The sequence below is a fragment of the Acinonyx jubatus genome, chromosome B3, assembly GCF_027475565.1.
Source record: "Acinonyx jubatus isolate Ajub_Pintada_27869175 chromosome B3, VMU_Ajub_asm_v1.0, whole genome shotgun sequence".
NCBI lineage: Eukaryota > Metazoa > Chordata > Mammalia > Carnivora > Felidae > Acinonyx > Acinonyx jubatus.
Window position 1 is genome coordinate 54,763,273 of NC_069386.1, and position 981,728 is coordinate 55,745,000.

The window sequence follows — 981,728 nt, forward strand, 5'->3', positions numbered from 1 at the left end:
ATAATACCAGAAGCTTATCCTGTCAGAGCATTTGTAAAGAGTTTTCCTCCTTACATTAGTAAAAGTCCAAAAATGAGATCAAGATTCCTTCTAAATCCTATCATTTAACTATTCATATTTAGTTACTTGTTTACATTCAGCCTAAAAGCCCTAACATAGGTGTGGTAATGGGAGAAATGAACTGTCTTAATTCCAGAACTGAGCTGATGCCTCCTGAAGATAAGATCCTTGGGAGATGTTCCTGGGATAATTAGGAAGAGCCTGAAGGATGTATGGTTTGGCCTTTAGTCTTATTCTAGTTTTAATAAGCTCTGTTCCTTGTCCAGGTACAGGTGTATCAACAGTTATCAGAGGCAAGCAAGAGATCATTTCTGCTGTCCCACATCCAGCCCCCAATCTGCCCTGAAATTGGTATTGAACATATAGTGTGTGTAAGCATATAACCTACATTATCTCTAATCTTTATAAGAACTCTATGAAATGTTATTATCCCAAGTCTTCAGATAAAGAAACTGAAGAATTCAAAAGAATTATTTGACTTAATCCAAGTATGGCAGGTTATGGTTCCAAAATATGGTCTTCGTAATATTTTCTGTGGCATGGCTCATCCAGAGTCTTGCCACTCACCCACTCAGAGGGGAAGTTCATGTTCTCTCCCCTGTAAACTTGGCAGGTTTTGTGATTGCCTCAACATGTAGGATGTTGTAGAAGTGATGCTGCATGACTTCTCAGTTTGGTTTAATAAAAGGTGACATTGTTCTGTCTAGCTCTTTCTCTTCCTTTAAGAATACTTACCATGGGAACCCAGCCACCATGTTTTGAGGAAGCCCAGGCTACATGTAGAGGTCACATGTGGATGTTCTGTCCAACAGCCCTGGCTAAGGTCACAGCCAACAACCAAGTGCTGAGATTTCTAATGATTCCAGCCCGCAACCTCAAGCCACCCCAGCTGGAGTTGGGTGTAGCAGAGACAAGCTGATCCTGCTAAGTCTTGACCTGATTGTAGATTCATAAGCAAAGTAAACATCATTGTACTAAATACTAAGTTTTAGGATGATGTGTGACATAGCAATAAAACAAAAAAACTAAGCTAGTCTATGGATGATCTGGGATTCAAGCTCCCATCTTTGTGCCTCTGTAGGCTCTGTGACTAGTGTATGACTTTATACTACTGTAGGCTGTTTTACTGTTCCAGATCCTTATTCTCCCAGGCCTTACTCCTCAAGTAACTCTTCTCCATCATAGTCCTCTTTCAGCCTGGGACCAGAGTCATTCTGCCTCTGCTTGCTGTACGTGTGCTCGTTACTATTCAGTCCCTAATTAACTTCTGGCCATCAATATACAGGAATCTGAATATCAGTACATGCACTCCATGTATAGACATGCTTTATGCACTCCAGGAGAAGCTCTCCACATTATATTCTGGATGTTATCATTGTTTCCTAGGCACATAATAGTAAGTCTTCATAACAGTTAATATAGTGCAGCAGTAATGTACAGGTTTTGAAATCTGAATGTCTTGGTTCAAATCTTACCTCTTCCATTTACCAGCTGTTTGACCTCAGGCAGTTTGTTTAACTTCTCTGTATCCTAGTTTTCCCATCAATAAAATGGGGTTAATAACAGTTCCTTCTTCACAGAGTTGCTATCATGGATTAGTGAATTAAGGAATTAAATCCTTGGAACAGCAGTTGGCATATTAGCTCTCAGCAAATATCATTTTTATGGGTCAGCTGTAATTTAGAAACATATTTCATGACACATTTTTTTTTCCCTTGGTCGTTGGATAGGAAAAATGTTAATTTCTCCCATTGGCTGTTTTTCTCCATGGTTCTGTGTAACCTGCTTTTGCTTAATGTGGAAGATGGGGCAAATTCTGCTGGGTGTGCATCTTTGAGTAGGAAGGACCAGAGACTGGTCAGAAACTTTGGCATCCAAGGTTCAGCTTTGCCCTTATCTTCACAACATCACCTGTTCTGCCAAATGAGAGCTCTTGACTTTTGTTCATTGTAGTATGTGTGACTGGCTCTGTAAATCAAAATTTATTTTGAAAGACACTTGAGAAAATGGGGTATCTTTCCATAAGGATTCGGGGGAGCCAGCGGACAGGCAGCATAAAAGGTTGGGGAAATCGTTCTGCCTTAAGACAAATAATAGAGAAACACAATCAGGTAGGACAAGGTAGTGGCTGACAGAGTATCGGCGATCATACGGGACAGAACTGCAGAGGGTCTTTAGTCCAATCTCCTGTCTTACAGATGCAGTCTCAGGGGTAGAGCAATTGCCGTGAGATGGTACCACCTGCATGCACTTTAAGAACCTGTGGCTTGAATACCTTCTGTCCTTGATCACCAAAGACATTTGACTTTAGGGCCTGTTAATTAATTTAGACTGTTCTGATGAAATGACTTGGGTTTTCCATCTTCATAATTAACTTTCTGTTCAGTTTCTTTTGCTTGAAGAAAAACTGAGGTAGACAGGTAGCTGTGACAAAGCAGTATATATTTAGAAGTGCCAATTGCTGAAACTAGCCAAGTGTCAGAAATTGCAGGAAACATATAATTATCCAGTCTGTCTCATGGCTGAGGAGCCCTATTGGTGTGATGGCTAAATTAGTTTTATGATATTATTTCTGGCTTTAGTTCAGGCCAATCTAGGGACCCACGAGGCACACCACCTCTCTGCCACCCCTCTATTTTCAGGACCTATCCTTGCTACGTGGGAACAAATGTAGTATCAACACGACATATAAATTGAAAAGCTTCCCTTGGCCCTTTGTGTACCGCCCAGCTTTTTATATCAGTGACTTGATTTCTATCACTTGTCTGCCATGCTCTTGAAGTCTTTGCTGTCTCAGTGTGCTGTTTAGATGCTTAATGCCTCCTCTGCTGAAGTCCATTCCCTTGGAGCTCGTGTTAATGAGGTCCCACGAAGGAGCTCTACATTTTGTAGCTCAATTTCAGTTGCCCAGAGAGATGGATGGTATGAAACAGGCAAAAGGGCTCCATCAAGTCGGCTTGGAGAACAGGACCACCAGGAGCCCTGAATGGAATTCAATCAGGTGGTGCTGTGGAGTAGGGGAGGGGGGAGCGATCCCTTTGACAGGAAAACAAATTGAAAGGGAAAGAAAATCAGAAGACAAATGCCAGTTTCAAAACGGGGGCTGGGAATAGAGGGGCAGTGCATTTGACCAACTTGAGGCTTCACACGGCAATGGTTTTCTAATATTCTAGGGGAGATTTCTATCTGACATTGGTCAGGGTCTTGATGAAGGTGTCTCCTGAGGAAAGAAACTTTCCTTTGTAGCTTTTGGGTGCCAGGATTAATCTCAGCTCAGATGATGGCCCTGTTTGAGTGGTTAAAAAATTGTGTAGATAGCTGGTGATTATGCCTCCTTTCCTCTCCTGTCAGCTTGCATTTAATGGCAGCTCTTTGCAGGTAAAAAGTTGGGAGTAGTATTGCATCATGTGTGTGTGCATCCATGCTCACGTACACACACACGTGCACGTGTGCGAGCGCACACACACAACACACACTCTGAAATGTGAGCACTGGAGGAAGTTTTAGATGAAGGTGTCCTTGTTATTTTCTTAAAAGTAAAAATTGCACTGTCTACAAGGTACAAAACACATCTGACTGCTCTTTGAAACATTTTGCCTTTCGCTTCAATATTCTATGCATTTCTAAGCAGGGAGACTTCAGGCAGCTGCAGGGAATAGGAAAATCTACCACACACTTTTAGGCTTTAGCCAGAGAAGTGACATTCTTCTCCTTGGGCAGTTCTGAAGTAGTGATTCCCCATTTGACTCAAGTGCAGCTTTATGACTGGGAGGTTTAGACAAACTGATGCAAACCCCCACTTCTCCATTTACTTAGCGTGGGATCTTCAGCATTCTAATTAACAGTTTGGAGGTTCAGTGACCTCAACTGAAAAATGGAGATATCTAGCATTGCTGTGATGTTGTTGTAAGGGTGGAATGTAGCCTACTGCTTATCTAGTAACAAGTGCTCAGTGATGGTTACCAATTTATAACAACAGCAGCCTGAAGTACTGGCCACGGTGCTAGTACTTTGGAGATAAAAGCTGAGATCGTGCTCTTTTAGCAAGAATAAGACATTAAGGAATGAACTTCACTAAAAGCAACCTGATTTGGAATATAAAGCTAAGTTCTTCTGGAATAGTGTCTCTTAAGTGGACTGACATTAACGCAGTTACTTTTGCAATGCACAATGTAACCAGTTGTATTAGATAATTTATCTTTTCAAAATGCCCATAAAGGGAGGGTGTGCAGTGGGTGGGGTGGGCATTATTGTTTCTTTAATAACAATGAGGACCTGAGCCAGAGAAGGTGCATCTTGCACATGGTTCCCAGGCCGGATATGGAGTCATGTGAACTGCAGAGGTTATGGCCTCCTGCTCAAGCTGGAGGTGAGGCTGGGGCTTTTGACTGTGGCAGGGTTGGGGGGCAGGGGTGGGAAGAAGTTGAGCTCTGAGATAATGAGGCCTGGGTTTGAGATATAACATTGGTGGTTGGCTGTCAGTCTATTGATTCTACAAATTAGGTTGTTCCTATGTTCATGCCATACGGACACAACACTAAAGATGAGCAGTGCATTTAACCAAACTGTTGCTCTTTGACATTTCATCCATTCAACACTCACTCATTCATCTAATGAGTACCTCCTGATGCCAGGAACTGGCATCTCCCATCTCCTTAGGAAGGCTGCATCCCCTCCGCCCCTCTGGTCCCTACCTTAGTGAACAACCCAGCCATATAATGAGCCTCCTGAGCCAGATAACTTGGTGCATCCTTAGCTTCTCGCTTTCCCACACTTCCCTTTCCCAAAGAACACATCTTACTCATTCTCCCTTTCTTCAGATTTCTTATCTCATTCTTCTCTCCATCAGCACTGTTGCCGTCTTGTCTCTTGTTTGGCTTTCTGAGGTGGCCTCCTAGTGTCCCTTCCTCTAGTTCCTGCTTAAATCCTTCAAAGGCTTCTCCCAGAGTGATGGCCAGCTCCCTTAGCATGACCTAAAGGCCTTTGCTTATCTGACCCCTCCCTACCCAGCCTCATCCCCTGCCTCCTCCTCCCCTGCCTCCCTGCTTCAGAAATACTGGTACATTTTCTAGCATTGCATATGCTTTCTTGCTTTGGAGCCTTGGCTGTATCCTCAGCTGTATTGTCTTTTCCCTGCCCAGATGGCCTGGGAAATGCTTGTGTTTCCTTCCAGCTTCCTCTTAAATGCCCCCTCCTTTGGGAAGTCTGTCTTTTCTTTATCACTTCTGTGCAATGTTGATGATGTTCTCCATAATCATCTTTCTCTGAATAATCCTCCATTGCGGAACTGGGCACAACAGACAATAATTATTTGCATATAAGTCTATCTTAAAAGACAATCTTCTTCTCCCCAAAGTCAGCAACCTTATGTCCTCAGTGCCTCCATGAGATTTATGGAATTAAGATTTATGGAAGTCAATCTATTTATGTTAGTCATATTTAAAAATGAGTGCAACATAGATATTCTTTTAGAAAATTGCCATCCCCTCCCCCCACCCCGATTGCTCTCTGATGATTTGTGTGTAGGTGTAGTAAGGATGCTGGCTCCAGTGTCATTCCACCCCATCCAAGTCATGGGGTGCCTGCTTCCGAGTCAGCGAAATGACTAAACTTCCTAATTATAGTATGGGAAGAGGGGTGCAGAGTCCAGAAATCACACTCTGAAGGGCAGCCAATGCGAGAAATGTTGTGGGGATTTGGAATGCAGATGTGTCCCGTCAGCAGGGAACAAGTACAAATCTGAAGATGAAACAAAAAGGGAATCAGCAGGAGCAGAAGGCAAGACCAGGGAAGAAAAAGGAACAATGATGAGATGGGCACATGTGGCCATCTCATGTGGATTTGTCAAAAAAGACAAGGGTGGGGGAGTGGATTTGCGTCATGGCGGATGTTCCGCATTTGGGAGGGTAGTGGTAGCTTACTGTTACTCCATTTGCATTTCCCTGATGACATACGATGTGCAGCATCTTTCCATATGCTGTTTGCCATCTGTATACCTTCTTAGGTGAGGTGTCTGTTCAGTACTTTTCCCTACTTTTAAATTGGGTTGTTTGTTTTCTTTTTGTTGAGTTTTAAGAGTTCTTTGTAGAAATTGGACACTAGTCCTTTATCAGATGTGTCCTTTGCAAATATTTTCTCCCAGTCTGTGGCTGTCCTTCTCATTCCCTTAACAGTGTCTTTTCCAGGGCAGAAGTTTAAAATTTTAATGAAGTCCAGTTCATCAATTATTTCTTTCATGGATTGTGCTTCTGGTGTTGTATCTAAAAAGTCGTTGTCATACCCAAGGTCATCTAGATTTTCTCCTCTATCTTCTAGGACTTTCATAGTTTTGCATTTTACATTTAGCTCTGTGATCTATTTTGAGTTAATTTTTGTGAAGGATGTAAAGTCTGTTCCTAGATCCTTTTTTTTTTTTTTTTTGCATGTAAAATCCACACCTTCTTACTTTTGGTGTAAATCTTTTATCATGTAAGAAATACAAATGCAGTGGTTTATTTAGGTTCTTTATTGTTCATCTTGCAGTGTTTACTTTTACTGCTTATCAACACCAACCAATACCCATACTTGTCTCAAACTACTGTAAAAATCTGGGGAGGTTTAGTGTTTCTCTGCCTTTCTCCCCCCTCCCACCTACCACTTTTGACATATTAGATTAAATTTCAGCCCTGGGCCAATCTGTCAATGAAACAGGAAATGTCTCTTACTATGACATATTTGCCAGAGGCTGAGGTTTGAAACCAGGTGGGTATTAGTTCTTGCACAGAAGCAATTTCTCCCTATCAAAGAGGCAGAATCATGGATCTGCCTAGCATAAACCTTTGCTTTGTATGGATCAGTCTCTCTGATATGAAAAAAATATTTTAGTAAACATGCTTCACAATTTGCATAATTCTTGAGAAACTATAGGAAATAAAGAAGACAACAATTTTCTGCATTGGAAGGAAAATCAACTCTAAATGGAGCATGCTTTCATCCACAGTGAAATTGCATGTGGATGATTGTCATATGGTTATCAACACCCTAAACAGACTGTATGTGACTAGAGACAGCATGATAAGAGGCAGGGGTAAGCATGTTTCTCAGAGAGCCTCATTGCACACTCCCGTTCTCATAGCTATCTCTAACTGGAGGAGACTCCCAGCTCAAGTTCTCTTAGCATGTGGAAGATAAGGAGTGGGTCAGTGTCATCATTTTGCTTTGAGTCATCACTCTGAGCATGTGGTGAGGGAAGGGAACCCACCCCGCTTTCCTTCATGCTCTCATGCCTTTGTTATTCCACTGAAGGAAAAATCAATACCGAACACAGAGAACAAATCTAGCAACACCAGAGAGGCAGCGTTTCCCTTGTGCCTGCCTGAAGAAGATATCTCTTGCAGGCCCTGGCCAAGAAACATAATGGCTGCCACCAGCCAGTAGATTTTCTTTGTAGAGGAGAAATTATTTTTACAGTATGGTCCATGCTGGGCACCTCCCTTTACAGAATTCCTGCCCAGTGATCACCTTAGAACTCACTCCAGATCAGCCTGCAGGTCCCGGTGGAAGCCCAGAGTGGAGGGAGGCATCCTGCGTTTTAAAGGCCAACATTCATGCCTCCCTTTAGCATTATGGTGAATCTAGGTCACAGACACCGGAGATAAGTTGTTCAAGGTGTGGTGGAAAGTTGTATATTTTGCCTTGGGGTTTTAAGGCACTTATTTCTAACAGAAGCTAGGAAGCTGCCTGAGCAAAAAGGCGGTATGGAACTTAGCAGGAGCCACATCTAGCAATAACCACCAAAAAACTGCCGGCTTCCCAGAGCAACTATTCTTCTCTGTGCTGTGTTAATCGATGATTCCCTTTGCATCTAAAAAAATATTTTTTTAAATCACTCTTTTATATATTGATTTATATCCAATCCCACATATATACATTAATTTCAAACTTAACTAGGTAGGGAAGCTTCATGGCTTTGCACAGTAGTCAATGAAGTGATCACCTTAAAGAGTTTGCCAATGAATGTTGAAGCACCTTTCCCCTAGGGACTAATAATAATAATAATAATAATCATACTAGTTATAGTAATAAAGCAACAGCCACCGAATGTTGAATATGTCTGATGTCTAGGCACAGTGCTTAGCCCTTTATGCATTTTTTCTTATTTCGTTCTTACAGTTCCGATTAGGAGATGACATTCTCTGCAGGTGTCAGAAAACAAACAAAAAACAAGACAAAAAGGCCTTAACATTTACCATCTGTTTTTGTTCTGTTTTGTAGCCATTTGCTTTATTAGAATGTGCTATCCAGTGTTTTCAGAACATGATGTAGGCTCTGTAGTTACGAAATCAACCTGAAGAATGTTTGCCAATTTTATTGTTTTACTTTTTGTTATAATTCCTGTGTAGTTAATGTACGGTGTTACGTTAGTTTCAGGCATATGCCTATTTTAAAATGGCATTTTTAGTTTTCATTATAAAGGTTAATATTAACAACAATAATAATAATAACAATAACAAAAGGAACCTTCTGTTAAGCACCTGAAATTCACCAGGCACTGTTTTTTTGTGTTTTTTTGTTTTTGTTTTTTTTAGTTTGTTTATTTATTTATTTAAATGTTTATTTATATTTGATTTATATTTATATTTGAGAGAGAGAGAGAGAGAAAGTGCACAAGCAGGGGAGGGGCAGAGACAGGGAGACAGAATCTGAAGCAGGCTCCGGGCTCCCAGCTGTTAGCACAGAGCCCTACGTGGGGCTTGAACTCATGAGCCATGAGATCATGCCCTGAAGTTGGGTGCTTAACAGATTAAGCCATCCAGGTGCTCCCTATTTATCTATTTTTAAGAGAGAAAGAGAGAGTGCCCACAGGGGAAGGGCAGAGAGAAAGAATCCCAAGCAGGTTCTGTACTGTCAGCATGGACCCCTATGCAGAGCTAGATCTCACCAACCATGAGATCATGACCTGAGCTGTGACATCGTGACCTGCACTGAAACCAAGAGTCCTGTGCTCAACTGACTGAACCACCCAGGCACCTCTCACCGGGCACTGTTTTCACTGGCTGGCATAGGTTAGCTCATTTCAACCCTTTGAAATGGGTATTGTTGTGTCCATTTGTAGATGATGAAACTGAGGTACAGAAAGGATACATAGCTGGCCTAAAGGCCCCCAGCTGGTAAGTAATGGAACCAACATCAGAAGCAAACTGGCCTGATCCCAGAGGACCATGTGGCCCAGTGTATCTACAAGGAGTGTGGTGCAGCAGTCTGTGGAGCCCATCATGGAATAACTGCCATCTAGGGGTTGGAGGAGAACTGACAGAATTGGGGAAGGGTGCAAAGATGCTTTATGGGAGCCACACTGACTGGGCTCTGGGGGTGAAGTCTTTCTCTCCTGGATAGAGCCGGCAGCAATGACCTCTATGCCATGCTATTTATAATGTGAAGAAGGAGCTCTGCCTACAGGGAGGGAGAGCTGAAACACATAAGCTCAGTCGTGCACCAACACTGGTGGACCTGTTTTACATACTTCAGGAGCCATTTGCTCGGTTTCTGCTTTTTCTGAAAACTGTCTCTCTACTCTGCTGACTCCCATGACAACCATATTATATGACGTCATCTTGACCTCCCTGCCACAGCTGGTTAGTCCAGACTGAGCCCCCAAGCCACACTGAGTCAGTCATGGTTCCTCCCCTGGTAATCTGGAATTGGGACTTAGAGGTTCCAACCTCAGAGGGAACTGTGGGGGGCCTGGAAAGATGACCGGCAGCAAAAAAGAGTATTTGAAAGCATGTGTGTTTTTGAAAACATGGAGAGGAAAAACTCAGAGAAGCAGACAGAAAGGCATTCTAGTCCTGATCTGTTCCGGAGGCCCCTCAGTGTCTTTGCCCTGGGGCTCAGTGAGATCATATATTAAACATTAAATATGGCACATTTCCATTTTTGTTTCAATTAATGTTGTGGATTTCTGTCATTGGCGGACAAAAGGACCTTAATTCTGCAGTGTCTAAGACCCAGTCCCAGGTTAGATGATGGCCCCGAATCTGTAGGGGTGGGGATGTGGTGATGAGGATGGCTGTAATAAACAAGAAGCCAAAGGAAACAAACGCATCCCAAGTCTCCGTCAAGTCCTGAAAACTGAGGACTTAGGGCAGGGATGTTTACAGTCCAGTAATAGAATTCCCTATGGGCAAGGAGAAGAAAATGCACGCGCTGCTCCCTCTCTATATGGAGTAGAATAGAGAAGGGGATGGTGATGGGCAGGAGACCCAGAGCAGAGGAGCTACCAGGGAGCCCACAGCTGGAGCCGTGGGGGACATGGGGGACACCAGGAGTGGGGAAGCCTATGCCCCATGGGAATGTGTGGAGAAGGGGTTTGGAGGGATCTGGGGTTTCTGTGATCTGTGGGAGGGCCTGTGGTTACCATGGCTGAGATGCTACAGCACCCCCAGGGTTGATGCAGCCTGAAGCAATGAACCTTACACAAGTAGAGAAGGGTAGAGAGTGAATCTGGCTCAAATGGAGAAGAGCTAGCAAAGCCATCCTACCTGACTCGAATTTGGCAAAGATGGTTTGGGAACATGAAGCGTTGTCATTCCACTTGCAGCTTCTCTGCCCAGGCGAGGGATGTGAAACCAGGAGGAATAACTGCCCACACTGAATCAGGCACACCCCCATCCTTTCTAAATGTCCCTCCACCTTCTTTCCAGGGGGATTCACCCCTGATTCTCCGATTCAACCCCTGTGGCCACCTGGTTCTAACCCCTGCCACATAAATTCTAACTGCATAATGGAAGTAAAGAGAAATCCAGGAGCGGAATCAGAAGGAATTGTTACAAGATGTCACTGTTTTACTACATTACCTTTTCTTTCTTAAAAAAAGAAAAAAATAAATGTATTATCTTTGAAGAAGTGGCTGAGAAATGCTATGCTCTGCTGACAGAAGGAGAATCTAGCTTCTTAGGTGTTTTTCTAAATAAGAATACTTAGGTATTTCCTACTCCTTTCTTCTTCCTTAGAAGCTTCTCGAGTCTTTCTGATAAAAAGTCCTGTGATCCAGGTATCTTCCACCTTTGTGGTTCCTGATCATCTTGGTGATATGTTTTTGGCCGTGTCCGTGAGGAATTTGTAGTTTCTAAATCACTGCACACATTTTATACCTGAATAAAAGAGAAATATGCTTGGATGCCATTGTGCTTGATTGAGTCTTTATGCATGATGATCTGAAAGTGCTTATGTGAGGCATTATGAACAATTAATGACTTACTCATCTCTGACTTAAGGTGGTGTGGGGTATATTACCTAGGGCTGATGAAAGGCATCTTATAGGTGCAAAATGTTATTAGTTTTTAGGGAAGGGATAAGATTGGAAGCATAACCTAGCCCCGGTAAAATACTCATTCTTGGGTAAGCTGCTTGCAGTTCAAATTGCAGTAGCAAAGAGGCTTTTGGTCCCCACTCACATTAATCTTTTAAGAAGAAATGAAGCCTAGAAACTCATATATCTTCAAGTGGGGATGATGTCTGGGACATATACTGTAGGCATCTTAGGAATCAGAGTGGGGACTGAATCTAGAGATGCACCCACTGGCTTGTCTGGGTGACCTTCAGCCAGCTGCTGAGTGGGCGGAGTGTGGAAGATGGTGTGGGGCTGGGCAGAAGGCTTTGTCTGGCTCCAGGAGGCACCTCATCAGGAAAGGATGAGACATGCATCTCTGACTGATGGGCTGTTAGAGGTTTAAAATGTTTGCCTTGGGTGACCTTAGGGAAAAACACCATCCTCTCTGGCTTAATGTGAATTAAATTTTTCGATTACTCTAGAGGAAGGAAAGGCAGCGGCTCCAAGCATGCTTATTTGTGGAAAGTAAAATGAAATTAAACACTCCAGCAGAAGGAATCTTAGCAGCTCGCTGATCCCAGGGCATCACCCCTTGCCACTCAACGGCAGCGAAAATTTGATTTGAGGGTAACGGATATTTTAAATGGAGTGTCCTGAATCCATCTAAACATGTTTTTATTCTGAGAGAATAACTATACTAATTTATATATCCTGGGAAAGAAATGAGGCATTTTAATATTTTTTTCTTCCTTCAAGGAGAGTGCTATAGATCTCTTGACTAATGGAAGGAGAATTTAATATTGGAATGTATGGTCCTCCTGTTGGCTGACATTTCGTGGTTTGCCATATACATGCAGGGAGAAGATCCCTTCTGGGTCATAGGATGCTCAGATAAAAAATGGGATTTCTGGGAATGGAATAAAGTCTTATTGTTTTCATAAAAGTGAAAATCTGGGAGACCCTTTCCTTCCCTTTGAAAAAGGACAAGAAAAAGTGTGTGTGTGTGTGTGTGTGTGTGTGTGTGTGTGTGTGTGTGTTTCATTAAATTGTGGGCAAGCAATCTTGGTTATATATCAGAGATCCCATGGTATATTGTATGTATGTAGGTGTATTTAAAGTCTGGAAGCAAGATCCATAGAACGATGTATCATCATTGTTGGGGGATCCTGTGAATCTGCCAACTCTATGAGTTTGGAGTGGTTTGGGCTTCACGATTCTTGGCTAGAGCAGGAGAATATTGAGTGTGGTGCATGATTTTAGTGGTTTTGAATATTCCTCATAGCCTTTGTTTGGGTATTTCATGAAGAAGCAAACTAAGAAAAGATGAAGGAAGGCAGCAAAACGAAAAGTATTCCATAATACATTCATTTTTTTGAAGTGTGCTGATGTTTGAAACAAAAGTTTCCATTTCTGGTTAAGGCTTGAGCAGGTGGAAATGAGCTGTTCATGTGAGAAAACTTGAATTTTTGGTCACTAAGCAAGACTTTAAAAAAGGAAGCGGGGTAAAACAACCCTCCAGCCACCCTCCAGCCCACATGCCACTGATATGTTGCCGCCATCTTGTGTCTCCTTGACTGCCTCCAAGGCTGCTCGGCCCTACCACTGGTAATGGGTACAGTTGCTCTGAGAAAAATAAAACTTAGAATGTTGTTATGTTACTATTGGTATGTTTGTAAGATTAGAACTAGGTGCTAGGGAGGAAGAGAGGATGAAAGAAAGAAAAGGAACAGGAGGAGAAGGAGAGAAAGGAGAGGAAAGGACAACAAAAGCGAGGATGAGAAGAGGAAAGAGACAGTGATGCCATATCCGGGACACATTTACACTAAAAGTTATTCACCATTTATCCACAATTCAAGTTTAACTGAGTGTCTTGGATTTTATGCGGCCATTCCAACTATGTTCCCAGCCAAAGGCTGAGCATTTTCCACATATCATCTCATTTAAGCTGCACAGAACTGCTGTCAGGTAACAACAACTGCCCTTTGCTTCTAGATGAGGAGGCTGAGACTCAAAGCAGTACAAAGACTGACTCAAGTTCACCTCGCTGGTGAGGGAGGGAGCCAGGCTAAGAACCCAGGCAAAGCCTACCCCTTGGAGCCCTAGAAAAAGAAAGAAAATGAAGGAGAGCAAGTCCACCCTGGGATATTTCTAAACAATTTAACAGAAACTTTAGTGCAACAAAAGTGAAACCAATTAGCAAGACCCACAGTCTCTCAAGATTGTCAACAGCTACTTCCTTGTTGGCAAGTTACCTCCTTTGGGGAGCTCTGTTTAAATTGTAATCCCAGATCTTTGACCAAGGAGACATCCTCTCTGTCTCCTGTTGGTGGAGTAAATTAAAAATTTTCCTATATTCTGAGTGGAGAAACGAAACCTTTGTGGTAAATCTCATAAAAATGTACCCTGGAGATGAAAAATTGCATTCAAGCCTCAGCCGTCTATATTAATTATGAGAAAGGACAGTGCGATTTGGGAAAAAATATGAATTATGAATTACTTCTAGGTGCTGCATGCTGGGAAAGACACTGACAAGCCAGAATGCAGCTGAGGCCCGTGTGACTGGGCCACTGGCGGTGGCAGGTGGGTGTGCTTAGTGAGGGCTATAAGGCCCCTGAACACAGTTTGTGAGGAATAAAGGACCAGCAGTGGTTAGCCTGGAAATAGACAACTAAGGGGAAATACCACAGCTCCCGAATTACATGAAAAGCTATCGGTTCTAATTTCTAGCACCTAGAATTCTGTTACTACAAAGGATAGAATCGGGCAATAAGTAAAGTTTTATAGTGGTAGATTTCTACTCAATGCAGAAGATCATTTTCTAGAAGCCAGGGTGGTCTAATGGCAGGATGGGTGACCCCTGGAAATAGTTCTATCATCTTTTACTGCAAGCCTTCCTGCTACACCTGTATGTCAGCCATCTGGGATCCTCTAGGGAAGATTTCTGAGTTGAGCGAACAGCTTGACCACACACACACATGTGCGTACACACACTTCCACCAATATGTATGGATTTAAGAAATCACATTTGGCTAACAAATAGAACTTGAAAAGGTAAAGCACCTCTCAAGTCTGTTCTTTTGGGTCCATCCCTACTGCCATCCTCTTTCTGGGCCCTTCCTTTCTTCCCCGGATAACTGCCCAAACCTAATTGTTCTTCCTCCTTCCAACCCCTTTTCTCTATAATCAGTTTTCCACAGCACCTCAAGTGTGTTCTTTTCTCAATTCAAATATATTAATTGTATTCTCTTGCTGACAAACTTCAGAGGTCCCCATCAACCACAGGGAATATGTTTGAGTTGCCTCGGCATGGTCTACATGGCTGCTGCAGCCATGGTTCCTGCTGTTCCCACTTTTGCTCCCAGCCACATGCTGCTTGAGCCCCTGTCAGAGCTGTGGTGCCGTATGTCTCCTTCCTTCACATGCATTCTCTGTCTTTGTGAAGGCCTTTCTGCCTCTTAGAACCTAGCTCAGAGCGTGCCTTTGGAAAGCTGTAAAATGCACGCCTATGCTCACATTTGTGAGTCCCAGAGCAACAGTATAAGTGAAGGCCCATATACCATATGTCTAAATATTTAACAATTATAAATCAAGCTAACAAACTGTTCTGTAAAATAAGTGCTCTCTTCCTACCTTGATAAACATATCCTCATCATGGCAATACCAAATATGCATCAAGTTCTGTTTTTAATGACTGAAAATAGGCAAAATACCAAAGATGACTGAATTTAATTATTAATATACATGTCTGAGAACTCTCTTGATGAGTTGGTGACATTTGCATGAGAATAAAATGAAGACATACATAATTCATAAATTACCATATATTTATTCCATTAAATTTATTCTCTTCACTTAACTTGAGCAAAAATCCCTAATTATGTGATTTTCACATAATTTGAGTTCTATTCATAGAAATCATCTAAAGGATTAAAAACATAGTTGTATTCAAGATATATTTTAAATGTATTTTAATGTATTTTCATGAAAAGATAAGTGAACATCAAAGTCAAAATATAAAATTTGAATTATTTTTATGTATATTTTCAAAATGTTTTAATGCAATCAGAAATAAAACTAACATTTTCAATTTTGATTTTTGAATAGTGCGCTAAATCTTATTAGATGTTTCCTAAAAGAAATTTGTATTTCTAGCATTCAATGTCCATCTAGGCATTAGTATAAAACCTCAGTATCATTCTTGAAGCATTATATATATATATATATATATATATATATATATACACACACACACATATATATATATACACACATATATATACATATATATGTGTGTATATATATACATACACACACATATATATATAAAAGTATATATATAAAGTATATATATAAAATATATATATAAAATATATATAATATATATAAAGTATATATAAAAATATATATATTAAGTATATATATACTTAAAAGCATATATATTTATATATATATGATACATATATATTTAAAAGCAATATGCATTAACTATTACAAAACATTCCTCAATCGCCACATGCAACTGTTGTGAAAACCTTTGTAATTCACGAGTCCATGTGGAACTACACACTGAAATGTGAACGGAAGGAGGAAAAAGCACTCTCAATGCTACTGGGAAATAGTACTTCATTATGAAGAATTCCACTGTTCACGCTTAGAGAAAGGATTTGACAACTTAATTAGTCTTTTCTCTTAGCTAAGCACAATTCCTCCCCACACCCCAAAGCTGTGTCTGCTTCCAAGTGTCTGACAAATGGCAAAATCCACAAACCTTCATGGCATTCAGCTACACTTGCCTTTTGTTTCTTGTTTGTTTTTCACTGACATATAATTGACATATCCCATATAAGTTTCAGGTGTACAACATAATGATTCGATATCTGTTTATATTGCAAAATGAGGACTTCGGGCTAGAGATGCAAAGTAGCATTTGCTGAGACCCAAACGGTGTTAGTTTACCAGAGCAGATGTTTAAATTTTCGGGTCAGGCTGTGTCCGTGCTAAGTGCCAGATCTTGAGTGACCAGGCTGTCCATGTGTTCTTTAACATATTTACTGCTGGTGTTTTCTCTAATTCATAACCAGGACACAAGACCTTTTTGCCCCAGCCTAAGGGGTATACTGATCAAATCTCTCGTTTACGTGGATGTATTTAAAATAGTGTGATCTCTTTTGTATGTAAGGCATTATTGCAATCTTGTTCGTTATTTCAAATTCATAGCCCAAAGTCCTAAAGGCCTGGTAGTAAGAGCCAGAAGTAGGGATAAAGAGGCCTGGCATTGATTTCTAGCTCTGGCACTAATTCGCTGTATGAATTTGTGCAAATCAGAGTCTCCATTTTCTCAACATAAAAAAAAAGTGGGGGGGGGGTTGGAAATGAGGGTAATTGTTAAGATTAAACAAGGTAAAGTAAGTGGAAGGTTTTTGTAATGAAGAAGCAGTTTGTAAATTAAAGGATTTATTTGGGGTAGCCTTGTATTCATTTTCTAAGCCTATCATAACAAAGTACCACAGACTGGGTGTCGTAACAGAAATTTATTTCTGCCTGCAGGCTGGAAGTCCAAGACCATGGTGTCAACAGGGGTGGCCTCTGTGGCCTCTCTCCTTGGCTTGTAGATGACTCTCTTCATCCAGTGGTCTTTCCTCTGGACGTGGCCTGTGTCCCCATCTGCTCTTCTTGTAAGGATATCAATGATACAGGATTAGGGACCACCCCAATGGCCTCTTTTACCCTTAAGTACCTCTTTAATGACCCGATCTCCAGATACAGTCACATTCTGAGGTACTGGGGGTTAGGACTTCAACAATTTCGTCCATAACAAACTTCATTTACTTTCTTTTAAGTGAGTTTCAGATTCTATTTGAATTATCCTAATTCCAATGTGACAATTCCACTTACTGGCAAATTACTACCCTTTGAAATAGTTTCTGTTGAGGGTAGCTGTGGGAAATACTGGAAAGAAGTTATTGCAACATCAGTTTATTTGAAACTCCATAAACACCTTCCTGTAGTGGATAAGCTGACTGAACATGCTGGGACATCAGGCCTGATGGGATCTGTAACATGCTCCTGTTGCTTCTGAGAAATTCAGATGTTTTCCTGAAATGTGTAAAAGGAAGGCCTTCAGCTATGGGTGAGGCTGGGGGAAGGTCTTCCTATTTCTGGAGGTGACAGTGGGTGGAGCATGAGTGTGGAGGTGACATGTGGGTGGATCTGAATAAGTGTTCAGGGGCCTCAGAGCCTAAGGGTGCCCAGTGTGGATAAAGTATCTGTGTAAGCAGCACACGTGGTCTGTCCTGTGGCCTTCTGCATCCAGTTCTTGTCCACCATTTTCGAAGCAGTGAAGGAAAGTCTTTTAGTTCCCAGAGTTCTTGCTATTGGGGAATAATTTTTCTTTTCAGCTGATTTAAACCTGATCCATGGAAAACCTAGGATTGAGCAGAGAGTTACTCTGGCTCTTGAGAATCTAGGGGTATATATAGGGACACTTTTCTACTTTTTATGGATGTGAAAGGAAAATAGGAACTATTGTAATGTAATATTTCTCAGCCTTGTATAAAGTTTTGACCCTTTTAAAAGGAAAAATCATTTTCATTGTTCCTAGTATTCTGAACATAAATTATGGTGTTTCAATATAAAATTAAGGATAAATTTATATGCTTTCATACCACCTTTCTAGCTATGAAACCAAAACAAATTGACAAATATCATACAAACAAATCCACAAAAGCCATCACATTCAAATTAACATTAATTTAACATGAAAAATAATCTTTTACTATAAAAAGATGAAACATGTATAGTGTTTCTTTTTTTTGACAGTATTCTTTTGACCTTGAGAATGAAGATATTTACATTTGAGTCAACATCATGATAATTTTTACTGATGATCAAATTTTATATGTGAGTTTGATAGAACAATATAATAGTGCACCTCAAAATAAAACTTAACAAGAATGCACTCAGTGCTTTTCCGTATATTCACAGAATTATGCAGTCGTCACCTAAATCTAATTTTAGAACATTTTTATTATCCCAAGAAAAAATCCTGTACCCAATAGCTGTCACTATACATTCCTCCACCCTTGTACCCCTCCTGGTCCAAGGAAATCCCTAATCTATTTTCTGTCTCTACGAATTTGCCTGTTCTAGACATTCCATATACTGAAATCCTATCAAATGTGGCCCTTTGTGTCTGGGTTCTTCTAATTAGCATAGTGTTTTCAAGGTTCATCCATGTTGAAGAATGTGTCAGCACTTTTTATGGCTGAATAATATTCCATTGCATGGTTATATCCCACATTGATTTATCCATTTTTCTGTTGATAGACATTAAGTTTGCTTCCAATTTTGGCTGTAATGAATAATATTGCTATGAACGATTGTGTACATGTTTTTCTGTGGACATAGGTTTTCCCTTTTTGTGTGTGTGTGAAAATACCTAGATGTGGAGTTGCTGGGTCATATGGGAACTCGATGTTTAACATTTTGAGGAACTTGCAAACTATTTTAGAAAGCAGCTGGCCCCTTTTACGTCCCTACCAGAAATGTTGGAGGGCCCCAATTGCTCCCCTCCTCTTCAACACTTGTTATTGTGTGCCTCTTTTGCTTATAGTTACTCCAGTAGGTGTGGAGTTGTATTTCACCATGGTTTGGATTTGCATTTCCTGAATCACTAATGATGTTGGGCATCTTTTCATGTGCTTAGTGGCCATTTACATATTTTCTTTGGAGAAGTGTTTATTCAGAGCCTTGTGCATTCTAAATTTGGTTATTGAAACTCAAGTGTGTTTTAAGTGGGCATTTTATGAAAACAAGAAAGTGAGACGGCAATGTGCTGTGGTTCCTAAGAGCTCAGGCTCTGTGACCTACCACCTCTGCATCCCAGGTAAGCTTTTAACAGCTTGGAGTTTCAGCCTCCTCACCTATAGAACAGGATTACTATCTGCTAGAGCCGCGGTGAGGATCAACTAAAATCATATGCATGCATAAAACCTCAGGCAAAGCTGCTGGCGTGTGGTAAGTGCTCAATAAACAGGAATTATTGTGAACTCCACAGCTCCACAGCTTGTCCTGGCACTAAATCCCAAATGACTCTGCCCTCTTCTTTATAGTTTTGGAGTGTGAGAGCCACCTGGGGAATGGTGCCAGATGCATGAAAACAGACTTCTAAAGAATAGGTAGGTATATTCAAAATACACAGATACGAAGGAGACGATACTTGGGGTAGAGAGAATGAAATGAGTAAAGGCACAGAAATAGGACTATGTAGGGGCCTCTATGGTGACTAACAATGAGATCAGTTGAAAGCCCTTTAGGAGACATGGAAGGGACTGGACTAAATTAGACTGGAAAGAGAGAGGCTGGGGGCAGCCCTGCTAGACTCAGATCCCCACATGGGAGCCATAACCTTGGTCTGGGGCTCAAGGTCAAAGGCAGAGTGGTTGCTCTTGACTCAGGTGTGTGGGCTGGGATGCCAGGCAGTGGGAAGGAGGTGGGCATGTTGCAAAGCTTGACCCATAGCTTCGTGGAGCTATTTTACTATTCAGTGAGCCTGCTGCACAGTCAGAGGCAGGACCTGAGCCTCTCTCTGTAGGACATTAGGGAAAAGTCTTCACAGGCTGTCTTGAAGGAGCACTGGGCAGGCCAAGCAGACACTGAAGGAGGAGTACACTGTAGGGCCTGGTCTTTCATTGTTCTCAAAGAGCCTGAGGATGCAACTTCTTTGTGTTCTCCATAGGGTCGTCACTCACTTGGGTCCCCTAGGCCCATGAATAAGGACAGACACAAAGTTTGTCATTGTTTCTGTTGTTTTCAGTATCTAAAGTGTTACCACTCTTCTCTGTGCTTAGTTAGGCCAAGCAGCTGCCAGCCCTGGTGATTAGATGAATTTACCTGGGTGAATGCATGGCTTCATTTCTCTCTCTCTTAACCTGCCTGTGCATTTTTTATTTTTTACAGAGGCTCTATGGTTTTTGTTTTAATGTTTTAAACAATTTTAATCAAAGTTTGGAGGATAACAAGATTACATTAATTTCAGGTGTACTTTCTCTTTGTCATAGGATTTTGTGACATTTTGTACCTCAAATCAAGACTCAGAGCAGCTCCCTTACTCATCCCAAACCCCAGAAAGTCACCAGGGACCCTGGGAATTGATTCATTTGGTCTCCAAGCCTGTGCATTTTTTTTTTCAAAAGACAAATTGACCTCTGTTCTATTACAATGAATTAGTTGGCACTAATTTATAGTCACTTTGCTTCCCATCAAATGACTATTAGAAGTAATAAAAGACTGGATAAAGGCTATCCACAAACTCCTAAACTGGAAATATCTGTGGCCAAGTGTCTTCACACTTTTAAATCCCATTTAGCAGCTGGTAACCATTCCCTTGCATGGTGTTAGATGCACCCTAATCTTTCTGTGTTTCCTGAGCATTGGAAAAAGAAATATTGTGTGTATGATTTTCCAACAGAAAAGGTCTGTGTTTCAGCACATGGCCGGAGCATGTGCGAACACACCAGGCTGAGGTAGGAGAGATTTTCCAATACCGCCTTCCAGTCTCTACTCTTACCCCCACTGTGAGGGTTCATTTCTTAGGGCAAAGTGTGTCCTCTGAAAAGTCACGTAGCTGTTGGCAGCAAGAGGTGCTCTCCCAGCAGTGAGGGCTCCTGCCTCACTCCTACAGGCTGGCTCACCTCTCTCTGAGTCCTTGGACCTTGAGGACAAGGACGAGAAAGCAGTAGTGAGGGAGAACGTGCAAAAGGAAAATCACATTTACAAGGCCTAGGGGCAATGTCTCCAGATGACAAGATCATAGGAAACACCTCAGACACAACCCTTAAAACCTTGTCCATGGCTGGAAAGGATAGATAACATTTGTGTGTTTTGCTCACTATTTCTGTTTTCACTGGTATCTCATATTTATGGGTGCTCATGTTCAGGCAAACTTCTGGCTGCTTCTGAGTCAGGGAGACCGTCAAGGAGGAGGGTTAGGGTTTGAATAAGTTTTTTTGCAGAGGTGAGGAAGGTTGTGTGGAGGGCATGTAAGGTGGAAATAGCTTGGATTGAGGACTAAAGAAAGGGATTTAAAAAATGAAAGAAAAGTAATGTGCATAAGTGAAAAATGGAACAGAGCCATGCCAGAGAGATAGGTCAAGTCAGGCATCTTCTAGATTTGGTCAATGACAGATGGAAGGCTAAGTTCAACCCATGGGCACCTTCAGTGATACTGCTCAGGGGGTAACCTGAAGGCGCCTGGGCTCTGGTATTTCCTAGTGGTAAGAACACAGGCAAATCATGCGTATCCTTGAACGTCAATCATCTCAAGGATAAACATTCACTGATGTTACCCATCTATCACAGATCAGTATCATAGATCACTAACTCAGTAAATGAATGGGTGAGCCCTGGCACTGTCCCAGTCACCTGCTTTATCCAGGGAACTTCAAGGGGGCTAGACAAGTTAAAAGCATGGCTCCTGGCTGGGTTTGCCAACACTGTTGCTGAACAAACTCAGACAAACTCAATCAAGAGATGGTGGGGAAAGGGTTGGAAAAGAGAAGGGGAGAAATTTATTTCGGGTGTCTGCAGCCAAGAGAGGTGGCACACTCAAGCTTAACAACCACCCTCTCCACCAGAAAGATGGACACCTAGAGTTTATAGGAGGGATTCAGGTGCAAGATGGCAGGCAGAGAGCATGTGATCATGAATGGGGGTTGCTAGGTGTTTAGTCCATTATCAAAAGAAGTGGACATGTGGGGTGTGGTCTTCTAGGCTGTCAGGGCTTTCAGGGTCTGGTGTCTTGGAATGTTCCTGGTCATTGCAAAACACCTTCATCGATGCCTCAAGAAAGCACAGTAAGAAATAAGCACCGTGGGTTTTGGTTAGAGCATGAGTTAAGTGGTCTTGTCTATTTCTGGTTTTAACTATTGAGGTCTTTGGTTGAGCAAGAGGGCTTGCTGACACTAATAATAATAACTAACAAGTATATTGTCATAGGAATCAAATAAGATCATGAATGAGAAAGCATTTTGTAAACTATAAGCACCATTTAATGTAAGATATGAGTGCATACCACTGACTTTCATTATTTACATGAACCAAGCCAGAGGCTGGTCAGATATTACAGTGTGCCTTCAAAGAGTGCATTATTATTGTTTCCAACTTCATAGTAATTTGGACTACAGGCTAGCTTAGTGAAAGATGCTGGAATATTCTCTTGTGGTGTGGTAGTAAATAGTGGCAGTCTTAGTTTAAAAAAATGCAAATCTTCCTGCTTTCTAAGTTCTTATAATGCTTCCCAACCTAGGCCATGGTCTGCGTGAGGCACAGATATAAATACTCTGGTAACAGCTCAGGAAGGAACCCTGGTTTCCCATCCCACCAATTCTTTCTTCCTGGAAAATTGGTCACTCTTAGTCATCCTACTTAGAGGATAGAGTTCATTTGGAGGAAAATGCATGTTTGTACTCTGGTTTCAGGGAAGACAAATGAGAGAGTGCAGTATAAGGGCTTGTGAATTATAAAGTGCTACAGACAAGTGCTATGTCAGTCACAGAGGCATCTCATTGTATTGAAAATAAATGGTATCTCAAGTCGGAGGAGCTGAGTTCAAGTCCTGACTCGAACACTGTCTGTATGATCTGGGGCAAATAGGTTAACCTGCCAGTTCCCTGACTATGTTCTCTGCAAAAGGTGGAAAATGTGGGAAATACCTATCTTAGCAATGCACAGGATGGGGTGAGGACAAAATGTGTGACAACTGTCACGTGTGGATGTATTTGAATATAAAGATGTGAGCCTGTTGTCCACACTCTGTCCTCCTGGGGAGGCCTACAGGTTCTTTCTGCACAAGGTCTGCACCTAGGTTATATGTGTCTGAACCTCACTGAGTCCTGATTGTTGATTCAATAGTCATAACCTTGAAAATCCTCATGACGTTTTAGACCAAGTGATTGTGAAGAGACAAGAAGTGTCATTTCCCAGGATGGAGCCCAGGTCTGTGCTGCTACTTCTAAACGAAGGCGATCTCTGGTAATCTTTGGTTTTGAAGACCGCTTTTGTGCACTTTCCATCATCTTTATGATGAGAAAGATGTCCTCTGTGTAGCATCCGCAGAGCCTCAGCTGAGAAGTGAGTTGCTTTAAAACATTTCATTTCAGATTACTCATAAAGATTTCAGTGGCACTGTTCCTTCATTGCACCTGGTAGTGAATTTTCTTCACGACCACAATAGCATGAGTATCATCTTTGGAGCCTAAATACTGCAGTTTGAAAGTCCCTTGAACCTGAAATAAAACACTTGTTCTCGTTAAAGTGTGAGCTTTTCTATGGCTTGGCTTAAATTCCTTTTAAATCTGTTTTGAAATGCAGCTTATGTTAGCCAGTCAAGGATATTTTTCCCTGCCCTCTGCTTCTTCTCTAGGACCCAGAGTGGTTGGTCAGTTCAAGTACGCAAGGCAGCCGCAGACTTGATTTGACTGACAGTTTAGGGGAACTCCTGGCCCAGCATGTTAAGTGAAATGGAGTTGGCATTTAGTATGATGCCTTGCTATCTGGAAAAATCTGTCCTTACAGGACCAGGAGTTTTCATTCACCTGAGGAACGCTGACATCTTTCAATACTTATGATGCATTGCTAACACGTTTTCTCCTTTTTTGGCCAGTGCCAACTGGAAAGCATTTTTCAACTGGTGGGACACGACTGACATTTTTGCTTTGCAGGAGAAGAGGCAATATCTTTAGGACATATCACTATTCTTTTTCATTTTCTTTTTTAAAATTATTTTAAATTTTTTAATGTTTATTTTTGAGAGAGAGACAGAATGCAAGTGGGGAGGGTCAGAGAGAGAGGGAGACACAGAATCTGAAGCAGGCTTCAGGCTCTGAGCTGTCAGCACAGAGCCCTATGCGGGGTTCAAACTCATGAACTGTGAGATCATGACCTGAGCTGAAGTCAGACGCTCAACCAACAGAGCCACCCAGGTGCCCTGCTATTATTTTTCTTAATACTAAAATTTTAGGGCCTTGGTTACAAATACATATATGAGGCCTTAACTTAAAAATATTAATGAAATGAGCATGATTCTGTCCTGTTGGGAAGCAGAGTGTTGTGGAAAGGGGCCTGGTTGTGAAATCAAAAGGTTTGGGCTTGCCTCCTGGATATCCTGCTAATTAGCTAGATGACCTTGGGCAAGACAGTTAGCCTTTATAAGTCTTAATTTCTTGCTTTGTGAAGTGGGGCATGATAAGGATGGTTGGGATTTCAAATGACTAATGGATATGATTGTGGGGTGGTATGTAAGTGAAAGATCATCATCAAGAACCTTTATCTTTAGAGCTGCTTTGTCGTTGGAAAGTACATTTTGATTTTGGGGGTTTGGTCAATAGATTTCCTATGATCCTTGCTCTTCTAATTTCAGAGGATAGTGCAAAATCTCAGGGCTTCATGTCAAGCTTTCCAATGGTGCCATTATATGATGATGAGGAGGAGGAGGAGGAGAAGGTTCCCTGAGGGAGAAATTTGCACTCAGCTGGATGACGCCTTTCTAAAATCCTTCCAATCCTAAAGTCTTGTTATGATAATATTCGAGCACTAACAATTGCAGTTAATCTAAGGGCCTCATGAAACTTAGACATTGTCTTATTCATTCACATCACAGAGAGAGGGAGAACAGCTAGGGAACAGGTGACACTGTGCCCAGGGCTTGACATACAATAGTTGCTTGGTTGTTTTAGCTGACTGAGTATCATTATAGCTTCTCCTTAGGTCTTTTGAGTCAATCCAGTTTAACTGATACTAAGGTAAGCAGGGACCTAAGTGTTATGCAAGGTACAAAATTATAGAACTCATCAGGCGTTAACAATCGAGTTAATCCCTTCTTCTGCTGTACTGCCTCTCTGTTACCTGTTATCTGTATCTGTATCTATATCTACATCTATATCTCTCCTGGAAGGGGACTGTGTCTTTGAGATCTTAAAAGAAAGAGTCCCACTGCTTCCATCATCTGGCTCAACCAGAAGCATTTCTGGCTGCCTAAAGCTTGGGCCTGCGGAGGACTGAGATCTGTAGTTGGCATCTCCAGAACAAACAATAGAATTTACTGGGTACGTCTGGCAGAAGGGTAGATTGGTGGAAAGCAGAACAGCTTTGGCATCAGGGAATCACTCTTGTGGGAGGGTCTACCGAGTCATAATCTCCAACCACAGTAGCTGCTGACTGGTTGGGACCACCTTTTCTCCTTCATCACATGGTCTCTGTGTCACCTTATAAGGAAAGGTCAGACTCACCTTCTGATGAGGCCATAGTAACAGCTGCTGTTGCCATGGGCGCATGGATTCTTCCAGCTTGCTCATTCATTCACTCACTCATTCCACAAATATTTATTAAGTGTCTACTATGGAATAGTTCAAAATATTCGTGGCAAAATGGTGAACAAAACCACATAATCTTTGCTTTCCTGGAGTTTCCAATTTATTGTGAAAGAAACACATGGATGAAAGTTCTCTCTGCAGCAGGCATGTCATGCCTGTGACAAGTGCTGGAAGGGAGGGGATTCGGTCTAGAGGGAGAGGTCAGGGAAGGGCTGAAAGAGGAGAGGAGGAACACAAGGAAAATGGGGCCTGGGGGAGCTTTCAAGGCAGAAGGCACACGGCACACCAAGGTCTGTCACTCTGGTGGTCTGAAGGAAGGTGATGTCTGAAGGACCGAAGGTGAAGAGAAGTGAAGGTGAGGTGTGATTGGTGAGGGAGAGACGATTAGGGTCAGGGTTTGGGACCTGAAGTCTATGGACAATGAGAAGCCAAAAAGGGCTTTAAGCACAGGAGCTCTCCCTGCACGTTGGAGAAGGATTGAGGGGGGTACCTGACAGGTGCAGGGACCCCAGGTAGGCTATTGTCTCAGTCTAGGAGAGAGAGAAGCAGCCGTGGAGCAGGGTACTGGCCAAGGAGGGCAGGAGGTGGGAAGACTGAGAGACATCCAGCAGGCAAGGCCTTGGAGAAGGTTTGATTAAAAGGGGAGGGAGAGAGTAGGGTGCCTGGGTGGCTCAGTCGGTTAAGCGTCCGACCTCGGCTCAGGTCATGGTCTCATGGTTTGTGGGTTCAAGTCCCACATCAGGCTGGTGCTGACAGTGTGGAGTCTACTTGGGATTCTCTCTCTCTCCCCCTCTCTCTCTCTGCCCCATCCTTGTTCTCTCTCTCTCTCTCTCTTTCTCTCAAAATAAATAAATAAACTTAAAAAAAACCCCAAAAACAAAAACAAGGGGAGGGAGAGAAAGAAGGAGACAGAGGGATGCCCAGGTGGGCCAGGGAGGCCAGAAATGGAAGCAAGGTCAGAGCTGGAGGAGGCAGAATGCAGGCAGCAGGGAAAAAGTGATAGGAAGGCTCTTGTTCAATTTTTATTCCTTCTGCTTATAAATGCCACTCTAAGCCCGATTTGTCCGATTTGGTTTCAACTTTAAGCAATTTTGCCTTGGAGTTTAACTGTGAGGCGTTATTTAGTTCAGTTTTCAGTTTACTTTTCTGGTCTGCAGGCACATGGCCATGTCTACAAATGAGGACACAGGAAAGGGGACCTTGATAACTTGGTCCTTCAGCCCAGAGTTTCTTCCTCTCTTCTGGAATGTGGTTTCAAGGCAGTCTTCCCCCAGATGCCCCATTTCTCCTCACTAACTTTCACCAATGACTGAGCAAGTTTAGTTAGCCTGAGGTTGCTAAAAGCCTTTCCAGTTTTTGTTTTTCCGCTCAGTAGCCATTCTCCCCTCAGGCAATCTGCTGGGCTTCTTCCAGGCTGAATGGTCTCTGTGACCCAGGAGGTGCCTTCAGGAATCAGGGAGGGTGGGAGCCGGCTCCAGGCAGCTTTCATTTTTTCTCATCCAACCGAGTCCTAACAGAATCCTACCGCATCCCAGCCCATGCAAGTTTCAAATTGTTATTTAGGGCCAAGTGGCCTACAGTGGCAGTGCATATTACTTTTATTGTATTAAAGAGAGGTTGGTATTAGATGAAAACTTTGACATTTGGTGTGAGAAAACTATTTTTTTTTTTTTTGCATGGACTTCACTGTTCCTAATACGTCTGTCCATTTTTTCATTCAATTAGTGAACGAATACAAATCTACTGAGCCACTTCCCACGTGCCAGGAATAGTGTTGAAGATGAGGAAGGGGGGAGATGTGAGGGATGACTGTCAGCAGCCCTGGCAGTGTTTCTCAAAGTCCTCCCTGGAGTACTCCCACGGTCCCAGAGACCCAGGGATAATGCAGGCGCAAGTCTTGGCTCTGGAATAACTTCCCATAATCCCCCTTGATATTTGTTTGAGGTCCTCATGTCATGTACGCTTTGCACGTAGCTCTCTGATGTATTTAATGTTTAAATATTAAAAATGGCACCCACTGTAAAAAGAAAACAGTTGCCCCAGTTAAGTATATCCTGCTTATCCTGAGTCCCTTTGCCTATGCCTGTGCACCCCCACACAGATATATCCCAAGAAAGACAAGAAGAGAACTCAAAGTCTGGTGGGAGGGACAGCCAGACCAACATGACAACAATGCCAAGGAGAAGATAAGCAATTATAGAAACAGATGCTAAAACTGGGTCTTGAAGAAAGGGCTCCCGATTTTGAGGGCCGGGGGGTGGGGGGGGAGCATTTGGGGAAGTGAGGATTGCTTATGTAAGTGTGTGGAGGTCTGAAATAAAATGACTTGTGTCGGGAATAAGTTGCAAGAGCACAGTTGGTGGTGAAGGAATGAGCCAGGAGAGTCAATGGCAGCCTCCAGCGCAAAGGGTGGTGAATGTCACCTGCGAGTCTGAACCAGATCCAGAGCTGCTTATTTGTAAGCAACCAGAAGCATTTGAAGTTTTTCCCAGGTGGGTTTGTGAGCTAGAAATGTCACGGAATAGGAGCCTGCCTCAGAGGGAAGGGCAGTTCAGAGTTCAATGCCAGGATTCCCTTCACTCTTGGACCATCTGGAATGTGGAATGTGGGTGAGAAGCGGGGCCACCCACCCACTTCGGGTGCTGATTAAGTCAGGGGTGGGGAGTCTGGCCATCTGTGTGTTCAAATATCTCATTTCAAATCTGAAAACAAATAGCCAGGTTGGGGACTCTCTGATCTTCTGGAACCCTTTCCTAATGCACATGAGCAGAGACGGAAGCCTAGAGAGGCAAAGCCACCTGCCAGTGTCACCTCACTCATTATCGGGACTCAAACTCTGCTCCCCAGTCACGAGTTGCCCCCAGGCATCCAGGCTGGGAGTCTTTCTGTTCACCTGCTCCCTTGTGTACTTCTCCGTAAACGAAGGCATGTGGGAGGACAGAGTTGTTTTGCAGGGCACTGGAAGTTTTGTGTCCCAGCCAAGGTCAGTTTAGCACTCTTATTAACATACTGTAGATAATGGATGTCTAAAAGTCTGAGGGCATAAATATTTTAATGTAGCCATACTGTGTCGCTGTTTCTTTCAGACCTGCACTTCAATTTTTATTTACTTTTATATGTTGTTGGCATAGGGCCACAAGGTTTTCCATCAACAGAAATGGCTGCTGATGGAGGCGATTTGCTTTCTCCCCAGCACTGAAGAGAGACCCATTCTCCAAAGCAGGTGTTTTTAGATCAAGATGGGCTGTTGGATGATACAGTGGGGAATACACTTAGTAAAGCAATGCCATAAATTGGGCTAGTGTCGGCTTCCTGATTTAATGCTTTGCTCTATTTGGCCATGAATTATATATACTTTTCCAGATTGATCATTTCTCCCACTGATAAAGGGACAGTGTTCTACCCAGTGGGTTTGGCCCCTGACCTAAGAAATATACCAATGCATCAAAATTCCCTAAGCTGACAACTTGGATGAACTTTGGAGACTGTAAATCTGCAAAGGCAGAGAGTGGGCAGGCAGGTCTGTGTGCTGGAACTCTCCCCTCCCTCACTTAGTATGCATCGACTACCATGATGGTAGAGCAATTCCTCGTCTGCTTTTTACCCAATGTAATTTGCAAATTGATTATTCTTCCTTGGAACTCTTTCTTAATTAAATAGTAACTGCAGTTATTACCCTCAGACAAAGGGGACATTTTAGTGTCTTGGCAGAGGACAGCCTTAGCTCAGTGGATTTTCATTTGTTGAAGTGCCCACCATGGACTACTGAGTGTAGAGCCCTGCCTGATGGCTCCTTCTAGAGGAATGAGATAGTACTCCCTGCCCACAAGGAGCTAGAAGCAGGTGAGTTCATAACAATGCCTTATAAAAAAATATGTATAGAATGCCTTTGCTTTTCAATGCACTTATTTCAAACACTATCCCATTGCATTTTCATACCATGTATGGCAAATGACTGTAGTCTCCATTTGTCAGATGAGGAAAGTAAGGGAGAAAGAATTTAGGGATTTGCCCAAGCTCACATAGGAAAATGAGAAGCAGGACTCGAATATAGAGGACCTGTCTCCTTGTCTGCTCCTCATGTTGAATTAGGCCCACATGTGTTCATTCAACACTCTTAAAAAATTTTTTTTAATGTTTATTTATTTTTGAGACAGAGACAGAGCATGAGCAGGGAATGGGCAGAGAGCTAGGGAGACACAGAATCTGAAGCAGGTTTCAGCCTCTGAGCTGGCAGAACAGAGCCTGATGTGGGGCTCCAACTCACGAACTAAGAGATCATGACCTGAGCTGAAGTCGTATGCTTAACCGACTGAGTCACACAGGTGCCTCAACACCATTTTTAAAATGCTAAATATGATTGGGCCCCATGGACATGGGTAGAACTGTCATGAGTGAACAGGCATCTTCACTGGACCCCAGTCCTCCAATCAGGCCACTGTTTCCGAATCCTTGATAGGCATCAGAAAAATCTGGAAAGCTTGTTAAAAAGTTCAGTTACCTGGGCCATAGCCTACCATTTTAATAAGTCTGGGATATGCCCCAGCAAATACATTTTAAAAGTTTTTGAGGTGAACCATATAGCCAGTGAGCCAGTTAGGGTTGAGCCCACAGAACTAGACTTTTATCTTAACTAGGATTGCACAGGGAAGGTGAAATGAAACCTGACATATGATCTTAATCAGACTGGAAATTTATGGGTGAACAGGTGTCACCACCAGGAAGGTCTCAGAGTCTATAGGGAGAGAGGATGGAAAAAGAAAGCCTACTCCCTTTATCCACACTGGATCTTTCTCTCCGGCTTTTCTCCCCTTCCTTGTTTTCTTTCTTCCACATATAAAATTCCCTTCCTTCATCAAAATCCTACTCATCCTCCAAGACCCAGCTCACATGCTACCTCTTCCATGACATCTTTGCTTTCCTTTCTCAGATTCTCTCTTTCCTCTATGATCTTTAACACTTTATACTTCTATGGTCTTACTTAGCCATCCTACATAAGGATATATTCTGCCTTGGGGATACATTTCCTGTTCATCTTTGTCCCTCCCAGGAACTAAAACAGAGCTTGACACATTGGAGATGATCAGTATTTGTTTGTTGAGTTAAATTGACTTACTGAAGTCATATCCCTTACCAATAATTTCTATCCCTTGACAGCTTAAAAAAATAATAATAAAAAGCAAAATGCATTTAACTCAAAATACTTGAAGAAAGAATAATTGCTGGTTTCAATGATGAAATATTACATTGGCCATTGGTAAGTTAATTTAAATCAAAGATGTAATTACATGTTAGACTTATCTGTGTGAACAGAGGTTGTCCCACACAGCCAGGGGTAATCGGCTTGTGACTCTAAGTCTTGGGTACTTTTCACAAGCAGACCTGCATGCTACTTCCCCTATACCCAGGGCTGACCTTAGCCTAGACTCTTCCACCTCGGGAGGAGAAACCTATTTCTGATAGTCTACTTCTTGCCCCAACTCCCTACATCTGTAAACTGACTCCTATGTCCTACCTTAAGCTGCCTTACTTTGAGTCTGTGGAGGCTGGCCCTTGGTCAGGAAAGGGACTGACAAAGCATTTGACAGAAGTGTGCAGCCTGGAGGTGGTGGCTTCACATGGGTGTGCACTCTTTGTTGGAAAGGCTGAAGGTCAGGCCTGGTGTAAGGAGAAAGCCCTTCCTTCTTTCCATTGTCTCTTCCTCTTCCTTCCTGACCCTAAAGTTAGGTTTGAAAAACTGCACCTGGCTGGCTCACTCTGCATGCACAGATTTCTAGCCAAGTTTTTGGGCCAGGGCCAGGAATACTCAAGGTCAACCATAGCCAGGGTTCGTTTTCCATACAGGTGTGACAAACATGGCATGCCTACAGGGTTGATTCCTTCTACCCAGAAAAACATCTGTAGGGAAATAACCTCATGATCTTGTTGGCACCTCTGGAAGTGATGACGAGCTCACATGTTTCTATGTCCATCATCTCACACCTGGTGGGATGCCTTGACTATCAGCATGGCCCTGAATCAGGAGACACAATCAGAAATGTAACCCAGATTGGGAGAGTCGCAAAGCTCTCTATTAGAGAAACGTCAAAGGGTTTTGAGAAGAAAAAAATCAACAAGACCATCATGGCTGTCCTCGGATACTCAGATACTTCCTCCTGAGGAAGGAGGACTGAACTTGCCCTGTGGGCTCCTGATGGGTGGAACTTGGCTGAGTCATAAATCCAATTCCCAAATTACTTTCGGTCTCCAATTTCTGGCTATGCTGAATGGCCTCTGTGTTCCCTTTGCAGGAACACTCTCCCTGGATAACCTTGACTCCTCCTTTGGGTAAAGGCTTATACTTCACTTCCCTGGAGTGGGGGCCCTTCCTTAAATCCTTCAGATCAGTTTTCTTTAAGGTTTCTTTAAGTGGCACTATTTTGGGCAGGATATTTCTTTGTTGTAGGGGGGTGTGCATTGTAGGATGCTTAGTAGTAGCCCTGGCCTCTGCCCACTAGATGCTGGTAGCATTCCTTCAGTTGTGACAATAACAAATGTCTCTAGATATTGCTAATGGTCCCTTGGGAGTTAAATTTTTCTCCTTTTCCCTAATGCAGTTGAGAACCAGCTTTCTAGACTAGTGTTTCCAGAGCACCCAGTTTTTACTCCTGTAGCATTCATTATATCTTTCCCACTTCTAGAGTTTTCCATGCTCGTTTAATGTCCATCTCCTCCCTCATCAGCTCCCTGATAGCAGCGGTGACTCCAGTGTTCTTTGCTGGTCATAACCTTTTGAAGTGTTTTAAAAAAATCAATGAAAAGATAAACTCATCTAAATAAGAACTTTACAGCTCTCAGAGCTGTCCACAGACAGCATACTTCTCTCTCTATTAAATGTCCTATCATTTACTAGGGCTCCAGACAAGGCAGACAACCACTTGATGATGTTGTAGAGGAGACTTAAGCCCTGAATGGGTGATCCTGAAGGTTCCTCCCAGTTATGAGATTGTATGGAATGTGGGCTTTCAGCCAACCACCCTGTGGGTAACTAATTAAATCACAAGGAAGAGGCCAACCACCCCATCAAGAGTCAGGTGCTAAGTGTTCCCAGGAAGGGGTGATGTAGCTTGGGGAGTGACCTTTAAGTGGGTCAAGAGTCACATGAATATGGAATGCATTTCCCTTCCCTTTCTCCTCTCCTCAGAGGTCATTTGACCCATATCCTCAGGGGTAAGATCATGCTTGAAGGGTTTAGAAAACATCTAAGTCCCAGTAAGTCTCACTCTCCACTTACAGTGAGCAGAGCCAGGCAGCCTTCTGGTGTGTGATGTGGATGAGAGAGGAACCCAGCACACTTCACTGGATGGTGCAGGAGTTGCCTGGGGCAGTGTTCTTCAGACTTTGAAGGTTACAGCATGTGTGATTTATTGCTCTATTTTTCTTTCCCTATAACCCCGTTTCTATTGGGGCAAAGAGCAGTAAGCAGAGACAAATGGATGCCCGCTAGGCCCACATTTGGTTCCAAGGACCATGAAAGAATCAGCTTCGATTGTTGAGCCCTGGGTGCCTATGTGCCTGGCACTGTGCTGGGCACTTTCACAGGCATGATCTCATTTAATTTTCACAACCCAGTGAAGGAGATGCAATTAATTCTATTTTCCAAAGAAGCAACTGAAGGAGTCAGCAACTTGCCCAATATCACACAGTCAGTAAGAAGCCTGGGCCTGGGTCTGTATCTACTCACACCTGCTATGCCCCCTGCATGTCCTGCCACCAGCAAAATGTGAAAACATGTTACCCCAAGTCTCTGTCTCAGAGAGCTCCTGTAATTTGGCATAATCATGATGAAAACTATCCTTGAACCCAAAGCTGCTTTTGTGGCTGCTGCTTATGATCTTTCCAGATTGACTTGATTATGCCTTTGCAAATCTCTCTTTACATACCTGCAACTGAGCCTTCTTAAATTATTGTGCTTCTAATTTAACATGGTGAATTGCACACAAATGTTTACTTCTCTCTAGAAACCAAAGCAGAGGAATAAAGAAGGATAAACCTACAGGGAGAAAGAAAAGGCTAGTGAGGATCTCAAACAAAATGTGGAAGATGAAAACTGGATGGATGAACAATAAATGACCCGGCATCGCAGAGAAATCTAAAACCCAAATGTCTAGGGGTGGGGACGGGTGCAGTGGGAACAGGGTGGGATATAGGGATGTCAGTGGGAAGTCAATAAGATGCAAGACAGGTCCCACTGCAGAATCTCAGAAAGAATAAAGATGAAAGTGCTGAGTGCTACTGAGTACAGGAAAAAGAAGTGAGGCCACCTCCCTGCTCCCAGCCGCATGACCCCTTCTCTCTGACCTAAGCAGACTGCCCGAATAAAGTATATTCTGTAGAATGTAAACCAGAAAAACTCTGGAGTCAGACATGCCAGCTATAGCCAAAGCCTGGGAAGAGACACTGGTGGAAGCAGAGGTTTAAATTAAAGTTTGCATAGTGCATGGCAGGATTTCACAAACCCCTTTCTCCTGATTGCCTCCCAGCCTTCTGGAAGCTAGGCTTCTACCCAATACCCCAGGTAGGAGACTGGAAAATTCCTCTCGAAGGAAACTGACCTCAGAGAAAGGACCTAAAGATTTGGACATTTGGGGAATCCTCTGATAGATGATCAGATCCACCTCATCCTGTAGGGTGGCCCATGGTGGGCAAACTCTATCTGTGCCATACAGACCATCCAATCAGTGGTTAAGCACCTCATTCTGCAGAGCCCTAAATGATGATATTGCTGAAATTGGACCTTTCTTTTTCATCAAAGAAGCAACTTCGTTGCTACCGAGGCACGTTTGCTAACTTCATATTTGAATTTCTTGACCTTCTCATTGCAAAAGCCTTAGTTCTTATTTCCCTAAACATTTTGGCCCTCTCCTTTACAAAGCTGGCCCTCTTCCCCCTCTGTATCTCTATACCTCCACTCCCCACCCAGTCTCTGAAATGTTAGGTTTGTTTGTTTGTTTTTATTCTGACAGAGATTAAAACTTGGATACACTTAGTGGGGGCTGATAGACCTGATTCCCATTGTATGTTGTTTGACCCTAATTTAGATGTTTCATTGGTTATTATTGTGTTGGTGTTTTTGTGTTACTTATGTTTTATGTCATTTTTCCCCACCTTACTCTTTGAATGCTCTGAACCTGATCATGGTTTCCTGCGAATAAATAACAAGTGCTTTAAAGCTTTTTGTGCTCTTGCCAGACACCATTATCTAGAAATATGTTGGCATCTCATATAAACATATGTTTAGATTTCTGTAACTAAATGTATCCTTATGTATGACTTATTATTATAACTGAATTCATCTATAAAGATATAACTTTATTTACACGTGTGATCTATTATAAGCTTCTACATTTCTATTCAATTGGTACATGTGCCCCAGAAAGAATGTGTCACTTTTCCTTAGGAATAAAATCACATTATTTTGAGCTTAAATGAACATGAGCAGTTTTTACCTTATTAAGTAGTGTTTTCAGCATTTATCATTTAAAAAGGCCCATGCTAAAGGATGATGTTCTGAGACATTTCAAGGTGACCTCTAGCTCTAGAGCTGAAACAAATGAGAAAATATGGTAAAGGCTGATACTCGTGGATGTTTTGCAAAAGAAAGCAACGTGGTGAAGTGGAAATGGCAGGGGATTGAAGCCAGAGACCTAGAAAGCTCAAGCTCTTCGTTGATTGACCGTGTGATCTTGTGTGAGCCCTGGCTATGGGACCTAGAAAAAATGCAGATCATACTCATGACCTCACAATTTTATTATGCATGGAGTTAATGTGTATGAAAGCATAACAGTAAATTGTGAGGCATATTTAAACTGTTGTATATCCAAGCCTGTTTTATCACCTTGTTGTTTACAGTGCCTTGGGCACAGTAGTCATTCAATAAATATTTGTTAGATAATAAACCAATAAATGAATTTGTGAGCCTGAATCTTCAAAGTATTTTTGTACCCCTCCAAGTCATAGATTAGACATTTATAAAATTGAAAATTTATAAGTTGTTGCTGGATAATCAGATCTCTCGATTCAGAGGTAAAAGACAACTATTCAGGTTTTCAAGCCTTCCTTGCATATGGGACACTAAACGGCAGGGCTGATTATGAGAAATTGTCATCATCCTGCTTAAATATAAGATCATAGATTGGGGGAGCCTTGGAGATAATCACTTCCTCAAATATGAGAAATTTGAAGCCCAGAGGCTCTTGGAAGTCAGTAACTTTATGTAATTTTTCTCTTCTATAGCTCTAGGGCTATTGTAGATAGTTGTACAACACATACATTAAAAAAAAATGGTTTTCAAGGATTGTGCTAAGCACTGGGGAAATAAGAATCAGCAAGACAAACCCCTCCCCTCTGAGAAACTCAACCATCTAGACAGACATGGAAAGTAGTAAGTATACTAATGTTATTACTAATGTTGCGGTGCAATTATGGGGGCAAAAGGGAACTGCCAGGGGAAGCTTTGAAGGGAGATCATGTTCACCGTGTCTTAGCTTGGGTTCCCAGAAGAGGGTGAGTGGGCAAGTGATTTCTTAAGGAAGTGTTCCTGGGAAGACCTAACAAGGGAGTATAGAGAGAGAGGATGAGAGGGCCAGGAGAAGACCCAAGCAAAGATGAGATTTCTGGCTCACTCCCATGGAGAGTAGGTTAGCCTGATGCTGTGAGGGAACTGTAGGGAATAATTTATACCTCAGTTTGCCCCTGGCTTCCTGGCAAAGGAACTGGGCTTTCATTGTCTCACGTTAGTTGGTCATTGGCCAAAAGCCATGATGGACAGGTTTGGGAAGAGCTTAAGGGCAGATTTGTTCTAGTTGCCAGAGGGTAGGTCTCTGAAGGTTATCGCAGGTGTTGACCATTATAACCAAAAGCATACAGAAAATTGGGGCCAAGTGTGCAAAAACAATAATAGGAATCTGGGTGAAGTACTAGCAGTGTCCATCTCACCTGAGGTACATGAGGATGATGTGAGGTGGATGGAAAGGGCATTCCAGGTTGAGTCATCGCATGAACAAAGGCTCTGAAGGTGATGGAGGAGCGGAAAAGTAGGCTTGAGTCAGATTATGCATTTTTGTTTTTGTTGTTGTTGTGTTTGTTTTTAATGTTTATTTATTTTTGAGAGAGAGAGAGAGACAGAGAGAGACAGAGAGAGAGAGAGGCCACACGAAAGTGGGGAAGGAGGAGAGAGAGAAGGAGACAGAGAATCCAAAGCAGGCTCTGACTGACCTGAGCACAGAGCCCAACAAGGTGTTCGAACCCACAAACCATGAGATCATGACCTGAGCTATCAGTGCAGAGCTCGTCAAGGCGCTCAAACTCACAGACCATGAGTGAGAACATGAGTTAGCTGAAGTTGGATGCTTAACCACCTGAGCCACCCAGGCACCTCGGTTTTTTGGGGTTTTTTTGTTTGTTTGTTTTAATTTGGGCGCAAGAAAAGGAGATCTACTGGAGGTATTTCAAATAACAGATGGCTTATTGTAACAATACATGGGCTCAGGAATCTTAGGAAAGGCCTTGCCCCAGGAAGAGCAGGCCTCAAGAAACTACAATTCCAGGGGTGCCTGGGTGGCTCAGTCAGTTAAGCATCTGACTTCGGCTCAGGTCATGATCTCATGGTTGGGTTTGTGAGTTCAAGCCCCACATCAGGCTGGTGGTAGGGAACCTGTTCGGAATTCCCTCTCTCTGTCCTCACTGTCTCTCTGTCCCTTCCCTACATGTGCACACACACACTCTTTCAAAATAAATACATAAACTTAAGAAAATAAAAACCCTACAATTCCACAACAAGCAGACTCAGGGGTCTTGGCCCTGGTGCTCAGCTTCTGCTTTTCTCTATCTTTACTTTCCATGTCTGCTTCCATTTCTACCCACATCCTTCCGTCACCAGGTTTCCGATTTCAGATTTCCAGGGTAAGCTGTGCAGACAAGAAGATGCCCACTGACGGGCCATAGCATAAGTTGTTGTGCAATAGATGAGTTCAGTTGCTGTCCTAGGTTCAGGTGCCCAGTAATGGTCCAACTGGCTATGCCTGGGGGGAGGAGCCGAGTTGCATAATGATATCATATAATAAGAGTAGCTAAGGTTTACTGAGTACTGTTCTGAGCATTTTATATGTATTATTTTATTTTATCATCACATTAATTTAATCAGTATTCATTTAATTCACTTTCACATTCACTTAATCAATTCATGAGGTTGTTCTATGACTATTTTCAGTTTATAGGTGAGGAAATGAAGTCTTAGAGGTCTGCATCACTGGTAGGTGGTGAACTTCCTTGAAGGGAGCTGTAGACAAGGCAGAAGGCAGGGTTAGCACGTCCAGTCAACAGCTTCACTTCTTCATGAAGGAATATGGAATGCGTCTGATGGCAGTCATAGCCACATGTCTGTAAAGGTGGGATAAAATCTTAGCTGTGATCTGGTATCAGGCTTGGGGTGAAGAGTTGATGAAATATTCTAGTGCTAAAAATATCCCATGAATATTCTATTTGTTTCGTTCTTGCATAATTTCCTCTACCAGCATTGGCTTCAACTTATTAAACTATTTTGGGTAAGAAGCAAGGGTCTCTAGCAGCTGAACAGAAAACTTAGGAAGTCCACACACAAGAACAAAGTCTCTGTTTTCAGAGAAGTCTCTCTGCGTCTCCAGAGTGGTTGATGTGTGGGTCTGCCCTGGTTATGAAGGACATGGTGGGATGGATGCACGAAGCTGAAGGTACCTGGGACTCCCCTCTTTGGTGAAATAAGAGTTTTAATGGACTCTGCAGGCATGGTAAGCCAGCTTCATCTTGGCAACCTGGAAACAGAGTGGTGAGTGATTATCTGTCTTAGGCTTCTTGCCAAAAGGATGGAATTTAGCACTATTATTTCTTGTTCAAAGGAGGAACCACAGGGAGATGAGATCGTTTTGGCCTAACTTTCCCCTTGTATTCAGCCTTAAGCTGGCTGTGCAGCATTAGAAGTACCAGAAAAATATTTTTAGGGAGGAAGTGAGAAGGTAAATGTGGACCCTATGCCTGGCCTGTCATTGTATTTCCTTGTCAGTGACTCAGTGCAGATCACTTCCCTGGCAGAAACCAAAAGACTCCCTGAGTCTGGGGCCTGAGGCTGAAATGTGATCAGTTTAGTTGCCCATCATTAAGCTTTATTTTTAACTCCATTAGAGAGACAAGAATAAGATACACTATGTGAAGAGAGGAACACTTACAGAAACCCATCCTGAGAATAGAGGGCAGGGACTGTTCAAGTGTCACATTGTTTCACTGTCTCTTTGGGATCGAGTGGCAGTGGGTTGTTGGGAAAGAACCCTGGGCTGAAGGACTGGCTCATCTACCACAAACAGTTCTGTGCCTCAGTTTCCTTGTCCATAAAATGAGGCTTCTGGACTCAGTCTCTAAGGTCCCCTTCAGTTCTCATATCTAACAAATGTAGAGGGTGTAAGCAACACCATCTCCTAAAAGCAAAATCAGAGGTACGTCAATTTCAGTTTCACCTTTGGGTGGGTTATTGAACAAAACTTTTGAAATAAAAAAAATTTATATTACTTTGTAACTTCCTGTTGGAGCTGCCACTGAGCCCTTCCCAGGGTTATACCTGGGCCCCCTTTTCAGGCCAAACTGGTTCTAGCACCCTCCATCCTTTCTCATAGAACCTTCTAGTATGTACACACATGCATTCGTACACATATAGCACATACAAATCTGGTTGAAGCATGGGATGCCATTTCTTATCTGAGGAGACCAAAAAAATAACAAACTTACAGAGCTTGCAAAAGTCCTTTCAAGGTTCTTGTGGAGAACACTGTTCTAGAGTCTCTGGCATCCTCCTGAGATGTAATTGGAAACACAGTTGGCCTCTGTCTTCTGTTCACTGATCCTTTCCTCCATCCAGCTTCTGCTCAGCCAAAGGGCATGTGGTCCCTTCCTCCTGGAGGAGAGAGAGGACAATTCAGGCAGATTAACATATGCCTTTATATGACCTCCATTTTACCAGGCTTTTCCTCAAGACAGGCATTTTCTTATACTTTCTGTCTTCCTTATTATGTTGACCTGTGGCAATTTCTCTTTTGTAACCTGCAAACCAGAGGGCTTGTGTGCTTTCTTCAGGGAGGTGGGAGAGAAGGAGAAACTATAGATTTGTCTGCTCCATAATAAACCAAGGAGGAGGAAAACTCTGAGGTGAGGGAGGGAAAGGAGCAAAGGCAGGGAGTGGGTAGTCCAACCACAAGTCCTGCAAGAGAACTGTCCTTGAGTCAACTTCAGGGTCTAGAAGAGGTCCAGGCAAGTATGCAGCATCTGGAAGCTTCCTTTGCAGTTCCTTAGCAATAGTAGCATCTTGTCCTCCTTGTGAACATTACATGAGGCAAATTCCACCTCTAGTTCATTTTCTTGACATGGAAACACAAAGAAAGGAAGATGGTGAGACAAATGATCATTGTCTTTTGCCTTGGCCCTCCTCTCTGGAGGTCCGAAATGCTCCTGGAATGGACCTGGAAGATGCAAATACTAACTTATACCTTTATCACCCGTCACTCTAGGATTTCATAAACTAGAGAACAAATTAGGGCTTCCTGGAAGGGTGGGATGTGCTCATGGGAACTTAAACACAGTCTTATCTAAGGTACATTTTACTGGTAATCACTAGTATTTTCAGTTCTTTTTTTTCTGAAGATTGTGAATGTGGAATATTGTTTCACACTCCCTCTATAGGCAAGTTCCTTTCTTTTGACACAGTGAATGATTGGAAGGGTCACAAGATCACTGAGTTACCTCATAGAAGACAACTCCCTGGAGAGTTGCCCACACCCATAGCAGACCTGTGTGAGTGACATATTAACTTTTCTTGCCTTAAGCCACTGAGATTTTGGTATTGTTTGTTACTGCAGCATAACAAGCCTATTCTGACCAATACACACTCAGTTTCAGACCATTTCTCAAACTTATGTCTTCATGAAAACCACCTTCAGTGCTTTAAAGCTCACCCGAAAGCTTCTGATCACATATATCTGAGGCAGGGGCCCAGGAATCTGCATTTGAATTGTATGTTAAACCGCTCACAGAAATTCTGGTTCAATCTGTGAATCTGTCATTTCCTGAGGTTCACACTTGGAGAAACACTTGCAGGCAGGTTGAAGATGTTAATTTGCATTGCTTGCTGTTGAAGTTGTGTTTTTCTCTTACTTTGAAGACCTCATTTACTTTCTTAGCCACTGGAAAAACAGAAGAAGGACTAAGAGATAGGTTTACCAGTGAAGGAATGCTCACTATACTCATGGTCTCTGACAAAAAACTCATGTCTACCTCTTAAGCATGTTCTAGGGATTTGGGGAGATAATTCAACTGGATGTATAAATCATTTAGCCTCTTGTCTGGAGCAGGGACGGTGGTTAATAAATGTAGTTTCTTTAAAAAGGAGGAAGAAAAGCTAGGTTTCAGGAATGGTTCATTTCAGTAAAAAAGAACAATTGTGATTACCTTGGCAGTGCCAGGTGCACTTAGGGACAAGGTGCTGTCCTGACCTGGTTGTTGCAGAGGGAAGTTGGGTGGTGGCTGAACCCAGTGCGGACAGAGCCAAGGCACAAGGCTCTGTTGATAAGAGCTGTGGGAATTGTAAACCCAAAGTACCATGGGAGTTCAGAGAAGGGGAAGATTTCAGTTTTCTTTGAATATTGACTTGCTACGGCATAGTAACAGTAATATCTTCTAAGAATGACAGTCAGGCGTTTCTCACAAGGGCTAATGAATCACTCCGTTTAGCTGTGACAACAGCAAGGCAAAGAAATATCTTCAAGGGCCCAGATGTTATTTTTCCAGCCCTGTCCCAGGGGCATAATGGGCTTAGAAGTTATGACAAATTATCTGCTTGTAGCAAATCTACACGAGCCTTTTTATAAAGATGGAAGTTTGGGCCTGAGTTAATGGGTTATTATTGGCAAGGGAAATAAAGTTGGATAAGGAGGGCGGTCCGGCTAGGAAGAGCTTTCAGAAGCAGTCCAAGAGCTCAGCCCTAGCTCAGGAAGCCAGGGACTAGCAACTGGTCCAGAGGCGGGGACCAAGCCTCTATGCAGTTGCAGGCCATTGCTGTGTGTTAGTGTCCCAACAGTCATTCTGCACGTGGAAGCTGAGGGCAAAGTCGCCGGACCACTGTACCGGGAAATGGAAAGGAAATAAAACAGAAGTAATTAAGGAAACCAAGTGAAACTCTAGATGTGACGAGAATGTGATGCTATGGTATTTGTTTTTAACTCATCAGCATTGTTTTCCTAGGAGGAAGCATCCCTTAATTTCACACTGCCCGTGTTTCTGCTTCTGTGTGCCCCACTGACATTTGGAATGGCCAGCCTCTGTGTTCTTTCTGTGCCTTGGGAGGAAGAAGTCAACCCTGAAGTCAGGATGCTTAGGAAGCAGAGCCTTGTTTTGGCAGAGATGTGTGTTCCCATATTCATTTATGTTCTACTACAAGGTATGTAGAAACAGTAACCTATGAATTATGCTTTTCCATAACCTTAAAACACACACACACATGCACACACACACACACACATCTTAAATAAATATAGCGTGCATAAATATTTTTTAAACACAACAGTAAACTGTTTGTATCTTTTGCTAATGCCTCTATTTACCTGCATTGACATAAAAAATGAACCAATAAAACTCTATGTCCTGTGGAAAACGTATAAATGCTATCTGATATTGCTCTTAGATGTAATGGTAATTAATGTCAAATCACAAATAAACAGAGTTTTAAAAGAAAAAAAAAACAGAAGAACGTAGCTGACCTCAAGTGACCTCGAGCGCTGGGCATTGTGTGGTCAGGACGCCTACGATGGACACTTAAGGAAAGCAAGCAGACTGACAGGAAGCAGGATGGGGCAGTCTTCCAGAGCCAAGGTGGCCATTAGCCTTGTTACCGTTCGGGGCACTTCACCCTGATCTCTCCGTTAATGGGACTCCACTACATTCCCAATGCTTTGCTCCCCTCTTCCTTGGCCTTACTGCTCTGTTCACTTAGCGTGTCTGCCTCCTCATTACTTGACTTCTTCATAGCCCATGATGGCCCCTGCTCTTGTCTTACAACATGGCCTTTCAGCTTGTTTCTTATTGAAAATTGTCTGCTCATATCTATTTCATTTATTTATTCTTTCCCAATTTCAGCTTCCCACAGAGAAAATCTGAAAGGACCAGCTCGTTTTATTTTGTGCCAAGCCATTTTACTTCTTCTTCTTCCTCCTCCGCTGCTGCTGCTGCTTCTTCTTCTTCTTCTTCTTTTTTAAAGAACAGCTTTATTGAGATATAATTAAGATACAGAGAACTGCAAATATGTAATGTGTATATTTGATGAGTTTGGACATAAACAAACACCCATGAAACCATCACCACAATCAAAGTATGGGTCACTGCAGCAATAGCACTGCTAGGAATTTACCCAAGGGATACAGGAGTGCTGATGCATAGGGGAACTTGTACCCCAATGTTTATAGCAGCACTTTCAACAATAGCCAAATTATGGAAAGAACCTTCATGTCCATCAACTGATGAATGCATAAAGAAATTGTGGTTTATATACACAATGGAGTACTACGTGGCAATGAGAAAGAATGAAATATGGCCCTTTGTAGCAACGTGGATGGAACTGGAGAGTGTGATGCTAAGTGAAATAAGCCATACAGAGAAAGACAGATACCATATGGTTTCACTCTTATGTGGATCCTGAGAAACTTAACAGAAACCCATGGGGGAGGGGAAGGAAAAAAAAAAGAGGTTAGAGTGGGAGAGAGCCAAAGCATAAGAGACTCTTAAAAACTGAGAACAAACTGAGGGTTGATGGGGGGGTCGGAGGGAGGGGAGGGTGGGTGATGGGTATTGAGGAGGGCACCTTTTGGGATGAGCACTGGGTGTTGTATGGAAACCAATTTGACAATAAACTTCACATATTGAAAAAAAAGGAAAAAAAATCTATTGGAACAACAGGGTAAAATAAATAAATAAATAAATAAATAAACATTAAAAAAGAGAATAAAACAAAAAAAAAAAAACAAAGTATGGGTCACTGGTGAGTCAGTTGATTGGCTCCCATGGAGTATGTGCAGTCAATCACAGCTGTGGTCCCTGTGGGAGACCAGAAGGCGTCAGGCCCATGTGGTTAGCACAGGAGTGTCTTTCAGCAGGAGCTGGGGCAGGGCAGGCACTGTGAGTGGCACATTTTGCCATGCTCTCATGCCTACTAGTTTCCCTAGCCTTTCTTCTAGGTGGTAGGTAGGTTGGGGGTCTGAGACTCCAGTTCCTGGGGTGATGGGCACAGAAGGCCCTGGCATTCTTTCTGCCTGCCCTGCTGTGGTCATAGCATATGCCTGTGCCAGAGTCCAAAGCAATTCCCCTATACTAGGTCAGGGCATGACAGATCAATGTAAGTGAGTCTCTCACTGAAAATGCTAAAACAAAAGAGAAGTCAAGATTTGTCTCTTGTGGGGCTCCCTTTGTGTCTCCACTTCTGTGTGTGAGAGCCTCATGTAGCAGATAGGAGGGGCTGCCCTCTCACTGATGAGGTAAGGAGTCTGTAGCAGGCAGCATCCTGAGCAGCAAGGTCAAAACCCAAATCCAGCTTATTTCATTCAGGAGAGGTATGATCAGACAATAGCGGGGAGCTCTGAGATTCTCCAGGAGGGTTTGGAAGCTGTATTACCAGGTATAGCCCACTTGGTCATTGAAGACACCTCTTTAAATTTTGTTTTTAAGGGGCACCTGGGTGGCGCAGTCGGTTAAGCGTCCGACTTCAGCCAGGTCACGATCTCGTGGTCCGTGAGTTCGAGCCCCGTGTCAGGCTCTGGGCTGATGGCTCAGAGCCTAGAGCCTGTTTTCGATTCTGTGTCTCCCTCTCTCTTTGCCCCTCCCCCATTCATGCTCTGTCTCTCTCTGTCCCAAAAATAAATAAACGTTGAAAAAAAATTAAAAAAAAATAAATTTTGTTTTTAATATTTATTCATTTTTGAGAGATAGAGTGTGAGTGGAGGAGGGGCAAAGAGAGAGAGACACACACAATCCAAAGCAGGCTCCAGGCTCTGAGCTGTCAGCACAGAGTCTGAGGTGGGGCTCAAACTCACGGACTGCCAGATCATGAACTGAGATGAAGTCAGACACTTAATCAAATGAGCCACTCAGGCATCTCTCTAGATTTTTTTTTAACGTTTTATTTATTTTTGAGGGGGAGGGTAGTGAGAGACGGAGATGCTGAATCTGAAGCAGGCTCTAGGCTCTGAGCTGTCAACACAGAGCCCAATGCAGGGTTTGAACCCACGAACCGTGAGATCATGACCTGAGCCAAGGTCAGATACTCAACCAACTGAGCCACCCAGGCGCCCCTGAAGATACCTCTCTAACTGCCATTGGGTATCAGGGCTCAGCTTGTTTCCCTGCACCACAGTCTAGACTCTGCTGCTTAAACAGCAGCCACACTTGCTTTTGGAAAGCAGGCATAGCCACCACCAGCCTTTGCCAGAATGAGCTCTCCAAGGCCCAGGCTTTTCCCAATTTAAAACAGAGGGGGTGCTTGCTGTCTGATGGTGGGTCCTAGGTTACATGTCTAGGCCCTAGTTGCAAGGAAAGTTAGCAATGCACCTTGCAGCAGTGATCTCGCTTTTTAAGGTAGAGGGTTCCCCAAACATGGAAATAGCATTCAAGTACTAGGCAGTAAGACAAATGACAAGGATTATCCCCTGGGGCCTTGTCCATTCTAGAACAGGAGAGCAATGTGAGGAAAACCATGTGTTCGTGTTCTACATGTTTGTGTTCTCCCCAAATTCATGTATAAAAGCCCTACCCTCTAATATGATGGTATTTGGAGATGGGAATTTTGTGAGCAGTTAGACCATAAGGGTAGAGTCCTCATGATGGGATTACAGCCCTTATAAGAAGACACACAAGAGAACATGCTCCTCTCTCTGCTTTCCATGTGAAGATAAAACCAGAAGATGGTCAGCTGCACAGAAGGAAGAGGGCCCTTACCAAGAATGGAATCTGCCAGCACCTTGACCTTGGACTTCCAGCCTCCACAACCGTGAGAAAGAATTGTCTTTTGGTTAAGTCCCCCTGGTCCATGGTGTCTTGTTATAGCAGTCGGAGCTGACTAAACACAGCGTTTTGGGGAAATAGGCCTGGCGGAGTTTTTAGGACAGATTGTACGAGAGAGATTGAAAGGGAGGGACTACATAAGGAGTGGTATAATGATCTGATTACCTTGTGGTGGTGTCTCACCAAGGGAGGAGAACTCTAGTCTCATATAGATAATTTCTTTCTTTTTTAAAGTATTCTTTAATTTTTTTAATGTTTGTTTATTTTTGAGAAAGAGAGAGACAGAGACAGACAGACCGTGAGCAGGGGAGGGGCAGAAAGAGAGAGAGACACAGAATCTGAAGCAGGCTGCAGGCTCCGAGCCGTCAGCACAGAGTCCCATGTGGGGCTCAAACTCATGAACCATGAGGTCATGACCTGGGCCGAAGTCAGATGCTTAACTGACTGAACCATTCAGGCACCCCTCATATAGAGTCTCTCTAAGCAGTCTCAATCTTGAGGGGCATAAGCTGAGACAGACAGACCAATAAGCACCCAGACAGATACACGGACAGGCAGATTCATCCGGAGTGCAGGAGGTGGTACCGTCTAGTCGTGGAGGTGTGCTTCAGCTCCAGAGCCCGAGGTGAAGACTCCAGTCCACTACTGGATGCCTTGCTAGCATGGAAACTGGGGTCAGTTAATTCGCCTGTAAGCCTCAGACTTGCCAACTGTAAAAAGGGGATACTGACAGCGTCTACAACATGCAGTGAGAACCAGAAGGACTTGTGCACACAGAACTGGCAGAGTGGCTGCCCCAGCCAGATTGCCAATAAATGCTGTGTATTAATAATGATATTCTGACGTGAGGTCGTGAGGCTGGCCTGTTTGGGAGGCATGGAAGTGAGGCAGGGAGGGCGAATGTGGGGGGGATGTGAAAGGCAGCACAGACGGGGCATTGTGACAGATGGGGGCAAGGGCGCAGGGGAGAATAAAGGGTCAGAGAAAACTCCATAAATTATTGATAAATCATCTCTCTCATTTGGTTCTTGGCATCGGGTTGTTTTGATTTGGGCTGGCGTTTTTCAGATAAAATAACAGGAAGAGAACAATTGAGAATTTGATCTGATAGAATGTATTACCCGAGAAGTGAAAGAATGTCTGAGCACAAACCCATAGGCAAGCGAGGAAAAGGGCACCATCCCCTCCTCCTCCCCCTCTTCCACCTTCTCCATCAAAAGAGGATGCTTGAGAACATAGAGGAAGGGTTTTCGCCTGACTTTACCAGTCAGATAAACTGATCCTTAATCAGAACTCTTTGCTTTAAATCCACGTGAGAAGGAGACAGGATATAAATTGCAAATAAATAAATAATCAGGTCAACTCATCCCCTTAAGAATTAGTTCCTTTCTCGGCAAATGGAGGTCAGACCTAGACAAGGGGAATAAGAACTGGTCCCAAACTTGAGACTTACCTCACTGAAAGGTCAGTCCCTGTACAGTGTCATTCCTCATGGGGGCCCCTGAAAGCCCGCACATTCTAGCCTCTTATCGCCAGGAGAGGTAATGGTTGCCAGGCTTATATCTAACAGAAGTAGATGTGATTTTCCATTACCATCCAGTCTCACCTGACAGAAGGGTAACTGGGGAATGAAAGATAGGATTTACGGATAATCTTAAGAAGCTCCCATTTGTATGATGCCTTGCTGCTGAAAGTGTATTCCAGAAACCAGAAGCATTGGCATCCCTTGGGAGCCTGGTAGACATGCAGGGCTTTGGGCCCCACCGAATCAGACCAGCTAAATCAGAATCTGCATTTCAACAAGATCCCCGGGTAATCTGGGGGATCACTGCTTTTGAAAAGTGCTGCCTGAAGGTAGGAGGGAGGGGGTGGGTATAGAGAGATCAGTTTTATGGAAGACAGAAGGAGGAGGCACTGGGAAGGTGGAAGCAGAATGCAGGTCTCACTCATAATTGTGTCTGGAGCTTCTGGGCTTCTGAGAGGTGTTTAGACCAGTGACTCATAACAAAATCTCTTGCAAGGTAGAAGGCAGCAGTAACAGTCTTCACAAAGTTCTCTGAAAGCCGGAAGCGTCACGTCAGCTCCGCTCCAGGTGCAGGGCTGCTGTCGACGACAGGTTTATTGAGCTCAGCGCGTGTAGAACACTTGCCCTCTTCCTTTAAATTGGAAACAGATTGCAGTGCCGTAGGCAGTGTCATTGAGAAGGTGGCGACTGCCTTGTTCCCCTCTCCAAAGTCACCCAGAGTAAAAGTGGATTCTAACATCCCTGGGCCACTCTGGCCGGACTTTTGGGCCCTCCTAGAGTAACTTTCTAAATACAGCTTCTTCTTCAGTTTGTTTTGTAATTCCCTATTTTAGAGGTTCTGAAAGCATGGCCCTCAGACCAGTAACCTCCGCATCACCTAGGAACATCAGAAATATAAAATTTTTGGGTTCCACCCCAGATCTACTGAATCAGAAACTCTGGGGTTGGGGTAGCAATCAGAAACAAATTCCTGGGAGTTTCTGATGCCAGCTGAAGTTTGCAAACAAATGACCTACTTACTTTTACTTTTATTTTTTTAAATGTTAATTTATTTTGGGGGGAGGAGGGAGGGAGAGAACGAGTGGGGGAGGGGCAGAGAGAGAGGGAGACACAGAATCTGAAGCAGGCTCCAGGCTCTGGGCTGTCAGCACAGAGCCTGACATGGGACCCGAACTCACGAACCACGAGACCATGTCCTGAGCTGAAGTCGAATGCTTAACCGACTGAGCCACCCAGGAGCCCCAAGTTCTTGATATTTTAAAGAGAACTTTTGCAAGTAGTGTTACCTGTCCTCTCATTCACTCTCTCTCTCTCTCTCTCTCTCTCTCTCTCTCTCTCTCTCTCTCTCCCCCTATCTCTCTCTAACACACACACACACACACACACACACACACCCCACCTTTGTGAAACCAACAGAGCAGGTGTCCAATCATGTTATCCATTTTAATGGGTAAGGAAACTGTCCCCAACCACACAGTTGTTTGATCCCCAGGAGTCAGAGTGATTTTGGTTTTGAATTTTCAGGAAACATCCAATGCGCAAATTCTGTAAGGTCTCATTCAGGAATGGACATGTCTCCATTGATGAGGCTATTTTCTCTCATGCATTCTGAAGTTCTGTAAATCTTTTTGGAGGCCTCTCGGAGTGACTGGAGATGTGGAGAATCTTGGACTACTTTTGCTTTATTTGCAAAGTACCTTTTTGTTATGCTCACTAGAGCTAGTGCCTTTCCAGTCCCTTCCATAGAAGGGGTCAACAACCTGAGGCTGATTTCCTGTTTGCCTTTGCTTAAAATTTGAAAGCTTCCACAAGGCCCAGATGTTGGGGTTAGGGGCTGGAAGCTCTACTTTAAAAGGCAAGACTGCTTGCCCTTTGGGGACATTAGTGTGGGTTTGCTACTGCCACGGTAGTTGCATGTCCTGTCTACTTCCCAGCATACCCAAGGGTGTACTGTGATCAATGCATATTGGACCAGGAGTGGAAAGCACGGGGGGAAAGGAGGTGAGTGGGCAGGAAGATAGGACCCATCAGAAGGTACCCCTCCACAGACAATGGGACTATGTAGCTTCTGGCTCCGGGCTATGCCTGAAAAGCAGTCTCTGAGAAGCTACCTGGTGGTGCAGGAAGAATGTTTAACTAGGATGGGAAGATTTGGGTTCTGGTCCCAGTTCTCCTGATTCATTTGCTCTGCGAGTTTGGGCAAATCACTTAAGCTCTTGGACCCCTCTTTCCACACCTATTAAATGGAAGGATAAATACCTGCCTGCAGGACTTACTGAGGTCTGCCTCGGAAAGGAACCATAGCCTGGGCAGTGCTATGCAAAGTGAAGTGCTGGGCATTCTGCATGATTCCTTGTGCTCTGTGGTCCCCACTGCTCTGCCCCTCAGGGAGACCTCTGCCTTTCCTCTCCCATGGGAGGATAGAAAATGCCTTTCAGGGGGATCACAGAAGCTTCTTGCAACAGGGCAGTGATTCTTCAGCAATGCTTTTGTATGCCTGGACTCAGGGCCACCCAGAGGAGCCCCAAGAGGGTCCCTCACCCCTCTTTGCCCACAAGGCTCTGCCAGTGCCCTCTTCCACCCAAAGCACAGAATCCAACCCTATGAAGACAGTCTCTGTTCTGTCCTCCATGAAGCTGAATAGAGTCCATTCTCCTTCTTCTGCACCTTTTATCTCAAAGGATTCCTGAGCACACAATACACTTTATAGCCTGGTCCTCTGCCACTAGATAATAAAGGGTCTTTCATTGACCAGTGCTGTTGAAATGCCACCACCTCCGCTGGGCAGCTGCCACACAGCTGTTCTGAACTATACAGAAAACATCTCTCAATTGTAGGTCATTTAGAATGTCATACTCTGATCAGGGCCTGGGACAGCACCAAGGCCTGCAGGTTATAGGAAAGCCTAGAGCTTCGTCACACACACACACACACACACACACACACACACACACACACACACTTAAAGCAACCTCCCAAACAATTCTAAGAGAGCCCAGACTGAATTCAATAATATGATGTTGGTTTGTTTTGGAATGAAGATCCAAACTTTGACCCTGTTCATTTTTGCCCTATTCAAAGTGGTCTCCATTATAAACAATTGGGCCTCTTACAATGGGAGTTGTATAAATAAAATGTGAGAGTGGTATAATTAGCTTTACTTGGTCCTGTCTCCAAAGAACTATGGATATCAGTGTGTTTTGCCTAATGCGTTTCCACAAAAGGTTTGCCATGTGCCAGAGCTGGCTGGGAGCTGAGAGGCTAACATGAAGAGGACAGTTTCTGAACTTAAGTCAAGCACATTCAGATGTTCACCTTCCTGATGTTAAAGGAAAGGGCTTGGGGGTAATTTCAGACCCCTGACTCTTGTTCACAACAGATGGGCCTCTCCAGGCCAAACAGCCAACTAGAATAGCCCTGACAGCCAAAGGCTACTTGAGCCCGCCCTCAGTTTCCCTCTCACTATTCAGAGGAAATCCAGAGCAAGTTTGGGGAGCTTTTCAATAATTATTACATAAAAACCTTATAGTTATGATATCAGAAATGACTGCTGGAATTTGGGTTCCTTTTCTAGTGCTAACTACAGCCAAGCATAATTTTTATTAAGTTTTCTTCAAAGGGATGATTCAGATTTTTATTGTGTTGTTTAGATTTTATTTCTTTAACTGCCCAAATAAATGTCCCATAACAAAGGAAGTTTGCATTGTGACTATTCCAGGGATCTGTGTATGTGGGTCTAATATAGTGCTTAGAACACCCACCCCCTTAGCTCTTTAATTTCTGCTGCCTTTGTGGGTGTTGGCTACTTTTAAAGTTCACAGAATCCCTTCACAGAATCCCTCAGGAGCACAGTGGGAGAAGGAGGAGGAACACTGTGATGGCTTAAAGTCTGTTCAAAGACTCAAATTTGGGGGTGCCTGGGTGACTCAGTTGGTTAAGCATCCGACTTTGGCTCAGTTAATGATCTCATGGTTTGTGGGTTCAAGCCCCGCATCAGGCACTGTGCTGACAGCTCGGAGCCTGGAGCCTGCTTCAGATTTTGTGTGTGTGTCTCTCTCTCTGCCCCTCCCCTGCTCTCTCTCTCCTCTCAAAAATAAATAAACATTAAAAAAAGACTCAAATTTGTGTTTTCCACAGAACCATCTAAAACCAATCATCGATAATTTCTTAAACACCAATTTGTGCCAGAGATATGGTGGGGACTTGTCAGAAGTCTAGGGGTAGTATATGAGCTATATAAGGAAAAATCCTTAGGGAGATCTGGGGAGCAAGATGAGATAAACATGGGAAATAATGTGAGAATAGTCCATGATGATATGTCATTAAGTACTACATTTTCTGCTGTGGACTTCAGGGCTCAGTTGGGAGTTGGGAGTTGGAGTTCAGCTGAGAGGAGGCATTAATTGACACAAAGGTAGACAAATCAGAGTGATGGCCAGGTACAATTATGTATTGATGAGCTAGGTTGAAAAACTTTTTGTTGGAACAATAGTTTTTAAACACTCAGTTGACCATCAAGATGATCCATCAGTGGCCACATGGTCATTCCATGGAGTCATCAACTTACTTCTGTAGCTCCTACTTTTACCTTCTCTTCCCCTAAGGGCAGTCTTCCCAGGGAGACAGCGCCGCCATAGGCTGGCGGTTGAACTGCAAGTGACATCAGTCCAGTGGTGGGAAATTACACAACGGGTATTTCTACATCGTCTAATCCAGCGATTCTCCCACTTGGGTGTACATCACGATTATTTGGAGGTCTTGTTACACAGATTGCTGGATCCTACCCACAGGGTATCCAATTCAGTAGGTCTGGGGCTTGAGACAGAACCAGAGAGACTTGCATATTTAAGAAGTCCCAGGTGATGCTGATGATATAGGTCCAGGGGCCACACTTTGAGAACGACCCATCGAATCCATTATCTCTGTTTACAAATGAGGAACCCAAGGCCCAGAGAATTCTGAGTTTAAAAAGTGTATTGGAAGGCCCTCCCCACTCACTCTGTGCCGAGTCCAGTCTGAGATTTTATTTTATTTTTTTTTTTTAATTTTTTTTCAATATATGAAATTTATTGCCAAATTGGTTTCCATACAACACTCAGTGCTCATCCCAAAAGGTGCCCTCCTCACTACCCATCACCCACCATCCCCTCCCCAGTCTGAGATTTTAATTGTTGGAGAACTGAGCGCCTCTAATCTCAGCAAAAGTTCTTGCATATTTAGGAACAGATCTTCCCCCAGTCAGGACAAACCAGCTAACTTTGAGGGTCTTAAGGCTATGAAAATGTTACATTAATAAAACAATATTTTTCTTTAAACTACTAATATCTTACGTCCTTGATCTTACAGCCTGTAGGTGGCAGTGCCTTCCTTCTGTATGTGCAGCTAGAGGCTCGACCAGTTTCATTTCTAGAGGCTCTGGGAAGCCTGCACCACCTACAGCGGGAGAGATTAGGCCACCTACCTGGCCCAGGACAGCTCCTCCAGGGACAGCGGAATCAGATAACAGGATTTAATATGCTGAGAACTGTGTTGTTCTTGATCCTACGTGAGTTTTTTTTTTAAATTTTTAAATTTTAATGTTATTATTTTCTGATTGTTTTTGTTTAACTAGTTCCATTCTTATTCTTTGCGCAAGGTATTACAACTTAAACTCTGTGAAAAGCCTGGAACCAGAGACATAGAGATGTGGAGCTACTGAAATGCCACAAATTTATTTATTGTAAGAGAGCATTCTTCATGGGAGAGGTTTCTGTCCACCAAAGCACCCTTTTATTGGTGCAAGTTGGGGGTGGGGAGGGAGAAAAAAGGAAAGTATGATTCTAGAAGCCACATTGCAGAGATGCCGAAGGGAGGTTCAAACAAGTGAGTGATTGTTCATTAGCTACAGTCAATGATTAAACATGAATTCCCCATTTCCATATGACCCTGGGACTTGCAGATGACCTGTTGGTATGTGATTTCCATTTCGTCAGCAGTCACTGACATGAAATGTAACATTCCCTGTGCCGTTCAAAATGAAAATGAAGTCACATTGTAAGAGTCTGAGGTGTGTGCTTACAAACACCTAGCCCTGCATACTTGTGTGCTCTGCCTCTCAAAGACCCCAAGGTCGGTCCCTTTCCCAACTTCCCTTGAAAGTCACTGAACTGTCCCCGCTGCTTCCATGCCAGAGAAACACTCTGATCTGATGCCTTTTGAACATTCCCTCCTTTCTGCCTCCACAAAGGCAATCATGATTCCCCAGTACTGATTTCTCTCTTTCAGGTCATGCAAAGCTCAATTAATTCCATCTCAGTTAATTTCCTAGTATGTTACTATTACTAACTACTAACATACTGTTACATACTACCATACTGTTACAAACTGAAGCTGTCGTCCCCAGGTTACCCAGAGTTGACCTTAACCTCTCATTTGGCATTCAAGGATGTTAGTTTCCACCTTATTTCTTCAGCCTCATCTCCTTCTATTTCCTACCCTCCTTCTCTGCACTCACTCTGAACCTCCCATCATTTCTAAAATGATTTCATGCCTGTGGTTTTGTACATTTTGTTCCTTCTGAAAAATTCCTGTTCATTTTTGAGGATTAACTGTCATTTGGGGGAATCATTTCCAGAACCCCCAGGCCAGCACCATGGTCTTCCTTTCATAGAGAACATTATAGGTAATGCATATGTTGAAGTCTTTCTCCCAGCCCCTCGCCTCATTTTGTTCCTTTCCCCCCTGCACCCTCCTCCACAATAGGTCAGTGATGTGATAGTAGTGACTGTCTTATTCGTCTTCATATCCCTAAGACCTGGCCTAAGGCTGGGCAGATAGTAGATGCTGAGTAAAAATGTGTGGGTTTTTAATCAATGAATCCTATTCAGGATGCTTCTTTCAAGCACTGGGTGGCTCAGTCAGTTGAGCATCTGACTCTTGATTTCAGCTCAAGTTGTGATCCCAGGGTTGTGGGATTGAGCCTCACATCTGGCTCTGCACGGATCATGGAGCCTGCTTAGGATTCTCTCTCTCTCTCTCTCCCTCTCTCTCTCTCTCTCCCTCTTCCTCCCTGCTTATATGCTCCTTTTCTCTCACTCTCTTTCTAAAATAAAAAAATAAAAAAGATGCTTCTGTCGTTTCTTCTGGGAAGCCCCTCCTTTCCCAACTTCAGCCTTTCCCCCCTCTATTATTTCCTTGTGAACCAACAAAAATAACTTGAGTTCTACAAGTAATGGGTTTGTATCAAGGACAAGACAACAATGTTGAAGTGAAGAGCTTGAGGGACGATTCTCCTCCTACCACCACAAAACCAGCATCTTCAGTGTCTCCAAATCCTGGAAAGTTGTCTGAATTCCCTTCCAGAATATTCACAGACGTTTTCATCTACCTCTTTATCTCTCCTAGATGAACTGACCTTTCCTCAAGCACCAGAATTAAGTAAGTAAACATGATTTGTTTGTGACTATTATATGTTTTGTTTTTGGTTTTGAAACAATCTTGCGTTCTACTTATTTTCATTACAATAGTGTGCTATTTCTGATACTTTGTGGGTTAGAGAGGGTATTGCAGCCAAATATGTGGTCAGCTCCAACACTACAAAAACTGTGTTTAGAAGAAAACGAGTTTCACATTTCAGTGACTGACCTAAAAATGAACTTTTTGAACATGTCCTATGTTTTAATGTGAGAAACTTGGCCCTGCATACATTTGATATCAATTGCAAGAGTGGTCAATTCTTCCATTATGTCACAGAGCAGACCATGGGGCCAAAGACATGTATACCTGACAATGTGCTGGAAAATCTCTTATGACTCCTAGGAACATGTATCCTTAATAATCTCCAGTGACGTATCTTTGTGTTTGCTGTAATAATGGGGATAAAACTGGATAAAACTGGGATAAACAGGAGGTGATTCCTTAGGAAAGGGCTGTCCAGCCCCATGGGAAGGGTGTTGAAAAGGTGTCATAACATGTGTGAGGCTTGGCAATCCAACTCGAGAATCAGTGACAATGACTGACAGAGCTGCCTCACTGAGGTTGGTCAGTGCAATTAACCATGGAAATAAGTGATGTAAAAGTGAAAAAAAAAGCTTTAAAGAAAGAGCCAATCGCTTTGTTATTTAGCACACAAGCAGAGACACTGCTTATTTGAGATGTCAGGGGATTAATTTGTCTTCAAATTTCCAGATGGAGACTCTGATGGGGCAGTGAATACCATGAGGTGGCCGGCAGGACTTGGTCAGGCTGGAAGAGGAGCGTTCAGGTTGGAGGGAGACAACGGGAGAGGAGATCTCAACAATAACTCAGGGAGAGACCCCAGACCCCTAGACACAACTTCTCCTGGTAAGACCCATTTGGAGTAGGAATTAAAATATTAAAGAACACAAGCCCCATGAGAATGCAAGTGGATAGGTTTTATCCACAGCTGCTGCAGCCAGGTGGTATGTTTGAATGTATGACACGAGAAATCACCATAAAGAACTTCAGAGTGTGCAGGAAGAGCTTTCCAGATAGCACTCATGTTAGAAATTATTTTCTTTTCATCCAAAATTTAAGATAATTCATAACACCTTCCCACCACAGCAATGCAGAGGAGAAGGCATTTTATAGCAATTATTTTGCAGAAGCATTTTCGTATTGGAGTAAAATAGACCTGGAGAATTTCAGCTTTGCATATGTATGAAATAGGAAACGAGTAACCAAAATGCCTAGAGCAAGAGAAATACATTAAAAACAACCACAAACAGGTAAACCCCACGTTGTTTGAAGGCTGACCTCTAAGCATTAGTAACTGCATTGACAAACAATATATATATATACATGCATATATGTATACATATATATATACATACATACATGTATACATATATATACATACATACATACACATTTATTTTTATTAAAGATAATATATATAAAAATAATATATATAATTTATATGTAAAGTTTAAAGGCTAATAATGAAATGAACACTAATGGATTAATCGGTAAGCTTAAAAAATACAACATCTGATGCCCCTGTATGTTCATCCTCCTCTGATCCCTCTACCTGCCTTCTAGAGCTAACCACTATTTTGAATTTTTACCACATCCAAATCCCTAATAGTTTAGTTTTAAACTTTTTACAAGTGGAAGATAATACCGTATGTATATTCTCCTGGAAACTTTCCCCTCTCATTTTTGTGCTTTGAGAATTCTGTCTTTTATTGCTGTGTGGTATTTCATTTTAAGAATACCACAGTTTATTTGTCCAGACTCTTGTTAAAGGACACTTAGGCTCTTTCTGGATATTAAAATTCCAAAAAAGCTGATATGAACATTCTTGTCCATGTTTACTGGAACACATGTGCAAGTGCCTCCCAAGATCAGAATAGTTATGTAGTAGGAAATGCACATCTTCCATTTGATTAGGTAGTGACAAATGGTTTTCCTAACACTGTGCCAGCAGTATATAGGAATTCTCATTGCTCCACAGTCTCTTCAGCCCTTGCTGTTGCCAGACTTCTGCATTTTTGCCATCTGGTGGAAGCAAAATAGTTGTGGTTTTAATATAAATTCTCTCTTTTGATGAGGTCGAACATATTTTCATATGGTTATTGGCCATAAGTACTTCTTCCATGAACTGTCTAGTTTTTTATGGGATTGATTATTAATTTTATACATTATTTAAGTAGCTAATATATTAATCCTTTGCCATTAGTGTGGCAAATGTGAGTCAAATTTTAGTTTCTTCATAAAATTATGCTAATATTTTCAATGTTCATCACATACGTATACATAGATAGCTCTATCGTCATGGGAAAAATAAATTTCTGTTGCAGTATAACAAAACTATTTTCTATCCTAGTGTAGGGCTGGTAGTGTTTTATATGATTGACTACATTAGAATCTGAACAGCTAAGGCTTTGTCTTCATCAGGTACCTCCTACCTAAACGAAGCACTTGACCAGTGCAATTTGGTTGTTCTGAAAGAGGAGAAAACCAGGCAAGCCACTGGGCATTGTCATTATGAAATTAAGTAGCAGTCTCTCTCATCTCACAACTCTTTCTTTTTGTCTGTACTTCCAACATCCTTACATTCCCCCAAAGACAGAGAAAGTAAAGGATAGAGACCTAATAGCTACAAGGTTGAAACAAATGAGGATGATTAATATGTTCATATCCACCCTCTCTACCCTTGCTTAGCAGCCTGAAATTCTTCCTGATGTCCCTCACCACATTAGGCACATCACTTACTATAGAGTATTCTAATGGAGAGATTGTTTAATGTCTGTTTGTCCCATTTCACCCCAGACTATAACTCTCTCTGACTGCAAGGCTTTGTCTTCCATTTGTCACAGTGCCCTCAGCACCTAGCACAGTGCCTGGCACTCAGTGGTTCTCAGAAAAATACAGTATGTGAAAAAGATTTGAGGTCTTAGTTGACAGTAAGTTCAATATAACATAGCTGTTGCTTTGGTTCTTTGGATATTAAGTACTTAGTTTAGAAACACTATTCCAAACCCCTGGTCAACTTTTCGCATTTTTAACCCAATAACTAATTGTTTTGATAATACCATAAATCATGTTTTGGGGCACCTGGGTGGCTCAGTCAGAATGAAATCCAACAATGTGAATGGAACTAGAATGTATTATACTAAGCGAAATAAGTCAGTCAGAGGAAGATAAATATCGTATGATTTCACTTGTATGGAATTTAAGAAACACAACAGATGAACATAAGGGAAGGGAAGGAAAAATAAGATAAAAACAGAGAGGGAGGCAAACTATAAGAAAGTCTTAATTACAGAGAACAATCTGAAGATTGCTGGAGGGGAGATAGGTGGGGGGATGGGCTACATGAATGATGGGCATTAAGGAGAGCACGTGTTGGGATGAGTGTTATATGTAAGTAATGAATCACTAAATTCTACTTCTGAAACCATCATTATACTATATGTTAGCTATATGTTAACTAACTTGGATTTAAATAAAATTTAAAAGAAGAAAAGAAGAAAAAAAAAGATTTCTCATCTCAGAGGTATGCTTTGATTTTCTGTCCTGTTCAACTTGCTTTCAAAACATCAGTGCTGGGGCACCTGGGTGGCTCAGTTGGTTGAGCACCCAACTTCAGCTCAGGTCATGATCTCACAACTTATGGGTTTGAGACCTGCGTCCGGCTCTGTTCTGACAGCTCAGAGCCTTGAGCCTGCTTTGGTTTCTGTCTCTGATTCCTCTGCTTCTCTCCCTCTCTCTCTCTCTCTCTCTCAAATATACATATACATTAAAAAATTTAAACTTAAAAAAAACCCCAAAATATCAGTGCTCTGGATGATGGCACTGATAACATCCTGATAGAGGACACATATGCATAAAGCTGGGAGGGAAGGAGGTTGTGATAAGCTAAATCTATCAATATGGGATCTAGTAAACACAAATGTTAAACTCTTCAGTTGAGTACAAAAAAGAAAACTGTCCACAATTCAAGGAAAAATATGTGCTTCAGTGGCTAACTATGCATTGTTTACAGCACAGTCTTCTGGATTACCTTCTGGAGTATCTGATTCTATGGAGATTTTGTAGCTTTCCTTGCTTTTGAGATATTTTACAATTATGTACATTGCAGATAAGGTATAGCGGTGCAAAATAATTCTTCTCTATACATTTGCAAATGAGTTTGTCTGGTGGAGTTTCAATGGACTCTGTGGATTGACAAGTCTTGTGTCCATTTGCAAATTCATTTCAATATTCCAAATCTATCAGTGTGTTCTTTGGATTCTCCTTTGAGCTTGGTTCCCTCATTAGTGATTTAAATAAGTATTTAACACATGTCCACTTTATTTGTATGCAAGAATTGCAATTTACCTTATTTTGAGAGTTATCTTTAATAAAAGAAAGAATGAGAATAACTTGGGTAGGATACAATATGCAAAAAAGATTTGAGCTCTTAGTTGACAATAAATTCAATACAAGTCATTAGTGTAATATGGCTATTGCTTTAGTTCTTTTAAGTTTATCAAGTACTTAGTTTAGAATCACTATTCCAAACCACTGGCCAACTTTTCTTATTTTTAACCCAATAACTAATTATTTTGATAATAGTAGCTATAAATCATGTTTTAAAATCTGGTATAGCAAGCCATTATAATTATGTTGGTTAAAAGAACACTTCGATATTCTTGATAGTTTGTTCTTCTAAATGAATTACACTGTGAGTTTGTCAGAGTCTATAATGTATTCATTTGGGATCTTGGTTTTGCATAAAATCTATAAATATTTGCTTAGGAATTATTGTCATTGCTACTGTATTTGGTTTTTCCAATAAGAAGCAATATATATCTCTCCAATTATTCTTCTCATCTTTTATTTCTCCCATTAGGAATTTTAAATTTTATTTGAATAATTAAATCATTTATGTCTTGAATTATATAAATATGCATTTAATGATTTCAGTTGTAATAGAATCTTTTTTATTGTGTCTCTAGCTATTTGTCATGGGTCTAAAAGAATGCAATTGAGTGTTATATTTGTTTTTTGTTTTTTTTCCTAAGAAGTTCTTATCATCCTTCCAGGAAAATTTATTCTACTTTTCTCCAGTTCATACCACTAGCATTTCTAGTGCTATGTTTTTAAAAAGTGGGTTAAAAAAACTCAACTAGATATTTTTGGTTTGAAAATAGTTTGCATTCATCCTGGAGAAAACCCAAATAAGAAAAATTTTAGCTCCTCCTTTTCCTTCCTCAAAGATATCTTGAGTAAAGGATGCTTCACATTTTAGGTAAGGTTATTTTGGGATGAGGCAGTTAGAAATACCAACACAAGTTATAAATCTTTTTAGTCAATACTTGACCAAAGATAATTTAGTACTGCCATGGGTTCAATCAATGTCTGCATGTGTAGTCCAGGGCCCAGGAGTATATTTACTCAAAGATACTATTTGGAAATTCTACACTGTTTCTTCAGCATTTTTTTCCTGAGTGTGTGCAGCATGTAAAGGAGATCAAAAGTTTGAAATTAAGATTAAAAGATAAACCAGAGTAAAAATTTTCTTAAATGTTAATATGTTTTCGATTCATTTCCAAATTTTCCTTTCTTCATTTTTTGCTAGTCACCATCTGTCTTTAATTATAACTTAACTCAATTTCCTTTGAAAGTCCTTTTTCCAAATTAAAAATAATTTTTTCTAAGTATTTTCTACATTTCAGTTGTTTGAACTTAAAAATTTATGAAGACCTCTGAGTCTCCATTTCTTTATTTGTAAAATGAGAATGAAAAAGTGTTTTGCATGTCTCCCTAGGTGGTTGTTTGAATTATATAAAATGGTTAGGGCATATTCTCCTTTGGAAGAATGGTTGGCCATTGAGGACCACATCAACTAAGTTCAATAAGAATATGTTAAATCTACTTCATGGCCACCATGGTTCCATTTAATTACAAGGAAATGCAAATATAAGTGAAATACAAAATAAAGTTCTTGTCTTCCAGAGAAAATGCTTCTCAAATATTAGCAGGCACACAAATCTCCCAGGTCTTGTCAAGTGGCAGATTATGATTCAGTTAGTCTGAGGTGAAGCCTGAGATTCTGCATTTCCAACAACCTCTAAGAGATGCTGATACCGCAGATGGCACGATCCCTATAGTATAAATCATACACATCAGAGGCAGAGATCAGGAAAAACTAGATATCCTTGAATATCCAAATAAATCACTGTGGGCCAGAAAATGGAAGATGGGACATGATTCAGCTTGAGATTCTTTCCACTGTTGGTAAGGAAGCGAAGTGAGCATACCACATTCTTAACGGGGTGGGGGTGGGTGAGTGGGTGGGAATGGTTTGTCTTTTGTAAGATTCTGTGGATTCATGCATTTAAAGATGCTTGAGATGGCTTCTGACAAAAAGGTATGAGGGTGCTTAGCCAAGAAACAATGGTGTTAAGCTGCTGCTGGAGTTCAATATTATACACGCACATACGTATGGAAAGTTAAGATAGCATAGACATACATGCAATACTTACATGCACATATGATGTTATTATCAATCAGGATGGTTTTCGTGTTTGTAATATTATTAAAGGCAACATTTAGCCTTCACTAAGCACCAGTTAAGCTCCCAGGGCAGTCAGAAGTAATTCCTTCCTACATGCCAATAAACTGGTTCTGGAATGAATGTGTTACTGGTTTCTCATCCCTAGCACTGGTCTGCAGCATAGCTACAAAACTGGGTAAATTTATGGGCTCACTGACGCGGTTGGTGTCCCATCCCTTGAGGACCCAGTGCCTGCTTCTCCCTGATGGTCCTGATCACCCCCACTCTCGTTCCCATGCTTACCCTCCTTCTGGCTATCAAATATGTGTCATTCTTTGCCTTTACCCTGAGACTGGAGCCATTGCAATAAGCTCACATAGCCCCACCTGAACATCTGACTTAAGCCAGAGAGGTCAACTCACTATTCCCTGAGCAGGCCTTCTGCTTTCTGCTCTATGCTTTAGCTTTCTTCTGGACTGCTCCTTCTCTTGCATTCTTTGTAGCCAGGCAGGTCTTACCCATCCTAAGCCCACCTCAGATCCTGCCTCCTTTGTAAAGCCTTCCAAGATTTATACTTCCCCTATATGAGTCCTTCAGTAAGTGATTGTCTCTACTATCCATTGACAATCATTTGCTGCTGTGATATCGCTTTTCTATTGCTGCCTTCCATTGTCATTTAAAACGTATATTCAACTCTTTAAGACTTGATATGTGGGTTCTCCTGTTACAAGGTTTCCTTGAAGTTAAAGTTTGGATTTTATATGTTCTTGCATATTACACAGTCCCAAACAGTGTAAATGTAAAAAGTTGCTTTGACTTGATGAACTAATTCTACAGAGTTTCTGGATGATCTTGGTGAATATAGAAGAAAGCCATGCCATTAAAATGTTAACTTGGGCATCCACCAGTTTAACTGAAGAGAAACATAACTTTAGAAACCTGGATAGGATCAATAGAAGCATTTCTGATTCCCTCTTAAACATACCCCAAAACTTATCCGTCCCTGGAGCCTGCCCCTCCTGTTGGGCTGGCCCTGTTGCCAGGGAACCATGTCCTCGGCCTACTTGTCCTCATCCACTCGTATTCCCCTCCCAGGTGGGAGTGTGGCATCTCTCCAAAAAGGTATATGCACTGCAGCTGGGAAACCATGTGTAGCTAAAGGCACAGGCAAAAACCTGTGAGTGGGTGCTAGAAGAGGTGCCCTTCAGGCATGGAGTTATGTGTATGATACATTCTTCACACAGACCCTGGTTCCATCCTCAGAACCCTCTCTATTGTGATAAAACATGATGTCTGGCTCTTTTCATTCTTCTTTGGGGATCCAGGATTCTTGGTTGGATGGCAACTCTAGTCAACCAGGCCTGGTTCTATGTTCCCACTCCACGTGGGAGAGGTAGGGCAAGGCAGGCCCCTAGCTCAGAGGGGCAGCTGAGCCCCTATACACACAGGCTCCCTTATAGGCATCAAGTAAAGATCTTAGCTTCAGGGGTCCAGTGCTGGCTTCAGGCCATTCTTTTTTTTTTTTTATTTTATTTTTTATTTTTAAAAATTTACATCCAAATTAGTTAGCATATAGTGCAACAATGATTTCGGGAGTTGATTCCTTAGTGCTTCTTACCCATTTAGCCCATGCCCCCTCCTACAACCCCTCCTGTAACCCTCAGTTTGTTCTCCATATTTATGAGTCTCTTCTGTTTTGTCCTCCCTCCCTGTTTTTATATTATTTTGTTTCCCTTCCCTTATGTTCATCTGTTTTGTCTCTTAAAGTCCTCATATGAGTGAAGTCATATGATTTTTGTCTTTCTCTGACTGACTTATATCATTTAGCATAATACCCTCCAGTTCCATCCATGTAGTTCCAAATGGCAAGATTTCATTCTTTTTGATTGCCGAGTAATACTCCATTGTATATATGTACCACATCTTATTTATCCATTCATCCATCGATGGGACATTTGGCCTCTTTCTATACTTTGGCTATTGTTGATAGTGCTGCTATAAACATGGGGATGCTATCTCCCTTCAAAACAGCACACCTGTATCCCTTGGGTACATGCCTAGTAGTGCAATTGCTCGGTCCTAGAGTAGTTCTATTTTTAGTTTTTTGAGGAACCTCTGTACTGTTTTCCAGAGTGACTGTGTCAGCTTGCATTCCTACCAGCAGTGCAAATGACATCCTCTTTCCCTGCATCCTTGCCAATATCTGTTGTTGCCTGAGTTGTTAATGTTAGCCAGGTGTGAGGTAGTATCTCATTATGGTTTTGATTTGTATTTCCCTGATGATGAGTGATGTTGAGCATTTTTTTCATGTGTCGGTTGGCCATCTGGATGTCTTCTTTGGAGAAATGTCTGTTCATGTCTTTTGCCCATTTCTTCACTGGATTATTTGTTTTTTGGGTGTTGAGTTTGATAAGTTCTTTACAGATTTTGGATACTAACCCTTTATCTGATATGTCATTTGCAAATATCTTCTCCCATTCTGTCGGTTGCCTTTTAGTTTTGCTGATTGTTTCCTTCACTGTGCAGAAGCTTTTTATTTTGATGAGGTCCCAATAGTTCATTTTTGCTTTTGTTTCCCTTGCCTCCAGAGACGTGTTCAGTAAGAAGTTGCTGTGGCCAAGATCAAAGAGGTTTTTGCCTGCTTTCTCCTCAAGGATTTTGATGGCTTCCTGTCTTACACTGAGGTCTTTCATCCATTTTGAGTTTATTTTTGTGTATGGTGTAAGAAAGTGGTCCAGGTTGATTCTTCTGCATGTTGCTGTCCAGTTTTCCCAGCACCACTTGCTGAAGAGACTGTCTTTATTCCATTGGATATTCTTTTCTGCTTTGCCAAAGATTAGTTGGCCATACGTTTTTGGGTCCATGTCTGGGTTCTCTATCCTGTTCCATTGATCTGAGTGTCTGTTCTTGTGCCAGTACATACTGTCTTGATGATTACAGCTTTGTAGGATAGCTTGAAGTCTGGGATTGTGATGCCTGCTGCTTTGGTTTTCTTTTTCAAGATTGCTTTGGCTATTTGGGGTCTTTTCTGGTTCCATACAAATTTTAGGATTATTTGCTCTAGCTCTGTGAAGAATGCTCGTGTTATTTTGATAGGGATTGCATTGAATATGTAGATTGCTTTGGGTAGTATCGACATTTTAACAATATTTGTTCTTACTATCTAGGAGCATGGAATATTTTTCAATTTGGGGGGGCCTTCTTCAAGTTTTTTTCATAAGCTTTCAGTGTATAGATTTTTCACCTCTTTGGTTAGATTTATTCCTAGGTATTTTATGGTTTTTGGTGCAATTGTAAATGGGATCTATTCCTTGATTTCTCTTTCTGTTGCTTCATTGTTAGTGTATAGGAATTCAACCAATTTCTGTGCATTGATTTTATATCCTGCAACTTTGCAGAACTCATGGATCAGTTCTAGCAGTTTCTTCGTGGAATCTTTTGGGTTTTCCATATAGAGTACCATGTCATCTGTGAAGAGTGAAAGTTTGACCTCCTCCTGGCTGATTTGGATGCCTTTTATTTCTTTGTGTTGTCTGATTGCTGAGGCTAAGACTTCCAATCCTATGTTGAATAACAGTGGTGAGAATGGACATCCCTGTCTTGTTGCTGACCCTAGGGGAAAAGCTCTCAGTTTTTCCCCATTAAAGATGTTATTAGTCTTGGGTCTTTCCTATATGGCTTTTATGATCTTGAGGTATGATCCTTCTATCCCTACTTTCTTGAGGGTTTTTATCAAGAAATGATGCTGTATTTTGTAAAATGCTTTCTCTGCATCTATAGAGAGGACCATGTGGTTCTTGTCCTTTCTTTTATTGATGTGATGAATCACATTGATTGTTTTGTGGATATTGAACCAGCCCTGCATCCCAGGTATAAATCCCACTTGGTCGTGGTGAATAATTGTTTTAATGTATTGTTGAATCCAGTTGGGTAATATCTTGTTGAGGATTTTTACATCCATGTTCATCAGGGAAATTGGTTTATAGTTCTCCTTTTTAGTGGGGTGTCTGGTTTTGGAATCAAGGTAATGCTGGCTTCATAGAAAGAGTTTGGCAGTTTTCCTTCCACTTCTATTTTTTGGAACAGCTTCAAGAGAATAGGTGTTAACTCTTCCTTAAATGTTTGGTAGAATTCCCCTGGAAAACCATCTGGCCCTGAACTCTTGTTTTTTTGGCAGATTTTTGATTACTAATTCAATTTCCTTACTGGTTATGGGTCTGTTCAAATTTTCTATTTCTTCCTGTTTCAGTTTTAGTAGTGTGTATGTTTCTAGGTATTTGTCCATTTCTTCCAGATTGCCCATTTTGTTGGCATATAATTGCTCATAATATTCTCTTATTATTGTGTTTATTTCTGCTGTGTTGGCTGTGATCTCCCGTCTTTCATTCTTGATTTTATTTATTTGGGTCCTTTCCTTTTTCTTTTTGATCAAACTGGCTAGTGGTTTATCAATTTTGTTAATTCTTTCAAAGAACCAGCTTCTGGTTTCATTGATCTGTTCTACTGTTTGTTTGTTTTTTATTTCGATAGCATTAATTTCTGCTCTAATCTTTATTATTTCCTGTCTTCTGCTGGTTTTGGGTTTTATTTGCTGTTCTTTTTCCAGCCCCTTAAGGTGTAAGGTTAGGTTGTGCATTTTAGATCTTTCTTCCTTCTTTAGGAAGGCCTGGATTGCTATATACTTTCCTCTTATGACTGCCTTTGCTGCGTCCCAGAGGTTTTGGGTTGTAGTGTTATCATTTTAATTGACTTCCATATACTTTTTAATTTCCTCTTTAACTTCTCAGTTAGCCCATTTATTCTTTAGTAGGATGTTCTTCAGTCTCCAAGTATTTGTTAACTTTCCAAATTTTTTCTTGTGGTTGATTTCAAGTTTCATAGCATTGTGGTCTGAAAATATGCACGGTATGATCTCAATCTCTTTCTACTTACCTAGGGCTGATTTGTGTCCCAGTATATGGTCTATTCTGGAGAACGTTCCATGTGCAGTGGAGAAGAATGTATATTCTGCTGCTTTAGGATGAAATGTTCTGAATATATCTGGTAAGTACATCTAGTCACATGTGTCATTCAAAGCCATTGTTTCCTTGTTGATTTTTTGATTAGATGATCTGTCCATTGCTGTGATTGGGGTGTTGAAGTCTCCTAATATTATGGTATTACTCTTGATGAATTTCTTTATGTTTGTGATTAATTGATTTGTATATTTGGGTGCCTCCACATTTGGCCCATAAATATTTACAATTGTTAGGTCTTCTTGGTGGATAGACCACTTGATTATGATATGATGCCCTTCTTTGTCTCTTGATACAATCTTTATTTTAAAGTCTGGATGTCTGATATAAGTACAGCTACTCTGGCTTTCTTTTGTTGACCATTAACATGACAGATGGTTCTCCATCCCCTTATTTTCAATCTGAAGGTGTCTTTAGGTCTAACATGGTTCTCTTGTAAACAGCATATATATGGATCTTGTTTTCTTATCTATTCTGTTACCCTATGTCTTTTGATTGGAGCATTGAGTCCATTGACATTTAGAGTGAGTACTAAAAAATATGAATTTATTGCCATTATGATGGAGTTGGACTTTCTGGTGGTGTTCTCTGGTGTGTGTGTGTGTGTGTGTGTGTATATATATATATATATATATATATATATATATTTCATCTTTTCTCCCCTTAGAGAGTCCTCCTTAAAATTTCTTGCAGGGATGGTTTAGTGGTCACAAACTCCTTTAATCTTTGTTTGTCTGGGAAACCTTTTATCTCTCTTTCTTTTTGAATGACAGCCTTGCTGGATAAAGAATTATTGGTTGCATATTTTCTTGATTTAGCACATTGAATATATCCTGCCACTTGTTTATGGCCTGCCAAATTTCTGTGGATAGGTCCGCTGCAAACCTGATCTGTCTTCTCTTGTAGGTTAGGGACTTTTTTCCCTTGCTACTTTCATGATTCTCTCCTTACCTGAGTATTTTGTGAATTTGATTATGATATGCCTTGTTGATGGTCAGTTTTTGTTGAAACTCATGGGTGTCCTCTGTGTTTCCTGGATTTTGAAGTCTGTGTCTTTCCCAGGTTAGGAAAGTTTTCCTGTATGATTTGCTCACATAACCCTTCTACCCATATTTCTCTCTCTTCCTCTTCTGGGACCCCTATGATTCTGATGTTGTTCCTTTTTAATGAGTCACTGATTTCTCTAATTCTTAAATCATGCTCTTTTGCCTTAATCTCCCTCTTTTTTTCTGTTTCATTATTCTCTATAAGTTTGTCCTCTATATCACTGATTCTCTGTTCTGCCTCATCCATCCATCCTTGCTGCTGCTGCATGCATTCATGATTGCAGCTCAGTTATAGCATTTTTAATTTCATTCTGACTATTTTTTACTTCTTTTATGTCTGCAGAAAAGGATTCTAATCTATTTTCAACTCCAGCTAGTATTCTTATTATCATGATTCTAAATTCTGGTTCAGACATCTTGCTTGTATCTGTGTTGGTTAAATCCCTGGCTGTTGTTTCTTCGTGCTCTTTCTTTTGTGGTGAATCCCTTCTTTTTGTCATTTTGGAGGGAGAAAAGGAATTAATGAGTTAGAAACATTAAGATTAAAAAAATATTAAAATTAAAAAATTAAACACACACACACACACACACACACAAATCAAATAAATGATGCTAGATCCTAGGTGTATTTTGGTCTGGGTGTTGAAAGTGGTTTGACAGATTGAAGAAAAAAGGGGAGAAAAAGGAAATCGTTTGAGAATTTGAAAAAATGAATACACTGAAGTAGACTAAAATGAGATGATGGGAGTAAAATAGAGTTGAAAAAAATTACACAAAAGTAAAGAATATAGTAGAAAAAAATTAAAGAAAAATATTTTTAATAAAAATTAAAAATGAATTTTTTCTCTTTATTCAAAGAAAAGAAAAGAAATGAAAAAGAAAAAAGAGAAAAAAAGGAAATTTTTTGAAAATTTGAAAAAGTGAATACACTGTAGTAGACTAAAATAAAATGATGGAAATAAAATAGAATTTGAAAACATTTACATAAAAGCAAAAAATATAGTAAAAAAATAAAAAATGTTTTTAATAGAAATTGCAAGTAAAAATGAAATTTTTCTCTTTCTGCATTCAAGAAAAAGGAAAGAAACAAAAAAGAGAAAAAAGAAAAAGAAAAAAAGGAAATCATTTGAAAATTTGAAAGGTGAATACACTGAAGTAGACTAAAATAAAATGATGAAAGTAAAATAGAATTTGTAAAAGTTTACACAAAAGTAAAAAAAATATAGTAAAAAATTAAAGAAAAATATTTTTAATACAAATTGAAAATAAATGAATTTTTTCTCTTTCTGTATTCAAGAAAAAGTGTAAAAGAGAAGGAAAAAAAGAAAGAAAATTGAATAGATGGACCTGCTATCAGATTGAAATAGGACTGAAATTACTTCATTTTCCCCTAGAAGTCAGACTATGTAGTGCTTTATAGTCCATAAACTAAGTAGGTGGTGAGACTTGTGTTCTGAAGAGCGAGGTTGGCCCAGTTGGGCAGGGCTCAGTGTAATGGCTCCGTTCTCCACTAGATGGTGCTGCTAGCCTACTGGGGTGGATTGTTGTGGTGCTCGTAGGTGCATATGCGCATGCGCGGAAGCAGTAAAAATGGCGCCACCCAGCCACCCAGTCTGTTCTCCTGGATCAGCAATCGTGCCCCCGTCCTCTGTCTTCAGCTTTTGTTCACTCCCCACGTTTTCACTCTTGGTCACCAGGCCCCAGGCAGTACCTCTCTCCCGAGTTTTGTCTTAGATGCAGCTGTTTTCCCTGGTCCCTTACTTCTGAAGGACTGTGGCTTTGACCCATACCACCCCTCTGCGGGAGGGTCCCCCTGAGCAATAGCCAAATGTCAGCTGCACCCAGGAATGCTTGCTGGACCCTGCTGCTGCCGGTGCCCCGACTGTGGTCAGGTGCCAGCCCGCCCCAGAAAAAGTTTGTGAGATAGTGTGGCAGCAGCTTTGCAGGGATTACGGAAAATCACAACACACATCTGGCACCAGGCTTCACCCTTAATGTCCTTGTTCCCTTGTTCCAGCACCAGCGAATGTAGCCGTTTTCTGGGGTCTTCTGGGACTAGGTGGCTTCAGCAGTCTGCCAAATGTCCTCCCAGCAGTGGAACTGCTTTTCCCCGTGTGGCCTGAGAACCTCCCGGGCCCCACTCTGCTCCTGGAGATTCACCCTTCCCACCAGAGCACTGCCAGGTATCGAGCTGAGGAGCTGCAGACTTTGTGCTCCCCTTATTTACAGTCTTAATGGAGGTTAAACCCTCTCCTTTCTCCTTTCTTCTTTCTCCCTTATTAGTTTACACCTTGTGGCTGTTTCGAATTTTTCACTTTCTCTCCAGCTGCTTTTGGGGAGGGGTGCTTTTCCCATTTTCTCCCCCCCCGCCCCAGTCTCCATCCTCTCTCCACTCACAAAAGCACGTCCCTTCCTGCACCTTCTCGCTCCCCAAGTTCACCCCTCCACGCCATGTACCTGCTAACTTCTGTGGTTCAGGTTGTGCAGATTGTTGTGTTAATCCTCCAATCAGTTTTCTAGGTATGTAGGATGGTTTAGTGTTGGTCTGGCTATATTTCATGGATGCGAGACACACAAAAAACTTCCATGCTGTTCTGCCACCTTGGCTCCTCCCTGGTTTCAGGACACTCTTCTTCCCTTCCCTCCAAGTTCCAACCCTTCTAGGTCACTAAATTATATCACTAAGAAAGGCAGGGATTTAAATTGTTACTTCTGATCATTGATGTCTGATGTGTTCAGCTCTGAGAAATCACAGCTGCCACCCAGGAAAATGACTGGGGAGAAGCCAGACTTCTCCTCTGTTTTGTTCTCTGCTGGCAGCTATAAGACTGCAGTGGTCATCTTGCCCTGTTGATGAGGTCAGAATTGGACTTTCACGGGACACCCGAGTGGCTCAGTTGGTTGAGAGTCCACCTTTGGCTCAGGTCATGATCTTGCAGTTCATGGGTTCGAGCCCTGAGTCAGGCTCTGTGCTGACAGCTCAGAGCCTGGAGCCTGCTTCAGATTCTGTGTCTCCCTCTCTCTGCCCCGCCCCCCCCCCACTTGCTCTCTCTCTCTCTCTCTCTCAAAAATAAATAAACATAGGGGCGCCTGGGTGGCTCAGTTGGTTAAGTGTCCGACTTCAGCTCAGGTCATGATCTCGTGGTCCGTGAGTTCAAGCCCCGCATCGGGCTCTGTGCTGACAGCTCAGAGCCTGGAGCCTGTTTCAGATTCTGTGTCTCCCTCTCTCTCTGACCCTCCCCTGTTCATGCTCTGTCTCTCACTGTCTCAAAAATAAATACATGTTATAAAAAATTTTTAAAAATTAAATAAACATGGAAACAATAATTGGGCTTTCATCTTGGAGCCACACTCTGGCTCCTTGACCCATAGGCTTAGCTGTTCTTTCCCCTGCCTATTCCTTCATCTGAGCCTCAGAGGCTCTTCCTAGAAAAACAAATGATAGCAAATGAGCCTCCTTCTTCTAGGTGGAGGCAGGGCATCAGGGACTGTAACCAAGGGAAGAAAGAAAGTGTAAGGGGTTGAGAAAAGAGATTGAGGCAACTTGTGTCTGGGTCCCAGGAGTAGTGTTCAGATTTGGTTACCAGTTCCTGAACACTTACTGGTCAAGAGGGCAGGTTTGGCGTGTAGGGAATTATGTAATAGGAACTAGAGGGTAGAAATAGAACAAAGAGTCTGTCTTTGGGGAGCTTACACTCCTGTGGGCACAGAACTGATTATTGATTATTTATTGAGGACCCACGTATGCTTTCCTGAACTAGACCAACATACTCTGGACCTTATTCTGTGTAGAGGTTGTACTTTAAAATATCACAGTTCACCTGTCCTACTCTCCTTTATGATGTTTGGTTTTAAATGCAAGAATAATGATAGAGTGAGTGTCCAACCCAAGGAAGCTTATTTAGAGCTTGCTTGGGATGATCTGAGAGATGTTGAGTGATCTTCCCTACTTATCTCCTCTTATCTCCTTCAAAAACTGAAATATAACCCACCACTAACCAAATAACCTGAAATTGTATGTTAAGGTTTTTTGAGTATCAAGGTATCTTAACTCTTAAAGTCTTTAGTTAAAAAAAACAGTATCTTATAGACAGGAGAAAAAAAAGATTATTCAGAATTATTTTCATATTTGGAAAATAATGTAATTCTCCCTTAGCAGCTCCATAAACCAAAGTAAAAAAAAATTCTAGTCTAACATAATACTTAAATATAAAAACCAAACAAAACAAAAAACATGAGATCCTCAAAACATAGGAAGAATATAGATAAATATTTACTTATTCCATGCCAGAAAAGCCTCTCTAAAGCAATGGGAAAAATATGAAGGAAAAAAGTAGGTTTGACTACATCATAATTCAAGAATTCAGTTTGTTGGAATTGACTATAAACACTATTAAATAGTAAATGTCAAATTGGGGGAACTTGTGATAAATATGGCACGGGACTGATATCATAAATGTATAAAGAGCTTTTCCAAATCAATATAAAAACTATAAGATCTCCATTGGAAAATTGGTAAAAAAAATGCAGACAATTCACATATGAATTAAACATTCAATTTTACTACCAACCAAAGAAATGAAAAACAAAATGATAAAGAAATGCTACTTTTTTGGTAAGAAATTGGCATTAAAAAAGAGTCAAATGGACCTCAGGTGACGGTGAAGATCTTCACCTTGATGTCTCCTCCTTCCCGACAGAGCCTTCCTTTGGCCCTCTTTCCACTCCATCAGGGACTGAACTTATTCTTTAGCATTTCTGTATCTTCTGCTCCCCTCAACGGTCTTCACTTGCTTTGGGTCTTTGGGTATCTGGGATAGTGTTGAGAAGGAAAGAACAGAACATGGATGAGAAGGAAGTCTGGAACAATTATATCCTATTTCTAGATCCATTCCTTTACTTAGAAGAATATCTTATACTTACTCTAGGCCAAATAACTCCTGGTTCTCACTGCCAAATCTAATAGACACTTCCAGTAGAGAATGACTTGGAAGCCAATAACTCTAGCCTTAATAAATTGATAAGGTTACTCTCTTGGCCTGTAATTGGCCCATGAGCCCATGCCTAGCTTCTCTTGACTCCTTGCCTGGCTAGAACTCTGTATTTGGCAACTTTAGTGTTGTTTCCATAACTATTCCGGAGTTTTGTCATCTTAATTTTGTGTTTTGTCACATTGCTTTGCCCCCAACCCCTGGGGTAAATTCCCACTTTCTCTGCTCCCTGCCTCTCTATTCTCTGCTTCCTGAAAAAAGACACAGGGCCACACTGACTATGCCCACTGAAGTTCATGTGCTGTACAATATCAATTTCCTATTGATTTTCCTGGGCACTTCCCATAATGGCTAGTCTAAACATGTTGTAATATCCACAAAGCTTCTCTCATAATTGTGATAGTAATAACAACAGCAAATTGAATTTTACATTTTATGATTCCCATAGTGCCTAGCAGAGTGGTAACATTTATGAGTTGTCCAAATAATCTTCTTCAAATTGAAACTACTTTGCAAGTATATTGAATGTGAGTCATAAGTTCCCGAACTTGCGCCTACGGCTTTCTGATGAGCTCACTGTTTCAGCAGCCAGAGTATTTTATCACCTTTCTTGACCTATTATTACATAGTTTCGGTGCCTTCCATCTTTTCAGAGAACAATTCTATCATTTCTTGTCTAGTTTGAGTTTTGTCCTCCCTGCACAAAGGAAAGATGAGGTAATCCAAATAACTGCTTGTTCTGTTTGGAAATAAGGCCAGAGATAGAAACATCTGAAATAATTCTTTCTTTTTTGATTTCTTGAGCATTCAAAAGAGTGTGTGCTATAATGGCTTTGAAGATCCAAATAGCTATCATCCTGGGTGGGGAAAGGGCAGCATGAAACCAAGATCCATGCTCTACACCTCAGTAGCCCCCATGTGATTCATTGAACAGTGGACCTGACAGCTTTGGCAGGTACAGTCTGGGGCTATGGAACCCTTCAGGCTGAGGGGGAAATAAGGGTTCAGTGCTCCAGGGGTTATTGCTTGTCTAATCCTTCCTTGGAAGTGGTGATTTACCCAATCCCATTTCTGTCCTGAGCATACATGCCATGAAAACTTCTGCCTTTCTTCACCTTGAATTGGTCATCAGTGTGAATATCAGCCAGATCTTTCCGAAGTGTGTTCCACACAATACTCACTCCACAGGAGATCAATCAAATCAGGTTTCCATGGTCAGATAATGCAGGATCAGGTTCAGTTTCACAGAGTCTTTACTATGCTAAGATGTTTTCTAAATCTCCAAGAAGAGTGGCATTTAAAAAATTCCTATGACTATAGAAGACTTTTCTACGTGGCCCAAAATTAGAGTTTAAGCACTCCATGCAAAAGGTTTTGGGAGATGCTGCTTAATGCTAGTATGAACATACAGTAGCATGGTACTTATTTACTTAGCACGTAAGAGAATGAGTTATTGTGCAGCTATGAATTTTCTGGATGACTAAAAATTAACTCTCTTTTGAATACCATTTGGCCAGCAATTTTTCTGGAATATATCACATACATGATGGGATACCATTCTGAGATGTTCACTATATTTTTTTCTTCTCCGCATTTATCCTTTTCCCTTTCCCAGATCCAAACAGGGTCAGCCTTCTTTGGTTCACTGCCTCAGAGAGGGAATATAGCAGGGTGGAAGGCAGAATTAGCCTGTACAGCCATCTGACTTTTGTGTTCCAAAGGGTCAGGCTCTTAGAAAAACTTAAAGGATTTGCAGAGGGGGTGAAAGAAACAGTCTTCAGGACATAGACACATGAGAAGATAAAGATAATTCCCCAGACTAAGAATAAATGTACCCCCAAGCAAAGGGAGTAAAAGGGGGAAGAGCAGAGAAGAGGCAGAGGGAAGGGGAGAAGGGGGAAGGCTTGGGAAGAGAAGAGAGGAGTGGAGACAGAGCACAAACATCTGGGCCTAGAAAGGAATGCTTGAGTGGTACATCCAGGGAGAAGCGCCAGAAGGATCTTTGTTCTCCAAGACTGGATCAAAAGAAGCAGTGGACCAAGGCTAGGGTGGGGAACAGGCATGCTGACAGGAACAGAGACCTCACCTGTGTGTGCAGGTGACTCAGGGACCACTTCATCAATGTTTTGATATCATTGACATCTCTTGGGGTCTCTGACATAACCTCAGAATGAGGTGGAGGGGTGCCATGAAAGCTTGTGGTTTGCATTCCCAATCTGGTCAGTAGGATAGGGGCCCTGGATAGAAATGATTATGAACTAAAATAAGTTCACTTTCTTGCAAATTTTGCTTTTGTGAAGCATCATGCAATTTACTACACAGTTGGGACTGGCTCCAGGTCAGGTCCAGAAGGTCTGTTGAGGAGGAAGCACTTTCACCCTACCCCAGCCACTGCAGTGTTAAAGGCTTTGGTGATTTTTCAGTTTTTGTGTCTGCTTTTTACATAGTTTTCCTGTCCTTAGTGGAGCTTTTGCTTCTCAATACTTATCATGGGAATACATAGTTCTAGCTCTCTCTTTTCCTGTCCAAATTTGCTCTCCTTTATGTGCTTTGTCCAGGAAGCCAGATAACGAAGCTTCTTAGAATTATACATAAAGGGAAAGGAGATAAGTTCTGAGAGTCGGCTCCTTTTCCTCACCTACAGTGTAAGAGAGTTGTAACAGATCATTGCTGAGGTCCAGTCCAGCTCTAACATTTTATGATTCCTCTGAATAAAGTGTGTGAGCTTTTATGTGCCGTTTTGGAACATGTACTTTCCCCATTTCCTGATTCCTAGCCATGTTCTCAAGGGATGAAGTTGCTCAGCTGTGACCTCTTGAAAAGTAACATTATTTAACTTGGTGTTTTTTGCTCAATTCACAATTCATCCATTCATTAAAAAAAATTATCAAGCATCTACTGCGTGCTCAGTGCTGTACTGTATAATTAGAATACAAAGAGTAATACAAGATCCCTCCCTCAAGGAGTTCACAGACTAGAGCATGGATTTCCAATCTTGTCTGCAGCCATGGAACCCTTTAGGAATCTGATGAAAATCGATTATATTATGGACCCGTATTTACTAAGCACTTAATATGTGCCAAGTTCTTTTCCAAGTGTTTCACAAGTAGTGTATTTTGTCCTCAAATATCTATGAGGTAATTGTTATTACCTGCATATACAGATGAAGAAATAAAGAACCATGCATGAGGACACATGGCTAATTAAGTGGTGGGACCCACAGTTCACTCCCAGGCAGTACAAACCTGAAGCCCACATTTTTCATCCAGGATAATGGTGTTTCTGAAATCAACAACAAAAACAAATGGTAACAACAACGGTTTTTGAGAATCGATGTCTTGTACTTAGCTCCCTGTGTTAATTATCTCATTTACTAACAACGTCATGAGTGGGTACTTTCGCTATCTACACATTTCAGTAGAAACCCCCTTGGCTTAAAGGAGTTAAATAACATGTTCCAAGGTACACTCTAATAATGAGGGGAGAGAGGGTACAAAGTGAAATTTTGGTACAGTTTTTGATGGTTCATGAACTTCTTGTCCTCTGGCCAAGAGGAAGAGATAGATGAGAAATATATTGATTTGTGGTAGTGCAGTGGGAAGTTCTATGGGACTAGCATAAATCACTCTACAGGATCAGGAGAGGTTTCCCAGAAGAAGGCATACCTTAGCTGAGTTTAAAGGATAAGTAGGAACATACATGGGATGCCATGGGGAGAAGGGCATTGAGGGCAGAGGAAAGAGTGCATGCAAAAGGCAAGAACAGGAGACAACAATGTGACCTGGTAAACCCCAGACTGAGTGTTTCTGGTGTTTGCTGTGCTTGTGGGCAGGGCAAGGATGAGTGAGTCTGAGAAGGCAGACAGGAGTGAGGTCTCGCGGGGCCCAGGTGTTAAGCAAAGACATTTGAACTTTACCTGCCCTTTGGGGAGCCACTATGGGCTTTATGTGTGGCGGTGTCTTGTTTGTGCATCCTAGCAGGATGATCCCAGCAGCAGGGTGCAGGGAGGCTAGCAGGGGGACCACTGGACCGGAAATAGAAAAAAAGTGAGTTAGGTTATTGTGATCAATGGTAGATGTGATGAGAGTCTGAGTTAAGACACTGGTACTAGAGAATATTTTTTAAATGTTTATTTATTTATTTTGAGACAGGGGAAGGGCAGAGAGAGAGGGAGAGAGAATACCACGCAGGTGCCTCACTGTCAGCACAGAGCCTGTCATGGGGCTGGATCCTATGAACCATAAGATCATGACCTGAGTTGAAATCAAGAGTTGGGTGTTTAACCAACTGAGCCACCCAGGTGCTCCTGGTGGTAGAGATTAATTTGAGAGATATTTAAGAGATAAAACCAAAAATAGTAGTGAGTGGGAGAGTCTAGGAGACTCCCAGGCAAAGTCTGGGGCCTGGTTTGTCAGTTGCCTGGAAGCCAAAATAGAAAGGTTGATAAAAAAAAACACAGAAAATGAGATGAAATGGTGAAAATTATATTGCCCAGTTTCATTTAGAGATATTCCTGACTGTAGTTCATGGTGCATAGCCTCCAGGTACTATTTGACATGGATGAAATGGGGTTGGGAGGCTTCGAAGCCCAAGTAACGGACATCGAATGTTATGGGTTGAATTATGCCCCCCATTCATATGTAGAAATATTAATCCCCTCTCAAATAAGAATGTGAACTTATTTGGAAATAGGATCACTGCTGATGTAATTAGTTAAGCTAAGATGAGGTCATATAGGAGGTGGTGGTCCCTTAACACAATTTGACTGGTATTCTTTCATAAAGGGGAAATTTGGACCCAGACACATGCACAGGGACAATGCCATGTGAAGATGAAGGCAGAGATCAGGGTTATGTCTCTACAAGGCAAATAATGCCAAAGACTGGCAGCAAACCACTGAAAGCTAGGAGAGAGGCCTGGAATAGTCTTCCTTACTGATCCCAGAAGGTATCAACCCTGCTGACATCTTGATTTTGAACTTATAGCCGCCAGTACTTTGAGAATAATTTTGTATTGTTTTCAGCCACTCAGTCGATGGTATTTGTCATTCAGCCTTAGGAAGCTAACATACCACATAAGCACAGATGGTCTCCAAACTGCCTTCTAAGGGAACTCAGAGTGACCAACTGTCCAGATTTGCCTGAGACTGCAGGGTTTCTCAGGACAGAAGATTTCCAATGATAAAATGAGGGAAGTCCAGAGTAAACTGGGATGAGTTGGTCACCCTAAGGGAATGGGTCTGCTTAACTGTGGCTTGAAGGTGTGAGGTCAGAACTGAACCGCTCAGGACATTGAGGAATCAATGTCACAGCCACAAGTGGTCCTCCGGCTCTCTTCCCACAGAAAGCTCTGAAGGACTCCTCCCAAATGTCAGATAGTCATTGAACAAATGCTGCTTTGAGGGGCTGCCAATGTCGTCCTGTCCTAGTCACTCTCAGTTTTCTGAGTGGCTGGTGGTGCCATTCTCTGAGCAAGGGATAGTTAGGAATGGAGAGGGTCTGGCAGGAAACATGGTGTCTGTTTAGGGCACACCAAGTTTACGGTAACTTTGATAAATCTGAGAGGGAGTGCTGGTCGTAACAGCCTGATGGAACCAAACAGGAAGTGTATCTGGGATATGGATCTTCAAAGGCAGGAAAACAGGTAGAAGCCACTGATATTCCAGAATATCAGCAGGGTGCATAGGAGACATAGCCCCAGATGACTCCAAGTCATTGATAATAAAGAAACTATAGTGAGAGGGAAAGTAGGGGCAGGGGAAGAATGCCAAGCAGGCGGAAAGCGAGAGGTAGCCTGACTTATTCAAGAAGGTGAAAGAGTTGGACATATGGAATGTCTGTGTATATTCAGACAAACACATGGATGCTATTATGCTGTCCTGCTGGGAAGACATCCATTCTCACTGCCTCTCTCAGTCCATGAAATAGCTCCCCTGACCATATTAAATTGTACCTGACTACCCCTGAACTTCAGGAAATGGGAGTTGCCATGTGATATTAGCATTCAGTTTACACATCCATCCCCACATTTTCCTCTTTCCTCCATTTCCTGGCCCAGGAGAGAGTCTCAGTTTATTGACTTATAATTCAAGGATGAATGAATGAGAAAAGAAAAGCCCTTTTCAGATGGATTGGGTTTGGAGTATAGTTAAAGCCTGTCTATCATTTCTTGGTGATCCCATGGTTGTTCATTTCTGGTAGAAACATATGCCCTAAATCATAACCACAACAGGATTATACCTTACATTTGAAGAGGGCTTTATACTTTATCCAGTGCTTTCACATGCATTATATCATGTGGTCCTTGCGCACTACTGAGGTGAATTCTGGTGTGAGTTTACAGAATCCCATCCTTATTAGAGGTAAGATATTAATTTGTTGACCCAGTAATAATTGAAGATTCCATCCTGTGGTCCTCATAGACACTCTTTATAGACCCATTGGGAACTTACATTCTCACACAATTGGAAAAAAAAACTTTCAGGGAATTAAGAGATAATTACTCAGCCCATTATTTGAGTAAAACACTGGCCTAGGCATTGAAGCAAGATACAAAATGACATTAGAGTCTTTGTCCTCAAAGAGCTTGGGATTTGGTTGGGAAGACAAGATGAACGAATAAGGAAAGATGATTCAGTAAAAGGACGTTATAGGTCAAATGTGTAAAGCAGATACAAGTTAAAAAGGGAACATGCTTGCTGCAGCATGTTCGAATGAGGGGTTCATTGAGAAGATGGGGCTGAAAGGCCCTCATCCTGTAGGAGGAGAAGGGGGAAGCTTCTAGAAGGGGATGCACTGCTCATTCAGAGACTTTAAAAATGGAACTTGTTAAACTTTGGCTTGATTGTTGGAAAGAGAAGAAGGACTGTCACCAGCTGGCACACCTGTGCCCAAAAGCATAGAAATGGAATTTCCTTGTTAAGCTTTGGAAGGTAAATTTTTTTGCAGAGTTTACATGTGTCTTGAAGGTGGAATATTAGGTATGGGCAGTGGCTTATTGAATTGGAAGCTGGACAGTTTTTCCAAACAGAAGACTAGAACCTGTTTTAGGGTTAGCCCCATTGAAAAACAAAACAAAAAAAGTGCTTCAGCCTAATTAGCTCTTGCAATGTAGAGTGAGTATTCATGTATTGGATGTGGTGCAAAGTTTTGCTACTCATTGTGGTCCATGGACTGGCAGCATCAGCAACAGCTGGGAGCTTGTACAAATATAGAATTTCTGAACTCCGTGCAGATCTACTGAGACTGAATCTACCTTTTAATAACATATCTAATAGGCACACAAAAGGAAATCAGTTATCAGGAACTCAGAGTATGTCTTTACACTCAAAGAAGGTTGATAAGGTTATTTATTTAATGTATGATGGTCCTAGTCACCACAGTGGAAACTTACACATCAATTTATATTATTTCTACCCATTAACATATTCTTAGATACAACTTGCAACCCAAGGGATAGCATCCTGCCCCTTCACTGCCTTCCACATGCCAGCAGGAACCCAGTTCTCTGCCCTTGCATTCGCTTTCGGGGAAGATGTCACCAGATTCTGCTAAGCTGGAGATGAACATCTGGTGCATAGAGGAAAAAGCATGGGCTTTGTAGACAGATGCAGATTCAAATTTAACTTGCCTTTCAGAACCTGTATCCTTCTCTCTAAAACAGGATCATAACAATGATGAGATTACCTAGCATACATGTTTGTGAAGTTTAAAAAGACAAATTATGCAAATCATCTAGAAAAGTGTCAGGCATATTGAGAGTACTTCCCTCCAAAAGCAAAAGCAAAGTTAATTCTATTCTTATTCCCCACAAATAGCTTGTTGTCTAACCTTTAGTATATCATTTGACCTCTTTGGGATTCGGCTTTAGCTTCTAATGAGAGCTAGGGATTAGATGATCCCTAAAATCCTCCCAGGACATAACTGTAAAATGCCCCCGTGTGCAAGCAGAGCACAGACTGGGGTGGCTACTGTCTCACTCGCAGCCCCCATCCCACCCTTGTGCTTCTCAGGCCACTGCATTCTCCCTTCACAGCACTCTGTCACCTGTTTCTGGAAGCCAGGCCTGGCAGGACTGTTCCTAGTACTATTCCTTAAAGGACCAATTTCTGCCAGGCAAGTTGACAAACTGGGTGAAATCCATAGCAGTCAGGGATACTAACACACTCCCGATGGCAGCTTTGAGAACACAGGTCCACTGGCATCCTTGGCTGCTAATATAGAGACCTCAGATGGGCCACGCCCCTTTCCCCAGACACTGTAATTCTACTTAGAGACAGTGTAGGGAGCTCAGGGCGGTGTTGCACAAATAGGTGCCACCAATAAGTTTCTTCATATCACACCTGAAACAAGGTCACGGGCTCATTTTTATGTGGGAAGTTGTGGTAACTTGCAAATTACTGAATTATGAGGTTTAAAACAATGGTGTTAACTCAAGTTCCACTTGGCAAATTTGGCTAAGCAAATTTGGCTAATTTTGTGTTTGGCTGGGATTTCTTGAAACACTAGAGGGTGCTTGCTCTATGGTTGGGAGTTGCTGAGGGAAGGGCTGCCAAGGTGGTTAATTTGGTTTTTGTCTTTCCTGCTGACACAAAGTTTTCACCTGAGCCAGTGTGTTTTTCCGGTTCTTTCTGAGGCACAAAAGCAAAACAAAAACAAAGCCCAAAGACAACAAAAGCCAACTGTTTGTTTCTTGAAGATTTGAGTTTGGAGGGAAAACAAGACTTGCTTGTTCCTTTGCTTGAGGGTGTTTGCTTCTTCTGAGGCTAGCCTCTCTGAGCTGTGCCCCTTTTTGTTATAGGTGCCTCATCATTCCTTCTGTTCCAATTCTCCAAGATTCCTTCTTCCCTTGAACCGTGTCCACATTCTTAAAACCATCTCACTGGTGGGGAAACCATCACATGGTAGCCAAGCAGAACATTTCTCTAGTAGGATGCTTCTCCAGTGCCAGAAAGGCCATTATTACTTTTTCCACCTTCACCTAAAAGATTTGACTTCAACTTCCTGTAGCTTCTCTGAATTTTGAAAAACAAATGAATCAATTTGTCAATAAATACTTATCAAGCCTCTATTCTGTACCCTCTTGTCATAGGAGTGGAAGAGCAGAGCTTCGCAAATATGAATATAAGTATTACCAAGAGCAGAAGAATGTGGACTCTGTGGAGAGCTTGGTGCAGGCATGGGGCAGGGGTGTTGGTATAAGCTGAGAGGCCTTCAGCAAATATAAAATTTCAACCAAATCAAGTTTTACCTTAGGAAATAGTATGAATATGCTACTTTTAAAAATAATATTAAGAGTGTTTAGATTATTTACCGTAGAATAAAAGCAATACTGCTGGACGGTTTTTTTTTTCTGCTTGTATATTTAAAAGTCTTTTTTATTTAAAAATTTTTTTTTAACGTTTATTCATTTTTGTGTGAGAAAGAGAGAGAGAGAGAGAGAGAGAAAGCGAGAGCGAGCACAAACAAGGGAGGGCCAGAGATGGAGGGAGACACGGAATTCAAAGCAGGCTCCAGGCTCTGAGTTATCAGCACAGAGTTTAAAGCAGGGCTGGAACTCAAGAGCTGCGAGATCATTACCTGAGTTGAAGTCAAACACTTAACCGACTAAGCCATCCAGGTGCCCCTAAAAGTCTTTTTTTTTTTAAAACAGCTTCAGATTCACAGCTAAATTAAGAGGAAAGTAAAGAGACAAGGAGATTTTCTGTATAACCTGTCTCTACACATGCATAGCCTTCCTGTTGTCAATATCCCCCACCAAGGTGGTACATTTGTTATAACTGACAAATTTACATGGACACACCATTTACACCTGAAATTCATAGTTTACCTTAGGGTTCACTCTTGGCGTTGTAGATTCTATGGGTTTGGACAAATGTATTAATGATAGGTATTTATCATTATGGTATCATACAGAATAGTTTTACTGCCCTAAATATCATTTCCGTTCTGCCTATTCATCCCTCCCTGCCCCACCAACCACTGATTTTTAACCATCTCCATAGTTTCGCCTTTTCCAGAATGTGGAATCATATAGAATGTAACCTTTTCAGATTGACTTCTTTCACTTAATAATATGCATTTAAATTTGCTCCATGTCTTTTCATGGCTGGATAGCTCATTTCTTTTTAGTGTTGAATAGTATTCCATTGTCTGCATGTACCAGTTTAACTCGTTCACCTCCGGGAGGATGTCTTGGTTGTTTCCGGGTTTGGCAATTATGAATGAAGCTGCTATAAACATTTGTTTGCAGGTTTTTGTGGACACAAGTTTTCAACTTCTTTAGGTAAATACCAAAAAGTGTGATTGCTGGATAGTGTAATAATAGTATATCTAGTTTAAGTAAGAAACTGCTAAACTGTCCTCCCAAGTGGCTGTAACCATTTTGCATTCTCACCAGGGTTCACTAGCACTTGGTGTTTCCAGTGGTCCAAATTTTGGCCATTCTAATAGGTGTGTAGTAGTATCTCATTGTTTTGCTTTGTGTTTTCCTGAAAATATGTGATGTGGAACATTGTGTTCCACATGTTCTTCTTTGCTGAGCTATCTGCTAAGGTGTTTGGCCCATTTTTAAATTGGGTTGCTTGCTTTCTTATTGTTGAGTTTTCAAAGTTTTTTTGTAGTTTTGGACAACCACTGTGCTGTTGGTGTCGTATCTAAAAAGTCATCGCCATACCCAAGGTCATTTAGGTTTTCTCCTGTGTTATTATCTTTTAGGAGTTTTGTAGTTCTGCGTTTTACATTGAAGTCTATGATCACTTGTGTTAATTTTTGTGAAGAGCTAATTCTGTCTGTGTCTAGATTACTTGTTTTTGGCACGTGGATGAACAGTTGTTCCCTTCCCGTTTGTTGAAAAGACTGTCTTCTCTCTACTGTGTTGCCTTTGTTCCTTTGTCAAAAATCAATTGACTATATTTATGTAGGTCTATTTCTTAACTTTCTATTGCTCTATTGATATACTTCTCTACTTTTTTGCCAATATCACACAGTCTTGATTACTGTTGCTTTATAGTAAGACTTCAAGTCGAGTAGTGTCAGTCCTCCAACTTTGTTCTTCAACCAACAAGTGTTGGTTATTCTGGATCTTTGCTTCTCCACAGAAACTTTAGCACCAGTTTGTCAATATCCACAAAAATAGCTTGCTGAGATTTTTTTTAAAGTTTATGTATTTATTTTGAAAGAGATAGAGACTGTGTGAGCAGGGAAGGGGCAGAGAGAGAGGGAGAGAGAGAAAATTCCAAGGAGGCTCTGCGCTGCCACTACAGAGCCTGAAGCAGGGCTCAAACCCACAAAATCATGAGATCATGACCTGACACAAAACCAAGAGTTGGATGCTTAACTGAATGAGCCACCTAGGAGTCCCACTTGCTGAGATTTTGATTGGGATTTCACTGAATCTGTGGATCAGGTTGGGAAGAACTGATACCTTGACAATATTGAGTCTTCCTAATCATGAACATGAAATACCTCTCCATTTCTTCAATTCTTTAATTTTGTTCCTCGGAATTTTGTAGCTTCCCTCATACAGATCTTGTACATATTTTGTTAGATTTAGACCTAAGTAGTTAATTTTTGAGGTGTTAATATAAATGACATTGTGTTTTGAATTTCAAATTTTACTTGTTCATTGCTGGTATTTAAGAAAGTAAATGACTTTTGTGTATTAACCGTATACCCTTGCCATAATCACTGTTTAGTTTCAGAAGTTTTTTTGTCAAATATTTGAATTTTTCACATAGACAACCATGTCATCTGTGAACAAAGATAATTTTATTTCTTTCTTTGCAATCTGTATACTTTTATTTCCTCTTCTTATCTTATTGCATTAGCAAGAATTTTCAGTATGAAGTGGAAAAGAAGTGATGAGAGAAGACCTCCTGGTCTTGTTGCTGATCTTAGCAGGAAAGCGTTCAGTTTCTTACCATTAAATATTATGTAAGCTGTAGATGTAAATGATAGATAATCGTTGTCACATTGTGGAAGAATTCCTAGTTTACTGAGAGTTTTTATCATGAATTGGTGTTGGATTTTGTCAAATGCTTTTTTTTTTCAATCTATTTAGATGGCCACGTGATTTTTCCTATTTTTATGTTTATTTATTTTTGAGAGAGAGAGAGCAAGCGCAAGTGGAGGAGGAGCAGAGAGAGAGGGAGACAGAATCCCAAGTAAGCTCTGCACTGACAGCCCAATGCAGGGCTCAAACCTGTGAACCGCAAGATCATGATCAGAGCTGAAATCAAGAGTTGGATGCTTAACCAACTGAGTCACCCAAGGTCCCGTCATGTGATTTTTCTTTTATAGCTTGTTGATATGATGAATAACATTAATTGATTTTTGAATGTTGAATCAATCTTGCATACCTGGGATAAATCCCACTTGGTTGTGTAGTATGATTCTTTTTATATATTGTGGATTCAATTTGCTAATATTTAGTTGAGCATGTTTATATCCATGTTCATGAGATATAGTAGTAGTCTGTAGTTTTTTTGTTTTTTTTTAATGGAATGTCTTTGTCTCGTTTTGGTGTTAGAGTAAGGCTGGCCTCATAGAGTAAGTTAGGAGGTATTCCCTTTGTTTCTAGTCTCTGAAACAGATTGAAGAAAATTAGTATAATTTACTTTTTAAATGTTTTGTCAAATTCACCTGTGAACCCATTTGGGTGGTGCTCTTTATTTTGAAAGGTTATTAATTATATATTTAGTTCCTTAATAAATGTAGTTTTACTCAGAAGGTCTCTTTCTTCTTGTGTGAATTTTGGTAGATTGTCTTTCAAAGAATTGGTCTATTTCATCTAGGTTGTCAAATTTGCTATCAAATTCTGTGGACATAGAGTTGTTCGTAATATTCCTTTATTATTCTTTTAATGTCCACAAAATCTGTAGTGGTGTCTCTTTCATTTTGATATTAGTCATTAGTGTCCTCTCTCCTTTGTTCCTAGTTAATCACTTCTATGGTCTGAATGTTTGTGTCCCCTATAAATTCATATATTGAAATCCCCAAAGATGATGGTTTTGCAGGTGGGATCTTTGGACGGTGCTTAGGTCATGAGGGTGGAAGCTTCATGAATGGGATTAGTGTTCTTATAAGAAGAAGATACCACAGAGATACCTTGCCCTTTCCATCATGTGTGGACACAGTGAGAAGGCATTGGCTATGAAATAGGAACAGCATTCTCATCAGAATGTGACCATGTTGATGCCTTTATTTTGGACTTCCCACTCTCCAGAACTGTTCTGTTTTGTTTTGTTTTGTTTTGTCAGTCTTTGTTCTCTTTGCTTTTCAATTCTGGAGGTTTTATTGATATATCCTTGAGCTCAGAGATTCTTTCCTCAGCCATGTCTATTTTACTAATAAGCTCATCAAAGATATTCTTCATTTCTGTTACAATATTTTTGATCTCTAGCATTTATTTTTGGTTCTTTCCTAGAATTCTTATGTCTCTACTTACATTGCCTATCTGTTCTTGCATGCTTTTCAATTCCCAATTGTTTTAAATTCCCAGTAAGATAATCCCAACTTTCTTGCCATGTACTGGTTCCAGTGTTTGCTCTGTCTCTTCAAATTGTGGGATTTTTTTTTTCTTTTAGTATGCCTTGTAACTTTTCCTTGATAGTCAAGTATGAAATTTCAGGTAAAAGGAAGTTTTGTAAATAGACATTTAGTAATGTGGTTGTCAGGTGTGGGGAGAGAGGAAGTGGTCTGTAGTCCTATGATTAGGTCTAATTTTTTTCAGTGATCCCTTGGACTGTTTCTTAGTTTTTATTTTTTCCCTCTCTCTTTAGGTGGGACAAGATGGCCAGAGTAGACCATAGTTGATTATTTCCCTTCTCCCACAGGAAAGGCTAGAGTGAGCCAGAGCTGGGTATTTTCCTTCCCCCAGATGAGTTAAGCTCTGATAATATCCCAGCAGATTAGGTTCTAGTTAGTTTCTGCTGAGGGCTGACCTTGTTTAGAAAGACTGTTTTGGCATATTTTAAAATAGTTCCTTTTCTCCTGGCCCTACCAGAAGCAAGAGGGGAATTTTCTCTGTAATTACTGTGAGAACCTGATTAGGCTTCTAGAAGTAAAACTCACAAAAGACTTGATTTCTTTAAAATGTTTAACTTTCAGGCTTGTCTATACTCTACCCTCAGCAATTCATCAATTACGTTTCAGATTTTTCTAACCTGGTACAGGTTTCCCAAGCAGTCTCCACTCATGAGTCTGCTCTGGTAAACTATGACTCCTGTATTCACCTGTCTCTCCAATCTTGGGCGGTGCTTTGTCCTGTGTCCTCCCTTCTCTTATGGATCTAAGAAAAGTTGTTATTTATTGTTAGGATGGAGTGTGACTTCTAAGCTCCTTACTGTGGAACCGGAAAATAGAAATTCCCTGAACGATATTTTTTTAAGATGATTTGCATCCCCAATAGACCATTGTAGGCCCCAGCAGTGTGCTGGCTCCAATGTAAGAATATGACACCAGGAAACATGAGCATAGTGACCACACGGATATTCAGAGACATTTCAAATGTAGAATATTCTGTCTGAAAAAAAAAAAAAAGAATATTCTGTCCAATTTTTCTCATACATGAACTGGTATTTGTAAACCCATAATGAGCTAAATTTTAATTTAGGAAATAAGATTCACACCAGCTTTTGAGATTTGCAAAGTATTTGTTCTGCCTTCGAAGAATTACTAATCTGGAGAAAGAAGATTAGCACATATGAAACAACAGACAACATGACACATTAAACAATACTTTGACTTATTCCCAAAAAGTATTTGAGATGAAGAATAAGGCTATATTTAATTGTGTATTGGTGAGTGGTAAATTATGAGGTCTGAAGGAGTTCAGGAAAATGAAAGGTCAGCTCAGATGGAGGGGGCAGACGGGGACCCCTGTGCATGAGCTGAGGAGGAAGAGTTGTTTTGGCTTTCAGAATTACTGAGCATGGTAGTTGCCAATGAAGATGAAGATTTGGGGAGAAGGACTTCTGATCTTTCCCAGAGGTCTTGGCCCTTGGGTCACAGGGGAGCTGTGCTTACAACCTGCAGTCAGTAGGTCCTTCCCGGGGTTTGTAACAGGCTCAAGTGTCCTCTGAGTGGGCCACTCACCAGAGAGAAAGAAGGCTTTTCAAATTATTTGTGCAGGGGTGCCTGGGTGGCTCAGTCAGTTGAGTGACTGACTTTAGCTCAGGTCATGATCTCACAGTTTGTGAGTTCGAGCCCCGCATCAGGCTCTGTACTGACAGCTCAGAGCCTGGAGCCTGCTTCGGATTCTTTGTCTCCCTCTCTCTCTGCCCTCCCCTGCTAATGCTCTGTCTCTCTCTGTCTCAGAAATAAACATTTAAAAAAATTATTTGTGCAGTAGCTTTTTCCAAACTATTCCACCTCCATTTAGTCTCACAAAGGTCTCTTCTTCCTGCATTGTTAGGGCCTTTTTGATTTTTCTGAAATGATGCCTTTCCTAATCTTGGAGAACACCCTGAAGGGCTCATCCATCCTTCATTTCTTCTATGGGCCAGCTTTGGGAGGTGCCAGGGAAGCTTTGTATTAGTTGCCACTCCTACAAGAATAGCAGAGCCATAATTTGGGCCCCTAAGAAAGGAACAGGTATTACTATCCTCTGTCTCCTAAACCATAATTTGCTCTGTGGAAGAAGTCACTTTATGGGAGTAGAGTCACTTTCAAGTAATAGCTGGCCACTTAGATTACTCTGAACCAAAGGGTAAACGTGAAGAAGAAAGGACCAGCCAGTAGCAAATGGAATATCTACAGTAATATTGGGCAAACACTTAGACCATCTACCTCTCAGTGGGTTTTATAAGTAGGGATGTTTCCGAGGAAAATAGTGAAGTAGGTGGCGTATATTCTGTATTATCAATAAAGCCTAACACCTTGTCTTGTGCATAAAAAGGGGCATAATAAATATCTGTTGGATAAATGAATGAATAGAACATCTCATTTTAGAGCCATTACATTTTTATGAAAGAGCAATATTTTTTATAGAGAACAAACTGGTGGCTGCCAGAGGAAAGGTGGGTGGGGGGGATGGATGAAATAGATAAAAGGGATTAAGAGTACACTTATCTTGATGAGCACTGAGTAATGGGTACAATTGTTGAAGGACTGTATTGTACATCTGAAACTGATATACTGAATTTTAATTATACTGGAATTAAAAATAAATGAATACAAATTTTTTTAAAAAGAGTATTATTTTTTAATGCAATTCTTTTTTTTTTAATATATGAAATTTATTGTCAAATTGGTTTCCATACAACACCCAGTGCTCATCCCAAAAGGTGCCCTCCTCAATACCCATCACCCACCCTCCCCTCCCTCCCACCTCCCATCAACCCTCAGTTTGTTCTCAGTTTTTAAGAGTCTCTTATGTTTTGGCTCTCTCCCACTCTAACCTCTTTTTTTTTTTTTCCTTCCCTTCCCCCATGGGTTTCTGTTAAGTTTCTTAGGATCCACATAAGAGTGAAACCATATGGTATCTGTATTTCTCTGTATGGCTTATTTCACTTAGCATCACACTCTCCAGTTCCATCCACGTTGCTACAAAAGGCCATATTTCATTCTTTCTCATTGCCACATAGTATTCCATTGTGTATATAAACCACAATTTCTTTATCCATTCATCAGTTGAGGGACATTTAGGCTCTTTCCATAATTTGGCTATTGTTGAGAGTGCTGCTCTAAACATTGGGGTACAAGTGCCCCTATGTAATGCAATTCTTTTATGAAATAACAGAATCCCGGAACAAGGTATGGTCAGGTATTACTGAAGTTTGTGAAAGAAAGGTCTGCACAGAGTTATATAAAATTTGTTCTACATTATGAGATACTGTGGATTTTCTTGCTGAGAGGAAAAAAGGTACTCTCCACATTAGATTTCCTGCCAATATTAACATATTTGATTTTAAGTGATGATGTTGTCTGTGAGAACATTACAGTGGTTTAGTATTCTGGGTTGGAATGAGTCTTGTTGGCAATAATCCTGGACCCCATTCTGAAAGGTATACTATGAACTTGAAGGAAGAAGACAGAGGTATGGAGAGGGCCCTTGGGTGACCCACAAGCCATGTGAATGCCTAAGCAGTCATGGACCACAATTCCTGCTCCCCATGTATACACACATGTATACACACATGAGCTGGTCCCTTACCCCTACTTGCTACTTATTGGGGCCTGACTAAAAAAGAATAGTGCAACCACAGAAAAGTAAGAAAAATAGAAGAAAAGAAAGAAGAAAGATTGGAGCACAGCACGTGGAACATAGAGTTGCAAATACAACAGACCTTGAACGGATGCCTGCTGAATTAAGACAAGAGAGAACAGAGAGTAACAGCTAACTGGGACTTGACCATAAAAGTAGACAAATGAAAAGACAAATGAAAAGAAAATGTAGGAGAAAATGGGATGGCAAAGAAGCCTGGAAATGGGGTACGGGTTTGTAAGAAGCAGGAAGTGTGCTGCGAGCAGGCCAGAGAGCAAAGAGCTAGAACTGAATACTGCCACCAGTGATAGATGGGAACCACTAAAAAATGTATAGGGAGCTCCCATCCCCCAATAATGTAAGTACAGGTTTAATCAGCACAGAACAGCACTGTGAAGTGAGGGCATTGAGTTGGAAAGTCCAAGATGAAGGCAAATCACATGGGGCATGTCCTAACTAGCCATTCTAATAGCAAAAAGGCTATAGATAATACTACAAAGCAGGGAATAACGTAAAGGACATTTTAAAATAATGTTTAAAAATTTTATCCCACAAAAATATTTTCCCATTCCATTATGAAAAATAATTCCTATTATAATCTTTATTCATTTCTTATTTTAATTTAAGACGGGTAAACATATCTTTAAGAATTAGAAAAGAGGTTAAGAATCTGGGTTTTGTGGTCACTCATTTCTACAATGTTAAATGTCTAGGGGTGCTTGGGTGGCTCAGTCAGTGATGCTTCTGACTCTTGATTTCGGCTCAGGTCATGATCTCATAGTCATGAGATCAAGCCCTTCATTGGGCTCCACTAGGTGTGTGGAGACTGCTTAAGATTCTCTCTGTCTTTCTCTCTCTACTCCTCTCCTCTCCTCTCTCTCTCAAAAAAAAAATATTAAGTTTCTAGTCTGCCACTTTTCAGTAGTATGACAGCAAATTACCTATTGTCTCTAAGCTCTAGTTTCCTTATCTATAAAATGGGGCAATAATACATTCCTCCTATGAATGTAGGGAATTCAGTGAAAATGTACTCAAGGTATCAGAGAAGGCTTGATCTCCAGAAAAGGCTCAAGCCAAACCAGTGGTGGCTGTTACTACCCACAATCAATGTCACTGCTGGGAGGTGGATGCTGATACGCGGGTTGGGAACTGAGAAAGGAAGATGTGGGAATATGTAACTTCCAATTAACATCGTCACTGATTTTTGGTAACTTTGGGCCAACTGCAATTCTTTAATGAATGGGGGTGCGAAACGTATTAAGATTAGTGACTGCCACAGCTTGTAGCCAGATGTTTACATATTCCCTCTGTTTTAGAGCAAACATTTCAGAGAAAGGGGGTGAATCATAGAATTAGGCAAATAAGTACAGTGTTTGTGGTATGCATTTTACTTACACTAATATTAAAAATTAACATCCATAAACCAGTTACCTAAATGAGGTAGTTTTGGACATAAATGACTAGTGAATGAAACAAGCTTGGGAGTGCATGCTTCCAGCAAAATCTCCATTGATCAAATTGTCCCCTGCAGAACACAGAGAGTTAAAGATGTCTTTAAGAGCCTCTAGTATGAAAGGGCAAATCATTTCTTTTAATTGAGGAAGGATAAAATGTTTTTCTCTACACATGTATTTATGTTCTATTTTAGCATCATAATTATTTTTGCAGCTGTCAGAATTTCCTACAACTTAATAGGAAAATAAATCTGAGTCCAGAATGGCTCAATACTTTCCAAAGGAGTCTAGTAAATAAAAAGTCTACAGTGACCTGCCAACCTCATTCAAGTCACTACTCCTAAGCCCAAACACTGGAATGAATGGAAAAGAGGTTAATTAGTTAGAATAAATTCATGGGATTTTTTTTTTAAGAAACACCCTGAATCAAGGTGATTAAAACCATACAAATGGATAAAGGGTAGAACTGTGGGAGGACAAGGTTTGCATAATTGAGTCTTGATTATGTGGGGGAAGCTGGGAAAGCCATCTTGCCCATTTGGGCTGCAAACTACTAGATCCGGAAAAGGCCAAGAGGCAGAGTCACAAAGGTCAGAAGTGAAGCTGGAAACATGGCTAAGCTGTCCACAGGATGGGACACAGGGTCTCTGAAGGGTTTTTGCCAGTAGTATGGGTGAGAATTTAGAGCCTCTAGTAATTACATTTATTTTCAGGATTTATAAAGCTGAGTCAGGAAGATGAATGTTAACACTTCATTTCCCCACCCAATGCTTAATTTATTCATTTAGCACATATTTATTTATAGACAGCTATTGGCACTGCACAGGCCCTCCGTCAGCTGCCAACCCAAAATTGCAAAGGAGAGGTCAAAGAGGGAACCTGTGGTTAATAGAATAATGGACCCTCCAAAAATGTCTACATTTTAACATACAAAAATAAATGAATGTATAAATATATACACACCCATATATATTATTTATATATATACATATAAATATGACATACACACACACACACACACACACACACACACACACACGGTGGGGGCAGAATTAAGGTCTGCAGATGGAATTTGTGTTGGTGATCAGGTGACCTTAAAATAGGAATGTTAGAATGTTATCTTGGATTATTTGTTTGGACTCAATGTAATCACAAGTGTTCTTAAAAAATGAAAGGAGGCAAAGGAGTCACTGTCAAAGAGATGCCATGTGAGAAAAACTCAACTGGCCACTGCTAGCTTTAAAGATGGAAAGGGACATGAGTAAGAATGCAGGTGACCTCTGGAACTTGGAAAAAGCAAGGAAACAGATTCTCCTATAAATCCTCCAGAGGGAATGCAGTTCTGTTGACACCTTGATTTTAGCCCAGAGAGACCCATGTTGGACTTCTCACCTCCAGAACTGCAAGATAATAAATTTGTGTTATTTTAAGCCACTAAGTTTGTAGTAATTTGTTATGGGAGCAGCCATAGGAAGCTGATACAGATATCAAGGCAGTGGACAGGAAAGCACCCTGAAATTACAGCAATGAGAGGAGCAGAAGATGTCCTAGGAGAAGCCAATGTTTCTTTTGTAAAGGAAAATTCACTGGCAACATCAGTCTGAACTTTTTAAAAAAAACTTTTTTTAATGTTTATTCATTTTTGAGAGAGCGAGAGAGAGAGAAAGCAAGTGACGAAGGGGCAGAGAGAGAGGGAGACACAGAATTTGAAGCAGGGTCCAGGCTCTGAGTTGTCAGCACAGAGCCTGACAAGGAGCTCGAACTCACGAACCACGAGATCATGACTTGAGCCGAAGTTGAACACTTAACCAACTGAGCCACCCAGGCGTCCCCTCAGTCTGAATTTCTTAAGAAAATCTTCCTCACCCATTGTTACCAATCCCAAAGTGACAGATTCTAGAGGTGATAGCTTCTATAGTCTTTTCAGGACTATTCTAGCCAGCTTTCAAGGAAGGTAGGGTCATTTTCTTGACACAGCATTAAGGGGTAAGATTGGTGGGAAGGGGACCGGTGTAAAGTGGGAAGAACAATGTTTTTTCTTCATAATCCCATCACATTGCCTCCAGACTTGTTTATCTGTCTGCTCTTTCCAAACCATAGTTCCAGAGCCTTTCTATCTACAGACTTCCTGGGGTCAGACTACAACAGGATTATCCTACAGCCTACCATTCCTATTATTTTGTGTCCTGTTGAGCCCTACCTGCTTGGCTACTCCAGCACCACCCACTGGGCAGATACTATGTGACCCATCAGGAAGCTCCCAATGCCTACCTTAGAGACCAAGTGCTGTCAGCACTGATTGCTTCTGGTAAGAGTCATTTCTTCTCTGCTCTTTCAATATTCTTGTTACCTTATTCCTGCGATCACTGCTAATCTGTAGAAAATTACAGGATGAATTTTTGTGAAGGACTGAATTTGCATAGTTGTTTCTTACTCATTATTGTTGAGGAGGAGGGGGGATTCTGCCTTTTGCACACAGTTCATATGCATTTTATGGGAGGTTATTGGATTAGATTCATCCCAATCATTCACTATCCTGACATTGCTGTGCATGCGCTGCTGGGGCTTAACATTAAATGATTTTCTTCGTTCAGATTTAGACTGCGGTCTCTGCTTGCAAATTCTTTTTTCACAAAGACTCCTCTTCTCTTCTCTCTCTCTCTCTCTCTCTCTCTCTCTCTCTCTCTCTCTCTCTCCCCCTCTCTCTCTCTCTCACACACACACCCACACACACATACGCACGAATGAGGTTAAATACATTTTTCTGTTGCCAAGTTCAGGACCATTAATACCTTTTCCAAGTTCATGGCTGGGATAGGTCTTCTTCATTTTGGTTGCTGATCATCACACAGCCATTGTGTTCTGTTAAACAAAATAAATTACAGGAAGACACAGAGCCCATGTCTGTGCTTTAAGAGAGCACGGTTTCTCCACTTTGGCTCTATTGACATTTTGGGATGAGTAATTATTTGTTATGTGGGGACTGTCCTAAGCATTGTAAGCTGTTCAGCAACATCTCTGCCTCTGCCCTATAGATGCCAGTAGCAACATCTCCTCTAGTCATGGCGATAAAATAGGTCTTCAGCTATTGCCAAATGTTCCCTGAGGGGCAAAGTTGCTCCTAGGTGAGAACCACTACAGTAGAGAGATCATACACACCCAACTTTGAGCAACTTGTTAAGACGACCTCAAAAATAGTGAACGGGCTCAGCTGTTCACCCAACTGTGGACCACCTGTGGCCAATTACTTTGACAATATTATTGAGTTACAGGCTCAGGCATGTGGTCTCAGCTATAGGCAACTGTATGCTCTCTGTGGGTTGGCTCCACTGGTGGGATTGGGTTACACACATTCCACTTTGCTCTGCTCTTCAACTGCTTGAAGGCAGCTCACGTACGTGCTGAGTGATGACAGTTCAAGTTCAAACCGACCGTGTGACCCCAAAGTGGTTGAATGTGCTAAGTAGAGTTAACCATAGTCACTTTTTGCCCCAATTATTATATTTGTTGTTGCTTCCATCATCATCATCATAGTCATCATTTTAAAAAGGAAAAATTCCCAAACTTGGGGATGAATAGATTTTATTGACTTCTCATTTAACAACTATAGATATGCCTTTTCACTGGCTTATGTGTCCTGATGGCATCTTAAGCAGACCACATCTGAGCACAAGTTTATCATCATTCACTTTCCAAACAACATTTTTAAAAACTTACCAATTTTAGTTAGTTTCTTCTGTTACCTAGCCTTGCAACAACCATATATGAGGTGTCTAATTCAGTTACCTTCCTTCGAACCTTCCAACACACAATTACCAGATTATAGTTCCAAAATCAAAGATTGGATTACAAGCTCTATTTAAAAACATGAAATGGCTCCATGAACTATTGAGTTCAATTTTGTAGCTCAGCATGTAGAGCTTTCTAGTACTCACCTTTGGTCTGTATTTTCTCTCTCGTTTTCTGTCCTTCCTTCCTTTCTTCCTTTCTTCCTTCCTTCCTTCCTTCCACCCATTACTCCAATGTTATCTCCTAATTAAGTGTTTCTCAAAATATGGTCCATGGTTCACCTGAAGAAGAATCAACAATGATTCAGGTTTTTTTTAATGTTTATATATTTTTGAGAGGGAGAGAGAGAGCAAATGGTGGGAGACAGTGCAGAGAGAGAGGGAGACACAGAATCTGAAGGAGGCTCCAGGCTCTGAGCTGTCAGCACAGAGTCTGACACAGGGCTCAAGCTCACAAACTGCAAGACATGACCTGAGCTGAGGTTGGTTGCTTAACCGACTGAGCCACACAAGTGCCCCAACAAAGGTTCTGTTTTCAATGCAGATTTTTAGGACTAATTCCCTAGAAATAGGGGTAGGACCTGATTATCTAAAAAACAGAAATATCATTATTCTTAATATTTCACTCAAACTATCTTGTCTCACTAAAACACTGAGTGCTTTTTGTTCTGGTACTTATCATATTCTAACTTGGAGGAGGAGGAGGTGATGAAGGCAGAGGGTGGCCACAATATTTGTGTCAAGGACTGTTCCAGGCACTTTACATTTCTTATTTCATTCAATCTTTGAAATACCATTATTCACTTTATAGATGTGATATGGGGGCTTAGAAAGGTTGATTTACTTGCCCATGATTACACTTAGTAAGTAGGGAAGCTTCTCACTCCAAATTTCACAAAGTCAATATTGAGCTGTGATCCTGCTCAGATTTCACTCTGATGGCTCTTTGTCCACTTGTCTTAGGTCTTTTACTAAAGAAACTTTTGTGTACAGACCTTGATAAGATGGCTCTGTGGAAAGAGCATTGGACTCAATCACTGCTTGAATTCTGGCCTTGGCAGTTTTGGCTTCTTCGAGCTGGCCCTAGGGTATGGCCATCTGTCTCTTATCCAGAATGCAGCCAGACACTAAAGGAGGGGGGATGAGGATGAAAGGTGTAAAGGCAAGGCAAAGGTGTCCTGTCTTTTAAGGAAGATGGCCTGGAAACTTCCACCTACCCTTCTGCTAACACCCCATAACTTAGCCCTGTAGCCAACCTATCTTCAAGGGAACTTCAAGCTTGTTTCTTTTAGTCTATGTGGCCTTGAGCCCAACTAAAAATTAGAGGAGAATGTGTTTGGCAGAGCTTTCTCTACCATCAAATCATAATGGACATCTATTGTTTTTCCCCCTGCATTTCTCTTTTTCTCATTATAATATCTTGTTCTTCCCCTGGGCACCATCCTTGTCCATCATGATCTATGAGCTTCAGGTGAGTCTTATTCCAGACTCCAGGGGAGGACAAATGCACCAGGACCTATGAGCCAGAAATGGGTGTGGGATGTGGTGTCAGGCCCTATGTGGTGCAGCCCTGTTCAGAGTGAATCCTGAAGCTTTGCTGGAGCAAGTGACAAAGAGGCATGTCCTCTCTGCCGCTGCAGCCTTGAAGCCATGAGGGGGTAAATTGGAGGCTGTAGACTCCAGAGCCATTGTGGAGGGAAGGAAAGAAGCAGAGCTGAGAGGCAGAGAGGAAGTATCCTGATGATATCACTCGAGGCCCCAGATCAAGCCCCACTTAAGGCTAGGATCTGCCCCAAATGTTTTATTTACATGTTCTCAAAATTTAAAAAAAAAATAATAATTTCTTAAAAGTTTATTTATTCATTTTGAGAGATAGAGAGAGCAGAAAAGGGGCAGAGAAAGAGACAGGAAGAGAGAATCCCAAGCAGGCTCTGCACTGCCAGCACGGAGCCTGACCTGGGGCTTGAACTCACAAACCATGAAATCATGACCTGAGCTGTAATCAAGGGTTGGATGCTTAACAGACTGAGCCATCCAGGCACCGAGCCCCCCCCCCCCCAATAAATTTCTTATTTTGCCTAAGCTAGTTTGAGTAGGGTTTTCTGTTCCTCACAGTGTGCTAAATAAACAGAGACTCAATACATGGTCACTAGCAACAGGTTCATCTTTGAATTTCCTACATCCTCACACTTCTTTGTACATAATAGATGCTTCAGAATTGCTGATTAGGAGAATAAAGAGAAAAAGTAAGTGAATAAGTGACTGGGACTCAGACCAGCCTCATGAAGTTGTAAGAGTTTCATCAGTTTCTTTTATTCCAAATATCTTATCTGACCACATTTACTTTTAGGAGTCACAATTATGAAAAAACAGGCCAGATGGCCTGAGATATTTTTCAGAGCTCCTCTCAAGACCTTGAAAAGGAACCAAAAAGAGATCTCCCCAGCTCCAGTCAGGCTGCGTCCATATGTGAAAATAGAACCCTTCCCGAATAGTTTCCAACTAAAATTTTATTTTCACTAATCATCTGTTGTCCATCTTTCTGGTGATGGGATGTAGTAAGGGCACTGTTTCAGTACCACCAGATGGTGTCCTCATGTGGATGGACAGTTCCTACTCAGGTCCCCTGAAAGGGGACAGGGGAAAGATGTCTACAACTGTCCCTTCAGTGAAACAAAATTTGAGATTAATTCATGCATTTGTTACTTATACCCATTTTGCTTCCAAAACAGATTTGAGTAAGTTTTCAATAAAAGGCACATGTACAATAGAACTGTTAGAACCAGGATAAAGGAACAAATGCCATACAATGAAGGGTGATTATATCTATTAATTATAAGCATTTTTAATAATAGCTACATTATGGGAGCTTATCATGCACATGGTTAAGTGCACTGTTCTAAGCACTTAACTTGTATCATTTCATGTGACTCTTGCAACTCTGTGCTGGTAGCTCCTATTATTATTCGCATATCATGACAAAGAGGTTAGTGACCAGCTCATGGTCATACATCAGTAATGCATGCATACAGCATAGCTGAGCCAGGATTTGAATGCAGACAGTCTAATCCAAGACATGGGTCAGGCAGAGGAGAGGTCCTTGTTTTAGAGTTCATTAGCCAGAGTTTGAACCCCTGTTCTTCCGCTGACTGGCCAATGACCTTGGCAAATCACTTCACTTTTTAAGCTTCAGGTTATTCATCTGTAAAATGGGGATAATGATCCTTGCCTCTCAGGTTTGTAATGAAGACTATGAGATAATGTGTAAAGTTGTGTAGACAGTGATTGGCACCATATAAGAGTGAGAGAAATAAAGCTATACTCTGCATGCAACCCCCCCCCTTTTTTTCTGAGAGAGAGAGAGCACAAGCAGGGAAGGGGCAGAAAGAGAGAGGGTGACAGAGGACCCAAAGCAGGCTCCACACTGACAGTAATGAGCTCAACATGGGGCTTGAACTCACAAACCCTGAACTGATGACCTGAGCTGAAGTCGGACACTCAACCAACTGAGCCACCCAGGTGCCCCTGCATGTATCCCTTTCAATAACAACCTAATAATGTTCTAAAAATCTAATAGTAAATAATTTACTATTAAACAAATGTTAGATTTTTAGCTATGGAACTATGAATCTTTTTCTCCTTTCCAATATCACTTGTAAAAGACATTATCTATCCCCCACCATTTCATTTTGGGACATTGCTAAGGTTGTACCCCTGTGGGCATGGCAAAACTTTAAAAATTAAGAGGAACATTCCAGAAGTTCAAACTGGGCAGTGATAGGATAGGAAATAACATGAAGCAGAGTGAGTGTCTCTCAATTTTCCTTTTTGAGTATGCAAATCCTCAATAAGACTCACAAAATACAAAAGTAGGATTTAGCTAGTACAGCCCAGCTCCCCTTCACTGTGTGCTTTTGAAATGAGCTTTTCTTTTTGTTGAGCAAGTAAATAACACACTCCCTATCTGAGTGTCCTTAGACCCATAAGAAAGAGTGACATTGTCATTCAGGGCTGCTGACACAAGAGAAGATGGGGCACCAAAGTCAACTAGACAGTGATTATGTGGAGGGATGGTCTTGTTTACAGAAATCATTGAGGGGACATCACCATTGACCTGAAAACATTGGTATGTTATTGTGCTATGGAAAGACACAATGATGTATAATACGCCTCTGCTTAATTACTTGAAAAGCCTTAGTTTCAAGCACTTTGTGTGTGTGTGTGTGTGTGTGTGTGTGTGTGTGTGTGTGTGTACACATGCATGTGTTTAAGTTAAATAAACAAAACTCAGTGGGAAAAAAAAACCCATATCTTCCAGATTAAATTCTGTTTTTGCAAACCTCGATTGTGAGCTGTCTATTTTGTGTCACTCTGAGCATTGCTGAACAGGTCAGACGGTCAAGCAGGAGCATGTGGGCTCAGAATACAGTGCACCTTGGCCTTACTTGCTGGGAACTAGATCTTAATTAGACTAGTCCAGGCAGGCTCCAAGCTCAAATTACTTGTTAATCTAATAGAGCACTTTCTCTTAGGGACAAAACAAGTAAAAATACTTTGCAGTAAAACCTTTGATTTGATGCTTTTACCAAGGGGAGGAGGCGGTGTCACGGGGAGCCTCCTGAGCCTTGCGGGGAACTTGCTCAGTTCGAGATGTTAAATAGGTGCTTCACCTCTGATTTCTCCTGTCCTGTTTCTTTCAGCTGCTTTTTTTCCTCCTTCATACTCTCCTTCTCTCACTTGATCTTGGTCTTCTCTTTCTCTCCATCTTTCTTCTTTCTCTTCTCTCTCCTTCCTCCCCTTTTATGGTCAGACATCAGTAATGCATACATATAGCATAAGAACATGTGTAGTTTTTTCTTTCCACCTTTTCTTTCTTCTTTTTCTTACTTCTCAAATATTCCCTATTTTGTACTACTGCATCCAGGGGAACCAATCAGAGGTTGGAGAAATAACCCAAGGGCTCTGTATGTTTGTGTCTCCCTGAAGTTCGTATGTTGAAAACCTAATGCCCCAGGTGAGGGTGTTAGAAGGTGGGGAATTTGGGGAGGTGACTTGGTCAGAGTGGAGCCCTTATGAGTGGGATGAATGTTCTCACAAAAAGCCCCTGGAAAGCTAGCTTTCCTCTCTTCCAACATGTGAGGATTCAGCAAATGAATCCAGAGGAGAGCCTTCACTCAACCATGCCGGCATCCCGATCTTGGACTTTCAGACTTCAGAACTGTGAGAAATAAATGTATGTTGCTTATAAGCTACCCAGTCTGTGGTATTTTGTTACAGCAGCCCGAACAGATTGGGCCATCAAGGCACCTGGAGATCCAAACCATGCTACCCATTCACCAGGTTGACATTAAATACAGATTCCACTCAAGCTAATCCCATTACTTAGGCACATCACGGCATGTCCCTCAAGGTCAGTCTTCATTGTGACAAAATAAAACACAATGTGGTATAATTTTATTACATCCGGTGACATACTTGACTGATTAGGAGAAAACCCAGGGAGCTCTTCTTTCTTTAAAAGCTTCTCAGTTCTTAGAGTTCATACAAATTTATTACGTCTGATGGGCAGTACTCCTAGGTTTTCCAGTTCCTATAATTTAAAACATCTAAAGTTAAGTGTATTTGTGAGCAGAGATAGACTTACTGTGAACCAAAGGCAGACACATCATGTCAAAGATTATGTTTTAGTCAAAGGTCTAAATGTAACTTGTTCTGCCATGTGGTCTCAATTCACAAGAAAAAAAGTTATAGAAAGAACATGGTGACTTCACAAGCTGTAACCGCTTTAAAAATCTACCCAGTTCTCCTGAATTTCACTGCACTCTGCTTTGGGACTGACGTGTTAGTAAGAGGTGGTCACCTGGGACTGTACACAAAGTGAGTGACGTGTTTTTACCTCCAGCACAGCCAGCTACTGGAAAGGCATGCCCAGCCACTGCCAGGGTTTGGAGAGGTATCTTGGGAGAAAGCAAAGTTTTGAAAGGGTCAGATGCTCTTCTGAGGTTGCACTGGCTTTGCCAGAATGCTACTCCATTTCATCTTAAAAATAATAGTTTGATCCCAGACCCTACCATGTTTCCAGCAAAATGTTACACTTGACAAGCTTTACGTAAATTACCATACACAGTCACATACTGTTTGCAGCTGATTCCATTTTTAGCAACAGTCAAGGGGAAAAAAGAATCTCAGAATGGTGAGTGCATTTGATACGCCTGATACTGGTCAGAAGGTCAACTCCACACATGCCTTCCCCACAGGCCAACATTCCCTAGGCCTCTTCAAACAGCTCCCTCCTGCATGAAAACCCCTTAGGCTCTGCCAAGTTTCCCTTCCTAGTACCCAAGCCTTCTCCTCCTTCAAGTCTAGGAGGAAATCTACATGGCCAGCATTTCGGCTGGCTTTGTTCTTCCGTTCATGATGGAGGACTGCTAATTTGCTAGTCTCGGCCGTGGACCTAGATGGGGGAAAGACAGTTGTGACCATTGTAGCTGCACTGTGTGAGTGTGTGTGTGTGTGTGTGTGTGTGTGTGTTTCTGGACCCATATAAATGTATATATTCCCAGCCACAGGCTTTTTTGAATTATTTCAGCATAAAGCCACAGGGTAAGGTGACTTCTAGTCTCAGAGAAGAAATAGAGCCTGAACATCAATTGTCATGACTTATATATTGGAAACCTTTTATATGCTAGCAGGAACCTTCACTTTTTTCTTTCTTTCTTTGTAGTTTTACTATGAAATAGTACATACATACTACACAGTGAATATAATGAATATAAATATGTGAATGAACATAACATATTTACATAATTCTGTCTATATATGTATATAATACATAGCAAAAAATCAACACCCATGTAAATCGCATCAAATATGCTGCTTAAGAAATAAAAGAAAAAAATAGAAGTTTCTCTATACCTTTGATGTATCCCAGTTGAATTCTTATTCATTCTTTCCAATGTTTACAGTTCTCTTTCATTTCCTTGTACTTGGTTACATATACAAGTATCCCTGAACAAGCATTGCTACGTGCATGTGTTTTAAGAATTTACATAAGTAGATACTTAATGTGGTTGCCTGCACCTTGCTTTTTCCACTCAATAATACTGTGAGATTCATTCATGCCAATCTATATAGCATATGTTGAACGTGTAGGAATGAATGAATGAATGAATGTAGTTCATTCATTCCCACCATTTTATGTTATGACTGCATCCCACTGTATTACCCGTTCTATCATTTGTGAACATCGTACTCTGATTTCTTGGCTCACAGAGGCTGTGCTTCTGTGAACATTCTCTTCCCTGACTCCTCGTGTACACATGTGTATGTTTCTGTAGGCAACACAATATGTGTGAGGGAGTAGTGTCATGGGGTAGGCCACCGTCTTTTTTACCGCCTAATGCCAAATTGCTTTCCAAAGGGGTTGTGCAAAATGTACGTTCCCACCAGCAATACATGAAAGTTCAGGCTGTTCTACATCCTTACCGACATTTGGTGCTGCCAGACTTTAGAATGCATGCCAATTTGATGTGTATGAAATAGTACATTGTTAGGATTTTAATTTGTGCTTCTCTGAATACTGATGAGCCTGAACACCTTTCCGTATGTTCATTGGCCATTCACACTCTCTTTTTAAAAATTATGTCTTTTGGCTATTTTGCTCTAGGATTTTTTTGTTCTTTAGTTATTGATAATTCTTTTTAACTTTCTGTATAAACCCCTTTGATAAACAGATGTTTTTAATTTTAACACAGTCAGAATTACCAGTTTTTTAAGTTATAGTTACCTTGTTCATCTTGTTTGAGGAATCATGCCCTACATCAAGATCATAAATATACTCTATTTTGTCTTCTAAAATTTTTCAAGTTTTGTTTTCACACTTAAGCTTTTACTACATTTGTAACTAGTTTTTATGTGTGGCATAGGAAGGAATCCATTTTTTAAAAAATGGATAACCAAGTGCCTTACTGCATTACTATTTACCGTGTGGTGCATATACCCTCCATCCCACGTCTGTTATAGCTCAGATTTCCATATACGTGGGGATCTATACTATACTCCACTCAGGGTTCTATATTATATTCCATGGGTCTGTTTGCTACCTGTGCCAAGATCACATTCTTAACTATTAAAGCTTTGCAGTAAGTCTTGATTTTTGTCATCTCCTTGCCTTATTATTCTTCCCTAGGAATATAGTGACTATTCTTAACCTTTTGTTCTTCAACGTAAATTTTAGAATCAACTTGTCATGTTTCACCAGAAACCCTGTAAGAATTTCTATTAGAATTTTATCCAATCTGTAACTCAATTTGGAGAGAGTCTAAGTATTACAATATTGAGTGTTTGAATCCTAGAACATGCTTCCTTCATTCCTCTGCCCCTCCTTCCTCTCTCCTTTCCTTTCCTCCTTTCCTTCCCTCCTTTCCTTCTTCCCTTCCTTCCTCCCTCTCTCCCTCCCACCTTTTCTTTCTCCCTCCTTCCCTTCTCCATTTTCCCCATCATAGGCAAACATTTTAATTTGTTTCTTGTGGATTTTTTGGTATGTATATGTTTTTATAGCATATGCTTTTGCATGCATTCTAGTTTCTGTAAATGTTATTGTATAATATTATTTATAATGTTTTCCTTCTTAGTCCTGTTTTTCAGATACACTTAAGCGTTTATATGTTAAATGTCTAGGCATTTCTTGCTAGAAGGCAGTTCTTGCTAACTGCTGCATAGAATCCAACACATGAAACTACCTTATTTTGCCTGTTCACTCCCCAAGTTATCAGTATACAGATTAACTTCAACTCATTCTTCCCTTCTTACACACAAATAATAGTACCATGAGCAACTTCATGCAGGTGGGTGTAGGTGAATTTCTTTGCGGGTGTTACTCACTCAGAGGCAGGAGTGCTGTGTCACAGAGTATGCATATACTTAACATTTGGGGTCTTTTGTGGTTCCATACAAAGTTTAGGATTGTTCATTCTATTTTTATGAAAAATGCTATTGGAATTTTCATAGGGATTGCTTTGAATCTTTAGATCACTATGGGTGGAATGGACTTTTCAACAATATTAGTTCTTCCAGTCCATGAGCATGGAATAAGTTTCCAGTGATTCATGTCTTCTTCAATTTCTTTCAGGAGTTCTTTACTGTGATATAATCAAATCAATCCTATTTTTCCTTATGGTTTGACTTTTTGAAATATTTCCAGGAAGTCCTTTCCTATTCCTCAGTGTGGTGGACAGAATAATGATCCCAAAGATATCTCTATCTTAATCCCCAGAATGTATGAATAGATTACTTTACATGGAAAAAGAGACTTTGCAGATGTGATTAGGTTAAAAATCTTGCCATGGGAAGAAGATGTTTGATTATGTGGGTGGGCCCACTCTAATCACAGGGTCCTTATAAAGGGAGAGGGAAGCAGGAGATTAAGAGTTAAAGAAGGAGATGTAATGGCAGAAGCAGAGGTCAGGGAGAGAGATTTGAAGGCACTATGCTGTTGGCTTTGATGATGAAAGAAGGGGCCACAAGCCAAGGAATTCATGTTGCCTCTAGAAGCTGGAAGAGACAAGAAACAGGGTTCTTTTCTAGAGCCTTCAGAAGGAAGCCAGTCCTGCTGGAACCTGAGTTTTTAAAACTTTTGACAATAAATTTGAATTGTTTCAGCCACTCAGTTTGTGGTAATTTGTTATAACAGCAATATAAAACCAATGTACTAAATCATAAAGTTATTTTCCTGTGTTTCCATTTAAGAATTTTATAGTGAAGTTTTTAGTTAGATTTTTAATCCATCTATAGTTCACCTTTATAACTATTATACAGGATCCACATTCATTGTTTTCCTATAGTAAGTCAGTTTTTCTAGCACTATCTACTAAATAATACATTCTTTCCACACTGATTTATGGTGCCACTTTGTCATGTATGTAAGTTCTCCTGTGTCCTGGGCACTCTATTCTGTGTGGCTGGTCATTTGTCTTCTCTCCCTTTATTTAAGTCTTCTTTAATGTTATTTTTTAAAAGTTTTCCAATTTGCTCTATGAATTTTTACCCATACTTTCTAAGATTTATTCTTAGATAACCTATGTTTTTTTTTATTGCTACTGTAAGTTCTATATTTCAAAATATTTATAGTTGGTTTGTGTCTGGTGGAAGAAAATGTGAACGATTTTTGTATATTAATCCTATTTTAGTCATTTTGCCAATCACAGTTATTGGCAGTATTTGACTATAGATCCATCAAAAATGGATCTATCATTTGCAGACATTTTTGTATTTTTTTTATTATGAACTAAATTGTTGTCCCCCATCCCCAAGTCATATGTTGAAACCCTAACCCCCAGTGTGATAATATTTGGGGGTGGGGTCTTTGGGAGATAATTGGGTTTAGATGAGGTCATGAGGGTGGGGTCCTCACAATGGGATTAGTACCCGTATAAGGACTGACCAGAGAGCTTGCTTTCTCTCTGCCATGTGAAGAGGTAGCAGGATGATGGCTGTTTGCAAGCCAGGAAGTGAGACGTCACCAGGAACCGAATAGGCCAGTACATTGGTCTGATGTTGAAGCCACCCAGTTTATGATATGTTGTTATAGCAGCCTGAGCAGACTAATAAACTTCCTTTCCATATAATCACATCTTCTTTTCTCTTGCCATAGTGTTCAGCTAGATCTCTAGTACATTGTTGACTGAAACTAGTAATGATAGGTACCTTCACTTTATTCCTGAATTTAAAAGAAACACTTTTAACTTTTTACTGTTACCACCATGCTTTCTATATGTTTCTATCAGGCACACTGTATTAAGTTAAGGAAGATTCCTTCAATTCTTGTTTTGCTAAGGTTGTCAGATTTTATCAACCACTTTATCTGCATCTATTAAGATGACCATATGATTTTTCTTAAAATATATTAATTTGTTAAATTATAGTAATAGATTTAAAATTTTCTAATCCTTTATCTCTTGGATAAACATATTTTATACATATTTTTCTGTTTTGATGGACTTGGTTTCTACTGTTTGGTTCAGGTAAGATTATTGAATCTATGTTTATTAATGAGATTATTCTGCAGTTTTATTTTTTCATCTTCTTGCTGGTTCTGATATCAAAGTTATAGTCATCTTATAAAATGAGTTGGGGGAGTATTACCTCTTTCTCTATTCTCTAGGTTGAATAAGACAGGTATTATTAGTTCCTTGAAACTTAGGTATAACTCATTTATAAAATTATCTGGACCTGTTATGAGATTTGAAACTACTGATTCAATCTCTTTAATAGTTATAGGAATATTCTAACTTCCAATTTCTTCTCAAGTTTGGTAATTTAGAATTTTTCTAGAAATATATCTATTTTGTCTCAGTTTTCAGATTTATTGGAATTAATTATTAACAATATTCTCTTATTAAATTTTAATCTATGCTGTATCCACAGTTATATCCCTCTTTAATTTCTAGCATTTATTGTGTGTTCTTCCTCTAGTTTTTTTGATCAATTTCCCCCTAGGTTTGGTTATTTTATTAATCTTTTTCCAAGAAAAGTCTTTGGATATGTTGACTCTCTGTATTACATCTTTGTTTTTTATTTCATCTATCATCATCATTATGTTATTAGAGATTTTATAACTTAAAATATACCTAAAATTTATTGACAAATTGTCATTGACCAGGTACCATATCAAAATGCTTACATACATATCTCATATATAATTTCATTTTGTCCTTATGATGACTTTAGGAGGAAGATATTATTATATATATATATATATATATATACATATATATACATATATATATATATATATATATATATATATATATATATTACAAATTAGGAAATTCTGTAAAAGTCATAGGGCCACTAAATCACAAAACTGGGATTCAAATCCAAGCCACATGTACTGTTATTCCTCCATTTTCTTTGAAGTAGAATTCAAAGAATAAAGACAATGTTTAACTCCAGGGAATAAATTAGTAAGCGCTGAAATTTCAGGTATGATGCGAACCACAGAAAATTTTTGTTGAATTTGGAATTGAAAGCTATAGTTGTTCATGGCTGTTTCCTTCAGCAGTACTTGTATGCTAACAGCAGCAGAGTGAGAGAGCCTACTTATTATCTGAGCCCTATCAAGCCATTTTATTTCCAGATGTGCCTGAGCCAAAAAAATAGCCAGACATATAATGGAGTGCTTCCTGTAAATTATCATAGTGTCCTGTAATGAATGATAATATTGTTTTAAATGTCAGTTTTTAAATCACTTGTTTAGAAGCAGTTCTCAAAGCATTTTCAAATGCTGCATCTAGTTCTCACACTTCTTACATCTTCAGCAGCCTGTAGGTAGACAGGACCATTTTTATTCCCCCCCTACAGAGGCAAATATGAGAAGTTAAATAACTTGCTCCAGGTTACATACAGAGTGAGAGGCAGAATGATTCTCTAATGCAGGCTTTCTGATTCCCAGCTTGTTCATTACTTTTTTATTCATGCCTCCCACATATGTTTATTTAAGACCCACTATATGTAAGGTACTGTGTTGGGCACTGTAGTATAATAGAACATTGTATAAATCATAAATATGGAACATCAATAAAACAATTATGATAAAATGCTACAAGGGAGATTCAAGTAAAGAGTTTTGAGAAATTTAGAGGAGGGAGAGAAGTTATTTTGGTGGAAGGAAGATGAGAATATAATATTTTTCTACTAAGCTCCAAATCGATCTTAAGAATTAATCAATATCAAAAACCAAGATGGAGTTTTGGGAGAATTTGCAATATAATATTACATTAAATGCAATACAATAAACATACCACAATATCAAAGAAAATTCTGGAAAGAAATGAGCAAAGTAGGTAGCGCAATGTGCTGTAATACTCCCCTCAGCAGGACTTAAGGAATTTTCCAGATTTTCATGGACCCATGGTAAGAACACCACTCTCATCATCAGATGACATAGGGTTCTATCCTATGATAACCCAAGAAAAAAGATGTAAATCGAATCAATGACCCACCTTCCCCTAAGAAACCATTGGAACTAATGCCAGTGTGCTTCATTTACCTTAATCTCTTCCAGAAGTCCAAGAACCCATGTCATCAAAGAACACAAAGGAATACCTTCATATATAAGGATTTGCGTCTCCTTATGATCTAAATCTTTCCACTCACTTATGTTCTGTCTCTGGCATAATCTTTGACATCCTTAGTCTGTCTTCTGAACACTCATCCCATTGTCTTATAACTTATCTAAAACCTGATTCTGCCCTTTATATCATGATCTTTAAAAAAGTCAAGGACAGTAGATTCCAACTATTTTCCCTAAAGCCCTCTGACGTTGTACCTACTTTTACTTAAACAGTGCCCATGCTGTGGACCCAAGACATCTCAGTTGGTGCCCTCCTTATTCATCATTGTTTTCCCAGATCTTTTATTTTAGATCTTCTCTCAAAACCCCAAATATTTTGAGCATACACCATTGGAGAGAACTACCTTCTCTTCTTCTTGCAATTGTTTCATGATCTTTCAGTCATACAGCTCATTGAAGCTTTTAGGACTTGGCTTACAATCTCTCTCTATCACTATTGCTGCTATCATTCTTGGTGATTTCAACAATTATGTAGATGATCCATTCAACAACCAGACATCTTTACTTGAAATGATATCTTCCACCAATCCACTTTGGCTACTTACTTTCATAATTAAACTCTAGGCCTCATTACCTTCATCATCTCCAAGCATCTTAATCTCAAGCATTTTCTTTTAACAATCACTCCTAGCTTTCCAACATGTTTACTTCTGGTGCTCTAATCACATTTATTTGACTCCATTGGGAACTTCAGTTCATCGCCCACACCTCTCTTTCCTTTATATTGTACTTTTTCATATTCCTATCCTCTTTGACTAGACCAACTTCCATGCTCCATCACTCCCTTGCATGCACCCCAATCATCCTTTTACTCTTTCTATAAGAATCACCTGGCAAAATCACAACCCTGGTTAAATGAAAATTTCTGTGTCCTCTTTTCCTGCATCTGAGCAGAGTGGCCAGGGGGAAAAAAATCTATCACCATCTTGCATGGAGTCACTCTAAATTTACAACCTGAAATTTACAACCTGAATTTATAAAGCTGAAGTGGATCCTCCGCTCTGCTCAGCCAATCTTCTTCCTGTCTCTAGTCAATTTCCTTTCCCACTCTTTGAGAGGCTTATTTCTCACCTTCTGTCTCTTCAGTCCCGTTCTTCCCTTCTCACTCATAACTGATGATCTCACTCTTTGTTTCACTGAGGAGTAGGAACAATCAGAAGAGAAAAATGTATCTTCCAACACCCATGTATCTTCTGCCTTCTCTCCTGGTAAGTGGGATAATCTTACTTGTACCTATCAAATGCTTATGTACTGGGTCTCATCTCCTTTAACCTAATCAAGAAGTCTGGTCTTCCTCTTCTCTCCTGAATCATCAGTTTTATCCTTTCTACTGGGTCATTTCTATCAATAAACAGATATGGTGATGGTGGGAGATCTCTGGTTAGGGAGAATGCCTCATTCATCCTCCAGGAAAGGAAGACAAAGGATCTGATTGGTGAATAGAGGAGCTCAGCTGAGTCCCTTCTTCTCCTTTCCTCTTTAAGCTCCACCTGCCTAAAGAAAGCCCACATTTAATTCCTTCCTATAAAATTACAAGTTCCCCAGTAGGGAAGGTCTACCAGTTGCTCAGTGCCGCCAGGACCTGGGCAGGTAAGTCTGCTTAATTCTCTGTAAAATATTATCAATAATATTTGGCTAATTGATTTAAGTCCACCTATTCCAATAGTTTTGTCAGTAAAGAAGTAATATTTTGATGTTTGCCTGTTTCCTATCTCTCACAGATTCAGAATTTGGGCAGATATGAAGGGGGATATTCCCCTTCCTGATCTTCCCTAGAACTTGTCTTTCTCCATCTCCGCCTGATTATTAGAAATGTCCTCCATTAAAGTCAAACATCCCAAGGAATTTGCTCTAATTCATTGTCAATTTGTCCTTTCTTCCTCTTACCTCTTCAGACGTTCAATCCCAACATACCACTAAAATTCTGTCAAGACCACTAGCAACTTACATCCTGCTAAGTCCTATGGACAATTCTCAACACTTGAATTACTCATCCTCTCAACCTCATTTACCACAGCTGATCACTCTATTTTTCATAAAGTGCTTTTTAAAAAAATTTCCTCTTGGCTTTTTTTTCCTCATAAACCACTGAGGTAGGTTTTTATCCTACTTAATTGGCTAGGTCACTGGCCAGTTCATTTTCATTCTTCATTTTCTTTCTCCCACCAGCCCATGGAAAGTTTCAAGGTGCCATTCCCTCATCGTTCTTAGCCCTTCTGCACCCCATTTCCCCCACCATCAGCACACAAGCTGGCATAGGCACTCTGTGACATGTGTAATGACCTTTCTTTTTCTTTTTTTCAGAAACTCCTCTTCATTCTCATTGTTGTAACAGAAGGCATTTTTTCAGCCCCAAATGAAATCTGATTTCCCTCTAAAGATGTCATTTTATTTGTAGCTATTTTGCACACCCTGTGTGTACTTCAGGATGGAGAGGGAATAGTAGCATTCTTTTAGTTTGTCATTGCTGTTTTCAGACCACTGCTTTCCCCACACTTTGTAAAATATCCTCCATTGAAGATCACTCTTACCTTACCACTCTCATTTTGGCTCTCTATCATCCTCCAGGTGTCTCACCCTCCTTCATTGGTACCAAACTCTCTTTAACTTGTCTTCTTGCTACTTTTCCAATTCACAGGCAAACTGCCTCAGGGCCTTTGCTAATGCGGTTCCCTTTTCCTGAATCACCATCCACCTAGATTTCTACATGGCTTTCAGTTAATTTCCATCTTCTCAGTGAGGCCTTCTCTGACATTCATTTTTAAACTATAAGCTTCCCAATTTAACATTCTCTATCTCTTATCTATTCTTTGGTTTTTTTCAAAACTCTTCTTCTATGTGACATAATAAGTCTTTTATTTATTTGCTTATGTCTGTTTCTCTCATTAGAACAAAAATATAAGCTCCATGGAGACAGTAATTTTGTCTGTATTCTTTCTTTAAAACAGTCCTACTTCATATAAGCTTATATGAACTTATATAACACTTGTACTTCATATAAGCCCTGGTATATTTGTTTAACAAATATCTAAGTGAGTAAATGATTGAATCCTCCTGGATGGACTCAGTATACATCTAAGTGGCCCATTCGATGCTTTGCCTGGGTCTCTTGAACTCCATGGCTGTCACCTGACTCAACTTCAGTCACCACTTGCCAACTTGCTCTGTCTTAGAGTCCATGACCTCTTATTCTCACAGTTCTCTCTGTCTTTAAATCTTTATCTCTTTCCAGGTGCATAACCTTTTTGGAGAGCATTTTGGCAACACATGTAAAGAAATCTAAAATAAATTGACCCTTAAATTCTCTTTATAAAAGTATGTGTTAAGAAAAGAATCAAAGAATCTGAGAAAAAGAGAAAAAAACATATGCAAATCTGTCCATCTCAAATTTTAATTAGAAACAGATACACATATATTTATTAATTGAAGGGTATTACATATAGTCAATAAACATGATTAGATATGTAGTTATTAACGTTTATTTTTGAGAGGGAGACAGAGTGTGAGTGGGTGAGGGTCAGAGAGGAGGGAGACACAGAATCCAAAGCAGGCTCCAGGCTCTGAGCTGTCAGCACAGAACCCGATGAGGGGCTTGAACTCATGAACTGCGAGATCATGACCTGAGCTGAAGTCAGACACTTAACCTACTGAGCCACCCAGGCGCCCCTAGATATGTAGTTATTCGCATAGGAAAGTATTTATTATTTTAAGAAAGCTAAAAAAAAAATCCCAGGTTAAAAGATAGTAAGTATGTTATTATCCCATTTTTACTGTCTATGAGATTATACATATTAAGTAGCGTATACATATAAATCAGTTTACATAGAGGTAGGGTCTTAAAATGTGATATATTTTAAGATTCTTCTTTCTGGGATTCAGGTTGGTAGAAGCAGTGAAAGTAGGGGTTCTGGGTGAGAACTAAGTTTGGAAATAAGAACACAAATAAGAAAGGAAAAGATTGATAGGGCTGATTATATATAAACTTCTCTATGTTCATCTAGATAGCAGTTTCATGTATATGTATATGAAACTGGGAAACATTTTCAGTAAATACGACATGATTATATAAATATATCATTCAAATTAGATAAGAAAAGCACTAAGCCAGAAGTAAGTAACACATATGAATAGCCAATTTTTTAAGAGGAAACATAACTGGAAAAAATCATGAAAGAATATTAAAGCTTACTAGAAATCAAATGTCAGCTAAAATTACAATAATGTTATCTCCTCATTAAATTAGTATATTGGAAGAATATAAGTGTAATTAGGTAACATGTACATATGTGTGTAAGTATAAGCATGTATATACATGTATATCTGAATACACATACACACATGTATACTCTACCCTACTAGGTTATAAAAGTTTCATGAGGGATGAAACTACTTCTGTGTGATTGACTGCTTTTATCCTGAGCACTCAGCTCAGTGATTGTAACTTACTAAGTGTTTAATAAATATCTGTTGAATGTAAAATGCCAATGAAGTCATGGTAAAACTGATGTATATTTTGTACTATTATGTCTTGCTAGTTTATAAGGCCATTTTAGAATTATTAGTGTTTTACATCTTTTTAACTTTGCTGGCTTCTAAGCATAATCAAATGTGTATATTGATGCTTCTTAAAAATGTCTAATTATTCTGTTTATAGTTCATTTTTAATGTTTTTCTTTCTGTTCTCTAGCAATGTAATCTACTTATTTTACATCATGTTTTAGTGCAACTTACAAGAGAAATCACATGCCAGAGAAAATTGCATTGTAAATGTAAAAATGTAAATCAAATAAAAATCCCATTGCGAGTCTCTGGTGAAGCCATCTCTAACATTGATTACAGGACAAAATATAGCCGAAACAACAACCACCTTATTATGCAGACTATAAAATACACTTTTTAAAAACTGCAAAAGGTCAAGGTCTTTCTCTTTCTCTTTTTCAAATCAAGTTGGGTGAACAATAGTGTATTAGAATGAAAAAGTTTTAAGATTAATCTCTTTACTATGGGATTGAAAACCGTGGAATATTTCCAACACACATAACTCTAAAAGTACTAGTTTTTAGAGTACTGATATTTGACTGATTTGGGTTGAAAATATGCATAGATATATTGCAGTTCTTTTGAGAATTGAATGACAGGGCAGATTTTGGAGAGAAAGCTACAGAGTGGGCATTTGGATGTTGTGACCTAGGAGCCCCATTTGTGTTACAACACACCTTTGAAATTCTGTAAGAAAGTAAAGCTGGAGAAATACTTCCAAAATGTGACTTCTTGAGCATTTTTTGACATGATAAACTTTCCACTGACCTCACCTTCCTCCTTCACAATAAGAAAGAAAGTTGTTTCCTAATTCCCAACAACTACCTATTGTTTTTGAAGAGCAGATTGGTGTAAGGGAGAAAAATACAGGACTAGGATTTAGGAAAACAGAATTCAAATCCCATTTCCGTCATATTTAACCTCAGACTAGTCATGAAGTTACTCTAAAACTTAGACTGTCATTGAAATATTGAATCTCAGATTACTCATCTATGGACTACAACTAATAGTATTAGTTCCAGCTGCCTCCTGAGGGTATTATAAAGTTACATGATGGTGATGTTAGTTCAGGTAATATGTACATTGTATTCTTCTTCTTTCTAAACCTTTATTCACTCTTATCCACTGGATTTTAGATTTGACCTCAAAGGCAGATTCTCCTCAACAAACTAGCAATCATCATTTACCCATTAGTTAGAAATAACATAGACATCCAGTTTCCTTGTAAGCGTGTGTGGAGATTGTATCACGGAAGGACTGAAAGTTTTAATTCATAGGACAGATAGAAGTCATTTTGAAATAGAAAGCATTGTTCAAAATAAGACTTAAAGGCCTTCCTGGTTGATGTTTTCTGTTTTCTCCATGCACCTCTCAACAATGTGCTCAGTGATTCTCTAAATGATGTCTACAGCCTTGGCCCTTCCCTCAGCTTTGGACCTCAATACATCTGGCCATCTTGTAGATACCTGCAACTGCACATTCTCCATCTGAGCTCATCAGTTCCTGTGTGCATTTCCTCCAAACCCCAGTCTCAGTCTTTGGACAAAACACTCTAGCCACCACCAGTGCCAGAAACCAACATTATCTTGTATTTCAATACTTCTCAACACTCACATTTCATGATCGACCAGTGCTGTTAATATTTTCTTAACTGTCTTTCCAAATAGCCCTCTCCCCTCTTCTTCACTGCCTCTTCCCTATTTTAGATTCTCATCATTCCTATCCATTGAATTAACCACCTAACCATATTTCTCCTCCTACTATTCATTTTCCATCCTGCTATCACAGTGCTCTTTCTAAAAAAATACATTATTCTCCTTTAAGCATTCAGGGATGCACCACTATCTAGAAAGTCCAAACGTTTTAATATGGCTTTCAAAACACTCAAACCTTCCAGTTAGGCTTCCTCCTGGCCACTCTGCCCCTCCTCCCAGCCTCGGTTATACCATGCTTTAACCTCCCTGGCTTCTTCTGCCCTCTGCCTTCCTGGAGTGCCTTGTACACTAACCCCAGACCTTTGCTCATGCTTTTCTCTGGGTCTGTTTCTTCCCTGACTGAAATGTCATCTCTTTTGAAAAGCAAGACCCACCTGCACTCTTTACTCCCCAACCCTAGGCTCTGTTTCTTGGATATGCAAACTTTGGTTCCCCTCCCTTGTGATCCTGTAGTATGTCGATTACGTTTATCCTAGGGTTTAAGGGTTAGCACCCTTGTTTATCTCTATGTTTATCTCAATACAAGACTCTGGGCTCCCAATGGCATGGGTTGCTTCTTATTCATCTCCATATATCTAGCAATTGGCTAAAATGCTTTGGTTGTATTAGGTGTTTAGTACATGTCTGAATGATGAAGGAGAGGACAATGCATGAAGAGATCCTGGGCAGCCAAGCCAGCCTGGAAGTCCTGAGTGACATGGACAGTAACAGAATAGGGAGACAAGGAGAATGGGAAAATACTGATAGTGAACTTGGCTTACTTCACACTTGGGTCTTGAAATTCATAGAAGAAGCCAAGCCCAGATTCTGAGAGAAAGTATCAATACAACCTTCCCCCTTTCTTGACTCGCATGCAAAGTCCCCATGCATAGCGGGTCTTCTCAGCAAGGCGCCTCCAACATTTGCCCCTCTAATAGATAATGATACCAGGAAGCTAAAAACACTCCCAGGGAGATGCTGGGACTCTCCCTGCCAGGGAGCTTGCCTCAGGATGAGCCCCCTGACTGCCAGATAAAAATAGAGGAATCTCAACTTCTGTGTTTTCTCACTGCATTCACAGATCTCCTAGGTAGGGCCTATATCTTTTCATCTCCATGCAGGTCCACACCTCTGTCTGGCATTGACACGCCAGCCACCCGGGTGAGCTGTCAGCCTCACGCTCCAAGGAGTCACACCTTAGTTGCAAAAGCTTGAATGAACTCCGCCCAAGCACTGTCCCTAGGGCAGATGTTCTTAATTCCCTCTGACAGATGCAGGGAGATTATGGAGAGACCTGGTAGAGGAGATGGAGCGCTAGCAGTAATTCTCCTTTAAATAGACAACAAAGCCAGGTCCAAGTTCAAGGTGGGTGCATCTCTGCTCACAGCTCTAACTTTTGCTGCCTTCGTCCTGGGGGGGAGGATTCTGAAAGGAGAGTCGGTAAGGCACTCTCAAACAGGAATTACTCAAGGCATAGAGAATTTTCCTTTCTCATTATAACCAGAAGAATAAAAATTCTGGGCGTCAGTGTTTCCATCAGGAAAGAACGGCTTCCGGGTTATAGATAAGGCCCTTGGAGCAGCCGGGAGAGGCAGCGCACGAAGCGCTGAGCATCACCCCCAGTTCACTCAAGGCCCCTTCTGCCTGCTCACACACCGCAGGCTGCTAGCGATCATTTATACCACTTCTGGGCACCTTCCCAGGGTGTTGCACAAGGAACTCATCACTCTCTCTCTGTGATGCCGGGCTTCAGAGTTCCAGAAAACTTTGTAATCACTTCTTCTCATTGTGCATCATCTATTGTTCCAAGATACCCCCAGACCAAAGGAGGCCAAAGAAATATTGGCCACCAAAGGCTCCTAGAGAAAAAAGCAAAGCACAGGGACCCAGTCTGCTCACTTAGACTGATTGAGATTAGTCTCACAAGGAGCCTCTCTGTCTCTGTCCTTCTCTCTTCTCTCTGTCTCTCTCCCGCCCTCTCTCCCTCTCTTGTCTCTCCCCTCTGGGTCAGACAATTGAATCTTAGCAGTGGCCTTTACTGGGATTATTTGTTCTTTTCTATAGGGTTCCAAGCCCAACCCGCAAGTCTGGGCCAAATCCACGCTCTTAGCAACCGCTGGGGCCTTGTTAAACTGGTGCATCGTTCCTTGGATTACTTCCCAGGACCTTTTGAACACACTTCTCTGCCTGGGCCCCCTCAATCTCTCAAGTCCCTCTTCAGTACTCTCTCTCCTCTTCTCTCTCTTGGCCACTTTTAAACGCCAGCTGCTGACTTCCTGGCCACCCACCACAGCTCATTTTCCTAGGTTTATCTCATCCTTTTCCTTGATTCGCTTTCTTTTAAGGATCTCTCCCCCTTTAGGGACTCACTACCCAAGTATATCCGATTGCCATTTCCTTGCTTTTTGTCCCCTGGCTTCAACCACTGATGACACATCACATCTATTGTCTTGTCTAAAGACTTTAAAGTCAGTTCTTTTTGTCAACCGAGAGAATCAGAGTATATTTCCAATGAGTATAGAATTGGAAAAGATGGTGATTTTCATTATAATCTTTTGTTGTTGTTTTTAAAAGTTTGCCTTGTACTATTTGATCCTTTTCTGAGGTAGTTTAGCAGGGCATGGGAACTGTAATACAGAAAAGTCTGTTTTTCATTATATTCAGATATAATTTAATTTATGATTAGTAAGTGTTAAATAGGAGAAAACCATAGATTTCCTTACAATGCTCTGACTCCATAAGAAAATTTGATAAACCACATAATGGAATAATGTTCTGATTTTATTTTGCATGTATTATTTTTTCCATATTTGTTGTTTTATTACTTTTTTTTTTTAAACTAAGCTTTGTGTTTCCTGGCTCCTTGTCTTGTCTCTGTCATTTCCTTCTTGGCAGATATAAAGGTTGAGAAGCCATTATCAGCGGATTGCATGACTTATGTAATACCTCCTATGGTTTTTGTGACAGGATAGACACTAAATGGAGGAATACTCTTAAAATTCCACAAACTTTTTTTCCATATAAGTGTATAATGAAGGAAGAGTGAAAGAGAGTCTCTTATACAAAGAGAGCTGTGTGCCCAGAGTTGTATCTAAGATGTTTCCTTAGTGCTTAATATAGACTGTCACCTGCCTTTTGATGAACTGTTTACAAGAAAGCTTCCTCTTGAAGTAAACCTTAAAAGTGGTATTATGGAGATGAAGAAAAAATAGGAAAACAAGCATGGTTCAAGAGTGTGCGTCCTGGACACATTCAGAGGATGAAAAACTTGTGATTATTTAAAGCATATATTTAAAAAAAATTTTTTTAACGTTTATTCATTTTTGAGAGATAGAGACAGAGTGCGAGTAGGGGAGGGGCAGAGAAAGAGGGAGACACAGAATCCAAAGCAAGTTCCAGCTCCGAGCTATCAGCACAAAGCCCGACCTGGGGCTTGAACCCACAAACTGTGAGATCATGACCTGAGCCAAAGTTGGACACTTAACTGACTGAGCCACCCAGGTGCCCCTGAAGTATATATTTTTAAATACACAGCTAATATATGCCTATTACAGAAAATATTGAGAGTAAGGAAAGAAAGAAAAATAATCGTCCAGAATCTATACTTCCTCTAAAAGTAGACAAAAAATATGCCTATTTTCATTTTGGATTTTGCTGTATTTTCTTCCTATCTTTTTTTCTGAGGATAAATTTTTGTGTAGTTAAAAAACTGTTTCTAAATGGTTTATGCAGCTCATTAATCCATTAAATTTTTTTAATGTTTATTTATTTTTGAGAGAGAGAGAGAGAGAGAGAGAGAGGAGAGAGAGAGAGAGAGAGAGACTGTGCGCAGGTGAGGGGCAGAGAGAGAGGGAGACACAGAATCCGAAGCTGTCAGCACAGAGCCCAACGTGGGGTTCAAACTCACAAACTGTGAGATCGTGACCTGAGCCATGTCGGGCGCTTAACCAACAGAGCCACCCAGGTGTGCCTCATTAATCCATTTTTAAAAACCTATTCTATTATTAAACATTCTCATATCTATAACAGCTACATAAAATTCTTCCATCAAACAACTGTGCCTTCATTTACTCAATCACTATACTCTTCGGAACACTTAACTTATTTCCAAAGCAGAATGATAAGCATCTTTGTGCATAAATCTTCACATAAAATTTCAAATTATTTTCCTCAGGATAGATTCCTAAAGGTGTGTAAACTGAGCCAAAGGGCTGGAACATTTGTAAGACTCTTGACATATTTTGACAAATTGCTTTTCCAGAGGGTGGTACCAATTTACACTCCCATCAGTGGTGTCTGAATGTATCTCACCTCACCAGGAATGAATAAGCTAATTTTCAAAATCTTTGCTAATTGGATCAGTAAGAAATGGCATTTCTTTTTGACTTTACTTGTATTACTTTATTTCTAGAGAAATTTAAGGTTTTTTCATCTTTACCTTCAAGATAGCAAACAAGATTTTTTTTCTTAGAAAATCATGTGCATATTGAGAATCTTGTTAGCCTCTCTTAATGTTCTGCAAGTGTTGATAATGGTTTCAATGGATAATGGAAAGGTCTTTCAAATAGAAACAGTAACTGTTAAGTAAACCTATGCTGATAGAAGTAGAAGCATTAGCAAGAGTATTTATGCTTAAGAAATGCCCTGCTTGGGATGGAACTGAAGAATGGGTTCAGTCTCTCCATGTGTCTTAAGTCAGTTCTCCAGACTCAACCCCAGAGGTTTAATGTGAAAGTGATTTATTAGGAAATGTTTCCAAGAAAATGCAGGGGGGCAGCAGGGAAGTGGGCTTGGGACAGGAAAGAAGCAAAGCTAGTGTGAGATATCAAGCTAGGTCAAATGGAAGGTAACCATGGCAGGGGCTTTCAGGATTGCCCTGGAGTCATACTCAGCGTCACCCAGTCAGGGACCTAGGGAGCTGGAGCATTTATTTATTCCTCCCCATCGTCAGTTGTTGTTTAAGGTGCTCATAAAGAGCACATGGACTCTTCCAGGCACTGCTTACTTTCCACCCTCCGTACATGCAGGCAAAGTGGGTTCCAGCAGCTGGAGGGCAGCCTTCTGACAAAGAGACTCAGGTTCTGGCTACTGGAAGTGGAAACACACTGAAAGCAGTTGTGTGCAGAAATGTTAGAAGGACTTGAGGGTGTGGGGGGAGCACCGGCAGCATCCCCACACCGGGCATCCTGGGACTAAATGTCACGGATAACAACTCCCATGACCACCTTAGGCAAAGTCTGTCACTGCCTGTTCAATGCAAATGGACCTATGTTTTCATGGAATAGTGACTCCTAAAAGGTGGACAAGAAGCAATGAGGGAAAATCTTGTTCTTATCTGTGTATGTGTTGGGGGTGGGGGTAACTTGAAAATGTAAAAAAAAAAAAAAAAGTGAAAGAAGACTCTAAGGGTGGTGGAGGGAAAACTGAAAGGAGGGGAAAGCTGGCTGCAAAAAAAGAAGCAGGATCTGAAGGGGATTGACTGAGGGATGGATCCGGATGCTGGGTGGTAGAGAATTTCAGGTAGAGCAGCTGCATAGGAATTTGGCATAGGCCATGCCACGGGGGCCGTGCCAGGGTTTGGAGATCTCTGTAGGTGATACTGTCCGACTTTGAAAGAAAAATATAGACATTGACTTAAGACACCAAATAGGTATATTTGGAACATCTATGAAAATATTTGAATATTTTGAGTATTCAAATGCTGATATTTTGTTAGATTTACTGTAAGAGATAGATCCCCTAACATAGTAAATAACTGGATACGATAGCAGGGAGGGAAAGCAAGGGAGAGGGGAGTTCTTGAGATCGGCCACTCAAACTCCACTTCACCCTCCTTCTGTTTGAATAGATTGGAAATCTAAAATAACGAAGTCTATGGAACAAAACAAAATGCATCTACCAGAACCCAAAACATCTACTGGGATCTTTTGAACCGGAGCCCTAGATAATGCATTTGCTCTGATGAGATGCCATTGTGTGACTTAGAACCACCAAACTGGCTTCAGGTTGTGTGTTAGGAAGATTGTAGTTTTTCTGCAGCAACTTCTGGAATTTACTTTCCAGCTTCCAGGGTGTCAAGCATCTTGGTGCTAGCAGCGGCTCTCTTGCCTTGACTATCTGACACGTGGGTAACATTTTTAGGTGTCCTCTCTAGGTGTCAAGGTGTCTAGAAGCTGCTGTGGAAGGGGCTGCAGCTCTGAGCTCCAGCCAGTATGGTTCCAACAGCAGCCCCAGGCCTGCATTTTGTTCAGAAATCATTTCTAAAGGCTCAGTCTGGACTTGCTTCTTTTTTCCAGTGAACATGTAAGCATCCAATTACCTCAAATAGATACCTACTGATAAAAGAGTATCAATCCAGAAGGTATTATGTGGACAGAGCAAGATAAACATCCATGGGATAGGAGGTATCCTGGAGTGGCATTAGAGCTCATGTGGGGTGAGGAGGATGGTGGCATTGGTGGTTGGGTGTGGGCCATCAAAGCCAAGCAAAATGAGGAGTGTGTCCAAGCATGGAGATGCCATCAGAGCTTCAATGAGGTGACGAAGGCACACACCCCGAGAACGGTGAAGATATTGTCTCTTTGTGCGCATGGCTGGGGTGTGAGGAGCCAGGGCAAGGTACTGGAGCCCAGAGTGAGAAGAGCATCCATGGAGGCCAACAGAATTGGCAGTGGCCTGATCTGGGGTGATTGGAGCATGAAAAGATGAGAAGGACATCTGTGAGAGTGTACGTGAATGTATGTGTGGGGGGAGAGGGGTGGGCAGCCACCTATACGGTTTCAGAGCCTGAGTGGGATAAAGAGGGCATCTGTGAAGCAGGGGAGAATAAATCCAGCAGCGACAGAATGCTGGACACAGAGATGTGAAGCAAAGAAGTAAATATTTTAAAGGTGATGGAAGCAAGATTTCTCACTGTCAGGGAGTTAAAATCTGAAAAGGAAGAAAACTAGAATGAACCCTATGGTAATAAGTTGGAATTGGAGATAATGATGTGAAGTCATAGTTTTTGATACATAGATCAATCAATTGATAGATATGGATGTAAATGTCTGTATGGCAAGCATATATTCTCTAACTGTATCCCTGGAGACAGTCTGGGAGCAGTGACACTCCAATAGCAATAAACACATCAAACACCGGATCTTAGTAACTAAATGCCATTCTCCACTCAAAAAGATCCCTGAAGAATCCCCAGAGATGGGGCAAAGAAAACAGAGGTAATCCTGGAACATTGCATAGTGCCAGAAAGTAGTGATGTGGTCTTTGAATGATGAGGGCATGTCAAAGAAACTAGCTTGAGGAAATCCCATTGACCAAATCTGGGACAATTTGAGCATCAAAACAAATAACGATTGTAATGGATTCTAAACCATTGAATAGAATCAGCATCCATTACTCCATGCGGATATCAATGCACAAATAAATAGGTTGAAAGTTTGATGAGAAATGGAACATTTTATCAAGTTTCAAAGTACCTCTCTACAAAACACTCAGTAATACAAAGAAGAAACTTTACAGTGGAGAAGTTGGCAGATGCCACCTTAATCAACTGATCAAAGTCAGCATCATCAGTGATGGGACAAATTGAAATCATGTGCCACCTAATAGGACACAGTAAAAAGAACACAGCAGCACCTCAGTGGCATTCCTGCCAAAGATGCATAATATAAATATAATCATGAGGAATCATCTGACAACTCCACATTGAGGGACAATCTATAAAATAACTGGTCTGTAATTAAAAAATGTCCAGGTTATGAAAGACTGAAAGGCTCTTTCATGTTAAAGAACACTAACGAGACAGGATAACTAAATGCAACTTGTGATTTTAGAGACTGGTTTATTTTGCTATAAAGGACATTATTGTCACAGCAGGTGAGACTTGAATGGGCCTCAGAATTAAATGTGCATCAATGTTACTTTCCCTGTTTTGATGGTTGTAGTGAGTTATGTGGGAGAATCAGTCCTTGTTTGTAGGAACAGTACATGAAAGCATTCAGGAGTGATGGGGCATGATGTTAACAAGTTACTCTTCAGTGGTTCAGAAAAAATGTTCTTGTACTATTCTTGCAATTTTTTTTGTACATGTGAGATTGTTTCTCTCTCTCTCTCTCTCTCTCTCTCTCTCTCTCTCTCACACACACACACACACACACACACACACACACACACAGCTGTTTTAGCCTAGCTCTGTTAGCCACAGCTAGCATAGAGCTCCCATTTGTTAGGGGGTCTCTGGAATGATGAGACAACATAGAACTGGGAAGTGGGTGGGGCCTTGGTTCTAGCTAGTGAAGCCCACTGGGTCAGATTGGTGGAGTTGTCTGTGATGGTTCTGATGGCTAAACCAATGTCCTGTCATTGTTGGTCATCATGTCCCAGTCCATGGGGGGGTTGGGGAGCAGGCTCCCTCATCCTTGGCACCCTGGGCTGTTCTAGGTACAGTGCAGAGCACACCGAGTCCACTCACAATCTTGACACATGTCCTGCCATGCAGGTGTCTGACACCTGAAGGGAATGAGCCTCCATAATTCCTATTTTACTCATTCTTTCTTTGCACATGACCTACACTGCAACAACTCTAGTTCACATTCTCTTCCTCCCCATGGCTCTTGATCTTTTGCCTCCCCTCCCACCTGCAGCCTTAGTCTCCTCCTTTGGTGTACTTCTGTTCCTCCTTGCTCTAGAAACACATCTGGTCATCAGTCAGGTGCTAGTCAGAGATCAGCCTTCCTGCTGGGAGTGCGTCTTCCTGCCGAGGAAAACCAGGACAAACGGCTCTTCTGGAAGAGGTCCACGGGAGCACATAGCCCAATTCCATCATTTCACAAATGAGGAAACTGAGGCTTACAGAGATTGTGTGATATTCTAGTGGTTACAGAGCCCACTGGTGATAGAGCCAGGAGCAAAGCCCAGCTTTCAGTCTCTCGGTTCAGTGTAATGATACAGGCTACCTTGGGTTACAGATGGTGGCGGCAGAATTGAAAACATAAAAATGGAAAAATAGAAAAAATATCTTATGGAAGGCAGAGGATTTATGTGCAAAACTTATCAGTTTGATTTGGAAAGGAATGAGGAGTCACAAAAAAGAGATGATGTGTTTGAGGTGCATTATTTGGTATTGATTTAACTCAGGGTTTCTCAACTGTGGTACTATTGATGTTTGGGCTGGACAATTCTTTCTTGTGGGGTTTCCCTGTGCACTGTAGGATGTATAGCAGTCTCCCTGGCCTCTCCTGCTAGATGCGTAGCACCTCCCCAGTTAGGACTATGAAAATGTCTCCAATAGGGACGCCTGGTTGGTTCACTCGGTAGAGTGCATGACTCTTGATCTCAGGGTCATGAGATCGAGCCCCACGTTGGGGACAGAGCTTACTTAAAAAAAAGTGTCTCCAACCTTGCCAAGTGTCCACTGGAGAAAAAATGGCCTCTAGTTGAGAAACATGGGTTTAATGGATAGATTAGAACCAAGATGTCCTGGAGAAAGAAAGCCAACAGGAGGTCAGGAAGGTTTCAAGTCACTGAGCCAGTGCAACTAGTGGTTACGCTGTCCTCTGGAGGTAGACCCCTTGTCTTAAGTCAAGACCAAACCACTTACCAGCTGTGTGGCTTCCCTTGGGTTTTCTAAAATGGGGGGTGATGTAAATACCTATCTTTTGGGGTTGTCATCAAATAATATCTATAAAACACTGAGAGCAGGGCTTGGCAAAAGGGTAGATGTTTGTTGTGCGACGAGAAAAGAGGCAAGACTTACAGCAGGGTCAGCGTGGTGTGTGCCTCGTACTAGGTGCCCTGAGCAAAACATCTAGACCATTCTAAATGGTCTGTTGACAATTGTATTTGTTCTATAAAGACTTGGTGACTGACTGATAAATTAGACATGTGGGCAGTTTAGAGTTTTTATTGAAGAGCTGAGACACGTCCACTTTTACTAAACTTCAGGTAATGTGGAAATATATGAATCAAAGGAAAGAAATCAAGTCAGATGCCTCATTTCTGTTTCAAATACAAAAACAGGTATGGCTGTAAATATTTACTTAGAATGAGAAATGAAATCACAGCAAATGCCTGGAGCTCTGACAATGAGGGACCCTTTTTCCTGTGATCTCTTCAGAGAGTTTACTAGGAATGCTTACATAGAAGTAGTACCTAATGCCGTCTGTCTGCCTTCCCCTTGCCACCTAGAACACTCTACAACTCCCAGCATCCTGGGGGGCCCATGCCAATGAAGATCCTTGAAACATCAACTTTATTAACCCCGGGCTCAATCCGCCGCTAATCACAGTATGAAAATCCCAGCTGATTGCGCAATTGTGTCTTTGCAGCACTCTGTGTCTTTGTTCCTGGGTCCTCTGGAAGTATTCTGTGGGAATGAAAAATCCCTTGGTGATAGCCACTGCAGGGCTGAGCTCCAGTGGCCTACAACATTCAATTGGTGCTCGTGAAAACACTCCAGCCATGGGTATGTGCACGGGTATCACTTGGCTGCTGTTTGCTTTTCACATTTAGTATTGTTTCTTGTGCCAGAGGTATGCACTTATTTTATTTTCCCAGCCTGAAGATTTGTGATTCTCCCACCAAGAGGCTTGTTTCCCTCTCACAGCCTTCCTTTAAGTAATAATGGTGATAATCCTCTACATTTATAGGACTGTGTACCTTTCAAAGCAGTTTTCATATACATTCATTTGCTTGGACTATTATTTTTGCCTCAGAAATAGCTATTAGCTCTATATAGAATTTCTAATTTCATCCTAAAACCCCGTGATCCTTCCAGTTTGCTCTTTTAACAATGTTATATGTTGTTCAGTTCACAAGGTTCAATCTTAATTAAACCAAGTTCAGGATACAAGCGGAAATGACTAGCAGCGAGGGGCAGATTACTAACACTCTATGGCACATTCATTCTAAATTTAGACAATATCCTTAGAGTCTTCTGAATTGAATCAGAACCTTATAATTAATATTTCCTGTCCTTCCTCCCTGTGTCAAATTGTCAGTCCTAGTGGTACTTCACAGTACTTGCAAGTGTTTATTCTTTACAGATTTATGTTGCTATATGTGAACTGAAAATAGCAAGATGTGTTTTTCATTTTTCCCCAAAGAGACGATGAAAAAATAAAATCCAAACAATACCTGCATAATTGCATGTAAATATATTGATCCTTACCTCAAAGTCCCTAGTTTAAAAAGTCTTATTTTTAAAGTTAAAATATTTTGATGTGTGTGAATCCAAATCCTATTACAGCAATATATGTGCATATGAACACACGTGTGTATAGAATTAAGGATTTTCATTTATTTTTTTAAAGTTTATTTTCTTTATTTTGAGAAAGAGATAGAGAGCAAGCAGGGGACGGGCAGAGAGAGAGGGAGAGAGAAATCCCAAGCAGACTCCGTGCTGTCAGCGCGGAGCCCAATGTGGGGCTCGAACTCACGAACTGTGAGATCAGGACCTGAGCTGAAATCAATAGTTGGACACTTAATCGACTGAGCTACCCAGGCGCCCCTAGAATTAAGAAGTTTTAGGGGCGCCTGGGTGGCTCAGTCAGTTAAGCGTCCAACTTTGGCTCAGGTCATGATCTTGTGGTTCGTGAGTTCGAGCCCCGCATCTGGCTCTGTGCTGACAGCTCATGGCCTGGAGCCTACTTCAGATTCTGTGTCTCCCTCTCTCTGCCCCTTCCCCACTCACACTCTGTCTCTCTCTCCCTCCCAAAAATAAATAAACATTAAAAAAATTAAAAAAAATTAATGTTGCGTTATATTAACTGAGACAACAATTCAGCTAGCAGTGTTTTTTTTTTCTTTTTTTTTTTTTGTTTTCTCTTTTTCTGTGAAAACCATTTTGATGAACTAACAACAGCTGAAACTGTAATGAATCTAGGGCTCTACCAGAAGCCAAAAGCTGACTCAATCCATTCGTAGTTAAATGATCTAATCCCTGGTCAATAGCGGGCAACATGAAGCCATAGTTAAATGAACAACATAGCAGAATATCACCCTTGGGGAGTTATGTCATTTGAGATGAGATAGATAGCTCTTTGACTGGTATGTCTCCAACCATCTATGCATCAAAGACCTGTGCATATCTATCCTGGTCATTTGGTATCAGAGAGGGTGGTCAGGCCTTACAGAATTATGAACATCTGTAGTTCTCTCCATGTGAGTTCAGTCCACATAACCTACTGGTTAACAACTTCCCAAAGAGATCTTTGGTGTCCGTGTAGACCAGTGGTGGTATCATCACTGGGAGGCTTGTTGGAAATGCAGAATCTTGAAACTGGACCTCCTGCATCAGAACGTGTATTTTAACATGAGTCATATTTAACATGACTCAAATATACTTTAACATTTGGGGTCTATTGCTTTTGTGGTCTGTTACACCTTCCTTTGGGCTCTATCTTGTAAATCTGTGTCACAGAAAAAGCCTTTGAACTAATTGATCTCCTGTCACCACTCTTACTCCACTTATTTCTGTCTTCATTCGGCTACCGTGTGCATTTCTAAGGCAAAACTCAGACGGCACAGGAAGGGCACTTCCAATCCTCCAAGGTTTTCCTGTGGCCCTCAGAACTGAGTCCTGACTTCTCAGCCCTTTCTGGTCTATTCCTCATGTATAATTCCAGATATGCTTCTTAACATCTCCATGGGATGTGAGAGTGATTTAGTCAGGGACAGGAATAGCTACTCTAAATTAGAAGGTCAGAGAAGAAAGACTTCTAGAGGAGGTTGTTCAGCTGAGACCCAAGTGACAAAAGCCCACTGGCCCAAACCATGCCTCCTTGTACCATTACTATTACCTGTATACCCAGAGGAATGTGGTTACTTCATGCTGCTCCCTGCCTCAATGTTGTACTTATTTTTCCAGATTCAGCTGAAATGTTATTCCTTCCTAGAGGGTCTTTTCTGAGCTGCTCTGGTTCATATTGCTTTTTCTGGACTTACATGCCCCTTATATGTCAGGCTGAAGTGACATTGTGCAGGTCAATTCTCTGGGAGCAGACACTGATACAGAGTTTGGGGTACAACATATTTATTCAAGGTCAAAATTTGTGAATGGAAGATGGAAGAAGCAAATGGGGTAGAGAAAGACATTAAGCTATGACTCAGATCTGATAAAGCCTTGGCCCAACCCAGTGGGAACGCTGGAAAGGGCATTGCCCATCAGAATGTCTATTTGGGGGCCAAAATGGCCAAGATTTTATATCCTTGTCTGAGTCAATCACTGGATGTGGGTGCCCCAGGAAGGGTGTGACTTTGGGCAAGGCAGCTCTTTGCAGCTGAGGTTGACCCTGTAGAAGCTGACAGCTGAAAGCCATCTGGGAGCACATAATCTGCAACTGGGCCATAAGACTTTCCTTGAAGGGGAATCAAGGTATTGCATCACCGTGTGTACCTTAGGCACTTACATATTGTGTTGTTTTCTAAGTGGATCTTGAGCTCCTTGAAGGGAAAAAAAAAGCCATTATTATTTTCCTTTTTGTTTTTTAAAAAAGAACATAGCATAGAGAATGGTCTATAGGCAGCTAATTAATATGCACATGTTTCCTAAATGATTAAGTTGCTATTTGAGCCCTGTCCCTTGTTATGGAGACCTACCCTCACACTATGTATGACAGGGGGGATGATACATATATACTTTCTTAAGTTCCGTGGACATCCTCAGAGATTTCCTTAATTTTTGAAGCGCTGTGGACCAATATTATTATAAAATACAGTAAACATGAATTACCAAAAAAAAAAAATCAATTGAATGATATGCAGACCATAAGCCCCCAATTTTTTAAAAAAAATTATTGTTTATTTATTTTTCAGAGAGAGAGAGAGAGAGAAAGAGAGACAAAGCATGAGTGGGAGAGGGGCAGAGACAGAGAGGGAGACACAGGACCCGAAGCAGGCTCCAGGCTCTGAGTTGTCAGCACAGAGCCTGACGCGGGGCTTGAACTCTGGGATGGTGAGATCATGACCTGAACCGAAGTCTGACGCTTAACCGACAGCCACCCAGGTGCCCCAAGACCTCAATTTTTATTATTAGATTCAGCAGACATAAAATTACTTTTCAACAAATATGAATAGAACAAACATAACATATAGGGAAAAATAATTATAAAAATTGTGCTCATGATTCATTAGAAATACACATATATGCAATTAATATAGACAGTCATTGTTATACTTGTAACTTCTGGGTGTTTCAGAATCTTAGCTAAACTAAAGCTTATGATTTTAATAGTAATGCTCCATAGTGCATACCTGTTTTGTTTTTTTTTTAAATTTTTTTTAACATTTACTTATTTTTGAGACAGAGAGAGACAGAGCATGAACAGGGGGAGGGCCAGAGAGAGAGGGAGACACAGAATCTGAAGCAGGCTCCAGGCTCTGAGCTGTCAGCACAGAGCCTGATGCAGGGCTCGAACTCATGGACCGTGAGATCGTGACCTGAGCGAAGTCGGACGCTCAACCGACTGAGCCACCCAGGCGCCCCATACCTGTTTTAATAAACACCATGCATATCAACACTTAAAGTTTTTAATGTAGCAAATGAGCCTACTTCTTGCTTGTTAACTAATGTAACCTGGGTTGCGTTGATGACGACACTATTTACAAAAGATGATATGTCTCAGTTGCTTCCATGTTTTATTTTAATAGTGCTTATAGTAGAGAAATAAGCCTTACAAAAGTAGGTGGATGGAAATGGAAGATGTTTCAAAGTGATTTTCACAAGCTCAAGATATTAATTTTATCCCAAATGAAGGAGATGGTAGTGTAGTTTTAAGTGTTACCTTCAGTTTGATTCAGTAGCCCGTTTCCCAAACCTTAAACCTACTAAGTTACAATTAAATATAATTTTGTATGAGTTAAAGGAATTTGGGATTTTGTACATTTTGGGGTTACAGTTGACAAAATCACCTTATACTGTCACATGTTGTAACATGATTCTGCTGCAGATGATGTGTGTCTCAGACAACACCCAACTTCAGTTTGTTAACACCCACACTAGTCTCGATCTTACCCAAAAAGGCAGATCCACTCATCATGCCCCAGATTGGATGGGGGGCCAAGATCAAATTGCTATGAGAGTTTCTTAACATTTATTCTCAATGTCTGTGCTTTTTCTTTTCTTATACGGAATGATAAAAATCTTTCACAGATGGTCTGTGGACACAATTTGAGGGGGCCAGAATTATGTCACGGAGGAAATGTGGACTGAAGTCATGTCATTTTGGGGCCAAGCAAAATCTTATGCAAGCTGAAACTTTGGGGAAACAGAGAAGCTTCTCAATCTGAAAAAAGAAGAGTAGAAAACAAGTCAAAATCCATGGGGTTCATTTAGAGACAGGCAGACAAGCAGCCTCAGTTCTTGACCCTCACTGTTTTGTCTTAGGAGAGGCTGCTATCAATGAAATTGACTGCTTGGCCTAACCTATTTTACGTGGAGTTCTGTTTTGTGCAATAAGGGAGCCTAGGCTAAGATATTAGATGACAATCTATTCCCTCAAGAAAGCAGAGTTGGAGTGAATTTCTAAGCTGCTTCTATCGACAGCTGGCTGTCCAGGTCCAGCTACAAGTGATCCAAATGTGGACTGTCTCCGAAAGACAAGGACTCTGTCAGCCTGGAAATTTACTTGGGTCTCTTTCTTTTCTGTAAAACTACCAGGGGATTGTGATACTCTAGGCCTTAGTGTATATTTGCATTTAGGGATGTCCTGATTCATTGTGAATGCTTTGGAGAGAGAAGCAAGGAGCTGTAATGTTGATGGGTAACTAGAGAATGGGAGACCAGTGGTCTTCTTCAGATTATGTTACAAGGCTTGTGAGTGCTTGCTGTGTATTATATAAGAGAGGGATTTCTATGCCAGTAGCTCTGGCCAACCCTGATGTCATTGACTAACAAGAATGACCAATGGCTGCTGCAAAAAGAGATGATGAAAATATAACTGCTGGAATTAGCTGGAATTTTTCCAGTGAAGTTCAAGCAAACTGAATCCACCTGGAATTGCCTGGATCAGGGAAACTGGGCTATTTCTTAGCATATTTACTCTACTTATACAAACTGTCTATAGACTTTTTGTTGTTGATGTTTTTGCTCACAGATAGAACTCTGTTCACCTTGCTTTCACATATGTGGGTGTTTGGTTTTGCTGATGAGCATTTAAGATGATGTTTATATATTCTGGTTTTGCACAGATGTGTCTAGGGATTTAAAGCATGGGGATTTCATTATGCCTCTCTTAATGGCTAGATATTTATTGACTAGATTAATTAACACATTATATATTCTTAGGCACAAATATCTCCATTGTCAATGATTTAGTAATTTCATGGGACACATTGGAGTCATTTATTAGGGTACATCATACCCTTCTGGAACACAGAAATGATTCTAAACTGCTGCTCCTGGAAAACCATACTAAGTTAGAGACTTCAGGAGAAATCATGAATAGTTCATTTGTGTGTAACTCCTAAAATCTCAGCAGCACACATGGAGGGCGATGACATCGGCTAGTTCAAAAGCTTTCCCCTCTGAATGTAATAGAACGTGCCAATGTTTCTCTGCTTTAGGAGGTGAAAGGAAAACAGAAACCATTAGGACCATAATTATGGGAATCAGCAAAAGAGAGTCCAGCTAAATTTACACAGCTGATTTCAACTCATAGCCTGGTGTAATTCCCGTCTGAATTCATTACACACCAGATAGAGTCTCTGCATCTCATAAAAGTCTCAAGTCTTTCCCTTGGAGAGCAGGAGCCAATATCATTTCTGACCTATTGACTGACAGAAACACACCCCAGGCTGACCATAGTTCATTAAAAACAGTATGTGTGTTTTTCGTTATGTCATCATTTTATTGAACCCCAAATGTTCATTGCGAGTTCCTAGGCTATAAGGTTAAATTGCTGATATTGCAGAAGTTCCCCAACTTCTCTGAAAGTTAGTCTTCATGACCTCAGGTTTGGCTGTTTGAGGTAAACCTCAGGCATGGGCATTTTTAGCACATTCTGCTTTTGAGAAGCAGCCTGCTAAAACTGTTGCTCACAAAACATCACACTCAGATTGCTTACTGCCACCCCCCACTTCAGTTGTTGCCAATAGGCAGGTTTTAATGTGTCAGTTCACAAAGCTCTCAGGAAGCTGCTGTCACTTTTCATTTCTGTCACTGTGAAGTTAGTGGATGTGCTCAGGATCATCTGCCCTTTGTGGTGTGGGGCGTGAGCTTTACATAAGCTGGCATGAGACATGTGGGCACACTGTCTAAGCAATTTGGGGAATTAAAAATACACATTTATATACATCACATGTGCTTTACCCAAGGGCTCCCATTCTCCTGATTCCATCCTAGATCGGGGCCTTGAATCTCACCCCCCCCCCCCCCGCCTTTCCCGTTAGACTTAAGCTGAAGCGTGGGCACGATGACACAGCATCTAAGGAAAAGGTGATTTCTGCTCGAAGATGTTCTAAGCATTTTTTAAACCTCATTATGTAAATGCATTACCCTAATACACTGATTCTTCTCTTGTTCAACAGAGCCCTTAGACATTAGACAGCCTACTATGAACTCAGAATATTAATAAGAATTATTTATCCATGTACTTATTAAGAAGCATTTTGGAGTTCCTACTATGTGCCTGTGGTACAAAGATCTAGCTCAGGCCATTTCAGAGACTCAGGTCCAAAGCAAATTACATTGTTTTCTTCCAATTGTACCCTCCTCTCTCCAATATTTTTATTTAGGCAATATTAGGCTCATCTTAATTTCAATGTGGGACATAAAAAAGAGTAGCATAAAGACAGCTTGCAGACTGCAAAGCAAATGTAAAGATGAAGGACTGACTCACATTACTCACGTGTGCTTTGGGTTTTATGGGGAACAGAGGAAAGGAGGTTCTACGATGACCGATAGAACTCAGGAGTTTGGCATCCACTGTACGGCCCCCACATCATTCCTCACCTGCATCCTGTCTAAGTCACTAGCAGGTACTCAGCAGAGCTTCCCCAAAGAAAAGGGAAAGCAGGGAAGGTCAACACATACGTGTGTGGAGTCTCAGGTTGGCCTTGAAAGCAAGTGCTCTTCTTCTTAAAGGAGAAGAATAGAGAGGTTGCTCTTGTCCAGGGGGACCACAACACACAGGGCTCACAGAGTCACAAGGATCTGAGTGGAGACCAGAGGTCAGGTGGGCACAGGTGACAAGAAAGGGCAGGCTGGTAGTGCTGCTTCTATCTTGTTTCCTCTGCCTCTGGCTCCCCATTTGGTCATAACTAGACCACTGATTTCCTCTTTTGTAGTTTCCATCTTCGTCCTGTTCTTTGCCAGTCCTTATGGAGACTGAAAGTATGTCTATAGCCATGCTCTCTTTCTCCCACAGGAGTTGTCCACCTAGATTTATGTCACCATTACAGACCTGACCCAGACACACCTGTAGGACCCTAACATTGTACTTTATCCACGAACCAGTTACAGACCACTTGGTGTGGAGCGATGCCTGAAATCACACCCTTCAAGTTACAACCTACTTCCTGCTCAGTTCCCTGCTCTTCTAGGTCCAGAGTCCTGCTATTTTCAGGTCCCTGGACTCAGGGCTCATGGCTGCGCCTCACTCTTGACGATCACTCCTCCTCTGTGAGATGGGAACTTTTACCCGTTGACCCCTGCCCAGTTGCTGGGATTTTATTTCCCAGAGAAGCTTTGCAAGATGGTCCTCTGTCTCACTAATGCTCTGCTGTCTGGATTTTGGGCCACTGTTCCTTGCTGATTGGGAGCCCCAGTTGGTAACCAACTGTCCCTTAAACTGTGACCAAGATGGGTGCTGGTTTAAACACTGTTTAAAACGGCTTGGTACTGTTCTTTACGTGTTCTTCCTAGTCCAGCACTCAGCCCCATTATTCTCCCAGCACTCATTTTGCCCTGGCAGTTGGTTATCTTGCTTCTTGGAGAATCCTCATACATTGCACTTAAATACAATTTAATCAATTATCGAGACATACTTTGTACATAAGAACAATGCTGGTAGACAATATCAACTGATAACTTGTGATGTTAATATCTGATTTTCTATGTAACAAAAATTATAACAGCAGCAACAACAGTTAACGCAGATATACTCTACCTTAGATATACACTCATTTGGTCCTCATAACAACCCTATGCTGAGTACTATTCTAATTCTTATAAGGAGGCAAATCCCTTCACAGAGAGGGTAATTGGTGTGCTCAAGGTCACGCAGCTTGTGAGCAATGGCTGAGTTTGAAGCCCAGATATTCTGATCCCTGAGTCCACATTCTTCACCATCATGCTATGCTGCCTCTCTGACTCAGGAGGCCACTTTAGGTTCACAATATTATCAGTGGTCGACTTTTAGGATAATTTTTGGAACCGTTTCCATAAAATATTTCTGTTAGAATTACTCCTAACTAAAGCTCATTTAGGCTTGCACTCTGCCGACACACAACAACACACATGCAAACCCACATACAAATTGACACAGACAACTACTTAACATCTCAGTTCACAAATGATCGACTTGGGCAAGAGTTTCAAATTGAAAAACGAACACTATAAAATATATAAAGGGATTAACACAGTGCATGATGAACATTAGATAACATGTTATTAATTAGTTATTAATATCTCACATGTCAGTATTATGAATTAATATGAAATATCTCCATAGTACTCTCATGGACAGAGTAGCTTTTCATAAAAAGATAGGGGAGAAATGTTAAATGCTTCCCCTTCCTCTGTGTTCCCTTGCCTTTGGATATCCCCCTAAAATGCTTTCCAACACAATTTCTCTATATGTAAAATGGATGCTGAAATTTTGTCTCTTTCAACATCACAGTACTGTTGGGAGGTAAAATAAAATAATTTGCAAATTAAAACCCTCGAAAAGACTATTTTAATAAAATATCGGAAGAGTTCCTTAAAAAGCAGATTATATTTCATACTATTACCTCCAGGCACTCCCTAGAAATATACCATTTTGAAGTTGCTTTTATTAACAAGAAATAGCATGCCCAATAAAGGACATGGAATTATTCTCAAGTACAGAAGAACAGGAACTTCCTCTCTCTCTCTCTCATCTGTATAAATATCCAGGGCCAGCTTCCTGGTAGATTTGTATAATCATATACTTAAAGGTCTCTCTGTTGGCTCTGCTGTCACTGTTTTGAAATTATTAATTTATGCACAAGGGATCCTGCATTTTCATTTTTCACGAGGACCCACAAATTATGCTGTGCCTGTCTTCAGTCTGTGATGGGACCTACCTCACGATGCAGAGTTGATTCATTTGGGGAGCAATTTCTCTGCAGGGTCTAATAACTCTCCACAATGGGGCTTAAGCTACACTTAGAATAGAGGAGAATTAATAGCACATTTCCAGTAAAGAGTATCTTCTTTACTATTACCGCATCAGACATCTACATCCTGGCAAAACGACTTAGTGAAAAACTAAGTGAGGTTCAATTTTGTGGAAAGAAAAGGAATCAGTGTCAGAAACACCTGCCTCAATCAGGGAGGAGGAGGTTATACTGAGAACGCCCCCATCTCTGGGATCTTGGGATCTTGGGTGCTAAGAAGCTTCTCCCATGTTCAGTGGCCGGTGCTGGGGCCTGTAGGATACAAGCTGATGGCCATGTGAGCTGCTCCTCTCCACGTCCCTTGTTCTGGGTGGGGCCTGTACACCCTCCTCCAGCAGACTTCCCCTCCGAGGTGGACCTGCTCTTGTTTCATTGCTAGTAATTTCTTAAAACAACTTTATTGTACTATAATTCACATACTATAAAATTCAAAGTGTACAAATTGGTACCTCTTTAATATAGTCATAGAGTTGCACAGTCATCACTATGGTCAATTTTTCAGTGCCCCTGAAAAAAATCCCATACCCATTAGCAGTCATTCTCCAGTGCCCCCCCCCCATATCACCCCCGACAACCACTAATCTCTACTTTCTGTCTCTATGGATGTGTCTATTCTAGATATTTCAAATAAATGGGATCATGCAATATTTGTCCTTTAATGTCCAGCTTATTTTACTTAGCATAATGTATTTAAGGCTCATCCATTTCGTATCATGCATTAGTAGTTCATTCCTTTTTATGGCTAAATAACCTTCCATTGAATGTATATACTGCATTTAATTTATCCACTCATCAGTTGATGGACACTTGAGTTGTTTCCATTTGGGGGCTATTATGAATAACGCCGCTAAGAACATTCACGCGCAAAGTTTTGTGAGGTTCTATGTTTTCGTTTTTCTTGGGCATATACTTACAAATGGAGTTTCTGGGTCATATGGTAAAGCCAGTCATTTGTCTGCATCACTACAAAAAGAAGTCCCTGTTATCAACATCACTCAAACCAAAGCAGACATTGAATATGAAAATCCCCAAGCCTCCAAATTAGACAGTGGCAAAATCTTTTATATTTAGATTCAGAACTTGGAATCAGATTTGCTGGAATAGCCACAGCATAAATGGCTTTGTAATTAAGTAAACAAAACCCAGGAACAGTAACATCCCTTTGCCCTCCGGCACAGAGTAGATAATCCAGGATTTTTGCTCTACCTCTGCCAAAAATTGCATTTGGCATGTGTTCAGAATCACAATCTCTCCTGAGGCACTTTGAGAGATCTGGCCTGGGAGATAATTATAGAAAATTTGTAGAAATAGTTGTAGAAAAAAAAAATTAACCATGTTCCCATGTATGTGCCTAGGACAGGTTTGGGAGAGAGAGAGCTTTGGGAGGTGGTGTGGTCTAAATGTACCTTCCCACCCAATTCACATACTGAAACCCACAGCAAGGAGATGGTACCAGGAGGTGAAGCCCGTAAGAGGTGATTAGGTCTCTAAGGCAGAGCCCTCCTGAGCGGGATTGGTGTTCTGGTAAAAGATGCTCCAGAGGGCTCCACCAGGTGAGGACACAAGGAGATGTCTGAGACAGAAGACAACGCTCACCCATCCCGCTGCACCCTGACCCTAGACTTCCAGCCTCCAGAACTGGGAGAAGTAAATTTCTGTTGTTTACTGGTCTGAGTGTTTTGTTATAGCAGCCTGAACTAAGATGGGAAGGGGGTTAATTTAAGGGAAGAGGTTAAGAAAAATAATACAATTACTGCTAGGGCAGGGTTGTCAGACTGATATGCACATGGATTACCTGAGTGTATATTGGTAAAATGGGTATTCTGATTCAGTAGGTTTAAGAAGAGGCTTAGATGCTGCGTTCCTAACAGAGTCCTTGGTGATGCCAGTGCTGCTTGTCCATTGACTCATACATCAAATAACAAGGCTCTGTGAGGTCCCGGGGCAGCCAGAGGACATGCTAAGTGACATGGCTCCCTAGACTCTGAGCAGTTCATGGATGTCAGTTTGCTGCCCCAAATTGGACTCCTCTGTGGTTTTCTAGGTAAAATCAAGCTTATAGGGCCAAACGTCCCACATCTAATAAACTGAGGGAAGATAAGGAGGACATGAGCATCATAAGCTTCGTTCTCCTCTTGCAGAATCAGCAAATCTCATTGGGCCTTCTTTTCTTCCTCCCTTCTTTCCTTTTCCTTCCTTCCTTCCTTCCTTCCTTCCTTCCTTCCTTCCTTCCTTCCTTCCTTCCTTCCTTCCTTCCTTCCTTCCTTCCTTCCTTCCTCTCTTTCTTTCAAGTTTTATTTAATTTCTACACCCAACATGGGGCTCAAACTCATGACCTGGAGATCAAGAGTTGCACTCTCTCTGAAGAAAGCCAGCCAGGTGCCCCTCATCTGGTGTTTCAATTCCAGTCAGCTCAACAAGCTTGATTAAGTGACAACCTATTTGAAAGTCAGTCAGCTTCCTGGTGCAGTGAAAGGCCAGGGTCAGACCAGAAATGAAGAATAATTGAAAATAAAATTCAAAATTGTATTATTTTCTTCTGAGAAACATTAAAAGGGAATCTAATTTAAACAGCACAGAAAAAAAAAAAATATTAGAATGGTACTTTCCCAACCACCTTCTCAGTCTCCTAGACATAACACAACAGCCTTCAAGATCTTTGATCTCACATTTCTCACAACTCTGTGCCTCTCCCAGTCTTGCCCATGGAGACTTTCTTTTTCCTCTCTCCACCCTTCCCTCTATATCAGTTTTAGTTGGGTAGACACCGCTTCTCAGACTTTAAAGGCATATGAATCACCTGGGATCTTGTTAAAATACACTCTGACACAGTAGATGAAGAGTGGCCCAAGAATCTGCATTTCTTTTCTTTTCCTTCCTTCCTTCCTTCCTTCCTTCCTTCCTTCCTTCCTTCCTTCCTTCCTTCCTTCTTTCTTTCTTTCTTTCTTTCTTTCTTTCTTTCTTTCTTTCTTTCTTTCTTTCTTTCTTTCTTTCTTTTTTTCTTTCTTTCTTAAGTAGGCTTCATGCCTGGCACAGAGCCCAACGTGGTGCTTGAACTAATGTCTCTGAGATCAAGACTTGAGCTGAGATCAAGAGTTGGATGCCTAACCAACTGAGCCACCCAGGCACCCTGAATCTGCATTTCTTTTTTTAAGTTTATTTTGAGAGAGAGAGAGAGAGAGAGAGAGAGAAAGTGCACAAGTGAGTGAGCATGTGCACATGCATGCAAGGTGGGGGAGAGGCAGAGAAAGAGGGAGAGAGAGAATCCCAAGCAGGCTCCCTACTGTCAGCACAGAGCCCAATGTGGAGCTTGAACTCACGAACCATGAGATCATGACCTGAGCCTGGAACTCATAAACCATCAGATCATGACCTGAACCGAAATCAAGAGTCAGACGCTTAACTGCCTGAGCCACTCAGGTGCCCCAGAGTCTGCATTTCTAAGTGTCCAGGTGACGTTGATGTGTGCTACACTCTGGGGAGCAAGAATGTAGATTACTTAAGCCTCTCTGCTTCTTTAATTTTTTTTTTAATGTTTATTTCTGAGACAGGGAGAGACAGAGCATGAGTGGAGAGGGGCAGAGAGAGAGGGAGGCACAGAATCAAAGCAGGCTCCAGGCTCTGAGCTGTCAGCATAGAACCCGACGCGGAGCTCGAACTCATGAACGGTGAGATCGTGACCTGAGCCGAAATCAGACGCTTAACCGACTGAGCCACCCAGGCTCCCCATAGCCTCTCTGCTTCTTTAAATTCCCCTCTTATTTCTCCTCCTCCTCCAAATTAGTCGGTAACAAATGCTGATTGAATGAATGACACTTTCTGATTCTTAGTTGTATCATTTATAGTAGTGACGGCAATGAAGTTTCCTTTTCCAATGTTGGATTGAAAATTAACATTAATGGTGTTATGTGGAAGACCTAGCACATGTGCCTGACATCAGTAGATGCTAAATAAATACTAGTTTATTTTATTCCACCTTCCTAGGTTTCTTATGGAGCTCTAGGCAGGCAATTTTTGTAAGTGCAAGGGGTAAACAGGCATTAATAATTGATATGAGCAGATATTCCCAAGCCAGACTTCTCCCATTAAAATATGCACTATTTATTAAAACAGAAGCATGAACTATACAAACTAATCACTGTGGAAAAAAATGTAATCATGCAGACTTAGAAACTGCATGAATTGGGGTTGACATCCTTTTGAATCCAGGCCGTCTAAAATGAGATCAAGATTTCAAAGAAACCCAAAGGCAAAGGGCCTCACCAATCTTTATTCCTCACCAAAGATTAAGCTATCAAAAACGAAGGTGAGAACATGCAGATGTTACCTACACAGCTTCTAGCCCTCTGCCTGAAGGTGGGTTCTTCAATTATCTGAGTGATTCTGAGCCCCAGCTGACTTGGCTCTCTCTGTAGGGGGCAGACAGAATGACAGATGGGGTACCTGGCTCTGTGGTGGGATGAGGGTGGTCTGCAGACCTCCTTTCCAGGGAGGAGATGTTCTGACCCGTTTTATTCTTCCTCAAGGCCGAAAAACATGAGACTTTGGTGACACCCAATCATGAGTCTAATTTCATCTGGGACACTGAGGATCGCAATTCTTGTGTTATCTGATAGAACACAGAAAGCCAAAGTAGTATAATCTCCAAACAAAGAAGGACATTTAACAAGAAAGTTGCAGACGTGACACATTCTCATTCCTCGTTACATTCCGCTGTCCATCTTCTGGGAAAGAGGCATACAGATCGTGGCGTAACTTGCTTAGAACAATAGACAATTGTCACAGTCCATTAATTCCATCTGCTTCTGATGGGAAGGAAAAATGGTTACATGGTGAAGTCAGAGGGTCTCAGGCACAGAAGGGAACTTTCCTGAGGGTCTCCTACAATACTGATGTATAAATGGAAGCATGATGTAAGAAAGAGAACCAGAGCCATACTCAGCCTCTGGGTTATCAAGGTCTCAGTACCATCACTGTTTCTGCGATCTGAGGCCGCTCTTTAATTTAAAAAAAAAAAAAAATTTCAGTTGAGAACTGTGCTTGGATCTGCAGTATTCATATGGATGATGAAAAAGTAGAGGAAAGCAGGGAGGGAGATATGCTTCAGAGTGAGATGGTATTATCTGTTCTATAATGTAGGATTTCTACTCCATTTGTCTTACCTGTTACCAAGCTAATCCTAAACCAGAAAGGACAGTACCAAAATATTCTTTGAATTCTTAATAACTCCTAAACCACTCTGATTTGTTGTTCAAAATGTTCATATAATTTAGGAGTATCTTTTAGATAACCTTACCTTACCTGGCTCATCCAAGGAAGTAGACCTGATTGAGAGCCAGGACTCCTGACTCAACAAAGTGCTCATGGTCTTGGGTAAGTAGGTTGAACTTTTCTAGGCCTTTATCCCTAAGAGATAGATTGGCCTGTATTGATATTTTCCATTGTGTACTGTGTGGAATAAGTGTTAGGGGAAAATAGGATTCATTGATCAAATAAATATGGATAATGCTGAGATAGGGTTACCGTTCTTGTTACAAGACTTCTCAGAGTCCTTGATCTCCTAATATATACCGGAACTCTCCACAAAGAGGCCAGAATATGCTGATTTCTGAAAAAATTTGATCACAGAGCCCCTCTCCTTTGATCCTTCCCCCACTTTAGTAGAATTTCCTGGGGATTGCATGATATTGAGCATGTTTTGAGAAAAGATGATCCAAATAATTTCTGAATTATTAATTGGATAATTAACTCGTAGTTATTTTGAAAGGATATTATTGGCTTCTATTCTCAAGTTGCCAGCCTAGAGAACATTTTCAGAAACTTCCCACATGCATTAAGAAATTGCATTCCTCTCTGCTTTTTCACTGATATAATATGAATTTGATGTCAATCATGAAAGCATGAATGAATCCAATACCTTCATGTACTGCATCTGAAGCGAATTATTCACACTCTTGGGACTGCTCTATTAATTCATTGATCAAGGGAATGTTTATGTGCTTTAAACATTAGCTCCAAGTATACTTGGTCCAGTGTTTTAGGCTGCTTTAAGAACACATCATATTGATTATAAGGCTGAGCCAATTGCTCAAAAACTTCTTTTGAAAATGGCCCAGTAAAAAAGAATAGACTTTATGCTGGTTGGTTCAAGGGGTATATACAGAGTATGCTGAAGTTCATATAAACCAACATGTTGGTGGATTACAGAGGTGCAAAAGGGTCTACCAAGAGTGATTTCCAGAAGGAAATTATGAGCTATCAATGATCTTTAGGACTTTGGTATTTGTCCTAAGAGGGGATATCATTGTCTATGCAGAAAGAAGTCTTAGTCACAAACAGACTATTATAGTAATCCAAGCAGTGATGACTAACCATCTATTCATTTTAATTTCTTGGGTAATTGGTTCCGTCTATTAGCAGTCAGCCACATATTTAAAAGACTTCTCTCCATAAAAATCTTTCCTCTTGGGTGTGATGGTCAGCTAAGCCAGTAAGCACAGTGGATTTTGCCAGCATCTTACACGGTGAATCCAGAGGCTCTAGGGACTGGCCATAAATACTTCCCCCAAAAAGATCTACCTAGTGACTCTTCTGACAAAAATAATTCTGAATGGTGTACATTTTACAATTAGTTTTCTTTTATTACACAGCATAGATTTATATCATTTTCTTTCCTGTATTCATGAAATCCGCAGAACAGCGCAGATATCAGTTTAAGATGCCATTTCAGAAGGACTAGAGTAGCTGAATCTGTTTTACAGTTTGCAATAAAAGAAGTCCTTTCTGAGAAGAGAGCACGATACTGATTTTTATGTGCCTTTCACATTTCAAACTTGGATTCAGTTGGACTACAAAATATTTACATTTTTCACAACCAACAAGTTCCCGTTTTGACAGATTGAATGCAAAGAGACTCCCGACTCTTCTTCCGTTTACAAAAACGTCCACATGCCTGATTTTTTTCTTATCACCACCTTTAATAATCTACATTTTGGAAAAACAATCCAATGTGATTCCTTTCTAAGTGGAGGCTAAAGTGTGCTATCATATTATCATGGGAAAGAATTATTTAATTAATATTGTTCCTGAAGGGATAACAAAAATCTGTTCCAAACAAACAAAAAGCATCATTCTGTAGTTTTCTATTGCTGGAATTACACCACATTCACCCCAAAGGTCTGTGATACATATAAAAATCACTCTATGGGCTGAAATGTCTATCATCTGAGACCACCCTCTAAAATTATAAAATGTAGGGGCACCTGGGTGGCTCAGTTGGTTAAGCGTCCAACTCTTGGTTTCAGTTCAGGTCATGACCTCACGATTTGTGGGATGGAGCCCTGTGTCAAGCTTTGTGCTGACAGCACGGAGCCTGCTTGGGGTTCTCTCTTTCTCTATATTTATCCCTGTCCCCTGCTTGCACATGCTCTTTCTCTCTCTCAGAATAAATAAATAAACTTAAAAACTTTTTAAAAAATAATAAAAATTTAAAACATAGTCAAAGGGAGAAAGAGGATGGATTTATTGTCTACAAGATTAGAGCAAGGAGATAAAATACTTTGTTTTATTCTTAAAGGTTCAAGTTTCATTTCAATGAGTTCAGTAGGCTATAAGAAATTGGTTTTTGTTTTAAATTTTACAAAATTAATTATGAAAGATTTCAAACCCAGAGAATAATCTAATAGCATCTATGTATGAATAGTCAAGAGTAAACTTATATTACATTTTTCTACATTTTTTCTGGTATATACTTTTTTAAGTTTATTTATTTATTTTAAGAGAGAGGGTGCAGAGGGGCTGAGAGAGAGGGAGACAGAATCCCAAGCAGGCTCTATGCTGTCAGCTCAGAGCCTAACCCAGGGCTCAATCCCATGAATCCTGAGATCATGTTATGAGTCAAAACCAGTGGTGACTATTGGTTAATAAGCTGAACTGACTGAGCCACCAGGCACCCCTTTTTTGATATACCTTTTTAAAAGAAATGCTATGTTATAGATAGTTTCAAGCGTTCTCCCATCTGTCCCCTCCTGCCCTCCACAATAGCACCTTCTATGTTGAATTTGATGTACATCACTGCAATATGTGTTGTGAAGTTTTATAACATCTACTTTTGTTTTCTTCCCTAAATGTATTTTTTTTTAAAAATTTATTGAGATACAATTCACATAACACATAATTCATTCATTTAAAGTGTACATTTTAATGGCTTTTAGCATCTTTACAGATATTTGCAACTGTCACCACAGGCAATTTTATAATATTTTAATCACCTCAAAAAGAAATCCTATACCCTTTAGCTATCACCCCTGTTCTTTTGTCAATCTTTCCCCTGTCCCCAATTGTAAGCAGCCATTAAGCTAGTTTCTAGTTTTTGTGATGGGCCACTTCTACTTAGCATAACATTTTCATGGTTTTCCATGTTGTAAAATCTCCTTATATGGACATACCACAATGATCCATTCATGAGTTGATGGGCATATGGGTTGTTTCTATCTTTTGGCTATTATAAACAATGCTGCTATCAACATTCAGGTACATACTGTTTTGTGGACAGCTGTTCTCATTTCTCTTGGGTATATTCCTAGGACACAGCACTAGATTTTGATACTTGTAGATCCAGTTGATGGAACTGCCTTATGGTGCTACATTGCATTAATAGGCCTCATTTTATTTCCCTCTTCTCCTACTAATGGACAGTTTGGTGATTTGTTCTCCTTGTCTTTGGCTTGCAGTGCTGCAGTGATGTCCTTATATGTGCTTCTTTGTGAAAACACAGGGACTCTCAAGAGAAGACCCCTGTAGGTGGAGGGTGAACACATCTGGAATCTTTCTAGGTACTGTGAGATTTCTCATCAACATTGAGGCAAACATATTTACATTTACCAGTGAGATAAACATTCTTATTTCTCCACATTTTCCCAAAATGCAGTGTTATCTGGCAACTATTTTTTGCCAGTGTGATAAGGGTGAATTGGTATTTCATTGGTTTGCTCCAATGTGCATTTTTCTGTTATTAGTGAATTTGAGCATATTCTTGTGTTTACTGGTTCTTACCATTTGCTATGTGGTGAATTGCCTTTTTATTGTTTTTGTCTGTTCTGGATTGGGTTATAGTTTCTCTCTTATTAATTTGTAAGAGCCCTTTCAGATATTAATTTTATATCTGTTAAACAAGATTGCAGATATCTTCTGGTCTAAAGTGTTTTCCCAACTTAAAAAAAAATTTAAATTTTTTCCAGCTTGAGACACCTAGGTGGCTCAGTCGGTTGAGCGTCTGGCTCAGGTCATGATCTTGTGGTTCATGGGTTCAAGCCCCACATCGGGCTCTGTGCTGACAGCTCAGAGCCTGGAGCCTGCTTCAGATTCTGTGTCTCCCTCTCTCTCTGCCCCTCCTCTGCTCACGCTCTGTCTCTCTCTCTGTCTCTCAAAAATAAATAAACTTAATTTTTTTTTAATTTAAAATTGTTCCAGCTTAATTGAAATGTAATTGACAAAACATTGTATAAACTGAAGGTATAGAATGTGATAATTTGATCCATTTACATAGTGCAAAATAATCACCACAATGGAGTTAGTGCATGCATCCATCCCCTCTCATCATTTCCACTTTGCTTTTGTGGTAGAATTTAAGATCTACTCTCTTGGCACCTTTCAAGTACATAATACAATATTATTAATTATAGTCATCATGCTCTGCATTAGGTCCCCAAAACCTGTTTATCTTACAACTGAGAGTTTGTATCTTTGACTGACATCTCCCTTTTTCCCTCACCCCACAGCTCCTGACCACCATCATTCTACTCTCTGAGTTCAACTTTTTTAGGCTTCACATGTAAGTGAGATCATACGTATTTGTCTTTCACTGTTAGACATATTTCACTTAGTGTAATGCCCTCAAGGGCCATCCATGTTGCCACAAATGCTTCCCAACTTTTAAAATGCTTTTCATGACACATTGGTTTTAGTTTTTCATATCAAATTTATCAGTTTTCCCTCATAGCTTACATATTTTGTATCTTAGTTTGAAAATTGTTTCCGTTCACAATCTTACATTAGTCTCCTGTACTTTTTTCTGAAGTGCTAAGTTTTGCTTTTTTCACATTTAAGTCTAATTCATTTTGAATTGTGTGTGTGTGTGTGTGTGTGTGTGTGTGTGTATGTTGTCATGGGATGAGTTAAAAATTCAATTTCACTGGGGTGCCTGGGTGGCTCAGTGGGTTAAGCATCCAACTTTGGCTTAGGTCATGATCTCACAGTTCATGGGTTGGAGCCCTGCATCGGTCTCTGTGCTGACAGCTCAGAGCCTGGATGCTGTTTCGGATTCTGTGTCTTCCTCTCTCTCTCCCGCTCACACTCTGTCTCTCTCTCTCTCTCAAAAATACCTAAACATTAAAAAAATTAAATTTCACCTTTTTTCTATAAAGATATCTATTTAGACATCTAATTGTCTTAACATCACATATTAAATAGACTATTTTTTCCTCATTGTCTTCAAATGCCATTTTTGTCAAAACCCAATATTGTGTGTATATGTGTGCCGTGTATGCAAGCATGTGTGTGTGTGTGTGTGTGTGTGTACATGTGTGTGTACCTGTGGTGGGGGGAGGGAGGGAGAGGGGAGTAAGGGAGAGACTATTTCTGGGCTCTCTATTCTGTTCTGTTTGTGTATCACTGTGGTAATACCACTTTATTTTAGTTCTATAGAAATTCTTATCTGAGAAGGTGAATACTTCCTCTCTCCCTGCTTCCTCTTCTTTATCTTTAAAGTTATCTAGGCTATTCACAGTCTTTTAATTTTTCCATATATATTTTAGAATCATATCACAATTGCTAATGCACACTTGTTAAGTTCCAGAAAAAGCCTGCTGGTGTTTTTCTCATAATTACATTGAATTAAGATTAATTTGGAGAAAATTGATTAACTTTAGACTTTGTTGAGATAAGAATACAATCTAAAATTCCAAGAGTAACTATTAAAAACTAGAAATGGAACATGTAACTTCTAAACCAGTCTAAAGCAAAAAGGAAAGAAAGAAAGCACAGTCTTGTAAATTGACATCTTCACAATCATACACCGTTTTTTTTTACATGTTATGTTTACTATTTTTTTTTAATTAAAAAATATTTATTTATTTTGATAGAGACAGAAAGAGCATGCAAGTGGGGGAGGGTCAGAGAGAGAGAGGAGCACAGAGGATCCAAAGCAGGCTCTGTGCCGACAACAGACAACAGACAACAGTGCCTATATGAACTGTAAGATCATGACCTGAGCCGGAGTCAGATGCTTAACCAACTGAGCCACCAAGGCGCCTCTATTTTACTATTTTATTAGTACCTTTATTTTACAGACCCTGAAAATCATCATTTGAATGCAGTTAGGAAGGAAACAGAGGCAAAGAAAAAAATATAGTAAATTAGAAGAACAAATGTCATAGAAGAAACAAAGTCAATTATATCAGAAATTATAATTATTGTAAATGAACTAAACTCACTAGTTGTAAAATAGAGACTTTCAGACTGGAAATTTAAAAGTCCAGCTATAAACTGTTTACAACTGACACATTCCAAATGCTGTGAAAAAGTGAAAATAAAGGGATGATAAATACAAAAATACTGGTGCAATACTAACCTTGGCAGACATGAGAGTGCACCTGTCAGATCTCTCACTGTAGGGGGAGTAGTTGATCAAGGGCAAGGGCAGCTGTGCTCCAGACCCAAGCATCCCAAAGGCTACTCCCAGCCACTGGCTCCATATGGCAGGTATACATCAACAGGCCAATTCCCTGGAGACATGGGTGTCCTCTGATAGGTGACTTGCTGGAGGACCCTCTAATGGCCTTGTCAAACCTTTTTTAGGCTGGACTGCAATCTAAGATGTTTCCACTCCCTTCCTTCCTTCCTCTTCCTCCACTCAGGGTCAGGGTTGTATTGTAGGCTTTCAGCTTCTCCCAGTTCTCTCAACATTTTCTCTGATAAAAATAAATTTCTTGCATGTTTAATAGCATCTTGGAGGTATGCAGGGCCTGGGCTTGTAGGCCATACCTCCCTAAATTATCAAACATGAAACATTATCAAATGACAAAAAAACAGACCTGTTATACTATGTTGATGTTAGCAAAAGATGGCAAGGCACAAAGAATTCCTAAAGAAAGCCATAATTTTATGATAAAAGGAATTATTTACCAGGAGTAATATATATATATATATATATATATATATATATATATATATATATATATATATATATATATATATATAAAATATGTGTTACTGATTTGTAATCCCAGCATGTTGTCAAAATATACAAAAGAAAACTGACAAAGTTACAAAGTGAAAATAACACGTACACAACCATATTTTTCCTTTTCAAATCTACCTGTGCTGTTACTTAGCACCTAGTAATTTTCTTAGGGTATGCGTGCACACACATATACACATACACATTATCTTTAGTGGTTTTTGAACATTCTTACCTATATTCTCTTCCATGTTCTTGTCCTGTTATTCTAGTTTCTGGGGCTTTAGTCCTGTTTTATCTGATGACTCTTGCACATGGTAGATTGACTCCTTGCGTATTTATAATGATTTTCATTGTAGACTCATCTTAAACGGACACTGTCCCCTCCCCAGCAACCCCCAATGCTCGGGCTGTGAGACCTGAGAGGTGCATTTGCTTCTGCTAAGTACCAGATTTCAGACTATGCTACGTTAATTACTTGGTGCAGGGGATCTTGGAAATGGGCTAGTGTGAATTTGGATGCCTAGACAGCACAAGGTACAGGTAGGGTAAGGGTTGGCCTAGAACTGAGGAGGTTTCAAGGATGCAGGGCTTTCAAATGCAAAGCCTGGACAGTCCCAGGCAATCTGTGATAACTGATTATCCTAAGTAAAGGGCTGCTTTCAATTTTTCTGTCCCAGGGAAGAACTGTTTTCCCACCAAAACCTCAGGCAGAGACAGATAAGCTTCTATGTTAAGCCCCTAACAAGGATATCATCTTCAAGTGCACTCTTCCAATGAAGCTGCCACCCTTGGGAGCTCCCACCTCTTTTCTAGAGTCTTGGTTCCTACTCCCTTCTCACCTGGTTCCAAGGCTCTGTCTCCTGTCCCTGCACAGGAGGATACTCCTGATCCTTTAGCTTGTGTGCTTCCAAATGTTGTTTTAGCTCCTCCTTTATTTTAGGCAACTTGGGTGTTCTTACGTGTGAGTTCACTGTGCATTTAAACATTTTGTGTTGTTATATTTTTGCAGCATTTTCTTTCTTTACAGCTGGGGGGATGGTCATATTATCTTCATCAACCATCTTGCCAAGACCAGAACTCCTCCCATTACAAGTTTTTACCAGCCTGCCTGGCCGGGTAGCAACATAGTCTATAAAGTCCATAAGTACAGAGAGTTCTAAACGATTCTGGTAGATGGATTTGCCAAACAACAGACACTGGAAAATTTGTATCTGTTGGCAAGGATTCTCCAGAGAAACAGAGCCAACAGGATATATATATATATATATATATATATATATATATTACATACACATATATATATACACACACACACACATACATACAGGGATTTAGGGATGCCTGGGTGGTTCAGTCAGTTGGGCATCCAGCTTTGGCTCAGGTCATGATCTCACAGCTTGTGAGTTTGAGCCCTACATCGGGCTCTGTGCTGACAGCTCAGAGCCTGGAGCTTGCTTCAGATTCTGTATCTCCCTCTGTCTCTGCCCCGCCCCTTCTCTTTCTCTGTCTCTGTCTCTCTCTCAAAAATAGACATTAAAAAAAATTTTTAAGGGATATTTTATAGGAATTGACTCACACAATTATGGAGGCCAAGAAGTCCCACATCTGCTCTCTGTAAGCTGGAGAACCAAGAAAACCAGTGGTGTAATTCAGTCTAAGTCCAAAGACCTGAGAACAGAGCACCAGTGGTGTAAGTCCAGGTCAGAATGTAAAGGCCCAAGAAACTGTCCCAGAACAGAGTAAAATGGATTTCCAGCTCAACCAAGGAGAGCGAATTCCCCCTTCCTCTGCTTTCTGTTCTATTCAGGGCCTTAACAGATTGGATGATGCCTACTTGCATTGATAAGGGCAATCTTTTTAACTCAGTATGCCAATTCACATGCTAATCTCGTCTGGAAACACCCTCACAGACAAACCCAGAAATAATATTCTACCTGCTATCTGGGCATCCCTTAGCTCGGACAAGTTGACATATAAAATTAACCATCACAGCACGATTCACCATTTCTATACATTATTTTTAAAACTATGCCATGCAGTAGAAAATATAATTATTGTTTAGTAAAACAGACACAAGAAATTCTTCTTTATGGCCTTGGTAGTCAAGAAAAATCATCCCGTTAAGCTATGGGATTTATTAAAAATACTAATATTGATCAGTTCACAGCTCCATGTGTATTTTGTCTCCCATCACTATGACAATGCCCTGTAGCTGAGTCAAAATTGTGCCCCATTCTGAATTGTTAATTCAGGAATGGTTGACCACCTAGAAGAAAAGATGGATGCGAAGTGTGTGGACCTTAATGGTATAGAAAAGTTCTACCAGGCAAGATCCACACATCCTCGTTGAAAAGAATAGAGGCTCCCATCTATACACTAACTGCATTTATTCAGTAGACAGAAAGAACAACTTGCTTCTCTAGAAACTTGAAGAAAGGAAAAAAAAATCTTGAAAACAAGATAATATCATCAAAAGCATGTCTCTGAAACCGCAAAGGTTTCAATGTGAAAAAAGATAAACCTAGAGAAATAAATAATATGTACCGTATGTGTTTCTGTTCTAGTCTTAATCATTCTACATATTCTTACATCTTGAAATTTTGAGCACTGGAGCCACATAACGTGAATAGGTAAGCATTTCTTTCTTTTATCCCTACCCTTGGCAGAGAGGGCCTTCCTCCTAAAAGACTTACTGGAATAGTGGTTAAATGGCATTCAGGAGGTTATTTGGCTCTTGAAGTATGGTGGTTACACAACCCACAGCCATTTACTCTTCTTTGTTCACAAATCTCTAATCTCATTCAGGTTCCTACCTTTTCCCCATGTGACTCTGGTAGAAATCCTGCTTCATCTTAGTTAATCACTCCAGTCCCATTATCCCAGCCAGTAAATGGGTAGAGGTAGTTAGGGAATGTGACTCAGCCAGTGAGAATTAAGAGGAAATCTGGTGGGCATTTTCTAGCAAAGGAATCTTTCTTTAAAAAGGACAAATGATACTAAACAACACTCTCCTTTGACCAGACATTATTGTTTGCCGATAATGTTTGTAGTTTTGGAAGTCGTCTTGCAAGTTTGAGGAGGAGTTTGTCAAAGGCAAACTGAGGTTGAAATAGTAGAAAGAAGAATGAACCAGGGTCTTGATGTCCTTGAGGAGCTTTATTGAGCCACCATAGAGCCAACTTATGCTGGGATTTCTTGTTATATAAGGTTGTAGTTGTCCTTACTGTTTAAGCCAGATGAGGTAGGATTTTCTAATATTTATAGCCCAAGTCATCCTAATTGAGACAATAGCAATCTTGAAAGGTCTTGGCTTAATCACCAATCAACTGGCCCTTGTAAGATTTGGAGGACAGGGGCAGAAAGGCATTGAGAGATCTTTTTCCTTCCCAGACAGCCTAGTGTGGGGAGGGATGATAGATGTGAAATGATGAGGCCGTAGGGTGTAACATCAAGGCTATTTCTAGAATTCTATCTGAGGCGCAAAAACTCCATTACCCATTTCAACAGAACCTTCTAACTCTGCTGGAGGTACCTACTAGCTGATCATTCCATGTTCAGGCTGCTGTGGTTTAATTAGTAATGGGGCTCTTGCCTGCATCAAAAGTACAAAATTCTCCATTTCTTTCTTTTCTCCTGTGGTACAAACACTGTCCAAGATGCCTGACACTGCAGGGAGGAAAGAGGGATGCGGAAAATCTGTTTATCTGGCACCCTCACACTGGGGCAATATTGAAGTGCAAGAGGGTGAGATGCTTGTTTTGCAGTTTGAAAAGAGCGGGCGACTTTCTCCAACTTCTCCTGAGTGAATACGACAGTTCTAAGCAGCTGATGACTGCCAAATAAGAACCTTATCTTTTGTTTTGTTTTGTTTGCTTGGTATTTCCTCTTAAAATTGGAATCAGTTGACAGCCAGGGAGATCTCAGGCTTCCAACTGTGGAACCTTCCTGGACAGACTGAGGCAGGTCCTTGGGGCTGCCCAAATTCCCGTGCAGCAGGGAAGATATCTACCCGAGAATGAAGGATTCATGCCAGAATTTCCTTCCTAGGAAGGCCATGCTCTAAATGTTCATGCCTGAACAGAAAAATATCCCAGGAGCGACAGATAGCCATCCTTCCTTCCTGTTACTCCCTCCAATCAGTTGTAACAACCAGAGACACCTGGTTGTAGGTAGGATCCCAGAGTACTTGTTATCACAACTCTGCTGCGTCTAGTTTTTCAGACATGAAGACATGTCTTAAGTTTTCGGTAGAGGAGGGGGAGTGAGGGGAAGGGTCAGGAGTAGGAGGTAGGGGGAGAAGGGAAGGAATATTCTAGAACTGAGCAACATGTATCAGATTGTGCCCAGGAATTATTTATGAGAGATTCAGAAAATGCTCCCTTAGTATCACTGTGGTCCCTAACTTGCCACTAGTGTTCTACATCTGCAGTTGGGCTGCTGAGTCGGAGACTTGCAGGGTCTCTGGACTGGAGCAGGGAGGGTGGAAGGGAGGCTCTCTCTCACTTGTTATGATTTTCTTCTGTTGGTAATTGGGATGGGCTCCTGTAGGGGAGGAAAGTGTGAAAAAGGGTCTAAGAGTCTCAGACACTCTCCATTTTCAGCTTTCTTTTGCGTCTATGTTAATCAACTGCCCTTTGCTTTAGTTACAACTTGCTGGAGTCCAACCAAAGAGTTGGGATTTAAAAATCAAACAAAAAGATAACCACCCAGAAATCAGATTTAAATCTGCAGTGAATAAAGTTGCTTTGTTAAGGAAATAAAAGTGTTAAGAAGCTTTCTCTTCTAAGGCTACTAAACAGCTGTAGTTGGTACTAACAGGTTTGGGCTGCATTGAGTGATATAAAGCCCACTTCACGTGTGGAAACAAGCTATATTTACTTTGATTTCAAAGCTCTTGCAATTGCTCTGAAAACCGGAAACAGTTCCTCGCTCTGATTTGGAAGAACTGATGTTTTCCTTACTAATTGTCAAGGCCCAAGATAACACAAATTTGCTTTTGGTTGGATCCCAAATACCACCCCCACATCAGGAAAATGAGAAGGCAAATTTGACACGGGAGCCCGGTGCAGGCAGAAATTACAATGCATGTCACACTGTCATTTTACAAAGTGACTTTTTAAAATAGAAAATAAATAAATAAAGCCAGAAAAACCCCACGGAGACACGTAAACGCCTCAACCTGGAACAATAAAGCTCCGTTAAAAACACTTGCCATTAGCCACCATCTGTTGTCAGCAATTGGGGGTAATCTTTATGTCCTCTTGACAGCTTTGCCTCATTCCTTAGCCCCTTGATGAAACAAAGACTCCAACATGGACAAAACATTTAGGGATAAGGATCTTTACCTTGCCTAAGGATCAGTTCTGCTGCTTTTCAGAGTTCTGAGCTTGGTGACCAACGTTCCATAATCTGTTCAGGGCTCTCAAGACTACGTATTGAATTAGAGATCTGCTAACTGTATTTCCTTCGCCATTCATATTGCTCTGTGGGCTCCCTACCCTTGACATGTTTTGGGAATCGGGAAAATAAGAAAACTACGTTCTTACTCTGCTCTGATAAATGAGAAAAGCTGTGTGCGGCAACAAGAGAGTCCCTTGATCAGAATCTTCCAGGGCACCTGCATTTTTCTCCCATTTGAACTTGTACTGTTAGACTATTTAGTAAATAGAATTCTTGTTCACACCAAAAGTAAACTTATTTTCTTTTTGTGGGTTAAGTCTTTAAAAATATAAGCAAGATCAATGGCAGAGTCACATGCTCCCTGACAATTTGGCAAAGAACTCTCTTGCAAACAGAGGTACAGAGCAAAGGGGAAAATGCTATTAATATTCTGAGTGCATTTGCACCACTGTTTTTCATCTTTCGGATGTAATCTCACTGCATATGAGGAATATGACTAGAGCAGGCAGTACAGTGTAGGCAGAACATCTGAATGACACACGTTTGTTGTTCTTTATTCCCTGTGGGCGTTTTCCCTATCTAGCTATCTGGGATGGCACTGAGCCATAAAATACACTTTGATTTTTCAAGAAGAGTCCTTCTCCAGTTTTTGGACTACATGGACTTCTTTGAGACAAAGTTCCTGTATTCTTTTGTGAACCTGCTTAGTACTGTAGAGGAAATGGACCGAGGGCATAAAACAGTCATGGGGCAGGTGATTTCTTCAGTAGTCTCAGTCCCAAAGACAGTGCCCCTTGATCTACTCCAGTCATGCTTATTGGGGTCATGCTCTGTTACTGTATTTTTGGCTTGTGTCTACTGGTGGAGCACTGAAAAGGAAAAGGGGATGCAGGGGAGGGGAACAGTGAATGGGAATTAAATATAAAGTGGGCTTAGGCTAGCCCATCAGATGTACTTTCTTTCATCCACACTTACTCCTAACCTCTGGACAGTATTCCTTGCCTTAGTCTCAAAGGACCTTATGGTGTACAAACCAGTAATAATCGGGACATCACTGCGAATCTATCCAGAGCACTCTCCATCTATTGGGAACAAATTGCTATAAACACACAAGTTACACAATCTCTTCCTTTTCTTTTCTTTTCTTTTCTTTTCTTTTCTTTTCTTTTCTTTTCTTTTCTTTTCTTTTCTTTTCTTTTCTTTTTTCTTTTCTTTTCTTTTCTACCCTTCCCCTTTCTTCTTCTTTTTTAAAACTTAGACTGTCCATGAATTTCAACCAGACCAAAGCTATCACCCTATACTTCTCTATAGGTAGTCTGGAGGACTCTAGAAAACCAGCAGACATTCTAAAGAGTGAGACCACTGCTCTAAGGATTTCTGTTATCTTGAAAGATTCCAGTAATAAGCATTTTGCATAGGTATGTTATTTATCAATCAGAACTATCCTTCACCTACTTGTACCATGTTTGTTCTTTTAAGGCAACATGGGTACAATTCCAGAATACCTTTGATAATGGGGGTTTCTTGCAATCCCTGTGGTATATCCACTCAGTCTCATGGAGAATAAGAATGGTAGCTCTCTACTGTTTGGAATATTGCTCAAACAAAGAATGCTTAGGCTCAGTGCAAATGAGTAATCGTAACTCCCAAGAGAGAAGATATGATTGAGTTAGCTTTCACTTTTCAGTGTCAAACACATCACTAAATCAGAGATTGCCTCATGGTCAGGTGGCTTTGTTTGTGTCCAGACCAGTCACCATTTTCATTAACTTTACCAGCATAATCATCCCAACACTTATTGTAGACCCTGTTATAAGCATTTTACCTGCATAAACTCAGTTTAATTGTATCCACAACTCCATGAGGTAGACGCTATTATTATCCTCATTTTATAGGTAAGGAAACTGAAGAACAGAAGAAAGGTTAAGTTACCTGCCCAAGGTCACTCAGCTAATAATTTGAGGAGCCAGAATGCTGGCTCAAGGCCCATGCTATTAATTGATAGCACATTCATACATTCTTGCTGGCTCTCGCTTATCAGCAATCCCTAATTCAATCAGATAAGGTGATAATGCTCCACTGAGCCCTGTAGGCCTCTTGCTGTGCCAGTTAAACCCCTTTAATTGCTAGATCACAGGCAAGTTCTGGAATCTTAGGAAAGAGCTGGGGCAGCCTCCTTGGCACTGGGGGGGAGTGGCTGTGTTTCAATTGGTAAGGAGGAAATATTTCAATATTTTAATAATGGGTAGTCCCCAGTGACACGTTACAACCCTTTGAATATGTATGCATACCTTACAGGACTCAAATTCTGTTTACTTTTCCTTAATTGAAAGTCCTGTTTCCTCTAACCACAAATAAAGGCGCCAGTTATAACACCTCTTATCCAATACATACAACACCATTTCAGTAATGTACCATTTGTACTAATTGTCATGTTTACTTTAGAAGCAAACAATACCTACATGGGGTATCTTTGGAGCCTATATGTGAAATTAGTTCAGATGTTGGTTCAGATGAAATTAGATCAGATGAGATTAGTTCAGACAATGAAGTTTACACGTATAGCTCATTTTCAAGGATTATTATTAAAAAGGAAGAATGTGTGCCGGGAGCCAGACAGCATCTCATTTTGTATTTAAAAAGTATAAGGTCTGTTTAACAATCCAGCAGAGTCCAGCTATACTCTAAATAGAGCCTAAGTGAAATAATGTGGGAATCAAATGTAGAGGTTGTTTACAAAAAGAGTTCATTTAATGAGATCAGAATGAAAGAATGAATAGGGCGTATACAGATGTAAAGCTGAAATTACCACCCAACATTTTAAACACGTGCACTGACTTAAATATGTTACTGAATGCAAATAATTCACCCTAAGGGGGAAGCTAACTGCCTTAGGAACAACTAAAACAAAACTGAACACAAATTGGGATTTCAAGCCCAATGTTGTCATCATCTTTTGTGTATAAGATTCATATTATACAAGTGGGAGAATTGACTTAACTTCACCCCGATATAAACCAATAACAGCCCTTCTTCTCCCCCAAACCGAATAAGCCATTGTAACTTGGACAAAGTAAAACGCCTACTTTTTAGGCCTTGTAAGTATCATCAGTAGGGAGTTCAAAATCCTAACCTGACAAGAGTTTTGAAAAAACAACCATGACTACTCAGGGGCCTGTTTTCAGTTGTGTTCCCTTCACCTATCAGAAAAGATGCATTGTGGACATTCTATGAGGTCCTGCAGCAGACAGGATTCTGGGTTAATTCCAAGAGTCACACAGGCAATTCTTCTGGAGATATTTCTAATTCTAAGAAGAAAACTCCAAGAAGTAAGGAGGCTAATCTCATGGACATGCTACCACCTTGAGAAAAATCAGAGCCAGTCACCCTCACTTTTTTTAAACTGTAATAAATGAACTGAATGGGATGCCTTGAAATTGCTTCCAAGTATCAAACTGCAGGGAGATGAGAGGTAGCTTTTCTGATTAAAATGGCCCCAAGAAATTCTGCTTTTTGTTTGTTTCTGGTTTTCCTTGAATAAATGATAAGCGGCAGCCAATTGTCAATGTTGCCAGATGGAAATAGGTTTGAACCAATTTGACATGGCAGCTCTTCTCACATCCAAAACTTGACATTTTTCATGTTATGCCTGAATTATATGCCCAGAAGGACTTAGGTCCTCTCCTCTGATAGCCTTGTACCTTATACCAACTCTAAGTCTTAGAAGAAATAAGGAAAATTTACAGTGTTGAAAATGGCCCCTTTGTGACAATGGTATTGCTCAGTTCGATATCTATTTGAGCCAAGAGCATTCCCTTAACCTCAAACATGCCAGTCCATCATAAACCACTTCTCCTCTAGGGGATGAGAGTATGGCCCAACCCAATACTATGATCCTGGTTATAAGCTGATGGGGTGGATTTACTCTAATTATAGGGTACCCGAGCTTCAGGTTAAGACTTATTTCCTTGACTTTGAAGGACAAAGGTCATTCTGGCTTGACATATTCCATTCTTGGGGGCTATTTCCTTTTCTCTTTATTAGAACCGCAGTGTTTTAAGTAAGGACAATAATGAATAATGGACAGGGATAAAGACAGAATTGAGGCACAAGAAAAAATCTAGTCATCACTTCTGAACCTTCCACTGCCACCCCAAGACAATTTAAAATAATTTCTATTCTAGGATAGGCAAGAAAACTCTGTCATAATCCAATCAATCTTAGGGTCTTTCTTCCCCTCACCCCCTAAAAATCATCCAGTAAAAGAATCTGAGAAATCCTTTCAGTGGGATAGTTTTAGTGCATTATACCTACCTTAATCAAACCTTTGTCTGTTTATTTGTGTTGATTCGTGAATCTTCAAGAGGTTGTTCAGTTTGGGACACCTACGTTGCTCAGTTGGTTAAGCATCCGACTTTGGCTCGAGTCGTAATGTCGCAGTTCATGGGTTTGATCTCACATCAGGCTCTGTGCTGACAGCTCAGAATCTGGAGCCTGCTTTGGATTCAGTGTCTCCCTCTCTCTCTCTTCCCCTCCCCACTTGCTGTCTCTCTCTCTCTCAAAAATAAATAAACATTACAAAATTTTAAAAAAAAGAAAGAGGTTTTTCAGTTCAACTAGCTCATTCTACAGATGAAGAAACTGAGGACTCTGAGAGAGGAAGTGGTTTACTAAGATTCCAGTGTGAGAATGTGGAAAAGCTGGGATTGAACATCAATTCTCGGTACCTGTCTGAGTTCATTATGATCCCATCTCTGCGATGCAATTCACCATTTAATAAAACTCAAGTTACAGTAGCAACTTCCAATCCAATCCATGGAATGGGAAAAAGATTTGGTAGATGGCTATTCATGTAATAGGGAGTAGAAGAATCCAGGGGGAAAAAAGGCTCAATTCGACTTTGTTCTCCAAGTTCATATATATACTTTTTTGAAATAATTCACTTTTATGTGTTGGGCACAACTTTACATTCAACATGAGACAGAAGTAGAGTGCATTACCAATTTAAGGTTAACTCAAGATAGGTCACAGTTATAACTTTGTTGGTAAGGGAATTGAAAACACATGTTTGAAGTTAACTACAATATACTCATTGCTTGTTTCAGATGCCCCATGACTCAAGTCCATTCATGATCCAGGACTCTCTGAGCCATAGACACAGCCATCACACATCAAGAGTGAAATCTGATGGCTGACTTATTTTGCCAAGCAGTTCAATAGGTTGTTATCCAATTTTTTAAAAAATATACAAATTAGATTTTATTAATCAGAACATCTTATGTAATAGGAAAATGTCATGTTCTAAGTTGGAATTAAGGTACAATATACATATAAGAAAGTGCATATAAGGTTTTGGTTTGATGAATCATCACAAACTGAGCACACTTATTTCAGCAACACCCAGGTGAAGAAGCAACCCAATATAAGCATCCCCTGCAGCCCCCCTTTCAGTCCCTAACAACCCCACCCTTGTCCCCAGAGTACCCACCCTCCTTTCTTGTAACTACTTACACTAATATTTCCTGTTATGTACATATAAGTGGAATGCTGCAGTATGTATTTAGAAGGTCTGAATTCTTTTGCTAAATCTTGTGCTTGTGGGGATCACCCACAGCATTGCCTTTATTTGTAATTCATCCATGGTGCAAATATATCACATGTATTTAATGTTCTGTTCTTGTTGGGTGTTTGGATAGTTACCCTAATGATTTTTGATTGTGTTGAATTGGTTGAAGAAAACATTAACTCAAAGGTAATAAATTCACCTTTGAAAAGTGTGGGAGCTTTAGAATTAAGGAATTATTTTCCAAAATCTAGGTTATATTTTTCTGTGTGTGTGTATGTGCGTGCATGTGTGTTTGGACATACTGTCCTCCTGACCAACAGTTTCTGTTGAGTCCTTCAGTGGTTGGAACCTGAGCATGACAGTAAGGAGCCTTAACATTGCATGCTCCAGTCAAAATGAATGGGTGAATTATTGTGACATTAGTTAGTAAGCAGGTAATTCATTTCCCATGTCATTGCTTTTTACCTCAAGCTGGCTAGCCAAGCCTCTTCAAAAATCCCAACTTGTTTGACCTGCTCCTAGTTACAGTCCATTTTAAGCTCTTCTGTATAAAATGCAATCTTGTCAAAGGGAAGACACCTGCTCCCAGCAGGAGGGTTACTCACCAACTGCCAAGTTCTTTGTTACAGTGTCTAGAAATGAAATGATCTTTCCATCTGGAATGTGTCTGCCGCCGTAACTGCTGGCCTTGGGTTGACTGCCAACCTCTGGTGCAAGAAAGAGGCAGAGAGATACATGAGAGGAGGGTGCTGGGAGATGGATGTTGATGAGTTGTTGATATTGTGATTTTGAAGCTAATGTTCTCTGAAGGAGGATTATTTACTTTCTGGGTGTCCTCAACTAAATACATGTATTTCTAGGTCTGGGTTCCCCTTCCATGACCCCCTTTCTAGCTTATTTACATCTTCTTGGGTACTTTACAATTTTATTGATTATTTATTTATTTATTTATTTTAATTTGAAAGAGAGAGAGAGAGCACAAGAGTGGGGGAGAGGGGCAGAGGGAGAGAGAGAGAATTCTAAACAGACTCCACACTCGGTGTGCAGCCTGATGCAGGGCTCAATCCTACAACTCTGGGATCATGACCCAAACAGAAATTGAGTCAGATGCTCAACTGACAGTGCCATCCAGGTGCCTCTATTTTACAATTTTAAAAAGCCTTCATTAATTCTTACTTTTCTCTAAAATGTTCTTCATGCAAAAGAAACTCCTGATTGGGCTCCCAGCCTTTCTTCAAGGCAGGAGAATCAAGTGGGCTGCTAGATTCTGCTTCACTCCCCTCCTCGATGGCCTCTGTTCAATCGCAGCTCTATCTCACGCACACACACACACACACACACACACACACACACACACACGACAGTCCTTTTGCAGTCTGGACCCATTGAAGGAGGCTCCTCTTTCCAGCTGTTCTTTAACACTGTGGGCTGAATTCATTTGATGATTATCTGGATGCATATTTTCATACCAACCCCCTTCTTCCTGACTGAAAATTACCAGTGTCTCCACAATTTCTGGCTGCCTGCTCTTCAGAGTCATGAAGAAGCAGAGGGCTTCTGAGAAGGGTGTCTTTATTTCTGTCTCCACTGGGTTGTGCCCAGAACATAGACAGATACAGTTTTCAGGTGGTGGATTATTATTTTAAGTTTTTTAAAAATGTTTATTTAATTTTAGGGGAGAGAGACAGTGTGAGCTGGAGAGGGGCAGAGAGAAAGGGAGACACAGAATCTGAAGCAGGCTCCAGGCTCTGAGCTGTCAGCACAGAGCCCTATGCAGGGCTTGAACCAACAAGTCGTGAGATCATGACCTGAGCCCAGTCAGATGCTTAACTGACTGAGCCACCCAGGTGCCCCTCAGGTGGTAGATTACTTTTAAGTCACACAATGGAAAATATACACCAACCTAAAGAGAGCATTTTAATTAAAAATTAAAAATATTTTTTGAAGATTACTACTCTTCATTGAAACTCATTTAAAAGAACTTTAAGATTTCAACTAGGGACTATTATTTGATGTAATTGCTCTGGATGGGATAAAGGCCACCCAATTTGATGCTTCAAGATAGGGTATTGAGAAAGAAAAACGTGTCTATTTAAAGGCATACTATTGATTGTAAAACATGGCACAAATGTAAAACACTGTTATTTTAAATGACCTCCAGGAATTAAATGTTTAAAAATTATCTAAACGCTCTTGGTCTCCAGATCCAGTGTAATCCTAAAAAACCAGTGACCACCAAACTGCAAAACAAAAACTCTTCCCCAGTAGAAGCTCAATAATAATCTCTCACTCCAAATTTATTTCCTCAAAAGGTAAATAACCTCCCATGGGCTCCATCTTTGTATCCTATTTAATTAAAACAACACTAATCGCCTACTAATCTAGCTCACTCTTAACAAAGTATTGTATTCTAACAAGTCTGGCTTTTTTTTTTTTTTTCCTCCTCCAGGGTGAAAAAAAGATGAGAAAAGGTAAGTATTGGTTTGAGGTCAGCAAGGAGATTTATGTAAGAAAACTAAACTACCAGAGGAATCAACTCCATTTAGCCATAAAGCATTTCCCTCTGCAAGCTCAGGAAGGATTTCCAATTATTTACAAACAGATAACATTGTGTAGCTCCCTCAGTATTATAGATAAGTCACCAGAAAACAACCAGTTTGACAAAATTGCCCAGCAGCTCATTAACTGTACAGCTCTGCTAAATATCCACCATGGGCACCTCTCTGGAATGTGCTAAGGAAACTGAGAGTGGAATGAACTCCCCATCAGATTTCTGGAAGTCATAAAATAAGAAGTAGGAAATGGCTTATATACCATTGACGTACCAGTTCTACCAACTGAAGGACTTATTTTCATGTTTGGGTGTGGGCTATGTGTATGTGTGATTGAGAAAGAGGGAGACAGAGACAGAGAGAGAGTGGGCAAGAGAGCACAAGACCATACATAGATGGTAAACACGCAGTAAGAGTAGGCAAACATTCTGGATCTTCTAATTGTGAATGAATATTTTACTACAAGGTGTCGAGGGATAGGTCAGCTTAGTAATCGCTATGGAAAGGTTTCTTTTGGTTCAGTTTTTGAAAATGATAAGTTGTTTTCTTCATCTTAATGTAGATACATTCCTATTGTACTGTGGTACAGTTGGGAAGGAATTTGGCCACACTAAGGCTGAAACTCTGAGATGAAATAAATGACAAGAGTTTAGTGGTGCATGTTTAAAATCCTACCAAGCAGCATTTTTGAAAGTTTATTGTTTATTTTCTGCTCTCCTAAGATGGCTTCTATACAGACATTGAGAGATATCCAGGTCACTACCACATTTTGGGCAGAGGTCGGGGGTGGGGAGCTCTTGGTGAATTATAAAATTAAAAAAATGCCAAAATAAAAATTACAAAAGCTGATACAATTTAAATATTTGCATTTAAGATATTAGCACTTTGAACACAGAAAATAAAGCTTAATATAATTGTACTATTTCAAACATAATTAGAGGATTTATTTTAAAACTTAAATTATTGTTGCCTATAAGTAGTATAATCTGGTAATGGAACAAAAGTTTAAAATTATTCGATGAATGTCATCTTTTCCAATCCTGTTAGTTCATCTCTGTAATTACATATACAAATAACTTCATTTGGAGATAATGTCAGAAATCTAAATTTCAGGCAACCATGGAATGGGAGACCCCAGCCACAAGGACCTCTGTTGCTTGCACATTCCTGATAGTCTATCACCTGGCTTCATTTCTACCTGTTCATGATGATGAGTAAGGTCTGAGAGTGGGAGTGACTGGAGGAAATGGGTGATTCTTACCAGTGGTTCTCAAAGGTAAGTCCCTGAACTGTCACTTGCTTCAGAATAAATCTAGAATTCCCATTAGAAATTCAGATTCTTAAGTTCCACTTAAGACCTCTGAGTCAACATTCCTTGGGTGAGACTCCAGAGTTTGCTTTTATTACAAGGCTTATGTGAATTTGGGGGCACAGCAATGTTTGAGAACCACCGAGCTATGAGTTGGGATTCAAGGTTGTCACCCATGTTCTCTGTGGAAATACTACGTTATAATGGCCATATTTTTATTACTTACCTTCTATGCTTGGGACCATCTGAATCATTCACTGGATTGGGAACCACTAGGGACATTTTGACCAGGCCAGTCTTAAAATCCAAACTTTTTTTTTAAACCAAGCTGGTCTTGCTCTTATGATGAAACACGTGAAGCAGATACTCTGGGCCCAAGAAGCTCCTGACGTTTCCTTGCTGGTGGGGTCTTGAGCCACTACCTTGAAGGAAATATGTCTCTCTCTTCTGGACAGGGCTCCAGAGAACTATTAAAAACAGGGCCCACCAGGGAGATGAAGGAAGGGTAGCAGGGCAGGACTATACCATCCCAGACCGACCCCACTCTATACATTCTGTCTCAGGCTCAACTCCGAGACTTCATAGGCTAAACTTCCCCAGGAGTGAGATGGAAGTTCAGAGATTTAGGGCCAGTGAGAATATGCTGTTCCTAAGAACCTGCACGTAGGTCAGCCCTCCTGCACCATCCAGGCACACACTGAATTTTACTTGGATAAAGAATTTGTTCGGTACATGAAAAAATACCTGGCCCCTCCCACGGAAAAGGACCTAGAAAGAGTACAAGGAACCAAACTGGACAAGCCCTGGGAACTGTTTACCAGGAGGTGAGCTCTTGCAAGGCATTGCAAATCACACTGTTCCATTAACATAACCAGAGGGCAGGGTGTGCTGGCCAGGAACAATTAAGATAAGTTGGGTGCTGAGGTAGCCATCATGGCTTGGGATGGTCTTGGCTAAATTGTATCTGAATGAGTAAAAGGAGGTGAAGGCTGTAGATAAATTATAAAGCAGTACGTGTGTTAGTTGCTACTCTTATCATTAACAGCAATCAGCAAATTACTAGGTGATGTCACTTGCTAATTAATCATCTCTTGATGGAAGGATTCTACCTGCTTTGGCACTATTACCATGTCAAAGCATAGCTTTTTGCAACTATTAAAGTTATACATTGTGCTGGCACTTGTTTTGATTCTGAAGGTTACATTTCATATTATAAAGGAGGTTTGGGGTACTGCTGAGAAGTTTTATTTATTCCTCCCATGCCCTTCCTCCCCACTGCATCTTTCAAAGCCAAGCACAAATGTCACCTTCATGGAGTCTTCTGACAGCCCTCTCTCCATCCAAAATTAACAGCTCAATTCTCTGCATTCTGGAAACTTGTAATTTGTACCTCCTTCTAGCATTTCTGTCCCTCTGCCTCATATGATAGCTGTTTCATGCCATCCTCTCACTAGATAATGGTCTCTGGGAGGACAGGGGCCATGCCATCTCTTGCACTAGGGTTGCAAATAGCAGGTATTCATGAAACAGCCACGAAATTCGTATTTGTAGTCCTGCAACAGAAGTTACACACTGGCCAGCCACAGGCCAGAAATACCTAAATTTTTGACACAGTCACCTATTGGCAGATTTCACGTAAAATCCTGGACGTCTGGCAATTTCCCATGGCTATAAACACCTTGAAAAGAATGGCAGCTGACCCTTTAGTTTAGTTTTTCCCTCCAGTTTCCCACAATTGTTTTTCTATCATTTGTATTACCTGTGTCTCCTCCGTGGACACCTTTCTCAAGGAGATACCATTTGTATACTTTCTTCCACATTGGTCAGGACCAAATGCCCCCATGAATAGATGTGTAACTGTGCTTATGGTAGATGCAATTCAGAACCAAAGACTATGTTTGCCTAGATAGATCTTTTAGAGGTCAACTGGTAATCAACTGGTTTGCTGTGCTCAATGATGTAATTTAGCTTTTAAGGTGGCAAAATGTGATCTGATCATATTTTGGTTAATTGTTTAAGGATTAGTAGCTTTGTGGAATACTAATAAAGCTTCAGCCTGAAGTCCGTACAGATAAACTAATGTAGACACTAACACCTAGTACTTATTGGTTTGAGTTTCTAGTAGGGTGACATATTTTTATAGTTCTCCTCCTTATATACTCCTAGGAATCCACACAGGGACTCATAAGTTGACAAGGTTTTCTCTACCTGAGGTCTCTATTTCCTCACTTTTCTTAACTTGCTCCAGCCTGGTCTCTGATTCCATCCTGCTAGGTGCTAGGGGCAGTTCTGATAATGGCTTTCATGTCACCATGGAATATTTTTCAGTGTCCTTTATATCCAATTGATTGGCAATTCTTTTACAATTGACCACGATCCCTTTTTCATGAAGGTATTTTATCCTTTGGTCACTGTGGTACCATATTTTTCATATATTCCTGGTGGCTATCTGGCTTCTCTTTGTCCAAAGACTCTCCTTGATATCTCCCTTCACCTGGTGATTAATACTTGAGTTCCTCAAGGCTGAACACTGCTATTCTTTTCTTCTCATTCTATACATTCCTCCTAAGAAACATACTCATGTCCTTTAATTACTATTTATATGCCAGTGATAGAAAATATATTTATCACCCATATATTTTCTTTGGGCCCTAGACTATGCAGTCCACTGTCTATATGACATCTTGATTTGGATGTCTTGGATGTCTCAAGGGCATCTCAAGTTTAATTTATCCAAAAACAAATTCACACCACCTCCCTAATTGGTCCTCTTTGAGGGTTATCTAGTTAGCAAATATCACAACCATCCATTTATGCAAGTGACAAACTAGAAACCACCTGCTTCACCTACCTCCCTACCATATGGTTTTATCACTAAGCCTGATATTCTGTCCCCTAAATGCTTTGAAACTGTCAACTTGTCTCCATCTATCTCCTATACTGGTTCCAGCTACATTGTCTTTCACCTAAAGAGCTTACTATGTTAACTGGCTTCCTCCACTTTACTCCTACATAGAGCCAGAATAATCTAATGCAAATGTGACAGTGCTTAAAGGACACTTTTAGTGGCTTTTTCTTGTCTTTAAGACCAGCATCCCTGAAAAGGCAGTATATAATCCAGCCTCTACCTACTTCCTTAGCCTCACTCATCAATGCCCTCCCGGCACTCTCTGTGAGCCAACCATACCAGACTTCTCCATGTTTCTAGATGCCGCCTACTCCTTCCTAAAACATGGCCTTTGCTCACATAGTTTTTTCTGTCCACATACCTCTATTTCCAAACTGCCCCTCTTCACCTAACTGTTTCTATTTCTTTTTTAGATATGAACTGAAACATCACTTCTCCAGAAAGTTTTTCTTGACCTCTTTTAGTGTGTTCTCAATGTAAGGGCACTAATCATAGTCTATAATTATAAATTCATTTTGTGACCGTGATTAAATGTGTCTTTCCCACACTATGTTTTTGCTCATTGCCTCCTCCCCGCCGCCACCACCCGCCCACTGCCAGGACTATCTCTATTTCCTACATGAGGCAGGGGATAAATATATATATATATATATATATATATATATATATATATATATATATATATATTTTAGGGAGTAAAAAGTGTTACTTACCAAGTTAGTGATCAGAAATATCTGACCCCTAAGTCCAGCCCAGCCAAACGCCCTGTTATACTTCATCAAGTCACTTCCTATTTCAAAGCAATACTGTAAGGAAATTGTCTATAGAACAAAGTTAATAGAAATGCTTTAAATGAAAATAAGAACAGATTTCTGTGTATGGAGCTCCATAGATCTCTACCCACACCCTAAATCTGAAATTCTTTGGTAACTTCAAAAATTAAAGTGTCAAAGATGGATAGCTAGAATATTTTAAATTACTTCAGTAAAACCATTAAAAAGAAACTGGGAACAATATTTTGATTGATGCAGTACAACAAACAAATTGCACTGATATGCTTCTAAATTGCTACTATCATGATCCTTAGCAATTGTATAGTGTAAATCATTAGTCAATCAAGCACTCAATATACCATGTGAGCTCAAACAAAAATAGACTAGATATGATAATTAGGCAAAAGTGTGATCGTTACATGACAATGAACATGAGGCTTATATCAATTTTGTGGTTATGTATAGTTATCTTGGTCCTCATATACTGTAACAGTTATTCCATTACTTTAAGATTCCCTGTAGAGACACCTGTGTGGCTGAGTCTATTAAGTGTCCAACATCAGCTCAGGTCATGATCTCAAGGTTCGTGGATTCAAGTCCCATGTAGGGCTCTGTGCTGACAGCTCAGAACCTGGAGCCTGCTTCAGATTCTGTGTCTCCCTCTCCCTCTGCCCCTCCCCTGCTCATGCTCTGTCTCTCTCTCTCTCTCTCTCTTCAAAAATAAATAAACGTTAAAAAACAATTAAAGATTCCCTGTAAAAGCATTAATATATACTTGAACTCAGGTTAAATCTTTGCATCTGAAACATGAAGAATATTATGACTTGGGCTTAGATTTTTTTTTTTTTAAATCCACAGATTTACTTATTTCAATTTCCAATCACCATTTTCTCAGTTGAAAATTTCCTGAAATGGTTGCCAGGGAATGGTGGAATTATCTTTACAGGATTCTTCTGAGGGTATTGTCAGACAGACTTCAGGAAAAGACTGACATAACTGACAAGCCAGAGATCATAGAACATGTTTAAAAGTCAAAGACCTGAATTCTGTAGGCTAGGAAATATTTTTTTTAGATAAGCATAGTAATAATCAAAGACAAATGTCTTTTAAGCAGTTTGACTGCCCATTTCTCCAGGCTTTTCTGTATGGTCTCTGAAATATCAGTTTTCAATGACACTTATTTATCTGAATGGAAAGTGGAAAATGTCTTATGTTCTGTACACTTGGTACTCCTCATTTGGATAGTTCCCAAATCAGAATAGACCCTCTGTGAACACTGAAGTGAGAGATGGCCTTTGGTTAAAGCAGAATGCACTTTGAGTCACATTTTCAGCAGACATTCCTGCTGAAATTCAGCAGACTAGAATCTGGAGTTGGTTTTTGTCTGAAAGCTGATCAATCGCTGACCTGCAACGTGACGTCAAATGGCGTTAGCCCTGTGCTGCACTTCCGAGCGTTGGGGACCATTCAGAAATCGAATCTTCTAACACAATCAATGACCGCCATTTATCTTCCAAAGGCACATTTGACTAATCAGATCCTCTCATTTTCCTCTCTTCTGACTTTCAGCCCTGCTTCCTATTAGATAGAGGAGAAACACAGAACTCTCCTTTCAACTGCTTTCCATACAATTAACATCAAAGAGAAATGAGTGACTCACAGTCACAGATAAAAAATTAGCCAATTATATACTGAAACTGGGACAAACAATTATGTCAATAAAATCGACTGGCACAAGAAGCCAGACCCGTAAAACCAGGACATTTGGCAGAACCTCATTCTCCTTCCAGTCTGTCACCCACTAGCACAACTGGACAAATGGGCAATGGATGCTGGAGACTGAAAAAAGAAAAAGGCCATGGCTCTGGTGGGGGCCAGTTAGGGCCAATTTATCCAGCAGGCCTGGATGGGCCTGTGGAAGGGACAGAAAGCTCTTCCCCTTTTCCCTAAGCAAACCTTCACATAAAGACATTAACTTAGCAGCCCTTAGGATAGATGAATGTTAGTTTTCAGACATAATTATTTTTTTCTGGCATATCATTTGGAGGGGAGAAGAGCCATCAGTTTAAAATTTTAAATACTTATATCTTTGAACACTATTTGCCAGACAGTTAGAATGAATGGCTTGATTCAAGGTCATGCCTCTGGGCAGTGAAACAACCATCCGGAAGCATCACTGAGCCAGCCACAGCACCATCTTAACAGGGCATCACTCTCTGAGTGGTCGGGGCACATGAGACACATCCATCTGGATTGAGTAGACAGGCCACAGTGATCCAAAGTGACGGGTTCTATTGCTCTATGGTCTTTTCGTTCCAGCTGATTAGACACAGCTTCAATTTTGAGTAGTTTACAGACAGAGATGCTCAATGCATTCCAATTTGCAGTGATATTACTAAGGGGCTAGAACGTGAGCTCTCATTGGTCATCTGAAGCCTGTGCGGTACAGATAATAAGCTATAAGCACCATCATCCCCTCTGTCTGAATCCCTCCCCAGGAACAAGTTAGGTGCTTAAAGAGGCCTATTAACTATTTAAGGCCATGCAGAATACGATTTAATGCATTATTGCCATTATTGCCACAGTAATGCACTCTTACCCTTGCAAGGGAGCAGAATGGCCCTTTCTGTGGGGGGTGGAGAAATGTCAGTTAAACTTGGCCTCTGACATCCTCCTAACCATCTCTAGTCATGCCAATTCCAGGGAGAGTAGCTCCATATATTATTGTCAACTGTGGGGCAGGGGAGGCAGCTTGCACTTAACTAAGACATAAATTTGGGCTTTTATAATTATAGTATTTTTTTAAAGTCCCAAATACTGACAGCAAATTTCTAGTAATCAAAAACCACTTTGGACACAGTATATCTGAAAGCATCACTTGCTCCTTTTGCTTGTCATTGGGTGTATTTCTTTCCTTTAAGGCCAGAATTGCATTGGCAATCAAATGCCCTTATCTCTCTGAGGAAGAGAGATTTGGAAGTGGGACCATGCTCCTTGTCCTGTGTTCTTTCAGATAAGACTAAGTATTTTCTCACCCACTGTCCACGGGACCAACCATGGAACATGGGGGATGGGGTAGAGAGCCAGCCAGTGGTCAGCGCCCACTGCTGCCAACAGGACATGAGGAAATGAGCCATGCCTTGAGATATCCATGTGAAGGTCTGATGACCAGGCAGAGCAGTGGGCATTGGAGTTGGATAGAAAACTCTTTGACATGCTAATTTTTGTGTTATGTAACAGATTTCTGAACCCATTCATAAACCATCAAGCTTCAGATGCAGATTTCACTATTCTTAAAAGACAAGGGGCTTCTATTGCATGAGTTGAAAAAGAAAATCCCAAGATCGGCTAACCCCAAATCCTCAGCAATCTCCTTTTCAGTTTTTTTCCTCCTGACCACTGACCTCCGAGCTTAACTCCACTGTGCCTTGACAGAGCTCTCCTGCCTGTAAGCGATTCTGAGACCCAAAAGGCAGCAGTAGGGAGGAGGGGTCATCCTTTTCAGACATGTTTCCTGGGCTGACCTACCATGCCAGGGGCGTCATGGAGTTGTTTTGGCATCCCCAGACTGAACTTGGAGAATAGTGAACAAAGTAGCTGTGGCTGAATTTCTCTCTAGCATGTAGACAAATGAGTGTACACAGTGCCAGACTGAAGGAAGAGCAACCCGGACAGGCAGGCTGGGACAGGGTCCCAAGTGTGAAGATACTCAGATTTTAAGCCTTCTCACTTAACATTGAACACTGAATGAACATATATAAGTGCACATGGAGAGTTCGAGAAAGGGTACAGAGAGGAATTCTTTCTGACAGTCTGTTTTCCTCCCTTTTAAAAATAAATTAATAGACTCATTTTTAGGGGGTTTTAGGTTTCCAGAAAAATACATGGGAAGTATAGAGAACTCCCATATATTCCCTCACCTTCCCCCACAGTTTTCCTTATTATGACCATCTTGCATTAGTGTGGTGTTTTTGGCCACACAAATGAGCCATACCCAAGTATGAATTCAAGCCCATGGTTTAAGGAGGGTTCGCTCTTGTTCTTGTATATTCTGTGGGTTTGGGCAAATGTATAATGACATGGATCCTCCACTGCAATATCATACAGAATAGTTTCATTTCCCTCAAAATCTTCTGTGCCCTGCCTGTGTGTCCCTCCCTTCTCTAGCAACCATTGATCTCTTCACTGTCTCCATAGTTTTTCCTTTTCCAGCACGTGATATAATTGGAATCATACAGAATGCAGCCTTTTCAGATTAGCTTCTTTCACTTTGTAATATCCAGTTGGCTCCTTTATGTATTTTCATGGCTTGATAGCTCATTTCTTTCTATTGCCCACTAATATTCCATTGTCTGGATGTGCCACAGTTCATTTATCCATTCACCTAGTGAAGGGCATCTTGGTTACTTCCAAGTTTTGTCAACTATGAAAAAAGCTGCTGTAAGCATCCATGTGCAGGTTTTTGTGTCAACACTATTTTTTAGCATGGAACTTTGAAAATTGGGGTTAGGTAAACTCTGCCGGAATTCCCACACCTCACAGACCGAGGAAGAAAGACAAGAGTATTAACTGCACACCCCAGATGTAGCACCCTGCTGGGAAATTATTGCTGGTTGGTAAATAATGGCAAAACGAACAACTGAATGACCTAATAATGAGGCTCCCTTGGGGCGTTACGGACTGAATCTTGTCCTTTCAAAATTCATACGTTAACGCCTTAACTCCAATGTTATTGCCTTTGGAGACAGGGCCTTGAAGGACATAATTAAAGTGAAACAAGGTCATAAAGTTGGGCCCCTAATCTGATAGGACTGGTGTCTTTATAAGAAAGAGGAAAGACCCCAGTGATCTCCTTCTCTTTCCACATGCACACACAGAGGAAAGGCCTTTTGAAGGAAGGCATGGTGAGAAGGTTACCATCTACACCACCAGAAGAGTGCTCTCACCAGAAACCAACGCTAGCACCTCAGTCTTGGACTTCCAGCTTCTTTAAGCAGGTGAATAGACTGGTCTGTCTTCCATGGCCTTGTTGAGGAGGTTATGATAAGGGGATGGAGAGAAAACTTTGTCTATTCTGGGAGCCCCTGTGGGTTTGAATAGGTCAGAGCTCATTTATCCTTAGGCTGAGATGTGATGTCCTCCTGCAGTAGGTGTGGAAAGGGGCTTTCATAATGCATCTCTGATCATTCCCTTGGAATTAACTCCTTGATGTAGAAGTACAGAGTCCCCGAGAAGTACAGAGTCCTACTCCTTCACGTAGAATTTCTGGGTTAAGGGGTATATTCAGTTTTAAAGACTGTTTATATGTGTTGTCCAGTATACCAACTATGCCCATTTACACTTCTAAGAGTTTTTTAAAGTACTCATTTGACCACATTTACCGATGTTGGCTATTATTACCATAAAAGATGAAAGCAAAATAAACCTTGTTAACTTCATCAGCAAAGCACACCTGACAGCTTTTAAAGTTTTTATCTATTTGGAAATTATTAGGGTGGGGCATTTTTATATTTTCATGGTCATCTACATTTCTTCTGTAACTTACAATTTATACCTTTTGTTCCTTTTGCTCTGTGCTCGTGTGTTTCTTGTTAAGTTGTAAGAAATCTTTATGTATTGAGAAGACTGACATGATCAGCCAAATTGCACCTTTTTCCCCATGACTTTCTTTTCACGTTTAATTGTGTGTAGGTGTTTTGATGTGCAATTCTTTTTAATTTTTATATGACTACACTATATGAATATATTTGGTTTCTGCCTTTAGCATCATGTTCAAAAATCCTTACCCATATTGCAATATTTTTTTGTTCTGTGTTTTAATCTAGTATTTTGCTGTTTGATTTTTGCAATTAAATGTTTAGTCATCCTGGAAATTCTCTATATAAAGTGTGCAATAGAAATCTTCTTCTGATTCTTTTTAAAGAAATGGGAACTGACTTCCTTCTCTCTGTGTCGTTTTACTCTATTTCTCACTGACTTCTTGAGAAAATCTGAACTGAGTTTGAAGATCTTCCATCAGTAGAGGTCAAGAAAAGAGAGCTAGGGAGACAGGGAAGAGAGAAAAGGGAGATCAAGGGGAAATTTTTGGTTTAAAAAGCTAAGTAGAAAAGTCACTTTGGTTTCTCCATCTTCTAAATAATCAGGCTGGACAGGATAATCTGTGGAGCTCCGTTCCAGCTCAGTTTTATGGGATTTGAGGATTTGGAGGGCAAACCACATCTCTCATCCTGTCTTTCTAAAAAAGACGAGTGCACACTACACAACTCTAAGCTGAAATGAGTTTTAAGCTTAAGCAATACTGGGAACCTAAAGGATCCTTGAGAACTTTTAACCTCAGTCGAATCATTTTGCTGGTAAGGACAGAATTCCGGGGAGGTTAATAGATCTGCTCCAGGTCCCACAAATGGTCAGTTGCAGGGGGCCTGGAGCCTAGGCCCCCAGATCTGCATCCTGTCCCGCCCCTTCCCACTTCTCCAGCCATGTCTTCCTTTCCGCTTGCCTTCCTTTTCTGGTCGCAGCTTTCAGTATGAAACGGCTAGTCTCTCTCGTAGGAAATTTACCACTTAAGGCCACTGTGTGCTTAAGACCCCCTCAGGCACTTTAAAATATTTTCCCTTGGGAGCCTAGAGATCTTTTCAGTTCTCTCTCGAGAATCTGATTGCAACCAAAGCAACAGACTCTTCCATTTTTACCTAAAAGCAAGGAAATGATTACCTATATCCTTAATGTAAATTCCCACTGACAGCTCAGACACTGTTGCAGCTGGAGGGGCAAGTTGACCTTCACATCTATTGTCAGCGCAGAGACAGAGGGGAATTTTATTGACCAGAGAGGATAATATGCATTAGGGAAGCCGAGCAAGGATGTTCTGACCTATTGGAATATAGTGCAGGGTCAAAGGGCACAGGATTAGAGCTGCGTGGCATCGTTAGCGTCAATGCCAATTGTGTCCCTTTGTGTGCTCTGCTGCGTCACTAGCCTGTCTGTACCTTGGGGACTGGCAAGAGAGTCTCTTTCAGCTGCTCTTTGCTTATCTCTGGTATTGAGAAGAGCTTGCTCCCAGCTCCCCTGGGGCTGCCTCTTGAAAAAAGGGAAAACAACGATTGCAACATTGTGAATCCCAGAAATTCCATCTGCATATTTTCTGAGCCTCTGGTACACTGGGTCACTCCTTAGGGGGACAGTTTATTGTATTTGCCTTTAGAAATGAACCCTCAGAAATCACTCAAGGGAATGCCCGATGAACAATTCTTCTTTCTTTCCCCCCTCCCTCTCCTTCCGCTAAGTGTCTCCGAAAAGCGCCTCTCTAGAGACACTTGTTCCTGGTATTATCAAACCCCAGTAATGCAGGAGACTCCTGGATATTTTTGTTGTTTACTTCTTTCCTCCCTTTCCATGGATAGGAAGAAAGGGGGAGGCTCGGGGGCCCATTAGGAGTTCATCAGATGTTCTGGGAACTGGCTGTCTTAGGGGCTGCCTTGCCCCAGTGCAGGGATACACATCTGTTCTGAGTGGCAAGCACAGGCCTTTGTGTTTGATTCACATTTTCTCATTATATAGGTGTCACTAGTATTCCCGTCTGGCAAGTAAAGAAACCACGGCACAAAAAGTTAAGTAATTTCCCAAGGTGATACAGAGAGCAAGTATAGGAGGTGTGATGCAAATCCAGGCATATGGGCCCTAAAGCTCACGCCCTTCATCCCTGCCCTTTTCACCAACATTTGCTCTCTCTCCCTCTCTACAGCAGATACCCCTTTAGCAGACAGTGCACCACCCACTAAGTACTGTCAGTATTGACTGTTAACAGTTCATGGCCTTCTCAACCCCTGGGAGGTAATAACCCTCTCCCTGCCTCTTCAATTCCAGGAGTAGCTCGTAGCACTAATTGGCCAGCTTGGGAGTACGAAAGCCCCCCTTGTCGCAAGTTATAACCACCCGTCACATGCAATTCCTGCTCCAGAGTTGTTTGTAGAACCAGGTCTCAGTTGAGATAACATCTTTGCTTACCTTTATTTCCTTGTCCTGGTCTCCTTTCCTCACCACCTACCCTCCTTTTTTTGAGAGCAGTTCCTTAATAAAGAACTTGGACAAGGATCCTCTTCTCAGGCTCTTCTTCTAGCCAGTCCAATCTCAGATACTTCCCATCATGCTTCTCCATGCTTCTCTGTCTTGGTTTCGTCTTCAGACTGATTCTTTCCATGTGGCATCAAAATGAGCCCCAGGAGCTCCAGTTGTACATGGTCTCCCTACATGAGGAGAGCTCCTCTCTCTCTCTTTCTCTTAAGCATTTTAACAATCCCTTAAGATAGGTTCTCTTTGACCACTCTGACTCACATGCCAGTGTGTTGGGGTGAAGTGGGGTCATGCACCGGACAGCTAAACAAGGAGAGGAGCAATCCCTGCAAAGAAAAAGAGTCAGAGACGCCAGGAGGGAACACTTCAGGGGACCACAGAGAGTGACACAATGATCCAAGGTTGCTTATAGCACTTGCTGGCATGTTACAGTCATCCTGAGACAGAGGGAACTTGCATTCACACATCCTACCAGGCTGGAGTTAGGAAAATGGTCACCATGGTTTGATTGTGTGGCTCTCAGCAAACAGCAGATACCCCTGCTGGGGCCAGGAATTTCTGGGTGAGGGCAGACAGGAAGAAAAGGGAAGAGGGGGAGACCGTGGAGAGAAAAGGCTCCCAGATGTTATCCAGGTTTGGGTCTGTTTGGGCCAGAAGTCAACTGGGTGAGAGATAACAAAACACATTTCACATCATCCTCTGGATTCCATGTGTATGTGTGGCTGTTGAATGAAAGTTTTCTTTCTGGTAATACATAATGGTGTTACATTTTCAGACATTGCAGAGCTTCATAGTACATTGCTTCTCCCAACAAACCTAAGGTAGGTGGTATCAGTCCTAAGTACAGATGAGAAGAAAGAGCCTTCTCAAAATCACACGGCAAACCTGAGGCCAAACCCAAATTCCAACTTCCTGTCTTTGGGCTCTCTCTGAGTTAGCAGATGGTGGCTTTGTATTTGTTAGGCAGAGGCTGAGGAGCTTGTAAGCAGAGGTGCCAGAGGACAGTTTCAATCATAAACAAAAACTGAGGGTCAAAGTTTCCCCCACCCCTCTTCTGGTGAGCCAGCCTGGGACACATTGTCAACTACCAGCCACTGATTTCTCCTGAGCTAAAACACAGGTAGTAGGCACTGTGGTTACAATTTTAGCTTCTGGGGCTCAGCATGGAGCCAGAATCCCAAGCAGGCTCCGGGCTGACAGCACAGAGCCCAATGCGGGGCTCAAACCCAAGAACCATGAGATCGCAGCCTCAAACGAAGTCGGACATTTAACTGACTGGGCCACCCAGGTGCACCTTCAGTTCCTGTCCAGAAGATAAGAGGACGTGCAGAACAGGACAGCAGTCACCGGCACGGGGAACAGAGGTGGCAGGGCATCTGGAGGAGATGGTGGATACTCGTCAGACACTGTGAATGCCCAGAGGACAGGATTGATCATCATCCGAGCCCTGGGAAGAGGCCAGTAAAAGACACCTGACACTCCTCTGGAGACTCCAAGGGGATTTGACAGGGGTTGGAGGGCCTGTGTTAAACAGGTGAGTGCAAAAGCAGGGGAGCTGGTTTATTAAAGGTAATACAATTTCATCGGAATCCATAGCTGATGAGGCCTACGGACACACTAGTTAGTGTTGCTGAACAACACATCACCTTAAAAGTTAGTGGCATAACACGACCACCGTATTTTGCTTACATATTCTATGGGTCAGGAATGTGGAGAGACAGCAGCAGAGACGTAGTGTGTGGGGCCTCAGCTGGGGAAATCAAAGGTTGACAGTGACTTGACAGCTGGAGGCTGAAATCATCTGGAAGCATCTTCACTCACATGTCCAGCTGTTGATGTTGGTTGTCATTAAGAAGGACGAAAAAGACCCAAGATGATCATCCATCCACAGAACACATAGACTGTTGGCAGAGTGAGCCAAAAGTGAGCTACAGACCTCACTCATGGAGGGTGCCAAGCGGAGGTGGGCTTATAGGATGGATGATCAAATACACACTCAAAATGGTCTTGACATGCTGCATCCCCATGCCCGAACCCTGCAGATGAACTTTCTTACTCTTCTTTCTGGGACTTTTACCTTATCTCAGGTCCACTTGGTAGCTGCCTCCAAGTCAAGGAGGACATGGTCTGAATTCCCGATCATCATTGCCTACTTTGGGAAATTCTTACAAGTATCTCACTACGTCAAAGTGTATTATCGCTGACGGGAATCTTGGAAGCTAACTCAGGCAGTAATTAACATTAAAAAAATTATCTTAACCTGTTTTTCTCAAAGAAAACATGAGATCCAAAAAAAAAAAAAAGAAAGAAAGAAAAAAAGAAAGGAAAGAAAATATAAGATCCAAGACCCAAGCGGAGAGCAGGTAAAAGGACAACTGATCTGATGAAGCAGTGATGGGGGTTCCAAAGTGTCTATATACTCAACCTCCCCTCAGACACCTGAGTGCAACCCTGGGGCTCTTTTTGATGAGGCATTAAATTCCAGAGAAATTAAATGACTTATCTAAGGTCACCCAACTGGTTTTTGATGGAGATAGGAATGGAATTTAGGATTCTGACTCAGATTAGGGATATTTTTATTTTTTAATTCACATTTTTCATTTAGATCACATAAATAACATCGTCACTGTAGAAAACCTAAAAAATGCAGACATGTACAAGAAAATGAAAATTACCTTTAATCCCATGACCGAGGAATAAACACTTTTAATATTTTAATGTATGTCATCCCAGTCTTTTTGTTTGTATGTGTGTGTGTGTGTATACATGGTAACCTAATATAAACATTGTTTTACAGCCTGTTTTTTTCTCTTTATAATTTCATGTGAAGATTTCCCATGTCATTAATTTTTTATAACATCATCCTAATGGCTGCATATAAAGTGGTAGCATGATCTATTTAATGGATCTCCTGTTGTAAGATGTTTGCCTATTTTTTTTTTCATTCTTCCCGTTTGTAATGTCAAACTAAATTGTGATAAACATCCTTGCAGACACTTCTTCATGCACATCTGGGCTAATCTGATTATAATATATTCCTAGGAGTACCTTTTTGGGTGAAAATCTACACATATTTATTAAAGTCTTTTGATACATTCTGCCAAATTGACTAGGGGTCCTTCTCTGTAACACCAGGGTGCCTCTTCCTAGAAGACCACTCTGCATTGCATGGTATAGATGGCCCCCCTTGAGGAGTATGACATTTATTGTTTTGCATTCTCTTTATGAAAGAACCATAGCAACACTGACCTACAAAGAACTTTAGAATGTGGGTGGACAATCTCTCTCCTTATTCTCACTAATATAATTTAACTTGAGTGTGAGTGAACTGAGGAGAAAAATAATGATAGGATATTTCAAAATGCTACCATCCTAGGGCCATTTATAAAAGTAATAGGAGTAACTTATAAAGAAATAAGTATCAAGATTTCCTTGCATTTGCATAAGCTTGGATTTAGGTATATGTGGTTATGTTCAGAGGAAGGGTAGGGTGGGCCTGCCAGGGGTATCCTAATAAAAGCGACCTAAGGAAACATCTGATCCAAGGATGTTGGAAGGAAAGGAAAGTTCTGAATACAAGGATGACCATCTGTAGCCCTGTATTGTTTCTTGTTGCCGCTGTAGGAAATTACCACAATTTAGGGGCTTAAAACAACAACGTACTGTATATTTCTGAGAATTTGGAGGTCCAAAGTTCTAATTGAAATTTGTGGGGCTAAAGTCAAGAGCAAGTTAAGGGTGGTTCCTTCTAGAGGCTTTCAGGGAAAATCCCATTTTTGTCTCTTCCAGCATTTGGTGGCTGCAGGCATTCCTTGGTCTGTGGCCACATCACTCTAATGTCTGTCACATCACTTTCTCTTCTTTAAACAAATCTCCCTTTGCCCCCTATTTTTTTTAATACCGGTTTTTATTTTATTTTATTTTATTTTATTTTATTTTATTTATTTATTTTGAGAGAGACAGGGATAGCACAAGTGAGGGACAGACAGAAAGAGAGGGAGAGAGAGAGAGAGAGAGCGAGAGAATCCCAAGCAGGCTCTGTGGTGTCAGTGCAGAGCCCAACTCGGGGCTTGAACTCACAAAACCGTGAGATCATGACCTGAGCCGAAACCAGGAGTGGGACGCTTAACCAACTGAGCCACCCAGGTGCCCCCTGTCCCCTCTTTTAAGGACATGTGTAATTACATTTAGGGCCTGGCAACATAACTCAGAATACTTCCTCCATCTCAAAATCCTGAACTTAATCATAGCCACAAAGTCTCTTTTGCCATTCAAGGCAACACTCACAGAGGCCAGGGATTGGGGCCTGTCTATCTTTGGGGGATCATTATTTGGCCTACCATTAGGCCCACCTGCAAAAATCTCATGCCTAAATTGTAGGTCAAGGAAGCTGTGATAAGATTGTCAAGGAGGAAATTACCTTGAAAAAGCCAAGCCATTTTATCCAAGTGGAGATGGCGGTAGACTAGAATAAGCACCCAGGAGCAAAAGTGAGGCAGCAGCCTAGCTTCAGTGTGTCGTCATTAGTCACTGATGCATGTGATATAGTGCTGATGGCTGTAATATCAGTGCCATTGACCTCAGACTCAGTACCTGAACTTAGAAGACAGTGGTAGAACCATGTGCTTCCATGATGGTCCCTTGACATGGCCTAGCTGTCATCTTTGTTATTACCACAGAAATCTAGAGAAGAAGAGGCAAGAACTTTTGGAAATGTAACCACAAGGACTAATATCCAGAGCCCACAGAGGTTATAGCTATAAGAACCCTTTGAGGATTTGAAGAGGGACAAATTTCCCACAGAATAAATGTGGTGAGGTGGAGCCAGAAAAAATTTTGTGTTGAGCTTCTGTTAACCAGGTGTATCTGCAGACCACTGGACCTGGAAAACGTGAGTTAGGCAAACATGTCAGAGCTCATGCGTCTGTGGAGAAGGAAACACAGACTCTAGCTGAGCAAAAGATTGGTGGTGTGTGGGCCTCACCAGGAAGAAAAGCAGAGTCTTAGGTTCCACCCAGACCTACTGAATCAGAATCTGTTTTCACAAGACCCCAGATGACTCATCTGCACACTCGATTTTGAGAAGCACTGATAGCTAAGAAAGGGGAATGGATGCTGAACAGTGACAACAGGTAACTGTTATACAAATTTCCTTGTGATGGTATTACATTGATTCTGACAGCGTTTTCCATGGAGGAGATCACATATGAGTTGAGTAGTTATAGTTTATCAGTTTGAATGTTTTCAGTGACAGATAAGAGACCTCCAACTCTACAAGCTTAAAGAATGGGAAAAAATTATCTTACATAAGAAAATGAAAGTAAGATGGTTCTTAGGCTTGCTAATTCTTTTTTAAAACCTTCCCATGAAGACAACCAGCAGGCCTCTCTGCACATTTCATTGACCAGGACTGGCGTCCTTGCCCACCTCTAAATGAAGGAAAATGGTATCTCCATCACTGGTTTATGCAATTCAGGATGTGTCCATGACTCATGAGAGGAAAGAGTAGATGCCAAAACCAAATTACATCCCTGTCAGCGGGGAGGAAAGGCCATTAATACCTAGAGATCCGCTTCAGCATCTTTGGTGTATTTGTGGAACTTCCTAAGATTGCTACTATTTTTGCCAGTACGTAGGTCAGTATGATCCATTTCCTTTTAATCAGTCGTCATTTTAAAGCTCTCCCTTAAAATAATTAACTTTATTTGTTTGTGTATCTTTTTTTCCCAAGGAAACATGGAAAATTTTTATTGTATTTTATTTATTTATTTTTTAATGTTTTATTTATTTTTAAGAGAGAGAGAGAGAGAGAGAGAGAGAGAGAGAGAGAGAATATGAGTGGGGGAGGGTCAGAGAGAGAGGGAGACACAGAATCCAAAGCAGGCTCCAGGCTCTGAGCTGTCAGCACAGAGCCCGACTCGGGGCTCAAACTCGTGAACCGCGAGATCATGATCTGAGACGAAGTTGGGACGCTTAACCGACTGAGCCATCCAGGCTCCTGAATATTTTTAATGAGAAAAGGAAAATAGACCAAGAACAGCAGGAAAGAATTTTAATACTCAGACTTCTGATTGAGTGTGACAAAAGGCAAAATAAATAAAAAAGACACTTGACAGAACCCTTTATAAAAAAGGTCTTATTTGTTCTGTGTTCTGGGCAGCAGAGTTTCCTTTTCCAAGGGCTGCAGCTGGGGGTCAGACTGTCTGTATCAACCAGGATCACGAGAATTTTTGACATTGTGCTACTTAAGCCCCGGGGTACACATTTAAATTGTCATACTTGGTCTGCCTCACAATGACATCCTTCGGCAAGGAAAGAAAAATAGAGTTTGTGGTCAGTGTGAAAGAGTAAGACCAGATACACTTGCAAGTGACACAAGAAAGTCGGAGGGTTTTTTTTCACACTTGAGCTTGTTTTCCTCCATGAAAGGCAAAATATCAAAGTTGTTCTCAGCTTCCTAAGAACAGGGCCCAGGACTGGGGTGAATTAGAAGATGGTTAATTATTCCCAGTGCTGTGTCAATCCTCTATGGATGACGTGATGTTTGTTAGGAAAGGGGGAAAAATCCTGAGACCCCAGGGGCTGCAGCCAGTGAATGGATGCCCTCTCTTCAGGGCTCTGTTTAATAAGGGGCTCTCCAGCCACCCCTGGCCCCCTGCCTTGTGGCCCACCAGTCTGTTGTGGTAGGGGACAGTGGGTGGTTTTACACTGGCTTTATTTAGTGCCTGAATGGATGGTTTTCTCATGATTTCTTTTGTTCCCATTTTATTAGCAATCTCCCTGCGCAGAGGAGTTTTGGACAAGTGTGGATGCTGGAAGGAGGTTATGTTACAAACTTCACAGGGCCTCAGAATGATCACACTGGCACTTTGCCAGTTGCCAGTAGGTTTTTGCTCTTAAAGCCCGGTTGTTTTTGAACGTTGTCTTCTTAGATTTTACAACAGAAAGAACATTTATCATAATCGAGGAGCCTGTGGCTGCCAAACCCTTTGTAAGCAATAGCTCATTTAATGCTTTCAATAATCCTTTGCAATGTGTAGTATTATCACCATTTAAAATATGAGCAGATGAGACTCAGGTTGTGACTTGCTCACAGATACACAGCAAGTAGGTGGCAGACCCAGAGTTCAAATTCAACTTTAATTTACACTGAAGCCTGTGCTTTTCACTGCCCAAGGCTCCACCCTGGTGTGTGTGTGTGTGTGTGTGTGTGTGTGTGTGTGTGATATGTTTGCAGCCTCCTAAGGAAGGAAGGCATTAGAAGAGCAGAGTCCAGGCACAGAAGCTGAATGCTTGGAAGCCACAGGCTTACAGACTGCCCTTCAGGGGGTTTTCCCAGAAGTGAACCAAGAAACACAGACTTCGCTTCTGTGTTCAAGCTCACAGACCTCACTTTAAGCCCTCACATTATTATTTGGGGTTGCTTCCTGCTCCTCCAGGATGCAGACATCTATGGATTCATCACTGTATTCCCTGAAATTAACACTACCTAACATATGTGCAAAAAGCATCAAATGCATTTGCATGGATGGAAGGCAGTGATGGGGAGGGGTGGGGATCACTGCAAAGGAGTAGGTCCCACTTTTTTTCTTTTTTAGAAGAATTACCGTAGCTTAGTTCTTTTAGCTTGAACCTCAAATTGTAAGTTGTTGCTGTGTGGCATTGAGCAAGGTACTAAATGTCTATGACTTTTAAAAATAACCATATGATCACGCAATTTTCTTGAGATAATTAAATAAAATGAGACAATGAGTATAAAAAGTTAGCTCAGTCTCTGGATGGGGCAGGCTTTTGATAAATGGTGGCTATCATTATTGTCACCATCATGGTATTTTCCCAATGTTGGGAATGGTAATTTCAGGCAGGTTTGTAATAGAATGAGGCTCTTGGCTAACCAGTTGTGGTGTAATGAGCCCAAAGGCGCAAGAGCACCTGGCTCCCAAGGGTCCCAAACAGACAAGGGCGTCTCACCACCAACACAATCCAAAGGTGGTGTTGAAACAAGAAAGAGATTTATTTCAGTGAGTCCAATACTGGGAAGACAGTGGACCAACATCTCAAAGACTATCTCCAAATTCTGAAAATACTTGTAGGTTTACATAAGGACAATGTGGGACAAAGGTCCATGGATACGTGCAGGTGAGCAACAAAGGTCAGGTGGATCATTGCCTTGGGGTCAATCTGGTGACACCAGTCCCTATTGCTTTGAGGAGGTTGTTCCTGCACCCACCGCAGAATGCTTTGCCTGCAGGGTCCTTTGCCTGAGTTAAAGAGATAAGCTGGAAAGAATATGTTAATCAGTTGGAAAGTACTGACCTAGGTCAAAATGGAGGTAACTGAAGTCCTCTTTCAGTAGGAACCTGGGTGTATTTTCTTAAGGCAAGAACACTTGTGTTTCATTACTCCCAAGAAAAGACTTTCTTGTCCCTCGACCACATTGTTCTGCAGAGAGTGGGCCTGGGATTCTGACCACGGTGGAAAGGGCTTCCATGGATTTCTATTTCCCTCACCACCACTTGCCTCTTTCACAGCTCTGTTACCTAGGTGTTGACTGTGCTCACATTCCTGACCTACTAAAGCCCTATCATTTCAAGAAACAAATATCTAAATATTCCCCTTCCAGGTAATACAGAGCCTAACTAGTGTTTTCCCCAATGAGTATTTTAAAACTAGAGATTTGTATGGCTCATTCAGAACCATTTTACCAGAAGAGGCAGCCGCAGGGAAAATGACTTGAAAGGACACATGAAAGATGGACTCAGCCTGTCTTCGTGGTAACAGAAATATTGCTATTATTAATATCGTGCACTTAGAGAGAGCTCCTTTCCCAAGGAGCTCAAAGCATTGCACATATATTATCTTATTTCTCCTTGCCACATGCAAGAGAGGTAAAAGACAGGAATAGGCAATCTTCAGTAAAAAACACTGTTTACTGAAGTGTATTTGGGTTGAACTGGAACCAGACAAAATCATCCCGGTCTGGTAGCAAGAGAGCTAATGAGTCATTCCCAGGAGCACCTGACTTCCTGTTACACGTTGCTGAATGCCAGGGGAGGTAAGAGGTCCCTCGGAGTGAAATACCTGCACCCATACCTTGGGAAAGAGTTCACTGAGTTTCTGGGCCACTCAGCAGCCTTCAGGACCCACAGCTGACCTGGGTGCCCCACTGTCCCTGGAGCTGTGCAGCCTCCTGGATGAGCTTCTGCGCATGGTGCCTCTTCCTAGGCATTTTGTTGATCTTGGTTTCTGATGTTCTCATGGCAGTTCATGGACTTCTGTTGGTAGAGTCAAGAACACTCCCTATTACACAGGACCTCTTCCTCTGAAGGATATTGGATGCATTTAGGATCAGGTTGCTGAAGATGCACTGGATTGGGCTCTATGATTGCCCTAGCAATGGAAGATTGTCTATGGTGTTGTCCATCTAAGAAGCTGTCTGTGAGTGCAGGCATTTATTTCATGCTCTGCACCCTCAGTCTTCGTTCTAATCTGGAGCATGGCACACTTGAGTTCATCCTAACTGAAATTTGACTTAATAAAGAGCCAGTGGTAAAAGGCTACAGGCCCACCATTAGGTAAACGTTATGCTGTATCTGACCTGTAGCCTAGTGGAGACATCATTTCCATCTTTGTTGGTGATAGGAGTTTAGGATGAAGTTAAAGGCATTTGGGGACAAGTAGAACCACTCAGAAGGCTACCTCAGTATTGCGTTTTGTTCAAGAAATCTTGAGATGTCAGATCCTGATAGACTGGAATTTGAAATCCCAGATCTGCATGTACTTATCCGTATGTTCTTCGGAAGTTCTTTCATCTTCCTGAGCCTATCTTTCCTCATCTGTAAAATGAGAACCATGACATATATTGAGGGGGTGGTTATGAAGGTACAAAGCAAGCTCTTCCTCATGAAAGGGAGCACAGGATGAGACCGTGAGAAAATTTATCTCCCTGTTTTGCTTTTAGGCACAGGTAACTTAGAGTCATTGGTGTTTCAGGAAATGGTAAAATCCCTCCAGGAAAATTCCAGGGAAGTACCGACATTTCATAGCTAGGTATTATAAGAACATGTGCTCATTTGTTCATTTAGTCAGGGAGAGAACAAATATTTAATAAACCTTGGGCACTGGACTAAATACTATAGACACCATGATGGAAAAGGACACAATCCCTGCCCTCAAGGAGTGGTGGCTATTGTGTTTGACCCATTTTTCCCCCTAGTTGGTGATATAAAAACCCCAGGTGGCCTAAGTAGATTTGCTGTCTGTGGAGCAGTAAAAGGAAACAGCAAACAAACCCTGTAAGTAGACATAGCCCTGGGATTCAGCAATTCCAACCACAGCAATTACAGCATTTTCTGTCAGGACTGACCTTTGAGGAGATTGCCTCAATTATAAAAGGTCAACATCTCCTGATTCTGGCACAAGCAAGTCCTGAGCAAGGTGGTAAATTATAGCCAAAATAACCCCATGGAGGTCCTTTGCTTTCGCCATTCAGCAGTGACCCAAGGCTATCAGACACCTTTGTAACATAGTGGTTAAGTAGCTCTAACGTGCAAGGTGTGTGCCGGGAAATTATCACTTTTATCTTAATATAAGTAAGTTGCGTGGGCATTTTTATTAGCAATTCAAAATGTGTTTTCATAGCTAGTTAGTGGTTACTTCTAAATGAATCAATTTCAAAGGTCATGTACTTCTCCAAGTACTTAACAGAAGTTAAAGTGTATTAGTTAGAGCAATATTAGGTGGCTTGCAGAGAACTCATTCCTCCAGGTAGAAGGGGAAGTGGGCAAGGATATTCAGTATCAAGTACCTGTTTATCTTGCTGCCTTCACACAAACTTCAAGAAGAGAAATTATATCCCCTAACATTACCTGGAAGGATAATAGTGACTCTTGACCTAGATGCAATTTTCTATCATGAAACTCTATCTTCTGGACTACAAGACTATCTCCCAGCACCCAGAGTAGAAGGCAGACTGGGTGGAACGTTCTTTTCAGAAGGACAAGCCAAGGGACAAGAGTTCATAGAGAACAGTGATCTGGGTCAGACCCACAGCAATTCTGTGGAATTGGCTTCCCACCCTGCGTAGCTTCTTCTGTGAACCAAATTCAGCCCTGTGTTCACACAAATTCCAGAAAGATGTCCCTGTGTCACTGGACCAGATAGCTGGTTTATTCTCAGGCCAGAGGCATAAAATCAGACTGGGAACTAATTCTGAAGCACATTTCACATAGTCTAAATTTCCTTGACAGGGAAGGCCTGGAATTTCTGACCCTTGTGCTCCAGACATTTAGTTTATTTTTTAGCTTTCCTTATCAGAAGATCTTTTGATGAAGTGCTATATCAGACTTCTTTGCTCATTTTTCGCAGAGTAATGTTGGTAGTGCCTTTCTGATATAGTTTAATATTTGTGATGCCTGTGTATTAGTGTTCTAACTTGGACTTTACAGAACATAGAAAACAACTTTTAACTTTCAGTGAATGGGCTGAAATCCTTATAATTATATGTGAGAAGTTTTGGATACGTATATTTTTCTAGGAAAAAGAACTGATGTTCTTATCAGATTCTCAAAGCAGTCAGTGTCCCAGAACATATTAAAACCCACTGATCTAGACAAAGTTTTCTTAAATTTGGTAGCTGATAGGTGACTGATAGAGATTAGAGGTCAATTGTAATGAGACAGAGAGAGAGAGACAGCGACAGAGAGAGAGAGAGAGAGAGAGAGAGAGAGAGAGAGAGAGAAGGGGAAGATCTGTCAGCAGTAAGGGGTAATTCTCAGACCACTTGCAAGTATGAACATTATAACATGAACCTGGCTCAGAGAGAATGTATTTTGGTTTTTGTGTCTGTGTTTCGGCTTCATAAAGACTTCACCCTTCCATCCTGTGTTGTGTTTCTTATGAAAAGATTTGTCCAGAGAAGCACCTCACTTTCATCATATGTAAATTATAATTTCACAGATTTCTCATGGGAGAAAATGAGATAGTCTTGCAAATTTAAATTGTGTTGTATCTTGGCAAGTCATGGTTTTACTTTCACTATATCAGAAGAACACCATTGCTGTTACCCAATCTTTTGTGTAATTAGTAACTAGACAGCTAAAAAGCACAAAGCAACAGAGAACAACCAGAAACCAAACCATCGAAAATCTACAGAGAAAAGAAATGTCATGAAATGAAAGAAAATAGCTTAAAAATGTCCTAGCTAATAAACTCAGGGAGATTTGCAAATATAATTTAAAAAGATTTGAATCCTATGAAAAAGAAACACTCAGAGAATAAGAAAAAGGAAAAGGTTCCTACTAATTAAAACACATTGCCTAAAGTAAAGGAAAAATCAATAAAAGGATTAAGCCTAAGAAATTTCTCAGAAAATAGAGGAAAAAGACAGAGGGAGAAAAATGCAAGGAAAGGTAAGAGACATAGGGAAAGGAAACATCCAGAGAGTTCATTGGATCAATAAGCTTCCTAGAAAGGAAGAATTGAGAAAACAAAGGGAAGTACATAATAAGAAAAGAGATTTTCCCAGAGTGAAAATACTGGGATCTTCCAATTAAATTGGAAGCACACAAAGATCTGACCAAATAATGGAAAGAAATCCTTATCTACAAATAGCCTTGTGAATCCAGAACACCAAGGATAAAAAGAAGACCCTTACGCATTTCAGAATTTTTGTTAAACCTACAAAACGAAACAAAACAAAACAAAACAAAAGAATTGGATTGACATCACTCTTCTCAAAAGCAACTTTGGATGGAAGAAGACAATGGAGCAAGCAACTTCAAAGTTTTGAGGAAAATAATGTTCAACCTAGAATTTTATGCCCACTCAAGTGGGAGGTCTAAACAGAAACCTTTTCAGGTATCAAAGACTCAGAAAATGTATATCTTGTGACTGGCAAGTTTGAAGCATCATCCTGAGAAAATTAGAGGGGAAGGAGGCACTCCACAGCAACCAGAGAGTTGCCCGAATTAGATGACAACTAAGTTAGTTAGGTAGGACACCATGGGACACTGACCACATGGCTTGTCTTACTGCTGCTGCTGGCGCTGGACCCTGGACCCTCACTCTCTACCTTGGAATCCACAGAATACTGTAGAGTACTGGAATCCAGTACACTGGCCACTGCCACCAATACCACCATCCCATCCAGAGCAAATTCTCCAGGGTCTCTGTTTCTTTGAGTCACTAGCTTTCAATTCAAAGTGCTGAGTAGGGAAATCTGAAGGTAAATCATAGGTAACTTGTCCATGCCAAGGAGATTAGAAAAGTGGGTTGTAGGCATTTTGAGGTCCATTAGAGGAACTGGGCTTTGACTCCCCAAAGCCTCAACCAGTAGAAAATTCCCCATACATAAAAAGAGAGGTTATATTCTGAGTTTAAAAAATTCCCAAGATAATTTGGTGATATCTTAAAGGCCAAAATGCAAACTAAAATAAAAAATAAAATTGAAAACTTCAAGAAAACAAACAAAAGCAAAGGAACATAAAGGTCGCACTATAAAGCAAAGTAGAATATTTGATGTTATGTAATTGATTGCGTATAATGGAATAAAGTGCTTTTAAACTACGATGTTAGAAATTTTCCTACCAATGACTCAGGGATCAGGAGGTGAGATCAGCAAAGAAAGAACATAATCCTCCAGTACTATGTGACACAGGGAGGAACAAAATCTTGTTTGTTCCTTGTTGTTGCATTTGATGTTTACCATCAGTTTATGAATAAAGTACACTTGCTTGTGAGTACCACAGAATGCAAATGTAAATGCCAAAGTGTGGGTGAATGAAAGAGAGGTGTAGAGAGTAGGAGAAAGGGTGGGGGAAAAGGTGGGACACAAATATCCTCAACCTTATAAGTAATATACTGGAAGTCAGCGGGACAAGAAATAGGAGAACATTTAAAGCTACAAAGAGAGACACTAGAAAAATTTTTAAAGGTGTTTATTTATTTATTTTGAGAGAGAGAGAGAGAAAGGGAGAGCATATGCACAAGCAAGGGAGGGGCAGAGAGACAAGAAGAGAGAGAATCCCAAGCAGGTTTCATGCTGTAGGCACGGAGCCTGACACAGGGCTTGATCCCATGAACTGCTGAGATCATGACCTGAGTCAAGATCAAGAGTCAGACACTTAACTGACTGAGCCACCCAGGCACTGTAACACTAGACATTTTTTTAAACAAATTTAACTATCAGATTTTGGGAAGAGAAGAAAAGAAGGGGACAGGGTAAGTGACTCAGATCCTCATCTTTCATATTTGGAAGTCAATAGAAAAGTTTCTAAATTTAACAAATTGAGACATGGTGTGACAAGCCTCTCTCTAGAGGTATGATGGTGACCTCAGAACAACTGAAAACCAACTAGATTTGGGATTGCTTTTGGGGAGTGGGACTGGAGTAAAGGGACATAAGATAAGGAGTCCTGCTTTCTATCATTATCTCTTGAGTTGTTATTATGTGTATATGTAACTTGGATAAACATTAAATTAAAACTAAATAAATAAGCATCTTTGATGGAAAGATTACCAAAATGACATTCATTTATTTCCTTTGTTTCATCAGAAGAAAAACATGATATTAAAAACAGATTCAAAACCAGGATTATTTAAAAAATAGCTTATGGCATGTCCCCTTTTTTATTTTTGTCGGGTACACAACTAAAGAGCAATGGTTTATTTTAATTTTACTGAAAATTATTCCCATAAAGATGTTAAAGAGACATTTTAGGTATGTAATATATGTGAGCTCATTGTGAAATATAGGACAAATAAGTTTTCAAATTCCTTTTGGCAAATATAGATTTGCATAGAGTGATTTTCTTTCTTTCTTCCTTCCTCCCCCTTTCCCTCTCTCCTTTTCTCTTTCTTTCTTTCTTTCTTTCTTTCTTTCTTTCTTTCTTTCTTTCTTTCTTTCTTCTTTCATGTTGTTATCTCCTGAATTTCAATTTTAGAAGCCACCAATAAAGATCTGCCAAAGAAAACTATATTTTCAAACAAAGAACCTTACTTTGACAGAAGTTGTTGAATTCCATAATTAATTCTTGGCTGTAGATCAATGCATTGCATAAATGGCGGATCAACCTTGACAAGATGGAACAAATACAATCATTAGTGAAATCCTAACAATACAGAACAATCGACTATGAATTTAGGTCAGTTTGTCTGCCTTGAAACACTTTTCCTTGGTACTATTTCAATCTTGACAAGCCCTTATTGTGTGCTTGACATCTTTCTTAATTGTTCATAGACAATTTTAAATAATCTTTGCTTATTTAAAAAATGTTTACTTAAGAGATGTGAATGTGTAGAACATGGATAGCATAGTTAACTCAATGAGTTAACACAGCGTAAGAAACAACAGCATTCATATTCGGAGATTCTAGAATAATATGGCTAGAATATGAGGTGGGTGGCAGGGCGTGTGGGGAGGGGAAATGGGGGCTGAAAGTATGGGGGTGGGGCAGCATTCTCTCTCCAAAAGACATGAGAATCTGGTGAGTATCTCACTGAAGAATTTGAGAAAGAACAAAAGCAGAGAGGAACCTAAGTGATGGGGCATCTTTCCAATAGGAACTTAGGATTTGGCAGGCAATGGACCCACAGAGAGGCTCTCCTTATGCATACAGGGTGGTACCTGCCTTTTTCATCATTAAAAGTCTTCCATCACCTTCCATCTGATTGAGTTTTTGTGCTGCTTCTTTCTTCCCATGGAGCATTCTTTGTGGCTCTAAGAAAGACACAACAGGCTTAGCTATATTTGATTTCCTGGGAGGTTAGTGGACTTGCTCTGTTTTCACTGGATCTCCTGTATGTACAGCAGTGTGGTGATTAGGAAGCCCTCTAGGTATGTTAGGCAGACATTTACTCCTGTTACCAACCAGAAAACACATAATGATCTCGTTTTTATAAGCTTCCTGGGAGGCTCGTGTTTCTAGTATTTTTACTTTTACCTAATACTGTGTCTTCAATGTTACATTAAGAATTATTTTTTTTTAAGTTTATTTAACTTATTTAGAGAACGAGAGAGAGAGCACAAGGAGGGAGGCAGAGAAAGAGGGAGAGAGAGAGAGAAAGAGGGAGAGAATCCCAAGCAGACTCCACACTGTCAGACCCATATCGGGCTGCAACTCAGGAACTGTGAGATCATGACCTGAGCTGAAACCAAGAGTTGGTTGCTTAACCAACTGTGCCACCCAGGTGCCCTTACATTCAGAAAATCATTGAAAAAAAATTTTTTTTATTTTAGAGAGAGAGAGAGAGAGCATGAGCAGGGGAGAGAAGCAGACGGAGGGAGATAGAGAATCTTAAGCAGGCTCCACCCTAAGCAAGGAGCCCAACGTGGGGCTCAATCCCATGACCCTGGGATCACGACTTGAGCCAAAATCACGAGTCAGATGCTCAACCGACTGAGCCACCTAGGTGCCTCACAGAATTTTTAAATCATTTTTATAAACATTTGAGAAAAAGATCTGAAAGCAAATACAAAGCTTGCTGGATGGTCTCAGTGCCACCAATCCTGTTACAATCAGATGAGCAGATGTTCCCTTGGTCATAAAATTAGGCAATCTTCTCAGAACTGCAGGATTGGTCCAGAGGATTGTTCATTCTAAACGTAACTCTTGACCTTTCTGTCCACTGCTCCTTCATCTGCCTCTTCCACTCAGTGAATGTATCTTCATCTTTCCAAGTGCAGAAGTCAGAAACCAGTGAGCAATCCTTCATCTTTATATTTTTATCACACACGCTATCCAGTCTGTTCCAAATTCTATAGACCTTATTTTGAGTTCATTCACTGTCTACACTCCCATTCCCTCAGGTCTGAATGCCCACCCACATCTCTTTCCTGGACAATGATAATCTCATTGGTCTCCCTGATCCCTTTCTTGTACCTTTGCAGTTCATTCTGCACATGGCTGTTAGAATGATCTTTAAAAAACCCAAACCCATAGATTTCACCATGTCACTGTTGAGCTTAAGGTCTAAGTTTCTTAATGTATTTTATAAGGTTTTTTAATATGGCCCTTGATTCCTTCTTCAGGCTCCAGAATGTGGCCCATTCTCCTCCTGATTCCCACACTCCAGTTATGCTGACCTTCTTGCAATTAGTTAAATGTGACCACTCTTTCTCACTGTAAGGCTTTCACACTGCTGAAAAATTCCTTCTTTGTTTCCACCTGAATGACTCCTTCCTACTTCCAGATCTTCCCTTTAATGGCACTTCTTAAAAGTCCTCTCTATGAGTTCCTCTATAAGCTCACATATGTGGCTAACATTGTATTTTTTAATGTGTATTTATTTATTTATTTTCAGAGAGAGAGAGAGAGAGAGAGAGAGAGAGAGAGAGAATGAGCAGGGGAGGGGCAGAGAGAAGGAGAAAGAGGATTCCAAGCAGGCTCTGTGCTGTCAGCATAGACCCCGATGTGGAGCTCAATCTTACAAACCTTGAACCATGACCTGAGCTGAAATCAAGAGTCCGATGCTCAACTGACTGAGCAACCCAGGGGTCCCTAACATTGTATTTTTATAGGAAACAAAGGTATAAGGGGGTGGCAAATGCAAGACTAGCCTAGTTTCTGCTTTGTCTTTGCCTGCTTCTGTCTTTCCTCAATCTTACCAGCCCATGTCCCTTGTTCTGTGCATTTGGTAGCATGTCTTGTCTTTATCCTCACTATTGTCCAACAAAGTCTCAAATTTTTATATGTCTCCTCAGCTGAATACTCAGAACTCAGAACTACCTGTATGAGGACTCTAATGATGCACAAACTGGCCTTAGATCTGCTAAGCTCCATTTGCTCAAACATACAATAAAATTTTTTTGTAGGTATGATATGCTAGGTACTGTGCTGATTATTGGGAATAGAAAAGTGAATGAGGTGGAGTCTCCTCCTTCATGGAGCTCATACTTGACAAGGGAGACAGATATTAAGCAAATACATAAACACACACACACACACACACACACACACATGCATACCTGCATGTATAATAACGTCTGGTATAAGTTGTGGTAAATTCTATGGTGAAAGTTTTATGACTGGAGGATCTTAAATTCTCTAATAACTATGTAAAAATGTGGAAAAACTGGTGAAATTAATTTTAATAAAAATATGTTTATTTTTTATTTATGCATATCCAAAATACTACTTTCCAACATGTAATCAGTATGGGTGAAAAATTAATATTTTCCTTATTTTACACAAGTCTTTTTTTTTTATTTTTCTTTAACGTTTATTTATTTTTGAGACAGAGAGAGACAGAACATGAATGGGGGAGGGTCAGAGAGAGGGAGACACAGAATCTGAAACAGGCTCCAGACTCTGCGTTGTCAGCACAGAGCCCAACACGGGGCTCGAACTCACAGACCGTGAGATCATGACCTGAGCCGAAGTCGGCCGCTTAACTGACTGAGCCACCCAGGCGCCCCTTTACACAAGTCTTAAAACCCCAGCTGTGTACTTTACACACACGGGACATCTCAATTCAGACCAGCCATATTTCAAGTACTCAATAATCGCATATAGCCAATGGTTACCCTACTAGATGGAACAGCCATATATTTTCTCAAAGGCTTATAGGTGCTGACCAGGAACTTGCCCTAGTTTTCTCACAAAGGGGTATTATCATTCAGGCAGAACCTGACTTCTTGAGTGGCACACTCCTGACTATGTTAATTCCACTCAAGGCTGAAGGTGGTATGTGAAGCTGACATGTAAAAGAGGAAGTTTTTGTGTGGTTCCAGTATGCGGTACTAGAACTGAATTTCAAGGAGGCAGATTGTACTCAAAACTTGAAACAATAAGAACTTTCTGGAAACACATGAGATGCCCTGCCTTGTACATCTTGTCATTAGAAGAGCCAAGTGCAGGCTAATGTCTCCTTGCTCTAGGATTCAATAATTCAATGAAGGCTTCTATCAGATGATCTCTCAAGTTCCTTTGAATCATGTGATTCTGTAATTGAATTAAACTTGAGACATTCTTCCAACAAAGCATAGTATTTTTTCTTTTTTGGCCTTTATTTAGAAAGAATTAAAAAATGCTTTAGGAAGCATTTTATTTTCAGAGAAACAAGTTTTCCTCTATAGCTACACATACAGAGAGAATTAAGGAATTTAGGCAACCATACAAATAATTTTAGAGAAAAAGTGATGAAAATGTTTTTGAGGGGCAGTGAAGAAGAAATAATCTCTTTAATCCCTTATTTCTTGACTAGGAGTAAGGCTTAATGGTATAACTATTTGTTAGTATAAATTAGGCTAAATAAATTTTCACCCTCTATAGCATGTAGGACTCATCTATGATCTTTTTTGACTGAATGATATATGTTAGTAATGGTAGCTCATTTTTTTAAATGAAATTATAACTATACATTTATGTATGAAATTACAAATTGCAAATAGACAGATTTTCTATACTGTGGAACTCAGTGGACCTGGAAAATGCTGACTTATGATAATCACTTCTCCATAAATACTAAATCAATACATTTTGCTTCCTGTTTATTGCCAGGAATAAACTTTCATGAAGTCTGGGCCTGCTTGGTGCTGAACACTCACCTCCATAATGCTGGCAAAACAGAACTCAGTTCAGCCAGACAGCTGGCAATTCTCCCTGATTTTAGTCTGGGAGACAAATATTAACATTTTTAAAAAATAAAAGCATATATAGATGGTTAGTTACCAGAGGGGAGGTTGCTGCAGGGGTGGGGGGGTGGGGGGGTTGGTTAAATAGGGATGAAGGAGTGTACTTCTTGAGATGAGCAGAGGGTGATGTATGGAAGTGTTGAATCACTATATTGTACACATGAAACTAATATAACACTGTATGTTAACTAACTAGAATTAAAATACATAAATAAACACATATAAGCATATAAAGAAATAAAGCTGATAGAAAAGAGTGAGATAATGTATTTTGTAATAACAAGCATTCATTTTTATTTATTTTTTTAAGTTACTAAGGTTAAGGCTGTTTCTAGAAATTTGCAAGGTTTAATTTTGATATTTGTGTTATGATTATTTTTGATGTGTAAGTGCTTTCTATACTTATGGATCTTCTCTTACTAACTCTGTCTACTCAAATCTGTCCTCTGTGTGCTCTACACCCCTCATTCATGCCTGCCTCCTACCCCATATACACACATTTCCCTCACACATGCCTCATGGCCTCATGTGCACACACATGCATGCACACACACACACACACACACACACACACACAGCAATAGCAGAATCCACTCTTCTAACAGATGTGCTGTCTACATTCCCAGGTGAGGCAACAGAGTGCCTCTGGAACTTGTTTTCTCTTCTTGGGTTCTTTCCGTCCTATCAGTTACCAGATTCCTCTGAAGCCAGTTCAAAGACATTAGTTCTATGGTCAAAGAGTAGTTTAGGCCTTAGAAGAATCCACAGAGTGCTAAATGGTATCCTTGTCTCATTTAGAAAGGGTTTTACTCAGGTGAAAATGGAGAGCTCTTTTCTCTTTAAACCTTACTGTTTAATTAACTTACCTATTCATTCGCTCATTTAGCAAACATTGTTTCTGAACACATGCTTCATGCCAGCCACTGTAGAGGAGAGTAAACCCATTCCATACTTATTGAACTCACAAGTGAGCAAGGGGACACATTTATCGAAACACTGACTTGACTGCCACATGACAAATTAGGTAATGGACAAGTGTTCAAGATACCATGCCATGGGTGTTCGGGGGAGGGAGGGACGAACTCTACCCACCTCCCAGAAGAGATGGTATTTGGGCCAGGCTTTCAAGAATGCTGTGCACTTCTGGCACTTGGCAGAGGGGGTGGGGGCTGCAGCCCGGCCAGGGTGAACAAAGCAGGAAAGCGCAGGGCATGTGTGGGGAGCAACAGGTGGTGTGCACTGACTGGCTAGTTGGGAGTCAAGGCCACAGAGCCAAGAGTGGGCAGGTTGTGAAGAGCCTCAGGGCTGGACCTGCCTTGGGAACTTGCATCCTTTTCTCTTGACCTTTGGAATGCTTTTAAATCTAGGTCTAAAGATGGAGACTAGACAGCCTTCTAGAATTCTAGACTGGAAAATATGAGAAACAAGCATGGCTCATTTTGGTGGCGGTGGCAGCAGGGGTGGCTTCTTCCTCCTCCTCTCTCTATAAAATAGTAAGAATGCATCTTTTTGTAATAATTTTGCAAACAATAGTGCATAGAATGCCTAGACATACGGAAATTCGGGTACCACTCTGTACTGGTTTTCTATTCAAAAACAAAATGCTGTTATCTCATAGACATAAAATGTTAATGAGCTGAGTTTCTGTGCCCACTGGGAGCCACCCATGGGCCAGCTCTGCCATGGAGAGCTCCAGAGATTGCTGAGTAGAATGTCAGAATTCAAGTGACCTCAAAGCCCCATTGTGACCAAATGGCCCTTAGCATGAATGGGGATGTTCACACTCCGGCCTGTGGCCACAGAAAAAGGAGCTGATCCACTGTCCCTAGATGATTATGTAGTCTTTGCAATCCAGCCTAATCATAGGCGTGTTTTCTCCCGAACTGAGCCTGTAAATCCCATGGGAAAGTAGAAAAATTGAATGTGAAATTTGTGCTCTACACAGGTTGTATCTGAAAAGCCACCACGATGGAAAATGAGTGATTAATTTTGTTGACTGCTGAGCTGCTACTCGGATCTTAAGAGCCAAACCCACATTAGTATGCAGTCAGACTAAACTAATCAGAGTGGCCAAGTTATTTTGTGCATACAGACACAGCCTGGGTTCCAACAATAAATACTATCTTGGCCTGACTTTTGATAAAGCACTTCATTGTACATAGGGTTAATTCTAAGCCTTTGTTGCTGACCTCAGCACCCTACTCCTCCAACCTGTAAAGGACCAGGGTTGCAGGCATACAGACTTGTAAGCTCACAGCTACAAACATTTTTCTGAGCTCACATAAGCCCACCCCAGTATCACCTTCATGCACTTCAGAAAGGGATGTAAAAGATCAATGAATTGAATTTTGGCAAACTTAAGCTTCTTATACTTAAACTAATTTCTCCAAAGTCTCCAAAACCAGTCTCAACTTTTGTCCATCTGTGTCTATCATCAGATCTCCCATTATTGCCCCCTCCCCCACCCCCTCCATTCATCCTCACTTTGTTACTTTGTTTGCTCAATCTAGTCCCCCTTGCTTAAAAAGTCAGCCTCTCCTTCTCTTCCCTAAATCCTTCTCCCTCTAACTCTTGTGGCTCTGCCTTGTTTTTCATATTATCTGGAACTCTTTTCCCCCACAATCTCCAGAAAACACGAATAACTCCCCTTCTGTCATTTTCATTTTAGTAAATATTTATCGAGTGCCTACTCTATGTCAGTATTGTGTGCTGTGAAGAACATAAAGGTAGGCTAGGGTCCCTGTCCTAAAGAGCTTCAATTTAAAGAAGAAATCAGTGAGGTAGACAAGTATACCAATAAGGTGTAGTGAAGTAAATGCCAAAACAAAGTTGCAACCCTGTACTTTGGGGACCCTAGGGAAAATGGGGCTGAGACTGGAGATGAGGGACACCACACAGGTTGCGTTTGAACTCAGCCTTGCTGAATGTGAAAATCTTTGATTTCTGATCGTTTTCACTACCTGCGGTACCTTCCACCGGAGAATTTAATTAATACAATGTATTTCATTAAACATAATGTGACAGTCTTTTAAAATATAGGATCCGTTTCATGCCCAATATTGTCACCCATGGATGGCTTTCTCCCAGGCAGGGAGTAAACCCCCTTGGTGCAAGCCCTGTCATTGTTTTCACTTTTATTTTTCAGGGACACAGCATGTGCTCAATTAGCCCTGGCCTGGTCATAGACACAGCATCATCCTCATGATGAGTATCAATAGATTGGGTTACTTCAAACAATCTGAGTTAAGAACCCAAGACCTCCTTTAAAACAGGGTATGTTGTTTAGAATCACAAAAGGCCAGGGGCGCCTGGGCGGCTCACTCTGTTAAGCATCTGACTTGGGCTCAGGTCATGATCTCACAGTTTCTGAGTTCGAGCTCCACATTGGGTTCTGTGCTGAAGCAGCCTGGAGCCTGCTTCAGATTCTGTGTCCCCCTCTCTCTGCCCCTCCCCCGCTCATGCTCTCTCTTCCTCTCCCAAAAATAAATAAATGTTTAAAAAAATTCGAATCATAATAGGCCAGTTGAGTGTTTCAAAATACTACTGTCCTCTTTAAAGCTGTTGCACCACTAGAGCCTGCCTGATTCTCCCCAGGAACCCTCTATAGAGGCCTCTTTAGAGATACTGAGATCTTAGAACCTAAATTTAGAACCTAAGTAACCTGATGTTGGTGGCAGCATATCAGCCTTGTCCAGAGCACAGCTAACTCTGCCCGGTGGTCCGTTATGATCAAAGGGGAGGAGCCTTCAGAGCAAGTGGGCAAAGCCCATGTGGGAAATAGGGGCAGTCCCACTGCCTCCAATTCCAGACTGATGCAAAATTTTATCACAGAAGCATTTTTCCTTCTTCCATGAACCTGGCATTCAGCCGATGCTTGTTCTGTTACATGGCACAACTGTTCATGCACTTGGGGGAGCTCAGGCTTCTTGGCTAACGATATCTCCTAGGAGTTGTTATAGCCAGTCTTCTTGCTCAATAGAATTGTTGGAAAGGATGGATGAACCTTTCATTCATGGGCAACCCCAGACATTAGGCAGTCAGTACTGTCATCACCTCACACTGATGTCGGGGCCACATTAGTCTCGAATTGGATGCAGTGTTCTTCCAGGTGACTCCTGGCCTGGGTCACCTCCCTCAACCTTTAGAAGTCAGCAAAAGCAGATCTTGGTTTATCAGACATCAGCAAATGGAGATTCCTATGCCTCTCCCCCCTTGCACAATGGAACAGAATGGAGGGCTGGCCACTTGATTCTTCATGACATTGTTTTCAAGATTTCAGTTATCACTGTCATGCAGCAATGCTCTTTGGATCGCGGAAGACTCACTGACGAAGGACTTGACTTTCTGGACTGCTAGCTTGTGTTCAAGGATGTTCGTTTCTCAAGCAAGGCACTAAGCAGTTTTAGGAAATGCTGATACAACTGTAGCAATTTCCCCCAATTTGTTCCTGACAAAGAACTCTCTTCAAAATTGAGTTGGCTTCTTTTCTTTTGTTCAAAATTTCTGGTAAACAAAATTAGCCTCATTAACCTCCGTTTCTGTTTCATAACTGAAAATTAGCCTACAATCACTGGTTTGCTGGAAAGCACAGTTGTAATTAGTCTTTGACTGATATGAAAAATCTGCCTCTTCTTTAATTTCTTTGACATCTCAGTGCATTTGAAAACACGTCTGAACTCTCTCACACTGGCACTGGGGATAGGAGTAAAAATAAATCAGGGATTTAAATCAAGCTGAGACATGAAAATGGATATTCTTACACATGGAAATTGGAGACAAGGAGGCATTTGTCAAAGAGGATATGACGAGAAGGTAGATACTATGAAGCTTATTCCCAATACTGCTTCTAACCTGTCCAAAGAAGGTTGCTAGTATGCTGATGAATCTGTTCTCCGTAGGTGAAGTCAAATGATTATTGGCAAAAGAAGATTGGGGGAAAAAGTAGTTGCTCCCTTGTACAGGTGAAGAATCACTAACCCAAAAACCATATTGTCAACTAGCTTTATGAGGCCCCTTTTGTGAGCAAAAGAAGAAGCCTTATTTCATGAGCAGTCTTGGAACTTGTTCCTTCTTCAAGCTAGAACCTGAAGACTGAACTTCCAGGCCTTTTGATCAGACAGCTGGGATTACAAGTTTCATGAGGAAACCCTATGGCCATCATCCCGCCAGTGGACAGGAGCCTGAAGAAAGTGTCCAATACAGAAAGGATGAGGATATTTATTTCCTTTCAACCAACAGGCAATCTGCTGAGATAAAGGGAAAGCAGTGTGAAGTATGTCAAGCAGTGTTCTGGGACTAAGTTTAAGAGCATGTGATCCAAGGAGCCTGGCTGTGATGGGCATCCATTTGGTGGAGCCCATCAATCTAGATTAGTCACTGAGGTGGCAAATCAAACACATAAACTGAGGTGTGCCCTTTTGGGTTGTTGGCTTTGGGAATGGCATGATGGGGATGAATGTGTCAGTGCTCAGAAATTTAAGGCCATTGGGACCTGGTGTGTGTGTGTGTGTGTGTGTGTGTGTATGTGGAGGTAGATAGTGAAAGGCACATCCTTAGGCTGGAACATAAATGATTCCAGACAAAGCTCACTGTGTAGAGGTGTCCTGAAATAAGAGATGGGAGATTGACATTTGGCATACATCTTTTCCTCTATTGGCCTCAGTTCCTCTTTGGTGGAATGAGGAGTTTGGAGGTTATAATCCCTAAGACCCGTTTAGCTCTGGCACTCTGAGTGGATACGAGGCAAAGTCTCCAGCCTGCTCAAACAAGTATTGGATTCCTTAACACAGACATAATTCTTTCCTTTGTCCCTTCACCTGCTCCCCAAACTCCTTTGTTCTTTTAACTCCCACTAAACATTCCTGATTCTTGAGTTGTTTCCTACAGACTTACTGCCCCCTGGAAGCCACACGCTCAAGGAGCCTGAACTGTCTCCCTGCCCACGTGGACTCTGGCTGGAGGGCTGTGAAATGGAGCCGAGCTGTTCTGTCTCAGTGCCCAAACTGCAGATGAGAAATCTTACAATTCAAATTGAAGTTCTCCTGTGTCACTCCCTGCACTCCTTATCAAGCCCCGTAATACTGAAATAAAATAGTCACTAAGTCAAGAAATAATCCAGGGCAGTAAAGTAGCTTTCATTAGGCACCTAAGGCATCAGATGCAAATAAAGTAATGACAGAGGAAATTAATATTATTGTCTATGTGCTCGTTGGAAACAGTGGTGTGTGACACTTGACTGAGAAGCAGTATCTTTGAAACATCTTCCTTATTCTCTTCAGCACTGTTTATGCAAGAGTCTCTGTGTATGCAATAACCAGGTTCAAAGGGTCATGTGGTTGGGCAAGATAACTGGATCTAATTACTGAGAGCTCTCTGATAGAAGTATCTGAGTTGAGAATTCTGTTTTAAGAATTCCCAAGAATGTTCTATTTAGGAGCCACTGTATTCCAAAGAATGACACTGAGACTCTTACTTGTGGAGACATGTTTTTGCTTAGCTGTCCCCCACCCTATTCCGCCTTCTCTAGGCTCCCAGCCCTATGCTTTATCCATTTCATTTTCTCTTCATTTGAAATAAGCATCACATGTCCCACAGAAAAAGATTACGGGTGGTTATTCTGACAAAACACTCAGGAATAAGGACCTCCCTCTTCCTCTGGCATTCAGTTCTTGCATGTTTCTTTTGGGTAATTAAACACAGAAAGGTCACCTAGCATCCTGGCAAGTACAGGAAATGGGAGGGAGGAAACATAAAGTAAAAACAAACAATCACTATGAGAAAGTCAACACTGTGTTTTTGTGTTTTCTTCCAGTTTCTCTAGAAAGGGATTAGTTATGTATTGATTATTCACCTGCCGCCTACTTCCCCACAGATTTTTGAGGCAGTCCAATGTGAGAGCATCTCAGTAACACCTGCATGCTCCTAAATTTAATTTTGTGGCAAAATAACAACGAGCCAATACAAGAATATGATTTGTGTGCTTTTAAGTTCCAGGGAAATAAAAATTTGTCTCAGGGAAAACATCTGTATTCACTTGTTCCAGTTCTCTGTTCCACCATCCAGTCATGTTAACTTCATTTCAAGAAAGTGTTTGCTTTCCTGCCCTGCTCAGATGCATGTGTCAAAACAGGTGCACCTACCAGATTTGAAGCTTTCCATTTCTTGCGCCTCCTTGGCCCAGCTCAACAAGGAGTGCAAAGTATATCCCACAGCCCCCAGCATTGAAGGGGGCTTGTGTTAGAATGAACCCTCTTTTGACAGAACGACTTCTCCATAGGCTAGCCACTGCTTCCGGATCAGTTCTTGTAGTTGATATTATGATAGTGGTCATTTTGAAATTCTGAGCCCTTTTCGTTAAACTGGGTCGTTGCCATATCTTGGGACCATATCTTGGGCTTTCTCTTTCATTGGTTTTATTGATGCTATTCCTTTGGCCTGCAATCCTCCCTATTTACACTGCCTGTCACAATCCTCTTCATTCTTTATGGCTTTGTTGAAAGACTGCACCTCATGAAGACTTTGGTATCCATTGCCATGATAAAGCTGAGAAACAAACAAATAATCATATAGGAATAGCAAACTACAGTAAACATCGTTCCTTGTAAGTAGAGGTCAACGGCATGGTTCTTATGGTCTCAGGTTCACCCAGGTATCTGCAGGAAGTTATGTGATGACAGAAAGGTCTGGTCATCTTGGCTGGGCTCTCTCACATACGAATGAGGTGGTTAGCTGTCTGCGAGGTGGCTTAGGATAGCCTTTCTGGGACAATTGTGCTTTCCTCCATATGACCTCTCATCGTCCAGAAACTTACCTTGCGCTTGGTCTCGTGATTGTGACAGCGTCTGAGAGACAGAGGAAATGTGCAAGGTACCCTGAGGTATAGGCTCAAAACTGGCACACAGTCACTTCTGCCACTTTCTGTTGGCCAAAGCAAGTCACAAGGTCAATTCAATTCGAAGGGGTGGGGAACTAGACTCTACGCCTTTTGGAAGGGACTGCAAAATCACATTGTCGTGGGCGTGGAGAGAAAGAATGAAAAATTGGAAAAATTTTTTTTAATCACTCAACCACAACTTTTCTGATTGCCTGGTCTGAAGTGGTCTTTGATTTATTTTTATTGCTTTGATAGCAATTTAAAAACAGAATATTATTTGGGCACTTGCTTTTGTCTTCCTTTAAGACCCTAAAGTCAGAGGCCATGCCTCATTCATTCTTTGGGCCTCACGTTGCTTAGCTCAGTGACTTGTCCCTCATAAGTATTATGCATATTTAAGCATAGAAACAGTCTGCAAATAAAGCAAGATAGAAAATATAAGCACAGAGAATTTTTAATCTGGAATGACCTCAAAATTTCACCCCATCATTCTGTCTTGTAGTGATATGCAAGTTACTCTAATAGAAAGCCAATAAAAAACTGGTCTCAAAATGCAGAGAAGTCTCTCACCTAATCAATGCATGTTGCACACATCTATGCACCCTAACACTCCAGTTTTAATTTTCCTAGTTCTTAGCAGAGAGAGAACAGCTATTTTCCCATTTTCACCTTAGCCTTCACTGTCTGCTGTCTTCTCCCTGTGATTCAGTTATATACTTCATCGGTGACAATGACAAACACTTGGCATTCCAAGTTAGAAACAGAGACCTAGTGTCAAGAAGAGTGCTTTGCACATAGTAGGTGCTCCATAACTACTATGGAGGCAGGAGATTCCTTCCACCTCAGTGTCTCGAAGTCGTATCTAATCAAGGCTTTTCCATGAGAATTGCTATAGGATCCTACAGGGAATTCTGGCTCCCTGGTGTCTTCCTTGACTTCCTTCCTGAAGTATGGCTACCAAGGGAGTCAGTCCACCTCAGCCGTTTAGAACACACTAAGTTCCTATCTGCTTGGATCTTCCATCCAGCCTATGGGCCAGAGTTGGATTTTCAGAAGACAAAGCTAATCCAGTGAGGGGGTGGCAAGGAGTGAACTCTGCTCGGAAGAGAAAGAGAAGATTGAGTTCTATATTGATTCATTCATCTTGAGAGCTCTCCACTCTGCAGAATGGAATTCAATTAATATTTTAGGTTTTTAATGAAACTTGTTCTCACCATGACTTTTCCTGTCACCATTGATTTGAGTTCTGGTTTTGTAGAATTCAGTATTAAAGGTCTTTTATAATCAGTATATGCCCTCATAGTTTTTTTGTTTTGGTTTGATTCCCCAGCCAAATCAATGAGAAATAAGAAGCTGTTTTTTTTTTCTTTCACTTAGGGAATATTTTTTAAAGGAAGCATTATTTAATCTATAATTCTGCACCCTTTATTGTTAGTTAAAGGTTAGTATGTTTAACTTCAGTTTATAGCGCAATGTATCTTTCAGATTCTCTCTGACTCACTTTCTTTGAATCCGTCCCTGTGATGGCTAATTTTATGTGTCAACTGACTGGTTCACAGGGTGCCCAGATATTTGGCTGAAGATGATTTCTGGGTGTCTGTGAAAGTGCTTCCAGATGAGATTAGCATTGGGATCTGTAGACTGAGTAAAGCCAGTTGTCCTCCTCAGTGCTGGTAGGCATTATCCAATCTGTTGAGTTCCTGAACAGAACAAAAAAGTGGTCGAAGGCAGAATTCACTCTCTCTCTCTGCCTGACCGCTGGAGCTGAAACACTGGCCTTTTGCCCTTAGACTGAGACTTACACCAGAGTCTCAGGTCTCTGGACTCAGATTGGAATTTACAACCACCAGCTTTGCTATGTCCCCAGATTACAGATGGCAAGTTGTGGAATCTTCCAGCCTCCACAACTATGTGAGCCAATTCCTGGTAACAAATTTCTTTATATACATCCATTTGATTCTGTTTCTCTGGAGAATACTGACTATTACAGTCCCTTATCATGATGTGACTGTGGCTTTGTGACTTTAGGACAATTTGATATCTGGTCCCTTCTGGCCATTTATCTTCGACCTCCAGCATTTCCCCATCAACAGAGGTCAACAGAAGTAATCAAATTGATAGCCCTGTCTGCCTTTTTACCTTTCAGGATGGTCTACTATTCTTTATGACTTTCAAGATTCTATCTTTCCTGATTTCCTTGCAACTTAGTCTTTCCTATCAGAAAAGGACAGCTTTCCACTTTTGCCTTTGAAAAAAATATATATATATATCTTTCCAAAATCATTTATTTTCTTTTCCATAGTCAGGGTCTATTTGAAATTTTATATAGCACTCTCTTAAGACAGGCTAGAAATGGTTACCAGACCTGCAATTTAGAGCAAAAAATTACTGGCTAAAATCTTCACAGCCATTTGTTTCAAAATGTTTTAAAATGAAAGCTAAAAGGTAGCTTTAATGTAACTTTCAAAAAAATGTTTATTTATTTATTTTCAGAGAGAGAGAGTGTGTGTGCATGTGAGTGGGAGAGGGGCAGAGAGACAATCCCAAGCAGGCTCCACTCTGTCAGCAAGAGCTGGATGTGGGGCTGGAACTCACAAACCATGAGATCATGACCTGGCCTGAAATCAAGAGTCAGACGCTTAACTGACTGAGCCACCCAGGCAACCCCAGAATGATGTTTTGAGTACTTGGTGTTCATCTAGTTACTGAGCGAGATATTGAACAGGTTTCCTTTCTATTGGGATGCAATTTCAAAGGGAAATATCTGTGTTTTTTTGTTTTTGTTTCTTGTTTTTTTTCTCTCTGCCACTTTTGAACACTAGGCTGTGGTCATTCCAAATCTTAGGTCTTATCATATCCCTTACTTTTTTTGACTGTGCCTTCTCCCCTCCTAAAATGTATTTCTGTCTCCTATCTGCCAGCCTTTCCCATGAATGCTTGGGCAGAGAATTTCTTTCAATTTTCTGGAATCTCAGCTTCTAACATCAATAAATAGTCCACCTATCACTTTGAGAACTTGCTGACCTCTTGCTTCTTATCAACTTGATACATTTTTATTTTTTGTCTTCGGTTTTTACATATTTTTGCCTCAGTTCTCTGGTGTGGCTTCTTTTCACCCAGTTCAGTACCATGGCTACCTAATTTTGGCTCTTCAGACCCTCACCTTCCCCTTCATCTCTTTTGTAGAGGCCCCTCCACCCCCAGGCTCTTGTTCTGCTGCTTACTGATCCTGCCCTTGCTCACCAGGGGTCTGTGTGCTGCTGAGCTGCTTGGGTCACAGCTTTTCTCAGATGCCGTTCATTTACCGCTGTGCCCTTACCCTCCTCCTTCTCTTGCCTATGCTCACTAAATTTCTCTTACCTGATTGTGCAAAACACGATTGCCAGAAATTAGAAAGTCTCTGTACCCACCCTCCCCCAACCCCAGTCCCCATCACCGCTCATTGCAGTGAAACAGTGGTTGCTCACAAGAGATTGATTTAGCTGGACAATACTGTGAGCAATACTGGAAATGCCTCATGGCCTCTCCCGGGTACAGTTTCCCCTCTCTTCTCCCTGCTTCTCATCATCTCTTTATTGGCTACAGGGAACCTACTATGCAAAGAGATTTGGGTAATATTTTATTTTGACAGTTTCAACTTACAGAAAAGTTACATAAATAGTAGAAGAACTTCCCATAGCCTCTTGACTCAGAGCCCCATTCAAGTTTTGCTAAATGTCTCATCAACATCCCTTATTAGCAGAAGGTCCATAAAAGGAGTATCTACTGAGCCAGTTATCAGTGTCCCAGTCTTTTAACCTGGAATGTTCCTTAGCCTTCCCTAATCTCCATGACCTTCACATTCTTAAAACTGTAGTCTAGTCATTTTATGGACTTTTCATCAATTTAGTTTTCCAGTGCTTCCTCAAGATTAGGCCACAATGATATATTTTGTGGAGGGAATATCATAGATGTAAGAGATTATGTAAAAAGCTGTTTCTCATCCAATTTTTGCCCACAAGTTTTGGCATCCTTTGGGTATGTTTTTTGCCTGAATTGATTATTACTGTGATGGAAATTGCATTTATCCAATACTATCATTCCGTCTACATGCATTATTTGATTTCCTATCCCCCCCCCCCAAAAAAAAGACTTTGTCTCTCAAGTCATTAATTTATTCATTCATTTATTTATATCAGTGTGGGCTCATGGCTTCCTATTTTATTCAACATGTTGTAATGCACTCCCATATTATTATTTGTTCATGCTCAAAATGTCCAAGTTTGGCCATTGGAAGTCCTTATATATGTGAACTTTTGGCATGTCTTCATCATTCCTCCATAATTTCCTTACTTTCTGTCATTAAAAAGATATTCCAGACTCACTTTGTTCTTTGCCTGACCCAACCCTGGGGAATCAGTCATTTATATTTATATGTGTATACATCGCTTCTTGGCCTTTTGGCTAAGATCGAGTGTATGTTTATATGTGTATATATATGTATGTATGCATATATACATGTGTGTATATATATGCATATGTGTGTACATACATGCATATATACATATTCTATATTTATTCTCTTTCTAACTATATTGAAAACCATGGGTACCCACTGATTCTTCTGATTCTAGTACAGCACCACAGGGTTTATTCTAACTTTCCTCCTTTCTATACTTGTCCTTCCTTTCGCGACAGTGAGAAATTTGGCTTCAGGATTTCCATCACCATGTATGTAACCAATCTCCTGACCTCACCGGGCTGCTATGCTGCTTGTTGCGAGCCCAGCTCCTTCTTGGGCCTGCCTCCTTCAGATAACCTACATACTTGTGAATGCCTTAGTGTCTTTTTGATAAAGGAAATAAATAAACCAAGAAATATTTTTTAAGAAGGGAAGAGAAAAAGCAAAAGCACAGTGCTAAGAGCTTTTATCCAAACCACGTGTGTTATTTCCATGTCTCTTTGAACTTAGACAATTACTTATTTACTATTTGTGGAACAATCTTAAATAATTTAAAAATGTATCTTTGACTATTTTGCTCCAATATTTTTATTTTGTCGATGTGTGTTGCTCTTTTTACAAATAGTTACTAGTCAATTGTCTTTGAAAATAGATGGGAATATAAGACACCCCGTTTAGGGCTGTGAAGAGAATAATTTTCTCTTTGATCAAAATGGGTTGTTAGGCTGTACAAACATGTATCCCCAAAATCTCAGTGGCTTAACACAACAAAAGCTTAGTTCTTGTTCATGCAGCATGCCCAAAGCAGGTGGAAAGATGGAGATCTCGGAGACCTAGACTGTTAGAGGCTTTATTTCCAAATGTACTCCCGTTGGGCACCTGGGTAGCTCAGTCAGTTGAGCATCCGGCTTCAGTTCAGGACATGATCTCAGAGTTGGGGAGTTCGAGCCCGACGTCAGGCTTTCTGCTGTCAGCACAGAGCTCACTTCGTATCCTCCTTTGTATCCCTCTCTCTCTGCCCCTCCTCCACTTGTGTGCTGTCTCTTTCTCTCTCCCAAAAATAAACATTAAAAAATGTGTTCTTGTGATTTCCATAGTTGTAGGAAGAGATTATGGTTAGAGACTATGGTTAATTGTACACTGGCTTTTAATGTTTCTACCGGGATGTGAAACATATCCTTTCTGCTCACATGTCACTGGCCAAAGCAAATCACATGATCATACTTTCCAGGAGATGGAGAATCTCTACCACATGTCTTGAAAGAAGTATGAAATATTTGGAGAAGAACACTAAAGACTCCCATAGTGTCCTTTCGACAAGGGACATCAAGGCCCATGCTCTGACTTTGGTTTCCCTTTTACCACCAGTCTTACCTTGCATTGTTCTATTTCTTTATCTGCATGGAAGGAAAACCTAGGTCATGTGGTTATTACAAAAAAAAATACTAAAAGTGCTTTAAAAAATATAAATATGATAAGAAGCATGAAAGCATCATAACTACTCTAATAGTAATGTCCCCAAATGGCAGATAATTCCCCTGGGAGCTTCTATATCCCAGGTGCTGAGGAGGAAAATCTTTAGATCTGATTATGAAAGCAACAGGTGTTGATCATTTGCCCAATACAAAAATACATGAATAAGAAAATACAAATACCTATTATTTCAAAGCAGAACATTGCTTACCTTTTGGTATTAATCTTTCCAGTTTTTTTCTGTGTATAGTTTAAGTAGTTGAAATAATGCACAATATTTCATATTATTACATTAGTGTGCACTTATTTCAAATTATAATTTGAGCTTATGTGCAATATTTTTCTATATTTTTACTTAAACTTTTTTTCTCATATAATTTTGGATTTCTTTTAAATAGTGTTTTTCAAAGCCCACGTAATATTTCACAATTAATTAAACATTTATCTATTGTCGAGCATTTAGAGTTTGCACACAGGATACGCATGGTTATTTAACTCTGCTGAAAATGGAAGGCATTCCTTGCTGCCACACTACACCAGGTCTGTGCTCAGGTTTATGTCCATCCCCCTCTGCTCTGCTCCTCATGGCAGGCCCCAGAGTCATTTGGCTGTGGGCTGAATTCACCTAGTGGAAGACACTAACAGAAGGTTGCAGTACATGTGGAAAGAAGATACCAGGCTACTTCCCCTCATTCCACTCTGCTTTGGATAGTTTCTCTGGCAGTAGCTATGCCTCCTCCTTGTCTTCAGCTCTTACCGGATAGGATCCCCTGGATATGACCCCACCCCTAGGCTCCAGTACCACCCCCCCCTCCTCCCTTTGTCTCTTTTGCCTGGGTATGATACTGGCTCCCTGCTGTTGCTAGTCTCTGGGTTATCTCATTGTCTCCTGATTGATATTCAGCTGCTCCATCACTTGGGTTACCAATTCCCTGCATTAAATTCTCTCTGAAGAATGGCTGTGTAGGCAGTAAAGTTAGGAAAACCACTGCGACTTGAAATGGAGAAGAGTTCCCTTTATGATGGAAGGAGTGAGGAAAATGGATCAAGGGATGGCTGTCAAGTATTGGCATTGATGTTTGGCAGTGATGTTTTAGCATATAAGCTTGATGGTGAGCATAAGTGCATTCATTTTATTATTATCATTTGAACTAAGTTAAATGTGTGTGTCTGCATATATGATATACTTAGTAAAATAAATAAAACATACTTATAATACATATATTTAATATCTAATATGTAAATTTGGCCAAAGCTTAATTTTGAGAATAAAGATTTTAAAATGTGTTTCCCTTACTCTATTTCCATTATAGCTCCTACAGAAAACCATGCACAGCTGCAAATATCCAGGTTTTTCTACCCTCATATGAAAATTCTGTGTAGAATAGAACAATTGCAACAAAAAGCTTCCTTCTGCTTACTGCTGTGGTCAGAGGCTACTGTAAATTTTCTTGCCTTCTTGGGGAAAAAGAAAGTCACCTGTGGGACTCTTTCTTATGACTCAGAGGTCCTGATTCCTTGGCTATTCCCTGTGTCACAACATCAAGCATACCACCTGGCCACAGCAGCTGTGGATGAAATGTGTTCATTTACCATCTCACTGGGCTCGTGCTATTTACTGTTTAATTCCTACTCCAAGTGAACAGGCTATACAAGATGTATCCAGGGGTCACTCCTTCAGTTACTCCCTGTTGGTGTCTATTCTGCTCCCTTTGTCTACAGCCTAAATAAACCTCCATTCTCATCCACTCATTTTCAGGACGAAGGTGTCTCTTGAGGTCCCCCAAAATGAGAATAACAGCAGAGCCTCTGCTTTTATACCAATTTTCCCGGACTCTGGATTCCTCATTTGAAACGTTTATTTCTTAACTCCTACACACTCATATCTGCACTTTTACTTATATCAGCCACAGTTGAAAGTCATGTCAGGTTGTTAGTCATGGCCACTGACTCTCCTATTTTTGTGGCCAGGTGTCCCTCAAAACATGGCATCTTTCCACTGTCCCAGGGAACAGCCCTCCACCTCAGGGTTTATCTCTCACCACTTGTTTTCCTGTGGCATTTGCAGTGATGTGCTGGAGGGAATCATAATAGCCAGTGAGAGCTGACTGCTAACTATTCAGGAATTTTGTAAGCCACTTGTTAAACCGCTGGTAGCGTGAAATAAAATCATAGTGGGAGTGTTTCCATCATGGAAATTAGCAAATGCTACACAAATCAGGGCTTCTCCCCAACCCCAAAAGCCAGGTTACTAGACACCATGGCATTTGGGTAATTAAAGTGAAAATAATGAGAATTGGGGCGCCTGGGTGGCTCAGTCGGTTGAGCATCCTACTTCGGCTCAGGTCATGATCTCACCATTCATGGGTTCAAGCCTCACGTCAGGCTCTGTGCTGACGGCTCAGAGCCTGGAGCCTGCTTCGGATTCTGTGTCTCCTTCGCTCTCCGCCCCTCCCCTGCTCATGCTTATTTTTTTCTCTCTCTCTCTTTCTCAAACATAAATTAAAAACAAAATAAAAAAATTAAAAAGAAAAGAATGAAAATAAAGACATATTTTGTGAACACAGATGATCAGAAATTTTTATTATAGAGAATACTTAGAAAATGTACTTTAAACAGTTTCAGAAAAAAAAAAACCCACCCCAACAGGGAAACAAAAATTTTCTAAAGGAAACAAAATTGCTCAACACAAATGAGTTGATAAACTGGACTTTATAAAAACTTAAAACTCATTTTAAAATACTGCTAAGAAAATGAAAAGATAAGCCACAGGACTGGAGAACATATTCATAATACGGCAAAGAGCTTGTATCTAGAATATATAAAAAACTTCTATAAATAAGATAATAAAAAGGCAAACAATTTAATAGTGAAATGGGGAAAAATTTGAATAGACACTTCTCCAAAGAAATATGTAAATGGCCAGTAATCACATGAAAAAAAACCTCAACCTTGTTATCATTAGGGAAATGAAAATTAAAACCGCAATGAAATGCCATTCCACATTGACTAGAATGGTCCAAGTCAAAATAATGTGTCCAGGGTGTGGCACAACTGGAGCCCTCAAACTACTGCTGGTGGAAATGGAACATGTTATACCACTTTGGAAAACTACGTGTCGGTTCCTTATAATGTTACACATATACCTAGCCTTTGATCTTGCTATTCTACCCAAGAGAAGTGAAAAGGTACCCACATGATTTGCATAAGGGTAGCTCTATTCACAATAACCCCAACCTGGAAACTACCCAACACTCCATCCACAGGGGAAGGAATATACAAATTGTAGTACATTTATATAATGGAATACAACTCAGAGGTAAAAATGAACAAATTATGTATACATGTACATATATGTGTATATGCCATATAACGACATGGATGAATATTCAAAACTTTTTGAGTAAGGGAATTAGATGCCAAAAGCCATGTTCAGTATGTTTCTATTGATATGAAGTTCAAGAACAGACAATACAAACCTTTGGAATAAGAACAGTGTTTCCCATGCAGGGGATAGAGGTGGTTGGGAGTAATTAGAGAGGGACAAAAGACAGCTCCCTGGGATGATGGAGGTTTTCTATACCTTGATTAAGGAAATGGTTACACAGGTATATACATTTATCAGAACTCACCATCTGTATGTAAATTCAATTCAATAAGATGAAGAACAGAAAGAAATATGCCCCCAATATAGCAACTTAAAGAACACCACTTGACGTTCATCAAGTCTCAGGATACTGAAGTCACATATTCTCTGCTTTTAGTGATGGAAAATATGTATCAGGAGATGATATCACACAGAGTATCAGACTGTAAGACAAAAAGAGCAGAGAGCAGAACGCAATTTAACCTCATACCATTACACATTTGGCGTGATATTACAAGAAACTCTCCACCAATCATTTTATTTCAGCTTAATGGTACCTCAGGAATAGTAGTTTCATTCTTGGCCTTAAAAAAATAATCATTTGGCCTGTTTACTCATATTGGTGGAAATAATAAATCTAATAAATCATCGCAGCCTCCCACACGTCTTGGCCGGTGGTAAGTTGCTGACTGACAGTGTAGCCGCTGGGCTTGGCAGGCCCTGCACCCAACAGGCCTGCTAATTGCTGTACAGCTATGGGGACCTGAGAAAAAGCCTAGAGGAGAGGAGTCAGGGAGTTGAGGAAGTCTGCCTAGGAATTACATGATGGCAGAGGTAGCTAAATCAGCATGTCTGAAACCATATGTGGTTAGTCCGCCCTGCTGTGCTTGGGATTGAGGCCACCACTGTGCTCACAGAACGAAGTGGTTTCTGTGTCTTCCATCCCCAGGAGGAGCACACAGGGTCAAGGGACATGATACCTTCCAGTCTTAGACTTCCAGGTTAGCTTTGGTTTTACCATTAAAGGAAGATGGCTCCAGCCCATCCCCCATCTTGACTGCCACACCTTTAGTGTCCCCCTGGACATATCAGAGAATTCCTCGGTGGTCCCCCTGAGCACTCTCTCCAAACCTGGCTCACTGTCTCAATCCCTTTCGGCCTCTGGGGTCTTGGGACCTGTGAGCACAGTGCACTGCAGCAGTGTTTTCATCAGGCGGACCTAAACCTAATGGCTCCTCCAGCTCTCTAGAACTAGTGAGTGGGAACACGGAAAGGGATTGTGGCACATTCTGGAGATAGACTGCTACTGGCTGTGGAACATCTGAGTTGCTGAGCTGTCTCTCAGTGTTGGGTTCCCCATCACGGGGAGACCTTTCATAGCAGCTGTTTCCTCAGGCCCGGCTTCCTCCTCTTATTAGCCTTATTGAACCCCTCCATCCCTGCCCCGCTCTGCTCCTGAGGCTGGGACAGAGGAAATGAAAATCTCATTTCACACAAAAGCAAGCTCTCAATCTCACGATTGCCTTACTGTGCATAATAGTTTAGGTTCTTTGTCTTGACAAGCCCGTCCTTTGCCCTTGTCTCCTTAACAAAAACCCCTTAAATAAAAGAGTAGTGCCTGTCCGACCTCACTCATGATTTCTGCATGCATAGAAACCCTCTACCTGTTAGGCTGAAAAACTGCCTTCAGCTTCACAAAATAGTATTTTTTCCTTCCCTTTAGCTCTTTTGTCTTCAGCTTTTAATTAGTTTTCCTAACGCTGGTGCCATTTGGGCTAGATGCTGGTGGATGCTCTGCCTTGTATTGATAAGTGTATACCTAGCGCCATTTTGCTGCTCATTTTATGGTTGTGTTCCAGTTCTTCTCTGTTCCTTTCTTCACTCGCTCTCCTCTCTCATGGTTAATTGGCTTTCTTTAGTGATATACTTGGATTTCTTCCTCTTTATTTTTTGCATATCTGTTACTGGTTTTTGATTTGTGATTACCATTTGGTTTGTATAAGAAGCTCGGCATCCTATAGAACACAGCGTAACACAGGGTTAGATGACCGGGAGGAGAAGGCAGCTTCTCTGAGCACTGCCTGCGTCTATCCTCTTGCCTGGCTGTGGAGGCACTTAATTTCTCAATTTTCTGAGCACTGGGATTAGATGAGCCAGTGTCTGCCTCTGTCACTTGGGGCCTTTCCTCCAGGCCAAGGAGCACCAGGCACATGAACTGAAGGAAGGGGCGGCTGCCATGGGCAGCCAAGCTGCCCCCGCTCGGAAGCATACAATGAGCCCACGCATCTGTATTAAATGCTTGGCAGCTGGTCGGTGGCTTTCACGCAGGCTCTCTTCTCTGGTCCTTGTGTGAGGCACCTTGTGAGGGAACCAAGATTCTTTTTACTACTGAATAGAGCCTGATCTGATTTTTCCTGACCACTGTTTTCCAAAGGCTGGTCTTCTAAAGCAGTTTGGGAATAAGCTTTGCCCTTTTTTTTCCATGGAAAATAAGAAAACACCAAGGCCATTTGCTGTTAGCACCAGCGTCAACTGCTCTTGGTTTTATACTGTGGCAAACTCTTTTTCTACAAGACTTCTGATCCATAGATGAGGCTGGAACAGAAAACAGGGTTACTTGGGGCTGCCTTGCTACAGGCTGAGGCCATCTATAAACAAACCTGGATTAGCATTTTCAAACAACCTCCATAAAAAGGATAAGTATTCGGGACAGAAGAAAATACTACTAGTTGGAGCCCTCTTAGACTGCCTTTAGAAATTCTCCCATGCCTTTATCCTCCTTTCCAGGTGCTTCTAACAATATTTAAATACAAAAAAGTGCAGCGTGAACATGGGACCTGTGACGCTCTGAGCTGACTCACCTGTATTTTCTTCCATTATAAAGAATAAGAAACCGGAGCTGAAAATGAAAATGTTCACTAGCATTTTTTACAACAGTGCACCAGAGGAGACAGCCATGACTCTTCATTTTTTTTCTCTCTTTTCTTTCTTTTCTTTTTCTTTTTTTTTTTTTTTTAATTTAAAATAAGTAGCAATAGGAGTTGCAGACATCCAGCTCAGCTTGGGGCAACTTGAAAGGCCCACCTCCAGATACCCTACCAAGATAAGCAGCCCCACGTCAAGCCATTCTTCCAGATGACCAGATGACCTTAGCTCATGATAGGAAAAGAGGAGAGGTGCTTTTACAAAAATTACATAATTTGACTCTGAGACAAGGAAAAACAAAATGCTGGTTGTGTTCCTTCTTCTTTCCCTTGCTTGCTACCCTGGGTGGAAGCATTAATAGGCTTAGTGCTTATTAAGGTGAAATCAAAATGAAAGAAAGACAGAGAAACAGCATGAACAATATTCCTAGAGACCTAGAGTTTGAGGGTTTCCACTGGCTTGTTTGCTTCAAGAAAAGCACTTCGGGGAGTGCTAGAGCCTCTTTCTGCCTTCATTTAGCACCAAGAAGAAGAAGAAGTGAAGAAGGACATAGCTAACGGAGAGGATGTGATCCAAAATGAAGGGAACTGTTCTATATTTTCATCTCAACAAACATTTTTGAATGCCAAGCATGTGCCCAGCACTGTGCTCGATGAGAGAACTATTAAAAAGCTTCCCCTCTTCGCGTTCTTTATAATTGACTCTCTCTGAGAATGAACTAGAGCTCATCTTTGTGAAAGAAGGCCTTCCACTTCTGGGATTGCTGAGACAGCCTTCGGTGATCCACACAGATCAGGTGCTAGCAACATTTTAACTAGTGTCCTGGTGTGAGTCATTCCTGCGTCTCTGCGGTGGGGTTGCTGTGGTGATTTTAAGGTCCAGCTCATTCATCCACTCTAATTTGGGAGCTGTGTATCTCTGCCTTTTCCCCCAACATCCCATATCTGAACTCTTTGCACCGTAGTGACATCACTCACATGAAACACTGACCGAATTGCTTTCCCATATTCAACCTCAGTTTTTCCCTATGCATAGTTACAGAACCATCTAGTTTTAACTCATTCAGTGTCTTGGCAGGGACTTGGCACACTTGAAAGCTAGGGTGTGCTCGTTTCAAGCCATTATGGTTCAGCCCTCCCTGTCTGTCAGGTGTATCTGCTTCATATCTGCATGTGTTATATCTATAAAGATGCCTTATTGGAAAAAAAAAATCCCTGGAAATACAGCATAATAGTTTCCTTTCCAGTAATCTGGCATTGTTTTCTGTTTAATGAATATAAATATTTCAAGAATATTGTGCATTTAAATTTGCCTTCAGGACAGACCGACATTGAAAAGGTCCGCTGGAATTCTTCCCTTTGAGAAAGAATCTGGCTATGTGATACTATCACAAGCCACTGTAGATGGCCATGTTATCTTCATTGCCTTCTTTAAGCCTAGCAGCATATGTGTTTGTGTGTGTGTGTGTGTGTGTGTGTGTGGTTGAAAAGTTGGAATGGATATGAAACTAGACATTTTTGCAGAAATTAAGCAATTACTGTTTGCTGATTTAATGTCAACTCATAAGTGACCTTTTAATAGCATCAAAGCAAATCACTTGGAAATATAAAAAAATAACCACTTCACTGAGCAAGCAGATGTATTTGTTTAGGTGAAGCATCCAAGAGTTACCTAACCCTTGCAGCTAACCCAGACTGTAAGAGACAGGGCCCCACGTGCCCATCAGCCTGAAGAGGGACTCAGAAACCTCCATCGCCTACGGCCCATGGGTTCTGACAGCAGAGTGAATCACTTCTGGGAAAGACAATGACTTGTTTACTTTTCACTGAATTGAAAATTGAAGATATTTCATAATAGGATCTGGGAAAATTTGCCAGATGTTTCATTCCACTGTGTTCTTCTGGAAGGTCTACAAGATATAATGCTGAGAAAGGCTAATAAATCAAGGTAGGTATGAAAAGCTTAGGGACAAAATTCATAAAAGCTTGAACTGTGGGGGGACACCTTTTCCCTAGCTGCTGGAATATGAAATTTCCTTCCTTTTTTTTTTTTTTTTTTTTTGGTGCTTCACAGACAAGCTAATATAAACTATAGATCTTACTTTTACGCATTTCTCTCTCCTCTTTTCCTCCTTCCTTTCTTCCTTTCTGCTCCAATTTTGCCAATTTAAGACTCTCTAAACCCAGAATAGGAAAATACATCTTCCAAACTACTTGAAGGACAATCACATGAATAAATAACCACAGCTTTGGGTGTGAGGGCTTTTTCACCTGGCCCAAGGAAAACTACACTGAAACAAATCTTAAGATGTTTTAAGTCATAAGTTCACGTTGCCAGAGCAAGTACTGAATGGAAAAGTTTTGGCTCATTTTCATCCTCATCAGATTTTTGAGGTGTTAATGAACTATGGCATTAAGTACAGAAATATTGGTACACCCTATAGTGGTCATCTGTTACTTTGGATACAGTCGGTGTCACAGTGACTATAGTCCCAGTTGCTGGAGATATCAATTGCTGAATAATACATCATCCTAACACTTCGTGGCTTACACCTGCAAACATACTGTCTCAAATTTCTGCTGGTCAGAAGTTTGAGAACGGTCTGGGTGGTCTAGCTCAGGATCTGTTGTGAGATTTCAGTCAGGATGTTGGCTGGGGCTACAGGCAATGAAGGTTTGACTGGAGCTGGAAGATCTGCTTCCAAGATGGTGCTTCCCATTGCTGTTGGCAGAAGGTTCAGTTCCTTGCAGTGGGGACCTCTCCATAGGTTGCCTGAGAGTTTTCATGGCCTGGCAACTGGCTTCCTGCAGAACAAATGCTCCAAGTGAGAGAGTGAAAAAGAATAAGCATAAAGCCACAAGGCCTTCTATGATCTAGTCTCTGAAGTCACACGTGTGCTTTATTCTATTTGTTAGAAACAAGCACTAAGTCCAGTCCACACTCAAGCGAAAGGGAATTAATCTCCATCTCTGAAAGGGAGAGGTGTCAATGAATTTGTGGACATATCTTAAAATCATCTCACTGGTTGAGCAGAATTTCTAATCTGTGCAGTTGATATGGAGATATCAATAAACAACAGACATTTTAAAAAGAAGAAGAAAAGAAAGAAAAAGAAAAGCACAGCTCTATTCCCGTTACTCTTTTTTGTTTGTTTGTTTGTTTGTTTGTTTTGAGAGAGAGAGCGAGCATGAGCAGGGGTGGGCCAGAGAGAGAGCAAGGGAGAGAGAGAGAGAATCCCAAGCAGGACAGAGGCTGACACAGGGCTCAGACCCTTGAAGTCGTGAGACGACGAACTGAGCCAAAATCCAGACTTGGTCATTTAGCCAACCGAGCCCCCCAGGTGCCCCAATTCATGTTACTCTTTATTCTCCTCCACTAACTTTCAAGCTCCATCCCCAGCCCTCACCCCATTCTGACACTGCTACTGGCTTTAACTAGCTTTCTCTTTAACTCCAGTTGTCGATCTTATGGTTGCTGAGATCTTACAACATCGAGACCTCTCAGCTCCTTAGGGAAAAGAACTCGACACAGGCAGAGGCCCAGGTACCCCTAAAGTCTGGAGTCATAAAGCCTATGCATCCAGAGGAAAAAGGTGAAGTGATATGTAGAAGGAGAGAAATTCTCACAGATGTGATCCTCTTTTACCTGCTGTCTCCTGGAGTTCTGGGAGGCGTGGCTAAGGCCTCCCAGAGGATCCCCTCTTCTAATGATGGGAGCAGACACTCTCACCTGTGTGGGGCCAGCACGTCTGCTTTCTCACTCATCACTCTTCTGCAGTTCCTCTGAGCTTCCGGGGCCCAGCGCTTCCGGCCTGCGCTGAGCAATAATCACAGTACTAAATCACTCTCTGCCTATTATTATCCAGAGTTTGCCCATGGACATCTTTATATCCCACCAGGAAGTCTGTTCTGATCAGCCATTCACTGACTTCTTTTCATACTTACAACAGGCAAGAAAAGTGGCTTCAGGGACTAGCAGCACACAGGGTGCAGTCAGTCCTAATGGCCTTATCACTCGGCTACCTGCTCCTTCTTCCCAAAGGGAACACCAGTTAGTGTATGTGAGCCAGAGAGTCTGGCTGAGCCATCCTATTACTGTTTTATATAAAGCACTTACTGAATTCCTAGAGGGAAGAGGAGTCTCCAAGGGGGATTTGTCTCATTAAACTGCTGCCTGCTTTCCAAGCAGCCAGAGAGGATCTGAAAGGTGATGAGCAGGGGGAGGCAAGACCTTTGTGGGTCTCAGTGATGCTAATGCACTAACCTCTGGGCACATGGGCAGCGTTATGGGGGGATAACCTCAGAGGAGAAAATGAGAAATGTACTTTTCTCCTTTGTCCCATTTAATGGAGTTGAAGAAGAAACAAAGATTTTTTTTTTATAGAGTGATAAAAATATGCCCAGTATCAAAGCTTCCAGGTTCCTGTACCTAAAAATGCTTTATGATTTGTTCTTTTCTTTCTTTCTTTCTTTCTTTCTTTCTTTCTTTTTTATAAAGAAAATTCTCCTTCTGTCTCAGTCCTATAGAATTCTCTACTTAGCCATAGATAGATAGAGAAAATGGCTTCTGAAGATGAGATCTTCTAAAAGATTGGAGAAGAAAGAACAGAAATTTCTTTAAAAGACCTCTGGCCATGGTGTCTTTTAACTCCAGTTTATAGGAACCATTCACAGGAACCCACTGGAAAATTGCTTTTTGCTAAGAAAGCACCACAGAAAACAAGCCAACTCCCAGGTTGACTGGAAGCTGTCTATAAAGATCTTGGGGATTGCATTTACAAAGGTTTCCAGAGGAGACTGACGCATCTGGATCCAATGGACTCTGGGTGTCAGATCATTAGGGACTTTGTTCTACCGCCAAGGCTAAGTCTGCAGGAAGAGGAGGAAGCCCTCGCCACAGCGGAAGACAAGCAGGGCATGATTTCTGAACACCATTCTGTCCCAAAAGGGGACTGGGAAGCTTCTACTTTTCCCCCTTCTTAGCTTTTCAACACAGAGTGGGGGTGTCCAATTCTCCTCCCTCTTATATGGAGGGTTAAGTAAACACACACACACGAGGCAATCTGAGGAAGAGCGTGTGTATGTTGTCATAGTGGTAATGTTATGCTTGCATGGTAGCACCTTTCAATACGTGAGAACACCTGGATATCTACTGTGACCTCAAAGGGAGCCAGCTATACTTAGAACAAAATGTTTACTGACTTTCCTTTCCCAGGATGTGATTGCTTTCTTTGGTGACAGTGCACAGAGCTAGTCATTAGGGCTGAAAGCAAATATCCCAGTACTCCTTTAGGAAATTTGGCAGAACTATTTTCCGCCAGCCCCTTTGAAATGAGCTGTGGCCATCTGATTTGCCTTCCTCACTAAAATTTGAGTGGAAATAATTTTTCCAGTTTCTGTTGAAGCTTTAAAGTTACTGAACCTCTTCTCTTACCTGCCACAGTGACTGGCAATGGTCTGGTGATGGCTGGTTTCAAAGTGAGGATGACTTGGAACGGAGCCCCTACCAACCCGTGATGGACATACAGGGAGAGTAAGAGAATTGCCTTGCTTGTTATGGCAGCATGGTCTGCTCTGTTCTACCTGACTCTCCTAAGCTCTGGGAAGAGAGGGGCTTCTGGCTGCCAACAGAAAGAATCATGTTTCCGGTTCATAGAAACATCTTTGTAGATGACTGTTGGAAAAAACCCTTCTCACTTCCAGTCCAGAAAGTATATGTTATGTGGGCCACAAGAAAGAACCAAGGTTCTATAAAAAATTTCAGCTTTATGTGATGTTACTGTGGAAAGATAGAAAATTAACTAGTTTTTTTTTTCCTGTGGCTTTGTTAAAGTTTACTATTAAGTGAATCTGTCTTCCTTTCTAGGCCTATGTTCAACCTACAGCCTCTCCACCATGTGTGTGTATGCTATTTCCACTTTTTATCTGAATGCACTTTATCCCTTGCACAGAATTGAGGTGGAAGATCATGGCCAATCATGATTCAACAGTAATAAAACCTGGCAGCATTTTCTAGAGCATAATTATTTTCTTAATGAACTTCTACATCTATCTGTGCTCTGCAGGAGAAGCTTTGGGCGAGATCCACTTTAGCACCCTTAAGAGTAAACAAAGGGTTGTAAGTAGTGGCCTATCCCAATTTTATTCTTTTCAAATGGGCAAGTAAGGAGTATTACGTGTAAAATTCTGTAGGGTAAGGTTCAGTATGCCTGAGCTACAATTATAAGGATGATTGTCTTAAAAATAGGGAAAATCCTTGGATATATGTGGAACTGCTGGCCTGGGTCCCCTAGAACAGAGCTTAAGGCAGGATTTAAATGCTGACATTTTATCAGGGGGGTACAACTGCAGGGCATAGGAAGTAAGGCAAGGGAAGCAGGCAGAGCAAGTCAAGGGTGATGCTTTCTGAGCAGACCACAGCTCCACAAGAAAACGCAGCTGGTTGCTACAAAGGGCTCTCAAGATATCAAAAGCAACCACTGCATTTTAGAACAATCTCTTGAGGTGGGGACAGAAGCAGAGTTTTCCTGTTGGCTTCTTCCTGCCTCCTGCCTCTTCCTGGTCATGTGTTGCCTTATTGGGTGTTAATCCCACCAACCTCAGCGCCCCCCTCCTCCCGACACGAACACACACAAGCACTACCAGGTTGTGTTAGCCCTTCTGAGAGAGGGCCAAACCCCTGCCTCATGTCGTGGTATTTAATCCATGCCTCAAAATGAAGAGGGACTGACCCTTGGCGGATCCACTAAAGTCTGTCTAGGGCACCTGAGCTACTGCTGGTGGTGATAGAAAGCAGGGTGGCAATAGCCAGGACTCTCCACTGAGCAAAATCCAAGGTCTAGGGATGTGAGGGGCAGAGTAATCTGGAGAGGAACATAAACTGAGTCGAACACAGGTACTTGGCTATTTAATTGAAAGAAGTATATGTCTATATAGAGACAATGATGAGAGTCCTTGGAATTTTATTATACGTGGATAATGACATGCTTGTAATTATAGATGGTCGTCAACCTATTTGGGAGGGCTGTGGAGCTTCTTGGGGGAAAGCCGCTTGGATAAAGTTTAATATTCAGATACTACAAGCTGCTTCAGGAGTGGTGTACCCTGATTGCCCAGACTGTTTGAAATCAGGAGGCCCCTTTAGCCCACTGCAACCTTTGTGACTGTGAAATCTGAATCAATTCTGCAAGAGTCGTCTCTCTGTCCTCTGTGGCAAAGCTTTCAAAGACAAAGGGCTAGAGATGACACTCATGATATTGCAACAAAGTAGGGCTCGCTGGCATATAGGCATGCACGTACTCAAAAAACAGACAAAACCGAGGCCTTAAGTTACTGGTGACTGAAATAATTTGAACAGTAGGTCATGCTTCCTCAGTACCAGAAATCAGCCAAATATCCAAACAGTGGGTATCATATACATCAGTGAATATCCTTTCTTGGAGTGCTTTCCAAGATGCAAGATGATCTGGAAGTAAAGGTCTATATGTTCGTGTGCATTTGGATCGCTACATGCATTGCCTTGTCTTGGAACACGTAAGTAGCATGAATGCTCCAAAATGTCTGATGTAAAGCAGCCTGCTTAACATAGCAATCATGTGCCAAACTTATTTCATCATAGACCACTCCCCTTCTGTATCACAATTATCCACCTTCCAAGGAACTTGAAATACTTAGAGAACACTTAGGCAGGCTCTCGACTATTGAGAAAGGCCTTGTGATTTGGTAGAAATTCAGGCAGCTAAGAGCCTGACAGTTGTGCTCTCGCACGACTTTGGACGTTAAAGCTCCGTGACTCGACAATGAAGTCACACAACCCCACCTTTCCCCCGTTTCTTTGTTTTCCAGATAGAAATATATTACAAGGTAACAAGTAGTGGCAAGGTAGCGTGGTACAAGGTTGCCAGGAAGCCCAGATGGAGGAATGGATGTGAAGGGATTTTGAAAAATTAAAAGGAAAGAAAAAACAAGCGAACGGTCTACTTTTCAAATGAATGTGGTGGCCTACGACTGACTCAATAAGCACCCCTCCCCACCCCGTGTTGAGGATGAATCTTGTGCTGATCTGAGCAGGTTTTGGCTTTTTCAACAGGCTCTCACACAGTTCTGTGAATGCCTGGGACATGGAGAGACTGGTTGCCAGCAGGAAGAGAGGAAGCCCCTTCATCAGCTTCCACCAAGAAGTAAGTGCTTGGACCATGTTATCCAAAACCAGTTCTTTGAAGGCACTAAGTGCTGAATAAATGCCACTAAAGTATGCGTTTGGCTGCTCTGCTTTAAAGCAGAAAGAAAATGAATAACAGAGTTTAGGGTTCACCGCTGTACATATCTGTTCCTGCACACGTTCCTTCTGGGCAGAAACAGAAAGAGTGTGAATCATCAAGTCCTAGAATGGAAGAACAGGAAGGGACTTTCAGGCTCATCTTCTCCTTCTCTCCACTTGACAGAGGGGAAAACTGAGACCCAAGAGCTACACCAACTTATCTCTTAATGAAATGAGTGTTGGTAGTGGAACTGGACCCAGCCCCCTCTCATTCTAAGCCAGCTCTCCTACACTACAGGATGTAGCATCGTTTTCTTCTCCCCAGTGATCTGAAACCATTACTACCAGAGACCCACTAGCCCCTTAAGTGTAGATGAACCACAGAGGAAATTTGTTAGGATTACATAAAGCCTCCAAAGGGCAGCCATGCAGCAAAGCATTCTGTCTGCCAGTTAAAGTGGCTTTTCTAGAAGGGGATTATATGGAATGTCTGAGGAGAGATGAGCTGAGTCAGACTGGGTCCCTTAGAAGCAAAGCCTGACACAGGGCAGGGTAGGCAGAGAAGCCTAGCAAGGATGAGGTCTTGGGTAAAGCCTGGCCTTGGCCTATTCATGGGAGAAATGTTCTGGAGTGTGTGCTACATAGAACACACGTCCCCTTTTAGGCAGGGAGGTCATCTCTCTCTATGCCTGTCGACATCATATGGGCCTCTAGGGAGGGAATTTATCTTCCCAGGCAAGATAGATTCTGTCCTCTGAGGGTGGTTCTCTGGAGAAGGGGGTAGCTGTGAGTCATTAACAGCCACCTCTCACAGTGGGTGGGGTAGGAGCACTGGGCCAGGCCCCCACAGCATCTGCCGTAGGAGCAGAGTGTGGGTACAGGAGAGGGAAATGGTTTAATAGTGGGCAGAGAGAAAAAGTCAGGTTTAATGTCATTTCCTTGGAAATGGGTATTGGTTCACACCCATCAAGGCTGGGCAAAACGGTCAGCCAAATGAAATCATCAGAGGAACATGGTCATGGCCAGAAAGCAATGTCCCTTTCAACTTCACATTTCCTTCAGGCTTTCTTCTGCATTTCCATTGTAATATTCTGAGCAAAGAAAACAAGGAGAAGGACAGGTGTGATGATATCTCAATGCATTGGCAGCCATCCTTAACCCTCATGTTGCCCTGGAGAAGCCATCCAGAACTTTCCCATCTGCACAGTGGGCGGACAACCATGGCAAGCACTCATAGAATAAACATGGGATATGGTACTCTCCTATCCTGATAAGACAGAACGTATGTCTCTTGCATCCCTTCTCAGTTCTCTTCAGTATGAGAACTTGTGGGTCCAGGCCAAATGAGTAGATGGAGAGGGCAATGTGAATTTATTTGCACAGATATATGTCAACAGTTCTCTTAAAAAACCATTCTTATCATATTATGAAGAAAATACTAATTCTTCACTTTGGAGAGATTGGCCATTATGCTGTGTCACAGCATTTTATTGTTGGGAGAGGCTTTAGGACAATTCTTGTCCAACTTCCTCATTGTAAAATGGAGGAAACTGAGGCCAGAGAAATGGCAATGATTTAGCTAAGAGTGCAGAGCTAGTTAGTGAAAGAAACTATAAATAGCATTCTTTAAAAGCAGACAAACACACAAACTACTGGATGCCAGAGTGCCCAAACTTCTACTGGAAGCCAAACATTCCAAGTTGGCTAGGACCCAGTGGCCACTCTCTATGGAGGCACCATGTACCATGAACAGGAATGAAACACTTTACAGCATGTGCTCCACCTGAAATCCTCTGGACTGGGAGGGTCCTGGGAGGCAGATATAATGAGCTCTGACTGAGGAATTTGGGTGAAGTCTTTGCAGAGGAAGGGGTATTTATGTTGGCACTCACAGGGCTGAATCTGATTTTGAAATTCAGGAAAGGTAAAAAGAAGAAGGATAAGAAAGGCACCCCTACAAAATGGACAGCCTAAATGAAGGCAGGGAGATGGGAATGGAGGCCAGTTTTTAGGAGAAGGGGCAGGTGGATATGAGTAGCTGCACCAGAGAGCTGGAATGGATTCCAGAGGAGAAATGGTGTATGAGCCATGGGTTTGGAAACTGAGCGTGGAAGGGGAGGGAGGAGAGAAGGTAATGAATAAGATTGAACTGTCAAAGCAGACTTGACCTATGAGCAGTTATTTGAAGAGCAAAGATCAGGGCCTCCTCAGTACAAAATCTCCCTCTGACCCTATACAGCACCATTTTTAGCCACAGTGCTTAAAATTCACTGTTCAAGATTTATTTCTTTGGGTATTGATTATGTCTGTTTTTGGGAGAGAGAGAGACAGAGAGAGAGGGAAAGAGTAAGGGAAAGGGGCAGAGGGAGAGAGAGAATCTTAAGCAGTCTCTGCACTGTCAGCAAAGAGTCTGACATGGGGCTGTATCCCATGACCCTGGAATCATGACCTGAACTGAAATCAAGAGCTGAACCTTTAACCTACTGAGCCACCCAGGCACCCTGATGATGTCTTTGTGTTAAATCAGCACTATTAAAATGTAATGTTCCTGGGTGGTTCAGTTGTTTGAGAGCATCTGGCCCTTGATTTTGGCTCAGGTCATGATCCCAGGGTCGTGGGACTGAGCCCCATGTGGGACTCTATCCTGGGTGTGAAACCTACTTAAGATTCTCTCTGTCTCTTCCTTTGACCCTCTCCCTCCCTCATGCTCTAAAATTTAAAACAAAAAAAATGTAATGCTTCTGAGTGAGATAAGTAAAATGCATCAGGTAATACTTCCAGCAATTTGTCAACAAGTAAATGACAGCTAGCTGAACACAAGATTTGGAGGCAAGAAAACAGACGACACACACTAGGGACTGAGCAGGGTGGCAAGAAAAAGGGAAAGGTGTTGAGAGGGGAGTCTTCGAAATTTGTGCCCGAGCCAGGCCCTGCCTGAGAACAGCATGTGCAGGCCAGGGATGGGGTCAAAAGGAGCTCTGTTTGGCCTGGAGATTGGTAGGGGGTTCCCAGGCCCTAGTTCTGAAGGTGAAGACAACAGGTGTTCAGCCAATGGCCTCCAGGAATGAGAGTGTGGCTTCTGAATAGTTCACCTTATTTGATTTGAAGGGAGAAAGAGGGAGTGCCTGCTCACATCAGACTCCAGTTTCTCTTCTGGAGAAACACGATGAAAGCAACCCCAAATCTGGATATTCTCAGGGTCTGTTAGGAACGTGCTTGCACATACTGCTGACTGGTGGAGATTTTACATTAAATGCACCTCAGTCTTCTGCAGGGTAGGCATGGCCCTTTTGTCCAAATTTGGACTCAATCGCCTGCCCCTTGTATAATAACAGAAATGTCACATAGCTCATAGTGAGACAGCTAAAAAGTTGAAAAGTGAGCTGGCAGAGAAAAGAAATGGAAGAGAAGGATCCAACCATCGGAAAGAAGAAATCCATGTAAAGAAAATACAAAAGATAAGAAGAAACTGGGTGGAAACGTCAGAAACATGAATAACAAGCCTGAGGGAATTATCACTTAAGAATCATAGGAAATGTTTTTTAAAAGTAAAGTGATAATAATACAGTGAAAAATATGAAAGCAGAGGCATACAAAGGCAACTGTATATACATGAAAGTAGATGTCAATTTCATAAGTATACTGGACTGAATGTTTGTGCCCCCCCCTCCCCAAATTCATATTTTGAGCCTAGTGTGGCTGTCTTTGGAGATGGCCCTCTAAGGGAGTAATTAAGGTTACAATAAGCATAGGGCCTTGACGCAATAGGATGTGTCCTTACAAGAGGAGACCCCAGAGAGCTCACATTCTGTCTCTGTTTGTCTGTTCTTGTTCTCGCTCTTGCTCTCTCACTCTGGACCATGTGAGCAGGACGATGCTCCCCAGAACCCAGCCATGATGGCATACTGATCTCAGATTTCCAGTCTCCAGAGAAATTAATGCCTCTTATTTAAGCCACACAGTCTACAGTATTTTGTTACAGTGGTCGATACAGACTTACACAATAGGTGATAAAAAACAAGGCACAAATAGGTTCAGTAACATAGCCAAGTTCACTTAGAAGGTAAGCAGCAGAGCTGATGTCTGAAACCTGCAATCTGGTTCCAGGGTCCATGTTCTAAACTGCTGTCCTATACAGTTCCTCACGTGATACAAGACAAATGGAGCCTTAAAATATTCAGAGATATAATAAAAGAAACTTTTAATGAAACATTAAGAGTAATAGTAAAATATCATATGGCATTCATTGGGTGTCAGGCTATACAAAATAACTTACTGTGTCACAAGAAAACCTGATAAAGTGATCTACATCAAAATAATTCATGATAAAGGATTTTTTAAAAAGGAATCTTATAGCAATCCAAGCTATTAATAAGTATAAGAAAAAATATGAGTGACCTCACACTAATCCATGACAACATTTAATAATAAACTACAATTGACCACTTGTGAGAAATCCATATGAATAATAATTTTGATTGTTTTATGTTTATGTTTACCTCAATTTACACTTCTGACCCAAACATATTCACATAGTATATGAAAATTACATTTTGTGTTAATTCTTTATCTCACTACTGTGAGTAGAATACATGTTATGTGAAAATCTCAGTTATAAAAACATAATAGGTGATTTGGCAAAAATACAAAAAATAAATACCTAATACTTCATAAATTATGTATGTATTTGATCACTTATTTAAACATTGGAGGGGCGCCTGGGTGGCGCAGTCGGTTAAGCGTCCGACTTCAGCCAGGTCACGATCTCGCGGTCCGTGAGTTCGAGCCCGGCGTCGGGCTCTGGGCTGATGGCTCAGAGCCTGGAGCCTGTTTCCGATTCTGTGTCTCCCTCTCTCTCTGCCCCTCCCCCGTTCATTCTCTGTCTCTCTCTGTCCCAAAAATAAATAAAAAACGTTGAAAAAAAATTTAAACATTGGAAAACATCAGTAGAAGCAAAAATAATTATAAACACTTGTCTATGATATTCGCCAACTGTTAGCCATATGCAGAAACTATAGTTTCACACGTTTTTAAATTTTGTCATTATGAAGGTATATTTGTTGAAGTAGGAGGTTAAAGAGAATTTCATTTGACAGCTAGCATTTATAACACTTATATGTTTAGGCACAGGTTAAGTAAGTTTTTATTTTATTGTTGCCACAGACCTCACAAATGTTTGGGCTGGATTGACTAGCTTAAATAATAATAATCAAGAGGTGGGGAGAAAGAGTGGGATGCTGATTTCTTTATAATTTCTAGGAGGGAATCAATAAACAGGAAAGTCAAAACAGGAAGTTTTTTTGAAAAATAATTCTCAGTCTATAAATGCTACCCATAATCTTCACTTTCAAATTTTAGGCGTCTATTAGAAATTAAAAAACATTTTACCTGAAGACCGGTGTATGTTTTATTGGCTTTTATCCTGTTAAAAGGTAAAATTAAATTTGATAAATTAGGTAAATTAAACTTGATACATTTTGATAAAAATAACTTGTATAGCAACTTCATTTTTGTGAAATTTGTTTTCCATCCTTTGTTCTTCTATATGTATATAGATCTCTGGAATGATGTTCCCTTAAGTTCCCTGATACCTCTCTGGGGCTATTTCTACGGGGAGACTTCACGTGGTTTGTTTGTTTGTTTGTTTTTGCTTTGCTCTTTGTACTCTGTATTGCTTGATTTCCGCTGTCCCCGCAACTGGCAGCAATCACTTTTTCAAAAAAAAGTAAGTAAAAGTGTGTGTGTATATATGTGTTTAGAGAAGACAAAGACAATTATATTAGCTTCATCTACCAGGGCACAGTAATCATTCCATGATCTGTTGAATTGGGGTTCCCTGGTTTGATGATATCAGCCTATGTCATCTCATTCAGATTCCATCTGAGCTGATTTGCATCATTCTTGGTGATTTGCATAGTACCATATGCTGTCCCAACTGAATCTTTGCACAGTATGAAGTAATTCCTTTTGACAGGATAACCACTATTACAGCAGGTAGGCCAAACTGGGGGAAAACTGTAATCAAATTAAGGAAGCAGTAACTAGACAATTAAGTTTACCCCACCACCAAATGCTGGCACTAATCTGTTCAGGATATCTAGAGAGCATTTGGTTGGGAATGGTTTGAGGGCTGCTTAGAGCATTTCTGCAGCGTGAACGTGAGATCTCCTGAAGGTTCTTATTCATGAGCTGTTTAAGCTTTGTTGGTGATGTGGAGTCCTGATTTTTGCCATATTTTGAAAAATGAACATTTCAGTCCATGCCTCAAAACCCAAAGGTATAGCCTCGGGACCAAGAATGCAACTACAAATTGGATTCTCTATTTAGCCCAATGGCTTCGTGCATTAGTTTAATAACCACGTGTTTACATTTTTGTGTCATAGTTTAATGCCTAATTATCTGACTGGAGGATCTGGTTGCATGCTCTGGAACATAATGCTCAGATGATCCTATCTATCCTACAACCCTGCCGTCTTCCTGCCTCCCTTTTGCACTGTCAATGGGCAAGCATTTCAGTAGGTTGCAGAGTGTGGATGTGATTTTACAGTTATCTCAGAGAAATGCCTGCTCAAGTAGGCAGGCCACAGGGCACCAGTAATCCCTTTACACTCTGAAACTTCACCCTTTTCCTTGATCAACATAAGGCACTTGACCTCTAGATTCTTGAGAAAATTGCTGCTTTTTCCCCTCCCCAATGTGTGCACTTGCTCAGACCTGAGACCCCCCTCCCCCTCAAGCCAAACTGAAGCGTCTGAGTTGAAAATTCACTCTGGAAATGATGGAATGCGAGAGGTCAGAGTTCCGTGGGACATCTCTGGGAGCGAGCAAAACTTCTGTTTATAAGGGAGCTGAGCCATTCTGTAGGATGTCATGGAGGTGGGAATGCTTTTTCATGTCTCCTGAAGTTTGGAGAAAAAACTCAAGAGTGTAATTGTGGGGTCTGATGGATTTTTTATAACCTGAGTCTTTAGGAACAGTCAATTAAGGTTTACCTGTTGGAGCATTTTGCAAAACAAATCAATATCTCATTTATTAAAAATGAAGAACCCATAAGCCTCTAATACACACATGAAAAAGCAGGGAGGCCATATAGCAATGAAGGCTTGGGGGACTAAGGGAAAAGAAGCATAACATACTTTTATGATTTAAATATGCCACAAAGTCTGGGGTAATGTCACACTGCACTGCATGGCATTCACATAATCAAATTTGCTTACTTTTAGTTTATGAGCTACAAGCTACCGTTAGGCTTGGTTTGTATTCAGTTTCTTCTAGATCATAGGCTCCAGCTCTGAAGGTGGGAGAGGAGTTAAGGAAGGGACTCAGGCTGGACAGAGTAAGCGGACTGCTGGCCTTCTCTGAAATGGAATAGGAAACAGAAAACGTAACCAAGTGAAGACTTCTTACTGAACTTTCCACTTCTAAATTTTGAGTGGGTCTCTTCACCCAAAAACACTCCCACCCCCACGAAACAGTTCCTCTTCCTGTCCCTATACCATAACTTGAAAAGCAACAGGCTGTTGGCATTCCACAAATGCTCCTGCCTGCCCATTCCCCAGCTCAGTCACCGATTGACTCGTCCTGTCAGTGCCTGCAACCACAAGTTCTCAAACTTGTTTGTGCATTTGAATCACCGGGAGAGTTTTAGAAAACGCCAATGCCTTGATCCTACCCCACAAAAATTCTGATATAATCCATATGGAGCACAGGTGGGGCATTGGGATTCTTAAATTCCCTAAGTCATTCTGATGCGTGGCCAAGTTTAAGAACCACTGAAAGAATTGGTGCTTCTTGAAGTGTGGTCCTCAGACCAGCAGCATCAGGATCCCCTGGGAGCTTGTCCACCACAGCCTTAATCCATTATCTCTAGGCTATAACTGTCCCTTGACTGGTCTCCCTGCTACCAGCTTTGCACGTCACAGGGAAGCAGGCTGATCTTTTCATAAACTTTTCTCAGATTATCACCACAGTCCATCTCCCATTGCAAAGCACTCAGATGGCTTTGAGAGAAAATCCAAACAGGGCATTGTGAACTTTGACCTCTGTCTCCACTTCTGACTCCATTTCTTCCTCACTTCCTCTACCGCAGCCACAGGAACTCATCTCATCTGTGGGCCTCCTTACTGCCCCTTTTCTCCAGACCTCTCCTTTCCCAGAAAATTGCATGTCTGTCTTCCTCTACTCAGAGCTAAACTTAAAGGCCTTATCCTCAGAGAGGTCTTTCCCTGACCACACTCTCTAAAGCCAGTTCTCTCCTCATCCTAATAACATTCCAATGTCTAAGCCTATCGCTATCTGAATCATCCTGTTAATGTTTTCCCCCACTGTTCCTTTGTATGTATCACCACTAGCATAGAAGTTCAGGAGAGCAAATACCTTCCATAAATCAAAGAGAATGGTGGCAGCGGATATGATGAAGGCTCTCTCCATTTCCATGTTAATTCATTTAGTTTTGTAATAGTCATAAACAAAGACCGTTGACAAAACGAGTGGCGCAGGTCAGAAAAATCTATATAAATGGACTCCTACTTGAACCATCAACCATAACCCCAGCCAGCTGGGGTACCTGGTGGTGCAGTGGGGATGAATTGCCCTCTGCTCTTCCTTTTCAGACCTTGTCTGTATTCTGTACTTGAAGACCTGTATTCAGGTTTGTGCTGTCTTCCCACATTTCTTGCCATCCAAAGGAATCACTTCCCACTGAATTTGCCACTCCCTTCTCAGTATTACATCCAAAAGCTACAGGAGACATACCTGGTAGGTATCCTATTATTTCACCTATCATTTTACCTTTGTGACAGACTCATATGACTTAATCACAAAATAGGCAACCAAACAAACAAGTAATCTGATTTAAAGATAGGCAGAGTACTTGAATAGATATTTTCCCAAAGGACATGCAAAAGACCAACAGGTACATGAAAAGATCCTCAACATCATTAATCATCAAGGAAATGCAAATCAAAGTGGTGAGATATCAGTTCACATCTGTAAGAACGGCTTTTGTAAAAAAGATAAGGGGTAACCAGTGTTAGTAAGAACACAGAGAGAAGAGAACCCTTGTGCAATGTTGGTGGGGATGCAAACTGGTGCAGCCACTGTGGAAAACAGTATGGAATTTCCTTTTAAAAATTAAAAATAAAACTACCATATGATCCAGCAATTCCACTTCTGCGTCTGTATCCAAGGGAAATGAAATCACTGTCTTGAAGAGATATCTGTACTCCTGTGTTCACTGCAACAGTATCCATAATAGCCAAGACATGAAAGCAACTTGTGTGCATTGACAGATGAATGGATAAAGAAGATGTGGTGTTTATATACACAATGGTATATTATTTGGCCATAAAAAAAGAAACTCCTGACATTTGTGACAACATGGGTAGACCATGGGGGCATTATGATAAGTGAAATAAGTGAGACAAAGAAAGACAAAAACTGTATATTACTTATATGTGGAATCTAAAAAAGCCAAACTCATAGAAACAGAGAGTAGAATTGTTGTGAGGGGCTGGAAGTTGGGGAAAATGAGAAGATGTTTGTTAAAGGGCACAAACTTCTAATTGTAAAATAGTAAGTTCTGGGGATATAATGTGCAGCACGTGACTATAATTAGCAACAGTGTATTATATACTTGAAAGATGCTTAGAGAGTAGATCTTAAATGTTCTCATACACAAAAATGGTAATTATGTGAGGTGATGGATGTATTCACTTAACCTTATTGTGGTAGCTGTTTCACAATATATAGTTGTATCAAATCATCATGTTGTATACTTTAAACATACACAGTAGTTATATGTCAATTATGTCTCAATAAAGCTGGGGAAAGTTACTTAATGATTCAGAGGTATTTGTATGTTCAGCCTACACAATGACTCATGGTCTTTTCTTTCCCCTAGTTTTTATTTTCTTTTCAAAAGATGACCTTTTTCATCATGCTATCTGAGAGATAAATTCTCTCTCTCACACAAAGAGTGGTTATTTTTTCTCTCTCCTTCTCTACATGTACATATGTATACAGATACACACATGTCTGTGGTTTCTCAATACGTCCTCTCTAACATATGAATGTTGAATCAAAAGATCATTTTTGATCTAAACTATTTATTCTCATCTCATTTCTATAGTTGTTATTCCTAAATAATACATCTAAATATTAGTAGGCTTATTCTTTACCTTTTTGAGAAAGTTGTCTTAAAAAGGAAGGAGAGAAAAGAGAATATTAAATACAGCATTGCCTCAAGTCCATTGGAAATCACAACAACAATTATGAAATTGTCACCTCATTAATGGAAACTGAGTTACACTGCAATTCAAATTGAAGTTTAAAACTAAGATCATCTCAACTGATGATATATATGTGATAAAGCAAGTATATTCAAAATGTTAATGGTATAATCTTATTGGATATACAGTTGTTCACAGCAGCATTCTTCCAAGTTGGTTGTATGCTTAAAATTTCAACATAAGAAGTTGGAGGGAAAAAAGAGAAGAAGGAGAAGGAGATGGACGATTAGATTGCCAATACCTTCTCTTTATTAACTTCTCCCCTTCATGAAATGACTATATATAGTGAAATGTGATATTCATATTTATGAAAAATAAACGAGAAGAGGGACTTAGCAGGACATGGTTACAAATGATGCTTCCATTAAGAATTTCCTTTTTGTTTTTCAAGTTTCAGGTTTACAATTTACGCACTTATAATCCAAGGGGAAAAAAGATGTAGGGATGTTCAGCCTATTTCCAGCGTGAAGCAGGATCACTTTGTGGATGTCCAAGGCACCTCTGCAAAAGCCTGTAACTGGAGCTCAGGAGGACCTCCCGCCTCTCTGATGAGGTCTGAAACACAAACTGTCCATGTGGAGAAGGAAGGCAATGGAGCGGAAGAAAGGACATGATTTTACATCACTCTTTTATTGTTTTCACTTTTCCTTTTGCTAAGTCAGGTGTCAGTAGCTAGCTGATGTTTTATTTTAATTCTGTTCACTAAAGTAAGTTGGAAGAGAGAGAGAAAGAAAGAAAGAGGAAAGAAAAAGAAAAGAAGAGAAAGAAAAGAAAAGGAAAGAAAAGAAAAGAAAAGGGAAAAGAAAAAAGATCCCATCTATGTAAGGTGCTCAACTTAGGCTCCACCAGCCAATCAGCCAAAGTTGTTTGAACACCCAGATCTCAAAGGCTCCAAGTCCCTTACATATTTAACTGCATACCCCACCCCACTCCATTTCCAGGGTAACTGGTCTTTTTTGGTTCATCTCTACCGCTTTCTAAACCTGGCCTCTATCTCACCAAGACTCTGTAGCCCTGCCCTGATGTTTCAAGGGAGAGACCATTCTGATTCTAGAAAGAATGCAATTCCTGTCTCAGTTACTGTTGCTTAAATCCCGCAGAAATTGAAAATTAACTGTTTTCCATGTCAGGGAAACTGGAGCGCTACCCAGACAGCCTTATCAGAAGGGGAGGAAGGGGCCGGTAATGTTGAGAGTGGAAGGCAGGATTTCCTGCAGAAAGTCAGATTGAGCTTCAAAATATCACCACAATCAGTGATCCAGCTCTTTCTTCCTCCCTAGGTCAGGCGTAGTCCCCCCTACCAGATGAGCAGCCCACAGGTCAGCAGTTCCTCAGAGATGCAGACGTGAGGTGGAAATCTGCTTGTATCACCACAGTGGTGAGTACTGCCATCACCCCGCTGAGGGCTAAGGTGGTGTGCCAGATGTGCTTGAAACAAAGGGTAGAAAATGACTTCACTTTTAACTTTGAAAAAGACGAAATCTCCAGCATATGATTATATGAACAGCCCTCAAGTGTTTGAAGATCTGTTCTTTTATTGTCCACACACACACACACACACACACACACAGCTGGATGTGGCAGACTGTAGATGTGGGCAAACTCTCTGATGCACTTTTGCCCATGAATCTAGCTGGCCTGTGTTTGGCTGAGAGTACAGGGAGGTGAATCTACAGTGGATCTTGGCCTGATCTTCACGCCTCTGCCCTGACCTCTTGGAACACTGCACCGTCCTCCAAGTCCAACAACCCTGCTGGAGAAACTATGTGGAGAGGAAGTGGGCTCTGCTGAGTCCAGCCTTCCAGCCATCCTGCCAAGGCCCCAAGCATGTGAACCCGGTCACCGGCTGAATAACACAGGGTGACCTCAGTAATGCCACCTGATGCAGAGGAACTGGCCAAACCCAGACCTTTATACAATGGTTGTTGCTTTAACTTACTAAACTGGGGAATACTCTGTTATCCAGCCATAGATTCCTGTAGTCCTGGATAAGGACCACTTCTACAGGCACCCTCAAGCTGTGCTCAGAACCCCCAATCCCTTTCAGGACATAGGCCTGTTTCTTATCTGACCTTCCTCAACAGATTCCTTTCCCCTGGGTGCAGACCTTTTGGGGCCCCTAGAAGTATAGTCCACATGGCACCAACCAGGCTCATTAGATAAGTTGCAACTTATGTTCTACTAGTAATTGTAGGTACAATTACTATATGGAAAGAGACACACTCAAAATATTGGAGCCCCATTCTCTGCCCAGCCAGGATATCCTGTTATGCTTATTTTACTAGTTGTAATAATTGCTATTTTAAAGCTTTTTCTTAAAGTTGGGTGGGGGGACGTTTAGGAGATGAAGATTAATCAGGAGAAAAGGTAAATATTTTCAAAAATTTTCTTAGAATTTGAGTGGAAGGAAATACTCAAGGATGGAAAGTACATGCATAATTATGGTACTTTACTCCTTCCTTATTTTTCCTTTGTAATCATTATGTTTTCTCTTCCCCACACTCTGATTCCTAAAGCCTGTGCTGCATTTCAAGATAAGAGATCTAAAAGTTCTCAATTAATATTCTCCATTAGAGCTATTTTCTTCCCAATTCTCTTTCTCTTCCCCTGCTAAAATTAGCGTTCCTAGCTGGGATCCATAGTTAACTCAGTACATCGCTCTAGCTCTGACTCAGATGCCAGAACACCTTTTCAATCTGGTTCCCAGGGTGTTGGCATTGATGTGCTATGCTGGGGCATCAATATGATGTTCAGTGATGCATAGTTCTTTCTATTCTAAGGGCTACATTTGACTGTTTATAGAACAACAAGAAACAGACTAAATCTTCACCTGCTGACAAAATGAATGTGGGTGAGATGCTTCTAGATTCACAGCAGTGATGCTCGTGACCAGTGATCAGCTGAGGTTAGGTGTGGCTTATAGCAGGCAGGCGCTCACTGGATCTTAGATCCCCAAATGGCCTTTCCTTAGATTTGTGCATGGAGAGACCTTTTCTTAGCTGACCGAAAGAAAGAAGGAGTCAGGAATTTGACGTGCCAAAGTTATCATGCTCCATTTATCAGGGGATCTTTAATTATTTTCTGATCTTCTCACAGCCAGTTGCACAGTATTTGTGAGAAGCATAAGAAGAAATAAAGTCTGACTGAAAAAGAACTGAATTGGTTAGGACTTGTTCTTTCAAGTTATAGAAAAAGTAGGGTGGCCATATGATTTATTACCCAAAGTAGGATACTTTAAGAATGAAAGGAGGCATTGCTAATAATTATTCCAGGATAACAGGTATCAACCTGGACTGTCCTAGACAAATGGGACACAGTTTCACCCTTACAATACCCCAATTCAAGTTGACTTAAGCCATAAAGGGGATTTCACTAGTCCAGATAACAAGAACTCCTGAGGCTGAGCAGGTTTCAAAACAGCTCAATCAGTTTCTTCCAATACCTCCACTCTGCCTTCTGGATGGTACTTGATCCTAGGACTGGTGTTTCTTGTGCTCCTAAGATGAGTGTCTGTAGTGATTGGTATGTCATGCTGCTGCTTTCACATTAAGAACAGGGAGAATGTTTCTGCTCTGGCCTTCCAAGCAAGAAGTTTGAGGTTTAGACATTTATTTATTTTTAATTTTTAAAAAACGTTTATTTGTTGTTGAGAGAGCAGAGACAGAGTGCAAGTGGGGGAGGGACAGAGAAAGAGAGGGAGACACAGAATTCGAAGCAGGATTCTGTCAGCACAGAGCCCGATGGGGGGAGCTCGAACTCAAGCACTGCAAGATAATGACCTGAGCTGAAGTTGGACGCTTAACCGATGGAGCCACCCAGATGCCCCGAGGTTTGGACACTTATGTCACATGTCTACCATTATATAAATGAATGGAATGGATATGGAATACCTTGATTAGTTTCAGTCAACAAGGGTCCATTGTTGGAGCTGTAAGCGGGGTCAGTTTCTCACAAGTACTGGGACAATTTGGGGATGAGTGACCTTTTAGTTTTTCATGAAATCCTAGGTACTATTAAGAAACGAGAGGGGGATGGACCCTGGATAAATGACCAGCAAACGCCTGCTTTATTGGAAACAAAGCTGAAGTGTGATGACGTGACTTATTTTATGCCGTGATAGTTAAGAGGGGAACTTCCTGGATGAAAACCCATTCACATGCGTTAACTATGAAAATTTGGACAAGTTGTTTAACTTGAATCTCATTTCCCCAACTTGGAAAATGAGATATTAACTGGCCTTAAATGGCTGTTATGGTATTAAATGAAATAACATATGCAACGTGCTTATGACACTGTCGGGCTCATAGTCAGTGCTTAATAAATATGAGCCTCTATTGCAAAGGTCATTTAATTGACTCTTGAGGGAGTTATTCACGGGAATTTGTAAAGAAATGTTAAGGTATCAATAATAGAGAAATCCATTTATGTGGTTGAGGGGGAAATAATGAAGGCAGAAATACGAGCTAGAAGGAGTGATGTGAGGGCTGCCTAGAAGAGAGAAGAATGACCACAAATAAGCAGATGAGTAAAGTTGGGTTTCAGAAAATTTAAACTGGTTCCTGTCCAAGGTGAGTCTGTCATTCTTAAACATTACAAGACTCTCTTAGGAGCCTTTTCCAATGTTTCATGGTCAAGAAATTCTCCCTTACATTCAAGGTAAATCCCTCCAGTTGTCACATAAGCCCGTTTTATGTCTTCGCACAGGATAAAACATGGGTAAGGGTTTAACAGACTTGGAGAGCTAGGACAGAACTTTAGAGATGTTGCAAAGGAAAAGTGACAAGGCTTAGTGACATTTATTTCTTAGTGACGGGGAGAAAAGGGCAGTGTCAGATGCAGGCCTGTGATAGTGAGCATGAAAGACGAGGGAGACAATGGCATCTCTGACAAACAGGGAGAGGGGAGAGGTCGGTCTGTCCGATAAGGCACTGGATTTATAAATATAAGGTAGTGGTATCACCAGAGCTTTGATAGTAAAATCAAAATGGTGCCAGAATAGTAAAGAAGACATATTCTCTTCTCTCTGTCCTCTCTTAGAAAAGTAAGCAGTTAAAAAGAGAGGCGAGGGGGAAATGTTTCACACAATGCGAACTTTTAGCCATCTGTACACATTCTGGCAAGGTTTACTCATTAGAAAATTTCAAAAATAGATATTATCAAGTTCTAGTTTTTGCTGTCTGGGGAACGGGGTTGGAGATGGTTGTTGGCTTTTCTTTGCTTCCCAGGCACTTTGGTAACAAAAACGGTACTTTTTTGCACCAGTTGTCAATCAAATGAGCCTTCTGCCTTGTAAATGCAGTCTCAACCAGTCACAACAACCACACATGTGCAGTCACTTCAGTGTTTGTTTTCCTGCATTTCCCTGTGGATTTTCTGGGAGACTAGTGTCCTGGATTTAAAAAGAAATTATATTTTCTTATGAATGGTTTCAACAAAAGACAAATTGCATTATCCAAATTTTGGTTGCTTCTTAATATAATTGCATTAAATGTAACTTCCCCAACAATTAAATATATTTTTATTATGAAAAGTTATCTGTGGTTTCATAAGTACTTAATTTAACTTGCTATACACACAGCATCTGGTAATTATTTTGTATCAAAAATAAAGAGTAGAGGTCTGCCTCTGAAATTTGTACATTGATTTGGGAAAAGAAATATCTAGTTGTATCGCTGGTAGAAAATTGAAATCCTAAATAGGATTGTGTGCCATGAAAATAATTCGTTTTTTTTTCTTCTGTTTTGCTCTCCCAGCACACTCATGTCACAAATTATGGATTTTTTATACAACGAACTTATCTCCGTTATCAAACTGATTGTAAGTAACATGCTTTTTTTTTAAGTAGTAGTTTCTCAAAAGATGAGTGTAAGTGAATGAATAAATCTATTATACTTGAGAAAATAATTAATGAATTTGAGTTCTGAATTTGTCCATGAGTTGCATTGAAATTTTATGGGTATTGATGCAAATTTATGAACACAACAAACTTGCATTTTATGTTTTAAAATTATCTGACCCCAATTTATTAATACGTGTAATAACTTAATTCTTGCTTAACCACTTGACCTACCATTGTCCACTAGTCTCAATTATTCAACAACTTAAACTGACACTTAATAAGTATGTAAATGGAAAGCACCTTAACGTAATACAGGTATCTTTCTAAGTGCCAATTATATGCCTCAACATTCCCTTCAATTTAAATGTGTTAGTAAGAATCTAATTACACTGGTTTATAGCTGATGGAATTACAGAAGGAGAAGATTTCTCTCCTACATACTTATTAGACCTCAATAAGTATTCCTTTGCAATCTGTTGCTATTCAATTACCAAGTAATAACTGTCTTAATGAATCTAATTGAAATGCTTATTTCAGACTCCTATCACACACACACAAAAAAGGTAGTCTTCACTTAGAACGATTTCACTGGAAGGTGTCTTGACTTGTTTATCCAGAAAGAAGTAACGTCACTGGGAAGAGGTTCACATTTGTGACTATTTTTGCAGAGTTTCAAGGACATTCACATCTCTTTCATCCATATATCATAAAACTGAAGCCCCTCCACAAATCTTTGCTACTCAAATGCATGCCTACAAGAACAGTCACACAATCACTGGGCCTGCATTACCCCTGGCAATGAGAAACGTTGGATTAGCTTTCCTCAATGAAGACAGAACAATAATAAAAATTAAAATATTTAGCTAATAGCTAATATATAGAATGTATTTCCTGGTGCCAATGCTGCCTGAACACTTTATACATAGAAACTCATTTAATCTCCATAAACTCTCTAAGAGGGATGTGTGCTATTATCATACCCATTTAACAGATGAAGAAACTGGTTAGTTTATTTTTTGGAGAAGGGCAAATTTGCACAGCATATAGGCTCGTAAATCGCGGAGATCATGGGGCAACCCCAGGTCAACCGGCTTCTGCAGTATAAAGTTAGACTTGAAACATGTTAGATCTTGGTTGATATAATCTTGTTGCTTAGGAAATTGAGGATTTGAACTCGCACAGCATAGATGGCACAGCAAAAATAGCTGCAAAACAGAAACAGCAAAACTCTTTGATGCCTTTTTTTTAATTTTTGAGAGAGAGAAAGAGAAAGAGAGTGCTAGGGGGAGGAGGAGGGGTCAGAGACAGAGGGAGACCCAGAGTCTGAAGCAGACTCCAGCTGCCAGCACAGAGCCCTATGTGGGGCCCAAATTCACTGAGCAGTGAGATCACGACCTGAGGCTTAACTGACTGAACCACCCAAGTGCCCCTAAAACTCTTTGAGCCAGATGTTCTGTATAACACTCCCTGCCCTCTCCCTCTGCCTTTTTGTAACTTTTGTTTGGAACAGCAGCTGTTAAAGCTCATTCATCTCAAGACAATGACAATTTGCTTGAAAAAATTGTATATGAGGACAGCCCAAAACGTACCGCTATGTGTATTTTCTGAAAGAAATATAAATTTTATTGGCCAAAAGTCAGATTGATTCAAGGAACTGTGGGTCACTGACAATTCACAATTTTTATGCAGATTTTGTACTGCTGCTGCATGTATATGCAAAACCACCTTTGGAGAACCTGCTAGGCCCCAGAGGTGCTAACACAGATGTGCTAAGCCAAGGGACTCGCTGAAAGTCAAGTCGGTCGCAGCTGCATGTGCTGTCCACAGATTGTGTCCTCACAGTCATGGAGATGGGCAGAAGCCATGGTTCACCTTTGGGACATAGGATGCATGGACATAGGATGCGGTCAGGTAACAGGACAGTGATGGCAAGGATTTCTTCACGGTATGTCTATGGAGTTTACAAAGATTTTAGATACAGAAAACTATCTGACAAGAAAAAAAAAACAGTAAATACTTCACACAAGTTATCTAGGTTTGCTTATGACTTGCATGGATGTGGTCTTTATTTGCAGCCTTTGTTTGATGTCAGCAGGGACCGGAGCCTTTGGGTCCAGTTAAGACTAGCCAGCAAGGGAGTCACTCAGGCTTGTCCCTGGCCCACGGTGTCATCTGTACACTATTCTTATTCTAGACTGCAATGCTTTTCTGCAGACGTTCATGCTGCTCCGTGCCAATGCCAGGGATTTTAAGGCTCCTTTTGAATTCACTCAGGAATAGTTTTTAAGGAGCAAAGGTCTTTATATCTAACCAGTTAATATACTGTCAAAACAGAGACTTCTAATAGAGCAATAACTTCTATGGAAAGGAAAAAACATGATAGCTGTAAGTTATTTATTCTTTTGAGGAAGCCCTAAGTTCCTCCAGGTAGCCAAACGAATTGTTCCATTTCTGTGCCAAGCACAGTACTAGGTTCCCAGGCTCAAGGATTTACAGCCTGGAGAACTACAGACTATAGTTTTGGGGAAGCTCCCAGGGATGTCCTTGCAGTGATGTCTGTGGGGAATTTGCAGTGGGGAGCAGGGAACACAGTGTTGACCGGTGGATTGAGGAGGTCCCAGGCCCTTAGACCTTGACTTAGCCTGTCCAAGGCTCCTGTTCTCATCATGAGAAGGAATTCAAGGACAGACACAACACAGAGAATAAGCAGTACAAGCAGGAAAGTTTATTATAGCAAAAGTACACTCTCACGATGTGAGGGCAGGCAAGATCCAGAGAGAGCTGCATGCTGGGGTTTGGTTTCTGTCTTTTATTGATAGTTGTTAACAAGGGACTGGAATAATCATTACTCGGGGCAGAGATTTCTTGGAAGCAAGGTTTCCTGCTTTTTCTTCCTTATTTGGTCAGGGGTTTCCGGCTGCCTTGGTCAGCCATCTTGGGCCTGCGTGGTTTGATCTGGCTTCTTGTGGCTTTATTTTGGAATGCTTCCAGGACAGGCCTCTGACTTTCCTGATAGCTGGCCATGACTTCCTCCCTGCTGGCCTCCAGGCATCCGGTTAGAACCTAACTGCCTCTAACAACATGATGGAGAAATGAGAGTTTAACTTATTCCTGTCCTTCCTAGACAAAAAAAAAAAAAAAAAAAAAAAGCCCAGAATAAAGGTTCATGTATACATCCATCAGACAGGGCCAGCTCTATGCAGAGAGACTGGTTATGGGACAAAATGAAAGGATTGTCGAGAATTTTTTAAGACCAAAATTGGTTTGGGTGGGGGGAGATGACTACTTACATGTATGGAAGTATCATATGGATTTGAAATATTTTCATTTGAAATTTTAAAATATTTTAAATGTGACATTGTGTAGGTGTATACAATAGTCACTAGCAGTAAATTTACTAGAGCATGTGGAAATTTTTTTCCACAGGGAATAGATTGTAGAGTATTTATAGAATATATACTACATACTCTAGTCTCAATTGATTTTTTTTTCAAGAGAGTGGATTGTTTGGTTTTGAAATTCTACAGGGGTTACTTATTTATTAAATTGTTTATTCAATTTTATTTATTTATTTATTTATTTATTTATTTATTTATTAAATTGTGACTATTTTTACTTTGCTGTTGCTTTAAGGTGCAATGTCAACAACCTTTGAAGTCTTTGCACCACCCTACCTCTTATTTCCCACCCCCACCTGTCTCTCAACTCTGCTTTTTCTTGATTGGCTCTTTAATTTTTCTGTTACAGTATCAAAATCAACTTGAGATTCCCTATTTTGGGCCCAAAGAGTGGATGTGGATATAATTTCATGATTTAAACTCTGGGTTTGAAGATCTTGATGCAAATGGAAAGGACATAATCCCAGGCTACTCCTAGTGTAAAGGAAGGTTTACAGGATTGAAGAGTGTCTCTCATTCATTCAACATATAGTTACTGAGTATCAAGTATGTTCCAGAGGGTAAAGCCCTGAATGAAATGAAGTCCTGCTTCTGCAGAGCACACATTCTGATTGGATGAGACAAGTAAATAATACACCAAGTTAGAGAATATCTGATGGTGTTATAAAAGGGATAAAAAAGTCAAGGTAGAGCTCAGGAGGAAGGGGATATTTCAAGTACTAAGGACTCCTGTAAGAAGGCAACATGAATTGAGACCTTACCTTACAACTTTAGATAACTTCAGATAAATTACTTAACTTTACTGAATCCCTGGAGGGTAAAATTAGGTTAAAATTATCCAACTTTTAGTTTATTATAAGAACAAAGGAGAGGGAAAAAATATATATATATAAAGTGGTCCCACAAATAGTAGCTGTTATTACTGTCGTTGACAAAATACTATGTCAGGATCTGAGGAAGAAACGGACAACACACTCCTATTAGGATAATCTGAGTAGAGTCTCACAGAGGCAGAATTTACAAACTGTGAGTAAGGTGTGGGGAAACGAGAAGAGAAGTCCAGTGTCTGGGGTCTAGTAAGAGCAAACATGATCATCAACTCTAGACCCACAGGAGGCAACAGAGCATGGTTAGTCACTCAGAGGCAGAGAGGGCTGTGTGGAGCAGGCAGCCAGAATGAGCTAAAACTTCAGTTTCATGGCCCTGAGACATATAAGTGTCTAATTACATGCAGGATTAGGTTAGGAATTGTTGGGGAGAATTACAAAGGTGTGCTAGCTATTGGAGTCTGCCACCGATTTAAGCTCACACTCAAGAATGGGAAATGGCATGCACCTGAGATCTGATTGTGATGTAGACAATAATAAAGCCATCAAAGGAGTTCATAGGGAGACCCAAGGAGATCAGGGGCTAGACTGCTTCCAGTCAGCACATCAGAGGAAATGTCAGAGAAGAGGTGGCTGTGCTTGCCCTGGACCTTAAAGGAGGGACAGGATTCACACATGTAGCAGTGAAGACAATGGCAAAACCCTACATATGCAGGCAATAGGAAGTTTGGTTTGATAGGAGCCCCGGGCATAAAAAGGGGATTTAGATTTATCATTTCTGTGACTCTGTCGAATCTTCACCCTCTTGCCCTTCTCCTTTCCTCTTTCAACCTACACCTACTCGTTCTGTCTTCCATTGACGTTCTCATTTTCCTTATGAGAAAGCTTTAGGTGGAGGGGCAGATGGGAGTAAAGGGGGGCTCCATGCAGTATCAGATGGCAGGCTATGCCTGGATTTCCCAGGCTCCAGCTCAGTCCTAGTCCAGACTTCCCATCACTTGACAGGATGGGAAATAATCGGGACAAGATACAAAACAACCCCAGAATGAAGGCAATTTACTTTATCTCTTTAACCCAATTCCTCTGCTTCTCTCCCCATTTTCCAAGAACCACAATCAGAAAACTTGGGAGAACAGAAGGGAAACAGATTTGAGAGAGAATGTTAGCCTGTCCTTTGTCCCAAGTCTGCCACTGACACTTTCAGGGAAAACATTTTCATGTCACAGCCCCACCAATGTGGACAACCAGGTCAGTACTTGAGTCACATGCTTTCTCATGGGTCACAGGGCAGCAGCATTTTCTAACATGCTCTACAATCACCCAGACTAGAGGTTCTTCCTGTCACAGGACAGTGCTGCCCAAGGAAAGACAGATAAGCTCTCCTGAATCTATCTTTATACACTTTCTTCCCACCCTCCTCCTACCCCTCCCCCTCCTACTACCCTTCCTCCTCCTTCTCCTCCTCTTCCTCCTCCTCCTTCTTCAGGTTTGTTTCTTCATTCACCATGGAGGTCCAATTAAAGCTCAATGTCTTCCCACTGGTTTCTCTAGGTACTTTCACAATGCTCAGCAGTAGGCACTCACCAAATGTACATTGAATAAAGGAATGTTTGCAAAAGGGTATCTAGGTTGAAGAACCATCATAATTATCACACTGTGTCCACTTTAATTGTCATTTATTATCTTTGTTATTTTCTCCAGTAAGCCTCATCCGGATTGGGAAAAGAAACAATACTTTGTTCATCTTTGAATCTCTAGGAACTAGATGACTATCTATGGCTCACAATAGGCCCTCAAAGCATACTTGTGTGAATGAATGAATAACTAAATTAATGAATGAACAATCCTGGCTTCCAAGAATGATTTAGAGAAATAACGGGAGATGATAAGTTCCCATCGTTGAGACCATTTTGGCAAAGGCCTTGTATACAAGACTAAGGAAGTTGGGATTTATTTTTTATTTTTTTTTGCTACAGGCAACGATGGAAGCTTTTTTAAGCAATAAGGGAGTAATTTAGTGACCAAGGCCGTTTAGAAAAATCATTCTGATGGTGATGTAAAAGATCAATTGCTGTGGAGCAACCTCCAAGCTACTGTTGATTTCCAAATGTGACAATGGAAATTTCAGTGAACAAAGGACTTTTTAGTTTAACAGATGTGGCTGCCTTGACTCTATTGTCTATTAATGGAAATAAAAGCACTTTACCCACCTTTCAAGTAATGGAAATAAATATACTTTATTCGCCTTACATGGTCGAATGGGGTTGTATAGTTGTGGAAGACAACATGTCCTCATGGAAAAAATGTTAACTAAATATGTTCAATTATTTATCATTTCAGCAAAGTTATAAGGTTAGGAGGGACTCCTAAATCCTTAATGGCAACAAGGGTCTCCTCAAACTAATGGAGAGAAATGCTCCTCTTCTCACTATTTGACATTCATCTGGGAAAGAGAATTCTTTGATTCTTGTGGCTCTTTCAAGAGCTGGACAGCAAGTTGCACGATGTCATCACTAAGATTTGAAAGCTTAGACTTGGAGCAGCTGATTGTTTTGTTTGTTTCTGCCATCTGAGTAGCTTGCACCTGATGGTCATACCTTCACATAGTTTTGGTCAGTCACTTGGGATTTTCTCAGAGCGACCTGAAATATTTTGGGCTCTAGCTGAGAAAAGCTCAGATCCATCTACTTGTGCTTTCTGTGCCTCTAAAACCACACCCAACACTCTTTTGTTAACACATCATCATAAATACTGATTACTCACTATGATATGTTATACACGGCTATAAATATTTTACTGCTCCTTCTGTCAAGTAGTGGAGTCTGTCTCTCCTACTTCCTGAGTCTCAAGTGGCCTCATGACTTGCTTTGACCAAAAGGAAGTGGCAGACGTGATTTTGTGCGATTTTCAAAAGAGATCTTAGAGCTTCCACTCTCACTCTCTTGGACCTGTACATCTTGAGGCAAGCCCAGGCTAGCCTCTTTGAAGATAAAGAACCTGTGGGGTGAGAGCAAAACAAAGACCATGTGATAATTGAGGCGAGGCCATCCCAGACATACCAGCTGAGGCCCAAGGTATGTGAAGTAATCAAGGACCAGCCAGTATCACAGTCAGCTCTACCAACTGACTGCAAATACGTGAGTGAGCCCCGCTCACCCCATGTGGAGCAGAGGTGAGCTGTCCTCGCTGAGCCCGACTGCCAACCTACAGAATTGTGAGAAATAAATGGTTATTGTCAGCCAGGAAATTTTGGAGTATTGTGGCAGACAGAATTCTAAAGATGCCCTCCTGCCAAGATTCTCCTTCTCTTGTTATTCAATCAAATACTAAAGTAGGGACTGCTGTGAACAGAGTTTTCAATATAATTAAAGCCCCAAGTCAGCTGACCTGGTGATATGGCCTTGACATGATCATTTAAAACGCTGAAATGAACACTTTAAAAGCAGTGAGTTTTTTTCTGACTTGTTACAGAAGGGCACATCAAAAAGATTCAAAGAATGAGAAGGAGTTGTACCTTTGCTGGTTCACAGATAGAAGGGGCCACGTGACAAGAAATATAGGCGCCTCTAGAAGCTCGGAGCAGAGTCAGCTGCTGCCTAACAAGAGAAGTGGGATCTCAGTCAGACAACCACAAGAAATGGAATCCTACAGAGCCTAAAAAGAGTTAAAAGCAGATTCTTGTCCAGAACATCCACATAAGAGCCTAGTTTAGCCAAGACCTTGATTTCAGCCTTGTGAGACCCTGAGCGGAGAACCCAGTCAAACCTGCCCACATTATCTCTGACCTACATAATGGTGTGCTAATAAGTCTCTATATCTGTGCTAATTTTTTATTCAACAGTAGAAAATTTATACAGTTTATTTTATAGTCCTGGATGACAAACACACACACTAACATTTTTTTTTTTTTTTACAACACATGGAAACACACAACACAAAGTAGGGGATTTCCATTCTGGCTGCACATTGAAATCTTGTGGAAAGCACTCCAAAAATATTAATGCCTGGGCCCACCCCAGAGATGCTGATTTAATTGATTTAATTGTTCTGGGATGTGGCCCAGGCATTGGTATTTTTGAAAAGCTCCCCAGGTGATTCTAACATCCAGCTAGACTTGAAAACCACTAATATAGAACAAAATATATATGGACAGATAGATAGATGGGAGAGGAAGATTGTCACCCCATCAGCTCCCATCACCCTCCACACTGACATAACCATCTTCAGAACATGCTGGTGACTAACATTCTACTATGAATTCTAATACGAGGGTTTCTTCCCCATACCCAGCAATTCTCAGACACTGGCAGGGTGTCCTACAATTCACCTCAGTTCTGACACTACCTACTTGAAGGTAGTGCCAGATTCCACAGGTTATTTGGTCCTACAAGACTGCTCTTCATCCCTCTTCTTCAGTTGCCAGTTACAAGTTCAGGTTGTTACCTGTGATTCTGACTGGCTGTAGATTGGAGGTTCGAACAACCCCTCTTCTTGGGTTCAATGAATTCACTAGAGTGGCTTATAGAACTCAGAGAAACATTTTGCTTAGTAGGTTATGTGTTTATTATAAAAGGGTTTAACTCGGGAACAGCAAGATAAAAGAGATGCACAGGGCAAAGTCTGGGGAAAGGATGTGGGACTTCCGCCCTCTCCAGGCGTGCCCCTCTCCCTGTACCTCCATGTGTTAACCAACCTGGAAGCTCTCTGAACCCCACCTGTCAGGTTTTTATAGAAGCTTCATTACATTAGCAAAACTGACCAGATAATCAACTGTTGGCCACCAGTGAAACCTCTAATCCCTCTACCCTACTTGGAAACCCTGCCGTGGGGCAAGATGGAAAGATCTAACCCTCTAATCATGGTTGACTCCACTGGCAACTGATTCCCATCCTTAGGTTCTAGGGCTTTCCCAAGGTTGCCTCATTAACATAAAAAAAGACATCTTCATCTTTCTCATCACTGGAAGTTCCCAGGGTTTTAGGAGCTTTGAGCCAGGAGTTGGATGACCACATACATATTTCTTATGAGAAATCATAGTATCACAATGCCTCTATCAGTTAGAGCACTTTCGGCAATGGGACAACAAGAACATTAATCTATCCCTTAATAGCAAATCTGGATATGAGGGGCTTTAATGTTGACTAGTTCAGGAACTCTACACAGCCACCAAGGACTTAAGGGCTTTTCATCTCTTTGGTCTGCCATTTTCAGCATGTGGTCTTTCTCCTAGTTTGCCTTTATAGTACCAATATGGTGGCTACTGATCCATGGAATGTATGTTATGGCATCATCCAAAGGGATGAAGTTTCTCCTCATGTATTCTCTATTAGGGAAGGAACACCTTCCCCCAAAGCTTTCCCATGGTTTCATTTAGGTTCTACTGGCCAGAATTGGGTTATATTCATGTCCTGACTGCAAGAGAGAATAGAAAAGAAGTATTTGACATTTTTAGCTTCTATAGTGGGAGGTGAGTGGGCTTTCCCAGCAAGTTAGAAGCAGGAGAAGGTGGGTGGATAGTTACTGGGTAGATTAACAACCATGTCAATTCTTTCACACATCTCCTTATGCTCACATAAAAACATTTATTTATGTTTGCATATATAGATACACACACATGAATGGGATTATATCATAGATGTTCTTCACTGTAGTCATTCTCCCTCTCACATTGTGCTATTATTATTATAGCTTTGACTCACTGCACATAACCCCAGTAACAAATGTTCACACCTATCCTTCAGTGCTTTTCTCAGGGCTTATATAAAGCATAAAAAATGCATATAGTTATGTGATGGAGGTGGGGGGGTGTCATTTATTTAACACAATAGGATCATGTAGCACCTTATGGCAATTTTTTCAAGTCAAGTATATACACTTAGGTATCTTGCTTTCTAATCTCTAAATGTTACCCATTAGTGCTCAACTTTTCCCTGTTTCCTCTGATTCAACTCTCCACTTCCTTCAGCTTTTATCAAAGAGCCCAATTAAGACTGAGTATGGAGCTCTCTAGCCTAACTCCTACTTTGTTGTTTGGGATGTCAGGGCAACAGTATTATGAAGCCAAGGGTCCTCGATGTACTCCTCTAGCTTCAACTGGCTGTCATTAACTAACTTCATCTGACTAACTGCTCACATGCAGAAAAGTTTTCTGGGTCTCCTGCCATCAATTTTGTCCTTCCTAAGCTTCTAGAGGCTACATTCTCTCCTAGGGGAATATAAGACCTTGGGATGAATTTTTGCATTTCTAAACATGCCACATTTTCCCATGACTTTTGCTGCCCAAATGGTTGAAGTTTCCTATTGCAGGCTGGAGAGGAATTTGTTCTTTCAGACCCTTTTCCCTCTTTTCCCATGTTTATTCCAAAGGAGAGTTTCTTCACAAAGCTCTAAAATTCAACTGTTCTGCCAAGGGTTTTTGTTTTGTTTCATTGTTACTTGTTTTTAGGAGCTATGGGTTTTCAGCTATTTTTTAGTTAGATGTGAACAAAACCAAACAGTTGTTAGAAACATTTATATAGGAGTTATGTTATAGATTTCTGTCAAACATAGTTAGCCTGAATGTTTTATATGTTTCTTCCAAACCACTCCCTCAATATACAGTGTCTGAGAAGAGAAGAAAAGAAGCAAAAGACCTGATCACTGGAAAAGACATAACACATTCAAAAAAGATTCCAACAATATTGGGATTCCTGGCCACCTTCAGTTCAGGCATAGGGCTTTGTCGTATTAGAATCTGACCAGATTTTAATCAAACATGAATGATCCCAGAGCAGCAGGGGTCTAGAAAAGTTGTAACTGATGTGTTTTTAGCGTACCCAGGCCAACTATTTTTCGGTATTGGGGATTGAGAAATTAAAATTATTCTGTTGGGGTGATTTCATATGTAAAGATGGGAAAAGTACTCTCTTGAGAGAGATCTCTTAATTCCCTGGTAGTAGGTGACCAGTCTAAAACCAAGAGACAAGTCCAGTTATGTGACTAATTAAAATGTTTTTCATACAGAGGGTAATTTTCTTTACAGTGGCTGCATTCTTCCTTTTATATCCCAAGCTTATTTTCAGAGAAAAAGAAATTGAATTGTCTTGGTAATTGACAATCTTGATGCAAGTTAGAACAGAGGAAATACCAATGAAAAAATATAATGGAAATCACTTAGCAACAGGGAAATGCAAATCAAAAGCACAATGAGATATCACCTTACACCTGCCAGAATGGCTAGACTCAAAAAGACAAGAAAACACAAGTGCTGGTAAGGCTGTGGAGAAGAAGGAATCCTTGTGCACTGTTGGTAGGAATGCAAGCTGGTGCAACCACTGAAGAAAGCAATATGGAGGCTCCTTAAAAAATTAAAAATAGAATTATCATATGATTCAGTAATTCAACTGCTCGGTATTTACCCCCACCAAAAAAAAAAAGAAAAAATTGAAAACACTACTTTGAAAAGACATATTCACCCTTATGTTTATTGTAGCATTATTTACAATAGCCAAGATATGGAAGCAACCAAAGTGTCCATGGATAGATGAATGGATAAAGAAATAGTGGCATATATATATATATATATATATATATATATATATATATATAGTGGAATATTGCTCAGCCATCAAAAAGAATGAAATCTTGCCATTTGGGGCAATATGGATGGGGCTAGAGAGTATTATGCTAAGTGAAATAAGTCAGAAAAAGACAAATACCATATGATTTCACTCATATGTGGAATTTAAGAAAAAAACACACAAATAAACGAATGATAAAAGAGACAAACAAACCAGACTCTTGAATACAGAGAACAAACTAGTGGCCTCCAAAGGGAAGGTAAATGGGGGGATGGATGAAATAGGTGAAGGGGATTGTATACATTTATCATGAGGAGCACTGAGTAACCTATAAAATTATTGTATCATTATATAATACGCTTGAAACTAATGTAACACTGTATGTTAATTATTCTTCAATAAAAAAAAAAAAGAAAAAATATGACTATATACAGCTAGGCTCCTGAATTCCACTTTGGCTGGCTATCCTGGTTAAGATGATCCAAACACCTTTAATCTCTGTGGTCCACTGCTTCAATAGATAGGAAAAGCAAAGTCCCTTCTTCAAAGGGAGAGCCTGTTAAATTGAGAAAATTGAGTCCTTTTTCAAAGCTTTATTTATTTAAGGAATCTCTACACCCAATGTGGGACTTTAACCCATGACACCTGAGGTCACGAGTTTCACACTCCTCCAACAGAGCCGGTCAGGTGCTCTAAAATTTATTTATTTTTAAATGTTTATTTATTTTTGAGAAAGAGAGAGAGACAGGGTGTAAGTGGGGGAGGGGCAGAGAGAGAGGGAGACACAGAATCCAGGCGGGCTCCAGGTTCTGGGCTGTGAGCACAGAGCCTGACTCGGGCTCAAACCGAAGAGCCGTGAGATGATGACCTGAGCTGAAGTCGAGTGCTTCACTGACTGAGACACCCAGGCGCCCCTAAAATTCATTTTTTAAGAAGTAGGTGGAGGGGAGGAAACTCAGGGACTTTTGTAAGGGGGTGTGGCTTTCCTGATAGCCACAGAGGAGAGGATTTTGCTCTACTAATTATTTCGTATTTTCACAAGTTATCAGTATTATAACAGTCTCATTGTCCTCAGAGCTACCTGCTCTCCATTCATCAGCTTCCTTGTTTTTGTTATCCTGGAGGCCAGGGACAAGAAGACAAAGGAGAAAATGGGGCTTTACAGGGTTTTGTGTCCTTGCTCTTTGAAGCTGACTCAGCTTCTCCACTCTGGGCTCCTCTCAGCCTGCTCAGCCACTGCTGCCCCAGCTAATCTGTCGCAGTCATGGTTCTGTCCCTTGGAAGCCTCTTTTCCTTCCGCCTTTCAGTATTTTCAAAGTTTCCATATTTCATCAGTTCAGTTTTAGCATCTCCAACTAAAAAAGAAATACTGTGTAGACACTTTAGAAACCAAAGGAGATCACAGACCTCTCCCTTGTAGCTAAATTATACCTTCTAGGAGTTTGGTTTTGGCCACCAATAGACTTCATCCTTTCTTGAGACCAGATAAACAAGCAAAGTCAGAGTCTGTTTCCAAGGTTTTTTCTTGCTTAGAATCAAACTTAAAGAAACTTTTGCAAAATATATGTTTGAGTGAAGCTACATTTCAAAAAAAGATATGTCAATTTTACTGATTATAACCAGTTTTCAATATTTTTGTATGTTTCTTATTTGTTTGTTTATTTATTTAAATGTTTATTTTTGAGAGAGAGAGAGAACATGAGTGAGAGGGCAGGGGCAGAGAGAGAGGGAGACACAGAATTGGCTCTAAATGGGCTCCATGCTCCGAGCCACCAGGACAGAGCTGGACGACAGGCTCAAACTCATGAACTGTGATATCATGACCTGAGCTGAAATCGGATGTTTAACCGACTGAGCCACCCAGGCACCTCTGTTTCTTTTTCTTTTTCTTTTCTTTTTTTTTTTAAATGTTTATTTAGTTTAGAGAGAGAGTGAGAGAGAGAACACGTGAGTGGGGCAGGGGTAGAGAGAAAGGGAGACACAGAATTAGAAACAGGCTCCAGGCTCCCAGCTGTCAGCACAGAGCTTGACACGGGGCTTGAACCCATGAAATGCAAGATCATGACCTTGAGCCTAAGTCAGATGCTTAACTGACTGAGCCACATGTGAGCCACCAGCCATATAGGTGCCCCATGTATGTTTCTTTCTAGACTCCTTTCTATATGTAAAATGATTTGAATGCTATTGCATTCTTCAGTTTGGCATTTTGCTATTTTCATTGAATAGATTTCTAATAAATATTTATGTAAATTAAGCAAACATCAAGAGTTCAACTGTTTATACCTCTCTGGAGGTGGGTTGCAAAGGTAATTGGAAATAATCTCTGAGTGAATCCTGGCAATCAGATGGAGTTAATGAAGGGGCAGCCTTAACTGAAGAGACCATCATCAAGTCATGTTGAATCTAAAGTTTTGACTTCAATTTTATGAGTTGCTGCAGGTACATAAAGACCAACAAACTTCCAATTGCCTGGGCCAGCAAATGGTCCTATTTTTCACCCTGAGATGTTATTGAGCTTTGGAGCCTGACTGAAATTCCAAATGTTCACTAGCCCTGGAGTCTTTCACATCTGCAAAAGTACTCCGTGGGTTCCACCTCCCCAAACCCATGGAATGCTCCTTTCCCAGAATGTTTAAAGAATTCTATAATCCTTTTATTTGGGAACCCGATTTTACAAATTCTAAGGGGGGGTGGTATATGCTGCTACTGTGCTTATTAGCATTAACAGTTGCAAATGTCCGGCAAGGCTGTGCTACCTGACAGGATAAAACTCTGGAGTCATCATTAAATTTGGTCCTTCAACAGACATTTTCTGTGTGCTTACTCTGTGCCTCATGGAGGCCAGGCACCTCAGGTCATCAGGAAATCTTCTCCTTGAAGATAAAGTTTCACTGCTCTAGCTCCCCAACTAGAAGAAGCAGTCAAAAAATTACAACCATATTTAACTCCCAACATGTAACCCCAGGTCAATATGAAGAAATTCCAAAATAAGAAATAAAATGAATGCTCCCCTGAGACACCGACAGTGCACAGATGTCGATCTGGCAGGATGCCCAGAGACTTAGATGGGTACAACTTGGACACATCAGGTTGGTTTCTTTCAACAGCTCTGCACTCATCCTCTTTGGTTGCTTTCAGCCTACACTGTGTCAACTCAATCCATGGATTTTTTTCCAAATAATTGACTTGGCGTGTTCATTAAGATGGCCCAGCATGTGACTGATTCACTGAATGTTTCATTTTTCACTGGATGCTTGGCACGTACTCCTGGATACTGTAATTATCCTACCTTTTTTGTTTCGCCTCACTATGCATGAAGTGTTGGAGAGAGGCCATCCTTCCTGATTGAACACTGATATTCCCTGTCAGCCCTTTCATGAAGGGTGTTTTGGTTTATGCACAGGGCATGAGTGTGAGAACATGTGAATTAGCCCTGATTTGTGAATCGGCTGTCATCTATGTTTCTATAGTTGTCAGCCCCGTTGACCTCAACTTCTATGCCTTGAAAATGGGAATGACAAATCTTGTCCTGTTTCAACTGCATAGGGCTCAAGAGCACTCAGAAAAACCAAGAGAAGTCTGTCCTCCCAACCTGCTGAATCTCGCAGGTACCAATGGATGGGCTCGCCGCGGTTTCTAAATAAGAAAAAAGAAAAACAAACACCACATCCTCAAACTAGATCTGTGATCGGGTGATTAATTGTGAGCCCAGATCACTGGGAAGGACAAGGGTCAATATACAAAAGGCACAAGGTGTATCTTACCTTTTAATCAGAGTCCAATACCCCTTGGAATTGCTGTATTCTGCAGCAGTCTGACCTCTGACAGTTGTGGCAGCAGAAGCAGTGGCTTTCTGGACCAGTGCTGTCCAATATAGCATCTCAGTGGCACTGGCTATATTCCACATGCTCAGAAGTCATACACTGCATGCCAGTGGCTACAATAGTGGACAGCACATATACAGAACATCTCTACCGGTACAGAAGGTTCCACTGGACAGTGCTTCTTGACACTGACAAATCTGTCCTCTCACCACTATGCTAACTAGCCTCAAGTCCATATTTACAGTAGCATCACGTGGTTCCATCTCATACAAATGAAGAAAACTCCTAAGCAACAGTGCATAGCCAACGAATGCCACGTTTTCATAATTTCCTTCATTCAGTGTAAGAGGGTAAGATAAACCAAAGGGCATGTTACAAAGAGATTTATCAACCATTAATCAATATTTAATTTAAAAAAAGAATTATATCACAGGCCAAGGACTAGAAATATTCTATTTTCTTTTATGTGTGAATCCCAATTGATTCATGGTCTGAATATCCAGGATTTGACTGCCCCCCCCACCCCATCCTCTCACCTCCCCCATTCCTCTGTGAATTAAAGATTGATTTTATTATAGGCCCATTTCCTTCTTGTTTATGGTATCACATTTATTTGATAAAGAATGCAACACTGGCAGAGATTTAAGTGTTTTGCATGTTATATATGCAAAAAGGGTAAACATCAAATATAGACCGGAGCTAAATGGCTTAAAGTGCATTGTTTATCATGCCTTATTTTATTGCTAATCTCACATATATCTCACATCTAACAGGGAACAGGCCTCACACACCCATAAAAAGCCTACAAACCAAGCTATTGAAAGAGTAATATTTAAGCATGGCATTCATAAAGTACGTAATGGAATTGTAGCGTTGACAGATATCACGGAACTGTCAACAAAATGGATTCTGAGCCATCTCCTTTCAAAAATGAGAAAACTGAAATCGAGAGCAGTGCAGTGCCACAAAGTTACTTGCTGAGTGACGGAGTCAGGATTAGAACCCAGCTCCCACATGTGGAGCCAGGGTTATTTTGGGCACCTCCTTTGTCGCCCTGCTCTGACCAAGGGATTGAAGAAGATGAGCTGGGAGGGAAACGCAGAAAGATGGCCACTCTCAGATGGCAGGAAGGCGAGTCCTCCTGGCACCTGGCCAGCACCTAGGCCACACAAGGCCCACTATGGGAGACACGTGGCTGGGAGACACTCTTTCTTCTTAGCCCATACAGGCATTCTCAAGTACGTCACTTGCCTTCAAAACCGCCATTTCCCAGAGTAACCTAAATGCCAATCAATGGGATTTCTGGAACCAGAGTACAGGTGGTCTGTCCTGGTTAAATTTTTGAGCGTGCCTTTACTATGTCTTACTTATGAAAAGCTCCAACTTCTCTAATCCCACTTCTCTAAAATGGCATCTAAGCATTTACCTTGAGGTTTCATAGATGTGGTTTTAGGGGCCCATAAATCCCCCAAAAAGGCAAGTGAAATTCAGCTCCCAGTCTATAGTATTCATTAAATTATCAAAGATATCCATGATTGCAAAAGGTCCAAAAAGATCTGCTATAAAGGGAGAAGAGAAAGATGCACTTTCTAGAAGGAAAAAAAAAATCACTGAACCCAGGAAAACAGCATGATGACCAAAAGGTCTAATAAACATCAATTTAATAGAAACAGGCAATGTGAATGAAAAGGGAGTCCAATGCTTAAGAATCCCAGGAAGAAACAAGGTGGAAGATACAGTTCCCTTGTCTCTACCTTCCTTCATTTGTCCAAGAGCTGAGCTACAAATCCACTTCTGCAAGTAAGTGGGATAGGAAAACACCTTCCACCTTCTTCTCCAGCACTGCACCCTGAGGGTCCAGGTTGACCCAGACTGCCTGCAACGGTAGGGCAGGGTTCAGGGTGCCAAGTCGGGCTCCATGACCGGTGGCACTGCCTTGCTGCCTACCAGCTGTAAAAAGGGGCAAATCGCCATCCCACGTACTTTACCTCTCATGATAGGATCCTTGCATACCCTTCCTCACATCTTTAGATTACAGTGTGCCATGATGGGAGTGAAAAAGGACCCCTGATACACTGAACTAATATTGAAATACAGCCCCCAAATTAGAGGACATCATGAAAGAGAGCAAGTCCCCAGCAGGAATGTGTAGAAATACTGCTGGGGCTCTTGGAGAAAACCTGGCCTGGGAGGAGGTAGACATGGGCTTCGGTCAGGAGCAGCAGCTGGAAGCCAGAGCACAGAGGCTGCTACAAACATGCTCATCGTCTCTCCCAGAAATTTCGCGACACATTCAACACCCACAAGAGGCCATGACAGCGGCTGCCAACTCATTCCATGCCAAGCGAAGGAGCAAATGGAATCGTGATTTTATCTTCCATTTCAGTATGGGGGAATGTACCTCTTAATATGTTCTATTCAATGAAAACAATGGAATTGAGAAATGCCAGATACCAAACAGCAAGAAATGTTCACAGGAACCTGGTTTGTCAGCTATGATTCTGGACTAAAATGACATTAAAATTTTCACGGGGGAATACAAATCACGGATTTAAAAAATGTCTGCTGAACTAGATACGCGGACAAGGTGAGTCACTGGTACACCTGCCTCACGCATTTGACTGCTGATCAGCATAATTCATCTGGTTTTCTGACTCGTCTCTCAGTTTTTCAGTATCAGCTTTCCACAAAGAGAATGGTGGTATAACCATGACCAAATAGCAAACATTGCAGATAAGAATATTCTGGTACATTTTAAAAGAAACTCTCACTGGTGCTGATGGACTATAAAATATTTTTAAAACATGGTTAAGTCATAAACCTCTTCAATACCAAGAGGCAGGGTGTAATGATTTGTATATTTTATTTTGACTTTACATGCGGTGTTAAAAACCCAAAGTACATATTATTTACACATCCACAATACAAGTTTACAAGATATCTATACATGTTAAAGTACTCTATAAAACAGTATAGAGCCACTTCACTTTAGGGTTACTTTTTATGCCGTACCATTAAAAAAGATACAATCTGTGTTTACCTTTGCACAAATGGATAAAGCATTTAAAAATTAAATTAACAGGATAGAGACTAGATTTTATGTTAGAAATTTCAACATAAATACTGATCGAACTCACATTACAAACTACAAGGCAGCACAATGTTACAAAATGTTATCTGGGTTCACATAGAGTTACTGTTCTGTTTTCTGCACGCCAGGATTAATATCGGTAAGGTGAACTCAAACGCATTTGTTGGCGGTGGACTGAGTAGTGTTTACCGTTGGTTGGTTTAATTTACGATTAATCTGTAACATTTTAGTTGCAAAGCTGAAGTGTTTCGAGAACAGAAGTTCTAGATTTTGAGCTTCCACAGATCTCAGGGAATCACATTCTTTAGAAAGCAATATTCTCAAAGGAAAAGAATAACTCTATCAGTATTCTACAATCTGTATAAAAATGCTCTGGTCTTCTGCAACCCATCCTCCCCCAAGTCATATGTATCATCAGTGTTATCCCAAGAAATCGGTTGAACTTATTTGTCTGACTTAAGTCAGGAGCATTCCTCTGCCTGGATACTTTCTAGATTAGGTTCAATAAACCATGGTGTGGTGTGCAGCATATTAACTGCATCAGGGTTACACATCATCAGCTGTAAGTGGCTTCTGCAAAACTACCAAGAAATGACTCTATGGTTTCCACAGGTGTCACATTACCCGAGAAACCTCATTTGACTTCACATTATCACTGTTTCATCCTTAGGAAAGCAGGAGTGGAATGTTTATCATGGCAAAGGATGTAATGCTGCTATTTGAGTGGATTGTTTCACAATTAATTGTTCTAGGTTGTTTTAACGATTTTTTAAAAGTCTTTTCAGGTGCTGGTTGAAAAACATTTACAACTGGCACTCGGCAAATGATGTGCTCTACTGAAAACACTTGACATATTTTAGTACTTCTATCATTCTCATGAATAAGGCACAAAATGCACAGATTCAGGTAAACTCACATGTAATATTTACAGTATATTGTCATTACCTGCATGACTTCAAAGAAAACTCTCATATTAACACAACATAGACAACATGATTGCACCACTGTTCGGTTTTCATAGACTCTCTCTGTTAGGCCAATTATAATCGCTTTCATACTTCCTTCCTCTGTCTTCTGTTTTGTTCATTTATCTTGGGGGTAGGAGGAGTTAAAGGAAGAGGAATTGTACTACATGGGAGAAACCAAACAACATCAAAATAAAACCTTATTAGTGTGTCCAAGGTTAAATACAGTGAGTCAGGCTTGGATTCACAGTGGACAGGTAAATTTTACTACTGAATACTGGTGGATAAATCAAGGATCCCTCTTAACATCTCTATCTCCTTAAGCTGGCAAGACTGTAATAGAAGTTTTAATGAATAGCAGCACAAAATTACTTAGAACTCTTACATTCTGGCATTGGGGACCATGTAAGTCAAGTTAATCATTTTGATGGTCAGATCAGCCTTGATTTTATTTCTTTCTCAAAGCTGAACCCAATGGACTGCTGTGGGAAGAAGTTATTGTCTCTTGTTCAGTCATGCGCAATGTAAACAAGTCCATAGCACAAAAAGATGCAATGGGCACCAGAACAAATCCTCATGGGTACAGAACACACACACGCACACACACACACACGCACACGCACGCGCACACACACATGCACACACACGCACACAGGCAACACAGTCCATTGGTGGCATGAAAAAAAATGCCACCCTTTGAAAAAAATGCTACAGTTTGGGTCAAAGACTGGAGTTTTAGCAAATTGTTTGGTAATCTACAAGTTCATTTCTTTGAGACATTACCATTGTTTTTTGACATTTGTGCAAGAGGCAAGGTGAATGCATACAATTAAAATGTTCACATTTAATGGGAAGACCACACATCATGGTGGTCTAAGTTGAACCCATTTTCAAGTATTTGCTCACAGACTCTTCTGAGTACTGTATCAGCTCTCTATACTGGTAAGGTAGCTCCCTATACTGGTAAGGTAGCTCCCTGGGTGCTACACATCTCTTTAGCTTCAAACAAAAGAAATGGAATGACCAGCACCTTCCTTTGTTTTCAGGCAAGTACACAGAAGCTTTGCTGTAGTAGCTACATGTGGCAAGTTCTGATGTTGCCAAAGTTAGAAAGAGTTTCTTTGGCCACTTGGTTCTCTTAAAATACAAGGGAGTCTCTTGTCTTAAGGTACCCTTACAACATCATCCTCTCAACAACATGGACAGGATAAAGCCACACGGAGAATAGCACACACTTGAGGCCTAGTAAGTGTATTTGTTCAGTGGTCTGACAGACGTGGTTTGAGGAACAAAGGAAGGCTTTGGTGGCACATCAGGTTTTAAGGACGGTGTCCTCTTTAGTCCCGTCCTAGGAAGGGTGCCATTACTGGTATAGCTGCTCTGTCTGGAGAGGGAAGGCTGCAGATGAACACTCACTGGTGTTCCCTGAATATAGTCCACCTTTGCCCCTGTGGAGGTGGGCAGGTACCCTCCACGGTTCATACTCGGCTGTCTAGATAACAAAACACCATTTGGTGAGTTTAAGTTTTTAGGCATAGCAGATATAGAGTGCCTCTGGGAGGAATTTTTGTGATAACCCCTTTGTCTTTCCAGAGAAGTCATTGGGACTCCAGGAGTGGTGGGGACGTCCACTCGCTTGGTTGGGCTGTTTCTGGGGAGAGTTGAAGGAGGAGAGTACAGCGATGCTTCCCGGTTAGGGACCTTGGGTGGGACCTCAGACATAGGTCCCACAGGATCCAGCATTAGGGTCTGGTGGGCCATCTGGATGTCTCCCATGATGGCTTTGGGGTTGCTATTTGGGTCATTTAGATGCTTCAGGAGATCATTGAGGGTATTTCTGGAATCCACAGAACGCCGGTGATCTCTTTTGCTGGATGACTTTGTAAGCGGGTGGTCAATGTTCTGAAGCTTCTTTTCAGCTTTGTGTGCATTGGAGTTTGAGAAAGACGTGTTGTAGTCATGAGTGGCATTAGGAAGAACAATGGCACTGGGGATATGCCCATGACTTAATGGGGAATGGGGTGGTGGACTAGAAGGAAAAAACTGGGGGGTTTCTTTCCTTGAAGCCCCATGGCCGTGGGCCTTGTCTGAGTGGCTCTTCATGGCCTGCAGGGTCTTCTGGTGAAGCACAGGTGTAGACTCAGGTGTGGGGAGAGCAGCCAGTTCGGGAGGTTGGCCCCGATGGTCCATTACCATGGATTTGGTATCTCCACTGGGTGGCAGCTCTTTCCGACTGGTCAACAGGTTACTATACAATTTGGGAGAATCAATATTCTGTTGATATTCCTTGACTGGGCTGTCAAAGAGACCATTCAGCTTGGCAAAGCTTCCACTGGAGTCTGTGCACGACTGGGCAGATTCTGCATCTTTATGAATCTTTCTGTTTTTCCGAACGAACATGTCGCGATAGCAGTATACTGCCACCCCTGCAATGAACGCACCCAAAACAAAAGCGGCAAAGACACAGGTGATTAGGACATTCATGTGGACCATCTGGTTGGACTCTCCAGACTGGACTTCCCATCGTACACCTGCAACAGATACACAGAAAAAGAGTCTGAGTGAGGTGCTTCTTTCAGACAATATCAGCCAGCAAATGGCTTCCTGTGAGCCAGCACTACCTTCACATGGTCCATATGCTTAGCTTGGAGGGTCAGGGAGACTCTAAAAGTCCACCTATACATTTTTCTTTAATCACGATCGGATCCCCAGAGACATATAGGATTGCTGCAAATGCCAGGATAACTCTGATCTCCCACTGATTCCTACGTGCCTGTCTTTCCCCCCGAAATCTCTTGTAAGTAGTTGTTATCTAACATCCAAAACTCCAAGGTTTTTTGTTTTTGTTTTTGGTTTTTTTTTGCCTAAAAATTAAGAGTTAGAAAGTAGGTATTTTCTAAATGGCCAACTTTAAATTCAAGAAATGTTTTGTCTCATGATTTTCTCCTAATTCATAAATCAGGATTAAAGGGCAACTGCTGGAATTAGGAAAACGTATGGATTGGCATGAATGTCCATTATGCTAAAATAATTAAGCAAATAAACTTATGCTATCTTAACTAGAATAAAGACACACAATTAGTTCACAAACTAAAAGCACCTGCTTGGTCACTGTTAGCTACAAATACGGACTTTCATGTTTACTTTGCTAATTTTTTTCATTCCACCTTCAGGTGAAGTACTCTTGAATTGCCTGCTATGAAAGAAATCCAGACAGTCTAAAGAAGTTTAATATGTATCAGTTAAGTAATATTATCCAATTGTCTTGAGCTATTTAAGAAATATTTAAGTTAGACCAGACAAAGAGTGAATTAGTTTATTGGGATTTTCAATGCAACCACAGACATCTAACAGTCAATCAAAGAAATGTTAGTATAAGAGGTATCCAAGTCTGTTACATGCTATAAGCACAGTTATCCCAGTATAAGGTAAGTCAGAGGAATTCTGAAGATTCTGTTGTTTTAGGTTAGTACTAAGGCCTTTGGTCATTAGTTGTTTTTAATCACTGTTCGGGATTATGGCATTCAGTGTCATTGGAAAAGACAAAGAAAGAAAAGTAGAAAGAAATGATATTACTAAGGAAAACAAAACAGAAAGAATGATTATAAAATTGCTTACAATGAAAACATATAAAACCCAAATCAACAGATGTAAATCATAAATGACAACGCACTGGCATAAAAACTGATTGGAAACCTGATACCATAGTTTACTAAGCACCAAAGAATAGATTTTTTTCCCCCAGAGTAAGATGTCTAATAAGCTACCTCATCCAGGCAACTGTTGTATAACTGCTTCTATTAAGGGCAGAAAATGATAGTTAGGGACAAGTGCTCTGTTATGTTTTATTGCTTGTGACATTCAAGCAACTTACTAGCACCTCATATATCCTTTTCATATTGCATTCGGAATTGAAGTTAAACAGAAGGCTGGGAAAGGCTTTTAGACAAAACATCTGATATCAGGATATTTGCAATTAATGAGTTTTGTGTTTTGATGTTGTTGGGGTGGCCCTGGAAATTCTCTGCCACTGAGCAGACTCTCAGTGTCTTTGGGCAGAAACCAACACAGATGAGATTGTCTGAGTGGCTACGTCATCACCTCTTTCTTTCACGGCTTCCCACCTCTTTCATCTGTGAAGGAATGCACTCCGATATAAGCACAGAAAGCAGAGTGAGGCAGCCAGTGGAGGTGGCGTGAACAACAGCTGGGCTCTGTTTTGGTTCACCTCTGGGAAACCCTAAGTCCACTAGCTCCTCAGAGATATCAGGAATCAGGTTTCCACTCAGCGAGAGATGAGTTCCCTGGTGAGGCCTTACCCTTTGGGATACCTGATAAAGGATCAGTAAAATCAGAAGTGTTTGGGTCATCTTGAACTACAAATTTCCGGGAGCTCGTCAGTTTAGGTCTCCAGGTATCAATCACTTTAGGTGTAATTTCTGGGATACTTGCCATTGTGGTAACAGATGATGAAGATACCTCCATGTCTGTGGTGGCAAACAGATTTTTATTAACGTGGGTAGATTTTTTTTCTGACTGGTCTGTTGCATTTTTAAGTAAAGTTTAAGTCAATTTTATGAGAAATCCTATTCTATGATTTCATGAAAACACATCCAAAGAGACTACACCAAATTGCTTTCTTGCAAGGGAAAAGGAAAACTAAAAATGAACAAAAAAGACGTATTAAGCAGATTTCAAAATTAAAGACATTCAAAACACTCCTACCGAAGCCCCTCAGGTGATTAATGACCCTCATGGAATGGGTAACACAAATCCCAGAGATTAATTGCTTTTTTCTCGTCATTTTGTGAGACAGTATCATTTCCTTTCTTTTTTGTGTATATGTTTAAAAGCATTTCCATGGACTATTAGAGATGTATCCTTCACTGGGGAACCTATAGCGTAACTTCATCAGGAAACACCTGGTTATGTCCGTGTCAACACTTGGGTTTTGACCTGATAAAGCAGGTTGCTCTGCTTTACCACGGACTCCCCATCCATCTGTGCACTGAGGCCTCACACCATCCATGGTAAAGCACCGAAGCACGGATGAACCTTGCCTGTACCCTTCAAAATGCTCGGGGAATTTATTCCAAAGAATTAGCAGCAACTCATGCAAAAGAAATGGCATTTATAAGCCAGATAAGGATGTTCTGATACATAAGACCTGCCATCCTTTTCTCCCTTCTGAAGAATGAAACTGCTGTGAGTTTTGGAAGCAGCAACAGGACCAGAAGGAACTTAACCTCTTAGCATGTGTGTCACTGATTTCCACAAAGTAGCTTTGCCCTCAGAATGTAAGCATACAGTTTTAGATTAAAACTCTGGAGACCCCCGTTCAGAGTGGCACGATGGTCACAGACGAAGGCTCCAGAACAGATACAGACAGCGGGTCGTTGAACACCTTAATACATCAGATACCGGCTTCCTTCAACAGAAGCCTTTTTCACAACACTGAGACCACAACATTCAAAGATTCCCGGGATCCCCACAAACCATTCAAAAAAGATGTCTAAAATGTATAAATACACATTTTGGGGAAATGTGTATTTGTTTACTAGGTCTTAGGAAAGGTAAGGAAAGAAGGGGAAAATAATGAAATTCTGCCATCCATTGGATATAGATGGCCAGAGGGAACATCCACAATGCACAAGGGTGAGAGAGAAGGAAGCTCGGGTGGGCAGGCGTGCAGCTGGAATGCAGTCTATGTGAATCCATTTGATTTTTCGTAGGGGATGTGCCTTGGTCAATGATGAACTGTTAACATGCTACACAGAGGTGGAGTGCTGAGTAAGAAAAAGTCTTTCAGTACCATCAGTGGGATTATGAGTCAAAGCAGAAACATGAAGGGCTGCCAAACTGCGCAAAAGGAGGGGAGAAGGGGCTGAAAATGCTGAACTGAAGGAAAGAAAAGGTTGTTAATTCAAAAAAATTAAAAAAAACTAACCAGATGTTGGACCGCCAAATATTTTGTAATCTGGTGTAGTTGAAGTAGGCAAAATTTCTAAAAGAATTAAAGGAACAAGTAATCAGTAAAAAGTAACCAAAAGAAAGCAAAAATTTATGAATTCCAATTAACTAAAAAAGTCAAAAGAAAAGACTATAAATAAAAAGATTAACCTACTGGTTAGACTACCTTTCTCTAGATTTTCTACAAAATTGTAAATGGTGAAGGAAAAAAAATAAAAGGTAAGACTCTTCTCTAATGTATCCCCATGACCAAACAGCTCAGCTTTTGCGAAGTTTAAGTTAAATGCTATGTGGTTATGTGTCCTGAGTCATTAAAAGGCTGATTGTAAAATAATGTTCACGTGCAAGTGTGGTTAAAAAGAATTGCCAGGAGGGAAAGGAAGATCCGGTCTTACCGTGGCAGTCCCCTAGGTGGGCCGTGTTGCCGTATTCTGTGTCTTGTTCATATCCTCCAGCACTGTGGTTATGGAAAGCAAAGAAGTCTTCGGTTAACAGCCTTCATAGGGACACAAGTGACAACCAGAGCAGAATCAAGAACACAGACTGATTAGTAAGAAAAAATGGACATTTCAACATAGCTTGCTAAAACGAGGATTCCTGTTCAACATCTGGCCACTAAAATGTTTAAGACAGGGGAGAGAATTGTTTTTTCTCTCCATCCATTTCCCTTAGGCTACTGTCTACAATCTCCCTTCCTTCTTACAACTCCCGATTTTCTTGTTTATTTCTCCCATAAGAAAGAAAGAAAGAAAGAAAGAAAGAAAGAAAGAAAGAAAGAAAGAAAAGAAAATGAAGAAAAGAAAGGAAGAAAAAAAACAAAAGCAGTATTATTGGAATTTTTCTAACATTTCTAGCTTTAGAGACCCTAGAGAAGACAGAGGCAGCTCTCAGAAGCTCTCAGCTAATGTAACAAAACATACTTACAGCATCCCTGGGGTCACTCTGCCACAAGCCCCCTGGCTTAACCAGCCACAGTATGGGTCCCGAGATGCAATACAAGACCTATATAAAAACAAACAGAACATAACTTGGATTTTCTCATCATTGAAGGTCAAGATGCTGCAAGACTCATGGTAAGTAAAGAACCCTCAGCTTACTTTTTACAGGATCCGTAACGCTCACAGCGACTGAGGGGGAGGCGAATAACGCAGCTAGAGAATGCCACATACACAGCGTGATGATCTTTATCCAACTGTAATGAGATGACCTTTCTGTCCTCCTCATTCTCAGCATTACACCTATATTTTGGGATGCATTTTGAAGCCATATGTTTAGTAAATCAAAAGCTACATGAAATGTACAAGACAAGTGGGGTTTGGTTGTGCAATTACTAAGAGCTGAGGTATCTTAAGGAATATTCCCGGTAGCAAACGAGGTAGGTACACAGTTTGGGAAGTAATAAATCTGTGGTTCAACTTCTGATGCTCTGCACGGTTGGTTCAATTTCAGGTTGGACAAAGAGTTTTTTTAAGATCGCTTTCCTATTCTGGTGACCGAAGGGAACTGTTTGTGAAGACCACGTTGGACTACAGGGAAAAAAAAGGACAGTGTTTCAGTACACTTAAATTTCGCTGCGCTAGATGTTTCTGGGTCTCTCTTTAGTCTCCTTTGCTCCATTTCCATCACCTATCTCTTCTTTGTTTTAGTGGCTAATTATTTTTTTATATCAGGGGTTGGAAGAGTGGTATTGTGTGTGTGTATACTTACTACCTACTGTCTGCAGCAGGTGACATCCTGAAACATACCTGAAGGTGTTGGGGGTGGTGCTAACATGTTCTCATTGCCCACAGGTGAACAACATGGGGTGAGTTATTTTAAACTCATCAACTGTCCACGATTTTAGCCCCAGTGGACTCAGGAAGCACAACAAACTCAGGATTTATTTCGATTTATTTCAGGGAGGGGGAAAAAAAAAACCCAAAACACTTAATATGCCAAACCACTGCTAATTTCAAGGACTAAAAGGAAATTGCTGGATGAAACACACACCGGAAAGCTTTGAGCAGTGCTGAAAAGCATTCTCGTAAAATACACCTACTTTGCGTGGTTGTACGCTTCAATCTCTTCCAGTAATACGCTGTCATTCAAAGAGAAAGGACTGGTCTTTGCCAAAACTTTAAGCACCACGCCAGCTTCAGAGCCAACAAAGATGACTGTATAGTTCCGGTGGGGCCCAGCAGAATGGTCAACAGCGATGGCCGTCAGTCTGTACCTGCCAGAGGAGGTATGCCAAGTCAGAGGGGAGGCCGACAGGAAGAGAGGGCCTTTGAGGACGGTGGGCTGCTGTTTCCTGCAGTCTTACCTGATCCGAGTCTTTGTGAACCAGGGCTCATCGGCGATGGGTGGGACGGCAGAGTCCATTAGCGGGTGGGATTTGATGAACGACAGGGTTTCATCAGGGAAATCGATGGAGGTTTTATAGGCTTCAGCAAGGCCATGCTTTGCACAACAGCCAGGCCTGAAAGGAAAACAGTGTGTTTTTTCCCCTCACAAACTATCTAAGGAATAAGTGTCCATTCTGAAAGAAGAGGCCAAGGAAGAAAGGAGAATGAGCGAAACCAAGGAGCATCGCTATCTCCCTGCACTCAGTGGGTTCTCTGCATTCACCCCTGCAGGGCTATGTTTACCGACTTTGTCTGCAATGCTGCCCAGGGACCCCATCCTGGCCTGGGAGGTTGGCCCCCTCTGCTCTCTGAGGATGGCTGCTTCCAGTGACCAGAGGGTTTTGTTAAAGACAAAAATACTTTCTGTCTTTTTTCTTTACCTTGGCTTTGGTACTTTGTCTTCAGGGACTGCTGTCCAAACAGAATCTGGGGTTTTCTGTTCTTTAAACCGTCCTTTGAATACTTTTTCAATGTCATCCATGCTAAATGCACACACTGCAGAACCAGGAATGCTGAAAAGGGGAAAACCATCAGGAAAACCATCAGGCAATCGTAGGCCCACTCTTGGGTCCCTTAGGCAAGCACAGAGCAGCTTTTGAAGTGCCAGGGATCTGTCCTCACCTGTTGAGCTGTGTGGTAAACACCCCGACCACAGTGGGGATGCCATTGATTTGTATTATGTCTGTGATAGACTGCAGGACATCAAAGTAGAAAAACGAATCTCCGGGGACAGAACAGTTAAGCCGAGCCTTCAGAAATGAAGTCCAGTGTTTCTCCAGGACCCTCTGGGAGCCACCCATGTCATTTTTACATATGCGGGCCACACGGGAATAGACAGCCTGCCCAAGGGACAAAAGCAAAGCAACAGGGTTATGAGCTTGGAGGGGGAATGGAAACAAAAAGCTGCAATTTAAGGGAGGGACACAAAAATGCTAAAGATATGTCTGGCTGCATAGAATCTAGCAATCTTCTCTCTAGGGATTTGTGCAGTTAGAATGTAAAACGAGTTTTACCTGTAAGGAAAAAAAGGCCATTTCCCTGTTCTGCCAAACAAGCTCCCCAAGAAGCGAGCTCTGGAAATGCCTGAGTGAATGCAAACCATTCCCACACTTTGCCTCCCACCCTGTTTCTTGTATTGTTAATGAAATGTGCCATCCTTAAACTTGGCATAACGACGTTGTGATACTTTCAAATTACGTGGGCTTCTGCTGAAGCACTCAAAATTGAAAAGTGGCCTCTACTTTCCATTCTGTCTTTTGACTCTGACAAAGAATAAACTACCAACAGATTTCTAAAGTGTTAAAGAAGCATCCATAGCTCAAGGGTGCCTGAAGAACACTCTCTGTAGTGACAGAAAAAATGAAACCTTCTCAAGGCCCAAGGCTGCTGTTCTCACTCTGGTCGTTGTTCAGGTGTTTTCCAGCAATTATTCTCATGATAAGCAACTCACTTCTTTGCACTTGACCCTAAATGCACTGAGTGCTGGAAAATACACAGAGTGCATAACTCTACTGAAGCGGGCTCGATTCCACGCAGGACAAGTCCATAAGATGAGTCAAGTGCATATACTTGCCTTGCCTAAATTATTATGTTCCACAGCAATTTCTCGAAAGAAGAAATACACATAGTTTCCATATTCTATGGCATGAAGAAAATGTGGCTCTGAAAGAAAAATTGAAAACAAACTGGTTTCTAAAGGATACTCCAATTCGCATAAGACCCCAACTGCTAGGCATGACTGACAGATACTGCATGGCTACATACAAGCCAATGTGAATTTCAATACACCAGTGAGCTCCAGGAGTGCCAGTATGGGGGTGTGGAAGCTTCAAGGAACCCAGAGTCTTTAATGTCAGCTAATGGACTGTAAAAAGCCTACAGGAACTGAACTACAGCAAAGGTCTTTGTTTTAACAGATTTATTCATTAACCTATTTAATTGGGGAAGAAAACTCCTTACACTGAGAATAAAAAAATCCTGATATCTGGACTCCAAAGAATAAGACAGCTCTGCAGATATGAACTAATTGATTCTCACTACTAACTCTGCAGGATAGGTAGGTGGGCATGGACCAGGAGCATATGTGCACTTAGAGGTAGGCACTTTGGCACACAGAAATGAGATCTCTCTTTTTTGAAATCACTAGGATAAAATCGTAGATGAACCTACTTTCCCAACATGGCTACTAGTCTCCTCTTTCCTTGTCAATGCTCCTGTTCACAACTGAAGCAACTTGGACTTGCCCTCTGTAAACAATATAAAGTCATGCACTGAACCTCCTGATGCCACGGCTCCTGTTCCCACTTGGCCATCCCACCACCCTTGGCATTCGCACACCCTGCTTTCCAAAGGTACCTTTTATCCATTTGGAATCATATTTTATTGTGCGAAGGGCAGATCCATCCCCCATGCTTCGATAAATAACAGCATCACTGGCCAAGAAGTCAGCCACTGTGGCAGAATATAGCTTCCCATCTGAAACCAGAGTTATAATTTGGGTAAGATGACCATAATAATCCTGTAGTGTGTTATCCTACGTAGTGCTTTCCTTCAGAGTGCTTTCACCTGTTATCCCTATGTATACAAATAAACCTAGATCTGATGCTCATAATCAGCCTGCGACAAGTCGGCCCATGGTATTACCTAATCTTACAGATGAGGGATCTAAGTATCAATAAGTTAAGCAACTTATTCAGGGTCACTGACCTAGTTAACAACAGAGCCATGTGTGAGACATTTATAATATGTTCACTTTTTAAAATAATTTTTTTAAGTTTTTTACTTATTTTGAGAGAGATAGAGACAGCACAAGTGGGGAGCAGCAGAGAGAGAGGGGGAGAGAAACCCAAGCAGGCTCTGTGCTATCAGCTTAGAGTCTGATGAGGGCTCGAACCCAGGAAACATGAGATCATGACCTGAGCTTAAGTTGAACGCTTAACTGACTGAGCCATCTAGGCGCCCCTGGGTGCCTTATATGTTCACTTTTAATCCCTGTTTTTGGGAAATTTTTTTTTCATAGCTCCTAGACTTCGAAACACCTATATCAAGGTAGCTACCCCAGTTATGATCTTTTTTTCTTCCTTTAAATTCCTTTTTACCTTCAATGTCATTAATCATTTATATTCATTACACTAAAGGATCTTACCAGCAAAAAGGGCAACATTGGTTTGTCTGGCATCAAATGGGCATCTTGCCAGGCCACTAATTTCCTCCCCGTCATACTCTAAGGTATTCAACTATAAAAGAAAAATAAATAGCCAGTGTCACATCTGTTCAATGTACCTGTTTGTAGGCAATGCTCCTTTATTTGTACTGAAATTCTATTTGAAGAATTTTGTCTTTATTATTCCATAGCATTAGAGATAAATGGGTTATAGCAGAAAGGATTCAACTCTAACAGCATGGCCGTGAGGGGAAAAAAAAAAGTTGGTACAAAAAGCACACCGTACGAAATATACTTACCCTATAGTATCTACACATGGGATTGAATGCATTGGTACCACATACAAAAACCATCTCGTCGTTTCTTGGGACAAATACCTTAATAAAGTTGTGGCATTCATCCTAAAGAAAGTAATAATTCAATTAATATTAGACATTCCATAGGCAGACACTGTGGGATGAGGCCCACATAAAGACTAACTCTGGCAGACACTCGTCTGTTTTACTTACTTTATGTTTGCCTTTCATGGCACAGTTTTCTCGGTCCTGTTGTCTTGACCGCCACGTCAGTTTCTGTAGTAATCAAGCAAAACCAAAGTTCAATATTTTAACAGAAAAATCTTGGACATTATTCAAGTTCTGAGGGAATGCAAATAAATTTCACTCACTCACCTTGTTTGGTATGACTTCTGTTTTGGGGATTTCATTTAAGTTTACCGTATAAACTTGATCCCTGTTGGAAACAAGGCAGTACGTCAAATCATGTGAATGCATAAAAATGTTAAGCTGCTTCTTCTTATTTTATTTTTACAGATCTGCCTTTATTGTATTTTGGAGATCATTTGGATTTTCTATGTCTCCCACAAAGTCAACAAAGAGTATTTTTTCATTAGTGAGATGCTTTTATATATTGCTGTGGTTAGAGAGCAAAGAACGCTCTTCTCTTCAGGCATGGGTCAAGCTGCTACTTGGTATTAGCATAGACATACTTCTAATATTTGCTTGAATAATTCCAAGTTAAAAAAGAATAAAGAAAGATTTTTTTCCCTGCTGCTTTAGGAATAAAGAATGGTGTATGATTTCTTGATGGCAGTAATAAAATAGCACCGCTGAAGGCTTTAGCTCTGTATTTTGTTCCTGGTACACAACACTGCCTCTTCTCAGTGAATATTTTTGGCTACTTGCAATTTTTGATCACAATCACATATTAGTTTTTCATGAACTAGACACATTAATGCAAGCACCACAAGAGAAAAGAATTTTAATCTAATAAACCAACCAGAGGAAAATTACCTGCCAGCAATATAAAGTGTGTCTCGAATTTTCAACATCAGCTGAAAGTCCAGCCTGTGCTGGGATTCATTGCCCGAAGGGCGTCCTCTAAAAACCGGATATTGCCTTGAATCTGCAAGTAAAAATGGGCTAAACCATCAGTCAGGATTATGGAGCTGAAGAATCAATATACAGCATTGATTAGCTGTATATACTAGTTGTAGAAGGGTTTTAACTAAATTCCTCTCTTAAGGTCTTGAATATAAATGAATAAAAGACAGGGAGTGTGAGCAAATGGTCTTTTTCTTTTAACTGGAAATATATAACCTATACATGGGTTGCTTTAGAAAAGCAGCCAACAAAGCTGTCCCACTTTCTCTAAACACTAAGAAATGATTATGGATAAATTAATATGCAAAACATTGATTAGACATAAAAAAAAAAAAAAACCTCTCTTTCTAAAAACAAATACACCTAGAAAATCAAAACCAAAAAAGCTCCCTTCTCAGAAAAGGGGAATGTTCTTAAGGTTACTTACAGTGATAGTCGACTGTATTAAGGGGTTCATCATCTTCGGGAAAGCTGACTGCCCTCAGCTGGGAAATCATCAGGAGCAGCATGTAGGCACAGAGCAAGAAGCACCTCATGGTGGGCCAAGGTGAAGTCAGAGCAGCCCCTCCTCAGAAATCCCACTTAGCTACCTGGAAACCAGAAACAATTTGGAAAGATCTCTATGGTGTAATGAAACTTTCTCATTTGTAATCAGCTCCATTTGCACCACCAGCTCTCTCCAGGGCCCTCCTCCAGCCAGGAATCCTGGCAGGGCTGGGTGAGGTATCTCTGAAAATACAGGCAAAAGATGGCACCATGCCAGGTCTGATTAAAGCATCTGGTGAGCATATTGAAGGTTTAGGCACATTTGCAAGAGTTTTTTGAGGTAACTACGTATGTCATCGCAGCAAGATCACCAGAACCACAAACAGAAACGCTGGCTGCTGACTTGGCAAGAAGATGGGCTAAGTTGGGATTAGAATTTTAATTAAACTCCAATCTGCTTCCCTTCCCCCAGCCTGAAATACAACCAGTACAGCTTGTCTCTGACCCCACCCCACCCCCCACCATAAAATGCCCAAGCTGCCTCACAAATTTCCAGGGAGCTGACGGTCCTGTCACCTCTCATCAGACCTTTGCTAAAGGCATTGCCAGATTCCCAGCATTACTCAAGCCTTCGCCCTAAATCCTAAAGTTGAACAGTTCCCTTAGCTTACTAAGACCAATATGGAGGCAATGACATGAATGACATTGAATCTGGGTGAAAGAGAATTAAAAGAAATGAAATGATTTCACGATCTATCAATTAAGCAGGACAGCACTGAGGAGTCACAGCTGACACCAGACCACTGGGGATGTCTACCTCTTTACATAAAACCATTTGGACACAAACCAATACCCTAAGTATGCCTATCCTCTTAGCTTTATTGAACTTTAGAACCGTAGGGGGCCTTAGGGACCATCTAGTCCAACCCCCTCATTTTTCAGATGAGAAAACCAAGGGCTGGAAAAATTAAGGGACTCACTGAATTTCAGGGAGCTATTTAGAACATGATCGGGGGATAGACTCACATCACCTGTGTCCCCATCCGGGCTCTTTTCATCAAATTACATGATAAAATTAACTGACTTTTTTTTTTCTCTTCAAAAAACAGCATTACAAAAAATATTTTGGGGGTAATGAATACCTTCATTATCTTTGTTAAAGTGATGTTTCACAGGTGTATGCATAAGTTACATTTTATTTTATTAATTTTTTTTAATGTTTATTTATTTTTGAGAGAGAGAGACAGAGACAGAGAGAGAGAGAGACAGGGTGTGAGTGGAGGAGGGACAGAAAGAGAGGGAGACACAGAATCTGAAGCAGGCTCCAGGCTCTGAGCTGTCAGCACAGAGTCTGACGCAGGGCTCGAACCCACGAACCGCGAGATCATGACCTGAGCTAGCCTGACGCTTAACCAACTGAGCCACCCATGTGCCCTGCATATGTTACATTTTAACTGCACATTTACATATGTGCAGTATATTGTATGTCAGTATCTCAACAAAGTTCATAGCATTAACTGTATAATATTAACTGTCAAAAATTAAAAAATCTTTAGCTGGTACTAATTTATTTAAAAAGTAAATTAGAGCTCTGTTGGGGCAATGGGATGGGTTTGTTTGTTTGTTTGTTTGTTTTTTGAGACCATAAATGCTCTATTCTACAACAATACTACCCCTTCCTTAGCCATACTTGTCACAGCTACTGTACTGAATAGTATAACATTTAGCTTTGTCACAGTCTCATTTCCCTCATTTCCTAACTTTAGGAGATCACTTCAAATTGTGGGTGAGTCCAACCACTCAGCTGGGTACTTACTATGCCTCTTCTATCATCTGAATGTCAAACACACAGATGTACAGGCATGTAAGCTATGCAATACTCTCAGTGTTGGTCTTTTTAACTAAAGTAGAAGGCAAGTAATATGTGAGTTTTAGAATTCTAGTTTTGCAAAAAGAGAGAACAATATTGCAATACATTTTTTCCTAATGGAGGATGAATCCAGCAGTAAGTCAACACACTGAAAATGCCCTGCAAAAAGCATGGAGGAGTGGGATCTGTGGCAGCATCGTTTTGTACTCAAGGCGAAAGAGTGTGAACGTTGGCAAACTCGGACTTGGGCTTGGATGGACATCCACCATTACGAGCTGTTTGGCCGGGGGAAGCTTCTTCAGTCTCTTTGAGCATTCGTGTCTTTATTTGCAACATGTGGATAATACCACCTCATCCACTTGGTGAAAAGGAACTAACTGTCTCCCTCATTCAAATTCTGAGCACAGTCAGTCCTCCTCACCCATTGCCTAGGGGACATCATCACATGACCTTGACCTTAAGAATCCGGGCAGAGTCTGGGAAAAAGATGTCCTAAAATATTAAAGCTATTTGGCCATTTTTTTCTTAAAGGATTTCTTTAAAATACAAAAATATTATGTTTAGAATAATTTTGTACAACTTGAGCCTATTTATCGAACCTAGAAAAGACGGTAAAAAACAATCACTCTCAATCCTACCATCCTAATGCAACAAATGAAATGATTTGGTTCTACCTTCTTGCCACATGCACATATTTCCAATCATGACAAGGTGACCTCTTTTAATGTACCAGTTTTTCTGAAGCAGCGTCTTCCTGTCTCACTTTTCTACCATGCTTCCATGTTTTGCCATTTATACAGGCCCGGGAAAGCTGAAGTAGTAAAAAATATGAAATGTCGCCATAAGAAGAAAATTCTGCTATGATACCCATCCCAAACTTCATCCTCTGGATGGAAGGTCACTGGGTGTTTCTGCCGGGTAACAGGGGTAAAGATCAGGAACACCCATCCATTCTAAGGACACGTAGAAATATTTGTGTGAAAACAAGAGGCAGATAGTTCTGTGAATCTTTTTCCACCATGACAGGTAAGTTCACATCATGTGGGCAGAGCCTTGATGTCCCAGACCTCAGGACAGGGAGGGGCCCTCACCAGGAAGGGTGTCTCTCACATCTGTGATTCCGGCATTGAGGCTGAGGATGAAATCACTGCTGACTCACTGGCAAGCACTAAGTTGCCGGCTGAGCTATCATTTCCTATAACTCATTCATCTGACACTGCAGAAAGCAATTTCTCCCCATACCCTACCCCCACCCATCTCATCCTCTAAAAATAAAGCCCCACCACTAATTGCTTCCTGTCCCTGCATAAAGCTTTATTTTAAAAAAAAATACTTTCAGATTTGCCATAGAAATTATAAATGGAAGTATTTAATGTAAAATATACATCAAAGTAAGACTAAACGGGGGAGGCACGGATCTAGAAATAACCAAATACCTGAGAGAAATGAACCAAAGAGAACTTCTTGCATGCAAACCCCTCAGAATATCTGGCTTTTACCTTATTTAAGGAAGTATCTCAGAATTGCAGGGCCCAGGAAAATCATGAGACTAGTTTTGCTGAAGGAGGACAAGTTAAGAGGCAGGGCAAAAATGCTGGAAAAGAATATAGACCTTGGGGTTTGAAAAGTCTGAGTTCACACTTGGTTGTGCCATTTACTTCCTGGCTCTGGGACCTTGTTTAGGTTGACTTCACCTCTTTAAGCCTCAGTTTCCTTAAGTGCAAATTAGGAAAATTGCCATTACTACCTCATAGGCTCTTCTGAGGATGAAATGAGACAATCTATATAAAACACCTAACATAGAACCTGGCCCATAGTAAACCTCTAGTAGATTTTCATAGGTATCATTATGACTATTATTGTTATATATTATTGGGCAAAAATGGCCCTAGAAGGGGAAAGAAATGCTTTCTCTTTTATCTTGTACAACTGTTCACAAACCATTTATATATACCATCGTAACAATGGTAGGGGTGCTCCTAGAGGATTAAGGTACTGCTCCATGGACATAGATGCTTCCAAGGAGGAGGAGCAAGCCACCTTCCTCATGCGTAACGTTACAGTAAAGAACATGCTGATAAGAGATTTTTCCCTTTAGCCAGAGAACAGGGGAAACTGAGTAAGTATATTTTTGGTATTATATATAGGCATCTCCCACATATTTCTGAGGTTAAAGCCTAAATGTAATGAGAGAAGCTCTTAAAAGCAGTTCAGAGCTGTCAAGATAGCAAGGGCTTGAGTGGCAGAATCCTTGAGAGAAGGAAGGGTGGCAGGAAATTGGATCCACACTTGGCACTTGATTTTATATTATGGAATTTGTTTATTCTTAAGCTATCTAAAAAGGAGAGTGTAGCTATCCAGAAAAGCCAGATTTTGGGCAGTATCAAGTTGAGGACCAAGAAGGAGCCCCCATAAATACCAACAGGCTCTCTTTTGGATCTCTGAAGATCTACATCTTAGGAAGATCCTTCCTAAAAAGAGGAAGCAAACATGGGGTCCAATAAAATAATAAAATCTCCCACCACTCTAGCTCCTTGCAAAAGATGAGGTGAGTCCTCTCTAGAGGAAAATAATGTTATCTGGAGTGTACATTTTTTTTTATACAAAATGCTTACCAGCAATTACTAAACATTCCAATAACTAAGACTAAGAGAGAAAACAACAGAAATAGGCTCATAGGTACCCAGATATTATAGTTATTAAACATAAATTTAAAAAAAATAATTGTTTATTTTGTTCAAGAAAAAAGATGACAAGATAGAGAATTTCACCAGAGAACTGGACTTTATGAAAAAAGAACTAAGTGGAAATTCTACAACACAAAAGCACAGTCATCAAGCATCTTAATAGATGTGTTTAGCAACACATTTCTTGTAGCTGAAGAAAAGATTAGTGAACTAGAAGATGGGTTAATAGAAAATATCAGATAGAAACATGGAGAGCAAAAAGGTTGGGAAATACAGATTAGGGAGTAAGACACACATAGGATCTTATGAAAACATCTAACATTAGAGTGCCTGAGAGTGAAAAGAGAGAGAGAAGTGGACAAAAGCAATATTTGACAGATAATGGCCGCATTCTTTTTCAAAACTGACAAAAAAAAAAAACATGTAAGTCTCACATTCAAGAAACTAGAATTTCTAAATACAAAGAAAAACACAGTTAAACACATCATAGTCAAGATGCTGAAAACAAAGACCAAAACAATGTTAGAAGCTGAAAGACATTTTACCTTCGAAGAAGCAAGAATAGTACTGACAGCTGACTTATCAATAGAAATGATACAATCCAATAGGCCATAGAATGACATTTTTAAAGTGCTGAAAGAAAATAAATTTGGGGGCTAGAGTTCTATTACCAGTGAAAATATTCCTCAAAAATGAAGGCAAAATCAAGACATCTTAGACACACAAAAGTCAAGAGATTTGTTGTTGGCAGATCCAAACTAAAAGGAATACTGAAAGGGAGTTCTTTAAGCAGGATAACATATAGGGTTGGTTAACATAAGTTCTTTTTATGATTATAGCATAGTGGCCAAATTTGAAATTCATGAATCCCAGATAAATAAATTGGTTTAGAGTTCTTGTCTCTTTGAAACTTACATTTGTGCAAAGGAAGTGAGAATTCAGGAATGAAGTAGCCATACTTTATCCCCAGCCCAAAGACTCCAGGGACACACCAGAGACATGCTGATTTGAAAGCTCTACCCTAGCTATCTTCTGGAGATGCCACTTCTTGAAGAGGTGTTCAGACTATCACGCTGCATATACCTCAGGATCTGAAAGTGGAGTTGGTTCCTCCCACTTTCCCAATTACTTCTCCAGATCTTGGCTCTTCATGCTCTTGCAAACAAACAAACAAACAAACAAACAAAAATGAAAACAAAAAAACAACAACTTTCTATTTGAGGTTCTACCTCTCCTCCTCCTTTTTAACTGGTAACTTCCTAGTCACTTTCTCTAACAGACTTTTCAAAGATTTTAGTAGCCTCAGTCTATGCTTCCACTTTGGCATGTGTCAAAAGCTTTAGCTTCTTCACCTCAAAACTCATAAAGTCAAGCACTGCATGCTCTGCTGTCAATCTCTTGTCCTTAACTCTTGCTTGTCTGACCACTTTCACTGTGACTGCTCCTCCTTCTCATCAGGGTCATCAGTCTACCAACCGATCTAATTTCTTCTAATTCACTAGCCTTTTGCAATCTGGACATATCACCTTATCCTTCTTAGATGTAACAGGCAATAGTCAATCATTTCAATAATACTTTAGCTTATATTCTAGACTCCTTCATCCTTTGTATCCTTGTCAGACTTTGTTGAAAAGTTCTTTCCTTGGATGGAGTCAATCATTCACCTTCTGCACTTGCCCCAGAACAGCTGAGAACCAGTCAAGACAACCACACACCGGGACAATTTGGTAGTAACACCACAGAATTCTTGGCCCCCCACTACATCTAGCACGATCATCTCTGGGGATGCTATATTTCCCTATGAGATATGCCTGCTCCCCAAATGAATACGTTTAAGCTTTTCCTACTGTCTTAAAAACCCTCATCTGTTCCTTCTCACTTTGCTACACTCTTTCTAGATGCCCCACAGCTACCTCACTCAGAAAGTAAAAGCCATGGGATAGGAACTTCTTTACCTCTCCTGTCCCCTTCCCATTACCAAACAGATTCACTGTCTGCATCCTTATCTAGTGTTTCTTCCTCCCGTCCTGTTTTAAGACACTTTCACTTCCCAAGTCCTCTCCATGTGCTTTAAAACCAACCTTTTCTGTCTTCCCTGGAATAGAAAAAAAAATGACAAAAACATGGATTATATTTTCCTCTCTGTGGTATATTCTCTAACTTTTCATTGATTAAATACTATCTGTCAGCACTTAATCTGTCTAAGCTTCTCTCATCTCAAAAAAAAATGGTAAAAAAGCTCCTGTGACCCGAGATTCTTCTCTAGCCTCCACCTTCCTTTTTCTTTCCATTCATGGGCACTTAAAAAAGTTTTGTATTCTCACTGTTGTCATTTCCTCACCTCCCACTCATTCTTCTACTTCCTCTGTTCTATCTCCTCTCTCAATAACGCCTTTCAGTAAAGACAGGATGACCTCCAGGTAGCTAAATGCAATGGATGCTTCCAGTCCTGTCTCCTAGGATTGCTCAGTAGCTTTAGACACAGTTGACTGTTCACAGCTTTTTAAAGCACCAACTTCCCTTATATCACATTCTTCTGACCTCTTGCCTATTCGGTCTGCCCTTCGTTTGTCTCTCATGTATTTCTAGATGAAACAAGCATTATCTTTCAGAATATAAATCTCACACTATTATTTCACAGTCCTCCAGTAACTTTCTCTTACTCTTAGAAGGCCCTGATCTGTGTAATGGGGCTGTAAGACTTTCCATGTTCTGAGTCCTGTCTCCTTCTCCAGTCTAATTTGAGCCTATATCCTTCTTTACTTGTGTTCCACCACTCTGGCCCTGTGTCTGGCCCTGCAATGTATCATTCCACCTACTTCCATCAAGTACTTTGTTCCTACTTTCACTCTGGATGGCCCTTCTTGTCTCTCATCTTTGGCTTAGTTAAGTCTTACTAAGTTTTTAGAGTCTAGAGGGTATTCTTCTCAGTGTCAGGGGATAAGCATGTGTCACGGTTGTCTATACTCGAGACAATTGTGAATGAAAGGTGAATGAAGGAAGAAACAAAAGAACTAATCAGGTGTCCTGAATCACCACGAGCCCTGCTGAATCTCTCAGGGCAAGATCAGAATTTTGGACTCCATCTAATCTAAATGTATTTAATACTGTTAAAAAAAAACAAACAGGTATAACAAAGAGCAGCCGACCCAGGGAACCCTAGGTTCGACTCCCAAATAGCACTATTTCTTTTAGTTGAATATTCTGTGAGCTAAATGAAAGAATGGGGGTAGAACCTGAGCTGCAGCACCAGGGACAGCATTCATTCTATAGCACATGAAATTCCAGGGGGCACTGTTCACACTGAGAATGATAGCCAGCTCCTGGAGTTACAGGAGTTATAGGTCTACTGCCTAACAGCCCCCCACCTCCAGGACAGAATGGAAAGGTAGCAATGGGTTTCGGTTGACTGAAAAAGAGCAAAGAGAAGCAAATTAGTTGCCATTCTTTGGAGCCAACCAAGACAGGGTTGTAACTGAAGGTCAATTACAAAAGGCTTATGTTTATACAGCATTCACTTGCCTGGATTCTATGCAGTATGTTCTGGTTAGGGCTGTAGGTTTTAGTAAATGTTTAGTCAGAATTATATGACAACCAGGCTGACAGCATAGCCTGTTAAATATAAGAAAGTGAGAGGAAGAGATGATGAACCACTATTAGTCCAGAAGACGCTTAAGCAGAGTTGAGGTAGGTATTCTGGGACCTTCTAAGGAGCTCCCTGAATCCAGGCTCACCAAGTGACGCTGGACTGATGGAGTCTCTTGGAGTCTCTTGTTTAAGGAATCTCTACTGCTACCCCACTGACCTCCACCCAATCCTCTCTTACACACAAGCTTGGGGACCGGGTGCCATATATGAACAAATATACCCTCTCTTACTCTGGGCCAGGAAGAGGTGGCTGAAAGGCCCTTGAGTCTGAGACCTTTCTGTCTTCTGGGAACTTGGGTGCCCAGGTGAGAGGAAAAGGCTTCGAGAGCTGTGATGTTAATGTCACTTTATAATCAACCATTTAAAACACTGTCCCATAGCATGTTGAGGAAATGACAAATCAGCTCTCTGACTCACCCTCCACACAGCTGAGTTCCTGCTGACAGATTAGAATCTGGAAGGACATGCATCTTCAAGGAGCAGGGAAGAGTCCCCGTGGGGAACTGGGGACTTGGAACAAAGAACCTGTTGGGGATTCTTCTCCCACTGACACTGGAAGGAGAGGGAAAGCACCAGGAACCAGTAGATTTGGGATCACAGACTTGCTGCGTGATCGCCAAGTCATTTCAAATCTCTGGCTTAGGTTTCTTCATATAATAAAAAGGAAGGGAGTGGGGGGTTGGAAATGTAGGAACACTTCTTTCTCTTAAGAGTCATGATCTCCTGAAGGCTGGAGGAGAGATTATTGCTTCCCTTGCCTACTCAGATAAATGTCCTGGGGTAATCCCCACTGCCCCACAGGTTCTTTCTCCTCAATGTGTGAGCACCCAAGTGACTCCCATCACAGACAAACAGAATTTTCCCAGATCCTGAGGCGGTTTCTGTTACCTCCCTGTCTTTCACCTCCTCCACCAAGTTTCTTTGAAGAGATGTCTGAGCCCATTTGTCTCCACTTTTTATTAAATTTTTAACCCACTTCAGTTTAACTTCAACTCTTGCCCATCAACCACCTAATTGGCAAACCCAACTCAACCCTCATTCTAAACCTTCTTTCATCTCCGCAAGGTATTTAATCATGTTGACCTCTCCTCAGTTCTTGAATGTCTACCTCTGGCCTTCATAGTTTTTTCCTTATCTATCTAGCTACTCCTATTCAGCAAACTTTCCCAACACACTCACTCTTAGATGGGATTCTTCACGGTTCCACTTGGCTCTTTGGAGATTCACTCACCTTACACCCACCTTTTTCACTACCACCAATTAACTGATGAATCCCAAATCCACATGTCCAGCACAAACCACATTCCTCAGTTATAGAGCCAGCTGTTCAATTCTTTGCCAGATATTTTGACCTCAGTAAGATATAAGCAATTTAAATTCAGAAGGGACAAGCCTGAACTTCATATATGTTGCCCTGACTTGTCCTCCTGCTAAATACCTTATAGAGCACATGGTCTCAGCTCAAAGTGCCAGGGTTCAAATTCATGTACTATAACTTCCAAATATGTGACCTTGGATATATTATTTCATCTCTTAAAGTCCCAAGTTTTCTCACCAAAAATGAGGATAATTGTAGCACTTACATCATTACAGTGCCTCAATGAAATAATCTATGCAACACATATAACTAAACCTTTTGTACATGATAAGGATTCAATAATTACAACTACTAGTATTGTTCTTATTGATATTTTAAATATCCTACTCCATCACTTAAGCCTTAAATTTGAGAGTCATCCTAGATTTCTCCCTTTCATCCTCTCCAATCTGTTAGCACACCCTATTGATTTTTCTCTTCCTTGTTCTAGAATGCACTCTTAACCGGTTTTTGCTCTCCTAGACTTAAGTTCATTCTCCAAAAAGCCACTAGAATGATCTTTCCAAAGCACAAATAGTATCATGTTACCTTCTTTTCTAAAAACAGTTTAATGGTTTCTAAAGTCCTCTATGATAAAATCCAAGTTCATTTCCAAGATTTACAAGGTTCTTCACAATCTGATTCTTGCCAGCTTCTGTCCCTCAAATGCCCATCTTGGAAATTGTCTACTTATCACCACAAACTGTCCCAGGTCTTTACTTCTGGCCATTCTTCCCCCCAACCCCTAATCCCTCTTCTCTGGCCACACTGCTCTCCAAATGATGGCTAATCATACTGTAGTACCACGTAAATACTTGTATTACAGATCTTATCATTTCATAGTAATTACTTGTTTTCACAGTTTCTCTGCTGGGATGCTTCTGGGAGAGAGCAGATCTTATTCATCCTCTATCCCAGCATCAGGACAGGAACTGGCATCTAGGAGGTCTTCAGTCAGTATTTAATGAATACAGGAAGAGGTAAATATACAAAAGAGGTTGTACATGTGACAGGACTCTGCTATGGCACAGGTGCCACATGAACATCTCTCTACCATTGTCTCAAACACCTAGAGTCTTGAGCCTACAATTGCTCTCCTAGCACACAATCCTCATCAGCCCCCAATCCATGAGTTTCCAGGTGCTGCAAAACCAACAGGTTCTTTACAAACGGCAACAGATGCCTCTTTTCACACTTAGGCATCATTAACAAATTGCTCTTTGATCCAGGAGCCATGGGTAACAAGGGCCAAAGGAGTTAAGCGATTTCTGCCACACACACCTCGCCCCTCCACTGGAATTCCTGTTCATTTTGAAGCTTCCCCAGAACAAAGAAAAGGAAAGCAGAGCTGCTCCTGAGATGAAAGAACAGGGTATGTGGGACTGGCAGAAAAAGAAGCCTGCCTGGCTCCCCACTACCCAACAAACAAAAATAAAATAAAAGTTAGCCTGCCTAATGGCTGGCTGATGTCTGAGATCCTGCAATGGGAAATTCTTTTCTTTGGCAGATGGCCTTTTGTCCAGTTATAAAGTAAGTAGCGCTAAAGCACACTGCATAAGCCAGAAATCAGGACGAATACCTTCCTAAGATCTTTTCTTTGGGCTAGATTCTAATAGGAGAAAAAGGAAAGGTGGGAATAGATGCCATGGAAGGGAGGCAGGGGCATGCTGTAGGGTGTGGAAGCCTGTTGTGTTCTTTATTAATGCCTTGCTCTTATAATTGATGCTTTCCCCAAAGTTGGGTCAATTTTGTTTATTTTAATTTCATTTTACATGCATGAGGAAAGCTGGCTATTTTAAAAAGTTTTCTGAAAATTAAAGCAGCTTTTTATGTAAGGTTTTCAGTTTAAGTCTGAATTTTTTTTTTTAAGCAAAGCATACCAATATCTCCATCAGTAATGCTTCTGGTCAAATATTAATAATTCAAAAAGGAATTGAACTTAAAAGGAACTGAGCAGGAAGGTACATAAAACAGGATCTAACCTGTCTTTGCCAAATTCTGAGCAAATCAGAAACAGGGATCTCAGAATTGGACCTCTGATTAGAGCCATGGCTCCGGGGAATGTAATTCTAGTGACAACTTGTCTAGAAGTTCTGCCGGTCGGCCCTAACTCAGATTGGGTAACATTTGAAAGCAAAATTGTCCTAGAAACGATCTTCATTTAATGAGAAAGTAACACAAGAAACTAATGAGAGGACGAGCCTCTGCTTAGGCAGAGAGAACCCGCCATCCAGGCAGATGACAAACACATCAGCTTCTTAAGAGATCAAGATGAGGACTAGCTTTGTGAAAATACAAAACATAGGAACCTTCTATGATTGACAAAGAAAACCAAATTAGATAGCAGAAGATTGCTGTGGCAGATACTCACACAACAGTGTGCTCTCTTTTCAGGGAGGACTGCGGGGCTTTTGAGGCTAACTTGGTGACAAGAGAAATTAAAAGCCTTTTCTTTTGTTATCTCCTCCACACAGGGAGCTCTGGCCAATCCCGGCTGCTTCCCTGGGGCCTCCAGGAGAGGAACCATTCTAGACAAAGGAAGAGCTCAGGGTTCCAAGGGATGACTGAGATGCCAAAGGACTCAGCCTGTCTTTGGAACATTGGCTTATTCTACCAGATGACCTGCTGGGGCTGCCATATGGCCTGCGCGTGACATTCTGTTCAGGATAAAAGGGCCTGGGTCCATGCCTGCTTCTGCCCTCTGGGCTAGGATGACAGAAGTAGAGCACGTTTGTTCTGATTCTACTGACTTTCTGATGCCGCCACCACTACTGACTTTCCGATGCCGCTTTCAATATCCTCCACGGTGTCTTTTTCAGCTTTTCAAAGAACATGAACAACACTGAGGCAAGGAAAGACTAAGGATGAGCTGCTGCTACTATTCCTGGGAGAGAAGAAGCAGATAAATGAAGGAACTTCTACTCCAAGAGTGGTGAAGCCAGTGCAGAACCTAGATCTCACAAGAGTCCAGTGATCTATGCTTACAGCCACTGCCAACAACAATAGCAATTGTTCTGCATTAAAGAGCTTGTGTCTTCACGTTTTATATTCTGCAAACCACCTCACCAGAGATTTCCAGATGATGTCATGATTTAAAACAGTGTCCGAGGGTTTAGAGAAGGGTTAAATTCTAACAATCCAGAGTAAGAGAAGCAGCCTTTCTTAAAATTTTAAAAGTCAAAAATTCCTGGTTCAAATCCTGTGATTTTCAGCTGCCAAAAACATGGCTTTTATCTGCCTTCTGCATTTGAGTAAGCCAACAGTAATGGTTGCTTGTCCGTGGCAAATGTGGAGAACGATTATTAATGGTTTCAAAGGACCTAAAGCATTACTGTTATCCACATTCCATTAGAAAATTCAGTTCCACTTTGTTTTTAAAAATGCCCTTCCTGCGTCAAGAGTACGTGGCCTTTGTACTATTGTTGCAACTCCCTGTGAGGTTATAATTATTTTGAAATAATTATTAAAATTTTTTAAATGTTTATTTTTGAGAAAGAGAGAGAGAGGAGAGAGAGCACAAGCAGGGGAGGGGCAGAGAGGAAGACACAGAATCCAAAGCAGACTTCAGGCTCTGAGCTGTCAACACAGAACCTGACACAGTGCTCTCAAACTCACAAACCGCAAGATCATGACCTCAGCTGAAGCTGGATGCTAAATGGACTGAGTCATCCAGGTGCCCCTCAAAATAATTTTTTAAAGATTTTTTTAACTGTTTATTTATTTTTGATAGAGAGGGAGAGAGTGAGTATGAGCAGGGGAGGGGTAGAGAGAGAGGGAGACACAGAATCCGAAGCAGGCTCCAGGCTCTGAGCTGTCAGCACAGAGCCCGACGCGGGGCTCAAACTCACAAACTGTGAGATCATGACCTGAGCTGAAATCAGATGCTTAACCGACTGACCAACCCTGTTGCCCCTCAAAATAATTTTTTAAAAGAAAACTATTTTGTCCCAGGGAGCCTGGGTGGCTCAGCTGGTTGAGCGTCTAACTTCGGCTCAGGTCACGATCTTGCAGTTGATGGGTTCGAGCCCCACATCGGGCTCTCTGCTGTCAACGCAGAGCCTGCTTCTGATCCTCTGTCCCCTTCTCTCTGCCCATCACCCCTACTCCCTCTCTCTTTCTCTCTCAAAAATAAACATTTGCTAAAAAAGTGTTTTGTCCCTACTGATAGAAACGAGATCCCTGGTGACTTATGTTAGCCCAAAAAGTCCTAGACTGAAAGAGAGGTTGTAATCAAGAGTGAGAATAATGGCCCGAGGGTATTTTATGAGCGACACAACCTCTGTGAGGGCCCAGCCTAGGCCTGGGTTAGTTTACCTGTGGATTTTTGAAACATCGGGGCCACAGAGACAAAATGGGAGTTTAGGTAAATTGATGCTGATTCCTGATTTTTAACTAACTCAACTCAGCACCCAAAGGGTACGAGAAAAGCTGGGCCCTTCCTTCTATGAAGGGTGGGGCCTGACTAAAGTATGGGGGTTGGGAACATGGACTCTGGAGCCACAATGTCTAGGTAGGAGTCCCAGCTTTGCCACTTAATTAGCTGTTTGCTCTTGAGCAAGTGGTTAACTACTCTGTACCTCACTTCCCTGTAAACCAGGAATAATGCTAGCAGCTTTCTCACAGAGTTGGTGTGAGGATGGAATGAGTTATTAAAGCAGCATACAGAATTCCCAGCACATGTTATGTGATTGGGCGAGTACCAGGAAGATGGCGCAAGGCTGAAGGCGCAGCCTTGAGAAAGGGTTGTGTGCTTCCAGTGCTAGTGCTGGAGATAATTATGCTTCAAACGTTATATTACCCCTATCTACATCTATTCTGGCCTCACCTTATGAATCACCTTGGGGGGGGGGGCAGGTACTAATCTTACCCCAGACATCAAATACACCTGGAGATAATAGGGAGTTAGGAAATCTGGATTCTACCTTTAAAAACTTTTTTTAATGTTTATTTACTATTGAGACACAGAGAGAGACAGAGCATGAGCAGGGGAGGGGCAGAGAGAGAGGGAGACACAGAATTGGAAGCAGACTCCAGGCTCTGAGCTGTTAGCACAGAGCTCAACACGGGGCTCGAACTCACCGGGAGGTCATGACCTGAGCTGAAGTCGGATGCTTAACTGATTGAGCCACCCAGGCATCCCTGGATTCTACCTTTGATTCAGCTTGAGCTAGCTGAGAGGCCACAAGAAAGCTAACGTACCTTCTCTGGCTTCAGTTTCCTCACCTATATGATGATGAGAGGGTTGGGCTAGAATGTCCAAAGTCTCTAAGGACCCCTCCAAGTCATTAGCTTTTATGATTCTGATCTTATGTGCCTGGTTTGAGAAAGGCTCTTTACCAAAAGCAAAATGATTCCCAATTCACACTTCTGAATTTTTCCTATAGCACTGATGTTGCCTAGGATACAAAGTGCAAGTACTCCCTCTGAATCCCGGGGACTGGGGAGCGCTGTGATCACTGCCTCTGACGTGTAACGCCAAACCACAGACAGGCTTCGCAGTACAAACTGATGGGCTGAACATGGAATGAGTCTCCACTGGCATGTATGAATGGGGATGGGGCATTCTGATGGTGTACCAGATGCAACGGCAGAGGGTAAATTTTTTCCCTCACTGTCACGTGGCTTTGAGAAATACTAGCTTTAAGTGCTATCTCTAGCTTCTTTGGATCTGGGGATCAGGTGGTGCAAGCCCTCCCACAGGTCAACAGATCACTTCCAATGTCTTTAAATTTCATGATATACTTGTGGGAAGCTTAGCTCACATACACCCAGAAGCCCTAGGTCTCTTCAACTCTCTCTGTCCCCACATGTACTTCATAGCTGACAAAGATATTTCATTAACTTCTGTGTGTGAGCACAGCCCCCAGGTCTCAGGGATATTCATCCTACTCTAGGGACTGGGCCAATGAAGCTTTCACTTTTATTGTGTTTTATGCTTTTAAAACAAAAATGCCTTGTCTATTTTGGTCCTTAAAGGCTTAGGACAGAAATGATTACCTCCACTGAATTTCATGTCAGCTTCATGAGGACACAAGTTACGTCTGTTCTGTTCTTGGCTTTTATCTTTATAACCACCATGGTATCTGGTACCAGATACCTACTCACAGAATGTTTACCGAGTTAGTGCATGAATTTCCACCACACAGATGAGAAGTTAAAGAACTGCTTGAGGTTAGGCTGTTAAAAAGAGGCTTCTGGATCATCTGTCTCCGGGTCTGTTGCTCTTTCTATCACCTCAGTGGCTAATCTCAGAGAGGCTCAAAATGGAATTGCACAGACAAACACAAAAACTAGGTTCCACAGCGACATTCAGCAGTGACCTTACAAATTCGAGGCCTAAGAGGGAGCAGCGGGCAGCATTTGGATGATGCCTCTCTTAGCTATGCACATTCTGGGTGTATAGAGTCACCCGATTCCAAAATGAGCCTGCTTCCCCTGCCTCGCTGCCTTTGCATGTGCTGTGCCTGCCACTTGGAATGTCTTTCCTATCTTTTCCTCGCCAACTCCTAATCAGAAGTCACTTTCCACCAAGATTTTCCCTTTCCTGCCTTCTGCCACCAAAATCTGAGCTCGCCTTTGTTAGAACACATACCACACAATGTTAGGCTTCCTCATTTTCTCAGCTTCCTTTCTTTTCCCCAGCCCCACGCTGTAAGCATCTTGAGTTCAGGGATTGTCTCTTATATCCATAAATAAATTCCTAAAAAGTGGTTGGGATACAGGTTTTTAATAGTTGTTTGTTGAATGAATTGTTGTGTGCAACCCTGTACCTTATTAAAAAAAAAAAAGTTTAAAAATCTCCAAAGAGCACTTTTCCCACTAATGATGAGCCGGTAGCAATGGTCACCCATATGCACCAGTAATGAACACACACCGGCATGAAATTATGCGGCCGTGTGTGTGGAAGGCACTCGTGCTCATAGCTGCTGAATGTGACCACAGTAAGACACGGGCTCCTGCTGATGTTGTGATTGCTGCAATTGCGGAGATAAATACACAGGAGTTACAATGCTCCAGTAATATTATCTGGCCCATTTTCTACAATGACCTGAGCCTTGGACCTGGGGCTCCAAATTCCATCCCAGCCATATAGGAAGTGGAAGCACCCTGGAAAGGTGCACACACACACACACACACACACACACACACACACACAGTGTTGCTTACCACATGCAAACAGGCTGAACATTACAGAAGAAAGATTGACGGAAATTAGTCTAATTACTTTTGGAGAGAAAAGTGTGGCTGACTTTCCTTTTCACCACTTACCCCTATTACAGACTTGCAGCTCCTTGGTAAAAATAATTATAAAACCAGGAAGGTGGAAGGTTTGGGGGTCTTTTATGTAAAGGATACAGGGACAAAGAGGGGTTATAAAAAGCATAGACAAAGAACTCTACCAGGACTGAGGGAAAGCAAACAGGAGGGACCTGTAGGTTTCTTCCCAAGTTGTGTCTCTTCCAAGCTGGGGAGAGAGGGAACGCTGCCTCTTTCCTGTTGCACATGCTGAAGGTCCCAGAGAGCCTTTGGGGTAATGGGGACCCAAGAAGAGGAGGCCATTAACACAGGCACAATCCTCACTCCAATGTGGGTGGGGAGACCGCTTTTCAGAGGCATCCTGATCAAAGGTTCCCAGGCCCTAAGCTGTATCTCAAAAGAGCCTGTACCACCTTCTCTGCTTCCTGTGTCTTTCTAAGACCCCAACCTCCCAAGGCGGGGGAGGAAACAAGGGCGCTGTGGAGCACCTGAGGGCTGGACAGAAGGGGCCCCAGCAGTGTGGGCTTCCGTGCCCTCCCATGCTCCCAGGCCAGCTCTGTCACCTCTTCTGAGAGGAGCTTAGGGAGCATTGCTGCTGACTGCCTCGCCACAGTTTTTTAAAGGGACAAGTGAGAAAATGGAAGTAAAAATACCTTGTAGACTGTAAAGGTGCTATACAAGTGTGAAGAAGTAGTATTATTATCGGTGCTTTATTTAGTTGCAGTCTGCATCAGCACGGTATACTGACATCGCTTACGCTTTGGCTCAAATCAATATGAACATTCCTCATTCCACAGATGCAGCTGCTCCTCGAGTGGCCGGCCTTCGGGGCCTCCTGCCCTTTGCTCCTGCTGTTCTCTGGACCTAGAATGCCTTCCGAGTGAGGATGCTCTGACTGGCAAGTTCCTAATCATCCCTTAGGGCCCATCACCGGTTCGGGCCGCTTTCCATCTCTCTCTAGTCTCCTTTCACAACACCCCATCCATTTCAACTATGGATTTGCCATGGTGGGTAGCACTGGCCACCTTCTTGCTCCCTTTCTGATTAGACTGTGAGTTCCTGGAAGCAGGATGTAGGACTTCTTGGTGGAAATAAGCTCATATGCCAGTACATGAGATATTGCCCACGCCCGCCCCACTAAGAGAGCAAAGGTGGCCATCGATAACATACTCCTTCGGTTTACAGGCGATGCGCCTGGGGTCCTGTGTAATCTGCACAAGCTGGAGGCTGGAGAAGTGGAGGCCATAATGATCATGACAAGCCATGGATGAATGCTAAGGAGGCAAGAGACATTGTGCTCAGCGCCCCCTAGGATGCTGGTGCTATTTCTCCAAATTTGCAGATGAGGAAATAAAGAGGCAGTCGGCCTTCAGTCCCAAAACTACATAGCGGGGCTTAAGTCAGTTTGACTCCAATGTCTGTGGTCTTAATCACTACACCAGGAAAAGGTACGGCAGAAGAAGTGGACAGGAGAGGAGAGAAGAGGCATTTGTAATTTGCTAAGAAAAGAAAAATACCTATCTTTAGCTTGATTTTGTCACTGTTGTTTTAAGATATGGACTCCATTATTTCCCTTGCATCCCTTCTTTCAGCCTGATGACATAGCAGGTAATGGTAGCAAATAAAGGTTCTGTGAAAAACATAAAATAGTAAGAGGACTTTCATGCAGGACGAGAGCCAAGATCCTGCCTCCCTAAGTCTTGGGAGCTGGCTTCCACCTCTTCCCCCTGTCTCCACCGTTGAAGCAGTGAGAGGCCACTTCCCTACCATCCTTGACATAATCAGCAGTCTTTCAGTTGTTTCCAAGGATGCCACAGCAGGGATGCAGCAGGGACCCGCATCCGGGGCCAGGGAATCTCCCTGTTCGGGTGCTCTTGTGTACGCATAGACTAGGGTGGAAGGCCTGATGGAAGGTGGAAGGCCTCTTTGCTCCCGGGTCCTTCAAAGCTCAAGAAAGCCTCGCTTGGGAACCTGTTCCTTTACATGTCTGGCAGGCCAGGCAGAGCAGATGTGAGGGGGAGGCACTCGGCAAGGTAGTCTCTGCCTCTAGAGAGCTTGTCCGCTTTTCAAGTTTCTGTCTTCAAGGACCAATAAGAGGACATCAAAGGGGAAGTTCTCACCCACCTCCCACTTCAGCCCCGTAAAATGGCTGGAAATGCGCTGTCACTGCATGGAACCCAAGGAAAGAGCAACGGGATGATGGTCCATCTTTTCAACTCTCCTGAGAAGAAATCCTCTTATACAATCCAACGAGGAAACACATTTGAAAAATATTCTGGCTCCACCACCCACTAGATGTGTGACCTTGGAAAAATTACTTAACCTTGCATCTCTGAAAAATAGAAAATGATTCCACTTATCCTAAAGGATTGTTCTGAGGGTTGTAGGCTTAATATACAGCGAACCTTTAGAACTGCCTGGTGAATAAGCACAGTGAGTACTAGCTATTAGCATGGTTATTGCTGTTGGTATTATTATTAGCATCACTCTGTTTTCTCTCTGCTCTGTTCCCTGCCCTGTGATAATCTAATCTTTTCTGCATATAAACTCTAGAGATTTCAGTTCCAAATTCTCCCTTGTAATATTCTTTGGAAGACTGGACAAAGAAACTGACTTCAAATAATTTCCCTTTTCGTGGTACTAGTAATGGAAACACCTAAGTCAACCACTCAGCAATCAGGCAAGATCCTCATAAAGATGGCTGTCGGCACATTAGAAGTTAAGCATTTTGCCAGTATAAATGCACCAACTATATTTAATGTCATTATTCTTCTGGAGACACATCACACACTCAAGCCCATCTCTAATATCTATCTTAATAGAAAAGAGCCCTGACAACCGATGATTAATAGCAGTGAGACCTGGCTTCCTGAAGAAGGCTGCGTAATAGAAGGAATACTGCTAGATTCCCAGTAGCAGAAATGTTAGTCCAAGAGATGCTGGGCTGAATTCCTTGTGGGAAAGGTAAATGGGGTCAATGGAGATCTCACTCCTGAGGAATTCTGAAAAGTAGGGAGTGGGAATTACTGCTACAATACATCCCAGGCCGCGATGTTCCAAGTATCTAGATTTTGAACCTCTCAAAGGGTTAGAAATTCGGTATAGCAGTTTAAAAACATGGCAACCAAATATTTTTACACTGTTCCCATTTAGAAGTGGAGATATATATATAGATATATATATATATCTATATATAGATATATATAGATATATATATATATATATCCTCCCCTTGAATCTGGCATATGACTACTTGAATAATGGAATATGCTGGAAGTGATGTGCCAGTTTCTGGGCCCAGGACGTAATAAATGGGCACCTTCCACTTCCGATTTCTTCAGATACTTGATGTTGACCAGTCACCATTGTATGAGGAGGCTCAAGCTGCTCGTGGAGAAGGCCCCTATAATGAGGAACTCAGGCCAGTCCTTGCTGAACTCTCTGCTGAAGAGCAACACCACTGGGCCCCATGTGAATGGACTGTCTCAGAACTGGATCCTACAGCCCCTGGTTGAGCCATCCCAGACGATCCTACGTGGAGCAGAGTAGTGTCTTCCAAAAAGCAGATCCATGAGTCAAATAAATGATTTTTTTTTTTTTTTAGTCAATGCTGTGCCCGATGTGGGGCTGGGACTCATGACCCCGAGATCAAGAGGAGAATGCTCCACCGACTGAGCCAGCCAGGTACTCCTTGATTGTTTTTGTTTTAAACACCTGGTTTTGAGGCGGTTTCTAATGCAGCTAGATAATTTGTAGACTCCATGTTTAGGTGAGAATCCCTTCCTGGATCTTTTCTAGGTATTCTATCTTGAAATATTGCTTTCTTTGCTTTCTCCTCTTAGACCAGCAAAAGACTCAAATTAGCCAGCTGTCAGATATATTGCAGAAGATACTGCTGGCGGTATTGCAGAAACAGAGGGAGCCTTTGGTCAGAATGCAGATGCCATGACAATTCCTCAGCAGCAATTTTCAGATTGTTTTTCTACGTGTCAAGCAGTACAAAACTTGTCCCTAAGATATTTTGTCCCAGTCTCTTAAGATAATGTCTTCTTGTTATTAATCATAGAAAAGCAAATTATATCAATGAGGTACTATCTTAAATTAGCTTTTTTTTTTTTTTTTGAAAAAAGGATACTATTTAATGCTAGTGAAGCTGGGATTGCAATATATCTCAATCAATATATTGCACATAGCAGGGTAACTCAGTACAACTATTTAGAAAAAACTAACCTTTGACTCAGTAATTTTACCTCTAATGATTTATCCTAAGTAAATAATCTAAAGAAGGAAAAATAAAGAAACTTAATCGAGGAAGATGCTCACTGTAGTCTTATTCATCACGGTGAAAAAACTGGAAGCAGGTTAAATTTCTAAACATGGAGAAGAAATTATATCAAGAGTATATTACATCAGCCTTGTGGAATATTATGCAACCATTAAGATGACAGTAAGGAAGACCAGCAATCCTTGGCTTATGATGTAATAATACTAAGTGGGGAAAGAATCAGGATATAAAACTGTAAATCTACTGGCTACAACTTTATAAAGACATGGATACATATAAAGCAAATATTAAAATGGAAAAGATAAAGAAGGTAGTTTATATAATAGCTTGTATCAGCATTTTTGCCTTTTAAAAACAAAACTTTGTATTTTTTTAATATTTAAAGAAGGTGGGATGGAGAGACGAGCCATTAAACAAATTAAAATTAGCCTCCAACTCAATTAAGCAGTTAATTGACCATTGTGGTCAAGATGGTTATTGCCCTTCTGTTGAATAAAACCAAGAACTGATACTTGGATCCCATGAAGAACAGCTTATTTTAGGCAGTGACTTCCTAGAGAATAAGTCCTCTATCATTTTGTATCATATTTATACTCTGGGTGTTCAGTCAGAGAAAATGGAGGTAATTCAGAAATTGAAGTTAAATTAGCACATTATAATTTTGGCTTTGTTCCTCTCCCCTCCCAACCTTCTACTTTTCCCTTCCTAGACTTTCAAAATATAAACTGCCAAAATAAAACCAGCAACAAGTTTCTATTTTTAGAGTGAACTTTAATCCAATTTTCACAAAGATCCATGCCAATTCAAAATCACTGCTCTTCTCTTGGTGCTAGTAATACAGTGATTGTCTTTTGCATTAAAAATTAAGAATTACAGTCACACAGGAGAAAGAAAACTTGGCTTCGACTTCTTAGTGGTCAAATGTACACCAGCAAAAGCAAGTGGAAAACTGATTGCCATCGAGTACTTGGGTATTTAAAGCCAAAACCATTTTTACCCCAACGGTTCAAACACTGGCATTACGGTCTCCTTTCTCGACTCTAAAATCATGCACAGGGAAGTGGAGAAGGAAGACCTGGCTCATTCAAATCCCAAATTTCCACTTAAAGCCCTGTGAGTGGAGTGGCAGGAAGTAAGGACATTTTCTCTGCCAGCTTTCTTGCTCACTGTGTAGTCATCACCTTCCTTCACCGTGATCCAACCAAGTGACAATCTAAGCGTTAGATTAACTTTCATTTGAATGTGTAGCAAAACATTAAGTACATGTTTTTATAAACTAATTTCCAAGCAGAACTGTTGATATATTTTACCTTAGAGATAAGTGGCTGCTGGAACACTGAATCTAATTCAGAATTTCGTCACACTGAGCCATTTTTCTTAGTCATAAAATAAGTACCACGGCAGATAAGGATAATTCTGTACCTCTGTCACTAGCTGTTAGAGCAACAAGAAGTCAGACTTCAGCTCTCTCTACAGCCCTTTTCAAATCAGCCCACTCAATGCTAATGCAAATGTAAACACATCATTCCACCAACCATTAGGACTGAAGAAATCTCTTGGGAGCTAAAATGTGAGCTCCCATTTGGTTCCAAGGCTTCTAAGTGAAGCACTCTATTGCACACAGTAAAATAGGCAGAAGTCAAGATGTTTTCCATCAGGAGAAAATAAAATTAAATAAGGTTAAGTTAAATTAGAGTAAGTAAATAAATACACAACCCCCTAAACTGGATACATTTTAGGAGGCCTAAAGACATGATAGTTGTAGCTCTTGAACATAGAAAAATTACCTCTCTCTCTCTCTCTCTCTTTCACATACACACACAAATGCCCTAAACTATTTCAGTTGTTTAAAAGAATCTACATTAACACTTCTTGATCAAGGCCAAAGGAAAAACTCCTTAAAATTTAAGTGATGAAATCCATAGCACTAAGCATCGTGGCTTTGATCTTAATTGGCTCCTGCTAGTCTTACACCAGAGTTGTTTGCAGGCTTTTAACCCTGCAGACGGACCCCATCTCTTCACTCAAACAGGCCAACAGCGTGCCTATGAAGTGGAGAAGCCCACTTGATGATGCAAACGTTTAGGTGGGTGATTAGACACACTTGGAGCATCAACTTGTCTTGTGATTTAAAATTTACTAAAATAGAAGGTGGCTTCCGGTAGAACTGAAGGTGTATCTCAAAACAAGGACGCTGAATATCAGTTAATTTAGAGGCTGTTTTTCTCTGAAATGTCTTTACTCACTGCAATTTGCTGGTGACCTCAACTTGATGAAAAACAAACACACAAACACGAGTGCATCTTAAGTCTGTGCTTGCCATTAAATAGCTGTAAGGTTTTTTTTTTTTTAATTTTTTTTTAACGTTTATTTATTTTTGAGACAGAGAGAGACACAGCATAAGCAGGAGAGGAGCAGAGACAGAGGGAGACACAGAATCCGAAACAGGCTCCAGGCTCTGAGCTGTCAGCACAGAGCCCGACGCGGGGCTTGAACTCACATACCGCGAGATCGTGACCTGAGCCGAAGTCGGACGCTCAACCGACTGAGCCACCCAGGCGCCCCAAATAGCTGTAAGTTTTAATACAGGATTTGTAACTGTGCTCTCAGAGATGTCAGGATGACTGAACCAGAAGATATCTTGGTTCTCACACTAAGGAAAAGTAGATTCCGTAGCAGTACCTTATTTTTTACACCTTGGGGAGACCGAGTCTGTGCAGACATCCAAGCCACCCTGAGTATGGTGGTACCTTTCTAACAGTTAACACTGAGTGTCAGACTACATGGTATATACCCTGAGCTGGTATTCACTTGGTATCACGTTGTGGAGTCTGTTTTAATTGGTCAGTACCCATGCCAGAGGGCTGGCTAAATATTTTGGCTATCACCCTGCAATATACCAAACTTCTTGGATAGTAAATTAGAAAATTCTCAAGGATGCCGGCATTTATACATTAGAATTTTAAGGCCTTAGATATAGATTTCTTTTTAAGTGCAGCCAAAGTACTGGAGTTAGTTAAGTCTCCTCTGGGATATCAGCATAAAAATCTAGAGAGAGGAAAGGACAGATCCAAATGAAATGAGCAGAATAATGCCCATCTCAACGAATTTGATTTTATGTTGTAAAACCACCCAAAAGCTTGTAGGCCTAGTCTAGAGGTCAAAGGTTTCAGCTATAGAGCTCAAATTCTCAAAAGGAGTTGTGATTTCCACTTTGTGTTTCTTTTGCTTCCATAATCCCCATGTCTTAATATGAAGTCTTGAGAGTGTAATCATCACAATTACAATCCAAATGCAGGCCTGACATAATTTTATACTAGTATTTTAGTCTACTGAAGTGTGAGGATTGCCAGCAGTGACCCTGGAGGCCATGTCTATTCTGCCTTAGTTTACAACTGAAAGGACCAAGGCCCAGGGAAATTACATGGTTTGTCTGAGTAGATGATGCAGCGGGAACTCAGAGCCAGAGCCCAGGACTCTTTACAACTCATGTCCGTCTACTCAGATCAATACAAAACAAGTGCCATTGTTGAAAAGCAGCCATCAGGACAGGCTATATGATCTGTAGGGGCCAGTCCGGTGCAAAATGAAAACATGGAGGTCCTTATTAAAAATTTTATTTTTTTATGAATTTTAAGATGGCTACAGCAGAGTGTTCTTGGCATGGGGCCAAGTGTGACTGCACAGGTAACACACCCAGGAAACTGACCCTGGGTACAGTTACTTAATTGTTTACTGGACTTGGACTCATGGAAGGCAAAAGGGAAGAAAGGCTCTTTGAATGCTGAAAACGCTCCAAAATTATCTGTCATGTGGGGAAGTGAATGAGTGAATAAGGAAATGAGGGAAGGAATGCATCTTGGAGACTACGGCTAAGACTCAGCGTCAGGCTGAGTTAATACAGCAAGTCACTGCGAGTGCTTGGTCCATTATTTAAGTGTCACAATTCATAATCTGAAAATACCGCATAACATAATAAACCTTCCCAGTCCCAATACAGATAACTTGCCAGATCTATGTCCAGGACGTGAATGGCAATGCACCCAGGTGGTGGCATTACCGTGCTATTATGTGCTCGACAAACGCCAACTTCCTACCAGGATGGTTTTGGCTTTTTTTCTCTTTCTGCTTTTAGAAGTAGCCGTCCAGATATATTTTATGGAACCTACCCATGTGCAAAATCTGCAAGCCCTTCAGATATGAATATTTCATACATTGCCAGGCATCTTTGATTTAAAAACAATAGTAATAACAATAAAACTACTACAGTATATTGAGTTTTTATTATGTCAGATATCATGTCAAGTGCTTTGAATATATTTCCTCCTGAAGAAGACCCTATAACATCTCTATGAGGTAGATATATTACCCTGATCTTCCAGTGAGGAAAACAAGGCTCTGAGAGGCTGAGTGGTGGAATCAGAATTTGACCTTAGACTATTTGGATTCCTGGAGACTCACTGTTCTTTGAAAGGAAAATAGTGCAGGTTGGATATGCCGAGAAGAGCAGAACAGGAGCTATTGCTTGACTTGAAAGAATGAGACTTTTATTTGATAAGGCCTGAGTGAAGTTTCACTTTGGTGAACAGAAATGAAAATCTAGGCGGTTAATTTTCAGCTTACTACAAAGGCAGATCAGTTGTACAAAGGCAGGTAAAGGAGGAGCCTCCTTGCCCACATTTTATGGGGCCTTAGGACTGATTTATTGCATGACTATACCGGGAAAAGAGGTTAACAGTACAGACTGAAAGGAGGCTCAGAGCCAAGCTAAGATTTCCACTCAGGTGGTTTGTAGTATATTTGTTTCATTAAGGGACAAGAGAGATTAAAAAAAAAAAAGTGGGTAACTTTCCTCAGTAGATACAGATTTACAATGTGTAACAGAAACACGTGAAACTTGACAGAGATTTAGGGGTTAATGGTTTGTCGAAGTAGGAACCATAAGAAAATGTGAGTTTAAAATCATGAAATGTCTCAGAATTGAAGAAAATATAGTTAGTGTTTCTGTATCTACCTCTCAAGTGATAAGGGTGCCTTCATAATTATGGCTTGTATTTATTATGACATTTCAAAGTGGCAAGGGTATCTTACTTCTTATTTAAAACAACCTACGGGGGAAAATAAAGGAAAAATGTGGAAGCATAGCAAAAACAAATTCATTTTTTTATTAAAAATGTTTAATGTTTATTTTTGAGAGAGAGAGAGACAGACAGACAGACAGACAGAGGGTGTTAACTATGAATGGGAGAGGGGCAGAGAGAGAGGGAGACACAGCAGGCTCCAGGCTCTGAGCTGTCAGCACAAAGCCTGACATGGGCTTGAGCTCAAGAGCCGTGAGATCATGAATTGAGCTGAAGGCAGACACTAAACTGACTAAATCACTCAGATGCCCCTTAAATTCATTGTGTATATGTTCTGTCCACATTTTGTAGCATTGTCCTCTGGTGTCATATCTTTTATAATTTTTAATTGCCAGACTGGTTAAATAAAAAAATCTGCTTTAGATATGCAAAATTTTCAAATAATGGCAGAAAAATATTTTTTGGCAAAACACCAAAGTTTTATAGATTGAACACACTCATGAATATGTTTATGTAATAGACTCTGTGTGTACACATTATGCATATATAACAATGTATACATACAAACACAGTTTGTAACAAAATGCTGATTCTGTTCACGTGTCTGTAGATAAGAAAGTCTTCCCCATCTAAGTCCACTGCAGTGGACCCATCCCCCTGCCCAAGACTACTTTGGGCTTCAGCCATGAAAAGGTGTCAATGATTCTATCCACAGAGACCAAGGAGAAATGTGTTACTAGGAAAGGTTTCTTAGTTAGACTTGGTCTCTTGATCTGTTGGATACTCACATAGAATGTGCCAGTTTTATTGGGAATATGAAAAGAGCTCACCAAGGACAAGATGACAGGCAGAGAATGGCAGAGAACACAGAAAGCACCTGAGTCTTTGATGACATTATTGAACCAAAGAAGTTACCAGTCCTGGAGCCACTCCGTCTCATGACTTCTTATAATGCGACTTAATATACACGTGTCCTCATTGTTGAGGCAACTTTGAGTTGGATTTTCTGTTACTGGTTGCCAAACCCAACATGACTAACACCTATTATGTTCTAAGGACTCTTCTGGCCAATTTCCATGCAATATCTCTAATTGATTTCACATCTCTAAGCTAAGTGATATTTTCTCCACTTAACACAAAAGGAAACTAGGAATTAGAGAAACTAATGATATACCCAATTACTCACATCTAGTTAGCAGATAGGGCAGGATTCCAACCCTAGTCTGCGTGACTTTGAAAGTTATCATTTAAAATCTCTGTATGTATTTGTGTACATGTGTGGTGATGTTCCATTTTTATACACGTCCATGTTTATATACCTATGGTCAGGGTGTTATCTGTAGCGGCACAATCATTTATCACGTTTTGGAGTCTGAAATGTTAAAACGCTGAACATAAACATGTTTCACATAAAACGTTACACACAGGCATTACTGAGGGAATATGCAACAAAAGAAAGCAAATGGCAAGAACTGGGAAAAGTAATCATTACCAGGTTTTCTTTCCCATTGGGAGTTACTTATTTTCCTTCTCATGGGTCAGATAATTCAAGCTCTGTTCTCGGGGCTAGCTGAGACATCAACATCACGCCAGATGACATCTGCACTAAATACTTATCAACCTATATGGATACCATTAGTGACTATGAGTGTTGCAAGGGAGATATGTGTCCCTAAAGAAAATACTGAATCAAAGACGGCAAATTTGCTGTAAAGGGGCTGCCATTCACCATACCCTTTTCACAGAAGATTTTACTAATCAGTCAAGGCTTTCCTTTTCTCTCTGACCTTGGATGCAGTCTCACAAATTTCTACAACGCAAGCTGCAACAGCCACTACCAACCCGTCAGGTTTGGCTCTCTACTTTGAAACTCATTTGCCCTATCTGTCCTACATGTTCAATGGGGGATGGCTCTTCAGGGATGTAACTGAAATTACAGGGAAATTGTGCAATGGTAGTTTATCAACCCCTGAGAGCTGAATGAGTGAAATTACTGCTAACTGAAAATACTATCTATGTATTCCTGAAAATTGAGTCTAAAAACTATATTAGCGGCGATGAAGTTTAAGTGATCCCAAAAGAAAAGAGCAAAGTGTTGTAAAATATAAATGGTGATAATAAATTTGAAAGTTGGACTATCTGTGTGTCTGTCTCTTTTTGCGGACCCATTTTAGAATGTGTCTCTTTACGAAGTGAATTCAAATTTTTAAAAATCACCAATAGATTTGATCCTACCACCAAGGTAATTAAAATATGAAAGTTAATACAGCATTAAGGAGTCCTGCTACTAGAAAGAATCTTGGAGATTCTCTAGACTCTGTGCTGCCCATTTCTACTTCACTTTGTTCTAATGAGAGAACTAAGAGCAGCAAGGCCAGTGCCTTGCCCATAGATGTCTGGTAAACCCATTAAAACACCTTCCTTACAATCCTCCAAAATTGTCCTCTAGTCCCCTAAATTCTTCTTCTTTATTCAATCATCCCATGGAAGACACCTTGATTCAGGGACTCTGTAAATGCAGTTAATCGGGTAAATAATACTGAAACTCACACAAAATAAATGAAAGGCTATGTATAGTATGCTTAGTACAAAGTAGGACATGAAGATCAGTGTGGTTAACTTTTGTTTTGTTACTACTATAATGATTATTTTTAAAAGCCCCCAATTGATTATTCTAAAAGTAACAGGGCCCTCCTGAGCACTTATGTTCTATGACTTTACTGTTTCTTCCATTGATTGACTCAAGAAGGTTTCATAGTGAGTAGCTGAGATGGTGGGCTTTGAAGTCAGACAGGCTTGGGCATGAATTCTGACTGCCTCTGCCATCTCCTAGTGAGGTACTGAACTGTGGCAGACAGAATATTGTCCCAACCTCTCCCCAAAGACGTCCACACCCTGATCCCTGGAACCTGTGAAGAGGCTGCTTTACCCGGCAAGAGGGATTTTGTATATGTGATTAAGCAAAGGATCTTAAAAGAGGGAGATTTTCCTGGATTATCTGGGCAGGGCCAATGTAATCAGAAGGGTCCTTAAAAGATGGAAGGGGGAGGCATACATCCAAGAAAGAGATGTGACCATAGAAGGAGAAGTCGGAGTCAGGGATGGCTGGCTTTGAAGCTGGAGGAAGGGACCACAAGTGAAGAAATGAAGGCAGCCTCTAGAAGGTGGAAAAGACAAGGAAATGGCTTCTCCCCTAGAGCCTGCCGAAGAAACACAGTCCTGCTTTAGCCCAGTGAAACCCATCTGGGCCTTCTCACCTCCAGAACTGTGAGGTAATACAGTTGTGTTGTTGTAAGCATCTAAATTTGTGATCATTTGTTATAACAGCAATAGGAGTCTAACTGATGCTCCTCGAGCATCTGTGTCTTGATCTATAAAATGGGAATAAAAAATAATGTGCCCCAAAGGGCTGATGTGATGATTACATTAAGAGAATATAAATAAAACACTTCAGTGCTTGGCAGATTAAAAACTCAAAGAATGTACACTGTGATTATGCATTTGATATCATCATGTAGATTAGGGATTTACATATTGCTGATTATAATAAATGGTGATTCCACAAAATGTAATTCATTTTATCATAATAATACCTTACATAGGAGCAGCATTTAGCTGGCTTTTATGGAGCACATTCACCTCTGATGTCTTATGTGATGCTTATTATAATTGTGAGTCCACAGAGGAGGAGACTGAGGGTCCGAGGGGACAGTGCTTTCTGCAGTCACTCAGAGAGCACTCTGTTGGCCACAGGTCATCTGATTCCAAACATAGTACACTCCCAATCTCATCATGTGGTTTACAGAAATACACAGTCATGGTATGCAGAATCCTCACATGAAACAAAAATGATGAAGCCAAAGGATGGTGGGGTTATTCATCACATACCAGCCCATTTCCCATATGATCTCGCCCAGCGCAGTTTTCACTAGGGCCTCCAGCCCCAGCTCTCCAGTGCAGCCTGAGTAGTCTCTCTAATGCATCTAGTCAATTGTGCAAAGCACAGGGGAAAAAATTCCATCCTGACCGCAGCAGGCAATCACCTTATGCCCTGAAGCATGAAGTTTGATTACCCTTATCTCAGTTTATCATTAAATCAAAAACTGTTGCTATGAATACTGGCCTAGGACTCCATTTATGAAATGATATAGGCCAGTCAGCAGAAATAAGTGAGTGCCCTTTTTCTTTCTTAATTTCTGCTCACTGTGAAGTTGTTTTTTTTTTTTTTTTTTTTTCCAACTAGGGGGAAAAAAGCCTCTTTAGCTTTGAGCAGATTTTATAACTTTCTTCACTCTTTCATGAGCTAGCTGGGATGCCTCTGGCTCATCACCATTCTTCCCGTGCTGTAGGGGAGAGGTTTCAGATCTGCTACCTAGTGGCCTGCCAACACTAGACTTGAAGTCTAGCACTTTGTCGGGGTGGGGATCCGTGCTCTGGCCACACCACAGCATCATTTCCCAAAGCATGGTCAAGGGCCTGCAGGGTGCGAGTCACCTGAGATGTTGGTTGCAAACAGACTCCAGACCCAGCAGAACAGAGCTCCTAGTGCTGGGGCCCTGGGAATCTGCATATTAACCATGTGTGATTCTGATGAGAGGACCACTGGTAGAGATCGAAGATGTGGATAATGACAGGAATAGTCTGGGACGGTGCCTAGATTTTCGGGGTGTTATTCAGCTTTTCATCAGCCCAGGGGGCAACCAGCACAGAACACATACCAATCATCTGTATCGGCCTTCAAAACAATCAACAGTAGAAGCCAGATTTCTGCCATCATGAATCTGAAATGATTGACATCAGCGTCAGGGATATGCAACCAGGCATCAAGGTCTGGGTTAAATCTCCAGGCTGCTGGACCTCCCCAGCCAAACTCTCCTTTCCAGTCTGGCTGAATTTGCAGCAAGTATGGTGCATGAGGGTAGAGGGTAGCTGGTTGTGAAACTGGCCTCAAGGTCTCTATATCAGTTAAGAGATATGATAAAGTCACCTACGAAGAGACAGCACAGGATAAGGGCTAAAAGCGTGGGCTCTGGAGCCAGACTGCATTTACTTTTGTTTAACAGACACTGCCGTCTATATAGCACTCACTACCTGCCAAGCGCTATTCTAACTGCTGTTCAACTATTAATTCATTTAGGTCTCACAACAACCCTTCCAGGTGGGGACTACCAACATCAGCCACCTTTTATGTGGTGACACCGAGGTTCAGAGAGGTCAAATAATTTGCTCAAGATCACAGCTGATCAGTCACACAGCCAGGACTCACAGCCAGGACTCACACCCGACAGGCTGGCTCCAGAGTTCAAGGTGTTAAACACCCTGCTATGCTCTTTCTCATGGATCTAAGTCCCCTGGGGTTTGACCCTAGGAAAATTACTTAACCTCCCCGATTTCAGTTTCCTTCAGTTTCCTGTATAAAACTAAGACATTATTAATAATCATACCTCCCTCAACGAACGCTGATCAAATCATTTAGTATATGCACTTAAAAGTGTATCAGGCACACAGTAAGCACTCAGTAGATGCTAGCTCGAGGTTACCTATCAGTCCTATACTCTCAGGGGTAGCCTGAGGATTAAATTAGATAACATATTTAGAGTGCTGGGCACAGCGCCATGGCACACAGTAAGCGCTAGCTCCTATTATTAGCGCAGTTGAGCCAGGCCAGTTTATTTTAGGTCCTGTCTGGAAGGCAACTGTGCTTTTTTATGCAGGGGGAGGCAGCGTGTCCTTGGCTTCAAAAAATAACTGGGTGGGAGCCAGACTAATTATTTGACTGAACAGGTTCTTTGCTTTATGTCACTGGAATATTCCTGAAAAGTTCCTGATATTGAACTTGTATATGCTTAATCCTTTTTCCCCATTGACCTATTTTATAATTTCTGATTGATCTTTCATTGGCAGTGCTTCTTTAGACCTAAGTCTTCTCTCAGACTGTCTGTCACGTAACTATTAGCTTGTAAAAGACTTAAATATACCAAGGAAAACTGAACTGCTGGAACAATTCTTGGCAAAGTAATTGGCTTAATCATTCCCTAACATAATTGTTTTCATTTTATTATTCCTTTATTATGCGTTCTAATAAGCATGCTTATACTATACTGAATGACCCGTCTTTCTTTCCATGAAGCTTAGCACCTCCACCATTAAACTTAACTGTGGTTAAGTGGTTTGATTACAATTTATGTTAACTTGAGGGGTTAACGATGGCTTGGAAACCCTCATACCCAACAGCCTATCTTGGAGTAGGGCTGGGCATAGGAGGGAGAAGGGAGGTGGGGAGGGAGCTGGAAAGGTGGGGTTGTGGGCAGCCACTGATGGGGCTGAGTTTATCTTGAAAGCTCAGACCCAGAAAGTGGAGCTGAAACCCCAGGGTCTCTGGAGGATGAGATTTTCCAAAAGGAAGCATTAGTAACTTTCCAAGTTGTTCACTGCTACGTTTTCATTTTATTGGGAAAAAACTGTCAGCTCCAACCTCATTTTTTGCAGAGTTTACCAGGCATGATAGGCTACATCTGCAGTGTAATAAAATGTTAAACTCGATAGACACATTTACTAAGATATTTGTTGCACATCACTTGCTGTGCTACCTTTCAGGGATGAACAGGCAATCCAGCCTCATGGGACCTGCAGGGTGGACTGAGCACCTAGAGTCCAGCTCATGCTATTTCTACTCTCTTCAACTTCCTCTCTCCATATCCCCCTTTCCCATCTCCAATCCTCCTCATAGATGTACGCAATCTATTCCTCATAGAGTCTATGTCTAGAGTTATTTCAGGTTAAAAAAGATGAAACCAATGAGGCAGGAGCCTTCTAGTTTGGCTCTGCTACACAACCCCGTGGGGGGAACCATCTTGAGGCAAAAATCGTATTTTCCCTTGCAATATTCTCGTGCAACACTGAACCAGTTGGCAGTTGATATGGAGTTTTTAGCACTGATCACAGAGCAGTCTACTGAATCGCCACAAGATTGATCCCATTCATTCTGATGGCGTAAGCCGCGGGGCCATCTGCTGAATGGCTAAGAGGAGTAGACCAGAGATACTCAATAAATATTTGTGGATTGCCTGGCAAACTGCCTCTTCACACCTGAAAGACAAGTCTGTGCTAGGTTATAACTCAAATGTGGACAACTGATCTAGATCCCTGCCCCCACCCTCACCCCAGGGCCTTTGCCTAAGCTGTTCTCTATGCTTGGAATGCCCTCCCTCTCACCACCTCCCCCACTGCCCCTCACAGTCCACCTGTCCAAATCCCACCTAGTTCAAGGACCAGCTCAAATATCAGTGGCTCCATAAAGCTTTCCCGGACTACCCTAGCCAGAAATAACTTCTCACTCCTCTCAATTTCCATAGGTCTGTGTGCATGTCTTCTGGCACTTACAATGCTCGCCATTTTATTTTGGCTCTGTGTTCACCTCGTCTTTTCTATACCACTCAATAAGACCCTTGAGCTCTGGAACTCTGTGTCAGTTCCTCTTTGAACCATTTCCCCACGCTGGCACCTACTTTGTCAGAGCAGACACTTGGTAAAAGATGACTGAATGAACAAATGGTTACCCCAGCAATGACAAAAACAGAAACAACTGCAACATTCTTTATTCCTTCTTCTGCCCCTCCTTCTCCTCCTCCCTCTCCTCCTTCTGTAGCTTTTAAGCATCTATTTACTTGATCTACCAATTACCCAGGGGAGGAGGTTTGGGGACTTACTGATAGGTGTAGACAACTCTGCAGACCAAAAAAGCTTCCAGAGACCCCTATAATGACAAGTGGTGCCTAGGCCAATGCAGACGCAGGGGGGGAGTCAGTCTCTGGTCTGCTGACAGCCGGCTCCTGGGAATGGAAGTGTTATTTTCTCAAAGAGCTTCATCTGCTCTGGTTCATATGTGCCAGTTCTTCGTCTGAGTAGAAATTCCTGGCTTTATTTTTAAATACAGACTCCAGTAATAGGCTAAGTAATTGCAGATCTTCCCGAGGCCTTATTATACATGTACCAACATACTGAACTTCTTAAAACCCGTATTTCTTTCCCGTAAATATATGTTGAACACCTTAAATTTCAGGATTCTGTGTAGTGGTAATGTGTATTTGTTGTTCTCCCTCCCATAGGAATCCTGAATAAGAAAAAAAAAAAAAAGTGGCAACCAGAGAAATGCTGAGGCACCAGTGACAATTTCTCAACAATGTGTCTGATTACTTGTATAGGTAAAAGGACTCTCCTGCAGCCATAAGTAAGAAAAATGCGTATTACAATATAATACATAGTCAAGCTTCAATAATACACTTTCCATCCTGGTGCCACTAATGCGTGAACAGCTGCACCTCTCACTGTCTTTGCTGATGGGGCCCATAAATACTCCTGGGAAATGGGACAGGGATACATAATGGATCTTCACCTGCCAAGATCAGGGAAACGAACGTCAATTGCACCCTGATGCAGACTCACTTTTTTGGTGGAGGGTGATGAATATTGCCATTTGGCCTATGCCACTGTAATCTTGGACAGGAAAGCCTACCATGGAGAAAAATGGCGGGAGAAGAAGATGCTGTTCTAGGACACTTGAAAAGAAGAGTGTCATAATTATTTGGCCACCAGGAATAAAAGTGAAAGAAGAGTGCAACAATATGATTTAGTTTAGAGCAAGGTTAAAATTTAAAAGGATAGCCACACTGTACATATAATTTCATTCAGTGTAAAATTCTCCCTCAAAGTAGGGCTCTTTTGTTGAAAACAAAAGTCAGAAATATCAGGGAGTCACAAAATAGTAGCGTGGTCCATGTTCCCAGAAACAATTCAGTGTCGTGACTAAAGGGTGTGGGCTGACATGTGAGGCAGACCTACGTTCATATCCCGACTCTATCTCCTACCTCCCTGCTGTACAGCCTCAGGAAAATGACCTGACTTCTCAGGTCCCTGAGTTTTCCTTTTAGATAAAGCAGTGATAATAATAACAGAGCCCACATAGTGCAGTTGATTGAAGGTTACACAATGTAATTAAGACCAAGACTAACAGTAAGTGGTAGGTATTATGGTTGTTGCTGTTTTCCCCCTTCCCCTTTCTCTATCACCTCCATCACCGTCATATCATCCCAGCTGATCTGTGGCTGATTTCAGTAGCAAATATCAGGGAGAGAAGCGAGAAGACTATCCTGACCAAAATACCAGGCAGTCTCCCCCTCTCACATCAAACTCTAAAAGCAGTACTTCCAATTATAAAAGTTGGTTTTTAAAGTTTTGCAACATAAATTAACAAACGTATCCACCTCATGTCACTCTTGTTTTATCAAACAATTACTGCTGTAACAGGTTATCTTCTTAGAAAAAAGAAGAAAGCCAAAAAAAAAAAAAATGAAAAAGGTGATAGAAAGCACTGGGTTCTATTAGACATGGGCCCCAGATTTAGTTACATCACATGCTCTTTGGGAAAAGGGAGGAAGCAATGACATGTTCAGTTCTCCAAAGAACTTTGACAAAGTCCTTTTCTGTTTTCTGTCATTTGGAGTCACGGGCCAAAGGCTACTTTCATTCTGTTCTTCCCTTTTTCCAAAAGACTGCATTCTGACGGTGAATGAAGAATGGTGTCTGAAAGCCTTCTAATTCTGTAATTCTGGTGCTGTAATTGTATCGAGCCCAAAGAGGCTTTGCTCTGGGCTGTACCAGGCTGTGGCACGTCCTCGCTCACGTGGAGCGCACCGTTGCAAGTCAGCAGAGTCTTACTGCAGGTGTGTGCCCAGAACTGGACGAGGGGCCCAGCACAGGTTGCCAAACAATGGAAACTTCCCGTTCTGGGTGTTAACTTTAGTTACCACAGCCAGACAATGCTGCCAGTGGTGTGGAAGAAAAAATTGCTGTAGCCAGCTGTGCTGTTCACAGTCGGATGGATTCTGTGTAGCTCCAAGTGGTGATGGAGCCAGCAGCCTGTTGTCGCCAAGGACAGGATGATGGATGATCTACACACTGTGTCCAAGTAGAGAGAATGGCAGAAGTTCACTTCAGGGTTGTTAAAATGCTAATCTGGGTGAGCTAACAAAAGCTTAATAGAAACGAAAAGTTTGAGAAATAAGTCCACCTCATGTGGTATCTATGTGGACCACTGATTTGATCACCCTTGGTTACATAAATGGTCGCTTTTCAAAGCAAGGACATTTCCTAGTTTTCCTGTTGGACGAGGGGAAGTAGAAGCGGCCCCACGTGTATCAGCTGCACGTATTAGCTGTTGTCAGGTCTGAGGACAAAAAAGTCCGCCCAAGAACAGCCACCTCAACTGAAGAGGGTTCTGATATGCTTAACACAGTCCTATGAATTTTACTCTCTCTATGTGTCACGGGAACAAATCAAAGAGCACTTTTCTCCCCCCGAACGAGAAGTAGGCAGCCGTTCATGAAATAAGCAGCAACCTAAGACACTGGCTTTGGTAGATTTCAATGCTCAGTCTCCATTCACATGAGTTCTCCTCCTCTAATGACAGTTTCAACTTGTGAACTACACTAACAGGATGTTGAATTCTTAGTGTGAATCTTTAGGATTAAACAACATGGTTCAAAAAATGATGCATATTTACATTTCTTGCCAAGGGATCCATTTTGCCATTCTCTATTTCTTTGCATTCTTACTTAAGTTGAACATACAGAAACATGTCTGCCTCACCTGGTGTTGAAACATTGGCTAGCACAGCTCCTTGCAAATGACAGGTACTCAATAAACACCGACTGGCTGGCATACCCCGAGTACCTCTTGCTTCCTCTAGAAATGAACCTAGAATATGCAGCCTTAAAGTCTATTAATTGAAATAAAAGGTAATATTTTATCCTGCAATATGTGAGGGAGGGAGTTCACCTCCTACGGTGACACCAATAATGGTTAGGCACTCAGCCAGGCTCCTAAGTCTGTGTAAAATGCATCAGAAGGGTAAAAAATGACCCCATTTCAGATGCATTTTTCACTCTTTGTATCTTAGTGAAACTCACATGCAAGAACAATGACTAAGCTAATTACCAGCGTTCATTATGATGGAGCAGCAAGAAGTGAAGAACTTCTCCAGTTTCAAGAAGTCCTTAACAATGATGGGCATCTTTGTGAACCAAAGCTCTGGTTCCTGCTTACTTGCCTGTGTGCCTTTCAAGCAATAGAAACCACCACACAAGGATGCAGGGGCCCAGTTACCCAGAGCACAGTTACTGGACAGATCCTTCCTGCGCTGCAAGCGGCCAGTGAACTGAAGTCCACCGGATTTCTAAGTTGCCCTCACTCTAAGGACTAATAGGTTTACATCACAGGCATCTTTCAAATCCATCAAACCAGGGGAGACATGACCAGATGGTGCTATTAGTGGGCACCAAAAAAACCCACCAAAAAAGCCAAAAAACAAACAAAAACAAAGAAAAAAAATGAAAGAAAGAGAAGACAGAAAGAAAAAAAAAGGAAGAGGGCAGAATGCCCACAAATCGAAATCAAACTGGAGTTAACCAGATGTTTGGTGATGGAGAAGTCACGATATTCCTGGCATACTGTCCTGCATCACAGAAATGTTCCTCAAAAAAGGTAATCTATGTAGCATCTCTGGTAGAAGCGATGACCGGTAGCAATATTCTGCAGAATCCAGTAAGAAACAGTAACTGGCTGTTAATCTAACTAAACGTGCTAATGGAAGAAAATGGTTTGCTAAACAACACATTTTGGAGATCCTAGGGTTATTTACTTAACTGTCTTTCTGACAGCACAAGCCAGGGACCTAAATCAAAGCACAGACACTAACTATAAAAAACAAAACCCAGCTGTGGCTTAAGGTAAATAGTTTATTTACCTTAAGATGTTTTAAATGCATGATAATCTGGGGCCAAATCTCAGAGTTTACTTGGCAACTTCTATTTATCTAAGCCGGGTAAATGTTTGTGTAATATTTGTCAGCCTGACAGAATATGCCTGTCACTCACTATGTTCAACAGAACTACATACAACTTAATTTCCTGAGTTAGACACCTAAGAGAGCAATAGGATTTTTTAACAACTTGAACAGACCAGCATCAAAACCTATTGTTTAAACTACCAAAAGGACAGTGAAATCCTCACCTTGAACTGTCTGAGGTTTTTCTCAGTTCTATAAGGAAGAAACCTGGAAAAATTTCTCCAAACAAGTATTTCTCCTATTCCGAGGAACAGAGACGAAAACAGTTTAGAAAAAAAAGTATTAAACCTTTCCCTAGGACTTTAGCCTTGAAATAAACACAATAATCCACTTTACTACTCCAAAGGACAAGCAGAGGGAAGGACAGTCCTTAAAAAAGAACCTAGACTTTTTTACTGCAGACTTAAGATTCTTAGTACCCAGAAGTTCTTAGGAAAATTACCCCAGACCTTTCTTTTCCCAAGTAACTGGAAACACTACCGTTATTTTAAAGAGAAAGCAGCCGTCCATAGTGGTGGGCATGAGGTCCAATTACTGTTTACAAAGTCTATATATCTATAATAACGATCTACTGTCCCTTCTGTGAAAGTCACCCGCCTGAGACTGGTGAGGGCAACTGGGGTTGCTGACTGGTCACCTCAGAAACAGAGTACTACCCTCAGCTCCTTTAATGCCTTAATTAATACTGCTACTTCATTTTCCTCTAGTTCCATGACATTCAGCTCTTTACAAGTTCGGTATTTAAACAATCACCTGACAGAGGTGGTCCTGAGAGTCGATTTAGTAGAAGAAATTCTTAAAACCCAGTTCTCATCCACACCAAGTCTTTTATGACCTTTTATTTCAATCCAACACTTACACACGACAGAGCAAGCTTTAAGCCCTTCGAAATTACCCAAGGCGGCTGCTGTATCAGTTTCTGCAGACTAGGAACAAACATCATCGCTGTCAAGACGGGAAATAAAAGTTTCCCTACCTTCCTCCTCACCATCCCCCTGCCGACGCGAGCGGCGGCTCCCTCCCGGCTGCAGGACGCCTCTCGCTGCCGGAGAAGGGGCTCATGCAAAATTGACTCTTCCTTATTTGTTTCCATCCATAATTGATGGGTAGATGAGAACGTCACACATCTCAGCGCTGGGCTCTTGCCGCCTGGCGGAGACCCTATCCAAGACGCTTCCGTAAATCATTTCCAGCCGTAGAACAAAGCACGGAAAGTTGCGGGGGAGAGTGGCCGGCAGAAGAAACCGGGGCGCCGGGTGGGCGGTGGGGGGTGGGCTGTGGGCAGCTCCGGGCCCCAGCGCCCGCCCGCGGCGCGCTCGGCCAGCAGGGGGAGAGGGCGGGTGGGAAGTGGCTGCCCTCCGGACTGCAGCCCGGGGGGCTGGGGGGCTGGAGGGGCCGAGGACCCGAGCCCCCGCCCCCGCCCCCAGGCGCTGCCGGGGGCCGTCCGAGCCCGGGGCGCACTGACAGGTAGCGGGCTTCCGCGGTGAGCCGCTAGGGTCTCGGTGCCAGCGCTGCGCCCCCTCTACGGGCGCAGGCGAATGCTTGCGGGTCCCCTCCTAGCCTTGCGGGCGCTGCGCGACCCCGATGGTCCCGGCGTCGGCTTCGGGGCCGGCGGGCGGAAGGGGGCGGCCGAGTCCGCAGCCGGCTCTTCGGCCTCGGCGAGGCTCCCGCCCCGGCTGGAGACGCCGTGCCCGAGCACCCGAGCAGCCCGGGTTCCCACTGATAGCGTGCGGGGGAGCGCCGAGCCGGCGCTGCCTGGCAAGAAACTTTTACTTGCCCCGCTCCTTCCGCCCTTTTTTTGTTCCCGGGTGGGGGGTGAACAGTGGAGGGGGGGGTCTCCAAGTCCACGTGCCCCTCCCCCTAGGCCTCCCCCATTGCCAGTTTTGACGGGTCCGCCAAACCTCTCCAGCCCGCTGCGCGTCCGCAGGCGGACGGAGCTGCTGGCAATAGAAATCAACTCTCCAGTGACAACACACACGCGCGCGCGCGCGCACACACACACACACACACACACACACACACACACACACGGGCTGCGATTCGGGCTCTGAGGATCTGGGTCCGATCCCCACCAGGAACCCAGAGCATTAGCAGATTACAAGATGGTCTTACCTCATGGGGGGTCGGCTGGTAACAATTAAAAAAAAAAAAAGGAAAAAAGAAAAAAAGAGGAAAAAAAGCAGCTTGTCACGCGCAGGGAAAAAAGAAAATAAAAGAAAAAATATATATCCCTCTCTCTCTTTGGGTCTTGGCTTCCTCGATGTGATCCTGCAACTCGCCACCACCAGTCCTTGCAGCAGCGACAGCAGCAGCAGCAGCAGCAGCGGGACGGAGCGGGAGCAAAACAAATCGAGGCAAGGCAAATGGTGTAATTCGATCCATCTCCAAGTCAATCCATCAGGCGAGCTGAAGCTGGTTCCCTCCCCGCACTAGGCGGCTCGCGGCGCGGGGCCCACCCCCGGGCTCGGACGGCAGGAGGCGCGGGCGGCCCGGCGCGCTCACCCTCGCCCGAGCGCCGCGGCCAGCGCCGCCTGGAGGCCCCCAGCCCGGCGCCGCGGCCCCGCTGACCCCGCGGTGGCCTCCGCGTCCCTCCTCCCCGGCGCTCTGCCGCGCACCCTCCCTCTCCCCGCCTCTGAAGGGCTGCTCCTTCAGCAACTCCCGGAGCCTCAGTCATCCAGCTCGCCGTGGCTGCCGCCGCCTGACAAGCAGCCCTGTCGCGTCCCTCCCTCTTTCCCTCTTTTTCTCCTTCCCTCACTGTTTTTCAGCGCTTTCCTCCAGACAATCCAGAGGACAAATCCTTGCAGCCTCGAGGAGCAGCAGGCCCAGTTGTTCTGTGAAGTTCTGCCTCGGTTTCCTAATCTAAGATTTATTTTTTAAACACACCCTTACACACCCCGCCCCCATATTACCTTTCTCGCCCCCCCCCCCACCAACCCCCTCCAATTTCTCTTTATAACCACTAAGCAAAACAGCTGGGAAGAAGCAATCAAACATTGCTTTATCTTTATAAAATACAGAAATTGCCTACTAAAAATCCCATTTCTACTTTGAATGAAAGCCATTCAGTACAGTATAATTTTGCAGGCTAATGAGCCGGTTTTACAGGCAAGTGTTTCGTGTAATATGTTGTGGGAGAAATGAAAATGTCCTTGAAGTGACATCATTTAAAATTGACTGTCACAAATGAAAAAAAAAAGGCCATATATTCCAAAACAAGAAGATTTTAATCCAAACTTCATTTCCAAGAACGGGGGCTGTGTTTTATTAATTTCCAGTTGAGTTATGAATCACTGAGGGCTCTAAATGGCTGGAATGAACCAAGATACCCCTATTTAAAGAAAAAGAAAGAAGAGCTTTTCCACCAAACTTTTCCTTTTCATTTGAGTATGGTTAGTTACCGTGAAAGAGTGAAGGGGGCAAGAGAAAGGATTTTCCTCTCTTCAATGGTTCCTGCTTTCTCCCCTGCACAAAGTTACATGCTCACATTTAGAAAAAGTATCCTTGTTCTGAGTTGTTTCCGAAACTTCCACTGACAGCCTTGAAAAGGAACTCAAAAAAGACACCCCAAGGAACTGCTGGGGGACTCATCCTGAGCACTGTTTCCTCACTAGTTAACACTTTGTTACCAAAAGGAAGAAGGAGGGAGGAGGAGGGAGAGTCTTTTAAAATATAAACTCTCTTCCTGCTGTTCTTCCTATTCGAAGAAAGGGGTAGGGGGCGGAAAGAACAGCTTTGGCAAGGCAGCTCTGTGATTTTTCTGTTGTTGTTAAGGCTTTTGTTGGCTGGCTGGCTGGTGTTTTCTGGTTGTGCTCGGCTCTGACATCATTGCAAGTTACTTGGCAGTCAGGGCCCTTCCCCAGCCAACTTCTGACCCAGAAAGCTGTGCCTGTTTTACTGGCATCCAGTCATTTCGTATTTTCTCCATCAAGAAAGGAAGCCCCCCCCCCCCCCCCCCCCCCGCTGCAGGCAGAGGGCTCTGTGCACTGAATGAAGATGCTAGGGGGTGACCAGGGGCTTGATGAGAGTCAAACTGCCACCCACCTGGAGGCAGAACCCTTAGGAGTTGTTCTGTGTCTGCCATGGTAGCAAAGAAAAAAAAAGTTCAATTCTTTAGATGCCTGAATTCTTTGCAGAAATTCCACGATGGCCAACTTTAGGGGAGCACCACTCCCTGAGAGTGCAATTTACCCTGGACTGAGTTCTTAAAGCCAGGAATAATAAAAAAACTTTTAGGTTGCAGAAGGCTGTGTGCTAATAGGTCATTTGGAGCCAAGGATTAGACACGTTCCCAGTCTGGCTATCAGTCTAGACCTCTGAGCCAATCTCGATGTTTGGTTCACTGGGGGAGAGAAGCAGGGAAGTGGACAATCCGCTGACATCGGAAGATTAGTACCCTTTATCTTTCGGTCAGGATCCAAACATTATTCTTAAGGATTCATCATTTCCTTGGTTCCCGGAATCTTGACGGCCAGGAAAATGACACTCTTTTAATTTGGCTTTTAGTGGAAAGAAATCTAAGGAAAGTGCTCACTCTATGTAGTTTGTTGGCATTTGGTCCTTTCCATTGCTTTTATACACTTTTAACCTTTTGGCCCCTTTACTCCTCTAGCCCCGCATGCTGTCCCACTTTGTGCTTTAGGCTTTAGCATTGTGTGGCCCCTTACAGTCCCCCACTGTGTCATGTTGTTTCAGGTCACCATGTCTTCACCTGTGGTATCTTTGCTTTCTGGGGGTGCTCTTTCCCCATCATTTCAGGTATTTTAATTTCTGTTTTACTTGACTTTTACCAAAAATTTTAAGTATCAAAATTTCCTTCATTCTCCTAGCCCCGGGATGGGTTTCAGCAACTCTTTTCTGTGCTGTCCCAGCAAGTTCATTTATGTAATTTGCCAAATTGTAAGGAAAATATCTGTTCAGGATGTCTTCCCTACTGGCTGCTTCTTAACTGAAGGAATCTTGTCTTTTTACCTGAACAGCCCCAGTGCCTAGCACAGTGCCTGGCATTTAGTGGGCACCCTAAATACTTGTGAAACGGATCAGATGATGGAACCTACAACCTTCTCACACTCTTTTATGTGCTAAACCAAAGAGTATAGTCATTTCTAGACTGTGTGCTCCTTCAGAGTAAGGACTTACTCACCTGTATCTCCAGGGCAAGCATAGTACCCTTGTAAGGATGTTGGTTTAATGAGTGAATAATGAGGGAAGAAGGAAAGGAAGGAAGGAAAGAAGGAAGGAAGGAAGGAAGGAAGGAAGGAAGGAAGGAAGGAAGGAAGGAAAGAAGGAAGGGAGGAAGGAAGGAGGGAGGGAAGGAGGGAGGGAGAGAGAGAGAAAGAGAGAAAGAGAGAAAGAAAGAAAGAAAAGAAAGAAAGAAAGAAAAAGAAAGAAAGAAAAGGAGGAAGATATCTGGCTCTTTCCACACCCAGAAAGAATACTTAAAGGACTAGTGCTACAGATGGTTAGCAATTATGCTTTTTTGTTATATGCATACATCTCCCATCAGTGATAAGTTAGTAACTTAATTCATAATCTTTTGTTTGTTTGTTTTCTTTAGGAGTAAACTTCAGAATTTAATTTCTTAAACATTTTTTGAAGTGTATTTATTTTGAGACAGAGAGAGAGAGAGAAAGAGAGAGAGCGAACAGGGGAGGGGCAGAGGGAGAGGGAGAGAGAGAGAATCCTCAGTAGGCTCCATACTGTCAGCTCGGAGCCCCATCGGGGGCTTCAGCTCATGAACCATGAGATCATGACCTAAGCCGAAGTCAAGAGTTGGACGCTTAACCAACTGAGCCAACCTAAGCACCCTGAGAATTTAATTTCTGTTTCATTTCCAATCTAGTTTTCAGAATAAAAGCTATCTGAAAATTATAGAGACTCTGTGTGTAATAGTCAATGAAAGTATATAAATTATCAAAGAGTACAACTCATTAAATATTACCGTACAAAGCATCAGTGCTTAATATGTGCCAAAGTCTGTTCTTAGCATTTTACAAGTATTAACTCACAACAATTCTGTGAGGTGAATAGTATTATTATCTTCATTTTATAGAAGAAGAAATTGAGGCTTGCACACTTTAAGTGACTTGCCTAAGGCCACACAGGTAGTAACTAAGTAGGATCAGAATCCTACTTCTTGCTTAGTTGTAATAGTGGTTAATGGTGAGGTCACCGTTAACAGCAATAGTTAATAGTGAAGGCTTTAAAACATCAGACAACCTGGATTCAAGTCCAGGCTCCTTCTCTCTTGGGATAATTTATTTCACTGCACTCTGTTTCTGTCTTCTTATCTGTGAACCAGGGGTGATAACAATATTTCAGATGGGTCTTATAAAGACTGAATGTGATAATGCATGTAAAGTGTTTAGCATCTTACCTGGAACACAGCAAGGACTGAATAAATATTAGCCAATGTTATTACACATGCCCTGAAGGCAGTGCAATCTTGGAATCCTGCAGAATGGATTGGGAAACTTAATCCAACCTCACATTAAATGTGAGATTTAGGGCAAAAGCACATGGTATACAATAGGTTTGCAATACATTTTTGTTCCATTCTATCTCCTTCATTCCATCATCTATGTCTATAGATGTGTTACTTCAGATACACACACTGCTCACTATCCACAGTTGATATGCAATAACATTTTTGTATAAATTTTAATGAATAATACAGTTTAGGATCTAGAATTTCATGTTCCAGAATAAAAAGAGAGGTATTGACATTTCAAAGGTAGCTACAGCTTCTATGATTACTTTAGTTTGGAATGCACATATAGTATTCCTTGCATTCGCACGTTATAGAAAGTGCTTTTGTGGCAAGGGATTGCTTTCAAAACTAATCTAAGCTCTCCATGACATGATAAATCATTAATAATATAGACCCAAATCTCAGCATCTGCATGGGCACAGCTGGCCTCCTTGTGTCAACAGTCTGCATATGAAAGTGACTCTGCCAAGATATTTCACTTTAATGAAAAATATTTATCATGGTAAATCTTAAACCTCAAGATTTTACCGACATAATTCATTTCTATTATTATGTATTCTGATAAGATACCACCACAGCTATGCTTATGTTTGGATGATAAAAATGTGCCTTTTTAGTGATTTTGATTACTATTCCTTAGCATGAGCAGTTTTTGCTGTATAGTCAAAGTAAAAGGAATGCACCGTGCATTTATGGAAATAATAAATCAGTTACTTCTTTAATTTGGCTGATGACCCCACAAGTGCCACTATGTGGAAGGACACTGAGTGATCAAGTCAAATAAAAAGAATCAGTCTTTGGGGGTCTCTGGATGGCTCAGTCGGTAAGCATCCGACTTCAACTGAGGTCATGATCTCATGGTTCGTGGGTTAGAGCCCCACATCAGGCTCTGTGCTGAATGCTTGCTCAGAGCCTGGAGCCTGATTCAGATTCTGTGTCTCCTTCTCTCTCTGCCCCTCCTCCACTCACACTCTGTCTCACTCTGTCTTTCAAAAATAAATAAATGTAAAAAAAAAAAATTGGTCTTTTTTTCTCATCAGAAAGATGAGCAGTTTAGATGTTCCTAATAATACTAGTGTTTTTTTTTTTTTTAATAGGCAAGAGATCAGGAATATTATCACCATTTTATCAAAGATCTTTTGAAAAAGCAGAAGCAAACAAACTTTTTAGAGGCAGGGTCAAACAAAAGTGTGATAACTCAGTCCGAGTTGCTTAATTGTACTTATATATACTTGGGGAAAGCACGCTTAGATGCCGGGATGCTAGCTGATGCCTGCAGAGAGACGGAAGCTGAGACTCTGTGTAAATTCCTCAGAGCCTTCTCTCCACAAATTTACAGTAACCAAGCCCCTGACCTTGAGGAGTTGAGGCTAAATCATATCTATTAAATGCTAGAATCTCTTCACAAAAATGAAAGGTAATACAAATAATCCAAAGTGGTAGAGAATTAGAACATTTAATGTTTTTTTAAATATATACTTTTTAATTTATTTTTTAACAATTGACCTCCGTGCCTAATCATCTCCTTCTCCTCCCTGTCCCCCTCTCCTTCTTCTTCTTATGTTTTTTTTTTTTTTTTTGCCTCAGCCAATGTTAAAATTCAAATCAACAAAGGGAAAAGAAACTAAATGGGTACATATTACATCCTAGGTACTGACTAGCTACGATACTATCACTTAATTTTTGCCACATCTCTTGGAGATAGACATCATTTAGGGATGAAGAAACCCAGGCTTGTTTGAGCTAACCATCTTGTCAGGGTGTGCAACCTCATAGATGATGGAGTCTAGAATCTACGGTAGGTCTGCTTGGCTCTCAAGTCTAATTTTCTTTCTAGGACACCATGCTATAAAAAAATGAAAAGAGAACAGGTTTGCAAAGCAATGTGTCTCGGATAAAACAGGAAATACAAATATTTAAAACCTACAACTACACTCTCAGTGCTAAGTTAAAAATGTGTGCTTCAGTTTCCAGTTCTTTGATAGTTGTCGTTTGTCACATACAAACTAGCATCAGGAACTGTGCAACAGGGTTTATAGCATACTTTAAACTTCTTTACATTATATGCATTCTATTGCCCACATAACTCCTCTGGATCGCTTATAAATAATAAAAAAAAACACTATTTAACAGCATGCAAATTTATATTACAATAAACTCCACTGAGGGAGGCACCTGCGTTGCTCAGTCACTTAAGTGCTTAACTCTTGATCTTAGCTCGCTCAAGTCATGATCTCACAGTTTGTAACTTCGAGCCCCACATCCAGCTAGGTGCTGACAATTTGGAGCCTGCTTGGGATTCTCTCTTTCCCTCTCTCTCTCTCCCCCTCCAGCTTGCACTTGCTCTCTTTCTCTCTCTCTCAAAATAAATGAATAAACATGAAAAAAAAAACACTGGGTAGGCTACAAGTGTTTCAATTAATGGTTAGGGCCATATATTGGCACCTTTTGCCAAAAAAAAAAAAAAAATCCTAACCTCTAAATGCTACTACATGCGAGAACTTCCATACATTAGAGCTATAGAGCCAATTCATTGCTAGAAATCACCAGTGCCACCTGTTGGCCTAAAAAAAAAAAAAAAAAAAAAAAAGAATAGGATTCTGGGTAATTTCCATCCTTCCAAACAAGGCATGCAAGGATACCTTTTTTCCTTTCCTTTTGCCTTCTCAGGATGTTTTCCATTATGGACATTTGATTAATATTGACTCTATGAGAGATTTAAAAAATGACACTGGTAATGTGCAAGGGAGTGAAGGGTAATATGTGTATGGAGCACAGGAAGAAGTTGACATTTGGAATAAAAATCAATAGCAAACACTGTTAGCATTCTGCTGTAATTATAGAAGCTGTCTAAAATCCCAAATGCCTTATTAAACTGTGATGAGGTGGCAAGACATAGCAGCACAGGGGGAGATACATTTGGCCAGCAAGTGTTCAAATCTGGGTCTGGGATATCGTGTCACTGAGTCAGCAGTGACACAAACGAGGTGACAGGAGGTAATGCTCTCTCCACCAGCCCCAGCTACTGGGGTTTCATTTATGTCTTAGGAGAATGCTCAGAAGAAACCTGCTGTTTGTCTAACCTTTTGTTGGTTCCACAAAGTGGTCTCCCCAGATCTCTCTGGCCTTCGAAACCAGAACCCATCATCAGCTGACAGTCAGCAAGTAAAAACAGTTAAGGATCATCAATTTCACAACAGACTTTTCTTACTGGGATGGTCCTAGCAACCAAGTTATATTTAAACATTATCCGATTTACTTTCATGTAGCCAAGGATGAGCTCCTCAACGGCTGTCCTCTAAAAGTTTGATGTGTGCTGAAAAAAAAAATCACTTCAATCTTATTCTTAGGAACCTTTAAAAAGGAGCCTCAGAGTTTGCCACTATCTTAACTTGTATTTCAATTACAAAGCTAAGAGGAGAAACTGGCTTGAAGCCTTTCTGTAAAACCCAGAAGAGGTCCAGAAGGACTGTTTAGAGGCTTTTAACAGTATCACACACCCATTAAATAGAATCTTTCCATGTTATAGTTGTATTCAGTGGTTGGCTTTTAAAGCTTATTGCATCTGGATACACACACACACACACACACACACACACACACACTGTGTTTGAATTCTAAGAATTCTTGTTTAAAGTGTTAGTGAGTTCTTTTGCTATATTAAAATCTTTGGAACTGTGCTCATAAACTACCCCAATGTGTTCTGAATTTCTGGGTCATAATTACAGAATAAACAGATTCATTTCTCATCACAAATTTTAATTAAGAACTCTAGTTATGCAATTACTTGCTAATAAATAATACCTACTCAGTACCAAAAAGCCTACTATTAAATATGTTTACTCAAAAGTATGTTTTCTAAAGATACTTTCTATGGTCAGTTCCTCATTTTTAAGTCATTAACCTTATATTTAAAATAACAGGAAAATGTTTATCTCTCATTTTATTGAGATATGTAAGGATTCAGAAGACAAGGATGGTTGCTGGGAATAAATTAATATTAAAGTCTAATCACTCATGATTTCAGCTCCTCAAAAAGGAGAATACTGAATTTTGTGATTTACCTCTTTTAGATCATTTGGCGAAGCTACCCGATTGCCCATTCACTGGCTAGGCTTTTGCCTAGGAAAGGAGTAGTGGAGGTGATCGTTTGCCCCATGTTTATTTATTGTGCTTTTGAAAAAACTACCCCAGGCTATGGATTCCCTTCAATATGCTCTTGGTTCCCAGGTAATAAGGAGCAATCAGTTTGCTTGCTTCTGATTTATCAACTTTGATGTTGATAACTAAAAAAAAAAAAAAAAAAAAAAAAAAAAAAGAACAAATTAGTAATCCATTTTGATATCAGGTAAGTGTACAGCCTATAAAGGGAGTGTATTTCCTGGAAATTTCAAACAAAGTTAATCCTTTCAAGTTAAACCACTGGAAACATATAAGAGCTGAGAGAGACTACCTGTAGAAATGTTTCCACTAAGAGACAGTGAGTTCCAAAGGAACAGAGAACCATCTAAATCAAAGCAGGGCATTACAAAATCCAATCAAGGGTACAAGAAGAGATCCTCCAGATAAGAATGTAATGTGGAAGAGGGCAGGATCATTCACTCATTCATCCTTACATATGTTCATTTTACCATTTGTTATTAATAGCAGCAATCTGCTTTGTGTAAAGCACTGTGCAGAGATAAATGAGATATACCTTGCATTTAGACAGCAACTTAGAGTTTGAAAAGCAGCTTTATCAGTCAGAGCCCTGGCAGGGAACAGATGGCACATTTGACTCCTGTAATTTGAGGAGCCTTTAATAAAGGGATTATTTGTAAAGGTGTGGGTAGAGTGCAGGGAAACCACGAGGAGAGGTACCCAGGGGCCTGACTACCCCTAGGGCCTAAGGAGCCAGAGGAGGGAGCAATTAGCAGAACCTAGAGACATAGAGGCAGTGTGGAGGAGACCCTTGCTTAGAGGTCAATTTCTAGAGGCACAGAGGAGAGAAAAAGGACAGAGGGTGGACCTGGTAGAATAAATGGAAACCCATTATTTAATTTTATTTTGATTCCTATGGAATAGTAGGTGGTAGAAACTCTAATTTTGCAAATGAGAAAACTGAAAGTAGAAGAATTGCCCATCATGACTTAGTTACATAACAGAGCCGGCCCTTGAACTGGAGTCTTCTGAATCTAAGTCTGGGTGCTTATCAACCTATCTCTCTATTCTCCTCTCTTTGGAATTCCTTGTCATGCTTCTCATATTGAGTTATTGACATGTTTTTCTTAAGTTTATTTATTTTGAGAGAGAGAGAGGGAGGGACTGAGGAACAGGAGAGAGAATCCCAATCAGGCTCTGCATGGTCAGTGCAGAGTTGGACGTGGGGCTTGAATTCATGAACCATGAGCTAATGACCTGAGCCAAAATCAAGAATCAGACACTTCACCAACTGAGTCACCCAGACACCCTTAACATGTTTTATCACTTACTAGACTTAGCTTCTTGAGACACAGGACTAGGTCTTTGTATCATTAGTGTATAGAACAGCAGCTGGGATAGGAATCCTGGAAACATCTGATGGATAGAATGGAGAGAGCATTCAACCTAACTGGAAAGACAGATGCACGAAGCTAACTAACATCATACATAGCAGAATGTTGCCAATGCCAAATCCAGAGGTAGAAAGAAAGTGTTCTGAATGAACAGAAAAAGGGGGAATAGGTAACAGCTTGGGTTGTAAAAGACTTCATGATGTGGGGTCATATGAGCTGAGCCAAGCACACTGAAAGACAAGTGTCAAAGGCAGAGAACTATAGCCAAGTTATTGTGGGCCAAGGGGAGAGCAGAGGCAGGAGAGGGTGGGAGGGCATGGTGGAGGTGGGCACGATTGATATTCCTGGAGACAAGTAGTCAGAGATGTGGCTGGAAGGACAAGATAGGATCATAGCATGGACTTTCTGAATTGGTACTTGCTGGGATTTGAAGGCCTTTCTTTGGGTGTTTACAAGTCATAGATTTTTGAAGAAAAGATGATCATAACCCAGGCTGCACTTTTGAGAGACAGTGCTCAAGCCAAGGGGTGGAAGAGCTTGGAGAAGCAGGAGATTTCAGAGTAATGATGCTAGAACAGGAATCAGGACAGAAGATGACTTCGTTGGTACTGGAATCAGTAGATGCCAGAGACACAGCAGAATGAGCTGATATTTGACTATCAGTGTGGGATGTGAGAGATTTTTCTAAGTTTTCTGGGTCTGGCCACATTTAAGAAAAGTTGAGTTATTGTCAGAGATGGAGACACAGGAAGCGGAGCAGGTTTACGGAGAGGATAATTGAGTTTGGCTTTGGAGAAGTAGAGCTTAAAATGCTGGCATGGTATCCCTGAGGGACAATAGCAAATCGGAAATTATTCTTAGAATTATAGTTCGTGGACGGGGGAAACTTCCTCTTTTCCAGAGAAACAGCAAAACCTAAATGAGCAAAATACATAGAATAATGTAAAAGGAAATTTATGCTATATCAGCCTTTATGCCCTCCTAAGTCTCACATGGTCAGAGATGCTCAGGCAAGAAACTTTAATCTTTCCCATGGACTGTTTCTTACAATATGGAAAATACACACTGGAGAATTACAGAGTTATTCCCATTTCTCACCCACGTGACACAAACAGGAAAAGTAGACCTGGCAATTCATCATATTTTATCTAATACCTTTTGGGCCAACTGTTCAGTGATATCTTTTCCACCTGCCACTGTTCTAGAAAAATGCTGATGTATACTTTTAAAACTTTTTTTTTGTGAAACTATTCAAAATCATTCTTTTAGAATTCTAGGGAAACTCTGATGTTTCTTAATGTGGTGTAGATGAGAAAAATGTCCAAAAATTAATGGATTTAAGCCATGATAACTCCAAGTAAAATTAGGTATCCTTAGGGTCTGATTATCAATATTTGCTACTGAAGTCTAAATGAACTCAGAGAAATAACAGTTCAGTGGTTTCTTCTCTCAATTATTCTGAACAATGTGAATATCGCCATTTTACTTGATTTTAAATGTTAACGTGAAATATAATAGAGAGTGGATCATTTCAGAGCAAGAAATCACATCTTGACAGCCAGATGATAAAATGCTAAAACAGTAAAGATTAGATCACAGCCAATTTCTCTTTACGAAAAAATTGGAAATAATACAATATGACCTTAAATTCTTCAAGATTAGTTTTTCTATTTGTTTTGAAAAAGAAAGTGTATGAAAAGTGAGTGTGGGGCCATGAACATCATGATAGTATTGAATGGTAGAGTGAGAGCTTCAGAGTAACTTCTTTCAAGACAATTTATAATGTAACAGTTACGGGATCAGGTAAGTTTCTTCATTTATGTTATGTAGGTTAAAAACATAGAGTGTTCTCCCCCAACGCTTAAGGGAGAGAGACAGGAGGGAAAAAGGAGGTGGGAGCAGAAAAAAAGTAGAGCGACAAAATGAAAGAAAAGGAAGGCAAATGAGAAATCTAATTAAAATTAATGGCACATTTCCAAGAGAAAGATAAAGTCTTTAGCAACATCTGCAGGCTCAGTCTCGGAACTGTAGGTACTTACCTTGGCAGGAACTTACGTTTTTCCCCTTTTTGTTTTATTATTTGCCATTAATGGAAGGAGAAATAAAACAGATATAATTTTGTGCAACCCATTTCAAATTGCACGGAATGTCATAGAATGTATGTTTAATTACATAAGCAACCTTTGTATTAAAAAACATCACTTTATTACCCTCTATAAACATTTTATGAATCCGTTTAGTTTATGGTTAAATTAAGAGGAAATGAGAGGCAGGCATAAACTACAAAGGATTCTTTCCTCATCTTTTAAGCTGACTTCATTAGGACCTTAATTTATCGCTAGGTATATCTGAGCGACCTGAGAGTAGAGATGGGACAAATGTACACTTGTATTACTCAGTCAAATGTTGAAAAAGTAGTGTTTGGCTTTTGATGAATATTTAACATGCCAAGGAGCTCTCAAGATTCCACTTGAGCAGTGAGATCTGGAGCAGTTTTCAGCAGAGACTGAACTGCTGATCTGGCCTCCTGAGCCCCCTCTCCACTTTCCTTCCCCTGATATTCCTTAAGTTGCAGAGAAGTAGAAAAATACAACACCCTGTTGCTCAAACAGTGTCCTATGTGTACTGTGCAAATGAAGTAGATTAGGAAAAGGACCCTGGGACTGAGTCAGTCCTCGCTCTGGAGAAGTAACTTGTTCTTGGTTTGAGGCACAGGAGTATGGCTACCAGAAAAGGTTTGTGACTCCCTGGAAATGGCCTTAGTGTTGAGGGCTTGTTGAAAAGCCAACATTTTTCATACTGCAGCCTAGAATTTGGACCCAATTCGAGTCATCTGGACCCTTCTTTGCCTCTTATTGGCACAAATCAATGTGGGACAAGAACACAGGGCTTTCACAGAGGGCTGGTCTTAGGTACTCCTGCAAATCAGAGGGATTGAGGAAAGCACTGGTTGGGATAGCCTCGTGTGCTTAGCAGGTGATTCTCTGGTTGAAGTGGGAAATGGTGAGCTTTCAGGTTAAAAAAGCAGGGAAGAATGAATTCTAGAACCCTCTGTCAAAGATTATGAAAATAAGTCATATATTTCATTATTCACTTGTTTTATGAGGGTGAGTGCACAGGTTTGGGATTTTGCTTAGCTTTGGTATCCTAACAATTCCAAGTTCTAGTTTCCTCTTCTGTAGTGTTGAAATATTTAACATGAGGTTATTGTTAGGACTGAAGTAATCAACATGTGAAAACATTATGTAGGTTTCATAGATTAAAACTGTAAAACTTTATATTAAGGTTAGATATTACCAAAGTTCAAGGGCTGACCTGGTGGCCATATAATAATCACTTGAGATGCTTTGTTAAGCCAGATGTGTCACAAACTCTTCCCTTCCTTCACCATTATGATCTGTCCATGTAAAGTCCTTCTCTTCTCTCTCATTCAGTATTATTACTTTAGTGATCCACTGTTACACTGTGTCCCATAAGTTTTTTCAGAGTAATAAAAAGGGTAAAAGTAGCTGCTTTCAGAAGTGAGTGCTAGAAAGCCATATTTGAGCCTCTAGCACTTAGAACAGTCTCTGGCTAAATACATATTTATTGAATGGAGAGTTTAAATAACAACACAGAGATTATTGCCAGAAAAGTGAATGCATTTCTACTACTAGAGTACATCTTTTAAAAACTTTAAATACACTTTAACTACAGCTCTGGAAAAAAAAACGAGAATAGGATAATTCTTCAACATGATCAAAATGTAAGCCACTCATATCAAAATCCAACAAGTTCCTAGTGGTAAAATATGAGAATTCCTCTTAACAATAAAAAACCATGGATATTAGCTATCAAGTTCTTTTATACTCAAAATACCATAATTTTGAATGTGCTAGCCAAAGCAGTAAGTCAAGAAAATAAAATATAGTCATAAATACCAGAAAGAAGGAGGCAAACATTGTAAAATTTTCAAAAAGAGTAAGAGAGCTTATAAGGTTAGTAATTTATAAAATAATACAAAAATCACTAGTCTTCCTATATACCAAATACCACACAAATATTGCAACATATAATGGGAAAATATCACATTCACAAAGACAAATGAAACATGGATTACCTGAGGATAAACTTGGAAAGAAATGCACTGGTTGTATATTAAGAAAACAATAATGCTCTTCAGAGGAACATAAAAGATGAGTAAATGAGGTACCAGATTTTATTCTTACATGGTAAATCTCAATAAATATATCTATGATCTCTAAATCAAACCTGAAATACAGTATACCTGTAATTAGATTCCCAATTCTTTATTTTGTCGGGGAATTGAATACCGCTTTAAAACCCATTTAGAATTGTAATATGTGACTAATCTAGGTGGTTGTAGACAAAGATGGTAACCCTTTCCTAATCGAGCACTAACATGGGTGGTAGAGTTACGACAACTAAAACAATGCCATGGTGATTCAGAAAGCAGCACCCAAGTTAACAGAACGGAGTAGGGTACAGGGATAGACATGAACTTTTATATAAAATTAAATTCATTAATATGCAAATTCAAATATAAATATGGTAGCATTTCAAGTAACAGGGAAAGGATCAATTATTAAATAAACATGCAGAAACAACTGGCTATCTGTTGTGGGGGAAAAAAAAAGCTGGAATCCTATTTCATACTTCATTGTCCGCTGACAAATACATTTCTTTTTTTTTTTAATTTTTTTTTAACGTTTATTTATTTTTGAGACAGAGAGAGACAGAGCATGAACGGGGGAGGGTCAGAGAGAGAGAGGGAGACACAGAATCTGAAACAGGCTCCAGGCTCTGAGCTGTCAGCACAGAGCCCGACACGGGGCTCGAACTCACGAACCGCGAGATCATGACCTGAGCCGAAGTCGGATGCTTAACCGACTGAGCCACCCAGGCACCCCGACAAATACATTTCTAATGGATCAAATATCTAAATTTTAAAAAGAGATTATAAAAAAGTGTCAGTGATTATTTCCACAAACCTAAGGTAGAGAGTTTATAAATATGACAAAAAGCCAAAAATCATAGAGTAAAAGATTGATATTTTTCCTATAAAACATGAAAATTTATATACAGAAAAAACACACTAAAACTTAAAACACCAACTAGAAACTCTTTGCAATATAAAAACAAAAGGATTAATATTCTTTTCTAAATAACTGCTGTACTAACATATAATTCACATACTAAAAATTCACTCTTTTACAGCATACAATTCAATGATAAGTTTTAGAGTATATTTTAAAAAAATGTTTATTTACCTATTTTGAGAGAGAAAGAGACAGAGTGAGCACCCATGCACAAGCAGGGAGGGGCAGAGAGGGAGAGAGAGAATCCAAGCAGGCTCCATGCTGTCAGTGCACAGCCTGATGCAGGGCTGGAACCCACAAACCATGAGATCATGATCTGAGCTGAAATCCAAAGCAGGACGCTTAACTGACTGAGCTACCCTGGCTTTTAATATATTGACAGAGCTGTGCATCTATCACCACAATCTAATTCCAGCATATTCTCATCATCCCCAAAAGAAACCCTGTACCCGTCAGCAGTCACTCCTCATCCCTTCCTTTGCCGGACCACTAATCTACTTTTTGTCTCTATAGATTTCCCTATTCTGGACATTTCATACATGTGGAATCATATAATATGTGGCCTTTTGTGTCTGGCTCCTTTCACTTAGATAAAGCTTTCAAGATTCATCCATGTTGTATCATGCATTGATATTTTATTCTTTTTAGGGCTGAACAATATTGTTTTGTATGGATATACCACATTTGTTTATTACTCATTAGTTGGACATTTGGATTGTTTTTCTTCTGGGCCCTTTTAAATAATACTGATCCGGAAATTTATATACAAGATTTTGCATGGATATATGTTTTCCTTTCTTTTGGGCATATACCTAGGAGTGGACTGGCTATGATAAACCTGTCTTCAATTTATTGAAGGACTACCAAACTGTTTTATATATTGGCTGAATGATTTTATATTACTACTAGCAGTGTATTAGGGTCCTAATCTTTATATCCTCATCAACACTTATTACTGTCTGTCCTTTTGATTACAGCCATCTTAGTGTGTGTAAAGTAACATCTGACTGTGGTATTGTTTTACATTTTTCTAATAACTAATGGTGTTGAACATTTTTCCATGAGCTCGTTGGCCATTTATATATATTTTGGAGAAATGTCTATTTAAATACTTCGCCCATTTAAAAACTGGATTGTCTTCTTACTAATGAATCATAAGAAGTCTTTGTATATTATAGGCAAAGTCCCTCACCAGATATATGATCTGCAAATGTCTTCTCTCATTCCATGGGTTGTCTTTTCACGTTCTTGATTGTGTCCCTTGAAGCACAAAAGTTAAACATTTTGATGAAGCCTAATTTATCTATTTCGTATTTTGTTGTTTGTGCATTTGGTGTCATATCTAAGAAACCATTGCCTAATCCAAGGTCATGAGGCTTTACTCCTATGTCTTCTAAGAGTATAACAGTTTTAGCTTTTACATATAGATCTATTATCTGTTTTGAGTTAATTTTATATGGTGGAGGTACGAGTCCAAGTTCATTATTGTGCACGTAAAAATATTATTCTTAACATCTTAAGTGCACTTCAAAGAGAAAAAAAAATGCAAAAATGTCAATAATAACATGGACAAATGATATTGAGCAGATAATTTCAACCAACTGACCTCTGAAAAGATAATGGCTTCAAAAAGTAATCAAAATGCAAATTAAAACAATGAGTTATCATTTCTATTCAATAAGTTTATCATTAATTAGAAAGATGGGTAAAACCCAACGTTGAGGAAGTATGGGGACGTACACTATCTTGTATTTATAGGTGGGAGCAATGGCACCATGTATCTGAACGTAAGATGTACTTTTCTTTCACCCAGAAGGTCCATCTCCATGCATTAACTTTTAAAAAAAGAATTAGGCCACTTACATACTTATGACTATTTATAAAGGCAATACATTTCAAATAACCTTAATATTTACCATTAGGGGAAATATTGAAATTATGGTGTATTCGGTCAGTGGAATGCTAGACAGCTATTGAAACTGATGGGGCATATTAATATTTTGTGTATAGAAATATATCCACTGCATATGAAGAGATAGACTAGAGAACAGTTTATTTCATATGCTTTCATATTTTAAAAGCAAAACCAAAATGAGGAGTGTGTGTGTGTGTGTGTGTGTGTGTGTGTGTGTATAAATAAAAGTGTTAAAAATCCCTATGGTTTTAAGGCAGGTAATTTTCTTTCTTATACACATGTCCACGTATTATCAGAATTTTTTTTTTCTTTTTATGGAGAGGGAATTAATTTTATTAGCAGAAAAAACTTAATTGTTTTTGACAAAGTCAAACCTTGTAAAACTTTCAATATATTGCCACATATGATGCATATACGCACATAAACCTACCCCATCTTCCTTCCTCTCCAAAAAAGAGAGAGAAAATTGGTGCATTACTTAGTATTGAACCCAAATGTTATTTCTATCTCCATTATAGATTTGGATATTTCAGTAGAGTTTTTTTCCTCCCAGAATTATCTGGGTAATTGTATTAATTCCCTACTTTCCCTTTCGAAAATGTAAGTTCAAAGAGTAGGAGCCATCTTTCACAGGCTTCATTTTCCCCCACATGAGGTTTCTGGAAATGGTCACAAAGTGAGCTGCTTCATGATGGATTCTGTTCTCTTTTTCCATAGGAACAGTGGTATGTGTAAAAGTTCACAGAGCTGATCAAAATGTGTCATGTAATTGATATTATGACATAAATAACAGCTTTAGCCAATGTCAAAAATTCAAATATGCAAATGTGCCCCTTTACATTTGCTTTAAAAAAGAAAATTATATTTCATGTCCTATACAAAAAATGTGAAAATATTTTTATTGATTATACAAAAGGTCCCAAAGAACTATGAGATGAATGTATAGCCTATAAAGCTTATAAAAATACAATTCCACCATGCCATAAACTACAGTTAGCTAAAGCTAATGGGTTAGCTTGAGCAAACATTAAACACTTGATTAACAATATGTACATCTGCTTTGGACTTTAGAAATTCTTTTGGAGAAATGCTTAAATAGACTGTCTTTTTTGAAGAAGTTGTACATGGAAATTTGAAATAATGCTTTTATTAATAATAAATTCATAGGCTGTATTCAAAACCTTTCCATATATCCTTTTTTTTTTAAATACACACACAAATTGTATCATAATCATTTCTGGGGACGCCTGGTGGCTCAGTCAGTTGAGCGTCTGACTGGCTCAGGTCATGATCTCATGACAGGGTTCATGGGTTTGAGCCCTGTGTCTGGCACTGTGCTGACAGCTCAGAGCCTGAGCCTGCTTCAGAGTCTGTGTCTCCCTCTCTCTCTGCTCCTCCTCCGCTCACGCTCTCTCTCTCAAAAATAAATAAACATTAAAAAAATTTTTAAAAATAATCATTTTTGGAACCACTGACAAACATTCTCCTATAAGAAGGTGATTGGAAAGCAAAAATATCTTGAATTGGGTTTTCTTGCTTTTCCTCTGTTTTCTTTTCTCCCGCCAAATATTTTCCTTCTTTTCCTACCAAATTGATACTAAATGCAAGAAGGCAATTTAGGCTGCTTGTTTAGGCATGACTTGGAGGGGCAGCCACTATTCTCTGTTGCTGGTAGCTTATGTTTCCAAGATTCAGTTTGTTGATCTGTTAATAAAAAGAGTGCCAAATGTCTAAGGTATTTTTTAGAGGTAATTTGGTGTAGTGGAAAGAGCACTGCATAGAGACAAATAAAACCAGGTTTATATCCCAAATCCATTCCTTAATAGCTGTTGGAAAATTTACTTTAATACATTTTAATTTCCTCATGTGTAAGATAGGAATAATATCAATCCTCATAGGGCTGTTAAACACCCAAATGAGATAGCATTGGCAAAGCACTTAGCATAATGCTCAGCACACAGTAGGCTTGCAATAAATATTAGGTCTTGTGTTATTTTACTTAAATCCTATGATTATATGGAGGTTAGTTTCAGAGATGAAACACAGGTGCTAAATGAACAGTGTTGAATAAAAGGAAAGTGAAATAAAGGTCTTTGAAAGCTGGCATAGGCTTACCCTTCACATCTTCATGGGGCTGGGCACGGAGTAGATGTTCAAAAAATTATATAGATAATTAGGATAAAAAAGCAATTTAAGTGTTACTCTCTTTTCATGTTCTCCCACTTTTATAATCATAGTCACTTCCCTTTTGCCTGCTCTTGCTCTCACAGCCATTTTAGATGTTAAGATTATCATACAGTGGAGAATGTTATAGCTACTACTTTGGCAGTGGGTAGGCGAAAACAGAGCCTGGAAAACCATACCATTAGGGACCTAGTTAGTCTCTGGCTCATAGGAGGCAAGCAAGTGTAGTATACTGTACCAACTCTGCTAGATAGTGACTGCATGGGATGCTGTACTGACGAAGGAAGATGCTGTGGCCTCAGGAGGACGGGTGGGGAAGAACCCTGATTGATTAGTTATGCCTGCCATGGGTACAACATGCACTAGATACCTATGTACCACGTATGTCCATTTCATATATGTGAGTCAGCTACACCGGAGGAAAAATGGAGGAAGGGAAAAAAGGAACAGGTGATTTCCAGACAGGTAGGGAATAATCAATTTTATAAATGTTTCTCGTTTAGTGGATTCACATTTTTAGGTCCCATCTACATCAAAAATTTTTCATTTCCCTCTTGAGAAGTTTTCCTTGGTAGGAAGATTTTAGTAGCCATACCCTGAGGAAGTCTTAAGAGAGTTTTATTTTTATTGCTAGAGGTTTTGCCACAGAAGCAAAAAGCATTTATAAAATCTTGTTCTTGCCATTGGAGAGTTTGATCATTTGGTCTGTTCAATAATATCTAAGCTTACACCAGCCCTCTTTTTCTCATTTTCTCATCTCTTACATTGGTTACATAAAGATAGAGGCAGAACATCTAAAATAGCTTGCATTTAAATGTTTATTGACCAATCCTCCACTTCGCCATGAGCCCTGTTCAAATATTAAATTTCATGGATTATGCAAAATATATGCAATCCCAGAGGGATCCCACCAAACCCATATTTTAATAATGGGAAATATCTATTTCGAGGGCAAATAAAAAAAGGTATGCATAGTTCCTACAAGCATATGTTAAAGATCAAGGGATTTCTGATAGAATAAACTCAAAATTGAACAGATTCTAAAGATGATCTATGGTCAAGTCTTCTATTTTACTGGTGGGAAAACTGTGGCTCAGGGAAGTTAGTGATCCTTTGGTCTTAGTGAGTTAGGTAAGCATCATGTTGAAATGGAACCCAAGTCTCTTGACACTCAATCATAGCATTTTCTACCAAATGTCACTGCCCCCGAAAAGAGATGTGTCAGAAGTAGGACGATAAGGATGTGTATTCAGGACGCTAGAGGGCTTATATAACAGAAGGACTAGGTAGGTTCAGGTAGAAAAATGAGGAAGGTTTAAATAGCAACAGACATAGAATTGGATTAATTAGGATTAATGTCCGATCAGCAGAGTTTCTAACTATAGGAAGAGAGATTTGGAAAGAGACTAATGGACAGTTGAAAAGCAATGAACTAAAGGGGTTTTGGAGTCTGAACCATAACACATGTAGTTTATTGGAGTATTATTTGAAAATAATTCAAAGTTAGAAGTAAAAATAGAATCAACTTTGGAATCCAATGCCTCTCAGTCAATAATAAATTAGGAAAATAACTGCCATAACATTTGCTAGTGGGAGAGAAGAGGCAGGAGGACAAGATGGCCACAAATGATCATTGTGGGCACACTGGTTATCCTGAGAGGTTTTTAGGGGAGTTCAGAGACAGAAGTGAGGTAGGACTGGCTCTTTTCAGGAGAGTAGGATGACTGCTAATCCTCAGAATGCAGATCAGACTACGCTGTGAGCAGACATGCCTTCCTCTGCTTCTCTGCTCTGGCAGTGAGGAGAGATTCACAACCCCACACCCTGTTCCCTTGTTTCTAGCAAGTTCACAGATATGCATTGCTCTTGCCTTTCCTGGACAAGGTGTGTGTGTGAGGGGGGGGGTGCAGCTGACACATCCTGGTACATTCTTTAAAACCCAGGCCTGGTGTGAGAGTGTGAGGAACAATAAAGACATGCTTTCCTCTGTTTGATAATTTGATAATTTCACAGCAGTTTATTGGATGCTTAGGAAGTGACGAGCACACCATCACATAGTAATAGGGGCCTGGGTGGGACTTACACGATGATGATTACAATGATAATAAGGGTAATAGGAGTTTCTATGTATTGAGCCCCTACTGTGTCAAGGACTTAATTAGGTACTTTACAAATATTAATCTGTATACTAAATCTATGAGGTAAGCATTTTTATCACCAGTAATGTAGGTATATCTATGAAATGGGCAAGCAGTGGTTCAAATGCCAGGTCTATCACTACCTGTGTGACTAGAGAAAGTAACTGAACTCTTAGAGTCTCAGCTTCTTATGTGCAAAATGGGAATATTAATTCCCACACAGCAGGGTTGTTGCTGAAGCGCCTTTCACAGTACTTGGCCTCCAAGAAGCTGCAGAACATATGTCAGATCCTTTCTACTGCCTCCACCCTTTCTCTTCACCTTTGGCAGCAAAAGAAGTCACTAGAAGCTTTTGCCAAATCTCACCACAGAGAACCCCTCTTGCTTCCCTCTCTCACCGCTGCTTCTAAAAATAGCTGCTAAGAGTCGTAATCCTGAACGCAATGTCTAAAATACTTTGTTCAGGCTGATAGAAACCCCTGGAAGTCTCTCTTTCCCTTTGAACTTAGCAAGAGACCTTGTTCCTCGGGAGACTTTCAGAATTTCAGTGTCACACAACTTCCACCTCTGGGGAAGGATGGAGAATGCAGAACATCCGACCAACACTCGGATGTTGTAAATTTGTAATGTGACCTGGTAAATTGAAGGCTGAGTCATCTAAAGAGACTTTGGGTTGAAAATAAGTTTGTAGGTCTCTAATAAAAACCTGGACAAAGTGGAGTTCAGCTCACCCTCTTAATGCATCATCAACTCACATCATGGAAGCACACCACAGGTGAATGAAGAGAAGACTTCTCTTATGGTGAGGTAAAATATATTTCCTAGTGGGTAGAGGTGAGAATTAAACAGTAGAGATATACATGCACATTTATAAATATGTATGTGTTTTTTTCTGGCAACAAATGTTTTCAAATGTGTACTAAAACTACCAAGGACCTGATTGCATCAATGCATTACTGAAACCCATGGTTACTGGATATACTGATCGCTTACTGGTTACAAAAATGTCAGCTTAGTTTATCATAGATCAATAACTCATTACATGTTCCAGAATATACACAAGCCAATATGAATCAACTTGCTGTCACATCCAACGAGTCAAATCCTACAGCAATATGGACCTTTAGTCATATGACTCTTCATTTTTCCTTCCTATACTCTACTAGCTTTGGGGATTAAAATACATTTTATATTTTGTTAGAAAAATAATAAAACTTATGTTTAGATTTCATTTGGAAAACTTGACAGTTGAAGGGAAGTCAACAGATGATGATAAAAACCAACATCTTCATTTAACGAAACCTATAAATGTGTGTGTGTGTGTGTGTGTGTGTGTGTGTGCGCGCGCACATGTACACACAACACCTCTCTTTCCTAATGAGAAGTTATCAGGGCTTCCATAATTCAAATTAGCAAATCTCTTTCAGCTGATTTTAGCAGAGACCATTCTTGGTACCTTGTAGGGGAATGAATATACCCTAACTTTGTCCCTACATTATCTATCCCCATAACCTATTAGGGCCTGAAATACAGCCTCATTGAAGGGAACAGAATTTACAGGACTATGCTACCAAGATTCTTACAGGCAAACAAGAACAGAAACACACTGCCTTTTGCTTCTTTTCTTCACTCGAAAAAATAGAATTTAGATTTGGCATTGGTATTACAAATCAGTTTGGGTCCACAGAAGTTTGATTTACATTTGGAAACAAATGAGGCATTTCATTCAGTGTGCCCACCCAACAAGCATTGACCACCTAGTGACTAGACAATCTGCTTGTCTGTGTAACTTAGGTTTTAAGCCCTAGGGGCATATGTCAGGCACAATGTTACCGTTCAATGAATAAATAACCTCCATCAATATTACCTTAATTTTTGCCTAAGGCAATGTCTTGCTCAAGCCTATCATGTTTGGGGCTCTGGATCCTCTCCCTGCTACCGCCATACATCACTACTATCTCAATCATTGTAACATGCGCTCTAATTGGACACAGAGGTATTTTAATTACCAACCTTCTCTGCCATGACTTTTCATCTTCGTCACTTTCATATAAAAATGATTCTGATTTGAGAAAAGCTGCTGTATTCTTCCTGTGCCCTGCTGCAAAAAATAACTTGCAGTTGACTGGCTACAACAGACACATGCGTTGATCTTTTCACAGCTGGGTTGTTTGTATTCATGTGAGCCTAGGAAAAATATTGCCATTTGTATCAGGTGAGTGAATGCATGGCTCAGACACAGGCCATGGAGATTGATGGCCACAAGCAGGAGGCTTAGGTTTCTCCCAAGCAGCCCCCAACTCAGCTGGAGGGGGCATGTGGCAGGAGAGAAGAAACCTTGTCCTGGGAAGGGTGCTGATTTTGCAATCAAGAAGGGCAAAATGCTCTCTTCTAAATTTATAGTTTGGTGGGTGGGAGGTGGAGAGGAGGGGTCTCAAGTTCTTAAACTGGGATCTTTTGGCCCTATGATATCCATATATATGGCAGGTATACTGCAAACTCTCTGATATTTAATACAAAATTTGGGGCATATGTACATTTTTGCGTGTGTGTGGAAAGCATCCACAACTTTTCAGATTCTCATGAGCTCCCAACATGTGAACCATCGATGTACTAGATCAGTGTTTTTCAAATGTGAGCATGCACCAGCATCATCTGGAGAGATTGTTGAAACACTGATCCTTGAACCCCAAGAGTTTCTGATTCAGTGGGTCTGCTGTGGGGCCTGAGAATCTGCATTTTCCATAATTTTCCACATGACTCTGATGCAACTGGTCTGGGGCCACACTTTGAGGAGCAATGAACTAAACTAATGCAAGGTTTCCAAACCTAGAATCACTTGGGGATAGTTTTTTAAAAAATACCAAGCCCTAGTCTCTGCTCCCCCAAATTCTCATTTGATTGATCTGGGGAGCCCAGGCATTGTTTTGTTTTGTTTTGTTTTGTTTTGTTTCAAAATTCTGGAAGTAGTTCCAATAACGTGAGGCCGGGCTTAGAATCCCTCCCTGAGAGGAACAGAGTTGGTGTGATAGTGGGGGAGGGAATGTATTGAAATAGAAGACCGCTCTCACTTTCAATGATTTAGCCATGTGGTTTTTTCTTCCATCTCAGGCAATAAACAGTTGCCTGAGTTTGCCTGGGCTGCTGTACAAAGTGCCACAGACTGGGTGGCTTATATAATGGTAATTTATTGTTCCACAGTTCTGCAGACCAGAAATCCAAAGTCAAGGTGTATGCAGGGTTAGTTCCTTCTGAGGGTTGTGAGGGAAGGTTCTATTCTATGTCTCTCTTCTTGCCTTGTAGGTGGTGGTCTTTTCCCTGTGTCTATTCAAATTGTTTTCCCTCTGTGCACATGTCCAAATTTTTATAAGGATGCCAGTCCAACCGGATTAGGACTCACCCTAATGACCTAATTTTAATTTGATTAGCCCAGCAAAGATCCTATGTCCATATGGGTTACAGTCTGAGGTAGTGGGAGTCAGGACTTCAACACATGAATTTTGGGGGAAGTGCAATTCAGTCTCTAACTCTAATACTGTTGTTTCTAAAATTCCAAGTATCTGGGGGTGGGAGAGGAATACTCTCTGATCCTTTTTGCAGATTTCCCATTTAAACCAAAGCTCTCTATAATTGTAGAAAATCAATCTTAGGGTGCCTGGATTGGCTCAGTTGGTTAAGCGCCCAACTTTGGCTCATCATGATCTCCTGGTTCATGAGTTCGAGTTTGAGCCCCGTGTCAGGCTCTGTGCTGACTGCTCAGAGCCTGGAGCCTGCTTCAGATTCTGTATCTCCTTCTCTTTCTGCCCCTCCTTTGCTCATGCTCTCTCTCTCTCTTTCTCTCTCTCCGAAAAATAAATATAAACATGAAAAAAAAAAAGAAAATCAATCTTTTGTAAATATTTTCTTCTCAGCTTGTAATTGCAGATTCCAAACTTCATGCTATGCTTTTGAGGCAGAGCATTGAGATACCAGAAGGAGGTCCCAGGGTCATTGCTAAACAACTAGAAAATAGACGGTCATTGGTATGCAGATGGCCCACCCAGCTGACACCATGGGTCATATCTACAACCAATCCCAAGAAAACTTGAACACTCTTTCCAGTTCAGCCAGCCAAGAATTTTCTGACAGGTTTACATGACTCTGCTTTATTCTGAGCACTGGAGAATCGGGTATAATGTGTTTTTAATGTAACGTGACAATATTTAAGGTGCTAGACAACCTTGTTTTCACAGCTTAACTCTCTGTGCTGAAGGGATGCTAAGTCTGCAGCATGCTTAGGGATTTTTTTTAAGCAGAGAAAATTGTGTAATCAGCAAGTGGACCTTAGCAAGATCATTACCAGGGCGGCAAAACAGTAATTGGCATGGAAGATGTGGGAAAGCAAAGATGGTAAGTGGGTGCACCTTCAATATTCTGATATGTTCACAGTGGAGGAAAAAAAGCCTTGTGGAATAAAGAACACTCTCAACAATGAGCACAATTAAGGTAATGGCTGGGGTAGGGGAAGAAATACATTTCTAATACCACCAATGACTTAGAAAAATGCCCAAATCTGAGCAGAATGCTAGATGGTCAGTAACTAAGAGGGGAAAACCAACAAACAAACAAACAAAAACCCCACAAAACCCAAACATGTGAATACGCTTTCTGAAGAGTTTTGGCTATTAAGTACAGGTAGCTCTTAAACTCTTCTCTTCACTGTGTTCCAGGCATTCTGGCCATCTCTCATTTTCTCAAACATCATAAGCTCCTTCCCATCTTAACAGTCTTTGCCTTTGTTGTTACTTCTCCTAGAAATGCTTTTCTTTTGGCTCTTTGGACAAAGCAATCCTTGCCACCTTTTGGGTTGCATTATAAATATCACCTCTTGAGTGAAGTTTTCTTTTTGTTTTTCTGTTTTTAATTTTTTTAATGTATATTTATTTCTGAGACAGAGAGAGGCAGAGCATGAACAGGGGAGGGGCAGAGAGAGAGGGAGACACAGAATTGGAAGCAGGCTCCAGGTTCTGAGCTGTCAGCAGAGAGCCCGACACGGGGCTTGAACCCACAAGCCGTGAGATCATGACCTGAGCCAAAGTTGGATGCTTAACCGACTGAGCCACCCGGGTGCCCCTGCAACTCTAGCTTTTAAAATAATAGTTTCAAAGGGAAAAATAGTAACTTTTACAATAGAGAAACCTGGGAGTCACCACTTCAAGCAAGTAATCAAAATTAACATCATTAGTAATAAGATATACTGACATCAAGTACCTTCTGATGTGATTCTCCGAGATGGGCTTAATATTACTTCTTTGGTATTTTTGGAAAAATGCATAACCTCATTTTAATCACGAGTCAACCTAGACAACTCCAAACCGAGTCATATTTCTAACAAATGACTAGCCAGAACTCATCAAATGCTTCATATGATACTGAGGAACAGTCCCAGACTAGGGGAGACCAAGGAGACATGACAATTAAATGCAGAGTGGATTCTGGGTTGACTCCTGCATCAGAAGGAGGATGTTACTGGAATGATCACCGAAATTCAAATAAAGTCTACAGATTAGTTAACGCTATTGTATCCCTGTCATTTTCCTGGTTTGGATTATTGTTCTGTGGTAGTGGTGGTGAGGGGAAAGTTAGGTGGAAGGTATGATAGAACTGTGTGTATATTGTAACTTTTATTTTTTATTTTTTATAAAATTTTTTTTAACGTTTTATTTATTTTTGAGACAGAGAGAGACAGAGCATGAACGGGGCAGGGGCAGAGAGAGAGGGAGACACAGAATCGGAAGCAGGCTCCAGGCTCTGAGCCATCAGGCCAGAGCCCGACGCGGGGCTCGAACTCACGGACCGCGAGATCGTGACCTGAGCTGAAGTCGGACGCTTAACCAACTGAATGACCCAGGCGCCCCATTGTAACTTTTTTTATTGAAGTATAATTAACACAGTGTTATATTAGTTTCAGGTGTACAATATGATTCAACAATTCCATACATTTCTCAGTGCTCATCAAGTTAAGTGTACTCTTAGTCTCCTTTATCATTTCACCCATTTCCCTTCTCCCCAATTTCTCCTCTGGCAACACCACTTTGTTCTTTTTATTTGGGAGTCTGGTTTGTTTGTCTTCCTTTTTCTCCCCTTTTGTTAGTTCATCTGTTGTGTTTCTTAAATTGCACGTATGAGTGAAATCACGTATTTGTCTTTCTCTGACTGACCTTTTTCACTTATACCCTCTAGCACTATGCCCTCTAGATCCATCCATGTCGTTACAAATGGCAAGATTTCATTTTTATCTCTCGATAATACTCTATTGTGTCTATGCGAGAATCTTCTTCATCTATTAATCTATGGACGGACAATTGAGTTGCTACCTTCTATTTTTATAACTTTAAGTTTAAAATGATGGCAAAATGAAGTGCTAAAGAAACAGCCTAGATTCTCAAAAAATAATAAAGATGTTCCAATTTCAAAAAAGTAAACTAAAACACAACCTACCAAGGGGAGTTTAGGACACTGTTTTCGTATAAGTTGGGATCTCTATGTTTGGTGCCACTGGGAACCACTGGGTAGTGCCAAAGGTTGCTTAGTGGATTCTGAAGGTACAATGCTTTGTTATTATTGTGTCTCCTAGAGGAGGAATCCAGAAAAAAACCTGTGGAGTCAACAGTATATCTCTGCACATATGAATGAAAACAGATAGTCTTTGATTCTGCCCCCCCCACCTCCCCATTCTTGGGAAAGTGAGGAATTCCTTGTGGAGAATGTGGATAAAGTCTAAAATCAAGAAATGGACACTGACTGTCAATGTAACAACTATATCTCTTAAGATTGGTGGTTCCTCTTTTCTCCATCTGTCATGATAGACTAATTCAAGTGCTACCCCTTCCCTATCTTTACCATACATACCACTCCTGAAACATACCAAGAAAGGTTCACGATAAGCCACTATGGGAACAATGACTTCTCAAATAACTTAAGTTTTGAAGCCTCTGTGCTTTGCAGTAGATGCAAGTTGCTTCCTACTGTAGCTGGCCTATAGCTTTACAATGGGCACAATGCCATGCCTACAGATGGGTGGCACTGGGTGTAATTGATGGAGGGAGCCGGTGCCTCTATCTATATGACAGTAACACTCCACTTAATAGAGGAAAGGAGGCGTATGGCCATGAAAGAGCTTTGTAACAGCAGAACCAGGCTTCCCAGGCAGTATGTTTCAGGGAAATACTTCGCTCTAAATCCTTGCTTTCTCCTCCCCATAGCAAATCTCCTGAGGCCCTGGAACCGCATGCAGAGCTGTGAATAGGAAAGAGATGATGATGAGCGAATTCATGCATACAGAAAAGCTGTGGACCCCAGCAAGCTCATTTCATCAGACTATTGTGGAAACTGATGATTTGAGGAGAGGCAAGTTAAGGAGAAGGTGCATGAAGGCAGTTGGGACCTTGCTGTAAAACATATAGTCCAGCTCATTTCCCAAATAAGGAAATGCAGCTGCAGGTAGTGGCCAGAGAAAATTAGGCTTGTTCAAGGCCAAATCACTCCCTCTGCTAGAACTTTTAGGTTGATGGGGCTTTTTATGAAAGCTCTGAAGGGAGGAGAAGCCCTTCTTAATTTTCCTCATTGTTCAGTGGAAGGGATTGCTTTTGCTCCCTATTGGGCAAGATAATACAGAAAGCAAACCAGGGTCTGCTTATTTTCTATTTTTTTTCCTATCACCTCATTGAACTAGAAGTCAGGATCCCTCCTTCCAAGATATAACCAATTGGCTAAGCATGAACAAAATTCTCTGGGAACTGCCATCTGACTGGTAGGATTTTATATGCACTCGTTCATGAAGGAACCAAACCAACTTGTACCACGGAATTCAGTTACACGCTGACACTGCCTTCCCATAGCAACTTTTAGAACTTCATCCTTTTTTGAACAGGTCATCAGCACCTAGAGATGTTCCGACTATCCGTATGAAAATGAAATTCAAAGGAGTGACTAAAATCAGAAGCATAAATTTAAAAGCATCTGAATATAAGTATAATTGTTGAGTATGGTGAGTGTGAATAGATATCACTGATACATTTTGCTGTGTAAAGTCTAAGCTAATACCTGCCACTGCCTCCCCATCCTCCTTTTCCTGGGTGGGTCTTTGAGCAATAGTAAATCCATTAAACTTGTCATGATTCAAATGGCTTATCTATGGCTCAGAATTGGTTTACACTGTTTTTGCCAACTTGCACAATGAGCCAAGCCTCATTTCCTTTGCCTCCCCAGAAGTCTTTTTTTTTCTTTAAGTTCTTTCATCCAACCGAACCATGTATGTGATACATTTGCATAATTGAAGTGTATTGGTTACATGTGGGTAGACAGTCTAGTCAGGAGTATTAGCTAAAGAGTATGGCTCTTCACAGATTTTAAAGACTTTAGCAAACACTTTGAATTCCTCATCTTTTTTTATTTTTTAAGTTTATGTATTTATTTTGAGAGAGACAGAGACAGTGCAGTGCAAGCAGAGGAGGGCCAGTGAGAGACAGGGAAAGAGAGAGAATCCAAAGCAGGCTCGGCACTACCAGCAGAGAACCCAATACGGGGTTCAAACTCACAAAACCTTGAGATCATCACCTGAGCAGAAACCAAGAGTCCGACACTCAACTGACTGAGCCACCCAGGCGCCCCTCCTCATCTTTCACTGAGGAAACTGAAGCACAGTCTGGTGAGGTTGCCAGGTTGCATTATTAAATGGTTGACTCAAAACTAGAAAACAAGTCTTCTTCCAGGTTGTTCACTAAAATTTTGTTGCTTCATGTAAGCCCCTCTCTCATCTCCAGTGTGAATCGTAGAATGCCATGTTGGAAAGTACATTAAAGTCGTATTAACCCACCCATTCATCTGAGATTGTCATTGTCTCCACAAGATCCTTACTAGGTCTTCACCTGACTGTGCTTGCATACCTTCTGTAACAAGGAATGTACTACTTCCATGCCTTTAATAAATAATTGTGAAATAAATGAATACATAATTTTAATACAGCTCCTATGCAATTGCCTTTTTAATATTTGAAGAGGAATCATCTTTTATTTAGACTGAGCACGCGTGCTCCTTTAGTAATTCTCAGTTTTCATCTTGGTTTTCAGTCACTTCATTACCTAGACCTTCAATTCTGAATCTGCCTCTAGTACAGTGCCCAATAGGGAATATGATGCTCCAAGGAGAACAGGACTCTCCATTATCTTACTTTAGTGCCAAATACGATATTAATGTATGCTATCATTACTTTACCTTTTTGTAAAGCCATATCACATTGTTGACTCTTTGAATGTGGTATATATTAAAAATGTACTCCCTATATATTCTATCGCTAATTTTCTGGCCTCATTTACTCCCATGGCTTTCCTTATAACATATATGTTGACTATCAAACATGTACCACATTCAGTGAGCTTAGATCTCATTCTTGAGTTCCAAATTCTTATGTCCAATTGTACCTTTGTCATCTGTGCTTATATAACCCACAGGAATGTCAAATTCCATAGGACTCAAGTTTGAGTCATTATTTTCTCTCCCTAAACTACAGTTCCCCAATAATTTCATTTCACAGAATGGCACAATCATATAAGCAGATTCTTAAGCCAAAAACATTCCCCTTACGCCTCATATCCAATAATTCAGCACATCTAGTTGCTTCAACATCATATATCTCTTCTGACTTGTCTCCATTCTTCCTGTTACTGGCTATTAGGCTGTCTTGCCTGGATATCCCCTACACACGCCTATTTTCCACATGATTCCAGGTCAATACTTCAAAGATTCATATGTGATCATGTTGCTTTCCTGCTTAAAGCTGTTCAATGGATTCCCCTTCTTTTCTAATAAAATCTAGTCACTTAATGTCTGACTTAAGAGGACTTTCATGATCTGGCTTTTGCTATATTTTCCAATTCTTTGAATAAACCAAGCCACATACTGTTCCCTTCCGGAACACTCTATAGCTCTGCTTTACTTGGCTAATTCCCAGCCAATCCTCTTTGAGGTAGCTTTTCTTGCAGAACCCTGCACCACTGAACCATATCATGTCCTCTACACAGTGCATTTGGTCTAACTATGGTTAGATGCCTAACTCTTCATGTCTAGGGATGAAACTTTCATTGATGCACTTTAAGAAAGTTTCAGAAGGTTGGAACTTTGTTAAATGACCCTTCTAAAACATCTAAATGCTGAAAGATTTTTCCTTTTACCCTGGTTTATGATTTACTTTTAATTTTACTTGTGAATAATTGCAAATGATTTTAGAATATGACTTATTCTCCTGGGAACAAGGTAGCTTATGAATGATTTGATATATATTTTGCCATGTTGAGGAATGTATCACCCTCTTCTTCCATCCAGATAGTGGCTGAGATTGAATATCCACATTTTTATTTAAATAAATAAATAATATCCAATATTTTCATTTTTATTCCTCTTTGCAAATCCAGACCCACTTGCTCTCCAGTGGGCTTTATTTTTTAAATGTATATTTGTTTATTTTTGAGAGAGAGAAAGAGAAAACACAAGTGGGGGAGGGGCAGAGAGGGAGAGAGAGAAAGAATCCCAAGCAGGCTCCATGCTGTCAGCATGGAGCCCAACATGGGGCTCCAACCCACGAATCACGGGATCATGACCTGAGCTGAAATCAAGAGCCAGACGCTTAATCAACTGAACTACCCAAGAGCCTCTCCAGTGGACTTTATGTCAGTAATCATACACTCCTCCCCTGGCCCATTTCTCAGATATGCTTCTTTTAGTTAGGCTGAATTTTCCCCCCATTACAAGTTCTCCTGGATGTGTTGAGTGAAGTCTCAAGGAGGTACAAAGCGAAACCAAGAATGTGGCACATCTTCCTGGGGTCAGTTTTACTCATGGGTTTTACTACACTGTTCATGTGGTCAGCCCCAGATCCTCTGGGCATCACCTGTCTCTAGGGTCCTTGGTCACATGTTTTCCCAGAGCTATTTTGGTTTGAGATTCCTGCTAGGGGTCTCAAGACCTTCCCACCACTTCTGGACTCAGACAAAGCACTACCTCCCTTATGGGAGATGTGACTAGCTCCATGGCTTATTGAAAGGGCTGTGTGGTCTAATTCAGCATTAGGGGGGTTAACTCCATGTGGGTCAAATTTTAATAAATATGGTAGGGAATCAGCAGATAAATTCCTCCCATTCCTTCCTTCCTCCACCCCCTCCAATGGACTGTCCCCATATGGCCTTTAAAAACACTTCTGGCCAGACCACACAATTACTGATACAAGTGAAGGCTAACTTGGTGATGTCCCTCCATGTTCGCTCTCTCGCCTTCTCTGCCTCATCCTTTCTCTCCTTTCCACCTGCTTCCCTGGAATTTCACTAACCAATGAAGTGTTAGCATGAAAGCATTTGCCTCAGGCTCTTTTCTAGGGATTGTGCAAAAACTTATTGGATGGTATTGGAAAAAATTTTCATGAATTTTATGATAAAACATGACTCTCCAAAGATAGTTAATGCTTAAAAAGGACCCTCATGATATTCAACCAGACCTCTTGGAAGACAGGTTTGTTCTCATCTATGTTAGAAATTCTTCTGTAAAAACATTTAAGAAAGACTGGAATAAAGTGTGAGATTTTCAACATATTATTTAATCTTGAATTTTAGTCCACCCTTCCTTCCTCCTCTTCCTTTTTTTGTGACACACTAATTATTTCACTTTGTTTATTGATAGCTTTTTAAAAATAAGTTTCCTCATGCCTCTCATATTTGGCATTGAGCCTGATATAGAATCCAACTAATAAATATTTTAAAAGTTGATCTGTAAGTGAATGAATGAATGAATAAATGAGGGGATGGAATAACTTTCTTTCCCTACCATAATGATTAGATTGAATAACTAAAACTGGTTATAGTTGTAATAAATCTTCCAATTTTTTAAAAAAATGGAATTCTCATATTAAAAGGTCTTATAATTTGTTAAATATTTAACTTCCAATTATTATTGCATAATTGCTGGCATAGTAATCACTGATGAGCTACATTCATTCGTATATTCAACAAATAATTATGGAGACCATGGTATGTGCCAGGCATTATTACAGACTCTGGGCAACAAAGCAGTGTACTAAACAGTCAACTGCTCCTGTGTTCATGGAGCTTATGTTCTGTGTCATGTCTCTGTGCTTTAATACTAGCTGTAAAATGGGTATACTCCCTATGTCAACTTGCTTTAAAAAGAAAAAAAATGGGGCTACCTGGGTGGCTCAGTCATATAGGCAACCAACTCTTGATTTCAGCTTGTGTCATGATCTCACGGTTTGTGAGTCCAAGCCTCGTGTCAGGTTCCATGCTGACACTGCAGAGTCTGCTTGGGATACTCTCTCTCCCCCTCTTCCTCTGACCTTCCCCTATTTATGTGCGCTCTCTCTCTCTCTCTCTCTCTCTCTCTCTCTCTCTTTCTTCTCTCTCTCTCCCCCTCTCTCTCTCAAAATAAATAAGTAAAGTTAAAAAAGAAAAAAATGATTATACACACACACATCCATAGTTTTTAAGGTACTACCCAACATATAGTCGACACTCAGTAAATGCCAGTAGTTGTTATTGTTGATTTTTTTTATTATTAGGCTGGGGAATGTGTCTTAAAACTGCACAGCCCACATGAAGATAATGTAAGCATGACCACCCATTTGGTGCAGGCAATATTTGATATGAGCTTTGGAAAGCATCAACATCTTTTAGGGAGAGGGGAATGAAGCCTCTAATACTTTTCTTTCGGCTAAAACTGCTGAGGGGTGAAGACCATGAGCCTGCTTTTCTGAAGATGACTCCATGTCAATCAATACAAAACATATCCATTCCTTTAAAGAATCCTGCCTCTTTTGTCATCTATCTTCAGTCCTCTTGGATTTTGCGATCACTGGGTATTGAACTTTAGGAGTGTTGCTCAGTGCATGTTGCTAAAAAATGTTAACATTAGTTACACATTACCAGAACTGAACTGAATGAAGACACAATTAATTTTCTTTGTGTAGTCAACATTTCATTCAGTCATGGCCTTTAATGACTGGACTCCCAGAGAGGAATGAATCATTCATGTTTTAGTACAACCACACTAATACGTAGGAAAAGTAATTCTAACAGTAGTAATACTTAAGTAATTATTTTGAGTGTGCTCATATATGTGACTTCTGCTGATTAAAAACGGGGCAAATATCAGTACAAACCCAATAAAATGTTCAAAGATGATTTTTTTTCTGAAAATAATGCAGCCTAAGATAAACTAAAACTTATGTCACATTCAGATAAGCAGGAGGTAGTTAACACAAAAAGTACTATGCTTTCCAGTTTGCAAAGTTTATAGTACAACACAAATTTAAGGATTTTGAGATTTTCATAAACTACTAGCTTTTCTATTTTCAGAACGTGGACATCACTGCTTTTAGGTGGAGATCTTGACATAAAAATACGCACGCAGACTAATCATTTCTCTTCATGGTCTGCTGTTTGGAGTTTTGATGCAGCCACGGGAATTAAACACGAGTGAATTCACTCTGTTTAGGAAATCAATCAACAGCATTTATATGCTCAGCATTAGTGGTGAGCATGTTCTTTTGCTGGGGAAATAGGCCCCCTTCCCTCAAATGGTTTTTGTGTGGTGTCCCGGTTTCTATCTTCATTTCTCTCAGTGGACATTTGTGAGAAGAGTTTTATGTACTGCTCAGGCCAAATGACTCAGATCAAAAAATGATTTAATTTTCAGCTGAACTAGGATATTATTATTTGGCAGAGTTGTGTTATTTTTAGAGTACAATATAGATTGGCTTGAGATAGTTTAATGGGTCTTTTACTTGTACAGAATGATATGCTTAAGCCATTCTGGTAAAGAACCATCCCAGACTTGGTATTTAGAGTGAGGAGAGCAAGTAAACCAAACCCTGGAAATGGGGGACTAAAGAATGTCACTGAAGTCATCACTTCTTGACATATTTTAGTTTGTGATTTGAAGATATGATTTAGAATGACATGTGTATTGCAGACACAACTAATACAAAAGTGGCAAGGATTGGGTCAGACTATGGCACCTTTGTATGCTGAAATATTAACTAGTTGAGAAGAAACCTAACAGCTAACTTTACTCTTTAGGAGTTTATGTATATTTCCTAAATCACACCTTACTCTGTCACACTTAGTAAGATTAATGTTACGGAGCTGAAACTTGACTTCTATAAAAATTGAATATTATCTTAAACAACTAGGCCATTAGATCTAAAAGCTTTTTCTTAGAGAGTAATTTTTATGATAAATATTTTTTGCACTGATCACACTTGGGAAATTTTGTCAACATCAACTACATCCCCATGATGATCTCTCCTTTAGGTGAAGAAATACTAACACAGTTTATGATAGCAATAATAAACTCACCTTTCATTTCATAATGCTTTTCAATTAATAATCATTTCATTGTAACCTTACATCAATACTGTATAGAAGATGTTACTATCTAAGCATTGGGGAGGTTAAATATCATATCCAATATACAGTGAATGAGTGACACAGATTGGTCTGAAGTAGGCATTCACTCATCCACCCCTTCATTTTTTTTTTCTTTGTTTACTGTGATAAATAACACATAACATGAGATCTACTCTTATGGAAAATCTTTTAGTACTGTTAAGCACAATTTTGTATAGCAGGTCTTTAGAACCTTTCATCTTGCATGACTGAAACTCTGTACCCATTGATCAGCAACTACCCATTTCCCTCTCCCACCAACCCCTGACAACCACTATTCTACTTTGTTTCTATGAGTTTGGTTGCTTTAGATACTTCATATAAGTTGAACAATGCATTCTTTGACCTTCTGTGACTGGCTTGTTTCCTTGAGCTTAATGTCCTCAAGGTTTATCATATTGAAGCCTGTGTCAGATTTTCCTTCCTTTTTAAGGCAGATTAATATTCCATTATATATATATGTCATATTATCTTTTATGATTCATCTGTCAATGGGATTTAGGTTGTTTTCACCTCCTGGCTATTATGAATAATGCTGCAATAATTTGTGTGGGAATGCAAATACCTCTCTGAGAAACTGATGTCAGTTCTTCTGGATAAATACCCAGAAGTGGGATTGCTGGATCATATGATTATTCTATTTCTAATTTTTTCCAGGAACTTCCATACTGTTTTCCATAGACATCCACCATTTGACATTCCTACCAACAGTGGACAGGGTTCCAGTTTCTCCACATCCTCGGCAACACTTGTTATTTTGTTTCTTTTTTAAATAATGGTCATCCTGACAGATGTGAAGTAATATGTAATTGTGATTTTGATTTGCATTTTCCTGATAATTAGTGATGTTGACCATGTTTCATATATCAGTTTGCCATCTGTATGTCTTCTTTGGAGAAACGTCTATTCAAGGTCTTTGTCCATTTTTAAATCAGGTTAGTTGTGTGTGTGTGTGTGTGTGTGTGTGTGTGTGTGTGTGTGTGTGTGTGTTGCTATTGGGTCATAGGAGTTCCTTATATATTTAGATATTAACCATTTATCAGATGTATGGTTTGCCTATATCTTCTCTTTCTACTATACCATCTAGTAACTGTCTACATTGAGTTACTGAGAAGGTGAAACCTTGCCAATAAATATCTGACTTTTTGATGTGCCCAAATAGCTACATTTATATGATTGGCCTCATTGTTTTAAGGGTAAGGACAGAAAGGCTTTCAATGCATGCAAGTCATCTGGAAGGGGCAATTTATTAACCAATTAGTACTCACAGTTTCATATAAAAATGAATTATTGATTAGGTTTCTATCATGTTCTTTGGTTCAGAGCAGAATTCATAAATGATGTGATAATCAAATATAAGAACTCTAGTGGGTGAGAAGGGTCAATTCAGTTGAAGGATATGAGATACACTTAGGAGAACAGGTTTTGGGATATGGGGATGCATTCCAGGGATAACTTCTGAATCATAAGAAATAATATGAAGAATCATATGAAGATTCTGAACATAGGCTAGTTGCTACCATGGGCGGGTGATGAAAAGGGCAACAGAGGCAAAAGTTTGCAGTCTTGTCAGAGAGAGAGGAAGATAGTCTCTATAATCTTACCTGGACAACATAGAAGGGGCTTACACTCTGGTACATCGTCTTTAGTGTCTTATGCAGGTCAGTGGGGGCAATTCCATGATGAGAATTATCTGGTGATTTTTAGACCTTTGATCCTTGGCATGGACTTAACTGGATTCAGTGATGTTTTAAGGACCAATTCTGCCGTTTAATAGCTTGGAGACATGAAACAATCTAGAAAACCACATGAACTTAACCCTTCTGGATCCCCAGTTTGCTTGTCTGTAAAAACCAGGATTGGCATGAAGACCAAATGAGCCAAGCAGTGGGGAAATGATTTACCATATATAGAATGTTATAGATATTATAGATATTATTATATTTTATTTTTATTTATTTAAAAAAATTAATCTTTACTTTTGGGAGAGAGAGAGACAGAGAGAGAGTAGGGGAAGGGCAGAGAGAAGGAGACACAGAATCCAAAGTAGGCTGTAGGCTCTGAGCTGTGAGCACAGAGCCCAATGCAGGACTCTAACTCACAAACCACGAGATCATGACCTGAGACCAAGTTGGATGCTCAACCAACTGAGCCACCCAGGTGACCCTATTATCATTATTTTAATATTTATTTATCTTTGAGAGAGACAGAGAGACAGAGAGACAGGGCTTGAGTGGGGGAAAGGCAGAGAGAGAGGGAGACAGAATCTGAAGCAGGTTCCAGGGCTCGAACCTATGAACCACGGATCATGACCTGAGTGGAAGTTGGATGCTTAACTGACTGAGCCACCCAGGCGCCCCTATTAGTGATTATTATAATTATTTTTCCTTCAGGTGTCTCAGCATTTACAAAATTTGTCATGGAGAAATTGATTTTAACTTTCACCAATTAAAAAAAAATGTGCCCAGTGAACTACTTGAAGAGAAAATAGGGAAGCTGCATTCTCTTCTCAGAAGAGAATGATGCGGTGTTGCCTCTCTGGCAAGGGTGTGCATCAGAAGAGACAGAAGGTGGCTGAAGAGCCACAGCAGAGCTCCTGGGAAAACAGGATCTTTCTTGTTTTCTCCATGAAAATGTGAGAGACTCATTTGGAAGAATGCCAGAACTAAGGCCAAAGTATTCTCTGTCTTTCTCAGCCAGAATATATGGATGATTCTGAATCTCAGAATCATCTTCCTGACTACTTAACCTATCCCTTTATTTTATGTATAAGACGACTGTCCACTTGTCGGAGGAGGGCGATGAACTCCCTCAGAGTCACACAGCTCTATGTGGTAGAGCCTAGGGTCTTCTGATTTTGAATTCAATGTTTTACACTTCGCAAAAATTGAATTTATATTAAAAAACATATCTATAGCAAAAGGCAGGCAAAGCACTTACATTTGTAGCAGCAAGCAGAAGTTAATTCTGTGTGCATATATACACAGTGTATTACATTGGACCAACTTTTAATATCAAATTCTTATTTTTCAAGAGTCTAGAAGTACAAGTACAGATTCACCTTCTCAGATGAGCAGAGTTCACTAGGATTTTAGAATCTACCTTACGAATAGTTGAAATCTGGTAATAGACATCACGTCCTTTATTCCTGTTTCTAATACTCAGTAGCCTCATGACCTTGGGACCTGAATTTCACTGCCTCAGTTTACTCATATGTAAATGGGTCTAATAATAGCAACTATCCCACAATAATATTATTGTGAGGATTAAATAAGATATTAAAAGTAATATCTAATACAGATCAAACCACATAGAAAAGACTCAATAAACAGCCATTGTAACTATAGTTATGACTAAAGGACAGAGAAAGTGTGCTAGAATGAGAATCAGCACTGCACCAGTCCAACAGCAACACTTTGCTACTTACTAGCTAGGTCTTCTTTGACAAGTCTCTTAATTTACAAGGGATCCTTTTCCCTTAGTTATGGGAATGGGGCAGTAGCAGTTAGGGATATCACAGGATTGATGTAAACATCCTAAGAAATAATTTAGATAGCACTTTCTGATATATAACATGCCCAGAAGAAAGGTGTAAGAAAGACAAGAAGGATGAGAAGGGAGGAAGGGAGGAATGAAGGAAGGAAGAAGAATGGATATGAAAACAGTAGACAATCCTAAAGCATTTTTGACTGTTGGGGGCTAAGAAAGGGACTCTGTTAGTCTGTGGCTGGAAAGTTGCTTTACCTTCTTGCCACAGCTCAGCCACTGACTTATTGTTTGATGCTGGGAAATCATTTAATCTCTTAGATTGCGATCTCAGTGGGTGTATATAATTTGTACTCTTCTGCCCTGTATCATTGCATTGGATAAGATGACCTTGAGGTCCCCTTCAGCTCTAATTTTCTATGATAAAATTATGTTCCTGTGCCAGGGGTGTCTCTTCAATAAAAAGAAAATAGTAAAACCTTAGGCTAGTGAATGTGTCAAATACTTTGAGATTTGCAGGAGAAAATTAATGTTCACAGGGTGGCTCTCGTTGAGAAAGGATACTCCCCGTTTTCACACTCCCTTTTTCTATTGAGGCTTTTAATTTAGTGGAATTATAATGCTTCTTTGCTGTTCTACAGCTTTCAAACATGGTGTGCTTTTGTGAAAAGTCTTTAATCATCTAATTTCTTACATTCTCTGTCTAAAAGCTACATCATGAGAATTGCTGGCAATTTAAACTTTTCCTTTTATATGATTTCTTGGTTTTCAGGACCTATAGCTAGATAGATACAGATGTCGTTGTTCATAATGAACAAAACGCTGAATATTTTTAGTAGGAATGAACTGTAAAAAGCATCTTGTTCAATTAGCTCATTTAAGAATTGAAGATTCTGGGGCTCAGAGAGAGAAGGCATCTAAACCAAGGCCACACAGGAATGGACTCCAATTCCCTGGTTCTTAGTAACTATGACAAATGGCATTTTCTAAAGATAGTAGTAACATTATTTCCCTTTCCCATATGTAGTGTGATTTTTGGCTACTCTTCCATTAAGATAGGGAGGCTAATTCCTTTCCCCTTGAATCTTCTTAACCAATACAATGTGGCAAAAGCGACATCAGAAAATAGCAAGACTAAGGCACGAGGGACCTCAGTAGCTTATGCCTGGGCCTCTTGGGATGCTCTCCCTTAGAACTTAGCCCCCATGTTGTGAGAAGCCCAAGCCACATGGAGAGGCCATGCATAGGCAATATAGTCAACAGCCCCAGCCAAGCTCCCAGCCCCAAACCAGAAGCTACTGCTAGCCAAAAGTGTGAATTTTCTTAGACGTTCAGCTCAGTAGAACCATCAAAAGACAAAAACCCCAGCCACAATCTGTGACCCCATGAGACACCCCAAAATAGAATTCCTCATTTGAGTCCAGACTACCCATAGAACCATAAGATAATGAATATTTGTTTTAAGATCTAAGTTTTGGGGTGTTATGCTATACAGCAATGTATCTAAGAGTACTCCTACATTTCATTGGCTCTTAAATTCCACACTGCTTCCTTTTGGTTCTATACTATTTCTCAAACTATCTGGGATTAACAGGTTAATGTTATTAGTACCCTGGTCTCAAATGTTGCACGGAATTGAAAGTGAGAGGCAATTTGAGTTTGACTAGAGGAACAACTCATGTCAGAATTCTTGAAGCTTCACAAATTGTAACTTCCCACGTTTTGCTTGTATGGAAAACTAGCCTTGGTTTCTCAGATAGCCAATATTAGACTAGCTGTCTCTAAAAGTATCATACCTCATCAAGTTTAATATGAAAGGAGTCCATGATGGAGATATGGAAGTACTTTTTAAAGACATGTTGGCAGAAACAGCTATTTGCCACTTAATATCTACTTTCCCCATCTTCTTTGGTAACAGAATCCTAATTTATTCGTTGTTTCAGTGACCCCACTTAGTACACTGTATTTCTCAGGTACTTTTGCTGTTAGGAGTAGTCACGTGACAAACTTTTGTCCAGTGAAGTATAGGCAGAATTGTTATATGTGATTTTCTGAAACATTGCTTAAAAGAGTTGATGTAGCCGGGAGGTAAGATCTTTTCATTCGTCTTCAGTTTCCTTCTTCTGTCCCAGAACTAGACATGGTGGGTGGAGTGCCAGCATCTAGCTTGGACAATGACGTGACACTGAGGACAGAAGTTGCGTCTGGCAGGGTCTAACCAGAATAACAAAGCCATGCTTTGTATTTAACACTCATTGAATTAAAAACAGGGAATTGGTTGCATAGGTATTGGAAGAGCTGAGAAGCCAAACAGAATGGTGAGAAGATTTAGAAATTAGCAATAGTAGGTAGCTACTACCAGTGCCACGTTGGAAGACAAAGGAACGAGACAGTGTTGTTGGAGCCTAGAGTGGCAGAGTCCCCCAATACAAACTGTAACACTGAGGACCTATCCTGCTGGAACTAGAACCCCAGAGAGGCACAGCCACTCCAAAGGAGCAGCCCAAGGCAGAAAAGCTTCATCCTTCCTCTTGTCTCCTGAACTCTGGCCAATACTTCCCATTGGCTAGATGCAACTAGGGTTAATAATCTTAGGATCCAGGGAAATCCTAGCTGCAGGGGCCAGCTTCCCGCCAGTACAAGGCAGATCAGGGAAAAGTTAAAAATGACCCCATGGCCAAATTAGCCCAGGAGCACCACAGAAGCCAGTGCAGGAATGGTGAAAGAGAGAGCTAGAAGGAGACTAAGCCCTGATGATCACGGAATTGCCATATGAGAAAAATGCCCATCGTCTACAAGTTGGTATTACTTTGGATTTTCTCTTCCATACAGCAAAACATAGTACTGATATTAATGTCTCTTAGGGAGGGGAGTATATTTACTAAGGCTACTCTAGCAAAATACCATAGACTGGGTCACTTAAACAATGGAAATTTATTTTCCCACAGTTCTAGAGGCTGAAAGTTCAAGATCAAGGTGTCAGCATGTTTGTTGTTTTCCGAGGCTTCTCTCCCTGGCTTGCAGATAGCCACCTTGCCACCTCATCCTCACATACCTTTCCTTCTGTCTGCACACACCCCTAGTGTCTCTCTGTGTGTCCACATTTTAAGACACCAGTCAGATTGGAGTAGGACACACCCTAATGGCCTCATTTTAACTTAGTTACCTCTTCAAATGACTTTTTATTAGTCACGTTCTGAGGTGCGGGGGGTTAGGGCTTCAACACATGAATTTTTGGAGGGGACACAATTCAGCCCATAACAAGGATTAAGAGAAAAATCAGAAAATTTGAGAATTAAATCGATCAAAACTGTATATGCTAAGTAGGACAAATAATAGTGTGGATCAGACCAAGAAGCAAATAATGTAAGAAACACTGTTACGGGGCATTATGATACTGTGGTCACTCCTTGACCTTGCTCTGTGTTTTGCATTGTGGATACGCCATTATGTAACTCAGCCTGCTTTAGTTGCTCATGTGGGGGCCCACCATTAGTTATCACTTAGATCACTGAGGGAGGAGATCTTCCAAGAGACCTAGGATTTGGCAGGTGCTAATTATTCAGTAACCCCTCAAGGAACAGGAATTCCCACTTCTGCTGGGAAAGGGATGCAGATGCTCCTGAATCCTTAATAAAGGGGCAGCTGCAAATGGTGTGGCTTCCATAGTTTGCTCCTATAATTAGCTCCACCTTAATCCTCATGTACACAATGCCTTCTGAGACTACAAAAGCCCAGTCTTGTCCAGCTGCCATTCCTCGCCTCTAAGCTTGCTTTTGGCTGGACCACGCTGCTTCTGGAGATGTAATTAAGTGTTTTGGTTTAAAGGGCAAAATCTAATAAGTGATCCTGAGTGGTGATAAACAGAATCCTGACCCTTCCAACCACGATGGCTACAAACTGGGTACGAGAAAGAAGAGGCAGTCAGAATGTCAGTGAAGGGGGCAAAAGTGACACAGTAGGTGGGAATTTCAACTTATCCTCTTAATCAAAGAACAGTTAATGGATGAGGTTTTCAATCTGAACCAAGCTTTCTCAAAGCTGTGCTTTATTCAAGATGATTTTCAGGTTTAACATGGCCCCAGTGACTTCGATGGCAATGGTGATGGTGGGTGAAGGATCGGATGCTCTTTCCATAATCCACTTCTTTCCTTCCAACTCTTCTTTGCCGCTCTCCCTTCTACCAGGAGAAAAAGTCAGGCCCAAGGGTCCTTCAAAGATCTTAAAACTACCCTAAAACTGATTTTTGAAGTACTTGGAAATGCTTTTGCTATCAACAGCATATTTTCGCTATTTTACTTTCTATGGGTTCATACCAATGGGCCCCTGGAGCACTTTCCCCACGAATGGGTCCTGGGAGCCAGCTCTTGTTTTGTGCAGAATGGGGTGGTCCATAGACCACCAAAGTAATATGGGAGATCTATAGGGAGTGTCCTGGGACAGCCTTCGGTGAAACTGCTGGAAGGACAGGATACAAAGAACCAGATGGGAAGCAATGAGATAAAAAGGGGAGGTACCAAGACACAGAAAAGCCAGCCTGAGAAGCACTGTTCCTGGGGGGAAAAGCCTTAAGACAAATCCTAAGGAACCAAGGATAGCATTACCTCTCCCACAGAAACCTTTATACTGCTTGTATGCAAGTTTTCCTATGTAGGCAGAAGGGCATTTCTGCCTGCAGGCATCAGGCTGGTTGGGAAATTAACTCCTTGGTTTCTTTTCATTATCTTTCTTCTCCCAGTTATCCTGGTGCTAATCCACAGCCCCTCCCCGCAACCACCACCGCATGGCAGCTCCTTCCTTCCTTTTCCTACCCCACTGCAAGTTCCTGAGCAGAACTGGCTTTGCCCCATAGACTAGGCTGGTTTTCAGCAGATTATGAAGCTTACAGTGTTGCCACCGCATCAAAACAACAAGCATTCCCTGCAAACCTTATCCCTGAATTGAACGTGACATATCCCACTAAATGCTTTGTGGACCAGCCCAGTCCTTGTGTGACAGGCGTGTAGGCAGCATTCCCAGACACGGATTCTGGTAGACAGCCATTTGAAAGCAGGGGTTAAGTTGGAGAGGGAAAAGGGGAGGGGAGGAGGGTTCTCAGCTCGTGTTGATTTCTGTCAGATTTCAGTTGAGGTTTGTGAAGAGATAATTGTGTTATATTTTCTCATCCTTCACAGCCTGGTGGTTCCTGTATAATTATATATGCCTGAGCTTAATATTATTTCAGAAGGAAGAAAAGTATACAACAGATTTTTAGCCTCAGGCTTCTTATGATTGGGTACAGATTTTACTCTTGAAAATAATTTAGTTCTTTTTTCCCTTTGCAAAGAGTAATTGTAGAGACGTGGCTCAAGTGGATAGCTAGCCATTGGGGGATTTTCTGGGTCTGAGGGAAGATTGCCAGGCTATGGGCATATGTTGTTCAGGACCCGATGAAACACACAGAAGTGGTCCTCCCGTGTTTTCGACAGCAACCAGGGAGATGACGGATCTTTCTGCCTCTGGCATCAGAAGCTAAAGGAGTCTGGCTTGCAATGAAAATCCCATTTGAGAAAGTTCCTTGTCTTTCTGATAACCCAGCCTATTTGTTAAAATTGTAGGAACATTTCTGAATCTCATTTAATTTTTGCCATTTACATTATTAATGTGATTAAATATTATTAGGTCATATTTATTATGTTGCACTGAATTATTCTGATAATTATTAAGACATTGCCTAGAGTGGAAAAATAAAAAGAAGCAATTCAGGTTGAGTGAAATTTTCATATTGATGTTATATAATTATCATTATTTAACCAGAAAGAGAAGCTGATGCAATTAGGAAAATAAAACTTAGTCCCAACGTTTTTATTGATATCATTAATACATGTGCTCAGGACTGCCAATAAACATTTTAATACAACTTGGTGATAGGATAAATTACATCACTAAAATAATGATTTCAAGTTAATTAAGATATTAGTGGCATAAATTTCTCTAAAAATTCAGGATTTAACCCTGTGTTCTTCACTATTTGCACTACTTTCAGGGTTCCAGTTTGCATATAGTTGACTTCTACACTGAACTTTGTTTTGGTTTTGTTTTCTTTTCTTTTTCATACCTTTTGTGGTCTATCACCCAGAGGGCAGCGGGCATTTCCCACAATACTTCACTTTTTAAGAGTCAATTTTTTTAAATGCTTATTTATTTTTGAGAGAGAGAGAGAGAGAGAGAGAGAGACAGAGAGAGAGAGATTGAGCGAGCAGAGAAGAGGCAGAGAAATAGGGAGACAGAATCCCAAGTAGGCTCTGTGCTGTCAGCGCAGAGCCAGATTTGGGGCTCGAACTCCCGACCAGTGAGATCATGACCTGAGCCGAAACCAAGAATTGGATGCTTACTTAGCCTACTAAGCCACCCGGGAACCCCAAGAGTCAATTGTTAATATGTAAAGTGGGAATGATCAGGAAAGTTATTTCTCACTATTGTTGGACTCTGCCTGGAGTGATGAAAGTCTCTAAAATGCTTTGCAGCATAGCACAGCAGTTGAGCTCAAACTCTGGAGCCAGGCTACCTGGTTTTGAATCCTGGTTTTGTGTGTAACCTCTGGCAAGTCACTTAACCTCTCTATACTTCAGTCCCTTCCTGTGTAAAAGAGAGATGAGTGTATCACACAGGGGTATTTTAAGAATTATAAGTGACAATAATATCACATAGGGATTTTAAAGGTCTATGAATTCACATAGGTAGTATTTGCTCTTATTATTAGCAGACTACCTCATATGCAGTAAATGCTCGATAAATAGTAGGAGTTGTTATTCTTACAAACAGCCACACACGCTTGTTCTCGAAGCAGAACATCGCGACTTTCTAGTTTACTGTAAGCATTGGTATCATATTCCTCTCTGCCACTCAAAATCTTTCTCTCTCACTTACTCTTTTATCGACCCGGTTACCAAGCCTCTAAGCTTCTATTCTCACATCTCTTCAGTTCCATTTTATTGCTACCACCACCAGGTTTTCAAACTTAAAATATTGTAATAGCTTCTGAACTGCTATTCCTGCCTGTAATTTCTCCCATTCCAATCTATCCTTCGTGGTAGTAAAAGACATGTTTTTCCTGCTCACTTACCACTTGGATCCCCACTGTCCAGATTCCTTATTTTGTCAACCTAAGCTTTCCATCTCTGGGCCCCAAATATGTTATTTCCTTTCATTACCCAGTGCTCCAGCGAGGCTGATTTATTCCTCATGCTCCCAAAAAGCTATAAGCATGATCGCTTTTCTTTTGTCTGAAGTCCCCCCTCCAAGTCAAACCCTACCACCTGCTTTTGTGATTAAGTTTCTCTTTCTATCCCTCAAGTATTTCTCATTATGCCAATTCCTGTAGGTCTCATCTATACCTTTTATACATTTGCCAAAGGAACAAATATTGTACTGCATTATTTTATAATCTGACCTGTGTCCACATTTTGTATATACCCTGGAGAGCATTAGCCACTTCTGAAAATTCTCTTGTATACCCTCCATTGCCTAGGATAGTGACAAGGAAAATGGTGGGTATTTCACAAATTCTTAGAACAACTATTTCTTCAAACAACAATCTAGCCTAAACTACTCAGTTTCATTTTTCAACTCAATTCAGCATCATTTTCTGGTTCTTATGCACTGTGTATAATGAGATTTGCTTTGAGTTATCAACACTGCAGGGAAATGTTTAAATTAGAAGGGAAAAACCCACCACCAATTTCTTTGAAAATGGAATAAAAACACAAAGATATTTCTTCTATATTCTATTATCAAAATAAAATCTAAATCCAAAGCTATCATCTAGACAATACCATTGTTTTCTCAAGAATGCAAACTCGGTTTACAAAATGTACTTATTGAAAGTAATTAAATGGAAACGAAAATCCTTCCAAAACACTACTGTGTAGAATTTCTCGCTACAGAAAAATAGGATTGGCTAATGCTTAGTAACTAACACAGCAGGAGGTAAAAGCTGATACCTGCAAGACAGTCAGTGGACTTGGGAATTTAGTACAGCCCTTTAAAAATGAGTGAGAAAAGAGGAAGGCAAGTAGGCTTGTAAGTGTCGAAGTGTGCGTTTACATACAGGAGGGTGGCACTGGAACTTTCTTTTGTTCTTCAAACTTCAATTCCTTAACTGTATTAATCCCTTAGATGATTTTTCTTGTGCACATCGTGGAAACAGAAAATCTACTTAGCGCCATTTCAAGGGAGTCTACAGTGGTGGAAAGACATCATTAAAGCAGTGCTTCCCCATTTCTCATTGGCTTCTGCTGTGAGTTAGCCCCAGGAGTCTTCACCTTGGTTTTTTTTGGTCAGTCGTGCCAATAACCAAGCAAGGACAGACACAAGGAAACTATACCCCTTTTACCCCCACATACTCTGTATGTAACTTTCTCAGAAAATGCACCACATTCCTGGTGGTGGGGTTAGCAGATGTGTGTGTGAAACAAATGAAGACGCTACAGCTCACAGAGTAGCGAACACGGCAAGTGTTCACAATGCAAAATAATGAATATTTTCTAACAGTGGTAATGAAGGTTAAGGGAGCATAGAGAAGGGATTGACTATTTCTTTTGTTTCTTCTTGGGTGTTTAAGAGGAGGGGGTTATACTCCAGGAATGCTGCACAGTGAGTGAGGCATTTGAAAAAGATCTTGAACCATAGCTGGAATTTCTCCAACCAGAAGAGTGCTAGGGATATCTCAGGTAGGGCAACATGCCCAAAGGTGCAGACTGAGTGAAAGAATTCAATGTGCTTGGAGAACCAGACAAGCATGGGGGACCAATGCCAACTTACTGGCTAGCATATGCCAGGTAGTTGTCTTATAAAATTACAATTACCTACGATAACAATACAAACCCCATATTCTGGAAGAAGAGAGGCTGGTAATGGCTGCAAAATGTTAGAGTGAGGATTCAAGTCCAGGTCAGACTTCACAGCAGTTTGTTCTACACCACATAGATTGGGATGTGTTGAGGCACAGATGCAAGTGTTGCTCAGTAAATGAAGAAGGACGTTTCTTTTTCTGAAATAACTGAGAAGGAAAGGACAGATAAAGGTGTGGAGGAGAAGGAGGGGGATGGAGCAGTCGACAGATATGTGTGAACAGATAGGCCGGATCATCTTTTGATAGTAAAAGGGATACGAATGGGGTGAGAGAGGGATGAGAGTTCTGAATAGTAGCCATGGAGAAGGGGAGAGGAAGTCTTTGGATTGTCAGGGAAGGCATGGCAGGTGGCCAAGGGGATGAGGGGCTTTGGAGTTCTGGGATGGGAAACCAAAAGAGGACTATCCTCATTTAGCCATTCATTCATTTGGGTAGCAGTTAACAAACATGCACCGTACATCAGGCACAGGGCCAGGAACTCACAATGCAGAGAAAAATCAGAAAAGGAGCCCTGCCCTTAGGAGCTTACAGCTGATCAAGAAGATACAGCTTTATATGCAACTCCATGCAAGGACTAGTTACGGATGCTAAGATCAAGGTATATATGTGAAAAACGAGAGGGGGATGCATAAAGGAAGGACTGAAGATTCCATTTATGTGGAGGGAGTGGGTTCCAGGGAGGATTCAGAAGGTGGCGCTTTAAAAATACCCTTGTTCTGAGGAGTTCCATGCCAAAATAGTCACAGATGAAATGGCCTGATGGCCTTGCCCAATTTACTTCCAAACTATTCAGACAGAAATATGTGGATTAAAAAAAAGAAGATGTGGATAAAGCCAAAAGTAGCAAAATGATAGAGGCTGGTGAATCGGTACAGGTGTCCCTTATAATATTTCCCAACTTTTCTGTAAGTTTGGATTAAAAAAAAATTTTTTTTCAAGGCGGCGGAGAATAAAAGGAGGCATCTTACAATGAGAACTGAAGTGTAATTTGAAAGCTGGGAGGGTACCCAGTCAGAAGGAGCTATGATAGCATGGAGGGTAAACTCAGCCCTGGTGGGGACTGCAAGCAGCAGCACTCATTCTTGGAAAGGTTAGAACCTTCCTCCAAGCGCGAGAAGTGGGGAGAGCAGCAGCAGAAAGAGGCCAGTCGTGGTCAGGAAAAGGAGCTATTCATTAAGTCAAAGAACAGTGATACTGAGGCATTTGGAAGACTGTTCCTTCCCAATCTGCAGAGGGTCTCACTCTATAGGTTCAAATAAGCTTTTTGTTTCTTGAAGTGGAGCATGCAGAGAGAGGTGGATGGAAGGCAGGATGGCATTTATCTCATTGATTTTGTAATTTCTGAGATGTATGAAACCAGAGCAAGCAGCTCAGAAGCAGAACAGAGCCCTATATTACCCAGCTCTTTATACATAAGAGGTTGGAATAGTATATATGTTATAAACAGTGGAGTGGAAATTAGTTGGCCAAGAACTGAAATAGGTCAGACTTCATTTTGGTATTAACACTTTCCAGTGTTAGATCAACTAGACATTTATAGTATGGCACGGAACAAACTGACTCAAGTTATTTCAGAGCCATTAATACTGGGCTTTGTTCTAGATTATTGTGTTAACAGAGTATATTCCAAACTGCAAGGTACATCAAAGGGGAAATAAAGTCAGTGGAATTCAGTACCAGTGATACTTCTGAGTCAACTTGGAGATAAAGAAATACTCCACCATTGCACTTGTAAGGCATTAACTTTTTCAAAGCAAATTTCATGGAAGTTGTAATTAATTGCATTTCTTTAAGATGACCTTAGGGGCGCCTGAGTGCCTCAGTTGGTTGAGCGTCTGACTTCGGCTCAGATCATCTCACAGCTCGTGAGTTCAAGCCCCGTATCGGGCTCTGTGCTGACAGCTCAGAGCCTGGAGCCTGCTTCTGCTTCTGTGTCTCCCTCTCTCTCTGCCCCTAACCCACTCGTATTCTGTCTCTGTCTCTCTCAAAAATAAAGAAACATTAAAAATAATTTTTTAAAAAAGATGATTTTAAAGCAAAGAATTAAAACTTTTAACATGTGAGTATAGAGACACAGAATAAGCATACGGGAATAAATGGAGAAGGAAAAACTTTCCTTAACACGGAGCCTGCCCAAATGGGCCCACAGGACCTCGGACTCCTCCCTCAGTGTCACGGTTTTTAGAGCTGTCTGGTCTCTCCTGGGGACCACCCAGTCTGAGGAATTAGGCGTCTTCATGTGGCTCTCTATGAAGCGTGAGGCCTGATGTGCTAGAGAATGCTTATAGCTTCACACAGAATTAGGCTATGTTGCGCTTCAATAGTGTTTTTAAAATACTTTCCGAGTTTGTACAGCCATTTAGTGTTTCGGCAAATCAAAACTTCAGAATGACAAGTGCATTAATGATGGTGGTGATTGTTCCAGTTATTCTCACTGTGTAACAAACCACTCCAAAATGTAGTAGTGTAAAATGACCACTTGATCGTGCTCACAGATTCTGGGGGTCAGGAGTTTGGACAGGGCACAGTGGGGATGGCTGGGCTGTGCTCCATGATTTTTGGTGCTTCAGCTGGAAAGGCTTGGACAGCTGCGTGCTGGGATTGTCTGGAAGCTTCCTCACTCCTATGTTGGATGGTCAGGCCATGAGGACTCTAAGGCTGAGCCCAGTTAGGACTGTTGATTGGAGTGCCTATGAATGGCCTCTCCATGTCACTTGGGCTCTCTCCAGCATAGCAGCCTCAGGGTAGCTGAACATCCTACATGGGAGCTTATTTAGGGCCATGTAAAAGCCATGAAAGGGCCATGATCGTGATGATAATAGTTTAGAAAGCACTTTTCTTTCATGTAAAGCGCATTCACATTGAGAAGCTTCATTTGCTGTTCATGTGATGAACACATTCCCTAAATGTAGAGATTTGGGAGCAAGAGCCAAAGGAGCAGGAAATTCTCCTAAGTGGGTCAGAGTGGAAGTAATTTATCTGTATTTTGAGAACTCTAAGAAAAATAATTCTAGGAGAGCAGAAAAATTCAGCACTGTACTCTGCACACTAAGAGTGTATATACTTATGGTCCTTGTCTCTGTCTTGCACAGTTCTGGTTCCCAAAGATGCCACAATCCCATAGGAGTCGTCTTGCTTAAAAGCATTCTCTTGGCCATAGCCTCCCCAATTCTTCTCGTAAATGAAGATAAAGGAGTTGGTGATTAAGCATGGGGTTATCTTTAAACGTCACAATTTTTCCCCAGCCAGGTTGGTGCTAAATATAATTCCTAGCACAATTACTCAATGGGGTAAAACCGGGATTTTTCTCAGGGCACTGGCCTTGCCATTACGTATAGAGACGTGTCTGGGCCCAACTTCCTGTAGCAGGAAGATAGTTCGATTTCTTATTTTCCCGCAGAGCATTGTTATGACATTGTGAAGACACAAACACCGTTAGAGCAGGATATTTGAGTAGGAATTTGTAAACAAGCATTTTTGTAAGTTCAGAAAAACACGTCACACAACATTTCCCTAACTACTGGCTGAAAATTTTACTATGGATGTTTCGGAAATCCAAATTCCCATGCAGCTGGGACCATCTATGTATTATTGGCAAGCACTAGTTTTAGGACAGCGACATTTTACAGACTAGGAGTTGGGACATATGGTCTAACAATAGGAAGAACCCAGGAACTCTGGGTTTATTCTGGATACTCTTGGCTGTAGTGTTGCCAAACTTAATTCCCTAAGGTTGCTTCTTCATCTGTAAAAATGTGAGTGCCAAAACTGATCTAACACTGACTCGTTCTTCTTGGCTAGGCTCTAAGGCTAAACAATTATTTCGAAGGGCCCCAAATGTATTTACCTTAGGCGAAGTCTGCCCACACCCTCTCTCTAACCATGATCTTGCTCTTTGTCCACCTGAGGTTCTGTCTTCCTGAAAGGCTTAGAGGGTGGGAGAAAGGCTGCAAGGGACATGCAGACAATAAAAGACAACAACGTGAATAAAGATAGGTAAGGGGAGAAAAAGCAGGAAGGAAAGAGAAAGATAGAAAGCAATAGCTTAAAACACTTAAGGGTAGAGGAGATCACCTGTAGCTTCAAACAGAAGACTGAAGAATGGTTTTCCTTTGGCCTCCCTTCTTATTCCAGGGCTGAGAATACCAAGAATCACTCATAATCGTGTTTTACATTAAACAGTTAAATAACAATCCCACAGAGTCAGCACATATTTGCTATGGCCAGAGGGGATATTTGACAGAGAAAGGCATTACATTATGAACCATAAAGGGCTTTTGAGAGAGAGATGAGAGAGGATCTTCTAGGTGACACTTGGGAATTCTGTCCTATTTCCTCCACACCCCCATTAAAGCTGGGGAGACAAGTGCAATTAAAGGAGTTCTATAGAGGCCACGGTTGCTGAGATAATCCACTGAGCCTGCCCAGCATTTGCATTCATCTTTCCAAATAATGCAAATGCTGTGAACAGTATAAAGAATTGGCTGATAGAACTCAACTCTAAAGATGACTTTTGAACAAATACAAAGAGAATGCATGAAAACCTTGCAATTAGACGTTCACTGTTGATAGTAGAAAGTGGCTACCCACCACAGATTCGCAGGGTTCAAGTGAAGAGAGCAGCTCAGGTACGCAGTGGGCACAAAGAAAGAGGGAAGCCGAAAGCAAGACCAAAGAAGAGATCTCATTCCTTCTAAGGGAGTGCCTTCACAGAGGTGCTAAATGATCCCTCCCAGGGTCACATCCTACTGCGGTGGGGCTGTTATGTGGTACAAATTATAGCTGTGCCTACAGTTGTATGCTACGTATTTTTGAATATTTTATAGCTGTAATACATGATAAATGCTTCAGTTCCCATCACAGGACAATTTGACTACATAATTACTTTATTGTTTTTTTTTAAGTTAAGAAGTCTTCTTAAGTGGAATCACTACTACCTGGACTTTGCCTGGCACATGTAGTAGGAGCTCACTAAATATTCTAGAAACAGAACTTAGTTGTTATAAGGTGAGGAATCTTCAAAAATAAACCAATCAGAGCAAAGTCATCTGTAGTTGTGCCTGTGATAAAGCATAAGCGTGGCACCTTATAAATGTAAAACAAATGTCACCATTTTATGTGTGTGTGTATGTAGGTGTAAATATATGTTAGTTGAGAAGAAATAACTGTAAATAAATAATATCTATAGTAGTTACAACACCGTAGATTGAAAACTGTTATCTACTCGGTCATGATGAAAAAGTCCAACACAGTAAAATATAAGGAGATCCAGGAGTTAAGAGACAAATGACTAGAATTCCAGAATTTTAGTGAAGAACTCTCATCACTGTATTCTAGGTATTTCCTTCCTATGACACTAAGCTTCACAGGTTTTTATTTCTGGACACCAGGTCTAACACCAGTTTACATATAAATGTCTTTTTTTCAAAGTTCCCAACTCCATTGCTACTGTGGAAACAAAACAAAGCATCTGAATCTGTTACCTCAAAGATCAATCCAAGATTAATTCAGGATCAGGAAATAACGTGATTCAGTTCTAGTGATACAGACTTGAGTCAGAATAAACAGCTTACTGGCCAAAAGGAGTGAAAGATTTCAAGTATCTTTCTGGTTGGAACAAGGTAATCTTCCATTGCTACACATGACTGGCCTTTTTCACTGTAAGCAATGTTTTTGGAGCATTCTTTCTGGAAATTGTTAATGTCTGCGTCATCTTTAAGGGCTCCCATTGCCCGCAAAATTAAAGGAACTGATGTTTACTGGGCACCAACATTATACCAGACACTATTAAATGCCTTATGTATGTTGTTTCATTTTGTCATCAAAATTGCTTTAAAATATGAGTTATTTTACTCTGATTTTCAATGGCTTCTGTAGTATGGTCTCAGCTTTTGAGCCTACTTTGCACCAACATGTAGCATAAGGTTCCTTCATACTAACAGAACTATATGCTATTCTCAAATCACATGATTTGCCTTAGCGATAGCTTTTATCATCCCATATGAGTCAATGTGTGTGTGTGTGTGTGTGTGTGTGTGTGTGTGTGTGTGTGTGGACAATAGCTACTTACTTTAAGATCCTTCCTCTCTCCTAAAACCTACCCTCCCTCTCAATCTAGGTTAAATGCCATCTACTTAAAAAAAATTCTTTTGTACTCTACTCAACTCAAAGTTGGTATACAGTAGTACTCAAAATATATATACTGAGTTGAGTTCACGTATTTTGTGTTTAAAATAGAAGTTTACAAAAAATTAACTCTAAGAAATGATGTAAATATGTATACATATAGAATGCCTAATGAGGCAAGTTATTGCTGAAATGTTTTTGGACATATTTAGGGATCAAAGAGAGACAGAGGAAGATAATTCTATAAAGGATGCATAAAGAGTGATGAGCTAATAACAGAATTTTCTGGCCTTCCTGGTTTTACAACACTGTCATTAGCAGATAAAACTGAGATGAATGTCATTTCATAAAGACTCAGCTAATTTTAGGTTTCAGTGGTGCATTAGAAGATGCACCAGGCGGGGGGGGGGGGGGGGTGCCTGGGTGGCTCAGTCGGTTAAGCAACTGACTTCGGCTCAGGTCATGATCTCATGGTTTGTGGGTTCGAGCCCTGCATCGGGCTCTGTCCTGACAGCTGGGAGCCTGGAGCCTGCTTCAGATTCTGTGTCTCCCTCTCTCTGCCCCTCCCCCACTTGTGCTCGCTCTTTCTCTCTCTCTCTCAAAAATAAATAAAATGTAAAAAAAAAAAAGAAGAAGATGGTGGCAGAAACACAGAAATGGATTTACCACTGCTGTCCTGCTGCTTTTGGGGATGGTACTAAGACTGGGAGGACACAACACAAACACACACACAGGACTCTGCCAGAGAGTGTGTGCGTGCAGGGTGATGGTGGCCATACTTCTTCTCCAACATTGCCTCTCTTCTGGATGCACAGCTTTGGAAACATTGCAACCTGTCACGTTCCCAAACACAGCAGACACACACTGATAAACTTGAACATCCAACCTTACTAGCTCTATTTGTGCTTCCAAGGGGAGGCGCATGGGATACATACCTTGCATTTGCTAGGGCTTGGAATAGGCCTCCGGTCAACTCCCTGCGGGTGTTAGGAATCCCAGAAAAGAAATGAAGATGCAACTGAGCACTTCTAACTAAGTGATCTGTGGAAGACATCTGGGCTGATGGTCTGGGACAAGAAGTGTGTCTCAATAACAAAGTTCTGTATTAGCATCATTTAATTTTTTTTTTTTTTTGCTTTATTTTAGGGACGTGGGTTCTAATTCTACTCCTGCTGGCACTTTTGACATTTAGAGCAAAATCTCTCTGTAACTAGGCAACGCGGTTTTGCTTTGAATAAAAGGACTCCAGCATCACCTTCTCGGGACACAAGCTGGTCATTATTCTTTTTGGACGCACAAACATTATTACCTTCAAAGTCTCCATTTTCCCACAGCCAGTGCTTCAGTTCCTCTGTTCACTTCCTAGAATGAGCTTTTCACTAATACTGTTTTTCTCCCTGAGTTTCTCCCTTCAGGAGAGAATGTGAGAAGCCAGCTCTTCATGCAGTTTCCATAGCTTCACCCCTCACCCAGAAAATCTTAAGGACTGTCGATTTAGCAGGGCAGTTCCAAGGTGTCAAAACCAAAATGGATTTTTAAAATGTTAATTCAGCCTGGCAGGCAGAGATTACATCATCAATATTTTCATCATCACCAGGTTTTAGTTCGTTTTTATTACAGGAGAAATTAAAAGATGTATAAGTTTGGAAGAAAACAACATTTAAATTAGGCCCTCTTGGCAACAAACAGAGTCAAGTTCAATCTTTGTATACATCTCATATGACACGGTTTCCCAGGGAAGTGCCTAGTGGAAATTCCTGGAGGAGGGGGTGGGCAAGGGGATCAGCAGGTAAATGTTCCCTGAAGAAATGTGCAATGATAAAGCCTGAAGCTGATTAAGAAAGAAAACTTCCTTTTCTTTTACTTGGCTTCCTAAGAAAATTAAGTGAATATGAGAAAGAACTGCTATCTGTGACTAAGAGTTCAAAACTGACTGACTCTCTTTTGCTCTACAAAGACATTTGGCAAATGTGACTGTGTTTCTTTATCCAAAACCTAACTTTATTAACAGATGAAAGCAGCGGACTCTGCTTGCTTGTCAAGTGACTTAAATTTGTGTATGAAAACATGGGTTCTTCTGAACTGTCTGTCCAAACAAGTGTAAAGAAACATAGTGAAAAGCCAACTCTTCAAGATCTTCAGGAAGTTTGTGAGTCATTCACCATGCAGAAAAATATCACTTGTGACATCAAAACTAGTTCTTAAATAAACCACATATTTTTACGTTTATTTATTTTTGAGAGACAGAGAGAGACAGAGCGCAAATGGGGGAGGGGCAGAGAGAGAAGGAGACACAGAATCCGAAACAAGCTCCAGGCTCTGAGCAAGCTGTCAGCACAGAGCCCGACACAGGGCTCGAACCCATGAACCATGAGATCATGCCTTGAACCGAAGCTGGACGCTCAACCCACTGAGCCACCCAGGCGCCCCAATAAACTACATATTTTAATTGAAAAAGCAATACCTGTAGATGGCAAAATTTTAAATATGACCAAAAACTGTCCACCAAACAGTAAGTTTTCTCCATACCCTGGTAATTGAGACCACGTCCTTCGAGAAACTCCTGTTATTACTTGTTTATCCATACAAAAGTAGATAAATAGAACCTATTTGTGCAAGCACCTGTGTGTCTCCATGTGTCTTATTTTTGCCTACATATGACATACGCTTTTCTCTACCTTTCTACTCTTATCTTTCAATCTTAGAACATACCATAGGTCTCTATATATACTTATAAAAATACAAATTATCACATTGGGTCAATCTCCATAATTTATTTAATTTGGCCTCCTGTTAATACATATTTAGATTATTTCCACAGGTTTATATCAACTTTTCATGAAGTTTTTTATGCCCCTTACAAGAAGCATGACCTCAGGCAAAATTATTTAATCTATATCTCCATTTCTTTATTTGTTAATTGGGGACAACAGTAGTACTTATCTATGGCAAATACTTTTGATTGCCTATCCAGCAACTATTTCTTCCTTTTTTATTTGTTTATTTATTTTGATAGAGAGAGAGAAAAAGAGTGCAAGTGGGGGAGGGGCAGAGATAGAGAGAGAGATAAAGAGAGACAGGGAGAGAATCCCAGGCAAGCTCTGCTCTGTCAGTGCAGAGCCCGATGTGGGACTCGAGCTCAGGAACCATGAAATCATGACCTGAACCAAAGTCTGACACTTAACTGACTGAGCCACCCAGGTACTTCTCCTCCTTCTTTTTTAAGTTTTAGAATCCTGACTCTGTCTTTGTGGCTACACAACATGCTCAGGTAAGTTGAGTCCCTCCCCTAGTCCTAGAGGATAAAAAAAAAAAAAAATATTTGTTTTAGCAAGATTGCAATTACATTCCCCTTTGTTAGGGATCAGTTTAAACCTAGGCACAATATCTGGTGATATAATTAATTATTTATAAGTGTAACACTGGAGTTTATTATGTTGGGGTATATTCCCTCTAAACCTATTAAAACTCTCAGTGAAGTAGGTTTAATGGAAGATACCTTAACATAATAAAGGCCATAAATGAAAAACCCACAGCTAACATCATACTCAATGGTGAAAAACTGAGAGCTTTTCCTGTAAGATCAGGAATAAGACAAGGATGTCCACTTTCACCACTAGTACTGGAAGTCATAGCCACAGCGATCAGACAAGAAAAAGAAATACAAGGCATCCAAATCAGCAATGAAGAAGTAAAACTTTCACTATCGTAGATGGCACGATATTATATAGAAAACCCTAAAGACTCCACCAAAAACGACTAGAACTGATAAATGAATTGAGTAAAGTCACAGGATACAAAATTAAACACAAATCTATTGCATTTCTTCACACTAATGAAGCAGAAAGAGAAATGAAGAAAACAATAATTTTCATCAAAAACAATAAAATGCCTAAGAATAAGTTTAACCAAGGAGGTGAAAGACTTGCAGTTTAAAGTCTATCAAACATTGATGAAAGAAACTGAAGACGACACAAATGGGAAAAATATTCTATGTTCATGGATTGGAAGAACCAATAGTGTTAAAATATCCATACTTCCCGGAGCAATCTACAGATTTAATTCAATCTCTATGAAAATGCCTGCCACATTTTTCACAGAACTAGAACAAATAATACTAAAATTTGTATAGAACCATCAAAGACCACAAGTAGCCAAGGTAATCATGAGAAACATGAACAAAGCTGAAGGTATCACAATCCTAGATTTCAAGATATACTACAAAGCTGTAGCAATCAACATGGTATAGTACTGGCACAAAAACAGACACATAGATTAACAGAACAGAATAGAGAGCCTGGAAATAAATCCATGTATATATCATCAATTAATCTATGACAAAGGAGGCAAGAATATTCAATAGAGGAAAAAACTCTCTCTTCAACAAATGGTGCTGAGAAAACTGGACCACTTTCTTACATCATGCATTAAAATAAACTCTAAATGGATTAAAAATCTACATGTGAGACTTGAAACCATGAAACTCCTAGAAGAAAACATAGGCAATAATTTCTTTGATATTGGTGATAGAAACATTTGTCTAGATATGTCTCCTCAGGCCAGGGATACAAAAGCAAAATTAAACTTTGGACTACACTAGAATAAAAAGTTTTTGCACAGCAAAGGATATCATTAACAAAATGACAAGGCAACCTACTGAATGTGAGAAGATATTTGCAAATGATATATCCATTAACATAAGGGATTAATATAATGGGTTAATATCCAAAGTATATAAAGAACATACAAAACTCCACACCAAAAACCCCACAAATAATCCAATTAAAAATGGGCAGAGTACCTAAAAAGACATTTTTCCAAAGGAGACATACAAATGGCCAACAGACACATGAAAAGATGCTCAGCATCGCTATTCATCAGGGAAATTCAAATCAAAACCACAATGAGGTATCACCTGACACCTGTCAGAATGGTTAAAATAAAAGAGACAAGAAATAACAAGTGATGCCAAGGATATAGAGAAAAACTAACCCTTGTATACTGTTGGAAATGCAAATTGGTTCAGCCACTGTGGAAAACAGTATAGAATTACCTCAAAAAATTAAAAATATAATTATCATATGATCCATTAATTCCACTACTGGGTATTTACCCAAAGGAAATGAAAACATTAATCTGAAAAGATATATGCACCCATATGTTTATTATAGCATTATTTCTAATAGTCACGGTACGGAAGTAACACAAGTGTACATCAATAGGTAAATAGATAAGGAAGATGTGGTATACACACACACACACACACACACACACACACCTGTACACACTGAAATATTACCCAGCCATAAAAAAGAATGAGATCTTGTCATTTGCAGCAACATGGATAGACCTAGAAGGGTATAATGCTGAGTGAATTAAGTCAGTCATAAAAAGACAAATGCCATAGGATTCCACTCATATGTGGAATTTAAGAAAAAAACAAAACAAAAAACAATAAACAAACAAAAAGAGACACCCCTCCATCCCCAGACTTAAATACAGAGAAAAAAACGGTGGTTACCAGCGGGGTCATGAGTGTTGGATGAAGTAGATAAAGAGGATTAAGAGTACACTTGTTGTGATGAGCCCCAAGTAATGTATTGAATTGTTGAATCATTACGTTGTATACCAGAAACTAATATAACTCTATGTTAATTTTATTGCTGTAAAGAAATAAATAGAAATTGAAATCCAAAGCCACGCAAAAAACAAAACAAAATAAAATGTAATATAATTAAAATAAAGATAAGAATGTGACTCTGAAGTCAGTTGTCTGAATAAGAACCCTGGGTCCAGCATTCATTAGTTGTGTAAACTTGGGCAAGTTACTTGAACACATTGATCCTCAGGATACTAAAGGACCTCCTGTATAAAGGATATTGTGAAGATTAAATGAGTGAATGGACATAAAGAACTTAGAGCAGTGTCTGGTAATTATTAAGTACTTGATAAATACTACTATTAATATTACCTGTCCAGTGAAGTGCCTTCTAAAAAGATACATGTTCCTCATCAAAGAGGCAGACTAAGAAGACATTGGCCTCCTTCTTGCTTCTGATGCTATCATGTGATGTTGTGTAAGACTATGATGATCAGAGCTTCTGCAGCCATCTTGTCACTGTGAGAAGGCCCAGAGAACTGTCCAGGCATCAACCAGAACCCAGACTGCTATACCACAGATTTGCACCTGAGATCATTTACCTCCAAACTTCTTGTGTAATTAATTTCTAAATTGGTTAGCCCACATTTCAGTGGGTATTTGGTTACTTGCAGCTAATAGCACTCCTAACTGATACATAGTTATAGGTGGTTGTGTGGATTAAATAAATGGATACTACATGTAAAGCACTTAGACTAATTTGGTGTAAGATGAATGTTCAATAAGCAATAGCTATTGTTACTAATATTATTATATTTGAGTATATATATAATTACATATTTTACATAAATTCATACAAAAGCAAATTCCGGGTCCCAGAGCATGTGCATTTCAAGCTTTAATATATATCATCAAGTTACCCTTTAAAGAAACACATCAAATTAAAATGACAGTATCCACATAAGAGTGAAAACGCATGGTATCTGTCTTTCTCTGTGTGACTTATTTCACTTGGCATCACACTCTCCAGTTCCATCCACGTTGCTACAAAGGGCCATATTTCATTCTTTCTCATTGCCACGTAGTACTCCGTTGTGTATATAAACCACAATTTCTTTACCCATTCATCAGTTGATGGACATTTAGGCTCTTTACATAATTTGGCTATTGTTGAAAGTGCTGCTATAAACATTGGGGTACAAGTGACCCTATACATCACCACTCCTGTATCCCTTGGGTAAATTCCTAGCAGCATTACTGCTGGTCATAGGGTAGGTCTATTTTTAATTTTTTGAGGAACCTCCATACCATGGGGGAGGGGAAAGAAAAAAAAAGTTAGGGAGGGAGCCAAACCATAAAAGACTCTTGAAAACTGAGAACAATCTGAGGGTTGATCGGGGGTGGGAGGGAGAGAAGGGTGGGTGATGGGTATTGAGGAGGGCACCTGTTGGGATGAGCACTGGGTGTTGTATGGAAACCAATTTGACAACAAACTTCATATTAAAAAAAATAAACAACTGTCTGACACAGGGCATTCCTGACCAAAAATAAATAAATAAGTAAGATGGCAGTATCTGTTTCCATCCACCCCTGCCAACATGTATAATCAAACTTTTCTACTTTTTAGGTTAAAAATTTTTTTAATTTATGTATTTTTAATTGTAAGTGAAGTTAAGCATCTTTCTTATATTTATAAGTCATTTGTATTTCTTTTTCTGTGGCCTAAGTCTTCGTGGTCTTCACTCTTTCCTTTATTGAATTTCAAGAACTTTGTATACATAGAGGAAATCATCCTTTTGTCATAGGGCACAAATATAAATTTGACATTAGAAATGTTTTTGATGTGCGAAAACTTAATTCTGTAATCAAATTCATAAGCCATCATTTGTTTACAAAAACCTTTTGCTCTCCAAATTTTTAAACAAAACAAACAGACAAAAAAAACAGGGTCACCTGTGTGGCTCAGCTGGTTGGGTGTCTGACTCTTGATTTTGGCTCAGGTCATGATTTCATGGTTCATTAGATTGAGCCCATGTCAAGCTCTGCACTGACAGTGCACAGCCTGTTGGGATTCTCTCTCTCTTATGTTCCTCCACCGCTCATGCTCTCTTTTTCTCTCTCTTTCTCAAAATTAATAAACATTTAAAAAATTACAAAAATTAAAATCCAACTTATTCTTCTCATACTTTCATTTTCTTTTTAATGTTTGATTGGTGGATCCATTAGTATTTGGTAACAGATGTAGCTTTATTCTTTTGCAGATGGCTGGACACTTTCCCAATACCATTTTATTGAGCAATTCCTGTTTCTCCATCGATTTTAGCATTATATTTATTATATACTAAATTTTCTATATATATTTGGAACTGGACTGTCTGTCCTATCTTACTGTTCTATTTCTATAAAATATGCTAACACCAAATTGCTTAATGTAGAAATATGTTTATAAGGCAATTGAGTTATACTTCACTTATTATTTATTTTTCTGAACTTTTCTGGGTATACTCATGTGTTCGTTTTTCCACAAAGACCTTAGTATCTGTTTTTCTAATTTAAAATATTCCATTGATATTTTATTTTGGATTCTGTCAAATTCATTAATTTGAAAACTGGCATCTTAACAATATTGAGACCTTCTGTTCAAGGATAAGGTATGCCCTTTTTGTTCCTCAATAGTTTTGTTTATAAAAATCATGCTGATTTCTTGTTCAGCTTATTCCCAAATATTTTTTTTTCATTGTTATTTAAAATCTTTTCTTCCATTATATATTTTAAACTGTTGTGTGTATAAATCTGGGGAAGTTGAAAAATAGTCCCTATGCCTTCTTAAACAGAATATGCCCAATAAAATTAATTTTTCTTCTAACACAAATTGCTAAAAGTATGTAGACTTCTGTGACTAACATGACAAACTATAACTATGTAAGATATCATAATAAATGCTAGAAGATGATGAATCAAAGCTGTACAAGTGTGGGGGGTAATGACTGTCCAAAATTGGACAAAGATAGCTTTGTCCAGTGTCATTTATGAATGTCATTGCTAAAATTAAAAATAAGTTCTTAGGGTGCCTGGGTGGCTCAGTCAGTTAAGCATCTGTCTCCAGCTCAGGTCATGATCTCGCGGTTCATGAGTTTGAGCCCCACTTCGGGCTCTGTGCTGACAGCTCAGAACCTGAAGCTTGCTTCAGATTCTGTGTCTCACTCTCTCACTGCCCCTTCCCCACTCATGCTGTCTCTCTCTGCCTCTCAAAAATAAATAAAAACATTAAAAAAAAAACTAAAAAAATAAATTCTTGAAATTTAAGTTCAGGAGTTGCTTATCTTATTTATTTATTCCTAAGCTATATATAGTTTTTACATTTTAATGTCTTTGAAGTTGAAAAGTACCTTATAATCTATATGTAAATCTAACATAGTAATGTAATGTTCCTTTTTCCTGTTGAAAGTTTCTTTACTGTAATAATTGATGACATCTAAGACTTAAGAAAAATACTATAATACATTATAGTCATGTAGGTTCCCCACCCTCCCACTCCAAGAAAGCAAGGATGGCTTATTATATTTGTTAATATGATTAATTACATCTGTTGTTCAAAGGATAAAATAAATGTATGAACTCACTGAGAGATGTTGAAAGATTTGGATAAGATCTAATATCTGATTTCTTAAATAAGTTAATAACATATTAGATAAAGAATGATACTTTACTATCATCATAAAAATATCTTAAACCAATTACCACCATCATTCTTATAATAAGACACTACATACAAATGTTATATTAAAGTCAGAATGAAAAAATGAATTCCTTCTGTCATTGCATGGAATAAATGTTTTTATCAAGTCTAGCTTAAGTTTTGTTGGATCAAAAGAGGTACAAATTTGCAAAGGAGAATATGCATTTTTTTCAAGATATATTCTTCCTTTTTCTGTATTAAATTTTAAAGTAAATTTAATAAAATTTAAAAAATGCAAAAACCAATACATTCCTTATACTCTTGTCACCCTCTAGTTCAAAGGGGGGAAAATATTATTCATGGCGACAGTAATACTTATAAAAACCTACGGAAAACTTCAATGAGTAGGAACAAGTTGAAGAAGACCCTAAAACTGCTAAAGACAGAAGAGCAACTTAAAAACATGAAGAATAATACTGCTTCTTTATATAGAAATCCCAGGTATGTCACATATATGGTTTTAAGGCACTTAGAACCTACACATATTTAACAGCTTCCTGTTCTTGATTCTGATATTAGAGCTTAAAAGTTTACTATTCACCTGACTCATTGTCATTTGTCTGTGCTTAGCCATTTTTGTCTATTAATGTTAGTATTAACACTTTTGCTTCTGTCTTTTGCTTTTCACTACAGGACAACAAATCAGACTACAATTTCCCCCACTCTTGATCCACTGCAGAGATTGCACACATTCTATTCTTCAGAGTAGCATATTTAGGGTAACTCTAACATTCGATACAATGGGTGACATAGAGAAAACTCTTTGTTGGATGACATGTTTTCAACATGGCAGTCTGACATCGTCTAGGATTATAGGCATTACACAGGGCATTCTTTGTGCCGTAATCATTGCAGCTATTTTCTTTTTTTCTCTTTTGTCACTTGTTATTTTCCACTATCAGAGTGTCTACTAGTTTCTATGCCTGTTTCTGCTTCTAATTGATGCCACCATTATGATCACCATACATCTCCTTTGCATGTTGTGTAGCTTTTTGCAAAAGGCAGGCTTAATATTTCATCAAGGGGCTCTTCCCATCCATGTTGCAACTGGTATCAGCTGCATTTGGTGCTGGGCTGCTTCTTTGCTGCTAAACAGTTTCATGCATTTTCCCAGGTATTTATGAGTTTGAAGGCTTTCTGGAAGTCTGGCTATTCTAGAAAGCTCAATTCTGGGCAGTAAAAGCTTACATGGAACTGTCTTTACAGATAAGAAAAAAATTGCAAGCTTTATTATAAATAGAATCAATATGTTCATTGATATCTGGACTTAATTAAGAATTATTCTAAGATGAAAAATCCTAAGAATACATAAAAAGGGCATGGACAGGGCACCTGGGTGGCTCAGTTGGTTAAGCGTCTGACCCTTGATTTTGGCTCAGGTCATGATCTTGTGGTTCCTGAGACTAAGACTTGTGGGGGGCTCTGTGCTGACAGCTCTCTCTTTCAACATAAATAAATAAACATTAAAAAAAGAAAGACATGGAGGCTAACATTTTATAACAAGGGTTACCTTCTAGGCCATCATGCTAGACACTTTGTACAGCCCATTCTAATTATTCATGGTATGTATGTTCTATAAAGTCACCACAACCACTGAATTAGAGGCTATGGAACCATTGCCTCTATGGAAAATACAGGGTTAGGTTCCTGTGAGCCTCTGTCACAACATTTATGTCAACTAATAAATACATATCCTTGTCATATGGGTGTTTTTATCTAAAGTCACCTTATTCAATATATATTGTTCATTGTTCACTGATTTATTGACATTGAACTCATGGCCAACAAGACTATACCTCAGGCCTGAGTAAAACTTATCTAACATGTGCATTTTTTTCCAAAAGACACATCACAGCCTTGTACATAGAAACATCAGACCAGCACTTCAACACTACACTTGGAAGCCAAATATGAAGCAGTGAGATTGCCAATAAAAAGCAAAACCAACCAATCAACCAACCAAAGAAACCCAAAACCATGCCACTATATAGACCATGGAGGGACAACTGTTTACAGTATGAGCGCTGAAACAAGAAGGCAGAATATAGCTTTGTTCAACTTCAGCTGGAATGTGTGTCGGGCAACTCTAAGTTTTCACCACTTTGTGCACATCCGTAAATGGCCAGGAAAGTGCCATGAGCATTGGATTTTGGAGTTACAAATAAATTTTGGCAATTAGGCTACTTCATAATCACTGAATCCATGAATAATAAGAATCATTTGTATTTGGATTTTCATTTAATATTTAAAAAAACTCTCAAAGATAAATCTTGGTATCCCCAACTTACAGATGAGAAAGCAGAGATATAGAGAGGCTTCATAATAAAGAACCTTCAAGAACTTGTTAATAATATGTGGCACTTTGTTTAAGTCTAAGACTTTCATTCCTCCCATGACTGTTTTTCAAATATGAACAATGTTACCTTCTAACTCATTTTCTTTGAGGAAACCTGAATATATTTGCAATATTTAAAACAGGGTGTATGCTCACTTAAACATAAGAAAATAGTGATTGATGTCATTTTCTTGGGATTCTTGTACCTTGGTATTTACACCAATAATACATATGCACATATTATTCCCTCTTAAGTTCCTGACTTTCAGTTTGGAAGAGTTTAAGAATATAATTATGGAAAGGCAGGAATTATGACTATAGTTCTTAACCTGGGCTTCACATCAGAATCACTTGGGATGTTAAATAAGGAGATATGAATTCCCAAATCCCAACCTGGGCCAATTATTCAGAATCTCTGTGGGTGAGACCCAGGCATCTATAATGTATTTAAAAACATTCCAGGTTATTTGAATGTGAAGCCAGGTTGAATCCATTGAACTGCAGGGGACTTAGAAACCATCCGAGCCTGTTTACTCCATTTTCTTCAATGAGGGGCCCTGAAAGGTATGGAAAAAAAAGTAAAGATCCATCATAGAATTACAAAACTGGCTGAATAGTGGTGTAAATGATAATCTACCACCACTGAATTAAACTGAAAGAAGAACCTTCTAATTTGGAATTGAAAGATTATCATCATCCCTTCTTTTTTCCTCATTTTAAATTAAGACTTAAGCACGGGTCTTTGGTAGAAGATTTACAACCACATCAACACAGAAGAGAAGATTCCATACCACTGTAAATGTCCCAGGGCAAGGACTATACCTATCTTGCTTGCCACCGAATTTCCAGAGGCCAGCACAGTGCCTGGAAAAATGTTAAGGTTCATTAAATATGTATTAAATATATTAATAACGCATTGCACTGATCTGAGAATGAATGAGGCAGGGACCTTTAATCCTTGATTAATTCTTCATTCATTTATTCATGGAGAGCATCTCTTCTATGTGCTTGCATGCCTTCTGTGTGTTTGTTTACTGTGTCATATATATATATATACACACACATACATACATACACATATATACATATACACACATATAAAAGAAACCACTAAGAAACTTATAATATTGTTGCATGGGCAAGGAATATAAAATATTAGTAATCCATATTAAATAATTATTTTAACACCATCACACTGGATCACAAGATAGTAAGTATTGCTCTGACAATACTTGTTACTGGAGTGTTTAGGCAAAGCTTTACAGAGGCATTGGGTCTCCTGGAGAACTTGCAGGTTCTGCACAGAAAAGAGCAAGTCAGTCAAAGGGACATTCAACACACGAAGGAGACTCTAGTGGCATCAGCTCTATTCTCTACAGGCCTTGCTATGAAGGAGTTAGCATTTTCACCGGGGCTGGGAAGAGTGCGTGGGTTCTAGTGAATGAGCACCAACAGTCAATTTTCCCTGCTTTTTGTGATTTGTATTTTCATCCTATATTTGAAGAGTCTCTATTATTTCCTGCGGAGTCAAGTTTCTTTTTATGTGCAGATTCCATCGCACATTAAGCATGCTTACATGCGGATAGCTTCAGGTTACGGTTCTATTTGAAGTTTTTCTGGGTAAAGAGCGATTTAGTCTTGATTTAAGAAAATTTCTCATTATCTTGCATTTTCCTTGTAAACTGATCTTCCCTCAATTATACCTTGCCAGGTGTATGCGTATGTTTATCTGCTAAGAAGACAGAATTATTTTTACCATACCCTTTCTTCCCCAAGGAGGAATAAGTATGCTTGAAGAGCAGGTTTCTCAGTGTTCCTGAGGGCTCAGCACCACAAACTCTGTGTACAAGGAGTACTAAGCTCTTGTATGTTTCACTATTTAAATAATTTTGGTTGCTGCCACTGAGTGGTGATTTGACTAGAAGACAGCTTTATCGTAGTTGGACTGAGGGCTCCTCAAAAATACTTCTACTTACTGATGGGGAACAGCATTATGGACGTATATCTCACTCTGAGGGAAAGCAGAGACCAAAATGATCAATTCCTTAAATAAGTGAGACACCAATGAGGCAACTGTACACAAAGCAAGTTCTTGAATCTTTATTTGGCCTTTGCTTTTTTTTTTTTTTTTGAGATGCATGGGACACAAGCTAAATGCGAAGTCTTCGAGTATTATTATTATCATTACTTTAGGTAATAGTGAGTGCCACAGGAGCACAGTCTATATTTGAGGTGGATCCAAGAAGGCCCAGCAAGGACCTCTGTGTATATATGACTCAAAAGTACTAAGCACTATCTACCTACATAATTCCATAGTTGCATCTTGAGTACTCCCTGGAAAGTGGAGAGGGTTGGAAGTTTTAAAGAAGAGGATAAGGTAGGTGGGGGCTGGGGAGGGGACTGGGGAATTGCAGAGACTTGCACAGACTTCAAAGTCTGATTCCTGCTAATCTTGTAATGTCCTTGAACTCCTCCACAAACAGCTGCACTTGTTAGTAAAACTCTTCTTAACCCTTAATGTACTAATACCCTGCAAACTCAGAAAACCACACAAAGGCCAGGTGGTATATCTTGTGAAAAGAATGGATTTTGTTTTCTCGTTTTCTTTCTCCTCTTTCTATATCTTGGAACCATTCATTCACTCAATATGAACTGAGTGAACCTTCTATATGCAAAACACTGTTTCAAGAGAGTGGGGAATCCCAAATTTAAGAATTACTTACTGAACTACAAGGAGTTATAATTTCCCAGTGAATACAGAGCAGTATATGTGTAGCAAAAAAAATATATGATTCAGAAAATAAGGTTATGAACATTAGAAGTAGGATGAGATCACCACCAATGTGGGAAATTAGAGAAGTGTTCTAATATTTAAGCAGGCCATTCTTTTATTATTTGTTTGTTTATTTATTTGAGAGAGAGAGAGAGAGAGAGAGAGAGAGAGAGAGTCAGTCAGTGGGGGAGAGGGTCAGAGGGAGAGAGAGAGAGAGAATCTTAAGCAGACTCCACATTCAATCCACAGCCCGACATGGGGCTCAATCCCACGACCCTGGGGCCAGGACCTGAACTGAAATCAAGAGTCAGATACTCAATCAACTGAGCCACCCAGGCACCCCAAGCAGGCCATTCTTGCTGAAGAATGCTGAACACAGACTTCTCATTGGCCAAGGTGTGTTCGGGCAGGAGAAAGATGCAGTGGTCGTAAAGCGCAAGGAAGTAAGTTTTACGGTTGTGCTGAAGGAAGGTTCAAATGGCATGGCAGCAGTGGTTGATAAAGCTGAATAGTGAGGATGGGGCCTAACTATGTAGAGTGATGAAGTCCTTCAGACTAAGAAGCATATAATAGAGAGGATGCTTTAGGAAAATGATTGCCTTGTTGGCATGTGGTATTGTTTAGAGACAGGACAAGATAGGATACACAGTGCCGTTTGCGGAATAAGAATGATAATCCTACACATATGTACAGAACTTTGCCTTTTATGAAGTGCTTCCACATTTTACTCAGTGTAATAAGTGGGGGAAACTGGGCCTCAGAAAATTTCACACCTTTCTTGGCAAAACCGGAACTCAAACACTCCTCTGTGTGAGGCCGTACACCAGGGAATTCTTCCAATTTATCACAGTCTCTACTGTGCCATTAGGAGCTCAAGTCTATGAACTGAGGTGGTAGCTCTGGGAAAAAGAAGCAGAGATGGATAGAAAAGGTTGCAAAGCAAGGATCCCCATGTCTTGGTAACTGATATGCAGACACGGCATACAGGGCAAGAGAACAATCTAGACTCAACCTAACTCCTGATTGCCATTAAACTTTTATTGAACATTTCACTTTTCTGAATTTTTGGAATACACCGTCTAACACACACATAATTCAGTTTATTCCTAACTAATATGTTCTCTAATTTTTTTTGAATCTTAGTCTTTTATCTCCACGTCTATAATTGCCTAAACATAAGACATTACTTTGTTTATTTTCATTGTATTCCCCATATCAATTAGACCATCACTGGGAAAATACAAATAGATTTATTAGATAATACTCTATAATGTATGTGAAATATAACTTCTTTAGGTAATAAACTTGGCAAAACATGTTCGTCATGGAAGGGAGGAGCATACAGAGTAACAATACTGGTAAACAGATGGATTGGTAACATGTTGACATGTTATGATTTTTCCATATCTAAAAGGAACTAATGTTTGAACACTACTCATTCATCTGTCATTATCTCACAGTTTTATTTCCCAGAGGTACGAAGGGTGAAGATTAGCTGTTTTTGTTGCACAAAGAGTGTGGTGTAACGTATCTTGGATTATAGTCATTGATTCATTTAACAAATGTTAATGAGTGTCTTCTATGAAATACGTACTGTCCCACAGAAGTAAACTAGCACTCTGAAACCCTTGCCCTTCACAGGGTGGAGGGGTGGGTTTCCTTGGGACTGGATAGCAAGGCAAGAAATCCTACACTGAAACAATTGGAAATGCTACTTTCAATTGTAAATCGGAAAATGTTTAGGATGCAGAAAGTGGAAAACTGGTAAGAGGAACATCAGAAAGGGTGCCATATCTAGTAAAGAACATGGCTAGAATATCATATAGTAGAATCAGGAGGTCTGACCTAGAAGTAGATCCACCAAGGATAAGCTAGCATTGAAAATAGGGGCAGGACCTGGAAAGATCCTGAGTAATTGCCTTACTCTAGAACACTCCTAGGTGTCATGATTCATAATGCAAAGGCAGTTTACTCTTGGTTAAAAGGCCTCAATCAGATCAGTCATGAGTGGATTAGGAATAAGACAGAATAATTTCCACTGGTAGAAGCTCTTTGAGGACAGGATCTTTGTTTATTTCATGTTTGTATTTGTGTCCCATCACTTGAAGCTTATTAATTTTTTGATGGTTCATAGATTACAGTAAAGGAAGAGGAAAATGAACCTTTCTCTCCTCATGTTATTCACATAAAGCTCTGTCTAAAATTTCTTAATAAGATTGTAAACAAGAAAAGAGCACATGGACAATTACAAACACATTCACTAGCAAGTAATAAACAAAGAACAGATGCAAACACAGTACAATTAATATTAACTTACAAATACTTTTAAAGTTCCTTCTTATAACATGTCAGCAAATCTGAACGTCATTTTCATATCTTCCAGAGGGAAGTATGATCTGAGCAGACTTGAGATGTAGCAGAGTAAGAGAAATATCACCCTGAATTTATGCTTCAGGTTGGTCTGTTGCTAGCCTTGTGGTTTGGTGAGTTAATTAATTCCTTATTTTCCTAATATGTACAGTGAAGACAAAAATGACTGTCTTGCTATTTTCCAATGATACTGTAAAGACAAAAGGAGTTAATAAATGTGAGTTTGGAAATGAAGATCTCCTATGATACAAACCACTATGTAAATGCATGGTACCTGAATCAATTGAGAAGGAAATCAGCAATTAATTACTGAGTTGGGAGTCAGCTATATGTGTACATGTAATAATAATATATGTGTGCATATATATATACAATATACATATTATATATATAATATATATTGACCTTTATATTGAACATCTCTTATGTGTGAGGCAGTATATTTCCAGAATTGAATTCAGCAAATATCACTCAGCTATGAGTTCCCATATAGCCAGAGCCATTTCTTGGATTGGGGTGGGGGGGCATGCTTTTTGCATCAAAGCCCCTCCCAAGGCGATTCTGATAGCTTCATCTATGGATTGATATATGGACATGTTGGATGAGGTCATGTAGCATGGCACTCATGGGCAAGATGTCTAGAGTAAGGCAAACCTAAACAATGAAGCTGAAAAATAATGAACCTTTAATGAATACCATTTCAATCAGGAAACTGTGGCCTACTCCTGAATCCCGCACTTACTAGCAATGTAACCTTGCACAAGTCAATTAATTCAGTGCTAGAATCTTCTTTGCAAGATTTCTGGGAAGATAAAATGTGACCATGCCTGTAAGTGCTTAGCACATTACTGATGCCATCACAGGTGCTCAGTAAATGCCTATGTTGGTGATGGTGGTTGAGAAAGGACACCAGGGGCCAATAATAGGATTTCCAACCTTGATTTTATTACCTGGAGATAGTAAACAGCTATGTTCACAAGAAATCCTTTCAGTGCAGCCTATACTTTTTCATGTAAATTTTTTTCAGCCAAGACATTGGGCTGATGGGGAAAGAAGTTGTAAGAACACACTACTAGCCCTCACTGATTCATTATGGAAACTGCCTACAGGAACTATTTTGTACCAACACTTTTGAAAAGTTGTAGGCATTTGGCTTCTATGAAAGTGAACTGCCATCTGTTGGTCCTGCGGGCATTTGCACAAGAAAGAGTTGTAGCCCTTTCTTTTGATGACGTGTGGCTGGTGCCCTCTTTTTTTTTTTTTTTTTTTTTTCCTATTTTTGTGTAGGTCTCCGAGGGAAGCCCCTTCCTGTGCAGGCCACTTTGGTGTTGGATAGCTGCTCTGCTCTCCTGTCAGCTGATAATGTTCCAATGGCTCGTGCAGTTCAGCTTTGAATGACTCAGTGTCATCTGTGTCAAGCATTTATTTTTAGTACATTTTGCCCCACAGATCCATCTCTGAGATGTGTCCCTCCATCTGTCTATCTGGCTCAATGCTTCTGTTTAAGTGACACATAAAGCTTTGTATCCAATTCTTTATACCTAAGCTTTTCTATAACCCTTCTCTTCCTTATGCCATTGAGACAGCCACACAGAGCTACAGGAATGACCATTTATTCACATTATTAAATGCATTCCTCATGGTCAGGACTTCAATATTATAAATATATTTATAATATATTTATATATTGGGGTGTCTGGGTGGCTCAATCGGTTAAGCGTCTGACTTTGGCTTAGGTCATGATCTCACAGTTGGTGAGTTCAAGCCCCGTGTTGGGCTCTGTGCTGACAGCAGAAAGCCTGGAGTCTGCTCTGAGTTCTATCTGTCTGTCTGTCCTGTCTGTCTGTCTGTCTCTCTCTGTCCCTCCCCTGCCCCTGCTCACTCGCTCTCTCTCTCTCTCAAAAATAAATAAACATTAAAAAAAAAAACAGGCCCACTGAAAGTATACAGAGACACACGCTTGTATACATACAGGCACATTTACATACAGAAATAGATATGTATTCACTTTCAAATACCATATGGATATGTTCTCTATATACTGCATCATCAATATCGCCAAAGGCACATAAACATATATATATACACATTTATTATTTATAAATGTAATTATAAATTCATAATTTATATTTATACAGAAATAAAATTTTTATGTGTATATATATATATATATATGCACACACAAATATAAATAGATATGTTTGATCATCAAACAGTTTTACATTCCTCTTCTGTTAGGTTTTATATTCTTAAAATTGTCCAGAATATGAACATGTGCATGTGCAGAAAGGAATATTTCAGCCACCAACCCTCTGTCCCTGCTTTGGGATGAAATGTTAAATCTACTTTTGTAGTTCTGTTACACTTCAGGGAGTGTTCTGCTGCTTCTGAGCTGTGCTATATAAGAAGCCATCTTACAATCTGGAGAATAATTGAAGCTATTTGGATCCACTGCATAATTTGCCTCCAGGAAGGCTGTCAGTGCTGATTTCCTTTGTCCACAATTGGGTGTGCTTGGTGTGAATTCTGATCTAGGAAACGTCCATTCAGTAGAATTTTAACTATTAAAAATGTGTCTGCAATTGACCAGGCTGATTTAAGAATTAATGTGCTGTGGGCGCCTGGGTGGCTCAGTCGGTTAACTGTCCGACTTTGGCTCAGGTCATGATCTTGTGACCCGCGTCGGGGTCTATGCTGACAGCTCAGAGCCTGGAGCCTGCTTCAGATTCTGTGTCTCCCTCTCTCTTTGCCCCTCTCCTGTTTGCTCTCTCTCTCAAAAATAAATTAAAATAAAAAAAAAGAAGTAATAGGTTTCAATTTTCTCCTCTTTCTATTTTATTCATGTGTTTTGTCCCTGAACATCAATATGCCCATGTTAATTTGAATATTAAATATTTTTGCATTACATTTGCACATTCAAAAAATACTCAATACCTCTTAAGTGTATCCTCCATAACTTATCAGGCATTTCATCTGTCAACCTGAAAAATAAAGATCCTCAACGAACACAACTACAATCAGGTAATCCTGCTAGTTCAAAGTGAGTTTCAATAGCCCTTGACAGGCCCCAGCAGAACTAGATCACTGCATGAAAACAAACCACACAATTCTGTTTTTATGTACACATCGGTACATGTTGACGTACTATTAAATTGTTTTAATAGGGCCTACTTAGGAAGTGTATATCTTGGTAGTTAAAACCTACTACATTGTAAAGTACACTTTATATGCAAAATATTGCTCTCATAGGAAAATTGTAATTACAATGTTTAGACTTCATAGCCAAACTATGTTGCTTTGTCTTATCTTTGGAAACCTATACTAAGCTAAAATTGTACCTGTCATTGAATCAGCAGTGACGAGAAAAAAAAATTATCACCTGGGGATTTAGTGGAATATGGAGGGTGTAGGCTGCTGCACAATTAACCACGGTTCTGCTTGATTATTTTTGGTCACAGCTGCAGTCTGGATGAAACATAAATGCCGACCTTTTTTAGTCTCTGAAAATCCTGTTCGTCCATGAAATTTGTTTACCACAGCTTTCTCTCAGAGAAGATGGTGGATAGTGATACATTTTTCAGCTAGTGACAGATTTTGCCAAAGGGGACACGTTTGCCTAGTGAATAAGTAAATCCAGTCATACTTACAGAAACAGTCATTTCCTTTCATTCTTATCCTGAAGTTGAACTCCCTGGATGCTTTTGTCATCATATCCGAGAAAGTGAATGCATGTTTCTAAGTATGAATATGGATCAGTATATCCTCAGCCCTTTGGGCTTTGAGAGAAATACTGCGATTCAGAATTATACCGTTCACAGAACATTTCTAGCTTAGCTACAGCAATTTGATTTTCTTCTTTCCACTTTACAAATCTTGAAAATACCATCCGATTTTCTCCTTCCCCCAAATGATTCTACTAATGTTTCCTTTCTCAGAGGTGTCTTTTTCTTATTTACACATGGAGATATTTCCAAATGTTTTCAGTCAGTTCTCATGTCGAGGTGGGCATTATAACCTCCAACATCCTTCTTGAGACTTCATGGCATGTATTTCTCACCCACTCTGCCACTACCTTGGAGTCAATCTTCAGGTCAGTTAGTCTATGTAAAGAAACGATGGGACAGAAGGCCAGGGAGTGAGTAAGGCAAAGAGCAACTCTAGAAGATGCCACTGTTTTCTAGATGTTTTGTGAATTACACACAGCAGCATTTGCTTGCTCTGGTGGCTTCAGAGAAGGGGGAGTGGTCCCTTAAGTTAGAATCTGTTTTGCAGCAATGACAACAGCAATAACACAAAAGATGTGAAGGGGAAGAAGAAGAAAGGAAGATGGTCATTATCCACAACTTGACCGTTTTCTTAAAGATGTTTCCAATAAGGAGCTAAAGAAGCACATAATTCAGCCAAGCTTCCTTTTTCCTTCTTCTTTGGATTTCCAAAGCTGCAAGCAATGGAACAGATTTGGAACCCAACCAGGTCTCTGACAGAGTCCCAGCACCCACATGCACACTTCACTGTAGACAGGCTGATCTCAACATCACCAGAGTGGATGTTCTTTTGTTGTCTTGGAAACAGATGTGTTTGCCCTTTTAGAGACACACAGATCAGCACGTTGTGTCCCTGAAAAGTCTCCAATATGCTAATTTTAGTCCCTCTTTTAATGTTAGTGAGCTTCGTTTGGTCCTTCAAAACTGACTCACGCCTCCAAAAGGAAAACACCTACAGGTGACAGGAACAGGACAAACTCAATGAGCCACCTGAATTTTTTCCATGACCTACCAGTATAAACTATTTGATGTGGAAGGGCCTTCCTTACTGTAAGTGAGTAGAAAGCTAGAATTAATTCTATCAAAATGTACAGTTGACACAATCCACTTTTATCACAATTAAACACTTTTACATAAATGATATGACATGATCCATAACACAATGATTTTTAAGGTCAACAGGATATTATGTATGCATTTTACATCTGTGTGCCATTTTCACGCATTTATCAACCATGCATTGACTAAGGATTCACAAGATGCCAGAAACTGATCAATTGCTTACGTTTATGATCTTTGCAGGAATAAATATTAAGTAGGAGGATAAAGCATGGTACAAATATTTTGATCATTGAATGTTTTTATGACTTCACAGCAGATAAAACAGAAAGGCTGGGCTTTTAAAAGCCCCCCCCCGGGGTTACTCAGGGGTGAGGGTAGTCTATAGCAGAGGGAGCTAACTGACTGGCTTTGAAGACATGCTTTCTGACCTCGTTTAAGACCAGTGTCATCATCCGCTGGAAGTTTGTTCTGAATGCAGAATCCCAAGCCTCACGATAGATCAGTTGAATCAGAATCTGCATCTTAATGAGGTCTCCAGGTGACTGGCAAGTACACAGAAGTTTGAGAAGACCTGCTCTACCATGTCACACGCTACAGCTGGATTCTACATTTGAAGCCTCGCCACTGTCCTCCTTCAAACCTGCCTCAGAGGCTTTGCTGGAGGCACTGAGAGGCTGCCTTCTATAGACCAGACACATGTTCCTCCCTTTGTCAGATCTTCCTAGATAATTTAAGTGGCAGAGAGAGCCAAGTTCATTCATGGTAATTAGCCCAAAATATGTTTTTCATTAGAGAAGCAGAGGTCACATGTGCAAAGAAATAGATTTAAGCCTCTGCACAGACTATGTGCCGTGTATTCATCACGTCATCACGCACTATCTTCTTGTCAATACAAGTGTGATGACCACAGAAAAAGACATCCTATGACTCAGTAGAGACTCACACGATTCCAGTCTCCTTTGTCTTGTGCGCTTGGGGAATCCTTCCTGGTAGTGCATCTGTGCAACAATGCCCATGCCTGTCCCTATTTCTGTCTGTCTCTCTTTCTCCCTATTTCCATCTCCATCTCTACCTCTCAATATATCTAGCTTCTCAGCCATTTTCCAAGCACTATCTGAAGCAGTTCAGAGTAAAAGCACAGGCTAAAATCATACATCACCTCAATCCCTCCTGCCTTACTACTGTCTTGCACTTGCTCTCCTGGAAGGGCCTTCTCCATGCCCTCAGAGGGCGTGGCCCATTATTTTTCTGCTCTACAACACCGTCCCCATTTGTTCTCTCTTTCTCTCACAGACTCCTGGCTGAACCACTCCTGGCCTTCTGACACATTGTTCCTCCTCTCGGATTGCTGTGCTGCTTTATCTAGATTTGTGCATGCCTTGCCTCTCCAGTTAGAGAAGCCTTTGAGGGTAAGGCCTGTGGCTTTTGGGTGCTCAAAAAGCTGTGCACCCTACTGTACTGACAGTGAGTACTCAGCAGCTGTGGGTTTGGTGTGTGTGTATCTCCTTTGTTTCTATCACAGGGTGTAGAAGAGTAGAAAAGGCACTGAGCTCTGAGTCAAAAATCCACTGTGCTCTCTAATGACCTTCATCATGATATTTAAACTCTGCACTTCGTTTACACATCTGTAAAAGGAGGGCATTGCGTTAGTCATCTCTACATTTTTTTTCAGCTCTGACTTGCTCTATTTCTGTTGGTATTCCCAGATAAAGCCTCTCCTGGCAATGGCTGCTTTAAAACCCACTTTAGGGGCGCCTGGGTGGCTCAGTCGGTTAAGCGGCCGACTTCAGCTCAGGTCATGATCTCGCAGTCCGTGAGTTCGAGCCCCGCGTCTGGCTCTGTGCTGACAGCTCAGAGCCTGGAGCCTGTTTCAGATTCTGTGTCTCCCTCTCTCTCTCTGACCCTCCCCCGTTCATGCTCTGTCTCTCTGTCTCAAAAATAAACGTTAAAAAAATTTAGAATCCACTGTAATAGGCATATGACATATCTGTGGACAGAATAATCATGTCCACCAATTTGTCTCTAAAATAGAAAAAAAAAATATGATCCTATCATCATCACCAAGTTAGGTAGGCTGTCTCCACTAAGAAGGCTGGGGAAACAGATCATGATTAATTCAGCAAACATTTATAGAGCTACATGTGCCAGGCACTGTGTTGAGCCCTGGTGATACAGTCCTCAAGGGCAGAGAGGGGTAGCAAACAAAGAAGCCAAGAATTACAGCAGGGCATGCACTGTTCTACCTCAGAGGTACACACAGAGCACCATCAGACAGTGGGAGTTCTGGGGATTAACCAAGAGTTACTGTTTCTGGTGAGTTTTCTATAGAGTGAGTAATACCAGTAGGCAGTGGTGGGGAGCACAGTATCTCATGGCGGTGGGAGTAATAGGTACAGTCATGAGACTGGGGGAAAAAAAAACAGTTCAAGGAAGTTGAAGGTCAAGAGGCAGATACTCAAGAGGAAAAGGGAGGGGTGCCTGGGTGGCTCAGTTAAGCATCCCACTTCAGCTCAGGTCATGATCTTGTGGTTCATGAATTCGAGCCCCACATCAGGCTCTTTGCTGACAGTTCAGCACCTGGAGCCTGCTTCGGATTCTGTGTCTCCCTCTCTCTCTGCCCCTACCCCTCTCATACTCTGTCTCTCTCTCCCTCTCAAAAATAAATAAAAACATTTAAAAATTAAAAAAAAAAAAAAAGAGGAGGAGGGCGTAATAGTCCTCTCAACCTGGATTCCTGGCTAAGGAATGTGAGTATGGGTGGGACAAGCCAGGGGAATTCCCTCTTCCTCACAAAATGGGCTGCATATCCCCCCAAAGTCCCAGCCAAGGACTCTTAAATCCAGCCAGCCTGGATCTAAGCCCTGCCAAGATAAGGATTCTGTTAACCTTCACCAAGCCCCAGGCACTACCCCAGTTAACCCTCATTAGCATGAGGCAGAAATTAGGAATTAGAAATTTTGGAAAAGGTGGAGATAAAAAGATAAACACAGAAAGACAGAAATAGAGACAAGGAGAAGACAGAGACATTCCGAAGGCTACACAAACAGCAAATAACAGACCCAGGATTCACAGAGAGATCCTCTGCCAACAAACCCAATTTTCACTCCTTTTTAGCCTCCAAATTTGAAAAGTTTCCATGTGTTTTTAAAATCTGCTTAAAGCCATGATATTTCTATAAGTGGTTCTTGTTTCCTGCTGTCCTTGCTGCTCACCATGGCCCCTCATTATTTCACCCTGATCCCCAAGCTGCGTAAACATGTGGGAAGGGGATAAAGAAGGGATGGACGCTGCAGCTGTGCCCTTGGGGCCAGAAGAATCTGTGGGGACCTGGTGAAGCTCCTCCCCCCTCCCACTCTGCTCCATTTAACTTGGCTTTGAAAAGGCAGACCATTGGGGACCAGGTTTTTTATCACTAGTGACTTCCTTTTCCAAGAAATGTGAGCCCTGTGGATATGAAGAATAATTGGTGAAGTACTTTGAGATTTCTTGTACATAAAGGACTGTGTAGGTGTGTAACATTATTATTACCACTTTCTGTTCAAGAAGCGATCTTTAAAAAAAAAAAAAGTATGTAATTTTCAGCTTTTCTCCCAGACTGGCCTATGGCCATATTTAACATTAACATCATATTCTTTTGGGTGCACATAATTAGGATGTTTTTTATGACTAGTTAACTCTTGACATGGGAAGCATATTACATAACATCATCTTTGCTCCATTACTCAGCAGCAAGGAATCAGAGGTAGCCAACCCTGATGACCTCTAGTTGATAAAAGAGAGAAAGAGATATCTGCAATACATCAGCCCAGGCTGATGAGGCAGAGTATTTGAAAAGACATTATCAATATATAAGAATTTTCTAAATTAATAAACAACTTCCTTTATAGTGATCCCTTAGGCACACTGAAAGCTTTTTCAGGGGGTACTGATCTATTCGTGAGAGAATCACCGATTTCACTAGAATACGAGGCATTTCTCTGAGATCCCTCCAGGCTCAGATAATTTTATAAGTTCACCTTAAGGTGAGGTTGGGCAGGACCTCAGGGGTTGCTCTAAAAGCAGAGCAAGTATTTGAAGATAACAGACATGTTTGTATCTTAACGACTGCCTAATTCCTTATATATCCTCTTCCTGAGACACCTTGGTTCATCCCATCTGCAGGGATTTCCCCACAGATGGTGACATGATTTGTACATGGGAATCTCGCCTCAGTCCCAGCCTGTTTGTTCCTTACACTGTGAATTATCCTTGGTGTCCAATATTTCTTAAAAGAAAAAAAAAATTACACATGAGTTTTAAAAAACAGACTTTATTTTTTAGAACAGTTTTGTCTATGCAGAAAAATGTAAAAGATGGTTACAGAGACTTCCATACATCCCTGTACCCAGGTTTCTCTATTATTAACAGCTTATGTTAACATATTTGTTATATTAATAAATCAATTTTGACACATTGTTATTCCCTAAGGTCCGTAATTTATTTAGATGTCCTTAGTTTTTACCTAATGTCCCTTTTCTGTTTCAAGATCCTGTCCAGGATACCGCATCACATTTAGTTGTCATGTCTCTTTAGGCTCCTCCTGTCTGTGGCAGTTTCTCAGACTGTTTTTGATGACCTTGACAGTTTTGAGGAGTGCTCATCCGGCATTTTGAAGAATGCCCCACTATTTGGATTTATATGATGCTTCTTTCATGATACTATTGGAGCTATGGGTTCTTGGGAGGAAGACCACACAAATAGAGTGCCATTTTCGTCACATCATATCAAGGGTACAAACTATCAACATGATTTATAACAGTTGATGTTGGCATTGATCACCTGGCTGAGGTAGTACTTGTCAGGTTTCTTTGCTGTAAAGGTACTCGCCCTCCACATCCCCCTTTCCATTCGGTCTTCTTTGGAAGGAAGTCACTATGTGCGGCCCATACTTAAGGAGTGGGGTTATGTTCCCTGCCCTCCTCATGGTGTACCTCCATATGTTACTTGGAATTTTTCTGCATGAGAGATTTGACTCTTACTCACCATTCATTAATGTAGTCAATCATTTATTTATAACAAGTATGGGTTCACGGATATTTATTGTATATTTTGGGTTATGATTCAATACCACTTTATTTATTCTGTTATTCAGACTGTTTCAGCTTTGGCCACTGGGAGCTCTTTCAGTTGGCCTCTGTGCCCCTTTCAGATTCCCCTATCAATATGTTGGCTTTTAAACAGTTTTACTTGTTTTAAGCACGTCCTTATTTTCTGGCACTACAAGATGCTCCAGACTCATCTCGTACACGTGCCTTTCATTGGTGGAAAACATCTGCTCGCCAGCAGTTGTCCCTTTAAAGAGATTTGCCCTCAGCCTTTGAATGAGCCTGAGAGAGGATGTAGTTTAAAACCCCACACTGACTGGTACCTTCTGGAAGCAGAGTTGCAGCCTCTTAAATGAGAAAGTGGGCTAGGCTCCAGGTGTCACTGTGCATGAATGTGAGAAAGGATGGCACAGACATGCAGGTGACTGGACAGAAAAGCAGCAGAAGGAGACTGCAGTCCAGGGCTACTTCTCTTCCTGAGGCCAAGTCCTCCTTTCTCAGGCTCAGAGGACTGATCATTCGCAGCTGAGAGCAACCACATAGCCAACCTGATCCATCTGCTCACAGAACATTTAAAGCAGCCAGTTTTTAAAGACATTTGGGGGAAATCTTCGGTTTAGACAGGAGTGAGAAATAGGGAGAGCAGAGAGAAGCATCTCCTTGGTGTCCTGTGCCAACCGAAATTAACAACTAATGAAAGCAGACTGTATTTAGCAGATTTTAATATAAATTAGGTTAATGGTGACACATTTGAAATAGCGCACTGCAAAATCAGTCTGTAATAACAAGCTAACAGATGTTGGCATTTTTATTATTAATTATACATTTCATTATCATCTGATTATTGTCAAACATCATCGGACAGAAAAAAATTGTATAAATGATTCATACACATTTGTTATGTTGTTAAGGGGTGCTAGTGTCTGTTTCATTAATGCAGTGACTGGAGTATTCTCCTATCATTCCCAAAATTTCAAGTTTAATGAAGACTATCGAGCCATACACAATATGTAACAATAATCCTTCCCTGTGCTTGTCATTGGAGAATCTCAAAGAATTTCACATCCTGATTTGTCTCGTCCACCCTTCTAGCTTCTTCAGTGTAAAGCCTACAGCAAGGAGGTTCAGGTTATCGGGGAATATTACTGAACAAATATAATGGCATCATCACATACCATATCATCATTTCTCAAAAAGATCCCCGAGAGAAACTGTTACGAACCTGCTATCCTAGAGTCTGGGGAAATCAGAAATATAATGTCTTATATAAGCAAAATGAAATTAAGAAATGGGCAGCATAAACAGCCAGTCACTAGACAAATACAATTTTGTTTTTTTCCTCAGGTATTCTTGGTCAAATCGGCTTATACAATATATATTCTACAGATAGTCTGTTTGTGCCAGCAAGATAACATTTCTACTTGGATATTATTCTGGCTATGGTTTGCTGAATACAGCTTAGGCACTGTAATAAAGTCTTGTGATGTGTTTTTTTCTAGGATGTACATTAGGCAAGTAGCTCATTAACTGTGTTGGAGTGTGGGTCATTGATGAAGACTGCCAAGTGTGGTCTGGAAGCATCAGATGTTCCCTCCATAAAGAACTGGTAATGGAATTAGGGATACTTAGAAGAAAGGACAGTTTATATTTGGCCAGTGGGCAACTACCTTATTTGCATGACTGAAAGGTCCTAAAAGCCCTTCTTAAAATATCTTCCCCCAAAAGCTTATCCCAGCATCATACCTGTTTACAATCTGAACTGTGATTCTCAACGTGAAAGCCATTCCCGTTGGAAAAATGGTAAGATGCTTGTGACAGAAGGTGAGTGTGAAAGTTTCCATTTCCTCAACACAGAGGAAGGCCCATGAGTTCTCTGCCACTGATACACAAGGAAAAAAGTGTGTCCTGTATCAGATAAGTGGTTTACCTGGGAGCACTAACCTTGCTCTAAAAACATAGACTGAGTAGTGGATGGGCCAGCCGAGCAGCTGCCCATGATTCTCAGTCCACAAAGGGTGATGGAGCATGGGTAGAAATAAGACAAGATTCAAAATATCACCTAAATCAGAACCTCTCAGGAAAAATGCTGGTTGGAGTAGAAAGGAGTACTTTATTAGGTGCTGGGGTAAATAAGTTGGGGCCTTCTGGAGCATGTGCTGGTAACAGTAGGTGGCAGCTACACTGGCTTTGTAGAGGATGTTCTAAGATCAAAGTGGACCTTTTGTCTCCTTGAGAAGATGTACAAAAGTTGTGTCCAGAGCTGAGTTGCTGAGAACCATAACTGGGATCTGAGTTTATTACTGCTTGGGCTCCCTTTTCTGCCCTTCTCTCAACAGCATTGAACTCACTTCCACTTCAGTCTCAACCACTATTTCAAGAACACTGAGTTAACTGGATATCAATTTATTAACCTGCCAAGTGTGTCCACATATCCCAGCCCAGCCTACAATAGCCATGAGCAGATATGGGCTTGACAGGAAATAATTAGGGAAACCTCCAACAAGGGGAGATCAGCTAGCAACATGGATATGAGATTTGTATATGCATCAAGTTGGGCTCCCGGGCCCTTCTGCATGGCAGGTCCTAGTGCTGTGGCAGTGCTGAGGTAGGACAAAAGCCAGCATGTGGCTTCTCTTTTCTGACCCTGGTAAAGTGCTGCCTGCGGGAACCAGTAAAACTCCACTGGGGTCAAGAACAGCTTCTTGCCTTGGTCACAAGATGTTCTTGATGTTAGAGGCATGGAATCATACACGGAAGAAGAGGACTGGCCAGAAGGCATCACCCGGGGTTTGGGTAATTGCAGAGGCAGGGAGCCCTGAGAGTGTACTGTAGCCAAGGAGGGTAGGTTCAGCTTGATGAGAAATCTGGGGTAGGCAAATTCAGGGGATGGCTATAATCTATGTTGTAAAGGAGAGACAGAAAGAGAGAGAGAGAGGGAGAGAGAGAGAGAGAGAGAGTCAGAGAAAGAAAGCACCTTGCAAACAGTTTGTATTTCTTTCATAATTCTCCTCATGCTTGGCTTTACCAAGAGCTTTACCAGGGACCAAGAAGTACATTCATGTCTTCTTTGGGTATAATGCTAGTTCATCTACGATCAGCATTAATCTTCAAGAATGTAATTAAAGTTTTTTGTTTAAAGTTTATTTATTTTGAGAGAGAGAGAGAGAGAGAGAGAGAGAGAGAATACAAATGAGGGAGGGGCAGAGAGACAGAGAGAGAGAATCCCAAGCAGGCTTCATGCCTCCAGCATCGTGGTCTCACGGTTCCTCAGATCGTGACCTGAGCCAATATCAAGAGTCAGACTCTTAAACAACTGAGTCACCTAGGCGTCCCAATAGAATTCAAGTTTTAAAAACTGCTATTGATTCAGAAAATAGGAAATTCTATCTTTGGTGCTTTTTATTTTATTACTATTTTAATTTTTTATAATTTAATAATTTTTAGTAAATACATAAAGTTGTGCAACCATCACTATAATCTAGTTTTAGAACATTTCCACCATCTCTGAAAGTTTCTTGTGCCTGTCTGTAGTCAATCCTACTCCTTATGTGCAACAGTTTTGAGAGCTTAAGCAATATAGACAGGCTGACTATTCAAGATTGCATCTGTGAAAACAACTGTGTGCTGGGGTCCCTAAACAGAATGTTCTTCATTAGTAATAAGATTTTTTTTTAGCATTTAAGTTTTACAAATTTTAATTTTTTTGGTCAAGGGCAGTCTTTGTTGATACTGACAACCAGGAGAGAATTTCTGACTCACCTATATTTAGTTAAAATGTGCATAACATCTCTCACGTATACCTGCTGATGTGGCTGCCTTCCTGCCAAAAATCAGATCCTCAGTTTTGGCTCTGCATTTTCATGCCCTGGTGTAGGGTATTTTCCAACACCAACAACCAATTCTCTGATTTCCCTGGACACCAACTGCACGTTCAACAGTTCAATTATGATGCCAACTACCCAGAATTAGGAGACCTCGAAGCTTAAGAGTTCAGTCCCACAAGACTATCCCCCACTTCAGATGCCAGTCATAAGTCCTGGAACTCCTGTAGTTTTGACTGACTGGCTATACATCAAGGATTCCCATGACCCCTTCCTCAGTTTTGATAATTTGTTAAAACAGCTCAAGGAACTCAGGAATACGGTTTACTTACTTTTACTACTTCGTTATAAAGGGCATTATATAGGATCAGATCAATAACCAGATGAAGAGGTATCCAGGGTGAGGTCCTAGAGGTTCCCAAGTGCAGGACCTTTTGTTCTGGGGAGCTGAGGCACACTTCCCAGCACATGGATGTGCTCACTAACCTGGAAGTTCTCAGAACCCCATCATTTAAGGGTTTTTTTTTTCTTTTTATGGATGCCTTGTTATGCAGACATGGTTAATTAAATCACTTGCCGCTGGTGACTGACTCAGTCTCTAGCCCCTGTTGTCTCTCTGGAGTTTGGGGGTGAGGCTGAAAATTCCACACTTCTAATCAAGGCTTGATATTTCTCATGACCAGTCTCTTTCTGAAGCTACATAGTGTCTACCAAGAGTCACCTCATTAGAACAAAATATACTCTTATAACCTTGATCATTCAGGGAATTCCAAGAGTTTTAGGAGCTCTATGCCAGGAACTGGGCACAAATATATATCTTTCTATGATATAATACCTGGGACCACTTTAAAAAGTATCAGTTCATAGGCTAATACCTCTAGATTCTGATCTAGTTGATTTTAGTAGGGTCTGGGTCTGGGTAATTTTAAAAGTGCTCTAGGTGAGTCTTAAGTATGGCTGAATTTGATAATCACTGTGAAATATCTGTTGATCACCTTCTCTATGCTTAGCAGGGGCGATACTGAACTTTATGGCAATTATGAAGGGAAATAAAACTTATTCCAATATCTCCAGGGGTTTCTAATCTAGAGTTAAGATAAGATAAATGGGTGCATATATTACAAAACAAAGAAATGTGGTAGGAAGCTATATTACCATTCTATGAAGACATAATAAATAAATAATTACTTTTGACTAAAGGCAGTAGAGAAGGTTTTAAAGAGGTGGATGCCTGTGGGCTGGGCTTTGAAACATGAGTCTGTTATAGGTAGAGAATGTGGAATAGGCATTACAGTCCCAGTATATGACTTATCCTCAAATTTCATAGACAACTTTTATGTCTGATTATGCTGGAAGGAAAAATAACCTTCCTTTCCTTTCCTTCCTTATTCTAGAAGGAAAAATAACGATTCTATTGAAAAAATACAGGTATACATTTATATGTTTAACAAAGATTCCTTATTCTTTACTTACTCTACAAAGAATTTGAGGTTGGTAAATACCTTTAGGGATTTATGCAAAAATCAGTGAGGGCCAAAATAAATACATCCCATGTTCCAATACACACCACTCTGGCATACAAAGTGTGTACTTGGTATACATTTGTACAGTAGGCTTGACACATTTCATATGAACAGTCAACCCAAGGTCTGGGAATAAAAGTGTGCTAAAATAGATCCATGGAATAACCTACCCTGATTTTAATAGTAATTTGCAGGTCTGTTTCATAAATGAAGGGTGTTTGTATCTCAAGTCTGTGCCTTCTAAATTTTCCATGAAATGATATAATTATTTCCTAAAGGAAAGTTAAAGGTTTATACATCTAGCCTCTGTTAGGGAGTAGAGAAGACCATCTACATAGATTTATCATGGAGGAGCAGAGTCTAACATTCAAAGGCCATAGCATTGAGAGGACGAGGTAGGACAGTTCAAGGTAGCTCCAAGCTATTAACAGAGTTCTGGTGTTCACTGTCCCAGTTAAAGGGTCAGTGGTTTATTCCATTCATTTGTTATTTATCTCTGTGATTCTAATAACCAGAATATGTCATCTTTACTGATAAGAATATCTCTAAAATGAGGATCCTAAATGAAAATCACATGTGATGACACATCCCTCTAATGGAATCTTCCAATTGAACAGATTTCACTTAAAATAAGTTTTACTTACCATATGTATGATGTCGTCAAAGTGCCATCTTCTGGTGGGGATTACAATATAAATTTGGCAATTACTGTTAGGGACTTTTGTGTTAATGAAGTCACAGACAGAAAGGGAACTTCTGGTTCACCCAGGATGGAGTAGCCCCATTACTCCCAGATCTTCCCTTTTACAAATAAAAACCCAGGACATCATACAACGACAAGCACAGGTAGGCTCTGAAAGATGAAAAAGGGAAAACTATATAGGAACATCAGGACTTAAGGAATGACAAGGTGTTGAGCTCCCTGGATTTCTGTATTATGTACCATATATCCTTCACAGGGGACTTCAGAAGCCAACAAGCGCTGACTTAAAAAGTGCCAAAAAAGGCCTGTTACCCCAAACAAACAAGCAAGCAAACAAAAACCAGAAAACCTTTTTGGCAATATCTGCCATACTCCTGTCAAACACCAATGGACACCGACAGTATCACTTCCCCATGAGATTTCAATAGGGCAATGGAGAATTGATCTTCCATCCCATACCCCACATCTGGAGAAGTGGGCAGTGTTCTAATCCCTTTGCCTGGTGGTGTTGATGGGCAGGAAGCTGATCTGTTATTTCTTAGCCGGCAGACACAAACAGTGTTCCAATTTCCCCCAGAGGTAGGGTAGTGCCAGCAGGGTCTGGCAGTGAGCTGGGCCCCTGTACCTATCCAGCAACAATGAGACCGAACAAGGTTAATTGATACTCCTGTTCTCCCTGCTGTCCCCACATGTGGTGTATCATGGGATACAGTAGGTAACTGATCCTCTACTCCCACACACCCCTAGAATCAGTAAGGGTTTGAGGAAGGATTCGTGGCACTTTGCATCCTCTCCTCTCCTCCTATGGTGACAGTGGACCCCAGTGCAGAGAGGAACTTCTGTTTTACCCTGTAGCAACAAAATGGTGAGTCGATCCTCCTTCTACCCTTCTCCGGTGGACCAATGGGTGGTGATCTTCTACCCAACTTAAGACAAAGAGGGAGTGCAAATTGGTGCTCCACTTTTGCCGGGAAGGTATTAGTAGCACCCAGCGGAGAGGTGAATGCCTATTCTACCCATCTAGAACAAAGCACTATGAGAAAGTGCCCCACTTTTGCTGGTGTTGTGTTGGTGTGGTCTAGCAGGAAGCTATTCATACACACCCACCTGACCTTCACTATATGCACCAATGGGGAGATTGCCTGCCAGAAAGAAAGAATAATATAGGACCCAAAGTCTCAGAATATAACATACCAAATATTCCAGAAACCATAGAAAAATCACTAATCATACCAAGAAACAGGAAAATCACAACATGAATGAGAAAAGATAACCTAAAGACATCAAAATGAAGATGAATCAGATGTTGGAGTTATCTGACAAGGTCTTTAAAGCAGCCATCATAAAAAAGTTTTCAACAAATAATTATAAGTTATCTTGAAATAAATGCAGAAAAAGGCAATATAAGAAAAGAAACAAATTGCAAAAAAAAGAACCAAATGAAAATTACAGAACTAAAAAATGTAATAAAAACTCACTACATGGGTTCAATAGTAGAGTGGAAATGACAGAGAGTAGAATCAATGAACCTGAGGAGAGATCAATAGAATTTACCTACTCTGAACAGAGAGAAAATAGAGTGAAAAATTAACTGAGTCTTAAGGGACCTGTGGGACAATAACAAAATAGCATTTGTATCTTCAGATCTCAGAAGGAAAAGATAGAGAGTATTTTACTGAAAATTAAATAATAATTGAAAATTCCATTGATTTGACAAGTGACATAAATCTACCAATTTAAGAAGTTGAGTGAATCCTGAATAGGGGAAGCCTAATGAAATTCATATCAAGACACATTATAATTCAATTTCTGAAAACTAAAGACAAAAATATTGTGAAAGTAGCCATAGAGAAATGACATAACTTAGAGGGAACACCAATTAGAAAGACAGCAGATATCTTATCTGAAAGCATAAAAGCCAGAAGAAGTGCCCCATCATTTTGAACTACTGAAGGAAGGAACTATCAACTATGATTTCTATATCCAGTGATACTATCCTTTAACAATAACAGGGAAATAAAGACATTCTCAGACAAAAGAAATGAGGAGAATCTGTTATCAGAAAAATCACCTGTGAAGAATGGCTGAGAAGGAAATATGGCTAAAGAAAGTAAGTAAGAACAGAAAAATTTTGGAAATTCATAAAGGAAAGAACATAAGAACATTAGGAGTAAATATAATTGAATATCTTCTCATTAATTTTTTAAAACATATTTGGTGGCTGAAACAAAAATTATAATAACACCATCTAATGTGGTGCTAAATATATGTAGAGGCTATCCATAAGACAATTATGCTTTAAAAGTGGGGAGGGTAAAGGAATCTAAATGAAAGTAGGGTTTCAACACTCCACTTGAAGAGGTAAAATAATGATACCAGTAGACTGTGATAAGTTATGTATGTATATTACAATAATTAAAGCAAACACAGAGAAAACTGTAGGTAGTAATATACTCACACACACTATAAATAAATCACGTTAGAATCCTAAAAATATTCAAATAACCCACAGTAAGATCTGAAAAAAAGAAAGAGTAATAAGACAGAGTGGAAGCAGAAAGCAAATAATAAAATGACAAATTTAAGGCTGAAGATGCCAATCATTATCTTTTTAAATTTTTTTTTCAATATTTATTTATTTTTGAGACAGAGAGAGAGAGAGAGAGAGAGAGAGAGAGAGAGAGAGACTGAGCATGAGTGGGGGAGGGGCAGAGAGAGAGGGAGACACAGAGTCTGAAGCAGGCTCCAGGCTCTTAGGTGTCAGCCCAGAACTAGACGTGGGGCTTGAACTCACGAGCTGTGAGATCATGACCTGAGCTGAAGTCGGATGCTCAACTGACTGAGCTACCCAGGTGCCCCAATCATTATCTTAAATGTAAATAATATAAATACACCTGACAATAGGGGTGCCCGGGTGGCTCAGTCAATTAATTGTCTGACTCTTGATTTCAGGTCCAGTCAAGATTTCACAGCTGTGAGATAGAGCCCTGCATGGGGCTCTGCACTGAGCATGGAGCCTGCTTAGGATTCTCTCTCTCCACCCCTTCGCACTTCTATAAAATAAAAATTAAAACAAAGTGAAAAATTTACATACAGCTGCAGATAAATAAAGATCGGCAGAACTGATAAGGAAAAAAAAACACGGCTTAACTATATGCTGTCTACAAGAAACTCACTTCAAATTCAATGACATAAAAATGTTGGAAGTAAAAGGATGGAAAAGATATACCATGCAAACAGTAGCCAAAAAAAAGTTGAAAGTCGCTATTTTAATATCAGATAAAATAGAATTCACAGTAAAGAAAAATTACTAGAGACACAGAGGGATCAATTCACCGGGAAGATAAAATGATCCTAAATATGCACACATCAAATAAAAGAGCCTCACAAGAACCAAAAGCCAGTAGGGTTGAAAAGCAAAATAGACAAGTGCACAATTATAGCTGGAGGCTCAACACCCACTTTGCAGCAACTAATAGGAATACTAGACAGAAAATCAGCCAGGCGATACCAGACCTGAACAACACAACCAATCAATAAGATCTAATTAACACACATAACACATTCTACTCCAAAATAGGATACACATTTAGTAAGTTCCCATGGTATGCCATCCAAGACAGACCATAAAACAAACCTCAACAAATTTAACAGAACCTAAATCTTATTGTGTTCTCTGCTATAGTGGAATCAAACTAGGAAAAAAAAAAAAAACAGAAATAAAATAGGAAAATCTTGAAATACTTGAGAATTAAATAACACACTTCTAAATAAGCCATGGTGAAATAGGGAGTCTCAAAGGAAATTAAAAAATATACAGAGAGAGCTAAATAAAAATAGAAATACAGCACATCAAAATATGTGGGATGCAGCCAAAGCCAGGGGTGAGAGGAAATGTTATAGTACCAAATGCTTACATTAGAAATAAGAACATGTTTAAAATCACTAACCTAAGTTCCTATCTCAAGAAACTAAAAATAAAGGCAAAATACATCCAAAGCAAGCAAGAGAAAGAAAACCATGAAGATAAGAGCATAAATCAATGAAACTGAAAAGTGGAAAATGATAGGAAAAAAATCAATGAAGCAAAACTACACCTATTAAAAAGAAAATCAATAAAATTGACAAATCTTTAGCAAGACTGATGAAGATAAAAAGAAAGAAGACACAAATCATCTATATTAGGAATGAGACAGGGGATATCACTTAAGATCCTACCACCAGAATAATGAAGTATGTATTAGTTCCTATGGCTGCTGTAACAAATTAACACAAACGTGGTGGTTTAAAACAACACACATTTATTCTCTCATGGTTCCAGAGATCAGAAGTCCAAAATCGGTTTCACTAGGCCTCCCTCTGGAGGTTATAGGGAGGGATCTATTTCCTTGCCTTTTCCAGCTTCTAGCTCTTTCTTTCTTGTACTCCATTGGTTCATGGTATCTTCTTCCATCTTAAAAGCCAGCAGCTTAGTTTCTTGGTTCAGTCATCACATTGCCTTCTCCTTTTTTAGGCCAAACTCCCTCAGCCTCCATCTTATAAGGACACATGTGATTGCATTTACTGCCCACCTGTATAATCCAGGACAATCTCCTCATTTCAAGGTATTTAAATACATCAGCAAAGCCTCTTGTATAACATATATATACATATATACCTACATACATATGATATATATATATAGCATATATATGTATAACAAATATATATAGGCTAATATTTTACAGATTCCAGGAATTAGAATCTGAATACCTTTGAAGACAATTACTTAACCTACTATAGAATACAACAAATAACTTCATGCTCCTAAATTACACAATTTAGAATAAATGGATTTCAAAAATCGTAAACAGCCCAAACTCAACCAAAATGAAGCAGAAAACCTGAATAGTCTTATAATCACTGAAGAAATCAGATGATTAATTATAAAGTGGCTTAAATGGAAATTTCCAGGCCCAGAAGTCATCACTGAAGAATTATACTAAACATTTAAAGAATTAACACCAATCTTATATAATCTCTTCTAGATAATAAAGATGAAACATATCATAACTTACTTATGAGTTATAACAAAATAAGACAAAGATAGTACAAAAAAATTACAAACCAATATGTGTCATGAACTTAGGTGCAAAATCTTCAAAAATTTTTAGAAAATCCAAAAATGTATAAAAAGAATTATATACCATCACCAGGTGAGATTTCATATATATATGAAAGCCAGGTCAAACATTCAAAAATCAATGTAATACACTGTACCAACAGAGTAAAAGACAAAAAAAAAAAAAAATCACATGATCATATCAATTAATACAGAAGAAGCATTTGCCAAAGTCTAAACTCTATCTATAATTTTAAAAACTTAGCAGTAGAAAGGGTTCCTGGTGGCTCAGTCGGTTAAGTGTCCAACTCTTGATTTTGGCTCAGGTCATGACCTCACAGTCATGAGACTGAACCCCATGTTGGGCTCTGCACCCACAGCGAGGAGCCTACTTGGGATTCTCTCTCTCCCTCTTTCTTTCTCTGCTCTTCCCCTCTGGCTTGCATGCTGTCTCTCTCTCTCTCAAAATAAATAAACTTAAAAAAATAAAAATAATAAAAAACCTCAGCAATAGAAGAATTAATAGAGGGAAACTTTATTTTAAAAATATGCAAAAAGCCACAAATGATATCACACATAGTGAAAGACTGAATAATGTCCTAACTCTGGGAACCAAAGAGGGACACCTATTCTTACTAGTCTTTTTTTTCCCCACTTTTACTATTCTTATTCAACATAGTACTGGCATTCCTAGTCACTGCAGCAGCAAGGAAAAGAAATAAAAGGCATAGCAACTGGAAAGGAAGAAATAAAACTGTTCCTTTTGCTGATAACATGACTGTCAAAATAGAAAATCTGAAAGAATCTACATTGAAAACCCCTACTACTAGTGAGCTCATAAGGTCACAGGATATAAGATCAATATCTCATTTCTACATAACTAACAATGAACATGTAAAACTGAAAATTAAAAAGACATGGGCATTTGGGTGGCTCAGTTGGTTAAGCATCCGACTCTTGGTTTTGACTCAGCTCATGATGTCATGGTTTCATGGGTCTGAGCCCTGTATCCAGTTCTGGGCTGTCAGCATGGAGCCTGCTTGAGCTTCTGTCTCCCTCTCTCTCTACCCCTCCCCTACTCGCATTGTCTCTGTCTCTCTCAAAATAAATAAACAAACTTAAAAAAAAGGCAGTATCATGAAACTCACCCCTAAAAAATAAAATACTTAGATAAAATAACAAAATATGTATATGATCTGTGTGATGAAAATTAAAAATACTGATGAAAGAAATTAAAGTAAACATAAAAAAATCAGGAGATACACCATATCCATGAATGGAAGACTCAAGGTAGTAAAAATATCAATTGTCTCCTCCAAATTCATCTGCTGGTTTAATGCAATTTCTATATGGCTCCTAGGATTTTTTTTGTATTCACAGACAAGCTTATTATAAAAATTTATATGGACAAGCACAGGCTTTATACTAGCTAAAACAATCTCAAAAAGAATAATAAAGTGGGAGGAACCACTCACTCTAAAATTAGAGCCCAGTATATAGTGGGAGAAATCAGGCTACCCAATTTCATGATTTGTTATATAGCTACAATAATCAAGAGTGTAGTGGAGGGATATACACACAGATCAATGACACAAAATACAGAACCTAGAAATAGACCCAAACAAATTGTGCAATTGATTTTTGACAAAGGTGTAGAAAGCAATTCATTAGAGGAAGGATTATTTTTTCCACAAATGGTGCTGAAGCAATAAGCAAACACTAAATAGAGAGATAGACAGATGATAGATAGATACATGGATAGATGGATGGATGGATGGATAGATAGAATCTTGATCTAAATCTCACAATTTTTATTTATCTTGATCTAAATCTCACAATTTTTATTTATCTTGATCTAAATCTCACAACTGGCTCTAAATACATCACAGAATTAAATGTAAAATGTAAAACTATAAACTTTTTAAGAAAAAAACAAGTCTTCAAGATTGAGGGCTAAGCAAAAAATTCATAGACTTGACACTGAAAGTAAAATCCATAAAAAAAAATACATCAGACCTCTTCAAAATTAAAAACTTTTGCTCTGCAAAAGACCACATAAGAGGGTAAACAGACAGGTTATGGACTGAGGGAAGAGATTTGCAAACCACAAGAACTAAGATCTAGAATATTTTAAAAACCATCAAAACTAAATAGTAAAAATCAAATAATCCAATTAGAAAATGGGGAGAATTCACTGAAGAGGACAGACACATAGACGGCTAATAAGCACATGATGAAATGTTCAACATCACTAGTCATTTGGGAAATGCAAATTAAAACCACAATGAGATAATACTATTACTACACATCAATCGAAATGACTAAAATAAAAAACAGTGACAACACTGAATGTTGATGAGAATGCAGAGAAACTGAATCACACACATTGTTGAGGAGAATGTAAAATGGTACAGCTACTCTGGAAAATAGTCTGGCAGTTTCTTAGAAAAAGGAAACATGCAACTACCATTTAACCTGGCAATTACAATCTTGGGCATTTTTCTTTGAGAAATGAAAACTTATGTTCACACAAAAACCTGTACACAAATGTTCATGCTAGTTTTATTTTACAATAATAGTTTTATAATAGTTGTATTCATAGTAGCCCCAAACTAAAAGCAACCCCAATATCTCTCAATGGGTGAATGGTTAAACTGTGGTACGTCCATAGCATTTAATCAAAATGTGTGATATTAGTGGATGTGTAGCTCAACAGGATAGGATACCATGTAATACTATTCAGCAAAAAAGAGGGGGGAGCAAATTATTGATACTTGCAACATTGTACATGAATCTTCAGGTAATCATTCTGGGTGAAAAAAGCTAATCCCAATAGGTTACACACTGTATAATTCTATTTATATACAACATTCTTGAAATGATAAAATTATAGAAATGGAGCACAGGTTAAGTGTTTGCTGGGAGTTAGGAACCAAGGGATGGGGAGAGGGTTGGGGGTAGCTACAAAAGGGAAAGCGGAGGGATCCCTGTGGTGATGGAACTGTACTCTATCTTGACTAATGTTGATATCTTGTGTATATTGTTACCATTGTTTTGTAAGATATTACTATTTCTTACAACTGCATGTGTATTATTTCTTACAACTGCATATGAATCTACAAGTAGCTCAAAATGAAACGTTGAATTAAAAAAATCAAATGGTGAGAGGAGGGCTAGGACTTATTGAGCACTTACGAGGCAGACACTTAGCTGAATGCTTTTAACAGAGCATATATCCTCACAGTATCCCTGTGAGTTATGGATCATTGTCCCATTTAACAGATGGGAAACTGCAGTGGCTTAGAGATGAGATTAAATTGATAGGAAACATAATTGATAGAGGCATAGCTAGAATTTTAACCGTGGTCCAACTTAAAAAGCTAGAACACAGATCAATGTGATCAATTGTTTCATTTACCTATTTCCACATCACCATGATGTGGAACATTACATATTCTCAGTGGTGTTCCTTTAAGAGACTGATCTCAAAGCAGCATTTGCTATAAACGGATCTGAGAATAATCACGTCCAAGACAAAGATGAATTTATTTTTGTTTCTTTACACATCCCCCCCCCCGCCCGTCTTCAACCCACATCACCAGAGCAGGAGGAGGGTGGTAGTAATTGCTAAGTAAGTCAGTGCCACCACCTGTGACAGCTGTCTCACTAATCACTTTCATCACTCCAAACAAGGAAAACTTGGCTGTGGTGATAAAGCGAGCTCTCTTTCTTCTACCACCTTGTTTTTACCGAACTAAACTTTTTTGGTTAAGTAACTCTCTTTCTTGTTTCATACAATGTCCCTACTGTTAGCATTCCGTTGTTCCTCCCGTTCTGTCAAATGATTTTAAACACTGGGAAACTGAATTCTGAACATCCCTTAAAATGGCACATATTGCGGAATGTCTCCACAGCCAATGCACTGACATTTTTTTTTTTTGGTAGATAATTTAAGGTTGACTCCCAGTTACTTGGATAACACCCCACCCTCTTGAACAAGAGGACTTGTTATGCACTTCCAAAATTAAAACGGTATAAAATAGGCATGCTGTGTGTAGAAGGGCAATTCAGGAAAATATAATACTAACGGTAGCAGCCACCACAACAACAAACCTACTGTCTCAGGTCTCTTCTTAATTCATCTTTCTTGGTTTCTTGGTCAAATGAAAATATTTATTGAAAACTTATTTTTTCAAAATTATTATGTATATATTTTTAGGATGACAAGTGAAAGGTTTTATTGAATGGCCTCCGTTTTTTCAAGTATTTGGAAAGCTGCTGCTGCTGATCATTCAGAAAGTCCACAGTCCTAGTGTTGTCGGCCAGTTTTACTAAAAAGAGGACCTCTGAGTTGGACTATCAGTGACATGCCCATTGGAAGGTAGCCACAGGCTCAGAGAACTCACATTCTTTTATGTCACTGATCATAGCATCAGTACATCCAGGGAACCCCATGACTGCTATTCTGTTCCCAGCTTTCGTTAGGGAAGTAGACAGAGTCCTGACTGCATGTAGAGCCAGCAAGGCTGGGACAGCCCTTACTACCATGCCCTGAGAAACCCTGAGTAAGCGATGCATTTGTATTCCCAGGGCCCGTGTCTTACCAGGCTGACTAGAGAAGTCTTCTGGCCAAAGAACTCTGGCTGGAAGGAGCTTTTCTCATGGGTCATGAAAGCAGTTCTGTATGCCTTGATGATCTAAGCACAACTTAAATATTTAAAACGTCTGCTAATTCTCAGGATCCCTCTTTTCTCTCTCTTCCCTCCTTTTCTTTCTCTCATCCTCCTTGACCCCCTTACCTGGCTTTTCAGAATCTCTTGCCTCTTCAAGCCTAGAGAAATACTCAGCTGGTGGATGTCTTAACTAGTGGTCTCCAAAGTGAGGTGTGGTTGCCTCAGAGCTATTAAAAGTATTATTATTATTATTATTATTATTATTGTTATTGCTATTGGAGTATAAGAGGAAAATACATGCAGTTATATTTGCCTATACTTTTTGGCATCCTTTTGAATTCCATTTTTGTAAATACACAATTTAGTAGTACACAATCATGCATGTGATTTATAATAAAATTATGTTTTTGTATTTATGCTCAATGAATATTTTACTAATCAAAAATATGGAGCCCATGCATCTAAACCATGCTTGGCAGATGATTGCCTATATTTTCAGGGAGAGACATTTTGCAAACATCAGTAGTGACTACTCTAAATATTTTATCGCTGTCTACATTTATGTATTCATTCACTTTAATCTCTTAAAAATTATTATAGCATATAACAATTAGATGATAAGCTAGGTAAATGGCTTTGGTTTGGAATTATTTTTCCTCCCCATGAGCAAGATATTTCCCCAAAAAGTCTTTGGGAGAAAAATGATTTGTCAACTAGAATCTTAGGCCCATTTGATCTCTCCTGAACACAAAAGAACAATTCATCCTTCTCATTAAAACAAAACAAAACAAAAAGAAAAACAAAAATCAAAACTGTGAAATGATGACAATCATTAAATATTTAGGTTAAATATTTTTAACCTACAAGACTGTTGTAAAAACTAGATGACATAATTTCATTAATGTAGCATGTTGTTAATTGGAACCGTTTCATAATGTAGCAGCATTTGGATTCTCAGAAACAGTAACTCCCTCTTCCAGTATATGCTCAATAATATCATTTTCTTAGTATCTCCTCAAAATATATTTCATTCGTCTATGGCTTGGTGGCCAAAAGTGGATGCCCTGGTCTGCTGGAGCCACATGGAGGTAAAAATTTCTTCCCAGACCAATATGTCAAACCTCATTTAATGCATCTGGGAAATATGAATTTGTCCTGCATTTTCCTTCTATAATGGCACTTTATTGCTTACTCACATATATCTCAGGGTTAGTTCTGTGTCCTAAGTGTTTTTCTACTATATTTGCATTTAGCCATCCTGTGTTTTTGTTACTGGATTTGTGTTCTTTGGAGGATGACCTGGCATTTGTTATATTACAATTCAGCTTTGTTGATGAATTAATTTCCTAATCTTTCAACAACACTTTCTATTTTTTCCCCATATCTAGAATTCTGGTAACCCCATCTAACTTAGTATTATGTACAAATTTGATGAATACATTTGTAAGTGTTCCATAAAGATGATAAAAAAAATTACATATCTCCTACCAGAAAGTGTTTGATAGAGCTTCCCAGGTCAATGCCATTAATAACTCATTTTGTCTTCTTCCCTTAGGCTAAAAGAAACATGCAAGGCAGTGGGATAATAAGTGCAATAATATGGGTAAATACCCATAGCTGTGGGGACATGCAGGTATGGTTCCTAACACAGTTTTGGGAGATTAAGGGTTTTCTAAAACCCTGTGACATCTATGCAGAGACAGGTTAAAAAAGCGGGGGGGGGGGGGACGTAAGAAGAATATACCATAATGTAGGTGCAAAGGTCTGAAGGTGAGAGTGCCAGACCAGATTTCTTCTGGGTACTGACAGCCATTCTGTATGGCAGAGAGGACAAGGTGTGCTGGTGAGAGATGAGGCTGGAGAGATTGGCACGTCTGGTTCCTGGGGCACCTTGTCAGCCAGAGTAAGGATGGACTTGGAGATCACTGGGAAGACACCAAAGCACTTTTAAAGCAGGACACTGATGCCTTCAGATTGTTTTGTAGGGAAATTAAAAATTATTCTCCCTTCAGAGTGAAGAACAGATTATAGAGAGGGCCAAATTTCAAGCAGAGGGATATTACAGCTATCTGTATGTATGTCATATCTGTCCTTCTGGGCTCCAGGTACTCTTAAATATGGGAGCTTCTTGTTTCCTTCAAGGGCGTCAGCCCTTGAAAATATGTTATGGATATATCACATCTGTACCTTCTCTCTTGTCGATCATGGCTACCACTCTGTTATAGGAAAACATTAAACTCATCTGGACATATATGCTCTTCACAAAACACCGTTTATATCTTGTACACTGTTGTATGAAAGAGGCTTTCATTTTCTAAGCCACTGCTAATCATTCACTTCATGATGCGCTCCATTCTAAGAATGACTGTTCTGTTGGCTTGCATATCAGTTAGGATATGTTGGCTATCAAAAAACCATTATTTTCTTCGGTGGCCTTATCTTTAAAATGAGAGTGATAATTTTACCTATACAGTGGGGTTATTGTGAGCATTAAATCAGTTAATATAAGTAAAGTGCACAAGCTACTCAGTAAATGCTAAGTATTGAGTTGTGATTATTATAATTGTCTTAGCTACAGATAAGTGTCAGAGTGGCCTTACAACTCCCAGGTGACCTTACCAATGACTTACCAGTGAGGCCTATGAAAGCCCAGATTCCCAGGCTTCACTAGAACAAGCCCTAAGGTATTATTTATGCTCCAGAGCTCCCCATGGGATCAGGGCAGAGTTAGGACTTTGCCTGAATTCACACACCTGCTGAACTTCTCTGTCCTGTTTGCCTCCTCCCTTGCTGTTTTCCCCCAGAACCCTTCCTAAGTCAGTCACTCATACTCACATGCTTGTTTTGGGATTTGCTTCTTATAGGAATCCTGGGACAGGTGCTAGGAGCAAAGAGATGGAACGTTGGGAAGGGGCATTGAAGGGCACTAAGAATGAACTTAGCTTCCTCCAGATGTGGGCTGGTTCTCTAGTAGCTTCTGTGTTGGTTTTTCAGGCTCGGCTGAATTGCCTGGCTCTGGTACACTCCTCTTTCATGTTCAGGACAGAAGCAACGTTAGAGGAAAGCTTATGGAAAACAAGCAGAATTTCAGCCTCGTTTGGAGACAAGGAAATTGCACTTTGGTTACTCTTATTCTCAAGTGTTGAGATTCCCTGTGAATGAGGGTAGCTGAATCAGATGAATCCCTCCCATATTTTCAATGGCTGGGTTTGGCCTGTATAGATTCCAGAGGCTCACTGGTTTAAAGCTACCACAAAAGGCTTTGGTCAGGAAGTCATTTATAACCTCAACCACCAGCAATTTACCCTGATGATTCCCGAGTAACTTTTTGTTCTATTGAGTCAGCCCTTTTGGTGGTGCCACCAGGAATTTCTAACTCATTATCAGAGCCCTCTGTGTTACCACCCCACCCATCAAGGAGGCAGTAGCTCCTAGCTTTCATAGTCTCTGGAAATCAGAGCTGAAGTTTAAGTGTTGTACTTTAAGACTAATAATTTAATTTTCATAAACTTTTAATGCTACAAACTACTTTTATATGTGCTACCTTGGTAGCTCTTTATAACAATATTGTGAAGAAGGTAGAATCGACTGAATTGTGTCCATCTGACAGGTAAGAAAAGTGAAGCAAAGAAAAGGTCAAGTGAGGTCCTTAGAGCCACAGAAAGGGAAGATGGAGAGCTGGGAGTTGAATGGAATCAGGGAGACTTGATTGTGTGTTCTGTGCAGAGGGGTTTGGCCAGGGAGTGTGGGATGAGATGGTAGCTACTTCTCTGTTCTCTAAAACACAGGAGCATGTGGAAGTGAGATAAACTGCCTGTGAACTCAGACAGTCCGGGGCCTCCAGAAATTGCAGCCCCAGAATGGCTTTCTCCGACACAAGCGATTTCTTTGCACAGATTTAGACTTCCTTGCCAAGGTTGACCTAAAGTGGGTTGTCACTGTTGATTCACTGGGCTTATGTATTTAGCTAATTCAGCTAAAATAAAGATTCTGTGTCCTGGGAGAAGAGTCTGGACATGTTAGAGCTTGTAATTCCCACATTTCTGTTTCTGGTTGCGACTGTGGTTTATGGCATGTGGTGATCCTTTCGTTCTATTTAGTAAAACCTTAGAGACAAGTATCTGTGACACAAATGAGTATTGCATGTTTTAGCTGCTGGGGTCCTCACCTGTTGTAAGTAGGTGCCATGGGTTCACCCGGGGGAGACTTGAGAAAATGCTTCCATCTAGACTGCAACAGGCTAAGTTAGTTCTAGGATATTTTCTTACCACTGACTGTGAACTAATGAGACTATTAGATCCCATCTGTGTGAGTTAATATGCTCACTGTGTGCACCACACAGGTGTCCTTTCACACAACCCTGGGTATTGCCCACTGTCCGTCCTCCCCTTCCGTTCGGTCCTTCCTACCCCCATACATTCAGGATTCCATGCTGTCAAGCGCTGGGACACAGGATGGCATACAGCAGGGCACTCAGACTGAGTATCTCTTTCCAGGACTGGTCACTAGTCATCTAGCCTGAGTCACGCTAGAGTTTGGTCTGCCCCAGCTTCCTCTTGCCACATGGGAGAGGCAGGTAAATGCAGTCTATCCCCCTGAACGCACAGTAAAAAAAAAAAAAAAAAACCCACACCAATGAAATAGTATTTGCACAAATAGAAGATAATTAAAAAAAAAGCAAGCACAACCACTCAGCTGCAACAACCACCCCCTAATTTATTGCCTTTAGTACCCACTAGATCATGTTGCGCTGACAGCATGATGAAGTAGGGAAGATGGATACACTGAGTGTCAGCACAGCTGGCTGATTTGCTTTTTAAAAATAGCCCAGGACTCGATCGATAAGTAACCAGAGGCTTCATGTTCATCTTAATTTTCAAACTTTAAATATTATTCTTTCCCCTGTGCCCTGAAATTACAAGAAGTCACCAGTGCCTTGACACTGAGAAAAAGTGGGGCTGAGTGTTGATGTACTAAAGTGGATGTCCTCACCCCCTCCCTTCAGGAGCCCTCCCTCTGAGGCACACCCACACAAGGGGGTAGAGCACTTGAAAAGGACACACTCTGTTACAGAGTTCAAAACACCAATTCACATACCCAGGGCAGGGGCACACTAGGCATGGACCTTGCGTATTGCTCTTTAGGGAGTTAGTGCAGTCTTAGATTGCATTAGTAGATGCTTAGAGTCTGTGCAAAGGGCAAGAGTGTCACTGTACTGTGACCTGCTAACACCTCAAATGTTGAGCTCAGATCTAGGTGCCATACTATAGTTTCAATGACACCATCACCTTTTCTAAAACACGTTCCCTCACTCATATCCTGTATTGACCAGTAGATGTAACATGAGTGGAGAAACGAAATAGAATAATAAAATCTGGAATTTGGAAGGTCTTCAAAGGAACTCTGTGTGCTGGACCTTTGGATTTCCCAGGCCATCAAAACTGACACAGGGTTGCTAATTTTATGTTTTTGTAAGTAAGGATATTATAACGAACACAAACAAAAACTCCCCTTGCGTTCAACATCAATTCATTTTAAAGGGCATTTTAACGCCCCCAATTCAGATTAAAGAGCAGTCTTGTAAACCAGAGTTTCTCAGATGTCAGCGAGTGTCCAAATCATCAGGACAGCTTGTTAAAAATAGACCCTTGGGCCTTACCCCCAGAGATGCAGATTCATAAGGTTGGGGGCTTGAATTCTACATTTATAAAAAGTTCCCAGGTCATGCTGATATTGCTGGTCTGTGGGCCACATGTCAGGGAACACTGCTGTAAAGAAAATAAAATCAGCTTGCTTAGATCTTATTTGTGCTTATACTTATTTTGTCCAGGGCCAAAGAATATTTCCTCATACAAGGGCTTTTGTCTACAGACCCACTGACTGAGTATAACTGTTCACCTGATGCCATATCCTTTCCACTACATATCAAAGCACATGTCATCCATGGGTCTGAAGAATCCCACCCCCTGCTCTATGGCTCTAACTAAAGGTTTAAAGATGGATGTAAGGCTGTCCTCCACCACCTCCCCAACATACTCACTGAATTAGTAGCATCATTTCCTCCAAAGGGGACAGGTGGGGATACCCACCAGGGAAGGCACCAGAGACAGGGAAGTTGTGTTTGTCTGGCCCAAGTGGTGACAAAGACAGGTCTTCCTTTTAGTGGTTTGACTGTTTCTGCCAGAATTTTACTGCCTTGGAAACTACTTGACACATAGAGCTACCTGCAGTCAGTTATCAACTGAGTTTTCGACACTCCTTTACTCAAAAGGGCCTCAGCTCACAGCTCTGCCAGCTCTGCTGGCCCTTGGGTCTACCTCCAGGAAGGCCATCTTTACCTCCATTCAGGAAGTAACCTGGATGGACAGAGTTATTTTTGTTCCATCAGACTGTATTTTTATAAGGCATGCTCAAACGCATCATCTCTTTGAATCTTCATACCAACCCTAAGAAAAAGCTATTATTAGCTCCATTTTTTTAGATGAAGAAACTGATATTTATGCTCAGTAAATGTGTTCAATGTTACCCAGTAGGTGATTCTGTACCACAGCAGTCAGTCCACTCTGGCTGCACCGTAAACTTCTTTGTAAGATTATTCTCATTCAGCTGTGTTCTTCTTTCTACTCTTTCCAACACAGAGAGGTGGCAAAGGTCAAACGTGAAGCTAAATGCAGAGTGGGGATTAACTCTACTATCTCTGTAAGAAGAAACACCCCAAATCCCTATAGTTACATTACAGAAAAGCCACCCAATTAATTCAGTGATGAGATCAGCTACATTGATTGGTTGAAGAGTCAAGCGAACAATACAACTCATTGACTGAATGTTTTATTTTTCAGAGGCTTGTGTAGACATAGCACAGGAAATATCCTCAGAAAGTGTTACCATGGCACCAACCAATTGGTTTGCTTGACCAGCCTCCTCTGTTTCCCCGGGCAGTCTTTTTAGAGACTCACTCAGAGGTCTGCTTACCTAGGTTAGGATCTGAGCACCTCTCCTTGGACTGGATGGTTTTTCAAACAAATGGGCTCATCTTCCAGGATAGTCTTATTTCAATTACTAAGTACCTGTTGACTTTACATTTACAAATTGCTATGTTCCTTTTTTATTAGCAACCCAAACACTGAAAGAGGGCCCACAGTATTATCCTCATTGTATATCAGATGGGGCATGAAAGGCTAGAGAGGGTTAGGTCACCCAGCAAGGTAGATTGGAGCCAAAATTGTTTCTCCCAGTTTGAATGTTCTCTGAACCATCTTCTGCCTTCACAGGGATTAATCAATGAAGATGCATTAACCTTGAGAAACAACTCAATTAGGGAAGAACAGACAGGAATTAGAATAGACATCTTATCAGGACCATACCAAATGGATGCCTAGTGAAATCTCAACTGGGGGAAATGAACTCAAATGAGATGAAGATGTTAAGAGTACCTAATAGTTACACAGCATCTAGCCCTTACTTTGTGCCAGGCACTGTTCTAAGTCATTTAATCTTTAGTTCAGTCCTTAGAGTTAGGTATCACCCCCACTTTACAGATGGCAAACTGAGTTTTCCCAAGGTAATTTACCCTTAGTCAACAGAACTGGGATCTAGACTAAGTAACTTAACTCTGCAAAGTGTATTTAAGCACTGTGCTAAATACTTCTCAAAGAAAGAATGTTCTTCAGTATTCCCTTATATTTTAAGGTAGCGGGTGTGGGGGGGGGTGGGCAAAGAAACCAAACTAAATGTATAAACCTGGCCATTTCCTTCTTTCCTTAAAGCCCGTTTCTGTTACCATGTCACATTCAAAGCAAGTAAAAATTTGTCTATAGCAGCTCTGAAAAATAATACAAATTTTAACTGACCCCTCCCTTAAAGAGGCAAGGAAGAGGGTGAATTTCACCACACAATACACAGCAAAACTTTGTCCCATTAGCAGCTACTTCATGGTCCCCTTAAGCCCTTTACTTTTCATCATCCCATAATCAACTTTTCTGACTTCCTCAGCCAGTTTTCTACAAGCATCCAAGCAACAGACTGAAGTCTGAAAGGTGATGAATCCTTCTAATCCTCTCCCGCAGACTATAGGTAACCTTGGAGGAGACTTTGGAGAAGGAATAATAAGCTCCAGCTTCTGAGAGGAATCCTGAACTCAACTAACAATGAGATCAAGGTAGAGTGAGGACTTTGGCAGGCAACTCACTGTTGAGCTCAGAGAAGGCAACAGCTCACGCCTGCTAATGTTCACGCCTGGGAGCTAAGTTTGCTGCTGCAAGTCTTGGCCCTGGGCTAATATGTGACTAGAAATTCAGGTGTAAAAAAGCACGTATGCCAAAATCAGCTGTTTCTTAGCAGTTGAGTTGAAGCAGCTGAGGAAATCTAAAATAATACTTCTCAACATATGTGCTGTGCTGTCTAAAAGTCACAGAACTGTCGAGAGAAGATGAGAAGGCTGGGGCTTGAATCCCATGAAGGGGGAAGGGTGGGGGAGGTAGGAAGAAAAGTGTACAATAGACACTGGGTGTCCAGTCTTGTATTTTTGACATCGACTTTTTCATCTTGGACACCAAGAGTTCCAGCACATAGAAAGCACACATCCAAATCCTGTCTTACCCAGACTTCTAGTGCATCATTTACCCACATAAATATCTACACAATTAAATGACGCCCTGTCCAGTCTCATCTGTAACTTTGTCTTCAGGTTCAGCCCTTTGGAGAATAATGGCAAGTAGTCAACAATCCACCTACTCTTATTTTTAAGAATCCACATTGTGCCGTAGCCAAGTAGAGCACTGGAAATAGAGATTTTTTTTAAGCCAAGGTTCAGTTAATTGAGAAGGTCACAGTTGAAAGAGGGTGAGAGGTTAGCAAATCATTGATTCAAATATGACATAATCATACTCGAATATGCACAGAAGACTGAAGGTTCTCCAAAATGGATATAGCTAATCTATAGGAAGGCTTCAAGGTGGAGGTGATACATGAGTATCTGCATTGAGCCTTAACGTGTGTTAGGAGTTTACCCGGCATGCACAAGAAAAATACAGTCTTTAGTAATTGGCTACTGCATGTCATTGTATATTATTTTCATTTAAAAGGCAAAGCTCACATCCATTTCAGACTTTTAACAATCCATCTGAAATGGTTTTCATCTTTTTGCTTTATTAATGCAAATGCTTTCACAAAGAGAAAATTTCTGCTCAGGCCTTGCTGAGTGTTAAATAAAACAGAATTTCCTTCTTATGTATGGCACACTTCCTTTTCCTTTTATTATCATCATTTGGATTGATGTAGTAATAAAAGATCCTGAAACCAAGTATTCAAATATATTAGAATTCATGCCCCTTGGGTCTTCCTTATCTGCTTTCTTTGATAAGGCTATTTTTTGGAATAGGTGGGGAAAAAAGCTAAAACTTCTTCATTTTTGAAAAATAAACACATACGCAGCACTTTTTCTTTAAACATTCAAGTTTGTGTATATATAAATGAAATCTTAATTTTTATAATTATAACTATGAGGAAGGTGTCATGGTAAAGTCATGAAAGTTGGTATGTATGCGGTTGAAGGAAACTTTCTAGAATGCTCCTGGGAGTCACCCTGAGTTGCAAAGCATTTCACGTTTATTCTTTAATAGGTTGTGGCTGACACATACCAGGGCACTTAAAAAAGTATCTATTGAATGTATCTATTGAGCAAATATTAATAAAAACAATGGCCAAATACTGGCAAACGATAGTAATATTATTTTATCTTTAGATCAAACCCATGAGTTGGTTACTGTCATCAATCCCATTTTACATATGAGAAGAGTGAGGCTCCAAGAATTAAGTAAATTGTTAAGGTCACACATCCTAAATGGCAGAGTCTAACTTCCAACGCAGAGTGCTCTGACTGGTAATTCTTGCCTTACAATGACTATATGTCCTGCACTGTGCTAGATCCTGGACCCACACAACCTATAGGGTGGGAACTCTCAAGGAGCTGGCATGGTACTGGAGAGTTCAAAGGTGCACAAAGATAGTCAGCAAGAAGAGGGAGTTACGAAGACACTTTTAGAAGACAGTGGAGCAAGGAGGAGGGGCTTATCAGTGAACTGCTTAGTCTTCTGGCTGGTGCAGGATCTAAAGTGACTTAGACCTGAAGAGAAAGACAGATTTGAGCTGCAAAGAATTAAATCAGGGTTGTCAACTTAAAGAACGAGTTTGGCCCTTGATCCAACAAACTAGCAAAGCTGACCCATTTGAACCATCTAAATTGTTAGATTGCCTGCCATGACAAGACGGAGGGGAAAGCCCACAGCTCTGCTGCAAGGAGGGGCTTGCAAACAAAGACGCTGCTTTTTGATCACCCAGAGAGGTGCCAGGGGAGAGGCGTGGGGACATACTTCGTAACCATGTTATAAAGCAGGGCTTTATGGGGCGCCTGGGTGGCTCAGTCGGTTGAGCGTCGGACTTCGGCTCAGGTCATGATCTCGCAGTTCATGAGTCAAGCCCCACATCGGGCTCTGTGCTGACAGCTCAGAGCCTGGAGCCTGCTTCGGATTCTGTGTCTCCCTCTCTCTATGCTCCTCCCCTGCTCACACCCTGTCTCTCTCTCAAGAATAAAGAAAAAAAAAATTAAAGAAAAAGGCAGGGCTTTGTGTACGTGCGTGCTTCTCCCTGATTCAATCTTTGCTTGTTTAAGTTTCTTAAAGGGGTCTTTCCGTCCTTCACCCGTGAACTAGCTGACATTTTTTAAGGAACTGAAACTGGGGATGAAAGGTAACTGCCACCTAATACTAATTGTACTATGTTCAAATATTCCCCCCGAAAAATAATATTTAAAAGAAAACAAAAGTCTGAAGAACTCTGAACAGTCCAGATAGATTACATTTATAAACAAACACCTTTCTTACTTGCAATTTATCCTGTAAGACCCACGATGGCAAAGACCAATTGTTACCCATCTCAGAATCTCACCCTAGACTGACACTACCTAATATTTTTGTATCATGAATGTGTTCTTCTTCCTGTTGTCTTTCCTCAATGGAAGTTTAGACCCTGTGTGTGTTGGTCGCCGCTCTATCTCCCACACCTGGAAGGGTGGAGGGGTACAAGAGCTCAGTAAACATTTGGTGATGGATTAATAGCCTATCAATTAACACAGTGCTAGAAATATGGTAGGATGGTAGGAGCTTAAAACATTTCCTAATGAATGAATAAATGAGGTTCCAACACCCTCCCTTCCCCAGCAACTTAAAGAGGTAGGACGGCATGAGTTCAGATGAAATCTGCTTATTTTGCACCAGTGTGGGGGGGGGAGGGGAGGGAGGGTGTTTCTCAGTACTGTGCTTGTAGCTATTTAGCTCTGTTATGTAAACGTACATTTTTAAAGTTCCTTAGATTTTAGACTAATTGGCAGCATTCTTTCTTCCAAATATAATGGAAAACGAAATAATCTGTAGTTTTAGGCTCCATATAGCTCAAAATTCAGTGCCATGAAACGTTATCTATGTTTCTCATAAACACATTTACGTGGGCTCTAAATGCAGTATTGGTGAGCTTTTTATAACACCGAGATCCAGAAAAAAGTTAAAGAAGTTCCAGATTTGTAGCAGTTGGCAAGAGCACAATGGCTTGATATCTCTTCCCTTAAAACAAGCCACTACTGGGGCGCCTGGGTGGCTCAGTCAGTTAGGCATCCGACTTCAGCTCAGGTCATGATCTCACAGTTTGTGGGTTCGAGCTCTGTGTCGGGCTCTGTGCGGACAGATCAGAGTCTGGAGCCTGCTTCGGATTCTGTGTCTCCCTCTCTCTCTGCTCCTCCCCCACTCATGCCTTCTCTCTCTGTCTCTCAAAAATAAAATAAAACATTAAAAAAAAAAAAAAAGAAGCCACTAGTTGTCAATCTCAATTATCTAGAATAAAACAAAAAAAGGTAAAAAAATAAGTAAAAAAAAGTCCTTTGCTTTGTCAAAACAGTCTTTTTAAAAGTCTGATGGCTGAAGCCCATGCCCTCCACCCACACGAAAGCCCCTTGGGACTTTGTGCTCAGAAACAATGCTAACCAACAGATTCCAAACCCAGGCACAATGCAAGGGGCAAATGAGAAGGGCTTGGAGGCTGCTGGAGACAGTGAGAAACAATACGAGAGAGCCAGAAAGTTAGAGAAAAGAGGTTAAAGAAAAGAAGTGAAAAGGAACACAAGATGTCTACAAGGTTAGTCCTCCTGAAATCATTTTGGACAAGAGCTTTTTACAGCACACCAGTTTTTAAGGGCATTACTCTCCTATGCAGAAATGTATTGTGTTAAGTTTGCCCCAAAGTAATAAATACACTGAATTTCTTCCATTTAGGTAGGCAAGGGCTGATGGTTGTATTGTAAGTGTATTTTATTCTAAAAAATGCTTATTTTCTTAGTAGAAATTTCTGTCTTAGTCACCATGAGCCCTGAGGTTAGGTCACCATAATTTAATTCACTTTCAGTTCTTTAAAGGAATCTATTACAAATCCAAACATGCAAGAGAAAATGGTACAGCCACAGGATCAGCAGAAAGGGGAGTGTTTTACTGTAAAACTGTAGTCAGTATACTATTCTCTCAAGAACATTCCATTCCATTCCATTCCATTCCATTCCATTCCATTCCTTCCCCTTCCTCTCCACTCTACTCCATTTCATTCTCAACTTTCACCTTACCGGCTCCTAAGGGATGAACTTTCCTCCTTCAGACATTAATGCTTTTTCTAGCACTCTAGGACTATAATGTTTGCAATAATCCTATGCGTCTTAAGTATCTGTAAACAATTGTTCTATTTTAAGATTTACTTTCCTATAATGTCCCCTTTTCCCTTTATTTAATTAAAATAGGCTTGTTATGAAAATATGGACCCCACAGAAAAAATATATAAAAAAAAATTCCTTGTAATTACATCAGCCAAATGACAAGCATGTTGTGTACTTCATACACATAAACATGCACACACATGGTATGTAAAGTTCTATAGTTTGGTTTTTCACTTAATGTTTTAGCCTGAGTATTTTTCCACATCATTAAAAATTTACTAAGAAAACATTTTAACACATACGGGGTTTTGGTCACAAAAATATATCATTGTCATTGTTGAATCATATCTTTACTGTTACATATTTAGGATGTAAAAGAGTCAAAATATTTTGCAGCTGAAATGTGGAGAAGGGCAAAGACTGTGATATCTTTGAGAGTCTGAAGCAAAGTTCTAGACTCCTGTGTGTGTGTGTGTGTGTGTGTGTGTGTGTGTGTGTGTGTGTGTGAAGGCTAGGGTGGTAGGCTAACCTAATAAGTGCAACCTTGGCACAGGTGCCTCTGCTGTTGTTTCCAGTAAGATGGGGTTTTGTGTGCTCTCATTCAGGTGCTGTTTACATTAGGAATGCTGCTAGAACCTCAGTCATCTGTGTGCCATTCGCCATATAGACATATGTTCTGAAACATCTAGCTGTTTTAAAATCTTTTTAACTGCCATATAACATAAAGCCATTCCTTAAATAACTTAATCCACTTTGAAGTGAGCTATATGAGTATCTGTTTCCTTTGCCTGTCCTGTTTTCTTTCATTCTGCACTCTACATTGGAAACAATCATATCAGGCATTTCTATAGTTTATTAACTATATTCTTCAGCAGTAGAAAAATAAGTAAAGGCTGAGAAAATTTCCTCTTTAATATTTCAGCACAAAGTGTTGCTATTAAGAGTTTGGAAGAAAAATGGTACCAAGAATAAATTACTATGCTATGAATGAGTAAGATAATGTATCTAGGAAGGAAGCAGATTATGGAAAGTATTTATTTAAAAGAAGGAAAACTATAAATGTACATTGTAGTGGGGATGTAGCTTGGGCCTCAGCCTGTTACTCTCTGCTTCTAAGGTTCAGACATGTCTGCAAATCTTTATCACACTGATAGTAAATATATAAATAAAGTTTACTCATATGGAGCCCCAAGTTTTTCGTAAGGGTGGGAGATGTGGTTAAAGGTGAATCCACTGTTGCAACGTGTGTTGAACTTATATTGTGGTCCAGTGGAAGTCTAGTAAGGGTAGGTTGGGGGGTGAGCATGGCACTAAATAATAAAAAATACCAGGAAGAACCCATCCCAATGAAAGAGAGATTCAGTTGAGATGCTCCTGCCCATGTAAAAAAAAGTCTTAGGTGTTGGTGAGGAACAGGAAGCCTGCCTATGGCATGGTATTTATGACTCAAATTAGTCTCTGACCCGGAGTCCTGGAAACATGGTCAGGTCCTGGGGAAAGAGGGGAATAGAAGGAAAATCTGAAAGAACCTAAACTGTCTAGCTCATTGGGATTCAAGTCACACTTCTTTAGTACCCTTCTTTAACCATAAAACAAATCCATTCTCTTTACTCTATTGTAGGCTATGGAACAGTCTGGATATTTTTAAAGGAATCACCAGGAGATAATGACCAGGCCAGATAGGCCAGCAAGAAAGACAGGCCCATTATGCAGAAGACAGCATATGCACAGTGCCTGGTAGATGGGGCAAAAGGCAGTGGAGCTGTGGAAGCAGCACCGTCAATAGCAGGGGGGAAGGCTGGGAGGGGGAAGAGGGTGGTTGGTGTTGTCCCTGGTGGAGCCTCAAGTAAATACTTATATTATGAAAGTTGCTTCTGCGCATAGGGGAGGCATCACCTGGAAACTCCCAGGAGGATGTGGGGAGGGGGAAATGTACTGAGTACTGGAGTTTGTGCATGAGCAGCTAGGGAATGGAGCCAGGTTAATTGGGTTACAGGTGGTAAAATTTAGTTAAGTCCTATGATTTACATATCACATACATATACCATTTTAGTGCAGAAACACTTCAAATTTAAATAAGTTTTAGAAGCAGTGAATTTCAAAGATCTCCCTTGGGGTCAATTAAGACCTGCATATGTACCTTCAAATATTTAAGGGAGTTATTCCTCAATTGAGGGGCAGCTTGAAGTAATGCATACTCAAATAGAAAGACTGATAAAATGGCCTCTGAAAAGGGCTTCTGTTTTCTGTTTCTAAATGGATGAATCCAGATTTGTACTTTATATCAAGCTCTGTATACATAGGAACATGATGGTAATGATAAACCAGTGAATTATGCCCAACATGTCTATCTCAAAATGCTTTCTCCTGCTGGAGTCTGGTACGCTCACCATCCCTCCCTCTATACCTTCTTATTTCATTTATTTAAAGTTTTACTTATTAAGTTCTACGTGATGGATGGTGTGGATAATAGAGATGCATAAAGTACAGTCACTAATCTTATTGCTATTCCATTCTTCTTTTTGTTATACAATCTGAGTCAGTAGAACTAGTGTGGCCACTTGAACATTTCAAGTCTGACATCAATGAAAATTCACAATACAATTTTAAACTATTGCATTTAGTGTTTATGGAAGTTTTGTGACTACAGGAGGAACACATCAAATCCTTAACTCTTTGCCTAGTTTTTCTTTGAAAAGTGTGAACCAGAATAAAATATATGAGTACAGACTAAACAAAAGCAGGGTACTTTGTAATAATTCTAGGAGTAAATGTGTTTATGATTATTTTAAGAGAATTGATAGTTTTTCCTTTAGGAAATTACTAGGGATTACAATGGAACTCAAAAGGAAAAGGATTCAACATACATATGTTCATGTAGTTGTACCTGAAACACAGAAAGTGCTGACAGTATGGTTAAAATACATATATATCAGATAAGTAAAATGTTGCTTTTTTTGAGGGAGGGAGGAGATTGGGATGTTTGGTTGAATTTGGACCCAGAGAAAATCTTATATAAGAGTTAAATGCACCTATGCTTTGTAAATAATATATATTTATAGGTAATAATTAAATATTATATGTATATATATTCATACTTACATATGGGGGTTGTTTGATGCTTATACGTTTTTGACATGCTACTACTTAACTTATGAAAAAATGAGAATTATGGTAATTATGAAGAGAATAATGGAGAAAAAACAAAAATATAGTCTCTTTCCTTCCAGAATAATGGAGAAAAAACCCAAAATTTAGCTGGTAACTTTTCTAGAATATCAGGTATTGTAGAACTGTTGTCTCTTTCCAGTAGAAGTAAGGAGGGAGGGAGTTCAGAGTTTATTGTTGAAATCTACAGGTGAAAATTCCTCTACAAGTAAAACTAATCCTAGTATATATAATTAGTCTAGTCCTTGGTCATTACCAGGTCATTTAGGTCAGTCTAGGAAAGATAATTGCTAGTGATAAGGAAGATAAGTTGATGAATCAATAATCTATGGATGAAAGACTTCTACATATTTTAAATCATTGAAGTAAGTAAATTACATTGATGCCCCTTTAAGGAAATGGAAGAGAATCCAAGTCTACTCCCATTTGGCACACAAATGAGCCATTCCATAATAATATTATCTTGACTGTGAAAAGAACAGAATCTTTGTTTACATGTAAGCTGGAAAACTTTTAAATAAAAATCCTGAGAATTGAGAATATAGTACACTCTCTGAGGCCAAATTATGACCTCAGTTATAATCAAAGACAGTACAAAGAGCTCCAAAAAAGAGATAAGAAAGGGACAAAGAGAAGAGACAGGAAAACAAAGTCGCCAGAAAAATGTTTGGCAGAAGCCCAGCGTAAGCCTGACATGTTCCCCCGAGGCCTTCTGCTTGTCTGCAGCCCTCATCCACCACCAGCTTCCCTTGCCTGAAAAAAATGCCAGTGACCCCCTTCCAATGCCTCATCACTACCAAACGTATCAAAATAAATAGGCCCAAACAAGCCCATATTGCATGGTTCTCCAAAGAAGTTTCTTCTCATAAGAACAAAATTTCTCATTTACAAGATTCACAAAACAGGGAACTATATTGTAATGAAGCCTGTACTACTCAATGAAAACATTTTCTTTTTTTTTTTAATGAAAATATCTTCTTAAACACATTAAAACCTATAAACATTTAAAAAGAATTTTAATGTTTATTTCTGAGACACAGACACACACACACACACACACACACACACACACACACACACACACACAGATCGTGAGCAGGGGAGGGGCCGAGAGAGAGGGAGACACAGAATCCAAAGCAGGCTCCAGGCTCTGAGCTGTCAGCACAGAGCCTGACACGGGGCTTGAACTCACAAGCTGCGAGATCATGACTTGAAACTGAAGTTGGACACTCAACCAACTGAGCCACCTAGGCCCCCTATAATTCTCTACTTCTTGACATGTGTGTTTGTTTAAATAAAAGATAAGCATATATTTCCTTATGATAAATGGAGGAAAAATACACCAACTGCTTGGTATGTGTAGAAAGGGACAAGGATTCAAGGCATTTCCTATTGCAATCTGCTGCTGCCACTAACATACTTTGTCACCTTAGGACAGTATCTTAAACTTCCTGGGCCTCGGTTTCTAGAACTATGAATTGATTGAGCAGGAAATTTATAAGGTTGTTTGTTAGTTTGATGATCTGTGATCTATCCACACCAGTCAATTCCAAACGGCATGCTGGAAATACCATTTTGAGAGTCACTTAGAGGATTTGGTACAGACGGAAGGAGGCATATATGTTTTTCATACACTTTTAAAAAAGAAATATAAGGTCTTACTCTCCCCGAGTCAACTAACCACATTCCAAGGCCCTTGATCTCATATTGACCAAAAACATCTGATGTGATCCTTATCACTTGATTTAAACACTTTTGAGACTTAGAATTGTACACATTTTAGTACCAGCTGGCACAACATAGATCATTTCCTTTGACTCTCAGATTTTAGAGATGGGATAACTGAGGTCATAGTACCACTCAGTAGCAAGAATAGTACCAGAGCCCAGGTCCCACAGTTTGTGCCTAGTGATCTTTCCATTGCCAGAATCTACCTTTAGAAGTCTGATTTGGACACATGGCTCATTGTTAGGCTTTGAGAATTCCAGTGAGGTTCACCAGCAGGCTTTTGTTTCAGTAGCTCACATGTTCAAATGCCAGTAAGAGGTTAGTAAAATAAATGGATGTCAGATCATCACCTACCAAAAAATCACACTCTTGATAATATTGAAACCGCAGTCATGGGGACACCAGATTTCCTTAAAATATCTGTAGATAAAGAAAGCAAAATCACAGTAGATATGAACTCAGCCTCCAGTATAGCCCACAGTGATCCCTGCTTCTTGGGATTCATGCCCTTGTGTGATTCCCTGCCACACTGTATTACAGTTGGTCCATGTGACCAACAGAATATAGCAGAAGTGATGATATATCATCCCTTCTACTCCTAAGAAATTAAGTAGCTTCAAGAATTTTAGGCTCTATTTTTCTCTTGAGGCTTTATTTTCATCTGATCAGATGGGTTCTAGAATCATTTTAGGAGTTACATTCTGTAATAACAGTTACATGTTGATCATTTCTTTATGTAAAGCTTTATTTAATCCAAACAGTTAGATGTGCACAAAATGTCTCATTTCTTCATTTAAATAAATCAAGTTAATTTGGTCCCTGATTTCTATGTTATTAGACAGATGAGAAATCTAAGCTCAGTTATTATTGAAGCCTCTTCCTCTCCATCTTTCAGCATCTGGCCATGGTCTTAGTCATTGCCAAAGCAACGAAGAGGGCCTCTGGCCTTCTGTTCCTACCCTGGCCCTTTATGTGCTTATTGTCTGATAGTGCAGCACATTTTCTTCAGGCCCAAGCTGGGCCATGTGCTTGCAGTGGTGGGAGGAAAACCACAGAGAGAACAAACACTGTACAATGCCTCAACAAATCATCCTATGGCAGGCCGTTACAGAGCAAGTTAAATGATGGGAAAAACAGAAAAGAAGTAAGCAACATGGTGCCAGCCTTCAGGTTTCTTAAACACTCAATGGCAAACAGGAAGTGCAAAAACAATAAACCAAGAAACACAAATGGAGCATTTTAAGACGTACCATTTAAACTGCAAGGGCTGAAGGAATCCACAGGAGGAAATGACCACTGTAGAGTGGGCTTAATAATAATAAACACATGTATATATAATCCCTCACATTTGTATGGAATTTTATATGTTATGAAGGATTTTCCCCACATTTATAATTTCATTTGAGATATTCTTTAAAATGAGGTTGGCAGGTTAGATATTAGCAGCTTCATTTTATGGATAAGGAAACTGTGACTCAGCTGGCTTTAGTGGCTTGTTCAGTGTCACAGAGCTGGTTAGGAGAGGAATAGAAAATTGAGCCCAGATGTCTTTCTACCTAGTCCTTTCTTTGGTCCTTCCTCCACCATTCACCATGGTGAATTGGTTCCCTCGAGTTAAGTTCTAAAGCAGGTTGGAAATCTCTATGTGGAAAAGAAAAGGTACATCCAACAGTGGCAAGGAGTCCCAATGCCCATGGGAGAGCATGAAAATATATGAGAAGGAAATGATCAAGTAGGTGGAAGGTTCTGGATATAAAATAGAAAAGACAAGGTACGAAACACTGAAAGAATGCCAAGTGGTGACTAAGGGAACCATTGATATTAGACAGCAAACTCCCCCCTCCTGCCCCCTTGACTAAGAAGTTTACCTCTTACATCTCTTCAAACATGAACAAACATAAAGAAAACAACAGCGTCTTCATGTGGTCCATCATCCAATGCAGGCATATACAATCCCTCTTGGACCCTTTCTAAATCTTAGTCACAGTGAGTGACATCATTCTCATTTCTTGTTTTCTGGGTCCTATATCTAAAGCTTATATTTGGTCTGGACCACACAGACAGAGGAGAATGAAGTCGTTAAGAAGGACATCATATCTACTCGCCGCTACACCTCTATAATTCTTAGCGATATTCCATATTGCCACCCACAAGGACCCCATCTAAACCAGTGCAAGAGCTTCCAGGGAGGTGCTACTCGAGCCAGCTTCCTCCATAGAGCACAAAGACAGGGACGGAGCTCAGGAGATGGTGTAATGTATCTCTTAGTGGGACAAGACAGAAGGGCTCAATGGGATGGAGAGCCAATTGAGGATAAGATGCCAGATGGGTATGGTGGACTGTTATGGTGTTGTGATGCTCTGTTAATCTTTTCATAAATATTGTGTGTGGCCTGAAGCTTTGGTGTTGAGAATCTACAGTGATTTCTGTAGTTACAAATAAGAGAGTTATTAGCAAATGAAAAAAAAAAACCAAAACACCTCTACCAACATGAAATCTCTTTCCATACCCCTCGCTCTCAACATTGTTATCTATTTTAATAAGCAACAGTATTCTGGCAAATGAAAATTCTCAGAATCCTCAATCACACCCTTATCCCAGAGCCTAGACTTAGTTGGAAAGCTTTATGGCTCTGACTCAGTAGAGCTGGTTATCCTCTTTAATTGGATTGATGGCGACAATTGTAATTACCTTAGATGAGATTGCCTGTAATGTAATTATGCTTCCTTCATCAGCCTGCGCTGGACTTGTGGAACACAACAGAAGATGCCTCCAATTACTGAGAGGTTAAGCAGAGCGTCATATTGCCCCACAAATCATGTTTGTTACTGTATAGGATTTTAAAAATTATGTAGGGAGCTGAAGGAATTGTCCTGTAAAGCAGCTTTTCTGATCCAAAGATGTTCCTGTGTCTGCTATAAAGTATAGAGTGAGATGGCTACATTCCAGAGCTGTTTTTTTTTATTTGAATAAAAAAACTATTTTTAAGGACTTGACAGAGAGAGCCAATAGTAAACTGTATTTTCGCACTGTTTTGTTACTACTTACTGTTTATAAATAGTGATGGCATCTTAAAAGAGATTTTTGTAAAAAAAATACAATACACAGTAAAGTTTAACTTTATTTTTTTATGATTGGAAAATTTACAGTTTCTAAAAGTAACACAATAAATAACAGGAGGTAATTTTAAAATCCTAGTCTTTATGATAGATGGAGCTATAATTAATACCTAAGGAGTCAGCTGCCTTACTCCAATAATGCCTCTCTCTATTTTCCAATTAACACATGGAGAACTTTAAAAATTTTCAATTGGAAGCCCAGCCTCTAAACAGGACAAGTCTGCCAAACGTACTGCAAACACATGTAGTTTAGGAGAAATGGCACATACTGGAAATCCACCCCAATCTTATTAACTTTTGCATTGCTCTCATTAAAAATAGAGCTGCTTACGGGTTCTTCCTTCTGAAGCATATGAAACATAGAACTTGGAAATGTGCCCTTTTGAAAAACTTATTCCTGTATTCACAAACCAGATGGTGCACATCAAATGCATCCTGACTTCCTAATGAAATAAAAAAAAAAAAAAAAAAGGATTCCTATTGTGTTCTTTAATAAGATTAACGCATCCTCAATTGCAACTTTTGACAGATACTCCTGGAAAGTTAAACAACTTGCCAAACGCTGTCCTGCTGGCCCTGGACAGGAAGGCCTCAGCTGAGCTGAGGAGCTTTGGGCCATGCTGAGGGGCACCCTGCTTTTAATCCTTCCAAAGGAGGCTCTAGTAGAAGTGGAAGCCTTGCCACAGCGGCTGCTCACAAAGAAACCTTCTGTCTCTGAACATCAGAGACAAAGAGTCTGCTGTCTCATAAAAGGGCTAATCAAGCAAGAAAAAGACAGTCTCTCTCCCTCTCTCTCTCTCCTCTCCCTCTCCCTTTCTCTCTCCTCTCTGTCTGCCTCCCGCCCTCCGGTCCACTGCGTAGTCTAGCCATCGAGGTGCTAGGATGCTCCCATCACTAACGCCACCAATAAAAACCTAATTTTAGGCACATTTGTATGTGACACTCATGATTTTGAAACACCAGTAAAAATGTATCCAAGCCAATGAAATGAAGTTGGATTCTTCCAACAATTAGAGAAGAGTATAATGTTGCTTACCTTGGAGAAGGTTGGCTTGTGTGGTCAAAAGTCTGAAAAAAGAAAAGAAAGATGGATTAATTTTCTATTATTCTGACTTTTGCCACCATGATACTGTATTAAATACGGCTGTGGTACGTCTATTAATTTAGTAAATCCACGTGCCATTTTCTCTTGCCTGAAGTAATAGAATGGTGTAAGGCAAGCTGGATTCTGACCTGAATCCAATTGCTGTATTTAGTTCCTCTATTAAGTTAGGAATATGTTCGGCCAAGGAAAAGCATCCTCTTGAATAAAAAACTGTGGCAGAGTAGACACTGTAGCTGTCAAACATTATTATTTTCTTTAACTTTCAACAACTTGAAGATCTCTGGTCCACTCTGTCTTATTTTATCTCCCTACACAGATGAGAAAATTTTTTCTTCATGCTGAAACACCCTGTGTCATGAAATGCAACATCGTATCTCATTTTTCTTCACGAACTGCTCTAATTTAACAGTTGGGCTGGAAGAGCACACATTAGGATCAGTCATATAACACCCTGCACTTGGAAATAACAAGTTGGAAGCTTCACATCCTACAAAATAAATCAGTTACTCTATCAATTCTATAAGCCTAAGTGTCTGAAAATTGAAGGAAGGTATTTTGAACAGCATCGTGCAAAAGCTGTTGCTGAGTTAGGTGTTCAGTTAAGCTGAACATCATGTCATGTTCCTAGTTTCCTGGGCCGAAAGCATTTATTTTACACTTTAAATATGCATACCTTCTAACTTGGACTAGAAACACTTAATTTAAAATAACACTACCACCACCAGGTGATGCAGTATAGGGTTGATCAATACTTGAAGATTTGAAAAAATTTCCCTAAATGTCACACAATTCCCCGGGACCAGGAGCTTTTCCTTCCTTTAAGGTATGACTCTTTTTCCTCTTGATGTTTTGCCATTAAAAAAAGAAAAAGACAAAGAAAAAGAAAACTATTTAACAAACCACTACCAAATCAATCTAAAGGTTAGCATTCTTTTTATTTCAGTGCTCCTTCTTAATGGGCAAAAATTGATTGATTAGCTCACCTAGAACATTCTTAGCCTTAGGGCAGAAAGAGTGCTTTGTACACAACAGTGGACTGGATTTTAAAGAGAAAAAGAAAATCAACATTCAGGAATACAGGAAAGTTCAAAAAGGGAAGGAAATAGAAAAAGAAAGTTCTGAAAGTGTATTAAAATTCTTATATAAATATATATATATTCTCATATATATATGGCATGTATGTGTATATACATACACACACACATAGACGACAGAATATTAACCATAAAAAGAAATGAGATCTTGCTATTTGTTTTGGTTTTTTATTAATATTAAATTTATTGTCAAATTGGTTTCCATGCAACACCCAGTGCTCATCCCAACAGGTGCCCTCCTCAATGCCCATCAGATCTTGCTATTTGTGACAACATGGATGGACCTAGAGGATATTACACTAAGTGAAATAATTCAGATGTAGAAATATCAAATGATTTCACTTACATGTGGAATATAAAATATAAAACAAACAAACACACACAAAAAGCAAACAGACTTAAATACAGAGAACAAATTGGTGGTTGACAGAGGAGAAGGGGGTGGGGGACAGATGAAATAGATAAGGGGGATTAAAAGGTACAGACTTCTAGCTATAAACTAAATAAGTTATAGAGTTGAAAAGTAGAGCATAGGGAATATAGCCAATAATATTGTAATAACATTGTATGGTAATAGTGACTACATTTATTACGGTGAACACTGAGTAATGTATAGAATTACTGAATCAATGTTATATACCTGAAAGTAACATAACATTGTATGTCAATTATGCTTTAATAAAAAATGACTGACATTAAGATATAATATCTGAAACATTTATTTAAAGTACATAAACAAAAAGTGATATATGGTGTTAGGGTCAAAATAGTGGTTACTTGGGTGATGGGAGGGGATGGCTAGAAGGTAGCACAGGTGTGGGAATTTCTAAGTTGTTGGCTATAGGAGTGTCTTCAGTTTGAGAAAATTCATTAAGCTGAATATTTATAATATGGTTTTATGTGTGAATATTATATTTGAGTAAAACAATTCTCTAATGTGAAAAAAATGATATTCCATCTTAAAATACACATGCAGTGAGTTTTAAGTTTGAAAAAAATAGTATTTAATATATAAGTACAACTTGTACATTATCTGCAGATGTTTTTCCTTCTCCTTTATGATTTCCAGATATCTGACCTGCCCTAAACATTATTATGCTTTGGTAATCTATAAATCGCTGAAAAAGGAGAAAGTTTATGGAATATAGACACTAATTAATGTGGTCCTTATTCATTGTTTAACTCCAGGTAAAGTCATTGAGTCCTTGAAGTTTACAGTTGGAAGGACTTCAGAAAAAAAATTAGCCCAATCATTTCATTTTTTCAGGTGAAGCAGCTTTTATGCAGGAAGATTAACTAACTTCAGGATTATTTTACAAAAGGGGTGATGTGAAAGATTAATGGAAAATTTTAACTGTGATCTTAAATAATTCCCAGGTGTCTGCTTAATTTTTACCCCTTCTCAGTTCAGATAGAAATATCCACAAAAAGACCTATGTAAGTAAATACAATTAATCATAATCAATCATGTACTGTCTTGCATTTGCTTCGAACCAAAATAGTGAAATGGACACATGGCATCCTGCTGGTTCTAATTTTCCATCAATTCATGAAACACTTCATGCTTTCCTTGTGACAGCACAAACCCTTCAGCTTCCTAGCATAACTAATGTTATGAAAGGCACTCATGTGCCCATAGATGTGCCATGAAGTTCCTGATACACATAGTTTACATAAATGATAATAAACGTATTATTAACACTTTCTATCAGCCTCAGGACGTTACTTCCTTTATCAATAAATGTTAGATTCAGACTAGATAATATATAGGAATCTAACAGAATGATATAATTAAGCTAAAACAAAAGGACTAGTATAAAGATGCCAACTTTAAATTTAAAACATATATAAAAATGTTGAAAACTGATTATCTCTCCTACGGCCATCATTTCACTGGAAAGGAAAACTTTAACACTAAAAGCATAGGAAGCACCTAATTTCAAAATAAAGACCACTTTTAACTTGAAAGAAAAACTTAGTAAAATACTGTATTATCCTTAAGTTTCCCATAGTGCTATAGATTCATAATAACTTGGTCACAAACCAGTGGTGGTCTATGAACTACCTTTTGGGAGCCACTGCTCTGAAATTCTTCTACAAAGAACTTAAGGACAGCATTTCCCTGGGTTTATTTGATACAATGCTCATCCCCTGAGATGCTTCTAAATAAAGGATTTCCTGGTTTTAGAACAAAAGGGTGTGGTGGTGGTTATGGGTGCCTCACAGTATAACCCCCTTTCATAAATTCTTAGTGAAAAATATTACAGATTTAGAGTTCTCTTGAAATAAGGCAAAATAACTTAATTTCATCTATCATTTAAAAAATTATTTACCCCAGGAAACACAGTACCTGTGTTTCATTCTGCAAAACTAGTGTTCTGCAGACAAGCATTCTATGATTTTCCCTCAATCAGCTCCACATCCTGACATGCCACTTATAGCTAACAGGCCCACCATTCTGCCATTCCCTAATGGTAACGTCGGAGGAATCTCTGACCTACACTCAAGAAATACTGGTGAAGTGAACTGGGGGTGAGCCAACACTGCAGGTGGCACCACAAGGCCAGTCCAGAATCAAGTCCTGGAGGAAGGTAGGTCTTCATAAGTGGGATGGTGCTCTCCCACCCCTATCAGGGCAAGCCATGTCTTCCAGGTCTTCTTTCTTCCCGATAATTTTGCGAAGTTCAGCTGTGTGTAAGGAGACCAAAATAACATTGGCTTAAACAACATAACTTCTATTTTTCTCTGGTATATACAATTACATTGTTCTGTGCAGTGGTTCTCAAAATGCGGCCCCAGGGAAGGACACCAGCATCACCTGGGAACTTGTTAGAAATGCCATTTTTTTTCCTTTATAAAAAAAGTTTATGTATTTATTTTGAGAGCAGGGGGAGGGGCAGAGAGGGAAGGAGAGAGAATCCTAAGCAGGCTCTGTGCTGTCAGTGCAGAACCCAACATGGGGCTCAAACTCATGAACTGTGAGATCATGACCACAGCCAAAATCAGAAGTTGGACGCTCAACCGACTGAGCCACCCAGGCGCCCTGAAATGCAAATTTTTGAGATGCTTGCCTTAACTACTTAGAGGCTTGTCAAGCCCTCTGGGTGATTCTGATACAAAACTTCTAGAACCACTGGTTCAGAAATAGGCCTGGTAGAATGAGGACTCTGTACCAAGGGGGTCTTCCAGGAACCCAGGCTCCTTCTCTCTCAATGCTTCATTCACTGTACCCTAAGATGATTCCATTGTACACATTAACCCAAATGACTTGGTACCATGATGCCTGTGCTTTCTTCCTCAGGAAGCATTTTTCCAAAGCAGGCTCCTTCTCTGAGTTCTCCAGTCATGGGTCTGTTTCAGACCCCATCAGCTGTACCCGGACTGTTGCAGTAGCCTCCTAATTATCTCTGTCTCGCCTACTGATTCTCTTCAACCTAGTCTACCCCCACCTAACTAGAAGAATTACTAATTTTTTTTATGTGACCTTTGTCTCTCACTAGACCATCATCTGATTCCCTAGTGGCAAAGCTTAAGCTCTTAAACTCTGCAATCTCTCATCCGGACACTTTCTGGATTTCAGTTACGGTAAACACCATTTCCAGAACAGACCACATTGTTTTGTCCTCCACACCTTTGTGCACACTATTCCCCTTGCTTAGAATGCCTGTGTTAGAACTCCTACATACACACACACACACACACACACACACACCCTCAGACACACTTTTTCCAACCTTATTTTTCATTTGAAAAACACCCAGGCATTCCTCAAAATCTAACCTACACACCACTTTTGTTGGGTCTCTTGCAACTTCCCCAAGCTTGGCTCCTTGCTTCCCTGTGCTCTCATTGTAGGTACTCCTATTCTAGAATACTCATCAAATTGTATTGTAATTTTCTGTGTACACATCTGCCTCCCACATTAGATGGGAAGCTTCTTGGAAGCAGGCACTGTTACCTATTCAATAAACATTAAATGTCCACTTTGTGTTGGGAAGTTCATATCCTAAAGTGTAGAGCTTAGGACAGTGTCAGGGTCCAATGGGTTCCACATAACGGCAGATTCAAAGCACAAATGAATGAATGTTTTCTGTAAATTCTCTCACTGATGTAATGATTGTAATTAACACCTATTTACAATATACCTGTGGATGTCCCTGAGAAACATGTAAGTATCTCAGTTGTTAGTAACACATTGGGTTTGGTAACTTCAGAAATGGGGAAGTATTTTCAAAGTACTGGCCTTTAAAAAGCAAAAGATGGAGAAGGAGGGGAATGAGAATCCCCCCTGGGATCAGGGCAAAAGAAGTGAAATTTCTACACTCAAGGCAAGGAATGTGTTTGTACCTGGGAAAATTGGGCAAAATGAGTCCTATAACGATCTCAGCTTTACAGAGAAACAAATATTATCCTTCCAAGTTTGTACAACTTAACAGCACCTGTCCCTCTTGCTGAGCAGGAGATGGTGAGTTATGTTGTCTATGCACGGATGAATTTAAATTTCCTCAGGCATAATTGACTGTGATGTCACTTCACCTTGAAATCATTTCTTTCAATTTTTTGAAAGAAAGGAGAATGTCCTAACATTTGAAGCTTTTCTTCCGATTATTTAAAAAATGAAAGTCTTTTCAGGCAATTGTCCAAATCCAAGAGCTTAAATTAAAATGCTCATTTTCCAAATTTCTCATATAACTTCTATTTGGATTGAGAATATAGATCTTCTCTTGAATAACCATGGGACAAAGAGGAGTGAATACTTCTGAAATTCCAGACTGAGTTAGAATCAAGGACACTTATCAGAGATGAGAAGTACTCCTGTGGGTCTCAGGAAGAGGCATATAGGCAAGTCAATCTTTTCATGATCTGTCCTGTGCCAAGACCTAGCTTCTTGTTTATTCCATCACTGAATGCTTTCTGGAAGGTTATGTTCATTATGGTACTTTGTCACTAATCTGATAAGAAAAACAATTAATGTGATTGCCAACATTGTCACTTTTCTTAATGAACCAAGCAATATATATATATATATATATATATATATATATATATATATGTGTGTGTGTGTGTGTGTGTGTGTGTGTGTATATGCAGTTTTGATGCATAATTGTGGGATGTAAAGTATTATGGACTATATTTACAATTTGTCAATTACAAAGCCACTATACAATGCACATAAAAAATGCTACAATCTTTTCATAATTTTCATGAAGGGCCCTTCTAGATGCAAATTTTTATTTATGTAATTTTCATAGGATGCAATTTGACGTAGTCTCCATCTCCTAAGTAAGGGGTTTGTTGTAAACACTCTATTTAGCTTGCAAGTACCATTCAGTTAAATGACTAATCACAGAAACTCAGTCCATGATCATTGACAAAAATGGTCACACTTACAGCTGAAATTAACACTGAGTAAAATAGATCTGCCTTTCACCCACACCCAGGAAGTCATTCACAGCAAAATGGCTCAACCATGACTTCCAAGTTTGTATGAGATACAATTAATCTGTGCTGAGTCAGAAAAAAAAAATGCATATTTCGGTCCTGTTTTCCCACTCCAAGTACAGTTGAATGCAATGAAGGGGTATTGGTCCACAACAACAGGGCAGGACATTCTCTAAATGTGTTTAGATAAGATGTGCAAACTCTTTTTCACATTTTTCTTACCCACTAACCCTTCTCTTATGGCCTACCAAATATAAAGGTATTGATTTTTAATGAAATGTACTTATGAAACAATGATCATATTTTCCCAGCTCCCATTACCTTGATTTCAGAAATAACATCTAGTTCACATTTGGGATTCACATTATAGCTAGACGACTCAGAAAATATCAGCAAGAGTGCCAGACAGTGGGCAATAATTGCTCCCCCATGGATTTCACTCCTACCCCTGCACAGTTTATTATTTTATACTGACTAGTGTTGGGGTCTTTTGTCCTATTTTTACTACAGTTAAGTCTCTTTCCTGTTCTGTTTTCTACTGTGGCTCTCTCAAAAAGTCACTGTCCCCAGGTTCTCTCTCTTCTACATTTCTTATCAGTGTCAGTAGATAATCTTGCTTCTTCAAACCCAGAGACAGTAGAAGTCAATACATGGGAGCTCTCAACATCCTGAAACTTCCATACATCCACATCGCAGTCTTTATCCACACATTTATGTGTCTCTACCCATCCTCCCCTGCTTCTCTCCTGATACAATGAAAAAGGTATTTCTCCTATCATCTAAAGCTTTCAACTTTTAGTACATCTTTCCCGTCAATATCTCCAATCAAAAAACAAATGAAAACTTTCTATCAACCTTTTTAGTCCTTGTAACTCACACTTCTTTAAAGAATTGCCTCCAATCCTCATTCTGTGTTAGCCAGTCCATAAAAAGGACCCTACAACAAACCATTTCTCCTGGCATTCATGTCCCTGTGTAGTTTCCTCTCTGTGAAGCTGAGAAGGACTTAGAACTTACTTTTTGGCTAGAAGAACGCAAAAAAGTTACATCATGTGACTTCTGAGGGTAGGTCAAAAGAAGTTTTGCACTTCCCACCTGGATCTCCTGTAACACTTGCTCTTAGGGAAGCTAGATGCCATATAAAGAGTCTAATCAACACGAGATTACTGTACTATTTCAAAACCCAAACTGGCTATGTGGAGAGGTGGAGTGGAGAAAGAGAACGATGTCCATCCAGCCCCCAGCAGTTCCTATCATCCCAGGTGAGGCATCCCCTGTGAGTGAAGGAAGTCCTCTTAGACATTTAGCCCAATAGAACCTTCAGATGACTGCAGTTCCAGTCAAGATCTGTCTGCAATTGTAGGAGAGAGGTCCTGTATTAGTTTGTATTAGTTTCCTAGGAATACTGTAACAAAGTACCACAGATTGCATAACTTAGAATAGCAGAAATTTATTCTCTCACAGTTCTGAAGGCTAGAAGTCTGAAATTAAGTGTCAGCAGGGCCATACTCCGTCTGAGACTCTGCAAAGAATCCTTCCTTGCCTTTTCCTAGCTTCTGATGGTGGCCATCAATCTTTGGCATTCCTTGGATTACAGCTGCATCGATTCATTCTCTGCCTCTGTCATCACACGGCATTGCCCCTGTGTGTTTCTTTCCTCTTATAAGAATGTCAATCATATTGAATTAAAAGCCCACTCTACTCCAGGATGACCTCATCTTAACTATATCTATAAAGACCTTATTTCTAAGTAAGGTCACATTTTGAGGTACTTAGGATTAGGACTTCAACGTATGTTTTTGAGGGACACAATTCAGCTCATAACAGACTTCAATCTAGATCCCTCCAGCTGAACCCAGCCAACCCACAAAACCATGAGAGATAACAATAAATTGTGGTTTAAACCATTAAGTTTTAGGGTGGTGTGTCCCATAGCAATGGATAACCAAAATGCCTTTCTTTACAGAAATCATTTCAACTTACTGCAATCTGGCTTCTGCCAACACATTCTACTGACAAGGTCACAGTGACCTCCTTGGTTTTAACTCAAGGGACAGAGGTACCATTTCAGAAGGATGATGTGGGCTATACATCTACTTCCCTTCCTCCCTGTAGTCCATCAAAATGACCAAAGCAATTGGGATATAAGAATAAATTCATCAAATCCCTGAAAAACAAAGAAAGGTGACATCAGCAGGCAGAAATTTGAAGTATTTCCTAGACTGAAAGCAGACAGAATTGGAAAGAAGATGCAAAAACACAGCCAGGGAACCCATAGCTCAATAGGCCAAGCAGAAGGCCACTGAAATGGTGACACTTGCAGCCTCCTCAGAGCCCAGGGAAGAAACCAGGCTCTGAGTCGGCAAGATCACAAGGCTTTGCCAGGAGGCAGGATCAGAAGCCTCTCCTCTTTGTCACTCCCCCCCATGCAGAACAGACATGCTCCTCCTTCATGTACAGTAGTTACAAAAATAAAGTGGGAGCTTTCCTTGGGGGTCTCCTACCTTGGGGGTTGGAATCAGAGGGGCAAGAGGCAGTGTCCGCAATAAGGGCAGAACTCCACAGACAGGGAGAAAACAAATTCGAGAGGGGGCCAACAGCTTAACACAGGGGCAGGAGCCAATAAAGTGCTTCCTCTCATCCACTTACCCTTTCCTGCAGCCACAATCCAGGCAGGTGTGGTGCCCTCTGCTGTCCAGCCACCCTCACACCCTGAAGGAAACTGCCCTGAGGGGATCCTCATGTGATTAAGTCAGCCTATTCACTCATGATATCATTTCACTCCTGATAGTGCAGAACTGTTTCAGAATGAGAGACACTTTTAATTCTGTGTTTCCCAACTTGGGCACTATTGATATTTGGGTCCAGACAATTCTTTGTTGTGGGATCTGTCTTGTGCATTGTAGGATGTAGGGCAAGGAACATTCTTATCTTCTACCCACAAGATGCCATTAAGTATGCCTCCACCACCCCCTCCCTGGGTTGTGACAACCAAAAATGTCTGTAGACATTGTCAAATCGCCTCCTTTGAGAATCAGTTCACGACTGACAAACCCCCTCTCTGGCTCTCTGCTTATTCCTAGGACACCATAAAAGTCCATCCTTTAGGAAATACTGGTCAGGTCGAATTGTAACTGCCTTCTCAGCTCCTGATCCCACCCTCTAAATTCTTCCAGGGACTTGACTTTCCTTCACAGACAGAGCCACGATAGAGGCATAGACTTGCAGACAACATCCAGATGTTGGTCTTCACACAGCACTTGCAAATGCCTGCGAGGGAAGCTCTCGGCACTCTTAAACACGTGATTTGTGGTTTCAAATACGTGCAGTTCTTGTGCTAGCTCAGAACTTCTCCCTGAGTAAAGACCTGATGGAGCCTGGGGAGCATGGCTTACAAAAGAGGAAAGGTAGGAGTGGGAGGTTGAAAGGCTCGTACCAGAGATTTGACTCCTGAGAAGTGAAGTCAGTAGGGGGCGTAAACTATTCTCTGAAGGGTTGGGGTAGAGAAGAAAAAGGGCTAAAATTCTGCCCCTAGACAGTAGGCCTTGCTGAAATTTCATTTGAGCTAAATGCCAGGAAAGATGAGCCTCACCCACAGTCCTGGAGATGAAGGGTAAGGTGGAAGGAACTCCTGGAGAGTGAGAAGAGAAACTTCATTGGGGTCATGGCCAGAGTCTGTAGGGGGATCCTTCTGGCAGGCCAACTCCCACTAGCGGGATTGGAAGTGTGTGTTGGGGGAGGGACAGGTGTAAGGAGAAGAGGCCCCTTAAACTCGGTGTTTCCATAGGCAATGGGGGAATTTCCTCATTAGTTAGGCATTCAGTTATCTTTCTTTAGTGTTTTCCTATGAAAGTCAATGCACACGTGTAACCTTCCAGTGGCTCTTTCCAGAAGGAACACATCTGTCCAGGTGAATCAATGTTGTCAGCTCAACTCTCATTAACTACAACAGCAAGCTCACTGCCATGCACACGGAGAAGGGGAAAGTGATCCAGGCATTTTACAATTTACCAAGATGTCAAAGTGGTACCTCTTAAAAAAAACTGTTACTGCTTCACAGGAGTGGTCAGCAAACTCTAAGCCCACCATCTATTTTTGTAAATAAAATTTTATGGGAACACAGCCACACTCACATCATCTTTGGCTGCTTACAATGGCAGAATAGATTATTCTAGATTCTGGAAAGTCTGACGTATTAACTATCTTGCCCTTTACATAAAAAGCTTGCCAACGCAGCTCCAGGGTATTGAAGGCCCATTTGTTTTTAATATTCCATCCAGTTGCCTGCTTTTCTTCTCTGTGCTTTAGCTGTACTTAAACAGAATGTGAAGTTTTCAATATAAGACTGATAGTTTTTGTAGAAGACCTATTTAGATTTCCTCACTTTTAAAAAAAACTAGTGCTTTTCCAGAAAGGTCTGGAACGCGGCAGCACGGTGTAGTGTGGACCTGCAGGTCTGCAGGGATGTAAAGTGGAATGAAGAAAGATGAGACAAGGAGTGTCTGGATGGGAGGACTGAACACAAGGTGATGGTTCTTTGTAAACCCAGGAAGAGTCACATGGCCTGGGGTCAAGGCAGGATGGAGGGAGCTTTGTCTCCCAGGACCCTTCTCCATTCCCAGCCATCCTGTTTTTTTTTTCCAGGTTTGCTCCTTTCATGGGCCCAAGGCTCCCCCAGCTGGGGGACGGGGCTTCTTCCCTGGTCACCTATCCAGGAATGCCAAAGCCCTGTCTTCCTGTCTGTTGCTCCTATTTTGTGATCGTCCTCTGTTCTTCCCTTCCTCGCCCTCAAACTCAGATCCCCTGGAGATTACCACCTCCAGCTTACCCCTCTGGCAGCTTTCCCAGCCCACTGGAAGTACCCTGGGGAGAAGAGAATGAACATAAACACAGGCAGGTCTTGTAAAAAACCTGTCAGATTTCATTTTGAAAATCTCACCCTGCATTTAAATAACAGTTCTAGCACAAAACAAGTAGCAAAACAGAGTTTTCTTTGCAAATTGATGGCGAAGGGTTGGGGGGGGGGGCTTGTGAATGCATCTGTTCTGTAGGAATTTTGTTGAAGAAAATTCAGTTGAATTCAGTGAAGCACTGTTACTATGAGCCAGCTGCTGGCGCATGCGGGAGGCTTTGCTCATAGAACTCCAATTTAAAATGGTGTTGATTTAAAAGTAGTTTAACCTTCCCGAAGTAAAATCTTGTTTATACAATGACTGGCCATCAGAACATGTGGATAATACGACCGCTTTGTATTTATTTGCATTTGTGTGATATTTCACAACATATAAAGCACTTTCACAGAGATGACCCTATTTGGTCTTGCAAGCCAATCTGGGAGGTAGGTAACATGCTATTCCTGTGGCAACGTAAGTGAATGAAGACTCAGTGAGGTTCACTGCCTTATGATAAGAAGAGCACACTAACTGAGGCTTTGATTGCTGAGTTCTTGGAATTTTCTCTAGCATTCTTGCTGTGTTTTCTAAATTAGATGCTCTAATTAGTGACGAGCATCTCATCATGAGCCCCTGTCACTTCTTGCAAGAGGCCCCTGAATTCTTATGCCCACTATGCACTGTCTATACAATAAATAAAGGATACACCACAGACACATCTAAAGAAGTCACAATAAATAGCATATAATTAACGCATTTAAAAGGCACCTTTTGTCATTTTTACATACAACAGATATTAAAGGTAAGTATCTTTTTTTTTAATTATAGAAAGAGTTGCTCATCTAAAAATGCTGAGAAACAATAAACAAACAAGGTTTACTGAAGTGAGTACTTCCAGGTTTTGGGGAACCACAGGAAGCTTGGGTAGGGATGTAATCCTGAATAAATGGTTTCCCTTGGTCCCATCATTTTGCCAAAAAGTCAATTAATTATAATAACGCCACATAGAGAGGTTGTGTGCCTAGAATTAGGGCTCTAGTCTGGACAAAGATAGATCCTGAGTAAGCTTCTAAACTTTTCTCAACCTGAGAACATATAAATTAGTATTTACTTTACAAAGTTGCTGTAGGGATTGAGTGGGATAATTAATTCTTATAAATTACTTAGCACAGTACGTGACACACAGTAATTGGTGGATAAATTTTTGTTATTGTTATCAATAGTACTGTTGATAGAAATAATCTAGGTTTGGCCTCTCTCCTACCTCAGTCAGTACTTTCCCATTTCTGTGAAAAGATGCTTCATGGCTGATGCGTTGGATGCTTGCCGAAACCTGTTATAGGAAAGGTGGTCTGTCTTTCTCTTATTTCTTGCCAGATAGTGTTCTTGCCTCTGTTAAGCTTGCAACAAGCCCCAGGCAATATTACCTTTTCAAGATGAGGACACACTCCCACATCGGGGCTGTCAGAGAGAATTTGGGGCATGTGAGCCATTTAAATGAATCAGACCTGACAAATCCGATTTACAGATTAAAATAATGTTGTGATATTTACCAAAAGTATATATAGCAAGTTAAGACACCTCTGACAGACAGACATTGATTGCCTGTTTTAATCAGCTGGTATAATTTAGCTTCCACCAGAAGCAAAATGTTCAGGAAAGGTAAATCTGATCATAAATAATTCCCATTTTGATGCATTTGAAAAAGAAGTAAAACCTTTGTTCTGGGTTTGGTACAAGGTGACACGTCTACTACATGATGCGAGGTCACATCAGGTTTCATTGGGGCGTTAGGAGAAGATCGGACTTGACATAAACAGCTGCCAAACAAAGCGTTAAAGCAATTTCACCAGGTGCTGGTGTATTTAGATAGACGGAGAGAATATTGAGACACTGCCGGCTGAATCTCTGACACTTCTGTGACTTTATCAATATTACTTCATCAATATCCCCAACATTTCCTAGCAGAATCAAGAATCATAGCCTTGAAGGAGACTGCAAGAAGTTAACTTCATCAAGAAACCCTGGAGCAAGGTGATTGCTTAAGAGAAGCAGGGCCTGGTTTTCAAACCTTATTTGTTGAATGAATGAAAAAAAAAATTCTCTTCACCTCCCAACCCCAGAAGGATGCTTAGCCCTGGGGTTTAAAGAGGGGCTGAAGAGTCTGGAGCAGACCCAAGGGTTTAAAGCCCTATCCACTTACTTATTATTTATACCCTGCCTGCTTCTAAAAAAGATTTGAGGCAGCTTACAACAAAAGATACCAGCAATAAAGAGTCTTATCCTCAGTCATCCCTTGCAGGGTTTTATCATCACTTTCATGATCAACAAAAACGAGTATTAAATGGCTATTTGCATGGGATGCTATGCCAGGGGCTGAATAAATCAGGCAGAGCCAGGCTCTGACCTCTATAAATTTCCATCCGTTCGGTTTTTGTTCATTCATTCTTTTGACAAATATTTATTCAACACATTCTACATGTAAGTGCTGTTAGGCAGTGTGGGGGTGGCAAAAATGAATCACAGATGGATACCGCCCTGCCCTCAAGAAGTTTACAGACTGGCGTAAGGGACCTTGAACGAGGGCAGGTGATAGTGATACATGTCTGGATAAGACACAAACCTAAACTCTCCCATACCGGGCAGAAGGGATCAGTGATGTGGGCAAGTTGCAGAGAAGTGTGGTCAAAGGACGTCAGAGGAGGCTGCGTCTACTCCTTGTGTGTCCTAAGGAGACCCTAGCTGAAGCAGAGCAGGCTGCTGGCAATGCTGTGTAGGAGAACTCAGACTTCCCAGACATTTCTTTGTCCTCCTGGCACTCTCTCCATCCTCTCCCCCCTCCTTCCCTTCCCATCTGGACACCCTAAGCCCTAATGCTGTCACAGCTGCCTAGCTTCCCAGAAGACTGGCACGTCATCTTAGTGACATATTCTGGGATACAAATGCCCATTTCCGTAGGACTCTGCTCTCTGTTAGCTATCGACAACAGTATGGATACAGAGCCCTTATCTCCACCAAGATAAAAATAATTAGCCACTGTGTTGCCAAGCCACGCCTAGGACTATCTGATTTTAAAAGAGGACCAAAGTAAGTAATCTTCACAAAATACATGGCTCCTGGAGGACTGTTGTTGACATGAGAGCTTTCTGGGTGTCCTCAAACCCAGGATCCAAACAACTTCCAGCCCTGTGTATCTAGAAGGCAAGGAGTCCCCAGAGAAAACATCCTTGAAGGGTTTACCAGCAGCAGATCTGCTAGCTCCTGAGCTAGACTGTTACGGTGGAGAAAGAGCCTCTTTAGCTACAGCCTTTCATTCCTCAGAGCAGTTCTTAAACCTTAGTTTTTATAGAAGCTTACAAAAGTGCAGATTCCAAGGCTCCATCCTTAGCAACTGTTTCTTCAGAAGTTCTGGAGTGAGTCCTGGAATTTGAATTTTTAGTAAGCAACACAACAGCCTCTGAGGAATGGTCTTAGGGCCACCTAGGGCTATACTGCCAAAAGGACATACATTCTAGGAGAAGGTCTAGAAGTACAGGTGTCTGTCTTATTCATAGATGAACTCCTAGCACTTGAAGGGTATACAGCTCAGATTATACATTCAATAAACATGTATTGATTTATTTAATGAATGGAGACCTGTCCTCTCTCCTGGTACCCTGTGTGAGTAAAGGGCTTGGTAATATTTTTTTAGTGAATGATAGCTTTGGAAAAGCTATAAAGGTATAGCAGTGACTGCGTAAAAGACTCTGGATTATGTAGATGTGAAATGAGGCAATAGAGAACTTGGAGAATGAGGTTTAGGAGTTGAAAGTAAGTAATCACATGTGGATCTTGCCAGAGCCTCAAGGAGTTGACAGGCTGAAGGTGAGGGGCAGGATTGGAAAGAAACTCTTTGAAGCTTAGCCTGAGACTCACAGCTCTGCTTAGCATCTCACCATTCACCTTCGCCTCACTAGGCTTCTACAGAAAAGAAAGTCCTGAATGAGGAGCCTTGACTGGCCGAAAGAAGGCAGGAACAAGGAAGAAAAAGCAGTGCGGGGAGCTCAAGGCTGTAGGGTGGTGCACACAGGTGACACCTCCCCTTACCCACAGCGGATATTGAGCACACTCTTAACACCACACCCTAGAGGCAGTTGCCTGTTTTGCTTCGTGTAGAATGAGACCCCAAACAGGCTGCTTTTGGCCAGAGCATTTACCCTGTGGCATTTAGCCTACTGTCTGGTTAAATTTATTCTTTTATCTTCTGACTGCCTTTGATAAAAAAAAAAAACAAGTGTCACTCCATCTAAGAAGACAAATCCTGTAACTTCTTTCAATGACTCATTGCTGGGCCTTGTAATCTACTGTCAGGGAATTCTCATGCCTCCTGTCTGATGTCACTTAGCAGAACAGAGAGAACAATCCACATATCCACTGACTGCATCATTATACTTCATAAGAGCACTACTCCGGCCAGGCAGATCTGGGCTCCGGCAGCTGCTCTGAGCAGAACTGGCTGCCTTACAAATCTTGCTAACATCTATGATGGCTTAGTTGACATTTTGTCTGGTCCATTTTCCTTTTACCAGTGGAAAGAAACAGGATACTGGGCAGAGCCCGGTTAAACTGGACTTCTTCCCACTATCATCATGCTTAAGGAAGCAATTGATGGATTCGGAATCTGTTTTTGGACAATCTGAGAAAAATTTCCAATCGATATCTTCTTCCTCAGTGTTCAAATGAAGGATTCATCTGTAGATTGCTGCATATGTATTCTATGCCTATCAGAAAGATAGAAGACCTAGGTTCTGGCTTGGGATGTAACCTTGTATAAGAAGTGTAAACTCTCCAGACTTCATATTCATCTGTAAATGGAGTGGGCTCTGCTCTCAGTAGTGAAAAAAAATCTCCTAATGGCTCTTCATCACACTTAAAATTCCGATGACTTACAATATCTATAGGATTTGAGGCCCAGCTACTGTTCCCACCTCTCTGTTTTGTGCACCTGCCTTCTTTGTTCCTCCAGCACTCCAAGCACACACAGAGGTGTGCGTCCTGCTTTGGGACACACACCTCTGCACACATCCCCTCCCTCAAATTCCCCTCCAGGTCCCACCTCTCCACATGAAATTCTGTTGCCCCAGATTTTTGCATGACTGGCCCCTTGTTTTTATTCAGATGTCAGTTCATATGTGACCTTTCCAGAGAGCTTTCCATGGCCACTCAATCTCATTTCCTGATTTAATTTTTTTTTTGCAAAGCACTTACCATTACCTGGAATTACCTTGTTTATTTGGTAGTGTGCTTGTTTGCAAATAGTTCTGCCATAACGTCACTTATGTGTTCCTAAAAATCACTGCTACCTGCATTGTACAATGTGAACCACAGGGCACTATGGCAAAAATGGGGTTGTGGGCCCAATACTCAAAAACTTCATCAGTGACACATTAAAAGAAGATGGAAACAATAAAAATAGTAATGTGCTGTTATTTATGTGAAATGTTCAAGATATACACATACACTGCAGTAAATATGTCACGTTACCTTGAAAAAGACTTGAGGCTTGCCTGTGGAAGGAGGCATGGGGAGAGCTGCAGCTTGTGAGTTCTTGTGAAGTGCTGGAAGGGGGTGATGTGAAGCCAGATGGACAGCTGAAATGCCAGAAGTGGCTCATAACACACTCAGAGAACCGAGGTGGCTGGCAGATGTCTGAGGTGGGTGCACACACCCATTTGGCATATTCCTATCCTATGTGACTCAGTTGAGCTTGCTGTGGTCTTCTGTATTCCAATGTTTCTCATAGATGAAATCACGCATAGGCAAACACGAAATTCACATTGTGCTGAAACTGTTCCCTTATATGTCATTAGTGTTGGAATAAATTCACATTTTCCAATTGAGCATTAATAGGAGATCTGATGGCATTTGCTTGCTCCGCTCACTAGAATTTAAGCTCCACATGATCAGAGAACTTTCCTGTTTCATTCATTGCTATACTCCTGTATCTTAAACACCTGGCACATAGGTTTTCAGCTGGTATTTGCTGCATTCAGCAAGTGAATGAATGAATGAGTGAATGAATGAATGAATAGCTCTTCTTTTGACTTTCTTCTTTCCCCACCGACCAGAGTACTCTTTCAAGGGTTACAGTTATTCTCATCAGTGTGGGGGTTGCTCTTGGTGAGAGGGTAATAATAGGATGACGGGAATTTCAAAATTGCTGTGTTGGGGCAAATGTTCTTTGAAGACAAATGCAAAAATGAAAACAAAAACAAAACCCAAACTACTGCAAATTATTATGATAGCCACCCAGGTCCTTCAACTTTTGTAGTCATGGAAGATCTCTAACATTCCTTGTGTGCATTGCAAATACATATTTCTAGTTATGGATTGTCCTGAAGAGTGTGTGCAGAACTATGGATGAAGGAAGGCAGAAATACCACCACACAGAGCCCTGTGTTATGTGGAAAGCCTCCTGCAATTCATTTCATCAGGAGTGAAGGAAGCCTCAAGTCTAACTGTAAGTAGGTTAAATTTTCTGGGAAATTCTAGCTTCTGTCTCTCCTCTCCATACAAGTATGTCTGAGACCTAAAATCTAATCACTCTTCGACTAAGTCAGAGGACAGAATTAGAAGTGGCTTTGAAAGGTCATCCCGGACAGGTGGGTTATGTCATATTCCTAAAGGGTTTGAAAACTGTTTGAATTTCACAGAAATTGTCTAGCACTACTAAGTAAAAGGTCAAATCAGAAAGTCCCAAAAGAGCTAAGGAATGTTCTTTCTTCCAAATTCTCTCTGATTTAAATTCTGAACCTAAGAAAATGTGCCTGAAAATGCAAATGTTGTGATTGACTTGCTTTAGTTTATCAGGCAAAATAGAGAATATTTTGTTATGATTCTTTACTTCCTCAGTAACTGCTCAATCTTATGGAGAGTTGAGTGGAGTGGCAAAGTAATTACATGGTGAGTACCATATATTTACGATTATTTATGTTTTCTAGATTGGAGTACAGGGTAATTATTTTTGGTCTTATTAAGTGCAAATTACCAAGTAGTCTTCAGGAACATGTAATTACTATGTACTGTAGTCACATGCCACTTATCAAGCAAAATGAATGCAGTCAAAATTTTATTTAATACAAGCAAAATGATGCATGTGGTTTTATGAAGCAAAGTACAGGGACCTGACTTCCTGTCTTGGGAGAGCAAATAGAAGCAGCCCTTCTAAACTTAGGGCTCTTCCTCAATGAACTAGATCAACATTTCTCAAAGATTGGTGCTCATTACGAATATAAATGTCTGAAGCCCCAACCCAGACATAAAGAGTCCTAGGAGGCGAGCATAGAGTCTGTGTCCTAGCAAGTCCCCGAGTGTTTTATGTGCTCTCTGCTATGGGAGAGCATCTTCCTGCCATTCGCAAACTACTCTGAGCAGCAGGGTCACCTCTACCCATAACAGGTGGAAAAATGGGGTCCCAGATGGCACAAATTTTTCTGTTTTTCACTAAGTGGCTAGTTTGTGTTATTGTACTTTGACATGTATCTTTAATCTCACTTGTGAGGACACAGAAGTCTTGTATGTTGAGTATTCCCTGTGAGTTTATATTATGCATAGACCATCTACATTCAATTTAGCTTAGATCTCTTAGATTTTAGTGAACACACGCAGACACAAACATACACAAAATCTGAAGGACAGAAGTACAAGGAAGGGCCAGAGGCTAAATAATGATTTACCTCCTGGTCTCAACAAGGGCAAACTTCATTCAACATTTTATTTCCTGGACACTTACTCTATGTGACATAATTTTACTTTCTATACCCATTTATTCAATAATTCTTATTTCCTTAATTGGTCAGCAGAGTGGTTAAGGGCACAGGATCTGGAGTCAGGGGACTCCAGTCCCACCCTTTATTAGTTAGGAAACCATGGGTGTTGTGGTCTGAATGTCTGTGTGCCCCCCAAATTCTTATGTTGAAATCCTACCCCCAAAGGTGATGGTATAAGTAGGTGGCGCCTTTGGCAGGTGATGAGGTCATGGGGCTGGAGCCACCATGAATGGGGTTAGTGCCTCTCTTAAAGAGACCCCAAAGAGCTCCTTCTACCATGTGCCCATACAGCTAAAATCTGTGCCTAGGTAGAGGTCCCTCACCTGACCATGTTGCCATGCTGATGTCAGACATCTGACCTTTAGGACTGTGCAAAATAAATTTCTCTTGTTCATAAGACACCCAGTCTGTGGTATTTGGTTACAGCAGCCTGCATAGACAAAGACAAGGTGCAAGTTACCTCTGTGGTTCACTTTCTTCATTGTAAATTAGGGAAAATCATGTCTGCCTCAGAGGGTTCCTTTGAAGAAAAAGAACATAATGCATGCCAAGTGCTTAAAACACTGCCACCATAAAAGTCTCAAAAATGTAGCTGCTATTGTTGTATTAAACATGAAAATACTGCATTCAGACATTTGGCACTTGTATTTACTTTATTGGACCTAATCTGAAAAGAAAAATCACTAAGACAATTTTACACACATCTTCCTTCTCACATTTAAAAAACTCCAACCACACTGACAGGCAAGAGGATAACATGCTTTGTCCTTGCAAGGCAGGGAAAAGGTTAACTTTTTGACTTAAAGAGAAGCCAGCTGGAGAAGCAGACTGTCTGCTAATGGTAAGGGAGGGGAAACAAGAACTAATTTTAGACATCATTCCTCAATCACTGTCCAGTTCCTCTTACACTCCTCCCTGCCTGCCCCCATCCTTTCTGGACTGTGAGGCATAAGACTGTTTCTCCAGGGCACCTTCAGTCCCAGGACTGGGGAGGGATATAATCCTATGGCCTCCCACTGCCTCTTCCAGTGAGTTGGAAATGCTTATGCTCCAGCTTAAAAAAACATCCTAAACACCGTAAATATCAGCTTTCTATCACTTGTAAATGATGTCTGTCTTTTTCTCAGAAACACTCTCATAACCATGTGCCTTTCCTGCCATCTTTTGCTGAAAATTACTTGTTCAAAAATGTGAAGCATTGCTGTGGAAAAATTTGAGCAAGTCCAGATACACTTTCACTCAGTCTTACAGTAAACAAGAATGAGGAAAGCAAAGATTAATGATGATTGTTAGGGTGAACATATATGCTTGTATAACTTTGTTCACCCTTATTGCTGAAGTGAAAATATCAAGGGAAAAGGGGAGAAAATTATGCAAGTAAATATTATATTTCATGGGCCTTTCTGCTATAAAGATTGTGAAATATACATATATATATATGTATGCAAACATTTCTCACTTACTAACATTTATAATTAAGGCACAACTTCTTATTAAACAAAAATCCTAGCTTGGGGATTAGAAGCATAAACAGAAACACAATTAATACTTTTGCTGACAGCAGGTTTCTTCTGTGAGTAAGAGCAAGCATTCCACGTGTGCATAAATACAGAGATGTATTTCTGTAAGTGCACAAACATACATGAACATAAAATATGATCACAGGCAATGAGAGCTCAGAAACAAAAGGGAGCATCTACCTGCTCAGATCTGAGAACCACACAGGGCTCATGTTTTTCTGGATTGATAAGCCGTGCAGAAAAGGCTTGGATGGCATAGTCTGGACACGGAGAGAATGAAAAAGGGTTAGTCCTTTTCACCACGTCTGAGAAAACCCTGCCCGAAAGTATTCTGCTACTTCTAGGCCAGGCCCAAGGAGCAAACATTTGAATAAAAGAAACCTCAGACTCACAAAGGTCTTCTAATTTGATCCTAGGTTTGCCAGCAGAACCAGAGCCCCGGTGACCTCTGGCCCAGGAGGCAGGGTGTTCTCTGTTGTCAAGTGGCCTCTGAGCTGATCAGACCACCCTGCCCTCCTTCCCCCTGAACTGATCAACATCTTCATTTTGATCAACACCTAAGGGCTTGCCTTGGCACCTGGTCCTGCATTAGCCCCCATCTGCATGGATTTGCCCCTTGGCCTCTTTTACCTGTGATGACAAGATATGCTGAGTTCAGCTGCATTTCGACCAGAGTCTTAACAAACCATTTTAGTTTTTCTTTATTTCAGTTCTGTATCTCCACTACTCTGCATTCTAAAGATGCTCTGCATCTAGCATAAGTTCCACACTAGATGCTAAACATTACAAAAGGTGGGTTTCTGCTAAAATTAAAATAAGTAAAGATAATAAATTGATGCCTGAATTTTTAAATTTTTTTTAACATTTATTTTTTTTGAAAGACAGAGAGAGACAGAGCACTAGTGGGGGAGGAGCAGGGAGAGAGAGGGAGACACAGAATCTGAAGCAGGCTCCAGGTTCTGAATTGTCAGCACAGTGCCCGATGCGGGGCTCGAACCCACGAACCGTGAGATCATGACCTGAGCTGAAGTCAGACGTGTAACTGACTGAGCTACCCAGGAGCCCCGATGTCAGAATGTTTTTTTAATAAATCATGATCAATTAGTAATGCTTTTAGAAACTTATAGTTTAAAGGACTATTGTGAATCATTTGGTCACATAAAAGTTTTGTGATGAAAATATTTCATTTGGGTAAATCCAGAATTGTCTCTATCATGTCTCCTTATCAAGCAAGGCTGGAAAAACTGAAAGACAGAAAAGATGGTATGTATTTACTTAAATAATACAGAGTACCTACAACATGTTCCTTTCTGTTAATTTTTAAACCTGTGTGTTCCTCATTCTGCTTCTATACTTACAAAGGTGAGGCTCCACAATGCTTACTGATTTCTTTATGAGATCTCCTGGATGCTACCTCAGGGCTCTTACTGCTAGAGCACCCACATTGTGTACTAGCCAGCCTCCAGTCACCTGCACCTCCCTGTGCCTTCTAGCCTGGATCCCTTTAGCCCACCCCACATCCAGGCTTTGCAGACACTTCTGCTAAGATAGTCTTGACTCTCTTACTGATGTTACTTCCACTTCCACACCGTCCAGCAGCTTTACAATATTTCAGAAAAACTATGTGTTGGGAGAATGCTGTGCATACTCTGATCCTCTTTCAGTACCATCAAAAGAATCAAGAGATAGAGTGGAATAGATTACTACATAATTGATATGGTTAATTTGTTTCAATGAATGAAATGACAGTTGTGTCCACAGTGCCCTTGTTTCCATCGGCTCAGTGACTTGATCACCAGATCTGCTTTCACTTCATAGGTATAACTAGCAAACTACATTTGAAAGTCTTCTCATTCAATAAACATTCTGGATCATATTTTTAATGTTATGCTTGCTTGTCAAGATACTAAGACTTTTTGGGGATTTTACAGTCTTAACCAAGGTTCAGCCAAAACTAAAATTGATCAATCCTTTACAGGGTAGGTCAGTGTTTTCAGATCCGACTAATACCAAACAAAAACTACTCTTTCCATATTGACCATTCCTACTCTGGTGGAAAAACTGGGGGACACCAGAGCCCTGAAGACAAGATCGGTCTCTATCCAGAAGAACTTAGGTCTTACTCAATAATTGTTTCATTGTACATCAGCCTGCAAAATCCATCCAGTTCTTGCTTAATGATTAAGATAATTAGCAAGCACAGAGCTCTAATGTGTGCTGGGCTTCATGTGTATCGCCTCACCAATTCACAGAAGCCTGACTGGATACGTACTATTATTCTTATTAAAAATAATGAGTCCAGGGATTTAAATATATTAACACTTCCTGAAAAAGTAACAGTACGTATTCTGTGTTTATGGTTCTCTTGTATTGAAAGAAACAGTTATGTGTGCCTATGTGTTTGCATGTCTATATATGTGAATGCATGTGATTTGATGCTTAATGTGTTACAAGAGAACTGCCTATTTCTGATTGCAGTTATCTAGGAAAGCAGAAGAGAAGGTGGTAGGTATCCTCCAGATAGATGGTGGCAGAGGTGGACTCATAAAGGAAGAGCTAGGCTCTATCATAGTCTCTGTGATCAATATTAAACTGCCATCTAAAATCAAATCTTTTTTTCAAAACACTAACAATCTAAGTAAAATAATTATAAATGTACAAAATATTTTCCACATGCTTTTTTGTATGCTTTGTCACAATACTAAGTTCCAAATGTAGCAAAAATAATAGTACACAAATAATTTATTTCTAAAGTAATCAAGGCTTAAAATGTCTTTTAAAAATTAAAAATGACCTATAAATCTCATTTAATATACATCAGGTCAGAGGAAACTAGCCACTATCACAGATATGTTTTAATAAAATTTTGGATCTGAGCCTGGGTGTCTCAGTAAATTAAGCCTCCAACTCTGGATTTTGGCTTTGGTCATAATCTCACAGTTCGTGAGTTTGAACCCTGCTTCAGAACCCACACTGACAGCATAGAGCCTGCTTGGGATTCTCTCTCTCCTTCTCTTTGGCCCTCCCTTCCCCCCCCCCACCCCCAGTTATTCTCTCCCCCTTTCAAAATAAGTAAATAAACTTTAAAATAGGGGGGAAAAAAGAGAAAATTTTGTGTTTAATCATTCCCTGGAGATGACATCTAATCCTGAGATTATTGTTAGTACACTAACACCATGGTCTTTACTTTCAGAAACACATACTGCCATGTGATCAAGGAGGGGTTTCTTAAATTGAAATTTTCAACCTCATCTAGTGTCAAAGTGATGCTGTTCTAAACCGATGACAATGTGTAATTTGGCTTCTGTTTCTATAATACCTTGAACTAAATATTGGATAGGAAATTTAGCTCCAACCGGAAAATAATAGGTTTTGTTTTTCAAGGACTTTTTGCTAGAAGAACAAATCATATTTTTTGTAAGTTCCTGGTAAGGATAAACTAAAGGATGTATATGTATACACGCACACACGCATGCACGTGCATACATGTGCACGTGCATGCACACACACATACACACACACACACACACTTGTGCAATCTCAGAGGCCCAATTTTCATAATTTAACCAACATTTGGGCAATTTCCTATTCCTTACCAAAAAATGATCTTACAAAACTTTAATATTTGTGGTCCTGTGAACATTATCCATTGAGGTCTATGGAACTCTAAATACGCCTAACCACAGCTGTTAAGTGAAACTATTTAACAGAATATTTTCTGCAATGCTTTTTCAGGAAACCATCCCGGCCACAAAATAGTTCTCAGCATTAGATATTTGGCTTTCTTAAACCCAGATTAAAGATCAGTGATGGTTCTGGGATGCTTTTAAACCACTCTGTAATTGTAAATGGTTAATCAGATTCATTAATCAAAATTCAAAGACCTACACTTTGACTTAATGTACTGCTCTGAACTTGAGAATTCTCTAATCAGACAGCAGAGCATCTGTAATTGGCATTCTCAAGGTCAGTGGCCGTGGCCACCACTTGTATAAATTCTAGGGACATTAACCTCTGAAAATATCCTTTGTTTTATTTTCAAGTGCTTTCATCCAAATTGGGCTCAGAATTTTTTTTTCTATTCCAGTTACAGAGTGAGTATAGCTACGCTCTTTATATTGGGCTCAAATATATTTTAATAAGTGGGCTAAAGAGTGATTGTCCATGAGAAATGAACTTATGACTCTGTCAATTAAAAGAAAAAAGTCATGGTGAATGTGCAAGATAAAGGTGTGAGGCATAGCTTGCACACAGGCAAGAGGGGAGGGGGCATGGGAAGGAGTTCAGATGAAGTTTGTTGTTTTGTACCATTTTGGATTGTACATGGTCCAATATTTATGTCAGCTTTTGGATCTGTTCATGGAGTCAAAAACTCTCCAGACCTAGATGTATATTTGGTAGAGCACAGAAGCGTCTGCACCTCGACGACTCCTTTCAGAGTAGTGTAACATTGAGCCTTTCCCATAGCATCAGACCACTACATCACCACTGCTTCCCAGACCTCTTCCACCAACTAAAACATTAGGTTGGTCCTTGCTGGGTCTTTCGGCCACTGCTTAATCATGGGGACTGTGCAGTATGGGAAGAACTACAGAGCACCCCAATTTATCTTCCATCAAGGGACAGCCTCCTGGACTCAGAAGTAAACTGAGTATGCCGTTACTGGTGGGGGGAAGATGACCAGATGAGGCCAGGGCTGTAACCACAGGGTTGTGAGGCACTGGGGCTGACCAGTGGATCCCTGAAAAAAGAGGAAATGATTAAATTAGAGGTCTAATCCTTAGGATGTGCAGAGCCTTAGGAACTCTCAGGAGTCAAGTGGTAACTTATTTTCTTTTTTTTCAGCCTAACATATGCTAAAAAATGGAGAAAAGCCAAGATGAAATTTCACCAATCATTGAATATTTAAATGTTTACATCTAAAAAGAACAATGACAACAAAACACTAAACACACAAAACAATCCATGTAATGGTACTGTTCACAAGGTAATTATAGGATTTACAACAAAGGTATCATTATAGAATTCACTACAAGCAGTTTGACTGGTAATGGTCACAATTTAAGTTCAAGTCTGAACTCCTTATTTTAACCCAGTCAGTACACCACCCCCCGACTTACATATTATCTCACTTGAAGATGATATCTAAAGCCTGATCCAGGGGCATAAGGGCCCTACGGGAGGTAACAGGGCATGCAGCATGGAGCCAGCCATAAGGCTTTATGGGTACACAGTCAAATAGACCTACCCTATGACCCAGCAATAGCACTGCTAGGAATTTACCCAAGGGATACAGGAGTACTGATGCATAGGGGCACTTGTACCCCAATGTTTATAGCAGCATTCTCAACAATAGCCAAATTATGGAAAGAGCCTAAATGTCCATCAACTGATGAATGGATAAAGAAACTGTGGTTTATATACACAATGGAGTACTACGTGGCAATGAGAAAGAATGAAATATGTCCCTTTGCAGCAACGTGGATGGAACTGGAGAGTGTGATGCTAAGTGAAATAAGCCATACAGAGAAAGACAGATACCATATGTTTTCACTCTTAGGTGGATCCTGAGAAACTTAACAGAAACCCATGGGGGAGGGGAAGGAAAAAAAAGAGGTTAGAGTGGGAGAGAGCCAAAGCATAAGAGACTCTTAAAAACTGAGAACAAACTGAGGGTTGATGGGGGGGTGGGAGGGAGGGGAGGGTGGGTGATGGGTATTGAGGAGGGCACCTTTTGGGATGAGCACTGGGTGTTGTATGGAAACCAATTTGACAATAAATTTCATATGCTGAAAAAAAAAAAAGACACCATAAGTGACTGCTGGGGCATTGGAGGGGAGATAGGGTAGGCAGCAAAGGGCTCTGAAATTTCTTGATATTAAAAAAAGAGGATTTGCACCAAAAAGAAAAAAAAAAGAAGAATAAAACCACAGAGAAATACCGCTCCGGGTCAGCAATTTTCAAATCTGGGTAAAAACATCTACCATGAGGTAATTTTTATTAAAGTATTGATTCATTAATTTACTAAAGTATTAATGTGTGTGTATATTTCCCTTGTTGCATCCCTCTCCTCTATTCCAAGAAGGTGGCCAGCTTCTGTGCTTTTGTAAAAGTGGAGGTAATTGATCCTGCTACAAGGAAAATGTGTTTAGGGGAGTCCTCAAGTATCAGGGACCTCTTGGAACCTACAAGGTGTCTTGCAGTGGTGTCTGGTCCTCTGAGGCAAATTGCTGCATGGTCCCCTCAGGTGGCTAGACTCAAACACATGGTCTGCAGTCACTGTAGATGTCCTGTTCTCCAGGTCGTTCAGGATCCACTGAGCCACTTCAGGGTTCATATCAGTTTTATGAAAAGCATATCAGAAATGACCACGTGTACTGTAGGCCAGAGGGTTCCCTCAAAATGTCCTGCCTTGCATAAGACCCATAGAACCTTCCATGATCCTGTGGGATAAAGGGCAAGGTAGAAGGGAGAGCCACTAACAGACACTGAATTTCTTATCTGCCAGGTGGAATGAAGTTACCGAATCAAATCAGATTTAATTTAATTTAATTTTAAAAAATAATATACATTTCTTACACCTCCACATGATGATTAACGATGTATACTTATGAAAAGTTATATAATTTTTATTTAAGGGAAGACTTATTTGGAAGCCCAACATGATAAGAGGTAAAAATGGAAGCTTTTTCAAATTGAAACAGGTCATGAGGAGGCCTGAAACTCTGCATTCCTGTTTACCCTATAAATAGTGCCTAAGAGGCAACACAGATGCCTTTGGATTCCATGACGTTCTCTGGAGTTCCGTGGAGCACAGTTTGAAAACTGAGATTGCACTTAGTGAGCATTAGTGAAGAACTGGTAATGGTGATGACAGCATTACTAATGAAGAGGACACATTGCTCTGCAGTTTAAAAAGCACTTTTACGTATGTTATATCACTTAATGTCTGCAAGTAGATGAAGTATATACCCTAATTCTTATGATGAAGCAACTTGCTCTGGGCACAGAATCTGTAAATTCAGTGCCTTTTTGTTGGTGGTGGTGGTATCTTTTAATTTGATAAAACAAAAACACAAAAAAAGTACTGAGGACACATAACAAACAACTTATATTCTTGTAACCCGAAATGAGGAAGTATTAACTTTTGTCATAGCTACTTGAGATGTCATTGTTTAGGAAATATAAAATTACAGACAAAGAGCTCCCATGTGTTTCCCTCCTTAGCCTCAAATATTTTATCCGCAGAAGAACCAGTACAATTAATGTCATATAGGTCAGATTGTTGTTCTATTTATAAGTGATACAAAGAATTGTTTTGTAAATTTTAATTTATAAAGATCCTTCTCCCTGGCAAACTTGCATTGCCATTTGACATTAGATCATTTTACTGCTATTTAATAATATCACATAATTTGATTCCACTATAATTTAGTTATGCTTTCTCTGAATGATGGGCATTCGAGTGGTTTCCAACTGTACACTGTTATAAACATTGCTAAAGAGACCAACATGGCCATAACTGAAATTCTTTCTCTAGAGGAGACAATGTTAGTTTACAGGGCATGAGCATAAGTTTTACGAGATATTGCCACTTTGGTCTCTAAGTTACATTCCTACCAGCAGTATGAAAATTTGGATATACCTATGTTCTCATCAAAATTGGAACTGGCCTGTTTTTTAAATTTTAAAAATTGAATGGAGGTTAAATAATATCACATTATTTGTTTAATTAGGATTTCTCTCTATTAGTGAAACTGAACATTTTTCATATGATTATTAGCCATGTGGATTTCCACTTCTACACACCACCTATTTAAAATTTTTGTAGATTTCTTAGTTGGTTATGTTTTTCTTAGTGATTTCTTCCATGCCATACCATAGCCACTATAAATATTGGTTGCAGAATAATTCCAAACAGCAAGTTTCAGCTTCCAACAATGATCTCATCCTACAGGGTAGGTGGAAGCTGATATTTTCACACCTTGTCCCTAAAAGGAAAAGGGGAGGCCTGTTGTTTTTCTTTTCCCTGATTTTGTTCTTTTCTCAAACAAAAACATCCTCCATTCTCTAGCAGAGCTCAGGTTTTTGTCAGTACTAGAGCACTAGGCTTTATGCACATTAGCATGTTACAGGCACTGTATGAAGCACTTTCCATACATAAGCCCTGGGGGAGGTATTTATCACCATCACTTTTCAGATGTGGAAACTCAGATTCAGGAAGGTTAAATGACTTGCTCAAAGTCATACAGTTGTAAACGGTGCAGTCCAGATTTGAGCCAGGTGTCTGATCTCAAACAGGCACCCATTTAGTATGAAAGCAAAATGATCTGCCATAAAAGCTCTTGAGAAGGCCTCTGTGCTTTCCTTCAATTTGGAAAGCCCCAGGCACATGCTCTTTCCTTGTCCCTGCACATGTGGGAGCTTGACTTGGGCTCTGAGTCCTTGATGCAAGCACATTTTGCAATTCATTAACATGGAGACTGGCCTAAGGCACACTCTGTTCACGTGAACGCACTCTAGCTTTACCCCCTCATTTTCTCTTCCTCTTCCCCATAAACTACTTCATACCCTTTCCATTCATGACTGCTGGCAAGAAGGGAACTCTTTTGAGGTCACTTCTGGCTCCAAAATCTGTAAACTTCTGGGTTCACAAGAGGTAGAAAATGTTCCCAAAGTCTTTAGATCTCTCTCTTACTCAGTGTGGCCTGAGTTGGGTGCATCATGAGGTTAGCAGAGCAGGTGGAAACCCAAACACTCACAACTAAAGATTTGGGAATGTCCTATGTCTCCTGTGAACCCAGAAACTCACAGATTTTAGAGCTGGAAGTGACCTCAAAAGATCACTTCATCCAGCCATCTGCCTTTGTCAGGTGTCAGACATTATCTCAATTTTGATGATGAGGTAACTGGGACTCTGTGATATTACATGACCAAGCCAAAGTCATGTGCTGAGGAAGTGACTATAAAGGATTGAAGCCATGGTTTAATAAGCTACTTCTTTTATTACACATTAGAGTATTTCACTGGGGGCTTTGATATATTTTTAAAAATATTTAAACTTTATAAATTGAAAACTGAGAAAAAATATGAGTAGTGACAGGGTTGATGGTCAAGAAACGGGGGGGGGGGGAGAGGGTCTCAAAGGGAAGTGGAGGGATGAAGACAAATTTTGCTCACTTCCTGGTTTGCACTGGATAAAATCTGTTTTGTATTTCCATTGCTACTTTTATGGAATTTTACAATGATGGAGGCAGGAAAAAAGAAAAAGAAGAGAGCAATACATAATACACTACTTGTTGTCTCATTTAATTTCTCCCTCCAAAATGTATGAAGTAGAACAGGTCCCACATCTTTTATCTAAAATCCTTATAGATGTCTCCCAGATTCAGAATTGTTCAGATTTCACAAAGGCAATCCACGTATCATAAATTACAAAACATTTCCAATAGCATCTGGGATAACATCCTGTAATCAAATACATTTGTATTTATTCAGCCAAAATATGAATATTCTCATTAAGTGGGATTAAACGAAGACTATAAATAGCCTCTCATTGGTTCAAGTAAGGTTTTTCAGCCAACCAAGTTCAGATCAGGTCAGGTTTTGACATCAAATGAATTATTTAAAAAGCTCTGTTTTGAGAGATTTCTGGAATTTGAAATTGCAGATAAGGGGTTGGGGATCTACATTAATATCCTGTACTATTTTCATATCACAAATGAAGAAATAGAGGCTTAGAGTTTAAGTAATTGCCTAAGTTCCCACAGTTCCATGCCAGAAGTGGGACTGGACACCAAAGCCCTCAACACCACCCTCTCTTCTCATTCCTGCATCCAAGGGAGGGAGTTTCTTCTCTCAAAGAGATGGAGGGAAAGCTTATACAAACACAGGCAGGCTGATACTTGTGTTTTGTATTTTTACTATAGTCCAGGAGGGCTTGAACAGCATTATGTACAAGGTAAACAAACTAAAGGCCTATGAACAAATGAATGCCAAAGCTTACAAATGAGCACAAAAGAGATGGTTTGGAGATGCAGAGAGGTAGGGTCTGGCTTCTCTGAATTCATAATTAAGATGGTGGTCAGAACTTCTCAAAGGAGGTATGACAAAGGAGATGTTGTTCATGGATTTATATTTACAAAATTGAGAAGCTTCTACCTGTCAATTATTTTCTTTGCCAAGGAGGGTGAAGAAAGAAGGAAATTCCCTACCTACTGCCACAAGGACACTGGTCAAAGAGTCATCATTGGTTGGGAAGGGTGCACACTGTGTGGATCTTTATGATGGTAAATGACATGCAAATATGATACTGTTATTAATTCTATGAATGTTGGTTAAGCATTCCAAATACCATTATGGTGCTAGAACCTACGGGGAATACCAAAATAAGTAAAACTTATTTAATGTTTTCATAATGTCCTCAAGAGGAAGAGACGGATGAAGAGATAAGGCACACAAAGACATAATTTTAATACAAAGTAGAGAATGAATACAGTCAGAAGAAATCAATAAATAAAGGCTGTGGGAGCTAAAAATATGGTCATCTGACCAAAAAGTTCAGGAAGAGCTTTGGAGATGACTAGAGAAGGGGTAGTATTGGAGAGGATTGGATGTATGGAGGAAGGCATTGCATATGGAAGGGACATAATTAATCAACGCTACTGGGTGTTTTATCTTCTGGGATTCCTCATTATAAAACTATCTATATGCCTATATTTGTAATCCATATTTATGTAATCTTCATTTTTAATCTCTCTTCTCTAATTCCCATTATGTAATCCTTATTTATTTCCCTAATTCTTCAAATTTTTTTCTTCATTATTTAATGGTCTTCAAGACTTTGTGATTCAATTATTTTTAGTAAATTTATAAAGTGGAGCAACCATTATCACCACTCAGTTTTAGAACACTTATATCACCTAGCAATATTTTTTGAGCTCATTTATAGTCAGTTCTTGCTCCTACCCTTAGCTGAGGCAATCACTGATCTGCTATTTAGAAATTTTCCCTTTCTGAAAAGATGAACTAAATGAAATCGTACATTATGTAGTCTTTTGCATCTGGCATCTGTCTCTTAAAGTTTTTGAGGTTCACTCATGCTTGTAACAAATATAAGTAGTTCATTCTGTGGCTTTTGAATCATATTTCATTACATGGATATGCCACACCGTGATTACATATTCACCAGCTGATGGACACTTGTATAGCTTCCAATTGTTGGCTATTAGGAGTAATGCTATAAATATTCTCAAGTTTCTGTTTGGATATATGTTTTAATTTCTCTTAGATCACTAAATCTACTAAGATTTCTTGATTTTATGGAAACTTTACATTTAAGCTTTTAGGAAACTGCCAAATTGTTTCCAAAATGGTTGTATCATTTCTCATTCCTACTAGTAACCATGAGGGTTTATGTTTTTCCACTTCCTTTCCAACACTTGGCATTGTCTATCGTTTTTATTATAGTCATTCTAGTGTGTAATTCATTGTGATTTAAATTTGTATTTTCTGAATGATTAATGATATTGAGCACTGTCTCATGTGCTTACAGGCCATACGTGTGTCGATTTTGATAGGTCTATACAACTTTTATCAAATGTATAATTTGCAATTTTCCCCCTAGTCCTTGCCTTGGCTTTTCATTTTCTTAAAGGTGTCCTTTGAAACACAAAAATCATTAATTTTAATGAATACAATTTATCTTTTTTTATGGATCTTGCTTTTAGTGTTGAATCTAAGAAGATATTGATTAATCTATGATCATGGAAAGTTTCTATGTTTTCTTCTAGAAGTTTTATGGTTTGAGTTCTTCCATTTAGGTCTATGATGCATTTTGAGTTAGGTTTTTAGAATGGTGTGATGTGCGGCGCCTGGGTGGCTCAGTCGGTTAAGCATCCGACTTCAGCTCAGGTCATGATCTCGCGGTCTGTGAGTTCAAGCCCCGCGTCGGGCTCTGGGCTGATGGCTCAGAGCCTGGAGCCTGCTTCCGATTCTGTGTCTCCCTCTCTATCTGCCCCTCCCCCATTCATGCTCTGTCTCTGTCTCAAAAACAAATAAACATTTAAAAAAAATTTAGAATGGTGTGATGTAAGGATCCAAATTTACTTTATCATTATTATTATTATTATTATTATTATTATTTTTTTTTTTTTTTTTTTGCAAATGGATACCAAATTGTCCAAGTACTGATTGTTAAAAAGACTATGTCTTCTCTTTTGAATTACCTTGATATTGTTGAAAAACAGTTGTTCATGTGTGTGGACTCTCTACTTTGTCCCACTGAGTTGTCTACTTTTATGCCAATATTACACTATATTGATTATTGTAGCTTTATAAAATACTTTCAAATAAGGCAGTATCAGTGCTCTAACTTTGTTCTTTTTTTAATATTATTTGGCCATTCTTTTTGAATTTTAGAACTTAGGTCCTTTGAATTTTAGAATTCATTTATCAATTTCTATTAAAAAAAGTATTTCGCAACACCGTGGAAGGAATGGGAGGGTATTATGAAATAAGTCAGTCAGAGAAAGACAGGTATCATATGTTTCCACTCATATGTGGAACTTGAGAAACTTAACAGAAAACCATGGAGGAAGGGAAGGGGAAAAAATAGTTTCAAACAGGGAGGGAGGCAAACCAAAGGAGACTCTTAAATACAGAGAACAAACTGAAGGTTGATGGGGGACAGGGGAAAGGGGAAAATGGGTGTTGGGCATTGAGGAGTGCACTTGCTGGGATGAGCACTGGGTGTTGTATGTAAGTAATGAGTTATGGCAATCTACCCCCCAAGCCAAGAGCTCACTGTATACACTGTATGTTAACTAACTTGACGATAAATTATATATTTTTTTAAAAAGCATTTGGGACTTATTACAAGAAAACAATGAGGCCTTCTGGGATTTTGAAAGGGATTTCATTAAATCTATAGATCAATTTGGGAAGAATTGGTATCATAAAAATATTGTCTTCAAATCCATAGACATAAAATATTTCTCCATCTATTTATATCTTCTTTAAATTTCTCAGCAACTCCATGTAGTTTTTACTGTATAAACCTAGTACTTCTTTTGTTACATTTATTCATAGTTGATTTTATTATTGTTATGCTTTTGCAAATGAAATTATTCAGTTTTATCTTTACTGGTATATACATAAAATTGATTTTTATATATTGGCTTTGTATCCTGTGATCTTGTCAAGCTCATTTATTCATTCTAGAATGTTTTATTCTTGGCTAGATACAGCATGTAGTACAATGTTGAATGGAAGTATCATGAATGACTATCTTTGACTTGGTCCTGATTTTAGGGAGGAAAACATTTAGTCTTTCAGCGTGAGGTATAAGGTTAGCTAGAGATTTTCATAAATGTCATTGATCATACTGAGGACATTTTATCCTATTCCTAGTTTATTTAGAGTTTTTATTATCAGTAAGTGTTGGATTATGTCAATGACTTTTCTGCATCTAGTGAAATCATCATGTAGTTTTTATCCTTCAGTCTACTAATATGAGGTAGCATGTTAATCTATTTTTGAATGTTAACTAAACATACTTTTCTGGGATAACTTAGACATGATTGTAAATCTTTTTTTATTTTATGTTTTGTGGAATTCAAGTACTTTTGATAAGGACCTTTGCATCTATGTATGCTCCTCTTTGTCTCTAGTAATATTTCTTGTCTTAGAGTATGTTTTATCTGCTATTAATATAGCCACTCAAGCTTTGTTACTGTTACCATTTGCATGGTGTATTTTTTCTATCCTTTACTTTCAACTATTTCTCTTCAAACTGAAAGTATGCCTCTTGTATACAGCATATACTTCCTTTTTTATCAGTCTGATTATCTCTGCCTTTTGAGTGAGGTGGTTAGTCTACTCAGAATTACTGTAATTATTAATATGATTGCATTTACACTTGTCATTTTGCTATTTGTTTTCTATTTGTTGCATGTCCCTTTGTTCCTCTATTTTCCCCTTGCTTTCTTCTTTTAACTAAATATATTTTTGGTGTACTATTTTAATTACTTTGTTGTTATATATACTTTTTCTTAGTGGTTGCTCCAGGGATTATAACATGCCTCTTAACTCATCACAATATACTCCAGAAAAATACCAACTTAGTTCTGGTAAACTATAGAAACTTCATTCCAATATAGTCCTCTTTTGTGTTATTTTGTGCTATTTTGTCTTATATTTCACATCTGTATATGTTATAGACCCAACAACATAATGTTTTAATTATTGATTTTACAATATTACCTATGTAAAAGAAATTAGAAAAAAGTGTAAAATACATTTATAGAATCTTTCATATTTGCCCACATTTAACATTTTCTGTACTTGTCAGTTCTTCAGATTTTTGTTACTGTCTGCTATCATTCCTTTCAGCCTGTTTGACTTTCTTTAGTATTTATTGTGAGGCATATCTTTTAGTAACTAATTCTTTTAGTCTTTGTTTATCTAGAAATATCTTTATTTCACCTTCATTTTTGCAGAATGCTTTTCCTGGAGAAAGAAAATATGATTGGCAGGAATTTTTTTCTTTCAGTTTTAGGTGTCAGTCCACTAACTTCCTGGATTCAACTGTTTCTGATGATAAATCAGCTGTTAATCATTCCCCGATATGTGATGAGTCCTTTCTCTCTTACTGCTTTAAAAATTTTCTCTTTTCCTTTGATTATAAACAATCTAAAATGTGTCTATATGTGGATCATTTTGATTTTTCTAAATGAGAGTCATGGATCTTTTTAGACCTATAGATTAATATTTTTATTAAATTCGGGGAAACTGCCAAATCATTTCTTCAAATATTTTTTTATGTTCTGTATTAGTTTCCTGGGCTACTTTAACGACATGCCACAAACTGGGTGGTTTAAACAACAGAAATGTATTGTCTCTCAATTCTGGAGGCTACAAGTCTGAAATCAAAGTGTTAGTAGAGTTGGTTCCTTCTCAGAGACATGAGAGAGAAATTGTTCCATGACTCTCTCCTATCTTCTGGTAGCAACGGGGTTTTGTGTCACCACATTGTCTTCCTTCTGTGCAAGTCTTTCTCTGTGTCCAAATTTCCCCTGTTTAGAAGAGTGCCAGTCATAATGCATTAAGGCCCACCCTAATGACTTCATCTTAACTGTATCTTCAAACTCCTTCGTTTCACATAACATCACATCACAGGTGGTGGGAGTTAGGACTTTTTGGAAGACACAATTCAATCCATAACACTCCCCTTTTGCTCTCTCCTGTCCTCTGATATAGTAGTTACATGTATGATGGTATGCTTGATGCTATTCTATAGGTCTCTGAGGCTCTGTTCATTTTTCTTCAGTATTTTTCTCTCTTTTTCAGACTGGGTAATCTCTATTGATTTATCTTCAAGTTCACATTTTTTTTTCCTTCTTCCATCTCAAATCTGCTCTTGAGGTCTCTAGTGAAATTTTTTAATTCATATATTGTAATTTTTGACTCTAGAGTTCCCTTTTGGTCCCCTTTTATAATTTCTATCTTTTCGTTGAAATTCTCTATTTGTTGAGCTGTTGTCATCACGCATTTCTTTTGTTGTTTAGATATAGATTCCTTTAATTTGTTGAGCTTATTAATAAAAGCTTTTTTGAAGACTTTGTCAGCTAACTCTAACATCTGGGGATAATCAGGGAAGTTCTTATTGACTGCCTTTTCCCCCCTGAATATTGGTCAAACTTCCTTGTTTCTTTACATGTTTTGGAATTTTTGATGAATACAGTCTACATAATCTACTGTAGTAATCTAAATTTGTGAACGCTGTCTCCCCTGCAAGTTATAGCTGTTGCTGTCCCTACTCAATGTTTTTATTTGTTTTGTATTTATTTTTAGGCCAGCTTCCTAGGTATCATCCCTTTGTCTGCATCATTTAGTGTTCAGATAAAGACAGGTCAGAAGTTATGCTCAAACACCTTGAGCCAATAAGGCTTCCACTCTCTGCTAATGGATGTGGGTATAGGCTGGGGAGTACATTTAAATTTCAGGCCATTCTCAAGTTCATCCTCCCTTTTTCTTCCTTCCAGGCTCTCTTCTATGTGTGTGTGTTCCACCAATCAGGAATGTCTGAATGGCTTGAGTCTGTGCCAGTCTTTCCTGCACATTGCCCTTTTATGACATTCTAGTGCATAGCTTGGCCCAGGCAGGACTGCAACCTCAGGCTAGTGGAGCCTCTGGGAATCCATAGTGGAGTCCCTATTGGCTTGCTATTAAGTTGACCATTTTAACTGTCAATGCTCCAATATAGGTGAGCATTCTACTGTATGAGTAGCAAGGCTGATGGTTTATCATGAGCTAACAGGACTGAGACATGGAAGAAGCCACTGACAAGAACACTAAAGACATATATTAATACTAACTGAAATTCAGTATTTTTCAAGAATAAATACTTCTTAATATATTGTATGCCTTTGGTTTATTTTCAGAGCACTTAATGGTGGTATCTGATTTTTTTGTCAAGTATTATAGTTTCTTTAGGGGAGAGAGTTACCCATACTTTCATGATTGGAGAGAATCTCTAATTTCAGGAGTTTTTTTTTATCATCTTGTCTTTGATTTCTTCAGCACTGTGCATTGACTCTTTGCTGTGTCCTTACAATGATATTTTCTCAAATGTTTTTGGTCCTAGCAGCTTGGGAGGTAGACTCACCAATGCTGAAGATAGCTGAACCAAACAAAATGGACAGAACCTTCATTTCTAATCTTTTACTTTATCTTAGAAAATAACAAGCTTTTCAAACACCCATGAGTTTTTTTTCCCATCAATTAGCACTCTCTGAAATGTATTATCTTCCCTTTTCATACCAATTGCTGTTCTCAGACTCTGCTCAAGATTATCCTCCTTTATAAAGTCATTTCTAATTACTTCAACCTCCTCCAACTTCCCTTTTCTTTGAAGTCATTGGTTCTTATTTTTGCCATTATTTTTGGAAATTACACAGATCCTATCTTATATTCTTCTCCTAAGTATTCTTTTATGCACTATTCTTTCTTATCTCCCCAGGGAGATCACATTTATTGAAAGTAGAAGCAAAGCTATTATTTTGCATGTCCCATAGATTTTACTGAAATCCTATATATAACTAGTGCACAATTTAGAGTTGGTAGGTTGAACTGAATATGATCAAGTGAATGGTTGCCTAATTGGTGATCATGTCGTATACTTTTAGAAATGCTGAAATCATAAAAAGCTGTTTTATACTCCTTCACACGATGCGAGTCTCTGCATGCCTAAGTCACCCAACTTTTCAAAGTCTAGATAAAATACCTCCTTCATGAAGTCTTTCCTGATTCCCTTTTTTCTGAATTGGCAATATATCCTGTACTTTGCCCGTGGTGTTTGTCACTCTTTCTGCATCACAGCTTTATGTACATGCCCTTTTCTCTTAGCTATGAGCATCCACTTCAGGCAAGGATTTATCTCTGTAACCTTACTGGTAGAACGTCCTGGTATAAAATTAACTTGGTACTTGTACAGTAAATAAATAAATAAATAATGAGGGAGGCTCAATCTTGGCTTTATAAATTGTACTCAGTTTATAGAATATAGTGGTTGAATATAGAAAGTGTGTCTTGTGAAGTCATAGGAGGTCAGCACAGGAAAAGAACTTACGGATGATCTAAAATAGTTCCTTTTCAGATGGAATCACTGGAGTCTAGTTAAGTAAAATGACTTGATTCAGAAAATTAGTAACTGAGGTCTCTGGATGGCTGATGAGGTTGTTTCACATGTTTTTACCCTGTCTTTCCTCAGGGATGCAGAATGAAACTGTGGCTTTGTGTACGTTACGAGCAACTCTTGGCTTCATCAGAATTCCAAGTGTCACTTTGTGCTTCTCTTCATGTCAATGGATTTATATTCAAATCCTTTCACCACCAAAAGTAGGACTGGCCTTGTATTCACTGTAGGGTAACAAATTAATGGGCCCATTCTAACAGCAGAGTTACCAGGTCTAGCAACCAAGGCTTTGCCTTTGATGAAAAGATGTTAATAGACCCCAGTGTATTGACTGGCCCTTAACAAGGAAGTAAATTCAAAACTAACAAGAAAATGTAAACCTGATGTGATTTCCCTAACCAAAACAGAGAGCAAATAGACCCCACTCTCTGTGAAGTGTACAGCTACTAAACTTTAATGACAATATCAGTTCTGCTTGATGAGGGCAAAAGTAAGTCCTCAGTTCATCTATTATAAAGATTGGAATTCAGGCTGCTTTCACTGCACTTGGCAGGTGGCCGAGCATTAATGAGCTAATGTGGGCCATATTCTAGCTGTACTTAATGAAGGCAGCACGCAAGACATCAACTTCAAGCGAAAAGCTTATATACCTAACTGGTTCAGGCGGAACAGCAGAACGTTGTGTTTGCCAGGTTGCTCATGTTTAAGAGCATGTTAACCTCAAAATTAGAGAAATAGTAAAATCACAATTGTAGGCTCTTCAAATCAAGTTGGTAGCTGTCAAATCTATGCTTTCATTTTAATAAGGTGAGGGTACTTTGGGAAAGGTCACTGACAGAGTATGACAGGCACCCCCATAGTTAGACTTTCCTCCTGTGCTTTTAAAACAACCCATGCTTACATCTTATAATAATCTATTGTAGAATTTTTCCTAATTCCCTACCCATTCTGCCCCTCTGCACCATGCTGATTCTTCCTATAGCACACGAGAATACTATAACTAGAGATAACTGCTTTCACTAATAGAGAATGTATTATTATGCCAGGCCCTCTACTAGATACCTCACACTGTCTCATTTAATCACAGCAAATCTTTTCATTGTAACCATTGTTACATGCATTTTAGAGATGAAGTGACCGAGACTTAGAGAAATTAACTGACTTGTTCAGGATCACATAGCCAGTAAGGAGTAAAGACGGGTTTGAACACCCAACAGTCTGCACGCCAACATAATTTCATATTTTCATCCTTGATTTTGACTTTGTGCACCCAAAAGACATCATTTCCAGTTACCAATCTCCATCTTCTTTGTCCTAACCTTGGGGAAAAGAAGCTTGCAGCCCTTGCCCTAGAGGACTTTCATTTGGGAAAAGGGGCTCCATAATAGAAAATAACAGGGAAAAGGGGCTTTGTATAATTTTTCTCAGTCTTGTATGCATGCCCAAAATATCTTTGGGGAGCCATCCATGGTATACTTCTATAGTGTGACCTATAGACAATAACAACAAAAATTTCAGGAAAGCCAAGAAATCTTTTATTACTGTATGATATACACAATGCCAGGGTGTCCCACACATAACAGGTGAGCAATATACACAAATATGACATTTTTGATAAGAAAGTATTATCACAAAAAATCACTTCTTGGTCTATTTCATATGATCTTTGTCTATTCATTATGCATGGTTATAATGTTAAGTGGAAAAAGCATAGAATAAAATCTTATCCATGCTCTGATTACCAGAAGAAAAAAATTATGAGTGAATGTTGAAAATAACTGGAAGGGAGTACAAAATGGAAGCAACACTTTGTTGGTGTGGCAGAACTGTGGGATTATTTTCTTCTTCTGTGTTGATTCCTACTAAAGCCATGATGGTGTTGTTTATGCAATACATAATTTTTAAAAGTATAACTGTGAATATCAATTAAAATATGTAAGGTGTGTGCCAACACCATCAGGAAGCATAAACGTGGCATTTCTATTTCTGCTGGAATTCTGGCTTCTAATGAGATCTTTATCCTTGTCACAAAACACAATCAACCCCCAACTAACTGTGTTAATGGAAGGAAGTGCTGATGAGGGCTGGCTAAACACATGGATGCCAAGGGACCCAGGGCATCCTACCAGTTGCTGCACTGGAAGCCATTCTGTTGTCTCTGGGCCTGAGAGCTTGATAGACATGGTCCTGTAGCTCGCTTCTAAATAATCTACACTGACTACCATGAAAGCATCTATACTCAAGAGTTCCTTAACAGAATTTGACCCCAAATGCTGTTGTCACTATGACATCATGTTATTTGATGATGCACAACAGCACTGCAAGGTCTAAGCACTAGGCTTTCAAAGGATTGCCCCAGAGTAGCAACTCTGGGGGCTTGTTAGAAATGCAAATACTCCCACCCCTAAGTCTTTCTGAATCAGAAACTCTGGGAAGTGGGCCCACAAGCCTTCCAGGTGATTCTGATGATTAGTGCATTTTGAGAACCCCTGCACTAAACATATCCTACTTTGTCCCTTCCCTGCATATGCCAAAGGGTCTAATATTTTACTTTTTTCAGGGCTGATCACTTAGTTCACGTAACTCATTTACTATTTCAGGTTAAAAAAGAAAAGTTATTTAAACACAAATGTGTTGCATAAAAAGGGTGGTGTTTTAAAATGCTGTATGCCATTAATATGTTAGATTGAATTAATTTATTAGTTTGCCTTGGGAAAAAAACGGATTCTTAGGGTTTGGGAGTTTAACTGGAGAGCAGTTATGAGAAGATGAAATGACTGTGGGGTAGGGGAAGTTATGACAGAGGTAGTTTGGGGTGCACAGTTTTAGCACGTTCTTTTTTTAAAATATAATTTATTGTCAAGTTAGCTCACATACAGAGTACACAGCGTGCTCTTGGCTTTGGGAGCAGATTCCCGTAATTCATGACTTACATACAATGTTGAGTGTTCATCCCAACAAACGCCCTCCTCAATGCCCATCACCCATTTTCCCCTTCCCCTGTCCCCCCATAAGCCCTCAGTTTGTTCCCTGTATTTAGGAGTCTTTTATGGTTTGACTCCTTCTCAATTTGTAACTACTTTTTTCCCTACCCTTCCCCCATGATCTTCTGTTAAGTTTCTCAAATTCCTCATATGAGTGAAACCATAGGATATCTGTCTTTCTCTGACTGACTTATTTCACTTAGCATAACACTCTCCAGTTCCATCCATGTTGCTGCAAATGGCAAGATTTCATTCTTTTTCATTGACTAGTAGTATTCCGTACACACCAGATCTTCTTTATCTGTTCATCAGTTGATGGACATTTGGGCTCTTTCCACAATTTGGCTATTGTCGACAGTGCTGCTATAAACATTGGGGTGCATGTGCCCCTGTGAATCAGCACTCCTGAATCCTTTGGATAAATACCTAGTAGTGTGGTTGCTGGGTCATAGGGTAGTTCTATTTTTAATTTTTTGATAAACTCCACCCTTTCCAGAGCGGCTGTGCCAGTTTGCATTCCCACCAACAGTGCGAGAGGGTTCCCGTTTCTCCACATCCTTGCCATCACCTGTAGTTTCCTGAGGCGTTCATTTTAGCCACTCTGACTGGTGTGAAGAGGAAAAGACGCTCAACATCACTCATCATCAGGGAAATACAAATCAGGACATTCTTGAGAGGGATAAACAAATCCAGGTCCCGCATACAAAACTTACCAACCTTTTAGACTACTCAGACCAGCATTCCATGCATTCAAATCAGTTCAATGTCCTCCTTGGGGAGTGGTTCCCTTCTACCTCCCGTTATTGTAAAAGGTGGGTATATCCATTCTCTGAACATATATTAGGGATTTAGTATTTAAAATAGGCCTGCATGGAAGCTTCAATTCTTGTCCAGAAACATTACCTTCTTATAAGATGCAAAGCCATTTTCAATCAGAGCAAAAATAATGGGCAGCTCCAATCTTGTTTTCACATATAATTATGAATCATTTATCCTGGCTTGAGCCCTGCTGAGCGTGGTTCCATCCTAGGATAACCATAATCCCCCTGAGAACACAGACCTTCTTGCTTTAGCTCTTCCCCACTGAGGGCTTATTAGAGAAAATACACAGAAGCTACATGACCAAAACAAAACCTTTACCTGAGACGATCAAAGACGTTACCTACAGCAGGCGACATACAACAGAGGACCTCAGGGTGTGTGCACCCTTCACATAATGCCACCATTCAGTATCTGTGTGTCACTTTGCATTTGGCTGCACAGCCACTTGCCTTGCTAAAAATGAGCAGTAGGATGATAGAAGAGTGAAAACATAAAGCTGCTCCCTTGGGCATTAAGAGAACAGTGAATCCTGAAGTTAACACATATTTGCTGTCTAGGTAGGGCCAGGACCAGCCTTAGGTGGATTTACCCGTTGGCAAAGTTGGTTTTCTGCCATTGCCACACCTTCTTGTCCCCAGAGTGCATCTCCTTTTCCAGAGTGCCAACCATTCGTTTTCTCACACTACACCGCCTGACCAAACGACGCACCTTCATGTAGCTGACATTCACACCTTGTTCCTGCTCTTTTCCTGGCTAAATATGTGCAGTCTTCTACTCTTTTCTCATGACTAAGTAGAGAAGCTGGGCAGCATAATGATTATGAATATGGGCTTTTGAGCTAGATAGAGTGTCTGTGTTCAAATCCCATCTCCACCACCCAGCAGCTGTGTGGCCTCGGGCAAGTAATTCAACCCTCCTGTTTGTCAAAGTTCTCATCAAAATGTGACATTACAGCTACCTCATGGGGTGGTCAGAGAGGGTTAAATGAGCTAATACTTAGAGATACCCTGCACACAGTATGTGTTTATACGGAAGTTTGTTTCCTTCCCCACGCTATTCTATATTTTGTCGCACCCCTGTCTTCCTCCTTAGGTCACCCTCATTTGTCACCTTTTCTCCTAAAATGGGTTGCTAAGAGCACAGTGCACAGGGACATGCCCCCTGGGATGGTTTTCTCCTGGGCCTTATATTTTTCTTAGAACATATACATCTTTATATTTAACCCATTTTTTGTAATGCAGTTTGGGAAAGCCCCTCAGATGCAATCTATTCATTTACAAACATTTTGCCATTCTTTTGCCTTCTTATCAAATGACACTGAAATACGCTTCTTTGGATGATGGGAAAAATATAGAATAAAATGCTTTAGCCTCACACACAGTTGATTGAAGCCTGGTTTGCACCCCAAACATAGCTTCGGCTTCATTTCTAATCATGGTCTTCTTACCCCTATGATGTTCTCTCTTTCAAGTCCAATATTCACTGGTGCAGTACATTAGTAGCTTTAAAATATCTTTTTTGGGGGGCAGGGAATACAAGCTATTAGCAGGGCTATAACACACCAGCTAAAAGGAAAAGGGTGATAGGCGTGGGTGTGGGCAAAAGGTGTACTATGCAACCCCACTGGGACATCATCACTTTAGAAAACAATTTTACAGTCATATAGTTAAATTAACTGGTAGTTAGAGGCAATTATGTGATAAAGTAAAAATATTTATGTTCTTTAGAGCTCCAAAACTGTCATTTGAAGTGTGACAAATTTTTAAGTAATTTCACCTGCAACTTTTGAAAGATTAGTTCTATGACTAAGGGCATAAAATTGAAACAGGTTGCCACTGTGAAATAAAATCAAACCTATCTCCCCCTTGTAATTTTCCTTGAATTTAGTGCTCACGCAATGTCTCACAGTCATAGTTCTCATGCTTAAAATATATATTTTCTAAACAACCACAATTTGAAATTTAAGATTTAAAAATGCCATCTTTCTGGGGCACCTGAGTGGCTCAGTGGGTTGAGCACCCTACTCTAAATTTCTGCTCAGGTCAGGATCTCACAGTTCGCCAACAATGTAGAGTCTGCTTGGGATTCTCTCTCTCCCTCTCATTATGCCCCTCCCCTACTTGTGCTCACTCTCTCTCCATAAATAAACTTAAAAGTAAGTAAGTAAAAATGCCATCTTTCCAAAATAATCCCAAAATAAGATGTGCACGTGCACATGCATACACACTTTTGTTGTATACATACACAGTTCTTAGTCCCCTGCCTTATCTTTTTTTTTTGCCACTTTTTTTGATGGTAAGCAGAAGCTTACACTTTCTCCTCTTATTCTTATTAAAAGGTACACTGGAAGCCATAAGCCATTAAAAAAAGAAATTACCTACTATCATATCTTCTACATAGCTATTTTATGATTGCTCATTACCGTTTTTGTCTCTGCTTATGTACATTTACATTTTTACACAATTGCAACTATAGGGTATAGACAATATTGTGTTTTTCCTCAATACTTTATATTGTGCATTTTTAGTGTTGTTAGTCTCCATGACCATCATTTTAACAAGCTGCCAAATATTCTTTTGAATGACTACATCATAATTCATTTTACGATTCTTCTATTGTGGGGCACTTCAATGGTTTCTAGTATTTCACTATTGTGCATAGTGCTGCGATGAACATTTTTATGCTATGGCTTTCTCTTTCTTTTTTTCTATTTCTTTGGGCTAGAGTCCCACTAGTGGGATAAAGAGTTAAAATGTATGCACTTTTTACTTTGGAAGATCTTGACGCCTAAGGTCAAATTGCTTTTCAAAGTACTTTATCAATTTACATGAACTCTAGCAATATATAAGTTCATCTATACCTCTGTGTATTTCAATTTCATAGCAACATGTTTATTTATATTCATAGCAAGTGATATTATAGATAATTATAAGTCATTTACTGTGTCTCCTAATCTTTGGCCTTGGTGGAAGGCCTTTTGCTCCTGCAGCTTTCATGGGTGTTACTAGCACAGTATTCAAATGCAAGTACACACAGGAACACACACATACACAGCCCCAGATTTCAGACCAGCAGTGAGACAGGAGTCAGATATTTGCCCTCATATAATACTGGAAGTACAAAGATGCAAAGGAAAATGAAATGTAGTATGTGGTGTTCGGTCTCCAGGCTTTCTCATTTTCTTCTCACCTCTTCTCTGCACCACTTAACTGTCCTAAACTCCAGCTCCTGTCAAGACTGTGTTCTCTTTCATTCATGGCAGGACACCAGCCTTTGTGTATTGCTCTTGGTCCAGAGTCTAACTACCTCTGAATGTCACCATGAGAATATGTATATATTCAGTCCATCCCTCCCCGCAACCACAAACTGCTCCCAGTCATGTGCACAAAGGGATGTCTGTGGAGCTAAGCATGGAGCAGGCCCCTGGACTACAAAACAGCACAGGGGATAAACGTGCTCCTGGGTGGCCAAGCAGTGGATGAGCTTGCTAAGCTCCCACCCATACAGATCGTGAGTGATAGTCATCTAATCATGAGAGACTGGATCAGAGCCAGTACCTCATTTCACATGGGTCACTCAGGGGCCACAGGAGATAGAAATAAGTTTGAATCAATGCAGTCAAAAGGTGAAAACTTCCATATAACTAGAGGTGTAAGGAGCAAAGCTTACTGATACCTTGACTTGTTCTCGCTCTCATAAAACGTTATAGCGTTCACCTTTCATATATGATGCTTCGAGTCTAATTTTTATTATAATATTATGGATAATGCATGCTATTAGAGAAAATGTGCACCTTTGAAAATGATAATGCCATATTTACCTTTACATTTTCTTGCACGTAGAATTCTTCCCCAATTGGGGGAGATTTCTGCTTGGGACAGCAATCACAAGTGTCAGCTTTTCGGAGTTCATAGGGCATCAGGTTCCCAGCCACAAGAGACCGAGATAACAGGCACCACGTACCTCTGGAATAATTCTTGCAAATGACCTTTGAGGGTAACTTGAGCTTGAAAAAAGAACTGCTCTATACCCCTTTGTTCAATATGATGCTCTCTTGTCCACTGCAGCTTAGAATTGGACCCACACAGACGGGTGGGTGGGCTTAGCCACTGGACCAGCTCATCAGTGCAGATGAATTCAATCACGGAGGTTCTCAAGAGCACACTCCCAGATTCTTTTGCTAAAGTTTGGTTCTCACATTAGGAATACATTATATATCCTATTAAAAAGGTGCTGTCTCTATAAAAATCTATATACAAAATTAACTGCAAGTAGGAGCAAATAGCATTGAGATGTTTTTCACTTAATGGAAAGAAGTGAGGAAGAACATGATATCTGAGTATGACTCTTTTACCTCTCCTGCTTGGCCTGCAGTGATAGAGTACTGGAGTTTTGTTTTACTCCATACAACCAATATCAAAGAATGGACCCAGAAAAGATGACTGGCCATTCTTCTGCCAGATCAAAACTTTAAAACTTGGAAGGAAAGAAACCCTAGCTCGAAAAGTTATTTTTTTCAATCGCTTATGCTTACTTTCATTTTTAGCTTCCTATGACATAAAAGTAAAATCTCTTGAAGAGTTATAAAGTACCATAACATCATGTTCTATATTCTCTCAAACAGGCCAGCACTTGGGCAGCAACACCTCTCTTCTCTCTCCTTAATGAGAACTTAGATTGCCCATGGAGCACTTTGAGGATGAAAGAAGGGAACACTAAGTGGGAGATCCAGACTTCAATGACCTTTGTCATATTGCCTGTGCAACTTTAGGCAAGTATTGGGACTTTAATAAAAGGAGTAGACTCTCACAAGTGAATGTCATCTGCCCAGGTCGATAGTGAGGAAAGATCCACATTTCATACTTCTGGAACCTCTTTAATTTTCTTAAAGTTAAAAGATCTGGGGTGGGAGAGAGGAAGGGTTATATAAATTAGTACTGTAAGTGTTCATAATCATAATTTTTGTTTCAATAACTCTAAAATGGATGCAGTTTTCTAAAACTGACCCATAGTTGGATACAGCTGTGCTATTTGGTTGCATAGGAGTGAATTTATTTCCTTGTGCATAAAACCCACTGTGAGGGGTGCGAAGGTGGCTCAGTGAGTTGAGTGTCTGACTCTTGGTTTTGGCTCAGGTCATGGCTCAGGTCATGTAGGATCGAGCCCTGTGTCAGGCTTTACACTGAGCATGGAGCGTGCTTAAGGTTCTCTCTTTCTGGAGATCCTGGGTGGCTCAGTCAGCTAAGTGTCTGACTTTTAGTTTTGGCTCAGGTCATGATCTCAGTTTCATGAGTTTGAGCCCTGCATCGGGCTCTGTGCTGGCAGTGCAGAGCCTGCTTGGAATTCTCTCTCCCTCTGTCTCTGCCCCTCCCCCCTCAGACTGTCTCTGTCTCTCCCAAAATAAAAAATAAACTTAAAAAAAAAAAGATTCTCTCTCTCTCTTCCTCTGCCCCTCTCTCTCTCTCTCCCTCTGTCTCAAATAGAAAAAACAAAATACATTAAAAAAACACACAGTCAAAAATCTGTTGACATTCTAGATTTTAAAAAATTGTATTTAAAACATTTCTTCCATTTCCTATAAAAAGGGACTAATTGATCCCCTCCCCCACCCTATAATAGCTCTATGACATGGAATAGCACTGTAGTCACAGAGAACTGGACATCTCCATAGACTCATTACAGTGTGGCTTCATGCCCTGATAGGAGTTTCATAGGAAGTAAGCAGACTTCTGGGGAAAGAAAAAGACCCTCGAGGGTACCAACACCTTGTTGCCAGAAGGTTGGGAATCTTCTTTTCCTGTGCACTGCTGGCACAAAGTTTCCTAGGTTTCCATTAACAGGGAAGCCAGGCCTTCCATCCCTGCTCCCAGAGGTGATCGCAGGTCTTCTGGTCATGTGTTTTCTTTGCTAGCTGCTATGGGAAAAAGTATATGGTCGGCTCCTTAGGGGCTGGGAAATACCCCGTGATCCACTTAGCTAAGTGAATACATATATTTTCAGCCCCAAGGGTCGGATGGGTTGATTCACATCAAAGTGTAATGATCTTCAGCAGCATGTACGTATAATTCATAAGGTGACTTGGAAAGCATGAATGCTGTGCTTCATGCTCCATGGTTGATGCTGTTAATAATGTTGATGATAATGATGACATTATAAATAATAATAATAATAATAGTAAGAGACAAAAGTTCTCCCAAGAAAGTCCATTATAATTTAATTGGATCGTACTTTCCTATATTTTTCTAAATGTTTACAATACATACGTGTACTTTTAGGTTCAGAAAAAATTATACACTTACGTGTATGTGTATAATCATTACATAAATATGTATGTATACGTATGGGTATGTGAGATATATATGTATATATCCACACTGAAGGGGATTCTCTTATTCTGTCAACCATGTTTTGGGGGCACAATGTGCTGTCCTGAGAGCATTCATGCTGCTTTGAAGAATGTCCAAATGGCAACTGGCATGACTCTGGAGAGTTCCGTGAAGGCTTCCCTGAGAGGGGAATGGCTCTCTCTATATTTTTGAACATGTGCAAATTCCCTTGCCTACACTTTGTATACTTCCCCATTTCTGTGTTTGCTTCCAGAAGGGAGAGGGCCAAGAAAGAGCTGAACTTGTTCCAGAGGGAGGTGTTTCTGGCAGGTGTGAGGATTTGAAGATAATAAAAACATGTAGCAACCAGCAGTCCCCTCAGCTGAGCAGCAGCTGCCTCTCTACGCTACCCGCTAAAGCCTGCTTTGGAAGTGTTCTTGGCTTCAGACACTAAGCGGACCCACTTCTGTGTTTCCCACCATTTGATCTTCTTAGTGCTTAGCCCATCACTGGGGATTCCCAGCTACTAAATTAGGAAAGTTTGAAAAGCTCTTCATTTCAACCGGTTCCCATCAACTATGCTAGGCAGAGCACATTGTTTTATCGTAAGCACATAATTTTCCTCAAAGAGCTTGTGGCAAATAAAAGGACACAGATTAAAACTGAATCAAAGGGAAGAATGTGTCAGCAGTTATGTATTTTGGGGGAAAAGAAGGTTTCACCTCAGAGGTGGGAAATTCCAGAATTTTCTGTGTTTCAGGACTAAACTCAGCACAAATGTAGGTAAAAAAAATGGAGTCTTCTTTTCTTCTTTATATGGTTAATGTGGGTAAGAGCCACAGTGAGCTGAAACTGACTTCATTTTGATTGCTTTCGTGCAGGTAGGAGATGGATGTTAATAATGCTTCAGACATACATTTTTATAAGGGTTTTAAAGGCCTTAGGCCAACGTGTCTGGGTTTTTTTCAAAAAGATTTCCTTTATGCTCTTTGCACGTTTTTGAGCTTCAAACTAAGATTCTATGAGCCAGCTATTTTCAAGTGCAGATAACAACATGATTGAAACAAATCTCTATTAGAGAAGAACAAAGATGGATGAACACATTTTCTTCCATTTTATTGGGACTTACCAAATGTTGAGAGTTAAAAAAAAATAGTCAAAAACCAATATAGCACAGAAACAGGAGAAGTGCTGGAATATTTGATGTGTAAAATAAAAACAAAAGCAAAAATACTGTTTCAAAGAAATTAGTAGTAAAGTTGGAAAACAAGGCATTTTTCTCTGTAGGAAGGTCTTTCTTAAGCTTTGGGCTATATAAAACTAAGCAGTGAATATTAATTTAGCCCCACAATTTTCCTGTGATTAGTGGTAGTGGTGTTATTGTTAATGTTTCTGGAAGGATAAAAGGGGTTTCTATGGTATGAAAGTTTATAAACTGGTGAATTTTGAGATGGGTATTTTCATCACTTTCTGCCTATATTCAAGGCTATCTTGTCCTAATATAAACAGGATTCCCCAGAAATAATAATAATCCTTACAAATAGTATTTATATATGTATAATTTGATTTACATGTAAAAATAGTATCATTTCACAAGTGCACATAAAGTTAGAGATATTTCTGTGTGTGTATTTTTATAAGCAATGATCCCCCCCCCACCCCGCCCCGCCATTGACCCTCCCCAGAGCAGGCTAAGCTGGGAAGAGGCTATTTCTGTCAGCTAGAATGTCTGGCTCTTGAGGCACAAAGTACTAGACAGAACTGGGTTGTAACATGGAGTGATGGGGTCAAGGTCACAGGCTGGATAGCAATTAGCTTTGTACAGATGATACAACTGTGTCCTAGGGGTACAGATGCCCCTTGGTCATCTGATTGGGAGCTGTGTATGGTTGATCTCAAAAGAAATCCAAGTGTGAATGGTCCAGTATGATCAGTCGTATCCACTGAGATCACACAAAATGCATATGCTCCACCACAACAGGTTTCTCCTCCATGGCCACAAGGGCTGTGTCCTAAATGTAAAGGGTTGGTGGGGGATGGGTTCCGTAGCATTATTTTCTAGGTCATCCGCATTGGAACATGCTATGTACTGAGAGGGAATCCATTTCAAAATACTTACAACTGTAATATACTTAAAGATATATAGCTATATCTATCCAATATGGTTTTATTGGCTAGATTTCATTAGTTAGGAAGGCAAGACAGTGAAGTTAAAAAAAGCTCAGCTTTGTAGTCAGACAAATGTAAATTAGAATCCCAACTCCATACTACTTTCTATAACCTTGGGAAAGTTAAATAATTTACAGAGCCTCAGTTTCCCAAACCATAAAATGGAATTTGTTTGATATCTATCTTTTTCCCATTTGGGTTTAGTGATACTCCAAATTTCTCTTTGTCAGTCCTCACAGTGTTTTCCAGCTCTTTCCATTTACAGGGTTTTGGAGTTTTAAGTTTCTTTAAATGAAAACTTCCTATGCGAGTTCATAACAACTCTGAAAACTCCTCTCTCCTCCTAGCAGGGTGAGCTCTAACCTCCTCCACGCCCAGCACTACACACATGTAGTTATGCGCACATGTGTGTATGTGTTGGAGATGACAGCTCCAGGCAGCGCTTATCTCCATGCCTCTACACTTTTCCACCTTGAGTTGGGTACAGCTTTCCACTTGCTCCCTCTCATGTGGCCCAGCACTGTTGCCATATTGGGAGGGGAAGAAAAAAATGAGGGAAAAGTATTAGGAAAAGGTGGTGTCATGGGCTAAGGACAGAAAACAACATCTGAACTAGAACAAGATAGGATGTCCTCAAGTGTCGACTCCAGGGCGCTCTCTTTCTCTCTATATATATAGTCTCCTAGTTCTTTCATAAAATATGAAAAAAGGGATACTATGAGTATACATTAAAAATTGATCACGCTTACTTAAATCTTAGAAGCTAGATTTTGAGTAACCTATTTGTGGACATGCAAAGTAAAAGAAGACTATATAATTCAATTCAGAAACTGACAAACTGGGAATATATGTTGATATTCTGAGCTAATAACTATTAATATCAAGAAAGTGTGATGTCTTGTTACTACCCTGCGGTAAGACTGATGTTGCATGAGGCAAATTCTAATCCGATTAGGTATTATAGGCTGAGGAATATTTCTTTCATGACAGACCACCAACAACCTTTGTTATTGATCATCCAATCCAGAATAGGAATTGGTAGATAGAGTACAAATCGATAAGTGTCCACTGTATTCAACCAGTGATGAATAACTTAGCGACCTATTTTAATTTACCTTAATTTGCAATTCAATTGGTTACATATTTTCCCCCAAAGTGTTAATCAATTTTCAATCAAAGAAGATTGAAGTGTCACCCTGGGTCAATTCAGAGTCCAAAAGGATTATTTATTTTAGGAATAAAATCTCAACTCTTTGGTACATGTTTACATTTTCCTGGAAAGTGCCAAGCTATAGATTTGTTCACTTACTGACCCACTTGTATAAGTAAAAGTCCACATCCTCTTTCCCTACCCCGTTCCATCTTGCAAAGAAACCAATCATGTATAATCATTTCCCAATATGGCAGCTGTAGATAAATCTATAATTTTAATGACAACTTGCCCTTTTTTTCCAGGTTTAGATTTTCCCCTATAGTTGTCTTTAAAAAGTGTCTGTCCACTTGTTGATTGACACAACCATTCAGATCACTTACAGGATTGGTGATCTAAATCCTTAAGACAAAAATACTTGCTTTAGGCTATAGCTGTATTAAAGACGGTCAACAAACAAAACAAACAAACAAACAAAACCACAAATCTCCTTGCCTATATGCCTCTCTCTTTCTGTCTGATTCTACTGGCTCTCCTGAAGCTGATGTCCATGTCACTAGAGCCACGTATGTGATCACCCCACCCTATTCTGTATTTCCAAAATCCTCCATATTCTAGAAAAACACGTGGCTCCTTTTTCCATCAAAGTTTAACCATCCTGAGTTCCATTTTCCCAGGAGTTCTTGGATGACAAGTACTAATCTCAATTATTTGATCTCACGGGTAATGGGCTATGGTGGCTTGATATACTAATGCTTCAATATTATAAAATAACAAGCTCCATAAGAGAAAGACCAAGATATTTTAATTTACTTTTGAGTCCAAACTTCCCAGCACGGTGAATGACAAATAGTACTGAATTTTGAGCCCATAATAAGTATTCAATAGCTATTGTTGAATCAAAGAATAAGGATACTTATTTATATTCTAACAAGGTTTTTCAAAATTTTAACCCAAAGAGGTTTATAATGATGGTGTTACCAAAACTCAGAGGGGTTTGAGTGTTACCAAACACTTCAAAGGATTATTTTGGGATTAAGATACTCCAGAAGGTATGCTAAATGCTGAATGTTATTGGGTACCTGATCTACCACAGGTAAGGTTAATAAAACTAATTTCATAAAAATAGATTTTTTAAGACACCTAGTAACATCCATTTAGCAGGCATTAAAATGTTCTAATTGAGTTTAAAATATATAACTTTGAGCCTAAGTTGTTTTGTTTGGATGATTCTAGTGCTTAAGATTATGAAAGTAATTTCTTTATTTACTTGGATGCTTCTGATCAACAATAGTCTTCTGAATACTGCAAGACAAGCCTATTAATGAACTACAGTTTCTTTGTTTAGGTAACTCACTTCTTTCTCTGGTCTGGCCAATTCCTCATTGTCTTATCACTCATATAAAACATTTTAATTTTGTTTTTACTGTTTGAAAGAAAGCTGTCCCCACCCAATTTAGCATTGTGAAAGTATCCAGAATCAATTTTAATAGGTTAGCATCCTATCATAGAGTCATAGGACTGAAATAATCCCCCAACAGTAATATAATTCCAGAACTGGAAAAAAACACTAGAGATCATTTAGTCCAAGCCCTTTAGTTTAAAAAAAAAAAACAACAGATTTGATTTAATAAGTTGTTGCAAGTTTAGACTAAAATGTAGGCCCTATAATTCTTATTCCAGGATTCTTCTATACCATGAAGTTTCATCCTTAGTCATGGAATCATTAACCCATTTGAGACCCCTTTTATTACACATCTATAATGTGACAGATACTGCTAAAGTACTGATGATGCAGAGATACAAGACAGTGCTAGAGTGACAATACTTACTGCCCTGTCCCTGCCCTCAGGGCGCTCACATTCTAATGACTACAATAGATGTCTAAACAGGTAACTGCCAGCAGTATAAACTTATAGGCCTTGTGGAAACGTGTAGCAGGGCACCTAAGTCAACCTGAAGCCGGGGCAGGCACCTGAGCTGTGGTTCCTCTTCAAAGTTCCATCACTACATGGAATCATTTCTGAAAAGAACATCTGACTTATTCGTCATGTTTCCCCAGAGTCACATTTGCGCTTTTGTGACAGTCTAGTGACCTGCTTTATGTAATATTGAATATACCCAGCAGAAAAAATTGGCTAAAAACAGCAAAACCCCCAAACACCTTAGAAAAAAGAGAATAACACTTCTTTAAGCAAACAGTATTCTAATTTTTTGGATGGAAAAGAAAGAAAAGTAGGAATGCCAAAACGTCTAGCTTGGTAAGATGTTAAGCCAAAATAGCTCACATGTTCAATGGTGTCATTACTAGTGAACTGCACACAGGATCAACCAATCCTTGTAAATCACCAGATTTCACAAGGGCTAGGGTCTACAAACTGCAAGTGCAGATACAGGAATAAGATGCATTTCCACCGTCAGGTGAAAGGGAGTAGAGCTATAGAAGAAAGGAGATTCTATGGGTGGTGACTTGTTGGTAGTTCAAGAAACCGTATAAACTCTCCAGAATTTATATATTCCAGATCCCACAGGATTGGCTTTTGTCTAATCAGTTCGTCAACAAAAATATTCTTGTCATATCATTGGGTTATTTTGCTTTGAAAAGAAATGTTTCTTGAATATTATAAGTGAAAGTCAGAAGAAAATAAAAGTATAATATTATAGGAACTTACGATTGGCTGATTATTACAGCCATAAACTGACGTGCACCTGCAGTTAAGTTCTGTGATTGGTCTTCATGAGGATTTCATTGACAGTCAATGTCTTCATTTTTCTTGTTATAACAGCAACTTCAGTCTGTATATATGCATATATAACAGTTTTTTAAGGGAATGTGAAAATGTTTCGAAGGGTCTTTTTAAAAATCAAATAAGCAGCTGCAAATGGGGAAATAACCATTCCAACTCTGTTTGGGAAACAGCTCTGATCACTCAGGGTATTCAGCAACTGCACAGGGAACTTATTTAGAACAGCTCTGAATATACCATGAAAACCAGCCCTAAGCTAATTCGTCTGATTGTACTCTTGGCAGCTCTTTTCGGATTGCTAACACTTTGCAGCTGTAAAAATAAAACAAAAACACCCTTGAAATAAGTTAGGTGCATATATGAAAAGCACAGCTGGGCTACTCCCCTAGATCATCTGCAGTTATAAGATTCATTTTTTGAATGCTATTTTGCAAAGGGGAAGACCATGGCCATCTCTGAAGAAAAGCCAAAATTGCAAAGAGGATTCATTCATAGTTCTTTTTCCCCTCTATACCTTTTCTCTCCTATGTCTCTGGAACCATTTTACTTAGCTCCATGGAAACTGCTGTTAGACACATCAGTTTTGGCCAAGTCCACACAAAACCAAATAGAGATCAAGCAATTTTTTGGAGTCTCAGAATAACAGAGAATCTGGATGATTCTGGGCATGAAATATCTTTATTTACCATCAGGATTCTTTCATCTCAAATTCTTTGGATAACTGTTTATATTCATATGGTCTTCATAGGAACCCTTTTAGAAGTTATAGGAATCAAATTATCTTGTTGACTTTTTTAGTGTAATGGAGCTAAAATATCTTTCTGGAAAACTTTCTGCCCACCTCCAGGAGTCTGCCTAATATCACTTTCAGAACGAAATGCTTGAATATTCCTTATTTGCAATTTTCTTTGTTGCACATAAATTTTCTGTCATGTTCCAAAGTCAGAAAGCTCCCTGAGGGAGGGGTCTACATCTCTTATTAAACACAGCGTCCTTGCAAAATGTTCATCAAAAGTTGATCAAGTCATTAAAATTCCTCCATGGTTCCCTTTTATCTTTGCCATAAATCTTGAACTTACACTTGATTTTTACTTCCTGTTTGGTCTTATCTCCTGCATTCTATTCCATCAGTTTTCTTCTCCATCAATAAATGAATTAGTCATTCTTGCAACACCTCTACATTTGCTCACACTTGTTGCTTTTGATGTTTGGAATATGCTCTCCATTTCTGTCTGGGAGGCTCCATTTGTTCTTCCCATTCATTATGACTTGCCTTTGGAAGCCTTCTTCAACATCCCCAGGGCAGCCTTACATGTCCTTTTCTTAGCTCTTCCTGAGCACAATGTGAATTATTTCATTATAGGATTGATCATATTGCCGCTCAATGAGATAGAACGCTCCCTGGGTCCAGAGCCTTGTCTTCTCATTCTTGTATTCGGAAGTGATATACAGGCATTGACCAGTTAGGACACCAGTTACACATCCAGTTCATCTGTGAGTAGCCTATGCTGGCTGAGTGCAGCCTGCCTGTGTTGCCAGCAGCAGCAGCTACCATATACTCATTCACCATTTATTGAACACATTGAGAGATTTCATGGATTGAAGAATAAATGAATGGATGAACGAATGTTTCTTTTTCAATGTGAGTTCATGGAATAACTTACTAACTTGTCTGTTGGTGGCAAAGGATGCTTTTCTAATTTTGAAATATTCTCTTACATTCAGAGGTCACTAACCATAAGGAAACCCGGAAATAAAGTTTCTGGACATTTTATTCAGACCCTGTTTAGAGTGGATCTTTCTAAGCTACAGGCAAATCTCATTTATATGTGGGTGGATTCTCTGAATTACGGTTTATTCACAATAAACCATGTTTTAAAGTTCTTATTAAGAATTACCACCTACTCTAAATTAATTAAGTGTTCACGGTGTGGCTTCATTACATGGTTTGAAGTGTTGTGAATCCCCAGAGCACCAGACACATCCATATTCAAATGTAAGTTCAAAATAAAATTTAAAAAGCACATTATAGAGCTAAATGTAAAAACTTTTTGGACCATGCTCCTACTCATCTCTTACAGGAGTAGAGTCCTTCCAACTCTTCAAAGTGTGTTCTCATGCATTTTATGAGGCTAGGTAAGCTGGTATCATTCCCTTTTACAGATGAGTAAACAGGAACCAATAAACAGGATAAGTAGTTCACCTAGGGAAATGCAACTCAATAATGACAAAAAGGTCCCAGATCCACTGTCTCCTGGATCAGACTGAGACTCATGTCTTCTGTCTAGTATCTTTTTGCTACATTTCTCTGTAGTTGCACCTGTGTTTTCAACCATGCTAAGCACACAGTCAAGAATTGTGCTTCCCTCCTCTGTTCCTGTTTCCATGTTTACTCCCTTGGTATAAAACCGAGCCCAGGGTTTTATGGTGAATGGGCTTTGTCTCAGAGGCATTTAAAATTACATTATTATAATATTATTAATCTTTTGATTACATGAGCTCACTTCATTTGAGAATAAATTCACAATGTTTTAATTGTCACCAGGGTGTGTGGTAGCTAGTGATATAGTTGTAAGCAGATGTCAGTAGAAATTTTCATGGCAGTACCAGGTGATGACAAGCATATCACAATATAGAAACTACTGAAATAAAATTTTTATGTTCTAAATAATCTGGCTAGCTCATGAAATTCGGCAAAGCAGGTATTTCTTGCAATATGCTTTCTAACACCTTGTCCAGGAAAGGCATGGTTACCAATTTCTCTGAAGCTTAAGTCATAGCTTGAACATTTTCACTAAAAAGAGGATTTTTCAGGATTCTTAGCTTATTGTTCCTTTTCTTAATTTTATCCCCTAAGGTTTAAGTAGATCTTCTTGATACCAGGGAAATTATTTCTTTTCTTCCTCTGGGTTTACATTTTATGTATGGCTGTTGAAGGTGTGTCTATGCTGTCTTTCTCTTTAAATAATTGAGTTTTCTAAAACTGTATTGTTTGCTAGTATTTTGCCATATATCAGTGTGCTGACACAAAATAATAATTTTGTTTATTTTAATGTTTATTTATTTTTGAGAGAGGCAGAGTGTGAGTGGGGGAGGGACAGAGAGAGAGAGAGAGAGAGAGAGAGAGAGAGAGAGAGAGAGAAACAGAATCCAAAGCAGGATCCAGGCTCCGAGCTGTTAGCACAGAGCTTGACAAGTGCTGAAACCCATGAACCATGAGGTCTTGACCTGAACCGAAGTCCAACGCTTAACTGACTGAGCCACCCAGGTGCCCCACAAAATAATAATTTTAGTAGATTTTATGACAATTGGAACATCCTGAAAAAGTGTTTGTTATTAAGCTCAATAAAAAAGAACTTCTCTATTAGAGTATTAAAGTTTGCCTGACCTGAGCCTATTCATTGTTGTTTTAAACAACCATACTCTCTCATATATTATGATAAATATCCATAGTTATTGTGCTTACCTCACACACCAATCAACAAACCAGTGAATTCTGGTGCAGATAATTAGTTTGACTCTAAAAGAGACTTTGGCTAAGCTGTTGGCTTTCTTTTCTGAAGTTGGCATAATTCAAGTTCACTCCTTGGATTTGGTTTGAATTTGAAGCCAAAGAGCTATAGAATATCTGTGACTACTCTACCTCTGAACTTGCCTGATATGCTCCTGGGTACTATGGAAATCAGAATGGAAAGTGAGACATATTGCAAAAGCCTCTAACCATTCTAGGACAACTCTCAAGTTCTTCAAATTTAAAAAAAAAAATTAGTATTTATTTATTCTTGAGAGAGAGAGACAGAGCATGAGCATGAGCAGGAGAGGGGCAAAGCACAAGACGGACACAGAATCTGAAGCAGGCTCTGCACTGTGAGCTGCCAGCACAGAACCCGATGTGGGGCCCAAACTCGTGTCTCTTCAAGCTGTGAGATCATGACCCGAGCCAAGTCGGACGCATAACCGACTGAGCCACCCAGGTGCCCCATCAAGTTCTTCAAATTTTTTATGGTAAATATGAATGACGAGTCATGTGTTAGATGTGGGAGAGACAGTATGAGCCAACACAGACACATTTTATATGCCCCAGTGACTCAGATGCAAATGGAACAAACCATATTATTCAGATAATCATACTAAAAAAGAAAATTACATCTATGGCAGGTGCTTCCAAAGAGAGAAATATGATTTGATGAAAGTATATAAACAGATTTTATCTAAATAGAAGTAACTGATAACAAATTTGAGTTTTCTATTGTAGAAACTCAAGAAGAGTTGAAAGGACTGGTATAAAGAGCTGAGAGCTCAGGACAAGTGGAAAATAATATGTAATGTATAGAAAGACATAGAAGGACAGAGAAAAAGAAAGGGTGAGGAAGAAAGGAAAGACAGGGATGAGAGATATAAAAAATGTACAGTTGACAGAACTTTTCACAATAGACTTCAAGATCTAGATGTATAGACCATATGGGATTTGTTGAGATGATGGTGATAGGAACCAGCTAAGATTTATAAAAGAGAAGGAATGAGAACAGAGATGGATGTGTAGCAACATCAGAATCAGGAGGGATCTTGATAGAAAGAGAAATGAGGGAATAGAAATCTGAACTATTGACTGTATTCAGAATGTTCCTGGTCTTGAGAAATCAGAAAATATGTTGTTATATCAAATTACTATAATTTTTGAGAAAATATCTCATCATGCTTGCCCTTTTACCTCTCTGATATCTGATCACATCTCCTCAGTCTCCCTACATGGACTCCAATTCTATATTTGCTCTCAAGCTTTGGTCTTCCATCCTGGCTTCTTTCTTAAAAAATTTTTTTAATGTTCATTTTATGTATTTTATTAATTTTTTAAATATTTATTTATTTTTGAGAGACAGCATGAGCGGGGGGGGGGGGGGGGCAGAGAGAGATGAAGACACAGAATCTGAAGCAGGCTCCAGGCTCCAGGCTCTGTCAGCACAGAGCCTGACACGGGGCTCAAACTCACAAGCCGTGAGATCATGACCTGAGCCAAAGTCGGATGCTTAACCAACTGAGCCACCCAGAGCTCCCCCATCCTGGGGGATCTGAATCACCCCCTTGAAGAGCACATAATCTCATATCTCATGACCACAGCCATATCATTGGCTTTCAAACCTAGTCCTCCAACCCTGACTGCTTTCCTGCAAAACACATATTTTAAATTTGGATAATCTGTTGTCAACCCCAACTCCACATATCTCAAACCAAACAAACTATACCTCTCCCCTCTCTACAGAATCTCTAGCCTAGCATAATAGCCATGTATTGTTTCAGATACAAAGGCAGAAACCCTTGAGGCATGCTTTGGTCTTCCTTGACTGCTTCCCTTCCTTGCACCTCCGTAGCCAGTCTACCACCAAATCTCACAATTTATCCTGTGAGATAACTCTCAAGTTTGCCCCATTTCTTATTCCAGTTGCCAACATCCTGGTCCAGGCCCATGTAGCTTAATGCCTGACCCATAGCAGAGCCTTTTATCTGTTCTCCTAGGCTCCAGGGATTTCTTCCCTCCAATTTATTCTAGAAACATCTGTGTAACATTCCATAAATAAATTTTAAACATCTTTCTCCATTTTAAGAATTTACAAGGGTTCCACAATACTTTACAATATCTAATCTAAACTCTTCCTCACTGCCTCTATCTCAAGCTGGGCTAACCTCTACCTTCTACCTTGTACTTTAATTTGCCATGTTTCCTGACCAAGAAACATTCTTCCCTACCCTAACCAATACAGATTTTTTTTTAATATAGATCTACTTTGCTGTTTTATAATCTGTTTAAACCCATGCCTACTGTATTTGTCAAGCTTTACTCTCCATTATTAATATTGTGAATATAAGAATGTTTGTCTTTCTTCCTTTCCAAACATAAAATTAATTCATATTTATTGTGATTTTCTAAATTATGTACTACCTCTAAGAAGTTGTAGTAACCGACATTCACTATTGAAAGTCACAGGCTATACTCTTCTAAGATGCTTTTTATACCACTTGGTCCTTTCTGACTTCTATATCTAAATGCTTACAGATGCATCACACTGATACTTTCTTAATTAAATGCTTCATGCACTGTTATTTAAATATATCATGAAGAGTCTTTAACTTAGGCAAGTTGTAACAGTTTGAATTATTTTTATTCTTTATAAAAATTAAGATATTTGATAGTGAAATCAAAATAGTTCCAAGTAATTCCCTAATATACCTGAGGAATGAATATAAAATTGATAACATAATTTTCAAAAAAGTAAATATTTTATAAAATAAAGCAACAGAAATTTTTTTTAAAGTATGCATTACTTGCACATGGAACAATTATTCCCTAAATATTCAAAGATGGCTCATCTGAGTTGGGTTCCTTTCTTCTTCTTCTTTTTTTTTTTTTTTTCATGTTCCCAGCCTTCTCAGTGATTACTGCTTTGTAGAAGAATATTGTCTTTGGAAACTGTGGATTTTATTGCTATTAACCTAAATACATTCTGATTGGCTTCATTATAATAGATGTGGAATAGCTGATTGTGTTTTGTTCTTGACTACATTTTGTTTTCTCACTATTCATAATCAATATTGATCCTGGAAAAGACATCTTGGGACCAATAATGAGATACACTCTCCACATGAAGACAATGGACCTCATTACTGATTTGTGCACACTTAATAGGTTCTTCCAAATTGTCCCTCAGTGATAGAAAGTCATTTGGTCTGAGTCTGGAAGCCAACTGTACAATCTGACAACTGTGACCGAGCTTGCATTGGCTAAGAGAGAGGAAACAGAATTCTCAGAGTGTAATCCACCACAAGCCTTCCTGTACCTCAGTCAAAATTAATATCCCTTTCCTCTGAGCCTTCACAGAAGTTTGCACATCTTCATAACAAAATACATGGAAATAGCTCCTTGAAATCAGGGATATCTTATTTATTTCTGTATTCCCCAAATCCACCATAGAACTATGTTCATAGGAGGTCTTACATAATTGTACCATTGAATTGAACACAAAGAACAGCTTTATATACCCCAGACATTAGCATTTCAAGTAACCATGCCATTCTAAATAATGAATTAATCTTCCCAAAGCATAGCTGAAAATTTTTTCATAGTTCCCAACCAAGTAAAATCCAGATATGGAATTCAAGACTCCTCATGACCTGAATCTGATCCACTTTTTCCTGCCTCACTGACCACTACTCTTTATGAAGGCAACACAGACAAAACTACCCGCTGTTCCCTGTAACCACCCCAATTTTTCTAACATTGTTTTCCCTTACCTGAATATTCATTTAAGCTTTATATATCTAAATCCAGTGACCTCCTGAATGTCCCTTTTATAAGGTTTTTTCTTCAAACACTCTCCCTCTTTGCCCACATACCTTAATCCCTATGAACTGGAGATTAATTGCTCTCTTTTGAAAACTCCCATGCTGTTCATCAGTGTCTGCATTTTGTATACTTATATCACATTCTATCTAGTATTAAGTAGTTTTTATAGCTGTCTTAACTTTCTTTAGGGTAGTGGCCTATTTGATTTATCGTTTACTTCTCCAAGGTACCTATTATTTATGCATAGCAAGTGCTTAAAAATGTATTTGTTGAATTGCTAATAGAATGGTTTCCCAGAATCAAGAAATACTGAGATCCTCTGCCTTATTTTAGGGACACGGATTAGGGTCTGTAAAATAAAGTGGTAAATATCATGGACTTTGAAGCAAAGTGACTCAGTCTGTATCCCATCTCTGCTTCTTCCTAGCTAGTGAACTTGAGCAAGTTACTTGACCCTGTCTGCCTACATGTTCTTACCTGTGGAATGGGGTAACGTTCATATCTACAGCATAGGGTTTGCAATTTAATGAGTAACATATATTTTAGAAACTTACAATAGTACCTGGTACATAGTAGGTATCACATAAGCATTAGGTCAACCCCTCAGAGCAGTTTTCTCAGATTCTATTACTAATTTTCTGAAAGGTCATTCCCTTTCATCTCACTGGTTTCCTGTCACATTTTTTCCTTTCATCCCTCTCATTTGCCTGATCCTGAATTATCTGCTGTTGAAAGATTCCACCCCCCACCCCTGGAGCTGTTATATTCCTTATTAAGTTTATTTCTAGTTTTCCTGAGTTTAATATTACAAATAGCTTCATTTATATTTATTATGCATAGACTAATGTCCATGTATCAAACAAATTGGTAGATCTGTAATATGCAGATGAATGGGTTTTTTATCAGCATGTCAGAGAGAGATAAGGAGACAATATTGTGGTGGAAATAGTATTATAAAAGGAATTTGTGTATGTGTATCCAGGTAGGGGGAGTGAGATAGAGTAAAAATTCAGACTAGGTGAAAAACTAACTTTCCACATAGGAAACTTCTTCAAGTATCAGAAATATTCAAAGCATTACATGGTTTCCTCAACAGTAAGATGCTGTAAGCCCAAACAACTTGTTTACATGAGCATTTGGTTATGACAGTCAACACATTAACAAATACTTAATATAATCTTATTAATGTTAGTGACTATTCTATTTCTTTTTAGTGGAAATTATATTGTTAGGCTGCTTAGCATTCAACTTTAAGGAATAAATACTTGTTGGTTTGGATTCATTTTTGCTGTTGACATCGTATAGGTGGACACAGACTTAGTACATATCTACATTCTGCTCTCTGCCCTGCTCCCTCTTTAGGTAATAAGCACCCTGACAATCTGTGTCACAAAGAACTACATGACTTTGGATTTATTTCATATGTGATGAAAAAATGACAAATGCACATGCATCTCAGTTAAAATTAGCATGTCAGTACATTTTCCAGTAAAAGTTTTAAAAGCACTTGTATTACTCACAAATCTGACACAATTCTGCCATTTTGAATTTTGAGTCTTTTATTCAGTTAGAGCAGCATTAGCACATTCAGTCCGAGTATCACAGACCTATCACAGAGTGACATCCCAGTTTTGGCTTCAATGTTAAACTCCGTAAATAAGTTCCACCCACCCCCCTCCCATTTAAGAAGCCAAAAAGCTTCTCTTTGCACATTATTTTTTTTCCCAACTGACCCCTGTCCTTCCACAAGTAGAATATAATGGTTTGGTGTGAGCAAAGTCTAAGGGTACAGTTTTGGCAAGTGGTAACAGCCCTCACACCCTCAAGCGGCCATCCATCCATGTATATCCCATCTCAGCTCAGTGAACTGTCACTTCTCTGTGTCTTTGCTTCCTGGACTTCCCACACTACACAGAAAACAAACCTACAGACTTTATTTTGAACTTTAGAGAATATGACCAAGCGAAAACTTTCTCACTATTGTACTCTCTAAATTTCAAAAGATAAAATAACCATAAGCAGAAGTTAACAATATCCATGATATGTTTTCCAGATAAACACTGTATTCAATTTATTATCACTATGCCTATGCTGGAAGTTTTCTTTTACATATTTTAAAAATCATGTTAATAATTTCTAGCAGAGAGTAAGGACTGCTTCTCTGTTGCCTTGTAATACATTTTTGTTGGGCTGACTGGTTTACACCTATACTTCCTGAACTAGATTAAAGTTTTCTTTTTGCAAATTTTCAACCAAGTGATCATTATGGTTTATCATCTACTAGATCTATTAGGCATATAATAAAATAAAATAAAACATTATGTCAGGAATAAAATTTTTAGATACCAAGGGTTTCTCGGTTTTATTATAGCCATTCTATGGGTTATCAGTAGTAGCATGTAAAATATTAATAACATCTGAGGACTTTTTCCTATTTTACTTGTGAATGTGACATACAAGATGGTCTGATTCTTCCTTACTTAGCAATCTCATCATATCATCAACATTATCAATATCATTGAGCAATTTTTATTAAATGATCAAATTGGAATGCCATTGTGCTGCTGAATGATATACGCTTCACTTTATACCCGTGCCAACTAAAATGGGCAATGAGAACACTGAAGTGTATATATGGTGAATTTTCTGTTATCCAGCAGTATTGAGATTTGAAATGTTCAGCTTAATAAAAGCTTTCAGTGAAATTGAGATATTTAGTCAATTTGTCAGGCATATGCGACTTCCTCTTCTTATTTAATCTGCCATAGATAATAGCCTGGAAGGGCATATCTCCACAGGACCTCTACCAGCCACTGCTGATTAGGCCAGAAGTGGACAAGAGACCAGGAGGATAAAATCCACTCATTGACCAGCCACCAATTAGATATTCTCTCTTAAGAGTCTGAACTGAGAGAATCAGAATAACAATGTAGGATTCAACTCTGACATTTGATAAAGGTTGGGGCCAGGAGCAGTGCCATAACAACTCGGAGCTTCTCATGAAAGCCAAAGTGATGGGGAGTTGGAAATAAGAGCCTCACGCAGTGAGAATGGAACCAATGTACAGCCCAGGTGACTAACAGTGTAAACTCAGAGGAAGAGGAAGAGAGACAGAAGTTCTAAGAAAGTCAGACTACATGAAATTAGATTTTATGAGATTTAACCAAAGTCTTTTAATTAATGCTTTTATTCATTGAGCTGATTTCCGAGGGGGGAAGAGGGGTGGTTAAAGCTCAGCTATCCTTGACAAAGACACTTGTCAACTAAGACAAGCTCATTTTTAGAGGATTAAAATATATTAATGTCCATTATAAGAAAACTTCCCAGATTATGATTTGATTTCAAATTGATGCTTGAGAAAGTCCTCCAGGAGTCTGCAGTGGCCAAGATCTTTGGATGCCAAAAAGAAAGAGGTAGAAGGGATTATGAGCTAGGAGTGGGGCTGAGATATATAGAGTGGAAAGAAGGTTATGGGTGCCATTCAACCATTCAACCATGAGGAACATTCTATTCGTCCACTGGGTGTCTTAGAACCAGAGTCACCTGTACTCTCCTGGCACATTCACACACACACTCTCTACACACACACACACACACACACACACACACACAACAAGACAATGCAAAGCAACATGATCTCCAAAAGGTAGCTCATTTGGAAAGTGAATAAATAATGATGGGGGGGGTGGGGATGGGCAGGAAGAAGGGAAGGCAGGTTGTAACCAGCCAGGGCTTTCTCTCCCACTGTTTACTAACACTCCATTTTTGTCCTGACACTGACCCCCTAGAGAGGATGAGTTAGCATAGAGACTAGGGATTTCCCCTTCTCTCTTCAATCCCGGTTCTAATGATCAACCACAGAGAGGGAGTGCTGGCTAAACTGTTGAATAGTTTGGGAAAATGGAAATAATCACAAATGCACATGCATATGTGCATGGTCCTTTTGCCTGAAAATATATGCAATGATATAAAGTGTTAGTATAATAGCATCTGCCAAATGTGCAGCTCCTTTCTCATACCCAATAATTCTGGTCATAACTGTGTTACAGAGTCCAGTGTGTGTGGTCATGTGATGAAAGTCCAAATATAATTTTTCTATGCGTATGGAGACAAGGAGCAGAAATGAGGTTGTGATGAAGATTTCCTGCTTTAATCCTATTTTCCTTTGCACTTCAAATCACAATCTTAACTTTAGGCTGATATTTTGCACATATAATTTTAATGTGTCTATTCGCTGTATGTGTATTTATAGCAACTTGACAATATATAGATTTCTTCACTGGAGTCTCATTTGGTAGGAAACTTTGCATGCATATGTAAACAGTATACATCTTTGACCTATTTTTATTCTCACTTAGATCTTGTTTTGATTGTTTAAAGGCAAACTGGATAGAGTGTCATGATTCATTTGTGCTTGTTTTTTATTTCTGGTGTAAATTTATTTTCATATGTAAATAAAGTAAAATAATTATACCAATAGTAGTATACAATTATTGAAGGCTTATCTTGGCCTGACAGCGTGCTAAGTTCCTAACTTGAATTATTTCATTTAACTCTGTCAACAACCGATATGGAACAGGCATCATTATTAGCACCATCTTAGATCAGGAAACAGAGGCTAGAAGAGGTTTTATAACTTCCTCCAAAATCATACCAGCTAATGAGTAGCAGTGGGAGGACTCAACTCAAGCTTGGCTGTTTTCAAACTTTACCATAATAACTATTAAGCCACATTATTTACTTTCTCTCTCTCTCTCTCTCTCTCTCTCTCTCTCTCTCTCTCTCTCTCTCATCTATAAAGGCAGATGATTTAAACTAAATTTTACATTCTGGGAAACTGGATCTTAAAAACATCACTTGTGACTTGTAACCTTTGGATATGTCCTTTAATACACACAATGTATTCAAAATCCATCTGAGGTCTCTTTAAATGTCTTATGATCTTAATTATATAAAATAATAACTATGTCAAAGAAATAATCATGGACGATATTTTTTAAGGAGCAGGAGAGTTTGAGTTTAGGTGTACATTTTATAGGACAACAGGCTTTTGCATAAATGGTCCAATTTAGGGGGCCATTAGTTAATTATGAAGTGCCTAATTCTGTTATTTTAAACCGGGACATTTGGTATTTAGAATGAATTATGTTAACGCATTTGTTCGAGTCCCTTTGGGTTGCTCAGAAGTTAGATATTCTGTCTAAAGAAGTTTGTCATGACAGGGAGAAATGCAGGGAAGATTTTTAAAATATAAAGTACAGCGTTTCTAAAGGAGATTCTATTGAACTGGAATTACCCTTCCTCTACCCTTTGGTGGGTGTGAGTCATAGCAAACAGCTTCTCTTGTTCTGCCATGTGATGCAGGGCCTGAGAGGATCACCAAACAAGTACCTCCTTGGTCCAGAAGCATGGAAGGAAATCAAGGTATATGATTCTTTTGGTTTGGTCCCAACAGCTGAGCAGGGCTGTGGAGACCATCTCCTCCTCCCTGCAGAGCTCAGCAAGCTTGAGATTCAATCATGACTTGTCATGGGAGCTGCTCAGACTGAGACTATCATGCAAAGAATGAAGACAAAATATGTGAGACTTCAAATATCTTCCTGAAACACACGCTTCCAAACTCACAGAAAATTGATGGAACAATCACTCCTTCACATGAAATAACCTAAAGATTAAGAGAAATGTAGGTTTTCAAAAGTAAATGATATTCTTCCCCAAACCCACCATCTCCAAGAGGCTTATAGCAATGATTCTCAGATGTAGAACAAAAATTCCTTTCAAATAGAGCTCCTGAAGACATCATTAATTAAAGACTGAGAAAATAAATTAAGTCAACAAAAAAAAGCCTCAAAGTAAGGCTGACTCTTTTAGTGAGACAGCTACTTAGGACTAAAATAGGGAGAAAGCCAGAAGAACAGGAACCTCTTTTCTGAGCAGGTTAGCTCTAGGAAACAGATGACAGCCTATGTTGAAGCTTCCCTTCTCCTACCTTCCCCAGCCCAGTCTCCCCTAACAAACAGCTTAAGTCTTGTTACCCAATATCTACTTTCTCTTCTTCCATAGTAATAGAATGATCAGCTGGGCACCTGAACACTGAGGGTAAAGACTACATTTCCCAGCCCCCTTTGCAACTAGATGTTGCCTGGTTCTGGTCAATGGGACAAGAGAAGAAATGATACTTCAAATTTCTGTAGTGCAGCCTTAAAGAAGGGGCCTTTCCCTTCCTCCATCCAGCTACATGGCAGTGAAACTTCTTGGGCCATAGAGAGAGAAATATGCCTTCATTCCAAAGTTACAGAAGAGGCTTACAATCCTAAGTCTCTTAAATGTTGGCCAACTGAGCGCAAGAAGAGGAATAAAATGGTAAAGGTAAGACACAAATTGAACAACTTCAAGTTGACATCTTTCACTAAAGTTTAAGGACTATGCCCTAAGTTGCCTTAAGAGAGGGATTGGACAATCTAACCTTACGAGACATGGAGTGATGAGAAAGATCTAGGTATGGGGGACTTTGCTCTTGGAAATTCTGTCCTTAGTTATTGCCTCAGGGGAAAAAAAAGTAAACTAAAAATACATAAGAATTGATTATGTTTCTGATTATTTACATAGTGAATGAGTATAGGGAGAGATGAAGCATCGCCCTCACGGAGTTGAAAATGAATGCAGTCCACATTAAAGTTTAAAATAGAGACTTGGGATTACATCAGCCAGGTGCCTTACTTTTTCCTCAGCTTTGTTCTGGGTGCCGTCAAGCATGAGGAGCTGAAGTACTGATCCTCCTACCCAGAGTCTGGCTGGCAATAAAATGATACTACCTTTTGTCATCTAGGAAGCAGTTACTCACACAGGACAGGAACTTATCTTGTTGAAGTAATACTGGAAACCTGGTCTTAAAAAAATAATAATAAAGACTTGTGCTTTACCATACTGACATGCAATATCTTGAAATCTGCGGGGGATTTTCCTACCTGCTGGGGGTTATAGAGTGTGAAAATACAGCTGTTAGCAGTTTCAACAGTAGATTATTTTACGGAAATTCTCATGAAAAAAAAATTCATATGCAATTTCCAGTATTCCTTTTCTCCCTTCTTTCTTCAGGAAGCATCTAAGGAGGAATACAAATTTAGTTGCCTTTTTTTTTTCTCCCACGGTTCAGAGTGCCCTAAAGGGAACAAATGTGGTAGGGAAATAAAGTAAGGCTATGAGTTTTACAAGATTGGCATACAAAATTGCCTTCCTCATTTTGTGCTGGGAACTCAATCAAACACTTTATTTTCTCTAGGAGAAGAAACCCAAACCCAAAAACACACAGACAAGAATACCTTTCATCAATTACTCTCACAGAAATCTTTGAGAGGTTGGTTTTCTTGTTCTCCCTTAGAACTACATTTATAACAAACTCCAGAACAATCTACATGTGGTATCATAAGATTTTTTTTTCTTTTTGGCATTTCCATACAATTGTGGGTCAGAACAGTCTTTTGCCAAAACATGTATCTGAGATATTCATAGATTTTAACAACACTTATATAACATAAACAAAACATTTACTTTGTTTCTTTTCAATATTTCCTCCAAGCAAATTTACATGCTTCGTGCTGTCACTGCCAGTTTGAAATTTAGAGCCCCATTTTTTTGGAGCAGACTATTTTGTCTTATTTTGTCTGTTTCTGCCTTTTTGTTAGAAAATATATTCATCACAGTTTAGGCTCAGTCTGCATCCGTTCAACCTGACAGGACATAAAGTATTTGGCAAAAATTCCTCTCTTGGGGGTAATTCCTGTCAGGAGTTAGTTGTTGAGCAAAATCCTGAGAGACTGGGTAAATGAAGGACAGTTCAGTTAAGAATCAGTTCCCTTTTGGTGCCAAACAACAACACCAAAACCCAAGTCCAAAACAAGCAAAGAACAATTCTGGCAGGCCAGGACAACTGGTTGCCCAGTGTCATAACGATGATACTATCTACTAATGACAGATTTGAAATTAAAATAGTCATCACATTTTAACAGCATTGCTGAATACTGGCTATGTCTCTAAAGGATTAGTTAGACATTTTGACCTGAGGTCTGGTCCTTCGGAAAGATTATTAATAACATCCAGGTCCCTAGTAGTGCTTCTCAAGTCACAGCCTACCTCAAAGTTAGCCTTTTATGCATAGATATTTGCTTACATGGAACATTTTTAGACATGCTGCTCTGGAGTCTCAGCCCTCAAAAAATCTCCCCTTTCTAACTATTTTTTTTGAAATATGGTACATGATTGAGAGAAAGTTTTGGGGCCCTCAACAAGTTCCCTAATAAGAGGCAAAGCATTCTAAGAAGGATGGCTACAGGCCTTTAGTAGTTCCGAATGAGGGAATATGTGACAGATGGGTGAGCGCTAAGTCCTGTAGGAATGGGGTACCAGCTGGTATCAAGGAGGGAAACAAGAATGGAAAGAAAGAGAGGTGGCAGGGTATGGCTGTCACCTCAATAGTTTTACTGTAAGAGGTAAATTTGAACAACAAAAACAAAATAATGATGATAATAATAATAATAATAATAAACTTCAAAAGTTGAAAAATAACAACAAAAAGGATGGAAATAAAGAATTAAGGTACAGGTATTAGAGGTAAGAAGATGCCAAGACTGACTCAGCGAACAGCCCAAACACTAGTTTGAAAGCATGAAATTTCTTTTCAGTAACCTACCTTGCTTACTGAAATCCTGAAACTTACCAAAGAGAAGGTGGGTGTTTTATCTGAGGAGGTTTCTTCCCTAAGAGATGCAGAGAGCCTCTAGAAAAGGTAGTCTGTCCCTTCCCTTTTTCCATATCACGGGACTGGCTTTCTGTTTGTGTGTCTTTTAAAGACTATTTTAAATGACCATACACATCAATACAGGAGAAGCTGCCTCTGATTTCAGAGACCTCTGTGAGGTTCTCTTGCTTCTACGAATAACCTTGATGGAAGGTGAAATGGTATAAACAGAATTGCAGGATTTTACAGTGGGGCTAGACCTCTGAGAGCATTTTAAATCAGGCTCCAGCCAGTTTAAAGACCCTTTCTTAACCTTCTGTGGCAGATGAGTAGTGGAGAACAATTATTTTGGAAGTGAGATTCCCTGTTCAAATGAAAATACTTATTTTCAACTTCCAACTCTTCTTTGTGGATGAGTTTTTAAAATCCACACTGAAAAGTAGGATTTGAGAAAAGGAGCTCGAAGAGACAGAGAGCAGAAACAGGAGGGCTACTCACCCAGGTGATAGAAGAATCTGAAGAGTTCAAGAGGAAGCCATAAAGACTGTGTCCTTGAAACCAACTATGCAGCTGAGTTCCCACCCAGCTTGACCCAGAAGTATCTTCTTTATGAAGCAGTTGTTTGCAAAAAGATGAGGACCATAGCTATGTTTACCTTTAAAAAATCCCTGGTGACTTGAAACCATCCTCAGATAATTATAAATCTCCTATTTCTGCTACCTTAGAGGCAATCATTTGTCATCTTTTCTCTCTTTTTAAATCCTCTATTCTCATTTATCTAGTTCAACCACGATAGAAGGGGGAAAAGGCAGAGAGGGAGAGAATTACGGCTGGGGGCCCTAGCCACACGAAGGGTAACAGGTGAAGACACTGAAATGGCAGAGGCAGAGACACTCTGTGGCCATGAAAAGACAGAAATAAAAGCAGAAAGGCAGCCTGTTTCCTACCCAGTCAACCCCTTTGTAGGAGGAGAGCAACCTGGAGAGACACTCAGGTCTCTATGAATGTGACTAAACTTGGTGCATCAACATTACCATGAGCAGGTACTCTGTCATCTCATTACCATGTTCATGTTCCCCTGATTCCTGGGTAGCAAGACAGAAATATCTTCTTTACGGGCTGCATGTTTTGTTACCAAAAGTCGTATGTAGAAACTCCAGCTCAGGTGGGATGGTGGTTGGAGGTGGGACCTTTGGGAGGTAATCAGGATTAGTTGAGGTCATGAGGGTGGAGACCTAAAGGTGGGATTAGTGTCCATTAGAAGAGAAAGAGACTAGATCTCTCTCCTCTCTGTGCCCTGTGGGGACACAATGGGAAGACAGCCATGTGCAAACCAGGAAGAGAGCCCTCCCTAACAGCCTGACCAGGCTGCCATCCTGATCTCAGACTTCCAGCCTCCAGAACTGTGAGAAATAAACTTCAGTTGTTTCAGCCACCCAACATATTGGTATTCTGTGAGAGAAACCCAAACTAAGTCACCTTTTGTGATCACTGGTCTCAGGAAAGGCCCTAATATTTGCTACATTGGCCTAGTCTAATAAAGCAATTATTAACCAATATATTTTAGTAGCCTGTGCCCAATTCATCTACTCAGAAAGATAGATTTCCTTTTTTGCTACCAGGATAATGGTAAATATGAGTAGAGAAGAGACTTCCCTGCATTAATGAAAATCTTGATAGTGTAGTACTGTCTCTCTCTAACTAATTAGGTTTCAGAATGATCACACCCCTGAATCTTTTGGGTCTGACTTGGTATTAAGTCATTTATAATTAGGCATCAACTACAGCAAGCTTTCTATTTGTCTATGATTTATCCATGGTATCAGGCATCTTTAGGAAAGTAAGCCCTTTATATTTCTTTTATCGGCAGAAACCTCATTAATTTGTTGTGTGTGTGTGTGTGTGTGTGTGTGTGTGTGTGTGTGTGTGTTTTTCCTGATAAGGCTCAAATTATTACCAAGGTAATCTCCGAGTAAGTTTCAATGAGCGGCCTCACAAGGGGGAATGGTATGCAGGCAAGTGGAAACACAGGCCCCAGCCACCTGCATGCAAAGCCTCTGCTCATCTTCCCTCACCAACAGCAGTCTCCCGGGGAGATGAGGATTAGGCTGAGCATGTTAATTCAGGATGGAATAAAATGGCTTAAATCTTTAGGCAGTTCCATCCATACCTAGATATGGCAACATTTCACCATGCAGCAATCTTGTCAGTGAGGAAACATAATGCACAAAACTGTCACTAAATTATACACTGAAGCCAGTTTGCATCGGTGGCAATAGATTTTATGATAGATCCTATGCTGAACCAGGGTACATAATTTATATCTATCCCACGTCTCTCGCCTCTCCTTGATAAAAGTCAGGAGGAAGGCATATTTGTATTCCACTGTCCTCTGCCGAGGGTGTTTAACATGCTTATAGGCCAAATGAAGCCGCTTTGTTTGTTATCTCCTGGCTTCCAGAAATAGTCAGCTCTGATAATGTGCCACTGGAGTTCTGAGTTACCACATCATGATGTAATGGCTCTGGGAGTACAGTGAAACCACAAACGTCCAAATGAATTGACACAATTTCCTGCAGAGGAAGCAATCTGAAAATAATAGGCAGAAATTCTGGCTCCTTTTACACTTAGAAGAGATGACAATCATCACTGAAGGGGTGTCTGGGAGTGTTCTGGTGGATCCACAAAAGGGAATGCTCACAAAAATCAGGCTTTTTTACATGCCTGGTGAACCCATCAAGTGTTCTTTATTTACTTTCTAAAAGCATATGGCGGGGGGACAGGTTTGTGGAGTAAACAACCAATGCTGAGAACCACCCAGTCATCCTGTTTAAGTTTGGGTACCCTGTCAAGAGTTCCACAAAAGGATCATGCTCTCTTTTACCTCCTGACTTTGCACCTGTCATTTCCTCCACATGGAACCGTGCACTCCTTCCCAACCACTCCTCCTTTCTTCCTTCAACCCACCCTGTCTCCTCCCCAGCCTTCAAGTCACAGTATAAATGTGGTCTCCATGGGGAAGTCCTCACTGAACAAGCCCGGAATTTAGGGAAGATCTCTCCATGTGCTTGCTCAGCAACCTCATCACCTATGTCCTCTTCAAGCACACTTCTGTCCACTACACTGCAAGCCCCCTGGAGGTAGGCACGGGACTTTATTCATTCACTCTCCTATTCCCAGCAGCTCCCACATGCCTGGGACAGAGGAGATGCTCAATTAATGTTTACTGAAAGATTATTGAAAGAATCCAAGCTTCTGTACAACCCAGGGTACTCTCTCTACAACTGTCCCTCCAGCACTTTGTTATGCCATCTCTTCCCCTTCCAAGTGCCCTCAAAGACCACTGCAGCCTATGTCCAGCCTGGTTATGTGCATTAATGAAAAACTGAATGAGCCAATATTGGGCCATATACATTCAAGGTGACCCTGTAAATAATTGTTCTTATCAACAGGGCACCTCTGAGCTGAAACCCACTAGAGAAGGTGGTTCGACTCTGGTATAGTAATACAACAAGGCAACTTTTCTAATATCCCAACCCCAATTCCAACTCTACTCACCCTGCCAAAAGCAAGTTAATTAAAGCTCAAGAAACACAAAACCTAAGTTTTCTCTTCAGTCTTTGAAGACTCTCTTCTGCCTCAAAAACAACCAGTGCAGACACACCATAAGCAGGCACATTCAGCTTTGCTAGATGCTAGCTTTCTTCTAACACCTTCCACTCTCTTTTGCTTTAATTCCCCAAGGGGAGAAAAATGCATGGTATCTGTTAGATTCTTCACTGTAATTTCCCATTATTTGACCTTTGATCCCTTCAGCCTCAGCTCCTCAGTTTCACAGCATCCCCTCAAGGCCCTGCCATTTGTGGTTGAGATTATGGGATACTTTTCAGAAATAACTAGCTTGCAGAATTTTCTGAAGATCAATGCACACAATGCAATATCTCTTCTCCTGGCCATTTTCTGTACCGCATTCTGACAGGTGGAATTGGAGGTAAAATTTTTAGAGTCAGCCTTCTGGTAGCTCAAAATACATTCTATAGGTCTTGTCCAAGACGTGAATAAAAAAATGTTAAAGCATCTATGTCCATCTTATGTCTTCTCACACTGGGAACGCGTGATATGATGAGAAAGAAAGGAGCACAAGTTTGTGTCCTCAGAGACCTAGTTCCTACTCCTCAACACTGCCATTGCTGAAGGCCTAGGGCCTCAGCTTCTCTGGGTCTCAATTTCCTCATAGTAGTCTTTTACTATTTGACCTTATTATGTGTAAAATAAATTCCCAGAAAATTATTCCCTAAAGTAAATTTTAACTATATTTTAAAACCAAAGGAAAACTGATTTTGTATCATCCACTGTTTTCCCCATTACTCTGGCTGGTGAGAATGGCCCAGGTTTCATGGAGACACAGAATTGTACATGAACAGACCCAAGAAGATGTGGGGATTCCATCCATCATTGTCCTAAATGGCTCACTGAGTAAATGATTCTCCTTCTTTTCTGAGCTCCTTTAGGGAGGGACTTGGAAGGTCTGCAGCATGAGGAAGGATAAACATTGGCTGAGAATCCAATGTTGAAAACAGGGTCTGTCCTAACATGAAACACAGTGTTAAAATGTTTTCAAGTATTCTGTGATGATAATAATAATGGAAAAATCTTTTATTTCTCCAAAGAAACTCAAGGAATTTCATAGTCACATCAATCATCCTTGCCACTTCCCCATGAGGAAGGAAGAGGGCAGGCACTAATATGATATAAATGGCAGCAGCAGAGTAAGCCATCACATTGAACTAGAGCCTTATAAATTGTTCGTTGCCCCTTGTAACCAAACAGTGAAAGGCAAGTGGGGGGGGGGGGGCTTGGCCCACTCTCAAGCCTGAAGCAATATCCTCTAGGAGACCTCCAGACAAGTCGGTGCACCCAATTTTTATAAATGGCACTTTGGACAACTATTTATCACTGATTAAAGCCTGTCTGGTCTTATATTTCGAAGTCATCTTTGCTGTCCGGTATTTTTCACTGCATAAAACCTGGTATCCACCAACTAGCATTTACTGGATTTCCCCTTAACTCTCTGATTGCCATCAGTATTAACAACTACTTATCATTCCCCGATTACCATCTGAGTTCTTGTTCCTGGGTTCTTGTTGTCCAAAAAGAATGAGCCAAAGATCTTTTCATGCTTAGTCACTGTCCTTTAAAAAATAAAGAAGATAAAGTCTTCTCTGGGCTTCTCTAGTCTAAATATCTCCTTCTCTACCTTGTTGGCTCACTCTCTGCAGTCTTTCCAAGTCCTCCTTGTTTTCCTCCTTATTATTAAAAATTAAATTCCTATTCCATGCTCTATTCACCTCCACAAATGCTCATGCAATTCCAGTTTAAAAAGGAAATAAATGGCCATATCCCTGGCAGCTGTGATTATCCCCATCTCTGTACCATTATCAACATTTAATGGGTTCCTATGAAGTTGAGGACACGATACTGGCCACAAATTGCTGAAGCAAGCCCAGTCTCTGCCCCCAGGGCAATCCACCTCGTGAAATAAACTGGTATGGCCCAGCCTGGACAACAAACAGTGGGTCAGGGTGGGCTAATTGGGGGAGGAAAGCATATGGAGGAAATGGCTTTGGTAAAGGACAACTCCCCCAACTCGCTAATGCTGGAAAAGCAGTTTTATTACTTATTGAGGGTGGAGGTCAGTCTATAAAGGGTTTAGGAGACTGCATGGTAAGGATCCAGAGGCACTGGGTACAGGTCACTCTTCTTAAGAAAACAAAACTGATGTGAAGGATATACAACAGTTAAGGGTCATTCCAAGGTCAGGAGAAGAGTCTCCTCTCAGATACAAATTTCCTGGTGGGGAAGAGGAGGAGAGGAAGGAGAAGGAAACAAATAAGCAACAAAAAAGGCAACAAAAACAAAAAACCTTTCCATCTGATGATTTTAAGGCTATATTTGCTCCCAGTCTCAGTTTCCTGAGGTAACTCCAAAAAAGAAAAAGGAAAGCTCAAAATAGAATTCACTGCATTCCTTGTACCACAATATAGGTGTGTAATGAATGCACGGAAGGGAGCAAATAGGTTTTTCCTATAAAAAAAAAAAGCACACAATCCGCTGTCATCCTAGAGTCCTTCAAGTAGGTGGATTTCAGAGTGGGCCTGTTCGACCTCAAAGACATCTGCCTTCCAATCTGAGAGTCTATGATCTAATTTCCAACAAACCCACCTGGAAAACTCCTGGTAAGCAATACCTGACAATGTGACCACAATGGAAAACTCAGGCAGCCAGGGAATCAGGGGCAGCCATGCAACTGCCTACAACAGTGTCTTTCCTCTGAATATCTAAGGATCATAGATGGAGGTTCATTCCTTATTCATTATAAAGCTAAAGACCTGAAAACTCTCCTGACCATGGTATTACTTTTCCTAGAAGTGTAGCTGGAAGTTGCAAAATTAGAGAGCATCACTGGCTCTTGAAAATGGTGTTTTTCTAGAAAGCACTGCTCTACCCCCAAGGAAAGTGCTTCAGTCCAGCACATCCCTCAACAAGCCTTATTCTTGGGCACGTAAGGTTTTTGTTTTTGTTTTTGTTTTTTTGTTTTGTTTTGTTTCTTCTTTTTATACAAAAAAAAAATTTAAAGAAAATGTATTACTCAACACAGCTCCTTTTGAGTGTGGATTCCTTGCCACACTGATGATACAAGGCTCTGGTTCAGCTTCCAGGAGAATATTTTGGCCACTTCATAATTATTTTGCATGAGCAAGTCTTATGACTAATGCATCAGTTACTTAGCACTTTAATGATGTCTTTTTCTAAATAATTTCTTTTAATTGAGGCGCCTCACTTATTAGCTTGGTAGAGCTGTAGCCAAGGGCACACTTCTATGACACATACTAATTCACAGTGTCCCTACCAGATAGATGGGACTTTTCTGTCCCTTAGCTGTCTATCCATAGAGAACACTGGGGAGGAATTCTGAATAGTTAGTATTCTAGGCTTCTTCTTATTCCCTGGGAAGGTACAACAAATTGATGAGATAGTAAATTAGACTTTTGTTAAATCAACTCAGTTTGACAGTAATGGTTAAATTCAAACCAGAACATCAATAGCACTGAAAAGTAAGTTGACTCTGTCACTTTGATGTGCCTGTGACTGCTATGACCATCTGAGAGCAAATGGATAATGCATACCATTTAATTCCACAGGATCCTTTTGTAATTTCATTTAAGTTAGTTTTCAGGCCAGACTACTCATATTGGGGAAGTCAACTTAAGTACCGGGGGGTTCAGCATGATAATGAGCTAAGCTTACATCAAGGTAACTGGGTGACAATGCAACTTACACCATTACGGAATGGTGTATGCATGAATCTGACACTCCTGATAGCTGGGTCTATAAAGTCAATATAAAAAAGGTGTTGTTCTCAACAAAAACCATCCATTCCACAAGGCTCAACAGGGGTAACCGTGCATGTAGAACCCAGTCGCTCTGAAGTCAAAGGCTTCATTCTGCAGCCAACCTGTTGCCCACAATTCGAGGTGTGGTTTTCTGGTTTCTAAAAGTAACTTTCTATCTCTGTCTTCCTTTTCAGATCCACCCAAATTATAGCTTTGGCTGTGAAGAAGGGTTGGAAAAATGACTGCATAGTGAAAAAGGTATTTTTTTTAAAAAAATAATTGCACCATTTACTTGTTCTGCTTCAAGTCTAGCCCGCAGAGTCAAAACATATCGAAATGACACAAGACAGCCTCACTGAAAAGTTGTCCTATGCATGGCTCATGTCTTTCACTAACTGAAGACATATGCTCCCAATAGCCTGTTGCAGATCATGTTCTAGGAAGAGGCTAACTTTGCTCCAACTCCTCAGAAATTCTCAGAGGAAAGGAAAACTGCACAATGCCCCTCTGCTGGGGCTGCCTCCAGGAGGGGGTCCTTCCTTTCAGTTTCAGGCCTCTGTGCTCTTTCTGGGGGTAAAGAGTTCCTATTGTTATGTAAGGGTCTATGTAGAAATTTATATCCAGCCCCAAATTATCAACTAGCAGAATACCTGCTACATTCATTAATTCATTCTGTAGTACTTATTGAGAGCCTGTTATATCTCAGGGATGATTTCAGGCACTTTATATCAGTGAAGGTCCTTGTGGAGTTGGCATTCCTGGCAAGGGTAGTGAGAAGACAGAAAATAACAATAGACATAATAAGTATGAATATATTAGTAGGTGATAAGGGCTAAGAAAAATAAAACAGATCTCAATAAGGGGATTGGGAATTCCAGGAAGAGGAGATTTAGCAATTTTAGAATATGGTATTCTGGCTAGTTCCTTTGAAAGGTATACTTGAGCAAAGGCTTGAAGGAGATGAAAAAGTTGGTGATACCAATGTATGGAAGATCACTTCATGCAGAGGGAACATCTAGTGAGAAAGCCCTAAGTCAAAATCATGAATGCCATGTTTTGAGAAAGTCTAAGAGGCCAATGTGGACTCTTCTAGTGTGACTGTGGGGGTGTTAGTGGGGCAGTGGGGTGCTATAGGAGATGAGGTCAAAGAATAATAGGAGTCCAGGTCATGTGGAGTCTTGTAGATCAGTGATTCTCAAACTTTGAAATGGATGTAGATCATCTGGGATCTTGTGAAAACGAAGAGTCATATCCACTTGGTGAGGGGCAGGGCCTGAGATTTTCCATCTCTAACAAGTTCCCAGTTTGCCTCTGGTGCTGCCGCTCAATTGCCCATACTTCAAGTAGCAGAACTTCCAACCAGTGTAAATGACTTTTACTCTGAATAATGTAGGGAATACACTGAAAAATTCTGTGACTGTTGAGGACAGACTGCAATGGGGGAAAAGCAGAGAAGAAGGGAGACCAGTTAGGAGACTATTGTAGTAATACAGGCAAGGGATAGTGATGACTTGGATTAAGGAGCTATCAGTGGAAGTAATTAGATTCTGGATATATGTTGAGAGTAGAGCTATAACAATTTCCTGATGGATTAGAAGTCGTGTGTAAGAGAGTCAGGAGACAAAATGATGCTAAAGTGTTTGACCTGAGCAACTGGGAAATAGAGTGGCCATCAACTTGAAATGGGGACTGCTGCAAGTGGAATATGTTCTAGAATGTAGGTTTAGGAGTTCAGTTTGGACATGATACATGTGATGATGTTAAAAAGGCAAAGTCTGGAATTTGAAAGAGAGGGCTGGACTGGACATGAATGTGGGAGTAGTTGACAGAATGTATTTAAAGCCATAAAACTGGATGAGTGTGTAGCTAGAAAAGTAATAGCCTTGGGCACTCATCTCCTGGACTTCCATCAGGGAGTCTCCTGTCCCTAGGAGACAACACAGAGGAAGGCTGGAAAGTGGATTCTCTCTCCGGTTTCACTGGAAGCCACGCTTGTGAACTGCATTTGAAGTGTCCTTCCACATTTCCCATACACCTCCCAGTCATATGGGTAACAAGGCCATTGTGTCTTTAATAATGGCTTATGGACACATGTAGAGGGGGAGAAAAAGTGTACTTTCCCACCCACTACAGTTTCAGTTTCTATGATGAAGCTACATCTATCAGCATGAATTATTATCTGAATGGTCAACAACTTGAAGTCTCTTCAGAGTTTGTTGAAACAAATGAAAAATCACCCAGTGAAAGGTAGTAGCACAAACATTTACTTATTCATTCAACGACACAGAGTGCTGACACACAGTGTCCGGCCTAAACAATACAGAAGCTACAGAGAACATTACCTATAGATCTTACCTACCTAACCACTTCAATAATCTTAACAGCTGAGCTTGGCTGAGATGCTTTAAGAACAAACTACACACACACACACACACACACACACACACACCTGCCCCTGGGAATCTATCTTGGAACCTACTCAAACCTACTCATTCTCTCTGGCTAAGCTTCTGTTGCAGATTTATCCCTTTATGACCTTTCTTTTATCTACCTGCTACCTTGCTAATTGAACTTTAGGCTCATCTATTTTCCTGGAATGCATATTTGGCTCAGTTCTACCCATGCCTAAGGCCAGCTGTAGTTCCCAAGATCCGGGGTGGGCAAAGCTGTAGGCCCTCTGTTTACTCAGTACTGGAGATAATTAGGAACTCTCCTTAAGAAAATTATGGTATAATAGAGATTAGTATTACATGATTGCTTAACAAATGACTGATTATTTAATTTGATGTACACATAGATGTGGACTATGAGTAGCATAGATGCTATTATGTAACTTATGGACCTTTGGTCCATTTTGCCTTATGTTCCATCTCAGACTATGGTACCATTTTTGGAGAATATTGTCATTCTCTGATATCCCTCCAATGGTTAAGTGTGCCTGGTTTCTATTAGTAATTCACTCTGGGTCTCTCATCCATGAATTTATCTATATCTTTCCTGAAACTATTGACATTTTAGAATGTGCTATCTCTGGGGGGTAATGACATAACATTTTATGTATCACTGGAAAGTGACAATGGAGAAGAAATCTGTCAAGGCCTGCTTTGGTTTCTGTTCCCCTAGCCTACCTCTCCCAACCGCATGGCACACATTCCTCCCACCTATAGACAAAGTCCTGCCCCAGGCTCTAGGGCCAATCCTATCTTTAATCACAAGGATTTAAACAGTTCTCCTTCAACACTGACTCAGAATCAAATCACTGTAGCTGCCAGTTTATTAGACAGCATGACCCAGTTCTATAAATGAGTTTCTGTCTTATTCCTGAGATCAGCTCCCTACCTTGTACCCTAGTTCTGGCAGCATAATCTTTGTCTTGCTCCTGTGTTGAGGTCCCCAGCTTGGTAACCTTCCCAGTACTACTCCCAGCCTTCTAGGAATATCTCCTGCCTTTTCTCCCCAGGGCTGGGGTGATGGGAATCCTAGCCCTGAACACTGGAACTGCCTGATGCTGCCTGTTTGCATGTCTGCCTGCTTCATGATCCCACATTTCTGTGCTCTTCCCACCTATCAGCACTGCATGGTGTTTCATATCTGATCCTCTACACTCACTGCTTTCTGGATCCATCTGTTGTTACTGGTTTAACTATGTGCAGGCCAGGAGTGAGGCATGAAAGATACTTGCTCTACTATAAGCTTCACTATGAGCAAGTGAAATAAGGAATATTAACCTGAGCACTGCTTACTGCTGTGCAGGTTACATACTGCTCAATTGCAGAGGACAACATATGCGATGTCTGAAAGGTACAGCATATCGCAATGTAAACGGCACCCCCTGGAGTTGTGCTGTGCAGCAACCCTGATGCTAACCACAGCTTGATATCCTGGGGATATAACTTAGAGATTGTGCTTATAGAAAGTTAAGTGGTTATCAGCTTATGCATCAGTGTTTAACATATCATCAGCATTTAAGTTTGGGAATGCTGACTCAAAGCCAGATAAACTTTAATTATAGCCTAATAACAGAGTCAGATTCCAAAGAAAAACAAGTGAGGCAGTATGCCTAATCCTGAACACTTAGTAAAGTTAAATAATTTAACAGACAGTAAGAATTAAAATTGTCATGATTGAGGCAGGCTGTTTGCCCAGGACAGGTGGCTTCATTCTGAAATGTTACAGTACATGTTTCAGACTGTACTGGTCCTCGGAGCATATGTATGGCCTGAGGTGTGCCAAAGGCATTGTTGCTTCCAATAATTTCCCCCTCCCACTTGCCACAGGACATAGCTCCTCAACATTAAAGTCAGGTTTTAGGACTAACTGAATTGGAGCCCCACTTAGCTCCCTCACTTGCTCCTCCATCCCCCTAGCCCCCCAAATTTATCTTAGAAGTCCATTAGTATTCATCTTAACACAAAGCAACATTAACTCAATGGTTCATGTATATGGTTCTGAAGGGATATGCTACAGGCCAGATGTAATGGGCAAGGACAGGAAACAATAATCTCAAGACATAGGGGCAACCTAATATATTTAAGGAAGTGGAAATTGATCTGAGAGGCAGGAGATGTGGGATCCAGTGGAGGTTACACTACTAACCACAGTGCAACCGTGGCCAAGCCATGCTAATCTCTGGGCATCTGCCCTTTCAACTGTAAAGATGAGGGAGTTGAGTTAGAAGACATCTAACATATTTTCCACCACTAAATCACAGATTATAAATTGGCAGTTGAAGCTTGTTTTGTTGTGGAGTCCCTCAGTGGTGATCTTCAGACAGCCCAAGGACACAGATTAAACTGATGGCATAGGAATCCCCAACCAGGGTGGAGGAATGTCCCAAACCAACTCCACCTCCTCCACTATTCCCTCCTAGGCAGCTCTGAAGGAAGATGAATGCTTAATTGCAAAGTAGGTGCTCAAGCAACAGCCATGTGTAATTGAAAAGGTGATTTCATAGGCACCATTTAAAACATAAGGAACCTGGAAACCATACACCTTGGCATTCACTCAGAAGGTGGTATTGCGAATACTTACTATATGCCTAGATTTGCCTCTCATAAATTAGATTATAATGTGTGTGGTTAATTCTAGCAAGGTATTAATATCACATTAATCTGAGTCATAAAAATAAAGTGTTTATAGATCTCATTCAGCTTGCTAAGAACCAAGTGCCATATGGAAGGTGGTATCAGAGGATGAGGTTCACAGATGAGTCTCCACACTTCTGTTCAAGGAAAGACACCCATATTTTCAAGTCCACTGATGTCTTCTGCCTATTAGATTTAGCTCAAGCTCCATTTTTCCCAGAGCAGCCTCCACCAAGCCAGCCTGCAGTACCCCTCTTCCTGATGTCCAGAGGCACTTACTGCCTGCACCTGATAATGAACCCCTGCATCCTGACCATTGTATGTTTTTCTCTAATCACATATATGTCAGTCTTGACATTCTGATTAGATTGTAAGCTCCTTCAGACCAAGATCCTGTGATGCATTGCTCTTTTATCTTTTCAAGGGCCGGGCATTGGAGGAGGGCACATATTTAATGCTCAACAAACATGTTTTGAATAGAATTAATTTCATAGACTTTTGAAGAGTCTGTGGGCCAGGTTGGGAGACACACTAACAGATTAGAGGATCTCTGTCTTAAGTATTTACCAAGGGACTTAAAAGAGAAAAAACGTGTGCACATAATCACTGAGACACAAAGGTAGTGAAAAAAAAAAAGAACAAACCATTTTGCAATCAAAGAGGAGAGAGCAATTCATTGCAAAAGATGGTTCTCAAACTGCAGCATGCATTGGAATCACCTGAAGGGCACACCTGACTAAGCTCCACTTCCAGAATTTCTTATTCAGTTTTGGAAATGGCCTCAACATTTGCATTTCTCACTAGTCCCTAGGTGATGAACTAACCCTAGCTCAGGGGCAATACTTTAAGAACCACTGGGCTAAAAGGCAAATAGGCCTGAAATAATGAAAAGCATCTCAGCAGTTATTTTTATCTTTTTGAAAGGACTGGAGGGGACACTGCCAAGTAAGCACTATGAGTAAGAGAGGTAGAGATATGGAAGCACCCACAATGTTTAGGGATGGCAAATAGCTGTATGCAGAGATGAGATTCCCAGAATCCAGGGGCATTATTTTGGGCACCTTCGATGTCATGCCATGGAACCTGGGTTCCTTATTGGGTGATAGAGAATACGGGACTGTTGAACACAGATTCCAAGGAAAGGCTGACAACAGGCAACAATGGAGAATGGACAACAGGGCTTGATAATTAAGCCACTAAACCAATCTGTCTTTATTAAGGGAAACCAAAATAGAACTGAGACATGTGTTCATCCGAAAGCTGCTCCATATGTTTCTGGAGTTCATCTGAGTAAGCAGGACAAAGGTCTCAATTTGATCATTGTCCAGGGTTTTGGGATTCTGCTTTTATTATCACTCATACACACAGAAACACACAGGTACGCCAGAATTTAGAATACGCCTCTTCATACACCCACACGAGTCTGTAGCTGTGAAGTTAGGATTTAGCCCCAGTGCTAAATGCATAGGTGTGGAAGTGCTGCCAAATGCACAGGGTAGGATACTTCTCTAAGTCAAATCATGAGCTGTCCAGAATGGAAACACGATGCACCAAGTAGAGCTAAAGAGGAGGAAAAGGGTATTGAACTTTCCAATCAGGTTCTGTTTGAATGAAAAAGTTGGGTTTGAACTCTGTTTCCCCAAATAAAAATGAAAGCCAACACATAGTGCTAGACGCTATTCTAAACACAATAAATACATCATGCTATTTAATCCTCACAAGAGATGATCGCTATCTTCATTTTACAGATGAGAAAACTAAGACACAGAGAAGTAGAGAAATATGACAAGGTCACACAGCTAGTAAGAGGTGGAGCCAGGATTTGAAGTCAGAAAGGCCCCAAATCAGCATCTGTGTGTTTAACCACCATGCTAGGTTTGCACTCTGAGTTGTGCAAGATCCTGAGGCTACACGTGCATTTGAAAAATAGTCTCGATTTGTCCCTCATTCCTCTTCCCTCCTTTTCTCTCTTCCCACTGCCTTCCTGAATTATTGAACATCTATGTTTGCCAGGCACTATGCACATAAATTGAAGCTGCTTTTTAAAAGTTGAACGAAGCAGCTGTTCTCAGCAAAGAAATAATTTTAGCAGTGAACCCCATATGTGGCCAGTATACAGGGTCTTCAAAAAGATCAAACCACTCCATGGGGCCACCCTCTCACAGTGCAGCTTTGGCTACACTTGCAACTTAATAAAATTCCAGGACCTCGTCCCCAGTCTCATTGAGTTTCCTATCACAAACTGTACTGAACCTTTTTGCAATGCCAAATAGGATTCAAAACCCCCTGGAAGAAGAGAGTGCAAAGAGGGCTTTTATATAGTTATGGGAAAAAAATACCTTAAAACACATGCATCTGAAGCCTTCTTTGAATTCTCCCATGGAATGCTAACCTTTATTTGCAGTTTGTGAGATTCATGTCAGAAGCTTGCTATAGCCTGAGGTTTAAACCAGAGAGATTCTGACTTGGTCCTGAGGCAGGTACCTTTGTAGCTTTCTAATCTCTCTCTCTCTGAAGTTCAGGGCTTTTAAGAGAGGTTGGTGATGTTCCCTGCGGAGGATTTTCTGTCATTTCGTGGGCAGGAATACATGGTTGTGATACAAAGAACTCAAGTTGAAATCTCTTTTCGTTCTGCTTAATTGCCATTATTGGCCTAATTGCAGGTACGGGGCTCAAAGAGAACGCATGTCACTTGCCATCTGTAGCCGGAAGGTGCTTGAATCAAACCAAATCTGTTCAGGATGCAAAAGACACTTTAGCATATGCAGATGCCCGAAATGGCTTTACAGACCCAAATCCTTTTAATAAGCTTAAGACAGGCCTGAATTTATTTAAATGTCTAATTCTAAATGTACGTATGCCTGGTAGTAATGTTTACCATCTGTCTGACACTGCCTGTTGAGGTAATTGTCAAGCTACAGTATGACATATGGTGCACATATTTGGACCTTAAATATAACAGCCTTGGCATGAAACAATTGGAAACCAAGATTTAATCTTTGGTATCATTCAAGTTGGAGTTGAACAAACAGACAGTTCTGGGCTATTACTGTTTTCTTCCTTGATGATAAATACTCCTCCGTAGACATGCTTGAGAACAACATTGGAGGGACAGGCCTCGTTTCAATGCACTGCCTTTCTCTTGCTCTGGCTCCCGCACTTAGAAACCCGGTTTCTAAGTTGGAAACCCAGTCTTCCAGTTGGAATGGCAATTCTGCAGTGGAGGCCAGAAGCCAGTCTCCAGCCCAGGCAGCATGTGGTCTCAGCCAAAGAATATAAGGAGGGTCCCACTTGAGAGCAGAGCTGGTTGCCCGGGTGGAAGAGGCTGAGCAGAATCCGAGGCAATGGCAACAGCCTCAGATCTTCTTTCTACTCTTTATTCTATTTGCCTATCTTCCCTTTTCATCTCCATTCTATTTATTTTGCTTTCCAATTGTCATGTCAAATATGGTAGCATTGGAGGAAAGGAAGGGAGGAAGAAAGGCTAGAAGCTGACAGCTCCAGGAGCCCCCCTAATACCCCAGGGAAATGCACATGACTCCAAGAGATGAGAACAACACCCTTTTCAAGTTATTTTGGTTAAATGATGGAGACCCTAGAGTGACAAATATCTCGGGCACTGCTCCCTTCATTCTTTAAATACTAGCAGCACTGTAGCATTAGATACAGCTGTGTAGATGCCTAAAGCCTGACTTGAAAGACCTACTTTATGCTTGGATTAGAGGATGAGTATAGCTATTGTGGTTGCAGTCGCTGTCTGGGTCTAAAGTGATGTAAATATGGCAACAGGAATAATGTAACTCTTGCAGTAATGTAACTAAGAATGTGGTCAGTGCCTCTTGTCAATGGGTATGACATGTCATTATGCACAGCACTCCATACAATAATAGCTTCCAGTATAAAGTCAACATAGACACTCTTTCTCTAACCCTGTTTCTATCCCTAGGCTCCACTGCCTCTTCATTTAGAAAAGGAAGCATGGGGGATTCTGGAGGATGAGCATGATACTCAACAATGATGTGTGTGTGCGTGTGTGCCTGCACAGTTCGGGAGGTTTGGAAGACGAAAATGACAATATGTGGGGTTAGCCACCAAGGTAATCCAGCCTTGGATCTTCCCCCAGTCTGAAATGACGACTTGATTCCATATTTTGGCCTCCTGCCAAGTTCTGTATTTAAGCCTGAAGCTTAACATGTCCTCTGTTCCTAATTAGCAACAAGGCTAAATTTAGCAAAGGTTTCTCTGGTGCCACCACAGTCACAAAACGATTCTAAAATCTAACATGAAGGCATGTTACTTGATGGATTTAGGAAAAGACAAAACAAACCTGAAGGTGCCTCTCTGAGATCTGATGGCTCCTGGTGCCAAGAAATTTTGAGGCAAAGGGATAAAATTGGCTATTGTGTAAATATGTAAGTTTTGATACAGGAAAGGCCCTCCCTTGGGGCTCACAGTACACAGTGTGGCAGCCCAGGGGTTACACTCTCAGAGAGGCCTAGCCCAGGGGAGCAATGAGAAGAGGGCAAGATTCATTTCTCATGCCTCCCAGCTCCCCATTAGGATGCTGCTGTTCTGCCTCCTTTCCTCTGACCACCCCCCAGCCCAACAGATCAAAGTTCCCCTGTGCACTGTCATCCCCCTGCCCCTTGACTCCCCAACTTCTCGGCATGTTGAGACTTCAGTTGTCTTGCAGCAGTAACCCCCGTATCAGCCTTTCCTCCTGGTTGGTGCTTCCTCTCCACTCTCCACTGCGTTTTATTTTTTAAATATTTCACATCTACAGAGGAGCTGCATGAATATGATGATGATGAACGATGAACAGGTGTATCACCTTCACTGTGCATCACCTTGCTGCTTATACTTTATTTTTCCTTTATCTCTTTCCTTGTGTGTGTGTGTGTGTGGGGGGGTGTGCATGTACGATGTATGCGGTATTTTGGGTTGTGTTGCTGACCATTTGAGAGTTAGTTGGGCATCCCAACTCCTTCACTCCTCGGTATTTTCACATTCATCCCCTAAGAATAAGGACATTAGCTAGATAATCACAGTTATGACCATCGCACTTAGGAAATTTAACACTGATACTCTACGACTAGCTAATATACAGCCCATGTTCACATTTCCCCAATTGTCCCACGTGTCTGTTATAGGACTTTTATGTGCCATACTGATGTTTATGGAAGGTCTAGGCCAGTAGTTTTGCAGAATGGGCTTACTGCTGTAAACGTCACTAAGTATTATCACTTTTGCTACCTCCTCAGTGGTCTCAAACATCACTGGACACTGTTAAATCTTATGTTCTTATTTTCACTTAAGGTAAAGAATGAAGATGCCAGATGACTTGATGGAGGGCAGACACCCAGCCCAGGACCAGCCAGAGGAACCAGGGCAGAAGAGCATGTTTATGGTCCTTTTTCCTGCCTTCATTTCAGATCCCCCCTAGTGCTGTAACTCCAGCTCACATGAGGCCTGATTTCCTTCCTTACTACTAATCTATATCCGCTTCTCATGCAAACAGCCATGTTGAGCCACTGTAATTATGACAGGAACCAGACAAATTCTCCTGATGGTGACAAGCCCATACTCCCACTTCTCCTTTTTTCCATCAAGGACAGGGAATTTCCACTCCCCTCCACAAAGAGAAAAACTGTGGTGAGACTCTACTGGACTCCCTCCTCTGTGAAGTGACTCAGATCTGAGCATGCCTGGCTAGCCCATTCCTCTTTTGCTCCAAGCTGCCTGTCTGAGCGGACACACTTACATGCTCTCGTTAGACTCTGTGTGTGACTGCATGCATGGTGGGTGCAGTTAGGCAGGTCATGGTCAGCGTAGAGAGCAGAGTAAGAGGCCTGTGTGGTGGCATATCAAAGCCATGTCATGTTCTCAAATTAGCTTCATCAAAAATAAAGCTGCTATTTTGATATTTATCTGTCTGGTGCCTGCAATTCCCTGTTGTTTTCTATCTCAGGAGGGCTAAATGGTCTTATTTGTTGGCTCTCTGAATCCCCAACTTTCTGATCAGAGTATTAACCATAATAGAGCAACACAAGTTTCCCCCTGCCCTCACCATGGAGTGGAATGGATGCTGTGTCTGCACTGAACTCTTGCCTCTCGAAGGGTACGATGGGTTGCCTAGGCTGTGGGACAATGGGGAGAACCCAGGGCTGCTCAGGCAGGGTGGGGGTGGTGAGGACAGAGGCAGCCAGCCAGCCTGAATTGAGCCCCAGCCAGCTGATCTGCCAGGAGACTCCACAGAATTCAGAAGGTGGGAGGGGAGGCTCATGATTCTTCTAAGCAGGTGCAAATGGACAGGCTGACTCCCCATTTTAAACTCTGTGGGGAAAGGGCAGGTCTGGCTGAACAGCAGTATAGCACATCATCTTTGGAGACCGGGCGGGTGGTTGCTGGACTGCAGCGGAGGAGCAGGGGGCTTTATGTCTGGCTGCCAAAGGCTAATGCGTTTGCTATGCAAACTGAGCCTTGGGTTCCTACCAGGTTCTCTGGAGACACTTGGGCTTCTTTACCAGGAGGTGACTGAGCTGTTCTTTCTAACAAAGACTTGCCCTTAGATACAAAGAAAAATGGCCTGTTGTTAGTCGGGGGTTTGGGAGTGGGATTAAGCTTAAGTGGCAGTAAATATAAGGATTGGGGTCTCTCAACCTTTTGCTTACATCACTAAGGCTTTAAATGATCCTGAGCGATGTCTGGCTTGTCTCTGAGTGTGAGAAGAAACGAAAGACAATGATGTCATTCAAAGCAGAGGTGAGGATGTCTAGGTCTTGAGCTGTCACACATAGGGATGTGATGTGTGAGTGTGTGTGTGTGTGTGTGTGAGTGTGTGTACACGTGCACACACAGACACAAGCAAAGATATCGATGTTTCCCCCAAGGAAGAGTGAAGTTACTGTTCATGCTATCTCTGCATGGCTGCCAATACTTGAATAGTTTGGCAAATACCATCGCTTCCACCTCTACCACACACATACGCTTGTTTTTCTTCCCAGAGAGTATGAACAAAATGACCCCAGGCCCTTGGTGTGCTCCCCGAGTCCTGACTAGAATCATTCATTGCCTTCTTGGCGTGTGCTGGGCAGGTTTGATGATAGGGTTGGTTTCTCAAGTGAAACTTTTGAGACCCTGTGATCACAGGGCTTACACAGTGCATGGCACAAAGGAAGTATCTAGTAAAAGGGTAGACATGTTCTGTTCTTTTCTGTGAGTACCAAACAGTAGGGTGTGCAGGTTAATGACAGGCAGTTCTAGACACAGTTCTGTCGTTTATTAATTTGGTGACTTTGGTAAGTTACTCGATTTCCTTAAGTCTCATTGTCCTCATTTATGAAATAACAATAAGGACTACCTTGTGCTATTGTTTGAGGTTGTCATTCCTGGCAATATTCAGAACTCAATCAAATGTGGGCTGGAGCTGACAGTAGTGCTTTGTCAATAGGTTGCTATACTGGAGAAAGTCTTAGTGGGCCTCGGCGCCTCATCTCGTAATTAACATGGGGTTGGGTTAGAATCTCAAATTAGAAAATATCTGCCATTGCTTTGTGGAGATGTGTGTGTAGGTTGTGGTCCTGGGGACAGGAGTTGCCTTAGGAAGTCTTCAAAGGAGGCTTTGAGTCTCTAATTACTTGGGAGATTTTTCAACAAAAACTCCCAATTTTACATAGTGCTTGCATCAATCCAGAGTCAGAAAATTGCCTTTCTGGACATATAAAAATCTTTAAAGTATATTGGAGAACAAATTAATCTGATACATGAACCTTTGACAGACATCACTAAACTTCTCCACATTATGTTCTCCGCCTGCCTATCAAATATTCTGCGTTAGAAAAAATGGGCCAAAATCTTGCATTGTGGCAACTGAAGGGATTGCTAACTCAAATGTCTAGTCTGTGACTAAATAAATGAGGTTTGCTGCCCAGTGGCATTACATTAGTTGTGGAACTTCTCCCAAGGTTGATATCATTAAGAGAAGGGGGATTTCCATTTGTCTTTAGAAGGAGCAAAAACCATACACAGGGTTCATAAATCATACAGAGACTGAACATGTGCTCGTGTGTGTATGCGCAGGCACATGTGTATGGATGTAATGAAAATGCTCAGCTACAGCTAAATGCTGACCACCCTCAATTTCTTGTGCTACTGCCATTTTATTCTTTTTCCCCTGTGATGCTCCCATTTTATTCTTTATTTTAGGGTTTCTCTCTTTCACAGCAGTTAGCAGGGGATGCAAGGAAATGAAATTAATCTATGCTCCAGGCGCAGACTTTCTGGCTAGGAGGAGAGAGATCTGGTTTCTATGTGAGCGTGTGAAAGACAGCAAAGTACAGCACCATGCACTTTCCTCTCCCAGAGTCCTAGGGTGACACCCGCACTCCTTTGACCTGATACAAGCAGCTAGAGATATAGTTATTTTGTCACAGCACCTTCAAGAGCAGAATCAGGGCCACCACTGCCCTCAATATGGAGAAGAATAAGAGGGCACTGGTGGGCCCTCTCTCGCACTGCCTGATTCTCCCCCGCCACTGGCCAACAGACTTCTCTGGGGTCTGCCTGGATCATGTGGCTTTTTTCTCAGGATCTCCCCAAACCACGGCTGTCTTCATCATGGGAATGTGAGGTGCTCCTTAAAGTACACAGGCTTTGAATGCAGATGAGGGACAAAACATGAAGGAAAGTGTGTTTGAAATCTTTGGTTCCTCCTCCTGAACCTGGCCAAGTACTTAAACACTTTAGCTCTTATTTTCCTCATCTGTAAAGTACAACTATTGATGTATATCCCTCAGCTTGCTATCAAGGTGAAGTGACACACATTTTAATAATACCACTGAATCGATGCTCAAATGTGTAAGCTTCTTTCTCCTTGGTGACCAGAACACCTACACGTCGGCTGGACGGTAACTCTTATCTTTCAGGAAGATGCCTGTCCACTGGGCAAGCTTTGCTGCATAACAGCAGCAACAGCCACAGTCTGGAGAACTGCAGGGCCGTGTGTTAGAGAATGCAAGATACTGAGGGTCAGGAGACCTGGGTTCTAGTCGTGGCTCCTCTCTGTACTACACCCAGGACTGTGAGCAAGTCACCTGACCTCTCTGAGTCTGTTTCTGCCCATCTCTGAATGCCTGTTCCACCAAACTCATAAAGTGTTACAAAGAGCAGTAGAGATGCTAGTGTCCTTTCAGAGATAAGGCTCAGTATAAACACATCAGATCAACAATATCAAAGTCCCGTGGTCAGGTGTCAGCTCCAGAGGCTCCTCAGTTGGGACTTCTCTGGAAGGGGTGCTATCATTCTTATCCTATTCTGTCAACACTGGCAAAAAGCCCAGACATGTCTCTGAAATAAAAACTAGGACCAGGAGAGGCCCAAACTTCCTACATCTGGCCCAATGTCATGGGCTCCCAGTAGGTATCAGAACTTAGCCTGAGTCCATAACTCAGGCTAGAAGATTTACACTCAGGATTGTTCATGGTATCCTGGCCTAGCCAAGGTACCCCAAATATGGGCATCTAACTCTTCATTAAGCACATCTCATACCCTAACATTCATTTATTAAACATTTACTACACGAATGAAGCATTTAACAAGTGGCAGGCATCAAGCAAACATGAAATACTGCAAATATTATCTATTATCCCAATTTTAAAGATACAGGAACCTGAATTTTTCCAAAGCCTTCTAGCCAGTGAGTGACAGATCAGTCTGTCCTCTTTGACTTCAGCACACTGACAATCTCACATTTTCTATAAGCAACAGATTCACAGAGGTCTGGTGTGGTCTCACTCACTTTCTTTGTCTTTCTTTGTAAAAGAAAAGTTTGCATTTGAAATGAAGGCTCAATATGATGAATGGGGACTTAGGTATATGTCACTTCAAGAAAAGTCAACATAGAGAAAACCATTTTTTTTCCCGAGTAGATGTACTAGCAAAGGGTATTCAAATTTATCTCAGAATTCATCACAGGATATTACTAATGAATAACTTTCCATAAGATATCCAGCATATAACTTGAGTTCCAAAAGTCTGGTTGATACAGATTTTTGCATTATGCTACTACTTGAATAAAGTAAATATAAGATAGTGTATAACTCATAAAATAGACACCATTAAAGGCAGAAAAGAAACTGTATTGGTCAGGCACATGGACGGCACAGTCCGCTAAGCATCCAACTCTTGATTTTGGCTCAGGTCATGTCAGGCTACGCACTGACAGTGTGGGGCCTGCTTGGTTCTCTCTCTCTCTCTCTCTCTCTCTCTCTCTCTCTCTCTCTCTCTCTTTCTCTCTCTGTCATTCTCTCTCTCTCTCTCTCCCTCAAAATGGATAAATAAACTTAAAAAATAAACAAACTGTATTGGTTCTAAAGTATATCAACACAACTAAATATAATTACTGATTTTACTAATATTTTGTGTCAAGTGTCAAGACAAAAAAGTAGGAAATGAGGCCAGGCTTTAAACAAAAATGAGATTGGATGAGGGGTAGGAGATGACTACGGTCTACCTATCTTTTGTGTTCTTATTTGGCTCAGTTTTTATGGGGAAGTTACAGTGAGAAAACAGTTTGATGAAATATTCCTCAAAATCAATGGGCACATGTAATGTCTTGACCTAACAGTTTGGGTCACAGGACCCGGAATAGCAGAAGGCAGGAGCAACATTAATATGTGGAGGTAACGTCTAGAAGACATTTCATGAACCAGTGAACATTCTTAGTCTGAATGAATTTGAAAATTTGTTACAAAAGATATTCCATTCATCTGGGTAGAAGGGAACCATCTTTCAAAGATGATGTGACATGCCCTTGTCATATTCACATGGTTTGGGTCACAGATTTTACCAATTACTGCATAGCCTTTAAAGTTTTCATCCCATATCAATTTTCTTCCATTCACACCTCAGGCCAGTGATGGGAGGATAGTATCTTTCCTTCCATGTGGCCTTATCCCGGGAAGCCCTTTCATCTGGGGCCAGGACAAAACAAAGCACAGACCATGCAGCTGAATGTGCTGGATTCCCAGAGAAGCCCACTTTCTGTAGTGTACTTTTAAATCACAGAATTTATTTATGTTCTCTCTCTCCTTTCTGTGGTCAATGACACGGGTCAAAGGCATTTAATCAAACCCTTGTAGAGAGATGGGTCCCATCACCATGCAGTGCGACGATCTAATTTGTCTTCTGTCAAAAAATGTATTTTGGGAACCGAGCTGAATATGATAAGTGTGATGTCTTTTTACGGTCACTGCTGAAATATGTGTATGGCACAGATTTGCTAGGCTCATTATTTCATCTGTCTTTGGGTAAATATTGAAATGGTTGTTAGCGTGGATACTAAATACTGAGGAAACATGGGAACATGTTTTCTTTATTCCACTCTAAGTTTAACTAGTGAAAGCCAAAATTACCTTCTGATCTCTGAATTACAATAACTGATGACCAAAAAGGCACTGCAAAGACAGGAAGGTCTACAGACCAGATGTTGGTGGAGAAATAATAATGTGAAGGAAGCCTATAGTGGGAAACAAAAACAAAAACTCCTCCAGCCAGCAGGTGGTGCCACAATTTATAGTGTTTGGCTACTTTGGGCTTGATGAACAGCTTGCTAATTGCCTTGTCAGTTAATTTAACTAACGTAATTTAATTTCTTCTGCAGTATTACATAGTGGTTTATTAAAGAAATCATATCCAGGGTGGATATGGATATGGATATGGATACGCCTGGGTGGCTCAGTAGGTTAGGTGGCCGACTTCGGCTCAGGTCATGATCTCGTGGTCTGTGAGTTCAAGCCCCGCGTCGGGCTCTGTGCTGACAGCTCAGAGCCCGGAGCCTGTTTCAGATTCTGTGTCTCCCTCTCTCTCTGACCCTCCCCCGTTCATGCTCTGTCTCTCTCTGTCTCAAAAATAAATAAACGTTAAAAAAAATTAAAAAAAAATCATATCCAGCTCTTTGGCCCTGGATAACCAGCTCATTTGTTAAAGTTGCTAACAAGTTCCAGGCAAACTCTGCTGACTTCTCCATCCACCTAACTCCAAAAGGAAGGGAGAAGTTTGATCCTAGGTGTTAATCAAGTGCAGATATAGATGTAGATTCTGAACTAGACCCTATGTCTCAAACTTAATCTGAACTTGTAAAGTAAGAAGACAGAGTAGAGTGATGCCCCATTCTCAAAATATAGGAGAAACTCTCTTTGGTCCCATGTAGAATCCTTTCCCCTGAGACCACTGCAAGTTTTTGCTGTGTTACAGACAAATCCCCCATCAGTCCTCAAGTATTCTCTTGTGTGTAATTTATTTTATTTTCTTTGACAAAAAAGTAGAGAATGAAATAACACACGAGACAAGAAAGGGAAGTGAGAAACTTTCAAGAAACTTGACAAGAAGGGAAAATTCCACCTCTGAAAATAACTCTAGTCAGTGATACATCTCCTAGTATTTACATAGTTCTCTGATTAATTTTAAGTCTGGAGCCCTGAAAGCTGTATTTATAATGCAAATTAAAGAACTGAAGAACTTGGCTGAACTGATTAAAAGAAAAAAAATTGTTTTGGGATTCCCCATTTGCCCAGGTGCCAAAAGTTACTTCACTTCTCTGCATTGACTTTTCTAGAAATATCCAGACCAATACTTCCCTCTACTGCTTAAAAGCAATTCTACAACATGAGTCAACCAGAATTATTTATACAAAATAGCATACCTGTTTCACAGGTGTAGAAACTGAGGCATAAGTGTTAAGTTGACTTTTGCATAGTAAAGTCAAAGGAAAAGATTAGAAATTATTCAAAACTCTCACCTCTGTGGAACAGCGCTAGGTAATTGTAGGCAAATCTATGTTTCTGAATGTAAATCTTAATCAAATGACGCTGTTAAGTGAAGATATGAGACTTGGAAAAAATAAATCTTTGAAACAGATTTAAGAAAAGAGAAGGGACAAATTATCAAGGTATGTATATGTATATACTCAAGTGTGGGTCTAACATTATACTGATTATATCAGAACCTCTGTCAGTGGAACTGGGACAGTAGTATTTACTAAAATTTCCAAGCAATTCTTCTTTTTAATTTTTAAAATTTTAAATTCATTAATTTATTTAAATTCAGATTAATTAACATACAGTGTAATACTGGTTTCAGAAGTAGAACCCAGTGATTCATCACTTACATACAACACCCAGTGCTCATTCCAACCAGTGGCCTCCTTAATGCCCATCACCCATTTAGCCCATCCCCCTCCAGCAACCTCAGTTTGTTCTCTATATTTAAGAGTCTCTTATGGTTTGCCTTCCTCTCTATTTTTATCTTATTTTTCCTTCCCTTCCCCTATGTTCATCTGTTGTGTTTCTTAAATTCTACATGAGTGAAATCATATATTTGTCTTTCTCTGACTTATCTTGTTTAGCATAATACACTCTAGTTCCATCCACATTGTTCCAAATGGCAAAATTTCATTCTTTTTTATCACCAAGTAATATTCCATCATCTATGTATACCACATCTTATTTATCCATTTAACTGTCGATGGACATTTGGGCTCCTTCCATAATTTGGCTATCGTTGATAACACTGCTATAAACACTGAGGTGCATGTGCCCCTTCAAATCACTATTTTTGTATCCTTTGGATAAATACCTAGTAGTGCAACTGCTAGGTCATAGGGTAGTTCTATTTTTAATTTTTTGAGGAACCTCCATACTGTTTTCCAGAGAGGCTGCACCAGTTGGCATTCCCACCAACAGTGCAAAAGGGTTCCCCTTTCTCTGCATCCTTGACATATCTGTTGTTTCTTGAGTTGTTAATTTTAATCATTCTGACAGGCATGAGGTGGTATCTCATTGTGGTTCTGATTTGTATTTCTCTGATGATGAATGATGTTGAGCATCTTTTCATGTGTCTGTTAGCCATCTGGATGTCTTCTTTGGAAAAGTGTCTATTCATATCTTCTGACAATTTCTTCACTGGATTATTTGTTTTTTGGGGTGTTGAGTTTGATAAGATTTTGGATACTAATCTTTTATCTGATATGTCACCCAATATGTCTTCTCCCATTTGTCAATTGTCTTTCAGGTTTGTTGATCGTTTCCTTCGCTGTGCAGAAGCTTTTTATCTTGATGAGGTCCCCATGGTTCATTTTTGTTTTTATTTCCCTTGCCTCTGAAGATATGTCTAGTAAGAAGTTGCTGCAGCTGAAGTCGAAGAGGTTACTGCCTGTTTTCTCCTCCAGGATTTTGATGGTTTCCTGTCTCAAATTTAGGTCTTTCATCCATTTTGAGTTTATTTTTGTCTATGGTGTAAGAAAGTGGTCCAGGTTCATTCTTCTCCATGTTGCTGTCCAGTTCTCCCAGCACCATTTGCTGAAGAGAATTTTTCCCCTGGATACTCTTTCCTGTTTTGTCGAAGGTTAGTTGGCCATGCATTTGAAGGAACATCCCTCAGCATCATAAAGGCCATATATGAAAGGTCCACAGCTAATACCATCCTCAGTGGGGAAAAACTGAGAGCTTTCCCCCTAAGATCAGGAAAATGACAGGGATGTCCACTCTCACCACTGATTTTCAACATTGTACTGGAAGTCCCAGCCTCAGCAGACAACAGAAAGAAATAAAAGGCATACATATTGGCAAAGAAGAAGCCAAATTTTCACTCTTCACAGATGACATGGTATTTACTCCCTATGGAAAACCTGAAAGACTCCACCAAAAAACTGCTAGAACTGACATGTGAGTTCAGCAAAGTTGCAGAATGTAAAATCAATGTACAAACACTGGTTGAATTTCTATATACCAATAATGAAGCAAAAGAAAGAGAAATCAAGGAATATGTCCCATTTACAATTGCACCAAAACCCATGATACCTAGAAATAAACCTAACCAAAGAGGTAAAAGATCTGTATGCTGAAAACTATAGAAGGCTTATAAAAGAAATTGAAGAAGACACAAAGAAATGAAAAAGCATTCCATGCTCATGAACTGGATGAAAAAATATTGTTAAAATGTTGATACTACCCAAAACAATCTACATATTCAATGCAATCCCTATTTAAAAAAATGAGTATTCTTCAAAGAGCTAGAACAAACCATCTTAAAATTTGTATGGAACCAGAAAAGACCCCAAATAGCTCAAGTCATGTTGAAAAAGAAAACCAAAGCTGAAGGCATCACAATTCTGGACTTCAAACTGTATTACAAAGCTATAATCATCAAGACAGTATGATACTGACACAAAAAACAGACACAGATCAATGGAACAGAACTGAGAACCCCAAAATTGTCCCATATATGCATATCCAAGCAATTCTAATAAATACTAACCTATTAAAATGCAATCTTGGCTGATGAGGTATTGGAAAGCAGCGAAGAAGGCAATTAGAGTGATATCCTTTTTATTAAATTATTATAAAATTGTTTCAGTTTGAATATTTGATATAAGCATGAATAAATTAATATATATTATATTGTGGTCTCAGTTATCTTAAATTAATATAAATATATGACATAATCACAATTATTGGGAATAGAAACATGTAATTCAGGAATTCTCAGCAGATATTAGTATCTTTACACTTTTTTCATTTATAATTTAGCCGCGTAATTACTTTGTTGAATAACTGCAGACAGAATGAAAGTGCATTACAGGTCCTGTATGACCCACCAAGTACCTATTATGCAAAGGGAGACTTCTCAAGGGCAGCATGGCTTCTAACCAGTCAAAACCTCCTCTTTTCACCAGAGGGGTCACTCTACTGATGTCCCATCTGACTGGCTATGAAAATGACTTCTCAAGGAACCTGAAGGGCTGGTAGTATTGTATGTAGCAAAAGGAATCCTGGCTGAGGAGGAAGATTTGGGTTCAACATTGATAGGTTAAGAGCCAGTTTGGGAGCAACTATCTGCCAAGTAGCCATGGTGATGTTAAGAAATTCTGTGGGTAGGAATATTGGTACTGCCTTTATTCACTAGAGGAAAAAAAAATTTAAAAAGCTAGAACCACCAGAATAATCACTCATATCACCATCTGTGAGCCTGCTGCTGTACAGGGGAAAAATAACAGGCTATAAACACATGATTTACCTGCAAAAGCTTTAGAAATGCAATATCAAGCCTTATAGACACAGCTCTATCTTTTATGTAAACAGCGTTTTGTTTCCATCCAAGAAACTATAAGCAATTTATAGATATAGCTGAACCCCAAGGTTCATAAGGGATATAATCTTGAGAAATATATGACTTAAAATCATGTAACTGAAACCATTAAAATAATCTCAAATTAGCCCTGAAAGCATGATTTATTCATTGTATTTTATGAAGCAAAATGTTTAAATGCAAAATATCACAATGACATTAATAATCCCATTCAAATGTTTGTTATGAGTTATAATTTGATGATGTTACAAATTAATAAGTCACTAATTAATTTTTGTTACAAATGACATAAATGTATTATCTACGGCTGGTCTTATCTGGCTTTGCAGGTAAGCAGTGGAAAATTTGCAGAGTCTGTGAGCGGGAGCAAGGGGAAATCTTGAGTGAATGAGCCTGAGAAGGGTGTAGAAACTGGGAGAGAAAGACCATTTCTGGGGACAGACGAGATGCTTAGAGGAAGACGAGATCTTTGCTCTTAGATCTTGGTCTTAGTCCTGTCCCACCATTTACTAGAAAATTTTTCAATCTTTATGACTGCTATAGTCTGAATGTTTATGTCCCTTCCCTCCCCCCAAATTCAAATGCTGAAATCCTAATGCCCAGTGAGATGGTATTAGTAGGTAGGGCCTTAGGGAGGTGTTTAAATTGTGAAGGTGGAGCATTCACCAACGAGATTACTGTTTTATAGAAGAGGCTCCAGAGAGGGGTGCCTGGGTAGCTCCATCAACCACTTCTCAGGTCATGATCTCATGGCTCTTGAGTCTGAGCCTCACATCAGGCTCTGTGCTGACAGCTCAGAGCCTGGAGCCTGCTTTGGATTCTGTGTGTGTGTCTCTCTCTGTCCTCTCCTGCTAGCACTCTGTTTCTCTCTCGGTCTCAAAAATAAATAAAAATTAAGAAAAATTGATTTAAAAAAAAGAGGCTCCAGGGAGATCCCTCACTCCTTTCACCATGCAGAGATGCAGTGAGAAATCACTGGCTGTGAACCTGAAAGAGGGACTCCATCAGACCCTGACCATGCTGGCACCTTGATCTTGGCCTTCCCAGTCTCTAGAACTGTCAGAATAAGTTTCTGTTGTTTATAAGCCACCCAATCTGTGGGTTTTTTGTTATAGCAGCCTAAATGGACTAAGACAATGATCTTCAGCCTCCTCATCTCAAAGTAGTAATAGACAATAATCTCATAAAATTGTTTTAGGGGATAAATTAAAATGACTCATAGAAAGAGATGAGCAAACTGCACAGTAAGTACACAAAAAATGGCAACAATAATTTATATAATTATTCATAACTGGTCTCCACTGAATGTCTTAACAGAATCATTAACTATCATTCAATAAATAAAGTTTGCTATTACAAACTACAGTGTAAGGTACAAATAGGTGACAACATAAGGAGCAGTGCAACTACAAATCGACCTGGAATACTTACTGTGCAACTTTTAATTACTAGCTCATATTTCAGGTCATAGTCTGTACCCACATCACAACTCTCCTGCTCTGTAGTCATGGGAGCCTCTTGTACATCAAGTACCTATTTAGGATATTCATTGTGTATTTCCCAGATCCCCTCAAAGTAAATCTTTCACACGCATTGTAACAAATATTTTGAGTCAGTCCTTTATAACAACATCTTCAAGTTTGGTGAATACATGGCTATCAATTTTCATTATTTGTGGTAACATGGAAGAAGAAATATACTTTTATTAGCAGTAGTTGACAGTATTATTATCTCCTGAATAATGCCAGGTATCTATAAGCCAGAGGGATTTAGGGATTCCTCATTCTAAAATGAGGTCACAAAAAGGCCCTCCCTTTCCCACTCCGAGGTTTTCAACCTCATAGCCTTGAGATATAGATTTGATAATTTGATGTACTTATCAACAGTGGTAAGAAAAGCATAAAAGGAGTTGAGATGTACCAAAATCAAGTTTACCTGTTTTTTTTTTTTAGTTTTGTTTCAGGCTGGTACATAACTCTCAACCCCATGATAGAAAGGAAGCTATTTCTGGGACACCTGGATGGCTCATTTGGTTGAGTGTCCAGCTCTTGATTTCAGCTCAGGTTATCATCCCAGAGTTGTGGGATTGAGCCCCATGTCCAGCTCCATGTGGAGCCTTCTTGGGATATTCTCTCTCTCTCTCTCTCTCTCTCTCTCTCTCTCTCTCCCTCTCTCTCTCTCTGTCTCTCTCTCTCCATCTCTCTCTCTCTCACATCCCTCTCTAAAAGAAATACATACATACATACATATATACATACATACATAAAGAAGGTTTTCTTAAGAGAGCAAGAGAGAGAGAGAGGAGGTTATTTCTTTCTTTGGGAAACACAGGGTATATATGTATGCCTCTCCATTGCTAAATTTTGGGAATATTGAAGTGTAAAAAGATAGAAATCTAGGTTATAATCAGATCATTCATTTTATTGTTATGGAAATACATGGTCTTAAAGTGGTGCAGTAGGAAGTGAGGTTGTTAAACTAGAATGCCCAAAAGTATGAAGACAATGATTGCCACATTTTGGAATATGGACAGTGGGGAATCTATAAGGGTTTTAGTGGTATTGAAGTCATGGTTTAAGAAAACAATCTGACAGCAGCATGTACAAAGAGATAGAAAATCAGGGAGGATATTTATTGTACAGTAGTTCCAATGGGAAGCCTTGAGGTCCCATAGAGTATTTGATTTAGAAAGACAGAGATAACTTTTGTAGAAGCAGAACCTACTGGAAACTGACTAGAGCCCAAAGGGGGCCAACAAGGGAAGCATGAGAAAGAGAGAAGGAAGATTAGGATGCTTCCAAGACTTCAGCAGTGGTTGGCTGGGAGTAAGGTACTGCAGTAAATAGAATTAAAAGACACTAATTATAGTGGAAAGTGTGCTTGATTTTACATATATTGGTTGAGGTGCCAAAGGCTGTCACAGAATTGGTCAAGATGCATTGGGCATGGAGATCTGAAGCTGTGTAAGGAGACTAGGGCTCCACAAATATACTTAAAGAATCATCTATTAGGGAGGCATTTACCACCAAGAAATGAATTAATTTACTGAGGGAGACAGTGTATATTTACAGGAGGAAAAGGCAGTCAAAAAAGAGAGCCAGAAAACAACAATGACAGGACAGTAGAAATTTCAGAAAGGAACTAAATAGCAGTGTCAAGGTTGTAAGGTCAAAGCAAATGATCACTGAAAAAAAGATGGCTGAAAGAGAGCCAAGGTTATAGATTTTGTTTGACACTGAAGGCAAGGAAAAAAGAAATAAGGCATTAGCTTGGGTAAGTGATATGCCTGAACAAAGCTTTTTAATTCTTTTTCCATTTTAATTTTTTTAGTGTGAGGAAAAGAGCATAAAAATTATGTAGAAAATTCCAGAGTAAAAAAATGGCTTATGGAGCAAGAGGTTAACAGAAGCAGCAAAAGTGGAATCCAACACAAGGGAAGGAAGGATGAATTCTGACAATAAATAGGAACCCTTCTGTCTCACAGACAGAGAAAGGAAAAGATGGCAAATGAGTAATCACTCATGAAGCATAAGAGAGAAAATCAAGGGAACTGTGTTATACATAAGTTTACTTATTAAAACTATGGAGAAATAACTGAGTGAGATTATGAGACAATAAAAGTGCTTAAAATCATTGCTGGGAGTTTGGCTGAGGACAACTAGTGGTGAATAAGGGGATGGCAATGCAGCCATGATAGCTCAAGGCTACCCTTGAGCAAAGGAAGCTAGGAAGCAAGGAAGCAAAAAGGCTTCCTTGGCTGTTTAGTTACCCAAAAGTCAAAGAATCCAAAGATCTTTTGTACTGGAGACCAACAAGGTGGGAGAGTAGAAGGTCAAGTAGGTGAGATATCCTTGAATCATCCTGACTCCAATGCTAAATTTTCTGAAAGGAAGTTGAGGCTAAGCCGAAACTAGGAAAACAATGGAAAAAGGGAAACCAGAAAAATGAGACTCAAATACCAGAAAGGATATAGAGGGTAAACATCAGATTTAGGTGAAGAGTAGAAACTTAACATCAGAGGTGAATTAGGAGCATTTCAAATATGATGAGATCTAAGATACTAAGTCATTGGTGTCTGAGATAGAATGAAATATGTTTCTGGAGCTGAAACATAGAGGGGTAGATATTAAATTTAGGGAGAAGCTTAGCTCCCAGAAGGACAGTAACCAAGAGGAAGGTTCTGAAGTCACCGAGAACATTACAAAGTGTTGGTGAATTTTCAATGAAATAATGAAGATATTATAAACACACAAATAAAAAACATTTCAAAAAATATGTGTACCTCCATTGAGTGAATCAATGGTTGGGTGGCCCCTGATTAGACAGGATCAGCACTTTTAGAGACAACAAACTATGGTTTAGGTCTAATCATGGATATCATGAAAAAATCACTGCACTGCTTAGTCTTTGACCAGCTAGAGAAAAAAATTGAATCTGAAAGTATAATAAATTAGCTCCTGTGTTCCATTAGGATACATTAGCATTAGTAATCAGAGATTTAAAAAAGAAGTTTAATGAAAAAAATGGAGGTGAGTCCCTACTGTTTTCATTATACTCCATTTTCTAGTGAACATTGTTTCTATCTCCTTTGGAGAATTTCCTTTAGGAGACCAAGTGAAAAATGTGTCTATAAAAGAAATATTGATTAGTTTAACAATCTCATTAAATTTGATTAACCTTTTAAGAGCATTAGGTAGATCTTTAAACTATTCAAAGCCGAATAATACTTTTAAGTGCAATGAAGGGCACCTTTTAAACATCTCGAAATTTATGAGAATTGGGTACTTGTAAGACTAAAGTTAAAATGTAGAATATTAAAATATGTGTCACTCTTCTGTATCTTATTTATTTGTAAGGTTATTCAGAATTAAAAATAACTTGATCTTTGCCTTATTTTTAAAAATATCCATGAAGAGGGGCACCTGGGTGGCTTAGTTGGTCAAGCGTCTGACTTCAGCTTGGGTCATGATCTCAGGGTTCCTGGCTTCAAACCCCATGTCGGGCTCTGTGCTGACAGCTCAGAGCCTGGAGCCTACTTCAGATTCTGTGCCTTCCTCTCTCTGTCTTGTCTCTCCCTCTCTCTTGTCTCTCTCTCTCAAAAATGAATAAACATTAAAAAAATATTCATGAAGAGAATGATAAACTACACTTGGCTAAAAGAGAGGTCAACAGAAAACAGAAAAGTCAAGAAGAGTCCTAAGGAACTTCCTTCTTTTCTTTTTTTACCTTTTCCAAATTTTATGTCATCCCATTTATGGGCTTACAGAATCATGAACACCACCTAGTAACAAGAGTTCTAACATAAATAGCAAGAGAGCTTGTAGGGAAAAGGACTAAAATCAATCCTTGAAATACAGCAGCTAACCCCTCCATCTCTATGTCCTCAGTTTGGAAAATAAGTTCTTAGGCATCAGTACAAAGTCGACTCAACTCCCTAAGTTTCAATTTACAATCAGGGCATAACGTAGCCTTTAAGGGAGAATAGAACTCATCAGTAAATAGAAAACCATTTTTCTTTCTTTTACTTTCCTTTCCTTTAAAAAGAATAATGTATAGTAAGAAACACTGCTATTTCTCTGAATGGATGGTTGCAAGAATGATTATTTATACAATACCTTTAATCATGCATGGTCAAATGAATGGCTTCCAGATTTTCTATTTCCCATTTAAAGCAGATTTTCAAAATAAAAATGGTAAGGCATCAGAAACTTAGTCCCTTATGTAGATGCCCTTAAAAAAATTCAGTATTTTTATTGGCTGTCCATTGTGTTTTTTTTCCCCTGGGATACTGACTGGTATGATAAAGTATGGGAACAGGTAATCAAAGCCTGGGAATCATCAAGTATTATTACAAAACCCAAAGACCTGTTATCATTTGTAGAATGATTCATCAATTAGTGTGTGTGTGTGTGTACAATCTCCAGATTTTTTATTGCATTTTGGGGATAAGAATACAAATAAGAAAAAATAATGCAATTATTTAAAATTATAATAACATTGCCAAATCCTTCAACAGCCATTTATCACGTAAAATAAGTTAAAGTATTCAGCAGTCATGTATATCAAAAATTCCTCAAATTATATATCAATAAACTATGCCCAAGATGCATAAGACTTAACATGAAAACTTGTGAAGGCTGACAAGGACTTTTGACATGTACCCTATTTGTGACTTTAACGCTGTTTAGGCATTTCTTCAGGGCATTTAAAACTCCTTTTGTGACTTCATCAGCTGTTTTACAGACAGCAGGGATGTCTATAATATACATTTTCACTTTCTGCATGGTTGAGGGAGCTCATGTGCTATATCCAATTTTAAGGTAGAGTGTAAGATTACATTTCTAGAATATAGAAAGCCATCGCCATCGAAACTGCACTCTTGCTGTTGATAGTAATTCCTAATCTTTACTGTTTGACGGACATTTGCGAAATGTAGAGAAGATGGTGCCAAGGTGATCATCAGGCCACTGTAATAACTGGTAGCGCATGTTGTCAGCTGTAGATAAGCCTGAACCCACAAGCACTTGGGTCCTCAATACACTTTGAAGTCTTTGCTTTGTGGAATGGAACTGACTTTGAAGAATATGTTACAGAGATATATGAAACACCATTCTGACTTTCTTTGTCTTACTGAAGCCATGTTGCATACATTTGAGGTTTAAATTTTCCATCGCATATTTTATTCAAGTTGCAGTTTTGCAACCTATCCTCCATTTCCAACAGCTTTAGCATAAATTTTACATAAGACTCCAGTGTACTTTCAAAAAAATTCTAGGATAGGCAGAATAGTAGATTAATGATGAGTATGAACTTTGGATGAGGCTGACCTAGGATCAAATCTTAATTGGTCTTGGATAAATTAGTTGGGTTTCTCTGAACTTCAGTTTCCTCACCTTTAAAGTGGGATCATTGTTTTCTACCTCCCAGGATATAATGAGGAATAAATTAAATAACTCACATGAAGAAGGTAATAAGAGTTTCTGGCAAATGGAACATGCTCAGAACTGTTAGCAGGTGTAATTATGAACTCACATACATATGTAAGTCTTTTCTGTAAACTATCGTTCAGCTTATTGACTGATTTCTCTACTTAGCGTCTCTGTAAATGGTAGGGTATAACTAATCTGCTTCTGATGCCCACCATTGGTATTTGCTTGAAATATATTATAATGTGATTTTCTAGCTAAGATATTGTGCTGATATAATTTTGAATTCTAAATAGAAACCTCCATGTCTGACCCTGATGATGTTTTTACTTGCCATCAGAGAAAGACCACAAGATGAAAAGATCTAGGGGTGAAAGTTGCTGACAAAATCTTACATCGTGCATTTCTATGGCAGAGGTATGTTTTCAGGAGGCATAACCCTTCCCATGAAAGTGCCAAACTCTGAGAATGGGCCATCCTTCACCTGTGCCTCCTGCTGATGTGTCCACCATCCCACTGTTACGAATGCCAAGCCCAAGGGATGGGAGCCTCTTAGGAGGAGCTGGGCCTCCATGGATCTGTGAAGAGTCTTGATTGTGGCGGCTGATTCTTCTACTCCATTCCTATTCTGCAGCCAATCTTTTTTTTTGTTTGTTTGTTTGTTTGGGTTTTTTTGGAAATTCAAGTGCCTTTCTTTTCAAGCTCTTTTCAGGCTGGATGCAGAAGGAAGCTTAGTTTCTTTCCTTATTCCCCCTGCTGGGAGGACCTTGGTAATGGATATGGAGGAATTTAATACCCTATGGACTAAAAGAATCTTACTTGGCAAATATCTAAACCAAAGTTGGGAGCAAGGCGATCATCAAAATTATATGTAAAACACTGATTCTTTCTTTTTAAATGTTCACTATGAACTCTCTGCCACATTCTGCTCTTCCATTCAAAGGACACCAATTAAAGTTATGTCAATGTTTTCACCATAAAACCCCCAGTACCCAGGCATTGAAAGCTACCTACAAATCTATATGTGAATATAGAATACACTATTCCAAATCTCATTATCTGAGTATATTTTTAAAATTCACTTGAAGTCAGTATTTCCAGAGTTTTAAAATGGTTAAAAAAAACAAAGCCACATTCAGTTTCTCAAGTAGTTTTTCAAAACATCTTTATATACTGCTTGGAAAGGTATAAAAATACAGAAAGGGCTGGGTAAAAAAATACACACAATTGAAGGTCCTGGCTAAAGATCAAATGTTCAGAGAGCTGGGACAAGCACTTTGTGCATTTGCCTCAGAAATGTGTACTTCCCTCCCTTGTGGACTGCATGTGGGAGAGAGCTTTTTAAGTATTAATCGCAGTTTTATTTTTGCTCCCTTTGCCAGGAATTGGAGAGGCTATTCTATATTTCAATACTGTGGCTCAGTGGGATCTTACGGAAGACATCTCCAGTTTTTTGCCTCTATCCTAATTTACACCAAGTTTAGATTTATCTAGTTTTCAGTCTAATCTGGATGTTTTTCTTTCATTCTGGGTAACTTCATGTAACAGTATTTAAATTGGACATTTCTAATTTGGATATTCCTATGCTTCTGTGGCCAAAGCTATTCATGTGTTTTCTTACTTTAAGGTGACCTGACAGGGTGCCTGGGTGGCTCAGCTGGTTGAGTGTCTGACTCTTGATAACAGCTTAGGGCATGATCTCGTGGTTCTTGGGATTGAGCCTCATGTCTGGCTCTGCGCTGACAATGCGGAGCCTGCTCAGGATTCTCTCTCTTTGCCTCTCCCTTTGCCACTCCCCAACTTGCATGAGTGCTCTCTCTCTCCCTCTCTCTAAATAAATAAACTAAAAAATATATAACCTGACTTTATTGTAATCATAAATACTAGTTAGAAAATAACTGTTTTCTTGAATTTCCACATCTTGCATTTCATGACAGATTCTAAAACTCTGAAGCTTAATATCCAGCACTTATGATCAAGGCCCATCACTTCACAAAGGTAATAGCTAGCTATAAAAGAAAGAAGCAGAGCCCAAATGCATGGGTTTATGAATTAATTCAACTAGCAGGTTTATTTTTTAAAGTGCTTTTTGCTCCATGGAGAGACAAACTATGTAAGTGAGGAACTATGTAAACAAGGAAAAATTAGAGTACTGGCCAAAGGAAAAATGATTTATACAGAACGAGATTTCTTTGGCATAAATTAGCAACAAAGCTTATTTTGAAGTGAAATCACACATATTTATGTATTTATATATGTACCACACATGAACCTATATGTACACATGTATATATACACACACATACATATATATGAAATACTGAATGGACGGACTTAATTAGATGAACCCTAGTCTTCATTTATAAGTTATTGTTGCTCTATGCATGGCTCATTCACCTTATTTCAATTTAATTATTTTATTTTTATTTTTTATTTTTAGAGAGAGACAGAGCACGAGTCAGGGAGGGGGACAGAGAGAGAGAGAGAGACAGAGAGAGGGAGAGAGAGAATCTTAAGCAAGTTCCACTTGATCTCATGGCCCTGGGATCAAGATTTGAACCAAAATCAAGAGTCAGATGCTCAACCAATTAGCCATCCAGGTGCCCCTTATTTCAATTTAAAGTATAATAAACTCACTGCCACTTCAATAACTAACAACATTACCATTCACTTACATCTATTAATAAATACCTCATCATTCTTTGCCTCCCCAGGAAATAAACAATTCCTTGGATTTTGTGCTTACAATTTCTTTACTTTTTAAAGAATACAGTTTTGAAATCACATATATCTATGCATATATTTATAAATAGTGTATTGTTTAATTCTGCCTATTTTTTTAGTTTTACGACAGGGGCATCATTTAGTCTTCTGGGACTTGCTTTTTTTTACTCCACATCATGTTACTAAGAGTCATCTGTGTTGTCCGTAACTCTAGCTTGTTTTTGGTCATTTCCACATAATGTTCCATTGTGAAAATACATCATGAGTTATCTATCCAGGTTTTTGTCAGAGTATTTTATCAAAGACCTCCTGATTATTCCCAGTTGCAGGGTTATTTGGGAAGAAGGAGGTGTGAATGTGAAGGGCATTTTGTTATTTTACTGCTGAAAAATTACTGCATATACTTGCTAACAGTACACACGCGCCAGTGTTTCTCCTCGTATGTATACGTGCATGTACATGCGTATATATAACTGCTAGATCATTGGGTCTGTGACCTCCTTATCTCACCTTTATGAGATAATGCCAAATTGTTTCCAAAGCAGTTGTTTCAGTATACATTTACACTAGCAATTTTATTTTATTGTTTTTAGAATATCTATAAAATGTTTATTTTTTTTAATTTTTTTTCAATATATGAAATTTATTGTCAAATTGGTTTCCATACAACACCCAGTGCTCATCCCAAAAGGTGCCCTCCTCAATACCCATCACCCACCCTCCCCTCCCTCCCACCCCCCATCAACTCTCAGTTTGTTCTCAGTTTTTAAAAGTCTCATGCTTTGGCTCTTTTCCACTCTAACCTCTTTTTTTTTTCTTCCCCTCCCCCATGGGTTTCCGTTAAGTTTCTCAGGATCCACATAAGAGTGAAACCATATGGTATCTGTCTTTCTCTGTAGGACTTATTTCACTTAGCATCACACTTTCCAGTTTCATCCACGTTGCTACAAAGGGCCATATTTCATTCTTTCTCATTGCCACGTAGTACTCCATTGTGTATATAAACCACAATTTCTTTATCCATTCATCAGTTGATGGACATTTAGGCTCTTTCCATAATTTGGCTATTGTTGAAAGTGCTGCTATAAACATTGGGGTACAAGTGCCCCTATGCATCAGCACTCCTGTATCCCTTGGGTAAATTCCTAGCAGTGCTATTGCTGGGTCATAGGGTAGGTCTGTTTTTAATTTTTTGAGGAACCTCCACACTGTTTTCCAGAGTGGCTGCACCAATTTGCATTCCCACCAACAGTGCAAGAGGGTTCCTGCTTCTCCACATCCTCTCCAGCATCTATAGTCTCCTGATTTGTTCATTTTGGCCTCTCTGACTGGCATGAGGTGATATCTGAGAGTGGTTTTGATTTGTATTTCCCTGATGAGGAGAGACGTTGAGCATCTTTTCATGTGCCTGTTGGCCATCTGGATGTCTTCTTTAGAGAAGTGTCTATTCATGTTTTCTGCCCATTTCTTCACTGGGTTATTTGTTCTTCGGGTGTGGAGTTTGGTCAGCTCTTTATAGATTTTGGATACTACCCCTTTTTCTGATATGTCATTTGCAAATATCTTTTCCCATTCCGTTGGTTGCCTTTTAGTTCTGTTGGTTGTTTCCTTTGCTGTGCAGAAGCTTTTTATCTTCATAAGGTCACAGTAGTTCATTTTTGCTTTTAATTCCCTTGCCTTTGGGGATGTGTCAAGTAAGAAATTGCTATGGCTGAGGTCAGAGAGATCTTTTCCTGCTTTCTTCTCTAGGGTTTTGATGGTTTCCTGTCTCACATTCAGGTCCTTTATCCATTTTGAGTTTATTTTTGTGAATGGTGTGAGAAAGTGGTCTAGTTTCAATCTTCTGCATGTTGCTGTCCAGTTCTCCCAGCACCATTTGTTAAAGAGACTGTCTTTTTTCCATTGGATGTTCTTTCCTGCTTTGTCAAAGATTAGTTAGCCACACGTTTGTGAGTCTAGTTCAGGGGTTTATCTTCTATTCCATTGGTCTATGTGTCTGTTTTTGTGCCAATACCATGCTGTCTTGATGATTACAGCGTTGTAGTAGAGGCTAAAGTCTGGGATTGTGATGCCTCCTGCTTTGGTCTTCTTCTTCAAAATTACTTTGGCTATTCAGGGCCTTTTGTGGTTCCATATGAATTTTAGGATCACTTGTTCTAGTTTCGAGAAGAATGCTGTGCAATTTTGATTGGGATTGCATTGAATTACACTAACAATTTTAAAGAGACCTAGCAGAACCTTATCATCTCCAGCACTTGATTTGATCAGATTTCTCAGATTTTTTTTTCCAGCTGAGAGGATGTAAATGGTATTGCAAGTTTACATTTCTGATTATTAGTTAGATCAAGATTAGTTAGATCTTCGTATGTATATGAACCAAATGTATTTATTCTTCTCTAAAACGCCTAATGAAGTTTCTTAAGTCCACTTTTTTTGATGTTTATTTATTTTTGAGCAAGACAGAGACAGAGTGTGAGCAGGGGAGGGGCAGAGAGAGGGAGACACAGAATCTGAAGCAGGCTCCAGGTTCTGAGCTGTCAGCACAGAGCCTGATGTAGGGCTCAAACTCATGAGCCTTGAGTCATGTGACCTGAGCCGAAGTGAGACACTTAACTGACTGAGCCACCCAGATGCCCCTTAAATCCACTTTTTGATTGTATCATTTGTGTTTTCCTTATTTGCGTGGTAGAGTATTTTATAAACTCTGAATACTAATCCCTTGCCAGTTGTGTGTTTTACAAATACCACTTTACTAGTTTATGGCTTGTATTTCCAATTTTTAAAGTGTCTTTTAGAGAACAGTTTTTAATTTAATAAACTCCAATTTATCAATCATTTCTTTTATGCATTGATTTCATAATTTAAATAAATACTGAGTACTCATTATATGCATGGGTTATAACAAGCCCTGGGAATATAAAAATGAAAACAAAAGTAGTCCTTTCACTCAAGAAGCTCAAAAGTCTACTGGGAAAGTAGAATGGGTAAATGATTGATTACAAAATAGCATGACACCTGCTGTTAGAGGCAGAAAAAACTTACTAAAGACAATCAGGGAAGCGTCATAGAAACTGATGAAATATTTAAGCTACTACTGAACAACTGGAAGAAAGAAATTTTATCAGTATATGCCAAGGCCCAATGACATAAAAACCCACAGTGGGTTTTTATCAACCCAACATGGCAACTGGTAAGAGTGAAAAAAAGAGAAGCATTAAAGACTGCAACTTCCTGGGTCCCACATTGATAGGTGATGTGTTGTAAAGAAATATAAGCTTACAAATGCAGGGAATTTTTGTGTGTTTCTTTATCTATTGCTGTATCCTCAGGACTTTGAACAGCTTTGATATATAGTGAACACTTTCAATAGGCGTTTGTTGAATATCTGAGCAAATGAATAAAAGGAAAAAGGAAGCAATGCATATCAGTTTCTTAAGGCTGCCACAACAAATTGTCACAAACTTGGTGGCTTAAAATAACAGAAGTTTATTCTCTCACTTCTGGAAACCAGAGGTCGAAATCAAGATGTGGGTCAGGCCACTCTCCCTCCAAAGACTCCAGGGGAGAATCCTTCCTTATCTCTTCCAGCTTCTGGTGGCTCCAGGTGTTCCTTGGCTTGTCTAAGCGTAACTCCAGTCTCTGCTTTCTTCTTCCTCTGGCCTCCTCCACTGTGTTTTCCTCTTCTTTGAAGGACACTTATCACTGGACTTAGGATCCACTCAAGTAATCCCAGGATGATCCCATCCTGAGATCCTTAACTTAGTTACAACTGCAAAGAGCTTTTTCCCAAATAAGGTCACATTTACAGGTATGTGCAGTTTGGACTTGGACATATCTTTTTCTGGGTCACAATTCAACCCATTACAGAATGTCACTTCTATGTCTAAAATCTTTCAATGATTCTACTGTTTTAGAATAAAATATTGATTCTTTTATATAGCCAACAGAACCCTAAGGATCTGACCACTGTCTCTCACTCAGTCTTCATCTCACTCCCTCCCTTGCTAAACTTACTATGCTCTGGTCACAGCAGTCTTCTAGAATCTCTTTCAGGCCATGCTTTTCTATGTTCAGGCTGTTTGCACATTGGTCCTTCTGCTGTGGCTGCTCTTCCTTCCTCTTTTTCTCTAACTACTTCGGTCTCCTCTTTGAATGTCAGGCTTTCTTCACTAATCCTCAAATAACAATTATCCTGCTATAGCCTTCCATATTTAAATAATAGAAATCTGCATTAATTAAAACAATGTCTTTAGGAAAAAAAGTAGATAAATATCTCGTAGTATATAATACTACGGAATCCTATAAAGTTGTTTAAAAAAAAAGGTCTGACTATGCACTGATAAGAAAATATCTCCAAGATTGTGAAGTGACAAAAGCAAGTTGAAGTCATATGTATAGTATGACCCTACTTATAGCAATAAAAAGAACATAATAGATACATCTACATAGCTTTATGTGTATATGGAAATACATGAGAGAAACCAGAATATTATTTCCCAACTATCGACAGTTGGGAGGAATGCAAGGGGAGTAATGAGGAGAAGAAAGAGTCTTTCATATTCCCTCTGAATGTTTCTGTACTCTTTCAACCATGTGCAAAGAAAAAGTTACATATTACATGCATAACAGAAATAGTATGACAGAAACAAAAGTAAGTAAAAAAATTTATGATTTATTCAGGGATGCACAAATAGACCAGTAGAAAAGAACAGAGAGTCTAGAAACGGGTGCACACATATTGGAGATTTAGTATTTGGTAGAAGTAGCCTCTCAAATCAGCCACAAATAGGTCAGTTAATGAGGCAAGTGACTGGTAAGTCATCAGGGCTAAGGAAAAGCAGATAATAGATTCTTGCTTCTAACCATTCACTGAAAGTCCAATGAAAGAAAGAGCTAAATATAAGTAGCAAAATTATGAGAAATATTAGAAGAATACACAAGAGAATATATTTTATGATATTGGGACTGAAATAATTTTCATAAGCAACACAGACTAAATAAGTATTGTTAGATAACTACACCTGAAAAATGCTTGCATGTGAGGATACAGAAGAATGTATAAAGGTGTTCATTGAAGCATTGTAACCCAAAATTAGAAATAACCTAAATAGCCAAAAATAGGGGTAAGATTAGGTAAAATGTAATACGTCTTTATTATGGTGCATTTTTTTTAGCATTCAAAACAATGAAGTGGCATAGGCATTCTGTCAAAACATTTAGTGACATAGAAAAGTCTTCAGTATATAATGCAAGTAAAGAAAATTATAATACATATAATAAAACTGAATTTATATCTTTAAAAAGAAGCTATGCACATGTAGATATGCATACACACATACGTAAATCTGTATATGCACAGATATATGTATAAATGTATATATGTATGTGCATTAGAAATGTGTGTACATAGGCTTGGAAAAACAGAAACTAACTTTTACAGTGGTCACCCCTTTAGAGATAGTGGGGTTAGAAGGAGGGACATCTATAGATATTACCTGATTAGTCATCATTTCCTCAACTTTCCTTTAGGAGGCTACTATTCCCCTCTTCTTTAAGATTCTTGTGGGGATGCCAAACACAGTATATATTCTCTTGTACACGAATTGCTAAGGATGGCCATATGACTTAAGAAGGCCCAATCAGGGTCCTTCCTTAAGATTTTATATATGGACACTGGGAGAAGAAAGCATTCTCTTTTCTCTATGGCCACTGCCAACCTGAGTATAATTACTCTCCAGCTGTCTGAAGCCATGCTCCCAATCCCTGCCTTCCTGGACTAGGAGGAAGTGAGAGAAGAGAGGAGGAGAGAGGGGAGGGGGGAAAGAGACCAATCATTTGAGTCTTTGCATCTAGCTATCTATTGAGTGGTCATGCCTTAAAGCCAGCCCATCTCTGAATCTACCAGTTATATGAACCATATATTCACTTTTCTTAATTTGATTTGACCTCTTTCACTTGGAACTGAAAATATTCACTAATCTAGGCACTATCATTTTGACTGTATGTATTTATATAGTCTGATTGTCTTTACAAAGAGAACGTATTAATGAGTTACTTGTATAAAAATGTCACACTGATTTAAATATCTATTTTTATATTTGTTTAATATATTTAATATATTTGTTTAAGATATTTAAAATATCTATTTTTATATTTTACCCATTAGGCTTGAGGGCAGGGACCACTGTAAAAATAGGGTCCATGCCTCCTATACAGTAATTACTCAATGAATACTTATTTTGAAAAATGGTATATTATGGTAATACCAAATTGGGTATATGGCTTTACTGTAGGATGTTTAGGGAACGGCAAGGCTAATAAAGGTGATAAGTATATAAGGGGCAAATTATGAAGAACTTTTTAAGCCTTGCAATATATTCACAGTCAATGATAGTATAGAATTAGCATTAGTGCCATCAATTATATGTCTAGTCTAAATTCTTCTGCCTATAAAAATGTACAAACTTAGAGAGTTTTCTAACATCAAGAATTCATTAAAATATAATTGTACCCTCCCATGTCTTTCGCCAGGTGGAAAAACTGGTTTCATCGGGGTGCATATGAGGCCAAGATAACAGATGTGATTCTTTGGTAGGCCTATTTTCTTCATTGCAATGCACATCCAGCTGTCTGGCAACCTACACAATGGGAATGGGTGACAGGGTGTTTCCAAGTTGGCACAGATCCACCAGAAAGAGTTCAAAACACTTTGGGTTGTTGGGGAATATCAACAACTTCATCTTCCTTAATAGTAGACAAATTTACAAATGGGAGATCTTTTGCTACAATACCCTCTTACTAACAGAATCAACATCAAAAGTCCAGTCTTCATAAAATCTATGTAAGTTTTTTCATTGTTGTTCCTGCTTATGGTGCACATCTGTTTATTTTCCTTGACATAACTTGCACATTACAAATTCACTTCGTACATGGATGGAAAATATTAGTGGGAACATTGACTGCAGCTGTCCTTTTCATAGTCTGATACTGTTTGCAATTCTGCCTTGTATACCTTTTTTTTTATGCTTTAACTAATGATGAGTTCTTATGCCTGGTCACTAACAGCAATCCCACTTTCTTAGTAGCTGTAACTACGGACTTTAGCAGACTGTGGTTTTTATACGATACTTTGGTATTTCTCCTAACTACCTCTCTCCTACCTGCCCCTGCTGCCATAATTCACTTTACTAGAAACCAGCTATTTGGTTTCTACAGACCCAGTTCAATAATGTGAACTTGCAATAAACAGTGTCAATGGCCTTGTGGACTGAATCTTTCTGGCTCCTTTTGGAAAACAATATTGTCTTCTATCATGTTAACTGTGACTGATGAAAAAGCTCACAAGGTTGGGTGCACTGTAGAGAGCAGTGTCACATCTGTTGGCTATATGAATACAGCACGCACAAGACTGCGATGTCCCTGTAGCTCAGTGCTATACCTATCTGCCACTCCCATGAAAGACTTACAAACTAGCTTACTTGGGTTTTCTGCTTTGTTTCTCTCCTTGCGTCACAAGTTCTGGACAGTAGTCAAGCTAACCCAACTTAATGGCATCACTAGAAAACTGGACATAAAACATAATTGAGCCTGACAAAACTCTATTTGGGTTAAATAAAGTATAACTTTCTTTGGTATGGATTTAGTTATAATTAAAGCGTAGTATGTCACTCTTTTTGCAAAATATTTTATTATGTACCTGTTCCGGGTGATTTTCATTTTTTTCTGAAGGATCAGGATTATGTCTCTAATTAATTGTGGTCATTTTATATTTCTTCCTTACTCCAAGATATTAACCACTTCCCCAAAAGTAGACCATGCTAGATACCTGAGAAACATGGATGTGACCCAAAGAAATGTTGGTTGGTTTCATGCAATGTGACCTGTTACCTTAATGTGGACCTGGAAATGTTGCTTTGCCTGCTTTGCAGGTCAGAGTGACTCTGGTTTTGACCACATAATTAATCATATTCAGTTTAGTCATGGTGAAACAGATATGTCATCTGAGAACACCATAAAACTATATCTTCTATATCATAAAAGCCACATCTAAACAAACACCAATTCGAAGTGTTCTTGAGATTGAATATTCCTATTATTCCTATTATGTTCACATTATTCTAAGATATGTTTGTCCAGTGTGATATGCTATCACCATCCCTGTAGCCTTTGGAGAATGCACAGAAAAGGCTTAATAAATAACTTTTCAAATCGGAGTCAGGATTTATCCCACAGGATATTGCATAGCATTCTCTTCTCCTATCCCCATAACTGTACAATTTGAAAGTGCTCTTTGAATTGACTATTCTCTTGACAATGATAGGGTTTAGGCTGTATTTTTATTTATTGTTTATTGTTAAGGAATAAGGAACATAATAAAAAATGGTCAAGATATAAATAGTACAGGTTTTGCTTTCTTCTTGAATGCTACTCTGAATTTAGAGGTTTCTTGGGACCTTAAATCTGATTGGATCCCATAATTTCCATGCCTGGGTACCTATGGCTTCAGTGACTCTGACAAGGGAATAAAATATTAGATTAATCAACTAAATAGTAATAGTAGTTTATATGCTTGTAAAGAATGCCAACAATATTGAAAATGAAATAAAAAATAAGGATCCTGAGTTGCTGTGTGGCCATTGCAACAGAATATTTAATCAAAACCAAAAGTATCCTTGAAACTACTCCTCTTGGTGTAAGGACTGTAATAATGTCACATAGGATGTGTCCCTGAAGTGCCACAGGAGTATCCCTGCATTGCTATTTATGGGGCAGGAATTTCAATAGTGCTACACAGGAAATGTCTCTAAAGGGTTGTTGATGGAGCAGGGATATTTAATGATGTTACACAGGAAGTACCTCTACTCTGCTACTGCTGAGACAATGTCAAAGCACTACACAATGGGGAATGTTTTCAACTTGGTGCCAGGCATAAGATAACTCTTACTGCCAAAAAGAGACTGAAAATACCTTCCTGCTGCCAGAGTATGCTTAGAATGCTGCAAAATGCAAAGAAAATGCTGACTGTGCCAGAAAGAATGGAAAGAGGAGGGAGCCCTCCTGCATGAGAAGAGTTGTAGGGCCAAGCAAATAGACCAAAGCCATTAGGAGGTTAGCATGTAAAGCAGGCAGCCAACATTTTGGTGAGCTGAACAAAAATCTCTGCAAAAGTTCAATGTGAAGTGACCATTAAGCTCTTGCAGATAGGAAGCCCAAGAACTATCAATAGGAACGCTGAAATCAGGAACCCATGCCCCAGTATGAAAGAAATAAGGCAGGACATTTGCAGAAAACCAAAGAGGCTCCAAGAAACAGGAACAACAAAAGAAGAAAAGAGTTTAGAGTGAGCCAGCACAGACACCATTTCTTTGCCATAAGAGTTGAGAGAGATTTTAACAAATCTTTGCTGAGAAGGGGGTGAAGATGGAAATCTGAACACAAGTGAGTGATATTTATGGTCATTCTACAGCAAAGGTGGTCTGATGGTAATTGAATGGTAAAATCCATATAGTTTCCATTCCCAAGAGTAGCTTTGATTCCTCAACAAATCCTTCCATGATCGTCAAAGTGTCCTTCACTAAAAATCTCCTCTAGGTGTTGTAATTGATAGAAATTTGAATAGACTATATTTAACTATTGCATTTAAGACTATGGTGTCCTGAAGGGGCAAAATCAGCCAATCTGCCCTCATCATCCTTTGTAGCATAAATTTATCAATTTATCAACATGAAGAACCCAATAGGCCAAATGTTCCATACTATTCAATCATTGGAGATTATCCAAATTTTTCTTTCTCTCGCTGGAAGGCAACAAGATCAGTATAAGAGACACAGTGATCAATCTCTGGTCTCCTAAAAAATCCTAACACATATCTCTGTAGTCTGCAGGGTTTATGGCTAGAGAGTTTCCATGATCAGAGGTAAGAAAATTAATTGTTAGTATTTCTTAAGTTGTATGGAGTTAACCTAGCAAATAATCTGACAGTAGATCAAGTGATGAAGATCTATAATTGAATGACTTCTAATTCCCTCCACACCCCCTGAATTCCTGATCATTCTTATGCTGTTATGCATTTTTAGTTTTCAAATAGACTAGGTGATTATTTATTGTATCTATTGTTAGTTGTCTGTCTCCCCTCATTGTTGCAATTTATGCCCCAGTCTTGTTCACTGATGTAACCCAGACACCCAAAAAAAGTATCTGGTGCAGAGTTAATTACTCAAAATATATTTATTTAAAGTGTTGAGTGAAGAAACTTATCAACCCAATATTATTATTATATTTCATCCTTTCTCTAACGCATTTCTATCTAGTCAATTATAATCATATGGAGCTAAGCCTCAGATATTAATAAATAACTCATTTTCTTATCAAAACAAGAATTCCTCCCTTACTTCTCTTCTTGGAACAACACTTTGTAGCCCCTTATACTTCTACATTTTCAATGACTTCCTATTCTTCAAGTTCCCTCATCCTGTTGTCCTGTTAACATAGCCTACATATGGCTTCTACATAATGGCGCCCATTATATTCATTTCCACACATTACACCATAGTCTAAAACAGGAATAGCACGTAGGTATCATGTAGCATGCCAACTCAAATTGTTTGATAGAGGTTTGCCAGAGGGCTGTGGTGAGAAGGATTCTGGTACCATTCTGAAAGCATTCGCTTTTGAATAGGGATACCCATCAGAAAACAGGTAACTATGGCATGTCATTACCAGCCTAAGCCCTCATCAGCTCACACATTTAATGGATCAAACCCTTTCCTAGTACCCAAGTTTTAGATCTTTCCTCCTTAATATATTTAATATAAAAGTTTTAAAACAATCTTCCTCAAAAATATTTTATATTTCTCCTCATTCAATAATTTTCATTTGTATTTAGTTTTTAAAGTCATTTTTTTAAATGTTTATTTATTTTTGACAGAGAGAGAGAGAGAGAGACAGAGCATGAGTGGGGCAGGGGCACAGAACTACGGAGACACAGATTCCAAAGCAGGCTCCAGGCTCCAAGCTGTCAGCATAGAGCCTGACACGAGGCTCAAACTCATGGACCACAAGATCATGACCTGAGCCAAAGTTGGATGCTTAACCGACTGAGACACCCAGGTGCCCCTCATTCAATAACTTCTAATGGATTTCTTTATAATTATGTCAATTCATATCTTTAGTCTAAATTCTAGACTTATCATTTACTAAACACCCCTGCCCCATTCTCAGAGGTTTAATCACTTATGATTTATCTACCCAGAATCCTTGTCCTAATCAAAGGATCTGTCTGTTTTCTTGCATGCCTTGCTTAACACTGTCCAAATCTCATGAAGCCATGCTCCATGGTGCACCTGAAATGATTGCCCTCCCTCTCCAAATACTCCTTCTAATTGCTCAGAAAAATGACTTCTTCTAGGAAGATTTCTCTAATTAATAAGATCTGACAAGTAACACTTCCACTCTACCCTTCCTCAGGACTCCTGTGTTACCCTTATTTTATTTTGTTTCAAACATAATTTTGTACACAAACATAGAGCTCTATCTTTAATAGGCAGAGCTTAACTATGCATAGCATGTACCTACATTCTTCCCTAGGGTTTAGCATGTAGAAGGAAATAGTCTACACTGATTACAGACTAGGCCATACCACTTTCTCCCCCTGTTCAGAGCACTGCAGACATACTCAGTAACGGAACGCAATAGATTTGCAAGTTAGAGGTGACTGGGGTTGGCAGGGACCTGACTTCAGGGCCAGGTGTTTGGAAACTGCAGTGGTCATGAATTTAAACAGGCTTGCATCCATCAATTTCAAATTCTTGGAAACACTCGTCAAGTATGGTTTGAGAAGAAGAACCACAGGAAATGTCCCAGTGCAAATAAATGGAGCTCAGGTGTCTAAAAAAAGCTTAAGAGTTTAAAACATTCACCACTCTCTAGAATCCATCCAAACTCCTTCAAATCTGCCAAAAGTACTTATCCTCTTCGTGTACTCCAGCCCAGAAATACTTTGTAGCTTTAAATGGGGGTAGCTGTGAAGTTCAAGATGACAAAGCCCAGGCTGAACATAATTTTAGACCTTGAAAACTGGAAGTGTTTTATGGTTGCTCATCTCAGAAAGGGCTCTCTAATCTTATCTCAACTGCCCTCACCCACTATCTCCAGTATCAGGAAAGAGTCATGGATCTGAGCCCTTAAAAAAAGTCTTTCAGAATGTACTGAGCACCTATAATATGGTAACTATGATTCTTAGAGGCTTAGGAAATTTAATACTATATAATTCCTTGGGGGGATTTTGAATCTAATAGTGAAGACAGCCCTATAATTATAAAATTTCATTATGAGGCTATAGATCCAAGATGAAAGTATGAACAAAGGACAATGAGAAAACACAAAAGTGCATTTAACTCAGGCTTGAAGTTTTAAGAAGACTTTCTGCAAGAGGTTATATTCAAACTGGGTCTTCATAGTTAAATTGGGGGGAGTGAGTTTATTTAAGTTATCATAATTTCATTATGAAGATACAATGAGAATTGGGATAAAGTTCATCTCCACAGAATGTTACAGTGCTATTCTAGAAATGAGTCGGATCTATAAATACATACATATGTACACACATACATACATGCAAGTGAAAATAGTACAAATAAGAACCTTAGGAGTTCTGGCAGAAGTGGAGGGCAGGGAGAGAAATTAGGTAAGGATGTGCCATTAGTGTGATATGTGAGAGAGATCTTGAAATAAAGGCAGAATTTCAGTGTGGAAAAATCGTTGAGATAGCATAAACCAGGGAATGGAGATGAGACAGCTCAAAGAATGTACAGGGCATATGAAAAATGCTATTCAAATTGAAATGCAGGATGTCTGAAGGAGAGGAGTGGAGGATCAGGTACAAAAGGAAAGTTGGGCCCAGCTTGTGGGTAATTGTGACTGTGAAAATAAGATGATTGGACTGTGTCATGTAGACCATGGAGAGCCACTGAAGATGTTTGAGTGGGACAGTAATATGATCAGAGTTACACATTACATAGGAAATATCCGTCAGAAAGAAGCACCATCAAATACATCGGAGATGGGGAGATGGAATTAAGGAAGCTGCTTTGAAAGCACCGCTTTTCTCTAGGTGAGAAATAACAAAGAACACAGGCAGTGAAATAACAATGGTGAGAACATAAGAAATTTAAGAAATAGATAATTTAAGAAATCATATTTAAGAAATATATGATTTCACAGAATTGCAAACCACTTGCATTTGTCTTGAGATAAGTATTTTCATTTAGGGAGGAGGGGCCCTCTTCTTACCCCTACATTCTTTTTTTTTTTTTTTTTTGAGTGTGAGGGAGAGAGAAAGAGAAAGAGCATGCAGGGGAGGGGCAGAGAGAGAGGGAGACAGAGGATCCAAAATGGGCTCTGCGCTGACAGCAGAGAGCCCAACCCAGGGCTTGAACTCAAAAACCTGTGAGATCATGACTTGAGCCAAAGTCGGATGCTTAACTGGCTGAGCCACCCAGTCACCCCACCCACCTGCATTCTTATTACTACAAATGGCCCCTAGCCCTAGTCTACTGCAATCATTTGGTTAACACAAGAGCTCCCAATTTACTCATCACAAAGGTTGGTTTCCAAGTTGCTACTCTAAAATTTCAACTGATTTTACATAGACATAATAAAAATCAGATTTCTCCCACCCCTTGTAAAACAATCTCCTAGAGTTGTTCTGATGAGATAACAAGAAAGTGGGTAGTGCTCAGAAGTGAATTGATATATACATATTTATTAGCATTAGTGAATTATTGGGTGTCAGTGGCTGTGTATGTGTTCCATAAAAGGTGAATTTCAATAAGTGAGATGGGGTACTTCGTTATTAGCACATCATGCCTGTTCCTCACCGAACACAGAAAGATTTTGGAGACAGGGATGCAGGATGGGTAATTCAGGAACTCCAGCTCATCAAATGACACCCAATGTACTGAGCACGGTACGACACATGGAAGATTCCTAAAATGAAAGTTTTGTTCCCTGAGAGCTTGTAACTCACTCGGTAATATAAAATTAATATACACATGAAATGACTTTCAAACGAAGACCAGTCAGGGCTGAATAATGTGATTCACACTTGAAGTACACACACTGATGGAAAAGAAAGACATGTTCATCATTTTTTGTTTGCCATCTGCTGTAGTTAATCCTTGTCAAAGCTCTGATAAAGCCATCGTCATTCATGAAGCCTGGTTTTGGTTGTAGCTCCCTTCCTTCAAACCCATACTACCCCAGCTTTTTGCCCTTGGCCATTTGCTTTTCCCTTCAGACTCCATAGTTGCTTCATAAAGGTCTAATATTAGCCTGACCCTTCTGGTTAGCATCACTCTTTCTTTATGATATTTGTGGGACTTAAAGATGAACCAGACAGACAAGAACTTTAAACTCTTTTATTGCCCTTCCTTGACACTTCCAACAAGTTAATTGTCTGTTTGCCTTCCTGTAATTACTTTAATTACATGCCATTAGTGACCATTAATAAATGCAAGTGTGTTTGGTTTTCGCAAATCTTACTTTTCTTATTCTCTATAGAACTCCATCAAAGCTTTCACATGTGGTCAAAATAGAAAGCGAGGCAACTAAGCACATTCACATTTAACCTCTGGGGCTAAAGTGAAAAATAAAGGATAATTCATGAATGGACTAATTGTTTTTCCCTGCTTCTGACACTGGCCAGCATTCTTTCTATAGTGGATACATATATATGCAGTGTGTTCATTTATAAGACAGCAATGTTAAAAGGGGTTGAGAAATAAAAGCTGCTTAATTGCTGCTATTATCTCAACTCAGGGAGAGAATTGCTGGGTGATATTATGAGGATCGAAAAACCATTGAAGATTTTATTGATGGAACACTTTTGCTCTAAATTCAAGCCACAGAAAATGAAGGTCATAATTTCAGTTTTTATGAGCACCTGATTGGGCATTTACATAGAAAGAGCTGAACTATGAGGAGACTAAGCCAATATTCTCTCTGCTATAGTTTACTAGATTACCTTACAATATCTAGTATAAAAACAGTTTATCCCAGATTGTCTTTAGGTCAGCTTTAACGATGAAGCCAACTGAAAAATATTTTCTTGGGGCAGCTTGGAGAATGAAAGGTACCGAGAATGGTTAGTTAGATGCTCTTCACTGCATCACTTCAACAACAACAACAAAGTCATTGTAAAAATGTTTAATTCTGTGGCTACTTAATACTTTCTGCATAGTTCTCTTGCTTTTTAAAATATTGAATAGATTAAATTTATTTGTAATGATAGCAATATGCTTTTCTCCAAATATAGAATCATGATGTTAATCCCTAATTACTGGAATTTATGATTTGAATTCTTTTCTTGCGGTGAAAATGGGTTATGCCAGATCATTTGTGATCTTTCCCTGCTGTAGACTAATGGAAACACTTCAGAGGAAGCTGGCCAGAGTTGAACCTGTGGGCTCTCTGAAGCTATAGAAAGGCAATTTAAATGTGTTACCCCATCCAGGTAAACTCAAGAAGGAGGTGTCATTAGTACCCAGGTGTTCCTCATTGCACACTCTGCCCAGGTTATTAGGACAGGACTGATAACATAATTTACATGCCACTTACTGTGGAGTTCATGTGGAGTAATAATTACTCATCTTTTTGGAATAATAAAAACCCAAATACTGTAAATAATTCCTAGGAAAATATATTTTCCTAATATTTTGAAAATATCTAGTTTGTGATTCTAGTCAATAAATTCTGGTTAAATGAAATAATATTCTAGGGAAAAGAAAATACATTCTGTATTATAAAATGTCAGTTTTCTGATTCACCCACATTGTTCCCTCATCATACAATATGATCTTTTTACCTGACTACTAAGTATTACTATCTCCTCTTTCTTCAAATGCCAACAGATTTTTGGAGGAAAGATAGATTTGTATTTAAAAGATATCATCTGCCCAAGACCTTTCTGTAAAGGAAGGAAGTGAGGTGGTGCTAAGAAACTAAAAGGATCAGAGCCAAGAAAAAATTCTAAGGTATGAAGAGGAGTTGTCTTAGGCTGGGATGAATGGGATGAGTCCATGGACAAAAAATAAAACAACTGACTGAATTAAATCAAACAGCATGCTTGGAGTGTGTTAGCTCATCTATATCCATACTTCCCTACCCCCATTCCCAGTGTTTGTTCCTAAAATGACTTCAGGGTTTTTTTCACTCACTTTTTGTAGGGTGTTTTTTGAGGAGACAGGAACATGGGGGAGATTGTAGATAGGGTGACAAGTAGATGGAAGAAACAGTACATAATTCTAAGTTGGTTATAAGCTCCACCATTGATTTGTGTTTAATTGAACCTGAAAATAGTGTATATCAAATTCCCAAATTTCTAACATATATAACATGAATACAATAGTTGAGTCCATCTCCTTTCACCAAATAAAAACTTATATATTAAAGTTGTAAGGGTCATTTAAAATTCTCCTTAAATTAAACCTCCAAATCAGCAAGAGAAACAATGCCCTTCCCAACCTGATCGTAACCACTTTTTCAGTCCATTCTACCATTTCACCCATGAAATTATGCTTCAGCTAATGACCAGTGTCAACAGTAAAGTTAAATGAATGAATAAATGAATAAATGGATGAAGCCTTAATATAGCAAATACAGAAAACCCTTTCCCACCTCTTTGCCTTTGCTTAGAATGCCCTCCTACTTTCTTTGTCTAAAATATGTCCATGTCTCCATCAAGATCTAGGATCAATATGATCTCCCCTGTGGCACAGGTCTTCCCCCCAGATTTTCTTTTTTTCTAACCACACTTTGTACAAACTCCCACCATTGCCCCACCATTTAGGAGCACCATATTGAACCACTTGAGGGAAGTACTCACGACTTGGTTGGCAGTTGTATTAGTTAGGAGAAGCTCCATTATGCAAGTCACAAACTGAGCTCCAAATTTCTGTAACTTAACTTAATAAGACAGAATCTTATTTCTTGCTCATAATTTATGTCCCATGCAGGGTTAGTAGGGACTGCTCCACATAGCTACTCAGAGATCCAAATTGATGGAAATGCCACCATCCTGTAGTTATGCCATCCAGAACGTGGGCTTGTTTGATGGTTATAAAATCATGCCATGAAATGATGCCATAAAATCATAAAAAACTGCATATGGGTTTTTACTCTCTCAGTCCAGAAATGACAAATTCATCACTTCCACTTACATGTCATTGGCTAGAATTGGCTACAGTGCTCTAATTGCAAAAGGGTCAAAGAATACAGGGGAACAAAGGGAATATCCGCTGAGCAGTGCTATCTTTGCCTTAATATTTCTATTAAAAAATTGTTGAAATGTCCATACTTCCTGAAGCAATCTACAGATTAAGTGCTACTCTTGTCAAAGACCCAAATGACATTTTTTATAGAAACAGAAGAAACAATCCTAAAATTCTTATAGAATCACAAAAGATTCAGAGTAGCCAAAGTAATCTTGAGAAAGAAAAAAAAAAAAAAGAACAAAGCCGGAGATATCACACTTCCTAATTTCAAAATATATTACAAAACTATAGTAATTAAAATAGTATGGTACTGGCATAAAGACAGACATAAAGACCAATAGAACAAAACAGAGATCCAGAAGTAAACCCATACATACATTAAAACTTAACCAAGTTTGGATAAGAGTGTAAGGAGTACACAAAGGGGAAAGGATAGACTCTTCAACAAATTGTATCAAAAAAATCAGATATCCATACAAAAGAAAGAAATCAAGCCACTATCTTATATCATACATAAAAATCAACTTAAAAGGATTGAAGGCTTAAATGACTTGAAACTATTAAACTCTCAGAAAAAAAAACACAGGAGAAAAATTCATGACGTTGGTCTTGGCAATTATTTTTTTGGATATGACAACAAAAGCACAAGCAACAAAAGCAAAAATAGACAAGTGGGACTCCATCACAAAGCTATAAAAATTCTACACTATAAAGAAAACAACCAACAGAGTGAAAAGGCAACCTATGGAATGGGAGAAATAACTGCAAAATATCTGACAAAGGGTTAATTTTCAAAATACGTAAGGAGCCTCCACAACTCAATAGAAAAAAAAAAGCCCAATTAGAAAATGCACAAAAGATTTGAATAGACATTTTTTCAAAGAAGACATACGAATGGCTAAGGGGTACAAGGAAAGGTGCTCAACATCACTCATCATCAAGGAAATGCAAATCAAAACTACAATGAGATATCATCTTACACCAGTTAGAATGGCTACAACAAACAAACAAAAAGATAGTAAGTATTGGCAAGATTTTGGAGAAACCGGAACTCTTATATGTTGTTGGTGGGAATGTAAAATGCTGCAGCTGCTATGGATAACAGTGTGGAGGTTCCTCAAAAATTAAAAATAGAACTATCACATGATCAAGAAATCCCATGTCTGGGAGTATATATACAAAAACATTGAAATCAGGATCTCAGAAAGATATCTTCGTTCCCATGTTCACCACAGAATTATTTACAATAGCTAAGATAAGGAAATAAACTAAACGTCCATCAATGGTTGGATGGATAAGGAAAATGTGGTATCTAAATACAACAGTAGCTCTAAGAAAGAAGGAAATCCTACCATATGTGATATGGGTGGACCAGGAAGATATTATGCTAAGTGAGATAAGCCAGTCCAAGAAGGAGAAATAATGTATGATTTTACTTATATGAGGTACCTAAAATAGTCAAACTTACAGAAGAAGAAAACATAATGGCAATGGGGGAAGGGGGAAACAGGGAATTGCTCAATGGGTATAAAATTACACTTATACAAGATGGTAAGTTCTAGAAATGTGTTGTACAACATAGTGGCTATTGTTAACACTACAAATCGTGCACTTAAAAATTTATTAAGAGGGTAGGTCTCATGTTAAATGCTCTTATCATAAAACAGAAATAAAACAAAAACAAAAATGAAAGGAAATAAGGATTGTGATGATGATATGGGTATATGGACATGTCTAAACTCATCAAATTGTATACATTAAAAATGTGTGATTTTTTTGTCTACCAATTATATTTCGATAAAGTTGTAAATAAATACTCTATTAAGCACTGGAAAAAAAGAGAAATGATTAAGACTTAGTGCCTTCTTGTATAGAGCAGGTTGGATAGATACTGAATGGTTTTAATAAAGCCAGTACCTACTAAAGTGATGTTGCATAAATGAGCATTTCATTGAGGTCACACCAGTCTCTGAGAAGAATTATATTTTAAGATGACTTTTTGGAGTCATGTAACGTTTGCTGCAAAAAATATATTCATAATTTTAAGTGTTAATGCCATTTACCCTTTGATATATGCAATGAGGTTTGAGATGCTTAGAAATAAAAGTGTTTATGTTTATGGTAATTTCATGGGAACATAGAAAAGATCCTAACATACTGAACAAACATTCCACTACTAATTAGGCCATTTACTCCTCAATCCACTTCTCCTCTAAACTGAAAGGAGAGAGGCTTCTGGCTAAGAGATTCTGACCCCAGTGGCGACAGGGAGGGTCTTTCTTCCTCAAGGCTCAGTTGTAAGCCTGTCTCAGGCAGCCCTCAAGCTTCTTCCGGAACTCAGTTCACTCCACAAGCCCACAAACAAGGCGACAAGCTGACAGGAACTAAGCCAGGATTCTTGGCCTTCTATTCTGTTTCATGAGCCAAGGGAAAGGAGGCCACCTTCCGAGGTCCAGCCAGCCAGGAATTAAGCCTCCTCCTCCCCTCTTCCTTTACCCTCGCCAGACAGCCCGTGGACAGCCTTCTCAGGCTTCCGGCACTCCTGGCCAGCTGGGAAAGGAACGGCCTTTCCAGACCCTGAGAGCTCGCCAATAGCCCCTTTTTTTCCCACTTGAGAGCCAGAATTGGGAGATTACAAAGCCACTGTCACAAAATGGTCACTAATAGAGGCTTTAAGAGACCAAGGGGAAAGAAAGCGTTTCTGGGTCATAGAAAAATAAAGAAAGTGGTGAGTTTCTAGCAGCGTAGTCATGGTTTTCCATAGTCTGCTGATAATCAGAAAACCTCTTCCTTCCAAGGGACCCCAGGCAGGCTGGAAGATGTGCCTCTGAAATCTGTTCAGTGCCCTATTTCATCAGTGTTATTTTATGAGAAGCTTTCTTTTTGAGCATTAATCCCAATTCTCTAATGGGATTCTCTTAATCCCAATTCTCTTAATAAAATTTAAGTTGATATTTTATGAAGAGGTGTAAACATTGCTACCACATCTCTGTTTCACATGCAGACTTCCTGGGGACCTGGTGGGAAAGCAGCTAGAGACACTCCTTCAGATCACGTTAACGTGCATCAGGGGACTCAAGCATGACTGTTTGATTTGACATGTGATGTAGATCTTTTCCAAGGCTGGCTTTGGTGTCTTGGCCCAGGAACCTCCCTGGCCCAGCAACAGAGCTCTCTCAAGTGGTGCTGAATCTCTGATTTGGTCTGGTGTTATCCAGGGTCCACTAGGCTCTGTAAATTCCAACTCTTCTCCAGGACCAGTTCTGGACTGGAATCAAAGCTGCCTCTGTGGTGGCCAAGGGGAAAGGCCCAGTGAGTAACAGGAACTGAAGAGCTGTGTGGCCAATGTGAGATCACCATACCTTTCCATGGAGAACTGAATGTCTGTCTCCTCCTCTTGCTCTTGTCTCCACTCTGAAGCCACCAACAGTATTAGCAATGTATTTTCTTTTTCCTCAGGCTCACCCCAGAGAAGAGGCACTGTCTGAATCTCTTTTTCCTAGGAAAGCTTCCATGACTCTTACAGGAACAGAGTACTGTCTAACTTCATTTACTTACAGTTTCTAAGGCTAGGTCCTAAACAAGGCAAAGATATACTCTTGAGGTCTCTCTTCATTAAAAAAAACAAGGATCTCTACTTACTCTATGTCTACATAACTATAAGCAACCGGGCAAGTAGTTCTTGACAAAACAAAAGTACATTCAACCTTACAAATGAATTGACTTTGTTAACTTAAACTGCAGAATCCAGTTCCAGTCACCAAATCAAAATTTTCCAGCTTCAACAATTTTAAGATCCAGTTTTCACCTATCAATCCTTTATATACATGTCTCATTTAATCTTCCATATAGCCTTATTATATCAGTGTCATTCATATTTTTTAGATGAGGAAGCTGAAACTCAGGATAAATCAAGTAACAATATCAGTGTCACACAGATTATAAAAGATGGACGCTAGATTTGACTCCAGTTGTCTTTGTCCACAAAGCTCCTTTGCCTCTACCATTCACATTCCTCTAATACAGTCCTGGGGCCATTTTGTATGAAGAGGGATGACATGGTTGGGAAACAAGTAAGACTCTTTTCTACCATTCTCACTATCTCTTCCATGTTTACTTCACCTGTTAAGATTCTATTCTCTCATCCTCGTTATGTCGTCCATGTTTACTTTACCTGTTTTACACATTGGGTTTTCATAAAAGATTTTCCTTGAAGGTAAGAAAAGTTGGAACACAGAATACTATATCATTTGTTCTCCTATTTCAGACTTCTTATTTAGGAAAAAAATAAGAGTTGGGACAGTGATATATGACTGATGAGATATCCTCGAAGGATAAAATTTCTGAGGGATCCTGTGACACATTAATTGATTATCATGCTAACTTACTAGACAATCAGACATGATACCCTATACGCCCTTGTGGCCCAAATTTTGTCTCATAGACCAAAATATTAATTAAGGAAAATGAGAATGAATGTATTTCAAACTCTTTTAATACATTTTACATTTGGGAGAGAATATCAAATTTCCTCTGCTCTTATGATTTGGAAAGGATAGGCTATTGATAATTAGGACAAGTGACTCTCTAGTCCGAATTAACTAGTTAAATTAACTAGTTAAACTAAAAGAGCATGGGTAGTACACGTCACCTCCTGGGCTACAGCTTTTGAAAATGCCATCTATCATTAACTTTCCTGATTTCTCTGCACAATAGAAGATACCAAAATGTAAAGGATGATAAAACCTACACCCTACTGTCTACTCCATTGATGCTTTGACACCTTTAAGGATGGAAAACGCATTGCTAAGGTATGTGGCCTCGAAACTTAGCTGTTGTATGTGGCTCCTGATCAGTCACAACTGCCTTCTGGCTTCTTGCTGATCTCAGTTAGCCTTGCTTTTCAATGATCAAACACGTATGTCTCTTCTCTTCTCTCTCTTTCTGCCCTTCCTCCTCCTTCTCTCTCTCTCCTTTCTGTGTGTGCACTGTGCAGTGGTGTGTGTGTGTGTGTGTGTGTGTGTGTGTAAGATAGAGAGAAGCAGAACTCTGATCAACTGAAGTTGGTGTATTTCAGGAATTATCTCTCTTTCTCTTGATTTATCCATCTCGGATGTGTCTATAAGGGACTTTTCTTAACAGCTATGCCCCTTCGTCCAAAAGGCACTCCCACATAAATACAAAGAGCACAATCAAAGTAGTTTACCTTGGTTGTCTAGCTCCTCCCACAGGGCCCAGCCCCCAGTCTGGCTCAAAAACCTAGTCAAATGGGTCTGTATGCCAAGCTGCTCTCTACTGCCATCTCATGGTAAGCCAGCCTTTTTCTGAGAATTAACTTCTCAATTGGTGCAGACCCTCCTAGACAAAGTAGACAAATTATGAAGGGTCCTACCCTCCAGAACAACAGTCTTTATAACAGATTATTTAGGACATGAGTTGAAAATAACTAAAGAACTACTGAATGAGTTACAGTTTTAGCAAGGAGTATATCAGCACTTGATTCAAGAAAAAGGAAAACATGATGTAGGAAAAGGGAAATCCTGAATCAGAAAGTCCCATGTTTTTTTCAGGGAAGCAGCAAATTTAAAAATAGGATCTTAAAGATATGTTTATAGGAACCAACAAACTTAAAACTGCAACAACAGTCAGTAATGATTGCAACAAAATCACTAGGACAGTCTACTGCTGTCTCACAGGGTCTGTGCAGAAGTTCACAGATACTACGATATTCATTCAGTTACCCGATACCACTGTTGCTATTTGAATAGAAATGCTTACTGTCCTGACTCTGTTCCCTCAAATATTCATGAGGCAAAATAGTCACATGTCCCAGTCAATTAACAGTCTTTCTTTGGTACTTGATTGTTTCTTATCACTTGGTCAAAACCAGTAGTATTTTCCTCTATGGACACCACACAACCTGTCTTGCTCCAGCAACTGCCTGCTAGACATGGTCATTACAGTGTATTTATTTAGTTCCTGAAAGCATAACTTCATATTGATTAAAATTTTGAAACACGTGAAGAAGTGCCATATATTTTCAGTGTACAGCATGCAGCAAAACGACCCAGATTGTTATTCAAATGGTATGCTTGAAGCAGTGTTTCTGTTATTCATCTTTATTCTCCTTCTATCGTGTTTTGTTCTAAACTGGCAAAGAGAGTTTAAACATCATAATAAAACTTGAATTTTGATCTATACTAAATCAAGAAACCAATCTTGAAAGCTAACCCAGCCTGACTACTTAGTTAAGCATGCCTACTGCCAGTATGAGGCAAAAGTCCAGAGATGACATATATTTCCCTGAGAAGAATGAACCTTCCAAATTCAAGCTTAAATCAAATCGTAGTATCATCCCATGCGGAGGAAGCACAACTGCAAAAGACTCATGCCTTACTGTTAGAAGTCTTGGTCTTCCTTAGGATTCCAGGCTGTCAAACTGTGGCCAAGAGATCCAGGACTCTGCATTCTACAGTAAATAGAAAAGAAAATGAACGAAGAGATATTGGGATAGCTACAAATGCAGTGCAAGTGCATTGCTTACAAGTTACTAGAGAAATAGGAGGTAAATTAGAATTAGGTTCATAATCCCTATTTAAGGAATTCTAGGCCTTCAACAAAAAAAAATATTTCTCGGGGCGCCTGGGTGGCTCAGTTGGTTGAGCATCCGACTTCAGCTCAGATCATGATCTCATGGGTCATGGGTTCAAGTCCCATGTCAGGCTCTGTGCTGACAGCTCAGAGCCTGGAGTCTGTTTCAGATTCTGTGTCTCCCTCTCTCTCTCTGCCCCTCCCCCACTCACACTCTGTCTCCCTCTGTCTCAAAAATAAATAAACATTAAACAAAATTTAAAAAAATATTTCTTAACACAAAAACAGTATGTAAACCAGTAACTTCATACAGGGCGTTAGAAAGCATGCAGTGTGGCTACTGAAGGAACAAGACCATGTTAGGTGGAACAGGAGAAGCAATAAAATAATGCCAAGGCACATACGACAACATTATTTCCTTGTCAATACTTGTGATGAGTTCAAGGAAAATTTTTTACATTGGTTAACGTTTATCTCTAATCTTTGTTAATCTCTCTTTTAACTAACCTAGGTCTTGGCAGATCACAAGATACAGCTAGAAATTATTAATTGGGTTTGTTTCCATCATATTTTTTATCTTTACGTGTATTATATTTATCACAAGCCATAGAAATATCAATTTACGTATTTAGAGACAAAGTGTTTTCTTTTAAAATGATTCTAAATTTAAGAGTGTGTTAATTTAAAGAAAGTCTAAAGTACATAATACTTTTGATATGCCAATATAGGGAAAGTCATGAAGGTAATAAGTAGGTGACTAAGTTTTTATCATTTTATTTATATAAATGAGAAAGGTAAGCATCTATGGGAGATTGGAAGCTACACCATGATAGTCAAGGATTTCTATATTAACCCGATCTCCAATATCTGGTGCAGTACATGGCACTTAGAAGGTACTAGATAAATATTTTCTTTTTTTAAATATATTTATTTATTTTTTAAAATTTACATCCAAGTTAGTTAGCATATAGTGCAATAATGATTTCAGGAGTAGAATCCAGTGATTCATCCTCTACGTATAACACCCAGTGTTCATCCCAACAAGTGTCTTCCTTAATGCTCCCTTGCCCATTTAGCACATCCACCTACCCACAACCCATCAGCAACCCTCAGTTTGTTCTCTTTATTTAAGATTCTCTTACGTTTTGTCCTCCTCCCTGTTTTTATATTATTTTTGCTTCCTTTCCCTTATGTTCATCTGTTTTGTATCTTAAATTCCACATATGAGTAAAGTCATATATTTTTCTTCCTCTGACCAATTTCACTTAGCATAATACACTCTAGTTCCATACATGTTGTTGCAAATAGCAAGTTTCATTCTTTTTGATTGCCGAATAATACTCCCTTGTATGTATATGTGTGTGTATATATATATATATATATACCACATCTTATTTACCCATTCATCTGTCCATGGACATTTGGGCTCTTTCCATATTTTGGCTTTTGTCTATAGTGCCACTATAAAAATTGGGGTGCATGTGCCCCTTCAAAACAGCACACCTGTATCCCTTGGATAAATACTTAGTAGTTTAATTGCTGGGTCGTAGGGTAGTTCTATTTTTAATTTTTTGAGGAACCTCCATATTGTTCTTCAGAGTAGCTGCACCAGTTGGCATTACCACGAGCAGTGCAAAAGGGATCCTCTTTCTCTGCATCCTTGCCAACATCTGCCAATGCCTGAGTTGTTAATTTTAGCCATTCTGACTGATGTGAGGTGGTATCTCATTGTGGTTTTGATTTGCATTTCCCTGAGGATGAGTGATGTTGAGCATTTTTTCATGTGTCTGTTGGCCATCTGGATGTTTTCTTTGGAAAAGTGTCTATTCATGTCTTTTGCCCATTTCTTCACTGTATTATTTGTTTTTTGGGTGTTGAGTTTGATAAGTTCTTTATAGATTTTGGATACTAATCTGTTATCTGATACGTCACTTGCAAATATCTTCTTCCATTCTGTTGGCTGTCTTTTATTTTTGCTGATTGTTTCCTTTGCCGTGCAGAAGCTTTTTATCTTGATGAGGTCCCAATAGTTCATTTTTGCTTTTGTTTCCCTCGCCTCTGGAGACATGTTGAGTAAGAAGTTGCTGTGGGCAAGGTTGAATATTTTCAAAAATAAAGAAACAGAGGGAAAAAAAGCTTCTGGACAATCTGGAAGATGTTTAGATGTCTGAGCTGCCAGTGGGCATGGAGCAGGGCTGATTCACTGTAATTCTAGTATCTAGTACAGGTCCTTGATCTAACAGGACTCTCTCTCAAAAACAAAAGCATTAAAAAAAATAAAAAAAAAAAATACATGGCTTTCCAGTGTGTTGGTGAAGGTAAACGGATAAAGCCCAGGGGCAGGACCCCTTCCTCTGGCCTGAGTGTCTACCAGTTGTGGAACAATTTTATCTGTGCCATCCAAACCTTGGATATTGGATATTGGTGACTGTTCTGTGCTTTCCTTGATATCATTGCTATAGACGATAACCAAGGAAGTACTGCCTTAATATCTGCACAGCCTATCAACAGCAAAGAATACCAATTAAGGTGTTTTTATCAGTAAGCGTTCCTATGGAAAGTCTTGAAGTAGCTGCTTTTGATATGTCCCTCTTGTTCTGAACTTGCTCCCTATAACCCAGCTCACTTCATATGTAGTGTTAACTCTTTGGGGGCTATCATTTTGGCTGGCTCTGAATTGTCTTGCTAAATTGTCTCCCTTCTCTGATCCCAGTACTCACTCAATTAAACTGAGGCCATGGATCTGATATTCTTGCTTCTTAATGCCTGCCTCCTGGTTGAGTTAGTACTCAGGGTTTAAACCACTGTCACCATAACATCTTACTTCCTATTCAATTACAATGGTTGACACAGTCTCCACTTCTATCTAATGCTGTTAACTCAAGCCAGATACTCTATCATGAGAAAACCCCAAGGATGGAAATCACTGTCAACTGTATGTACCCAATTTTTCAACAATGTAGAAACGTAGATATGAATATCATACATATACACATACATACACACATATATAGGTACATGTATATACATACATATGAACACATATGATTTAAATTAGAAAGGAGGCTGAAGTTGATTTGGTTGATTATATTCTTTTTTCCAATAAGAAAACAGGTCTAGTGTGGTAAGTGACAGACAGTGACACAAGCTCATTATTATACAACATATGTACTGGCCAATGCTTTACTAGCACTGTTATATAAACTGTCTCATCTGAATCTCATAACAGCCCTGTTGATATTATTTCCCATACTACAGATGAGAGAAAACAAGAAGGCCCATAAAAACAAAAGAAACTTTTTCCAGATCACATAGCTAGTAGGGGAAGGAGTTCAAACCTATCTTCTTTCTGCCTCCTGTGTTAGCAGGCACATCTACTAAATGGCACCAATGCTGTTGGATTAGGTCCTACAAAAACCGACGATGATAAAAATTCTATCAAATTTCTCTTAACATCCCATCAGGGAAAGAAAAGAGACAATGTTCTAATCTGAAGCAAAATGCCATGATGTGTAAAAGGGATGTGATGAAGGTAGAGAAAGAATCCCACTCCCATTTCCCATGTATCTAGATCAAGTCTTAAATGTTTTTCCCTAATTAAACAGCCTTTTTAAATTCTTCCATCCCTTCCTCTACTTTTAAGTCAGCCATTTAAGTAACATTTTCAATTTATTTTTTTCCCACAAATTTGCCAGCCTTCTTGCATTTTCAGCCTTCACATGTTTAATGAGAACACACTGGGTATAAGGCCTTATGTCAATCCACCTTCTCTAGGTTGCATTTTCTAGCAAGCATTAGCATAAATACCAACATGTTTACATCATAATTACTTTAATTCCCTTGGCCCCAACTAGACCTGGAGTGTGTCATTCCACAGTGATTTCAGGGGTAAGAGATGATTACTGGTCCATGAAACAAAAATTACAGTAAATGCTTAGAAACTTGGCACACTGATGCTGAAATGATCCCAAGTTTGCATCAGGGAGGGCACAACACTTTTACATTGATGTGAGTAAGTCACAATTTTCTAGGTCTTCAGGTTCTCGTTTATAAAACAAGGGTCAAAATTCTTATCTTTACTTTTTGTCCATGAATAATTGCAAATATGGACATTTTGGCACCTGAAAAACGTCAAAAAAAGCATGTTTTTCCGTGGAGAAAAGCACTAGATAAATATTATTATAAAATTGGCAAAACCCTTTGCTGGGTTTACAACATAAAAGCCAGAGACCTTTCCCTCTTATAGGTAAAAGAGTTTAGTACAGCTAGCAATGTTGCAAAGCAAATGTTTAGGAAGTAAGAATTTTAAATGGCATGTGTGCAATTACTTACACACATATGAATGTACAAAGGTCTATATTGGGGCTTATTACTAATAACCAGAAAATTAACAGTAGTAGACCTTAAAGTCAGAGGCCAAGTTGAAGTAAATGCAATTTTATGAGGGATATTTCTATTTTTCTTATATAACAGAGATTTAAATATTCATTGGTAACACCATATTTATGGACTATTTAATGCATGCAAAGCCCTGTGGATATAGGATAGAAAATGGTTTGTATTTATTGAGCACCTATCATATTCTCAATGCCATGCAAGGTGCATTTACTTATATTTGTGAGCAGGGGTGGGTGGGAGGACAGGGAGATAGAAGGTTTAAGTGAAAGAGGAATGGAGTATTCTAGCTTGAGTCTCAGCTGTACTCATCACTGGGATTCATCTGGTAAACTCATAGCATTATCTGTCTATTGGCACAAGGGAGGTAAGAACCCTTTAAGAGAGTACTAATTCAGACAAACTGGCTTGAGCCATGACAGTACCTCATTTATCAATGAGGTAGGACAATCCACGGGACTGCCACTGTGATTTGTGTTCTGTCCTAACCGTACATGGACTCATATATACGGGACTCGTCTATTACAGAGGTAATTACATTAAGTCGGAGACAGAGAACAAAGTCTCCATTTTGGTAGGGATGCAGAGTAGTGCATGCACATGGAAGACTACAAAGAATATAGTACAACTTTGACACCTTGAGAGATTGAGTAAACCAGCTACACCACGGTGGTGGCAGCATGTAGTCCACCATGGCAACATACCCACAGCTCCTCAAAATAATAATCTCAGAAGAGTGAAAAGTAGACCTGGCTGTGGAACACTTCGCTGGCAGAGATGGGGATGTCGGGAAGCAGGGCCCTTGGCATGGACCTGTGTGCTGGCAGCAATGGCTCCTCCAAGGTACTTGAAGCAGGGTCTGGCGGCAGTGGTTGGTGGTGGTGAGATGACTAATGGCATCTGATAACTGAACACATTTCTTAATGAACACACATGCAACACACTACTAGGGACAAGGTGCTGCAGGGGCTGAATTTATTACAATAGCTGTGGGTGGTCCATCAGAGAAATACCATTTATGTGACCTTACAAAACATGTTTTCCACAAAAAATATATGTAACAGCCACGATAATGGAAGGACATTGTCCTCCTCTTACTGATAAGAAACTGTAGTTCAAAAAAAAAAAAAGAAATTTCATTAAGGTTACCATACAGGTTGTACAGTGGGCCCTAATAAGATACATGCACGCCCTAACCCATAGGACCTGTATTACCTTGTATGGCAAAAGATATGATTAAGAATAAGAATAGTGAGAGAAAGAGCTTATTCAGGATTATCCAAATGAGTCTTAAATGCAATCGCATATATCCTCATAAGAGAGAAGCAGAGAGGCACCGAGTGGCTCAGTTCGTTGAGCATCCGACTTTGGCTCAGGTCATGATCTCAGTTTGTGAGATCGAGCCCCACACTGGGCCGTGCGCTGATAGCTCAGAGCCTGGAGCCCGCTTCGGATTCTGTGTCTCCCTCTCTTTCCCTGCCCTTCCCCCACTTGCGCTCTGTCTCTCCCTGCCTCTCAAAAAGAATAAACATTAATTTTTTTTAAAAAAGAAAGAAGCAGAGGGAATTTTGAAACACACACAGAGGAGAGGACACACAGAAGAAGAGGAGGCGATACAATCATCAAGGTAAAGCCTGGAGCGGTGCAGCCACAAGCCTGGAGTCACCAGAAGCTCAAAGAGGCAAGGGGCAGCTCTTCCAACACCTTGATCTCAGTTCTGGCCTCCGGAATTGTGACGGCACACATATCTGTTCTAAGCTACCCACTCTGATAGTTTCTTACCACCACCATAGGAAACTAATACAGCCACATAATGATCTAGTAAAAGGAGGAGACGTGTTTCAGATCTAAGTTTGTCTGGCTTTAAAATCTGTCTTTTTGAGCCTTGCAGGGATGCCTCCTCTATACCATCAGTACTTGCTGCAGCTGTTTAGCTCTTGGTCTTGCAAGATACTTACCATCTGCTTTAGTCGACACCACCTTCCATTTGGAAATACACTAAAACTGGATATATTAAGATTTCAATGAGAAGTATATGCAGTAAGGGCTATAGGAACTGAGTCAAGAGAACTTGTTATAGGCAGAGATGATCAGGAAAGAGTTTATGGAGAAGAAGGCTTTGAATTGTGAGGAAAAGGATGCAAGTAATTGGATAATTGTGAAAGACCAGGTATTACATCGCGGAGTCTCTGAAGAATGGCTTAAGCAATATTTCAAGGGGAAAATTACAAGCTCCATACACAGTACACTGTGTAACCCAGCTTGCAATTGAAAATCTTGTACTAAAATGAGAAACTAATTAGATTTAGATCCTGATTGTTTCTGTTATTGCTAGAGTGGATTGTTACTATCCCTTCTGGAATCTGAGGTATTCTTATTTACTTTCTGAAGATCCTTTTCTTAAAAAAAAAATCCTTCCCATATCCAAATTCATTACTGAATTGGTTTTGTAGTACATCTCTTTGTGGCCAGGCATTTTCTTTCTGTCCACGTGTCTCCTTCAATACCATCTGTTTTGCTAAAGGATTTAATGAATTACAAGCCAGGCCAGCAACATATAGGGCCACAAAGACCCCATTCTTGAAAAACAGGTTTTAGCTTTACTTCAGCCCTTCCTTCTCCAGGAAGGTGAATTAAGTAATCTTTACAAGAGATAAAATTACCTGCACTCTTGCCTAACATAATAATGAAAAAGAGAAGGCCTTTTATCTATTCATTGCGAACAGAGTAATCACAATTTGCTATGGCTCACAGAAACAGGAAAAAACAATAACAACAAACCACCACAACTAATGTGTTTTTCATTTTATCTGAGGACCTGAAGAACTTGGTAGTCTGACTCTAGTTCATTACATCCAAAGATTTAATCTCTGATGGCACAGTAGCAAGAAATATGTTTATGTTCGAGGTTGCAACAATGTCACTCTAGATCAATACTCACAGAGACTGTGGGAAAGAGGTTCCTTTTGTTTTGTTTTTGTTTGTTTGTTTGTTTTCTTTTTGCAAAAACACCTACTGTGTATTTCCCACCTGAGAACAGAGAGGCTGAGATGGGGCATTTGGGGTGTGGCAACCACCCTCTGGAATCGCTGGCCAGGCAACATCTGTATTGCCTTCCTGCTGTGCAAGGCACAGTGCCATAAAAACAGGTTTAAAGCATCATCTCTGTCTTAAAAATCCAGTTCGAGAGATGAGACAAAATGTCTTAAATTTTAAACAATAGCCCCAAACAATCAAAACAAAAAGAACCCCAAGTAAGAGTTCAAGAAAGCAAAAATAGCACAAGACAGGACACATTTAATTATCAATAATTGCTACAGGATGTCAGAGAAATGGAGAGCACACACCACACTGAAGTGGTCTGGAAAAACGCCATGGCAGCACCAAGATTTGAAATGAATCATGCTAGATGAGTATTTAAAAAAAATCAATATCTAGAATCACCAAATGGTCCCTTTATGTATATTCAGTATACACTGGTAATGTATAAGGATTGTCTTGCTCATGTTGTAGGATCAAATCTAATATGCATTGACTTGAACGAGTAAACATCGACAAGCCTTTTTCATCCATCACCATATAAATTGAGTATGCAAACAGAAACATCTATTCCTCACTTATTTTACAAATAAAATTTGTACAAATAAAATAAAAATTTGTACAAATTTGTACAAATAAAATTTTACAAATAAAATAAAATACCTGTGTCCTGCAGGTGGAGGCTCTAATCTTACGGATTTTATCCCTTTGGGACTATTTGTGTGTTTGTATTGACCTCAGTTCATCTTTCTTAAATTAACACGCAAGGACCAGGTTTTCCATTCCAAAGAACAGGACTGATCCAAAGACATAAAGCAATTAAATTTCCAAGAAGAAGCCTCCTCCTAACATCCGGTACACCTCACTTTATCAATAAGAATTCACTTAGAATTATGATGACAGCTATGATTATTACTACTACCTACTAATTTTAATGATGGAAAGACTCTGGTTCCATGTGCTCGGTAATCCTGTCATATGATTATCAAATCTGACAGACAAACCTCAGATTTCTTGTTCTGCAGGTTTCAACCACTTGTCCAATAAATATTACAGAATGTCTGCTCTATAGTATGTGATATTTCAGGCACTGCAGATATAATGGTGAAGAGGAAAGCTACAACATCTATGTGTTCATGCGGTTTGCATCCGTGTGTGTTTGTGTGTGTGACTGCACGCAAGTGTGTTGGGGGGAGAGAGACAATAAATAGTAATTCAATTAATAAAAGTCATTTAGATTGTGAGGTGTCTGCTTTGTAGATGATGGTGTGATGAGATGCAGAATGATTGCAGAGGGTGGTCATTGAGTGGACATATAATTATTTTAGATGATGTGGTCACCAAAGGCCTCTCTGAGAAGGTCATATTTCAACTAAGAATTGAATAAAGACAGCGATGTGAAGACTAAGGGGAGAGTGGTCCAGCCAGACAGAAGAGCGAGTACAAAGGTCCTGGGATAGAAATGAGCTTGTTCCAGGAGGAAAAGGCCAGGATGGCTAGAGCAGAATGAGAGGGGTACGGGTTGGAAAAAGCAGGAAGAGGAAGAAGGCAGGAGTTAGACCATGTGGGGCCTTGTGGGCCATGGAAATGACTCAATATGTCTGCTTAGGGCAAATACTAACAGTGATTTCATAAGATTAAAGCAAATTTAGTTGAATTAATTTCTAGCATTATATCTGCTCTTGTATGACATGATACTTTTTGGTGACAAACATTTTACTAGAAATATAACATTTACCAAAACGGAGATCTGTTCATACAATTTTATAAGCTGATTTATGCTTGAGTAAGAAAGTATAAGATTTCTGCAAAGTATTTCATTGCTCCCACCCTCTCTCACAATATTATCTACACAGAAGTGTGGAAAACAAAGAAAAAATCTATGATAACACAACACTAACAAATCACCTATTTTCAGTTGTCTTCGCTCCTTCTTATACTCTGTCCTCAAGCATACAGCATCATGATGTAGCTTTAATCACAGCAGATACATGATTTTCCTTCAGTGCTTTCAAAGCACATTTAGAGTAGGGTACTTATTATTTTGTAAGATTTGGTCATTGGCAAGAAGATTTCTTGGCAACTCTTAAATAAGCCTGGCAAACTGGACTCCATTGATCACTGCTTGCAATGATTTTCCCCTCTCGTTGACTCAGATCTCCGCTTCTTATCAAAATTGGCCTTTCAGGGTAAAAAAGGACTTGAGACGAAAAGTAATTTCTGATAAGCAATAATGAGCCTGACTCCTTCTTAAGAATCTCCCCAGGTATAAAAATTAGATTCTAAGTAATTCTAAATAATTTTGGAGAATTCACAGGAGGAGAATTCCTCCTCTTGGTTGAGTGTCATTTGGTTGCAAATGAGAAGACACAGCTGTGGGATGGCTAATTAGAAGACTTTAACCTCACCTCACTATGTCTTAACAAAACCTAGAAAATAGACATTTTCCTTAGTCTTTGCGTAAGATTTTAAAACTCTCGACACGGGGATTTGAATATAGGGATCTACAGAGCTTAAAAGGTCAATGGACGAGTTAGTGGAATTGATTTTTAAGGAATGGATTTTATTTCATAAATTCAGGTGTTATTTAGAAAATTGAAGTAGAAGGACCAAATATAGTATATTCTGCACTACTCCACATTTCCCCCCAGATAGTTACCTCTGATATTGCCACAGAAATGAAATCATTTTGAACAGAACTTAATAGACTCTCACAGAAATTGTTAATAGAATTTAATATTGGTTTAAGTGGAAGGCTTCAGGGGAAAAAGGGAGAAAATCTATCATTTGTTTTGTGGTTATTTTACAAGGTTTAAATTTAAATATCTCCCCTTGCAGTTATCACAGGCAGTACAGAAGTCTTTTGTTTTTTTTTTTTATTTTAATTTATTTTTTTAATTTATATCCAAGTTAGTTAGCATATAGTGCAACAATTATTTTAGGAGTAGATTCCTTAATGCCCCTTACGCATTTAGCCCATTCCCCCTCCCACAACCCCTCCAGTAACCCTCAGTTTGTTCTCCATATTTAAGTCTCTTATGTTTTTTCCCCCTCCATGTTGATACTATTTTTGTTTCCCTTCCCTTATGTTTATCTGTTTAGTACAAAAGTCTTGATACCTGGGCTCACCATCCATCCGTTATTCCATGGTCAGTCCTAGCTCAGTAAATCACAATGTACCCAGTGCCAAATCAAACTAGATCATACTTGATTCTCTTCCCTCTCAGAGTTTCCTTCAGCTCCATCCACATCCAATCCATCTGCAAGTCCTATTGACTCATCCTACAAAATATGTCACAAAGCTGCAATCAAGGAGTTGCTGGGCTGTGTTCTCCTCTGGAGGCTCAACTGGAGAGAATCTGATTCCATGCTTATTCAGAATCAGCTTAAGCAGAATTCATTTCTGTGCAGCTTTTTGACTGAGGCGGCTATTTCTGACTACTGTCTGAAGGCTGCTCTCAGATTGTAGTGGACACCGTACGCCCTTACCACATGGGGTTCTCCAACACAGCCATTCACTCCATTGAGCCTATAAGGAGAATTCCTGGTTCAAGTCTGCTAAGACAGAGTTTTATATAACATTATGATGGGAGTTACATCCTATCATCTTTTCCATATAATATAACCTAATTACAGGAATGACATCCTGTCACCTTTACCATATTTATATGGCTAGAAACAAATCACAAACCCCACTCACACTCAAGGGGAGGGGATTACACAAAGACGTGAATACAAGGAGGTAGGAATCACTGGGACTTATGTTAGAGTCTGTCTGCCACATTTTAATTTATATTCTTTATCATAGCTTTTTATTTTGTTGTTTGAGGCTTGTATTCATATTATTTATTTTGTTTATTTTCATTTAAATTGCTCTTCCCTGCCCCCCTAGTTTCTTTAGGTGGAAGCCTTAGGCCATTGATTTCAGACAATTCTTCTTTCCTAATAAAGGTGTTTAGTGCTATAAATTGCCCTCCAATCACTGTGATAGCAGCATCCTATACATTTTAATTTGTTTTGTTTTTATTTTCATTCAATTAAAAATAATCCTGACTTCCTTTTTGATCTCATCTTTTACACATAACTTAATTAGAAGTGTGCTAGCTTGTTTCAAATACTTCAGGATTTTCCAGAGCTTTCTGTTATTTATTTCTAACTTCAGTTAATTATGATCAGAAAATATATTTTATATATATTGGAACCTTTTTGAATTAAAGAGGCCTGTTTTGTGGTCAGAATATTGTCTATCTTCATAAATATTCCATAAGCACTTGAAAACAATCCTTCTGTTATTGGGTAGAGACTTCCATAAATCTAAGTTAGGGCTGATTGGTTGAGACTTCCATGAATATAAGTTAGGTCAAATTGGTTGATACTGTTAAGTCTTCTATATCCTAATTTAATGTACATTTTCCATTATTTATCTAAAGAGGGTCATTAAAATCTCCAATGATGTATATTTGTATAATCATCTTACTTCTATCAGTTTCTGTTTCATGTTTTTGGAAGCTCTGTTTTTAAGTGCAAAAATATTTAAGATTGTTATGTTCTCTTGATGAACCAACCTCTGTGTCATTATGAAATGGTACTCTTTATCCCTGGTCATACCCTTTTCCAATATCAATACAGCCACTCAGCTTTATTTGAATTAGAGTTAGCACAGTATAACTTTTTGTATGATTTACTTTTAACCAATTTATGTTTTTAAATTTTAAGTTTCTTATTTTCTTATAGGTAGCATATCTTGGATCTTGCTTTTTTATTCAATCTAGTATTTTCTCATTTTGAATTGGGTGTTTAAACCATTTACATTAAATATCATTATTAGTATCATTGTATTTAAATCTATTATGATGTTCTTTGTTTTATATGTATTCCATCTCTTCTTTGTTTCCTTTCTCCCTTTGTTACGGACTGAGTGTGTCCCCTCCACAAAATTCATGTTAAAACCCTAACCTACAATGTGATGATGTTTGGAGATGGGGCCTTTGGGAGACAGAGTTAGATTAAGTCACAAAGATGGGACCCTCATGGTCTCATGATGAGACTGGTGGCCTTATAAAAAAAGGAAGATAGAGAGAGATATCTACATACCCCCACAAAGGAAAGGACATGTGAAGACATAGAAGGAAGGTAGTTATCTTCAAGTCAGGAAGAGAGATCTCACCAGAAACAGTGCCTTGGCTGGCATCTTAATCTTGGACTTACCAGCTTTCAGAATTGTGAGAAATAAATTTTTGTTGTTTAAGGCCTCAGTCTATGGTATTTTGTTATGGCATCCTGAGCAGACTAAGACACCCCTTTTCCCTGCTTTCTTTTAGATTACTTGAATATACTTTAAAATTACTATCCTTCATATCTTTTGTTGGCTTAGTAGCCATACTTCTTTTTTTATAGTGGCTACTTAAAGGGTTTACCATACATACATCTTTAAAATATAGACCTTCAAGTAATATTATGCCACTTAATGGAGAGTGTGAGGCAATTACAACAGTATACATCCATTTCTCCTTTCCCATTCTTTCACTTTTCTTGTCATATATAAACCTCCTCAATACGCTGTGATTATTTCTGCTTTAAATAATCAATTATATCTTAAAGATATTAAAAATCTTTTTTAATGTTTATTTTTGAGAGAGAAAGAGAGTGTGTGTGTGCATGCACTTGCATGAGTGGGGTGGGGCAGAGAGAGGGAGACACAGAATTTGAAGCAGGCTCCAGGCTCTAAGTTGCCAGCACAGAGCCCAACCTGACATGGGGCTGAAACCCACATGAGATCATGACCTGAGCCGAACTCGGACGCTTAACCTACTGAGCCACCCAAGCTCTGCTAAAGACATATTAAAAAAAGTATTTTAATATATGTCTTCATGTTTACATTTTCCAGTGCTCTTCATTTCTTTGTGTAGATTTAGATTTCAGCTTTTGTCTGAAAAAAAGTCTTTTTGCTTTGGTGTTTGAGAGATTTTCCTGTTGTATAGACTCTAGGTTGACAATTTTGTCCTTTTAGTACTTTAAGGATGCTGTTCTTCTGTCTTCTGGCCTGCATTGTTTCCAATGAGAAATCTACAATCATTCTTAACTTTTTTCCCTCTGTGTGGGCTACGCCATTTTTGCTTTGGCTACTTTTAGGATTTTCTTTTTATTACTTACTGGTTTTGACAATTTGATTATGATATGCCTTGGTGTAGTTTTCTTCATGTTTTTATGCCTGGGATTTATTGAGTTTCTTGGATCTCTGGGGTTATATTTTTCATCACATTTTTTTACCTTTATTTCTTCAAATATTTTTCTTTGCCTTTCTCCTTTTCGAGGACTCCAATAACAAATATATTAGTCTGACTGAAAATTTCCTACATCTCACTGATGCTCTGTTTATTTTTTCACTTTTCGGTCTTTTCTTCCTTTTTGTGTTTCATTGTGGTTATTGTCCATTGTCATGTCTTCAAAGTCACTAACCTTTTCTTCCATAGTGTCCAATATTCTGATAATACCATCCTATTTACTTTGAAGTTTAACAGTTTTTTTTTTATCTCTGGGTCATTTCTGAGTCTTCTTATATCGATTAATCTTTTATATAGGGTGTATTTTCCTGCATCTTTGCATTTATGAGAATATTTTTATTGGATACTTGACATGTGAATTTTATATTTTTGGATGCTGGATATTTTTAACATTCTTTGTAGTATGTTTGAACTTTATTCTGAGACTCAAACAAGTTATTTGATAAGCTTTTCAAGGATAACCTATAAATTTTGATATAAAAAATCAGAATAGTTTTTTACTTTAGGGCTAATTTTTCACTGCTATTAAGACAATACAATTCTGAGTACTCTACCCAGTGCCCTATGTATTACAAGGTTCCTCCACTCTGGCTGGTAGGAACAAAACTTATTACAAGCCCTATATAATCTCTTGTGACTATTTTACCCAATCCTTTATGGATTATTTCTCCAGATGTAGTGATTTCATCACATCTTTGTGCTGAACAGAAAACAGTAGAAAAGGAGAATACTTTGGAGATTTAACAAGTCCTCTCTCTCTGCAGTTCTCGCCTCTCTAGTGCTCTGCCCTGCAAATTCTTGCCTCTTTAGCCTCCCTGAATTCTCAATCCCATCCTCTCAGTTCCAGGAGACTACTGGGATCTGGTTCTAGTCCTTCCTCGAAATTCTTGGGGCACTAACCTGAGACCATCATATGTATGACATGCCTCTTCTTCTTCTTATTTTTTTTTTAATTTTCTTTCTTATTTTCTTCTTTTTATTTTCTCTCTTTTCTTCTTTTTATTTTTTTTACTTTCCACAGGTATCACTGCATTATACTGTCTCTTGTTTAATACCTTAAAACTGTTGCTATCTATTTTTTTCATTGTTTAAGGTGGGTGCATAATGTAGTTTTGGCCCCTCACCATTACTAGAAGGGGAAATGTGCAAGGATCCTTAATCTTTTCATTTTGTGCCATGGCTCTATTGGCAGCCTGGTGAAATCTATGCACTCTTCTCAGAATGTTGATATTAAATTCATATAATGAAAGCATAGGATAGCAAAATAAACCAATTATCTTGAAATGCATTTATCAAAATATTTTTATAAATAATTATGTTACTGTAATACATGTGCTTCTTATTAAAACATTTAAAAATTCTAGCAGCAAGTCTAATAATTACCAAAATCTGAAGCAGTGTTGAGCATAAATAAAATTTCCAGATATCTGCAGCAACTATATGTGTTATGAAAATATTTTCAATTTCTATTGGTGACAAAAATCACAAGAACTGCTAATACTACTCAGATTTAGATACTGTATTCATAATTAAAGGAATGCTAAATTTCAGTTAGAGGTTAGTGAAATTTAAGATGCCTTTTTTCTTATCGATGTTCATGGGTCTCTGCCTTATCCATGAACACCATGGAGGTCCATGGACCCTTCTGACATTCTCCTCTTCTTCATCTTCATAAATCTCATCAGTTAACCATGATGGTAGAGTGATCTCTGTCCTCATTAAGTTGGGAGCAATCATGTGGGGAAATCTGGAGAGGTGGTAGAGACAGGAGAGAACCACTAAGAGGCCTAGCCTCAATCCTCAGAGCCCTTCACTGAGTGTATGTATGACTCCTGGAGGGATTATTTTCCATGTTCCCAGTAGCAGGTGTATTAGACTGGACCGGGGACAGAAAACAGAGAGCAGAAGGCCCTGTTTATCTTACTCCTTATTCTATTACCATCACCTAGCAATGTAATGGCACATAGTGGATGTTCCATATAAATGTATCAAAACCAAGAATAAATGTAGTTTTATTTCTAGGAATCCTTTGAAAATGAAAATAAAGTAAAAAGATAACTTTTTACTTTATAAATAAAAAGATATATAATAAAATAAAAGAATAATAAAGAATAAAAGATAATAACAACTCTAGATATTGCTACAAATTTTTATATTTTAGCTACTAAATAAAGTATGTCCTCATGCTAGGATGTAGAAAAGAGAGGTACAATGGAGTGAACAGGGAAAATAACCTGTTTCATTGTTCTTTAGTGACTTTCCAACTGCCCTGCCAACTTCTGTCATCCGTCCTCTAATTATACCCTCCTAACCTTCCCCTTTTAGTCTGTTATTCCTATTAATCTCTAGCTCCAACACAGCTGTTTGTGCCTAATTAATAATGTTAATTACAGTAACTACTAAAATGTATTAAATGTTTACTATGTTCCAGGTGCTGAGATGTAACTGTATAATCTCAATCAATCCTTTCACAATCCCTAAATATAGGTATTATCATCACCTCCATTTCACAGATTGGGAAACTGATGTTCCCAGGATCCAGGCAAAGTGTTCAGGGTCACACAGTAATGAGCAGCAGACCCAGGATTCAAACTTGAGTATTCTGACTCCAGAACTTAGGCTCAAAACTACTTAGCCACCGTACCACCTTACTGTAGTAGAATAAATTTGAAGGTTCATTTAGAAAGCCCCTGCATTTAAAAAAAAACATCATTCTATAATGAAAAGCCTTCAACAGTCACAGAAATATAAATCAAAGGGTGGTACATTAGGAGATTGAGGTAAATAAAAATCCTAAAAAAACCCACACCAGCATGTCCTATGTATAAATATTAGTATCAAAAGCTGTGTGTGTGCATGTGTGCACATATACACCTGCATACCAGGGCACTGAGCTCTTCCTATGAAAGCATCCTTAAAGCCTCATCTCAAGATATCTCATTGCTTTCTTGCTGGCTAGTCTTCATACCATGACAGGCAGTCCTCCTCAATAAAGATCTGTATATTGCCCCAGAAATTTGTTTAGCAAAAAGTGTTTAAGGAATGAAGACTGTATTCTGGCCACAGGAATAAAACCAGGGAACATCAAAATGACAAGGGAACATCAAAAATAACCTTAGTAATTAAGCTACTTTCAGGGAAACAAAAGGCTGCATCACTATAAGGATGACTAATGATCAAGAACTCAATTACCAAAACTAAAATACAAGTTCTTGAAATGTATTACAAAACTTTAAGAAAGCAGACATTCATAGCCATTGATTCACATTCGAATGTTACTAGTACAGATCCGAGTATGTAAAAACCAGGCTTTCTATAAATGCTCATTGAGTACATGAAAAAACTACACTGTTTCAAACTGCATGTTCTCTGCTGACTGCACCACAGATCTTGCATTACTTAGAACATTAGCTGGGTAGCAGCATGCCTTTGCTCATTTGTTCTTTAGTCCTATGAAGCAATGGCTGTCACAAATCACTGGAATGTCAGATACTCGTGACCAAAGACATCATCAATAGGGAATGAGCTTTGTAAAGAGCATGGCTCTCTGAGCTTCATCTGAGGAGAGCTCCTATTTCCAACAGATGTTTGTTTAGTTATCACACTACCTTACAGCTTTATCTACAATAGCTTTCAAGCTTGTGTATAGCTTGCCAGAAATTCTGGCCACAGGATGGGACTTGCATGGGCTCTTGATCCCCCTCCTATTCTATCTTTTTGAAAAGAGTTGTTAGAAGTGGCTCCTGTGATAAAACAAGATGTTTTGAAATAGATCAAACCGTGGCATTTGATTCTCCCTCTTTGTGGAGTGGGGCTATTTGTTTTAGTTTATGGAATAAAACTGAATACTTGCAGACATGCTGTTACTACTTAAAATCGGACTCTTCTCTGAACAGGAAATAAAGATAGGTCCTAAGTACCATTCCCAGCTCTTTGCTCTCAGTAGGATACAAAGCTTTTGTGCACATAATCAACTCAGATATTTTAATAGCTGACTTGTACCCTTCAGGCTGCTGTTGTCATAACCTCTACTGACTCACTGTGGATTATTATGTGGGCTTAGCATTGTTGATTTACTTTTTATTCATATCTGTTCCCAAAGCGATAGAAATTGTCACTTCCGTTTAAAACACGTTTGTTAAAATGGTGCTTTTCTTCTAAAGGGCATTAAAGTCATTTTTATTTAAAATAAATTAATTAAATTTATCTTCCTCATTTGCCTCTACATGACCTTTTGGGAACTTGGAAATTAAATTTTCTCCTAATATTTTACTTTCCAACTTGGCAAACATGGACATTGTTTTAGATTCTGAACAAAGTTGAAAAAGCACAGATTTCTTTTCAAAATCACTTGAGGTTTAAAACAAGAAATGATAACAAATTTGGAAATTTATCTATTATAGTATAAGATTTACTTTTTTCATTATTTATTTATTTAGAGGTTGATTTGTTTTGAGAAAAAGAGTGTGTGTGTGTATGCAGAGAGGGGCAGAGAGAGAGGGAGAGAGAGAATCCCAAATGGATTCCATGCTGTCAGCACAGAGACCAATGCAGGGCTCAGTCTCATGAAACATGAGATCATGACCTGAGCCAAAACAAAGAGTTGGATACTTAACCAACTGAGCCACCCAGGCGTCCCACTTTCCTTTTTAAATAAATTGCAAAGAAGAAGGTAATGGTGAATGTAAAAAATGAGATCATAAAAAATTAACTAAAACAAACAAAAAACACCCATAAGAATAATTTCAAATGTAAATATACTCACTTAAAAAATATAAAAGTGTTCCAGCAATTTCACTACTAGGTATTTACCCAAGGGATACAGGTATGCTGTTTTGAAGGGACACATGCACCCCAATATTTATAGTGGCACTATAGACAAAAGCCAAAGTATGGAAAGAGCCCAAATGTCCATGGACAGATGAATGGATAAAGAAGATGTGGTAAACACACACACACACACACACACACACGCACACGCACACACACACACACACACGCACACAAAATGGAGTATTACTCAGCAATCAAAAAGAATGAATTCTTGCCATTTGCAACTATGTGAATGGAACTAAAGGGTATTATGCTAAGCAAAATTAGTCAGTCAGAGAAAGACAAATATCATATGACTTCACTCATATGAGGACTTTAAGACACAGAACAGATGAACACAAGGGAAGGGAAGCAAAACTAATATAAAAACAGGGACATGGACAAAACATAAGAGACTCTTAAATATGGAGAACAAACAGACAGTTACTGGAGGGGTTGTGGGAGGTGGGATGTCCTAAATGGATAAGGGGCATTAAGGAATCTACTCCTGAAATCATTGTTGCACTATACGCTAACTAACTTGGATGTAAATTTAAAAAATAAAATAAAAACAAATAAATAAAAGATAATCTTTCTGGAAAAAATATATAAAAGTGTTCCTATTGCAATTTAATAAATATTTTTATTTGATGTTGATAAACATAATAAATTTCTGAACAGAAATTGGAATATCTATTTTTGAGTAGGTCAAATAAAAATTACAATGCTAATAACAACAAGTAACCATTTTCAAAATATACCAAAATGAAGAAATAGATGAAACAATTTGCTATTTATAACTTAAAATACTTTTTCATGTTTGGTCACATAATCAGGTAATGAAAGTATTCCAGGAGTTTTAAGAAGTATTTTAAAAATTAAAAAAAAAATCCCTGTTAAAGTTCAAAACGGAAGATTCATTTTCCTTAAAATGTCAGTATTTTCTTAAAGGAAAGAAAAAAATATCATCTAGTACACTATAAAAGCACAAATATAGCTTTATGATTTGTGGAGATATTGTCATATATATCTCCTGAAGAGGCAATTAAAAAAAGGATTCCTTATATCTCTATTTAAAGACATAAAGTGGAGCTCAAAAAAGTGAAGAAACCATCCCAAATCATATAGATGCTAAGTGTCAAAGCTGGGGCTTGAATACAAATCATCTGAGTTTGAATCCACTTTTTGATTATGAAACACACCTTTCCTCAGTCACTTCAAAAGCAATGACAACTGTCTTCTATATGATTAAGTGACATTGATAAGCTCCCTTCTTTCATTGCCTCTGCCTTGCTATCATCAACAGGTATTCCTTTAGAGCAGTGCTTGCTGCTATGGAGAACTCAGAGAAGTGAGAGGAGTAGGCTGTGGGCTAGGCCTTAAGGATCTGAGAGGTTGGAAGAGAGGATCTGAGAGGGAGCCAGCCAGGAAACGAAGTAGTGACAGAAGGTTTATGTGTGCATGAAACAAGGACACTAATTCTAAGTATCAGTTACCTCCACGAAAAGAAGTGATGAGCTGGGAGCTGGAATGAACAACAAATAGGTCAATTTTTGGCTTTGGTGATAAGCCAACTATCTTTGAGGTATAATTTACATTTAATAAAATGTATCCGTTTTCTGTGTACTATTCATTGACCACCACAGTCAAATCCAAGAGCATTTCCATTGCCCCCCCCCCCAAGTTTCCCTCCAGCTTTTCTGCAGGCAGTCTCTCCTCCCACCCTTGGCCTCATACATTTGACAGGATTTTTAAAATATGGAAAGTGGAAAGGGTAAGGGCAATAGTCAGAACACAGAGCGGACTTAAGTCAGATGAATTTCCCAACTATTAAAATTCCAGGTTGTAAGTCTAAATAAAATTTCCAGGCAGGGAAGGAGAAGCTAGTTGGAATTGTGGGGGCAGGGACAGCCATCCACTTGCCCAGGTAACTCTTCCTTTCTAGTAGTCTTTTCCTTGTTTCTCATCATTCATCTTATCACAACTGAGGCCCATCCACGCATATATTTATAGAATGAAAATGACACATACAGAGTCCTGCTGTACTGAGGGGCTGCAAGCTGGATCACACTGGTAGCTCCAACCACTATCCTATGTCCATGAATCCTAGCCACGATTCTACTCGTGTAGTTCTTAAACTTCTGGGGATCACAGACCTCTCTGAGGAAACTTTTGATGTTTCCCCTAGTAACATGCACCTCAACACATAGTTTTGCATTCAATTTCAGGTGGTTCCTGGACCCCCAAAACCCATTTCTGGACCGTAAGGACTGTCTTCGGTATTCAGTGTGTAAAATATTCCCATAACCATGCATTTTTCTGCACCTTCCTGCTCTGAGCAGACCAGGAGCAAATATCTCACCCTGTGCAAAAAGAATCAGGAAAGCCTCTGCATCACCACTTGTAAGTGCTACATTAGCATTTTCTCTGCAAAGCATGTTTTAGAGCTTTTATAACACCTTATCTTCCCTTGTGTTGGAGGTGGAGACATGCCACTACTTTGCACAAGGAAATAAGGTTCTGAAGAAAGACTTGTGGGGTTAGGGAGGGATGTGCAGCTTGCTGAGAAAAGATGCACCAAAGGGTAGAGAGAACACAAGGCATTCCATGGTTCCACTGAGTCTTGTTTTCCCCCGGTAGCTATGGGCCTAACATTGCAAAGGTCACAAACCTTGCTGGATATCCCCAGTAAGCTCAAATTTCAAATGAGAAAGGGCTGGATTGGATAATGCCTTTGAGCTCCATATTCTAGGATTGCACACTGCCTTCCCTTAAGTCAAACTACCCTTTCTCTTTTAGAATTATAATAAACTATGCTGGCCACTTGAGGCCATCTTATGAAATATCCAACACACAGAGGCAAACGTCCAGACATTGGAAAAGCCCATAAAACTGAGAAGTGATCTGGAATATACATGGCCAGGAGGAGCCAGTTTCTGAAAGGAGAACTCACCTCCTTTGAGTCATTATTTCACAGAGGACTCCTTCCAAGGGGACTCATAGCAGAACAGTGCTCTGCTTTAGGGACCAACTGTCTATAAATACACTAACCAAGTGACATTGAGAAGCACAATACTGCCTATGACGAGCATAATAGGGTGGGTGGGTGGGAGCTACCAAGGAATATCATTCCCCAATATCATCTAGCACATCATAGGTAATCAACAAATAAATAGGTCTTGAATGAATGCATGAAAAGAGGGAAATTATGTTACATAATCTGTGCACATAAAGAAGAACAGGGAATGGATGAGTCAGACATTTTGGTTTATTTTAAATGGGGTTACCTGATTTATTAAATATGCATTTAAGATAACCCTGTCTTGAGAAGTTCTTTGCCTGTGCAATGAGCACTGAATTGCTCTATTTGTTTCATGTCTAATTCTATTTTTAAAAGGCAATTAAAACAGTGCCAAACAGTCCCCTAAGAATAAGAGGTCAGTCACTCCTCAAAACAACTTTCTCTGGCTTGATAGTTGTAGAAACTGTGATATGTCTCTGGGAGTTTCCCTAATTCTTCATAACATTTTAAAATAAGTACTCTGGGACAACTAAACACATAACTTGTCATCTAAATACGTATTCAGAGACTTCTAATACATATTATAAATATGTATTTAGGGATTTTCTTACAAGGAATAAAGAGCTTTATAATAACTCCTTTGGAAAGATTGTGCTCTATTGCATTATATGTGTTCAGTGTCTTAAAAAATTCATGCTATTTCCCTGATAGACCAGGATGTATGATAAGAGATGGTAACAAGACACCATCAGGGAAGCATGGAGAATCTCAAATTCCACATGTGATGCAAAGCCCATTCTTCATAAAGACAAGGTATGCGGTGAGGAGTTCAGGATATTTTGTTTTCCTTATAAATAATGCAATACTGTTGCTCACATGTCGGCCCATAAATGGCAAACACAACCCACATGAACTGGGTCAGCCAGGTTCAAGGCAATCTATGAGCAGAAGCCTGCCCACAATTATAGGTGGGAGATAGAACCTGCCTTTTTATGCAGATGGCTAAATTCAAGTTCCTATGTAAGATCCTGCAACCCCTCACCAGTCAGATCCTTTTGGCTCTGGGCACATATACCTTACTATTGTCTAGTGCAGTGGACATCAGCATTTTTTTTTATTATGTACTCCATTAGTAAAATATTTTTACAAATATATCTCCAGTAAATGTATATTCATCAGCTCATACTATGTATACTGAATATCAGTAAAGTTAATCTATGCTTTATTTTTTTAAGTTTATTTAACTTTTTTGAGAGAGATGCAGAGAGAAAAGCAGGGGAGGGAGAGACAGAGAGAGAGAGACAGAGAGAGAGAGAGAGAGAGAATCCCAAGCAGGCCCTGCACCATCAGCGCAGAGCCCAACATGGAGCTCAAACTCACGAACCTTGCGATCATGACCTGAGCAGAAATCAAGGGTTAGACACTAAACCAATAAGCCACCCAGGTGCCCCTATGCTTTATTTTAATAAAACATCAGTACAAATGCTGAGTTTTTTTGTCTCCATCCCTAGTAAATATTCAGGTCCTTGGAGAAGTCAGCCCAAATTGGGAAGCATCCTCACAGGAAGTATATCTTATCTAGACATTTCTTGCTTCATGATAGTCTGTTCAAAACATGCAGAGAAGAGAGTCAAAGACTGCAACCATACCAGCACATGTCAGAAATTCCTTTTGACCACAAGAGAAGCAATGAGTGGGGCAGAGGATGAGTTTTCATCTGCTTGTTTGTCAGAATGAGATTTTGATGGAGAAAGCAACATGACCCCCTGAGAGATTAGGCCAGAGAGTAAGGGAAAGAGAATTTTCCACACCCCTCAGTTTGAGGCACTGGCAGAAGCTGTTTCAGAACAAAGGTGAAGGCTCCAGTCTTCTCCCTGAAAGAAGGTATCTTCTACAGGCAGGACAGTCCCTAAATAGTGAGCATCCACTAAAACAAGGCTCTTCCTTCAGCTAGCTATGCTTGTTTTTTTTTTCCCTGCAAACTTTCCTCTTCTCTGGTCTCCATATTAAGTTCCCAGAGCCCTCATTTCTTTCCCCTCACAACAATGAGGCTATGCTACCAAAAAAATATTGTGATAAACAGATTCATCTCCTTTTTATTTGACAATGTTTATTGAGCTCCAACAGTATACCAGGCTGAGAAACAAATGATTTTGATTAGGCACTATTTCTCCAACAGCTACTTGTTTAAAGAGCATGCCCCATCGCTAATGGTTCAGATGTCAATAACTGGACGTCCCAAGCATTACTAAAGCCATGCCACAGACTACTCAGCCTCCCAGAATAACCTCCACCTGAAGCCTGGCCAATTAGCTGAGTCAGATCATACTGAGATTATTTTTACTGGAAAAGAGCCAGCTCTTCTCCATTCATTTGCCATACAGGCATAAACAAAGTCTGTGGCCTAAGATTCATGATACACTGGAATTAATATCTCAGTGGAAGACTATAGAAAGGAGTGCAGAATGACCAGAGGGTAGCAAGGTGAACGCTGAGCAGTACAAAGTAAGATCAGCAAGGCAGCCTTCATGAAGCTAATGTTAGTACAGCTATGACAAGAGGACCTTATGTTGCCCTCAGAAGTGCAGTATAATTGGGTAGATTTCTTGTTTGTCTGAGAGTGCCTTATAGAATGAATTTGTAGGTTTTCCTTCCTTTTCTATTTCTTGGAATAGTGCCTTATAGTTTTATACCCACACTGATAGGACAACACTGGGCACATTCTTTTGGAGAAGGAAATGTTCCATATAGTTTGGAAAGAATAGGTGTGGGGTCTACCTTAAAGTGGACATTGGCTTTAAGATCCCGATAAATTGCCAGGTTATTTATTCATCAAACATTCACTAAGAGATTCTCTGGACCATGAACAGTATCAGAGGCCTGAAGCAAATAAGGCACAGGCTCTGCCTCAAGAAGCATGGGGGCAGTCGAAGTTAAGTTCATAGTAACAGAGAAAGAAGTATAATAGCAGATGTATGTCATGTTCAGTAGAGGCAAATGTAAAAAGGAGAAGGTGCTACAGAAGCTGGAGCTGGTTAGGCATCTCTCTGTTCATGTAGTCTCAAGACCTCTCCATGTGGTCACTCCAGAAGGGTGAATTTGGTCTTCCTCAGACTATGGTGACTTTAAGCAGACTGTTTGAATGGTAACTCTTCAGAAGAGTTAATTCCACTGACCAAAGTGAAAATTGCACTGCCTTTTACAACCAAGTCTCAAGAGTCATTCTGAACTGTTCTCTATTGGCCAACACAACAACTTGCCACATCCCAAGGGGGAGGAAACACAACATAGACCCCACCTCTCAATGGGAGGGATGCAGGGATGGGAGATAGTGTCGTGACCATCTTTGGAAATGCCATCTATCACAAGGTTATATATGCATCATTGCATTCCATGTGATTAGTAATCATTTCAATTTGCAAAACTGGAATGCAGTTTCTACTATCACTGGCAAAAAAAAAAAAAAAGGATAACTATCTAGTCAGTGCACTCTTCTGTAACAATCTGAAACTACTCCTGCTTAGAGTGGGACTAGCCTGCCTGTTTTGGTTCTGGGGAATGCCACTCAGTATAACACCCCTAAAGGGACAATAAGTGATAACCCTGGTCCATTTGGAATTCCTAGCGTTATAGGTTTTTAGGGTCTTGCTGTGTCACAGCAGGGTTTTCCCTATTTCATAGCAAATCTTTTTCTATACAAAGAATCAACACCCAAAAAAGATGACTCTTGTGTTGCAGTGGAGGACTATGGAAAATACACTTCTAGTGTTAGCATTTCTGACTTAGCTAAGAACAGTAATGTAGACCTCTATAGCACTTTCCACCCTAGAAGATGGCTATTAACCTAAACAATGCCAACTTGCAATGTTTAGAACTTTAAGGTTTTGGTTTGGTAGCACTTCCACAGATGTTGTTTCTTTATAATACAGCTGTGTAGGGCAGGTGTTACTCTCCTTTGAATGATGAGGAAAAGGAGAGATATGGAGATCACATGGCACAGGTCATATGGCTAGCTGGTGGCAGAGGGGGATAAGAACTTAGGACCCCCAACTGCAGAACAGGGCTCTTCCTGCTCAGCTTTGTGGGGTAGAACAGGTGTAAATTCTTCTGTGGCTGCAGAGACATGGAGGAAGTAGCTGAGTCTCCCTTTTCCATGCATCATAAAGGGTATCCTTTAGAAGTGTAGTTATAGCCCACTCCTCTCATAGGAGAAGGAGGTGAAGGGGAAGTCTCAGGATTCTAAGTGTCTCAAAGACTGTCAAGGAGGTAACAAACCGAGGAAACATCAGCATTTGATGTGTACTATGCAATTAATATTGTTAACAGATTTTAACCAAGCTTCTGTGGAAATATTGCTGACATACTGTGAATACAAGGTTTTCTAGTCATTCAGAATTTCTTCCAGAGCTATTTATGCCCATTATAATATACTGAATGAAATGAGGATGAATTTTAGCTGCCTTTATAATGCTAGAAATTATACACAATGAGGGAGATGTGGTAAAGCGGGAGGAAAAGCCTCATAAATTCATATGTTTAAAACTTGGCTAATTATCTTATTTAGTTATTCCAATGTCAATAGTAAACTAAAGAATTTGGGGTTATAGGCGATCTCAGTGTAGAGACATGGCAGTCCTCTCCTATATGCCATCCCTCCCAACCAAAAGAGCTAGGAGGGAAATCAGCCTTAGATAGACTACACATGCTTTCTCTGCTTTACTCCTTGAATTGAAAGATATCATATTAACAGATATTCATAAAATATTATGGTTTGGAACATATTCAAATAAACCTTATTAAAAAATTAAATCTATTTGCTATGATTCCATAAAACATTTCAATTTACAGAGTCCTCTAAAACCAGTTTTCTTTTTCACTCAATTGGGATCTGCCATTGCCAAAAATCACGCAATGTCTATAGTTGAAAGACAGCTGTGCATTTTGAAACTTCTGCCCATAACCATTTAAAAGACAAATAGTATATCAAGCTATTATATAAATGACATTGTGTCTACATTCTTTTACAGTAATAAAGATATCATTTATCCTGCTTTTTGTAACAGGAACCTTCCATTTTGTCTCTGCATTCCTCATTTCTCACTGCATCTTGTTCCCATCCCCCTCCATTTGCATTACAATTTTTTTAACTTCTGACTTTGTCCACTTTAGTTTCTTTCCAACGTTATTCGCCCTGTATTTCCCTTCTCTGTTTAAATTGTCTTGCACTTTATAGATGATTATTTTTCCATTAAATGCCTATTACAAGGTGGGATTAGGAATGATTGCCCAGGTAAGAGAGATATTTGTCTTGGAGGGCATGTGATCTACATAGGTGACATAGTTCATATATACCTAAGATCGACCAAATGAGACTCATAAAAAGATACAAAATTGCATTATGTAAAGTGAGTGTCTAAAAGCTAACAGGATAGGACACTATGATTAACCCCACAGGGCTACCATGTAAAGGAAAGGGTCAAGCAGACTATCAGAGAGATGGTGGCATTTCAAAGATAAAAGGAAGGGGATGCCTGGGTGACTCAGTCGGTTAAGCGTCTGACTTCAGCTCAGGTCATGATCCTGTGCTCCGTGAGTTCAAGCCCCACATGGGGCTCTGTGCTGACAGCTCAGAGCCTGGAGCCTGTTTCAGATTCTGTGTCTCCCTCTCTCTCTGACCTTCCCCCATTCATGCTCTGTCTCTCTCAGTCTCAAAAAATAAATAAATGTTTAAAATTTTTTTAAAAAATGATAAAAGGAAGAAAGAGCAAGTTACATACAAGGGGATGACAAACAATTGAAGTGTTTGGTCTCCTAAAGGTCACGAAAAGAGTAAGTGTGAGTCTCAGCAATAGGTTCTCCTGCAGGTTCCACAAATCTGTCACAATTCTCATTCCTTTTGCTTTTTTCTTTTCATCTGCTAAACTATCTGAATGCACATAGTCTAAATTGTCTCCGTGTCCTTACCAGGAGCACAACCTGGTTGCATTTCATTTTGATCAAGAAGTCCTCAGAGGTCACCAAGGACCTTATCTGTCTGTCTGTTTTCTTCTCTTGAGCCCAGCCTCTCCTGTACTACGCTTCATTCACCATCATCTTTTTGACTTTATCTTCAGAAACACTGTACCTTTGCTTTCCTTTCTAAATTGATGCCTGCTAAAGCCATTGTTAAAAAGTGGTCCTCCCATCTCCCTCATGCATACATGGCAGTTCTCTTCCAAATTTTAGTCGGGGGTCTTGTGCTCTTTCTTCAACGCTCTATTCTTTTCCAGCCAATAATTCTCACATGCCACCCAATACATGTTTGCACGTAACTCTCCCAATGCAGTCCTCGCTCCAATATTTCTTCCTGACTGTAGCTTGTCATCACACAAATTTCTTGCCAATAATAAGTGGAATATAACCAGAGCCAAGATTGTTATAAAGTCCCTATTCCCAGATCATGGCAAACACCCACATTCATGTCATTTTGTTTGACTCATAGATGATGAGGATAATCTCTCGCATCCTTGTGTCCTTACTCATGGGAGGATATCTTCAGGCTCTCTCTTTCATTACTTCATTCTGCCAAGTCCCTCTATTTCTCTGTCCCTTGTGGGTCTTAGACATGTTTCTTCCTCTATTTCTGAAACCACTGCCTTCATCTAATCTCTAACACATTCATAACTGTTCAAGGGTATTCACCACCACCCCCTGGTGTCCATTCTTCCTTTTGTTCTCCCAAGTTCAACTGATAGGTGAGCAATTTGCTTTTATGTAACTCTCCAGAATCATCATAAAGCGTGTGCTCAATAAATGTTGGAGACTGACATTTCCTGTCACTTAAGACTATATCTTAGATGCACTGTATATTTTTTTCCTTTTTTCCCTTAGTGCCTGTAGTGCTTTCTGAAATGAAACTACAATTCCTCCTTGTATCCAAATTCTTCTTGGTAACTGTGATCTTTTGGGAAAAAAAATTTTAGTAGTATCTTGGTGTAGGATTTTTAAAGATTTAAGTGAGTCTTTTTTTTTTTTTGAGGCCTCACTGTTACTTTTTATCTGCTTTTATTGTCTGCTTAATTTGGCCTCTAAACCCACAGGGCAGAAATTAGGTATAAAAGTGTTCAGTCATGAGAACAGCATCGGCACTTAGTCAATAATGCACTGTCTACTTCTAGCTCTGCCTTTGCAAAGTGATTGGGAAATCTCGCACGGAAAAGGCTGTAATGAAAAGATACACCATGGCCAAGAGGATATCGTACAGATCATATCATCACTTAGGTCACATGATAAATTTTCTCTGTAAAGTAGAGTTCACACATTGAGAGAAGAAAATACATCCAAAATTACAGTGTTGGAACAGCTCAGGCCAAACTGTATTGGTTGTTTCTAGTAACCATATAAACAGAAGTACAGAATCTTGAGCAGCACATAATTAAAGACTTCTGGAGAACTGATCTGTATAAATACAGAGATTGTAAGTATTCAGTTTATATAGGTTTTTAAATAGAAGTGAGATGACTCACAAACATTATTAAAAATGTACACAAACTACTCACTTCTGGGTACATAGCTATTATTTGATTACAAAATAAAACATAGCTAATGAAATCATTTCCAGATCATATGCTCAAATTAATTGGCACAGTGGTCTAATTACAACATGCAAAGAATACAAGGTGATTCCCTTCTTTCATTGCATAGAAATCACAAATTAAAAATTCAAAAAAGTTCCAGTTCTCAAATGACTTTTTAGTTTTTCTCTCTAAATTTGTAGACTCAGGACACCTGGGTGGCTCAGTCAGTTAGGTGTCTGGTTCTTGACTTCAGCTCAGGTCATGATCTCACAGTTCATGGGTTCGAGCCCCATATTAGGCTCTGGGCTGGCAGTGTGGAGCCTACTTGGGATTTTTTGTCTCTCCCTCTCTCTCTCTGCCCCTCCCCAGCTTGTGTGCTCTCTCTCAATAAATAAATAAATAAACTTAAATAAGTAAGTAAGTAAATAAATAAATAAATAAATAAATAAATAAATAGATAGATAAATTGGTAGACTCAGATGTTTTTATTCTTTCCTCTTCCACTCTTTCCTAAAATGTCAACCCACCACTCCAGCTGCTTATCCACTGCAAGGTATTGCTGGGAGACAGAACTACATCAAATGCATCCACTAAATATCATGCACATATGTGTTACAGATACTGTTCTAGGCATTTGGGATATAATAGTGGGCTACATCAACAGAAAATCCTCTCCCACATGGAGCTTACATTCCAGAGAGAAAACAAACAATAAATGAAATGGAGGAGAAAATTATGTGGGTAAGTGGAGTTAGGGATACTCAGGGTGAGGGCAAGGACAAATGATCACGGTAGCCTTCATTAAGGGAGTATCTGAGCAGACCTGAAAGAGGTGGAGGAGTCAGCCATCTGTGGAAAGAGCATCACTTGGAGAAGAACAGCAAGTGCAAAGGTCTTGGGGCAGGAGCATGTCAAGAGGTCTCAGGGATGGCAAGCAGAGCAGTGTGGCTGGAGCAGAGGGGGGTGGGAGGCATCATAAGAGCAGAGGGGAGACATATGAAAGAGTCAAACCTCATAGGACATAATGAGCTGTTAAAAGGATTTTGGCTTTTACAGTGTGTGAGATGAAAATCCATTATGGGATTTTGAGTAGAGGAGTGACAGGGTCTTATCTATATTTTAAAAGATCATTCTGGCTGCTATGTTGAGATAGCTTCTAGGGAATCAAGAGGGGAAGCTGAGAGACAATTTGGAGGCTTTTGCCACCGAGAGATGATGGCAGCTTATAACAGAGTGGTTGCAACGAAGGTGGTGAGAAGTGGTAAGATTAAGGATGTATTTTGAATGGCGTCAACAGGACTCTTCTGAAAGATTATACGTGAGATTTGAGAGAAGAGAGGGGTCCAGAATAACTCCAAGGTGCTTTGGTCTAAGCAAGTGAGATGAGGAAGACTGCAAGTTGAATAAATTTTGGGGGAAAGATCAGAAATTCACTTTAAGACATGTAAAGTCAAACAATTCATTCACACTATCCAAATTTGGCAGCAGTTATAAATTAGAAGTCCCAAGAATAAGACAGGTTTTATAAGCCACCTCCTAACTTATCCCAGATTTTGTTAGATGCTTAAGTCACAGCAAGGGCACAGAGTGAGAAGGAAAACATCTACAGTAGGCTCATGAATCAAAGAGATTTTTAGGGTATTGTTTTTGGTGCTTTCAAAGCAAACAGTAGGGAGAGTGGGAATACAGTATGTTGTTGAGAAGAAAAATCAAGACCGAGCTTTTTATTTTGTCTCACCTCTAGGAAGAATAAAATTCATAATTATAGTAAATTATCTGAATCATCTTCACTGTGGTATGACTCAGACAAATCAATGCTGTACAGGTCTCTTGAAAGAGGTTCTCATTTAGTCGGAAGAAATGAAAGTGACAAGAGCCAGCCAGTGAGGTTGGTATCCAAGGTGGGAGATCATTTCTTTTTCCTCTCAAACTAGACACTGCTTAGTTCCTTTGCTAACTTCAGACTGTTGTGGGTGGGTAATGATTTGGGATGAAAGAACTACATTAATATTATGTAGGCAAATGTGCAGAGGGAAATTTATACAATTTATTTTCAGTTAGACTGTGACTGATCATTCAAAAATATTTCTGACATGCTTGTAGATAACTAATAATTTTGACACACTGATTCATTCAACAATAAACATTTAATATTGCTCAGTAACATCATAAATTGTATTAGTGGTGTGAGTAAAAAACATAGTAAGACATGATCCTTGCCCTCAAGAGAACTGTGGGCTTTCCAAACCTATATTAAGGCTATTTCTTACAATAATCTGAATAGGCACATAACACTATTTGGAAAAGTCACAAGACAACAATTGGCTAATGAGGTGTTTAGCTGCATGAAACACTAGAAATTCCTCTTATAGGGTGGGGAACGAAATCCTCTTTTAAGCGTCAGTGAGGGACAGACAATTGAACCATCATTTTTAATGTTAGTTCCAAGCAATCATTTTTCCACAGTATTTTTCTACATCATAAGATTCATTCATTGTTCCACAGTATCTTTCTACATCATAAGATTCCAAGCAATCATTTTCCTACAGTATTTTTCTACATCATAAGATTCATAAATTTCTACTTAGATAAATATTGAAAATATATATTAATCATTTAAAGCCTATCAAAGCATCACTGATGCCATTTTTATTAGGTCAGGCTAATAATGATGTGATAACAACCCTCAGATCTCAGCACCTTAACAGAGAAATCAAGTTTTTATTTACACTGTGTCTCTAATAGGATCGGGGCTCTCCTCTTTAGAGTCACTTGGAGATCAAAGTGTGGAACACGTAGCCTCCTCAGGGGATGAGATACTGCTTCACTGAGCATTGGTTTCTGGTTTCTTACTCCCTCAGCCTGAAAGTGTCTCATGCAACGTCCCTTAACAGCCCTTAGGCCAAAGCTAATCATACCACTCCTACTAAACTAAAAGGATCCTGGGAATATAAGGAGTATTTGGTGAGTAGTTTTCTTTTTTATAATATCTTTGTATTTACTTTTAAGGAAACAAAAACATAATAACATGGCTTGGAGGTATGGTCTTAGCCACTTGAAGTATGTTTCTACTTTAAAATGAATACAGAAACCAAATTAATTAACTAACTAGTTAATTAATTAATTAAATGTACACAGAAGCTAGTGAAAACCCTTAAAAAGAAACACCTTTCTAAATTCTTAATAAAAGTCAGACAAAAGGATCAAGTTGTTCTAGTTAGTAGTGCTTCTACCCAGAAAAAGCCCCATAGGAATCCTATCTCTCTCAAGAGCCAGACCAAAATAAGCAAACTGAGCTAGAGCATTCTGAGCATCTAGCAGGCAATAGGTTCAGTACCTCCTTTAGCTAAAGTGCTCAGAAAGAAATGAATGGGGTCCAGTCGTATAGGGAGTCACACAGCCTTATACTTGCCATAAGGAGTTCACTATTTCTTATCAGGGCCTTGGAGCATGTATATTACAAGATACAAGGTATATCTGAAAAACAGAATTTCAACCATTCCATGAAGTCAAATTTCATCATGGAAAATGGAGATAGAGTGGAGGGAGACCATACTCTATGTTGCTAATAGTTTGAAGGATTGTGGCTTAGAGGCAAGGACTGATGGTTCACAAACCAGGCTGCTTCTACCACAGCAACCTCACAGAAATTTCAGACTGTGATTTAGAATATTTCTTTCTTCATTTGGGAAAATGGTTTTTTCATGTATGACCTTCCAAGAAAATCCCAGCTTTCCCACCACCTAATGCAAACCACAAAATCTATGAAGAATAAGGCAAAGTATAAAAAGGGACTGAAACTTGAATGTGATGTTTCCAACATGGCTTAGTTTAATCTGGCCATTCTCTACTAATTTACAGTCCAGCGACTTATTTTGAACATTTATTATCTTCCTAGGGATCAAGCTGTTAAAGAATGGTGGTGTCTGTCTCTGTCTCTGTCTCTTTGTGTGTGTGTCAGTATATGTGTGTGTGTGTGTGTGTGTGTGTGTGTGTGTGTGTGTGTGTGTTATTTCTGATAACCAGCTGCGTTTAGTCCCTCTTAAAGGTCAAAAGAAGCGCCATTTTTCTTCCCATCTGGCGTATTTCTTACAAAGAACACACTGATATAAACACACATATTCCTCTTGTGCACTAGGTCTTGCCCTTGGATTGATTCTGGGTTAGTCAATGGGCCCTCACATATGATTCAGAGGGAGCTATGCCATGTGGGACCACACATTATCTATTTGTAGAATGAATTCTATATTCCAGACACTATTTATATGCTGTGTAGGATATAAAGTGGACCAAACACAGACTTAACTCATGAAGTAGCTTTAGTCCAATAGCTTATCACATGCATTTAGTTAATATTCCTGAAGACTGAGGAAAACAAATTCACATTTATACATCACTGCTCATGCAGGCAATCAAAATAAGGAAAAATAGAAAAGTATCAGGATGGCATGTAGCAAGAAAAGAGACAGAGGGATAGAAGATGGAAGAAGGAAAATATATCTGCCTTGACTCAGTTAGTTTACTCCTTTAGAGCCAGAACCCTGTTCCCTCTGCTTCCATTCCACTTCACTGTCAGCCTATTGAGTATTACAATGGGAATGATCTAGAATGCACCCATTTCAACAGGATTAAACCCTTATTTCCAAACTGCTTTCTTTAAACTTTCTTATTTTTGTCAGTCTTCTCAACATTTATCACCAGGTTTGAAACTATAGTTATGATGTTTTTCCCCTTCTCTTTCAGCTCCCAAACATAGTTACTCTGCCCAATATTATTAAACATCAATTCTCACCTTCTGTTATCAATGTCACCATCCTAATTGAGGCCTCATCTTTTGTACCTAGACTGTCATCGTTGGTTCATACTTGGCTTTCTCACTTTTATTGTGCCAACTCTATGCCATCATTTATAATTTTAGCTCACTTTGTTGGGACATTGGAGTGTACTGAGATAATGAAAACTTATGTCCTCGCTAAAAATCTTACCATTCAGATTTTTTATGTAATTACTGAATGCCCATCTCATAGCTTGCATTTTCAAAATCATAAGGGATCTGTGGACAGAATGCATCTCTCACAGGACTAAGGATCTCCTTCTCTTAATCTTTTCCACATCTTATCATTGAACTGATTTTAACATCTAAGCATATTTTATGTTGACACCATTACTCTTCGAAAAGAGACTAACAGTTATCCAGGGATTCCCCAGTGGTAACGGTGCATCTCTATCTATGTAAATCAGGCGTTCCCCATTCTCTACACCTCCAGTGAGTTCTTTGTCTAATTAATTATTAACCTCAGCTAAAACTCCGTCCCAGAATGTGTGTTTCAGGAAACACCGAATTGCAATGTTTGACAGAAAAAGACTCTGGCAAAATAAAATATAAGATACATCAAATGCAGCCATCACACAAAATTCTAAAATGGGCCACTTTTTATTAAAATCTAAACCCCAGTGTTTTGAGGCAAAGCTATTATTTATGTAGCTAGAGAAGTTGACTGGTTAATGAAAAGCCAGTGAAGTCTCCATTGTTGCTTCTATTTCTGTTATTCTGCATGACAAGCTGTTGTTTAGAAGATACATTTTATAAATGGTAACATATTTGGATATATTCCTAAGTATCGAGAAATATAAAACCTTTTTTTAGTATTCTAGTAATGCAACTAACTCCAGGGCTCGCTGCAAACTTACATTTGCACTGTTCACAAGAAGAGCTCAGCAAAAGAAACTAAAAGTATAATTATGCAAGAAGTGGTATCTAAAATACTGAAGAACTGATAGTATTTATCACAATTGGTGATTACAGGTTATAGTTTAATAATAGCTTATAAATAATAGTTTATCACTGTAATCTCAGCACTGAGCCCAGTGGCTGATACAAATGTTCAGAAAATTTTTGTGGAATGAATCAATTCCTTACAAACACCTTACAATGTACCTTACAAACATTGGAAAGATCCATTCACTCTACCCTCCCCCCTTTAAAACTAGCTTAAGTTTCTGACAATCGCTAATGGCCCAGTTAATTTTATGGTTTTAAAAATAATTTTTCACATCTTAAAAATTCACACTTCTCACCGAAGCAAAGAACACTTACATTTGATCATTCAGATTTTTAGTTTTTCTAAGCTGAACTGTTTTAATTTGGAAAACAGTTCTCCCAAGAGATGCCCAGACCAGCTCATAAGTTGCAATGGTTGGTTTTAGAGCTGCTTTTTCAGCTCAAGTGTGGTCACATGATCTTTTTAGCACATTTGCCTACTATGCTTCCTCTCAGACAAAGCCAATGTATATGTATACATACATAAGTATTTTATTTTTATTATATATACGCATATATACAGAAAAGGTGGAAGGAGAGAATGAATAAGAAAACTGTCAACTTTTAATAAGAAAAGTTCTCTAAAGTTCATCAGCCTAAACATAAATTATTCTTTATTTGTTTCTATTGATCCATTTTTATAAGACATAGTTATTCAGGGTAACCCTCTCTTCTTATATCTATATTGTAAAAATAAAAGATGCAAGAGTCAAATATATATAGTTTTATAGAGTGGACACTGGCTATTCTGCCGGTTTATTTTTTAATTTTTTTTTCTTTTTTTTTTTCAATGTTTATTTATTTTTTTGGGGACAGAGAGAGACAGAGCATGAACGGGGGAGGGGCAGAGAGAGAGGGAGACACAGAATTAGAAACAGGCTCCAGGCTCAGAGCCATCAGCCCAGAGCCTGACGCGGGGCTCAAACTCACGGACCGCGAGATCATGACCTGGCTGAAGTCGGACGCTCAACTGACTGCGCCACCCAGGCGGGCCTATTTTTTAATTTTTTTAATGTTTATTCATTTTTGAGAGACAGAGAGACACAGAGCATGAGCAGGGGAGGGGCAGAGAGAGAGGGAGACCCAGCATCTGACACAGCTCCAGGCTCTGAGCTGTCAGCACAGAGCCTGATGCAGGGCTCAAACCCATGAACTGTGAGATCATGACCTGAGCAGAAGTCGGACACTTAACTGACTGAGCCACCCTGGCACCTCCTGCTAGTTGTTTTCAATGAGTGCATTAACAGGTCAGAAATTGCTCTTGGCTCTTTTGGATTCAGTTAATGATTTTCACAAACACACAGCTCTCCTTGTAAAGAAGAAAACATCTTTTAGGACTCAGTAGTCTCACACATTGCTCAATGCACTGGAACATCACCCGTCAAGCCAGGTATCATTGTTGGTGGTTGAAAAGGATATTTAAAAGAATGAAAAAAAAAGCCACTATTACTTTTAACACATTTCAGGGTTGTCTCAATGAATGGAAAGTCTTATACATACACAGAATATTTATAAAATGAAGAGGCTTGTTTATAATTATTATCCTTGTTTCAACAGAAACACTAAGATACCTTTTAGACACATAAGACGACTTGATGTCAGAGGCATTTTCAACTGTACTGTACCTAAAATCTAAACTGTTCATTTCCTTTGTGTATGTGAATCAACAAGGGATATTGGAAACATCACACAGAAAATATTTTTGTGGGTGCCTTTGGAATTGAGGTCAGCATGATTCACCCACATCCACATGCTGGACCTTAAGGGTCAATGACAAAACGGTCCCTGCTGTCCGCTGTTGCTAGGCTGCCAGTCAACCCTACGTCCAGCCCACAACTCCATCCATCCAACTAGGAAGATGTGGTTAGTGGACAATCTGGGATCACTGTAGGAAGATGTAGGTTTGCTGAACAATGGGAAGAGGAGCAGACAGAGAAGTGTGTTCATAATGAGGACACAGAGCAAGGGGTAGAGATTTAGATTTGGAATGATTTAGGTTCTATGCAATGTTAGAAGGGGAGAGGGATCAGGTTTCAACTGGTGTTATGCTCAAATTGTGCTTTGAAATGTTAATTTGATTTGAAAAAAATAAAATTTTACTTTATTATTTCTTATTAAATTAAATAGGAATACCCAACCATATGGCAAAAGCCTCAGAAATCAAAGTTTTATAGAGAAGACTTAAGACTCCCATTTCAAATTGCCTTACATGTATACAGCCATCCATCCTCAAAAAAGAAGCCTAGCATGAGGTAGAGGGAAAAGTGAACCCAAACCTCATAGCTACAGGTATCTTTTAAGACTAGAAAAGTGACAAGTTTCATTATGTTCTTCAAGAAAAAAAAAAGTAAATATGTGGTTCAACCAAGATGAAGAAAAATCCTATCTTGAGATCCAAACAGAGTCTAACCCAAACAGAGGTTATTGGTTTTTAATAGTTGTAGAAATGAACACCATCTGTGATCCAGAGGACTGGCCTGAATGATTTGCTTCACAAGGGGACTTAGTGACTAGGGATCCTGACCAGCAGAGCTTTCTCTGGCCAGACACAGGCTTCCCAGGCAAGAGTGTGTGTTCCTGCAATTCAGCACCTGACCCCAAACCCACATTGCTAAAATGGTGGAGGGATGGTGAACAGTGAGGAACAGTGGTAGCATTTGATATGGTCTTAGTAGTCTCATGCTTTTCTTTCTATCCCTCAAATTTTGCATTTACATAGACAGCAAATAGAATATGTACATAAGTTTCAGAAAGTATGTAGCTGTCTCATATCTTATCAATGTTCATCTGGACCTGAAACATTACCTTGGGCCTGTGGGGGACCGGGGTGGGAACAGAGGCAGGGGGAACACATTATTACCCAGAGAGGAAACATATGTTCTTTATTTTCCAGCATTTTACATGTTTTCTTCCTGTCTCTCTGCTCTGCCTTAGCACCTCCAGGCAGAGACACGTGAGTTCGACCTGCTACATGGGAGACACAGCTCACACGAGCCTGTCTGTGTCCCATTGTTTCTGCCCTTCCAGCTGCCTCATTAAAAACCACACATATTTTATATTGGAGGAGGCACAATTTACTTGCTTCTCCCAAACCAGCCTGAGCCTGATGAGATGCTGAAGAAAGAAAAATACTTCCTGGATGATCATAGACAATAAGCAAACAAACACATGCCAAGGAAGTGATAGTTTGCAGTAACTGTGCAAGTAAAAATGGCTCCCTGGGCAAAGTATGAACGCTCCCCTCCTCTTCTGCTGTAGGGTCTTATGCTAGAAAAAAGGAATTCTCTTTGTTTTCCCTCTCTATAGCAGAGCAAATGGTTTGGTCTATCAAGGAGACTTTTTGGAGAATGGAGTAAAGTAGGAAAGGAAGAATAAGGATTTAATGCTAAAGCCAAAAAGTAGCTGGCACACTGCACTTTTATGACTTTCCCTCATTCTATCAAAGTCCAACACCTCAGGGCACTCATGGGAATGGTTGCTAAATCAGGTGAGAAAGCTCACCACAGGGGCCTCTCACTTACTGATAAAACCGTATGGGCCCCTTATAATGATTGGCTCCAAACCAACATAAAAGATACTTTGGCTGTGTTATATCATGTAAAGGTGCAAAAACGTAAGAAAACTTTCCATGGATGCCTGCTCAGTTACCACTAAGTAAGACCATACCTTTCTAATCACTGGGAAGTTCAACTGGTTTGGTCACAAAATTCTGAAAGCTTTAAAACTCCCAGGGACAATAACAGACACTTTTTTTTTTTTTTTTTAAGAAAAATCCTCTTAAAGACACCCTTGAAGCATTTTAGTTACTGATGGACTTAGGACAGAGCATAGTGTCCTACACCATACAACAAAAGTTTATTCAGAAGGGTACCATCTGCCCTATTGTATTCCTTTCCAGGCAGTTGTTTCCTACAGAGCCAAGTGTTTATGGTCAATGTACAACTTTGTTAGTGCTCTATTGCCTTACCAAGAAATATGGAGTAGTGTAACAGTACAGTATATTCACAGATACTGCAAATCTTTGTCAAATAAAATCCCTCAGAAATTCACACCAGAGTTTTGAAGGACTGGCTAGATTTTGTATTTCATGACCTCTTGGAATTTCATGTCACTTCCATAAATAACAACATTATCTCACAGCTGTCTAATGTTTTACTAATACATTTCACATATCTTTATTTAATCCATGTAAGAACCGTAACAAAAAGTACATTACGGTGTAAGAGGACTCAGAAAATTTAAGAGGCTTCCCAGAGACCACACAGGTAGTGAATGGTAGAGCCAGGAAATGAACAGCTCACAACTTCTAATGATAACTTTGGTACTCTGAGCACTGTATCATTATCACTGCTGCCTCCAGCTTTCCTGTTTCTGGGACGTGGGCAGGCCTGGACTCACACATGCCCTCACATACACTAGTACTTGCTCTGTATCTTTCAAGGTGGGAATGCTCTATTTTGCTCAAAGTGGTCTCCATTTGTCCCTTCCCTACTTCCCTTTCTCTCCTTCCTTTTGTTCCTCCCTCCCTCCCTCTCTCCATTCCTTCCTCTCTCTTTCTTGTATATTCATCTAACTAAATGACAACTATGTATTGAATACCTACAATATGCAATGTACATAAATACCAAGTAACGGGGAAACAAAAATCATGACACCCATCTTACCCATTTTTAAGGATCTGTTCAAGCCCAAATCCACACTTGAAGACTTCCCTACCTCCCTGTTCTTAGAACTCCTTTTGCTCTTATAAATAAGTGTACAGTTGTAACTGGAAATACTTTGGTATCCTGCAAAGCCTGTATCAGTTGATCTCTATTTACACCATGTGTTCATATTAGCTCCACAGAGAGGTTGATTTTTTTTTGTTGTTGTTAACATGCACACATCATATTATTATTTTTATCTCCCACAGTCCTGGATATACTATATTATACAATATATAATATGTACTAAATAAGTTCTCAGTCATTGATTTATCAGTGGTCTCCATGATTCTATTGTAATATGGCAGGTAGATGGGCCATTTTACACCTAAATTCACCTATTTATTGTGATTATTAATAATGCTCAGCTTCTCTCTTTTTCTGTATTTTTTTAGGCTATGTCTCTTACATAATCCAATAAAACATCTGAATCGTGGGCCTCCTCTGGGGACCCAACAATTTCAAAGTAATTTGTCTGAAAGCAATTTATTCAATTATCCTATTTCATATATCCCATTCCATTTTTCTTTTTCCCTAGGAAGAATATACTGTTTCTCTTAGTCTCCTCAGAGAGGGTTGGGAAGAAAGTTTAGTAAATCAGAAAGGGCTCCAATATGATAAGTAAGAGTTTTTCACTACTTCTGAGATGCAGCTCTTAGCATTATTATGATTATTATTACTAATTATATTATATAATAAATAATAATAAAGCCATAAATAAGAGCACTACCTCTTTCGGAATTTGTATCCAATAGCCCCCTTGGGGTTAGAGATGATAACACTATTCCCATTTCCCAGCAGGCTTAAATGATATTCCCTAGGCCATATATTCAGCAAAGAGCAGGCAGTAATCTAACATAGGTTTCCTGATGTCACATTCAGCATCCTTTCCCATGTGTATATTTTCCTTTTTTAAAAATAATTTATGATATGTAAAGGACAATATCATTGAGCCCAATGTTTTCCAAAGTGTTTTGCACAGAATCATAATTCCATGGGATATTGTAAAATGTGAAAGAAAGGGATCCAATACATTTGTTACCCTGCTGTGATTCTACATGAGTGTGCAGCATTTCCCAGAGTCATTAGACTGTGGAGCATGTAGTACATAGCAGGTCTGTGTTCAGTGTTTCTCAAACTTACATGAACAATGGATCAATAGTGACCAACACCTCCTGAGACTTGTGTCCCAGGACACTTATTTTGGGCAATACTGATCTCTACCAATGCCTCTTTGCTCCCTCTTAAAGTTTTTCAATACATGTCTTTAAATTAAAGGAAATAATGCTGAATATAGATCTTACTTCAATAAGATCACAAAATAAAATGCAAATATATCTTATTACACCCTACTGGCATTTGAAATTGCATTTGGTACCTGACTTATTAATTTCTTTTTACAACAGGTTAACCTGTATAAAAAAGAATGTGCCTCCTACCATTTAAATCCTATCAGTAAAATGATCTTTATGTCTTTTGAACCTAAAATATTCTCTTCAGATTTATGACTTATATCTGGCAGAGAAAAACTATGCAATTTATACAATTCATTTCCACAGTGGTAACAAGAATAAGAGACACAGCAGTCCTTAGGCTCTTACAAAACAAATCTGAAGCTAGTCCTTGCTAGTGTTGGGCTTCACTTGGGGGAAAATAATATTTGGTATTGTGTGTGTGTGTGTGTGTGTGTGTGTGTGTGTGTGAAAGGCTGATTTTGATTTTCTATCCCCTATAGGAAGTACACATCAGGGATGTGCTTTTATATTTTAAAAAATGTTAATAAAAGGCCAAAATCTATCTTTAAATATTTCCTTCTGTATTCCTATGCCTTTTAACCAGAAACCCTTGGGAAGAAAGATTTTACCAGCAATCGTCCTGAGGCCCTATCTTTTTCTCTCTAAAGACCACATCCTCATGTGGCCCACATGATAGAATCAGGATGGAGTTGGTTCAATTAATCCAAATACTTCGATGCAGGGTACTGATTATCAAAATTGAATCCATTGTATGTCTTCCTCTGCATCAGAATCTCTGCAGTTTCTTGTGATAAAATGGCCAACCGTTAGACAGCAATACCAAATAAAACAGAAAAAAAATTAAAATTCTTGCACTAAGCTATCTCAGGTGCTAACTCGGTATGTATATATTTCGGGAATTTGGGAACATAGCGAAAACAATGTAGAAAGGTTTTCAAGGGATAAGACAGGTAGACAAATCAACATTTATAAATATACATATTTATATAATAGTACATAATAGTATAAATGCAAAGTTTCTTATAGGTTCTTTCCCTCAATTATTATGGAACACCTGCCAATAGTCAATAACACACAAAAATCTCCAGCAGAGAATGATTGAAAGTAATTAGAACAGGTGTTTATTGGGCTGGGAAATTAGAAGGGAGAATTTAGATTATTCATTGAAAAGAAGTCCTAAAAGTGTCCTTGGATTCTGTGAAAACTTGGATTCTGTGGAAGAAAAGGTCCTTTTACTATTCAAGTCCAGTGAAACAAATCCCTGTTGCATTCAAGGAGAAAGTAAGGGATATCAAAACACAACACACCAGTACTATCCCAAAGGGTAAAAGAGCTAAACCACAGAATAAGGAATTAGCGTTAATTAGCCTCCATTAGCCCATTAGCCTTGTGGGCCAACATGGAGGTTATAGATAGAATTCATACATCATATTCAGATTTACTCTATCTACTTCATATAGCATCAGTACCAATTTTCCAAGACATGAGGAGGTTTAACATTGACCAATATTGTGGGTCGTCTCTCATATATCAAAATGTTTTTAGAAACTGGTGCCAATGTATAATAAGTGAGCTTACAGTAATATTTTTGCTTACAAAATTTGTCCAAGTAAAAATAAAGAGGGACCAACACTTCATCTTGACCTCTTCTAACATTTATTCATTCCTTATACCATGGTTTATAGTCTCCTCTCCCCCATTCAAATGAGAGCTCTTTGTCAGATTCATTTCTGATTTTCATTTCAGGTTTCTTAAGCTCTACTACTTGCTTTGCCCCAAGAAGTATTCAGTACATGGTCAGTGAATTAATACATAAATTTAAAAAAATAAGCTGAAGACAGAGATAGTGTCTCAGACATTTACTCTGGACATATTTTCCAAGTAATCATAAAACTGACAGGCTCTAATTTAACCAAGACTTATGGTAGATAAAAATATTATTCCATTAAAATTTGTTTTATTTCATCATAAATGATCGATAGAAACAATTGAAAGTACAGTGCATTTTTTTATTTTCAAAACAAATTTCCTTTTTTTCTATTACTTAGAATATATGCAACATTTTAAAGCTCCATATATGTTCCAATTTCTTCCTTTTATATTTCCATGGCACACATCTATTTTAATTTCCTGTAGGAATTATAGGTTTTGGTAAATAGGACTCTTGTCTCTAGACATGGAATGTTGTAAGTGCACTTTCCTAGATGGTATAGTTACTCTGTAAACAAATAACGCTGAGCAAGATCACAATTCCATACTACTCTATACGCTGTGTTCTATTTGCCGCTTCACGTGTTTCCCTCTCTAGGCTGTCACTGATTTTCTACTTAAACTTTCGTAAAGTTGCAAAATTCTCGGAATAGCAAAATCATTCTACGAGCTAGTTTTGTTACATTAGAAACAAGTGGAGACTGTGAGTTTCTTGTCTATCAATTAAAGGCAAACAACTGTTGCCTGGTCCCAGTGGTTGGTGTTATTTTTAAATGATTTTAGGATTACTTAGTACTCAAAGCAATAAAAACATTTGCAAACAGTAACGTCAAGCACCAGTCATTTTTAGACAACTCCCATCCCCAATGCATACACAAATACTTATTCCAGGCAAAGACTGTGAAAGAACAGAATTAGAGCTTGGTGCTGGATTCTTTAAGCCTGAGGAAAAAAATCCATATTCTAATTTATTTACTGCAGTGGTGAATATGTCATATATACCAAGACACATTATAGAATATCAAAAACATGGAGTATAATTTCTCACATAAGGAAAAAAAATGATTCCTTTATTCTGTGGATTTTTACTTGCTGTTTTTCTTTGGTATGTCATCTAAGGGTTTAATTGTAGTATATGTTTCTTTGATGAAGACTAGAAGTTTCATTAGACAAGGTCCCAGGTGAGCTAGCAAGTATTTTATTAGGTGTACTCTCACTAAGAAAGCAAGGAAGCAGATTTAGAATGAATGTAAGCATTCAGATAATTCTTAGAACAAGAAAGACTAATTGTGAGTAATCTTTCTTCTTGTTGTTTTAAGAATGCCTGAGAGAAGGTGATGGTAAAGATTATTTATCAGTACAATAAGTTTGAGTTCTAGGCCTCAAGGCAGCTATATGTTTCTTAAATATACAAACACACTTAGGAGAACCTCCACCTTTGGTCTCCTGCAAAGTGGGTGGTTCACTTTTATCTGAGAGTTCTATCACTGAAATCCAGAGTTAGATGTTCCCCAAGCACAAGAAGTGTGACCCATAAATCTATAATGTGCAGTACAACACACACTTTACAGTGTCTCAGAGTCAATCAGAAGGAACAGAAACTCCGCTTAGAGCACTTATTTTAGCAAAAGGCCAAACCTCACCTTTCATTTATATGTCTTTGTTAAAGGCTCTTTAGCCCAAGGGTCTTTTCTTCTTTCTCTTACCAATTTCCTTTGAGTGTTGGCCTTCCGTTTCAACTGAGTTATTTTGATGATAATGTTTCCTTTAAGATGATTATTTGTTTAAAGTTCAAGCTAATAAAAGTAACTTATCCCACTAAAAATATTCTGGGGAGCAGAACAACATTTTAGGATGTTAATTGCTCATGTTACCAGTCATCCATGAAACATATGCCGAAAATGCTCTTTAAGGTTCCAAAATGTCTCCTGCAGCTATAAATCTTTTACAGGTACAATTATGTGGGAACAGAAATAAGAAAAAGTGCATCCAACATCTGGAGTCAGATGGTTTACTGAAGTAAAATTACAAAATTAAATTTAAATGAACTTAATTAAAAAGAGGAGGGGGATCCAATTTAATGTGGACATTCATCATGTCCTCATTGAAGTTTATTCTAGCACCGGAAAAATACAATAGCCTGAATACAAAAGTTGGATAAAGCCTCTAATGGAGTGTGAAAAGATGACCAAAGAGACACAGTCAGGCAGAATATATTCTCTTTTCCCCCCTGCTATTTTAATGACATGGAATACCCAATTGTTTTGAAAAGACAATATCAATCAAGAAACTGAGCTTGGAAACTTATCTGTTTCAACCGTCTCTTGTTTAGAGTTTCATTATACAGATTTCGTCACTTAAGGATGGTGATTAGCAGGTTTGGTTTTAATTCAATGATGCAGGACTGAAGACTCTTAACAATATGCAGAAAAAAATGTCCAAACAAGAAAGGGTTAATTTCAAATCACCTGCCATTTAGTTTTCATTCTCTACAATCATCATCATCAAAATACCGACTGCCTTTAATACTGTGGTACTGAGCTCTCATTGCTCACTGATCAGTTTCTGACTCCTAGTTCTTAAACATTCTTAGTCTTAGTTCTATGCTATGCCTATGTGAGGGAGACATGTTAAGAAATAAAATTGTATTATATATCATAATTAGGTATCTATAGTTATATGGAAACAATAGCATTTTATTTTACTAAACTGATTGACAGATTTTAGAAAAGACAGTTGATGTTATTTGGCAGGTTTTCCTCCTTGGTGGTTCTACATATGGTGGCACTGCCACAAGTTTGGTTTATGAAAACTTTATACCGTTGGCTGATACTCAGATTCCCATTAACTTTCCCTTGTTCCACATAAATATTTAGTTTTCTCCTACATATCATAAGCACCTTTCCTTCAGATCGTCCTTATCTAAAAGAGACTCCTAACGTCTCTCCTTCCCAATCAGAAAGCTCAGCTAATATGGCACACATGCACTGGTCAAGTGGAGAGCAAAGGCAGAAAATGCTTAAGTATAAAAAAGGAGTGAACAATTGAGGTGACCAGAGAAACAGAAAACAGGAAAACTAACCAACTACCCGAGGCTGAAACCAAGGAGCACATGATGAGGGCATATTTGTTGAGCACATACTATTCATAACAGTGAGCTGAACACTTTCAAATACATGAGAACAGTTAACCCAGCAACTCTGTGATAAGAAAACAGAGAATAACAACACTTACATAACTTCCTCAACATTGGACAGCTAGTAAGTAGCAAAGCCAGAATTCAAATACCAGCCCTTTGATGTCACATCCCATGCTCTTACCTCTATCACACTGCCTCAGATATTGCAGCTGCTGGGAACCATATTAAAGGAGACTGAAGAGTATAACAAGAAGATTGAATCTTATCTTGGTGTGGGGAGAGAGGAATAACCAGTGGTATAGGTGAGAATGAATAATGAATAATTTTAACTGGTAAGAAAAGTTCATCCATCTAAATCATGTGTTCTTCACTGACTCATAGCATTTGCTTCCCATAAAAAGTACAAAAATAATACACTTAAAATTTTTTGCAATATTTCTACATTTAGGAAAAGAAGAGAAATAGCAATTTTATAATTTACAATAACCCCACGGATACTGATGGTCTGTGTCACTGTGATCCCATTCTATTCATAATCTATTTCGTATGTATATATTTTATTTTTTCAGAGAACTGAATACTTGCTCCTAAAGCTACAAACATAAAACAGCTTTATTTTTCAGAGATACTGGACCTGAAGCTTTAATTACAACTTGCATTTTATTTTAGTCCCATAGACTGGCCAGCTACAAGTGCTTCCAAAAATTGTATGAGTATTACCATCTCTCTCAAAAAAATGTTGATTTTAAAAGCGTCTTAGAGGGTAAGAGAAAAAGTTAAGAGGCATTTATGGCTCTGCTAAAGTTCTCAAGTCAGTTCTGTAAAGAAAGAAAGTCAGGACAAAAGAAAGGGTCACTAGAACATGCAAAGCACATACCTTCACTCAGTTCAGAGCACATGACATTGAAGATGAGCAAAACTGTAAGGTAACCAGTATTTTAGAGAATGCACAGGATGAGAGAATGCAGTACTTCTAAAGAAAAGTGGAGAACACAGTGGTGTTGATAGTTATTCATTCACTCACTGTATCATGGAACAGAATAGGCCAGAGGAGAAAAATGGGGAAGAGAGGAAGGGTTTATAAGTAGGTTAGTGGGTGAAAAATCACAAAATGAGATGATTAAAGTACAATGAGTTTCTCACTTGAGTCTATACCTGATGTATCCAAAGAGTGCAATGTTCTAATGATAAAAAAAAAAAAGTTACGGGGGTCTTATGATTAAACATGAACTACTATTTTCTATAATGATGAACTCAGAGGGAGCCAGCCCACTCAGTGTGAGACAACTTTACTGAAAACCACTGTTTGGCTCAAGTCAAGAGAGTATCTGTGTGTTCTGAGTCATTCCACTCCTTTGAAGGACAACTGTCTCCTTAGCAACAAAGTGGGAACCTCAGAACCCTTCATGTTCTTGGAAAGGTCTGCTTCACCATCCTTGAATCTTGCATTCAACACTCTCCTTGCCCTGAACACTTACAGCCTCACCACTATTTGTGAGGGCAGTGGGGACAGCTATCATCAGGCCTCTGCCTGTCAGTCACTGTCATCTCTTGTCCTTTCTTCTCTAATACCCACAGGATTTTGTTCACTACTTTTTCTGACCCTGGCCCCACATATTTTGACACCTTTTCCCTGACCTCTCTGGGGCTTCAGATCAATCACCGGTAAGTCCGCTTATTCTCAACTTCCTTTGGCAAGTTCCCTTTCACTTTTTGCACTAGTTGAAACCTGGCTCTCCTTGATAACAATGATTCCACTTAATCCCTTCCAAGAGTAGCTTTTCTTCTCAAAGATCCCTCTTACCAAGGAGCCTGAAAGTATGTATGTTAGGTGTTGTCCATGGTCCTCATTATTGCACCTAGAACTTTATCTCTTCTTCATCTATAAAATTCCAGCTTTCACTTCCATGTCTTCAGGCTACACCATCGTCTACTCATGCAGGTACTTCTTTACTATTCTCCAGTTCATTCCTCCTCCATTAACTGAAAGTTTTAGTGCCTGGCTCATGATTATTGTCTCTAATACTACCCTTATTTAATTTTTGGACATTTCCATATACAATGGGATGACCCCTTCAACATCCTGTCCTCTCAGTTCCTGGACTTCCTCTCTTCCAAAAATTTCATCAGCTATCCTTCCTGAACCACTCACTTATACAGTCTTACCTTTAACATTGTTGTTACCAGTACCTACATCTCCTGAAAAATCTTTCCCTATCACAACCTTTCTCTAATCACCTTTTATCTCTCCCGCTCACTCCCTTTAACATCTCAAACCCTACAATTCTGCAAGCCCACCAGGACCTAAAAGGCACTCTCTTAGTGTCCCTGGGTTACCTTCCTCATGATATCCTCTCTTGTCTCCTTGCCAGCTTAAGTTGACTAGATCATCATTATAACCATATCATAACTCCTTTTTTTGCTTTGGTGAACTTTCCTGGTGAAATCAGAGCCCATATTAAAGTCAATCAGGCAACCCCTCAATGCCTACATTCATGCAGTCTGGTATGATGTTTGGTAGATAATCAAATGAGAACTTCCACACACTCACATTGCCACATCTGTACCTACCCTCAAGTCTCCAGTTACTGTGGATAAGTTATCCATGCTGTTAGTTAAGTTTAGCCTCTCCACTAAGTCACCTTGTCCTCTTCTCTTACTAGAATTACTGCAGCATGCTCCTAAGTGATCTCCCCACTTACATCCTGCCTGCCCACTCCATACGTTCCCTCCTATTGTCCACGTTCAACATGGCAGCCAGAGTGATCCCCATAAAAGTGTAAGTTAGATCCATCATGCCACTCCTCTACTCAAAACCTCCAAAGACTTCCTGTCTCACTGAGTAAGAGCCAACTCTTCCATGGCACTAGTGCCCTGCATGATCTGATTCCACACTGCCTCTATATCTTGCCTACTACCTCTCCCTCTTTCACTCTGATCCAACCTCAATGGCTTCCTTGCTGATTTACAAATATGCCAGGCACCCTTTTGTTGCAGAGCCTTTGCACTCACTGCCTTTGTTATCACTGCCTAGGAAATTCTAGAGAGAAGTATGGCTTGCTTCCTCATTTCCTTCAAACCTTGTTGCAAAAGGTCTCAAAAGATCTACCTAGAAAAGCTTTACTAGGCCACTCTATCTGTAATTCAACACCTGCCCCACCCTGCCCTTCACGCCTCCTTCTCTATTTTTTCTCTCTAGCACCCATCTATATATAAAATACATATGGGTGTATAAAATATATATACACTATATCTTTTAGATTTGTATCTTCCTTACTGCTCATCTTTTCTACTAGAAAGTAATCCATGGAAGCAAGAGTTTTTATCTGTTGGGTTTACTTCAGTATCCCCAGTACACAAAATAATGCCTAGCAAGGCCTAGTTGGTGATCAATAAATATTTGTTCAATGAAAGAATCAACAAATAAATGGGTGTATGAATGACTAGGAAAAGAGAAAACAGAAAGTTATAAATGTTTTTCACACGGAAAATTAATATTTAGAGAAGTCTAATTTACTATGAAATCTCCTGTGTATGAAGTCGGGATTTTCAGAGAATCCTAGGATACAACAGTTGTCACAGTGATGCAGTGACAATATAACAATATAGCTCACTGAGCAACACAAAAACACCAAGATTAAAGTAAATCCTTGAACAATTCTAAAATTACATGTTTAATCTTAGCAATAACTGTCACTCCTTGAGAAAAGAGTTTTCATAGATCTTGCTCTTTTGGTTTAACTTGCAAAAGTTTCACTTCTGTTGATGTCTACTTCCTACTTTCTCAGACATACTCTCTCTCTTTCTCTCTCTCTCTCTCTCTCTCTCTCACACACACACACACACACACACACACACACACACACACTATAATCAGATAAAGTCTAAAAGCTGACATACATGACCCAGGGGTGGGATGTCAGAACATGTCTTCTTGCCTAATATTACAATGTAATTGCAGTATGCTTACATAATTTATGTTTCCCAGCTCTCCCTGACCTCCACACTCCAAAACAGACAAAATGTATATTTTTAAGCTTTTAAAATGTTTTCCAGGATCATATTCGTGCCCTTACAATATATTTTTATAATGTGTCTTTAGATAGTTAATTAGAATTTTTTGCAGATGGTTGATAAAATGCCAGAGAACACATTATTAAAACTATTCCTCCCCTTCTCCCTTAATTCTGTAGAATCCTCCAGTGATATATAAAGGTTGTCTTTTATCAGAGGCTCTAAATCTATCCCAATTTTCCATAAGTCATTGTGCTCTAATGACATTTTGTCAGATGCAAAACTTAAAAATAAAAGGAGAAAATTCACTCTTGACTTTATTACACCAAAAATGTCTGAGTGATAGATGGGACCATTGCAGATATGGTGGTTTTCTGGTTCCTACTGTTAGCCATGGGTTATTTTGATCAGCTGCAAAGTATTAGTGGGTGACTAGAATAGAAAATACTCACAGTTTTCTGGAGCTTCAGTAAAATGCTAATGGAAGTAACTGAGATTTTTGAGACCTTACTTGAATTTCTATCAATTTCCATCATTTCATGATACCATTACTGGGAAGGGTCTTAAGGATTCATTTTTGTTGATTATATGTCATCCCCATTTTATCTTTGGGGAGAAGCAGAGGTCAATGATTGAAAAGAGAAATTACCTTTTGAGTTGGGAATACTGAAAATAATAGTATCCATATCGGCCAGATCCCAAAAAAATTGTTTCACTGAGTTGTCAGCAGTATGGTCTGCTGTGATGATTAAAAACTACAATTTTCAGGCTAATTGGGTCAGTCATAAACACATGGAAATCTGTATGGAGTACCCTGAGATTGCCTTTTCCATATTTAACTTTATTCCTTTCTTAATTCTCTTTGGTTACTCTTCCAGATTAGTTGCAGAATTTTGTGACCCAAAGAAAATTTAAACTAGGTTCTAACATAAGGACAGAATGGGGCATACAAAGCTTGAAGGATCTTCATAGACAAAATTTGGTAGGAATGAGGGTGGGTTTAACAGAGAATGTAAAAATGATACTACCATGTAGTTGGAGGTCTTGGGACCGGGGAAGAAGATGATAGTACATGCAGGTAAATATCTCCACAAGAGTGAACTTTGGATGGTGTTCAAATTTTATCCCTAAAAAAACTAAATGGATGATACCCTTGGTTGGTGTTTCATATGTCAGCCAATTTATCTGACCCAAAGCCATTATGTTAATATCCTCTGGCACTTTGGACAAAAATGTGGACTACTATGTTTAACTTCACCCATTATTAATAGCCCTGATTGCTTCTAACATTAGTACATAAACTGGGAACTCTGGAAGATTTTCTGTAACGTGTGTAACGTTGGAATTTCCTGTTTATTATCTAGGTGATGTTTTCCAATAATTATGGCTTTGTTTTTAAAGGACGTGTGATGAACAGTTCTTTGCAGGGGCAAAGACTATCGTGTGTTCAAGCAAATTGTGTTTTTTGACCCAAGGCACTTCCACCCCCCAATTCATATTGACTATCTATGCTTGTAATGAAATGGAGTCAGAAAGTAAACTCAGGGCTATGGGGGTATATTTGTCTTAGAGATCAAACACTTAAAGCGGAATTTATGGAAGCAGAAGGCTGTGGGTCAATATCAAAAAAAAAAACCAAAACCTGGATTTGTAAACAAGTAAAGGGCTTTCTGAGGTGTGAAGGAGAAGGGAAAGGAGACTGGGAGGGGGTGAGGAGGAAGATAAGGGGCGGGAAGATAGCAGAGATTCCAGTTTAGTAAAAAGTATATATCTGAAAAAATAGAGGGAGAGAGGCCTGAGAAAGACTGATTCACCTCAAAGATCATCAACCCAAGAGACCTTTTTCTCCCCATCTTGCTGACAGGGATGTATTGTAAATATTTCTTCACTCTCACCCATGTTCTCCTTTCGGAGTAATTCTAGGACACTGAAATTTGGGGTCAGTACAGCATAAACACTAGAGACAGGTTCAGACACAAGTCAGAGGCAGTTATCACAATTTAGAGAAAAAACAAATATATTAGAGCTCAGAGCAATTCTAAGCCTTTGTTCAATGTAAAGGCATCTATGAACACCTATTAAGAGCATTTTTGACTATTTTCAAATCAGACAAGTGCTATTAATAAGGAATCAACTTTCTAGCAATACTAAGTTCTGTGTCATGATTTTAAGTTCTTCAAAGTCTTTTCCTTTTATTATGTTATCTTTGTATAAGCCTACAGAGGAATACAATGAGTATTAACCTTATTTTATAGATTAAAAACTAAGGTCCAAGAGTTAACTGAATATTTAAGATTTTGGAAGCAAAACAAGGAAAAAAAACAAAAAAACAAAAACTTCTCTAGCTAAGTCAGCTATAATGTCAGGTTTAGAATTTAGGTCCACTGATTCTTAAATCATTGCTCTTTCTATTAAACCACTCAACATCAATGTATTCTTTCTGAAACAAGTCTGTCTGGCTGACAAAGTGTTCTCATACTGCACAAGTGGCACAGGATTCAGTACCCCTGATTCTCTACAGCGATTAGGAGATCCACGGCTAGTTTCAAGAAAACCTTCCCATATCCCAAATGATACAGATCAGTGTAGCATGATCTATTAGGTTTCTCTCATAGGCTTTCACTCTTGATAACAAAACACATAATTCGATATTCAGAGCTCAGATGAAACTGTGACTTCTGTGGTCCAGAAGTGAGTTACTAGACCACTTCCATGGAGGTTTATTGTTTCATCAAGGCCATGCCTCTTCTACTTTTATTCTTCTCCTCAAATTGCCCAGCCTTGGGGATTTTAAAAAGCCGTGTTCAGTTTAAATCCAGCCCTTCTGATATTTGAGATTTAATGACTTTCATTAGGATGTTATCTTGAATTCCATGTATATATGAGAAACCATGACTTATGTATGGGAATTAGAACTTGGTGGTAGTTCCTAGAAAGCACATCTAAATCATGAAATATAACATTAAACTCAAATGCAAAGTAATTTAATTTTTAAAAGGAATGTGGTATTCAGATAAAAGAAACCATAATAGCACATTCATTTACTTTTATATGTACGAAAGTATGAAGTTGTACCGTCATTTTCAGGTATCAGTTTAAGTAATGTATTTTCCAGGCTATTTAATAATCATTCTTCCATTGTTCCATAAATAGATTATGTGAATACAAGCTGTTAAACTAAAAGTTACTGCAATAATATAAGTGAATAAAACAGCAGGGCAATTTGAGAGGAATGTACTCAGAAGACTAAATATGAATACTGAACTGCCAAAATATATCATTTGAAAATTCACAGGTATAAGGCCATGTGCGGTATACAAAAATGGACAAGTGAGTTGGTTAAATCACATTTTGTTCAATGTATCACAGAACTGCTACAAGGCCATATGAAAATGGAGACTGAAACATATGTGGAAAATATACCAAAATGGTAGCCATCAGAAAACTGAAAATGCCAAATATAGTCTCACCCTATGAAGATCTGGTTCAACTTGAAGTTGGTAATGGAATGGGAATTATTGCTAAATTTAACCTTTTAAGTTCAAAAGTTCAGGGTCCAAAAAATTACCTATGGCCTAGATGATTTGTTTGGCTCCAGTTAACCACATCATGGTGCATTTTCTACTTTATATTTGAAATGTATCCAGACAATGTTCTATTCTGTAAAATATGGAATGCTGAAATAATACTTTATTCAATATTACATTTCAGCCTCAGGTCTAAGACTGTGTGTGTGAACACACATATGTAAACACACACATACACACACAGTGGAAGACTTCTCTTTTGAAAACAATCTTCTAATAACACAACTTGCCATCCATCTACCAATATATTCATCATCATGACTCTCTCTTTTTAAGAAACATCACATGGTTGTACCTCTGATATCAACAAATATGCAGTATATCACCACACCACCAGCATTAGGCATTCTTCATTTTTATGCAATAAGTTAATTGACCACGGATTTTATTCTTTTAGAAACCCAATCTCTGGATCCATATTGAGGTCATGACTGTCTTTTAAGATACTGAAGACAGAATCACTTCCTCTTTCTTTTTCCCCACTGATCTTAAACTTTGTGTCCCTATGTGCTCTGATAATCATATCTCTTCTGAATAGACACAGTACAAAATGGAAACCATTTCCCCCACTTGGTCCAACTATAGAGAAATAAAAAGAAATTAATATTACTTAGTTTCCCTATTCCACCAACCCAAACAATAGTAAATTCAATATTTATGGAGTATGGATTTCTCTTGTGTTTACTGTGATTTTATACAAGGTAATTAGAGACCTGTATGGGTCAAAAACTATTATACATAAAATACTTCATTTTCATATATAGTGAAAAAAGCCAGAACCCAGTAATATTTAATGTCCTGCATTGTTGTATCTTTAAATCTTACCACCACAGGCAAATGTGAAAATCCTTAAATTGCTGTCCTCAGTGTTCCCATGTCAACTGGCATATGCTGAGGTTGGCGATCCTGCCAAAAGTCAAAGGAAAACGTTTATGAGACAGAGTCTGATGGACGATTATTTTAATCCTGCATGTCCAGCACTGCCGGCAAGCTTGGTTTATGAATGCCTGCTGCTGTTTTAATGATAAGACCTCTTAAACACAGCTGAATGCAGTGCAACCAATGGATTTTCTTTTTTTTTTTTCCTTCCCTAACTGACTGATTATTGATCTCCACCTGAATGTTCCTATTGAGAATAGGAACCATTCATGAATACAAGCAGGAGGAATAATGGCACACTGCATGGGTAGTTTTAATAAACTGCAATAGTTTCTGTGGGGAAAAAAAAAAAGGAACCAATCCAATCTTAATGAAGTATGTGCTTACATGACTGAAACTGAAAAGTCTGTGGGCATTCTGTGGGCCAAGCGTTGGATAGTCTAGGGCATCTGGGCTTTGACTGAGTGCCACATCAGAGTGAATATAGGACCCTAAGGACACCCTAGATTACTACTTCCAAGTTCTCTCTATTGCTCTTAGAATAGAAGCTTTGAAGGCAAGAATGGACAGATCTGATGATGACACTACTGGAACAGGGGGATTTGAATCCAAAGTGGCTATATAGAAATACAAGGGATGTGAACCCACTGGGAAACTCAAGAATCCAAAACCTAAATATAGGAGGGTGAAAAGTAGATGAATAAATATCTCCAGGAGTTCTCTGAAGCTGCTTAGAAAACCAGAGAAGTCTTAGGTCAGGAATGGGCGGTCTATTGGACTTAACCCACAGCCTACAACACTCAACTGACTACAGATCTTTCAGACACACTCTGGGCTTCTAGGGATTTCACTGGTGGGAGGGTACCCAAGATATGTACTTCAAACGCATCAGAGTAACTCAGTAGTTTGGTCCAAAGTAACAGATATCCATTCACTTGTTGACCACAGATTTTTTTTCTTTCACATTCAGATCTAAGGTGTTTTCAAGTTAGAAGATGTCAGACATGTCAATTTTTTTTCTTTTTTAGTTTATTTATTTATTATGAGAGAGAGCAAGTTCAAGTGTGAGTGGGGGAGGGGCAAAGAGAGAGGGAGAGAGAGAGAATCTCAAGCAGGCTCTGCATGGACAGTGATGGATTCATGGTGCGAACTGCGAGGTCATGACGTGAGCTGACATTGAGAGGTGGGCTCTTAACCAACTGAGCCCCCCTGGCGCCCCAGACATGGTAATTCTTATATGGGTTTTTATTCTACCAGTGTATGAGTGTGTGTGTTATTTGTTTGATGTTAAGAGGAGACACAAATTCTATATTCACTATTTGCTAAAGTAAGTTTTGGAATTATACAGTTGATACTTTTATATTAAAAAAAAAAAAAAAGCAGAACTATGGGAATAATTCCTCAATGGCAAGAGTATATGCAATTGTGAAGATAAAAATAAGTGTATATATTTAGGAATCTCCCTTCAGATGTGGGCCAAAGAGAAGTCTCTACACCCTGCACAGTGCCCATCATGGCATTAACCATACCACAGCCCCTCCTGTCCTTATATTTCAATTGAGAAGAAAGTTTTTTTGTTGGAAAAATACAAGATTACAAACTTTAGCATAATACACTCATGTTTCTCAAATATGCTTTCTAAATTCTGCATTAACCTAACATTTTAAAGACCAAGAGTTATTTAGGATAGAATGATCCTTGTGTTAGTATTATTAAAGACTGAAAATATTTGGGCACATATTGAGGAAGGCACTTTTCAAATGTGGGTATAAAGATTCAACTCTAGAACCAATTAGTGGAGACCACTTTCAGACCCAGTTAATGAGAGAAACTTTTTTAGCCAGCTCCTTCTCGTGTTTTCTGGCTACAGTTGAGATAAGTCAAGCACTGAATTTAGCAGAAGTATATGTAAGAGGAACAACAGCTGTGATATTTAAAAGGGGAACTGGCTTTTTTAAAAATCAGACCCTGCCAACGACAAAACAGGTAAGACTTATTTGGAGAGAGATACAAACCCAAACTTGTTCCAGTTGTGTTGAGATGCTTTTCTGCACAAATAAAGTTACTAAACCAAAAAAAGCCAAAGGCATGCTTTCTATTGCATGTAACTATGTCGCTTTTTAACATCTGATTCCAGCATCTACTTTGAGTAATAAAGTGTAGCATAAAAGCTCTTCGTCTGAAATCCTAGAATCACCCTCCCCCCCCCTTCCCCCTTAAACAATGTGCAAATGTTATGTGTTCCTGTGAGGCATTTGGCCTCCATCCATCCCCCACTCCCAGAAGGTCTACAGCAGCCGTGGGATTTTTAAGATGGACACTGACTCATAAGGCTCAGAACTTTTGGATTGGCAGTCTAAGGATGTTGGTTCTAATCCTAGCTCTGCTTCTAACTCGACTTCAGCAAATGACTTCACCTCTCGACACCTCAGTTTTCTCATCTGTGAAATGAGAAAGCTAAACTAGAAAAATCTAAGTATGCTTCTGGCTCCTCCATTCTAGGAAAAGCCAGTAAAACTGGGAGGACTGAGATAGAAGGGATATTTCCATGTCCATTGGCCTAATCTCCTCATTTATGGGGAAGAAAATAAAGCCCAGAGAGCTTTTCAAACAATATCTTATGCTGAGAGATCAAGGACTGAACCCAGAATTTCAGACTCATCTATCAATTCACTCTTTATTCTAACATACAAAAAGTTTATAAAGCTGTATTCCCAGCTCATGGTTTTACTCATTGACCAAGGGAATATTTCAAACAGGATTTTACTTTCTTGGCCGGGAGAGGGGTACAATGTGTCCTTTGGGGTTCTCTCCCAGATTTTCACAGGGAGGGAACATATGTTCGGGTCCCCAGAGAATTGTGCTCCCACACTCACAGCTGTACAACAGACAAGAAAAAGCTGTCTACAAGCTTAAAAAAAAATAATCAGCATTTGCAAAAGTGCTCTGGGGTATCTTCAGGAAGTGTTCCAGGAGAATTACTATTATAAAACCATCGCTAGGTTCTCTTCTTCTGGATCCTACTCCGCACTCAGACATTAATATTTTAGGCACATCAGTGATATTCATTTACTCATCCAAAGTTCAACAATCAGCAAATACACCCGGCAACAGCAGACTGAGTCCTTGCTCTCATTCAGATTACTGTCCAGCAAGGAACTGTGCATCCTGGAAAGTCTGCTGCATTCCTGTCAGTGTGAACTAAGGGCCAGGGAGAGGCACCGCCTTCCCAAGAAAGGCACCACCGATGCTTCCTTTAAGTTGCCCTTTTTCAAATTTTCAAACAAAGTTCAGGAGAATCTCTATTATCTTAGTGTGCATCAGTTTACCCAGATAGCTTTTGTTGAACCTAATAAAGCATTAGACTCTGTATGTCTTTCCTCATTCTCTCAAAACCCATTTGCTTATCAAATTCTCCTTGTTCAATTTCCCAGCATGGCTTTATCGCACCTACCTAAGAATGTCCAGAGCAATCTCACTTATTCCTCTCACACAGAACTTGAAGCGTAGGAATTCTAGAGCTTCACTAATATACGGGAATGATAAGTCATAGAGTTTAACTTCATTTTACGCATAGGAAACAGTGGTATAGAAAGACAAAGTTGCAGAGTAACCGTTAATGAATTATTACAAACCAAAGGAAAAGAACAGGAAAGCAAAAAAGCATTTTCTGTGCACTATGTTCTTTGGAAGATATTTTAAATACACTATTTCAACTAGTTCTCAGTAAGATCTTGCTCAGGATGTATATTATTATCACCATTTACAGATGCAGTAAGCAAGTAGCAGCGTGAATAACTTAAACCAGACCAAACAACTGCAAGTGGTAGTTGGCAGAGGGGGGTTTCAAACCTAGCTCTGCCTGAGGACGCCACACTGTGCCCAAGGCAGTCCCTTTCCAACAGTCCCCTCTACAACATGGGGTGGCACAGGGATGAGACATGAAAGCCTGGAAATTCACAGAGAAAGGGGATTTGGGCAGCCCCAGCAACAAACCACAGGCCCTCAACAACTCGGTCCAATGCCCAATCGATTGCATACTTCTAAGACCAATTCTCTCTCCACTATGAAGGGCCGAGAAGATGAAGAAAGGCATGAGAATGCCCTTTTTGTCAGAAAGAAAGCCAGGAAGACTGGCTGAATTTGCAAGTATCTGAGCTTCTGGCTGCTTATCAATCAAATGGGCATCGGTAATCACGTTAAAACTTTAAGCTTCAGGAATGGTAACAGCCCTGCCGTTGTAAAATGTAAAAAACTGCAAGTTTCCACCTTCTATCTACCACTCTCAAAGGGAACACAGGATCCCCTGATTCTTGTTTACAAATATTATCCACCTTATACACATATGAGCTATTGGGCAGTTTTTCACTCCAAAAGGTGGACAGGAATTGGGCTTGATGGGTAAATGCAGCCATTCCTCTGAGAAACAGCAACATGCCCTATCAGTTGAACAGTCGTCAGTCCAAAATTTATGGATTTACATTTATAGTCCAATTTTTTAAATCAGGAAATCGAAGCTAAATGAAGTGTCCCAGATAATGTGTCACAATGTAAAAACAATACAAGTTGAATTTATTGAGGGCTTGCTGTGTATGGGTGGCACACCATTGCAGAGGTTATGTAAATTTGCTTACTTAGTCTGCATAATGACTCCATGAAGTAGGCATTATTATCTTTATACAAATGAATAATCCAAGGATTAAAGTGGGTAAAATGACTTGCCTAAGGTCATAAAACAAGTTAATACCAGAACTAGGATTCAAATCCAGGTTTAAATCAAAGCCCACAGTCTCGACCAAAATCTGACCTCAATTCTAAATAAAGTAATCTGATTTCCAGAGATGTCCTCATTGTCTGAGCATCCGGACTCTGTAGCCTGCCATGCCTTGCCTTTTGTGACATACTGCGGCCTCGGTATCATACTCTCAAACACAGAAAGGTTCAAGTTATTGACACTTATGGTCAAAATGTGTTAGTGCCACTCTCCATAATCATATAGTTCAAGCAAAATGATGTCAAGTGATGTAGTCACTTGATTTTGTTTCCCTTGTTGTCTTTGTGTAGACTGAGCTTTGTTGCTTTTCTCACTTTGTCCTATAACCACTGATGGTTACCTACCTATATATGCACAAAGCTGTATATAACACATAATGTGCATGCTCAAACAAACCTTTTCCTTACCCCTTTCCTGGATTCAGAAAGAGAAAACTGAAAAACTGTAAAGACAAGAGTCAAGAAAGGATACGTTAAAGATTTTTCCTTTCTAAGAGGAGTTCTCAGGTCCCCTTGCATATGGCGCCTGTGTGAATGAAAATGTGGCGTGTACTTGGGAAGTGCTGTAGGGCATGTGTCTCTGCATACATATGCATAATGTCCTTTTCACACTTTGGAGTTACCAGATGCCTGGTTCTGCTGGAAGGGGTTTGGTAACCCACTTGAAATCATGAGGATTCATAACTCATTTATGCAAGCCGCAGAACCCCTCTAGATGACATCTCCTGCTCTAAAGAACGATTGAGAGAAAGATGTAATAGAGCTAAAAATGACAATGAAATATTAGCAGCCGCAGAGTTTCTATGAGGCATTCTGGCTAGATGAGGGAATTATGCAAGTCAAAAGAAGAGCCTTCGGGCAACATGAGAAGCAAAAACAAAAGAAGTAAGAATGTCTAGGTGTCAAGGACTAATTTTGTTACCAAGGGAAAGGCCCTGAGGCACTGATTCATTTTATAGTCAGGTATGCAGCCCTCAACCTTGGACTCTCCCTGCTAGTAAGTGCTGGGCAAAACTCCTCCTCTATTCACACCTGGCCTCTAAAATTCCCTAACCCTCTGAGGAAGTGTATGAAGGTGGACTGGGGGGGAGGGGGGGTTGGTGGGTAGTTAGGATGCACTGAAGTTCTGCCTGAGGTGGGACTTTAGGCTCTGATCCTGGCACCATCCTCCAATCAAATCCTTCCTTGCTGGCTCTCAAGATTTTTTTCTGAGACACTAAGTTCATGCCCTCTCTCTCAACTTCTTCACACCTCCTCCCCACCAATAACACCTCAGTCAGGAAGGAGATTCCTGCTCCTAGAGGATAATACAAGTCCTTTATAATCCTGCCTGGTCTTTTCAATTCCGGACACATGGAGCTTCTTACATCTCCTAAAACACTTTCAGTTTACTGTGCTTTTGTTCTGATGTCCCCTCTTCCTTTCTCACTTCTCCTCTGGACAAATTTCCTACTCATTCTTTTAAGAAACTGTTGCCACATAAGTAGCTAGGTGAGGACTTGCTCAAACTCTAGGAAGGAACTAGTCATTCCCTCTGCTATATTCTCATGACACTGCAAACATCTCTACATGACCACCTAGCACTCTCCACTGGAATTATATTTATATATGTTTTAGCCTGAACAAAACTGAATTTCCGGAGTGCAAGAGCAATCCCTATAAATACATCTTTTTTATCCTCCGTAGAGAGCAAAATATTGAAGATATATTAGCTTAATAAATATGTTGATTGAAAAAAATGAATGAATGACCCCCTCATTACCCTCCCATGTGCTTTTAGTAAGTTAGCATGTGATTCTTCATCATTTTTTAATGTATTATAGTGGTGGTGATGTTGGAGAGAAAAGCTATCTCTAGAAGGCAACAGATCAGAGTACTGGCTTGGCATCTTTGTCCTGAAACCTATCCCTTTTGCCAACTTCTTCTTTACTATAAAAGACACCCCACTGCTATAATGCTAGGGCTTTCTCAGGACACAGGATTAAAGCTCCCAGGAGAGAGGCAGTGTTGTATGCTGCAAAGAGCTTGGGTTTTTCAATCAGATGGTCCTTGGCTCAAATCCAGGTGTGGCTTCCAGTAGTAACTGGAACCAGAGCAAGGTTCAGAATCTAGCTGAACTTCGGGTCCCTTTTTGGTAAAATAAGGATGAATACTTATCCTCTAAGGCTACTACCAAGATCAAATTAAATTATAGCTGTTAAGAACATCTCCTGTTTAAGTTCTCAGTAAACTGTAACATTTATTTTTTACATCCTCGGCCACAAACCCTCCACTTCTGAACCCTCACAAAGTTCTGTTTTTTTTTGTTTTTGTTTTTTGTTTTGTTTTTGTTTTTTCTAGAATAGGGATTATCCTCGGTGGAGTGGTTACAAGATGGTTTATATACCGGAATCATCTAGGGTGATTTTCCATGCCGCCCCACGTTCCTTTCTAGCAACACTTGTATAGTACACTATGACTGTTACAGAGGAATATATATTTTATTTCTCAGAAGTTATCAGATAGAGAGGAAGCTGAGAATCACTTCTCTAGAATATACCTCAGAAAGTCTTGCTCTTTATTTTCACAGCCATAATTCCAACTGGGACCCTAAACCTCTCACCCTAAAATTGTTATAACAGCTTCCTAGCTGACCTTCCTAGTTAGGGGTTTTCCTCTTGTCAATCTATCGTATATATAATAGTGGGGATCATCTTTCAAACTCCATAAAGGCGGAGCAATCTTCTGACGAAATCTTAGTAGTCCCCACTGGGAGAACTAGCCACCTCTCCCCCAATATCCCCTCCATGCTCTTTCACACTCTTGTGCCTTTTCCTATGCTCTTGCTTCTAACTGGCAGTCCTTCCCTTCCCTTCTAGTTTCTACCCCACCCCAACCCATCTAGCCAAAGAATTTCTATACATGGTTCAAGACAAACTCAAGTAGAACGAGTTTGTCCTTTGTACCACCACTGGACCCAGATCATCTCTGTTATTGTATTCATCGTATTCCGGTACAAGTTATTAGTTTACCAGTCTTTCTGGTGTACTAGATTGTGAATTCTTTAAAGGAAGAAACTGTGTCTTAATTATTCACTTATTTTCCCATAAGGTACATACTCACTAAATTTTTACTGAATTGAATCAGATTGAACTGAAATGAATCCCTGTTCACATTCCATTTAATTTGGGACTGGCACCTCCTAGGCTGGGTGTGTGTGTGTGTACGTGTGTGCATTTCTGGGGCTTTTTTATCACTCACATTTTTCCCTATGGCTTTTTCAGACAAAGACTGTGCAAGAAAGAAGACTTGCACATATACTGGTCAAGTTCATTTCAGACCCCAGGGAAGCTGGGCAAGCTCTCTAGCCAACACAAGGATTGTGAAAAACAGCTTTTGTTAAAATATCTTACTGCTTCCTATTCATTAAACCCCAAATCCCTCAGGTGGACTGCAAGATGGTACATTGCCAACTTGACTGAAACTCCACCCACTGTAACTGCCTGGACTGGCCTAGAATGCGTAACTGCGTCTCTTTGTGATTGTCCTGTGAACAGGTTTCTGTGCCCACATGTCTCTCTTTCTATTGGGTAACACTGCTGCAGGCTGGATCCCTCTGGTATATTCCTTCTTCTGTGATGAATGTGTTAGGCCTCCTGGAGTCCCAGGAGTTGTTGGCTTCTTCCTCAATTCAATGTTCATTCATTCATTCATGAAACATTTATTGACCCTCTTTCCTTATATCAAGTGCTATGGTGAGTCCTAGGGAAATAAGGATGAACGAGAAAAAAAGTTTGGCTCCCAATGAAGTCACCCAGGATGGAGAGAAAACAGAACATAAACAAATAATGACAGTATAATAAGACAAATGGAAAATAGATTTATGTGCATAATGTCAGACGGGCCCACTGCAAGCAGATAAAGAGGCTGATATCTCTTCCCACGTGTTAGCTCTGCAGGAAACCTGAAAGCACACAACGCAGGCATCTTACTCAGGCCCCAAATGTCCCCCGTGAACCCAAAGACTGTGGAGAAAATGGCGAACTCTATCACAAAAATTATTACTATAACTATCTGGGTGGCTCCAAGAGCTCAAATTTCCCCTCTGAGAAGCCCATCAGTGGGGGAGCTATAGTGTGCTAATAGAATAGTGTTGCTGCCTCATTGCAGCATCTTAACATCTCGATTCTCCAACATATGTAGCACCCTGACTTTGACCACATCTAAGATATGATATATAACTGAGAAGGAAATAAAGATAAGACATACTCAAAAAGAACCTTCAATAAAACCCCACTCCAGCTCTAACTCAACAACTGTGCTGTCCAAAGCATTAGCCATGAGCCACAAGTAGTTATTTAAATTTAGATTACTTACAACTAAATAAATTACGGTCCTATAGTTGCATCAGCCACATTTCATGATGTCAATTGGACAAATATTGAACATTTTCATTATCATAAAAAAGTTCTATTAGACAGTGCTGCTCTAGAAAATAATCTGAAATCTTTATTCATTGATTCATTTATTTTATAATTTTATGACTTGCTTACTTTGTAAAAGACCCAATTCTTGGGCATCTGGGTGGCTCCGTCAGTTGAGCATCAGACTCTTGAATTTGATTTTGGCTCAGGTCACAAACTCAGGGTCATGGGATTGAGCCCTGTGTCAAGCTCTGCACTGAGCTGGAGCCTGCTTAAGATTCACTCTCTTTCTGCCTCTCTCTCTGACTCATCCCTCTCTCTGTCTCTCTCTCTCTCTCCCCTTTAAAAAAAAAGACTCAATTCTGGGTTCTGGGGGAGGCAGAGATTAAAAGTAAAAGTTAGCTATTTTTGAAGGGCTCACAGTCTGGTGGGTTAATAAATTTTTTAATTTTTATTAATTTATGAGAGAGAGAGAGAGAGAGAGAGAGAGGTGGAGAGAGCACAAGTGGGCTAGGGGCAGAGAGAGAGGGAGACAGAGAATCCCAAGTAGGCACTGCACTGTCAGAGCAGAGCCTGCCGTGGGGCTTGAACTCACAAACCGTGAGATCATGACCTGAGCCAAAATCAACAGTCGGCGTCTTAACCAACTGAGCCACCCAGGAGTCCCAACAAATATTTTTAAAGAGGAAAAAAGCGGGGCACTGAGTAATGGATATTATGAGTGCATGGAGACAAAACAGCCTAATATTGCCTTAAAAAGTAAGAGAAGACCTCAAAGAAGAGGTAACATGACATGATTCTTGAAGAGTAAGTAGTTACTTTCCTAATTTACTAGGGGAAAGGGCACTGGACGTGGTGAGAACAGTACATGCAGAGGGTATTTAGTATTCCTGGAATGGAGTGTAAATTTCCAGGAAGAGGTTGGGTGAGAACAGGCTGGCAAAGTGGATGGCACGGTGAGCTAAAGGGTATGAGGTGAGCAGGCGGTGGGAGGAAGGGTTGTTAGGAATTATCACTCAGCAATTAATAGCACTGACATCCAGAACTAGGTTTCTACTCAAAATTCGCCACTGTTAGTTTTATTCTCTTGGCAAGTTTTTAAATCTCTCTGAATCCCATTTTTCTCATCTGTAAAATGGTATTAATAACCCTGCCAAACTTTTATGATTTTTGTGTAGATTAAATGAGACGATGTGCTTGTCACAATGCGTGCCACATGTGAAATAATCAAAAAAGAAAGTTACTATAGTTTATAAAAGGAATGTGTAGCCGCGAAAGGATTTGAGCAGAAGAATAAAATGATTATATTGTATAGAGAAATAAGACACAAGACAATTACCTATGTCAATAATAATAGCCAAATAATAGCTAATATTTACAGAGTATTTACTACACATCAGGCATGATTCCAAGTGCTTTAAATAAGTTAATCATTTAATCCTCTCAACAATCCTATGAGGTAGGCTACCATTACTATCTCCCTTTTACAGATGAGGAAATGAAGGCATAAACAAGTTAAAAAATTTGTCTCACTGCTAATAAATGACAGAATGGGATTCAAACCCAGACATCCAGCTCTGGAATCTATATCCTTGGCCTCCAGGCTGTTCTGCCTCTGTTAGAAATTCTTTGACAAAAGTCTGCCTGATTTTATATTGGATTATTTTCCACCACAGCATGGCTTCAAAATAATTTTATGTAAGTACAGATCTTCAAAAACAACTTTCTCACACCACGAAAGCCAGTAAGCCAGTATGTGTGCTGTAGAACTATTCCATAGAAGGTCATCTGGATAGAAATGGACAAATGCTTGATAAGTTGTGTATCATTAAAAAGGTAGGTGCAAAGCCTCCTCAGATAATCAAGACATGACGGCAATCCCAGAGATTCCTCAACAATAGCTGCCTGTAACAACCTCTCATAAAAGTCAGCTTCTTCTTATGAAAATGGGGCTAATGTGTGCCTCAGTGGTTTGTAAGAAATATTAAGAGAATAGAGAGAAAGGATTTTTCACTGTGTGTAGTACATAGATGTTCACTGAGAAGTATCTTTCGCTGCTATAATTTTTTTCTTTTAATTAAGGCATCATGGTCCAATACAAGGCCTGCGGAGTCTTGAAAAACCTTTCTTAGAACTCACTGGAACTCAGTTAAGCATATGGATGGAGAGGAGGGTATCATAGATATGAAATTCTTCAAAATGAACACATTCCAGTGTATGACCTAAACTCCAACTCTCCTTATTTAAGACCTTCTCTGATTCAATTTCAAAAACACATCCCTGTTTTTACCAAAATCTGGGCCCAGATGAGTCTAACACATTGATGTTTTTATTGACTGACCTCACAAAAGGCCTCATCTCTCAAGGAAGTTCCTCCAAATGTCTTTTCTTCTGATATTCTGCTCTTTAGTTTGACATCCATCCTCACATAATTCCACTTTAATGAGTGAGATAACATAATTATCCTTCAAATTTGTTCCACACCGTTAGAGCACTGCCTCTCCCCAAGCAGTCTTGGCCAGCATGACCAGGCTTTCCCCAGCACAGGGTACTGGCCTGGGTCTCAGGACTGGCCAAGGGAGCATGTTCTTCCTTGCTAATAGTCACAAATAATAACTATGGAAACACGGATCCTCAAACCACAAATTCCCTATTTTTGGTGTTACAAATGTGGTAGGATCAGAAAGGAGATCTAGGGCATCAGCCAGTAAGTCAGAGGAGTTGAAGTCTAGGAGGCCCGGATTTGAGAAGAAAAGAGGTTTAGGTGGCTGATCAATAGTTCCCAAGCCCTGGGTTGAGTGAAATTCTTGGAGAGATTCAGCAGGATGGTGGCTGGTAGAAGAATCAGTAAGTTGAATGTTGCTTTGGCACTTGATTAAGAGCAGATTGCTGTGGGCTGAGTTGTCATGGGAATCTCACTGGACTAGAAAGCTCACTCTGGGTTTGTGGCCTAGAATTACCAGCTATGTGACCTTGAGCAAATCACTTAACCTCTTCTATTCTCTGTTGTTTTTCATTACTAAAATGCAGATAATAGAAAAATAAGAAAAACAGCAAAAAGATTTTTGTCTTTAACTGAGAAAATATATACTGCTTTATACTTTTACAAGTGCCTATAAATTTACAAAATACTCTCACATAAAGAATTTATGTGAAAGCATCTGGCAACACTGGTGGCTCACAAATGTCAACTAAAACATATTCACACCAATCTTTCATTGGTACATTCTAATGACTATTTTTAAGGCACAAAGAGAGTAAGTATCGTGGCCAAGGTTTTGCTGGTGGTAATTTTATCCAGGCAGTCTGGCTCCTGAGCCAGGGGCCCTAAATACTGCAGCTTGCTTCCTCTCTAGATGGGGGCCCTGCAGTCACTGTTGCTTACCTGAGTTACAAAGGCAAAGGCATCTGGTTGGTTCCTGAGAGACTGAGGACAGCCACTCGGAGCCATCAGCTGACTTCAGGACTCCCACAGCAATTGCCATGGCACCACCCCATACCACTTCCTTGATCTCACTTCTGAGTCTTCATACATACCCTTCCCTGTGTCTAATATCATGATGTCTTCCCTCTTGCGTGCCAAGCCATATCTCTCCATTCTTTTAAAATTCTCAGATGAAGCCTTGGGGCCATGGGGAGTAGGGATTAGAATGGTTTTCATCAGGCTTTCAGGATTACTTAAGGAACAAAACAAAACAACAACAAACCCCTTGTTCATTTTATTGGCACAGGCACAGACTCTGGGACCCTTAGACCTACTCGGAAGACTCACGAAAGACAAGAAGTTCAGGAATTTATAGCCTGAAAAGTGAGGCATCTGTGACTTTAGATGGTTTGTAAGGGTATCTTATTTGATAGCAGCCAATAAAGAAGGAGACAGTGCCAGATCAGATAAGAAGAAAGAACATCTCCGGCCAGAATTAAAAAGGCTATTTTGGGATATGTCAAAAGGAGTCAAGCTAGATTGAAAAAGACTGCAGAGGTGATTAAATAGGTGAGAACAAAGAGAACACTTCCTGAGTTCTGGTTAAGAAGGGAACAATTCTTAATCATCTTTTAATTGTACTTCATAATTAGCCAAGTCACAAATGCCATGGCTGGGATTAAAAGATCTTTCATAAGGCAGAAACTGTGATGAATTTTTGCTAGGGAAAGTGCTGGGGGTTGGGGGATGGTGTGAGTGCTGAAGCCCTTTCAATTTGTGTAACGATTTGAGAAACTAGGTTTTATAAGCATATTTGTTCATAAAGCACATTTTGAAAGATACTGTTGTTCTATTTTTGCCTTTTTTCTCTTTCCAAAGGAAATGAAAACCAGCAATGGAAATTTTTCCAGAGGAACAAAATCTCAACAAACAGTGAAGCAAATAGCCACTGGAAATTGCTTATGAAGCTCCTAGAGATAGTGGATATATGATATCACAGCAATGTTACAACATCTTCAATGACAAGTGGCAAAGAGTAAGAAAATGCTGAAGTTACATCTGAGTGAGTTATTCCATACTAAATATTCTTAATTGGTATCACAGAAGGCATGGAAAACAGGTTAATTACTTACAGAAATAAAACAATAAAATCACCTCTAACAAGCATGCATATAATATATCAATGTACAATTTCTGCTGGAAAAGCAAACACTTTCCAAATTAGAGAGAGTTAAAAAGTCTGTGAGAAAAATAATAATACTTCTGAATAAATTGCTGTTTACATATCCATTCATTCTCTGAACATTTATCTAACGTGTATTCTTTGTAAGACATTTTGGGGCATCACTAGAATTGCAAAAACAAATTAGAAATATATGATCTGCCCTCAAGAAGCTTGAAATCTTGTCAGAAAAACAAACATTTTTTCTCATCTGTATTTTCTTTTTTCTATCTTTGTGATTTCATTTGGGTGATAGCTTTGAATACGATATCTATGCAGGCTAATATCTGAATGATATCTCTATCTGGCCTATACTATGAGCAAGATCTACATACCCTGCTAGGCCTAACTAGGCCTGTTGGTTGTCTACACAGATGTCTAAGAGGGCTCTCCAAACAAATGTGTCTAAATCAGAGCTGGCCCTTTGGCCATTTCTCCCATTCCTGCCTCAGTCCTTCACCAACCTCTATTAATTGTTCAAGGCCATCAGCAAAAAAAAAAAAAAAAAAAAAAAAAAAAAAAAAAAAAAGAGGACTGTGGCAGAGAAATAGACAGGATATAAGAGGAACAGAGCTAGAAAGGCCCCATACTTGGTGTAACGTTCTGATGTCACTGTCCTGAGATTCTTAATAATGTTATCTTTCAACCTGTGTTTTGGATGAGACGTTCAATGAGGCAATGGAGCATGTGTATGAGGAGAGAAGACAACCCGCTGGAAGGAAAACCTTGATATTTTAGTATCTTTGGTGGCACATTTTTCCTGTTTCTTGAACAGGGGTCCCCACATTTTCATTTTTCACTGGGGCTTGTAAATTGAGTAGCTGATCCTGTGTATGAATATCACATAATTTAGATTCAGACAGTGTGGTCTTTCTCCATATTTGCACTCCATCTTAGGTGTGCTAACCTGCCCCTCTTTCCTTTCCCCTTGCTTCTTGCTGGGAGTTTTAAATTGATCTGAGCATTAGCATTTGGACCTTCTGTTCCATGACCTCTAGGATAGCTTGCCTGGCAATGGACTTGGAGGCTACTGTGGCATCACAGCCTTTCTCCACATGATAGCACTCGGCTCCTGCATAGGCCTTCTCTAGCCTGTGTGCATTCTCCAGAGGAAAAATCAATAATATTCAAGTGGTTTCTTTTTCTTTCAAAAGGATATGTTCTTTTTATGCCAGGTAACAGTTAATGAAATATCTTTCTGACAATCCATAGAAAGTCTAAAAAATAAAAAGATGCACAGTGAACCTCTTATCACAGCTTTCTGGTTTGAAAACCAGAGTCTGCTCCACAGGATTTGATGATTTCATATGACTTCGCCATTGACAAAGCCAATGAAGATTTACATCTTAAATTTCACAACTTTGCAATGACATTTTCAAACTCTCACTCACCAAAAGCAGAAATGGTTTTGAAATCCCAAGAGTACTTTTTGAAGAAAATCTCTTCCCCCTCACAGTGCTTAGTAGAACAATGTCGTATAATATATTTTCCAAAGTACAACTAATTGAAGCACTTTGTCTTTCTTATTTTCCTACGTTTTAAAATACCTATTATGTATGTAATTTTATAAATCAGGTATACTGCAATATTCTCTACCTTTATGTATTTGGGAATTTCATCATTTCTCAGTTTTTAAAAAAGGTCAAGGAAAGCTACACATTTTGGGTCACATCATCTCAGAAAAATGTATCTCTAAAACCACAGCAATATTTTTTAATGTTTATTTATTTATTTTTGAGAGAGGGGGGGCGGGCAGAGAGACAGGGAGAGTAGAACCCTAAGCAGGCTCCACACTGTCAACGCAAAACTCGACACAGGGCTTGAACTCAGGAACCGTGAGATCTTGACCTGAGCCTAAATCAGGAGTTAGATGCTTAACTGACTGAGCCATCAAGGTGCCCTGACCACAACAACCTTAATGAGGTTTGCTTTGGTAGAAAATGACAACAGGGAAGAAGTGAAAAACTACCTTTTTCTTCACTTAAAAAAATTGGCATCATAGGTTGCCACTTCACAGTAATGTCTTAATATTCTCTCATTTAATTATGTAAATCATCAAAGAAGGCTGCTGTTTATGGTAATTTGCACGTGTGGAGATCTGCTTCCCAAGGTAAGCTAATTTAAATCAAATTATAACTAAGGGAGATTTACCACTTGTTGATTTAGACAGACAATCATTTATAACTCCACCAAAGGGCTAGCAAAGACTGCAGGATTTCAAAAGTGAGGTGAAACAGTGGTGATCCCGCTGTGAAAGGAATCAGCTGAAATGCTGTGGTAGGATTTAGTATTCCTATTGATGTCAGCAAGAACTGAAGGCAGCCTCTTTTGTAAGGGAAGTGATTAGTGAATACAGTTGACCCTCACTACCTCCACATTCAAGCCTTCCTTTACATATGAAGTTCAGGACTGTTCTCCCCAACTAATTCACCACTCTCTTTTGATACAAATCCAGCACTCTTCAGATTCTGCCTGCATTCTAGCTGCATAGTTGTACCAAGTGCTGAATGTAACGGAGAAAAGACCATTGTAAACCACTGAAGTGTTCATGTGTCCTCAGCTCCTTTCTTTCCTTTTTTTACTTTTTTAACCATTAAAGATACTCCATTTCAGTTTGAGAAAATAAGCATGTACAAATCATTCTTTGTTTTATGGGCACAGAGTCAATCCCTCCTTAGCTAACAAAACTGGCCATGTAGGGTCTGATAGACCAAGAAAGGCACACCTCCTCCTGGATGCAGACATAGGTATCTGTAACAATGGCCACAACCCAGATTGGGCAACAAGGAGGATGTTAAGTACAGCAAATGATAAAGACAGTTGGCTTAAGAACCAGAGAGAACTGGGTCCAAAGGCCCATCCTGCCACTCACTTGCTAAAAAATCTTTAAGAAGTTTCCCCTGCCTCTCTGAATCTCATTGTTCTTATGAAAAGAAAGCATTAATTATACATTCTTCATAAGATTCATATGATGACTTGAGAAGCCAATGCATATAAAGCACAAAGTTTTACATAAATGTTCAACTTCAAAAAAATAGCAGCTATGAATAACAATAACAATGATGATAATGCAGAGTTATACATGGAAAATGGGCAATTTCCAAAATACTTATGGGTGAAGAGTAAACAAAACCTTTTCCATTCTGCATGAAAACTTGACCTTCATTTAATTTTCAAGCTGGGTTAATCTATTAAGAGTAATACGTTGGCTGTGTTGCTAATGAATGTTGTTAATGATGAAATGTGGCCCATGATTCAAAAATTGCATCTGGATTGGGAGGCACATGAACTATAAATACCTGGTGGGACTTTCCTGAGTGTGCTGAATTTGTCACTGACATGTCCTTGTGGGGACCCTGGAAATTATGCCTATATTATTGTTATTATAAGAGATATTGACTCTTGGAGCATGAGGTGTTGAAACACCTACCCAATGTAGACCCTTTCTCCTTGCAGCTGGCCTGTGTGACACAAAACTCTGAAGATTCCCACAGAAGAGAAATGGCTCAGGATGTCCTGCTGATATGCTAGGTTTCCCATCCTGGTCCTTCTAAGTGAATATGCTGTCCAGTCTCTTCTATGGTAATCTTGTGGGTCTGAATGCTTAACTAAGCCCAAGGAATCACTCTGTAGATATTGCAGAATATTTCAGTTTACTTGTCCACCAAGGCATATGCTTGAACACTAAGAGGATGATGTTAGGATAATAAAGGTTCTGGGGCACCTGGGTGGCTGAATTGGTTAAGCGTCTGACTTCAGCTCAGGTCATGATCTCACTGTTCGTAGATTTGAGCCCCGCATTGGGCTCTGTGCTAACAGCTCAGAGCCTGGAGCCTGCTTCAGATTCTGTGTCTCACTTTCTCTGCCCCTCCCCTGCTCATTCTCTCTCTCTCTCTCTCAAAAATAAATAAACATTAAAAAATAAATAAAAGAAAAATAAAAGAAAAGGATAATACAGGTTCTGGATCAACTATGAATACTTATGGAATGCTAGAATTTCCCCCTGCTTATAGATATTTTCCCATTTTCTTGAGGGACACATTTCTGCTATTGATGATTCTTAGGGACTGGTGAAGTCATTTGTAGAGGCCAGAGACTTCTTGATTAGAATCAATTCACCAATGAAATCTCCTAAGTGTGTCACATGAAGGTGACCAAATGGAAGTAAAACACAAACCTGCCAGAGAGGAGTTTGTCTCCAGAGACCTACTCAGTGGCCCTCCGAATGGCCAACGGCAACCAGAGACATCCCTCATGTTCATTAGATGACTTTGCTTACCCTGGTGGCAACCTGGGGTTCCCAGATAGAAGTAAGCCCCAATGCCCTAAATCATGTATATTAGTTTGTTTTGTTGTTGCTGTAACAAAATGCCACAACATTAGTGGCTTGAAACAACACAAATTTATTATCTTATAACTCTGAAAATCAGAGGTCTGAAATGGGTCTCACTGGGCTAAAATCAAGGGGTCAGCAGGTCTGTGTTCCTTCTGGAGGCTCTGGGGGGTCCAAGGGAGCTCTATTTTCTCGTATTTTCCAACTTCTATAAGCTGCCTGCATTCCCTGGTTCATGGTTCCTTCCTCCATCTTCCCAGGAGCATAAGAATCTTTACATCCATCTCTGACTCTGACCTTTCTTTGACTTATAGGGGCCCTTACGGTTACAAACTAGTCACCTAAGCAACCTAGGATAATCTTCCCATCTCAAACCTTAACGTTTTTTGAAGTTTATCTATTTATTTTGTGAGAACGAATGAGAGAGAGCATGATCAAGGGAGCGGCAGAGAGAGAGGAAGAGAGAAAAATCCCAAGCAGGCTCTGTACTGTCAGCACAGAGCCCCAAATGGGTCTCATACTCAGGAACCACCAGATCATGACCTGAGCAGAAACCAAGAGTCAGCCACTTAACCTACTGAGCCACTCAGATGCCCCTCAGGATCCTTAACCACCTCTACAAAGTCCTTTTTTCCATGTACAGTAGCAGACTCACAGGTTCTAGAGATTAAGAAGTGAATATGTTTGTGTGGGGGGCCATTACTCGGGCATCCTTTGTTTATAATAAATTAACTTCTCTCTTGTGCAACTAGAATGGTGCTAGTTATGTGTCATCCCCAGAAGAGTTGAGAAAACTGTCACTCAAATAATTTTTGGTGTCCTGTGAATTGGATGAGCAATTTCAGTAGTGAAAGAGTGCTTGGTGAGAACAGTGCCTTAAATGAACAGGAAATGAGACACTGTTAGTGACGGTAGTTTTACAGATTCTTTATAAAATTGGATAGAGAACTAGGCAAAGTATGTACACCATGAAAATTAAGTGTGAGCCCAGAAAGCATATGCTAGTGATTTTAAGATGCATTGTTGGATATAAATATATCTATTAAGAGAGAGAGATGGGGTAACAGGAGTGGGAGAGAATGTAAATATGAATAGCTGGTGCCCCTAAATTCCATCTTTTCTAAAAATGTACCAGCTATCAAAGTTGTCTTTCTTTCTTTTTTAAAAGTCTAGCCTTTATTCTAATGACCCTTGCATACTTCACTGGATACTCCCACAAGAAATATTCGGCAAAAAAATGCATGTGTGTAAAAACCATACAATAGCTAGTTTCACTCCTCTTGCAAAAAAAAAAAAAAAATCAATAGTTGTTTCTGTCCCCAAATTTCATCTTGGGCCTCTTTGTGAAATGTGCAGTTCAATTTAGCATTGATAGGTCATTCCAGTCAGTGTGAGTTTATATACAATTCAGTATTAATTTCCAGCCAACTGGAAACCAAAGCACTCCAGTTATGCAGAGTCACCTCTCCCTAGTACGCTTGACATTGTCTTTTAACTAGTAATAGGAGCCATTGTCGGATGGATTGATCCTTACAATAATCACATAATGTTCAGCAAGAAGGCTGCAAGATTCATTGACTGTCAGTACTCATTTAGAGCTGAGTGAAGCCTCTGATATAAATTTTAGGCTACTTAATTTGGCATTAGAATGTTTTCTAGTATAAGAAAGAGTTCTGTAGTGGTAGACAAGAGGCCTGGCTGCAATCATGGCTCTGACAGTATCCAGTGTGCATGTGCCCGGACAGCAGTTCAGAGAGCACTCAACCAGTTGGTTGAGTGCAGTTACTGATGGCTTCAATAGGGTAAGCTTTTACAAGGAGAAACAGGAGCTGCTGTCCAGTAGAGGACTTGGAATATCTCAGAACCTAAGAGGAAACACTTTCAAAAGAGAAAGCAGGGAAAATTGGGTTAACTTGTCAGACTGTGGTACACTGAGGAAACAAGTGACAAATTCAGGAAGGAAAGCTCAAAGCAGAGCCATGGGTCTTCTTGAGCATGAAGAGAATAGGAATTGTGCTACCACAGAATTTAAGCCACACATGCACTGTTGCAACGCCTCAGACTCTGCTTCTGATTCACATCCCCACCCCCACCTCTTGATTATTAATTACAAAGGGAAGCTAACATTTCAGACAATACAGAATGGAGGGGGAAAAATATCAGTCCAGTAGGGAAGACAGATCTCCAAACTGGTAAAGAGAAAACAATGATAATAAACTAATATAAATGCTATGAAGGAAGAAGGCTACCGAGAGAATCACAGGAGGCTACCTCCTACTAATGTCTCTAGGAAAGACTTCTCTGAGGAATTTACATTTAAGCTAAAATCAGAAAGAACCTTATGGAGCCTTGGATCTTGGGGGAATTATATTTTCAAATATTTCCCAAGGCAGGAAAGAATTTGTCCTGTGTGAAGAACTGGGGGGAGAAACAACAATGAGGCTAATTCAAGGTGAATAATTGAGGTGAAGTCAGGAAGGTGTATGTGGTAGATTACTCTTAAGCAAATATTCACTTCCTCCCTTCTACCCACTTCCATGGATGAATACACTTGCCCACTTCACTGTTGTTGGACTTGGCCATATAACTTGCTTTGACTTCCCAATGGCTGAGTGAACTTTGCTCACCCTTAAACTTTGGCCTCAGCCATGTCACTTCTTTATCAAAAGGGATATTGGCAAATATGACACAAGAATGTGTTTAAAATGTGCTTGCACAGTTAGGCTCGCTCTATGGCACTGCTGTCACTGTGGGGAAAGAACACGCCCTGGGTAGCCCACTGGTGACAAGATGATGAGAGACATGAGCAGCATGTCCAAACTGCAGCTTGGAGCCAAGTCCAGCTGAGTCCTTCCTAGATCAGCCAACCTCCAGCTGATCTGAAGATGCTCGAGTAAGACTGAATAATTGTTGTGTGAAGCCACCAACTTTTGGAGTTGCTTATTATACAGCATTATTATGGGAATAGCTGATGGACCATAGAAGGATCATCTAACAGAGCTTGTGGGAAAATAGTTGACAAGTTTTAAGTAGGGAGTGAGATGATATGCATTATGGTTATTGAAGCTCACTCTGCTGTGAGAAGCCAGCAAGGAAGAGGCAGTAGGAATAATCCATTTGGAGAGAATGGTAGCAATGGAGCAAAAGGGAAGAAAGGTATTTGACATAAATCTTGGAGACAGAACAATAATACTTGCTCATGAGTTATATACAGAGAGAAAGGAAAGTGAAGAACTAAAGAGTGACTCCCAGGTTTCCAGCCTGGAAAACTGAGCCACCCTTTGGGGACACCTGGGTGGCTCAGTCGGTTAAGTGTCCGACTACAGCCCAGGTCATGATCTCACAGTCTGTGAGTTTGAGCCCCACATCTTGCTTTGTGCTGACAGCTCAGAGCCTGGAGCCTGCTTCTCTCTCTGCCCCTCCCTGGCTTGTGCGTTCACGCTCACTCATGTGCTCTCTCTCTCTCTCTCTCTCTCTCAATAAATGTTAAAAATTTTTAAAAGAATAGAATGCTTTGAGTTTTCCACTTTGCTATTTTTCTCACAATAATAATTTAAACAGCTATACAGTCAGCACAGCATAAATTACTTAACCATTACTTTATGTTGGACATTCCTTTGTTTCCTGTTTTATTCTTTTATCAAAATCTCAACACTTAACTTCTAAGTACATTTAATTTTCATCTGTTTTAAATCTACACCCTAGATTCCTAGATTCCTAGAAATTGGATAACTGGGTCAATGCATTTCAGTAATGTCTTTTCTTTTTTCCTCCAGAGAGTCCATTCCTTCCCACAGGTAGGAAGCGAAGAATGTGGAAGAAGCACATTCACAAAGAACAATACATTTTGCTTTAGTGAGATGTCACAGCTTCCTTGAGGTTCCTAATAATACCAACAGCAAACTTTTATAAAATGTTCCATATGTGCCAGACACTGTTTTAGGCTCTTTATTTATATATATAAACTGATCTAATTCTATGAAGTAGATACTAATAGTATTCCTATTTTAAGAAATCTGAGACTGACATGAAAAATAACTTGTCTCTAAGAAGGTAAGAAATAGTTGTGTAGAATTCACCATGTCTGTGCTAAGGATGATGCTAAAACATCCCTTAGTTCACCACAGGTAACTTATTTGCACTTGTAAAGAAATTGCTTCTCACTTTTGTTTCAAATAATCCTTGTGCTTATTCTAAGGAAATGGTAGATTTTTATCTGATGACTTTTATACCAATTATTTATTTTTCCTAAGCAAATAGTAGACTTTTATTGGAGAAACACTGTAACTGATTAGTTTCTACCTAGAAGATCTGTAGCCAAGTATCTAGCCCACTTGGGCACATACCTCGCTCTGTATACATGTTTATCCTCATTTCTGGTTGCTCTTATGCCTCCACCCTATCTTGTTTCATCATTTACTCCTAATTTTAATTTACACTGTGGTGGATTTTATATATCTTGTAAGCTTCCTGAAATCCTTTCTGAAACAAAGAGAGATATAAATAAATACATAGACTCAGGCAAGTCTTAAAAAAAAAGAATATCAATATAAAAACATGTCTATGAATTCTGTAGGAATTCATTGATATATATTTGTTTGCTTGCTTTCTTCCTTTTAACAATGTTCTCTGGCACTTCCAATTTTTTTTAAGTGGTATATTTGATAGACTTGATCAAGAAATGGTAACTGAAAGTCTCCTTTTCCAACCAAGAAAGTCCTACTGCAACAAAAGAATTATAATAACAATCCTTAAAATAATAATATAAATTCTTGTTTTTAATGTTTATTTATTCTTGAGAGATACAGTGTGAGCAGGGGAGCGACAGAGAGAGAGGGAGACACAGAATCTGAAGCAGTCTCCAGACTCTGAACTGTCAGCACAGAGCCCAACGTGGAGAGCTCAAACCCACAAACTGTGAGATCATGACCTGAGCTAAAGTCAGATGCTCAACTGACTGGAGATGCTCCACGTTTGAGCCCAACGTGGAGCTCAAACCCACAAACTGTGAGATCATGACCTGAGCTAAAGTCAGATGCTCACCCAGGCACCCTGTAACATAAATTCTTAAATAATGATGATGATGATGATGGTGGTGGTGGTGATGACGACATTTATTGAGTGCTTACTACTCTTCTAAGTAGCAGAACTTAGGTCGTCACTAAGCATTTTATAACAAATTATCTTATTTAATCCTTACACCATTCCCATGAGAGCCTTTCTGTCACATATACATGTTACAGAGGGGGAAACAGGTTTCAAGGGGTTAAGAAACTTGCCCAAAGTCACAAAGCTCCCAAACAGCAGACCTGGGAATTAAACTGATGTTTGTTCAGCAGTCCAAACTTTGTTATTAATTACACAATATTTACATATATTCTGACAATGAGCTCCCAAGTTTCTTTAAAATTATTACTGATTTTTCTTTTTAACATTGTCTGCCCTGCTGTAACATTTACCTGAATCAATCTGTCAACCAATTAGAGGAAAGAAATGAGCATTTATTGAATCCTTCCCACACAGTAGGTGTGAGATTAGGCACTTGAAACATTATTCATTTAATTCTTATAACAATGTCAAGTTCATATTTAAATGTGAACATATTGGGACTTAAAAGGTTTGTTACCAATCCAAAGTCAAAATTAGGACTGAATCTAAATGCCTCCAAATTCATGTTTGCTTTGTTTTTTCCACTAGTAGAGTACAAGGCTGACTTTGGTAAATTACAACTTTAATGCACCTCAACCTTCTCATCAGTAAAATGGAAAAACAAGGCTTGCCTTAAATTTCCTAGACAGTGTGCTCATGATGACCACATTTAACAATTAGATGGGTAAAAGTACTTCCCAGGGTTGCTATTAATGAAGGATTTTTTGTGTCCTAGAAGACTGCTTACCCCTGGGGATACAGTCACATCTCCAAGGTGCTCTCTAAATTAGCTTGATAAAAAGAAACTACTGGAACATAATGGAGCCACCCAAAGAGCAGGGTCTGAAAGTGCACATGCCCTCATAATGACCATGTCTGTGCTGGCAGTGCTGTTGACCCTGCTTCCTTATTCGCCACTCTTTCATCCCTTCTGCATTTGTAAGTAAGCAAAGAACAGAGATAAATGTTCCTACCTTTGTAACCAAGCCCAGCTAGCCTACCGGATAGTTTAATTCTCGATGAAACAACCCATAATTTCTAGCCTCCATACAATACTTATGTGGTAGCCATAAGAACATGTCGGACAGACCCCCCCCTCAACTACTGGGAATGTAACTAACCAAGGCCCCCAACGGCTGTCCCCTAAAATCTGACACCAGTCCTGCCCAGAGGCCATGCTTCCCATAGGCTATTGCCAGTCAATGACTGAGCAGGCAGGGACCCTAAAACAGGACAAAGCCTGGGAGACAAACTTGTCTAACAGCCATCTTTGGCTGCAGGTCTCCCCAATGGCTTTCGGGAGCATGCACACCAGGCTAGGATCTTCCCCCTCCCTTTCTCCTTCATTGGAGCCAGTCTTGGGTCAAGGTCAGCATTTCACCCAGACTCTGCCTCTGTCTCCTTATTGTCATTCACAGGCATTTCCTCTCATAAAATCCTCATACATTTAATCCCACATTGGCCAACGCTGCTCAAGACTAACACATTTTATAATGTTTCCTGCTGTTTAGCTTTCTCTTAATTTTACCCTTCAGACCTTTCCCATGGAGCAATAATTGATCCCCCCAAGTCCCAAGCTCCAGCTGAAAGCTTCTCCTATTACCTCTTACCTTTACTTCTTTCAGGATACCTAAGCAATTTTACCATAAATTATGGTTGTCTATGTAGATATTTTATCTCCTCTACCAGATGTTGAGCCCCTTGAATGTAATGGCATCACAACTTATTGATACATGTAGCACTCCATGCTAGGCATTGTGCATGAGTTATACATATGTTCCATATCTAATTAATCCTCATCGACACTCTGCTAGGTATACCTTATCAATTCCGTTTTACAGAGAAGAAAATTGAAGCCCAGAGAAATGAAATGACTTGCCCAAAACTACACAGTTAGGAGCAGACCTGATTTTGAATGTGGGCTTTTAGACTAAATCCTGTGCTCAAATTATAATTTAATCCCTATCAAAAGCTTTGCTGATATATAATAAGTGCTAGATAGCTCAGCCTGTTTCTTATCTTAAGTCTTAGGAAGCAGAGGGCTAAATTTCATGCCCCCTTGGAGCAGACGTCCTTTACAATGGGGTTCAGTTTTTGTTCTGTAGCCTTAATCTTAATGGTATGTATTTTTTTTTGTTTTATTGCTATAGTTCTTTTTGAAAAAAAAATTTACTTATTTATTTTGAGGTGGGGGTGGGGGAGCAGAGACTCAAGGAGAAGGGTAATCCCAAGCAGGCCCTATGCTACAGACGTTGATCTCACAAGCCGTGAGATGATGATCTGAGCCTAAATCAAGAGTCAGATGCTGAACTGACTAGGCCAGTCAGGGTCCCCTTTATTGCTATAGTTCTAATGTACATTAGTCTTTTCTTTTGAGGGTGTGGGCAGGTATAAAAAGCAAGCAAGAATTTCTGGACTTTGGGGTTCAGATGCATGGAAACATGGAAATATATTTCTCTGACAAAACCAAAACAAACTATAAAAATGATCTTAGAGGAAGTAGAAGCCAGGTTGTGCTTTTCTCTGTTAAAACAAAAAGAAATTAATATTTACAAATTCACACAGCAATATGGTTCTGGAACTTAGAATGGAACTCAGTCCTCCCAGTTCCCAGAGCAAAGACCATGTTGCCTTCATAGCAGAAAGGAACAGCATAATGTCTATGGTGACTATGTTTAAATGTATAGTCATGTGTTTTGAGACAAGGTATTTTGTAAGTGGAAACCAGGTCTATGAAGTCCCTTACTTGACTTAATGGCACTTATTCACTCTTGAATTCTTTATTGCAATGTTCTGTTTGTAGTGCAAATTGCATTATTAAGTATTGATGAAAATTCCTAAAAATATACCTCTATCTATCCAAAAGTTGGATACAGTATTTGCATGAGTTATGAAAACTGTTGTATATAATGAGTCGGAACACTGCCTGGTGAATTCTACGGTAAAAAAAATTACAGTCCGGCTCCATGAATGTAATTATTCAGGCACCCAGTCTGATTTATCATCTTGATGAGAAACTAAGCCATGAAATATTCTCTGCTAGAAATCAGCCTTCGTTCATTTCACAAATACACTTGAGAGAAACAGGAGGGGTGAGAAAAACAACAAATGATCTGCCAGGACTAGAGGAAACATATTTCTTTTTCTTTACTTAAAAAAAAAAAACTTTAGTGATCAAATGTTAATTTTGAAATAGATAAATGGGAAAATAACTACACACTCTATGTTTTTGGCACTGTAAGCCTGACTCAGAGCTAGAGATGTTTGCTTTCACACCACTTACTCAAAATCAAAACCTAAGGGTGAGAGATCCAGAGGGAGGAGCTTCTGGGCAGGAGGCACAGAGGCATTAGGAGCTCCCCACACAGACACCCTCATATGCCACAGTTGGTAGTGATTAGTCCTTTGCAGGCAGCAGTGTCTCTGTTGGCCTCTGCTCGCTGCTCATTGCACAAATTAGTGAAAATGAGTCACAGCGTGTGCAAGCAAGTGGGGCTGACGGAATCTGCAGAGGTCAGCTTGCTGAGAAATCATTTCAAAGGAAAATAGGAACTTCCGACAGATGGAAGAGTGGGAAGCTGATAAAGATGTTTCAGGGGAAAGGGAAAGGTGAAGTGGGGGGAAAAAAAACGAAGCTTCCCAGCTCTGAACAAGAGAACACTTAATGAATAGGCACTAGAAAGGCAGCAAATATTTTGAATTTGCTCTTTTTTTCCAGGTCTTTTTAAAACACCTTTTACATGCATCTAATATTTTGGCTTTTCTGTTCTTTTGATACAACTGCTGTCACTGAGTGGTGGGGGTGGGTGGGGTGAAGATGGGATGTGGAAGCTGGCAGTTGCCTATTCTGATGTTTAAGAAAACAAACCCTACCATGTTGGTCTTAAGCCATTTTGTGAAGGCCCCTGAAATTCTAAATATTTAAAAAGCATTTAAAGGCCCAGCCTCAAATGGGATGGATATAAGCCATACCTGAACCTATTGTAAATGAGACAGTGAAAACAGAATTTGTGTGTATGAGGGTGTATAAGTGTGAATGTATGCCTGTGTGCTTTGTGGAGGCAGGAGCTTAAACTTGGACCAGGAGACTCATAGACATGCTTCTGACAACAAAGGTAAAAGGTTATGAGAAATCGAATGTGTGCTAAAATGTCTTAGCATGCTGGAGACCTTTCAGTGTAGTCTGGTGGTTAAGAGTTCTGTGTCATGGAATAAGACAAGGCAAACTTTGAATACAGTCTCACCTCTGGATCTGTAACCTGGGCATTTAGTTAACCTCTCTGAGCTTGAATTTTCATGATCTTATAGGGTGCAGGTGATTATATTTAACTTGAAGGGTTCCTGTGACGTAAGGCAAATAAAGCATTGACTTCATTATCTGAGACAAGGGAAGCACTCAATAGATTATTATTATAGTATTGTGAGTACTAAGCCTCTACCAGTGCCAGATGTGAAAATAATGGAAGTCTAATCTCAAAGAAGAATAGTATGCCCTCTTCAGAAACATCTGTGCTGGAAGCTTTAAAAATCAACCAGTAGGTAGCCAGGAGATACGAGTTAAAGACCAATTACAGTGCTGATGCCCATTCCCCACTACATGGGAGGAACTATAATGTGGCATCCTCCCATACCTTGCATGTGTCCATCAGAGCTACTGAATCATCAAGATGAATCAGAAACTCTGTTAGAAGCCTTTGCTCATAACTCTTCCCAGATGAGCTGCAGCATAAGTGAAGAGACTAGTTTCCTTTCTCTTTGAAATGCTAGGGAACCATGATCCTCGTATCCTTGGAAATAGGGGATCAGCCTAAGTCCATTTAGTTGCATCAAAGTTGTGGAATACCAGGGTGCCGAGAGAAAATTCTCTGTCCTCCTCAGGAGGCACAGAGGGAAGCCACCCTGGATCATTTTGAGAGAGAAAAATCAGAACCATGTAAATGTCACCTGTTTTCACCACATGGTACTACAAGATTAACAAGCAAGAGTTAAGTACGGAGGGCCATTCTTCTGAAATCATGCTTTTCTCTTGTCCCACCTAGCAGCCATGGGCTCTGTGAACACGAAACCATGTCTCAGCCATGTGTCTATTCTACTTGGGCACTTGAGCAGTATTTGAATGGTCTCCTAACAGCTCTTAGAAGTGTTTGTTGACTTGGTTTGTACTTTTAAAGAAATCTCCTTGGGGCACCTGGGTGGCTTAGTCTGTTAAGTGTCCGACTTTGTCTCAGGTCATGATCTCACGGTTCGTGGGTTCGAACCCTACATCGGGCTCTGTGCTGACAGCACAGAGCCCGGAGCCTGCTTTGGATTCTGTGTCTCCCTCTCTCTCTGCTCCTCCCCTGCTCCTGCTCTCTCTCTCTCTCAAAAATAAATAAACATTAAAAAAATAAAATAAATCTCCTTTGGCATAAAAATGCCTCAGTGACCCCCTCTTAAGAAGCTTGATTTATCATGTAAAAATTGTTTAAATTTATATGATACTATTCCTGTGTCTCTTTTGAGATGTTAATCTAGTAATGTTCTACTGAAAGCAAGCAGCAATGATTTGGCATCTCCTCTCCTTATTCGCTCAAATATTTCCTTACCAAAGAGAAAAGCAATGCAAAACATTCTCAGGGCATTTACAAGGTCTTATTCACCTTTGTCTCCTCTAAACCCAAATACCGTCTCTGACTCAGGGTAAACATTCAACCCATCTTCACTGAATGAATGAACAGAGAGGGGCAAATAGGACAAAGATCATTTATAATCATGCAGAAGAGTTAGCCCATATGTTTTCCACTGCCTCATTAGTCATTCCTCAGAAGATCTGTTCACAGTGGCTACAAGTTCATTGTAAAATGTCGAGATTTACAACTCATTTTTCCCACAATTTTGTATTGATATCACATTTTTGGCATCTGCATACACTTCTATGATTCTTCTTTTTAAGTGTGGTCACAACTGTTACATATCTTTCCTCTGCTAAAAATAATTTCCATTTATTAAACATCCCATGATACCTCGCTTGATACAACACTTTGAAATCTTCAAGAAAGCCCTCAAGTCATTCCTATTAGAGAAGGTCACCTTCCCACTGACTCTTCCGGCAGCTTCCTCAAGGCCACAGGTGTGCTAGTGTGCCCCTGGGTTTGGGGCACAGATTAGACTGATCTCAGGAAATTATCCTGCCGTTGTCACTCCAGAGACTAATTTGAGTAAGCAAGACCCCACAGAATTAGGCTTTTTGGTCAGTGTGCAAGGGCTATCTGTGGATGGGCTTTGCTCAAAAATAGAAATTACACCTATTGGCTCTGTCCAACAATGAGCAAAAGCCACAAATATGCTGCCACTAATTTTAGTAGTGAAGTTTTTGGTGCAACCTGTAGATTTGTTCGGAAGTGGTATGTTTTTGAGATTATAAATCTACCATAAGCCATTGTAATTTTCACCATATAGACAGAGTCTAAGTCCTCAGCTCTAGTAATGTTGAACCAGATGTTCAAAGTATAAAATCCACTAAAAGAATGTTTGGCCCTGAGCCCAGCAGACTGGTAGCTTCAGCCTGGCTTAATTCACAGTTTTGCATTTCTATTATGTTTCTGGGCCACAAAGATGTTTAACTTGTTTTTCCGGCTGCAGCTGTTTTAACTTTCTCTTTTTAGCATTTTATTTATCATCACTAGGGAGGAGAGTGGTGGGTGATGTATGATGACCTCCAGCTATTTTGACTGCCAGTTCTAGAGTCCCTTTTAATTGACTTCTAAATCTAGGCTCATCTTTGAGTTTGCCTTCATAATTTTGTTACCATAGCTATTGCAGTAGAGTATCTCTCTACTGACTGATCTTTACTTAACTGACTTATATCATTCATCTCCAAAATATATGAAGTGAGACCAGACCCTCTCCACACTGAACTCTCTCATTCAGCAGGGTCTCATTAGTAAACCCATACACTTTTACTCCCATAAAATGATGTGGCTGCTTTCCAGTGGTCACTTATATATGTTCCTAAACCCAGTAATATGGTTGTTCTTATTATGGCATTTATATAATTGGATTATAATTAAATCAACTAATTAAATATGAATATGAAAATAAAGAGAATTGTCAAAAGGGAAACTGCATTGAGGTTGGGGGAAGATTTTTCTTAAGGTATGTATAGATGGGATAATTGTAAACAGTTTTGGGGGAAACCTGAGAGCCACAGAGACTAGATACATACTGATTAGCAAATGTCTCAGAATCCTGATCTCATGTCCAAGGAACTGAACCTGGACACTTAACTGACTGAGCCATCCAGGGGCCCCGAAAATGCCAGTTTTAAGAAAGACATAAGCAGTTCCCCGAAGCACATTATTTCTACCCTGGAAGCTTTGGAAATTTAGGCAGGGGAATGTAAAAGATTTGAATTCATTTAGTAGTCAGATAATAGGAAAGGTCTTAATCACAGTTAATGGTGTCAACAAAGGCTTTAGAGTTCAAAGGTTTGTAGCCAGGTTGCAAATTATATCCTGGCTACAGCAGTTGTAGAGCCAGAAAAAATTTTCCAACATAATTCCACCCTTTCTGTCTCTGTTTTAAACAAAGTCTCTGGTTTGAGAAAGAGGGAATTACATGAGACTATGCTTTGTATGTGTTCTGATAGACCCCTTGCTAAATGACTACAAATTGCTTACCTCAAAGCCATGTGGCTTCCACAAGGTCCAGTTTATGTCTGGAAGTAAGGCCCAGTAAGGAGCTCATTAAATTTTGTGATGTCAGAACCGAGTATCATGCGAATAGAGTTCTCTGCCATTTCTGTAATCCCATTTTACAGATCACAGAATTGATTAAGTTAGTAGATTCATTTAGTAGAATCTTATCTTTCCAGGTCATAATACATTACAGAGTGAATGGCAGCATCTGGTGGAAAATAATGTATTTAGGCCAGTTTTATGCATTACATTATCCTGGCTGAAGTAAGCAAGGTAGTAAGAAATCTTAGAAGTGGGTACCAAGTGTGAGGCACACACACACACACGCAAACCAACAAAAAAACTATTCAGAGAATTTTTAAATTATCATGAAAATTCGTTACATTGGGAGGAGAGACGAGACTCACCTGTTTTAGAAGTTGTGCAAAGCACACTTCCTAATGATAATACGCCAAACAATTGGCCAAACATGTGCTCAGGAAGATCCTTCAATCTTTAACATTCAGACATTGGTCTGATTTTAAAAAGGGAGACAGAGGAAAAACAGCATTTATTTTAAACAAATTTCTTTTGTTAGTCATCCTTGCTGGGGATATTCCGCTTCTAGAAAGGAGAGAATTGTGCTTTTATTATTACCCTAGTCTACTGCTTTAAAATGATTTTCAAGGCTCAAGTTTATGTTTTTAAGCATTTCTCCCATTAAGGACATTTCCAGTTAATATATTCAATTGAAAGTGGCCAGGCGATATAAAGCTTCCTTTAAACACTTTAATATAAACATGTGGAAGCTTCAGAAAACAGGTAGCTTTCCCAAATATCAGTCTGGAAGGACAACACCATCTTGCCAAAAGGAAATTAAGAACCATGAACCTTGTGACTTGCCTCCACTCCTCTCACCAGGCATAAACACCTTAATATTCTCCTCAGACTCTTAGGGAACAAATTAGAGGTCACCTTTAAGTTTGCACTTACTTCTAGACTTCAGGTAACGTTGCTAATTCTATTCCAGGCACCATCCCACTTTACACGCAGCCACTCCCTCCCCCTGCTTTACTTTGGGATTGACTTCATATGAGGCAGGATGGTAGGACACCTTCTGACAACTTCTGATCCTCTCACTTATTGACAGGAGTGCCTTTTCACTTTATGAGACCTTATTTTCCACATACCCACTGCTATTTCCCTTCAAGGACTCATAGGCTCTGATCCTTAGGTCTCCATGAAACAACTTTTATTTTTTCCCTTAAAAAAAATAATTCTGTTTCTCATCTCTGTCACCCAGGAGGCACTCAGCAACAGTGATGGACGTAAGTTACTATTTCCATCTGATTGCATTGCTAGGAATTACTGAATTTCCCCATGAGGCCACTTGTACCTATTTCCTGATGGTTCCAAAGATGACAGTCAATCCCTGAAACCATTTCATGCTATTAAGACACAAATTAATTATTACTGAATAAATTATATATTTGATTCAAAATTCAGGCTAACTGAAAAAAATTAGATTATTACTATCATCCTGCACAGATTTTATTATTAATTTGTTCATTTGGAATTTAATAATTCTAGGGAGGTCAAATAAATTATTTAAAATTGTATTCTGCCCTCAGACACAAAACCGACGTATCTCCAGGCATTCAATTACTCATCATATTCAGCTTCTTCAGAAGTCAAGATGATGTCTGGCAAATAATTATGGGGGAAAATAGGGTCACTGATCATCTGTTAGGCACCAATTATTGATTATTTTAAGCCAAATTAGTTGTTTAAATTATCATTACAATCTAGGAACAATAAAAGAAAATATCCAAATTATGCTTCTGATGTGATCGTGGGAAAAATAAAGGGGCTGATCAATTTCTCAGCAACAAATCCACAAAAGGTCAACTCAGGGATCTGTGGAGACTGCTGATATTTAACATATTTTACCCCACAAGAAGGCAACCGCCTTTAAAGCACATATATCTGCCCATTCCACAGTAATATGTAACCTAATAAAGAACCACTGCTCCCTAGCTACCCATTGTCTGGGTAGAGTTGTTTATCTTTCTTTAGCAAGCTCTACAGAAAGAAGAGCAGTTTTCCAAAACTTAGATGAACAGTCTGGGCTTACAAAATAGCATTTTGGTTTTCTCACAGTAGCAATTTTAGGCGACACTAGTGCTTGGCTAGGAAGCTGAACACAAGTTATAAACAACCATTCACATAACCACCGGGTGGACATTAGGATGGAGCCAACTTTTATGTTCAACATCTCCATTGTGAAACCAGTTTGGCATTTGGTTTTGTAAAAGTAGAAGGCGGTCTGTGCAGGGGGTGCTGATGTGGATTTCTTGCTGTGCTCAGCATCAAGCAGCAGGCTGCATTAGTTATATTCAAATGCAGGTTGTGATAAAGCAAAGAAATTAAAAGGAGCACCCCCAAAAGACAGCTTTGTCAAAGGAAGGACAGATGGCGATCCAAATAAGAGAACTGTAGCAAAGAAGGTGCGAACCAGCCAGGGCAGCAACACTCTTCCCTTCCACTGTCTCCTGCAAATTCTTGTCCCTGAAAATAGCTGATCAGGTGCTCGAGGAATGTTTGCTCTTAAAAGGCATTTATAAAACTTTTAAGTCCATTTTAATAGTGTGCACTGTTCAAAGACACAGTACAGCTCCATTTTAAGCCATTCTTCTTTACATGGGTTACGTCCTGCAGTTATTAATATAAGCAACACACAGTTGCAGGCTGGGAACAGGTAAGATGAGTGGATCTAAACTCAGCCTAGAAAGGCACAAAGTTTTTCTTTTTTCTATATATAAAAATCCAGCATTTGACTCTTTTTAATTTTTTGTCCAATTAAGACAATGGAGTATAAATGTATACGTAATGTCTTGTCCACATTATTTTCAGTACATTATAAGTCCTAATCCACACAGTTTATCAGTGAAATAAAATTCTATTTGCTATGCACCCCTGGCCATTTAATTTTTAACAGACTTCTGTAAGTAAATCCACATCTGTCTCTTTGTCTTAAAAGAATTAGAATTGTAACAGGGTCAATAGACCAATTCTGCTGAAATGCTGGGAAACTGAATTTGACTTTTTATCTTCTCTGGCCTGGTGAGAAGTCATGCTCTCTGCTCACCAGCAGGTCACAGTAACTAGGATATGCACCGATATTAGAATTCAGCAGGCATGTGGACAAAATATTAAGATAATTAAGATCATTTAAAATAATTTCTTTTGAAAAAATAAGAGGGGCGCCTGGGTGGCTCAGTTGGTTAAGCGGCCGACCTCAGCTCAGGTCATGACCTCACAGCTTGTGAGTTCGAGCCCCACATTGGGCTCTGTGCTGACAGCTCCGAACCTGGAGCCTCTCTCTCTGCCCCTCCCCTGTGCTCCCTCTCTTTCTCTCTCCCTCCCTCACTCTCTCTCTCTCTCTCTCTCAAAAATAAATAAACACTAAGAAAATTTTAGAAAGAAAGAAAGAATAGAGGAGGTATATTTGAGACAGGGAGATGGAGACTTTGAGAAAATAGAAAGAAGAGGGTGGAGGAGGAAAGAAGGGAAAGAAGAGAAGCAGAAAGAGGGAAAGGGAAAAGTCAGCATTAGGCTCCGTGGTTGACAAATGGGCAGCTGGAAAATGTACCACTCAAGATTTTAGACTTCTTCTACACCGACACCACTCGTGTGGTTTCTAGAGTCTGATTTATACTCATGCTGCTCCTAGCCTCCTCCTGACCCATTTTTATGGGGCCAGGTAGTTTCTGCTTTTACAGCATCTATACCACCTGGAGACTTCTAGTCTCCCAAACGTTAGACTCCTAGGATGGTTAGTCAGCTTTTTCAGACATCTCTCGAGCAATACAGACAAAAGATAACTAAGAAATAAGTAGAATGGCACAGACTACAAAGGATATATGAGTTCAGAGGTGAGAAGTTATGAAGTACCTCTATGGGGACCAGGAAAGGGAGCAGGAGTAGTTGCTGCTAACCACCCACGTGAGCCTCTGTGACAGGTCCATGACAGAGTTGGAGTCTGATCAGGAGGAGAAAAGATATAGCAGTGGTCATTTTCCTACCCTTCCCACAGAGCTTCATGCACCAGACCTGCTCAGTGTTCACACACCTAGGCTCCTGGAGCCCTGGGATAGCAGGATCAGTAGGGCATCCAGCCTCAAAGATGGGCCATTGGTAATTTGTCCTTGATGCCCCTCCCCCTCATTTTGCCTCAGCAACCCTGGGTCTAGGACAGGTGCTTAAAGGTTTTACCAATTACATAGGAAATGCTTATATTGAATAAAGTGTGCCTCATATGCAGCAGAAGCAGCCAAATCAAGCTTTAACATCCATGACAACTGGCCCTTGTAGGGGCCTCCTAGACAGAGAAGAAAAGGAGAGCTCTGCCTTGGACAGCAAATGAGGGAAGAAGAGAGGGTGTGAGTCCAATAGGGTTAAGGAAGCACTTATCCCACCAGTTTAGATTTGGCTTGAACACAGAAAACAGGTGCATTGCCATTCTTGCTGACTAAGAGAGGTCCCTTCAAAAGAAGGGAGAAGATTCACCCTTCACCCAAAAATGAGCTCTGCCACCATTTTATGCATGGTTCTCTCTTCTCTCACAGCTATATGAAAGGGTAAACAGAGGTTAAAGGACTTCTTTTTACCATCTCCTTTTTACACCCTCACTCCTTCTATGGGATTTCTTCCAAGAGCCAATTTCCTAATTCTGATCCCATTTCTCTCCTTCCAAATTAATGTTCCAGTTGCTTACATTAATGTCCTTCTCATTTATTCTGGATAATGCAGAGAAGCGGTTATATGTTCTTAACTCTAGAAGACAGTGAATGTTTAGAACTAAAATAAATGTTTTCCTGTTTATTTGCTAGTTTTCACTATTCTCTGTCCTAGCACGTGTCCAAAATAAGGTTGATTTCTGCCAGCTAATCTTCACATCTGTCGTGGTCCAGTCCTTAGCCATCCATGGATGAGTTATTTACCACTGCGTGGGTTTGTGCCATGACCCCCGCTCATGGCCTTGCCTAAGAACCCCAATGAAATGAGAGAAACCAATTATTTACATTTATCCAATGAAAAGGTTAGCCCTTCCATTTAGCCCTTTTGTTCAAAAGCCAGGGCAAGTTTTACAGTAAATAAAACACAGATTTTTATAAAAATTGAAAAAAAACACAACTGTATGAAATGGAGCCTGGAACTTAACAGGAAGCATCATGAATAATAACAGTTCAGTAACTAAGTGATAAATAGTAATATTTAGTCACAAGGTTGGGAAATATCCAATTTATATATCATATACACAGAAACCTTGTAAAGTTCTAACACCTGTACCAAATACAATTCAGTTTGTATGTGGACAGGTTTGTCAGAGGAGTGAGATAGAATGACACTATCTTATCCCTTTCTCATCCTCTGTGAGAGACCTTTCTTTCTTCCCACACCAGGACTCCAGTATCCAAAGCCATTGGGTTCTCTTTTCCCCCTTAAAAAAATGAATTTTCTGAAAAGATGCCGATCATGGTCCTGTAGGAAAGTTAATGTATATCATGGTGTTGTTTCAAATATAGGGTATATTTACATTTTAAAATACCTGTAATTTATGTCCATGTTTCTTTTAAAAATATAGAAGCATTGAAAAACAGACGGAGGAGGAGTGGGAGAGAAGCCTTCCCGGCTCATGGAAATCCCACTGTCCATGTGACAATTTGCTCAAACACAAGTGGATAATGGCATCAGTAGCACCTGAGATGACATCTCAGCGCTACCTGGATCTAGTGGGCCCTGTGAAGTCATGTATAGCTGGCTTATTCACCCCTTGATTCTTGTCAGTGTCCCTGACAGTGTGATGCACAAAACCAACGCTTAACAGTGGGGTTGGAGGTGATGATGAAGCCCTTTGAGTGCTACACAGGCAAATAGAAGCTGAGATAGGTTTCCTGCCTGTGTGTTCTTGGTAGAATTACTGTTCCATGATCTAAGTTTGGCATTTGGTGACCTTGTCATCAAGGAGGTGGAACTTAGGAATTAAAGTTATGTTTCTGGTGACACACAATCTGGATTCTATTTCTTTCCTCAAGCCTGAAAATGACCCTGGCCAGTCCTATGATTATCGACTAGAATTAGCAGTGGAGGATTTCTAGTGAAACCATAGCTCAGTGGCAGGAGGATAACATTTATAAGTATCCTGGAGGGAGTTGCTGGAGTTTTAGGGGCAAAGTTTAATGTAGCTGTTTCTTTCCCTTTTGAAACCTGAGGCCACAAAATAAACAATATTGTGGTTTTATTAAAACACTAAATACATGGTGATTTTCCACTGACATTTACCTAATCATGGCAAAGAGTGTACCAAAGGGGCTCAGACACCCCTGCAGATTTGTGCTTTGTAAGCTGTAGCATCAGCAAACATTTGCAGCAGAAGCAGGGAGGTGAGCTAAATAGGGAGCTCTCAGGTCATGTGTATTTTGAGGCTAACTAAATATGGAGTTTGTTTTTGCTTTGCATCTATCTCTTCAAGTCCAGCTTCATCTTTGCAAATAAAAAAAGAAAGACGCAATTTCCATGTTATTCCATCCAACAGTTCAAGCATAAGAAATTTTAGAATTTCCTATTAAACGTTATATCCCAGACCAGGTATGTCTGATCTCCTCCTTGAAGATCCAGGCATGTCAAAACTTCCCTGAAGATCAGGAAAAGCCTGGTTAGCACCTGAATTTGATCAGATAGTACAGCCACAAAGCCAGAGACTGGGTGCCAACAAAAAAAGAATTCTGAAGTCAAAATCACCGAATACAAAGCTTTAATCAAGTCTAATCAATGTGTGAAGAACTGAGATGAAACCAAAAGATGTGGGGTTGCTAAGGGCAGTTAGAGTATATCACAGTGGGTGCCAAATTAGGGATTGGGACCATTTGGCCTTAAATACTGACTCTAACACTTAACACTTGTGTGGCCCTGGGCACAGTACTGGATCTCATTAAGCTTCCATTTCCTCATCTATAAATGGGGGTAAGTATTACTGCCTACCTTGTAGGACCGTTCTCCTTTTTGAGAAAACGTTTGCAAAGCACTCCACACAATGCCTGACAATCAATTAAGTATTCAATAAATATTATATACGATGATCACCATCAAACACAAACTAGAGCAATAAGCAGCAAAGTTAAGCTTGAAACAGGAGGGCCTCGAGCATTATCGTCCAAATGCTTAGGATGTCTGAATATGTTTTTTAATGACTCACCAGTTACACGGTGAGGAGTTCGCCCTGAAAGTAATGGCACACAAAAGTCAACAGGTTGCTCCGCACCACAAGTCCAGGGAGGAGAACAGTGCCTCCACAGTAATACCGAGGGGTACCTAAGGATCCTGTACATGAAGGGTGTCTTTCTTCTACTCTTTCTGAAGTTTCTGGCATTCACACCACTTTCAGAAGGGTTTTCTTAAGAAGGTATATGATTTCCTTGATTCGGGCGGGGATCCTAACTGAGGGAACTGAGTAGCAAGCACGTGTAAGGTTTCTCAAGCACTGGCTTGATTCATTTGTTTGATTGGCTTAATGCATTTGGTTGATTAATCTATCACATAATAGTTCATTTATTTTCTTAACAGACCTTTCTGCTCCTGTAGAAACCATGGAGATGGGAGTTAAGTATCTACCATCATCACCTGGCAGGAAGCTGGATTTTGAGGGCACTTTTACAATGAATGAACATTATGGTGGAGAGAAAAAGGTCGTCCATATTGTCATCCTAGGCTAAGAACTTGGTTTACCAAAACACATGGACGCTGGCTTTTCATAAACAATGGCCCTGAAGGAAAAGTAACCAAGAGTCCATTGATTAGGGACTGTGATATTTGGGCCAACTGTAATATTTGGCCATCCATTGTTTTATTTGGCACTGGACCAGGTGAACAGATTCTGCCGAGTAGCTGAGCACTAACTAGGCAGCAAGTTGCATCCAAAAGCTCACCATCTGCATCAGAGCCCTGTACCAAGTTACCATAGGTTACATCATTCCCTTTGCTTCCTCCTGCATTCTCCCCCATTCTTCCCTCTCCATCAAATGAACTCAGTCTTCTCTTCAAGTAGTCATCACTACCCTTTAATTTATGAGATTGTCCCCCCATTTTTCCTACCTCAAGGCTGCCAAGCCCTCACAATTTTCTCATTTAAAATATTTCTGAAATATCAACAGATGTTTACTAAGTATTGGAGAGTAAGGGAGTGACACCTTGAGAATGACCCACTTTCCCTTTACCAGAAGACAGAAGTCAAGGTGAATAGGTTTATAACTCAGCTCTATCTCCTTCTGGCTATATAACCTCAGGTAAGTTACATAACATAAGTGTGCCTTAGTTTCCTGATCCATAAAACTGAAATAACAAGAGACCTCTCTCATAAGGCATACGAATAAGGTAACCCAATGCAATATGCTTAAAACAGTGTCTGGTACGTAATAAGCATTCAGTTAATGCAGGCTATGTTCATACTTACTTTGTAGCATGTGCCTCCAGAAAGGATATGAATGCTTAACTGTATTGTACACAGATCTTCTAGTCAGAATTATAGTGTCTCACTATTGGAAAATTTTCCTTTTTGGGTAGGAACTTCCTTTATTCTTGTGGCAATAACATATACTTTAGCAGGGGCTGGTAATCCAACACAATTCTAATGTACTCACCTTTTATGTATATGGTAAAATACATCAGTGATTACTATAATGATCAGTAAGTTTCAAAAATGAACCACATTTCATCATAATCGGTGTCTCATAGTAGAAGGAAAAAGGAGAATTGTTACTTTTGAATTTCAATGGGAGGATTTAAAACCATGATAACAGACTGGGATTCAAATTTTCACACTAAGCCCAACATAGTAGATGAAACATCAGCAATAATGGAAAGATATGGAGGGCAATTTTCTAAGATGTTTTTTTCTTTTATAAACTATTATTGTCTTTTTTTTCTCTGAAAACTTCAATACATTGTAAAGGTGTCAGATAATTGAAAGAAGTTGCTTCAAAACCCTCTGAGCTCTAAGCCTGATGCAACTTTTAAAAATGTTTTTACTGAATTAGAACATACATATAGAAAAGTGCATGAATTATAGATGTATAATTTGATTAATTTTTACAAACTAAATACTCCCATGTCACCAGTTCTAGATCATGAAACAGAACATGACCAGAACCCAGAAGCCCGTGGGCCCCTTTCATCTCATACCATCTGAAAATAACTACCACCTTTATTTATGATACTATCAATTAGTTTCACCTCCTTTTGGACTTTTATAAATGGAACCACAGAGTAGTTATCTGGCTTCTTTTGTTTTACATGGTTTATGACATTAACCCATATTGCATAGCCCCCAAGTTACTTATAAAGCAATGATGTAGCTTTCCTGCCAAGAACCCACAGACCGTTTAGAATGTTCATTGTGATCTCTGAGAGTCTTAAGTGACCAAGAAATATCTCTAAGGGAGACTGCATCTCTCTCCAGGGGCAATATTAAGAAATGTTAAGTGCTGAAAGATAGCAAAAAGTAAAAGACTTTTGATCAGATAAATCTGGGCTCCAATTCTTGCTCTGTTATTCTGGTATGAACTTCAAGCTTCATACACACACACACACACACACACACACACACACACACACACACACACACATATACACAAGAATGGAAAAATGGAAATGGAAAGATCTGGCAATTAATGCAAGGATCAGGGCAGCTTTTATGGAATTCATACTAGGGACCCTTCATATGGTTCAGTAAAGGCTGGTTTCCCTTTCCTTTGTTCCAGAGGAAAAGATATGTAGAAGGGTAGTCCAGATATGTGAAGTATGTGAGGAAAGTAGAGAAGAAGTCAGGCAAACCCATTTTTTTGCCCTAATGAAGGTGTTGGGGAATAAGAATTCTGGAATGACTTCACGGTTTTGAGACTCAAGGCTTTCAGTCACCAGCTGATGGACCTGCCTCCTCTCCTCCACTGGCTGCCTCCCTGAATCATTTGCATGGCTGGGCCCACCAAAGCTGGGGAGCATGGCACAATGTTGTTGGTTTGTCATATCTTAGAGGTAACTCCTGCAATGGTGTTAGGGTTATGGACACTGGTATCTAAATAGGAAGATGAAATTCTGTGCGTACCATTGGAAAGAGATCTGAAAGCCTCTGAAAAGCTTGTCCTCTTACTATTTTATGTTGGGCCTAAACATTATGTTCTAGTCACACACCAAATGTTCTTATGAAAAGAAAAAGGGAGCATTAAGCTTCAGGGGGCCATTGGTCTCTCAGAAGTGTCCTCATCTTGTCAAAGCTAAACTTGGGAGTTTTTGAGTGTGACCCAAGGCTTGTCATCAGAAAAGCAGAAATGTTTAATTAAAATGTTAAAGAGATGCCTGTGTTGTCAGCTTAAATGCATGGATTGTAGTATTTCCTAAGGAAGAAGTCAATTATATCAATCTCCCTCCCTCCCTCCCTCTCTGTCTCTCTCTTTCTCTCTCCATTTCTCTTTCCGTGTGTGTGTGTGTGTGTGTGTGTGTGTGTGTGTGTGTGTATAAGGGGAGAGTAGTCACCACTGCAAAATCCCAGATTAACAGTTCTCCTCCCAGCAATTCCTTTTCAAATAGCTTGAACTATTGATGTGGTGCCTGGGTAGCTCAGTCAGTCTGACTCTTGGTTTCAGCTCAGGTCAGGATCTCACAGTTCGTGAAATCGAGCCCCACGTCAGGCTCTGAGCTGGTAGTGCAAAGCCCGCACAAGATTCTCTCTCTCTCTCTCTCTCTGCCCCTCCTGCACAGTCTCTCTGTCAAAAATAAACATTTAAAAAAATAAAATAGCTTGAACCGACTTTTATAATAGTTTAGGAATAAAAGATAAGTCTGGTAAAGCACTGGATGATAAATAGTTTAGATACCCCATAGCTGAGTATGCCAGAAGGCAGTAGAGCTTAAAAAACTGGGTTTTTAAAAACAGTTATTTGATATAAGAAGGCAAAAAAGTTGGATACATCTGATTTTCTTCCATTTACCAAGTAGATATGCAGATGACCTCTGGTTTGCCATCCACTCAAACTAGACTCGTTATTTATAATCTAATCAGAGCAGGATCAGGAAGAAAATCTGTTCCGTGAGCTCTGTCAAGTTTTCAATAAAAACAGTAAAAATTAGAAGAAGAGGATGGGGAGGGCAAGGGCAGGACATCACCAACAACAGCATCAGTGTATGAAGATCCACCAATAGTTGCTGCACAATTATTAAATACCAGACACCCTGGCAAATGAATTGTATCGTGGATTGGCTCAACTCTGTGCAGCAGGTACTATTTGAAATCCCTTTTGGCTGATGAATCCAAAATATAGAGAGAGGTTAAGTAACCATAAGGGATGACCCATGCATTCCCATTCCAGAGCATGTGCTCTTACTACTTTGCTACCTCTACAGGCAAGACAGAGTCTTCCTGGCTGTCATTTTTTCTCACTGGAGCTTAACTGGCCAAGCAGTTAGTACTGCATCTATTTCTTGATAAAATGTTATCTTAGATGTCCAAACAGCTGAACAATGGTCCTTTGTGATCTGGCTCTACTCCACCATTCTAACTCTTTCATTATACCCCTTCTTGCCTGTACTCACTGTCTCCATTGTTTTCCAGCACGAAGGAATTTCTTGCCTCTACAAGCTGTGCTCTTTGTTATCTTAAGTCTTTTATACAAGGATTTCTCTGCCTGAAATTCTTTATTCACTCTATGTAATATCTACTCATCCCTCAAGACCAGGGTCTAATGTCATCTCCTCTGTGAAGTTTCTCTGATTCCCTCAAGCAGAGTTAATAACTCTCTTCACTATTTCCCAACAGCACTCTGTCCCTACCACAAATATAATCTTAGGGCATTTGGTACAGTTTTTCTGTCTTTACATATTTGCCTTTGTTATAGTTCTTTTGATGGGCAGGAACTTCACCATCGTCTCTATATTCTTACTCTGTTACTAGATTACTGCTTCATCCCTATAGAGGAACAGATATCATCACAGCAACCATATATGACCATGCAGATTTTAAACTGCACAACTCCAGAGGGCACCATCTGCAAAAGTTACAAGTGTGAATGGCTCCTCTGAAGTCACACAGGACATTCCCTGCACAGCTGAACACAACAGCCTGGTATTAACAATAAGATATTAAAATTTGTGAGTGCACATGGCACAAATGGACTAAGAGCTGTAGCACATGGCATGTGTATAAATAACTAAAATCAGAATGACAGAATATTGAACTTCAGTCCAAACCTTCTTTGTCATTTTTGATCAGTTATATCCTAGTTTGAATAAAACATTGATACTCTGAAGAGTGTAGTCAACTCATAACTGACCCAGACATTGTCTAAACATCTAAACAAAACATGCTCTGGAAAAAAATTGATGGATTCTGTTTCTGATACTACACCTAAATTTGCTCAAGCATGGGCAGTGTGGCTTCATCATAAATATATAGAAACTTGGTCCACTTAAGAGATTAGATGAGGATGTTAGAAACAAATTGCTACAAGAGGAAGAGATATTCACAGCTGTTATATGGTTATGATGGAGTTCTTTGGGCCTCAGCGGGGTTGTCCACCTGCAAGGGTCCCTGGGCACAGTTGTAGGTATAAGGAGATGAAGATTATCCACACTTCACCAAGCAAAACATCAAACCCCAAGAAGAGGCAAGAGTGCATATGCTAAACAAGGGAGAAAACAATTGAAACACTGTGCAATGTATAAATAAAATTGGCCTTCCTGTTTTAACTTTGCTTAGCCAGGCTGTCAACTTAAGGTCTGAGGATCAGCAGGCTGTCTATTTTGCTCCAATCCATTCCTAATGAAGGTTCTGTCTGTGGGATACCCTCTCAGAGCCTTTTAGGCCCTAACCAGGCCAGCTGAAGGGCTAATGATTGGAGGCTGCTTTTAATTTCCTCCCGGGTTCCCTTTTGTTATCTTACCGCTTGCCATCTCTCAAATGCTTGTACTTGATGGATTCTGTGGAGATAAAGATAAGGGTAATTTCTTGCCTACGATGCTTTTCTTTTGATCTTTTGTGGTTTTATTTTTGCACTTTGGAGTGTGGCACTCCTACTGTGCAGCCAGATGTGCCCGGATCCTATTGAGATGCAGCCCAAAGCATACAGACCACAGCAAGACAGTTCTAAGATGGCCGAACTCATTTGTATCCCGGGCCCAGGAACAAGAGGAGGGAGGGTAGTGAGGGATGGAGAGGGACAGGAAGTAGGTGGGAGGCTCAAGGAGGGAAGGCACTGGAAGAGGGGCAATGGAGGAAGGCCCTGGAGTGGAGAGATGGCCCGCTGCTCTACTCAGTGTTAAATCACACATTTCAGGGGGGCTGGAAAACATTCTATGTTGGATCCATAGAAAACAAATTACAGCTACTGTATAAAATTCCACATTTGCAGTGCAGGCCTATAAATAACGGTAATTATGCTGCTCCTTCCCCAGCATCTTGCATGTTGACCCCGAGCAGAACCCTGGAGCTAGCTTATTTGAACTAAAAATCCCCTCTAGACCTTTTCTTCTTTGGTCTCTCGCATCTTTCGAGTGACTGATTATGAGACAAACCGTTGTGTAGAGCATGGTCATTTTAAGCCATGATAATACAATACAGCTGGACTCCTGCTGCCCACAGAATTCGTCACTACTGATTTTGATCTGCAGCTGAAAAGGTATGAAAATACTTCCACACCTATCCTGCCAGAACTTCTGAAGAAATTTTTGTCTCAGAACAAGTGTAGCTGAGTGACCCTCAGGTCAACATGACGTGTGTGTGCCGTCTTGCTCAACACGGCTACACCTGGCTCCCAACTGGAAGTGTCTTAATTTGTAACCTTCCTTCCCACATAGGCATGTCCTCCACTTTTTTGACTGATTTAACCTATCCCTTGATGCCTTCACAATGACTAAATCATTCCCTGTGCAGGACTTTCATTCCTTTTTACAAATATTCTGCTCCTTGCTTTGTGCTGTAGGTCTTGTTTTGTTTTGTTTTTCTGGGTTATGGGGACAGAGCCAGCTTCATGGGCATGTGAGCTGTGCTGATCTTCAGAAGGTCACCGTGTTTGGCTTAAGGCAATGTGGCTTAAAGACACCATCAATGTCTTCATAATTTTTAGAAAAGGAACCCCACAAGTTATTTACCTAGTCCCAAATGGGGCACGTTTTCCCCCACCCTATCCACGTCAGAAATGAATGTAGATTCATATACCCCCATCATGCCTACTCTGTACCAGGCCCATACTGAGTATTGAATGAATGTTCAATTAGGGGAATGTTCTTAACATAGTGACTAACAGTCCAGAGTCTGAAGCCAAACACTTAGGTTCAAATTTCAGACTCTACCCCTTACTAGCTTTGTGATCTCAGACAGGTTATTTTTGTGTCTTACATTCTTCCTCTATAGACAAAACACTAATAGAATCTATCTCACAAAGTTTTTGTGGGGATAAACTGAATTAACACATAAAGTTCATACAACAGCTTCTGGCATGCAGTCATTAAATGCTATGCATCAGTCACCACTATTATTGGTTTTGTTGCTGTTATTTGGAGATCTTTTTCTTTCTAACTGAATTTAATCCAGGTATGGAAGGGCAGCAGTGTTCAGAAAGTTGCCTAAAGAAGTCAGACTGTTTCAGCAAGCTCTCAAGGATTTGGTCATTGGCCTGGGAGCACCTACATTTTCCCCCTACAGCAAATGAGCAGCATGAAGTCATCACCTCTAGAATTTCCCACTGGCCCTAATTCAAGAAACACAGCCTCTCTCTCTCCTAGCCACGCCTCCAGTATCAAGTAGGGCTCATCCCCAAGCAGAGAAAATGATTGTGTATTGGCAGCAGCAACTCAGAGGCTTGCAGCTGCCTCTGCCCCCACCCTTCCTGTGACTAGTCCCTGTGGGAGCTTCATTATGGTTGGCCACAGCCACTGCTCTCCTCTCCAAACTGGTGGTTAGGAGGCTCCAGAGAGGGCTACTTTGCTTTCTCCACACTGATTACTATGATCTTCAAGAAGCTCAGGGCCTGAAGCAGATTGTTTGGGGCTGGCAAAGTCGCACCAGAGCCCGGTGAGGAGTAGGGTCAGTAGGCATCATTTACTGTGTGAGACAGGGATACTGAGAGCCCTGGGTAAGAGGCAGGCCTAGGAACCCAGAAAGTTCTGCTGGTCAGTCTGTGTTAGGCCAAGTTCCAGGGTCATGAACAAAGATTTTCCTCCTGAGGAAACAAGAATTCCTATTCTTGCTATGGAATCACAGAGCTCCACATTTATATTGCAACCCTCAGCATACTATTTATCCACTCCTTGCCCAAATGAGTGTTATTATTCTAGGAGAGCTTCACCAAGGCAGGAGACTCTTTCCCCATGATGATTTCCACTCACCTATCTAGCCATCTCTGCCTCCATTCTTCTTTTTGAATTTCTTCATTCCCCTTCACCCCCTCCCTGGCTTCCATGGTAGTTGCTTGATGACATTTCTCCTTGCCAATTAAGGCAGTCCACTCAGCCTTCAATAATTTAGAGAAGGTGACCACAGAAATCAATGTTTTGAAATAAAAAGGGAACACATTTATGAAGCCTAATTTACTCTAACAAGCTCATTTTTGTTTTAATCTTTTTAAGTCTTGGTAATTCTATTAAATTGGAAGTCTTTGAGAAGAACATTGCAAGGATGATTACACAGAGCAGTTTGTTTTCCAGCCCCAGCTTTATGGAGAAACCAGAAATTGTGGTACAATGCATCGGAGATTCTGGCACTTTCTAAAAGGAGAAGATAAAGCAGTGGTAATGCTAGAAGTAGTGTCATGCAAGAGCTTAGTGGAGTGAAGGTAGCAGGTGATAGGGCCACTGGGTCCAGCAGGAAAGCACATAACCATCCATTCATTCAGTCCACAAATATGCCCTGGGCAGCTATGGGGTGACCAGAGCTATGCTACACCTTGAGAGATATAGTGGGGAGCACATGGCTCAAGTCCCTACCCTCACAGAATTGTCAGTGTAGCTGAGAGTCTGTAAGTGGTTCTTACAAAAGTTTGAACGGAAACGGGCAGTAAGAGACTTTCTAGCTGTACCTTTCCATTTTACAAATGAAGGCTTATTCCGTGAGGTAAAGGATTTGCAGAAATCATTGTCAGCACTGAGACTTACAAGCAGCTCTCCTGGTTTCTACTTTAATTTTATTTTACCCTCTCTTGTTGTGACCCAAGGAATAATAAAAAGCAGCCTAAAATTTCTCCATCAGTGGCCTCCCATGGGGCATTGTCTTCCTGTAGCTGGTTGTCCTTCCCTAGGGGATTTGCACACTTTGACTGAATGAAAATAGGGTATTATCTGAAGGGGTGGTTAGGGGAATGTCACAGAAAAAGAGGAGTTTATGTCACTAGCACAGCTAAATCCTGAAACACAGAGTGGCCAGCATGAAAATGCCAGGCTCTAGGCTCTCAGATGCAAGAGAAGAAGAAGGCAAAAAAAGGCCCTGAACTATTGGGACCTCATCAAGATAAAAAGCTTCTGCACAGCAAAGGAAACAATCAGCAAAACTAAAAGGCAACCGACAGAATGGGAGAAGATATTTGCAGATGACATATCCAATAAAGGGCTAGTATCCAAAATCTATAAAGAACTTATCAAACTCAACACCCAACAAAACCAAATAATCCAGTGAAGAAATGGGCAGAAGACATGAATAGACATTTCTTCAAAGAAGACATCCAGGGAGACCTGGATGGCTCAGGTTAAGCCTCCGACTTCAGCTCAGGTTAGGATCTCACAGTTCATGAGTTCGAGCCTGGCATGGGGCTCTCTGCTGTCAGTGCAGAGCCTGCTTGTGATTCTCCCTCCCTCTCTCTCTCTCTCTCTGCCTCTCCTGCTCATGCTCTCCCTCTCTCTCTCTCTCTCAAAAACAAATATAAACATTAAAAAATAATAATAAATAAATACAGAAGAAGACATCCAGATGGCTAGCAGACACATGAAAAGATGCTCAACATCACTCATCATCAGAGAAATACAAATTAAAACCACAGTGAGATGGTTTTATACCTGTCAGAATGGCTAAAATCAACAACACAAGAAACAGGAGATGTTGGCAAGGATGTGCAGAAAGGGGAACCCTTCTGCACCATTGGTAGGAATGCAAACTGGTGCAGCCACTCTGGAGAACAGTATGGAAGTTCCTCAAAAAATTAAAAATAGAACTACCCTGTGACCTAGCAATTGCACTACTAGGTATTTATCCAAAGGATACAGGTGTGCTGTTTCGAAGGGGCACATGCACCCCAATGTTTACAGCAGTGCTATCAACAACAGCCAAATTATGGCAAAAGCCCAAATGTCCATTGACTGATGTATGGATAAAGCAGACGTGGCATACACACACGCACACACACACACACACGCACACACACACACACGAAAATTACTTGGCAATCAACAAGAATGAAATCTTGCCATTTACAACAGCATGGATGGAACTACAGTGTATTATGCTAAGTGAAATAACTCAGAGAAAAACAGGCATATGATTTCACTCATATGTGGAATTTGAGAAACAAAACAGATGAACATAGGGGAAGGGAAGGAAAAATAAGTTAAAAACAGAGAGGGAGGCAAACCATAAGAGACTCTTAAATGCAGAGAACAAACTGCAGGTTGCTGGAGGGAAGGTGAGTAGGGGGATGGGCTAAATGGGTGATGAGCATTAAGGAGGGCACTTGTTGGGATGAGCACTGGGTATTGTATGTAAGTGATGAATCACTGGGGTCTACTCTGGAAACCAATACTGCACTGTATGTTAACTAACTTGAATTTAAATACATTAATTTTAAAAAGAAGGCCCTGAAAAGGAGATGAGGAAGAAGAGAGGAACTAGGAAAAAAGCTAGTAGTTAACAATCACCTTTATTGCATATGTGCTTCTACAATAAATCCTCAGGACAATCTGGTGGGGTGAGTTTTGCCCATTTCTGCCCCTGAGGGCTGCCATTTTCAAGAGGCAAAGTTAGGATCCAAATCCTAATATATAGATGTATACTTCAAACAGCCACTCCACCTCCCTCATAAAAATTCCCTGCTGTATGGTTTCCCATGACTTAGTGCTTCATTATAGCCTTACTTACGTTTTATTTTATTTTATTTTATTTTATTTTATTTTATTTTATTATTTTATTTTATTTTATTTTATTTTATTTTATTTTATTTTATTTTTGACTGCTCTCTAAATACAATTAAGAATTTCTAAATACTTAAAAATCCATGGAGGTAGATGAATAGAACATATTCTGAACTGCCATATGAGGACAATGAATGCTTCCTAAATTATTGTCTTTGTAAGCCTGCATTTTCACAGGTTGGGTTTTCTGAAAGCAAGACACACTTGTTTTCTATTGACAACTGGTAAATTTTCTTGCCTTGCACCTATAATCTAGTATAGCATCGTAGAAGAGAATTGTCTACAATAATAGGTATGTTTCAAATTTGTGAAGTCTAATATAGTAGCCACTAGATATATGTGACAATTGAGCACTTGAAATGCGGCTAGGATGATAGAAGAACTGAATTTGAAATTTTGCTTAATTTTAATTTAAAATAGTCACCTCATAGCTAATGGCTAACATATTGAACAACACAGAGCTAAAAGGTTCTGTAAATATAAATTGCATACATAGTCCTATGCTTACCTGCTAAGCCAGCTCAGCATGTACTGGGGGAAGCTGAAGAATGCTGGCACTCTGCTATAAAGGAGCAAATGTCAGAAGCAATCTGGGATAATAGCTTTAGTAACATCCAGACATCATTAGTGGACTTAAGGATTCATTAAGTTTCAGAATCCCTTCCCTGATGAGCAGGATGCACTTGTCTGATATGACTAGCTGTGTGAACATTATTTTATGGGGAAATGAACATTCTAGAAAATTTACGTCCTTGTTTAGAAGGCTAGGAAAAAACAAAACAAAACAAAACAAACTTTCAGCTTGAAGGACTATGTCAGACACAGAGCACTTCCAAAATCTCCACTGGGCCCAAACCAGCTTTGCCTGTGGACATGAATGCAATCCAGCATCGCTCTGTATCTTTTACCCAACCACATTACAATCTGCTCAAGAGCTTTTGTTTTTTTTTTTTTCTCCCTGAGCTCTATTTGATCCTCTCAAAACTATGCTAAATTTCAGAGTATTCCTAGAAAATTTGTCATAAGATTGAGGCAAACTTTGAAAAAGCATCTCTGAGTGAAAAGCTATTATAACCTAACTAGAACCATAATTATCATTTTTTTTCTTTTTCTCTTTTATATGTTCATTCTATCCAGGAGATACTAATCCCTATAAGATCTTTTAGTTGGTATAAACTACATATTTGAATTTTCATAATAGCTCTAAGTGACTGAAACATATAAAAAATATGTCTTCTAACTGCATAGCATCTTCCTCTCAGAACCTTAAGTCTTCATGTTCATTCTGCTTCACTCCCATGGAGCAGAGAAAAGAGGAGTCCCACCCCTGTCCCTACACTTTCCATATTCCAGGTAAATATCTATTGTCCATTATGTGCTAGGCACTGATCTAAGAATTATAAAAGGACTAGCTCATTTAATCCTCATGGCACTCACTCCTCATGAAATCACTACCAAAGATGATGAAAGTGAGGTAAAGAGAGGCTAAGGAACTTGATTATTCAATAAATTATCAATTTGGTGCCAGATATACACATACCCAGCACTGTGCTAGGTGCCATAAGAGATATAGTTCTTATCCTCAAGAAATGTCTAGTCCAGGAAGGGCAGAAAATATGCATCTGGCTATCTAAGATTCAGAGATGACATGATAAATTTCATGAAAAGTAATATGGCAGACCAAATACGGTCACAACTAAAACTATACTACAGGAGTGAAAATCTTCTCTTCTGTCTTTTGTCTCTGAGAACCCCACAGGTCAGAATTAAGGCTCTATGCTGCAGAGATTAATTTATGTTTAAATTTATGTTTCAGCCATGAAAATAATCTCATAGAATACTCTACTGTTCTGATGCATAAAATAGCTGTAGCCATCATGCCTAATCAGGGCCCTGACTCCTGGATAACACACAGTGCTTTCCTCTGAGACTGATGACATCCAGATCTCTGTGTGTGTGTGTGTGTGTGTGTGTGTGTGTGTGTGTGCGCGCGCGCGCGCGCATGCGCGTGCACACATGTGCATGTGCACATGCTCCATGTGCTGAAAGCCCTTCATTTGCACATGACTGCTTCTGCCCTAGGAGATTAATTACAGCCAGGTGGTCTCCTACCCATTTCAGAAACCAGGGAAGTGAAACATATAAAGATGAGCCTTTCACCAGATGATTCAGAAAGCTTTGGAGGATAAAAAATAAGAATCATATTTCCTATCATCCTAGTCCATTCCTTTCCCTCCTCTCCAACAGACCATGATAAGCTCCCATGTTTATATGGGAATCATCACTAGGAAGCAATTAGATTAGAAAGCTAAACTCTATCATTTTTATTATTACTTTAAAAATATTTTTCTAAAAAAATATTTTGCTAGGGACACCTGGGTGGCTCAGTGGGTTAAGCATCTGACTTTGGCTCAGGTTATGATCTCATGGTTCATGAGTTCAAGCCCCACATCAGGCTCCATGCTTTTAGTGCAGAGCCTGCTTGGGATTCTCAATCTCTCCCCCTCTCTCTGTCCCTCCCCTGCTTGCATGCACTCACCCTCTCTGTCTCAAAATAAATAAACTTTAAAAACTATTTTTCTATAAATAAACTAGGGGAGGGCATAAAAGGACAGATTATGAACAAAAAAAAGCCAACAAATAAATGGTGATTAGGATGACAAGGTCATGGTGACCATTCTTCATAGCAAAGTAACTACTAATCATCTAAGGTCAAACATTCTCTTATTCAGAGACATGAGCCTTCCTTTCACATATAGCATCCACATAATCTTTGGACAAGCAAATGAAGAGTTTAGAGAATAACATCATCCACCTACAAGGAAAACTCAGAGCTTTGGCCTAGAATAAATTGTGGTACTCTGAAAAATAGTTTCTAAAAATTCCCAAAGTCTATAGAAATGTGCAGCTTTTTCTAAACTGAGTTTAAATATATTTAGTTTGCAATATATTAGTAAACTTTGTTATGACATGCTTTCCTATTAAGGATAATTGAGGAGAAAATATCCACCCAAATCACCTTCTGTGTTGGATCAGCTGATGATGCTGCTAATAGCTTTGGAGGCTGAAAAGCTGCCAGTTCTCTGATATCACAGGGTAAATAGAGCAGATGGCTCTGTACATAATTTAAGCATTTCTCAGGTTCCTCTGGTCTTCTCAATGGGTGACTTTCTTGGCGTTTTGGAGGTTTGGGTATGGTTTTCTTGGAATGTTTTACCAAAATGCCATGCATAGCTACCATTTTATGTAAGCATTAAAGTCTGTTTGTTTGCAAATAGAAAGGATTTGAAGATTATCTGCCCATTTGATGCAATCAACATCTCTATCCCCCTACACAACTTTAAACAATGGAGGCTTGATCTTATTCTTGTATTTTGAAATGTTCATTGGCTAGTCTTCTTGGCTATAGAGTTCCTCTGTTCTTCTTTGGGGGGAGACGAGACCTAGTCTAATTTATGTGGAACTAAGTAGAAACATGGTAGGTACTTACTGACATTTTGTGGGGATCAATTTTCCTTCTATTTTAAGGATGATCTTCCCTAAAGGTTTTAGTTTTACTTTTTGTTCCCACCTTTTTCCCTTCTCTCTCTCTCACATGAACATTAAAAGGGTGGGGAAAGGAGAAAAGAAAAGGACCATTGAGAGAGAAAGACCAAGAGGTGCAATAGGAATACCCAAATGACCAAAGATTGAAGAGGCTTCCAACTTGCACTGTTTATCAAAATCTCCCTCTGGGTTAGACTGTCCCCATTTGGAGCTCTGAAATTCTGATGTTTTCTCCCTCTACAATGGTATAAAGAGAATGTCGTGCTTAACTAGAAATACTGTAAACAGAGACTTACTTGGAAGAGCAATTCAAAACAGCAAAATATTGCCCCTGAAATTGTTTTTGTAATTATAATCTTTGCATTGGGAAAACATGGTCTTCTAATTTACATGCCCTCCTAGTGTGAAAGCCTGGTACATGCTGATCTGCAATGTAAATCATAAGGGACCTTTGCTAGATTTAAGAGAGCAGTTCTCTAACCCCACAGTCAAGTGCATTGAGTTTTTCCTTTTTTTCCCCTCTCAGAGCTGGTATAAAAGCTATTTAAGCAGGTAAGCATAGTCCTGAGAAGACAAAAAATAGAAAGGAGGGTTGCAGGATATAGCAGAACTAAAGAGCTAAAGGGGTGCCTGGGTGGCTCAGTCAGCTAAGTGTCTGACTTTGGCTCAGGTCATAATCTCAAGGCTCCTGAGTTTGAGCCCTGTGTCGGGTTCTGTACTGTCAGCTCAGAGCCTGGAGCCTGCTTCAGATTCTGTGTCTCCCTGTCTCTCACCCTGTCCCTGTCTCTGTCTCTCTCTCTCTCTCTCAACAGTAAATAAATATTAAAAAAAAAAAGAACCAGGGAACTAGAGACGATGTCTGCTCTAAAAAGACTCCAATGGTAAATGCACTTTTGAAACTCCCCCTTTCACACACACATATACATACACACCCTTTCTTCTGACAGCATCTAATCTGAATAATTTTCCACCTCTGATCTTTGAATCCTGAATATCTCTCTTAGGCAATGTCAGTTGCAAACAAAACATGAAGCTTTTCATTTTTATGTAGAAACAAAAGGAAAACAGCTTCCACAGGAAATTTTTGAGGAAGTGAAGTTAGCATCAGCATCTACTATTTTCTTTTTAATTTAATTTTTATTTCAACATCTTAGAATCTTAGTACTCTTATCTGTATTTAAACGATTGGCAATTCAGTTATTCGAATCCTTGGTTCATTACTTGAAATCTACAGCTTCCTTTACACTCCCACTTCCCTCTCGAAGCCCCTGTCCCTCTCTTAACTCTTCCTCACCTAACCTGAACACCAAGTAAGACCTCTGAAGAAAATAAAGTCAGAAAACATGGAAGTTTGGTATGTAAGGTTACAGTTCAGTGCGCCAGATGGAAAATCTTGAACCTTTGTGCACACAAGTGAGGGAGGGGCAGAGAGGGAGGGAGAGAGAGAGAATCCCAAGCAGACTCTGTGCTTGGGGCTTAAACTCATGAACCGTGAGATCATGACCTGAGCTGAAATCAAGAGTCAGACGCTTAACCAAGTGAGCCACCCAGGTGTCCCTTTAATCACAGGAATTCAAATATTCCTTCCTGGACTCTTAAATCTTTTAATTGGTTTCAAATAATATGCAAAAAAAAAAAAAAAAAAAAACAAAAACAAAACCTCATGAATTCACTGGAACAATTTCACAAATTCTTGAATGATTCTGTCCCTTAGGGCTGGACACACACATTTTAGGCTGCCTAAAGCTGTTAAATAAACCCACTTTGTCACTTTTTTTTTCTTTTTACACTTATGCTGCCAGCAATAGAGACACAAAGTGGACTGCAAGGCCTTTTGCTGACCACACATCTCCTCTATGCAGAATGGCAAGCAGCCACTTTTAACCATAACTCTTATGCCCCAGTATCATTGCTGGCACCATAATGCTGATTCACCCTTATCCCCTTCACTGGAGGGGAGACACACAAACTGAAAACTTGTAGGGAAAAGGACATATTCTGGTTCACTGGTAACTCTCAAGTTGCCTTTCCTCTGCCAAATAACAGTGGGCTCCTAATCTTAAGTTTCAACCTCAAAATAGATCAGGGAGAGACTGGCGGGAGGCAGGGGGAAGAACTGAGCCATGAAAATGGTTAGTTGTGATTTGTAAAAATTAAACACAAAATATAAAATTAAAAACAAGGGGAAAATGCCAACCAGTCAATTAACTGGTAGCCAAAAATCTTTTTTTTTTTTTTTCTATTTCCATCATATCAAGGAATAAAGGAACTGAGACTACTTATCCTGAAAAAGAAAATTATAAGGAGGCATGGGATATGGGGTCTGGGGAAAAGGAAACCTCAATTGTCTTTGAATGGTTGTAGTACTACCATTGGAAAGAAGGGACAAGTTTGGCATTTGTGGCCCTAAGAAGAAGAACCAGGTCCAATGGGTGGAAGGTACAGGAAACTGGGTTTTGAGAATGTTAAGAATATTAGCACTTCACAAGAATCACACCTACCCAAAGATGGGATGGGACATCTTAGTGGAAGGGAGGATAGAGTTTGAAGCCTCTTAATTTGTTCAAGAAAAGGCTGAATGAGCATCAGAGATTCAAATACTGAAGGTAGTTCTTCCTTATACGAATCTAATGGTATGATGGAAAGAGCAAGGGACCAGGAGTCAGGGGTCCTTGCTTTGTCACTTAATGGCTAAATGATATTGAGAAAAATCAATTAACCCATTTGGACTTCACTTTTCTCATCTTCAAAATGAGATACGTAGATGTGCTATTGTCTACAGTCCTTCTAGCTCCCATCACATCCTACTATTTACTTACACATTTTTCTACTAGTTATCTATAAATTGATGAAGTGCTTAGGTAACATGTGGACACAATTTGGGCATACTATTTGGATGTACATTTCTCAAATTTTATCCTCACAATAGAGAATGCCTGAAAGCATTACCCTTATAATTGCAGTGAATATTCCTCCTGTAACCAGAGGTGCTTGAGGATTTTCGTTAACCTCTGTTTCCTGTAAATAGTACAGCTAAACTAGTTCAAGGAGAAGCTACAAGTAATACAGAGGGGGAAAATATGTTATACCCAACGAGGATCAGAGCTTACTCATTTTATTGATGATGCATTCTGCTGTGTAGTGTTCAAAGTAAAATAGAGAACCATGAAAAAGAATCAGGCTATAGTCGGGTATAGCAGGAATTGAGATAAGGGTTCAGTAAAGCACAATAGTATTTTTTTTCCTAAGACTGAGGACCCACAAGATTGGATATGGGCAAATGCCCTGCAGCCACTGCAAAGTCTCAATTATTGCTCTGTGTCCTTCCCTGAAGTCACAAGTTCGTCACATTCTTTGTTCTCACCCCTCAACACACACATGTGCATCAAATCATTCAGAAAGCATCCCATTAAAAGATTATGATAAGAAGGTATGGTTATATTTAAAAGATAAGTATCTGTGGCTCTATATGCTTTCTACTCTGGGAAAAGTAAGAATTGGAAAAGCGAGACTCATGAGCAACCCACCTCTGTTGAAAGCCATTATGACATTCAGAGGGGAAGGTGCACTTCTTTACCTCTCCTTCCATTACTTTTTTTTAAAGCTTATTTATTTTTGAGAGAAAGAGCAAGAGAGAGAGCAGGGCATGGGCAGAGAGAGAAGGAGAGAGAGAGGGGGGTAGAGAGAAAATTCCAAGCAGGCTCCATGCTCTCAGTGCAGAGCCTGATGCGGGGCTCGAGCCCACAAACTGTGAGATCATGACATGATCTGAAACCGAGAGCCGGATTCTTAACTAACTGAGCCACCCAAGCACTGCACTCCCCTTCTATTCTTAAATCGCCAAAAGGTATAGCCCCAAAAGGTCTTACTGAGAAAAGTACCAGCACACCAAAGACCACAGAATGATGCCAAGACTTTGAGTCCCTACGTGAGAAACTGAAAAAGTCAGAGAGAGAGAGAGAGAGAGAGAGAGAGCTTATTAATGGAGATGACTTAAGAATCCCACAGGAAAATAACTAAATAATATTTTAAATCTGGTTCTTTGTGAAATATATTTTTCAAAATCTTGTAACTATTTTCCACAACTTATCTTCAGATATATACTTCATAATTGTCTCCATATCCCTTGTCTCTATGTTAATGGCCTCAATAAAAAAGGAAATGATTCTGCATGAAAAGTCTTGACAAACTTACCCAATATTTTACACAAATGGTACAAAATTGGCTTCACTGTTGTCTTTAGAAAAAAGGGACAATTCACTCATTCTTTCCTGACAAATGTTTACTCTCTACCTTTTTTAGGCACTGCTCTAGGAGCCAAGGTGAGTTTAAAAAATGAGATTAATATATTCCCCAGCTTCAAGTGATTTATTCTCACACTGAGAAGATCATATGTATAATACAATTGAAATAATATGATAAGGGCTCTAAGAGAGGTATAAGTTTAGAGAATGAAGAGACCAATTCTGCTAGACAAAACTAAAAACTCTTCATGGAGAAGGTAACGTACCACTTGAGTGTGATACATTCCTGATGGGAACAGCATGTGGAAGGGTACCAAGGTGGAATGGTACCAAGGTAGAAAGCACTGGAGGTGTGCCTCCTTGTTAGATGCATAAGGTATAGAAAAAAGAGGAAGAAATATCATTATCTACTACTTATGCCAGAAAAAGGAATTTGTTTTATTTGGTTGACTCTAAGAAACCCTTGAACTTGTTCAGTATCGTCAGAGAATCCTAAATGGGATAAAGGCCTAAAGAAATCTAAGGCCTCCATTAAAAAGACAAAACACGTAACTCCTTAGGAAGTATCAATGTAATTTGCCATCCTGAAACTCAATATCTTTCATGAAGCCCTTGGGATATCTTGAAAAGGTTAATTTTTCTTTATGAACAGAATTTGACTAAAGGCAGGAGATATATATATATATATATATATATATATATATATATATATATATAATTTAATGAATAAACTGTCAGTAGAAAATAAAAGCAGCAAATCAGGACCCTAAGAGTCGTCTTCATGACATCTGTGTTGAGCTAAATAAACCTTTGTATAGAAGATTACTTATTAGAGATATTGATGTCCCAGTATCCAACAATATTCATCCAAAAACTATTTCATGAAAATTCTATCTGCCTGGTTCTATCTACATGATGCTAACAATATATAGGCAAAAAGTAATCAGAATAAATTCTCCTGGGTGACTGGATCTTTATAGGACAATATATCCAATATTGGGAATATACTTAATGTTCGGGAAGCTTTGCAGGACACACAATTCAATTACATCCTTGAAAATGCAATAAAAAAACTGTCAATCAACTAATCCTTCATCCTTGTCTTTCTTTATATCTCATGATCAGGAGATGGCTGAAGAAAGTCTAATTCTCTTTAGCACTCAGTGTACAATTGTGGATGGAGTTAGAATGACTGAGATAAATGATCCAGAACCGAAGGTTCTTCACCTTAGAAGGTGAGCTCCTCACAGGTCCACCTGCTACCTCATAAGCCTGAAATACATGCCATCCTTCTGATTGGACATTTTCTCTGTGAATCAGTGTCAGGACATGATGATGAAAATAGCAGTGCTTATTCAAGGCTGCCACTGTTCTTGAGTTTCTAAGGCAGAGTTGTGAAGATAAGATAGCTTGGTAAAGATTAAAAGGTTATTAGTCTTCAGATAAGACATCTTATCTTCAACACCTTCTCCTACTTTAATATTAAGGCTCTGTCAATTCAATGACAGCATGTTGATGAAAATCAGCCAATTATTCATCTGAATGATAGAAATATAAATACATAAAATGTCATTATGTACTTTTCTACTAATTATTAAAATATCATTAATATTAGCTATTGTTTAAGTAATATTAATTTTTACTTTAATCAAATATAATCTTTTGTTTCAGTGGAAAATAGACTTCCAGCTTCCACATGTATGTATGTTACACAGTGACAGTGAAAGTTTCAAAGACTTTACTCCTTTGGTCATGGGACTCTCATTTATTTTCAGATTGACTGGATAATGGATTTTAAAATCCTGTTTTAATTTTGTTCTTTGGGAACATGTCATTTCTTTTGGTCAAGCTGTATTTTCCATTTTATTTTGATGACAGTTAAACATAGTACTTTCCTCTCTCAGAAATCTTCCATGTCAGAGCTATAAAAGAATGTATGAAAGGTTCTAAATTTTTCAGCTGTTCACCAAATTGTTTTGGACCACCCTTACTTTTGTATCAGACACTGAGTCAGATCATGTTAAATACCAGTTATATCAAACGTAAATTTAGCCCTCAAAGAACAACAGCTACAGTAACTCAGGTCATGGGTAATTACACAACAAAGCAGAAAGTGATAAGTGACAAGCAAAAGGAGGTATGGCTATGAGGCACAGTCTTGCTGTTGGTTAAGGAAAAGGCCTATGAATTAGAAGTTCAGATATAAATCTATATAATTCGAGGTGCCTGGGTGGCTCAGTCGGTTGAGCGTCCGACTTTGGCTCAGGTCATGATCTCACGGCTCATGAGTTCAAGCCCTGTGTCGGGCCCTGTGCTGACAGCTCAAAGTCTGGAGGCTGCTTCGAATTCTGTGTCTCCCTCTTTCTCTGCCCCTCCCCCACTCATGCTCTGTCTCTCTGTCTGTCTCTGTCTCTCTCTCTCTCTCTCTGTCAAAAACAAACAAGCATTAAAAAAATTAAATCTATATAATTGTATAACTGCTATGCCCTCTCTAAAGATTTTTTTCTCAGATGAATTAGGAATAATAATAGCATCTACATTATGGGGTTGTTTTGTGGATTACATGAGATAATGTACATAAGGAGCTTTACATATCATAGAACAGCCTTTAATATTTATCATTATTATTGTTGTTATTGGTACGGTGGAAAAGAAAGCATCATGAAATGAGATTTAATATGTGACAGATTTATAAATGAGACAAAAATAGAGAGAAACGTCCAACTTTAGAATCAGGAAATTATTCAAAAAGTTTTGACATTTGAGTTGAATCTTTTTTTTTTTTGATGTTTATTTGTTTTTGAGAGAGAGAGCGAGAGACAGAGTGAAATGGGCAAGGGGCAGAGAGAGAGAGAGACAGAATCTAAAGCTGTCAGCACAGAGCCCGATGCAGGGCTCGAACTCATGAACCACGAGATCATGACCTGAGCCAAAGTCGGATGCTTAATCGACTGAGCCCCCAGGTCCCCCTGAGTTGAATCTTTAAGGGTAGATATGATATAAACACATGGAAGTGGGTGGGAAGAAGATTTTCTTTAGAAGGGAGAAGATGCACTGAGAGAACCATAAAAGTACCAAGTTTCCAAGGGGAATAAGAGACTGCTCAGCTTGGGAGCTGGGCAATGGTATGGGAAAAGAAGAGTCAAAGTGTACTGCTAGCATCCATGCAAAATAGGAATCTGACCTTGACTCTGTAGGAAATACAGAGGCTTTCAGGAGTTTTGATGATCAATGGTATTACATATAACCAAAATAATAAAGATGTGATGTGGTCCCACCTCCTACTTAGGACAGAAAATCTTGTAAACAAAATGGCCTGATGAGTTAAGAGAAAGCCACTCATGACCACATCTTCTTTAAAATTTGTATTTACACTAAAGTTCAAATTGTTTGGATTTGAAACATCTGTCCTAAGCTCAATAGCACTAATTGAAACAGCTACGGTTCTTTTTAAAAATATCATTTGCCCAATAATTCAGGTATCTTAATAAAAATGCAAATAAAGCTTTGCCATTATTAATAATAAAGGTAAACCAAAGCTTCTGTACTGGGTACATACAGGGTTTCATCTTTTTCCCCTCCCCCACACCCTTTTTATGAAAGTGATATAGAAAAGCAAACACCAAAAGTTGTGTTTGAGTGGAAGAGACAGGTCTATGGAGACAGCTGGAGGAAGACAGATAAATGACTCAGAAGGGTCTGTGGTTTATTGCTGTCAACTGAAACACAGAAGCCATGTAAAAATGAGTCTTTACTAAAAGAATACCTTGAGTATCAAATTCCAAAGACATCCAAATGTTTGATCCTGTGTTCAAGTTTACTCTTTGTAATTCAATTTTTCAACTTGTATTTAGTAGATATGTAAAGTATAAGGCTGGTGGATTCAAGTCCCTGTAAGTGGTTTACTTTCTGCCCTAGTGATTGACTCGGTGTAGGAATCTAGATCAGGTATTCTGATAAAGGACTATTTTATTAAAAGCTTACTAATCCCCATTGTTGTTTTTGATATCTGTCTTATGAGATTCTATGACTTTTTAATCAAGATCAGTTAAATTAGAAACTTGATTTGTGATAAGGGGATATGACTGAGTTATCGTGAAAACATACTCACGCGGCCTTTACATACAAAATACACACAAATATACACATATCCTTAGGCATATTGGAAAATAAAATGCTCTTTTATTACACTAACTTCTGAAATGAGTAAACTTCCCTGAAGTTTACACAAAATCATTCTCCAATAATAGACCCCATTTACGTAATTTGTTTTTATTGTTTCTGTGTTGTTGTTGTTTTGTGCATGACACGGCAACCTTCAAGGGTTATTTCATATTCCATGGATGGGGAGTTTATCTCCATGGAGTGATAAAGAAGATCAGGACGGTATTTTATTCTAGATTGTATTCAACAACATTAGCATTGAGACCAAATTTCAATTTACTCCAGGCAGTTACCAAAATCTGTTTTTATATTAGGCTTTATCTCTAGATCTATATTTTTTATAATGATCTCCATTCCACTTTCTCTCCTGCATCTTTTGGTACTGCAATGCCTGCTTAAATGCAGTTAAAATTCATTGTAAAACCTTATTTATACTACAACCACATACAGTATTTTCTATGAAAAAGTATTCACATTTTAAAACAATCAGACAAAGGCCCTTCTAGCAGTAGAACCAGTGGATAGTATTTCCCTGTCTTTACATTCAAAACATCTTGGCACGCTGATATGATGGTGGGGTTTGATCCTGCAAATGCTTCTTCCCCGGGTTTAACCAGATGCACCAACATGCCCTGTAGAGTCATTAAGAGTGAACAAATAAACAAAAATGCCTCTTCCTCATAGATTTGTTAGCCTGCACCTGCAAAATCTCAAATAACATGCTCTGATAAGGAAATCAAATCAAATCCACAAAAAGTGCCTTCTGCTTTTTAGAAGAAAAGTGTTACCAATATGCTTAGAAGGATCGCTCCTAAGGAATATAATTCCCTTCTGTGTGGGGAAAGCAGGCCGCGATAAATGACTATGGGATGAACCACTCTGTTTATACCATGGAAAGAATAATGAAGAGAAGTGGAGATCCTTCACCCCGAATCTGTTTTGGGATTGTTGGGGAGAATGGAGCTAAGCAGATTCTGCCATTAGATGCCCTGATCTCTTTCCCTTGCCCTCCTATCCCACATCCCTGAAGATCAGATCTACAGGACAGGCGCAGCTAAGAAGAAAGCCAGCTACCCAAAGTTTCTAACTTCTGTGACCCTGTTATTTCTACATCACAAATACCTTTTCCATTCTCTCCCTGATAGCTGTCATTATTCCTCAACACACTGCCTAAACATCACCTCCTTTGAAAGATTTTCCATGAGTCTTTCCATAGATTTAGTTACTGGTGGTACAGTAGGAAAAAACAATGTGTGTGTGTGTGTGTGTGTGTGTGTCTGTGTCTGTGTGCGTGTCTGTGTGTGCACACACATGCGTGCATACACATGCACTCTTGAGTCAAGGAGGCTTGGCTTTGAAATACTGGCTTAGGCAGTTACTAATCGGATGATCTTGAGCACCAGATTATTTTGAGATAAAATGAGATTACATATGAACTCAGTGTTTGTGTCCCCCAAAATTTCATATGTTGAAATCTTAATCGTTGACGTGACAAAATTTGAGGTGGTGATTAGGTCATAAGGAGCCTTCAGGAATGGGATGAGTGCCCGTCTAGAAAGAGACAGTAGTAGAAATAGTGACAGCTTATGTATATGTATAGCTCTTAGGTGTATGGTACTATTATAAGAGTTTTTACATATTAAGTTGTTAATCCTCACGACTCTATGATAAAGCACCAATGTCTCCAGGTACAGATGAGGAAACAAAGAAACAGAAATGTTAGATAAGTTTTCCAAAGTCACAGTCTAGTAACCAACACAGGTTCCATTTAAACCCAGGGAGTCTGGCTCTAGAGCTCATGGCTTGATGTAAGTGTTAAATGAAGTAAAGAGCAAATAAACAAATGGCGATCTATATGTTGTTTTTCAGCTCTATACCTAAATATGTGCTGGCTACATTATGTAGGATGCAAAATTTGAAAATATTACATTAGAAAGATTACATCAAAAGAACTATACCAAAAGAGCCAGATTTTAACGGAAGAAAAGAAGGGCAAACAACAGGCACTGCCAAAAAACAGAGTATCTAGATATTTATGCAGCGAGATGGAAGAACCGCAGAAACTCTCTGGCCCCATAGGATTTTCCCCACATGGCCAAAGACTTTGAATTTCTACCACAGAGACATAGCTGAATTTCTGGAAGTAATGCACCATGTTCACTGACACAAAGATATTAGTGATTTATTAGGAGCAGTTGATCCAATTTCTTTAGCGAAATACAGGGAATGTGTGACCTCTGGTTTTTCAAGGACAGATCTGGAGAAGGGAAAAGAGATGATGAGGAAGGGAACAGACTCAGAAGGGACTCCATGACTCCTCCCCAGCTTCTATGGTTCAGTGTGCATTCACCATTCTGGAAGAAGGGGCAGATTCTCACAGGGTTTATAGAAGAAAGCATACAAAGCAAAGCATTGCTACCTTGCACACTCTTATTATTACCTACGGATTTTTAAGTGTCTCCAGTGAGTTTCCGCTACCTGGTGCCTGCATTGTGATTATAGATGCCCAGCAAGTCATTTAAAAAAGTACCATCATCTGAAATGAGCTGAAATGCTGATCGATATTCTCAATTGTTATTTGGAGGGAAATAGCTACTTTCTGTCAGAAAAGCCTGCTCCATTTAATTTTCAACATTGGCTGTGAATAGGTCTCCATTTGTTGGAAGAAATACCAACTGTGTTGGGTTTGGGTTTCATTTAGGTTTTAATTTTTACCAGTTACTCTAAAGCTGTCCCTGACATTCCAAGGTAAATGGTTTTATGTTAAGAAATAGGTTTCAATAGAATCACAAAAGCTATGGTAGGATTGCAGGTTGTCATCTATTACACAAACACCACTTCTGCTAGAGTTAGGTAGGACTCTGACAGTATTAACTTCTTCTTAATGTTGTTAAAAAATACAAAAATTCACTTAAGACAGAAACCTGGCACCGTTCCTAGATGAGAAGATTGTACTTTTAAAACTCTTTTTGTAAAAATAGAGAGATTAGCAAATCTTTTATTCAACTCTTACTATGTCACCATAGAATATCACTATAATTATTCTGTTTCTAAATTTGAATTGCCTTTATTTAATTTTTATTTAAAGCCATATAACTCTTCTCTCATTACCTTGTGCTATCATCTGGTTGAACTTCCAGTCACCTCAGCCCTCTTGAACATAGCTACAACCTAGAGGCAAAATGACAATTGTGGAAGAAGTTTTGGGGGATTAAATTTAAGCTCCTTGTTTTCCATATGTGGCACAGAGATGTTAAATGACTTTCCTAGACATATGGAACAAAAGGAGGCAAAGATCCAAGTGACGCTAGGCCAAAAACCTTGGTCTCCTGATGCTATTCCATAGCTTTCCAAAAATCCATTTTGCCTTTGAAAGGAAAATCCTGAGCAACATGGAAACCTTGTCTCCTAGAGTCCTTCTACTTACTTATTAGGAGGAATGGGCATACCTGAAACCAGAATTTATTGATATAATATGGTTAGCAAAATCAGAATTACTAAACTAAGTCTTTGTCTTATCTAAACTTTGAAAACTATAAGCTCTGACATAGGTAGTGACAGGGTGTCCTGATAGTGGTATATACAAGATAACTTTGGGCAATATACATTTTGTAATGGTCATATATTTAATATATTAATAGTTGTATGAGGTATAATCAACATAATAAAATGCTCATATGTAAAACATACAGTTTATAAACTCATACACACACACACACACCTGTTAAATTTTTACCATACTCAAGACATGAACGTATATATCCATCACTCCCAAAAGTTTCCTTGTGTTGCTCTTACCCTCCTTCGACCTCCCTATCCCTGGGTAACCACTGATTCACTTTGTGTCACAATAGATTAGTTTGCATTTCCCAGAGTTTTTGTTAAGCATAATCATACAATGCAGATTTTGGGGGGTATGTCTTCTTTAACTCAACTCTGTTATATTGAGATTCATTGATGTTGTTGCATGTATCAATAGTGCATTTTTTAAATTGCAAAGTAGCACTCCATTGTTTGGATACACCATGCCTGTTGATCCATTCACTTGTTGATGGACCTTTTTTTTCTAGTTTTGGGCTATTACAAATAAAGTTGGTATGAACATTCATGTACAACTATATGGTCATATGCTGTCATTTCTCTTAGGTAAATATCTAGGTATATAATGGTTGTGCACTTAACTTCTTTAAAAAAAATGTCAAGTTGTTTTCTCAAGTGGTTGTACCATTTTACATTCTTACAAGTTCAGTTTTCCAAATCCTTATCAACACTTGATATGGTCAGTCTTTTAACTTTAGCCATCCTTAAAAGATGTGTAGTGGTATCTTATTGTGATTTTATTTCTTTATTTTAAGAGAGAGTGCATACACACAAACATGTGGGGGAGGGATGAAGAGAGAATCCCAAGCAGGCTCTATACCCTGAGCCCTACACAGAGGCTCGAATTCAAAAACCATGAGATCATGACCTGATTTGAAATCAAGAGTCAGATGCTTAACCAACTGAGCCACACAGATGAGATGCCCCTCATTGTGATTTTAATTTGTATCTCCTGAATGACTAATGATGATGAGAATTTGTTATGTGCTTATTTGTCAACAGGTATGTCTTCTCCTATGAAATGCCTGTTCAAATCTTTTGCCCATTTTTTAAAAATTTTAACAGCTTATTTGAAGAAAAATCTACTCAACTTGGGCAGCAATTAGAAAGTGGTTAGGATCCTTGCATCAGCAAGACCTCAAGGACAGACTTTTATAGAGAAAAGGGAAAAGCAAAGTAAGGACATTTTTGATTGACTATAGCTGAATGCCTATTGGCACCCATTGGCTGTGACTGGTTGTCCTTAGGTTACAATTTCATAACCTTGAGGCATTTACAGGCTTAGATTTTAATCTGCTTATATAGGCCACCATGGCAATACAGCTACTTCACTTAAATGGCCTTGTTTAACAGCTTCCATGTCTCTGCAGTTCCCTTCATTTTGTAACACTTCTTCAGCCTTTCGTTGACCATGTAATTTTTTTCTAATTCCAGTATAGTTAACATATAGTGTTATATTACGTTTAAGTGTACAATATAGTAATTCAACAGTTCTATGCATTACTCAGTGCTAATCAAGATAATTGTACTCTTAATCCCCTTCACCTTTTCCCCCAACTGCATCCACCTCCCTTCTGGCAACCATCAATTTGTTCTCTATAGTTAAGAGTCTGTTTCTTGGTTTGTCTCTTTTTCTTTCCTTTGTTCATTCATTTCTTAAATTCCACATAGGAGTTAAAGCATATGGTATTTATCTTTCTCTGACTTATCTCACTCAGCATTATACTTTCTAGCTCCATCCACTGCAAATGGGAAGATCTCATTCTTTTTTATATGTCTGAGTAATATTCCATTATCTATCTATCTATCTATCTATCACTTCCTCTTTATCCATTCATCAGTCGATGGACACTTGGGCTGCTTCCATAATTTGGCTATTGTAAATAATGCTACTATAAACACAGGAGTGCATGTATCCCTTTGAATTAGCATTTTTTGTATTTTTTGGTGGGGGAGGAGGGAACTAAATACCCAGTAGTGCAATTACTGGATCTTAGAGTAGTTCTATTTTTAACTTTTTGAGGAACCTCCACAGTGTTTTCCACAGTGGCTGTACCAGTTTGCATTCTTACTAACAGTGGATAAGGATAAGGGTTCCTATTTCTCCACATCCTCGCCAACACTTGTTTCTTGTGTGTGTGTGTGTGTTTTTTTTTTAGACATTCTAACAGGTGTGAGGTGGTACCTCATTGTGGTTTTGATTTGCATTTCCCTGATGATGAGTGAACATCTTTTCATGTGTCTGTTGGCTATCTGTATAACTTCTTTGAAGAAATGTCTGTCCACGTCTTCTGCCCATTTTTCAATTGGATTATTTGTTTTGGGGGTATTGAGTTGTGTAAGTTCTTTATATATTTTGAATACTACCCCTTTATTCGATATGTCATTTGCAAATATCTTCTCCCATTCTGTCGGTTGCCTTTTAATTTTGTTGATTATTTCCTTTACTGTGCAGAAGCTTTTTATTTTGGTGTAGTCTCAAATAGTTTGTTTTTGCTTCTTTGGTCCAACTTTTAATCAGGCTATTAGTTTTTTTATTATTAAGCTTGCAAGTTCTTATAAGTTCCAAATATATGGTCATCATCAGATATATGCTTCATCTGTGTCTTGTATTTTCATTCCTTTAGCAGTGTCTGTTGAAGAGTAGAAATTTTAATTTTAATAAAACTCACTTTTCACTTATTTTTTTTATGGACCATGGTTTGGTTTCATATTTAAGAAATCTTTGCCTAAGGGCACCTGGGTGACTCAGTCAGTTAAGTGTCCTACTCTTGATTTCAGCTCAGGTCTTGATCTTCCAGTTCCTTTGTGAGATTGAGCCCCATGTTGAGCCCCATGCTGTCAGCATGGAGCTTGCTTGGGATTCTCTCTCTCCTTCCCTCTTTATGCCCCTCCCCCCACTTGTAGGCTCATGCATGTACACGCTGGTGCTCTCTCTCTCTCTCTCTCTCTCTCTCAGAAATAAATAAATAAAGGGGCACCCGGGTGGCTCAGTCGGTTGAGCATCCAACTTTGGCTCAGGTCATGATCTCATGGTTCGTGAGTTCAAGCGCCGCAGAGGACTGTTTGCTGACAGCTCAGAGACTGGAGCCTCCTTCAAATTCTGTGTTTCCCTCTCTCTCTGTCCCTCCCTGGCTTATGCTGTGTCTCTCTCTATTTCTCAAAAATAAATGAACATTAAAAACTGAAATAAAGAAAAAAAAACATTTAAAAACAGAGAAAACTTTGCCTAGGCCAAGGAAACAAAAGTTTCCTCTTATGTTGTTATCTTCTTGATGTTTTATATTTTTAGGCTCTACATTTGCCTATGGTCTAAAATCAAGTTAATTTTTTGTACATAATATGGTATTAATTTGTTGCATATACTATGAAGTATGGATCAAAGCTCTTTTTATTCTTTACATATGGCTATTTGTTCTGGCAGCATTTGTTGAAAAGATTATACTCTCCCATGGAACTGCACTTGGTTCTGTGTTAGAAAGCAAGTGTCCATATATGAATGGATCTGTTTCTGTACTCTCTTTTTTTTTTAATTTTTTTTAATGTTTATTTATTTTTGAGACAGAGAGCAACAGTGCATGAATGGGGGAGGGTCAGAGAGAGGGAGACACAGAATCAGAAGCAGGCTCCAGGCTCTGAGCTGTCGGCACAGAGCGTGATGAGGGGCTCGGACTCGCAGACCATGAGATCATGACCTGAGCCAAAGTCAGATGCTTAACCGACCGAGCCACCCAGGTGCGTCTATACTCTTCTGTCCCACTGATCTATTTGTCTATTATTACTCCATTACTGTACCGCATTGATTATTGCAGTCTTATTATAAGTCTTACAATCTAATGGTGTTAGTCCTCTAAATTTATCTTTTTCTAAGTCCTTTTGGCATTACAGATAATTTGCATTTTCATCTGAATTTTAGAATCAGTTTGTCAATTTCTACAAAAAGATTTCTGCAATTTGATTTGGAATTGTATCTATAGATAAATACAGGGAGAAATGACATCTTAACAATATCATGTCTTTTAACCCACAAATCTAGTATATCAATCCATTTATTTAGGTCATCTTTAACCTCCTTTACTGATGTTGTATAATTTTAATTGTATTCAGATTTATCCCTGAGTACTTCATATTTTTGATGCTACTCTAAATGGCTTTGACTTTTTATTTCAATTTTAAATACCGATTGCTAATATATACATATACAATCGATTTTTGCATATATCTTGTAACCTTGCTAAATTCATTTCTTAGTTTATGTAGTTTTTTAATATATTACACTAGATTTTCTACATATTCATATTTTCTACAAATAAGTTTTATTTCTTTTGTCCTACTTAGATGACTTTTTCTTTTTCTTTTTCTTTTTTTTTTTTTTATTTTTTGCCACACATTGCTGCCTAAAATTTCCAGTGCAATATTGCACTGATCAGAACTTAACTGAATCCTCAAGGTGGACACTTTGCAGATCTCCAGAGTTCTCCATGCAATTTTTTCTTCTCAGGATCTTTGTCCTGGGAACTCCCACTACCTTAGTCCTCTCACACATTCAGCTTCGTGTCTTCAACTCAGGAAGTGTATCATGGTCCTCCTTCCTGTCCCCTCTTTGCACTGTGGCCTAGTAACTCCCCAAAAAGTAGTTGGGGCAGTTATAGGCCCTATTTGACTTTCTTTCCATCTCCAGGAAGCTATCCTTCTTACCTATTACACATTAGGTCTTGAAAATCATGATCGCATATATGTTGCACTTTTTTGTGGTTGTTTTAGGTGGGAGTATAAATCTATTCCTTGGCTGGATTTCATCTTGGCTGGAAGTCCTTATATATTTATTTTAATGTATACTAAAAGTGGCAGTTATACTGGTAGTAGAATAGTGATGCAATTTTCTTTTAAAACTATTTTAAGTAAAAAACACTAGTCTATTGTTTAAAGTACTACATGTATAATTTTAATACAGATAAAACTTATGTGGCAAAAGTGGTAGTACTAAAATCATCAAGTTTACGAAGCACCATAATAGGGGGTAAATTAAAAGCAGCAGTGGGTAAGGTCTTACATTAGAAGAGGATCAACTGGGAAAATACAGGTGGTTCTAAGCAAAGAAGCAAAACACCTAGATGCCTTGAAAGGAATTTGGGTCTATTTAGTGTACAGGCAAGAGGGCTGCACTCAACAAAAGTTATTTTAGTTATCACTGTACTAAAGAATTAGTGTTGCTTGTGATGATAATTTTAGATAAAAAAAAAAAGGTAAACTGGGTTCAGAATACTATGATAAATTAAGTAATCATAATACATTTTAAAAATAAGTCAATAAATTTTTGTTAAAATTCTTGCTTTCAGAGATAAAATTTGAGGTTTGCATAACTTATTCAGTGAAAACATCTTTACAGTGTTTCAAAAAGTACAGAAGAACAAGGTGTTATTGTTCATTACTTTTTAGATGACTGAGCATTAGTAATCTGGGACACACAAGGAAGCGTGATGGGACACACAAGGAACAATTTCACTGAATTTAAACACTCAGAGTTGGAGCAGCCCAAAAGGGTTCAGGCACTGAAGGTAGACGGAGGATGGGAAGGAAACAAAACATGGGCTTACCATTAGGGACACTTCATTTCCCAGATGTCACAATAGATATCAAGGATCTAAAAGCAGAGGCCTATGAAGTCCCATAACAAATATTTGGCTTTGTGTAACCATTTCTAGAATAACAAGTACTTCAATTCAAATGGTGCACAAGAAACACTACAGAGTAATTCTTTAAATTCTACAAAGCTGTTTAATAATAGAAGCACATATTTATTCATAATTTTACAGTTAAGAAAGTATTTGATCGCATTTTCAAAAGATTTTATTTTTAAGTAATCTCTACACCCAACATGGAGCTCAAACAACAACCCCAAGATCAAGAGTTGCACACTCCACAGACTGAGCCAGCCAGGTGCCTCTACTTGATCACATTTTATTTGAATTTTAATACTCAGGAAAATCTAATGAGAGAAAGAGTTATAATTATCCCTGCAGTATAGATGAGAAGGTTTGGCCTGTCCAAAATCATACAGTTGCTAAACTGGCAAAACTTAGAAAGGATCACAGACCTTTCTCTCCAAGCTAGTATTATTTACAACATGCAAACATATGTTTGGGTCTCATTCCTTTTTATTCTCTTTTTTAAGTTTTTATTTAAATTCCAGGTAGTTAACATATAGTGTAATATTAGTTTCAGTAGCAGAATTTTGTGATTCATCACTTCTATACAACATAGGAATTAGGAAATTCCATTTTTGGTCCTCTGGCAGGGTTAAAAACAATCTGAATACACTGGCAGGCTTGAGAGGTCTCTAAGTCTCCAATAAGGATTTCCAATAATGATATAGAGACATTTTTAATGACTGAATGGTCCAAGTCTTTAAGACCCAAAATGGATTTTAAAAAGTTCTACTTACTCCAGATAATTTTGGAATGATCACTCAAACCGGAGTTATAAATCTCCCAATAGTACCTCCCTTTCCAACGGTGCAGTGGGACTTTATATATTATATCAGTAAACACAGAAATCTAAGGGAGACAGACTGGTGTTTCAATTTCTGTTTGAATCAGTGCTTTTCTACTGCCCACTTCTCTTTTCTCAGGATAGTTTATTTGAAGCCTGACGCGCTATGGCCCTAACAGCTTGATTTAACTCTATAGCCCTAAATCTGCATAATGTTTCTATCAACCAACTGAAACCAGTTCTGGAGATTCAGCTGATGGTTTCCAGATCTGACTCCTGAAAAAAAGTAAACATGGTGCAGAAACAATGATTTTGACTGGAAATGTAAAGTTATAGATACATATCATTTTCTCCTGACAGCAGGACTTGGGCCACTTTCCTGAAAGGGGAAACAGCAAGTAGATGACAAACATGACTAAGGAGAAGAGTAGAGGGCCCTCTGTTCTCCCTAGAAAGGTTGCAGCAGAATTATCATTCCAACTGTGCATTCTCTCAAGCAAATTTTTCTTTGACTTTTTCTTTTTTTAATTAGCACTTGGATAGTTTGTTTTGCCTGGTTCCCAGGCAAAGCTGGTTCTGAGGAAAAATTAACTTGGCTCACTGCCATCTCTAACACTTTCCCCTCTCCTTAATTTCCAGGCAATTCCTTCTCTAACCATAGCTTATTACCCATCAACTGACTCCACTCCCCCAGCTCTGTAACCTTATCTTCTACCATTATTTCTTCTGCCCACTCTACTCCATCCATATATCCTTGCTCTTGTTTGAAACTGCCAAGGTTTTGGCACCTCAGTGCCTTTGAACCTAATGTCCCCTCTTTCCCCCAGATAGCCACATGGCTTCTTCACTTTATTTAGGTTTTTGCTCAAATGTCACCTTATTAAAGACCACCTTGTAAGAAATAGTGACCTCCCTACTCCCAACACTATTCCCCTTGTCTTGCTTCATTTTCTCTATGGCACTTTGCAATGTCCGGACTATTATACATTTATCTGTTTACTTGTTTATTTATTGCCTTCCCCCTATTAGAATGTAACTTCCATGACAGCAAGGGCTTTGTCTGTTTTGTTTCCTGATGCTCACCAGGACTTAGAGTGATATCTGGAAAAAGGAAGTAATCAATAAATCTTTGCTGGATGACTGAATGAATAAATGATGTGCGGCACTAAATTAACTACCTACTTTTCCATTGTTTGTTATGACACTTGCCATCAAATTTAGGTGGCACTTCCAGGTCCAATACTAATCAGACTATTGTCATCCAGATATTTGGATAAGCTGTTACAAAGTGGATGGTGAGGTCTTAGCTACAGCCTTTGGATCTGAACTGCTGGGCCTGAACTTTGTGTCAATAAAATGGAAATACATTAGCATGCCCTAGCTCTCATTTATGGTTTATGAATTTTTTCTTAAAGTTTTTCACCAATTTTTCTTGAGTTTTTGATCAATTATTCTATTTTACATTATGACATATATATCCCAACACTATGGACTATTATAAATGAATATTTACTCATTAAATCCTACCTTATTAACAGTAGCTTAATTAAACTGGAGTAAGCCCTGTAGACTTGAATAGAGCATATTTTAAACTCATGAATTTTTAGAGTCATAAGGAACAATCCAAGGTTGCCAAACCCAGTCTCCTACCTCACTTAGGAATTTCTTCCAAAAAGTAATAATACACAATAACCACAGAAGTGACAGCATTCACGTATGTTTTTATCCTACTATCTTATCTAATAATCTAGATTTGATTATAATAATTATTTGAATTTGTTGACTTCCACTGGCTCCTTCCAGTAATACAGATAAATTAGATGGGCAGTATTCATTGGAGTGGCAAGTGTGTAAATGACTGGTTACTCGTGCATACGGCTGAATGGCACCTATGTTTAGGGTACTGTTTGTATATGTATGCAGATCTGTTCTGTGATTTAGAACCCATGCCATGTACGGCCATGATCTACTGCTACAATCCCTTATCCAAAAAAACATGATTATTGTGTGGGCATCATAGGACCTAACCTGGCAGATGGAGGATTTCAAGATTATGGAAAGGGCTGTCTTTCTCACCATATAACTCCTTAAGAATAAATGACCCCACAACCATAGCTAGATTCCAGAGGGAGGGCTCTGTTCTTGATTTAAAGCTTAAGTGGGCTTAGAAAATCATCTTGAGCTACATCCCAAAGCGGGGAAAACACAGTTTGAACAGTTAAAGAAAAGCTGCCATATCACCCTTTTTGTGCCACCCAAGGGCGCATTCCCAAGTTCCTTCTGGTTGTTTAACCACAGCAACGTCCACAACAGAAAATTAAGGTGAAAGCTTGGAGCTGAAAAATAAGCTGTCAGGGCCAGGGCCCATGCCTTCCTGGCTGGACTCACTGCTCAGATTCGGTGTTTGAGCAGCCTGCCTTTCCCGTGGAACTTCCCTGGCTGAAATGTCCAAGGCTGGAGTGGGAACCTGAGCATGTTTGTGCAATTTTGCAAGCAGTTTTTGATCTCCATTCAAGGTCACATAAATATGCACAATCCAATTAAAGCTCAGTTACTGTGTTAACAAGGACACAGTGTCTGTTGGCACTATACACACTGTAGTGCTATTAGTTAAGGAAAAGTAGAATCACCAAAGATGTCTTGTTAGGTGTATTAATGCCATTTACACTCATTCTTCAGATAAGTAAGCTAATTAGAAACAGACTTTAGCCTGAGCCCTTCTCATTCAAAACCCTAACACATTGGAAGAATGATAATATAGAGGAGAGGTGAGTTTCCTGCCAAAGTTGAGCACAGTTTTAGGGCAATGGAGGGCCTCTGTTACTAAGCTCCTTCTTCCAAGACTCTAACTGACTCAGTTATCACCACATCAGGCTGCTACTGGTGCAGTATGAGAACCAGAAATGTATTAAGTGACTGGAAACATAGGTTATTGCTGTTAGTATGTTTTTCTATGTTGTCTCTTCTTATAAGGCTATGGACAGAAACACTCACCACAGATCTATGTTTGGCTTTGGTTCTTATTTATCCCTCAGTTTTTTTTTTTAATTTTTAAAAAGTATTTTCAGTAAAGAAAATGTTGAGAGTGTAGAAAAATACAGAGAGGATAATAAAAATCATCTATAATTACACCATCCAAAAATATTGTTATTTTGCTTTGTTGCCTTTCCTTATATAATCCTATCTCCACACTCACATATTTATACATATGTCCATGAGTTATTTTTTCCAAAAACTGGGTATAATGACATATATTTAGTTTTGTGTCCTGTTTTTTATGAGGTATATAGTGAACATTTCCCCATATAATTGAGATGAAAATAAGATTTAATGATTGCATCATATTTTAACATATGAATGCACAATGTTTGCTTAAGTAAATTGTTTGGACTTTAACTAGTTTCTAATTTTTCACTATTACAAGAAATTCCGCATTGTATATCCCTCTGTATTTATCTTGGCACACATATGAGATTATTTCCTTATAGTCTGCTTTTAAAACAGAAAATGTTTAATCATAGGTCAGGTCCATGCTTATGAGTGCTAGCTCAAGAAAATTAAAAAACAGAATGATGTGGTCGAGGGTTGGACTATCCAGGATAGGAAAAGATATCCAGATTTTCCTATGGTGACCCTTTATCACTCTGGCCTGGGATGTAGGTGGAGTGCATTATGAAATTAAGGGCAAGTAAAATTTGCCAGTGAGATTGGAGTGGGATCAGAAATTAAACTCATGACCTAGACTATTCAGATCCGATGCTCTCGTCATAGCTAAAGGCTGAAACTGGGAAAAATAAACAGGGCTGTGCAACATGGAGGAGAAGCCTCACTTTTAAGGATGGCATGTAATTCTATCTTTAACTAAGTATGCTTTGTTGATGCATACTGCCCACGCCTGTGTCCACATCCTGGATCCCCTATTCAGAAACCCTTTCTCTCTCCTGTCTCTATCTTGCATTTTACAATGCACACAACTGAAGCCTAATTTCCTCTGAGAAGGCCTCCCTACCCTTTCTAAAAACATGTGGCTACCTCTGAGATCCCATAACATTTTATATTCAGAAAGCATTATTTGGCTGTGTGTGCATATTACCCGTCAAACATTACTCCATGACAACAGAGACTGTATCTTACTTGTCTTGGTAGGTCCATGGATTCTGGTATATACTAGGGATTTAATAACTGTTGGCTGAATTAAGGGGTAGTGATCTGGACTGATATTAATACCACGAACCATGGCCTACATACCCATTCAGAACCCCAAAGGCTCCTCGGCCAGTTTTAGAACATGGAAAATATGAAAATAGAGACTTCCATCATAGTGCCTTTCTTCTCAGTTATGCTAGCCTCCTTTATCAATCAATGCTTCTGATCACTATCACCACTATAACCTGACTATTTAAGGTCTCTGACTTACATGATGATCCTTTCCATGAGACAGTACCTTTCCCTGAATGTCTTATCCAACACAGAGAAACATGGAGTTCTTGATTACCAATGGAAGGATTACCTACATTATGCACACACAAACACACACATATGCTCACATGTGGACACACACAGATACACAGAAACGTCGCTCACTTATATAGTTGCATGCAAACTTACACATGTACAGTCCCAGACAAGACCAAAAGGAAGAAAAAGAAAAAGAATTAAATGGGGAAAGCAGAATATAAAATAAAAAGCATAACAAGAAATTGTGAATATTTTGTGTATGAGAGATGGGTCCCTGGATGGGAGAGAGAGGGGTTAAACCTGTGGTCAGCAAAGGGCCACCAGTTGCTAATTCTCAATAAAGGCAGCATAGTATACACAGCTTAGTTCGGTTTTCTTTTAATCTGTCACCTTACCAAGTGGGCAATGTGGAAGCACCAGGCAGGTCACAAAGGCAGTGTGCAGTTCTTAACTAGCATCTTCATCAGTTGATTGAGGCAATGATGGCAACTTAATGAGACAACAGCAGAAAGATATGACTCTAAAGCAGTGTTGTCAAACTTTAGTGTGCAGGAGAAATGTCTTGGGATCTTGTTAAAAATGCAGATAATTCCTACCCTAAGTAATTTTGATTCTGTAAGTCTGTGGTAGAGGCCAAGAAATGACATTTTTAGCAACCACTCAAGTGTATTCTCAGGTAGGTCTGAGGGCCATTCTTAAAGGAAATGCTGCTATAAAGGGAATATAAAGAAATACAGAAGAAAGGAAGAGGCAGTGAGATAAACTTCCTAATGTAACCCAAACAATGCACACTTTGATATATCACAATCATTACAGTAAATCGCAATGACTTACTCTTCTTCAGCTAAATTAGCCGGACATCAATTTTACTTCATTGGCTTGAGATAATGAGGCCAAAACTTTAAAAGCCTACTTATTTTCTCATGTATACATTTTATAGTCAGTACATTCAGTGCCACCATGATAACACTGACACCTTTGTTATAGGTTCATGCTACATGGCTTATCAGTGAAGAAGTTAAGAAAACAGTAACAGGATGCTTTTTACATTCATTTTAAACACTCCTTTCCATGATCCCTCAACTCATTCTACCACATGAAATCACCCTGTAGTTTCTCTAATTAGTGTTTGTAATACTTGAAATTATTTTCCCCTACTCTGTCTTGATCACCAACTAGAAAGCTCCATGAAGACAGATTCTTATCTGTCTTGTTCAACAGTCTCCAGCCAGCATCAAGAACAATGCCTGGCACATTTTAGGTTCTTAAGTTTTTTCAGAAGAATTAAAAAGCTTGGATCACCTGGATGGCTCAGTCAGCTGAGCATCTGACTCTTGATTTTGGCTCAGGTCATGGTTCCAGCATCTTGGGATTGAGTCCTGCATCAGGCTCTGTGCTGAGTGTGGTGCCTGCCTGAGATTCTCTCCCTCTTGCCCTCTGCCCCTCCCCCCTTCCTCTTTTTCTCTCTAAAATGAAAATTTTTAAAACATTTTTAAAAATGAACAAGCTTTATCTTGAGTGATGAAAACCTACCCTCAAGATAATTTGGCTGAGAAGACAATCATGAACTAAGAAGATTGGATTAATGAAAGAATGAATGAATTCTATCTTGATTGATGAAAACCTACTTAAATAAGTTGACTAAAGGGAGAAATAATTAAATGACAGGATAGTAAAGACTGAAATGGTAAAACAGGCATGGTACTCTTTCCCCTGGCAAATCCACTGTTACCTCTTTGGTGGGCCATGTATTTCCTTCCTACTCAGCTTCACATTAGTGAGAGGTGAGGCGTGCACCAGAGCTTATGGTTGGAGGGAGACAGGCCAACCAGCCACATCAAGGAGCATCTCTCCACAGGTAGGACCTGAGCTGGAGGTCTGACGAGAGGAGCTACATGCCAAGCCTTGTTTACCTTCCTGAGGAGTACTGGGAGATGCTCTGAGAATGATCTAAAGCAAATGCTTTAACTTACAGCAGTTTAAGTATTCTCCATTGTTTCTGTCTTAAAATTGACACTTTATGCCTCCAAAGCTCAATTAGGACCTTGATTAGCATTGAAGAAGTTTCATCCTCTTGGGAATCTCTGGTTTATTGCCAAACAGCATAATTACATCTGCTGGGTGGGAAAAGCAGAATTTTCAGGGAGAAAGCCTGGTTTTTAGTGTTTTGGCAAAGTTTCCCCAAGTGTTCTGATATACTCTCTTGGTTAGGAGTTTAGAATTCATATAAGCTTGGCATCAGAGAAGAGCTGACATGATCTTGTTAGCTATACAGTCATCCTGAGAAAAATCAGGTTTCCTGACTTCTTTGTTCCATCCAAGGTATACCGAATTATCAGACTTTAAAAATTTGTTCTGCAGCTTTCTTCATATTTGTGAACTAAGACCTAAGCTTTAAAGGAGCATACACTTGAAAGCTAGCATACCTGGATTCAAATTCTGGGTCTGCTCTTTATTTACAATATATCCATGAGTGAACAAATCAGCCAGCCTCACTTTCCACATTTGTAAAATGGAGATAATAATAACAAACATAATAGGTATAATTCTGTGAAAATTAAAAGACGAAAGGATAAGGTATCTTGTCACTGAGTAAGTGTTCAATAAATATTACTTCCCTATCCTATCCAGTTTCTCAGAAAATGCACTGTCCCACTACCACCAATGTTTCCCAGTCCAGCATATCACCCTTTTCTTTTCCTTAATGAGAAAAAGATTTCTCCATGAACTAAAAAATGTTTTTTACTATTTGCATCTCATCCAATATTTACCTTGTATTCATACTTTCTACTCCTAAGTCACAAGTTAGGGATAAAAAGCACTATCTGAATACATTTATAAGTACAAACATAGGTGTTCTATGAACATACCTTTAATTTTTTAATGTTTATTTATTTCTTAGAGAGAGAGACAGAGCAGGAGAGGGGCAGAGAGAGAGAGAGAGGGATACACCTATCCAAAGCAGGCTCCAGGCTCTGAGCTGGATCATGACCTGAGCTGAAGTCAGGCACTTAAACAACTGAGCCACCCAGGCACCCCTCTACAAACATACCTTTAAAAAAAAAACCTTTAAAATAAACAGAAACACAAACAATACCTTCAGTTCAAACACATAGGTGTCTATTCATAAATAAATGAGGTTAATGGAGTAGAGTGGCCTTTCATTTGTGAATTTTAACAAAAGAGTTAGAAAATATGGGGGAAAGTCTATTAATGCAATGAGAATAACTAGTACGTGTATCATACTTATCATGTGACTGGCCTATCCTGAGTGGTTTACATTAACTATCTGATTGGATTCTTATCATAATGTATGACTTAGATGGGGTTATCAGTATTTCGCAGGTGACAAATTTCAGCAAAGAGGCTAAATAACTTACCCAGGAACATCTAGCCAGTAACTGGGGAGCCAGAGCACTAGCCCCAGACTGACGGGCCCAAAGCACCTATATAGTGTCTTTGCAGTATTTGTTTCCCAAATGTTTGAACATGACTGATATAACCAACACCTAAACACCCAAGGGGCCTGGTCTCACCATAGGACAGCAAGAACTTGACTCAGCTAACTCTTACCGTCATGAGATAAACTGGCATAGAACTCTGGATGGCTGTTGGAGCCTATCCCTTAGAAATTGCACATCCAGATGTCCATAGCATAGGCCCAGAATTTTCCAGAGAGGTGTCCATGACCTACCTACTATAACCATGTGAATAACCAGCCTTGTATGCTTTTGTGGGGGCAGGTGGAGTGAACAAAGTGAATTAATCTGACATGGGGAAAATCTCTCTCCCACAAAAGGTAACAAATCTCAATTGCCAAAATACACACACACACACATGCACACACTTCTAAGTCACTGATTTTCCTTCAATAATCAGTGCCTCGCAACCAACATGTTACAAACTTGATTCCTACATTCTGAACTTGAGCTTGGCACTTCCAAAACTTCCTATTTTCAAGGTACACATAGCAACACTGCTTGTAAACAACTCAGCTCTTACTAACAAAATGTAAATGTAAACTAGGCTGTAACCTAATGGAAGATGGTAAACATTTCTGAGAATGGAGAAGAGAAAGAAATACTTCCCATTTGACCTGTTTGCAATTCTGATCTTTGCACATCATGTGAATACATTAGAAAAGCAACACCTTTTGAACAAGAATGTGCATAGCAAATGCTTTTAACAGTCCAGGACAGATGGGATGAAATGATCTCTTTTTCTTTCCGATTGAGAGGAGTACTGTGATTGCTACCCTGGCTAATAGTGGAGCCATTATTGTCATAAGTAAAATGAAATAACATTTATTACAATATTTCTTTAACTCTTACAATTGCTCTGATTTGAAATTTTAAGCATGATTGTGAGAGAATTTAGTTCATTATTTTCATGCCCAGCAGTAAAGAAATTAATGAAAATTGCATTAGGGAATCCATTTCCATAATGGTTTCTCATATGGGTCCTCTCCAAGGTGATATAGCTTAGGGAGGTTTTCACAAGGAAGAGTGGATGGCAGCTTTGGTTGGGACTCTTAATGTTCAAAGTAATTTAATAGCAGCTACTTTTCTAGAAAACCTTCTGATTTCCTACAAACCCAAATCCAATTACCTGTACAGGTTCTAATAACTAGTTACATGAGGTTTTTCTTTGTGTTGTTGCTGCTGTTGTTGTTTTCTGGTACCTGGGAAACTGCTTCAGGCAGCAAATTCATCTCTTATAAGCAAATTTTAAATTTTATTTTTTGACTATAGAAGAAGCTGTAAAGATAAAACAACAATTGCAAATCAAATACTAGCATGTAAATCAGTCCTTTCATTAATGATTTGGCAATTTCAGGCACACAGGAGGTGCAGGAGGGAAACAGCATCGGGAATGGCAAAACCAAACATTTGGACCCAACCACAGAATGAAGGCATGGCCAGGGAATCAGCATATTCTGATAAGGGCTATTTAAAGGGCATAAAGGGTTTAAGGTTGTTTTCATTTTTGAAGAAGAAGCCTTGGTAGGTAATGCATTGTAAAGGGAAAGCATTCTGTCACAGTTCATTAGGACATGTGAACATTAGGACCCTGTTGCTCTTCTAACCAAAGATCTTGTAATGGTTAAGGACAATGGATAACTGAGTGTTGCCTATTCTAGATAAAAACAATGAATTGAGTCAATTGGAGAAGTGTTACAGGGTTGAGTTTAAAGTTTCTGCTATGAGTGAAGGGGATTATGATAGAAATCAAATTAGAGAATATTTTATTTCTGCAGAATTATGTTGAGCAAAGAAATTCAAAGAAATATATAAAAAAATGGCCTAGAAACACAAAGAAAAATATTCAAACTATCTGGAAGACAGAGAAAATAAAAGAATGAGGTAATATTTTTTTCCCAGCAAAAAGATTAACAAGAACAAAGATACCAGTATCTGGAGAAAGTGTGGCACGTCTGGAATGTGCATGTGCTATTGGCAGGAGGAAAAATTAGTACCACCTTTCTAGAACGTGATTTCAGAAATTTGGATAAAAATAGACTTATCCTTTGACTCAATAGCTCCACAAAGATGTGTCCAGCTAAAGAGTGTCTGTGAGAGCAACCACTAGAACCAAAAATCAAATTCCATTGAATAGAGGGTTTCAAATAAATTAAGGAACCACATTACAATGGAATAATAACAGCCTTCAAAAATTATGTTGAACTATATTCACTGGCATGGAAGGAAGCTCACAATGCATTTCTTTTTTTTCCTATTAATTATAGTATTTAAAGTACACACATATTTTATTTCTTTTTTTCTTTTTGTCATATATAATTTATTGTCGTTAGCTAACATACAGTGTATACAGTGTGCTCTTGGCTTTGGGAGTAGATTCCCATGATTTATCACTTACACACAATACTCAGCGCTCATCCCAACAAATGACCTCCTCAATGCCCATCAAAAAATAATTGTCACCATGTATTTCTAAGAGAAAATAGCAGATTATAATACACTATATCCAATGCTTACTATATCTAGGCACATATACACATATATACTACACTTACTATATATACACACACTTATGCATATATATAATAAGCATTTGATATTTAGATAGTATATAACATAAATAGCATACATTTATATATCACATAATTTATATATACATATATATGTATATATCATATACTAACTTGCTTCTCTGGGTTTGCTTAAGAGAATCATTAACCATTGTTAAATAAATAAATCCCTGCTATTACCCATCTTAGACCTTGCAGTAATATTTTCCACATGGATAGCAATTGATCATGAATTTTTGAAGTCTACGGTTTTGAATATCTAAAGCTTTTTTTCTGTTTTATATATTAGAAATCAATATGCTTTTCCACCATGGCTTCTCCCACCACATACATACATCTAAATTAGGTAAACACAGGTCAAGTCATTTTTTTGTGTGTAAAGCATAAAAAGATGACAACAAACTAAAGTTTATTTTTATACATTTATAAATTCATATTTACGAAAGAAAAATATTTGGGTAAGTATCTAGGTGCAACAAATTGTTAATATGGTTATCTCTGGATTGTGAACATTTGTGTGAACTTCTATTATGTATTATATTTTGACTGCCTTTGGTTAACTTTGGTGTTTAAATTTGTTCTTTTTGGTCTTCTGGTCTAGTACTTTAACAAAACCAGGATATCCCAAGCAAAATGCCAAGAACATTAAATGAGTTCTTCTTAGCTCCTAATGGTACTCACTGGAGTCTAGGTAAATGTAGTTAATATGCTCTCACAGGGACAGATAGATAGAAAAGTAATTGTCATTTGAGGGACACTCAAAATCATCATTAGGCAAATACCACAGTTGCAGGCAACATCCACTAAGTGGATACTAAAATCAATGTACAGATGATTAAGTAGAAACAGGATGTTAGCATTCATTCAAAGTATCTCCTTCAAGATATTTATCAACAAGAAAGAGAAAATTAGTCATTCTACAGTGGAGAAATCTAGCAGGTACTATCTTACCCAGATGATAAGGGTTAAAATCACCAGTAATAATACATACAGAAATAATGTACTCACGGGATAATGCACTAAAAAGGGTGCAACATTATGTCTGTAGTATTCTTCTCAAAAGTGCATAAGCTCAATTGATTCATGAAGAAACATCTGATAAATCTAAGATAAGACACACTGTACAAAATAACTGGCCGGACCTCATTAAAAGTGTCAAGGTCATGAAAGACAAGAAAAGAAAAAGAAACTGTCACATATTAGAATAAATTAAGGAGATGCAACAACTAAATGCAATGTGAGATTCTGGATTAGATCCTAGACAAGAAAAATAACATTAATGACAATTTTTAAAAAGCTGGTGAATTCCAATAAGATCTGAAGTTTGGCTAATAGTATTTCACCAGTGTTAATTTCCCAGTTTTAGGGGAAGCTGGGTAAGGGTATAATTAGTGAACTCTGTGTATGATTTTTGCAACTTCTCAGTTAAGTAATAAATTACTTGGAAATTAAAAGTTTTTTAAACAGGGGGAAATTGCCATGCCTTCCTTCTGAATTTGATTCTTGTTCCATAGATGTCAAAGAAACTTTGAAGTCTTCACATAGTTTTCTATTTTATGTCAACATAGATATACCTTGCCTGAGTCTTAACAACACAGCTAAAAGAGGCTTTTTACAATCCATAGTGTTAAACTGATATGATGGTGTCTCCCACTGTTTTAATGGTGCCCTCTAATCAGGACAGGGCTTTTCTGCTCTCTGCAGAGCGTTAGAGGAGGAGGGAGATTGTTTTATTAAGCATTTAAAAAATAACCCCATCTAATAGGGTTGAGAGGGTTTATCTCATCATCCTCTGTAACAATCACAATATAAATGGGGGTACCTAAATAAGTGCTAGTCACATAAATCTGTGTTGACTGGTGAATAAGGAACATAAAACAACTATGTGTTTCATCTCCTCATACTGAAAAGGTAAAAGTTATTTTTCTCATAAAGAACTAACACTTCTTGGGGCACCTGGGTGGCTTAGTTGAGCGTCTGACTTCAGCTCAGGTCATGATCATGGTTTGTGGGTTCAAGCCCCATGTCAGGCCCTGTGCTGCCAGCGCAGAGCCTGGAGCCTGCTTCAGATTCTGTGTCTCCCTCTTTCTCTGTCCCTCCCCTGCTCACGCTCTGTCTCTCTGTCTCTCTCTCAAAAATAAATAAACATGAAAAAATTAAAAAAAAAAGAATTAACACTTCTTTAAATTTATGCCCATTATACTCTGTGGTCATTTCTTATGAGGAACGCACATAGTTTTGTAATAAGAATGAAGATAATAACACATAATTTATTTTAATAGGTTCTTTGTAGAGGGAAAAAATCAAACAGGTATAGACCTCTTATTTTTGACTCTGAGACTGTGGTTAATGACCACATTCCTTCACTCAATAAATGCTGTTGCATGATGGCTGATGAAATAAATGTATTCCATTATCTATCCCTAAAGTATCTAGGCAAAACCCTATGGCCATTATTCTCTGCATCCCCCTCTTCTAGAACAACTCCAAGGTCTGCAATTTAGATGATACTCAGTTATATCTTATTTGACCTACCAAGAGACAGAGACCATAAAGATGGGAGTGAATCCCTAAGACAGTACCAGGTGCTCCTTATCAGAAGGGCTTCCAGTGATGGGACTAAGTTAACGAAACTTGATAGATAGATAGATACATACATACATACATACATACATATTAATATATAATAGTATATTAATATACAAATTAAATTTGACCTGGCTAATGCTGTGTGAGTAATAAGAGATATAATCTCATTATCAAGTAGTTTATAATTCAGCATACAGGACAAAATTAATATTTTAAATTAATCATAGAATATGTAAGTATCAAACCATGTGGTGAGGTCAATATGCCATTCAGCATTACAGCAAATATCCATATATTGAATCACTGCTTTCTATGTAACAGGCCCTGATTGGTATTAGGGAGATGAAGACAAACACACACTTTCTCTACTCTCAAGGAATTCACAAGCCTAAGGGAAACATTAGGGGGAAAAAGGGCAATACAAAAAGAGGAGGCACTTAAACTCTTTCTGGATGGAAGAAGGAAGACTCTAGAGAAGAGATGATGTTTGAACTAAGACTTAATGGATAAAAGGGAATTTTTAAAGAAAGAACACAGCTTGGGAAAAAGAGCATCCTAAGCATAAAGAAGAGCAGGTATTAAGTCAGGAAAGCATAAAAAGAGGTAAAGTGTAAGGAGTCATTAAATTTGTGGGTAACTGCAGCCTATGGTACAGTGGGAGAAGCGGGTAAAAGTTACAGCTGGAAAAGCAGACTAGGGCCAGGGCAAGGAGGACCTTTATGACACACTGGGGAGCTAAGGCTTTATGAGATAGACAATGAAGAATCACTGCATATTAGGTGAAATTGAGGGATATAATTTTCGGCTGCTGCAAAGGTAAAATGTGGAATAGGACAACAGAGAAAAGAAGACAAGTCAGAACACTGTTGTGTACTATTAACAGCAGACCCCTTAGGGGAAGAAAAGAGGATTTCAACAACGACTAGAAGGTTTCTGGCCAGGCTGCTAAGTGGATGGTGTGGGGATAAGAAAAGAGACAGGGAGCTCATGAAGTCTCCGTGGATATGAGAACTTGAGAAGATTCCTGCAGATACGCTCAGTGAGCAGAGAAATGGAGGCAACAGAAAAGCAGAAGAAAAGAAAAACAAACAAACAAAACCAACAAATGAACACCAAAACACAATCTAAAATGGTCTAAAGCTGTGCTGCCCTACACTGAAGCCTCTAATCCCATGTGGCAAGTGAGCCCCCAAAATGTGGCTGGTCTAAACGAGATGTGCTGTGTGAAAACACACCCGATTCTAGCAATTCCATTTCAAAAAGTAAAATATCTCATTAATAACTTATATATTAATTATATTTTAGCTAGTAATATTTTGAAATACTGGATTAAATAAAATATTATTAAAATTGTTTTCACCTGTTTATATTACCTTTTTAAATATAGTTATTAGGAAGTTAAAATTACATACATAATTACATATGTTGCATTATATTTCTTGCATTATATTTCTGTCGGACAGTTTTGGTCTAAAGGCTCTAGCCTTAATATTGTGGTAGAATTTAAGGATGTTATGAAGGAAACAACGCTAGTCTGGGCACATGTTTGGAAGTAGAAGCTGTTGAGAGACTGGGAAAAGAAACAGAAAAATCAGAAGCACTGAAGACATGATCAATTATCATTTTGACAGGTCATGATGAAGAAAACAGCCCGGATGGAATAGACATGCATAAAGATGGACACATAAAAAGAAGGGAATTCGATTATGGAGAATAATGAATGGATATGGCTAAGCATGTCCGCAGTGTAAAGCAGAGAGCAGCTGGCAAAGGTGCCATCAGGATGAGAAGAGTGTTTTAGGAAGAACAGTTAAGTCATTGGTACACATGATGAAATGGAGAGAAACTAAAGACAAGAAGGCAGAGGGAGCCGTGGTTGCTGTCTAGCAGTAAAATGATATATTTTTAGAGTAGGTGAAGGCAATGGGAAGAGGAAAAGGAAAACCTAAAAAAAAAATAGGTGCCTAGGCAAAAATGAATGCCATCAACTGAAGTTGCAATCTAAACCTGAGCCCATCATTTGGAGTGGTCAGGACATCACACTCGGAACTGAGACATCAGAGACATCAGGCCACACCACTTCTCCTGCCCTAGCACATACCTATGAGGTGCTTTATTGGATCAAAACTGCTGAAGATGGTAAGCTGCAAAGTCTTCTCACAAGAGCTTCAGGAAACAGCAAAGTCGCTGTCGATAGCTCCATAATTAACATCCACTGCCAGGACTGTCTCCCGCGGCTTTTAGCTGCTACAGACATTTGGTTTGCCTCATGTAGACACAGGATAAAACCCACCAAAAGAGATTTACCATAGGCAAGGAAGAAATGTGAACAGCCTAGGGTACTTCTTGACTTTTGCTGTTAACTGCTGTGTGGGGGGGAAAAAAAAGCTATATATGGATTTTTTTTTCATTCCTGTTTCTGTAATTTTAATGAGACCCAAAGTTTAAGGAAAATGACTCAAATTTTCAAAACCAAAAGATAACTTTTAATTTGTAAAAGAAATGGAAATACATCTTTTACTTCAGGGTAAATATCACTGAGCTGATCTGCAAAACGACCTGACTTTGGAACTGAATACATCAAAATATATGCTAAAAAAAATCCACACAATTCTTCCTGCAGGCATCACATTCAATGTCCTCCCATGATCCCCCGTTGGCTCCAAAGCAGATTATATTCAAGAATCAAGAGGTGAAAACACTTGACGAATAAGGGTATTAAAACGAATGCTGTGTCTTTGAGATAGCAATTACATTAATAACTTCTCCTGAATCCTTTAAAAAAAAAAGTTAGCTTTCACAAATGATGTCAAATTGAGTACATGGACAAATGGATCCTACTCTACCTACATAAACTCTTTGAATAGAAGATAACATGTTTGCACACGCTTCCACTACCTAAACCAACCGATCAAGTCACTGCATAAAGGGAAAAATGTATAGATGATACAACAACAATCAAACTCTTTGGGCCAATTCTTTTCATGTTGTGGTGATAGGAAATCTTGAACAGGCAGCAATAGGACGATGAGATCTTTAATGAATGGCCCTTGGTTGCAATTCCAAATCAAGGTGCTATCCCACTTTGGAATTTTGCCTCTCAAGTATGTATTATAAAAATACAGTGCATACTTGGGAGGCAAAATTCAGAGCTTCAGCCAAGGAATTAGGCAGTTGGTGATATAATCAATCCCAGAGCAAGAAAATCTGTATTCAACTATGGCCATAAATCCAAGGCAAGGATAGTTCCATGATTTTTTAAAGAAAGGAACAATGGAGGAACTAGAATTTATATGTCTGTCTTCAACTTCTGCAAATCATGCTCAGATATTTCTTTCCTTTTGATGCTACCTCAGTCTCTCATACACTGTGATGTAGTGTAACATTTGCAAAGAAGCTGTGTGATCTTAGGTCTCAGTTTCTGATTGATAATATATACAATATATAAATATCTAAAATACTATCTCTCCTTACAGGACTGGTATGAAGAGTAAGGGAAATGAAAGTGTCTAATATATAGTAGATTCACCATAACAATAATAACAACTATTATTATTCAAAGAGTATATAATATTTGGTTAAAAAACATTATGAACTGTATCTGTATGCATTTAGAAAGCAATATTTTTGCCCCCAGGCAATTCCTTCAGGACTTTACAAACCCCTTCAAAGCAGTCTACCAGTTGGGTAAACCATGGGAACAAATGTGAAAAGAGCAGTTGTCTCATTTCAAATAAGTAACATATCACATTTTAAAATAGAGATATGCCTACTTCACCAAATGTAGACACTGGTGGAAACACAACCTGGACCAGGAATCTAACATCCTTCTCTTCACCAGCCTCTGCAACTTTTAGCTCCTCTTCCAGGTCACAGTTATGACAGGGGGTATGGTTTCTAAATGTAAGCTGAGTCTGCAGCCCTTCTGTCTCTGAGTCGGGGTTAGGTATGAGGTTTTGTCAGGACCCAGCAGACAATTTGTCACGTGAAAAAGGCTCACTTAATCTAGCCTTCTACTTGCCACAGATCTGAAAGGATGTGTTCACAAGAATATCCTTTGTGCCACACACATACCAGAAATACAGAATTTTTTAAGTGAGGAAACTGAAAATGAGCGTAAAGATGAACCATGTCCCATTTTGTGTACAGCATTCAGGGGTCCTTCGGAGAAGCATGATCCTGTATAAACCTCAGGTATGATATACTTCATAATTTTATAAATGCATATCTGAAAGTAAATGTCAATCCTGTAGTAATGCTGAAGGGGTTGTGCTTGAAAGATGTTAGATTTGGCAGATGTGTGTTTTAACATTGGCTATATCCATATGATGCCAAACCAATAAATGACAAAAAAGAAAATAAAAATTTTCAAATGGGTTAGTTATAAAATTTTAAATAACTGGGGCCAACACTGACTTAGTTTTTTGATTATAGTTCCTGTCTAAAATAGTTCTAATCTAATGGAGAAGAGTTACCCTTCTATCATTTCCCCCCATTAACTCCCTTTCTACAATTATAGGAACAAAAGGAAAAATCTGACCTCAATTTTCTGTCAATGATCATATGGCCTGCTCACAGAGATGCCTGAAGAGCCCAACCCAATACCCTGATGCCATTGCCAACAGTTATGTAAAAGCATCTGAGTCATTTGTCCAAAGGTTACTGTGGTTATGGAACTGTTCTGCCAGTGAGCTGTTGTGTCTTAGGAGGTTGGTCCTAAAGATTTCAAGGGAATTTTCTTGGCTTGCTTAATTAAGAATACAGACCTTGGGGCACCTGGGTGGCGCAGTCGATTAAGCATCCGACTTCAGCCAGGTCACGATCTTGCGGTCCGTGAGTTCGAGCCCCGCGTCAGGCTCTGGGCTGATGGCTCAGAGCCTGTAGCCTGTTTCCGATTCTGTGTCTCCCTCTCTCTCTGCCCCTCCCCCGTTCATGCTCTGTCTCTCTCTGTCCCAAAAATAAATAAACGTTGAAAAAAAAAATTAAAAAAAAAAGAATACAGACCTACTCAAATCTTCATTTATTTTAGAAATGATAGGTAGAAGACAATGTTTTAAGGCTCAACAGATAAGGAAGGGTAAAGCCTTAATATTTATTGAATGTCTACAACATACCAGAAGTTATGCAGTTAATATTACTCTCATTGAACCCCAAGATGGCACATTGTCATTAGCACAATAGGAAACTGAGGTCTGGGGGAAAAATGGTAATTTCTCCAACCAGCTTATAACAACTATGTGGCAGAGCTGGGATTTGAACAAAGGGTCTTTGCAGTGATGTAGAAAACATAGACCAGGGAGAAAAGACTAGGTAGGTCAGTACTTAAATATTATATTTTTCTTTGTTTCTTAACTTTTTATAAAATATGCTTTGAAATATATAAGCTTAATGTCAAGTTGCTTACCTCTCAACCATTTTGAAAACAAAAAATAGCCAGGTGAAATTCTGACATATTTTTGCAGGCAGCAAACATGCAAAAACTTATCAAAACTTCTCATCATAAGATTCCTGAATAAACTGCTACAAAAAGTACCCTTCGATCAAACCAGTTTGTCATCACATGTAGAACCCTTTTATGTGATTCCTGTAAATCATCTTTGAGAAGATGGTTTCAAATAATGAATCCTAATTAGGATAATTGTCATTTTGCAAGTAACGGTCAATCATTTTCCTTTACTTGGAAGGAAATGAAAGATATTTTGGACAAGAAGAGGAGATACTAACAAAAGCCACTAGAACTTCTTTCTTTTCCTTACTGTACCTCCTTTACCTAACTATTCAGCTTATATCAAGCAGCTGGCTTGAATGAACATTCTGTTCATATTGACAGTCACTGTCTTTCCTGCTTTACATATTGAAGTTTGGCCACTTATCTTTCTCAGTTTTGTACATTTGTGAATTTCCTGAAAAACTCAGGGAAAAATCTTCTCATCATCGAGCTGAGAAAATTCGTAGTACTTTTCCATAGACCTAGGATTAAGCAGTGGTTGGCAGGGAAGAATGTAAAGAAAATTTCTGGGAATTCCTACAATTTCATCACCACCCATCTCTCAGATGTGTATCAAATGTGTATCCAATCTTTTTTTTTTCCCTTCGCTAGGTTTCCCAACCTAGGTTAGAATGGTCTAGTTCCTAACAACAGCTACCAAAATGACAACATAAGAGACTAATTCTAAGAGGTTTGATTTGCCCAAATGATGTCATACATTTGCAGTTAACAAACTCCCTTAGCCTAAATGTGTAGTAACAGAGAAGTAATTAATAGTAACAGCTAACATCTAATGACTATCCCCTATTTGCAGGGCACTTTTTAAGTGCTTAACATATAATTAATTATATCATGAATCCTCACAACAGCCAAATGAGAGAAATGCTATTATTATCCCCATTATACAGTTGAGGAAATGGAAGCACATGGAATTTAAGTTACTATTTGGATCGCATCTCTATTTAGAGATGGAACCAGGATTCAACTGTAAGAAGTCTGGCTCCAGTGCTCGTGTTCTTAAATACCACAATACACTTCTACCAGCAAAACGGAATAGGTTCATAGATAAGTTGTCTTTTCAAAAAATACCCAACTGTTTTTGAAATTGCAAATATTCCTATCCATATTGAGTTGAAAAGTGACACATATTCTACAATTGATATTACATAAGGGTGGGTATAAAAGTTGTTAGAAAGTAAAATGTTAGTGATTGCCCTACTTGGTGGGATTATGATTGATCTCTATTTTTATTTGTATATACATGCTTATTTATTTTTTAACTGTATTCTCTATTTCTTTTTACAATGAATATACATGGCTTCCATAATTAAAGCAGTGGGCAGGGGGAAATAAAAAATTTCCTAGAATTCCTAGGAGAACCTTCTAATACCAAAGCCAGCTGGAAGATGTTACTACTAAATCTTGGCTCTCTTCCCATTGGAAGCCCCACCTACCTATTTCCAATAAAACCCTTTCTTTTGCATAGCGCTTTAGAGTCTACCGAAAGTATACAAATGCTATCTAAGCATTATCCACCAGAATTCTCAGTTCAATTTATTATTCATTATGGCACTGTGACAGAGAAGAGAGGAAAGCCAAGAGCAAGTGGTAGTATCAAGGACACAGACAAATGTGTGACGGCTCAGACAGGAAGGAACAGTAAAGACCCCTTTTGGGCAAGCAGTTTATCTTGGCTGCCTTGATGGCAACTCAATCTCCAAGAGAGATCTTACCCAGAACTTCGGTGTGGTCAGATAAGTTCAAAGCATGCAACGCTTCATCAAAGCAAGACTGTTATGATGGTGACAACAAAACGGCCAAGTGAGGAATATTCTTCAATAAAATGTTTTCCATAAGAAAAAAACATACTACCTTAAATTAATTCTACTTAATTCACTATAGTGAATTGCTAAAATGCAAATGGAACAATCAGGGCTGAATTACAGCATTTTACAATACAAAATAGTTTTATCATTAGTTAACATAATCTGGTAACCAAGGAAAAGGGGGCGCTCTTATTTCTCTTCTACCAGATGATGTGACGTCTGGGATAATGACCAGTGGAGTGACTTGGCTTCTTGCACAATGTAGCTTTGGTATGGCCCAAGCAAGTGTAGCGAAGCCATCAGTGCCACATTTCCCTACAGATATTCTCCATCATCCTATGGCCCACACCCATGGCAAGCCACGTGGCAATGCCACACCAAATCACCTACTTGCTAATCACCACCTCAATGAGAGTGCTTATAGGTGAAGGAAGGCACTGTATTCTAACCCAGCATATCAAACTTTAAGACACAGAATAACCACCTATAAAATTTATTTAAAATGTAGATTCTTAAGCCCTATTCATGGAGAATTCGATTCAATTGGTCTGGGGAGAGCCCCACGAATTTACATTTTTTAATAAGCAACCCAGATGATTCTTTCTAGCCTTTATGATAGACATAAATGAAAAACAGGTGCTAGTGTAACAACACTCAGCATATATTCTTGTTTGCCTCATAAATTCTCATCTAAGTATGAATAGAGACGGTCAGGGTGAGTCTTTCAGCTTTGCTTCATTAATAATTCAGCAGAACTGAATATTGTTGTTGAATATATTTGAGTGATTGCAAACTTGGCAGGTCTTGTAGGCAAATTTCCTCCTGTATTTCACAACACCAGAACAGCCTTAGTCATCAGCACCACAGTAAAATACATTTACTTGAGGGCGATGAGGTGTGAGGTGATAGTTCAGATAAGAATCTGATTTGGACTTTCAACTCAAATGCAACTGAGGAAATAAGAATATGCATCCATCGTCAGAACAATAGAATGTCTAGAAATCTGAGATTTATAAATAATGAGAAAATAAAAAAAATAGTAAGCTGTGTAGCCAAAGTTTAAGATAAAACTTGGAGCATTCTGGACTTGTTTGTACCTAATATAGACAAGTAGTGGTTCTTTCAAAATCAATGTATTGTTGACAATGTTTTTGTTGGTTTATTTCTGGTTTATTGGCTCCTTTCCTCAGAAGAATGTGTGGCTCTATATTGAGCAGAAAAGTCTAGATATGGCATGCTTGGTCCAAATTGAGATGAGAATAAATACTAGGCCACCCTATGGACTCTAACAGAAGCTTTTAGACACAGAATCCCCAAAGGTGCTACTTACAACATGACTAAGATACCATGACAACCTTTTCTGGAGAAAGAATGTGATTTACACATAATGATGGAAAACCTGTGCTAAAACACTACTACTAGTCTGAATCTCTCAGGCAGTGTATTTAAATGTAATATCCTGCACACTCACTCAACCTTGCATCCTATATGGTGTTCCATGTGATCTGATCAGTCAGAGAGTAATACAGGGGTACGGTGCACATAGGGGTAGGTGGGAAAGTTATTTTGACATCAAGGGAGGTGGAAAAAACTAGCCTGAGCTCTCAGGTGTAAGTAGTTCAGAGTCCCTTCATTGATTGGTCTTCCTGGAACTGAGAAAACAAGTTCATCACCAACAGTGGGCTTGAACTTGCATAATGAATGACATAATTCAAAGGGGGAAGGCTTATACTTCACCAACACTCCCCCCAAGTCTAACAATTCTTATTCACTGAATAAATATTGAATGAGTATCTACCAGTGCTAGACAATGCTGTAAATGTATGAGTAAACAAACAGACAAAAATCCTGCTCTTATGAAGCATATAATTTATGAGAGGAGAGAAAAAGTCAAGAAAATAAATGTCAGATATATGCTGCATACAATGGTGATGAGGATCATGGAGAAAGACAGAAAAAGAAAGGGGCGGGGAGTCCAAGGTAGACGGATGGGAGAATATTTTTTAATAGACTGGTTAGAGACAGTCTCGCTAAGAAAGTGGCAATTGGGCAAAGACTTGAAGAAGTGAGGAAGTAAGCCATGTAGAAGTCATCAGGAAGAGCATTCCAGGAAACTGAAACAGCAAGTGCAAAGAGACATGGAGATCATGACAGACCCTGAAAATGTCAGCATCTAAATCCATGGTGTGGCTTCACAACACAGGCATCAATGCCTACCGTGGAAATTCAAATCGACGTGTACTCTCAGATTGTATTGCTGAGAAGTGTGCATTCAGTAATTCCACAGCTTTCTAAGCTGTCTTAGACTTCTAGAGAGCAAGGCTGTGGTAAAGTCTGGTGTCTGTATATCTCTGGGAATCTTGTCAGGCATATTTTTGTTCCTATCTTTCCTTTTTCTCCTAGAAAGGACAAGTTCTCATATGAATCTGGAGAAGCAAGATGGTTTAAATCATAATTTTTAATCTGCCCCAAAACAACCAGCATAAGCACAGGACCAGCTCATGGTGAGAGCCATGAGTCCTTGCCACAGAAACTTCTGGTAAATTTACCCTATTTTCTATAGTGAATTCATTTTCTATAGCTGCTGTAACAAATTACCACTTACTTAGTGGCTTAGAACAGTAAATTTTATCTTACAGTTCTGTAGGTCAGAAGCCTGACATGGGACTCTCCAGGTAAAAATAAAGGTGTTGGCAGGGCCATATTACTTTCTATAGACTTTGGGGGAGGATCCGTTCCCATGCCTTTTCCCTATTCTAGAGTCTGTCCAAATTCCTTGTTTTTTTGTTTTCCTCCCTCCTCACAGCCAGTGAAGTTGAGTTGAGTCCTCACAGCCCATCATTCACTTTGCTCCTTCTCAGATTCTGGGACATCCTTCTGTCTCCCTCTTCTACTTTTAAGCATCCTTGTGATTACACTGAATTACACTGTGATTACACTGAATCCAGGACATCCTCCAAGTCCTAACTTAATTACACCTGCAAAGTTTCTTTTGCCATGTAAGACAACATATTTATAGGTTCTGAGGATTACTATGTGAATATATCTGGGGGCCGTTACTCTGCCTACCATAGTATGCTTTGCTCTTTTTTTTTAAATATTTTTTATTGTTTCTTTTTTTCCCACTTTTCTGGATCTGACCAAATTTTTATAAGAGAAGTTTGCATCGGTCGCTGAAAAACTGGCAATAGACAGAAAGTCCTCTTACATATAAGCAGAAACAATTTTCTGGGATGATAGTCCTAGAAGGGCAGCATATGATTATAGGATCTTAAAATAAAAAGAAAGAATGAAGGAGTTAAGGTAACCATTGCCTGTTTGGATATTCTAATAATGTGTAAACATGCAGCACTATGAAGCTCAGTTCCCTTAAAGCAAACTGTTGGGCTGTTATGAGAAGGACAGGACCACCTGTATGCCATGTGGACTGATGTGGCAATGGCCTGCACTGGTCACTTACTTTGCTGTTACTGTTTTTGTCCTTAGCATCATCAACAGCATTTTTTTCTTTTTGCTTGCTTCCTAGGTCCTCTAATCTAGTCTCTGAATAAAAAATTAGGTTTTAAACTATTTTTCAATGTAAACTAGTCCTAGATATTGCATTTGACCTAAATAAATATTTCTGCTTTTATCTCCTTTAGAGTCTGGGGGACTCTTGAACTCACTATGCAAATTAAATCTACCCAAACACCAAATCAGTATGCTATGGCATGAACCCTGAAGCTATTTTTAAGAGAACTGCCCTGCGGTCACTGCCCCTTCTCTTTTCTTGCCTCTCACAGCTGCTTCTGAGAGGAATAGTCACCTGGCAGAGAGTGGCAGCAGCTGTCTGTACAGAGAAAGGCGCAGCCGAGAAACCATGCTCCCGCCTCCTGGTGAAGGCAGCCAGTAAGCTCAGATCAGTTGAGAAGCACATTCAAGATCAGACTGCCCCTAGGGCAGCTGGACACCTGCCTGGTGACCTTCAGGGCCACCTACCTCTTCAGAAAAAGCCTGGGTAGAGGGAAGAACAGCAGCTACCTGTTGTCACTTCTGCTCTATTTCTGATGAGTGTCGAGTTCATCTCTTATGTTGGTGCTAAACTCCAGATGTCTCAACACCAGATATCTAGTATGGCTAGTATATGACATATTACACAGTTTGGATGGCGTGGACCCTGAAGCCTCTGCACCCACTGGGTGAAGACCGATGTCTAGACACATGTTAGCACTGGGGTTGATGGAGGTCTAGCTGTCACTGTTTACACTGGTTTCTCTCTCTCACCTTTCCTGACATGAATCATAGAACCACTGAAAGCTCAATCTGTTCCTTAGAGATCACTGAATCCAACCACCTAATATGAGGGATAAGGAAATGGAGGCCTAGAAAAGGAGAGTGGCTGGCCCAAAGACAAAACTTAGAATCCTGCTGACCTGCCTCCCAAATCATTTCTCTTTCCATGACACCTCCCTCACTCATACTTTGAGTCTATGCTGCGTGTCCTCTGTACCTTAAGATGAACTCACTGCATGGAGAGAGCAGGCGATTAACCATGTTATTTTCAGAGTTTACTATTAAACATTCTTTTCTCGCAGATAAAAAGACTGGAGGAGATAAAATGCAGTAACTCTCTGCTGGTGGTTTAGAGGAATGGTAAGGATCATCAGGAATAATATTTCATTGAAGATGCAGTGCCATGGATGGGTTTGGTGGCTACATTACATACAACAACTATGTTGGCCTAACTAGCCTTTGAGAACGTACTGAAGGCAGATGGGTGGCGGAAGGAAAAGTTGATGAGTGATCAGAGGGAAGGTAAGTAAACATGTTCCTCAATCCTCTCTGAAAAGTAGATCCACGTTCCAAACATGCACCTACCAAAGCTGTCTGTTCTATTAAAGTAACACCTAACTGTGTAACTAGAGAAAGAAAGTTCTAAGATATAAGCAAGTGTGTGGTCCAATGGCACAAACTATGTTTGAGTCAGGTTTTTTTTCTCTTCCTTCTGCTCATCACCAGGTCTCTGCAAACACTCCCAGGACTCAACACTGTTCAGTACACATAACAGGCACTCAGTAAATGTTTTTAACTTGACAGCATTCTTTTACACTTGCCTAAAATAGGCAAAACTCTCAATTTCTCTTTCTCTTGATTTTTCAAGTGGCCCAGGTTCACTTGGCACTACAGACAATCCAAGAGCAATCAGCCAAGAATAAGATGCCCTAAAGACTAGAAAAGCAGACATTAAAAACACTTGCTGGAAAAAGTCCTCAGCATGAGGGACAGGCAAACACTGCAACCAAGCCACGGAGGGCACAGATCAGGCAGAACACATCCAATCCCAGAGATTTGGTGATGCCACTATTCTCTATGTTCGCCCAGATTAATCAGAATCTCCAAATCTTCTGAGGCTCCCTAACACCCCACTATTAGCTACATCAAGGATAAATTTATGCTAATCTGTTAATGTGTACACCCCACAGTCATTAGCTGAGGATATTGGCTCCTCTATACAATTGCTAAGGGTTTCTTAAATAGAGAACTAATGGAAATGTCTTTAATAATTCTCCACATTAACTCTAGATTGTTTTTAGTGCTTGCACATATGTGCCCACAATTTTTCATCAAGTATCTATAGAATCTTATTATTTTACAAGATGGCTTCTGATAGACAATAGCTATAAGGGAGAAACAGCTTTTTTAAAAGGTGTAAGTTACTCAAGGGTATTTAATAGATTCCAAGGATGGCAGTTGTCATCCAGAATAACAATATATATATTTTGATTTATCTAGAATTCACTAATTATTTCCTTACCAGCCCATATTTTAGAGTATGTCCATAAGCAAAATTTACTTATTTTCATCTTCATTTAACTCAAAGCCTTCCTGTAGTTCCTACTGAAACAACTGTTATTTACTGGCCATGCAGATCAGCTTTAGTTTCCCTGCCAAAGGTAAATACCCCAAAGGAATCCAAAATTACAGTGAATGAAAATTTATACGGGCATCATTTCTGCTTTCATTTGGGTAAAAACAGTCTTCAAAGGTTATGTGCTATGAAGGAGACTTGGCTTATTAAGTAGGTTTGAGGTTCCTAAATAATTGAAGTCATTCCAAGCAGACTGGATTTCATCCTAAACTGGTTTTTTTTGTGTGGAAACACACCAGGAAATAAAATGATTATCTTGAAAGCAATGGTGTGTCTGGTTAGTTTAATCTCTAAGAATCACATGATTCATTTATGTGCTAAGTATCATCGTGGCTAGATCAACCCACATGTCCACCTGGTGCCCACACACCAATCAATCACCTCAACATCTCCCACCCCAACCTTTCCTCTGCACCTTTCCTGCACACCAGTTTTCCTGTATGAACTTTTTTCTTCCTCATCTATTCCACTGGTCCACCATGGCCATGGGCAAGTCACAGTCCCTCTGATACTAAGCTTTAATGTTATAAATTTAAGGACAGCTTCAGGGATGCCCTCAGGAATGAATGAAATAGGTAAAGCAGCACAACGTCTGAAACACAGTAAGTACTTTATTAATGTAAGTTAATATCATCATCATCGTTATCCTCCTCACCAATGGGGTAATATCAAGGTGATGGAAAAGCTGGGCACAGAGCCGGGTTTTGTTATTGAGAGCAGAACTAAGGGAACCCTGGCAGAGGGAAAAGGGATATAAGACTGAGGCCTGAAACATGACCATAACCCAAACTCTCACCAGCCCTTCAGCCTGCTGGAGGACAGATGTAAAAAGAGAGCTGAGAGAGCAGATAGAATATTACTCTAACATAATGGGCCATTTTACCACTGGGCAAATAAGAACACAGCGACTTCTATGAAAGGCTGGGGTGAATGTTCTATCTAGTGGATATAATCAAGTCATTAAGTCACTCTGCTTGGAACTCTACATTACACCTTATTCCATAGCAAATAGTTGTTTCCTATAGGTAGCTCATGCTGCAAGCTATCTTAAATGACTTTGGTACTTTTTATTTACTCCCTCTTTATTAATGTTTGGAATAAAGGTATGTGTACCCAGTGAGCAAAAGAAACATTTTGTCTATATTAGATTAAGCTCTGAAATGTCCAAGCTGATCACCAACAACCTCACCAAAGTGCTCCATGAAGCCATGTGAAGGTAGTCAATGCACAGTCTTCTTCCCAGTACAAGCTTTGCTCCTCCTCATCCCTGTGTGTCCTGAACTAGTCTCCTATGAGCCCTTATCACCTATTCCCATTGCTTACTGATACTGCCTTAATCATTAACTGCCCCCTTTGAAAGCAATCCTATTAAAGCATAAATGAGATCATGTTGCTTCACCTACATGAAACCATTACACTTTAGAATAAAATCCAAAGTCACAACCTACAGGCTGTAGGGGACCAGCATGCTCTGGCCCTTCTTTACATCTTCAACTCATCTAGGACTCCTAGATCTCTCATTGTATGCCTCCACTGGCCTATTTTCTGTCATTCCAATACACCAACCTCTTTCCTACCTCATTTGTAAGCATTTATCTCTCCTTGTGTGAATACTTTCTCTATTGTCCCATCCTGGCTAGTTGTACTCATCTCAAAAGTCACCTTCTCAGATGGGCTTCCCTGATCATCCAGTATAAAGGAATCCTTAGCTAACACCACTGGTAACTCTCTAACTCATTTGTGTTTTTACTACCTTTAGAGTTTTTATCACAGTGGGCACTCATTTTGTATATTCGTTTACTTGCTCAGTAAAATGGTGGTTCTTTGTGAGAAGGAACATCTACACCACTGCTATATCCACAGCACCCTGGCCAATGCTAGCAACAGAGTATATATAGATTAAGCATTTAATAAATTAATGTTTCCATCAAGACTTACCCATTTTATACAAAACAATAGGATTTTTCATAATTATGCTCACAATCTCTTTATAAACATTGTGGGGGCATAGCTATAAGATCACACAGAATAGAAGAGGAGGTAAAAAATATTGGGTTCTCTAAAGAGGCCATAGAATCATTGATTAGAGCTACATCCCCTGGAAACAGCTGTTTAAAAAAGAGTTTCTGGAATCTTGTACAAGAAACAGAACTGAAAACTAATAAATATATGTAGGTAAAATGTCAGCTTTATAAAGCAATTGAGATATCATAAAAATGTCTTATACCTTTAGGGCCTAAATATTTCCAATACAAACATATATTTTTAAATGTTATTTATTCCTTTTAAAAGAACCTGATTTCTGCATTACACTGTGTGTCACGAATGATAACCTAATCTCCAAACAGGCTTGCAAGGGGGATTCTGGCTGAGGTTTGTGTGCCCTTGAACAAGGGAAAATACCTCCTTTCTGATGACTGACGTTGAAAAGTGGGAAGAAATTCTCAAAATGGGTTGAGAACTGTTTTGGGGGAAGAGACGATTGTGTTATAATTGCAGTCACTCAATTTCCTTTTTACAGACAAAAATGTAAAGATGATTTTCAGAACTCCATTTGCTTCTCTCCCTTTCCACCCAGCCACGTGCCTACCAGTTTCCTTTACTGAAACATTGAGCTTTAAAGGGATGCAGGTGTTAAAGCTCATTCATATGGAAAATGTTCCTTAAACATGGTCTTAAATTATACTTGGTGACCAATTGTGTGAATATTTATGGCAGAGTTTGCTCATCCATTAAAGGAAAGAATATTTTTCCATTACAAGTTTCATATCTTGAAACACTCACCATATTATATTTTGCCTTTCTAAAGGAATCCTCTGTTGGACTCTATATCTAGTATATATCTTCACTTTTACATTGCTATAAAACATGCTCAGGCACATAAACTGTCTTTTAGTTAACATTCCCTCTTGCTTTATTTTCTGTTTCACCTACACAAATTTCTATGAATGTATAAATGTCAGCTGATTATCTGGACAGTCTCAACTGCATACACAGCCATGGGTTTTCTTAAGTGATTAATTTGAAGCATACTAAAGTTGTGTCTGGTTGTCCTAGTGGTATAAAGCAAGTATCTATTGAAAAGGAGGTGATATGGTAGCAACTGCTATTTCTAAAGGCAGCCATACCTTGGAGAACTCAGCCTAACTGTTATATATACACAAATACACTTACCCATCCATCTCTTCAAAAAACATCAATATATTGTTCAGGTCTGTAGTTGTGTGACCTCCTACACTAGACAGTAAGTCTTCCTGTACAAAAACAACTAGAAAAAAAATCAAGGTGAGCTGGGGAGCCACAGAAAGGGGGTTGGACTTGAGATGCAAGTCCTTAATAAAACTAGAAACTTAATACATGGACGTCCACCTCTAATATTAGCATAAGTACATACTTAAATCAGGAAACTGACACCTTCACCGTTTGGGGTCAAGAGTAGTTGAGCGCACCCACCTGAGAGAAAACACAACCAAATTCCAACTGGAAGGACCAGCAGAAGGGCAACAGACTAGTCATGGAGGAATATTGGGCCCCTATATATATAATGGGAGAATCTTCCAAGGGTGGAGCTAGAAAGAGAACAGATTTGTGACAGGTATCTGAAAGTCTGAGAAAAAAACCCTTAGCCAAACTCAGGAAAAACAGTATTTTCTGCAATTTGGTATGGCCCCCACTAAATGACTTGCAATGGTGGGACCAAGTATAAATCAAACCAAATTGTTAATGTAACTGTGTCTAGATTTGTGCCCCATTTTTAACACTGAGCTGAGTTCTAACATTTACTTTTCACAGGATAATTGTATGGCCCATTACAAGCATCCCATACCTGCTTTTGAATATAATTTCTAAATCACTGTTTAAAGATCTCCATCTCTCTGCCATAGGAGCTCTCCTCATTCTTCCAACAGTGTTTATTTCCATGGACAAGTCTTGCTTACTCTCCCAAAGATCTATCAATAATTCTTCCCAGAGTTTAGGTCTATAAGTTAATAGTGATATTAGGCTTTGAAAAGGACCAAACTATGCCAAGCCATGTGTCTATTTAGGGATGGAGGGAAGCAGAGTGGGAGAAGGAGAATATCTCCATTCTTCAAACTGTGGGATCCTGGCTCCCACTGAAGATGGGAAAAGAAGGTCAATAATTTACATTTATCTAATCTATAATTTTCAAAAATAATTTCTCATTCATGATCTCACTTGACACTCTCACACATGTAAAAATGTAACAAAGCATTTTTTCAAACCTCCGTAAAAGACATATAATTACATTTATGTAAAGTGGGCAAAACTGCTATAGAGAATACGGGCCTTTCAACCGGTGTGTGAGTGACTATGACTCCAAGCCTTATGTCCCCTCTTTCTAGCCCTGCTGTCTTTCTGCTACTCTTGGCTCCTGCTACTCTATTAACAGCCTAGGGCCAGGCTAAGGCTGAGAGGTGTCTTAACGATTCCTTTCAAATCGGAGGCAGCAAAGACAAAGGAAATATTGCACAAGAGAATTAAATGTTTCAAATTTTGTTCCACTCTGGGCACAGGATAAGAGACATGAGCATTCTCAAATATTGAGATGGCTGCTTCCCACCTCTGTCTTTTTCAATTGTTGGCAATAGCTAAGAAGAAGAGAACAAAAATTTAAGCAATATATACATTCCACCTTACCCCTGGCCTTTCAGCTACAAACAGGAAGGAAATGAAGGTTCCTGGTAACTACAGAGGCAAAGCCCTACAGGAGAGACCCAGAAGCATTTTTCCAATAGAGTGCATTGAGTTTCTATTTTTTTATTTTTTTATTTTATTTTATTTTATTTTATTTTATTTTATTTTATTATTTTATTTTACGCAAGGCAGAATCATCTCATTATTTACAACAAAAGATGTCTGCTTCCTACCATAAGAAGAAGCCAGAAAGTGAGAAACAGCACCGAAACTCATTCTTCAACATTTTTAATTTTATTTTTTAGTTTTGAGATAGAGATTTAAAACAACTAGCATTGTCACAAAGCAGGGTGAGGGAGAAGGATTCCTACAGTCTTTCCCTCCCCCCCACCCCCCGCCCCCGCCCTCAGAACTATAAGGTTCTTAACTTCTCCATAGTACAGGGCTCTCAAAAGTACTTTCAGAACACAGTTCCAACATTTCTTTTCAGGCAGTTCTTAAGAATGTTGGAATGTGAACAACAACAAAAATGTTGCTTCAACTGCAGTCTTCACTCTGCATTTGGCCCTCAAGCATTGCTGATGCTGCAGAATAAATACCAGCAACACCATGAGCAACTTGAAAAAAAATTTTTTTTGGACTGACAAAGTGCATGTTATGCAAGACTTAATTGCATACGCTTCTTTACACACAGAGAGAAACAGCACAATGGTCACAGGACAAAATCCAATGAATTGAATACACTGGACATTTTAATTACAGAAAACTGGGCATTCTTGCCATAATTGTTTATAATAACCATACCCATTGTGCTGCATTAAACCAGTTCTGATTTTAGGACTTAAGCAAACTAGATCCAGACACACAGACTGATTTCCAACTCCCTATTGCCACTGTAGACTAAACAACTATTGGTCATTAATAAAACATCAAGATGAGATATAAATATACATATCCCCCCCTCTCAAAGGTATCATGGCAAAGGCCCTTACCCATAATAAAATTATGTGCATCTCTTTTAGAAAGACACAGAGTGCAACCGTTGTGCCTGTCTTGGACCTAGGAGTCCAGCTTTTATTAATCCGAAGCTTAGACCAGCAATCCAACTCTCATCACCAAGGAAAAGTGGTGAGTTTAGGCCATTCTAATCGAAAAGGCAAAACACACAGCAGTAAGGGCAGATAGCCCAGGGTAAGACTGAGACAGTGTAGTTAAAATTTAGAACAAGAAAGAGAGTCAAAAGCTACATCAGAGCAGGGTGCTTCCTAGGGAAGAAAGAGGGTGCTCAGAGCCCAGTGTGAGGAAGAGCACTGCTGGAGGAAACTGGTGAGTTCATGAAGGGGAAGGACCAGGCAGGCAAGCAGCATCTACTCTGCCTCTCTTACTGGCATGCTCACATTGAGCCTTGATGCTGTGACCGGACGAAAAAAAAATCAACCACCAGGCTCCCAAATTAGACATTTTTCCAAGAATTGAGTTATTCTATTCCAAGATTGGATTCAGTAATCTCAGAAAGAGATGCAAGAAAATCAATTTCCCGATAAAGAAAAAATATCTCATCAAGAGCACTCTTGGGAGACAGACCGCATGGCCAAGCGAACGGGTCCCGATATGAAGGAAACAAAGACTGCTGAGCAACATGAAATGAATAGCAAATATTTAAATTGGTACATCCATCCACTCAGGAAATGGGGTTTTAATGAAAAAGCTATCAAAACTAACGATAGATATTTTTTCCATCTAAGTCCAGTCACCCTTCATTGCTCACCCTGTAGACAGGACCCAGACCCTGGCTTAAGCTGCCAGTCTTCACGGAGCAACAAAATATGTTATGGTTCCTACTCAAATAGTACAACGCTGATGTTTGCCCTCATCGTGTTTGTTTGTCTGTCTGTATGCATGGAAATGCCAGACCTTCTAGGCCCTGAAATGCCTGCAGCAAGCTAGCTCCCAGTTCAGATCTCAGGGCCCAGCGCATCAAATCCATGCTTTACAAGCTTTCATAAAGGTCCTAAATGCAATCATTGTTTTAAAAACTCATCTGCTTAAAATAAAAAAGAAAACATTGCCAGGAACTGCTTAAAGGAAAACAAAAAGCTCATTTGATTTTTTTTAACTTTGCCCATCAGCTGCCAAGTAAACTTATTAAGCCTTTGCTTTATGAGGAATCACGAAACATGTCCAAAAGCAATTTTATATAGCCAGTAGGTATCAACCAAATATACTGCTATTCACTTTTACAGGTGTTTTTTTCCTACATCCCACTGTAAACCTTTCAAAAGGAAGGTACCACATCTTTTGTATAATCCTTTATTTTCTGTCACACTTCCCTGAACACAGTGGCCTTTCAATCAATGTTCAAAGTTCAATCAATGTTTCCAGGAGTGAAACACTGCATCTTCAAATCACACATTCATTTATTTTACTAAAAATAACATGAATTATTTATCCATTTGAATGTGTTCTTCCTACACTATAGAAGAGATTTCTTCAGAAACAAAGAGTAGAAATTCTGAATGATGTATGGCATACGTACAAGATTTCTTTTGCAAAGGTATCAACAGGTGAAGCATAATAACTTGATTTCACAGGAGAATAGAGGACAAAAGTTTGCTTAGCATTGCGTACTTTGTTTTCACTTGGGATAGAAAGAGACAGAGAGTACAGCTAAACACAGATCTATCTTCGATAGACATAATCAAACACAGCAAGAAACCTATCACCATGTTAGGATGTTAATAAATGTTAAGGGTAAAAATAAACTTCTAAAATAATGTCAAATGTGTGAGTGGTGGGAGGTATAGAAAGAAAAGGATTTAAAAAGCTATAGATATTAGTGGGACAATAGAATAGTCAAAAGGCAGAGTTAAGTCTTTAAAAGTAAAGGTGATACCAGTTTAAAAAGAGGGATCCCTATTCCCTAAAACTCACATCAGAAGAAAACTAGAACAAATGCTTCAAATAAAGGCAGTTGGTTAGGAGAGAAAAGGGAAAGGTAGACAACAATACGGGCTTAATAACATCCCCAAATAGGTATTCCATCCTATGTTAGATGTCATCTGCGAGTGAGAGTCTTTTGCTAGAATTCTTAGCCTCCATCCTCAGGGATGGGTTTTGGAATCATGTGAGTGAGGAGGAAGGAGAAGACAATGAGGCTTCAGATAACAAATGTAAGACCTTGGGTGTCAGCCCAGGCTTCTTTTCTGGCTGCAATACATGATGTGGTATGTGAGGGAAAGAGGGGTTAAGGAAGAGGGTAGTCAAAAGCTGAACCAGTCTCTAGGTCACCTTTGGCATAAATCTGTATTTTTATTTGTGGTGCTTAAAACTGTAGAGAGAAAATAAAGAAGGATTAGTAAGGTATAGGAGTACATTGTTGAGTGAATGGGTGGACTGTCACAATATCCTGGATGTGTCTCTACCTTAAGAATGATCACACTGCATCAGTATTTTCACTGGCCCTCCTCTCCATGAGGACAGTCACTTTATCTTGTCCGTTTCATATCTTATAGAGCTTGACTTAAATAAAACGTTTAATGAGTTAAATCATTTATTCAGTTCACTAATTTATTTACATTATTGTGACCAGAATTCTCTGGGATCACAAGAAATATTTGAGAGTGGCTGACACAAGGGGATGAAGGGGATAAGCAAATAATACCTTAATATAGATAATATCAGAGGTGTATGTGCTTTCTAGCTATTTCAGGAAAGAATTAAAGGGAGACTACTCTAAGGTAGGCAACTGTATTAGTCAGCTTTGCCTTGCTAACAAATAATCCCCATACAAAATACACATTTACTGCTCATTCATGTTACAGTGGGACACAGTTTGGCTATAGCTCTACCTGTCTTCTCATTCAAGAACTGAATAAGCAGCCCAAATCTGAAACAGGCAGAGGGAAAAAGTAAATGTGGTGGCAGAAACGATGCCTCTAAAAGCTTCTGCACAGAAGTGGTGTGGATCACAACCACTCACATTCCATTGGCTAAAGCAAATAATTTGTCAAACTTCAAAGTCAATAAAGGTAGGAATGTATAATCCTCTTACAGGAAACTGGAGAGTAAATAATTGCAAACAGTAATATATCTACTAAAAGATACTTCTATAAGATATAAAAAGACTATGAAGCTCCTCTGGCCTCCTGGGTCTCAATGGAACCATGATTCCAATGGCCAAAGAATGGTGATTTTACTTCTATAGCCATCCTAGTCCACAAAGTTTGGATCTGAGTACCAAAAAAGACCAATGGAAGACCAATCCTAGTCACTGGGAACCACACTGCACTTCTGTTTCTTTTGAATCAAGACAAAATTGTCATTAAGTAAATTCAAGGATCTCTGGCTTCAGAAAATGCTGCAGATCACCACTCAGAGTGCCCACCCTTCTCTATAATCAATTCCTCTGGTGGTTTTATTCTGTCTTATGAAAATGGAACAAGCATTGGGCACAGTAGGTGTCTTAGTTCCAGGAATCATTTCCTTCCAAATTTCTCCTCCAAACTTAGTGTAAGTACATGGGACAACTGCTGAAGCTTGCAACTAACCAAAGGCAACTGACCAATTTTGTGCTTGGAAGTCCTAAACCATATGTTAAAAATCACTCATCATATGAAGACATCTAAACACTGCATAATGTTTACAAACACATATGGAGATAATGAATCAATGCTCCAGCACTGGATGATTCAATGACCTGTATTTTGATCTAAAGTTTTAGGATGCACCTCTTTAATGTGGCATCAAAGAAATGTTTTTATGCTGAACGATTGGGTGGTTAGACCTAGCTTTTAAAACAAAGAATATAATGCTGTGGTTCTTTCTCCCAACGCTCTGAGTAAAGATGTGAAACAAACAGAACAGATGTTTTACTTACTCTGTGTACATATGTGAATGTGTATGTTTTGTTTTACTGCTCCCACATATAGGCTGCATGTACTGGAGAAAAGAAGATTAATGGAAACTGTTAATTCATGAAGCTATGGTCATTTACATTGTCTCAGTCACTTGTTCAAATAAGTGAATTGACAGCAGCATGGTAAAAAGGGTATTTGACTTAAATTTGAATATGTATTTATATGTAAATATAAGCATACAAATACATATTTAAATACATATAATATACAATAGATTTATATTTACTAAATATAAATCACTTCCAGTGACACACACACACACATATATAATTTGTACATATATAATTTAATTTTATGTTTTAAAATGTTTTAATTTTTATTACTGAAAAGATATATAGTTGGGGCACCTGGGTGGCTCAGTCAGTTAAGTGTCTGACTCTTGATTTTGGCTCAGGTCACAATCTTCTGGTTGGCTTGTGAGTTTGAGCCCCACATCCCGGGCTGAGAGTGCAGAGTCTGCTTGGGATTCTCTCTCTTCCTCTCTCTCTGTCTCTGCCCCACTCGTACTCACTTTTACCCTCTCTCTCTCTGAAAATAAATAAGTGAACTTAAAAAATAACATAATTGTTTACATTTCAAGCATGTTATTCTTCTATTTATATAGAACAGAACAATTCTCAATCTCCCAATTTCTCTATCTCTCTTTAATTTCAGTTAAATTACCATGGAAGTTAAGTGAAACGTTCCATTTTGTTTACAGGAAAAAGAATACTGCATTGTTTTCAAATCAGGATTAGTGTTTGACATGCTAAATGTGACATAATGACCCCCAGTGAGCTTTGAAATTTTAGCTTTAGTTGAAATTTTTGCAGCCATTCCTGCAATTTCTGTTATGTATAGGCCTTAACTTGAGACATGAATGTACTCTTGTATTTCTTAGATGAAAAATAACCCTGTCAAATAGGTAGCATGTTGCAGACATATTGCAGAGGCTCTAAAGAGAAAGACATTTCTTACCCAAGATCACAGAGAGATTTTTCTTTACTTCTGGGTTATTGTACTGTCTTTCTCTTTTACACTCAGCTAATGTATCTGAAAGAAGTCTGTCTTTTCCAGGCAATTATTTCATTCCTCCCAGGAGGAAGCTATAGTGGCCCACCTTCTAAGGATCAGCCTGCCACCATCAATACTCCCGGGATTGACTATAGAGAGGGATGGGTATCTAGAGTGTATGCAGCTAGGGCATGAATGCCCACATTCCATTTCTCCTCTTATCTTTGGTACCTGTACGTAATGCTTTGATCACCTGCCCTTCCAAGGTTTGTTTTATTTATGTATTTATGTATTTATTTATTTATTTATTTATTTATGTGTTTATTTATCCATTTATTTATTTACTTGTATCTCTATACTACTAGCATCTCCTGTAGGATCCAGCCCCCTGCTTTGTGCTTCTGAAGTTTCTGTAGGGTTGAACACACCCAGGTGTTTCATCTACTTCTACAGAAACAACATAATCATCCCAAAGGAGAGCTGCCATTTCACAACCGCCCTGGCTTTCCCTGAAGCCACGCTTTTTTCCTTTCACTCAACATTTAATCCCCTTGGCTCTTTGTTGCCACACTGTTTCGGAAAAAAAAATTAGATTATGCTAAGAATATAAATACTGAAAAACAAATGTTCTAAACTGGATTTAACTCACTTTTTTAATGTTCACTTTGGAATGATCTGTTTGTGCCCTAAAATAAATCCTCTCTGACATCTGATTCTCATTTAATATTCACCTTGGTTGAAGCTTCTGGGTCTCCATCTCTCTCCAACCTCCCTCCCTTCAACTCTTGGTTGCCCAGCAACCTCAAACAGCTGGTTGCCCAAACAGGAAAAGTAAATGGGATTAACTCTGGAGGAAACTAATTGAAGGAAGCATTAGTATGCTCCCAATCAGAATTCTTTCAATACTAGCTGATTAAGTTGCGCTTTGCTGTCCTAAGTAAGAATGTGGACTGTGGAGTGTACAGGTGGAAGAACTGTCACAGGCTTGAAGACACACAGCAGTGGTGACAGCAGCTACTTATGATATAATAGCACTTAACAGGCCATAGTCCCTATTTTCAAAAAGGCGTAAAATTATATTACAAGTCTTTTGCCCACTATTCCTCTCATTCCTGTATTCATGCATGAATTCATACATTCACCCACTCACTCCTTATCCATTCAGTTATGTATTTATTGAGAGACAGCAGGCTATTACAGAAATTCTAACGACTCTGGGGTGAACCTGACATTGGTTTCATTCCTAACTCTACCACTTTCCACCTGACACGGAACTCATTTTCTCCAATTTTCTAGGTCTTCATTTCAACATTGGTAAAATCAAGTCATCAAAACCTACCTCAAAGAGATATTGTAAGGATTAAGCAAGATAGAACATGCAAAACAACCACTACAGTGATTTGGCCAGGTTAGACCTTCCATTCATTCACTTTCCCTTGTACCACATGCCATTAGAATGTGAGAGAAAAATCAGAGGTGTGTTAGCTAGTGTGTGGCTGTATTTCAAGCATAAAGCCAAGACAAGAAGGGAACTTTAGCAGTCGTAATTAAGAGGACTGGATAGATAGGAGACCTTTTTTTAATGTTTATTTCTTTTTGAAGGAGAGAGACAGAGCATGAGTGGGGGAGGGGCAGAGAGAGAGGGAGTCAGAATCTGAAGCAGCCTCCAGGCTCTGAGCTGTCAGTACTGAGCCCAACAAGGGGCTGGAACTCGTGACCCTTGAGATCATGACCTGAGGCAAAGTCAAAGGCTTAACTGACTGGGGCACCCAGGTGCCCTGAGACCTTTTTTTTAATTAATAGAATAGAGTGAATGATAAATCAGTAGAAACTGTCAAGGAATCCTCCAATGTTTTGAAACTGGATAATCTCAGAGAATGGTGGCGTCACTGAGAAACTAGCAACCAAGAAAGAAAAATTAGTTTGTCAAGCAATTTAGGTTTAAGTACTGGAGGCAGAGCTGACCCTGGGGTAGAACAATGAAGGGAATCACCTTGACTTCTCTTTGCCTTGTTTCCACTCTGCTCTCAGACCCAGCTAGCCAGAGCAATGGAGGCAGCAGGGGCAGGTGAAGAAACAGGTCTATTCAGCTGGAGTTAAAAGACCTAGCTGCTTACATGAGCTAGAACTCTGGCATCCAAAGAGTTAGCATCAGGCTTTTAAACAATTTTTAAGATTTCCTTTCCTCCAAGCAAAAAAAATTGACAACTGCTTTTTAGACAAATTCATGGTGGTCTTATACAGCCCTTTGGAACTTCTGTGCACTGGGAAATCTCCCTCAGGGGATAGGGCTCCAAAATGTCTGTAGACTGGAAGCACCCACTCAGAACCTATGTTCTCATATTCTCTGCCGGTCAGACAGGTAGATTCTGGAACTGAGATCAGAAACCATGAAGGCTAGGCTAGTCCAATTTAGACTTTCAAACTTCGGAGGAGTCCTTTTAGGGGCATGCATTCTGAGTGAGGAACAAAGCAGATATGTGGGAATAATGTAGTTGTGAATAAGCTCCATGTGGTTGCTCTTTGATCACTCATAAAAATGATCACAAAAACTTTGCTTCTTTGTGAAAATGGTCATCCAATGTGCTACAAAGTCTTAGTAAAAAATTTAAAGAGATAACTAATAGGAAAAGGATAACTTGAAGTGTAAAGAGAGGATAGAAATGAGACAGAAAGAAAGGCAGGAGCCTATGCAATGATTTTCCCATTTGCAAATTTGGAGATGCTTGAAGGACTTCTGAAAGAGTGATAAGGTGTGCAGGAGTGGCTGCCTGGCAATTTCATTCCTCAGGATGAGTGATGCTTTGTGTAATTCTTCTTCTCTTATTTACCCTTCAAGAATGCCCTTGTTAAGTCTATCCACTTTTCATCTGAATAATAATAATATAAAAAGTTCTATTGGGGAGGGGATGGAAATAACGTACAACACAGATTTCAAGAGTTCTGTACAGTTTCGGGGTCTGCCCTTGTAGTAGGATGTCCTGTTACCTTCTCCTTCCCTTTTTTCTTTTTTGAACATCTATATCCTCCCACATGTTTTCTTGCATAGTTTTTTAAAAACGTGAACTCCTCTCCAATACAAGAAGAAGCAAGATTTGTTACCCGTACTTTTTCTTCCACCCAAGACAGAGGCCATCTTTGTAATCTGTCCCTGCTGGAGACTATATATTTTTTCTACTCTGAATCAGTCACTAGAAAAGTTAAGAAAAAAAAAAAAAGAAAAAAAAAAGAGAAAGGGAGGCAGAAAATAGGGATGTTTATACAGAATAAATAAATAATTCAGTGATATTAACCTCTCAACTACCTGCAAAGCATTCTTTGTAGCTCAAATGGTGAACCGGCCTTGTGAGAGAAATGGTGTTTATCATTTATTTAATACACATGGCTGCAGCCTAAAGAAGAAAAGTTTAAAAGTAATGTCAACAGGCAAAGGATCACACTAGGAGTCATCGAGCTCACCTTGCATTTCTCCCTGAGGCAGAGCTGACGTGAATTCATTCAGGGCCATTCTATTATTCATGCAAAGAACTGTCTATCACAAATGCAATATGAAAAGGAGGTGCGCCCCATGTGAGGCATGAAATATCACCTCTAATAACTGGCAGTTTAATTCCAAGATTTCGAGACTGCTCATTTAAAAGTACCTGAAGCAAAGTTCTAAAGCACGGAATGATAAAGGAAATCATTGTTGTTATACTTTAAGAAACCATGTCCTATGTCTGCTAGGAAATACAAGAAATTGGGTTAAAAGGAAGATATGAAAAATAATGCAAAAACCAACAATGGAATGTCATGACAGCCGGTGCCTCAGAGTAAGAAATTTTCATAATCTGGAACACATTCACTAGGATATAGTCTTTCTAATTATTTTGGAATTGTTCTTCTCTAATTGTAGGGTGACTGAAAAAAGAAGTCATAAAATTTATAGGAGAATCCAGAACTTACAGAAGAACCTAGATCATGAAGTATTATCATTTTTGTCTGCTGATTGACTAATAGCATTGCTGACTCATACACCTAGAAAGGACCAAAGGAATCACCCACTATAATAAACTTTTACAAGTTGTTAAGAAACTGAGACTCAGTGGCAGACATAAGACCAGAACTATAGACTCAATATTACCCTGTATTCTTTCTACCATACTCCATAACTTTTAAAAATTATCTTAAAAATAGTATGATGTTAATAGCAAGTGTTTAAATTTCTACTCCATAGACATTCTCAAACCCCTTTTTACAACTAAAATGCCAAATGCCCTGCTTCATAGACACTTCTTCTTTTTGCATGAAAAAAGGAGAATTACTGTCCAACACCCCTGAATTTGAATGTGCTGTAGTGGTCTGGAGAATAATAGGTAGGTTTGTGCAATTCCTAGGGCCGAGGTTCTATAGAAGAGCCAAAATTAGAGCGATGGGTAGAGATGATAATAGAAAAGGAAGCCAAGGCCCACTCAGCCAAGAAAGTGAGTTAAAAATAGGAGGTCAAACAGAAACCAGGACTATGGACTCAGGACTTCCTGTCTTAGGGAGACAAGTGCATGAGTAGCAGCAGATGTATTCAGGACCCTGTCTGGGGTAACAGCCTGGAGCAGATGCTGTCTATGAACGGTCTGTATGTGCCAGCTGTATTAGGGCGAGTGGGTGGGCTGATTATGATTAAGTACAGGATTGAGACAGGCTCACACATATGGGAAGTGTTAAGTTGGTGTGCTTGCTGGATTTCTGGTCTAGCCCCAAATTTTCTCCAGCTGGACACTTCTAATGTAGTGGAAAACATAAGCAACAACCAGAGCCTCAGCCCACCCACTACTAATGAGGCATGGCTTTCTTCTTAGGGTCAAGTAGACCCCAAGAGCACCTCTGACCACTTCCAATAGAATGTGAAAGTCATTGAAGTAAGGGACTTGTAGGCGAAGAAAATGAGAGTATGGGAAGAATAGTAGCAGAGCTTGAGTGAGAGAAGATAGATGTTAGCTATACGTAAACACCAAAGTCTCCAACTGAAAGTCAAAGAACAATTCAACCAATTAACCAGTCTTTATCTATAGTCCACAATGTCCTATAGCTGACCCGTGTGGTGCCACAGCCCCCACGGGTATTTAAATTTAGTGACTGAGAATGGGGCACATGCTTGAGTAAAAACACACACACACATACACACACTTTTCCTCCCATCAATTTTGTTCAGTGTGTGTGGCAAACAACCACACTCTAGGTCCTGCCATGTTGGGGTTCAGAGGGCTTAAGGATATAGGACAAAAAAAGATAGAGATAGGGTAGAATATGGGGCACTGCTGTTCCTAAAATGAAGGAAAGGAAACCATTATGGAGGATTTTCTAGCAGTTTTTGCATCTGAGAGACCAGGACTAAAAGTCACTCTGGAGACTAGAAATTTCAGATCCTGTTATGCTCAACATCAGGGAATCATGGTGAATAAACAGACAGATAGGACAGTAAGGATTTGAAGAGGGCTGAGGAAACCAAGGAAGAGGGAGCAGAGTGGCCAGAGAACTAGTTTAAAGAGAGGGCTTAGGAGAGAGATCACATAAAAGTGTAGTTTGCTGCCTAACAGCACTGATATAGCCCACCAAAAATGAAAAAGACATGGTTGTAATCTTAGAGCTGATTTGAGGAAAAAATGGGATAGGAAAGGTAAAGACAAAAATCCATACCTCATCCACCTTGAAAGTTGCCAGGAAAGCAACTGGCCAAGTGTCACATAATAGATTCTCAAAACATGTTAGCACTTTTCCTTTCCATAAAATTTCCTTGAGTATTCTTGGTGATGGGGTGAGTCGTGACAAGGAGGTTTCTGGAGACTTGACAATGTTCCTAACCATAATTGTTATCATAAAATTAGCCTATGCCCTGCTTTTAGGGAGAATATAGACATGCATATGCACGCATGCATTCTTCGTGTTTAAAAAGCAGGGCACTAAGCAATTATCATGCAATTTGTAGTAACAAGGATAGATGTAATTCTTCCATGGCAGGCAATATGATATTATAATGGAGAAAGGATAGGGTCTGGTGTTAGAGCTGAATTGAACCATGAATCAGCTGCCCACTCGTTTGGTAATGGCGTAAACCTCTATGTGCTTAAATTCCCTTGCTTGTAAAGTGCAGATAAAAATACCTACACCATAATGTTGTGAAAATTTAAAGAAATCATATGCACTAACAGTGACTATTAAGAAAAAAACACTAATTTCATTCTTCTCACTTGCTCAGTGTGTGTGTGTGTGTGTGTGTGTGTGTATGTATCTTCTATTTTGTGACATATTATAAGTGCATTTTTCAAGGCCATTCCATCTCTTCTTACAGAAAATGGCATGCAACCTTTAAACCAAATCCTATCTCTGTCACACACAAATTGTTAGCATCGTTTCTTCTCATTGGACAACCACTACCTTGGATTTTGAGGCTGGTTGTTAATTAATGTTTCCTTTGCCTATTTTGCTTATAGTTCATCAACTGTACTTAGCATATTCAGGTCTGATTCATTCCAGTCTGCAAATCTCATTAGCCTCCACCATTGATCTAAACTGCAAATTCAGTGCTGGTGGATGAAGTGCATCCACAGGTCAGTTTGGAGAACCTGCCCTTCTATTAGAAATTAGGTACAGTCAGCTAATGAATGATTCCCCTCTTCATAGACAAATCCACCTGCTGGGAGACTGGAACATCTTCAAACTTCCTGACTGACATGGATGACCCAGGGTGAGGTGATGGAACATTATGGAACTCAGCTATGCAGAGCTGGGGAGGCAGAGATGGAAGAGATGAGACAGTAAATGAAGGTCACTTCTTTACTTTCCCTTCATTCCCGTGCATTCTTTACAACTCCTGTATCTTCTTAACAGTCCCATTATCTAACTTCTTATCCCATGTCTTTTCACATATCCTACTCTGTCTCCCTGATTCTTGAATTCCTTTTCAATTTTTCTTAGCTTTATGTTTCTATTTTTCTATCAATCCAGATTTGGTATTATATATTTACTGAGCCCATAAACAGTGCTCATGCCCCAGAGGAACATCCTGAAAAATTAAATACACTGTATTCAATTTATTTTGAAATTAATATCACAGCAAGTGAACCAAAATTTCATTTCTTTATATACTGGTTAATGAACCTACATTTTGGCAGACATGAAAGCTGCTTTCAGTACTTCCCCCTCCTTGTTTTAAAGGCTTTTCAAAAAGTAGCTTTATGGGCGAGTTTCAGTGGGGGGGGTGAGCATGGAATTTTGATACTACAAACCTTCCCTTTTCTCTCAAATCTCAAGCTTCCCTTCTTTTGCTGAGCATCTTAAACAAGCAGGCGGATGTTTTTCCTCTTTTATTTTTTAATTGCTTATGTTGATGTGCAAGACAACATTTTCAATGAGATGCAAACGGAGTTGCCCACACAGTAATAATGGGGGCTTTGTGGGCTGCTCAGCATGTGCTATGTTTCTCTGAAGCCTTTAGGTCCTTATCCCCAGCTCTACAAAGGGGTCAGTACATTTCAGCTTCCCTCCCTCCCATACCAAAGAGATGCTCTGACTGTGAGAAAAACAGCAGGTAGAATAGCCTATAACAGAGGTTCCCCTCCCCACAACTACGCATATCACTTCTTTTCCAAGGACAGTCAATTATTACATTTTAAATAATCAGTTGTACTTTATTAGGATTTAATGCAATGCTGCCATGATATGGTAAAGCAGGGCTGACTGAAAGAGCTATTTCATGCAAAGATTTTTGCTATTCAATTAGCTTTTTCCTGTTAATACATCATGATAGCTACTGTGATTAGAAAAAATAACATTCACTAATTTACACCTGAATGGCATATAAAAGGTTGCTAAGTGCTTTGGAAGTATAACAGGATTACTTTTTGATGTGGGGAGTAATATATTTTCTGTCTAAGGACAGAATTCTGGCTAACATCTACAGAGAATGAACAAATAGAAATTACCAATCTTGATTTAGTGTTATTCTAAAGGCCAACTATTCATTAAGGTAAGGATTTTTGCTCTCTGTATAATTATTAGTAGTTTCAACAGCTTTTATTCAACATAGGCAGCAGAGACTGTTGATATCCATCCTTTCTCAGGTCCTCTTCACATAAATTATAAGTATCCAAACCCAGGAAATCTCTATTAAAATTAATGTTATAGGGGAAGAGTGCAGATGTTGTCTGGGTAACAGACTTGGGCACTGTAAGTACTAGAGATTTCTGTGGGCCTATTTTCTTAAGGCAGGACAAAAGAGGGTCCCCCTTCAGAAGGGTTAGCTCACTCTTGAGGAATTAAAATTGGAAATGAAGGGTGAAACTAAGGGCACATTTTCCCATAGAATTCCCTAGAAGACTCATAGCAATGGTGCTTCCACAAACTAATGAATAAACAATGTTATAAATAAGAATAAACTTAAAAGGTCCTCAACCTCACAGGGGGAATAAGGAAGGTCACGTCCTGGCAGGCTTGGATATTGCGAGGACCTTGAGAAAAGAGGAATTCACTCAAATTTATAGCAAGATAGGTGAAGTCAAGTGGCAAGTTCTTGGCTTGGCTGCTATTTTTAAGAGGCTTTTAAAAGTCCAATCTGACATTCAGGTCTTTAATCAATTTTGAAATAATTTTTGTGTATGGTGTAAGAAAGTGGTCCAGTTTCATTCTTTTGCATGAGCCTGTCCAATTTTCCCAACACCATTTGTTGAAAAGACTGTCTTTTTCCCATTGGATATTCTTTCCTGCTTTGTCAAAGATTAATTGACCATATAATTGTGGGTTTACTTCTGGGTTTTCTATTCTGTTCCATTGATCTATGTATCTATTTTTGTGCTAGTACTATACTGTTTTATAGCACTATTATTCACAGTAGCCAAATTATAAAAGCAGCCCAAACATCCATCGATAGGTGAATGGATAAAGAAGATGTGATACACACACACACACACACACACACACACACACACAATGAAATATTATTCAGCCATTAAAAAGAATGAAATCTTGCCATTTGCAGTGACATGGATAGAGCTAGACAGTATAGTGCTAAGTGAAATAAGTCAGTCAGAGAAAGACAAATACCATATGATTTCACTCATATGTAGAATTTAACAAATAAAACAAACAAGCAAAGGAAAAAAAGACAGAGAGAGACAAGCCAAGAAATTGACTCTTAACTTTTGAGAACTTATGTAACCAGAGGGGAGGTAGGTAAGAGGGGGATGGGTGTAACAGGTGATGGAGATTAAGGAGTGTACTTGTTATAATGGCTATTGGGTGATATACAGAATTGCTTAATCACTATATTGTTAGTTTGGTAACTAATGTAGTTTGTTAACTATACTGGAATTAAAATATAATTTTAAAAGAATCCAATCTGAGATTCCTTATGAAGATTTCCTGCAAAGCAAATTTAAGGTCTGTATAGTATATTACCATCCTTTCTGCACCTATGTAAATAATCAGATCAAATTTAATGTGATCAAAAATAATTTTTCCTTGAGATTATTTTTGATCAAAAGAAGGGTGACTACAGAGAGAATTGTTGTATTCAATGGAAAACTATTTATCATCTCCAGCAAACTTTTCTGAGTTTACCAGAGACTAGCCTCTGTTCAGTATCTTTGGGCTATTTTGCAACTCTAAATTCTAGGTAACTGATAGGCAAATTCTGTTTTGTCTGGTAGAAACATAATTAACATCTCCAACGATAGAAAAAAAATCATTCTTGGTACTTAGGTGTAAATTGGATTTTGTTCCTTGTACAAATTAACAATCCTTACCAATTTTTCAATTCTTTCAGTTTTCTTCAATACCTGGCTATAATCCTCCAAACCACCTCTGGTTTTCCTCCCTCCCTCCTAACTTGCCATCACCAAGACCTAAATTCTAACCGGTCACATCCTTTGGCTGCCTTGCAGTTCGCCCTGTTACTCAAGATCTAAAGAAGTCCTGCCAAATGGAAGCCAGGCTATTTGGCATAAGGCCTAAAAAACTCAAGACCACAGAAGATCATGCATGAGCCAAAATTTTCCTTGAAAAGAAAGTTGAGCAAAATACTTGGGTCATATATGCCCCCATATAGCAGTGTAGCTAACGCCACCAAAATCATCAATATCCCAACTTGAGAGCTTCAAGAAACTCAATGAATGTTACTTCATAACCAAAACATTTTCCTCTACTCACATCTTACCTTCAAGGATCCACTCTGTTTCTTAGTACAACTTTTTAAAAAAAATTTTTTTAGGGGCACCTGGGTGGCGCAGTCGGTTAAGCGTCCGACTTCAGCCAGGTCATGATCTCGCGGTCCGTGAGTTCGAGCCCCGCGTCAGGCTCTGGGCTGATGGCTCAGAGCCTGGAGCCTGTTTCAGATTCTGTGTCTCCCTCTCTCTCTGCCCCTCCCCCATTCATGCTCTGTCTCTCTCTGTCCCAAAAATAAATAAACGTTGAAAAAAAAATTTTTTTAATGTTTATTTATTTTTGAGAAAGAGAGCACAAGTGGGAGAGGAGCAGAGAGAGAGGCACACACAGATTCCAAAACAGGCTCCAGGCTCTGAGTTGTCAGCACAGAGCTCGAGCTTGACATGGGGCTTGAACCCACAAACCATGAGATCATGACCTGAGCCAAAGTTGGATGCTTAACCTACTGAGCCACCCAGGTGCCCCCCAGACATCTCTCTTTTAAAATACCTGATCTCTAAGACTCTAAAACAACTGAGTTTTGCCACCAACTCTCAAAAGATAAGTCTAGCTGATTATACAGAAATGATGTCAACAAGTGTCCTTGAGAAGCTATTTCTTAAACTCTTCTTTGCTCCATTAAGGATGCTTACTATCTAGTACAGCCACAAAACAAACAAAAACACATTCTTTTTAAACAAAAGTGGAAACTGACAATGTCGAATTTTACCTGAGCCCTGTGATTCCCCAAAATCAAAGACAGTTAAATTCCATCACCTTTTGTTTACCTGAAAACAGCTAACTACCAACTACCACTAATACCTTTCATATTCTCATGTAGACTATCCTTCCTCATGACTCCCATAAGACTTCTGGATGATTCCCCTGTTTACCTATCTCTGTAAAATGCTAGGCCCACATCCTTTTGTTTGAGATACTCCTCATTCATGAATATTTCCCCTATTACAATAGCCTGAATAAAATAATCTCCTTAATTATCTAGTGCATTTTGTCTTCCACAATAGGGCTAGGTTACACATACACAAGTGCATGCATGCATTTGTGAAAAAAATCATGAAATGACACAATTCAGGTTTGTACAGTTCATTACATATAAATTTTGATTCAAGGGATAAAAGGAGGAATGTAAATAAGCAATTAACCATAGTTAATGCTATGTGCACTTAGTTGTTTAGGGTGAAGCAAATGAATATCTGCAACTTACTTTGGATTATACTCAAAAAAGGAAATAGATTGATCCATCGATAGATGGATTGGTAAATAGTTTGTGATTAAGCAAATACAGTAAAAGGTTAATTACTGAATCTAGGTGGTGAGTTTATTAGCATAACATCAAACTTTATAGTGAAATACTGAATTCTTTTCTTCTAAGACTGGGAAGAAAGCAAGGATAACCTCTCTATTTTTGTTCAAATTTGTACTATAGGTCTTAGTGCAATAAGGAAAGAAAAGGAATAAATGCATAAAAATTGGAATAAAGAAGATAAAACTTTCAATTTTCAGACAGTAGGATCACCTAGGTAGAAAATCCTAGAGAATCTACAAAGCAATTACTAGCACTGGTTACTAAACTTAAGTCATAGGACAGAAGGTCAATATGTGAATGCTAATTACACATTTTTATATTAGCACAAATACTCAAAAGTAAAAATTTTTAAATGGCATTTACAACAATAACAACAAAATCAAATGCCTAGGAATTAAATATAGTGAAAGATATTCAAGGTATCTACTTTGTAAACTATGAAACATTTCTAAGAAAAATAAAGATCTAAATAAATGAATCTATGTTTTTGAATTAGAAGACTCAATTTTTATGTCACTTCTCCTCAAATTGATTCATATATTCTACTAAATTTCCAGTAACCTCAGGCTTATGACAGTAAAAGTAAAATAATAAACTAAAACATGTCAGCTATTCAAATTTTGAAAATCTTTAGAGACTTTTAAAGACAACAGAGCTAGTTTTTATTTAAAAAGGATTCATTTAGGGGTGCCTGGGTGGCTCAGTGGGTTGAGCGTCCGACTTCAGCCCAGGTCATGATCTCGCGGTGAGAGTCCGTCTTCAGCCCAGGTCATGATCTCGCGGTCTGTGGTTCGAGCCCCGCATCGGGCTCTGTACTGACAGCTCGGAGCCCGGAGCCTGTTTCAGATTCTGTGTCTCCCTCTCTCTGTGACCCTCCCCTGTTCATGCTCTGTCTGTCTCTGTCTCAAAAATAAATAAACTTTAAAAATTTTAAAAAAGAATAAATAAATAAAATAAAAAGGATTCATTTAATTTGCTGATGTTTCAAAGTATCATCAAAACAAGGTGTTTTATTTGAAGGAGCATTAAATTAGTGAGTAACTCATATTTCAGTGTCTTCCGTGTCCATATATCTAGTCACTGACCTTAGACATATTATTGAACCTTTACTTATTAGATATTCAGCTGGTAGACCTTTTTTAACCCCAGTAAAACCTTACTAAAAGCTGGAAACAACTCAATTAAAAGACATTTATATAATTAAAAAATATAGGAAGTGGGATCAAAACTAAAGTAAAAATAAAATCTTCACTAATATATAGTGAGTTTAAATAATTTATTATATATTAATAAAAGAATTTAATCTGTAATGAGACTCATTTTTTTTAAGAATCAGTAAGGGTGTTTTAGCTCTTTTACCTTAAATTGAGCTCTATTTTTAACTGTTAATTTTTTTCCCAATAATGAGCCACATTGTTATTTGAGTTGTAAATCAAATTTATTTACGCTTGGATAGATCTCATCTGGTGCACTGACAATAGTAATAATAGGAACACTCCTGAATATGCAGGTACTCCTATTTGAAAGACAGATTATTTTTATATATCTGCTATAGTGCATATACCCAGACACACAATATTTATAATTATAAGATTGAGAAATAGACCTATGTTGCTTGAATAATGATTTTTTAAACGAAAGCATAAATACTAAGAGCATAATATAGAAAACTTTTAAAATCAAATATGAAATAGCTGATATTTAAAGAAATTCTTACTGGAGTCTATAGTTACAGCCTAACATATGTCAAAATGCCAAATATTTTTGCTTAAAATACAAACACAAACTTGGCTTATGTGAATAGCCATATAGCATGTAGACTAATGGTAAAATTAAGCAGTGGCTATCTAATTAATTCTCTAATGAAATGAAGGGAAAAAGGAGTAAACATTTGCCACCAGTAAAAGGAGAGAGTGCTAGACAACCCTGAGTTATTAACATTTTCAAGTGAAACTGAAAATTTTGTTATTAAATGGTTTAACAGAACTCCTAACCTGACCATAAACCCACAGTAGTACTAAGACAAGAAGGTAAACAAACAAACAAAACCTAAGAATTGTTCACTAATTTTCTACAACATAGGAAGAAGCAAGTCTGTCTAGAAGGTACATAGGTTGTCCTGAGATGAGTAAAGGAATGACCCTTAAAAGTGAAAGCTCCCAGCCTCCCAACTGAATGGAGCTAAATTCTTGCCATTTTCAAAGATGACATCCACAAGAATTGGGATGCATCCCTGGCTGGTGAAGTTAGACATTTAATGGAATATCAAAAGAAGGAGTTGAGTCCAGTTCCACCACACATAACTGAACTACCCCTCCTCCTCTTCCAACTCTATCCTCTTAATACTCCCTCTTAGATCACAGAATAAATAGAAGGCAATACTTAGGTTGTTGGATATGTACAGAGGAGGGTAGAATGGAAGGAATAAGTGGTAAACTAAATAAATTGAGAAAAATGATGAAAAAAATGACCCACACAATAACATAAATAAATGGAAGGCTTAGGTCAGTGATTCTCATACTTTGCTGCATTTAAAAAATAATTCTCATGATGCCTAGGCCATATCCCATACTGATTAAATCAGAACATCAAGCATTAGTATTCTTTAAAAGCTCCCAGTTTACTTCAGTGTGCAGTGAAGTTTGAGCAGTGCCTCTCAAACATTAATGTGCATAATGATCATCTGGGGATCTTGTTAAAATGCAGTTTCTGTTTCAGGAGATCCTGGGTGGGGTCTTTGATTCTACATTTCTAATAAGCCTCTAGATGATACCAATGTTTGTGGTGTGAAGACCACATTGTGGGTAGCAAGAATCTAAATAGAACTGATAATATAAAGTTAAGAAAAATTAAAGGAGAAAAGCATGGAAATTACACAAATATATATTTTTTTATTTAAAAAAATTTTTAATGTTTTTATTTTTACTTTTGAGACAGAGAGAGACAGAGCATGAGCAGGGGAGGGTCAGAGAGAGAGGGAGACACAGAATCTGAAGCAGGCTCCAGGCTCTGAGCTGTCAGCACAGAGCCCGACATGGGGCTTGAACTCATAGAGTGTGAGATCATGACCTGAGCTGAAGTCAGACACTTAACCGACTGAGCCACCCAGGTGCCCCAATATATTTTTTTAAAAAGAAAAAAGGAGACAAACAAAGAAAGAAAGATAAGGAACATAAAATCAAAGGCAGTTAAAATTCCAGTTGGAAAAAAATACACTAAAGGAAAAAGTAGCAAAATCTAGAAAGTTGATATATGCTCTAGAACTTAATAAGAATTTGAAAGGAGTAAAATATCAGCTCAAAGTTAAGATGATAGGACAAAAGATTTAAAAAAAAATAGAAAGGGAGAATGCCAAGCTAAGGAGAAAAGATGGAGAACCAAATTGCTATCCAATTATTGAAAAACTTAGAAAAAATAAAAAATAAATTAGGGTTGTGAAATAACCAGAGTGAACCACACACACAAAAAGTCAAAAATTAAAACAATTATTGAGAAAATGATGGTTAGAAGGAATATAGATAATTCAATACAGATAATTGATATTTCCTAATTTAAAAATCCAATAAGTGGATCAAAAGATATTCGGAGACATATAGAAAATGTTCTTTTAAATGAAAAGGAAAAATGAATCTGTAGCTTGAAAGGACACAATATACATCTGGATGTAATATAGTCAAAGTTAAAATACATCCTCAATAAGTTACTTAACTTTAGGAATAAAGAAAAAAAGTTTGCAGGAAAAAAATGAAGTTACTTCAAAGTACAAAAAGAAAATAACAGAGACCAGACTATTCCATAACATCCTTCAATGTCAAAAGACAATGGAAGAAGGTCTACAAAGTTTTAAGGAAAACAAAGGACACACCATGAGTATTTTAAGTGGTTAATCTTACTCAAGTACAAATGCAACAGGTAGACATTCTTGATCATGGAAAAACTCAGAGAATATGCATGAATTCTTCTTGAAAAAAAAAACACCAAATGATTTTGTGATGATGTGCACTTAATGCAAAGGGAAGCAATAAGGAGGAATAGAAGCACAAATACATAGAACACAAAAGAAAACTGACAGATATAAACCCAACTTACATCAGTAATAACATTAAATGTGAATGGATTAAATAATCTGATCAAAAGTCATCAACTGTCAGATAGGATTTAAAAAAAAAAACAAAAAAGAAGACCCAACTACATGCTGTCTATGGAAGAGACACATTAGATTCAAACTTACAGATTAAAAATAGAAGGATGGAAAAAGATATTATAATGCAAACAGCAACCACAAGAAAGAGGGAATGGCTATAATAATATTAGAAACAGCACACTTTAAAACAAAAAAATGCTAAGTTAATTAAGAAGGACATTTTATAATGATAAAAGGGTCAATAAATCAGGAAGGTATAACAATTATAAACATTTATGCACCTAATAACAAAGCGTCAAACTATATGAAGCAAAACTGACAGAAATGAAAGGAGAAATAGACAATTCAGTACAATAATTGAAGATTCAACACCCCACTCAAAAACAACAATTAGGCAAAAGATCAATCAATAAACAGAAGACTTCAATAACACAGTAAACCAACTAGACCTAACAGAGATCAATAGAACACTCACTCAAGAACAGCAGAAAATGTTTCTCAAGTGTATGTGAAACATTCTCCAGGATAGAGCATATGCTAGCCCATAAAACAAAACTCAATACATTTAAAAGGATAGACATCTTTGTTTTTAATGAAAACAAATATATAACATACCAAAATTTATGGGATGCAGCCAAAGCAGGGCTTATAGAGATCTGAAAATAAGTACATTAAAAAAGAAGAAAGATCTCAAGTTAATAACATAACCTTCTACTTTCAGAGATTGGGGAAAAGCAGAAAACTGAACCTAAAGTGAACAGAAAAAAGGAAATAATAAAGATTTGATCAGAATTTAATCAAATCGAGATTAGAAAATCAATACAGAAAAATCGATGAAACCAAAAGCTTGTTCTCTGAAAGATCAAGAAAATGGAAAATTTTTGTGGTAGGTGGAAAAATCACTCCCCCATCATCACCAATTAATATCCATGTCAATCTCTGGAACTTGTGAATGATACAATTTACATGGTAAAAGGTGATTATCCCAGATAGCCAGAAGAGGCACACAGAGATCTGGCACAGACACAAAGAGAGAAGAACAGAGAGGAGAAGACAATGTGACAATGGAGGCAACACGGAATACCAGGATTTCTGCAGCCACCAGAATCTAGGAAAGAGGCATGGACGGGATTCTTCCCTAGAGACTCTAGAGGGAGCATGGCACTATCAACACCTTGATTTCAGACTTCTGTCTTCTGCAACTGTGAGAGAATAAATTTCTACTGTTTTAGGCCACCCAATTTGACAATTTAGAAGAAATGGACAATTTTCTCAAAAATCATAAACTACCAAAACTCAACAAATATGAAGCATATAATCCAAAAAGTACTATAACCATTTTAAAAATGAGAACTCATAGTTAAAATCTCCAACTCAGATAGTTTCAAACTTTTAGAAAACACTTTGAGAAAACATTTAATGGAGAATTAAATCTAATTCTACAAATCTCTCCCATAAAATAGAAGAGGAAATACTTTCTAACTCATTTTATGAGGCTAATATTGCCCTGATGTTAAAATTAAACAAAGACAGCACACAGGAAGAAAACTACAATCTAATATCTCTCAAGAACCTAGACACAAAATCCTCAACAAAATAATGGCAAACCAAATCCAACAATGTTTAGAAAGAATCATATGCCATTATCAAGTGGAATTTATTCCAGATATGCAAGGCTAGTTCAAGAGAAAATCAATTATAATCCACTCTATCAACAGGCTAAGGAACAAAAATCAAATGATCAAATCAATTAACAATGACAAGAATATTTGACAAAAATCCAACAACCATTTATGATAAAAGTTGGCAATAGAGGGAATTACCTCTAGTTGATAAAAAAAAATATCTAAAAGTAACCTACAGCTAACATACTTAATGAGGAAAAACAGAATACTTTCCCCTAGAACTAGGAACAAAGTAGGAATTTCTGTTCTTGTCATTATTATTCAATATAACACTAGAAGTCTTAGCCAGCACACTACAGCAAAATCAATCAATCAATCAACAAAATCCATATAGATTGGAAAGAAATAAGGCTGTGCTGATTTGCAGATGACCTGATTGTATACATAGAAAATATAAAGGAATCTATAAAAGAATCTGGACTTATGAAGTACTTCCAGCAATGTCACAGAATACAAATTCAATACACAATTATCAATTACATCTCTGTATACTAACATTGTACATGTAGAAACAGATTTTTTAAATTATAATTGTTCCCAAAAATGCAATACTTAACTATATAATTAACAAAACTGTTACAGGATATGCATCGTGAAAATTGTAAAATGGTGATGAAAGAAATCAAAGGTAACCTAAATAAATGGAAAAACATACTATATTCATGGAATAGAAGACACACCATATACTAAGGATATCCATTCTCCCCAAGTTGATCTATGGATTTAATGCAATTCTTATCAAAATCTCAGCAAGATTTTTTTGAAAGAGACAAGGTTATTTTAAAATTTTTGTGGTAATACATATGCCTAAAATAGCTAAAACAATCTTAATAAAGAAAAATAGAGTGAGAAGAATTACTCTACCTAATATTAAGGCTTATTATATAGCAACATTAATCAGGCTATGGGGAATTAGTTGACGAACAGACGCATAGATCAATGGAACAGAATATAAAACTCAGAAGCAGACCTACACAAAAATCTTCAACTGATTTTTGGAAAATGTGATAAAACAATTCTGTGGAGCAATTCCATTCCAACAAATGGCTGCTAGCGCAATTAGATATCCAGAGGCAATAAAAATGAACTAATCTAAATCTCACACATTATATAAAAATTAACAGAAAATGGATCACACTTACATGTAAAACACAAAATTATAAAACTTTGAGAAATAACCATAGGAGAGGGGCACCTGGGTGGCTCAGTCAGGTAAGTGTCTAACTCTTGATTTTGGCTCAAGTCATGATCTCACAATTCATGGGTTCAAGCCCATCACTGGGCTCTGTGCTGCCAGCACAGAGCCTGCTTGGGATTCTCTCTCTCCCTTTCTCTCTGCCCCTCCCCTGCTCGCTCTCTCAAAATAAATAAATAAACATTTAAAAAAAAAAAAAAGAAAGAAAAGAAAAAACCATAAGAGAAAATCTTCTAAATTTGGGGGTAGGCAAAGAGTTCTTAGATTTGACAACTACAGGATGATTCTTAAAAGAAATACTGGAAAAATAAATTAAAAAAAAAAACTTAACAAATTTTAAAACTTCAGCCCTGTGGAAGATCTTGTGAACAGGATGGAAAGATAAGCTACAGACAGGAAAAAATATTTACAAACCATGTAAAAAAAAAGGGCTAATATCTAGAATACATAAAGAAATCCCAAAACTAAATAGTAAATTTTTTAATCCAATTAGAAAATGGTTAAAGTATACTAACAGATATGTCTAAAGATGATATACATTGAAGGGGATGTACAAATGGCAAACAAATACATGAAAAGAGGTTTACTATTCTTAGCCATCTGGGAAATGCAAATTTAAACCAAATGAGGTATAACTACATGCTTTTCATAGTAGTTATAATAAAAAATAGAGAAAAAAGAAGAAATATTTAATATATAACTTACAAGTAAAGTCAAGTGTATATATGCATGGAGAGATGTGTAAAATGATCACCAAATGTAAAAACTAGCTCTTTTGGGGTGGAAGAAATTTGGTCAAATTATGGTTTTTTTCTTTGCATTTATTTGCATTGCTCAAACTTTTGCAATGTATTGTTTAAAAGATCATAAAGTCATTAACTTTGAAATAAAAAAAAGTATAAAATAAGCAATACTACTACTCTACTAACATAGATTATATTTGAGTCTTTTATACACAATCTAGAAAGGAAACTGGAAATGACTACACATCCAGAAAAGAACAAGCAGAATGACATGTTTGAAGAAATCTGAACTAAAGTAACTTGAGGGGAAGAACTATAGTGGACTTTAAACTAGTTGAAGGCTGTCATATAGAAGGGAAAGTAAATATTATGTATTATGTTCTAGAAACAAGAGCTATGAGTAGAACATCCATGGCCACAGATTTCCTGATAATCAATTTGCCTCACAAGGTACAGAATGAGTTCAAACAGAAGCAGGATGAACTTAATGTCAGAAATGTTGTAGAAAGGATGCCTGCAGTTCAGAGGGAGACTAGAATTGTAGATTGCCAAGATCCATTTAACTAGAATTCTACCTTTAAAAAAAGAAAGGTGTCTGGCTATTTTTAATTGCTATTAATCTTGGGGCACCTGGGTGGCTCAGTTGGTTAAGCAGCTGACTTGGCTCAGGTCTGATCTCACTGTTTGTGAGTTTGAGCCCCACGTTGGGCTCTGTACTGACGTCTCAGAGGCTGGAGCCTGCTTTGGATTCTGTGTCTCCCTCTCTCTCTGACCATCCCCCACTTACAATCTGTCTCTTTCTCTTTCAAAAATAAATAAACATTAATTGCTATTAATCTTAGATATGGAGTATCTGGGACTTTCTGACCTATCCCTTTGTACCCTCTCTCATAGGTGCTCTCCGGAAGACAGGTCTTGGGCAACTTTGATTTGATGCTTCAAGATGTAAATCAATACAAGAGTCTCTCCTTATTTATGGTTTTGCTTTTCATGGTTTGTTAGTGGTCCAAAAGCAGATGATCGTTGGGACATACCATCAGAGGGTCAACCATAGCCTAGAGCTACATCATAATGCCCATGTCTTTCACCTTACTTCATCTCATCACATAGGCATTTTATCATCTTACATCATCACAAAAAGGTGAATAAAGTACAATAAGCTATTTAGAGAGAGAGACCACATTCACTTTTTTACTACAGTATACTGTTACAATTGTTCCATTTTATTATTGTTGTTAATCTCTTACACTGTGTCTAAGTTATAAATTAAACTTTACCATAGGTACATATGTATAGGAGGGGGGAAAAACATAGTATACATAGGGCTGATTTTAGGCATCCACTCAGGGCGCTATCACGGTTTTAGGCATCCACTCAGATACCCAGAACATATACCCTGTGCTCAAGGGACTACTGTATGTCAATGTGAATCAAGGTCCCCAAACGTTTCAATGCATTAATTCAATGCATTAATTATTTCACATCATATATTTCATCATATAAATGAGAGAAATGATTCTCTCCACATCATCCCTCCACCTTTTTGAAAATGTAACTAGAAAATTTCTAAGGCAAAAACATGCATTTGTTCACGCTAGAGTTCCCACAAGTATGTCAAATAGCACTTGGCATGTGACAGAAGAGAGCCACACTCGGTGACCTTCATTCCTTCTGGTCTTCAGATCTCACTCTGGGGCAGTGCATCTCACTTTCTACGGCAGACCTTTGGAGCATATTGGAAACTGTTTACTCCTTTTATTCTCCAAGATAACATTCAGTCAAACTGAAGGCCAGTGACAGCAATTGCTATTTAAAGGTACTGTCATTCATTTTACACACATTCCAAAGCATTTGAAAAAATTACGTGAAGAAAGTTTTTAAACAAATGAACATACTGGAAACATTCCTCCACGGCAGCATGTGAAAGTTTTCTTTCAGCATTTGTGTGTGTGTGTGTGTGTGTGTGTGTGTGTGTGTGTGTGTGTGTGTTTTAATTCTATTTATAGACAACGTCCCAGGAAGTTAGGCATTCCATGGTTATCCACTGTATGTCATGACTCATATACACTTTCATTAACATATAAATCATCCTATATGTTCCTTTATAACTAAAGGAACAGACAATTCCCACCTTTCAGGTTTACTGTGAACATTTGAAAACCTGCCAGTAAAAAGTCTGACAGAGTGATTCGTTTTATTTTCTAGGAATTATCCTTCTAGACTACTAGCTCCTCTGTGACCTACTCATTTCTAATGGCTGTAAAGTTGCTTCACAACTCCTTGGTGCATGTATATGACCTTATTTTATGTTTAAGATAAAAATTAAATATTATTCCACATCCTAACTAGGCATCTGCCCCGCTCGCTACTGCCCAGTACTGTTTGATATGGATGTTTAGACTGTACAGAAATATGGGCATAGTCCCTGTTTTTAGTTCTTGGAACTAGTTTTGAGAAGCTTATTAACCAAATTCCAGAGGTCCTGTTAAAGGTAAGAGTTCCTTTTCTCACAGCAACACATTCCCTGTACCTCATTTGGCCAAAGACCTTCGATGTGTTTCTCAAGATTACCAGCTTTTCTGTGTCATCTCTTCCCATGCCCGTTCTCTGATCCTTCCACTTCTGCAGACATGGACTCAGCCACCATGGACTCCTGGCCTAGAGCCTAGATCTTTTGCTCCTGGGATTATAAGATTTGGGGCTCTTTCCTAAAACACAGGGTGGCCTAGAACCTAGGATGACACCTTCTCACCTTCTTGAAGTATGTGTGTGTGTGTGTGTGTGTGTGTGTGTGTGTGTGTGTGTGTGTGTGTATGTGTGGCAGGGTGGGAAGTTTATAATGATCTCACAGAAAAATACAACCAATTTTTTTCAGGTTATCCCCTCATCCACTTTTGCATCCCCAGTGCCTAACCCAGTGCTAACAACAGGCCTGGCATACAGTAGGCACTCATGAATATTTAATAAGTATACAACTGAACTGCAGGCAACACAGGTGAACTCTCTTTAGGCATGCCAACTATAAGACCCCAGAACACAGCCAGCCCACTGTTTACTGAAGTTGTGGAATTTGGTAATTGTTACTAAGAACACATCATCAACCTACTCAGTTCTTTGGCTATGTCACAGAGAGTCCAAAGTCTTACAGACAAGGCTAACCAAACTTCTTCAAACAAGGTGACAGGACACGTGGAGCATAGAGACTTCTATTACCTCATAATCAACCCTGTAAATATACACATCTTAGGGAACCAGACAAATGCTGTTTGTCATGTCTGACATTCTGTATTGCAAATCAGTAGAATAGTGTAATAAAACTTCAGCTACTGAGAGCTGTTTTCCAAATCACTCTTTAAGTCTCCCAATATCATTAAAATTTTAACCATTTTGAATGAGTATCTTTCTAGAATACATTATGTATATTCCTGCTGTCTTGAGCAAATCATAGCAAACATAATTTAACCTTTCCTTGATAATTTAATGTAATCATTGCAAACATTCATTATGCCAAACCATATAAACAGTGGTGCCTTCTGGCACTTTGGAGTAAATCGTGCTCTTTGCATGGCAGGAAATGACCCTGACTGCTGGATTTTCCCAAACCTACAAAATATGTCTTTCATTACTTTTGAGTGTTTTTTGCTAAACATTTTTCTCACTCCTTGCTTGGTAATAGGATGTGATGCTTCGTTGCATGATAGCTGTTGTCTTTCCTTAATAATTATTTTGTTTTTGCTTCTAAGTTGCTCAAACTTAGAATGTGGGAAGCCAAGATTTTTTTTTTTTGATTGAGGAATAAATAAGAACAAAGAGTCTCTGATGTTCATTGGCTTATATTTTGTCACCTATTTTTGCTAAAATGGACATTCAGTTTGGGGTCCTTTGGGATCATGGCCATGTTGAGGCCATGAGGTTGCAGAGAGCTGACTTATAAGTATTTATTTGAATCTGTATTTGTATTTTGTAGAACAATGTCATAGATTTGAACAGTCTGTTTCTCAGATCAGTTCTGTGAGTATCATTTCATATATTTCATAGATGAGAACTTTGAGGTTTAAAAGATTCACATCCCCACAGTCAATATAGGGAATTAAAACTTCATCCCTTGACTCTTGACCCCAAAACTTGACAGAGTTCCCAGCATGCTACATTCTGCAAATGTTCTGGTCTATTAAAAATGAATTGACCCCACAGGGTCTAATAATATCACAAATGATGAAATGGTGATGGAATTCTTAGATTCAGACTATTTCTTCTCATATTTTAAAATCAAATGTCAACTATTAATCTGGCTACACATCGTACACATAGAAGTTTAGGAACTAGAAGAAATTAAGCAATGTCAAATGAGACCAAGAAGTGAGCAAATATCAGATGGTTCCATAGGTAGGGTAGATAGAGACATAAATGAAAATGGAAGTATGTTTGTAGTGACTCCTACATTTCCTTCATCAGTCAAAGTGTATACTAAATAGAATTCCTAAGTAACTCGTGTGAAATAAGAAACCTTGGTATACTTTGTAGGACATTACACATTTTTATGGCATGGTTGACTTTCAATGGATGGCATTGCTATTATTATTATTTTTTAATTTTTACTCTTGCTACCCAGGAGGAACAACATATGCAAAATGACATATTCCAGCGGTTTTTTTCTTTCCTTTTCTACATTCTTACAATGCTTTCTCCCTTTTTAAAACCTTAATCAGCCTTCAGGGTTTAGCTCAACTTAAAACTTTCATAAAACAATTTCCATTATTTTCACAAGACTCTTTTCTCCCTTTTCTCTTCATTCCTCCAATACTTCCTGCCTTGATCCCTCATTAAGAGTTTCAGGTCTATATATCTCTTGACCCAGTTAGATGGTAAATTTCTCAGATCAAAGACTGTATCTTACATTTCTAGTATAGTTTTTCTATTTGAAGTTAGCACAGCCAGCAAAGGTCTAGTTACATAATAGGTGATCAAGTAACAAATGAATAAATGTAAGTCGATAAATTGGTAACATTGAAATAGCCAAGTTCGATGTATTTGTACACTTTATAGATGAGAAACAGATGTCAAATTGCTGTTGTGCTATTCTTCATTTGTCCCTCTCCACACACCCAGAGCTATTTTCCACCTCTCTGCTATGTGCCTTATGAGGAAGAACCCTGTGGATTACTGTGGTAGGCAAAACAATGCCCAGCAGCTCCCCACCACAAGATGCCCATAGCCTAACCCCCAGAACCTGTGAATATATTACTTTATGGCAAAAGGGATTTTGCAGATGTGATTAAGGTTAAATATATTGAGATGAGGATATTATTCTGGTGGGCTTAATGCAGTCACATGCAATCTTAAAAGTAGAGAACCTCTCCCAGCTGCAGTCAGAAAAAGAAATGTGGTAACAGATGCAGGGGCAGAGAGATGTGACATGAGGACACAACCCTGTTGAATCACTAGTTTTGGAGATAGAGGAAGTGCCATGCACCAAGGAATGCAGATGGTATCTAGAAGAGAGAAAAGACAAGGAAATTGATTCTTGTCTGGAATCTTCAGAAAGAGCCTTAGTCTGGGGACATCTTGATTTTAGGCCAGTGAGAGCCATGTTGAATTTGTGACCTACAAAAACTATAAGATATTAAACTTGTAAGGTTAAGCCAGCATGTTTGTGGTAATTTGTTACAGCAGCAGTAATAGGAAAGAAATATAACTATGTTTCTACTTCTAGCTGGATCTCTGTTGGATTCAGTCAGTGGGAGGCACTGGTAGGACTTTGTATGGCTACAAAGAGAAAAGAGCAGTGAGTGGATTTCTTCCCTGCTCCCTCCCTATTTCAGCCCTGTACTTTTGGCTGTACCTATGCCCCTCCTGACTCTCACTGCCACTGGCTGGATCTTCTTCAATGTATCCAGCTCCCACTGGGCTCTGGCATTACTATTTTCTTGCTTTACCACTTCACCTTTAGAGATAGTAATGGTTTCCCACTGTTTGCTAGTTTCTAGAGGGGTCTCTACTGTGTGTTTGTTCACTTAACTCTTCCCACACCTCTGTTAGTGGTTCCCCATTACACTATTTTTATTTGAACAGTCCAGAATGAATCTGTTCCCTGCTGGGGGCAGCCTTGTTTCCTTAAAGCATTATGAAAGGTTGTTAAAAGGTCATGTGTACTTGAGAGAGGAACACATAGTAGAAAGACAAGGGTAAGGGTCGTGAGAAACCATCTGACCCCTGAAAGAAACTTGAATTTCTTGACTTTTCCATTCCCATGAGGCATGTCCCCGATTTTTTGCCTTATATTGTAATGTCCCTATATCCTCACAACCCCAACTTTCACCCCTCTACTACAGCCTTATATACAGAAATATTTTTTTCTCAATGGGTATTTACTCTCTGTGTTTGCAATTTCTTGTGCTTAAAATCCTCTTTCACCTTTTGGTATTTAATGTTCAGAACACAAACACATCTCCGAAAACAAGAAGATCAAATTCTCAGAATAAGAATCACAAAGATTACTAATTTGTCTATGCCCAACTACATTCCATATTCAGCATGTGCAAAATTGGCACATTCATGAAAGAAACACTGTGAGTAATAAGAAGGGAAAATAACAGCACAGCACCTCCCTTATCAGTTCAGCTATCCAGGCGTTCTAGATCTTTCTGAGCTGTGGCCAGAAGCTGACATTCCCAAATAACCATATTCTGGCCCTGTCCAGCTGTCGGGGCCTTCCTACTCAGGTAAGATTTACTTCTTCTCTGTGTTCATACGCCATGAAACACAAGAATGGGTGGTGCTGAGGGAATATCTACTCTGGCACCTTCAGTCCATAAAGAGGGCAAGGAAAACCCTGAAAGAGTTTGGATCATGGAGTCAGGCTTCCTGGGAGTTCGAAACATGGCTCCATCACTTAACTGTGCACACTTGGACAAGTTACTTAACTTGTCTGTGCCTAAGTTTTCACATCTGTATGATGAGAGTAATAGTAGTATCCACCACAGGGTTGTCGTGAGGATTAAATGAGACAATATCTAGGAAGGGCTTTACCATGCCTACAATCGATAAATGGGTTAAGGATAATAAAAGGAAAATTAAGTCATGTATTTTCATACATAATTATTCTTTAAAAACCCTGCAGAAAAGATATTTTCTTTACGGACGATAAAACTGAGGCTCACAGAGTTTATGTAAGTTGGCTAAAGTCACAAAGTTCTTGTCAGTAGAAAAAGATTCAAACCTAGATCTCCCTGAGCCTAAAACCCCTGCTTGTCACTCACACTCTCCCATGCTGTGACCTCTTTATTCTAAACAGTGAGGTTGTCAGCTCCTCCCATGGCCCATCCCAATGTTCTGTCAATACCCTGAGGTTCATTTTCCTAAGGTTACTTTACTGCAGGGTTTTCTCTCCCCTCTACTTCGAATATCCTATTTAAACTAGCACAGCCACACACTCTCTAATGCTTCTTTTGCCTTATTTTATTCATACCACTTATCACTACCTGACATTATGTTATATATTTATTGCTTATTTTCCACCTTCTTCATTGAGACTGTACACTCCATACAAGTAAGGACTTTGATCAGTTTTGTCTATTGCTTACCCATGTATACATAGCATGTAAAATGCATTCTAGAACATGACTGGCATTCAAAAATATTTTTGATGGCATGTGAGTGAATGAATGGATGAATGGAACTCTGTCTCTCAACAAATAGTATATACTGACTACACTCAACAAGAGTACTCCACATAGTTATCGATTTCCTTTCTAGACTCATAGTCGCAATCATTTACCAGAGCATAATACCCACATATCAGAGATCTCCCCTTTGCTGGTCTCTGCCATTTAACATCATTTTCTGTACACAGAGTAGTGAAAACACTTTCTGTCATTTTATATTTTTTAATGCTTATTTATTTATTTTTGAGAGAAAGAGAGAGCACAAGCAGGGGAGGGGCAGAGAGAGAGGAAGACACAGAATCTGAAGCAAGATCCAGGCTCTGAGCTGTCAGCACGGAGCCCGACACGGGGCGTGAACCCAGACCCCTGAGATCATGACCTGAGTGAGCTAAAGTCAGACACAAAGACTGAGCCACCCAGGCACCCCACCCTTTCTGTCATTACTACTTAAATACTTACTGTGTTTGACATTTGCTGGGATATCTCAACTCTAACCTGCTAACTATGGCATTTCTGGATCTTTACTAGCTTCCCCATTTTGTTTTAAAACTAACTCGTTTCATTTCCTGCTATGTTTCAAATTCTAATTATTATCACCTGTTTTATTTTGAACATAACTATTCTGACTTGAATTTGCCTAATGAAAATTTCCATTTCTTCCTATCACATAGCTATTCAAGTCCAAATCAATTCTTTCTAAAGAGTTGGGTCCCCATAAGATCATTACAAACCATTTGTTTTTTTATTTCTGCACGGTACTATAAAAAAGAAAATTAAATTGTCCCTGTTTTGCCTTCCAAGTTCTTAAAATTTTAACACAAATTAGTGCTGGTGTAAGAAGTTAGGACACAAAACATACACAAATAACCAGTTCATGAGTGGAGGCTATGAGAAGCAAGGGAATCTTTTTTAAAACTTTTATTCATGTATAGTTAACATACAGTGTTATATTAGTTTCAGGTGTACAATGTACTGATTCAACAATTCTATATATTATTCAGTGCTCATCAACATAAGTACTCTTAATCCCCTTCACCTATTTCACCCATCTCCCCACCTACCTCTCTTCTGGTAACTATCAGTTTGTTCTCCATAGTTCAGAGTCTATCTTTTGGTTTGTCTTTTTTCCCTTTGTTTTGTTGTTTTGTTTCTTAAATTCCACATATGAGTGAAATAATTTGGTATCTGTCATTCTCTGACTGACTTATCTCACTTAGCATTATACACTCTAGATCTATCCATGTTGTTGCAAATGGCAAGATTTCATTCTTTTTTATGGTTGAATAATATTCTAGTGTGTGTGTACACAGATATACACCTGGATAGACCTAGATGGTATTATGCTAAATGAAATAAGTCAGACAGAGAAAGACAAATACCACATGATTTCACTTGCTTATGAAATCTGAAAAAAAAACCAACAGTAAACAAATAACAAAAAATAGAAACAGACACGTAAATACAGAGGACAAATCGATACCAGAGGAAGGAGGGTAGAGGGATGGGAAAAAAAGGTAAAGGGGAGTGGAAGATACAGGCTTCCAGTTATAGAATGAGTAAGTCATGAGGATATAATATACAGCATAGGGAATACAGTCAATGGCATTATAATAATATTGTATGGTGACAGATGGAAACTATACTTGTGGTGAGCACAGCATAATGGACAAACTTGTCAATTTACTATACTGTACACCTGAAACTAATGTAATATTGTGAGTCAACTACATATCAATAAAAATTACAAAATAAAATAAAGTAATAAAATAAAATAATGAAATAGCATTTCTTCCCAGATGGCTTCCTAAATCCCAAACTCCACTTAGGCTTGGAGATTCCCACTTCTCTGTTTTAGCTATGCTCAAAAGGTTTAGTTATAGACCACAGCTGTAAATAATAGTTTAACTTCAGTTTTCTAAAAAAAAAGTTTATATAATGGATATACCCATACACTATGCAGAAAATGTTTGCTGAGATAATGCACTAAAATAACACACTTTTTTATTAACAATGCTTACTTCTACTTGTCTCAATTTTCCAAATTTTCTATAATGATCAGGGATTGGTTTTATAATCAAAAACAATATTATTTAAAAAAGTGTATTTCTAATCCAGCACATAGTTGACCATAAGGATACCAATAACTTTTTCTCTGAATTTCTTTTTCTCCTTCAGACCCCTGAGCAAATTACCATTAGTTTGTAATTTAACTCAGTATCTGTGTTTTGCAGTTACAAAAACTTCAATCCTGACCCCCAAGTTTGCATATATATGCATATGCCCTATGGCTCCTTCTTCATCACATACCAACCAAAGTCATTAGCATGAAACCTTACTTGATTAAGCTTGACCAAAGTCTATAAAGCAGTATGCAGAACAAGAAGAACAAATGGGAGAAAAATTCTGATTAAGTAGCTCAGCTTTGAGAACCTTAAAAACTTTATAAAGCAACTACAGAAATGAAAGCCAGAAAATTATTATATATAATAATTATTACCTTAAGTACTCAATCAGTGGTAGCTCCTGTCAGGTTGTTGTCACAATATCTTGGCAACATTGGGAAGTAGATACTATTGTTATGCCAACTTTAAGGCAGGTTTACAATTCCAGAGTGATTAAGTGACTTGCCTAAAGTCACACAGGTAGTAAACAGCAACACTGGAATTCACAAACCCATCTCCCGGACTCCTGACCTCAGTTCTTTTCTTTACACCCAGCTGTCCCTGGGGAATCTTGTCCTGCCAGGAAACTCAGAGCACCAGGGTCAGGAATGCAAGGAAGGAAGCTAATGTGTTACAGAATTTTCTATCCAGTGATGGAGTTCAGGACATGCACACAAATGGTACCTTGGCATGCTAAGTATCTTAAGCTGCAAGTGTTTGAGATAATGGGAGAAACAGGAAGGTACTCTGACCTCCCCACCTTGCACTTCTCCCTGGAAGGCTGGAGATAAATCTCCCCTGTGAAATGTATCCTTCTATACCAGGAAGAAAAGAGACATCCTTATCACTAGAGAGAGGGAATGGGGGCTTAGAAATCTGTACAAACTAACCTTGCTGAACTAACCCTTACCTTCCAAGTTACTTCTTCCCCACTTACTATTCCTAGCCCAAATCCCTTTGTATTGTCAAACCTTTATAATTCTATTGTTTCTTTGTCTAAAAGGTATAAAAGTTTCTTGCTCTGATCACTTCTTCAGGTCTTCATTCTCTTGTGAAGGCTCCCATGTCAATGTAAAAATTCAGTAAAATTCTGATGCTTTTCTTCTGTTAGTCTGTTGGTTTAATTTTCAGATACAGCCAGGGCCCCTGAGAAGGTCAAGGAAAACTTTTCCTCCCCTACACCAATTAGCCTCTTTGTCCACCATTTCTTAATTTCATAAGGACTTTTGTGGAAAAGTGTTCTAGCGTAGAAAACGTAGCCCAAGTAGATTCAAGCAGAACTAGAAGGTCCCCATGAGCCAGCCACGCATTTGGTAAGCAGCACTCTGAGTCACAGGTTGATTTTAGAGGTTCTTTTTTCAGCATTTTCTTCTCTCCTCCCTCCCTTGCCCCCCACCCCCAATCCTGCTGGTTCCACAATGAAAATCAAGCCCAACTCCGGGTCATGTCTGCAGTAGTTCCTCTCAATGTGCTTGGCCTTAGAATATATTTGGAACTGAAAACAGCAAGGAGAGAGATAGGGCATAAGAATCCTATTGCAGTTCTTAGCAAACAAAATAAAGCTTTCAGGATTAAAAAAAACATACAGGGACACTTTTACTCTGTAGGTAGTGACCACTTAGCACATAGTCTAGCTTTGCCACGTTGGGCAGCTCTCTTTCTCCTTCTCTTGCTCTCAGTCATTTCCTTTGTGAAATCCAGTAGACAGACTCTGATTTACAAGGCTCTCTACATGCTCAGCATTCTGTGGGTCTTATAGTGCCTACAAGAAGTAAAAAGGATGGATTACTGAATAGTTAGAAGAAAAATACACTCCAACAGAACCATTTAACACAAGGAATGTCTTTTAAATATATGTTTTGGGCTGCACATTGTTTTATTTTTTATTTTTTTAATTTAATTTTTAATTTTCCTATTTTATTTATTTATTTTTAGAGAGAGCACAAGCAGGGGAGAGGGGCAGAGGGAGAGACAGAATCTTAAGCAGACTCCACGCTCAGCACAAAGCTGGACATAGGGCTTGATCAAATGACCTGAGCTGAAATCCAGTCGGACTCTCAACCAACTGAGCCACCCAGGCGCCCTGTACATTGTTTAATATAAGTCTGGATAAGAGTGCCATTTGCATTCCAATCTTGGCTCTGTCTCTGCCGTGCTAGGAGATAGATGAATCTCTCATTCTTTTGGTGTTTTAATTTCCTCAGTGGTTAAGCAAGGACGATACATCCAATCTAACTTCTAGAATTTCTGAATGGATTACAGCAAAGCCCTTCATAATGTTTTGGCTTAAAAGATTTCTGTCTGAACCATATTTATGTTTTCATATTCTATTTTCCCCCAAACAGTCATCAATAGGATTCACAAAGGAAATAGACCCATATAATTGGATTAATTTCCCTAAATCCTTGGATGATCCTAAAATGTTTGGCTGTGACTAATCAATGAATTTGAATTTTTGGCAAATAGCAATTAATATGTACATGTTTCAAATATCTGCCCTTTTCTCCATAGTCAGGGAAATCTGTTTCAACTGTTAGAACATAAGTGTTAATATTCAACAGCATTAAAATACCATTTTGTTGGACTAAAATTCCCCTGATGAGATGAGAAATCAAGATGCAAAAGTTCCATGTTGATGCCAAAGCATTAAAATACACCAAATCTATAATATCATATTGAGACTGAATGCTGAAGTAGGAGATGATCTTAAAAAAAAAAAAAACAAAAACAAAAAAACAAAAACAAAAACAACCAAAAGCTAGTGCAGACTTGACTTTATAGATGAGGAAAAAAGGGAAGCAAAAAGTTCTGAGCAGCCAGAGGTATTATGCTAAGTGCTTTATTGCACCATGTATTCAGTCCTCTGCTCCATCACAGCCCCCATTTTACCTAAGAATAATGTGAATGCCAGCAAGGTGAAATAACTTACCCAAATTCAGGGGGTGTGGCTATTATCAAACCCCAAACCAAACCCCAAAAACCTGTAAGTCTTTCAGGAGCAAAATACCCACAAGCTAACCAACAAGTTTTCCCCTCTGGGAGATCATGATTGAAAGCCTGTACAGAGACAACTGGGAAATGATACGACTACCTGTGTGCCCCTCTTTGGGAATGACATCACTCTATATGTAGGAGAACATCAGGCTTATTCCAACTACATATCATATAAATGAGATCAGAACTTACAATAATCTTGTATTAAAAATAACAGCTTCAATTTATTGAACTCCTATGACATGTCAGGGATTTCAAATGTGTTATTTCAAAGCCTCATGTAAACTTTAAAGGTAAATATTACAACCTCATTTTACAGATGAAGTAACTGAAGCTTAGGTGGAACACAACAATAATAATAACAGAAAATATTTGTATATAATATACAATGGGCCAGGTGTTAACTCCTCTCTTACATATTCTTATATATTACATATATAACACCTTATCTTCATAATTAGTCTATGAGGCCAACACTAGTATCATACCTATATGCCATATGGGAAACTCCTATACAGAGAGGCTAAGTAACTTCCCCAAACCCAGGCAGTCTGGCTCCAACAGCCAGGCTCTTAACCACTGCTCCATAGTCAATGTCATACAGGCAGTAAGTGGCCATGGAGGATTTGAATTTTGGACCTAAACTCCAAAGCCACTAGTTTTTCTATGTCTTCATGTTTCTCAACTCTGGTTGCTCATTAAAATAATATGGGCAGCATTTCAGGGGGGGCAGGATTTCTACTGAAGGGATATGCTCATTTTATCATGCATGCAAACTGAAGGGAGCTTTCAGCTGAGTTGCCTACCTTTCCTAAGGAAGGAAAAAGAGTTGATGAGCACTTGCCCTGTTGCTTGGAATGAAAGCTCTCCTTAGTTCTCAACAGATTCATCAGGCGACTTGTGGGTAGGTACTGAGGCAGGGCCTGGCCCATTGCCAGTGGCCCCAGCCTAAGCATGGCTACCAGCAAATTCGGGTCAGAAAACCTGAATAGGTGCTGCAGAAATGCTTTTAAATCTGAAGATGAAATTTTGACCTATATCGCCCTTAACTTCTCACTTTGACAAACAGATATTGAGGTCCAACTGTGGGCAACATGCTAGAAATACTATGGTAGGCACCTTGGACAACTCAGATTCCTTGTCCTTGTGCTTTTGCACAATACAGTGGGGGAATTATAAATATTGGCAGCTAAGCATAATTCATATTAGAGTACTAAGAAGCCCTTCTGGCTCTGTACCCGAGTTCAAGTTTCTGCTATATGTGGGAAAATTTGAACAGATTCAGGTACACTCTGGGGGTGAAATCAAGGCACATAAAGGTGAGATATGGTGCCTTACCATGTGCTTCACTCTCATAAATGAATTTAGACAAGACTGTGTGCTTTTAACATACCCTGGAGAATTGGGTAGATCATTATTACTGTTGTTGCTATTTTATTCTCCAACTATGAGTTTACAGCATCTTTTCTTCAGTGGTTTGTGTCCCTGAGAGCAAAATAAACTCAACATTTTCTTCCTGCAACCTCTCATGAATATTAATGCTGTCTTTATTTATTGTTTGGCAAAATATGACAAAAATAAAAATGCACTACAGCAAAAAAGAACACGCATACACCCAAAATATCTAGCTACTGTCAGAATACTTGTGTCATCATCATTATCAATAAATTGAACACTTGACAAGCACGCTCCACACATTACATAGTCCTACAATTCCTTCTACTGACCTTTCTTAAAGGGTGCCGCTGGTTCTTTGGTTGCTACTTGTAGAACTCCCATTAATTTTAAAGTTGTACAGTTTTGTCATGCTGAAGCTAGAAACACGGAGTTCAGCAACACTCAGCCAAGGAGATTTGTAATAGACTTTCAGAGACTCAGAATCTTCCCTCAAAGAGCATCATACCCAGAAGCTCAAATCTATAAAACAAACAATAGTAGAACTGTTCTGGATGAAAGGGGGGTAGTGATGGAATCCTACCTATTCAGAACATCCTCACATCCTTACACAGCCTGAAGCAACTCTACAGAACCCTCTGAGTTCTGCACTTCACAGCCACTAATCTGGTCCACTTTATATATGCAGGACCAGAGTACCAAGGTGATTGAAGTAGCTAAGGCCACAGAATTATCTAGCAGCAGAGCTGGACTAACATTCCTAGTCCTAGTCCAGTGATCTTTTTGTAAACTCCTTGCCTCCTTTTGTATTTCAATTCGAAGGAAAGACAAGAGGGACAATTATTAGGAACATTATCACAACAGTCTGTTTTTCCAATGTTGGCAAGTTAGAACTCCTGTGAGGTTTGTCAGATATTCCTGGGAAAACTACTGCAGGTCATACCAATAAGTACAGCAAACAGCTTCAAGATGTCTACCCTGTGTTCTTACGCTTGGAATAGAACATACAAAAATACTAGTAACCTTGACACCTGGCAGCCAAAAGGAAGTCGGGCTACACTGAGAACCTGACTAGGATTCTAGATGGTATGGTTAGGCCCATCTCTAGTCCAACCTTATTCTTAAGAGTGGTGTTGAATTATATAACCTACCTATTGTCATTGGACACTCTGATAAAACCCTGTTCAAGGGCATAAAACTTTTTCCAGGATGGCAATATTTTGTTCTATATGTATTCGTTTGATTCATTAAAAGGCAAGTGTTACCCAGCAGAATGGATCCAATGTCACTGTCACCTGTTTGTGGCTTCGATCTAACAAATCCCTTCAGTAACTATATGACAAATTGAGCTTTATAGAGTATTAGGGGCTATACAATAAATTAGTGACACAGTCATGATTTAAACTATATCCTGATTCCCAGTCCAGTGCTATTGGCCCAACTAGCTTCATAATCTATGTTTTTCTCTTTTCTATAGGAGTTATTAACTGATAGGCAAAGAATTCCCAAGCATTTTCTTATTCCCTTTTACAAAGAGGAATAATCACACCTACAGCAGGATTTTCTCCATATAACATGTTCTTGAGCAATTACTCTTCTTGATAACCTTCAGCAATAGCAGAATTTATCTAAAGGCAGTCCGGATTATTGTCACATAAATATATTTTTATTCTTTATGTTAGAAGGTTGAAAAAAACATAATTCCTTTATACAATATGGTAGAGATAAAAAACCAAACTGATAATATAGATGGCCGTTGTTGGAGTTTTAAAAGACTGTAAATTTGTGATTTGGTTATTAATTGTATTATTACTGATATTGGTCACATTGAGTGTTGTGAATCATAATATTAAATACTTAAAATACTATTCTATTCAGTACTGGATAAATACAGAGATACAGGGATAGAGAGAATCCCTTGTGAGTCTTCCCTCTTCTGGCAGGACTAAACATACCCAATATGTGTGATCCATTTCTTAAGCTATTCAGGAAAGGGAGGATCTCATCTTCCATTAAGAATCAATTCTCAAATGTCAAAGAAAATGAAAAATTAAGGACCTCCAAAAGTTTGCCCCTCTATAAAAGCAATGAAAATTATGTCAAAAGCTATTGGAACCAACTTTTTCAGAACTCTAGAATCTAACCAAAACTTTGTAGCAATCCAAATAACATTTGGTAAAACAAAACAAACAAACAAACTGGCTAACTCTCAGTAAGAAGTGCAGACTTATGTCTTAATTTATGCCACTCCTATCCCTCAATACCAGCTCAACAGTGGCCTTGAAAATAACACTCCACATTCAAGATACCCATACTTGAGGAACATAATGGAATACATTAGCAAAGAATTCTTCTTTGGTGTGTCTCATGACTCCCCAGAATACCTGCTCAAAAGGCTTATCTTTATCTCACCTGAATGGGAACTTTCCTAGTGCTAAAGCTGTTATCCCTGGGGATTTTGTCAAAAACATTTACAGCCTAGCCTCTAGCCTTTACTTCTTGGGTACACAGAGGCTGGAAGTCAACCAGAGGTGGGAACTTCAGGCCTGCTCAACTATTGCTGAATTTGTAGATAGCCCTGGGCCTGAACATTACCTTCAAGAACCCCAGAAATATGTCAGAGTTTTTCAAAGCCCTTATTCCCCAAAGTATCTCATTCTCCAGCCTTTCCTACCAAGGGTTTGGGTTAGTAAATACTATATGTATTAGTGCTAAAAGAAAAAAGGAATACTTAGGTATAAATCTAAGAAAATATGTACAAGATCTACGTGAGGAAAACAAGAAAGTGCTAATGTCAGGAATCAAGATCCAAATAAATGGAGATATTTCATATTTTTACATAGGAAAATTAAGTATTGTCAAGATGCCAGTTCTTCCCAACTTGATCTACAGATGTAAGGCAGTCACAATCGAAATCTAGCAAGTTATTTTGTGAATATTGACAAACAGATTCTAGAATTTACATGCAAAGGCAATGAAGAATACCACACAATACTGTAAAAGAACAAAGTCCAAAGACTGACACTACTTGACTTCAAGACCTATTATAAAGTTATAGTGTTCAAGAGAGTGTGGTATTAGCGAAAGAACAGACAAAAAAAATCAACTGAACAAAACAGCCCAGAAATAGACCCACACAAATATAGTCAACTGATCCTTGACAAAGGAGCAAGGACAATTCAACGGAGAAAGGACAGTCTTTTCAACAAATGGTGCTTAGAACACTTTGATATACATATGAGAGAATGGATCTAGACATTAATCTTATACCTTTCATAAAAATTAAGTCAAAATTAATCATAAACCTAATTGTAAGACACAAAAATATAAAACTTACAAGATAATACAGAACAATATATAGGTGATCTTGAATTTAGCAGTAACTTTTAAATATAAAACTAAAATTATGATTTATGAAAGAAAAAAACTGACATTATATTTCATTAACATAAAAACCCTCTACTCTGAAAGACACTGTTGACAAAATGAAACTCAAGCCACAGAGTGCGAGTATTTGCAGAACACATATCTGATAAAAGACTTGTATCTGAAATATACAAAGACCCCTTGAAATTCAACCCAATTTAAGAAAATAAACAACCCAATTTAAAGATGGGCAATATATCTAAACAAACATCCTTCAAAGAAGATATATAGACTAGATGGCAAATAATCAGATGAAAGGAGGCTCAGCATCATATGCCAATAGGGAACCACAAATTAAGAGAACAATGAGATACCACTATGCACCTAATGGAATGGATAAAATCCAAAAAACTGACAAACCAAATACTGGTGTGGATGTGGAAAAAATGGAAACTCATTCACTGCTGGTAGAAATGCAAAATGGTGCAGCTGCTTTGGAAGACAATTTGGCAGTACCATGCACAATAGTTTCACTGGCCTCATGCATTGGTCAAAACAAAAAGAACTATACAACACAATGAGTGAATTATAATGCAAACTATTATGGACTTTAGTTAATAATAAATGGATCACTATTAGTTTATCAGTTTTAATAAATGTGCTCTATGAATTAGGAGCACTTTCTTGCTTTCTGGTACAAGATGTTCCAGGATTATTGTGTACTTGCTCTGTCCCAGAATTGGTCATTCATCAACATCCAACTAAACGCTACTGAGTGGAGACTCACTTTAGATTCGGAGACATAAATAAATTGAATATAAAGGGTTGGGAAAGATAATCCATGCAAACAGTCACCAAAAGAGAGCTGAGGTAGTTACACAAAATAGCCTTGAAGACAAAAATTGTTGTGCCAGATAAATAGGGTCAGTTTCTAATGATACAAGAGTCAATCCTTCATGAAAAATTATGAACATATATGCACCTATCATGAGCCCCCAAATACAGAAATGAAAACTGACATGAATGAGAGATGGAAAAAACAGTTCAACAATTATAGTGAGAGACTTTCATACCAGACTTTCAGTTACAGAAAAAAAAAAACAAACTATACAGAAGATCAGATAGGAAACAAAAGATCTGACAACACTGTAACTGGACTTAACAGATATCTATTGAACATTCCCCCCCAGCAACAGAACAATGTACATTCTTCTCAAGCACCCATGGAACATCCACCAGGATAGAGCATATGTTAGACACAAAATAACTCAAAAAGAATACTCAGTAAACTCAAAAAGAATAAAATCATATAAATTATATTCTCTGACCCCAATGGAATTAAATTAGAAGTCAATAAGAGAATGAAATATGGAAAATTCACAAATTTATAGAAAATGAACACTTGTAAATAATTAATGGGTCAGAGAAGAGGTCACAAGAGAAATTAGAAAATACTCTGAGATAGGGGCGCCTGGGTGGCTCAGTCTGTTGAGCGTCCGACTTCGGCTCGGTCATGATCTCATGGTTAGTGGGTTTGAGCCCCATGTCGGGCTCTGTGCTGACAGCTCAGGGCCTGGAGCCTGCTTCAGATTCTGTGTCTCCTTCTCTCTCTGCTCCTCCCCTGCTCACACTCTATCTCTCTCTCAAAAATAAATAAAGATTAAAAAAAAATTAAAAAAAGAAAATACTGAGATAAATAACAATTAAAATACAACATACAAAAAGTTATGGGACATAGTGCTTGGAGGGAAATTTATAGCTGTAAATGCCTACTTTGAAATATAATAAAGATCTCAAATTAATAACTGAACATTGCATCTTAAGAAACTAGAATAACAATAGCAAACCAAACCCAAAGCAAGTAGCAGGAAGGAAATAATAAAAATTAGAGCACAGAAAGAGAACAGAAGAATAATAGAGAAAATAAATTAAACCAGAATTTGGTTCTCTGAACAAATCAACAAAATTGGCAAACATTTAACTTTACAGACATAGCAAAAATGAGAGAACATTCAAATTATTAAAATCAGGAATGAAAGTGGATAACATCAGGAATGATATTACTACTGAAATGAAAATATGTGTTACTATACAGAAATAAAACATATATATGTAAGAGTATATACCACAAGCAATTGTATGCCAAAAAACAAGATAACCCAAATGAAATGAATGATGTTTTAAAAATACACAAACTATCAAACTGACTCAAGAAGAAATAGAAAAGCAAGCAAAAAGATGGAGTTAGTAATCAAAGAAATTCAAAAAAGATCCCAGGATTTTCTTTTCAGATGGCTTCATTGGTGAATTCTACCAAATATTTTTAAAGAATTAATACCAATCTTTCTTATACCTCTTTCATAAAATAGAAAAGAAAGGAATACTGCCAAACTTGTTCCTGTCGAGGCCAGTGTTACCCTGACACCAATGTCAGTCATAGACACCACAAGAAATGAAAGCCTACATATAAATATTGCTTATGAATATAGAAGCAAACATGTTAGCAAAGTGAACCCAGCAGCATAAAGGGATTACCCACATAATGAATAATCAGGATTTATTCCAGGAATGAAAGATTGGCTCAATACATGAAGATCAATAAATGTAATACATCTTATTAATAGAATTTTTTAAATGATCATTTCAATAGGTGTAGCAAAAGCATTTGGCAACATACAACACCCTTTCATGATAAAGAAAAAAACCTCTCCATAAACTAAAAAGAGAAGAGAAATTCCCTACTGATAAAGGGTATCCACAAAAACACAGAGCTAGCATCCTGGTTAACTATGAAAGACTGAACTTTACCCCTAAGATTACGAATAAGTCAAGGATATCTGCTCTATTCACTTCTATTCAACACTGTTAACTATACTGGAATTAAAATTAAAAACTTTAAAAAGAACTGTACTGGAAGTTCTGGTCAGGGCAGGTAAGTAAGGAAAATAAATAAAAGGCATCCTAATTGGAAATGAAGGAATAAAACTAATTCTATTTGCAGATAACATGGTATTTTATATCCAAATCCTAAAGAAAACACACACACACACACACACACACACACACACACCCCATAAGAATTCACCAACGTTGCAGGACATAGGATCAATAAGCAAAAACCCATTAATTTTTTTAAATTTAATTCCAGTATAGTTAGCATACAGTGCTGTATCAGTTTCAGGTGTATAATATAGTGATTCAACAATTCCATACTCCATTGATTTTCTTTACACTTGCAATGGACAATCTGAAAAGGAAATAAAGATAATTTCCGTTTACAATATCATTTAAAATTATTGGGGTGCCTGGGTGGCTCAGTTGGTTAAGCGGCCGACTTCAGCTCAGGTCACGATCTCGCGGTCTGTGAGTTCGAGCCCCACATCGGGCTCTGGGCTGATGGCTCAGAGCCTGGAGCCTGCTTCCGATTCTGTGTCTCCCTCTCTCTCTGCCCCTCCCCCGTTCATGCTCTGTCTCTCTCTGCCTCAAAAATAAATAAAACGTTAAAAAAAATAAAATTATTAAATACTTAGGAACAAATTTAACCACGGAAGTACAAGACCTATACATTAAAAACTACAAAACACTGTGGAAATAAATTTAAAAAGACCTAAACGAATGGAAAAATATCTCATGTCCACAGACTAGAAGATTCAATATCATTAAGATGGCATTCATCTACAGATACAGTGCCATTGCTATATAAATTTCAACTGTCTTTTTTGCAGAAATGGGCAAGCTGATCTTAAAATTCATATGGCAATTCAAAAGACTGCAAATAGCCAAAATAATCTTGAAAATGGAAAACAAAATTGGAAGAATCACACTTCATGATTTCAAAACTTATTACAAAAGTACAGTAATCAAAATAGTGTGGTACCAGCAGAAAGATAAAGAGATAAATGGAATAAAATTGAGAGTCCAGAAAAAAGACTGTATGTCTACGTTCAACTTATTTTCAATAAAGGATGTCAAGCCCATTTTATTGCAAAAAATTGTCCTTTCAACAAATGATGCTGGGGCAACTGAATACCCACATGCAAAAGTATAAATTTGGACCACTATCTCACACCATATATAAAAATTAACTCAAAATGAATTCAAGACCTAAATTTAAGAGTTAAAAGGATAAAACTATTACAAGGAAACACAGGAGTAAATCCTAATGAATTTGGATCAGGCAGTAGTTTCTTAAATATGACACCAGAAGTACATGCAACAATAACAAAATAATAATAAATTAGACATTATCATAATAAAATTTTTGTGTGTCAAAGAACACCATGAAGAAAGTGAAAAGACAACCCACAGAATGGGAGAAAACATTTGTACATGTGATATATAAAATAAATGTGTATGTATAGATATATAGATTCCTGAGAAGTATCTACAATATATAAAGAACTCTTACTTATTGATAAAAACACAATCTGATTTAAAAATTGGCAAAGGTTGCAGTGCCTGGGTGACTCAGTCAGTTAAGCGTCTGACTTCACCTCAGGTCATGATCTCATGGTTAGTGGGTTCAAGCCCCACGCAGGGCTCTGTGCTGACAGCTCACAGCCTGGAGTCTGCTTCGGATTCTAACTCTCCCTCTCTCTCTGCCCCTCCTCTTATCCTGCTCCGTCTCTCTCTCAAAAATAATAAACATTAGAAAAAAAAGTTGGCAAAGGTTTTGAATAGTAGTTTTGTCAAACAAGATACACAGATGAGAAACACATGCTCAACACCAATTATTTATCAGAGAAATGCTAATCAAAGCCATAATGAGATACCATTTCACAACCACTAGATTGGGTATAATACTAAAAAACAAAACAAAACATAAAATAACAAATGTTAGAATGTAGAAAAATTCCCTCATTCATTACTGATAGGAATGGTGGAAAACAATTTGACAGGTTCTCAAAAATTTCAACACAGAGTTACCATATAACCCAGAAATGCCATCCCTATGTATATACTCTGGAGAAGTATCCACACAAAAACTTCACCACAAAAACTTAATAGCAGTTCTACTCATTATATCAATTGATAAATGGCATATCCTTATATTCTTATAGTGAAATATTATACAGCCATAAAGAAGAATGAGGCACTGATACATGATAAAGTATGGATGAACTATACTAAATGAGAGCAGCCAGACAGAAAATTTCACATATTGTATGTTCCATTTAAATGAAATGTCCAGAAAAGGCAAGTCTACAGAGTCACTAAGTAGATCAGTGGTTTCCAGAGTCTAGAGGAAGGAGGATATTGGGACTAACTGAAGTGATGGAAATGTTCTGGAACTAGATAGTAGTAATGTTTACATAATATTGTAAATATACTATAAACCACTGAAATTTATATTTTTAAATGGTGAATTTTGTGTAAAACAAAAACCAAAAAATAAAGAATCAATTGCGAAAGAAAGACTCTAATTTCTGTTTAGCCTACGGGTTATGCTCAGACAGTTTTTTTTTTTAAACAACAAATACAGGATAAGAATTAGGAAATATTTCTTGCTCTAACTGACATCTCCCAAAGGGATAAACTGCTGGGGCACAGTTTCATGTAATAAGAAACAGAAGAATTGTCCTACATAGGAAACAAAAGTAATTATGAATTAGATATATAGAAGCTCAGTGAATGGCCAATTCTGGAAAGTATAAGCAACAAATTTCATTTCCTCAATTATGTGTGTGAATTTAAAAGCATCCCTGCCTGGAAAAAGTGGGAGTAATGGTGATGAAAAGTGGGTTTTAGTGATGGTAATGCATATTTCAAGTGGGGATTGTTTGTTGGGTGGCGACTTGCAGAACAGCAGGCACTAGCAGAGACCTGAAAGATTAAGGCAGAGTCGCATGATAAAGAGAGAAGTGTATAGAAGACACAGAACCAGAAAGGGGGACAAGATAGGCTGGTTAAGAGCAGTCAAGTTGGAGGAGTTGAGAAGGAGTTTTTAGCATTAGTCGAGAAGATGCTAGCCCAGGGTCATTATGTGAGAGAGAGGATAGGAGAATAACTTGAAGGCTTTTGATGGTTAAACTGGAAATGTCAATCAAATAAAATAGAGAGGGAAGGACAAGGGGAAAAGAAGGGAGAGGAAAAGGAAGGGAGAGGGGAAGAGAAGGAGAAGGGGGAGGAGGAGAGGAAAGATGATCAGAACTTTTCTTGTCAATGTACCTACTTGGTGAAAGTGAAGAAACAAGGTTTACTTTGTGAGGAAGAAGACAATACAGGAGGCGATAAAAGGAAAACAGAGGAAAAGTCTGGTAAAATCAGACTAGTGACTTTGATTAATTTGCATCAACTACATATAAGCTGTGCAAAAATTACCCACATATCCATTATCTGCATTTTACACATAAGGGCATAGAAAACCATTCATTGTCCTACGGGTTCTTTAAGAATGCCCCAGAATTGCCCAGAGGGCTTGATAAAACCCAGATTGTTGGCCCCACTCCTAGAGCTTCTCAGGCGTAGGACTGGGATGGAACCCAAGACTGTGCATTTCTAACAAGCTCCCTGGTGTGGCTGATGGTTGCTGATCCAGGGACCACATTTTGAGAATCACTAACTTAGATAAGCAGAGAGCAAAGGAGGAAATCCTGACAGCCTATGACTCTAATGTCTGTAGAATAACAGATGAAAGTAGGTAAGGCAGACCACAAGCCAGTTATTTATAGAGCACCTGCTACATGTGCTAGGTACTGGAGATGAGAGACAGAGGGCAGCAAAGGCAAATAGTTACCCTCATAATGCTGACAGAATACTGATGTTTAGGCATTTATATATCGGTTGTTGGTAGTGGGGTTATTTTTGTTTAAATTTTACATGCTAATTGTTCTTATATGTAACCATGGAAGTCCAGGATTAGTAAAATGTATTGTGAATTTCAGTCCAAGATATACAACTTCACATATATCAGATTCTATTTAAGAAGAAAATATGTTACAAAAAATTCTATTAATGAAGGTATGAGGATCAAACAGCAAAAGGTAGAGCACTAAATCAAGAAATCCTGGTAGACCTACACTCCAAGGGTTAAAAGATAAAAGTTGAGTTGGTTGCTTAATTCCCAACTAGTCTTTTTTTTTTAATTTTTTTTAACGTTTATTTATTTTTGAGACAGAGAGAGATAGAGCATGAACGGGGGAGGGTCAGAGAGAGAGAGAGAGACAGAATCTGAAACAGGCTCCAGGCTCTGAGCAGTCAGCACAGAGCCCGACGTGGAGCTCGAACTCACGGACCGCGAGATCGTGACCGGAGCTGAAGTCGGACGCTTAACCGACTGAGCCACCCAGGTGCCCCTCTTCCCAACTAGTCTTTATGCAAAAGGAGAATTTCTCTAGGAGAGGTCAAAGTGAAAACAGATCCAAGTTAGAGTTGCCATAATTAGCAAACAAAAATACAGGTTACCCAGTCAAATGTGAATTTCAGATACACAATGAGGTTTTTTTTTTAATGTCAGTTTTGTGTGTTATTTGAAACAAACTTATACTAAAAACTTTCTCATTGGTTATCTGTAATTCACATTTAACTGGGTGTTCTGTACTTATCTGGAAACTCTAATCCAAGGGGACTCTGACCAAACATTCATTCAATGAACATTTAATATGTCATCAGACTTATAAAGAAGATAGAAACATAGAGCATATCCTGTGCCACATGACACAACAAAGCATAAAAGGGTGGCCAAATGGCAAAGGCTCTAAGTGCAATAGAGAGGAGACCAATGTGACTGGAAGAGCCAAGAAAGGGGAACTCCTTCAGCAAATATGACTTCACCTGGTGCTGAAGGTAAGTAGAATTTGATTAGCCAAATCTGGTAATAAAGCTATGGAAAAGAGGTAAACAACATGAATATGAAGTGTAGCATCTGGACCAAGGACAGCAGGCAAATGGGAAAGGAAGGAGATCACTTGTGACAGATTGAGCCAAATCCCTCACCAGTTGTATAGCATAAGACCTCTTATAGTCCAATTACTGACCCTCATCAATATTTCAATACATATCCATGACCATCAACTGTATCCCCATTTTGTTTCAACTTCACTAGGACCACATGGAGAGATTTGAATGCAAAGCACACCACAGGATATCCAGACAGTCTGAGCCTTTAAGACAAAGAAATAGAACTTGATGGTTGGGGTGTTTTTAATTAGAAAATAAGAGAATGTTTGGTCCCAATGCATTTTCTGATTCTAGTTTGAAATGAAGGTCTGTGCTATGGTGTCAGACCTTGGTCTTGAGTCAGTAGATCTGGGTCCTAGTCTCTTGAGTATGTTCACAAGTGAGTCTCTGGGCTTCAGTTTCCCAGATGTAATGTGACAGTTTGAAATTATATGATCTTTCAGGGCCCTTCCAATTTAACATTCAGTGATTAATTGAATAAATCATCCATTCATTAAACACTTACTGAGAGCCTGCCATATGTAAGGCAATTTGCTAGGAGCTGTGATGGATACAAAGAGAGTTATTTATTCATAATTATTTATTCATCACTAGGCAAAACTCTAAAGCAAATAGTTTGGAGTAAGTTACTCCATCTTTACGCTGGGAGACCTACTTGGGCACACCATAGAGGGTGTGGCCTCTGGACTACTGAACTCAATTTGCCAGGATTGGTTCTGCCGTCTCTCCTTTTTGTTTATTTTACTCCTTCCCTTAAGTTTCCTCAAGGAAACTCCACTGTCTGCATTTCATTCACTAGGGGTTCCTGGTCTCAACTTTCCAGAGTGAGAATTAATTCATCTGATGAACTCAAAAGTGTCAAAACCCTAAACAAAGAAAGGAGGGGACAACATTCAGGCAATTTGAAGGTAAAAGTGGCCTTATATCTTTTTTCCTTTCTATATATTAATGACTTCAATCACAAATTGATTCAAATTAGACAAAGCAAACAGAAGGAAAATAGCCATTTATCAGGACTTGTTAGTGCTAGGACAGAGCTAAGTGCTATCACATATCAATTTATAGGATCTGCATAACCGTCTTGTGACAACAGTTTATTATCTTATAGATAAAGTTGAGGCAAGGAATGAATATGCAGTAAACTTGCCCCAGGTCAAAAGTGCCAGGGCCAGAATGACCTAGATTTGTCTTAATACCAAACCAATGCTCTTTCCAGTAAATTGGGTAATCCAAAGCCATGGTTCCAGGTAGCCAGTATGTTTCAAATAGCCATGTGGCATATCAACTAGTAACAGTTGAAGTAACAAACAGTCTTTAAAAAAACAGATCAATTTATTTATAATAATGTCAACTTCAATGACTTCCTTCCAACCTGCTTTTTTGCTCTTGTTCAAAGTAGGAGATTTATAGCCCAAGGTGAGGAGTTACATATAATTCCTGCCACAGGAATATTTGCTCACACAATGCCATATGCATTCGTACTATAGCCGAAACAAAGATTGGAAAGTATTAAATAGCAATCAGGTGACTGTGGAGATTCTTTGGGGCAAGTGAACCTCATTCCAGTCCTATACAGATGTAGAGCTATTTAAAGGAGAGGGGTGTGTGTGTGTGTGTGTGTGTGTGTGTGTGTGTGTGTGTGTGTGTGAGACAGAGAGAGAGAGAAGTGGCAGAGGAAGTGGGAGTGAGGGGAGGAGAGAAAGAAAGGAAAAAGAAAGGAAAATAAAAGGAGAGGGAGAGAACACAAGACACAGAGAGTCAGAAACAGCTCTCCAATACCCATGAGTTAATTTGGACCACTAAGACTTTAAGGCAACTGAGCTTTTAATGATTTATACAACAAAAGTAGGAGCTTGTCTAAGCTGAATTATTATATATGTAGCTGTCTTTTTAATATTTTAATGACCCAGGGTCACTGTGGTAATCATATAGTACTTTGTAAAATACAGTGATGCCCTTGAGGATAATCATGTGTTCAAGGATGTATGTCTCTACCCTAATGAGCTCCTGATCACTTTGCTTTTTGTGGTCGTGGGCATTTTAACAAATGAGTCCTATTTCCCTTGGCTGTCTGCAGTGGCTTGGAAGAAAAACTTGTTTGGGTGTGGGATACATACTGAATCATTGGACTCACCAGGTTAAAATTTCAGAAAGAACAACATGATTGAGCCAAAAAGGACAATTAGAAAAGTAAAGCCAGAATATAAGCCTGCCACAATACCTGGTGCAAATCAGAGTAAAGATAAGAAATGGGATGAAGGAATTGGCTCTAGAGAGTTAGAGAAAGGGAGACTCCAAAGCAAAGTCTATGGATGACAAGCCAGGTGTTGCTCATCTTCTTTATAAGTAGCAATGTTCCCTGATTGTCTCTGACACGGTCATTCGTGGGTTCTCTGCCTCCTCCCTTGCTGTCTTATCAGTGAATATTGCTATCTTCCAGTCAGTGTCTATGTGGAAACTTCCCTTTGCCCTTTGAATCATCTGTGGCAGTATGGATTTGAAAAACAAAAAGTTAATAGCACTGTATTAAAAATGAATGAGCAGGCTTTCTGTGAGGGCTAACATAGTACTCATGTCTGCGTCTGTCCATGACATCTATTGTAGCTACTTAGATAAGTTTGTGGTTTATTTCTGGATTTCATCTATGTTTTAAACAGGAAGATGGCCAAATATAGATAGATAATTACATTCATTTCCCAAGACTTCCATAACGAAGTGCCACAAACTGGATGGATTAAACAACAGAAATTTATTTTCTCACATAGAAGTCTGAGGTCAGGATGTTGGCAGGGTTGGCGCCTTCTGGGGGCAGTGAGTGCAAATCTGTCTCAAGCTTCTGGTGGTTTGCTGGCAGTCTTTGGTGTTCCTCAACTTGGAGATGCATCACCTAGATCTCTGCCTTCATCTTGACATGACATTCTCCATGTATGTCTCTCTGTGTCCAAATGTCCCCTTTTTGTAAGGACATAGTCATATTATATTAGGGTCTACCTTAATGACCTTCATCATATGCAAAGATCCCATTTCCAAATATGGCTGCATTTAGAGGTATGTGGGTAAGGATCTCAACATAATCTTTTGGGAGTAAGGAAAGACACGAACCCATAACAATAATATTTTTGTGTGTGTATATTCTACAAAGGCAAAGGAGCTCTACTTAGGTTCCTATATAAATGTGACCTTGGTGAGGTGAGCCTTTTTTATTCACATCTCTAGAAATGACGGAGTTCCCAGTTACAGAAGGCAGACCCATCAAATCTTTGCAGACCACATGACTCAGCAGCTTCATGCTCTGCTCCACTCAAGACTGGAAGATGGCAGGAGCTTTCTAGGCAGGTGTTATGGGAAGAGGTAGAGTGTGCTCAGGCCCTCACAAATCAGAATATGGACCTTCTGCCAGTACATAACCAAGAGGGGTCCCCTCTGACACACCAACACCTTCAGTGAGCAATAAGAGGGGGACAGAGCACCTAAGAAGAAGTTAGGGAAGGCAGAAGTATTGGTATGGAGTGACAATAGGAGGTCAAGATGAGACTAAATAAGGATAAAAGAGCTATTTTTTGTCAAGCTGTACTTATTAGTAGGTCCTAGAAGTACTTGTAAGTTTAAATGAATAATTGATCTGAAAAATTTCCTTTCCTAGTCATTTATTCAACAAATGCTCATTGAGTACCTATCATGTGACAAGAATTTGGGTGACTGGGAATGAAATGGTGAATAGACTACAATCTTTCTTTCTTTTCTTTTCTTTCTTTCTTTCTTTCTTTCTTTCTTTCTTTCTTTTTATTTATTTATTTAGAGAGAGGGTGCAAGTGAGTAAGGGGCAGAGAGAGAGAGAGAGAGAGAGAGAGAGAGAGAGAGAGAGAGAATAAGGGCCACCCTTATTGTGGCTTGTGGGGCTTGTGTTCACCAGAAGTGGGGCTTGTGCTCACCAGAAGCAGGGCTTGAGCTCACCAGATGTGAGTCTCAAACTCACAAACCATGAGATGATGACCTAAGCTGAAGTCAGATGCATAATGACTGAGCCACCAGGTGCCCCACAATCTTTCTTTTAAAGTATCAGTCATGAGTGGCTGCTAAGCTTTTGAGGTTAGAGACTTGAGATCAAATCCCATCTTCAGTCTGTCTGTACTTGTTTCCTTATGCATAAAATGGAGACAATAATTAATATTTAACTCACAATTTTATTGTTAGAATTAAGTTAGCTACTATATGGAAAGTACTTAGCACATTGCCTGGCAAACATTAAGTTCAACTGAATATAATTATGGTTATTATGATATGTCAATAATTAATACTATTATGATTATATCTGTAGCACAGGGAAGGGAAGAATTAATTCTGATGGGAAAAGTGTAACAATGGATTCACCAAGGAGATGATACTCAACCTGGCCCTTGAAGTCTGGATTAGGATGAAAGTTAAAGCAAAGGAAGTTTAATAACATAGTATTCCATCTTTTCTACCATAGGCACCAAATTTGTCTAGAATTAAAATGCTGTGGCGTTTTAATCACAACCTTATAGCAAATTAAAAAAAAAAGAATTCGCTGTTATTGGTAAGATTCATAAATTATACATGTTGCCTCAGAAGGTAAAGAAGAGAGAATACAGTAGGGGAATATAACTGGAGACATAAAAAGAATAATTCAAAAATATATATGTGCCGTTTGTAAATCCAAGAATTACATTATGCAGGACAATATCCTCTGCCAAGCTATCTACAGTTTTACACACCAGGCAGAATTTAGGTTTCACAACAAGCTAGTGACCACCAAAAAGAGCAAGATAAAGGCACATGATCACTTCACTTATCAACAGTTAAAGTGCACACACAGGAAGGCAATCTTTAAGCCTCCCCCTTCAAAGCTGAAGGGTAACTCGGAGCCCATCTGACAGAAGATGACAACACACAAGTTTGACGTCAGAAAACCAGCCATGTGAAGCACAGTTGAAAAATCCTTAAAGAGGGCTGCCACATGTGACAAACAAATATGGAAATCAAAGGGAGAAAATCCAGAGAGAACTCAAACTTCAGGAAGACCCTCAAACAACTCTGGGGGAAAAGAGACTGTAAATATCTTTGGGAATAAAAATTAGAGACATAAAACAGACGACACGAAAAGAAGAAAATATTCTTCAAAGGGTAAGTGTGGTAGGAAATTAACTTTAAAAGATAAAAATAACTTACAAATTATGACACTATATATGATTTCTAGAAATTTAATAAGAGTTTTAAAACAGAATTTTTCATAGGTCAAAATAATTTTGGTCAAAAAGAGGCATAGGGAAAATGATAGAGGATGGTTAGCAAAGAGGGAAAACTGTGGAATATTTATATGTAATATATTACTGGGTGTGTATATCTATAGATATATATTGACATATTACATGTATGCAATTAAAATAATGCATTTTTTTTTCTCTATTCCTTAAAGAAGATAACCAAGAATTCTTATTTGGGAGCTTACTCTTCAAATAGATACGTTTCAGCATTGATTTAGATGGGACCAAAAAAAATCAAAGATAGTGACAACCTTTGTGAAAATCTTCTCATTATCTACAAAGAAACAAAATATTTGGGGAAAATGGTCAGCACTGTAGTTTATCTTTGTAAAGGGTTAATGTATAAACTCTGGCTCTGCCTCTGGGAAATAAGGATGGAACTCACAGTCACCACCCAGTTAGGAAATATCCCACACTCTGTACATGGTCCTTAGTGGGTCTAATGATCAATAAACTATGAACGCTCTCCTTAAAGTTCCTTCAGTATTGTTTTTCAGTCACTAAATCTGTTGACAAAGCAAACCCTCCTTGCCTGGGCTTAAATTTGCATCTCATTTATTTATCCAATAACCATAATTGAACTCCTGGTATTAGGACCTGAGAGTACTAAAATAAATTAAGGGAAACACTGCTTTCAGAGAGCACAGTTAATGGAGAAGATTGTGAATTTATAGTATCACACTAGTGGTCATCTCTAGCTCCTTGTGGTTAATGTGTAGGGAACCAGAGCTAAGAAAAAAATGTGAGACTGTTGGACTATCCTGACAGGGCTAAATTATGTTTTCAGTGACAAAGGCAGAATAGCTAACAAATTTGTTCTGGGTTAAAAATGAATATTGAGGCTTTTTGGTGCTATTGGGTGAGTTTTGTTTTGGTGTGTTTGGCTGCAGCCAAAATTGTAATCCATGAGTGTGCTCTCACCACGGGATGGAAAATGGATATGTGGATAGTGCTCAGGATATGGGAGAGGGGTTCAGGCAGAGACTCTAACATGAAAAGGGGGTAAATGGCAAGAGCATGGAACCAAAGAAGAAAATAAGTGGCGTCTGGGAAGGAAACAAGTTGGGGAAAATTCAAGTGGCAGAGAAAGTCTGAGAAGCCTGAGTCCTGTACCCAATGGGACTGAAGGGGCAATAGTCCCTTTCTGAGCAGACATCTCCATGACTGATTGCTTCTTATCTGGAAATCTCATATAATGGGTTATTCTTGTAGGATATCTTTTTTCTTAAGTGTGTTTTGTGAAAGACTAGTTCCATGAAATACTAATCCACGAACACGAAAAATGGATTTCCTGGTTAAATAAATTGGGAAGCTCATGTTATATAAGTCATGGTTCTGCAGGATATATAATTCACTTAGACGACTCAGGAGTTCTTAATTTCATGTGTGTGTGCATGGGTGGCACATACACATGTATACATCTGTGTGATGAAACTCTGTGGGAGTCTGGTTAAGGCCTACAAGACCCATTTCAGAAAATAAGTGAAACAAAATACATAAAGATTACAAAAGGATACCAATTAAAATTCAGTCAACAAATATTTTAAAAACAAATTTTAATATAGGAATAAATACGCTTCTTTACTAACCTGTTTAGATAGTATGATCCGGCAGCAGGCTCAAAACTAATGTAGTTTCAAACCACTGATAATAATGAACAATATTTCCAGATATCAATAAAACATGCAATGTGATAGGAAAATATCTGTGAGATCTGCTGATGACAATGTCAGAGGTACTGCTAGTGTCTTTTACCTACATTCATAACTGAAGGAAATGCTAAATTTCTTTAAGGTGTTAGTGAAAATAAAGAGGTACTTTTTTTTTTTACTAAGCAAGTTCATAGCACAGTTTTTTTCCCCATTCAAGTTCACTGATGTCCTGTTTTCTATCTATAATGTCATTGAAGTCCTTGGACCCCAGGATAAGAAAACCCCTAAAGATAGACTTTAATGATGCAAAGTCTTAAGGAAGTGCAAACAGGGTGAATAAAACAATCAAAGGGATGCAGAAACACCCAGGGAATCACAACAGAGAAGCCTGTGGTTGAGTGGAGGGAAGAGAACTAGTGTTTCTAGGACTGAGGGAGGGCTAGAGTCACGGGAAGGACCTGTCCCATAGTAACTATGGTCATAGAAGAAGTCAGCCATGGCCAAAGAACCGACACAAAAGCATCAAAAAAAGCTAGGAAGAAAAATCCATGTCCTTCCTGCCCTTTCTATCTTCTGCAGATCTTCTATTGGCCAAACCACAGAAAAGGTCAGCGGGCACAAAGCCTAGATGAGCCTTTTCACTGGGGTTAGCCTCCAGGGGACCCATAGCGAGGCAAAGAAGGATGAAAAATGGCTTGGCATAGGAAGGAACATGAGAAAAACTAGCACATTAGTGATGTTTTTTTTAGGGTAGATTTTTCTAGATACTTCAATACTAGCATGCATTGTTGTGACTCAATACATGTATTAATTATTATTTCAATAAGAAGTGTTTATCAAAGCTATCTTTGATCCATTTTCCAATGTACATCATGGAGGATTAAGATTCTGTAGGACAAAAGTTTGCAGATGCCACTCTAGGATTTTCTGGAGACATGTATTTTACAGCATCAAGTTATTTAGCTATCTAGCCAGGGTAGCATATTAGTTAGCAAATACCCGTGAGAGGTCAAAAAGACCTGAATCCTGGAGTAGCTAGAATTATTTGGCAGCAATGAGAGTCAAGAATGAGCACTGTGGAAGGAAAATGTCTATATGGCCTTAATAAATTGTCCTCTTTTATTTTTTTTCTTTTTTATCAGAGATTGTTGAGAAAGTGTCCATGCCATCTTAGCAGTATGGAAAGCCCATCTTCTCATACCTAGCTCAGGAACTCCAGACTCATTTGGCAAGGAGTTCACACATCTCAAGTGGTCAGCTTGTGTCCTGGGCAAATAAGAGTGTTCTACAGCCTTTCCAATGAGGACATGAGCTCATGGCAACCACTCTAATCACAGCTTTTAAACACCATGAATAAACCACTGTGTGCCTGCCACTGAAGTTACCTGACTCACCAGGACAGGACCTTGGCATGGATTAGCCAAATGCTAAAAATTACTTTGTTGAGAGGTAGAGAAGAACACTAAAGTCTTGGTTGATGGCTTGCAAAAAGGCCCCCAATTCTGCACCCCTTCCTGCATCCACACAATTTGCAATGGGGCTTTGTAGTGCCTCCCTTTAAGGGGGCAGAGTCTGTTTCCCACTTCCTGTATCTTGGTGCCCTTGCAATTTGCTTTGGACAATAAAATATTGCAGGGAAAACCGTATGCCAGTTCTGAGCCCAGGCGTTAAGAGACCTTGTCTGCATCTGCTCACTCTCTTGGAACACTGCCCAGCTGCCATGTGAACAAGCCTGAGCTAGCCTGCTGGAGGATGAGAGACCATGTGGATCAGAATCAAGTCAGCCCATTTGTCCTCACCAAGGCCTCAGATGGGTGAGAGCCAAGCCAAAATCAGTAAAGCTGGTCTACAGCTGACCTGAGCTGACCACAAATTAATAAAGAAGTCTAGCCAAGACTAGAAGCAGTACCCAGTAGACTCCAGATTATATTGCTGACCCACTCAAACATCCATGATATAAATGCTTATTTTCAGCCACTACTTTTGGGGATGGTTTGTTATGCACCAACAGCTAATTGATATAGCAAAGCACAGAATATAACTCTATCTGGGCTCAGTGTAGTACACAATTTTTAAAAACAATTATTGAAAGGAATGCAGGTAGCATTAAAATGTCAGGTTTCTTGTCCTTGAAAAATGAATAGGAGATTCTGACAGAAAATACAAAATGGAAGTAGCACAAAAATTCAACTCTCAACCCTTCACATCTGTACATAGGGCTGATGCAAGAGGGAAACAGTTACAGACCCAGGTACAGTACGTAAGGAGTGACGTAATCACGGTCCATAAAGAAAAGGGAGCGATAAAAAACACATTCTTAAGTATTCTATATCAATGTTTTCTAAAACCTTGCATTTTGTCATGCTAGAACCACAGTGCTTATGACCTGGTGGCCTCTAACCTCCTCATGGAATCTTAATGAATGTGTTTTTGTGTATGGGCAGAGTTTTAGGGTCACGGTCCACCTCTGCCAACTGTGGAGAGGAGTGGTGAGCATCTTGACACAGTACCCTTATAGAAAATCCACTCCAAATGCTTTTTGGCAAGTACATGGGCAACCAGACAAACAAAAATAACTCCTGCCAACAAAAAAGGTATTCTATAAGATAGTCATTGAGAAATTCCTCTACCAAGGTCAGAAAAGCTTTACTTATTTAAGCAGCAAGTTTAAATCTGTACAGGAGGCCTATGTATGGGTTAAATGTTGTAGTGCTAATGCTCACAGAAAAAAAATATAAAGAACAGATTTGGAAATAAGATGTGTATTTGTATAAGATGTATATTTGGAGTAGCAAACTTCAATCAGCAACCACTGGAAAAAGCATGGGCTTTGGCACCAGATAGACCTGGATTTAAACTTCAGTTTTGCCTCTTAGAAGCTAGATGGCCTTGTCCATATTGCCTACCTCTCTGAGCCTCTTTTACGTTTTGGAAGATGGGAAAAGCAATGTTTGGGGGGCATCTGGGTGGCTCAGTAGGTTAAGTGCCCAACTTCAGCTCAGGTCATAATCTCTCAGTTCATGAGTTCAAGCCCCACATCAGGCTCTGCACTGACAGCTCAGAGCCTGGAGCCTGCTTCGGATTATGTGCCTCCCTCTCTTTCTCTGTTCCTCCCCTGCTTGTACTCTTTCTCCCTCACAAATAAATAAACATTTTAAAAGAAAGCAATGTTTGCCTCAGAGGGCTACTCTGAAGATTAAATGAGATGGCACACATCAAATATCAGACTCAGTGTCTGACATATAGTAAGTGCTCAATACATTTACATTGCCAGTTCCCTATGTTGAAGGCAAAGCATACTTCAAGTACTTTGCTTTGGATATCATAGTGTTTAAATTGAAAGAATTTTTATCAGGAGCTCAATCACACTCTTTGGAGGCAATGAAAAGCATGACTGAGTTGTAGATAATAAGTAAAATGGAGAAAGAATGCATCTTTATTCATGCTGTTAGTCACAGTCCAGGAACACTCCAATTTTCAAAGGATTGCAATCCAGAACTAAATTTGTGACTCATTTTCTGGAAACAATTTTATAGATGGTGGTTAGATTCTCAAGCCACCTCAAAAGAGTAAACTTGACCCCTAATATGGTTGACTAAAGTACTTTAAGTCTGAGTCCCAGGAGCAGAGCCTCATGTGGTAGAAGAGAAAGATGTCATGACGAAGGGGAGAAGGGAAATGTGGAGGAAAAAAAAATCCCAAAACATTGGATGAGTGAAAAATAACTAACATTTATGGTTCATCCATTAGGTTCCAGGCATTGAGCCATGTGCATAGCACTTTTATTATTTAAACCTTATAGCATCCCCTTGACAGAGGCATTTCCCCAATAAACATAAATACATAGCAATAACAACCACAAGCTCCGAAATATTAAATGATAATTTGTCCAAAGTCACATAACAAGAAGCTAATGAGAGAAGACCATTTTGAATGTGGTTAGGTCAGTAACTAATCGAGAAGTGATCAGAAAACAAAACTTCAGCTAATAGATTTCAGGTGGTGCCATCTTCGTAAGTAGAAAATCCTTTCCAGTTATTGGCTAAAGAATACACTACAGAAGTGTGTGCCTATACATACGCACATTTCTATAATGTGTATTTTTAGATATATGTAATTAAATGAAATCTAGGCAAATTATATAAAATTTTTTAATAGTACATGAAGGTATAAAATGAAAGCCAAATATCTCCCACCACTTAAAAGTTTTATCTGTATTCTTCCAGTAAAATACATATGACTACTGTAGATACCAACACAAAGGAGAATATATGCTGCATACTGCGTATATTACTTAATGATACATCTTAACCCTTTCTCTACTTCATAAGCAATAAATGAAACTCATCCTTTTCACAGATGCAGAATACTCTGTGCAAAACTAAACCAGAGCAAGACAAATATCATATGATTTCACTCATGTGTACCTTAAGAAACAAAACAGATGAACATAGGAGAGGGGAAGCAAAAAAAAAAAAAAAGACAAAAACGAGGGAGACAACCCATAAGAGACTTAAATACAGAGAACAAACTGAATGTCGCTGTGGGGCGTTGGGTGGGGGATGGCTAAATAGGTGATGGGCATTAAGGAGGGTACTTGTTGGGATGAGCACTGGGTGTTATATGTAAGTGACGAATCACCAAATTCTATTTATGAAATCATTATTACACCATATGTTAACTAACTTGGATTTAAATAAAAAAAACATATTGATTAAAAAACCCCAGCAACCTAATTTATTGGAAGTCGCCACTGATGAAGAATTTTGTGTTTTCCTATTGTTTGCTACTGACGGTACATCCCGTTCAGATATCTTAGCATACTTGTGCAAGCATATTATTAGGGTAATTCCTGAGCTGTGAAGTTGCTGGGTCAAAGGTCTTATGAACTAAAATTTTCAATTAACAATGACAAATTTCCTTTCAAAAATGTTGCACCAGTTCCTAGTTCCACACATGTTATCTGGGATAGCTTCTTTCTTCACATACTCACCAACACTAAATATTACTGGATTACATTTCTGCCAAACTGGTAAAATAAAATCTGTATCTTATTTTGACTTTCATTTAATTATGCATGATGTTTATCATATTTTATATGTTTACTGATTATCTGTACTTTATTTCTGCAAATTGTGTTCACTTGTTAGGAATCTATCTTTTTGCCCATCTTTTTACCTGACATTAATTTTTTTCTTCTTGATTTGTACAAGCTCTTTGAAAATTAATGAACTGACACTTTGTTTCTCATGCATCTTCCGTATCATTTTCTTTCTACCAACCAGCCACCTCTTTGACTTCAATTTCATCTTAACAAAATCTCTGATTATGATTTGACTTTCTCTTAAATTGTCTTGCAAGAGAATATGTTCTGGTTGTGCTATTAGGAATATTCTGGCATGTGTATGAGGTATATTTCTTCTAATCAAGTAATACATTGGCAATCTAGATTTAAATATACTGCTCAGAATTATGTGTGTTTGTGTGTATATGCTTGTTTTGAATCTGTTATTTTTGAGGCTTTCCTTAGAGACAGATCCAATTTTGGTAAGCTAAGAAATCATTTTCTTTCCTTTTCTATTTTTATTTAATTCCAGTAGAGTTAACATACAGTGTTATATTCATTTCAGGTAAGAAATCATTTTCTGATTCTATAGGACTAAGAGCAATTCATGGGGTCATTGTTAATTCCACATTCATGCTACTCAGCAAGGTGACGCCATAGGTTCCATATGCCAGCCAGTCAGTTTTCTCTGGCAATTCTCCAACCTTGCCTTCACCTCTTCATTCCAAATTTTATGGAACATTCTGGGCATCAGTAGAAGAAAAATGTAAAGGTAGGGCTTGGATTATTGTTGATCTTTCTTAACCAGGAAGAATTCTAGGGAGATGGATTGTTCAGGAGCATGAGGAAGCTTTTAACATTTAAAGAGAAGATGAGATGTTGCACAGGGAGGATTCAAGGGATTTGGAGCACTGGACCTCTGAACTCCGTGCTCCTCCCAAGAGCCTTGTAAAGGTTCACATTTACTCATCTCAGTTCAAGATTATTAATGATTAACATTGGTTACATATTTTATAGCTTCAAAACCATAGTCTGTCAAACAAATAATCAGTAAATAAATACTTACAAAATTTGAAACCTTGAAGTCTTATCCAGGCTCATACAAAATCTCCTGTATTTTTCAATCTGTTGTATTTTTAATAATTTTATTCTCATTTCACATTAAAAACCTTTTCAAATAATAAAGTAAATCACCCTAGTACAGTTTTTAAAAGATAAAAATGACCATTCAACAGGATCAGTTACCTCTGCAGAGTTGTAAATTAGATATCAGACTAATTTTAGTCCTGAGTGTCATGACACAAGAACTGCCTGTCATTTTACAAATCGTCTGATTATGTTTGGGGGGAAATGCCAATTCTAGGATTCTATAATTTAAAAAATAACATTTACAAGTGGATTATTATATATAATAAGACATTATATATCGTTCCCCACAACTCTATTGGAGAATTGATTCTCTACTCCTCGGTCATTGTGCTTTACATGCTTCTTAGGTGAAAAGCACATTCTTCAAGCATTTGGCAACATGTGAATACTCAGCTACTATGTGATCTATAATATTATCATGTGGCATGTAAGGAATCAGAATTATTGAAAGAAAAGCATAATACCCAGAACTCTGAGCAATAGCTAATTATTTCCAGTTTTAAAATTTTGATCCACATAAGAGTGAAAACATATGGTATCTGTCTTAGTATGACTTATTTCACTTAGCATAACACTCTCCACTTCCATCCACGTTGCTACAAAAGGCCATATTTCATTCTTTCTCATTGCCACGTAGTACTCCGTTGTGTATATAAACCATAATTTCTTTATCCACTCATCAGTTGATGGACATTTAAGCTCTTTCCATAATTTGGCTATTGTTGAAAGTGCTGCTATAAACATTGGGGTACAAATGCCCCTATGCACCACCACTCCTGTATCCCTTGGGCAAATTCCTAGCAGTGCTATTGCTGGGTCATAGGGAAGACCATGGGGGAGGGGAAGGAAAAAAAAAAGTTAGAGAGGGAGAGAGCCAAACCGTAAGAGACTCTTAAAAACTGAGAATAAACCGACGGTTGATGGGGGTGGGAGGGAGGGGAAGGTGGGGGATGGGTATTGAGGAGGGCACCTGTTGGGATGAGCACTGGGTGTTGTATAGAAACCAATCTGACAATAAATTTCATATTAAAGGTAAAAAAAAATTTGATACTGATTTATTATGGGCATATATGCATACATATCTATATCCATCTACCCAATGACAAGTATTACCATTTATGAGTACATGGTTCATATATATGAAGTACAGCTATAAATGAATTAATGTATGCATAGAATTAATATATCTATGGATTGAAATGTACTTATGAATGTATATGAACTAAATTCTTAAGTAAGATAGTATCTGAACAAAAAAACATATAAAGAGCATAATAGGGGCGCCTGGGTGGCTCAGTCGGTTGAGCAACTGACTTCGGCTCAGGTCATGATCTCACGGTTTGTGAGTTCGAGCCCTGTGTTGGACTCTGTGCCAACAGCTCCGAGCCTGGAGCCTGCTTCTGATTCTGTGTCTCCCTCTCTCTTTGCCCCTCCCCCACTAATGCCCTGTCTCTCTCTTTCTCAGAAATAAACATTAAAAAAAAAATTAAAGAGCATAATGTATACATTATTCATTCAAAAAATATTATTTGAAAAGTGCCAAACATTTTTAACAGCTCCCCTTGTAGCAAAATGTGTTTGTGCTTAGTTGCACAACCCCTTTAATACATTTGTGGACAAAGGAAAGCATCCTTGATTTTCAAGGGCAACTACAATCTGGTTCCAATAACCAGGGTTTAGAAAATGCTCATTTTTCCTTTAAACTCCTCAGAGAACAAAGATTCTCTAGCCACAGATCTTTAATAGCTTCTGTCTAGGTTCAGGTAGATTGCACAATATAAAGTATAAACAGCAGATGTTAATTTGAATTTAAATGCAATTGAATTGTCCATCAAAAGGAATATCGTTCCAATTTATAATTAGCCTCCAAATAAATGAAAACCTATTCCTGTCTAAAATGAAGCTTAGGTCTGTTTATAGAACAGTCATCAGATCATGTGCTTCCACTGCTTACAGACAGAACACGCTTCTTCCCTAATGGACTTTTAAATCCATGTAACTGTCATCAAGGAAAGAACAAACTAAGTGGGCATATGATACTACATTAGCAAATTTCCCTCTTCTGCCAGCAGTCAAAGGGTCTGATATGGTCTTTGTGCCCATGTGCATTTTCTGGAATGAACCCACACTCTGTCCTGAGAAAATGGGGAAACATAAATCTTCTGATGCAGTTTACATTATTAACAAAAGGAGTCAGAAGTAATCACAGTTTTCCTCAGGATGAAACTTCATTGTAGATGGTCATTTATTTGTATCTAGACTGGAAGATTACGGAGTCCAATGAGAATTTCTAACGTGTTATCTTTTCTATACCAATTTTGTTCTGCCCATAAGTAACATAAAGGAACCAGGCAAGAACAGATGCCAAATTCCCTCATTATGTACATGCTAAACACAAGTGTCTTCAAAATCTACAAACAAAAACCTGAACACACTCAAGAACTCAGTTAAATAATCATTCTGCATGCTGCTGCCAATATTATATTACTTCCTGACCTTCAGACATGTCTTCGTGTGACCTTTTCCTCCTTTTCCATTAAATGTTTAAATCTCTCTGCTTGTGAAGCCTTCCAGACTGGGTGCTTTTCAACTTTGTCCTAATCCCCCTAATACCTCTTCTACTGCATCACTTTCCCTTCTCTGCGAACAAGATGAATCCTTGACCCTATTTCACCTTAAAAACACACTCATTTAAGTTAGGCATTTTTACACTTAAAATAGTCTAATTACTAAATAACTTCCTTTTTTCTTTTTTTTTTATATAACAAGATTCAGGCAGTGAGAGAGAGGTGATTAGTCCCCAAGACCAGGCATCAGTATAATGTATTGCTTGACATCATATTGCTTATGGTGCTTTTAACAGTTTTCTCCATGGTGACACACATGGGTGACATTCTGATCAATGACCCAATCTCTTAAGTGAACCCAGGTATGGAAGCAACCCCAGTGAGTCAGAGGCAACTCCACCCCACGTTTCTTTCTCATCAAGAGATCAGGATAGAATGTAAATGAGTAAGACCAACATCATTATACCAGTGATCAGGGCTGTTTTAATTTATTAAAACAAAAAGGGGAATAATTTGCAAATGTGGACAGCTTATTAATAGCAACAAATTACTTACCATATACCACAGAAATGATCACAGCTCATCACTGCATTGTGTTTCTGTGGTTAAGACCTCCTGCTATAAACTGTCATTTTCTCATATACTTTCTCCAAACCTTGTCATTTAATGAACAATGTTAGGCACACCACAAGAAGTCCTTTATTGATTTTGTAACTAGGTTTAAAAATAAGCGAGGTCAGTAAAATCCAATCAGATATATAAGAGTTTTTGAATTAAAAAATTAGGGACAGATAAGCATGTGAGAATATCAGATATGGGGAGACTTAAACCTAGTCACAGCAGAAGAAAGAGAACCAAAACACATTACAAACATTTCGAGTTGATAGATGAATTTACCCACTCCTCAAACCACTGGAATCAGATAAAATCTCAAAATGCCAATCTGCAAAGTTGTCAACTAGTGCTTGTGATATTCTAGAATTATGCTGTTTGATGAGGTAGCCAGTAGCCAGCTGTGACTATTTAAATATAATGAAAATAAAATATAACAAAATTTAAAATTCAGTTCTGTAGTTACACTAATCCCATTTATAGCCTATAGTTTGATATGCTGTCCAAATGAACTGTAAGAAAAGCAAAATGTGGGGTGCCTGGGTGGTTCAGTCAGTTAGGCGTCTGACTATTAATCTCGGCTCAGGTCATGATCTCAGGGTTCATTTTTGGGATGAGCCCCACGTTGGGCTTGGGATTCTCTCTCCCTCTCTCTCTGCCCCTCCCTTGCTTGTGCCCTCTCCTTCTCAAAATAAATCTTTTTTTTTTTTTAAGAAAACTTTGGGGCACCTGCGTGGCTCAGTTGGTTAAGCATCTGACTTCGACTCAGCTCATGATCTCGCGGTTCATGAGTTCGAACCCCGCATCAGGCTCTGTGCTGACATCTCAGAGCCTGGAATCTGCTTAGGATTCTATGTGTCCCTCTCTCTCTGCCTCTCCCCCGTTTGCACTCTGTCTCTCTCTCTCTCAAAAAGAAATGAATATTTTTAAAAATTTTTTAATAAATAAAAAAAGAAAACTGGTGTGTATTTGTGCTGTCCAATATGTGCAGCCACTAGCAGTGGTTATCAAACATTTGAAATATAGTTGTAAGTACAAATGAGGAACTGAAATTTTAACTTAATTTTAATTAAGTTAAATTTAAATTTAAATGTAAATAGCTATATGTGGCCAGTGGCTACCACACATATAGAACATTTCCATCACTGCAGAAAGTTGTATTGTACAGTGCTGCTCTAGAACCACAGGATCCTTTATGCAGGGATGCCAAAAAGAGGGAAGGGAAGAATGTAAGAAATAGGAGTGATGCTGGGGCAGAAAAATAATATTTTTTCACCACCTGCTATCTGCCAAGCGCTTTGTCATGTGCTTTCCATATGTCACTTCATTTAATGCTTACAGCCCCCAAATTGCTATTGAACTAACAGCAGAAGCTCAGAACACATTTGAATCCACATCTACATGACACGTCCTGCCATCTTATTTCCACTGCTTCTTGACACAGTATAATCATGGATGGTATTCACATGGTCAGTACAGATTTATCAGAATAAAGTACATTAAACAATGAGGTCCCATGTCGTTAAGACCTATAAAAAAAGAGGAAATGCTATTTTATATATCCAGCAGCAAACATACAAAGTGTGTTACTGGGAGAGATGGTATAGGCTTAAAAGGAAACAGAATTATGGAAAATGAATGATTGATAGTTTCATTATTAACGGAAGCTAGAAATGAGTGAATTGCCAAAACTAAAATTGTAGTAACAGTGATCATCATAACAATAGCTATCATTTGTTGAATCCTTACTGTGCTCAATACTTCATGCTCATAATCAGCCACCCTCTGAAGCGCAGGTGAGGATGTCACTGTCAGAGATAAAATAGCAGTCTGGAAAGCAGAAAGGTCTGACTGATTAACCTCTTTCTTATCTTTCTAAGTGAAATTTCCCAAAGCCTTCGCCCAGGTACACACAACAAAGTGATGAAAAAGAAGATAATGTCCAATATCAGTCAGTGAAGAAATGCACTGCCATTGTTGAAAGTCCTCATTTAAATTTTAATTTGCCTGTTTTTTAATTATCCTTGCACATGTCCTAATTTTTTCCCTAAGCTTTGTATGTGGTGTTCACAATCATTTTCAAAGCTGACATTAAAATTTGCTAGGTTGGTAGGTTTGGGTGAATGGCTTAATTTTTATGCATCTTTAACAGCCCTGTCAGGTTATTGTTGATATTAGAAAGGATCTCAGTCCATCTTGGCCTTCTTAATATTATCTCCTTTCTAGCTGTTTTTATCACCAGTCATAGGGGCAGAACTGTTATGGATGAGAGGATGAGAGTACATTTAAGGAAATAATAAAGACTCTTGACTATCTGTAATACCCATCTCATAGTGGCTGGAAATAACTTCAGGAAAGCTAATTATTAAATAATAAATAACAATAGTCCCTTGATTAAAGGTAATATATGTGTTAACACCAAACCCAATCCTTGGCACATAAAACTCACTGAACAATTAATTCCTTATCTCCCTTTCCTAATCTTACTTCCTTGACTAGGTCAGATTGTAATGTAAATTGTGATTATGAGTAAGTTTGGCTAAACTGTTTTCCTCTGACTCAAGATCACCAGAGAAGAATAAAATTCCTATTCCAAACCTTCTATAAATACGGTATAGGGAGAATAACTACCAATTCTGACTTTCAAATCTCATAGCTATGATTACTCTTAATGCTAAAGGATACTTAGGCTATATATAGTTCAAAAGATGGTCAAATTAGGATCACACATCAAAGGCATATAAATGTATCTTAATAAGAAAATATATTCTTGGAAATATACTACTTTGCCTTTTATCAATGGACTAAAACAAAGTAAGGAAAATATATTCCTATTTTGTGTATAAAACAACTTTAGGGACACCTGTGTGGCTCAGTCAGTTAAGTGACTTCAGCTCAGGTCATGATCCCATGGTTCATGGGTTCAAGCCCCACGTCGGGCTCTATGCCGCCAGTTCGGAGCCTGCTTCAGATTCTGTGTCTCCCTCTCTCTCTGCACCTCCCCACTCACGCTCTGTCTCTCTCTCTCAAAAATAAAACATTAAAAAAATTTTAAAACATTAAACATTTAAAACATTAAAAAATTAAAAAAAATAAAACAACTTTAGAAACTGTCCCCATCGATTAATTAATTTGTGACAGATTTTGTGGTAGAATATTGTGTTGTCATTATAGAGAATTAAGAAACTCTGTAATTATTAGTATCAAAAGAGATTCAAGTTGTACAGTTATGTGAACACAGTCAGGTATACAAGTGTATGCACGCTACAATTTTTTTAAGCAACCTGAAAATCTGAATGATTGTCAAATTGATAGACAAGACATAGAGAGAGTGATGGATGAATGTGGGTAGATTATTATTATCATTAGGCATCACATATAAAAAAAGTTCTTAATAGTAGTTACCTCTATGGAGGGTGGGGTGAAATTTGCATGTTATTCTGTACTTAACATGTAATTTAAACTTTCTAATCATGTACATGTATTACTTTTTGAAAATATAGCCAGGAGTTATATGGGCCTTGACACTGTAATCCTCTTGTTTTCCCTACTCTCTCTCTCCCCCCACAAAAAAAGTGTAAATACGTTTCATAAATGATATTTTGTATTATTGATGAAAGTTTAACCAATCATTTATATGCAAAATTCACCTTACCAAATGGTTAGATTTTTAAGGGTTATCTTCTAAAATAATAGAGCTATATTTGTGTGGATACATCACAATTTGGTCAATGAAATACCAGCTGGTCATGAGTGCCCACTCTCCCCCACCAAAAATCTCAGCTTATATCTTCAAATAAAAGAAGGTCACATAATATCCTCCATTTATTTATGATGACTTTCCAAATCTCCACCTCCTTTTGTGCATTCCCCTTCCTGCAGATTGAAACAAAAATATGCACAAAGAAGAATTTCTGGCTTGGAGAGCCTGGGTGGTTCAGTCAGTTAAACACCTGGCTCTTGATTTCGGCCCAAGTCAGGATCTCATGGTTTGTGGGATGGAGCCCCGCATCTAACTCTGCCCTAACGTCGCAGAGCCTGCTTGGAATTTTCTCTCCCTCTCTCTCTGCCCCTCCCCTGCTTGTGTGCATGTGTGTGCTTGCTCACTCTGTCTCAAAATAAACATTGAAAAAAAAAAAGAAATTCTGGCTTGGATGAATTATGATTTTGAACCTATTCAAGGTTCCACTAAAGTCTAGATACAGTAAAAGTTATCAATATCTCCCTTTATTTTAAGAAAATGTTAGAGAATTTAAGAAGCTAACTATAGTCAAAGAATATTAAAGTTTGAAATATAGAGGGTAAGTCATGAGGGAAGAGATATAGCACCTTTTCAGAAATAGGACATCTATCACAAGCAGACTTGTTATCTCATTTTCCTTACGCTAACCCCCTTTTTTAAAGAAAGGGAGCGTAGTACATTTTCTTTCATCCAGGACAAAAACCTAATATTCACAATGGAACAAAACGTGCCTCATGGGCTCTTAGCAATTACTCCTTTGGCCCAATGAATCAAGTACGAGTAACAATTTCAATCTTTCCCTTTTTTACAAAAAGAGTAAGTCAGGGTTGGCAGGCTTTTAGAAACTGGGTGTCAGAAAGGTAAGCTCTTTTGTGTTTTGTTTGGCATATGAACATTGGTGATGGTGAGCACTACAGACCTCAACAGGCAATAGGGACCAAAAAATAATTTGGGCTTAAGATTTTGTCCTCACATTCAACATCTGTACATATTCTTAAACAAAATATTCAGAAAATTTACACTGTTCCTGAGACTTTTCAACTGAAAGAAGAGAATGTGTTATAGTGTTACTGGTAGATAAATACACAAAGTTTTCAAACTTGCCATTTTCAATGAATGTGTCTTTGGGTAAGTTACTGTTCCTCATAGAATCATAGATAGAAAACTAGCTTCTTATATTGTTACCACTCGCTTAGAAGCCAAAACTGGCAAATACTCTTCTTACATTTGCAAAAGTACAGATGACCTTTGAACAACATGGGTCTGAATTGTGTGGATCCACTTACACTTGATTTTTTTCAATAAATATAGTACTGTAAGTGTATTTCTCTTCCCTATGATTTTCTTGATAACATTTTCTTTTCTCTAGCTTACTTTAAGATTCCAGTGTATAATACATATACAAAATACATGTTAAACTGCTGATGTTATCAGTAAAGCTTCCAGTCAACAGGAGACTAGTAGTAAAGTTTCAGGGGAGTCAAAAGTTATACACAGATTTTTACTGGGGGAGCTTGGTGACCCTAACCTCTACACTGTTCAAGTGTCAACTATATATCCATCGAATACTTACCTGTGGGACATTTCTCCAAAGTTAGGATTTCATGATCAAAACATTTTGGAAGCATTTTGTATGACATTTTCCTATTGGTAATTCACAGTGTATATTTACATATTGCAGACTCCGAGTAGTCAAAAGAATGAACCAGTTTAAATTTGTTTTACTTATTATTTCTCAATCTTTTTAATCATGGAAATATTTTCTTTGTGTACTTACTCAAATGTCATTGAATAAATGTCCTATATAGAGGATACTTTGGGAAACACTAGATAGTCCTATCTGTTTGGAACAGTGGAATGGTTCTGGGCCCAGAAACCACAGAAGACAGTGATTATCTCAAAGAGAAAAGGGATAAAAAGGAAAGATCCACATGCTAAATCTATGACCCAATCAGCATCCTCAAATTGGACCACACATGAGTGGATATCCTAGCCTTATTGTGACTCAAGTTTGGACAGGAGGCAGAGGGAGACAAACCACTGGGGTAAGAGGGATGTTCTTTAGTCTCCCCAGAGATCAACCCAATCTCATTTGCAAATGAAAATAATAAGCCTATATATACTACATAAAATACCCAAGACCACCCTGGTGGTCAGGAGCAGCCCTGGAGTAAGAACCAGCCTTCTGATTCTGATGCCAGAGTCCTTCCTAGCAGCCCACATCAACTTCTGCCCAATGATGAACAGAAAGATGATTAATTGGCTCAAATACGATTGAACATAAATATTATTTGGGGGCCCACATAAGGCCATGTGGAGAAATGGACTACTGAAGACACTTAAATATTTTTCAATGTTTCTTCTATGCTGTATAATTTCTATGGATCCTAAGATCTTTGAAGTGAAGATACAGAGAGGAATATAATACACAGCAGTATAGTGTAGTGGTGAGTTCAGCTGCTAGATATCACCCATCTAATGAGCACAGAAAACACAAAACAGCCTACAAGCCTCTATGGAACCATGAGTTAGCAATCACCCAGTGTATTGTATACTGGGTTTAATAGAGTCTCATGTATCAGCAGTTTTTGTTTTATTTATTCTGGAGGTTAAAGAGTGCCCAACTCCTGCCCCTCATCTGTATTTCTCTAAGACTCTAAGCATAAGCTTCCTTATGATAAGGATAAGGATAAGGATAAGGATAAGGATAAGGATAAGGATAAGGATAAGGATAAGGACAGGGATAAGGATAAGGATAAGGATAAGGATAAGGATAAGGATAAGGATAAGGATAAGGATAAGGATAAGGATAAGGATAAGGATAAGGATAAGGATAGGGATAGGGATAGGGATAGGGATAGGGATAGGGATAGGGACAGGGACAAGGATAAGGATAAGGACAGGGACAGGGAAAAGGACAGGGATAGGGATAAGGATAAGGATAAGGATAAGGATAAGGATAATAATGAGGAGGGAGAGGAGGAGCAGTAGTATTAGCAGCAGCAGTAACACTTATTGGGTGTTTTCTATATCTCCAGTACTGTTCTAAGTGCTTTAAATAAGTTTACTCATTTAATCCCTATAATAATTCCTTATGGTAGGTAAGAATTATTTTTCTCATTATACAAAATGTGGAAACTAAAAACCAGCTAGATTTTTAAACTTGCCCCAAATCTCATAGCTTTAAGTAGCAGAGATGGGATTTAAATCCAAGTGGCCGGGCTCCATGGGTGATAGTCTTTAACCATTATGTACATTGCTCATACATGTCTGCTGGTGGTTATTTATTTACTTTATCCATTTTCACAACCATTCCCTCTTGCCAATCATTGACTCCTCCAATGTTGATTTCTAAACCTGATGAAGTATCAGAATCACCTAGAGAGCATCTTTAAAATAGACATCATAGTTCTCTCTTCAAGATCCTCTGGTCCATACTACATCAAGCAATTTCAAAAAGAACAACAGGTTAATCTGGAGGTAAAGGTCCCAGGACCCATGTTTGGCAGCCACTGATTTAGAGCCCTTCTCTCTTAGCCTTATATATCAAAGGCACTGGATCACAGAAGCCATGAAAGAAAGGACACAAAGCATAGCCAGACATACTGGCTAAATCACACCTTATCCCAGAAGTCTTTATATCCTTTTCTCACACTATGAACTCCTTAAAGACAAGAACATAGCATTACTCAGATCTGGACCTTCCATGGGCGAGACTAGGGCTTGATTCATAGTAGATGCTCAGTTAGTACTTACTGTCTAGATTCCTCAGTGAATCTTCTTGAAAAAAAGGCAATCAAACAACGATTTTCCAAAAAAAACACTAAGAAGGGTTTTCTGACCACTGATCACCTATTGCTCTAATGACAAAAGAATCATGAATGTTCCCACAACACTGTAAATGGGAGATGGTAAGAGGGTTTATTCACGATCTTGACACAAAGGAAGGAATAAGAGCAAGAACAAATGGGAGCAGAAGAGGAAACCATGTTTAAATCATGCCTGGTCGGACAAACTACACATCAATATAGAGATCTATATTCATTTTACCGCATTCATTAACTCAAGTGATTGTAGCTGTTTTTAATTCTTTCAAGGCTGGCTCCATAGGACCCTCAAATGAATCTACCCACTCATCTTCCCCTCCACTGCTGCCTAATTGGCCCACCACAGGCTAATGGGCAAACATTCCTCAGCAACTATTTATCTTTTTGAAGTCTTTTCCTAGAGATCCCTTTAAGAATAGCGGTAGGTTTTCCCTTGAAGCTATTTTTCCACTCTTATTTGTTTTTTGTTTTTTGTTTTTCAAGCATTTTAGAGAGGCTTCTTTGCTGTTTGTTTCTGAAGCAAATCAGGAACACTAATTTGTTCTTTGTGGATTTTTGGAAGCTACCCCAGTGGGAGCAGCTTGCTGTGACCAGGATTTCTGCCTGCGGATGGATGGTGGGGAGGGGGGCCGCAGGAAGGCTGCTGAGACAGAAAAGAATGCTACCGTGAGGTGAACACAATAATGCTATAGAGCTAAGAAACATAACTTCTGATTTCGAGAAGATGCAACCAATGATAACATGTAGCCAAGACTACCTGAGAGTTACACATTTACCTCTGTACAACTGTGTACAAAGTAGCAATTACTGGCTGAGGTGGAAACACCTGTTTTCCACAGACATGGGAGTGTAATGCAGATGTGATGTTGCAGGCAGAGAAAAGTCTTCATGGGCTCTGCCGCTGGAAGGAAGCTGACAGCTCATTTGAGGGTGATAGGGAAAGCTTTCTGGATGAGAAGTAGGTGGAAAAGTTCTCCACTCACTCAGAACATGCACATTTTGATCGCGGCTCTGCCATTAACTGGCATTGTAGCCCTGTCCAAATTACTTCATCTCCCTGCCAGAGTTCCCCCACCCGTAGAATCAACAGATCCAAGTGTTGGCCAACAGTTCCCTTCACATTATAATATGTTGCTTCCAGATTAACAAAGAGACATACACATTTGTATCTGTAAGGTAAAAAGTCAAAGGCTTTTTACCTTTGACTTTTTACTGTAAGTTGACTTTCAGGGAAAACAAACTATATGCAAAAATTAATGTATTCTTTAGGCATTTATGTTTTAAAACAGCCCTCAAAACATATAACCACAGATCAGTATTACACACATTTAACCCAGTCATCTATTACAAAATTTCAGTATAGTGATGTTGAGAACAACTGATGATGAATCGCAGGCCCTATAAAGACACTGACTTACCAGATGAAAATGCAACGCAGCATCTATTTATGACAAAAGAAAATGGGATAATCTTTAGAAGTGTATTGAAAGGTAATAGAAGATAAATGTTTTCAAAACGTAAAATCATTCATCTTATTATCCTGACACAACTACTACTTTTATTTATGCATATTATCTCTACACATATAGATATTTATAGTCACAGTAATAGTATACATAGCATTTTATATTTCACTATTTTCACAAAATTGTCTCATAAACTTAACTTGATGTTTCTACATAATTATCATTTGAATGGCTTCATAATACTAAACTGTGTTGATGTACCATAATCTATTAAATCATTATTTTGCTCAACTTCTATTTTGTCCCTAACTTCTTGCTATTAATATCAATTGCAATATTTTTTTTTTCTGTTTAGCTTGTTTGGGTTCCGTTCAAATGCTTCCATAAAAGAAGAATACCTCAGGCAATGGATATGAATATGTCTGTGGCTTTTGCTACAAATGGTCATGTTACCAAAGGGATTATCAAGTGATAATGCCACCAGCAAGGAATGCACACTTCATTTTTACCAGGACTTCATCATCTTTGATGATGATCATTTTTATGATGTAATATTTTATGCATTTTGAAACTGGCGGATGTATGTAACTATGTATCTATGTAACTATGTAACTATGTATCATGTTGTATGTAGTTACATACAACATGTAACTATGAAGTATATGACAAAGAGTCCTCAGTAAATGTTTTCACCCTTCTCATAAAAACTCTGTGGACTTAAACTGGAGATACATCTGTTCATTAATTCATTCTAACTGATTCACTCATTCATTCATTCAAAAACCTTTTACTGTGCACAACTATGAATGATAACATGTGAGACACTGGCTATCTGAAGTTATACCTTCCTTTGATAGTACAGTTTCTCAAAGAAAGAAATCCATTGAGCACATCTGTGGTCATTTCCTTAAATACATCATGTTCCAGGAGGCATATGGATACAGATGTGAAGACCAAAAGCAGGTCATTATTTTTGCATAATAGCATACTTTCAGAAAAATATACTAGAACTCTCTCATTATCAGAACTAATTTTTAATCCATGCCATGAATTAGGAAACTGTTTCTAAAGGTATGGCCCAGATTATTTTCAGAGGCAGAATGTTTTATAAATGAATTGGTAAGAAATGTAATCAGCTAAATCTTCATTTTGATGATCTTCTCCCACTTTCATGGCTTTCTTCTTCTCTGTGCTTGCTACGCTGTCCAAATAATTGCTTAATAAATTGTGATTTTTATTACTCTTTCTCCTTCATCCCCAAGGCTGTAAATATATTCTTTTGGTTCAAATTCTTTCACCTAAAAAATTCCACCAAGGCCCATAATCCAACAAATTTATTCTCCATTATTAAGCCTCCCTCAAAACAACTAGCATCATTAACTGAGTGCTTAAAATATGGCATGCAATATACTAAATGATACATATATTATTTTATGTAATTGTTACAGAATCTGCTTTATACCCCAGTCATTCAAGAAATTATATAATTTGGCCAAGTTCTTCCATCCGCCAAACTACCCCCTCCAGTAGCTGATATTGCCAAATTTCTGGTGAGCCTAAATAATTTCTATGTCATTAAACCAACCCTTCTGATATGATTCATAATGGATAATCCAAAAGAAAAGACCCAAGGGGCACCTGCGTGGCTCAGTCGGTTAAGCATCCGACTTCAGCTCAGGTCATGATCTCGTGGTCCGTGGGTTCGAGCCCTGCATTGGGCTCTGGGCTGACAGCTCAGAGCCTGGAGCCTGTTTCAGATTCTGTGTCTCCCTCTCTCTGACCCTCCCCTGTTCATGCTCTGTCTCACTCTGTCTCAAAAATAAATAAACGTTAAAAAAAATTAAAAAAATAAAAAAAAGAAAAGACCCAAATCAGGGACACAGGAAAGATTAATGTGTCTCCTCCATTTACTCCATCTCTCCCCCTTTGACTTGAAAGCATTATTACTCTTTCTTAGATAAATTAGTGCCTATGAATTTCATAAATAAGCTTGTACAACAGACCTATTCAGACATATGGTAGAGATTTCTGCAATGCATGCCATTCATCCTTAATGGTTTTTATTTCAAAATTCTCTTTGTAGAGTGCAGTGTTAGTTCATTTTACTTCATGAAACACTTGTGTAAGTATTGTTCTCTACAAACAAAGCAGCATAATGGAGAAACAAATTATTTAGAAGTAAATTAAAAGGATTGAACGTTCTAAAATTCAAATCACACAAGTTTTCCACTAAACAGATAAGACAAGGCGAAAGATGATTTCTCTTGTTTCTACAAAGACTACCTTGAGTACAGCTTACATATTGCCTCCTCATATCCTCGCCCCCTTCCCCCTCTCCCCTTAAGCACACTCAGAAAACCATGTAGCTCTAGTAAAAGAAGAAACCATTAAGGCATCATATTGTTCTGACAATTTTTTTCAAAACAATCAGGATGAGGATGATGATGATAATGATGATGATTTTAGACATAGAGCACATGAGCAGGGGAGAGAGGCAGAGGGACAGAGAGAATCTTAAGAGAAAGAAAGTTAAGTGCTGGACTCAATCCCACGACCTTGGGATCATGACCCAAGCTGAAATCAAGAGTCTGACATTCATCCAACTGAGCCACCCAGGTGCTCCAAGAATTATTTTGTTGAGCACAGAAACCAAGAAACTTTAAGGAAACATTCTAAGTTAACTTTAGGAAAGATCTTTTATACTTATAAATGTGTAGGATATATTCTCATGATGCTTGTAGGGCACTTAAAAAAAACTGCCATGCTTTTTAAACTCAGTCTGAAAATGTCAGCACAAGTAAAATGGCGAAATATGGGCAATTGTATTCTAATGCCAGGTTTAAACATTTAATGACTCAATCCCAGAAATTCTGAGCTGGTGGGAATAGTATACAACTATTTATCTTTATTTTAACCACTCGCTAGAATCAAGTAGTGAACAATAGTTAACATTGACTGAGATGCTAGGAATTAGGTTAAAAGTGGCACTTTGAATTTAATCCAGGCATATTTTATGCTTTTTAGTAAGCATTGCTTCTAATAGATACCTGAATTTTATAAAATATAATATCCCAACCAGAGAAGGATTGCCAATTCTCCTATACACAAGTATCACTTACATTTGGTTAGTTGGTTATACTTTGTTTCCCAGCCCTTTATTAGTCTTAAAACTACATTTTCAGAGATGTAGTCAGTCTTCCCAACAATCCAATAAATTAAGTACATCACATATTCACACAGTGAGGAAGCAGAGGAGCTGGATTAAACATTGGGTCCTCTGATCCACTCCATTGGTCTTTCCCTTATTCTATGGCAATGTAAGTACATAGGTAATCTTTTGTTTCTCCTTCCTTGAGGAATCTTGCTTCCAAGTTTCCTGAAGACTTGATCTGCTTTAGGAGGCATGGTGATGAATAGTGTGGTCTCTGAAGTTGGCCTCCATTCCATCCCAACCAGCTGAAAGTTGGACTTACTATTTGAAACTCTCAATGACTCAGTTTTCTCATCTATTGAACAGTATTAATATGAAATTTCATAATGAGCACAAAATGAGGTAATGTATGTAACTACCTAACCTAACAGAGTAAAAGGCACATGGCATGCATTTTTTTCAACTATTTTTATTAGATATCTCAACTTATACACACACAAATACTCTGGAATAAAATCTATACTTTCTTTCCATGGAGGCATGAAAGAAAAGAGATCTACTTCAGTTTAAAAAGTTTTTATGGGGATACCTGGGTGGTTCAGTCTGTTAAGCATCCAATTCTTGATTTTGGTTCAGGTCATGATCTCACAATTCCTGAGACAGAGACCCACAACAGGCTCTTCTTAACAGCACAGAGTCTGCTTGGGATTCTCTCTTAGCTCCTCCCCTCACCCTCCCCTGGTCATGCTTGTGCTCTCTCTAAATAAACAAATAAACTAACAAAAAGTTCAGCATGGATCAAGTTGGGGAAAATACATCTTTAGCTCTTTTGCAATTAGGTTTGTACACTGAAGTGACATCATTTTCTTGAAGTCATTGCTAAAATGTCACACTACACACACACACACACACACACACACACACACACTTAGATATTTAAATGCTCATTCATATTGCAAGTAAAACAAGAATGCTGGTATGCTCTGCCATTTTAGGTGAGGCACAGATACATGCATTCTTCCTCAGGTACAGATTGTCAGTGGGTCAAGCTTTGCCTTGTTTACCTTGAAACCCAATCTGCCCACCAAGATTGTTCAGCAAACAGCTTGCTTAAAAGGTATTAATTCACAGGAATAGTGGAGTTTTTCAGGTGGTGTAATTCATGGTTGGTAATGAAAGCAGCTGAAACAATCTGTTTTCATAAACCTTTTCATTAGTCAATAGGCCCACTGAACTATCCTAACAGCTTTGCTACCTCAAATATTTTTGTGGAAAGGTTAGAAATAAAGAGACAGAAACAAACAAACAAACAATTGGACTTGCTGATGGAAACTTTCAATGGCCTTAAAGGCCAATTACCTACCGCAGATGCTTAGGTACATAGGCACAACCAGTAAGGGGAAAACATATAAGAGGCTAGGGTTCCTCTCTTCCACCTCTTCCTCTTGCCTATTTAAAGTCTTCAGAGGGATGCTTTTAGAGACAGTCCCTTCCAAGGAAGGGACTTCACACTAAGTAAAATTTTGTCACTTAGAGGTTTCAGAGAGGCACAAAACATACTGACATATAGCTGCCCTTCTCTCCTGTCACATATGTAGTTCTTATCGTTTGCTACTAAAATTTTATAAAAATATTAGAGCCAATGAATTGGAATTAAAATCTGGGGCTCTAGATTCAGAAAAATGAAAGGTTCAGTATTGGCCCTCTTGCTTATTAACTTATTAACTATTTTCACCCTCCCCTAAACGCAAGAAAAACAAAATTACCTCATCAAACTGTGAGTGAGAATCCAGGTCCCTGCTTTGTACACCTTCAGAGTTAAAAGTTAACCCTACTATTAACCAACACAGGAGCTCTTCTAAGCAGAGGGGGTTTCAGAGATGAAAGAGATAAGACTCAAGGTGCTGGTATTCCCACTTGTTTCACCATCTTAATTCACTATCTAGAGGGAACAACGTGATCTTAGCCACAACGGGATCCATAATTTTCAAAAAAAAAAAAAAGGGAGAAGAATATCATAGAGGTTAAGAGACAAATCCAAACAAATGGGTTCATTACTGGGTCTGGAAATAGATCCACTCGGATTTGTGTATTTGGAGGAAGGGAAAATAGAAAAGGAAAGGGGCTGAAGGCACTACCTCTGGATTAGACTTGGAAAAGACTAGTGTAATCAAGACCCTTAAGGAAGGAGGCCATCCAGAGCAACATATGATTCCCTATACATTTCTGTACACATATGAGTAGGAAGAGGAACAAACAAAGGAATCAGGAGTTGGCTTGGGCCATAGTTCCAAAGTAACTGCTGCTGTTGAGGACTCAGCAGGAGGATGTAGGAGGTAGGAGGAGATTTACTCATCTTATTCTGAGATGTGAAAAGAACATGTAGTTTCTTTATTTCTCTCATACAATTCTTTAAATTGCCCACTCGGATTTACTAATTCACAACATTTTAATTTTTTTCTAGCTTGAGTAGTCTCCTTAAATTTAAATACTGGGTCTATTCAAAGTTAACTCAGGAGGGCAATTTATATAGTGATTTTCTGGAGGATATAGTCTTTTCATCATAAATATTTACTCAGTCTTTCATAGCTTCAACATCTCCCTTTCTTCCCTGAGATAATTCCTAGATTGACTATGGTTTTATGACAATGAATAGAAGGAGCTTCAATCCATGCCAGTTAACTTCAGATGCTTTCAGCTTGCTGAAACAGGGTGGAAGGACTAGTCTGCTCCCTATGTGGATACTCCGAAGCAAATTCAAAATATTTAACAATGAGTATGTATGTCATAGCATGAACCAATCAAAACAGATGCACGTCTGATAAAAACTATCAGAAGAGACATTGACTATGGTTACTGACACATGATATAGCCATGCCATTGTAGACCTGCTAAATATAAGCCCTATGAGTGACTACTGAAATTTGAGTGTCACACCTAGTCTTTTTTTTTATTTTTTTTCAATGTTTATTTATTTTTGAGAGACAGAGAGAGACAGAGCGTGAGTAGGGAAGGGGCAGAGAGAGAGAGGGAGACACAGTATTCAAAGCAGGCCCCAGGCTCTGAGTTGTCAGCACAGAGCCCAACGTGGGGCTCGAACCCACAAACTGTGAGATCATGACCTGGACCGAAGTCGGACACCCAACTGACTGAGCCACCCAGGCGCCCCAGTGTCCCACCTAGTCTTTTGGAAGAAACTGCAGGTACCCCCCATTGGTGTCCATAGGCACAACCATTTCTCCCAGTCAAAGGTCAGGATCTTAAAAACCCACCACCTCATTCCCTAACTCCACAACCGTTTTTCCTGCCAAAATTCCTGAGGGCCAAAGGAGCAGGTTTTCCATATTCTCTGGTCTCATCTTGAGTTTGTTCTACCCCTTGGAACACACTAAAACTCTCTGATCTATTCTACCATTCTTGTTTCTTGATTTGTTGGGAGTTAATGTGTTTGATTTCCCAAGAGCTAATGGGTTTAGAAAATCCTTTTTCCTCAACAATACCTGATTTTCAAGAACATTATTGTTCTAAAGCAAAGAAGTCAAGAAGGTAAGCTTTGAAATGTAAAGCTGATCAGTGAATTCTCTGTTTAATGTAGTACCTGCTCTGTCCTTTTGCAAGGCAATGGCTTCTTGACTCCATTAGGCAATGATTTAAATATATCCAAGAACTGTTCCTTACAAGTGTGAATTAAATATTGATAATGAAAAATCATAATCTATTTTGAAAAATTAGAAAAAAATAGGAAATATAAATAATAATACTTAGAACACTGTAACATATATTAATCAGTATATTAATTAAAGGCAGCATGGAAATTCAGATATTTATATCAAAGGATAAAATCAGTACATTTTTTACAAACTGCCCAAAACATCCAAAGAAATAGAAACTGGTAGTGTGGGAGGGACCCTTCAGTGAGTCACGGATCATCAAACAGGATTTTAGGCTATGCTGGGATCTTTTTCCTACTGATTTTGTTATTATTGTTGGAATTAAATCAGAAGCCATGAATAAACCATTGAGACCCATCTCAATTAATTCCCCAATTCCACCCCTTACTTTCAATCCCTAGCCTAAGTCTTCATCACAAAAAGACACTACTGCAAGCTTAACCTCTAAGGCAAATATAACAAAGCAAAGGAAGACAGAATGGCAGTCTGTGTAACACCTGCAATCTAATCTAAAAATAAAATCTGAGGCGCCATCCTAAAAGTCCTGATTTCCTACTCTATTCCAAAAAATTAAAGAGACCAAATTTACTGCCTGCTAAAACTTAAAAGGGTCAGCACACGAAGAACCAGTTAAGTTTGGCTCTCTAAACATCTAGAATGTAACTTCCCACACAGAACACAACTTTAAATCATCATGGTCCACCATGACGGAATCTTCTGTGATGGAGAGTAAAATCTCACAGGTTTAGGCCAAGAACAATTGTTCTCAGAAATACCAAAGTGATATTAAAGAATTCACTGAAGAAGCTATGAATCACTGTCTACATCCAACCATCAGAGGTATGTAAATCCAAACTACAGAAAGGTGGAGGAGGTTCAGATTCCCCATCTGAATGCATAGATGAACAAACATTTCCTGAATCCTTAAGTGGTTTTTTTTTTCCTGAACAGTGCTAAGATCTACTAGTATATCCTATTCTATTCAAGACACCATTTTCCAACGTTTAGAATCTGGCATTTTTCCCAGTTACTAAAAATTCTAATGAAAAGAAGCAGTCACACAAACCCAACCCGACAAGCTTAAGATCTTTTGTTGGTTGTCTTCTATAATTGATATTACATGTATATTTAGAATAAATGGACGCTGTAGCTTTGTGTCAGTCACTCATTCTAACATGTTTCACATTCTCTTGAATTGTGTGCAACTTTAGAAATTTCCAGTCATCTTACTTTTAAATACCTCAGCTTACAATATAAAAGGACACAGAGCTTATTTAAATGAAGACATTATACATAGCTCTGCCTGCACTCTTTCAAAATACGCAGTCAATTAACATAAGCTACCTTCCAGAGGATTTGCTTTAAGTCAGGTGGAAAGGTATATTATTTCAGAACTAAGGAAAGAAAAAAGAATATGAAATGCAGAGCAAACCAAACATCTGAAAAAGCATAAAGACTGTTCAATTTCCCATATTTTAGAGGTGGTGATGTGGTCTTTTTCCCCCCTTTAAAACGTTTTGCCAAATATTGCATTCTGGGCACAAAAAAAGACCTCGAGGAGGTCTCTGAAGGGATATAATGTCCAAAATGTTGCAGCCCCTTCTATCAGATGCTTGGGAAGTCTCTCTGCAGCCTCCAAAATATTGCAAGCTCAATTACCCTTGGGGTGCAGTGAGCGAGCAGCACCATTAATCATTCCCAGGGCACTAAAAATGCCCTGAGAACAGTCCTGAGTCCTACGGCATTAAGGGTGTCCAAGAACTGAGTTGGTCTCTGACAGCTGGGCCATGCTGCCACCTGGAGGTCAGGAGAAAACACAACTCCTCTGATGCCAGTCTTTTCCCTCCAGTTCTAGAGAGAAGCTATTGTAAGGCTTGTGGGCTATGGTGAATATTCTCTCCTTCTTGAACTCTTAACCTTGTTCTTCCTCCTCTCAAAAACGTTGGGATTTTCCTCTTCATTGTTCAGTTGCTTGTGGAACAAGCAATGCCAACAGCAGTGGGTGAAGGCCAGCAGCCCAACAGTTCTTGCTTTCCATGCTTTCTTCATCCACATCCTCAAGGGTCCTGTAGCCCCATCTTTGAATGCACCTTTTCTCTTGTTCACCCATCCATCAACATAAACATTAGGTGTCTCATGTTCTGTTCTAGAGACAACACATCATACCCATTCTCAAAGTGCTCCTCTGGGTGAAGAGGGAGAAAAGAAAATAGTCAGTCATGGCCCAGTCATGATAAGTGATGAAAAGTCATGATAAGTCATGATAAGTCATGATAAGTGATGTTGTGGGAACAGTGGAAGGATTACCTAAATCAGTCAGAGATGTTAGGAAAGTATCCAGTGGGAAGGGCTCTTCACAGGCATCATAGAAGGAACAAGGGTGTTCTTTTGAAATCTGATGAGCCTGTGGTCAAATCATATCTACAAATACAAATCAAGCAACTTTTCCAACTTTTATTTTCTTGACCTGGAAATTTTTTCATAACAACACTTATTTTACAATGGTATTATAAACGGTATTTCAGAGGAGATAGAAATTATATGTGTCAAAGAGCTAGTAGAGTATATTAGCTCAACACAGGTAGTTGTTTTTATTTATTTTTTATTTTTTTTAAATGTTTAATGTTTATTTTTAGAGAGAGAGACAGACAGACAGACAGTGGGGGAGGGGAAGAGAGAGAGGGAGACACAGAATCTGAAGCAGGCTCTGGGCTCTGAGTTGTCAGCACAGAGCCCCACACGGGGCTTAAACTCACAAGAGGTGAGATCGTGACCTGAGCCAAAGTTGGACCTTAACGAACTGAGCCACACAGGCGCCCCAACACCAGGTAGTTGTTTTTGTTTCGATTATAATATCTCTGGCAGAGCAAGGTGGACTCATCCAAGCAGAGAAGGGGGGAAGAGAGGGACAATGCACACTAAGTCTGACAGTGAGAGAATAGTGGGTTTAGGGATCTTCAAGGGCATGTTATCACTGGAAATACTTCAATTTCACTCTCCTTTTCATGTTTCTCTATGACTGTCTCTCCTCCTTTATCTTGTTCCTTGTTGTTGTTTTTTCCACATTGTCCCTACTCAACTTTGAAAGGAAAGCAAGAATGTTGTTTGTTTCCAGAATATTAAACAAGTGTTTAAGTTTTCAGCTAATTCATGATTACAACATTTGTTTGGAGGAGAAACAGGCACCTGGAAAAACTTTTTTCATCAAATTTCCTTTAACTCAGTAGAGAACTTGGTGGGTAGGTACTGACATTCTGATAAAATGCTAGCACTACTTTTGTCCCTACAGAATGCACTAGTAAGTTTGAGTGAGCTGTAGTGACACCTCCTGGTAAGAGAAAGGGAACATCACTGGATAGAAAACTTGCCTTGCCTTTACAATTTTATGATCAAAGCAATACACGAAAACATCTTTTTTATATGAAGTGGTTTCCTGCCTAAAAAAAAAAAAAAAAGTTTGCAAAGACGGACACACACGCATATATACACATAGTCAGGTATGACTGACTTCCATTTTAAAAACCAGCTAAATCCAAAGAAGGAATTTTTTGGTTTTTTTCACGACATCAAATAACTAATTTTAATTCTTAAAAAATCTTTCATCCACTTATTTTAGCATTGTATATATAGAATCTAACATTCCCTAAAGCTAAGAAGTAAGATGCTATGGAAGTTGCTTTATGTAGTATTTTTAACCGGGTTCTTTGTGAAATGTTAATCTGATACTTCCTCTTGAATGCCTCAACTATCAATGGTCTGAAACATCACCTCAAGCCCACCATATATCCCTACCCCAGCACTGCAGTTTCCACTTAGGCCATCCCTGGCCTGAAACATCTTCAGGCCTAGAGTCCCCCAGTCCACCTATCACTTCCCTCTCCACTCCCAAGCAATCTATTTCTTTCAAAATGTACTTGTGTTCTGATAAGTATATTTAAGGCCCTGTATATTAAGAGCCAAAATGATAAGTATTAATAACTTAACCTTTTGTATCTCCTTAGTGACATATGGAACTTGCAAATATAAAGTTAGCCTTTCTAGAAATGCAATCCCTTGATTATAACAGAGTCTCAGCCATCCATCCATCCATCCATCCATCCATCCATCCATCCATCCAATATTTATTCATTTGCCTAGTACTACATGTCAGACCCTCTGCTAGATATTAGGGGAAACAAATGTAACCATCAAAGACATTATCTTTGTTTCAGAGAATTTAAATTCTTGTGGTCAAATAGAGGGGGAAAAGATTAACAAACAAAAAGCTCAAATTGTGATAAGGTCTATTAAGGAAACATAAGGTATAAAGAGTGAAAAGAGACTAGAAGTAAGTGTCCTGTCCTTTAGATAAGTAGAAGGCAGGGAAGGGCTCTCAGGGAAGGCAGCAGAAGCTGAGACCTATAGGACAAAAAGCTACTACAGGGACAATCATAGGAGGGTGTTGCAGGCAGAGGGAACAGCATGGGCAAAGGCCCTGTGACAGAATGGACTTGATGTTTTTATGGAAATAGCGAGGAAACAGAAAGTAGCAAGAGTTAAAGTTGATGTATGTGATCATAAGGTTTAATTCAAAGCCCAATGAGAAGACCTTGGATGGTTTTAAAGAAGAAAAGATAAAATCTAATTTAGGTCTTGACAATAGGTAATACATAATAGTACTTACTTTCTGCCAGACACTCACTTAATCCTCATACCAACCTTACAGGATAGGTATTAGTAATTTTATCAATAGGAAAAAGGAAGTAAAAAGAAGTGAAGTAATTTGCCCCCAGTCTCACAGCTAGTAAGTAGCAGTAATGGGATTCATAATCAGGCCACCCACCCATGGAGTCCACGCTTCAAACAGTATGCAATATAGCCTCTCATGTCATCATTTCTGCCAGAGCAAGAGTGGGAAGAACTTGTTGGAAGGTAAGGCAATGATCCAGGCTAGAAATTATGGTGCCTTACTCCAGAAGGATGGCAGTAAAGATGGTAAAGATTAAATGGATTTATGATATATTTTAGTGGTAAATTCTATGGGTCTTGCAGGACGGAACATGGCAGGCAAGGGGAATGCCTAGTGGGGACCAATATTTCAACAACAGTAGAATCACATTGCAGAGATGGCTTTTGCTATTGTTTACTCAATGTGCATTTTCTATATTACCAGGATCTTCCCATGAAGAAGTTTTTTCCTTCAAGCTAATACATTCAAAATATTTGCTAAACAGAACACTTTTCATCTCGGTGTCCATTGGAACAACCTTTTAACATGGCTCACTAATTTTTCTGGTCTTTTCTATGAACACATACAAAATTTTATGATGTACTATGTAAGTTTAGGATTTTTTTTTCTTTTACACTATATCATCTACTTTTACCTTGTCAACAATTATTTTCTGAAAAAAAAATAGTTTTAAATAATGTTTAACATTCTATTATAAATACAAGCTGTACGTTCTTATTCTATCTTTGGGCCGTTGTGTTGCTTCTAATTTTTCACTATTCCGAGTAACATACTTTACATTCATCTTTGACTGCAACCCTGATTATTTCCCAATGCTAAACAACTAAAACTGTAAGTTTTAGGTCTAATGGAATAGTTTTATTCCCTGACAAACTGCATTTACATGTTTCTACCTTGTATTGCACTACAGTGTAACAGCTGAAATACCACCAGTGCTGTGTGAGAGAACCTGCAAGAAGGCAGATTATGTGGGAGCAGGTACTAGCAGGTGGATAAACGTGGCAGTGGGTGTCTGCAAAAATTATTTTTTGATTGTTTCACTTGCATCAGTGAATAGGAAGTAATGCCTTCATCTGAGAGTGAAGGTGTAGACAGAGGTACTGAGTGTTTAAGGAGACAAGAGAAAGTATGACATACAGTGAATGAAGTAAGCTAATGCAGTAAGGGTATCTGATAACTTCAAGAACACATTTAACATTAATGCATATGTACCCATCCACAGAAGTCCTTATTCAATGTTTATTTGGGTAAGTGTATTTTCCTAATTAAAGGCCAAATTTCCTGATAAATCTTCATTAGCAAGAAATCCAGTTGCCTTGACCATACCCATACCATACTACACATGACTAGTACTTCTGTCAATAAAAAGTAACAGGCCCCAGAACAGAACTGGTATTCAACTACCAGTCAAAAGGGTTCAAAATGAGAAAAGTATTTACTTCCACGTGTAGCTTGAATCCGGCATTTAGTTTCTCTCTTTGTATATTTAGAATAGTTATTATATTAATACTATATTTGTATAGAATTCTTCAAATTTTTCTAAACATTTTTATTCTCACAATATTGCTGTAAAACACACACAACACACACATACACACACAGGCACCCTTACAAAAAAAAAGTCAAGTTCAAATCCAACTATGGGATTCCTTCAAAGAGAAAGTGTATTTTAAATAAACCTTTAGGCAAAGATAGGCATTTTACCAATTTGGTATGCAAAGTGGGACATTTCAAGTTGAGTATAGCATGAAGAAAAATTAAAAGGTTAATACATAATAAACTTCTGTAATAAGCTATATCTTTGAAATTTATAGCACATATATCTTTGCTTCCTGACACCATGTATAAAATACATACTGAACCAAAATGTGCAGAATGAAGGAAGTATTTGCCTTTTCATTTTTTATTTGGTTGTTCTACCTTTAGGAAGATATTGACATGGAATAGAGAAAGGAAAGGCCAAATTCTGACCTAATACTATAGTATGAGAATTGCAGTTACCTTATTCTTCTCTCACTGCATTCTAGAGAAGAAACTTCAATGGCCATTAGAGAATAAAATAGGATTTCAGCTCAGGTCTTTAGAGGCAGCTATTCTTAAAAATTAATTCACTTGATAAATGTTCCAAGTTTCTTCCTCACTTTTTTTCTATGTGAACATTTATCCTATGTGCTTTGGATGGATGTTACCAAATTTCTGAGTTCAAATTCATAGTCCCAAGAGTTATGCATACCTGAACAAGTTGGTGAGGAATACTTAACTGGTCTCCAAATCTCTTAGGGATAATTTGAAGACAAATTCTCTATCCAAATGTTATTAATTACATATTTAGCACCTTAGGTAGCTTATTTCTGAGAGGCTTTAGAGATCAAAAGGGATATGAAAAAAAGGGAAGAGAATCAAAGCTAAAACATCAATTTGAATTGAGCTGCACAATGAGAATTTACACCAGTACTTTGTTGCAATGTAATCTATAAATAACCCTCTGAGGTTCACTTGCCAATTAGGAATCATCACATGGCATGCACCTTAGATGTCAGTAGCTAATTTGCATGTCATTGAAACATTAATTTGATGAAAATTTTAAAGCTTTATGCACTATTTATATCATAATTGGAAGCACAGTAATTGTACCAATACACAGATTCTCATCATATCCAACGTGCTTCTTAAAAGGCCAAGTTTAAATGATCAGTATTTATCATTGTCTGTTTGAAAGTTTGCTTTAGTTCAGGACAAAATACGCGTGTTTTAGACTTTAAATTATTTTTTAACATTAACCATAATTGAGATGTCTGGGGAAAAATGGTGTCTATGTGAGAGATAGAGAAGATGAAAATCATTTCATACCCAGAGGTATCTATAGTTAGATTTGGAAGTTTAATTCAGAGTTTGTGCCCTCAGCCATAAATATGTCACCTTGCGTCAATAATTTAGTTCTAATTTGTCTTCAAGTTTTTACTTTTTTTTTTTCTCTCCCTGAGTTTTCCAACAGTCAAAAAGAATAGTTTTGTGGGTGGTCCCTTCTAAAAGCTTAAAATGGCTGTTGATTCAAGTACAAAGGGAAACAACCAGTGGGCGCATACATTTAACTACTGTATTTAAGTACAGGACTTAGAAAAAATATTATATTTACATAGCCAGAAATTTCATAAGCTGATAGCCTGGTGGAGTGAGACTGCCATCAGAATTGCCATACCTGTCAATCAGGTCCAGCCAATGGCTGATTGGGTAGCAAGCAGAAAAGCCAATCAGAAGCAGAGGAAGAGGGGAAGAGAGAAAGAGAAATGTCTGAAAGTCTCCACTACCAAAGAATCACAAGGATTTTTCCAACACTTGTTTTCATTCTCACATCCTCAGACTATTTGGAGTTTAGTATCCCCAGAGGGGAATTCTTTCTAATGAAAAGATTTGGTTACTTCGCTTTTTTTTTTACTGGTTGCTACTATTAATAGTGTTTTTTTCCAGAAAGTGGAAGCTGAGCTTCATTAAAGATAAAGTCTGGGTTTTTAATTTAATGCAACAGATGTGCAAATATATGTTGACTCACTATTAGTTAATTCGTTATGTGTTTATGGCTTCTCTATCCTGCTAAAATATAAATATCTTTAGATCAGAAGCCATCCCTAAGTTGGCCTAATGCCCTCAACATTTGCAATATTAGATCTTAATAACTATTTGTGGATTTGATTGTATTTCTAAATACATATTCATATTAATTTTGATGCTGTCTCCCCCCACCCACAATAAAAAATAGACATTTTGACAAAATACATACATAAGTAGAGTAAGATAAAGTCACTGAGAAATATAACATACATACACCCACTTTCCAAAGAGTGTTAGATGATTGATAAATTAGACTCGGATTGGCTCTGAGCCTTCTAGTGGCCAAAGCAAAAGAGGAAATGTGATCAGTTAAGAAATTCACATTACTCCTGAGATTAAAAATAATAATTTATCATAAAAAGCTATGTATAAAAAGCATACACAATCATTAATTTGTATTGCTTTAGATCTTCATTTCATAAGTGTTTACATTATTACTCACGTTAATCTTTATTTTAAAGAAAATCTAAACAAATATCGGCTACTAAAAACAAAATCTAATTCAATACTTTTTTTCCATATTAGTTTATGGGAAGGAAAACTAAATTTAAGATTGAAATGCACTTATTTGAATCATTTAACCAATTTGTTTATGGTTGCATTTAGTTACGAAAATTGAGTGTCAAACTTCATCTTCCCTATTAAACATTTAACAAGTTCTAAACGTGTAGGAGGAAACTGAGTTTTTTAAATAAAATGTCTCCAAAATAAACACTGCCAATTATCATTTTTATATACATAGACAAGTTTTCTCTCTCCTTTCCAGCCTCCCATCCACACCCTATACCTGGCAAAAAAAAAAAAAAAAGCATAAGAAAACACTGGGTAGTTTTCATTACTTAATATGAAGAAAAATTAATGGAATTAAAGTCACCATTCAAATGTAACAAAGCAAAGGCACTATGATGCTCTATTACTTTGCCTTATGATATGTGAAGATACTGCCTGAAATACTCAAATGTATATTATGTGCCACATAGCTTGCGCTTTTAAAGGTCAAAGAAGTATTCCCCAATGAAATTATTCATTGAAACATGCCCTTCACTTCCTGTGTTAGGTTCTGACTCTTTCCAGGTTTAATAAAAGTTGTTCTCTCTCTCTTCACTCTTCCCGCCGCTAATCCCTGCATGTTTTCAACAGGAAGTCCCTTACGGACAATGTTGAAGATATTTGCACATAAATTTATGACATAGAATAAAAATAACATAATATTCAGAGTCAACAGAGTATTACTTTAAAAGGAAATTGATTGTGAAGAAGAAAAGAGGATCAACATAAACTCAGCAAGAGTCTGAATGATAGTATATAGTACAAATAATTCTCTATTTGGGGGTCCTGAGAAATTTCAGCAAGTGGTTGTGGAGTAATGAATGTTTGTAATTCATTAGCTACTATTTTAAAATGCAAAGCACACCATGACATCAATGATGTTCTTTTTAATCTCAACAAACAGGCTATTACAATTAAAGCACTTGCAAAAAGACAGTATATTTAAATATAGATTTTGATAAGATTACAATATTTTAATATCAATAATTTGATAACATTTCATAATTCTATAGAAAGAAGAAAACGTGTTATAAGATTGGTTCAAAAACACATGTATGCACCAACAACCTTCTACGAGTATTAGTAACAGCTAGCATTTCTATCCTTGAAAACGTCTTTTCCTCAGTACCCTTTAGTAAGGTTTTAGTATATCTTTAAGAAAATAATCACTGTTTACTTAAAATACATACATTTTTTTCCCAAGTAGAGAAAATAATAGCATTTTAAAGTGCTTGATTTTCTTTTCTCACTTTCCATCTTCCCTCAGCTCCTAGACAACAAAACAATGGTTCTTTCTTCATGTGGAAGAGTAAACTCAATAAACACAAATGGCTAGGGGGCCTCACAGCAGTGAAATTATGGCTTCACAAGGACTTTTTTTTCTTTTCGAAGAAACACGTTTAAAAGGACCTTTTTCAACATACTTTAAAGTCATGCATATTTCAATGATATAATTAAATTGGCAACACTAAACATTGCTGACTGATAAATGAGGCCAAAATAATTAAGTTCTGCTTTTTGTACAATCAAGATTTAGTGCAGCAATCAATCTGGGTAAGAATTTGGAGTCCGGAGATTTCAGCAGATGAACAAGCAACTAGATAAAGCTGGTCATGTGGGAAGGTGATTAGATGAGTATACAGTTTATACATAGCTGTGGATACCTTCCATGTCTTAATCTTCATTAGAACCTGGCTGATTCATTGTTCATGTGGTCTCATACTAAACTGGACATGGTTCGCAAGTAGACAAACAATAGAACAGCTTAAAAGATAATCCTATGCACTCAATGAGCACTATTGATATTGAAAATGTAAAATATTAACAGACTGAAAACAAAAGTTCTTTTCAAAGCCAAACAAAAAACCTAGAGGCTCAAGTACTGCAATAGAAAAGATTAAGGAATATTAAGAGTGATGAGGAGCGAGGGAGAGAGAGAACACAATATACTTTCCACATGTGTATTTATGGAACTGGGTATGTTGGCTGCCTATTCAGGTTTCCATTTTTATTTATCTCCTACCTAACTCTCTCTTCCTTCCCTAGAATAAACGGCTTTCCATACCCTAAACAACATCCCCACTCTGCATGGTCTCGTCTGTGGAATCAGACCGTGGTCAGAGAGAGGTGTTCATATTATTTCTCCTGGGGGCTGCAACTCCAGGCTTCAGCAGACTGATGCACTTAGCACGTCCATCAGGCAAGTCAGAGTAAAATATAACCTGGGCAGCTGGGTGTGTTAGTAGCTCCTGGGATTTACAACCAGCTACAAATATAAATAAGTAAATATACATATATATATATATATATATATATACACACACACACACACATACATATATGTGTGTATATATGTATATATACATATGTATGTATATAATACATACACATGTACGTGTGTGTATATATATATATATATAGATATATAGATGTATATATATATCTTGTCAAGAGCTTACTGATCAGTACCTTAGTACCTATGGATCTTAGAGAAAGAAGAAACATCCTCCTCAGGAAAATGCACCCTCCTTTGTAGTGGGCCAAAGAATAGACATCATGAACAGGTGATATCGCTGTAATTTAGAAAAATGGAAAAACTCAAGAGTGTCCTACTCTCCAACAAAACGAACAAGCGCTAGCTCTGTTTTGGCATCTCCAACTACGGACAGCCGTCTCCCTTTGACTCCAGGTGCACATGTCTGCCTCCATGAACGTTAGCACGCGGCTAGGGTGGAAGAGAAACGAATGTGCACACTAGTGCTTGGCCGTTTGTAGAGTGGAAATTGCACTTTGTGTTTAAAAACGGACTCCCCACCCCCCTCCGCCGCCCGGAACCATGCAATTCAACTAGCTGAAAGCGCAACCAGAATAAATACACATTCAAAACTAGAGGGGGAGGGGGCGAGAAAATAAACCCCACCCAGGAACCTTTAAGAGAAACAGGTGCTAGCAAGAGAAAGCAGCCAGTTGCCAATAATACTTAAAACTCCATCTTCCTTACTCTGAAAACAATCTCTACCGGGAAATACGCTCCCTGTTTCCGAGGGGTTAATTCACTGGGTTGTCTCTGAGAATCAGAGTCAGAGCTAAGTTTCACACTCAGGAGCGGTTTTCGCTGTCGAGTACTATTGCCCTCCCAGCCCAGAGAAGTCCGTCTGCAAACTGGGTAAGCCCTTTCTCCAAGCAGCCTTGACCTCACTCCTGCAACTCATCACTTTTATTTATGGCCCCGTGAGCAGCGGCTGTGTCGCTCAGCCCGGCCCCAAGAACAGTCACCGCGAACAATGAGCCAGGGAAGGGACCCACCCAGCGAACGCCTGCTCGCTGGCCGCGCGCAAGCCCGCTAGCGCGGGACGCTCCGGCTTCTGGGATCCCGCTGCCCCCGTCCTTTCCCCTCCAGAACCCAAGAAAAACGAGAAGGTAGGTCTTCCCCTACACCTCGACTCCCGTAATCACTCAGTCAGCCTTGCTGCCAGCACCCCCCGGTTAAAGGTGCCGTGTCTAAAAAGAAAATCAGAAGAGGGGGCGGCGTGGCGGTCCCGCCGGCCGCCACCCGGATGTAACTAGCCCAGTTGGGGGGTCTGGCACGCACTTACGCCCGAGTCCGCGACTCACTGAAATCCCGAAGGATTTGGGGTGGGGGCAAGAGGTGGGGCCAGGAGCCATAAAGTGGCTTCCGCTCCCTCCCCCCCAAACCCCCCGCCCCCCGCCCCAGCCTGGCAAGGCTCTGGGATCGGGCAAGACACAAAAGACGAGTAGTAGCAGTGCCACCAACTCCCCCGCCGCCTCCGTCTGCGCTGCGTAGGCGAACGCGGCGGCGGGGGCCTCGGGGCCGGGTCCCCGCGCCGGCCGGGGCGCGCCCGGAGGCTGGGAGCATCCCTGGACGCCACCGGAGCCTCCTGGTGCGCTTTGCGCGCAGCCCCCCAACGGGAGCTTTACGCTCCGCAGAGAAAGACGCCGAGGCGTGGAGGAGAAATGGAGAGAAAAGGCAAGACTTACTTGGCGGCCGAAGGCTCAGCCAGACTCCCGCTTCGGACTCGGCAGGTGTCTGGCACCGCGGGCCCAGGCGGAAGGCGCTGGCGCAGCTCCGAGCCGGGCTCCACTTGAGCGAGGACGGAAACTCCCCTCGCCACCCGGCCCCGCGCGGCGCTCCCCGCTGTCACGGCACCGAGCGACGCAGGCACGCTCCCCACTGCCGCCTCTGTCCTGGTGGGTCTGTCTGCCCTCGTCTCCGGGTTCGGCTGCTCCCCCACAGACCACACCCTGTCACCTCAGCGGCCCTCCACTCCTTCCTCTTTGACACTTCCACCGGTTACTCCTCTGTCTGCGTCCTCCCACCCCCTCAGCCCACGTGCTTCTGCCGCTCCCTCGGCTCTAAACTTCCCCTGCCTAAGCCCCGCACCCCCCCACCCCTGCTCTGAAAACCGGAGGTCTCCACGCACGGTGAAGGTCCTGGGGTAGCATAGCAGCCGGCGGACCTTTAGGTCATCGACCACATCCCCCCCCCCCCAACCACTTAAGTAGGCAGAACCCGTTATTTTGGTTTTGTTAATAAGATGGCTTAATATTGTGTATTATGTATAAGGATGTGTATTTTTAATATGCCATGTATCACTCTTAATAACATTTATTACTGCGTGTCACTTAGGAAACATCTCACAGCTATGCATTGGCATTTGGGGCTGGCCTATCAGTCCAGATTTTTCCATATGCAAACAGCTCAGCAAAATTCCTGAAAAACCATCTTTTGCCCAGTCCATTTTTGTTAATGCCACTTTCTACTGAGAGCCCCCTCTCCTTTTTTGTTGTTTGTTGTTGTTATAGAAATATTCTGATACTCACTTTTCTCTGTTCCTGCAGACAAATTTAAAGACTTCTCTCTAAGGGCTCCCCACAGCACTGTTCATATTGCAATGATCATTCTTTCTACCCACACCATATGTGGTATTCTCTCTTCCTGTGACTGCCTCCACGACTGGTCGGTAAGTTTCTCCAGGCAGAAGTTTGTCACACTCTAACCTTATCAGCAGCATCTAATGTAATCCCCAGTACATACTATATGCTCAAAAAACTGTTCAAGGAATGAATGCCCTTTAAATATGATGCCAGCGCTGCTTGTCTGCATCTCAACTAATAGGTCATGGAGAAAACTAACACCTTTTTACATTTGGCTAGGTGATTTCTCATACATTCTTTAATGTAATCCTTAAAACAAGTCTTGGTAGGTTTTACCCACTTTTTTAACTTGGTGAACGTCATTAAGTTCAAAACTCCTAAACTCAGAGCTGGGCTCCACGTTCCTCCAGACTAGCACAAGCTGAATGGGGTTGGCTTTCTTATCACACTACCAGCCTGCCCTGACTGCCTAATGCTAGTTGATGAAGTTATCTACCATGGAAGAAAGAGCCTGTCCAAACAGCTCTTTTTTCCAAAGTAGGATTTTTCCCTTCCTTTGTCCTCTTTTGTAACTCTTGAGCCTCTTAATTCAGAGTTCTAAAAACAAACAAAACAACAGCAACAATGAAAACGTCTCTAAACTCAGACCTTTTATAAGCACTTATTGTCTTAACTCTTACACTTAAAAAAAAAGTTACTATTTTTCCCCATGTATTTTGACTCAGTTATCCTGTATCTTACACAGGGATTTATTTCTTTGGCTCCTCCATTGAAATAAATAGCAGCTAACCTTAAGTTAGAGACATCATCTAACAGCCAGCCATTACTCTGAGCACTTTACACATATATTAGCTCATTTAATCCTCAAACAACCTTATCGAGACTATTTTATACATGGGAAACAGGCACAGAGGTGGGGTCACATGGCTAGTAATTAGTGGAACAAGGGTTGGATTCCTGAGAGTCTGTTCAGTGGCTTCTCTTTCTCTACCTTCTGTGATCCCTTATACCTAAGAGATGTTAGTAAATACTTTTTTTTTAACTACATGAGAGGGACTTTATTTTTTTTTAATGTTTATTTATTTTGAAAGCGAGAGAGCAAGCAGAGGAGGAGCAGAGAGAGGGGGAGAGAGAAGGAATCCCAAGCAGGCTCTGCACTATTAGTGTGGAGCCAGGTGTAGGGCTTGATCCCATCAGCGGTGAGATCATGACCTGAGCCAAAATCAAGAGTCAGATGTTTAACCGACTGAGCCACCCAGGTGCCCCAACAATCCTATTTTTGACTCTTCAGTTGCTTATGCATTTTCCCATTCTCTCCCTTCCCCAGAACCTCCACCTTTCCCCCTCAGTTATTCACTGGGACTAACTAATTTATGTTCACTTAGCAAGGCTAAAGCATAATTTAACCCCTCACTCCTGGTCTAGGTTCTGAAGCCTTGCTCCACAAAGAAGAAGAGGGAGAATGATGTGAGTGTTCTAAAATTTGATCATAGAGTGTAAATCTAGTCCACCATTAGGGGATTTCCCATTAGGTGACACAAAGTGGTAGATGTGCTACTATTAATCATACAAATAGTAGATTGGATTAAGGTGAAGACTTGTTTTTCCCTTTTGAACTACTTCCCCATCATTCACAGACCTTTGGATGTAGTACAATAATTCTGGCCAGCAGTAAGTAAATATTCTTTGTTCCTTTTACATCCTTTCCCCTATGATTTCTGGCAGTTAGATGTGTAGTGGGTGGTACAAAAGAGCAGGGGCAGAAAGGATAATTTGTGTGGCCTCTGTTAGAAACATGAGCAGGACAAATAAAGCAAGTCAGATAAATCACTATGTTATTTGAGACTTAGTTTCTTCTTCTGAAAGAATAGAAAACAAATCCTCATTCTACTTTATATTTCACTTATATTTATATCTTTTTTAGACATCTCACATTCTCCATTTTGAACTAAAATTATTTGGAGACACGGTATTTGAATACCAGTACTTTAGCTTTCTAGTTGAGTGAAATTGGCAAGTTTTTAATCTCTTTTAAAGATTCTCAAGCAAAAACAGAGGGATAACAAACAATAATCATCTTTAAAAAGTTGTTATGAAATTAAATGTGAAAAAATCTGTAAAATGTTTCACATAAGGCCTCATATAGTTTAATCAATCAAGAAATGGTAGCTATTTTTTTGGCCTTACCTGATACTATGAATCCAAAATACTTTTTTCCCCAGACATGTCTCCTACAATCATGTGCACATATTAAGTGCTCAAAGCATATTAGTGAAAATCAATGGACAAATGGATATAAGGTAATTTATATGAAAGTGCTGTGAAATTGACTAAGTGTTATAGAATTTTGAGAGGTTGGTACTAATGGTAATAATTAATAAGTAATAATAGGTGACACCACTGAGTCTTTGATTCTGGTTCAGCTTTGAGAAGTGCTTTGCAAGAAATGTTTGATGCCTAACCTTTTTCACCTAAAAATTCAACTGGGAGGGACACTGTCGACAGAACAGCAACATCTACTGATCAATGGAAAATGTTTCATTCATTCTTCTTTGCTGGATAAAAATTCCCAATCTTCCTTCATAGGCTTTTTACTTGACTTCTTTTACTGTGCCTATAATCAGCTAAATTAGTTTTCTTCAAATTTGACAGAGACCTCCCCCTTTCCCCACAAAAGTGGTTTTCATTTGTCAGAGTGGAGTTCAGCAGGCCACAGCCAATATGGTGACCCTACAGTCATGAGGGAGCTCCAACTTCCTTGAACTGCTTCTTGGCTGACGATGGCCATTCGGATTCCAGTTATCTTTTGTCTCTAGACTGGAAATAGAGGGGAAAGGTTAAAGGTCAGAAGGGTAGAAAGTGAGCCCCCACTGCTGAGTCAACCTTCTTGAAAGAGCCTTTCCAAAGCTCTCTGCAATGAATTTCACCTGGGCTATGTGCAAGGAGAAGCTGGGAAATGCCGCTTTTATCAGGACACACTGCTGCCTGAATACAATTAGGGTTCTGTTACTCAGGTGGAAGAAGAGGATGGCTATTAGGCAAACAACTAGCGGTGTTTGCCATTGACCTCTCTACTTTTCCTTTTCATCTTCATCTTTTAAGTCCTCCTTTGTTATCCAATTGGCAACTCATCGAATATTCTGTAACCTGAATATCGCCTCTCTTTCTGTGTGCCTTTTTCACTATTCCATACACCCAGTGCTTTCTCTTTTATGTTATCCACAGTCTGTTTCCTGTTCCTATATTGGTTACTTACTTTTAGGGTTACACCCTAAAGTTCTTCATGTATTTCATTTTTATTCAATTCTAAACTGCTCATACTATCCACTATTTTCTGTGAATGTTGCCCAACTCTGTTCTTTGACTCTGCAGTTGTTGACTTTATGCATTTTCCATGTTTAATCCAGATGCTTTTAGGGTCTTGGATCCTTTGTGGTTTAGAAAACATTAGGTTGTGATATTATGTCTTGTATTTTTTTCAGAACAATCCGGGGTTAGGAGGGATAAGAAGTCAGGGGTGTACAAAGGAAACAAGAATAGCCATCTGTTAAGATTATTGAAACTGGGTGATGGATATGTGGGTTTCATTATATCATTACTTCCAATCTTGTGGATGTCTTAAAATTTATATAATGAAAAGTAAAGAAAAAATTATTGCTTGAGTCCCTATTTTGCAAACTACTGAAGTATAAAGTCCTCCCCAAAATTTCTTCAGAAAACTCTGGGAGATTTACATTGAGTTGGCCACCTTTGCTTCTGGGATTTTCTCTCATGTTGGTGATCTGCTATCCATATCTTCTAGTATATGACTATTTCACCAGATTACACACACACACACACACACACACACACACACACACACACACATATTCCTTTCACACAAAGTAATTTGAATAAGGTAGTAGTCTTTATGAAGTGCTATCAGTCATATGCAGGGATTATACCACATGTTGCATAGCTATATAAAAGAATACCTTTCTCTACATTTCTGTGAGCTATGAGTGCCCTTTTAACTTAGTTTCCTTGAGATGTAAACAGAAGTTTTGTGCAGTTTTTTTGTTCCTCCACGCTTCTGTTTTCTTCCCCCTGTTGATTGAAATACAGACCTGATTGCAGAGCCTGACCAGCCATTGTGGACCATAAGGCAAAGCCATTAGAGGGCAGAGTGTCAGGACAGAAAAAGCCTGGGTCCCAGAGAACCAGTAACTACCATGTCAGCTCTGAACTACCTTCCTTTAGTCTTGTTTATGAATGCAAGAAGAATAAACATCTATCTTATTTAAGCCACTGTGTGTTGTGTGTGTTTTTTTCTATTACACGCTGCCAAACCTAATCCTACTTGATATACATACCAAGGAATTTTCTTTTTTTTCTAAACAAGTGCAATTCTGAGCCTAAGAGAAATTCTGCTGCCAGATATTAATAACTTTTTTCCTTCATCTTATTATACCTAACTCCTAAATCCATTCCCAGTCCCAGTGATAGACCCTCTCTTTTCTCCTTGACTTGCTGTTGTCTAAATCAGTACAATAAACAAAAATCTATTGCATTGGCAGTTTTTAAGTGGTTTAAATATTAAATTAAAAGAACTGTTGACTCTTTCAGTTATCTATTGTTGCTAACAAATCACTCCAAAGCTTAATAGCCGAAAATGGCAATGTTTCATTATTTCTCACACTTATGCGGGTTTATTGGGATCAACCGGGTGGTTCTGTTGCGCACAGTATAGCTGAAGTTACTCAGGTAGGAACATTCAGCTGGAAGATTTGTTGTGGCTGAAACATTCACCATGTCCTCTTACTCTCTAGGGCCTCCCTCCATCTGGCCTTTCATAATTTTGTTCTTTAGCCTAAGTGTCTTTATAGCATGATGGTTGGCTTCCAAAAAGGGGGTGGGGGGTTCTGAGAGGACAAGCCCTAATGTGCAAGTACTTATTAGGCCTCTCCTTGCTAATGCTTGCGAATTCGAAATTAGACCAAACCTGCAGATGAGGAAACTGAGCAGAGGGAGTTTTAGTAATTTATCCAGTGTCATGGATTTAGTAACTAGCAGAGTCAGGATTTAAAACTAGTTATGCTGACTCCACATCATGAGAATGCAATAATGGCTAGGGCTGCAGATTTTGGAACTTGATTATTGTCTATTTTACATATGGAAGCTTTGGCTCTCCAATTATTTCCAATTAGAAAAACTAAAGGCAACACATCATGCAGCTTTTTAGGGTAAATTCATGAGTGTGTTTTGAAAATTTTAAAACATGGTACAAATGCTAAAAATGTGAGAGCTGCCTTATCTTAGTGTATCCTCTACAGCACTGGGCTGAGAGTTACTGTGTCACATGTTAGCTGCCCACAGTGTGACTGAATGCTGTATTCCCTGGAGTGCGGCTCCTGCATGGCTATTTCTGAAGGGATGCAGAAAGTGGGAGGAGGGCTGTGTCTTACTCACGTCTGTTGAATTTCCAGGCATCACTCTGCTTCCCCCAGGGTTGAGACTCATTCTTGCACCAAATGCAGGAGATGTACAGAGACACTTCGGTTGCTGATTGTGTTTGCATGAAATCATTACCGTGTGTCAACACTACCAGAGAAGTCTGAAGGGAACATGTGGGGCACCTTTAGCATTTTTAATGATGTCCCCTTCAGTTCACATGCCAGGGATGCAATGAATTCAAATCAATTGTTTTAGGTAGTACATGGAGCCCAAAATGAACTGCAATATAATGTGTTTTGCAGGAATATCACAAAATACTTCACAGGTAATTATGTTTGATGTAGAAAAAAATTCTGAATGTGAAAATTTGTTATACAGGTTGCATTTAGAAAAGTGGTGGGTAAAAGAAAAAAAAAAGTGGTGGGAAAGATTAAGGCAGTTTGTAAAGACTAGGGAAATAGAACATTCAAAAAATAGGACCCTTGGGGGCGCCTGGGTGGCTCAGTCGGTTAAGCGTCGGACTTTGGCTCAGGTCATGATCTCGTGGTCCCTGAGTTCAAGCCCCACGTCGGGCTCTGTGCTGACAGCTCAGAGCCTGGAGCCTGTTTCGGATTCTGTGTCTCCCTTTCTCTCTGCCCCTCCCCCGTTCATGCTCTGTTTCTCTCTGTCTCAAAAATAAATAAACATTAAAAAAAATTAAAAAAAATAGGACTCTTGGACTCTTGTTTAATTAAAGGAGTGATGGGGAAAATTTTAAAAGGGCTTGAAAGTGAGAGGAGATTCGTGTATGGAATCAGGTTCCTATTGTCCTTTTGTCTAAAACCTACTACCTACACTTAATTAAAGTAAGTGTGCTAATTACATTAACATATTTAATATCTATCCTTGTTTCTTGTGTTCTAATTTGGTTGTCTGTGCAAAGTGACATGCCCTGAGTTATCTGCCCTTCCCCTCCCCTGCCATCTCCTACCCCCTTTCATGCTTCCTCTGCTCCAGCCACGTTGGCATCTTTGCTGTTCCTCACACACACCAGACCCACTTGTTTCCGATGCCTGGAACATCTTTCCTTCATCTGTGTATATGACTAACTCTTTCACCTCTTTCAAATCTTTGCCTGAATTTCACCTTCTCCAAAAGGCCTATGTACATTTGCAGCCTGGGGCGCCTCGGTGGCTCAGTCAGTTAAGTGTCCAACTCTTGGTTCCTGCTCAAGTCATGATCTCACGGTACGTGGGATCAAGTTCCATGTTGGCCTCCGTGCTGACAGCGTGGAGCCTGCTTGGGATTCTCTCGCTCCCTCTCTTTCTCACCCTCCCCCACTCATCCTCTCTCTCAAAATAAATAAATATACTTTAAAAACACACAAATAAATAAATTTGTACCCCACCACTAATCTCGCTATTCCAATCTCCTTCCTCTGCTCTCGTCTTGTTTAGACCAAAATCTCCTTCTAATAAACAACATAATTTACTGTCCATTTTATTATTTAGTTCCATCTCTGCCTTGTCCACCTAGAAAGCCCTACAATGGCCTGAAAGCTTTTCATTTCTGTTAAATGACTTATGAGCCCAGCACATCACCTAGCACACAGAAGATGCTCAATAAATACTTGTTGAATAAACAATAAAAGTCTCACTTGTGCAATGTATATTCTTAAATAAGCCTTTTGTGACTACATTGATGTTCAGCCTCTGCATTGCCATGTGGTTATAACAGAGTATAATGCTTAATGGCATAAGAAATGAAGGGCGAGTTGTATGAAAAAAAAAAAAAACTGGAGAAAAGATCTGCACCAAAAGAAAGAGGGTGTTGTTCTGAGCTAATATAGAGTACAGATGCTCTAATGCCACAGTTCTAGTTCAGGATCTCCAAATAATAGTCCTAAAAACTGAGCTGGAAGAGGCATAGGGCTAAGAATAAACAGAATGGTAAAATACATTTTGATTTGCCTCACTTTCAGATTAATCCCAGTTTGAAAATTCTGACCCACAAAACTGTTACTCAAGATTCTTGTAAATATGGATTTACTAATTATATTTTAATTTTTAGTTATCAATAAGTTTGCTCACTCCAAAACAAGAATTTTTCCAATAGGTCTCATCTCATTTCAAAAACTTCCGGTGGTTAGTACGAACTAGAATGCTGTGGTGAAAGTGATTCCCGAGCTATATTCAGCCTTAAAATAAGTGGGCATCAATACTGATTGCCATCGTCTCGCATGGGCTTGGGAGGTGACATGTGTGACATCAGTGCCTTTGTTTACCATATCCTGGGCCTAAAATATCTCTAAGGTTCCTTTCAGTTGTATCATGCTCTGTGAAAGCCAAAGTATTAAGTGCTACTGGAAATTCTGACAGGAGAAATTTCAAGTGAATATATTAAGGATTATAACTAGCTGAAAGGCAAGCAGTAGAAATAAAGCATCACTGAAGATCAAATTTAAGTTAGAACTTCCATGTTGATATGTGGGCTTATTCACATATATTACTTAATATGTGGTCTCTTCCCACCTTATTAAAATACATCTGAAATTTTCTCAAAAGACAAAAGGGGTGTGTGTGTGTGTGTGTGTGTGTGTGTGTGTGTTCCTTTTTTACTTGCTTATTCCCCGTTTCCCCAACTAGGCTGTATGTTTCATAATGGTAGGAAGCACATCTAATTTGTTCACGAGTCCCTCAAACATAATAGGAGATCATTAAATACATTTTAAATGCATGAGTTAAGGGGCACCTGGGTGGCTTAGTGGGTTAAGCGACCGAGTTGGGCTCAGGTCATGATCATGATTCGTGAATTTGAGCCCGGCATCAGGCTCTGTGCTGACAGCTCAGAGCCTGGAGCCTGCCTCAGATTCTGTGACTCCCTCTCTCTCTGCACCTCCCCTACTCATGCTCTGTCTAAGAATTCTAGCATAATTACAATTACAAAGAATATTTTTATTAACAAACCATAGACCTATTTTCATAATAAATAGTTACATTTTTCAGTTTTTTACAGAGATATATCAGCCATCCATTATGATCAGCAAATGGAGATCATTTGGGTCTCAGTTTAAATACATCTATTTTAAATGTATATTCCCAAGTAATTAACTTCAAAAAGTAAGAAATGCATTTAAATATTTGTTAAACCTATGGACAACTCCAAGTAGAACTAAAAATAGAATTTCTACTTGGCAAAGGTGTGGGGGTAGTAAATAAAGCCCACAAAGAAAACTACAAAAATACAAAGTACCTAGTCAGGAAAAAAAAAGGAGAGGTTAGGCATACAATAAGATAATAGAACTAAGATTAAATATATTTATTATGACATTTATATGTGAGTTAAACTCCCCTCTTAACAGCAAATGCAAAAAAGAAGGAGATGGAAGCAGAAGTCACAACAATAATAGCAAAATGGAACTCAAGGAGAATAAAAGCATTGAATGGGACAGTGGGTAATTCTTTTGAGAAAAACCATTATGAAGAGATAATAACAATAAATGTCCACGCACATGAAATATTACAAAGAAAATATTATAATTTGACATCAAAAACAATTATAGTGAGATGCTTTAGCTTAGTACTATGACAAATCAACATAAATCAAAGCAAATAAGCACAAATACTTGTGAACAATACAAATTTATCCTCACAAATAAAAAATATAAATTTTGTCAAATGTGTGAGAAATGTCTACAAAATTTAATCATATCCAAAGCCATACAAAAACCCTCAAGTCTTAAAAAAAATGGAAGCTGGAAGGGCCAGTTTACGTCTTTTGTCCAAGAATGAACAAAAATAAAAATTAATTAAGATTCCATTGTATCAATTTAGTTAAAGAGGGAATAAAATGCAATTAAAATGTTTTTAGAAAATAATTGAAATGAGAATAGAATATATCAAAAATTTCTAGGATAGTCCAAAATAAATACTCAAAGGTAAGCTTACATCCCTAGACTATCATTTAAGAAAGATAAATGAATGAAATAAGCATTTTATTTAAGAAGTTAGAAAGTTTTTGGGCACCTGGGTGGCTCAGTCAATTAAGCTTCTGATTTCAGCTCAGGTCATGAAGTCACAGTTTGTGAGTTCAAGCCCCGCATTGGGCTCTGGGCTGACAGCTCACAGCCTAGAGCCTGCTTCTGATTCTGTGTCTCCCTCTCTCTCTGTTCCTCCCCCACTTGTTCTCTCTCTCTCTCTCTCTCTCTCTCTCTCTCTCTCTCTCTCTCAAAAATAAGTAAAAATTAAAAAAAAATTAACTTAGAAAGTTTTAAAGAAGGCAGCCCTAAGGAAGGCAAGAAAAAGGAAAGTAATAGATTAGTAAATGGAAAAAAAAATGTGAATAGATAGAAATTTGCAGGGATTTTTTTTAATGGACCTATTTAGGAAATATAATTATTAAAAAGAAGGAAACATAAGCAAATATCAACAAAGGGCTGGATATATGGAGGCTTTCTAAGCTTGAAAGCATTATATAAAATTACACAATCTAGTAGATTGACCAATCATTTTAAAACATCTTTATGGCAAAATACGAAGCATATTAGAAGGCAAAGTGGGAAAATACTATACGTTTGATGTGCCAGACAAAAGTGTGACTAAGAAAGTGTGACTAGTAACAAAGTGGTAATACTCTATTGGAAAAATACCAAAGAATCTATGACATGTCCTACCTCATTAGAAACAAAGAAATAGAAATTAATATACCAAAACCTATATATCACTAAACAATAGGTTTTAAAAATTATAGTGTCTAGTGCTATTAAGGGGTATAATAAAATGTGTACAATATAGTTATTAAATTAGTTGAGGATCTAAAACCTCATACACATGCTAAGTAGGAATAATAACATGGAAAAAGAATTGGATGGAAATACAACAATGTACAGTAAAACTCATCTCTTGGCTGTGAGAATTTATAAGTTTTTGTTTTAGGCCATATAATTTCTGTTTGTCCCAAAAGTATACTCAAAATTACCCCTATTTTAAACTAAATAGGTAATTAAAATATATAATTTATGTATTGGTTAATAAAAAAGGCTGCATAAAAATGTGTCTGCTATCTGATCTCGAGTACACAATGAAATATTTATAAAAAACAATAAAAAGTAGCACTCATAGGGGCGCCTGTGTGGCTCAGTCAGTGAAGCATCCAGCTCTTGTTTTTGGCTCAGTTCGTGATCTCACACTTTGTGAGTTTGAGCCGCACATCAGGCTCTGCACTGACGGTGTGGAGCCTGTCTGGGATTCTCTCTGTCTCCCTCCCTCTCTCTCTGCTCTGCTCATGCTCTCTTTTATTTCTCTCAAAATAAATAAATAAACTATTTTTTTTTTTTTTTAGTGTAGCACTGATAATTAAAAAAAAATTTCTGGGTCACTTGGTTAAGTAAATTTTTTTCTCCTTTACACGTCTGCATACTCTTATTTTTTTCTTATGAGTATGTATTATCTTCATAATCAGAAAAAAGTTCAAATTTAAAAGATTAATGGGAATAAAATTGATTCAATTGTAATAACATGGTTTATAAATTTGAAGGCAGTACTTCTGTAATTTGAGATGTGCCTATTTATAGCTTTTCCTCTATTAATAAAACTAACAAGAACTTATTTCTTAGAATCATGTAAGCGTGAATGACATTTAAGAGGCTTGATTTAATAGACATTTCTTAACTGTGTAATAAAACAGTAATTAAATAATTGTGCTCTGATTAGATCAAGTGTTCAAATACACTAATACAATAATATTTCTAGGTGCATTTTTGTTTATCCAGCAAAGGGATTGCATTATGTCAGTCTGTTTGGTTAATTCAATGTAAAATTCCTATCCCAGTTCTGTTGAGGTTGATATGAGATCAATCTGCTCTTCAATGGATAGCCCTGGGAAAATTCCAGGATAAGGGGAAGAGCATGAATGAAGCACTGCAGTTAACCTTTACATGACTGTGATGCTATAAAGCTAAATGATAACTCCGTAGTGGGTTGGATAACTCCGTAGCGAGAGGGAGAGGAAGAGGGAGAGCATGCATGGATGCGGGCACACATGTGTGCGCAGGGGAGGGACAGAGAGAGGGAGACAGAGAATCCCAAGCAGGTTCTGAGGGGGGGTTCAAACTCAGGAACCATGAGATCATCATCTGAGCCCAAATCAAGAGCCGGACTTAACTGACTGAGCCACCCAAGCGCCATAAAACCTTATTACCCTTATAGGCAGAAAGGTTTCTCTGCCTCTACATCACTAGATTTTGCTTGGGTATTATCACCGAGTTATCATCAAAAACAATCATGATGAAAAATCTGGGGATCAGGTTATGAGGGTAACAGCTAAATGAAGATTTTTGTTGGGAATATTTTCTTTTGTATGTGTTCAAATGAGCGCCCATTTTTTATTGGGTTGGTTGACTTTTTATTCTTGAGGTATAGTGATTCTTTATATGATTTGGATTCAAGCATTTTTTGTCACATACATTCATTACAGATATTTTCTCCTAGTCCATGCATTGCCCTTTTATTCTCTTGATAATGTCATTTGAAGATAGGAAGGTATCAATGTTGGTGAAGTTTGTTATATCTTTTTTTATGTTATCTTATCTAATAAATCTTTGCCTACTTTAGGATCATGAAATTTTCCTCTTCTGTTTTCTTCTAGAAAGTTTAGAGTTTTAGCTTTTACATTTAGGTCAGGTACATTTCAAATTGAATTTTGTGTATAATGTGATAGTGGGTTGAGGTTCATTAATTTCAACAGGGATACCCAGTTGTTTTAGCACATCTGTTGCAAAGCCTTTTTCCTTCATTGAATTGAATTGACATGTTTTCAAAAATTATTTGACAATATATGTATGATCTATTTATGGAATCTCTAATCTGTTCCATTGATTTGTAGATTTATCAATATATCAATACAGCGTTATCATGATTGCTGTAGCTCTAAGTCTTGAAATCAGACAATGTACATCCTTCAGTTTTGTTCTTTTTCAAAATTTTGACTAGTCTAAATCCTTTTGCTTCTCATATAAATTTTAGAATCAGTTCATCAATAAAAAACATTGCTAAAAATTTGAGATTTCAGGGGCACCTGGGTGGCTCAGTTGGTCAAGCGTCCAACTTTGGCTCAGGTCATGATCTCATGGTTCATGAGTTCAAGTCCTACATTGGGCTCTCTGCTGTCAGCACAGAGCCTGCTTTGGATCCTCTGCCCCCCTCTCTCTCTGCCCCTCCCCCACTCACTCTTTCTATCTCTCTCTCAAAAATAAATAAAAACATTTTAAAATTATTTTTAAAAACTCGAGATTTCATTGAATACATCGATTAATCTGGGGAAAATTAATTTTTTAACATTTTCAGTCTTCCATTTTTTAAAATGATCTATCATTCTTTTTATTCTTTTAATGTTAGTTAAACATTGTTAAATTCATAATTTTTAATTTTTTTTAATGTTTATTTATTCTTGAGACAGAGAGAGACATAGTGTGAACAAAGGAGGGCAGAGAGAGAGGGAGACACAGAATCTGAGCTGTCAGCACAGAGCCTGATGCAGGGCTGGAATCCATGAACTGTGAGATCATGACCTGAGCTGAAGTCGGATGTTTAACTGACTGAGCCACCCAGGCGCCCCAACATTATTCAATTTTTTTTACATGATTGCTAAGTATAATTTAATGGTTATATCCAATCATGCCTTGTAAAAACAACAAAATGTCCCCTATCAAAACTACATTGTGATGTGAATACAGGCTTCTTATTTTTGATACAGCTCTAGAAAAAAATCGACACCAAAGGCACATAAAAATAGTTTTAAGGCTTAATAAAAATACAGACTAATGAGAGCAGGATGCTAAGAGTTAATGAATCTTCTAAACACAGGCAGTTTCTAATGTATAGAGCATTTTCCAAATTTAAATGGCCACCGCCATTGGGCTCACAGAAGAAACTCCTCTCCTGTTTCTCCCAGTGACCAGACTACCAAGCACTCTAAACCCATTTCTACAGCCCCAGGGAGGGGAAGATAGGGAGAAGAGTAAGACAGGACATCTGTCTTTGCCCCACAGAGACTCTTGCTACAGTTCATGTTTGCCTCTGTTCCCACATCTCCACCTGAGACCCCTGCAAGTGAACAGAATTAGAGAGCTCTTCCTCTTGCTGGGTGGACAGTGAGGCCAGGGGCAAAGCCTCAGGGGCCAGCACTATCATGTCAAGGTTCCTGGAAATCCAATTTAGAATTCACGAATCATTTTCTTGCATATTAAAAAGTAGAAGAAAACATAGTCATAAATGGTAGTTCATTTCTACCATTAGAACATTGCGTTAAGTTTAGCAAGTTAGTGTGTTTGGGCTTAAACCCTAACCACCATTTATGATACTCTCTAATGCAGGAAAAATATGCTCTGAATTCCAAACAACTTTCTTACAAATGGCCATTTGAAGAGTGGAGACAGGAAATACTTGAGAGAGTGGCATGGAATGAGTTTCTTGGCTTCCAGGTGAACAGGGCTGTTCAAAGGCAAGGAAATTCTCTTTCGTTAACAGAGTCATGTGTAGAGACGCTAATGTACCATGTGTAAGGGCTGAAGCTCAGCAGATGGCTCTTGCGGGCACTTAAGTGTCTAGGCCACTGTGAGTGTGACTAAACAAACTCAGCATTTTGCTTTTCAAAATTTTAACTATAATGCAGGTATCTTTAGCACCTGGCATTAGCTTTGTAGGCACTCATACCAATAGCCACCCCCACGTAAACTCTGTCCTCTGTTAACTGTTGGTCCAACATGAATGAAGTATAAGAACTAAGCCTGTAGCCCTTAGGGGCCAACTGGGAGAAACTTCTGTCTGACAGGTTAGAGCACCATGACTCTGGCCAGCCCATTATCTTTCCTGGCAAGTATCGTGCAATTGGCCTGTTGAGATTTCATTGTTAAACTACTTAATCTTCTGGTCCAAGGTCTTCAGGTGTCTTCTGGAAACTGAATATGGTCCAGAGGTTCTGCAAAATTTTATAAAGAGCAGGAAAGCAAATTTTCTTCCTCTTTGCTATACCTGAGCAAATGACTTCTTCCTAGAAAGGTGTCAGAAACAGATCAGAGTCAACACTCACTTATGTAAAGAATAGCTCTTTAGATATTATTTAAGAGTCAAACCTAAGAACTCAAGGTTCTGGAGCATCTCTTTTTCCCACCATCAAAAGGAATAACGTAAGATACATGAAGGATATATATCTTATATGTATAACACCACTATCTGGATTCATGTGGACAGAGTTTTAAAGTTGCAGAAGTCACAGGGCCTTCCAAAATTGTGAAAAGAGCTGACCACATCATTGGTAATGGCAAAGACCTAGACTGGAAGCTGATGAGAAAAAAGAGGAACAGTTCACAGCAAAACCAGCCTCTGAATGAAAGGCAGAGATTCCTCGGTAAGCCCTGGCCAAGTTTTTAGGTGGCAGAAATGGAGCACTTCACAGGATCAGGGCACAAAATTTTTCCATAAAGCCAGAGACTGAGAACAACTTTTTGGTTTTTGTTGACACCTGCTAAAGACAAGCAACCGAGGTGTCTCTAGAAGTGGGTAGAGCAACACACTGTGGCTGACTGGAAAGGTGGCATCAGGGGCCCGCAGTGACAGTTCTGGGTAAGGAAATCATCTGGGAATGAACAGTGTGAGGATACCAAGGGTGTGCTATTAAGAGGCATTCTGTCTTTTACCATTAAGTATATTACCGTTAGATATTGAACACACACACACGCATATTTTAATGTTTTGGAAAAACAGAGATTTGGTCAGTACAGTAAATGGTTTATGTATATGAACCCTTATTAGTATATTTATTTTTTTTTAATTTTTTAAATGTTTTTTTATTTATTTTGAGACAGAAAGAGACAGGGCATGAGCAGGGGAGGGGCAGAGAGAGGGAGACACAGAATCTGAAGCAGGCTCCAGGCTCTGAGCTGTCAGCACAGAGCCCGATGCGGGGCTCAAACTCACGGACTGTGAGATCATAACCTGAGCTGAAGTTGGACGCTTAACCGACTGAGCTACCCAGGTGCCCCGCCTTGTTAGTGTATTTAAATATTACTTTTAAAGTATTACTGTCTATCAACTCAAACATTAAACTTTGAGCTTTTAACAAATTAAGACATTAAAACTAGTATTTTGAAGAGGTGTGGCAGGAAGCATACCTGAAGGAGGTCATTCCCAAATCCTTTATTTGTGTTATTTTCATGTATTTTTAATTAACTTATTAATTTTTTGAGTGTGGTTGAAACGCAATGATGCTTTAGTTTCAAATGTGCAACACAGTGAATAGATACGTTTAGGCATTATGCTGTGCTCACCACAAGCATAGCTACCATCTGTCACCATGCACTGCTATTACAGTATCATTGACTATATTCTTCATGCTGTGCTTTTTATTTCCATGACGTTATTCATTTCATAACTGGAACCCCACATCTGCCTCTCCCTTTCAACCATTTTGTCCATTCCTCCACATGTCTGTGCAATTTTTAAATTAAAAAATAAACACATAGAATAGTTCTCTAAAAATTGAAATATTGAAGAATATCAACTGATAAAGACACTGCCTGGCAACACTATATTCCCGTGAAACATGACTATAGTAAGGAGTTTTGTAAGCTTATCTTCCAGATACAGATGCTCCTTATGAGATGTTGATTATCTCATTTGTTTTGATTATCTCATTGCATGAAGAAACTCACATTACTATCCTCATGTTGCCTGTACCCCAAATCCCCATCATGACGAGAAATCTTGGTGCAGCTATTACACAGTGCCATTGGGCCCATGGTGTCTCTTCCAAATTCACAGGCCTTCATCTCCACCATCAGCTTCATTTGTCACTTCTCCAGCCCCAACTCCAGGATGTTCTGATCTGACCCCATGAAGCCTACATTGAGTGATTCCTTTCCCTTTCTGCTTTTCAGTTTGTTTATAGATAAGAGAGGGGAGGGCTGGGAGCTAAACACAATGTTTACTAAAATATTGAAAATACAAATTCATGTCTTATATAGAATTGGTTCTGTATATATATTAACTTTAAAAACAAAGCAGGAGAAAAAAAATAGTTCTGCTGAAGAGTCAGAAGCGTGTCAGGAATAATTCCATTATGGGAGACTCCTGACATTCAGGGAGTTGGCAAGCTCAGGCACTACTTTTGTACTTGAGAACAAAGAACGTAAATCCTTTTATAAAGTTAAGAATCCCTTTGTTCACAAAATAATCACATCCCATTTTATCTGTTTTGTAAGTTTGGATTTTTGTATTCTGGGTCTAGTTAAAGCCAAGCACACCCATGGTAAACACAAAAGTATACTGCTTTGTTCCACGGTACTTTTAAGCTTGCTGCTTCCTATGATCAAAATACAGGGCAGCATACAAATGCTTTCAGTGTATGTGGAAACTCTTAATGTGTATTAGCTAGATGGATTCCTTTCCAAGCTCATTTGCTAAGGAACCACTTCTTCACCCTACAGGATTCCACCACGCCCCCTTGTTAGCTTTCTGTCCTAATTATGCTTTCACGACAACAAACTTTTTACCTTACCTTGAATTGCAGTCCTCTTTTGTTATCGCCATGCTGTTGCATTTTTTTTGCCTCCTGGAATGTCCTTTCTCTCCTCTCAACTGATTAAATCTTACCCAGTTCTTAAGATCTAATGCAAATGGTGTTTATCTCTGAAGGCTTCTCTGAATTGCTAGCTATTATTGAAAGTCCCCATAGCACTCTACACCCATTTTTATTCCAGAATTTACAAACAACAGCTTGGCTCTTCCTGTTGTTCATGTATGTTAACTAGACTAAGCAGGGGCATATCTAACTTGTTTTTATATTCTGACTACTGAGGACAAAATAGATGCTTGAGAACTGCTGGCTGAGTGGCTAAGTGAGTGAATGAATGAATTTTTAATTTTCCTCTGTGCTGCTTTCTTGAACTCTCCCTGTTGCTCTAAATATTTTTTTTCCGCGGCACTTAACACATTCTAACATACTACATGATTTTCTCATGTTTTATATTTTTTGTCAGTGTCTTCTCACTAAGCATGGTGTCTGTCTTTAGAATGTGTTAATATTTGTTTAAAGAATTGATAAAATAAATAAATCCTGCCACATGTTCTCCTATCTAATCTCGTGTCTTTGATTTTTGTGATTTAGGAAGTAAGCTGAATTTACATATTATCTTTATTCCTAGTTTCCCAATAGCTTGACACCTTTGTCTGAAATTCGTCATCATCTGAATAGGATTCTTTAGGATAAAGTTTTGAGTTTCTGTTAAATATTTAACTCCTAGCTAAACATTCCCACCTTTTGTCAACCGTAATGACTTAGTCCAAATAAATTTATCAAATTGGCCCTCGTAGAAAATAAGTCAGGGAAAAGCATTAATTCATTCAACTGATATTTTATTAGCACTACCCATGTACCTTTGTTCACTAAGTGGGAAATGGTCACTACCTAACAGAGCTTAAATCTACTGCTGAGATCCTCAGACATTTGGTATTTGCAACATACTTACAAATGCTGGAATTTGCGTAGATTAAAAAACTTTAAAATGTTCATATACAATCATATATGTCTTACCATAGTGTAAGACTGCATCTCTATAAAAGTGTTCACAATTATCACATACTTCATTTGTCACCCCTTTAGTACCATGCTGCTGTTTTCTGAAAACTGTTTACTATCTACACTAAACTCTATTGTATAATAAAGAGGCTAAGTTCTCATACAACCTGGTAAACATTCTGCCTTTCCGTGATATTAGCTTGACCTCATAGTACAGTGCTTATCTCTTGCTCCCTTGCTTTCTATACCTCTCGCAAACTATTCAACAAATTGTTCTTTTATAAGCCAAAGCAAGAGCAGTTTAGTTACAAGAATAAATTTTATACTTTGATAAAAATCTGGGGGTACAGTGACTGAGAATTTCTGGTCTTGCACATTGCGCAAGTTTGCCCTGGGAAAACGAAATGGGAAAATGAAAATGTCTGTTTGATGTTTGATGGAAGGATGCGCAGCTAGTTGGCAGGGATTCAAGGCAGGCAGTGTGACGGCCCTAAGAATGGGCCCTCACCAAATAAAGAAAAATGGTGGTGCTATCAAAGACATAACACTTCTACCTCACAAACTAGTCCAGGTCAGCCCAAGTTCAGGACCTCCTGGCATTCTGAGGTGCTGCTGACTCATGGTTATGGTAAATTTCATTCAACCTTAGCCTGGCATGCAACCATATATGTCTATTGTCACATTCTGTTCCTCTGGATGCATGCATTCCCCAGGCAATCTTCCAGAACTAGAATAGTCTTTACTATCAAGCTTTCTCCCAAAAAGCACAAGCTCTTTTTATACCACCTCTTTTCCTTCTTCCTCCAGACAAGGCTCTAATTCCTTCCAGTAACCACTGCTTTTTGTCACATGCTACAATTTCCTGATGAACTACACATGTTTATACTCTGTTCCTTCCTAGTGTCCCTTACTTGCTGCTGAGTATAGATATCATGTTAATCAAGTTTCATTTTTTCTCCTAAATGTAGGGTGACATTTTACTCTTTCTCACAATGCCAGCTTCCCAATTCTAGTTGGCGGTAGTTTTTTTTTTTTTTTTTCTTGTAGGTAAACTTGTATTTGATAGAAAATTTACAAATACTAAAGTTTAGAAATACATGAATTGGGAATCATTATATAATTAACAAGTTAACAAGATATATCCCTAAAATATAAGGACTCATATCTTTGAAAGTAAAATATAGAAAAAGATGTAACAGGAAATTCTAAGCAAATCACAGCTTACCATATGCATAAGGAAACACACTCAAGAGTGTTCAAAGCAGGAACTTTCATAATAGGCCAATCAACAGGTGAATGGATAAATAAATCAAAATATGTTCATAACAAATACTCTAGAGTGAAAGAATAAGCACACCAACATAGATGAATCATAAGAACATGTTGTTTGGCAAAAGATAAAAATTGCTAAGAGGACATACATAGAATTATGTATTTATTTATAGGTAAAGTGATCACTATTGATTAAGAATATGAAGATATTGGTTAAACTGGAAAAAAGTTAAGGAAACAATTAATTTCAAACAATCAAATTTGTAGTTACCTAAGGATGGAGTGTGAAGGGATGTCGGTGTGATCACTGAGGGCACACAAAAAGTTCAAAGTATTGGCCATATTCTATGTTTAGAGCTGTGTAGAAGAATATTTGGATCTTCATTTTATTATTATCATTATGGTTCAATATATTATAAATACAATTTTGCATATATTTAATAATTAATAAAACAATTAAAAATCAAAATAACATCATACGAAAAGAAATGGGAAATATTAGGTTTAACTCATACTTAGCATAATGGCTAGACTACAACTTCTCATACGAACAGCTTCTTCTCGAGAAATTAATAGACCTTGGCTACTTTTTTGAGGGGTAGAAAATCTGTAACTAATCTCAGATTTTCTGAAAATTGCCATGTGGCTTTCTAGCCTCATGTTCTATTAATAGCATAGTAATTAAATATTAATAACATTCATAAATGGTTAAACACATTTAATGGTGCAATTTGCTTAAGAATTTTTAGTTCAATGTATACATACAACATACTTTGAGAGGCATATCTTTGGTGTGTTGTGTATTTGCTTGCATGTTTATGTGAATCCTATTTCTCTATAAGACTCACAAAGAGATGTAGAAGTCTAGGAATCAACTCTGACTTCCCTGTCTCTGATTTTTTTTTCACTCTCCTTCCCACATCACATTTACTTTTACCCTCTCCTCTGCATGCTCAGTGTCTCTACTTTGGCTCAGACGATCCTCACCTCCTGTTTTTACTATTTTAATACCTTTATAGTTGTTTTCCCTGCCCCAGCTCTTTCTGCCAATTCAACTTCCACAGAACCTACAGGCTAATATTTCTAAAACACAAATCTTGTCCTAAATTCCTAATTTCCTACAGAGTAAAACCGAAACTCCCCAGAATGAAATGAAAGTCTTAAAAATCCATGTGCAGCCTATTTTTCTAGCCTTATACATACCTTATGTTTCAGTTTCATCAAGCTATTTCTACTTTCTCTTATGTATGTGATTTTTCCCTCTTGGTAAATCAATTGGTATTTGTACACTTTTAATGAACCCGCATCTACTGTCTAAAACTTGTCTTTATTGTTACCTCCTCTGTCCTCATCCCTTCTGATCTTATTCTATCCTCTAGCACATTTAGGGACTTTCTCTTTTGTACTTCCTTAATATGTAGGGCATATTTCTGTGACCATATTTTTAATTATACAGTGGACAAGCTCCTTTGTTTGTCTCTTCTTCCAGGCTCTGTTCACCTCAAGAAAAGAGACTGAAAGTTATTTCTCCTTGTATTCCTGGATCTAAAACATTATCTGGAAAACAGTTTTGTTGAATACGTAGGAGAATCAACATGAGGAAACCATCGAAGAGGGAAAATATAGATGCAGAACTTGGGCTAAAGATGGGAAGAAAGAGAAAGATCCAGAGTTTCAAGCTAGGAAGTAAGAAAATTAACCAAAGAACCTAGTAAAAGATTTCATTCACTCAGAGTGAGGCATTCTTCATCATGTACCATCAACCTTAATCAAGTAAAACACTAAGGAAAAAAAAATCATTAAACAATGAGAGTGAGTCCCGCAATTGATTGTTAAAGAAAGAAATAGAAAAGAAAAGAGAAAGACTACATTTTTGGTGTCCTGAACCCATGTCCAGAGAATGCCAAGCAAATATTTTGGGAAGGAGAAAACCAGTGCACATAGGTGCAGAATCTTCTTGGTGGGCAAATACGAACTGTGTGATGAAATGTTTGATCAAAAGTTTATTTGAAATGTTGGTGTTCTACTAGACTCAGGAAAGGTTTCTATTCCAAACATTTGCTTTTTGTCCTTGTGAAAGAGAGTTCAGTGAATCCAATTAACTGAGCAGAAAAGACTACCTAAGGCCAAATGCACTCCTTTATTCCTTCCCAGAGGGCACTATGTTGTTTAAACTTACTCGGGCATTCCAGCATTTGTCTCGGCTTCTCAGAAATCAGCTAGACTATCTGTGCTTTTCTGGGAGAAAAAAAATAAAGGGAGCAGCGATGGCTTGTGGTGGGTTGTGTAAACTATGCAGAGGTCTAACACCGTAGCCTGCTCTCTGACAGCATTGTTAGCTGCCATTTTACGCAAGCCTTCTTGATGCCAGGCACTGTGCAAAGCCCTTCGCATACATTTATGGTCTCATTTAACTGTCACAACAGTACTAGAAGGAACATTTTTGTCCCCATTGAACAGAAAGAAGAAAAAAAAAAAAGCAGAGTCTCAAAGAGTTTGCTGTAAGGTCACATAATACCACCAGTTAAGCCAAGACTTAAAACATAAGCTTTCTTAGTTAGTTGCAAGATACAACAGCAAAGAAATTCAAGACACCCAAATATTGTATGGGACATGCTTACACCAAAAAATGAGTCATTGTTTACCTTAAATTCAAATTCATTTGAGTGTCCTGTATTTTTGGTAACCTTAGTTGGAGCGGGTCTAACCCCTCAAACATGTGGCCACCCAGCTGACTGCTTTGGCAGATGATGCCAAGGATATCCCCGTGAGAGCAAATTGACAAAGTACAGACCAAACACATGCAGGTACAGGTTTTGTTTTTGTTTTTGTTTTTGTTTTTTAATTAGCTCCAGATTTCACAAAGAGTTGCATGGGTTCCATGTGCCAGATGCCACAACTTACACAGAGCCCAACTACCTGTGAGGCTGGGATTAGGATTTTGGACTAAGGACACTGAAGCACAAAGTCACATCCAGCTATGAATTTGATGAAGCTTAAGCTCCAAGGCTTCTCACTTGCATGGGCCTGTAGTTCCAATTTTATATTCTTTTTCTTATAGCAGACTCTATACATTATATAAACTTCAGATCCCAAAACTTAGGTCTATTCCATGCAAAGAGTTTACGTCAGAACCAAAATTCAAAGCCAAAATTTTCCCCTCCCTGTGTTTCCCCCGCCCCGTCCCCCATTTTTAAGATACTTGCTTGAAACTCCTTAGAACTGGTCCTTATACCTAAAGAGTGCTCAATGCATGTTTGGTAAATGGATGAATGAACAAATGAATGAATATATAGCAGATTTGTGAAAATCAATTAGAAAATTCATGCTCTTAAACACAGAATTGGGAACTTGGTTATTCACATTGTTGTACAAGTTTGACCACTTGACTTTTTCCTTCATATTGCCCCATGTTTTCTCTCTGGAGAGAAGTGCATTTATTTAATAGTATCTATATCTGCCACCAGGGATAGGAATCAGGGACAGGACTTCCCTTAATTTCTCAGGCTTAGTAGAATTGTAAGGTGGTCCCAGAGCTTGCCTTTGTGAGGCTACTCTTTCCATTATTTGTGAGGGTTTCTCAGCATGGCTTTATTGTAATTGTATTTGTTCCTATTATGTTATAAGGGGGTTGTCCCAGCTGTTTTTACCTTATTAGACTGTTCATAAGGCTGCTTATCTTTTGCCTGGTTACTCTTAACTAATTGAACGCTTGGGATAAAACGGACTCTGGGCGTATTTCTCACCCAGTTAATTACTTTCCTGCTCATTGGGATAATTGCATGTTTTGTCTGACCTAGAAAAAGGACACCCAAATCAATAGTAGGGAGACTGGAGAGACAGGGAACAGGTTAGGCATGGGATGCTTATTCTTACATGTACTCAATAGCCATGCGGCCTACCACAGAAGCAAAACTCCATACTGAAGGTCCTGAAGCGACACACGACACCTCTGTTATGAATCCTCCCAGTACCACAATATGACATTATGATAAAGCAATATCCTGACAGGGTGTATAGCTATAAATGGTAGTGTTGGAACTTAGACTATATGTGATTCTAAGTCTTTGTCTTGTACAAAAAAATTGTCAGTCAGAATCCTATCACTTTTTTATATTGAACTATTTTTATTCATTGATATTAAAATTTATTTATGCACACATAGTGCATTTGTAAAATATAGAAAATTACAGAGAAAAATTAAAAATCAGTTGTATTGTGATAGCTGCTGCCACTTTATATGTATGTTGTTTTCTGGTATTTTCACACATACATATGAACTTTTTTTTTCATTTTTTTAAAGATTTCATTTCATTTTATTTTGTTGTTTGTTAATGAGAGAGAGAAAGAGAGACAGAGACAGAGATGGGGGGAAGGGAGGAGCAAAGGGGGAGGGAGAGAAAATCTTTTTTTCTTAATTTTTTTTTAAGTTTATTTATTTCTGACAGAGAGAGAGAGAGAGAGAGAGTGTGAGCTAGGGAGGGGCAGAGAGAGATGGAGACACAGAATCCAAAGTAGACTCCAGGCTCTGAGCTGTCAGCACAGAGCCCAATGCAGGGCTTAAACTCACCAGCTGTGAGATCATGACCTGGGCTGAAGTTGGATGCTTAACCAACTGAGCTGAATGAGAGAGATCTTAAGTAGGTTCCACACCCAACACAGAGCCTGATGCAGGCTTGATCTCGTGATAGTGAGATCATGACCTGAGCTGAAATTAAGAGTTGGACACTTAACCAACTGAGCCACCCAGGTGCCCCACATGAGCTTTTTCTTTTTGAGTAGGGTTGAAATCACATATTCTATAGAAGTAATTATATTTTTTTAGGAATTGTTTTGCACATTATGCCTGCTAGAACTTAACAAATAAGCAGGGGGATGCCTGGATAGCTTAGTCAGTTGAGTGTTTGACTCTTGATTCTGGCTCAGGTCATGATCTCACAGTTTGTGAGTTTGAGCTCCACATCAGGCTCAGCACTAATGGTGAGGAGCCTTCTTGGGAATCTCACTCTCTCCCTCTCCCTGCCTCTCCCGTGCATGCTCTCTCTCTCTCTCTCTCTCTCTGTCTCAAAATAAAGAAATAAACTTTAAAAGAAAAAGAAGCAGGAAATTAGTCTATAAATAGGCTATAAAGAAACTCATTAATAAACATCATAATTATATTTATAGTATTTATTGCAATCCTCTGAACTTAGGTCTCTAATGATTTTTATTTAGTAGTATCTATAGATAAAAGAAAATATTGAAGTATTTTATAGGAATGTCTGAGTTCAATGTCTTTAATTTCCTTACATTAACTAAATTCAAAATATTTGTCCCCATAAAGTTACATTCAGAGAATCGGGTCTTACCCAACCTAAAAACAACTGTCGATCACATTAGATGCATAATCTAGACCCATAATAAATATGATTATTGTTGTTTTCCAATTGTTAGTATTCATTCGGAAATCTGTTAATGCACTAAAAATATATATAATGAATGACTCAGTTTAGAATGGTCCAAAAGGCTGTTAACTAAAACGTTTGCTGTGAATGGACTTTTAATCTGATACATCTAGCTTTTTTTTCTTAATGTTTGACGACCTAGATCCTATAATTTGAGAACTTATAGACAAGGTTCCCATAATGGGCTCAAGGCTTTCTACTGGGCTTTTGAGTCTCCAAATTCACACAGTTTTTTTTAAGTTTATTTATTTATTTATTTTTTACTAATTTCTACACACCATGTGAGACTCAAACCCATGACCCTGAGATCAAGAGTCACATGCTCTTCCAACTGAGCCAGCTAGGCACCCTGAAATTCACATAGTTTTTAAACAATAAACTATGGTATGTCCTTAATTAAGGATAATACCAAAGATAACTTTTCCACATCCTGGAACTCATGTGAATTTGACAAGATTTGCAAACTTTCTCTCAAAATTGGTGGAAAGTAGGAGGAAGGCAATGAGGTTTCTTTACCACTGCTGTTTCCTACTGTGATTACTCTTGTTGGCATGAGTCTTGACAGAAGTTCTCTGGCAGCCGCTCCAGTCGGAAACCAGTGGCTGCTTGCTACCATGTGTAGATCTACATTAGGTTACAGAATAGCATCAATATCATGAGTGAAATAGATGTTACAGTAATCTCCTGCTTCTTTGACAAGCATTTGAAAGCCATACCTAATTGTTGGACCTTGACCAAGATAAACTACCAGTTTCCTAATATGTAGTAATTTTCATAGGAACACATTTAGCCTCCTCATCTACATGGCTAGACTGTGGATATTTTCATTACTTTTATTTTAATTCCTCCATCCTCTTACTCTTTAAATGTTAAAAAAATATTTGGTTTAAATGAATTACATATATGCAACAAAGTTATTGAAAACTATATGAAGATATAATCATAAGAAAAAAGGGAAGCGTAGTTTATAGTTAAAAGAAATATTGACAGTGATTTCACATTAAATTTGGCTCTCAGCAGCCTAGCAGTCAAGACAAAAGTAGAAACACAAAATGTTCTTTGATCTTTTGTATATCATAGAATAAAATATATTAATTACTCAGGATTGACAAACATTTCCTAGTGCAAATGACTATTTAGAGTTTATTGCAAGAGACTTTAATGAAAGGACCATAATTGAATTTTTTTTAATGACCACTTTACAGAAAATGCCAAATCTATCCTTAAGTACTTTTTCTTTTTTTTTCCAATTGGTCCTCAGGTGCAGTCTTGAGTTAATTATACTCCTAGTTAATGGTATATGATTTTTTTTTCATGTTTTAGCATTAAAAATATCAGGAATATATCTCAATGAGGAAGGTTCTAGGGTAGCATGTAGCTTGCTGATGATGTAAATTAATAGAGGTCTGAAGAGAAACACAGAGAAACATCTTTCATAGATAAAATTAGATTTATATTTGTTACTCCAGTGGTCCTTATGCTGGAATATGCTTTCCCCTGAGAGTCCATTAAGACTTTCCACTAGGCACTCAGGCAGGAATAATTTTAAGGAAATCCATTTCCAAATCTTCAACTGCCATATGTATAGTTTCCTAGAATTGATGTGCCTGACAATTTGCCAGTGGTCAATGCATCATGCTAGAAGCTTCCTGTCTATTCTCCTTTCCTGATTTCTTTTTTCATAATTTCTTTTCTCTCACTTTACAAAAGAAAGTCATGGATTTCACACAAAGGGAATCTATACGGTACATTAGCTCTGGGTGAGGGCCCAATCAAAAGGATAATTTAAATGATACTAATGACTAGAAAATAATTTCTTTTGCCAATCAGGTGGCTTCTAATTTCTTGCTTTCAATAAAATTGAATAAAGAACTAATCTAGTAATTAGATCACTACAGATATATTTTTAATGAGTGATCAATATGTGATTTTTGTCTTCAGACTTGAAAGGAATTCAATGAATTGAGCTTCTTTCCCATAGTGAAACTCCTTTCATTCCCATCTATTTATATGAGAACAAGTTATCTCAATAAATGTCTATAAAAACTAAAAAAAATAGAATTAATATTGAAACCTGCTTTATTTTAGAAGAGAGTACAAACTAATTGAAACAAAACAAGAGCCTCCATGATCTATTTCACTAAGAAATGAATTTCTATTAACATTTTACCTATTGTCCTTAATGATTATATATTAAAATTGGTAATACATTTGTTTTGCTTTGGTCAACATAAAGGACCATAGAATATTATAAACAAATACATTTGTTTGTACATATTTGCTGCAGTTAAGTACTATAGAATTATCTGGAAAAGATTTTTATACACTAAACTAATTTTATATAAGGATACAATTTTATGGGGAAGTGGGTACAAGAGCAAGATGAAAAAGTAACGATGGTAGATTTTTAAAGATTAACATGTTCATTTTTTTCTTAGTAGATGATCGTGGGCATCAAATCACCATGATAATTATATTAATTATAAAAACATGCAAAATAGTCACCTAACATTTTTGTTTTAAACGTTAATATTTAAAAAAAAACATCAGCTCTTACACAGATTTAAAACTATTTAAAGCTAAAATTATAGAAAACTTTGGATGTCAACTTAAAATATGCCAGACGATTCATAGTTTTTCAAAATTATTTTAGGGAATATAAATAAAATGTTAGAAAGCTGCTATATTTTCTACCTTATGTAGATTTCATTTCTTTCACCCAGGCTCTTGATGAAGGAAAGATGATAGGAAGTGCAAGACCCTTTTATCTCAATGGTACCAGCAGTTCTGGAATTCTGTGACCTTAACTGACATACTCTATAATGCTTAAAAAGCCCAATCAGGGCCAGGAAACAAGGTCACCAAACCTTGGCATAAGATAAGCAAATGTCTCTCCTAACAAAGAAACATTAGATCCTCCCAAGAACAGCAGAGTTTGATCAAAAACTCATATGATTTTTGTTTTGTGTCTATGGTGGGTAGAGTCTTTCCTGTTTTTCCAATACAATGTTGTCTTTCTATTGTACACCCATCCCACTCCCAAAGTCATAGGTTATTTATTTAAAATGCATATTATTTTTCTTTAAATTCTGGCCCTTCAACATACACTAGTGAAATTTCTGAACTCCAAAAATAAAGTTTTACAGGAGCTGCCACACTAAAAGAGCAAATAACCTCTTCAGTGCTTGCATTCCAAATGAGGGCACTATTTGTTTTTCCCTGGTCCTGTGTTCACTGGTCCTGGTCCTATGTATTGCTGCATTTCTTTCTATAGCTCTTTGAAGCATCTAGCCTGCCCCCAGAATCTTGTGGTTTTCTGGAGTCAGTGTAGTAAAGCAGAAAATAATTCAGTCCCAAGGAAGATAGTTAACAGACTTTGACACTGCTGAGATAGGTAAACATGGATAACTTACTGTTCTTTACAGGACTTTGTATCATCAACTATAAAATAAGAAGATTAGACTAGATACTACAAAACTTTCTTCATGCCTTAAAAGTCTGTGACTAAGTGTGGGAACTTTTTAGGATGATGAAATGTTGTATTCATGACTATTGTCTACATTGCAGACATTGTACAGTTGTCTACACTGGTAAACAGTTGTCTACACAAGGTAAACACTGGTGAATTTTATTGTAATAAAGATGACAAAAATGTAGGACTTTCAGAAATAACAACAGTAACATTTACTGAGTGTTATGTGTTACCTGCTAATGTCTTTACATGTATTGTTTCATCAACTTATATGTACTCTATACGTATATAGAAATTTGATTTATAAATACTCTATATTGATATAGAAATTTGATTCAATTTTTATCCTGATTCTAGTGGGAGATAACACAGTGATCTAAAGATACTTAGTGACTTGCCCAAAGTTACACACGTAGCAAGGGGCAAAAGCAGAACTCAAATACATTTCTGTCAATTCCAAAGTCTTTGCTTAAATAATTTCTTTATTATTGGAGAAAAGCTGGAGACCGAGGTGTGTAAACTGAGCCACTCCCTCCCAGATCTACATAGCAGAAAGAAAACAGAAGATTTTTTTTTTTTTTTTTTTAATGCCTAGCAGTGGTTAGTGAGGGTTTCTAGGATTATTCTGATATCCACCACAGGCCTGGAGATTCCATACCTTTTTTTGTGAACTCAAGAGCACTACTACTTACATGGAAAAATGCAGAAAGAAAACGGAACAAAATTACAACAAAGAAATTTATGTTTTTGGTGTTGATGTACTACAGGTTTTAATTTAAGATGCACTCAACTGATTGTAAATCGTCAGGTACACACAGAATCTTAAGGGAATGCTAAACTTTGCCATCTACCTAACCCGAGTAGTGTCAGATTCCCTTATAAATCAATCCCACAATGTGTGCTTTTGTTACAATATGTGCTGTATCAGGTGATTTTTGGAGGAAGAGAATTTGGTATAATCAGCAAAGTTACTTGTGACCTTATTTTAAGTAACGGTAAATAAACATGTCTACACCTATAGAGAAGAAGGCTTGGTTAACAAGATCGAGTTAAAAAAGAAGTGGCTATTGTTTTTTGTTTTTTGGTTTTTGTTTCAAAAAATTCTTTATTGCAGCCCATATTGTTTTGGGTATAATTAAAGGCCTTTTTGAAGAAAGATGCAATTATAATATGTGTATTTTCATGATACACAGCAAGAAGTAATGACTGAAATATTTTCTGTCTCCAAATCAACATGAAAGCTGCCTTCATTGGGGGAACTGATTGGTAGTATCTAGAGGGATATGCCTAGATATTAAAGATTGATACCGGGAGCCTTTAGTCTTTCCCAAGAGAACATTAACAGCATTTGAGGTCTAAAAGTCATACCCTCAGTAATTTTGCCTGAGAAATTACCATTGGATTTCTTTGGGTCATTGATTCTACTAATGTACAAGTAATAGATGCTCTCTGCTTCTGCCTTTGAGATCTAATTATGCCCATTCTTACGAATTAAAAGTTAGTAGTTATTTTATGTTCAGAAATCTCTTGAATGTGCTTTCAGATTGGGATTTTCTAGAAGATTTAAGTGGTAACATTAAAAAATATGTTTAGAATTATTACAGGTTATCTTTTTCGCAGTAGAGGGGTGAGGAAGCTATCAAAATTAAGATTAATTTACATAAGGGGAAATAAACTGCGGCCCATTATTTTTCAGTCTTTGGTGTCATCTGGGCTAAAAACCACCCAGAGATATTTGTAAGGCACATTCCTACCCTAGGCTTGCTTTTGAATTGAGCCGTATTTTTGTGTGCAGAAGTAGCATGCATTATACATAATTATAACATGTAAATTGTCGGTTTATTTTCAAGTGTAGCTGATTTGACTTAAATGGGAATTCTGTAGCTATTTAGTAATTAGGAATGATAGGTCTCTGCAATTCATAATTGGACCCAAAACAGGTGTGTTTTCTCTCTTTCTTCTTTCTTTCTTTCTTTCTTCCTTCCTTCCTTCCTTCCTTCCTTCCTTCCTTCCTTTCTTTCTTTCTTTCTTTCTTTCTTTCCTTTTTTTATTTTTTAAATTAGAAGTGTTCTCAGCTTTAGCAGAAGAACACATTTACCAGTGTCTGTGATCTAATGAAAACTTTAGCTGAATTTGAGAGACAGGAAGTTTGTATTTTTTTGTTACATTTTCAGAAAGTATTTTTACGGAACAAATGAAAAGATCTGCATTCTAATTAGTGTGTGCGTGATTTGAGGCTTTGACCAGTTAGCCAGTTAGAGGTGATGGCTTAAATGGGCATTAAAGGATATTAATAAGAGAATTAAAAGGAAATAACTGATACAACTGTGTGTAAGCCATTATTCCAGAACATAAAAAAACACACAAAGATATGCATGCAAAATTGGGCTATTCATATTATGAACTAAAAATTAACATATAATAAAAGCTATATCTTATTTCACCATCAGAATCAAAGTAATGATGGGTCATAATTTATTTGGGACCATTAGTGACCATATGAGTCTAAGAATTTTGTAATCCTAACAAGATAAGAAGCTATTAACAGATGGCCCACAGCAATTTCCCAACTGAAAATGTCAATTCAAAAACAGTTTGAATGGAGTATGTGCTTCCGACTACATTCTCAAAGTAGCATATGCTTAAAATGATTTACAGACTGCAAAACAGAATTAAGAGGAAGGTTATCGCAAATTGGACCTATCAAGAGGATTCTGCCATCTCATTAGGGTGCACTATCTTGGACTTAACACCAGCAGGCTTATGGGGCTGTTCCCAAGAATGACCACAAAAACAGAATAGTCTGCAACAGTGTTAACAACTCAGACAAAGATTTCTTTCTTCTTTTAAAGGAATGCAAGGTAAAAAGCCCTTGTTTTACATGAAATAATGAATTAGGAAACAGTGACCTGAACTAAAGATGTTTACTGGAAGATTGTAGCAATTAGTCAGATGCTGGGTCATTCCTTTTCTTCTTTTGCTTCATTATGTACCCAAATTGTCTTATGGATGATGTGTAATGTCTGTTTTAAAAGTTGCCTTTAGTTAGCTATCTGCCGGGTTTATGTCTGGAATTTTACTGTGAGTTTGAATTCATTCTATTTTAAAGTTTACTTTAACTTTTCCTTTTTGAAAAATAAACGCAGGTTTAGTGGAAATATTCTGGGTATGGAGTAAAGTAGAAGAAAGAAAGAAGGAAAAAAACCACATAGGATCTTTCTCCTCAGTGATTAACATTTTAATGCCCTGTGTGGCTTGGATGACTCTGAGAAATCCCCTGGTATTATTACCGTGTTGCACAAATACAGACTCTAAAGTGATTAGGTGTACATCCACATATGCAACATAATGACCACAGTACTGAAGAAAGGTACAGGGGCTGTAGGCACTACTACAGGAAACTGAAAGGATCACTCTGTGAGCCACCCCCATTTACTGCCAGCTTTCTTAAGGGGAAGATGCTGGAACAAGAGCAAGACCACTCCTGGGCCTTTTTAAACCCAACTACATTGCTTTTCTAGGCAAAAATGCTTTTTTTTTTTTTTTTTTTTTTTTTTTAAATAGCACATACCTTTGCAATTTTATCCTAATTCCTTCTACCCATGTTTGGCATTTACATTCTAGCTGTTTAAGTTAGGATCCTTGAGCTCTTCATAGGAATGTGCCTTCATTCTGGTTTGCAATGCTAATGATAGGAGAGGTCTGAATGAAGTTCCACATAGGAAAACTCAAGAATTAACTAATTTGGATCACAGCCCTATTATAAACTTACTAAGATCTTATCATGATAACATGTTAGGTGAAACTTTCTTCTTCCCTTTTCAGTTGCCTCTTTATAAAACGTCTATTTCTTTTTAAGCACAAGAAATATAGTAGCCTTAGAGAAACTCCTAATAATTCTGCTAATACTGAACATAACTCCCAAGATAAGGAAGGTTTATTCAAGAACTCCAAAAAGCCCATTTTTTCCAGACACCAGATATATATAGTTTTGTATTAAACATAAGCCCTGATAGCATTCTTGTTATTAAAAATTGAAGTGCACTGTGCACTAATCTGTTTATATTGGGTCTTTATCAGACTACACACCTTAGTCAATGTCAGAATTCGTAAAGAAAAACCTAATATTGATTTTGAAGCCTACCACTGAGAGACTAAGGGCTTAAATAACTTTCTAGTGACATTTTCCATGTCAAGATTTAAGAAAGAAGAGAACAAAGGTCACTTTGATAACTTACTTGATTGAATTACTTGGCTGAGCCCAGAGTATATGAACACATTTATGAATATTTTTCCATGATAGACAAAAAGGATAATCCTCAGATCTGTTTTGAAAAATGGGTCTCCATTTTTTTTTTTAGCTCACAACTCAAGAATCAGTCTATTTCTTAAAGAAATTTTTCTCTTGACATTTCTGCCTTCAATGCATCATGCTTCTATTCATATATATTTGTGTCTGTCCTTTAACAGCTATGCCATCTGCATTCAAGTATCTGATTTGATTTTCTTCAAAGATCTGATCTCAGATACCTTATCCTCACAGCAGGCAATTTTTATGTAAAACACTGGTATCAACTCTAATGGATCTGATGACAGTTTTAAAACCTTTCTACATTAATGACCTTTCCATTGTATTTAAGTGTCATGTCTCTTATATGCTGTGATGAATGTGACACTGCCATTATAATGTCCTAAGTAACCACTCTGAATGGGACACTATCCATTCTTCAAAATGGTAATTGCCTGATGCAATATATCATTACAATTTATGACTTCCAGGGGAAAAATATCCCTTTAACTTAGATGATTGTTCAGTTATAAATGTGTGATTATGTGGTTACTTTGCTATTGGAATATATTTAGAAAAGATAGACCTTAGAGTAAGAACTGGTCCTGATAGGGTTATTAGAATTCCATGTATTGATGTCCACATGAAATCTCCATTTTTTTTGGGGGGGGGTGTGACAATGTGGGGCAGGCAACATGGTGGTTATCAGCTTATTGTCAAATATCCAGAACCAAATTTAACAACACTAAATCAAACAATTTATTGGGTTATACTTGCAATACCATAAATTGCAAGCATTTAATGTGTACAATTTGATCAATATTGATCTATTACATACCCATGAAACCACCACCACAATCATACCCTCAACATACATCTCACACTTTAAATGAAAACTTAACTCCGTGTAAATCATAGCCCAATGATATTAGCTGTAGGTTTTTTGAAGATGCCCTTTATTAGTTAAAGGAATTTCTATTCATAGTTTACTGGGAGTTTTTATTATAAACAGATGTTGAATTTTGCAATATTTTGTCGATATTTTTGCATCTATTGACATGAGCATGTTTTTTTTTTCTTAGTTTAATGTGGCAAATTACATGTAGTGATTTTTAAATGTTGAACAAGACTAGTATTCTTGGGATAAATTCCACTTGAGCATGATGTATTATCCTTATCCTTGATGTATTATTCTTTTTATTTATTGGTATGTTTATGATGGCTATGTGTGGCTTCTTATTGGAGTATTGCTGTCCTTATAAAATGAATTTTGAAGTATTTCCTTTTCTTCTATTTTCTGGAGGAGACTGTAAAGACTTGGAGCTGTTTCTTCTCTAAATGGTAGATTTTCCAGTGAAACTATCCGGGCATTCAGTTTTCTCTTTTGGTAGATTTTAAATAGAAATTCAATTTCTTTAGATATGTAACCATTTATGTTATCTATTTCTTCAAATAGAAGTTTTGTTAGTTTGTCTTTTTCAAGGAACTGGTCCATTTTATATAAGTTGTCAAGTTGATTGGGGTAGTGTTCATAGTAAGTGTTTCTTATTTTGCCTTTGACGTCTATGGTAGGAGCAGGATGTCCTCTCTTTAAATGTTGCTATTAGTCATTTGTGTCATCCCTGTTTCATCAGCTGGATAGAGGTCTATCAATTTCATTCATCTTTTCAAAGATTGACATTTTGGTTTCATTGAATATCTCTGTTTTTTGTTTTTGTTTGTTTTGTTTGCTTGCTTTAATTTCTGCTCTGATTATTTTTCTGTTTTACTTCTGGTTGTGTCTTCTTTCTCAAGTACTTAAGGTATAAGTTTGGGCTAGTGATTTTCTATCCTTCTTCTCTTTGGATATAAGTATTTAGTGCTATACATTTCCCTTTAAACACTGCTTTAGCTGCAACCCACAGATACTGCTATGTTGTATTTTTATATTTATTTAGTTTAAGATATTTTTAAATTTCATTTGAGACTTCCTCTTTTATTCATGGATTATTTAGAGTTGTGTTTTCAAATATCCAAATATTTAGGGATTTTCTGGGTATTGTCCTGTTCACAGTATTAGTTTAATATCTTTATGGCTAGAGAACATACTTTGTATGACTTGAATCTTTTAGAATTTGTTGAAACTTGTTTTATTTCCCAGAATAAGGTCTAACTTGATATATATGTATAAATATATATATTAATATATAAATATATATCATAATATATATTAAAGTTTATTTTGAGAGAGAGTGTGAGTGGGGGAGGGGCAGAGAGTGAGGGAGAGAAAGAGAATCTCAAGCAGGCTCTGCATTGTCAGCACAGAGCCTGACATAAGGCTTAAACTCACGAACCATGAAATCATGATCCAAGCAGAAACCAAGAGTCAGACGCCTAACCAACTGAGCCACCCAGTGCCCTTGTATCCTCATTTTTAAAATAAGTTTTGTGAAAGTGTCAGTTACCCTGAAGTGTAAAAGTTATTATTTAAAAATAATAAATTGCATTTAAGATACGTGCATATAAACAGAGAAATGAGGAAGGAAAGAAGGAAAAGAAAAACAGAATAATGTTCATAGATCATTCCAGCAGTAAATAAAGCGTGACTTTGAATATGTAAGTTGTTTGTTACAGAATTTTGGAGGACAAAGGATAACTGAAACATTGCCTCTAACAGGCATGCCTTGCCCTCCCAGTTCCTAAACTCACCAAAGGTACCATTGGCCCTTCATTTTCACCACCTAATCATATAGGTCTAAAACTTCAAGGTCAGGTAAACAAATGTGGCATTTATTTAATGATTATTTTACTTTTTTTTTTAATGTTTATTCATTTTTTGAGAGAGAGAGAGAGAGAGCAAGCGAGCATATGTGGGGGAAAGGCAGAGAGAAGGGGACACAGAATCTGAAGCAGTCTCCAGGCACTGGCTGTCGGCACAGAGCCCTCCCGACCTGGGGCTCAAACCTGTGAACCGCCAGGTCATCACCAGAGCCAAAGTTGGAGGCTTAACTGACTGAACCACCCAGGCACCCCTATTTCACTTCTTTTTTAAAAAAAAAATTTAATGTTTATTTATTTTTGAGAAAGAGAGAGACGGAGCATGAGTTGGGGAGGGGCAGAGAGAGGGAGACAAAGAATCCAAAGCAGGCTCCAGGCTCTAAGCTGTCAGCACAGAGCCCCGAGGTGGGGCTCGAATCCACGGACCGCGGGATCGTGACCTGAGCTGTAAGCCAGACGCTTAATCGACTGAGTCACCCAGGCACCCCAACCCCTATTTCACTTCTTACTGTTAGCCAATAACTCAAAAAACTATCACATTCCAAAATATACTATGGACGACTACCTCTAGATTTGTGAAAATATTGGGTCAATAATTAACACAGTTTTCATCAAAGACCATAATATATACTTTTCCTTTTGTTAACTATGTGTATAATTTGCTCAAGCATCTATTGTATTTCTCTAATGGAGACATACTCTGACATTCGTGTTGCAGGTCTCAAGAGTTATTCCCTCTCTCGTGTCCTTATAAGCCTTCCTACCAGTGTCGAAAAGCATTTTAACTGAGGTGTAGAATTTTCCTACCACTTTTTGGCTATGAGAATTGTCTTAGAAGAAAAAGTGGTGAGATCTTTCAAATTAAGTAGGTCTGACCCATGTGAGTTTTTTGAACTTCTTTCCTGAAGAAAATCGTTACCTACCTTCACAATACATTATGTCAGAATCTTGCCAAGAATGTTTTAAAATTATTTTTAATGTTTATTTATTTTTGAGAGAGAGAGAGACAGAGGGTGGGAGAGAGCAGGGAAGGGTCAGAGAGGGAATTACAGAATTAGAAGCCGACTCCAGGCTCCCAGCTGTCAGCACAGAGCCTCACGCGGGGCTTGAATTCAGGAGCTGTGTGATCATGACCGGAGCTTAAGGCGGTCAATGCCCAAGGACTGAGCCACCCAGGTGCACTTAATAAATAATGTTTTTAAATACTCTTTTTGAAGAGTAATTCGGCAATACCTCCTAAAGTTTAAGATGAGTGTGCTCTACACTACCATCGATTAATTTCCTTTTGCTTCATTTCCAGTGTAGAAAAAAAAATGCACATGTGTACACGTAGTTGCTACTACTTCTTACTAGCAATGTTTTAATAGGAAAAATTGCAAGCAGCATGACTTCAGTAAGATGAAGTGTATTTAATCACCGAAATGTATTAAAATCAGCGATTTAACAGCTACACCAGCTCCTTTTCTCAAGGCGGGGCCTGACTGGGGGGGGGGGGTGCGAGGGGGCGGAGGGCACGCCTTGGGGGCAGGGTCTGATTGGAGGGCACATCCCAGGACTTGGCTTGGTTGGAGAGTCTGTTTGGGGTGGAGCTCAGCGACGCACGCCCACCCAGGCGCCCTGACGCTCTTTCTGCACCTGCACGCCTTCTAATGGCACTACTAGCGTCTGTGGCGTTCAGAGGACGTGGCGAAGGGTCCCTTCTCCTTGAACGCTGAGCGCGTGCCCTGCCGTCAAGACGACGTTGTCTTCCCGCCCGATGTGTCCATGAGCGTGTGTCCTGCCCGGCGCAAATACCGTGCACGTCCGCAGCAGCCCAGTCCTGGGCCAGGTGAGCTGGGCACACAGGTGCGGGGTGGGAGGGTGCTGGCGTCTGCTCTTGCGCCTTTGCCCTGTCTGCGCCCCCTTCCCTCCCCTTGGAGCGCCTCCACACCACTCCTGCTGTGGACACGTGGGTCTGAGCCTTCAGATGTAGCCCCCTCCTCAGTCTGGCTCCTAGGGTGGGCTCCTCACGTGGGTTTCTCAGGCCGGACCTTAGGCTGGTTCAGGTGGTGACCCTGCCACACGCAGAGGAGCCATCTCTCCCCTTTTTAAAATCAGTACAGATAAAACTCAAAAACATAGTGTTGGGTGCAAAAAGTTTCAAAAAGAGAAATATCATTTATGTAAATTACCCCCTCCCACAAATGTGTAACTTCAAGATAACTACATATTTAATAGAACTACAAAAACATGGATTAAAATCATATTTCCCATATTCAAGATGGTAGTTCCTTTAGAAAAGGAAAGAAGGGAAATGGATCTGGAGTGGGTTTAGCTGTGTTTGTACATTTCTATTCATTTACATGAAGAGAATAATCTGAAACAAATACAGAAAACTGTAAGTATGGCTTAAATGTGAATAGTACATAGAAGGGATTTTCGTTATGTTATTTATTGTATAATAAAGTAGTCTATGCTTTACAATGAAAAATAAGCGAAGTTAATAGACTATAACTTACATATCAGTTTATTTACATATCCAATTGGAAGTTTCGAGACATTTTGGTATTCCAGATATTCTTAGAGCACAACCCTCAGGGTTCTCATATTCTTATAGTTGCATTTTTTATTTTTTTTTATTGTGGTAAAATACACATGACATGAAATGTATTATAATTATTTTTAAGTGTCCAGTTCTGTGGTGTCAGCTACATGTATATTGTTGTGTAATTTACCACCGTCCGTCTCCGGAACTCTTCATCTTATAAAACTGAGACTCCATTAAACAGTAACTCCCCATTTCCTCCTACCCATAGCTTCTAGCAGCTACCATTCCATCTTATTTCTCTGTGATTCTATTCTAAGTGCCCCATATAAGTGGACTTCTGCAGTATTTATCTGTGACTGGCCCATTTCACTTACCATAATACCCTCAGGATTTTTCCATGTTGTAGCATGTCAGAATTTCCTTCTGTTTTTCTTTCTTCTTATACTGCATACTGCATTTGCTTGCTTATTCATTCATCTTTGGTGGAGACTTAAATTGCTTCCCTGTTTTAGATATTGTGAACAATGCTCCTGTGAACATGGATGTACAAATAGCAATTTGAGATTCTGCTTTGAATTCAAGTTCAGTTGAAACTGGTGGATACTATGTTAATTCTATTTTTAAGTTTTTGAAGAACCACCATACTGTTTTTCCACAGTGGCTGTATCATTTTACATTCCCATTTGCAGTGAACAAGGGTTCTAATTTCTCCACATCTGTCACAACATTTGGTATTTATTTATTTGATAGTAGTCACCCCAGTGGGTATGAGTAGTATCACATTGTAGTTTTGATTTGCATTTCCCTAATGATTAGTGATGATGAGCATCTTTTCATGTTCTTATTGGCAACTTTTATATCTTCTTTGGAGAAATGGGTACTAAGGTTATTTGCCCATGTTTGAATTGGTTGTTTTTGTGTTTTAGGAATTGTCTATATATTCTAGTTATTAATCCCTTATGAGATACATGATTTGCAAATATTTTCTCCCATTCTTTAGGTTGCCTTTATTGATCTTAAAAATAAGAGTCAGTTATTTTACCAGCAAAAAAAAAAAAAGGTTTATTTAGGAATAGTGGAGAATTGCAATTTGAAAAAGCAAGCTACAGCAAAAACCATAGGCTAGATCAACAAACCAAGGAGAGGAATGCTACTTTATGTAAATGAAAGAGAAAGTGGGGAGGGGTTGTGATCAAAAGTCCCATTTAAGAGTTTAGGTGGTGATGGTTTCTAAATGGATACATTGCTGGGGTAGTTGATTTCTTGTTGGAGTTGCAATGTACATCTTTTCCTCTTGGGGTCTGTAATTGATAATTCTTTCTGTGATTGACCTTGAGTGGTAGGGTGTGAGAGCTCCCCCTTCTGGCCACCTGACTCCATTATAGAGAGGCTTTCCTATATTAATTTTCACATTTCTCCCTTTTGATCAAGATTTTTCTCCACAAGCATTGCTGATCAAGTCAAGTTTTCTTAATTCAGTGATCTTTTGTCACATGGTGCCTGAGAGATCTTTCTGGGTGTCAAGTCTCATTTTTTAGGAAAATTGTGCAGACTCTAAACCTACTAAAATCACATTCAAGTAAGAAGGAGGGGTAGAAGGGAGAACTCTCAGTCACTTTCCTTCTAAAGGCTATCAGGATTTTAAACATTGGAGATCATCTCCTTATTGGGTACACTGTTTTTATATAGGTTTGAGAAGCGACAAGTGCAGAATCAGAAGTAACATGACAATGCCAAATTGTATGCTGGCTCTAAATCAGGACCGTATGTCTGAAAGTAGCCAACTAAAAATATTTATTGGCATTTATTTCAAGTTAGAGGAGAAGTATTCTCCCTATGGAAACAAACCTGGAATCATGTATGCCTCTTGAAAGTCCCTTCTTAAACTTGCCTCGAAAGTAGAATAGTTACTACTACAAAAGCACACTGAAAAAATTAAGTGCATTTGAGTAGGTACTGTGAAGGTATAAACCTGAAACAATAGCTGATGAACTTCCTGCAAAATGGCAAAACTTGAAAAATGTTTTTAAAACAGTATTGTTATTTCAAAACAACTATTTGGAACCAAATGTATTTTTTTAATATTAAATTTATTGTTAAGCTGGTTTCTATACAACACCCAGTGCTCATCCCAACAGGTGCCCTCCTCAATGCCCATCACCCACTTTCCCCTCCCTCCCACCCCCCATCAACCCTCAGTTTATTCTCAGTTTTTAAGAGTCTTTTAGGGTTTGTCTCCTTCCCTCTCTGTAACTTTTTTTTCCGCCTTCCCGTCCCCCATGGTCTTCTGTTAATCAGCAATACAGTCTCTAAGGTTTTAAGTTTGGAAACCATAAATTTGGATACAAATCCAGACTCAGTTAATAGTCCAGATGGAAAAGAAAGACTTCTGTGAATCCTGAACATTTTACTAGGCTTGGTTCTGACATCTTGGGAAAACTGCCTTATTAAATGTTGTCTGCTTTAATTCTGGGAAATCTTTACTTTTTGAACACCGAATGGCATGTGGTCCAGTCAGGGTTTGGTGCGTTCTTTAGTGGTAGCACGTGAATCCAATAGTCTGCTCCCAGGCGTTTGGTGGCAAAGGGTTGATAAGAAGAACCTGCTAGGGGCCTTTCCGGTGAAGTTTAGGAGAATGTTTCTGTAGGTGTCTTCCAATAGTCGAAATCTCCAGCTTTCAAGGTGTTGCTTAAGGTCTTCATCTCCTGGGAGTGCACTGTGAAAATTTGCTCTACTGATATATAGCTATTTTTAATAGAAGCAATTATGTCTTTACAATATTGAAGTATATTGTTTTTTATCAACTATAGGTCAAAGGAAGCTGAACCAAGTACCTTGGGCACTCTTATGACTATGTTAATGAGTGAGAGCCTACGAGTTCCAAGTAGGGTGGACCTGAGATTTAAAAGGACCAATGGCAATTCTTTTAGTGAAGTATTTGAGAATCTACATGTTTTGCCAATTCAGTCTTAATAGTGCCATTAGTGCCTTTGATTAACCCTGAGGATGATATGCACAATGAAAGTATTGTAAAACCAGCCAAACAGCACAGACTTGTTGAAGCACCTGATTAGTAAAATGGGTACCCCAAAGTTTAAGAGGGGTTCGCCCTATAAGGATAATCCTTTCTAATAGAATTTTAGCCCTAGAAGAAGCAGTACCTGTATATAAGTGAAGGCTGGTCCAGTGAGAAAATATGCAATCCATGACTAAAATATATTTATATCCATGAGATGGAGGAAGCTGTATGAAATCCATTTGCCAAATCTCAGATGGTCAGTTGGGATATTCAAAGTGGGAACAGTTTGAATAGGTTTTCCTGAATTGCACTTTGGACAGGTGGGACACATGAGGTAGGAACTTTTTCCAGCCTTATTAATATTTCTCCACCAGTATTGCTTCATGAATGCTATAATTTTGTCAGGCCTATGGTTTCATGCTTGTACAGTGTAAGTTATGGGAATTTTTGAATTTCTGGTAGGACTGGATTGTTATGTGGTCCAAATCAGAGTTCTCTCTTTTTATCAAACCAATGGTTATTAGATTTCTAATATTGTCTTTCTATTTCTGTGGCCTACTGTTGGGCATCTCTGGTCAATTTTTTATTTGATGATGATGGTGATGGCAGTGTTGATGGTGATTTCAAGGAACATCCTCTTGGGCCATGGCAAAGGTTTGGCTGTTGGTTCCCTTGAAAGTGGCATTTTTGGCAGAAATATGAGTGAGGTGGTTTCTTTTGAACTCCAGGTTTTTGAGTTTGGAATGCCAAGTAGTAACCTTAATAATAGCCAAAACAGGGGTGCCTGGGTGGCTCAGTTCATTGAGTGCCCGACTTTGGCTCAGGTCATGTCGGTCCCATGTCGGGCTCTGTGGTGACAGCTCAGAGCGTTGAAGCCTGCTTCGGATTCTGTGTCTCCTCCTCTCTCTACCCCTCTTCCACTTGTGCTCTCTCTCTCTCAAAAATAAATAAACGTTAAAAAAATAATAGGCAAATAGCAAAAGTATAGCATCTAATAAATTTTGGACATGGGAGCCATTTAAATTGTATCCTCATTGGAAGTAAGGAAACATTGTTGTTTCTGTACATTCCCAAATCATAAACTACCTCAAAGGCCTACTGATCATTGGTATAAATATTTGCAGTTCTACCTGAGGCTAAGATACAAGACTGAATAAGGACATTGAACTCAGCCTGTTGGATTGAAGTAGCCAAAGATAGAAGTACTGCCTTAATGGCTTCAAAGGAGTTGCAATAGTATACCCAACATTTTTACCATTTTTGTCCTTTAAATAAGAGCCGTCAATAATCCAGGAAAAAACTGCACTGTTTAGAGGAATTTCCTGTAAATCGTCACAGGGAGTCAAAAGGTGATCTGCTGGTATTAAGCAGTCTTGAAGGGTTTCGTTTGTGATGGAAGGGAGAAGAATAGCAGGGGTAAGATTATAGCAGCACGACAGAGTTATATGAGAAGCAGTTAACAAGAGACTTTCCTAATAGGTGAGGTGACTGAAAAGTGTTGAGTATGATGAGAATCTAGGGGGGTTTCTACTGCATGAGGTACAAGGATGGTTACAGGGCATCCCATGATTATTTCTACAGTGGCCTTAACTAAAAGGGCAGTGGCAAGAAAGGCTGGGGCAAGAGGGACATCCCTATGCCACAGGGACTAGTTGTTGTCTATAATATCCTGTAGGCTGATGATGGTCCCATGTGTTTGGGTGAGTACTCCAAGGGCATTCCCTTCTTATTTTTCCCATACAAAGAGGAAAAAGGGAAGTTGATAATTAGGATGTCCAGACTTTAGCTGGCTTTTCTTTAAAGTCCCAAAAGTTATGTCATCCAGTCTTTCCAAATACTAATGTCAGTTTTGTCATTAAAAAAAAATTTTTTTAATATTTATTTTTGAGAGAGAGGAAGAGAGACAGAGCATGAGCAGGGGAGGAATAGAGAGAGGGAGACACAGGATCTAAAGTGGGCTCCAGGCTCTGAGCTGTCAGCACAGGGCCTGACGCGGAGCTGGAACCCATAAACCATGAAATCATGACCAAATGTTTTTTTCATTTTTGAGTAAAGCATATAGAGGTTGAGCCATAAGAGAGAAGTTTGCAAACCTTTTTTGACGCTGGTCAGCTAGTTTAAGAAAACCTTATAATTGGTGCTTATAATTTTAGGTTTGGGGGAATTCAGGATGCCATGAAACCCACCTGGATCTAAACGTTGTCCTTGTTCTGAGATCAGGTAACCTAAGTATTGATTGAACCTAAGATTGCAATTTTTCTTTGGACACTTTTTTTCCTTTTAAGGCCACAAGTTTAAACAGATGGGTAATGTTTGCCTCCAAAGAGGTTTGAGAAGCAGAGCAGAGGAGCAAATCATTTATGCATTGTAACAAAGTAGAGCCTGTAGAAAATCTGCCTTTAAGGTTTTTGAAAAGCAAGAAGGACTCTGTAAAATTCTGAAGCATTACTGTTCAGGTGTGCTGTCATTCTTCCCAGGTGAAAGCAAAAGGATATTGGCTGTCATTGTTAAATGGAATACTAAAAATTGTACTGCAGAGATGGATTACATTGAAAAAGTTGCTTTTAGTAGGAATAGATGTTAGTAATATATGGGAGTTAGGAACAATATGGTGTCAGGGGTTAACAATGTTACTTATCACTTGGAGGTCCTGGAAAACCTCTATCCTTGGCCATTGGATTTTCTTACAGGTAAAATAGGGATGTTACAGGGACAAATGCAGGAGACGATGAAGCCCTGAACCTTATAATTTGTTATGGACTCGATGCCTTGATTTTTTTTTTTAATATACAGAGTATTGGTTAGTTATAGGAGGGGGTGAAGTTTTGAGGAATCTGTGTGAGTCTTGATGGGAGGTACACTGTAGATTCTGCCAATATCATAGTTGAAGGTTTTGCCTATAAAGAGGATGGTAGCTGATCCAATGGGGACAAACCATCTGTGTTCCCAGACTTAGCTGTAGTGCCATCAGAAATGGAACAGATGTGGGGCGCCTGGGTGGCTCAGTCGGTTGGGCCACCGACTTCGGCTCAGGTCATGATCTCGCAGTCCGTGAGTTCGAGCCCCGCGTCGGGCTCTGTGCTCACAGCTCAGAGCCTGGAGCCTGTTTCAGATTCTGTGTCTTCCTCTCTCTCTGACCTTCCCCCATTCAAGCTCTGTCTCTCTCTGTCTCTAAAATGAATAAACGTTAAAAAAAATTAAAAAATGGAACAGATGAAAGATGTGGAGGGGTCATTTAATTCACCTGGTTGGCGATTTTGGTCACTACTGTTAAATTTTGGAGTTTTCCCCCCTTTTGGGAGAAGGAAATTACCGCATATTTTTCTAAGAAATCTCAGACCAAGAAATGAATAGAGATGGAAGAAAGAGGGAGAAAAGAGTGGGTATCTCAGAGGGCCTAAACAAAAGGGAATAGGTTCAGAGACAGGAACCTGTTGAGGTTTATTGGAGACCCACCCTGTTTGAACCATTTTTATGTTCCTAGGTAAAAGTCACCTCATTAACTTAATAAAAGATACTTTTATGGCTCTCATCCCTTAGAAAATTCCAAGGGTTTTAGGAGCTCTGTGCTAGAAATGTGGATGAAGATGAAATATATTTCTTGTTAAAATCACAGTAATGCTCCACTTTTATTTCTGATCAATTTGAGTCCTCTTTTTCCCCCTCTTAGTTCATTTAGCTGAAGATTTGTTAATTTTTTTTTGATCTGAGAACCAATTTTTAGTTTCATTGGTTTTCTTTCATTTTTATTCTGATTTAAAAAAATGTTTATATATTTTGAGATGGGGAGAGAGAGCATGAGCAGGGAGGAGCAGAGTGGGGGGGGGGGGCGGGGGCGTGGGGAGACAGAATCCCAAGCAGGCTCCACACCATCAGTGCAGAACCCTTTGTGAGTCTCCATCCCAGGAGCTCTGAGATAGGACCTGAGCTGAAACCAAGAGTTGGAAGCTCAACCAACTGAGCCACCCAGGTGCTCCTATTCTCTGTTTTATCTCTGGTCTAATCTTTATTATTCATTAAAGTTCATTAAGTTGTAATTATTGATTTGAGATCTTTCTGGTTTCTTATAGGCATTTAGAGCTATGAATTTCTCCTTTGTCACTTCTTTCACTGTGTTCTATAAGTTTTGATATGTTGTATTTTTGTTTTCGTTGGTCACTTAATGACCCTTTTCATGACCCATTGATTAAGAGTGTTTTGTCTAATTTCCACTAATTTGTGAATTTTGAGTTTTCTTCCTGTTACTGATTTTTTTTTTCTTTTTTAATAAAATATTTTACACTGTTTTATTTATTCTTGAGAGAGGGGCACAGCATCAGCGAGGGAGGAGCAGAGGGAGAAAGGGATACAGAATACATAGCAGACTCCAGGCTCTGAGCTGTCAGCATAGAGCCCAATGTGGGGCTCGAACTCACGAGCTGTGAGATCATGACCTGAGCCGAAGTCAGACACTCAACCAACTGAGCTACCCAGGCACCCCTCTTCCTGTTACTGATTTCTAACTTCGTACCATTGTGGTTGGAGAAGATACTTTGTATGGCATTTATCTTTTAAAATCTGTTGAGATTTGGGGTGCCTGGGTGGCTCAGTTGGTTGAGCGCCTTACTCTTGGCTCAGGTCATGATCTAATGGTTTATGAATTTGAGCCCCATGTTGGGCTCCACACTGTCAGTCCAGAGCCTGCTCGGGATTCTCTCTCTCCCTCCCTCTCTGGCCCTCCCTGCTTGTTCTCTCTCTCTCTCAAAATAAATAAACTTTAACAACAACAAAAAATAAAATCTGGTGAGATTTAATTTGTAGCCTAACATATTGTCTGTTCTGTAAAATACCCCATATTGCTCTTGAGTAGAATGTGTATTCTATTGTTATTTGGTAGAGAATTCTGTTATATCTGGTTGGTTTATTGTGTTGTTCAAATCTCTATTTCCTTCTGTCTTGTTGTTCTTTTTTTTTTTTTTTTTTTTGTCTATTTTTGAGATAGAGATCCCTCTCCTGGGAGCAGGAGCAGGGGAGGGGCAGAGAGAGAGGGAGACAGAATCCAAATCAGGCACAGAACCCAATGCTGGGCTCAAACTCACAAACTGAACCATGAGATCATGACCTGAGCTGAAGTTGGGCATGTAACTGACTGAGCCACCCAGGCTCCCCTGTCTTGTTGTTCTATGCATTATTGTAAGAGGGGTATTGGAGCCTCCAGCTATCATTTTAGAACTGTTTATTTCTCTCCCCAATTCTGTCAGTTTTTTGCTTCCATATATTTTGATGCTATGTTATTAGGTATGTAAATATATAACATTGTTATATCTTATACTTTATTAATATATAACATTGTTATATCTTATACTTTATTAATATATAATGACCTTCTTTGTTACTTGCAACCTCTTTTGATTTTAAAGTTTATCTTGTCTGATATTAGTATAGCCACCCCTTTTTGCTGTTGGTTACTATTTCGTGGAATATCTTTATTTTTTTATTTTTATTTTTATTTTTTTGCTGTCAGTCTATTTGTGTGTTTAAAGTGAATCTGCTGTAGACTACATACCGTTGGATCAGGTATTTATATACATTCTCCCTATCTCCAGCATTTGATTAGAGAGTTTAATTCATTTTTATTTAAAGTAGTTGTTGATAAGGAATGTTCTAATTTTTGTCATTTGGTATTTTTCTATATGCTTTATAGATTATTTGTCTCTCATTTCCTGCACTATTATCTTTTGTGCTTAATTTTTTATAATGAACTGTTTAAATCCCTTTTTCATTTCCTTTTTTTTTTTAAACTGGATTTGCAGCAGGACTTAGGGGATGAGGTGGAAATCAAATATATGATGCCTATTAGACGTCCAGGTAGAGATATTAGCTATACAGTTGGACTGGATACGTAGGTCTGGAGTTATGGAGTAATGTCTAGGCTTGAGTTGTGTATTTGAGTGTATGGTTGATATTTAAGGATTTCAAGGGAATGAATATGGAAAGTGAAAACAAGAGAACCAAGAATTAAACCCTGGGGAATGCTAACCTGAAAAGGTTATAGAGAATTGGGGGAGGGATCACTGGAAGGTCTAAAACACTGCCATCTCCTTCACACTTTCATATAGTTCTCAAATAATTAGTTTTTTTTTTATTTTAATATTCCTGTTATATATTGGTGAATGGGACTGTTGGAGCTTTGAATCCAACTATACCAGGAAATGCATCTTTCATCTCTGCTTCATGCCATCTTTGTTTAATGTTCTGTCACTTCTCTGCTTCCTAGTGCCTGGGCATTTATATTGCTGATTCCAATGTCAATATATTCTCCTACTTGTGGTACAGCAAAATCATTTCATTTTGTGTACATTATTTAGCCGTATTTTTGTGGTTACCATGGGGATTGCATTTAACATCCTAAAGTTATAACAGTCTAATTTGAATTTATACTAGCTTAATTTTAATAACATACACTCTTTAACAACTCCATCTCACTCTTTTGAGTTGTTATATTACAGAACTACATCTTTATACCTATTTGCCCCCAAACATAAATAATTTTTTAATGCATTAACCTGGAATATTGTGTAGAAAATAAATTGTGGAGTTGCAAACCAAAGTTACAGTAATATTAGCTTTTAAACTAATAGTTGGTTTTTAAATGCATTTAATTTTTTAATATTTCTAAAATGTAATATTTTTAAATACTTTTAAAATAACTTTAGGAGAGTTAAATTTCTTAAATCATGTAGAAAATAAGAAGACTTACAACATTGTTGCAATAATACTAGCTTTTAAAATTGCCTATGTATTTACCTTTCTTGAAGTCTTTATTTCTTCATATGTATTTAAATTACTATAGCCACTGTGCTTTCATTTCAACCTGAAGGATTCCTCTAGCATTTCTTGTAGGGCAACTCTACTGCTAAGAAACTCTCAGCTTTTGTTTATCTGGGAATGCCTTAATTTCTCCCTCACTTTTCAAGGACATTTTTGCCAGATTTAGGATTCTTGTTTTAACAGGGTTATTTTTTCCTTTAGCATTTTGAATATATCAGCCCACTTCCTTCTGGACTCCAAAGTTTCTGATGAGAAATCTGCTACTCCTGTTGAGGAGCTCTTGATGTGATAAATTGCTTCTCTCTTGCTGTTTTCAAAATTGTATCTTTGTCTTTGAACAGTTTAATTATAATAGGTCTTAGTGTGGGTCTCTTTGAGTTTATCCTACATAGAATTTGTTGAGTTTCATGAATGTTTATGTTCATGTGTCTCATCAAATTTTGGAAGTTTTCAGCCATTATTTCTTTAAATTCTGTCTCCTCTTTGTGGAATTCCTATAATTAATGCATAACTTGGCCCACTGGGTGGTGTTCCACAGGTCCCTATGCTTTGTTTACTTTTCTTTAAACTTTTTTTTTCTGTTTCTCAAATTCAGTAATTTCCATTGTCCTGTCACATCAAGTAATTGATTCTTTCTTCCACCTGTTCAAATATGTCTTTGACTCTCTAGTGAATTTTTTATTTTAGTTGTACTTTTCATCTCTAAAATTTCTTTTTGGTTTCTTTTTAGACTTTCTTTATAGATATTTCCATTTTGTGCCTTCATTGTTTTCTTGGTTTTTTCCATGTATTCCTTTTGTTCTTTGAGCATCTTTAAGAAAGTTGTTTTAACTTTTTTTAATGGTTTTATTTTTGAGAGAGGGAGGCAGAGTATGAGTGGGGGAGAAGCAGAGAGAGAGGGAGACTCAGAATCTGAAGCAGGCTCCAGGCTCTGAGCTGTCAACACAGAGTCCAATGCAGGCCTCAAATTCATGAGCCACGAGATCATGACCTGAGCTGAAGTCGGATGCTTAAGCTTAACCATCTGAGCCACCCAGGTGCCCCAAGAAAGTTGTTTTAGAGTTTTATGTAGTAGATTCACCATCAGGTCTTCAGGAATAGTTTATCTTATTATTTTTTTCCCCACTGAATGATCTATACTTTCCTGTTTCTTTTCATGCCTTGTGATATTATTGTTGAAAACTTGTTATTTCAGTCTAATGTGGTTATTCTAGAACTTGAATTCTCCCCCTTTGCCAGGGTTTTCTGTTTTTGTTTTTGTTTTTGTTTTTGTTTTAAGTTTATTTATTTATTTTGAGAGAGAGAGCAGAAGGGAGGAACAGAGAAAGGGGGAGATTGAGAATCCCAAGCCAAGCAGGTTCTATGCCGTCAGCACAGAGCCCAACACAGGGCTTGAATTCATAAACTGTGAGATTGTGACCTGAGCTAAAATCAAGAGTCGGATGCTTAACCAACTGAACCACCCAGGTACCCCTGTTTTCTGTTGTTTTTGATGGTAGACTATCTCTGTACTGAAGATGAGCCTGAGTTGTAAACTTAAGGTTCCTCAGGTCTTTTGACCCTGTACCTTTCCCTGGGCATGTATGGTGACTTTATAATTTCCTTTATATCTCCAGTTGCTTTTGAATGTCCCAGTCTTCAATGCCTGGCTTCCAAAAGGGGAAAAAGAGAAAAATGAAGGGGGAAAAAGACACTGGCTCTTTAAATTCCCCTGGAAGTCACTTCAGCCATAGGGGGAGAGGCATGCAACAATGAGGAATGGTTGCAACAATGGCCACCACCTCTCTGTGTATACCACTGTGATCGATAGCAGTAGTCAGTGATCAAAGCATAGATCCCTGATATTTGGAGGGACAGGACCCTTTTTGTCCACCCTGGCTCCAGCAAGCCATGTGTAAGGTGTTCTGGGAACTTGTGAACAACTGCTTGCCATGGGGTTGAGGGGTGAGGGATAGGTAGCTGTTACTGCACTTAGAGCTGAAATTGACTGCCCTGTACCATCCAAGGTTTTCTCTTGAAGTTGCAAGCTTTTAACAGACTCCAGAGTTCAAAATAGTTACATCAGATAGATTTTGCCAGTGCACTTATTGTCTGGGTGAGGAGACAGGTTTATGATACTTCCTACTCTGTCCTCTTCCCAGAGTCCTCTACAGTCCATTTCAATAGATACATTACCCATGATTGTGATAATCATGCTGAGATGAGCTTCATCATAGGAATGTCGTAGGCAGTCAGCCCTGATCAGAGGAGAGGAAAGAACACTTGGCAGTCAGGAAATGATAGTTCTTTGCGGTTATTCAGCACTGAGAAATCCGGGCAACAAACATATAAATGTATTAATTGTTAAGCATATTAATAAATGTGAACACATGTAAACAAATATTTCTTTACCTAAATGCTGTAACTATGCTTTTTCTTCCAGAAATGTATTTAGAGCCATGATTCCTAATTTGGGATAAGGTTTATATATATATTGGGGGAGGGGAAAAAAAAGATTTCTTAAAGCCACTGAAACTGGCCTGAGACAGCTAAAACTTCCTTGCCTCCCAAATTTTATGACTATGAAGAAATACTCAAAATTTGGATAAAAGTTGCTAATTTTTAATGCTTTTTCAAAGCTATATTTTCATAATATGGTTACATTTTATGGCTTGTGTATTAAAATGGCTCTTCAGTGTTAAATTATACATAAAGCTTCTTGTTTTGTGTGAACATAGTATCTGGTAGTAATTATTTTGGTAATTATCTTTTAAAAATTAATAAGTTACTCCATAGTTTCTTAAATTTTATTTAAATGTATACACAATAATTTTTCTGTCTTATAAATCAATAAAATATTTTGAAAAATAAAACTAAAAAAAAGAAAGTTACCTCATTTTAGAGCTCGTATTTCCAACATTTGCATTACAGTTTGTCAACCTCCAGATAATTGACATTTCTTTTGAGAAAATAAAATAACAACTTTGTATACATATTTTCATCAATATTCCAAAATTTTGCTTCTTTCCATGACCCTGACAACTCAGCCAATTACCCTGTAGAAGCTTAGAAACAGGACATGCAGCATCTCTTGTGTCAGTCATCAAAATTAGGATTCAACTCCATGAGTGGCTCATGTGAGAAGCTATAGACCAGGAAACATATTAGAGACACAGGAGATAGGAATGTTTATTCCACTTTAATTACCCTCAGGAGACTAAAGGCAGGAACAGAACAATCCACTTGACTTTAATGGAGAGGTGGAAGGGGAAGAACCTAGTATATCCTCCTGAAACTGAGAAAAAAAATCTCCAGTATGCCCTGGAAAAAAAATCTCTGTCTGAGATTAAACTGGTATTCACTCTATCAACAAATTTCAAAATGTGGTCCAAGGATTACCTCATTGAAGATCAAATTGTGGTTTCTGAGACTCCATCCCCATGTATCTCCTGAATCAGAATCTCTGAGGTTGAGTTTCAAGAATTTCCATTTCTATACAGATAGCCAGATTCTTTTTTTTTTTAATAACTCGGAAATAAAACTATATATGGGGGATGCCTGGGTGGCTCAGTTGGTTTAGTGTCTGACTCTTGATTTCTGCTCAGGTCACGATCCCAGGGTCTTCGAATCGAGCCCCTGGGGGCTCAGCACTGAATATGGAGCCCGCTTAAGATTCTCTCTCCCTCTGCCCTCCTATCCCCTCTTCTCTCTCTCTCTCTCTCTCTCTCTCTCTAAAAAATAAAACAAAAAAAACAACAAAAAACTATACATAGTAAAGTATTTGTGATGATCATGAAGACCAAGACATAGAACATTTTCATCATTCCAGAAAGTTTCTCTTGCCCCTTTCCAGTCAATTCTCCTCAAAATCCAAACTGTTGAACACAGGTATGACTTTATATACTATTTTTAAGTCTCATCAAAAATGGAACCTATAGTAGATAGTCTTATGCTTCTGTTTTCCTTCCCTCAGCATACTATTTCTGAAGCCATTTAAGTTTTAGGCACACTAAAACTTGAGAACCAAAGCTTTCTGAAGCAGAAATCATCAGAAGGAAGCCTGATGTTGGAACTCCTCTGAAGTGATGGAATCTTTTCAAACTACCTCATTGAAAAAAAATATTTTATTTTCAAACTACCCCATTTTAATATTTATTTATTTATTTGTTTGTTTGTTTATTTGGCAGGGTTGGGGGGAGGAGAGCAAAGGGAGAGACAGGGCGAATCTTAAGCAGGCTCCACTTTCAGCGCAGAGCCAATGTGGGGATCCATCCCACAACCCTGGGATCATGACCTGAACCTAAATCTAAAGTCTGATGCTCAACCAACCGAGCCACCCAGGTGCCCCTAAACTACCCCATTTTAAAACCATCTTATATCTTAGGCAAATCCATTATGTGGTTGCCAGTTGATCTTTTATTTTTTATTTGCTATTTAAAATTGGAGTATAATTAACATACAGTGTTATGTTAGTTTCAGGTGTACAATATACTGATGCAGCAATTCTGTACATTTCTTAGTGCTTATCAAGATAAGGTTACCCTTGATCCTCTTTATCTTTTTTTACCCATCCCTGCACTGAACTCCCCTCTAGCAAACACCAGTTCTCTGTGTTTAAAAGTCCATTTTTTTTTGTTTCTTTTATCTTTGTTCATTTGTTTTGTTTCTTAAATTCTACATATAAATGAAATCATATGGTATTTATGTTTCTCTGGTATATTTCACTCAGCATCATAACCTCTAGGTCCATCTATGTTGTTGCAAATGTTAACTTGAGCTCTCCTGCATTAATGATTTTACTCACGGGGGTCAAACCAGCCTCCATGAAATCAACCACTGCATATTTTCGTCATCATACTTTCCCCATTCCTAAATTTATACTTTCTTCATTTTGAAATTGTTTGGGGGATAATTTTAATAGTACTACAATGACAGCCAGTCAAAATCTCAGTAGTATTTGCCTTTAAATAAAATAACCACAACTTGCCAAATAACCGAGCATTCACCATTTCTTCTCAGAATCCTTTCAGCTTGATTTCCACAGGATTTCACTCAAGAATTCTAAGTAGTTTCTCCGAATGGGGAGAATAACACAGCAGGAAAGCAAAGTTGTAATTATCAGAGAAGCATGAAAATTATGATGGAAAACACCTATTAGACCACCTAGGTTTCAGCCCTGCCAGGGAGATGTTGGTCACTGTGGTAGGTTTACTGAGTGTTTTGCTGAGTTTATTGCTTTAAGCAATTTGGCTTCTGCTATACTTCTGGCTTCTTCTGCTCTTTTGGCTGAGTTTTCTGCAATCAAATAATTGTAGGATCAAAGTTTCACTAGAGTTGTAATGTAATATTTCTTCTAAGTTGAAAAGACACACTCCTGTGTTTCTCCTTTATTCTCATACTACCAACACACTTCACTTCGGATACTAGATGTGTGGATTTTCCACAAATTAAGCAATTCTCTGACACCAGATAGGTGTCCTGTAATTCACTTCAGTTCTGACAGTAACTACCTGGAGATAGCATTAGGTCTCTCACAGGGTAAGGGCTAAGTCCCACAAGACTGCACCTGCTTCAGATGTCCAGGTTGTCACTGTACTTCAGACTGACAAACTATTGAGGTTCCCATGACCCCTTCTGTGGGTTTGATAATTTGTTAGAATGGGTGGTTTATATAAAGGAAATATAAAGTATATATATATATATATATATATATATATATATATATATATAAATATATATATATAAATATATGTAAATATATAAAGTAAATTATACAGATAAACAGCCAGATGAAGAGATATGTAGGGTGAAGTCTGGAAGGGTCCAGAAGGAGCTTCTGTCTTCATGGAATATATCACCTACAAAGCATGTGGATGTATTTATCAACCTAGAAGCTCTGCCAACCCTGTACTTTTGGGATTTTTATGGAGGCTTCATCACATAGGCATAATTGATCATTAACATAATCTCTAACCCCTCATCGCTTTCCAGAGGATGAAGGGTTGACCTGAAAGTTCCAAACTTACAATCATGGCTTGGTCTCTGGTGACTAGCCCCCGTCTTGAAGTTATTCTTGAGCCCAGCAAGAGTTGCCTCATTAGAACAAAAGACACTACTGTCACCCAGCAAATTCCAAGGGATTTAGGAGCTCTGTGCCAAGAACCAGGTCAGAGAGATCAGATATTAGTACTAAAGATGTCCCTAGTACTCTTACCATTTAGCATATTACAAGAGATTTAGGAGCAATCTGTGAGAAACAAGGCAGAGATCAATTATATTTTCAATTATTTTCTACTTTCTATTTTCATCTGTTGACTCATGATGTCCACTAGCCTTTTATTAAATAGTGGTCTCTTGGCCGCTGATGTCAGATTTTTTGATAAAAGTTAAAAGTGAATGGTTTTACTTTCCCATTGCTATCATACGAAAAAGCCCTTTGAGGGGGTTGGGAAAAGCATATGAGATTAAATGCCAAGAGGAATAATCTAGACAGTAGGGGACATCTGCTTGACTGATGTGTAGTATGGGATCACTCAGTACAGAAACTACTGAGAGAGGGCCACTAAAGACAATGTTACCTAAAATTGGCCTTATTAGAGGAATATGCTGAGGATATTTGGAACCTCAAATATTCCCTTTTTACCTGGCATTGTTAACACAAAGAACTTTTTGTTAAACTTATGAATTTGGTTAATTCCTTTCTTGCATTAACTACCAGTGTTCAGAAAAATATATAAACTCTAATTCGGTTTGTAGACTTGAAAATTGTTCCTTCTTGAAGTGGATATTTATCCACATTGGATCTTGAAGTGTATCGTGTACAAAACATTGAAATTCACCAAGAGATGAATCACCTTTTAACTGTGGGATATTTAAAATGGCCAATAAAAGATTCACAGATTATAGTCACAGTTCTGTAGGATGCTGTGGTTTCTACTCTCATCTATTGTAGGAGTAAAGGAATGAAAGCCACTCTAACTCTGGGTCACTCAGATGACCTGGTTATCCCCATTACTTTCTGCTTCAAAGAAGAATACATCATTGAAAGTGTTACTAATTCTGAGCTGAGGTCTTTTCCATCTCTTTGACCTTTGATGCTTTTCCACTGATTTAGCATGAATTCTGTTTCATAGAGATGGAGATAAAATGCACATTTCCACTCTTTGTTCCATCCCATATATCTCTACTGGGGAAATGGACATTATAACTTTTATGTTTTGTGCTAAAATATTAAGTATCCAAAAAAGGAGAGAAATATTTGATTCTCAGGAGTCTTCAGATAAATCACAATAGGATCTATAAAAACAGAACATTTGGATTGGGGACAAAAAGATATGGGTCAGAATCATGGCTCCACTACTGACTAGCTGCAGATCGTATTTTCTGAACCTCATTTTCTTCCTCTGTGAACTGGGGGTAATAATACTTGGTTTACCTAGCAGAGAGGTTTGTGTGTATGTGGAAAGTAAATAAGATAATCTGTGTGATTGCATCTTGTATACTAAAAAAGTGCTATGAAATATTAAGTGTTCCTTTTACTGCTACTGGTGCTGGTGGTGATGGCAAGGATTATGGCATACTGAAAATCAGATTGGAGTTCAAATCCAAGTTGCTGTTATACTTAGTGTGTACCATACTTTTTTTTTTTTTTTTTTTTTTTTTTTTTTTTAAAGAGAGAGCATGCAAGCAGGGAGGGGAGAGGGACAGAGGGATGGAGAGAGAATCTTAAGCAAGCTCCATGCTCAGCATGGAGCCCAATGTGGGGCTCCAACCCACGACTCTGGGATTATGGCCAGAGCCAAAATTAAGAGTTGAACATTTAAACAAGTGAGCCCCCAGACACCCCGGGTACCATACTTTTATATTATAGTTTCCTCATCTGTAAAATGGGGTAAAAATTGTTTTTAACAAACAACAAAAATGTAACTATTTAAGTAATCTATAAAGTATATAGTTGTTAATAAATGTTAAACATGCAACAGATGACCTATAAATACCAGTTTTATTTCTAATTCCTCCCCGCTACCGCAAGCACATACTCCAAAACATAAATCTGGGATTAGGTCAAAATTTTGTAATTTATAAACTTTCTGCTAAATCTGGCCTACTGTCTGTCTTAGTAAATACAGTTTTATTTGAATATAGCCACACTCATTTGCTTACATTGTATCTGCAGATGCTTGTAAATATTATGGCAGAATTGACTGGTTGTGACAGAGACTGTATGGCCCGCAAAGCCTAAAATATTTGCAGGCCCACATAGCCCTTTATAACAAAGTTTGGTGATCTCTGGTATAGAAAAAGTTACAGTATTAAAAACACAAGTAATGAACCTAGTGGTTATTTACTTGGACCACAGACACTTAAACCTGGGGGTAGAGACAGTATCTCAAACTTTTTTGGTGTCTGGGCCACTTTACAGTTTAAAAAGCTCTTATTTATGTTGGTTTTAACTATGTATATTTATCATTTTCTAAATTAAAAACAGAATTTAAAAATATTTGTGTATTCATTTAATAATAGACATAATACATTTATTTTATTCTCACATTAAAATGAATAACATTTTGATGAAAAATAACTATATTTTACAAAGAAAAATTGGTGAAAAGATTAACATTTATTTATGTTTTTAGAAATCTCTTCAATGTTTGGCTTAATTGAAGACTGTGGGAATCTAATATTTATGTCTGCATTCAATCTGTTCTCATAACACATGTACACAGCCCTTGTGAAATCCCACCGCACATTTGTAACGGATAGTGCAAAAGGAAAAGAAAGTCATAACATTGTTATGAAAATGGTTTCGAGTGTGGTACCCCCAGTTGTCCCAGATTACACTTTGAGAACTATCTTTATAAGGTGATATGTCCATGGAGTTATACTGGTGCAAACTCCAAACCACGATAATACAACTCCTCAAAAAATAAAATTTGATTTAAATTTTGAGCCTGATCAATTTTACTCTGCTTCACAGTGAATGGTTGGTTTTGAATACAGATAGATATATTTTGTTAAGCAAAGGACGTGTCTAAAATGTAACCCTTAGACTAAAGTCCTGCATGTTAGAACCATCTATTTTCTATCGATTTACATTTCAAGAACTAAAGATGGATTCCTATGTGCCAGGCTGAACATTCTCTCATAGCTGTAATCCTGTGTTTTCTTTACTGAGGAGGCACATCATACTCGTCCCAAATCGGGGTTTTGTGAGGACTCATTTAAATATAGTTTGCTTCCACTATTTCCAAGTCCTTGCTTAAAAAGAATAAATAATAAAAACATATATAAAGTTTGTTGTAAATAAAGTGACCTTTAAACATTACACCATAATCCATACTCATTAGAAATGACTTAGAAATATAGGTGAGCAAAATCAAAAAGAAAAATACATACTAAATACTAACAGGAATAATTACCGCTGGAATTTTTCTAGTATTCTTAGTGTTTTAATCGGACATGTGTGATCCTATGTGCCCCGAACTTAGAAACCGTGGTATTGAATTATTTTATTTTTTCCTAAGATAGTCATTGAAAAACCTGTCATACTGCCTTCACAAACCTCATCACAGTAAACTCATTTTAAAGTATTAAAAATATATTATATTTTAAAAATATTTTGCTTAGATTACTTTGCTTAGGATTTAAAAAATTAATAAAACTTAATTATTTTTGCATGTAAGGACAAAGTAATTATTTCTTACTTTTTATTAGAGGATAGAAAAATAAATACTCATTGATATTTAAATAACATCAAATAAACTGATGTAAAAATGCATTATTGTAATAATACATTTGAATTTGAATTTGACATTATTTCAGGCAGGACAGACCGGGTAATGAAATGAACAATGTTGAGATTCTGATTAGCTGAACAGTGAATATTTAATTTTTCAAAAGTAGAGTGAATAAAAAATTAGAGAAGATTTGACTTGTGGCTAATAAGATCCCTCATTCATCAATCATATTTAGGATAATTAAGCTTAAAATTGACAGTGAACTCAGGAATTTTTACTTCTATGACACATGATAATGCATTACTATACTTCACATGTACAATTTCAGTATTTGAAAGTCTCTTACAACCTCAGAGTCTCCAACATCATCAATATAGTCAACATGTAGCAAAATAAAATGGAATCATGAGAAAAAATGTCAAGAAAACATATATTTACTAAATAAATATGTTTCAGGAAAAACATTGTCTTATTTCAAGAAAACATAGTTTTATATTGGTTTATGGCATAAACTATTTTCTTTTCCAACAGCCATGTATATCTTTCACAAAATACATATAGTAACAGTACTGAATTAATAGGCCATCCTCATTGAGACTATTACTTCTCAAAGGAATATGAATTAATATAAATTCCTCAGTGAAATTCCACAAGACTTTCTTTTGGCCCTGAAAACTGTTTTGTACATGGACCAGGTTTTGTGCTTGTACTGGGTATTGGAGCTATAAACATGAAAACAGGAGATGTGCGCTTCAAAAAAAGGAACTTCTAAGAGTCCAGTGCAAAGGTCAGAGAGCAGTAATTCTGCACCCGTGGAAGGTGGAGTAGGATAGTAGAAGCAAGTTGTGTTTGGAAAAGAATCTGCTTTTCACTCATGGATCTACTGGCATAAGCTTCCTTTAAAAAGTGACTTCTTTCTAGATGTTTCACATAACATAAATATCATTTTTCCTTTCTTGTCCTGCAGATTAGTTTTTCCTCCAAAGTTCCTCTTATCTGAGAAATAAAGTCCAGGAGAATAAATGTATAATTGTTGCTATCATTCAAGTTATGCTCATTTGCTAAGATGACAGCTAGGGTGGGAGAGATATTAAGTCCCAACATTAGCAATACGTCTGCAAACTTCTCTTTCTGTCTGAAGAAAGCATACAGAAAGTGGGCGGTGTCATTCTGGGGAAAACCTTGAATCTTCTTTAACTCATGAAAGAATAAATTATTCGTAATTAAGAGACATTCTTATCAGTAATACATTCCTTGTGACATTTTTCATCAGTGTGTCTCAAGTCTGAAGGTTGAGACTTTCTGCCAAAAATGATACTGTATTATTCCCATTCACTCTAGTTCATAACCCTCATACTCATCTGTGGCTCGTCATTCTTCCATGCCTTGAGTAACTAATTGTTTGTCAAGTCTAGCCAGTTTGTATTCCTTTGCAATGTATTTAATATTTCTCCTTTCATTATCATTTTCATTGCCACATCTTAATACAGACTTCTCCTGTTATCTGAAAATCATGGTCTCCAAGCTGAGAATGTGTATGACTTTGGCCATCAGATTCTGTGACCATATCAGTTCTCTGCTCAAACGTTACTAATGGTCTTTCACTGCTTATCTAAGAGTCCAAGCAGCCTGGTCAAATTCCAAAATATATTACAGCAAAATTACTCTTATTCTGTTACATAAAGGTTATGTTTCAATCTGGACATTATATTAAAACAAAGTAATATTAAAATTGGAATATTATAAGTTATTGAACAAAAGTCAAGACTGATTTCTGTAGAAATAAAAGAAAAAGCAACAAAAAATAATTAATAGAAGTATAAATACCAGTATACTTAGCTAATATATCAAGTATGTCAATAACATTTGTAAACATCATATATGCTGAATTTATTACTATTAAATGGACAGGGATCTACGAATAACATTTTGACACATTGCTGGGAATTCTGATCAATGCAATTACATTAAAAACAGGAATGAGTAATTATAAAGAAATGGTAGTTTTTATTATTTATAAATATTACAGATAAAAGGAAACTTAAAGTGATCATGACCTCTGATGAGTTATAAGAATGTTTGAAATCTAGGGGTGCCTGCGTGGCTCATTTGGTTAGGCATCAGACTCTTGATCTTATCTCAGGCCATGATCTCACACTTGTGGGACCAAGCCCTGAGTCTGGCTCTGCTGCTGACAGTGCGGAGCCTGCCTGGGATTCTGTCTTTCCCTCTCTGTGCCCTTCCCCTACTCATTCTCTGTGTGTCTCTCTCTCAAAAATAAATAAATAGGCTTAAAAAAAATGGTTGAAATCTACCTTAAGAAAATAATACTAAGAAAAAAGTTATGAAAAGAAATGTTTTTTGAAGGTATTTATGTTAACAAAAATTTGGGAAAGCCTAAATATTTAGCTATAGGGAAATGCATATGGTACATTTATTTGGACTGTCATTAAACTTAATTTTTATAAAATATTTATATCGCTCAAAGTCTGTGCATATAGACACTGCTGAAACACAAAGAGAATTGTAATACTGAATATGTGATTTTATGGTATCTGTGTAGAAAATATCAGAGAACAAAATGGAATGAAAACAACAGAGCCTTACGTAGTGATTATCTTTGGACAGTGGATCCTTAGTTTCTTTTATTCCTCTTCCTAATTTGAAATTACAAATTTATTACTATGAGATTATATTATTTTTATAATTAGAATACATAAAATGAGTGCTAAATAAACAAATATGTCAAATTCAGTTTAGAATTCACTTCCCTCAAGAAATCTTCCTTGATTAATTCCACTGGCATTGATCATTGCTTTATACTGTGTCCCCATACTTATGTATTCAGTTGGTACCATATTAATTTGCATGTTTCAAAAAAATAAATTTATGAGCATAATTATGGTATTTCTACATGTAGATAGTGTAGTCTCCACACTGAATTATAAACTTGAGAATATGAGGAACCTCAAGTATATGTCCTACTGTATTTCTATAATGATTCATGTACTTTTCACAGTTTAAATGTTAACTTAATGAACACCTGATGAACCATTAGAAATGTGATGCCTTGTGACGAGCAATAAACATGAAATGCAATCCAACATTCTCTACAATTTTTATTGCCACTAAACCCTAGTTGTTGAATTTTAGAAATTATATACAAAAATGTTGAGTATTATACTCAACAATATATGTATATTATCTTTTCAAATCAAGCTTATAGTTTGTCCCAAAATGCTGTCCATATAAAATTTTTAAGCTCTAATTTTCTGTCAATCGTCTATTACCATTATGTTCATATATGCCATAATTCTTTCTTAGTTTCCCTCAGAAATCAGCTAAATGTACTCTTTTTGTTGTTAAATTACATAGTAAAGGGAAAATGGATAACCCTTCTAGTAGGTAGAAGTCACTACCACTGAATTGCCTATTAACAAATGCACACTGTTTCTTTGTGTCCCAGATGTTCAGGCATATGGGAATGAAAAAAATCAATGGATTGGAACCTCTTGATTCAGTTATTCTGGTGACAAACAATCTGTATTGCTCATTGATGATTGTTTTACCCTTGACGGAGTGGCTGCAGTTGTTACTTGCAGATGGAACTGTGTTTAATTTCTTTTCTCCATTCTCCACACCACTGTATTTGTCATTCTGGATCAGAATGAAAAGAAACATACCACTAACTGCATGTGTTCTCTATACTTATTGATTAGTTAAGGGATGTTGTTAGTACTTCTTATTGAAACCAGATGAGAAAACATGATACATTAAATCCAATCATTTAGTGAAGATCTTTACTCATTTCGGGGAATGGAATTTGATTAAGAATTGTGAACAACTCTTGAGAAAGGATAAGAAAATAGGCCCCAATGATAGTTATATTTTTCCAAAAGTAAAGGAAAATGTAGATCTGGAAGTTCAAATGGTATTTTAGTATCAACCAAAACTCTATGTGGATTTATGAGTCATATATGAATTGATGTGAAAGTGAACAATGACCCAGAAATCCAGATGGAATGAAAATAAGGTGGGCGAACTGCTAATTAAATAATGTGGTAGCAGCTCGCTCAATTAGAAGAGGTAGAAAAATAGTGACACTAAATGGCTGGCAAAATAAAGGCTAATGTTGGAATATAGTGTAAAAAAAGAAGAAATTAGTGAAAGCAAAGAATGAAAATACAAATGAACTTGTGTAGTTCATTGTGTGAAAATTTTCATATGTCTAACACTTAGGCCTAAGGCCATTCTGAATGTCAGCTGGCTATTAATTATTCGGCTTTAGGCTATATTTCTACAAGGAGATTTTTGCTAAAATATGTGATTCAATACAAATACTATTTTTTTCAGAACTGTTTACTATAGTCCAAACGTTGAAAGTTGAGATACCTGTCAAAAATACACATTTGAAAAGAGCAAAAAACCTAGAATGCTAAATGGATTACATCAGTAGAGGCCAAGTCTATCAACAAAATAGAAAATAATGCAAACACAGAATCACATAGAGGAACACTTAATTTTAACACTGAGGAAAAACTTTAACATGAATTCTTTTCAATTGTACAATAGTTGCATGAAAGCAACAAACTTTTTTTTTCCCAGTAGAGATAAAATTTCTTTAATTTGGTTGTAATGCCAGGAGAAGGATTAATATTTTGGAGAAATTGTGATAAAGCATTTATTGGGTTCCATTTGCATTTGACATGCACTGTTTTCAATATGTATATTGTGATAAGATTCACACATCTAATATAAGGCTTAGTTGCTGACTTTTTAAAAAATATATATAATTTCTGGCTGGGATGAGAGAAATCATCTAGGAAGATTTCTTGGAAAATTGCATTAATTTTGATTGCTGCATACAGAGAGAAAGGTTATTCTGGGATGGAGATAGCTGAAGCAAGGCATAGAGTTTTTTGTTTTTGTTTTTGTTTTTGTTTTTTTAACAATATCAGAGAATCCAATGGTTTTATCAGCAGAAACTACTTTTAATTTCCTTGGATCCTTGAGGTCATCTGGGAGGGTGGTGGTGGTAAGTATGGCTGCTGATGAAGACTTTGGTTTTCCCTTCCCATTGGGAAGGAAGGATATTAGCTCCAGGTCGGTTTCTCCAAGAGTAGAATCCTTCCTCTCCCGGCTTCTTTCTGCTCCAGGCAGACGTCTGCATGCTTGACTACTTTCAATAGTAAGCCAGTCCCTACCAAAGGCTAGAAGCATTTGAGAAGATGGAAGTATACTTGAGGCAGATTTAGAATTAGGATTGTTGCTTTAAGTTCAGTATCAAGGTACATGATGAATCATAGATTTCTCATGAACCAAGTCTAGTGGATTTTCTCACTAATTATGATTATTGCTTTGTCTTGATTACATATTAAAACAATTCCTTTGTTGGATCTACATTATTATTCCAAATGTTTTTGATTGATGTGCTGATAAAGTGCCTAGTACTTTTTGGTCTCATATTCCAGTGGCTGGAGTCTGCTCTAAAATAAAATGATTGTTCACATGGCCATCCTTGTCTATCTCCACCAATCTGATAAATGTTTCAGTATTAACATAAATTCCATTTAAGCTTGAATTTGTTTTTATTTGGGTAATAGATCTATAACTAAATGTAATTTACCTTTCCCCAGGCTGGCCCAATGCTGTATCTTCTTTTTCTCACACCATCAACAGTTACCAAGACACCAGCTTTCCTTGAGGCTCAAACTGTTTTAAGTATCATACTTAAGGGCTCCATAAGCTATATCTTCATTGCCCCAGTCATAATATTTTTTATTATGGAAAAATACATTCTAAACATTATTTCCTATTGTAAGAACTTCAGCTGTATCTTTGTAACAAAAATGAAGTGGAAACTTGCCAAATGCTACGGTAGAGAAAGAAGGTAAAATCATTGCTCTGAATTACTCATAAAATCACGAAATTTAGGGACAAACTCCAAACAAGGAAGCATTACTCAATGGCCTGAAACTGATAAATTTTCTTTAGTTTCTCATGTAATTTGAAACATATTGCAATTCACACTCTCCCTGTTATAAACATATGGATGGTTCTCTTTTAGTGAAAAGCACCCAATAGAATTGTTAGACAAATAAGATGAGCTTTTCTCCTCTTCCCATCTCTAAAAGCAATTTTCACACCAACATGTCTACAAATGTATGTTTTAATAGACCTAATCTCTCTATGATGTCATTTTCCCCCAGAATACCAGAACATATATTTATTCCTCTAGAATTATTTAGCTCTCAGGTGCTGAGTTACTTTTTCCCTGGAGTTGCATTGCCCAAAGTAATGTGGGCATTTTTCTCATTTTAACTTTCACCTCATATGGTCCCTTGGTTTGTAACATTTTGCAGTTGCTTTTATTTCTTTTCCTCTCTGTGGAAATTCTTTGCAAAGTCAGGAGACAAGTGTTGATGTTTTTACCTTATTCAGAAATTACCGTAGATGAAAACAAAATCCGATTAGGGGACCCCGCTGCAGACTGTCCCAACCTTTTACCAAGATGAACATGAGGGCACTGTAAAGGTGAGAACTCAGGCCACTGAAAATTTAGAATGTAGGTCAGCATTGTGCTACAGTTTAAGGAAAGCATCGATAATGTAGGGAATTTGTGGTGGCTTTGTGAAAAGCAACAATTAGAAGCAAAAACGTCATGCTTCTTTTTATGCTTTTTCTTCTGCAAAGAAAAGACCTTCTTAAATTAAGTAGAGAAGTCCTTTATATTTCCCTTGTAATGGTTTCCCGACAAAACGTAAGAACCTATGTCAGTAAGAAAACTATGTAGATGTATCTCTGTTCTTCTAGTGCTGGTCTTAACACAGAGAGGACTTGTCCTCTTTGTCATTCCTCTAACCTCTGTGTTATCAGCAAAACATATACTGATAAAATATAGTTATCAGCAAAATATATACTGATAAAATATAGTAAACCAGCATGGACTGCTAACTCCCCAACCAGGATCCAGATCTAAGATGCCACACAAGTAAAGGGATTATGTTTGCATCAGAAGAGCGAATGTGGAAACTGTGAGGGAGTCTTTGAGCTCTGATATCTAGAAGAAATGACAGTTGGAGGCTGATGACCTCTTATCACTTACACTATTTCTCACCTAAGAGTATGCAATAAGCACCTTGCTGGTCTCACTGCTTCTAGCTTTGCACTGCAGTCTCTACTTGAGTAGAGTAGATAGAGTGATCTTGTGAAAATATAAAGCTTAAAAACACTCTTCTGCTATCAATGGCTTCCCATCCAGAAAAAAAATTCAAAGTTCTTGCCAAGCTTACAAGCCTGTACATGATCCTGTCCCTCAACTGCCTCTCTGACAAAATCTTCAACCTCCCCATTGCTCACTCCTGTCAGTCACACCAATGTCCTTGCTGTTGTTTTAAAGTAAGTGAAGCATGATTCCAATTCAGGGTCTTTATCCTTACTATTTTCTCTGCATGCCTTGCTCAATGCCTTGGGCATTCCACATGGCTTACTTCCTTACTTCCCTCAAGGTCTTCACTCATATGCCAGTTTAATACAGAAATACTGACTCACTAAAATTGCACACACATCCTTAGTTTCTTCTTTTACTTCTAACATCCTTGCAGCATTTATTGCTATTATTTACTAGTTCATCTTTTCCCACTAAAATGTAAGTTCAATGTGAACAGAATTATTTTTTATTATAAGAAACACAGCATGAAATCTACCCTCTTAAATATTATTAAAGTGTATATAACAGTGTTGTCAACTATTTGCATGTGTTGTACAGCTTATCGCTAGAACTTATCTTCTTAACTGAAACTCTATACCCACTGAACAGCATTTCTCTCTCCTGCTGGCCCCTGGCAAACAACATCTTACTTTTTATGTCTATGTGTTTGACTAATTCAGAGACCTCATTTAAGTTGCGTTGTGTAGCATATCAAAAGATTTTTTCTAAATCTGAATAATACTCTATTGTATGGATATAACACATTTTCTTTATCCTTTTATCTGTTAATGGACATGTAGGTGGTTTCTATCTCTTGGCTATTGTGAATAATGCTGCAGTGAACCTGGGAGTGCAATACTGTTTGGAATTTTCAATACTTTCGGATACTCACAAGTGGGATTGTCGGGTCATACATTAGTTCTATTTTTAATTTTTGTAGGAACCTCTATGCTGTTTTCTATAGCTGCTGTGCCATTTGACATTTCCACCAACAGTGCACAAGAGTTCCTCTTTATCCGCATTCTTACTAACATTTGTTATTTTCTGGGATTTTTTTTTTTTTGGTTTGTTTGTTGTTTTTATGATAATGCCCATTCTAACAGGTGTGATATGATATCTCATTCTGGTTTTGATTTGCATTTCTCTGATGATTAGTGAAGAGCATTTTTTCATGTGTCTGTGGCTATTTGTATGTCTTTGGAGAAATGACTTTTCATGTCTTTGCCCATATTTAATTTGTTTGTGTGTGTCTGTATGTATATATGTATAAATGTATTTTAGAAATTGAGTTTGTGTTTCTTTATATATATTGAAGAACTACACCTTGTCATATATGTAGGTTGCAATTATTTTCTTACATTCCATAGTTTGCCTTTTTACTCTGTTGATTGTTACCTTATTGCACAGTAGCTTTTTATTTTGATGTAATCCCTTTGTCTATTTTTATTTTGTGCTTTTGATGTTATATCCAAGAAATCTTTGCCATGACCAATGTTATGAAGACATCTGCTTGTTTTGTTCTAGAGGTTTTATAGTTTTGGGTCCTCTGTTTAAGTCTTTATTCCATTTTGAGTTGATTGTCATGTGTGGTATAAGGGTCCAATTTCATTCTTCTGCATGTGGATGTACAGTTTTCCCAACACAATTTGTTGAAAAAATTATCCTTTATTGTGTAGTCTTGGCAGCCTGGTTGAAGATCAGCTGACCATATATGAGGGGGTTTATTTCTGGACTCTGTTCTATTCCATTGGTGAGAGTGTGTGTGTGTATGTGTACTCTCTTTATGCAGCTGCCACACTTCTTTGATTACTGTAGGTTTGTGGTATGTTTTCAAGTCAAGGAGTATGAGCCTTTTTAGGAATATTTTGGATTTTTTAGGGTTCTTTGTGGTTCCATATGAACTTTAGGACGAGTTTTTCCATTTCTGCAAAAATGTCATTGAAATTTTGATAGGGGTTGTATTGAGTCTGTGGGCCATTTGGATAGTATAGACATTTTAACAGTATTCAGTCTTCCAATCTATGAATGTGGCATGTCATTCCATTTATTTGTGTCTTCTGTTGTTTCAGCAATCTTTTTTTTTTTTAATTTTTAAGGTTTTATTTATTTTTGAGAGAGAGAGAGGCAGGGGGGAGGGAGGGAGGGAGGAACAGAGAGAGGGAAACACAGAATCTGAAGCAGGCTCCAGGCTCTGAGCTGTCAGCACAGAGCCCAACACAGGGCTTGGACTCGTGAACTGTGAGTTCATGACCTAAGCTGGAGTCAGACGCTTAACCAACTGAGCCACACAGCCGCCCCTCTTTCAGGTGCATTTTATGTTTCATTGTACAAGTCCTTCACCTTGATTGAGTTTATTCCTAAGTATTTTGTTCTTTTGGGTACTACTGTAAATGGGATTGTGTTCTTATTTTCCTTTTCAGATTGTTCACTGTTAGTACATGGATGTGCAACTGCTTTTAGTATTGTTGATTTTGTATCCTGTGACTTTGCCAAATGTGTTTATTAGTTCTAGCAGGTGGTGTGTGTGTGTGTGTGTGTGTGTGTGTGTGTGTGTGTGTGTGTGTGAAATCTTAGGGTTTTCTACATGTGAGATCATGTCATCTGCAAATAAAGATACTTTTACTTCTTCCTTTCTGATTTGAATGCCTTTCCTTTTTCTTGCCTATTTTTTCCTCCCTTTCAGTAATAAGGACTTCCATATTTTGTAACATCTTATCTTTCATTTATGATTTCATATAGTTGAGTCTTTTTTTTTTCCTTAATCTAGCTGGAAGTTTGTTAATTTTGTTGATCTTTTAGAAGTCTACTTTTTGTTTCATTTTTTTCTATTTTCTATGTAATTTATTCCTTTTCTAATCTTATTTCCTTCCTTTTGCTGTGGGTTTAGTTTGTTCTTTGTTTTCTAGTTAGTTGAGGTATAAATTTAGATTCATTATTTGAGAGGTCTTTCTTCTTTTTTTAATCTACTTTAGAGAGAGAGAGAGAGAGAGAGAACAAGAGCATGAGCAGAGGAGAGGGGCAGAGTGTGAGAGAGAGAATCATAAGCAGCGTTCACTCTCAGCACGGAACCCAGTGCAGGACTCAGTCCTACAACCATGGGATCATGACCTGAGCCGAAATCAAGAGTCAAACATTCAACTGACTGAGCCCCCCAGGTGCCCCTCTTCTTTTAAATGTAGGTATTTATCACTAACAATTTCTCTCTTAGTACTGTTGTTTCTGCATCCCTTAGGTTTTGGTATGTTTTCATTTTTATTTTTCTGAATATATTTTCTAATTTCCCTTTTCATTTCTTCTTTAACTCATTGGTTATTCCAGTTTTTATGTTTTCTTTTCCACATATTTGTGAATTTTCTAGTTTTCCTGCTACTGCTGATTTCTAGTTTCTTTCCATTGTGGTCAGAAAAGTTACTTGTAATTTCAATCATAAATTTGTTAAGACTTCTTTTGTAACCTACCATGTGGTGTATCCTGGAGGATGTTACACTAGAAAGAATGTGTATTCTGCAGCTCTTATGTGGAATTTGCATATATATCTTTTAGCTCTATTTGGTCTATAGTGTTCAAATCCTCTCATATTGTTCTTTTGCTTAGATATTCTATACATTTTGAAAGTGGGGTATTAAAATTTCCTACTATTATTATGTTTCTGTCTATCTCCCTTCAGTCTGTCAAGGTTTAATTCATATATTTGGGTGCTCTGATGTTGGGTGCATATATATTTATATAGTTTTTATTCTCCTGGTTAATTGACTCTTTTATTATTATATAATGTTTTTCCTTGTCTCTTGTGACAGTTCTTGGCTTAAAGTCTGTTTTGTCTAATAGAAGTATGTCTATCTTTGCTCTTTTGGGTTAGCATTTGAATAGAATATCTTTTTCCATCCTTTTCCTTTCAGCCTATATGTGTCCTTAAATCTATAATGAGTTCCTTATAGACAGCATGTAATTGGATCTTGTTGTTTTTGTTTGTTTGTTTTGTTTGTATCTGTGTGTTTACCATTCAACATTCCGTGTCTTATGGTTGGACTGTTTATTTCATTTACTTTTAAAATAATTACTGGTAAATGCCTTACTCTTGCTATTTCATTAAATGTTTTTTTATCTATCTTGAGGGTTCTTTTTTTTTGTACTGATATGTTTTGATTTCTTGTTTTCTTTTGTGTACTTTCTATAGGTTCTTCTTTTTCTTTAATGGTTAACATGCAATTTGCATAAAACATCCTAGAGTTATAAAAATCTGTTTTAAGCTGATAACTTTAATTGAATACAAAAGTTCTAATTTTTGGCCTCTCCCCTATTTACAAACTTTATGTTATTGGTGCTACAAATTACCTCTTCTTTATATTGTGTATCCATTAACAAATTTTTGTAGTGATAGCTATATTTTATATTTTTGTCTTTTAAATAACAGAATGAAAACTGATTTATGTCACACTGTTGATTTCTTACAGCATTCTGTATTTACCTGTATATTTACCTTGACCTTGACCTTTACACTTTCATATGCTTTTAAGTTGATGCCAAGTGTCCTATTGTTTCAGCAGCTTGAAGTTCTCCCTTTAACATTTCTTTTTTTTTTTAATTTTTTTAAATGTTTTTTTTTAATTTATTTTTGACAGAGAGAGAGAGACAGAGACAGAGACAGAGCATGAGTGGGGGAGGGGCAGAGACAGAGGGAGACAATCTGATGCAGGCTCCAGGCTCTGAGCTGTCAGTCAGCACAGAGCCGACGCGGGGCTAGAACTCATGGACTATGAGATCATGACCTGAGCCGAAGTCTGATGCTTCACCAACTGAGCCACCCAGGTGCCCCTCTCCCTTTAACATTTCTTGTAAGATTGGTCTAGTGGTGATAAATTCCTTCAACTTTAGTTTTTCTTACAAAGTATTTATTTTTTCCTTTATATTTGAAGGGAAGATTTTGTCTGATACAGTATTTTTGGTGATTATTTTTATCCCTTATCACTTTGAATATATTATACCACTTGTCCTGGGCATCAGGTTTTCTGCTGCTGAGAAATATGCTGTCTATATAGATGATCACTTGTATGTGGCAAGTCACTGTTCTGCTGCTGCTTTGGAAATTCTTTGTTTTTGACTTTTGACAATTTATAATATAATGTGTATCTTCATTTGGACTTCTTTGGTTTCTTTCTAATTGGAGCATGTTGGGCTTCTTGAATCTTGATGTTCATTTCCTTCCCCAGATTTAAGTCTTCTGCCATTATTTCTTCAAATAAGCTTTAGCCCCTTTCTCTCTCTCTCCATCTTTTGGGAGTACCGTAATGCATTTATTGTTCCTCTGATAGGGTCCTGTAATCCCTACTCTTTCTTCATTCTTTTGCATTCTGTGCCTTTTTGTTCCTCTGACTGAATAATTTCAAATGATCTATACTTGAGTTCACTGATTCTTTCTTCTGATTGATCAAATCTGATGTTGAACGCTTTTAATGAATTTTTCAATTCATTTGTATTCTTCAGCTTCAAAATGTTTCTTTTTTATATTTTGTACCTCTTTTTTGATATTTGCATTTTCTTCCTCACTTTCCTGAGTTCCTTGAGCACCTTTGTGACAGTTACTTTTAATTCTTTTTTAGGCAATTCTTATACTTCATTTTCTTTAGGGTTGATTTTTGGAGATTCATTTCATCTTTTGGTTGGGGATGTTTCTCTGTTTCTTCAAATTCTTTATAACTTTGTGTTGGGATCAAAGCATCTGAAAAAAAACTGCCACTTCTCCCGGGTCTGTACAGACTGGCTTTGTACAGACTGGGAAAGCTCTTTGCCATTTTGGCTAGAGATTCTGGGGACCTCTCAAACCTTTTCTGTGGATGCAGTTTCTGATTTATGCATTTTAATTTCAGAGTAAGGGATTTGCCAGTTCCTTTTGTCAGGAGTTTATAATCTCTTGCACCCTCTGGTGTCTGTTTGCAGTATTGCAAATTCTCTGAAACTGCTCTTCTCACCTCTCTTTGTTCTCATTGGCTCCCTGGGCTTGTAGAGTATGCTGTGCCCCACCAGTGCTCCAAGTCAGATGAAACAGAAAACAGTCTGGAGGCAGTTCCCACAAAAGCCTGAAAGTTGGATGAATGCTCTATTCTTTAGTCCTTTAGGGGATAGGCTGCTGAGCTGTATCAGCCTCTGTTTGTTATACTGTGGACCCTTTGGAGCAGTAGAAAGCCATCCTACTTCTCTTGTTTTCATTGGCTGCCAAGCATCTAGAATATGCCAGGTCTCATCAGTGGTCTGAGACAGGAAAGACAGAAACTAGTCTCTTAGGTAGTCCCTGAAAAAGGTGGAACTTTGGACACACGTACAACTCTTTTCCATCCCAGAGATAATCCAGGATTTAGGAGTTTTCTTCTACTCCACACTGATTCAGAGGTAGGGACTACAGTAAGGGAATGCTCCAAACCATCACCTTTGTTTTCAGTGGTCCCCCACCTTACGCTTTTTCCTGTCAGCATTTAGATGCAGGCGAAACAGAAGGCAGTCACTTGGGAAGGTCCCTCCAGAAAAGTCAGATTGTTGACACTGATCCATATGATCATATGATCCATATTTGTCTTTTTCTCCTGAAAGAGAAGCTAGGAATTGGGAGCTCCTTCCAACTGTATTGTGCTGGCCTGGGGGAAGGAGTGTGACTAATGGTTGCTGTAATTTTTCTTACCAGCTTTGATGCAGCTGGTTTAGAACTTGCCTCGGTTGCAGGAGCTAACTGATTTCTGGATTTTTTCACAAAGAGAATTAGTCTGTGTTGGTGTTGAGTCAGTGGTCAGTGTCTCCATGAGGGTGTTTGTGTTCCTCCATCTTGCTGATGTCTGGACAGGAATCTTTAACCTGGCCCTCCTCTACTCATTGTTGGAGAATAGACCCTGATAGATAATAGACACCCATGAAATATTTGTGGGGGGAGTTATTATTTGTCATTGATTTACAAACATTAAAATTTTTTGTTATGGGAAATAATTTTTTGATTACTAGTGAAAGTTGTTGAAGCACTAATTCATTATTTTGAAAAGGGAGGAAATCAAGCATTTATCATGTTTTTTTCTGTTCAAACTTGGGGTAACCAGTAAATATTAGAAATTTTTTTTAGAATGATACTCACTAATAAAGAGCAAATGAGACAGTTTACTACCCTTATATAATATTTCGTAAAATAATTGTTAGCCAAATTTCACAATGAAAACTAAAACCATTAGGTGAAAGGTTGATGGAGAATTGTATTGTGGTGGAATTTAGCTGACGTTAATTCTCTGAATTAGACCATTGAGACTTTAGGACCTCTTTGAATTTAAAAGGGCTTTTTAGTCTAAGTTTCTTTTTTACTTTCATGTGAATAAAGATACATGTAAGATCAACTATTAACTAATAGTCTTTATTTCCCCTCTGGTGAGAGACTGTAAGTTTTGCTTTTTGTATGAATATCATCTCTACTCTGTCAGAAGAAATCTTATTTCAGATAAGCTCTAGGTCCATCTTTCAGTTTTCACTTTGAACATCTTTTTTCATCATTTGTTTTATCAGCGTTTGGTTTATTTTTAATTTAAAATAGATTGAAATTCAATAGTCAGTGAGTTAACTCAGGGAGCAAGTTTTATCTAGAAATATAAAAATGTCCTGGACGAATGTGAGTTACACTTTGTTTTAGAACTCTAATCTATAAATTCTAAAGTAAAATTTAAGCAATTTTCTTGATTCCTGAATAATTCTACCAAAATAAGCAAAAGTTTTTGGAACATTTTTAGATAATGAATAACTAGAGAAAGCTTTTAAAAATGTTAGCAGTTCTATTTAAATAAAGAGAATCTACCAAAATTAATACATTCTTTTTATGACAACATTTTACATTAAAGATACTTAGTATTATTTGGGCACCTGGATGGCTTAGTCGTTCAAGCGTCTGGCTCTTGATTTCAGCTCAGGTCATGATCTCACAATTCGTGAGGTCCAGCCCCATGTCGGGCTCTGCACTGTCAGTGCAGTGCTTGGGATTCTCTGTCTCCCTCTCTGCCCCTTCTCTACTTGTGAGCGTGCGCACATACTCTCCCTCAAAATAAATAAATACACATAAAAAAATTAAAAAACATTAAGTCACTTAGTATTCTTCATTTGCAGTATTTTAAAATATCTATATCTGTTAATGATTTTATATGCCAACAGAATGGATAAGGCACTGCAGGATCAAATAAACGTGGTAACTCAGTATTTATTTTCATATTTTATAGCAATAAGCTTTTAAAAAATCCTTTTAACTTTTATCAGACTACTCATTGAAATAGCTAAAACATTTCCATTTCCATGATGATAAACAAATCCTTTCTTTCGGTAGAATAGCATGGGCAAAATCTCTCTCCCATATGTTGTGATTTTAATAGCTTAAGGTTTTCTCCCTCTATTCTGTGGTGAATTTTAATTATCTTCTATTGAGCCTCATTTTAGTTACTATTGAACATTCAGTTCCATCCAACTTTGTACAATGCAGAGCTCATATTATATTGACCTTTCTGCCATAATAGTTTCTACCTTCTTCAACAGTCTAGTTCTTATGAGAATGAAACAGTCACATGGTTTTTAAACTAAAGAAGAATTTTCAGGCCATTTCCAGTGTAGGGACTAAAAATTAAGTAAGTTAAGTGTAAGGTGAAGATGCTAGTTAAAGGAGAACCATTTGAAGATGGATGTTCGAGGATACAACTGCTGTGTTGGAGTTAAATCTGGTTATGGGCGATATTAATTATTGCTATGTGGTTTGAAGAGACAGAGTAACGGTCATATCTTCCTGGAAGGAAATCAGACTGAAAACATGGTGGTGAAATGTGAGTCCTAATCGAGAGATTTATGTGGACTAATCCATAATAAATATTACTTGAAGTAGTAAAATCACATATTTTACTTATTTAGAAAACATGCAATTAGGTTTCCTAAATTTATACATATATACTTTTTGTATAAATCATATATGAGTGCTTGATTAATATAGATCTATAAATTCTTTAAGCTCTAAAATAGAATTATGTTCACTTAAGAGAGAAGCTTCTAGTTAGTTTCTCTGACATGTATCCCTTTCAATCCATCATTGATTCTGGAAAGAGTAATTTACAATATGACTTTAATCATTACATCTTTTTATCAGAAACCTACACTTTTCTTCTCTTTATATTTAAATTCTTCATTGCTTTGGGGCGCCTGGGTGGCGCAGTTGGTTAAGCGTCCGACTTCAGCCAGGTCACGATCTCGCGGTCCGTGAGTTCGAGCCCCGCGTCAGGCTCTGGGCTGACGGCTCAGAGCCTGGAGCCTGTTTCCGATTCTGTGTCTCCCTCTCTCTCTGCCCCTCCCCCGTTCATGCTCTGTCTCTTTCTGTCCCAAAAATAAATAAAAACGTTGAAAAAAAAATTAAAAAAAAATAAATAAATTCTTCATTGCTTTAATCTTTCTCTATTCTCTGGTCCTGCAGTATTTAACTAAGTTGGGTTTTTTTTTTTTTTTTTTTGGTTGTTGTTTAAATTTTAAATTTCCAACTTTGCTCTCAAGCACACTGACAGTTTTTTTTTTTTCTCTGTCCTTCCCATTTGTTCTCCTTATGTCAAACCCACCACTTCTTTCTTGTGTTTTTGCCAAAATGTTCTTTCTTCTCCATCCTGCCATATAACTATTAGCCATCCTTCACTGACTGGCTTAATTAACTTCTTTCCTTACCTATTATCTCCTTGATCATTGTCATTTCAGAGTTTCTTCACAGTACTTGTAACCTGTCTCCTAAAAGGCAAGACTTAATTGTATACTCTTGTGATTTTATTTTTAATATTATTTTTTTGTTTTAGTTTTTGAATAATAGTGGGCAGGGGACAAGCAGGCAGTCAACGGCATTCTTTATTTTTGCCAGGAATTATTGCAAGTCAAACTTACCTTGTATTATGGCTGTAACTACGTGATCTCAGAGGACTGAAAATTTCTATCACTGAGTTACAGTTTTTCTTTGTATATTTAATGTACTTTTTTCTTGTTTAACATCATATTTTCAACATCATGAAAATACCCTTTGGCCTAAGATATCTCTATTTCAGTAGTATATATAGAAGCTCAGACCCGGTGACTTCCCAGCTTGCTCAGGAAGTAGGGGAAGTCAGGGCACCCAGATGAGAAATCATCCTTTTGTGTATTCTTATATTCTCACTAAAGACAGTGTCGAATCTGCCTCTTTCCTAGTAGGCACTCATTACCACATCATGAAGGCAAGAAATAGTCATTTATCAAAACTGAAATAGCTACAGTAGTTACCTGGTATTCCTTTTTTTCTTTTATGTTTAATTGAAATAACATTTTACAAAGGATCTTTATAAAAACTCAAACAGTCCAGGTGTGGATATAATATAAGTTGAAATCTCCCTGTCTTCACTAGCCCACTTCCCAACTTTTTCCTCTGTTAGAAAACACTGATAAAAATTTAGATTATGTCTGCAATACTTCAATTTATGAATAGACATAAATGTACCTCTTAAAAATGATTATACCAATTGTGATTTATAATCAAAACTTTGTTAAAGATATATTAAACATGTTACCATTATTATTATTGTTGTTTTAGAGAGAGAGAGAGAGCACAAGTGGGGGAGAGTGGCAGAGGGAGAGAGAATCTTAAGTAGGCTTCATGTTCAGCACAGAGCCTACTGCAGGGCTCATTTCCATCACCCGGGAATGATGACCTGAGCTGAAATCAAGAGTTGGATGTTCAACTGACTAAGCCACCCAGGTGCCCCTTGCCATGATTTTTAAATCACTGTAAAGTGTTAATTTTTACCTGCATTTAAATAAACCATAATTGGTGAAAATTTAGGGCATTTCCATTTTTTTTTCTGTTTTATAAACTATTGTATAATGGACAGCCTTTTACATACTGGTCATATATTTGTTTAGTTATTTAATGAGGGTCCAGTTTGAGAAGACAAATGAGAGTTATTGACTGTTTTTCAGGACCACTTCTTAAGAGTACTTGGGGAAGTGTAGGTCATATTTGGTTTTATTCAATGACAGGATATGACTAGCATTTACCAAGTAGAGGTTAGAGATGCTATGCATCCTGCATTGGACCTGACAGTCCTACTTAAGGGAGGATGGTTTAGTCTGGAGGTCCAATTATAGCCTTTGGAGAAACACGACAGTATGAAGTATTTCACTATTTTAAGAAATTTTGCACTATTTTCCTATTTTCCAGTTAACATGTATTACTTATAATTGCAAAGCAATATATTCCTATTTAAGGATTTAACCTTTCCTCACACCAATCAATAGAAGTTTAATGTAAATCAAGGGTAGGTTTATTTGAAAAGACAAATACATTAGACAATAAAAAGAAAATATAGATTTATACATCAAGAAGAATGAGAAATAGGATGATTTAAGATTTTTGAAAGAATGCAATGTGTAAATTTTGGCAAATGTTAAAATGTATAAAGAGATTAATTTTTAAGAAAATTTATAAAATTTAATCTAGAGGAATGAAACCAACAATACAGAAGAAATGGGAATGGTTGTAAATTCACATCACCCCTGTGAAAGTAGAGGCAAAACTAGAGATAAAACTCAGGAAGGTTGGTTGGCAGTGTGTTTGTAATGCCATGCCCATTCCACCAAGTCTTGTGAGTGCGTCCTATACCTCCTGGCAGAAAAGTATTGTCCTCTGAAGAGGTCAAAAAGGGAATCTCAGGATGGGAGATATCAACTTTGTTGGTTATATATAAAATAAGGGCTAAAACAAACTAACTGCTGAAACATAAGATCTCTTCTTTACTGCTCTCTAGGAGACTGTCAGAATCTACTTTGAAGAACATGATTAGCCCCAAAGAATAGGCTATAGGGTATGTTATGAAGCACTTTCCCAAGGAAATCACCCATGTAGATTATTCCATAGTGAAGCCACAGTTGAAAATTATTACTGATGAACTTAGAGGCTACTGTCAAAATTTATTACATTGTTCTTGAACATAAACAGATAACTAAGAACTGTGAATATCTTGGGATAACCAGTAAAATGAAATACAGAGACAAAAATAAAACATTAGAAGTAAATAGAATTTATACAGGGAGGAAAGAAGATTATCATTAATGTTCTCAGAGATAAAATAATATATCCATACCAACCTTATAAGAAAAGTTTAAGGGACTTGTGTAAGTGGAAAAGAAAATGTCATAACTAGCAATAAGAAATTTGTTAAAGATTTCACTGATAAAAGCAAATATATACTAAAGGTAGTAGATCAATCACTTATACATTTGGTATGAAGATTAAAAACAAAAGTAGTAAAATCACATATATTTATAATTAGTTAAGCGATACACAAAATAAAAAGATGTTAGATATGATATCAAACAATAAAGCATTGAGAGGAATATTAAAATGTAGTAGTGCTTTTAATATGTGTTTGAACTTAAGTGACCATCAACTTAGAATAGATTACTGTATACATAGGGTGTTATATATGAACCTCAAGGTAACCACAAATCAAAGACCTATTATAGATACACAAAAATAAAGAGAGGGGAATATAAGCATAACACTAAAACAAGTAATCAAATCACAAGAGAAGAGAGGAAGAGAAGAAGAAAGGAACAGAAGAGCACTACTGAAACAACCAGAAGACAACAAAATGGCAAAAAATACATGCCTATCAATAATTACTTTAAATGTAAATGGACTAGGGGCGCCTGGGTGGCTTGGGCGGTTAAGAGTCTGACTTCAGCTCAGGTCATGATCTCACAGTCCGTGAGTTCGAGCCCCGCGTCGGGCTCTGTGCTGACAGCTCAGAGCCTGGAGCCTGTTTCAGATTCTGTGTCTCCCTCTCTCTCTGCCCCTCCCCTGTTCATGCTCTGTCTTTCTCTGTCTCAAAAATAAATAAACGTTAAAAAAAATAAAAAAATATTTAAATGTAAATGGACTAAATGTTTCAATCAAAAGGCTTAGGGTGACTGAATGGATAAAATAAAACAAGACCCATTCATATGCTACCTCCAGGAGACTTTCATCAGACCTACAGACTATAAGTAAAGGGATAGAAAAATATTCCATACAAAAGGACATTTAAAAAAAAAGCTCGGATAACAATACTTATAGCAGATAAATAAACTTCAAAACAAAAACTGTAATAAGAGAAAAAGAAGGGCATTACATAATTATAAAGGAATCAATAAAATGAGAAATAACAATTGTAAATATCTATGCACCCAGTACAGGAACACTTAAATAAATTAAGCAAATACTAACAGATGTACAATGAGATATTGACATTAATATAATAGTATTAAAGAACTTTAACACCCCACTTAAATCAATGAACACATCATCCAGACACAAAATAAATACAGAATGGACTAAACAGATATTTACAGAACATTTTATCCCAAAACAGCAGAATGAACTTTCTTTTCAAGTGCACAGTGAACATTCTCCAGGATAGATCATATGTTAGGTTACAAAACAAGTCTCAATAAAATTAAGATGATTGAAACCTTTGGAAACATTTTTTCCAACCATAATGGTATGAAACTAGAAATTGATTATGCGAAAAAACCACAAATACATGGTGGCTAAACAACATGCTACTCAACAATCAATGGGTCAATAAAGAAGTCAAAGAGGAAATAAACAATACCTTGAGAGAAATGAAAAGTGGATTCCAAATCTTTGGGATGCAGCAAAAGCAGTTCTAAGAGGAAAATTTATAGTGACATAGGCCTACCTTCAGAAATAAGAGCAATCACACATAAACAATCTAACCTTACACCTATAGGAAGTAGAAAAAGATCAAAGAAAATTCAAAGTTAGTAGAAGGAAGGAAATAGGATCAGAGTGGAAATAAATGAAATAGAAATTTAAAAAAATAGGAAAGATTGGTGAGACCAAGAGCTGGTTCTTTGAAAAGGTAAACAAAATTGATAAACTTTAGCTAGACTTATCAAAAAAAAAGAAAAAAGAGAGAGAAGACTTAAATAAAATCAACGATGAAAGAGAAGTTACAGTCTATACCACAGAAACAAAGGATTATGAGAGAACTACAAAAAATTTTACACCAACAAATTGGACAACATAGCAGAAATGAATCAATTCCCAAAAATATACAATCTACTAAGACTAAATTAGAAAGAAAGGGAAACTCTGAACAGACTGACTACTGGTTCAATAACTACTGACTACTGGTTCAATAACAAAATTGAACCAGTAATAAAGTCCCAAAAAACAAAAGTCAAGGACCAGATGGCTTCACAGGGAATTCTACAAGACATTTGAAGAAGTGTTAGTACTTATCCTTTTCAAACTATTCCAAAAAATTGAAGAGGATGGAAAGCTTCCAGGTTCATTCTACAAAGCCAGCATTACCTGATACTGAAATCAGACAAAGACACTACAAACAAATAGAACTGCAGGCCAATACTCCTTTGGAAATGGATGCAAAAATCCTCTACAAAATATCAGCAAGCCAAATTTATCAATATATTTAAAGGCTCATTCACCAGGATCAAGTGAGATTTATTCTAGGGATGCAAGTGTGGTTCAATATCTGCAAGTCAATTAATATGATATGCCACATTAACAAAAAAGATAAAAGTCATAGGGTCATCTCAATAGACACAGAAAAGGCATTTGACAAAATTCAACATCCATTCATGATAGAAATTCTCAGCAAAGTAGGCATAGAGGGAATATACCTCAACATAATAAAGGTTATATAAGACAGAATTAGAGCTAACATCATAGTCAGTGGTAAAGAGCTGAAAACTTTTCCTCAAAGATCAAAAACAGAACACAGATGCCAGTTTCATTTGGCCTAGTACTAGAAGTCTTAGCCTCAGCTACCAGACAAGAAAAATAAGTAACAGGTATCCAGATTGGTAAGGATATTGGTCACTATTTGCAGATGACACGATACTATGTAGAGAAAACCCTAAAGACACCACCTAAAAACTCTGAACACTAATAAACAAATTCAGTAAAATTGCAGAATATAAAATTAATATACAGAAATCTGTTTTGTTCCTATACACTAATAAGCAGAAAGAGAAATTAAGAAAATAATCCTATATATAATTGTATCAAAAAGAATAAAATACCTAGAAATACACTTGGTTACTCCTTGGTTAAAGCAGGTAAAAGACCTATATTCTGTAAACTATAAGACACTGAGGAAAGTGATTGAAGATAACACAACCAATGGAAATATGTACCATGTTAATGAATTGGAAAATTAATATTAAAATTTCCATACTATCCAAAGCAATCTACAGATACAGTGCCCTCATTCCCAAAGTACTTATAGCATTTTGCACAGGACTAGAACAAATAATCCTAGAGTTTGCATGGAACTACAAAAGACCCTGAATAGTGAAAACAATCTTGAGAAAGAACAAAACTGGAGGCATCACACTCCCAGATTTCAAACTTTACTACAAAGTTACTGTAGTCAAATCAGGGTAGTAGTGGCACAAATATAGACACATAGATCATTGCAACAGAACAAAGAGTTGAGAATTAACTTCACACTTCTATGGTCAATTAGTCTATGACAAAACAGCAAGATATACAAAGGGGAAAAGACAGTCTCCTCAATAAATGGTGTTGGGAGAACTGGGTAGCTACATGCAAAAGAATGGAACTAGACCGCTTTTTATACCTTACACAAAAATAAACTCAAAATGGGTTAAAGACCTAAATGTGAGAACTGAAATAATAAAACTTCTAAAAGAAAACATAGGCAATAAATGTTTAGATATCAGTCTTAGCGATATTTTTTCATTTGTCACCTTATGGAAGAGTAACAAAAGCATAAACAACTGAGACTCCTTTAAGAGCTTTTGCACAGCGAAGAAAACCATCAACAAAATGAAAATGTCACCTACTGAATGACAGAAGATATTTGCAAATGACATGCATTAACATGCAAATTATATGAAGAACTCCTACAACTGAACGCCAAAAAACAAAGATTTGAGTAAAAAATGAAAAGAGAGCCTGAATGGACATTTTTCAAAAGAAGACACACAGATAGCCTACAGGCACATGATAAGATGCTCAGCATCAGTAACCATAAGGGAAATGCAAATGAAGACCGCAGTGAGATGTCACTTCAAACCTGTCAGAATGGCTAGTATCAAAAGAGAATAAATAACATGTTGGCGAGGACATGGAGAAATGGGAACCATTGTGCATTGTTGGTAGGAATATAAATTGGTGCAACCACTATGGAAAAGAGCAGGGAGTTTCCTCAAAATTAAAAATACCATATAATTCCGCAATTCTACTTTTTCTGGGTATTTACCTGAATAAGTACACTAATTCAAGAAGCTTTATGCACCCTTATTTTTATTACAGCATTATTTGCAATAACCAGTATGAGGAAGCAGTGTAAGTATCCATCAATAGATGAACGGACAAAGATGACATTACACACACATGCACATGCACTCACACTCATGCACACATGCACACATGCACACAGTAGGATACTATTGAGCCATAAAAAGAAAGAAATCTTGCCATTTTCAACAACATAGGTGGACCTAGAAGATAAAAGTGAAGCTAAGTGAAATACATCAGAAACAAAACAAATGAACAGAATATAACAAAATTTTAAATCCAGAGAACAAATTAGTGGCTGCCAGTATGGAGATGGGTGGGGGAGATGGACAAGATTGGTGAAGGAGATTAGAGTTTTAAAGTTTATAAAGTCATGCAGATATATAGTACAACATAGGGAATATAGTTAATGATATTGTAATGACTTTGTATGGTGACAGATGGTAACTACACTTACAATGGTGAGCATTTGATAATTATATAATTGTTGAATTAGTGTTTTACATCTGAAACTAATATGATATTGTATGTGAACTATACTTCAGTTGAAATAAAAAGTAATACACTTAACACAATAAGATATGAATTATCAAAAATTTTAATAGAATTCTTGATAACTAAAAATTTTATTGCAAAAATGTGTAACTTAACAGTTGATTTGAAGATAAAGTCAACTGCATTTCCAGGAAAGTGAGTAAAAATAAGGTCGTTTGAAATTAGGAAAGAAAAGTTTAATGAAATAAATTATCAGTCCAATAGTACCAACAGCTAACATATAGAATGAAAGAAATCTGTAATGAAAGAACAATACAATGACATATGATATACATAAATAATTTTTAAAAAGGGGTAAAAATTAAAGTTCATGAGTTTTGAAATTGAATGTATTTGTCATAGTTCAACCTAGTGGACGAAAATAGACCTATACCAACACCAAAAAACTAATGAAGAAAATCAGTACACTGAGATAAAACAGGATAATTCTAGCTTTCTGAGAGGAAAAACAAAAATAGGTTATAAGAAGATAAAAAATCTAAATTTTATAAACTGTAAGAAATTATTTCCAATGTAAAAACTATCAGTTTCTACAGTTGCCTAGAGAAACTATCAGTTTACATATGAGAAACTAATAAAAGGCATTTAACATGCAATTATCCAAAATGATACTACCAATGCATAGTATCTCAGTAAGTTACTGAAGAATGTTCCACTAAATTGAATAGTAAATGGGAAGGAGAAGGACATAAGGCATAGGAATCTACAGGTATTTAAGGAAGTGAGCATGTGTAAATGCCAATCATTGTAAATCAGAACTGAAGAAGGAATTCTTCAAGATGATAAAAACTGATAAAATACCTAATGCTTCTGAATGGTTTGATAGATTCATTAGACAATTGGAGTAGAGTTTGGAGCTCATATTTTAATACATATATAGACAACTAAAAAAATTACCAATTCAAGAAGGGAAAATATTTATAGGAAAGAAATCCAGTCATTTATGCTAAATGAGTCAATTGTGAGTATCAATAGTCACAATAATATGAATGCTAACTGTTGATCAAAACATAACTAAGATATAATTATGTAGGGAAGGAGTGTTACATCCTAAGCTGTCAGAGTGGTAACTCAGTAGAAAATGCTTGCTGATGAATAATAATCAAGTTTCAGTATTAGACTATTATTTTAGAGAGAAGTAAAATTCAAAAGCAATGATATATATATAAATTGAAAGTAATATCTTCAGAGGAGGGACAAGACAAAGATGATGGAAAGGATTGTATATTGCCATATTATATAACAAGATTTGAGGAAGGATTTCATTCTTTAACTTATGTATTTCTTGTATCCTTATAAATCCTATTATATATTTTCTTCTTCTTCTTCCCTTCCTCCTCCCATTTTTCCTCCTCCTCCCCCTCCTCCTCCTCCTCCTTCTATATTTTCATAATATATGTTACATATTGAATAACACAGCCAATGAAAAAATGTAAAATGTTAACAAAATAATCTCAAAGGAATGATAACATTTTTTTAACTGAAGCAGGAATTCATGAATTGAAAATATAATGAGAAGGTAACAAATAAACCCAGGAATTGGTTCTTTCAGTAAAATAAAAAAAAACCAATTTATAACAGTAAAATAATTCTTCAGAGTTCCAATCTAGATAAACAAGCAATAAATCCATAGTAAACATTGAAGAGAAATGGAAAAATAATCATAAATATTGATCAAATTAACTCATTACACAAGATCACTTTCTTAACTTTTGTAAATACAGATTGACCCTCAAACAACATGGGTTTGAACAGTGCAGCTCCACCTATATGTGGATATATTTAGATAAGTACAGTGCAGTACTGTAAATGTACTTTTTATTATTTTCTTAATAACATTTTCTTTTGTCTAGCTTCCATTATTTTAAGAATATATAACACATATATAAATGATGTGTCAATTGAATGTTTATATTACTGTTTAGAATTCCAGTCAGCTGTAGGCAAGTTTAGGTTAAGTTTTTGGGTAGGTAAAAGTTATACATAGGTTTTCAACTGTGTGGGGGGTTGGTACCCCTTAACCCCCATGCTGTTCAAGGGTCTATTGGAAACCCTGGATGATAAGATTGTTTTTTCTTAGTAAGACATAAATGACCAACATTTCCAGAAGAGTTAGAAAATCAACATCTTATTAACACAGAGAGTTATAAACGTATTTATATTTTCCTCTCAACAAATAGATGAACAAAAATCCAAACAAAGCAGCATACACAGATATTTTTAGGTAGAAATATATTAAGACATGAAGGTACTGACAACTCAGTGTCATTTAAAGTTTTCTACTTCTAGGGGCGCCTGGGTCGCTCATTCAGTTAAGCATCTGACTCTTGGTTTTGGCTTAGGTCATGATCTTGTGGTTCTTGAGTTTGAGCCCTGCATCAAGCTCTGTGCTAACAGTGTGCAGCCTGCTTGGGGTTCCCTCTCTCTCTCTCTCTCCCTCTCTCTCCCTCTCTCTCTCTCACTCTCCCTGTCTCTCTCTCTCTCTCTCTCTTTCTCTCAAAATAAAGAAATAAACTTTGAAAAAAATAAAGTTTTTTCACTTACAAGTCCAGCTATGACAAAAAAAAAATTGTATCAAACCATTATACTTGGCAAGAACAATTATGAAAGTTGGATAAAATTAATTAAAAGTAAGTGACTATTTAAAGGCCTCAGATACTAATTGTAGCAGTCAAAAATGAATGTCCGTATTCCCAGAGATGAAAGAAACACATTGAAGTGATCCCAGCATTCTTCTCCCCTTTTCATTTGATAACATTTGCTGAGCAGATAGGCAAGAAGAAAGTGGCTCAAAAGCTGTAAAAATCTCATAGATGTACATGGACAAAAATGGAATGCTTGACTACCAAGGTAGATAGAGGGTAACGAGCCAATAGAAGGGGAATTGCTAGGACATTCTGTATGGCTTCTTCCCTCAAAACTTTTTATCATTCCCTAGTTCCAGAGGATGAGAGACGGAGAAACAAAATGACATTTAACTGACTAAAATAAAAAAGTAAACAAAAGGATAGGCAAAATTTAGAATTTAGGGGCCACCAAGGAAGAGGGCCTAGGCATCATCCTAGGAACTGAGAGTTCTGGAAAGCTAATCCCTAGAAAAGAACCAGCAAACTAGAAAGGAGAATCATTCCCTAAAAGGATGGAAATCAAACCTCACACATTTCATGTTGGTCTCTGGACCAAGATCATCTGCTTCCAAGCCAAAAGAAAATTACAACTTCTTTGGAAGGAGTTATCTAATTTTTTATTTCAGTATCTGGCTTTTGATGAAAAAAACAATGTATCAGTTAGCAGGACTAAATGACAGAGAAAGAGAGAGAGAGAGAGAGAGAGAGAGAGAGAGAGGGAGAGAGAGAAATCCCTAGCCTTCAATGTTTCTAAGCACAGAAAATGAAAATACTTCCAAAACTATTTATGAATGATTATTGCTTTGACACCAAAACTGATAATTGAATATACATTCTCTTCCCACTCCCCACACAGAATAAATTGCAGGATTGTCTCACTTATGAATATTAATGCAAATATTCTAATGATCAATTTTTCAATGAAAAGTCCAAAGCACATTAATATCATACTTCATTATCAAGTGGAAGTCATCAGTAGTGAGAATGGTGACTATTAGGAAATACTTTAGTGTAATTCACCATATTAATAGGTCAAAGGAAAGCAACAATGGTCATCTTCAGAAACTTCAGCCCTTATAACCAATTAAATGATCTTAGCAGAATGGCAACAGATAATAAATAGATAATAAAATAGAAAATAAAAATAATAAAACAAGTAATTTAACCCAAAATTCAGAACCATTTTTAAACAGGAGAAGAATTTCATTAAATTCAGGAAATAAAAGTTAAGGTTGTTAATTCTAAACATACTATTTTTTGCATGTTATATCATTGCATATTATTTAGTAATATGCAAAATGGGCACAATAATAAAACATGGAAGATATAAGAAATAGGCAATTTGGAAAGAGGCAAGATTTATATTATTTATAAATATTTTAAATTTATTTTAAAACCTATGATAATTGAACATCCATAATCAAATTTAAAATGTGACTGGTGGTGAAATTAACATAGGGACATCAATAATTTCTCTTTCTATTAACAATAACTAGGAAAAACTAAGGAAAAACATAAGTGAAAAGTATGTATAAGAAGAAAATCTAAAATCCTTTTGATGGGCAAAAATGATAAAGAAGATTCAATAATAGAAATTTTTAGAAAGTCTCCCTAAATTAATCAAAAAACTCAATCTGTCACAGGTTTTCATTTAGAACTCAGACAACCTGTTTATGAAGCACATGTGGAAAAAATAAATAAGCAAGACACTTTCGGCCATACCTTCACTTTAGTATGAGAGTTATCTATGGAAATGCAAATTTAATCATATTATTTACCTTTACTTCAGTCTCCTAAAACCTTTCAGTAGTTCACAACTGACTATAGGATGAAATCTACACAGTTCAGCATGCATTACAACTTCCTACTGCAATCATTCTCTTGCCTGATGGCCATTTTCCCCTTGTCTTTTTCTCATATTCCTTCCAGAGTTAACTCCTCCCTGAATCTTTGTATGTGCCCTTATTCACCATACCATCTCTATGTTGAACTTGGAACTTTTTTTTCCTTGTCATTTTGTCATATGTCATTTTTACTTCTATTTATATATAGTTTTTGGATGATTGGATTATATGCTGGTCTCCCTAGTTACACTGATAGTTCACTCTCTTTTGCATCCATGGTGCCTAGCATATGGATAGTGCTTTTGATTCCTACATACAAGAGATCTGTGTGTGTGTTCCTATGTGTGTATATATGTATTCATGCTATAAATACAGTTTCTATGTGTAGTTGGCATGTATCTTAAGTAAAACCTAATTGTCAGTGTCTCAGAATCATTTGACGTATTTGATCTGGGAGAAGTACTATTCTTAAAGGCAAAACAAAAGCAACAGTTGCCGTAATTTAATAGCATGAATTTACGAATCAGTGAATATCATCCTGGAAAGCATGTTGGCGAATCTAATATAACAGAAAACAATTTTTTTCCATGGGTTATAAAGTGGCACCAGCTTTTGTAGCCTCACAAATTTTGAAGCTCTTATGTTGTTTTTCAAATGACTGTACTATAGGTTACTCATATTTCATCATTAGTGCTTAAACATAATACATATCAAGTAAGGTGATTTTTTTTTTCTATTTTACTGCTGGCCTTGAACAACATGCATTTGAACTGTGCAGATCCTCTTATATGGGTGGTTTTTTTTAGGTAAATATAGTACAATGCTGTATTTTCTCTTCCATAGGATTTTCTTAATAACGTTATAAGAATACAGTATATGATACAAATAGCATACAAAATATGTGTTAATTGTTTATGCTATTGGTAAGACTTCCAATCAAGAGTATGGTATTAGTAAAGTTTTTGGGGAGGCAAAATTTGTATTCAATTTTCCAGGGGCTGGAACCCCTGGACCCACCACCATTCATGGGTCAAGTGTACTTTTTTTCCTCCAGTGGATATCTCACTTGCAAACATTTTAGGAATTTTTTGTTCATTACTTTATTTAAAAAAAAATTGTTTATTTTGAGAGAGAGAACAAGTGGAGGAGGGCCAGAGAATGAGAGAGAGAGAGAGAGAGAGAGAGAGAGAGAGAGAGAGAGAATGAATGCCAAGTAGGCTCCACACTGACAGAGCAGAGCCTGAAGTGGGGCTTGAACTCATGACCAATGAGATCATGACCTGAGCTGAAACCAAGAGTCATAACCAACTGAGCCACCCAGGCACCCCTCATGACTTTATTTTTGACTCCATGAGGAAATGTTGCTGCCAAATCCAATGCCCAGAATCCTAGAATCCTAGAAAGAAGATGTCCTGAAATCCTGGAAAATTCCAGAGGCACCAGAAATTCCAGAGAGTGCAGAATAAAGTAGTAACATGTACTGATTACCATGCATTACTCATTAAAATGTAGACAAAACAGGAAATTATTACAAATTATCTTTAATCACTGAATCATTACTAATTCTCAATTCACAATTGAGAATAGAAAAAAATATATTTTTTTAAATGTTTATTTAGGAGAGAGAGAGAGCACAAGCAGGGGAGGGTCAGAGAGATAGGGAAATTCAGAATCTGAAACAGGCTTCAGGCTCTGAACTGTCAGCACAGAGCCTGATGCAGGGACCTACCCACAAACCATGAGATCATGACCTGGGCCGAAGTCAGATGCTTAACCGACTAAGCCACCCAGGTGCCCCGAGAATAGAAAAAATCTTTAGGGATTAGTTCACAGCAAAAAGTATATGTTCTTGAATTGAATAACATGGTATGTAGATCTGGGCATTGGGAATATAAGGATAAGCCGTGTAAACATATTCCTGGCTCTGAAGAAGACCAAATGTCAAAGGTTTCCAACCTTGTTCATTGAATCCCTATGAGTAAAAGCATTTTATGCAAACTGAGCATATATAACTTACAAGTGTACATGTGCTCCATGGAAATATAAACGTAATATGAAAATTAAGTGATAATGAAGCAATAATAATTTTAAGTGTATTTAATTTCCTTTTCTATCATTTCTATCATTTCATCTATCATTAAGGAAATTTATGGGAATAAATCCATTTAAAGATTTTCTTGATAATTAAAATAATTTTGGCTAACTTTTGTCAGATAGGTTTAGATTGTCAGTGTTGACCCTAGAAATAAGGCTGACAAAGACTTGGCTTATTTGAAAAGGAGGGCAAACAACAGTTTTGCCCTTTTTTTCTTCTTTTTGCATAACTAAAATTATGTTAAATATCTTTTCAAAAATCTTAATTTACTTGATTATGTTATCAAGGTTGGTTAGTTACAACTATTTAATTGAGTACACATCAGTTGCAATAGATCATGATGTGCTGAAAGGTAACAAATAAAAAAAAGAAACTATTGCCCTCCCCTTTGCAAGGTAGAACTCCCATCGTCCTCAGGATTGGTTAGTTGCTGTGGATAAAACACAAATTTTCGATGTATCAACTAATTGGGGACAATGGTGTGATTATATATGGTAATGTTAGGAAAGCTTATTCTCCTTCCCAATTTTTAGATTTAAAAGTAAATGTAAATAAAATTTTTACAATATTTTTTCAGCACCCAATTAGATAATCTTTTCTATCCCTGGAGTACATCCATCCATCCCATTGAAAAAGCCACTGTTCTAGCTAGTAAACAGTGGAATTAAGATACCATCACAGACTTGGCTGGCTCAATTCCTCCCACCAATCCTATAGTGTGACCTGATTGAATGATCGTTCTCTGATATTTGCCCCAGGGAGTTTTTTATAAAATTGAGGCCATTAAAAATATGTAAAGACTTTCTCACTCAATTGCAAGAACAGAACACAAGGTAAAATTCAGGTACAATATAAAACATCCCAAAGCATAGAAAACATGATAAAATCCAAGCAAATATTAGGGAAGATGACAATTATAAATGGTTTTATTACCATACCAGAAGGCAAAGAATACCATAATGAATTAGTAAAAAGCAATCTCTTGCCCTATGATGCTTATGAAAATAATCTTAAAATCCAGTGAAATAAGACAAGTATTTGTCAGGGGATAAGGAGCTAAAGATGGACAAAGACATACCCATTTAATGGAAAGAAGAATCAAATCAGATGAGCTATATTAATTTCAGAGTAGAATTCAAGACTAAAATCTTTACAAACTGAATGTGCACAAATTTACCCATATTATCTTTCTTATACATATGTCAGTAAATATCCCTGAAATAACAATTACATAGAAAAATTCAAACTGTACAGTATTCATCCTTTTTTTTAAGTTTATTTTTGAGAGAAAGAGATTGCCAGCAAGGGGGGGGGGGGCAGAGAGAGAGACACACACAGAATCTGAAGCAGGCTTCAGGCTCTGAGCTTTTGGGGCAGAGCCCAACATGGGGCTCAGACCCATGACCTGAGCAGAAATCAGATGCTCAGCTGACTGAGCCACCCAAACACCCCATATGGTATTCTTTATTTATAACAAAATATTCCCAAACTGGAAATAAGTATCCACAATTTAGGTAAGAAAAACTAAAAGCATCTCAAGATTAAGGGCTAATATAATCATGCCAAATATCAATAAATTCAGAGTTAAGAACTTAAAAATTATAGGTAATCTAGAAAATCAAAAAAGTGAGAGCACTATGTAAGACCATTGACTGGGTGAGATCTTCAAAAGGGAAGTTCAAAAAAGAAGAGAGGTAATTTAGGAAATTTCTAACACTTTGCATCAGGATTTGGGGGATAAGATCATAGCTCGGCTCAGAATTTTGTACATAGTATTAAATGCTTGAAATGAATAAAGAAGAGAATCAATATCAAAGAAAATAATTCATACCAAAACCTCAAATTAGAATGTAAAAGAATCCCTTTGAAAAGTAAAATAAAAATGACTTTATTAATTAAAAATGTATTGATATAATATAAAACTGAAAAAATAAAAATGAAATATTGATAAATCTAATCACAGAATTTTTTTTGGGGGGGTAATGTGAACAGCACATTCCTTATTAATAATGTATTTATGTTTTAATTTACATCCAAGCTAGTTAACAGATGGTGCAACAATGATTTCAGGAATAGATTCCTTAATGCCCCTTATTCATTTAGCCCATCTCCATTCCCACAACCCTTCCAGCAGCCCTCTGTTCTGTATATTTAAGAGTCTCTTATGTTTTGTCCTCCTCCCTGTTTTTATATTATTTTTGCTTCCCTTTGCTTACGTTCATCTGTTTTTTCTCTTAAAGTCCTCATGTGAGTGAAGTCAATAATATTTGTCTTTCTCGAACTAATTTCACTTAGCATAGTACCCTCCAGTTCCATTCCACATAGATGCAAATGGCAAGAGTTCATTCTTTTTGATTGCCAAGTAATACTACGTTTTATATATACACCACATCTTCTTTATCCATTCGTCCATTGATGGACATTTAGGCTCTTTCCATGCTTTGGCTACCGTTGATAGTGCTGCTATAATATTGGGGTTCATGTGCCCCTTCGAAACGGCATACCTGAATCCCTTGGATAAATACCTAGTAGTGTAATTGCTGGGTCATAGGGTAATTCTATTTTTAATTTTTTTAGGAACCTCCATACTGTTTTCCAGAGTGGCTGCACCAGTTTGGATTCTTACCAGCAGTGCAAAAGAGATCCTCTTTCTCTGTATCCTCGCCAATATGTGTTGTTGCCTGAGTTGTTAATGTTAGCCACTCTGACAGGTGTGAGGTGGTATTTCATTGTGGTTTTGATTTGTATTTCCCAGATGATGAGTGATGTTGAGCATTTTTTCATGTGTTGGTTGGCCATCTGGATGTCCAACTTCTTTGAAAGTTGGACTTTGAACTTCTTTGAAGAAGTGTCTATTCATGTCTTTTGCCCATTTCTTCACTGGATTATTTGTTTTTTGGGTTTTGAGTTTGATAAGTTCTCTATAGATTTTGGATACTAACCCTTTATCTGATATGTCATTTGCAAATGTCTTCTCCCATTCCATCAGTTGCCTTTTAGTTTTTCTGATTGTTCCCTTCATTGTGCAGAAACTTTATTTTGGTGAGGTCCCAGTAGTTCCATTTTGCCTCCAGAGATGTGTGGAAAAAGAAGTTGCTGTGGCCGAGGTTAAAGAGGTTTTGGCTGCTTTCTCCTCGAGGATTTTGATGGCTTCCTGTCTTGCATTTAGGTCTTTGGGTTTATTTTTGTGTATGGTGTAAGAACGTGGTCCAGGTTCATTCTTCTGCATGTCGCTGTTCAGTTTTCCCAGCACCACTGGCTGAAGAGACTGTCTTTATTCCATTGGATATTCTTTCCTGCTTTGTCAAAGATTAGTTGGCCCTACATTTGTGGGTCCATTTCGGGTCCTCTATTCTGTTCCATTCATCTGGGTGTCTGTTTTTGTGCCACAGAATTTTTTTAGTAACAGTGACAGAACATCTGATTTTTTTCTTTCAACCTAACACCCAAACGAGTACCAATAAAAGCATAAAGAATTAGATATATAAGTGAAGACTCACAATATAATTAGAGAAAATCAAAGAAATATATCCTAACGAAATTATCAGAGATGTATTAAAAAAGGTATGGTAAAACTCTCATTGGAGTACTATTTGCAAATCTAAAAAGTTAAAAACAATAATGAGGTTATGGTTATGTTGATTATGGTGTATTCATATATTTGAACTTGATAATTTTTGAAGTTTATAAGGCATTTTTAGTAAATTAGAAAATTATTTTGATTGTCAAATTAAAAACTCTGAATACTAAATTACATATAAAGTATAATTTCAACTATTTTCTAAAAAATGCATGGTATAAGACTGAAAGTAAATGCAGCAACTACTCATCATAGAATTTTATTGTAATGAAGTAATGAAGCAAGTCCTGTGAATTTTTATGTTCTCACACATTTTATTTTTATCAATAAGTTCAATATTCCTGTCTTAACCCAAGTACTTTCTAGTAGGCATTGTGGCTTTGTCATCATTCCATTCACTGGGCTATCGGTAGTGTGTCTGCATGTCTCAGCTTATGACTGTTGTCTTGGCGTAATTATTAATAATGCTTTTTTCACTTTCATAGTGCCATAGTTTGAACAATAAATTATAAGGTTATCCAAGATATGAGAAATCTAATTCTCATCCTGCTTTTCCATTGATAACCTACAAAACTCTGGATAAATAATGTATCCATGGAAGACTTTCATACCTCTTCTAAAATAGAAGTAGTCTCTCTGCTGGCTGACTTCATAGGAATGCTGTGAGGATTAATGTTGGAAAATACTTTGAGCTCCTCAGAGAAAAGTGCTATGATATTGTCACTATTATATTTCTCTACTAGCTTGCCATATGGAAAGTCAGGGGAAATCAAGATTTTGCAAGTATCAGCAACGAAACCAAATCAATCATGCATGTTCTGGCAGCACATTTTATGCAAGTGCCCAGAGTACAAAATCTAGTGAACCTAGAATTCCCCCAAACATATAAATTACTAGAGACATATAAACTAAATTTTAACTCGAAATTGGCTATTCAATTAGGAGTTATGAGTACATGTATTTAACTTCCCTTTCTGGGTGAAATTATTGTGCTCTATCAAGTATTAACCATAAGGAGTGTTTGGAAGCTGAACAGAGACTGTTCATTCAGCTTGAAAGATATAGATCTGAGTTAGCCAACACTTTGTAACCTGGCGTCAGTCCTCTAAACCAAACCTATTACTTGAGAGGCCAATTAACTTCTTCAGTAACTCAGTGGAAAGGATGCATCTTCACAAAATATTTCCAGTACCTGAAAAATTGGGCACTTTCATTTAGTACCAAAGATCTTTTTTGAAATTCTTACAAATCAAAATCAAAATCAATCAATCCAGTTCCTAGGAAAGAAAGAAACTGATGAAAGGCAAGAATGAAGCAGATTATTAAAGTTCTTGCAATGATTCTCCAAATAGAATAGAGCCTTCATTTGATTAACACACAGAGCAAACACCTAGAAGAAGTGCAGCCAAGTCTTGTTCTTGGGCCTTGGTTCCCTCCAAAATCCACATCCATTGTTTTAACTATAGTATAGTACTTGATACTTTGAAGTTGAGACATAATGCTTTATTTTTTCTGACATTGAAAGTGCATTACATATCACCAAGTTGTTTCTCTTTTCACAAGAGAAGCTGTTCCCCTATCTAAAATTCATGCCTGACCTTACATGTCTGTCTTCTAGAACAAATCATCTTTCTCCCCTGTCCATCAAGTTGGTCTCTCTCTTTGCTGTATACCGAGGCAAAGAAAGCATATCTGTTATCATTTGCCTATTTGTCATAATGAAACAGTTGTTCTTTGAGAATGTTGGGCAGTTTGCTTTGCAAAGATGAACTAGTTATTTAGTAGGAGTAAAATGCTGAAAAGTGTCGTTTCTTAAAAATTAATTTTCTTCAGGGGTGCCTGGGTGGCTCAGTCGGTTGGGCGGCCGACTTCGGCTCAGGTCATGATCTCACAGTCTGTGAGTTCGAGCCCCGCGTCGGGCTCTGTGCTGTTAGCACAGAGCCCAGAGCCTGTTTCAGGTTCTGTGTCTACCTCTCTCTCTGACCCTCCCCTGTTCATGCTCTGTCTCTCTCTGTCTCAAAAATAAATAAATGTTAAAAAAAATTAAAAAAAAATTAATTTTCTTCAATTTCATTCAAATAAAAATAAAATGTACAATTTTTAGTAGTTCAACAGAGAATAAAAATATAATTGAGTCCTGAAGACTATTTATATCTTAGAATTACATTTCTGATTGTATGGCAGTCCATTGAGCAAAGTTTTTCTAGATATTAGTATTTCCAAATAAGAATTCCACAAATTTGTCTAGAAATTAAAAAAAAAATACAGTAGTGAGAAGATATAAACTTGAGAGAATATTCTAATTGTGAAAAACTATTGTTTGGTGCTATCATTTTAATGACTTTCAAATTACATTTTAGAAATTCTTGTCTTTGTGTGTGTGTGTGTGTGTGTGTGTGTGTGTGTGTTTTGGACTCTTTCTATGTACTGTTTAAAAAATTCAGTAAAAGATAGTCTTAGAGATTCTCCAGAGAAAGGGTTACATGCTCTTTCACTGATGGTTACTTACATTGGGACAACTAGGGATATTAAATTTTGAGTTCATGGGATTTATGACGTTCCCCTCACAGGTTGAGCATTGTGGCTGTGCATACTGACTTAAATAATCGGTACTATTTGGAATTTTGTGGAAATACATCCTTATAATGCACTTTCCCTGGTAAGAGGCCACTTTGGCTTTAGATTGTTTTGCCTGCATTTATAAAACACTGATCTAGTAAAGTCAAGCATTAGACTAGCGTGTTGATTTGTGCATTAGGCATGTGATTACCTATGAATTGCTTTTCTCTGTGATATTCTCAGATCTAAAGCCTTGAAGGAGATAATGTGGTCAGACTCTTACATGATTTTCTTTGATGATTATTTGGCCTCTATTTCTCAATTTCAGTTGGCATCACTTATGGAAGACTATAGCGGTGAGAGCTCTTATAACTGCTATCTTGTGACATTTCTATGTGACAATTATAGATTGCGTTGTATTGGGTTGCATTGGGTTGTATGGGAAGTGGGAAGGGATTACTGCTGCTCAATAACGTAAGCTCTCATTTTGGTCACAGTGCTTTTGCACAAGTAAAATGGCACAGCTTCAGTGGAGGTCCTAAGTCTTGCTGAGTGGATGACAGCGGAGTTGATGGTTATAGCTTTATACTAAAATCTGATTACTAGTTCATTCACAATAAGCATTTTGGGAATGACTCTATAGTACAAGATACTGTGCCAGAGTATGGTATTAAAATATGTGTAAGTTATGACCTCAACACTCAAGGAACTATTTGTGCGTATTATGTATTTTGAGGGAGGAGTTAGGTAATGGAGGATGAAGAAGGAGAGCAAGATTTGGAAAGAACACAAACATGTAGCTAATTTATGATGAGTTCACTGAATAGTCTGCACCTATGAAATGCCAATACACCGATCTGATTCATTCACAACTGAATTTGAATCATTTTAGGTGGTAGTGGAGCATGTAAGATTTTTTTTTTCTTTTATATTTGGGAATATGTTCCAACAATATTTGTTGGTTATGCTACTTGAACTCACAAAGCACTATTTACCAATCTAAAAATAGATGAGATACTCTGTTTTATATGCTTTTCTTGTAAGATTATTGTCATAATTAGAAAGTAAATGTGGATACACAGTGATGTATAATATATGGTAGGTACTAAATAAGTTGCTACAGCTATTCCTCTTTTTGTTATTTTCATCATAATGTATGCATATGTTTCATCTAAGTGATTTTTGTAGTTACTTCTGAATACTAACTACATGATTATTATTTAAAAAATTTTGAACAATATCAAAAATGTACATAGGAGAAACCAGTTACCCAAAATTGCCAGAAAGAACTAGTGTTGAGTTGGCAAAATTCATTTTGGGTGATTTTTTTGTTTCTTCTTTGTACTTTTTGGTATTATTATTTAAAAATAGTAAGCATGTACTTTTATTGTAAAAGCCATAACAAAGTTACATGTGTTTCAAATTTCATACATCCAGAAAGTCTGAATAGATTGGTATATATGTATATAGATGGAAGATGGATATAGAGAGAGTGCAGAGTAGATAATAAAAATAATTTTATAATAAAAGAGATTATGCTATTGTAAGTAAAAGTACTACATTTACTTCTTTATTTCCTAAAAGATCACACTTTTAAGAAAAAAATAGGAAAACAGTTGGTGATTGAGTCCTTATAATTTCCTTGTCAGATTTTAATTACGTTTGTATCTATGTGTTATTCACACATATATGTATATAAGTGTATATATAAGGCCAAAACATAAAGGTGCATGAAATTTATATAGCTCAAGGAATTATCACAAAACAAACACTTCAGCAACTGCCACTTAGTTGAAGAAATATTTTCTGCAAAATAGATCACCACTTCTTTCTTTGTCTTCAAAGACATGCACTATTTGTTATATACTTTTCTTTTGAAATTTACATACCCACTCAGTGGTAGGCTGATAATGGTCTGCAAAGATATGTCCAAATCTTAATCCCTGTAAGTGTTACCTCATTTGAAAAAAGTATTGGCAGATGTGATTAAGTTAATGATTTTGAAATGAGATTATCCTGGGTTTATGTGGCGGGGCCCTACATGTCATCACGTGTCTTTATCAAAGAGAAGGCAGAAGGCAAAGGGACAGTGGAAGCAAAGACATCTGAAGGTGTGATGCTGCAGTTTGGAAAATGGAATAAGGGTCCATGAGCCAAGGAATACAGTTTGAGTCTGGGAAAGTTAGTGAACAGATTATCTTCAGGAGTCTCCAAAGATAGTGCAGCTCTGAAACTGGGCTAAGGAAACTGACATTGGACCTCCGGCATCTTGAATTGTGAGAGAATACATTTCTGTTGTTTCAGGTCACTAAATTTGTGGTAATTTGTTAGAATAGACACAGGAAACTAATGGACATTCTTTTCGTTTGTTTGTTTAACATTATGCATGTGAGATTGATGTTGGTACATATAGTTCTAATTTGTTCATTTTCACTGCTGTATAATGTTCAATATACCACTTTTATATTCATTCCCCTTTTTCTCTTTTTACAAGTAATGCTGCTGTGAACATTCTTGCATATGTATTACAGTGTAAATTTGTAAACGGATAGCTTTACCCACTCATTTTCTCTCTAGCAGGGTATGAGCATTCTCGTTGTTGTATATCTTCATCAATAATTGTTACTGTTAGTATTTTTAATGTTGGAGAATCTGGTGTATGTACAGTGGTATCTCCTTACAGTTTAATTTGAAATTCCCTAATGAATAATGATCAGCTTTGCATATTTATTAGATTTTTCAGGCGAGTCAAGAGAGGCACCTTGTATACACAGTTTAAAGATGAGCTTATTCCCTTTCCTTCTCTTCTTATTTTTAGTTATTTTTTATTTTTCTATTAGGGACAGAGAGCATGCAAGCCTGGGAGAGGGCAGAGGAAGAGAGAGAGAGAGGGAGGGAGGGAGGGGGAGAGATAAAGAGAGAAAGAAAAGAAAGAGAGTAAGAAAAGAAAAGAAAAAGAAAGTCTTAAACAGGCTCCATGCTTAGCCTGGAACCTGACGTGGGGCTCAATTTCACAACCCTGGGATCATAACTCAGTTGAAATCAAGAGTCAGACACTCAGCTGACTGAACCACCCAGGTGCCACTCTTCTTGTTTTTGATAAATTATTTTTACTTTGTCAAGCAAACAGTGCATAATATTTAACACATATTATTCTCTCACCCTTGTCCCTAACTTGTTGTAGCTTTAGATCTACAATGAAATATATATGTATATTAAATACACATATGTATATTATGTGTAGAAATAGGAAGAGTTTATCAAAATTTGCAAAATATGATACTTGAAAAGACCAATATATAACCTTTTAGCAAATTCAAGGAAAAATTAGAAGAAAATCTTTAAAATTGAAAAAGGTACTATAACTATAGATTCTGAAGAAATTTTAAAACTTCATGACCTTATTAATTATACTGACAAAGACAGTGATTTAGAAGCCTACACTAAGAATATACCAAAATAAATTCTAGATATATGTGAAAGACTAATATAACAATTTTTAATGTATAAAAAGAAAATATAGAGTAATATTTTAATAATGTAGGAAACAGGAGACTGTGTAAATAATAAAAAGAAGTACTTATAGGAAGAGTATATTTGAATATATTAAGAAAACACTACTTTGAACTATGAGAGCAATCATAAGCAAAGTTAATGACATGGTATAGATTAGTAGAAACTACCTGCAAAGTACTAACAGGAAAATCTTATTTGTAGTGCATTTTGGCAATACTCTATTTTATTGATGTCATTAGTTATAAGACAAACTTATATTTTATGTACCAAGAACAAAGACTACAATACTAGCAATTAGCTATGATATAATACTTTCTTATCACATTGGGTTTTTGTTTTACATTCTTTAAATTTGCCTAATTATATGTTTTAAATTATATATTACTATGCATATATTAAAAAGAAGGTACATTTAAAAGTTTTCCTTGAACTTCTAAACAATCTAAATCTAACAATCTAAAAATTCTAAATACTTTTTGAGTCAGAGTCATCTTTGTTTCTCTTCATCCACTCATCATTACTCACCCTACTACCATCATGGCAATTAATCATTTCTCATAAATGGCGCTGCGGTCCTGTCATCAGGACTTTCTTTCATGCCATTCTGCAAGTTTTGGTTCTAGTCCCTGTTTGATCTTGTGCTAGTGGAAGGCTTGCAGATAACAAACAGCAAATAACAAGTAGCTCGTTGTCAGAAAACTAAGCAGGTTGTGTTTGTCTAGTCATGCCACCAAGAACTACAACCAAATTTATGTGCATAACCAGTGACAGCCATATAATATTGCTGCCTCACCTCAGTGATGATGATATAGGATCCTCTAGAAGATATGTTATAGTTTCAAATGTGTTAAAATGTAAAAAGTACAGTCATTAAATATGATAATTATCTGAACTTGTAATGCATAAATACTTTGACTCAGCATTTTTCATCTCTAGGAGGTAGTTTTAGTTGTCTGGCAGGATCAGTAACCATGCCTTGGCAAATCATATGGGATCCTGAAGCAAAAGGAAAAATCAGTAATACTGATTCTACCTTTATTTAAAATGTTGACATGTTGCTCATCATGGATTTTTTGCATTACTTTTGACTTAACGAAATACTGTATTATAATACTATTTAACTAGATTACTGAGGTTTTTTTGGCACCTCTTACGTTTTGCACCTGAGACAAGCTTCTCGCCTGCTTCACCCTAGATGAGGGCCTGCACACAAGACCTAGAAATTTTACAGTTATATCCACTTAGCATTTAATAGCCAGATAGATGAGACCTTGTTTCTGTGTTTCTCTGTAACTTACTCCAAAGAGCTGGTAAGAGATATTTAGAGAGGGCTCCATTCTTTTGTTGTTAGTTCCAGAAAAATAGCTATATGCCACTGACTACAGAGTTTGGAGATTCCTTGCTTCGCTGTTTTTTTGTTTGTTTTACTGTTTCTCTTCTATAGCTTGTTCTTCTTCTTCCAGAAAGCCAGATAATTGGCAAATAAGGGGAGAAATTCCACCTATGTGACCTTGGATGAATTACTTTACTTGTCTGCGTCTCAACTTTCTTGCCTGTAAAATGGGGGTCATTTTCAATATATAAAGTTCTTGTGTGAAAAAATGCCACGTACAGAAAATCCCATGCCTAGTCTACAGCATGCACTTAATAAATACCAATTTTATTTTCTTTTTCTTCTCTTGAACTTTCTTCGACTTGATACCAAAGAGCTAATATGCTACATGGTACATATAGTGTAGTAGTCAGTTCTGTGATGTAGAACTAAAAAAAAATTTTTTGCAGTGCTTCTATGTGTTTTTAATTGCTATAGTCACGTGTTACATAGACATCAATGATAGAGTTTCTTCTTTTGAAGTTGACCCAGTTATGTTTCAGAACAGTTTCATACTTCAAACATAGTGAAAGGAAGGAGGTCTTTGGTTACTTATCATAGGAGGAAGTAGTAACCGAGAGGATTATTAAACTCTGATTCCTGATCTAAACTCAGTATTCAGTTAAATTGTTATTATGGTACATACAATTTCAGAAATTCATATTGCTGAATGTCAATGTGTTTTTTACTTGTTGGAAAGGAGAAACAAGGGGATGAAAACATTTTAATTTTACTTTCTAAACCTGTTCTCCATGAACTGTAAAAGTTATTTACATAAGTAACAAAAATGCCTGTAAATTCATCTGAAATGAACTTGAACAAATACTTCCTAATATTTGTGGGATAAAATATAAGCCTCAGTTTTTCAATTGTTATGAAATCATACAAGCATTTGTTTACAATGTTAATGAACAGGGTTGCCTGGGTGGCTCAGTTGGTTAAGCATCTGACTCTTGATGTTGGCTCAAGTCACAGTCTCAGGGTTTGTGAGATTGAGCCCTGTGTTGGAGTCTTCTTCAGATTTTCTCTCTTCCTCTCTCTCTCTGCCCCTCCCTTGATCTGTCTTTCAAAATAAATAAATAAACTTAAGTTAAAAAAATATAAAATTTTAATGAACAAAACCGCTTTTCAAATGATTACTATAATTAGTATCAGATAATCAAATTTGACAGATTCTCAGATATCTGAAAAAGGAACTCAACCTTATAAGTGAGACAATTTACTGGTCATCATTAAGTTTGATTAAAAAAATAAAACAACCATATCTGGAAAATAATTACTAACAGAAAGCAACTAATGATATCTGAATTAAGAATTAAGATTTAAGGGCAAATGTGTTAAAATCTTTGCTTTAAAAGAAAAAAAACAGATAACATTAGAGACTTCATGGTTTTCTCTATATTATATCAGACTTATTTACAATAGAATATAAAAATCCTTAGTGGATAGGCAAGTCAGTATTATGTGATTTATCTTTTTAATTGATTGTGTTTAAATTACATCAGTTTAGAACAAACCATATAATTAAAACCAATAAATTCAGGTATCCTTCTATAGTTGTTACCCTTTTTAAAAAATGATAAATAGCAGACCTGTCCATTGGGGCTTGTAAGCATGGAGTGAATAAGCCACTATTTAATGTTTTAACAACAGCAACAAAGTGTTTCTACATTAAAGAATTTGAAGATGTCTTATTTAAGTTAGTGTTTCTTGAATAATAACTCAAGGAACAGTTCCTTTTTCAGTTAGATTTGTATTTTTCATTTACTGAGAGATTTTGAGATCAGATTCGGTTGTAAAAAACAAAAACCACAAAACATTAGTCTCAAGTAGTGGCGGAAAGTTACCTCCTTGGTGACTATAGTAGACAAGATTGCATATGGTTCAATTTCTAATCTTTCACTTCTCTCCAGCAAGAGAAAGTACCCTTCATAGGCAAGAAAAGACATTGTATGGCTTTAGATAACAATGGCCAATAAAAGTGTCTCTGAAAATGGTGACAAGGATGAAAAATGGGAAAGCTCAATTTTTAATTAGATGTAATGATTTTCTTGGAGGGGTGAGAAGAATAACAAGAATGGAACCTGAGGTATCAGTCTCTGATGCCAGTTTGTGATACAGATTCTCCCAAATTGATTTGAGGTTAACAAACAGGACCTGAGGCTATATTTGAAGATTTTGGTTTGGTTTCCAAATAATATATCTATATTTTCCATCATTCCCTCCCCTACCAGCTCCCCTGAATTACAAGCATAATCAAAAGAAGAATTTAGAGTTAAAAAAATCCTACATACAAATGAAGTTAAAATGCCAGGTGTACCCCCATTCTCAAGGTTTTACTGAGAATAAAATTTATACCTGGAGAGGATTTTAATACAAGCAGTGAGAAGCTCTTGGAAAACAAAAAGGAAAGGGATGGCTAATAGACATAGTATAGCAGAATTTCATATAAATTAAATATAAGGGTCAGAGATGTTATCAATATCATCTTTCCCCCCAGATATTCCATGTTTTCACAATATTGTGAGGTATTTTTTAACCTTCCTGAAAATCACTATCCCTTTATGTTCTAATCTCAATCGGAAATCTTGTCTGGTTTTCTATTGCCTCCATAACACATTACAGCAAACTTAATGGCTTGAGCAACATAAATTATTACTTCACAATTCCCTAGGATAGAGGTCTCACAGAATCCAAATCAAGGTGTCAGCCAGAGGGGTTTTTATTGGAAAGCTTTGGGGAAAAACCTGCTTCTAAGTTCATTCAGGTTGTTTACGGGGTTTTCTTACTTTCTTGTGCAGTTGTAGATTGCTGATTCCTTGCTGGCATCTGCTGGAGGCAGCTTTTAGTTCCAAGAAGCCCCACCCCTGTCCCATGTGAACTCCTACTTCTCAGAGTCAGCTATGGTACATTGAATCCTTCTCACCTGGAAGCTCCAATTTCTCCTTCTGCCATATTTCTTTTGTTCCAGTTGGAGAAAGTTCTCAGCTTCTAATTATGTGATTAGATTGGGCCCATCTGGGTAATCGACGGTACTATTCCTGTCTTAAGGTTTGTAGCCTTAATTACAGCTAACCTTAATAAACTTAATTACAGCTACCCTTGATTACAGCTTTTTTCATATTCACAGCTTCCAGTAATTAGGAAGTGGGCTTTTGTTTTCTTTTTTGAGTGAGAGAGGAGGGGAGGGGGAGGGAGAGGGAGAGGAGGGAGATGGAGAGGAGGGAGAGGAGGCAGCAGGCTGAGGAAGAAGAAGAGAGAGAATCTTAAGCAGGCTCCATGCCTAACTCAGAGCCTGACACGCACAGATCCTGACATGGGGCTCAATCTCATATTAAGAGAGGAAGAATAATTTAAGAAATCATTGTTTTTTGAGACTAACCTGTGGAGTTTTACTTTCCCAGGTTTTTAGATACTGTTTTCCCCCCTTCTTTTTAATTATGCTACACTTTAGGTACAGGGAAATACAAAAACCATTGTTCAATGACTTTTGACAAAAGCATAGATATGAGTAACCCATGCCCTAGTCGAGATAAAGAACATCTTCATTACCTCAGAAATATCTCATGCCACATTCTAACCAATTCCCATCATCCCTCAACCATTGTTCTGATTTCTGTCACTTTGCCCTTTCTTCAGTTGATTGATTTTGCCCTTTCTAAACTTTATATGATACTATTATCATAGGGTATGTACTTTGTGTGTGTGTGTTTGTCAGAGTATTTTGCAGATTCTCTCTTGTTTTCTGTATTAATAGCTCGTTACTTTCCATTGCTCTAGTATTTATAAGTACTTTTCAGTTTTTTGGTTATATCATTTTTATTTTTAAATTATCTCACTTTGGGGCATTTGACTCCTTTTTAATTTTTGGTTTTGGGAACAGAGATACTATTATCTTCATTACTGCTGGGCTTGATAACATTTCATAGTCATTTTTTCTTAGATTAATGCTCAATTTATTTATTTAAGCAGTCCTATTGAATTTAGATTACCTACCTAGAAACATTAGCTACCAATTGTGGTCCTGCTTTTATTTTGGTAGGTATATGCACATACACACTTGTGGTTAGTTATTCAGAAAGATAAAAACATAATAAATGTGATTGATATAACTTAAAGAACTACCGTCATTCTCATAATTTCTAGATTCTCCAGTTTATAAACTTGGTGACATTGCTGTATAGATACTGAAAAACAATCCTCATTATATATTATTTATATAGATAAGTATTTGAAACTGATAAACACTTTTCTAGGATTTTCTCATATTTTTATGTGACCACATGTAGAGATATAAACTCAGGGGTACTAACACACCCAAGAGGGCAAGGTTAATGTTGATATACACCAACCTATGTGCCAGTGTGGTTGTTTCCATTTATCCCTTACTGCCACTTATGAACCATCTCTCATATATTTTACTTACACATATGTTATATGCTCCACAATATATTATTATTTTTATTTGTGATTTGTTTTTTTAAATTATGAAACAAAATATTTTTTTATTTATCCACACTTTGCCCATTTCTGGCATTCTATGTCTTCAGTAGATTTGACTTTACATTTTGTATCACCACCCTTCTGCCTCAAAGACCTCCTTTGAACATTTCTTCTGGTGCTGTTCTATTGGTAACAAATTCTCTCATCTTTTACTACAAAATTGTTCATTTTGCCTTTGCATTTGAAGGTTATTTTCACTGGTTTTATAATTCTGGAATGATTTTTTATTTCTTTTCAGTACTTAAAATATTTTTCCAGGTGTCATCTGGCTTAAATTTGTTCTCATGTAAGGTTAACAGCATTCTTTATCATCATTCCCTTTTATGTTCTGTGTCTTCCATGCCAGCTACATTTAAGATGTGAAAATTTTTATTTCTCTGCTGATATTCCCTATATCCTCTTTCTCTTCCATCTTTTCCTTTAAATATTTGATATGTTTTAATATCTAGTATGTGCTTTTCTGCTTTTAACAACCTCCTGGTTATCTGTAGGTCTTTTTCTAATCCTTGTTTGTTCTGTGTCACAATTTCCTGCTTTTTTGTTGCATTTTAAATAATTATTTTATTTTTTTGCTTTTTATTTCCCATACCAACTTGAGAAGTTAGATTTTTGTCTTCTATAAAATTGTGTTGAATTTTGTTCTGAGCAGGCAGTTAATTTCTTGTCAGGTCAGTTTGATTCATTGTTGCTTGGTTTTAAGCTTTTTATGGTTGTTTTTAGAACATTACTTCTGATGAGGCTAGATTATCCCTAATTCAGAGGCATTACTGTTCTGAGTTCTTAATAAAATATCTGGGCATGCTGAGTGAGGTCTTCTATAATTTGGTTAGTTGAAACTGTAATGCCTTCCAACATTATACAATCAGTGGAATCTCCATTCAGCTCATTGGTGCTCAGCAACTGTTTTCAATCTGGCCATGTGAAATCTCACATTGTATATGTACAATTGAGCATTCAGTCAAAATTTGAAGAAGATTCATATGTAGGATGTTGGATCTCCTTCTCATTGCAACTTTCCCTCTTTGGGACCTTCCTCATAAAGTCTAGCCATCTTAGCTTCATCCTACAATCTGTTCCTCTGTCCAGAAAAATTACTACTATCTGTTTGGGTTTCTCCTTCCTTCCCTGCACTTTTAAAAGTAGATGTATATAGACGTCCAACCTTAAATATTGGGCTCACTTTAAGGATCACAGCTCTATAATGCTTGTTGGGTACAATGCTTAGAAACTGTTAGATAATATATTTTTTCTAGTTTTATAGTTGTTTATTGTAAGAGAATAAGCCTCAAGTCTATTATTTTGTTATGACCAGAACCTGGAATCAAACACTCTGATTTTAAAAGAGCATGTATTATATACCTGCTACCTGCTGTGCACCATACAAAATATTTTCAAATATATAATCAAGCCAGCCTTTGCTATTTGCTGTTCTCCAAGTAAGACTTACATTTTGTTATCTTTGGGGAGGAAGAAGCTTAGGGCAGACTTTTGTTGATTAGTGTGCATTTGGTCATGTTGAGTATCTCTGGTATATCCTTTGCATACTGCCTACATTCTGTTTATCTTATGAAATTTATGGCACCTCTATTGTGCATTTTTTTCCTAATTCATCTCCCAAGCCAAACTGACTTTTTCAACTTTATTTTTTCATAGGATACTTTTAAATTCACCTCTCTTATAGCATTTACCATGTTGATTTATAGCTATTTCTTAATTTGCCAGAAACCCTGGTGAAAGTTTAGGCTCCAGTTTCCTCTTTCTCATGTTTCAGTCTCTGCTTGTCCCTGTGTTGCACACATTAGGTTACCTTTAAGGCTTGCTGTATTGAATAGGTACCATCTAATTTAACTCACATTATGACCTTGATAGATAGATAGTACAATAATCATTATTTTTGATAAGAGAGCTAAGATTTAGATAAGTTAGTTTTTTTTTTTAATTCCATGTTACTAGAGTCTGTGATAGAAGTGGATTTCAAGCCCCAAGTTTCCAACTCTGAATCTGGTGTCACTTTACCATGTTCATCAGGCATTGTCTTCACTCCTGTTAGCCCAACCGATATGAAAATAATACTGTGATCTTTAAATATCAGTATAATTTTGAACAATTACAGAACATCAGAACTGAAAGGGTCAATAAAGCCTAATTAGTCTAACTCCCCATTCAGTCCAAATGTCCTCTACAGCATCTCTAACAACAAAACTGCCATGACTCTTCTATTTCTATCCTTGGCCCCTTAACACAATCAATATCTAACTATTATCATTAATTCCTTATAGTAGTTCAAATTTGCAATCCTAAAACTTCTAGCCATCATTTCTTTCTTTCCCCATTATGACAGTATAAAACCTGTCTTTGTGGTCATCTACTGACAAGCTTTCAAATATTTTTAGTTCTTTCTTTGAAGCTAAACATCTCTAGTTACTTTATCTGCTTCTCATGTTACCTGGTTCTTACTCCTTACATCAAATATTCTGTAGTTGTTGTAGCCCAGTCTTTTAAGGAATCTACAACTATAAAATTCATCCTATGTGATCACATAGATTACTATGAGAATATTATCTTGGGTGTTATTACAAAGTTCGTACTTTTCCTTTCCAAGATAAACAACATAACGCCATAAATAAGGGGTTTTCCTTCTGGTTACTGAAAGAGTAAGAGTAGTTATGATTTACAGATGAAAGCCTGAGAAACAGAGTCTTCCTTTAGTACATTAGACTACCTTTTCAAGAGGAGGATAACAGATAATATTTTCCAATTATCTGTCCTCTTCCTTCAGTCCTGTTGTTTTCTTATGTTGCCTTGACTGGGGAACAAAAAGAAGAGGCAGTGAATGAGTTATATGTGAAACATGCTCCATCTTTTTTCTGACCACTGGTCTAGATGAATAAGCAATGAAATACAGAGGTGAAGATGGATTTTATGAGTCTCTAAAGTTAGAAAATACATATTCAAAAATTAATTCTACAATCTTAAAAATGGCTTTCACTGTAAATCAAGAGCTGATGAGTGGGAGTTGGGCAATATGGAGAAAATGCAGACCAGAAGAGATTAGGTATTATATAGAGGAATTATATATATTATATTACCTCTGGAGGAATTATAGAGAATAGGCATTTTAGAGGAGCTACATTTTAATTGGGTAGATGAAATAAACTCTTGGCTGGATTGAAAGGTTAGATTCTGGTTGATTGTGGTTCCTCTTAAGTTACAGAAATATGCCAAATCCCAATTTAGAACAAAGATCCAAATTCACAAAAGAGGAAGGCACCTCCTTTCCTACCCAGTGGAAGAAATTAACATACTCATGAGACCATCCATAATGCCATAGTTTTGAGATTTTACTCATAATAAGCAGTGAACCTTCAACAATATATTATCTAATTATTTGGTGTTTATTAGAAATCTGTATTCTTTCTCTGAGATGTAGAATTAGCTCATGAACCAATATTTCCAAGTATATTAATGTAGGGTCACATATTTCTGAGCAGGCTGTGTTTGCTACTGCTTTTCCAGGACCCTGGAAATTTCCTTCCTCATGTAAGTACAGACATGCATATATATACATATATATATATATATATATATATACATATATATACATATATATATGTATATATATGTATATATATATATATACACACACACACATATACATATATATATATACACACATATATATATGCATGCACACACATGTGCATACACAGAAAGAATACAACAGTTTTTGGCTTTATCTCACTGTATTGACCCAAGTCTCCATTTACCTTCAGATTTAGCCTCAGACTTGGGAGATCAAATTAGACAAACCCAATACACTATCATTTCTGGCATCCTTGAACTTGAATGAGATCATTGATCGTGAAATCCTTTAGATTTATAATAAATATATGAATATTTACTTTCAAAAATTGATTTGTCCAGGTGAAATCTTAAAATCTTCAGCTAAAGACATACTATGTGATGTGCCTGCAATTTTGGAACTGTTTTAACATGAACCTATACAAGATCAGTCAGCAACAATTGCATGTTAAAATGTCTGGAACAAACCTTAATAGCAATACTTTGTATAACAAGACTTACTGATAATCCAATGATTGTTTGCAAAGAAATTAGGTTGTTTGCTAGAATTTTCTGAGGAAATAATAAGATATTCCCTTAGAATGCACACATTGCTTATGGGATACCTGCTGAGAAGACCTTCTTGTCATCCTAAACTGGGGAAGTTGCTGAAATTAGTGTGCATGATGAAAGTTGAGATGTAGCTGAAAAGTTAGAGACAGTTATCTTGAAAGCCAATTTCATTCTTCCATTGCCACATTTTAAAAGCTAAGACATATAGACATATATTCTCAAGTGATTTTATGGAGCAACAAGGGCAGGCAAATATAGAAAAATAAAAGATGTAAATCAGGTTAACAATCCTAATTCTGCTTCTGAAAATATTGTCAGTGTGCAAAACTTTGGCTGGTGGGATTGCCCCAGTGAAGCTGTGTTATCACCATCAACCACATTTTCAAGATCCAGAACTGTCAAATGTGTACCTTAGATCTTTAATATAGAAGGAGAAAATTTAATAATTTGGTGGAACCATCTCTGTAAGTATGATAATAGAGAAGGTAGGTAAGTTAGTATCTCCCTATGCGATGGTGATCACAGGAGCAATTTAGCAGCTGACAGTGTTAAGAGATTATTGTCCAGAACTATAATATCAAGCTTTAAAATTATGTTTTAAAATTTCAGTAACAAAATTCCAGTCACAACTGAATTTGATAAAAGTTCGGATTCATTCTATGATAGTACTGTTAACTTCAGGTGAATTATGAGCAACACTCATCCTTTTGGCATTTGACCAAACATTTATTTGGTGCATTTCTACTTTATGCATATTTACAAATTTAAAAGTAAATTGTCATTTTTTTGGTAATAATCCTCATAACTGACACATACTCATACATAGATGCATAATATGATGGAAAACAAACATATGTGTATATAAGAGAAATACATTATAGGAACATGTTAAGGAAATTCAACCATTCAAAGCAGAGATCATTACAGAAGACACAACTCAAACTAGACATATCTTCACTGTTATATATAAGTGAAATAAAATTAACAATTAAAGAAGAAACTCCTATTAGGCAAGGAAAAATGTGTTGGTTATTTTGTTTCTTCTACTCAGGTTCCTTCTCTAACCTTTGCTGCTGCTTTCTGTGTTCCAGGACACAAACTCTTAAGACTCTATCATTTGGTTCCCCCACCAGCTGGCTTTTAGTCAAATTGCATTAATTCAAGGTACTGGCAGCAGGTCAGTGGGCACACAGAGAAAATAGAATCATTGCATTTCTTCCCTATTTCCTTCCTGATTCTGTATGAATATATTCTACCAGATAACAACTTTCTATACCACCAGCTCTTTCTGGGCTTAAATGATGCTATTTATATCCCTTGTCTATTCAGATCTTGGGATGTTAACAGCTTTTCACTGTTACTGGTCTCTTCGACTGGGGCATCCTTTTTTGAGTCCCCCAAACCTACTTACTTTGAAGTAAATAATGCTTTCACTAAAGTCTCTGTGGTGGATCATTGAAGCAGAATTCTGTTTCTTGCAAGGATCCTGACTCATATAGTAGCTATGACAAAATGAAGTATATAAGAAAATCCCTCTTTAGGGGTACCTGGGTGGCTCACTAAGCTGGGCGTCTGACTTCTCAGGCTTGTGAGTTTGAGCTCTGCGTTGGGCTCTTTGCTGACAGCTCAGAGCCTGCAGCTTGCTTCAGATTCTGTGTCTCCCTCTCTCTCTGACCCTCCGCCACTCATGCTCTGTCTCTCAAAAATGAATAAACACTAAAAAAAAAAATCCCCTGTAAAGAGAATGCCAAGCAACTGTACCTTGTACTGCCCACCATGCAGAAAGAGCACATTGTAGCCGGTCCAGTCAGTCCTATGAGCTTTTCTGCCTTGTAGGTGCATTTGGACTCAGTAGATTTTGTGGTACTTGAAATCTCTGTGGCTGACAGTGATGGTTTGAAGTTTCTGGCTTGCCCCTAGAAAAGAATTGCAGTTTACTCACCTAGGATTTTGGAGCAAAACCACACTCCCTTCTGCTTGATATTCTTATTTGAGAAGCAGTTTCTGGTTTGCCATTGGGCCCAGGAAGGAATACAATACTTTTTTTTAAACTTTATTTTTATTTATTTTGAGTGAAAGATAGAGAGCAATCAGGAGGGGGGCAGAGAGAGAGTGAGGCAGAATCCCAAATAGGATCTGCGCTGTCAGCACAGAGCCCAATGTGGGGCTTGAACTCATGAACTGTGAGATCATGACCTGAGCTGAAATCAAGAGTTGTATGCTTCACTGAGCCACCCAGGCACCTCAGGAATAAAATACTTGAGAATGCGACACCAGGTACCTATGTGATTTGAACTGTCATACTAACTGGGTGCTGAGTTAACAAATCTTAAATTTGTACATGCACGTTAGCATTATAAGTTATATGTAATGGAAATTATATATATGAGACTGAGTGTGAACAGGAATGGGAATCACAAGTACATTGAATGAGCAGGAGAGTCAGACTCCTATAACATACTCCTCTTTTTTTGCCAAATCTCTTCCAACCCACATGTGTATTCACTGGAGAAATCCTCTGACAAGAAGGTGCTCAATAATCAGGTGGGTCAAGTGTATGACTTCTCCCATGGAATGATGTCTGTAAACCTCTTCTCCAAGTGACCCTGGTGCTTACTTAATGGACCATGTTAAAAATAATCATGGTGGCATGAATGGTGAATATGCATTATCAACAAAATGGACTGCTCTTTAGCAAGCCTGATCTAGCCACTATGACTAAGTGTCCAGTCATCCAATACCAGGGGCATTGCTGAGCTCCTAATATGACACCATTCCATATTGACTCCAGCCTGGTGGCACGGTGATTACTCTGAACTATTTACATTATGGGATGAATGATGGTTTGTCCACATAAACACAAATAGGCATTCTAGAAATGGCTTCCTCTTACCCTGCCCTCAAGGCTTCTACCAGTATCATCACGCATGGCCTCATACAAAGCCTTATTCATTGCCATAATGTCAATACTACATTGTCTTTGATGAAGAAACTCATTTTACAGCAAAGGTATTATCATAGTAGATTCCTGGCAATGGAATTAATGTTTCCTTCACCAATAAACAGGTGGCCTGATAGAATGATAAAATGGCCTCCTGTAGTCTCCATTACAGTGCCAGTTAGCTGATAGATAATATTGTTTGAAATGGTGGTGCTGGCCTAATAACTTACAACTAATTTCTAATAGATAGAAGCCAATCTATGGTGCTGTATTCCCCAAAGCCAGAATATGCAGGTTCAGGAACTAAGATGTAGAATTGAGAGAAATCTTTCTTGTTATTTTACTTAATAATCCTATTTACAGTATTCTTTTCATTTGAAGTACTTTACTAATTTTGTCTTCCCTTAGTGGCTTTGGAGGTTTTGCTTTCCAAGGGAGAAATAGGTCTGCCAAGAAATATAGGGGTCTTTGTTAAATTGTGAAAATGCATTTAAAAATGCACCCTTACCATTTTTTGCTTGTAATACCATTGACCGAACTGGCAACAATGAAGTTTACTCTATTGGCTAGGGTGATTAATTTTTTTTTTTTTAAGTTTACTTATTTAGTTTGAGAGATGGGGTCAAGGGGAGTGCAAGCTGGAGAGAGGCAGAGAGAGAGGGAGAGAGAGAGAATCCCAAGCAGGCTCCATGCTGTCAGCGCAGAGCCTCATGTGGGGTTCAAACTCATGAATCGTGAGCTCATGAACTCAGCCAAAATCAAGAGTCTGGGACTTAACTGACTGAGCCACCCAAGCACCCCAGGGGGGTGATTAATTCTGATTAACAACGGAAAATCTGGCTAGAAGGTCTGGAATCCTGGAGATGCATTGTGGAACCTTTTAACACTTGTGCTATGTCCTGTAAAAAGAGTCAGTAAAATAGTGTAGCCACCAAATAAAGGCAAATCAGCAAGGACTCCAGTGCTATGAAATGAAGATTTGTGTCATTTCATGAGACAAAAATTTCTATTCTGCATAAGTTTGGAAACGTGTAGTTTGAACATGGAATGGATGCTAGAAAAAGGAGATAATGATGATCAAATTTGACCTCATGATCAAAGTTAAGAACAGTGGCAACTAATTAACATTTGTTATTAACTAATTTATATTAATTATTTCTTTCCTCCCACTCTCCTTGCTGTCTGGTGTGGGAAGTACTGATGGTAGGTAACATTAAAATTTATGTTCTAGTTGGGAGTTGACTGAATTACTGATACACCACCACAATATAAGTCATAATAGGACTGTGGTTTCCTCTGTGCTGGGGAGGCAAATTTCTTAATCTTAGCAAAATCGAAGAATGGAAGCTGCGTTGGTATAGTGTTTTTTGATACATTTCTCTTTGCTTTCTGGGTCTATTTTCTTTGCTTCTCTAACTTGCTCTAGGGTCATGGATGCAATCTACATCATCTGAGTTTCTTTGTCGGCTGGGTTGGCACAGAATATACTCAGTGTGAGGTTCCTTCAGGGTTCAAGCTAGGTGGGGAGAGAGATAACTGGGTATTTCCTCCTGTTTTCTCCTTTGGTGCTGTGCCTCTTGTTGCATTTCTCCATATATGGCTCCTTTCCTCATAGCTCCCGTACTCACTTGGCTCTGGTGACATTCTTGACATTCTCCATCTTTTTGTTCCTTCATGGCTTCCTGTAGTTGGTTATGTCTCCTTGTTATTGAGCATCTCTCTCTTTCTCTTACTATTTTTAACCCTAGCTATGTCTTTGTAAACAGGTTTTTTATTAAGTTCTCTGCAGTTGATGCTCTGGGAAGAATTGGTATTCCTTTCAGGATTTTATCTGGTAACAATGCCAATGATTTATTGTATACGAGAAACATAGATAATAAAAATTAAGTCAAAAAGCTTGAAAGTGAAGCTTTCGGCAAAGGTATGGAAGGCAAATTAAAACTAAGAAAAAAACAAGGATTACAATATTAATAAAAAGTAAATTTCATTTGTGGTTGGTAAAAAAAATTTAAATATGACAAAGAGAGACAGTATATATTAATGTAGAGGATAATATCTATATAATATAAATACTTATAAATAATAATTATTAAATACCCTACTTATAAAATTTATAAATTAAGAAATTCATTAATTAGAAACATATTTTTAAAAGAAATTTTTCAGTGCTCTTTCCTCAGCTGATGAAAGATATAATGGGCAAAACAGAAGTGAGATTAAAGAAGACATAACTAATGGGAGAGAAGTAATACATGGATGTTCATTTAAATGCTCATGGAATGGGTTAAGGTAGACCAAGTATTGAGCCTCAAGGAAGGACTCAAAGTATTTGAAAAAGGAAAAGTAATATAGATCTTAGTCTATGATGACAAGGAAATAAAACTAGTAATTATTAATAATAATTATAAGCAGAAAATCCATGCCACCTGGTGTAAAATCTTAGTCCTGTCCTTGGGACAAAGAATAAATCAAAATTAAAATTGTAGTCTAACTAGGAAATAATAATGAAGTACCATGCTTTTAAACATTGAATATGGTTATAGTAGCACTCAGAGGCTGGTTACTTTAAATACATAATTTGACATAAAAAATAAAAATATAAGATTAATAAATTGAGCATTCAAGTAAAGAATTAAAAATATAACAATGAGTTTATCCTTTGAAAGGATAAATGAAGAATAAAAATATAAATAGGGGTGTGTGTGTGTGGGGGTGTGTGGGTGTGTGTGGTATAGATAGTTAAGTGTCTAGCTCTTGATTTCAGCTCAGGTCGTGATCTCACAGTTCATGAGATCGAGCCCCACACTGGGCTGTATGCTGACAGCAGGGAACCTGCTTGGGAATCTCTGTCTCCCTCTCTCTCTGGCCCTCTCCCACTCATGTTCTCTCCTCTCAAAATAAGTAAATAAACATTAAAAAATAGAAATAGAAATGAGTGACTTAGAATATAGAAAACTATAATTTGAATCAATCCAATATTCTATTTTTTTTCTCTTAAACATGACTTTTTGGCATCTTTTATTTTTTTTAATTTTATTTATTTAAATTGAAGTTAGTTAACATGTAGTATAGTATTGGTTTCAGCAACAGAATTTAGTGATTCATCACTTACTTATAATATTCAGTGCTCATCCCAGTAAGTGTCCTCCTTAATGCCCAGCCCCCATTTACCCATCCCACTACCCACTTCTCCTTTAGCAACCCCCAGTTTGTTCTCTATATTTAAACCTCTTATGGTTTGCCTTCCTTTTTCATTTTATCTTATTTTTCCTTCCCTTCCCCTGTGTTCATCTGTTGTGCTGCATTTCGTAAATTCCACATATGAGTGAAATATGGTATTTGTTTTTCTCTGAGTGACTTATTTCTCTTTGCATAATACACTCTAGTTCCATCCATGTTGTTGCAAATGGCAACATTTCATTCTTTTTGACTGCTGAGTATTATTCTATTGTGTATAGGTACCATACCTTCGTTATCCATTTATCAGTTGATGGACATTTGGGCTCTTTGCATATTGAAGAGTTATTGTTAAAAACTAAACTGAAATAAAAAGAGAGACTATTATTTAAGCTCTTAAAACAAAAGAGACAGTCCTAAAGTAAACACACAAAATTATGAAACAAATCTCTTTATTTATTTTATTTGTTCAAGCCAGTTATCAGTTTAATATCTATTCAGATGGATGGGTGGATGGATAGATAGATAGATAGATACATTGATTTAAAACACAAACTCCATAACTGAAATAGAAATTATTTCTGGGTACTAATGTTGCCTGCAATTTTAAATTTCTACATTTTGTTTATAATTATTTTCTATTTTGCTGAATAAACAGTATGCATTGTTCAAATATTCAAAATATCCAAATTCCACAAAAGTTAATATATAATTTAAAAATACTCAGAAAAAAGTAAGCAGTTGTACCATAGAAGTTTTTCCAGTTCGGCAAACATATCCATTGTACTAATAGCCACAGAATTTTATAATTAAATCTTAAAAGTAAGGTAAGATGTGCCATCAATATTGGCTGGATGATGCACAGATTTAGTTACAAGAGTCCTATTTATTACCTATCCTAATGTGTACATGTGTGGTAATTTTATGTTCAGAAACTTTGATCCTTTTAAAAATTACCTTTTATTACAAAAGCACTATGTATGAATGCATTGTAACAAAATTAGAAAATATAGAGGAATAAAATATGTAAAATATTCCTTCCACCTGGAGATCACCATTAATACATTTTCTTCTAGCCTTCCTTACATGTTGTATTTTACCAAATGCAGACTTCCTATGTTACTGTTTTTTATCCTGCTCTGTCAACAATCTTCACATTTATATTTTTGTATATTTTCATTACACATAATATCCAGAAGTAGTTTATTATTTCTAAATATGTGAGCTATTCTTGGTCTCTAGCATTTTCATCTAAAGTTTAGAGGTGTTGTGTCAATTTTTGAAAATAAATAAGCCTACTAGAACTATGATTATTATTGTAATCAATAGATTAATTTAGGAAAATTACTGCATTTATCAATTTGAGTTTTAAATCCATGAACATATTTTATCTCTCCATTTATTTAGGTTTGATTCAATTTTACTCAATGCTATGTAGTTTTATAGAGATTTTACATATATTTGATTAGATTTATTTCAGTATTTTGATGTTTTGATAATCTAAGTGTATCATTTTTATATTTTAATCTATTTGCTGTAGAAATACAAAATTTTAATACTGGCTTTATATTAGAAACCATACTAAACTGTGTTATTTCTTTTTTTTTTAATCTGTGTTATTTATAATAATTTAGTAGAAAGAAAATTGTCTTTGACATTACATGGACCCAAACATATGGTCTGAAAATGAGAATTGCATTTTACCCTTTCTTACCATTACTCTTTTACTCATTGCTTTACTGCATTGGAGTTGAATAAAATAGGATGAAATGGATTGAAAATGATGAAAGTAAGTAATCTAGGAGGGACATTTTTTTCCCTTTCACTTTTACCTTGGAGGGAAAAATTTTAACATTTCACATTAAGAAGGATTTTTGCTGAAAATTATGTTCATATATTTGAAGATGATTTTATCAAATTAAAAACTTTGCTTCTGAAGTTTGCTAATAAGGCTTTCCCTAACTTGGTTTTGATTTCTAGTCTATGTCATTCTTCATAGACTTTAGAATGTCATCAGATTTGTCTTTTCATTCACTAGATTATTCTGAATGATTTTCAAGTATATTTTTGGCATATTTGATGGTCAAGGGTAACGTTTCAAAATTACAGAGAAGTTACAAGAAAAATTCAAAAACGCCAGTTCAGAGGGATACATGTATCCCGATTTTTACAGAAGCATCATCTACAATAGCCAAGTTATGGAAACAGCCCAAGTGTCCATTCATTGATGAATTGATAAAGAAGATTTTATATATATAATGGAATATTACTTAGCCATAAAAATAACAAAATCTTGTTATTTACAATGATATGGACGGAGCTAGAGAGTATTATGCTAAGTGAAGTAAGTCAGAGAAAGACAAAGAGAGAAAGACTGTGTGATTTCACACATTTGTTGAATTTAGGAAACAAAGCAAAGGAGCTAAGGGAAAAAAGAGAGAGATGCAAGCCAAGAAACAGACTCTTAACTATGGAGAAGAAACTGATAGATACCAGAGGGGAAGTGGATGGGAGAATGGGTTAAACAGGTGATGGGGAGTAAGGAGTGCACTTATGATGAGCAAAAGGTTTTGTATGGAAGTGTTGAATCACTATATTGTACACCTGAAATTGATATTACATTGTATGTTGGCTAACTGGAATTTATTTATTTATAATTTTTTAATGTTTATTTTTGAGAGATAGCGAGCCTTCGAGAGTGATCATGAGCAGGGGAGGGGCAGAGAGAGAGGAGAAGGAGATACCAAACCTAAGCAGGATTCAGGCTCTGAGCTGTCAGCACAGAGTCAGACACGGGGCTTGAATTCAAGAACTACGAGATCATGACCTGAGCCAAAGTCAGATGCTTAACTGCCTGAGCCACCCAGGCGCCCCCTAACTGGAATTTAAATAAAAACTTAAAAAAAAAAGTTCAAGTTTGCCAAATGTTTACATTTGCCCATTTGTTTGTGATTCTCCCTGTCTCTCTTGCTGAATCATTTAAGACTAATTTGCCACATTTATGCCTTCATCCCTAAATTAATCAGCTTGATTTCCTGAAAGCAAAGGGCATCTGCCTATACCCATAGCACAGTGATCAGAACCAGAGTTTACTTATTGATGTTTTAGTAAAACATCCTTACATTTGTAAAATAAAGATAAATCTTTTAGGCTATATTAAATTTTTTATATGTTGCTGGATTGGTTTTGCAAATATTTGTGTAGGATTTTTGCATCAAGTTTTATAAGACCGGATTGTGTTTTTCTTTCATACAGTATCCTATCAGATATTCTATCCAGATACTATTGGCTTCATAAAATGTGTTGGAAAGGATTTTTGCAGTTTCTGTTCTCTGTAAATGTTAGTCTAGAATTATTACTTTATTATATCTTTTAAAAAAAGAGGTGCAGATGAATTCTGGCTAGGAGTATTCCAAAATTGAATATAGTAAATACTTAATTTTATTAATATATATCAGAGTACTCAGATTTTCAGTTTTTCTTGTGTTTATTTTAGTATTATATTTTTTCTTAGAACTTATTCTAAATTTTTAAATTATTGCCATAAAGTAGTTCATAAGACCATCTTCATAAATTTTTTAAAATCACATTTATTTATTAGAAAACATTTTTTGAAGTTATTTATTTATTTTGAGAGAGATAGCACAAGCCAGGGAGGGGCAGAGAGGAGGAGAGAAAGAATCCCAAGCAGGCTCTGTGCCATCAGCACAGAGCCCAACATGGGGCTCGAACTCACAAACTGTGAGATGATGACCTGAGCCAAGATCCAGAGTCAGACGCTTAACCAACTGCACCACCCAGGCACCCCAAATATCACATTTATTAATGTATTGTCTACATGCATTAAAACTCACTGGTTTAAGGTATATCATTTCTGTGATTGTTGACAAATACATGCTATAGGTAGCCACCATCAAAATAAAAATGTAGAAGATGTCTGTCATCCCAATGAGTTCCTTCATGTTCCTTTGTACTAAATCCCCAAACCCTACCTATAGACCCTGGCAGCCACTGATCTGATTTGTCTCTATAGTTCTGCCTTTTCCAGAATATCATATCATGAAATGAAACAGTTATCCTTTTTGTGCATTTTAGGAACTTAATTTATACTTGTACATAGATTTGAAATTTGTCCTTTTAAAATGACTAATATTAATTTTGTATATGTTACAATTTATGTACATTTTAGGTTGTTTGCTGATGTACATTTTAGGTTGTTTCCTGTTTTAGGGTATTATGAATAATGATGCTATAAATATTTGCATAATGGTATTTACATGGGCTTCTCTCCACCCCCCCTTTTTGGGGTAAATTCTTAGGAGAGGCATTTCTAGGTTATGTGTTAAATGTATATATGTTTCAAGTTATAAGAAACTGCCAAATGGTTTTCCAAAGTGACTGCATTCCCACTAGCAAGGTAGGAGAGTTCTATTGCTCTAAATCCTTATTAGCCCTGGTGTTTTCAGCCTTATTTAATTTTCAAGTTTTAGTCAACTATGTATAGTGGCACCTTATTGCGGTTTTATTGCATTTCTTTAAATGAATAATGTTGCTAATAATCTTTTCATGTTTATGGGCCATTTTTATATCTTACTTGGTGAAGTGTTCAAATTTTTTCTCACTTTTAAATTCTTAAATTAAAAATATTAAATGTATTTCATATTCTGCCAATGTTTTACATCTTTAGTTTGTTAAACACTGAAAGGGTTAATTCAAACCAATGGGTAGAATCTGTAGTATCTTATAATCTATGTATTACTAATAACTTGTGCAGAGTTGTGATTACTGATTACAAAAAGTCTGAGAAAGAATAAGAAACAAGCACTTTTGAGCCATTAGAGAAAATTTTTCATTTTCCTGGACTAGATTTACAAACCAAAATTAATTCTTCACTACATGTTTTTGATTATGCTCAAAGAAAAACATTGTCAGGAGGTAATTCCAAATGTACTGAAAAGTATTAACATTTATTTCTAATCTACTTCTGTCCTTTTACATTTGTCCCTACTTTCCACACACTTATTCCAGGCAATTTCTTTGTGTTTCCTTAATCCGTTTTCAAGTCAGGATCTTAAGCTTTTTCCCCTTCCATGGAGTTCTTGAACTGATGGTATCTGTGAGAATTATTCTTTGAAAACCAAAACACAAAGCCAAAGTCAAAAATTTGATGAGCCATGAGCACTACCATGGCAAATGTTAGGACACTGTACTGTCAGTAGGCTTCTGTAGTATGCTTTGCAGATCTAATGAAATCAAACATATGACACTCAGACAACAGAAAATTAGAGACTGACTTCTTAAATATGTTTTTGACTTAAGATTTTGTCAGCTTCCAAGTAAGAGGCTGTATCGAATTTCTTTGTAGCTCTTTCTCTAATAAGATTTTATCTTTATCAGGGAGAAATCATATATATATATATATAACCATACATAAATGGTTATATATATATATATATATGGTTATATATATATATATATATATATAACCATACATAAATGGTTATATATATATATATATATATGGTTATATATATATATATGGTTAAAAACTACCATATACATACATATATATGTATAATACATACATATACATATATATACACACATACACACACACACACACACACATATATATATATATATATATATATATATATATATATAATAGTTAAAAAGAGGTAAGAAATGAACAGGCCTCTTCTGCAACAATTACTTCTAACTTCACTGTGAGTCATATCAATGCTAATCATCCGGAAAAGACCAAGGGAGGGCCTTATCATTGCACACAGTGCACTCTATAGTATGTAATATGCCTTACTCTTTTTGGACATAACAATCTGAATTAAAATGCTACTATTTCATTAATAAATATGATATTTAAATCAGCACATTAAAAATCACCACTATGTGTTGAAATTCCCTCTGATAACACTTCAATATGCAGAACACAGTAATTACTTTGAGAAATCAGCTATTCCAAGGTAACTGGGCAGTTACAATATTTTATCAAGTAAATTACCAGTCACCATCAACATTCATCAAGGACTCATTTGGATTTTATTACAGGTTGACATTTACTTATTTGCCCAATTTTTAAAATTACAACTGTTGCACGATTGCCCCAGGGCGCAACTGTAGAAAATTAGCACACTAATCACATTAATTACCATAAATAAAAGGTTATAAAAGAGCAGGAAGTAATAGCATAGAATTTTTTTAAAGCAACTTAGGGCGTCCCTAATAATACTTTAAATTTATATGCTGCATTGAAATTGTCAGGACTCCTTTCCTTCTGTAGTTTCTAACTTTAACAACTCTGCCATAGGAATGTTATTATCGATACCACTTCAGGAATGAAGAAGTAGAATCCTTAAAACAGCTCTTTGGCTGACCTAAGGTCATGCATCTAGATAGATTTAAAGTCAAATCAAGAACTAAGTCTCCTGACCTACCAATACTCCATTCCTCGCCCCCCCCCCATATGTCTATATTTCGCTTACAGTGATCGAGAGTAGAATATCATTTACCTTTTATGCTCCAGTCTATGAATATATTCAGTGAATTAAAGATCCAGAATATATCTTGATCCACTTGGCTCTTTCCAGCTTCATTGGTACCAACTCAGTTTAAGCAAACACCATCTCTTGTCTGGACTACTTACTATGATAACTCACTTCCCTCTAGCCCTTAAAAGATACATGTTCTACAGAGTAACTAAATGATTTTTTAACCATATGAGATCATACCATTTTTATGCTTAAAATGATCTATGAATCCCTATAATCTGATCCTCTCCAATTTTATTTCTTATCACTCTCTATCTCTTCCTTACTCTGCTCTCGCTTTTCTGAGTGCTGGGCATGCCAAGATCCTGCCTCAGCGTCTTGGTTCTTATATTTTGCTTTGTTTGGAATGTTCTACTCCCAGATTTTTACAGAACTTATTTGAAGTTCTTCTTCAGAGAGATTTTATTTGATAACTGAACCTAACCTGGTTTCTTCCCTTTTCCTTTCCCCCCTCATCGTATCCTCCAGTCTTTATCACATGATTATGTTTTGTTTGGATAGCATGTGTCTTTTGCTCTCAGAAATGGCCTCATCCATGTGTTTGTTTATTTGGTAATTGTACCTCAATTCCCATGCACAGTCAGATTCATAAGAGCAGAGATATTGCATATCTTGTTCACTTCCTGTAACAAATGCTATTCATTCTCCACTCATGCCCCTTAAAGCCATCCTGGAAATCATATGCCCCTTTAGTTGTCAGTCTCTATATATCCTAAAGACCTTTCTACCTTAACACTTTCCTGCCTGAGGTCATTCTCTGGGCATTCTTCCTGGCAGGCAAGAAATGCCAGAAAGTTAACTCCTCTAGGGTACAGCCGTAAGTAAGAAAATAAAATTGGAAAATCAGTAAGTACACGTTTTACTCACTCCTCAGGTAGACAGTTTATAAGGTCAAAATTATGAGATATGTTTTACATCTTTCAGTGTCTCTAGTGTAACTGAGTCCTCAATGCACATAGAAGTAACCAGCTTATTCATGTACATTCCATTAGCATTCATTTCTCTTTCTTATTTGTAGTTATTAAATGAGAGAAAAAAAACACATTTATAAAAGCATGCCTATTTCCATGTCCCCAGTGCCTCATTGGATTCATTATCAATTATACTATGCCCTTCTCTTCTCTTTGTTTCTGTCTTCCTTATTTTTTTCTGTCCTTGCTTATCTTGTCCCTTCTAATCATTTTTCTTTGTAATTTTCTTTCTTGGTCAATATTACTTTATCTTGCACCCATATGATGTTTAACCTTCATTTGCAGGTTTGAGGGTAATGTGAGCCCTGAGAAACCTAGTGCTGTGTCAACAATTCACATAGAGTACTATCTAGATTAACATAGTCATGAATTCCTTGTGACATTCTTTTCTAATGCAGAGGAACAAATTGTTCATGATGAGTACTTTCTGAGTCACTCCAAATGATTTTTTTTCCTTCTGGAGGTGGCTAGTTGTTTTCAATATTCATGTTTCCCTCTTCCATTGTTGAGCTTGTGGTCACTCAAAATAAAGACTATATTTCTTATGCTCCCTTGCAAAAAGGTGTGGATAAGTTCTGGATAAAAGGATAAGAGCAAAGGAGATGGGGGTCATTCTATTTCATGCCTTTGAAGGGAATGCATGTGTTTTTCTCATTTCATTTATCTTTCTTTCTGACTATAATGAGGATGTGGTGCTGCCAGACTCTTGGGCAACGTGTAATAAAAAGTTGCGTCTTTGCAGCAATGACAGAACTCTGGAGTGGTCCCATTTCTAATGGCTTTTTGAAGCAGGTTGCCATACCACTGTGGACTTCATGTGGAGGAGATAAAAGCTATCTTATTTAAGCTAATCTTGTTTTGTTTGCATCTTTGTTCCATGGAGCTAACCCATGGATGGTCCTAGTGACTAGAGCTGTCCAGCAGACTTACATTCTGATGTGTGCTTTCTCTGGCTATGTATGTATGTTTATATATGCGTGTATTCGCATACCTACATACATGTATATTTCTACAGTAAAGTGATAAAGACCTATAAAAAGCAAACATATTTAAGCAGAACATTTGGTATATAAAACAGCATGTTATATTTTTAAGACAAAGATAGAGTATTGGAATAGCATCTCCTCAAATCAAATAATGTGATGTATTTATTCTCTTTGGGGTTGTCTATGAAGTGTATGCATAGGTATAATAGCATATGGGGAAAATAGCAATGACACATTCTATACTAGTGTTCTCCCATTATAATCTTGGGGTCCTCCGTTTTATTCTTTTGACAGATGTTAATGTAGGATTTGAATTATGAGTAGTCTAACAATGGTTGAAAGATAGTAGCATTTGACATTTGTATTAACATATCACTGGAGAAATCATAAGGTATAAAATTTAAAATTTACTCTGCTATCCAGTTATATAATTCAGCCAACTTCACCCTTGGGTATTCTAATTCTGTTTTTAAAATTGTAATAAAGAAACTACATGTTTGTGTGACTTATATATAAGAAAGACAGCATTGTGATACTGAGTAGTCCACCTTAGGATTTTGTAGTCGGCTTCCACTTCTAAATCATTTCATGAGTAGGTCAAAGTGAAGCAAATGGAGTGTATGAACATACTAGAATACAAGGGTAGTGGTTTTTCTGCTGTTATGGAATACTGTAAAGTGGAAAATAGAGGGTGCTTGATTTTGAGGCGGTTACTTGGGTCTCCCAGCCCAAGAAGAACTCACTGTTGTTCTAATGTTGGTTATCTTCCCATTGGCCCTCTGGCATTTTCTTTCCATCCTTGTTCAGACACTTAGTCCCTTAGGAAGCTGCTGCTATGGAGCACATCAATGTGCTTCCTTGTCTTCTGGCTTCTGGTGGATGTTATCAGTGGTGAGCAAAGAAGGAGATAAATGATCTCTCTCCTTTTGGGGTGGCCACAGGATGGGTCTTACTGAAACGAAAGTCCCTGCTTTTAAAGGTATCTATCTCCATACAACACTTTTGTATCCAGGTTTGAATAACTTCTGCTCTTCTCTGCCACTTCAGGCCTAGAGATGGGACCAGCTGCAAGGTACGTATAGAATTATTCCTTTTGGTTTATCTGTGTACTACCTGCGACTTTGAAATAGCTCATTTTATTGTACTCCATTTAAATTACCCATTTAAATGTATCTTATATTTCTTCTCAGTACCCTCACTACTACAGGTTGCAAATTAAGGCTTTGGTGAATATTCCAAGACGGATTTCTTCCGTCTTTTTTCTTACGATATTTTTCGCTTTTTCTTGCACTTAACAATTGCAGCAGATTCCGTAGTTAGGGCCAAAGAGATGCAGCACTGAAAATCCTTGTGCCAGATTGGAAAAGCACATTATGCTGAAGTCTGTAAATATAGTCCTATTACTTTGCTATGCACTAAAGTCATAAGAACCACAATGATTTTTATCTATTTCTGCTTTTTCTTTTTTGATTTACAGAGAAGCTACTCTTTTCCAGATATCTGCTTTTTTTCTTCAGAAGTCTTAATTTTGTTCTAGCTGAAGCACCTCTGCTAGGGCTTCTCTTTTGGAGGCAAACCTCCTCTTTAGCATGAAATTTTTTTTCTCTTATTTACCTGTCTTCAACTTTATTATATTTACTGAGGTATTCTATTTATACAGTGAAATACATCTCAAATGTATATGCCTTAGGTAACCCACACCTGAATCAGGACATTCAACATTTCTATCATCTCATAAAATTTATTCATGCTTTGTTCCAGGAAATAATCCCCAAGCCTAAGGCAAGCAGTGATTTGACTTCTAAGATCTCCAACTGGTTCTGCCAATTCTTGAATGTGATATAAATGGAACCATAGCATATGTAGTTTCTTTATGTCTGACTTCTTTCAGTCCAGATGATGTTTTTGGAATTCATTATATTTCTGTGTGTATTGATAGTTTGCTCGTTTTTATTGCTGAATACTATTCCATTCTGTGATATACTACAATTTGCTGCAATTTGTAGTACAATTTCTTTTGATGGACGTTTGGTTAATTTCAGTTTTGCTTCTCCTCTTGTGAGGGCACATTTCTTTTTTATGATGGTAAAAAGTCTATGGCAATTAACTGATAAATTAGGTTCTTCCTCTTATTATTCCTTTAAATCCTTGCTTCTAGCTTGGAACTCCAGGCTAATGTCTAAGTAGACTTAGAATTTGACTTAGAAGAATATAATTATTTTGATCCAAAACAAGATTCATTGAATATTGCTAAACTACTGGGGCACCTGGGTGGCTTGGTCAGGTAAGTGTCTGACTCTTGGTTTTGGCTCACGTCCCAAGCTCGCTGTTTTGTGAGTTCAAGCCCCAAGCCAGGCTCTGCCCTGGGAACATGGAGCCTGCTTGGGATTCTCACTCTCCCTCTCTCTGCCCCTCTCCCACTCGCACTGTTTCTGTCTCTCTCAAAATAAATGAAGAAACTTTAAAAATATTGATAAACTACTTAACAGAATAATTATAAATTGACACAGTTAATATATTTCATTACAAGTAAGAGCCCAGAAGAGTAATCTTTAGATTTGGGGAAACTAGAGTTTATTTTAAAGGGGCACCTGCCTGGCTCAGTGGGTTAAGCATCCAACTTTTGATTTCAGCTCAGGTCATGATCTCATGGTAGTGAGATTAAGCCCCCATGGAAGGTGCTCAAGATTCTCTGTCTCTCTCTCTCAAAACAAATATTAAAACAAAAAATCATTTGGGATAGCCACATGCCCTTTCAAAGGTACTACCCTTTCAAAAGCAAATTCTTACAATGAATATCATATTTTCATAAAGAATCATAAAAGCATATATACATATTGTGACTCTTACTGTTTTTAATTCCTGAAAATTTAATGGAAAACAGTAATTGCAAAACTTTTTTCAATTTTATGCATTTTTTAAGTTTGTTTATCTATTTTGAGAGAGAGACATGGAGTGAATGGTGAAGGAGCAGAGAGAGAGGAAGAGAGAGAGAATCCCAAGCAAGCTCTGCACTGTCAGCCCAGAGCCGAACACAGGGCTTGAACTCATGAGCCGTGAGATCATGACCTGATCTGTACAATTTTAAGTTTTAAAGAGGTTATGACATGAATTTATTTTTGAGGTTTTACTTCTTAGTAAAAAAATTGCAAATATATGATTATTTAATTATACAAATGTAAAACAAGTATCCATCAATTATTCCTGGGAAAAGCTTGAGTTAACTTAAGAATTCTTTTATTTTTAAACACATTTTTCTTGGGGTGCCTGAGTGGCTCTGTAGGTTGAGTGTCCAACTCTTGATTTCAGCCCAGGTCATGATCTCATAGTCTCATGAGATCGAGCTCTGTGCTGGGCTCTGTGCTGACAAACTGGATCCTGCCTGGGATTCTGTCTCCCTCTCTCTCTTTGCCCCTACCCTACTCACACACTCTCTCTCTTTCTCTCAAGATAAATAAACTTAAAAAATAAACACACTTTTCTCAGTGTCACTAAGTGTCAAAACTTTAGATTATCTTAAAATGTTGACACATTTTCCCTGGATTTCAGAAGAAAAATAAATTTACTTCCTACAAATCAGTGACAAAAATGAGAAATTGAGCTTGTTAGGACCAGTGAATAGAAAGTTTAATACCAGGAAAGCAAGTATTCTCGTTAGTGCATGTGAGTGGTGGTCTGTCTAGGCAGATATTCTGCTTTGCAGTGAGTTTGTGGTTTCTTCTTAATGTTAAGGGTTTAGATTTTACCATCCCTGGAAATCATTACTTAATCTTGGTCAGAATGTTTGTTTTTTATTTTGTCCAACAAGTTATTTTACTAAATTAGCAACAAATGCCACACAGATGGGGGGGGGGGCGGGGAAAGACATGCAAGCCTGATTTTTATCCTGCAGCAGTGAGAATATAGTAAAAAGGAGACTAGACTGGGCAACCAAAACTCAACTTGGACTAGCTGGGTGGTGTCCCAAATGTGACTGCATACCCATTCTTAGGGAAGATGTTCATATTGTGCAGTTGTATGCTGCTGGGATTATTCCATGGACACTCATCAAGCAGCTTCACTCCAGGAAGTGGAGATGAGTATCTTCTGAGAGCTTTGAAAATGCCAACCATACATGGTTCTTAAAAGATGGAACACAACATGAGGACTGGGAAGATGAATTGTGGGCTCTGGCCATGAGGTGCTTTCTTTTCCTTTCTGAAGTTTGTGCCTATTGGCCTTGGAATCAGTGTAGTATGGAAAGAATACATCATGGTAACAAAGTAACTTACCTTCTGCTTCAGGGGAGCATTTGGGGAATCAGGCAAGTGACATTCTACTTGAAACTTCTAAGAATAGTTGTAGGTCTAAATCTGTGTGTGTGCTTGTAGTGAAGTGCAGCACTTCCCTCTGTGTGCTATATGTACATTCTTTTATACTTGAAATTACTAAATCTTGTTTAAGTAGTGCAGCATTGTCTCAGCTATCACTGTTAAGATTAAGGGAAGTGTTTGTTCCCACATATGGAACAATGTAAGTCCACATTAGCACCGGTGTAAGTGCTCCAGGAACTGTGAAGGGCAGTATAGCCAACCAACTGGATGCCTGAACTACAAGGGCATCATAATATGTGGAATGTATATGCCTAATTTTAGGGAATAAAGAAAGTATTTGGGGAAGTGAGACTAATGAACAAATCAACAAAACTAAAAAATTAAAAATGCACTTACTGCAGAGTAGTGGGATGGGATGATGAGTTATTATAATTTTAGGACTAACAAATAACAAGATCTTGTTTTGTGTTATAAGCTGGTGGAACCTTGTCATATATAACTATTTTCCTTTAGTTCTGTAAATTTGCAGGAGATAGCCAATAAAGTTGGTTTCTCCATTCTTGGATGGCGATATAACTGAAAGTAGACATGTACTAGAGAGCAGTGTTGATTAGAGTAAAGGAAACTGCTTCTGCCAAGCTTACTAGCCTTTTCACAGTACCAACCAGGGTGGGGGCTGAAGGATAGGGGTGGAAATACAAGTTTCTAAAAATTTGTATTACATTATTTTCTATGTCCATTTATTTATAGATGTGAAATCTAGTTAAAACAAACATAAAGGGAGGCTTCCCAGGAGAAAAGAATCGTAAGGGCTCTCAAGAATGGGCAATTTATAGGCAAGAGGTAATCATCATCATCATCCATTTATAATAATTGTTACTATTTATGAAGCACTCTTTGCCAATATGCTTTGCATATATTATCTCTAATCTTTTTTACAACAATGTGAATAAAGTGTTATAAATAGTACTTACTGATGACCAAGCTAAGGCTCAGAGATGTTAAGTGATTTGCTAAAGATAGCACAGCTAATAAGTGACTGTGTCAAGATTCAAACCGAGTTTGGACTGATTCCAATGTCAGTGAGTTCAGTAAGCCAGGGTACTGCCATACGGTTTTGTTTAGGTTATATTATCTGTAAGTTACTTGGTTCTTTTTCTTTTTTTTTTTTTTCTTTTCATTTTTATTTCGTAAAGTAGCCAAGCTATCTTCTTTCCATAGTAATGATAGGTCTGATCTGTTATTACATAAAGATATGGCTCTGGAAGTTATCCCATGATTTCCATTGGATAACTAGTCTCTTTCTTGATTTCAATGAGCAGAAGGCTAGAGGCTCTTTGACTAATATAACATCACTTGCTACATCAGTTCCTAAACTACTCAAATTGTTTGCTTTATGCATCTCTACTCACAGCTAATCAGAAATTGACTAGAGTTAGGATCAATGAGAGTCAAATTAAATCAAATTATACCTTTATTTAAATCATTAGTCAGAAAGATTTGATTTATGTCTTTCCTTCCCCTATTCCACGAGAAGGGTTTACTACTTGACATACCTAAACCATAATACATAATTTTCACAACTCAGGCAAGAATGTCAATTTAATTTTTAGAAGCTACCCAGTGTACATTTGCAATGATTTATAATGTTATTTTATCAGATTAATTCTACAGTTGCATCAGAAAACTGCACATCTAGATTTGCACGTCTAGACAGTTTTACATTCATCATCTTCAAAGTAGTTTCTTCCAGAAAGGAACATTTTTCACAAGGGTTAGTTTGAGCTATTTCTTAGGTGAGCTGTTTGAATTTTATATAAGTGCAGTCCACTAAGACATTATGAAACAGAAAGGTCACTTTTTGGTTGTTCTGCCAGGGTAGGTTTTGTTTCATACAATCTTGTCATTAAAATGCAAATGAATGAAGGCTTAATACGTACAGATTCATATAGCTGATTACTTAAAATTCTTATCTGCTAGTATGATGTTGATCAATTTGCCTCCACAGTTTTATTAATTCTTGTACCCACATTCATAGGAAGGTTTTATTATCCTTATTTTATTCATAAAAGCAAAACTATACAGAAGGATGTAAGAGGGAATGTGTCAAAAGCCACACTGTAAATGTGATTCAAATATATATTATTATGACTATGTGTGTGTGTGTATGTGTATGTATACAAATTAGAGAGTATGAGCCGGAGAGAAGGGGAGAGAGAGAATCTCAAGCAGGCTCCATACTGAGTGTGGAACCAATGTGGGGCTCCATCCCACACTGGGATCATGACCTGAGCCAAAATCAAGAGTTGGACCCTCAACTGACTGAGGCACCCAGGTGTCTCTATATTATTATGACTCTAAAAACCATGCTGTAGCCACCATATTGTATGCTTTTGTGAGATACACTTCAAATAGAACTACTTATTGTTTCTTGATTGTTTTACTGAAATGGTCGCACTGCCTCTTTGCATCTCCCTCCTTGATTTGATCTACGTTGCTCCCAAAGGTAATTTTACTCTTTTGAAATGTAGCAATTTTTAAAGCTGCTCCAATTTGACAGGAAAGAAAAGAGGAAAAATAGGTAAAACAAAAAGAATGTACCTATTTTATGTATGAGAAAGTTAATGTGCTGAAATATTAAGTTACTTATACAGTTATCAGCAATGATGACTAGGGCCAGTAAAGGAGGTGATACCTCTCCTTTGCATTTTAATTCTTGGGAAAATATGTGTTCTCTTTGTTCCTGTGAGTGAGCATTAAACTGCATGATCTCAAAGATGCGTTACAAATGACAGCAGATCTTTCTTTAAAAACTTAACTGTAGAAAAGGATAAAGTTGAGAGGTCACCATCCCTAAAAAGGATAAATTTTGATTTCCCAAGATTAGGATCCAAAATACAATATGGATCATAGGATAATCACGAAGGGAAAGAAAATAGAAGCAATTACTGCTTTTTATTAAAAATCTGAAGTTACAGATAAAAGAGTTTAAAATGCATTAATGCAACAAATATTAAATATAATGGGTGGGTATAGAGAGATTTTCCAAGAAAAATTTAACAAAATATGATAAATTAAAAGAATTCAACAAATCGTTAAATCTATTTAAAAGTAGCTATGTAATTGTACCATCATAAAATTTTTAATTACCTATGAGTCCATAGTAATTGAAGTACTAAATGAAAGTACTAGCTATAATGCGAAGATCTCTGACAATTGGATAATACATGAAAACAAAATGCAATTAGCATAAATAGCATAAATCAGGAAAAAAAAGTTTAATATAGTCAGGAAATCCTGCAGTCATCTGAATAGGAAAAAAATGCCTTTCAAATAAAGAAGAATGAAGAGAAATTTAAATAATGTAACTATATAAGCAATTTTGGAAAATCTCGCATTACAAATGATGGTGTAACACTTATTAAAAGGGTACTGATGGTATTCTAAATATCTTAAAAAGTGAGGAGCATATTTAATTAGATTACAAAAATCATAGTTATGGTGCCTGGGTGGCTCAATCGGTTGAGCGTCCGACTTCGGCTCAGGTCATGATCTCACAGTTGTAGATTTGAGCCCCTCATTGGCCTCTGTGCTGACAGCTTAGAGCCTGGAGTCTGCTTCGAATTCTGGGTCTTCCTCTCTCTCTGCTCCTCCCCACTCATGCTCTGTCTCTCTCTCTCTTTCAAAAATAAATAGAAACATTAAAAAAAATTTTTAAATTAAGAAAAAATGTAAAATAACAGTTGCATTTTCTAGTATTTTGCTTCCTCTAATATCATAAGCTATAGAAATGTGACAACACCTACATATGACACATTATCATTCTCTTATTACATTTGTAGTGAAAATTTATTAGTCATAGATGATTTGTCCCTAACCCCTTCCACCTCCCTGAATTTGTATTCAGCTTTATTTTTTTTTTAATTTTTTTTTTAACATTTATTTATTGTTGAGAAACATAGAACATGAGCAGGGGTGAGGCAGAGAGAGAGAGAGAGAGACACAGAATCTGAAGCAGGCTCCAGGCTCTGAGCTGTCAGCATAGAGCCTGGTGTGGGGCCCAAACCCACAAACTGTGAGATCATGACCTGAGCTGAAGTCAGACGCTTAACTGACTGAGCCACCCAGGCGCCGCTGTATTCAGCTATAGAATACAAAAATACATTTACCCCACCTGTGGCTAGCTTCGGCCACTTTCTCTGTCTGCTTCATTTGGGCAGTTCAGGCAAACAAGCTAAAATTTTCTGTATTGATACCCCAAATACATAGATGAGAAAAATGAATTTCTTAATTCTATCTAAAGATATAGAGAACCAGAAATACCTTATTTTTAGTGTTGAAATACAATTTTACAAAGGTGGATACTGAGCTTCAAATTTCATATGCTACTATGAGTATCTAACTTTGTTTTCACTTATTCTTACTGCTTATTGCGTTTTCCCATACATATGGAAATGCAAAATATATAACACATAAAATATATGCTATTTAATATATTTTTATATTTATGTAAACTTTATATTCATATATCATATTTACAGTTTTAAAATTTCTCCTGCTCTCAACTGCCTTTTGATTAGTCTCAACCCAAAGATAAACTACAGAATTTAGAAAAAGTATAAAAGTTTAAAGCTACTGGATTAAAGAATGGTTTTCATAGAGATAATTATTATCTCAGCTTCTGTATCTAAAAGACATGTTTTAACTCTAAGACATTATTTTAACTCAATTAGCTGTTATAGTTTCATCTGATCCAGTGAACCTTGCAGTGCTGAACTGGGTAAGAAACTTTGGAACATTGTAGAAATAGAGGCTTCTGAAGATCTAAGAATGTCTACAGATAAACATTATTCAAAATAGTGATTGGTCTTGGGTGACAAAGCTTTGCTTCTTTGATAAAAAGCTTGCTAACAGTGTTTTAATTGAAACTTTTAATCTGAATGTTGTCTGAATCCTGTTAAATGTTACTTTCCTGCCTCAATTCAAATTTTCTTAATCTTCATTTTCGCGTTGAATATTGTTACACTGTCTGCCTCATTATGCCAAAGAAAGATGAAGTAAGCTATTAACATTCTGAACGGCCTAGATGTTATGATATAGAATGTCATTCATTTTTATGAGTTGGCTGTCAGTGTGGGCTGCAATATAGTTATAATTCCTCACTGGAAGTATGTGATGGCTGGTGTTGCTGCAAAATCCTTATTAAAATTTCAATAATTGTAAATTAAAGCAAAAGTAAATAGGACTTTTATGAAATGGTTGTTTCTGAAAGTCAAGTGGTAGAGAACAGGACTCTACAAGATTGTCATTATTTGCTTTGTGGCTCTAAATCATCACAATCCTACTGTTATTTTCTTTATTGAAAAAAAAGATGGACTCATCGTCATTCTGTACTCTGAGCTACAGAATCTGGCTTGCTTATGCTGAGAGAAAGGTGAGGTGGCAAAGTAGAATTGTTGCTTTATTATGTCTGTCCTTAAATTCCTGCATGATGTCATTTGCCAGAAACCTGAAGGTTGCAATTTGAATAGGTTTTTTTTTTTTAATTTAAATATTGGGAAGGAAAGGGGCTTTACATGGCATCTCATGGCCTTATTAAATGAATATGTTAATGTAGCATTCAGCTTGCAAATTTTCTTACACAAAATAGAAAACAAACTATGAGGAAGATTCTCCCAGGACAGATAATGCTGTATTATTTAAGAATATGTTACCAAAAAAATGCAAACTGTCATTCAGAACAAAGGAATTTATACTCAGAATTCTCTTGTGTGTTCGTTGTTTAGCTGCCTGAAAAAAATTTGTAGTTGCAAAGATAGGAAATATTTTATTTATTTTTTTATGTTTTAGTGAGGTATAGGAAATATTTCAAAGTACGTGATACATTTCATCATAATGAATATGATTGGAAAAGAACATATAAAGGAAGACTAGTAATTTTATGACACATATTTCATTGCATTTATTCTTGTCTCTATCGTCTTACATTACAGTAGCTTGAGGTTAGAAATTTGGTACTTTTAAAGATTTGTCTAATTTTGTTGAGTGTTAGTAAGATGCCATACTTCAGAGTCAACTTGACAAATATGTAAGGGCCCATAAAGATTATTTGAGTGGAAGTCTGAGGGCGGCTTGCCCTGATTCTTGAGGACTTCCATAGCAGCCTCCCTAGCAGTTACTCTCCTTTTACCCTCTGAGGTTTTAGCTTTCTCTTTCTGGTTTTCGAGAAGCGTGGCACTGTTCAGGTCTTCAGTGGCCTGAACTTTGAGTAGTGCGATAAAGATGTCCCTATCTGAGCCTCTTGCATTGGATGTATTAGAAGATGCTACACTGGGGAGCCTGGGTGGCTTAGTCAGTTAAGCGTCTGACTTCGGCTCAGGTTATGAACTCGCTGTTCAGGAGTTCGAGCCCCGTGTCAGGCACTATGCTGACAGCTCAGAGTCTGGAGCCTGCTTCAGATTCTGTGTCTCCCTCTCTCTCTCTGCCCCTCCCCCACTCGTGCTCTGTGTCTCTCTCAAAAATAAATAAAAACATACAAAAAATTTTTTTAAATGCTGCATTGCCTGTCCTAGGTTCTCTCATCCCTCTGTGTAGCTGGGAATTACTGACTGTAGTTTAAGCAGCTTTTCTGATAAATAATGACTTGTCAGTAGCTCTCCATCAGTGACAAGTTTATCATCCCTTCCCTCTGTTATACCCCAAAGATAGCAGATAGATAAAATTAATGCTTGTTCTCTGAGGCAGTCAGCTGAACCTCCCTGCCTCCCACCTGCTTTTGTCCTTTTACAAGATCAAACTGAGCTCTTCTGACTACTACTCTTGTTTCTCAGTCCTCATGGTTCCTCCTTTCCTGGCTGGGACTTAACATTCTTTTGCCTCTGGGCCCAGTAGATTGAGAGAGTTCTTTGTTTTTTTGGTTGGTTGTTAAGCTTAAGGATATGAAGAACCAAGGAGTTTTCTTCAACTACACATTTTTCTAAGAGTGATCCATTAAGATATTGTTTTATAGATAAGTTTATCTTTAAAAATTTGCCAATTTGAATTTTGATATAATTCTGATTGATTGAGGACATGATTTAAGGTTGCTAACATATCCCATGATAGGTGGAAATATGTCTGGTCAGTCACAAAGCCATCAAATAGTTTATACAGGAATTAGAGAAGAATCATGAGTTCTGTAGATGAGTCTCACTCACTGGTTGTGGAACATTAGGCTAGTTGGTTCACTTCTTTCATCTAAAGTGAAGATAATAAAATGCTGAAAAAGTGATTAACACAGTGCCTGGCAGTCAGGGACATTCAGTAAAATGCAATTCCCTTCATTTATCTTACCCGGCCTCCACATACTTTCCAGTTATTAACAGTTATCTCTCTTAATTAAATACATGAATTTAATTAAATACATGAATTAAATTAAATACATGTTTATTTATAATACGTGTTACATGTTATAATACATGTTACATTTATATTTAATTAAATACATGAATCCAAATAAAATCACATTTTGTTAAATAGCCAAGTAGATGGTCATTTTTTAGCAGATATCCTGGCAAGAAGAAATCAGAAACACTATTCCTTTCTCTCTTCTTATCAGTTAAGATTATTACATCAAAATGGAAAGAAGTAAAAAAAAAATTCTTATCTCTATGAATTCAATGTGTCAAATTTCTAATAAGGATTGTGAATGTTTTTTTACACACTCATCATATATGTATCACACTAAAAAGGATTCTTTAAATGACTCCCCTGGAAAAAAAAGACTCCCTGAAGAAAAAAAATAATTTGTATCACTCCCCTGGGGGAAAAAAAAAGAAAAAGCAACTAATATTATTCCTGACATTCCCATAAGGAACAAAGAGGAGAAATAATGCACACACGTAAAACACACACAAAGTGTATGGATGTGTAAATACCACACAAAAATAAACCCTTCCAATATGTCAAATTTTCACAATGAATTTCTGCAAAACTATACTAAGACATTTTCTTATATTTATTCTATTATTAATTACTTCATGAAGGCAGAGCAAGCAAATAATGTATAAGACATGCTACTAATTTTGTTGTCCTTTTAGCTTCTCATCTTCCATAATCCATCCTGCTTACTGTTATGGGGATGTGTGAACAAACCACCACCCCTTCCTCCTTTTAGGATACTTGTTTATTATAGTAGGCTTTCATAATTTCAAAATGGATTTGAGGTTTTTGCAAATTAGATAATGTATTCTTCTTGTATCTATGAAACTCAAGGACAAATAACCCTGTATTATGTACTGTCACTATGGTCAACAAACCCATTAACATTTACTGAATAATCTAGAAGGATTAAGAAACGAAAGGGAAATTTTAGTACTTTAACTTGGAGTCATTTAGTCTTTTCCAAGTTCTGTTACGAATTTACTTCCTCAGCAACAGTGTTGACTACCAAATGCACATCCTTGTGACAGGGGCACAGGAGAGATGACAATAATATTTTATTTCCACTCTTGATATATTTGCAGTTTAATAGAAAAGTGGAAAAAAGGTTAATGTTCATGTGAGCAGGAAATACGAAAATGCAATCTCTGAGCAGATAATTCTATATTTAAGCATACAAATTAGTATTGTAAACTCGGGAAGCTTTTATCATAATATTTCCATTGCAAAAATTATTTTGGAAACCTCATAAGATTTGTGAGGGCTGTTTAATAACTATTTAAGAACTTCTTTTATTGTGTTAACACAATATGAGAGCTATCCTCCTAGCAAATAGAGTGCACGTTGCATTATTATTGACTATATGACAGTTTGCATAGATCTATAGAACTTACTCATCTTACTTAACTGAAACTTTATTCCCATTAATTTGTATCTCCTCCTATCCCTCTTCCTCTGTTCCCTTGAAACCACCATTCCAGTCTTTGATTATATGAATTTGACTACTTCAGGCATCTCATGTAAGTGGAATCATGCCGTATTTGTCTTTCTGTGACTGGCTTATTTCACTTAGCTTAATGTCCTGAAGATTTATCCATCTTGTGGTATATTGCAGAATTTCCTTTCTTTTCAAGGCTCAGTAGAGTCCCATTGCATGTTTTACAACATTTTCCTCATCTGTTTATTTACTTGTGGAGGAATATTTAGATTGTTTCCACATCTTGGCTTATGTGAGGGATGCCGTGATGAACATGAGACTGTTAATATCTCTTGGAGATGCTGATTTCAATTCTGTTGAATAAATACGCAGAGCTGGGATTGCTGGATCATATGATAGCTCTATTTTTATTTTTATCTTTTTTTGAGGAAATTCCATACTATTTTCCATAAGTGGCTGCACCATTTACATTCCTGCCAAGGGTCTTCAAGTGTGTCAGTTTCTTCACATCATTACTAACACTTGCTATTTGATTATGGATAATAGTTATCCTAAAAGGTGTGTGAGATGATATCTCAATGTGGTTTTGACCAAAATTGTCCAAATTTGTTCAAATTTGGTTTTGACCAAAATTTGTCCAAAATTGGTGAGTCAGATGCTGGCTCTTTGCTCAACACTGACAAAGTTGGGCCATTGGACACAGAGACCAACACTTTGCCTCCCTAACGGGCAGCTAAGAATTGGGATTTTTCATCCATTCATTCTGAGAATGGTGGCTATGAGCCCATGACTCCATCTTCAGAGAAGCCTCTGTCTCCATTTACTACTGGTTTGCTGGACTTTTCCAGACCTATCAGAGCTCTAAGAGTGCCAAGATAGAAGCCGGTTCTCTGGGGACTCCTCTCAGTAAAGTTGGGGCACTAGGTCCATGAACTTTCCTTCCTCCCCTGGAGGAAACTGGATGCTAAGTAGTCTTCTTCTGATTGTATGGTGTTGTGCCAGAGGCAGGAACTCCAGTAAAAAAGTGTCCCGATCTCCATACAGGCTTCAGTTGATCTGGTTTTGTATTCACTTTGGGTGCAGGAACCTTTCAATTAGTTTCTAGGTTTTCACAAAGGAATTAATCTGTGAATTGTTGCTGATTCTCTGTGCGTTGGCAGAAGGAGGGTGGAGGGCTTCCTTCTCTTGTCATCTTGCAGATGTCACTATTTACTTGTTACTTATAACTTACTTTTATCGAATTATGCAGCTTGAAAACCCACATTATTTAGCAGAATTACATTTGAATAACTGTGGCTGCCTCCAAATTTTCAATATACCATCAAAAATGTTTAGCAATATTGAAGACATGTCAAAGAATGTCTCTATAAGGTAAGATGTCTTCATGTTCTGGTGTCACTTCTCACCATTTTCTTCTATAGGTTCAATGCAATTCCAACCAAATACCTCATCCACTTTAAAAAATAGATATTGACAAACTGATTCCAAAATTAGTATGGAAAGTGGAATAATCAAAATAATTTTGTAAGTCTTAAATTAGGCAAGGGCTTTTATATGTAACACAAAAGCATGATTCAAAAAAATGATATATTGAAATTTATCAACATTAAAATTTTGTTCAATGAAAGACACTGTAAAGAAAATAAAAATGCATGACACAGACCAAGAGAAAATATTTGCCTAAAACCTTTCTGACTAAGAATTTGTATTGAGAATATATTTTAAAACTCCCAAAAGTCAAATAATAAAAACTTAATATAAAGCGGTAAGAGTTGTAAACATATACCTCACGAAAAAAGATACACAGATTAGAAATAAACATGAAAAGTGACTCAGTACCATAACTCTTAGGGAAATGCGAACTAAAATCACAATGAGATGCTTCTATGTAACTATTGGAGTGACTGAAAAAACAAAAGAGGTCTGGTAATGTAAGTAAGATAAGGTCAAGGAAATTTGCAAAAATGCACGAAATTTGCATGAATGCTGAGCAAAGAGATTAAAAGTCAGAAAACATGAGATAAAAGTTAAGAGGCATGGAGAATGATTACAGTATCCCATATCTGTATCATAGGATGTCTAATAAAAGGAGTCAGAGATAGGTAAGGGAAAGAAATCTAAAAGACAATAGAAGGATATTTGTTTTGGGTGAATAGAATATTCAAATTGAAAGAATCTAACAAAGGATGAATATGATGAATGAAGAAAGACCTTGGCATACCCTGCTAATGTAGAATTCTAAAAATGAAGAGCAAATTTCAGTAACTAACAAAAAAGGAAAATAAAATATCCACAAGTAAATGAGACCCAGACTCAATTTAAAAATGATCTGTTTACATATGCTATAAATGGTGGATGAACATGTAGTTCTCTTACACTGTCCTCATATCTTCTATCCCATCCTCCAAAATTGTTAAAACACTATTTATAATCCATATAAAGGGTTTATATTAATATAATTATTCAAATGCTTTGATGCCAAGCTGGCCTGTACATTCTTTTTTCTTTTTATTTTTTATTGAGAGAGAGCTAGAGTGAATGAGCACAAGAGAATATGAGTGGGAAAGGGGCTGAGAGGGGGACAGAGGCTCTGTGCTCACAGCAGAGTGCTCCATGTGGGGCTGGAACTCAGGAACCGAACTGTGAGATCATGACCTGAGCTAAAGTAGAATGAATGCCCAACTGACTGAGCCACCAAGGCCCCCCTGGCCTGTGTATTCTAATCATAGTTCCTTACTTCAGTAGACTATGTGCTCTTTAATTTCCATTTGTCTCTTTCTCTTTCAATATTTTTCTTTTTGTTTTCTTGAAATATTTCAATTGTTCTAACATATCAATTATTTTTTAGTCCTGTGTATTGAGGGTCAGTGAGACCTGTCTGCCACTGTGTTCAGTAGGTGCTGCTTATTTCAAAACTCACTGTATTGTATCATTCTAGCAAGGATGGATTCATTGCTACTTGGAGCCAAAGATTTTCACTTTCTGTGTTTATATCTTTATTGTTACATCCTTCATGTAACTTAAAAAAAATATGTATTTATTTTTGAGAGAGAGAGATGGAAGAGCAGAAAGAGGGGGGCAGAGGATGCGAAGCAGGCTCTGCACTGACAGCAGACAACCAGATGTGGAGCCCAAACTCATGAACCTTGAGACCATGACCTGAGCCAAAGTCTGAGGCTTAACCAACTGGACCACCCAGGTGCCCTCTTCATGTCACTATTTTAGAAAGATATATCAAAGCCAAATTGCTGTGCCCTTATTATGTGCTTGGAAATAACGTTTACTATGCTTTCTTTTTAACTTCTATGCCCAAGAACTGAGTATAGAATTCTAAGTTGAGGATAGTTTCTAAGGAAATATTCATTAAAAAAAAAGGTAGCAATATTCCTGCTGAGTAGTCTCATACCCTTCTTATTTTGTCTCTTTGTGTCTCATCTCTTCCTTTTTGGGTTTTTGGAGCATCTCTTAACTCTAATTTTCAGAAACTTTTCGGTGATGTCATGTATGTATGTCTTTATTCATTTTGCTGAGCACTTGACATATCTATTCCATCTTTAGACCCAAATACATTAAAATAGCATTATTTGAGTATTGAGTCTTTGCTTTCTGGAATTCTTATCAGTTATATAATGGGCTTCTTAATTTAATCCTCTGCATTAAAACATATTTTGCTTATTTTATGAATTTTGTTCTCTCTGCTTCTTGAGAAAAGTCTTAAAATTTTTGTTTAAATTGCATCTGAGCAATGACTAAAACTTCTAAGAGCCCTCTATTAATCTCTTTTGTTTTTATCCCTTTCTCTTTCTTTATTTCATTGTTTCTTTATTTCTCTCTTTATTTCTCTCCTCTTTCCCTTGCCTCCTTCCTTCTTTCTTTCCTTTCTAGTTATTCGTTGTTTATCTGACATCCCAATTTATAGGCATCTTATTTATATTTTATGTACTAAATCTGGTAACCCTGCCCTCTTTTACAAAAATTTACTTAGGTCTCAAATATGTACATATACATATACATATACACGCCCCTTCAAATTCATTTTTTTGTTTTTCTTAGCATTTTTTACTTGTTTTATGGTTAAACATGAGGTCAACACAACATTTTTTACTGGAATTCAGTGGTTTTACACACACACACACCCTGTGTAGAGGCACAGGGGCTCTTATCAATATGACAGAGTACCTATATGGTACTAGATGTCAGCACAGAGGAAAAATATGGAAACATTAGAAATATTAAGGTAGATCTTTATGTATTAACATGGAAAATATCTGTAAAAGGACTTGCACATTCATTATTCTACAAATATTTATTGAACATCTATATTAGGCACCATTCTAGGCATTGGGAATATAGCTGTGGACAAAGTAAACAAATTCCCTACCCTTTACTTCAAATAGTAATAAAATATAAATGAAACCAGGAGGAGTATATAGAATGATGGAAGAATGATCAAGGAAAGCCTTTCTGACAGTATTTAAATATGTGATTGAAATATAGGTTTTTATTGAGTTTTTAAATTTTAATTCCATTGTAGTTAACATACAGTGTTATGTTAGTTTCATGTGTATGATATAGTGATTCAACAATTCTAGAAAATTACTCAGTGCTCATCAAGATAAGTATACTCTTTATTCCCCTTCACCAGTTTCACCCACCCACCACCCCTCCAATAACCATCAGTTCTCTATAGTTAAGAGTCCGTTTCTTGGTTTGTTTCTCTTTTTTTCTTTATTTTGTTTCTTAAATTCCATATATGAGTGAATCATATGATATTTATCTTTGACTTATTTAACTTAGCATTATACTCTATAGCTCCATCCATGTTGTTGCAAATGGAACATATATATAGCATGTGTTCTTTATATATATAGCATGTGTTCTTTATCCATTGATCTATCAATGGACAGTTGGGTTGCTTCCATAGTTTGACTATTGTAAGTAATGCTTCAGTAAACATAAGGATGCATGTATCCCTTCAAATTACTGTTTTTTTTATTCTTTGGTTAAATACCCAGTAGCAATATTACTGGTTTGTAGGGTAGTTACATTTTTAACTTTTGAGGAACGTCCATACTGTTTTCCACAGTGGCTGTACCAGTTTACATTCTCACCTGATAGTACAAAGAGGGTTCCTCTTTCTCCAAATCCTCACCAACCCCTGTTGTTTCTTGTGTTGTTGATTCTAGCCATTCTGACAGATGTGAGGTTATATGTCATTGTAGTTTTGATTTGCATTTTCCTGATGATCAGTGGTGTTGAGCATCTTTTCATGTGTCTGTTGGCCATCTGTATATCTTTGGAGAAGTGTCTGTTCATGTCTTCTACCTATTATTTAATTGGATTATTTGTTTTTTGGACATTGAGTTGCAAGTTCTTTATATAATTTGGATACTAACCCTTTATTGGATATGTCATTTGCAAATAACGTCTGCCATTCAGTAGTTTGCCTTTTAGTTTTATTGGTTGTTTCCTTCACTGTGCAGAAGCTTTTTATTTTGATATAGTTCCATAGTTTGCTTTTGTTTCCCTTGCCTCAGGAGATATGTCTCGACAAATGTTCCTATGGCGTATATAAGAGAGATTACTGCCTATGCTCTCTTCTAAAATTTTTGTGGCTTCAGTCTTGCATTTTCGTCTTTAATCCATTTGAGTTTATTTTTGTGTGTGGTGTAAGAAAGTGGTCCAGTTTCATTCTTTTGCATGTAGCTGTCCAGTTTTCCCTGTATTATTTGTTGAGCAGACTGTCTTTTTCCCATTGTTTATTCTTTCTTCCTTGGTCAAGATTAATTGACCATAGAATTGTGAGTTTATTTATCAGTTTTAGAAGTTTTTTGGTGGAGTCTTTAGGGCTTTCAATATATAGTCTCATGTCATCTGCAAATAGTGAAAGTTTTACTTCTTTCTTACTGATTTGGATGTCTTTTTTTGTTTTTTCTTGTCTGATTGCTGTACCTAGGACTTCCAGTACTGTGTTACATAAAAGTGGTGAGAGTAAACATCCTTGTCTTGTTCCTGATCTTTGGGGTAAAGCTCTCAGGTTTTCCCTATTGAGTCGGATATTGCCTGTAGGATCTTCATACAAGGCCTTCATTATTTTGAGGTATGTTCCCTCTAGACCTACTTTCTTAGGGGCTTTTATCAAGAATAGATGTTGTCCTTCCTTAGATGCTTTTTCTGAATCTATCGAAATGATCACATGGTTTTTGTCCTTTCTCTTGTTGATGTGATATAACATGTTGATTGTTTTGCTTGCGTCCCAGGAATAAATCCCACTTGATCATGGTGCATGATTTTTTAATGTATTGTTAGATTTGGTTTGCTTTTGTTCAGGATTTTGTTCAGGATGTGTTCAGGATTTTTGCATCTATATTCATCAGAGATAATGGCCTATAGTTGTCTTTTTATGTGTGGTGGCTTTATCTGGCTGTGATATCAGGGTAATGCTGGTCTCAGAATGAATTTGAAAGTTTTCCTTCCTCTTCTATTTTTTGGAATAGTTTGAGAAGAATAAGTATTAACTCTTCTTTAAATATTTATGAGAATTCACCTATGAAGGCATCTGATTCTGTACTTTTGTTTATTGGAAGTTTTTGATTACTGATTCAGTTTCATTGCTGGTAATTGGTCCATTCAAATTTTCTATTTCCTCCTGTTTCATTTTTGGTAGGTTACATGTGTCTAGGAATTCATTCATTTCTTCTAGGTTGTCCAGTTGGTTGGCATATAATTTTTCATAGTATTCTCATATAATCCTTTCTGTTTCTGTGCTTTTGGTTGTTATTTCTTTTCTGATTTTGTTTGAATTCTTTTTCCCTTTTTTTTCTTTTTGATGAGGTTTATCAATTTTGTTGACCTTTTTAAAGAATGAGCTCTTGGTTTCATAGACCTATGTTCTCTTGTTTTGTTTCCATGTAACTTTTCATTTTTCTTTGATTTGTTTGTTGAACCATTCACTGTTTAGTAGCATGTTATTTAACCTTGTATTTGTGCTCTTTCTAGGTGTTTTCTTGTGGTTGATTTCTAGTTTCATAGCAGTATTGTCAGAAAAGATGCATGGTGTGCCTTCAGTCATTTTGAATTTGTTGAGATTAATTTTGTGGCTTAATATGTGATATATTCTGGAGAATGTTTTATGTGCACTTGAAAAGAATATGTAATAAACTGTTTTAAGATGGAATGTTCTCAAGATACCTGTTAAATCCATCTGGTCCAGTATGTCATTCAAAGATAATGTTTCCTTGTTGATTTTCTATTTGCATGATTTATCCATTAATGCAAGTGGAGTGTTAAAGTCCACTATTATTATTGTATTATTTTTTATTCCTTTATGTTTGTTATTAACTGTTTTATGTATTTTGGTGCTCCCATTTTGGGTATGTATTTGGGTATTTGGGTATGTCTCATTGCTGTTTTGATTTGCATTTTCTAGATGACTAATGATATTGAGTATCTTTTCAAGTACTTATTGATTATGTGTATATATTTCCTGGAGAAACGTCTATTAAGATCCTTTGCCCATTTTTTAATTTGTTAAGAAATCTTTTTATTTTCTCAGTATAAGTCTCATTATAATAATTTGCAAATATTTTCTTAAATTCTGTGGGTTGTTTCTTGATAGTGCCCTTTGAAGAGAAAAGTTTTTAATTTTGATGAAGTCCAGTTTATTTCTATTTTCTTTGGTTGCTTGTGCTTTTATTATTGTATCTAAGAATCCATTGTCAAATCCAAGTTTATAAAGATTTACTCATAAGCTTTCTTGTAAGGTTTTTATGTTTGCCTCTATTACATTTTGGTCTTTAATCCATTTTGTATAAATTTTTATATATGGTGAAAGGCAAAGGTTCTGTTTCATTCCTGGGTATGTGACTTTCCTGTTGTTCTAGCAGGATTTGTTGAGATGATTCTTTCCCATTGAATGGCATTGGCACTTAGGTAAAAAAAAATCCGTTGATTATATTTTTATTTCAATTACAGAATAGTTCTGTGGTTCTTTTTATGGTTTCTGTCTTTTTGCTGATACTCCCTCTTTGATGTGGCATTGTCATCATACTTTACTTTTTAAATCATGATTTTCTATGAATATATTTGTAATGGATACTTTGACGGCTTTCCTTGTTAAATTGGACATCTGGATTCTTTCATAGGAAGTCTCTGATTTTTTTTCCTGATGTCTGAGTCATACTTTCCTGTTTCTTTGTATGCCTCATAATTTTATGCTGGAAATGTGCATTTTAGATAATAATTGTAGCAACTCTGGGCACTGCTATCCTCTCTCCCCATCTCTAGAACTTGTTACTGTTATTTGCTGCTACGTTTATGACTGGCCAGATGATTTTAATGTGAAGCCTCTGATGTTGTTGCCCAAGTGGTGCAGCTTTGGTTATGCCCGCTGTACCTCAGATGACAATGGTTTGGGTAGGGCTCTCTTTGACTTCCACTTCACCTGACCACACAAAGCTGCTTAGTTCCATAATTGACAGCTGGTTAATTTATTGTTTTCAACAATATTCTGGGGTATAAATTATACACTAACCCACTTAAATTTCAGCTTCTTTATGGGAGCAGAATTTGAAATTTTGAAATTTTTTTCTGATTCTAGGTTGATTTCTCTCATCCCCTTTGGCCTTCTCTCTCCTCCACCCCCATATCTCAGGCAAACTAGCAGGCCTACAGTTTAGCCTATACTTCTATTGAATGCACCAATCTCTGTACAATTGCCTTTGGCTTAGTATCTCAGCCATTGTTGTTTTCCAGTACCCATTATGGCACTTTGCTCTGAATGACTGAACGAAGAACAACCCGTCAGTGATGCAGCCACATTCTCTGCTGAAGCATCTTAAAATTTGAAGAACCATTCAAATAATAATAATGCACATATGGGGAATGTCCCCCCTTATCTTAGTGTTGATATATTTTTGCTTGGTTATTATCAAATATTTTATAAAACATTTAATAAGTTAATAATATGTCTATTTAATTTCCCTATATACACATTATAAACCATTTAAGTGGAAAAAATACCAAGGTTTCACCTTGAAAAATGGTTGCCTTGTAATTTTGAATGCAACTAAAAGCCTATTCTTTCCAGTGAATTCATAATATTAATAAAAGCCTTAGGAAAATTGGTGTATTCATTATATAGGGAATAAAATATGGAAGAAGGGGTATTGTTTTGCACTGAAGCATATGCTTTTTATTTAAAAACCACTTTCTGGTGTTTTTGTGTATATTTAGTGCTGAAGGTTTTTATTAGGTTAAAAGTGAAATGGTTGCTATGCTGGTAATGCACACATTTTCAATTAAAGTGTCTAAAACATCTAGACTCATAAAATTAATTGGAAAGATGTACCCAAAATAACAAAAAAATATAAGCACAAGTTAAACATCATGTTAATATTTGGAACATTCAAGAAAATTGTCTGCAAGCATAATACCAGTGGCATTAATAACTAATATAGTATTTTCACTCTCTCAGGTAATGTTTAAGTAGGCTTAACAATGACATGCAAGCTAAATGCACAATATTTGTATTATTGGCATCTGTGATTTTAAGGATGTGTGAAGAATTGTCAATAATTCAGTAGCATGTTTATTGTGAATAGAAAAGAAGCATGACACTCCTCAATATCCCTGCTGGGTCGGAGGAGGCCTGGTGGAGAATTGGGACTTTCACCATTGTCCACTGGTAACAAGGCCACTGTTACCATGTTATCAATGGAGACCATCTGGGTAGCCAGAACCCACCTTTCTGCTCATTCGCAACAAGGAACTCCTCACCTCTGGTGTCAATAGAGGCCATGTGGAGAACTTGGACTTCTACCTCCACTGGCAGTAAAGAAACGGTCTCCACAATTCCTTTGTATGTGCAGTGTCAGAAAAAGCTATTTAAAACAGGAGATCTTAATAAGACTCAGAGTCTTATAATATGAAAATGCCCAGATTTTAATTTAAAAAAATCATTTGTTATTACAAAAACCAGGGAGATATAAATCTGCATGAGAAAAGATAATCATTGTTAACAGTGAGATGACAGAAATTGTAGAAATGACAAGGATTTTAATGCAGCTATGATAAAAACCCTTCAACAGAACACCCTTGAAACAAATAAAAATATAGAAAGCCTCAGCAAAGAAATAGAAAGCCTCAACAAAGAAACCGACACTATGAAGAAGCAAATGGAAACTTTGGAACCACAGAGTCTAGTACCTGAAGTAAGAGTTCAAAGGATTATCTCAATAGTAAAACAATTAGTGAATTGAAAGAAAAATGAAAATTGACAATCTAAACAACAGAGAGAAAATAACAATTAAAAATGATGAAAAATGAAAAATTTAAAAAGTGTTGTGGATCTACAATAAAAGATCTAGCATTTGTGTCTTTGAGTTTAGGAAAGAGAGGAGTACAGGGCTAAAAAAGTGCTTGAGGAAATAATGGGTGTAAACTTTCCAAATTTGCCAAGAGACAAAAAATGATTCAAGAAGTTGAGCAAACCCGACTGGATTAACCCAAAGAAATCAGTGCAAAACACATCATAATCACAGTTTTGAAGACTATAGGTCAAGAAGAAAAAAACCTTGATAAGTACAGAGAAAATTGCTACATTAGCTATAGGTGAAAGCATTCCGAATGACAGTAAATTTCTCATGAGAAATTATGGAAGCCCAAAAGAAGTAGCATAATATTTTTAAGGTATCGAAAGAAAAAAAAAAGGTCAACATAGGTCATGAACCCATTGACAGATTTTTTAGGAATGGAGGACAGATCTAGACATTTTCAGATGAAGGAAAACTTAAGAGAATTTGTTGCCAAGAGACCTACCCTAAAAGAATGGCTAAAGGATGTTCTCTGAACTTGAAATGATAAAAGAAGGTATTTTGGAACATCAGGAAGGAAGAAACAACATGGTCTGTAAAAACATGAATATAATAGACATTTCTTCTCTCTCTCTTTTTTACATTATGTTTGATGATTGAAGCAAAAATTAACAACATTCTCTTATTCTAAATGTATGTAAAGGAAAATATTTATGCCAATTATTTTATAAATGAAGGAGATAAAGGGACACAAAAAGTGATTTCTATACTTCACTCAGACTGGTCAATGAAAACACCAGTAGCCTGTGGTAAATTATGTATATAATGTAATACCTAGAGCAATCACTAAAAAATTAATATAAACAACACTCAAAACCAACTATATAAGGCAACCACTATATAAGGCAAAATTAAATTCTAAAAAATATGTTCAAATTACCCACAGGATTGTGGGAAAAAGTAAGTTAAATAAAAGCAGGGAAAACAGAAAACAAATAAGTTGTCAGACAGCATTGACATATCAATAATTAGTTTCAACATGAATGATCTAAATATACAAATTGAAGGACAGATAATGGCACAATGGATTAAAAATGTGACCCAATGATATATATGCCTTCATATATATCAAGAAACCTACTTCAGATACAATAATATAGGTGGGTTGAAAATAAAAGAAAAAAATATCATGTAAACATTAAGTAAAGGAAAGCAACAGTGACGATATTAGCATAAGTCAACTTCAGAGAAAATTATCAGTGACATTTAATCATTATATAATGATAAAAGAGTCAGTGCACAAAGAAGACCTAATAATTCTGAATATTTATGCAGCAAACAGAGCTGCAAAAATATGTGAGACAAAAACTGATATGATTAAAAGAAGAAATGGACAAATTACACAATTATCATTGGAGACTTCAACAGCCTTAAAATTTGGTAGAAGAACTAGACTCAAATTAAGAAGTATGTAGAACAATTCAACAATACCACCAACTGACGTGATGTAATGATATTTGTAGAACACTTCACCCTCAAACAGCAAAATATGCGTTCAAGTACTTACAGAACAAATACCAATCATGTATAGGATCATAAAACAAACTTCAACAAATTTAAAAGAGTTGATATCATACAGTCATATTATACACTGACCACAGAAGAATCAAACTAGAAATCAATGTCAGAAAGATAATATGAAACCCCAAACATTTGGAAGGAAAATAATATACTTCTAAATAGTCTGTGGGTCAAATAAGAAGTTGTAAGGGAAATAAAAAAATAAATTATGGACTCAGTGAAAATGGATATACAACATATCAAAATATACAAGACCAACCTAAACCTGTGCTGAGAGGGAATTTTAAAGCACTAAATGCATATATCAGAAAAGAGGAAAAGGCTTAAATCAGTAATTTAAGATCCTAACTCAAGAACATAAAAATTGAAGAACAAACGAAAGCCATAGGTTGCAGAAGGAATTAATAAGCAAAGGAACAGAAATTAATAATTAAAAACATAAAAATCAATGGATAAAATCAAGGAGATAAAGAACTGTTTCTATGAGAACAATAACAAAATTGACAAGCCTCTAAAAAGACTTACAAAGAACAGAGAAAACACAAATTACCAACATCAGGAATGAAAAAGGAGGTAGACTGTAGACACCAAAAGGATAAAAAGAAAATACCACAAACAACTCTACATATATAAAAATGACAACCTAGATTGCCAAGTCCTTTAAAGCAAACACCACAGCTCATCATTATGGAATAGATCATTTTAATTGCATTCTAACTGTTAAGGAGTTGAATTTGTAATTTGAAAACTAACAAAAAAGAAATCTTTCAAGCCAGATGGTTTCACTAGAGAAATCTACCAAACGTTTAAGAATAAGTGAAACAAATTCTACATAATGTCTTCTAGAAAATAGTAGAGGAGAGACTTCTCAGTTCTTTTTTAGACACTATAGTATTAGTTTGATATAAAAACTATACAAAGACAGTACCCAAAGAAAAACTACAGACTAATGTTCCTTGTAAATATACTACAAATGGAATTCAACAATAGTAAAGGTTGTGCATTGTAATTGTTCTGGGTTTATTCCAGAGATGAAAGATTGGTTTCACTCTGGTTTTCTAGCCTGTCAGATTTTTTAAAAACTAAAATTGCAATTGCCATATGACCCAGCACTTACATTTCCAGGCATTTATCCCAGAGAAATAAAGACTTATGTTTACAAACAAACCTGTACTTGAATGCTTTTAACAGTTTTATTTACAATAGCCAAAAGTGGAAAAACCCAGATGTCTTTCAATGGGCAAAGCTTAAACTATGATATGACACATCCATACTACAAAATACTACTGTGAAACAAAAAGGTACAAATTAATGATACCTGCAACATCCTGCTTGTATCTCCTAAGGACTATGTGTTGAATGAAAAAAGCCAGTCCCAAAGAGCTATATACTGCATTATTCCATTTCTATAATCTTGATTTAAATGACATAAGTTTAGAAATGGAAAACATATCAATGTTTGCCATGGGTTAAGGGGTGGTGAGTGTGGGTGTAAGATGAATATGGTTATAAAATGCAACAGGTGAGATCATTGTGGTTATGGGAGTGTCCTGTGTCTTGATTCTATCCATGTCAGTATTCTAATGGTGGTAATGTAATACCATTTTACATGGAGTCTCTGTTACTTTTTACAATTGCATGTGTATCTACAAGTATCGTAAATAACAAGTTCAATTTAAAAAATGAGCATGTCTTAGTTAAGTCTGATTGGATTTTGTAATTAAGTATCTCTCGGGTGCCTCGGTGGCTCGGTCAGTTGAGTGTCTTACTTCGGCTCGGGTCATGATCTCAATATTCATGAATTTGAACCCCATGTAGGGCTCTGCCCTGACAGCTCAGAGCCTGCTTCAGATTCTCAGATTCTCTGTCTCCCTCTCTCTCTCTCTGTGCCTCCCCTGCTCATGTGCATTCTTTCTTTCTCTTTCTCTCCCTTTCTCTATCTCTCCCTCACATTCAAAAATAAATAAGTAAATATTAGAGGAAAAGAACCTCAAACTATACTAATTTAACTCCTGAATAGAGAAAAATGTAGAGCCAGAATAATACAAAGGACACACTGTGATTGAGTGCTATGATTGGAGAGTGAATACTACAATCATTCAAAATTACACGAAATTTGATTTGCCATATTTTCAATGGATAAAGATGTGAAAAAAACACTTATACACTTCTAGGTACTAAGCATTATAAAAGGGTCTTTTATTTCTATAGACTTTTTAGACATCTAAAATAGATATTAGTAATAACAGTCTATATTTGTCTTCTTTCGGTTGACATCTTAAGAATTTCTATAGCTGATGTGTGTGGTTATGCCCACATTTATATAATAAAATAAGTGTTTTAAAATGTAATATTGTGTATAAAATAAGATTGTAGACAATGACAATTAAGATATTTAAAGATAAGGCTAGTTGCTATAAGTTGGGGCAAAGAAAACATGCTGAGTTGTTTTTTTAAAGAATATGTTTATTAATTTTATCCTATTACAGAGATAGTCTTTGCTTTTCAACATCTGACTGTGCTTTTAAATTAAAAATAGTGCCCATCTGTGTTTCCGCCTTACAAAATGCTAAGAGATTTCAGTGTGAAAGCCTAGAATGGATTTAATACGTCATTTGCTACTGGCAGCACTGGGAGGAGGAGGTGGTGATAAAAATATATCTGCATAGCAACTCTGGTGGATATGATTCTGGGAATCTCCCAGCTGGAGGAAACTGGCATATGGCATCTTGTGCTACATGTGAAAGAAACATAGTGGGAAAAATCATGCAGTTAGACTGAGGGCTATGACAAAGTCACAAATAAGTGTGTAAGCCAAAAATGCACATTGGGATGTTCCAAACTTTTCCAAAGAAAAGCACAGAACCAATATTTATATCTGGTCTCAGGCTCTCTATGCACTTGCTTACAATCTCCACCCATACTTAGTACAAGAACAATAGTGTCAGAAATGTCCGGAGAAGTAAATAAGAGCCCTCTTAATGTTTTAACATTCACTGTAGGGAGAAAGGCAGTGTTGGATTATTCTATTGAGGTAAAATGTGTCCTCTTCTCTCCTCCCCCATCATGCAACATAATCACACATACATTTCTATGTGTTAATGCATCAAAATATTGTGGAAAATAAAGAAAAATGCCATGCAGTATTTACTACCATAGAATAAATAATGTTTTAAAATAATATTATTTTACTTTACCTGTCATTTGACTTTCCAGTCTTTTATGATCTCTAGTTTAATTTCTCAAAGTCCTCGAAGTCCCACGGATCCATTAATTTTTTTTAAGTTTATTTATTTATTTTGAGAGAGAGAGAGATAGTGTGAGTGGGGAAGGGGCAGAGAGAATGGGAGACAGAAAATCCCCAGCAGGCTCTGCTCTGTCAGTGTGGAGCCTAACCCAGGGCTCGAACTGACGAAAATGTGAGATCATCACCTGAGCTGATTCCCAAGAGTCAGATGCTTAACCAACTGAGCCACCCAGGTGCTCCAGATCCATTATATTTTTGAAAGCTATACTGGTCAGGTTCCAGCTGATATAATACTGGTATAATACTATATATTTCTTTCTCATTGGTGTGCAAGCAGGCTGTAGTTTTGCTAGGCTAGGTTGGGATTAGCTGAATTTAGCTCCTGGCTGACATTTGGATTCAAGACTGCTCCACATGTGTCCTTATTCTCTTTGGGCCAGTGATACCCAAGACATATTCTTCTCATGACTTGTGGCAGAAGCCTAAGAGCTAAATTAAACCACACAAGCATATGTAAAACCTCTGGATTGAGTTCTTTAACAATTCAGTGGTCAAAGCAGCCACATGGTCAAGTGAAACATCCTAGGACAGGGAGATAAACTGCACCCACAATATTTAGAGTTACTTCAAAGACTCATGGTATTCATAATTCAAATATGGAGTGGAAGTGACTCCCCTGGTCACTTGAAAGTTTTTATCATTAAGTAGATGCTGAAATCGATGAAAAGGTTTTTTTATGGCATGTTGAAATGATTTCATAACTTTTTTTCTGTTAACTTAATTGCATTAATCATTACTATTTTAAAATGTTAAACCACACTAGTACTCATGAGAGAACTCAAATTATTCATATCTTGTCTAAATCTTAAAATTCAATTTACCATATTTGGAGTAGAATTTGTATATATGTTAACAAGAAAAATCAGTCTTACATTTTTGTTTCTTGTCAAATTTTTTTTTTAATTTAAATTCCAGTTAGTTGACATACAATATAATAATATTAGTTTCAGGTGTACAATATATTGATACTTCCATATAAAACCTGGTGCTCATCTCAGCAAGTGCACGCTTTAATCCTCATCACCTATTTAACCCATTCTCCAACCAACTCTCTGGTAACTATCAGTTCTCTAGTTTGCCCCTGTTTCTTTTTGCCTCGTGTGTGTGTGTGTGTGTGTGTGTGTGTGTGTGTGTGTGTGTGCGCACATGCTCCCCCTTTGTGCATTTGTTTTGTTTCTTAAATAACATATATGAGTGAATCATATGGTGTTTGTCTTTCTTTGACTGACTTATTCACTTGTACAATACTCCATTTCCACCCAGGTTGATGGAAATGGCAAGATTTCATTCTTTTTTATGGCTGAGTAATATTGCATTGTATGTATACATGGCATCTTCCTTATCCATTCATCAGTTGATGAACACTAGAGCTGTTTCCATAATTTGACTATTGTAGATAATGCTTCTATAAAAATTGGGGAACATTTATTCCTTCAGATCTGTTTTTCTATCCTTTGGGTAAACACCTAATAGTTCAATTGCTGGCTCACAATAAAGTTCTATATTTAGTTTCTTGAGGAACCTCCATACTGTTTTTCAGAGTAGCTGTACTAGTTTGCATTCCCACCAATAGCACAAGAGTGTTCCCCTTTCTCTTCCTCCTTGCCAACACCTATTGTATCCTGAGTTAATTTTAACCATTCTGAGAGGTGTGAAGTTGTATCTCATTGTGGTTTTAATTTGTATTTTCCTGATGATGAATGATGTTGAGCATTTTTTCCTGTGCCGGTTGGCCATCTGGATATCTTCTTTGGAGATGTGTCTGTTCATGTCTTCTGCCCATTTCTCCATTGGATGATTTGTTTTTTGGGTATTGAGTTTGATAAGTTCTCTATAGATTTTGGATACTAACCCTTTATCTGATGTCGTTTGCAAATATCTTCTCCCATTCCACAGGTTGCCTTTTAGTTTTGCTGATTGTTTCCTTCGCTGTGCAGAACTTTTTATTTTGGTGAAGTCCCAATAGTTCATTTTTGCTTGCCTCTGGAGACGTGTTGAGTAAGAAGAAGTTGCTGTGGCCAAAGTCAAAGAGGTTTTTGCCTGCTTTCTCCTTGAGGATTTTGATGGTTTCCTGTCTTAGATTTAGGTCTTTCATCCGGTTTGAGTTTATTTTTGTGTATGATGTAAGAAAGTGGTCCAGGTTCATTTTTCTGCATGTTGCCATCCAGTTTTCCCAGCACCATTTGCTAAAGAGACTGTCTTTATTCCATTGGATATTCTTTCCTGCTTTGTCAAAGATGAGTTGACCATAACGTTTGTGGGTCCATTTCTGGGTTTTCTATTCTGTTCCATTGATCTGAGTGTCTGTTTTCATGCCAGTACCATACTGTCTTGATGATTACAGCTTTGTAATATGTCTTGAAGTCCGGGATTGTGATGCTTCCTGCTTTCAAGATTGCTTTGGCTATTAGGGGTCTCTTCTGGTTCTATATCAATTTTAGGATTGTTCGAACTCTGTGAAGAATGCTGGTGTTATTTTGATAGGAATTGCTATACTTGACTTATTAAAACTTAAAATAAATTGGGGAATTTACAACTTTGCTGACAAAGCAATATTCTTGGAATGCTTAAGTCCATTTATCTTTCTACTAAATTTTATGCTTGGGAGGGCATTTATTCTATTTTTACATAAGATTTTAACCCCACAAAATTAGTATTACCTTCAAATACAGTCAATATTTAGTTATATTTAACCTCATATATACCATTTATTCGACCTGCATTTTTTTTTTTACTTCCATTGGGTATCATTTATCTCCTTGCCAGATGAATTTACTTTGTGCCTTTAGTAAACCTTTTAGTAAGATTCAGCAGGTGATGAGTTCTTTCACTTTTTCTTTTTTTGCTGAATAGCACCTTCATGTGACTGTGTTCTTCAAGAACATTCTGACTGCATATAGAATTCTAATTTCAGAGTTGTTTTTCTTTGCCACTTTTAACTGTTTCTTATTGTTCTGGCTTTCATGAGTTTAAATGCAAAGTAAGCTACAAGGTTATTGTTCCTCTTTAAAGGCAATGTGCTGCTTTTTTCTGTGGCTGCATTTAAGATTTTCTTCTATAGCTTTAGTTTTCAGTAGTTTTGACTCTGCCTTGGCTTTTGTTGTTGTAGTGAATTCATTTTGTTTTGTTTTGTATTTTTCCTTCTACAATTCATTGAGCTCTTTGAATCTATAAGTGGCTGGTTGTTTTCTTCAGTTTTGGAAAATTCTTGGCCAGTATCATTTCAACTATTGTTTTTATCCCATTTATTCTTTTCTCTCCTTTGAAACTCCTTTTACACATATTATCGACCTTCTCACCATGGCCCACAAGTTTATTACCTTCTATTTTTCTATTGGTCATACCCTTCTCTCTCTGTGCTTCAGTGTGTATATATTCTATTGAGTTATCAATTAATCCTTTTATCTGCTACATTTCTCTTTTTTTAAGCCTATATACTGTATTCTCATCTTTACTTATAGTAATTTAAGTTCTGAAATTTGCATTTTATATTTTTACATATATGGGTTCTCTGGTCTGATTTCGTATCTTTTAGTTTATGTCATTTAACAATTAATTATGATCATTTTAAAGCTCAAGTGTAAAACTCTAATGCTATTTTGGTTACTTGAAATTTATTTCTGTGGTGTCCCAACCTCCCTTTCCTCCAGTGATATTTGATCATATCACCCTAACAAATGCTATGTGTGTAATACAATGTTTTAGACATTGTTTTTAGAAATTTTAGTAAGCCCTGGGTGTTATTTGTATGTCATTTATTATATGTTTTTGAATACTATTCAATTTAAGTGAGATTAATTCTATTATTACTTTTCTACTAATTTAAAGATTATGAATTGTGATGCAGCTTGGGAGGATGGCGGAGTAGGAGGATCCTAAGTTCACCCTGTCCCATGTTTACAGCTAGATATCACTCACATCTGTGTAAATAAAATGTAGAGAAATCTGAAAACTGTCAGAACAAACTCTACAACTAGAGAATAAGTTGCATCTGAGAGGTTAAGAAGGGCAGAAACAGTGGTCAGGAGCTTCCCACAAGAAGGAGCAAGTTAGAAATTGTCCCTCTCACCAGGGAGCTCAAATGGAGAAGACAAATCCCCATAAAGTGTGGCTTTGAAATTCAGAAGGGCTGAATTCTATGAATGTGTATAATCAGTGAGATTTATAGCCTGGAGCTTTAAAAGTTAGTTGACTCAGCTCTGGTGAGCCAGGAGAGCCAATGACAGCTGAGTCCCTGCCCTTAAAGCAACCTCAGGCTGGGTAAGGCAACATAGAAGTGGCAGCTTGCACAGTTGCTGGGGCAAATAGGAGGAACTCTTTGTACCAACTTCAGAGCATGTTGGGGGAATTCTCTAGGAACAGAGGATATGGCAGACACCATTTTCCTCCCACTCCCCTCACATAAACATTGGGTGACTTGCAGGAAGTGGCAGTGCATAGACACTTGGTACCTAACCTACTAGCGCTACATCCAACCTATGCATTCTCCTTAGGACTCCTACACTCCAAACCTGCTGTCCTAGTCCCTGGGCACAGTGCATATTTTTCTAATACTGCTTGCCCTGTCATTGAGCCCTTCTGTGGTCACAACCCATCTCTCTAGGCAAAGAGTCAGTGCAGATGTCTGTACTGATAGAAAAATGACTCAGATGGAACATCATGTTGCTAACAATACATATAGGAGAGTCTCCTGAAATGCCAGGTTCTGGTGGACAGGGGATGCTGCACTGCAAGGCACTCAAGTACCTCTTCTTTATAAAGCCACTACTTTCTTTGTTATTGTTGTTTTTTAATTTTTATTTATGTTTCACAGAGAAAGCATGAGCAGGGGAGGGCAGAGATAGGGAGACCAAGGATCCGAGGTGGGCTCTGCAGTGACAGCAGAGATCCTGATGGGGCTCGAACTACAAATGCAAGGTCATGATCTGAGCTGAAGTCAGTTGCTCAACTGACTGAGCCACCCAGGTGCCCCTAAAGCCACTACTTGCAAGAGCAGAAGATATAGCTGACTTTCCTAACACAGAGAAACAGGCACAGAGAGGTAAACAAAATGAGAGGGCAGAGAAATATGTTTCAAATGAAAGAATAGGACAAAATCACAGCAGGACATCTAAGCAAAACAAATAGTATGTCTGATAGTTTAAAGTAATGATCATAAAGGTACTCATTGGATATTAGGAAAGGGTGGAGGCTATCACTGAGACCCTTGACAAAGAGATAAAAAAAAAGAGATAGAGAAGTAAACTAATGGAATTAAAAATACAAGAGATGAAACAAATAGGTTACAAGAAGCAGAAGGACATATAATTAACCTGGAAGATAGAGTAATGGAAAGCAATCAAGCTGAAGAGGTGGAGACAAACAAATACTTCATACTGAGAATAGACTTAGGGAACTCAGTGACTCCATTAAGCATAATAACATTAATCAAACAGGGATCCCAGAAGGAGAAGAAAGAAAAGAGGTGAGAACATATATTTGAAGAAATAATAGCTGAAAATTTCCCAAATCTGGTAGAGGAACCAGAGATTCAGATTCACGAGGCACAGAGATCCCCCAACAAATTCCACCCAAGAAGCTCCACACCAAGATATATAGTAACTAAAATGGCAAAAAAAAAAAAAAAATTCATAAAGAAATTTAAAGGTGCAGTAGAAAATAAAGTTACATATGAAGGAAACCCCATAAGACTTTTGGCTGATTTTTCAGCAGAAACTTTGTAGCCCAGAAGGGAGTGGCAGGATATATTTAAAAGTGCTGAAGGGAAGAATCTGCAGTCAGTACTCTAGCTAGCAAGGCTGTCATTTATAATAGATACAGCGTTTCCCAGACAAAGAAGATTTAAAAGAATTATGACCTCTAAACCAACCCTAGAAGAAATACTAAAAGGAACTCTTTCAGTGGAAAGCAAAAACCGTATGTAATAGTAGGAAAAAATAGGAAGAGAAAAGTGAAAAAAATAAGTATATCTGTAAAAATCAGTTATGAGAAGCACAAAATGCAAGGATATAAAATATGATACCAAATATCTGAAACGTGGAGTGGAGAGGATTAAAGAATGAATTCATCAGGTTAACAATACTGCTATACACAGAAGGTGTTATGTATAAACCAAATGATAACCAGAAATTCAAAAACAGTACTAGATATGCAAACAAATAAAGAGTAAGGAATCCAAGTATTTCACTAAAGAAAGCCAACTTATCATGAGAGAAGAGAATAGAAAAGAACAGAAAGGAACTAGAAAACAACCATAAAACAAGTTACAAAACGATAATAAATATACACATATCAATACTTATTTTCAATGTAAATGGACAAATTCCTGATCAAAAGACATAGGATGATGGAATGAACAAAATGCAAGACCCATCTAAATGCTGCCTATTGAAGAGTAATTTCAGTCTTCAAAAGTGAAGGGATGGAAAAAAATTTATCATGAAAATGGAAGGAAAAAGAAAGCTAGAATAGCAATACTGATATTGGACAAGACTTTAAAACAAAGGCTGTAAAAAAAATGGACAAAGAAGGACAGTATATAATCATAAATGGTAGAATCCAACAAGTTACAACAATTGTAAATATTTATGCATCCAACATGGAAGTACCCAAATACAGAAAGCAGTTAATAACAAGCATAAGGGAACTAATTTATAGTAATACTGCAATAATAGTGGACTTTAACACCCCGTTAATATCAGTAGACAGATCATCCAAACAGAAAAATCAGGAAGGAAACCGTGGCTTTGAATGACACCTTAGGTCAGATGGATCTAACAGATATATTCAAAACATTACATTTTAAACAGCATAGTACACTTTCTTTTCAAGTGCACATAGACCATTCTTCAGAATAGAGCACATATTAGGCCTCAAAACAAGTCTCAACCAGTCCAAAAAGATTGAAGTCATACCGTGTACCTTTTCTGACCACAACTAGAAACTAGTTTCTATGAAACTAGAAATTAACAACAAGAAAAAAAACCTGGAAAGCACACATATACATAGAGATTAAATAGCATGCTACTAAACAATGAGTGGGTCAACCAAGAAATCAAGACAAAATAACAAAATACATGGAGACAAATGAAAATGACACTATGGCCTAAAAAGTTTGGGATAAAAAGCAAAAGATGATAAGAGGGAAGTTTTAACAATATAGGCCTACCTTAAGAAAAACAAGAAAAATCCCAAATATATGGCCTAAAATTACCTACAAAGGAGCTGGAAAAAGAACGACAAAACCCAAAACCAAGAGAAAAAGAAAATGTAAAGTTCAGAGCAGAGATCAACAAACTAGAATCTAAAAATACAATAGAATAGATCAATGAGACCAGGATTTGTTTTTTGGAAAAGGTCAACAAAATCAGTAAACCTTTAACCAGATGAGAGAGAGAGAGAGAGAGAGAGAGAGAGAGAGAGAGAGAGAGAGAAGAGACAGAGAGGGGGAGAAAGAACGAATGAACTCAAAATCAGAAATGAAGGGGGAGAAATCACTACAGAAATACAAAAGAATGTAAGAGAATATTATGGAAAGTTATATACCAAAAAGTTGGACAAGCTACAAGAAATGATAGTTTCTTAAAAATACATAACCTCCTCAAATTGAATCAGGATGATGTAGAAAATTTGAGCATACTAATTAACAAAAATGAACTTGAATTAGTAATCAAAAAACTCACAGCAAACAAATCGTCCAGGACCAGATGGCTTCACAGGTGAATGCTACCAAACATTTAAAGAGAAGTTAATACCTATTCTCACGCTATTCAAAAATTTAGAAGAGGAAAGAAAACTTCCTAATTCATTCTATGAAGCCAGAATTGCCCTGATACCAAAACCAGATAAAGATAGTACAGAAAAAGATAACTACAGGCCAATATCTCTAGAAACATAGATGTAAAAATCCCTAATAAAACATTAGCAAACTAAATCCATTGATACGTTAAAAGAATCGTTCACCATGATAAAGTGGGATTTATCCCTGGGATGCAAGGGGGTTCAATATTTCAGAAGTCAATTAATGTGATATATCACATCAATAAAATAAGGGATAGAAACCATATGGTTTCAATTTATGTAGAAAAAGCATTTAACAAAAACCATTCATGATAAAAAACCCTCATCAAAATAGGGTTAGAGGAAACATACCTCAACATTTAACAAACGTTTTTCTTTTCTTTTCTTTTCTTTTCTTTTCTTTTCTTTTCTTTTCTTTTCTTTTATTGCTTTTATTTTTTTATTTTTTTAATTTTATTTTATTTTATTTTATTCTATTTTTAATATATGAAATTTATTGTCAAATTGGTTTCCATACAACACCCAGTGCTCATCCCAAAAGGTGCCCTCCTCAATACCCATCACCCACCCTCCCCTCCCTCCCACCCCCCATCAACCCTCAGTTCTCAGTTTTTAAGAGTCTCCTATGCTTTGGCTCTCTTCCACTCTAACCTCTTTTTTTTTTTCCTTCCCCTCCCCCATGGGTTTCTGTTAAGTTTCTCAGGATCGAAATACAGCCCTTTGTAGAAACATATCTCAACATACTGGAGGCCATATATGAAAAACTCACAGCTAACATTATATTGAATAGGGGAAATACTAAGAGTGTTTCCCCTAAGGTCAAGAAAGACAGGGGTGTCTACCACTGTCTTACCACTATTATTTAACATAGTGCTGGGAATCCTAGCTATAGCACTCAGGCAATAGGAAGGAATGAAAGTCATCCAAATTGGTAAGGAAGAAGTAAAACTTTCACTATTTGCAGATGACATGAAACTATATATAGAAAACCCTACACACTCCACCAATAAACTATTAGAACTGGTAAATGAACCCAGTGAACTTGCAGGATATAAAATCTATGTACAGAAATCTGTGGCATTTTTATACACTACTAGTGAAGTATCAGAAAGAAATTAAGAAATGAGTTCCATTTACAATTGCATGAAAGATAATAACATATCTAGGAATAGACATAGCCAAGAGGGTGAAAGATCTGTACTATAAAAACTAAAACATTGATGAAAGATATTGAAGATGACACAAACGAGTGGAAAAACATTCAATGGATTGGAAAAATGCATATTGTTAAAATGCCCATATTGCCCAAAGCAATCTACACATTGAAAGCAATCCTTATCAACATACTAACAACATTTTTTCACAGAACTGGAACAAACAATCCTAAAATTTGTGCAGAACCACAAAAGACCCCCAAGTAACCAAAATAATCTTGCCAAAGAAAAACAAAGCTGGAGGTATTACAATTCCACATTTCAAGTTATACTAAAAAGCTTCAGTTAGCAAAACAGTATGGTACTGGCACAAAAATAGACACATTGATCGATGGGATAGAATAGAAATCCCAGAAATAATCCCACGTTTATATGGCCAGTTAATCTTTAACAAAGTAGTAAAGAATATATCCAATGAGAAAAAGTCCATCTCTTTAACAAATAGTGTTAGGAAAAATAGACAGCTACATGCAAAATAATGAAACTTGACTACTGGCTTACACTATACAAAAAGATAAGTTTAAAATGGATTATAGACCTAAATGTGAGACTTGAAAGTATAAACATTTTAGAAAAGAGCACAAAGCTGTAATTTCTCTGGCATCGGACCTAGCGATATTTTTCTTTCTCAAAACTTTTTTTAATTTTTGAGACAGGGACAGAGCAGGAGCGGGGGAGGGGCAGAGAGAGAGAGGGAGACACAGAATCCAAAGCAGGCTCCAGGCTGTCAGCACAGAGCCGGACAAGGGGCTCAAATTCCTCAACCATGAGATCATGACCTGAGCCGAAGTCAGATGCTCAACTGACTGAGCCACACAGGCACCCCTAGCAATATTTTTTTAGATACGTCTCCTGAGGTAAGGCAAACAAAAGCAGAAACAAACTATTGGGACTACATCAAAATAAAAAGCTTCTGCATGACAAAACAGTTAACAAAACTAAAAGGCAACCTATGGAATGGGAGAAGAGATTTGCAAATGACATATCTGACAAAGGGTTAGTATCCAAAATATATAAAGAATTTATAAAAGTCAACACCCCAAAACAAATCATCCAATTAATAAATGGGCAGAAGACACGAACAGACAGACATTTCTTCAAAGAAGATATTAGATTGTCTACAGACATATGTAAAGATATTCAACATCACTGATCATCAGGGAAATGCAAATTGAAACTACAATGGGATAGTACCTCACACCTGTCAGAGTGGCTAAAGTCAAAAACATAAGACAAAAGAAGTGTTGATGAGGATGTGGAGTAAAAGGAACTGTCTTGCACTGTTGGTGGGAATGCAAACTGGTGCAGCTACTGTGGAAAACAGTATGTAAATTCTGCAAAAAGTTAAAAGTGGAACTTCTGCGTGGTCCAGTAATTGTACTACTGAGTATTTACACAAAGAATACAAAAACACTAATTCAGAAGAACACATGCACCCCTATATTTACAGCAGCATTATTTACGATAGCCAAATTATGGAAGCAGCCCGAGTGTCCATTGATAGATGAATGGATAAAGAATATATGGTATATGTGTATAATGGATATTATTCAGCTATTAAAAAATGATGAAAAATACTGCCATTTGCAATAACATGGATGGAGCTAGATAGTATAATGCTAAGTGAAATAAGCCAGTCAGAGAAAGACAGATACCATATGATTTCACTCATAGGTAGAATTTAAGAAACAAAAGAAATGAGCAGAGGGAAAAAAAAAAGAACCAAGAAACAAGACTTTTAACTGTAGTGAATAAACTAATGGTTACCAGAGAGGAGGTGGGGGGGTGGGGGATGGTGAAATAGGTGATAGGTATTAAAGAGTTTAATTACTTATCATGATGACCACTGAGTAATGTATAGAATGGTTGAATCACCGTATTGTACACATGAAATTAATATATGTTTATATGTATAAACTATATTATACAGTTATAACTGTATGTTAACTATATTGGAATTAAAATTAAAAGTTAATAAAATTATGAGGGGCACCTGGGTGGCTCAGTTGGTTGGGTGTCTGACTTTAGCTCAGGTCATGATCTCACAGCTCATGAGTTCCAGCCCTGTGTCAGGCTCTGTGCTGACAGCTCAGAGCCTGGAGCCTGCTTGGGATTCTCTGTCTCCCTCTCTCTCTCTCTCTCTACCCTCCTCCGCTCATGCTCTGTCCCTCTCTGTCTCAAAAATAAATAAACATTAAAAAATTATTTAAAAAGTTAATAAAATTATGAAATGTATTAAAATTTACCAAATATTCATCATTTATTCATCAACTTGTGAGTCACATTAATTTTTGTATTTTATTGAGTATAGATAACACTGTAAAATTTAGCCTTTTAAAAGTATACAATTTAGTGGTTTTTCATATATTCACAAAGATGTATGATCATCACCATTGTTGACGTCAAAAACATTTTCATCATCTCAAAAAGACATATACTCATGGGTAGTCACGCCATGACATTCTTTCTCCTCAGTCCTTCACCACCACTCATCCTTTCCATCTCTATGGGTTTGTTTATCTTGGACATTTCTAGTAAATGGAATCATATGACTGTGGCCTTTTGTGAATGGCTTCCTTCATTTAACAATATAACAATTTTTCATTTAACATTTCATTTAACATCTAACAATTTTTCAAGATTCATCTATGCTTAGAATGTTTCAGTACTTTATTTTTTTTTTAGATTATTGAATAATAGTTCATTCTGTGGGTTTACAATATTTATCTGTTCATCAGTTTAAGGACTTTTGAGTTATTTCCACATTTTGGCTATTTTGAATAATGTTGCTATAAACATTTATATGGAAATTAAACTTTTTAAGGCAATTCTTTAGAGCAGTTTTATGTTTACAATAAAAATGAGTAGAAGTTTCAGATACTTTCCATACATCCCCTGCGTGTGTGTATGTGTGTGTGTGTGTGTGTGTGTGTATGTATATGTATGTATATATATATATATATATATATATATATATATATATATATATATATATAGCTTCCCATTATCATCATCACCCACCAGAATAGTACATTTTTACCAAGGATAAACCTACATTGATAAAGCTTAATCATCAAAATCCATAGTTAAAGTTTACCATAGGATTCTTGGTGTTGTATATTCTATGGGTTTGGACAAATGTATTTATATATCATGTATAGGTTTTTGTTTGGATATGCATTTTTGTTTCTCCTGGTTGTATACTGAGGAATGAAATTGCTGGGTCACGCTATAAGTCTGTATTTAAGTTTTTGTTAGTGCCAAACTTTTCCAAAGAGGCTGCATGACATTACATTCTCAGCAATAATGTGTGAGGGTTCTAATATCTTCAGTCTTATCAACTCTTGTTTTTGCTTATATTTTGATTTCAGTCATTCCAGTTGGTGTGAAGTGGTAATCATGGTGTGGTTTCAATTTACATTTTCCTGATGACAAATGTTGAGACACTTTTCATATTTTTATTGGCCATTTCTTTGTCTCCTTTGGAGACATTTTTTAATTGGGTTATTTTTGGTTTATTGTTGAGATGTAAGAGTCCTTTGTGTCTTTGTTCTGGATATTTTCTCTTATTCTGTGGGTTACCTTTTTTGGTTTCTTTCTTTAAAAATATTTTAATTTTTTTTTAATTTTTATTTAATTTACTTTTAAAATTTACATTCATAATAGCATATAGTGCAATAATGATTTCAGGAGTAGATTCCTTAATGCCCCTTACCCATTTAGCCCATCCCCCCACCCCACAGCCCCTCAGTAACCCTCTGTTTGTTCTCCATATTTATGAGTCTCTTCTGTTTTGTACCCCTTCCTGTTTTTATTATTATTTTTGCTTCCCTTCCCTTATGTTCATCTGTTTTGTCTCTTAAAGTCCTCATATTAATGAAGTCATATGATATTTATCTTTCTCTGACTAATTTCACTTAGCATAATACCCTCTAGTTCCATCCATATAGTTGCACATGGCAAGATTTCATTATTTTTGATTGCCAAGTAATACTCCATTGTATGTACATATACACCACATCTTCTTTATCCATTCATCCATCGATGGGCATTTGGGATCTTTCCATATTTTGGCTATTGTTGATAGTGCTGATATAAACATGGGGGTGCATGTGTCCCTTTGAAACAGCACACCTGTATCCCATGGATAAATGCCTAGTACTGCAATTGCTGGGTTGTAGGGTAGTTCTATGTTGAGTTTTTTGAGGAACCTCCATACTGTTCTCCAGAGTGGCTGCACCAGTTTGAATTCCCACCTTTTTTTTGTTTCTTGATAGTGTCTCTAGCAGCACAACAGATTTAAAGTTTGATGAAATCCTGTTTATTCATTTTGGAAGTGGGGTATCATATCTAAGGTCTTTGGTATCATATCTAAGGTGGTCATCATATTAATTGATGATCATATTGTGGTCATCAAATGTGACCATTCAAAGCCACAAATATTTACTACTATGTTTTATTCTCAAAGTTTTAGAGTTGTACTCATACATTTAGGTCTATGATCCATTTTGATTTTAATTTTTGTGTGTAATAAGAGGTTGGTGCCCAATTTAATTGTTTCCCATGGGGCTATCCTGCTCTATCAGTATTTACTCAAAAGACTGTTCTTTCTGCATTGAATGGTGTTGGCATGCTAGTTAAAAATCACATGACCACGGGGCGCCTGGGTGGCTCATTCGGTTAAGCGTCCGACTTCAGCTCAGGTCACGATCTCATGGTCCGTGAGTTCGAGCCCCACGTCGGGCTCTGGGCTGATGATGGCCCAGAGCCTGGAGCCTGCTTCCGATTCTGTGTCTCCCTCTCTCCCTGATCCTCCCCCGTTCATGCTCTGCCTCTCTCTGTCTCAAAAATAAATAAACGTTAAAAAAAAAAATTTAAAAAAATCACATGACCATAATGTTTGGGACTATTTCTGAACTCTCAATTCTACTCCACTCACTTCTGTGTCAGTAGTAGGCCCGAACCATTGTCTTTAGTAACTTTTCACATCAGAACAGTGAATCGTCATGCTGTTCTTTTTTAAGATTGTCTGTCTGTTCTGGGTCCCTTGAAATCCTATGCGTGTTGAAATGAAAAGGTCAGTTTCTATAAAGCAGTGAGGTGGGATTCTGCTAGGGATTGCACTGAATTCATAGACCAGTTTGGAGAGTATTGGCATTTTAATAGTATTCATTCTGATCCAACAAAAGATGTATTTTGATTTATTTAGGTCTTTAATTCCTTCAAGGATGTTTTGTAGTTTTCAGTGTGTGTGTTATGGCTTAAAAAATATATTTCCAGTATTTTATTCTTTTAAGTGCTATTGCAAATGAATTTTGTTTTCCTAATTTCATTTTTAGACAGGTCAGTGTAAGCATACAAAAATACAAGTTGATTTTTGTATGTTCTTCTTGTATCCTATAATTCCGCTGAACTCATTTATTAGCTCTACATGTTTCTTAGTGTATTTTGTAGGATTTTCCATATATAAGATTACATTATCTGCAAATATAGACCGTTTTAATTCATTCTAATCTGGATGCTTTTTAATTATGTTTCTTGTATAATTGTCTTGCATAAGATCTTTAGTACAATGTTGAGTAGAAGTGGTGAAAGTGGATATCCTTATCTTCTCTTGCTCATAAGGGGAAGTACATGGTCTTTTATCACTAAACGTGGTGTTTTCTTTGTTTTTTTTATAGAGTTCCGTTATCATGTTGAAGAAGTTCCTTCTGCTTTTAGTTTTTTGTATGTTTTTTTCTTTCAGTCATAAAGGGTGTTTGATTTTTTTCAATTGCCTTTACTACATCTCCTGAGATGTGATTTTTTTTCTATTAGGTATTATCTGTATATCCATTATCTATATTGTGATGACCATGTATTTTTTGTCCTTTATTAATGTGGTATATTATATTGATTGAGTTTTGTATATTGAAACAGTCTTGCTTTCCTGGGATAAATTCCAGTTTGTCATGGTATATAATCCTTTTCATATTTATATTTACATTCATAAGGGATATTGATCTGCAGTTTTTTGTTGCTTTGTGGTTTTCAGATGTCTTTGATGGGATTTTTTATTAGGGTGTTACTGATTTTATAGGATGAGTTGGAGAGTATTCCCTCTTTTACTTATAAAAGTTTGGGGTTCCTTTATAATACATTTTATTTCTAAATGTCAGTAGTAATGCCTATTCTTTCATTTCAGATTTTAGTAATTTGATTCTTCTTTTTAATCTTGGTCAGTCTAGCAAAAGTGTCATCATTTTTGTTGACCTTTTCGGAGAACAATTTGGCTTGTTTATTTTCTCTAATGCTTTTCTGTTCTTTATTTTGCATGTTTCTGCTCTATTCTTTACAATTTCCTTCTGCTTACTCTGGGCATAATTTGCTCTTCCACTTCTAATTTCTTAAGGTTAATGGTTATTAAAAAAAATTGATGATTGTTCCTTCTTTCTTTTTTAATATAGGTATTACCAGCTATAAATTTCCCCTAGCTAGCTTACTGCATCCTATAAGTCTGGTATGTTGTGTTTTTACTTCATTTATCTCAAGATTTTTTTCATTTCCCTTGTGTTTTTTTTTATCCCATTGATTATTTAGAAGTGTGTTTTCCACATATTTGTGAATCTCAAGTTTTCTTCTATTGTAGATTTCTAATACCATTTGTGGTGGTTGGAGGCCATTCTTTGTATGCTTTGCATTTGTTTAAATTCATTAAGACTTGTGGGCTATTATGGTCTATCCTGGATAATGTTTTCTTATACACTTAAGAAGGATATGATTTCTG

At 38.7% G+C, this 981,728-nt stretch overlaps 1 protein-coding gene, 1 long non-coding RNA gene and 1 pseudogene across 14 annotated transcripts; 1 reads left to right on the plus strand and 2 right to left on the minus strand.

The window, feature by feature from the left end:
• Positions 1-60,726: 60,726 nt before the first annotated feature.
• LOC128315950 (uncharacterized) lies at positions 60,727-62,591 on the minus strand. The gene is made up of 2 exons (XR_008299193.1): positions 62,338-62,591; positions 60,727-60,960 (listed from the first exon to the last, which is right to left on the minus strand). It is a non-coding gene; the product is annotated as an uncharacterized LOC128315950 (long non-coding RNA).
• A 142,731-nt stretch (positions 62,592-205,322) lies between these two features.
• LOC113602123 (uncharacterized) lies at positions 205,323-205,451 on the plus strand (annotated as a pseudogene).
• A 52,659-nt stretch (positions 205,452-258,110) lies between these two features.
• On the minus strand, positions 258,111-814,691 carry SEMA6D (semaphorin 6D). 13 transcript variants are annotated; one of them, XM_027067177.2, is made up of 22 exons: positions 814,401-814,691; positions 616,418-616,498; positions 562,061-562,132; positions 429,329-429,360; positions 270,483-270,645; positions 269,966-270,077; positions 269,345-269,405; positions 269,183-269,245; positions 268,973-269,074; positions 268,656-268,746; positions 267,866-267,985; positions 267,084-267,172; positions 266,132-266,349; positions 265,891-266,022; positions 265,429-265,584; positions 265,165-265,338; positions 264,224-264,364; positions 264,051-264,128; positions 263,522-263,622; positions 263,104-263,160; positions 261,476-261,643; positions 258,111-259,687 (listed from the first exon to the last, which is right to left on the minus strand). In XM_027067177.2, the coding sequence occupies exons 5-22, from the start codon at positions 270,589-270,591 to the stop codon at positions 258,399-258,401; spliced, it is 3,261 nt and encodes a 1,086-aa protein (XP_026922978.1). In that variant the 5' UTR covers positions 270,592-270,645; positions 429,329-429,360; positions 562,061-562,132; positions 616,418-616,498; positions 814,401-814,691; the 3' UTR covers positions 258,111-258,398. The 13 variants fall into 13 exon arrangements, with proteins under 13 accessions (XP_026922978.1, XP_014934403.1, XP_026922979.1 ...); XM_015078917.3 differs by lacking the exons at positions 429,329-429,360; positions 562,061-562,132; positions 616,418-616,498; positions 814,401-814,691 and adding exons at positions 309,608-309,792; positions 310,744-311,169; XM_027067178.2 differs by lacking the exons at positions 429,329-429,360; positions 562,061-562,132; positions 616,418-616,498; positions 814,401-814,691 and adding exons at positions 273,086-273,222; positions 309,608-309,974.
• Between the last annotated feature and the right edge of the window lie 167,037 nt (positions 814,692-981,728).

Bases quoted from the DNA above. Each gene is read 5' to 3' on its own strand.
- SEMA6D (XM_027067177.2), bottom strand. From the start codon at position 270,591: ATGAGGTGCTTCTTGCTCTGTGCCTACATGCTGCTCCTGATGATTTCC. The intron at 265,339-265,428 runs GTAAGACTGCAG...CTCCTCTGGCAG, and splicing joins TTCACAAAGACTCGGATCAG to GTACAGACTGACGGCCATCG. The intron at 263,623-264,050 runs GTAAGTATGTTT...GTCCCTATGAAG, and splicing joins AGAGTGACCCCAGGGATGCT to GCTGTTAACCGAAGACTTCT.